Source organism: Rissa tridactyla, chromosome 2 (genome assembly GCF_028500815.1).
Source record: "Rissa tridactyla isolate bRisTri1 chromosome 2, bRisTri1.patW.cur.20221130, whole genome shotgun sequence".
NCBI lineage: Eukaryota > Metazoa > Chordata > Aves > Charadriiformes > Laridae > Rissa > Rissa tridactyla.
The window spans coordinates 141,704,341-142,752,472 of record NC_071467.1 but is presented as its reverse complement, the minus strand read 5'-3'; the positions used below and the strand labels follow the sequence as shown (position 1 = coordinate 142,752,472).

At 39.6% G+C, this 1,048,132-nt stretch overlaps 16 protein-coding genes across 49 annotated transcripts; 7 read left to right on the top strand and 9 right to left on the bottom strand.

The window, feature by feature from the left end:
• The first annotated feature begins 32,955 nt into the window (after positions 1–32,955).
• FZD1 (frizzled class receptor 1) lies at positions 32,956–35,378 on the top strand. Its single transcript, XM_054193150.1, has one exon. It carries the CDS (start codon positions 33,265–33,267, stop codon positions 35,026–35,028), a length of 1,764 nt encoding a protein of 587 aa, XP_054049125.1. The 5' UTR covers positions 32,956–33,264; the 3' UTR covers positions 35,029–35,378.
• Positions 35,379–305,732: 270,354 nt separating this feature from the next.
• On the top strand, positions 305,733–426,964 carry AKAP9 (A-kinase anchoring protein 9). 8 transcript variants are annotated; one of them, XM_054189344.1, is made up of 51 exons: positions 305,774–306,074; positions 334,299–334,553; positions 342,744–342,788; positions 349,812–349,865; positions 350,274–350,444; positions 352,996–353,151; positions 354,108–354,305; positions 355,088–357,529; positions 359,126–359,339; positions 360,152–360,231; positions 362,629–362,767; positions 363,193–363,314; positions 365,231–365,336; positions 365,773–365,971; positions 368,115–368,211; positions 369,086–369,178; positions 370,601–370,972; positions 371,926–372,150; positions 373,829–373,969; positions 374,519–374,622; positions 375,441–375,646; positions 383,192–383,403; positions 388,814–388,976; positions 393,707–393,919; positions 395,134–395,172; positions 396,387–396,619; positions 398,400–398,519; positions 401,462–401,638; positions 401,780–401,884; positions 402,320–402,472; positions 402,733–402,912; positions 406,271–407,359; positions 408,418–408,564; positions 408,948–409,451; positions 409,863–409,926; positions 410,653–410,771; positions 411,559–411,750; positions 412,655–412,843; positions 413,489–413,633; positions 414,360–414,579; positions 415,654–415,804; positions 416,558–417,226; positions 418,925–419,130; positions 419,809–419,917; positions 420,799–420,984; positions 421,643–421,843; positions 422,240–422,472; positions 423,458–423,543; positions 424,303–424,423; positions 425,633–425,772; positions 426,380–426,964. In XM_054189344.1, exons 1-51 carry the CDS (start codon positions 306,027–306,029, stop codon positions 426,421–426,423), a joined length of 11,877 nt encoding a protein of 3,958 aa, XP_054045319.1. In that variant the 5' UTR covers positions 305,774–306,026; the 3' UTR covers positions 426,424–426,964. The 8 variants fall into 8 exon arrangements, with proteins under 8 accessions (XP_054045323.1, XP_054045319.1, XP_054045322.1 ...); XM_054189346.1 differs by having other exon boundaries at positions 305,776–306,074; positions 424,303–424,378; XM_054189348.1 differs by lacking the exon at positions 408,418–408,564 and having other exon boundaries at positions 305,733–306,074.
• Positions 426,965–427,113: 149 nt separating this feature from the next.
• LOC128904732 (lanosterol 14-alpha demethylase) lies at positions 427,114–439,808 on the bottom strand. Of its 2 annotated transcripts, none has more exons than XM_054189352.1 (10): positions 439,597–439,808; positions 438,675–438,773; positions 437,503–437,679; positions 433,233–433,359; positions 431,796–431,970; positions 431,499–431,618; positions 430,860–431,055; positions 430,166–430,261; positions 429,083–429,251; positions 427,114–428,398 (listed from the first exon to the last, which is right to left on the bottom strand). In XM_054189352.1, exons 1-10 carry the CDS (start codon positions 439,747–439,749, stop codon positions 428,220–428,222), a joined length of 1,491 nt encoding a protein of 496 aa, XP_054045327.1. In that variant the 5' UTR covers positions 439,750–439,808; the 3' UTR covers positions 427,114–428,219. The 2 variants fall into 2 exon arrangements, with proteins under 2 accessions (XP_054045327.1, XP_054045328.1); XM_054189353.1 differs by having other exon boundaries at positions 438,675–438,770.
• A 3,890-nt stretch (positions 439,809–443,698) lies between these two features.
• Positions 443,699–465,000, bottom strand: KRIT1 (KRIT1 ankyrin repeat containing). Its single transcript, XM_054192781.1, has 18 exons — positions 464,881–465,000; positions 463,754–463,823; positions 462,760–462,878; positions 462,197–462,356; positions 461,376–461,468; positions 460,350–460,479; positions 458,080–458,323; positions 457,675–457,790; positions 457,107–457,250; positions 455,913–456,069; positions 455,521–455,628; positions 453,503–453,659; positions 451,060–451,211; positions 450,282–450,448; positions 448,104–448,191; positions 446,203–446,409; positions 445,758–445,874; positions 443,699–444,971 (listed from the first exon to the last, which is right to left on the bottom strand). Exons 3-18 carry the CDS (start codon positions 462,859–462,861, stop codon positions 444,903–444,905), a joined length of 2,211 nt encoding a protein of 736 aa, XP_054048756.1. The 5' UTR covers positions 462,862–462,878; positions 463,754–463,823; positions 464,881–465,000; the 3' UTR covers positions 443,699–444,902.
• A 65-nt stretch (positions 465,001–465,065) lies between these two features.
• Positions 465,066–568,571, top strand: ANKIB1 (ankyrin repeat and IBR domain containing 1). Of its 12 annotated transcripts, none has more exons than XR_008465043.1 (22): positions 465,066–465,545; positions 498,254–498,522; positions 516,297–516,597; positions 523,083–523,265; positions 532,622–532,739; positions 536,361–536,569; positions 538,885–538,973; positions 540,691–540,835; positions 542,217–542,383; positions 546,622–546,710; positions 547,701–547,831; positions 551,217–551,351; positions 551,921–552,007; positions 552,101–552,167; positions 552,564–552,709; positions 553,551–553,729; positions 554,277–554,328; positions 557,581–557,692; positions 559,336–559,469; positions 559,815–560,561; positions 563,428–563,589; positions 565,872–568,571. XR_008465043.1 is itself a non-coding variant. In XM_054192778.1 (21 exons), exons 2-21 carry the CDS (start codon positions 498,335–498,337, stop codon positions 563,428–563,430), a joined length of 3,282 nt encoding a protein of 1,093 aa, XP_054048753.1. In that variant the 5' UTR covers positions 465,066–465,545; positions 498,254–498,334; the 3' UTR covers positions 563,431–565,087. The 12 variants fall into 12 exon arrangements, 8 of the variants coding, with proteins under 8 accessions (XP_054048753.1, XP_054048747.1, XP_054048754.1 ...); XR_008465044.1 differs by having other exon boundaries at positions 566,213–568,566; XR_008465041.1 differs by lacking the exon at positions 565,872–568,571 and adding an exon at positions 563,948–565,082.
• Positions 568,572–570,984: 2,413 nt separating this feature from the next.
• Positions 570,985–575,148, top strand: GATAD1 (GATA zinc finger domain containing 1). The gene is made up of 5 exons (XM_054191496.1): positions 570,985–571,290; positions 571,377–571,502; positions 572,090–572,149; positions 573,827–574,010; positions 574,854–575,148. Exons 1-5 carry the CDS (start codon positions 571,099–571,101, stop codon positions 575,042–575,044), a joined length of 753 nt encoding a protein of 250 aa, XP_054047471.1. The 5' UTR covers positions 570,985–571,098; the 3' UTR covers positions 575,045–575,148.
• A 23-nt stretch (positions 575,149–575,171) lies between these two features.
• On the top strand, positions 575,172–582,660 carry LOC128905414 (uncharacterized). Of its 2 annotated transcripts, XM_054191498.1 has the most exons (6): positions 575,172–575,294; positions 576,332–576,415; positions 576,776–576,972; positions 579,276–579,433; positions 580,492–580,548; positions 582,511–582,660. In XM_054191498.1, exons 1-5 carry the CDS (start codon positions 575,214–575,216, stop codon positions 580,545–580,547), a joined length of 576 nt encoding a protein of 191 aa, XP_054047473.1. In that variant the 5' UTR covers positions 575,172–575,213; the 3' UTR covers position 580,548; positions 582,511–582,660. The 2 variants fall into 2 exon arrangements, with proteins under 2 accessions (XP_054047473.1, XP_054047472.1); XM_054191497.1 differs by lacking the exons at positions 580,492–580,548; positions 582,511–582,660 and having other exon boundaries at positions 579,276–580,248.
• An 8,345-nt stretch (positions 582,661–591,005) lies between these two features.
• LOC128905412 (1-aminocyclopropane-1-carboxylate synthase-like protein 1) lies at positions 591,006–605,556 on the bottom strand. The gene is given in 14 exon segments (XM_054191495.1): positions 591,006–592,291; positions 592,980–593,133; positions 593,291–593,433; positions 593,524–593,665; positions 594,248–594,293; positions 595,493–595,579; positions 597,318–597,418; positions 599,771–599,848; positions 600,589–600,686; positions 602,066–602,132; positions 602,428–602,497; positions 603,301–603,371; positions 604,843–604,980; positions 604,982–605,556. Coding segments are annotated over 14 exon segments (1,608 nt in total). The 5' UTR covers positions 605,225–605,556; the 3' UTR covers positions 591,006–592,121.
• Positions 605,557–611,942: 6,386 nt separating this feature from the next.
• Positions 611,943–638,781, bottom strand: PEX1 (peroxisomal biogenesis factor 1). Of its 3 annotated transcripts, none has more exons than XM_054189619.1 (24): positions 638,650–638,781; positions 636,323–636,466; positions 634,405–634,488; positions 634,048–634,162; positions 633,186–633,958; positions 631,614–631,733; positions 629,390–629,513; positions 629,014–629,123; positions 627,625–627,725; positions 625,981–626,113; positions 625,164–625,260; positions 623,870–624,040; positions 623,082–623,236; positions 621,630–621,819; positions 621,262–621,428; positions 620,277–620,411; positions 619,616–619,680; positions 618,647–618,789; positions 618,466–618,569; positions 617,158–617,334; positions 615,376–615,606; positions 613,720–613,920; positions 613,251–613,381; positions 611,943–612,322 (listed from the first exon to the last, which is right to left on the bottom strand). In XM_054189619.1, the coding sequence occupies exons 1-24, from the start codon at positions 638,776–638,778 to the stop codon at positions 612,238–612,240; spliced, it is 3,885 nt and encodes a 1,294-aa protein (XP_054045594.1). In that variant the 5' UTR covers positions 638,779–638,781; the 3' UTR covers positions 611,943–612,237. The 3 variants fall into 3 exon arrangements, with proteins under 3 accessions (XP_054045594.1, XP_054045596.1, XP_054045595.1); XM_054189620.1 differs by lacking the exon at positions 611,943–612,322 and adding an exon at positions 612,355–613,041; XM_054189621.1 differs by lacking the exons at positions 636,323–636,466; positions 638,650–638,781 and adding an exon at positions 636,260–636,316.
• Positions 638,782–638,900: 119 nt separating this feature from the next.
• Positions 638,901–644,927, top strand: RBM48 (RNA binding motif protein 48). Of its 2 annotated transcripts, none has more exons than XM_054189624.1 (5): positions 638,901–639,038; positions 641,495–641,685; positions 641,815–641,960; positions 642,920–643,452; positions 644,497–644,927. In XM_054189624.1, the coding sequence occupies exons 1-5, from the start codon at positions 638,937–638,939 to the stop codon at positions 644,581–644,583; spliced, it is 1,059 nt and encodes a 352-aa protein (XP_054045599.1). In that variant the 5' UTR covers positions 638,901–638,936; the 3' UTR covers positions 644,584–644,927. The 2 variants fall into 2 exon arrangements, with proteins under 2 accessions (XP_054045599.1, XP_054045598.1); XM_054189623.1 differs by lacking the exon at positions 638,901–639,038 and adding an exon at positions 639,069–639,257.
• On the bottom strand, positions 643,167–654,463 carry CLXN (calaxin). 3 transcript variants are annotated; one of them, XM_054189630.1, is made up of 7 exons: positions 653,549–654,463; positions 653,090–653,245; positions 651,090–651,194; positions 649,372–649,523; positions 647,107–647,211; positions 644,957–645,026; positions 643,167–643,278 (listed from the first exon to the last, which is right to left on the bottom strand). In XM_054189630.1, the coding sequence occupies exons 1-6, from the start codon at positions 653,604–653,606 to the stop codon at positions 644,976–644,978; spliced, it is 627 nt and encodes a 208-aa protein (XP_054045605.1). In that variant the 5' UTR covers positions 653,607–654,463; the 3' UTR covers positions 643,167–643,278; positions 644,957–644,975. The 3 variants fall into 3 exon arrangements, with proteins under 3 accessions (XP_054045605.1, XP_054045604.1, XP_054045603.1); XM_054189629.1 differs by lacking the exon at positions 643,167–643,278 and having other exon boundaries at positions 644,929–645,026; XM_054189628.1 differs by lacking the exons at positions 643,167–643,278; positions 644,957–645,026 and having other exon boundaries at positions 647,023–647,211.
• Positions 654,464–654,600: 137 nt separating this feature from the next.
• On the bottom strand, positions 654,601–670,188 carry FAM133B (family with sequence similarity 133 member B). Of its 3 annotated transcripts, XM_054189625.1 has the most exons (11): positions 670,014–670,188; positions 666,053–666,150; positions 665,291–665,369; positions 663,301–663,375; positions 663,094–663,126; positions 662,615–662,683; positions 661,938–662,033; positions 660,612–660,659; positions 658,731–658,826; positions 657,910–657,954; positions 654,601–656,356 (listed from the first exon to the last, which is right to left on the bottom strand). In XM_054189625.1, exons 1-11 carry the CDS (start codon positions 670,035–670,037, stop codon positions 656,270–656,272), a joined length of 750 nt encoding a protein of 249 aa, XP_054045600.1. In that variant the 5' UTR covers positions 670,038–670,188; the 3' UTR covers positions 654,601–656,269. The 3 variants fall into 3 exon arrangements, with proteins under 3 accessions (XP_054045600.1, XP_054045602.1, XP_054045601.1); XM_054189627.1 differs by lacking the exons at positions 666,053–666,150; positions 670,014–670,188 and adding an exon at positions 664,207–664,269 and having other exon boundaries at positions 657,906–657,954; positions 665,291–665,360; XM_054189626.1 differs by lacking the exons at positions 666,053–666,150; positions 670,014–670,188 and adding an exon at positions 664,207–664,269 and having other exon boundaries at positions 665,291–665,357.
• A 3,596-nt stretch (positions 670,189–673,784) lies between these two features.
• Positions 673,785–813,308, bottom strand: CDK6 (cyclin dependent kinase 6). Of its 3 annotated transcripts, none has more exons than XM_054190841.1 (8): positions 813,111–813,308; positions 810,555–811,045; positions 781,794–781,929; positions 755,812–755,979; positions 716,179–716,288; positions 693,270–693,320; positions 689,170–689,305; positions 673,785–687,347 (listed from the first exon to the last, which is right to left on the bottom strand). In XM_054190841.1, exons 2-8 carry the CDS (start codon positions 810,785–810,787, stop codon positions 687,201–687,203), a joined length of 981 nt encoding a protein of 326 aa, XP_054046816.1. In that variant the 5' UTR covers positions 810,788–811,045; positions 813,111–813,308; the 3' UTR covers positions 673,785–687,200. The 3 variants fall into 3 exon arrangements, with proteins under 3 accessions (XP_054046816.1, XP_054046818.1, XP_054046817.1); XM_054190843.1 differs by lacking the exon at positions 813,111–813,308 and adding an exon at positions 812,967–813,001; XM_054190842.1 differs by lacking the exon at positions 813,111–813,308 and having other exon boundaries at positions 810,555–812,197.
• A 95,332-nt stretch (positions 813,309–908,640) lies between these two features.
• Positions 908,641–917,638, bottom strand: LOC128905785 (sterile alpha motif domain-containing protein 9-like). 2 transcript variants are annotated; one of them, XM_054192290.1, is made up of 3 exons: positions 917,507–917,638; positions 917,233–917,333; positions 908,641–914,229 (listed from the first exon to the last, which is right to left on the bottom strand). In XM_054192290.1, the coding sequence occupies exon 3, from the start codon at positions 914,224–914,226 to the stop codon at positions 909,442–909,444; it is 4,785 nt and encodes a 1,594-aa protein (XP_054048265.1). In that variant the 5' UTR covers positions 914,227–914,229; positions 917,233–917,333; positions 917,507–917,638; the 3' UTR covers positions 908,641–909,441. The 2 variants fall into 2 exon arrangements, with proteins under 2 accessions (XP_054048265.1, XP_054048266.1); XM_054192291.1 differs by lacking the exon at positions 917,233–917,333.
• A 12,912-nt stretch (positions 917,639–930,550) lies between these two features.
• Positions 930,551–956,739, bottom strand: HEPACAM2 (HEPACAM family member 2). 2 transcript variants are annotated; one of them, XM_054190986.1, is made up of 11 exons: positions 956,604–956,666; positions 953,945–954,464; positions 948,398–948,748; positions 947,090–947,374; positions 940,615–940,911; positions 937,577–937,702; positions 937,467–937,491; positions 937,307–937,344; positions 936,140–936,213; positions 934,083–934,195; positions 930,551–930,753 (listed from the first exon to the last, which is right to left on the bottom strand). In XM_054190986.1, exons 2-11 carry the CDS (start codon positions 954,012–954,014, stop codon positions 930,744–930,746), a joined length of 1,389 nt encoding a protein of 462 aa, XP_054046961.1. In that variant the 5' UTR covers positions 954,015–954,464; positions 956,604–956,666; the 3' UTR covers positions 930,551–930,743. The 2 variants fall into 2 exon arrangements, with proteins under 2 accessions (XP_054046961.1, XP_054046962.1); XM_054190987.1 differs by lacking the exon at positions 930,551–930,753 and having other exon boundaries at positions 934,079–934,195; positions 953,945–956,739.
• A 334-nt stretch (positions 956,740–957,073) lies between these two features.
• Positions 957,074–1,046,752, top strand: VPS50 (VPS50 subunit of EARP/GARPII complex). Of its 3 annotated transcripts, XM_054190982.1 has the most exons (28): positions 957,076–957,231; positions 959,483–959,551; positions 968,866–968,988; positions 969,603–969,674; positions 973,667–973,720; positions 977,083–977,153; positions 977,578–977,695; positions 977,785–977,820; positions 980,388–980,470; positions 984,974–985,016; positions 987,102–987,200; positions 988,348–988,488; positions 990,975–991,110; positions 1,000,129–1,000,226; positions 1,000,955–1,001,049; positions 1,001,748–1,001,846; positions 1,005,182–1,005,272; positions 1,006,806–1,006,982; positions 1,012,322–1,012,440; positions 1,013,877–1,013,983; positions 1,021,173–1,021,294; positions 1,025,032–1,025,112; positions 1,037,269–1,037,417; positions 1,038,516–1,038,612; positions 1,038,759–1,038,917; positions 1,041,317–1,041,438; positions 1,044,442–1,044,631; positions 1,046,078–1,046,752. In XM_054190982.1, exons 1-28 carry the CDS (start codon positions 957,199–957,201, stop codon positions 1,046,195–1,046,197), a joined length of 2,904 nt encoding a protein of 967 aa, XP_054046957.1. In that variant the 5' UTR covers positions 957,076–957,198; the 3' UTR covers positions 1,046,198–1,046,752. The 3 variants fall into 3 exon arrangements, with proteins under 3 accessions (XP_054046959.1, XP_054046958.1, XP_054046957.1); XM_054190983.1 differs by lacking the exons at positions 1,021,173–1,021,294; positions 1,037,269–1,037,417; positions 1,038,516–1,038,612; ... (2 more) ...; positions 1,044,442–1,044,631; positions 1,046,078–1,046,752 and having other exon boundaries at positions 957,075–957,231; XM_054190984.1 differs by lacking the exons at positions 1,000,129–1,000,226; positions 1,000,955–1,001,049; positions 1,001,748–1,001,846; ... (10 more) ...; positions 1,044,442–1,044,631; positions 1,046,078–1,046,752 and adding an exon at positions 993,328–993,737 and having other exon boundaries at positions 957,074–957,231.
• The last annotated feature ends 1,380 nt before the right edge of the window (positions 1,046,753–1,048,132 follow it).

The following is a 1,048,132-nucleotide window of genomic DNA, read 5'->3' as shown; positions in this document are numbered from 1 at the left end:
AACAAACCAAGGAAACACATGCTTGCTCATCTATTTCTATTTTACCTCCAGTTCTCACTGGCTAGGGTAAATTTAGGAAGGTGTTGCCTTTTCATAGTCTAGATGAATAATTCGTGCTTTCAGCTGAGTATCTGGTGTGTTTGGTATTCCTGACTCACTACCTGTGTGGCAACTTTAACCTACAAATCTCTCAGATACAAATGAGGACCAAGAATTATTACCTAAAAAGGTTTGTATGTTTGAGCGCTGGGTACCAGGAAGCATATTGAAAGTGAGCTTTTAATTATGTAGTATAATCCTTAAAGCTGTCTCCTGACCCCCTTGGCTGCGCGCCTAGCCTGTTTAGCCCCAAGGGTTTCTTCCTAAACTAGCCTGGCTGCTACAGCAAAGCAAGAGATGCACTTAACTAGAATAGCAGCCACCCCTCCCCTGAAAAAAGAAAAAAACAGAGGGAAGGTGTTGGAGCAACCTTGTGCCACTAGGTTAACACCTACAGTGTCTAAATAATGCCTCTCCTTGTAAACCTCTGCAAAGTAAACCCTACAGCAGCGGAAGGGCTTGCTGCTACCAGTGGGGGGTGGTGTTATGGACATTAGATTTGAGAAGCTTATATAGCACATGGGCGAGGATAAAGGGATACAAATCAGAGAAAAAAAAACCTGAAGAGATTAAAAAAAAAAAATCCAGGGCCAAGTATTTACTGTTCATTCCCCTTGCGAGTGGTGTTATATATTGTCTGCAGTGAGTCATGCTGAGAGAAAGCCAGGCACAATAATAGCTGAGAGCAGCCCTGCAGCCCCTTCGTTATTGCCTCTGCCGGCTGATACTGAGTTGGGCGAAAGAAAGAGATTCCAAAAATGTTCTTTTTTTTTTTTTTCTTTTCTCCTGTTTCCCAAAGGGCCTGGTAGTGATTGTTGGGGCTGTACTGCCTTGAGAGAACTTCTAAACTAAAATCAAACGTATTTTTAAATTAATTTTCCAAGGACCAGTACAGTGATTCCCATAAAAGATGTAACAGCGTTAAGTGCTAGACAACAAGATACTGCAGTGCTATATACCCTAGTAAAGTCTTGAAGCCTAAGGAGATTTATGATATCATAGAAACATTGCGACCTCACCTTTCAGCTGGAATAAGGACTACAGGGTAGGTGTTCATTTTACAATCCAGCTAATTAAAATAATTTGCCCCCAGCTTCCACCTGAGGAGCTTGGAGATATTCATGCATTAATGAAACGAGCTGTGCATGCAGCCCTGGGATATACTATATAGATGTAAAGATCCATATTTTGTAGAAGGAAAAAAAATAAGCCAACCCACCCCCAAAACCAAGGCACAGATTCAGTTCTCTATTTTCAAAGCTATACATGGGCACAAGCACTCAACAGAGTATTTCATTTGGTGTTTGGTGAAGACTGAACATTCAAGATAGTTTTTTAGAATATTTTATCACAACAACAAAGAAGTGTGACTTCTGTATTCAACTCAAGTTTCACTGTATAGACAGGTGGAAAAATTACAGATACATTACATGACAAAATGTTGTGGTCTAATAGGACTGTGAAGAGTTGTTCGTTGACCAAATGCTTGGCATTGTGTCAGTGTGGAGCAGGAGAAATTGTGTGTACCATCCATGTTGGATTTACTGAGAAATACTGTAAACACAAACGGCCACTTGGCTGCATCAGGAGACATAGATAGAACCGTCAAACTCTTCAGAGAGTGTCTCAGGTGTTCTTCTGTATCACAGTGGTTTTTTTCACAACACACACTATGGAGAGCAAAGCAGAAGTGATTTTCTGCTTGGGAGGCAGCGTTCTACTAAAATAGCCCCTTTCTTAGAGACGGTTAACATTTTATAGATACCCCTCTCCCAGCATGTTGTTCTGGCCCATTACCTGTAATAAATGCAAACCACGATAGCCCTGACATGCCCTTTTTATGTACATTGCTGGCTGCTCCAAGTGTTCGTCTATCTGCTGAGCACTCAGAAAGTGACCCAGCGCAGGGTATTTTGGAACACAATTGCCTCTTTGGTGGGGACGTGGATCATGGAAGAGCTGCACTTCTGGTCTCCCACATCCACTAGGTCCTTTCCAGAAATGCCTGTTTGCATCTGGGCAATGTCCGTGTTTTCACTGCCGGCTGTTCAGCTTGCACTCGTGCATGTGGAGTGACTAATCTGGAGTAGCAGGAACCTGTAATTTTGGGAGCAGCTCCATTAGTGGTCAGAGGTACCCCGCTCTTCTGCCCGTCCAGAGCCAGCGGCCAGTGAGGTCTCTCTGGCAGAGCCAGGTTTTGCTGCTCTGTAGCTCCAGCTGCTCTTCCAAGCTCTGCCCAAACACAACATCTGCCGGTGCAGCAGGACTGGAGGTGGAGGAAGCAGGAGAGAGGGCACGAGACAGAGATGTGTGTGCAGTCTGGGGGCAAGGCCATGAACCTGGCAGTGGTTAGGAAACAGTCACAGGCAAACTGCCTTGTTTTAGAAACCTCCTGAATGATCACCCTACCACTAGTTGGGCCCTTCTTTTATAACCCCCACATTAGAAAGGGCCATTTGGATATCCTCCCAAACCCTTTCCTCAAGTAATTGTAATTTAGATTTAGGACAACCGATTGATCAAAGGAAAGGGGAGAGCCTCAGCGGGTTTCGGATGAGCCCTCACAAGTCCCGAAATATGAGGAAGTGTGCTATACGCTCACCACCTATAATAACACCGAGCTTTGAACACCCCAGTGTGTTTCAGCAGTGTTAGCCAACAGGGTTTCCTATGCCAGTGCTGCCAAACAATTCCTGGTTTTGGGGAGCGGAGGCTTGTGAGGAACCCCAGTGCCAGGCGGGCTGGAGGAGATGCCACCTCAACTGGGGACAGAAAGGAGCTGGGGCCTGGAAATGACACCAGCCTCTTACTGGCGACCTGGGGACACAAAATGCAGCTAAGGCAGCTTTGCCCCCTGCCATCAGGACTCTTGGCTGCTCCTTATTAGAATCATAGAATGGTTTGGGTTGGAAGGGACCTTAAAGATCACCTAGTTCCAACCCCCCTGCCATGGGCAGGGACACCTCCCACTAGACCAGGCTGCTCAAAGCCCCATCCAGCCTGGCCTTGAACACTCCCAGGGATGGGGCAGCCACAGCTTCTCTGGGCAACCTGTTCCAGTGCCTCACTGTGTGCTGTGTCAGTCACTGTGCATGAATAAAAACATGGCTGGCTCGCTTGTTATTCTCTCATCCCCTCTGCCTGACAGGACTGTGCCAGCTACGCGGCAACTTTACGGCAAAAAACCTGCAGTGCCCTTCAAAACCACTGAATTGCCACACCTGCAATGGGGGCTGCCGAGCTCCTTGCTTCGCACCAAAATATTTTGACCGGAGGAATCTGTCTAGCAGGAGGATGTGCCAGGAGGGAACAAGGAGTGCATTGACGTCTGCCGAGCGCCACTTCAGATGCCCCGTTTCTCACGAACGCGTGTTTCTCGGCGGCTCCGGCTGGCGCAGGCCCAGAGGCGATGGGGCCACCGACGCGCTGCTTCGCGCGGCCGACCGGGGAAGGAGGGACCTTAAACGGCAGCGCTGTTCAAGGGCTGGCCCACGGAAAATGGAAGCTCTGCCGCACCAGAGGGCGGCTTTATGGGTGACACACCATGGCCCCGCTTCCCGCGGGCTGAGGCGAGCGGCGGGGCCTGCGCCAGGGGGCGCCATGGGCCGGGGCCGCCCGCCGGCGCGGCCGCCGGGGGCGGGGAAGCGCCGGGGCCGGGGCCGGAGCCAGGGCGCTCCTCGGTGTGAAAGGCGGGGAACTCTGGCGCCAACCGTGAGGGAAAAATAACAGCGGGGGATCCGGTGCGGAGCGGGAGGAGGAGTCTTAAATCCCGAGTTGGGCAGGGTGCGGCCTGCTGCTGGGTTTGGCACGGTGGAGGAACTGTGTCGCTGTGAAATCGGGGGATTTTGGAAGGCTCACGCCTTTCACTGAGTGTATTTAGAACGTTTTATGAACTGCTGCTGTGAGTGGGGGTTCTTTTTCCCTCAGTCATGGCTCCAGACTGGCCGTGTCGGGGCAGAGTGGACGCCAGGTTTCTGGGAGAAGCCAGGCCCCTCGCTTTCCTCATGGCGTCTCCTTCCCCACAGCGTGTCTTCAGGGCCTCACAAACTGCAAGTACAGCCTGGCCATTGACACCTGCAGCATCCCGAACTGTGCCCAGCCATCGATGCCTGCAGCTGCCAGCCGGCCTCCCGCCATTCTGCTGAGGGCTGCGGGGGACCCTACACCTCCTCTTTTCCACATCCATCCAAAAACCTGCCAGGGTTTCCACCAGCTCCACACGGTTGAAGGCACTTTGCTACAACCCAGCAGTTCACATTCAACACTTTCAGTCCTGTTCACTGTATTGCCTTAGATCCACACTCTGCCCTCGGATACATCCAGGCAGCAGCCGGTACAGTAACAGGGGTTTGTGCTGGCATGCGAATACCTGAAAATGGAACTGGACTCCACGCCATCTGTAAAAACACAGTATCAAACTCACACTTGCCCCAGACCCAGATCTTTTATTAATTTCGTACATACACAGAAGAAAAAAAAACTGCAACCAAGTTCTTTTAAAGATATCTCTGGAGCCTGAGTTAGAGAAATGGCCTTAGGTGGATTTTTTTTTTTTTAACTTGGACATTTGCTACAAAGAGAGGAAGAAAAGGTGCTGTTTAATCTCTCTTCTCATGTGATCCTCAGTCTCTACCTGGTTTATTTTCCCCACATATGATCTCCTTTGTTCTCTGGTAGCAGTCCCCTAAACAAGTGATTAACAGATGAAGGATCAGCCTGCAATGCTCCTAGCTGCGGGATGCGATGTGGGGGAAAAAATGAAGAAATCCACAGTCTATTTTTCTGACATGCCTCCCAGTACTAAGTTGTCCCAACAGAGAAATCACTCTTGTAGCGTACACACTTTTTTCTTTTGAGGTGTCCCTCAGCACTTGCCCAAATCTCACAGGCCTCCCTGCACCTTCTTTCAATTAAATTGCTTTTCTTACCTTAATTTAGACTGTTTAATTAGAGCTGGTTGGAAGTTTTTCCCAACAAGGCAAGGTTATTCAGCAGCTTTAAAACCCACTGATTTATCAGGAGAGAAAGACTTACCTTTCAATTAACTTCCTTCACCTGTGGGTTGTCAGGAGCTCAGGTTTCTCAGCTCAGCTACAGGTTTCCTTTTGAATGACTGCGGGGCTGGAGACCTCAGGGATTCTTGTCTCTTGGCCGTTGAGCTGGGAGCCAACGCTGGGATCCTACAGTGTGTGCAGCTACGGGGCAGTGCAGATCCCAGAAACTGGGGTGACTAGTTTGGTTTCAAGACACCATGTCATGAAACCAGCCAAATCACTATCCCCAGATATTTCAGTATTTCACATTTTTGGCACAGTATTTCAACTCCACGAACATGTTAATGGCTTTGCTTTTGGAATGAAGCATTTCTAGAAAGCATTTCCTCCTGAAAGAAGGAATAACCTATCGTCATGAGCAATGAAACCTATCAAAAGGGGATAACAAGCTTCACTGGCTGGAGGAGACAATTGTTAAATTCAGTCTATGGCTAAGATGTATTCTTTCTGATGGAAATAATGACTTAATAGATCATCTTGCCACTCATGCAGGAGAGGTCTTGTTTTAATCCAGTTTGAAATCAATTGAAATCATGGCAATCCTGAAGTAAATTAATATTTTTTTTTGCATTGATTTCAGTAGTGTTAGGATTTTATCTGGGATGACTTGCTAAGATACACACAAATTGGAGCTGGAGGCTAGATTCCACTTTGTGAATGTCGATGGCTTATGCAAGCAGGAAGTCACACTTGATAGCCTTATAATTTGTTAATTACATAAGAGGTTGCAACAGCTACATGGTTTACCGGTGGAGAAATTTGGAATTTGTCCCGTTTTAACATATTTGCAGATGTTACTGAAACCATTGCTTCACGGTCCTCTTTTTTACCTTTATGTGATGACCAGTTGTTGGTTGGGGTTTTTTTCTACTATGAATACAGATATATGTATTTCTGAGAAAAAGAAATGCGATTGCCTAAGCAACACAGTTCGGAAAAAGGAAGCCAACCTCTCTCCTATGCCCAGTATTACATCATTTGAAACAGCGCACTATCATCTCAGGATCTTCCGAGGACAGAAACTGCATCATAGTGGAAAGATTTAAAGCTTAATTTCCAATAGCATAAAGGTCCCATTTGCAGTCTTGGAAAAATCAGCTGTTATTAGGCTTAAAACCTGTTCTCATTACAGCAGCAAATGCTATCTATCGTAGCCTCAGTACACAAGGAAAAACTGACATCTGCAGAAGGATGTTATTTAATAAAAATATATCTACTACTGTTAATTGTTCCTCTAAGAAAGCTTTAATTGAAAAGACATTGAATTAGGATGTAGCTGACTGGATAGAGACTAAAATGAGGTAATTCATATTTTATTTTGTTTGGACTCAAAATTGGTTGCAACCTTCGCTTTCTGCTGTGATTTGCATTCCCACTGTTCTAAAAAATTGATTTGGATTCTAAGTTGATACAGGAGATGCATATAAACAGATCTCACCTCCCCTCCTGTGAGGGCAATCTATGCAAAATAAGTTTAGGGGCTCTGGGATTTAAAGTTTACTGACTTTTGTCTGTGGGAACTGGGGTGCCACTTTGCACATCATGAACATTGTCTGTGAATTACCTGCCTTAAGGGGGATTGTTAGCACATGAATCAAAAGTGGCTGATTAATGTAGAACATCTCAAACAAAAGGATTAGACAATAGCTCAGATGCACCAAGATGCATTTTAAATCATCTGAAGTGAAATTAGGTGCTTTTTAGTCTAATACTGGTCTTAAATATAATGTTGAACAATGATTCTGAAGACAGGAAGATCTGGGTGCCCTCATTTTGCTATAGAGAAGATGCCATCTATTTATTTTCTCTTTAAAAGCAGCGTACTTCCTTTACCTGTGGTAACGGTGCTTGCTCGGTCCTATATGCTTCATTCATAAAAGAAGAGCACTGTATTCCTCCATGCCACAACGGCCATAGTGATTCTCCTTTGATTATGTGGATAACACTCTGGGGAATGAGACAATTATGCACACATATTTTCCTGTATTTTTATATTGAAAAAGAAAGGGGTTTTTTTTCAGATAATCCAGAGTTACTTTCTGCTCCCACTAAGAAACCTCTGCAGTGGCAGCCTCAGTGTCACATTCGTCCTTGAGACTCCTGCTGCAAAGACACCCATGCCTGAGCTCAGTTCCAGTCATCTGGGACACGGGATCTTGCAAACACCGCGGCTTATCACTTCCAAACTTTCAGGCAAAATTTAAAGCATCAGTGGGCTAAGCGCTATTCCCCTCCGTGACAAATGGAGAAGACTGATTTCATCTGGTGTAAGGGAAAAAAACAGGCAGGTCTGCAGGGTGCCTCCTGACACATTGCTCTGCTCAGTTTGCTGAATTCTCCCTTTGGGTGTAAAGATGATGCCTGGCCTAACATGCCGTCTCCTTCCATCTCCAAACCAGACACCATGGGAGTCTGAGACAGCTGAAATTCATTGGGTTTGGCCAGTTCTGATCTTGCTGAAATGGGAGCTTAATTCAGTGGGATAAGAATTTGGTTCTTTGGCAATAAAGGTGCGGTGTTTCCTGTGAAGAGGGTTTCTTTGATAACTTTCTAAAGAGTGTAGAGAAAGCAAACTACTGCTGGACAGGGTAAATACAGCCCATTTACTCTGGGCAACAGCTTTTGGAACTAGGAGTTGAGCAGCCAGGTTAATGTTCTTAGCGAAGGACTAGCAATACTTATTTTAACTAGAGCTGCATGAATGACTGGTCCTATTTGGAGGAAAGCTGTACTGGCAATGTTAGAAAAGAAAAATGGAAAAAGTATTTTTGGATTGACACGAAACCAGAATTTTTCAGACTGTGTGGCAAATGGAGAAGGTTTTTTTTCAGGTTGAATAAAGTATTTCACACTGATTTGTGACATTTATAAAGGACATGAAAGCAACATGAGAATAAACTCATGCAGGGTAACTGGAGGAATATTCACAAAACTGAGGAGGGGAGATCCCCTTTTGCACCCAGCGGTGCAAACTTCCACTCTTTAGGTGGGAGACTCTAACTGCTCGGTAATCCCCAGGTTTTCCTCCCAGAAAAATATCCAGGCTGTGAGGCTGGCTGCCCAAACCGTGCCTCACAGGGACATCAAGCCGATCTCCTGTGATGGACATTGCCTGAGAAAGTAGCTCTGCTGTATTCAAGGCTGCTGGACAATTTGTATGCCGTGGGGAGGGACAGGTAGAACAGCAGAAGCTGTAGTGGTGAGCACTGCCTCGTGTCCCTCTCTGCCACCAGCCCAGCCCTGCTCCCTGTTTTCTGAGACATGTGGAGCTCCTGACCACTTGAAGGCATCGGTGTTATCCCATCTAAAGTAAATCATTGGTACTTGGGGGGAAGAAAATTCGGTGTGGCAGCTGTAGAGGATACAGAGGAACCTCTCTCTTGAATGCTGATGTGTCCAAGCTCATGTAACTCGTGAACTGGGTAAGAAAACAGGTGAGGATTATGGTATAGTCCAGTGTCTAGGACACTCATCTGAAATTTCCTCTCTCTGCTTCCAAGCATTTTCAAAGGGGAAAAACTGACATGTCCCACCAGAATCAGTATCACTGTGAAAGAAGTAGGAAGCCCGTGATTTTAAGACCTAGCTTTAAATCAGTTAGAAAAAGGAGTGGATATTTGCTGCCAGTCTCACAAAATATAATTGGTATGGCATAAAGATATTCTTATTTTCTGTTGTTTCAGAAATTGTTTTCAAGTCAGCTTGTAAGTCTTGCCTGAAAAGTCAAAGCAAAAAAAAAACTACTGCAAAACCACCAAAATAATCCCTTCCACATTTTATTTCAGGTGAAATTCTTGACTAAATTTGACTTGACGTTACAAGTGTTGGCATTTTTCTGTGACTAAGTGATTCCTTACACACTCTGTGCTCAGCTCTAGCTTGAGCTCTGCTGCTATTTCACCCTCCTTGTATTCTGCTTTGGGAGCATGGAAGACAACTGCTCAGTGGCTGAGCTGCAGACGCCTCCGCAGGGACGGGCGGACGGGCGAGCTTTCTGGTTGCATCAACTTTCCCAGCAAACTGGTTTCTGTGATAAACACCTGAGGCTCTAAAGAAATATGGCTTCAGTCCATCCCTTCCAAAACCCTCATCGAACAACTGTTGCCTCTATATATTCTACCCTGTACAATCTATAATCTGTGGAAAATGTAAGAATTGATCTCTCAGCAGTGCTGCTAAAAGCCGCAGCCACTTTGCTTTGTTTTCACTTGGAGAATGTAAATGTCTTTTTGTTGGATTTGATTTCTGGGCAGCTCCTGGCTGAGAACACTATCATCGGCATTGACTTCCCTCGTGGCCTGTCACAGACAAGCCATCCTGTGATCGAACGGCAGCCCTCAACTATCAATATCCATTATTGGATTTAGCTGGCGTGTGCTGCTCTTCACACTGAAAGCAGAGATGGGCCAGAGGCGGATCTTCATCTTCAGAATGTAGGTCTTGCAAGTACAGACCTCGGGCACATTTTGAGCCACGAAACAATAAAACCGTACTGTTTGCTGACACTCTCCACCCCTACTGAGATGTCACGTCTTGCTGGAGGATTGTTACGGTAAATCTGGGTTGCCCTGTGGCTCCCCTTCCTCTTCTCTCCTGCCAACCTGGCTTCTTATTAAAGCTCCTGCTGAAGCGGGGGGGCCTGTCTCCCTTTCCAGCTTGTGATAGACCGCACATCTCAAAGCACAAGAGAGGCGGGTGATTTGTCCCCTGCCCTCTTCCAACAGCTACAACTTCAGGGAACCACAGGAGGTGCTTCCAGCTCTGCTGCCTGCACTCCTCAGCTGACAAATGCGCAGGTTTTCTGCCTCACTCCCAAGGATGCCTCTTTGTCCAAACCACCACACGCGGGCCCTCCTTTTGTCTGTGGTCTGTTGTTAGCTGTTCCTCTGTGACTGTAGGTTCCCCGAAAGCAGAGTGGCAGCTTCCTTGTGTGGACACCTGCAGTGGGGCAGCTCTGCTCCCGTGAATGCTCCCGAGAGCTCAGCTGCCACTGCACGGGACTCTGGGGAGACCAAGGCCATGTCCATGCTGTGGGTCTTAGGAGCACTCAGCACCCTCTGGGGCTTAGTGTGTGCCAAGGCTCATCAAAATGGCCTTAATTCTTGGCACAAAAGTCCTCCTGCCCGGTACCAAGTCCTCCAGTCCTCCAACCCCATACCTGGCAGCCAATGCCTGAGGAAGGGTATGTGAATAAAGAAAGCCTGTATCAGTATCTTCTAGCTCTAAACAGTGTCCAGCTGGAGGTACAGCCTGAGCTGGAGGTGGGGGCCTGTCAGGGGATGGTGAATGCCCTTTTTTTTCCCCATGAGATAGCAGCCTGGGCGAAATGGCCAGAAGGACTATAGCAAACTGAGTAGAGCCTGCCTGTCCCTCAGTGCCAAAGCCGTGGCTAGCCCTGTTGAACACACTGCTTGGCTTGAACACTATCTCCTGCTTGTCCTTTACATCCAGATGTCTGGAGGGCAGAAGCTGCTTCCTGTGCAATGTAGTGCTGTGCTGTTGAAAGAAACCTGGAACTCTTCTTCATATTTCTTAGATCATCTTTAACTTGGGACATCAGTGAGGGTTTCTGTGTGTTCTTCATTTGTGTTCCTCCAACAGCTTCTATCTGTGTGCGTGAACTTTAGGTCCCCACTTTTCCAGGCTGTAGCACACATGTGCCTGTTTATTTAGTGACATCAGTGAATACACTTAATTCTTTTCTGTTGGTTTTTGCTGGATATTACTAGTTGACAAAGTCTCTTCTTAGTGGTCCTTAATTGTCTGTTTTATATGGTCACACCGTAGATCAGATGAGCCTATATCACACTGTGGATTGGGGATCAGGCCGGAGATCGTGCAAAGACACAAACATGCTGAGAGAAAAATGAGCTGTTGCTCTTGTGTATTTGAACTCTGATTCTGTATCTTGTTGTCCTGTCCTGCGGGTCTTCATGGCAGGAATCTTTCTAAATCCCACAGGCCTGGTTCTCTGTTTTGCTCGATCCGCTGTAATGGAAGAATATGTTTGCTACAGTTAGCCCCAAGCTATATAAATGAAACTGGGAAAACGGATGCAAGCCCCATGTTTTTAAATACTCACGTGTATCTCTGTCATAGTAGTGACTTTTGTAGGGTCAAAAGGATCTTCCTCTTTATCCAGCTGCTGTGTTAGCTTTTATCTTAATTTATAGAATTTTTGCATCACCCTGTTTGTGATCCTACTGCTTCAGCAAGGCTCAAATAGTCGTTGATCATCTTGGGCTTTGTTATCACAGGGTTACACTAGGAGAAGGTATTTTCTTTTCATTCTCTGCTGCTTTCCCCCCCGCTTCATTTCTTTGAGAACACATGCACCACTACCTTTCCTGTGGTATTGCCTGTAACTCTGCCTCACCATTGCATGTATGTTGTTTTCCGAAAAGTCAAGTTAGAAAAGTCCTTGTCTAGCAGCGAGTGAACTTTGAAATACTCAGTTGTGCTGCACGCCGTATCTCCCCCCTGCGATTCATACTGCTCTAAAATGAGAGCAAACCTGCTGAGATGGCTGGTTCTGGCTGGGCTTGGGGTTATTGAGATCCTCAGTTTCTTAAGTGCCAGCTCTGGACCTCTGGTGAATGAGCAAACCTGCTTTGCGCCCGGAGTCCAGCGGGGAGAGCAGTAACACAAAGCTGGTTTTGCAGCAAGTCTAGCGCTGGAACTGACGGCCGGGGGCTGGGAGTGCTCAGGGAAGGTGTGTGTAACCCTCTTCGGGCTTTATCACTCAGCTGAGATTTTCAGCAAGATGGAGAAGAGGCAAAATCAATTTATCAGCTGTGGAATTTCTATTGAGGACGAGAAGTGTTGAATCCCCATCAGCGGGGAGATTAAGGAACTGGTGGGCATCTGTGTATAAACTGCATGCATTGAGAGCCCTTCCAGTCCTGTTTTCTGTGATTGAATCTGGAAAAGCAGCCGCTTGTTTAAACTATACAAAGATGCTTCCTAAGGATTCTTTTGTAAGTCAGTCACACACTTTTGTGACAACTCAGAAACAAGCTGCATCTTAAAGAAAGCACAACGTGTACCATCAAACAGGAGCACACAGTGTCTGTTGTTAGAAATGAGTCCCAACACCACAATCTGGTTTTCAAAGCAAAGCCCTAGCTCTACCCATCCTTTGCTTGGACGAAGAAACTGCTTGTGAAATTTGAGCTAGGATCAGCAGCCAAAAAACGTAGGTGTTTGGGCTTAGGATTTTAATTCTAGCCTATCAGTACTGATCGCTTTTACAAACGTTGTATTAATGTTGAGGAAAAGCTGGGTATAGCACATGAAAAGAGTGACTCCACTTCCAAACATGCACACAGTCTTGTTATAAAAGCATATTATGGGAAGATACTTCTGCTTAGGGTTGATTTACCGAAATGAGATTTTAAGCGTCACGGACACTTGTAGTGTATTTGGTGCTGGTTTGGGTTTAGTTTCCCGGTTGTCATTCATTTCATGACATTGCCCAGGACTTGGAGACGCAGCCAGACAGATCTGCTGAACACATGAACACTAAGGAAGTGGTTTCCCTAGTAACAATAACCATGTAACAGCTCGCACAACTTCTTCCCCTTCCTTACGGGATTTGTTTGTTTGTGTGTTTCTCACTGGGTCAAATAGAGGAGACACCAAAATTGGAGCTGGCTACAAGGCAGCCAGGATCAGCTTACTGGAAGTGGGGAGAGTAGAAAAAAAACAACTGCTGCATTTGCAAGCGGTGTCATTACAGAGTTGGGCTTTGTTTTGGTTTATGGGAGTAATCCGGGGGCATGCTCATAGCTGCCTCTGAGCATGGACTGAACAGATGCTGGTACAGCTCAGATTCTTATTTCAGAACATCTTTTTACAGGTGCTTTTTTTTTTTTACACATTAAACTATTGTCATAATGGATTAAGTGCAGCTTTGAGACAGTAATCGATTAATGGAAAGCTGAGCGGGGGAACAAATATATACATCAAGTATGTAATCTCAGCGCAGGACTTACTGCTAGCACTTTAGAGAAGGTGAATGAAGCAGCATTTGGGAACATGGATAGATGTGCTTCTGCATTCAGACTGCTAGTAGGGGGGTTGTCTGGCTGGCATGCTCTTGCTATCAGAGAGGAAGGGAGATTCATTCTCTAGTACATTGCAAAGTATTCCACAAAGAAAGTAGCTATACCATTGTTCAGGTACGGGATCCTAGTAGGCATGTTATGTATGATCATTAGATTGGGTTATCTTTTTAGTCTTCTAATCAACCAGCCTATTTACAGCTCACTTGAAGCCAGGTGAAGCAATTTGCAGCACCAGTCCCAGGTTTTAAATCTGCTTCTTCAGGCACTGAAAAGCTGAATTCCTGGATTTCATTAGCGATTGTTCATATATGTATATTAAATGTTGTGACCACTTTTGTGACATTTTTTATATTAAAAAAAAAAGATTAGTATTACCTGTCAGCTCTCTGTAAAACTTTGTCTTACTTAAGATGGGTCTGTTCCTGAGCAAGCTGAAATGATTATATCCGTTGCTAGAAGGAAAAACTGATAAGGGCCAAACTGCAATCAGCTGTGAGTTTACTGTTAAGATAATAACATGAACAGATACTGTGCAGAGATCAGCCATGCTTTGCTTTTTCAAGATCTTTGACCACAATGAAATCGTAACATTATCTCAAAGCCGACACATGTAACTCTAGTCATACAGATATTTACAGCTAAAAATGATAAGCTTGATCCTGAGGGATGCTGGATACACCCATCCTTGCTGCTTCAGCAGTTCTGGGTGTTCAGGGCCTTTGGATCAGACTAAGATCGTCTCAACGAATCACAGTGAGGGGGACAGAGAGGAAATGGCTATCAGAAAACCAAAGACAGACTAACATTTTATCCTTATCAGAGTGAGATGAGGTGTCTCAGAGCAATATACCGATACTTTTCCCGGGTTTTATCAAGTATCAAGACTGGCCAATGCACTTTAGTTCAGGACAACCGCAGAAATAAACATAACCAGGTTTGTAATTAGCACTTACACTCTCCCAGCATGAATAACTCCCACTATCACAACATTCTCTTCCCATTGCAGGTAGCCTATTTTAAGCAGTTGTATTAGGGGCTTCTCCTGTAAACCAGCTGTGTTGGAATCCTTATCAACCAAAATCAACATCAGACCTATGCGCAATATGATCTTGGCAGAGAAAAACACTGTCTTGTGCTCTCAAGATCGTTGACAGTAATGAAATTGTGTTTGTTGTTGTCTTCCAAGTTGAACATCCGTTAAATCCAGTCACGTGAGAGCACATTACGTTCTTAGATTAGTAAGAAAGCAACAATTACTAAAACCTACCTTTTGATTTTACAGTTTCCCTCAAGGTACAGAGTCTTCCAAATTATTGTATGCTTTTGAGAGGTTTTTTCCTTTGTTTCTGCTTGCAAAATAAACTTTGTTATTAATACTGAATAATTAAATAAATCCAGTGGGTTTACGTGTCTGGCGACATGTGCACATCAGCAACAATCCTATAAATGCATATGCAGATGTGAGCATGAATTCAGATGAGTACGGGGGCATGGCTGTATTCAATTCTGAAAATAATAATCCACCTCCTAATTATGTAAATCGTTGGCTATGCTGATTTAGGCCAGTATATTTACTCTCTGTTTTCTAACTGTACATCAATGGACCTAAAGACTGTAAGTTGCCGAAGTTGAATCAGACATGTAAGAGAAAAATTAAAACATTTACCATTTTGTTCAATATCAAAACATTCTTGTTTTCACAGTGGTCTAATGTGGATCTTACAGTGTAACAAGAGCTATGAAACATTTGAAAATGTGTGATATCGTTTGTATATCGCAGATACTTTTCTCATGGATAAGGAACTTTTCACCATAGGAAGACCTTTATATGACTCTCGCTTGTTTCCCAGTCTATTTCTAAGCTAAATTTACTGTAAAGAGAGAGGTTTTGCATCTGCCTGTGTCAGTTCTCCAGTGTATTGAGGTCAGCTTCCATTCTCCTTGGCTCTGATGCCTGCCTGTATAAATACAAATTCCATTTCCATCCTATTATTTTTCTAATCAAGGGTTTGTCATGCAAAAGAAGATCTGAGGTGACTGTGTTTTCTATTATGCAAAACATTCCATTATGATAATATCTTCAGCACAGTCTTATAAAGGTGCCCTGCCCAAAGAAATCACAAATGAGAGCAGTGAAATAGTAGACAAATCCTGCATAATTTGCCCTCTCATTTAACATTCAGGCCACAGAGTTCACCCTAATTTGCCATACACATTTCCTCTGACATTCTCGATCTGTACATATGGTAAAAATAAGAATTGGCAGCTTTCGCTGAATAGAATTCTGCTGAGTGCTTATCAAAAGAAGAAGAAGAAAGGGGTTGTAAAACGCAGTCATATTTAGTACATCCTTCGCTTTCTTTTGCTTTCTCTGCTAAACTCACACTTAGTAAAATCTACAGTCAATGAAATTTACCTTTTAAGCTCAAGTTGTTTCCATTCAGAACAAAGTAAAAAATACGCCAGCAAAGAAAACCTGATATTTCTTAGAAATTCTCTTTTCTTTCTTATGCCAAATCCCAAGGGGCAGGGCTCCACAGAAAGGGAGTTTATTTTCTAAATCCTTTGAACACAAAGCTCTTACATTTTCTAGGACAAGATGTTTTCCTAGACAATCTCAATATTGTAACTTTGTATTAATACTTTTGTCATAAAGGTGAATACACACGCGTATTTTATTGTATGTATTTAATTTCCATTAGATGTCGTTTCAATTATTCAGATCTGAATTGGCTTACAAGCAGACTCCTGCAAAGACTTGTGTCTGAGTCTTGGCAAGCACATCATATTTGTGCAGTTTCCGTGTATTTGATTTGTCTGTTCTCACTTCTGACTGTGCAAATTTGTGTGTTGTATGTGCATGCGTGCTAAATACACAGGACAATGAATCTACACTGACTTATTTGTTTGGCAAAACTTTTGAATTCGTGGGGTTTCTACAAGTTTTTAATGGTGATGGTTGTTTCTGACTATTTCTGTAGCCAGCCAACTAAATTTTAGGGCTGTAGAAAACTTAGGCATTTTAATTCTCATCCAAAATAGGTAAATGATCCTTTTCTTCTCTGGCTGTTCTAGTGTTCTTTCACATCTGGGGAACACTATGCCATTGCTGGTCATATTAAGGGATTATTAAACAGAGCTTAATTTAATGCAATATCCAGTCATGAACTTGATATCAGCTTTTAGGCTTTGAATGCATTTCTGTTTTTCTTTTTTTTTTGTGTGTCATGTATTGGTGTGGTCTGTTGTATCATCATCATTATAATCTTTTTAATTAAAGGCAATCCCTTGCCTTGATTTCCTGACTCGGTCTCTGATCTTTTCAAATGTTTTCCATTTCCACCTGCAATCTTTTGAAGAGCTTCCTCTCAGCTGTCTCCAGTCTTCTGCATTTTTATCTCATTTACTGGAGCTGGGTTTAGTCCATGAAGTAATAACAAATTTGAAAAAAACCCATATGGATATAGAAGTATTATTCTTATTGATCCATAATCTCATCAGCTACTGTGCAGCATCTGTGACTATGGTACGTGACTGTTTTAATTCGTATTTCTGATCCACTGATGCTGAGCTGACTGATGCTGGTGTGGATATAACTACATATAGGACTAGACTTCTCTGTAACTTCCCTTACGCTGCATGTCAGCACGGTATGTACTCTTCCTTCTCCAAGATGCAACCATTTCATCTTCTTGGAACACCACTTCATCTTCTTGGAACTAGTTTTAAATTCAAGTCTGCAAAAACAGTTTTCCAAGGAGGCAAATAATGCTTTCGTTAAATCAGACATATTTGTCAGTGGTGCCATATCATTCACATTTGCTGACAAGCTTTGCTATAGGTCTTTCAAAATTATGCCTTCCAAGCCACCTAACAGCAACATTCAGCTTCATGATGAAAATTGAGCGCGATTCCATGCTCCCTACTCACAAATCAAACTTCGACCTACCCAATTGCTTGATTTCTCTACCATTTCTTACCGCACTACAAAAGTCTCAATACGCACCTTTTATAATTACAGTTATCTGAAACTCCACGATACCCGCACCATCTATATTGTATCCACTCAAAACAAGTCAGTTGTTTACCTCCAAAAGCTTTAACCCACCTTTATTACTCCCTTCCCATCAGTTGTCAAAAGTGATAATTTGAGCAATACAGCTTGTGTCTGCTGTGTAGTCACACCATTTCTGGCCCTCTGCTTCCGCTGAAACTGGCCTCAATCTGTTGGTAATTATGTTCAGGATGATCTTTTCCACCAGTGACTAAGGTTAAACTTCCATAATTACCTGGATCAGCAGGATCTTCCTTTCTTTAAAGCTGGTACAGCCTTTAGCTGCTTACCTGCTATGTCCTTGTGTTGCTGTACATCCGTGTATCTGGTTTTCGGCTGCTTTGTTGGCACTTGCACTGGCAGCCTTCAACAGCTTGGCCATTGCACTGCCTGTTCCTACAGCTATCCCATTTCTGACTACTTCACTGCTTCTCTTGCTTTTCTTCATCTGCAAAAGTAAGTAGAACCAATATATCAAACAACATAGCTACCAGGACCTTTTAAGTCAGTGATGTCAATACATTTTGTACTTTATTAAAAAAAGGCATCATCAGGATTACTGCACCAAGCCCCAGCTTATCACATCTGTATGCATGGCTAATATGTCTGCATTTACACTCTTTTTTTTGAGGTCTGATTTCTGCAAAGTGGTCCCCAAACCAAGCTTCTATCTTCATGGGACATAAGGAGAAAACCATCCCATGTGCATTAACATGCATTGCTATGCAGCCAGATTTAGAATTCTTCATTGGAGCTGGCAGTTGTATGAAGCCTGAAGGCCAACACAGGCCATCAGCTCTGCTCTGTGGATCTCCATGGTTTAGCAGGAAATGTTTGGATGGGAGTTTTTTGCATCCGTTGCCTCTCCTGCCATTGCTGCTTCTGTAGCCACTGCTTCTCTCCTGCTGTCGGTGTTCCAGCACGGCGTTGGATGTATACGGCTCGCAGAATGCTCATGGCACTATCTGCTCTCTCTTCTCCCCAGTGGTTCTGACCTTAGTTGAGTTTGGATGGAGAAACCATGTGCCCAGATCAGCTACCAGAGCATAAGATGTTACTGTGTCCTAGGTCTACAGCAGCTGCTGATCTGTGGTAACTGCTCATTCATAGCTTCTGGAAAGTGCAAAGGGAACAGGGGTACGAAACTGTAAAAACGTGTGCATCCTGCAGGTTGTAGGTCCACAGTCGTGTTGTGCTCACACACACAAAAACTGAAGCACCTCTGTCTGCTGTCCCGGGCATCCAACTCCAGGCAGATGCTCACTGCAAGAGCTTTTCAGAAATATCATCATATTTTTACTAATTCTCTTTGACTTCTTTCATTCGCTATTCCTAACTGCCCCACAGTCCAAAGCCAGGAGAACAGCCAGGCTTTCTGAACCAAACGGGGGAGAAGCTCTGTCAAGCTCAGTCTCATGGTACCTGAGACTGGTACTGGCATCTTCTGCCCAGGTCAGGTCAAACACTGCCCGTTCCCCACACAGGAGCGCAGCAGAACTGTGAGGTGAAGCATAAATGAGAGGACATCCTCTGCCTCCACTGCGGGATGAATTTGAAGAGTAGCCCTGCAAGAGAGGATATTCTACTGCTCAGTACCAAGGGGAGCAAGTACCGCAGGATATGCCCTGGAGGAAATGGTTTCTTGTTATGAGCTTCTCAACAGAGGTGTGTTTTCTGTTTCACTATCAAGACTATTATCTGTAAAACTGTACATTTCTTTAATTAGAAAGCAAAGAATATGTTTGCTTAATTCTGCTTTCTATTGCAGAAACATACGATAGTGGAAATGATGGGTTCTGGTGTCTGCCAGCTCCCCGATACCCTTATGTGTTTTAGAATCTAGGCAATTAGAGCATTCATGTGGTAATTCCTCCATTATACTTTTCACATTAATATGATAATTTCTTCTGAATTGTTTAGTCAAATTAATTGCATTGGGCCGTATTTCGGGTATACCAAGCATCCTTCTAAAGGGAGTTATTAAACTACCAATTTTTATCTCACTTAAGAATTGCCTTCGTAACAACATTCAGGAAAGCTGCTTCATGATCTGATATGGTGATAGCTCCAGTTTTTATATGTGTTGTGTTGTCAGGCAGCTTGTGAGATAATAGAAAAGATCTACTCTTGGCTAGGGAGAGGATGAGATGTGAAGTTTTCTCTGCTGGAGTGCATATGCCTTCAGACATCAAAGCTTTTAAAATTTTCCATAGAGCAGAATGGAAACGGGACATTTTATCACCTGGGGTGCTGCCTGCTCCCTACCGCTTTGCCTGCCCAGCAGCTCCCCAGGGCAGGAGCAAAAGCAGTTCAGATCAGAGGCCAGAAGTGGGGGCATCCTCCTGGCTACGGCTGTGGGTATCCACTGACAGTAGGTAGATGGCAGGACGAAAAATAAATGATGACTGTTTTTCTTGGGAACTTTATAATGACAACAAACCTCAATAAAGAAGCTCTATCCCGGGCAATTATAAACCAAGCACCTGCAGGAGATGTTTCTTCACTCTCTAAAGGCTCTGGCGTTCAACTTCAGATCTATGTTTTCCTGCAGCATGGCATGGAAATAAACTGTAATCATGTAGCACTGCCAGTCTATATTACAAAGACTCTCTTGTTATAAGATAGGAGAGATGTCCGGTTACAAAATGGGAATCTCCTAAAATACACGCCCAATTTCTTTGTCATTAGTCCACCGCAACATGAGAAAGCTATGCATGATGAGTTCAGAGGCTACACGGGCTGCACGGAACTGGTCAGGGAGCAGCAGCGAGAAAGGCACGGCTGTCTCCTGCCGATGCAAAAGGGCTTTCTGAACAATGTCAGATATGAACAACGTCAGATATGAATTTGGAAGGGTGACGTTTTTATTTATTTTTATTGGGTGATTATCCACTCATGAGAAATGCAGGCCAAGACTTGGGTCTGGGAAAACTAATTATGTCTGGAATTTATCTTGATAAAATATAAAGGCAGATTATGTTCCTTGGGTCACAAGCTGTTACCATAAATATGAGATTATGAGCTCCTTGGTTCTTTACTGCTTTATGAAAAGAGACAGAGAGAGAGAGAAAGAATTTTTAAAGAAAAACCAAGAGTAGTGAAATAATGACTATGTGCATGCAGAGAGAATTCGTTGATTAGGCTGGTAGGTACTTCTAAAAAACATTATTTTTGCTGATTTTAGGTGTCATGTCCATTACCTCAGCCAAAAGGCTGTTATCAAAAGCTCGGTGGTAAATAACCCTCCCCGTGGTTTGTTGTCTTGTTTCTAAAAGATCATCCAATTCTCTTGGTCTGTTGAGCCCAAGAAAGGTAGAAAAAGTGGGAGATGATGCTTTTAAATGCAAACTATATACTGAAGGAAAACTCATTTTCATGTGCTGTCAGCTGCAGCCAAAGTAGCGTTTCCTATATACAAAAGGAGGCAAAATATTTGGGTACACACTAAAGGCTGTGTCCCCAGGAAACTTCTACTTCAAATCCCACCCAAATCTTCTCTGGACAGCTTGAGATAAATAATCACCCAACAGAGAAATTAAGGCACCCAACACACTTATAAACAAAGTTAAAATGTTGGGTATTTTCCACCTGGTTTTTAATTGAGCAATTCCGTACCTACGTTTCTTGCCCAACAGTTACTACAAATACTTTAAAATGTAGTTTATAATTGAGTCCTGAGGATGACAGTCTCAGCCTACAGTTGAGTTTTCATGTTGGTGATCATCATTGCTGACCATCTGCCTCTGCTGAATTTTTTTTTTTATTGAGCCCTTTTTTTATTTATTCCTGGAGGATTTGCTGCACGGTATGACAAATGCCCGTGTGTCAGTGGCATGTTCTCAGCTTCATTGTTAGGCTTGTTGAGAAGCAGTTAGGACTCTCTACCTCCTATCCACAATATAAAAGGGAGAGAGTTTGTGTCTCCTTTTGGACCATTTAATGTTTATCAAGGGCTTCTTCTCCCATGAAGTGACCTGCTCTATCGTGTGACCAGTGGCACTGGGAGATCCGCTCACAGCAGATGTATCACAGCTGATCTGGCTTGTAGATGAAGTCCATGTGCCCAGTCTGGAGTTCCTCAGCGGCGGGCAGCTATCCCCGCACAGCAACTGAGGAGTACGGCCCCTTGAAAAACAGTGCTCTGCTCCCAACACTGGAAGAGATGGCAAGGCTGCTGTGCACCACTGTCCTTGGGGCTTCCCTTCCTATTAACTGATAACGTGTGTGCTCCTTACATGGCCTGATGCGTATTTTAATTGCTATTGACAATGGCATGCTGAGAGAGACATTTATTAGTTAGAGCATAAAAGGGAGGCAGGGAGAGGAAACTGGCGACAAAGCAAGTTAAGTAAATAAATAAATATAAGGGAGGCAGGGAGAGGAAACTGGCGACGAAGCAAGTAAATAAATAAATATAAACATGCTTAGTCAGAGCAGTCATCTGGATTGCTTTTAAGATAAAAGAATAGGTATTAAGAAGCTTGTATGCTACTATGAGAGAATACAGTTTAAGGTAATAGCCTGGCTGCAGACTAATACCATGACCTTATATAAATCCATTGTGAAGTGTCCTGCCATACATAGCGGGGGAAGGGTGATAAATGATGGCTTCAAGTCCTGTTACCCCTCTTTTTGGGGAGAGAGTCAGCATCAAGGTGACTCAAGGCCTTTTCTGCTCCCAGGTTCCTCAACCTGGTGCATCCCTCTGCCCTACTGGAAAACAAGAGGCATCTCTCCCCATATTCGTCACCTCAGTGGTTGGTCCAGTTGCGTGTAGATTTTTTTATTTCAAGTCAGAATAGCTAATGATTAAATCTTCTTTGTGAAGATGCAGTTCAAGCCGCAGCTTCATGATCGCTTGATGCCCATCAAAGCAGGGGCTGTTGCCGACAGGAGCCATCCCCTCCTCTCCTATCTTTCAGCTGATGCCTTCCCTTTCCTCTCTGCTGGCACTACCAACCCTGCAGCCACACCAAGGGCCAGAGAAGGGAACTGGTGCAACTGGAAGTGTAGTGGGTTTTGCTGGTAAGCTTTTCAGCTTCTCCCTGCTGCCCGGCGGGTGCTGCTGCACGCAGCAGGAGTGGGAGAAATGGACGGGAGTGGGAGGAAGTGTGGGACCATCTCCCTCAGGGGCTTAAAACAATTGTGATTCACAGCCCTCCAAAGCTTTCCACAGAGGAAAAATAGGCCTCAGGAAAAAGAAATGCGTGTGCCAGCTTTAGGTTAAATTCCTTTTTCTATCACAGACTTCCTACCTGACTTTGAACGGGTCATTTTAATCTCTTTCTGCCTTAGATTTCCCTCTCCAAAACGAAGACAGAGCAGTACTTTTATCTTTCAGAACAAACACATTAGAGATTTTGAGGTGCTGAGGTGCCCAGGTACTCTGGGAATAGGGGCACAGAAAGACTTTTGATAGGTCTGCAAATATTTTTAAAGTACTTCTGCCTCAAGCTTCCCTTTTTAATTGCCTTAATTGTAGAGAGCATTTGTACAGTGCAGCTAAGTTCTTTGTAGCTTAATATTTTGTAAGGGTCCACGCTTTTGGCAAATTATTGGTGTAACTGAACTCCAGATAATAGATTTCAAGGTATAAAGATGAGCTGTATGGCAAAGGATGGAAGGGTTTTTTCAGGCTTTGAAAACGATTTCACTGTGTTTCAAGCTTCAGTAACTTTTAGTGGCGCCACTCAACAACAGAGTGAGCAAGCACTCCATGGTGAAAACACCAGCTGTGGTCTGCTTTATGTGCAGTTACCTTTCAATCAGTCGTACCATAGCATTGCTCGCTCCATCCCAACCGCAGCCTGGTCCGAGATCAGTGCAAGCTCATCAGACCTGACATTATCATCTTTTTTTCCAGCGGAGCTAATGTATGGTTTTGTTTGTGACCAGACCCATCACCTACAGGGCTTTAGACTAATAAACTTTCTTTAATGCAGAGCAGACAGAGTGGATGTTTGGACCACAACCATTTTTCCAGAAATGGATGATAGCACTGCATCAATACCGTCATTGTGGTCCTCTTCCTAGTCTAAAAAGCTCTGCTCACAGAGTCATATTTGAAATGTTTATCCCTAGAAAAAAATATGCTTGGTGTAGCCATAACAAGTGGTGGAATATCCTTTTTGCCTCAGAATTTGAGATTAGAATGTCTATATTTATAGCTAAAGGAGGATACCACTAGAAATAAATATTTACTAAGGTGGTGATATTATTACAAGGGTAGATCTTTATTCAAGAAGAAAAAGTCAGTCTCGTATTTACAAAACTCAGATGAGAGATTACAGACTAGTTATTCTGGGATACATCTGTCCAACTCTGCCAATCTGATTTTAAAGGACCTATTACCCGAAAGCACAGGCACCAGGATTTTTTACATATAAGGTCCCTGACAGATGCTGGCACCAGGGGTATTCAAAGTCATCGGTCTGTTTCTGAAACCACATCTCTACATTTTCTCTCCGGCTTTACCACGTACTCTTTTTTTGACCTTGGCAACACTCTTCATTTCTCCACAGTTAAGTTCCTGCATTTAGAAAATGGGGATTAAGAACATAGATGCAAAGCTGCTCTAGGTTTATTGATATTTGCAGCTTTCAGAGCTCTAATGGGTGGCACCATAAAAAGGCAAAGAGTTCTTTACAATTTACTGAAGTGATTCATTTTGCAGCTGACCACAATGTTGTACTGCAAATCTTCAGTGAGTGCAGACTTGCCAATTTGAAGAAACAACTGATTTAACTAAATGGTTTTTCAAAGACATGTAGAGAAATTGGTGCAACCCCATCATGGAGATAAATTTATATCAGGCTGAGTGCCTCGTATTGATTAAGCTTATGTCAGCAAGGAATCAACTTGCTAATTCCATGAAAGGCACTTGTAAACTGAAATAAGAGTGTCTACACAGGGGGTTAGTTTAATATTGGCACTTCTCTTCCCAAATAAGACAAGCCTTTAAGCCCCATATCCTTAGTGCTGTGCATTTCAAAAGAAAAAAAAAAAAAAGTAAGAGAAGCAGCATAGTAGACATGGCAAAACCAATTAGGTTTAAAATATATCTTGTCCTTGGCACTCTGAGTGCTACATTGGCTCAGCACCAGGCTTGCTATGATTTGAAGCATCTTTAAATCTGCTGCTATTTAATACATTGTGTGGGAACACAGTTCTGTCACAGTTTTTTAATGGCTCAAATGATGCTGACTGGCACATCCCAGAGATGTGGGCTCAAGGCTGCGGTTTCATGGCAGCCTAACTTCTACTGCAGATCAACTCCAGCTACAAAATCTTTGTATCATGCAACCCAGAAGCCACACAATACATCATTTGTAAGAAGGAGGGAAAAGTGCCTCCAAATCAGGTGGGTAAACCCTTTTGCTTGCTGTGGCAGTGGTGCAGACAAAGTTTGGGATGAGTTGCTGCTAGCCCTTCTCTGCCAGAAGGAGGACCCAGACCTCCAACTCTTAATTGTCATCACATATGTACTTGGAAGGATGTGTGTGTAGGCACAGTGCAGTGTATCGCAAACTTTTAAGCAAATATTTAAATCAAAGTCTGCATTTTTAAAATTACGTATTCAAAAAAGAAGCTATACAATTGTAAAAAAGTATAAAAATGGAAATATAACAACTTAGTGGCTTTGCAGAAATACTAACTTTGGCTGGCTGGCTGGCTATAATAAATGGCAGAACAACTGACAATGTCCAAAAGAATGACATCAGCAAAGTGCTTCCTGAATTTTAACAGTGATTTCGACATTAATTGATAACAACACATAAGACCCAGAAGGTAAACATCCCTTCTTTTCCCTTCCCATCCCTTTCTATTCAGTGTTCATATTTTTATCTATTCCCTTCCTCATGAATTAAAGAGCTTCCAAAATTGGAGAGTAAACAAGAAGTCCTCATCTCCCTCACTTTCCTGGTAAAGTATGTAAGGATGGAATTTCCCTTGCTTTCCAAGGGTGTGACTGCTACTGACAGTTGAAGTGGGAAAAAGAGGTGTTTTCCTCTGAAAATACAGAAGTGCATAAACATGCCAGAATCTTCTGGATGTTACAGACTTAGCCAGCTGTTGCATGAGCTGTGTCTCCTGCGTCTGGGCTGATTCCTGCCCAGCAGTCTTGGGGCTGAGGGTGTTGCTGCAGTGGCACGCTGCTGTCACGGGGCTGTGGCTGCTGAGACCAGCCATCCCTCACATGGCTTGGATCACTCCCGTGTGAGACTTTGAGATAAGGAAGAAAGCCTTGATAGACTCTGTATTCGGCATGTGGCCAGCGGAAGGGAACAGCAGACCTGGGACCCTGAGATGATGTGGCTTGTCCGTCTGGTCTTCAGTGCTGGGAACTCCACAATGGTTTTCTTAACGTCAGCAATCCCATACGAAAGTACACAGAATTACAATAACCATCCTTGCAGATGGTAAATGTGTGGCTTTCCACAGATAAATCCAAATCCAGTAAAAATTACACAATCTTGTTAGTCATTATGGAAAAGAGAAACATCACAAAATCCAGAAGCAAAGAGTCCAGATGCGTACTGCTGTGCAATAGCTTAGTGTTCTGACAGGGATGCGAGGGGAGGAGAGGCTTGAACGCTTTGCAGTTGGGTTCTATGTATGTGAGCTAAACAGAATGACCATCTGTGACAACAGGGAATGAAACTTCATCATCCTTAAGGTAACATTCACTACCATGAACTTTGAGATTTTTCTGAAGCGCTTCGTTTTCTCCTCCCAGAAGACTGAGGGATCAGACTAAGGATGGTTTATCTGAGGCCCACGTGAGATACCCGATACACTCCTAGAGGTGCCACCGTGTCAAGCAGCCGCTGAGCAGCCAGGCTCCGAGAGCAGGGGAGATGATAACTAGAAAAGTCAGCTGCAGAACTGGGGGAAGGTCTAGGACACTAATCCTGTCTATCCTTAAGACAATTCCTTTCGCTACACCAGCCCAAAGTTTCTGAAAAGAATTTACTTCAAAATACAGCTGACCCCTCCTATACAAAGAAGAATGCGTTTAGGGGAGAAGAAGTGCTTACAAGCAGATCCTAGTGGTGCATTCCTTTCAGTCTTGCTGGGCAGTTTGCCTCTGTTTATACTGGTTAAATATTTAAAGCTATCTTTCCAAAGTAAAGCAAAAGCCCAAAAGATTTTTTTCTAAAGTGAAAGTTGAGATTGTCCTTTAACGTGTACCAAGCCATATTCCATGGAGAAAGGCAGATGCAGGTTGTGAATTACTCCCTGCTCTGATCTCATCCTGCTCACTCCCTCCGTAACATTCATGGAAAACACACACACATCTAAAAGAAAACAACTTTTCTCCACTCTGTCCCCCCGCCCCCCCCCCCCCCCCCCATACCTTTTCAATTTGTTTATCTTGAAATACTAATGCAGAAAATATGATCTGAATCTCATTTACATCAGTGGAAAAGGAGAGTCATTTCACTAAAAGGAAGGTACTTAAAGCATGGGAAAAGCAATGCGAGGGCAGAAGAAAAAGCTCGTCACGTAATTTCTCCTTGCATCACAGCCTTGTGAAGCTCTACTCGCTTCCCTTGCATCCGTGAAACCAGCAGGTCTGCTCCTGGGAGAGTAAGGATTGCCGGCTTTAGGCCCTTAAATCAGCCCCTCTGTGTTTGAAGAACAAGAGCGAGCCTGTGTTTTCAGGCCCTGTATGTAACTGTAGTATAGCTCGCTCAAGAAAGGGAAATAAAAAGAGAGTAAAAATGTTCGCGTTCTCTCTGAACAAAATGAGCTGCGATCTGCAATTGCCCTTTTAAGAGTTGTGACTTTTTCTTGTTCTCCGGAAAACTTCTGGCAGCGGCAGGCAGGCTGCAGCCCCTGCGCCTCTCGCCCCGGCGCAGAACATGTCAGGGGAAGGCAGGACACATACGGCTTTAATTTGCCAGGGATCATCGACATTTCTGCTGAAGAGAAAAGAAAACCAAATCAAATCCCCACATACCCAATCTATCTTGAGTAAACAGCATGAAGGGAAAAATGCTGTGGCTATTGGGAGGAAGAGACTCTTTGTAGCCCGCTTTGACTGCGCATAGCGTTTCTCCTCATGCCTCTTTAAAGCATATAAAATCGCTGTAATGGGGGACTGACTTACACGACTGCTAGTCAAAGATTGCTCTTTATTCCTGGCCTGTGCTACACGGTAGGAGTTTGGGTTACAATAGGTGTCACACAGCAGGAGTAAATTACCACCGACTTCAGTGGCTAGAGCTGCATTTCCATTCTGTTTCTCTTATTCCCGCAACCCCCAAATACAAATAAAAGTACAACTTTTACCTAAACTGACATTTGCAGACTCAAACAGCCAATTAATAAAAGGCACATATAAAGGCATCTGGGATGAATTTGAGGGTAAGATGACCTGGGCCACCCGATGGCAAGAGAATTACTTGGTATCTTGTCAGATGCCTGGTAATAACAACGACCTCCGCGCCCAGATGACTTCCTGAGCGCATGGCTGTACAGCCTTGAGACCCTGGGCTGTGGTAAATGTTCTGGCTGCTGCCTGCACCATCGCCCAGGGTTCATGTTCAGCTCCTACTGATTTTCTTTGCCAATCACTGCATGTGTTTGTTATTTTTGTCAGCACAGGCATACTTCCAAGAGTCTTCTAGATATTCCAAGAAATAGTCCGTGTCCAAGGTAGGCCTTTAAATTTTAAGGGTTTTGTTCTTCTGGCAAGGGTAAATCCGTGAGATGCTATGGCCCATGGCCCTGGGGCAGATGGCTGTGTCATTGGCATGTTGGAAAGTGAAAAATATCTTACCATGCAACATAAAAGCTGCTTGGAAGTCTTGTCCGGATAATTTCTCTCCAGAATTTTGGTCTGTAGATCTGTCAACTTCTAGGGTCAAGCAAAGGAGTTTGTATTACCTGGATTAAGGATTTTATTGCCAGAGATATATGGTAGCTTTAATATGGCAATGTAAGGGGGTACCCTACTTTGTCTTAAAATTTGAGATGTACGACACTGTAATCACCTCTCCTTCATTTCACTGCATTTACAATCTTGGTAGTGATTCTCCAGCAAGCCTCCTTGTCTGCGCATCGTGAGGACTTGATGTGATGGACCCTGCCAGCACCGAAGGGAGAGATGCTGAAACAAGACCTGCCTGAACTGAGGACACGTGCTGTCTCATCTGGAACCCCCTAGGTCGCTCTCAGAGGTTTCAGGAATGTAACATACACATTGCTGCCCATCACATTACTTTCAAGATTACATGCTTGAATCCTTCTTTCGACCAAGCTATCAAAAATCCTTTCTTTCCATACAGAACTAACACCCCCACCCCCCAAAAAAACATTAACTGCTCTTATCAGACAAGATTCTGGCTCAACATGAGACAAAAATCAACTTTTAAGTTGTCACACTGTATTATGATGATCATACTTTTAAGCCCTCATTTGACATTAAAATAGCGAAATCTTGAATCAGCTAAAAAGCTAATTAGCTGAGCATAACTTTTGCTTTCATTTGGTGGGTAAACATACATCTATGTTATCATCTGTGTTTAGATTTTATTCATTTGGGTGGTCTCTAGCTTTACTACAAATACAGTTTGTGCTTATATTGCATTCCCAGTACGTAACATAGGCATATGAGATAAAGCTGAAGAATTTCCTCTAGAGAAACAAGTTTTCCTTAAATGCTGTGGAAAGGAAGCATTCACTCTATCCTGTTTCTGCCAGCCACTTACAGCAAAACAAGAAAATACTGCAACTACTTTTTGCTTTGTTTCTTTCCAAAATTAAAAATTCAGATAGCTTCAGGGTTTTTTTGGCCAAGGATTTGTGTCATCCTGGCCCACTGTGAAAACAGTACAAACCAGCACCCTGAAGACAGCAGCACAGTGAGGCTGTTGCCAGGATATAAAGAAAATAAGAGGACAAAGCTTGGTACTCTTCCCACCTGCCAGAGTCCTAATTTCCCCTACTGGATACTGTAACAAGTAACGACAGCACTTTGTTTTTAAGTAAGAGTTGAAATTTCTTTTAAGGTATGATTTTAATGCCCAAATTCTGGTTACTCTTTGAATGGAAGACTGTATTTCCATGGGAAGGGGAAAGAAGAGTGCCTGTGCTTTGAGGAAGACACTATTTGTCTGTGTAAGAACATGATCACCGTTGGACTGACCGATGCAAAGGTGGCGTCCAGTCCCGGCTCGTCTCTCCAACAGCCACCCGTGGTGGAGACCTAGGGAATGGTGAAAAGAACAAGGCAGACACGCAACGATGGTCACCTGGGGATGTGATGTGCAGTACCAGGGTTGTAAGAAGATGCAGTATCTTTTATTAAACTAAGACATATCGGTGGAAAAATCGGGCAAACTTTTAGCCATACAGACTTTTCTTCAGGTTAGAAACACCAGCTGCAGCTCTCAGTTAAGAACAATTGCTGAACGTTTACTAAGACATTTATTAATTAAGCCAGCTCTGAAAGGAAGAAGATGGTAGCTGTAGACCAGAGAGGCCGTTAATGATATTAATGAAGCAGAGGATGTTGAGGATGGGAGAAAGAGTGGCATTTATTAGCTAAGCAAAAAGGAGAAGCAATTACCTTACAGTCTGTTGATGTGGAGAGACGTAAGTGGCGGGGCGGAAGCAGAGGGAAATTAGAATCTGCTATCAGACCAGCATCTCTACTGAGTCCCTGGTTTTGGATGTTGGGCAGAGTTAGGAAACCTAGTTCCTATGCTCACTTCTGTGGGACACTTTCTGTAGTTTCCCTTCAGGATCAGGACTCAAAGATCAGAGGGAGAATGTCGTGTTTTGTGAGAAACTCTCCCTCACCGACAGTAAGGTGTTTCGGTCTAGAAAGACCATCTCCAGGACTTCACGCTGGTGCTGAGTATTTGCTATTTTCAGTAGCAAAACTACCAGGAAAGCAGCCGTGCCCAGGATGAAGTACTTTATGGTCCTGGAAGTGTAAGAGCGGAGGATGGTTTGGCGGCAGGGGGTGTTCATTGCTCTAGTAGCAGAAGGGCATCAACACACCTTATGTTTCTGGCTCAGGGATGGTTTAAACTGACACGGTGTTTTGGACCACAGAGAATTACATTTCTAATGAAGGGTTTTGTGTTTTGTGGTGCCTAAAATGTAGGACAAGTGCTTCTGGGAAGATTCTTTACACACAGGATTTTTCTCTGTTATGTGACACATCATTAAATAGTTAAAACCAGCAAGTCCTAGGAACTTTCCTGAACTTACCAACTCTCAGCCCTCATTCTTCTCCCCACAACACTCCTTCCATTCCCGTTTCCACTTCTTTCTGAGGTGGTCTCACTGATACATCCTTATCTAAGTTCTAAGCAGTTGTCCTCAAGTCGCATTTAGCTTTGGTAGTTACTGCTTCAGAACCAAAAAAAAATAGCTTGCTAACCCAGAAATTTGTCTGGGTTAACAGAAACTTTTCCTTCTATACCAGTTGGTCTGAAAAAAAGCTACATGTACAAACCTTGTCCTGCATACACTCATCTTTCTGCTAGAACAATCTTCTGGCTTGTTGCACGTAGCAACTTAGAGCAGCAATTTTTCAGTGTTTTTCAGCTTGAAAAGTGAGTGTTTCCTAAGTATTTCAAATGCAGAACCCCACAGAATTTCAGCCAACTGACAATGGACTCAGGCGTCTTAATTACCTTTCCTGGATTGTCTAATGTGTCCCCAGGTCTGAAGGCCATAGGCAGAAAGCCACAGAGCATTCCTAAGACTAGTTGGAAATTCACACTTATTTTCTATAAGAAAATTATATTTTAAATGTATTTTTATAATACTCATTCCTATCTAAAGATCCAGTATTCAATTGTTTTATGAAGAATAGGAAAACAATACTGTAATTTAGGGCTGAATATAAATTAGGTTTTGTGCTAGGAAGGAGTTAGTAATTTTAATTACCGATGTAGATCCGAAGAGGAAAAATCTGTAGCTTAAAACTGTAAATACGATACGCAAGGAATCAAACTTTTTTCAGTAGAAGATGGAAAAGGATATCATTTGAGCCTATCATTTTTGAACAACGGTCCTTTGAGAAGGGCATTCTTGACAGAACTCGATGAACCTCAGTAAACGGGCACATCAGCAATTGACATATTTAACGTTGTGCAATTTCTGAAGATGATCCCGCTCCTGCAGTCATTACACAGCATAGATCTTGCTATTAATTAGTTTGAATGTGGGACAGCACTGCTGGGAGAAAGACAGTGGCCTAAATAGCATGGTCCAAATTTTATCTGTAGCTATCCAAGAAATACGGATGTCTTTTATTAACCCTTGCCACCTGTGACAGCTAGAAATAAATGCCAGGCTTGTCTTATTCCCAATGGATTTTTGCAGCTCATTAAAGGGTGGGAGCACGCTGCAGAGAAGGAAGACAGCTGGACGGAGAAGCTTCTTGCCTGGTTCAGCTCTAAACGGCAGCATTAACCGTCGGACAAATATGAGGACGTTCACGTCCACGACGCAGCAGCTTGGTTTCTGAATGTTTGGGAGAACGTGGTTGGATTCTCCTCCTCCTCCTCCTCCCTCTCCAGGAGCACAGTTTATTATTCTTATTGAATTCCAGTGAGTACAGTAAATCCCCCATTCAGCCTCTCATAATTTTCCCGGACTACGCATTTGGGAAGAGCCAACAGGACCTCCATTCTGCCTGAGCAATGGGGCTTTGGGCACGCAGACAGAAATGGCCACTGTTGGCCGTCACCGTACGCCCAATTCAACCCCCTCCCCAGAATACAGCAAGCATTTCAAAAACCCGACGGGAGGCACTTGCGAGCCACCCAGCAGCGTTCGCCATCCCGAATTCAGCTGGACCCGTTGCCCACTGGGCAGAGGGCGGAGGGGGAACGGGGAAGCCCTCTTGTGATTGTTTCCCTCTCTCAGGCTGCTGCTGCGGACACGGCAGGAGGGAGCCGCACATAAAATACTGGCAATAACTCGGTCGCCAGACACTTTAAAGGTAGTCTCTGGCGGGAGGCGACTTCTGCTGCGTGCGGGAGGTGCCACCATCGCCCTCCCTGCCTCCACGCCGCGCCCCGACTAATCGCAATACGCCCGTCTGCTCGGTTTCGGTCCTGCAAAGATGCTCCCCGATGGTTCGCCGCTCCCTGCGGCAGCCCCCGGGCGGCAGCACTGTGTGTCCCCCACCACCACAACCACCATGCCCTTGGCAAGCACCGATCCCCCCCCCCCCGCCCGCCGCCCCCCGGCCCCCGCCGGGCTGTGAACGGAGGCGAAACTGGCGTCGCTGCCGTTCGGCCGCGGGGGGGGACACACGCCGAGTTCGGTGGGCCCTGCACCCCGCTGGAGTGCGCGGTTCGACGGCCTCAACTATCGCCATCACCGGGGAATCCAAAACACCCCCCGCCACAGCCGTGACCGCCACCCCGGCAGCCCCCGCCGAGCGGCCCCGGCGGGCCCGGACCCTCCGCCTCGCCCCCCCCCCAATCATCCCCCTCCCCCCGGCCCCGCACGGAGCTTCCCCCCCCCACCCCCTTCCTCCGCGCCGCCCCCGCCGCCGCCTTTGTGCGCGGCGCGGGGGCAGCCCCGCGCCCGCCTGCGCCCGCCCCCGGGGTGAGGCGTTGGGAGACGGTCCCTTACGCAGGAAAGTTCGGCGTCGGTTTCAAGGCTCCTCCCTCCCGGTGAAAGGCAGACTGCGGGGCGCCTGGAAACCGGTCGGAGGGAGCGCGGCGCGGCGCGGCGAGGCGAGGGGCGCGGGCTCGAGGGGCCGGCACAAATGGTCAGGCGGCGGCGGCGGCGGCGGAGGCGGCGGCGGTAGTCGGAGGAGGAGGCGGCGGCGGGCGCTGCCGCCGGTGCGGGCAGAGCTGCGCGCTGCGGCCGCGCGAGTGGCGGCCGGGGCTGCCCCGTCCCTGCCCGCCGCTCCCTTCATGAGTCGCAAGTTCGGGCCGGGAGGAGGAGCAGCGGCGGCGGCGGCGGCTGGGCGGCGGGAGCCCGGCGGGGCAGGCGGCACCGACTGAGCATGGCCGAGCGGCGCGGGCCGGCGGCGAGCGGCGGTGGGGAAGTTGGCGGCGGGCGGCGGGCGGGCGGCGGCCGGTGCCCGCGGCTGGTGCTGGTGCTGCTGTGGGCGGCGGCGGTGGTGCCGGTGCCGGCCGGGGGCCAGTACAACGGCGAGCGGGGCATCTCCATCCCGGACCACGGCTACTGCCAGCCCATCTCCATCCCGCTCTGCACCGACATCGCCTACAACCAGACCATCATGCCCAACCTGCTGGGCCACACCAACCAGGAGGACGCCGGGCTGGAGGTGCACCAGTTCTACCCGCTGGTGAAGGTGCAGTGCTCGCCCGAGCTCAAGTTCTTCCTCTGCTCCATGTACGCCCCGGTGTGCACCGTGCTGGAGCAGGCCCTGCCGCCCTGCCGCTCCCTCTGCGAGCGGGCCCGCCAGGGCTGCGAGGCCCTCATGAACAAGTTCGGCTTCCAGTGGCCCGACACGCTGCGCTGCGAGAAGTTCCCTGTGCACGGGGCCGGCGAGCTCTGCGTGGGGCAGAACGCCTCCGAGCGGGGCACCCCCACGCCCGCCCTGCGCCCCGAGAGCTGGACCAGCAACCCCCACCGCGGGGGCACCGGCGGCGGCCCCGGGGGCTCGGGGCCCGGCGAGCCCCGCGGGCGCTTCTCCTGCCCGCGGGCGCTGAAGGTGCCCTCCTACCTGAACTACCGCTTCCTGGGGGAGAAGGACTGCGGGGCCCCCTGCGAGCCCGGACGCCTCTACGGGCTCATGTACTTCGGGCCCGAGGAGCTGCGCTTCTCCCGCACCTGGATCGGCATCTGGTCGGTGCTCTGCTGCGCCTCCACCCTCTTCACCGTCCTCACCTACCTGGTGGACATGAAGCGGTTCAGCTACCCCGAGCGGCCCATCATCTTCCTCTCGGGCTGCTACACAGCCGTGGCTGTGGCCTACATCGCCGGCTTCCTGCTGGAGGAGAGGGTGGTCTGCAATGAGCGCTTCGCCGAGGACGGCTCCCGCACCGTGGCGCAGGGCACGAAGCGGGAAGGCTGCACCATCCTCTTCATGATGCTCTACTTCTTTGGCATGGCCAGCTCCATCTGGTGGGTCATCCTCTCCCTCACCTGGTTCCTGGCCGCCGGCATGAAGTGGGGCCACGAGGCCATCGAGGCCAACTCCCAGTACTTCCACCTGGCCGCCTGGGCCGTGCCGGCCATCAAGACCATCACCATCCTGGCCCTGGGGCAGGTGGACGGGGACGTCCTCAGCGGTGTATGCTTTGTGGGCATCAACAACGTGGACGCCCTGCGGGGCTTCGTGCTGGCCCCCCTGTTTGTCTACCTGTTCATCGGCACCTCCTTCCTGCTGGCCGGCTTCGTGTCCCTCTTCAGGATCCGGACCATCATGAAGCACGATGGCACCAAGACAGAAAAGCTGGAGAAGCTCATGGTGAGGATAGGCATCTTCAGCGTCCTCTACACAGTGCCGGCCACCATCGTCATTGCCTGCTATTTTTACGAGCAAGCTTTTAGGGAACAGTGGGAGAGGAGCTGGGTCACGCAGAGCTGTAAGAGCTACGCCATCCCCTGCCCCAACAACCACAGCGGCCACCACCCGCCCATGAGCCCCGACTTCACCGTCTTCATGATCAAGTATCTCATGACCTTAATCGTGGGCATCACCTCGGGCTTCTGGATCTGGTCGGGGAAAACCCTGAACTCCTGGAGGAAGTTTTACACCAGGCTCACCAACAGCAAGCAGGGTGAGACCACCGTCTGAGACCTCCTCTGCCCGGGGAAGCAGCTCCTCGTCCAGCATGGGCAAACTTTGGGGACCGTGAGTGGCCTCCGCAGGCGGCGGGGGGAGCGGAGGACGAGCCCGATGGGGACCCCTGTCCCCGGGGCCGCCCGGCTCTGCCCTCCCCGGGCTGTCTCCTGTGGGAACTGCGTGCACTGTCAGGTTGGGGGAGAGGGATGTAAATAGCCTCTGTAAGATTTTGTAAGTATATTTGTATTTAAATTCCAAAAAAAACCAACTCACTTTTTTAATTATTTAGGACACTTTTAACCCGTTTGCGGATTTTGCTTCCTCGCCCCCTCCCTCCCCCCCCCCCCCCCCGCCCCTTAATTTAAAAAAAAAAAGGAAAAAAAAAGGCGTTGGATTTTTATTTCGTAGGGCAGGATGGGAAAAGCTGCCACCGGTGAGAGCGAGCGAAACAAACCCCGTTCTTCCCCCCCCCCCCCCCGCCTCCTCCGCGCGTTTTGCAATGGCTCCGCTCCGAGTTCCAGCCGCAGGAGCGGCCGGCACCGCGGGGAGGCCCCTGCCGCCGGCGCCTCCCGCCCCGGGCCCGGCGGAGGTGTGCGGCGGCGGAGGTGGGGCCGGGGAGGAGCGCCGCTTCCCGCCTCGGCCCCCGGCCCCGTCTGTGTGGGGACGGACCCCAGCCTGGCCCCGCACGGGGGACGACGGGCAGCCGGCGGCCATGGCGGCGACGCGCCTCGGCCGGCCCCGGGCCCTTTTTTGGGGGGGTGGAAGCGGCGTCCGGCCCCGCTCTGCAGCGAGACCACCTCCGCAGCGCCCGGGGCTGGGCTGCCGGCTGCCCTGTAACGATTTTTAATATTATATATTTTTTTTTTTAAATTTATTTAAATGCACCACACAGTTTCAGAGGAGTTAGCCTGTTTTTGTTGTAGGAGTTGAGGTTCGACACCCCCTGCACCTGTAGCACGTCCGATGCCCGCAGGAGGTGGATGGGGACGTGGATATACCGAACTTCCCGCTCGTTCTCGGTCTTTTTATTTTTTAAGCCCGTTTGGCGGTGGCGAGGGCGGAGCGGGAGCGGGGCCGGGGCTCCCCGGGGCCCCCACCGAGCCCCCGCCGCCGCCCGGCCCCGGCCCCGCTGCTGGTGGCCGGGGCTGGGAGGATCGGGAACGCAGCGTTCAGATTTGGGTTTTGTTTTGGTTTGGTTTTTTCCTTAATTGTATCCATAAACTGGCTCTTCATCTGGGAAACACTGCGGCCACTGCCCTGAATTTTAATTCATTGACATTTAATTCATTATACGCTATGAGTGCGATGATTTTTGTCAGTTTTTACTAAAACAAAGGAAGGGAAAACAGAAAACTGGGATGTTTTAGGACTCCGGTGGGATGTGAGACCTTAAAGAGCCTCTGCTGTCTGTTCCCCCCCCACCCCCCTTTTTTTTTTGGGGTAGGGTAATGGCATCGAATAGTGTGCACAGATAAGACACCATGTGTGCAGTATATCTACTACCTTGTGTGCTCCTGGGTGTGTGGGATTGTGCTTCTTAATAACAATTAAAAAAAAAGGTTAAAAATGAAATTGTAACTTTCAACAGATGCAGTTGAATATTTAGTCCTCTGTACGAAAAACAGCAGAATGCTTCTCTCCTGATTGTATTGTTTTAAACTTTTTTTTTTTTTATATTACAAATGCCTGTATTTAGGTTCATAAACATTATCTATGGCTACCATACCCTGAAATGCAAAATTATTTGAATTTGGTATGCATTTATTTCTGTTCATTATCACAAGATCATCTATATTTATAGAGGAATAGAAATTTATATATATTAAATACCATATTTTTAATTTCTCTGAAATAAATTGAGGTTTTGTACAAAACTATCTTGTCCCTTTACGTATTCCTCTGCCTAACTCAGATACTGTGTGGAAGCAGTGTAGATACTACAAGATGTGTGGGATTCCTTTTTTCTTTTCTTACGTTGAGTTCCCAGTAACAAGCTGGAATTCAGTGTAGGAATTCATTGTGCATTTTGTTTTTTATCTCTGGGTCGGTCTAGATTAATCCTTCAAAAGAAGTAATGTAAACTGTTCAAGATCTCTGACAGGGTATGGTCGGTGGTGTGAAATCCAAGAAGAGATCTGCTATATGGCAGGAGAAGAAAGAAGCTCACTAGTTCTTTTTCTTTTCCTTTTTTTTTTTTTTTGTTAAAGAAAAGTGGTCTCTCAACTTAGCCTTTCTTCTCCCTTTCCTATTAAAATAAAAGATTTTGTCGCTGCTCAAAATGACACTCAGACTATGTTGCAATATTGTCAGAATATTTTAATGAGTAAAATAGTTTTGTTTTCCTGAATTTGGAATGTTTGGTTAATCCAGAGTTAAACGATATGTTCAGGGAAGCATTTCAGCTTTATGGAAAGTACACATATTCTTAAACCTCTCCACACAGCACATCCTTTTTTTTTTTTTTTTTTTTCTTTTTTTTCCCCCTAATTCATTGTTCCAAGTGCCATTCGGTAAGCATGGGTTTGTTAGGAAAGACTGGCTAATTATGAGCCTTGATTTCTGATTTCCAGTGTTACGAGCGAGTACAGCATTTCATTCTGTAGACCTGGAGGAAGATGTGAATGATTTTTGGCTCGTTTACTTTTTTCAAATCGTGATGCGTAAGCAGCCATAGACAAGTAAGGGAAGCCTAAAAAAATTGCTCTAATGAGGTGAGACAAGCTGACAGATATTCTGTTCTGTTGGTTTTTTTAATTTGTTTTACATAAACGTAGTTCCTGCTTTCTCAGATAATTTCCACATTGTATTCAAGTATTTTTTTATGTGTTTGGGTTTTTTTTAATATTTTAGCATTTAAAATGGTACTGGTCAGCACTCAGCTAATGACCTGAGGTACAAGCCATTCAATTTCAGTTGCAGCGGAATTCTTTTTGGTCAGTGTATAATTACATTTGAGCCACTTTGACTGATCTGTTTTCTTGCAGCTGAATGTATGTGATTTATTTATGCGTGGGAGAACACATTTATTTGTAACAGAGACCTTGTATTTATGGTAGGAATGGGAGGACCAGTTTTTTAAAAAATACTTTTCAAAGATGAGTGATGGAATTGTTGTTTCTACACGAAGTAAAATGTTAATATTTGCGGTTCATGATTTGCAGCTCATGATTTGCAGCAGGTATGGATCCCGTTCAGTTCTTTGGGATTTTTCCACAGATTGGAGAGCTGAAGCTCCATGCTCAATCTTGGTTATTTTAACGAATATGCTAGACAGCAGAATATGTTCATTTAAAAATCATTCAAAAGGGCAAAGCCCTGCTTTTTTGTTTGCTATTTTTTTGTGAACTTTCACAGAGCGGTAATTTGCAAAGGTCACAGTCAGTACTGAGTGCTGTGGTGCTATCTGTGTGACTTTTCCACCTCTGATTTCTCGACACGTAACGGTATTCGAGGCTTTTTATTAATACGATAGAAAGGTGTCTCTTTGCGTGGGTATATTACAGTCATCACTAATGTTTTACCTCATTCTTAGAAGCAAATCTATCCATTTGTTCCAGGGAATTTCGCCTGGATTTTTTACCACACGGTTGGTATAATTGATGTGCCGTGTTTACCAGAGAAAGTATCCCTGTATACAAAGAAGCAGTGTTGCCCACTTCTCCCCGACAAGGGTAATATAAGAACAAAACTGTGGTATCACAAAGTTTGTTGGGCTAGAAGTACTTGTTTGGGCATTCCTTAGTCAACAGCTTTGCTTTCTCTCCTGGGGATGTATTTATAGCCTGAAATGAAGGGGCACTGGGAATCACCACTCCCCTGAAGAGGGCTGTAGCCTGGAGAGCTGGGGACGCTGATTTACCGTTCATCCTTCAGTAACGGTAACGCTCCTTAATGTAGTGGCAAATTTGTGGTATTGGAATGAAATTATATGCTGTTTCCAGAACAAATCCTATTGGGAAGGGGAAGGATTTCTGATTTGTTCATATAGTAATGCTCCAAATTTCTGGTATAGGCATATACTTTTAGAAGTGTTGTTTGTTTTGTTGTTTGTTTGGTTTTTTTTTTTTAATTCAGTGGCAGGGCTGCAATCTAGTGGGCCTGAATCCTGCCCGCTGGATGATGCCCACCCTTCTGCTGCCATCTTGGTGCTTCTTGTTGGTCACAAACAAAATTACAGGTGGTGCTGAGGATTCCTTTCATCTCAATGGCCAGTATTTGCTTTTTTTCTTTTTTTTTTTTTTTAATTATTCAAAGGGATGATAATTAGGCATGAGAAGAGGCTGCTGTACGTGTATTTTTCAAAATGGGCTAGGGGCTAGTACCTCATCAGTCTGTTGCCACTCTGTCACAACAGACAGCTTCCAGACCATCACGGTCATCCTTTTCAGAAGGTGCGCACCCTGCAGCTGACCAGAGAAAGCAAACCCTGGGTCTGGTGTCATGGGCGTAGGTTAAAATTTTTCAGGGTCCTCTAGCAAAAAGTTTGCGTTTGTGGGACGTAACTCCTCCACCCCGGTGCTGCATGGCCTCAGAAAGAGCTTCAGCTAGCACAGCTTCTCATGACAGCTGAGGAGGTGATGGGTAAGAGGTTAAGTGCTTACCTATGAAAATAAGGAAACTGAGGTAAGGCTCTATTTTCATTTCGAACTGACCCTCTAGTGCTCAAACAGTGGAATTGCATTGTATGTGGCAGATGTTTACAATGACAGCACTACAGGACTGTGTGGCAATATTGTGCAAAATCAGTTCTGAATATCAGCCCCCCCCACCCCGCCTTTTTAATTCTCTTAGACTTGTATTCGTTGTTGTTTGCACTCGTTGAAGCCAGAGCATCACTGCTCTGCACTTTATGCAGAGTGAATGTATGATATGGACTCTGAATTGAAATGTTGATTTAAAAATGCAAGTCCTTTAGCTGCTTGGTCCCATTAGAAGGGAGGCTTGAGCTGTGGTCCATAGCTGCAGGGGTTTCTCGTATTTGTAAATCTCTTGCCTCTGTTGTTCATCAGTTGATCTGGGAGGCTTAGACAATGATTCACTCTCATATGGAGAAAGGACACTTTGTTTTTCCTGCTTTGGAGTGAACCCCTTGCTGCCTGTGTGTTTACAGCCCAGAAGTGTCACCAGAGAAAGGCTTTGTTTTGAAGCTCCTGAGCAGTTTTGAAATAGGAGTCCCATAATTTTAAAAATGAGTGAGTGGGCTTAGGAAGCAAGGCTTGGTGACTTAATGCTGAGGCTTTGCTTTTCACAGTTTAGTTTTTATAAATCTTCAAACGCTTTAAGACGTGAAATAGCTACTTAAGGACAAATTAACCACTCCAGGATTAGGTCCTGGACACATCACAAGCATTATGAGCCCCATATTCATTCGAGAGTAGCCCAGTGACAGTTGTAAAGCAGTCTAGATAATACTATGCTCTGTAAGAAAAAAGAAGGGAGTAATTGCATTTATTTGCCAACTGAAATTCACTCTGTGCCTTTACTTACTCATTTGAGGTCACGAAATGGAGAAGCAAATGCCATTTCTGTCATATGGGAGAGATTTCAGTGAATTAGCAAAATAGGCCTTAATAAGCAATATACAATTGCAAGTGCAACATTTTCCAGATAAAAGCAATACCAGTTTGATAGTTTAGTCGTAGACAATGCTTTTAAAAAATTTAAATACTTTAAGAAAACATGCTGATTTTGTAGGCCATGACAATTGTGGTTCAGATCTCAACTTGTGTTTAGTCTAAACTTCCAGCGTAACCACATCAGAGAGTCTTCCAGGCATGAGGTCTTGCCCTTGTTTGCATTCAAATCGGCAGCATTAAGTTGCTTATCTTGAGGTTGAATAAATAAACTCGAGTCTTCTAGTGAGACAACACTTAATGAAGACCCACATTCAGCCACCAGCCTCCTGTGAAATGCTGCTGGCTTGAGACCCCACAAGCCTTGTCCGAGCATCCCACGGCTTTGTTGCAGTGCGTGAAAGTATTGGACGTGATTGAACTACCATGTTACGATATCACCAGGATCCCTTTGGGTGAGGAAGAACAGTATTTTTGTCTCGTTCTAGTATAGCTTAGCTTATATTAATTACTTGCTACAGCGCAAATTTAGAAGTCATTTATCAGGGGGTAGTTTGATGACAAAGATCACAAGAAAAATGAAAGAGGCCTGTATCCCTCAGGTGGGATGTCTTGATGCTGTTTTCTTGCATACTTCTTTGTATAATTCAGATCTTTTATAACTGTTTTACATTCTGTGACTCAGTGTTAGTCTCATTGCTGTGTTTAAATGAGACTAACAGTATGACTCACTGATGCTGTATGACTTGTCGTGTTGTCTTGTTTATGTTAATTACTATTGCTTTGCTACTGGTAACTTGTTTGACCTCCACTACCATACTGCAGAAGTTAAGGACAGACCCGGTAGCCACAGGAGCGTGCAATCTGTTTACCCAGATAAGAGCATGTCGGTCCCCGCTGGCAGCTCACCCACCACCGGTTCAACGCCTGCTGCTGCATCTGGGGCGCTGGACTCTCACCCTCCCTCAGAGGTAACTTTTTTGGCATTCTGCAAACGCCATGGATGTCCTGCTGGCAGGAGCACCACCAGGGCTGTACTGAACGGGCTCATTTTCCTGGCTGCCTGAGTGATGTGCTGGCTCTTTTGTTTTTCCCCCACCTACCTAGGGTGGAGGCTGTCCCGGCTGTTCTTAATCCTTGTATTTGATGGTGGAAGTTATGGGCAGTACGTGCCATTACAACATCCCCGGGGCGACATTCTGTGGCTCCTGTTCTGCTGCTGGCTTGCCCGTGCCTTCTCTGATAACCTCACTGGAAGTTGCCTTGCTCTAACCATCGCCAGAATATAACTCATTCAGATCCCAGTTTATTCTTGAGGACTCAGGGTGCAGTGTTCATTGTGTTCATCACAAAATCATTGCTGTCCAAATAGAGAAGCGACCTACTCTCAAGTTGTTTGACAGCTTCTTTATTCATGACATTTTACTGTTAAATACAAGCACAAATACTCTCCCCAAGGAGCTGATCTTGAGTTAATACTGAGGGTGTAGTGTGAGCAAATAAGGATTTTCCACTTGTTCAAATTCAAATATTACTGTGCATTATGATAAATTTTCTCTATGTAAAACCGAGAAGAAAAGGGTGATGAGTGTTTCATTAATAGCCTACTCATGTACAAATGCATCTAAAGAGGAAATAGAATAATAATAAAAAAGCCAACACAAAAACCTCAAGGTGGACTTCTCAAAATATTTATATAAATGAAAAGAATTGCAGGAGCAACAACTCATCACAAAGCCAGATTTTGCCATGACTCTTGTTAACTTTTCAGTACTTCTTTGTCTGCAACAGTGAAAGCTTTGCTTATTTTCTGTGAACAGGGAGGGGAATTAGCATGAGCTTCTTAGCATGAAGCCGTCTTTTAAAAGACTGCGAGAAGTTTATTCACTTCTTAATTAAAAAAAAAATAATTCTGAGGGATGTGCAAGATAATTTTGCAGCATGCTCAGGGGGCTGGTGTCTTGTAGGACTGGTTGCTTCACTGTTACTGATATTAATGGAAGCAAATGGTGCTCAGCTGCAAAGGTAAGAATATGGGATCTGACCAATTCCAGTTAGGAGCAGCAACTGGGATGGCTGTAACGTGGAGTCAGGGTGTATTCTCTGCTTCGTAACACAAAGGCAAAGATTTGCAGTTCCTAAGTCGTGGAGCGTACCAGCCCTAAGCCCGAATGTGGCAGTAAGAGGAGAGCGCCATGATGAACGCTGCTAGACCTGTCACCCTTGGCGTTGTGCTGGGGCCACTGTCCACTGGTGCTGAGGACGTGGGGGGAGAGAGAAGGACATGGGGGCTTGGGAAGGCAAGGGGCTGCAGTGTGTGGGTGAGGAGAGGTCAGAGAGGCAGGAGGAGATGGTTGTCTGCAGGGGCCGGGCTTGAGATGATGAACTGGGAGCTATGGCCCACGCAGGATTGGTGCCTCTTCTGCCAAGGGTAGCTGAAGGCCAGCATAACTCAGACGTGGGAAGGGTACGTCTCCCCAGAGCGTGCAGAACCCACGGGGAGGTCCTCCAGCACGTGTTCCAGAGTTGCAGAAGATGGAGGCAGGGAAACAGCTTTTGTCTGGGAGACAAAACCCTCTTTGTTGTTTCACACAAGCGGAGTGGGCTGCAAAGCTGGGGCTGGGGGCGGTGGTGGGCCGGGGAGCGGGGCAAGGTGAGGAGCCAAACCTGAGCCAGCCCTCTGTAGATGGCAACCACAGGGTTTCCGCCAGGTTTCCCTGGATCCTGTTTTCCACTCCAAGATTAAAAATCTCCCCTCAGGGGAGAACGAAAAGGAAATTGTGTGGTAGGCTTTGCTATGTTTCCAGATGACTTTTTTCCATAGAAGTGGGCAGTTGGGCCCAGTGTTCCTTAAGATGTCTTTACAGCAAGAGTAAAATCCTGGTTCTGCTGAAGGCAATAGCGAGCCTCCGTTGGCCTCAGGAGGGCTGTAATTTCATCTTGGCTTCAAGATGCTTTAGGAAGTGCACGGAGATCCTGGGGACAGAAAAAGGGAAAGTCAAAAATAAAGATTTCTCATCTGAAAGCCATTCATAGTGCTTAGTTCATTTCATCAGGCTTCAAAATATTTTCAATGTTTTTTTGATCCTATTTATTAAAGAGTATATGGGTACTATCTAAGGGCAGACATTATCTAAGGATCTGTGACTTCAGCACTTCACTCCTCAGTTTTGTCAGAAAAAGAGAGATCAAGATTAGTTTCTCAAAAATGTTCAGCTACGAAATGCTTGTTTTGATTTTAGGATCTTTTTAAAAAAAAAAAAAGTTGTCATCTCTGTTTGAAATGGGGCTACTTTTACTTCTATGCGTGCTGACAATCTGAATGTCTAGCAGGTATTTCTACCATCATTTGTTTTTCCAATTCTTTGTAAAAGTCCTATTTTGTACTTTCTTAGAAGTGTTTTTTTCTCCCAGCAGTTCTGGAAATAGCTTTTCTTTGCAGCTGGTGAGAGGATGTGTACCATCCGTGAAGGCAGCCTGGAGAGCAGGCACAGGCAAACTACAAAACAACATAACTTGTGGAATTAACACTTCACGTTGACACCCATTAAAAATATTCGGAGATTGACTCAGCCTGCCCATGTTGCACAAATAACATGCTTGGCTCTGAATGATTCAAGATCTTATCTGCTCTCAGCGCAAGTTCAGTGTGGAGGGCCTGATCCCGTTCTCATTAACCTCCAAAGGAGTTTTGCTGCTCACTTCAAAGAGAATTACATCAGCAGCATTTGCAGTGAAGCACACACGGTTCCTGTATCTTTTCCCTTTTTTCTTTCTCTCTCTTTTTTTTTTTTTTTAAATTATATTCCAAACTACAGCAAAACAAAAAAAAAAGGCTAGGAAGCAGTCGAAATAAATCTATCTGCTGTCTGTTGAGCAATGTTGTTGCACGAGAGCTCTGTTTCTTTGGAGATCTTAAGTGCAAATCGAGAGTAGAAACCAGCAAGAGCTGAGATTGTCAAGGGTTTGGTTATATTTCTAGCTGAGTACCCTCAATTCCCGTCGTCCCCGTGACAGGAGCCTTGCACGGTCCATGGTATTTCTTTGCACTTCGCACAACTGTTTGTAAGGAACTGGAGCTGAGCTGTTGGTGTTCAGCCACTGGTAATGTATCCGTGTACACAGCAGTGCCTGCGGTGGTCGCTGCAAACGGCTCCACGAAGCCCCAGGGAAGGTAACCACGTTCCTTCTTTGTTTTCCCTTTTTGAAAAGGAGGAGGCGCGTATGGAGGAGGGATGGGATGGAGCGACCATTGGGGATTTTGTTCGTTTTTCTGTTTCTTCCAGGCTGTCAGATTAAATAGCAGAATGAATTCACCCGTATTTTGCCTTTTTAGTTTTATTGTTTTGTAGAAGAAAAGCCTTGTGACTCTACAAATACACTGGTTCCTATGGGGGAGGGAGCAGCAAGCTTGTCGCTCAGCCATTCAACATACTTCATGTGTTTTAAAAACCCTCATTGTGCTGGAAGAGCATGGCACCCACCATGGTGTGCACCAGCAAAGTCTGCCCCTGGTTCCAGAAGAACCGTCCCTGCCCGTGGAGGCCTAGAGGGACTCCTTGCCTGTACTGTCCCCTTTCCTCCATCTCCAGGCCATAACCACAGGCACCTGCCTGGGTCCAGGTGCTGATCTCTGCTGCATGTTTGTCCATGAGGAAGCCATGCAAGATCATCATCTGCTGCTACCTGGCACTCAAGGGTAAGGACATGGTGACAAACTTAGTTACTCCCATCGTCTGCCAAAATCAAACCTTTAGACTTCAGTTTAAAGGGTCTTGTATCCCCATTTCCTATTCTCTGAAGCTCGCTTACCTGGTTTCAAACCTATGAAGTCATCCACTGTGGGGGATGCTCTGTGTTGTCCCGAGGGAGTAAACATGAACCAGCTCGCTTTGAGTCTTTGAGGGTTTTTTTCCCCCCTGCCCTACTGTTGCCCTGTTTGATTCTCAGTCAGCTTTGCCAACTCCTTGCCATGCCAGAAGATGGTTTCCTTACCCCCGTGCTACAAACACCCTCTTCTCTCCTGGCTGTGGGCAGGCATCCCTCCAAGCTGTTTCCTTCTCACTTTGGCAAGTCTTCTAACATGAGAATTGGGGCAAATGACATGTGGGGACGTGAACGTCTGCTTTTTCCTCCACCATAACTACCTCAGCCATTGGAAACTTTGCTGTTCTCTGGTGGGTCCTGATGAGTGTCACCATTTCAGCCTGTATCACTCCCCAGAAGTATTCATTGAAATGCAACGGGAGTCTGAGTCTGCAGTTCAGGGCTTAGCGTCCCCAGTGGGACTTAAAGTCTGTCTCCACATGTCTGCTCCAAGGCTGAGAGATTGGGAATAGGACTCAAATTTTCTCTATCTCCCTTATGTATCCTGGTAAATAGGTTATTCTGAGGATGTGTCCTCTCTTTTTTCACAAAGGAGCTAGTAAGCATCTTAGGTTTCTCATAACGCAAGATGGGAAGAAGACCGAATTTGTGAAGTTTCAGAGGACAGGTAGGTGACCTGTTTCCAAAGCGTTAGTAGGTGACCTCTTTTCAAATCATCATGGTGCCTGTTGCTTGGCTTTTTAGTTTGTGTCAGGAGAACCCAAAAGCCTTTCTGAAATCCACTGGTGAATTTTGACGTGGTTAATACGGAAACAAGCACACACTTCAGCCAAACTGCTGAATGAGAGAAACTTCCAAAAGTTGTGGTGGAAGCTCTGTTACTTGGAGCCTTTAAATCCAGATGCACTATCTTCACAAAAGATAAGCTCTTACACCATCAAATTATTACATTTGATGCAGCTATTACTGATACAACTCTGTGTCAAAGGCAGCTGGGGGAGTTCACCTGAGCCTTCTCCAGCCATCCTGCAGTGAGTACATTGCCTAGCGTTTGGAAATTGCTTGGATGGTTCTGCTCTGAGTTCCTATGGTGGACGTCATCAGGGAGGCTCTTGGGGAGTCCCAGAGAGCCCCCTAACAGCTGGTGTGAAGACTGGGGGCAGCAGCATGACCGTCAGAAGCCACGCAGCTCAGCAGGTAGATGGAAGTGCTCCAAGGGTGAGCAAACACATGATCCCTGCCCTGCCGCCACTCTGGCCATCCGGAGTGAAAAGGAGGGAAGGCGTAAAGGAGGACAGCACATAAACGTGACAAAAGCTCATTAGGAAAGCCTTGATGTTCTTCTGTCATGTTCCTCCTGGAAAAGAATGATTTTAGATAATCACAAAAACATGTCCTGTGGCCAAACGCGATCCCTACCACCTCTGAGTCTGTTTAGAAGATGACATGCTTTTGGCAAGTGCTTCAATAGCCACTGAAATGCCCAATGCATGTTAACGATCTAACCAATAAGTTATAGGTTCCTTTTTTTTTTTCATCGAAGAACATTGACAAAACTGCAAACACATGTTTCTGCTGCTAAAGCTTAGTCTTATCACAGTTTGAAAATGTGGAAAATCAATTACATGCTTTGAATTACTCCCTTTATTGCTATAAAAGAATTTCTTCATTCTTTCAGGGTAGTGTACACTTGGTAACATCTACCGCTAACGGGCTGTTAGGACTTTCTGCTAAATTAATACACTACAAGTAAACTAAACAGAAGGCCGGTGGAATGCTAAACATCCACTTTCTCCTCTGTTGTGGCTGTGCTGCAGCTTGGGAACCCTCAGCCTTGTTGCTACAACATCTGGACAACATTTGGGGCTGTCTCTCAAGTGCACGGGTGTGCACCTCCGGTGAATTTTAACTTTCAACATCTCTCTGCCTCTAATCTATATTTAATGTTTCATGACTAGTAGTCAAAGAAACTTCAGCTAAATATCAGGTTGGAATGAAAATGATCCTTGGGAAAACACTCATTTTCAGCATTCGCCGGCAAAGTATCTGTGACAGAGACATTCCCCGGAGATTTGTAGCCCATTCTCTCACAGTAATAATAATTAAGACTCGTGATTACTGTGCCCACATAATCAAAGATCGCTTCATAAAATGTACTCCCTAAAGGGACGAATTCCCTGCTCCTAACTGGATGTCAGTCAGAGGGATCAGCACCCCCAGGGATCTGGAGTCTTTGCTTGCCCTTTTCATTACCGTGTTGTTAGCATTGTGTTACTTCATATTCTTCTCAATGCAAATGAGTAGGTAATCATGTGTAAATCGTGCCCTCCAGAAGGCACATGTGGTGAGTTTTTTTCCCCAAATCTACCACAGGGATTTCTCACATGGAACATAATTACATCTCTGCCATATGGGCTCATTTATATTCTATTACAGGTTAAGCTAATACGACTCAGAAATATGCTAAAAATACCTCAAAGTATTTTGAGCACTGTCAAAACACTTGTCATTTCTTGCTTGCCTGTTTGATTGTGAATGACTTTATATTTATTTAGAGATTTGCAGTGCCAAGTAACTTCAGAAAAACAAAATCAGGCCAGTTTTGTGTTACCCGGTCTCTAAAAAATACTTTAAATTCTCTCCCATGACATTCTCTTTTGGTAACGGCAACTAGCTCGGTGAACAATGAAACTGAAAAGCCTCTAAGATGTATTTACCTGAAGCGACACCTCTGTGGGTTTAAGATTTCCCAGGAGGAAAGGAGCATGCGTTTCAGTTGTTTAGCTTTGTCATAATTAGGCTAGATCAAGTCTGCATTTGATGTAATTACTTTGTCCTGACGAAGCTATACTCGTCTTTACCCATAATAAAAGTACAAACCTCTCTACCCATGGAAGAAGGGCTGCTGTGGAAATAACTGTTGCCCCAAAAATGATTTTAAGGTAAGAATAGGTCAGTGGTGAGTACCATAAATAAATACCTCAAAAATGAAGCAACTAGAGGTTATATGACATTGTTTTCAGCATTGTGGTACTACATAATAAGTGATTTTCCAATTTCAGTGGAAATGTTTAATTTAATGTAAGATTTTGTTTGACGAGATTTTTTTGTTATTATTATTTCACTGATTTCTAAAACTAATACCACTAACATCTCTGGATAAAATCTGGGTCCACCGCAATCGATCTTCATTTTATTCTTTTTGTTCATAAATTCAGTATTTCACGCTTTGATATTTGATCAGTTTTCCTTCATTCCACTAGCAAAGAAGGAAACATGTAGAAAGGTAGGAGGATCAGGCCAGAGGATGGGAGAGGACCGCGCTGGGCCTGCACGTGATGCTTCAGACGATACACTGCAAAAGCAGTGACTGACCTTAGTTCCAAGGAGACGCTTACTAGAAATCAGACCTGGGTTTTGAAAACAGCAGCTGTATGTTTCCTATAACCAGGAGATAAAATGCAGTCCTGGTCTATAAAGCCCTTTGAGGTTTTCAGTGATGAAAAATTCCATGTAGATATAAAATCAATTCTATTACTATGAAATAAATTCTGGTACCTTTCTAGAATTGATTAATATTTTTCAGAGTGCTGCTAGGAAGTGTTTGCTGTTTTGTTTTCTGGTTTTATTGTACTGTAGAATAATCAACATTTTAGATTATTCATCATTTGAAAACCAAGTCCAACCTTTCCTGAATGCTTTTTGCGTGTTTTCAGAGAACAATAATTATTGCTAACACATTGTGTCAGACATTTGTGTATGTAAGCAACTAACATTAAGTGTATGAAAAGCCTCCTTGAAGTCAGACACTTATGTATTTTTCTGAATCAAAGCCTAGAAGCTATGATGTCTGAAATTGTGCAATAGCATCAAACTCACAGGAGAGGGTTTCTTTGGAGTTTACCTTGTTCTGAAAAGACACCTTTCAAAATCAGCTGAAACAACAGGATTTTGGTCAGAGCTGTGCACTGATGCTGAATGAGGAGAGCAGTCTGTTTGACTCTGTGTTCAGTGTAGAAGGGAAAAAAAATTCAGGCCAGCTATGAGTTTATTACCCGAGAAAAGTATTTTTCCAGTCTTCGTTATTCCCGAAGCAGAATAAGGGACACTACAGTGGTTTCATACATCAGGGAGACATAAAAAGAAGAGTGCTCTCCTGGGCTGTGGAACAAAGAGAAACAAACTTCAAATCTCAGGGCTAACTCCATTAAATAATGTTTTAATTCATCTGTCACAGACGTTTGATTAAAGAACCTGCTATACAATTTCTTTTGCAGTTTCTATAGCCCTGGTTGTGTAAAAGCATCCCATGCCCTTGGAAAAACAGACACCCCCCCTTTTTTTTGTGCACAAAAGGGAGTCTTTTACTTGACGTCTTCACAGCTTGCTTCCTTTTTCTTCAGGCAAGGTTTTTCATTTTCATTCCACAATTTCGTTTACTATAAAAGCTCGGTCACTGTGGATGCTGCACGGAAAGATGGCCGTACGCCTGTCCTGGTTTTGTGCTCTTCCCCGGGCATCCAGCATCTCCCGCTGCTGCGATCGGGACAGGGTGGTGGCACGAGCTGATGGCCGTCCTAATGTCCCCATGTCACACCAGGCGGCGTGGGCAGAGGCAACAGAAAGGGGCAGGCTGAACAGGTAACTATTCTCAAATATTCTGCATAACAACCTTTCCACGAGAGAGGATGACCGTTAGCCTGCCCTCCTAGAGATCTCCGTTATTAATCGCACGCTGGAGGTGGCAATTTGGTGATATTTGCATCGCATGTTTATCAGCCATGTGTCAGTATGTCAATATTTTCCTCTAGATGGTGGGCAGGCGTGGATTTTAAGCAGAAATACCCAGCTGGCGCTGCACGCGCATGCTCAGTTGTGTGTTCTGGGTGAGACGTGTATTTGCAGTGGGTGCCTGGATGGAAAGTTCTGGTCTGCGCTGGAAATGGGTGCATTTCAGCGTGCAAGAATAGCTAAATCAAGTGCCCGTGCTTGAAAACTCGATTCTTAATATCCACACTGGTGTTTTAAGTCAATCATTCCTGGAAATACAAGTCACCTCACTATTAAGTTTGGACCTTCTTTGTCATTTGATGGATAAATTTGAAATTCTTTTGCTGTCGAACATGATCTACTCCCTGCTAATACCCAGCTCTCTCAAACCCTTTGTAAATACAGTTTGCATCATCTGTTTGGCTAACACGCAGTGTCTGCATTCCAAATCTGCGTAGATGATAATCTGTTTTAATACCTGTACAAATCTATTAAATTTATTTTGTGCACTGTTCACCGTGTGCCAAATTGGGTGGGAGAGTAGAAACACTTAGCAGGGGAATCAAAACTTCACATAAACGTGAATTAGATAAGCCTTGCAATGTGAGTGGGGGAGGAGGTGGAATTTAGCATGTAATTCCCTCATCTACAAACAGATTAAAAAAATGGCTTCCAGAAACAAAAATATAGGGCAGGAATGTGGAGCCCATATTCTTGTTGCTGAGCAGTTTCTCATTGGATTTATCCCACTGAAGCTTAATAATATCACCTCCAGGGCGGCTGAAAGGATGTAGAGTTTCTCGCAAGGCACTTTGATGCTTTGTCTACTGCAGAACGTAGGCAACAAACCTCCTCCTGGGGCTGGACTTCTGACTTCTCCCTGCGCTTTCTGATCACCATCGCTGTGATGTAGGTTGGGAGCCTACAAATTTCCAAACTGCCCGTCGGTAAAACCGACGGATGTTCTGATGCAGCTGATGGGTTCTGTAAGAGGAGCCCGGTTCGGTCTTCAAGCTTGTATATCCTGGCTATATCTTGGATTGCGCGGATTCGTCATTTGCAAAATGAAGCCTTCTTCAAGCAAAGCTTATCTAGCTAACCTCCATTTTCCCCTCACACCTGTCCTCCCATAGATAACATGTAGTTGCACAGGGCAAATTTAAAGTTGTCTGTGGCTGAAGTCCTTTCTACTCCCGGCTAAAATCCATAATTAAGCAGTGATACAGATGGATTAAAGAATGAATTACACATTTCAACATATGGGGGTAAGGGGATGAGAATCCGTGCCAAGAAATCTGTTCTAAGGCTAAATATCTATCATGTAAGTGCTGCTAAAAATTTGCAGCATAAAACACTGTATAGAAAAAAACAGTGGGGGGAGGGAATATGGATTGATTCGTCTTAATATTACAATAGTATTCCTGATTGCAGGTACCTGAGGACAGTTTGGTTTTAGAGCCAGCAGTTTACCCTTTGTTTACTTGGTTTCTCACTCGTGAAAAAAAAGTAGAATTTTCCTCCTTGTGTCATATGTAGAATTCTTGTTAGAAATCTTGTTTTAGAATTCGTGTTCTTCTCCATGCTATAAAATTGCTTGGGGAGGAGAGAATACCAAGCAAAAATGAGCAAGTATTTTAAGATCATTCCTCTCAAAAGGGAGCATTATGTGCCTGTACCCTTCTAGTATTTTTGGAGAATTTTCTGGGTGATGCACAAGGAGGGCAGACAGGTAACCCTGCTGCTGTGCCGGCCGGAGCTGCCCATTCCTGCCATGACCTTGCTTTGGGTCTGTGATCTCTGAAATGGGGCCATGACGATGTAAATGCAAAGCCTGGAGGGATGATGTTGAAGAAGTGGATAGTATTATTGCAATGAAGGTATTTAACATACACGGTAAAAAGTAACGGCTGTGGTAAAAGGGAAGAAGATTGCAGACTGTGTCCTGCTGGTGGCAAGTGGGCAGGGCTGTCCCTGGTCCCATGTGGCGGTGCCGGTGGGTCAGAGCTCTGCTCTGGGAGGAGCAGCAGAAACCCCTGCCCGCCTGTTGTCACCAGGGGTGGAGCAGGCAGGCAGCCGGCCCCACTCGCCTCTCCTGCGGGGGAAGAAGTCACGGGTGACTGTGTTTGCCAATGTGAAATTCACACACATTTTGTATAACTTTTTCAACTCAGTGACATGACCACTTAGTGGCCCAATTGTGCAGATCCTCTACTCATTCACACATTCAAGAGTTGTCCTGCTGACATGAGTATGTTGCCAGTACAGGCATGTTTTATTTAGAGTGTGAGGTGCAGAGCCTTTCTTTTTAAAGTGTATTGCTCTCTCGCTTTCTGGGCTCCAACTCAGTTGCTAAATGTGTACTTTCTGACAAGGGATGTCACTGAATGGGATTTCTTTCACTTTCTGAAAAATAGTAAAAGCTCATCCTACTGTTCATCACTGCATGTGTGACACAGATGGGTTTTGCAGAGGCAAAGCCAAGTTTACTTGCTTTTGAAAAACTTGGTTACCTTTCCTCCCCTTTATAGTTGTGAATATTTTGCTTGCCACCAACAGCCTGCATACTGCTGGCTTAAATTCAGCACTGTAAAAAAGCTCATAAAAAAGTGGAAATACCCATCTTTATTCAATGTTCCCAGTAAATTTCTGCAAAGCCTTTTGTAGCTGCAAATATATTATTGATTTTTAAAAACATGGTGGGAAACCAATCGCATTTTGGAGATACTTAGAAAATCACCTTATGGTACGTCATGTTTAAAATGAGAAAGTCTGAAGGAGTGACTGTCTACCGCTCTGAAACTATAGTCACGAGTGCTGTTAGTCACTTGAGGTTTTATATTTGATTCTCCTTCCCTGAGTAAGTACACTCCAGAGTTTTTGTAGTTAAAGGTAAATGTACCAGAATTCTTTCAATTGACTGAGAATTCTTATTACAGGCATGGTCTGATTTTCCACTAGTTTGTGTCCTGCATGGCTGTTTGCACCAATGAAAAGAAGTGGTTAAATGGTGTAAAACCAAATGCATTTTTACTGCACCCTTGTTTAGCAATAATGCTGCGTAAGATGCAAGGTAGCACAGCATTCAAGAGGTACATGCATTTACAAGGAATTGTCAAATATCAGTACTATCGGAATTTAAATCAGCAAAGCATTACAGAAACAATGTCATACCTTCATTTCTTGGGAAGGAACAACAGTTCTGATGGTGTTGTTATGGCTCAGGAGCCAACTTCATATTGATCTTGAAGCCCTCAAATGACAATGACCTCCATCACTGCTCATGTGAGCTGGACTTGACCCGGTGACTTAAGAGGTTGAAAGGCCATACATTTCCTTTTATTTTGTATGTCATCTGCTAATAGATATTCCTTTTTATTCTATTCAAGCTCTTATATGCTACCCACCACTATAGCTGAATGCTTTCATTTGAATGCTTTCTGAGGGGACAGAAAGTAACATGACTCACATGTCATTCCCAGTTTTGCTTTCACTTCATGTACATAGACATTTCTGGAAGGTTAGAGACTCTACGTTTCACTTTTTTTTTCTTTTTTTTTTTTCCTTGTTTCTTTTTACTAATGGAAGTGGACTGAGGACCTTGTCAAATGCACAGGGCGGTTCAAACGATGTCTGCAGTATTGGCTCATTGGCTCTGCTTCCTGGAAAGCTCTCTGTCTTGCACAAAAGACATTATTTCTTGCTACAGAGGGATCCTTCATGCCAAAGTAATTCAGTAGTCAAGTACATTCCTTGTCTCCACAAATTTTTTAGGCCATTTAATGGGAGCATGAATCTGAAGAGAAGCTCTATGGGGAGCCAACGTAGTGAGTGGTCAGACTTAACGTTTTCAAAACAATTCATGTTGCTGATGGGGAAGAATGGGGCTGCAAGTTACACATTCTGTAGGCTGTCATTTTCTTGATGGATAGACTTGCACCACTGTAATTTTTCAGATGTGTAATTCCTGCATAGTCACAACTACCTTTTACACAGCCTTTCAGTTCCTCATGCGTGAGTCAAAATTAGTGCCCAGCTGTATACATTCAGCTGCGCTGAGGTGCACAAGTTGAACTCAGGTTATAATTCAGCCCTGTGAGTTTGGTGCTGTCTCCATCAATATGAGGTTAATGGATGAAAGTGTGCACTCCGGCTATTATTGCACATTTAGAAAAAAATACATGCATGAGTGTTAGCTTCTGGACAAATTTACAGTGGAATGAGAATAACGCTTAGGATCTTCTACTGATATTTGAGGGGTTTAATGCTAGCTAAAGGTCTGTGGTACAGTGACTCCATTTGCATGTAATTATGCAAAGGGCAGAGACTTTCAGAGAGAGATGGGGCTTCTATGTGTACAGTGCATTAGAGCATATGACGTGCAGGCAGAAATATTATGGGGAGTCCATGGCAAAAGCTGAGACTGTGACCCCACAGATTTACGGCTCTCTCAAAACAAAGTCGGACAAGAAAAGCTGGACTCTGAGTCATCCTGACTGCACTTCAGGGCATGGTGTGCTGAACAGACTAGTGATGGCGTGGTTTGATTTTGCAGATTTTGAGGTTGGATAGTGATGGAGATAATCCAAACAGGGGCAGGAGAAATTTGGGTGTGTATGTTATACTGCAGCATGGGTGTCAATGTATCCTGGAGTCCTGTCTTCCTGGTGGATGAAACAATCCCAGTGCCATCCGGCAGCGGGGATGGTTCTAACTGGCTGGCAGTAGGTGCCCAGCATCGTGATGTTATCAGCAACTCCCACAAGACTGAATTGTCCTGTTTGACAGAATATATTAATTAACTCTTCCGCACTAGATTGCTTTCATTTTTTCTAAAAGGGAAATATTAAAAAAAAAAAAGGAAAAATCAAATAATTTTAAAAGTTGCTGGTCAGCAAAGAGGAGGAAACCATCTTGCTTTGGTACTATTCTGCATCTGCACTGAAACACAAGACTGCCCAGCAGCTGCCTTGGAGCTGCCCCCGCTGCAGGGAAAGAGATTCATCTACATTTAAAGATTCAGTGCACAGAAAACAGAATGACGACATCTCCTCTCATTTCCATGCCCAGCGACATGCACTCCAACAGACAGCTATGCTTCTTCTACAATATCTCTTTATTTTCCTTTATCTCTGCTTTTCTACCCCCTTCCTTCCTAAAGCCTGTCTTTGAGCTTTATTTTTTCTTGTATTTAATTTGGAACTTCTGTTCTTCAGTGACCAAATCCTCCTCCCTTTGTCTCTCATCAGAGCCCTCATTGCTTTACATCCGCTGGGAAGAACTGATCCAGTTATCTCCCAAATTACATTTCAAGAGCCTGCAAGCCTGACTCCACAGATAAACTGGAGAGCACCCCAACCGATATAAATACGGGACATAGCCTTTTCTGCTCCGTTCAGCAGTAGACAACAATTACCTAATTTTGCTACAACATCAGTTGCTACCGGAGGGAACAGCATGCCCTGCCATCATTCCTCATATTCAGTCATTATATGGTGATTCTTATTGTCTGTTATTTTATATGAGGGTAGCAATTAGCACTCCCGGAGCTTGATGCCTCCTGTACAAACAGAGAAGATGGTTTTGCTCCCAGATTTCTCACAGACTAAACATAAGACAAGAGAAAACAGATAAATCCAGCAGGCAGCTCAGATACCACAGGAAACGGTTCCTGATGCAGGGAGTCACAGCAGTGCCTTGTTAGAATTTCTGCAGGCTCCATCTTTCTGGTTGCAGAAGGCAGAAACCCTTCTTGTTTGATTTTTTTTTGTTGTTGTTTTTGTTTGGAACATAACAAGCTCCCTCTCGGTCAGACCTACACTCTCCTTACACCTCTGCATCTGATTTGAGATGAGCAGCAAAGCCAGTGTTTTTCAGCATAATGCTGGCTATCTAATTTTCACTCAGCAGAAGTATTAGGGTAAGTATAAAGCAGCCACGTCCCTGGACAGTGATGTGCTCCACTCAGCTGAAGCAACACTTCTTCAGTGGTTTCAGATATCTCCATTTTACTGTCATCATGAGTTTTGTAGACTTGGACAACGCTGCTAGCACCCTAATAGTCCTGCAGAGGGATAAGCTGCCAAAGAACATCTTACTGCATTAATGTAATGGTGTGTACATTTGCTTGACTTGATCTCACATAATCCATCAAAATCCTCATTGTTGGGTGTCCAAAGTCTGTTTCCTAAATAGATGCTCTTCCACTTTTTCAGAATAAATTAAATGAGCTCTGTACCTTCTATATTATTCACACCTTACTAGTCTGATTTATTGAAATTAAAGTTTAAATTGCCTGGATGAAATTACTCAGATTAAATTACTACTCAGTAAAGCTTTGGGATAGCGGCGGTTTCTTTGTTCGGAGTTTACACAGTGTAATGAGGTCCTGCACCGTATCCTGGGGACTTTGAAGCCCAGAGCTTTCACTAGCAAATGTTAGCATTGAGAATCTGCTTCTCTAGCCCCTGGGTAAGCTATTTCTTCTCTAGCTTTCTCGCTCTTGCGTTTTTGCTGATTTACCACAGATAAGCTGTGAGCTCCTTGCTGTGTCATGACCTTGATGGTAAAAGACGTGACACTGCACACCCTTGTTTGTATGGAGGGCAGCAACATCTGGGCAGTGGCCAGTGGTTTCTTTGATGGTTGTCTGCCTTCCTTATCCTCACTGATTTCCAGAGAAGCCATCACCTTCTGCCGAGCACAATCCTCACCCTGCTTAGAATCATAGAATGTGTTGCGTTGGAAGGGACCTTCAAAGGTCATCTAGTCCAACCCCCCTGCAGTAAGCAGGGACATCTTCAACTAGATCAGATGGCTCAGAGCCTCATCAAGTCCGGCCTTGAATGTCTCCAGGGATGGAGCCTCCACCACCCCTCTGGGCAACCTGTTCCAGTGTCTCACCACCTTCATTGTAAAGAACTTCTTCCTAATGTCTAATCTAAACCTACCCTGCTCTAGTTTAAAACTATTGCCCCTTATCCTATTGCTACATGCCCTTGCAAACAGCCCCTCCCCAGCTTTCTTGTAGGCCCCCTTCAGGTACTGGAAGGCCACTATAAGGTCTCCCCGGAGTCTTCTCTTCTCCAGGCTGAACAACCCCAACTCTCTCAGCCTGTCTTTGTAGGAGAGGTGCTCCAGCCCTCGGATCATCTTCGTGGCCCTCCTCTGGTCCATGTCCTTCTTGTGCTGAGGTCTCCAGAGCTGGACCCAGTACTTCAGGTGGTGTCTCATGAGAGAAGAGTAGAGGGGGAGAATCACCTCCCTCTATCTCCTGGCCATGCTTCAGTCTGACCACTTAAAAAAATGTCTTCCCGTAGGAAAAAAGATTCATGTGAGGATTTTTCTGGAGCAGGAATCAGGACGGCCCTTCAACCAGATCCTCGTGCCTGCATTTTAGGCTGCCACGCCTGGCTGAAGACTTGAAAGCACGCTCAACCCTTCTCCCATACTCCCTGCCATGTCTTATTGTTTGACCTTTCCCCTGAGAGATAGGTCCACTAGTGAAGAGAAGATAATTCAACTCATTTGGTCTCTTGGGACTCCCACTATGGGGAAGAATAACAATTCAGCAGCAGCTTTACTGATCTGCACAGAAAATTCAGGCTCCTTTTTTGCCGACCCTACTGGTTTGCCACATACAGCTGTAAAACGTTATGCTCGTAATCCGGAAAGGCAGCTGGAATTTTCAGCCATAGGCTGTCAAATGTCATGTTCATACCACACTGGATTAAATGATAATAGCAGAATAATTCTTTTAATAAGATATTTAAGACATATTGAAATAGAAGCTTTTGTGAAACATGCATAGGAATTTTACTGCATCAGAGCAAAAACAGGCACTGAATTTTGCAGCTGTGTTTTTTTTTAGAAAAGATCGTTATTGGTAATTCAGCAGATCTATCCTGGTGGTGTTACACCTACACTCATGACTCAGCTCCTAGTGAAAGATCTCCAGGCCATTCACCTGGAAACTGAGCATGATGAAAATCTGCCACGTCGTCATGCCCTTACTGTGGGGCATTGCTTACCTTTCTCTCTTCTGCATAGCTGCCCAGCCTGTGTGAAAAGTAAATTATATGAACATGGACCATTTAGATCACTGACCCCAGCCCCCTGTTACTGCATTTGAACATTCAATAGAAGTTCAGCCACAAAGGAGACACAAAAAGCTTGCCAGCCCCTTATGACAACTTGCAGATCTAGAGCAAAAGGCCCAAACACGCTGGTATACATTGCAGAGACAGCTGGGGGGATCAATGGTTTCATTGAGGATTTCTGTTTCCATTAGCAGTTATGCTGTTAGCTAATGAAACAATTATAATGTACTCTGTCCTACAGAGAAAGGTAGACAACACTCGATCATCCTCACTAATCTGATTTTGGGGAAAATTTCTTTGAAACCCCAGATCTAGCAGGTGGTATGTATAACCTTCTGGTTACACCTCAAACGCACCCCAGAGATTTATATTTCAACAGAAGCACCAATGTAGCCCGTCCTGTCTCTAGTTGAGACCTATCTCTGGTGCTTCAGATGGGAGCCAAAAAAAATCACAGAAGTTGTTTGTGGGAAGAAAGGAAATGAAAGGTCTCTGTAAAGGCCAAGAAAAATCTGAGGCATTAGCTTATATAGCTGTGGTGCAAATGAACACAATGAACAAACGCCTCCTTCTTTTGGAGACAAAGGACAAAAGGACTCATCACAAGTTCAGACTTCTGATACCAGGATCTCCTCCTTAGCTGACCACACAGCCCCATTCAAAAAGCTGTAAGGCTCCGTTTTACAGCTGATGAGAATCTTTGCCTCTCCTGGCCAGTCAGGAGTTCAGCTCGTCTCTGCTCATCAGGTTGAAAATATGCTCTGTAGCCGAAGATTCGGCTTTCACATTTTGTTTGTTATAATCTTAAGCAGAAGGAATTATTTCTCTCTTTCACTCATTATACAGGACAGACACTGTATAACTTCCATGCCTTTAGCAGAATTTTCCTTCCTTCTTCAGTTTCCTTTTTCAAAACGTGTTACATTGTCAAGTGGGAGCACATACCTGGCTGGTTAAATTGCATGGAAATAGACCATCCCCTGTTTTATTCAGTGATCTGCTTCTATAAATATAGACATATTCACACTGGAGGACCTCAGAAGCAGCTTAGCTGGTTAGAGACAGCCTGTGCCCATAAGGATGCATGTTAAACAATGTCCAGCTGTTATTATTCACACACACAATGAACACAGTCAGACGCGATGCTCAGGAGCGTGTCTCTCCCTGTCTTTGAATCAGAACAAGATGCTTGCTGACCTTGGCACGAGTGACCTTCAGTCCCTAATGAGGAGAACATCTTCCCTGCACCCACATACAATTTGAGAAATAGTCACATTCATTGGCTGTAAGCATAAAAATTTTAATTCAAATGCTTTGCTTTGATTGCAAGTAAGAGCTATGCATACGTAGGTAGACATAAAAATATTTCCTCCTTTTGGATGTCCCATGTACGGTTTATAGATTTAGGAAAAAAATGGACTTTTAATAAGCTCTAGCCCAATTTAATTAGCTTGGATTTTAATAACATGCTGTGTCTTTAGAAACGCTGTAACAATCTATGGAGGAATATTTTCTCAATATTTTTTCATAATGCTGTGCATAAGACAAAACTAAATTTGAGCAGTTTCCTCAGTGACTGTTAATAAAGGATGTAAGAGCCCAGTGTTTACATAATAGCTTACAGCTGTTGAGAAGTTATTTTAGTCAGTGCATGCACCAAGTTTACAGTTACTGTCTCCAAATACCTGTGGTCTAGCCGCTTACTTCAGTCTGCTGATTATTTAGCCGAAATAATCTACCCATGGCTCCTCCTTCGCCTCCCTCCGCCCCAACAAGAACCAAATGCGCAGCCATTTAAAGAAACCCGAACCCGGCTTCTGGACACCTCCGTGACCCCCACCCCGAGCCTGCCCATCGCTTTGCCCTGCGGGTTGGGCTGGCTGTGGCGTGGGTGGCTGTCACAGCGTGTTCAGAGCCACCGGGGGCTGGGGTGAGGGGAGATGTCACCAGCAAAGCCATCTTTGCTGGGAGGGGAGAGGTGGGTCCCCAGTGCTCGGCTGGGTCACCCAGCCTGGAGCTCACCCGCCCAGCGTGGGTGCCAGGAGAGGGAGTAATAGAGGGAGGTAACAGATTTTTTTTAAAAAATAGTTTATTAATTTCTTTGTGGGATACACATAATTATTTCCCCCCCCTTTTTTTTTCCTCCTGAATTAAGGGCAATTGCATATCGTGAAAAGAATGCAGCTTGGCACTGGATGTTTGATTATTTAATTACGATTTTTTTTGCCAAAAAAACCCCTTTTCATTCAATTTGATTGCTGCCTCTAAAATTGCTTCATGCTTTTAATACCTAAGTTAGTCTAGTTCCTGAAACAGAGCATATCTTTCTAACAAGCCCTACAGATTAATTTATATGCTTATTTCTCCCAATTATTATTATTTCTGATTTCTTTGGGAGGAGGTTCACTGCTCACTCGGCCTAGGATTTCACTAAAGCTTTTTTTGATCCAATTCTTTTAATGAGCGTTGGAACCAGTCTAGGAGACCGTGATAGAAGGTAAATTGCTTTTAAACAAAAAAATAATACAGCTGAGTTATCTGCTGCTTCTGCTGGGGTTAGTAGGGTTGTTATGCTTTTGTATACGAATTGCTTTGGGATAATAATGTTTTCTACTTGCTTATACATTTTTCATCAGACAAATCAGGCAAAGAGGTGGCATCATACAGATCTGTAGCCGTAGCTGCTTTCCTGTCCTGTAGCTGCAAGGGAAAGATGAGATACGTTTTCATACTTGGAGAAAAAGGGTCAGAGTTAGAGGGGAAAGATGGTATGAAAGTGCAAAGCCTTGGATATAAGTAGCTAGCCCCTAAAGCAGGTGCTAACAAGACCTTCTTGACAACCACTGAGTTTTGTGCGTAGCAGAGGAAGAGTTACAGCCGAAAGAAAAGAAGCAGGCAAGGAATAGCATTGTACTGTATCTGACTGGGATTATAGCAGCTGAATGAGTCATTGTTATAAAATATGGGCAGCGGAGTGTCCTTTCATGTCTCTCGACGCAGATTGAATGCAGTCCTGACCAAGATGACAAAATTCATTTTGATTGAATAGTTGTCCATATTTTTAAATGAAATGCATGTGGGGCTATTAGCTCAGCTCCCCGTCGAAGGCGGCTGCACCGCAGCCCTGCCATATGTTTGGCAGCGTTTGAAGCACCTGGCATCCTCCAGAACAGACAGGCACATTTGAATGGAGATAATTATTAAACCATCTCACAGCTTCCTCTTCCAACTCCAGGGTAGGTATTTTTTACATTAAAAAAAAAATAATAATGCATAACACAATATAAAAGGTTAAGCAAAAATTTATGTATATAAAGTGGGTTTATAAAAACTGAAAGGGAGAGGAGGACAGGACTGGCGGGGATCCTGGGCTCCTCCCGTGTCTGAGCAGGACAGGATGGGCAGGGACACAGACTTCTTTCTTTGTCTGAAGGAGACGTTAGACTTCAGGGTCCAAAAAATACAAATAACAAATTGTGCTTTTATTACGGATCTATCACATTATTATTAAAGCTAATAGGCAATTTCGCAGCCTGGAATGGTCACTCCCACAAGTCCCACCCCTATCAAATGTTCCTCTTTTTATTATCATTAAGAAACTGATATGCTTAGCTCCATGCTGAGAAGGTCAGGCATGTCCTTTGGCTGAAAAATGAGCAAGTTACATTTCCATTGAATAAGGTTTAAATCTTTAGTGACCCGTGAGCCTGGATTTCAACCAAATAGGAATATTACATGTCCGTGTGCTTCTCCTGGGTCAAATTTTTTAAAGCGTTACCACGGATCTATGGTATGTTTTGTGGTTAAAGAGCTATTGACATGATCACACAGGGCACTGCTAGAGCGGTCTCAGTTACCACCACCACTGGACCGGTGGACTCAGATGGGAATAGGTGAAAGCAAAGACTAGGACGATAACCAGAGAATGGAGAAGCCTTCACATGACAGAAGTTGCTAGTTATGTAGCAAAGGAAAGTCTTAGAGAAGATAGCATTTACTTCTCTAAGTGTGTCTCCAGGAGGAAAAGGCCCTTTCTTCTGAAGGGCAATGCAGCACAGCGATATAAACCAGATGTGAATACATTCATGTTGGACACAAAAAGGACCAACAGTGAAAGGAGTGAGGGTCTCGGCTGGACTTGTAGGAAGTTACTGGGGTCTATAACCACGGCTTGAAGCTAATTTTTGATAACTATTCAAAAAGCGTGATGATATGGTTGCCTACAATAGCAGGTAAATGACCTTGAGAAAAAACGCACCCTTTCTAAACATTTTGTCAATGTTCCTAATACCGAAAATACCTTCCAAAATAGATTGATGAGACGTACTGAGGATTTCAAGGTGCACTTTCTGCCTGGAAATAATGCAGTACTACTTCTTTGTGGTACAGAGTAAAGGGGGAAAAGTGCTGAGTGCTTGTGCTGTTTCACTCCTTCTGAGGATTGTTTTCAGATCCCCCTTGTATCGTTCTTCTGCCTACAGCTGCTTCCACAAACATCTCAGTGGGTGGACTCCATCTAAGAAGTGCTTGTGCTTCTGCCAGGATGTGTCTCTGATTCCAGCACCGCACCTTTTAAAGAAATTCTAAGTAGTATATAAACATAATAATACAGAAAAGATGCTGTCCCTGGAACATAGTATTTTCTATCAGTGTTTTATTAACTAAAGTGGATGACCAGCTCTGTAAGAAAATGGTTGCTGTTTATTTTCCTAGACTGTTATTATGAACATGCTGATTTATTTTTTTATAACGTTCATCCCTGGTCATTCATGTCCTACAGAGTGTTGAAGTACAAATGAGCAAAAAATACAGCCAGTTTTTCTACCATATTTTAACTCTGTAAAAATAAAAACAAAACAGGGTTATGGTTATGTCAAACATATACACCTCTACATATCAATATGTTTCATGCATAAGAGGAGCTTCAACCTCCGTGCAATTACTCTGCTCACTGCAATAAAAAGGCTGTTCCACCAACAGAGGCCAAGCAAGGTCATTTTCTGCATTACTTAACAGCAATTTCCACAAAGACTGGTAGGAAACATGATATTGTACAAGCTTCCAAGAGTTTAAAAAATAAAATCAAATAGCCTTTTCACCCATATATATTATTTTGCTTGCTGTTTAGAAATTGTGATAACGGTAGCCTCAGACTGTTGTTTTATTGTCCTGATGGTACCAAAGAAGAAATATATAATTTGAAAACAAACCGAAATAAAAACAGCGTGAAGGAGGAACTGCTGAGGTCGGTAGCCTCTAATTAGAGCTACCATCTCTGTTGAGGTTCCAGGAAAACAAATGCATGCCACACTGTCCCATCGACTCTGCTTAGGCTCCAAGCTTTAGCTGTAAGGGCCCTGAATTTTTTGTGTACTCCATACCTCACTTGGACGGGCCCATTATCATATGCTATGGTATCATATGCACGTGTCGCATCATGGTTGCCAAGTCCATAGCTGCTCTATAAGTTTAATAATGCATCATAATACAGGTATTGTTTCATAATACAACAAATTAGCAGTACATTTAAATTGAACTGTTTCACCGTCTGTTTTTTTGAATCAGTGGCTTTAAAGGAATTCAGAGGAGGTTTAGAAATGTTTGTACATTCTTGATATAGTTTATGGATTTATTTGTTTCTGCTTACATTCCTTTAAAGGACTAGGGAGAGAAGGGCTTCATTGTTTTGACCCAAGCTTTTTTGATTTATGAAGCCAAAATGCTGATAAAGGCTGCGAACTGCTCCAGTAATTGTATGTAAGGTCTCAGATACCATCACTGGCTCGAACATTTGTGATTCCTGCTTCCTGGATTGGCTTGCTGCTTCTCCCTGGCCGCAGCACCGCTTTAGCCTTGTTGTGCTATAGTTTAATTGCTATCTGGGCATGTTTATATCGTTACATGGGCATGGTGACCTTTTGGTAGTAAATCATTCTGACTGGGCTAGATTGGGTTGAATTGCAAGGAGCAAACAAATGCGTGTTTGTTTTCAATTTAAGAGACACAGCAATTTAGATCAATTTAAGGATCGGTTGCAGGAAAACAACCTGAACTGTGTGTTTATATTTCATCAAACCAACATTGATATATTTAGCGTGTGGGATTTGTTTATTTTATAATTATATATAAATACACATACATTATTTATTTATATGCATTTATATGTGTGGATATGTATATGCATATCCATACTCATGCACAAATAGATGCACGTTGCATACACGGTAATAATAGAGCTCCACCATTATGAAAAGATGGAGGCTGGGATTCATCCCACCTATATTTACCCATCAAAAAGTTGACATCTATCCTGAGCCAGTCATGTAGGTCCCTCTGAAATCTATGGAGAGAGACAGCCACTTCCAGAGGGTGTTCTATATTCATCTATTTCGAGTGGGAGATACCCGTCTCTCTCCATTGCCTGCAGAGAAAGGCTGCATGGCTAATTCAGAGGAAATGCATAACTTCCAGAATGCTAAAGTTAGTGACAGGAAACCCAAACTAACGGTGTTCTCAAACGAACCCTCTTTTGTGGAGCTGGCTGATCTAGATTCATGCACCACTTCTGGTTCCTACTCTTGTTTTTTGTGGTGGTGATAATAGTGGTGGTGCATACCACTACCACCAAGTTAGGAAAGATCTTTTCCACTTCAAATCAGAAGGATTTTTTTTTTCCTAATGGTTATGGTAATGATTAAAGTGAAGAGGAAATTGTTCATGTTGCCAATTCATCTTTTATTTTGTTTTTTAATTTTCTCCTTAAAAATGTCTTTGAAGCAGATAATTGTATAAATGTGACTTGATCACTGAAATCACTGGGTGGACTTTGAAATCATGAGGGAAGAAGGGAAAGGGAGGAGAAGAATTCATGAGATCTACAGTAAAGAGAATTATTAATCTGCAGAAATATGTGCCTCTGTTACTACTGGCTCTGCAAAAAACTGATTTCACATGTTATAATGTGCCTTCTAAAATTGAAAAAATAGGAATGGGTGTGGAAACCTACATTTGTACAGCGTATGAACACTTTGATCTCTTAAGAAGGCAGATGTAGAATAAAATGTAAATTAGATTTGGAAAAAATGCAAACCCATGAGAGAAACAAAATTAAAGACCAAAAATCATGTCTCCTGGTTTAATGGTGAGACTTGGCAATAACATGTCTGGGCGCTTCTGAAAAGAAAACTCAGATGCTTGGCTCAATGTGCAGCACAGAAATTGCCTTGAATATAAATTTTATCTCTGCCTTTCCAGTACATTTTGAGAGCCAAATTCCATCACTGTCTGAGAGAATGTTAATATTTCTCTACTGTGACGGTTTGAATCAATAGTTCATCCTATAAGCAAGCAAAATCATTGTGACGAAGTTCTTTGCTTGAGTAAAACAAGTAAAAGTGGAGAACATGCTGTGTCTAATGCAGGCGAGCTCCTGAGCTTCTGTAAAATAGCATGCAGTGCTTTGCAAAATGTGGAGGACATGGTAAGTGCACTAAAAGGAGCGATAACTGCTCTGTGACGCACAACAGCACTTTTGGAGATAATGATAAACTGGTAAAAAACTTGTTAACCAAGTTAGTAGCATTTTGCTGCTATCTAAGATGAGAGGGTTTAGGACCAAAGTAATTTGCAAAGCTAATCTAGTTCAGTGATCCGCAGGCTGTGACCTTTGACAACCCTCCTGGTGATCGGAAGAATAGAGCATCTGGACGTCAGGAAGATAAGAAGGTTGGGAAAGCAGCTGGGTCTGCAAGAAAAAGCAACCAAGCCCCATCCTGCGAGGCTAGTAAATATGCCTTTTGTTTAGGTAGATGACGGATAAATTGGATGCATTAACATTTAATTTTCAAAAGTTGCTGTTGAATTAATATGCTTCAGTTTCACAGAGGCTAACTTAAGAAATTCTGTGCCAATTTTCATAGCTTCAAAGTGCTATTGGTTTCTAAATTAGATAAACAGAGCTTCCAAAAATTATGTCAACTATGTGTCAAGTTGGCATAAAAAAAGAGAAACACCCTATGTCAGTGTCATTTAAATAAACAAGTTAGCAGCTAGTCATAAAGGCCATGAAGGGAGTAATTTAGAAGAATGTGAGTTCCTGACTCCAGAATTCCAGTTCTCTGACCCAAACAACAGCACTCCCACACACTGGGGAATGTACGTATGAAATAAGTATGGGAGTGCCAAAGCTGGAAAGCTGTATCAAAAAAGGCCAAAGACACAGGAAACCAGATTTGGATCTGGATCTGAAATTCACTACTTGGGCCTCTTTCTAAAATTAAGTGCAACTCCCTTGAGTTTTGGGGACAGCTTGGCATCCTACTGCAGGAAAGTCAACAAGGGGAGGCAGAAATGAAATGGCAACAGACTCCCATGATGGCACGAGGGGTAGTGCTGGAGTTAAGAAGATGCTGCTGAAGACAGGGATTGTTTTGAAGGGAATGAGATGCAAAGGCGAACTAGGAGAGGACTGGGAGGGGATGAATAAAGTGGAAGGAACTTATGTCTCATGATGGCTCTCATATGCCATCAAGACTTAGCTCGGCTTAAATGATTAAGGCAGGTTTGGCACAGAACTACTCCAAAAAAAAATATGGAAAATGAATCCTGCTTTTAATTTTACAGAAATAAGTCCCAGGGATCATTCAGTTATCAGTCTCATTTTTTAACCAAGCCCTTCTATCCTAAAAGCACAGATACCCCTCAGTCTCACCAGGGAAATGTTTCCTCTTTTAGTCTGGTTTCAACCTCAGTAAAAAAACAGATAGAGGTACTAACTGCAAGTTGTTTATACGAACAGCCTCATGTCCAAACCTTTAGAGCTTTATCCATCACTGGTGATATACAGTCTTAAACCAAAATACTCAGTGGGAAACAATTATTGACATTTATCTCTCCTTTACTATACTGATTCCACTGAGCTAATAATAACGATGAGAAACTTTATGGAGCACAAATACTTGTTTCTTTTTTCTAACATCTTTAATGTGTCTCTGTCATTTTTGGAAGCCATAATTTCTGTGAAAATTCTTTATTAAAGGGTTTGACGACTTTGGTAGTGATCTTGGGATGAATATAATTAATGAGCTAGAAAAATCTTTAGGTTATATTATTAGGGTTGGGGATTACTTGAGGAATGTTTGAAAAAGAAGCAAACCTTCCCCCTGTTATTACTAAGTGTGCCCAACGTGGTAGCATGAAAGATGCATCTCACTGTAAGAGAAACCATCAGGTGAAGAGCTCTGGTTGCAGCTGTGGCTGTAATGGGGAGTGGCACACCCTCCAAAGAGAGGAAAAAAATGAAGGAAAAGACCATCCCAAATTCTTTTAAAGGTCAGATGTTGATTCAGGTTTGCAGCTGGAAGCCAAACTCAGAAGGACATCAGCAGGGAGTCTGGGAATTTTCCATTTGGGTTCTACATTTTACAGCAGATCCCTTTCTCTGTAAAGCAGCTACAAGAAAACCTTGACCTGAATACCGAAGAGATGGGGGAAGATCCAGATCCAGATCTGAAGCTTACGTTTGCCTCATTTCTGATCTCCTGATAGAGGGACAACCCTTACAGGTGCAGTTCACCACATGATCTGGAGCCAGTGCTATGCCTTCTTCCTCTTTTTTTCCTTTCCCTCTTATTTTCTTTCCATCCAAGACTGGAAAGAGATATGACGCTTGCTGTGAAAACAGTTTACCCCATCAGACATCTTAAGAAATTTTCTTCCGTGATTTATGGTCATGGAAAGGAGTTTGAAAACTTTCAGAAAAACATCCTCCTTAGTCCTTCCTTCAGTTCTTTTGGAAGACTTGTAATGGAAAAACTAGAACCTTGAGAAAAAATGTAGAAAAATTACAGGAAATTGTTTGCTTTAGAATGAAAATAGAGAAAAGGATGGAATAATGTCTAAAAAGATGTTATTACTGATTTACTTTAATGCTGCATTTACTGTTTCATTTCAGTGATTTAAACCGCTTTCAACAATGAATAGTATTCCCAGTGAAATTATTAGGTATTTCCAGTGCATTTATTTTGTAACTAAACTTCACAATGTTATGGCAACTATAATTCCAATATATTGAGGGCCAAATTTGCCGTTAGCATTTAATACTTCACTGCATGTATAACATTACCATGAATGCATGTATGGGAACGTCATGTACATTTTTCAAACTTTTCATCTAGAAATATGAATTTCTTCTGTATTAGCGTTCTAGACACCAACTGTTTCAGACCTGTATGGATAACCTTTCTTTTGGTATACAAGGCAACGCTGTCAATGCTTTCCAGTTTCTTTTTTTTCCCTTCAATTTCACAGAGAAACTGTCAGGGAAAATTACTTTTTCCTCTATGGGTAGCAAACCTCTCTCTACAGCAGTGTCCTGTTTCTCATTTTCTTTTTTAAAAATGTATTTGTGTATTTCCTACACACATGTAGGAGTAATTGGTGTATTCCTCATCATTAAAGCAAAAAAAAAAATACTACATATATTTCAATTACTCCTCAAGTTTTCTATTTTCAAAAAAAGAATGAATAATTATTTTTTAAAAAATGAGTATTTCATATCCTTAGCACACATAAGAATTCCAGGTCCCCCTTAGTGGCCGCTGTTGTTTATTTAGAAGGTTGGCTGTTCACCTTTTTAAACTTCAAGAGCCTTACAGCTCTCTTCAAATGCCATGTCACTACCAATTCCTTTCGCCAGTACCCAATTGCCATAAAATTTGGAAAAAAATCTATTTCTACATCAGATCTTCAGCCAAGACTGAGTAAGTTTCATGTGATCAGGCAAGAACAGTTCTAATGATTCAAAGAGAGAACAATGTTTTTTTTTAATGTTACGGAGTGCATGAGAAACTTAAGTGAAGGACTGAGAGAGGAATTACCATACAATTCTCTAACAGAAGGACCGGGGTTGTGGCCTTAGAGTTGCTGCTGAGTAGAAGTGAGGCAACAAACAGATCTTTAAACTATTCAAAACTTACAACTTCTGGTCTTCACAGAAGTCAAATGGCAAACACAGTCTACACAATTGCGGTATAGTTTGAATATTACAGAAACGCTTTATTCCTTTTGAATTAGTATGTTTTGGTTGAGAGAGAATGTGAAAGGTGTTATTGCAGGGCAAGAACAGAGTTGCAGAACACACAGACTGCACTGCTTGTTCCATGGGACAGTATTTTTCTTCCCCCCCAAAAAAAATATACCTACATCTTGCTTCTGCTATGTAAAGGTCAAGCAGTTTTGCTGAGGATTCTCAGCCACCAGAACTACCCCAAACGTATGCAACAGGATTGTTCTCTGCCAGTGTAGTATTGGATGTGAAAGATTTATCTGCCTTTCTAGGTTTTTATCTGGAACTGACAGGGGTATACTATGAATCAAGCAACTGATACCAGTCATTTGTGTCGTGTCATGAAACAACCGCTTGACAGCTCGCAATTTCCCGCTTAGTCAAGTTGCTCTGTCAGGTAAGTGGTGAAGAAAATGCTTTGCCATTTTCAAAGTCCTAAATCTAAGCAAGCTTATATAGTGATAGCATTTAAATATATGTGTCCTATTCACATGCCATTCATTCTTTTCAGGTTTATTCCTAAGAGAGATCCTGCATTAAATCTACACAAAGCTTAAGCTATATAACCTTTTCCAAGACCAGCTTTTGCAGCCCTGGCTGGCTGGTTTTTATGTGGGTACCAAGTCCTCGGATTCACAATTGTAATTGCAGTCTTTCATGCCAATGTTCATGATTCCTAGATTAAACTCTCAGTTGTTTGTCACAACACACATTTCTCATTTAGATTATTCTCATCAAATTCCGCAGATGGAAGCTGCAGGGTACTTGCACATATTTCGGGGAATACAAGGAAGGATTTTTATTGTTTCTGTAAGGCTTCTACTCTTCATTCTTCAGTCCATTATATGTTTTGCTTAATGGTAAAGTGACAGTTGCTGAACCAGGTTTTTAAAATGCATGTCTATCTGTCAGTTCCAATGCGTCTCACAGCGGCATGCATTAACTTATCATGCTTGAAAGTACAAAAAGATTATGCTGCGGTGAAATGTTAACAAGGTCATATCATATACACACTAGCTCGTTGCACTTTTCTTCCTTTCATTGCTCCTGTTAGGCATTATTCCATGTCATGCATAAGTAATGTTGCTCTAGAGAGAAAGTCAGTGTACTTTATATTACTGGTGCTACTGTACTATTGAGGCAGGCTGAACTTCTGGAGCGAGTGTCAGAACATGTCGCTTGCTAAATTACTGGTACCTAGCCATCAAAGACAGGTACAGCGGATGAATTCGTGTATTCATGAATATAAGATTACTTTCTGCTTTGGTTCGCCACAGCAGTAACCATATTGAGATAGTTTTCACATAAATGAGGTTTGGCAAATCACTGTCTGGGATCACATATCTGATTTTACTGCACTTTTGTGCAGTCTGTCAGACAGTACTGGGTGAAGCATATGAAAGCTCAGAAGAGCAGCACAAGAGGGCAATTTGCACACCAAGGAAATGTTTCACAAGCAGAAAGTCTCAGCTACTGAAAACCCTGACAGAGAGCCAGAGGTAAATAATTTTCCCTTGATACGATTCTGCAGCGCTATGGTGAGCGTGCCAGTACATCTGCTGAAAGACCTCAGCTCCTCCCTACACCCCTCTGCTCCCAAACATCACCAGCAGCAGCCTTGGACCTCCACGGAGTCCTAGCTCCAGGATTTTCGGCCGATATGATTGGGCCTCTCTGAACCCAAGATCTGTCTGTGTGGGCTGTCTAGGCCTGCCGCCTGCTTCCCACCCTTTTTTATTCCCTCCAGATGGAAGACTGTGATTTTTAGGCTAGATATTCCTGGCAGGTGTTGTGGTAAGAGGCCTGCCTCAGTCTTTGTCCCCAAGAAAAAATTGCCACCCACATGCTAATTTCAGATTTAATTGTAAATAAATCTAATATGATCCACAAGCATTTGTGAAAAGGTCTGTCACAGAATTTCTTTGCTGGTGTAGTCTTTCACGTCATTTATAGACATAGCAGCAAACCCCATTTTGCCTAACCCTAGGTCAAGTCAAAGCACAGCTCTCTATAGCAAATACTTTATTTCCATGAGTAACAAACTGCAATAGTGGTCAATAACGGAGTCATAGAGGTCTTGTTGTCAGTGGAGAACAAAAGCGTGTGCTATATTATTATGGTTGGTTTCAAAAACGCTGCTTGGTTATTCTAGCTTTAATTGATGTTTTTTTTCATGAGTAGACAGTTTACTCAATAATGCTGAGAAAGGGGAGAGGAAATCTAATATAAAAGACAGGTTCAAACTAATCTGATTAATCTGGTTAAAGTAAAGGGTTGAAGGTCATGCAGGTTCCCCATCACAAACACAGCTGCATCCAGTCTTACAGCCCCTGAGCTTTCTGTTATCACTCTCCAGTGATCTCTGCTGTGATAGGTGAGAAAAATTAAAAGTCGACTTCCTGCAATAGAGATGAGTACAGTGTTTGGTGGTCTCTATAATGAACTTTGACTCTATGCTAATAACAACATGAGGCTTTAATAAATCTACAAGATAATTAACACAAACATGAATAGATAGGTAGGGAAAGAGATAGCTATTGTCTTTCTTCTCTTTTAGGCTGCTAGCAATGGCTGATAATCATAGCTTTCAGTTCAAAGACAAAAATCTCAGTTTCTGGCTCTTGGAAGACGGGAACTCTTGGGTTAGAAGAGTGTGGGATAGGTAGCAACTTCTCTGGGTGAGGCATCCTCCCATAGGATTTGAGTTCTTCCTTGAGACCATGAGGTAAAGCTGATTTAAACTCAGGATTTCTATTTCATTGTAAATCCCACGTATCAAATGAGGTTTTGCTCCAATATAGTAGGAAAAGTAGAAAATCTTGATGTAAAGGTAATTCTGAAAAACATGTTGTTTTGGGGAAAAGTGAGTAGTTCTCTGTTTTTCTAAAATAAAACAGAGAAGCAACTGCCCAGTTCTTTAATGGAGCCCTTGAGGAGCTGGGCTAAGCCAGAGAGCGATCAATGAAACAGGTATTTCAGCAAAGATCTCCAGCTCAGGACAAACTGACAGTCACCCCACTGAGATGGGGGCTCAGAGGAGAAGCGTCCACACTTTTCCTACTTGCCCTGGATCTCCTCATTGGTACAAAGCAGAGTCATGATGGACTTTATCAGGAGCTGCGGTTTTTGGGGACTTCTCATGTTTCATGAGCAGCCTTATGGTAGGACTGTGGTAGGAGCAAAGCCCTGAAAGCCCAGGAATACCTGGGATGAGGGAGTTTGCGTGATGAAGAAGCCAAGCCACATATTGAAGTTTGTCCTTCAAGCAAGCCATGAGACAATTTGACAAGAAGCCAGGCAAATTTCTGATGCACTCTGAACTTTATTTTACTGGAAATTCTTCTCAGCTGACTACTTTCCACAAAACTCTTCAGCTTAGCTGGAGCTATTATTTTCAGATCAAAAAAATTTCATCAGAAAATTCCAGACCAGCTCTACCACGGAGTCTATTTGGATTGCATTACTCGGGGGCTGTCTCAATACAAGCAGACTATTAAATTTCACTTCAGTTTATAGTTTCTAACACGGCTGTTTGGAAGATGAAACTTCTGTCCTCAGTACAATTCCAGTTTCAGTATTTGTTTCATCTTGGAACAGAATATTTAAGAATATGAACAAATTGGTTTAATTTTGATTGCATTTATGTCATCAAGATATCAGAAACGGACTTTTCTTTTCCTGTGAAATTGTTGGGATTTTGACAAAATCTCCTCTGGAAAAATGTCACAGGCTATTTTTTCTTGTTTCTAATTTAGTCAGTTTCTGCTTCTCAGAGACTGCTAAAATGAATCCATACTTTCAAATCAGGAAAGGTTACTCCTCCAATGAATTATCTATGAATAATGGAAGTTAAATAATTATGAATTTGTGCCGTACATCTTTTACTCGTCCTTTCTGCCTGAGCTCTTCAAATTTTCATCTTGGTTTCTCCCATGGAGCAATCATGGTGGTCCTACTATTATTTTTTTTTTTTTTTTGGTGGGAAAGAGCACAGCTGGGTCCTTCAAAACAAGTTAAACAGGAGGACAAGTATGGACCTGAAATTTCCCATCCTGCATTAATGTCCTGCTTTAGGGTTTCCACAAGGAGAACTTCACACGTGATGACTGGAGTCATCACAAATAATGTTGGCAGATGCAGAAATGTACCGTCACCAAAATATGCTGATAGGAACAAAAATCTGCTGTGTGCACTGTCACTATTTACTCAGTCACTGTTGCTTCAGTAGGTTTCTACTTGTATGTAACTTGCCACTCCATGCCAGTTTGAAACCGCAGGCCATTTCTCCCTTGTTTTGCGGACTATCATTTTACTTGAAAAATTAAACTAAAGACTAATAATGCTTGCCATTTCTATAGTATGACTAATGTCTTTGGACTTGGACTTCCACATCATCTTGGCCAAAGTATACTGATTTCTGTAGTCTCTACAGTGAAGAGGATTAATAGCAGAAAGCAAAATTTCAGCTCTTTTGCAGGGAGGAACTCGGCACATAATCTGATATATTTATGACTTCAAGAAAGCAACAAAACTGGGAAAGGTTTATTTTTCATGGTGAAGGTGATGTTTGATTGCTGTTGAATCCTTTTCATGTATTTTTAATAGTTAAAATTCAATATTCACTGAAGGATCAAAGCACAACAGGCCAAATATTACTCTCAGATGTATATGTTTGGCTCGTACTTTTCTGGGATCATCTGAAATTTGAGGCACCGTGTTTTGCATTGGGAACTCTGTAACCCAGTGGAAGCGAGGAGATGCTGCTCCGCTCGGCAGCGATGCCCCTGCGGGTGCTCTCTCATTACAGAGCCCCGTGCCAGTGGTGCCGCTGGGGCTCCTGTGCAGCTCCCAGGGAGGCAGGCAGGAGAAAGGAATGGATCTTAAACCTGTCTTTGTTGGGTATTTAGTTGCTTAGCGCTGCCCCAGATGCACAGCCCCTCATGCTTGCTCCCCTCAGCTTCTGAAGAAGCAGCTCCCCCTCGTTCTCTCACTTCCCACTCCCCCTCACCTTGTTATCTGACAGCTTTACTTTTATCGATAACAGCCCACAGTACATTCCTGGAGGTACCAGGCAGTAGGATGTCTTACCCCCACCAAGCTCCATCAGGGGCAGCAAGCAAGCCCGCCTGGTCCTGCTGTGCCCCGCAGGGGACCTGTGCCATGGCAGATGCTCCTGCACCCAATATCCCCCTGACCCTTCCGTGCCCAGCACACCCACCCGGCGGGGACTGCGGGGCTCTCTGCTTGCAGGACTAAATGCCACTTTTCCTGCGAGATGAAGCCAGTTTGTCCATGCGGCCCTGTGTTTGCTGTGCAGAGGCAGCTGCTCTTTGCAAATCCATCTGGATTGATGCCGTGTTAACACAGTGATACTTAACTGTTAAAGACAGCAAAGTCTGACTTTGAGGTCTATCAACTGCGGCATTCATCTGGGACAAAAAAAGACAGGAATTTCAGTTCTCCATTTAAATGCATTTTAACTCCATTACAAGTATAGGTTGGAACACGGATGACTCAAGCACTGGAATATGAAGTCATTGTGAGAGTAACTTCCTCTCTAGGTCAAAATAATTTTTAATTTGTCCATGCACAGTGGAGCAGCAAAAGCAATTTTCAACACATTTATCCCAGACTATCGTGGTGGCCAAGTCACTTGCTTGCGCAGATCTTGATTCACATCCATTCAGGCAGAAAAGAAAATGGAATGTGATTTCCCACATTCTAGGTCAGTGTGCTGTGAACTGAGAGCAGGTATTCGCACCATGTTTAGGGAAAGATTAAATTATATGTCTGTAAATTGGAGGGAGTAAAGCTGAAAGTACACAGGTTTTGCCTCTCTGTTTTCCCGTTGGACGTCAGGTGTCTCCTTGGTATGTTGCCTTTCATTAATTGCACTGTGAGATGCTCATCAATGTTCCCATGTCCTAGAGACAGTGGATGCACTCAGTTCGGGGCTGCAAGTCCCAGTGCCAGGGAGGTGCTAATGTTGCATTCCAAAGTCTTGGAGCATCCACGTCTCCTCCATGATGCTCTTCATGAGTTGTGTTGAGCGAGCAAGTACAGAATCTATTTTTCACCTGCAAATTTTGAGGTCTACCTAAAAGTACCACGGGCTGAGATAGCCAAAGCTCCAGCTTGAAGCGGGCAGCCGGTGGCAGATGCGTGGCTGGTGGCAGGCTGCTCTCTGCCGGCAGCAGCAGCTGAGCACCAGGGAAGCGTGTGTCCTGCAACAGTAGCCCCGAGGCCAACCTTGCAGACAACGTTTGGGAGTGACATGTGAATAACGGAGCGTGGAAATAAAACTAGTCCAAATGTTGAGCGAACATCTGGCATGGCTGCTTTCAAACCATCATCTGTACTTCATTCTGCTTGCCAAGCACACATCATTAACTTTTAATGTAAAGAGCAAACAAATGTGTTTGTCAGCAGGATGATTATCCTCCACACGTTTTTTTCCATCTCTGAACATGTTAATTATGGTTTCCCCTAACATACTTCATTAACGTTACGATTGTAAGCAAATATTTCTGTAACTTAGAGAAGCTCATGAGGACAGTTTGATTTTTGTCCGTCCAAGCTTTCAAAGGTTTAGTGTTTGTTGCACTGAAATGTTTATGCGTGCCCTGACGCATTGTCGCCATTCCCAAATGTTCCCAAGGTGTTACTCTTCACCCCTCCTCTTCCCCAATTCCAGAGTAAACCTAACATTCTGGATTTCTGTGCACAGCAGCTGGCAAAATCCGTCTCCCAGATGGGTACAGTATTTATTATATTTGGAACAAAAATCAGTGAGGGGACAAGAGGACTTGCAGAAAATTGCAGTAATTTGGGGACTGATTCAAATGGGTTTATTTCATCACCAATACCAGAAATGGATTTTTTCAATCTCTTGTCTCACCATCACAACTATCAGTGTACAAAGCTACTTTCAAGAGACATCAAACTTCAGCTATTATTACCAGCCTGAGATCAGAAGAAACTGACTGAATTACAGAGTTAATTTTGTGTAGGGAGTGACAAGCACAATTCTCTTCTAGAAAGTGAACAAGCACCAAAAATAGGGAATGATAATGAAACAACCAACTACGTTTTTGTGTCTGGAGCTAAAGTCACCACCACAGGAGCTAAGTGGGCTCTCGCTCTTCTCCAATACTGTTTGCACCATTCAGAGCAATATGGGCATCTCTGAAGTAGCAATAAGTAGCCGATATCCACAATGAATCTTTTATTTCTAATATTGACTAGTTCTGGAAGTCTGCAATGATGGAATGGTTTTAAGTAAATATATATTTTTTAAAAGCCATTGTTATAAAACACTAAAATAGAGTTCCAACACAAAATAAAATATTTTCTGCAACATAGAAAGTCACGTTAAAAAGATTAACATAGATCTGTCTATCCAGAAATGAAAAGAAAAAAGTCACTTTCCATTCCTTCATGGTGTCTGAATGAATCAAATCATGCTTAATAAATTCCTGACATACAGAGCAATTTTAACACATTCAAGGGTTAACAAAAAACTTTTCAGTCAGGGTGGGCCTCTAACATACTAAAGAAATTCTTCTTGCACTTGGACTCCAACAAGTCATGAAATATTTAAACACAAAAAGCTATTTCCCCAGTTACATGGCAACATTGCAGCTTTAAATATTAAAAACAATAGCGCTCTAGTATTCTGAGCAAGTACAAGAGTTCATTGGCACCAGATACCTCTCGTCTTCTCTTGCTGGAGTGGTAGAAAAAATACTTCATTATAAAAACAAGGAGAGACTACTGAGGAATGCACGCTCCCCAGAATCCTTCCTATCACAGTAGGGAGAAAAGAAGTATCTTGCTGATTTATCTATCTAGGTATTTATATAGCACCATTCTCGAGAGTATCTGGATTCATGGAGTGAGTAATGCAAGAGGGATGATTTGTTTGTTATGGGAATAAGGTACATAGTGTGAGATAGACAGGAAAGATCCCCTGTGAGTTAGTATCACCATAGCTCAAGTAAATAGGAGCAATGAGAGTTTTCCAAAACATCGTGAAAATGCAGAAAATATATACTGAAAGCTCTTTGGTCTCAGGTCAACAGGTGACAAAAAATATGCAAACAGCTGGGAGTAATAGCTGGAGAGAAATTCATCCATGCTACTGCGATGATGTGTCCTGTTTATAAGATAATCTCTCTATCCCCAGTCAGGTGGGGCAGATATTGCGGTAAATCAATTTGGAGGCCAAAGGGCAGAATTAAAAATCTTAGGGTACGCCCATTACTGAGTTCAAGCAGAGAACCTTCAGAGGCAAGCACAGCAGCACAGCTGTTAATACATGACTCCTGACTTCCCACTTCATCTAAATTCTAACTCAAATTCTAGTTTTATATGGCCTACTTGTTGGGTTTTGTGGTCTGTGCAGCAGCTCCCCCAGTAATGTATTCGCTGCATCAGTTTCACTCTTCTCCTCGCCACAGTTCTCATCTTTTACTCTTTCCTCTTCCATGCCTTTCCATCCCTCGTTCCCTTTACGTTTGCTGCTTCTCCTAATTGTTTTCTTATACACTTCCCTTCAGTCTCCCCTCACAGCCTGCACCATAAGAGATCCCTTAAACAAAGCTGTGACAAAAATGAAGAAAAATACCATAAACACAGGTCTGCCCTGCAACAGAACTGTTCAAAACCTGTAGTTTTGCTCAGCATGTTTGCTCCTTGGGTTACTTGTTGCCATAGAATCATAGAATGATTTGGGTTGGAAGGGACCTTAAAGATCATCTCATTCCAACCCAGACATATTGGTGACTTAGCAACTTAGAAATGTTTTCCTGCTCTTTTCTTGTGTTAGCCCTGCAGAGCAGCACGGCTGAGGGAGGTGGTTTAACTCCTTTTGAGTGTCACCAGAACGCTTGGTTTTTGTACTCTTGTTGTGTGCACAGATGCTGGGCCTGAGCGGGGACTGGGCTCGATGAGGAGCCGACGTCCTCTTTGGTAGGACTGGCCCATAGGGTGTTCAGCCGTGGATGGTGGTTAATATGAGAAGGAAATAATATAATTTGGAAGGACAAATCCAGGTGCCATTATAGTACTGATGCCTGTCATTCCTTTGCATACGTTTCATTACTATGACTGATCTGAAAGAGAATAAAGTTGACCCTTTTATTAGGCACCTTTGATCTTTCTCCATGGGCGAGTACAGGCAGATGCAAGCTACTCTGCCTGTGGCCCAGAAAAAGCATTGGCTCCAGACTCATAAAGTTAGATAAGTCCAGCGCTGTGCCCTAGTTAAATGTACATTTGTGCAGTTTCTGGGCCAGAGCAAGCTCACCTTTGCCCAACTCTGCAGCCGGGAGGAGGTTATGCACATCTGCCCGCCCCTGTGCATCCTGAAAGACTTTAAATGCCCGGCATGGGAGAAGGGGTAGCAAGAGCATGGGAAGATCTCGCTATGCTCCCTTCACCCATGTAAAACCACAGGGTCTCTCAGCGCTGGTGCAGAGCTCTTCCTACCGCTGCTGATCGCCATAGCAGTCCTCTGTAACGGCATCCAGGAATACCTATTAGAGCTCAAGGATGCTTAAGGCTTTTCCTTATACTACTTAAGATAAAAGGTGCTATCTACTGTAAATGCAAAGTCTAACCTGTGAAATCAGCAAAAAGTTTCCAGTGCTTAAGAAAAAATAAATTGGAAACTGAACTTGACTTTTTCCTTCCAGCTTTGCCTGGCACAGGCCTCGTTTGTCAATGAACGCTACATAATCACCTCACTGCAGCTTCCAGACTTTCCTGGTACAGGAATAAAAGTACAGCATGCACCTATCTATAACTCAGCAAGCGATGAGAGCACAGCCAGTTTGGGAATATTGTTAGCTAGGCCTCATTAATAAAATAAGGCTAATGATTTATTCATATCCAGGACAATAAGAGGACAATGCAGAGCAGTTACATTAATGGTAAGTAGATGCTTTGGGGGAAAAATGTGAACACTAATGGAAATTGGTTCTGTCTGTTCCAGTGTTTTGTATAAAACAGCATGGGTGATTTTTCTGACCAAATCAGTACATTAGGGACACAGAATTCCCTATTCTACATATTAAGATAGGAACTAGGAAACTATTCAGATTAATATAAGAATATATTATCACTTCAGTGCTTGAGTAACTCTCAATCTCATTTCCCCACATGCAATCTTTTATTCTATCTTTTCACTCTCATTTGCCAGAAGCCTTGAACTTGCTGCTGTAATTATGAATGCCGACATTATTGCTGTGAAAATAACACTCTGAAAACAGTCTGTGAAGACACTATTTGAAATGGTTACTATTTAAAGCTGACTTAGCTGTACTTCTGCTGTACAACGTTATATAACGTGTGCCCTTCCAGAACGATGCCATAACTTTTAAACTAGTGGTAGAAATTTTTTGCAGTACTGTGGGTTTTCTGCTCAGAAAGCAGAGTGTGTGAGCTGTGCTCTTCTGTCCCCAAAATCCGTGTGCCGATCATCAAGTAATAGGCATGGAGTTTCTTTCTTTAGTCACCTTCATGGTTATTTGGTATCTAAATAGTGGCTATATTTCCTTTGGGTTACTGTTGGTGGGATTCAGCAGTATCAGAGTGCTAACTTGCAGTAAAGCCACTCCATTTTGGAGCAAATGCCAACGCTCCCTGTGTCACCCTTCATAGCTGTCCATACTGGGACACAGCCACTGAGAGCCACAAGCCTCAGTTTTTTCACTTGTTTTGCTGTACAAGGGGTATTGCAAACAGCTGACCTACATATTGTCTCTAGGGTCAAATTCAGAACAGAAGAGAGACACCCAGTTGAAAGCTGCTGAGTTGCTGAGATCTCATGAGCGAGCGCTGGTGACCTGAGGGGTGGCAGATGACGACGTCCATGCCCTCGCCACCTCGGTGGTTTCGGCTGAAGCAAGCCACAGATGTGGCTAGCTACAGAGTATTATCTGATGAGCAGCATCTCATTACTTAATTTAGAACTGGCGTCTATGTTTAAATAAAAAAGAAGAAAATGCAAAGAAGAGAGAAATGATGCACCATCAGTGACAGCATTATCCTGTATGACCTAGAACTCTCCTATACTCACCCCACTGATGAAAAATCAGTTTTTTTCCTCCATATACTAGTCTTCCATTGCTAATATTTTGACTTTGTGCTAGCGAATGAAATGAAAGAGGGCCAAGCAGCTGGGTCCAAGACACAGTGACTTAGGGCTGCTTGTGTCCACATGCCTGAACTCTCTTTTCCCTCAAACAGGAGTGCCTCTTTCATCGCGTCTGCTGCAAATAGCTCTTGGCCCCTCTTAAAGCCCTGAACTGTGGCCAAGCATTGTCTGGTAAGGGATGTTTGGCAAGAAAGGTGCCAATAATTACACAAGACAGAAGATGGCGTGACAGGGGTCCAGTGCGGCCCTTGTCTTGCCTAGTTAACTGCATCCATGTCGTCCTTAACATTTGCAATCTCTCTTTTGCTGGGGGACAATGTTTCAAGGCAACTGTGAACTTCTGACTGAGCTTCCACTGCCCTAATTCCCAGGAAAGCAGGTTCACTTTCAGGACCTAAATAACTCCTACAGGCAAAGATTACCTGTCCGGATGATCTAGCAGTACCACAAAGGCAGAGGAACCAACCGAGATTTCCCTGGGTTATGGCAGCAGACACATTAGACACATTTCTCGTGTGAAATCCCAGAAGGAAATGTACTGCTGCAGCGTTTGTCTCCACAGCAGGTAACATCTAACCCTGCTGTTGCAAACTGCCCCTCGGCAGGGCACGGGCAGGGTGAAGGCCAGCAGGTGAAGTGAGAAACACCAAGGGAAGGGAAGGGTAAGCTATGCAGGGCTAGCAAACTCTGAACTGTATGTTACGTAGCCTAAGATCATATGGCCTTCTCTGGGCAATTCTGATTTTTTCCCCCCACACTTTTTGTCTCTATATTTTCTTATTTCTAATGCCGTGTCATTCAGAGCTGGTTGATGAACAGGTTTTAATACTTAAAAAAAAAAACCCCTCAACTTTTCCAAAGCAGTTGCAGTTCTTATTTCTTCTCTCTGCCACATACCTGAAACCATGTTGAAAAGTTGCTGAGTGGTAGGTAGTCCAGGGAAAAAAAGGGAGAAAGTGGAAATGCACAAGCGCATAACTGTCAGTATCAGAAAAATCGGATGATTTGGGGACGGGGTGGGGGGGAGAAAAGAGTGTATTCCTTTATAAAGAAAATATTTTACAGAGAAGAAAGCGGAAGGTCAAAATATTTTATAGAGAAGAAAGCGGAAGGTCAAATCACATTCTTTGATCAATTCCAGTGCTTTGTACTGGGATAGAGGAACTGTCAAAGTAGCTTAAAACACCATTGTCCTTTCTTTTAAGACTATTATTTCTCTGCTAGTTTTGATAATGTAGCCCACAAACTTCAGATCCAAAATCTGTATTTCACAATATTATTTTACTCTGTACATCAGGTTTTGGGTTAAACCTATTAATAATTACTGTTATTGCTCAAGCTATAAAAACAGATTTTTCTTTTGTACAAAGGGTCTGCCTCTGATCTCATTCTTGATTTATATACACATAAATCAGTGATGGATCGAGCCTCAGTTGAACTGAAGAAGCGGGGGAGCTGTGCGCAATGCCAGTCGGGCAGCAGAGGCAAAAGAAAAGATGTTAAATTGCTCTTTTGGCTGCCCTGTAAATCTGTCCTGTACCTTATTGCATCGAAGTCCCAGGAAGCTGCAGTGGTCAGAATCTAGTCTTGAGTCTGAGGCGAGGTCTAGCAAATCACCCTGTAATGCCCGGGATGACTGAATGCTCTACAGGCTTTGGAATTGCCTATAATTCACCTCCTGGGCAGGATAATACTACTTCTTTTTTAAACCCAGTCAGGGCCACAGGCACAAATATCTCTCTTCTACCCTGTGTGATCTTCTCTCTGTTGCAAGGCAGAGGGACAGCCTGCACTGCTCTTCCTTCTGGTGGCTCTTCCAAAAGGGTTTTTGGGCCCCATTTGCTCACTCGTGATTTTGCTATCAAAGACGTCTAATTTCAATCGAATGTTTTGGCAGATCTGTTACTCCAAAGCTCCCCCCGTGCACTCTGGCTGCAACGGACCAAAAACTCTGTCTCATGCAGGTGCTGTGCATCTTTGTATGTCATGCCTTTGGGGAAATTCTTTACTGGTGGATAACTTTCTAGCCTCGATGACATCTCTTTCAGGTTTCTGCTCGCTATTATGCCCAGAGAGATTAACTGGTTCTTGGTGTTCGTACAGTCTGTGATGGTGTTGATGCTTCAGAATGTTTCTTTGCCGCAAATGCTGTGAGTCCTGCTCACCAAGTGCATTTTTCTGCTTTGTCTAACTCTTTCTGGAAAACATCAGGCAGTAACTTAATGTCATAAACAAGTCTAGGTCTTCCCAGCACTTGACCTTCCAGCCATTAGGGTTTATGTTGCCTGTGCAGTTCTCCCGTATATGTTTACTTCATAGCTTAGTTTCTACAGCCAGAAGTGGGTACAGAAACCAGAAATGGGTTACCTTTAGCAGATAACCACTGATTTCCACTTATAAATCAAACAGGGCTCCTCACTAAAACATCAGAAATTTTATACTAGGGCAGAAAAATGAGGCCAAGAATTTTACTTTGATTTTTATAACGCTACAGAAATTTAAAAGAACTCGGGAGAACTGTCATCAGCAGTCATCTCAGGACGGCTGCACTTCAGAAGTGGTGTGAATTCCAGGGCTTTGTCTTATGCCTCTTGTCTACAGTTTTTAAGATGTCTGCAGCCAGTTTGGGGCACGGATAAGTTTATTATAAATAATAGCATTTAAAAAAAGAGTCAGTGCCTTTAATGCAGAAATTAAATATCCATGTTGTATAAAACACACCCATATCTGTAATTATTTTCAACCACAAAACTGCTTCTGCAATTTCCTTGGGAAAAAAACCCCAGATATTTCATTTCACAACCAGTCTGTTATGTTACTTTTTGATGATTTTAATGAACTAACTTAATAGTCTTTATTAACAGTTCTCTTCATCATGGTTTAAAAAACAAATGTATGTGCATGGTGCATTATATAGAGAAAATTCACTAAAGACACATCAACATTTGAACACATTTACAAAGCAAGTTATGCAAGATTATTGCAGACGAAAGCAGAAAGGCAGCAACATAAGAAATCTGAATATGAAAGCACCAAATTCAGATAAATGGGGCCATTTCAAAATGGTCAAAACTGTACTGCACACAACTGTACAGGATAAATATCTTTCTTTCCCTCCCCTCTACCGTCCCCTGACTTCAGGGCAATGGTACCCAGGAAATTCAGGCCTGAAACTGTTATTTAAAGTTCAGTGACTATGCTGTGCCTTACTGTCAAGTAATCAGTCCTCCTCATCAGCTATTTATCTGCAATTACAAATAACTAAGAAGCATTTCTATATGGTGGGCAAGGAAAAGATGACATTTCCCTTTGCTGCCTTGAGCACATCACGTCACTGTTGCGTCCTCTTGCACCCTACGGAGGACCATGGGGGAGGTATACGGTGTCTGTCTGTCTCACTGTGCATTTGAGTTACCTCCTCACCCTTCTGTGTTAGAGGATGCAAGAGTTTCGACCCAAAGCCAGGGACTTTTTGCCAGCACCGCAATTCTCACGTGGTATCTGGATAAACTGATCTAAATACAAGAGCCCGTCCCTCAGTATAAATAGAACTGCCACAGCAGATCAGTTTTATTTACGTCAAATTAAACAAAACTCTGCTTTTTGGCTGAGAGTTAATGACTTTCAGCCAAAAGCAAATTCTTACCTCTGAGTTATATAAACCCTCTAAGTAGGCCGTTTATAATACAAATACTAACAGACATACAGCTCCTATGCAGTGATGTTTCCAGGTAATGCTAGCAGAAAGATCAGCTAAATATCACAGGAATGACAAAATAATGCTCGATGGTGGATATCAGCCCCTTACAAAGCTCTGCGAAGAGATACTAGACAGAAGGCTGGAGCTAGGAGACATTTATTTTTAGGCTCTTGGTTTTTAAGGAGAGCAAAGGAACCAAGAGGGGAAAACAGTGTCAACAGTTCACACAGGCTCGCTTTTCATGTTTGGGAGAAGCCGAGCTAGACTGAAACTATAACTATGATGGGATTTAAGAGTAGACACAATAAAGGCAGCCACAATCTATACCTGTAACAAGGAAGGTCACTTCTAGGAGGTTTTGATGTAGTGAAACTTGAAAAATATATTCATTTTTGCCCAAAGGCAGAGGCTGGCATGGCAGCTTGGGGACCACAACGGTAATTGTTCCTAAGAGGAAAAAGAAAATGTTCCATAAAGTTCCAATTGCCTTTGAAAGAGAGAAACATTTGAAGGACTCTTCTGTGCTGTTCCAGGTTCAGCAGAAGGAAACCTCTCACGTAGGGCTGCTTTCATCCGTAGGTGTTGCCGCAGTCAACACAAATTGCCGGAGAGGGGGATAGGTCAGGGGTGGACGGAGGTGTTACTACAATAGCAAACTGAAACTGGAATAAACAGAGCTTAAAAACTAAAAAGTACAATTTTTCTCTAGAACCTTGGGTAGTTTTAAATCCAAAAATGGAAAAAAAAAGAAGCGGCAAAGAGGCATTGGGAGGAATTTTTTTCCAGGAGGTTGGTCTCTATCGGTTATTTTGTTGCATTGTTGATTAACGTAATTGAAGTATATATAACTGAAACAGAAAAGGAAATAAGACTTCTTTAGGGACCCATTAATTTCTTAAGGATAAAGTGTTTGAAGGTTCAAAGGCTTTGTTAAAGCTTATTTTAAATTTAAAATTTCCATTGCCAAGGGATTGATTACCATTCTTGCTTTAGCTTTGTCAAACAATGAGTTGATCACAATCCTATCAAAGTTTTATGGTGATGTACGTGCAATATTCAGTTAATTGTAAAAAAGAGGGGACTATCTTCTGTACTCAAGGACAGCTATTTCAAAAAATGTCTCCAAATGTTCCTTCATATGTTTGAAATCTTGGAAACCACAGCACTTGTATCCAGTATTACAAGTCACAATATTTTGCGGTATCATAAATATCTTTGAATATTATTTGAATTTCTCATTAGTAAAATTAGGTAACATCATGCATGTCAATATGTTGGGGTATGTGCAGTACTGGATAATGGCATAATTTCAAGCCATTTAATAGAAATTGCATCATCCTGAAAAAAGCTCTTGTGGCAGGCTGAGGCTCCTGTTTTTCTGCTAAACTGTTTGTGGTTTTTTTTTTTTTTAATGTGACCTCATCACCCTGACTCATTTATCTCTCCTCTAACTGACCTCTAGGTTTGTACGTGTCCCGGAGCAGGAACAGACTTTTCTCTTACAGTGACTACTACAGTGGGACTCTCATTTTCAGTTACAGCTTTGCGGCATTCCCACCATAGCGATAAATAAAAGGATATTTTACTTTTCTTATTTTCAGAATAAACTGGCAAATGGGATCAATTCATGGATACATACACACATGTACACATACTCAAACAAAAGATTTCTTCACAAAAAAATATCATCAATTAAATAATTATTTTTGGTTTTCAGAATTTTGATCTTTCAAAGAAAATTTGGATACTTGTTTTCAAATATATTTTTTGGTAATTTCAGGTTAAAAATAATCTCTCATTGAAAAAAACAACCTTTCATTAAAACAAAACAAACTTGTCAAAACCAAGATGACTTGTTATTTCTATTACGGTAGTAACTAAAGAGCTCAACCATATTTCCAAGTCAAATCAAAATGATTTATTCAGTATCTAACACCTCACTCAGTAGGACTACAGTTCACTCTAACATGGAGAAATTTCTAAAGCTTTAGAGTGCATTAAAGGAGGATCTTTCAAAATAAAAGTACATTTGGAGCCTTAGTTGTATTTTTTAATCAGAAGAAAATATTGCGGTTTACTCTTAATTTTCTACTCTCCAAATGTTCTAAACGTGGAGCTGTTATTAAAGATGGTGAGACGAGATTGGCCTGAGATGCAAAATGTGTTTCTGCACTCCCATTTTAGATGGATATCATGTATTCTGGCGCTCTTATCTGACATGGATGGATTGGTTTTTTGAGGCAGGAGGAGGCAAGGACAGCAAGGGAGCCAATGACATAAAATGTTGGCAATACTCAAGATTTTATTATGAGTCTTAAAATGTTTGATATTTTTCTTAAAGCCTCATTTGTGGAAAGAAGCTATTAATGGCAGCCTGAGGTCCCATTTTAGGAAAAAAATTGTAGGCTTTATGATTGCAATCACTGGCATGACTCTGGAAACTCAAACCCAGAAGGCAAATAAAAGGCACCAAAATATGCCATTTTGAAACAACAAGATTTTAAGGCTCTCTCCTGAATTTAAATAATCAGTTCACGATATCTTTCATGCTAGTGATGGTACCATCTGTCAAAGCAGCTTCGTACGCATGGATTGGAGGTGGAGAGAGCAGGAGGGAGAGGGCCAGCAGCGCCTGCTGGGGAGCCGGCGAAGGAGCCCTTGGCCACCAGCAGCTCCTTTCACCACCTCCATGCACCAGCCACATTTTAATGCTTTTGTATTTTGGGTTTTCTTTCCAGACAGACAGGCTAGAAATAGTTATTTAAGCCACCGCAAGCTCAGAGCCTGAGGAAGGCAACGTCCCTGGGTCATATTCCCTGGGAAGCCTCCCCATCATCCAGAGGTGGAGGAAGGCAGGGTAAGTCTTTTAAGATGCATTAAATAGGCACAGTCACTGTTTACAGTCAAAAGCTGCTTTTTAAGATTTCATGAGTTCTTTAAAGTCAAGCAAACAAATTCAGGTCACCTCTTTATCCCATTTAATTTAGGAAGGCAACTCTTCAAGAAGATTTTCCTCCTGTATTTTTCCTGCTGGAATCATCATCGTCTTGTGCACTGAATCAGGAAAAATGAGAAAGTGGGAAAGGCTGAACTTGGCTTATCTGACATTTTAGATGAATCTGTCCTGGCAGGGTATCCCACAGTGTTTTCCAATCCCCCAGCGCCGTTGCAAGACAAACATCTCACCTGATGACCCTCACAGGAAGCTACACAGCAGCTTAAAGGGGGAAATTATTCTTTTCACCTGCAGAAGAAAATTTAAAACCCCATCACAGGCTGCGTGTTGTGCTCGTTTTCTCCGTTTTTCCTCAACAATAGCCATGTATCATCAAGTTTGCTGGGATAAATTATAGCAGGTCTCCAAAGCATAGCCCCCAGCTCGCTGGGGAGTCAATGATTGTCTTGATGAATTACTCATCTTCCCTATTAGCCTTCTGCGATGAAGATCATTTGCGTGGGTTGCTATGTCCATAGTGACAAAACTACATTATAGAGGAGTACAAATAATACCTCCTTGCCATAGACAACTTATGGCATAAACTAAGTGAATACACACAACGCCAGCATAGCAACAGGCTGGGAGGAAATTTGAGAGGAGGGAACAGGAGGAAATACTGTTCCTGGAAAGTATGTTTCACAAATAGAGCAAACAACGTATTTCTCTAATTCCTTATGAATCTTCCAGGTTAACTCTGATGCTAGCGAGGCTGCTGATGAAGCAAGTTAACAAGAACACAGGAAAAATGTTTTTTTGGTATTTCAAGGAAATGAAACCAGCGAAGTTTTGGCCAGGTGCAATTCACTGTTTAAACTCCTCTGCTTACTTTCACAGCACAATTAATGATACGGGCTCATGCTGCTGTTTGTCTGGTGAATCAGCACAGTTTTGGGAGCATGAGCTCATTTCTGTTTTGCCTCAGACCTCCAAAATAATGTTTATAAGTCTAATACTTGCAGAGCCCGGGCTCAGATGGCTCCTTTTGGGTGGGATGGGAAGAGGTGAGGGAGCACCTGCGATGGCAGGGCGGAGGGCAGAGGAGGGACACACATGGATGGTGGGGAGAAGCAGGCAGGGTGCAGCCCTAACGTACACATACACAGGCACAGCAGCGCAGCTGCAGCTGCAGGTGGGCTTACACTGGTGCTTTTCTTTCTCCACTAAACAGCACATAAGTCTTGTGTGTCTAGTTAACAGCTAGGGCTCTGTGATCGCTGCGTATCAGCACCAGCAGATCAATGTTTGCTGTGGGTTTGACTATGCCCAGATACAGGGCAGCCAGAGCAACCCACGTGTTTTTCAGGTATCTGGACCTGATGGATGCTGCTTGCTATGGCGGGTGGTGAATGAAAATACACAAAAGCCCTCATCTATTCTAGTGCTAAGTCTGCTTTTACAGCTTGAATCTCTTCCTTTGGTGCTGAACACAAAAAGGGACAACTCACGATTATATTCTACTGGCTCAATGATAGTAGAAGTAATCTCTGGGTGATGACGGTGGTAAAATGACAATGTCTTCAACCACCCCAGCCACAGCTGGAAGAGGTTGTCTGCTCTTCTTTCCCACAGCTCAGGTGTCAGTGCAATTACCCAGATTGCAGGAAGCCAAGATGCAGGTTCCTTTCTGAGCTGATTTAAACACACAGATTCCCTACCCTTTTGGGGATGGCTTTCCTTTCTTCTTAAAACTGTACATTCATGATGTAAAAGAGAGAAGAGAAGAACTCGATGTCCTAATGATCCCAGTCAACCTGTGAAGCTCTAGAGGCTTTCTTGAATTTGTACCTGTATTCTGGCCTGAGGCAAAGGTATCCGTCCTCAGCAACTGTCAGAAGGACAAAAGGATAGGGTGGCTTTGGTGGCATAGGTGTTAGGGTTCAAATCACCCTCAAACAGAAGAAGAACCCAAAACTCAGGTCTTACGAGTTCCCACTGAACGGGGCGATTAGGTGCCCAGCGTGGTAACTAGTCACATCGCACGCACGCCCCGCTGTGGATGTCATCCTTTAAGATAGTTCTTACATATTGGTGTTTTATAAGTTTGCTAAAACAGCACCAGCTGTGATCTATACTAGTCTAAGCATTTTAATGACTTTTGGCTAAACCTTCATAGCTAATAGTGAAATTGCCAAATGCTCCATAAAACAAATATGCAAACAATTTGCTAGTTAATCATCTATCATAAACGGACGTACGCAGCTGCTGAGATATATAATTGCTGTTTCATCAGGGTTGGTACTTTATTTACATAATTCCCTTACTGATTTTAACATAGGTGGGGTTTTTTTTCAGAGAAACAGAGAGGGAGAAATGCTAACATAATGTCTCATTAAATGCAGCATGTTAAAGAGACAGTTCTGGTCACAGCTGGTGGATAACAATAGTGATTTTCTTTGATGTATTTTTAAAAATAATTGAAATTTGTATATCTGCATATTTATATATATGCATATATGTGCATGCATTATTATATACTTATACAAAATATTTGTATGTAGAATACGCATACAAATGTTTGTGTTAACATATTTAAATTCAGATCTGTTAAAAGTGCCGAAAATAGGTCTTTTATGCAAGTGAGAAAGATAAAACATGACCAATAAAATATAAATCAGCATTTTTTCTTTGATTCTGTTCAGTATTTTTGATTAAAGAGAATATCAGCTGCAGATAGAATCCAAGCCATACAAATTAATATGTTTTCTGGAAAAGCATATTAAGTGGTTTAGTGGTGTGGGTTTTTGTTTTTTTTTGTTTTGTTTTGTTTTGGTTTTTTTCGGAAAAATCCCAATTAAAAATGGAATAACATACCTTACTAGTGTTTTTTAGTGAAAGCGTTAGAAAAAAGTGATTGATAGCTTTCTGATTTTATGTCTCCTTTTCTTTGTCAAGCTCTAGAGAGCTGATGAAATTACTCTAAGCCTAGAAAACTTTAATGCTAAAATAATAGCTACTGTAATTGTAGAAATAACACTAGGAAGGAGGGTACCAGCAATACCTAGGGTTTCTTTCCTCGAAATTTCTTTTATTTGAATAGAAACCCATTCATACTGACTGGATATTGACAGTATTTGACTCAGAGAAGCAAGGTAAGGAGAGTAAGAAAATATAGCATGTGGTTTGTAAGTTGGGTTTGGGGTTTTTTTCATGTTTGGTTTGCCTGTATTTGCTTTCTTTTTGTACTCTGTTTTTTCAGATCCAGGTATGAAAGCTGGGAACAGCTTCTAGAAGAAGATTGCTTATTACTTTGGGTGTTACATTCATGCCTTTGGGAAACAGTTTAAGCACTCTCCTTTGTAAACTGTGCAATAAGGAAGCTGCAAAATGTCTGGACTCTCCGAATTTAGCAATATGGTTGACTGTCTTGGCAAGTTCCAGCTTTTGTGTGGGTCTAGACTTTGGGGATATTTACAAGGAAGATATTTCCGTTCCTCTATTTTGCCTCATCGCTGGCATTTCATCCTGATTCTTGAACTCCCTCTGCAATAACAAAATATTAAATTAGCTTCAGAACAATGCTGGAAGAAAAACATTGGAAAACGTGGTTTATTTTACCAAACAGTAGAGCCAATAGCTCTGCTTTTTTTTCTTCCTTTACCAAAGCTTTTTGGTTTTCATCAGAAAGAGCTGTCTTTCAAATGGGAGGTGAAAGCAGTCTGCAGTTCCCAACTGCTTTTTTCCTCTTAGGTAGAAAACTTAGCTGAAGCTGATTTCTGTACATCTACCAGAAAAACCTGGATTTCAGGTTCACTGAAAAACCTGGATTTTCAGTGTTTCAGAAAAACACTGGCTTTCAGTCATTATAACCTGACCTGAATTCAAAAAACTGGTTGAATAGAGTGTACAGGGCTCTGTATCCTACTCTGGTATTTCCACATACCTAACTTTAACGTGCCGATCTCTAAATTATGTGCCCGTAAGGCCAAACATTCAGCAAAACAAAACAATGCCAGAGTTGGCTCAGTTTGACTTTCATCTGGCCTCTTGGAAAATATTCCTCATGACAGTCTTTAAAAGTATGATTGTTCTGTTTGTTTTCTTTCCATTAGGTCTACAACTCTACTTACTTCCTGCTGCTCCTGTCCCAGGCCCCATGTATTCACGTTCCTGAAAATTTGGGAGGTTTTTTTGCCACCTCTCTCCTTTAATGTCATGAAAACGTCACCTCTCCCTACAAAACCTTATGGGCCATTTTATATGGTCACTAACATTATGACTGCATTTTGTATACAAAAAAAAAAGCAGCTGTTTGTGACTTTGTTTGCAATGGAAAGCATATGTGATTCATGGCAACCCTGACACGGAAAACCCCTGAAACTGTCCTGCAGCACCTTGTGTGACACAGGATAGCTTTTCCATGCCTGGATGAAGAAATACTTCACAATTCCTCAACCAATCACCAGCTTTCATGCTCTGAGCAATGCCCATCCTCTGTTCTGAGTGAGTCAGGGTGCCCACAGAAAAATGAGCATGTAGTCACTTCTTTTGGAGCCCCATCCTCTTACGTGGGTACCAGGAGACCAAGGGCAGGTGCATCACACAACCTGACTGGCATTTCCTATCTTTTCAGTGCGTGACTTTGCAATCTTGTTCTTCTTTTAATAGTAGCCTAATTTAATTTCTTCCCTTTTTAAAAAAATGCCAAGCTGCACATGTCCAAGTAATTGTCCTGACCATCTCAGGAGGGAGAAAAACTCCAGGTTTCTGGTAGTGGGTGACTTGAAGCAACTGATAGCAATAGCGTGCTGTTTGAGCCATCTCCTGAAAGGACTGCCATGCTGTTTTTATCAGTGGTTTTGCAGGTATTTGCTGATAGCAGACGGTTGAGGCTCAGGTCTCGGGTCCTGTGCTGGGGAAAGTGTCTTACAGACTAGTGCTCCCCTTTCATCCTTCCCCCCCATTTATCTATGGCACCTTTGCTGCCGTCTCCTGCCACTTGTCTTCTTCCTCTTCTGCTTCTGCCTCTCATTAGGAAGAACTGATACAGCCAGCAGCTGGAGTCGTGGGAAGGACTTCTTTATCCAGTATGCTCTCACACGCTGGGGCTTTAAAGTTGCAGAGCTGGCAGTTGGAGCAGTTTGCGTTGCTGAGCCTCCCAGACCCCAATCTGAAGTAGTCCCCCCTGGACCCACACGGGCAAAACAATTTTTTTTTTTTTCTCCCCTCTAACCTTATTCTTGGAGCTAGGAGAATTACTTTTGCTGAAAGTTTCTCCTAGAAAATCAGCCAGAGCCAGACACCCAGCATGATTTTCTTCAGGACTTAGAGATGGTTAAAAAGTAAAAGTTCTAAGCAGCTGCAAATAAGATCTTCTGCCGTCTTTAACGAGTGAGGGCGCATCTCTCCTGACCTGTCCAAGCTACCAAGTACGGAGGGATTGATTGACTACCACACTGTTACAAAGTAAGTCCTCAATATAAGGCACACACTTGTGGATGTGGATTTACAGGTCTTGCAGACAAAAATGTTCTAATTTTTATTTTCCTTCCTAAGGCAATGATTTCATTCCTTTCAGTTTGTCAAGCAGTAATATGGACTTGAACCTTCGAGTCCTATCTCTCTTATTTTTTCCTTAAGCCAGTGGGTCAAACTCTGCCCTTTAATGCACCCACCAAGTTCCACTAATGTCAGCTTTCCTTCAGAGGATGAAATAATATGATTTAGTCCTCGAAAGCAGACCTCAAAGTCAGAGGCTTTTATAAGCATGCTTCTTAGACCAAAGGCTTTAGCAGGTGGATTCTAAGGATTTTATTATGAGGAGCTTGACATGGAGTGGAAACTCTGAGCCACGAGGACGTGCCCTTTCTCTCAGCCAGGCTGTCATCAGATGTGGCGGATGCTGAGCTACAGGTCCTCTGCCTTTGTTCCAGCTGATACTGATGGCTGTCCACCTGCTACCAAGCAGGCTATGAAACAAAAACCTTTCAGCAAATATCTTTTGCACTAAATATTTTTCCTAGAATTAAACTGTGAGTGAGGTATGTAATACTAAGAAAAGCGTATTCAGAATAAGACAAATTTAAATACCTATAGAGTATTTAAGTGTTTATATATGGTAATGAGGGAAATGGCTACTTTATAATCAAAACCATACACTGCATTGCATTATTGCATGCTAGACTGTTGCCTAAATGAAGAAAAAATAACTCTAAAAAATGCTACTACCCATGTATAGACTCTACAAATTTCAAAGTATATTTCTGCTACTTTATGAAGGCTGATTTTACATTAAACACTTTCAAGCAGTTATTCATTACTGTATACGCCTGTGTTAATAAGAACAATGGTCTTCAAAATGTGAAAAATAGATCCTGGCATTGATCATTACCATGGCTACATATAATAGTCAACGGGAATTTTCTGAGTCTGAATTGTGGTTAAGATTAAAAGATTTCACTTTCTATTCCCCCAGGTCTTTTCTGTTGTTTACAGTAACATCAGATTTCTACAGACCAGCACCAAATAACACATCCCACATTCTTGCAGTAGCTTAGTAGAGGTTAAAATGATACCAAAAATTCTGCCCAACCTTGTAAGGTATGTGACATATTCTGTCCATAGTGCTTTTTCCACCTGCTAATGAAAATGGTTGTGCAAGTTTTCATGGTGTTTCTTGTTAGAAGTGACCATTCTGTACTCTACACAGAAGTGTTCTGCAGTGCGAGGTGGATCCTCAGCTGATGCAAAAAGATGTAGCTTCATGAGCTCTCTGGAGCAAGGTTGATTCCTCTTAGAAGTGCATCTTGAATAAGTGCATCCAGTGTCAGGTCATTGTAAATCTTCTGAAAAACAGCCAACTTTGTTCCTTCTTCTCTGCTGTCCTGGTTTCAACTGGGATAGTGTCAATTTTCTTTCTAGTGGTTGCTGTGTTTCAGATTTGGTATGAAAGGCGTGTCAATAATGCATATTGTTCTAGATGTTGCTAGATGAAATTTATACTATTCAAGGACTTTTTTCAGTTTCCCACAGAAGCTGAGAAGGAGCATGGACAGAACAACGGAATGGACAATGGAATATTTTGTACCATAGATGTCATGCTTGATATATAAATGGGGGTTGTCTGGGGGATGGGCATCCCCAGTCACTGCTTGGCATGGAATGGGCAACCAATTCACCAGGTGGTGAGAGTGACTTGTGTTGTATTACTCTATCTTGTATATTCTTTTATTTTCCTTTTTCTGTTATTGTTCTTTTAAACTGTCTTTATCTCAGCCCATGACTTTTGTTTTTTTTCCCTTTCCTTGCCCCTCCTTTTCTCCCTCTTTTCCCTACCCTTCTGGGGAGGAAGGGGGAGAACTGCGTGAGCAGATGCGTGGTCCTAGCTCCTGGCTGGGGTTGAACAACAACTGTGTAGGCAACTGAGCTCCTAGAGAGGGAGAACTGAGAACTGAGTTCTAGAACTAGAACTAGAACTGAGCTCCTAGCAGCAGAAAGAAAGATCATTTTCTCTCTTCTAAGGAACAGGATTGTTTGCATGAAATAATTTTCGTAAGTAGGTGGTCAGGCTAAGGTCAGTGCCTTTTTATGTTAGTTTCACTCTTAGTCCAGCCAAATCACAGTTCTGATCTCGGCCATTGCCAGGCAGTGCCTGTGCTCCAGGTGTGTTTAGGAGTGCCACGCCACATCTCTCGCGCTCCTTCTTTCCCCAAATGTGCAGTGATGTTTGCTGATGGGGAAAGGCCTGCAGCTGAGGAAGCTGCTCGCTGGTGGCAGCCCTTTGAGCTCGGGTCCCTCTGGATACACGGCCCACCGCCCCCAGGAGCAGCGCCACTGCAGCACTGCATGGTGCCTCTTCCACTCTCCATCACCCTCCCTGCACATAAAGGAGGTGGAGGCCACACTGCAAGGGGACACAGCGCAAGAGCAAAGTAGTAGCAATGCTGTGCTGTAGCTTGTGCTTGGAGCCATGCAGATGTCTCTATTTCCTCTACGTGGGAGAGAATAGGAGGGTTAAGGGTGCCTCTTGAAGGCAATAAAGACGTACACAAATCCATTGCTAAAGCAACTGCTGAGAAAGGTCATGTTGCGTTGTCAGCTGCCTACACAGTATGAGGAGCTGGACACAGGTTTGTGGCCGCCAACCCGCATTTGTTGTCAAGGATCCTGAAGGAAGATTAACCCCATTGTTCTCCTTTTTTTTTCTTTTTTATCTTGGTCTGATTTCCAGTCAATTCCCTTCTACAGTGCCCTCCCTCATAGGCTTGATTTTTTCAAAATGAAAACTTTAGAGCACTACAGAATCCCTTAACAAAAAGGAGTTACAGAGCCGTGTGAAAACTGGACGCAATCTTCATTCATTTGCCTCCCTGTGCAATCACTGCTTTACCTAGGGTTAGAGGTTTCAGACGATGTTAGGAGGTGCATCACCTATTGTTGCCCAAGAGGGCTGGGAGAATATATTCCATCCTATTTTATCATAGTGCTGTCCTGTGATTTCATATCTCAGCATTTTGTTAGGCAAAACACATATAGGTTCAGCAGTGAACTCTCATTGGGGAACATTTCCTAGTATAAGCCTGAGCGAAAAAACTATAGATAGGGAATTGCCAACAAGGCAAGAGGAAGGGGACACTATCAACACTCACGATTCCCAACAGTATTGGAAAAGCACAATTAATTTTGTGAAAGGCATTATATAGATGCAGATAGAAATTGTAGTTTAAGGCACGGGAAGCGCTGTATTATATTTCTAGCATGAGAAGACACAACTGGATTGCTCTCTGCTCTGAGATAGAAAGTTCTCTCTTCCTGCCTGATGCGATCTGACAGCTGCAGGCTGTAAGCTGCAGGGCTGTGTGCACGTGCATGTCTTCAGAAAGCAGGCATTCCTCAAGGGCTCACCTGCTTCCAGATTCCACTTTTTTACCATTGTTTACATTCTTGTGCAGGTATTATTTATGTGAATGTATGAAAAAAAAAATTGTTAAAATTGTAGACCCACAGGGTGAGAAGTGAATTCAAGAAATACTCTAGCCACCTTTCCATCCCCTCCATCCCCCAAAGCATGTTAAGTGCACGTGTCTCCAGTACTGCTGGAGCCTATGTGATTCATTCCCTGCAAATTTAGTGTTTCGTTGTTATCATTATAAATTTTTTTCCATTACTAGGGTGACCTCTGTGCTGATTGTCAGAAAGAGGCTTTTTTTCTGCAGCTGCATTGACTTGTGCTCAGCAGCACAGTCCTTACGCTCCACCTGGCAGTTACTCTGTGAGCCCCCAAACGGTGCTGCCCTGAGCAAAGCAACCCACAAGATGCCCATGATAAGCAGCTTGTTGGTGTTCTGCTCCCACTGTCCCCTGTTGCTGCAGTGGCTGCAGCTTTTCATGAAGCATCCCTGGTCACAGCGGTGGTACTGGCCTGGCAGGGCAATCCTGCCCTCCTGCACTTCAGTGCTGCCTGAGCTGGCTGGAGTTGTCTGCGAGCATGACATGGATCATGGAATATTATGAGGATTTCTGAGTTTGAGTCCCAAGAGGCCAAAGGGAAAGCAAAGCAAGGGGAGAAAATGCTGGTGCTCTTGTATCAGTTGACTCATCTTCTGTCACAGTGTAAAAAACGTACTGCGTTTACAAGTGGGACAGCAACACAACCTCTTTCACAGCATCATGCTGTCCCTCTTTCCTCTCTTGCACATGTCTGTGTGCCCAGGTAAGCCATGCCTGCTTGCTCCCTCCAGGGACACACTCAGTTCACTTCTGTCCAGCAGCATCAGAGCTGGTGTTGCAGATGCTTTAATGGGTTTAAAAACATTTTTTTTTTTTCCTATTCCTTCTATACTTCCTGGTTAGGGATTGAATCAGAAGTACTGAAATGCTTCCCAAGAGATTTCCAGTAACACACTGATGCCTTCCCAAGGCTTCACTGCCAGTAAGAGTCAGATGAAGTTTGGGACAATATCAAAGTTTACAGATTCTTGAGTGAGCTGAACTGAATTTGTCAACCTGAGCTGTCTCATGTTCACTGCAACACCTGTCTATACAAAGCCACTTTTAGCTCTCTTGCACTCATGACTCCTTATATCTTGTCAGTCATTATGGGACACCTCTCACATTGGAAGGACTGACAGAAAAAATTGGCTTTGATCATGTGACATAGTCACTTCTTTTTTTTTTACGGGAAACTAAGGAAACAAAAGGTACTGGGTGTGACTCACTTGCTTAGATGTAAACATCTAAAATAGGTCAGAGCTAAATCTGTGCTAATCACCCTGGGCTCCCTTGCTAGTCCAGGGCACAGTCTGCCTCACCTTAAAGCAGGCGTCAGAAATGGGCCAGCTCATCAGGTCCCAACTGTGCCCCTTTCTCTCCGCTGGCCACCAAGACAAGGCAGGGGGGCTAGCTCGGAAGCACGGCATAGATTTACACAATTAGATGACGTGAATCCTAAAAAAAATAAAATTGTTGAAAGCTGTCTTCTGGTAAAGACCATGGTGAGTCAGTACACTGAGAAGCAATTAATAGCGATTCTTTGGGGATTTATTTTCTCTCCCGCCCCCTTCCTTTTTTTCTGTCCTCAGCTGTATAGCTATAAATAGAGATGAGTAGTTGCGTGCCCAAAGCAGTCACTTATCTTATCAGTGTCGTCTCACTGAAGTGTACAATTAATTTCTGTTTAAAAAATGCCAATTGATTGTAATTTTCTCATTGTGACTGAACAACTGCAAAACATTTATTAATTCTTGCACTGGCATACCCAGGCAGTTAGCAGCCGTGCATACTCACCGCATTAATCTTCCAGTTGGTGGCAGAGAGACAGAGAAATCTTCCTGAAAGGGTCAGTCTGAAACGTTAGTTCATTTCAGCTCACACATCATGGATTATCTTTCTGCTCTTTCTTTTCCCGTTTGCAAACTTCATTATTTCCCCCTGGGAAACACAAGTTAGGGACCTGGCGGTGCTGCGGGGCTGGGTCATGGCAGCCTGTGCCTCCTGCTCACCCCAGCAATGTGGGAGCGACCCGGGGCTGGAGGGACGCTGGATGGACAGAGAGCTCTGCTGAGCACAGGCCAGCACTGCCTGCAGGTCCCATGGAAGCTTCTTGTGTTGTCTTCACTTAGGAAGAAGGGTCTGGATGTGTGTGAGCCTGAGGAGGATGGAAATTACCTTAGAGGTCCAACAGGCATGGTAAAAACACTGTGACAGGTAAAACAACATCGCTTGTCTGTTGCAGCCTTTCCCTCCTCACGTAACTGGCTGGAAATACAATTGTCGTCGATCTGTAACTGTTTCTGATACTACGATTCAAGATTTGGAAGCTCCGTGAATGCTAAACCATCTAATATTTGCATCCCATCTCATTGCACTTTTTCTTAATCCATTTTCCTGGGCTAACAGGTCAGGAACAGCATGAAGTGTGAGGGGGTGTAATCAGCTGCATCACTAAATTTAAATTCCTCAGTTATGAAATCTGAGTGTAAACAAGATAATAAATGCAGTAGATAGATAGATAGTAATAATGATAGCAATAACAAAGATCTAATATTTTCCATAGGAGCAATGATTCCATTTTTGACTTTGCATTTGCTGCTCCCACTGAAGGCAGCATAAAGTGCAAAACAGGTTTACTAAAGACGGACTGTGAAATTGCATGATATCCTTCCTTGGCAAGGTAATAGGTTTACTTTAAATAAAAAAAGGTTTTTAACAAAAGAATTGTAGTAGATATCATTTATCTGGTTTTTAAAATACAGCTGACATTATGTCGCATAGAAAACAATTAAGAAGAAAAACACGGAGAGAGCAGATGAGTTCTGAAGTAGATAGTGATCTGTCTCAAAGGGTGATGGCAAACAATCCTGCTTCAAGGAAAAGTACCAATGAATAGCTGACTGATCTTGCTTCATATTTTCAATAATCATTTTGGCACACAAAATAGAATGGGCTGATGAATGATACAGCAGGAGAAAAGCTCAGGTCTGAGAATCAGAAAATGAATGCTGTCATGCAGACAGACCTGAATAAATTCAATCATAGAAATGCAAGGTTGTGTCTGATATAAGACAGACTCCTGCTATAGGCTGGCAATGGAAGAGACAGGTTAGTTGATCGTGCAATAGCACAAGGCATTGGGGAAAAAAGAAAATGCACTCACAGGGACATATCAGTTTCCATATTTCCAGTAGAAGTGGGTAAGTACTAATGCCATGTACAAGCAACTTTCAGGACCTTATATAGAAAATTGCCAACAATGGCAGTCATCCTGAGACAAATTCAAATATGTATGGTCAGAGGGGGACTACTAAACTGAACAAGGAAATCAGGTCCTTTTAACAGAAAAATAAACTGAGAAGTCTGGAATGACTGAGCTTAGCACCGCCTGTGCCGCAAGGCTGGGTCACTCTCTGGAACAGTCTTTTAGAGTTCCTGACTGCATGTCAGAGCCCCCTTTGTATTGCAGTATTTAGGCGCCTCCTTCCCCTTCTGTTTGATTGGTGTCCAGGTGGTCAACTGCAGTAGGTGTCGTCTGGACAGCATGGGGTGGTGGGTGGTGTGGCCTGCCAGCACATGTAGTAACAGGTGGAAAACTATTACACTGAGGTAAGACGACAGAGGGAAGCATAACTTGCAAAAGCCTGTACCAAGGGCCTCCTACACCCCATTCCATTAAATATTTCATGACACATAGCAGTTGCTGGACTGGTTCTTTATCTGGTGGAGTGGCAACTTTCCAAGTTCATTTTGGCGTTCGCTGTCACTTTTGACATCGCTCAGAAGACACCTCCAGTCTTCATGCTGGCGCTCGTCCTTGAGGGCCTTTTACTTTTTTTTGAAACAGAGTCATCCAAATTAGAAAAGCAACAAGACCACAGGGCTGACACAAACAATCACACAGCTCAACAGCAAGTTTCTGTAAGTATTCCGCAATTAGTTTGTAATTACTTTATCGACAATTCAGACAAATATAAAAATCGGTAAACATTGTGCATAGGAGTAAAAGCTGTTAGAATGTATTCGGTAACTAAACTCATTGACAAAAAGTAATCTTAAAATATTACAAGAAAAATTAAGAATATGAGCAAACAGAAAGATTCCAGAGGCTCTCTAGGCATAAAACCTGGCACTATTTTACACAACTGGTAGCAAGTTCTGTTTTTAAGGCAAATGGGAGACTACTGAGAAGTATTTTTTAATCACTCTTTCTTTTGTTGTGTCTTTTTATGGCTTCCATGTTAGTTTCATAATCCAAACAATTCTAAATTATTTGTACAATTATAAAATATGGAGTTTCTCTAATTTAAACAAACTGGCCAGCAATCACAGCCCTGTATATACATTTTACATTCTTCTGTCTATTTTTTATGGCGATATCTAAACTAAAAAGATAGTTAAGTACATTTTCAAAAAAAGTAGCTTCAGAGGGCTATAAGCCACTAGAAAGTTGAACTCCTGTTTTCTTAGTAAACACAAAATGGAAATTATTTAGGATTTACAGGTATTCTATAAGAAAATATCTTTTGCAGTCACTAAAGGCAGGAAAATAGCCAGACCCTTAGCAGTAATTGCACTCTCTCAGCTGCTCTGGTCTTCTCCAGCAGCTAGTAAGGAATGAGTTGTTCCCATAATGGCCTTAAGTGGACAGTTGTGTCCAGACAGTGGGGAAACGTGTGGAAAAGCCCTTCCAAGCAAAGTGCTCAGCCGTCTAAAAGTCATTGCTCCCAGCCATGGATGGAGAGCTGTGAGCATTTCTTCAGATGGAAGATCCCGAAAGGTCTTGCAAGATGTTCAGTGTTTTGTCTGGCTGTCCAAACTGAGCTTAAATGTTGCCCACGTAGCATTATTCATTCAAAGATTTCAAAACACTTTCCAGTGGTTAGATGGATTATTCCCTTCCCATCTCCTTCACTTTTGCACAAAAAAAGCCTCAAACAAAAACAAAAAATGGAGGTCTAGAGTTTGACTTACTCAAGCCTGAGTGGTGAAGACAATCACATTCCCCTGAGTATTAGTCCTCTGTAGACTATTTCCTGGTGCTAATCCCACTCCAGTCATGAGGTATGATGCTAATGTTGGACAACAACTAAAACAGGGATTCTGTGGTGTTAGTGCTAAGCACCAGTTCAAATTCTTAAGCATTGAAGTCACAGAAGGAATCATTTATCTTTTTGCTCTTTCAGTCTAAAACCATAGAATCATAGAATCATTAGGTTGGAAAAGACCTTTACGATCATCAAGTCCAACTGTAAACCCAGCACTGCCAAGTCCACCCCTAAGCCACGTCCCTGAGCACCACATCTACACCTCTTTTAAATACCTCCAGGGATGGAGACTCAAACACTTCCCTGGGCAGCCTGTTCCAATGCTTCATAACCCTTTTGGTGAAGAAATTTTTCCTAATATCCAATCAAAACCTCCACTGGTGCAACTTGAGGCCGCTTCCTCTCATCCTATCACTTGTCGCTTGGGAGAAGAGACCGATCTCCACCTCGCTACAACCTCCTTTCAGGTAGTTGTAGAGAGCGATAAGGTCTCCCCTCAGCCTCCGTTTCTCCAGACTCTCCCTCAGTGACCCCTCATAAGACTTGCACCGAGTTTAAATGACTCAAATGCACTGTTTAAACGTATTAAATATTTTACCCCCCTCCCCAAAAAAGCCCTAGGTGCGATGCACAAAAGCAATTAATAAATTATTCAAGTCAGTCCCGTGACTTTGTGCATTAATACATGAAGCCTCTGACCCCCTACAACATGAATGTTTTAGTGATTAAAGAGGCATTCTGGCATAAATAGGTCAAATGCAGAGCTCTGGAGCTTCTTTCACCATCTGAATCTGAGTTGGTAGTCTTTCTGTCCTTAATTATAAAATCCCAGAAATTGAGGGAAATACAGCGATGCCTGAAATCCCATAAATAACACATAGAAATGCTTGGCTTCTTTGGGGTTTCTCAGGTGTTGTCATGTTCTGAACTGTGCAGCCAGCATTCTTCATACATTAATAATCAAGAGGAGAGACATTAAAGAAGAGGAAATATGTGAATAATACAAGAGACAAGGGAAAAATAATGAAAGCATAAGTCCTTCACCTGACATTGGGCATGATTATTTTGTCCCTGTGCAAATAAATTTCTGGCTTCGGGTTTGGTAATGAGGCAGTAAGTTGCTTACAAGTGCTACTGAAGGCCAATAGAGACAGCTGTACTTCCAGATAGCTGGAGTTCTGTTTTACATAGTACTGCAGAATTAAGCCTTGCAAGATAATAGGCAAAAATTAAAAAGGCTTCTTAGCTTCACCGTGTTTGGCGGGGTCCCTGGCATTCCTTGGCATTCGGAAAAGCTGCAGTAAAAGAAACTTGGGAAAACTGAAGTTGCAACTTCCCTGCACCGCTCTCCCAGTCCCACCTCTGCTGGGAGGGCTGCGTCCCCGCTGGTAACGACAGATCGCAGCCGTCAACAGCCACGGAGAAAAGGTGCTTTAATCAGAGTGTTGTACCCTCATCGTTTAGTATCTTTCTCTAACCCAGAACCAACATCCTTTTTTATTTGTTCTTATTCCCTCGCTGTCTTATTTCCCCGCCGTGAGAATTCCCCAAGCTCTTGTTGCTGGCCCTGGCTGCTTCCCAGAGGTAGGCAGTCTGGATATTAAATTCATCACCATTGCCGTGCCCACAGCTCATTCGCATGTTTTGCCCCCGAGTGAGGCACATGGGGACCCTAAAGACCTCTTTCACTTGCCTGCCTTGCTCCCACTCCGTCTCTGACTCTGCTTACCTCAGCTGCAGGTTATGGTTATGTCAGGATGTGGGATCACCACCTCCAGGTAATTTTTGCACTTCAGTAGCTTTATTTACGTATTAATATTATTTAATTTATCAGTGAAAATGATTGAGGAAGAAGCCAGGTGAAGAATAATGCTGCCATGTGCCAAATGTGGTCATTTGGAAATCGCAGTTCAATATCACAGCTACTTTCTGTGTGATGTGATTACAACTCTTCAGATGTGGAGCCCTAACCCTGCGCTATCCAACCCAATTTTTAAAATTTAAATGGTTTTGTCTGCTGATAAACTTAAGATGTCTAATAGTTATCTTCATTAAAAAAAACAAAACAACTATAATCAACCTAGCATAATGTGCACCCGCAGAAGAACATTCATCCCAACTACTTGAATGTTTATTGGAAGAGGGGATGATAGCACTTTTTCATGCCCTCTTCACTGACTTTAGAGACAGCATGATGCCTAGCTTGGATTTATATGGCTGTTAGACCTCCAAGGTCTGGTGAGATAAATTGCATCCCACAGCGGCCAGCTGGGGACTCTGAGGGATCAAATCTCCCAGACTGTGTGTGCTATTCAATGTCCCTGAAACTCGCCTGCATCCCGATGACTCAACGTAACATCTGGTATATGCCACACATTTAAATGATATTTAAAAGCAATAGGCAATGCTTACAAAGACAGTACAATGTCAACACCAGAATAACGGTTAACACAGATACATTTTTGAGAGGGGAAAACACGTATTTCTCCTGCCTTTTCTCTAATTGAAGTTTAAAGAAGCACATATTCCAGACTGGATCTGTGTACAGAAATTCTCCCTGTTGGTTAAACTTGATACATCCTGTTGAATCATGCTTAGTCCTACTAATGTTCAGTTAGAAGTAGTGATTACATCTTAGAAAAAGAATAAATCTTTTTAATTATGAGAAATCAGTCCAGGAGGAGACTATGTATGCTGACAGAGAGAGAAAAAGAAACAAACACTGAATTATAAAATAAGTATTTCACTCGATCCCACAGTCTTTACTGGGAGTGACCTTCTTGGGAAACTGTGCCATTTTTATTTAGAAATTGGTTTGAACTACAGAAATTGAAGGCAGAATTTTGGGCATGGTTGGCACAATGTACATCAGGGTTTTGGTTTGACCAACTATAGAAATAGAATCCAGTGACAAGTATCTATCTGCATGCTAAATATGGATTTGTACAAATAAATGACAGATTACATATAAGCACTCATCCATACCAATCTGTCAAAAAGCAGTTCATGCCATATTTTGCAGGCATGCTTTGGAAGTCCAACTGAAAATATTATCCTTTTCCCGTCTAGCCTTAAGTAACATGCAAACAAAATAAACTACTGTCTTTCTATTTGAGTGAAGAGCTATATCTTTGTCATTTCAGAAACCTTACACTGCGACTGTATTTTTGGGTGACTTGTGGGAGCTCCATTCTGGCAGAGAATGGGGAGGCATCAGGAGTGTCAAGTGGAGACCATGAAAGGTTCAATGTAACATTTTTGGCTGACCCATCTGGATGTGGATCCTTCAGTACTGAGCTCCTCAGATTTTGTAATTTCTTCCTACTCAGCTCAAGCAGAAACACCAGCAGTCTCCAAAGTTAAATTTGGATTTACTGGACAATAGCATCTGTCTTCATTTACACAGACTTGATGGGGTTTTTATTGACAATTATAGCCAGTGGATAAGCTATCTTTTCTGCACTTACAAAAGGGTACATGTAATATAATACCTATTCTGTATACAGTTAAGAGACTTATTATTCTAGCATTTTCCTTTATTCTCTAGCTTCATGTCATGCCTCGAAAATGTTTATATCCTCCTTTTGTGAGTCATATGCCTCAAAGTCGGAAGAAAAAAAGTGACAGTTTGTAAGCTCTCATAGGAGTAATCCATTAATAAAATGGCCACGTATTTCCATCCAGTGCACTGCCCATTAGCTAGCACTGCTTTACAGTGCGAAAATATGGACATTTCCTGCACAACCAATGAAGGTCTCTGCATTTTGTACATGGTGAACAGGCAAAGGAAATAACAAGTTAACTTGCTGTTATAAGAGAAGCTCAGTGTATCACCCTATATTTAAAAGCATTTGATCTTTAGCAACTACTGAAAATAGATTGCACGCAAAGCAAGAACTTGGCGACGTGAGCATTTCCGATTACACATCTTTGCTTTGATGCTCAGTGCAGTATATCAGTTCTCATTTGTGAGTGCACCAACTTCCCAGACCTTGGGCTACATCAACCAGAATGGCATCATTTCCTCCCTTTTTTCCATGGTGAATGTAGTTTGAGGCGCATTCATTATGGTTTTTATTATTCCTTGTAATAGGACTGTGCTGACACCAGTCATTGAATTAATGAAAACAGGTGTCTTTTTGTATTTTCCCCCTCCTGTTCACCCTGTTCTCCCACCCTCTCAAACCCTTTCTTTAAGCACAGACCTGCTACTTCTTTGTTCATGAATAATGTACTGGTTTTCAACTCAATTAGTATGTAGCATCAAAAGACGTTTGTCGGGTGTTGTTACCTGAAGCTCCCCCTCTCACTGAAAACACTTTTATATACTGCTTCTTCGATACGACGTGAAACTTGGTCACTAGCTAAAATAAATACAGGATCCCAAACTGGAGTGCACCATATTTTATAAATAAGATACAAAGGTGGTTTCCAGCTATGGGACATAAGTTTGCAAAGGCATTTGTGCACCAATGCCCCAGAAAGGGAGACAAGAGGATGTGTTCGTGGAAGCGTGATAGCTTAGTTTTCATTCTCTTTCCACTGAAACAGGGGAATATCAGACAACTGCATGGATGTCTGTATTATAAAGCACGACACAGGAAACAAAGATATTTTGATTGCATTTTTGATTGCTTTTTGAAAACTTCCAGGAGTGGTTAGAAAGAGAGGCAGCATTAGAACGGGCAGAAGAAATCTGCAAAATGAGACCATACCTGATACAAATGATGCAAAAGGGCTAGAGAGCAATATATAAACATTTGACTTTTTCAGTGAATGTTCTGCGTTAAGACAGTGGGTTGTAAAGAATATACTCCGAATCCGAAAATATTATCTAAGACCATAAATAGTCTAACAGGAATGAAAAACAGCTTGGAGGCAGGGAGGCAGAAAAACAGTACAGGTACAAGGCAGGTAATGACTTGGGTCATGAGAATCAATACTAGCTGCAACTTACTGCGTTTATATTTTGGCCAAATGTTTATTAGTTTTCACTTGTTAATGCTTAGTATGCAGTGGTTTCTGTAGGACAAGAATATTTTCCTGTACCTTGAATATGAGTCAAAAATAATTTAGAAATACATGGTATTCGTAAAGAATATGATCTCTCCATAACAGTCTGCCATCTTGATAATCAAATGCTAAAAGGAATTTTTCCACACATTTTTTCACCCTCAATTTTGACTTCTATCAAACAATTGGCATATTTTTAATTCCTTCAGTTGAGAATTACTGTCTAACGAATATGATTAATACCAGTTCTTTTTCAATTTAAATCATTGTATTGGTGATTGCTAAATGAAACAGTCTAATCACAAAATAACTGAGTTTTAAATTCTGGAGAGGCGAAAACAGTAAAGTAAATTTTAAGTTCAAAGTAAAAATTAATGATAGGCGACACTTCAGAGGTTGAATTGATGAAGTTATAAGTTGGCCTCCCCTTTTTCATCTTCCATTGCTCCATATCCTGGGTTTCTGGACTATCTGGACCGAACTGAGAACATCAACATTTTTTTAATGGACTAATGTACAACAGCGTAGAGGTACAGAAAGGTTCATGGCCAATGAAGCAGGCAGTGGCAAAAGTCAGGGTTCATTACGGCTTTCAGCTGCTCTTTTGAAAGCTCAGGTCAACATAGCGTACACACTGTTTGCAATTACAAGATGTCCACTGGGAAGCTGCTGTGAATTTTCCCTGTTTTAGAACTGTAGGGCAGACCCAGATTTTCTCAATAACGGTGTTGCTCCTGAGCCTGTGTAAAACAGAGCAGCATGGGTCACTCCCTGGCAGCCAGGGACTGGGCTTGCACCACACCAGGTTGCGGCAGGCTGTGTTCTTCGGCTGGCTGCTATCACTTTTTACCAGCTACGGAGAAAGACGTGGCTCAAGGTTGCACGGAGGAAGCTGACTGTGTCTTCTGACCTACCCTGGTGCAAAGCATAAGGAGTGGAGCCTTGTGTACTCACGGCAATGGCGAACAAGCACAGCCCTGGGCTTGGGAATGTCACAAATACACAGTAAATTCACTCTTTCCTTCACTCTTTCCAAGGAATAGCCACTGTCACTTTCTAGTGGCAGCCCCCTACATACTGTGGTCTTTTCTGGATATGATTTCTTCTATAAAGAGAATGGTAAAATATGCACTGTGAGGCCTCAGAATTTACCCATGGACAATTTTAGTCCCCAAAATCTTCAGCTATCAGAGGATATTTATATTTTCTCTTACTATAAAAGGTTTCAAATTCACATGGGATTTTCAGACCCCGCTTGGATAAAGTGACCGTTAAAAATCAGAAATAAATATTGCATGCCTCAGATAAAATCCTTTCAGGTCTTTTACACTGTATATATTAATACCTGTAATATAAATTACATTTACTGTCCAATTACACTGCAGTAACTGCCTGGTCTATACCAGAGGACTGAATGCATCATGCAGAGACTTAATTGGCACTACTAAAGTTTGTACTAATATTTCAGATTAGTCATGGTTTTTTGAACTTTGGAGCTATACAAACACAGGAAGATACAGTCATTTCCTTTAGCTCATTTCTGATTTTTTTTCCCCAAAATTTTGAGCTTTGATTAGTTGTAGTCGCTTTTAAAATCTTCATTTGGAAGATTTCATATATATTTTTGGGAATAAAATTTCTTTAAACTGCAATAAATGCATTTTACCTGAAATCTCAAGATACCCTGTTAATTTATACAAAAGTACTAAAAAACTTGTGGAAATTCCAGAATTTAGAGTAATTGCTTACTGGTTCCAAGCAGGTGTTGTAGTACATAAAAGTACTGTATATTTACTGACATTAAAGCCAGACGCTGTGAGGATAAAATCCTTCAAGACTGATAGCAATTTATTTAACATTTTCCAATGTTAAACTGAGAAACCGCTCTTTAAAATTATTTCTAAAACATGTAAACAGTAGATGTCCCTTCCAGTTTATGCTAAAATATGTATGAGAGGAAGGAATGAAATGGAATGGCAGAAGATGTGATTTACTATGCTTTTTACAGTTGTGGATAGTATGACCGAGTTATATAAATAAATGACTCACTGCAGAAAGGTCTAAATTTTATAAGCCAAAACAACAAATTCCAACTGTTTTAGCTAAAATTGATGGCTTTTGAAAGGCCATTCTATCATGTCTAGATGTATTACAGGCAGCTCTTTTTATTGTTCTTAAACTCAGATTTGTACATTTTGCCTTAATGTCTAATGTCCATAGACATGTATGTTTGAAAATGGTGGTATTAATATAAAATGTCATGAGTCACGCATGGTGTTTTCCAGATCATTGAAACCAGCCAGATCACAATTACCAATTATTAAATGAAGTGGGTCACAGTGCTTCAGAGAAAGTTCATCCTCACTCTAAAGGATGTGAAAGCTACATCATCAGCTATAAATATATATGTGTATATTTAAGAGTGCAGTATAGCAGTATGCAGAGTGCAGGAACACACACCAACACAAAACAAGCCTGTGCTGGCTGAAAGAAGAGACTAGGTGATCCAGAGGATTATATTTTGTGTTTTCTCATCTGTATTTGATATGCTTTATTTTTATTCTCCATGCTCTCTCTTCAGTACAAGTCTTTAAGAAGTATTTTCTTCATTTATTTTACTTTGCAGTAACTGAATCAAAAATAAACGGCATTTCTCCTGTGAATTAATAACTACCTACCGCTGTGCAGTAATATGTAATTAACATTAAAAGACTTAATTAATTGCTTAATTATTATCCAAAAAAAGAAGATAAGTAGTATGTTGCATAACATAAATAAGAACCGGTACTTTTCTATATCCTGTTTTGCCCTCAAGGATTGACCTCATTCTTACTGGCTGGATATATAAGGAGACACAAATACTTATGACACCCCACACAAGGTATGTAGCTAAAACAAAGAAATAGCTTGAATGGACATCAATGCTAAGATCCCGGGAGATAAAGCTATTTTGCTAAAGCTCTCCGTTAATTGTGACGTCTAAAGGATGCATAAGGATCAAAGTTACTGCCATACTCAGAGCATCCTCACTTCTCCTCTAGAATCTTCTGCTCTGTAGTTCTTGGAACTCGATTGCTTCAGGTTAATTAGAAGTTCAAGGACAAATGTTTTGAAAAACAAGATCTCAAAAGAAAATCTATGGTAACAGATTCACAAGCAGTTACACTGTGGATGGTAGTAATTAAAGACCCACTCCTTCCTTGGGGCCCTAAAATTAAAGAAATAAAAGATCTTTCTGCTCCACAGCTTAGTGCCTAACTCCTTGGTGCGTCCACTGCAGCGTAGAGGTGATATGTGGTATGTGCATCTCCACTAAGGTCTGGTTATATGTGCAGTTCTGAGCCCTAAAAAAATTTAGGTGCTAGAAAAAAGACTGTATTCATTGCATGTCCAGTTACAGGGGTTTCGAAAGGATTCATTTAAAAGACGTAGGGGGCCATATTCTGTCCTGAATTATACCAGTTCATGCTCAGTGATACATGCCTATGTGGATCTGGTGCAGCAGAAGGAATAGTGACAGAAAATGAATGCTTTGATTTGGCTGGAGGGATCTCTGCCCAGTGTTCTGCTTGTTTTACAGCCATTAGTAGAGAAATCATTCCCTTTCTGCGTCTACTGAGCAATGGCTTCCTTCTGATAAAAAGTGCTAACTGTACTATTTTTATCTGCTCTCGGTGTTAGTGAAATGCGAAATATTTGCTGAAGATGAAGCTGAGTCAACAAAACTCATTGCATCCAAAATATATTGCCATGTGGGTGTTTTTCTCCCGAAACGTTACGAGGTAAAAAACTAGTGGTTTTATCCAGCATGCCATCCAGTCCTCTGAGCAATTACTTGCTTAAAGCAAATGATGTCTAGATACCGGAGAAAGATAAAGTTAAAAGTCAATTCATTAAAAATATTTTTCTCCTCAAGGAATGATTTGTTTTTTGAAGTAAATTGAACATAAAGAGTAGGAAGGAAGAAGAAAAATGTGAAATTTTATCATGCCATTTTAAGTTTGATTATGTCACAGAGAAAGTAAATGGCAATAGAGTATAAAGGAATCTAATCCATAAAGGAAGAGAAAAAGGTTAAAGAAGTCAACAGTAATTAAATGGTGATTGAAGCTGAAAGAAAATTGATCTGTGTTAGCTGAAGGCCATTCTTGCCTGTTGGGATGTTATGCATCGGTGAAGAGGGGAAAGAAAGGTTTTTCTTGTTTTGATATGGAAATATATGTCACATCTTCTTAGCCTATGGTACTGTGACTCAAGACTGCACTGAGTTTCTGGTACACTGATTCCAGTGTCCTACGCATGCTTGTGGGTATTGTGTAAAGATAAGATGCTCTAACAAAGCTTGGCAAGGTCAAAAGGCATGGGAGCTTCAGCAGTTTGTATGCTGTTTTGTCCTGGGGCAAAAAAGAAAAGGACCCTAAAGCAAATGAATCTAAATAGGGGTAGCATTGACACATCCGTGTAAAAGCTGTGCAGCATCCAGGACTCAGGGATGCAGTGACCCGCCCACCACACAGTCAAGGTCTGGCTGTTTGGCCAACTATTCTGCAGGGATACACGGATGTGCTGGCATGAATTTATATGAAATGGAACATATATTTACACTGAGCTGCATAGAGGAGTTTTAAAAAAGGCAACAGCACTGCCAAGTACTTTAAGTTTTGGTTAAGTGCTTGAGAGGCTGCGTTGATTAACTTTCTGTGAGGGCATAAAGAAATGAAGCTAAGTCTGTGACTCTGCTCGAGTTAAATACTGTCAAAACCAAAAGCATTAGCTAATGCCACTGTAAACAGTTGTTTCCTGGCCAGGCAAGAATCCGCTTCACAGAATCTTTTATTCTTGCAAAGATCAGTGTCACTTCGAGGCACCAGGGCCTTGTAAGACGGGATATAGAGCCTGTCCTGATGCTGAGCACAGGCTGTATCTAGACCCTGCTGTGAGACGTGGACCTCAGGCTGCAAGCAAGGCTCAGCGCTGTGCAGGAGAAGATCTTGTGGTTAATTGTTTGTGGCAGAATCAAAAATGAACTATGGTAATGAGTTACAAACCCAGCAATATTTACTGTTTAGAGACCAAACCTTGCAGTGATTGCTTTGTCACAATCTCTGTTGACATCACTGGGAGTACCGAGTGTGTACTGAGTCAGTACAGCATGTTTAGGCCACAGCTCTGTAGGTTTGTGAAATAAGTGGATTAAAATGAGAAAATCAAGTAATTTGCATTACTTAAAGAATAACAGACAGCTACTAAATGTTCTGAGCTACAGTTTTTATGAGCGTTTTGTCACTAGAGAGAGCTGTAGATACATACAATTAATAACATTTAGGTTAAAAGTACATTAATTCCTCCCTCAGTGAAGAATTAGGACAAATAACAAATAAAGCATAACAACCTTTTCTCTCAGAAACTACTATTGGGAATATTTTCCTTCTGCAGCGACTATGGCACTAGCTGCCTGCCGTCGTCTTGTCCAAGCTCGTCAAGTATAACAAGGATAAGAATCAGGGCCACTTCAAAAAGTAGCTCAGAAAGAAAAGTCAATTTATTTTTAGAAGGCATTAGTGATCTATATAGCTCATAACTAGCTTCCAGATGTAGGAGGATAGAGACATTTTCCATGTACTTTAAGACCAGGATGAGTGTCGGTGTTCAGGTTTCCTCCAGTTAAAATGGCAAGTTTTCAGAGAATTCCTTCTATCATTTCTGGGTGTGCTGATACCTTAGTTGTAAATCCAGGGCATTCACTCAAGTGCAAAAAAAATCTCTTGGATTTTTTTGACAAATGGCTTTGTGCTTGCTTTAGTTAAAATTTATGAAAATTTTCAGTGTTTTCCAGTAGTAATAGACATATTGCTTCTTGACTTTATAATTAAGGGTTATTAGTATTTCTACCAGTCTTTAATGATAATATGTACATAAAATATTGCATCCTATCTACCCAGCTGCTTAGGTACAGGCTTCATCACGCAGCTCTTTTTTGCACTGCAGATCACTTTGACCACTCAGGTTATTCCTTCAGCTTCTGCAAATTCTCCTCTGTACACCTTAGTGTTGTAAAGACCCCAAGCCCAACTTCCAATTGTTTTTTAGGACACCCAGTCCGTTTTGCTTTGCCACAGTTCAGATTGAAGTCAGAGTATTCCAGGACCTACTGTTGAAAGGTTATTCATCTTTTTTTTATTACCCATGAGAAAGAAATAATAGATAAGCTATGAGCTATGAGAACAAATCAGAATTAATTCAACACTAAATTCTCACATTTTGAGAATGAAAGCCACAGGAACTTCTTATACTGAAATTCACTGTATCTAGGGCTAGTGGGACCTGCAAATTTCAGGGGTTAAATTTTAGGCATCCTGAAACTTCAGGCATCCATTTATGTTCAGGGTGTCCGAGAAGAGCACTGTGTAAATGGAGACTGTCCAGTGTGCTGGTGCCTTTGGGGAAGATGTGGTCATGCCTAGTAAGGCATGGAGGTGACAAGGGCTCTGGGTAGCTCTAGCACAGGAGGCCCTTGGCCATTTTGCGTACCCACCACACGGAGCAACTCGCTTATTCCCTGCGTGGCAGCCATCATAACTGTTCATGGCCTCACTCTAAGCTTATATCAATGCGCCATGTGATTTTTCTTTGAGGCTGAAAATAGCTCACATTTGCTATGCACAGGTGGTTTATCGCTGTACAGAGCGTACAAATGATCCGTAGCTCCTCTGATGCTGGGGTTTCAATTCATCTGTCTAAATGCAATCACCTACTGCGCCAGCAGGTACATCTGAGCTTGTCCCCGCAGGCTTGCTGTATAGTCCAGGGGATGTACTGGTGACCTCTAAAGTGGGTCGGATGAATCATTCCTCAGAAACTCCCTTTTCTCTCTGCTGAGCACAGGAGGAGCTGAGGATGACTAACTCAGATGTAAACATCTACATTGCAAATGTTTTAGGTTAGGTGACATAAAACCTGAAACTAAGGATGAGTTAAAATCATAGGCAGCAATTCTGTGGGAGTTTTGAGAGTCTCAGTAATACATAAACATTGGATTTAGGTGCCTAAGTAGCAGTTAGTCATATAAATCTCTTCGCTGATTCAGCCCTTTGGCCCAAATTCAAAGACGCCCACATAACAGAATTTGCACTTTTGAACAAGAGGTCTGGTACCTCCGGTATCTCAGAGAATTTTGGCAAAACCCAGGAGGCAGCACACCAAAGCTGTCCAGACCCTGCGGGAGAGCCTTGGACCCAGGACAATCTTCTGAAGACCGGCACTTACACTCTTTCTGTCAGAGGACTAGGGCTTAGCCTCTGTCTCTCTAAAGATGGGTGTCTGCGTTAAAGATTACGTTAGTATCTCTTTCTGTCTGCTGACTGTATACAATTCAGTTTCAAGCTGGGAGACCATGGCTGAGTTCTCACTGTGATCACAGTGGGTTTGAATCCTTAACTCCCAACGTGTTCCCTAAAGACCAAGTTACAGGACTGAGCAAACAGCAAAACCACATTCCTTTTTGCTGAAGTTCTACTTTACATTGATTCTTTGAGATATGAGGATAGTCAGTATAGCTCTGCAGCTCGACAGCATTCACCGTATAACGGGGACAGCTCAGTCCTGTCGCTGTACTAAAAGCCACAGGTGAGAAGACCTAAGACAAGACTTCTGTCCTGGTTTGAGGTAAAACAGAACCAATTTTCTGATTTGTAATTTTACTTTTTAGCTGGGCCTCTTCTAACTGACTAAAGTCTGAAATTAACAGCATATTGTTCAGAAACTGTTCACTCTTGGAGTGATAAGACCTGATTATACCAAGGAATGGTACGCAGAGAGGCTTTTGCTTATACTTATTGCTATAACAACCAAGGTCAGCTAACTTCACTATTTGCCCCATTAGAGGGTCGGAAGCAGAGAAGCATAGAGCGGTCACACCTGCCGGGAGGAGCAGATGGGACAGGTGACCCAAAACTGACCAAGAGGGTATTCCATCCCATCTGCATCACGCTCAGTATAAAAGCTGAGGGATCAAAGGGGCGAGGCTGCTCTGGCTCGTTTTTTCTTCAATGGCTAACATCTGAGGAGGACCCCATCTGTTCATCTGCCTTTGATCCCGATCTGAGCATTCCTGACTCTAGTTCCGGAATTCAGCTCCTGTCCGTCACTGACTCCAATCTGGGACTTTCCCTGTGTCTGCTGGTGATGCGATCGTCATCTTGGGAGCTGGATACGGTTTTGTATATATTGTATACTGTTTTTAAATTTTATTTTATTATTATTTCTTATTTCCTTATGTATTATTATTTTCATCAAAGTAGTTTAGTTCTTTTTTCTAAACTCGTAAATCTCCTTATCTCTTCCTCTCCTCTCTGAGGAGAGACGGGGGAGGGCCATCTCTCGTTCTGATTGGCCAATCCGGCCAAAACCACAACAACCTCCCTTCCAAAATAAATATTCTGCCATCTAGACAATATTTTACAAATGTTACGAGAAAAAGAACATCTTCAACAAGAAGGAAAGAAAGGGAATTGTCCAAAAATAGCCTATCAACCTATTGGTTAGAGCATGGATATAGGCCTGAATTATCTTAGGAAAAGGAAGGAATAGAGACCAGGCCTCCCACAGGCCGATTTTCACCACTTTGCAAATATCAGAGAGGGAAGAAAAAGCCAACACTGCTTCTTTCAGCTGTTTTCTGTGCAAAACCAGGTTTTGTAAGAATCCTCTGATTGTGCCTAATTCCATAGCTGGAAAAACGCTGCTTCGTAGAGCATGAGGGCATCCTTCAAAAACCGTAAGGCATATCCAAACAAGGAAAATACAATAATAAATTCTGGAAGCTTGAATATAAAAATGCAGTAAGGCCAGCAAAACTACTAAAAATATTTTTTTAAACAGTAGGTTTTCCAGGGAGTCTGCAGGACTACTTGATGATCATGATACAGAATGAAAAGATCACTTCAGAGAAGTTAAATGAATTATTTGCATCAGTGTTCTCTATAGAGGAAACTAAGGACATTCCCACTCAGGAGTATTTTTTTTTGTGTTGGATAAGGAGTAGAATATGTCTTTGAAATTGAAATGACTGCAGAAAAGGATAAGGAACAAATGGACATTTGAACAGTAAAAAAAATTGCCAAGAGCAGATGTTATTCAGCCAGTTGTTGTAGGACAATGCAAGGATGCAATAGTTGAATTATTAGTGAGGGTGTGTAATCACTTGCCTGAAACTGCCTTAGCAGCAGGACTGAAGAGTGCCAAACGGGATGTCAGTTTTTAGAAATTATTACAGGGAAGATCTGAGGAACTGCAGGTCTGTAAGACCGACATCTATACAGGGCACATCAGTAGCATGTTTAATAAGAATAGAAATAATGCACATCTGGAACTACTAAATGTCTTTGTCCATGGAAGTATTGCTTTATAAATGGAGAGTTCTTTGAAAAATAAAAACCCATGTAGATAAGGGTGATCTGGTAGGTACAGTCTACTTAGATTTCCAAAAAGCTTTTTACAAAATCCCTCGGTAAAGATTTTAAGAAAGCTAAACATCTGTGACTTAAAGGGGAATTGTTGTTTAGGTGGGTATCTGAATGAAAGACAGAAAACAGAGGGTAGGAGTAAATGTTTAGTTTCACACTGAAGTGAAATCACCAAAAGAATTCTGCAGGGACAGTTTGATATATTTAAAATGTCCTGCAAAAGGGATGACCACCGCAGTCAAGTTTGATAATCATACTTAGTTACCTAGAACATCAAAGGGACAAACACAGAGGACTTTATGTCACTAAGCAACTGGTCAATAAAATGGTGAAGGAAATCCACTGTTCGTAAATGTAAAGTCATGTGCATGGGAAAATTCTAACTTCATCTGGGAAATCATAGAATCATAGAATGGTTAGAATTGGAAGGGACCTTAAAGATCATCTAGTTCATTTTGTCCTAGTATCTACATGATGGTGCATTTGACATCAGAAATGTAAAAAACTTAATTTGTGCTAAACATGGGTATAAAACCATAACCAACTTAGTTTTCCAGACTCTGATCTAACACAAGTAATGACTGCTTGGGTTCACGTATAGAAAAGTAATACATATTTATTCTTGACAACAAGAGTAATCCTGGTGACTGAAACTGTGTCTGAGATAATGGAACTCATCAAGTTTCTGCCCAGAAGTTTTTGTGGCATGGGGCAACAATTGCTTTATATTTGCATTTCTTGCATTGCTCAGAAACCATGCATTTTGGGTTTGGTTCTAACTGATATGTTTTCAGATTCTTATAGCCTTATTTTATGTGGGGGTAATTTGCTTTGCAGTGAAATAAATTACTCATGGAAGAAGATACCACTTACCACAGTTGAGTATGTTAACTACTAATCGATGCTAAGGCCTACTAACCCATGGTTTGCTAAGGAGAGTTTCTTGATTGTAACAAGCATCCCTTCTATCATATTAAAGATCTTCTGTAATAAATCTTAGACCACCTGAAAGAAAAAAAAATTACAAATAATTTTTCATTCATGTGTTTTTGATAAAGAGATCAGTCACTGATAAATTCACAAGAATTAACAGCAACAACTATAAAAAACAATTTCCAGATAGGATATGACCAAATTATCTTGCATACAAACATGATTCCAAATTCTTTTATTCTGGCAAGAAAAGTACCCAAGAAAATGCCCTCCCCCACCCTGTAAAATTATGAGCTCAAAAGTTTTTAACAAAAGGAAGTAGTTACCACGCAACATAGACCTAAATTGTGAAACTCGTTGCCAAAGTATGTTACAGAAGCCAAAACTATAAATGAGCTTACAAAATAATTGCACAAATTAATGAAAGAGAATGTCCATTAAGTGCTATTAAACCCAAAGACTTGGATATAAGTTCCAGCTATTGTAGTCCATGATTCACAGATGGCCAGGAACCAGAAGGATGTACCAATGAAAGGAGCGTGGGAGGATTGTCTTACGAGCACCTTCTCCTGGGCAGTGTCAACGCCAAAATAGTGAGGTTTATACTTTCCTAATCACATGGAATACTAGCCAAAGTTTCTTCTAAGTGTAAACAGAACTGATCTGAACCACCTCTCTTAGGTGACCAACTATTTCTAAAAAGAACGGAAAAATTAAAGCCTTTTAACAGTTTCTTGAATGATCTTTTAAGGATAGGTTGCGTCATACATAAGTAGTTGCAATACCCTAGGAAAGCAATTCAACATTTGCAGTTAATACTACTATATTAACAAAAAATACAGTGGCTGAGTTCCTCCCACTCTCCACACACTGACCTGCTCTCTGACTGTAAGTGGTTTTGGAGAGCAACTGTGATCTGAAGAAATGTTTCGTTCTTGAAAGAACTCTTTTTATTCAGAGTGGAACACACCTGAATTTTACAGATCTCCACCAAAAAAAAGTTTTTGTGAATAGTTGGTGAAAGAAGCCTAAGGAAAATGTGTACCTAATCCTATTAGCTGACTTAATTTAGAATTATTAAAAGCCTTGATACACAGGATTTAACACAATCTTTCTAGCAGGGTGTGATGTAATCTATTTTTGTTCCTCAGCTAGCAGATGGCTTACCTTTAAGTAATTTCCAATATGTTAGGAGATCAAAAGCCATCCTTACGCCACGGAGGCAGTAATCGTTCCTCTCTGCTGGGGGTTGCTTGGTACTGTGGTGGGGATATGCAAAGGCTGCTGGCATTTCCAAACATAGAAGGCCGACATTTCTTCAGACTTTGAAGTTAATAATCCTTCAGAAGTTGAAAAACTGAGAGATTTTCAAAACGCTTTTAATGTTCTATATGCCATGTGCTAAAGTAAATATCTGTAAGTAATCACTGCGGACTGGTGCAAGGAAGTGCTGCACGCGGGAGGGTGGGCTACGAGCCATCATGGGGCATGCAAGGCACGCTGCTCTGCTGTGACAGGGCTACTCCAGGGAGTGGAGGGTCCGACTGGGTGGTATAACTCATCCTCAGGATCCCGCTAATCAGCTCGGTGTACACCGAAATGCCCCGCTGCCCCTGGACCCGAAATGTCGCAGAGTAGCCCTGCACGTGGCCTCAGAGCGTCCCTTCTCTGTGCTCCCCCTCGCCGAAGGTCCGTTTGCGGTAGCACAGCGTATCACAGATTCGGTCTGATTGCTTCCTCTCCGCAGAGAGAGCAATGTTTTGTTCTCCCGCAAATGGGAGACTTGGCGCTAAAATGCCTGTTAGTAGGTTCGTTCAGACAATAAAGGGGAGGTGACTAGGATTGCTTTGTGACAGCCTCAGTTTCCAAAGCAGGCGTATTAAATTGCCTGGTATCTAACCCTATGTCAACTTTAGAAAGTCATTTCAGTATAGGTACTTTTAACTTCCCTCCCTGGATCAGTATTCTCCAGCTGTTTGGTGGTGAAAAGACCGTAGCACCTAGGAAAGAAGAGCACCAGCCCAGCAAGGAGCGGTGGTGTGGCCGGGCCCTTGCTTTGGAGCAGGGGGCTCAAACATTTTGAATAAAGCCAGGCAAGTCTTTAAAAAAAAAAATTGCCTATTGGGCACAACCTTTCCAGCCTCTGATCACATCAGATTTATTTGTTAATCACAGGTTTTGCTCTTCTTACATTAAAAATAATGGTTAACATCATCGCTACCCTCTCAATATGATTGAGCCGTTGGAAACTTCTAATCAACCTTTTCTACAGACAAAGGGTGAAAGAATTAGTACTCGGAAATAATAATGAAAGGGTCTGTACTTAAGTGATGCTAATACTAACTCATTAAAATATTTATATAATTTAAAATTAACTCTGAAATTAGGTTAACCTCTACAAAGGCCTAAGATTACTGAAATATCTTAAGGCCATTTCATGTTAAATTAAAAATAATACTTGAGTTAAGCATATTTACTTGAGTTAAGCATATTTGTTCTTGAAATTTTAAGAGAGTACCCACCATTCAGGAGCAGGAAATCGGTGACTGAACACCTGGAAAAATGTTTGCTTTTGCCAGATGTAGCTTGTCCACAGGTGCAGAGAAGGTTTTTTTCTGCATTTGGACTTATTCAAGTCATTCATTCAAGCTGAGAAACTGAGCAGATACTGAAAAAACAGGAAAGTTTGCTTTTTTTTTTCAGTCTATGAATAAAAATTGGGTGGTAGAGACTTGGGCATATTAGTTTAAAACTCTTTAAAAGCAGAATAGCGCGAAAAACTCAAGGGCATTAAGGAAATACAGACAATACTATCATAGTCAATTTTAACATATTTTGATAACAAAAATTGTGTTTCCAGAACATTCCAATTATCTAAAAACGTTTTTACAGCAGTTTCCTGCAAGCATCCAAAACCAGTTTATAGACTCCTCTTGAGCCAAACATTAATCATCTAGTTGGCAGGGAGTATCATATTCTGGTTTATGAGCATAAGACAGCACAAAAATAAAAAGTCTGAAAGACATACAGTACGCTATAATATCATTACAAAAAGTATGTGTAAGGTATGCCTGCAGCGCAGCGCAGCAGATATTGCCTGGGCGGTTTGAGGTGCCCAAGGGTGGCCACAACATCTGGAAGCTGAGGCAGATGCGTGCCTGACTAGGAAGGGAGCCGGATGCCCATTCCTGGGGCGGGGGGAGCCGACCCCTCTGCAGGGTGCAGGCAGGAGCGTGACAGATGTGTTGGACACCGGGGAGCCCCTGGTTGCCCGTCCCACCACGCAGCCCAGGATGGCTGGGGTGGTGGGTGCAGGGCAGCTTCGGGTCCCCACGGCTCAGGCAGAGCTGCTGCTGCTGCATCCGCGCAGCCCAGTGGCACAGAGGATCAGGAGGGCTCATTAGCCACTCTCTGCTGAATTCATGCAAGTGCAGAAACCTTTTTGCGCTGTTTAACTCCCCCAGCAGGAGAACCGACTCAAAGAAAGGTTAGGGCAGAACCACGTCAGTGTTCTGCAGTGAAAAGAAAGGAATTGTACTGAAAGCATGGCCAGGAGTATTGCCTTGGTCCAATTTACTTCTGCTAAGGCTGCAATGAATGCGGCAACAGTTTCAATGTGTTCACGGGCTCAGGAATCAGCTTCGTTTGTCCAGACATGAATATGGGGGGAATATCAGATATTGCACACTCTGGGGTAGGGTTCAGCAACCAATTGCTGAGAATAGGAAAGAAATGTTGCTTTATTTGCAATCATGAAAAACCTCTCATAAACAGTCTACTATTTTGGGCATACTGTAAATGTCTGTTTTATTTGAGGGAACTAGAGACAAAAAACCCGACAGTTGTAGTTGTTGTATACGGAAAACTCCACGTGCAACCCCGACACTCTCGCTGCAGCAGCCCTGCCTCTCACTCAGGACCCTTCTGTTCTCTTCCTGCGGCTCGGGGATGCCCAGGGCAAAGCAGTGGGCTCAGCTGTAGCTAATTCTGGCTTTTTTCTTCCCGTCTTCTATTCCCGAGAGAGACATTCTCCGTGCACGGAGATTTACCCATCTTCTCTGGGACTTCTGCGGCCAGACTGGCTGCACACCACCTCCTTTTGCAAACCTTCACCACCTGTCTCATGGTGCATAAGGATTTCTGGCACCCCGTTTTCAGGTGACCTAGGTGTATCCCCCTCCCCAGCCACTGCTTCTCTCTCTCTGTGCTCTCATCTGTTTGCTTCTCTTTTTACTCATACTTTATACAAGTCCATAATTTTTTGTTCAGTGCCATTCACCTGTCAGTCTCCAGAACTGAAGAGCTAGCTGGTTTATCCCAATTTTCAAGTTAGGAAACTGAGGCTCAGAGCAGGGATGTGATTTATTCAGCATAACCCAGGATCCTGGTGCTTTAGTCAGTCACCTCTGCTTCCTCCCTAGGCTCTCCACTTTTAATAAAATTTGCTTTGCTTTTGCTTTGCTTTGACTTCAATATCTATTATTAATGAGAAACCTATACTTAGAGGTAGGTTAAAATTAATTTGTAATCTCACTGTCCAATGCTCATGAAAACGAAATCTCTTCAGTCAGGTGGAATCAAACAACAGGTTTAAGCAAGTAATAATGTGCTGTGTGACCACAGAGGGGAAAAAATAGCCAGCCATCCCACACTAGGAAGACACCCTTGTATAATCTGGGGAAATCAAGTAAGATTTCCCTTGTTGGCGCATATCTTGCAGAGATACCTTAGTGCAAAGCAGTCTCTTTCCCCACGGCAGCATGGGAAATCAAAAATCTAAGTTAGCAATAGGTGTCTGAGGAGGAATATGAATCTTGTAGCCATTAAAACAGAAGGGGAAAAAATCTCCTGTCTGATTTGTGCTTGCATTTCTACTGGGTATTCTGTATTCTTTCTCTTAGCTAAACTGGACTGGATGCCCAAAGGAAACAAAACGAATGAGTCTACAATAGGCTGTAAACAGGGAATATTCAGGGTTCATGCCAATTAAAAAAATGAACATGTCCTCAAGTTCGTAGCTCAGTGTCTCAGATTCAAGTCCTTGTCTAAGCACGCGTTTGCAAAATACAGACATCTTAGCAATGCTTCCCAGGTACACTTGCTGCCTGAAATAAGAACTGAGGAGGAACCTCGGGCTGGCATATTAGCAAAAGCAGAAGACACGAGTTTCTTCCGAGCACAGCACAGGGAACAATTATGCAGAAAAATCTCTGATATATATTCCAGTGCAGGCCAATGGTACACAAACCGTCCCATCCCAAGGTGTCTGGACATAAAGGGCTTGTCAAAATGAATCTGAGATGACTATGGTGTGTCTGTATATATAGAAAAAAGCATAGCACAGCAGTGACTGCACAGCACTTTCTGTATTCCTACTGTGTACCAGGGAAAGATTTTTCACTTCATACATCATTCACAACTTGCTACAGGGATTCCACAAAGCCAGTACATATCCTTTACACAAAGGAAGGGGGAAAAAAAAGAATAGATTCAGAAAAGAAAAGATTCTGAAAGTATGTCTGCTGGAGGAGCAGTCAGTGTCAGGGGCACTAACAATACACAAAGCTTAGCAAGAAGCAAAATAAATAAGTAAACAGTGACATCCCCCCTGCCCTGTCCAAGCCACTACGAAGCAGAGCGCTACCTCTGATATCAAGGTGTATCTTCTCATGGTAGAGGGCGAGCAACCGCCAAAGGGTTTTCTCCTGTTCCCCCAAGAAGTATTTGCACCATTTGGCATAAAAAGGGCAAGGGAAAGGAAGAGGAAACGAGTACAAGAAACTACAAGGGCGGGAATCAACTCACCCAACTTAAGCAATCTACAAGGTAGGTGTCTCATCTAGGATACTTATTTAGGCTCTTTTATAGCGTGTAGGGATAGAGAGGCCCCTCCAAGGGCTGTGTATTTCTTCTCTCTTTGCAGGCTATTGTGAGAACCTGACAACAATAGAAGTGATCACGGACGGACAGTGGATAAGCACTACTGTATTTGCCCTTTAGACACGACACCTACCATCTTGGCTAGGGATTGAATCCAAAACCTCTTTTGCTGAAAAATTCCCATCTTTTGTGCAGAAGAGTGTCTGCACAGGGACACACAGAAACTTCTACTCGCCAGTGGACCTATATGGGTCATCACACCAAACCAGAGAGTTGTCAGTAGTAAAAGCAATTCAGAAGGCAAATTTGCAGCTAGAAAGTTCAAACGCAGTGGCAAGACAGAGCAGATTAACATAGATCTGGATAATCTTTTCTGGTTAGATCCCTTTTTGGGATTGAAAACAGCAAAATGAAGGAATTTTTTGGCACAAATCATTTGCGGAGCAGAAACAGCTGCACGAAGAGAAGATATACCAAAAATCAACCACCTTTTTACCCTCAGTCCCCCCCAAATTTTGTTAGGAAATTACAATAATAGCTAGTATGATTGATGGCTGCAGGTAATGCCTGCTGTTGTGTTCCTTGATGCACCATCCTTAATCGATTATTTAAGTAAACTATGCTGAAAAGAAAATTTTTAAGGGCTTCACATAGAGCTTTGTATCGCCATGGGTTCTGTGCCATAAGCAGTGGTTAAAAAGTAGTTTAGAGATACTATATTACACACAAGGCAGTGCTGCAGCATAGTGCCAAGCCCAGATCTAATCTAGAAATGTGTTTTAAGTCTGAAATGAATACTGTAATGCAGACTGCCTGCTAGTTTGGTTTCAACCGTATTTTATCTCCTGGGGTTCTGAGCTGATTGTAGCAGAAAAAGGTGCCAAGACAGTCTCTTGTATTAAAATATATGGGTTACATATGCACCAAGTTTTATATGCAGTTTAGACTTAAATATCAGCAGCATAAGGCATGTTGGGATGTAAACTGTTTTCAGATGTGTCTATGGGCTTGAGTGGAAAGGAAAATATTAATGGTGCTCAAACTGATGGAAGTCAGGACCCAGAAGGTGAACTGCAAAGTTCTGAAGGGGAGCTGCTGTGTTTCTCAAAAGCTATAACCTTGACATTGAGGTTAGCTCTATTTCTCCCTTATACAGCAACGTGTTGCATTATGGCTGTCTAAATATTCCTGGAAGCGTTTCAGAGATTTTGTGACCCAGATGTGGATTATGTGTAACACTAACTATGTACATGCTGGAGATGATTACACTGGGAGCTTTCAGATTCCATTCTGCACGTGTAGCACTGAAAAGAAACTTGACTTGTACTTATGAAATTCCTTTTGACCATAGGAAAAACAGAAGGAAACCCCCTTTGGAGACTTCCATAATGGGAAACAGGAAACAGGGCTGTCAAGAGTGGAAAGTTTGCAGCACAGGAAAAACAATGGACTATATAAACATAAATGCCATTATCAGATACTCAGCAATGGCCTTGCAATAGGTCTAAAGTTGAAAATATGCAGTGGTTTGTGTTTTCATTCAGATTTGAAGATTGCTTTATGGGCTATTCCTGTTCCTGTTGAGATCAAGTGGTATTTTCATATTGACAAATGGGCATAGGTTAAAACCAGGGGTAGTGGTTTAAAAAAGACACTCTTTATGAGAGTTTTCAGCATCTTGATTCATTTCTGCTCCTTGTTTTTGCGTATCTTCACAGTCAAAGGAGTTAAAATGGCTCAGTTGTCACAAACGTTTCTTGGGCAGCAAAACAAGGAGTTTCAATGATAGCACCTAAATATTAAAAGTGGGATCCTGGCATTTCGAAGTTCCATCCATGACTTTACTTTCTCTACAGGACTGATAAAAGGGCAGATTTTTCATTGGCACGGGAGACTCTGTTCTAGGGAAAGTACCGCACCTTCTCGCTTACGACCTCCATTAGGGACACTCTTCCAAAGCTTCCCTCAGCAGAAGAAAACACAGAGGATGCCAGAGTCTGGCTACCTCATGCTTGAGAACTGCAGAGGAAGAAGCTGATTATTGATTTTGAGTATTCCTACAGTGCTCCACAGCTCACCGGTGGTCGAGGTACTGCTTGCAGACCCACTTTAAAACAGTTTAAAACAACTCATCTGTCTCTAGAGAGCAGATGGCGTCTTAAGCTCCCAGCGAAAGACAAAGCAATCTCAAGACAGCTTATGCTAGCTTGCATTTATACTTTAAGGTTTGTGTGGCAACAAAATTCACTAGAACAGAATGTAACCAAGCCAGAAGCTGGCCTTTTTTTAACTCAAGGTCTGGGAGTTTTCCAGATAAATGTTATCACCTGTCACCCTACTAAGGTAGCATTCTGGATCCTTTGCACTGATGCCAGAGAAGGCGCTAAAACACATTTACAGGGCAAAAGTTGTATCCTTGTCCCACAGGTCTTGTGGTACTACAAGTGGGGAAGGAGATACCTCTGATTAAACACAGATGTTTGCATTGGGGGGGGGGGTGGTGGTGTCACCAATGCCATTAATATCAATGGAACCAGTGCATGCTTCATTTCACTCCAAAGCTTCAAAACCAGACCCTATAAAATGGCTGTTTCCCTGCATTGGTTGCGAATTGAGACTAGCTTGGGCAAATGCATCCACTCTGTAAATGTCAGTATTTAGGTGAGATGAATTCTACCCTTCACTTGCACTTTCCAAGCACATCCAGGATCCCGAGCAGGTCACTTGCAGAGTGCAGCACAGTTACCCTGAAAAGGGCTGAATTCAGCTCCATCTTCTCTGTAGCACTGGCTCTCTGTTGCAGACATAACCAGACTGAAGATGGCACAGGACAGGACCAGCTCTCTTATGCACCTGCTGCAACCACAGAACATTTTAGAGAAAGAATATATTCTCCTCCAGGTGGGATATACGCATCCTGGGCTTTCCACTGCCTTCATTAACAGCGGTCTATTGCATGTGTCTTCCTCTCTGCTTCTGTATGACTGCTACAGTGAGAGCTGGATATTCCTTTTGGAGTCTGTAGAATGAATTACACCTGGTGAGGGAAATTGTGTTATTGATTTAATATACTGAATGCATCGCTTATCTCTTATCTTTAGAGATACTTCACAGCTCTTTTGTTATTCCTGTGTTTGAAATCACGTGGTTGGTAAAGCATCAGTACCTTTTACTTTGCTAAAGCTAACACCAGAGATTTTTAAAAGTCTCTTCTGCCTTAAGAATCAGAAATTAAACATTTTTATGGCCTCTGGAAAATTATCTCTTTCATCTCAAGCAACTTCACTGGCAATGTTTAGATCTGATAATCGGATTACAACCATGTTGAAAGATACACCCCCAAGTGAATGTGTAATGTAATTTCCACATAGCACAAAAGATATCTACCTGAAATGGCACCATCCACTCTGGATGATCTTAAAATAATATGATTCAATCAAAGCTGGTTGGTTTAATAAAAACAAGGAAGAACGCATTCACTACGTGGAATCAAATAATACTCATTCATCTTCCAAATATTCAGTTTGCCCTTTCACCCTACCCTGCTCACAGGGTGCTTTATCCATCCCTGGGAACCGATTCCCAGCATCCCTTGGGTATACGCAGCCTTGGTGGCCATGCATAGATGGGAGGTCTCTGCTGAAGGAAGTCCTCTTTCCTCTGGCTCAGCTAGTAGGGTTTCCACTCCCTGTGCCTGGGAAAAGGTCTTTTGCCTGTAGTGCTCAGTCCCACTGTGCCTCAGCATTGATCAAAAGTCATCTTCCTGGCCCCTGTTTTCAGTTTCTTTCTTTTTCAGAGTCTCTGTGCAAATGAGGAACTGAGCAGTGCTGTAAAGAGAGCACAGAAGGGAGCATCTGCCTTTGCAGTCACCCCTTACTCCATGCCGTTCTGGATGGTTCTCCTGAAATGGTGGTTAAAAAGTGGTGATTATGCTGTGCCAAGAGGACAGCCGAGGGTTTCAATTTGTGAGAGTATTCTCTGCGTTTTCTAGTCCTGCAGTTCCGTGGAGGTTTTCCTAAATGAGCTGTGGCTGAGGGAAGTACAAGAATTAACTGCCTCTCTTCAGGATATAAGGTGTAAAATTAAAGCAATCAGAAAGAAGAATCCATGCTTCTAACAGCCAAAGGCTCAACTTCTGTCAGCTCAGCACTGAGCTCTCCCCACCATTGTCTGCCCTCGGAATTAGATTCCAGTTGGCGTTTTCTGAAGTACCTCATTGACTACAGCTTAAATTTTCCTTGTGTATGATTTGAAAAGCCGGGCTATACTTTCTGTTCACCCCAGCCACATCATTTTCAATAACTCCTTTATTCTGGTATTAATGACAGAGCATACTTCGTGGTCCTGTTGTACAGATCCGAGGAACAAATGACTTCAGACTGCTCTAGTCATTGAGGAGAGATAGGACCTCCACAGGGCAATTCATCTTCCCTATCTTAAACGCCTGTTTTAGGATGGAATAAATCACCCTCTGGAAGTGCCTGTCTCTTCCCATTGACTACTAAGGGACCCTAATGACTGGCAGAGAATAAATGCCTAACTTCAGACGTGTAACATGGACGATGAAACTCATCATAAATAGGCAGCTGAACGTTTCACCTAGGCTGTGTTCCCTAAGTGGAAAAGGACTCCAGACAAATGTTAGCATCCCCAAACTTCGTGTCATCACAGAAAAGCTGATTTCCTTTAGGACTGAAGAAAAACGTTATTGAGATGTTGCTTTGTTAGAACCTTAGAAGAAGAAAGCAAGCAGGAATATCTTAGAACATTAAATACAGGCTGGTAGCTGCCAGCAGGAGGAACCCCAAGCTATATGTGACTTCTATGAGGTTCCTCTAACATTGCATGGTAGGATTATGTTAGACATAACTATGATAATATTCTGAAATTGTTTATGAAATCAACACTGTCTTATAAATCAAGGAAATAAAACCTTTCATTTCAGAGCATAAATTATTAGGCGTATAAAGCCATCTGCATCCTCCATCCAGCAGGATGGACTCATCGGACAAGGTTGCATTCATTTCCTAAAAGTGGATGGATGGTGCACGCAACGTGGTACATTGTGAAAGATGCAGTAAGAGAACCTAAAACGGGGCTGCTGGTCAGTAGCATAACTGCTGCTTCTTTATGGTGAAGTACAAGTCCAAAGTGTGGTAGGGAATCTTTTTAAAATTCTTCTAGAAATTTACTTTTTAGCCACAGAATAATCTGTCCCAGAAAACTTATTCTGTTCCCTCTGTTCATCTGATCAGAAAAAACAAAAGCTTGTTCTACAAGCAATTTATAAAAGGAAACACTGAATATTTAAGAAACAGTTCTCAAGAAAATGCAAACAAGGAAAAATAAACTCAGAAAAAGAAGTTTCAACCTCTGTATGTAAGGTGCTTTTATAGCACTCAGTGTTATTTGAGGATATTTAAAATCTTGAACCTCTCATAGTGAAAAAAATAACACATTAACAGAAATGCAAGTTTGGAATGTGTAGTTGTTCAGATTTTATCTCAGCCATAATTATTTGATTCTTAATTTTTCTTGTTTCAAACTAACTATTATCCCAAGGATGTCAATACAGGTATTGCTCATTTTGCTCAGCCAGTTTGGGAAATGGCAGTTAAGGGAAATGGTGATTCAGGGACTAGCAAGCAAAGCTGCAGTTGACCTCATTTTCAGTGGTCCATGTTGCTTAGACACACAACTATTACCTTCTCTGGGACATGAAAGGTTGTACATGTACATAGGACCTAGATGATGACTATCATCAGGTAACAAATGTAGAATAATTAATTTTGAGAAAACCCAGGTGAAGGAAAGTACCCAGAAAGCTCACTAATTTAAAGTCACACTTGTTTTTTTAAAGAAAAGTTGTTATGAGTAACGTTTTACAGGGATTACTTTGGTCACTCTAAAAAGAGATAAAGTTTTCAGTGCTGAGGCTTCCACCCTTCATCCTTGAATATGTCCTTCATCCTTGAATATCTGGAATGACTGAAGTCCCAGTTGTCTAGCAAGATCACTTTAGGCTTAGCAGTATTTTACGTGTTGAGTCCTCAGCGACTGAAGACCAGTCAGAAATAATGCCTATCTGCTCAACATCGTGCAGACAGATGCATGCTTTAGTCTCTTCCTGTTATGCAAAGGATCAGCGCTGTTGCTTCTGCCTTATTACTGCCTGCAAGGAGAGAGCCAGGCAAAGTGCACTGGAAATGGATGCGTGTATCTAGCAGCTACCTCATATTTGTAATGGAAATTTGATATTCAAATTGCACAGTCTGGGCCAAACACCTGACATATCATCAAGGAAGTGCAGAAGCTAGATACATAAAAAAAGCATATTGGATCTCACCATAGCATAACTGGCATTGCTGCTACCGCTGATCTTCTCAGTATATGCAGTTGCTTAAAACTGAACATCTTTGCCTGTACTGGTATTCGCATGGGACCATATTTCCACACCCTCACCCCTAATAAACAGTGACTATCATCATAAATCAGGAAGAAATCCTTCTGTGTGCTTTGGCTCGAATCACTGTTGCCCCATGGAAAGTCATGGGAGCCAGCAGCGCCGTGGCTGTGCCCAGAGCAGCTCTCCGCTGCCGCGCTGCTCTCTGCAACCTGACCCCGAGGAATCTGTTCATCTATCAAAGGAGCACAAAGAGTTAAAGCAACAGGTGTAGTATCAAAGATGACAAGCCTTTCCCACTTTCATCTCTGAGAAAAGCAGCAGCATAATGAAGATAAATAGGAATTTTACAGACAGGTAATCACATGATAACAGATCCCTGTTATTTAATACCACCAGAGCTATTTCAAATAGTGTTAGGACTTGTCTGTGCCCACCAGTATCAAGTTCTGCTAATCAGTGATCTGTAAATGTGCATGGTTCATTAGGGCCCCGAGAACAGCTGTCCGTGTCCGCTCAGGATTAGATTACAGGATATCATTAACTTGGATTCTATATACGCTTCAAGGGTTTTGTTACAACTAACTATAATTCTTTCTTTCCTTTTTTTTTTAAACTGTCCTGGAAAGCAGGAGAGCTAAAGACTAAGGTTTCTGTTTTACCTGCTTCTGTTCAGCATCATTTTAATGTACATTCAAAAGAAAGCTGTAAATATAATGCTCATTGTAACTAGTGCAATAAAACACAGAATGGTTTCATGCCTCTCGCACATGCCTGGGCTCAAGCTTTATAGTTGAATTGTTTTAGTGGAACAACTTAAATCCACTCTAATCTCCTACCGCCTGTAAAATATGTAAAAATACATATATGTAAAACCACATTATATATTTCAGAGCAAGCTTTTCAGTTTATTTTAGTGACTTTTATCTGATAAAATAATACATTGGTTTGGCTATTATTGCATGACTTAAGTATAGTTCCGGAAACGTAAGGCTGAGTATGCTCCTTCCCATGAACTGTACTCTAATTATGGTATGCGTTGTTTGATTTTAAATGCTTCCTACTACAGTAAGAAATTTATAGGGCACATGTAGAAAAAAATGGTGATGTCATTTTTTTCCTTACTTTTTTTTTGAGGCAATTTGATTCTTTCTGCTTTTTTTTCTGCATTAATTCTAAGAGAGATTGGCAAATCAAAGAAAAGGATGGATTTACAATTGATGGAATTAGGAGCAGGAATAAAACCCAATCGGTACATTATTAGTTGAATGTTATTCAATTATCTTGACTATTATTATCCCAGGGTAATTAAACAATGACAAATTGTATTCATGAATCATTTATTCAAATAAAAATATCCAAATTCAGTCGTCAGCGTGAATAATTACACTGGCAAAAAGGCAGAAAAGAACACTCAAATGGAGTCATCGCTGTCTATAGCAAATGTGGGTTTATAATATCCTGTTTTACTCATGTCAGCTATTATGCAATTACTGATTAGTAGATCTGTTATTAGATACTATGCCTGATCATTCACCACTGTTCTTATAAGCAGATTTCTCACATTCAATATGAGTATGACCAAAATCTACTTATTTCAGTACATGGAATAGGATTAGGTTCCTAGAACAGCTTACTAATTAGTAAGATTAATTAATTAAGATTAATTAGATTAGTAAACTATTAATGCAAACTGTAGATATCTGGATATAATATGATGCTCAAGCTTAGGGCTCTAGGGTAAAAAGTGTTTTTGAAAGAAACTTTCCAGACTTTTTCCATCCTTCATAACAGGCCCTGCTGAAAATCCAGATACAGTGTATGCTAAATATTTGGGTAGCATTCTGAACGAAGTGGCTCTGAAGTCAGGCTGTCAAACCCTATCTAGACACCAAAGCGAATGGCTCAGTGCTCTCCAGGAGAAGTTCATAAAGCATCTGCAAGAGGAGTTGGACTGGCCCCCTCATCAGTAAGTCTGCCCCTAAGTCCCCAAACACACTCTAATGGAGTGTCCCTTTGCAATTAAAAAAAAGTCCCAAATTTATAAAACCACTTGATAAAGCTAAACAGAATACACATGAGCTATAGAAACAAAGGCTGCCTGAAACAAACCGATACATCTGTGGAGGTTTAAAGTGTCATTTATGGAGCCCAATTATGTATCAGGGTCTTGATTGTCTCCTATTCCTTCTGAACAGGCTTGTCCACAGGGATGACTTTAGATCGTGATAGTTAGATACTGAAGCCTGAAAACATTGGCCATGTCATTTAGCTTTCCGTAGCTTGAATCCAAAAATCTTAATGCTCCTGATCTGGCATGAGTGCTTAATAATGTAAGTGAGCAGAATTAAATACAGTTGTGTGTGCTGTGCCCTTGAACCTATGGCTGTGAAAATGTGTTCACTTTTGCTCTGTATAAATGACGTGCTATGTACATTTTCTTAGCGAAAGACAGGCAAAATAAGACTCAGGTTTTAAACAATTTCAGATGATCTTTGCTTAGAAGAAAAGCGTATTTGTCTTTAAAAATGGAAGGTGCTGAGGACTGCCTTTGACAGAAACTGCAGCACGGAAAGTCTCAGATGCTAACCCACCAGGCCGCAGCCCTTGGCTGCAGATGCTAAAAGCTTGATTTTAACATTCTGCTGTATGTGTTCATGCCTTGATGAAACACCCCCCAGGGGCTGCCGGCGCCATCTCTTTCTGACAGGACAGCAGACTATCCCCAAAAGCACCGGGAGCCCATGCAGTCCCCAGGTGGCCCCTGGGCTGGCAGGATGCAGGCAGCGGTCCAGGGCTGCCAGGGTCGGGGAGCCCCGCTGGCCCCAGGGCACTGGTGGTGGGAAAAGTGAGGGGTGGGCGGCAGGTGGGATCTTTTTGGTCATTTGCCTGCTCTTGCACGTCTTGCTCGGCTGCCTGATGGTACCCTAGCAGGAAATCTGCTTGGGCAGATTTCTGGAGTTCGCAGTCTGCCAGTCCATCACGACAATTTAGATTGAGCAGAAAATTAGTCTGAAACCAATTTATCAGTGGAATATTCTATTAAAGCAAAACAAAAAATAATCGTTGGTTGTCAAATTAGTTTAATCACAATGGCCTGCAGGTACTGCAGAGCTGGGAGGCTTGTGGCTTGGGTTGGGATGGATTTCTCCCAGCTGGAGGTGTTGCCACAACAATGGGAAGCAGATTGTAGGTTATGTTGTGTAAAGCAAAACTTCCGTCCTTGTTGGAAGAGCTCAGCACAGAGCACAGGCAACACACAGGGCCAGAACGGCAGCCTGTTGTACAACGGTTTGGGAACTTATACCAAGCTGTATGAAGGCACTTGCAAGCTGGGGGTGGGGGGTGACCAAGTGTCATCTCTAAGCATTTATCAGCATGGCTGGAGAAAACCCATCTCCTTTGTCTTTCTGGAGGGTATCTCCCTATAGCTAGAAGCTGCAAAGAAGGTACTTGATGTTTGCATGCTACCCATTAGTTTAAAAGATCCCATCACTATTAAAGCCATAGTACTGAAACCTATTGGCAAAGCAAAGTCCTGGCTATAAAACTGGGTAAACAATAAAATCCATGACTACTTTATTTATTCATGAATCATTATTTATCACTAATAATGCTTATTAATGAAAATATGTAATATCAAGCCATCCGGGATGAAAAGGTAAGTCTCAAAGGATCAATAAGCTACAAATTATAGTTATGAAACAAAATACAACAGATGAGGTACCGATGATTTTCCACAAAAGATTCATCATTTAGCTCTGTGCAATGACTGCTATTGAAATTCTGGCGAGACCTCAGTTCTCTGTTGCAACGTTAGGGAAGGATTAATGTTGGAATCTGCTGGCAGGACAAATCACAGCAACGTGCTTGATGTATTTTTCAAAAGCATTCATTTTAATACAGGAATCTCTCTATCTGACTTAGCTTAGACAGTGAATAGTAATTAAAGGTAATCATTCAACTCATTTAGTGCAAATTTTTTTTTTATTATTTTTTCCGAAATGAATAATAGGGCTGTTGTAAAAGAGAATGTTGCTACCCCAACTTTCTTTTGATAAAGCGATAATAAGAGACATAATAAAATGCTGTGATGAAAACAAAGTCACAGCTTAGAGCCTTTTCCTACAGCTTTTCTTGCAGCTGTGGCCCAAATTATAGGAGTTTTCCACACGCTTAACTCTGGCTCTAATTTACGGTAAGTAAGTTTACCATGGGCATCTGGAAATATGTGATTTTTCTTTCATCATCTTGATTTATATGACTGTAATTATGACTATCACGGTGTTTGGGAAAAATACTAGTTCTCCTGTTACCTGCTTGGACTTGTTATGTTGTGCAAACTACTGTAGGGCTTTTTCCAAAAAAAAGCACATCTGCATGCTGGCTCCTTTATCCTGTCATCCTGTCTGCTCTGTCCTGGGCATGTGGGAGCTGGAGCACAGAGGGACAGGCAAAGGCTGCCTGTGATGATGGCAGCAAGGGTCAGCCACGGGAAGCCTGGTCTGACAAAAGCTTTAGCTGTTTCTTTGTAAAAATGTAAACCCTTCCACCCCTATGAAACCATGGCCAAAGAAGAGGGTGGCTCCATTGAGTTGTGCCTCTGTTTGTATCATTGATACCAAAACCCCAGATCCAAACATCCTTAGGCTCTCCGACATTTGAATTCTGGCTACAGATCTGGACCCACATTTTGCATTTTGGGCTCATTTCTTCTGAGTAAGTAGGAGCAGCGGTGCCCCACTGATCCTACATTCACAGCGATGGGCAAAGAGACGTTAAAACACAGCGAAGACAACTCCCCAGCGCAGTTAAATTCCCAAAGAAGGGACTCAAGCTGCTGCTTTGGAAGTAGCCGAGGAAGACTTTCAGATATCCCAGTCTTTTGCATCGGCTTGCCAGTCAGTTCTTTTCATCATTAAACTCAGCAAGGATCATTAACACAGTAACTGGTTCACCTTCACCTGTGTAAAATACGTCCTATAAAAATCCCATTGAATTCTCTGAAGATTCAGAGCAGGAACAATCTCTTCTACTGTGAACCTGCGCTCTTTATTGTCTTTAAATCAAGAACGACCATTATGAGAAAAGATTGCTCTGGGGCTATTTGGGGAAACTGGTTCAGAAACTGGGGTATGCGTAGAGCCTTCACTTCTTACAGGAAGCAAACCATTCTGCCGTGCGAGCAAACCGTTAGGGTTTATTTGGTGGAACTGACATATTTGCGTGGCCGGCATGAAAGGGCATAATGTGGGTTAATTTTTAGCCTGGCTTCCTGTGAAAATGAGATTCATATGGCTTTGTTGTTTGTATAAGTGCACATGTATGTATACATTTTAACTTTTTGACTTCTGGGATTTGACTTAGACCTATGAAGTTCCTACGAGCTGTATGAAAATAGCTAGCCACTTGATGAGAAAGATGATATTATTGCCTGTATTGAGGGAGAAGCATCAGTGAGCATCTTCCCCTTTTTGAAATGCCAGACAATTTCAAGGTGGGACACTGACCCTTGGGAAGACAGCATTGCTGCTGCTTCTTTAGGCAATATTTAATGCTATGTTAATAAAAGCTATTTGTAAGCCATTCCAGGTTTTAAATCTCAGGAAGTGGGAGATGACGGAGACCTGTTCAGGAGATGGGCCAGTTGTTTGGGCAACATCCTCCCATGGGTAGGGCTTTGTCACAAGGGGGATGAGCACAAGATGCCATCACCCCAGCCTCCTGTGCTCTGACATTTTTCTGAATCAGTTGCTCTGTTTCAGTTGATATATGGCCCAGGTTCCTACAGAAACAAAGCCATGGGATCGTTGCTATTTGTGTGACTGCTTGGGTTTCCGCAGACCCTCACCTTGTCAAAACAACTTTTCAAGATGTTACATATTTCAACCAAGTTCACAATAGGGTAAATTCTCAAAGATCATTCATTTCCTAAAGAACCATTACATTGGGAAACTGTTAACAAAAAAATCAAAAGACTGTGCCAGAGCCCTGACAAAAGTCCTCAGGCAGGGAGTTCCCACCTTCCTAGATACCAAAGGCATGAATACCGCGGGACCTGCATATGCTGCTCCACCCTGCTTTGCTGTTCTCCACATGTGCGAAATACATAAACTAAGTGGAAAGTGGCTGTTTAAAGTAGCTAAGGGCATCCATTAGCTTGCCAAGTATATTTACAGCACATCTAAAAATGGTTGCTAGGATAACTAAAATGTTTATTGGCGGAATATGAGGAGAGAATTTTATAAAATGTTTGCTTCTGGACAATAAAAAGGAAGAGAGGGTGATGATTGTACTTCTGAATGTCTGTAACCCAAACGTTCGCACAGTCCCAAATCCCGGCCCATTTATAATGATATATAAATGTCATGCCTTCCATGTCTGAGCAGAAGCCAAGCTAAGGACACATGACATCTGCTCCAGATGAAAGTGATTCGTGCTTATAATGTAATTCCACATATATGACAACTTCCTCAACTTTTTTTGCAGTTACCAAGGAATTATTTGGGGCATCCGGGGAGGATTGTCAGTGTAACAGTATTGGCTTGTTAAAAGAGTTTGGAATTTCAAATTCCCCTTGTGAAGATGAGGGGTAATAACTCAGTAACTACTATCTTATAAAGAATTATCCATATGGCGCGCACACCGATATGTGAGAGATTTTCTTATGCTGAAGTGGATATTCCAGGCTTCATTTGTTTCCTGTGACATTCCTGAAAAATGTGACTTTATTTTTTCTCATGCAAGGAATGCTACAGGAAAAAATGCTACCCGCTTCAAGTGGGAGCAATGGTGCAGTGCTGCTCAGTCACAGTGCTCTTGGTACTTCTCAACCACATGGAAATGTAGTCAACTGGTACAGTGCCCTGCAAACGATTACAGCTTGCCACCACTTTAAAGACACACTCCTTTGCAACATACAACCTCGCTGGTATCAGCACCTGCATATTTTACACCTTTTAAGTTACTGCAGTTGTTAAATCTATTCCATCTTTCCTTTGGCACCCACGTCAGTTAAACCAGAGTCACGAATTCATAAGAGCTCAATGCTCATCTAATAAAAAGTTAGTCTCTGCCCCAGTAGCATTTACTGCATCATCACTTTTCTTACAGGACATGAATTTTTCAACAGCTTGTGAGAAGTTGTGAACAGAGCCTTAATTAAAACCACATTCAGCAGAAAGGTATCTTACATTATGAGTGAAGGAAAGATCTGGGTAATATTAAGCAGCTGTTAAAATACACAATTAAGTCAAGCTAATTGTTATTACTGGCAGCCCCAATGACAGATGAGCGGTGAAACGCCTGACTGAACAGGCCTTTGGTCAAACAACTGATGTTGCATAGCTATTCTGCAGTAGGCTCCTGACCCCCATTGAATACAGAGATATATACTGACAGTTAGATAAACAATGCAATTTGTATGAGTATCAAAAGCATTGTCCTTCCTCCTGTTCTTACAGAAAAATACTGGCTGGCTGAATTCAGACTTGAGAAGCCCTAATGAGAGTTCATAGATTTGAGGGACAGGAACCACAAAGGCAGTCTGATCTCCTGACACAGATTCACAACCTCTTCCAGTAATTCCCATTCAACAACTTGTGGCTGAACTGGAATACGGCCCATTAAACAGACATGCAGTCTTAATTTTATGGATACCAAGGATGGAGATATTTTTTCCAGAAGCCCTAAAGTTTCTAAAAGTTTTAGGATTCAGGTGACAAAGCCAGCATAACAATTTCTTGCCTTCCCACCCTCTGGCTACTCCCTCTCACCTCTGTGCCGCTGCTCCCTCATTTGTGCCAGCGCAGCTCTTTGTGGATCCATGCTGTAAACCAGACTGCTGTAATGATTAAAAAAACCAACATGGGAACCTCTCAATTTGACTTAATTACAGAAGAAACATATTGTTAACTGCCTCCTTACAGACTGAGGCATTGCTGCAAACTTGATTTAGTCTTGTTCTACATGCTTTGTAGCTATTTACATCCAAAGTGTGTATAAAATGCTACCTTTCTGCTGCGGAAAAGCTTTACAACCACTGCAATACAGTTGCACTACGAAGTAAGTGAGCAAGTTTCATTGTAACTCTCAATTAACGAAGTTAGAAGGATGAAAACCAAACAGAAGCATTTGAGCAGCTGGACAAGAGCATGAGAGATCTCTGATTTAGAGAATTAATTTTATGTCAAACTGCAAGCAAGGCAGATCAGCCAATAACTCAGTTTTCCCTTCAGTTTAGAAGTGGGAGTCCTGGTGTCTTCCCTTGGCAAGGCTTGTCTGTCGACATCCTAGGAGCCTTTTTGAGCTTGTAGGAAGCTAAGGAAGAGTAATTTCCTCACAGGGTCAGGCACAAGACTGTTTTCCATCATTTGAGCCTACCTGGGAGACTGGGGGTTGACAACCAGTTCCAAAACAAAACCAGACCTCCTTGCCTCCTTGGAGCTCTGTGTAACTTCTGCACTTGGAGGATTTTGTGGCATCAGCTGGTCTGGCAATCACGCCTGGCAGTAAAGGGTCCAAAGAAAGCATCTTAAACCTCTGCTCCTTGGCCAGCATGATGACTAAGTACCTGCACTGCCTACATACAGCCCTGCTGTTTATCGGGCACAGCCTTGTGCGTGTGGGAAACAGGTTGTCCTCGGCAGCTACACAGGAATTTACTCTTGAAGCGGCTTAGCTTCTCAGCAAATTCTGCCTCTTTCAAATCTCCACTCAATGTTTTTTTCTTTGTCCCCATGTCCCAGGAGGCAGCTCCTAATCCCTCAGTACTTACTGCATGCACACGCCATGGCCAAGGAGAGGGAAAGGGACTTTCATGTGTTGGTGCTGTTTTTCCTCTGAAAGGTGCTCAGGTACGTGGCGATGGGCACGTTGGAGGAACCTGAATAGTACAGAATATGCCGCCAGCTCTGTTTGAAATCGCTTTCTTCTCAGTGAGGTGGTTCTGCTTGTGCCTTCATCCTGTAGAAAGACATTATCATTCATTTAATACAGCTTGAAGTGGAAAGATAAGAGTATTGTCTCTGTGTGGGGGACTTGTCTAAGGCCGCAGTTCGTTTCTGAGCTGGTGAGCAAACAGGAGCAGTTACAGGAGGGAATACAAGTGAACAATGTAGAACAAGCCTGATGAGATCCTCAGATGAATCGTTCTCTTTTTTAATCTCTTCCTTTAAAGAAAAAAGGAAGGAATAAGACTGGAAATAAAGCACTAGGTTTTTAACAGTGCGTGCAATTAACTATTGAAACAGCTTGCTGTGGATTCTCCTTCATTTGAAGGCTTTCAAACAAGGCGGGAAGTCTTTCTAAAAAGATTCAAACAGAATCAGCCTCGATGGCAGGATTCCTGTGTTGTGTGGGGGCTCGGATGAGATTTTTGTTACAGTTCTCCTGGCCCAGCAAGTTTTACTTCAGTTGCTCTCCCTCTGAATGGTGGGAAAAGGGCATATTTTTTTAATTAGACAGCAAAGCAATAATTTAATTCTTGGTGATTGTATATTTCATATATATATATATAGTTTTAGTTGTACACTCATACAAAAGAATTCTGTATTTCCATCATGTCTTTGCCTTTTGTTTACTTTTGCTGATTAAACTTTTAAGTTTCCAACTCCTGTGACTAAAGCCAGCACCAAGAACAGAAGGCAGCTTCTTGTTCTAAACTTAGTAGGATTAAATATCAGACACAAATAAGCATAAAAATAAAGCATCATATGAAGATGCACAGCAAGGCCAAAGATTTTGATACATCTGTGCGGATCACATAATGGGACTTTACTGCCTATCATTATCTTCCCAGTACGATCTTAGAAGTATTGCTTATTTTAAAAATCATCTAGTGCTTAAATTAGGCACCTGATACCATTTTGGACACCTAAGGTTACCTAACAGCTACATGGGCTGGTACGTATAACACAGGTGACAGAGGAGGCTTGTGCCCTTCCAGAGTGATAGTGGGATGACAGGCAGGACAGCCAGGAGACCCTGAAGTCTTACCAGTACCTGTGCTTCACCATCGAGTTACTGGGACAGCAGCTCACTTCCCTGCTGTCTAGTATATAAAGCAAATTAACATATTTTTTAAAAATTCAAAACCATATTGACTTAAGAAAGAAAATAAGTATGAGATTAAGACCGCAGATGGCCTACACTGGTCTGTCTTCATTAATTTAAGATAGGGTTATATTATGGTATCTGAGAACTTATCCCATAACACTTAATTACATGAATAGCCTCTGCGATAGGTAACTGATTTCAAGAGAATTATGTTAAAGTCAGGGCTGTCAGTGAACCTTCCCGCCGGTAATCTAAGCTACCGTTCTGGTCTCTTTTCAGTGTTATTTATGGCTGGCTAACTTGACTACCAGATAGAAAGTACACAATCCCAGCCATTAAAAGATCTATTCCAGATAACAGATTACCTTGGAGGTAACAGTGTTTGTGTTCAACATTTTGTCAAAATACCAAGCTGGTCCTGTGGGAGGCTGGAAAATATTTTCCTCCCCTTTGAGGTCTTGGTTCTGCTCAATGTGACCTGTACAGCAAACACTGTGAGAGGACGGTGTTTAGTTTGAGCTTACATTTTCAGTCTTACTGCAATTATAATAATTAGAAGGATCTGAACTGGTCTCTGTTTTCTTTCTGAATATTAATCCTGTTCATCGTCACTTGTAAGCACTGACCAGCATTCTAAATAGGTTAATTAACTGCAATTTTATTTATAGTCATCCTGAAGAAGAGGCATAAGCCTAAACCAATGGCCTGTGTCCACTGTCCAAAATCCAAATTCAGATCCCTTCTCAAAAGGTCCCTAGTTTGACACATGGGACTGAAATCCCCAATGCGTGTGTCCTGGCCTTCAGCCTTATCTGGAATCTACATCTGAATAATGTTTGGCTTTCAGCCTCTATATTTAGGAAAAAAATAATGTCTCTAAGAAGTCGTCATCTAACAGCAGAACTCAGACAATAAATCAGGCCAGCTGTCACTATTTGGTCAGAAATGAATACCAAACTTCCAAAAACTGAGACCTAAAAGCTGAAAATTAGAAAATAGAAAGTGAAATAAGGACAGAAAGCAGCTTAAAAAGAGGCATGTATTTTTTTTGTACTGAATAAGTTGTTAATACAATTTTCCTCTTTCACAAACTGTTTTAAAATTAGGGTAATTCCTTATGTTTTTCCATAGAGTTGGTTTTGGGTGGTTTTTTTTATGTTTATAGACATTTTGCAGCTCATAGGATGGCCTGTAAGATGCAGTGAGGTGGTATTGGCACTATTTTTGCTCCTTGATTAGAAAAATGTATCCATGTACACTTGAAAATTGCCTTACTTCAAGCAATAGTGTCCAAGAAAACATCACAAATGCTTTGGTCTTCTTCATTGAGGGCAAAACCTCTTAAGTCAATGCTTACAAAATGTCTCGTGGTGTTCTTGATATGATTTCCATAGCTGAGATATTTCAGATTTCCTTTCCTGAATTGCATCTCTATTAAGCGCTCTTTAAGAAGAAAAAGAAACTTTTTCTGCTATTGCAGAGCACTCCTTTCCAGAGACAAGGATCTCACACCAGTCACTTTCAGGGTCATCCTCAAGTTAATAACCTATTTTAAAGAATATGTTTAAATAAGTATGTATGTTTCCAATTTCTCCTTTTGGGCTGTGCCCAGAAGATGTACTAATGCTGGCTATGCAGAACACTCCGTCTATAGCATGAAAGCAAGATCATCTGACCATGTCCATCCAAACTGACCACCCCCACCCCCTCATCTTCTCTAGGCACTGAAACACCAAGAAGAGTAATTCCCAAAGAAAAGGAGAAAAATCCTTATTTAGTACTAGATAAGAAATATGCAGAAATCTGATAGTAAGCATATAACCACCCAGGAGATCTCACTGCAAGAAATAAGAATAGTTTGGCCTAAAACACTTGAACAGGGTTCGTTAACTTCAGCTATCTACCAGGTAGGTGACTAATGTAAATTTTCATCAGAATCACTTGATAAGCAATGGAGGAAGGTAGACTCTTTCACAGTACGTATCATCCAATTTCAATATAGGTGTTTACAGTAGGTGGGATGAATAACACTCTAAAGATGCGTATCTCCATATAGGCTCCATCCAGAGAGACTAGATAATTTGCTTAGACTAGACACCTAAATTGCAGATAACTAAAATTAGGGGAGTTGGATCTTGCCCTGGGTGCCTGGCTGAACAGAGAATATTTCTCAAATTACTTACAAAATGAATGCCGCACTGCTTAGGAAGGTTTCTGATTACTCACGGTCCTTCCTGGGTTTCATAAACTGCTGTGCTTTGTCCAGGACCTGCTGGGGAACTTGCCAACAGACTTTGCAGAAACTCTGACGTAACAGGGCATCCCAGGATTCTTAGGAAGAAAGCAAAGCACCGCAGCACTGGGTCTGGTGCTAACTTGGAGCTCACAAGCCCAGCTGGACCCAAACTAGCCCAAGTATTGCTAAATTGTGCTCCTGACTCTGGGGAAAGAGGACTTGTCATCAGTAACAGCAATGGATTTCCAATGTCTCCATGCCAGCTCATGGCACTGAGCAAACAAACCCTCCCAGAGCCCTAGAGAGGCATCTCAGCACCACTGCTTCCAAATTTCTGAGGGTGCTGTTAATGGAAACACGGGGCTGGCGCAGCACAGCACCACTTTCATTTGGGTGAGGTCTACTGAGTGGAACTGTGACTCAACCTAGTCCCAAAATAAGCTTAGCTGTGCACCCCAGCGGCACCATGGAGTCAGTAGGGCCGCCTCAGTGTCTCTGCTTTCAGGCCATGGGAAATCCACAGTGCAGATAAATGACCCGCTGAGGACTAATTGTTGACTACAGCTTCTGCTTTCCAAATCTGTCACTGGGAGTTCTAAGTGCCCTAATGCTGAGGACCAAAACCTGTGTGCTACATGAAACACACCTAAATCCCATTCTGCACCCCTTCTTCTCTCTGTCCTCTCTGAAGGCATTTAGAGAGAAGTCCTGAGGCTGAAATATTTTTTTCTGTTGAAAGGGACCACTCTCGCAGCCCTGCCTACCACAGTAGTTTTTCTTGTTAAAACCTGCAGGAGCACCAAGGGTCTCACTTGACAGCTCAGATGTGTTCATTGATTTGTTTTTGTTGGCCTGAGACCCTCATAGTGGTTGCAATGTGCAAGGAGGTGGTGGCAATGATGCCTGCCTGGTCCATCTATCTCCAAAGGGACTGCCTGAGAAGGTCTGCCTCACCAGTAAAAAAGCTTTCATGCCAGTGGTTCTCATTCTCTGGTCACCAGAGAAATGATCCATATTTATTTCTGCAGGATGGGCAATGGGCTAATGAAAGTAGTTTCCCAAAATTTTCCCAACTTAGCTGGAGGGTGAGCTTCAGACAGACACATGCACAGGTCCTATGTGATGGTGGCAAAAAAGAAACATCTCCATCAAACATTTTGACAAGTTTCTTTGGAATCTTTTCTCATCATTAGTAACTGTCCTAGTAATTCATATAGGGGTAGTGAAGACCTAAGATAATGGGATGGTTCTGTCTTATTTTTTCCAAATTTAGTTTTTACAAAGTTTATGAAATTATACATGGAATCAAAGTTAAAGGACTGTTGTTAAGACTGAAATGTCAATAATCCAGTGTGAATACTAAAGCTGCCAATGCAAGCTTAATCTGGTCTCTTTGGTGTGTGTACAGTATGAGAGCCTTTAGTTTCACAATCGCAGATTACTTCACGGTGAGGTAACCATCTCCCTGCGACACTGCTGGGAATTTGCTGGTCTGACATCAGAAATGAAGTTTAGAGTTTTTCTCACAAAGTGGGAAGGTCTTGGTGTGCCTCTCCCATGGGGCAGGAGAAAAGGAGGGACCTTCAAAAGGCTGCCCTCGCTGTTTGCCGTCACTGCCATGCCTGGACCGGTCCCTGCTCAGCAGGAGAGCTGACGTACTTATTACAGCAGAGGTGTGGACCTTGGCTTAGAGAAAGATAGGGAGCTGTATTTTGTACGTGAGAGAATTTCTGAATAAGGCAGGGAGTATCAAGGGAGAAAGGAGGAGGATTTTCAGCTTGTCAAGAGATAAGGAAGCTTGATAACATAATGGAAAGCTAGAACTTTCCTCCTTTTCTGGAGGAATTTTGGCAGTGTAAATGAAGCAATGGGTTTACAACATATTGGTAGCCTCCTCGCAGCGAGGAATTCAAGACAAAGCTACAAAAAAGCAGATTTACTGTCTGTATCTGCTTTTTACTGCACTATATCACATTTGTACAAAATATTCTTGCACGCATATTCACTATTCTGTTCACAAGGGCTAACATGCACTTTATTTGACCATTTGCTGCAGGGTCAGCCTGTGCTGACTCCAGCCTTGGGAAAGACAGACATATTTACTGAAGCCAAAAAAGAGGAAACTTTAAGTTTTATCTGAAAGACGTCCTAGGATAATATTATGTATTAAAGGACATAATTAACCAACTCTGAACTAAATTCTGATTAAATTGATCAAGTTTTAGGAGAGTCTATACTTTGATACAACTGTTGTTTTTAAAAAAATATTATTTTGTTCCATTTCTACCAACGTGGCTTTCAGCTTTTCCAGTGTTAATGAGTATTTTTGAGTGAACATTTATTCATATAAATGCATGTATTTGTTTTTTAACACAACCATTGTCACATACATAGCTGCCAGAAGAATTAGTGAGGAAGTGCAGATCGGTGTGCTTTAAGTGTGGTGATTTTCTACCCAGCTAACTCATCTCATCTTGACAATATTTGTAAATGCCTTGCCCAGTTTCCAAGGGAGAAAAAGCTTAAACACCTGGTGCCTATCTCAGTCTGTGTAAGGGTGCAAAACTAGGAAGCAACCACAAAAGCAGTGATGCTCCCTTTTCACTTGAACGTGTGGTTACTGGTTATTAGTTGGGTATCTGGAGCCCGAGGAGTTTAAGAATTCATTCAGCTTTGGAGGATCACCTAGCAACAGTGTCTGGGAAACCACTGCTCTGAGGGATTTTTCACTTTATTATGTTTTCAAATACAAGGCAAGAGTGTGCAAAGCCTCACATGAGATCAAAATCTAAGCAAAGCAACATTCAGCATCCAGCTATCACGATAACAGAAGTCATAAATATAGGCTGCCTTAGACTACTCAAATTATATGGAGAAATTATATTCCCCAAACATTTGTGCAAACCAAGTCAGTCTCACTTAAAAGTTCACTGGAAGTCAGTGGTGCAGGCAACATGAAATCAGATTTGATTTAAAATATGCATGGACAGGAAAAAAGGCATTCAGCCATCTTCCAGACCCATATTGTTATGGGATGCATTATACTACAGAAATAGGGGGTTACTGCAAATCAACAAAATGCAATTATTTGAACTGGAATTTGACCAGTACATCCACCTGAACTTATTCTCCTTTAAAAAATATTACTATTTTGAGACTAAACATCCTAAAGAAAGTTTTGGGGGTGGCTTTTTTTCCCCTTTAGCCATTGGACTATTTCCAAAAATGTCTCATTTAGACTTCATTTAACAAACAGATCAGAGCACTCCCACACTAGTTTGTGGTCCTGTAGGCTGCTGGAGGAAGGACGGGCTGTACCTATCACATCAGGATCTTCACGTGAGTGTGATAAGGGAATATGGAGCAAACATTTTTCAGTTCTCAAGACTTTAATCTCGCGTCTGTGAGAAAAGTAGGCCACATACTGTGGATGTCTCACCATTATCCTGTGGGGACAAAATGTATAACAGTGTGTTTTGACTTGTATGCCTGTAGGAGTTTCTGCATACTCTCCTTTTTCTCTTTCACACACACAGGGAATATTTGTTCTTCAAATAACCCGATGTATTAGAGGACTGTTAAAACTACTGTGAGCCAAAGAAGCAGTAATAAATTTGTCTGTATAGTATATATGGACTGACATATCACGATAATGAATTATTCAATTTAATGTGGTAATGATAGCACATTGACATATGAATGCTCAGGTGAATAAAGAGGTGCTTTGAAGTGCAGAAATATTTGGAGTCAGCTGAGGAAGAATAAGCAACTTTTAAGTATACGTTTCTGAGAAAGAGAGCGGCTGGATCTCCCCGCTCAGAAAAGTCCCCAGTCCAAACCCACTCTCTAATAAACTCCAAACACAGCCGGACATAAGGTGCTTGCTGCCACAAGTTCAAGTAAAATCAGGTGCTAGTCATAGTCTCCAGCTCAGAAAGGAGAAGCTAACGGTCAGCCAGAGGAATGTGAGAAAACATATGGAAGTCCAGAGCATCAATCTCCAAAATCGGGGACAGATGGAGCAAAATAAAGAGCCAGTCTTTCCATTCGTGGTCTGATCACGATGGCTGGGCACATTTGTTCCTGTACAGGCAGGGTAGGGAGGCCTCTCTGGGTGCAGAATAAAGACAGCGGTGTGGTCTTCCTTTTGTGAACTGTGCAATCAACCATCGTTAGTGGTAATACCACAGTGGTGCCCAGAGCCTCTGCCAAATCATTGTCTTCTACCAGAATGTCTACATCTCCTGCTCCCCCAAATTAAACTTCAAGTGACAACTAAACTTTGTATACAGGAAACCCCAGCAAGGAATTATAAGCAAGTTTTCAAATGTAGGTTTCATCCCATCCAGCTTGATTTGTCTGCAGTGTAGACAGCTGTACCTGAGCTCATAGCCTTGAGTTCCCAGCACAATCGGTGGTGAGAAACACACATTTTTATAATGTCTGCTCCTTACTAGACAACTACTTTCAACTGAAATTAGTTGTGTCTAAAAGTGCCTGTTTTCCTGTACTAATTATAAAAGAAGGCCAGGTAACTAACTCAGGTGTGCATATATATAAAAATAAAACACAGGCATGCGGTGACATGTCGGCATTATTTTGGGTGTATTTAAAGCACCTAATTGAATTTTTAGAGGTGGCTGGGGCCCGAGTTATCTGAGGTACCTGGGCACCTATTTTTCTGCTTAGCCTCTTTAAACATGTATGTATATGTATATATCACAGACCCTCATCTGCTCCTGAGAGTTGAGCTCTGACTTCCCTGAATGCCCAATTCTCCTCCTGAGGTCAATGAGTGAGGTGGGTACAGAAGGAATGCTGGTTCATGCCTAAAATACTTTTTTTTCCTTACCTTTTGTGACTCCTGTGTAGCTAGGGATCAAGTGGCAGAAACAGAGTTTCTAATCGCATACCATTTTCCACAAAGGCCCTTGGCCTTTGGTTTCCTGGTCCAAAAATCACAAAGCCGTGTTTATTTTAACATCTCCAGAATGTAAACCAATTCAAAAATATGAAGATAAAGAGGGGGTATCACCAGCTAAATAGCGGAGTAATAAATATCCAGTGACATTAGAAGGCTTTTTGCAGGATACCAAGGGGAGCTCAGTCTCTCTGGGCTGGATTGCAAAACGCCAACTCCTTTAACCAAAAGAAAGAGAAATAAATTATCCTGGTGGTATTTATTTACTTGTAGCATTTCTCTCAGCTGCATATCTCTCTCTCAGTACCTTACTCTGTCAGCTTCCCGTATCACGGAAACTCTTGCTTTTCAGGATCTCCTGGAGGAGCAAAGCCTGGCAGAAAAAAGAGGCAAACACGGGACAGGGCACCTGGTCTTGTTTATACCATGTCTTCACTGACAAAAATGGAGGGTGTTGTACCTCTGGAAGGTAAAGCAAATGTTAATTGTCTACTATAAAACCATGGTGGAGACAAGACACTAATATCCTGAGGCTGAATCTCTCCTTTGCCATCAGAAATTGTTTAGGAAAGGCTCTTACAGCCACTGCAGACAGAAGGGCTGTCGTGTGTCTCCATAAACTCAGCCTTGTGTGTGGATAAGTGTGTCCTGTCACTCAGCATCCAGCTTTTTCCTCTGGTTGTTACTCCAGGGATTTCCACCAGGGAAAGGCCCCAGGGAAGGACTGTTTTTTTACTGAGAGGCAATCTGGAGATTACATACAATAAGGTAATTATTGTGTGTTAGTTATCTTGTTACCAAAACAAATTAAGCAACAGAAACTCCAAGGTTTTTGTTTCAGAGAAAGTCAAGCCTTAGATAATTAGTTTTCCAAGCTTTTCATGCCCACTTCCCCACTCGTGTGTAGGGTTGCGCCCCACGGGTACTACCAAAATACAAATGGTACATTTGACGCACATGGAGCTGATGTTTTTACTGACCTCAGAGGAGAGATGAATAAGGGTATGGTCTCTGGGTGCAGATACAGGGGAGACAAAGGGTACAGAGGAAATAAAATATGCCCTTCTCTCTCAGAGGTTCCAGCACGACTGCTCTCCAAGCAGCTCTGATGGAGAGGAGAAGGGAGGAAGATATCTGTTATTCTTTCCCCTTGTTAGATAGGGACATGGAGAATATCTCCTTTGAGAATATTCCTTATGGAGCTTTGCATGCTGCACACTGTATTTTATACAGAGATGACCCTAAAGGCACAGCACGTATCTGGCAAAAGATGTGTTCAGCCTTTATCGCTTGAACTTGTGTGCTGATTATCCTCCAGGGACAAAGAGAATTAGAGGTGACAAAATCCCGCATTTCTGTAGTACCATTCTTGAAGGACCAAAAAGGCAATAATTAGGCTTCACAACAGACCTCTGTGCAGCCGGGCAAAATGCAGTACAAAGAGATTAAAGGTCCTGTTTTCAAACTTGCTCCCCAAAATATGGGCAAGTAACTTCATCCATCCGTATTTAAAAGCATTTTCCTGAGACCTTCGCCCCTCCATGTAATGAGGCTACAGCTGCCCCAGAAAACACCTCAGCAATACTGCTTCTGGGCCATAACCACAAAAAATACTTCTTCCCTCTTACAAAAGTTATTCCAAGTCAGTGAGGAATGTGTTGGTAATCGTAAATCCACCTTGAGAATAATCCATTTTGAACTTAGCATTTTGCAAGGTTTGTTTAAAGGTTCAGAGGAATGTGCCAGTGCTTGTTTTAGGAGCTCATTCCTTCCCTCTTTTTTGGCAAGACAGGATTTTTGTCTTGAGCAACAGAGTCCTCAGACAGGGGGTTACGGGGCTCATGAATCCCAACCAAAGGTATGTGTTCATCTGGCTGGTGAAATCCTTTTGGCAGGAGCATTCCCTTGACCTGCCTTGTAAAGCACCCAGGGCCACGTTTCAGGAGGACAGGGATTCATGACCCAGTGTGCGTTTGTAGGTGAGAGAAAAGACATAAAACATAGTAGATAATGGTTCACATGCAGCTGGGCCTAAAAGGTCTCATTTATTTTACCCACTTCTAAATGAAAACGGCAAATGTGAAAACAACCTGATAAACCCATTCCTTAATAGTGTTTTTTTTCCATGGTTACAGTGATTTAATCCTGCATGAGCTCAGTTAAACAGGCTGCATAATGTTTGGCTCCCCATCTTGAAATCTGTGGATGTTATACTAGTTCTTATGTGATTTATTTCTTTCACTAGCACTAGGTAAAGAAGAGGCTCAGTTTTTCATATTAGGAGTAACTGCTTTCCATTTAAGGATCCACTTTCTGTTTGACTCCCTTCAACCTCATAGAATTACAAACTTGTAAGATTAAAAAATTTTCTGATTCTGATTAATATGTCTGATTACTAAAAGAATTTCTATAGAAACTAAAGTTAAAAACCGATAGATGCGTTTCCACCACTACTAAAGCAATGGAAAAAAAGGGAAAATAGGATCTAGCCTAGAAAAATTGCTTCAGAATTCTTTTATTATATTTTCATACTGTTGAAGACTAATGCTACCATATGTCTGGATTTTCTGAAATCTCCTCTTTCTGTCTAGAAATTCTGGGGATTTTTCTGTGTTTGATTGGAATTTCTAGAGTTACCAGGTACCTTTCAAGTCAGATACTACTGAGCAGGCAGTATGGAAATCACTAACTTGTTCAAGAATGATATCTGACGTTATGGGAAGCATCAGCAACTACGTGATACAGGAAGGATGGGGAGGGACTCTTTATCCAGGAGTGTAATGATAGGACGAGGCGTAATGGTTTCAAACTAAAGGAGGGTAGATTTAGATTGCATATTAGAAAGAAATTCTTCACTCTGAGGGTGCTGAGGCGGTGGAACACGTTGCCCAGGGAGGGTGTGGATGACCCATCCCTGGAAGTGTTCAAGGTCAGGTTGGACGGGGCTTTGAGTGACCTGGTCTAGTGGGAGGTGTCCCTGCCCATGGCAGGGGGGTTGGAACTAGATGATCTTTAAGGTCCCTTCCAACCCGAACCATTCTATGATTCTGTGATTCTATGATTCTATGATTCTACACACACAAACACACACACAAATATACATATATATATATATATGTATCTTGATCATGAGTCTTCCCTGGCCAGAAAGCTTCAAACCCAAGGTGTGTATCACATTGTGCCTAGAAACATGCTGCTATGCCAGAAACGCTGCACAGCAATGGAGCAGCCCTAGTGAAAGGAGGCCACGTTATTATGCTGAGGGAACTCAATGGGAACTCCTGTTCATTGGATGGCCTGGCTTTTAATGGGATAAACGTCTGCTCCTGCCTTTGCTGCGGATTTGCACTGAGAGCTTAGACAACCCCAGAGAGCTGGCACTTGTGCCCGGATCCAAGGCTGCAGCACCAGTCACACAGCAATCCCACCCAGTCTGAGCCCCGACCTGCTGCTCATGCTGTTGTCTCCTGAACGTCTGACTCTGCAGCTGCAGAGCTGGAGCTGCAGATGCCCCAGGGCTGCAAGGCATCCACCCATGAAGTCCAAACAAAGGTAGAAAATCCCAAAAATCTGCTCCGACAGGATTTTCATTTAGGTAAAGAAGACCTGTCCAGAAGAAAATAGGTTTGCAGTCACATTAGGAAAATTGTGCTTTTACTAGTACAGCTTGTTTCATTTGAAGGGTGAAATGATTTTATTACACCCAGTACAAAGCAATCCAATAGACTAACATTCCCAACATTTACAGGAACCCCTATATCAGTAAAGCATTCCCAGTGCAGGTACAACCTGTGTTTCAGTCACTCATCTCCAAAACACCAAAAAATGTCTCTAAAAAGGGTATGGTGAGAATTCAGTCATCAATGGAAAAGAAGTGCTCTCAGATCATCACAGAGAAAATCCAATTGCATAAAGGATTATATATCAATATTATATAATCTTTTCCAAGGGTTTATGGTTTTATAAAAACATGGAATAAAAAATGGTTCTGGCTTGCAAACAAAAAGTGACTGCTTTGAGTATTTGAAAATGATGCTTTACTAATTTGTTAAAAATCAAACGTAAATCCATGTAATACCTCGTCAGACACATACTTCTCAGTTCAAAAATTGTAAAGAGCATTCCTAATTGCCATCATGATTTTACAGATTTTCTTCTGTCATACTGGACCAGCTCTTCATGTATTCCAAAGTTTCCTGTCTACATATGGCATGTGCTAGTTCTTTATGAACATGGAAATTCAGTAAGACAAAATATGTCTCTTTAAATAAAAGAGACAGATAGGAACTAAAAATACAATTTGTTTATTTAAAGTCTACAAACCAAATGAGTATTTTATTTCCTGAGCGCAGGCTGCCATATAATATTTGTTTTGTAGCACGGTTCATATATTTGGACTTCATTAAATGCCAAGCTGTGAAAGTCCTGTCCAGTTCACCATTTCCTACATATTGCAAATGCTGTTGAAAGTATTTCCAACCTTCAATAACTTTGGAAAAATGCAATTGCCTGAAAGATCCCAAGAGAATAGCAAAGTGAACAAAGAATGGGGGAAGTCAGTGACTACGACTGACAATTTTCCTATCATTGGCAAGGCCAAATACAGTTGAGAAATAGTAACATATCTACATAGAGTAGCTTGGATTGTGCCTAAGGATGGCAAATTATGACCACGCCCTATAGAAAGATCTGAAGTGTGACTCTTCACATATTTCCTTAGATACTTGTGGACACTTGCCCTTCCTCTGCCGTGCTTTGGAGCAGCGCTAGCAGCTGTGCCAGACCTGCAATGACCACCGGAGAACTGCAATGACCACCATGGGCCACCAAGGAAGAAACCCCTCAGCCTCACACTTCTTGAACTCACTCATCTTGTGGGTGGGCAAGAGAGGAAGCAGGAGAGGAAGCACACACCGCTCCCCGTCCCCATCACCGCTGCTGGCCCTGGACGCCTGCCCACCACACGCTTCAAAACGCTCCTCTCGGCGCTGGATGTCTGCCTTGCTGGCATGAAGGACATACATCTGACCACGCAACCAGGCCTTTGCCGGGTGTATTTTGTACTAGCAGGACACAGTGTTTAACCCCTTTGGCAAATGCAGTATCTGTGGGCTCGAGGGGGTTAAACGAATGACTGAAGTACTGGTTCAGCCTTCATTAGCCTGGGGCATTGGATTACAGTGTTTTTTAAGGCCCTGCTCTTGTCTGTATTGGCAGAGACTTTCAATTTAAAAAAGGTCTGTTGTCAGACACCCTAATCCATGCAATAAGAACAAACTCACCTGATTAAGCCCAACTACATAAACAGATTAGGCAGCTGTCGTGCACCAACAGGCAGTGTATAATATGAGATGACATGATATGATAAACAGCATACGTATTGTTTGGAAATTTCTCTCTCTGCAGGTTGAGATTAAATATTTATGGAACACACAAAGGCTGACTTTTATTTGGCCATTGTCTCTGTTTCTCCAGGACAAACACTCATTCAGTAATTCTTCACACATGTTCCATTCATTCAAGCTTCATGCACACCTTGTACACTGTGGGTCAAATTCTCTCAGCTGCTTTCTTTGCAAACCATTGGAAATCAATGGATGTGGAAGTGATTCACAAGCAATGAAAACAGAGACGTGCTTTTTTTTTTCTTTTTTTACTGAGAAAAGGCTTTTGGGATTATAAGCATGAATTTCAGCAGAATTTGGGCTATGATACAATGACTTTTCAAGAGGATTTAAGAAAAATGGATCTACATCCTTTTGCCATATGCTTTCTGCTATGAACATCTGGTTCCAGTGAGATCGCACTGTGGGATATTTTGTAATGCAAAAATGTGTTAAGTGACTTTTGCTCAGAGAAGGGTTTGGTCACAGACCCTTTATCCTCAGTGTTATATGTACAGTAAGGCTCCAGTCTGTACATTGCGCGTCTGGGGACAATTAAATATCTACAACCAACCAGGAGGCATTGATCTTAGCAGGAATAACAGCCAGGCTGCAGACAGATGGATTGGAGTTTGTTGTAAGATCTGGGTAAGATGGAGCAATATGGAAGAGAATCCACGGCACAGAAAATAGCACAATACATCATGTGCTAACGGTATCATTTTTTTGCTGACTGATTAGCCAGTCATTCTTTCCTCTGAAACCATAGCCCATGGCAATTAAAGCAAGGCAAAAATACAATTTTTCCTTAAGCAGTCACTGAAATTTAAACCTGTTCATTGATGAAATTTATTCATGACCTCTGGTACTTTCTGACTTAATGAACTGAAACTTGAGGGTTTATATGCCTTCATTCAAAAATAATATATATTCTGGATGTATATACATAATGAATATACATTAATGTAGCTCCAGCTTTTAGGTCTTGCTTTCCCTGAGTGGCTAATGATTCTGACTTTCAGAAATTAGATGTCCACTACTTTTTGGAAAATCAAAGCCTTCCGAGGAAAATCAAGTTGGACCCTCAGAATCAGAGATCATTACAGCATAGTCCCTAGCACATTTTATGAGCTTTTGCCTCTGATGATATCATCTGGCAATGAATTCCTTGAATGATTTGTATATATGAGTGCTGCAGGTTTGCCAGTCACCCTAAGCAACTTTTACCCAAGGGACAGAGAAGATGACCCATGGCTGGGCCTTACAGTTCATTGCCACATTAAAATCTCTTGTCCAAAACCTATATAACGTGCAAGTTGTTCAGTTTTTAAATCAAATAAAGCCACCCTGTTGCCTTTTTTTTGTAATCTGAGACAGATGAATGGGTGCTGGTGTAATGAATACAGAGTGGAGATGGAAAGACTGAAGAAGAAACAGAATTAGTTTGGTAGAAGTGTCCTGGAAAGGCAGATACTTGGGGTGGGGGGCTATAAAATACTCTGAACAGGATGGTTTGCACTAGGGAGGGCTGAAACTAGGCAAGTGGCAGAAATGTTTGCACAAGCAGGGCATTAACCGGCTTGGGCAGAAAAGCATCAGAGTGGTCAAAAATGGGAATTCTCTTAGACTCGGAGCTAGAGCGGACTGAGAGGCAGGGGTACAGCAGAGAGGCTGGATTGATGGAGCTGCAGCCAGACAGAGCTTGGGTCACTCGTGCTGGGAAGCCCTGGGGAGGTGTTCAGGTTGTCAGGTACGCAGCAGACACAAGCAATGAGGAAAAGCTTCAGGAGTGGATACTACTAGTGTAATGGAGCGTGCTGCACAGTGAGGTTGCTTTCAAGAAATTCATAGTACTTACACTGGTACATTTTTGATGACAGCCGTTAATATCTTCAGATTCTGAAAGCAGGTTGATCAAGTCTATCCATCTCTCCATATCACCAGAGGAGTTCAGGGTGAAAAGAGAGCTTCTGGTAGCATGTCTTTTGTGAAAGTCACAGAACTCTAAAAGATTTCCTCCATGATGCTGCTTCACTGAATTCCTATAACTTTCCAAACACACTGCCAAGACCAACACTCCTTCAAAATATTTGGCACAGTGGGGATGGTGGCCTATGAGGTGAAGAAGTTAGGTTCTTTCAAATGGAAGTTAACTCTGAAACCAAATAATGCTAGATTAACTTTAGGCACAAAATTTTGAAGCCTGACTTCTTCCCAATCAAAACATTAAAAAATTAGGAAAATCTGTGCGAACTGCAAGACCACCAGCTCACTGTGGTTTTGTAAAATAGGTAGAAGTGACCTACTGAAATAAGCTTGGAAAACTGACCAAAATTTCCCTCCTTCTGTTATGAGTTGGAATAGCTGCAAGCACAACGTGGCATTTGGGGAGATACTCAGGCATCTAAGCATATGTGACTGGTGCCATTTCAGATGATTTCTGGTACGCAAAACACGCGCGTGGGCTGACAGGTATATGGGAAATCCATGGACTTCTGCAACAAGGCAGGAGAGCGCAGGGCATCTAAATTGTACTGGACATATATGTTCAGGCACCCAGATCACTCCCTAGGTGTTTTCCAGTGGGACTAACATGGCAGCTTGCCCTTCATGCTTTTAGAAATCCATCCCTGAATAGCTTCACTGTATCCCGAAAGGTGATTAACAGGCCTGAGGTGAACTAGCGCAAGGGTTGAGCAGCATAGCTATGTGATTAAATTCCCAACCCCAGGCTCATTCGATGTTTTCCTGCTAGCACGCACATTTTATACCCCAAATCGCTGTGGGAGTATGCGCTAAGCCAAACCCTACGGTCCCCCAGTGGGGATGGGAGCTGAACCAGAGCTTTGGAAATGTACCCTCTTCCTTGGGAGGGAGATCTGACCCATTGCCACCCCACGCTTGTCCCTCACACATTTGTTCCAGCTGCCCCTTCTCTCCCCAGAGGTTTCTGCTGTCTCACGTCTGTCGCTTTACTTGTTTAACCACTCTACCAAATGTGTAAAATACTCCAACTTTGCACATCTATGTATACTGAGGCAAAACATGTTTTTTTCATGCCAGAAGTGCTCTAAGCCAATATTCTGTGACTGCCTTGACACAGATTAAGAGCATGGGGGCAGGCAGCTCCTATCTGCTCCAGGGTGCCGAAGGTGATGTGGGATGTCCTCTCCCACCCGTGTGGCCGGGATGCGGAGCTGAGCTCCAGCAACCGCCAGCTGCCAGCTGCCTCCCCTGCGCTGGAAGCCAGCAGCTCTTTGGGTGCTCCCAGTGCTAAGGCTCAGTACGGCTCAAAAGCCACCTTGTCGGTCAGGGAGGGAAGCGTTATTCCTCGGATCAAAGTCAGGATTTGTTTCCTGTTCTGAGTCACAGCTAGAATTATTGCGCTATATCTTATCTGTCATATTAAAGTTTTGAGTGACTCTAACTCAAAATAAAACACTTAAACTAGTGCAATTAATGCTTTTAACACATTTCAGCATTTAAAATGATTATCCTTGACTGTGGCATAAGAGTAAAAAAAAAAAAAAAAAAGAGAGACTGAGACTCTAACTTTATTCCAAGCATTAAACCATGTATAAATTATAAGGATTCTGGACAAGGGGATTATAATGTGATTTCAAATTATTAAAAGGCTTTAACACACTAAGAGAGTTCTCAGCCTTTGGCACTACTAACATAGAATGTTTCAGTAATGCTTAAACAACTTTTCTGCAGATCCTCCTTTTTTATTTTCTTTGATCATATTTCTGTCTTCATAGCAGTAAATGGAAAAGTTACAAGCAGAGCACCAGAATGCCTGGGCTGGCCAGGCACTAAAACAAAGAACCCTGCCTTCAAATCATGTCATTTAATTGTCTCCCAGTTGCCTCTCAGCTATCAAAACTCTCAGCTATTGAAGGCTAAGACATGTTGTCCTGCTGCTTAAGAAAAGGGTGAAATACTGGTACAGCTTTCCCGAGCATTTGCCACTGGGAAAGGTCAAGAACCTCCCCACTTAAATAAACCAAAATAACCTCAAACCCTAGATGGACAAATTAGATGATAATTAAGAAAACCCATCACACTCATACAGCATGGTATTGTCTGTGCAGACAAGCAAACGAGGAAGTAGAAAGCAGGAGACTTCATCCTCTGAATTTCCCCTGGGAAACGGGGATTCTTCCCAGATAAGGAGGACAGATGATTACCTGGGAAGCTGGGATGAGCCAGGGGTTGAAACTACAGTCAGGCTGAACGTGGAGCACCCCAGGGAGGCCAGGATAGCTCCACTAGCAGGATATCTGCTGCCACAGCAAAAAAAAGAGGCTAAAAACCCCCAGGTGAGATCAGCAGTAACTGGGCAGCCCCTGGGTGAACTCATGTATCTGAGAGTAGGGCAAGCAAGTCAGATGGTAACCTCTGCCCCAGGCAATCCATGGAGAAACTAGGGCAAAAAGACTTTGCAGGGCACAAATGCAACCTCTGCTTTTGTTCAGGTTATCAAAAGAGTGCAGGGACAGATTCTGAAACACTGGGAAATTCACAGTCAAGGCAAGATGTAGAGAACCAAACACGGAAGGGCCAGAAGACTTCTGCAACCAGGAAGCCCTAGTGAAGCTGCTGTGTTGTTCACTGCAGCAGGACCTCAGCACACAGAGTATGGGACTCTTTTTGGACAACTGACAGCGCTTTTAGACACCAAAATCGAAGGTCTGGACATATAGCCACCTTTGCTGTCTTTATCTCACCAAACATCCTGCACAATGACTATAATGAGCACCTGTAGTAGTTTTCTACCTCTTTTCTGGAAGACATTTAAGCACAGGAGGATACCTGAAGCAGATCCTATTGCTTGCGTCCTTCATAAAAGAACTGCTGGGCCATCACAAAACAGCGTAGCTTATATGCTGTGATCTTTCTATAGCTATCATTCATTAATGTGGCACCTTGCCTTCCTCTGATTCACGGTTATATCTTTCAAAATGAGGCCAATGACAGCATGGACAATAACTGAACACACAGGTGTTTCATTGTGTAATATGCCGAACAAGAAGTACACCTTTGTGCCACACATCTTCTCTATGGTTCCAAAGCTTAAAGCAAATATGAATAAATTTAACTCTGCTTCATTCCTAGGGGGACAGATTTCTCTCTGTTTTGTAGAGAGGTAAAGCTAGGCACAAAGGGCAAGATTTTCAAAGATACTGAAGTGCCTGAAGATGGAGAAATGCCTTTTGGGATTTGCAAAAGTGCTTATGCAGAGCAGGTACTTGCCTCCCACTGAGATCAGTGTTTTGTATCTGTTCAACAGATGCAAATCTGACAGCTGGCTCTGTTAGAACAATATTTGCTGAGGGTAAACCAACTGCGTACAACAGAGAACGGATGCAGGACCCATGCTCCACTTTCCTCCTGAGACAGGACCGAAGTGACATTCACGTGATGCAGGGATCTCGTACTGCTGTCTGCAAGTGGCTCCTATCCACGGTTGATCCGGCTGTGCCACGCTTGGCTGCTCTCTTGCCATAACCCCACCCTCTCCAGTCCCCCAAGGGAACCTTCTGCTATTTTTCCTAAAGCAACTGCCCTTAGCAATCTTGTCTGCCTTTTCCTGAAGCAGTCATTCAGCATCCAGTCACGGATTAGCCTTCTGTTTGAAATGACTACTTTATCTTTTAATGTCTGAAGATCTAAATAATTTTGAATACGTCTATTTGAGGTATCCAGCCTCTGGCACCTTCAGAAAAGGGTATCCAGAGGCTCCTGGACTGGGCTTCTGGAGACTCGTGTTCAATCCCATCACCTGCTGATGATTTTCCATATGAATTTAGCAACTGACCTAGGAAGAATTAATTCACAAAAAGTCTGGGATATCTAATGTAAAGGCTTACATACCAGCAAAATTCCAGTTGTTCAAGCTGTGTGTGGACATGCCATGGACCGCCTTTGGCTACTGCTACCATGCAATTTGACAGCTGTGCGACAGCTAAGTCAGCCATCGGGAATTGGGAGGCATCAAGCCCACAGGTGTGCTCAGGGCATAGCTAGCGTACGTCTGCAAAATCAGAGTCCCGAAAGCATGGGGACAGCAGCCCTTGTTTGAAACAGTGCCCAAGCAGCAGCTCCTGCCCACAGCTCTACTGTTATGGCCCTCTCTCGGAGATGGAGAAGGCTCAGATTCATTTCGCACTTTCCTCAGAAAGGATTTAAACCAACATGTCCAATCTCCAGTGAAAGGATACTCTGGCGGGCAGTCAGAGGATGCAAGAGTGAACATCAGTCTGGAGCCAAGCAGACAGTAACGGGGGCACCCAAATTCCTGTCCCTGTCCTGCAGCCTATGTACTTTGACCAACGGCTATTTAATGCAGTGTTCAGCTTTATGATAGTAATTTGCATTTTATGAGTAACCTGAGGTAAACATGTATCTCTACCTATGATCCTGGCCAAATGAGGATTTTCGTATGGAAGCAGTGAGAAAGTCTAGACAGCTTCGGTGCTGTGCCTTTTTGTGTGCTTGTGACAGAGTTTGTTGGCTCCAGGGCTTGTGTTACCGACAGAGCTAAGCCCGCTCCAACCCTCCCAGGCTGGAGCGTTGGTGCTGTAATCCTGAACAGGATGCTTGCTACTGAAAAGCACAGTCTGAGAGCGAGGAGCGAAAACAACAATTGAAAAACAGCCTACAGCAAAATTCATTACCTGCGGATTCAGTGCTAATGTTCCAGGGTTATACATGCTGTTCAGTATTTTATCTGCAGTCACACCAGATATGTTAGCTCCCAAGAAAACGTCTCTCTTTGCCATGAAATGTCTGATACTTCATGTTCAGGCAGAAGGAAAGGCAAATAAATTTAGAAAAACGTTCTATGCCTCACTTAGCCCTTTTGTGGTAACTGAAACAGAACCCCAAGTACATTGAGAAGGGATGCTCCTCAGCGCATGCACATGGGCTGGCTCAGCGCTGGGTTCAAAGGCGAGCGAGCACATTGCTGGTGCACAGCATGGCGTGCATGGGAACGGGCCGCTCGCTGGCAAGCCTTCCTCCTTTGTTCAGTCACTCGCTAGCTCAAAGGAAATTTGGACGACTGAGACTGTAATATTGAAAAATAAGCAAAGAGCTTTAATTACATACTCATCACTGTACTTTATAAATGTCAAAGAGACACTGTCAAATTCAAAACACATTTGAAAACACAGTTTTGCTATTGATATTCTTTGTTTTAAAAGCCAGAAAAATTTTAAGACGTATTTACTTTTCTCTGTCAATAGTGTTTATTCATTGTTAAGGATTTATACACTTAATTCATTGTGAACAGTAAAACAAGTTGGTTCTCCATTCCTCCTCTCTTTCTCCTGTTTTCTGTTTACTGGAAGTAAACAGCACAAAGCCTTTTCATTTGTAAATCCTTTATGGTTATAATCTTTAAGATTTCTTTAAGGAAAAACTTGTCTGTTTATGTTGAGCTCTCTGTCTATACCTCTACACACAGGGAGACACAGAAATACAGAAAATGTGTTTTGAACTTGCACGACCTGATGGCCACACCAGTCTCCATGTTCCAGAGGGCTCCGATCACCAGCAGAGAGGAGGTTCCACAGCAAAGCAAGAAGGAAAAACAAATGCCAGCACCAACTTCAGTGCTCTACCTCGGCATATGATAAGCGATCAAGGCAAAATAGGTAATGAAATCTTTCTGCAGTTATTAAAGCCTTGACTAACAAAAGCCATTCAAAGAAAAACACTTCTCAACTTAAATTCAAGTGTTAGCACCTGATCTTGTCCATGCCACAGCACATGTGGAGATTAAAGGTCAGAAAAGCAGAGAGAAATCCTTTTTCATTCATGTTGCTTACAGATGATTAGAGCAAAAAATCTGTTCCCAATCTAGTTCCAGTAAAAATGACGGAACGTTCTTTTGATTTGATGACACTAAGAGACATTAAGTGATATAAATTGGGCAATTTCATCTTCCAAACACAGAACCATCACAAGTTTGGCAGTTTGATATAGGGATGGTTTAAAATGAGGCCCTGGATTAATCACTTTTGGAACCGATTTTCTCCCGCCCTCTCCCAGCTCCCCTCCCCTCTGCCACCAACTCAGTGAAACCGTTTCTTGGCAGGGCGGGTTGCTCCAGGCTCCCCAGCCATGAGGAACATATACATCAGGATGTTTCTTTACTCTGTTTATTAAAGATTCCACAAGCTTGCCCCAGGCAGGAGATTGTATAATTTTGCTGACGAACAGTACATGCCGCTCTTAAGGGCAGCGCTCCCTGCTATCCACCGCTGTTGGCTGCAAATCTGTCCCAGCATCATCAGAGTCTTTAGGTGGACTTCATCAGTTGTAGTCATCTTATCAGCTAGGCACAGCCTCTCCTAATGGCTTGATAAATATTCTGGCATCCCGGTATCACTATCAAGAGATTCAAATCATGCCCAGTACTTACTGCTGCTATTACTACAGAGTTATTGCCAATGACTCTTTCACTTATCTGTGTAACCAGAGACATTGAATAGTTCTTTTTATGTCTCCACTCCTGGTCACCGAGAGCTGAATTCATACAGAACTGTCCTCCACCTACATGGGAAAGCACATTGCCCATGTGAAATTTGAAGAACAGATTTAGTCTGTGTGAGAAATGCATTCCCACCCCTAGCTTGCTCATGTAAACGTGTGCTGCACCTGATGTTTGAATTTCTGACTTAGAAACACCTTATGTCAACTCTGTCACATGGCCGCCCTGTGCTTGGCATGGGCCTCAAGGCAGACACAGGTGAAATAATTTATTTTGGTTTTTTTCACACTTCTGCATCCCAAGCTAACAAAATACATATGATGCGTATTTTGGCTTCAGTTAGAGGAATATGATGGCTGTCCTAGTGACTTTCAACCTGTCTCATTCTAAGCCTCCATCTGTAATCCTTCTCCCATCCAGCTGGGCTCTAGCTAAAATGTTCTTCCCCAAATAAAATGGTCATGATGCCTGTTTGAGACTCAATGCTCTAATACCAAACCAGGGAGAAGAATGAGGTCACAAACAGAGAGTACTGTACTGCCATTTGGGGATATCTGAGTGAAATCCTTTAAGATGAAATCCTGGTGCCACTGAGAAAAGAGTAAAACTCACCAGATGAGGAAGGGTTTACATGTAACCTATAGCACTGTCTAGTGCTATAGGCAATCTAGCCCCCAGTTTTTCTGAGATAACCAGGGCAGTTAAGGTGAAGATATGTGGTTTTCAATTTCTTTTTTTTTTTCCTTTTTCAGTGGTTCACATCCAGCACAGGAGGACTGAGGCAAAATGGTGTTTGTGGTCTGCCCTGACATGGAAACAATGAGGAGATGGGTTGAAGGGATGTGAGAAGGGTGGAGCAGAACTGTGGTGCGGGAGAGAAAAAAAGTGAGATGAACCAAGATAGCAAATTAAAGGAAGAACCGAGTCAGAGAAGAGAAAAAAGAAGTTATGTAAGATGGGAAGGAGTCAAGAAAAGAAGGAACATGTAAGACTGAAGCAAAAGAAAAATACAAAGCGTAGATGAAAAAATAAGGCTTAAGTTGGAGCCTTTTTCAATTTTATGTTAGACTAGCACAATAAACCATGTACCTCAGCACATGACATCATGTGGCCACATGCCATGCAAAGATGACTGACAAGTTAATCAACTGACATCACGAAAAACAGACATGTAGAAGAAAATCATATTTAAGCTGACAGGATAATTACTTTCACTGTCCCTCATACAGGCCCCCTCAGGCAGGAACCTGACTCCCAGACCAAAGGATAGGGAGAACTATCACCACATACAGAAGTATTTTTCTCCCTTGTTACATTCTGAGGCATTTCTCCCATTCTTTGAGTTGGAAAACCATGAGAACGGAATGTATTCTATGATCAACATGTAGCCAGGATGAGTATTTCCAGCACGAGAGAATCATTTAATAACATCTGCAATCAAGATGTCTCGGGAGGAGTTGTTTGGTTTTTTTTTAAATCTGCACCCTCTGTAATTCTTGTGGTTGATATAGAGAGCTGTTTATATTACGCAGGAGTTTCACTTGAAGAATGGAAACAGGCACTGGTATAACCAATCCTTCCCTTCCTTCCAAGGCTTCCTGTTGTGATGGGACCCAGTTGTGAGAGACGAGAAAAATTGCAACTGCCCTGTGGGAAGCCCTCTAAGTTGCCACTACTTGGTGCTTTTCAGATCCAAACGCAGTGTGAACACTGATAACCATGATTCGATGATTTGAGGTTATAACAATTGATGTGCTAAGTTCAATTTGAGTTCTGGTAGCGTCTTTCACTTTCACCAGAGTTAAGACCTGCCTTTGATTATAACAACATTAGCTAGCAAGGGAAGTGATGCAGTATTATAAAGCTCATAAAAGAAAAAAATACTATAGTTTCAGTGCACAAATAAGCTATCTGCCATTTTTTCCAAATTCAATTTGCGATGTAGAATGTGCATTTGCCTTCAGAACAGTGAAGTTAAAGAACTGGCAGCTTAAATCACCTTGTGTGCAAGCCTCTACCTTACTGTTGATTTTGCTTCGTATGCTCAGACAGGTGACATCTTCCAACTGTGGAATGTCCCGCATGTATTTGACATTTTTGCTTTGTCCAAGGTTAAGTCAAACTGACTGAGAAGAGATATGATAGACACTGAAGCTGACAGCATGTTTCCACCACAACACTCTCATGCGCAGTGTCCCCTGCTTGTATGGTGTAGATGTCAGATAAGGAAATATGTGCATTTTTCCACCCTTTTCTGTAACAAAGAACTGGCCTTGACTTGGGTTCCTCTCTCCCACCAACTGCTTCCTGTGCCTTGTGCAGATGGGGATACACACGTCACTCCCTCGCACGCTGCCAACTCCTCCCACACGCCTCAGCCCTCCCAGCTCTGCCTGCACCACTCAAAGAGATCCTCGGCAGATTCTCCCCACCCTGGACTGGTGCCACAGTGGCTCGACTTGAGATGCAGACAGACAAGGAAGTCTTGTCTAAGTAGAAAACACCACCACCCACCCCCAGCAAGTCAGTCAGGCTCTGGGATAGACAAAACTCAGCTGCTTCTCCTCCATCTGCTTCAGCTCTCTCCAGAAATTCCTCTGAATAATGAAATAGAGAAAAACACCCTTGATATGAGACTGCTTGTCCTATCAGACACTACAGAACTGAAGAATAGTAAGCTCTTCTTTGATGCCCACCTCCCACCACCTGCATCTAAGTTTAGCCTTTATAATCACACAGATCAGCCTTTCAGAACAGGAGGAGAGGGGCTTGGAGGCAAATTACAAACCACAGCAGGATATTTTCTCCACATAAATGTTCTCAACCTCAGAGTGATCAGCCAAGCCTTCGGAGAGATGCATCACCAGTCAACATGTCATGGCAAAATCTGACAGTACAGAGTGTTCGGCTGTTTATTCAGAGAATATATTTGAATAATGAATACATTCAAGAAACCATGCTGCTGCTGCGCTCATGGAAAAAAGAGCAAAAGGCTAACTTTGCCAAATAAATTATGTGTTGCAAATTATTCTTTTTCCTCAGAGCTCTGTGTGTCCCAGGAGTAAAGAGCTAGCAAAGAAACTCTTTACCCAGGCAAGTGGTAACTTGGTAAACAGGATTTCCAGCTCAGAATTCAAATGTGAGGACAAGCAGAAGTATCTTGTTTCCAGTGTACAAATACAGGCAGTAGAGATTCTTTCAGAAAAAAATACATGGAGGACATGCAGGACACAGCACAGAACTTTCCTTTCATCGGAGAAGAAACTATTTTCAAAAATTATGAACCCTAAGTTAGAATTGTATGCACATTTACTGGGATAGAGAGCATTTTCTCCACTTACGTTGGCTTCAGCTTAGGTATCCCTCCAGGATCCAGGTGTAACATTGCTGAAATTCCCTGGCCTTTGCTTGAAGGCCTGAAAGTTGCACTCTCTTTCCTTCTCCATAAAAACATTCACAATGAGCTTTTTGTGGACACTTACACTCTTTTTCTGTTCAAAACCTGGTTGCTATGTGAATTTCTTGTTTTTGACACCTCTGATTTCCTACACAGTCAGTAAGTGGAATTTACCAGTTTGTGGTCCAAGAGGTAGCAACTATGAGAGCTTCCAAAAGATAGCCAAAGTCTTCTGAATGCAGCAATTAACTTAGCAATTTAACTTAGAAGTTTTTTTCACTAAACTTCATGTTCCCTCTGGACTTTTATCCTCTTTCCTTACATTTTCTTTATGAGTAAATTCCCTCTTTTGCACCGCTTCTACATGGCTGTCTTCCTTCTAGCTTCTATATAGGCAAGGCCAAGAATACCTGTACTCTCAGTGTCGTTCCCTATTACTTTACTTTGCTTTCCCTTTTCCTTTCCTACCATTTCATACCCATACCAAATACAAACCTGTACTCTCAGTGTCAATCCCTATTACTTTGCTTTCCCCTTTCCTTTCCTACCATTTCATACCCATACCAAATGCAGAGGGAGAAAGTCACTGACAAAAATTACCATTTTGTTCTTTGCCTTGCACAGCTCTTTGTAGCCTGGGGCCATGCCTGGAGCTGCTGGCAGACACCGCACAGCAGAGCACGAATATGTAGCCGGGGTAGTTCCCACAGTTGTTGTGATGCCTCCAGCTCCAGTTTGACAGGATGGATATAGGTCTAGGTCGCTCACAAAGTCCTGGCAAATGCATCTTCCAGTGCTTCTTCAGAGACAGATTATCGCACTCTGCTTGTTTCCCTTCTGGCCTGTGAAGATGCCCTTCACAATTTTAATGACCCTGACCAAATATCTGAGCTCAAACGCTGTGTACAGCACCCTACTGTTCACCTTCCCCTCCTACTTCACAGCTAAATATGATAAAATAAGATGCTTAAGGTTTGACTCCGATGGGAGCTATCAGTTACTGTACTTTCAAAGGTGACTTGTTTCGTAAGTGTCCCTGTTTATGAGACTACTTCAAGATTTGGAGTTATTTTGTATGCCACTCTTGCAAATTGTGGTCTGTAGATGCTGATGTCAAGGCATTTTTTCCTGAATAAAGGCTTAGAGAAATTAGATTGTTTCCTTATGCCAGAGGACATCCAGTATCCTCTAGCCCATTTCATTGTATTTCACTATTCATCTACAACTGTGGTTCTTATTTATACAGTCTTCCTGTGTGGCCTCTCCTATGCTTCCTTACATGGCTGTTATCACACGCCTGCCAAGTCGGGCTCTACTGGATAGCTAGCGCTAATGGAGTTGAGCCCTTTCTGTCATCTAGTGGTACATTGGCTCTGAAAATGAGAATATGGATTGTTTAGGAAAAAAATTATATGATTGATTATTTTTAGTTTATGCTTCTGATGCAATGGATGAAGCAGCTCACAAAAGGCATGATTACTGCTGAGAAAGAACAATGAAGAAGTATTATTTGTGTGCAGACTTCCCCACAGACTCTATCTTTGACGCCAGCTTAAAATGTTCCCAGTCACTGGTGCATGGAAAATGTTCAGGATGCAGTAGACAGTTCTAAAAACACCAGAACCAATCACCTGGGAAACAAGAAAAACAGAAAGTCAAGTCAGAAAGTATTTCAGCTATTAAACAAACACCACCCACCTGTAGGCGAGTGGCTAGCAGCCTGAAGCAATATGTGTAAATCCTTTTTAGGAGTTCCAATATTTTTTTTAAATGTAAGGGAGAGAATCGGTTCCTCTCATATTCTCTGTGTGATACTTAAAATCTGCTGTGCAATGGTAAAACTACAGCCTCCACCCCAAGTTATTCAATATAATTTTTAAGTTGATGGTGAAATGACTGTATGTTTGTGAATCAAGTTGGGGAGAAATAAGAATTAATCTAACTTGATAGAAAAATTCAAACCCTAGGCTCAAAATTGGGGACAAATGAGAGAGATGCTTCTCATACTTCACCCTCCGTCCCAGGGGACCTGAAACCCTGTTAAAATAATCGGTAACAACTATTGCAGTTTTGGAAATCCAAACCTAAATCTGAGGATAACATACGAGAGCCAGGTCTGAGCTCTTTCCAATGCTATCTACGGAGTTAGTTACCTCTCCACTGAGTTTGCTCTTTTCTTAGATTGGTTCAGGGAATAGTTTCCCTTTGAGTAATATTATAAATTTGCATTCTTTTAAAATAAAAGTTCAAAATCCATACAGAACAGGTCCAGAGAGAGGGGTGCCTAGTGTGAGTGCCTCAGTCTGCCTGATGCAAAACTTTGTGTGGCATTAAACTGTCTGGGTGATATTCAATACAAGCAATCAGCTAAAAAGAAGAGATGAAACTGGTTGTCAAGGCTACTTCTTGGGCACTGAGAAAAAAGGGCTATCACTGCACCATGCTTACCTACAGGCTGTCTCAATACTTGCCAGATAAAGTTGCTTGAGTTCCTTATGCCGCCTTTCCTTACAGGGAAGATAAGGAAACACGCACTGCTGGCTGTGGGGAGAAAAAGGGCTGGAATGTTGTGCGTCTCAGTCCTGGGGGTGGAAAGCATGTTTGGGGTGACTTTAGGTTTTTCTGTTATCACAGACGGAACAGAATGTAGTCTCACAAAGTGATTTGTGTGCATCTGCATGGCCATGTACGGCCAAAGTTTTAAATCATTAGTTCCACTCCCGGGCGCCTCTCATTCTGGTATTTTGGGGGCAGTGGAGAGGTTATAAGTGCTCAGCCCATCTGATAATTAGGCCCCTGAGAAAGCCGTTCATTTCGAATTTCCCAGAACGGAGGCACCTGAAAATCATGGCACTTATGGAAAATGTGGTTTCAAATGTATAACAATTGTGTTTTGGTTTGTTTCAAAATGTGTGTACAAACCACAATAGAGAATTACCCCTTCATTAACAGCAGTAAAAGTGATGATAATAATAACCCTTCCGTGCTGTTTCTGAAAGGGAATTGCTCAAGGTTAAGAGAGGTAACCTTTGAACTGGTGTATGTTTTCAAACCAGAAAGATTAAAAGGTCAAAGTTGAAAAGTATATATTTTAAATAGCACCAGATGGCTGTGGTGCAAACACAAGGCTGAATTCAAACCGCTGTGCAGTTAAAGCACATGCACTCGCTGGGACCCCACGGGTGAATTACAGCCTCTGTGTACGCTGGGGCTGTCCATTATCTGACATATACCTACGCCTGCTCAGTGTTTTGCCAGGGACGACTTTTCTTTCTTAATGACTGTTAGATGAATAGGGCCAATTCTTCAGCCACGAGAGCCATTCCCAGGGCCTGTGATGAGAACTGGGTGCATATCCGAGGACAGAGGTTAGCCCACAGCCCAGTGGTTTTCAACTTTTTTGATTTGTTAGACCCCTTACTAATTCATTCGGAGAAGTGGAAACCCCAGTGAAAATTAGCACATGTGGATTGCTATAGAATATTTATGAGCTTGGTTTCCACAGTGACCTTTTGCAAACAATTTCAAAGTTCTCTGCAGACCCCAGACTGAGACCATCACTGAAAAAAGCCTCTTTTGCACTCCATCTAGTCCTCCCTTTGCAAAATCTAGTAGTTTACCTTAAAAACATCCTCTCCCAGTTTCACTACTTACCAAAATGAATGCAGCTGTACAGATTTGATTTTACCTCACACAGCCATTTGAAGGTTAACCTAATTTCTTTTGCTCTTTAGTTCTCACATTTATATGTCAGCAGATATTTGGGTTGCTTCCTCCCCCTCTCCCCAGTCATTTTTCTCTCAGACAGCTGTGCAAAACTAGCTGTAAATTATTTGGTAATCACTCAGGACTTTTTTTTTCTGGGATTATGGTGTAGCATTATTCTATCAGCTTGTTGTCTAATCTGAAAAAATCTTTTTCCATGTGGGAAGTGTTCCATATGTTGATCAACTAGATTTATTGCCTATTAAATTGACAGTTTATGTGAAATAATAATCATGATGAGGTATCTAGATTAAGTGCTATGTGGCCTCAGTTCTTTCCTGATCAGTCTTTATTCTCTGATCTCTTATAGTCTTCCCTTGCTTAGGATGCTGAAGACGTCTCTTCAATCTGCTGCAGAGACCCCTTAAAATATGAAGTCAGATCTGAGAGGAAAGAGCAGCCTTCTTACAAGCTCTGCAAGCTATTATCCTTTCCTAAATACTCTTTTTTAAAGTCTCCCTGCTTATTTCATTTTTTTTTATTCTTTGATTGCAAGCACATTGAAAAGAGTCCATTTGTATCGCTGTGTTTGTATCTCACATACAACAACAAAGTGTTTGAGCACTACTGTAATATAAATATTAAAGAAGGAGAAGAATGATTCCTCGGATGAGGGGTTTTTTTCAATACCTGTCGGTGCCCTTCATCACTTCTCTGATATGATTGGGTTCACTAACAGGTGAATAATACAATGTGAAGCTATGAAAGATGCAAAATTTTCATTGTATAAAAAGTAATTTGGTTGAGAGGAAAGCTGAGGCCATACTCAGAAAACAACACAAACAGAATGAATTATTATTCCCTGCAAAATTATAAAACCTTTGAGTTTGCAAGTGGAAATTTGATATCTCAAAACACCACGTTACTTGTGAAATTAAAGTTCTTTTCTAGCTATTTAGCACAGCCCTTCAATTCCTAGCACTATTTTATAGCACACGCATCAGGCTTGCATATTTAATAACCACATCAAACTATGTCCTATATTGTACCAGCCTATTTATTCATTTCACCAGTTCTTGTCACACAGGATTAGAAGTGAGGAATTCTATTTGTCATCTAGAATTTTTGGTAGCCCAAACTAGTCCTTACTTTTGTATTTGCATAAAAGTAATGTTACTGTCACATGTTTAAACATACTCATTTTAATCCTACTCCTTTCGCAAGAATATAAAAATTTTAGTAAATCCACTTATTTTGCTTTCAAATGTCCCAGGGCAAAAACCTGTGACACTGGTCCCAAGTGGTGTTCTCCAGGGCTCAGTATTGGGGCCAGTTCTTGTTAATATCCTTATCAATGATGTAGATGAGGGGATCGAGTGCGCCCTCAGTAAGTTTGCAGACAACACCAAGTTTAGCAGGAGTGTGGCTCCACCTGAGGGTAGGAAGGCTCTACAGGGGGATGTGGACAGGCTTGATGGGCCAAGGCCAATGGCATGACGTTCAACAAGGCCAGGTGCTGGGTCCTGCACTTGGGTCACAACAACCCCATGCAGCGCTACAGGCTTGGGGAAGAGTGGCTGGAGAACTGCCTGGCAGAAAAGGACCTGGGGGTTTTGGTCGACTGCTGGCTGAATGTGAGCCAGCAGTGTGCCCAGCTGGCCAAGGCAGCCAACAGCATCCTGGCTTGTATTAGAAATAGTGTGGCCAGCAGGACTAGGGAAGTGATCGTCCTCCTGTACACGGCACCGGTGAGGCCCCACCTCAAATACCGTGTTCAGTTTTGGGCCCCTCACTACAAGAAAGACATTGAGGTGCCGGAGCATGTCCAAAGAAGGGCTACAAAGCTGGTGGGGCGTCTGGGGCACAAGTCTTATGAGGAGCGGCTGAGGGAGCTGGGGCTGTTTAGCCTGGAGAAAAGGAGGATGAGGGGGGACCTTCTTGCTCTCTACAACTACCTGAAAGGAGGTTGTAGCAAGGTGGGGGTCGGTCTCTTCTCCCAAGTAACAAGTGGTAGGATGAGAGGAAGTGGCCTCAAGTTGCGCCAGGGGAGGTTTAGACTGGATGTTAGGAAAAATTTCTTGACTGAAAGAAAGGGTTGTCAAGCATTGGAACAGACTGCCCAGGGAAGTGGTTGAGTTGCCATCCCTGGAGGTATTTAAAAGACGGGTAGATGTGGTGCTCAGGGACATGGTTTAATCGTGGACTTGGCAGTGCTAGGTTAATGGTTGGACTTGATCTTAAAGGTCTTTTCCAACCTAAACAATTCTATGATTCTATGTTTCTAAGAATCTTGATGCTATAGTGAAGACCATGAATTGAGCCATAGGTGCCTCTTTCTAGGCAATTCTGAGGTGGTTTTTTTGTTCTATTCACTGCAGTTGGAACATGTTCTATATGCCAGTGTAATGACAAGGGGTTTCTGCACACTTTCAAATAAATTCCTCTTATTGATGGTAGGACATGCATGTAGAATCTCCTCTAAGAGAAGTACTCGCAAAAAAAAAACAGTCGAAGCAGCCAAACCATTAAAATCACAGATATTATCAATAAATACGTTATCTTCATTACGGTTTGAACTTGCATCTGTTTTCGTTCTGGAAGTAAACCTGGAGTAACTCCCCTGAAATGAGTGGAGTTTCATACCCAAAATAAAACCACAGTAAGATCTTAATCTAGCCCTGTATCTCAAAGTGCAGAGGTGAAAATACATATGATATGTATTTTCACATGATTTTATGTACTGGAACATTTTAAAGTAGTTAAGTAAATAATTCATATATTGTGTTAATCATCTATTCCCTATAGAATTTAATAACTCTAAATAGGTCTCTTGGAGAAGGAAAAGGCTTGTACCTTAAGACTAAAGTAACTTGTGTAGAATTGTAATCAGAGAGATTAGCTAACGTTAGCATGCATCCTTCGTATCATAAATGTGGTTTCAAGGTTATTCAGCAATTGAGGAGAGCTAGATTTCATTATCTGACCTTCTAAAGAAATCAGCTATGCTAAAAAGGATAGTAACATTTTTTTTTATTTCTATTGTCAAGCTCTTTTTTCACACAACTACATTGCTACAACATCTAACAGTTTTCAAAATGAACATGCCTTAAAAATTGTACCGCTTAATTTTTTTCCTGACTTTATGTATGCAAATGAAGACAGACTTGTCAGCAAGCTGTCATTTACTCGTAGGTGAATCCTAGATAACTGCTGTATGAACCTTGTGACGTCACCATTAGGCGAACTTTTCCCCAAGGCTACACAATTGTGGTTGCTTTCTTTCCTTAAAAGAAAACTATTTGATACAGCTCAAGAGATTTTATGCAGCATCTTTGGAATTGTGACACTTAATTTAAATGCATTAATTATTTTAATGCATTATGACTGCATCAACATAGCTATCTATTAGTGCAAGACGATATGTTCCCAAGGCTTTTACAGCTTCAGATTTCCAACAAGACTGTACTGGAAGTCCTCCTTGCAAAACTGTGCACAGGATATGAGGGATAATTAGGTTAAGATGATTAGCCATTGCCCTTTAAAGTCTCTGCCCAGAGCTTCTATGATTTTTTCCTGGCTCCTGCAAATCTGTACTATAGCAAATTTGCAGTATCCCCATGTCAAACTGTACTACCTCCCTGATGCTGTCTTCTGGCAGCAGCCGCAGAAGCTTCTGGGAAGAGCTTTATAGCTCCATGTTCCTTCCACATGCAACACCTAGACTTTTAGAACAATAGGACTGTGACACTTCAGATCCATGAGAACAAATGTCAGCAAATAGAAGGGGACTTTTTCCACGTTGTATGTTGTCCACCCAGTGTACAGAAGACAAACATTTTGCATGTTATGAGGATGTAAGGATTGGCTATAACTGCAGTTTTCTTCACCATTGTCTGTTGAAGATGCCCTGCAAATGTCATCTCAGGACAGCCCATTCTGTTTCACTTGGAATCTGCTAATACCAAAATTCATATTGACTTTTAATTGACACCTTAATGGGACACACCCCAATATCCAAACTTGGCTAGAGTCATGGACGTCTGGGTTTACGTGGATGTGTTGCCTGTTAGATTAACATGAATTTTCACTGGGCACCAAACAAGTTTAAATTCAAATCAATTAGTATTACATTAGCAAAACAGTTAAACTATTGACTGCGAAATCTAAAAAGAAAATAAGTGAAGTAAACACAATGACAGAATCAAAAAATCTTTGAGTCTGGAAGGGATCTCTGGAGATCATCTCATTGAGCTCCTCTGCTCAGAGCAGGGTCAGCTAGAACAAGTTGCCTAGGATTGTGTCTGGTTGGGCTTTGGAGATATTCAAGGATGGAGACTTCACAACCTCTCTGCGTAACCCGTGCCAGTGTTTGATCACCCCCATCATAAAAAAGTTTTTACCTATGCTCAAATGGAATTTCCTGTGTTTCAGTTTGTGCCCATTGCCTCTTGTCCTGTCACTGGGCACCACTGGGAATTGTCTGGCACAATCTTCTTTATTTCACCTGGCAGGTATTTATACACATTGATAAGATTCCCCTGTGCCTCTTTTCTCCAAGATGAACAGTCACAGTCCCAGCTTATCATCTTTGTGGGCTTCTGCTGGACTTGCTCCAGTTTGTCCATGTCTCTCTTGTACTGGGGAGCCCAGACCTGGACCTAGCACTCCAGATATGTCTCACTGGTGCTGAGTAGAGGGGAAGGATCACCTCCCTGGACCTGCTGGAATGCTGTTCCTCATGCAGCCCAGGCCACTGTTGGCCTTCCTTGCTGCAAGAGTGTATTCTTGTGTAATATTTAACTTGTCATCTACCAGGACCTCCAGGTCCTTTTCTGAAAAGCTGCTTTCCAGCCAGTTGGCCCTCAGTGTATATGGGTACATGGGGTTATTCCTCCCCAGACGTAGCACTTTGTAATTCCCCTTGTTGAACTTCACAAAGTCAGACCATTTCTCCAACCTGTTTAGGTCCCTCTGGATGGCAGCAGCATAACCATTTGATGTATCAGCCACTCATCCTCTACTTTCTATGATCTGTAAACCTCCTGAGGGTGCCCTCTGTCACATAGTCCAGGCCATTAACAAAGAGGTTAAACAGTATTGGCCCCATTATCAACCACTTGGTTACACCACTAGTGACTGGCCTCCAGCTGGTCTTCATGCTGGTGTTCAGAACCTTTTGATCCCAGCAGTTCAAGCAGTTTACAGTCCACCTCACTGTCCATTTATCTACCCTGTACTTCATCAATTAGTCTATTAGGATCCTGTGGGAGACAGTGTTGAATACTTAAGTTGCTTACGTCAAGATAAACATCCACTGTTATCCCCATCATCCACCAAACCATTCATCTCGTCATAGAAGGTTATCAGGTGGGCCAAGCATGATTTCCTGTTCATAAATGCACACTTACTACTCTCAAGCACTTTCTTGTCTTAAATGAGCTTGGAAATCATTTCCAGAATCATTTAGTTCTTCAACTCTCCAGGGATTCCCAGGGTTTCATTGCTTGTTGACTTTCTTTTTGTGTTTGAATTTTGTCAGGAGCTCCTTGTTTATCCATGCAGACATACTGACATCTTTGCTTGATTTCCTGCTCACTGGGTTGGACCATTCTTGAGCTTGGTGGATCCTTGAAAAGCAGCACTCTTCCAACATCTAAAAATACCTCTGGGATTAGTCTTTTCTTCAAATTGCCATTCATGACTTCTCTTGAGATATTACTTAGCTATGATAGGTGGCAATAGATCCTGGCTAGCCTCTCCTTGAGGGTGCTTTGTCTCAGATCATGCTCTCTGAGACTGTAGTCAGCCTCAAGAACCAAGGCAGCAGCTTAGTAGCTCTTTGTCTCTTTAATGCCATCTTGCAGAGCTGATTTATAACATTAAGAGAAGGCGGGAGGGAAGGAAAGACAGACAGACATCCAAAACCCTACCACCACTTCAGGGCTGCCAACATCAGTGAGATAGTTCAGGCTGCATTCTCTGTCCAAGATGGATCCCTTCCCACTTCTTTTGCCTTCCTTTCGCTTTATACCTCTGGCTCTTGGGAATGTAGATTTAAGATTTACATGAAGTGTGACTCCCTCTTTCCTGCTAGCTAGGATCAGATTTCTTCTCCCCACAGTCTGTTGGAAACCTACCTGAGTTTACATTCCAAGAGCATTCCTTAATTAGCACATTCCTCCAGCCCCACTGGCTTTCTTACTCTTTGAAAAGATTCAAGACAGTTACGGTAGTTTTTGAATCCTGTAACATCAGAAGTATTAATTTTCAATACTTCTTGTTAGATTTCATAATATCTAGGTCACTGTGAGTTTTTGATAGGGGCGATATATGACATATTATTAAGGAAGGTGACTGGCTTCATTTAAGTACTTTTTCTACGTAACCTCCTTGAATTTAACTGAAACATAGTGACCAATTGCTTGGGTTTAGACAAACCACGACTCTCCCATTTAAGGAATACAAATTCTACCTCTCCATCTCAGAATGGCTCTTTATTAGGTTGCTTAATCAAAATCCAAATACATATATTTAAAATACATTAATTTTCTTTAATTTCACATCAAAGGGCTTTTCTGAATGCTGTTAATTGTCTTTGAAGATATTACATGTTTGGGCTAAGCAATCTACAGTTTAGCTAAGTTCATTTAACTATAGATGCGTGTCAAAGAAGGAAAGAAAAGAAAATGGGATTATGATTATTTTTTTAGATGACCGACATGTTTACTATTGAAATTCACTGCATCTCTGATTTTTGTGAATATTGGCTTATGACTATCCAATGTTTTCATTTCTTATGACTTTATTGCTAATCTCTTAATGTTTGTTTTTCCTCTAAGCTCCTGCTCTTAATGTTACAGAATTGCTGGCAAATCCCCACTTTCCGGCAAAAAAAAAGAAAGCATCTATTTTGCAGTGCCTCGGGAAAAGTCTCATTATTTATTATTTTTAAAAGTATGATTTTTAAATCCGTCTCATGACAATGAAGATGTTATTTTTGTTGAAGTCCAAAACAGTCTTTCAATATTTGACATTATCTTAAATAGTGCTTGCTAAAGATTTAACTACAGATGGATTAATAGTGGTAATAATAGAAGTATTACCATAGCACTTTTGAACACTAATCATGGGTCAGGTTGACATTATATAGGCGCAGAATGTAGGGATGGTCTTTCCTCTAAGAACCTTACTCTCTCAATCTATGATACAGAGTGGTTACTGCACAAGTAAATGACAACAGTGAAAGAGTGATGTTGAGTGTGGTAGATGTAACACAGCAACAACATCACCGTTAACTTTTGCAGGCATCCAAAGAGAAAAGTTCTAAGGTGCAAAAAGAAGGAAAAGAATGGGGGGAAAAATGATCCTAATAACTAAAATAATTTGTATGTACGAAAGAGAAGAGAAAAAGGAAACATTTCCCTGTGAAATGTTTACCATTTGGGCCTGTAGACCAAGCATTCCACGTTCCTCCTTCTACAGAATATAATAAAATCTTGGGCATTGCTTTCACAGCTGCAATCTCATGGCAAAGCCCCTGGATTCAGAGCTGGGACATCTTGACATCTGTCCCATTTTTAGGGTCTGGCAGGAAGTTTGTTCTCCTGTGCTTGTGGAAGGCATCTGAGTTCTGGGGCTTTTCATGGCATGTCTCCTGCTGCTATAAAATGAAAACCATGGTATCCTGCTTTTTGCTTCATGAAGCAATATCAGAATCTTCAAACCATTCTGGAGTTGACTTTTTACTGGAAAGATGAACCGTTCCTTGAGAGGTTGCAACTGCATTCTCCACTGTCTGCAAGGAATATCTTGATTGAATGAGTGACTGTTCTTCCCCATAAAATGCCTTTAATATGCTGCATAGCCCACTAATTAAATGGCATGTATCACCAATTAGCAGGAACCACACAGCTTCAGTGTGGCTATTTATCTTGCCCATCTTGCCCAGGAGTGCATATCTCAGGAAATCTGAATGTCTCTGTATTCTTGCTGGGAAGAGAGGCCAGGTGTTCCCAGCATGGCCTTCAGACCATTTGCTTGTCATTGTTTTACTTCCACAACCATCCCTTTTCCTTCTCATTCTGTCACTACAGCAGTTTTGAACAGCAGCCACTGAGGGCTCCAGCCAGATTTCCTCAGTGAAATACCTTCTGTGGGGTAGGAAGCTGGGGAATGAAGCAGCAGCAAATGGAGCAGCCTTGCCATGTTCCTCCCCACCACTTTCACCTGCACCCAAGCCCATCACTTTAGCCACCACCAAAGCCTGCCAGCTCTGGATGCAGAAGACCCAGCATTTGGACTCTAGTACAGGTCTCCCGTATAAAATACCACTGCCAAGCTTCTGGGCCAGCTTTAGGAATGTGTTTTTAATATTCATTGTTCACTCTGTCTGTTACAGATGTGCACAGTGCAATTATTATAATGCTTTGCACATGTGGTGTTATGAAATGTGTGCCTTTAAAGTCATGCCAGTTTTTTTCCTGTAACCCAAATATATTATTTCTACCTATGTTCCAGTTACTTAGTTTGCCACACATTAAAAAAAAAAAAAAAAGAAAAAACCCAACTTTATTATAAAGATTAAACTAACAACTATGTAAGCAATGCAACAAAAAGAGAACAGACCCATTTTCTTCATAAAAGAACAGGTTTTTTTCATTTGCATGCTTGGATATTTTTTTCTTGTGCTCCAACTCCTCAACACAGACACAGTCACTCAGAGAAACATCTATCCACATAAAAAAATGCATGCACATAAGCACAATTCATATTGTACAAAAGGAAACCATTCCCTGACTGGGAAGCCATGTTCTATCCAAACATCCCCAGCTCCAGCAAAGGATGCCCTTGCATTAATCACCTTCAAACTTAACCATTTCAGCTCATTATACCCAATAATGAAGCTTCATCACTTGCTCTCAAAATTCAGCTCTCACACATGTCAGACAGTCATCAGAGAGACACCGTATTTATTGTGCCTTGGCAGTCCATTTTTGTCCCTCACTTACCATGGGGTTCAGTTAAAGTAGATGGTATCCAGATCCCATTTGTGGACCTTGGTGGCTCTGAGACTCCCATATGGGGTCTCCTGGGATAACAATGCCTTCCTGAAGAAATTCAGTGATCGATGCATGGGGGAAAGCATGGGAAGCATGAGAGCAAGACACAGATCTTACATGAGTCAGGTACAGCCCACTTGAAGCAGAAACTAATTGCTGCAGGATTCAGAACTATGAAGAAAACTCATCTCTTTAATCTATCTCTTCTGCAATTTGTTTTCCCCTTGACCATCCAACAACCACTCTCCCTTTGCCTCCATTTCCATTCAAACACCCCAGCCAGCCAGAACACAAATGAAGATGGTTATTTCTTCAGCAAACAGAGAGTAGTGTGAGTGTTACCGGGTAACGATTTGGGAATTAATACACTAGAATAGTATGATCTTCATAAAGCGGTGGACAGAAAACTGACACAAATGTGGGTTTAATTTTCCAACTTATTTTGAAGACAGACTGAGTTATTTAAAATCTGCTAGATATAATACTAATAACATAGGCAAAGATTTCATTTTAGGTATGTTACTTCACCTAATAGCGTTCCTTGAACTTTACCTGAAATCTCAATTTAAAATCCAGTCAAACCAAATGACATTTCTAGTAAGGTTGTTTTGAAGAGATGTCAAAACATGAGACAAGAGTGAGAGCTTATCCATTTTTCAGTGTTATCATATGCCATGATCCATGATTGTCCCTACCGTTAAATATGAGCACAATATCTGACATAGTTTTGGTCATGCCTGCTAGCCTATTCCCCAGGAACTCCTTGGCGCGGCTCGTGGGTGAACATGGGCCAAGGACCATTCCCCATAGGAAGTTTGGATGCAGCCACTGGGGTTTAGAGGACAGGAGAGTTCAGTCCTATGGGCATGAGCTATGCCCTTTCAGCTGGCCACAGGGGAGCCAGGATGCACTTTATTTCCTACTACAGGTGTAACCACCATGTCTTTGGCGTGGGAGCCAGTGAACTCTGCAGGTTTTTGCTTACAAACAGGAGAATGCCATATATCTACAATAAATATGATTATATTCCAGTTAAGCAGCAAACCATAGTGAACCTCAATTTGTTTGATGCTGTGATTTCATTCAGTCAATTGTCTGAAACTTCAGCTATTTTTCTGAAGCATATCCAGGCTTCTTTGCTCTGGAAATCTCAGAGGATCAATATCCCTGAGGAGATTTTCAGTACACTTTCATTCAGGCTGGGCAGGCATGTCTTTCATGATGTGTTTTGATATTTCCACATCTTCTGGCTGAACACGAGAAGTAGGAAAGCTTCTCAGAACTTAATTTAAAAGGTAAACTGAGCTCTTTTTAATTTCAAGAAGTCTCAAGACGGATCTTCTTTTATCAGAACGAGCTTATCCATCCCTAATTCTGAGAGAAAGGTAGGGGTCCAGATCAAAACTTTTTGATCTGCCTTCAGATGTTCTCAAAGTTCGGGGGTATGTGGATCTCAGGTTTTGGTGCGGGCCCATCTGTGACCTCCAATGCCCTTGTCTCACCTCTTACCTGCCTATTCTCCTACACGTACATTTCTTCTTTCCAGCTTCCCTCCCCCTCCGTTGCTCTACCAAGATTAAAGCTTTTTTATTATTATTATAAACATAATTCCTAGAAGAGATAAGAAGCTCCCCTGTGTATCTTTATTAATCCTAGTTAAGATAACATTTTGAAAGCAGACAGGGAAAGAGATTTATAAAGAGCAAGAGAAGACAGTTGCAGATCAGCACAGCAGGGCGAGAATTTCCTACACTGTTGAATCTGTTTACAAAGAAGTGTGAGTTGAAAATTGCCCTGCATGTGAAGTCACACACTAGTGTACATGTAAGCACTTTGCTGAGCATGAGACTAAATTATATCTTCTAGTGTGGCCGATATTATAATCTTGCTGTGCCTAGGAATGGCCACCATTGTATTGTGTGCAGATCCTTGTTCACACAAAGCTATTTGTGGCATTAAGGTGCCGGTTTTGAAGAATAGCGAGTGGATTCAAAAAGGGAAGAGAGGTTTTACTTCATGATGGGAAACTCATGGATACCCATCAGCAAGCCAGAATTTGTGCTGGTGTTTGCTGGGATTTTTGGTCAGTACCAGTATTCATTTCTAAACCATATAGTGCAATCGCAACACTCTGAGGCTAGAAAAACAGGTTGTTACGGGCAAAAGGAACACACTATATACACAAAGCCAGTAATTTATTGATCTAATTACAGTCTTAACAATCTTATCAAGGAGTTATTGTTACTGCAGTTACAGTGATACCCACAGTTCAAATTGCATATTGCAGTTAAAATGATGTATACATGAACTTATAGTAGTTACCCTCTTCTCTGGTCTTATGCTCACCCTCCCACTGCCCCTTGGTGTCCTAAGGCTGATGGAGGCCATTCGTGCAGGGCATAGGGAGGGTTACCATGAGTCTTAAGTATCCCAAGCCCTTTGCTAGTAGGAGCATGACGTTGGTATTGAAGGTTTCTTCCTCCTCCTCTGGGATTTGCTAGGGGGCATTTTTATGTTTGCCGATATGCTGTGCACTTTGCTCTGTCGTCATTGGTCTGCAGGTCCATGTTGTGTATCCATGTACCCTGTGCATGGTGCCTTTTACATACATTGGATACTTCTTGGTTCTCATTGCTACCCCTGAGGTGGTTTCCACATTGCCCAAGGTCACATTTCTTAGCTGACAAGTACCTGTCTCCAATTTATAGCCCTTGGGTCTCCTGTATCTGCCTTTGCCTGTGCGTCCAAGGCCTCTGCCCTCTCTCTGCTGCATTTTAGTCTAGAGTCTATTTCTTGTTTTCACTATTGCTTGGTGAGAAAACTTTATCTAATAACAGGTGCTACACCTCAGAGTTGTCCAAGCTAAGCAAAAGCTAAAACCAAGCAGGCAATGGCCCCCCAGTCAATAGGTAACTGCTATTACAAGCTGAAGCAAATCTCCAGGTGGGCCAAGACAAGTCCAGACAAACGAGAAGAGGCCTGTACTGGTAGCCTCGTGCAAAGCTGTGTCTGTTACAAGTGATAAAAACACCATATTTCCTGAGAAAAAGGCTACAGATATTTTTTCTCTCTGCCTGGGATCTAGCACTTTTTCCAACTTTGGCTTCCCATGATATCCTAGACAGGTTTCTTTGTCCTTCTGAAACTGTAAAACAGAAATAAAATATACTGTCACCTTAATACAGTAGAATGAAAGTGATAGAAATTAATCAATTTGTTGTTACCTGTTGAAATGAGAATCTCCGGTTTGGTAAAACCAAACAAGTCAAATCTGAGGAATGACATTTTTCTGGGAAAGATCCTTGGAGACTTAGGAAAACCTTATCTGAAATCCTTTTGACAATCAAGTAAAGGAAGTATTTGTTCTCTACCCAGCTATGCATGCTGAGAAGCACCAGCATGGTGGAATATCTTAAAGTGATTCATCCTATGCTATATTCAATTTTTCTTAAAACCGGGAACATAATAATCTACTCAAAATGGGAGGATCACCTTTTAGATACATAAACAGATAAAAAAAATCATTTCATTATTAAAATACTGAGAAAATTAAATCATTCTCAGAGGCTAGATGAGCACCGATAAAGCCTACTTATTCTGGACTAATCTTGTGGGGCAAAATGCTCTCTAACGTGCACCAGAAGCAAAGATTATGGAGAGCATAACATATTGAAATCTAAATTAATCCTGCTTATTGACTGATAATATGCCCCAATCCTGTGGGAATATGCCTAATTTATTACTTTTTAAATGATTTGGATTCCTTTAGGATGAGTAACTCCCCAATTTATTTTCATTGGCCAACTGTGTTGGGAAAGGAGTCATTAAATATGAATGGGGACTATTTTGTTTTGGAAAAGTATTACGAAAAATTCACATTCAGCCAGTGCTGTTTAGGTTGTATGCTTTTTCATACTGCAAGGAAGAGAGAAGATTTGGAGCACAGACCCTAAAAAGTAAAAAATGAAAATAAGATGCATTGTGTTGTTTTCTAGCAGACAGCTGTTGTCCTCTGAGTTTTCCAGTGTTTCTGAAGCCACTCTCCCCAGAACACATGCAGTACAGACTGGAAAAGTGGTGCTGGTACAAGGAGGGGGCATCTGTTCTCAGCTGTTGTCATATTCACAAAATAAAACAATGGGGGGAAATAGAAAATATTTTACTGTAAACTCTTGAAGAGCAACTTAGCCAGGGGGCGTTACTTGATATAACCCTTGAGGCTGACCCAGTTTTTAGTAAGGGCTCTTGGCCCTGACTGTAGATTGGCACCCTACCATGTTTAACACTGGACTCATAATGCAATCTAAGAAAGATACTTTGTTAGTTAAAAAAACCAAAACAAACCTTAATAAAAGAATAATAAAATAAATGACAAAAATTCGGTTCCTGACTTATACAATCTTTCTGCAAAGGTGTTGTTCCTATCTGGACTCACCTCTTCTTCTATTCCCTTTGTGCATTTCCCTTTCACAGAATCTGGAAGCCCCTACTCAGTCCATCTGTCACAAGGTACCATCTCCCTCCTTAATTGATGTGCTCATCATATTTGTGTTGAACTGGATTCTCTCAGGTCTTTAAAGGGATAAGCATGCAAAACATGCAAACAGTTTGTGTTGTGCATAAAAGTGCGATCTGCATTGTGGTTTGTACTTCATTCTTATTTCTTCTCCAATATCATTTATTGCTAAAGGTGTGCTTTCAGACCTATATGAGGGATTCAAGTGTTCAGCAAATGCTAGTTTTCTACTGCGTCTAATTTTTTATTTACCTAATAGAATTACGTTCTTCTGCCTATGTTACAAACCATCCCTGTTAAACAAACAGTGAGGTGGCATTAGACAAGTGCTTTGTATCTTTGTTTCATCTTTGATAAAACTTTTATGGAAATCCTATGGAATTGAATCATCTTTTATATCACGTGCCTAGAGACTGCCCTAGGAAGGAACAAAGGCTTCTCACTGGACTTGCTTATCGTTCCCTACTACTATTTGCAAAAATTGTTAATAGCTATTCAAGTCAGTGGTGACCTAGGGATGCTAAGGGAAAAGCTTTGACTGAATTTGGCTTGATGGATGACATGTTTCTCACACCGAAACAAAATTCATTGCCTTTCACAGAGTCTTTGCACAAAGCACAAGGTGTTCCTCCATAGGGTGGATTTATGCTTGGAATGAACCAACAATGTCTGCAGTGAAAGGGAGAAAACAGATCTGCTTTGTCATACAGCCTCTCCTCCTTGTACTCTGTCCCCAAGTGGAACAAAGTATGGAGTCCAAACTAACCTGCGTGTGACAGTTAAACCTTTAGGTAAGGCCTAAATTTGGTTAATTTGGTTTTTTTTGGAGTCACTGGAGTTTCTTACTTGGGGAGGTGTGGTCACTGCCCAGGTGATAATGTTAGCTCCAGAGCTTGTGGCTGCTTTGGCAGACAGGGCTGTACCAGGGATTATCTGCTTCCCTGACAAATGACGGCCAGCTCAGGGCACAGCTCTGGGAGCACCACGTGAAGAATGAGCATCCTGAAGTGCAATAGCTCACTGTTGTCTGTCGTTCCAGGCCAGGGTTAACTTCTGCATCCTTTTAGGATAGAAGACCAGAGGTTTGAAAATGCTCAGGTACATACTGCCTAAATCCTGGAAGAGCGCTGATGGGATGGAAGGGTATTCTACACATCTTTTCTCTGCAAAAAGCTCTACGATGCCTGTTAGTTAAACGAAAAGTGCTTAAATTACATCACTTGCAAGTGAAATATGAAGAAAGGTGAATGCAGTGGCGAAGGACTCTGAATGCATGCTGTGCCTCACTGGCAGATCCGTGGCCTATATAAAATCATAGAATGTGTTTGGTTGGAAGGGACCTTTAAAGGTCGTCTAGTCCAATCCCCCTGCAATGAGCAGGGACATCTTCAACTAGATCAGGTTGCTCAGAGCCCTGTCCAACCTGAACTTGAATGTTTCCAGGGATGGAGCATCTGCCACCTCTCTGGGCATATCTGCCACCTCTCTGCACCTCTCTGACTATAGTCAAAGATGCAGATACTATGGAAGGAGTAGAAAAATGGGCCAAGCATACAGGGATCCTTCTCTAAGTGTGTCCTTCCAGCTGCTGGCAATGTGCAGTTCAGGGAATTTCTCAGCCAGAATTCATATCCACATGTTCCCATGATGGACGTTTTCCTTCCATTAATTTGACTCCTTACTCTCCTGAACACATCAGTGCCCTGGCACCCTGCAGTAATGAGTTCCATAGGTTAATTATAGATTGGGTACAATGATCAGGTCATGAAAATTTCTGGAGTCAAAGGCCATGTCTACAGCGGAGGTAAAGAAAGATCTATTTTTTGCTTGACAATATGTCATATTATGTATTAATGTAATTGGTTACATGTTATTCACACAGGCCTTTATTGCCTAATATAAAAGATAGCAAAAAATACTGTCATAAAGACAATACAAATTGCAAATATCTCAGATAGACTTGTGCTTTCTCGTTCTATTTAGCAAAGTAACATAAAGCTCATTTTCTTTTTTCCAAAAAACGTGATTTCATTTGAAGCGTGAAAGTTCAAGACATCTTGATACTGAAATAGCTGTCTTGTGTTTATGTTAAACTTTCTGTGAGACAAGGAAATACAAAAAAGGTTCTGCAACTGATCACCAATTAGATTTTGATTTTGCAAAATCCAAACTGGCTATTTCAAATTCTGCCTTTATATTTCCTGCACAGAGTGCTTTTGTCTTCGACCTATTTAAAATAAAAATTTTCCATATAAGCTTTCAAACATAAAAGCCGCTGTTGACTACCTCCAAACTTCATGCAAAATCTAGCCATGCTGTATTAAAGACTCGCTGCTAAGATGTTTAGGCATCATCAAGTGATTATAATAAAAGCTGTTGAGGTTTGGGATCAACGTTCCCCAATGTTCTTGTTTTGACAAATGATCTTTGCAGCACTTACATATCATAAACTATATTTAAAATTAAAAGCTGCAATTAAATCAACAACTTCAATTTGCCCTCTGGGGTCATAAACAACCAAAAAGAGGTGTTTTTTTCCTCTGTCCACAGCAAGAGGGTTAGAAAGAGAGAGGGAGCTATAGTAAAGACTGTTGAAAGGCCTTTCTGATAAAAGCCCTAGTTTCAGTTTTATTCTGATTTGCAGTTTTGTGGTCTTTCTTACCAATTATTGGAAGCATTGCCAACAAAACAGAGGTTGCACAAGAACTTTTCCCACACTCATTTCTACCATTCTGGTTCAGAGAACCTCATTCTTAATTTCCTAGCTCAGTTGTGTCATGGAGCTGTGTTTTTACCACCCTCAAGGCAATTTCAAGATTTTCCCAGAGATTAAAGCACTTAGAAACTTATTGTTTATTGGAGACCTACACCACAGAGTGCAGCAGAACGGAGAATAACCCTAGCAGAAGGAATACATTCTGCTTGCAGAACAGCCTGACTGGTCCACCTACTGTCCTCACTGATTATTATAGTGCAAAGATACTTTTATTAAACATAATGATATTAAATGGACCTGATGCGATTTAACACATTTATGAGAGTCTTTCATGTCTCGCTGTAGGAGGTTGATATTTAAACCCTAGTCCTCACTGAACCTGAAAGCATTAATAATCCCCTTCTCTTTGGCCCATATGCAGGCTCATTACAGTTGCTCTTTATAGTTATCTATTTTCTCTTAGGCCCTTATGCAGAAAAGAATCCCTATAGAGGAAAAAGCTTAAGCACTTGATTAACTTTAAACACATTGAAGTCAGTGCTCAAAGTTAAGCAGGTGCTTAATGCTTTCCTGAATCAGGACCTCACAGCCTAGCGCTTCTGTCTCTGTACTGGTTCAAAAAATAATGATCTAGGATTTGATTCTGCTCTCAACTTCCTTGATACAAATCAGGAGAACTCCATTTAGATTAAAGAGCTTTGTTCATCTTTGCCTCATATCTTATATAGCCACCTCGAAAAATGGGTGTCAAATATTACCAGTGGAGAATAATGGAGTTTAAATAAACTTTGCATTCGCTTTTGTCACAGCCATAGAAGACACCTGGTGCAAGGAAACTGCAACTCTGAGCTGGTGGTGGAGCGTCAGCATAAAATTCGAGGGCAGGATCAGGCTGAAGTGACTGCTCTTGGCCTGACTGCACAAACTGACTCCAGACCATTGTAATGAGGTGGGTAGAAGGGGGCTGAGCAGGGGCAGCGGTGATGTTTGCGTGGTCCCTGATTTTGTATATGTACTCCAGAGTTTCAGGTGCCTTCTACCTTCAACCTTCATAGCTGATTTTTAGTGTATGATGTGAAAAGGATTTCAGGCACATTTCATGCATTTAAAGGGTAGCTGCATAGTAGCAAGGGGAAATTCACAGCCTCAGCTGTTAGTCTTCAGGAATGTCTCTGGGTTTTGGTTCGGGACAAAGCAGCTGAATATTCACCAAGCGCACAGTAACCTGCAGTATGGATGGGCTGAAGTCGTGGGGCCAGCTCCTTAACCACCATCAAACAACACTATTTCATAGCATCAGCCAAGGGCCCCAATTAGAAGCTGACGTCACCTATCACTGATAAGACAGGATTTACGAGCATTGACTTGTAGGCTAAATAAAAGGGCAGTGAGAGTGGACTGGAGTGACATTTTGGGGATTACCCTAAGACTCAGATTATCCCCAGGACCAGCCAGGTGCAGCATAGGTACTGCCTATAGACGCACAGGTCCAATATAGATGTAGTCGAATAAGTCATACAAAATGCAGAGCTACCATTATCACTGCCTATGCACAGCACATGCATCTCTTACAGCTAGAAATAGTTAACAGACATAGAATGAGCACATGCAGAGCTGGTAGATATGCCCAATTGAATGAATCAGTTTATATATTTTAATCCTTCTTAAACAGGTTTATCCTCCAAAGACTTTCTCATTTCTTCTTCTTTTCCATGATTTAGCAGCCAGGAATCTTACAGCCCTACTGTGCTTAGAAGGGGGCTCCAATTTTTTATTTCTAACAAGGTTTCCAGCAGATTTTGAATGTCATACAAGAATTCTATTTGCACATTAACTTCTTTCAGACTGAACACATCCAGAGCTAAATTGTTATCCTAGAGAGCCATAAAGGCAAAAGCGACATCACTCCCTGTTCTGTGGAAGGCAGCATCATTCCTGGGCAAGGTTTAACAGACACTTTTCTTCTGAACACATGCATTTGAGAAATATTTAAATATTTAGTTCTCTTATTCCCTGCCAAGAAGACTTCCAGACACTTGCCATTGGGTGGGAGACCTATCGCCACATGTACAGGAATAATCCAAAACTTTAAGAGCACATGGTTTATGCAGCTAAACCGAAGCAGCTGAGCTTGGACTCTCAAGTCTATGGATTTGGCTACTTTGAAAACCTAGGACTCTATAAGAACAAAGCTGATCTGAGAATAACTGTGAAATTCAACAATCTGCCAGGTAACAAGGTTTGCTGTTGAGGGTTTTGAACTGAAAAGGAACAGTATCACAGCTGTCAGAAATATCAGGACTAGATTCATTAATAACTCTCAATAACTCACAGAAGACATGGGATTACTGCAGTCCTGAGAAATAAATGAAATCATTATCCTTTGACCATGCTTCATGCGAAACCACTGTTGATGTGAAATTCTGTATCCGGTAAAGTTTTATATGCAAGCCGATTCAGTTTTCTGCATAGACATACAGCGTGCTACTGAAGAAGCAGCAAATGCCAGCAAAGATTATTTTAATCTGCAACTGGAAGCAAGGGTATAATCTGTCCCCCTGCATGATGAGCTCATCATACTGAGGGAAATGAACACCATACAACACTGCCTTATAAAAGCTTTTGATGGCGCTTTCATCCAAGAACAACAAACAAAAATTTGGCATGATTTCTGTCGTACGTAACATCATCATCAGTCATTTAGCTCAAACATCAAGATATCCATTAGATAACTGCATATCCAATGACACACATACATGGAAAGATACAGGCCGTATGCTCGTTGGAAATCATTGTATATTAAAATCTGATACTTATTTGTAATGACCTTTCCCATTTTCTTGCAAAACCAGCAATTATCCTTCCAACACAGAGATATGTCTGCTGTGATATATAGCCATGAGAATTCAGTACATTTCATGAAATAATCTTGTAATAATATTAAACAAGTTTCATGTACTTGGCAATACGTTGGATGATATAATTCAACCAAGACAATAATCAGCACAAATTTTGAGACACCACAGGGATCATCCTGGTACCAAAACATTACAGCTGACATCCTCAGCCACCTGATGAGGCACATCAAATCCTATAATACAAGTGACCCCACAGTGATACTTATTGCAAACCTCCAACAAAGTCCTTTTGGGAAAAAGAAAACAAAAAGCAAAACACAACACAACCAAAATAAAAGCACTCTACTAAATCCTAGGTTAGGGGTTAGGATTTTTTGCCCTAAAAAGGGGAGGATAATAAAGAGTAAGAGCTTAATTGCAAAGTTATCTAGGTATTATAAAAAACTTGAAAATCACTGTAGTAACACTGATGGTAAACCAATCTCAGCTGAAAAAGAAGTAATTCTGAGAGGATGAAAAGAAGATAGGGAATAATTTCAGCTCCCGTGAATCAAAATTATGCTCAGATTTGGGTTTGTTAACAGTAGCTATAATAGCCCATCTCGTGGCACAGGGGGTGTATATAAACTAGGAGACATTTGATGAACCAAAAAGCAAGTATGAAACACATGTGCTGCAAGACACAGCTGTGTAAGTCGTCAGCTTCTCATCTTCATCATGTCCATAACTACAGCTCTCCACTGACTCAATTTGGATTTGATCTGTTAAGTGCCAGTTGCCTGCAGTGAAGAGAAATCCTTGTAGAACACTTATAGGATTCACAGATCCACAACTCGGGTGGAGTTTTCCAGTTTACTCATTCAGAGCTCTAACTTAATGAAATTTAGGTATCTGATGAGTCATTACGCATAGTTTAATTACTTGCACTCCCCATAGGGGTGACAGGAATGATAAATTTCTCTGAGGACATGCAGGTGAAGACCATGTTAAACGAGGTTAGGTGCTTCACTCTTTCCATTGACTGTATGAGAATCAGGGAGCCTCCAGACATTGATCCAGCCCCATTAATTTAGAATTTTACTTCATATAGGAAATACAAAAGATTTAATACCTCTCTGTGCTCCATTCACACCTAATCATAGAACCATTTAGGTTGGAAAAGACCCTTGGGATCATTGAGTCCAACCATCAACTTCACTCTGACACAGAGTTTCAGTAGACTTCTTCATTAGGCATGAAGAGGGAAAAAACTCTACTTCGTTAGGGTCTGCCTTTCACCTAATGTCAGCTGAACTGCTCTCAGCCTCACTAAGTCCACATTTCTTTGTCCCAAAAGATTGCTCTCGTTGCCAGGCCATGGGAATTTGGATGCTCCATACCACCTCCTAAAGCAGAGCCACTGGCAGACAGGATCACTATAGTTGCAAAGACCAGAAGCAGAGGCACTACCATGTACCCTGACTGATGCTGTTGAGACTCAGCACAGTGAGGAAGTTAATCCCTTTTCATGGAACAGCTTTTATTTTTGTAACCAAAGACTACTACAAAATATAGAACAGAAATGCTCTATATGGAGTATCTCTATATATGCTATATGGAGTAGAATAGTTCCCTCTTTTCAGACTACAGCAGAAATAAATCCGAATTCAATGAGTTCCCTGTTCTTTCCTGGAAAGTCCAAGAATGCATGTTTGGAGTTATCCCACCATGATCACCCTGACCTCGACATGGTGGATGGTGTTGCCCTTCTCATCAAAACACAAAAAATCTCAAACAAGGGATTGTGAAGCTTTAAGCATCAGACAGCTAGTTTGTACTAAGATTCAGGGGTGCTGCAAATGGGAAATTGAAGTCGATGGTGTTCTTTTGTTTTCATGAAAAATGAAAACTTCACTGAGAAAGAGGAGACTTTATAATTTAAATCTTTTTTCCAAAGGAAAAAAAAACACTTTGACAAAAATAATTTGCCCCTGCTATATCAGCTATTTCACTTTATACTCTGTACATGTTATAAAAGCAACAGAAAAGAGGGAAATTGCTTCATTTTCACTTATTCCAGGAAACGTGAACAGTTTAATGAGAACCATTGGCCATTATCAAACATTTACTATCAAGGGTACAAAAGGAACTTATCAAAACTTTTGAACTGTCAAAACTTTAGGGTCCCATACTCCAGGTTCTTCCAGAATTAACCGAGAAAATTGCATCCCATACTAAAAATATAAATTATCCATTTCCTGCCAACTCTTGCTGTGAAAAAACAGAAGTTACATCTATAATACTTGTAGGTATTGAAAAGGCGACTTTACCTTTTCTGCTTTTAGTAGCCATAATTTTGGGGGACAGTGGAATTGTATATTTGGCAAAGGTAAGGAATGCAACAGGGTATTTTTTAATTAGGGCTCAAACTGCTTTAGCATTAGAAATTTTGGAATAAATCCTTGCATCTTGGATATTGTATTCAGATAAGCTTTTGGATTTACTCTTCTGTTGTATCTATCTTTATAGAGGTGAAATAGTCCAAAAAGGTCTTGAGGACATACTTGAAAAGTCACAAATTAATATTACTATTTGACATTTGTTGAAAAAAATGACTCCGTAACAGCAGATCTGGAAGTGTGCTACCATGATGCCGGTTTCCGCCCCAACTGAAAGGTCTGTGTCTGAGACCAGGCAAGGTCACAGAGGTTAGAGGAAGCATCGCCTGCGACGGCCACAAAGCATTTAGCTGCTAAGGAAGAAGAGCAGCTCCCTGTCCAGATTTATAACCTCCCCTGCTGTTTCAACAGCTCAACACTGGCCTATGCTCCAAAGGGAAATGGTCTCCCACATCTCTGGCTGAAGGGGGAAAAAAGTGATGCAATGGAAAAAAAAGCAGCAAGAAAGAGCCTGACACTGAGTGCAAGAAAATGTTTTCACAAAGTGAACTGTTTGAACACAAAGGTTAGCTATACATGGTGCTACAGTGTAGTCACAGTTGGGTGAATTAACGAGATGCCGGCAGTGGTTTAGCTCTGTAGAAAAGGGGAAATTCTAGCAGAAGCAGCATGTTCCATGTCTATCATTCGAAACCTTGGCTAGAAAGTTTCCTTAAGAGACACCGGTATTTTTGTAACAGTGATAACATGTGGCATTGTAATATGGCTACTGATAGAGATTTATTTTATTTTTTTTTCCCCTCTGCATCATAGTAAACTCCGGCAAGCTGGCAAGCAAAACAAATACACAGGCCTGAATCACAGTCACTGGGTGGACAAAACTCCATGAAAATAGGATTCCAGTTCTCCTTAAAGCATTGGTGAGCATGGGACATCCTCTCCTCCAATGTCCGACTGCAATTTTTTGCATACTCTCAGTTTCAAAAAAAGAGATAACAGCTTCAGTTCCCTTTGCGGTTACTGAGGATCCAGCTGGAGTCATCCATCACTCAAGTGGGCCGACAGCACCAGACTACTAGGAGCTCTGTGTGACTGTTCTGGCACAGTCATCATTTTCTTTCCTAGGAGCTGACATATCCTGGAAATTTTCATATTGTGTAAATTCTGCCCTAGAAAAGCAAAAGCTATTGGCGTGCATAAGAATTAAGTTCTGAAATGTACAGGTTTTGGTCTTATTTCATGAGAGCTGGAGAGATAACTTGTGTTCCCCCTGTATTTCCTTTCTTTCCTCTGTACTCAAGTACTTTATAAGCAAAAGAATCCTTTATATGTAGCACAGGATCTGTTCTAATCCTTATGTATTAGTAAAGTTAACACAGCTCACTCCATACTGCTGTTTGCACAGCTGGATGTGTCAGCTAGAATAAGTTCATCCTTTCCAAGATAAGCTTAAATCCACAGCCTGCTAGTGTCTTTCTTATTTACACCAACCACCGTTTCATATTCTTCCCATAAGGAAGGTTGGTTTTAGCTAAGTCATGTTATTGGTGCATAAATGTTGATAAATCATTTCACCACACTATCAGATTTGAGTGTTCATCTTCAAGCCACAAAATGTGTCTAATTGTAAGTAAAAAGTCATTGAGTTTTGTATTATGAGACATACAACTAATGACCCATTGATGGTACCTTACAATCCCCTGGTCAGAATGAGTGCCGCCTTCCATGACAAAAGAAGTCAGTTTACAGGAGTAGTTATACATGTGTGGAATTAGGAACATGGGCACTGCCTGCATGAAAGAGACAAAGTTACCTCCAGAGGTTTCCTAAAGGTTTGGTTTTTGCCACAGAAGTAAAAATCAAGGAAAGTCACGTTCACTGTCAAGAGACTGCCCACCCAATCATTATTCCTACCCCACGGCAAGACGAGATGGATGCTAAAGGAGAGAATGCTGCTATGCTTTACCACCATGCAGATACCAAGGGTGGGACTTGGGTCACAGCTTAAGACAGGAGAAAATCAGAGTCTGCAGGTAGCTGTCTGCATCTCAGCTAGAGTCCAAGCTCTCACTGGACTCAGTGGACATCAGGTCAGGACAGTCAGCTGCACCTCAAGAGCAGCAGCAGGAATCTGTACCAAAGCATAGGTACACGGTGCCAGCTGGGATGCCCGGGGTTATCCAGGACACCTGTGAGGGGGTAGCAGACATTACACACCACATGACAACGCTGCATCAGAGTCCCAGCCATCTTTATTTTGGGACACGTTTTACAACATTAAACCTCTCTGTTGAAGTAAGTAAATTCCTCATACTTCAGGTGCTGTCTATATTAGGATGAACTGAATCATTCTTTAGGCTGCATCATCTGTCTTGACTTGATCTCCGTCAGCTCCCTTGAGAGTTTAGATACACAATGCTCATATCGAATCCCATCTACAGACATTAAACGTCAATGTCATAGTCAGCAAGCTGAATCCTGTCCTAAGGCACTGTATGCTGCAGGCATGCCATATCTACGTATTTTAACTTTCCATTATTCATGGGCAGATCATCTGGTTTGTGAATAAGTTGCTTTACAGGTGAAGACATACTCAAGCAGCCTATGTCTGGAGAAAGCTGTGGTCCCTCACCCAAGCTAGTTATTGGAAAGAGGATCCTACATCTACCACCATGGTCAGCAATTAACTGCACTGAGTCAGCTCGCCATCGTCATTTAGTCATTATGAAATGATGCACCATTTAGTCATTATGCAAGTTGTTATGCCTTAAGAAGTTCCTTCAAAATTGGAATTTTCTTCCTAGCTCAAGCAAAAAGGCAGTTTTCTGTTTTCTTCCGCTGGCTTGACCCTCAACTCCACAGCTTCCTCTGCTTTCTTCTGTAGTCTTCATGTTAATCTTCTCAACCCTTCTACTATTATATGCATCTCGTCCCTGTTTTGACCACACTTTTACTCTGGCCTTTCAGGTCTGAGGTTCCCAAAATGGCCACACAAACTTCCAAAAGGACTGTGTTTACACTGCAGGACATTGTGCTGCATGGCATTAGGTAATCAACATTGACTCCTAATTCTACCTTGGTAGAATTTTCTCACTTAAGTTGGTTTGACACATATTTTCACCTCAGTGATTGTCCACAACTATTTCAAAATCAGTTTCATGCAGGGAATGTTTTTTAATTAGCTAAATATTTTAATGTAAAATAAATCTTAAAAAAAATGAGCTTGGACACAAAAGTTCCCTAGGACAAAGGAAAAATAAGAGTTTGGCAGCGGTGTCTGTGTCTCAGAGGTGTATAAGGTTTTCATAGTTAATTTAGAAACAGGCATTCTTTTAACTTCAGTCTACAGTATTTGCATAGGAGGATGAGCACAGTAGATAAGTGGATAAGTAGATTGCTTGAGAGTGGGAGAAAAAAAATCTCTTGGAGTGACCTTTTGAAGTATTTCATGTTCAGATTTGATTCATAATCAGGGATAAACATGAACTACTCACATATTCTTTATCTCATCATTTAACAGGAAACATATCAAATGCCAACTAATTGCCTCTGTGCCAAAAGGTAATTTTATATTCCTTGTTGAGTGAGAAAGAATAATAATTTCTCTGTTCTCTCCAAAAGAAATTTGATGACAGAGCAGGAATCAATGAACAAATCAATATACGACCATCTTCACTAACAGTTAAAGAACTTCTGGCAGTCCTTGTGCAAACAACAGTACACTCTACCCGGCAAAAAGTTAAAAAGCAAAATTACTTATGAACCATTGATTTGAAAAAGTCTCTGGGTGTCTCAAAGGAAACTTGAGGAAGTCCAATAGTGTATGATCAGCAGAGGTGGGTAACTGAGAGGGGAGAAAAAACGGAGCTTCCACCACAATGGAAATAAATTGTTAGCCACCTACTGTGGCCTGTGAAGCTGGCAAGAGCTAAGAGAGAAGATCAAAAACATGCAATGAAGTGAGATGCTTCTGTGCCTGCATATATGAAGTGATGCCCACTGCAATATCGCTTTATGATTTTGAGGAAAGAGAGAAAAGAATATAGACAAAACGTAGCAGAGATACTGAGTACTTGACTGTGATGTACTGTATCTCGCAGAGCCTTACCTAAAACATGAAATCAAATTGGCCAAGGTAGGAGCATTGCTCAGTGCAGGTGAAGTGTCTGAATGCTGAGAAACGATCTCTAGTGACATTACAGCTCAGTACTTATTTGGGCGACCCCACACGATGCGTCATATCAATAAATTCACAGCCAGCAGTGAAGCAGGAGAATGAGGACAAAAAAATAATATAGCTTCAGAGATTCAGGAAATAATAAATTAATGCTCAACTGAAACTATTTCCAAAAGAATGTATGAGGACCCTGAAAGGTCACTTTAGCAGATAATCTCCCCAGTACACAGACCTTGTTTTCTTAGGTGTTTATATCAAGTGGAGAAAAATGCAGTCTTAATCCTGAACTGAAGTTAACTGTGGCAGTAAAATACTATCAACGACAGCAACCTTGATTCAGAAGGAGAGATAAAGTTGAAGGATAATAAAAATGCCAGACTGGTCATGTCATGAGTAGCAAATCCATAAATGTGTGATCTGAATAATGTTCATCTGAAGGAAGAAATTTGGGCAACCTTGGGCAAAGATAATTAGAGAGTAATTAAACCCTACCTATAAGATAAGTAGATAAAAATGTTGTAATAAAAAAACCCTCACTGTTACGCATTTCCTCTCTTAGAAGAAATATGTCAATCTATTATACCAACTTTAATGCTTTTACTTCACCAGTGGATAAAAAATGCTCAGGCAGCCAGGTGAAAACTGCCGGCAGGTGAAAGACTGGGGAGCCTGCAGGGAGCTCCCCACATCCCGGGCTGTGCTGCCGGGGGAGGCAGGAGGGAGGCAGAGCGGAGGGAGAGCTATCACCAGCCTTTTCTTTCTTGTGAGCCATTCAGGAGAGTGCAGGTCGGAGCACGCCTTACTTTCTGCCTTGCATACCTCATGTCCTGCACACCGGGAATCTTGGTCAGGCAACACATCTAAGTCAGGGGCCGAGTGCCAGTGGAGACTGTTCATGATAGATCCTTCTAGTTTATCATTTTGGCGTTATTTTAAACACAGCTGGCAAGGGAATGCTGCAGAACCCTTGTTGTGCTAATTGGCTTTTTCTACTAGGGCGATCCCCATTTATCAAAGGTGGTTTCCATAATAACCCAGTGAATAATCTCTGGAAAAAAAAAAAGCACATCCCTCTCATGCATGAGAATCACCCATCAAAGCAGAAGGTGAAGTCTGATGGAGTCAACCTGCAAAGTGTAATGAGTATAACACTGCATCAGCAAGGTTTCCTCGAGGAGATAGCTGTGGTCAGAAAATCATTATACCAGTCGCTGTTAATGAGAGGGAGGAAGAATGATTCACAAACAAGTCGTGTAATTTGCCTACAAGAGCACCGCGGGGAGGAGTCCTGTTACTCATTACGCTGCGTGTCAGCTCCAACGAGGCCAGAAGCGCAGCAAACAATGCCCGTGACATCTTGGGTGGCCAAAGGTTCCTTACATTGTTTTCACATTCATTGTGCACTTGAAATTTTCTCAGAAAAGAAAGGAAGCCTTTGGGCCTGCCTGTAAGAGGCTTACCCCACGTATAAATTATATGACACGCACTTCAATTACATATAAAAGTATATACACTTCTTCACCGCCCCACCGAACACAGGAGAAAGTATCCATTTTCGGCACTCTTCCAGCTTATTGTTCAGAAGAGGGGTGGTAAGAATACTTAGGCTTATACCATGGTTGTCCCCTATTCCTTTTATTTGTATTTAATTTTGCAGGGACAAGGTTCATTTTGTGCACAGTCCCAAAAAGGAAAATTCTTTTATTCCGCAGTTTATTATTATAAATGCGTGTGGAGTATGTCGTATGGTTTTTCAGGCTGCATGGAATGAAGTGAAAAGGAGTTTTCAATCTTTTAATGCTCCATGCTTGTGGAAGAGGCATAAGAAAATGGTCCATGGGGATCCTATATTATTATTTGAGGGATTTTTATTTTTCAGGTCTGGTCAGGTTTTATGACTGGCACGTTTCCGAGAATGCGCCTCTCAAGCACTGACGTTTATAATGATTTCTCCTTACGCTATTTATCTCACTTTTCCAGTTGCAGTGCATTTATCCTTGCACAGACCGAAGCATGACAGGAGAGGAGAAGTCAAAGAGATTCTGCCAAACAGAGGAATACGGATTTCCTGCTCCCCCAAGAAGATGCAAGGTTTTGCAATGCACAAATATATTAGCAGTGCAAAGCAAACAGGAAAGGCTGTGACATTTGCTGAAGTTCTACTAAACTTGCTCGGGTTGTCTATAGAGGGGGAGAAGGATTTGGGGCCTGGCAGTTTGCCCTAAAATCCACACATTTTACAGGCTGTCCTCTGTGCTTCCCCGGTAACTTCTCTTCCATGTACGGCAACTCAGAAAATAATTAGCTCTGAATCAGAAAGTGAAAATACAAACCAATCAATGCTCCTCTCCCTCTATTTTTCTTTAGCTACATGGTACAGCAGTTATTTTCAGCATCTCTCTGCTGGAACACTGGCTGGGTAAATAATAGAAATATTTACCAGCAATCCCAACTCCTTATTTAAATATTCATACAACAGACTTTTGAACACATTTGGGGAGGCAACACTGTTGTTTATGCAAGCACGTATTCATTCTGACACAAGATATGGGACTTAATAAAAGTTATTACACAACATGATGGCAGCAAAAGGCAGTTGAACACCGTCTGCTATATAGTCAAATATTGGGTCTTGCATGCTTTTTTCCAAGTCAGAAAAAAAAAATATTTTTTAGATCCACCTTTATGAACAGGTATAATCCTCGATGGGGAATAGAGAAGACAGTATTTTGTAGAAAAAAGGATGAGAAAATATTTTCAAATGGATTTTCAAAGGTACTAAAGGAGTTAGCTGCTCAGATCTTACGGGTTGGCATAAGTAGTTTCTGTAAGCCTCTTTGCAAATCACAGCTGTAATGTCCATAAAAGAAGGACCGTGTTGCAGCCAAAGCACTTAAGTGGGACTCGGTAGATCTGAGATTCATGCCTGGCTCTGACTTTGCAAGCCACTTGCCCTCTCTATGCCTCAGTTTCTCTTTCTGTGTAGTGGTTCCGAGGCGTTTCTCAGCTGCACAGAGCAGTGCTAAGGATGCAGTCATTGTAATGCTGGGGGGGACACGCGCTTATTTAATTTAGGGCCATTTTCCACAACTAGAAGTAAGAAGTGGGATTATACATAAGACATAGAACACATACATATGCATAGAAGAAAATGCATAATGTTGATTACTCAGAAGAAAAAGAAATCAAGCAGAACTTACTGCTGCCCTGGTAAAAATAGAAGATACTCTCTCAGAACTTTAAATAAGGTAAATGTTTCCTCCTAAACAGGAAAAACTTTGTAATTATCATGTTGAAATAGCTTCACTCTATGAAGTAACACCTAACCTCATTAAAAAGAGGCAGGACCACAGACAAAATGGGAATGTGCATGATGTCAAACAATATTACCAGAGTGTGAGACTGGTCACAGGAGCAACTCCTGGCTGCGTGGTATCACTGTCAGCAGCACTGAGCAAGCTCAGCACGCCAATAAAGTAACTGAAATTGGAGACAGACTCAGCTGTAGACTAAGCTAAACATGAACTGGGACTTCAGGTCTCTTAATTTTCCTGTGATGCCAAGCCTCCAGCTTCAAAAACCTAAAAGATGCAGATCTGCCTGACAGTGGGTGCTTCAGGTGGAAGCAGGGATGACTCAGCTCAGCTGCCTCCTGGGTGTCCCAGTGAGTACATGCTGAGCAGCCAGCTTTCAGGCCCTCTACACAAGATTGCACCCACCCTGCAACCATCAACCCAACTCATCTACTCACCGAGAGGGTCTTGTCCGCCCCTCTCCCTCCAGCCCTACCGGGAGTTTAGCTCTGGTGCTGACGTGCGGTGAGGGATGCTTTCTAAACCTACGCGCTAGTCATGAAGGAAATCAAAGAGGTTTCATTTTGCCCTTGTTAGTCCTGGCTGCTAACGCACTTTGGTGCCCTGGGTTTCTTCAGGCAGACCCTGGGCTCTGCTCTCAGGGCTGCTTGGTAGCAGGGCTGAGGAGAAAGCAGTGCAAAAGTGCCTCCGCTTTCCCTACTAGTGACAAAAGGGTCATCACTTGCCACAATGACACTGGGGCTACAGCTCTCCTGGTACCTTCAGTAGATCTGTCCCTGGATTCTTCAGAGGAAAATGTGTAGAGATCTACTTAATTGAAATGCTGCAGAAAAGTAGCCCACAGAAGCAATCCCCTGGGAAAGCCAAGGCAAAATCAGTGCAGAAAGATTTTGCAAACACTCAAGGTTTCCTAGTGCCTCTGCTGCTCCATTAGTCTCCTTTACGTGGGTCGGTTACCTCCCAACACAATGGAAAGTTCTCTTAAAATTTCCCTTGACATACTCATCACACAGCTCATATACTCTTCATTTTTTCAGTCTTCTGGACTACATTAAAATAACTCTGTTCCACTAGGGACATCTCTGATTACTCACTTTAAGTTTAGTTCCTAATTTGTCTTCAGAGAGGAAAGGGGTTCAAACTCGAAATCTGAATCTTCGGGGAACATTCAGACGTGGGACTTCAATTGCCTTCTTAAGTAAATGGTCCTGTAACCCCAGCCCTTTCTCCAGAGGAGACACGGGGCTCGCCATGGTTGTGGCTTACTGTCAGCTATCTGCCTTGGCGCCCCGCTCTGCCTCAGCACCGTGGCCCTGAAATTACAGCTGAGACGAAACATAAACAAACGGGAAATCATGCCAGTTTGCACCGTCTCCATATTAACCTTGATTTTAAATATCTTTGTTTCTGCAAGGGATATAAGTCATTCCTCCAGATCCCACTTTAAGTGCAGTGTGTTATATTTCAAAGGCACGTTAGGCTTTCTTCCTGTCTCTGGTGCCCAAACGGGATGAATCTGCATAAAAGGATGTCCACAAATGAGAAAATAGGACCAGGTCCGCTGATACCTTTAGCTTGTGCATGAGAGAGCTGAGGGGGCAGTTCATTTACAGTTTCCTTGTATTTGGGCCAACTCTGGCTGTTGGCACTAGTCCCAGCATAGATGAAAACAGTTTGGGTATTAGCAAGGTATAGCTGGAGCTGAAAGCACAAGAACTGCAAAAGACACCCTGTATTCCCTGGATGTTTTTCCATCTCAGCTGGAGAAATCAGATCCAAGTCTCAACCCTTTACTCCACTGAAGTGGTTCAAATTGGAATGGAGCAGGCAAAAAAAAAAAAAGCAAAGCAAAGCATAACACAAAAAAAAATCCCATAGAATCATACCCTGTAAAGATAAACAGTTATCAGGATTACGAAAACAAAGCACTGAAAGGTAGTGGGTAACTTCAGATCAGATCAATTCACTGGAAGCTCTAAATGTTTTTTAGGACATGCCCAGGAATGGGAACCAGTGGCCCTTAGTCTCCTGACAAACCAGTATAACCATTACTGACATTACTGTCCCTGCTTACTGCAGGGGGGTTGGACTAGATGACTTTTGAAGGCCCCTTCCAACCCAACACATGCTATGATTCTATGACTCCACTGACTGCGCTGCAGTTCTTTCACCGCCTGCCGCTCATTCATGCAGCTATGGGAGCACTTTCAGACCGTAACTAGCAGAAGACATCTAGCTGGAGCTCCTGTGAAGGTCCATTTTCACACCCACCTCCTTCGTGCGCACAGTTCTGATATGTGTGTGAACCTGTGCATTATTCAGGGTATTAACTGGGTGAATGCCCAGCTGGTCACCTGTACCTACAAACACCTCATATATCTACATGGTGATAGGATTTTATGTGACATCTAAGATTATAACTGCACCTTTGATACTCGGGCCTCCCTTTTGAAATACTGTTCCCAAATAATTAATAAATGACTGGCAGAAATAGATTGATATAAAACTTGAGGACAAAATAAATGATGTCAGGTTAATCACAACGCAGAAGTACCCATGCCATCCTCCAGGCCTGGTAGAAGAGTGATGGAGCTGGTGAGCCCATGAGACGGAGGATCACTTCGTGTGTACGTTTGGAGGTCTCACGCACCTCAGGGTGTCCTGGCAGACTCCAGTGAGACACTTCTGCAGCGGGAATACCTTTTTACCTCTCCTGCCCCCTTTATAAAAAGGCACATTGATCTCCTTGTATTTACAGCAGCCTTTACTAGCTGCATTGAAACAGATCACCTTGAGATTTGGTTCAAACACAGCAAGTCCCCTGAGTTTTTTCCACAGCTGTTAGGGTAGAAAAAAATTATTGAAACACTCACTTCAGGGAAGTTGCAGACAAAGGCATTACCTCTTCCCAGATGTGGATTCTGCCTGACTTTGAAGTGAATCTATTGAGCCATCCTTGAGACTGTTCTGCATGTTCTGTTGTTATGTTAAACTGTTAATTGTCCTAGTTTCCAACATAATGTGCATTACAGTCATTAAGATCCACTGCTGTGGCAGGTTTTTCTCTCTATTTATTCAGTCTACTTTAAAAGACGATGTATTATTTGCGTCTCTGATGTCTTGAGTATTTTCACCTGTCCCGTGGAAATTTGTCATTTAGTCTAATGGAAGCAGGAATCAGACATAAGAGGTTCCCCTGGCATGAAGATTCACAGATGAAGAGCCTGAAATGATAAGGTATACATAAATATTTTAATCTCTTAGATTTAAGTGAACATGCTTGCTTTCCTGGGAAGTCGCAGTTTAAGTTTACTGTCTGTGCTTTAAAATGTAATAGTGTGCTTTAGGTGGCCAACTCCATACTGACAGGCTGATTAGAGTCTGGGATAAACAGAAGCGTTCCATCAGTGGTTGAAGGCTGTAGATAACTGTTGGGGTTACTTTGTTTTCTCTGGAGTCATAGCCCTTTTCCAAAACACTCTTCAGTCTTATTCAAACCCTCCCAGTTTTAATACAGCAGAGGCCACTAGCAGGGATACCAAATACCACTAAGAGGGATTTCAGGGATACTGAAATAAATCTCCAGCACCTTCCGCAACTGAGATTAGAATTTACCCCTAAATTTACAGCTCAGTATTCCAGTTTTGTTTTCTTTTTTTAACCAGAAGGTCTGTTACGTCCCCACAATTCTCCTGGCTGGTTCACAACTGGAGAAATACATAAGAGGTCAGAAAATTTATTTCACTGCTTCAACAAGAAATTAATAGAATTGATTAGCCACAGTATCTCAAGGCTTAGATCCATGCTTTGCAGAAGAAATTCATAATATCCTGAAAGTTGAAATCCTGAAATATCATTTTACTGCTGTGAATAAGACCAAATCAGCTATTCGTTGCACTCAATAAAGATACAGTACAGTGAACAGAATGATAAGCCTAGCTCGCTGTTAGCACTGTAACGAAAGGAGCAAACCATGACAAGGTTAATCCCTGCCATTAAGAGTGTCTATAACACACCTTGTTGATATTAATAAGGTCTTTGAGCTTTATTTTATAAAAGGCTTAATAAGTCATAGTGTGAAGTTGACCCAAATGCTGCTGATGCTTTTCTGTCATCGTATGATATGCCTACTTTGCAACTGGTAGAGCAGGATGCTCTGTAGACCTCGTTTCTTAATCAGAGATTAAAGCAGCTATCATGGTTGTAGATATGGAAAACTCTAAGAAACAGTGTGCCTCTTACAGAGTTTTATAGTGTCATTCAAGACCTATTCTGAGACCCACAGAGTCATCTATGGAACTCACAATCATTCACCCCTTCTTACCTGCATTTCATTTCTCTGGTATAAAAACGAAATATTGTCAGCATTGCACTTTTACTTAATCTATCCCTTTATTACTAATAAGCAGGCAGGATCCCATTGAAATCCAGCAAGATTAAACCCCCTAACAGAGCAAAATGTGTGCTTAAGCAGTCACCCAAGAAATATGCACTATCACAGCTCTTACCAAACTGCAACTGTGGAATTTTTTTAAGCACAAAATGTAAAGGTAAAATGCAAACATTTCCTAGCAAATTGTGCATTCGGTGCTTTTAGGATTTGGGGTGGGGGGGAGGGTTGACTATTCACTGAAGTCTGATAAGGTCTCTTCTCTGTCCAAAACTGTTCCACAAGCACTTCATGCAAGCGATCTGCAGATTGTTCACAAGAAGTCTACTGGATGTATCAACAAACTGGTAGATGAACTCTGTTGATTGGTTTTCATTGGATGCATTAGACCCATTATATTCTACTGTGGTTTTTCCTATGGTTAAATCACTGGTATAGACATTTCACATCTCTCCGTTTTAAGGTACAGAGCAAAGTTATTACTGATTTGCAAAGCAGCCCTGTAAGAGAGAGCTTCTAGTAAAAAACCGTGAAGCCAAGATGTCATCCTTAACCAAATTTCTCTAATAAGTCATCACTGCAATACTGTAAGTAATAAAATGAAACCTAGTTATGTGTAGTTACTGAGAAGAACAGCAGCAACAAAGTGGTTATATCTACTATAACTCCTTGCTGCACTCTTATCCTGGCTTACTTGTATCTCATCGACTTGTTTTTTTCTTGTGAGATCTCTGGAGCTACGTTGTGTTTGACAAACTGCTTCATGCAATAGGGCTCGACTTGGGGCCGTGCAAATGTTGAATTTATTGCCAGGTTAAATGCCAATCAACACTCATGAGTATTTGCTGTGAAGATGAACACAAAAAGGAGGATGACTACAGCTGAGAAGAAATCTTGGGGTTGGTTTGTTTGTTTGTTCTAAGCAAGCAACTTCTTTGTAGGAAAAAGCAGACAAGCTTCAACTTCTTGGTTGACAAATTAAAAGCAAAGCTAGCACACAAAGGTGACTAGATGACCTCAGGCAGGATAACATCTTCTCACCTACTGCTCTTGAACATTTGCATGCTCTTGCTCTTGGTTTATTGCTCTTGCTTTCTTCTCTCCCCAGCAGACAGTGAAAAGCTCCTTTCTGAAATTTTTTTGGCTGCTATCTCATCAATCCTGCTCTAGGGTAAGCAGGTCATAGTTATGCTGTAGAATAGACAGGAGTGGCTGTGAAGTGTATTTTTAAGCAGTTTCTGATGGCTATGTGGTAGACCTTTGTCTCCAGAGGACCCCACTTCAGCCCCACGTCACAGTGCCATTAACATATAAGCCAAAACAGCCCATTTCTTGGGATACACAGGGAATACAAAATCAAGGAATACATATACCAGATGGGGAATGGCAGCTTCACTGCCCTTTGCTTCACTGGTTTGTTGCTAGCAGTCTTTGATTCTGCGTATGTAAAAAATTGAGTGCAAAATGCCACAAATTATTGCTGAAATATTTATGAACACAAAAATGTAATGATAGGGTTTCGGATGCTGTTATCATCATGAGTAACGCTATGTATGCGACCTTCTCAGCACAGCTCACTAAGTGCCACTGGAAATTCTGTTCAAAAATTATTCATCCCAGCAGAAGGTCATGCCATCTCTCTGGGTTAAGTCACAAATTTCCCAGACAGTGTCAGCACGTGTTTGGATTTAAGGAAACAACCCCCTCCCCAAAGTTAATGATGGAGGTTGTTACAAGGTCTAAGCAAAGCAATTATTTTAAACTAGAAGCCAACAAAACATTCCCTTTGTTTGTTTTTGTCGGGGTCGTCCTTGACTTTCAGAGCTAGAAGACAGCTGCAGGCAGGAGGGCAGCCAAGCTAGCCAAGGAGGAGTTGCAATTAGTTTCAAAAACCCCTCTGAGCAGTACAGGGAGGCGCTCGAACAGCCCTCCCGAGGCTTCGGTGGGGAATAAGGCACCCGTATATATTTTTTAAACATGATCTGCCTGTAAGTTCACTTGCTAAATCAAAGGCAGGTCCTGGTGGAAAACAAGCAGGAAATGAGACAATGCCAAAGATAAGGTTATAAAGGAAACTTTGGAGGGAACAACACGAGCAGCCAATAACTGGGGACCACATCTGCCTGACGGAAATCCAGCAAGTAAGATTTACCTTTCCCAGGCAGAGCCCAAGAACAAAGGGAAAACTGAAATGCTTAGAGATATGCAGGAACTGGGAACATGGGTTTTCAGCACGTGCACAGAGGCACCCAGCAAAAAAGAGAAGGCTGCTTCCCATAACCAGAAGTGGGAGCAAGCAGAGGGAGAGAAACGTGCTATTGTGTTAACCCTTTCCTGTGCATAGAAGTAATGCTGTGTTGGTAATAACCTATTTTTTTCATAGATGCTTTATGCAGATGTCAAACACTGGGTTTGTCATGCTAACCCAGACAACAAAACAGCAGAAATGCCCCCCAAAATCCACCCTGAGAAAGTTCAAACTAAGTAGAGTCACTCTGGTTGAAATGCAGACTGCTTCACCACCCTGATAGATTCATCGGGTGAGCTCCTGATCTTGCTCCTGCTCCAGCCTTCACATCAGGTGAAACGGGTACAGAGGTGTTCAACGGCAGCTTAAGAGGTCCGTGTCCCCATCTGTGGGTTCTGACTGTTTCTCAGAGGAGTTGCTACCTCAGCGTATGGAATGGATGTACTTTGTTTCTCCTGCTGCTCCTGGTACTGGATTTCCCCCCGCTGCCAGCTCTGCTACAGTGAGGAGGCTGCTGCACTGAGGAGACCTCATGGCTATTGATGGCAGCCCATCCTCACAAGTCCAATGTCAGACTTGTGATGGTGAGACAGAAATACAGAAAAGAGGGGTCAACTAGTGGAAAAGGAAATCCAGGAAGAAATTAAATAATGGGGGGGAGGGGAAGAGTAAAGTGGTGAGCAGAGAAACCTGTGTGAAGGGGAACAAAGAAGACAAAAGAGAGCATTCCACTTTACATTTTAGTTGTCTTTATCTCCTGCCTGGTTCTTCAAAAGCGTTGCACAGTTTCTGTGACAGAACCCTTGTTCCTTTACACTCTCAGATATAATGCCCAAGACCTGTATTTTTTTGTCCTCAAAGAGCAACCAAAAATATGAACGGTACGGCAAAAGAAGTAGGATACGAGTGGTATTTTGGTGCAATGGTTTTGGAAAATGCCTAAGGCTCCCAGATTGTCTTATAGAAACCTGGAGCGTCCCATTGGCTCTTCAGTCATTTTGCACTGACTGAATGCAATATAGCCCTTCTGCTGGCCAGAAAATCTTTTGTAATAACTCATAAGATTTTCTTTTTTCTTCTCCAAGGTTTCTGATATGCATAGAGAGAAAATGGACTAATAACGGAAGAAATAAATGTACGCCTACGTTGGGGATACCTAGGTATCATACAAGGTAGTACACACACATGCTTGCAGAATGCAATGCTGATATTGGATCACTCTGAATGCCAAAGTCAAATGCGTCTCAGTGCCCCGTTTCAATTTAGGTTGACTAAGCAGTCAAAAGTCTGATTTTATTTTTTTTGAAGTAAATCTAGCAAATTTTGCTGTGGTACATATAGTTACTCCAAATATGAATGTAGACAGCAGGTGGGAATTTCCTCAAGATTTCACCCAGAAATATTTCCAGCCTAGATGAACGTAATATAGGCTAAAAAGTTGACTGTAATGTTAAGTTGTGATGCCCATAAAAATAATTTTTAATTAATTTCGCTGATCTTCAAAGTCAATTTGTCATTGGTGTATCTCAGGTTTTGTGTTCTCTTCCCAGTATGGATTACATAATTAGATTCCAAGAGATTAAAAGGTTTAGTTTTGCTAATCTATTTTCTACAGGTTTAATGGATTGTGGCATAACAAATTCAAAGATGGCCTTTATTCTCAGACTCCAAAATACATACTTAGACATATATAAAATATTTTAATCATGCTGCTTCGAAATTCCTATTTAAAAATCTATTTTTCCTTGATGTAAAAAGGGAACAGTCGCATATCAGCATTGATATCAAATTAATCTTACCCCAGAAAGCTTAGCAGAGATCTAAATAGTGAGGTATGTCACACTTCAGTGTAAATTGGTCAGAAAGCTGATGAAAAATTGTGAAGTTGTGCACTTCATTCTAATTTGGCAATATTGGCCATGCAAATCCAAGTCATCTGTCAAAGGTGAAGTCAGAGACAAGCTCCTGATAAAAACTGCTGCTATATAAGCTGATGGAAAGCAAACATAGTAAAGATATTGCTGTGTATTCCTTAAACAAAGCAGGTCATATCTCAGAAGCAAAGAGATTTACTATAATCTTACTGAAAGATTTGTAGCTGTAAACTGATAGGATGTGCAGCCTTCAATTCTCTAAGCATTGTATGCCTGAGGGAGGTTTTGTTGACTTGAATAGATTTACTCCCAACTGGTACCAGCCTAAGTGAAAGAATCAAGCTCTGTATGTAGACATTCTGCGGGTTAACTAAAAACCCAAGGGAAAACTGGATGACGGCATTCCTCATATTTTCTCCACCCCTAAGATGTTGCAAGATATGATCAAATGCGGTGCAAGATGCTTAATCTTATTTGCATATTTTCCCATCGTTTTGTGCAAGACACTGGAAAAAAGTTACATAAAGCAAGTATCGCTTTGCCTGGATAATAAATGTAAACTATTTTAAGGTGTGTTCAAGGACAGTTCTGCTCATTTCAGACTTCCTTTGGTGGTTCAGGCTTTGCAGTTTTTTCCACCGCAATTGTTATGTGGGACACTGAAAGCCATTGAAAATTTCGTAACATTCGTACTTGAAAAACACAAGAGGGTAGCAGCACAAGTTTGATTACTTTGGTTTAAACTATATTAATGCTACAGATTTTTTTTTTTTTTTTAAGTGTAATTCATTTCTGGCTTACTTGTGGTGACTTGCAGAGTGGTTAATTACTGCTTGGAGGCAAAAATTGTGGCACAGAGGTCATTAAAAAAAGAAAGATTTAGGGAGTGCAAAAAAAGCCAGTTTTTTTTAGAACTGGCTAATTTGTCCAGAAGGGGATACATTTTTATAGCATGCATAAAGCAGAAATATTTATCTTGAAGCAAAACCACAATATTTTCCTTTCTGTTTTTAGAACCAACCATTTGGTTGTTCCATAATATTGTTAGACAGATCTTTCATTGTAACTAGTTTCTATTACAATACTTTCCTTGCAATTGAATTTTGAAATATTCATGTTATTTGGCATGATATTATAAATACTTCTCAGGTCTCCCTTGAATTCTGTTGATCATAACTTGAAGAAAATATCCCAAAGAAAATGTGGTGAATCTATCAGGAAAAGAAAAAAAAATCTGAAATATTTTTTACATTTTAATTGCATTAACTTCATATTCTCTCCAGATAGTTTTGAATTTGACACCTGCTATGTTAATTCAGGATATTTCTTCTCGTCAGCAACGTGCCCAAACTTGACCGCCTCCTGTTTCCCATATATTTTATTGAAAGCTTGTAGAAACACAAGAACCTTGCAAAATCTGATCCAACAAAGCGAGTCAGGTTCTTAGGTGAGCACCTCAGCCTAATCGCAAACCAAGCGAACAAGTGGGCTATCTCAGAGAACTGATGAGAAACAGGATTTGCTTTTGCCGTTGGAAGGTGAGATGCTGCCTGCCTGAAAGCTGGTAAAACACAGGGGCAGAGAACAAGAGTCTGTTACATCAACTTAATGGAAACCAAGGAAAAAGCATTGTCTGAAATGTATGGGAGCCCAAACAGCTTATTTTTTAATGTGAAACATAAATACTTGTGTTTCTGGGAGTAAAATAGAGGTGTTGAATTTTGAGAATTTAACAAGAAAAATGTGTGTTCCTGGTTTAAGTGCTCAGACTCCTACCCAGAAAAAGAAACTTGTAGTGGATATATATCACTCCAGCTGGATTGCATGCAATTAACGGAGTCTACTTTTTTTTTCTTCCGTGCACACAAAAAGGCACTTTTCTCCATCTTTTTCTACTTAATCCAAAGTTTAAATCAAGATGGTTGGTAATGGCAAAGAGTCCTGCCCTCATCTCAGAGCACCTATTTGTTTGCCAGGTTTCCACCAATAAGTCACTTTTCAGTGTGCCGGGCTGTAGTCCGTCCTCAATAAATTGAAACAAAAATTAAGCCATCAGAGATTTACCACAGTAACTGGCTTCTTGATGTCGCAAAGTAGAAGTTTTTTAATTAATTTGACTGATTTAAGGCTCAGATCTTTGTGAAGAGCTGGGTTCTAACAGGCTCTGAAGTAGATTTTGCTTTAATTAGATATTTACCTCTCCCTTGAAAACAGATAAGCATTCATAGATACACACGCACTTTCTACGTTGCTAGGCTCTCTACCACTGCCGGCACAGGCTCCTCAGTTACAAGTCAGTTTTATGTGTGTGCTGGACAAGCTGTACGTATTATGATTTCTTGTTTTGGTTTAAGATCTTCTCTTTAAGCATTTTATGCGTATCTTAATATAACCCAGGAATGGCCATACCAGCTCATGTCAAAGGTCCAGTAGCTGATTCTCCTCTCTGACTGTAGCCAAAAGCAGATGCTTAGTATAAAGTGTAAGGATAGCATGGAGCGTTACTTCCCCATTATACACTCTCCATTTCCGATGTTCTGTGACTTGGAGAAGTCAGCATAACTTAGGAAATACAGATCTATGCTCATAGAGGACTTTCAGTTATTAAATTTGGTTTACGCTCTGTATATTTCAAAGTTGGATGACTTGCAAGGATAAAAAGAAAAATAGCTCTCTGCTGCCTCTGTGGGAGAAAGGGGGAAAGCTAACCTGGGCATACTTTATTTATGCAAACTAAACTCAGCCCAATGTACCTATGCTGTCTGTTGTGATTTTAGAAAGGATCTTAAATGATATGTGAGAATGTATTTCTTAAAGGGGGACCGAAACTCTAAAGGCGTGTCCATTATGCACTCTGTCCCGCCATAACACCCCAAAGCTGTGCTTCCATGCACCCAAAAGGGAAAGAAATATCGCTGATATGTTCCATAAGATTTTCACTATTAAGTTTCTACTGCCTTGAAGTTGAAAAGATCAGGGTGAAAAACTGATTTCCACAATCATTATCTTTAACCCAATCTAGCTCTTAAGATTGCCCATGTTGGCAAAAGTATTAGACCCAGGTTGCTTTATAAATTAAACTGAATTTCCTTTAATTGAATTATGTGTTCTGGCCTCGGTTGTGGACTCAGACTCCCCAGTATTTTGATTTCTGTCTCCAGACATGTAATTTTAATCAAATTATTTTTCTCTTTTTAGTGTCAGTACCTCCTGTTGGCTGTCCAAGTACAGTTCATACCAAATATAGTTCAGATGCTCAGAAGTACGTGAGTTATCGTGTTACCCACACACATGCATCTTTATTCCCCCTTTCCCATCTTTAAACGTATCTTTCTTTTCTCTCCTCTCTTTCTCCTTCACGCAACTCTGAGGGGACCAATTCTGTCATTAACACACGGGGAGGTCACATGTGGAGGCAAGAGAGTGCAGAGCACTAGTATAATGTATAATGTATAAGCACATGTGCAGCCTCAAGAAGCCCATACTCAGCTGAGCAGACGGCTTCACGCCAGGGCTATCAGCTAAAGACTCATGTTTGACCAGAAACAAAAAAGTTAAAATACGTTAAACTATGTTTTCTGCATTTAATCCATATATTTGGGTTAAGCCAAGGGCTTTGAACAGCTATCCAGATGCCAAGAACTGTAATGTATGTACTGATGTAGGATTTTGAACAACAAACCCAACAACAAGCAAATGTTTCCCTCGAGTTTTCCTTTTGCTCTTCTTGCTTTGGCCCAGGAGGCACAGGGCTGGAATTCAGAGCCTGCAGCGCCCGCCCCCACCCCCAGGTAAGACAGATGGGTAGGGAGAAGAGGGAGAAAAGGAGGGGAAAGGAAAAAATACTTGTGGGTTGAGATAAAGACAGTTTAATAGAACAGGAACGGAAGAGGACAATAACAATCATAATAATTATTATGGTAGAAGAATATACAAAATGAAGTGATACAACACAAGTTGCTCTCAGCACCCCATGATCAGCCCAGCCCAGCCCAAGCAGTAATTGTGGATCCCTGTCCCCCAGCCAACCCCCATTGATATACTGAGCATGATGTCTGTGATATGGAATATCCCTTTGCCCAGCTTGTCCTGGCTGTGCTCCCTCTCAGCCTCTATGGGAAGCTGAAAAAGTCCTTGACCAATATAAAGATTATTTAGCAAGTACCAAAACAATATGTGTTATCAACATTCTTCAACATTCTTCTCATACTAAATCCAAAATACAGCAGCTTCTAGAAAGAAAATTAACGCTATCCCAGCTGAAACCAGGACATCTTTTAAAAGAGAAAGGCCCACTGGCATTGCTCACTCTTGAGAAACAAGGACAACCTTATTTTGTTTACTTGGCGTGGAATTTACATCTATGCAGAAATGATAATTTTTGTTTCTCAAACGTGGAAAGAACAGAGATACTCTAAAGCAGACTATATATGCCTGTAAATTCTTTAGGGATTACAGGGCCTAACACAGGGGGTCTGGCAGAAGCCTTTGAACTCTGTTATTATTAAAATAATTTCATAGGCCCATGTATCCAGCTGCCCACTCCCATGATTTTATCAAGAACCTCCCTGTAGCGGACACGATATTCTCTTCTGGCATCTGGAGATTACATGACAATTTCCACTTTGATTTATAATGAAAAAAACTCCTAAATTCACGAAGAAGATCTTGAAACCAGGAACAAAATATAAGCAGCAAATAAAAAGGCCACATTTTTTTAAATTGATTTTGAATTCCATCTCACCAGAGTCTGAAGGCCTCCCTTATGATTTCAGGCTGGTGATTATTGCAAGCAGTTAAGGCTTAGCTCTGAGGCTGGCTCTGACCCCTGCAAATTTGTACAGAGCTGGGATTTAGGATCTTGGCTCCTGCTCTGACTAATCTATAAGCTACCAAGGAAATAAAAGACTTGTAATAGGGAAGAAAGTACCGCTTGGGAAGCAAGACGTCTAGCACCCAACGAGAGGCAGAGCCAAAAGGAATAATCTGCGTCTGACGGATGAGCCCCCAGCAGAGACAGAAATGGTATCAGTATCTTGGTTCCAGTACACCTGGCTGTGGTCCTCACCAGCCAGAAATCGCTTTGGGATTCTTCAAGATCAAGAGAGTTCCCCGAGTACCAGTTATCATTACTGTGCCATGCAGATCTGTTTTCACAGCTGGATGCCCCGATGCCCATAGCTAGTGCTGCTTGAAGCAGCGCTCGCTCAAACCACCTGCCAATGCAACTCCATACACCAGCCAAATGCCGGGACTGACAATGTTTCTGTACCTTAAAATTAGTTTCTTTGCAATTTAAATTGGAGACATCGGCCTAGTTTTTGATGTCCTTAGTGACAGTTTGAAGGGCACCTCCAAAAAAAACAAAACCCTGGCCAGACAACGCTGGCGCTTTGTGTACTGACAATAAATCTCCCCACATCTTAATTTGCAATATGAGGGAAAATATTAAAACTTTAGGAAAGGTAATTAATTTCTACACTGATAAGAATCTCTTTTGTAAAACAGAAAAACAGTGTTCACTCTTCCCAGACTTAAACCATGAACTACTGCTCTGAAAGAGCTTATCTCAAAACCCCTCTCCCCATTTCATCAAGTGCCAAGATTTAATCAGGCTGAGTTAGGTGGAGACCAAGGGGCAGCAAAGCCCTTTACAAAGGAGAGAGGTAAAAATTCGTCCTTCCCATTAGCCAGTTTGAAGTAGAGGGGAGGGGGCTGGCTTTTACCCTTCCTTTGGTAATTTAAGCATTTGCATCAGAGCGTCTGGGAGTTACCTCTTTCCTCCTTCACAGGTAGCTTTGACGGGAGGATGCTGCTTTGGGGGATCAGGAAGGAATTTTTCCAGCTGGGCCTCTATAGAACCTCAGCCCATCCTGTCTTCCTCTTAGCGCCACAAAGGCACAGTTAGGGCAATAGATTTCAAAGTGTAACACTCTCATTACAGCACTTCACAGAGACATTTAGCTCAGCACAGCTTGCAGTTGCTGTCTGAGGAGACACAATAGCGAAAGCCGGGGAGTTCAGTGCACCACCGTGAGGTTTGGAGAGGGAGAGGGGCCCTGCATGTAGTCCCGTCTGCGCTACCACACTGGTGGGAACTCAGTGAACTCATGTCCCGGAACAACTTGGCAAATAGCTGGTACATCAATTTAATAAACTCGCAGCTTATGTTGTCTTCAGTTGCCTGCGTGTCTGGATCAATGGCTTACTGTTCAATCCATTTCTAATGTGTTACTGGAAACTGCACTTGCATTTTTCCTGGTTTGGAAATGCAGCTATGTACATACTTCTTACCACTCAGCACTTTCCCTCCATAGCTTTCAAAGCACTTGACAAAGCAGAGACATTTATGGAAAGGAGAAACGGAACACCAGGTAGAGTTACCCACATGTGTGCAGCTGATCATAGGCAGAGCAACCCAGAACCCTTGAATCCTCATCCATTTCTGAGGCACTGGAGTACCATTTGTCCTTGTCCAGTTTGAAAGGTAGCAGAGCTTTTACTTAGTGAGTGGCAGGGACGTTGGCTGTCGGTCACCAAATGGACACATTAAAGTTCTTTTTAACAAAAATGTTATGAAAAGAGAATTTAAATGAATGGAATGCCTTGGTGTGGGACACTGAAACTGTCAGCTAGGACTGGACCTACAGCTGAATTTGTATACTGTGACACAAATGGCTCATTCAGGGGAGAATCCCATTTCCACTGATTACTGTAGAATCATAGAATCTTCATGATTGGAAGGGACCTTTGAGATCATCGAGTCCAACTATACACACACAAAAAAACCCCCTACAATCTCTGTCACTAGAGCATGCCCTGAAGCGCCACATCTAGACATTTCTTAAATACCTTAGAGGTATTGGGATGGTGACTCAACCACCTCCCTGGGCAGGCTGTTCCAGTGCCTGACCACTCTTTCAGTAAAGTAATTCTTCCTAATATCTAATCTAAACCTCCCCTGCCACAACTTCAGACCATTTCCTCTGGTCCTGTCATTATTCACCTGGGAGAAGAGGCCAACACCCACCTCTCTCCAACCTTTCAGGTAGTTGTAGAGGGCAATGAGGTCTCCCCTCAGCCTCCTCTTCTCCAAACTAAACATGCCCAGTTCCCTCAGCCTCTCCTCATATGACCTGGTCTCCAGAGCCCTCACCAGCCTGGTAGCTCTCCTCTGGACACGCTCCAGCACTTCAATGTCCCTCTTGTACAGAGGGGCCCAGAACTGAACACAGCACTCGAGGTGAGGCCTCACCAGTGCCGAGCACAGAGGCACGGTCACTTCCCTGCTCCTGCTGGCCACGCTATTCCTGATACAAGCCAGAATGCTGTTGGCCCTCTTGGCCACCTGGGCACACTGCTGGCTCATGTTAAGCTGGCCGTCCACCAGCACCCCCAGGTCCTTTTCTGCCGGGCAGCTTTCCAGCCACTCTTCCCCAAGCCTGTAGCATTGCTTGGGGTTGTTGTGGCTGAAATGCAGGACCCGGCACTTGGCCTTATTAAACCTCATACAGTTGGCCTTGGCCCATCGATCCAGCCTGTCCAGGTCCCTCCAGGGAATGAGACACCTGTAGGTGTCATTCATGTAGGAATGAGACACCATCTATCCACTCTGCCTGGGGAACATGGGGGAAGCTGTGCCTGCTAGGAAAAGGCTGATCCCTTCCAGCCAGGCACACACACCCCTTCAAGAAGGCAGGTGATATTTTTGCCATAGTCTATCCGAGAGGGGAAGCTTTAGTTTCCAGGACAGTCTCCACTGGTCTGCCTTCACTAGTTTGGCCTCTGTGGGCAGCTTAACTTGATCTTGATACATTGCTTTTACACACCTCGGGGAAAAATCTCCTTTATACCTCATGTTCCAGGGAATACTGAGTGAGCATTCAACAGCAGAGTCCTGTCACTCCCCATCACAGTGCATAATCAGAGAGAGTGGCCAGGACACAAGTGCTGAGCAAGATCATCTCATTATCTCAAGGTCATTCATAAGTGGCTCTAGAGACAAACATATGAGCTGCTCCTGCAACCACTGCCACAGATAGTTTGCCCAGTCTTATAAAGGATCCAATTTCATTACCAAAGGCTTCCAGGACTCAGCTTCTCAGCCTGCCTTTCACCTGCTATGCATATGTTGACAACTATTTTTTCCTCATCCATATATTCAAAGCAGAAACTAAGAATGCAAAGGTTATTCACTTCCAAAACCCTCTCTCCATGGACAGGTCTACGATGTCTCTGGTGATGAATAGCACCACGCTGGCATGCAAATTTGCTAAATGTAACCAAGGAAACAGGGCCCTTACTATTACCATACACTTCTCAGAACATTTGCTGGAGGCAGAATAGCATCTCCTGGTATCTGTATGCTGTCACTCACCTCTGGGAATGCAATGTGAAAATAATTACATATGTATAATGAGGAATAGGAAAGAAATACATTATATGTAAATACAGCCAAACAGTCCTCTCAATGAATGGACTGATTTGATCAGGAAAGCTGATGGAGCAGAATAGCAGTACTGATCTGGTTTTGATTCATAGTGGAAAACAGAGTAGATACGCAGGAAATATATGCTCAGGCCATCTAGGTACAAATTTGTTGTTAACATAGATCTGGCCATGTGGATGGGTTTCACGTGCTGTGGGCTGGGTCATGGAGGTGTAAGTGTAGCACACTAGAAAATTTAGTGCAAGCTTATAGCATGTGTGGGCATCAGTACTATCTTTAAAAAAGCAAGAAACAAACAAAAAACCCCAAAACCAACCAGCCAAGCAGAAAACACAAAAACTTGAGGCCTTGAGACAGTCTGAATAGCAGAGGGTTCATTAGAAGAATCGTGAGTTAACTAGGAGAAGGCTTGAGGATGCCCTGGTGTGCCAGCCACCCATAATATACCCAGACCAGTGCTTGCTGAAGGTGATTATCTGGGACATCAACGAGGGGACTGGATCTGTGCAGGAACTCAAGAAGGAATGAAACTTAAACATGGGTTTGGGTGATGCTCATGGGCTCTCTGGATGCAGCACACCTCTCATAGGTCGCTTTTCCTTGTGTCTTCCACCATGCCCATCCTGGCACCAGGCCACATGCAACAGTTCTCTTCCAGCTTAACTACTTCTAGCAAAGCCATACGAGGACAGGAGGGCAAAGGGAGCACACCACCCTGTGAGAAGAGCAGAATTCATTCCTTCTTGGGAAATCTGTACCACAGACATGATGTTAGTGTGAGCTGAGCTAACAAATGAACCTTTGAGAGCAGCCAGAGTGGCACAAAGCAGAGGTGGGAGACCACTTGGCGGGAGAGCTGTGAAGATACAGGGTAATATATCTTCATCAACACACAGTTCTGGGGTGGCAACGGGACTGTGGGGAGAGGACCATTGTGGAGAGACGTTAACATGGAGGAGGGAGAGAAGGAGAGCTGAGTTTTCTGATTGTGTGTTGCAAGATGAGCAATTTTTTTAATTCAAAAAACTGGTAAATTAAAATAAACAAACCGATAGCCAGGATCTCCTTCTCTTCTCTCAGTCCCTGACATTCGCCTCCTGTCTCTCTGGCTTCCTCATTAGGTTCTTTAGGTTTAGAGCCAAGGACTCCACTGCGCTAATCCTAAACTCAAATGATCAAAAATCTTTTAGACAGCAGAAAACTTATAGCTTTCTACCACTTAATAGCCCATAATATCATAGAATACCAGGTTGGAAGGGACCTCAAGGATCATCTGCTCCAAATATAAAGAATATGAATCTGTATCTATGAACAGGTCATGAATAAGTGAAGGAACAAAGATGCCACAGTATCATTGATAGCGAACAGAAACATTTTAGCTGCTGCAAGTGAATTGCAAAAAAGTTTGGCAATTCAGTACATTTTGAAGGAGAACTGCAAAACCTGGACATCCACGCAAAGCTTCTGGAAATTTATCTAAAGCATCCCAGCATGCTAATGGTAGGAAATGTCAAGAAAAAATGTCTTTCTATGATTTCCAGTATTTCCTGACATCCTTTAGACCAGCAGTCCCCCAAAAATACCTGTGGTATTTTGGTAATTCCTCTTCTGCTCCCACAGATTCCAAGAAGTGCCAACATGTGAGAAAATGTAAAATTAAACACTATTCCTAACCTCAAAAAGGTTTCATACTTGGCTCATTTGTGCTTTAGGGAAGGGCTCGAGTGAAATGGTATTTTCCATGAAGTGTGTTGTTCATCTTTACTTAGGACTCCTTCATGACTTTTGTAATGATTCCAATGCTCGTTGTACCAGCTGAACTCCTAGCATTGGTATTTTGCACTGTTTGGATAAACACGCTGTTTTCTCAATTCATTTTCTAAAAAAGATGTTATACAGAACAAAGCTAGCTTTCTTATCTAGGTGGTGACTTATACTTGATGATGCCCATCAGGTCCCTGTCCACGTCTCAAGCCTAGCAACTACAAAGATCTCATGATGACTCAAAAGTCTAGTAACAGATACTAAATAATTTTGATTGTAGAGGATACCGAGTGACATCCAGCACAACCCAAAATCTAGTTATGTGTAAGTGCCATGTGGAGGCTTGTGAAATCAATTTGGGCTCCAAGTTCTGCACATTCATGACAAAAAAGCCTCATATGGCATCATGATGTCATTGAATACCATCAAGATGGGTGAAGACTGGATGAATGTGGAGCAATTGGAAAATGTCTTACATGAGATAGCATTGATGCCAGCATAGGTGGCACGTTAGCTACAGAAAACATATTAGCCATTAGTGATCTAGGCGTTTAGGTTATTTTGTGACAGTACAAGAAGTACAGCAGTGAACCATTTCACATTGACACAAAAAAATCAATAATTTTAGATGAAATTATAACCTAAACATCATTGTCACTAAAAAAAACCTTTGAAATAATAGATAAGTAAACACTTTAGAAGATTTAAGGAAGACAAGGAGTATTTACTTAAGAAAAGTAAGACAAGTGTATATAACATATTGAATGGTACCAACAATGCCAAATGGGCTCTCTTACTTACTCTTCTTCCTAATTTACCTTTGGCTGTAGTACAAGAACAAAAAAGTAACCAAGGAAATGTTAAAAGGTAAAACAATGAACACAGATAAGAGCAATTACATTTTATAAAAATATTTTGCTTATCTATAGCACCTTCCCTTGAATGTTTTCAAATCACTTTAATGAAGTTAGGCCTCAGATTTACATTTGAGAAGACTTAAACACGAGTAGGTGATTTGCAAAGATCATACAGAAAGTTTGTTCCATAGTTGAGAGGAGAACCTTTTTTCTTTTATTCTCACTGCCTCCAGACAATTTAGAATTGAACTACAGAGCTGCTACAGGACATTGTTGAAATAAGTGACATAGAAGTTTTCTGTACCTATTAAGAACTTTATATGAATAGTAATTCAGAAGATAAGACTCAATATATGTCCTTGATTTTAAACACGTACATGATTTTAATCACAGGTATACCATAGAAAGAGAGGTAGGAAATCCCCTAAGGAAAGAAATCCAAAGGAACCAATCCTATGGGATTCAGTACTTTACAATAGTGGCCATAAATAAAAGCTGTGATTCATTCACAGGAAACATGCACTAGGCATTTCTGCAACTATCAATAAATGCAATATGCACAAACTACAGCACCGTGGCAGAGCAAGGCTGAAAAAGATCCATCAGGAATCCTCTGAGTTAAAGGCAAAAGATCTCGTTTGCTTCCTTTTTCCCAAATGCTGCTTAAAAAAAAAAGAAGATTGTTATCTTGTGGAAGCAAAAAACCAACTCCGTCTGGAAATAATTTAAGCTTTGGTGACACAACATGTGTTTCCAACTCAATTTAGAGCCAGTACTGTTCTTACTGGTACAGAAGCTACTAAGGAAGAAATTAAAGTGTGTAATTAATGTTACAACATTACATTAACACATAAATAATTTCTCTGGCAGGTCATACAATTCACATGCATATTTTATTAAACTGTAAGAAATAATTTTCTGTGTGACCCTGATCTTCCTGCATGCTTTGAAGTTTGAAAGCCAGCAGTATAGCCTATAAGTTTAAAGAAATTTAGAAAGAATTGTGAAGTTAAAAGGTACTTTTGATGTTTGTTCTTTCTCTTCTATCACAAGGGCATTCAATACAGAAGAAGTAGAAAACATTAATGCCTAAGAAATTTCCATGGCAATCATGCTCATTTAACTCTTTCTAATCACGTAATATAAAAGGCTGGAGAGAGCTATTCGTTTAGACGGGGCGCAAAGATGGCGCTCGGAATTTTCTACTTTATTGCCCACGATGTCTTCTCTTACTGTCCTTGCGCACACTGCTAGGAGTTACTCCTTGCGCTGAGAATAGGTACCTTTGGCTGTCAAATGACACACGTCTCTCGAGGCTAGATTCAGAGAACACCCCTGTGCCCTAGATGCGTTACTGGCATCTCTGATCACACAAAAAAGCATCAGATTGCCAGATAACCTCCACTCCATTGTCCAAACAGCCTCCCTGTCCTTATCATCCAAACGACCACGTCCACAAACATGTGGTCTGCAATGGGACACATCTGTATGGCATAACAGTGGCACGTGGTGGCCAGTCAGATTTTTAGTTTCTTTCTTCCAAAGTAAGTTGCAAGTTGAAATGTGGCTGATGAATGGGGCCAGGCTGACTGTGCTATGAATACCTGCCCTTTCTCTCACTCATTCCCACCATTCTTCAAGTCTCGCAGGAGCTGAGTCCATTTTCTGGCCCGTAACTGAGGGAAAAGTGAAATTAAGCAGTGCTGCTGAAGTTTACAGGAATTTCCCAAACAACAGATGTTCATTTTATGACTGCTAAATCCGTACCCATTCAGAACATTTCTGACCAGTAGCGCCAGCTGGTGAAAATATACCATAGAGTAAACATCTTGGTGGAAATACTTCACCTTCAAGTGTGGTAATGCCAAAGCTTTGTAGGTAACTGTGCACTTGACTTTTTTGGTGGTTATTCTTGGAAGCATCCTAAGTTTTGAGCTGAGAAGGCAAATGCAACTAGTGAAGAAAAATGTTTCAAGGGGGGATTTCAAAAGGCAAAAAGTTAGAAAAAGGGATCAAAAATGCCTCAGCAAAGGTTATTAACTCTCTCTACCCTGTCTCCTGAGCACAAACATTTCAAGCAGTCCTACCCACCTTGTATAATTAAGTGCAATTGCCCATTAAATCAGGACTTAAAGGGGTCATGGGTTATTCCTCTCTACACTGAACTCTATCTAGAACTTAAAGACAGCAAGAAACACACCCAGAGGCACTTGAAATAATCCCTACATGTATGTCATGTGAAATATCATGAGATTGTGAAAAGCACATTTAAATCAATTACTCGTAATACTAATTTCATAAAGCAGATTTCTCAGAAGTATTGATTTAAATTCTTGCTAAACTGTTAAATAAAATTACCTGGCCACCAAAGATGAGGTTTTAAGTCTCCCAGTTGGTGCAACAGTCTCTGTTTGCCAGCTGTATTGTAATAACCGAAAAGTTAACATCTCTGACTTTATAATTATGTGAATTTTAATGAACAAGATGAATTAAATCTTTCAGCTTAGCTGCTTACGCTGTGAACCAGCCTGAGTTCCTGAAAGATAAGAAATAGATTGTGCTTATTCAACAGCTTTTCTGTGTGGAGACAGAGGGAGGAAAAGAAGCCAGGTTTCTGTGGAATTTAAACTCATTATTAAAAAAAAGATGATAATGGTAATTACGAATATGAGTTGTAGAATTAATTAGTGAGTTTGAGAACAGCTCTGAAATGAGAACACGAGTCTCTTAGCACATCCAGGGACAGTGTGCTTTGTTAAAGGGTGGCCTGTCTGGATGTCCCAGCACATGCATATATATATATATGTATATGCATCAGAATATAATTCCCTTGTAATCACACTGGTCCAAAAATACAGTTGAAAGAGCATGAAAGAACACATAATTTCTGCCAGCTTTCACTATTTTCTCCTTGTTGCTGAAGCTTTTATCGCCCTCACTGGTATCTGCATTTCACACAAAAAATATTGAACATCTTTTAAGTTTTTCCATTTCCCTCAGAATGAAAGGGGTGGTGGTATGTTGGTGCCATTTGCCAATAACACCAGCAAACTAAATAAGAGATAGGGAGATGAGGAAGCTGGCTCATTTCCAGGCTGTAAATTCGTTGTCAGCGTGACAGATCTCCTTGCCAAAAGTATCAGATCTTCTGCGAGCAACAAAATAGAGAAGGATATGAATATTTCTATGAATCCATTTTCCTTTTTAAATGTTGCCTTCTGCAATTAAAACAGACACAGGTGTATCATATACATATATACATACATACATGCAAACACATGTGCAAAGACTGACTGTCTTCATCCACATGAATACTGTTCAGCACAGAATTTTACAGCTCTAAGTGGGGGATTAGCAACTGCTTAGCGATTTAACCTCATTTCTATGCAAAAATTCCAATCAGAGCTTAACTAAGGAGTTATTGATGAGCGAGATGCATTTGCAGATGTTTCTATCCAATACTGCTCCTCTCTTCCTGCATCACACTTTTTCATGTTCAACGACAGGAGCAATGTTTCAAACCATAGGAAATGTCAGTCTCTACAATTATGTGTCTTTAGACTAAGCGCACCGAAATTTTTTGAGTGAGGATTACTATCTCTTTATGTTGCCTTTTTTCCTATCACATATTTTTCTCCCCGTGAGATTTTTTTGTGCGCTCAACACTGCAAAATGCCCTCATTCTCCAGAATTATAAAACAGTGTTGGAAGGGTAAAAGAGCCTCTCTGTCGCATACCTTTAAGTTTGAATATTTTGATTTCCTGTGTAATTTCAATTTCTCTGTGAATCAGAACCATCTACAGTAAACAGAAAGCGGAACTGAAGTTTGCTGATATTATGGTCTGCCAGGAACAGGAGCTGTTATTGCAAGTCTGAAGGATTTTATACCTCTCTGATAGCGTGTATACCATCTGAATCTTATTAAACTGCTTGTGCCTGACCTGGAGCCTGGAGCCTAAGCCTTTATATGCGGGAAACCTTAATGCTAATAACAAAATAGGCTTTAATGAACCACAGCTTCAAAAAGAAATAATATCAAACTTGAATGACTTCTTGGAAAGGATTTTACTATCAGCATTGATTAACAAAATAAATAATATGCCAGCAAACCAACTGTGGTCTGCTACATTTGTTTGTTTCAGCCTCTATTTTGGCTGCCTGACCAGTCTTTGAGCTTCTTTATCCCAAAATGTGTGCCACAGCCTGACGCCAAGAGTAACATCCCCATTCAGCTCACTGTGTGAAATACAGTAGGAGGTCGGCACTAGAGCTACCTGGCAGAACTGACTTCGTATATACAGTAAAATTATCAAAAATATGCAGGTCAATGTAGGAGAGAAAACAGAGCTGCGAAACACGGCATTACATGGCAGAACTACAGAATTGTTCCTTCCTCTGCTACAGAAAATATTCACCCATCCCTTTGTTAAGGTGACGCTAAAACTCGAATTTGCGCTCTGATTAATGTCAATGTAGTATTCCCATCTTCCCCAACAGACACAGAATTACATAAACAGCAACAGAGAAGACTTAGGAGATTTCCTAGACCATAACTGTTTTTCAAAACTGGATCTACAATTCCAGGTAGGATGGTTGTCAAATATTTAGAAGACTTAATGCAAGGAAGAATATGTTTGTACAGATAAAGAAGATCAATCAAACAGTTTCTGACTAACAGATCGTTAAATAATCAACTTGATTTAAAATCTTGACATTTATCTATCATGGTTTTGCCTCCTTTTGTTCACAAACTACTCACTATTTACTCCCTGGAGGTTTCCATAATTCATACTCCAGTTGTACTTAGAGATGACAGGCAACAATTTTTCAGAGTCATTATTAATGATGGTAGGCAACACAGAAGTTCTGATTTTTCAAGCTGATTGGGGTCTTAGACATTGATATCAATAAAATTATAAACCGGCTTGGCTGATCGATCGGAAGGGAAATGGTTACTGGTGTGCGTATGTGTGTGTGTGTGGGCGTGTGTGTGTGTGTAAACACACAAATACATCCTGCATACTTACGTGTGTTACTTTTGGTGGGCTGACATTGAGAAAGAACATCATGAATTTGTATAGCTGTCATGTAACTGTGGTACTCCTTAGCCTCAAGAACTAGTCACCAGGTTATTGAAAGCCAGCAAAGGGAACTGGACAGTAGGGGCATCGTTTTGGGGCTCTGTGCTTCCACCTGCCACAGTGCCCCAACTCTTGGACACCGGCGGACCTGACGGCAGCGGGAACCCACAGAGGACTCCAGGCAGTGTCTGTGCAATCTCCCATTCACCTCTTCAAATGGTCTCTCTCTGCCCTACGTATAGAAAGAACAAGGAGAAAAGACTATGCATAAAAGCTAGCAGGGCTTAAATAATTTTGACCCAGGAGCAGCAGGCTCCCAGCATGTCAGTGTTATAAATGGTCAGCTACAATGTTGTTAGACTTTCAGATGGAAAAAACCCAAATCTTTTTGGTCTGACGATTTTCATGCCCTTGAGCACTTTATTTTTTAATGATTGTAAGCATTTGAAAATAAAGTCTTTGAATGTGTTCTCACCTGTAGCTTATACTGCTGCTATTATGATGCCAAAGCAAAATAATAACACAGACTTGATTTTTAATCATCGCTCAGTTTTGCCTTTGCGTGAAGCGCGGGTATGAATTGTTTTGTAGCCCTGACATTTTGTGGGGATACGATATACCCCTTCTGCGCCTTCTAAGTCGAATCGGTTCCCTTTACGAGCCTGACTATCGTTGTTACAGATGCTGCTGCTGCAGCTCGCCCCCCCTCCCCGCCATCAGCCAAGCCAAGTTCTGCCTCCCGCACCCCCAGCACCAGCGGGGGGGGATTAAGCGGCAGCAGCAGCCGGGGCGCAGGCGGGAGCCGGGGCTGAGCCTGGCGGGGGGACACAGCGGCGCCGGGAGGGGGGGACCCGCCGGGCTCCCGGGGCTCAGCTGCCTCCCTTGGCCGAGACATCAAGGGCTGAGGAGCAGGGGAAGGCGAGATGGCATCCTGCGGGGAGAGGGAGGAAGGGAGGGAGGAGGGATGCGTGGGGCAGGCTGGCTGGGGAGCGGCAGCAGAGAAGCATTTTGGAGCGCCCGGTAATTTCGGTAAATCTGGGCAGCGTTTTGAGCCTTAATCCATTCCTGATCATAAGCAGCGAAAGCAGAGACATGCTGGTGACAGGGTCGGGGGGAAAACAAAACCCTAACGCAGGAGGCTTTCTGTTAGATAATAAATATCCTGTAATCGCAGTTTAATTGACAGTCCGACTGGCAACACTGGAGTCAGAATTCAGATAGTGTGCTACAACTTTGGAGGCTTCACTTTGCTTTCCAGACCAAACCCATATTTTTTCAGTAAAGCAAGCAGATTGGACTCAGATGCATGACAGGATTATATTATTGAGAAAGAAGGTATGATTTTTACATAGTTATTTGCAGCCACAGTTCATTTTCTCCATGCGTTGCTGCAATTTGATTATCTAAATGTCTCAGGAGGCAATGTAGAAGCCATTGGATAATCAAAGTTTTAGATAAAGAACATTTCATTTTCAATGTGAATTTTCAATTTAAAGAGAGAGGAATAAACCGTGTGGCCCAGAAAATGCATAGCAGGGACTCAGTGAATCTTGACAGGCAGACTTAGTGACATTTTCAAAGTGGCTTATAGAGAACTTTTGACTATTCCTTCCCAGATACTTACACACAATTACAAAAACCCTAAACCATCATCTTCTGCCAGAGGCTTTCATGACTTTCTACTTTTGTACTTCATTGAGGAAGTGAGGATTAAAAACCCCGCCTGGTAAGAGCAGTATAATCCTGATTTACATGCTATTTGTTCTCTTTAATATTTTTTTTTGCCAAACGCGATCCTTTTTGAAATGTTGTTTCCAGTGCCAGTTTCACCTTCTAGCGAAGACGAAATGCCCTGGAGTGTTTAGGTGAAGTGTGCCACAGCGCTGCACGCCAGTGCCGGGCTGCATGGAGCCGCCTGATACAACCCTCTGCCATTTGTGGGCGTTCGCTGAATTACGCGACCACCCACAGAATCGCAAGATGCTTTTGAACAAGAAAAAGCACCTCTCCCTGCTACATACCTTTACGTTTGGATTTCCTGTGTAATTACAATTTAGCTGTGCATCAAAACCATCATCAGAAAACAGAAAGCAGACGTGGGGTTTCTGATCTGTTATGTTGTGCCAGGAATGAGAGCTCTTCTTGCATGTCTGAAGAGAGCTGTAGCCCTGCAACCGCACATATGAATCCGGTTAAATTGCTTGCGACCAAGTGGAGAACCAAAGCTGATTTTCATGCAAAGCCTCCAAGACGAACCATAAGCCAGTCTCTTCGGCAGCAGGCGTAGTGGCTCTGTTGTGGTACCCAGTGCTGGGGCTCTCACTAAGGCCCTCAAAATACCTTCTTTACATGACGTGGTAACTAAACAGTTCCTGTGAAAATTCACCTTAGCTACAGCTCAGCAGGGAAGCGCTTAGTCCAGCAGCCTTAATTTTTCACTCTTGGCCAAAAAGCACCCAGTGGCAGTTTGTGTCAGCCATTTACTGCTTTAGCAGGTTGTGTCTGAGACACCCTGCCCTCATCCCAGAGCTTCATTATTTATGAAACCAGGAGAGGAACAAAGCTCCCCTTGGCTTGCTTCCCTGCTTCCCACCTTAGCTGGGGGGGCAACTTACCTTCCTGCTCCTGCAGCTCCAGAAATATGGTAAAATCGTCCCTTAGACCCCACAGATTGGATGTGAATCATTCCTATAGCACTCACCCCTTGGGGAGCAAGCGATTTGCTACCTTTTGGTTTCGCAGATGCAGCAAGGTGATCTCCCAGTGCTGCGGACCCCAACAACCTGTGTGAGAAAGCTGGAGAATATGCATGCTTATTTCTTTCCTCTTCTACCACACATGCTGCTTTTCAGATTCCTCTTTTCTTCCAGAAGCACAATTCAGCTAGAACCCAGTTTCCCACAACACTTCCCAATGCCAGGGGACTGATGCCAATTCACCAATTCCTAGTAAATAACTTCCTCCTGACAGTTTGCCAGCCATGTTTCCCTCTAAAAACCTCCAGCCGCCCAGATGTACAAATTTCACATGGGGAGGTCTCGATAAGCTCAGAAGGAAGAGATAAAGATGAAAGGTTCCCTTTCCTTCATGAAAAAGGTGTGTCTGCAGGGAATCCAGCGGGAGACCTTACATCCAAAACACGCCATCACCTCTCTTTCATTCCGTTCTGGGCAAGTCACTCCATATCTCTGTCTTAAGAAGGTTATTACACTTTCTTGCCCCAACTTCACAGTAGTGTTGCATTACAGCACTGATGCTGCAATACCGGAGCAACTCTTTAGTGAAGCTCCACCAGATTAAAAGACAAATAAGCATGAAAATATTAATCAGGGTGTCTTTTACCTAGGAATAAAAAAAGAGTTAATAAACAAGGATCAAACACTAAGCTTCATATATAGTCCCTTTTCTCTGGTGTTCTGAAAGGTATCTAGAATTGATATGAAAGCCAGATGAATCAGAGTTTCTCTTCTTGCTGCAAAGTGGGCAGATGTTGAACAATTAACCTGGGCCTCTTTGCACAAAGGTTTGCCAGCAAATCATCTAACAATATAGACTGAATGACACAATTTTTTACTTTTTTTTCTGGGAATCATTTCTGAACCCATCTGGCCACAATGAAGTGCCATGAAGGAGCAGAAATTTCTCTCTCCTTTTTTTTTTTTTTAATGATTATTTCTGCATCAATCTGAGTACATTATAACATCTGAAAATCTAATACTAGCATAACATGCAGTCTCACAGCAGCATTTCTTTGTTCTGTGTTACTCAGTTGGAAATAAGTTATGAGAGTCTTGTATGGATTACCAAAACTACGTTATCAGCTTCACAGATATCATAACACAGAAGGTGCACTTAACGCCACTGCAGAATGCCACCATATAAGTGTTTTTCACTTAAAAAGCTACAACAACCCTTTTCATATGTCAAAGATACCGCATTTTCTCCATTTTTTCTAGAATCAGAAAGGTTACTATATGACATCCAAGCGCAAAGGTGCAGAGGGTGAGGATGCCCAGCACAGAAGCCAGGAATGTGACTCTCCATGTAAGACGTGTCAGTGTTTGAGGGGTCCCTCTGGCTTTTCAAAAGAGCTGCCTATATCCTATATACAGGTGACATCTGTTGCTAGTCGACTGACAGTTTGGTGAGAGTCACAATATATGTGAGAGATGATTTAGGCAAACCCAAACGGTCCAGCTGTCTAATTACCACTGAATTATTAGCATAGATTATGAAGTCGTACAAAGTACATGTGATAAAGACTATACTCTTGGAAGCACACACTTGGTCTTTGCAATACGAGCAAACATACTGTATAGAACAGTAACAATTGTATGTTTTCTCTGGTGCTCAAAGCTGGTTTACCTCTAGCTCTGGGTGGACCTGTGACAATGAAGAAATAAAGACACTTTTTCTTTGGCATAAAGAAAAAAAATGCACCCTCCAATCTGGATTAAAATGGAAAATTTGGTCTCGAAAATTAAATGCAAATATGGAAATGGGTGTGGTTTTGGCCCAAGGCTTGTTTTCAGACATAATTCGCAATATTGAGATAGCGTTAATCTGTAAGAAATGGAGTGTCCGAAATTAATTTTCACTACAAATTGTTTGCCTGGCATCCTGACAACTGTGTTTTATTAAATTTTTGTTTATGTTTTATTTGATTTTTTTCTAATGTCTATCTGTATATGTGTCTGTGCTTCAAAAAATATACATTTCTGCAAAAAAAGTGTGTGGTCATAGGCGTACCACAAATCAGACCCACCAGAATTGCTATACATAAAATGAACCCTCCACTTTTCTGGACTGTATCATAATCCTCTTTCACAACAACTCTTACTGGATAGAAAATATCACATTTTCCAAACACTGCCTAGCAGTTCCTGTTAACTGACCAAACTAGTGTTGTTGTTAACTTCAGGGTTGCATATTAGATCATAATAAGTCTTGTGAAAGATAGTCCGTGCCTTTTAAAACATGCAAATTGTGTAAAGAATGGACTGCCTCTGATAAACTGGTTTTTAACCTGCTCTGAAAGTGAATTAACTTCCAAATGCTTTTATGTGTGAAAGTTTTCTTCTTTTTATTTTTATTTGACATTTCCTTTTTTTAATTGGTTATTTGAAAAAAAATCTGCAGGGGATGGAGCCATAAAAATGCATTCAAAAACCGTGGGAATCCAAATTGAATGTACAGTGAAAGCTGACAGCATGTGCACAGCTCAGCCCGTGGTGCCTCTGCACTGCAGAGGTCTCTCAGCAAAATAGTCTGCAGCAACGCCAAGGCGCAGAAGGTGAGTTACGGGTGGTTATTTCAGCTTTCTCTGTGAAACCACTGCCATTGTCATCAAAATTAAAATGAAAAAGGTCTCTTTGGTCAGCTTGTCTGTCCTCCCATTGCAGGACTATCACCCGGTTCTTGGTTTGTCCTTCATATTAGGACAAGGAGAATCATCGAATCCCAGCTTATTATTTCATACATTCATGTTTTGCAGATGCTGGAGACATTTTTATCTGGTGTTTATATAAACTCACCGTCAGCAGGCTTTATTCCTCCTTGCTGAGATATTCTTAGCCTTAAATTAGCACACTTCCATTCAGATGCTGCATCAAGGGCACAGCAGTCTCTACATCAAGTCTTCAACCCCTTCTCTTGGCAATTGCATAAGAGGAACATAAACGCTATTGGATCAGACCTAGGACTACCTAACCCAAAGTCCCACTTCTGATGCTGCCAATACCAAAAGCTTCAAATAAAGATTCAAAAATGGGAGATTTGCAAAGCAGCTTATCTCTCATTTAAAGTCCATAGAAAACAGCTGGTCAAAATCTTTGGACACAAGACATATGATCTCCCAGGCTCAGCTGACTGCAATGGCTGATGAACATATTTAAATATGACATTCGTAAGATTAATAGTTTAAGTCCTCTACAGTTGTGATTTTTCTTTTTGTTCCTGTAAATGTTTTCCTTTTTAGTATTTTTCTATATTTTCTTAGCATCCGCTACACCCTGAAGCACATATTTCCATAGGTCATTTGCTTGTTAGTGCAAAATATTTCCTTTAAAGTTTTTATGTTTCCTATATTTCTACTTTATTCAGGATCTCTGCTCCTATACTTTTAGCACTTAACATAAATTCTGTTTGTCATTTGTTTTAGAGTATCTTTATACCTTATTATTCTATTTGCTGCAGTCAGTCTAATTGTTTCTTACTAAATAATTTTCTTTTTCTTTCATTAGTTATTTCTACTGGACTGATGTTATTTGTTTATGTGGGACCTCCTGTGTTTCTAATAACTCTTTTTCTCTACATAAAAAATGTTTTCATCTTCTGTCTACCTATGTCTCTACTGATTTTTTTTCTGATCAGAAATGAATACAACTTGCGCAGGAGAACCTTTTTCAAAATTCAGAAACTTTTAATGATCTCTTAGTGCAGACTCCAAGACTTCTTTTGAGAGATGAGGCTACAATGAATTTAGAGCCCAACCATATGCACAAGAACTTAAAATATTCTTTTCAGTCTGTGCAATCTTGCTCTTTGCCATATGGTACTGTCTGCCATAGTACTGCCAATTTAGTTGTGTTCTGAGTTTCTCAAAGTCTTCCATAATCCTGCCAAATTAAGCAATTTTGTGCCATATAAAAAGTGTCCCAGGTTTCCATTTTCTTTTCCAAATGATTTAAAAATGGTTTTAACCAAGACAATCTCGTTACAGGGAAAATCCACAGGTTCATACCCTTGAAAATGGACCATGTTTCCGAACTATCTTTCTCATTTTAACCAGTTTGTAAGATATAACAAAACTATGCTTCACATTTTATGATTAATTTTATTTTCCTAGCAATTTATGAGTGATCTTATCAAAAGACTGTGAAAGTCCACGTAAAATTCGTTCACTAGGTTTCTTTTCTCTTACTCAAGGAGCTGTAGCACACAGTTAACAGAATTGACCTTGCCATACTTATGCTGGAAATGTATATATTTTTATATCTTCTTAGTGATTTATAACTAGGCCCTCCAATTTATGTGGTAATTATATGCAATAAATTTTATGATCTCCCCAACCATAAAATGGTTGGTGAAACCAACAAAATGCAAACTCCTGCATGCACCTGAGGAAGAAAATCCCCATGTGCCCATACAGACTGGGGGCTGGAAATCAGCTTTGCAGAAAAGGACCTAGACGTCCTGGTAGACACTGGGTTGAACATGAGCCACCAAACACTGTTGCAGCAAAGACTAAGCCACATACTGGGCTGTATTAGAAGGATTTGAGCCAGCAGGTCAAGGGGAGTGATTATTGCCTGGTGTTCAGCACTGATGAGACAACATCTGCAATACTGTGTCCAGTTTTGGGCTCCCCAATACAAGAAAGACATTGGCAAAGTGGAATGAGTCCAGTGGATGGCCATCCAGATGGCCAGAAGCCTAGAGTTCAAGGTCCAAGAGGAGAGCCTGAGATTGCAGGGTTTTGTTCTTCGTTAAAAAGAGCTGGCTAAAGAAGATTTTATTGTTGTCTTCGGCTATATAGCGGGAGGGTATAGAAGGCATAGAGTATATAGAGAAGACAGGGTCGTGCTTTTCCCAGTGAAAGGATAAGGTGCAATGGACAAAATTTGCAGCAAAGGAAATTCTCATTAAATATAAGGTGTCACCCAATGCTACCTGATGGCACAGGGACAGGTAGGTTCTTTAAAGGATCCTTGGTAGAATGAGAACTGGACACAGGGTTGCACTATACTTAGAGCTTTGTTATTATATTATTATTTTAGCAATCAGCATAGCTTATCATTACACAGAACTTCTAGCAATTACCACAGCTTTCCTATTACCTAAAATTTCAGTTACCTAGACTTTTCAGTCACCTGAACCCTCTGCAGATCGGGTCGAATTCTTAGCGTGCAACACAATAATAAAAATCTAGACTTTACCTTTAAAAAGTGCATGAGTCACTCAGTTGTTGAAGGAAGAATAACGATAGACACAGTGTCACCAGTACCCTAGTGGTACTCTAGCCAATGGTGACAGTGCTCCCCCTTCCCCCTCCATCATGATTTGGGCATCCCTTGTATCACATGAAGACCTTATCAGCCTGGCTGCTAATGGATCCACTTCAAAAACTTTTTGTATAAACTGATGTATTTATGCCTCTCTGTTTGGGATTTTGGTCTTTACCATTTCCATAAGTTAGTGGATTCTGAAGAAGCTGCCAGGCAATCAATATGCAAGAATTTCGGCTGCGGGGGACAGCAAGCTGCAGGTGGCAATGGCTGCTTAATGATCTTTGTCTCTTCATCCCCATTGTCTCCTGACTACTTGTTGCTCTTGCTTTAACCTAATGGTGCTGCTTCCAGCATACAACAGGCCTTAGCATGAGCTGCCCCTTAGCCAAAATCTGAGCAAGAGTGGAGCGAACAGTCACAGGAGGCATCCCTGACCACTGGGGGATCACAGATTTTGCCATCCAGAATATCTCACATGCTATTATGCTTCCCTGATCCATTACGGGTGTCATCATATGCTGGCAACAACCAGAAATCTCTTCCAACCAAGATTATTCCATGATTTTCCAGTCCCAATTTAATTTTAATGAATTTATAACTTTAGTGCTATGGCAGTTATAGCAGCTCCTTTTTCACTCATCCTGCTTTAAAGAACCAACATTTCTTAAATGCCTAAGAAGATGGTGGCTCCCACATTGCTTTTGGTGATAAGGCAGCAAGAGTGATTTGGCTGCTTTGATAAAAGTTCATAGACTTCCTGCCTTCGATAAAAAAGTGATTTCCTGTTACTTGGTTTCTCCCGTCAAACTTGTTTGCATCTTTCTTGTTTTCCAGAACGTACTTTTCTCTCTCACCTCTTAGGCCCCTTTCTATGGACAGCCGTTCCATCTTCTGAAGCTACCTGAATAATTAGCACTACTATTTTATCATGGAAGGGGTCAGGTTTTTTCCGCTTGCTTTCTTCTCTGTTTAGGGATAAATATGTCTTCTGCTACTCTGACGTATTCCACTTAGAACACTTAAAGCCTATTCTGGAAACTTGCATTTACACACTTTTCACTATAGGAAATTTTTAATAATTTATTCTTTTTCCCTTATTCCCCCATGCTACTTTTCAAAATCAGTCTAACACATACCTAGCATGTGTTCCCCTTCTTTTAATTTGGTTTTGGGCAGGAATATGCACATCCTACAGCAAGACTGTATTCCCAATACAATGCTGCAAAATGTCACAAAATTCCATTCCAGTTTTGGGGTGTGTTTTTTTTTCCTTTGACGTTACTGCTCTTTCTGTCTCTAGGACTGAGCTTTTAAGAGTATACCCACTCTCCTTTAACAGCTGTACCTTAAATACGGTCCTTTTGCATCTCTCTCTCTCATACCACATTGATTCTTCATATGATCCATAACAGTTGTTCCTATCATTTATACTCATTTGTTGTCCAGAGTCAGAAGTAACTATGCCACCTTGACCCAGCTGCAATCATTCCCCTCAGCATTCTAGCCCAAGATGGTTCCTCACATTGCATTTTCCTGCTACACCTCTGACAGCAAAGGGAAAAAAAGCCTTGTCCCAGGAAAGGGATGACTCTCTGCTACCAGTTGTCAGGGTAACACACTGGAAAGACAGAAGCAAGAACACACAGTTGCACCATCTCCTTTGCGTTAGATGATGTCTGTCCTTGAATCACTTTTCCCTCCATTTTTCTTCATTCTGGAAGCTGAATCATTATCATAATTTTCTTGGAGTTCCCAGGAGATCAAGGCTGTAGTGTTTGCCAGGGTACCCAGCGTTGAGGGGTATGTGACACGTATGAGTTATTATAGCAGGTTTACTGTGGACTGAACCTTTAAATGAAAGGAAATGAATCTCCGCACAGCTGAAAGAGCTACTGCTTTTGGTCTCAGGTAACCTACAGAACAGACATAAAAAAATCCATTTCTTAAATCTCTTGTGAAGACTTTACTTTCATCATTTTTCTTTTGCCTTCTTCTTATCATGTGTAATTATAATCTGATTCATTTGAAGATTTCTCCTTTTTCAAATCTGAATAGCTGTATCAGTTGGTCCAGCAAAAGACACCGGATGTGTTTATGAAACCTACATAGGTATAACGATAGAGCTGCATTCATGTAGCAGAAAAACATAACATTTATAAGTAGCTGGATTACAAAATTCACATCCAGAATGGAATTTGTCCTAAATATGGGGGGGTTCATATAGGATTTATGATCTGGTGTGTTTGGGGGAAAGGGTTTCTCACACAGAGGGCTTATCAAATTCAGCAGTTGTATAAGATTTTTTTTTTCTTCAGACTAATGTCTGTCAGCAAACAATTCATCATAATTGATTTGTTTGGAAAAATCACCCTTTCATTTTCCTCCACAGACAGGTTATTTAGATTGTCTCAGACAGGAAAAGGTTTGCTAAATGCAACTGTTCAACAATAGGATCACAAGTACTTTAACAGAAGATCTAACTTAATATTGAAATTGTTTCTAACTCGGTTTCAGATAACTTCGTTCCGTCCCAAACTAGCAGCATTTTGTTAATGATTTTCAATTATGAACCTCAAATTGCACTCCTTAAACACTTTTTTTCCCATTCTCTTTATATGTAATCCTTAGCTTCCAAGAAAATGTACAACACTTAAGAAACAAAGTCCTGTTCAAGTACATGAAATGGTCAAAAATTAATGTTAATTTCTTTTCCTTAGCTTTACTGCTCAACAGAAGAACCCTGAGGGATTTTGCAACAAGACAAATACTTTCATTTCTTCTTTAGACTTCATCTCATATTTGGCATCACATCAGTGCTTTTTAAAAGAATGACTATTACAGTCAAAATGTCTTCTCACTGGAGAAAAATGTTTTCTCAGAAAAATCCCAAAGAGGATAAGAAAGGTCATTTACTGGATGTAAATATCCATAAGAGATAAAAATATCTTTTTTTTTTTTTTTAGTTGGAGCATTAATAGTAGTTTTCAGAAAAAGGCATGTGTTTTGCACAAAGTGTGTGCTTTAATTCACTGACTGTGGTGTGGCAATGCTGAAACCCCATGTTAGTCCTGACTGATGATGTTTGAACAGAGGAAAAGACATCATCTGTCATAGTCAAATCTATCATGGCTTTTACTATATTTTATAGCTGGCTCTTATTCAACAAATAATCCAAAACATGCACGAAGAAAAGCTGGGAGCCAGCATCATGAAATATGATCTATTTTCAAGAAATGCTTTAGAATACCATTTTCAGTTATCCCATGTCAGTGATTGATTGCTTGTTATTGCCTATGTGTCTAATGATAAGCATGATGAGTTGACACAAAATTTCACACTACTTAGAGCTTGCATTGCTTGTTTTGTCACTCAGAAATATCCCTGCTTATTGTACCACTCACACAATAATTTATTTGCAGCACATAATAGTAGACTTAAAAGCAGACATTCCAGACAATTATTCTTTTTAGTGATAAGTCAAGGTTATTTTACTTGATCCAAAATAAAGAATTTCCTTGCTCAGAAATGATATATGTGTGACCTGACCCAGAGCATACCAAGTCAGACAGCTGAATGATGCAAAGCAGACAATGGAGCCTACACATGCACTTGTACAGAAAAAGCTACACTAAGACAAAAATCATGAAAGCCAAATATGTTTAAGATGTAGGTTCCCATTTCTTAAATTGCTGTACTGTTTTACACAATTAATGTAACAGAAAGTGTCCTTCACGGAGTTTTCCAAGTGAACAAATGTCATAAAATGCACTTGACTCCAGTGTATATCTATATCGTTGTATATTACCTCAAAAAAAGCTCATTTTTGAGGCAATTGATACTTAAATGCTGTCTAAGTATTAATAAAAGTGTCATATGCAAGATCTAGGTGGTAATTATTTCAGCTGGAGCTGGTAAAATCACAACTTCAGTATAGGATCCTGTTGGGGAACTGTACTTTAAGAAAAATTTAGACAAATAAGAGACATCCATGAGAAGAATAAAAATAAGGTACTTAGAAAGTATGACTTTTATGGGATGAAGAAGAACAGTCTTCACAAGAAGACTTCACAAGAACAGTCTTCCAAGACAACTGCTCTCTGAGTGCGGAAGGGGAAGGACCAGAACAAATCAGTTTATTTTGCTGTAAAGAAGATAAAAGTCAGATGAGATGGAAGACTTTCCAAATGACAAAAGCAGGCAATCGCTGCAAGAGAAAAACAAGGAAGGTGATAGTATCTGCTTTCTGTATGTTCCTTAAGGGAAAATAAAAAAAAAAAAGGCAGGTTATTCAGGGATAAACCATAAATATCTTGACTGTGCAGCAGGTTAGAGTAGGTCATCTCAGTCAATGGTATTAAAGCTAACATTTGGTGTTTCAGCATGGCCAGGGAGGAGAGAAAAGTTGCAAGCATAAGCACTAAAGCTGCCAGTGCAGTCATTGGAGGTGTCCAGAAGAAGCATCAGTGTCAGCCCAGTTCAAGTCAACAAGACAAGAGTGGTTGTGCCCGGCCAGACCTGAAGCCTACCCTCCTATCTCCAGAAGTAGTCAACCATGATACCTGGACAGACATACAAGAGACGGATGAACAGCCTGTGTCCTCAGGGCAGTGAGAGGCCTGACTTTCCCTGCCCAGGTCCCAGGGTCCCCCTCACCCTGCCCGCGGCCCAGAAACCCGTGTCAGTCTCTACCCCAGTGATGCCCCAGGAGGGCTGGTCTCCAGCTCCCAGTAGCTGAGAGCCATGGGCCCCGGTGAGCTCCCCACTCATGGGAGCCCCTGGTCCACTCCGTGCCCTGACACGAGCATGCAGTGATGGCACTTCCCCAGATCACTTCAGCTTCCAAGTATTTTGTGTTTCAAAGACATTTTCTGAGCACTCATGGAGTCATAGAGCTGGGAACAAAGAACAGAGGTTGTACTTGGAGGGCATGGGACCTTTGGGAGGCAGCGGCTTAATATTTGTAAGTTATGATTGATTACAGGCTAAGCATGAGGCCTCTGTAAAATGCCGCATCCAAAGGGCTCTTTGAGCCCTGGATAAAGAAAAAAGGAAAAAGCTGGGAGTGAGGAAATTGTTCTGTCTTTATGGGCAGCTCTGGCAAGATCAGTTCTGGAATATCAAGTTCATTTCTGGTATCTACATTAGAAAAAGGGTGTTGAAACTTGGAGATGTTACAAAGAGAAGCCACAAAAATAACTTGAGACTTTAAACAAGCACCTTATTGAGAATGTTTTAAAGAAGTCCATCTCTTTGGCTTGTCAAAAGGAAGATGCAGGAGTTACCTGACATTATTCTGTAAGTACTTACCAGATGTTAACAATGTGCTCCTTAGCCTACTAAAGACAAATGGATCAAAGACCAATAGTTGAAACAGAACTAGGAAGAGGAAACATATTTTAATAGCTATGGGTGATTACTCCTTGGAAAAAGGTGCCAAGAAAAATGAAGGATTCTCCATTTCCTGGTGTCTGATAATCAGAAAGGAAAGCTTTTCTATAAAATAAATCCAGGTAGACACAGATAGTTGCTGAAGATCTAAATGGGTGAAATTCTGCATTTTAATTATACAGTCTTTTCAAAATATGAATTTGTTCGGTCTTAATTTGTGCATTTCTCAATAGGAAGCAGTCCACAAAGAATATTATTCAGTTCCTTTATTTATACTGCAACTGCAAAAACCCCTCTTGATCAGATTTAAAGACATGATAGAAAGAGCTATTAAAGGAACAAAACAATATCTTAAATCTACCTGTTAAACATATGTGTCTATACCAGAATTGCAAATAGTTATCAAAAGCAAATTTCATATATCTTTGGCTCACATCAAATGACCAACTTTTCAGCTTAGCAAAAAGTGATAACAAGTTGTCCCATTTATAATTTGTAATTTTGAACCCCCATAACTGACATCTGTGTAGAAAAAAAATCTCTACAGATATATCAGACAGACATAACTGATAAACTCTTCCACTCTGGCTGTGTTTCCCCTATTGCAGCTAAAGCCAGTCCAGATGGAGGGCTGGAGGCTCTTCACTTTTTTGATTGAGCAAACTTTCTATCCCTTTGATATAGCTTCTAATATCATGATGAATGCAATGGCAGCCTTCTCTGAAACAAGTCACTAGGAGACATCCAGGGTCAGCAGAAAAACCTCAGCCACACATTTCTCTCTCTAGCTGTAAGAACTTCACCATTTCTACAGGCAGCTGGGAAAAACTGGTAGTTACTGAATTTAGTTTACCTTCTCATGGTCGTTTGATTACCAAGTGTACAGGACGGTGTATGTTGTTAACAAAGCAAATAAATAGCGTGGGGATACTGCGCAGGGTCAGGCAGCCCGTAACAGATCCCTGCACAGCATCAGCAGTGCTATCCTCCCCTCCGATCCCAACCTTCTCTGCTCTCACACTGGAGCTCTGTGCAGGGAAAGAGCTCCTTTATATGGAGCAAAAGTTTCCCTCCTCTTCCCTGCCTACCCTTTCCAAACATCCTGCACACATCCATGACAGTGACACCTTGCTATCCACAACCCAGCCATAAGACTCCAAACTTTCCAAAATGCCCAATGGAACGGAGGTGTGATAATAAATGTTAGTATCATTTAATTTTTTCCTAGGTAGAAGAGAGGCTACACTCCAGAACCATGAAGACTTTTTGTTTATCTTGAAAGCACATGCAAACAAAAAATAGAATCACAGAACAGTCACACTGTAGTGTGGAAGTGCAAACTGTGTATGTATTTTTCTGCAGGCTCCTTACGAACTGAACATGAAATAGCAGTGATCCCAAGCAGCCAAGTGTGTTAATTCAGTGCACATAAGGCTTTGTTATATGAGTAATTAGGCTGAGAAAATAATTCAATATTCTTATTAAATTATAACATATTTATCTTATATTCCATTCTGAGGAAAATGTCAAAGTTAATTTACATTAATATTATTAATTTATAATCTAAACCATATATGTCCAACAAGTGAATTCATTTATTGGCTCTTCTGTGTGTAGGCACCAAAGGTTTAATACCTTTGAAGATACAGTAGAGAAGTAGCAATATATAAAGTGTCTGCATTTCCAAGATGTTTCTTTGATAAAGTGCACACACACACACGCAGTGCTAATCTCAAACATTTTCACAAAAGAAATGGACTCATTAGTGAAGTATTTCCAAAAAAACATTGATGAAAACTTTACCTAGATTCTTTGTTGTCCTTTTTCCTTGTATTAATCTCATCCTGAATATTTATTGTTCATTGAATAAAAGAAGAGAGAAGGGACAAAGAAAATTAAAGTGTTTGCAATGTAAAAGTTAAGGTTTTAATTTTGGTAGGGTTTTCTCCAAAATTTAAAACAAGTTACAAATATCTGAGGACCATGGAAAGCCTGGTGATGTCATTACTCTTTCAAAAATGTTTGGAATGGTGGTGCAATCCTAAACAAAATTCGTATGTTTAGTGTGTGAATGAAGACCACTTCTGAGGATCCAAATATAGCTATTAATTGCTGATTTTTCCCATTATTGTTTCAGTCTTCATGAGGCCATGGCAATCTTTCTCCTGTTATGTTTAACCTTTAGTAAGTGCTAGTCATCCTAGTCATAAAACATTCTTACCAACGCTTTTATGTAACATTTTGTAGTCCAGCATGACTTTTTCATCCCCCAAGTCCTTGTTTCCCTAAGGAGATTTTACTGAAAAAGAGCCTAAAGCACCAGAACTGTAGCTCTGGACACCACAGACCACCTTTCATCCACCCCCTCCCTCCCACCCACAAAAAGCGGTATAGACAGATGCTGAAACTACCCGAACACAAAGCTAGTGGATTCCGTGTGCTATGAAGATTCTTAAAAACACTGGTTTACCCTCATGAGAAACCCCATGACCGTGCTTGAGAGATGTGGGTAATCATGTCTGAAAATTAAGAGATCACCGATGAAGTGAGTGGCAATGGGAATAAACTAAGTTCCAATTTCTAGCCAAGGGTTAAATTCTTTACTGGTGTAACTCCACTAGTTGTTCCTTTACAAGAATCAAGACAGCTAAATGAATTGCAGATTTTGTAAAAGTGATGTTCATTGGTAGCTGATAAATAAGTTAACAAACAAAATTTTAATTACAAAAATGGTTTGCTGTGAGAGTTGTTCCTGCTCAGCTGCACAATTCCCAGTCAGTACCTCACACGCTATATTAAAATGCTTAGCAATTTTAGAATTCAAAATGATTTATGTCAATTTTGTTTTGGGTGGCAACAAATTACGACTTCACTCAGCAAGAAAACATTTCCTGCTGCTATCTCTTAAAGACTGCCTGCAGTGTTTAACTATCAACTGCTAGCATCACACAGACTGGAAGGTGACCAATGGAATGTGCAAGGAGAGATTAGAATGAAATTTTGACGTGTGTTTTCATTTCATAAACTCTAGTCTCTGCAGCCGCGAGTTTGTCATTTGTTATGTGTTTTTTTTCAAAGGCAGTTTTGCCTTATCTGATGTTGAAACTCTTCCATGAAGCTTTGAACGCTGAGGCATAAGAAAGAGAAATCAGTTGGAAATTTGTTCATGTCTACCTCTGTGCTTGACATTTCTCCACTGATAAGGTACAGCTAAATATTGACTTTTTAGTTAAGTTCAGATTAGCTGTCTGGTCCATGAGTATTGATTGTAAACCATTATCTTTTCCCCATTTGCAGGCTTTAACACAAAAAAAGACAGAAAGAGAAAAAAAGAAAGACAGAAAACAGAAAATGGAATGAAACGGAAAATGTGTAATTGGCTGTAAAGTTGTCATTAAATTTTGCTGGGAAAAAATAGAAATGCTATTGATGTTTACCTTGAAAAAGCTATCCTTTTCTCATTCTAACAGTCACCCTCTTCAACTCATTTTTGACCCATTCAAGGAAAATGTCAAGCCAAGATTGCCGCCAGGACACAAAGCTGGGAAAGATATAAAAGATTCTTCTATCACTAATTAAGTAAATACAAAACCTGGCACTAAATAAGCGCTATTAAAGGTATTGCTCTATAGAGGCTCAGTGGTACTGCCATTTCCATTATCCCAGCCCCCCATCCCAATCCAGGAGAATAGTTTGAGTATGTCAAAATAAGAGCAGATAAGAGAGTAGGATGATGTAACTACTTTAATTTTTGAACAGCCTTTGACAAAGTCCCTCCCAAGAGGCTGTAGAGGAAACTAAGAGATCATGCAGTAAAAGGCAAAGCATGCTTATAGATAAGAAATTGGCTAGGAGAAAGAAAACAAATAGGAGGAATGAGTAGGAAAATTTCTGCTTGGTGAAAGTCGATCCGTGGGGAGCCCTGAGATTCAGCTCCAGAGAGGTGGCACAGAGGGGACATGGCAAGAGAGCTTGTTAATTCAGCTGCCTAGGGATGTCCCTTTGGATGTCGCAGCCAGCTGGAAGAGATCAGGGGATCCCACAGGGCTCATGCACACATGGATTTATTCTGAAGCAGCTATTGCACACTCACTTCACACCGTTCAGTTAATCCCATCTAATTTCCAAGTGTGGCCAAGTATTTAACTTCACTTGGGGCTGAAGCCGGAACAGCACCAGTACCCAGGCTGTCCTGAGGAGGTGAGATGCCTGCTACCCTCCGGTGCCAGAAGGAGGGGAGTGAAATGGTGAGAGAGAGAGGTCTGGGTTAGGGAAGCAGTTAGCATTAATGTTGACAAAAGCTTTGTCTATTCCTCCAAGACTATAACCAGGCCTGACCTGAGCTAATAGTGTCAGCTAATCAGAGCATACATACTGGTTGTTATAACTTGAACCCTGCTGGGCAGTGCAGACAAAGAGTTAAGTTTGAAATTTTAGGTCCAGCACATCACATCTCCATGTGACCTTATATCAAAAAAAGGAGGCTCTCCCGGTAGGTGAAAAGAAGTTGCCCTCAGTGGGCAGAACTGGCTGATGAGTGGACGAAGTGTAAAGGGAAAAGAGCTCCTCTGACGCTCAGCATTCACCATGGATTTAACAGTAAGTTTCAGGATCCTTTCTGCTGCGAACTATGCTGGAAGTGCCCAGTCTTGAATCAGGAAGTCCAGGTATTATCCTGTGTTCTCCTTCTTCACTGTGCCTGGGTAACAGTTCACATTTCAGATCCTATGCCTGTGGATACATTGAAACAATGATAGCTTAGTTACGTGAATTCAATTAAATTAAACCATTTAACTCTATGTGGCTTACTTGTAATTTCAAATACTAGCACTTACTAAAAGAATACTCATCTAGAGGCATGATTTTCTGTTGTGAGTTTTGATTCAGAGCAATAAAGGGAAGGGAAACTCAGAATTACATCATTATAGGCTTCATCACATCATTTGGTAGAGCAGAGCACAACGGAGCCACTAGTACCTCAACCTTACGCATAATGAAACTGTGTCATGGGAATATATAGCTTGGATACGGTACAGCAAGTGGTGTTATAAATACCATGTGTGAAATAACATGCAAACACGGTGAAAATATGAAAACCAGGTGTGTGTCTTTGCATTTTATTTAAGGACTCTGTTCTTTAGATTTTCTTAATTGCCAGCACACCACATCTTCCACGAAAGGGCTTGCAATATTTCAGTTTTAATGACTGCCTTTTCTATTACTATAGCATGAACATCAGATTCAATTCCCAGCAAAATTTGCAACGGCAAAAATTCCCAAAACTTGAAAAATAACTGATTACCTAAAGTCCTTTCTCCCCTTTAAAACCAAATGTTGCACCTATGCCAAGTTTCAGATTGATGCGTATTTAAAAACTAAATTATAAATCCTCAGAAAGATATTCACAACAGCAATGCTGGTAGGCCCTTAACTAGCACCTACAGTCCCAGAAATGAATGCTGTGATCTCATCACATACCACAGGCCCAGCTGGGTTTGGGCTAAGTCAATCTGTGGGTGGGAAACCTCAGTGGAGTTTTAGGAAGTAGTATTAATGATTTAGAGTCTATTTACCCTGCAAATTTTGCTTAGGGTGCAGTACAGTTCATTACTTTCAGAAAGCAAGAATAACATTTCAACATTGCTCCTGAAAAAGGATGCAGGAGAACTCTCAGCCTCTAAATACAATCATTCTGTGCAACTAGAAATAAGTAGCACAATTAGAACAAGCTGGAGACCTCTTATGGCAATAGGAACCTGTAAAAAGATGCGTTGATGCTGAAAGAAAGTCTTCATTTTGCTCTGTCTACTGACATTATGCAAAGCCTTTCTGAAGCAGCTGGTCCTCGGAGGTACTGTGTTCATGCTCGCATATGGCTGGGAATTCTGGAGCCACGGCAAGTGACTTTATGGTCCAGAAAACCTCTAAGGTTTTCCCCAAATGATGAATTGTGATGGGACTTGTCAGGACTTCTGAGCATAAAGAGGGAGATTTGTGGAAAAGGATGGCAGAATTGTTAGTATGCAAGTGACTCACCCAGCGTCCTGCTTGGAAGACAATGAATTGAATGAACGTGGCATTCTCTTATCACTATCCCTGGCTAGGTCAATAATCCTGAAATTACAGCATCACCAAAGTCAGGTGAGCAAACATTGTGCATAGATAAGATGTAAAATCAAAGTAGAGTTCAAATTAACTCCACAGTGATGATCAGTGGAAGTCAAAAAGCATAGATTCTTCTATGCATGAAAACTAAGGAACAGTGTGAAAAGGACGTACACAGAAAAGATACAAAATACACTTTATTCTTCTCTCTAATATTTTTACAGTGTTAGTTAAAAAAGAGGATTGGTTTCTCACCAGAATAATTTTTAGAATTCTGCATACCACAATGTGATCCACAGTCCCCCTTTCATACCCGCTGAACCTGCTTTAGAGGGAAATTAATGGGTCTCCTGATATCTCAGATGGAAGTGCACATGACCATATTCAACTTGGCTGCCATTCACTTGGCTATCATTAACCATCTTCAAAACACAAGTATTTGGTCTAAGCTGGTCAGCTAGGCTCCATCTGTACACAGAGAGAAAGAACGTCTCAAGAGCAGCGCAATTGTTTGTAGGATAGATACCAACATAAATTCGAAGAATTTTCCTCTGAAAGCACTTAAACCCCTACCTTGCTTATAAAAGGAGCATATACCATTACCCTGACTAGAAATCTAAACTTTATGTATCTAAAATTAGATGCAAAAAATCCCATGCTATGTGGTTGTTCTAGACATTGTAATTGCTCTTCTCTATTGACTTCATAGGATGCCACATTGTCCTGGAAAGTGCACTAATTGCAAACTTTGTGCCTATAGCAGCAGAGCTGCTAAAGATTTTCCTTTAAACTTTTCTTTTCCTTAAACCTATTCCTTTAGGAGGGAAAGAAGAAGGGAAGGGAAGAGGGAGCGAAGAAAGAAAAAAGAAAAGAAGGAGGTAAGTAAGGAAGCAAAAGTCTGATGGAATAATTTCACTTAAAATATTTCCCCTTTTTCAGGGTGAAAAGAAGTCTTGACTGTTCTAGGCCTCTCCTAACCCTTCTCCTCTTATTTTCCTTTTATCTAGAGAGAAAAGGTCAGAAAATGTGGCCTGAATCTGGAATGAAATAAAATGATGTTACTTAATTTCATATGTATTTTAAATGGCTGCATTTTGCACAAATCTGAATGCAATAAACTTTTAGCTGTATTTTTTAAAATCCATGAAAAACTTACCATTTTTCAAGCACCCTGTTAGTTGACTGATGTTTTCAATTACCTTTCCTCCATGACCACTAAAAGCTCAGTCAAGGGCTTGCGGATGCTAACGGACATCTTTCAGGTTGTCACAAAAAGGCTTTTCAACCAAACCCTAAAGGCATTATTTTTATCAGTATTTGTCAAGTTCAGCGCAAAATATTAAAATTAAATGAGAGAACTCCAGGTCTTCAAGGCACTAACTTGAATAAATACCAGAAAATTAAACCAAATTTAGTCATGTCTCCAGCAATTCCTCTCAAGCCAGTGGCATTTCAAAGGTTTCGGATAAAGAGAGAATTTGTCCCAGTCACTATTTTGCAGTCAATTTACACTCGGAGTTCATTGACTTCAGTGGAAATTCCACCATGATAACCATGACAGAGCTGGGAATGATTATGTACAGTTAAGATATAAAGAGCTAATGAAGCATGCACAAATCAGTTCAATATGTTGAATATTCTCTCAGGACTGCTGGTTAGATAATAGCTTAAGTAGATTAAGAGTTATAAACAGGATTCTTCTTTGTCCCTATCTTATAATTAAATAATGACTAACCTACACTAGGAACATAGTGATCTACAAGGTTACTCAAAAGACAACTTAAAGAATAAATAAAATTCTAGAGATGTTTTCCCACCAAAAGTTCTTGCCCTTTTGTCCTGCATTTTTTCAGACTTAACTATAGCAATCTTGCTCAGAAATATGTGGAACAGCCAACCATATATTTACTGTCACTTCTCATTTATTGACAGTCAATATGCTGATGTAGGCATTTCAGATTTGTCAGCAATTACTAGACAGAATTCACATTACATATATACATACAAAATGAATACAGTATTGAGCAAACTGGCTTTTTTTACCCCATTCCTTTGAAGACAAAAAATCACTGTCTGATTTTCAGAGCACAAAAAACAGCATGGAAAATACTGTAAGGGACGGTTACACTGTGTCTCAGCACCAGGCTCCAGACAGTTCTTTGGCAGCTGGGGAATTATTCTTAATTATGTCCTGGCCACTTCACCTCATTCTGCCATGTAATAGCCCTTGACTTAAAATAAGAACCTGGACCATCATATCTAACTGGGTTATTATCGGTGATAGTAATGGAAATGAATCACCTCTGGTAGAGCTGCATCAGTGCAAACTGATGTAGAATGTTACTCAGGATTTAAGATATTGTCTTATACCCCCAAAAGGACAAGGTGCCAGGCAACATTCAGGAGACGGATGGTAGATGTTTTCCTGTTTCCAGGCAGTCACAAAGAGCCTAGCAGCTCTTTCATGCGTTAATCTTTCAGGCAGCCCTAACATAGAATTTCCAAAGACTTGCCATCACAGTGAGATGTAGAATGATTATGCAGTTATCTAAATGGAGTGCCATCAAATGCAGGGATGTTCAGAGAATTGGAAACAGCCACTGTGAGGAGCAAAACAAAATTATCAAAACAGAAAAAGCCACCGAATGCAGAAATAACTCAGTTGTAATAATATGTTATCTAAAAATATTGAGGGTGATGTTAATAAATACAGTCATAAGAACTGGGGTGACATTCAACCCATCAGAGGATTTAAAAAAAGTAGTCCGGAAGAAGCAAGAATCATGACAGATAAGGAACAGAACAAACAGAACAAAGTACTGCTAATCCTTGTTAGAGTAAAAAAAAAACCCAGCCTTTTATGATCTCACTGCCAGACGCTGCTTTCAAAGAAAATTACATGGTTTATATCTGATTTTTTTTCCATATTTTGTGTGACCAGTATTACGGCCTCCCAATCTCTGCCTTCTCCACTACCTGCCTTCTGTTTATGTGATGATTAAGGATGATCTAAGGAGCAGAGATTCCCAGTGTGGCAGCCCCAGATCAAGAACTGGAGGATCGTAACACCAGTCATCCAGAAAGTAAAGTTGTGCTCTCGCACTTATTCAGTACGCTGCAGGCTGTAGACAGCCCATGGCAGAACTGTGTGCATAACCCATGTTGAGAAGAGAGTGTAGACTGGAGTCAGAACTTAAGCTTACCTGGAAATTTCAACCAAATTGCATACAATGAAAAGAAACAAAACGGGCAGCATGCATGGCATCACCAGTCAAGCCTTCTGTGTTTGTGGCCCTTTACCACATTATCACCATTTTCCTTTCCCACATCATTTCATGTAATTGTTCAAGACTGTGTTTATAATCACCATGACCACATTTTACACTTTCCTCAGGACAGATGGGCTGCTGATTCCCGCAGCACTCTAATGACTGCTATAATCTGGGAAACACTTAGAGACCTACGTTGCGCTGACAGAGAAAAAAATCCTCATTGTGTAGAAGTGTTCTACAGCTTGAATGAGACGCAGGCAGAAAGCTCAGCATCACTATGAGCCATTTGAAAAGCCATTTGAAGAACTACATAGATCTAGTGGTTTTACCTCTGCTGGTTTTGGGAACAGCTCTGAAAGATGCCCCAATCTACTTTCAGCTTTATTGCTCTGAATAATTGCAATGACAGATAGGAATAGCAAGAGAAGAGGCGGTGTAGCAGGGATGACTGAAATCTCTCATCCACAGTGTCGGCTTTAATCAGCTTTTTTTAAAAAAATAAAGAAAGCAAGTTGCATTTTGCAGCAATCCCATGAACTCTCAGAAGACAATCAGTTGGTGAATTTCTTACTAAACCAACGTATTTTTTAAAAGTAAAAGAAAATGTGTATGTTTATGAGAATATGAGCTTTGTGAGTGCCTTGGTTTCATACTTGCTCAGCGATATCTTCTTCCTCTCCTTCCAAAGACTTCTCAAAGTGTACCCATCCTAATTTGTGTATAAACATTTGCTGCTTAAAAAATTGCTAGTTAAATTGAAAATAAGTTTGTGTTACCAAGTAAGGATTTCTGGTTACAACTTCTTGTTTTGTACCAATGGCTACTTTAAAGAAAACCTGGCATGTTTCTGAGCTTAAAAATCCTTACTTTTTTCCTGGAATGAAACCAAAAGTAAAGTTCTAATCCTTGTTATTTCATTGACAGATGACTATCATTTTGGACAAATACAAATAACTTTTCTGAAAAGCAGGTCCTTCACATGGGCTTCTTGCAAGGCCCCTTTATCTCCTGCACTTTGTGTTTCATAGAAGCCTCCGTCTCTCAAAAACAAAACCATGTCATACTTGGTGTTATTCAAAACTTTCAAAGCTGAAAATTTCCCTTTCTTTTTTCACTTGCAATTAACCAGCTAAGTTATTGTCACGTGAAAGTAAAGCCATTTTAGTGCAGTCTTTTCATTATTAATTAGGATCTTAAATATTTTAATAACTGTTTTTTACATGAAAAAATTCTGAAGAGTCCACTTGTGAAAAAATCATGGGTGTTTGCTGGTCTTTATCTGGGACAAATTCACTTTCAGAGTAAGTTCACAGAACAGGGACAGTGGCTCTGCACCCAGTGACACGCTTTGTCCTGTAAGTTCAGTTCCTCGTTCTTCAGGCGCTTCTTTAGAGGTTTGCCCTTGAAAAATCAAAAAAATGAACTGTCATTGCAAAACTTTGTTGAAAGAATTAGTCAAACATTGGGCAACTGAGTATTAATAATGAATGTTAACTAAAAGAACCCTTTTTTCCAGTTGTATGGTGCCATGGAACAGTTACAGCAGGATATTTCTGCCCTGTTCTTTCTTCCTCCCAAATGACTTCAGAGCTGATTTTTCCATGGTTATTCTTTTTCTATTCTTCATTATTATTTTTTAAAAGAGGGGCTTACCTCTTTCTCTGTCTTATGAATGCAGGAGGGAAAAATATGTATTTTCTTTTTAAAATATTTGTCTCATTTTTAATGCAAATTACAGCAAAAGGACCTTTATTAACACTCCATTAGCCAAACTGAAAGAGGTCCAGGATACCATAGGTAATGGAAAAATCTAGGAAACCTAAGTGCTAGTTAACCACAGATCCAGCATAAGTATAACTTGGCCAGTGCTGACACAGAGCTCATAAGCTTATCCTGAGCAAGTTGAGAGCTCATAAACCCATGTCAAAAATGCCCCTGCATCATGTCTTGATGGGACCAGGTCTGTAAGGTATCTGTAGGTTTGGATGGAGAAATAGTTGTTGGAAAGCATCACAACAACAATAGGAAAAGAATGTGCTGAGAAGGTAAAGCATGGAAATCTCCCAAGGACTGGAAGTCCGAGAGTCCTGCTGAATATGCAATGCCGTCCTGTCCTGGCTCCAAGAGGGGCTAGAGCACACCACTTGATCTGCACTGGCTAAGTGTCCTCACTCGGTGCTATGTAGGAAGCCACAATTCCCCCTCATGGTGTGAGGAGGTGTGAGGAGGAGTGGAAGCAGGTCAGTAATGGCCAGTATGACGTTCAGAACGTCTGACACTGAGGGGGAAAGTACCAAATGGCTGTGTCTCTGCTTTGTGTTTCCAGATCTTTGATTCTGCACAAAGCCATCCCCGATCTACCAGGATGAAAAGTCCAGCCTGTGCTATGTGCGGAAGCAACAGTACTGTCCCAGCACCTAATCTGGGCATGGGAGCGGTACATCCTCTTCCATGTAGCTCTGTGCATGAGCTAAATACCAAAATAAGACATTACTTTCAGAAAGCCTATGTAGTGGGCAAAAGACATATATTCTGTAAGCCAGCAGGCATTTAAAAGATGTGTCAGTGGTACATGCCTTTCTAAGTGCATCAAGAGTTGCCATGTATTTTTATTAATTCATTATGGTTGATCTAGCTATATAAACAGGAAATGGCAATAGATTAGCTCCTGGAGAGTGTTTCATATGGGATTATGTTTAATGCTGGAATTCCCATCAAACTCTTAACTTTTAAAATACTGATTACACAGTACATACTGTGCACTTTTTTGAACACTTGAGCAATGCATTCCCAGCAACACACTCAGAGCCCTAATAATCAAGATTGCATTTAGAGAAGCTTAATTTTCATGCTATTAATCTCTCCAGTGGTAAGAGTAATTATTCAGTATTCACCAAGAAGCAATCCCATAACATGCACAGGGTGCCAGTATGTTAGCATGGTTTGAATGACCACATAGTGAGAAGAAATGTTTCTCTCTCACCAGCAAATTATTATGCAGGTCTTTAAAAAGACTGTGAATTGTATTTGCTGGATATAAAATTCTCTCTGCTGTAAGGATCATGTCATTTGTCTTTACCCCAAATGACCTCCGAAGCTTCCTATCTTCTTTAGTATCGTCTTTAAGGTCTCCCTTCCAACGCTACCTTTCCTTTTATGACTCTGTTTCCTTTTTTTCACCGTGCACCTTTGTCCAGCACTACATTCTGTTAAGGACTTTTACCATTATACCTACTTTTTATTCCCCTTGTCTCATCTGAAGCCTTTTTAAACAACTTCTCCTGCGTATTGTGCAGCCCCCTTCAGGTGGGTAAGGCAGAAAAGCAGTATGTGAATAAGGTAGGAACCACTGAATGCTAACTGACGACTTGTCTTTGTGTTGAAGCCATTTCAATTTCCAGGAAGGAAAGATCTCTTTTTTACTGTGATTTTTCTTTGAAGAAGATGCATCTTCTAACCAATTAAAACCTTCCATTGAAAAAAATGCAGAACAGAGAAAGACCGAAATATTCTTTTAGATGACATGCCCTATATCTGTGACTAAACCTACAACCTAAAGGTTGTACATGTTTACTTTATTGTATCTCACTGTCTCTTGTGTTTGTGTCCTTCTGCACTCTCCTGAAAACAAAAAACATCTATTTTTACCATATCTAGTACATCCTGAGTCATGATTCAGGCTTGTAGAAACCTGTGTAATGCATTTCATAAAATAATAATAAACAAAGTAAGTACCAGTTTTGGAAAATATTGCAGCATAAGAACAGTCTATACTGTTTTTGAGAATTTGTCCTCTGCACCTGATAGGCAAACGCCTGGATATTCTGACTTGGATGTTTGTTCAGCTACTGTAAATTTGAGAAGTCAGCTGACACATGAAGCTTAGATACCATAACTGCAGCCACTCTGAGCTAACTGCCCCAGGGATCTTTTCTCTCCTTCTGACATGCAACTTCAACAGGCAGCCATGGTGCCTGCCCCTGACTGCAGAGGCTATCTGATTGCTGTTCCTTGCTCACTTGCTTAATCCTTCTAAATCTTCTTATTTATAATTATTATTCCATCATTTATCTCAGTCTATCCTCCAGCTGGTCCACCATTCTCCATATAAACTTTGACTATTCCTAATTCTTCTTGCCCACGTGCACTCTCAACTGCTTCTTCACCAGCTCCTTCAATTCCAGGTTTATCAGAAATGTCAAGTTCCCCATGCCAGGCAAACATATTTCCTCATCAAACAGGAAAGAAGTCATGTATGCAGTGTACCTGGACTCTCCACTTGATTTTTTTAAGGGGCACAATGTAATGAATAAGCCTATGAATCACATTTGGAAGAAGCCAAATTCCTGCTGTATGAGCATTCTTGAGGGCCTAAGGGTACTATTATATTTGCCTCGGGGTTTATGAAGATGGTGAGGAGCCAGGTTTTGAAAGAGGAATTATTAGCTGCAATGAGCCTGCCACCTCTGAGATGAATGTGAGTGATCCTGTAGGAGTCACTACCACATGCACATTTTCTGGCTTCCCGGCATCCTCCAAAGGGAGCCAGACTCCGTGTCTCCCTTGCAGAACAATGCAGTCTAGGATAATATAGTGTGAAAGGAAGGCTCACGGCATGCTCTGAGGAACCAAACCACCACAGCTGTAAATAGTATCTTTGAGTCATACAAGCACACATCATACTCAGTGTAGGTGTGTTCTCTGGCTCTGAAGGCTGCACTGTCCTCGGAGAGTGCTCAGAGTTACGTTAATTCCTTGTACTACAGCTATTACCAAGAAAAAACTGTCTGTTTTAAAGAGATACTGTATGAACTGGAATTATTTATTTTGATCCCCAGGAAAGAAAATTGTTGCTGTTGTTGCATCTTTATGCTGAGAATTTCTCTCCGTTGCTGATGGGAAACACAAGTTTCCTTGGGCAGGTAGTGCTCCAGGCTGTGCGCCCACCAGAGGAGCTGTCGAAGAAGATGACTTCTGTCAGTAGTTCTTTCCATGCTTCACACCAAGTTTACCGTATGAGGAGGATGGCTCCTGGTAATCTGCATCTCAGTAAAGTTACGGGAAAATCTCTTGACACAGTTTCCATTTGCAGAAGACAATCGCCTGCTCTGTCGCTCAGGCTGGCCTGGCTACCATCCTGTTTTCTCTTGAATCCCCCCGAGCATAACCCTTTCTTGTCCAGCACTCCATCATTTATCTCACTACATCCTTCATCAGCCTGCCTCTTTCAGCTCCCTCCACATAAACTTTGACTCTTCCTTAGACCTCAAAATCGTTAGGCTTTTGCAGAGTGTGTATGCAGCTGTGTTCATGGTCAGATTCAAGCTCTGCCCAACAGCCAGTAAGGCCAGGGTGAACGTTAATGTGTAAGCAATGAGGAAACCATTGAGTGTGACCTTGAATCCTAAGCTAACATGACAGTATAAACACAGTCCCAGTTATTGCTCATACACTCTCTGCCTGTCTGAACAATCTCTCTCTTTTTCTCTCGGACTCCCCCATTCCCCCTCACCAAACTTTCATTGCTTCCTCCACCATTCCTCACCCTCACTGCGTGATTGGAGACCTTTTAAGCAAGTTGAATAGAAGTATTCAAACAGTACAGAAAGGCCACTAAAAAGCACCTGGTCCTGAATGGCTTCACATATGTCCATGCCATAATGAAGTTCAGAGTCTGTATTTGGATACTCAGAGGCCTCTGAAATTTTTAAATTAATCAGTCAGTGATTCCTTAAAGTCATTTCAGTACAGTCCTCAGTACTCACCTGTGTAAGAGAATTGTGCCTTCCTGTCCCCAGTGTCATGATACTACCCAGTCGTTCTTCTATTTGAATAACCAATAGATTAATCATCGCTGGTTCCCAAAAATATTGACACAAGTGACCTTCGCCCATGGCAGAGACAGAATTAGAATCCAGAAGATGCCTCAAATCCTGCTTCACTTACTTACGAGGAGTAGAGGAAAGCACTATTATACTAAATAGTTTTTAATTAAATAATAAGGCTTTTATGTCCTGCTTTGCCTTCACAAAGGGTTACCAAATTTCAGCATATTCCCCAACCATTGCCGTCACTCTTCATTCTGATAATTGTTTTACAGGCAGGAAATCCCATGATTTATTAAATTACTTTTTAATGAACATATAATAGCAACTAACAATAAATGAAACTAGAGAAGACAAGAAGGGACCATAATCACAGCCATCAACTCAGTCTAAAAGTGCCAATCCTGATGCTAATTTAATTTGAGATTTAAGAAGATTACAGAAACTGTATTATATTAATTTCCATTTCCACTGCCTCAGCAGTCAGCTAGCATTGGACAGATGGCATCATAACCAAAACATTTTTCTTGCCCCTTATGTACACTTCCTCCAGTAATTTACTTTAGCATGCCATGGCACGTCTGAAGAAAATAAAAATCAAATGTCTATTAGGATTGTAGAAGACTGGTCTCAATTAGAGCTCATTATTTCTTTTGCTATGGTTTTTCAAAGAAATTACTTTTCAGTATCTAGTTCTCAACAAAAACTTCAAGCTTTTCATCATTGTCCCCAATAGCCCTCATAAGCCTGGTTTTTATGATGGACTACGTGTCCTACTTGATGGATCAGCAAGAGATGGCATATCACAGAATAAATAAACTGAGCAATAGAGAGTGACAGACCAACAAGAAACCCAACTAGAAATTGTATCAAGGCCCTAACTGCATATTTGAGTTTGGATTTTCAGACAATTTTTGTGCTTAAGGTTAAACCTTTTGGTTTTCCCTTTTTACCCAAATGTTGGTATTTTCCAGTCAGCCCTAGTCCCATCTTGATACTCTGACTCTTGTTACAAACGCCTTGTCTAGACTGCATGATTTCTTTCTCTTTCCAACTTTCATTAATTATATAAAAAGAGCTGTAATATTTCCAGACACTCAACCATTCTGTGACAGACAGACAAGGATTATACTAGCTGTTCTTTTCAAAGTTCAATAATTTTAATAGGCTTACAATTCTTTTTCCTCTCCTTTTACAAACCTGGCCACCTGTGACAAAGAGGAAGTGTAACCAGCCATTCAAAATACAGTATGTTTTAGCATTTAGATTAGGGTAATGTGCTGCCCTTTTTATAAGCTACTGAATACAGAAAAAATATGTTATAACTGTACTGTGGTTTAGTGGGTACCTGAAAGAACCAGAACTAATCCTAGTTCTGGTGAAGTCCAAGAATACCGGGGACAACAACCAAATGTAGTATTCATCAAGGTAGGTGGTCCACTGGATCAAGCGATACAAGTGAATTCTTTATTGAGAAGGAAAAGGAGAGGCAAGAAAACATAATCAACATTCAGGAATGTATCTGGAGAAGGAACAAGACACCTGGCATTTTAGAGGATGCAATGGAGGGAATAAAAAGTAGGCAGGAAAGAAGATGAGGAGACAGGCAGTGATTTATAAAATGGGAGATCTATAAAGTTTATGTAAGTGATTCTCAAGTTTCAGTTGCTAGAAAACCATGTCTGCAGCAAACATTTCCCAAGAGCCTGCAAAGTCAAGCAGTTCGTATGGAAACTGAGATACAGAAGAGTATAACTTCAGAACACCACTGGGACAGAGCAAAGACCCTGTCAGCACAGTATCCTGCATCTGACAGTGATTAATACCAGTTTCTTAGAGAAAAAGCAGAAGAAAGGCAACAGGTACAAAGTGACCTCTACCTACTATGTACTTCCTGCAAATAGTTGCTTGGGAGGAAGGCCTTCCTGAGACAGAGGAAAGTTAGCAGTCATGAATGGATCTGTACCTGATTCCCTTGTTAAATAGACTGTACTTGCCTATCCATAACAACAATTTCATATTTTCATTCTGAATTGCAATAGAATATACACGGGTTTAAATTTTATAACCTTCTGTCTGAGAATGTCACAGGGAGCAGACTCTATGCTTCATGAATATCAACTTTTTAGTCCATCTTACCATAAGGAGCAGACTTTCCAAAAATCACAACTCAGATGGAGACTTCCAAAGCACTTCCACCATATGAAGGGTCGGGTTTGGTACCCTGCCTGTGTCTAATGACACAGGACTTCAAGTCTGGCCAGGCCATGTTACCTTCTCCTCCTCTGGATTTATGTCTGGCTCACCTCTCCACCTAAGTGAGATCAAAATATTCTGAAGCATACTCACACTAGCCAACTCCCTCTTCTGTCCCTACGTGACAGATAAAATGGCCAAGGGACTGGAATTTCATGCGGAGCTATGAAGAGGCAAGTGCTTCATCAAGGAAGGAAATGAACACATAGTTTTATCTCTTTAACAAGTCATCCCTGCTGTAGAAATAGCTAAAGTGAGTCCAGAATGGCAGCATGCAGAGAGATAACAATCTCTTACGATTATACTTTTCCAGGGGGAATTCTCAATTTAACTTGTGAATCTATACATACACACTACACTACACTATGGCATACCTGGAATAAGAACGTCCCAAACCCTTCACGCTTTATCACCACCCTTACAAACAAAGAACTTGGAAAGATATGGTGCCTGGATGAGTTCAGCCTCCCTCCGCTGCCGCCAGCAGAGCACGTGTTGTGCTCAGTACAACTCTAAAAAGTCAGCTTCAACTCCCAACCACTTGTCTGGGTGGAAAGCAAAGCAAAAAGTCAAGTAAAACTGAATCACAAGCACCAAGTTAATCACACTTTCCTGCTAAGTTACCTCTACTGCTAGTCTGCTGCAGGACATAAGAGACCTTCACATATTAGCTGGCCTTTTAAAGTCAATGATCGAAGAGATAGCAAAAATAGAAATAATAATATAAAACTAATAGAAATAATTATAAAACCATATTTTTTCTCACAAATTAGTTGGGTTCTTTCCATACTTTCAGCCATTGTTTTTAAAATGCCAGCAAGCCTGACTCTATGCGAGCAAGTTTCTTCTACTTCAATCAGTGCTTTTAAAACTTCATCGCTCACCTTGGATTGTCCACTGCAATTTCTAGATAGGCTGATTTCCAATAGCATCAAAAAGGCAATCTAAGCAGTATGCTCCTCTCTTTACTTTTTTACCACTCCACTGAAAAATTTGTCTTTTCCTGCACTGAGCTTGAGGCTGTTAGACCGCTGAACGCTACACCAACCAGCATGACTTCCAACACCTCATAGTGAGTCATTTATGTCTGAGTGACTGTTTCAAAGCAAACAGTGCTGTAAGAGAGTGGCACCCAGGCTCCCCGCAAAGGCAGGCCACAGGACCTAACTCACCGCTTCTGCAGGCATACATGCAGCACACACAGCAAAGCCCACCTGTCTCAAAAGAGCCGTATTAATGGCACATACCCCTATCAGCTATGTTGAACACACACAATGTGAGCCTTCTCCCTGCCATGTGTGGAGCATTTCACCTTGTCATGACTCACTCCCGACTGATGTCATCGTGAAGGCACCTCCATATGGGCAGGAAATCACTATGGACCCAATGAATGGCACTGACACGCTGGTCCCCATCACTACATTTCTGAGACCCCCAGCTTCTCCTGCTCCCCAGTCATGCAACTTAACACCCACCTACTGAGTGTGTGTTGGACGTGTTTTTGCCTTAGCTACAATAAGTACCTCCCCTCTCACCAGCATAAGAATTGTGACTACTGAAAGGAAAAAAAAAAAAGATCATGTTTTTGTAGAATTAGCCTTTTGAGCACAGATGTATTCCCCCACTTTACTGAGATCCATCATATCCCACCTAGCAAAAGACCTGCAAATCTGAAGGCTGTTTTCCTGTCAAGAGCTAGGAATGCCTTGGGATATGATAGTAGTCAATATGAACAGCAACCCGAGCAGAGAGAGGTCTTACACCTTGATCCTGAGCATCTGCAAGCCCCATAGACTACAAATCTCATTTCTCATTTCTCTGTAGAAGTTTGACTTTACCATGTGTCTGTAGATAATTAAACATTCCTGATTTCAAACACCACAGTATAATAACCGTTAGCCCATGCTAGACTCCTCTTATAGCAACCACCCTCAGATTTGGATAGCATTCTGAAAAATGGTAAGCTAAACAGTTTCAGCTATCTTTACAAATATAGTGAGAGGAAAAATGAAATGACATTTACAAGCAAGGGAGAATTTCCTTTTCAATAATTCCAGGAAAGGCTATTCTTATGGCAAGGATTATAATAGGAATAGGAAATGGTATAGACTTAACCCATTTTCATTACAGTCTTAAGACTGCAATTTTGTGGTTGTAATCTAATGTCATGCCTTTGCTATTAGTAGATTTTCTCCAGAGTCCAGACAGAAGTAGACGTGTTCAGAAAGACCTCAGGAATATCCTGTTTTTCTGGCACCAGTTTAAAATATATTTCTCATTAGACTGGTGCCTCTTTTTTATTCATGTTTTTTTTTCTAGAATTAAATATACTTTACCTTCAAAAGAAATGCCGTTACCTTTGTTTTAAATGACACCAAAGTCAAGATCCTATTGCCAGAACCAACACTCTGTCATTCATATCTCAAAGTTTACTTTGTGATATGGTGATCATCTACCTACAACTCTGATATTCAAATTTAACAGAAAGGAAGGGAGTGCTGCTCCTGGAGCACCTACTTGTCCACCCTATTATTCATATGCAAAGTCAAGCAGCCAGGATCCCTATGATTTTCAAGACTGGGTCATCAGAACATCAGCATTCAGGCACAGGGAACGGGTCTTTCTCTGCAGTTTGAACGCTGCCAAACACAATAGTTGTGCCAAATAAACACTGAACCCTAATAGGAATGGGGAAACCACATACAAGTATTGTGGCTTTTATTTGGTATATTTAATAAAACAATATCTTTCCATAGATTTAATGCTGCCTCCAAAACAACTCAAAATGAGGAGGCAGCCCCATGACAGAGGGAGCCCTGGAAAATTATCCTGCTTTAGGAAAGCATGATGACTCCAAGACGGCCCCTGTATGTGGAGGAGTGGGAAGAAGCCACTGGCTTCTCCCCATCATTACAGAGTGCCGACTGCTTTCTCCTCCATACCCATCCCTCTGTGGCATGGAACCGAACGGATGTCCCCACTCTCTGCCCCCTCACTTTGTCCCCAGTGGGGCAATGGAAAGGGAGCAAGACTGGAACAAAACCTGCACCTAGTACATATACAGCCCAATCTTCTTTAAACTCCCAAGCAGATTTTCAAACGAGGTGGGAGAGCAGTGTATCTGCTCAGTGCCAGGCAGAATTTTTTGCCCCTTGCTGATGTATTTCTGGGTAGGATTTTTTGTTGGGTTTGCTTTTTTGCTTTTTAAGCCAGGAGCAGATGGCTCACCAGTCTGATTTCACCTGGCAATTCCTCTGCTCCTGTATTGCCTTCATGGACCACTCCATAGCCACAGTATGGGGCAGTTTCAGAGCTTTATGATGCATAATTTTCACAGCTATTCAGAATCATAAAGTGAGATACTGACAACAGCAAGTTATTTTAAGTTCTGGGCTTATTTCTATCCAAGGTTTTCTACATTCAATTTCTTCCTAAGCTGTGAACCATTCAAACTGCACTTTTCATATAGCTGAAAGCAGATTTGATTAATATGATTTCTTTGTGAAAATCTGAGAAGATTAAGGAGCAGTGATGTAGAGAACATATGCCCTTTCTCAACATGACATTCTCTAACATTATACAGGGGTCTGCAGATCCTTCCAGTCATTATATTGTTCCCACTAGTGGTATCTAAATAGAGAAAAATCTATCATCAGGGAAGAATTTCATTTTTTTCATATTATAGTTTCAATCTCATGTGCAGGTCAACAAATCTGCAGCTGTGTATCGATTTCATTCTGTAACTAGGCAGGAAAGGCCACATTTCAAGGGAGCATTTGCGGATTGTTTTGCCTTTGTGTTACAGGGTCTTTTTGTGATGGTCCCTTAGAAAAAAATTAAGATTGGCCAGATGACTTCTATGCTCAGTGAAGCAAAATGCCAAATAAATATGTTTACAGACACATCAGTTAACTGTTCTTTCTCTGTGTATCCCAGAGTGTTACTAACCATGGAAACATTTTCCAAAATCAGTGGAGGGAAAAAAATCAGCCCAGTATTGATTGAATATGGTTTCTCATCTGTCTCATGACCTTTTCCATCATATATAATTAGAAATGGAAAGGTCTTAGCTGCATGCTTGCAGTACCCTCCAGAATACAGATATGAGGTTTGGTTCAGTGCCATGATAAAATGAAGGCACAGGGTCCACAGATTCTAGGGTATGGCATTGTCAGTATTTAGTCCTCAAAATAGGAAATGCAGACCATGCCAGCACTTTCAAGGTGATGCGATATAGTATCAGTAGGTCTCTTAACTGTTTTGGTGTAATATCTTGGATTGGATTGCACATTGTAGAGGTTGCATATGGTTTATAACCACTTACAGCACAGGAACACATCAAACGTGTCGATTGTATGATACGATCTTTGTTACTTGCTGCTGCAGGGATGTTTCTATGTCAACCAGTCAACATGCTCTGCTAACCAGTGTTTAAGGAGATGATTATTATGCCTGTTTCTAAAAGCATTTATATGAGTCCCTTGTGGTGAATCAAGCTGCTGTTTCTGAAAGTCTAAAACTTTGGCCAGCCATACCGACCATAGGCTCTGTGCAAGCCTAGTGCAATAGCATTTCTGATTTTGACGCCTACACTTCCTTGCTTTTGGCTGGATGTAGAAAGTTTGCATGAGGCCATTGCGAACTGACCCTGACCGCATATATACATAAGGAATTATAGCACAGAAACATATGCCTTTCCCAATGTGAAAAGCAGAGATACTGGTGGGGGCGCCATAGAGAAGTTAACTATATTTCACTTTCAGATACAGCTCTGTTTCCACTTTGATGTGAAAATATTCTAGCAAAGCACCAGAAAAGTTGTTATTGAAAATCAGTGCTTTGGGATGGATACTTCCTTCCAGTATGGGGTAGGCTTGTAGCTCCGCAGAATGTGTTTGCTGGATCACTATTTGTAGCTCCTGTGCATAATTGCTTAAGAAACCGATTAAGGACAGGTAAAATAGGTCTTCAGTATGTAGGATGCTGGATTAGTTCAGATGATAAGCAGCTGTCACCCTCTTACGGTTAGTTGCTGGTGCCTGTGTGGTTTCCAGTGGACAGCTGCCCACACTGCATAGGATACAACTAAAATTGGCACAGACCCAGATGAGAAGCCACTGGAGAGTCCACACGATGGGTGGCTGAAGAGACTGATCCAATCTTCGAGACTGTCATCCCCTTTAGAAATCTTTTCCCATAACCTGCGTGAGGCCACGGACTATGGGAGCATGACATCTGACTGATAACCCTGTGCCTTTCAAAAATCATACACACACACAAACACATTTTTTAAAAGAGCTGACATTTCTTCCTGATTTCAGATACCTGCTCAAACCTCTGAGGACTCTGATGGGCTGGTTAAACATCATGCAACTTTCTCTAATCTTGCTTAAGGAGAAAAATAGTATATGCATTTCAGTAGTTTGTAAAATGTAAATCTCTCCCACTCATTCACAGACCATTTCAACTCCCTGCTTTGGTTTCTGGCTTTTAAGCAGGCCTTGTTTCTGTTCTAAGAGAACAGCTTTATTGAATCACCATAAATAAGATATTTGTTCCTTTAGTGGTATGCAATTGCCCTGGTTGTGAATCAATGCAGTATAATTTCTTTTGGCATCATTATAAATTATTTCACACATAGCTGTGAACTGAAATAACATTTCACAAGAGAGTACATACAGGTAGCATTCTAGATAAAGTCCTTCACATTTTTTTGACCAGAAATATATCTGGATAGTAAAACAGTAATATGAGTATCAGATTGCCAGCAAAGTTAGAGCACACAGAGAGAACACTTTTTCGGCGTGGATGAAACATGTATGAATGATGATTCATTGCATCTATAAAAACAAAAAAGAAAAAAAAAACAAGAGCAAAAAAAGAAAAATCTGAGTTACTGTTGTTTGTAAAGCCCGAGTCTTCTTACAAAGGAAAAAAATTTTAAAAAAGATGGTTTGCCTGCAAAAGACATGATATAATGCCACCTTCTGGTTAAAATGTGAAGAAAAATATACCAGCTTTGTATTGAACATTTAAACTATTCTCACATGGGTTTAACTAGGTCTTTTTGTGTATGATTTCAGAATAACCGTACAGTGAGTTACCTGGACTGGTTTCCTTGGCACATCACAGTATCTCCGCTACTGAACTTTCTGGAGCAGTTCAGCCTGGACTAAAGGCATAGTCTTGGTACTCAACAGTTGAAGTTCAGTGCAGGTTTGCATCTTAAGACAAGAATCTATTTCACATGCTAGCAATGGGGTTTGGCCTCCAATTTTAACACACTCGCTTTTCATAGACTATCTGATTTTTTTTATAATGTTTCCTTGTTCAAAGATTTAATAACTCTGGCAGCAAAAGTGTTTTAAAATTAGGCCTTTGTGAATTTTCTCGAGAGCCTCATGTGTTATTGGAGTCATATAGCTACAAACTCTTAACTCTGCAACATGCAGAGACATTTTCATAACAGCTTGGAGATAAGAAAGATTTAAATATTTTCCAGTTTAACCAAAATAAGAATCATTTGCCACTAGGGAAGCCAGCAGCTCTTTTAAGATACATTCAATACCTCATTCCTCCAGTCCTTTTGAACTGCCAAGCGCCTTAAAATAGTGACAGGATCAAGGTGAAGATAGTACTACTGCTTATTAAAGTAAATAGCTGGAAGAGACCCTGGACACACATACAGGCACATCCCCATATTAAATTTCTCCAATACCCCTAAACCAGGGGCAGAGTTTGGCCATTCCCTTCCACTTTTGAAGAAACTCTAGGATTAATATCAAGATACTGAAGTTCTCCCTAAAACTTTCAGCTATTCCAGGATCATTTATAAGGAGGGCACACCCCTTGTGTATCAGTTTTAGTTTCCCATCCCTTCACTCCCAGGCTGCATGGTATGGTCCCATAGCAAACTGTGGTCTCCAGAAATCCTCTCTATGGAGACAAGCAAAGGGAGAAGCCCAAAGGGGACTTGAGCATGATGAGTAGGATTGGTGGTGTTTCCCAATTCTGATTCACCAGCTTATTTTGGAATCCCATTTGCCTTATCCATATTCTCCATATGCATCACATGAAGGGAAAAGCGGGAGAGGTGTGCAGGGAGAAGCAACTGCCACTGCTCCAGAGGAGTAGCACAGAGAAGTCCCATGAATGCACCGGTATGACTCAGCCACAGTTATTGCAACATATTTCTACAGCTTTAGACTTACAAATATCAGAATTGCCCCTGATGGGTAGTAAATTCCTGAACAAGAATCTGAGCTCTTTATATGATATGAGAATAAAGCTGATCAATGGGGAGAATTATTGTATTGTAAAACTACAGCAATGAGGGCACTGTGACAATTACTGGATATTTATTAAACTGATTTTCCTTGAGGAATTTTAATGAGGATTTCACACTCCATAACCACATGCTTTAGATTCTGTCAGTAAAAATGTTAAATGCTTCTGTTAAAGTAATGTGACACTGCTTTTACTGCACTGCTCCTTGCAGGGGAATGATATTTTAGTGAGATGAGAGCATGACCACTTTTTTCCAGACGTTCTGGGAATGTTTTCAATTAATTTATCTTGTGGCTGAATCCCTCAGTATGCCACTGAATCCAGAGAAAAATGACAATGCCAGCCCCGTAGTGGAACAGTTGTGGACACTCCTTCAGCTTTCCATGTACAAGTTTTCCCTCTGCTCTCCATGTAGCTGGCAATAACACTGTGCATAATGCAAAAGGAATGCTTATGGTGGGATTAAAAGTGGCAAAATTCATCAGTCTTATACAGAAAGTTCCAAAGTTAAGCCAATTTATTTGCAATTATGGCCACCACATGTTATTGATTGTTACTATTACAGAAAAATTAAGCTTTTGGTTCCCAATGCTCAAATTTAACTTCATTACCATGGCAGTAAGGAGAAAATAAGGAGAGATCAATTAAGAGTTTGGAAACTCAATTTATATTCTGGACTCAGCCATGGATCGACACCACGATCTTCAAGGTCTTCGTTTTTCTATGCTTCTCTTCCACTCTTGTCTTGCAGATTGCAAGTAACATTTTCAGAAAGGATTGTCTCTTACTATGTGCTTCTACTATGCCTTGCTTAATGAGGTGCCAAATTCACTGAAGCCTCTAAGCTTAACTATACTATACGTAATAACATAATAACCCATAATGCACAGAAATCATCTTTCACAAACTGAAAATTAGAGTGTGTTATGCCAGATTGCCATTACTTTCCTATACTTGTGACATGGGCCACTCTGTTCTTGTTCACGGACATGTCCCAGAACTTTCAGACAACATGGCAGTGTTTAAAACGCAAAATGTGAAAACATCTTTCAGGTAATCTGCACTAAATCATTCATTGCTGAGGTCATTTAAGTATTTCCATGTATATGACATGGTCTGCTTTTTCTGCTTGGATGTTTAAGGTAAATAATCACAAAAAAGTAAGTAGAGCTGTATGACCTCCTTGAGCACAACAATATATATTTAGTTTTAAGCAATTAGTGTTTCCATAGATGCTTATGCCAGACCACTGCAATTTATAGCTCTGTGAAGCAGAATTGAAATTTCAAGTTGGGGCTTTGCATTCCTTCTTGGTGTAATTCTACTACATTTTATGAGATTACACCAGAAATTAATATAGCCCAGCAACAGAAAATTACTATCTACCACTTTGGCTTTGGAAATGTGTGCTGAAAGGAAAATGTCTTTCATATTGCAGACTTTAATGTCTCTCAGTCTTAGTTATTAAAGTCTTGATTGCGCAGACATTTCATGTGGATGGCTCTTCCTCATTCAGTCAGTTCCACTGATACAACTAGATAACTGGGTAAAAACCACTCAAGGGAATAAAAACTGCACGGTTTTCCCACTCCAGCAATAGGCCATACCTTTTAAAAAAGGGTATCAGGGAAGCATCACAAATTAAAATAGGTGTGGGTATTTGGCTGAAGAGAATCCTCACCACTGAAAAGGGGAGAAAAAGTGAAAATTATGAACTTTAGTAAGGGCTATCACAATGAATGAAAGGGAAATCACAGTGAAGCAATTAAAAATGCAAAGACTATAAAGAACAATAAGTGTCAAAATAGACGATGATTCAATATGGCAATATGTATTTTGGAGCAGTTATGAATGAGTCTAAAACTAAGAGTAAACTTCCTGGTATAAACTATAATGGTGTTTCAGAAGCCTTACATGAAACCGAGCTCTCCAAATCTCTCTCTAGAAGGTCTGCTGCCTTTACAGGGACCCTCAGCACCCTGGCGAAGATTGATAAACTTTAAAGCTAAATCTGGGTGAAAACCTAATGCAAATATAGACTACCCACATCAGAGAAAGCAGCATAGCCTTTTGATTATAAATTGCTTAGGACAGACATAGATTGTGTCTGCTTTCCTTTGGGAGGCAGCTGGCACTCTGTTGGCATAATAAAATGGCAAATAGTAACAGCAAAGGGTTTAGGTATTGGTGACGTGGGCAAATACCTCCAGCTTTTACTACAAGATCTGTTGCTGCATTCCTATGCATGGCATAGCAGAGGCCAAGGGACCAGCCCTTTCTGTATCTCTAACCACATCCATGCATGTAAACGAACAGGCTATGGGATGAGGCACTGCCCACTTCATCTCTGCCCTGCCCATGGAGAGGGCCTGGCCTGGGCATGACTCAAGGGATAGTCAGCTGGACTCCAGGCTGGAGACTGGATGGCAGGAGTGAAGCCACCCCATTTTGAGTGGGAAGAGAGTGGGTACAATGTGTGCAATGCCATTTCATCTTGGGGTGAAAGGATGGAGTTTGGCCAATTTTATGTACTAGCCAAGGGGTTTTCTGTGAGCAAAAGCCATCTCTAATTAGCAATAGCAACATACCAGCAGTAAACCAGTGCAGTATCCAGCTTACAGCAGTGACTGACATCTGCTGCTCCAGAGGAAGATGGAAAAGGGGACTTGGCTCAGGCAGAAGTGCCATGCACTGCATGGGGGAGAGAAAGTCCTTTGCTAATAATGTCTGTGGGGACTGACGCATTCCTCAGGCTTATGCCACCTCACATACCTCCCAGGTGTCTAGCTAGGAGAGAAGGGATGACAGCTCTAGCTCATGAGGATTCGCTCTCTCATGGGTGAGCTGCCTTCCCCCGCAGCTCTCCCTCAAATCAACTTGCAAATAAGCATGTGGGGAGCTCACTCCTCTGCATGGCCAAGTGAGATTAGAGACAGCATTTTGTTTGTGCGGTCCTTTTGGCAAGCACCCACTGAAGTGAATGATTACACAAAAACTCAGTTATTCTTCTGTTAAAATAAACTCTTTTTTTTAAAAGGAATTAACAAAGACAATTTTCCATGAAAAAATCATTAAGCAAATTTTAGTTTAAAAGCATTTATCAGCACTGAAGGACTCAAAGAAAGAGAAGAATTAGGGAAGCCATAGGCAGTCAAAAAAGAAGAAAAAAGAAAGGGGGGGCAGGGAGAGAAACTGATTTCTTCTGAATGTTTTCCTTAAGCTGAGGAAGCCAAAACGATCATAAAGAAGAAAGGGAAGATGTGGCATCTGCATTAATCGGCATTAAGCACTTAAAACAAGAATCTTCAATAACTGTGCAAATTTAAATTTTTCAACTTCTCTTTTCTATCCTTCCTCATTGATATTCATGGGCAGTTACCATTATTTGCAAACAAAGATGAAAAATGGTATTTATTCTTGCTGGAAAATGCTGCTATAATTTGTTATTAATGCATTCAATTTAGTGTGAACCGCTTTGTAAAACTTCCATAATATAACCCAAAACAGAACTAGACAAACATGTAAGTTTTTGGTTTGGTCACTAGAGAAAAAGGAAGAGAAAATGTAATCAGTTGAGTTTTAATCAAAAGAGACATTTTATGGTCTTGGAAAAATAGGATTTTTTTTTTTTTTTAGGATCAAGCTAATCTATAGTGATTTTTTTGCTTTTGTTTTAAAATCTTTTCATTTTATAGTGCGCCATTATTAAACATTAAAAAGAAGTTTATTTTGCAAATGTCAAAAGTAAACATTCTAGTATTTCTAAAATGAAATTTTTGTTTTTCTTCAGAAAATTCAGGAATGAAATGCTTCTTTTTTATATATATCTGTTTTACTCTTTATTCAGCTGAATTTATCTGCAGATGATTCACATTTGTAAACAGTTTCAGTCCCCTAAAAAAATTCTGGTTTGTACTATTCACCCAAAACATTTAACACAATTTCAGTAAAAACCAGGAGCTACTTCCCATTTGTTTGGAGTTCAGTTCTGCACCTGAAGACTCAGGACATTTTTTGAAAATGACTGTTTATTTGCTTGGCTTGGCTTGGCTTGACTTTTCTTGGTTGAGTAAAACCAGGCCAAGTTCCAATAGAACCTGGAGTGACTTATATGTTTGTCTGGGAACTCCTGAATGCCTTTCCGATTCTCATTCTGAGTGCTAAAATCTCTCAGCAGGTGAGAAAGACTCTACCAGTCAGGTCTACTGGCTCTGAAAGGCCCCAAACCCAGGACAAGTTCATCCAGAGCTTCTCATAAAACAGAAAATTACCACCCCAGATTTCAGGATTCAGAGCTGGGCTACACCCATCAGAGGTGGCCTGATGAGAAGCCAGCCCTTACGGCTGCTAGTAGAGTGGGGAAAACAAGGGAAAGGCTGCTGCTGGGAATGGACATCCTCCCTCTATCCCCAACACTAGCCCCTGCTCCAGACACCTCAGCAGAGGCAAACAGGAGTGTCCAAGCAGATGGAAAGCAGGCATAGAGACATAAGGATGATCATAAGTGAGAGCAAAGGACCATTTAGTTCAGCATCCTGCCTCTAGCAGTGGCCAAGAGAGGCTGGGGGAGCAGGTGTATGAAGACAAACATGCAGTAATGCTCCCCTGGTTTCTAGCACTCTACGAGCTACAAGATTTTCTGAGCCTGAAATGGCATCTTTGTGTTTTACAGCCTGTAATGGATTCTTCTTCTGTGGATTTATCTAATCCGTTTTGAAGCCATGTAAACTTGTGGCATCTTCAGAATCCCGTGTTAATACCATCAACAATTTAACTACCTTTTCTGCAAAAAAGCCCTGGTTTTGTTTGTCAGACCTGCTACTTTCTGCCCCTATTTGTCCTACCTCCCTTGTGCTACTCACAATTTATAGATCTATTCCCTCCTCCCTCAGATATCTCTTTTCCTACTCAGGATACCAAGTTTATGTAGTCAGTCCTCATCTGGAAGCTATTTTATAACTTTGAGCACCCTTTAACCCTTTTCTAGTTCTGCTGTATCTTTTTTGAGGTGTAGGGGACAGGACTGAATACATCTTCAAGATATGTCCACCTCACAGACTTATGCAGTGCTATATTGATAATTTCTATTTTGTTTTCCATCCCTCTCTTAATAATTCCAACTTTCAATTCCAGACTCAACCGTAAGTGCATCAGTTTACATCTTCCAACACTGAATTATATCTGCCATTTTATTATCCAGTCAGCACTTAAGATGCCTCCAAAACTACCCTGAATTGCTAGTTCTGTTTAAAAAACCTGTCACCTCATTTTGTTGACTTCCTTTACATATATGTTTGAAAGCACAGAGCTCAGCAACAACCTCTGTGGGTTTCCACTGGTGCATCAATCAGGAAAGCCAACCAGTTCCCCTTTGGGTTTCTCTTCTACCTCCAAACTTGCTATTTAAACATGCTACGACCCTTCATTTTGTGCCACAGCACTTAATTGCCTTAAGACCATTTCATGAAAACCTCCCCAAAATCCTTCTGGAAAACCCAGTAGAACATATAAACAGGATTTTCCCATCCAATGCTGATTTATTCCTTCAAAGAAATCCACATTTTTAAGAATAATTCCCTACGTAAACACAAGGCTTGTGTCCTGCTCATTAAATCATACATAAGTATGATTAATACGTAAGTATTAAATCATACGTAAATATGAATCCAAGCAACTCTCCATGATATTTGAAAAGTCATGGCAGTCAGGTGAAGTCCCTGGCGACTGGAAAAAGGGAAACATCATACCCATTTTTAAAAAGGAGGACCCTGGGAACTACCACCCTGTCAGCCTCACCTCTGTGCCTGGGAAGATCATGGAACAGATCCTCCTAGAAGCTGTGCTAAGGCACATGGAGGACAGGGAGGTGATTTGAGACAGCCAACGTGGCTTCACCAGGGGCAAGTCCTGCCTGACCAAGCTAGTGGCTTTCTACAATGGAGTGACTGCATTAGTGGGCAAGGGGAAAGCAAGGGATATCATCTATCTGGACTTCTGCAAGGCCTTTGACATGGTCCCCCACAACATCCTTCTCTCTAAGTTGGAGAGAGACGGATTTGATGGGTGGACTGTTTGGTGGATAAGGAACTGGCTGGATGGTCGCATCCAGAGGATGGTGGTCAATAGCTCAATGTCCAGATGGAGAGGGCTCACAAGCGGTGCCCCTCAGGGATCTGTACTGGGACTGGTGCTGTTCAACATCTTCATCAATGACACAGACAGTGGGATCAAGTGCACCCTCAGCAAGTTTGCCGATGACACCAAGCTGAGTGGTGCGGTTGATGTGCCAGAGGGACGGGATGTCATCCAGAGGGACCTGGACGAGCTAGAGAAGTGGGCCCAAGCAAACCTTATGAGGTTCAACAAGGCCAAGTGCAAGGTCCTACACTTGGGTCGGGACAATCCTCATTATCTATACAGGCTGGAGGATGTGATAGAGAGCAGACCTGCAGAAAAGGACTTGGGGGTACTCGGATGAAAAGCTGGACATGAGCCAACAATGTGCACTCACAGCCCAGAAGGCCAATTGCATCCTGGGCTGCATCAAAAGAACCGTGGCCAGCAGATCCAGAGGGGTGATTCTCCCCCTCTACTCTGCTCTTGTGAGACCCCGCCTGGAGTACTGTGTCCAGCTCTGGAGCCCTGAGCACAAGAAGGACATGGACCTATTGGAGCAGGTCCAGAGGAGGGCCACAAAGCTGATCCGAGAACTGGAGCACCTCTGCTATGAGGACAGGCTGAGAGAGTTGGAGTTGTTCAGCCTGGAGAAGAAAAGGCTCTGGGGAGACGTTATAGTGGCCTTCAGTACCTGAAGGGGGCCTACAGGAAAGCTGGAGAGGGGCTGTTTGCAAGGATATGTAGCAGTAGGACAAGGGGCAGTGGCTTTAAACTAGAGCAGGGTAGGTTTAGATTAGACATTAGGAAGAAGTTCTTTACAATGAGGGTGGTGAGACACTGGAACAGGTTGCCCAGAGGGGTGGTGGAGGCCCCATCCCTGGAGACATTCAAAGCCAGGCTTGATGAGGCCCTGAGCAACCTGATCTAGTTGAAGATGTCCCTGCTTACTGCAGGGGGGTTGGACTAGATGACCTTTAATGGTCCGTTCCAACCAAACACATTCTATGATTCTAAGTATGTTCATTGGTTCTGTTCTTTATTATAACTATTGTATTTATATACGTTCATTGGTTCTATTCTTTATTATAACTACTACCAATTTGCTAAACGCAGAGGTCAGATCTCCTAAGATTTATATATCCTCAACTTCCCCATTAAGGCTTTTTTTTTCAAATTGTGTCATTTTCTTTTCATAAGCAAGGGGGGAATTTTAGAAGACTCTTTGCCACAATTAATAGTTCACTCATTTCATAGCTAACTTCCTATATAACTCGTAAGTGAGCACCATGTGCTCTAGCTGAACTGTTGTATTTCTAGTTTAAAAAACCCCAAACAAACTATTTCTAACTATCATTATATTTTCCTTCAAAGACCTCTTTTACCAACACTTCAGTTTATAGCAGATTTTCTGAGATGTTCCATTTAAAAATACTCTGGAGCAAGAATCCACCCAGCATCCCACCGTGAATATAGCTTTAAACAATTAATTTATTTTTTCTACTTTTATGGCTGGATCACCTGTTGGTCCCTGCGCTCTGTCTCATGTGTTTGAAAAAGCATTTTTAAACTCTTTAGCAAAAAGTGCAAGGATTGCCACCCCATTAACCAAATCAGCTTTGGTACTTTCCCATCTGTATTACTGTTTTATATTAACACAGGGCAAAAAAGGGATGTAATAAAATATTACTCAAAAATTCTTTATTTCTTAATGTCTAATGATGATTGCGATTATGGTAATCTTGACTCCACAGCATTTATTTCCATCACAGCACAGCTACTTACATACAGCCACCACAGAGAGTGTGAGGACAGGCAGTGGAATGTCCAGGGAGGGTTTGTGAAGCGCACACCCAGTGCACTCTCCTCATTACCCTTCCCCTCTTTCTCCTTTGGGGAGATTACTGACAATGGCTGTCTTTGCTACTCAGGCAAAACTTTTCTTTTTATCTTCTTCACCTTCCCTAAAGCATTTGTGAACTCTGAACCACAATCTGGCCCCATTTGTTTTATTTACAAACTATGACAAGTCAGTATAAACATTCCTCTCTCAAGCAAGCTCAGTTTATGATTTAAAATGGGATAAAAGTATAGATTAGATACTGTCGAACCTAACTTTGAAGTTGCCATATTTAAGTTAAACATTAGTGAAAACAGTATCCTTTGTTTGAAGCAGGGGAGTTGATAAATAAAGCAAAAAGGACTAACAGAAAGCAGATTAAAATACACAATGTCTACACATATTTGCTTAGACAAGAGTGCTTCCCACCACTCAGAGCCAAAGGCATTTCCCTCCTCATTGGGGTTTTCACAGGAAAGAAACCTGGCTGTGCATGCTAGAATGATGCACTTCCTAATCTAAACATTTTGTAGTAGAGTAGTAGTAGGTAGTCAGAGCCCACTTGCTATACAGAGGCCAGACAGTAACAGGTACTGGCATTATGTCTGAGAGCTACAGCTCCTACGTAGCTTAGCCATAGGAATGACTCATCACGCCTTCCACCAAAAGCAAGATTAGCACGTACTGGTGTAGGGAAAAGGCAGTTGTCAACATGGGTCACGTGTGGCTGTGCAACTTACCTTCCACTCACACACAAATGAGTAGCTCTTCTGTAAGAGGATAACAGCTTAGCAGTGGAGGAAGGTGTTTTCCATTGTAGGTCAAAGGCAATCCCAAATTCTGTCATTTGTTTTAAGGTTTGAGTTTTGGCTAAAAGTCAAGAGCAAGTGAAAATATTTTTAGCATAAAATCTTTCAATGGGAAATGCTGATCTATCTATAGACTAGTAAGTTTCAGTGATTTTTCCTTTTTAAAGAAAACCTTAGAAGAACATTTTGAAACTGTCAAAACACCTTTTGGATTTTTTTCAATATCTTTTTTTATTTTAAACTTGGAGTTCATTTATAGTTAAAGTATTAAAAAAACCCAACCATAAAATCTATAAGGTCAGAATTGAAAGAAAGCATGGTGAACCGATTACAACATCTCAGCTAGTGCACTCTGATTACCCATTAAGTTACTGTTTCTGTTGGCGAAAGCGCGTTTTGATTTTCCACTCTGCTTTTAGACAGGAAGACTCTTTGAAATAGTGGAATTTTTCACAAAACAGACAAACTGATTCTCCTCCCAACTCCAGCTAAAACCTTAGTTCAGGATTGCCCATTGCCGTGTGGTATCTTTGGCCACAGATTAACACATGATGTAGAGCAGACGACATTTTTATATTTGTAGCATTTTGAGGGGCAGAAAACACAGACACCCTCATAAAAGAATCACGAAGCTAAATATTGAAGTGATATACACAGAAGTGCGGGATTTACAGCAAACTGGTATCTAACTTTAAATTTAGGAGCCAAAGCGGCTCCTAACTAGATGGAAATTTTGCTAGAAGGTTCAGTTGGACCTAGACTTGGCCTCAAATTTCTACATAGAGGTAGCATTGGTTTGAGGGCTTGCATCAGCTACACATTTTTTATCAAAGCATCATATCTCACCTTCATCCCACTGCTGCTGCCCCTGCTGTTACCATGGTGCCCCCTTATTCACGCCATGCTATTGGTTTCCTCTGAAATTGAGATTTGAGTTCAGGATTTCACCGATAACTTTCAAGGTTCTTCAAGTCTTGACCCCTCTGTTCTTGCATAACCTGGTCCACATTTTTGTTCCCTTTCGTAACCTACTTTCTGCTTCTCATTTATCTCCGCTCCCCCGTCACTTTTCAACTCGACTGTGTCAAAATACGGTGCTTTTACACAGCTGACCCCAGTGCGGTGGAACTGAGTTCTTCTTGATATCTACAGATTTGGGAGATAAATTCCCTCCCTCTACCTCTCCAAGATTTCGATGGCCTGTCTTATAGGGTACAAAGTGTGGTCAGGCCATGTGATATGGCTTTCATTCTCCCCAGACCTCCTCCCTCTCCAATTTTTTAAAGATAAGGGCAGGCTGTGTAAAAGAATGAGAGCTCACAGCAGAATAATTGGAGTCATCTGAGACTCACACAAAGGTCATGTAGGTTAGTGCTTTTGAGGCATCTGTGATAGGCAGTGGCTAAGAGGGATTTGTGATCCAAGCCTATGTTGCTGTTTAGTGTAATTTACAGGAGAATTCTAAACAAATTCATAAAAGGAACAAACCCCCTTTTTCTGTGCTCCTTATCACAAATTTAATAAGTGTTGTATGCAATATTGGACATGCAAAGTTCCTGCCTTCTTGTTTTCCTGAAAAGTATTTGTAGCTGTTGTTACAGCCTAACTCTGCCACAGAGAGCTTTCTTCCCACACACATAACCCTGAAGACACCTCAAATATATTTAAGAATTAATTCCTCCTTGAACACACTGTCTTTTAAAAGAATGTGCTTTGATTTTGAGAGAAATATGAATTAACTGGGAAAATGATAGTTTCAACACTGTATTAATTTAGCTTAGAAAAATACCTTTGCTTTACTTATATAATTTTGTATTTCAGAAATCCCCGGAAACAGTTGCACTGCTCACAGCTTCCTCAAACTACAAGTGGAAAAAATGTCCTTTCGTATTTTTCTTATATACCATCATTTTTTCATTATTGTTCCAGGTTAGTTTCATCCTGATTATGAATTTTATGACTATGATATCTAGTAACAGCAATCATAAGAAGCTAGGCCCTTACAAAGCTGTTTCTTATTGTAAATCATTGTTTGCATTACAGCAGATTCTTGAACTAGGACTCCAGTATGGTTAGCACTGAAAAAGGATTGAACATTCTCTGGGATTCTTTTGTAACTAACTTCATTACTCATTTCTGTTAAGCCAAGACTTAAAAATTAACAAGAACCAAATTCTAAGTATATCTTGAATGTGTTATTACTGCCCTTACCAAAGCACACAGTTTTCTATATTTTTGACCAAACTCCATAGAGAGAAGGTTCTAATCTAGGTCAGGAATGAAGCATATACCTTGTGGGGCTAAATTTTCTCTGGGCAGGAAATGGAGACCCTGGTGTGGCTGAAAAACTTGACCAGACTGTCTTGGGGTTTTGTAAAAACAAACAAACAAAAAAAGAATATATTTGCGCTCTGACCTTAACTTCCTTTAGAAATAACAGTGTGTTTCTTTTTCTGTCAGCGAACACTTCTCACCTGATGCTGGTTGTCATCATACAATTTACTTGAGTAGTCATGCAGGAGACAGAGAAAACTTTACCTCTTGCATTCAGATTTCTGGTAACTCTGAAATTAATATAAAGCAACCAATAGTAATCTCTCTTTTGCAAAACCAGAATTCAAACCTCTGTTTCAGCAGTTTTTGGAACTCAAGCAAAATAGCGCTTTCAAGGGTATATTTGGAAAATCAGCACTCTTTCATTCTATTTACAGTTCACCTTTCCAGCTGTGCAGTGCCCTGACTTGTGTGTACCATTTCAGGGCAGTCAAATGTCCACAGTGGTACAACAAAGCCCAAACTTGCATTGAACTTTATCGATTCGTAAAGTCTCACAGGACCAGGTGATTTGGGCCTTTCAAGGAACAGTTCGGTGAAGCCCTGCCTTGACAAGAACAAAGACTTGATAAATGTTTATCTCTTCCTACCACACTTCCCTGCTAAATTGACTGCTATGTCATCAAAAATGAGAAGGAATCCAAATGGGTGGAATTCAGAATAGTGACTATATCTAAAACATGTGGGTTTTTGCTAAAGAGAATGATTCTTCATCAATCCCTCATAGTAGGCCTTTACTTTACAGGCACAATTAAGCACTGCTTCCAAAATTTGCTTTCTGCATACTTTACAGACCTCTTCAGTGATGCAGGCTTGTTGGGTTTGCTAACCAGCAAATATATGAGTCATAAACATTCCTCAGGAGCGCAGAGTCCCACAGCATGAAGAACAGCTCCAGGATTTCTTTTTCCCCGCTCTTTTCCAGATCTTCTGATGTGTAACAGATGGTCATTATTATTTCTCTTTTTGGTTTCTTTTCCTTTTATCTTTACCCAAAGTATTTCACCACCGCATATATGTACTGTCAAATTGCACCATGGTGGAATTATGCACACTTCTGGAATGTGGGATCATCTCTTCAGTTCTTTGCCCTTCCTACCACTTTCAGATAAATCCTCACTTTTGCTGACATTCCACTTCTGAGAATCATCTTACAAATACCACAGTTTCTCATTCTCCCCAAATCACAATCTCCATAGTTTAGAATAATTTTCAGTTTTACTGTTGTTTTGCCCTTACTTGTCATTTATAGTAAAATATCTGAATACAAAAATACTTATAATACACAATGTACTTTACCATAAATTTGGTACCAGAAAGCACCTCAATCTGGACAAAAGGTATGATCCCACAGGGCATCCAGTGCTCATGTCACTGCCGGGTTTGTCATTGGTTTGGTCCCTTGTTTTTTTCCTCCAGACATAATCCCACAGTGCTGAAAAGTTTTCAGGCACATTGTTCAGATTTTAATTTCTCTCTTTATGGGATCTTGACTCTCTCCTAGGGAAACTATCCCATCCTTCATTTTCATAAGGGCTCTTCAAACAGTAGAAGATGCCTTTCAATTGTTATCATGTAGTCTGATACAGATTTTTAAATTAATAGTACTATGGAAAAAATTTAATGAAATCTGAGATCTATTCCTAACTCCTGTAAAAAAAGCATCAACTAGCACTCAATTATTTAAGTAATTGGTCTCCATTTACACTACTCTACTATACTGACACACAATTTATTGTTGGACTCATTTGTTCAGTCTGGCTATGATTAATTTCACAAATTTCATCATTATTCAAACACATCTTCCAGTGTAGACACACTTTATATTGTAGTCTTATCATAACTGTTAAATAAGCTAATATATTTCCACACAAATATTCTCTATCATTTGCAATTACACTACAAGTGCATTCATTGTAAGCAATAAAACAAGAGACATTTTATTCAGATCTCACATTCTTCTGAAGATAAACATGTTTATCAAAATTCTTGTTATGGTTTGTGTTTGTGGGATGAGGTTAAAAAAATGACAAATTCACTTTGGAAAATATATTTCTTCAGAATGTTTTACCCCACTTCTGGTCTGGTCCCGAGAGCTATGCCTTCAATGTGCTTGAAAAGATTTCTATATTGGCAACAGGAGCGTGAGTTTTAATTTGAACAAAACAGGTATTATAGAAGAAGCTGCATATGAAAGCAGCAAGAAGCCTTTGAGGTTCAAGAGGCCTTTATTATCTTCCTAAGGGGCCTGTTTAGCTCTGGCACGAAAAGTAATTTATACACATCTAGTCTTCTTTATTTTCATAGGAATAATTATTTCTTCCTGTTACAGTTTTCCTTCTTTTGCCGCTTTCTCCCTAGTGCAGTTTAACCTCTTTGTAATATATAGTTACAAAACGTTGCTTGCAACATTAATTTCAAAGAGGTATCTCAACCTTCTTTGAAGGTGGTTTTCGTTCAGTATATGCAGTATTTCTCCTGCATTAAGATTTTTTCCAAATTTAGTTAGCTATTTTTATCAAAGATGAGCAGAATTGCTGACAGTACAAGAAGCAGAAAAGAGAGGGTCTCACAAATGTGAAATGGAACGGATCACAGATGACAGTCTGAGTTGTGGGTTATTGTAAGTTGTATACACTCCTGCTAGAAGTTCTCTATCTAACATGCATCGGGACATCCTTGGTACTCTATCTTTCCTTATGCAGTTCAAATGTCAATCTAGCTAGCACAATAAGGGGCCAAGGCAGCAGGTAAAAAAAGGCATCCAGAAATGGTCTTATATCAAAGAACTGATGTGAAACTTAGATTAAAAAACCCTACACTTTTGTCAGAGGTGGCTGGACTCATTTGTGTACGTGATTAATCTCTCAGTTGAAGCTGGGAAGCTGAGAGAAGAATGTAGTGATTGGCAATTCCTACACTGAATGACCTCCCAAACAATTCATACAGGATGTAATTATAGGAAAGGAGAATATTATTTTTCCAAAGTTGTCAGCCTTCTTTGCTCAGCTCGGGTTTGCAAAAAGAAGCTTGGCATTTTCTCTGTCTTACACTTTCTTCAGTACCACACAGTGCTTCTGTAATTTAAAATTCTCTCATTACCTTGATACTGATTGAAGCAGAATACGATCTACTTTCCTTTTCCTCTAGAAAGCTGTTTTAGATCTGCTGCACAGAAAACAAACCATAAAAATGTGGTTTTGTCAGTTTTATGCAAGTAGACAGGACTTAAAAGACATGTGGGGTTAAAGGTTGAAACACTTTCAATTCATCATCCAACTTTAGTTTTCAAGTGTTTGTCTGTTCAATTTTGCAATCACAAGACAGCAATTATATGTGGAAACTGAGAAATTAGAACTCTTATAAAGCCCAAGTATTTGTATACGGGCACAATTTTGAAAATAAATAAATTTTTTAAAAAATCTAGATTCAAGGTGTGTAAGGGGACATACAAGGACTGAAACATGGTTAAACATTTGCTGACCAGAACCCCCATATGTGTATGTGGGAAGCAGCGGTTCTAAAAAAAAAGCCTTTAATATAAATAAGAATTTTTCCATATCTTTATGGGTAGCTGACTTACTTTCTTTGAATATACAGTACCTCTAAGCATTTCCAAGAATTACTATTATCCAGCTCCATAGTGATATAAAGCGAGTGAAAAGCACCGAGTGGAACATATATAATGAGTATTTAAACTGTGAAAACTGTGTTCACTGCAAACAAATGCTAGGTTTTACTAAATTTAAGATAATAATTTTTATATAGGGTTTGATTTTCAGAAGGACAATCACATTTTGTACTTATAAGAAACTGCTGCAATTTTCCAAGTAAAAATGTGCACAATCCTGTTATTCCAGGATAGATCCTCTTTCCAAAAACCAAAAGTGAAAGAAGGGCTGCCCTGTTAATCAGGAGCTTGAAACTATACTTTTTTATTTCCATTTCTTCTTCTTTCAGAGTTAGCTTTCTTACTCTCCCCTTGATCCATAGGTGAAATTAACTTGAGAAGTTTGCCCCCTCCCCAGTTATTATGAATGACCAGCACTACAAATGAATGATCTACAGGTTACAGTTCATACAGATTTAAACTAAATAGCCATGCTAATTAGGGGCTCTCTGCATCTCCAGTTCATCGAAGCCTCAATTCTGCTTAGAAAAAAATGCAGTGAATTCAGGACAAGAGCTTACATCCAGCAATGCTTGCTGAAACCTGACAAGCTCTTTCTAAAGACAATCAGCCAGGTAAATATTTATAAGCTAATTGTTTCTGTACTAATCTTTAAAACACGTGCTGTGGCCATGTGGAACCCAAGACTATGGCAATCCTTTTAATAGAACCTGTAAAACCCCAGTCTTTTGATTCATTTTACCCAACTGAAGGACTTCCCTTTGGATCAGAGAATTTTCTGTGGGTTGAGAATTTTAAGATCCATCTCTTGCTCTCTGCAAGGTTAACTTATGTATGAAACCCACAAAGTTTGCTTGCAGTGTTTAGAAGCCAGTGTGCATATTCTGTCTCTTATACTGTCTGTGCAACCCAGGAATCACAGATGTTGTCTCCTGCTTTCTTTCTCATTTCGAATACCACTGTCTTGAAAAACAAAGGATGAAAAATGCTGCTACAGTGATTTGGGGATAGGATCATGAATTAAGTAGAAATAGTTACATTACATCTATTTACAAAGTGACTGTGCGTAGCTGACTAGGAAGAGCTGGAATTGGCCATCAGAAAGAATTTTAAGTAAATCCCACAAAGAAGTCTTGTGCATACTTTGAGGTTTACAAAAAAATACATTATTCTTTATTTGAAATACGTTTATATGTTAGAAACAGTATTCAGTTAGGAATGGGACTGTGCCCCACTTCTGTATCGGCAGAAAGTCCTAATGCAGCAGTAGTCCTACAATCAAAAACCCCTCTGCTGGTGCTACTTCACTCAGGGCATCTGCCTAAGGAATACCATCAAAAGAAGACATCCGCTAATATTAACTGTGACTCCATTATACAAATTATACCAGCAAAAACTTTGTAATTTCCTAGGCTCCTGAAGAACGACAGAGGAAGGATTCCTCTAGAAAGGAAAATGAGCCAAGTATTTGTCAAGTATCCAACCATGCTGCAATGAAGAGTGGGACAATTTTCTCTCTTCAGAGAAGGGGTGGATTAGGCTGCTTTTAGCCTCTTATCAAAGTTTCTACTGACCGTTCTGCTACAGAGCATGTCCCCAGCCACATGTAACCCAAAATGTAAATTCAGGGGCAAACACAGTATTCTACAAAAGGAAGCAAAATTCCAGTGCAATTTTGAATGAAGCAAAATTCAAGTAGCAGTACTACTCAATTAGAACAGTAGTAATTGGAACATAAGTGAAAACTTAAGAGCAGTTTGGATACTCATCCTCCTAGACTCCTTTGAAGTAACTTGCTGAGGAGGTAGCATGTTGTTCTAAAAGTAATTAGACTGGAAAAAGGGAGGGAAAAAAACCTTATAGTTTCTTGCCATGTTTTCTCAGCTTCATATTTCATTATAGATATCCAAGGTACAGTGAAAGCAAAGCGAAAATGAAAAAAATTCAGTCACTGAAATAATATTTATTTTAATCATTTTGATTAGCCTTAGTTGTTATTATGTCAAGCAACTTTTATTCTGTCTATGGAATATAACACCTCTATAGGCCAGATTTTCAAAAGGTACCTCAAATAGTGTTTAGTTATGTGAAGCATAACTTGCATGTGCCCTTTTTCATGTTAGCGGTTGATAGCAAAAGTGATAGAAATGGCATTGACATCATTTGGCCTATACAACAACAACAAAAAAGCAGGCACAGAGCACAGGAGTTCTGCGTTTAAAAGTTATTATTTGTTAACACAAAAGGTAGTTGACAGAAGAGCGTATGTGAGTGACTTAGGCATCTATGAATGGAGATCAGACTAGGACTCTGAAGATTTGACCTTCATTAAATTTGCGATACTTCTTTCTTATACTATCTGAGCAGTGTTACAATTGTTTCATCGCAACTAGCTAGATTTAATGTTAAATGTGTCTGGTAGTTTAGATATTTTTATCTTTCAGAGCTCTCTGTTCGGGGAGAAGTCAGTGCTGTGGATCCTTCAGCTGTACTGGAAATCTCCAGTGAATATTCTCCCCTCATTTCACACAGTGAACTTTCATTAATATCAATACTGGTTTGGTGCACAGAATACACAATACAGACCTATACTGCAGCTCATGAAACACAATTTTGCTTCCTATATTAAACTCCAGCTCTTTTATTGATTCTTTTGCTACCCACCCTCCTCAAGGATAAGACTAAATTGCTTGCAGACTTCATTATAAAATTATAAATTGAGGACAAAAAAAAAAAAATCAATGATGGAGACCTGTAGTGATTAATATGTCACTAACAAGCAAACTTTCACAATTTCCCCATGCGTTATTTGCTCATTTTGTAAGAGAAATAGAAAAAATAGTTTTAAATCTATAAAAGTGAAATATAGTCCTTTATTTCTGGGGAAAAGAATCTACAAATTTAAATCATTAAACTATAATTATACTCTGAACATTGGAACGATTTGCAGTAAAAATATCAGGTTGAGATTAAGTCAATAAAATTAATCACTCGTGCCCCTGAAGGAGCAAAAGGGTTGAAAAATGCTACAAAATTGAAAGCTACCATGAGCAAAGGGACTTGGGGAATTCATTTTAATTCACCACAGCCAAGTTCAAATACAAGCTGTTCTTTGTTATTCAACCTGAGGTATTATTTTTCATACAGACGCTCACATCTGACCAACCCATAATCACATACTGTAGAGTTTTCTTTATCTGATTGTAGAAGTTTCCTGTTTTAGCTATATATTAACAATGAACTGCATATGGATGGGGTGGTGTCACAGAGTGGACTATATTCTGCTTGCTTAACCACATCTATCAGTGCATTAAGTGCCTCAAAGCTGGGACTTGAGCAATGGGTAGTAAAGTTGGCCTTAAGTCACTACTCTCTCCCTTACATGGGCCTGACAGACATTTTATATTGTGAATTCTTTGCTTTTCCAGCAGATCAGACAGCTCTCCTGCAGCTGCCTAAGAAAAGGTTATGAATTGCAATAACCCCTTCTCTCTCATCTGTGTTTAATGACTGACTGTGCTGTCTCAAACAGTACTTCTCAACCCCTAAGGTATGTTCTACCCATGAGAAACTGCAAACAACAAATGCAACCACCTCCTATCCACATATTGTGATGACGGGCAGAGACTTCTTAGTAGAAATTCTCTAAGAAATGAGGTGTGAAGTTAAAGGGTTGAGAAGGACGTAGGAAAGGTTGTGTAAAGGACACATGATCAACCACCTAAGAACTAATTCTTAATTCAAATAGAACATGCTTGTGCTTTCGGATCTGAAGTGACCTGATCCATCTGCTCTGAGAATCAAGATGTGTCTGTGCACTGTGGGACTGTACGCTATAGGTGAATTTTAATTTGTCTGCAGAGATTTAGGTTCTTCCTCTAGCCATGAGAAAATTAAAACCAATTAATAAGGTCTCTTTTTGCTTAAACATAGATATTAGACATCTGATTTTACAGCTACGAAAGTGGGGACAGCTGTATTTGAAGACTTTGAAGTAATGGAGAGAATTGCTTAATACATGATGTAAAGTAACACTTCCAAGTGAAACCAACCAAAGTTCAAAGATTTTTTTCAAGGTGTGCTTTGAAAAAATACCAACTCAGGAACTATTTATGTTACCAGAAATAGTGAAGTAGGGGGTGCATGAAAAAGTATATATACCATTGCCCACTCATACGCAAAATCAAAGACCACATCCAGTATTTGCAGCCAAAAAGTTTCAGTGAGAACATAATCTATGATAGCACAGCTCCATGTTATTGGCCTGACAGGTCTTTCTTTCCAGAATATTTGCAAGAATTAGCTGAAACCTTTGTTTATTTATAAGATTTCCACTGAAGCTAGTTTAAATAGACAGATTTTTTTTAAAGATTTCCAGAAACATATAGCGGCCATCTGCGGGCAAGTTTATTCCTTAAAAGACATTTATGAATTTACATCCAACATAAATAAAGAGCTGTTAGGCAATTAAGCTGGGAAACGTGCATTTTTCAGACAGAAAATAAACATTTGTTTCTAGCCAGTTGATGCACAAGTACCACGATTTAAAATCTGAAAACATAACTTTCTGTGCACAATGTTGAGACTGAATTTCTGCTCAAAAAACAGATTGTGTAAGTGTTCTTGACTATGTGGATTTCTTTTGCTTCTTCTCAACATGGAAGGTGCTATTCTTCCACATCATTTAAAGGTAATCTTCACTCACATCTCCCTCTTATTCTTACCCTATACACAAAACCTTCTTAATGAGCTGTACCCTGCCATACTTTTACAGGCAAATGGCCATTTCAAGTCAAAGGGAATTTCGCTTGACAAGCCTTGAGCAATGACTTCAGGAGCAAATGTAATTCCTGGAATGAATTTCTTATCACATAGGGATATAGATGGAAATTGAACTTTATTTTAGCCTGCCCAGTCTTAGATGGAGAGCACTGAAGAGTAGTATAGCTTTGCTTCAGTCACTCTACGGTAAAGATAGAGTTTTCTTTCCAAAACCCTTTTTTTCAGCACTTTCCTCAGGTATTAGCTTTGGCCTGAAATATTTTTCCCTTGTTTCCATCCCCAACAAAGTTTCCCAGTTTTTATACTTTTCGTGTTTGAAGAAAATCAGCTATTCCTTTAGATATACAAAGCCTAAAATAGCGTAAGGATATTTATTTAGCTGAAGATCTGTTAAGATATCTTTGGAATAGGTTATGCAGAAAGTACTAGGCTTTAAAATATCAGATGTAGCATCTGTGCAGCTCCCTGTGAGGAAAATGATGCATTTTTGTGATAGCAAAGTTGTGAAAGAAAAGAATGAGATAGTTACAAGCCATACTATTTTCTAAGGTATATAAGGTCTTGGTCCGGCAGCTAGTTAGAAGATGACTATCCACATCTGTGTGAAACCCTACTATCATTGTTAACAGGAAACTGCATTGATGCGGCTACAATCATTAGTCTTATAATTACACAGGCTCATGTACTCTTCTGGGAATATAAAATGAGTGACCAATGAGGAATGTGACACAAGGATGTTAATTCTGTAGTCCATCTGGATTAAAACTGCATTTCTTATGCACAGGAAAAATGAGATGTGACATGTAGCCCTGCCGAGAAGGACCTCGTGGTACTGGTGGGTGAAAAGTTGGACATGAGCCAGCAATGTGCACTCGCAGCTGTATCCTGGGCTGCATCAAAAGAACCGTGGCCAGCAGATCCAGAGAGGTGATTCTCCCCCTCTACTCCGCTCTCATCACACCCCACCTGAGTACTGCATCCAGCTCTGGAGCCCTCAGCACAGGAAGGACATGGACCTGTTGGAGCATGTCCAGAGGAGGGACACAGAAACGATCAGAGAATGGAACACCTCTCCTATGAGGACAGGCTGAGAGAGTTGAGGTTGTTCAGTCTGGAAAGAGAAGGCTCCAGGGAGACCTTATTGTGGCCTTCCAGTACTTAAAGGGGGCTTATAAGAAAGATGGGGACAGACTTTTTAGCAGGGCCTGTTGCAACAGGACAAGGGGAAATGGTTTTAAACTAAAAGAGGGTAGATTTAGACTAGATATAAGGGGGAAATTTTTTACAAGGAGGGTGGTGAAACACTGGAACAGGTTGCCCAGAGAGGTGGTAGATGCCCCATCCCTGGAAACATTCAAGGTCAGGTTTGACAGGGCTCTGAGCAACCTGATCTGGTTCAAGATGTCCCTGCTTATTGCAGGGGGGTGGGCTAGATGACCTTTAAAGGTCCCTTCCAACCCAAACTATTCTATGATTCTATGAATGCTGAATTTGCTGAAGAAAAGGAAAGATAATATAGTTCTTTTGAATATGATTTTCATTGAATTAATACCTATGGATTGCTGCTGTGCACAAAGCAACTAAAGTTTAAAAGAATGAAACCATTACTTTTTTTTTAACAGTAGAATTTAGGTGTGGTTCCCCAACCTGCTCATGGAATAAAAATGTGTTTTGAAGGAGTTAGCTAATGGTTTCTGAGCTGTATCACTCCCTAAAATGTATAACAGCATTAGCAGCTAGTCCACATTTTCCATTTTCTATAGTATTAACTTTCATCCACACTAATATTTATATCATCTGTGGTATTGACCTAGTTTTAGTTAACAGCTTGTTTTAGAGAAAGAATTGGATGCAGGGGGGTAGGTCTATTAGTGTCTGTTACATACAATGATCTAGATGCTTCTGGCAACACAAGTCCCTATACTGCTGAGTGCCAGAATCCAGGAAGGCAAATCAGAATAAACATCTTGCTACTCTTGCCCAGTATCTTACATATTTATCCTAAATAGTCAAAATTGTTCACCATCAGAAGGATGAGTCTGTGCTAGCCGGGCCTGGTTTCATGTGACATTTTAATATTCTTAATGTTATCTGCTTTTTCATAATTCTCATCACCTTAGCCTCAGCTAAGGGTCAGGACCCCCTGTGCTAGATACTGTACAAACACAGAGTAGAGTTCCTGTCATGAAGAATTTATAAGGCAAAAAATGGAACAGACACACTTTGTCAGAACGAGAGGGGCACAGAGATACCAAAACAGTAAGAGGCTATTCATTTGGTAGATAGAGAATGGAATCAGCAAATCTATATCAAGTGTTGTCTAACTTCTGCTCCCCACTCCCTGCAACATATTCAGAGAGATGCAGGTAACCCTGATGTTGTAATTGTAGATTGAATTTGCACTGTAGATTGAAATTGCACCCCTTGCCTCTGGTTAACAAGACACAGTCATCTGCACCATGGAAACCATAAGCTATGTATGTCCATTTGGAAAAGAACAGCAACTGCTGTCACAATAGGTGGAATTCAAACCCCTGTCCCAAACCACATATGCTGCAACACAAAGGCTTCCCGCTATAGAAACACACACAGAGAGGCCCAAGAGTGTTCACACATGGTCCTACTGCCTGAGAAATCTGCAAATAAAGATGATGGAGGCACCCAAAGCCCAACCAGGAGGCTCAATCCAGAGGCTGAGAGGACTGTGTCCTACCTGTGAATTATGGTAGTACATCCTAACCTCCAGTACTCACCTCATTCTCCTCAAAAACCAGCTTACTCCATCTCTGTGCAAGCATTAAACTCTCACACATACACATATCTCTTCTTTCCCTTTAAATATTGTTCCTTATGACAGGCAGTCTGACTTTTAACCTGTATGTGTAAAGACTTTCATGGGAGCTCAGAAAAAGAAAAGCCAGTTTCTAGGTGCACAACATCCATGTAAGATCTTGAATGTCTAGCCCTCAAGCATCTAAATCCTGACAAAATCCTCTAGTGAGGATATATCAAGCTGTAGCCCTGTATGTAGTACAAAATGAAACAAAACTTTGCACGTCTTGAAGAGTGATTTTTTAAAGAAATCTGGAAAGTTGTCCATGAATTAATAAAAAGTAAAAAAATAAAAAAAGATAGAGAAAGAAAAATTAAAAGAAAAAGTTGAAAAGGTAGAAAAAGTAGAAAAGAGGAAATGGAAAAGGAGAAAAAAAGAAAAGGAGAAGAAAGAAAAAAGAAGAAGAAGAAAGAAAAAAGAAGAAAAACTCCATATTTTAAGCTTTAAATTTTGTGTTCCTTAAGAATCCTGCTTATTTAAACCAGACTTTGGAAACCTTGCTTAGTTTCAGACCATAAAGCAACAATTTGCAATGCTAAAGATATTTCCTTTTGGAGTACTAATCCAGAGTCTCCTTTTTTTTTTTCCCCTTGATTTAAGAATATTTTAATTGGAAAGACTATATTTTTATTTTTTTTAGTTCACTTAAGCAAGCAGTTTTCTTCTAAACCATCTAGCTTTCTGTTAGCACTGTTAACTACTTCATCTTCCTTCCTATGCACACACACGTCATGTCTGGAACAGGGCAAAATAAGAACCACATGTTTCATATAAACAGTTAGATGCTTTGCATATAGATGGTGCTTAGCTGGAACAACTATAAACGAATAAAACAGAAGGAAACAGTAGGTGGAAGACTCAGCATTTTAGTAAGAAAGCAGGAACATAGGCAATTAATCATTAATACAGAAAAAAGTGGACAGCTATAGGAGGAGGAAAGTAGTTTCTACAAAAGAGGAAAAGATTTCATTAAGCTTTCATTTGAGGTGAGCCTCACCCAACCACAGTTCAAGTCTTGTTTAAAATGCACATCCAGGGCCACACCCTGCCTTGACAAAACCAGTGTCAAATCCTAAACATTCATTTTCCATAGACATAAGTAAGAAAAGAATTTGTCCTTTCATCATTCCATAAGTTTGCTGAATTCCTTGTTTACAGTTCAATTGTTCAAAATAAAAGACAACAACATAACTCAGACAGGATTTTGATCTTAATTGCATCAGGTAAAATGCAGAGTAACTCTACTAAAATAAAATCTGATGTTTAATTTTCTTAAGTAGACTTAGTAGAGTTACATAGATTTATCGTGGTGTAACTCAGATCAAAAGCTAACTCAGTCAAAAGCAGTATCGGAGTGCGCAATGTCAGACTTGTCAAGGCTCATACTTCACACAAAAGATATTCATCTGGCTCCATCTTGCTCTCCTCAGTGTTGTACTTCAGTCTCAGGCGACCACACAACAGCTCCTCAGCTTCTCTCCAGCTCCAGGATCCAACATCAGATACATGTGTTTAGACTGCCGACAAATTGTGCTTGGCAGATGAGGTCTGGGATGGGGAGGGAGGGTGGAGCACGCTCCACAGCCAGGAGCAGTTGCTGTCGAGGGAGATCCCACCCTCTGAATCCTACAGGTAGGCAGCAGCTCCCCAGCTGCAGCCTCACACCACCGCCTCTTCCCCATGTGGTCCCAAGCCCCACATTCCCTCTAAGAGCAGAACAGTCCTGTAAGAGCAAATCTGAGCTCTTAACCTTGATGATAAAAATATTCAAAGGAAATTACTTCAATGATTCTCATTACAATGAAACGTTTGTTAAACAGAACCACAGGTTGACAGGTAAGGTTTCTCCACAGTAAGAAATTTTGCATTTTCTTAACGTTTTGTGAAACATGATAGTTGATAACTGTTGAGTTTTCCATGGTGATCACCATGGCAATGCACTATAAATTCAGTGGATAGTCTCTGTGAAATGTATTTTCCTCCTAAAAAGCAAAGAAAACTTAACACTGAATCCTGCTAAACAGTAAATATGTCTGCTTTTTTTTCTACGCTAGCAGTCACACTCAGGCCAAAAAATGAAGACCAAATGAAAACCAAAAGCTTCTGAGAAGGGCAATGCCAGTACACTACACAAACAACTTAAATTACACAACTTTTTCAGTACTTCTTACAATGATGCATAAAAAAAATGTTATTTCTTTCTGAAGAGTTTTGCAATATCTGCCTGATTAGTGAATTGTTGATTAAACTACTAAACAAAATATTGCTTTATAGCTAAACCAAATTAACTAATAATAGTAGTCTCTAGTTACAGTCATACTTTTCATTTTCATTTGCAGAGACAGACTTGCTATTTTGAGATTGTTTCCTAAAAAAAAGACAAAGAGATTAAGGACTTGTCTTCCTCCAGGCTACAAAAAGGTTAAGAGCCAGATTCTGCCTCCATTTTGCCAGGCCTGGGAAGAGTCGGGGTTGGGAGACAGGGGAGAGGGTCAAAGCACAGTGAACTTCAGTTACTCTTTTATGTCCCTCTGTTTCATCCATTATCTTCATCACCACAAGTGAAATTGTCTTTTAAGGATAATTAGGAAGCAGTTAAGTTTAAAGCAGCCCTGTAGCTGTCCTATAACAAATGGTTGGAAGAAGAATGATACAAAATAGCCTCATTTTTTTCCTACATGGAAGCACATGGGACTTAATGAAAAATATACAGAATTAAAACCAGAGAAAGCTCAAGATTTCCTGGCTCCTAGTTCTGTCTGAAACCCCTTATTCCTCATCCAGACATAGAGGTACTTCAGAGCTTCATTTAAACTAAAATCTCTAATGGGAATCTTGACCAGATAAGGGTACAGGTCCTGGGACTACAAATTAGGAGGTAAAAATCACTGAAATTCAGCAATGATCAACTTTCCAGCTCACTGTTAATACTGTAAAATAGACTGAAAAAATTGTTTGAAGCTAAATCATAATAAGCCTTTCTTGAATTTCCCTGGAAAAAAATGAATATAACTTTTTTGGGAAAAATACTTTGTTCAACTTTTTTTCATTTCAGGGTTCTTCCCACTCATAAAATAAAAAAAAAAAGCTTCAAGATGATGAAAAGATATCATGCAGTCTGCATCTTACTGATGCTAACCTAATCCATCAACAGCCTGGGAAATATGTGCCTTGACAAAAGGAAGCAGATGTGCTCTTAATCCTCCTAAAGTGAACTATGGGATGGGTATCCTCAATCATCCTAGACGGTTTCTCTGGTGCCCTTATGTCTCTTGGTAAAGGCTGAACAGAGTATTTGTCATGGAATCAGACCTTCACTTGGGATTTGTGTACTTTTTAGTCCTTTGATCATATGTCCCATATTTTACCTTAACTGAACCTTCACGGACTTTTGAAGATAATCATTGCTTTCCATTTTTCATCAGAGAGAGCTACTGGCATGAACAATCCTCCCTCTCTGCAAGCACTCTTGAAATGTAGGAAGCCACTTGCCCAGCCTGCTTAGAGGCAAATAAGACACAGTAGGTGCCAGATTTAGGCTTTTTTCAAATAACAGTTGTTAAATCATTGCTATTTCTTGTTGATTGGAGGCTTGATTAATCTTTCACTGTTCAGATCCAAGAGAGGTGAGAAAACACCTTTAACGCCAAAAAGGGATATTAAGTAGTATTTATTATACCTTGTTTATGACCAAGATACCATGGCTTGTGTAACACAGTGGATGTGCAGAGGGCAGTCACTGAGCTCTGCCTGGCCCTCTCTCCAACACTATGCATACGACAGGCTAAAGCAATATCAGCCCATTTTTGTGACAGGAAAGCTGCCTTTGCCAGTTTTCAGTGAAATAAGTTTCCTGCTTCATCAGCATGTAAAGGAGAAAGAGCCATGCTTTGTTAATGAATCCGGATGTCCCACACCAATGTTTGAAAACACCAAAAGAGAATACACCTTGTGTTTAAACACAATATGCACAATGAACCCAATTCCCTTGGAAGCACAGGCCTTTGGCTTTTTCAGGAAGCAGAAGACTGGACATCAGGTCAATGCAGTCAGCAGAGAACCGCACTATTGTGAAGAAGCTACGAGCTGGGGTCCTAGCTCTCCTATCATCAATTTTCTCCTAGACTAGTGTGCCCCTTATCATTGTCTGTTCTGCAGGTTCATCAGAACAAGGGGAGAAATACATGGTCAGGATATTCTGCACTGTGGCAAACCCAGACTGGCATTTAATTACTGCTCTAAACTCCACCAAAGCCAGGACACAGTCATTCAGAAACTCAGAGGTCTATAAATGGTTTGTTTTCTTGGTACAGGTAGTGCCCTTAGCAAAACAGTATGTGTAGCATTCAGTATAGCAAACCTCTTACCTTGCCTGAGAAAGCAGTGTAGCTTTTGTTTCAATACAACCTCCTTTGCAAGGTATTTACAAGTGTGTTGTATTGAACTGATCACAGGAACAAAGCACTGTGCACCATCGCACATAAGTCTTTTGCTCCTAGGAATAAAAAAAACACAGGGCAAGTGATTACTCATTAGTATCACATAAGACAGACAGAGCTCTGACTGAAATACAGGTCTCTTGCCACCCTGATCCATGCGTAAATCACTGGCCCACAGTTCCTACAATCAGATTACTTAACCTTTTCATGCCTCATTGTCCCCAAAAGTAAAACAGTATGCTATAATACTCTTTCATTCATTACATGGACATAACTGGAGTGCTGATACGGCATATGAACATTCATAGCACACTTCGAAAATGTAAGGTGCTAAGTAAGGAAGCAGAGAAATTGTTAATGGTTTACTGCTTGGTTATAAAGCAAGAACAAAAACGTGGTGTAAAACTGCTACAGGCATCACAGAGGAGGTACCACAGGAGTCTTCCAAAGCCCAGCCCAGTATAAACAACACGATGAACCAGTTCTGTGGCACTCTGCAACTCCACAACTTTTCTCAGTTGAACCCTAGTGAAGTTATATAGATATTTACCACAGTTTGACAACATTCTTTATGCAGCTAAAATGTTCACTGACAAAAGACTGTGCTTTATTGTGCTAACTAGAGAAAATGGATTGTTTTGTACAAAATTGGCCCGTGATTCAGGAGTTCTGGATTCAGCTGCCAGCTCTACCACAGATTCCCACAGGACCTTGAGCTAGTCAAGTGCTCTTTCCATTCCTCTGCTCCCCATATGTAGCTAGTTCAGCAGCAAAGTTGCTGGGATTGACAAAGGAGTTACTGGATAAAATTCTACAGTAAGTATTGTATATTGTATACGATTATCAGGGCATAAGTGATATAAAATCTATGTCTCTGTATCTTCTAGATATAAAGTCTATGCATCTGTTCATTTTCACAAAGTTAAAAATTTCAGCTGGATCTATTTAACGTTTTTTGAAGCATCCAACTTTTTCTTTCCCTTAGCTGCCAATGTGTTGTGATTAGAAAACATTTTATTCTCAAAACCTTGCCGTGCTTTCCTTGCCATGTTTTTATGAACTAAGTGACAGAGGAGATAAATGAGGGCTCAGCTGTCCATGGTTTAAGAGGAAAGAAAAATGCAGTTAAAAACTTATTAACAATTGGGTACAAAAACAGCAAGACAGATGATTATCTAGTGATTATTTCCATGAGGTGGTCTTGAAGGATAAATATTTAAGGAAAAAGAAAAAACTGTTCTCTTTTCCCTCAGTTGGTTCATTTGTTTTAGAAAATAACAATGCTCCCTTTTTCCCATCCCCTTCGAATTCCATATATAACCCTCCAAGTCAATTACATAGGTACAGACAATGCCTAGGAAACACAATCTGCTAGTTTAGGTATAAAACATGATGAATATGAAGACTGCAGTGAAGTCATAAAATCATTTTGTAGTCATAAAAACAAAATTTAAGTTGCATCTTTTTTACTGAATTGCTAGAAATTACAGTATAACATGTTTTTAACTACACAACATTTCTGTGTAGCCATATATTAAATATACTGTTGGACTTTTAAATTAGCTACTCACTGTATTTTGTAATTCAGCACTGATGTTCAGACTGAATTTTAGTGTTGCACTCACCCCATCTAGCTGTAAACAGCAGAAAGGCCAGCTAGACAAAGAGTAAGGACTATCCTTACGAAAAGGAGTGCAAATCTGATTTAACTAAAACATAGCATTTTATTTTTTACAGAAATGAAGTTTAAGACACTTTGAGTTGTGATCTTTCAGTATCGATTAATAACCCACTGAGAGTATATTCTACTGTATTTCACTAATACAGTTGTAGCACTTCCACATTTTACTGAAAAAGCTATGTCAGAAAAGCATTCTTAAAGGTGCACAGTTAAACACTGACAAGTTGAGAAACATAGAAACTAAAATTCTTTAGGGAACTTGATTCAGCCCTTTAGTATGCATGCACTATGTTTCAAACTTTTATCAGTACAATCATATGCTATCTTCCCCTATGGAAAAACAAACCAAATACAGATCAACAACCTGTTCATCTCAATTCTCATCTGCTTACACAGCAGCACTCCCTGTGTCCTCTGTCTGTCTCAGTCTCCTTGAGAATCACATAGTCCTTGCCCCCAGCACACGGAGGAAGGTTCCTCTGCCCATTTCAGTAAGACTTTTATTTCAAGAAAATGCTTCATACTAAGAAAGAATTCAACAGAGCTGCCCTTTCCTCTCCCTTCTCCCATTTGTTCTCACTGCCACGCAAAGGGAATGAATTAACACAGAGCAGGGGAGAAAGGAACAGAGAGCAGAAGAGAAGACTCAAGAATGAGCATGGTTAGGACGCCTGCAGGAATAGGTCTTGACATGTACAAGGGGCTCAAGGGTAATGGGCATGCTGGCAGTAAGCCAGGGTACAAAACAACTGTGCTTGTACAAACTGGTTATATGTTTACTTCTGCCTAGTAAAAGGTCATAAATAGTTTGCTGTGCTTTTGTAGCACATTACTGGTCATTTTTAGATAGTATAAAGAATAAATCATCCACGGTGAAACAAAATACTGGAGGGGGGCGGCAAGAGACCTGTAAAATTGTGCTGACATTTCTCTAGCAGAGATGCTTTCTTGTTTACTCCAAAATTCTGAGGGGAACATGAGATGTCCCAGTAACACTAGACAGAATTAATAGTCATAAAGAGCATAAACCAATCATTAATAATTTGACCATCTGTTGAGCAAATTACAAAGTTATCAACCAGCTTTGACAAAGTTCTTTCATAACTGCCTAATGCAATCATACATGGTACTAGTTACTGTCAAAGACAGGATGTGGGCTGGCTCTGTTATAGAAAAACTTACACTCTTAAATTTGATGGAAATCCAAGTTTCATTACACAGTTACATATTGGAATCAGAATCCAGGGCTTCATTAAGCTGTGCACAACAACATACAGAAACTGAAATACAGTAAAGGGAAAAAGGTGCCTTTTCATTCCTTCATCTTTTTAATCTATCTTGTGTCATGACAGCGGAAAGCTTCCATAGGCTCTACAAGGGAAGTCAAAGGAATCTGCTTCAAATACCTTTTAAATTACAACTCTGAAGTCTCTCTTTCTTGTAAGTTAGAGAGCAGCCTAAATTTAAGGTGGACCCAGCAGTTAATGAGGAGCTATCATGCTACCATATTCTCAAGAACACCAACCAATCAGGAAGGCAGCTGAGTTTAGGGAATCCATTAAGAAACTCGATGGCAGAAAAAAAGAGATTGCTGACAGTGAGAAAAAGCAGAGACAAACTGTAGAAACCACATCTCCAGAAATTCCCTTAAATGTGATAGTGGGTGTAGTCTGGTGGTCCGCACAAGTGAGGGAGAGCAAAGAAGCAAGAAATCAGGGAAAAAGACTAAGACCATAAACCAGTAACCTGCAATGAGTTCTATATAGAGCGTAGAGAGTGAATAAACACCCACTGCTGTTCTCATAGCTTTGGGAAAGTTTCGCCTACAAGGAGATTGAAGAGCTGATAATTTTATTATTCAGTATAATTAAAAATAACAATAATAATCTGCAATTAGTTTCTTTGTTAATAATGGTAGTTGCAATACTGAGCCACATCAGCTTACTTATGCATACTGTTCCATGAAAGTCAGCTGAGTTGCTCCAACCTGTATCCGGAGTGAATCTGTACTGTTGCTAATGAGCAGGGGTCTGTAACTGCCTCACTGCCTCTCATGTGTGAAAATCTCACAAGACCCTACTCTCTCAAGACTGGTGATTCAGAACTTCAAACCAGTCCTGAAAATTCCTTCTTCAACAAGCCCTGTGCCAAATGAATCAATAGCGCACCCTGTATTTTCTCTTTTAAATGTGGATTTCAGAAGCTTAACAGGAAAATGAAGCTCAACAAGAACCCCATCTTTTGTCATTAACAACTGTATTAGTTCCTTATCCCATTCTCTTCCCATTGCTTGTTTCCGTAACATACTGAGTCATATCGAGTCAACTCAGGTTGTAAATTCTTGGGGACAGTGGTCCCATTTTTGTGAAATACCTGCCCTGTTTTATGAAGCTATATTAAAAATCAGAATCAGCACGAGTCTATCTAACTAAGTGCATACCCAATGCTCTCAGCTAAAGGTGCCATCCCTCCCTGGGAAGTCAAGCAGACCTACACAACTTGATTAAATTTGTCAGCAGTGAACTTCAAGAAGGTAAAATAATAGTTTGCAGCTTTTTGTACAGCTATAATAGAATTCCAGCTGGTGGCAATTCTCCTCCTGTTCCAGGCTTCTTCCAAGTGAAACAACATTTTTAAAACAAATAATTTTAAGGGAGCATGTGGCATATACAAAAATAAATGTCTAGGGCATCAAAAGCCTTAAGCAATTTTTATTTTGACTGCCAATGAAAGTTTTAAAATTTCTTTTTGGCTTTGTATACAAAAGAACCATTGTAACGCTTTTAGCAGCACTTTCTCTGTCCCCCTTCATCTCAGAAAACTAGCATTAATAATTAAAAGTCTTTAAAAAATACCATAAACATAGGATTTGTGTGCCAAGGTTTCAGCTCTATTAACATGAAACATTTGGAATTCCTTTTGCTTTCAAACTTTTAGTCATCTGTGGCAGGAGACACTGAATAGATCCTTTTGCTTGGTTTGCCCTGTCTGCCAGTATCTCAGCTAATCTAGAACCTTTTTAACCCATTCCTTTGCACAGCAATTCACAGTCAGGCTCCTTAAAGGAAGTGAGATCTGGATCTCTCCTGCTGTTGCAGCTGCTTTTTCAAAGACCCCTCTCCGATAAGTTCTATCTTATCTTAAACTAAGCCCTTATTCTTTTCTAAGACTTATTTGCAAGTAATAAGTTTTCATTTGGCATACTGTATTTGTGTCTCTTCTTAAATTCTTCTTAAATTTTCTTTTTTTTATTTCAGACTATGTCAGGGAGAACCTAATTGTGCGTTTATTTGACTAGAAATCCAGGGTATTGCTTTTTACAAGCAATTACCACTTTGGGAGCTCTGTGCCAACTCTTTTTCTCAAATCCAGCACCAAAAGCTTTTTTCAGTGAAAGACACAATGGCTGATCTACAGTAAATGAGTACCTTATACGTTAGGTCTTTTTCCAGGAACTATGTACTTCTCCATATTTCAACATATTCATATTCTGTATATAATTCTTGAAAAACCCATCCACCAGGCAACTTATATTCTATGTGACTTGGGTAATTTGCTTTATTTTATTTTTTTTCTAAGACCTGGAGATATCTTTTCTGCTACACCATCTTTTACCAATAACTAACAATGTGGTTTTCTTTATTTAGAAGTGGCATATATGCACAAGGAGTATGAGGATACGTAAGAAAGTTCACAGAACCTCCTCGATGGTATTCAGTCAAACACAGATGGAAATGAGCATCTCCTGCCTTTTTTAGCTTTGGCTCAACAGGCTGGGAAGAACTCTATTTCTATTGAAAATTTCTATATAGACTTTATATAGAAGGACCCTCGAACTTCCAACATGTCTTCTAGTAAAGGTCTAGAACATATCAAGCAGTTTGGTAACTCTTACAATCTACTAAGAATTTCTGTCTTATAAGCCAATTATGCCACAGTTCTCCTTAGGGTGTGTTTGGTTACTTACCTTTCACAGTAAGAAACACCTTTGTCAAATAGTACACGGACCTGACAAAAGTTTGGCCAATGAACTTCTTTTACAACTCAGTGCTATATCCAACTCTTTTTCGAGCTGTTTTCTATATGAAAGGAATTATTTTTAAAAGTATATAATGCATAGATGAAACATTGCATTTTCCCATCATATGTAGGCTTTTGCTCTGAATTATCTCAGAGTCCAGATGTTTTCTTCAACTCCCTTTGCTTCAGAACCATGATATAAAATTATTTCCCTCCTGAAATTTATTCTCAGTAGAAAAAGGAACACTGCCACTTACTAGCTCTGCCTGGCTGGTTTGGGCCTTCCTGTCTGTAATATTGACAGAGTGTTCTCCAATAAAAGAGTATTTTTGTTGTTTTTTAAGTCCTCTCTATGATTCCAAGACAAAGCGAGCTTAACAATCTAGGCCCACATAGATCCTTCTTATGATTTATACTGTGGCTTTCTTAGCAACCATACAATTCCTACTCTGTCACCACTTTCTCCCATACCACAGAATTTTTTTCTCAGGTGTGCCTGCAATATACTGCCATTCCTTGTTCCAGTCCTTAAAATAGCTGTCATCCTAGTAATATTGAAGAGATTATATCTGTGCTGTCTATAGTCACGTAGGGTAGAGAGGAGAGTAAGGAAAGATGCTCCTTCTTCAGAGGAAGTGGTTTTTTTCCACTGAGAAAGTTCTATGATGATAAAATATAGTAGGAGAAAAACCACCTGGGAGCTAGCATCCACCATTTACTACCTCTGATAAAACCAAAAAGAACTTTAATAGAAAGAAGAACTAAAAATCTTTATTAGTAAGATTCCTATCAATTTTGCAGGGAAAGATAAGAATCAAAAATGGGAACAGTGAAAACATAAATCTGCTTTTCTGAAGATTCTTTAAGTTAAGAAACATACCTTATCTGGAAAGTATTTTTTAAAAAAGCTGCACAATGACAAAGCAACCAATGTTTCTTATGTTCCTTTCACATACAATTGCAAAGTTTTTTACATTCCCTATTAAGTTAACATTGACGGTCACACTGACAAGACACACATTTTTTTGTATCTTACGAAGTTCAATGAAAAGACACTACAATCAAAGAATAATTTTGTTTGGAAGGGATTTTTAGAGATCATCTTATTCAACCTCCTGCTTACAGAACGCTAATTCCAAAGTTAGATCGGGTTGCACAGGGCCCTGCCTAGTCAGATACTGAAAATCTGCAAGGGTGATAATACCACAGACCCTCTGGGCAGTCTATTGCAGTGCTTAGCCATCATCATTATTCATACCTAATCAGAAATTCTCTTGTTGGCTTCTGTCCTTCGAGTGTGTACCTCAGAGGAAGAGTCTAGCTCATCTTCTTGCAACCCCTGTTTAGGGAGTAGAAGACTGCTTTTAGTTAGGTTCCCCACCATCCTGCCTTTCCTTCTCCAGGCTAAACAAATGCAGTTCCCTTAGTGTCTACTCATTTCTCTAGTGCTCCAGCTCCCTGAACATCTCAGTGGTCCTACAATAAACTCTCCATTTTATCAGCATCTCAGCTTCATTCACAGTCAGTCTCAAAACACAGTCATATTAACAGGATGGGTTGAACAGCATTCAGATGACAAAAATGAGGCAGGATATATGAGCATCTACAGAGACATTTATTTTGACTTTATAATCAGAAGCATCTAATGGGTGATCTTTTCTTACCAAGAAAGGTCATGACTGCTTTGAAACATACTGTGAACTTCATACTTCAGATGCACAGCAATTAGTTGGAATATAATATCACATTAATTATTTCCCAAATGTTTTCATACTTGATCTACTGCTAACCTTCAAATACAATGAGCTTTACCCTTTCTAGTAACCAACGGTCAGTCATTTTTTCCATTTAAGAGCTACTATTGCTGTATTTTGCCTTCATAAAATTTTTGCTTTCACATGCACGCTAATAAAAATGCATATTCCTTAATGGAAATTTTGGGTTGGAGTGAATTATACACAAACTTGACATTATTTGTAATTTGTCATTTAATTAAATTACAACTTCTAATAACTAAGCCATCTTTCAAACATATCTCCAATTATTGTCCTAATGATTTATTATATTAATTCCCTCCCATTAGTAAAAAGGAAGTAATTGCTGTTCTACTCTGGCATGTTTCATTCCAATTTTTACTCCCTATAAATGTGTTACAGTTCTTCCGTTGGCAGTTAGAGAAACTCTATATAAAAGCAGCATTTACTGCAGTTTCTCTCAGAGCCAAGGAATACACATGCAGCTTGACATTTTGGAGTATCTGTTTTCAAGCATTGATCTACAGTATTAGAGCTATTGCTCTTACTATTTTACACTGTCTTAAAAGTGCAACTTATGCTAACTTTTCTTGGTAATTGTTATGTGTTCACCATAAAGAAAAAAAAATGGCATTGCATAGAAATAAATGCTGAAATGGACAAAAAGATTTCACGCAGTCATTGTGGGTCTCTAGGATCTCCACTTTTTTATTTACTGGAAAACAACACTAACAGAAAGAAAACCAGTCTCTTTAAACTAGTGGAGGGCATTCTTAACCTAATTATGCACCAGCTGCAAATATAGATTTCTTTAGATTTTAAAAACAGGTAATTCTATTAATTCCCGAGGGATATGAATCAATTTTCTCTTCTATCACCTGACCCTTTAAATACTAACAGCTAGACAATAAAAAAATCCTACTCTGGTCTCCTGGTGTAAAGCAGTGTCAACCTTCTAATCGTAATAGTTTTTGAACCAAAGTTAAGATAAAAATAAAACTAAAGTTCTTGCTAAAACTCAATAACAACCTGCCTCGACATTGCGCCTTTACAGGAGTAAGGATCACGTCTTCCTGGCACCGCCCCCTCCCTGCCCCAGGCATTCCTAACAAGAGGAAATAGTAAGAAAAACACAACTTTGGAAGAAAGCTAACAAAGAACAATGCCTTTCTTGTTAACTAGAAATTAAAATTACATCTACAAAGACTAAATATTCAATAACAAAAGTAAATTGAAAAACCTGCATGCACACAAGTTACTGGATTAGATTTTTCCTGGATTTCTGACCAAAGAAAGGCGTTTTTAGATTACACACTGTAACCTAAAAAGGAGAAGGAAACAAAGGAATAGAAACTTACTTTTACCAAGACTAAGCAAAAAGATCAGTTGGGTGATCAGAAGACAAGTGCATATGTGTATGTATTTGAAGATCTTGTAATTTAGCAGTAGGGAAAAAATGCGTCTGAAAAACAAAATTAGCCTTTTTATATATTTCGGGTCATCCCATTAATTTTTTTGTTTGTGTCAAGGACCATCTCAAAGTATTTAACAAACTAAATTTGTCTCCCACGAAGACTTCTGTAGCATTTAATGAAACTGCCTCCAAGGCAGTGGGTCAACAGACTGACCTTTCTTACACCTCTTTCAGTCATTTGTTACAGTCTGTGCCATCACTGATTCCATTCAAATCCTCAAAAGAAGTGCACCAATACTTCTCTAGAGGTCCACTACATTCACATTTGACAGATCAAGCATCAGAATCTCCTCATGGCCACTGCAGAGAATTACAGTACTAACGTCAGAACATTTGCTTACAGCTGTTTATTTCCAGGAAAAAAGAATTTAAAACTTTTCAAAGCAATATAGAAAAGCCCCTATTAATTTTGGGGGTTTTTTAATTACAAAATCTGCTCACAGAATTCTCACACAATAGGTTCTCTACTCACAAGCAACAGCTGTATCTGGTCATCCTGGTTTCAGTTGGGATAGAGCTCATTTTCTTCCTAGTAGCTGCTGTGTTTTGAGTTCAGTATGAGAATAATGTTGATAACACATACTGTTTTAGTTGTTATATTAAGTCAAGAACTTAGTATATTAAGGACTTTTTCAGCTTCCCATAGAAGCTGAGAGGGAGCATAGATAGGACAAGATGGCCAAAGGAATATTCCATACATAGATGTCATGCTCAGCATATAAATGGGGCTTGGCTGGGAGGCAGGAACCCACAGTTTCTGCTTGGGAAGGGCTGGGCAATCAACCACACAACCAGGGAGAAGAGTCAACAGTTCCCAGTTGTTCTGTTTGAAAAGTATCTAGAGAAACACAATTCTAGCTGTCACTTACTTCTGCTCCATAGGATAACTAAGACATTTCTAGAAATGGTCTTCTTTAAAAAGCTATTTGGTTTTTACTGTGTACGGGTGACATCATGAAGAAGGTATGTCATCTACCAGTTCTACTCTGTTTGAAAATATCTGTTGTGCTCTGTTCAACTCGTCACAAAGATTTTTAGGTAACGCCCTATGGAAGCAAAAAACAATAATCTTTTTTCTCCACATTGTTGTTACTACCAGAACGAAGAAAGGATTCTAGGAAACTTTCCAGAATCGTTTTAATTTTCACATCACCCATGATAATATTTTTCCCAAGTTTTTCAAGAAACTCACAGGATGACCCATGTTTAACGTTAAATGACAATGGTAATGAGTGGATTGCTAGCTCCTTTGGTATTCAGGAATTGCTTCAGACCCTGCTTGTGATCAGTCTCCTAAGAATACCCAATGGCTATTGTCTTACCATTTTGACATCCCCTCTAACGCATGCCAGGTTGCTCTTCATATGACTCTGTACCACCACTACTCTATTCTCTTCTTTCTGAAGCCAGAGAAGGGGCCAGTCTGAATATAGCCCCCACTGAAAATCTAATAGCTAGAAATCATTCATGTTAAAAATGCAATGTGTTCTTCATGTGTACCAATCGTCTGATTGTCATGGGGATCAGAAGCTGTATATACCCTCTTACTGCTCTTGCATGGTTCTTCATATGGTGGGGAGGAAAAACCATACAACACAAAGAAGTTGAATGAAAAACAAAGAATGTACTGAGGGATTTTTTTCACATCAGCTACAGCTTAAAAAGACTTTAACTAAAATAAGAAAAGGCAATCAATTATTTAAAGCAAAATGCTCAAAATAATCCTAAAAGTTAGTAGCAAGTCTAACTGTTAAAGTGTTAATTTGTACTTCAAACTCAGAAGTACACTATATGGATGTTTGATCTTGTCATGGAGCCAAATTAAGTTACATTAAAATTGCAGCGCATCACTTATAAAAAATGTAAAATAGAATCACCAGTCCTTGGAGAAGGAATAGCTAATATGACTTGAATATTGTGCTGAACTTTCCCAATTCTGGATGACCTTAGAGTCTCAGAATATTCAGCTTCATGCAGACAGTCCTGAAAACCAGTATAAATTATGGCAACTAAAAGGCCATCTAGAATTTCCCATAAATATTTTCCCTCTAACCCTCCCCAGCTATGCCTTATATATACTTTCTAAGTAAAGAGTTCAAGAAGGAGTCCTGGAAGGACAGTATCTAGCTGTTTTTCCACAGAAATCTCATTCCAAAACAGTTTTTGTCAGTAAAAGTGGGATATCACAACACCTGATTCTGGTTCACAACACCTTTGTTTCATGGTTACGAAGAAATAGTATATTTTATTTTGTAAAGATTAATTATTTTACAGAATCTTATTAAGGCAATAAGTTAAAAAATTCCTGAGCTGTAAAAAGCACACTTTTTTCAGAGTTCCACTTCACTGGTTTGAAGTATTTTTTAACGTAGAATTTACTATTTGAGTTTCAGCATAATGTGTCATTTCTTGGGCTTTTAAATAAAGTTGGTTGTTTAAAAATCCTAGTTTTCTGAATTTTCCAGCATGGTCACATAGCTCAGGAAATGACGTCACTCTCCTAGTGCCAAAAACCAGGTTGGAAGTCCTAAATCTCAGCACACTCTCTCAGCCAGTGACGCAAGCAGCCTGCTGAAGTGAATGAAACCTTTGTCCTATTCACTGAAACTGGAATTTTTCATGCTTTTTTAAGAACTCCACAAAACCTGTCTGCTGAATATGCTCACAAGGTAAGCTTCAAAAGACAAAAATCTCAAAAATGACAAAATAGGTTTTCAGAATAGGAAAATGGGATTCAGACCTCTCAGGAATAACTGCTGGTAATGTTCCTGTGTTTTAAAAAGCAACTTATTTTTACTTAAAAAAATGCACCATTTTAAATCTGACACCACAACCATGCTTTTTTTTTTAATAATTAACAGCAAACATGCAGATTCTGAGCAGCAAAATAGGCACTGCAGTAAGTGTCACCAACAGAAACACCAAGAGGCCACTTCTGTCTTTCCACAAGTGTCACATCAACAATTTAGGAAAGAGTAACTCATGATCAACGTGCCCCAGTACAGTAATATACATGTAGCTATCCACATATGTTAGTGGAAATGAAAATTAGAGTCCAATCCAGGTGACTATCCAGTAGGTGTTTACTTTAGGGTAAGCTGATTCACTCTCCAGCCTCTGTTCACTGTATTGAAAGTAACTCTGGTAGCATGAGATGGGGAGAGGCCAGAAGCTATGCTCTCACTAAAGCAATATTCAAGACTGACTGTACAAAAAAAAAAAACAAAAACAAAACAAAACAAAACAAAATAACAACCAAGACTTCTTTCATTTCTCCCACAAGTCTTTTCTTTCCAAATGGTATCAAGCCAGGTTCAATTCAAACAGCTATAAATAACGCTCATGACACTGAATCTTTACATTGTAAAGCCAGGTAACTGAATTCAGACTAAAAAGCCTTAACAGCCCAGTGATAACCCCTCAAGTGCACTGAAACAACCTGTTAATTTGCTTCAAGTAACAGACCCACACATACATAAATCTTTGTCTATCCACTACCAAAGATAAAAACAATTCATTCACAACACCAGAGTACATTATGTAGATTGCTGATGAAAGTCACCACAGTTTTTTTAATCAACTAGTGCAATGCCAGGTCTACTCATGTTTGTAAGCTCTCAGCATGTTTCAATGAAACTCCTATATCAGTATTCACAGACCTAAACCTGCGATGCTGCATGAACACAAAGTACCACACATCATCTCCACCTCCACAACAACTGAAGAGCCAGTGGGGACCACATCAGACCTTAGACATTGTTGCCATTTCCTGAAACACACAGCAAAGAACACAGGTCTTTGATTGAGGCTACTCCTTCAGCAAATATAATTCAAGTTCTGGCAGTGTTTTTTTCTCTCCCTTCACCCCTAAAATCCCGCACACATGTTTACTAGTTAACAATACTGCTTAGTTCTCTACATCAGGAACCTTTTTTTCTATCTATGCATCAGAGGTACAATCCCTGTTCACAACAACACAGCTAAACATCAACTTTCCTTCCAGATGTCCCTGGAGTCGGTCTTGCTGTAATTACTTATCTACGATGCCAAACGATGCTGAGAGGGTTTCAAATATGTGTCAGAGGGGCTGGGATGCTGGCCTTATCTTGGTTGTCCAGGGGTATCTTTTATCCTTCATGGACAGCTTCCAAGCTTCCAGGAAGCAAAGTCCTTATTTCTGGGGACGGGCTGCCCTTTAGTTTTACTTATGCATGAACAATACTAAAGTCCCCAGTAAAATTCCACTACCTCATTACATTACAGTGTGTAACATGAACTATATATACATTGTCAAAGTTAATACACTTTCATACTATAAAGACTGATTGATACAATAGTCAGGGAAGGGAATTTTCCAAACACCTCCCCAATGTGCTGCAAGCCCGCTGCTGTCATCGTTACAGAGGCAACAACAAAGAATTCTCCAGCTTCTCCTTCTTCCTTGTGCCAGCACAGAAGATGGGCCCCATTTGTAATCACTTTGCTAGGCTAAACTGTCCCGCAGAAACAGCCCACGCCTTTGCATGAGCCTGCATCAAAGCCCACCGAGGACCTATTTTTAACTCACCGACTACAAGCCACATGCACTGACCAGAAATCATGGGGCTGGGTTCTCACCTTGCTCTTTACAGCCTCTAAATGTAAAATAAAACGCGGCTGCCCGACACCCCCGGCGCTACAGGCCGGTGGGGGAAAGCGGCCCTTCCCCTCAGGCCGCCCCGGGCAGGAGCAACCATAAGGCCAGGCCGGGGTCGCTCCCTCTGCTGCCACCTTGCCGAGCTGCTTTACTCACCATTTTATTTGTAATTGAGCCATTTGCCAGAAGGTGGCAACGTAAGATAAAATATCCCTGTGTTTCGGTCCCAGCTATTAACCAGGAAAGTGGTGTCCCACGGATCTCGACTTACAGAAGAAGCAAGCAATGGGCTACAAACCCCCTGTACTTAATAGTTTTTAAACTTCTCGGTTTATAGCAGCAGGTAGAAACCAATTTGTTTAAAGAGCATGTTGAAGTTTGGTGACAAGAAAAGCCGGAGTCACAACCAGGGAGTGCGAGGCAGGAACACGGGCCGGCCAGCGCTTGGTGCTCAGGCTGGCCACCAGCCGGTCCTGCCTTCACGAAAGTGCAAACAGTAAAAACAAACAAATCTCTTTCAACGGGCAAACAATCAGATCTGCTGTAAAGTTCCCACGGTTACAGCTGCATTGTCCCATCAGGCAGCGATGCACAGCGGTTTTGTGGGTCAAGCAGGAAGAACGAGTGGCCCAGTGGGAAGGTGGCCATACTCCATTCCCTCCTCCTGAGGCCCTGGCCCGGTGGATCAGCTCTGTCCGTGTTTGCAGTGCGCCCAGTTTTCCTAGTGCTTCCGTAATAAATCCTTTTGCCACGGTGTTAGTGAGGTGTACACTCTGTTTGGAAGCCCTACACACTTCTCCCAGCTCCGCTGTGTCTGGGGCACTCTTTATTTGAGGGGGCAGAACAAGATTTCCCCAAAAGCACCGAAAGTTAAGCCTCAGGAAATTCATTGTACTTGCTAGTTCTTACAGGATTACCCGGCATGCCAGCTCTTTTTTCCCTCCTAAATAATGCTAAAAAAGGCACGGCCCCCAGCATGATGCAACGATTTAGGAGTAATTCTCATTATGAAAATGATTACATTTTTAACATTTTATGAGATTTGCTAAAATTTGAATAACACAAGGCTTCTCCATTTTAGCACCCAAATATATTAGAGTTTTAGGAAGCAATAGCTTTTGCAGCTTTTGTAATTGTGCTGCCAGTTCCAGTGCCTGAAGCACTTCATCTCAGATACCATTGGAAATTCTGGAATTTCTAAATAACGCAGGGAATGCTGATCTGTCAGGTGAACAGTCTGGTTGAATTTGAAAAGAAACTGGTATTCGCACTGATAAATTGGTATTGTGCTGAAACACATTCTGTTACATTTGTAAATTCTTCCATGTTCTAAATGGAGCTTCATGGATAACACTTGACTATAAAAAATACCAGAACAGTAGGAAAATATCTAGCTTCATAGGCAATAGGCATAACTTGGACAATTGTCATCACTTGCAAAGAAATGTATACTCTAATAGCTCTACATATATCTCACTCATTTATGATAGGAATTAATCTTTTGTGCATATCTCAAATATCGAGTTCCAATTTGATGCTTCTGGGTCACGTACTTAATTAGTTGTATTAGATGCAAGCTTACTTAAATTACCTTCCTTGATATATTATGCCTGCAGAATAAATTATTCATCTTGCAAAACTTCTTAGGTAAAGAGCCTTGCCTCTTCCTAGCTACAGTATTTACATCAAAGCAGCAACCGAATACCACAGTATTTGTCTTAATTAATTAAATGATAAGGAATAGACTTAAATATGCCTAAAAAACGGTATGTGGAGCTTACAATTTGTCAAACTATAAGCTGTACAACGCTGGGATTCAGAAAACAAAGACACACATCTCCAGGAGGTATGTGTTACTGTAATATCACAAGAAGTCTGTGCTTTACAACTTTTGTATGAGTTATTTTACAGTCTTTTCAGCAGAGGAAAGATGTTTAGTTTTGGAAAGAAGAAAAACAGTTCTGTGTGTTTGACTTGCGGTTGTGTGACCGAAGCATGTTAGCAAGCCCACTTTTATTCATGTATTAAGTGAATGCCTGTATCACATATGTGTGTGGAAGGTTTTAGTGTCTGATTTCTTCTGTCACCTGTTATAACAAAACTCACTAAAACTTACTTCAATTTGGGAAAACAAATCCATGCTGAGTAGTGACAGTCCCCAAATGTTTGGTGGGACACTGTTTGCAATGGTTAATATAAATATGTCTAAGTTCACAGCTGCAGATATGGGTTAAAAATTGCAAGTTTTTCATGATTGTTTCTCCTTACGTTCAAACATTTTATTTTCATCCTCAGTGTCCATGCTGTTTCATAGGCTTTGGTACCTTTTTTCATTAAAAAATACCTACAAGAGATCAGAAATTTGAGATGTTACAGGGGACTTTGGGTCTGTATTTATTCATCAGCCGCCCCATTTAATAATTTTTCATACAACCATGCTTCTCCAGTGAATCTCAAAAGGAAAACAAAAAAAACCCAACACACCAAACTCTATAAATCATAAAATGTTTTCCTTACATGTCTATCTCACCTACTTGTTAACCACCAAGCCTCACTGTTTATTCTCTAGTGGCATTTGTTGTGTCCTGCTTTGAAGGAGGGAATACTTGCCTGTTTCTAAAACATATTTCAAGGTAGTCCTAACATAAATAACATATCTCAAAAATCCCTAAGGCGAAAGTGACTGAGGTCTTAAAAAATGTTTTTATAACATGTAGTCAGACTATCTAAATACAGTAGGCCAAGTTCTACCTGAAATTTTAGGTGACTTGCACTTACTAATGGCAAATTAATATGATTTTGTAATCCTCCCTCAGCAGTACCTACAATGGGTCTCTGAAATTATGAACTTTACTCATTTTACCTAAATCACCTGCTGCAACCACACCAACAAAGCATCACTCTGGGAAACCGCAGTGCAGGGCGATGCTCAGTGCAGCTGCAGAGCAGATGGTAGGGGACAGAGCTGGCACAGCACACTGTGACAAAGGCAGAGGTAAGCTAGTCATTAAGTCAACCTCATATTCTTTGTGCAAGCTCACACTGAAGTGGAGGCAAATCATTTTGGTTTATACGCACTACGACAGGTAAGCACTCAGGCCCTGCCTTACTATCAGTACAATTAGCTGCAGAACTTCCACTAGGTTCAATGAAAGCAGGTGATCAAACAAAACTTTTGGCATGGTCACTTCTCAGATGGCGGTGTGTCTTATTTTCACACTTGAACAATTTAATGTCCACTATAATTGAATGTGTTATCCTGTCAGGTAGCTTTTGTACAGCAGATCTAGTGTCACAGCAGAACTGCTGGACATATATATCAGAGGTTTCATATCCATTAGCAGGAGGACTACTCCTTTACCACATTATGTTGACCAAATACAGACGTTTACAATTAAACACGCTGGTAGCTCTCTTGAGAAACACGAATTAACATGGTCATTGTGCTGGTGCTAGGAAAACATCAGCGTGGTCCTTGTAGTGGTGCTAGGAAGATATCAGTCAGATAAGATTTTGTTTTTTCAAGCTCGTTCAGGGAATCTCACATGGTTCATCTAGGAGTCTTCCATTCCAGTAGGTATTTTCTGTTGAATGAAAAAAGTTAGCGTTGGATAGTCTCATTATTAAGTGGTGTTGCTGATAATTATGACACCTGAGAACACACAATATCTGAGCCCCTTAGTTACTGGAAGAGGTCATATGATCAGTTTAGCTCTGTGATGTTTTGTAATTTTTGCATCTTATTTACACACGTGGTTTACCAGCAGGATGTTATGATCTGACAGCCCTCTGATTCTGGCTATGACAAAACTTGAATTTCCTAACTAGAACTTTGTGACTTCATCACACGTGGTCTTTAGGCTTCATCTTTTGGCTTCGCAGTCCATTAAAGTGCCACGATGAGAGTCACCAGGCGTATCTTCACTGAACAGTGAATAAAGGAAACAGAAAGGGTAGGAAGAAGGTGGAGTTTCACTGTTAGAGAAAATAGGGCAGGTGAAGAAGCCTTTACAAACATGACTAAAAATTAGGTCTCATATTTGAAGATGGTCCAGTGCAGTTTTTTATGAACGTTTCCAATAATCAATATATTTGTATATAAAAATAAGCCTGGACCAAACCACCAGTCATTCCTATTTTGGAGAATGATCTGTATTTTTTACCTTGTAAATATGGTTCACTTCACATATGCCACTGTTGAAAGCAGTTTACACATGCTTAGCTGATGTGAATTCAATGAGCACTAGAAACTTAATCAATCTTTAAAGCAGTTATTAGCCTGACTCTTGGGCGCTATCTTACATTCTTAGGCAAGTGAACATTATTGGTCAGTTCTGAAAATTAAGCAAGAAAGATTAATGTCTTTTTGTAACTGAAAGTTTAATTGGCTAACCAAGTTGTGAATTCCAGTCAGCTCGCACTGCATAAATGATAAAAATGGAGTTTAAATAGCTGAAGTAGGAAATCATGCTGGATAGATTTTTATTTTTTTTTCCCTAGGAGAGGAAGTCCCATTCTTCTTCTAATGTTGGGAGAATACGGAAATATTATTCCCTGGGATATTTTATCCGGTAGTAATTTCCACACTACTCTATTATAGTTTGTTAGTCTGATTTTCATGACTTTCATTGTCATGAATTAGGTGTTTAACTAAAATCCATTAGAATTACATCGATATAAGTCTGTAAGTGAGAAGAAAATTAGGCCCACCAATTCTTAGCATTAACTTAAAAACCCAGTTAATTATGGGATTTGGGAAGTTTGTAATTATCTTCTAAATGGGATATTTACTGATTAAGAAATTACTATCACAGTGTCACGGGTGTGTGAAATTTTACTGACACTTAACAGCTAGTTCTGTCACAGTGGCCTCCATCAGCCAAGAGGAATGTCATTGGCACAGAAAAGGTGATTTATTTTTCCCTCAGGGCTTGCTGGGCCTTTGTAATTGCTGGGAAAACCTTCCATTTGTACAGGCTTTGTGTAAATCACTTTCTTTTACTGACTTGAGAACATATTTTTAAGGAATGAACTCAAATAAATTTGTATTTCTATAAAAAGATTTCCTCTTTAATTAAGTCTTAATTTCATCTGCATTTGCTGTTTTTCTCTATAACATGCTTTTCCTCTAGTGAAATAGCAAAGTTTGAGAACTTTAACTGAAACATATGCTTACTTCCAATATGGAACAAAGTATAATGCAGACATTTGTCATTCACTACCATAGATGGTGTTTTCTTCTTTGACATAAATGGTATTCATTTCCTTTTTGAGAGAATGTTGAGGACGTTGTTTTGTAAATACAGGAATGCACAATACGTGTACTGATCAACAAATTATTTCAGACTTTTCCATGAAATGTAATGCCTTTTAGGAGAAGTGGAAAATCCTTAAAAATTTTAGATTGTAGGTTTACTTTGGCAGTAATATGGGTGTGGAAGTCAGCTGCTAGGAGTCCTTATACTTTTTGTCTTGGTCCTGGTCAGTAATAAGCAAATAATGCTTTCTGTCGGCGTTTTTTTTTCTGTTTTGGGCGTATCTGGTCGTTGCTGGAAAATTCAAGTGAGGAAAGAATGTATACTAAGTGAATTGTGTTAAAAAGAGCAGCAAGGACAAGATCTAACTTGATTCAGAAAGATTTTATATTTTGGATTTAATGAAGCAGAACGATTCCAAATGCAGAACAAGGAATCTGTTCACGCGCAGCTGTTACACACTAATGGAATGTGTAAGCCTCTGCCATCCATCGCACCACCACAAACGGAACGTGCTTCAGGGGTAACTGAAAAATAAAACAAAGCACATCACGAACATGTAATGCAAATTTGCTATTAGCTTTGCAAAGCCCACATTTAGTAGACGATATGAAGTAATCCCAGAATATTGCTTTGTATTGAAGGCTGAGGCATGGAAATTGTATTAGCATTTAATTACCACGTGCCGTATTTCCTCATTGTGATTTTAGCACAGCTATTTCAACTCCTCTGGCACGACGAGTGCATATTAAGTAATTTAAACGGGGGGGCTACACATCCTTTGTTGTCATCCTTCCATAGTCTGCCACACACGCTCAAAAGGCTCCTTGCCGCATTTCCAACCTTCGGATCCGTGCGATGGGAAGCCTGCAGCCTAGCGAGCCGCAAGCAGGGGCAAGAAAACACTTAAGAAAAATCAAAACTGTCCAAATTAGCCCCGCAGCCGGGCAGGTCGGATTCGGGAGGACGGCAGAAGGGTGCTGTCTGTTCAGACCTTTGTCTCACACAAAGCCACAGCGAATTACGGGCGTCTTCCCGCTGCAGTTCTTCTGCGGGAAGAGAGCAACACACACCCCCACCACCCCCGTTAGCCCCCCCATTTCTGCCCGCCGGAGTGAGAAGGGGTGTGGAGGGGGGTGTGCCCGCCGCGGCCCTGCCCGCGGCTGGCTGTCACTCCTGATCCCCGCTCGGCGTCAGGGGGGTGATGGGTGGGTGCAACCCCGCTATCTCCGTGGAAGCTCCGGCAGGACGCCGCTGCGGAGGCGCGGCCGGGCCCCGGTGACCGGGGAGGAGGAGGAGGAGGAGGAGCGGGCGGCCCTCACGTCACTTTCCCCGGCCGCGTGTTTACGTGGAGAGGAAGATGGCGGCGCCGGTGGCCCCGCCACGGCAGCTGTCGTCGCTGTGAGGCGGGACGGGACGGGACGGGACGGCGACAGGACAGCGATCGTGCGCGCCCCGGCTGAGGGGAAGGGGCAGGGTGGGCCCCGCCTCCCGCCACCGGTAACGCTCTGCTCTCCCGTATAGACGCCATGGAGGACGAGGAGCGGCTGAAGAAGCTGGAGGCTGGGAAAGCCAAGGTAGGAAGAGGCGGCGGCGTGGCGGGGAGGCTGCGGGGAGCGCGGTGGGGCCGGGGGAGGGTAAGTTAGCGGGGCCGGGCTGCGGCGGGGGGCTCGGCTCGGGGCCCCGCCGCGAACAAAGCGGCGGGCGGAGGAGGCGCTTTGTGCCGCCCTCCCTGCGCACCCCAGGCTCCCCCCGCTGGCTTGCGGCCGGGCCCGACCTGGCCGGGCCCGCGGGGTGCCAGTGGCCGGCTGACAGCGGGCCCCGCGCGGCGTCGCCAGCGCCACAGGTGCCTGTGGCAGGGCTGGGCGGTGACAGGCCGGGCCGCCCCCCGCTGCGGGGGCCGGGCGGCGGGAGAGCCGGGGAGGAGGAGAGCTCACCTCCCTACCGCTTCTCAGCCGGGGCATGAATTCCTTTTGCCTCTTAAGCCGGGGAAACTCCCCTTAAACCTTTAAGGAAGTTTATAAAAGCGACAGCTGCTCCTCGGCGCGGTGCTAATGCCCTGAGGGCGCCTCAGGAGGCGGAGGATTAGAGATGGCCGCGGCGATGTGATGCGGTGAGGTGCCTTCACCCCTCGTCTGAAGGCGGCGGGGGAGTCCCCCGCACGACCTCGCCCCGTGGCCCTGCAGGGGACAGCAGCCCTCGGTGCCCGCACCCCCACCTTCCCACCGCCTCACGGGCGGTCAGGCGGCGCAGGCGGTGCCCAGCGGGTTTACCCAAGTGTTGTTAATCGGGGAGCTTATAATTTTACTCTTTAAGCATGGCTCAGTGCACGCCGGCTGCAGAGCGCTGCGCCTTCTGGGCAACAGACTGGAGTTACCACACTCCAGGAGGATCTCCTCTTTACTTCAAAGAAGGCTTTGGTGTGGTCAATGAGATAAGATAATTAATAGCATTCGCAGGAAGATGAGTGTTTTGACATTAGGTATCGTCTGGTTCCTTCCAGCAGTTATTGCTAAATGATAAAGAGTTTGTAAGTCGTTCATGCTAATGATACACCTGTAACTGGGCAAGAACAATAGTACAGGCAACAAGAAGACAATCTCAAGATGAAACTGCGAAACCTCATCAGTGTCTTGTTTATGTGGTCTATGGAAAAGAGAATGTAGTTCGACTGTGAGGTATTGAGTAGGTATTTTGCTGTATGAGACAAAAACTTAGTGTGTTTTTATTTCTTTTGAAGAGTATTCAAAAGGTACACTGGGAAACTCTCCTAGATTGAGCTGTATGTTTGTATAGGAAAACCTGTTCTTAAATGCTTAGAGCGAGAACGGTGTTTACACAGTGTTCCGTACAGCGGCATAGCATGCAGTAAGGCACTGGGACAGATCAGGTACTGGTGGCAGTACATTCTGTTATACCCAGGTTGGCTAATTCTCTTGCAGAAAATTAGAAAGTAGTTTGCAAAGAACATGGTTGAAGTAAATTTGCCAGTATTATAAACCACAATGAAGAATTTATCAAGAGAACTTCTATTTTTCTGTCCATGTTGGCCCACGGTTAACGTAGAAAATTAATGACAATTACTGAAAAGTGAAACAAAAGCCAGGACTCTAGCAGGAGCAATGGCTTCCTTCTTAATTTGAGAAAAGACATGTACATACTTTACTAATGTATTTTGTATTTTAGGAGCACTGTCATAACTCTCACCCTTCTTCAAGTCTTTTATGACTAAAAACTAATGATGTTCTTGTAAGTATTCACCTGAAGATTTTCATATTCTATGCTTTTAAACTTCCCTTGTGGTTTAAGTCATTATAACTCTTTAAAGTTACACGGGATTTAAATGGGAAGCAACTGTAAAAGGGTGTTCATTTCTTAGATTTTTCATTGGTGTTCTGTGTACCGTTTACCCCTTTTTATACATGTGAATGACGTAATCAAATGTATTGTACTGTGGGGACTGGGTTGCAGTCTTCCAGTGACATGTGTCACTGGGAAAGGCAGAAAAATTGTGCTAGCAGAGAATGGAAGCAGATGCTTTTCCCTTTTTCAAGGGTACAAGCACGTTCACAGTATCATGATCAGTATGTCCCCTAAAATTTCTTGTCTCCAGTGAATATTTTCAGCAAACTACAGCAACAAGCATCCAAAAAACGTTTGAGCCTAACCACTGAATGTTGTTTAAATAAAATAGCTGGAAAAGTGTATTAAAGTATGTGTTGTTACTATGCGAAGCCAGCAAGTATTGCTATACTGCAGATACCTGGATGAATCTGCCTGAAATGATAAATTTTAAAAATAAACAAAATGTTACATAAACTGCAGTGTGAATGTTGGCAATTGGGAGACCAGTAAAAGAGTCTAGTAGGTGCCATGGAGGTGGCTGGTATATTGCTAACAGTGGAGTTACTATTTGAAATTGGGACTTAGATTCTTGTTTGGTTTGTTGTGTGTTTTGTTTTTTTCTTCTCAAAAAGCAGGTAGCTAACTATTCAATATGTGCCTTTTAAGCAGTATGAACTTACTGCTCTGTAAAGCAATCATTTGGTTGTTTTCTGATCATAATGTTGAGTAGGCAAGCTGTGGAGTTTAGTCTTGTGTGAATTTATCCGCAATGGAACTTAGTTTTTCTTTATTCTTGATGTCCTCTTAAGACACTGTCTCCCCACATAGATCTTTTACAGAGAGGTGTATTACAAATGGATTTTCTGCAATGGAAGTGTCTTTTGAATCCTCCTTTATTATTACTGGAAATGAGAAACTACATTGTGAATTGTGCCTTGGTGCTATATGCACTCAAACCTGCCAGAGTGCATCTCAGTGTGAACACAAAGCCTTCGCCAGTACGTCATTTGAAAAATGGAATAACAAGCTTTAAAAGAAGCTCACCAGCATTCATGTGTACCTGCTTATTTCGAAGCAGTTGCGCCATATGTTGCTGTTCTGTCTGGTAAAAGCCTGCAAAGGCAAGGGAGGCTCAAAGTTAAACCTAGTAAATTACATGCTCCTTTTTTCTGGACCTATAGTCATTCATTTTCCTTTGCCACAAGGTAAATGTGCTGGATATTAACCTAGACTATAGATGTCTGTCTCCCTTACCCATTAAAATGGTCTCCCTGTGCCTTTATAGAACATCCGTCTCTCCAAACAAGCAATTTCTTGGTCTTAGATCCCAATCTGATTATGGTGGAGCAAGAAAAATGTCAAAAAAAGCTAGTTAAGGGAAACAGGGTTGACTGTCGTGGAAAGGAGATGTGTACCAGCAACAGAAATATAGATGCATGTGTTGTTAAGTTGATCAGTGCCCCAAAACACAGTGAACTTAAAAATCAATCAGATTAAGGTATGTGCCTTCCTGAAGAGATTCTAGAGTATTGTTGATGGCCTGAGATAGTGTAGATAGACCTGGTCTTACAAAAGACTACAGAGGATGGTGACTGAAGATCTAGGTGAGATATTTATATAAACATACAGTATGTGTGCATGCCTCTGTGCATCAGTTTGCTTGGAAATCTCATCTAACATTACAGTGGATACTGTTTATAGTAGTTGGGTATATTAATTTTATGTATTTATTTAACAGCTTAGTAGCTGGCTTTTCTTATCAGGATGTTGCACTATTTTGATCGACTTTCAAAACTATACAGAGTAGTTTGCTAGCTTCAGAATAAAAACATTGGGAACTCAGATTCCCTTGTGAGAAAATGTCTGAAAGTATTTTGATAAAGCTTTTGAAATTAAAAAAAATAATTTTGATTTAATTTATACACACAAACATATGTGAAATGCACAGCTATTATAACTGGTAAAATTAAGAGATATGAAAGTATCAATAGCAAGTGTTATAGCATGGTCCATTTTACAGTGTTGAAATTTTATTTGCAAAGTATTTAAATATGTATGTTGCTCCTGCTAAAACTTGTGTTGAGGAAAGGGCATGCTCCCTAGCTGTATGCTTGGGTGGGTTTTTTTGGTTGGTTTTTTTTTTTTTTTGTTGTAGGAGGGGTGGGTGAGGGAAAGACACTAATTTACTTTGTAAATTCTCTCAGGTTGGTCTAAGATTTCAGGTCTGATGTTAGAAATGCATAATTTAATGTCCTGATTTTCAAAGGTTCTATGTATATTTGTAATACGTTCTTGTTGAGGTGTTTGAAGAAATCATGTAATTGTCAAAGACCCTTAAGAAATTAGGGAACTGGTTTGGTTAAACACTTGAGCACAGAATGCTCAAGTCATAGTGTGACTGCTTTTGATCCATACTAGAGAATTGCTGAGCAGACAGAACAGTGAAGTTGGTTTGGGAAACTCTCATGGCACTCAGTGGACAAGTATTACAGGTTGTATGAGTAATTTGACACGTTATCTTCACAAATTGAATAGTAAAAAGAAATAATTGCATATTTTATCTTCCGGTCATGCATGTGAATATTTCAGTTGGCTGAAAATGAAAATGATATGTGTTATTAAAGTAGCATTGTCTAAGAGTCTGAGAATGTTTGCTGTTTGCATCCTTATGTCTTACTCTTCTGAGGAGAGAAAAAGATTTTACTTCCTCATCTCTGGCCTGTTTGGGATCAGAAGTTTTGGATTTCTCAAGGAAAGCTGTTGATCAGTTGTGTTTTTTTTAAATAAAAGACTCCAGTGAAGGATGGAATAATTATGTGCTACAGTGATTAAAGCCCTAGTTTAAAACACCCAGAAGAATTCAAGATAGATTGTGTTTGTAGAACACAGTCCTTGTAAATTCCCTTTAATTTACCCAAAGAGGAAAAAAGCAGTATCTCAGTGGTTATTAAGAGTTTTTCACCACAGAAGACAAATTAAATACATCTAAACCTTACATTTCATTAAAGACCTGCCCTACTAATGCATCTGCTTTTACTTTCAGGTGTAGACTGTTCGTTTTGTTTATCCTCTGTCTGCCTCAAATATCTTGAACAAAAACAATTAAAGAGAATCCTGGAAGCAAGAATTTCCTTTTCAGTCTGCATTTTCTTACTCTGCTTTTCTCTTAAAATAAGAAGTCATGTTCAGCTATATTGCAAAATGCTAATATCGTCATAAAGCTCTAGTCATTGCTGTGAATCTTCATAAAGTATGGAGGAGAGCAACTTCATGGGCTAAAAGCTCACAGAATGAGAATGATGCTGGGTTACGCCTGTATCTTAATATGCTGTGTGCATATTAATGGACAAGAGAAGAAGCAACTGGAGCAGAGTCTAGGCTAAGTCTAAGGAGTCTCCTGCAAAGAATCATAGAATAATTTGTGTTGGAGAGGACCTTTAAAGGTCATCTAGTCCAAACCCCCTGCCTGTGTTGCTCAGAGCTCCATCCAACCTGACCTTGAATGTTTCCAGGGATGGGGCATCTACTGCCTCTCTGGGCAACCTGTTCCAATGTTTCACCACCCCCACTGTAAAAAAATTTCCTCCTTACATCTAGTCTAAATCTACCCTCTTTTACTTTAAAATCATTACCCCTTGCCCTATCACAACAGGCCCTGCTAAAAAGTTTGTCCTTATCTTTCTTATAAGACCCCTTTAAGTTCTGAAAGGCTGCAATAAGGTCTCCCCGGAGCATTCTCCAGGTTGAACAATTCCAACTCTCTCAGCCTTTCTTCATATGAAAGGTATTCCATCTCTCTGATTGTTTTTATGGCCCTCCTCTGGACCTGCTCCAACAGGACCATGTGTTTCCTGTGCTGAGGGCTCCAGAGCTGGACGCAGTACTCCAGGTGGGGTCTCACCAGAGCGGAGTAGAGGGGCAGAATCACCTCCCTCGACCTGGTGGTGTGGGTGAGCTTTGGCTCAACAGATGTGAATGGAAACTGCGTAATACCTTTGTCTATAATGAAGCAGGAAGAGTGCAGTGGAACTATGAAAAAGTACTATAATGAAGAAATGGGCTTTAACACAATTTACTTGAGGGAACCCTTTTTCTTGCACGTGAAGATCCTCACAAACCTGTAACTAATTCCTAGTCATTCCTCTCAGCTATTGCTAAGCTGTTTCTTCTTCCAGGACCTTCTGATATTGTTGGTTTTTTGGCTCCTCTTCTTTTACAGGCTTCAATCCACTCCCTCTCCTTTGCATCTCAGTCAATTCTAAATGCAAATTGTAGGAGGTATGGACATGAGTAAGCTTAAGAACTGGGTTTTGTCTTGCAGATAAAATCACAGATACAAGGACTGAATGTTACCCTGGAGAGAAAACGTGTAGTTTTAAAACTTGAGTAAAAGCAGAGGGGGCAGAAATTGAGTAGAGATCAGAGAGAAACAAAAGGTGAGGTGTTCACCTTGTTATGCATGCTTTTATTTTTGTTCAAAACAGTGGATATCTCTGCATTGCATCATAGAAAAAAGATCTGTATACATTTGAGATGTAAATACATTTTTGTCTATATAGTTTATTGCTACTGGGGTGATACATAAACTCAGATGACAGATCGAACAGAAACCATTTTCAAGACACATTCTGTTTCTAATAGAAAAATTGGGATGACTATCTTAAATATTGAGGTTTTTTAGTAGCTTTTAATTGTTCTCTTGAGCATAATAACAGCTACCTGCTCTTTACAGTTTTCTCAATGTTCTTTCTTCCTTTTTTTTTTTTTTTTAATAAGTAAGTTTAATTTTTTCCCATTGTGTTCCAGTTTCTTCTGGACTTTATTTGGTCCTTGTAAAAAAAAAAAAATTGAAATCTGGGATTTCAACTCCTGTTCAATTGGTTCTACTAGAACTTTTCCTATTTCTAAGCATGTTCTCCATTTTTCTTCTATTTCCTTGTTTTGATCTCCATTTTCTTAATTCCAGAGATCTATTCTTGCTTTCCATATAGGGCTTGATTATTTGTTTTAAATGTTATCGTCAATATACCCTTTTAGTTGAAGCTCTAAAGTAGCTGCCTACTTTACAGTAGTGATGCAAGGTAGAATGAGCTTAAACTAATACTTTCTTCTGAGGATGGAGATAAATATCACTTCAAAATAACCTTTGTACTGTAGCCAGTTTAGAGAAAATTGGTCTTTTATCCAAGATATCCAGTGATTTTCACAAAAACAGGGAAATAAAGCAACAGAGTATTGTTAGTAGCGCTATGAAAGCAAGAAATTGCATTGTAAAATCAGAATTTAAAATGTTTTCTTGCTGCTCCATGTGTAAAGAGAAGGAATTACAGAAGAGAAAGCACAAAGTTGCTCCTTGCCTACATTCAGGACTTTCTTCATTTTAGCACTTGTCTCTCCCTCATTTCTCTGGTCTACTTTCCAAATACTTAATTTCTTAGTATGGGTGTTGCAATAGCAAAACAGAGCTGACTGTGGCATTTATTTCCCTCAGTTGCAACAGTATCTAGACAAGTTTATTTCTTTGTACAGATTTGGAAATAAGCATGATCACCACCACACATTCTTTCTAAAATACTTTCAGTAAAGTGTATCTGATGCTCCAAGGAAAGTAGATTGGATCTGCTGGCATATGTAGGTGTTACCAGAAAGCCCAGTATTTTTTCCCCACAGGGAATGACCAAACAAATAGGTGCTTTTAAATATTGATGTACAGTGATATTAACTGCAGAATAATACGTGGTTACTGTAGCATCTTAGTGTTTGGAGTAGTGAAAAATCTGATGAAAATGAGGAGAAAAGAAAAAAGGCTGCTGAAGTAGGTCCAACTTTGTTTTCCTACTTTATATTGCAATATCAGATTATATACTAATAACACAATTGTTGGGAATCCTAATTTAGGGGCTGAAAGCTCTGTCTTAAATATCTGCCCCATAGCTAGAGATTTCAGTGTATTGCTAGGTATTTGTTTCAAAGTCATTTTGTTACTGGTACCAGCTAAAGTCACACTTTGAATTTGCAAAGACACGTTGATAAATGTACCGCAGTTCAGTGAAATGCATCTGATAATTGCAGTCTTTGACTGCTATGCTGAAACATAAAAGTAAGTATATCTTGAAATTTATGATGATGAGACACTTGTATGTTGACTGCAAAGTGCTGGCATGCTGTATCGTGTTGACGGTTCTGGTGTTCCTGTTTCTTGAAAGAAACCTTAATCTGCATTTTCACATGATTTCTTGAGAAGCCAACATTTTATAATATATACTACAGCCAGTGGAGAAAAGACAGAATAATGAATAAAAATGGTAAGATTTCTTAGAATTCTTAGTTTCTTGTAAGTAAGGAGTCAGTCTTCCAGTTTCCCTCCTCTTCTGAAAAAGAACCCCAACAAGCTTCCAGATAGAACAAATTCAGTAGTTGTCAGCTGGGCAAAAGAATGGGAGACTCTGTAAACCAAACACTGAACTTAGGAAAGTGAGAGAGTAATCAAATCACAGTTGTAACAACCCTAAGTTGTAGCATCATCAGCAAACAAAGAAGAGGTAGTCTCTTAGACCATGCTTCTCTCAAAACAAAGAAATGTTAAGACTCTCCACAATTGGAGATAATAATTTCAAAGACAATGTGTACTATTTTGGTGTTATTTCCAGGGGAAAGCATAGATTTCCTGAAAACTATACTGCCATGGCAAAATTACAGCATATCTCTAAAATTACCATCCTGAGCTGTAGACACAAGAAGATTGGTGGAGTTGAAGAGGTGGAGTAGATGGGATTCTGGAACGGAGTATGTTTCTGTGCAAATATTGATAAAATAGGTGTTACAAAGAATAAGCAGAGTAAGTTGCATAAGAGTTTACTCAAATCTGACTTCACTGGTAGGCCCTCATTTAACAAAGTGGTTATTCCTTAATCCTGGTTTTGTTTTCTGAAGTTTGTACTTGTCCTTAAACTCTTACTTCTCTGTGTGAAACCTCCTGTGTCCAGCCACAAAACAAGGGGAAAATATTTAAATGTTCCTAAATCCACTTATATTGTCTAAGTGAGGTAGCTGATTTAATATTACTACCATACATTGAGAATATGTATTTTCTATTAAAAGGCATAAAGGAGAAATATCTTACTATTACAGGTAATGCTTCATAACCGTGATAAGAAAACCCTGTCTTGGTATGTTTACTAGTACGTTGTGCTAGCTGGCATATTTTGCTGTGTTTAAAGAGATAACGGAATTCCTGATACAAGACTCCTCAAAGGGTGTTGTGTTTCCTAGCTTTTCTTCATTATTTGGAATATATTCCAGGAATTAGATTTTGCTATTTAAAATAAAAAAAAGGAAAAGGCCGAAGTCCACAGAGAAGTCTGGACTTCTGTGAGCAATATCGGTCTTTGTGAGCTCCCTTCTCATGATTCAGCAGCATGTAAAAAGTAGTAGAAGCCTGTCAAAATAATATAAGCCTGTCAAGTCTTGCAGACTGAGCATGAAATTCATGCAGTTTGTTCTTTCCTTATGTCTGCTCTGCTCCTCATAGAGCTGTCTTTCACAAACCTACTGAGTTTGGGGGCTTTATTCTCACTCTGTCCGTTCAGTGCCAGACATGCCAAATGGTATGAATTCATTTAAAAATAATATAAACAAGGTGGGAAAATGGTGAAGTGCAACTGAGTTTGACTTGTTTTAAAGCATTTTACAATTTATTACAAAAAAAAAAATAATCCCACAAATTATTTTTTTAAATGAAAATTTAAAGTCTTGTTCAGTTTCTACACAGAGTTGGAGCACAGAGGTAGCCAGAATGCCTATGAATAATCTCCAAAAAATGTATCTCAATTCTCCAGACTACTTTGAAAATCTCAGCGTTAGCATGTGTGAAAAGATTTCCTTTGAAAACTGGGTGGAAGTCATCACATCGCTTGTGCTTATTAACAAGGAGTGGCTATTAGTCCCTGCTAAGCTTGAACAGAATTTAAACTGTTGATCTGTATCTGAAAAGCTGATTGTCTTTTTGCCAAATATGTAACCTCTCAAATTCTGTATCAATTCCATGGCACTTACGAACTTGAAAAAAATTACGATTTTGTGTTGGTTATTAATAAAGTCTTATTTAGACATAGCCTGTTCATTCTAAAGGTGCCTTTTTCTTTCAGACTTCTTAGTGAGAAATTAAATGTGAGCAAAACTATTCAGATCTTACTGTGCTTTATTCCATTCCTTTATATATTCTCTCTACCTTTTAAAGTGGTTTTTTTTTTTCAGTTTTTGATCTTTAAATATCTCTGACATAGATACATTTTTATTAAAGAGGACACAGTGTGAAGTGGAGGAGAAAAAAACCTAGATGTATTCTATGTAAATAAAACTAAAATGGTTTACAACAGAGTAAAGTTTCTGCTATTATAAATTTTTTTTCCTCTTAGGAGGAAAAAAGTTAAATTTAACATGAATTAGGGGAGTATAAGCAGTACATAGAGACTCAAAGTAAACTGATAGTTGATGCTTTTTCTAATATCCACAAAATATTCTTTTGAGCCCGTTTCAGCCAACTTCTAATAAACTCTTCTTCCTCATTTAGTATATAGACTAAATGTTACAGTGCATGAGAAAAGGAAAATATGCCTTGTTGTGAAGTGTAGGAGTCCTGCTGATCAGGAAAAACACGCAGCGGGCTGCAACCCCTCTCTTGCAGCATCAACACAAACCAGAAATAGCAAATGCTTCTGTGATTTCAGTTTTCTTGCATTAGCTACACAGAGAAGTGTGGAGAAAGCCTTTTCAGATACAGATTCTCTCCATGCATTTCGTTTGGTGTCTCAATATTGCTGCATCTTTAAAGCCCTGTACTCCAGAAATGCTAGTCTTTTAAGTTAATTAGTTAGAATTTGTAGTTGACTATTGGCAGTGTGTTGTGGAAGAACAAACTACGTGAGCTGTTTTGATTAGGATCCCACAGGAAGCAGCAATTGCCTGACTATAGTTTTCTTTAGATGTGTCAGGATTTTTCCTGTACGATTCTAATCAGTATTCATGATTTTTGAGAAACTACTGATTACCCCCAACCCTGGCTCCCTGGAAGCTACATTGATACTTGATAATACACCATAACCAAGGCTGCAGTCATCAGTAAGACTTTGCTTATACTCAGGGAGTCTCAGAAGACTGACAAAAGATTGCTTTTTAAAGGAAATAGGCTTGTCTTAATGAATTGTCAACATTAATGTCCTTGGTTATCTGCACAACTGTTAATATAAGAGCATCTTTAGGTAACTGCAGCTGATTCAGACAGAACTTTTTGCTGAAAGTCAATGTGGTGTTAAGATTTTTGACAGTATGACATGGTCTTCTAAGCAAACTGAAGACTTAGTCTTGGTACAGTCATCATTTGGTGGTTACAACTGAATAAAAAGTTGTCCTTAGCATTATTTTTGGTTTAATGGCTTACTCAAAGTAGGTGGTCTTTCAGAGGCCTCTGTCACTCTGTATTTTGATTATTAGCAGTGGGAAGAATGTGTGGTTGTATGTAGAGAGTTCTAAACTGAAGTGGGTGGCAAACACGGTGAAGAATTCATAACTAGAATTCAAAATGATCTTGACAAATGATGTGGTACAAAAGGACATGGAAGCAATACTCAAGGCTTTCTTTGGCTCTTTAATGATAAGGACTGTCCTTGGGCTTCCCAGGTCCCTGAGTCTAATGACAGAACTGGAGGGAGTGAAGCATTATCCATGGGACAGAAGGTCAAGCTGGGGACCACTCAAGCAAATTTGGTGTACACAAATATATGGGACTGAGCGTGATGTATCCAAGCATTCTGCAGGAGCTGGCTGCTATCGTTAGAAGGCTATTGCCTTACTCATCTTTGAAAGGTCATTGTGATTAGGAGATTCCAAATGAGTAGGGAAAAAAACAAACATCAGGTGAGATGGAGGATCTGGGGATCTATAGGAAGGTCAGCCTGGCTGTGGTCTGCGGGAAGATCATGGAGCAGATCCTCCTGGAAGCCATGTTCAGGCATATGAAGGGCAAGAGCGCAATTGGAATTTATCGAGGGCAAATTAATTGTCCTCTGTGATGAGCTGGGTGTTTCAGTAGATGGGGAGAGAATGGCGGATGTTGTTTGCCTTGAGTTTAGGAAGGCATTTGATGTGATCTATTAGACTATTTGTAAACCAAGCTGGAGATAGGAAGTTTGGATAGGTGGACTGCAAGGTGGGCAGAGAATTATCTGGACTGCTATGCTCAAGAGTACCAATACGAAGTCCAGCTGGTGGGCAGTAGTATTCCTCAGATGTTGAAACTGTGGCTGGTACTGTTTGATGTTTTTATTAATGACCTGGAGAATAGGAGGGAGCATACCTCCTGCAAGTTCATGGATGATACCGAATTAGGCAGAGCGGTTAATGAATTGAAGTATAGGCCTTCTTTTCAGAGAGACCTTGTGTCGTGGTTTAACCCCAGCCAGCAGCTAGAACCATGCAGCTGCTCACTCACCCCCTCCTCCTTCCCCCCCTCTCCACCCCAAGAAGGGGGAGGGGAGGAGAGGAAAAAAAAAAAGAGGGGAAAGGGAGGAAAAAAACCAGTTGTGGGTTGAGATAAAGACAGTTTCATAAAAACAATAACAGGAAAGGAAAAATAACAATAATAATAATGATGTGGGTCACTCTCACCACCTGGTGACTTGGCACCTTCCCAAGCAGTGATTGCGGATTCCCGCCCCACAGCTAACCCCCATTTATATAGTCAGCATGACGTCTATGGTATGGAATGTTTCATTGGCCATTCCATCCTTCTGTATATTCTTCTATGGGAAGCTGAAAAAAGTTCTTGAATAGTGTGAATATCACTTAGCAACAACTAAACCTAATAGGTATTATTGACATGCCTTTCACAGCAATCACTAGAAAGAAAATTAACCCTTTCCCAGCTGAAACTAGGACACCTTGACAGTCTGAAGAAATAAGCTGGCAGAAAACTCATGGTTTCACCACAGCAGCAGGAAAGAAGATGCTAGAGGAAAGTTCACATGCTTTCCCAGTGGCAGAAAGGAGGAATTTCAAATTTCCATTCCATTCCAAAAAATTCCATTTAATTACTGGGATGTAACAGTACTCTACAGGATTCTTCAGTGATGAAAAAAAATAGGTGATGTTGTCTGTGATCTAACTTGAAGTCAGGAAGGGATCCTGCATTTCACAGTTGTGACCTGTTTTTTGAGCGTCCTTCTCTTCTAGGATATGCAACTATCAACTGAAGAACAGATAGCTGAGGAACATCATAAAAATTTTGGTTTGGATGATCTCTTTGATGACTGGCAGGGAGATTGATAGAGATAGCAAATGCACAGAGTTTTTGTATGCAGTGTTCTCCTTTCTTCAACATAAGATCATCATTTATATTCCTGCAGTACCCTGTCTTGTTTTCTACACACCTTCCAATTTACAGTGAATGAGAAGGTAATTTTACAAATGACAGTGTCTCAGTACAGTCTGGGTGCTGATTAAGGCCAATCTTATGGGGGGAAAAAATATAAAGAATGTGCCATAATTCATGCATACTCTACATCAGGGCAAAATTGATTTCTACTTGCAATCCCAGTTTTGGAATATTTTTGTTTTTCATGAGTTCTTTAAATTAAACTGGACTGTGCTTTCCGAATGTGGTCAGCTTGGGTAGGTAACATTCTTGGGTTTTACTTGAAACAAGATAAGAATAACTTGAGGTACAGAATTATATTGTCTGATGGCATGATAGCTGTTATCCTGGGTGATAATGGGCTGATGCGGTCAAATCTTTTCATGTTCTCCAAAATAAGTCTGTATTTTTGGGTGTTGTCTTCATCTACTGAGGGTGGGAAAGAACACCTTTTTTGATTTGAGCTATGATGTCCATGTCACTGTGTCTGGGTGGGGAAAATACTTTTCAAGTATTTTATTAGGAACTCACTCAAATTAACGTAAGGAATGCCATAAAACTGTTGAAAGTAAATTTATTCTGGTTATTTTTCCCCTGTTGAAAACGTAAACATAGTAGTGTTCTGCTTATGGTTACATAAATGCATCTGAAACAGAATATAAATCAATCTGGTAATACTCAAAATCAACTCTAGTGCAAGCAATTTGTATTTAGAATCCTATTATTAGAAACACGAGAAACATTACTTTCCTTCTTGAAGCTTTATATTTTCTGGTTTTATAGTTTAATGTTAAAAGACCAATCTTTGTAAAAATATAAAACGTCAACCTTAACTTTTAAATGCATAAGAATTACTAAGCAGAAGAAAGTGTCTGTGTTACAAATATAAATTTGCAGGTTGCCAGTAATTTGATTGACAAGCACTGTGTGGAGATACTGGCAACTGTTGCTTCTGCATACTTTTGTGTTTTTATAGTTGGCTTCTAACTGGCAAGGACAGATGGCCATAGATTATGCTTTTTGTGTGTTTCTGAAGTAGAGCAAACATTTATACGATATTTTAAATTGCATTGTCTAAATATCGTGTGTTAAGTACTCTATACGGGTTTTGATTTTAATTACTAAGTTATAGTATGGGATTTTGGGGACCAACTATTTTACTATTTTGTTAATAATACAAAAGGTTTCTGTGCCCAGCTTTTGAGTAATTAGAATATTTGTCCTGAAGTAATTTCTTGTTAAGCAATCAATGTTACTTTGTGGTAGTAGCAACCTTTTAACATTTTTCCTGAAAAAATTAATCAAATTTGACACTATCAGGCCTTTCTCTTGCTGATAATGAAGAATGTTCTACCACAAAGTCAGAATTGGTTGTTTCAGTGGTACTTAATAAAGTATTTGGGACTTCTCTAACCCAGCGTTTAAAAGGATTTTAGAGAAACCCTGTGAGCTGCTCTTTGAAGGATCAGGCTTGTTCTGCCCATTCTGGGACATTTCAGTGTACTGTATGACTCGCTCAGAATCCTGTACTACATAACTCATCTCAGAATCCTAGCAAAAATGAGGACTAAACTCAGTTTCCTAGGAGGGGAATTCGTAGCTTTTATTACTATCTATTCTTGGTAGTCTGCTAGAAGCTTACAGAGGGGCTAGGAGAATTGAATGGCAATAAGAATATGAAGATAATCTATAGGAACTTTTTTGTAGTCGTGTATTTAGCTAATTTATGTGAAGTCAGCGTACTGTTTCTCTCTGAAGTTAACTGTCCAACATATTGTAACTTTAGGGGTCCCATAAAGTCAAAACATAGCTCCTGCTTTGTTACATCAAACTAGCTCTCTCAGGGATAAATTGCAATTATGTGTGGTTAATAAGGAGAAAAATTACTAAATACTAGACATGAAAAGACATTTTTCTTTTACCAGAAGGAAACTTTGCTCTTTCCATCTATTATTACAGGAGTTTAGATTGGAGTTTAGCCTTACTTTGGGCTGCGGGAAAAGACAGAGTCACTTTTTCGCTGCCTTGTGGCCTTAGGAATGTTTTCCTAAGGTTATTTTTTGTGGAAGAAGGGCAGCATGTAAAGAAAATTACTGAACAAGACAGAGATTTATTAACTTTTTGGGTGCATGTAGTACTTAATGACATGGTTTTATTGCTTTTTAGACTATTGCTATTCTGGAAGACTTTTCTTTTGACTTGAATATTTTTTAAAGACCTAAATATAGTGAAATAAATGTGCTTCATGTTTAACTCTGTTACTGCATTGCAGTTGTTTTCTGAAAATAAATTGTTATCCTGAAAGAACTCCAAGGGATTAATTAAATGAGTCTCCAGCTGTTGATTTAACTATACGTAGTTAAATAGCTGATATAACTATATGCTTGTTAAAGAACAGGTGCTCAACCAGTTGCTTTAAGAAGAAATAAAGTGAAGTAACTACCTAAGCAATGCTCAGATTGTTAGTAAATTTTGTTTAGTGATACAGAAGGCAACATACTTATTGACACGTCTCTGATGACTCTGCTGCTTTCCAAAAATTCAGGTTCTGAACAGATTAATGATTTAATGCCTATATTTGACCATAAAGCTGCTACTATGCCATAAAACAAGTTTTCTTTTGAAGCCCAGCTGAAGCTTGTTATCTGTGAATGTCCATTCTTTCTTTCTTTCTTTCTTTCTTGCGGTGTATGGTATTCACCTGTATGCTTTGTTTAAATAATTCATCGTGAACCACTAATGAAGTATGGTTCTGTAGGTAAGAATGAGTAAAATTGATCCTCCTTGTAATTCACTTGCCTGCACTGGGTTTATAGAAATCCACTGCAGTAAACTTCAAGCCTAGCATTATAAATTTGTTGAATCAAACATAATATTGAAAGAAAAAAGCGGATATAAAATTGGAAGCTAGTACATCATTTTAATGCTTAAGTAGCATGGGGAATATCTCTCATTTACCTTCTGTTCAGGAGGGCTGTATCTGCCTTTTACTTCCAGAAGACAACTTGTTTCACAAAGCTGATTTCATCAAGAGTTGAGTGGGGAAAAAACCCTTAAAATCCTAACCAAGTTTGTAATTGTACAGCCTTACAAAAAATGTCAATGCTGAAGCTTGCTGCAGAGTTCCTATTTATGAAATATTGTACTAATTTTGGCTTTCAGTCTAGTAAGTTTTCTGCCAAGTGTATTTTGTAGGCATTACTTTAATCTGTCCCGGTGGCTTTAAGATGTGGTACCTTTTGCAAGTTCCATGCCTTTTTTTGTTTGTTTGTTTTACCTTTATCTTCATGTGACTGAAATTATTGAATACAAGCTTTGTTTTGATTGCTTTGTATCCCCTACACCAGTAGGGGATACACAGCAATCTAGTTTCCATTCAGTTGGTGTTATGTGTAGCCTACCTAATTTAGTCTACTACATGCCACCAGTGGCTTAGTTTTATTAGTTATTCTTAAGTTCCAACACAGTATCTGTCACCTTTTGTAGCTCAAAAATGTTATTTATTCTCTTGTCTGTCGTAGCCTCTACCACTTACTGTTCAGCTGCTAAGTGCTGCTAAGATATAATCATTTTATATATTGATTTAAATCACCAAAGATCAAATTGTCTGTTCACTTCCTAGAGTCTGTCTTTTGGTTGTGGCAGCAAAACATATCACACCCTGTGTTTTCGTTCAGTAGGAAAGCGATACTAAAATCGTATTGTGGGTTCTCATGTACACTTCTAAAACATCAACTGTTTTAGTTAATAATAATTTACATCTTGTTTAGGGTTCTGCACTTTAGTGAGCTTACTGTCCTTGCATGGATGTCAGAGCTGAAGTTACCCATTGCCTTATGTGGATATCAAAATACCCCAGAGAAGTGGTTCCAGCTGGGGAGTAACTTGCTAGTGGTTAGTAAATGTTATTAAAGTGCTGAAGTCTAGTGGATTTGCGTGTAGACATAAACATGGTGGCATGTAGAAAACATTTGCAATGTTATAGCCCAATGACTGAATTTTATGACTCTCTTGAAGATTATAACAACACTGGAGGTTGGTTAGTGCCTGAGGATAAATATTAATATTTTTGTTTCTAAAGGGCTGTGAGATAACAAGTTCATACAGTCCAATGAGAAGTACTGTAACTGTATAGAAAGCAACTAATGCTTTCAGAGTATCTAAATCTCTTTCAGAGTATCTTCATATTAAGATTCATTTTCAAGAATTAGTTAATACACAAACCCATCTGCTGAATGCCTGTTTTCATAGCACTTCGAGATGTGAGGAACGGCATGGCAAATCAGTGAAGTTTTCTAGTTCAAAAAGTTAGTGAAGAAAATCATATGACTTGTTAAAAATTATCAATTTAGCAAATTAAGTAGTAAAACGTTTTTTCCCCCCTCATTCTTTTATAAGGGTAAAATGTAGATGAAACATTTGTGTCTCCTGTGTTAAAATTTATTTGACCAAATTTTAGCTCTTGCCTGGAATTTCTTGGCTTTGGGAAGCTGAATGATTTTAGAAAGGCTAAGGGGGGAGAGGGGGAAACATTTTTCCTTGCTGAGGCCTGAAAGATTTTCTTAAACACATTCGTTAATCCATCTGTTAACACTGTGATAATTCTTCCTCCTTCCCCACCTCCCCTTCAAAAAGTTGTTCCAAAAGATTGTAGGACATTGGAGACTGACTTTGTGCCGTTGGGTTTTTCTTCATCCTAGCTGAAGAAAGCTTCAGGATCCAGTTATTAATTAAAGTTGGTGTTATGCATAAACCTAGTGGAACAGGAGTGCATTTCTGTCAGTGCACAACTCTTTTGCCTTCCCATCATTACTGAGCCTTTGAAACTCTGGGCAAAAATAAAGGATAGTCCGTGCCTTTTGAGACAGCACCTGACTGGTGATCTCCCTCACTTAATGCAGAGGAAAAGAGGCTCTGTTTTACCTCAGCTGAATGGGCCTTGATGTGGCAAAGACTTCATAATGTTTCAGGTTTCAAGCATAGATGATCTGTGCTTTTTTACAGAGCAGCACGAAACAAGCTTTCTATTGCCCTCTCATTTTTGTCACTGGCAGCTTGGTCCAATCCACTTATTTCCTCTTTGCTTTTGGGAAATATGGTACCAGCGTGAGTCAGATGCTTTTTTCACCCTCTATATCAGCAGAGACAGTTATACAGCATTCAGTATGAGAAGAATAAAGTTAAAAAGCAGATAGGAGCAGTATATAAATCATGTATGTAGAAGTAGGTTAGTTAAGAGACCGTTTGGGCAATTTTTTTAGGAGTTGGTTTGAGGCGTTGCTTTTCCTGAAGCAGTTCAGCATTGAAATGTGCTTGGCGTTCTTGTGTCTGTCATTGTAACCTGACTTGAGAGTATTTTCATACACTTAACTTCCATTCCATGTCCAGAAAATAACCCAGCTGTAATGAACTTAGCTGTTCCTAGGTCTGTTCCTATTTAAATTCTTGGGACATGGAAGAGCAGCCCAGATCAGAACCACACTAATTCTGAGGCTTTCCAGCTCACAGGGCCATCTGGAGGGGTTCATTCAAGTTCAGTGCCCTTGGTTATTAGCACTGACAACAGTACTCTAACTTGATACAGGCTGCTAAAAAGAATTACCCAATGTGCTGTTCCTCTCGCTGTCCTGTGTTATCCTTCCTGGTACTTCACCTATAAATGTAAATTGTGGTGGTCCCATTGGTTTTCTTCAGAGTATTGCAAAGGAATGGCTGTCTCTGGAGCTGAAAGACTCTCAAGCTTGAATTAGGTAGAGACTGTAGCATTTCTTCTTTGGAAATTTTCATAGCTTTATTGGCATCCTCTAATACTCATGAGCCACTTAAGTCTCCATAAGGGGAGACATTCTAAGCTCTTGCTCATGTTACTTGAGAAAATCTGATTGTGAGTGCAACATAAAAATGAGTATATTGGAAATACCTCATTCCTGTGTGATTACTTTCTTGTTCATTCAGCCTAATGTTTTCCATTTAGTAAATTCAGCATCTGTTGAGTGGAACAAATAAACTAAAGCTCCATTTGCCTCAACAGATAAGCAGATTGAAACTTCTAAAGAACATTAATTCTTTACTTACAGTTTGGATTTTCAACTAGGTGGCATAATATGTTGAGCATATTTGCAGGTTGCTTGCTCAGTTATCTTCTTTTTGTAGGTTTTTATCTCAGGATTTGTAAAGAGTTGTGATACTCTCCTATTTGTGGATTAGCAGAACAGAATAATAGAATAGAATAGGTAGATTTCACTAAAAAGATGCCTTTTTATTCTCTGTATTTGATACTTTTTTATTCATCTTACTCTCAGTTATCCTTTTCTTAATATAGGCATTAGGAACCTAGAAGGCAGTGCTGCAAATTTGCCTACGCTTCAGGAGTTAGTGCTTTGGCAACACAGCCCTCAGTGCTTAGACCTTTTGAGAATATGACAAAAGGTGCCGTTTTCTTCTCTAATACGTTACCAGTTAGCCTGTTCAACACCTCTTTAGGGGGCAGCCTGTCAAGCTTTTACAAAACTTGGTGGCCTAACAACAAATGAGTTTTAAACATCCTAGGGAAGGCTTTATTCTCTAAATCTCAGTGTTGAAGTCTCCCAGACTCTCCTTCTTATGCCTTTTGAGGGCCTCAACATGGAGGCCCATGGAACATAAAAATGTTACTGCATATTAGAATCATAAAACTGTGTTGCAGGTGAGAGAGAGATTACAGCAGGTATTTCTTCAATTATCCAGGGGAAGGTGGAATAGATAACCTGAGACCGAAACCACAGCATATCTCCAGCTTCTGAGTGATGTCAAAATTTCAAATTCAGGTTGGCCTTTTTGCTTTGTCTCTATTGGCTTGCAATACACCCAAGTCAAGACTTTGAGACATATCTGTCCTTTATAGATGATCAAAATAAATCCCATGCCAGGGCCCTGCTTTTTGTCCTTGTAGCAATTATTGCATACCCGTGGTCAAGGGGAGTAGTGACTTATCCTTACTAGGGCAGATGAATCTTAATCCTTCAATTTTTAAGACAAGTTATCAGTCTGAATTAGTCTAAATATTTTGGTTTCACTTTCACTCCCAGTAATTGTTCAGAAATTATGCCTTATTATCATTCAGTGATGAGGATTATCACATTACAATTGGAAAAGCCTGAGCCTTTCTATCACAGGACTGTTTATGATCTCCCATGAGTTTCATGATGCACCTGAGTGTCATTTTGCACTTGCAGGCAGAGTCTGTCTGACTCTGGGAGATATCCTAGCTATAACTTGTACAATACAGTTTGCCACAATGCATGTTATACATTCAGATGCATCTTAGAGCAGACTCTAGCATTCACTCTATGTGCAAAATAAATGCCCCTTTCTCAGACTTTTGTGACTTCTGTGTTGGTGGCAAATCCCAAGCAACACCTGGCAAAGAATACTATTTTGCTTTTGCCTACTGTCCGTGTGCTTAGTTGCAGACACTGCTCCTGTGGAGAATTTTAGTCTGCTAGATTGAAAGTTTAAGATATGCTTTCTGTTGTTAAATGCAAAATTTACATCGAAGCACTGGAGCTAGGAGTTGTTTGTTCGGCTCGCTGGGTGTATTGGGTTTGTGTGGCAAGATTTTGGTAGCAGGGAAGCTACAGAGGTGGCCTCTGTGAGCAGCTGCTAGAAGCTTGCCCTGTGTCTGACAGAGCTCCAAGACAGACCTGTTGCTGACCAAGGCCGAGCCCATCAGCGATGGTGGTAGCACCTCTGCCATGGTGTATTTAAGAAGGGGGGAAAAAAACCTGCGCAACAACCTGCAGACGGAGAGAGGAGTGAGAATATGTGAGAGCAACAACTCTGCAGACACCAAGGTCGGTGAAGAAGGAGGGGAGGAGGTGCTCCAGGTGCTGGAGCAGAGATTCCCCTGCAGCCCCTGGTGAAGACCATGGTGAGGCAGGCTGTCACCCTGCAGCCTGTGGAGGTTAACAGTATAGCAGATATCCACCTGCAGCCCATGCCAGACCAGTTGATGCCCAAAGAAGGCTGTGACCCTGTGAGAAGCCTGCTGGAGCAGGCTCCTGGCAGGACCTGTGGCGCTGTGAAGAGAGGAGCCCACGCTGGAGCAGGTTTGCTGGCGGGACTTGTGACCCCGTTGGGGACCCACTCTGGAGTAGGCTGTAGGCTGTTCCTGAAGGACTGCAGACCATGGAAGGGACCCATGTCGTAGCAGTTTGTGAAGAACTGTAGCCCATGGGAAGGACTAACGTTGGACAAGTTTGTGGAGAACTGTCTCCTGTGGGAGGGACCCCCTGCTGGAGGAGAGGAGGAGTATGAAGAGTCCTCACCCTGAGGAGGAAGGAGCGGCAAAGACAATGGGTGATAAACTGACCACAATCCCCATTCCCTGTCCCCCTGCACTGCTCTGGGGGAAGAGGAGGTAGAGAAATCAGGAGTGAAGTTAAGCCTGGGAAGAAGGGAGGGGTGGGGGGGAAGGTGCTTTAAGGTTTGGGTTTTTTTTTCTCATTGTCATGAGTCATCTCAGTCATCTCATGACTCTGATTTGATTGGTAATAAATTAAACTGATTTCCCAAGTCGAGTCTGTTTTGCCTGTGATGGTAATTGCTGAATGATCTCTCCCTGCCTTTATCTCGACCCATAAGCCTTTCGTTATATTTTCTTTCCTCTGTCCAGCTGAGGAGGGTAGCAATAGAGCGGCTTTGGTGGGCACCTGGTGTCCAGCCAGGGTCAACCCATCACACCGGCTTTTTCCACTGTATTGTAAGACCAGATTCTCAAATAACAAATGGTATTATTGCTATCAAATTCTGTTTTACAAAAGAGGATTGCGTAGGGTCAATTCAGTTTTGCAATAAACAGTTAATCGCAAAACTGGTGTACTGACAGTTGGATTCATGTCTTAGTCATTTACTATGGTAGGCACTGAGAGTAATTTCAAAGAGGTTTCTCATAGTTTCTCTTCATTGCTGCCAGGGCATGCTTCTCACTCATGTTCAGCTTGCTATCCACCAGGACTCTCAGATCCTGGTCTCAGCAGAGCTACACACCAGGCCAGTCAGTCCCCAGCTGTCACTGCTATGTGGGATAATTCCATCCCAGGTGCAGGACTTGGTTTTTATCTTTGTTGAATCTCATGCAATTGCTGTTGGCTTAGTCTTCCAGCATGTTGTGGTCATTCTTCCTTCTGGTGTTACTGGCTTTCCTCCAGTTTGGTGTCATCTATGAACTTGGTTAAGATGCATTCAATTTCATCATCCAGATTATCTATAAAGATACTGAATATTATAAGACTGCCAATTTGACTTTGAGCCATTAACCACCGCTCTGAGATACAGGCAAGAAGATTCAGACATCTTTGTCTTCTTACATTGACTGAGTGATCTAAAGATGAACCTGGTCCAGCACAGAAAATTTCTCACTGGATGCCAGACGGTTTGAGAACTTCTGACAGAGAGCAAGTCCCCTTCAGCTGAATGTGTCCTACTTACAGAAGTTTAATCAGTATCTGGAACATCTTTTGAAATGATAGCAGTTGAGAAATGCAAGATCATAATGTAGATCTCCATTCATGCCTTTATGGTACGGTGTGGAAATGAAAAAGAATAATTACTTGGCTGTAGCAGCTTCTCTGAGTTTCCATTTGTTGTCAGTCTTGTAAATTCACAATTTACCCTTCTATGCTGCTTCTTTAAATGTGAGTTAAAAAAGAGATTATGTGGTTAAGAGGAACTGTGAGGGGCAAACAAACCCCGCTCTTTCTGTAAGAGGTGCCTATGCAGCGCTGAATTTGAGACGTAAGCACTTGACATTAGTAAGTTAAAATTTGAAGCTAATAATGTTTGTGTACAGGTACATGAAATATAACTGTACAACAATTCCCATACAGGATATGCTACCTATAAGCTTCTTGTCTTAGCAATTAGAAGTTGTGTTTTAAACAATAAGTACAGCAAATATTGTCTATCTTATTTCATAATAGCCTTCTTCAGAGGCACTGAGCAATTTCAATTCCTGTTTACTGTAATACCTCTGAAAATGAGACTATCCCTATCTAATACATTGTCTGAGAATGTTAAGCAATAATAAGCAATCATAAGACAGCATCCAGTTGTAAACAGAACTTCACGTGTTTCTGTTTTGAAGTCTTTTATGCATGCGAAATAAAAATATAGCTATTGATGCTTTATAAATGTAACTTTTAATTTTCATGGAAATTTTCAGTATTTTCTTGTGCTGATATATGGACAGTGATTAAATATTGCATCTTTTGTTCAGATATTTGATATATTTTTTTAAATGCTTAAGAGGAGATTAAGTTTTGCATTCTGTTGGAGCCAAATTTTATTTCAACATTCACTTCTACTCTAGAAGTAGCTCAGTCAGACCATAATTGAAATTAATTGATGAACAGCTTATCCCAGCAATCTAGATTGCTGGCACAATTGCCAAGGTTCAGAATGTGCTGAAGATAGCTGATAAATAAATAATGGTGCTGTTGTAATTAGAGCAGTACATGAACTATCATAATGGACATGGTTTACACAAGTAATCCCTGCCACTCTACAAGTTAGTTCCCTTCTGTCTCAAGACTATTTAGTTTCTAATAGCTGTTCATTCTCCTCTTTTCTGACCTTCTGCCAGTTGGAGGCTATCAGCATTTAAAAGCTAAGGTAATGTTGTACCAGGTGTCTGTAATTTTGCTGCAGTCTGTGATGTGGGATTGGTGCTAGTATGTTGTTTCGGGATTCGTAAGTAGAAGGAGGTTATAATTAGAACTAGATAAATAAATATATTCTCTAAATAGCTAAGTTCTGCTATTCAATTGTTATTTTACTGCGGGAAATTATTTTGAAAACTATACCCATTACTTATCTGCATGCTGCTCTATTGTAGTCTTGTGACTTTCAATAAATGTTTTTCTGTTTATAAGAGGCAACATGCCTTGCGCATCCACAGAATTTAGCGCTAAAATACAACCGCTTCCCATTTTTCAAACTAATGGAAAGCTGAGCAGCTGTTTTATATGGCACTTCTGGAAATCTGAAAAGAAACATGTAATTCTTCCTGGACAATTTTATTGTAGGTTGTTATGCATTAGAAGGAAAGAAACATAATTTCATTCTCAGAGTTCGGGTTAAAACTTCAATTTATTTATTACAATTAAGAATTTAATTGTACACTGGATATTTGATAGAAGTAATTCAGACAATAAACATGGACTCCGTAATATAATTTTTAAAAATTGCTATAAAGTGGACATGTTTGTTTCCAAGAGGATTGGTTTTTTTCTTAGAAGCAGGACTTCAAAAACCTATGAGCTGGAAATTGTGAGTTGTTAGTTACTTTAGATTCAAAAGCTGAGAGTCAAGGATAAGGAGTAAAATCAGCTGTTACTCACAACTGGAAAACACTGATTGAATTCTTAATAGGGGTCCTGTCTTACCAGCATGACGGGAAAAGCTGAGACAATGTGCTGGCAGACTGTGAAAGACTACTTGCTCTAGGTTGGTTTTCAGATGTGCTAAAACACAGTAAGGTTGTATCATGGCTGACTCTGTTCCTGATGCCTTCCCAGAGTAAGGTACTCCTTCTCTGTTCTGAGTGTCCTTCAGCTCCATGGACCTGTTGGAACGGGTCCAGAGGAGAGCTATGAGGATGATCGGAGGGCTGGAACACCTCTCCTTATGCAGAAAGGCTAAGACAGTTGGGGTTGTTCAGCCTGGAGAAGAGAAGGCCCTGGGGAGATCTTGTAGTAGCCTTCCAGTACCTAAAGGGGGCCTGTAGGAGAGATGAGGAGGGACTCTTTATGAAGGAGTGTAGCAATAGGCTGAGGAGGGTAATGGTTTTAAACTGAAAGAGGGGAAATTTTGATTAGATATTAGGAAGAAATTCTTTACTCTGAGGGTGGTGAGGCAGTGGAACAGGTTGCCCAGGGAAGTTGTGGATGCCCCATCCCTGGGAGTATTCAAGGCCAGGCTGGATGGGGCTTTGAGCAAGCTGGTCTAGTGGGAGGTGTCCCTGCCCGTGGCAGGTGGTTTGGAACTAGATGATCTTTAAGGTCCCTTCCAACCCAACGGTTCTATGATTCTTTTTCCTCCATGACTAACTCCGGTGTTTACCTCTTTTGCTCTTGCTTGCAACTTTTGTAACACGACAGAGACTTGACATGGAATTATTTCAAACCTGCAGATTCAGAACTGACAGAAGCAGTGCTAGGTTCTCCACAGACTTAGTTTTGGCATTATCAAGCTGGTATTCCTGGAAGACAGGGTAAAGGAATGTATAGTTGTATCAGCTCGTGTTTGTTTCCCATTTTGTTCGCGCTGGAAAAACTATTTTTCTAGAACACAAAATCTGGAAGTATTTTTCAGTTTTAATTAAAGTTCTAATTATACAAAATTTATTTTCCTTAGCTTCCATGACTGCTGGTGGACTTTTTCCTGCTTGTCATTGAAATGTAGATAGATCCTCACCTCTAGTTCCTGAGTCCCATTTTCTGAAGGAATTCGATATCTAAGATTCCCTTCTCTTGATGTGAGCATCACAGAGTGTATTCGTTCAGCAGTAGCTTTTTGTTATGCTGCTTCTCTCGTTTCAAGTTTTTAAAATGTGATTAAAAATGTGAATTTGAAGCTATGTTGCATTAGTAGCTGGACAGTTTTGTGTATATGTGAACGTGCGCAGTAAAAAGTGCATTTTTTGTGCGCTTTTGATTTGTGGTGATTTGTGCGTGCATCTGTCACTAATAGTGTAGTTATTGACAAAATATTAAATGCTCATACAGAAATTGACAGTTGAGAACTTTTGTAATACAAAAATACAACAGTTTAACTTGCATATGCATTTAACTTGCATGTGTGCCCATCTTCAGCAATGTTTAAAGGGAAAAAAATAAAGTCTGTTTCTAACTGAGTTTAATCTGTTAATTCTAAAGAAGTGAACGTCGACAACTTGATTTTGAAGGGAGAGAAATCTGGCATACCCAGATGCCTTAGTTAAAATATGCAAAATACTTGAGGAGAGACACAGAGTAATTCACTTGTCCTTGAACTACATGTCTAATTTTGTAGACAAATAAAGACTGTAAAGCTGCTTTAAAAAAGCCAACTTAACTTTCCATTACAGAAGGTTTCAATCAAGTTGGGCAAGAGAGTTCTTGACCAGTGGCACTACATGTCTTTCACTATTTAGAAAGAAAAAGTCAAAAAAGCAAAATCTCTCAGTAGTTACACTTGAAATCAGGTTATCTGCTTTATGTCATTGTGGCATTTGGACAAATTCTGCTTGTCTTCTGGATAAATGTAAAACTATTTTGTTGAGGTAAATTTACAATTTTAGGAGAATGTAGTAATGTCGTAAGGAGACAACTGGAACTTTCACCCTTCCCATTTTTGAGACGCTAAATCCATGTTTTGTTTTGTTTTCCTTAAACTTTTAAGTTATGAGGAGACTTTATTTTCCTGTTCAGAAACTTACTTCAGGAGTTTGTAAGCTTTAATAGATTTTTGGTGAAATAAGGAAAGTTACCTATTTAAAAAAATGGAAAAAACCCCATGAAGTTGAACTAATTAGAGACATGTAGGAGGGAGGAAATAAGTATTAAATACATAGGTGAGCATATTTGGCTCAGCAAATCTTCAGGTCCTCCTCCTGTAAACAGAGCAGGAGCCGTATGCCAAGCCCTCGGTCATCCTAAGGATGGAGAGGAGGCTGAAGAAACCCACAGTGAAATACAAGTAAAGGGACAAAAGAATAAACTAACCAGAAGTCAGAAGTGATCTGTCAATGATGTGTTTATTTAGACTGGGGCTTCTCGGCTCTCTTGTGGCCAGATGAGAACAAGGGAGCACTTCAAGTGGTGGCTGGCACTGTGACCGGGCAGTGACTGGGCAAAGGGGTCCGTGTGTCCTGCTTGGTTTGGTTGTTGCCAAAGAGGTTGGATGGAAGCCTGGCTTTCTCGATTGGTGAATATCATGAGCAAACATGCGATTTTTTTCTATAGCTTTTTCTTAAAATTGCAGATGATTTATAAAAAATACATGCTATTGGGTATTAGTTGATGTAACAAGTATTTAAAGCTTTAGTGTCTTTATTTGCATGCTTTGTATTTAATTTGGAGCTACATTTCTAAAACATATTGTAGTATTTAATTAATGTCGGACTCTTCAATTGGAAAATAATCATTTTTATTTCCAGATTTTAGTGGTAGGATCTGTTTAATTTTGAATTAATTGGTAAAACTTGCCGTGCTTGTTTTTCTTATTTGAAGAGAAATTCTGTTCTTGTTAAGAAAAAGATATTTACAATGGATTTTCTTGTGTAAACCACTATAAAGTGATTAAAAGTGATAAGCTCTTCAAAAGGCAGTGTCTTACAGTATTTGAATAGCTTACATACTAATTGGTTTTTCAACTGTGTGCCTGGCTCACCTGTGACTTTTTGTTCATCAGCATGTTTTGCTACAAGGTAGTATATCTGGTAGTTTGCTCACTGTTTTTAGACTATTCCCTCATTACGTGTTTTGCTATTTCTTTATCATGTTTTTAGTAACTTGATCTGCTTTTTGAGTTCTAACATAAACTTTTTAGAAAACTTTATATGATACTTGGTGGAAGAATGGTTTGCTTTTATCTGTTTCTGGTATAAAAATTAAAAGTCAGTTCTGTATGTAAATTAATTTTGAGGTATTTGTTACTACAAAATTGCAAAATGAGATCAGAGGTTATCTCATTGCATTTGTCATTTATAACTAAACGTGTACCTTTACCTTTGAATGTTTTGATTTCTAGGTATCAATCTATGGAACAGTAACTTGCTAGTATGAAGCTGAAAAGGAATTCATTAATAGAGTGTTGGTTTACATTTAAGATTTTTTTTTTAAAGCAAACTATGTAAACGGAAGAATAATCTGAATGTGTCTTAGATATGCAGCATTAACTTCTAACATGTTTTCAGTAGTGATTAGTTTGAAGCTTATGTAGAACAGCTGCTAAGCCTTTGTAGAGGATGTCATTAGTAATAAAGAGGAAAACTTTCACCTTTAACAAGATTTTGTCTTCTGTACAGCTTGCCCAATTTAGGCAGCGGAAGGCACAAACTGATGGTCAGAATGGATCAAAGAAGCAGAAAAAGAAGAAGAAAACAGCAAACATCAAAGATGAAGAATCAATACAAGATGGGATTGATACTGATCGATCTCGAGGTGATGAAACATCCACGTGCAGCAGCCGGAGAGGAGCAGCTGCTGCTGCTGACTTTGCTATTATCAGGACTTTGCATAGTGGAGAAATTATCAAACACAACCAGACTTACACCATTGAGGTAAGTTTGTCTCAGGCGACCAGTTACTTTGGCGGGGGCAAAATAGTCCATTCGTTTTGAGAGTGGGAATAAAGGAATTATATGAAATTTTTTATATTATTTCCTTGCCTCCTTTGTCTCTCTTTAATATGTCCAGAGAAGGTGCTTTCTACCTGCCTGCTGGCATCATGTTTTTTGTGGTAGTCAGTGTACTATAGATTATGGAAAATTTGTTGGTACTGCTGTACTCCCTAAATGGGCAAAATTTGGTTTTGTTTATTGCTTCATTTTATACATTTTGTTTTATTAAAAGTTTACAAATTGCAGTGGATTTTTGATCATTGCAGCTATGGCTGCAACAAAATGCAAAACTGAACGTGTTTCTTGTATCTGTATTCGAGCCTTTCTGGTTAATGTGGAGGAGAAATGAATTTAGAAAGCACTACTTAGAACTGGATGGCTTAAGAGACTGATAAACAGATACTCTACTTTTACTACTTACTGAAATATAATTCTGATTGTTAATATAATCCTGATGCTCTGGGAAGGTTGTAAAATGCCCGGTGTGATACACACTGGCAGTCCAGTTCAGTTCTGAGTGGACGTGAATTCCAGATGTGAGGGACAAGAGATGTCGATGTTATTTACAGAATACCTTATTATGCCTCTAAAAGGACAAGTGGCATTCTGAACAAGCAGTTTAACACAGATTCCCAGCTCTGTGCACATGTATGCAGTCTTTTCTGAGAGATGTAGTAGAGGTGAATGATCTGCATTTTGACTTGTCAGTCCTGTGCTGGGATAAACCACTTGTAACTATTTTGTCTCCATTATCTCATTTCCAGCAGCTGAGAAGTAAGAAATGAAACTTTTCAAAAATTTCTTGCATTTGTGTTGAAAAAAAGAAGTTACCCTGGTAGAGGGGCAGACAGGCCACATCATATGTGCAAATAAAAACTTCTAAAGTAATTGATCATTTATTTTACAATTTTAAGCCTATAATATAGCAGTACACTAGATATTTTGAGCTTAATAGATACATGCCTTTAATATGTAGCTTTTCATACTCAGAAAGCTTATGTTAGGTCTTCAAAACTGTTTGTAGTAACTCAATAAAACTGTCTGTTCAACTCATGGCTTTTTCTGGAAGAGGTAATAAATTTTTTAAAAAGTATTTAATACCAGATTGACTGTTTTCATAGGTGATAATGAGACTTTTTTGCCTTCTAGGAAAAAAGAAAGGTGTACTTTATGAAGTGCAGCAGATTATTTACAGCTAAGGAGAGAGGACTGCCAGGGCACAGAGCTGTTTAGAGGGAATCACTTAAACTGTTGTTTTAACAATATTGTAGTCTACACAAATATGCTAACTGTATGAAGAAACATTCTTAACCAAATACATTTTGAAATACATCATGATTGCACGTTACAGATGGACTCTGCTGGTGTATTTGCTCTCAGTCAGGATAAACGTCTCTGCTACAGTTGCAGAAACAGGGTAAAGTACAGAATCATAGAATAATTTAGGTTGGAGGGGACCTCCAAGGTCATCTAGTCCAATCCTGTGCTCAAAGCAGGTCTAATTAGATCAGGTTGGTCCTAGTAGCCTATGTTGGCGTCTAAATGCTAATAGTACAAGACATAGCTGATTTTAAAAATGGAAGAAGTATTCACACTACAGTTGCTAGTGATTACACACATAGATACATTCTTAAGACTGGGTGTGATTTTTCTGAGGTCTGCCTTATTCCCAAAGCAGCTTATCTTATATTTAAATAAATAAATGTAGAGGTGCATGGGGGTTTTGGTTTGTTGGGGTATTTTTTGTTGGTTTTGGTTGGGCTTTTTGTTGGGGTTTTTTGGGTTTGGTTTTTTTTTTTTAAAAGTAGCTTTAAAAGAATAAGCATGGTGATTAGTGTTTAGTTGTAATTTGACTCTACTGAATTACTCGTGTTTCAGAGACTTCTAAAACAGTATTCACTTCCACCAAAAAAAAAGCTGCTCCCAATTGTGAGAGCATTTTTCTTTGTTACACGCTGTATGTGGCTTGCTTATTCATGTTAAATATGTAATTGGTATTTTTGAATTGGAAGATGATTGCTAAAGTCTCTGTCTGTGCAGTATTAATCGAAGAGGAAAAATTCTGAAATAGTTTCAAGGAATCTCATAATTTACTGGTTTTAGTCTTACAAGTGCAATGATTTGGACAGAGCCTGTATTACAGTAATTGGATTAGGGCTTGCTTAGTTGAAATGGCAGCCAATGTAATAGTCAGTTTCAGGCTAATCCCTGCAATGGAGAATTACAGACAGCTTCTTTGAGCTGTTTGCTTTTTCACCCAATGTTAAATCTTTATAGGCTGCTGTGTCAGGAGAGTAAGGCAAGATTACTGGAGGCACTATGGAGGATTATTTTCTAGCTAAATTTTGATCCCACTGACTTATTTCATCTTTTACTGGAATTCGTATTTTGAATTGTTCTTTCTGTGACACAAAGTAGACTCAGAATGACGGACTGTGCTGCCTGTCTATCTAAAAATCCTGACTGGGCTCTTTTGTGGTAGTTTTGTGGATAGAAGTTTATCTCCCTGCAGTTTTTCTAGTATGTTTTTTTTTAGTTCCCAGTGGAATTAGCATGGCCAAATACAAATAACAGAGAGTTCTCTTACTCAATATGAGTAACAGAAAGTGAAATGGAGTTACTCCTCTAGGAGCTTATTTCCCATCTGAAGTTAGAGAAGTACCTTTTCAGAGAGGGCAAAAGTCTATTTAGAGAATGCAAAAAATTTTTTTGCAGTCATCCCTTTCCCTTTTTTTTCCTGTGTCTTCCAAAGGGTGGGTTTCTCCATCCCCCTGTAGTACCTCGAGTTACAGAAACTAATTGGAAGAACTGTCATTGTTTTGTACTGTCCTTATCCACTCCATTTTACCTTCTGTCTGAATTTACTTGTAGTTTCTATAAGGTTTTCCGTCCTCTGTAAGAGGAACAGTTTATTTACAAGACTTGTTAGAGAAATGCCAGTTGATATCTCTTTGTTAAAATCTCAGGGTCTTAGCTTGTTTCATGTTAAATTGTCTTGGTCTCACAAAGAGAATAATATGTTGAGTTTCTAGTTGCCTTGAGCTTTTGACTTTATTCTGTTGCACCCTGATATCTTTCGGTCTTGACATCCATAGTGTCCTTTTCCATACAGAAGTAAAAATAATGTGGGAGACACAGCCCAGGAAATAAATCGGATCAATGAAACTCTTTGTTTTAGGATGGCTTCTTTTTGTGACTTCCTGCAATTAAGAATGGAAGAAAGCAAAAGCCGCTTCCAGGGTAAATAATTGCTGAGATCACCTTCTCTAGAAGTCTTGAAATGATGCATCGGGCCAGACTGCTTTGCAAGAATGTGCTAATGCCAGGAAAACAAAAGAAATTAACTTATGGCACAGGAAAATTGTCCTTGAGTCACATGAGTAGTAAAAGCTATTATACAAAGCTTCTTAGAAAAGAAAAGTTCCAAGTTCTGTGATGAAGAATACCTGCTAATTGACTACAGTTGGATTAGTAACTCGTCTTTTGTTTTTCACAAGACAAATCCATTTGGTAATAGTTTTAGACTAGCTTAACTGTTTACTCAAGTAGGTGATAAAGTTTATGGCTCCGTATTTAATTTCTATAAGTGACTCCAGTTGATAGGCAAGGAACAGAAACAGAGTATGAAGGAGGCACTGGGTAGGATTCTTGAGAAGAACAAAGGAAGGAAAGTTACAGAAATATGGAAACATAAGCAGTATGGAGAAACAGAGAGGATGCCTCAGTGAGAAAAGGCGTAGGTGGTGAATGTGGGTAAGGCATTCCTACAGTAGGAGCATGAAAGCAAAGAGCAACCAAGGGCTTTGACTAGAGAAGAGAGATTCTGTGATGTACAGTTAGATGGGGGATTTTTAAAAAAGGGTGGATAAACAAAATGTAGTAAAAATTAGCCCAGTCACTTCAGATAATCTAGCATCCCTTGAAAAATGTATTAAAATTAGAGAATGATGATAAATAAATGTTTGGAAATGGTCTGTTCAATAGTAACGTCAATGACATGAGAGAAGATAATAGATACTCAGAAGCATATGGTTCTGACTGAAGACAGCCATCTTGCCATTCACCGTCTGGCCAAAAGATTGCCAGGATATCTTGCCCATTTTCTTTGATGCATAAGACAACCTCTGGCATGATGCCTTCCTTTCTCTGTAAATACCAATACATAATAGATTTACTGACATGGAAATTACCTGTATTGAAGAATGGTCTTTGCAAATTTACAAAGTATTTCATTTCAGATTAGACATTTATACGGCTGTATTAACAAAGAATAGAAACCTAATTAGATGCTTAGGTTGTCTCTCTGTTGATGATGTTTTCTGATACAGGAAATTTATACACTGAGGAGTGGGGTACCGTGCTGCGGATTATATTCAAATTTGGTAATGGTGTATCTCCACTAAGATGTACTCTATTTAAATCTGATTGTAGTCAGTTCGTTTGGGTTATAAATTACCAGGGAATACGTTCCTTTGAATTGAATGGTTTTCAGATTAGGAACTAGGGCAGGCGTGATGAGGCAATATGTAAGAGTAGTGCTTCATATTCAGAATGTTCTACAAATATTAAAGACCCATAAAGTTCAGGATGACCTAAAAGGGGGTTTCATGACTGGGGATTTTTGGTTTACATTCTTTTTCCCTCCCTTCCTAGTTGTAGTCCTCCTAATTAGTCTTACTCAGGTTGTGATCATCTATGGATCACTAGTGACCCATAGGAAACTGGCCAAGCTAAAATGAATTGGTTTTGCTTCTACTGCTGGCTAATACATGCTCAAGAATGAATCCAGAATTTTGTAATTACATTTTTGTAACAGTTTACAGTGAGGTCATAAAAAAGTCTTGGTTCTCGCCTTTAAATACTTTCAGCCATTGCAATTGGAGTAGTTTAGTATTGGATGTCTCTTTTTGCAAAAGGTTTTATTGTCCGCTATGAAAATTTTCTAAAGAAACATAAAAATCACTTTTCAGTTCTCATGGCCAATTTTGTATATGCGTTATTTTGTGAATCCTGTGGTAAAGTTGGGTGTCCAGTGCCAAAGAACGTGACTTCTGAGCAATGCTTAACAGCATACAGAAACAAGCTACTCTGAAATGGACCTCCTGTGTTCTTTTTTTGTATCATCTTCCAGTATTTCCTCTGAAGAATGTATACAGATGAAAGTGGTTTTAATTGTCTGAATACTCAAGTGTTATTATTAAGGGTACTACGTGCAGAGTTGATGGAGATAGTTGCCTATAAAGAGTCTTTGAGATGTCTGTTCAGTGTATTTTAACTATCAACGACATTGTCAGTGAAGAAAATATTAAATTAAGAATTAAAACATCTTGCTAGAAGAGAGTAGCTGTTTGTAGCAAGAAAATGTTGTGGGGCATAGGTGGTAGAATACATGCAAACTAACAGCCTGAAGTCAGAGCGTAGCAAAAACCTATTTCAAATTCCATAAAGTACTGAGAGAACTGATGAATAGCTTTGTTGGTATTATCCCGTCAAAAGATGCTGTGTTGCTAACAGTGTGTGTATATATGAATTTTTGGAAGTATTTCCTTTTAAACTGGACCCCTGTGGTTCAGACAGATGAGCTGTGTAAAACCTAGTTACTTCTGTTGACCAAAGAAGAATTGAAGCGTACAGAACGGGTGGCTTAATAATGAAAGGAACTGGATTTTGAAATAAAGTTGGTCCGGTCTTAGGATCAGAACAGAGCTGCTTGGAGGGCAAGATGAGTGCCCATAAAATGTTGACTACTTGTAATGTTATTGATTCTGACAGCAAAAGAATAGCATTAAGTCTTACAGTGTTGGAGTCTAATGTGTGAGCTCGTAGGATGTAAATCTTTTTAACTGAGTTTTAGCAGGGTTTGGATGAACCCCTTAGCACAGAAGACAGATCTATTTAATGAGTTCATTTGGCCATCTTTCTGTACTTATTTTCAATAAATCCCTTGGCAAAAATAATTGGACTTAACAGGCAAAAAACTATCTAGATGCAGGATCGAAGGAGATATTTTGGAAAGATCATTTATGCTGCTAAAGGATATTGCACACCTGAACTGATGGAGCACTATGTGTTTTTTGATAATTTGTTTTTTAAATTTAGATTTTTTTTTTAACTTTAGATTGGTATTCATAAAGGGCCAGCAATATATTCCTTTTTTAAAATCTCTCATCGGACCAAATTATGATAAAAAATTAGAAAATTATTTTCAGTAATCACCTTCCTTTGAGAATTCATATTTTCTTACTCTAGCGTAATCTTCAATCTAAAAGTTTTTTGCCTTCTACTGTGATTATCTACTAGGTTTGAGCTTGTTCCAGGATTTAAACATTCATTTATCATCTTTCTTATAAACAAGGGGCTGTTTGTATAATTAAAAGCATTGCAAGGAAAAACTATGTAAGAAATCAAGACTACTTGTCTTTGTTTTTTGCATGTTGGAGAAGTGTCTGCGTTTCATGCACTATAAAGAACTTCAAGAGTCGTTAGATCTAATTAAATATGTAAATTTATAGGAATACTTCTGAGCTTCTATAGGAATACTTCTAATCTTTCCTTGTGAAGTCTTCTGAATTGGAACTAACCATGAAAAATTGTAGGATGGTATGTCCATACATTTCTTATCTGTATTATGAAAATAAGTAACAGTGTGGTTTCCCCTGATTTTATTCCTTCCAGAGGACTTTGTCCTAAACCAAAGACCTAGACTACAAACAATATGTAAAATTTGTGTGTGTATGCATATGTATACAAATGTACATATAAGTGTATATAATATAAATAAGCATATATTTATTTTTAAAATTAAATATTGTTAAGTACTAATTGTATATTCCACAGCAGGAACACTTCTGTCACCCTATAATTTTAAAACATAATTTTGTTTCAGTTTGTGGCTTCTTTTTAAGGTGGACCTTTTTAATTTTTAAAATCATATGTACTGTATGAATTTTAGCTTCCACATTCAGATTTTAAGTTAGTTTTTTGCACTCTGTACATAAAATAATACCCTTTTTTTTTTTTAGATTAATTACATTGTGGGGCTACATATTGGATTTGAAATATGTAGAATCGATGATGTTGGGATTGTAAAAACTAGAGCTCCAGTAGGTCTGAGTGGCAGATTTCCTTTAAAAAAATACAAAACAAACCACAGTTGACAGTTCCAAATTTAGTTATGTCTATTAATGCAAAACTGAGTATGTTCCTTTGAAAATAAGCCTGACAGAATTCAATGTAAAATGGAGACTGATTTATTGTGAGGCTGGCTAATGAGTTAAGTGAATTTTGAAAAAGCCCTATTATGTACCCGTCATTTTTGGTAAAGTAGTTTTATCTCAAAATTACACTTTTCGAGTTCAAAAGTGTACTTACTTATTCCCCAATAGTGCATCTTCTATAGACAATTTGGATATTTTGCATATTTTCCTACTAACATCTTGATTCTCAAACCTGGTATATTGTGTATAGTTCATCAAGATACTCTGTGTTTAATTCGTGCATCTTCCATGGCATGTTTGTGCTTGGTTTGTTAAGGCTTTGTTCCTTTAATTGCTCTAATTCATTAGATCACAAGATTTGAGTCTTTGTCCTTGTTCTTCCTGATCACTTTTACCTTCCCTTGGTTTCCATGGAAGCTGAAGGAGAATATTAGTGCTTGTTTTGAAATTCTAGTCAACATCAAAAGTCTTGCGTGTATGAAAATGACATTCTATATATGATTATGTTCTTAAACCAGCAAAGCTTCTAATTAGGTAAAATTGATCTATCAGAGAAAACTCCTTTTCTTGGTATTCCTTATTACTTAAAAAACAAACAAACAAAAAACACGCAACAAAAAATTATAACTTACATTTCCAAAATATTATTATGTACGTGTAGGTTGTATTTTCATTAGCAGACTTTGTCATGTAATTATAATGTTTCCATAATCATAGTTGAACAACAAAGTAACTTTTTCTTTTTTAAAGCTGGGATTTAAAGTGGCTTTTGCTATATATATATATTCTAATCAAATTAATGTATAGCTTAATATTTTTGAATACTGTCTACATTCTCAGAAACAGATGGAAAATATCTTGTTTGATATTTTTAGAGTGCCATCATTGTAAATATTTTAATATTTTATTTTAGCCGGAAAGTGAAATTTCCACCACAGTAGAAGATTACAGTTCTGAGGTAAGACTGAAGTAACGCTTTTCCTAACTCTTCTTTCAACTTTTTTTTTTTCACGTTTACTGCAATGCTGTGCATTGTTTTTCAAAGCGAGAAGGAAAGAAAGAGCAGACATGATATTGTAGACAAAGCTGTTGCATGTCATTACTGGTATGATTAATGTACCATTAAAGCAAGCATTATGTCAACTACATAATGGGATGGCTACTATAATCAATAATGCAGTAGATATATGAACTCTTGTAACAATGTCATCGTTACGGTGGTATTAATGCTTCATGTTGCCGTTGGAGTTGTGGCTGTGCATAATTTCTGCTAATTTTCTGTGGGAAACTATTTAACAAGTTGATTATGTTTTAATGAGTTCCAAAGCAGCCGTTGCTCAGCGACTGGCTGGGCGTCAGTCTGCTGGTGGAAGGTGGTGAGTGATTGCCTTTGCTTGCTGTTTGGGAGTTTTGTTTTGTTTTCTTTCACTTATTAAGCTGTCTTTATCTCAGTCCATGAATTTTTCTTGCTTTTGCCTTTTCAGTTCTCTCCTCCATCCTGCTGATGGGGGGAGCGAGTGACTGGGGGGGCAGGGCTTAGCTGCTGTCTGGGGTCAGCGCATCACACATTGGCATCTACTACTCATCTCTGTCATGTTGAAGGGTAGTAGCATATATGGAAGTTTGGTCTTGCCAATAAAACAGTTCCTTATGTTTTTAAAGAATAAACTACCTCATGAGTAAATGTGGGTCACGAACATGCTTGCAGGAAATAGCCATGGAATATCTGAGTAAATATTGTTTCTAGTTAAAAAGAAATGAATTTTTCATGTCTCAATTGCTTTCTCTGGTGACAGTGTGGGTTTCGTTTTGGAGATCTCTGTGCTAAATGCTTCTGCAAAACACACCCCAGAATTTTAAGCTTGGTGACAAAGTAAGAGGGGATGGAGTAATCAAAGGAGTCTCAGTTGCTGAAGTCAATTTGGTGTAGGATACTTTGTTCCTCTCTTGATTAAACCTTTTCTAAGAGAAGGTGACTATGCCTTAGAGTAACTATTTGTTCCATACTAGTATTATAGCTGCTTATTGTGAAGCCTAAGGGAATATACACACCAGACAATGTGTCCTAGATGAAAGCGGTCGCTTTTCTTTCCAACCCGTCTCATCAAATCTCAGTTACGGTTTTCTCCATAGATTTGGTCTCAGCCTTTCCAGTTGAATTCTTTTGCTGTCCCTCTCTTCCCCAGTTTGACTCTTTCTCTCCCACTTTTCCCTCTTATCCTTGTTCATAAGCCCACTCACTTTCTTCTGGAGTGTTGGGAGAAGTAACTTGGGATTACAGGGAAAACGTTCCCTCACGTTCATTATTGGCTACTTTCAAATACAGAATACTGAACCATATGGACCCTTGGTCTATTCAATCGTGAGTGTTCTTATGGCATGTTTTTTGTGATGCAAACTTAAAAAAAATGTCTGAGACTGGCACTTTTGGAATTGAAGATTCCGGTCCAGCTGCTGGGGAGTGTTGTAAATGGAAGAAAGAAAAAAGATTTTTATGGAGAGATAGGTGCAAGGGGTTGAAACAAACTCTACCTGGTGAAAAAAAAATCAGTTTAAAGTTTTAGTATTTTTGATAGGTAAAATGCGTTTTATTTTGTCCAAGGAATTAAAGCAACAAAGAACGAAAAGAATCTGACTTTGCTTTATTCATGGTATGGTGATAGGGCAGTAAGTGCACACAGTTTGCCATTGAGAGTGTAGCAAACACATTTTTGAACAACTGCTGTGAGCTTACTGCACCTTTTTAGAATATACATCACCATGGTATGTGATTACTATGAGATGGAATATGCAGTATGTGAAGAATGAACCCTTGAAAACAGTTGACAACAGCGTTGATGTTCACGTGTTTTTACAAGTGAGAGGTATTACCTATATAATGAAATACGACTAAGAAATTTTGATCACTTCTGAGGCTGTAGGAAGCAATGTTGGAGACCGATTGCAAAAGCTCTAGAAAATACATCTTTGCATAAGGAGACAGAATACAGAAGAGATCTGGCATAATGCTCCATGATAATTGTGGCTATGTTCTGATTTTTAGTGTTTTGTTGTTAGTATCAGTTCAATTCAAAGCCCTCGTTGTAAAATGAATTTTCACATCTGAATACTTAACTTTACCCTTCATTCTTCAAAGATTTCTGTAGGTGCCTACAGAGTATATTAGGGAGCAATTTTTCAGATAGTAAAGACAATAGAATTACAGCCAAGCTGCCTTATGAATGTGCCTTTTAAAAAATTGCAGATTTCCTCAAAATTGCTGATTTCCTCAAAAATGCAATGACATGCATTTCTAGGCACTTCTTGCTCTCATTCCTGCAAAAAGACCTTTTACCTCCACCAGAATTATTTTCAAAGATGTAAGTAGGCAACACAGAACTTGTGAATAATAACACGATACTGGATCTGGTGAACAACGAACTCAAGTGGTGAAAGTTGCTATCTTAATAACCTCTTTTTAATTCCTGTTCATTACAGTTGGTTGGTATCTCCAACGAGGAAACAACACATTTAGGAATGTGTATATTTTAGGAACTGAATTTTCAATATGTTTCATGTCAGCTGTAATGTTACTTTTATTATTAAAAACACTACTTACGTTCATGGTCACCTTGCAAAGAAAGCAATCTGAAGCCTTTTCAGCTGAAGATGAGAATCAGTTAAATTTTCTTTGTAACAGTGTAATTATGAAGTTGTATGAAATCTCGAGCTCACCTTTTTTTCAGGTACATGACCTCCTTTTTGGAATGTTAAGAAACTGTACATTTGTAGAAAACATAGGCCTGTTCATCCATATTTTCCCTCATTGTTTAGAATATCTGTCTTCTTTTGAGTGTTTTTTGTCAGAAATTATGTTGAAATTAAGGCTGTCATGCTCCAAAATTAAATAGTTCATACATTATTTGTTTTGTTGTAGTTGGTAAAATGAGTCAGATGTTTTTAATCCTTCAGCCCTTTCTCTTGAGGAATTGGATAAAATTCACTGATGAGTATTTCCCTCTTTAAAAGACTTGTAAGACACAATTATAAGCCTGTACAGTTGTCTAAGCGAAGTCGAAGGAACCAGTGAATGTTTATATAAGAATAATTGTCTGGAAGGAATTTTATTGTAAACACAGTCTCTTGTTCAGCTTTGTTCTGCCACCTCTCTAAACACCTATGCTATCAAAGGTAGGAGCCAAAGTGAAGACTGATAAATCCTTCATATGGCCATCTTGCCTTTTGTAACAAATTATTCAGTTCGAGTAAGAATGAGACCTGCCAGAATAGTCTTAAATAGCTATTCACCACTATCATTTAATTTAAGCTTATGGTCTAAACTCAAAACTAAGGGAAGTTAAGCTTTTTCCAACAGTTAGAATTTTTTGGTTTTTTATAACTGTGTAAGGTAAAGTTGCCCCCATATATTTTCCATATGCCTCAATTTTATGGCATCACTGAAAGACTGTTCCACCTGATATTTTTTTTTCCTCTTATTGGCTCTCTTCCCAACTTGGAAAGTGTACCTCTGAAAAGATGGTTAGTATGATGTCTACAAAGTTTTGGGTTTTTTTAAGTGGTAATGAAATTCTATACCTCAGCCTTAACCACTACATAAAGAAATCTCCTGTTGCGTGCTATTAGCATATAGAAAAATGTATTAAGCCATGATATTTTAAAAAGCCATCAATTGTTATCCTTCAGAAGTTATTAATCTTAGTTATATGATGGTAATTATTTTCATAAACGAAAACCATTTTCAGTTTGTGATGAAGTATAAAAATATACACAACTGAAGTTCATTTTCCCAAGTTGCCCTAATTGCTAATTTTAGCTAAGTTTCATATAGTCGATTGTGACATAACTATAAAATTGAGGAGAAGCTAAGAACACTGACAAGCAATGTTGGAGGTCTAAGTATTAATTTTTGTGAAGGAATCAGATGTCCGAAATGTAAAAGAAAAGGGGGGGGGAAATGAAAACATGAGATAAATTGATTAATCCATTCCAGGTACTTCTGTATGTTTCTACTACCAAATCAAAGAACTTTTTTAATCTGAAGTCTGCTTGCCAGTCTGTAATATGTTATATTATTTTCATGCATTAAAATATTTTCTACAATTTTCAGTGATTGAAGAGTATGTATTGATTTATGCTGAGCACAAGTTAGCTATTTATAAAGGGAAATATCTGTATTACTGGCGTTAATGTTATAATAGTTACACATTACATATTTTTACCGCAATTCCTGAGGTACAATTTCAGGTCTTCCAAGGTCTAAGGAACATGAAAAGGGGTACAGTCATTTCATAAATTTAATCCTGACCTCTGGTGGCGATTGTCGTGAATCGCTGCCTTAATTCAGTGGTGGAAGTTGATTTTCCTTGTGTTTCTCTGAAAGAAGATTCCTTTCATTTGTCTTGAGCATATGTGTTTACTGATGCAGTATATATTATATCTTTATTTTTAGCCAATAGACTACAAATTAGAGTTTAACTTATATTAGTAAATACTGTTTCTGTGAATTATTTTGAAAATACAAGCAAGGAAGAAAAATCAGACAGAAAGTCTTTTGAGGGACTTCCATAACCTTCACCTTTTTCCGGTCTTTTGTTCACCGAGACAGTTGCTTCTGAGTGGCTAATGTGTTACAAAATTTATTTTTTTCTTACTTTGTGGTTATTTGTTTATGCAGTTATATCCAGAGCTCTTGTTACTCCTTCCATCCATTGTCTTAAAATGCTATGTGGTGTGATTGTTTCTTTAAATGTTTAATTGTTTGCTGGGGTATGTCACTAAGGACATCATAAGGCGTTAAGGCATAAGGACATTTCAGCGTTAAAGGTGAACTGCAAAGCTTTAAAAGAGGAAATTATAAGAGTCTACATCAGTAGTATTTATGGACTTGCAGAAGATCTCTGTATAGGTAAACCATAGAAAGAGACAAAACACAGAAGTCCAATGGGGCTTGTGTAGACATCTGTTAACACTGAAGTTGGTATTTGGACTACAGTCTTCATATATTGCAGATGAGTGAAAAATTCTTTCTGAATTAAGATATTTTGAAGGTAATAACTCAGCCCCAACTGTCTGTCTGCTCTGACACAGCAGAATCTCTGTCATGCCAGAGGTCATCAGGCTGCTCACGAGGCTCCCGTCGGCACAGCACCCTCATCTAATCCATAGATTACAGCGTAGTCTGGTCTCTTGTCATGTTTCAACTGGCACTTTATCAGAAAGCATAAAGCATTTGTAAGGAGAAGGTATTGGATGAGGAAGAGAGTGGTTGTTGTGGTTCACTTCTGTGACATTTAAGAGCGAGTCTCCTGTGAAATGAGGCGGGATTCCCCAAGTTCCAGACACTTGCTTTGAATGTCTATAGATAGCAAAATCCCTTTTATAAGTAAAAGGTCTTTTGTAGAAATTTCAGCTGCTAAGGAGTCTGGAACATCTAATGAGATAAGGCTTTTGTGTCTTTCCTAGTAGCTCTTGTTATAAAGCATCTAAGAGTCTTTGATTGTTGCACACAGAAATGCTTCACAGGAATAGAAGTGTGTCCGCTATGGTGGATTACAGGAATCATACACTATGTCTTTATCAATTAAGCCTAAATAAAATGGGATTTAAAAAAGGAAAAGAAGAGTTTGATAATAGAGTTTCTATTAAAGTACTAGTGTTGTTAATCTGGGACATGCTCCAAAATGTGAATGAAGCCATTGGTGCCAGGCACTGTGTAGGCATGTGTATGTCTGAATATAGAGTGAACATCTGGCAATACACAAGCGATGTGCAGTGCCTCTGTGAATTGCCTGAACTGCTGTTTGCTGCAGTTTTCTTTATTCTTTCTAAAACAAGGGAGTAATCTCTCTGTGGTGTCTGTCTTCCTTTTTACTGAGAAAGTCAAGAATTGAAAGAGCACTGTGTCAGCTCTGCAGATTCTTGTCTAATGCAGGTATATTCATTCTCTTAATACAAGCTTGACGATTGTATTGATCTCGCTTATAACAGTGTACTTCTATGTCGGGTAACTTATTGATTTCCTCAGGCATGATAGTCCTTTGTAAATAAGCCCTGATCTCGACTATGGCAGACGCCTGAGTAGTATAGCTTCATTTTTTGAGTGTTTGGGTCTGAAATGCCTTTCCGTCCCCAGTACCATTATTTTTGTTTCAGGCTCTGATCTAATAAACAGCTCTGAGGGGAAATACATCTGTTCTTGCTTTCTCATTTTAAATCATTGGTCTGCTGTTTTAAAAGCCTGCCTGTCTGTTATGCTTGCTCACAAGCACGCAGCATATTCTTGTTTGGATTATAAATAACTATAACTGCTACTTTGGCTTGTGCATGCCTTTTGGAGATTCATCATTATTGGTTTGCACAGTGTGTAGAATCAAAATTCTCATAGAAGCTGAAAAGGGTTGCAGTGTTAGGTGAGTGAAAGAGCATTTTTTTCAAATGCCTTATGTTAAATGTGTAATTTCTTCTCTTTTTCAATCTTAAGAAATTCCTTCAAATTTAGGATGAGAGTCTATGTTACTGCTTTTCTTGCACTATTGAGAGATTGGTGACTTTCAGAAATACTAAATTTTGGGGTGTATAAATATCTTTTAGAAAGCATAACTGCATTTAGTAATATATAGAAATATTAAACATATAATTTAAAAAACAATAGTACTGCATTTTAATTATTTAAAGTATAAAGCTTTGCATTGACCTTTAAATCTGAATTCCTTTGTTTTCTCTAGATATTTAAATTCATAATATGGTTTTTGTTTTTAGACAGTACTATCTATTACTGCAATTTTATGTGTTTTAAGTGTTACCTATGCTTACTTTGATGCAATTTACTATACATAAAGCTATTTTGTATTTCAAATGAAATAAATTTTTGTAGCATAAAAATTCCCGTGGGTCTGCAGGAGTCGTCACATAAGATTCAAATGAAAATAGAAATCAAGCTTTATTTCAAATAATAATGTATTTAGAAATTGTCTTTATACAGGTAAACGGTTGCAGTTTTGTGACAAGAACAGCTATACCTGCAGACTTAATCAGGGTACAGTATTGCAAATTGAATCATAATACTAATGGTCAATACTAAAAACCTTGAACAATTTGTTTTGAACAAAAACTATGTTGCTGCCTAATACTTTATTTTGCATGCTGTCCTCTGCATCTGCGTTGTTTGTTATATATTAATATAGCATATTGTTAAACTTGAAATGCAAAACAATTTACTACTGCTATTAAGGCTAAGATTATAAAGCAGAACTTGCAGAAATGCTTTATGCTTTTGAGGTGTGAATTATACTAACAAGGGAGGTTACCATGGCAATAAGATCTTCGATGCTGTATTGTATGATAATGTACTAAAGTGGTATTTGATACAGAATTTGATGTTAGAGTTTACTTACTGTGATAAAGCATAAAAAACCGGCATGTTAAGGAACTTGGATTGATTTAGGAAGAAGAATTTGGAGTTGGAGAGATTTGTTCTGAGCATGGAATGCAGCACTCTCACATGCAGCTAGAGGTGATGGAGAATGAATTGGCTGGGAAACAGCAAGAGATTGAAGAGCTAAACAGAGAGCTAGAAGAAATGAGGGCAGCATATGGTACAGAAGGATTGCAACAGGTATAATTACCTTATGTTGCTTTCTACTTGCTACTCGGGTACATGCGAAAATGCAGAGCATCACCTGAAAGAGTTTGCACTTAATGGCAGCTGTTCAGAATGCAGTCAGTGTGTGGTATAGAATTGCACGTAATTTCTTTCAGTCACATACCATGCGCTTTGTTTCTTTGAATGGCATTTCCATTGTGTGTCTCTTTATTCTGTATTTTGTGACTAAACTTCCAGTCTTCTTCACAGTGACTTTCTTCAGATCAGGAATAGAAAGACAGTTTTCTTCAAGAAAAGCCCTAATTCTTCTCTAGTTGTACAAAGACTGCATTTCTTGAATACCTTCCTGTTCCTCCAAGGTCAAAAAACCTCAGGTTTTACTTCCTAAGGAATGATATAACTGACTTGATCCTTGAACTAAAAAAGTGTTTGTATGTCAGACTTCGCAGTCTGAAATAGAAAGCAACTGTTACAGGAAGTTTTAACAAACATCTAATAACTTGGTATTACAGGGAAGTATTTCTTACTTAAGAAATACCCCTGGAATTTAAAGTTAGGTTTTAAAGTAAAAGCTAGTAAACACTTATTCTTCCAGTTTAAGCAAGTGGTGCAATGCACTGAAGTCAGTGCTTTGTCATGCTTCATACTTATCTGTCTCTTTTAATTTGGATTCAGGTCACATCGTTGTGTTTTTTTCTGGGTTTTTTTTGCAAAGTACTACAGAATACCAAAATTGTTCTAATATTCAATGATTTTCACCTTCATTATTATTGCACAATTATAATTTTTTATGTTTCATTTGTATTTTATCCGTGAAAATGGTTGTCATGTTTTCCACCGTACTAGAGATGTTTAAGTGGTTGCCCTGGAGGAAGTGGTTTATCATTCCTTTGTTTGTTACTGAATCCCTGGTGTAGCATTTTAAGTCAAACTTATCTTCTAATTACTGTGTCTTGTATCTGTTGTGCTAAACAGAATAGTCATAATTATAGCATAATAAAGAGCATAAGCATAATTTTCAGTTTCTCACAATTGTCACTACTGTTAGTTTTTCCTCAAAAAGATGAAAGTGAAAATGTTTGCATTTTTTAAATGGCTATGATTACTATTTTTAAAATAAATTAAAAATATATTAAAACAAAGCAGACCGTGGTACAATAATATTTTAATAGTTGCAGCATATTTTTGTATGATAGTGGTACAGTGCATAATATGTCAGTTGAGAAATGCATATGGTTTATTTTTCAGAAGAAAGAAAAGAATTGTAAAAGGGGAGTGCAGAAGATAATGTCGTGTGCTTTAGTTCTGCCTGTTTGTTAAAGAAAAGGATTGAATAAAAAAAAAATGAAAGTTATCGTATAACAATGTGTGGATCAGAACAGATAAATTTAGTTACTCAATTTCATTGAACAGATGCAAAAGGAAAGATATGATACTTAAGTATCTGATCCTGTTCCTAATTTTCTCTATTATAACAAAAATCTAGTATTTCCACTGCGTCCATGCTTTAAAGTAGGAGTTCACTGCAGTGTTCTGTAAAGAACTTAAAGAATTTCCTCAAATTCTTTGCATAGTTTGGCTTGTTTAAGGGACTTCTGGTTTTATGTCCCACTGATGTCCCTGTTCTCTAAATCGGTAGCTTTATCTGGAAGTATTACAATTTTACTTCAAGACTCAGCATATAACCTGGAGAGGCTTCTTTTTGGGAGCATTGTAAACAAAACAGAGAAGATGATTGATGGATTAAGAAATTTGCAATACGTAGAGATGAAAGTTCCACTAGTCTTGAATGAGTTAAAATTGACAAAGTGACTTTAGAGTGAGTAACATTTCTATTTATATAATTGCACATGAAAATAGTCCCACTTAATATTGTAGAATTTTTGGCTTCCTGAGTGTAATCCTACAAAAAGTAAAACACTTACAAAGGATTTTTTTTTCTGTACTTCTATCATTTCTTCATCATTACAAATTACAAAAGACTCATCTATTAAATACACTGTATCAGTTTTGCAGCTTGAGCTGATTTTCTCATGTAGTTACGAATAATTTCTCTGAATTCACAATATAGGATACTGCATGGTATCTGTTATATGCTTTTAGTATGATGAATGCAATTTATTGCACTTGCAGTGAGAAATGATATAATTTGCATTTATTGTGAGAAAAGTGTGTGGACATGAGTAGTTGTATAAAATTGCTGAAACACTATAAATAGACACTGGCTTCCTTTATGATGGTTTGTTTATGTGGCTGTGCTTTCTAGTTTAAAAGCAGTTTATATATTTAACTAATTAACCTTCTTAAAGGTTCAGATTTTATTCCTTGGTAAGGATTCCTTGAGAGGTCATATATTGTTAAATGAGAGGAAAAAATCTGTTTCTGAAGTATTTACAAATAGAGTTTGTGAAAACATAAATGCTCCAGTGGGTCCGTGTGACATCTTTTAAATGGAGATGTTAGGGAAGACGTATTCCTCCTAAACTAGAATAAGCAATTTTTATTTTTCTTTTTTGTCTGTAGCTTTGATGTGCACTAATAGTTTACATTTTATCTTTCATAGCTGCAAGAATTTGAAGCTGCTATCAAAAAAAGAGATGACATTATCACTCAGCTCACTACTAACCTACAGCAGGCACGGAAAGAAAAGGATGAAACTATGAGGGAGTTCTTAGAGCTTACTGAACAAAGTCAAAAGCTACAAATTCAGTTTCAGCATGTAAGTTACAGTGCTATCAATAATTCTTTGGATTTGAAAATTGGTGCCACTTTGGAGGGTCCATCAATGGCTACTTCCTGCAGAAACACATAAATTTTTGTGCGTTTTTGAAGAATTGGTCTCTTGGTATAGATCAGCAGTCACTTTACCAGCCCTATAATTATCATTATAGTACCTGGTTTATTGTACTAATTCACTACAAAATAATAAAGATTAGTCTGTTTCCTTCCCTAGTATGTGGTGGTAGCTTCTGATAAATGCTGGATGATGGCAGTTATCTTAGGGAAAAACAGTTTTGTAATTAGTTGTCAGAGCTTTGGGCTGAAATCCAACCTGTTGCCTTTGAAATCAGAACAGACAGCCATCAACTTTAATGGGCCACCATTTCATGTTCCAGTCATTCCTATATTTTTGGGTAAAACCTCCCTCTTGTAGTGTTATTAGAAGGTAATTTAAATAACAAAGTTAAGTTTCAGAGAAGCATTTGTTGTAAAAAGCACTGGTGACTGAGGTGCCATGGACACTGTTAATCTGTGTGTGGCTACAGTTTACAGTGTCGTAGTTGAATATTGTAGTATTTTGTGCTGTTTGAGAACTTTATATAGCTTTTTTTGAGCTTCAGGCGGATTATATTCTGAAGCCTGAGTTTTTATTATTAAAAATCTGATTTAGGGGACAGTAATTACAACTAATTCATTTTACTACTTAGAAATGTTTCTGAGACACTGCTGTCCTGTGCTTGTTCACCATAAAACAATTTAATATTAAATACTTTTTATTGGTTGGCCATCTCAAAAGAATAAGGATATTTCAGTTCCTCCTAAAATAACTTATAAACTTTTGTGATAGACTTTGGGCTTCTGATATGGAAGAAGAAAGTAAAGATCACTTTCTGTAGTGCAAGCTGTTTCTGAAAAACTTGGTATATTTTAGGTTTTATTTTTTTAACATTCAAGTTGCAGGCAAGTGAAGCCCTAAGGAACACCAGCCATAGTTGCACAGCTGCTGATTTATTGCAAGCCAAGCAACAGATTCTTTCACAGCAGCAACAGCTGGAAGAACAAGAATGTCTGCTGAAGAGTTACCAAACAAAGAATGAAGAATTTGAAGTGCAGATTGCACGTCTTCAAGACAAAATCACAACATATGAAATGGTATGTTCCTTGCTACGAAGATCTCTTTTCCTAATCTCTTTTCTTTTCAGGATTTTGTAGTTCCTTTGAAATTTAAAGGCCAAAGCACAGATTATGAGTGTGCTGCATCTAATGCATACAAAGATATTAAGTTTTTAAAACTGCATCTGTTAACTAACACATAATACATGTATAATTTAAAACTGAAATTTTTATGTTGGTACTATGTATCATGTTTTAAAAAACTGCAGAAATACTTATGACAAATTATGAAACTATACTGTATATTAGAATGCCGTCATTAAATGACATTATTTTGTTATGAGAAAAAATACTAAAATAACCTGCTAGAACAATTTTTTCTATCTTAAGGAAAGAATGAATTCTTTTCTTCATGTATGTTTTTTTTTTTTAATTATCCTTCATGGAAAATACATCTTAAAAGTACCTAAAAAAATTAAATGTCATTAAATGTAACAAGAGACAAAGTTTTCAGTAGACTGCACCAAATATATTTTTTTGAAGTATCAGAGCACAACTTCCAAAAAATGCAACTGTTTTTTTTTTGGGCGGTAGGGGTGGTGTGGTGTGTGATGTAGGGAGGGGGACAGGGATTGTCACTTGTTCCAAAGGTACAGATTACCTCCAAATGAGGTCAACAGATAATTTATATTTAGTTTTTAGAAATGTTCACTAGCCTTCTAAAGAAAGGCATTGTGTTTAAATAGCTAAGTCTATAAATGTTCTTATATGTTCAGATAATGAACTAAAAATAAGAACATGGTTTTGCTAATTTTTTAAAGGAAAAGCACAAAAATGAGGGAGAAGATTTGAGTAAACTACAAGAAAAAGAAGCATTAATTGAAGAGCTGGAAGCAAAACTTGGAGAAGAAGAAAAACATTCATTTCAGCTTAAGGAAAAATTATCAGATGTCGGTAAATTACTTGAAGAATTGAAAGAACAGATTTCAGTAAAGAACCAGGAGATAAGTAATATGAAAGTTGAACTTACTACCTACAAACAGAAAGAAAGACAATGTTCTGATGAAATAAAACAATTAATGGGAACCGTGGAAGAATTGCAGAAACGATGTCATAAAGACAGCCAGTCTGAAGCTGACATTGTACAAAGAATGGAATTAGAAACACAAAGGAGACTGGCACAACTTCAGGCTGAATTAGATGAAATGCATGGCCAGCAGATTGTACAAATGAAGCAAGAATTAATTAAGCAACATGCAATGGAAATAGAACAGCGTCTTTTGCAACAAGAAGTAGAATTGAAGAAAACTTCAAGTCTATGTTTGAATGAGAATGTTAATAAAGAACAAATGCAATTATTGAATATTAAAATTAATGAATTGAACGTGAAATTGCAAGATGCTGATAACGAAAGGGAAAAAATAAAGCAAGAATTTTCACAACAGATGGAAGTAATTTCAGCAGAGAAGTCTCTTCAGCAAACTAAAATTGAAGATCTTTTCCAAGAACTGAATTTTTCAAGAGAACAGGTTCAAAGAGCCAAACAAACTATAGTGGATATGGAATGTAGATTAAATGAAGCTGAAAAATACCAATTTGTGATTGAAGATTTAAAAACTCAGCTGGCTTCTGCCTCTGAATTTAGGAAGGAATTGGAATTAAAACATGAGGCAGAAGTCACAAATTACAAAATAAAACTTGAAATGCTAGAAAGGGAGAAGGATGCAGTTTTGGACAGGATGGCAGAATCTCAAGAAGCAGAATTAGAAAGACTGAGAACAAAGCTTCTGTTTAGTCATGAAGAGGAACTTTCCAGACTTAAAGAAAACTTACAAAAAGAGCACATGGTGAACATGGAGAGCCTTAAAGATAACTTGAATATGCACCATAAACAGCAGTTAGATGAGGTACAAAATGCAATGAGCCGAAAGATAGAAGCCATGCAATATGAAAAAGACACCTTAATCACAAAGCAAAATCAGTTAATATTAGAGATTTCAAACCTAAAAGATTTGCAGCAGTCCATTGTAAATTCTAAATCTGAAGAAATGACACTTCAAATCCATGAACTGCAGAAGGAGATTGAAGAGCTTAGGCAAGAGGAAAAAGAAAAAGGTACTCTTGAACAAGAAATTCAAGAGCTGCAGCTTAAAACTGAGCTGATGCAGGAGCAGATGAGGGAGAGAGAAGATAGTCTTCAAAAAAAATGTTCAGAACTTGAAACACAAAATAACCTTCTTAAGGGGGAAAACAAAACTCTGGAAGAGAAATTAAAAAGTGTGTTAGTAAGCTCTGAAGAAAGTGTCATTTTGAACAACAGTGTTAGCTCTAAGTCAGAAATTTTGGACTTGCAAAAAAGAATAGAAAAGCTGATTACTGAAAATGAGCAACTTAAAAACCAGAACAGTCAACTCCAAGAGGATACTGAAAGGCAGAAGAGTGCCTTTGAATTCACCGAGAAAAAGCTTGAAGCTAATTATAAAGAGCTGCAGAAAGAATGTGCAAGTCTTCTGAAGGCAAAAACTGAGTTAGAAGAGAACAAGAATAAGCAGGAAGCTGAATATAAAAGCAAACTCCAAGTTTTGAGTGAAAAACTTCACCACTTGCAAAGCAATAGACCAGTTTTATTTAAAACTAAAACTTCTGGTTTTGAAGGGAGTAAAGAAATCAAGGTGTCCAGGGCAGACACATTTGAGACTGGAGAAGTTGTAGAGAAAGATGCGACAGAACTTATGGAAAAGCTTGAGGTTACCCAGCGTGAGAAACTGGAATTATCCCTGAGACTTTCTGAACTCTCTGAACAGTTGAAGTCAAAGCATAGTGAAATTTGTCATTTAAATGAAAAAGTTAAATCCTTAAAAGATGAGAAAGAACAAGTTCTAGCAAAATGTAAAGAACTAGAAGTCATGATTAGCCACGCTGAGAGAGGAAATAGTAGTACTAATAACCCTAAGACAAAATGCTCTAAAGGAAAAGCTCTAACAACTGCTGCTCCAGCACCTGAAAGTAGAAATAAAACCCCTGGTCCAAGGAATACAGTGGATGAAGGAATAAATGGAAGAGGAAATCTAGGTTCAAGTAGAAGTCATGAGGTAGCAAAAAGAGAGGAAGTTCAACAAATGTTGAAACCAGAACAGCAGTCTCATGTAGAACATTTGCATGGGATGACAGACAGGCTGACAGATGAAACATCGTTAGTAGCCATTACACAGAGTGAAAATAATAACCTTCAGCAGCAAGTGGATGCCTTAAAATCAGAACAGGTACGTTACATAGAGCAGTATAGAAAATAATTTACCTGTGCAAATTTGTAGGAGCTTGAACTTGGAAACTTGCAGCATATTTTTCCTATTAGCTGCTTTGAAGTCCAGGTGCATGGTCATGAGTGTGTAGCAGTGTGGCTGGTGGTTGAAAGTGGTTACGTGAATGACCAGAATGATAACCAGAGTCAATGTGTGTGAGGATGCTATTTTTTCAGTGAAAGAAATACTCTTCCCTTAAATTTAATTAAATCAGCAACAACAACAAAAGGTAAGGAGAAGACATCTGTAGCACTTCACACTTTTATATGGCATTTAACTTACTTATTTGAGGTGAAAACTTACTCAGGACATAATTTTTTAATCTATGATTAGTTTTTCAGTTCTCCAAGTGCTTATTCAAACAATATAAAGAGATACTGAAACACTTGACTTCTTCAGTTGTCTTTTATCAAACTTGTGAAATACTAATCTTCCATTATCAAAATTTTTGTGTATATGGGGTTATGACTTCTTAAGAAATGTATCTGGATGTGAGCATGAGAAGAGAAAGGTGTGAATGTACAGAAGTTATGCATATTGTGTGATTCTAACCAATCTCTGTGTTTTGCTGGAGAAATTTTGCTTGTATTTTTTTGATATTGTAAATCAATTGCAGGTATTATGGCAATTACTGTTATTTGCCAAGAAACTAGCTAGAATATTGAATTACCAGTATTTAATTAGGTGCTGGAATCATAAGTGGTGCTGGCTTCAAATTTATATGCAGTGATGAAGTTGAACAGCATGCTGCAAGAAGGATCTGCAAGAAGTTTTCTGTAGAAATAGATGTTAACCAGTCTTCTATGATTTTTTTAGATAGGTGGATTTTTAGAACATGAAAAAAACCCAAACAGTGAACTAATACCACCACTGCCTAGTTTTACGTTGTGTTGTAGTTCATTCATGTCCTAAGAAATAAAATCACAAGCAAAGCCACATTGGAAACAGTCGTGAGATATAGAAAAGCGATACAGCTGTACAATGTATTTTATTTTTTTAATGAGGATGTGTTAAGGGTCTTGCAGTTTCTGGACATAGAACTGAAAAATTGTTATGATCCAGAGGTCTAAAAACCTTTTCAAACTTGGACTCCAAATAGCTCATTATTGACATATCCTAAGCATGTTTTGCTTTAGCAATAACATCCCCAAAAGAGCAGACTAGAACTACAGCCCTTGGAAATGAATGTTTTTAAGGTCTGCTAATAATACAGTCTTTTTTCTGTATTTGAAGTGAACTTTCTTAACTTACTCTGTTGGTAGTGATATTGCTCTCACTTCATCAGGGTAAAATTCATTGGGTTTTTATTGCTCCAAAATAGGAACTGAAGCTTATTGAGTTTTGTTGATTTTAATTTGATTTTTAGTTTAAGAAGCATCATACTATTTTTTTTTTTTACAATTCAGTTTTCCAGACTGTGTATGTTTAAATTTACCTAATGCATACCATATATGCAGCATTCCATTCAACACATTATTAATTTCAGAAATTCGCAAAGATGGACTGCTTTGTTTGCTTGTTTCTCACTCCTTGTAAAATGTGTCTTTTTATTCAAAGACTGATTTACAGCTACAGATGGAAGCGCAGCGCATTTGCCTATCCCTGGTTTATTCAGCTCACGTAGACCAGGTTCGTGAGTACCTGAAAGCAGAAAAAGAAAGCGAACTTTGCAGTCTTAAAGAGGAGCTTGTACGTAGACATCTACAAGAGATGAATGATCTTAAAAAAATGCATCAGCTGGAGCTCCAGACCTTGAAAATTCAGCAAGCAGGTAACTTGACCAGAATTATGGGAGTGAAGCTCTTGATGTGAAAAACAGTGTCTTTAAAAGAAAATAAGCACAAGAGTTTGTGCATGTAGCTGTCCAATAAATTGTTTTTATAGAGCATTTCGAAGTGGTTTTGTACCAAATTATGTACCCATTACAAATAGTCTAATGCTCAGGGTACTTAAAAAACCACAGAAAAGGTAGTAATAATATAAAAAAGGGAAGGAATAGGAAGTATTAAAACTCAGGTTTTGCTATGTGTATTAGATCAGTTAATTGTAAAGAACTATATAATAGATTCACCTATAAGGTTGTATTCCTTACTGAAATAATAAGCAAATGCATCAGCAAAATGTTTTGGGGCTTGTTTCATTCTCTGTTCTTTGAATTCCTGCGTTGGCTCCCTGCCCACAAGTAAGTAAGTTTCTTTGCTACTACTTCTTTGCTGCTTTTTGCCTCAGTGAGCTTTTGTGTTACCATGCTGGTTTTCTTTCCTTACTTTTTCTGTCATCTCTTGATTTGCCCTTCTGTAATTTTTTGGCATAAGTTCTTTGCTCTCCAGTATGTTTCTGTAAAGTTCAATCCTGCCAGATCTCACTAACACACAAAGCCGTTTCTTATCACTTACTCCGCTTGAATGGGCAGTTCTGCCATAATAATTGAATCTGTCTATGTGATGGAACAAGAAAGAGGGGAACAAAAACCTACGCCTTTTTAAGAACTAAAGAGGCAGTCTCACCGAGGCAGGAAATTAGGCTTTTGAAATGTTGTGCATCTAGTGTTTTAAAAATAATACGAATGATTTATATTCATAGATGATGAAGTCAAATCTACACAAAGACTTATAGAAAAGCTGAATGAAGCTGTAACTGAAGAATGTTCTAGGCTTGCTCAGGTAAGACTTAAAAAAGAGTCTTTTTTAAAATGGAAATTTTGAAAATGAAAAATTATGTGTACAGTGAGTCATCATATTTTTCTACCTAATTTTTAACAGATTTTATTTGTAGCTTTTCTCTTTGCATTGGTCTCAAAATAGAGACTGCTAAACCTGATCTTCCAAAATAACATTGCAAGGGATTTTGTATTTTTTTTCCTGAACTCTTTTGTGTCTTTGTCCATACAATTCTGTGGTCTTATACCTAGTTTTGTTCTTCTATGTAATGTTTGTCTTACTTATAGTATACTATCTACTTATGGAAGATTTGGAAGTATTTTTTTTCCTTTCTGTATGTCTCTGGCTATAAGTTGTTGATTTAGCAGTGGTCTGATATCATACACATATTGACATGAAGGAAATCACTCTCGTATATCTGCAATAAGATAGTAATTTCTTTCTTAGCTACAGCATATCTTTCAAAGACTTAAAAGTGCCTAAGAATCTACCAAAATTGTTGGTTTTGACAATTGTTTAGACAATTATTGTCTATATTGTTTTTAGTAACTGAACATGATAGTAAAAAATTCAAGCTTATTTTTAGACTGTATTCTGGTATCTGCCACCAATAATATTATTTTCCCTTATCTTTTTTTGTAGACTACTGGTAATGGCCGTGCCCAAAGAGTTGTGATTAATGGTGTGAAATCCTCTTGGTGGCTGGTCGCCGGTTTTGTTTAATATCTTTATCAATGATCTGTATGAGGGGATTTGAGTGCACCCTCAGTAAGTTTGCAGACGACACCAAACGAGGTGGGAGTGTTGATCTGCTTAAGTGTAGGAAGGCTCTACAGAGGGACCTGGACAGGCTGGATCGATGGGCCAAGGCTAATTGTATGAGGTTTAATAAGGCCAAGTGCCGGGTCCTGCATTTCGGTCACAACAACCCCAAGCAGCGTTACAGGCTTGGGGAAGAGTGGCTGGAAAGCTGCCCGGCAGAAAAGGACCTGGGGGTGCTGGTGGACGGCCAGCTTAACATGAGCCAGCAGTGTGCCCAGGTGGCCAAGAGGGCCAACAGCATTCTGGCTTGTATCAGGAATAGCGTGGCCAGCAGGAGCAGGGAAGTGATCGTGCCTCTGTACTCGGCACTGGTGAGGCCTCACCTCGAGTGCTGTGTTCAGTTCTGGGCCCCTCTGTACAAGAGGGACATTGAAGTGCTGGAGCGTGTCCAGAGGAGAGCTACCAGGCTGGTGAGGGCTCTGGAGACCAGGTCATATGAGGAGAGGCTGAGGGAACTGGGCATGTTTAGTTTGGAGAAGAGGAGGCTGAGGGGAGACCTCATTGCCCTCTACAACTACCTGAAAGGAGGCTGTAGAGAGGTGGGTGTTGGCCTCTTCTCCCAGGTGAATAATGACAGGACCAGAGGAAATGGTCTGAAGTTGCGGCAGGGGAGGTTTAGATTAGATATTCAGAGGAATTACTTTACTGAAAGAGTGGTCAGGCCCTGGAACAGCCTGCCCAGGGAGGTGGTAGAGTCACCATCCCTAGAGGTATTTAAGAAACGTCTAGATGTGGCACTTCAGGGCATGCTCTAGTGGCAGAGATTGTAGGTTGTCTGTTTGTGGTGGTTTTTTTGTTTGTTTGTTTTGGGGGTTTTTTTTGTTTGTTTTTTTTGTGTGTGTGTATGGTTGGACTCGATAATCTCAAAGGTCCTTTCCAACCATGAAGATTCTATGATTCTATGATTCTAATCAATGGTCCTTACAGGTACTTCTTGACCAGCAATCAAGTTACTTATTAAATGTATTTCTGAATAAGTTAAGCTACTTTCATCAGTCATTATAAGTCATGGTTTTCCAATCTTAAATACTTCAAATGGTTAGGTTTGGTGTTTTGGTGGGTTTTTTTCCGCCTTTGCTGGACTTTTTTCAATACCTTTTTGGGAAAGTGGATAGTAGAACTTTTATACTTGAGAGCCAACATAGGAGAGGTTAAGCAGAACTCCATGACAGCTCACAGAAAGTAGCAGCTGAATGAGAGTCTTTGGCATAGAATACTGCCTGTCTGTATGTTTCCATGTTGAGCTTTTGCAGATACTGTAATTTTACTTTCGTTAAGTTAAATTTGGTGTCAATATATGGAGTCTAAAGTCTTTATTTAAAGAATCGCCCTGTGTGCTCTGAGCAGGCCATTGTTTTGTCTGGAAGTCTTTCTATACCTGTTTCTTTTACCAGAAGTCTTAAAGACCGTCTAGGTTCTTATGACTCAACAGAACATCTATGCCATCATTTCCACAGAAGATAATACTCACAAAATATTACTTTCCTGCCACTGTTTTTCTTGTTTTCTTTGTGAATTGTGATTGATAAATTAATAAAAAATTATTCGCTTTTTTCCTTTGTTTCATTTGTTTTGCAGGTTTTGTGTGACAATCAGAATGAACATTCTTCAGCTGCTGTAGAAGCTGATGATATGGAACAGGATATGTTCCGTAGACCTGCTGCTGTGCAAGAAAAACTGAATGTAGAATTACCAATACACAGAAGTCAAGCTCAAGGTAATGACATTGTACGATCATGCTGGTTAAAAAAACCCCACTGATTTCAAGTATTTCAGACTAGCAATTGTGCAATTTCTTGTTCAGGTGCTAATTAATCTGCCTAAATAGCTGCTTTAGAGATTTTCTCTCTGTTCTGAACCACTTTATTTTTTATTATGAGTATTTGCTTGTGCTGTCTTCATTATGGTGGAAATTGGTGAAAAAAGTATTTTGGTTTGGTTTGGTTTTTTCCCTCCTCCTTTTGTAGAAGAAGCTAGCAGCTTGACCAAAAAAATATATATATGCGTGCAAAATTTGGAAGGGACCTCACTTGCTTCAATAATTATGTAATATTTATCAGATAACTCTTCAGTGGAGAACTTGTGAACAATTCACTGTTCTAAAATTTCTGGTAAAATGTTTGATTTCTTTTTTTTTTAAAGTCCCTGGTTATCTGTGTAATTTAGCTGTGCAAGAACGTATGGATGCGCTTCTACACAAGATAATGGAAGAATACAGTAGGCTGAAAACACTTCAAACACAGCTAATGAAGGATTGTAAACAGGTAAACTTTTTATAGCATATGAGTATATGAGCATTTGAATTTTCTCTGTTGCACGAATTCCTTCTGGATAAGCAAAGAATGTGTTTGAAATTGTGTTTGCGTATCCTGCTTGAATAGCAGAGCAAGGTGATGATTTAATAAAATGAGAAAGCTGCTACCCATGTCACAGAATCGTGGGATGGCTGAGATTAGAAGGCATCTCTAGAGTTCATCTAATCCAACCCCTTGCACAAAGCAGGGTCAGCTAGAGGAGGTTGCCCAGGACTGTGTCCAGCTGAATTTTGAATCTCCAAGGATGGAAACCCCACAAGCCTGGTGGGCACCCCTGTCTTCTTCAGATTACACATTCCCACCTCTCTTAGCCTGTCCTTGTAAGCCAAATGCTCCAAGCCCCCCATCTCCTTTGGGAACCTTTCGGCTGGACTCATGCCAGTATATCAATTTCTCTCTTGCACTTGGAGTGCAGCACTGGACCCAACACTGAATGTGTCTTAACAGTGCTGACTAGAGAGGAAGGATCACCTCCCTCAACCTGACGGCAAACACTCTTCCTAATGCAGCCCAAGAGGCTGTTAGACTTTTGTCATAGTAGCATGTTGCTGGTTCCTGTTCAGCTTGGTGCCTGCAGGTGCCTTCACCAAGGCCTCCAGGTCCTTTTCTGCAAAGCTGCTTTCCAGCTGGTCAGTCCTCTGCATGTACTGGTGCATAGGCCTGTTCCTCTCTAGGTTGCAGGACTTGGCATTTGCAGCACAACCATCTGGTGCAACAACCACTCCTCCCACTTTTGTAGAGTCTGCACACCTGCTGAGGGCGCACTCTTGTCCCATCATCCAGGACATTAATGAAAAGCCAGTATTGGCTCTGGTATGACCCATTAGGTGCACCACTAGTTATTGGCTTCCAACTGGACTTTGTGCCACTGATCACAACCTTTTGAGCCCAGCAGTTCAGCCAGTTTTGCATTGATCTCACCATACCCATTCTTCATCAGTTTGTCTGTGGGCATGGAATGGGAGGTGGTGTCAAAAGGTTGGTCAGGTATGATTTCCTCTTCATAAATCCATGCTGACTACTCCCAAGTGGAGTATCTTCTCGGATTCATGTGTTTGCGAATGGTTTCCAGCATTATTTGCTACATCACCTTCCCAGAGATCAAAATGAGGTTGACTTGCCTGTAGTTCCTCAAACCTTCCTTCTTTCTTTTCTTGAAGATAGGAGTGCTTTTATCTAGTCCTCAGAAACCTCCCTCAATCACTGTGACCCTTGAAAGATAATTGAGAATGGCCTTGCAATAACAGACCAGCTCCTGCAGCACTCCTTGGTGTATCCCATCAGCCCACACCAAATTTTTCATGTCCAGTTTGTTCCCTGACCTGATCCTCCTCCACCACGGTTGTCTTCCTTGCTCCAAACTTCTACCTTCATCTCAGGGGCCTGGGATCCTAAAGACAAATTTTATCAGTAAATTTGGAGTTAGGTACTTCCATGTATTAAATAGAGTACACTAACCGATTGTGTTTAGAAACGGTTGCAGGTCACGTGTATTGATGGATATACATGTACAAAAAAATATTTGTATGTGAAAACTGCATCTTGGGCCTGAGGAGAGTATTAGTGTTTTCCTTTCTTTCTTGGAGAGGAAGTATAGGGCTCCTGGAGTTAGAGGAATTATGATTTAGCAGTTCATATCCAGAGAGATGAGTTTGAGATTTACGGTGGACATCCCGGACAGGCTGATCAACTAGCTATTAATGTATACTTGGTCATTCAGGCTGTAAAATGAAACACACTGTTACACTGGTTACACTGTCTTATACATTGGCCACCAATCTTTCTTACATGTTTATAGTTACAGTTAATATTTTTGCATTATTGCTAGGCAAACTTGTTATTTGTATTTACTGGATTATTTTTAGGTCAAAGAACCATGGCTGTCTTCTTTAGAAAAGAGGAAAGAAGAGGAACCTAGCCATTTGGAAACAAGAAAGGAATGTTTCCAGAACCCTTCACAGGGTCTAATGGGTAAAAAAGATGCATGTGCTGGTTTTACTGTATGTATATTAAGAGAGAGAGACGAGGCAATGACTTCAGTTTTTAATTGTTTCATAGCTTACTGCAACTTGAAGCATGTAAGAGATTTTTGCAGATTTTGCAGTATGATGCTCTTGAATTTCTTAAATCTCTGAAATATTTTGGAATTATATTCTGTGAAAATTTTGGTTTAGTCTTTTTCAGTTTTCCACAGTTAAAGTTCCGTTACCCATATCAAATCTAGTTTTGCAAAATGGAAGATTAAGTTATAATTATTTGTTATGGAAAAGTAATTGATATGATATCAGAAGAAATTTTTAACTACAGTAATTATTCAGTCCATCACTGCTAATAACTTGTGAGAGAGTTAATTTATACTAATGTAATTTATTCCCCCCTCCTCGCCCTTCCAATACCCTACATATAGATCCTAAGATTCAAGAATACTGTTTGAAGGAGATAGGGAACCTTAAAACACAACTTGAAGAAAGGCATGCTCAAGAACTGGAACACCTCAGGTCCTATTTCCAGCAGCAACTGAAAGAAAGCGAAGAGAGGTACACTACAGAGATTGTCCACCTGCAGGATAAGCTTCAGAGTGCTGGGGTAGCCTCTGATCACATGAGGTATTAATCCATTCTTTAATGCTTATAACTTTGCACTTTTGTACAAAAAGAAGTGTTTCAAATAACCATTCATGTAAAGCTACGTGTTTTACTTAAAAATTTGAGAAATTCTTTATGATCACATTACCCTTAGGTTGTTTCGTTCCTTCAAGAGTTGAGTGTTGTGAAGAAATGACATCAACATTGCAAACTAAGTAGTGCAGCACCTAGAATTTATTACATTTTTGTAGTTAATAGAGGAAGATTTGAGAATTGGAATAATGCATAACTGTCATTTCATATGTATGAGCTTTTTAGCAGTAATTTCAAAACTTCGAAGTCAACAGGCACCTCTTAACTCTCGAAACTCCAGGCAATGTGCTTTACATCTAAAGACATCTCATGTAGCATAGTTGCATGAAATTGATGATTTTCTAGAATGATATGTAGCAATAAGGTTTGGGGCAGAATTGAGGTCCACTTAACACATTCTGGCTGTCTCCAAGCCATGGGACATACTCATCAGCCTCCTCCTGGCCCTGACCATTGTGGCCATCCAAACCTGGAAGAGGTGCAAGTGTCTTGGGGGAATCATGACAATTGCGGAGCCTGCTTCTGTTCCCTGATTCTTTCACTGTCTCCTTGGATGTGTTCAAGGAGTGGTGGATGCTTTTAATTGTGCTGTATTCAGGGTCGTCTCTGGTTTCCTGTTTTCTCTTTTTGACCCTTGTATTCCTTCCTTTTGTTTCATTTACTGTACTACAAATCAGTTGGTTTCTCTGCATTTTTATTTTATCTGAATCTCCCTTGTGTGAGAGAGAACTCTGAGGGTTTGTTAGTCAGACCAGTGCCCAACTGTAAAAGGGAAATGGGTAGACACAGTGGCAATAGGAGATGCTACTAAGAAGCGGGAAAAGCTGTCTAGATGTTTCTAGAAATTGTTAAATATTTTATATACTTACCACAGTACTCTCTTAAAAAGCAAAAGGACTGTGTAGGATTAATCCTTAGATGTTAAGAGAAATGAAGATAAAAGTGTTTTCCTTCAACCATGACTAATCAGAACCCAAAGAGCTGGTTTTCCCTTATTGTTTGATCACAGCCTTTTCTTCGCCATCTGTGTTTTTCTGACTTTTAAACAGTTTTCCGTTCATTCCTTCAAATATTTTTCTAGTCTTGCAAGTGGCAAATAAAATAACCGATTTTTTTTACTCATATGAATTAATACTTGTATATACTTGTTTTAAGGTGAGAAGAGGTCCAAATTCTGAAAATGTTTTTGCACCTGTAAGACTGACATTGTAGTTTTAGACACATTTATTAGCCTGAGCTCGATTTTAAGGGACTGTATGGCTTCTTAATCAATTACTTTTTAATCCTTTAAAAAAAAATACAAGTCACAAGCATTTTCAAAATGAATTTTGTGAAACTGTATACTGCTATATGCTATATGTGTGTTGGCCAGGACAAGTTATATATATTCATATATGATTTCTAAATTATTTTTTAAATGAGTAGTTAGTGTTCTGATTTCATCCATGATAACTATTCACCTAAAATACTCAAAACTCATTTTACGTCTGTTTTAATGAGCATTTAGAGCTATTATTGGTATTTATAAGCTAACAAAGTAGAGGAAAAAATTTCCTATGAAGATTTGCATTCTCTTAGCTTTCATTCCTGAAGTTCAGGTTTTAAACATTAAAATGAAACGGGAGTTTTACAGGAAAAGTTCATAGATCAGTACATAAATTGGTTTCTAATAACCTAGTACGGAGATCTGTATCATTACATCTCAAGCTTGAAGGTAAGTGTCTTTTAATGGCGTAGTCAGTAACCTTTTGAATGATCTGTTGCATACTCAGTCTCCATACCTGGTTTGTTGCTGCGTCTTTTAAACTAACATCTAAGTAGGAGTATGGCTGTGGCCAAGCTTAGGAATTCTGGGGGGACGTTTTCATCTGATTGTATATCCTATTGCAACATCAGAAAAGAAACATGGCATGGAAAGATGTGTGTTCTGAAGAAAATATTTGCAGTTACTGGTCTTTAAATATATCTTGTCTGTATATATCCATATAATGCATATTTGAATAGAGGAAAAATAAGATATATTGAAATATTGGACATTTTTTTTATTTTCCCCCTCTTCTTTCTTTTTTAGTGTATCCAGAGATTCACAAATAAAGCTAAAAGAAGTCTTCAGGGAAGTGAAGTGCAGTGAAAATCTTCATCAGCAAAGAACAGATGAAGCACTGGAGGTATGTAACTCAGTTGACAGAGAATATACATGTGGTCAATACAATTCAGATGCTTTAGGTTCTAAGATTAAATTGAAATATGGACTAGTATTTGGTAGTAGTAAAGTAATTATCACGTTAATACTATGTTATACTATTAGACGGTCCATGTTAGAGGAAAAATATTTTAATTTTGCTGAAAAACATTTCTGGAAATCATGACCAATAAAGCTTGCTTATAGGTTGTGGTTTGGTGGCTTTTTTTGTTTTGGTTTGGTTTTTTTTAATTTTTTCTCTGAAACAAGACATTTGGTTTAGGCTGCTTCTTACTAAGGTGAAAAAAAATTAGGGTTCAAATTCTGGGATTTCTTCAGGAGTCTTTAAAATATTGTGACTTTTCTTTAAACACTAGTTATGGGAGAAGAGCAATTTACATGAAATCCTAGTACTTTTTAAGTATAGACAGCACAGTTTAGAAGAAATTTTGAAAATGTAACCCCAAAGATCTTAGAAATTAAATGCAAATGGAAAAGACTCCATACATTCCTCTCCTCCTCCTCCTGGAAACCTGGCTTAACAATTTTGCGTTTTGAAAAATAGCGATGCTGTTTTGTACTGTGATTGTGCTTTCGTATCTCTTTTCTCTGCATTTGACAATTCAAATAGTGCTGGAAGAACAGCTGTTGCAAATTCAACTTTTAAAATTAATTTTGAAGTGAAAACAAGGCAAAGTCCTTTACCCAGTTCTTTTATGTTGTCGTACAAAATTATGTGGTTTGCATGAAATGAAGGTAACCTAATCGAGGAAAAAAAAATCTCAGTCAGATTGAAACTTTTTAAATTAATGAAATAAAACCACAAATGTATGATCTGAGATTTCATGGTTTTCTTACAGGTTGCTGGTGAAATTGAAATGCAGAATGATCTGGATGTTGTTCAAATGCTAGAAAAACAGTACCAAGAAAGATTAGAAGAAGAAATAGCAAAGGTATTATTTTTATTTTGTTACTTCAAAATATGTTTTAAAAATACTGTCACTTTCATTTGCCTTTTTTGACAATTCAGACAGTTGCAATGGCGTATGCTAAGTTTTGTTTGATTTATTTACAAGCAATTGTTTCATTCTGGTTCTGAAAGGGGAAAGTCTTAAAAGAAAAAAAATCTGAAATGTTTTGGGTTTTTTTAGTTGTCTCTCCTATTCCTAACATAACATGTTCATGAAGGGGGGGGAAAGGGTGTTTTGCTTAAAAACTTCAAAGAAAATTGATAACTTGCAACCATATTTGACACAAGAATTTATTTAGAAAATCCGTAGGCTTAGAGAGTGGATTTCTTGCCACTTTAGGTTTAACAGCTGGTCAGTTCAAAAGATTTTGCACTTATCTGTTTCACACTATTTTCTGATCATATTTATTGTGCATTTTAATACACTGTGTAAAATGCATAGTTTTATTTGGATCTGGTGACTTTCTCTAAAACATGAGAAGTAAAATTAAAATTTTATAGGTAAAGTATATTAAATTCTTTGTGGATTTGCTTACTTTTTGAATTCCAACAAATTTTTCGCTTCTTTGCAGAATGAAAAATTATCTCTGCTTTCATTATATCGTGTCATAAATAAAAAATTAATTAACAGAAATTAAAAACTTAAAAGAATTTAAAAAAAAAAGGAATACTTCTTAAAAAGGCTTACAGTCAGAGTTAAGAAGAATGTTGTAGCCAGCACAGGATGATGACATTCCTTTCAGTAATCCATGTTTCTGGAGTAAAAGTTCTGTTTCTCTCTGCTGCTGCCAAGAAAACCCTTCTTTATGGGAAAGCAAAGTACACGGTTGGCTAGCTAGGTGTTTTCTTTTCAAGTGTAACATTTCTGTATTTATCATACTGTTTTTTCATGCTTTTTGTAGCTTATGCTATAAATGCCTGTATTTGTTCTGGTTAAGTAAAATACCTGTGCTGAGTATTAAGCACATGGCACTGCTGTCTTTATACAGCCCAAAATTCCATGTCAGTGAAACGTTTACAAAGGATGCTTGGTTAGAGGAAGCTTAGCACAGCTGCCTTTATGTCAATATGGCAGGACTTTTTTAAAGTCAGCTCATAGAATCTTTTTTAAAAATAACTAGGTAATTCTTTACTAAATGTATATTTTAATTAAAAAAAAGCATCATGGTTAAGCTACCTTAAATACAGTATGTCTGTATTTTAAGATGTGACTGTTGATGAGATTGGCAGGATGTCTATGTTCTTTTACCTTTCTATTTTCCTCTGTAAAAAAATAATAATAAAAAAATCACAGTTCAGAACTTTTAGTAATTTATTTATATTATTGATGATCAGCAATGAGATTTCTTTAGCAACAGGAAATGCTGTGAAGTGTAAACTAATACGGATTTTTCTTGTTTTTCAGGTAATTGTGTCAATGAGCGTAGCATTTGCCAAACAGACTGAATTGTCAAGAATTGCTAGGCAGAAGGAAGAAGTAGCACAAACACAGATCGTACATCAACAGAGAATGCACTTTGAAATTGAAAAGCAATGTGGTGAAGAAGAGGTTGATGGCCCTCTTAGAAAAGCAACAGAAAAAGGCAGTAAGCATGAAGAAGAATTGAAATCACTTTGCAAGGAACTCAATGAAGAGTCTGATCAGATCAACTCACTTGGAGAACAGCTTCATTCTAATAGCAAGCCTGATAGTGTATTAGGACAGACCACACATGAATCAGTGATTTCTGAAGAACTTTTTTCCCATGTCAAAGGGCTTACAGCAGAAGAAACACCGGTAAGTGTGTAAAAAAAAAAATAAAAATAAAAAAAAAAAAAAATTGGCAGTGTATAAAACCATATCTGAATAATCTTTCCAATGGATTTACAGTTCATTTTAATGAGAAAACTGCAAACAAAGAAATTAAGATGAAAATTCCAATTAAACATTTCCCTTTCAAAGGGGTGACAACTTTAGACCTAAATTATCTATCCTTCTTCCCTATGTTCTACCTGACTGTAGGTAAGGAAAGGAATATGACACCGGTTACATGAAAATAGATTATTCCATTTCACGGATAAAATGGTATTGCAGGCAATAAATTGTATAAAGACTTTTTGTAAGCTAGGTTATATTCTAGTCTTTATACAAGGAACAGATTAAAAATAGTGTTTAAAGAGTTTGAGTCCCTTGTGATAAGGGATATCAGCTGATACCCTTTATTGTAACATGTGAAGTATATATTTAGCATTTCACAAACACAGCATGGGAATTAAGGTGTGGAATAAATATGGTTAAAAACAGTCATAAATTCTGACTCCATAGTTTCATCCTGTTTATTTTTTTAATTAAATTTGGCACTAGTTGAAACAAAAATAACTTTCAAATTTGTGTAACAGTTAAATATTCTAATCTTGCATTATCTTGATAGTGAATAAACTAATATTCTTATTTTGTATGATATTGCCCTCTCAAACTTCTGATGTTGTTCACACACATGTATGTCTGCCACTGCGTTTTCTGTTGAGACCCCTGCCAGCTAAAAACCATAAGTTAGCACTGTTCACCGTTAAAAAACTTGTCTTCTGAATGGAGAGTAATTCTAAGGCTGGACCTTCCAAGAAGCAGGCAACAAGATAATGCTTTCGTGATAGCTGCTTTAATTGTGAAAGTATTTCCTAAAATTTATTTAAGTATTTACTAGAAACTGTCCTTGAACATAAAATGCTAAAATAGTTCCAATGTTTCAGCGCTACAGTGAGCTGACAGCATCAGACACAGAAACATCAAGTCAGCTGTTGTTATATGAGGAACGTTTGGAAGACATGCGACAGGAGCTAGTACGGCAATATCAGGAACACCAGCAGGCAACGGAATTATTGAGACAAGGGCACATGCAGCAAATGGAACGGCAAAAAGAAAATCAAGAGCAACTCTTAGCAGAGCTTGAGAGTCTTAAAGTGCAATTAGCTGAGGTAATATGGGTTTTTACTCACTGAGTTAACATGGGTAAACAATGGGACATCACCAGGCAGATTTATGTTTATTTATTCTTGTATCTCTATATATATTGAGAGACACGCACTTATTTACTATATGCATGTATACACACACATGCGCACACACACACTTATCTATTTGTGTGTGTGTACATACAAACACACATATATGTATAAAACGCGTATTTCTTTAATCAAAGCTCGGTCAGTGACGTATCAATTTAGACTTCTGTAAACCTTGAGAAAGCCTGCAGTGCTGCACAGCATCCAGCAGAGTGAGTGCAGATGCATTGCAAACCATACCACCTTCCAGATCCATGGCCCTCTGCAGGATGCAGGCTGGCATCCATTTACATCAATGAAGCCACCAGCCATGGCTAGAAATACTATAGAATTTATTCTTAATTAATTCTTATAGAATTTATTCTTAATTTATATGGAATACTATATACATTTATCTTCATCCCCCCTTGAGGTCCGAACTCAAACAGTATTGAGCTTTGGCCATTTTTTTTTTTTTTTTTTTTTTTTTTTTTTTTTTAAATCATGGGAGATTAAGTCCTTACTGACTGTTAAAATGAAACAAAGTCTATGGGGTTTGGTGGGAAACATGACTGTTTCTTTGCCTTTTTAAACTTATCTTGCCATCACTCTGCATCTCTTCAAAGCCTATAGTATAGATGCTAATGAAACTCATTAATTTATCTTAATAATTAAGTCTTCAAAAATAATGTAATTTATAGACTTGTCTTCAAGGATTCTTTTCCTTGAAAGATGAAGTAAACAGAATCCAGAAGAATTTGTCTTGCTCTGATTTAATTTCAACAGTGTAACGTTACAGAAATGCACGTGGCAAGAGTAATCAGTGAAATCTAAAATTCTTTGATTTCACTGTGGAGTGAAGCTTTAGGTTCCTTCAGACTTTATCCAAACCTGGTTCTATTCTGTTTAAGTTTGGGCTCAAGAATCTGGGGAACCTAGAGAGCCAGTCACTTGTGTGCTAGGTGTCATTCCCAGCAATCTCAGGTGTCTGTTTCTCCTTGCTGCTTTGTAGGTGTCCTTCTATCATTTATCCTGGTAATCTTTCCTTTCAATATATACGTCCTTTCTCCTTTTACCTCTTTGTCAGTTTGCAACTGCATCTTTCATCAGGGGTTCAAATTCCTGAAACTGATGAAAAAAATTAAGTAGGACTTACGCTGCTGGCTTTTCTCCGGTTTTTAACGCCAAGGATGTTTATCCATAAGAACCGCATAGGAACGTATGCATCGTGTTTAAGCCATGAACACTTCTAGCTCTTCTAAAAGCGAGTGTGCGTAGGCTTTTTATAAAAATAACTTATTTTCATCTTTTTTCTTGTACAAAACATGTACTAAAACATGTGATATTTAGAAATTAACTTTCCAATTTCCATTGTGACCAATGTTTCAGAAAGAACATACAAATTGTATGAAAATCTTAAAGAAGGTGTAAGATACCAAAAGTATTTGTTAGCTATATTCCATTCTAGAAAGCTTTCAATTTCTCTGTAACATTTAAGGAAGTGGACTGAAATTTCATTGTGCAAAATATGTAAAAAATTGGAAGTGACAGGACTCACTGATACTCAGAAGCTTAAAAAGTTGTGTGTGCCTCTGTAACGCTTCTTTCTTAGCGTGTCTCAATGGAGAATGACAGCCTGGTTGCAGAGAGAGAGAGAATGCTTTTAGAAGAACTGGAATCATTAAAACAACATTCTGTTTCACGGAAAGAGAGGCTGATTTGTGAGCTACAAAACAGCAGCACGCAAACAGAGGTAAATATGGACTTTGACTTTCTTGGCAGCTGTGGCATGTAAAACCTGTAAGATTTGGTTTTGCTGCTACTGTTTTTATGTAATATATTTTCCAAAAAGATGTTGAGTATTGTTTGAACAGAGCAGATTTAAGAATCAAGAGGTGATACTGGTAGACAGAGTTTTTTTACTTCAGGTAAGCAGAAGCTAGTTTAATAGCTTGAGGGTGGGGATTATTACTATAGCTATTCGCTCAGGTAAACTCACATTTTCATATTGCTATAGCAACACCAACAGAAAGTACAAGGATTGCTTAATCAGCATAACAAAGTTCTTTCTAATTGGTCCTGTCTTGGATTTCCTGTTTTGTTTTTATTTATGTTTTAGTTAATTTTTCCATGTAGGAAGAGTAGTTCGTGATTTGTAATTTGGTGCAGTTTTATTAACAAAACACGACTAATTTAGGGTTTAAATTTCATATTCTACTGTGTGTAAGAAGAATATGTTAATTCTGGCATGACAGGATTTCTGTTCTTTTTGTCTTCTCTCCCTCTGGAAAAACTTACTCAGGATGAAACTGAAAACCAAAATGATGTGAGAGAGCAGGTCTTTGAGGATGAAGATGGAGGAAGAAAACCTGATGAAATATCTTCGGCTCTTCTTTCCAAAGAAAGGTGCTCAGAACTGTTTAAAAAACACTATTATTTAAAAAAATTTGAGAATCATGTTCTTGTTGTTAAATTAATAGTATTTATAAGCTTTATTCTGACTGATGATAATGGCAATTTTATTCTAGGTAACCATATTTCTAAGTATACATACTTTAGATTAAGCAAGGTGGTTTTTTTTATAAAGCCTACCAATGTAACAGCATAGAGGATGGGACAAATCTTAGCCTGTTTTACTGTATCTTTCATATTACACGCACATAAAATCATATACATCATTTATACACATGTATTTGTATACACATTGTATGTACGTATGTGAAATAAGTTTATATGAATATAATTTTTGTATTTGATAGTACTTTTTGACTATTCCATAACTTTTTTTGATCTGTGCAGAGGAACAATCTTTTTAATTGTAACTTTGAGAAAAGAGTGAGCTTAAAATGAATACCAGGCAAATGTAGACCTCTTTTTTAAAAGTATAACTAGATAAAATATCAAGAAAAAAGTACAAATGTTGCTAAATAGTTTGAATTTTTACATATTTTGTAAAAAGAATGACTTTTAAGACAATTGTGCTTTTAATATTTATGATTATATTTTAATATCTATAGTTTTTTATTGTATAGTTGCATATATATTGATGTTAATAGTTATATATGGTAATACTTATTATATGATGTGGGGTTTAGTCTTGAAAAAGAAATCTTAATTTTACTGCTTCAACTGTTAATTTTTCCTGGTTGCAAGGAAGTATAAGGGGTAAAAGCCACTTTGAAAGCAGGGGAAAATCAAAGGACTGATCAGTTTCTGGCCTGCAGGCATGTTTTTCAGAAGGCTAATGAGAAACTCATGAAGATTCTTTTAGAAGTTGTGAAGACGACTGTGGCCATGGAGGAGACAATTGGTCGCCATGTTCTTGGGTTACTGGATCGGACTGGGAAAGTCCAGCCTTCCAAACCAGCTGGATGGGACACAGAAACAGAGGAGTCAGTAAAACCCTGTATCCATGTGGGATATGAAAAAGGTACTGCTTGTATGGTTTTCTATTTCATAACAAGTAGCATTTGCATACTTCTATTATATATTTAAATAACCTTAGTTTTGAAGTTTTTAATACAAAATAAACTTTTTTTTAAAAAACTATTTGTCACTTGAATGCACGTGACCTCTTTACTTAAGTGACATTTCAGGAGTTGTCTGGGTCATGCCTCAAGCCAGTTACGACTCATATCTAGGGTCCTGTTGCAAAGCCTGCAGCAGAATGGGGAAGTGTTTGATAAATACAAAAATAAATATGTTCCTGTTGAAGAAGGCAAAGAGAAAGGGAATGAAACATAGCTCCATGGCATCTTCCACCAACTTTACACCTTCCTCTCTATGTATGGGGGACAGGAAATAGTGTCAAAGGCTGTATCTCTACCAGTGGTATGTAGGGATGTTACTGGTCGCTGAGGCCATCCGTTATGGGACAGCCTGTATATATATGCTTGTGGACTTCCTTAGCCTCCTAAAGAGGGTGGTTGCATGCAAATAGCCTTTTGGAAACCATTCCAGGAACTTTCTAACTGCCAAGACTTGCCCATCAGCTGTTTGGAGGAGTGCTAGTTGGCGCAAGCCTAAAGGAGCATTTTAATGTTGCAGGTAATTGCTTACCAGTGTCTTAAGAACTCTCCCAGACTCTGTGTAATTTCTTGTGATTGTACTAGGATAGTTTCTGTCCATTTCTCTTTTGGGCAAGAACAGGGATGCTATCATATTGCCATTTAGGGCCGTTAAGGTTGTGTACGTTCATCCTGGATCTTAGGAGGAGGCAATGTACAACAGATCAGCCTGAAACACATTATACATCTGGATTTGGCTGGAATTTTAACTACCGTGAATGAGAAAGAGACCTGGAAGTCAAATGCTACATTTAAGTTAAGAAAGCATCTACTACAGAGTAATAATACAAATGGTAAATGAACTTTACCTGTTCCATTCAAATTGTAGATTATTAAATATTATTTATTCACTCTGGCTATAAATATAGGTCACAATAAGCCTTGGAGCAAATTAAGAAAGGATGTATGACTTTGTAGCACAGTGACATCTCTCTCAGTTGATTACTCAGAAGGTTGTTTGCGACAAAATGTGTACAGCGGCAATCTAAGAATTCTTGAATTCTTCAAGTTAACAGCACTTTATGCTTGTACTGCTGTTTCATTAAAAAAACCTCCTAACGTTTGTGTTTTGCACATTTCACTGTATTTAATTGTGAGGAAAATTATTTTTTGAAAACTCAGGCTTTTGAGGCTTTGCCTTTGTCTCTAAATTTTAGATTGGATAACTAAACTTCTGGCCTTAATTTTTGATACTTGTCCAGGAGACCTTAAAGATTGAGAACATCTGCTACTGTAATTAAAGGAATCACTTCTTTCAAAACGAAGTATTCTTGTGCTTTTCTTTGGGGTGGGAAATGAATAGAGTTTGCGTACATTAAAACAGTTAAAAGTATCTTCAACCACTGGTAACTATTTTCCACACAGTTTCCGAGCCAAATGGTAAAAGGAGCAGTGACCAGGCTCAAAGTTTACCACCACTTCCTTTTGTATTCTCAGGTAGTCTTAAATTTTATGTAAACTGCATTTTAAATAAGTTTTCTTTATTAAAATCAGCAGTTTATTAATAATCTTTTTGGTATTCTTCGTGTTCTCATTGGATATTCTGAGGTGTGCAAAAAGCCTTGGGATTTTCACCCAAATTTATTGCCCAAAGAAATAAACTTGTGTTCTGGTTAGGAAGGCAGTGACCACACGTTGGCGCAGTTACGTGTGTTGTGGTGTTACTGCATTCGCTGCACCTCGTTCGTAGTTCTGTCATGCCTGTTCCTTTTCTCCCTCATTCTCATTTGCTGAGAATATTGCTCCCTTTTCTCAGATAATGAATACATAACTGTATGTCCAAAGTGCTCATACGTGATTGTTGCCCTTCACTGCTCTCATAGGCGCTTGCTCTGCACGGGCATGTAGAATGCACAATACCTGCCTTTGCCTTCTGCCCGCTCCTGCACAGCAATGTGTATACTTGTATTTGTCACTAATGATTGTCATTAACAATCCTTAATATGGATTATTTGCGTTACATATATGTAGAAAAACACAGTTTCAAAAATTCCTTTATTTGTTTTTTTGAGTGGGTGCAATATAGACTTACACCTTGCTTTCATAATACTGCTGTCTAAAGGCACAGCAGGCCCTGTAATTGGAATGTATTGTTAATTTCTTGTGAAGTCTTCTGATGAAAGAGTACTCTCTTAAATAGAAGACAACTCTATTCCATTGTGCTAGTGGCCAAGGTTGACTGGTTTAACTCTTGTGTTTGCTATTAGCTTATTTTGAAGAGGCATGTAAGGCTTCACCGTTCTGTAGCAAAGCAATTTATGTTACTGTAATGCCCCTCCTTCGTATAGAGCGGCATTCCAGCTGCCCGCATACCAGTTGTTTATTCCAGTATTCTTTTTTACATGTTTCCTTACACTCAGAAATAATTATGAAAGGAGGAGAAACCAAAGAAAAGAGTGAGGATTAAAGACGACCCAAGCTTACAGTGGCTGTAACGGGTGAATGTATAGCTTGCAATGTACCTCTGATGTTGTATTCACAGTTCCCTTTTTCTTCCTTTCCAAATGACACACCAGAATCCTTGCTGTGTACAAAGTTCTGCCACTGGCGTCAGCCAGCCATAGTAGCAGTCAGGCTGTTTCGTCAGCTGAAGCATTTGATCCTCCTTCAAATGGAATTAGATGACAAATCCTATTAGCGTTTTCAGCCACAGGACTGCTGTTATTCATTTCCTATACTTCCACTGAATGGTCTGAGAGGGCATAAGCTTTTAAAATTTTTCCCTGTTGTTTTCTGGCAGTAAGAAATAGGTAGACACTACTATATTTTAACCTGTGCATGTTACTGCATTTTGTAATACCTAGCCAAACAGACAGGAATAAATTTGTACCAATCTAATAAGAAGATAGAAAAAATAATGTTTAATACAGTGAATTCTTGATGAGCTCCTGAATGTAATCCATATTTATTGACAAGCAAAACTCAGCTTACTGTTTTTACTGAGTGTCAGCATTTTACAAAGCTAAATCATTAAGGTCACATACTTATAACCACAACCTGATTTATAGAGTATATGGAGGTTTGTCTGGAACCTTGCCTAGGTTATTGGCTAGCACAGGATTTTATTTCTAGCAGAGCGAGTAAAGTTCAACTTTCAGTCATAAAACATATCGTTGGAAGCAAACAGCATTTGTGCGAAGTAATCTGATGAGTTAATTACATCTGGAGATTTGGGCCGGGACTCATCGTGGCAGAGCCAGCAGGCTTTGCTGCTCTCCTCCCTCAGATGGGAGTTGTACCTTGGATCGAGGGACTGCAGTAATGCAGGTTGCTCTGGAGAAGCCTAAGCGGTTATGGCATTCCTTGGGCATTAAACCCTTTTACCTACTTTCTGAGCTACTTGTTTCCAAACACTGTACCAGGAACAAAGTAGTAAATAGCTTTCTACACTTAACCGCCACAAAACTGGTATTTTTCTTTTGTTTGTTTTAAGCTTGTTAACCCCTAACCTTAATTCTTCAGTGGAATCCCAGGAGTAAGCTGAGATACTGGCTCTACATGATGCAAAATATGTATTGCTTCGTAAATGTCAGTTGGCAGCTCATGAACAATTTCTGTATCTGAAACTTCTGAGTAAGGACTGTAAAATTAAGCACTTTTCTTAAGATTTAGTGGGCCATGACATCTGACGTGCTGAACTGCAAGCTTTGTGACAAAGGAAACAATATGAACCTTTGCTGGTTTGTCGGGTTTTTTGTTACAAGCAGAGAGTTTACACAAGGAGAAGACATTTTTATTTGAGCCGGTTATATTCTATTTATTATTTTGTGTTAGCTGAAAAAGAAAATTGGGGGACAGAGAATTTAGTTTTAGTTCTGCTGTGGTGGGAGGTTGAACAGCATTATAAGGATTAGTAAAAGGGGGTTAGGCATTTAGCTGCCGGGGGGCGGTTAATGAGACTTGACATATCTGCTTCTTGCTTCCACCACTGAAAATCTTCTGGAAAGATGCTGTACTAAAACCATTTTCAGGGGAAAAAGATACGGAGATTTTCACTTTGCAGTTAGGAAGACATTTAACGTGAACTCCTGTTCTTAAATGCCACTTTGTAGAAATTATAATATGGGCATCTACATTTATCATTTGCCATTGTTTTTTCTCCTTGAGTTGCCAGCCCTACCGCATAAACATAATTATTACAGGTTTTGTGGGCATTTGATACTTTTTAGATTTCCTTTTTTATGTTTGAGAGTAGTAAAGTTTCCGCATGCCAAATTATACTTTAGATGACAGCTCTTTTTATTTCCTCATTTTTTTTTTATAGTTATATTTCAGGTAAATTATGATGTTTTGTTCTGAGATTTTTCATATAAAAAAATTATATTTTAACATTGATTTATTTTGTATTTATTCAGAAATGGAAGCAAATTCCAAAAGAATTGACATAAGCAAAATGCGAATTTAAAGTCTTGTCATGAGTTCTTGGAGGCCAAATTGTACTGTTCTGGTCACTTGCAAGAAAAAGTAATAATATTAGTGATATGTTAATGTAAGAGACATGTTCCGGGCCTGCCTTTTAAAAGATTACATGCTGAGCAGCGATCAGTGTTTTTAAGTTTTTCTCTAAAAGTTTCCAGACAGCCGGAAGTTCAGATGATTTTGCAACAGGCTGCACATTTCTCCAGTAATTTTGTATAATGTTTATTTTTGTATTTGGCATACACTCATTGCACAATTCAGCTGTACCTCTCAAGTAAATAATTTACTAAAATATAAGGGTTATAGGACATGAATCATGGGCTAAGCCCAAGAGGGAGAAACGGGAACATTACATAGATAACTTGTGCTCCATCAAGAAAGGATTAGATTGTGCAATAACTAATATGTCATTGTTTTACCTTGTTTATAGCTGTGCTACTGTACTGTGGGCTTTTATTTTGTGAGACCTGGTCAGTACTTAAGGTGGGTGGCCTCCAAAGAGCATCAGGTGCTGCAGTTAAGTGTGTCGGTGGCTCAGTAGGGAATATGTTTTCCTTCGACCCAGTGTTTAACCAATACTTTGGCACAGCATTTGGAAATACTTATGCTGCTGGGTGTCCATCTTAAATGAAGGTCCTTTCTACTGTGAGGATATTAAAGCTTCTGCATCGCCATTGGTATTTTGAGACACCCAGAGCCAAGACAAATTTGGGTGGTGAGAAATCAGAATGTTATTGAATAAAACATTAAATTGTTCATTTTGCAGACCGCCTTACACTGCAGGGGGGTGGATTATAAGGATGGGGAAAGCCTTTATGCTGTATAAACCCATTGCAAAAATTTAGTGTGCTGGCAGTAAAGGACCGCCAGCCACTGCTAGGGTGACTCCTCTGCAGTAGGTTTTGACTGAAGTTCTGAAGTGCAGTATTGGAAAGTGCTTTGAAATCCTGTGTAGATGAAAGGTGCCACGCGAATGTATATTCTGTTTGTCTGGTTATTCATTCCATTCATGCATATAGTGTGCTTCTGTTTTTTCCCTTAGGAGTGTGAAAAGATTTTGTAACATTATGTCCCACATATCTAAAAGGAGATATGAAACAGTAGTCTTATATAACTAGAAGAAAAAAATTACTAAATACATCTCCATTTAAAAAATATTAGCAATTACAAGATAAAAGTAAACAAAACAAAACCTTTCTAAACTAAAATCGTTGTAGATTAGGTTGTTTCATATGGGTCGTATATACAGCGCATCCATAATGAAATAAATGTGTAGATATTATCAGAATGTTTGCAGGTATAAGAGTATAGTAAGTAAACTAGGTGGTTAATCATGTTTCAAGTTAAAAAAAAAAAACAAACTAAAAACAAATCTGAAAACTAGAATCTGACTTTCTTGCTAGCTTCAAACAACATCACTAAGAGGACTCGTATTTCCAATGTTATTTGCATACGTGGTTAAGAGGCAAGAGCAAGTATAAGGAAATTGTATCCAACAAGAGTACTAACTGCTTTTTTAAAGGCAATTTGTAAAATTGACCTTGTATCATTTCATTTCAATTTCTGTAACTAAACAAACTGTTCCAGTTCAGCAGTCACAATTCATGGAGTAACCAGGAACTTGAATTCAAAGATAACCCAGTACTGCAACTTTATTGCTCAACAGGCATTGACTATTCTTAATTCACTTGGTCATACTGCTATTTCCCCAAAGTAAGGGGTTTTTTTTGAGAAAACCTTAAGCAAAAACAATGTCTAATTGTTTAAAAAAAATCACAAACAAAAAATCACACACAACACATTATTTTATTTTAAATATATTTCAGAAATATGCTTCATTAAAATAAACTTTCATTTTAAAAAACTTTCCACAATACCATTTATTTCTGACATTTGAAATCTAACAGCCTAATGACATAACACTTCTTCATTTTTAAAACACGATATCAACAGTAGTTATCTACCATCGTGATGTACTACTGTATTGTTATTTCATACTGAAAATGTGATTTTTTTAAAAAACACTCGGGAGTTTGTTTTCACTTATCTTGCTTAAATACAGCCCTGAATTTGAAATACAGCAATTCTAGATGAATTGCTATCAGTTTAATACCAGAGGCAAACTTTGTGTCTCCTGCTTTTCAGACAGAATGGATAATGCCCTTAAACTGAATCAGACCTCAGGAAGATTGAGAAGTGTTCAAGGCCAGGCTGGATGGGGCTTTGAGCAGCCTGGTCTAGTGGGAGGTGTCCCTGCCCATGGCAGGGGGGTTGGAACTAGATGATCTTTAAGGTCCCTTCCAACCCGAACCATTCTATGATTTGAAGTAGGCAGGTGCCATCTGGCCCACTAATAGGGGCAGTTACAGTCCTCCTGCACTGTACTTGATTTGTTCAGCTGCCCACTTTAATCAATTTTCAGTTCGCTAATAATAATGCTGAATTTTGATGTTCTGTATTCTAGTCTGTTTGTCCTGAGAAGCTGTCTGAATTATGTGTGTGCCTTTCCCTTTATTCACTAGAGTCTGTGCATTTGAATCGCTAACTTGAACATTTTTATGTCAACGGCACACTAATGTAGCTGGGCGTTGCTGAAACAGGGACTGACAGTCTGGGGTTTTTTTACCTGGTTTTATTTTAAAGACAATCTTGCAAGTCATTATTGAAAGTTATTCAAAGTAGTAAGGGTTACTGATAGTAATAAAGGTTTGAAGCTGAGCCTCAGAGCCCAAAAGCATACTGAAAGGATGTCTAAAATACTCTCTGTTAGTATCTCCTTTCTCTTTCCCTTTGGCTTGTTTTTAGTCAACACATTGTATATCTTGTTAGTCTAAATTTTAGTATGCAATATTTCCCTTTCTGTCTTTGTGCCCAACATAAATATTTTATTCGTTTTATGACTTGTATTTCTAATCGTAACTCAGATGTACAGTTTTTTATGTTTTGAAGTGTTGAGAGTCTGTGTGAAAAGTTAACTGTTGTTTCTGCAGAGTCCTGTTCCTCATATCATGGTGGTAGTATGGGAGGCGATGAAATGAACATGTGGTCCGGAGCTACGGATGAAGGGCTGCTGAGCCAACACCTCGCAGAAAGTGGAGTGGAAATAGATCCTGAAAACGAAGAACTCATTCTAAATATCAGTTCTCGACTACAAGCGGCTGTTGAAAAGCTTCTGGAGGCCATCAGTGAAACTTCGAATCAGGTAGGGTGGTCTAATAGTGAAGCGTTTTGAATTTTGTGTCTCAATTTTTTTATTTTATTTTTCTTTCTCATTAATGTGTTTTAATAAGCTTAAAACCCGTTGGCTCATTTTGAAAGCTGAAAGAAAACTTCAAGTGCCTGTGCCCAAAAAAGCCTGCTCCCACATGACTTTACTGCTGAACTTAGATTCATGTTAGGACTGCGGAGGAAGCCTGAATTTGGGCATGTTTGTCAGTCCAGGGCACTCTTTCGTTGCTCATGCGGGTCATCTGCATTCTACTACAATCCAGAGATGAGACAGGAGGTGTCAGGGCACATTGAGCTGGCCCTTGTGAAGAGGGAGGATTACGGGGAACGGTGCCCAGTTCTCTTGACAAACATTTTTAATCAACTGACTGCATTAAAAAGGTGGAGCTCTCCTACTGTCTCTTCCAGCTGTGATTTAAACATGGCCAGTTAAGCACATATCCTCCTTGCTATCAGAAAAGGACTCTGCAACTCCAGCTCTCCAATATTTATGTGAGGTATGTGATTCATGATCCAAAAAAGAGGCAGTGTATGGATATGCTCCTTTCTGTTTGCAGGGGTACTTTGCACGGTGGGGTGGTAGTTGCTCTCTGGAGTCCCTGTTAGTTGAAATGGGAGCGATGTACCTGGTTCAGTCGGTTCACATCACCCTGCTTACATCATGTGCCTTACTTTTAGATCCTGTACATCTCAATTTGAAGGTACAAAGTAAATACTCTGTATCTCACTGTAACTTTTTAAGCTCTCTTGAAGAACTCGGTCTCTAGAGTGAGCTCTTTAATCTATTTGAGACTAGAATTCAAAGGATACAGTGTGTGTTATGCTACAGACCCATCTATTAGTTAACCTAGTAATGATGCTACCTAAACAGTCGTTGCTTTCTTGTCTCTAGGTGTAAAATGCGTAAAATGTAACTACTGGAAAGAAAGGAGAAAAAAATCTGTGATGATAAAAGTAATATGAAAATTCAGCTGTCTAACATTTTAAAAGTTTTAAACATTTAAGTATTTGTTGATTTGGAAAAATACTTCAAAAATGAAGTGATACTCTTTTCTTTAAAAAAAAAAAGATAAAAGGCTAATTTGTGATTTACTAAAGTTAAAAGCAATTTAAATACAAATTCAACAACCCCCCCCGGCTTACTAAAGCAAGTAGTCTGGTGGATTTTGTGAATCGGTTTCTGCATTGCATTTATTTACAAACTCATTCCACAACAGCTCTCTTCTGTTTGAGCATGAGTTCAATTAAAGAGAGGTGTTTGGCTTTTTGAGGTTTTTCTTCAGCTTAATTACATAATAACGGAAAAAGATACGCAGGTACTCCAATACATGGAGTTCTTAAAAAAAAAAAAAAAAAAAAAAAAAAAAAAAAATTATACAGCTAGGCATTTATAGAAAATTTTGCATTTAAAGGGCAGATAATACAGACAAAGAAAAACAAGTTCAAAGTTTTACAGTAATTAAGAATTCATGCTGCGATGATGAAAAGTATTGTCATTTATTTATTCCACTTGGTGTTCTTTTTTCTGAACGTTTCACTGCTGATCTTTAAACGCAGTAGTTTTATACATAGCCCTATATTACTTTACTTTCGTGGCTGATATTTTTGCAGTTACTCTGTGATTTTTGCATCATTCTGTGATTCTGTAACTGCTTACTTTTCATGATACCAATGAAAGTACTCGGTGTATTCTAAGTAGCTTATTTTTATTTATTGTCAATTGATCAAGAAAGTTTATTTTCCTTTCAAAGCTTTGTAGCTGAGACCTTGTTAATACCAGCAACAGAGTTACACTTTGGCTCAAACACATACACTCACTATTTTTTCATTAATAGGGATTATACAAATATGAATTTACCACTGATGGTCATATTTAGTTTGTTGTTTGTTTGGGTTTTTTAGGTTAATAAAATGTTAGTCTATTTACACATATTCTCACAGTATTAAGTACAAATATTGACGTGTTTTCTGGCTGTTCTGTAGAGGTACTTTGCAAGTGTTTAAGCTTGTCTGCTTTTCAATGTCGCTTGTGTGCTTACTGGATTATATTCAGTTCCTGTATATATCAAGGGTTCGTACATGACTTGGCAATTATTTTTAAACATTCAGAAACTGAATACTCTATTTTTTTCTACTCTGTGATATTTTATAATCTAAAACTAATTACAGGCAGAAAAGATTTTAACCTTTCCTCTTAATCAGTTGTGTTGTGCATACAGACATGTACCCATCTCTTAAAATAAACTTAAAAGAGGGAGAGAAACCTGGCAAAATCTTCAAAGTATCTGAGACCTGTCTGAACACACACTTTAAGACCTGAAGTGCAGTTTGAATCCTTTCAGGCAGGGCATATAGTGGGTGTATTAATTCAGATTCCACCTGCTGGTGTTATGTATAGGTAAATAAATCAAGCCACTCCCCTGAAGTCTTTCGGTTGGGAGATTCTAACAGGAAGCCTTTCAACTAGCAGAGTTTGAGAAAGTTCTTCCTGTTGAATTTACTCCAAGAACAAGAACGAAGGCACATAATGACATATCTCTATTTCTCTTTCATTTGCCGTAGTGGAGATGGAAAATCATTTTTAGTTTCTGTTCTGCTGCAGCGTACCTGTGCAGGTAAAACAAAATTATGCTTCCTTGTCTTGGAAGTTACCTGCCAGCTGCTTTTGGAAGATTTCTCTTGCTTTTTCATGTGAAGGTTCTCTAAGAAGGATTTTTAGGAGTCACTATACAAAGTTTTCTTGCACCTTTCTGTTTTGGATTATTCTGCTCCTGAATTGCTCTGCTTGAGAACATGATCTGAGTCTTCCTGCTGATTCCCAGTAGGTTTGTCACCGGCAGTGCTGATACGTGTCTTTGACTGTTAAAGTATGTGTTCTGTGACAAATTCCTGTTAGGAATTTCAAAAACCAGCCTAGCTAGTATAAGATACCCACGTGACGGTTGAGAAGACAGCAGCAGCGATATTTTTTGGAATGGATTCTTACCGCACCTACTGGGCATCTAATCTGTTTAATGCTTTGTGGACTGAAGGCCAAGAAGAAGATACATATGAGGTTGAATCTCGTGTGCCTTTGCCATCTCCTTTTCCTTTCACTGAACATTTGGATGAGAATAATTCTGTAGTTGTAAATACTTCAATTTTTCACTTCAGCCACAAAAAAAATGGGCACATTTTAAAAGTTGTCTCTAAAATCTCCTTGCCTACACCTCCCTATTCAGTAAGTATAAAAGTTTGTAAAAGAAATTGTATTTTAGACCAGCTTAAATAGCAGAGTATGCAGTGAAAAATGATATAAACTTGTCTCTCGTTGAAGCTATTGTGTACTGCTGACAGGCTTTTTTCCTAGACAGTTTTTAATGGGCACCGAAAAAGCTTTAATTACACAGTTCTCTCTCTTCCTTTCTAACAAAAGAAATTTGACAGAAACAGAAATATATTGAATTAGAGAGATTTGAGATCTCTTTTTAAAGTACTTCAGTGTTACTTATTACATTGCATTTTTCTCACTGTGAGTAATCTACATTGCGGGGGGGAAGGCTGCAGTCAGTTAAAATTGTCCCCTTAGAGCTTTCATGCACTGACTAGGAATATTAACTAGCACAAGCTTGCTAATGGCTTCCAGGGATCCCATGAAGAAATTTTTGTTCTTGAAAAATCACGTTCATGTTTGTGCTTTCTTTTGCTTTGTCCGTGTCATATTTTTAATAATACTGTGAGTAGTTATTACTGAAAAGAGCTGGAGAATAATTTTTATTCCAAGTTTTCGTTGGAGTATTTGACGCATTTGGTGCCATTTTTATTTTTGTCTATGTACAGTAAACCTATCCTATGTTTCCTTTTATCTGAGATAGGTCTTTTGTTAAGCACTTAAAAATGTAAGAATAAAGAATACTCTGTGACTTTTAAAAAATCTCAAACCAGTGCAGATACTCATCTGCAGTATTTATACCTTTCTTTAACTCCTGTCAGAATAAATAGTTTACGTTACTGTTGTCCATTTAAAAAGGAGTGCTGTAGAAAAGAAATCAAGTATTTAAATTGTGTATTATAATAGAGAATGTATTGATTATTCAGACATTCTTTTCAAAGTGTAATTTTATTTATAAGTGGATAATTTTGCATGTAATGTTCTATGAAATATTCCTAACCCATTTTTCTGAGATTTTAAAGCAAGCTGGTCATACTTATGAACTTAGCTGGAAATGGTGATAAAGCTTTTATTTTTGAAGAAATCGAAAGAATACGTTTATAGAAACTGTAGCAAAGCCGCAGGTGTTACTATCTTACAAATATCTGCCAATATCCATACTATGAAAAAGACAAAGAAAAAAAAAAGGGGGGGGGGGAAGGAGCAGGAAATACGTGTTATTTCATTTTCTGACATTGTTCTTATTCAAAGTAAGCTGTCCTGTTTTGAATACAAGCCACACAAAGAACTCATACCTGGTTCAGCTCTGACAATTTGTGTTTGTGTCCCTTGAAGAGGTGGATGTAGGCTGTAAACGTTAACAGTTGAGAAATAGACATCTTCATAATTGACACCAGTTTGCTGTTAAGTTACAGGAATGTTTTGTGTAATCAAAAATTCTAACATTAGAGCAATGTTCCTTCTCTACTATTTTGCTTTTGTAATTCTGATTTTAATTCTTTTTGAAATCGTCACTTTGGCTATGTCTAAACTGGTCAGTAAGTATGCAATTTTATGCGTTTCAGTTCTGGTTTTCCAGTAGTTAGTGGCATAGTGAGATTGCGCTACATCTGTGGTAGTACATATTAAATATTAACCCATCAGACAAGCAGAGATAAATTAAAAAAAAATCCTTAATAATTCTGTTAGGTGAACACAGTTGGAAGAAGCATGCTGTACTGCCTCGGTGGAAAAGAGCGGTATATTCAAAACTCACGTTTCCCTGGTGTTATCATTTATCTTCATTTTAGGGAGAAAAAGAGATGAAGCACCACTTGTGTCAGTTTATATCAAAACTTCTGCCAGCTTTATGCAATGTTTTTTAGCCATTCAGAGTATGTGATGGGTGACAGCTTACTCGTATTTAGTACAAAACTCATATGTAAATAAAGGTGAATCTAGTGTAAGCTCATAAACTAGGAATTACCAGAACAAAGAGACGGATTTAGCCAGGTGGCTCATTGAGTTCACTATACTGACAAAGCCTGTTTGCTTAGACTTTCGTACTGAGTCAGTCTTCCTGTTGTAGTCTGAGAATGTGTGTTCAGTAAAGATCTTACCGAATGTTCAGTAAAGTTATGTGAGACTTCTCCTCACACTGTAAAGCAACTGTTAGTTAAATAGGAATAATAGAACACTTATTTATCAGAAAATCTTTGGTTTATCTAACTTCTGTAATTTTTTCCTCTGGTAGCTTGAACATGCTAAAATTACGCAGACAGAGCTCATGCGAGAGTCCTTCAAAAAGCAACAAGAGGCCACAGAATTTATCAAGTATCAGGAAGAACTACAAGAACATCTTAATGAAGAAACCAAAGCCAGAGAGCAATTGGCTTTGGAGCTTAGTAAAGCTGAAGGTGAGTAGCTTTTTCAATGAGTTGTTGAACTCTGCGCTCACTTGCCTATTAATTGGGTAAAGAAGTTGCAAATTAGATCCATTTCTTTGCAAATTTTAGAATGTTATCAGCCTTCTGCATAGTTATGGACAAGATGACTCTGGGGGTCCCTTCCAACATCAACCACTCTGTGATTCCGTTTCCCAACTTCGTTTCACTTATTGTCTGACTTATGAAAATAATAGGTTGAATATGTGTTATTATCCTCAAAATTAATATCTTCCATCATAACATGTCTGTTTGTGCAGACAAGCTTAAATATTAAGAACTTAAAATCATGAATAGTTGAGGCTTGAAGGCACCCCTGGAGATCATCTATTCCAGCCCCCTCCTCAAAACAGGGTCAGGTAGAGCAGGTTGGCCAAGACTGTGTTCAGTCAAGTTTTGAATGTCCACAACCTCTTTGGGCAGCCTCTTCCGGTGTTTGACCACCATCAAAGAGGGGAAAAACAAAAAAAAAATATTCTTTTTTTGTATGCTGAAATGCAGTTTCCCATATTTCAGTTTGTACCTGCTGCCTCTTGACCTTGTCTTGGTTCCACACAAATATAGATAAAAAAGTAGAACTTTGACTCAGAATTTGATGGTATGGCGGTGATATGTTTCAGTTTGCACTCTGTTTGAAATGATCTTTTTAAGTGTATTTGCAGCGAGTAAAAATTTTAGGGTGTTACAACAGAGGAAATCTAATAATCTTTTTTGACATCAGGAAAATGTGTTCAGATCTGACAGACAATTTATTTTGTAGAAGTAGCTTTATTGTTTCGATAGCTGAATGTTTTGTTTCCACCCAGCATTTCTACCATTATCTGTTTGTAATTAGCATCTGGAAAAGATGCAAAAAAACACCTGCCCTATAGGTAGGTTCTCTGTAGTAGTAAGCAGAAAGATATTTTGGTTAGTTCTGAAGCTCAGCAGACTTCTCTGTTTCATAGTGGGAGCACAGGGTTAGTTCCATAGCCAAATGTTATTCCTGGAGAGTGCTCCTCTGCCAACCTTCCTCTTCTTTTTACACAGACAGATAATCCAACGTGAGTTCATGCGCTATGAATAACTGCGACACACATAACCTGAAAAGAAGTGCAGGTTTCAAAGCCATGTGTCTGAAACGTGGTGCGAGGGACTGTTGGTAGCCTGGCAGTTCCCACAGCATAAACGTTGTGTGTCATCAGCACCGGCACTGGCTGCAGCATTTCAATAGCTTTAGCAAACAAAATTGGTTCCAGTGGGAATAGGTTCAAATCTGAAAGAGGCATTATTACTTTTTTTCAAATATTAAACGAAGAGTGAAAATAATCTTGTAGGGAACACACCTTAATGTGCAAAAAAGGTGAAATCTTCCCCCAAAACATAGGTGACCAAAGAATTTATATTCTTGCACAGATGGAGTTGCAAAACTGTTTAGTATTGATGAATTTCAGAACATAGGCAGCTTTTATGTCTGTTGCTGCTTTCCTTGGAGGATAATATTTTTGTCTTGATAGAATTTTTATTCACAAATCTTCAATAATAAAGTAAAATAGACTAATACATTAGGACAAAGCAGAGGTTAGTGTTCAGTTTTATTTAAAGGTGGGAATCTGTCGCAATGTCAGAGCTGTCTGCATAGGTTTAATCCTACAAGTAGCATCTGAAAAAATAATACTACATACTAATTTTATTTATTAAAAAAGTTTTTATTGCAGACTTATCTCTGTTGCTTTGCCTTCTGAATCTGGTTTTTTTTTGGCTTGGTCAGGTTCCCTACTGAGAACTATGAGCTTGCCTTTTCATTTACAATAAATAAATACATTTCCATTTGTGCAGGACTGTTGCAAAGAGGGCATGCATAATTGTATTTGAACATGACATCCCACAGAAAGAGACCTCCTTATTATCCATTTTTTATTTTCATGTTTTTATTATTATTTTTATCCTATTACCACCAGACGAGCAAAAAATCTAAAAATAACTGGGTTCTTCTCTTGAGCAATGCACTTCAGTTATAAAATTAGCTTATGCAAACAAAACTAATAGCAGCAAAGAAACTATGAACTCTTACTAGATGCCAGTTTGTAGGTAACGGGGCTGCCCATATGTAAATTAAGGCAAAATTTACCTGTAAAATTCTATTAAATGCTTGAAATATTCAGTCAGAGCCTAGTTTGGAGATACAACAGATGGGTTGAGTATGTATTTTTTGCTAGCAAAGAAAGAACAGTAAACACAAAAAATCTAGTGGGAGCTATGAAGCTATGTTTTCTCCTCTCTGGATTTTATCTGATAATGTTTTATTTGGGGAAAAAAACCTTGGAAGCATATAAAGTGGAAAAAATCTTCAAAAAATTTTAACTGGAATTTTATTTTAATTAGAGCAATAGCAATGTCAGTTTATAAGACCTGACAGACTGGCCGCGTTGATTTGGTTCATGTACAGTTCTGGAATACGAGAGGCAGAATTTGATGTTAGTTTTAGCCCTTGACAGATATATTGTACAGTTGAGCTTTTAAGTTAGGTGCAGATCTGTGTCACATGTAGAGATTTAAATCTTCAGTCTTTTGCAGGAGTTGAGTTATTGCTTTAATGCTTTCTAGCTCCTGAATTGATTAAAGCTTTTTTCATCCTTTTTTTTCTATGAACTCCTCAAATTAATGCACTTATAAATGACAGGCACCTCTTTTTTTGGTGTTGATATAACAGAACAAAAATGCTGTAGAACTCTTTTTACTTCATTTCTTCTGCTCATTGAACTGAGTTGTGAGCATACTCTGACAAAGCCAAACTACATTCTCTTATCAAATTCCTTAGATAGGTACGCAGAACAATGTCTTAGTTCATTATACATCTGATGGTACTCTGTCTTTTCTTGAAATAAAACGTGTCATTTTTGATCATTTCTTTCTTATCACAAAAACTGCTGCAGCTGAGGCATTTTCAAACCTCTAGTGTTTCAGTGGTGTCAGGTATGACTTATCTAATGTGATGGAAAAGCTGATGCCAATTTGTTCACTGAACTCTGACAACTTTCATTACATCTCTTAAAAAAAAAAAAAAGAAATAAAAAAGGCAGTGGTAAATACCGCAACATGTGATCTTAGCAGACTTCATTGTTCATATCTTTTTGGAGGGGCTGTGCACTCCATTTAATCTGGGAACGCCCTCTCACTTCCAGTCTGTTAAATACTCGTCGTGAACAGCATCTGCTACAGTGGGAATAACTACTAGAATTTGTATTGTCTCAAATTTTTGAAATGCTGTTAATGAAGTTCCTAGTTCAGCATTTTTTTTGCTTCAACAGCCAGTCCTTTTATGTGTCTGTGTTCTCTGTGGAAAGTCTGGAACAAAAGATTGGTCAGCAGTGCATGATTGATACGTGTGAGGACCAGACTCATGCTTCTCAGACTGCATATGCAAAGACCGCAGTTACTTAATTTCCTTCTTGATAGCTTTCCTCTGATACGAAAGCGAGTGCTCACAGAGGTTTTACTTCTACATTGATAACAAATGGAAATATCTTTAGTTTTCCTATATTCTCAAGCCAGAGTAAAATCCATATTAATACTGCCTCAAGACTGTAGAGTTATACCGATAAAGTATTTTCATAAAGCAAATAGTTTGGTATTGAAAAAGTACTACTTAGTACTTTGGCATTAGTAAGAAGAAACGTGTGAGATAGGTGTGTGTCCAACAGAAAGTTTAGACATCATATGACTGATGTCCTACCTGTCTTTTGGAACCGTCAGTGTCAGACGTGACAGAACACACCTTACCACGGAAATCTGGGGTACCTGTTTAGCACCTTCTGTCACTCAGTAAAAATGTCTTTTGTGTTCTGTGGTCAGGTGTTTCTGAAAGGACTGATGTGTGTCTTCTGAAGTCGATGCTATTACAGAATCTCGGTTTAGTTTCTGCATCCCACAAGGTTTTTTCTTAAGTCTTTAGCTTTGTGCTCACTCTGCATTGTTCCAAGATGGTGCCATTTCTTACAGCCGTAATATCATTGATAAAGCTAAAATAGAGTTCCCCCTCTAATTCTTAAATAAACTACTTCACTGTGAAGCAGTTTTTAAAAGCATACGAGACATATTCTCAAGGTAGTATCTGAAATTCTCCATTAAAAAGATCATTAATTGTTCTGTGCTACTTTAAAAATTGCACATCAATAGTAAAGAAATTAAATTGTTTCTTATATGTCAACTGTTACAGGGCTTTTGGGAGTGATTCAGGTGCTAAACATGGACACCTATGGCCAGTTTTGGTGTCTTCTGATGTTGGAGGGGTCTATATGATACCTGACCTACAGGAGGCCCATGATCTTACAGAAACTGTGGTTTGAGGGCAGACAAATGTCTTGAGGCACCTAAAACGGCACCCGGCACCTGAACTGTTTTGAAATTTGTGATTTCTTTGAAATTTCTTATTATATATTAAGTGTGTTTATTACACACTTATTTTTCCTTGGTTTTGGAGTTCCTGTTTGCTCCAGAGGTCTTGAAATGAGGAAAAATTAAGAGCTATGTTTGGTCTTGTGCTGTCCTTCCTAGAATTCCTTCATCGTGGAAGAATAGCAAGGACAGGAGTAGAAGTTGTCAGGTGCCAACTGAACATGCACATGCATTCATGTGAGAGTACTATGGGTACTTCACCATGCTAAAAATTCAAATTCTTCTTTATTGTCTATTAAACCTGACGTAAAATCGATGTTTTACAGGCCTCATTGATGGTTATGCAGATGAAAAAGCGTTTCTGGAAAAACAACTCCAGGAAAAAATAGATGTAATAGACCATCTTGAGCAAGAACTACTGTGTACAGGTAACAAATTGCAGGAGTTAGAGGCTGAACAGCAGCAGATCCAGGAAGAAAAGGAATTACTCTCCAGACAGAAGGATGCCATGAGAGCAGATGCGGGGCCAGTAGAGCAGCGTATGTATTCCTCACAATCTTTCTATGAGATTTTCTTATACTTTCAAATAAAATAATAAGTAATCTTGATGAAGGTTCCCCCCCCCTTTGTAATCACTAATAAAAATGTGATAATCATTAATAAAAAATGTGATACTTCAATACCTGATACCTAATGTTAGCCTGATAACTTTTCTTGATATTTAAGCAAAAAATGACTGAATTTTCAGAAGTGCTGAGCAATCGCTATTGTTCTTTAAGGCAGCAAAAGCTTGATACCTCTGAACATCTGCTTTTATTTTTATTATCGCTGGAGATGGAATAGCTTGAAATTAGCACCAAAAATACTGGTCTAAATACTTTTCAGAGTTTTAGAGGGACTAGCAAGCATACCTACCAGAACATGATTGAACTACATGTGATGGCCATGCTCACTTTAGACACAGAAGATACATTTTTCTAACAAATTCCTCTTTTGGGGAAGAATGGCACGAAAGTTGTATAAGGAAAGCCTGTTATCTACCAGTAAGGAAAGCTTTCAGCACTGATGGTGAAAATTCCGGATAAATACCATGTCAATGTAATTTAACATTGCTTACTCAAAAAAAGCATTTACCTTCATAAAATAAATGCATCTATTAATTCTTCCTTAAACTAATAGCTTAAATTAATATTTTATGTTTGAGAGGGGAAGAAAATTAGAGCAGTGGTGTTTAAGAAGTACTGATCTTTCAAGGACAGCAGTGCTTACGTTGTAAATAGCGGGATGAAATTAGCATTTTATTAAATTCCTAAAAGTTTATGGCAATTTATAATGCTGCTGTTATTATAAGTTATACATCTCAGTGTACATTTGCAATTTCCTGCATCCGCTTTGTGTAACAAAGAAATTTTAAGAACAACCTGTTTCTTCCTACTTTATAGTAATGATGATCCTTGTCTATGACTCCAGTTTAGTCATTTGTTATATCTTTCAGGTTTCTAAATATTTTAAAGTTATTTTCATGTATAACAACTGTAAGGATAAACAATTCTATACATATGCGTAGGTACTTATATCATGCATACCAGAATAACTTACCACATTCCTTAAGTTATCTCAACAACTTTGTCATTAAATGCCATATCTATCTTTGGCTTCATTTTCTCTTACATTGTTGCACCACAAGAAAACTATAGCTGGCATGTAAATTACTTTGCTTCTTTTTTTGTTTTCTCTCTCTCTATTCTCCTAGGCCTAGTAGATGCTGCAGTCGATGCAGCTTCCCAAGCAGGTGTGTTTGTATGTTGCATGGCCAATCTGTAATTGGGTGGAAGACTTACACATACTGACGTTGTTAATCAGGATTATTGGGCTTCTGGCTTACTGACATTACTTGTAATTCTTACTGGCCTGCAGCTTTGATGTTGCATTTCATGCTCAGTTTTACATTCCACTAACAACATTTCTTATCATTTCTAAGCATAATAAGCAAATTCATTAATAACCATCATCTTATTCACCTGTGAATTACAGATACTTAGATGGTATTGGAAGGATATTTTTGTAGCCTTTTCTTTTTCTTTTTATTTCCAAATACAGTTGAGTCATTCATTATGATAACTAAACACTGTATTATATGGATATATAATGGTTACCTGGAAATGAGAATTGGTTAAATATGATGTAAGATGATGGTGCCTAAAGGATCTTTCTTCTATAGTGAAAGTAAATTGTATTGTTTCTGTCTATATATCAATCATATTTTAAAGATTCTCCAAATGTAATTGCACTTTACAGTTTGGATTTTACCTCAAGGGATTTGTACGGTTAGGTAATATGTACTTCAATGGGCTGTGGCTTAAGAGTCTTAATAGAGTGGTTTGGGGCTTTACTATATATGCTTGCCAGCCTTTTCATGAGGACTCAAAATTGAGCGTCCACGCAGACACTGACTGACTTTACAAAGCTCCAGTTACAGGTCAGTAATTTCCCTCTCTGTCTGCCCGGCAACCTCGCTGAGTCTTTCAGTATTTCCTTCAAATTATTTATCACACATGATGAAGACTGGGAGTGGATTGATTTTACTGACACTAGGGATGAGAAGAAGGTTGGGTTTTCTGTACTTCATTGTTAACCTCAGGGCTAGGTTAACCTGCTGAGTCTAGCTGTAGTTTGAACTCATGCATTTTCTTTTCTTTTCAATTCTGCAAAGATCTTTTAATTTATATGAAACTCAAACAGGGAGGTGGTCTGATGCATCTTCGCTGTCAGTCCTCTGAAGACTAACTAAAGGATAGTAATTTTAGTATGAATTTGTTTTAGTGGTAATCTTGATTATTTCTCAGAAGAAAATACTTTTTCAAAAAAAGAAAAATAGTAAAAACCCAAACCAGTTCACATCCTTCTGCAGAGTTCAGCATGGATACCTTGGGGAGTGGTTTTGCTTCATAACATTACTAACTATTCATATCTAAAAGTAGTGTGTGATGCTTTTATTAAAACCAGAATTGCTGGAGGAAACAGAAAAGCTAATGAAAGAAAAAATTGAAGTACAGCGTCAAGCTGAAAAAGAGTATGATGACCTTCAGAAGCAAGTGAAAGTCTTGGAAATAGACTTGGAAGAACAGGTCAATCGTTTCATAGAGCTGGAGCAAGAAAAAAATGCAGAACTGATGGACTTACGGCAGCAAAACCAGGCTTTGGAGAAGCAACTCGAAAAAACAAGAAAATTTCTAGATGTAAGTATGGTAAAATGCTGGTTTCATGAAGTTGGGTGGGCACCTGTACTGAGGTTTGGTTCAGCAAGAAATGCTAGGTTTTTTTCAGATTTTGAGCAAACATAAAGCAGCACACAATAGTTACAATGTTACAGGTTCCAGCCCAAGAATTTAGTATTTTTAAAGTTGAAAATTCATTTGAGATGCTTGCTTAGGACTGCCCTGTATTTCTAAGTTTAACTTAGGAGGCTTCTTAAATGTTTAAGATAACGGGGAAATTCTAAAACTAATGAAGAAAAGTAAATTTTTGTGACCTTCGTTTTTAACAGTTTGTGGAATTTCCATGTTTTTCAATAGAATCTGTTAGAATTAAGTCAGCTTTATTTGTACTTGGAAATTGAAAGCATAATTTCTCTAAGTTTCCTCTATAGACTTCCTTTACAGTATCCAAAAATCTACCTCCAGATCCTAAACTACACCTTTCAGCCAGTTAGATTATATGTGTATTTGTACACATTCACAGTGGTAGCTGCCTCTATTGTACTCAAATTCTTCCTGCCCCAGGCTTTCTCTGCAATTTTGTTTTAGACTCTACCCCATTTTCATCAAACACCATCTTCCCCACCTTCTTCTTTTCCCATTTTACTCCTAATAAGTGTCCTGTGCTGCTGTTGGGAGAAAACTATTATTTCTGTGCCTTCTTAATTAATTCTCTGGCTGACAGCAGTAGGGTGGAATGATTTTTTACATAATAAATATAACACCCTGTGGCACCTTCTCCGCATAATCTGTTACTTCGCATTATTGAAGGAGAGATCTTTCCAGATCCTTCTTGGCACAAATAGGTTTGCTTTATTTCATTTTCCACAGTTACAAGATTATTTTTCTCCCTGAAACTAGCGTGTCATAATAGGACAAGGTTCAGAAGTAAAAATTCCTATTACAAGTCATAAATGCATTATGGTTTGGGATTATCAATAGCATGACCCGGAGAGTTACAGACTACTGACATGAGTAGCTGTTTGTCATAGCAGCGTTAGATTCTGCCGTTCCCTTGAAACAGCAGGTGAAGTTTTAAAATCTGCAACTTGCAAATGTTGAAGTTTTATTCTGGTTTGTTGAATTTTTGCGAAATATTTTGTTGCTAGACAGAAGCATTCCTCTTTGTATCAGGTACTTCAGCTAGTTTATTTTAATGCATCTGATAAGGTTTTTCTGTTTAACAAAGTGGCATTTAAAGGTGATGCTTCACTGGATGCTACCAGTGTGCATTATTTCCTATATAAAGATGAGTTTCCCAAATGTCAGACTGGGGTAAAACAACTGAAACTGGTCAAAAGCAAAACTGAAATGCAGAATTTATAATTTATTATTTTAGTGTTGGCTCCTCATCAGTATTAACACAAAGTTAATTTCTATTCTTAATTTCTGTTTATGCTACATATATCAAAGACGAACATTAGGAAAGAAAATCATAACATATTGCCTTAATATAACTTGTGTGGTGTACCTGGAATAGAAGAAACAACAGTCATTTTTGTGAAATAATTGGATGTATCTATGCTGTCCTAATTTTTTAACAAAAAAATGTTAAATTTGTTGCCCCAAATGATGAAAGAAGTTTTTGTTAATGGAAGTAGCTAGAGATTTTGCTACCTTAAAAATACTGACGTACTGTTACCAGCCTCACATAAGAAGAAGTAAGAAATAGTAATATTTAATTAAAAATTAGTAAAGTAAAAGTAAAATTTAAATAGTTTTTACATTAAATAGTACATCCACATAATTTCTTAACTTTCAGGAGCAAGCAATTGACCGAGAGCACGAGAGAGACGTTTTCCAGCAAGAGATACAGAAGCTGGAACAACAGCTTAAGATTCCACAAAGGATTCAACCTGTCAACGAACATCAAACCAGAGAGGTAACACATTTTATTACTTCTACTCAATGAATATAAATGACACGTTGACAGCTGTTAAGATATTGTAATGAAGGTATTTTATGGTGTACCTAACCTGCATCCGTTTACAAGCAGGCAGGTAAATGCCTTTAGACGAAGGGTAAGGTGTTGGGGGAAAGTGGTGAAACTGTGTTTTGGGGTTATTTTAGGCTGGTTGGTTGGTTGTTTTTAGTAGTAGACATACAGACACTTCATGACTTTCAAAAAGGCTCATTAATATAACTTAATTTAGAAAATCCACTGTTTTCAAAAGCCTGTGGAAACATTCAGGAGTACGTTAGCATTTTCACATGTTCTTAGGTTGTTTGGTGACATCCTGTTTATAGCACAGGTACAGAAAACCGCAGGAATTGCGTTACCAAAGTTTCTCGTCTGAGATGTAGCAGCGCTCTCTGTGTACACCTTTGCTTCCCCAGGGAAAGTCTGTCTCCACTGAAACAAATGTAGTGGCTGTAGAGCAGCAGCTCAAGGAAGTCACAGAAAAACTCTGAGGCCCAGCAAAATCAAGAAAAGTGGCAGCGGTGCGAATGCTGAAGCTTTTGTTAGTCAATTAAATTGCATATTTTTTTTTTTGTGGGTTTTCTTGTGTCTTGCTTTTTGAGCAAGGCTGACATTTTTGCGTGATCGTCTTGCCTGATTTTCAGTCTTCAGCTTCTTATTAGGTTGCACTGCGATTTTCAAATGAAACACCTTACTGAGGTAGTTCAGTTGCTGTAATTCAATTCTTAAATATTAGCAATCTATATTATATAGTTTAGGACCATAGACAGTAATAGAACGTAAATTGATATATGTGAAATGTAAGCTGTCAAAATATTTATTTATAATTCTCAGATTGAGAGGTGTATTTCTTAATAAAAATATATTTTAATAAAAAGGTTTGTAGGGAATCTCACAGTCAAAGTATTCAGTCAGTACTATGTGCTATGGCTGTCATCAGCTGCTGTGAACAATTAATCTTCTGCAATTAGCCGGGTGTGCGTTAACCAACGTATACGGAGCAATTCTGCATCTGTCTCCTTCTGTTGCAAAGTGTGTGCACACTCCTGTCCTCTTGACACATTCCACAGATGGAGGAGACTTTTTAGCATAATTAGTTTTCCTGAATCCACGATGTTCATTTTGAGTTCATTTCGTTACGTGTCTGTTCATAATTTGGGGCATGGGTAGCATGTGAATTCCTAGTTAAAATTCTCACAGTAAAAAAAAAAAAAAAAAATCTCCCAAGAAAAAAAATTCAAATTTGATAGCAGAATAAAAATTGCCCTGTTTTTCAGTACAGAAACTATATGTAAAATATATAGAAATACATATAGAGACTACATGTAAAAATCGTCCTGATTCATATGCACATATACACATATGTGTATACTCCAAGGTGGCAGATATGTTACAACAGAAATTTAAAACATGCTTTAAGATCAAAGACAGCTGTAACTGTGATTAAAATTCTGGGATTTGTGTTAGATGCTTTTAAATTAGAATTTTTTAGTAGGCAGAAAGATAGTGTCTACAAGCACCACAGGTGTAGCAGCTATTTTAGAGCTGAGTGGCATTGAATGCTATACGTTTATAGACAGAATTTCCAGTATTGTATTAGATTTAAATTTAATTTTTAGCAAATGAGGCACATAGTCTTACTATCTAGTATATTTTGATGTCACAGTGTTCGTTTGAATATTTCATAAATATACATTTTTTTTATTATTTCTCATGATTTTCTGAGATAGGTGCTTTACTTTTTCATAGTTGCACGGTTTTTGAAACGCTCTTCTGCTTTGCCTGAATGCCATGAGCACTTTCTGTTGATAACTTCATTTCTTTTTTTACTGTTGTTTCAAATTACTCTGTCAACTTATTCCAGGGAGGGTTGTCGTAAAGAGTCTGCTCTAGACTTGATTTTTCTTTTTCCATTTCTCTCTCAGGACTTTTCTGTGGTCACTTCAGACTTTGATGTTACTCATGGATGGATAACGTCAATAATACCATCCTGTCAGCTTTATGTTCTGGTCCTCTTCTCTCCTATCTATTGAAATGCTTTGAGTCTTCTACCTTTTGGCTACATCGTAACTTCCTAATTGTAAATACTGAAATCAGTTTCTTGAGTGGGACAAACGTTACTTTCCATGTCTCTTAGTATAACTAAGGTCTTATCTGTGCATCAGGCCTAATACCGTGGATTTGTTACACATTTTCTTATCTGTAATTTTGATTAATCGTTTCTGAAATACTGCTAAAACTGGGATCATGCCTGTCTCACTACTTCAGTTACTCTTTCAATATGTTGTTTCTGAGCCACAAATGTCTGAACTACGTGATTTGGAAGGCTTTATTTGGATGCTTTATCTCCTACAGAAAGTGAAATTGTATCATCCATCACATCTATTTGGTCCCATTTAACAAACACAGCAAGAAAACAAAGCTTCCTGTTTCTCAAGATTGATGTGTAGCAATTCTCTTCAATGTTGAAGACCCAGTGAGTTTTAGGATATGTCTGTATGTCAGATTTTTAGAACCTCAAAGGTGCAAATAGGGTCTTGACCTTAGGGTCAAGACATTCCATCCATAGATGTTAAAGGTATCTTTTTAGTGGGCTGCATAGGGATGCCGTGCTGCTTACTTTTAACTGACTAGAAAGCCTGAAGGCTTCAGAAGGACGAGGTTAGTTCTATAAAGTAGATGATATAGCACAGAACATATCACTTCTTAAAAAATGCTGTTTGTATTTGTTGGATGTAGCACTGCAGTATTCTAACATTCTGTTTCACCTAAAGAGTAGGAGTTTCGTTACGAGAAAAAAGAAGGATATTTTTTATCTGTCAAAAATGAGTGCTGTTGCTATTGCTAGCAAACCCTTCCAATCTCAGAACAATATATTCATCTTCCTGCCGTATTGTCACCAGGTTGAACAGTTAACAAATCATCTGAAAGAAAAAACAGACAAATGCAGTGAGCTTTTGCTCGCGAAGGAGCAACTTCAGAGAGATATACAAGAACGAAATGAAGAAATTGAGAAACTAGAGTGCAGGATAAGAGAACTGGAACAAGCCTTAATCATCAGTGCAGACAACTTGCAAAAGGTATTGCCTGGTCTAAAATCATAGTGTTTTTACTATATTTTTATTTTTATTATTTTCTTGAGAATAAAACAGTATCTCTTTTTAAATTTCTTTATTATTATTATGTACATAAAGTAACTAATTTATAATGTATATTTAAAGGTGGAGGAAAGGAAACAGTTTGGCACCATCATAGTAAAGGGAGAATTACCTCTTGAAATACAACTGCAAGCTGAACGAGAAGCTGTGGACAGAAAGGAAAAGGAGGTAAAATACCTGTGAGATTGTCCATGTTTCCACTTATATTTTGGTTTGTCAGTTTTTCCTTTCTGTTGAGTTTCATGAACTATACAGGTGAAATTTTTTTAGCAGGTCAGAGAGACAGCAGTCCAAATTCCTTTAAAATTCTCTTGTGAGCCATGATAATTGCTATTATTGTCTGTGTTAATGCTTATGACTTACAACAGTGTTCCTGGAATCAAAATTCAGCCTAATTAAGAAAAACTTCATAGTGATTTCGGCTGATTTTTAGTGGGTTTGAAAATTTCATTTAATTTTAGGACTCAGAATGTCACCGAGTACCCGTTCTTTTGTTTGTGCTTACCAAACCAGTTTACTGTAGACATTGCAGTTGAAAATTATGACATTTAATTTTTGGTATGGCTATCTACTCCTTTTCTACCATTTGTTTTGGAAATATAGGTCACGAACCTTGAGGAACAACTGGAGCAGTTTCGAGAGGAGCTAGAAAATAAAAATGAAGAAGTTCAGCAATTGCACATGCAACTGGAAATTCAACGAAAGGAGTCCACTACACACTTGCAAGAACTTGAGCAAGAGAACAAATTATTTAAGGTAATTGTGTAACAAAGAAGCCTAGAGCTTTATTCTCCCTCCTCCCCAGAAATAAATTCTTGGAAAAAGCGAAGAAGCCAAATTCTTTCTCTTTTTCAAGCATTCCACCATTCAATTTGCAAAATACAAAAAAGTTCATGTAATTATTTCTCATTCCATGCAATTTGTTTATTTTAATTCCTATGTCTTAAATACTCAGACAAGAATATGCAGAAAATGTTATGTACAACTGTAACATGGTTTGGGGGTTTTTTTGCTAGGATGAAATGGAAATACTGGGACTAGCTATCCAGAAGTCTGAAGATGCCACCATAAAGGACCATCATTTAGTGGCTGGGAGGCTCGCTCACATCATGCAAGAAAAGGAGCAGGAGATAGATCATCTTCATGAACAAATTGCAAAACTGCAGCAGCAACTTGAAGTCACAACTGACAACAAAGTACGTACTTTCAAAATCTTTTTCAGAGTCCTACTTTGTGTTGCAAGCTGTTTAGAGGAAAAAAAAAAAAAAACCCCTCCATCCCTCCACCAATTACATTATCTTCTATTGCTGCCTTAATTTAAAAATGCAAATACTTCAGTTTGATGCAACGCTTTAACCCTAACCTGTTTTTCCTTTTTTGTGTCTTTTTTTTTATGAAGCATACTTTTTGCTTGCTTTCTTTTTATTATTCTGCCTTATTTCTCCTTGGGTTTTTGTCTTAAAGTCTTCTTCATTCCTTTTTCTTCTAATACTTCATAAGATTTAATAGTATGTAAGTACCCGAATTCAGTCTCAACGTTCGTTCCACCATCTTCCCTACAATGACTTATTTTCAGCGTTATGTTTCAGTGACACCTGCTGGATCGTCTTGGATTTTATAGGGTTTTTTAGCAGTTGAACTTTTGTGCTCCATGAGCTTGTGCAAATACTGTCTTATCATACCAATATTGGCAACATCTTTAATCCAGTTTGAAGCATGGTGGACATGCAAACAAAATGCTGTGTTTTATTAGAAACGTAAAGCAAGCAAGAAAGAAGCAGATTCATCTTTCTCTTATTCGCTGAGATTTGACACCTGTAGCTTTCTGTTATTTTTCAATTATGTGCATTTATGATAATGAGCTTCATCTTCTTCTGGCTCACTTCCATTTTATACAGATGCATTTGATTTCAACAGAAATACTACTTATTTTGCATTGATACGAGTGCCAGAAGAAACAGGCTGCAGGTCTCTCCTTTTCTCTAGGAAGAAAATTGGATCTTTTCAGTTTTCAGAAAATTGTATCTTTTCAGCAACAATTCTGCATTCTGAACATTTTAAACATGAAAATTCATTAGTCATAAGCTTTGTCCTCAAACCAAATATTATTCATTAAGATAAGACTAGAAGTTCTCTTTATCCGTCAGTAGCTGATAGAACATTTAAGGTAACATTCTACTAGGACATATTGAATCCACTGAAATAGAGCTCTGACCGAGCTGGGTAATTTCACTGAGTTTTTATGTGTGACGTTTAGTTATAATGAACCTCAGTGAATAATGACAAAACTTTGAATTGGATTTGGGAAAGATCATACTTCAAGAATCCAGAACAGTTCTGCTCTATACGATGACCACAGCAATAGGGTTACATTACTTACCTTGAGAAAAATACACAGTATTCAGGTATAATTCATTTTAATGATTGGTTCTTCTCCTGTTATATGAAGTTTAATTTCCTTAATTTCATCCTCTTACTCAATTATGTTTTCCAGGACATTAAATGTTTACACTGCTTGGTTGTGAGATCAGTATTAAATATGAATAGATTGTTCTTAGGTTAATCGCTTTCCTAATCCCATCGACATCTTCATCCCACTAAGTGCTTTTCTTTTAATTGCTGTATTTGCCTTTTATGGTCCTGTACTCCATTATGTTATGAAGAACAGAAGCTGTTATGCTGACTTGATAGCAGTCACCAGGATCACTGTTCTTTTCTTCTGAAAGTCAATAACTTGTTCACATTTTCATTAGTGTTTTTCAGCTTCCTCTAGTCTCTGTGGATTTTAAAAAATCAGCTCTTGGTTGGCAAATCAGCCCTTCTCATTTATATGGTCACATGTTTCATTTATTCTTGTCTATATTATAATTATTAAAAAGCCATCTTAATATTCTATTTAACTAAACCTAACAAAGTCTTGAGAGGTAAAGGGAGAAAAGCACAGCTATTTTAGTAATAAATTTGGTCATCTTCCTTCTCTTTGTCTTTTTTTTTCCCTTCGTATTTCTAAAAGGCTCTTCTAGAGTTCTTACCTATTTTAGGTACCATAACTGTTTTTTTTTTTATAATATCCCTTTCTGAATATTCTTGATGGATTTCCTCCTGCCTTTTTTCATTTGCAGTGTAGAAGCACCGTTCATTTTGGATCTCCAGACTTTCCTTTAAGAAAATATAGCCAGTTTTTGTTTCTTACACCTACTACTTATAGTCTGGTCTATCTTTATTTTGACTTTGTAAAGGACTTTTTGTCGCTCTTCTACATTCAAATGAGAATTTGCTCCCAATTTGCTTGCAATTTAGCAAGCAGGGGTTTTTTTAATGAATTTTCAACAACTTACTCTATTGAAACCTGATAACTTGTCTTATTCCTTTAGATAAGCCTTTTTATATATTTAATTTAGTGTTTGTTAACACTAGTCGTTCCAGATCTTGTGTTTAACTCATTCATTTCTTGTTAGAAGCTGATATAAGATGCCTTTTCTTTTTTCTGCATCATAGTCATCACCCTCATATTTGCTCAGTTACATCCTTTTATGAATTTCTCGCAATTTTGAGCCCCTTATACAGCCTGTAGTTTTAAGTGTCTTTAGCACTAATCTAGGAAGGTATGACTCTCACTGTCTTGATGTCTTCATCAATCTCTCTTCGAACTGTGTTTGGATAATCATATACATTTTTAAATAAATACTGCTACAATTTTATCTCTCTTTACTTTCATTTAAACTACAGCACAAATTAATAACTGTGCTATGGGTAGTGTTTGCCCTGTGTGGTTTTGTGCACATCTGCCGATGCATATGCACATGCACATACACAGCCAAACACATATTTAGGTTTGTGCTAGGAAATGTCAGAGTCAACTGATAGGTGTTTCCTGTGGTCTCAGACTAAAAAGCATGTTATAATGGTGTTTTTCAACACGTTTAATTAAAGGCCTGTTTGCATTTAAAGCGCATATCCATCTTCATTGGCTGTGTCATATATAAATCTATTTGACCATCTGAATGAACGGTGCTTTTGCATGATGAGCACAGTATGTGTCTCACCTAACTGAACATATCTGGCATGTATATGGTAAGCTTGAGGATCCAGTGCCTTTTCTTAAAAAGGAAATTCTGCATGTAATGTGATGCAGGATAATTTATCTGCAAGTTTAAAGTTTCATAAGTCCTTGGAATTCTATTTTAATTTTTAATAAGAAGGGCAAGACAGATCTTTAGACCAAACTGTTGGGGAAAAAGTATTGTGAAAACTTAAACTTCAGTGTTTCATATATCTGTGAATATTATGAATGCTTTTACTTCATTTAATACTTTCACGCCTATTTTGCAGTTCATTAAGTTCACAGGTTACTTTGTCAGTCCTGTGTGAAGATATCCTGATTCTCCTAAAACTTTACAAGAGACCTTCCATTAAGAAGTTCACCGAGGACATACTTTCTTTTACAAGATGTTTCAGTGTGTGATTAAACTGTTGATGTGACGTCCAGGAGAAAAAATATCTGAGGGTTTAATAGTTACCCATCGTGAAGTTATTTTGTTCTATTGTTTTCAGGTTATTGAAGAGCAAAATGAGCATATACAGGAGCTTGAAGCCCAGATAGAATGTCTGAAAAGTGATCAAGAACGTGTGAAGAAAAAAAATTACGAGGAAGTAGAGCAGTTGAATGATGTAATTGATAAGCTTCAGCAGGAACTGGCAAATATTGAACAAAAAGTACCTGCAGACATTGCTGCTTTTCAAGAAGATGCTGACAGTCTGAAACACACACTTGAGACCGTTCTGGCAGAAAAAGAAGCTTTGGAGAAGCAAGTAGAAAACATGAATGTAGAGTCATCTCGCACAAAGAGTGAGCTTGAGGAAACAACCTTAAAAATGAACCAGCTAAAGCAAGAAATAAGTATGTTAAAAAAAGAGCATGAAAGAATAACAGAGAAGTATAAGCGTGCACTGATGAAAGGTGATAGGGAAAAAACAGAAGACAGGAGCAATGGGAAAGCCGAAAAAGTGGAAGAAGGCTCATGTGAGAAGATAGAGCTGCTAGATCAAACCCAGTGTAGGTCTTCAGATGAAAATACAAGAGTCACCATTAGCATGATGGAGGAGCAGCTGCAGCAACTCCACACATGCATTAAGGAAAAGGATTCAGAACTGTGCCAGTCCTACAATGAAATAAAAGACCTGAAAGAGCAAGGCAAAGCTGAAAGAGAAATGCTTAAGAAGAGGATATTAGAACTAGAAAAGGCACTAGTGGAAAAAGTTGCTGCTGCTCTTGTGAGTCAGGTTCAGCTGAATGCAGTTCAAGAGCAAAGTAAACTGATGCAGGAAATTCAGGAACCTTCAAAATGTGCGGAGGAAGCAAGCAAGGGTGCCCAAACAGAGGGTTTGAGTAACAGAACTGAAAATGAGATGGAATCAAAAATATCACTCTTAACACAGAGGCTTAGTGACATGGAGGACCAACTGGCAACAGTAAATCATAACTTGGAGCTAGAAAAAGAAAATGTAAAAATTGCACAAAAGGAAGCTAAAGTGAAAGAAGAGAGACTCTTAGAACTTCAGCAATTACTAGAAGAGGTTAAAGAAAAACACAAAGGAGAGATTGAGAAATACATTAAGCAAAAAGAAATGCAGACATATCAGGTAATTAGATGCCATTTACTTTTGGCTTGTTTTCACTAAAATCAATTGTTCTATGTAAACTATAATAAATGAAACACTTCTTAATGAGACTAGTGATAGGAATACTGTGCTGTGTGGGGTAGATCTTCATTTCTCTGTTATTTCTAGAGTTACAAAGAGAAGGATATTATCTTAGGTGAACTCCGCTATCAATTTCTGTTTTGCATTAAAAGCACCTTGCCTTTTCGTGAATGTAGGGTGATTTTGAATTTTGAAGATGTACTTTCTTATTCTTACTTTGGAGTGACATAGAATGGAGTGAATTACACTTTTACATGGCATGGTGGTAGAAAGATAAAAATTAAGATGATAAAAACAATCTGAGAGAGGGCTCAGAACGATAAGGGCGCGATAGCAATTTGTGTGTACAGTTGGGGGGAGGTGTTGATGTTTGTTCACATATGCTTTCACTTTAGTTTACTTGTGCTTGCTTTCCTGCCTCGATTCCAAAGGTATTTCCCATCAGTAGTTTTTACCATTATACTTTTGTCCTATTTTCCGTACACCACTGGTTATGTTGAATCTGAATTTAAAGCCTTCGAAGTGCTTCATAGCCCAAACATGGGCTTGACTGCTGAAACTCTTAAGTTCAGAGACATCATGGAACCCAGTGACGGACAAGAAAAGGTTCTAAGACCTTTAACCAGATGCAGATTGAATTAATGTCGTAAATATCTTGTCAATTCAGTAATATTATCAGACTTCGTTTCCTACTCTCTGTTGACCTTCCTCCCTGTGCTTTCTGCATGGCGTAGCCAAGTTCTGCTTGCAGTTCAGTAAACTGTAAGAAGCCAGTCTTTCCTCCCACACTGAGCCAACTTGTGGGAGTTAATCTAGGAAAACGATCTTTCCATCTTAATTTTTGCAGGCTATGTTAATCCAAATAACATGCGTTTGTTGTCCCCTATAGTCTTTACTTTTGTGACTTTAGTAAATTGGTGTGGAAGTGATCAGTGCTGTTAATACCTGATTCTTAGTAAGATTCTTCACCATTCTCTGTATCTTGTATTGCCACGTAGGTAGCAGCACAACCCATGGAAATTCAAAAAGAAAACGTGCTTATTAATGAACTTGAACTAGAGAAAGTTAAAGAAGAGGCAGCTGCTGCTAAGGAAGAACTGAACAGTTACAGAGAAAAGGCAGAAAAACTTCAGCAAGAACTAGCAGTAAGAACATGATTGTTCCATAATGTATTTAAAGCAAATGATTATACAGGACCTAATGTACAAATATGCGTGCTGTAGTTGTTTGGGTATTTTTTAATCTTGTACTGAGAATGCCATTAAGAAAAACAGTCACACAGATTGTCACTGGAGCAGAGCTGATGCTGTAGACCACGTCTTCATTTGTTGCCATAGTTTTACAGTCCACTCTAGTGGAACAGTGGATCTAGAGCTGTATTTCTTAGGAGGTAATATTTGTTGCCATGTGTCTTACCTGCTTTAAAAGAGGACTAACTGACCTCTAATGGTATAGAGTGTTGTTTGGGGGTTAGACGTCTTTCTTAAGTATTTGGAAGGACTGCAATTCAGATTCTCCATATTTGCAGGTAAAAGAAGCAAGTCTGATGCATCTTCAGGAGGAACTGTGCAAAGTCAAAGAGAACCTAGTTCAAGCAGAAGAGAGGTTTGCAAGCTACGTGAGAAAGGACAAGGAAAAGTCAAAAACTGAAAGGAAAAAGGATGCAGAAATATCGTGTGATTTGTCAACCAGTGAGTCTACTCTAATTAGAAAAAGCTCATCATCGCAAACAGACAGGACTGCGGAAACCAACAGCTGTATCCAAACTTCACCAGTCCTAGTTAAAAATGCAGAAATCCAAATTGATTTGCAAAATGGATGTTCTTCAGAAGAGATTGCAGAGATCGTAAGAGAATTTACTGAAAAAATTGACCAAATGCAAGAACTCCACGCTGCTGAAATCATGGACATGGAGACAAGGCATATCTCTGAATCTGAAGCATTAAAGAGAGAGAAGTTTGTTGCAGTGCAAGTATTGACTGAAGAATGTAATACTTTAAAGGAAGTCATAGAAACTCTACGAGCTAAAGAGGTATGTATCCTACTTTATATTCATTGAACTACTTCAGTTCGTGGTTTTGCTCCTCCTACAGAAATTCCCATTTAAAGTCTGTTAAAGTGTGAACCACCATATGTTTAGTATAAAGCTAAGTGTTCTGATGTTTCCACAGCCTAGGGAGAGATTGTCAGCCCCTTCCTCAGCAATTAAACTTTTGGAGTGTGCTCAGCTATGGGATGCTTCCTTGAACCTGTCCTGCTCTGTGAAGTGGGACAGGTGTAGATCACCCTCTTGAACACCATCTTTGTCCTCTCCATTTTGATTACCTTGATTGCAGGGGAAACTAAACAAAGAGGCTCGTATTGTTTCAGGCTCCTCAGAATTAGCTCCCTTATTGTGAGTGGGTCAAATTAAAGGTTTGATTGTTCTCTTTTCCAAATATAGGGAATTCCAGTTTCTGGATTAGCACGTTCTCCACCGTATCAAGCTAGAGACGGAGGTTCTAGTGGTAAGAAACTTGTTTTTATAGATTTCAAACAGCATTATAAATTAAATCTGCTCTTTTAATATTAAGTTTAGCATTAAAGAGTTTGTGTTCTAAGAAATAAAAACGACTGCTCCCCAGATTAAAGCAGAAGCCTGTCGCACTAAGAGAAGGTGCTGAGTATTATGAGTAATGTCTATTAATTTGCTACAGATGGAAAATGTCTAGAGTGGAGATAGGTTGAGTTGGGGCATCAGATGCTAATTTTTTTCTTCCCGCTAGATTTCCTATGCTCTTCTTACATTATCTCTTCACCGTAGCTTCATCATCTCTTGACAGAATTTGAAGGTACAGCTCCCTAGCAGTGCAAGATGATGGCAGGTACTGACTTCTACAAGAGCAATAAAAATTATTAAAATGATTGCTCTCATAGGCAAAGGCTAAGCATATTAAGCAAGGGTCATTTGGCAGAAGTGCTTGTGCAAAGAGTTGTTTCTCTTTTAGAACTAAACTAGGATTTTTAAGTTTGAGGTTTTGGACGGGTTTTTACTTTTGTTAACAGTTTTTTCAAAGCTGTTACTGCTTTGAAACTGAAAAAGAAAAACTATAAAACAGGTAGTCTCTAGGCTTAGAATCAACTCTGGTGACATGCAACCACCTGTTACAACAACAGACAAAAATATTTTTTGATGCCTGTTCTTCAAAGTTTCAGTAATCCAGCTTTCATGTTTTTCTCTCCTTTTATTTTAGACTCTAGTTCAGACTGGAGTCAAGGAATGTATCTTGCGCAGACCCAGGGATCTGACACGATATCTGAAGGAATAGACGAAGGTGAAACTTCAACAGATTTACTTCCAAAAAAAATTAAGGTAAACCAGAACTGATCATTTTTATTATGGAACAAGAGTGATACTAACAAAAGCTTAGACTAGCTGCTGCTTGATTAGTGAAAAGAGAGCCGTTTAGATAAGCTTTAATGTCGGCTATTTAAATACATTTAAAAATATTTCTGATAAATGATGTGTATTTTTGCCTGTTAAATTAGGTTAAATACGAGTTTTGCAACTGTAGACTTGTTCTCAATTATGATTATGAGAAATAGCACTATTAATTATAATTTATTGTATTAATGATAACGTAGTGATCATATGTTACTTTTTTAAAGATTCTGTTATAGGTGTAGAATAATATATATTGTGAAAGTAAATTAATGTGTTTATTATAAACAGTAATAGTATCATGCTTTTAATTACATTAAAAAAAAAAAAAAAGGCAAGTCTTTTGCAACAAAGTCCTTGCTTCTAGCTTAATAGTAATTGCAAAAATCACCTGGAAGCTTCCCAGGACTTTGTTTTTAAAATGTCAGATTTCCATCAGCAATGATTTTAAAATTTAAGTATTGATTTGACAGATGAACTTTGGGAATTTTCATTTGAAACTGCGGAAAAATACATTTAGTGAATATCTGCTGTTTGGCACATGTATAGAACTGGGTGGCACTTCTGTCTTTGATATGAGGAAGCATAAATAGTTTCCTTATGCTGATCAATTTAGAAGTACCAGTATTCCAATATGTATGAAATAAGATTGTTATTGTTGCTGTTGTTATTAGAACTGGCATTACTGATTTCTTTTTGTATTTATTTGTATTATTAGGGTTTGCTGAGAGCAGTCCATCATGAAGGCATACAGGTGCTGTCTCTCACTGAATTTCCATATGGTGAGAGAGAGATGCCACCTCTTAAGCAAGAGTCAGAATCTTGGCTTGAGGAAAGGAAAGCTTTTCTAAGCACCATTTCATCTTTGAAAGACATCATTGCAAAACTGCAACTTCATAGAGAAGCTGAGGTATAAATACTACCATAAAATTCTATCTAAATAAAAAATAAAGTATGATAACCTTATAAGGCACATTCACAATTCAGGTTTAAGTGCTCTAATTATACTGCTACAAGGCAGAAGATTTCAGAAATATGCAAATAAAACTGCGCGTCTCACTTTCTGGTATTAAAATACATCCTAAATTACAGCTTGCATTTGTTCTTCTGTGCATTCATAGCTTTTGACTGTATAGATCCACCTTTTAAAAGTAATTCTATTTGGAAAGCCTCTTTCCAGTAGCCAATAAAGTAGATTTTTTTAACGTTATTTATTAGTGTAGTAGAACTTGGATGCTATTAAAAAGATACTGCAGTGAGAGAAAAGAGGGGGGAAATTGTTTAGAATGTAACACAATTTTACTCATTAATCTGTTAAAACTTATTAGGACTTGCCTGTTTAATTACCCCAATTAGACCTTTGGATGTACGTAGGTAGCTTCAATTACTTCTGCATTTACCTTAGCATGCGAAATGGGGGGATTAACTTTATATCATTATAAAATTAAAGCTGATTCATACCATAAAGCTGCCACATAGCTCTGTGAGAGTCCAGGAACATACATGTTAAGTCGTAAAAATTAGAAGGATGGTGTGATACAGTAACATAAATGATAACTACACAGGGCTAAGTTTTCAGTTACAAAAAGCTAAATTGCTTCCATCTAAAACACAAAAGTTTAGCATTTGTGCACGCAGAAGAAATCATAAGTGTACAATAAAAACATCCTTTTGTATGAATGAATGTTATGTAGCTATTGAGTAAGAAAAGCTCGATATTCCAGTGAAAACACACACTTTACATAAAATGATAATGACCAGTCTTGATGTAATCTTTGAATTCTGCTGTTTAAATTGTTTTTATACCACTGTAGATTTATGCAAGTACCGAATCTCCTGAAGGCGTCTCAGACTGGCGGGGAGAACTTCTGCATGCTATTCAGCAGCTTTTTGTGAGAGAACAAAACGTTCTTCTTGCTGCGTTTCAAACCGAACTTGCAGAACTGGGCATGAGAGATGCAGTGACATTGATGAATCAGTTAGAGCACAGACTACAAGAGCAGGTAATATAAAACATACTTTAGTCAAAGTGTGTTTGTCTACATTAGATTTTAATTTTTAACTTCTAAATCCATTTAAAAATAGTTGCATCAATAGTGGTTTTGACAGTGTAAGGGTGAAAACAAAGACTTGCAGGAAGAGGAGGTGTCTTTAAAACGAAAAGCTGACGTGGTGCGGGAAAGAGATTTTTGGGTGCACAAGCTATAGAGGAAATACAGCCTTCAGAGATCAATTTGAATTAAACATAGTTGTCTTGAGCTTGATTTCATTAAGTTAATTAGAATTATGTTACACTGTCTGAAAGGTAGCTTGTATATGTGAAGTAAGCTGTAAGGGGAGGAAGTGATAAGGCTGCTATGGGACAAAGAGAGATCAGTTATCTTCTCTGGAAGATGGAAGGATTAGTGAGGAAAATTACTATTTGCCTTAAAACTGATAACTCTTTTGATTCTCTAGTTTTGATGCCTAGTAGAGAAATAAAAAAATAACAAGCAGATCTTCCCAATATTACAATATTGACTTAATTATGACTTAATTGAAAATGTTTGGAATATATATGCACTATGAATGTATAAGTAAATATAATATCCACACCATAGAAACTCTAATAAAATCTGGAAGTTTACTTTTAAATATGTTTCTAATAGGCTACTAACCAGAGAGCAGCAATGGACTCTCTTCAGAGTGCAGACAGAAGAAGTTTGCTGATGGAGATTCAAGTGTTACATGCTCAGATGAACAGTAAGAAAATTAATCCAAAGAGAGAACAAGAGATGGATTCAAAAAGCCAAGGTGACTTATATGTCTATTTCCAAATGCTTTCATGGCAATGCTCGTAACGTTGTAGGTGAAAAAATACTGACTTTCTTTGCTCTCTGATTTTTTGATGCATACTTTTAATCTTTTTCAATCTCATTGGACTGATTTTGCAAAACTTAAGATACAGTCTGTGTTTTTTATGACTTGTATCAAATTGAAAGTGATACAACGTTATTTCAATTGCTACAAAAATCAGGCTTGTATTTTGAGGTTATGTCCATGTAAGCGCTCCAGTTTTTAGGTTCACAGCTTTGAAATTAGCTGAGTTGGATAGTCAGTCATAATGAGCAAACTAAGAAGCAATTAGAATGAACAACAAAAAGTTCAGAGAATATGTACTTTGAAATTAAGTAAATGCTCACCGTCCGTGTTTTGTCTCAGAAATTTGGTCACGATATACATACATGCCTAACTTCAGTTATGTTAGTCATAATCCAAGTGGTACGTATTGATATGGTTGCGCACATAGCCTTTTAAAGAAGTTTAAGAGTTGAAGTGATTTATTGGGAAGTATGAAAGGTATTCCAGTAAAAAAAGGCATGGGTTTGCTTTCGCTCCTCTGTTGAAATAATAGATTATTTAAAAAATCACTCTGAGTGATAGCCTTGTGGTCATTCTCTGTGCTAGGGGAAACTTTACCCAAATAGTTGGTATTGTTTGTTTACTAAGTAATTTCCATATTAATGGTACTCTCATTAGAAATGCTGGAGTATAATATGCAGCAGAAGCAGTCACAGATACTGGAGATGCAAGTGGAGCTCCGGAGTGTGAAGGACAGAGCAACTGAGCTTCAGGAACAGCTGAATTCAGAGAGAATGATGGGTGCTGAGCTGAAGAATGAACTGGCACAAGCCAAACTAGAGCTTGAAACAACCCTTAAAGCACAGCACAAGCACTTCAAGGACCTAGAAACCATCAGGTGCGGCTTTCAGTGCCAACCTTTCTGTGTTGACAGTGAACATGGTCTTTTCTGTGTTGTCTCAAATCATAATACTGATTTTGTTAAGGAACTTGATCTCATGAAATGTAAATGCTTCTCAGTGTTTCTGTAAAACATCTGACAAAAAATAGACTTCTGTTCCATTTGCCAGAAAATGTAATTCTATAGCTTAAGAAGATCTGATTCATAATTTGATTTAATGATTTATTAATATCAATTTTCTTTTTAAATTTTGACACAATAGACGACTGTATACAAGGTAGTAAGTACATCATATTTATTAAAGGTTTTTCTGCTTCTAAAACTGAACACGGAGAAAAAAACTGCAGAGTTAAGATGAGTTTGCAAGTGCTTCTGTATGAAATTCTAGTGTTGCTTTGGCATGGTCAACTGCAAAGGTAACGAGCCAAATATTTGGCGGTCAAGAAAGCCATTATTATTTGTGCCTTTACCTGATGGGTGTGCACATGTTCAGTATCTTAATGTGGAGCTCAGAGATAACAAATTAAGATAGAGTTTAAGTTGGTATTATTTTATAGATTACCTTGTAGCCTTTGTAGACCATCAGGACCACGATTCTTTTGCAAATTGATAGAAAATTGGTTTGCAAAACCAATGAAAATTCAGGGCATTGAGTTGTGGGGTTTTTTTGTTTTGTTTTTTTTTTTTTTTTTAAATTATTCCTCCCCCAAGATACATGTGTCCCCTTTGAGACACATGGCAGGAAGATACATTTCCCCTCCGTTCTTTCAGATTTTGGGCAGTGACTGGATTAAGAGGAACACTAGCTGCCTCTGAGCCACCAATTAATGAGAAATGGCAGCTGCAAAGTTACCAAGATGGGCACACTTTTTGTCATTTTTGAGCTATGCAACTCTTTTTTTTTTTTATTTTTGAGTTACTCTTGTTTTTCTCAGTAGGCTTTTCACTGTTAACTCTACTACATGAGCACTGTTTTCAGTGCACAAGATGGAATAAATATCAAGTAACTGATATCACTGTGATAGGATTAGAGCCATTGTCTAATCTAAAGGTTACCCATTTCTCTTTTAGGACTGAAGTTAAAGAAAAAGCAGCTGAGCTAGACATCCTCAAGGATACCATGGCCAGCGAACAGAAAAAATCGAGAGAGTTGCAGTGGGCTTTGGAAAAGGAAAAAGCTAAAATGGAACGCAATGAGGAAAGAGGAAGAGAAGAGCTTGAGGTATTCCATAATCCCAAATGGCCTGGAACATCAGGGAGCACACCAATATTCTTTTGGTTAACATTTCATCTCAGCTTACATTTTTGTCCAATGTGTGCTGCATGTTCTGTCTTCAACAGCAGTGTTATATCATCTGGAGCAGAAGAAAGATGTATAGAAGCTGTGTGGCAAAGAGAGGAAAAGGCTTGATGCAAATTCCATTTAAATCAATACGAGTTTTACAACTGCACTTGTCAGGTCCAAGATGAAAGGATTCTATTTTGTAGAATAGCCCTCATATGTTCAAAAGGACAGGACGCTGCTAACATGGTACTTCTACGGTATCTGATAAAGTGAGGGAGAGAGCAGGTATCCTACTTACAAGTATTAAGACAAAAAACCCAATCACTTTAACAGCATAGATTTATTTACATCTTGGAATCTTAACTTGCAAAATCACTATCACAGTTTTAGAAAGTAAAAGCAGCTAGTTATCTTCAACTTCAGAACTACGGCTGTTTGTAGCTCATTAAAAAGCATATTACAAATATTCTTCTTTTATGAGAAGATCTGATTTTAGAATAAAGACATCTGTAATATATTTTAATATCAGATGTGACCACAGCATTCAGAGTATTGTTGCATTAATTGTGAATAATAAAATCTGTTAAAAGCAATGTGCGTAGAGGTAGCATATTTGCAATTTGTAGAAGATAATGGAAAGTATAAATAAATGGCTTTAGTCATTTCTTTTCTTCTGTTTTCTTACGGAAGGATTTAAAATTTTCCCTTGAAGATCAAAAACAAAAGAACTTGCAGTTAAGTAAACTTTTGGAGCAAGAGAAACAGCTGTCAACTGATCTGCAACAGAAAATTGAATCCCAAGAAGCACTCAGTGCTGCCCAGCTGTCACGTGAACGAGGCCGTAATTCTGAGTTGCAGGTGCTTCTTGAATCAGAGAAGGTTCGAGCTCTCGAAATAAGCAGTGCCCTAGAAAGGGAAAAAGAGCTATGTGCTCAGCTTCAAAGTGCTGAAGATAAGGGGCAAGCTGGAACACCTAATCCATCTGAGGAATTACTTAAAGAGCTACAGAAACAAATGGATGAAAAACATGACCGTATAGTGGAGTTAGTAAGTGAGATGGAGAAGTATAAACTGGAATCTGTGCAAGTGAGACAGCAAATGGAAAAAGAAAGGCAGATCCAGAGGAAAGCGTTGCAAGCAGAACAAGATGCTAACATAATAGCACAGAAGAAACTCCATGAACTGGAGTCCAAAGTAGAAGACCTTCAGTGGCAACTCGGAGAAAAGAAGCAAGAAGTTCATAAATTAGGGAACGAAACAAAGAAGCTGCAGGAAATAATCCAGGAACTACAGAAAAAAGAGCAGGAGAATGAAGGAAGAAAGGAAGCCGAAAGGACACCCAGCCACAATCCAAATGAGGTATGGTAGGTCTGAGAGCAATGTGTAATACTGAACTGTGCAATTTAGCTTTTAATTCTTCTGTTCAGTTAGCATCGTGTGTCGCTGTGCCTTTAGTCAATCTATAAAATAGCCTACAGATTACAAAACACAGGCACCAGGGAAAGGGAAAGCATTCCAGTTTTGCTACCTAAAATTATTCACGCACATCTGAGAATGAAGCTGTAGAGATGTGCGAGGAGGAGCGTGAGTAGGGGAAATGCATCCGAATGTATTCACACACTTTGTGTCTCGGTATAGGCGAAGAATATTCCCTGCAGCCAGTTGCAGGAATGAGCTATTCCTACTCAGGAATGCTCCAGGTCACTGCTCTTCATCTTTGGTTCATAAACCATAAGTGGTGTTTATGACGTTTAAAAATGATCTCCCAACAACTTCAATAATTTAATGAGTAAGTAATCAAAGAAGCATGTGCATAAATATGTGTCTGTTAGCAAACAAAATAGAAGGAAGAAATCAAGGTAAAAAATTAATTTCAGAATTTAGCCTAATTTTTAGATGGATGAAGGTTGGAACCACGCTTGCCTGTAAATTTTTCTCTCTCATAAAAGGTTTGGGAAGTTTTTAAATATTTTAAAATTACTTCTAAAACTCTAGAGACTTCCTTGTAAGAGGTAAGTGTTGTTGAGTGAGTGATTTGTGAATGGTCCCAGAGAGGGTTGACAGGAGACTTGCCTCTTTGCCGACCATGTTTTTGCCCATCCTGCCATCATTCTGTGCTTTTTGGCAGCTGTCTGTCTGTGGAGCCAGAAGGAAATTGTTCTCTTCATCTAATTTGGCTACTGTTTTTAATCTTTTGAAGCATTGGAAACTACCCACAGCTGGAGGCAGGATGTTGAGTGTGTTGATAACTGTGATAGCATCAGCCTTCCTGCCACCCTCAGTTTGTGCACCTTGCTCTTCTGCTCAGAGGTGACTGCCAGCACTGTGGTCAACGAAGAGTCTTCCCTTTGGATCAGTTTGGCAGTGGCTGTTGGAGCTCTTTCCCCTTCTCAGCAGCAGACAGTATGATCTGCTTTCCAGGATCTGCCTGGAGTTTCAAATAACAAACTTTTTGCTTCTTCCCATGACGTTTACAACACGCTGCTTTTTTCCATTGGTACCACACCGTGGTCAGATATCCAAAGGCACAGCTGTAGACTCAGGTTTTCTTGGGAGGGCTTAGCAGTTCTTCCGTGGCCAGTGTCAGGCCAGTGAGGGTGAGGGACACGTGTTCAGTTGTGGCACCATCAGTGGTATGGTGGCCTGTGACCGGGGACTGACTTCCATGACCGTGGTGCGGTTTTCCAGTCCTGTTCCTCTGACTATGAATCGGTCACTGAAACACGTGGGCACAGTTGCCCAAATTCCGTGCACAGCTGGTAAAGGAGCTGCTGGCGGAAGAAACATAAAGGCTGGGTGGCTTCTTGTCAGCTGAGTTTGTTGGATGGATCCACACTGTCGCTGTACGATTGCTGGATCTTAGTCACGAGAGGCATCACGCTGTACCATTCACAAATAGTGGTTTAGTGGTACACTACAACAGTAGTGTAGTCACACTGTACTCCTTTCTGTGTCCGAATTGGTTATTTTCTTCAATTTATGACTGTGTTTCAGAATCAAAGTTTTACGTTTTAAAGCATGCATTATATACATATAAAAATACATATTTTTATACAGACTGCCTGGGACACGCCCAATGAGAGAACAAGGAATTGGGTTCTCCAGCAAAAAATGGAAGGAGCGGAGACCAATGAATCGACCTACCCCACGCTGACGGGAGGAGGAGATCTCTCTGCTGCTACTGAAATTCTGGAAAATGTCAGACAGAAGCTGCAAAACGCATCTCCAAAGCTGAAGCAGTTGGCTCGGAAAGCTGCTAGCAGGTTAGGCCAGTCTTCAGCTACTCGGTTTGGTAATGGCAACCAGCGAGATAATATATTGGGTTTTAATCATAATGCACAGACTGCAGACCTAACTCATTTTAGGGCTGTTGTAGGTTTATAATATGCTGTTACTTTGTAAGTGGATCATCCCCCTTGCTCCCTTCAGAAAAAAAATGGTATTTTATGGTCAAGTGAAACTGATCTTGATTCTTATTTTCTCGGGTTACTATCTTCTTAAGAAAAAAAAAATAGCATGGTACCAAGTCCTTTGGAAGTTTGAATCTGTTTTTATGTTGCTGTGATGGTGAGTTAATATGAAACATTTATTCTGAAACATTTGGGCAAAGCGGAATGCATTATATCTTGAAAATACCACTAAGATTTTCCTCACATGGATTGAACAAATTTGTGGGAAGCAGAACCACATTTTTAAATGAGCTTCGTGTAGAACATCCTCTTCTCAAACTGAGTGGAAACTGCTCTCTGCAAATTCTTTGTAAAATCGAGCCAAATTAATTCAGAGTCACTGAACAGTCTTGAAAACATTGCCGTGTCTCCTGTAAGTGCACTGAAGTGATTTGCTGAACGCCCAGTGCGTATGGATCGATGGGAAGTCCTGCCAGCCTGGCTGGTGGTGTCAGACTGTACCCGCTGTTGAACCTGTCACTTTTGTTTCAGATTACAGTTTGAAACAGCAGATGATCAAGACTTCTCTGCGATACAAAATGCCATTGAAGAAGTTATTTCAGAGCTGCAAAAACTGCCCGGATTGTCCTGTCTGGAAGAGGTGAGAGTGCAATGCTGGAACTTTGGTGGGGGAGTTTGCGTGACGAGCTGTGAGCGGAAACCAGCGCGGAGCTGTTAAGTCTGTACTTAGCCAGGTCTGTACTTTAGAGAGGAAAATCTGCTCCAGTGAGGATGCTAATTTGGAGTTGGTGAAGTGTTAAAAAAAAAAAACCTTCCCTTTCACTTTTTCAATTTTAATTACCTTAAAAGTGAATTTTCAACTTTTGAATTAAATCTTTTCCAGTTTAATGATAAATTTTTGAATCTCATGGCTTTTTCTTTAAAAAAAGATATTTTCCTTTCAGCAGTATTTCTGCAACTGAGGAAAGTTTGCTCACCGCTTCCTGGTATTAAAATCAACACTTAATATTTACTATATTGTGTTGACACAACACATTTACTTAAACTGCCCTGTATTTACCAAAGGAAAGGCAGTCAAAGACTGAGTAGTGCGCACCTGTGTAAAAAATTAAATGAGGTAATCTGTTACAAAGACTTCAGCAATATTTGATTTTAACTGAGCTTGGCTCGGTCCTTACCTGCATTTTAAGCAAGTATTTGCAACATGACTTGAAAACAGCTTTGGGGCTTTGCTTTTCATCTAAGTTAGAGAAATCTAGACATAGTAGAAAAGCTTCGCACATTGTTACAGCTGGTACAGTTGACCTTGCGTGAAAATATTCTGCTGTGTTATACAGGTTAAGCGTAGAAGAGAAAGTCACATTACTTTATAGTTTACGTGTACATGCATGTTTTCTTTATATAAGTTACTACGAACTTATTGTCATTATCTACAGAAGATTTTCACTGTAAGCCTGGTATTTTCAAGTTGGCAACTTGGATCTAATACAAGTTGTGTTTGGTTTTCTTTCTTCCTTCTAGCTGAAGCTTGTGCTGCCACCAGGGACTCCGTCTAGCTCATTGACCGAGAGGCTGCTGAGACAAAACGCTGAGCTGACGGGCTTTGTCAGCAGGCTGAGCGAAGAAAAGAATAATTTGAGGAACGCTGTTATGAAACTGGAGGAAGAACTGAGGAGATACCAGCACAGACAACCTTCTGGAGACTACGTATGTCTTCCGTGGCGCTGATAATGATGATGTGTATATATAGGCATAAGGGGGAGCGGTCTGTCTTTCTTGGCTTCCCTCCTGCAGAGTAAATGGGTGTGAGTTATTCTTGTCCTGTGCTCAGCATACATTGACTCGCTCTATTTACTGGAAACTTTGCGATTTTACCCAGCTTCCTTTTGTTAACTACTCTTTTATTTTAAATTCCATGGACTTCTCATTTTGATCTGTGTCTCATCACTGTGATGAGTAGCAAATGGATCCAGATAGCTTCAAGATCGTGAAGCCAGTATGGTCCAATGAGAGGGATTTTCTTCGGAGAACCTGTATTTTTCTAGGACATTGATCAGGCTCCTAAACTCGCCACCTGAGGTGTTAGGATGCAAGGGCAGCCTTGGAAGTGTTCAAGGCCAGGCTGGATGGGGCTTTGAGCAGCCTGGTCTAGTGGGAGGTGTCCCTGCCCAGGGCAGGGGGGTTGGAGCTAGATGATGTGTAGGGTCCCTTCCAACCCAAACCAGTCTGTGATTCTATGAAATCCAGTCGGCGGGTTGTTTTCTCTCAGTAATGTTATGAGCTCTCCACCCGACCAATGACTAGAATGACATAGCTCAAGCTTTTCCAAACTCTGTTGTTCAAATTCATTTTCTCTCATCTTCAGTCTTCTAGACACTCATCGGATGTTGGAGTTAATATCGATTCCCTTGTTGCCTCTGAGAAGGAAATTTGGAACAGGGAAAAGCTGTCACTGCAGAAATCTTTGAAGCAAGCCGATGCAGAACTCTCCAAGCTGAGAGCAGAGCTCAGGAGCGAAGCGTTCCTCAGAGAACTGGGGTCAGATTCTGAAAATGCTGTTTTAAGGGTAAGAAGACTTTGTTGCCCACACACTAACTACAGCCACTTTTTTCATTTTGATTTGGGCCTATTTTTCATTGTGTTCACTGTACTTGTTCTAAGTAAATGGATATTAATTTGGTTTCAAAATGTTCATCCTCAGATACCTGACTTAGTTTTTCTCTCTAAGAACGATACGTAAGCACATATTTTGTCCTTTCATGGTGCTCTATTTCTTGCTCCTCAGGTCATCCTCAAATTATGAAGCTACATTTTACAAGTGTGTGCAGTAGTGCAGTCTTCTCCATGATAGCAAGAAATGAATAATCACAGAAATGCTGTAAGAGTAATGATGTCAAAAGTCTTAGAACTGTGATAGTTCTTGGAGCTTATGGGTTGTTTCTGTTGTTTTCTCTTGTTGTAGAGAATTTATGGCAAATACCTACGAGCAGAGAGCTTTCGGAAAGCTCTCATATATCAGAAAAAATACTTGCTGCTGTTACTAGGCGGGTTCCAGGAGTGTGAAGAAGCCACGCTGGCCCTCATTGCACGGATGGGTGGGCAGCCTTCCTACACAGACCTGGAAATCATCACGCATCATTCAAAAGGTTTTACAAGATTTCGCTCTGCAGTCAGGGTGTCCATCGCTATTTCAAGGTAAACTGGAGGACGTTAGATTTTGAACAGATATGCCTGCGGTTTATTGTATATATTTCTAGCTCTCTAGTGGCATCTAGAACTTGTCATGTTCCATCCTGTTTAAATTGTATGTTTTTGGGAGTCGTGAATATAGTAGATACCGTGTAGGGTGACAAGTTGAGTGGAGCATAGGTAAAATCTGGAATAGGAATAAGCAGTCAGATTGTAGTTGAAAATGGCTCTGTATTTGATAATCAATCAAAGATGGAGTGTATCGGGTAAAAGTCATAACATTAGAAAAAAACCAAAACAATTCTAGGATATGCACGTATTTACAAAGGTATTTTCTGCAACTTAATTTCCTTTAAAGGTTAAATTCTTACGTGTAAGTATAATACAGATTTATGAACGACTTCTATCCGTCTTGGTAGTCCTTTGAATTCACAAGACTTTAGGTGTCAGACTGAGGATGAGTAGGAATAGATGAGGAAGAAAAGTGAAGGTTATTACTGCGTAGTACTGCCGTGTTGCTAGAAAACCTTCTTCACAGAGGTTTGCACCGCCGAGCACTTCTGTTTGCTCTTCATCTGGGGCTTGTGTGTAGTATAAATTCAAGGAACTATTCATATGCCTGTTTACTCACAGCGCTCTGCGGTTACAATTTTGGGGATGCAACAAGGCAAAAAGTCTATTTAGTATGATTTTAAAATGCTGATGCCCTGTAGTTCAGGTGCTTGAGCCATTTGCTGTCTACTGGGATTTATGCAGCACCTCTGGAATCACTGGAATTGCAGAGGTGAAGCCGAAAGCAGATTTGGAAAAAAGATGTTTTTCTCAGGGATGTGTATAAGGAAGTTTTTCTACTTCATCTTCAGGTTTTAGACACCCATCCATTGGCGTTCAAGAAATTCTTATGCCTTCTAGAATAGAAAAAGCACATTATTTTTAGCAGACTATTTCATTCATCCTGAAGTTTGTTGGTTTTTTTTCATTTGAAATGCAGAATGAAGTTCCTGGTTCGCCGATGGCACAGAGTTACGGGTTCTGGTGTACTAAGTATCAATAGGGATGTCTTTAGCCAGAACACAGGTAAATCGTGGTCCAGTTATGACTGAAAAAATGGTGTTCACAAGTCACACCACTGCTTAATGGAGATGGCTTTTAATTTGTATTTTCCTCACGTGGAAGGAACGGGGTGCTGTTCTCCCTTCCTTTTGCTGTAGTTGCCTGGATTAAGCTGTTTCTCAGGTTTCTGAGAGTTTCTGTGCTCAGCACAGGCACTAATCCGTTTGCGTTCTCTTCAGTCTTGTTTTGCTCCATTGGGGGTGGGATTTAAAGAAAACACGGCAACTTTTCCTATGGAGTGTGTTTGTAAAAACAATTTTAGCTGCATCATCGAGTTTCTCGTTAAGAGATCCGCACCCCCAGCTCTGAGAGGGGATGCTGAGGACAGGGACGGACAGAGGAATCGTAGCAACTACAGGTGCCCTGCGGTGGCCACACAGCCTATCGACCAGTCCCCCCGGCCTTTCCCTCAGAACAAAAGCTTGTCAGTCTTTTGTTTTAGCTTAAAGTTCGGGAAATCTGGTTTTCTGTTTGCTTTTTGGTAGGAGCCAAAGGAGAATCAGAAGCTTCTTTATTAATTCCTGGTTATCTAGGTCTGCACTGAAACCCTGTGAGGCCAGGATTTCACCTCTGGTTTTCTCTGACGCAGTCTGAAAGTGCTCTGCGTTTGTTAAACACCAGATTTGTGACAGGCAAACAGAAAACTCACATTTGAGATTCCCAGTAAAGTGCAAAAGGTGTTAGGTTTTTTCAGTTTCAAAACATTGCTTTTTGTATTTCTAGGTAATGAATTACGGCCCGATTCCTTCTCTGGTGGCGTGGATCTTTATGGAGAACAAAGGCATTCCTATAGATCCAGGTCAGGCACGGGGTCTCCTAGATCTCCTGTAAACTTTCAACATAAGTACGTTTTATTTTAGATTATCATTTTCTGCCAGAACATTGTTTAACTAAATGAATGCGTCAGCGCTTACTGCGAAGGTTTGTCATCCTTGATGCCGTAAGATTTTTAACTGTTGTTGTGAGGATACGTAATGAATTGCATCTCAGGCCTTCAGTGTGCCTTTACTCATCGCCTGGTCAAGGCCAAAGCTTGCAGATTTCTGCTGCCCGATCGATGCCATGTTCCTGCATCTGGTGGTAGATGACTGGATGGAGCTACGTTGACCCACCTCCGTAGAGTCTGGGCTTTGTCACGGAGCGCACCACAGCTGTCTCTGCACCTTTCTGGTCGGCAGCAGGGTGCTGAGCTGCCTCGGGTGCCCTCAGACGTAGGGAGAGGGAAAAGCGGGGCCAGGGAAAAGCGGGGCTGCTCGCGGTGGCCAAGGAGGGTCGTCTGGTGACTGCGGGCTGGGAGGAACTGCCACCTCCTCACGGCCACAGCGTGGGTGGGAGCTGCTCGGTAGCTCCACGGCTTGTTCTTGATTAAACCCTTTCAGTTGGCTGCACTAGAGGGATCTGTGAATCGGATGCCAGTGAAACCAGGTGTTTTTCACCAAAGGCAAGGTTTTTTGGAGCGCCACCAGCTTTTGATTACTTCATATGGAATTGTGGGCTCTGAGCTTTACTGAATATTAGTATATTGAATATCTTGACATTTTGGATCTTTATTTTTATATAAAGCACCTCAACGTTTGTCATCTTAGTGTGTGGCAGCCATAGCAGTTCACATGGAAAAAATGTTTAATTATATTAGCCGCTTTTAACTTTTACTTATAGAAAGTAATGAAGAGAGACAGAATGCTGTAAAGATGGCTTGTTCACACGAGCTTCTTAATAGAAAAGCAAACGTCAATCTACGACGGCTTCTGCTGCGGTCCCAGTAGGAATTTGCTGGTCAGTCTCTGTCCCAGAGAAACGCAGCAACAAATCAGGTGCCGTAGAAAGAAAAGGCAACTGGGCAAAGTGGCTGCTCTGGGGGAGGCAGTTTGATGGCTTGGGCAGTAAGCGGCAGGGAGGTTAAATGGGTACAATGTGCCGGCGAGCACAAGGGCGAGGTCAGGGACATGCAGTCAGTAAGGTGTCCCTGCTTACAGTGGTTTTGCTACATCTGCTGATATTTTTATTTGAAATTTTGCTTTTTGAAGACATGCGTGTTGTGTTCTGCCCCTAGGTTCCACAGTATGCAGGCAGATATAAACCCAGTCTCTTTCGCCTGCTCTCAGCTGCAGAACTACGATCCCGAAAGAGCTTTAACGGATTACATCAACCGGCTGGAGGCACTACAGCGGCGGCTGGGCAGCGTGCAGTCAGGTGAGGGCTGGGATGCTCTGGGATTCATCACAAACATCCGTGCTTGTAGGCATTTTCAGCCTTAACGAAGAGGCTATCCTGAGCTGTAGCAAAAAGCTTGTTAAAAAGAAAATTGTAAAATTCTTTGAAGGGAGACATACAAGTGTGATTTAATTACAGATTTTGAGCTTATTGGTAACGCTTTAACTTTCCCTGATCTCTGCTAAACATGCAGTAAGGGTTCAGGTGGCTTCTTATTAAGATTTTAAACTAGATGGAGAAAATCGTACCCCAAAGGGGGCACAAGGGCAATTTCTTCTCCTACCATCTGATTACAGAAGTTCCAGCCTTTTTGCCCCGTAGGCGATGGTAATTTTTGTGCTGTAAAAGGAATGCATCAAGAAAATTGTCAGATCAATAGGATGTAATTTATGAAACTCGATTTTTGCAGTTACTGCGTTAGAAGTCCTACTTCAGCATAAAATTTGTTATTTGAGGAAGTTTTGTTCTTAAAAGCTTTCCCATGTAAAATGTTTCACACTTCTTCATCTAAAAGTCACACGTTGTTGGTGAATCCTCATCTACTGATTCCAAATAATCTCGATGAAAATCTTTCTCCCTCGTACAGGTTCGACTTCATACACTCAGTTGCACGCTGGTATGAGAAGATAATACCGCCGTTGGGACATCTCCATCGCTGGCGGTGATGTGAATGGGCTGCCTTCTGCAAATCCGTGCTCCTCCTGTGCTTTTGTATCACGTGTATGTTGTGGGACCAGTATGAACACAGCTAGACAACTGCACACAGTTCCATCCTGGCGCACCCACGCGGACTGGGGTTTATGTATATAGGCACTTTGTCTTCATGAAACAAACAAACAAAATAATAAAGAAACCAACCCCTCCCCACCCCCCATTAAATTACATGTATATTTGTGGAATGCTAATTTAAATGATTAACTTATGAAGTGTGTATTTATCAAAAGGGTGCGAAGATGAAACGTGTGTATTAATGAAATTGAGCTACATTCAGCAAAGTTTACTTGCACTTTTTCTGGCAAGGCTACTGAAGTTACATGACTCTCGTAATATTTGCTACTGGCAGCGCAGACAGAATATCACTTGTAGAGACCTATTTTTGTAATGGTAGAAGTTTTGAATTTTATGGGTATTTTGTCAAAGTACTGAAATAAAGATGACTTCATGCTTTTAACTGTGTTCAAGAACCACTCCCTTATTCACACTCTTCCTCCTCATCGTGGTGGCTGCAGCTTTACTTGTTACAGATTCCAAAATGCTGCTACTAACGAGAAGCAAGGACAGGTACAGCTTGGTTTCTGAAGACCCTGGTCACCTCTTTTGGGGCTGGAAGGGAAGATGTTGCACTCCCTCAGCTGCTGTGACTGATTGATACAAACATGAAGTTTTAGAAGTTACACCCGAGTTTAAAAGAGGAAAGATGGGACAAAGCCCTTGCTGCAGTGAGCACTGAAGGTGGGGAGCTCTTTGCATGACCAACCTCATACTTTTACAGGAAAGAAAGATAAGTTTATTACAAACTTACTTATAAAAGCTTTTCAGAATTGCCAGGGTTGAGGACAGAAAACTTCTGCAATAGATTTGTTTATAAATTTAATTCAAAGCTCCTGGGAGCCAGAGCTCATTGCCATTAATCACCACCACTCTTGAACCAAACACCAGTTAACAATCTTGCATGAATCAGTACAAAAGGGAACAACATTCAGCTATTTCACTTAATGTTCATGAACATTTTTTTATACACAAACATGTTATTTACAAAGTTAATGTTGTTTTTATCATCATATTGTTACTTTCACACTTAAATCAAGCCTTCAGAGATCACTAGTTTCAGAAATTTTTAGAGAATTACTTGTTCCTTTCGGAACCTAAGCATTTTAGAACTGGTTCGAGTTGGACATTTAAATGGTCTACTCTCAGAAACGACGCCTCTTTCTTTGAGCATTTTGTAGTCTGACACTGCTCAGCTGTACAGTAACATTTCTTTAAATAAGTACCCAAGAACCAGCCAAGACCATACCTAGTTTGCTTGGAGCAGAATGACAAACATCAGGAGTAGAGCACCACCAGCTACCTTCCCCCTCGGTGCCTCTTCCCTGCTGGATTTACTGTAATCAGGCACGGAGGTAAGAAGATACAGTATCACCCTTTGTTATCTGGGGAAAAGTAATCTTCCATTATTTTTCATAAAAGTTCCGTTTATAGAAGTTACTTACTACTTCATCTTAAAGAGTTGGCATGCACCTTAAACGCGTTACACCAATAGAAAAGACACTTTCTGTAAAAATGCAATAAGAAATAGATGCAAAGACTTTGCACTTGGTAGATTCTTGTTGCTTTCCTCACAGGAGATGCAACAGTTTCCATTTGCCACTTACTTTGTCTGTTAGTTTACACAACTTAAATAAGTAAGGTTTTAGCTCCAGAATTTACAGTGACCTCCTCTTGTATCTGATGAGGGGGTTATTAGGTGTGTGTATCATTGTTGTATAATTTATAGTTGGAAAATAGTCATTGATGAGATCAAATTCATACAAACGAAGCAGTGTAGACCAAATAGTCTTAATCTGAACATAAGCAAAGTTTTCTCCAATGCAGCGATGACGGCCTAGAAGAGAAGCCATAAAAAGCAGTTAGAATGCTTAGTTATTAGATCGCCTTTGACAACAAGCTAACTTTAAAAATTTTACGCGGACAGTAATTGCTTCTTTCCTTTGTAAACAAGGTGAGGCTCCAGTGCTGCACCTACACTGTTACTAATACCACCAAAGTCTTGTTTTTATAAGCTGTCACTGCGTAAAACAGACGGAGTAATTTGAATGAGATTGTGTTATTCTGTCCTCACCAGAAAGTGTTAAATTACCTATCACCGAACAAGCGTTTACAACACAGAGAAAAGATACCAACTGTAACCATACTGCAGTGATATTTTCAAACTCTTTCGGCAGTTACGACTCTATGCAGATTTCTGCTCTGCCTTAAACTGACTTTGCATTACCAGCTTTTTACCTCGCCTTGAAAAGACTTGAGTCAAATGCCACACATGCTAATCGAAAGATTTGTTTTGATTGCTACTCCGTATGATATACAGCTACTGCTAATGCAAAACTATCCATCAATCAACTTCATTCTTTTAACAGCGCTTGCACACTAAGAAAACTTTCAGGCAGCAGTGGAAAGAAAAAAACCGTATCCTCAGATGCTGTGGCATGGGGAGGTGCTGTATGAGACGACCAGCATGAGCTGCTTCAGTTCACAATGGCTCAGGCAGGGGCTGTGTTTTCTTACTCACCAGCGCCAAATGGAACGTAGGCAAACTTCTCTCCAGCTGCTGGGTTATCCTGGAGATAGCGGTCCGGCTTGAATTCTAGAGCATCTTTCCAGGAGTCCCTGAGTCTGTGGTTAACAGTGGGAGACACACAGACCTGATGGCCGGGGGGAATATTGTATCCAGCAACAGTCTGTAAGAGAAGAGACAAGACACCCACACATCGCAAAAATTCTCCATTTTTCTTTTCAAAGTGTTACCTGAAGTGCTATGTCATGAGGCTTGAATTTCAAAAGAGATTTTGGCTAATCACGTTTAAAATGAATGCAGCCTTATAGTGTATTGTTTTACCTGTACGGGGCACAACATTCAGGTAGTTACAGGAACCTTTCAGCTGCTTTAACAAGGCTGGCAGTTCTACAGGAAGAGTTTTTAAAAAAAATGAACTTAAAATTTACTGAGAGCATTTGTCATGGGAGGGACATTAGTTTAAAAAATTATTTTACTTTTTATCTTATTTGTGCAAACAGCAAGTTTTCTTTCAGATTTCCCTAGCCTGTATTGTATTAAGTGCTTGCCAAATTTTTCCAAGATACCTACTGAAAATACCTGCAAGCAAAACATATCTTTAAATGGTAGCACAAAACTAAGCTGAAGTGGGACGGATAGCTAAAAGAAAGGGTCAGTTTTGCCGAATAAGACTGCACGTGGCTGGTACTACGTCCCCTTGGAGCCTTCCCTTCTCCAGGCTGAAAAACCCCTGTTCCCTCACCCTCTCCTCACAGGACAACTGCTGCACCCCCTGACCATCTTGGTGGCCCTCTGCTTGCTTCACTTCATCAACGTCTTGATTGCCAGAGGGGTTCAAAACTGGACACAAGTAATTCTAGATGAAGGTAACTACCAAGTTCAAGGTGTTAATTGTCTTCCTCAATATACACCGGTTACATTCCCATTGATATAACCCAGGCTGCCATCAGCTTTCATCCCTGCCAGCAAACACTGCTCACTCCAGTTTTTCCTTCTGCCCCCAAAGGACAACCCCCACCTGGCCTTTTCCAGCCTCATTCTACTGAAGAGAAATTAGTGCCCAACAAGTGAACTCACCTGGGGAGTTCTGGCCATTCTCATCATGGTCATTATAGGAGGTCGAAGCCTTAAAGTTTCTTTTAGACAGCGATCCAGCAAACTGAGATCCTTGAGCTGAAAATACAGAGAAAATTACATATCAAAATATAGCCAAGTTTATTCAACACAAACAAAATGGTACTTTACACCATTTAAAAACAAATTTTAAAAAAATCAAAGAATAAGCAGCTTGTATTTGTGTTAGCTACCCTGATAATTTGTTTTTTTCCCCATTTGATTCACTTCAGAAGGAAAAAAATCTCTGAACGGTGCAATCAAATATACAACTAGTTTCTTACAAATCTGTCTCGAGTGTTTTCTGATGCCTAATTAAAGAACAAGGTCACACTGCATTCCTTTCCTCAGTGGGAATATGAGGATCTTCCTTTTCCACAGAACTATCATTTCCTAATTAGATATTGTGGGAACTGTAATTTCCTTAATCAACACTGATTAAAAAAACAGTAGCAAGCTAAGAATTTACTTGCACAGGAAGAGATGGAGGAGATATATGGGCAAACAATGTTATCACAGAGTGACCACGCTAGATTATGATCCTAACACAAAGCATGTGACTGTATTTCACATTTGTTTGGGGTTTGGTTTTTTTGTTTTTTTAAATAAGCACCTAAAAGTATAATAATACACAGCAGGAATAACGTAACATACAAACCTGGTCGTAAGTTAACGGTGGCAAGTCATCCCCACAGACTGCTTTTTGTTCTGCGTAGCACTGGTCCTGTATTGATTTGTCTCTGGCGATGAAGAAGCCAAGCCAGGCACTGGTGGTGGAGGATGTGTGCTGCCCCGCCAGCAGCAACCCGATCAGCATGCCAGCTATTTCATCGTCAGTCAGCGGACGGCCGTCCCTAGGTTGAAAGGTGTTATGTTAGAGCTTCATTTGATCAGCTTTCCAGTTACGGCATTTACAATTTCTTCTAATGTACTTCTTTCTCCTCCTTCTCTTTTGTTGCCTACCCTAAACGGGGCAGTAAAAGATCTAGGGGTCAGGAGAAGGGAGAACAGAAGAAGAGAGGAGGCTCCAGGAGCCTTAAAGAAAATCAATACTGAACAGCCAGCAAAGAGAAAGGAAGCAGCCTGGTGACCACTGATGGAAATCTCAGAAATCTGAATAACCGTTTACAAGTTTTTAAGCTGTTTTTAAGAATACAGCTATGACTAATTGCTGGCAATAAAAACAATTCAGAACATGCGGGCATATTTCTCTTTTTTTGGTAATTAGCTCTTTTGGAAGAGCTCAAAGCTGAAGTAAAATATTTATAAATGACAAGTCTTCAAACCCTTGGCTTACTTGTATGAAGCATCAAGTAGAGTTTGGAGCATGTCATCCTCCTTTTCCTCAGACTTTCGACGTTTCTGGATAACCTTGTAGAAAATATTCTTTATTGCTTTGTGTGCTCGGTCTCGACGTCTGCAATTCAGAACACTTCTATTAGCAAACTTTATACAAAGTAACACATCAAATGCTTGTGAGGGTTTATCGGGACGTCTAGAAGAGCTTCCAAACAAGAAATAGGTGGGGAAGGGGAAACCAAAGAAAGATGTTTACATAAAATACTTAAGTTGCTTCATCTGTTATTTCTGGTACCTGAAGCTAGGCAGAGGTAGCCAACCTGGAAGAAGCCAGGCAGCGTGAGTAAAACCCCCATCCAAATCGGCGTACAGCTGAGCCACCTTCTCATTCAGCAAACTTCTTATTTCCTTCCCATGCAAGCAATGACTCGCTGTCAAAATGATAAGTTCTGAAAGGGCTTCAAACAAGTCTGAGGAAAGATTTTAAAAGTGTTACTGAACACGCATTTCAGGTGAGATGTTATGTTTTACAGGTTATTCTTTGTTTTTATTTTGTAGAAGAGAAAAATATGTAACCGGACACAGATGAGTAATTTTAAATAGAGTTTTAGATTGTTTTACTAGAAGAATGAAGCATCTAACTTTAGATTTCTGTGTGTCTATCAGGTTTCTCTTCAAACAACTTTTTAATTAGATCACCATTTTCAACAACTGTTTTCTAAGGTGTTTTTTTATAGGAATTTTTCTAGGAGAGCTAGTTATCCTTCCAAAGTAAGCCATGCAGCACAAGTTCAATCCTTAATAAATATAAAAGAAGCCATACAAAAACTTAACCTTGAAATCCAAATCTATGGGAAACCAGTGCTATGTTTTGGATTTGGGGTGGAAATACTGTTGTAGCACACTGGTGGTTTCAGCTGTTGCTAGCACTCAAGGGCTCTTCTGCTCCTCACACCGCCACACCAGCCAATGTGCTGGGAGTGCACAAGAAGTTGGGAGTCTTTATCTTAACCCATGAGTTTTCTCACTTTTAGTCTTCTGATTCTCTCCCCCATCTCACCGAGGGGAGTGAGCGAGCAGCTGCATGGTCCTAGTTGTTGGCTGGGGTTAAACCACGACATATATGAATATTACATATTTATATAGTATATATTATAAATACATATGTTTAAATAAATAATATTTCTGACACCGTTATGCCACTGTGGGCTTGCAACAATAGCGATGGGCTATGTCTAGCAGGCTAGTTGGGAAAAAGAGGTGCGAAATAAAAGAATTCCACTTAGATCACTAGCCTAACCTTATCAGCTTCAAGGATGCAGTTCTTCAGTATAGAAGATCCCTGAGCTAAGATCTCTGACAGGCTCTGGGAAGTCAGAACAGGATCTTCTCCTAAGGACTAAGAGCTGACTCATATACAAAACGAGCATGATTCAGTCAGGCAACAGGTACGCTCCCTATTAGCCGCCTAAGAAAGCAAAAGATTGCCCTTTACTCTTGTCAATGATTTTCTGAGCAGATTTATTCTCCAATAGCCTTAAATTTGATGAAACAAAATCTGTATTTTGCAAGTCTTCTGATGTTCTGTACAGTTTTAGCTACATCACTCTTCATTTCTTTAATATTGCAGTAAATCATTTGGGAAAAAAAAAAAAAAAAACAAAAACCAAACTGCATTAGCCTTCATTCCTTTCCAGAAAATCTGAGGAAAAATGCATCTGATCTTGCTTACTTTTTTCTCCACTTTCTCCCCACGCTTTGAAATACTGCTTTGTTTCTTCTTCAATCACAGATACATGCTGTTTGAACTGGGCAATATTTAGCCCGGTTTTGAGCATCTTCTTCTGTTCCAAAAATACCTAGAGGAACCAAGACAGAAAAAGCAATCAGTACAAGGATCGTAATATTAATGTAATCAACTTATTATCATTTGTACTATAAGAACATTACAGAAGTAAAAAGAAATTAGGATTGTAGGGTACAACAGATACTCAAATTTAAAAAATAGATAATACCCCATTTTTGACCTTCATTGTTCTTCAAGCACAAGTTTTATAACATCCAAGTGAAATATTAGCTCAAGGGGTCTACAATGCTCTCTTTTACAGTACCAAAACAGAAAATGATTTTAAGGTCTTTGTTAAACTTTATCCCTAAAGATATAAGAAGCATTCAAGATTTAAATGTGGAATGCGCTTTAGATAATCACAAACATAATCAGATCTGTCCTTGCAAAGTCTGGATTCAGTCTGTGTTGTTATGTGGCCTCCTTGCTTTCTCTCCCCCGGAACATCGAGAGATGCACCCTTCTTTCACAAAGCCCTCTGATCACTGCCCAGGAAGCAAACTGCTTCCTAAGAAAATGGTGAGCTTCACATCCTTCTCACCTCTTTTTCTTTGTGTAGGCTCAGAGCTAACAAACCTACTGGTAAAAAGCCCATTATTAGATGAGAACCATTCAATAGATTTGACAGGACACCTACTCGGAAAATTATTCAATGATTTTTTAAGCCCTAATTATGAATTAGGGCATCTACCCTATAGATCTGCACTGTACCATGAGCAATACACCAAAAATTGTCTTCCCACTAAGGGCTCTGCATGTACTATAAAGTTATTCACAAAACGAAGGGCATAAGAAGAAAGGTTACTTCCTAGAAACTTCTGTTTTCAGAATGCAGTGGGGACTCCAGCAGTTTATCAGAGGGTACACATGCCACAGAGCAAAGAGACAAGCACATTTTCTCTTGCAACGTGCTAGCCCATCTCCAGCTTGATGGAGATAGGAAAGGCACACAGGAGTGAACGCATCCTCTACCATTTGAGCTCCTCTCGATGCAAAACTACCTGCAAGAGGCTTGGAGGGAGGAGACAGAGAGTGAATGAGTTGATATATAGACTATGCATATTAACAAACCATTACCAGAATTACTGGTAAATAAGTAACTTCTTCCTTGTAAAAAGAGTCATCAGTTACACTCTAACAAGTAGTCAACTGTAAGGGGAGGCTCTTCTGAAAACATGACTGAAAGCCACTGTCAGACTAAAGAGATAGAGACTTAGCAGCTTGAGCAGAGAGAAGGGGGCCTCAAGGGAAGTTCTGGATGATCCATCAACAGTAGAATGCCAATGAAAGTTCAAACGGCTCTTTAAATGCCTTCCCAGTAGATGGCTGAAATGAAATTGTGATGGTAGCACTATGCAAAAAAACCAGCCCACCTCCAGCAGAATGCATTCTGGCCTCAACCAGACATGCTACCTCACTAGCTCCACCCAGGAAAACACACAACTAAAGATAATCAGTGCATGCCAATAACAAAATCTCTGCATCTCCTAGCTGTGGAAAAAAGTTGCCCAGGTAATTTTCTGAGGAACCTGAATCTGCAGAGATAAAAAGGAAGAAATCCTTCTAGTATCGAACGTATGAATGAAGTAGACATCCACAGATGCCCAAGACCGAGTAATATGAAAAGATTAACCTCTTGACTAAAGTAGAACTCAAACACAGTCTAGGGAAAAAAGCAGTATATGGTTGTGGCGGTGTGCTCTCCCCTTTTCCCCCCCCCCGGCTCCGGCTCAAGCCATGTCCATCAGTGGGAGTTGTTTTGAGTTGCACTTGAACTGTGGGAGATGGCTGGCAACATAACCAAAACACTGTCTGGAGTGGGAACCTAGGTATCTAGCTCCCATGAGAATATGACTATAGGTCAATTATCTTACTCCATAAATAGTGGACGGCCCAAGAGCCCTTTGAGCTCTCCTGCACGGCAGTGGGCTGCACGACAGGACCTCCCCTTGAGTGGGGATGCTCGCTTAAGGTTCTTCTCCTCGAGGCTGAGAGATTCCTTGCCGCAACAGATTCTCGGTAAGTGACTAATAGCATGCTAACCTTTGAAATCTTAGCTGATTGATATAAGGATTGATTGCGCATATATAATCCTTTAGACATAAACCGTTGACCAAGTCTGGGACTAGGATTGGATCCAGCCGCACCTAGACTCCTCTCTGAGAAGGAGTTTAAAAAGCCAGGGGGTCCTTTCTGAACCTCGTGACTCAACAGGAGGGTCTCCCTGAGAGCTTGTCTGACCCTGGCCTCTCTGCAGTAAATAATCAAGTGTACCCCAGCATCGAATCTCATAAAACGCTGTCACATTCACTACTAACTTTGTTAAATCACTGTTTTATGTTAATAAACATTTCACTAGTCTCTTACAAGTGAAGTTATTCACTCCGCCCGCAACAATGGTGGACAAATGAGGTAGGCCTTAATCATCCCTATAGGCCTGCAGTTGTAAGAAATGCACATTTCCAAGGAGCTTATAGAAAGTTCTACAAAACTCCTGAAGGATGAGATTAGATCCCATAGAAGAAGTAGCTCTTGAATGAAGACAGACATTAAAATCACAGAATCACCCATGAACTGTAGAGTGTGAAAGCAGAAGTCAAGACAGCTCTAACAAGCGCATGATCTTTCACAGAACTAAAGATACAAACCAGCACCTTTCAGTTTCAAGCAGACATCCCACTACAGTCAGAATCCAAAGAACACGCACAACACAGCAAAAAGCTGGCCAACTTAGCAGTCTATGTCCAATTCACTGACGCTTTCTGAAACTAGTGTATACCAGAGAAGAACATGAAAGCTGTACCGCAGAGAATCATGTACCCTCTCCACTCTAGCAGCTCCTAAAGGGATCCCCGACTCCATCTCTGACTTTTTGAGGAAGCCCTACAACTGTCAGAACTGGTAGAAACAAGTCTTTTAGAATGACCCCACTTGTGGAAGAGGTCTCCTAGGACACAAGAAATGATCTCCTACTTGTTATCCAGGCTGCAGTCCTGCTGGTTTCATTCACAAAGGGGTGGGAGGAGCTACGCAAATCCCTCAAGCACAAAAACCCCACCAATCCTGGCCCCCAGATTTTGTGACACTGCCTATCCACAGTTTAACACTTCCTGACAAAGCAGGAGACAACTAAGTTCTCCTTAATTTATTTACAAAGTGGCAAGTTGTTGGTAGTCAGTTGTATGTGAGATTTCCAAAAGAACGGGGTAAGAACAACACACATACTTTGTGGGTCACTGCAATGTGCTGGTGTGGAGGAAAAGAGACCAGTGACTACTGCCCCTAAACCACATAATTAAGAGAGCAACAATCCCTGCAAGTACACTTAGCAGGGGAGAATGAAGAAGCGTGCTAGGGAGGAAAAGTCCTGATGGCCACAGAAACTATTACCGGTCAAATGATTGGCATCTATACAACCAAAATTAACCCAAAGCTGAAAATCCAAAAATAAAGTATATTACAATGCCATTTCTGCCACCAGACTACTCTGTTGTACAACAGGCTGTCGATGTCAACATATGCTGAAAGAGAGTCCCAGTGGAGCAAGCCTGTCCATCGAAAACTTGGCTTCTACAGTTTAGGAGTCTGTCATGCCAGACAACATGCACAAACAAGAAAGCAACCGATGCTTAGCTCGGGAACAATGCCACATGACACCCACTGTGCTTCCAGACCCACGCAGACTGTATTCTGCAAACATATACAGACTGATTTTTGTCTGAGCAAGACAAACCTTGTGGTGCAAACCGTCAAATTAATACTCCTGTATCTAGATGTGGTGTAGCACAAATGAAAAATTATCTCCCTTAAATCTCTCTTTTAGAAGGAAGACCTAAAGTTGCTTGTAAGGGAAAAGTAAACTGCAGCCAGTGGCATGCTATAAGGGAAGGAAAGAGAGACTCATTTATTAGTTTTTCCTCTATGGTTAGATTAGATGATTGTTTCAAGAAGAAAAAATAGCATCCAGACTGACAAATGGCCAGGGGCTAAGTAAACATGTTCTGTTTTGATTATCCACCTGAGACAATTTACCTGCAATATCCCAGAATTGTGTACGAACAGACAACCCCATCATACAGAGCCAAAAGCTCAGGGCTGCATACTCAGAATTTAAATCATGCTACTTTTCTACTCATCTTATATTTAAAATACACACCATATTAGGCACATCGTAAGCAACTCCCTTGCCAAACACTGGTGTAGTTAACCGAGAGTATACATCTTCTGCATTCAAATCTTCATTTTTACTGTTGAAGAGTAGAGCAGCAGCATCACTACCCAGTAAGTACGTGAATGTCTTGCCAACCATAGTGAAACTGAACACAGGTCCATACTAAGAGAGAAAAAAACCGAAACCAGTTTATTTTAAATAAGAACACAAACCATTAAATCCGTATCTCTTTATCTACAGGCTTCCGTAAATCACTTACTTACTCTCCTAATTAGTGTCTAGAGATTTAATAAAGATAAATATTTCAAACCATATTTAAATTCTGTTCTCAATATACTAACTAATGACACCTAACATTATAACACACACACATGATCTTGCACATTTTAAAACCATTTAGTTTGAAAAACACGAATAAAAGATCAATTACACTACAAAAACTAGCAAGGAGATTACAGTACATATAGCCTCCAGTAATCTACAAACACTGTCTCAAACAATTCTGGATTTGAAATTATGTATAGGTAATTAAGAGCAAATATGATTTTAAAGTTTAAAGGTCATCTCCAGCAGATCTTCACATACTGAATTTGGCTTTCTCTAAGTTAAACAAGCTAAGATTTAGGCTTAAGTTTTAGACAACGTGAAACAGATCATTAAATCTTATTTCACTGGAATTAAGGCTCTACTGCCTTAGGTCATTTCTTTTGGGCTGTTATACTATGAAATCTACTATGGTTTTATACACCAGCCCTTTTAACATTGGAGAGGACCTTAAAATTCATCCAATTGCCTACACAGGTGGTCAGCGACATTCCAGTCTGGTCAGAGTGAGATTAAAAGTTCCGAATTAAGGCAAGAAATATCATGAAAATGGCTTTTTCATTAACCTGTGATTCAGCTATGAGCATTACTCAAATATACAGACCTATTTTTTTAAATCTGAAACACAAGAGATATCTCAGGAAACACTGTTTCTCTAGCAACGATGTACATAACGAAATCTGAAGAAACCAGAGCCTAGTCTGCATGCTACATTCCATATTCAAGGCAGTAAATGAGAATGAACTGATTTTAAACAAGTTCCAGCTAAAAAACTTAATAGATATAAAAAAATATTTCAGCATATGTTCAGCCAGTCATGCAGGAAAACGTACCTTGTCATAAGCATTTTCCAAAAACTCAATGGGACTTTTTCCAAATGCGATTGCATGTCCAAGGAAAGGGATGCTTGACGAAATATAAGGTGGGTACTTCTGAGGAAGAAGATAAAAGTAAATACAGACTTTTCTTCAAAGAATAATAAAATCATGTCCATTTACATAAAAACTAAACACAGAGAAGGCTTTATAGGCATTTTGTTTAAACTCTTTTGTGAGAAGGCCAGCCTTGGACAACTGATTATTTTTTTTTAAATAGAGTAACAGCACGCCACATTTAAAAGCAGCGGAGGCCAAAATAAAAAGAATACGATTAAGATTCTTGCTAACCTACCTCTGAATGCAAAGCAAAAAGATACTGCAATTGGAAAGACAGCAGTCAGAAACAAAACGATTTGTTAAACAGTCCCCCAAAAGCATCAACCTCAGTTTAGCAACGAGTTTTGTACAGAGCTGGGAGCCTTCTTTTCAGCTGCACTGACGAAGCGGGACCAGGCCAGGCCTCTCCCTCTACAAAACCCAAGCACCCCAGCTTCGTGTGGGACCACCCACAGCTGAGCCAAGGGACCCGCCGGCGCTGCAGCATTCCCATCGGACACCGTCCCTGGGGAGGCTGCGGGGAACGCTCCTGGCTCGCCAGAGCCCGCTCCCGCACGCTGGGGTTTTACCACCCATTCCTGTGCGCTGCCCACGAAGGGCTCTCCAGAGGGAAGCTGCTCCCCTGGACGGCCGCACCCCAACGAGAGGCCGCCCGGCTCCCCTCGGCCCTCCCCCTCACCCCTGCGCTCGCCCCGCCGTGACCACCCCTCCGCAGAAGGCTGGCGAAGGCCTCGGAGTGCCCTGCCCCGGCCCATCACCTCGCCCCGGCCTGAGGCGCCTACCCCCACCCAGCGCCTACCCCCCCGCCTCCAGCGCCTACCCTCCGGTCGGACCCGACGTGGCGCCGGTACCCCAGCTGGAACAGGTAGCCGAGGCTCAGCGCGAAAGCGGAGGCGGCCAGGACCAGGGAGAGGGGGTTGCCGACGGCCACCCGCTCCAGCAGGGACCCGCCGACCTCCGCCAGGTTCAGCATCGCCTCAGCACCCCACGGGCCGCCCACAGCCGCGCGCCTGCACCTGCCGCACAGCGCCGCGCCGCACTACGCGCCGGCCACGCCCCCCGCGGCCCTGGGCTGATCTCTGCCCATGTGACGCTTCGCGGCGCCTGAGCCAACCGGCGGCCGGCGCTCCGCGAGGTGACGGTGTCTGCCGGGCTGCGAGGGGCGTCATTGGGCGGGCGAGGGGCGGGGGGCGGGCCGGGGGCGGTGGTTGGCGGACGGCTGGAGCCTCGCGCGGCCGGCGCGGGGGGGGCGGGAGCGGTGTCGCCCCGAGCCGCAACCGCCCCGCGCGGCCCCTGAGGGGCTGGCCGCCGGGCGCCGCGCCCGAGCCCGCCCCGGAGCTCCTGATGGCGAGGCTTCTCGGTCTGGCCCCGAGCGGGCCGAGCGCTGCTGCCTTGAGCAGCGTCCGGGGCCTCCTCTGCCGCCTCCCTCTGAAGCGCCACGGAGCCCCGTGGGGCTGCAGCGGGTTCCTGGTGCCGCAGCCCCGGGGTAGCAGCCGGGGAGAATCACCCGCGTGTGCTGAACTCGCGTCGGGGGGCGACACATCTCGGTGTAAGCTCGTGTGGGGATCGCGCGTGGCAGCTCCGCCTGCGTTTGCACCCACACCTGCAGCGCTGCAGGCTTGGGGAAGAGCAGCTGGAAAGCTGCCCGGCAGAAAAGGAGCTGGGGCTGTTGATTGACAACCGGCTGAACATGAGCCAGCAGCGTGCCTGGGTGGCCCAGGCCAACAGCATCCTGGCCTTTATTAGCAACGGTGTGGTGAGCAGGACTTAGGGAGGTGACCGTTGCCCTGTACTCGGCACTGGTGAGGCCTCACCTCGAGTACTGTGTCCAGTTTTGGGCCCCTCACTACGAGAAAGACACTGGGGTGCTGGAGTGGGCCCAAAGAAGGGCAACAAAGCTGGTGAGGGGTCTGGAGCACAAGTCTTATGAGGAGCAGCTGAGGGAGCTGGGGTGGTTTAGTGTGGAGAAAAGGAGGCTGAGGGGAGACCTTATCACTCTCTACAGCTACCTGAAAGGAGGCTGTAGCGAGGTGGGGGTCAGTCTCCCAAGTAGCAAGTGACAGGACAAGAGGAAACAGCCTCAAGTTGCACCAGGGGAGGTTTAGATTGGATATTGGCAAAAAGTTCTTCACTGAAAGGGTTGTCAGGTGCTGGAACAGGCTGCCCAGGGAAGTGGTTGAGTCCCCATCCCTGGAGGTACTTAAAAGACACACAGATGTGGTGCTTAGAGACATGGTTTAGTGGTGGACTTGGCAGTGTTAGGTTAATGGTTGGACTTCATGATCTTAAAGTTCTTTTCCAACCTAAACAATTCTATGATTCTATGTGTTCATCCCACATGTGGTTGCCCCTCACAAGTCCGTACCTATGTGAGGGTGACAGGTGTGGGAGTGAACTTCCAAGGGGAGAAACATGCATGGGTACGAACTCGCAAGGCCACACGTTGGTTGAACTTGTGGGGGGGGTGAATGCATGTGGATGTGGACACATGTGGGTATGAACTCACATGGGAGAACCATGAGTGGGTATGAATTCACATGGGGGTAAGTCACATGGACAAACAACGTATGGGATCTACTCACCTGTGGAAAAGCTCAAGTGGGTATGAGCTCACATGGGGATAAACATATGTGGGTATGGACTCAGGTGGAGATAAACACAAGAAACATGCATGGGGAGAAACTTGCATGGGGAGAAACTCGCAAGTGAAACATATGTGGAGTAATACGTTTACTGAGCTAGCACTTGTAAGACATCTTGATAAAAATCTAGACTTCTTCCACATTTACGAAGTCTCCCACTTTTGTTTACCCAAAAAAAGGCATTATTTTACTGCAGTGCTTGCCACTTTAATACCTTGTTTTTCCAGAAAATAGACTACAGGTCACAAAACATACATCAGAAATGTGTGATTTGTTGCTTGATGACACTGCTCAGCTTCGCAGGCATTCCGCAGTTCTCTAGAGCTGTTTGTATGTTCCTCCTGCTTTAAACTTTTAATTTACTACATTAAAATTTTGTTCTCCTGCTACTAGAGATGTATCATCATAAACAGTGTTTTCCCAGCCTCACTTGACAAACCAAAGGTATTAGTTCATCTTTTCCTCTTCCCTTATAGAGTGAGATGGTATAAATCTACCTACAAGTCTTCAAACATGAGCCCCTCAAATACATCTACATTTTTTCCTAGTTCAATATTAGTCTTTCTGCTGATGGGGTAAAGTTGTACAAAGTTATTATAATATCCTACCCCACATTAATAAAAAAGCTTAAAGGTTAAGCAGGACCTTTGCAAGCCATGAACACTGTTTCTGTTGAAGCTTGAAGCTGTACCTGCAATTTTTCAGTAACAGCCTATTTTCTGAAGCATATCTGGCTCTGAGCTAACAATGGTAGGCAGACCCCTGCCTTTCTAGAGTAACTTTTCCCTGGCACCAAGGCAGCAGCAGGAGGACATCTGGGCTGCATTGAGGGCTTCCCCTCAGGACCAATGCCTTCCTCTCGGACAAGCCACTGCCTTCCCCATGCCAAAGGCAGAAGCAGCCCTTGAACTCAAACAGCTCCCGATGGGGGGGAAAGGAGGCTGGCACCCCATCTCAGCACCAAGCCCTGGCAACACGGTCACTAATCTCAAATCACACAGGTTTGCTTCACCATGGCAAAAGGCACCCAACATTTGGTGGGTCCACTCCTCGCCCGAAGCGAGGCCTGCACTTAAAGTCCTCGGGTCAGCACGCTAGTCTAGTGATTAATTAGGTCACTTGATAAAATTGTGCCTGTTTTTCACTGTTTTAAATTTTCAGTTGCTATTTTGCCTTACGCTGCCTGGCTGGAGTATTCCTCATCAGCTATAGTTACTCACTTTTTTAAAAAGTACTTGTTAGCTAAGCTATAAGAGTTGAGCTGAGCATCTCTTGCTTACAAAGGCGTAATTTTCAGACTTGCCATTCTTGCAGCTTGTTTTCCTTTTTTGTTTTTTTGTTTGGTGCAGATAGGAAGGTTGTTACTAGCGGTCTCTCTAGTGTGGGACTTCTCTCTGTTACGAGTTTTCATTTCCCCACTTTTAGGTGAAAGAATTGTACTCACCTTCCTTGTTCACAGCAACACAGTGGAAACTCCAATGTACCCAGGTGCCAGAAGCCTGCTAGGGCTGCGTAACTGGGCTCTCGCTACTTAACGACTCCACTGACACGCAACATCTGCAAACGTTTGGTTTGCCGTGACTATCAGGTTCCAGTTTTCCTGATGAATTCCTGAGTAGTTTCCGAGATGCACTTCCTTAATTTACAGTCACCACAGGACCCTCCCCATGATCCTCTCTGATGATGTTCCTGATCTTGCAAAGATGAGCCTGTTACACAATACTGCTGTTTGGAAATAACACCTGCTTGGTAAGACATTTGATGGCACTTTCACGCTGGCTGCAATAATAAAAAACAGTAAACATGACTTACTGCAAACAATTTATTAGGTAGTAATAAATAAGAATTTAGCAGAAAGAACTATACAGCAATAAGGCATATTAATACTATTGTTAAATATGCAGCTGACACATTTTAACATTTTTCCTCTATTTTTTTTAACAAAGTGCTATGTAGAGAAGTGTATTTCCGATACCAGTGCCAAGTAATAGCAAGGATGCATTATGAAGGACCTGACTGTTGCATTAGTTACCTTAAGTAAAATATAACAATCCATGAAAATTTACTGTTGTTTGTGCCAGAGAAGTTTAAGTAGAAAAGTATAGCTTGCTAAGAAGATTACAAAATACACAAGTCTCCTGTTTGCTTTTTTTAACTGCTTACTACTTTAATTTCTTAAACTGCACTTATTAGTAGTAAGGTATGAGTGAAGTTACTACACAACAGCAGTTCCTAACATTCATTTTAACTTTTATTTGAAAACTTAGAGGCAGGTGCTAATTTATTTTTTTTAACTTTTTTACAAAATATTGCACACTGTTTTAGCATGCAGTTTACATGGAAGAAATAGTCAAGTGCACTTAAAACCCTGAAATACAACCAGAACTTTTAAAGATTTGTTTTATGGATACTACTTTAACATACAAGAATGTGTTTCAGACTGCATAGGGTCCCACCTTACACTTGGGACCCAGCCTGTTGAGACCCAATCCTGACTCTGCAAAGAGCAGGCAGAACGCTTACAAACTCCATCTGGCTTCCTTACATTATAAATCTTCATTCCTGCATCCTGCACTGCTTGTAGCCTCAAGAAACTGAAGTAATGAGTAGGAAAATTAGTTTACCAGAAATAACTTAGTACCTCCTATATGAGTTGTCGTTACTGCAAATGTGTTGCACTCCAGGGTAAGATTTATTAAACTTTCTGAAGTCCTCTGAGTAAGATTCATTTGTAAATCTGTATCTCCCCCTCCTCCATATACACATTTTGTATTGCACAGCAAAAGTAAAAATCCATTTTTTTAAAAAAACAAGCATGCTAAACATTTAATATGGCTTCTGAATTATTTAAAGTATTTCCCTTTTGACATCCTCATGCAATATTTTAGAATAAATATGAATACAAAGTATGAGAAAGTTACGAGTAAAAATAAAGCCAGCTATAACGTTTGTCAGAAAACAAATAAAAAACAAGAGTTTATCAAAAGTAGTTGCTCAAAGGTCTAACGAGGCTTTTAAGCATACTTATCAACAGTATCTTAAAAATAAAGTGTGTCTACAAAATACTGTAACATATACAACCTTCTTGATGTTTCACAGAATGACACGAAAGGTAAACAGGTGTACTGAGACTTGCTTAACGGCACTGGTAGTCCCATAGTCCTCTGGGAACAAAAGCCTTACTTGATTCATGCTCGTCCAACTCAGTAAACCATTTACATTTCATTAGCTCTATTCATTAAGCTCAAGCCCTACAATAGCTTATATATGAAACACAAAAGTATTTATAAAAATAATAGATATATTGTATAGGGTTTTTTTAAAAAAATAAACCATGCAGCTTCTGTACAAAGTTAAAAAACTGTACAAATTGACTTTTGTATTGTGTAAAATTCATGTACATGGAAGTCTTCTGTTACGATGAGAAACGAGTGGGTTTTTGCTTAGCCATAAAATGCTGTTTTGTCACTGTTGTTCATTTCCGTCATTCATTTCTTTCACTTGGCATTAACTGGCCATTTAATTTCATCAGAAGTTTTACGACGAGACCCGCCTATATAAAGGTATACAATTAAATTCTAGCAGCATTTCAGAATTATGACACAACTAACTTAAGTATATGACAAATACAGGTAGATAAAAACAGTAAGTTAGAAGTTGCATCATTTCAGAAATAAGGAAAATAAAACCTAGATTTTTGCCAGAAAGTGTTTTTCAAAATATTCGATTATGTCCCGTATAACCAGCTTAATACATAAGAATCAAAAGCAACTACTGTCACAGTATGCTAGATACTCAAAGCTGTAATTTTGTCACAATGCATTTTAACATGGCATATTACCACTGATGCAGACTACGGGTAGAACAAGCGTTATCCATTAGACATCCACAAACACTATCAAAAGTTGCTGGTAGCAATCAGAGGAGCTGCTTTATAACACGGCCTTTACAGACCCTCAGTTTTATCCAGCCTCAAACTCCACTAGTTTTGATAGCAAAGTTACCAGCTCTAACTCTGTGATTCTTGCCATATTTGGAATTACCCTTGCAGTTTGAGGGATTGGGCACAAGCAACAAACGGTTTCAATTTAAAAAAAAAGTTTACCCTAATGATTACAGATGCATTTTATGTATTTTGAACCCTAAAGGCTTCACATACTAGGAAAACAAGCAAACATTCCGAAATATTAAAAAGAAAGTTTTAAGATCATTTTTGTGGGGGCTTGGCTTGGGCTTCTTTTATACTGTAAAAGGGTGGTCAATCTCAAGAGAGATGAGGCATCTATCTAGTGTAGAAAAAAAAAATAATTGAACATGGCGGATAAATGACAATGTTTACCTGTTTGGTATGCACAATAAAGCTCATCTTGTTTTCCAGACTGTGGATTTGAAAACACGTATCTCCATCTCCCAGCTGCCACATAAAGCAACCGTATTTTAGGCTGAGCAGTAAAGCCTACAATGAAATGCAGGAAACTGTCACTCAGGAAATATTCTCCATACTTACAAACTGAATTTTCCTTAGTTCACTTAGACAGGACTCTGACTTAAAACAGTATTTTTCACAATCTAATTGTAGCTTATGTAGTCAAGTGGAAAAATACAAGGCTTTCTATTAGTAGTATCTTATAAAGATCTTACCAAAATCTTGGAAATCTTCACAGTCAAGTTTAACCAAACAGTGAGATGTGAAATGACTAGTTGCACAAAGAATTTAAGAGAACAGTATTAAGCTTAACAGTTATCACTGATAACAGTTATCAAGGCAGTTCACTTAAGCTGACCTTTGTTTCCATGTTGAGGAGGTGCAGCCCTTTTACGTTTACTCCTACATACACTTTGATGACTTTATGGCTACTTGAACTTGCTTTGGTGAATATCTGTCCCGTGAAAAAAGCCGCTCCATAAGTAGGAATTTCCCAGCAATTCTGCAAGAACATGCGCTGAAGGTGATGCATCTCTTTACTTACACCTTCGCTGGTGCTGAGATTCTAGAAATAAAGAACAATGGCAATCAACAACTCTTCCCAAATAGTTGTGGTTGTTTGAAGAAAGTCCACTATTTAGTGGAATACCCACTAAACAGGTATTCCCAAAGTGCTGTCCCAGCAACCATTTTCTACATCTACATTAAACCCTAGAGGCACAGAAAGGTTCAGATGCCAAAAGAGACTGAGACAGAAAGAAGGTGCATGTATGAGCCTCAGAAATCTGAGCCACAGACACATAACCTCTGCAGGGCCCCACAATTTTGCCTCTCTCAGAAGAATGTCAGATTTAGCAGGGATAAGCAGCTACACACCCATCTGACACTAAATGCATCACAATCCTTAACACTGAGCATTCTTCCTCCTTTAAGGGGTCCAATCCAGTGAGGCGTGGTAAGATGAGCAAGTACCTCTCCCCAAAAATCATGGATATTTTTCTTTTCTAAGCAAAACAGAGGTGCACATTTCTTGTCTTTAGTGGAGCCTTCATTCAGAACGAGACAGGCCTCTGTTTCTCCTCTTCAGTAGAGGGAAACAGTCACAACAAAGGATCGCTAGAGAGCCGCCGCCTCAAAATAGACTGATGTAAAGTACCCTAACAAACAAAAATCTTGGCTGGGCCACACAGGAGATGAGAAGGCACTGGCACGAGAGAGAACACAAGTCTTGAACAGTCAGGGGGCCATAACTGTGGGTGTGTTGGATGGGACCAACTTCTTTGGATCCACACTCTGCACTACAGCTTATCTGAATTCTACATAGTCGTTTTGAAAACGTAAAATATATTAATATCTTGGAACAAGTGATTGCAAATCCTTTCCCCTTACCTCATACCCCAAAATAATGGCCTAAGAGCTCAAGTTAAGAAAGATATGCTCATTCTTACATATTATCTGATAGAAGAAAGCGTAGAGACTACTATGCTATATTGTAGTCTTAGAAAGACCACCACCATTCCCTACTTCATCTGTATTAGAAAGAACAGGAACGATCTGCTGATTTCTGTCAAAAAAAGGTGTAGGCACCAAGAGAAAGTTTTTGATTGAGTAATCTCATCTCAAAAGAGGGGCAAGACCTGAAAACATCCCCTGGGTGCCTCTGCAGTGTTTCCTGGCAGCTACCGTTAGTGATGCATGTCAGTCAGTATAGTTCTACCTCTGACTTTTTCCACAATTTTTTATGAAGTTCACAAATTTAATCTCCAGGTCCCTCTGACCCCATTTGGAATCCACAGCCCTCGGTTCGATGTCTTTTATAGAAGCAGCCAAGTCGACATTTAAAATTTTTGCTCAATTAACTGCTCTAGTCAAAGGAGTTTGTGTGCGCGCACACGCACGCAACAGCAGCACTATCAGATTCCTAACATAGAAGTTACACTGGCAAAAAGGACTTTGTGGATCTATGGCTACAAGCAGACATGAAAATAGAAGTCAGACAGACTTTTTTACATGTATGCCTGAACTGGCGGTATCCCCAATACACAGTGAACATGGAAGATAAATGAACAGATGACAATTATGTTTGCTTCTAACACACAGATCAATTTTAAGTACACAAGAAAACCAGCATTCCAACAACCCATCCCAAAAATTCAGAACATACACATTTTTAGCTTTATAGACCAGTATTTTTCTTCATTAACTGTCAACCAAAGGGCCAAAAAACATTAAGACAAGATTTTCTATTATTTATCTCACCTTGTATTCATGAAGTATCCTGTTTGTCCAATGAGGGGCTTTACTTTTTAGTTTAGTGATTGGTACTATAGATTTAAGATTTTCTTCACTAAAAGAAAAACAAAGCAGAATCAGTAAACAAAGTAAGAAGAAAGAACGTCTGCCAATTTGTATCTTCAAGTCGCGTATTGAGGTAGACAGTCAGCTCCTACTTTATCTTGTCTCATCAGCTGAGAAGCTTTCCTGAGATGTAAGCTGAGGCTTCCTAAGATACAGCGTGATTCTCAGTTAACGGAGATCCAGCTTTGTGTTACACACTTTGTGTCATGCATCCCGGACACGGCAGGGAGAGGAAATGCTAGCAGCAGAGCACATGACTCTGACTTGATAACAGACCAGTTTGGTGAATTAGAGTTTGGAAGCCAGTTTGTATACAAATAGCCATTTACACCAGAATATCACATACTCAGAAAAGATGACAGCTTACCCTTCACTGCTGTATTCAGCACCACCAAGGACTTGGCCTAATTAATTTCCATTAAAGTTATACATTATATGACATGGAAGTGAAGCTATTTATATAAAGTGCCTTTAAAAAAAAAACCCAAACACAGAATACAAAAAACACTAAAAGGAAGTCTTTACTAGTTTGCTTTTACGCACAATTAAGATAGTCTCAAAAATCCAGTGATGCCATCTATTTAGTCAGTAACTGCACATATGATGTGCCAAGCAAAAACCCTGCACAGGACAATGCATCCAGATCTTTAAGGTCATACCAACAATAGCCTGGATATAATGATCTGTCTTTTAATAAACATTTGTGTTAAAGACAAGAAAATTCAGAATATACATCTCTTCATCTATCTGAAGAAGAACAGGGCAAGATATTTTCCAACGTCTTCATTTGAATATGGGTGGAAAGCATGCCCAAACGTCCACAAAGCTCTTTATCTGGCCCAAACTAGACTAGTCCTGTATATAGAGTCAAACACTTCCATTGAGCAGGAGCAACTGAGAACCACACTGCTGGTTTGCCTCAGTGTGGAAAGGAACACGGCCCTGCAGCTGCTGGGATTCAGCAGGGCGTAGTTCTGTATTAAACCCAGCCGTGTTTAACTGCAGACTCCAGCAGGCGAGCAGTCCCACTTAAACCCAGTTCTCTTTATAATCCATCTACCAACTGCGTAACTGCAGGACAAGATGGGTTAACAGCTGAACCGACTGAACGGCCCACCGAAAAATCTTCCATTCAGTGGGCTCATTCACCTAGCTTACTCTGTAATGCTGCAGTCTCTACACCTAGCAGAAGAGAAAGGAATGAACAAGTGCAGTCAGTACAGCCAGCCCTTTCAGAGTCAACCCACACTTACATCAGCGTTTAACTGTAGCAGAAAATGCACCCTGATTTACTGATGGCTGAGAATACAACCAAAAAAAGCAAGCCAAGACAGCTCATTGATGCTGTGAATGAGAAGAGATGGGAAGTATAGCAGCATTCCAGAATAGCACAGCTGCTGTTACATGAATGAATTGAGAGGGAGATGGTAGGGGGTGGAGGGAAGGTGCACACACCATAGAGAACTGGAATCGTGATGTGCTCAAATACTGCCGTAGAAAGGCACGTGGGAGGAAAAAGCCATACCAAGAACAGCTCAGCTACTGTTGTGCTGGCAAGCCGAGAGAAGGGGAGAGAAAAGCACCATCTGGCAGAGCCCTAGTGGAGCTCCATTTCTGACCAATTTAGTATAGCAGTTCACGTACAAATGAGAGAACAGAAATAATATCTCTGCATTGTCTGTCTTCTTCAAAGAGGGCGGACAGCCAGTCCCTGAAGTTGATCTAACTGCACATAGTAAGAGGTTTCTTCAGCATTGTCCGAAATCTCAGTCCTGTGAAAAATCTTCATCCACATGAATACTCTTACTCATTTCGGTATTACTGAATCTCAGTATAAACTTACAGAACCTCCATCTCTCTGCCTGGGACTGTAATAATTAAGATTAATATATTTTTCAGACTCCATGTCCAGCTTCTATTAGTGCTATGAGGGTTATGCAATTACTCTGAACTTGAGCTCAGTGATGGATAAAAATAATAAATACATCCTACCTAAAATTTGAGAGTTTACATACTAAGTGCTATCTAAAATTACTTAATCTAAACCTATACTTTTTAGTTTTAAACACACATACTTACTTTAGAAAGCCCTGTTTATGTTTCTTGCTCTCATAATTTCCATAGACTATTTGTAGAAGCAGACTTGCCAATGTGATCAGTTTGGCATCAGGTGATGTATAGAAACCTTTCAGTAGATTATATCTGGCTTCATCAAAAAGGATAAGAATAGCCAACGGATCCTCAATCTGTTGAAAAGATTTAAATAATATGATTTCTTTGTAAAAGAAAATGAGCTTAGAAACCAACTTGGAGACAGAAGACAAAGGTGTGATCCTGACTGAACTGTACGTTTTAGTAATGCTTTGTAATAGAAAAAATGATATATTTTCATTGATTTAATTCAACACTTCACTGATCTAACACATTTACAAATTAAACGTGACTAGCATACCACACCTAAACAGAAATTCACAGAAATACAGACATCTGTGGGGTTTTTTTTACCCATGCATCCATTTTGAATAATATGTTTCAATAATCCCATTGAAATTGACCAATTAAATATCTGAAAAATCACAGCACAAGGAAGAGAAAGAAAATGGGGCAGGCTGTTTTTAGCTGTACGACAGACAGATAGAGACAGAGGCCCACAGACTTATGAGAAACCAGACAGCTGGGAAGGTGAAAAAGAGAGAAAGGGCAGGAAGGTGAGAGGAGGAACCTGAAGACTCAAACTGTTACAGAAAAGGAGAAAATAAGTTTGGAAATTACTCCAGTCATTAAACACACCGAGTGTTGATGGTCAAAGTGTTCTGACTCTGACCATGAACTCATGCTATCACTTCTCAGTACAGACCTTTTTTTCTATTTCCAGCGGAAGTCTCACATCTCTTCTCAGGAAAAGCTGTGAAGTTTCCCTTTGAGGATCCAAGTTTGTCAGCTCGGTGAATATTTCAGGCCAATCTCGAATATGCTGCAAAGGCTTGTGATATGGCTTCAGTTGGAGGCCTGAAAAATAACAGGATTTTTTTATAAATAAACAGAATAACCCAGAACACACACACATATATATGATTAAATACTGCACCAAAACCAGAGTATCTGAAACTGAGGACTCATTAACAAACATTTTTCCCTATGTTTTCTGAACTACTATATGTAAAAAGATTTGAAAATATGGATTTATTGACAAAATTCTCACTAACAATTCACTAAATGCACTAGTGAAGTGGTATTTAAAGATTTAATGGAATACCAAGACAGACCTTAAAAACACAATAATAAAACATTACAGACTGTTCTTTCAAGTATTATGGGAGAAAGTCCAATAATCTTAGTTGTGACAGAAAAATACAGATATAGTTTATCTTATAAATGTATTTGCCATTTTTGGAGATATATAACCCGTAATCTTTTCAGAACAGACATTCTTTTTTAATCTGTAAAATGTCTTGATTCTTAACAGGCTACAGTCATTCAATCTTTCATGTTCTTGTGCGTATATGAGAGCTGACAAATGAATACAGAGCTTTCAGCTACAGTCCTACTATGTACTAGAGTCCCTACCTTCAGTTATGCTCATTCACTTTACCCTGCATGTCCTTGCGACTATTGCTTGGCTGTTTTCTAGTAGTGAGGAACCAGAAGGTTGCATCTGGCTCATCCTCACTGCTCTGGCTTTTACATTGTGACATTTCACATTCTATGAAAAACCTCAAAGGACACGTCACAGAGCAACATCTTTTCACTGAGAATAATCTGTTCACTCAACTTATCCACCTTACCTTCAACTACAGAAAAGCATTATCCATCCTACAAACAAGAAAACTATGGTCTTTATATTTGTACACAAACTGCAAGAAATACATTTTATAATGAATCTCGTCCATTAGTTGTTTGAAGCCGTAAATCAGAAGCTGACTAATTTTCAAACTTAGGTTAAACATCTAGAGAATTACTTGTTTTCAAACAAACAACATTATCAGTGATCTCTTCCCCTCAAATGCAAGGGTAGTATTTCAATGATTTGAGTAAAACATGACATATGTATTAGAAAAGGCACAAGCAGCAAGACTTCAACACTCAAACACTTCCTTTTCTTGCAGACAATAACATTTCTGTTTAATTGAGGGCTACAGTAGTCACATGGCACACAGCAAAGTAAAAAGGCAAATGGCCTGACACTGGGAGAAAAAGATTAAAAAAGAATGAAGAAAAGATTTCCTGCAATATTTATAGATTATTAAAAAAAAAAGTAACAATGCCACTGTTGTGGATGATTGACAACAGTAAATAAAATTTTGAATGCAAGGCTTCTGTGTTAATGGTACTGTCAACACAGTATCCTACCAGACCTGAATTGTGCTTTGTAAATCCATTATAATGTGTCCCATAGCTATCTTGTGGCAGCAGTATTGTTTACCACGTCTTCTCACAAAACACAATCACAATCATTGACTCTTTTGTGGTTCTATTTATCTTTTGCTACATATCTCAAACTACAATATACTTTTTACTCCCATCAGAAATACCAAAAAATACAGCAAATGTAGTAATGACATTTTGCATCAGAATTCCCTCCCATCAAATATATCTGAAAACTTGTTTATCAAAAATAATTTTGGTGCAAAACACATGAAAACGCATATAATTAAAGGGCCTAATGAAGAAACATAGATCAGCTTTACTTTAATTACTTGTTTTAAATCGATTAAATGTTGGTAAAATGCATTCAATTTCAGATACTCTGGGAAGAAAAATAACACCAAAATCAGGGTAAGTTAGCAGCAAGGACGATGACAGCAAAGGTGCCCTGTAACAGAAAGGCAATTTGGACTAGCCCCATCTTCCTAGGTGAAAAACATTCTAGATGCAATACATTCTAGATGTCACGGGGTCAGAACTATTGGGGGTACCAAAATGGAGAGTCTCTCTGTAGCTCTGAAAGCACAGTTTGGAGAGATAAGACTGCAAAGGCTGAGAGTTGATCTACTGGAGGAAAGCTTAAGCAGAGGAAATAGAAAAATTGGTTTCACTCCCTACGCAAAAGATGTGAAGAATGAGGGCTACAGGGATTACAGAGTCTCTGGCAAGGGCAAAGTGTATTAACAGGCAGTCTAGATACAAATTAATTCCGAAAGGATGGCTTGTAAAAGCTGACTGGAAGAGGTTAGTACAGAATTGTCAGAGAGCACATTTCCTATTTTCCTGAGAAAATACTATTTTTTTTCTAAAGGCAAGCAGAAATAAAAAAAAACAAAACTATGATAAACTTCAAGTACAACGATCTTATTACTTACTGAGGTTCTCGGAACAGATCCAGATAGTGAAGTACTGCTGAGTTTCTTGAGACAAACGCATCCCCTCCATTATCTGCTGTACGGTAGTATTGTTTCCATGTTTCAACTCAACAGAGCGATATGACCCATCCATACGATAAATTCGTGCCTTTTCATACTACATAAAAATGTAAGCATATTAAACAAAGAACTTGTCAAAATCCTTTCTGTTGGAGCTTCTGAAGAGGAAAGCAATTTTACCATAATTCAGCAACATCCATACTGTTAAGTAAAAGAACACTGCACAACTCCTGCATATTTACTATTTATCAAAAGTCTTGTTTCATGTCCTAGGCAAGTTCTTATACTGTGCTTCTTACCACAATAACTCCAAGAAAGATCTTACTGATATTGTGAGGACTTCAGTTCTGTTGAACTCAAAGGCAAGTAGACATTTAGAAGTTCCCTGAGGGATTTGGGCACAACTGCCTATGCATATCCCAAAACATCCACCTCACTATTACTGGCAGCTTATGAATTATTCCCCTCATTAGTCTATACTAAAAAGACTTATTTTTCAGAGGGAAGCGCCACCCTTTACACAGACCCCAGCACAGTAAGAATAAAATCTCACTAAGATCTTTTAGCACTTCTATAGTATTACTAAAAATAAATAATTTCCCCTTCAGAACTCCCTTAGCTTTCACTGAATTGCATGTGGGCCCAGAGTATGTCTTCTGAAAGACGTACTTATGTGTAAATAAGGTACTTAAAGAATATACACCCAAGTCATAAATCAAATAAACTTCTTGTTTTCATCTAACAGGCTAAATGTTTCAGCTGCTTGAATAAAAAAGTTGCGGGAGTTTGTTATTTCCCTTCTTCAAATCTACTTAGTTGTCAAGAACTGAGACATCAATCCTAAAAACTTCTGGAAAAAAATAATTAATGCCTTGGAAAATGACAACTGACTGAAAATGAGGCTGGAATGGAAAACATCAAGTCTATTTTTGCTGCAGTAGTTACTGTGACTCCTATTGCTGTAATTTATATCTTTTTTTTATTTTGATGTATTAATTCAATAGTAATAAGTGACAAAATAATACCACCTATTACGCTGTGAAATCTACTTAAAATGTGTGCGTTAGTCTTTTAGAGTCATTAGACACACAGATACCATTTGATCAACTGCATAAGATCCCTAAAATAAAGGAGGTCAATTCCTTCATTAATTATTTTGGGAGATTTATTCACATAGAGTGAAATGAAGATAATTTAAAACCTCTTGAAAACTGAGAGGTTTACTGCCACCTACCTACAGAGAAACAAGTTGCATCTGAAGTCAAAGAAAAGAAACAAGTGTGTTTATATCATTTGTCTAATTTTAAATCTACTTCAGGATGACAGGAATTGCATCGTAAATTTCGTTTACTATCCTGGCTAGATCTCCACTGACTGCTAAGAAAGCCTACACTGATGTGAAGCCTATTTTGTAGAAGCCTACATTTAGCCAGCTGAATGCTCGTGTTTATCAACATACAACAATGCGTAAAGCAAGCTAGTGGTTCTGCAATCAAAAGTAGATACAAAATGGGTAGCTGATGTAATGCTAGGAAGAACTTCTTTACTTTGAGGGTGGCAGAGCACTGGAACAGGCTGCCCAGAGAGGTGGTGGAGTCTCCATCTCTGGAGACATTCAAAACCCGCCTGGACGCGTTCCTGTGTGACCTGCTCTAAGGTGACCCTGCTCTGACAGGGGCATTGGACTAGATGATCTCCAGAGGTCCCTTCCAACCCTATGGTTCTATGCTCCTGAAAGTAAATCAAAACATCACATTTAAAGTCTGACATATATTTCTTGAGCAATAAATATAGACAGAAACATTTAAAGAGACAAAATGTCCGCTTGTCGATATTTACACTAAGAATTTCAGTGTACTGCACATTTCCAGTAAGAGCTATAAGTGAGCCTAGCTCTTCTACAAGATTATGAGTAAATTAAATATAAACTTTAAGCTACTTAGAAAATAACCTCATACAGGTTTATTTACGGCTTCCTTCAGCAGTTTTGCAGTTTCTTCCCACTCATTCTGTTTGTTCTCTTCACAGACATTCAGTGGAGATCTTCCTTGTTGATCCATAATGTGCTACCAACATAAACAGAAACACTGATAATACACTGTTTTCACTGGAGACAGGTAAACATTTAAGCATTTTTTGAGATAATTAAAATCCTTGATCCTAGGGTTCAAACATTTAATTGATATACAATGGGAAAAGTAGAGGTAATGAAAAATATTTAACCATTTTTTGGTAATCTCTCAACAGGGTCATTGTGTTTACACGTTGTGATCGGGACACAAAATATTTCACATACATAAGCTAGAAACTGTTGCTAAAACTGCTATTTTTATACACAAACAGAACTTACTCTGTCAATTTCTGGATGATTTAGTAGAATCTGTACTATTTCAGCATGCCCACCTCCAGCAGCAAAATGAAGAGGAGAGCTAAGTTGGCCATTCAAAAGATTTGGATTGCATTTCCCTTTCTCCAACAGCATTCGAGTGGCTTCAACTTTTCCATACCTGCAGACAGGTTTAAAGCAGAAGAGACACAACAACTGTAAAATAAAATCTTTTTTCACATAGTCCTAAATATGGAAAAGCGTATTTCCATGCTCAAGAGTTTTTAGCTTTGAAATGACATCAAAACAATGGAACATTAATAAGTTTGTAGAAATTAGCGTCAGTTCTGCAATTCTTTGGTAACCATTGGTCTAGTAACCATTTATTGGATTAATTATAGACAAACTGAACCTTGCTTTAAACTAGCTAAGTTTGGGTAGCTGCCATTCAGTCATGGCAAAACAGAGTTCAGCCTTGCCTGTGAGAATCAGAGTAAAGCTTCTGATTCTCATGCAGATGGATCCTGAGGACTCTTATTCCTCACGCTGATGATGAGTAAATCTTATGTATACTGTTTATGCAAACTTTCTGACAAATGCTAAAAAATCAGATTATTTTTTTAATAGCCAAATTTGATTTTCATGTTATTGATATCATCAGACACTACTATAAATACAGAGACTATCTTTAAAGATAAAACAAACGCATTTTTACAACAACTGAGGAAAGCTCTCAAGCACTTGCAAATGAAATCATCACAGAGTTATAGCCAGACAAGTTGACCTCTGTAGATCACCTAGTCCAGCTTCCCACTCAAAGCTTTACTGTCACCAAAATGTGCTCAGCTCAGCCATTGCTGTGCTGCAAAACTGCTCACGGCCTTTAACCAACAAAGAGTGTAAAAGTTACCATGCTAAACTAGACCCAGTGTCTCCAACAGGAATTAGAACAGATGCTTCAGGACAGATTAGAGGCAACAGACAAACGTTGGTCTCCTCTGAAACCATTCAGATTGAAATTATCTCAAAACCTGAAGCAATCTTTCGCTCTCCAGAAGGTTAACACTAACATACATTAGAGTCAAAGTGTAAAAAGCCTAGCATTTTTATGATTTCTCATTGTTGAGCCCGTATGATAAATTACATAAATGATTAGCGCTAAAGAATCATAATAGCAAGAATGCATTTGATTGGCAAAACTATATTCGTCTGACTCACCAGCATGCGTAATGGATAGGTGCCCAGTGGTCACTGTCTAACTGATTAACAGAAAACTTTTTATCCAGAAGGTGGCTTAGTAAATCAGAGTCGCCTTCGCAAGCACTGCGGTGAAGAGGGAAATCATCTACCCACTGGTGTTCCCTATGAATTAAAAGGGGAAACAGGAGGAAAATACAGTTCAGAATATTTGAGATCGACCTTTTTAAAATTACTAACATAGCACGAAATGTAGATCTACATGAAGAATAAAAATGACACTCATGCATCTAAAATGTGCCAGTATTCACACAATTAGTATTTTCATCATGCATTAGTCAAGCCACAGCTGTATTCATTATGCTAAGAAACGCTTCCCTAATGTTTATAATTTAAACCTTTCTTGATCTTTCCTTTAATTGTTGCGTTTCAGTACTGAGACATTTCAAATTGAATTTTTTTTAAATATGTATTTATACAGTAAAGCCCTGAAGTAATAGGAATCTCATTCTGACCAAGTCTACCAAGTACTACTATAATGTAATAAAACAAAAATATCCATTAATGAAAAAGGAATATAACATAATACTTGTCCTCTGTGACACTGCTCATGCTACGTTGCCACTTTTCTCTTTTAGGAATCTGAATCTTTGAATAGTCTGGGGCTCCAAGGCCAAAGTACGGATTTATTACCACTTTGTCAACCTGTGAAGACATAATTTAAACACAACTGAAAAAATATCTTACTGAGATTTGGCTAAACAATCCCCCATCCAGGCTGGATATTCTCTTTTGTTATGACAGTAACATTTTGTAATTAAAGAGAATGGTGTTCAAATGTGAGGATTTGAAAAACCATTTAGCAGGAAGTGTGTGATGAAGAAATCTGATTATATTAGGCATAAAGCACACACTCAGAGCAAATAAATGAATTAACTGTAAAATGGAAATGTATGTATGTTTCACAAATATAAAATGAAAGTATAGTCCTTACCCTATTGGTATACTGAAGGTCAGATCCAAACAAAGGATTATAGATACACATATCTGCTTTCTCCAATGCCAGCATTTTACTCTTTATTTCCAGGGCAGTATAGCCCATGTGTAATGAGTTCTCTGTTTGACCAGGTTCTATAGCATAGGCAGGGTTTATTACATTTGTTTTAATTCTCTCAAGAGGAGATGGTCTGAATAAAGCTGGGATAGAGTGAGACTGGGTGTGCCGTTCGTCCAACCACCTGCAGAAGAGAATGGCCAAATAATTAATTTTCAGGTAGAAAAGGACTATTTTGGTCATATCTGTCCATTATTTTGTTTGACTAAGGGTCACATGTATGATCATTAAAAAAATAATGTTCATTATAATGTGCGCAGCCAATTTTATAGCACTAAATTAATCCCCAAACATGAAATTTTTAACCAAATGTATTTGCTCAAACACATTTCCTGCAGATGCAAACTCTTGAAGACAAGGAAATTATAAACTAAGGTAAGACTAAAACTGGTTATAGCCAGAACACTTAACCACACTAACATGTCACCGTTTTGTTTACTTTCAGTTTATCAGTATTACTACTCTCAACATACACATTTTGAAACTTAAAGAAGTTTTTTTAAGGTTGAGTTTCAGTACCTGTGTTTCATGAGGGAGAGATGGGAAAAGGTAAAAAACCAGAAGGTCCAGTTTCCAAACTGCCAAGTCTCTTTTACATAGGCTACCCACCCGCCTTTTCACAAGGCTGTGCTGAAGATTTTTCTCTTCTAAGTGCACTCGTACTGACAGTATAGAAAGGCTTTAGAGCCCTCTTACTCTGAGCTACTGGAGAAAGTCAGCACTGTACACCTGCTGCATTTTTTCCTGCCACATAGGCAATATAACACAGGGCTCAGAACAAGTTATTAATTTCAATTTTTGCATAAATATATTTTCACTGAACTGCTAAGTTATTTTAGTGTTATGTTGAATGGGGCACATTTTAACTAAGGTCTAAAGCCAGGTTTATATTTAGGTTTCTGCGTGTAGTTTCTCACAAGCTTAAGATAAACATGTACTTTGCTGGAATACAATAAATTCCGTTTAGTGATTTAGCCTGGACACATACAAGAGAGAGAGGTACATGCTTTGGAAAGCTAGATCCACTGACAGACCACGTGGATCTTGTCTGGCGCAGAACCATGTGCAAAGACGGCAGAATGTGGACTTTTAAGACCCAGATCCAGGCTATCATGTGCTGCAAAAGCAATATTCCCTTCACTTATTCACGGTCCTGCTGGGAAGGAGGAGGACTGTAAAATTGTGGTCATTGTGCATTAGACACCCTCTTGCCTCTCTGAGGCATTTTCAGTCATTTTCTCTGAACAGTTGGCATATAAATTAGTTACGGTGGTTTGAATCTTTGAGAAGTCTTGTTTCAGATTATGTCCATAGAGAATAATCAATATAAACTATTTTCTATTATACTTCAAAGGCTTCTGCCACAATTGTAGATCTCGTAACACATTTTAAGCAGAGCTTAAATTCTGAAGCCATTCATTAAGCAGCAAATAAATACGACTGGCATGACGGTATACAAGGAAATATTATGACTCTACTAACAAACTGTAAAACAGAACCTTTTTAGGTAATAGCCTATAACTTAAAATTCTTCATGTTAGCCAAGAGTTTCAGCTAGCTTAAGAATGCAAGTAAGTTCATACATAAGCAAGTCTCGTGTTTCTTTGTTAAGGGTACATAAAAAAGACCAAAAAACTGCTTACATATTCAATTTTCAAACTACTATAAATCTGGCTAAACAACTAATCACCTTTCCAAAAGTTAATTCCCTACTGCAAATAAATTTGTGTAGCTGCGGAAGACACACTCCCTTTCTAAAGGGAGGTTTAATTTAAATGCAAATCTTAATGGTATACAATTAACAGGACATTTTTGCTACACTCTGGCAAATACTCTTAAAGACGCAAATTATGTCACATATAGAAGATTAATCATTTGTATTTTACATGATTTTGCAAAACATTCACTGTGAGCAAGAACTTCCAAAAAGCCACTTGATTTAGATAAGCAAAAGATTTGCAAAAAGAATCTTTTAGAAAGACTTAGAAATCTGTTGTCAAGGTTTAAGTTTCTGATAAACATGAAGCAAATAACATGATATCACGATTTCCTTTTTAATCATGCGAACGCTATAAAAACTATGCGCTACATCTACAAATGATCTCATTTAACTTCTATTTCAATGTATTTTTAATGACGGCATTTCTTACTTATCCAAGGCAATTAACATTCTTGCAGTAAGCGTGGCAAAATGGGTGCTGGATTCACTGCAGACTCTCATGATGTCTTGTAAACAGTAGAACACAGGGCATCCAGGACTGTATGCATATTTTGTATTATCTAAAAAGGAAACATACTCTGAGGACGCATCGATGAGAAGAATCATATTTTCCCTTCTGCATCTTTTGTAGTTACACGCTCCTAACTGAGAGTATAGTGTAACTTTAGACTAATTTAATTTTTTTCCTAATGATAATTGATAGAAATTATATGCAATCCTTATGTAACAATTCACAACTCAACACGGTAGCCTAAAAAACCTTAAAGTGTTCAGTTACTATTCCATCAGTGTGATCAGCTTCATCTGAATAATTAATATTAAATGTATACTGTTGCCAAAAAAAAAGAATAGGACTCAGGACTATAAGAGGTATTTACTGCTGTTGGTAACTCCACAATGCTATTTATTTCATAGTTTTTATCCTTAAGGCCTATCAGTCAGGCAAAAACAAAGGAGTTTCCCCAAAAGCAGAGAGACGTTTACTTCAGGCTTTTTTAAAAAAATACTTTCCTGACAAACAATTTACTTTGCCTTCTAAAGACTTTTTTCACCATTCCTTATTCAAACAAAACTGTTTACAGACTTCAATAAGCATTTTTCTTAGAGTGAAGAACACTGGACTGAATAGGATGTCTTTCTTACACTTGCATTCAGTAAAGTCTATACAAGTTAATGCATATGTTTTGAAATATAATCAAATGAACAAATACAGCTTAAGATAAAAGTGTGCTATCATTATAGAAACAAAGGCAATACATTAAACCCAAGGTTTTTTCCTTAATTTTAAGTAACTTTTTCAAGTTTTAAAGTATTCAGAGAGGTTTCCACCTGAATGCAACTTTTAACGCTTAAATACAGAAAAAGCCATATAGCATATTCATAAAAATTTTTCATTAACCCTCAACTGGACTTCTGCTAAAATGGGTGCACATTCATAAATTATGCTCAATGTTACCTTTCACAACAGTTGGAACAATGTAAAGTGATGCTTCCTGGCCTGCCTTCTCTCCGTCAAGAGGAAACTTCTTCATTAACACTACGCGCTTTCCTAGCACAGTATTAAAAAAAAACAAAATAATTAATTAACCAACAAAACAAACAAAAAACCCAACCAATCTAGAGTTGGCTATCTGAAAGCTTACCAGACTCAATCTTCCTAATTTCTAGGAAGAAAATTATGATTATTATGAGCTATAATCTAAAGCAAGCTAAGACAATCCCAATACACATGAAAAAATAAAGAACATAAAGACGTATACACCCATTAACATGAAAAATGACATGACTGTACCCCTTTTTTCATAGCAACTTTTCTATATTCCTGATTTTTTGTAGCATTCACCCCCAAATAAGTTAAACAAGATTCTTTTTGAAATGGGAAAGCACAGCTGCATGCTGTATTCCATGTTAGGATGAATGCTTTCTTCATGCAATGGTACGACAGTATTTTCCATGTTATCCTCCCTTATGCCTTTACAGAATTCAGCATTTTGTTTGCATTTCTGACCTCTGCTGCATATTTCAGCAGTGGCCACACTAAGCTGTGCATATTAATGCTTGGGCCCTCTGAGAGAGTCAATTTAAAATTCTCTAAACAGGTAAAGGGAAACAAAGGTAAATTAAAGATCTTAGCTGTATACTTCTTTGATGAACCTCAAAACATATCTTCCTTTTTAAAACTAATTTCATGCTTTTGCACAACCGTTCCATGTCCATTTAATTTTTAAAATATTTTTATAGAGCTATCAACAATAAATCAGATTTAAATCTTTTTACCTTTAATACCCTGATTGGCTGGTGAAATTGGTTTGGTGGCTTCTAATACATAATCCAAGATGCTCTGGGTTATCTCAGTGCCTCCCTGCAATTTAGTTTCCAGCAAAACTTTCTTTCTTTTTTTCTTTTGGCCTTCAATGGGAACTTCAAGCAACAAAATCTTTGAAACAATAATGAAACCAAAGGAGTTTAAGCACAACTGAAACAAGCACAGAACTTTTTTTTTTTTATATTTATTGTACCACTGGTAAAAGCAGTAACAAAATTCATGAAGTGTTGAATGTGGAGGAGCAGGATGGTGAAGTCAGAATGACCTCTATAACAGTAGGGTTAAAGAGAAAAAGACAAGGCTGCACCCTTGTACTGAGCAGCTCGCAGGGCAAAAGACCCTGAAATGAAATGAACCACAAACATTTATAAAACCATGAAGTGTTCAAATACCATAAGGATGGAGCACTGCATAGACATTATTTAAGCAATCTTATTGTCAGATATTCTCTTATATTATTATATATTTACAATAACTTTTAAAAAAATTAATAAAAAAATTTAAATCGCTTTACCTCATATGATTTAGCTCGATATTCCCGAGAATTCAGGCTAGCAGTATTTTTTGGACGAATCACAGCAACATACGCATCTCCAATGTTTTCTGGGTTTCCCATCTCTCCTTATTTTATCACTGGAAACAATGAATAAACAGGAAGTAAAGGTTCAGTTGAAAAAAAAAAAGAAAAAAATAATCCAACAGCATGCTAAAGTTCAGGATGTGGTAATTGTTCTGCTTCCTTTTCATGAAAGGGAAAAATCCTACACACATAGATTTAATACAAATAACCTTTTTCCGTAACCCACTTTTAAAATCAAAATAATGTATATTTTTTTCCACTTTGTAAGTATCTTCACCATTTTGCAAACCAAACAAAAGGCCAGAGAATTTTAGGACTCTAAAAAAACATATGAAATTGAAAAAGCAAACCATTCTAAAGTGACAAGCACAGTAATTTATAAAATGTGCTATGACAAAGTACTGCATTTCTATCAGTTCCACAGGGATTTCAAGAAAATACCTGATTTTCCTTTCCCCCACCCCTGGCAGTAGAACAGTCCTGCCTACAGCCCAAGTAACAAAGCTGATAAAAATAAACTATAATATGGATTCACTTAATTAGTTTTACTTCAGTGGGGCTGCAAACTGGTGCACAACTCAAACACAGAGCGTCTGAAAGGAATATGTCTTCAGTTTTTGCAAAAAGCAGGCAGAGGTTTTTAGATTTAACATAAAACTTTGCTTACCCTTCTGTTTAACACAAAGTGACAATTCCTATAATCACAACATTTTATGAAAATGATAGGGAAAACTTCCTGAGGCTAAATCACTTCACGTGTTAGATTTGAGAAAGAAGGTCATGTCTGGCCATCAGCACCTTCTAGCTGATCATTTTCCTCATCTGCAAATGAACCCCCCTTTCATTCCGTCTCATCAGTAAGCATATGCTTTTTGCAGATTAATCCCTCCACAAAGATTTTTAACATTACTGTTTCTAGCTTCTTCACCTCTTCTGGGAGAAACAGGTCTTCAGCTTCTCATGCCTTTAGTCCATTGTTTTTGCTGAGATCACACTACCTGAAAACATATTAGAAAAACCCAACATAAATAACAGCATGCACATTTTCCCCTTCAGTTAAGATAAATGCATTAGTTAAGATGATTTAATGGTGGTACTTGGAAAGTAACATGCGAATAGAAACATCTGTTGATTTGCACTACAGTAGTATTGAGAAGCATTAAATAAGCAACGTGGTGACTTGTGAGAGCTCATACGCTGGGATGTTCTGAAAGGAAGAAAAAACCATCACTTAGGAGCAGCTGGAAAAGGCATGCTCCCTGGGTTTCCTTACAGGTACCGGGATACACTGGAATTGGGTCACAGGCCGGTGTGGAGGGCCCTGCACAGGCAGGACTGGGCCATCCGGGCAGCAGGTGATGGCGCAGGTGAATAAGCAGTGGGAGAACTCCCTCTGCCAGTGCTCTGCCCTGAATCCAGGGTGGGGTGAGGATGTCTGGGAAACAGCCAGCCCCGACAGCTGCGATATAACTCCAGAAAAGAAAAACCAGAGGATGGAGAGGGCGGGGTTGCAAGATTGTGACAATGAAGACGACCAGCTTCAGAAGGCACCACCAGCCAACTGATCCTGGCCAAACCCAGGGTCCAACTACACGTCCCCGTCCCAATGGGTGCAGGTCTACAGAACGGGCCTCGGTCGGGCTTCTCCCAGCGCCGCCGGCCCCACCCTCCCCCTCTTCCTCCTCATCCCGGGACCCCCTGGGACACACGGCCACGCCACCCCGGCGAGGGAGGCCGCCGCGCCCGCCCCGCCGAACGCAGGCCCCGCACAGCGAGTCGCACAGCCTCGGCCTCCCCCACAGCGCTACCCCGCCTCATCACGGCGAGGAGGGAGCCGGTGGCCGACAGAGGAGCAAGACGGGCGGGAAGCTGCCCCGTGCCGCCAGCGCCTCCCGCTGCGGCGGCAGCCAGTCCGCCGCTCCGCGCCTCACGGCCGGGAAGCGCCCCTCGAACTTTCCCGGCCGCGCCCAGGAGCCGGACGGGCCCCCACAGCGCGGCTCACGCCGCAGTCCCGCGAAACAGGAACGGCTCCCGCGTCCTCGGGAGCACCCTTACCTTCCTCGGTGGTGGTGGTGCCGGCCGTCGCCTCCCCCGCCGCATCCTCCCGGCGCCCAGGCCCCGCGCCCCAGACGCGTCCCATCCGCGTCCCGCTCCGCCCCGTCCCCGCCCCGCTCCGCTCCCTCCCCCGGCTCGGCGGATCCGCTTCCCGTCGTAGTGCCGCGGGCCTCGGCTGCTGATGAGTTTCCGGGTCGGCGGCCTGAACTTCTGCTGCCGCCGCCGCCGGTTGTTGACCGGGGGCGGAGAAAGAGGGAGCGAGACCAGGCTGCGGGCCAGGCCGGCAGCATGAGGCGCTGCTGGCGGGCAGGGAGGCGCTGAGGCGAAGCGGCCGCCCGGGCCCGGGGAGCGCTGCCGGCAGCTGTCAGCGCCCTCAGAAGCCACCACAGCCGCCGAACAAAGGGACTGCGAGACAGCAGCAGCCGCAACGCCCAGCCTGCACGGAGGGAGCCTGGCTGACGGGCGGGCACTCCCCACCGCTTCAGCCGCCGAGTGACGGCCCCGGCTGCCCGCCGGCCGGAGCCCCGCCGGAGCGAGCACTCCAGAGGGCGTCGTATCCGGGAGCGGAGCAGAGGAGAGAGGAGCGGCCGCTGAGCATATGGAGGCGCTGGGCGGCGGGCGCGGAGGCGCCGGGAAGGGCCGGGGAGAGCCCCTGTGAGGAGCTGGTGAGTGCCCCGCGGTGCTGGCGGCCATCCCGGCGCTGCCTGGGGAGGCTGGGGCGGGGTCCGCGGGGCTGCGGGGAGGGCGAGGCGGGACGAGGCGACTCCGGCCGCGGGCGCAGCCGGGAGACTTTGCACATCTGGGCGTCGGCAGCCCGTCGCATCGCGGCTGGGGCGGGCCGGGAGGCGGCTCCGGGAGCACCGTCGGCAGGCGAGGGGAGCGGAGCGGAGGGCAGAACTGGCGTGCGGAGGTAAACAAGCCGCCGGTTACCGGGGCTGGCCGTTCCCCGGGCGCGGCAGCGCTGCCGGTGTGGGGACGGGCCCCGGTGGGCAGGGGACTGTGGGGAAGCGTAATGCCGAGAGGCGTCGGGGCGCCGGGCTGGGTTGTTTATGGGGGGTAAGAGAGGCCGCCTCGGGCGCAGGCTCTCGCCAGGCCCCGCGGTGGCCGAGGGGAACCGGCCGGGTGGGGGCTCGGGGCGGCCGGGCTGTCTCGGCCGGGACCGTCGGAAAGTTTGGAGGTGCCCGATGGGCCTGGCTTCAGCCGGACCCCGCCATTGAGCTCGCCTAGAAAATCCTGCCTGGAAGGCAGAAGGGGAGAAGTGCGAGTGGCTGGAGCAGGAGCGTGTGCTGCTGGGTGAGCTGCGGAGCATAACCAAGCTGGGGAACGCCGTCCTAAACAGTCTCTTGAATGAAATTCAACGCTCACGTTCTCGAGTTTTAATTTATGTACTTTTTTCCTCAGAGAAAAATTTTATTCTTGATACTGTTACAGTTTTATGTAAGTAGCAATATCAGTATCCCGGGCATGTCTAAACACATACTGGAAACTGGCTGACTTCTAAAAATGAAGAACCACCTTGATAATTCATGACTGCTCAGCCTTTTATTTACAGTTCAAATAGTATGTAGAGGAAATGTGGATTCACAAAGACTTGTTCTGTAGAGTAAGGTGCTCGTACTGCAGCTTAAATTGTTTGCGTGGACCACTCCATCATTACTAACCATCGTTGATTGTGCTTTCTTTGAGTGCATTTCTTTGCTTACTAGCTCCAGAAATGGAGTTTTAGTTGTAGACATAACATCAGTAGGTGTACTGTGATTTAAGTGCATTCCCTACAGAGAGAGACCACTTTTGAGAGAATTATTAGCTGTAGAGGTTAGCAGTGAGAAGAGACTGTGTCTTCTTTACACATATGAGTGTTTTATCCTTACTTGCATCTCTTTGATTTTTAAATACGAAGCATGGTGGATTAATTTCTCTTTAATCTCTCTTGGGTGCAGGGTAAAAATACGCTTCTTCCTTGGGGGAGGGGGGGGAAGACTTCAGTCATATGGAAAGCAACAGCCTATTTCAAGTTCTAAGAACATGTGGCTTATGTAGTTGAGGTGTCTGCACAGAAGTGGTGGAATTTATAGCAACTTTTTTGAAGTTTTCTTCTTCTCCTGGACAAGGAACAAGTAAATGGCTGTCCTTACAAATAAGAGACCAAACTACAGAAGAGGCTTCTAGAAACTTTAATTACAAGACTTTCTGTGGTCCGATACTCAAGCAATCCCTTCTTTAACAATTTTTAGTTTGGCTTTTAATCAAAAGAATAAAATATTTTAACAATACAATATATTATTCCTAAATAAAAATATTACTAGAAATCTACTAGAAAGCTAAACAATGTTGGTGATGCCCTGTCTTCATATATATAAATATATGTATCAGTGGAATATTATGAATGAAAATTAATTATTAAAAAAAAAGAACAGCAGTGCAACTATTATAATAATATCGGTAGCCAAAAGAAGAAAATCTAGCAAGTAAGTTTTATGCAGTCCCTCCAATTTTTACTTATGTCGTACACATCTAGGTAGGACTAAGTAAGTACATGATTAGGCTTATTGAAAGAACATGGGGTTTCATAGACATAGTTGTATATTGTGTGTAAGTTTACACATGAGCTTTTGTTCAATGGAACAACTATAAAAAAAGGCTTTAGAAAATGTTTAGAAAATGTCTTTGTTCGCTATATAAGACCTTGATAATACTATGGCTGATTTAATCTGTCCTGAGCAGTTTCTCACACATTGGTCTGTGACACCTCTGCTGTGATTGATTAGCATTACATTGCTTTTGGTTTCAGTAATAGAGCTTTGTTTATTAATTGTTAACTAGTTTGGCTAGCAGGGTTTGTGTTGATTTTTGGTTCAGGGTTTGTTGGTTTTTTTTTCAGTGGGGTAGATGGTGTTTTGGATTTTTTTGTTGTTGCTGTTTTTGTGTATGTGTGATTTTGGTGGTTTTTTGTTATTATTGTTTGGGTGGTTTTGTTTTAGCTTTGCTGTTTAGATGTCATGTAGTTACCATTACCAGACTAGTTAATTAACTTCACCTTGGAATCTGAAAACTTGAAGTTGCTCTTTGCAGTAGTCACTGTTGAAGTTTTGTCGCCTTTGCTAAGGTGACTCATGCCAGTAAGAAAGAAAATTGAGAAGCTGGAGGTTACAAATACATGTGCTGAACCAGTCACATGTCTAATCGCATTACTGTATTTGCATAATTGATAATGATACGTAGCAGAGAGATCTGTTTTGCTTGAAGAACTGCCCCATGGAAATTCTGAAATGTTCAAAATGACAGAGAAGGCTGTGTTTTCAACACCATCATCAGAAAAGACTTCTACTGCTTTCCCTTCCTCCTCCCAAAATACACACCACATACTTTTCCATGGAGCGATATTGAAGTCACACATATGTGTGACAGTGTTGCCTGTAGAGTTGCTCTTGTAACTGTTCTTGTTCAGTTCTGTATTGGCAAGGAAGTCGAGGGGCCAAAATGAATTCTCTAAAAGTAACTCTTATATTGGTGCCTAAACTTGCACCTAGGAATCAATGTTTGTACACAGTAACGTTATTCTTTGACAATAAGTTAGTGTAGTTTAAATATTACATCATGACAACTGAGGCAGCGTATTATTAATTACATATGAAATAGTTCTTAGGTGCAGGCTTCTATGTTGGAGAATGCTTTATTAAGTCATTTGGGGATTTCCCCTACTTAAGGGAGTGTCCCAGTGGTTTGTGCTTACCATCTTGATGTACCTGAAGAACTTAAAGGGCGCATGATGCGGAGGATTCCATGTCCCCTCTCTGAGGAACTCTCTCTCAGTGACTCTCACTGCTGAATACAGTGACTTAAGGGTTATGGGACAATGGTGAGAGGTTCCTGCCCAGTGCAGCAGGTGCATCTTTCCATGGCTGCCCCACCTTCCCAGGTGCCCTTGCATAATAGGTATGAGGCTCTGCAAGTGGAACAGAACAATAAAGAGGACAATGGTTCATCTAGCTTGGAGGTGTCACTGAGGTTAAGTTGGCCTACGCCCTGTGTCAAAACTGCTCCCATAAAGAGAAAAAGACAGGTCATTGTCATAGGAGACTCCCTTCTGAAAGGGAATAGAAGGCCCAATATGCAGATTGGACGCACTTCTTAGGGAAGTGCCTCCCTGAGGCCTGAGTTAGAGATGTGAAGAGAAAGCTTCCTATGCTGGTACGGCCCTCAGATTATTATCCATTATTCATTTTTCAGGTAAGCAGTGAGGAAGTTGTAACAAGAAGTCCAAGGGCAATCAAGAGAGACTTCAGGGCCTTGGGATGACTGGGTAAGAGCTTGGGAGCACAAGTAGTGTTCTCCTTTTTCCTCTATCCTTTCAGGTGCAGGGAATGATGAGGGAAGAAACAGGAGGACCCAACAGATCAATAAATACCTGGGTCTGAACTTGGTGTCACTGGCAGAATTTGGGGGGTTTTGATCATGGGTCAGTTTACATGACATCAGGCCTGCTGGCAACAGATGGGGTACACCTGTCTCAAAGGGGGAAAACAGTCACTGCACAGGAGTTAGCAGGGCTCATTGAAGGAGCTTAAACTACATTTGAAGGGGGAAACGGATAAAACCAGACTCACTAGAGACAAGCCTGGGGGTGTCATGCCAATGTTGGAGGGACAGTGTGCTAGTGAGGTCCTTTGGTCTGCCATCTCAGTGGAGGTAAGGGGTGGAGATCCATGCGGCAGCAAGGGTTATTGATGTTTTAGAAACCACAGAAGTGCCTGAGGGTGGTCACGTAGGAATTAGGGCTTCTCCCACCCCCAAAAGGTGTCGGGATCAATAGTCTAACTGAAGTGCATCTACACCAATGCATGCAGCATGGGCAACGAACAGGAGAAGCTGGAAGCCATTGTGCAGCAGGAAAACTATGATATAGTTGCCATCAGAGAAACATGAAGGAATGACTTGCACAGCTGGAGTGCTGTGATGGATGGCTATAAACTCTTAAGAAGGGATAGGCAAGGAAGGAGAGGCGGTGGCGTAGCCCTGTACGTTAGGGAGTGTTTTGGTTTTCTAGAGCTTGATGATGATGACACTGGGATAGTTTATGGATAAGAATCAGGGGGAAGGCCAACAGGACAGATATCATGGGTGGTCTGTAACAGACTCCCACCAACCAGGATGAATAGGCAGATGAAATATTCTATAAGCAGCTGGGAGAAGTCTCACGATCACTAGCCCTTGTTCTTATAGGGGACTTAAACTTACCAGATGTCTGCTGGAAATACAATAGAGCAGAGAGGAAACAGTCTAGGAAGTTCCTGGAGTGTGTGGAAGATAACTTCCTGACACAGCTGCTGAGCGAGCCAACTAGGGAAGGCGCCCTGCTGGACCTGTTGTTTGTGAATAGACGAGGTCTCATGAGTGATATGATGGTTGGATGCCATCTTGGGCATAGTAATTACAGAATGGTAGAATTTTCAGTTCTCGGAGAAGTAAGGAAGGGAGTCAGCAGAACTGCTACATCGGACTTCTGGAGGGCAGACTTTGGCCTGCTTTAGGAGACTGTTTGACAGAGACCCTTGAGAAGCAGTCCTGAAGGGCAGAGAGTCCAGGAAGGCTGGACATTCTTCAAGAAGGAAATCCTAAAGGCACAGGAGCAGGCTGTCGCCATGTGCTGAAAGATGAGCTGGCAGGGAAGACGACTGGCCTGCCTGAACAGAGGGCTTTGGCTGGAACGCGGGGGTGGGGGGGAGGGGGGCGGGGAGAGAGTTTTTGACCTTTGGAAGAAGGGGCAGGCAGCTCAGGAGGACTGCAGTGATGTCGTGAGGTTATGCAGGGAGAAAACTAGAAGGGCCAAAGCCCAGCTAGAACTTAATCTGGCTAGTGCCATAAAAGACAATAAAAATTGTTTCTATAAATACATTAATAACAAAAGGAGGATCTTGATCCTTTATTGGGTGCGGGGGGGAAACATAGTGACAAAGGATGAGGAAAAGGCTGAGGTACTTAATGCCTTCTTTGCCTCAGTCTTTAATAGTATTACCAGTTGTTCTCCTGGGTATCCAGCCCCCTGAGCTTGAAGCCGGGTGGTCAAGAAGGCCAGTCGCATCCTGGCTTGTATCAGAAATAGTGTGGCCAGCAGGACTAGGGAAGTGATTGTCCCCCCCTGTACTTGGGACTGGTGAGGCCCCACCTCTAATACTGTGTCCAGTTTTGGGCCCCTCGCTACAAGGAAGGCGCTGAGGTGCTGGAGCGAGTCCAGAGAAGGGCAACGAAGCGGGTGAGGGGTCTGGAACACAAGTCTTATGAGGAGCAGCTGAGGGAGCTGGGGTGGTTTAGCCTGGAGAAAAGGAGGCTGAGGGGAGACCTTATCGCTCTCTACAGCTACTTGAAAGGAGGTTCTAGTGAGGTGGGGGTTGGTCTCTTTTCCCAGGTAACAGGTGATAGGACGAGAAGAAACAGCCTCAAGTCGCACCAGGGGAGGTTTAGATTGGATATTAGGAAAAATTTCTTCACTGAAAGGGTTGTTAAGTGCTGGAACAGGCTGCCCAGGGAAGTGGTTGAGTCCCCATCCTTGGAGGTATTTAAAAGAGGTGTGGATATGGTGCTTAGAGACATGGTTTAGTGGTGGACTTGGCAGTGTTAGGTTAATGGTTGGACTTGATGATCCTAAAGGTCTTTTCCAGTCAACGATTCTATGATTCTAACTTCTGTGGTGTAGCCTGCCATGCTATATAACATCCTGGGAAGTGGAAGCTTAGTTATTGTCTGCTGCTTCTCTGTATCTCTTCTGCATTTAGGTTTTCCTTTTCTCTTCAATAAAAATAACAACAATTTCAATTGGAATTGTAAATTTCAATTTTGACATATGCTTTTATTGTGGAAATAGCACCCCAGAATCATACAAGTAAATAAGACAAACTTTTGGAAATATGACAGTCAACAAGTTCCATGGAATAAGGACTGTCATGTGGTAGCCAAATGGTGTATATTCATTTTAAAGGAGTATTTTTAAACTGCTGTGAACCACTTAGTCCTTGCTTTGTAATAAAGGCTGTGGTCAAAAATAGAATCTAGGCATTTCCAAGTCACAGTGGTATTTTGAGCGAGTCCTTAAGTTTAAGAGTCATCTGAACTATTCCGTTTATATTTACAGTTGCCAGCCTGTAAGTCATAGGCATAACCCCCTCTCACTTTATCATTCTGAAATAAAGCACAGTTTAGAGGAAAAGATCAAGAATGATTGATTTCTGGACCATCTGCAAGACTGTATTACAAAACAAGTCAGTTTAAGAACCTTGACTTCTAGTAACTGGACAGTAGGCTTTGGAAACGAAAAGAGAGTTGTTTTGCTATCGAAGAGACCAATTGGTTGTAGGGTATTCTCTCTATTAAGCAAGAAAGTAAATCACAACTTGTATACCTCCTACATATAACTTTAAGAAATGTTTATAATTTTGGGCCATTTTTCTGTAATGTGGAGTAAGTTCTTAAGTGTGGGGTTTTTTTCCAGGAGTCATTATCAGAGATACAAAGATAATAAATGCTTATTAAAGAAAAGGTCCATTGCTTGTTTTCAAATTATGGATTAACTTAAGGTACTAAAATACATCTCATGGAGACAGATTTTTTTTCTTTTTCATGTGGTATCTTTAAACCTGGTGTATTTTAATCCTTTTCCATTCATGCAAGTTAGCAGAAGTATAACTTATCGATAAGAGGTTTGTTTGTATCCTTGAACCGTGATGGATATTACTATTGAGGTTTGTGTTATTTCTCTTCTATACAATGTCTCTGCCATATCTTGTAGTAGTTGTTCTTAGTGTTGTATTGGTGTTTCTTCTGTATTTATTTATATGGTGCTCTAGCTTATTAATATTTGTTCTTATTTTTCTTCTTTCTGTCCTTTCCTCCTTATATTCCTGATTATTGGTTTGTGTTTCATTGTTTTGTACCTCTTGAAACAAACATTTGTTTCTTCTATTGACAGCATGAATGGCTTGTAGCTTTGATCTGCTCATGCAGAACATTTTTATGGAGTCAGGATTGCCTTCAGTATTATTTGCTGTGACAGTGGCTGGTGGTATGCTGTGTTATATTTACCTGGTGCCTCTGTCTCATGAAGTTAATTGGGTGGGTGACACCTTTTTAGACATGCTGTGGTGTTGTGTGTTTGGTGGTTGTTTTTTTTGACCACTGTCAATGATTGGCACTTCTGTTCAAGTAGAAATTCTAAATGGTTCTTGGCAGATGAAAACATAGAGAGGCACATAGTGTTGTACAGGCTGTGAAGCAAAGCACTAGCAAGAAGTAAGCTGAACTAAGAGAAAATCAAGTCAACTGGGCAAGTTTTTATGTGAATACCAGCCTGAATTAAGATTTAACTGTAACTTGCATAGAATTAAAGGTTATAGAGAAGAAAACATAATTTTGGTTTGACTTAAACTCCAGTATGTGATGCCAGCCAAGGGTAACCTGTGAGATAACTCATTTGAAAAGTAGTAAAAGGATAATTGTGGCTAATTGTGAATATTCTTATGCAGTTTAATTCTGTGTTAATTGTCTTACGCAGTTAAAATACTGACTTTTGAAAAATGTGCTATAGGAGTGTTGGTGATTCCCCCCTCTTTTTTTTTTTTTCTTTTAATGAAAGATGACTTGAGAAAAGATACAGCTTTGGAGGTTTCAAAGCTATTTCTGGGAAAATACACTCAAAGTTAACATGTATAAAGCTAGTTATGTGTATGCTAATGACATATTTCTTGCCTGTTTTATATACTCTGTATTTAAATGCAGTTAAACGTAAACATAAGTTGGAAAGTGATTCTCTGCCCCAAGTGCTTCACTTGATGATCACTCTTCTTGGAATTTAGCATAGAAAAGAATTAGATTTTTCTAGTTTATAAATATAATTCTGCTTTAAAACAGGCTCTGCTCATTCTTACAGCAGGTACTTTAAGTGACTGTAGGAACATCACGTCCTGTTTCCGTGCAGCTGGTTTTGGTCCTGATTGTAAATTACTACAAATGAAATAACTTAGTGGAGAAAATTGTATTTGTTATATTTATTAGTTTGAGCTGTGTTTTCAGTCCACGTAAGATTTCCTCTTCAAGGAGCTTTCACAGATGTTAATTGGGGTAACAATACTCCCCCCCACACTTTTATTTCAAATGAATTTCTAATAGGAATTTTGAAGGCAAAGTTAAAAAAGATATATTTCTATCAGAGCTGTTGTGTAGAAACTCAAAATCTTATTGTATTAAAAAGCAAGACTGTATTTTTTAGGTGCATTGTGCACCTAAATTGTGCATTTCAATGCACAAATGAAGCACTGATAATGATAATAGAAATATTTCCTGTTATGAACCAGCCTTTGGAGAAATAGCTGAAAAATTATAAGATCATGTGTCTGTTTTTGCACTATCATTATATTAAATACTGGTTGTATTAAAACTTATCATAGACTTAAGAATAGGAATTTCAGGGCTGTTGTAATTTACTAATGAACTCTTCTCTGTGCTAAGGGTTTGATTGTTACTGTAGTGCTGTGGTATGCAGATGTGTATTTTTCGTTGTATTTTTATTAGCTACTGTGTGTGTAAGATATAAAAATAATATATGCAAAGCTGGATGCACACCAGGACTAATTTACAGCAGTAGCAACCTGTAAATGGCTTTTGCAATAGAATTTTCCTCATAAATTTTCTTCGTCCAACCCCTGTGATTCTGTGATTACCTTGCCTGTGTAAATTTACTTGCAGAATTGTTACTTTTTTAGGATTTTTTTTTTTTAAATCCAGGTAGGCAGCTGGGAGAGAACCAAATGTATCAATCTCCAGTTAACTCTCTATTATGTTGAAAAACTACAGTTAGACATGTAGAAATGTCCTGACAGAGTAGAGCCCAGAAAATTTCTCATTGGTCTGTCAAGATGTTGATTTTCATCAGTGTCTCGAAGAAGCTACAAAAGTATGTATCTACTAAACTATGAAGGTCTAAGTTTCAGCTGTGCTAATACTGCAGGTTATGTTTTTAACATTTTAAAGAAGTTAGACTGATGCGGTTTCATCCACATTTGCTAAATAGTTGAAGTTATCTCTGTACCCATAAGGTGAGGATTTTGATATTTTAAAGCTCAAGATCGTGAGACACAGCTGTATAGCAGAGTTAATGATAGGAGAACATGCAGTTCTTCAGCAATGATTCGACACATTTAGTCTGTAGAAATAGTTCTACTACAAAACTGTAACATCACATGATCTAGGCCTATGCAGCATTGTGAGTTACATACAATTCTAAGATAAAGCATTTGTTCTTTATGAAAGAACTCCAGTTACTTGTGTTTTCTGAAAGCTTGTATATGGAGGTATCCAGCCTGCAGTAGTGAGATGTTACTAACAGCTCTGTGGCTTACTGCAGTACAAATGTACAATGACTTTTAATTTAGGCCCTTTTCTTTGACTTCTTGAGAGTCACTGACACAGATGCTTTATGTATTTAGTTCTCCATATTTAGAAGGATGTGTTGGAGAGAAATCTTTCATTGGAGCTATTTCAGTGAGTCACCAAGCGCAAACTGCCCATTTAAAAAAAAAAAAAATACCGAAAAGGCTTTATATAGTGGCTTGTGTATTGAAATACAAGTTCTTTGTAATGTCCCGTTTACCAACCTGTTAATTAGTTAAAATTAAACTACTTGGAAGTCCTTTATCCTTTTCACGACATGATAATTAGTATTCAGTAAGATGAAATAGTGCAGTTTTGCATTTATAATCTTCATTAATTACTTGGATGAGGTGATGGAATGCACCATCAGCAAGCTTGTTGATGTGCTGGAGGGCAGGGCTGGTCTTCTGAGAGACCTCAACAGGCTGAAATAGGCTGCCAAGAGCCTCATGGTATTCAACAAAGAGTCTGAAAATTGAAAAAGAATCAGCCTACACAGTAGTACAGGCTGGGAACCAATGGCTAGCAAGTGACGTTGCAGCAAATGACATCACTTTCCTGGTGGACACCAAGTTGAACGTGAGTCAGCAATGTGCCTTTACTTAGCAAGAATGAAGTCCGTAGCTGAGAGAATTGAGTATTTCTGTGAGCTTGGCATTTTGTGACTGAATCTGAAACAGTGTCTAGTTTTGTGCTGCCCAGTATAGGAGGGGTGCTAACATACTGGAGCAGGTCTAGGGGAAGACTGCCAAATAATAAGGGGGCAGGAGCACATAATGTAAAAAGAGAAGCTGGAAGAGTTGGGTGTCCTCAGTGTTCAGAGAAGACTATGGGGAGGATCTTGTTTTCGATTAATGGGAGGGTACAGAGAAGACAGAACCAGACTCTTCTTGGAGGAGCTGGGTGACAGGGCCAGAGGCAACGGAAAAAGTTCCAGCAAGGGATATTTCAATTAGACATTAGGAAAATATTAACGCCATGAGGGTGGTCAAATGCCAGGACAAGTTGCCCAGAGAGGCTGTAGGATCTTCATCCTTGGAAATACTCTGAACTTAATTGACAATGGCCTTGAGCAGCCTTTGAAGCTTTGAAGATTGCCCTTGGTAGAGGGTTGAAGCAGCTGGCCTCCAGAGGTTCCTTCCAACGTAAATAGGTGCTTGCTGCATATCAGATGATACGGTTGCACAACCAACCATTTTCTCCCTCCTCTGCATACAACTGGTTCTGGCCCAGCTGAAGTGTGTGGCCCAGAGGGCTGTGGAGCTTTGTAGAAGAGAACAATATGATTATCTTATGTAAATTCTACTATACAGCTCAAACACTGTTTTTTAACCTGACTTCTGCATAACCAAAGTTTTGAAGTGATTTTAGTGTTTTGAATTATCTTATGTGTCTCTAATGAAATAGCCGAGTCCTGAATAAGGTATCTTATTCCCAGAATTTTGTATTTTTAAATAACCTTGGGGGTTAGGTTTTTTTCTGTAATATGACTTCAAAAATGTTTCCTGCTGTGCAGAAGTAGCTTGATTTCTTGTGCATCCTTTCAGGCAATGAAATAAATGTATAACTCTAGTTGGAATACAGGCTTGTTCTGTTTTTATTTGTTTGTTGAGGTTGGGGTTTGGGTTTTTTTTTTTTTTCAGATTCATAAATCCAGACTTTCTCATAAGCAAGTTGCCTGCTGTTTATCCTTAATAAAGGAATAGAAAGTTAAATTCATTTGTCTGGAATTGGGAGTTATACTGGAACATGCTGCCTGTCTAAAATACTTTGTTGTAATGTTTAACTGAAAAGAGATAGTTTGGAGTTTTTAGTCTGTTACCCTGGATATTACTGTAATGTAAAATAAGCAAACGTGAATAAAACAGTCATATAATTTTATTGTAAAGGCAGTGTGAAGTGCCTATTGATTTAGTCTTGATTTCATAGAAATACCCTTTAAGTTCAGTTTCACTGAGCTTCATTCAGAAATCCTGTTGATTTTTTTTCTGCATGTATTCCTATTAAATATATGAGTGAGGAATCAGTATGGAGAAGCAGAGTTTTAAAATCAGTCTTTAAGATAAGTTAATTTTGTTGTTGTTTTTTCTCTTGATGCTTCTGTTTTAGCTATTCATGTCTAAGAAGAGAATGAGTCAAGTTTATCCTAAATTAGTCACAAGCCTTAGAAGTATGCTGAATTAACTTCAGTTTTGTAGGTTGTGGTATCAGGGTAGCCATGAGGAGTTACTAATACCCACGTCCTTCTTTATTTTGTAAATATACAGAGGTTCTCAATTTTAGCATCTACTCATGAGTACAAGGGAAGAAATCCTAAACCCCAAAATCATGTATTTCCTGGGAATAACTTCTGTACGAGTTATACAATTTCTAGACGTTATTTTCTGGGTGTCTTTAGCATGTTTTAGCTCCTTCAAAGTAATGATGACATGCAGATCAAAGCAGACTGGGTTAATGCTAAATAGAGTTGTTTAAAAAAGTTTCTTTTTTGAAACTTAAAACCTTGGTATGAACTTTGAACAAAAAATATTCCCGAACCAGTCTACCCACGGCTTACTGTGAAAATAAATCCTTTCAGATTCCTAAAGCCAGACAGTCCACCCTAATCATGCCTTGCTTTAGCTATTGTGTACTTATTTTCCTCAGGACTGTCTGGGTCTGCCTACTTTTAAGTCTGTTTGATGATTCCTGTTGTTCTTCCCAAACTGCCCACCCAGCTGTTGTATCCAAACAGCTGTAACCAAGGGCATCCAAGAAATGTTCTGATACAGCAGTTGTATGTTGTGGCCACAGTTCCCTGCAATTGAGGACGTTTCTGGTAAAGACACGTTTCTCTTTCTATTTAAATGTGTTGCGTTCTTAAAAATTGAAGTGACTGTAAAATTTGCCCACATAGAACTGAAGACATGAGAGCGGTATTCTGTTTTCAAAATGGATTCAATGTGATATGAGGCTGTAAAAATGCAAAGTTTGGGGCTTTTTTTTTTAATACAGTTTTGCTGTTCTAATTGATTAGGGAAATAATATTTCTGTGTTATGCTGACACTTGATCCTGAAAATGAGCAAGCTATTGCATAGGTGGATTATGTGCCTTTTAGAGTAGGTGGTTCCTGCATCCCTGATTCCTGGAACATTCCAGCCTCACACCTTTCTTCTGCAATACGATATGTTTTCATACAAACCACCATTTGAAAAGGGGGTCTTTTATATTTATTTCATCTCTTTAGAGGTATATTTTTTATTGTTAGTCGGGGCCGTTCTTTAAGGTGTTAGGTGCTTGCTTCAGAGATGCTTCTTACTTTTACTGTAACACAAATAGTGTTCCATTTCTTACTTTTGTCAATTGCTCTTTTTTTTCCCTTGTAAATCTTCTAGATAGTAATTTAATACAATTAGAACGTGCTTCTTGCTATGCAGGATGTTATAAGATTACATAGAGTGACACCAGGGTAAATTTTTAAAGCTATTTGTGCCTGTTGAGATTTTCTGTAGATCTTAAGACATAAATCGTCTAATGAATACCTATACCCTATTGATAAAGTACTGCGTTTCTACGTATCCACCAGCAACTCAAAATCTGGTCCAAGTTTTAAGTCTGTTACAAAATGGGATGCAACAGGATACGCAACATAGGAGGGAAGGAAGGGATGACTGTCTGTTGTTAAATATCACCCTCTCCCAAAGTGTAAGTTGATAGGAACTACATTAGACATATTACTCTGCGCACACACACCCCACCACCCCCTTCAGGACTGTGTTTGTTCATAAAGCTTTGTGCCAAGTTAGCATAGAGTTTGCTCTCACCAGAGTCCTGCTGGGCCTCCCGCAGCTAAACCAAACACCTTTCATCAATATCTTCTTGCCCCACTCCTGCTTTTTGACTGCCAGGGTAGCAGAGCTTGGATGTCTTTGCCTTCTAGTAAATGCAAGCTCACCTGTGTGCTTTCACTACCTGTTGGGCAGTGATTTTAGTTGTTCCACCTAGGTCTTGCTTGCCTGGCATCAGGCACTGGAATAGCGTCTGCTGCTTCTATGAATGATCACTTTTTTTTTTTTTTTGCATAATGAGGTTAAAACTGCACCCAGACACAAGTACCAGTTCTGCAGACATTATTGGAAAGGGCTAGGGTGAAGATGCCATACCAGTTATTCGTTGCGAGTTTGCATCCTAATATAATTTGATAGTCCTTTGTGCATGGCTCAACATAGGTACTTGGAAACTTGGGTGCAGTTTACAGCAGCCGGTGCTGCCGCTGGTGCTGTGATGCCTGCGCTGTATCTACAGTCTCCCACTCCACCCAGCTACATCCTCCGGTCCACACTTCATCCATCATCCCCTTTTGAATGCATTGCCACTGTCAGAGTGGTAGCTTATAAAATAATGCTGGGCTGGCTACAAGAGAAATTTCCTGAAAACTGTTTTGGCTTTTACTAACGCAGTGGTGCTGGTGTACTCCTGCCTTGCCTCCAGCACCCAAACAACTGTGGGCTTTGCACAGTTTGCACATTGCTGGTATTTCTGCTTGTGTCTGCACTTCAGTTTGAACAAACACTGTTTTGCAAGTATTTCCACTCTTTACAGTATGCACTGGTACAAATAATCCTGCCTCCCTATCACTGCTGCCGTGCTCTGGCTGTTTGGACCATTAATATCCATGAAGAAAACCCAAAAGAGGGAACTGCTCTCAGTCAACAGCTATTCTGCTTCTCTGTGCAGTCACAGGGGCACGTGCCAGTACAAAACATGGGAAAGTGCAGGAATATGGACAAACAGAAGGAACAGTGGATCAGAAACAAAGGGCAGGATCAGCTCTGGTGTCAACTAAAACCACTTTAGAAACTACAGTCTAAGTTTCTCAAAACAACATTAGTGTCATAAAAAGTTAATGGAGGCAGATTTCCAGCTTGCTAAGTGCATGTTTCATAGTAGCTATAAAAATGACTTTATAATTTCTGAAGCTTTGAAGGAAGTCTGGTGGAGGTCATACACTCATCTGGGCATTGTTTACAAGGAACCGGACCTGGGGGAGGAGAACAAGCCCAAGATGAACAAAAAATGTAGGGGGAAAAAGAAATATGCGTGTTTTGGGGGGTTTTGTTTGGCTCTTGTGGTGCCTTTTACTTTAAAAGCAGGAAGAACTACTCTTAAATAAGTGCCTGTATGTTACATTGGCACTGGAGCAGGTTATTCATAAAGTGATCACCAAGGGATTCCTGAGCATCACAATTCTGCCAGCTGCTGAAACTAATACAGCTGGTTCCCCTACCTTATGTCTCATCTACCACTGCTTGCTTTTGCTCCCACAGGTGTGTGCAATGAAACTGGCAGTGGGATTCTTCTAACAAACTCTGTATTCTTGGACCTTGCCCCAGTGGATTTCTGTCTCACTTTCAGGCAGCCAAATGCAAGTTCTGTCAGTACCTAGAAAATGCTGGATTGATAATGGAACTTTACCTAGCAGTAGGTCAGGCTGCTTAAGAACAGCTTTACCAGTCATGGTAGAGGAAGGTGAATGAGCTTGTCAAACTGAAGGGAAGATGTGGCGACTTGACTGACGGCAGTAGGCCTGCTCTTTACCTTTTTTTTTAAAGCCTGCTCTTCAACTTTTTTTTTCGCAGGCTGGGTTGCGTAGTCTCAGGTGGCCATGTGCTGTCTTCGGCTGGCTGCTGTCACTGTGTTGCAGCCAAGTTTGGCAGACATCAAAGTAAAAAGTCTTCCCTTATGTGATGAGGCATGCCTAGCTATGGAGGTAGCAGGAAGGGTACGCGTGTCCTAGACACAGCAGCACCGCCAGGGCAGGGAAAGCCCATGTACAGATGTCCTCTGTGACTTTGTGAACAGCGTTCAGAAATAGCACTGGCTAAGAACCTCCTGTGCGGTGTCACTGACACCTCCTGAGTCAGGAGGATGACCTGGATCTTTCTGTTCTGCAGGACTTCTCTGTCTAATGTAGCAGCAAATAAGGGACACAGAGGTCCTAAAAGTCACCTTACCTAACCAGAAGTACCGGATCCACTGGTAAGCTAGCTATGTTTGCAGCACGGTCAGTTGTTCTTTTCTTATGACCCTGGGAACTGTATGGAGCAGACGTGGAAGGAACAGAGTCAGTGATGAACAGAGCTAAGGCTGTGCTAACTCCACATTATATGTTTTGGTACTAGATGGGCTCATGGGCAGGAAGTATTAGAAACAAGGGGTAGGTAAGTCTAGTAAATGCTGCTTTTCAGAACATATGCTTGTTGGCACAGTAACTGGCTGTAAAAAGAGGTAAGGCAGCAGCTTTCCATCAGAAAAAACCCCTACCCTGCAAAAACTTAGGCAGTACACAAAGGTGAATTAGTAGACAAGGCATGAGATGATCTTGGCTACTGGCTAGCAAGCCAAAGGCTTTTGCTAAGGCGGGGGGAGCATTACTGTATGACTATTAGCAGTCTATTATTGAGTAGGCTTAAATCTTGTACCCCAGATGATCTGGTTCAATGGCAATCCAGCATAACTGTCAAAATTTCAATCTAAATATTTTTTATAATGATTCCCTCTTTTAGACTGCAATGTTCTGGTTTAAAGCATAAAAAGTAAAGTATTTCCTGATTGATATATTAGACTGTATAATTAGTGTTGAATGCTTAAATCTCTTTCTGGACGGAGGAATTTTCTCCTTCATATTGGGAAGTCCAGTGAAATTTCTGAGGTATGCTTTGGCTATTAAAGTGTTTTCTGTGAGGAGGTGTCTCCTTGTTCTTCCCCAGCAAATGTGGAGAAGAACAGTTTTAAGAGTGACAAGGTTTACAGACTACGGGAGAGCATGGGAACAGGGGAATAGTGGGGAGAGGGCAATTTTTTAGCAGTTTTCCTTTTACTTTTGTTGCTACGAAGTAGAGAGGAGCAAGGAGAAGCAAGGTCTGCGTATGTGATACCATGACCATTATCAGAGTAGGAGAAAACGAAGACTGCTTATACTTTCCTCTCTCTTTTATAGCATCTGGATACAATCTTTCCTTGATAATTCAGCACCTCTTAGGGAGGGAAGTCTAAAATAATTCAACATTCTTAAAAGACAGAATATCACTGCTCCATCTTAATGTAAAAAATACTGTAGATGTGCTTTACAAATTTCCTGCATTCTGGCTGAATCAAACAAGGTAAAAGATGATTAGCATAGACACCATCCTTTTATCGCGTATCATTTGCCAAAGTGAGATGTACTTACTTGGTGGTGAGAGCCAGGGTCTAATTTTGTAGGGCTGATCTCAGAACTGTCAATCTGTATGAATCTTGTAGAAAAGCTGTGGAGGCCCTGTTTCAGGTTATTTTTCTCAGTGCAAGTATGGTTTTCTTTAGTACACTTTTTGATAATTAAAATTGTGCAAAAACCCTGCGTGTTGTCATGTTTAACCTCTCTCTTAAGAACTAACTTGGTGCCGGATTACTGGAGGTGAGTTAACATGATGCATTTTCTAAAAGATTCCAGGACAGGCTTGTGGAACAGCAGATATGTAAGCCTGGTGCCTGTTCCTGGAATATTAGCAGAAGTGACGTAATAGTGGACCAAATTAGCAGGCACGTGGATAAATGTGATGTCCCGAGGAACAGTCAACATACCATTGTAAGGGAAAGTCTGGTCTCACAAACTTACTGAAATTCTGTGAAAAGGTTAGCAGGGAAAATGCATTTGATATAATGTCCTTGGATTTTCAAAGGATATTTCACGTGATCCCTTGCTTAAAAGTCTTAAAGAGTCCAAACAGCTTTGGGAAAGATGTAGGGTCCATTGCATGCAGAAGTTGCTGGTTAAAAGACAGGAAACGGGTAGGAATAAAGAGATGGTTTTCACAGTGATTGAAGGTTACTGATAAGAATCCCAGATAGATGAGTGCTAGGACCTCTGCTGTTAATGTCAGGATAAATGATCCCGAAAAGATTAGTGAGATGATAGTCTCTAGACAATACTACAAACACAGTGTCAACTGCAAAAGAATTTTATGAAACACAATGGTAAATAGTGTATGAAACTCAGTATAATTAAAGGTGGAAGATTCACATGGTTGGGGAAAAATAAAAGGGTCCTAAATTAATATAGAATATCATCCACTTAATTATTACCACTCAGGAACAAGATCTTGAAGTTATATTAAAAACCCTGAAGAAAATCAGCATAGTCCTTAGTACCAGTCCAAAAAGTAAATAAGGTGTTGAAAGAATAGAGACCGCGCCACCACCATGTAAATCCATGCATTTTGCATGTTGTACACAGCTCATCTCTTAACTCAAAATGGTGTTAGTGGCATTGGAAATAGATCAGAAAAAGCAGAAAGGATCCTAAAAGTTGCAAAGAATCCATTCCTTAAGAATTAGGGTTAATCAATTTGTAGAAGAGCAAAAGATTGGTATGACAAAAGGGTGATCACCTGTAAAAGGTGATACGATAGAAATCTCTAAAACCACAAGAGGAATGGAGAAATTAAATAGGAAAAGTTTTATTGCTGTCTATCTCTCAGTTCTCATAGATAGTGAAAATGAAATTTAACAAGTGGCAGGTTAAAAAGAGATGTTTCTTCACAATGAATAATTAAGCTGTGAAATTTCGGGATGCTGTGGCTGTTCAAATTCTCCATAGAGAGCAAACTAATGTAAGAAAAATGCACTAAAGGTTATTAATATAAAAGCATCACATCTGGCTCAAGAATTAATCAAGTGGTAAATTGCTGAAGACTGAGAGAGTATTATGGAAAAGCATCAGTTCACGCTTTCCCAGTTTTTGTACTTCTCATTGGTATACTCTGCTGACAACTCTCTGGACAATGTATTAGATGAAAAGTATCTGGTCCAGTATGGCCATTATTGTAACTATGTTTATAATCTTTGGAAACAAAATGGGAAAGAAAAATGCGTATATTAGTAACAGCAAACTTATAAAAGACATTTGTGAAATGTAAAACCAGTGGAAATTTTGCTGCAAACCAGATATAATGCTGTTTCATGAAAGCACACAATAAAGTATATTAATCAATAAAACGTTTACATATAAACAGTAGAAGTGGTAAATGAGATTGTTAGAATTGAAGAAGTGATCTAGTTGTCATTAATAACAGTTGAGTATATATAATGAAAATCATCTTGAAAATCATCTAGTTTTAAGCTAATGTCTTGAAATAGAATTGCTGTTAGGCATAGAATTCTTTCAAGGTAGGAATAAACTAGTTTTTTTCCCATTTAGAATTTTGGATATTTATTCCTAAGTAAAGTTCGCCTTTATTTTTGAGAAGTGATGCTTTTTTTTTTTTCCCAGTCGAAATAACTTCCAAAACAGCAAAGGACTCTTACCAGTCTTTATCAGACCTACAGTCATTTTTAATTTATACTATAACCCTTCCAAATCAACAGAGCTGAAAAAAAAACAACTGTGGATTTTGCTTTTACATTTTTTAAAGGCTTGTCTAATGTTTTTGTAATTCCTCTTTTTTTAGCTTAGTAATGTAGCTACAAAAAGCTCATTAAAGTTTTTACTTTCTTAGTCTGCTGTAGAAGCCAGGTAATTTTTCAGGTTTCCAAATTGAATATCGATTGAACCCATTATCTCAAGAACACACTGGCTCCAAGAATCTGTTGTAATTTTTGGAGTATTGGTCACTGTGGATGCAAGCAATTAGAACACTTATGAGTAGATATGAATGATGAAGAATTTTGATTTCAGAACGTCAGTCACTTAGTTTTTGAACTAAAGAAATTTCTTCCATTAGCAGATTGTTCATTGTCTGTATAAGCTTTTTACAACTCTTTCTGTAATATCTATGACTGACTGCGAGCAGGAAGGATAATATCAATTTATGAGGTTGCAATCCAGGAAAACAGTTTCTCTGTAGCATGCAAAAGAAGGTAAATAAAAGTGAGGAATGCAAATCCTGCAGGTCTTCAACATCTTTTAAACTCATTCTGGTGTTACATCCACAAACTTACCCTGGAGAAGTTAGCCGAAACTGTGCCAGAAATTCAGCACCATCCTTATCCTTTTTTATTACTTACATTGATCTTGTAAAGCACAGGGATAAGAGTCCTTACTGTCATCAAGGATCCGTCATTTCTCAGTACCCGAAAGCTTGCTCTCTTTCTTCTGTGAAAAATCATGGATTCTTTCATTAATTGAAGCAGTAGTTTTCATCCAGAAACTATTGCTCTACATCTTTGTCTTTTGCTGTATCAGGTAGCCATTTACCTAGGTCAGGCATTTCTTTGATATAATAGTTTCAGATCATTGAATTTGTCTGAGATTGTATCTTGTCCCGGATACCTTTGAACAGCCTTCTTGTCTGTCCTGTCTTAGCTTTTAGCACAATGGTAGGATGATGTCCAAAGACATGTCTTGATGTTGTTTAATCCAGACTCACGGAAGTTGCTGTTAAATTACTGCATTGGGGATGAAGGAAATTTTTAGAAGACTGTCAGAATAATTTGGTTATATAGGTGGGTTAGTGTAGAGTGGCATGAGGTAGCCTATGTGCTAAACTAATGAAACAAAACCATTCCTGGCTTTCTGCAATGGTATTGCAATAATTTAAAATGAAAACCTACTGCAAACTAGTTAGCCTTAATCACTACAAATGCCATTGGATTTGTTGGAGCACAGATGCTCTTTTATTGTTATGACACATTTCTGCATGAACAGAGAGTTTCTTGTTTTCAGCCGTAATAAGAAATTGAAACAGTGGATGCACTAGTGAAATGTTCCATCAGACACAAGATGTAAGAATCTGGTGACTTGAATACTGTGGTTTAGAATATAAAGAATGGATTTCATATCAAAGTTTTGCTGTTTAAGAAAGACCGTAACAGATAAATGTAAGAGGATTTTTAAAAGAACAATTAAGAAAATCAAGTAGGTCTGTGCTCACTAACATTCTTTGGTCATGTGAGATGAAGTGTATGCCAGGCAGGAGTGAGCAGAAAACTCCGTGGCTGATACTCTCAAACTTCTCAGCAATATTAGTTGTGAAAAGAACATAGGAAAAAGTGAAATTAAAAATTATTCTATTTCTGTCATAGCATATCTGCTTTCTTTACGTATGGCTCAGATTTTTAATATAAATACTAATTTTAAAGTACACTGTAAGATATGTTTTTCTTAAGCTTGGATGTCAGGAAGGGTAGTAATATTAATCGTTTGTTTATGCTTCTCTTTGTTTCTGAAGGAAGCTTCATTGTCCTGACTGGAGCATTGTGTTGACAAGTAGCATAGGTACATATTACTTGAGGCAGTTTTAACAGAAGAAAAATTGTTGTAAGAGCCTTAAACAGCCTCAGTCATTTCATAGAAATAAAAAATGCCAGAATAAGGAATGTTTGTTCAGGACAACCGCAGTTCACCTAATTGTGTAGACCCTTTATTAGTATGTCCTTTAGTTTATATGAACATCTATTAGTTTTGCCTTATTTAGCTTGCATGACAGTGGCCCATGGATGATGAAGGTTTTGTAGTCTCCTTTCTCCTTTCCATTTTCACTTTCTACCCACTGACTACTGCAAACTGTTTTCCCTCATTTCCTGCATTTTTCTTGCTCGTGGCAATCCAGCCAGACTTGGTACTCCTGCTGCTCTTTTTCCACTATCTTATCTGGTTGCCAGCAGAAATAATGAGAGCATAGGAGAAATGGCATAACTGCTGTTACTGTCTATCTTCAGCATGACACCTGGATGTAATCGCGGAGAAAGTTCCACTAACCATCAAGCACCGTTAGCTATTTTATGATCCCAGTGTCTGTACAGTTACTTCTGTCAGAAGCTTCAAGTAAATAGCTGAAGATCTTCTCAATTAAAGTCATAAAGATTTTATTACTTGGGTAAAACAGAATACTTTTTTTAGAACGGTTCTTGAAAATCTTAGTCACGTTAAGCCTGTATACTCTGTTCCATTTCATGCAATTTTAATGCCAAATGGGTCGAATTCTGTAAAATAAGGGACTCTGGTAACTTGCATTTCTCTTCACTCCATTCCTTGCCTTAGATAGGAAAGGTCAGTAACAGTATTCTGCAAACAACGGTAGTCATTGTATTGTGTATCACTAGGTATGTTGATTACGTTAATAGGAGAACTGATAGAAGAACTAATGGGAGAATGTGGGGCCAGAAGGTTGAGGGAGGTGATTCTGCCCCTCTCCTCTCCTCTGAGTACTCCATCTGGAGTACTGTGTCCAGCTCTGTGGACCCCAGTACAAGACAGACATCAACCTGTTAGAGCAGGTCCAGAGGAGGGCCATGAAAATGGTCAGAGGGCTGGAAGACCTCTTCTATGAAGAAAGGCTGAGAGAGTTGAGGTTGTTCAGCCTTGAGAAGAGAAGGCTTCAAGGAGACCTTGTTGCAACCTTTCCATGTTTAAAGAGGGCTTTACAAGAAAGACAGGGAGAGACTTTTTACCAAGGCCTGTAGTGACAAGACAAGGAGCAGCAGTTTTAAACTGAAAGAGGGTAGATTTGCATTGGACATTTTTTACAATGAGGGTGGTGAGACACTGGAAGAGGTTGCCCAGAGAAGCTGTGGATGCCCCTCCATTGGAAGTGTTCAAGGTCAGGTTGGATGGGACTTTGAGCAACCTGATCTACTGAAAGGTGACCCTGCCCATGGTAGGAGGGTTGGATGTGATGATCTTTAAAGGTCCCTTCCAACCCAAATCATTCTGTGATTCTATTATTCAAGTTCAGGTTCTTCTGGATTTTTTTAATAAGCTTTATTCTCCCTCTCTCTCTCTCTCCCTCTCCCTGTTTTCTTTGACTTGCTACTTATCTTGAATCCAAAAATCATTATCACGCAACAAGATTGTGTTTCACTGCAATTATACTACAGTCAAGAATAATCTTCATAAATACAAACTGTAAGTGACATATTATAATTAAATTTTGTTACCCACATCCTTTATGTAAATGATTAAACAGTTTGTACACAGTGGGAAGAACAGCCCAATATTTCAGCAGAGGTGTTCTGGCAAAAGCTAAAAATATTTCTTCAAGTTATATGTTTGTGTAAATTAATGTTACATTCAATATATCTTTTGCCATTTCCCTGCCAAAGTCAGAATTTTGCCAGTAGGTATACTAAATATTTTAGGAGAAGTGCAGCAGTTGCAGTTCTGCTAATTTTCTGGCATACACAAGGTGCAAGTGATGATCCTTGCCACTGCCATTACCTGAATGTCTCATTCTTAGCAATGACGACTCTTGAGATTCTGTGAACGTAGCTCCATGGCAAGCAGGATGCGTACCTCTTGGACTAGAAAGAGTTAAATAGTTCCTAAAGTTGTCTCAGAAATGTTGTGAAATGTTGTGTACAAAACATATTTTGCTGTGTGAATCTCTCTCATTTTATGTATTTTGCTGTGGGAATCCATCTCATTTTAGACACGCAATGATCTCCCGGCTTCAGTGTTTAGGCCTTAAATGAATGTGTTGCTTTGAAGGAGTGCTGACCAGTTAAATTACCTCTTTGTTAAAAGGAAATTGTTTTGTTCATTCATCTGAAAAAAATCAAGATCTCTTTGAAAGATCAGTGGGGTCACATTGTCTTTTAGCTTTATGGAGAACAAAACCAGCATGTAAGAATGCTTCCAGGAAACAATAAAAGTATGTGCGTGTGTGTTTCTAGTCCGGTACGTTTGTGAACGTGGTTCCTCATCTTTCCCTGACAGTTGAATGTGCTTTCCTCACCTCCCACTTAAATAGTGTAGAAAAGGATAGTTATTTAATATAAGTAGAGTGTATTTTACAAAGTTTCATCCCATAGATATTTACTAAATAATTATAATGCACCAAGCAGAGATGTAGTCTCTCACTCTTCAAAGCATAGTTTGCTTGCGTGAAAACAGGGAGCTCTGCGTACATTGCATCTTCCTTGAAATGGTGTATAACATTCTTTTCAGTGCTTTCAGTTGTTTGGATAATAATAGAGAAATTACAGTAAGTGTTGCTTCGTTTATTCGGAATGTGCAACCTGTGGACTCTCGTCAGTCTACAGGTAGAGCACTGGTCCTCCTAGTAGTGTAGTTAGGAGTCAGAAGTCAGTGGTAGGATACTGTGATTGTTGCTTTCCTCTAACGATTTGAAATACAGCATGATATTTTGGAAGATACTACATTGAAAAATCTAGATTCTGATTGCTCACCTTTTGGTTTTTACTTTATTAAAAATACATTGCTGTTTATAAAACCAGTAGTTTTTGTGTTGAAATGCACTGACTTCAGATATTCATCATTTCTAAATGCAACTGTATGCTTTTAGAAAGTGGTGGAACGATGCTTACTATGTACAGTCTGATTGTAGCTGGCTGGCCTTGTGTACTAGCTATCCTTACTTTTTAAGGTCCACCTTGTAGGCCTCTTGCATACTTAAAAGATCCAGCAACAGCATGACCCTATCAACTGATATGTTTTCCTGTGAAAAAGCCTTCTCAAACTGACAGACTTCTGCCTCAAAAACATGCTAAGGTTTCTAAATGTATAAGAGATTTTCAGATTTTACCGTGGAGCGTGCTTGTGAGCAGCCCTGTGTTGTCGCCATCCTTATTTTTGCTTTCTATGGATATGCCTTGGCAGCCAAAAAGTTTTGTTTTTCAATTGTTTCAGTTTAACACCACTGAAAATGAAGTTACGTTAAAGCTTTTGTCTGGCCAGAGGATTGGCTTTAGGCTGCAGTGCTATTTCAGACTTGTTTACCTGAATCTTAGCATGGGTTTTAAATTGTGTTAAGCTGAGCAAACATACTTCAAAAATACATCCTGGACTCAGTCATGGACAGGGTCGAGGCACATTGCACCCTATGTAGATTGACTGATCAGTCAAGCTCCCCCATAGGGTTTTCTATAGCTTCATGTCATAGCAGTGTGTGAGGGTAAGGAGAAACCAGTCAGAGAAGCATTACGCTACCTGAACGGTGTTCGCATACTGCCCAACATGAGAGACATTGCTCTTAACCAGTTAAGGACATTTCCAGTCTCTGGTTCATATTCTTTAGCTTATCCCTGATGCTGACTGTCCTGTGAGTCATCAGCTGCTGGCACTTCTTTATATAGGGGCTGGGTGATATTTGTTCACTTTTGTTTGATGAAAAAGTGGTGCTGTCAGCATTGACCTGTGGTAGAGAAGTCAAGTTTATAGACATGTATTGACAGTGTTTTATGCACTGTATCAAGTGTGTATTGAGTTACTTTAGTCAGTGGAACAGTCTATAGTGAGCTTTTTATACTAAAACAAGCAGTGCGCTTGAGATTAAAATGCCAGAACTATCAAGCACGTCTGTCTTTAGCTTGACTTAATCTAATAAAATGTCAAACATTTCTTTTTGTGCTTCTTCACCGTCTGATTTGCGTAGAGGAGGTCTTAGGGTGATAGTGTCAGTATCACACTAGGTACGGATATTTTATATTATTTTAGATTTGGTTAGTCTACTTAACTTGAGGAGTAAAGACCTAGCCCTAAAAGACTTCTGCTGTATTTTATGACTGGAGACTAAAAAAACATTAAGAAGAATATCTGTGTTGTTTCAGTAACTAAGCTACAGCAAATTAAATCAGATTATTAAGACCTTAACAGACAGTTGCATTGGGAACAACTCCAAAGAGTTATCTGGACTTCAGAGAACTTTGAGGGGGTTGTTGTTAATTTAAAAATAATTTTCTAAAGATGTGGTGCCCTGGAATGAATATGAAATGATCTGCAATTACAGGTGAGACTATTGGATATGGCAGTGCATAATTATGGAGCGATAACACTTTTGTTGTGTCTTACTGAATTGCTGCTCCTTAAGGATAAAAAAAAAAAAGAAAGGATACACCAAACCAGATGCTCCTTTTAACTTGTGCTGCTGGATTTTTTTCCCCGAGTATCTGCAGGAACGCTGTCTTCATCTTAACTATCACAGTGTAGCTTTGATTGGTCTGCACAGTCTCTCCTGCCATGTGTGTATGTACCTACCCCACAGTGGATTCGCCACATTTCATGTAGATGATGAATTCAAGTACTGTAGACAACACCATCAAAATTAATGTAGCAATTACTGTAGCTACATCTATGCAGATTTTTTCCTTAAAGTGTTAACTGCTTCTAGCCTCTGTTGCAGCTGCCCTTGTTGCATCCTTGTAAGTGTATCAATGCAAAGAAAACCAAAGCCACCCTTAAAATCCTTTTTTCTCCACAACCTGGAGTTGTGAAAGAAGTGTGTCTGAAAGAAAATACTCCACCTGGATGAAAGTCTTTGTGCCTGAGTCAGTAAGCCAAAGTCTCAAATTACTGAGTTGAGCAATAACTTTAAGCCTTCTACTTGTGGATACATATGCCAGCATAAAAAGATTGTAACATAAATTGCTAGATTCTCAAACATATAAAATAACATAAAAAACAAACATATAAATGAGGAAATAACTAATTGTCTCACTACCCTACACTATGTTTTATTCAAGTCAAGTCCCAACTTTATTGCCACTTTTCAACCTTGATATTTAAAACACAGAGAATGTTATATTGATCATCAATTATTTTTTTATCTGTACTTTGATATGTAAAATGTAACACTGTATTTGATAATGTCAGACTCCTTTCACATGGGTTTAAAGTGTCAGAGATGCTTTCATCATTTCCTGATGATGACTTAAAAACTTTTGGCACATACAGAATATTTCAGTGTGTGAAAAAATAAAAGATAAAAAAAATACCAAAACCAAACAAGCCCCTCCAGCACCACTTTTCCATAACTCACTTCCCAAGCATTGCTAGTGTATTTGTTGCTTAAAACTTATGCAGAAGTGTTCCTCCAGATGTAGGCATCCAGCAAGAGCAATTTTTGCCCATCAATTAAAATTTGGCAAATCTTAAATCATTAATGTAACCATGCAAAAATTAGCTTTAGCCTAACTTTGTCTGCTACATCTTAATTATAGATGTCTCTGGCAGCCGTACATAAAGTAGGTATGCACATTTGAATGTTTCATTTTTAGTTTTGTCCTCTTGGTAAAGTAAGCAAATTTTTTTTGCAATAAATTGGGATTTATAATACAGGACAGACTCTGCAGTAAATATTTTAGAAACTCAACTTTTAAAAATTAGCCGTTTAACTGCAGTATCCAAAGCAAATAAAATAGTTACCTTTTGAGCTAACTGTGCTTGAAACAGAAGATGCTTTTAGAATGCAATACAGTATTTTATACTTTTCATCAAAAGCCAGGTGCTTTTGAAAAACAATTTTTTCAAAGAAAAACAAGATTTCTCTTTTCTTTATCCTTTTTGTGTAAGCAATTCATTATCACTTGTCTTTCCAAGGGTGTAGAAAGCATGTAACGTACACTAATTTTAGTCAAGAATGTATTTTATTTTAATAATATTGAGATTTAATTATGAGGGGCTATGTAGAGTCGTACTTCTTTGAGCCTGGCTTACTTGGCTATTCCTCAATAATGTTCTTATAGTTTACATGAAAAACTACTTTTGTCAAATAGGAAGTACGCTTTTTTTAAGGTGCAATTGTATTCACGTTTTTTAGGGTTAAACTGTGGAATTACACAGTGTTACATTGTAAAATAATGTCTGTAAGTAATTATTAGATCCATTGCTGATCTTTATTCGTTATATAAATAATAGATTTTTTTTGTGCAAGAAATGCATAGCATTTTCTTCTCATAGTTAAACCTGAGTAATTTTTTACTGATTTGGATAGATATCCTAAGCAGTATGGTGTAGTACAGTATGTCTCCCTTCCTTTTCTTCATCCCTCAAGATACAGAACGGCTGCTGTATGATCACATGCTAGTGCTACATTCAGTGAGAAATTCTGCCTCAGTATTAAAGCAATTCAAATGTAAATTGAGAGTCATGAAAGACTTGTGTGTGCAATACGTGGTTCCTAAATGAGTATCAGAAGTAGGATGTTTCAAAAATACTTAGCTGATCCCATCCCACTTGTACAATACTTTATCATTCGTTACAAATTTCTAGCAAGCATCGTGGCAGTATTTCAAAGGAGGAGCTCCTTCTAAAATCCTTTTAAGCCATTACAATTGTCCTTCTTCAAACTCACTTCTATGATGATGTCCGTGGAAAAATCAATAGCAATTGGGCAACTGGTGCAACTGCTCTCAAAATCTCATTGTTACCTTGTCCTAGCCGTGTCTTTCTGTATCCACCCTTTTTTCATCTTGTACTCAGTCTTCAAGCTCCTGTGAGAGCGGCTGTCTCTTTGTTAAATATTTATACACCTACGACATCAAAGTGTTGCTTTTAGCAGTGTTGCTAATAAGCCCATAGAAGTTTTACTGTTCATTGCCAAAGCATAGAAGTGTGATGTCCCGACTGAGTTTATAAGAATCTTTCCTTAGACTTTAAGGTGGGTTTGATAACCAGTATTTTGGTTTTTTGTTTAAGCTGGAACTTTTATTTGGCAATAGTAGAGCAGTAAATACAGTTTCCAATTTTGAATGAGATGGTTGATGTTTGGAACTGTGAAATAATATGACATATAATTAGCAAACACTGCATTTAGTTTTTGCTTTATTCTTGATGTAAAAGGTTGTGATATTTGTGGTTATGATGAATGTTATGAGGTTATGGTAGAGGCTAAGATATAGCCCTTCTGTTGTCACAGAACTTAAATATTTAATGAATACATCTGCCTACCAAAGAAATATCTTATCTTTGTCCTGTAAAATTCTATTCAAGTCTCATTTTCTTTAGATAAAATACTTTCTTTAGATAAAATACTAGACAAAAAGCGTGTTGTCGCTTTTGTTCCACTGTGATATTTTTGCAATACGGCACATGGAAAAAATAGCCTAAAGATTTTAAATGATGGGTTTATATGAAACAGCAAAGCAAGACCAGTGACATTGACGCTGCACGCTATCCATGCGAGCCTGGGAGCTGCTGAAACTGCTTTAACAACCCCTGTATTCAGCCCACAGGAGCCCTCCAGATCCCTGAGGCTGTGGACTGGCTGGACCTTCCAGGACCCTTTCCTGCCACCTGTTTCCCCTCTTATAGGAGGAGATATATGTATTACATATCCTTCACCTTCAGAAACATAAAATGCGAGGTTAAAGGGCAAACCAAGTTTCCTTTCTCTGAATCACTGCCAGGTTCCAGCATTGGCCTTGTTAGTCAAGGGGTTGGAAGCTCTTAATGGAAAAAAAAACAACACAAAAAGAAGGCAGACTGGGCCCATTTCAGACATTTTCAGATCCAGATGTTTGTTGCATCAGCTCATATTTTGTCCTTTTTCTCCTTCAGTTGAAGTAGAGGCTTCTTTGGTGTCTAGCTGAAAGATGAACAAATGGGTAGATCTTTAATATTTTACAGCAGGGCGCTCAGGAGGCCATGGCAGCTTGAGAGAGGCAGCAGCTGTCGCATCGTGGTTTCTTCTGGACTTCCAAACACACTGGGAGCCGACTGTTACAGCCAGGGTACAAGGGCAGCTTCTCCCTGTCTTTCTGTGTTTCTGATGGCATGTTTAGTGGATAATTTGGCCCACCAAATTTCCGAAGCATAAAAGGCTATAATGTCTGTCACAGTGTTAGAGATGAAAGGCCTTGTGGATACTGTATGAAGGTGAAAGGCATTAGTACAGTGCATCGTATCGTGTATTTTAAGTAGGGAATTGTTTTCTGAGTTAGTTTTGACCCTGTCACTTCTCTCCTTGCGTTCTTCCAGGGGTTTGTTTCTTGCCATCACATCAAATGTAAGTTGTTTGCCTTCACCTGAAGGGCTTTTGTGGACTATCCCCATTCTGTCATCTTTCATTTTACTTTGATAACGTGATGATTATAGTTACACTAGCCATTTGCTAAATTTTCTATACCTCTATGCTGATTCCTGGTTTTGTGGGGCGATTCTCTTGTGTCTGTTCAAAGCCACATCATTGCTCTGTTTTATAATCCTTCTTCAAATTTTCCCATTCCTTTGACTGGGAATCTTTTCATTTGGAGAGTGATCATGTTATGCAGACAAATATTTTACTCTTTTTATTTTGTTCACCTTTCTATATCATGTCTGTATCATCTTTAACCCCTTATTGTGCACATAGGCTGTAAGCTTTTTCTATGGAAGCAGATGTCACTGTTTTGTTCAGTGACTGATGGAGTACATGCTGCATATTCCTAAAATAGTCAGATGTTATGATAATGTACATAATAATTCAAGCAATTTGCCAACATCTTTTATATTATTAGTTGTTGAAGACTGTGCTACCATCTAATATATCCATATTGCATAAAAAATAAGTAAAATTTGTTCGGTGTGCAATAGAATTAATGAAATTTACAATTTTTGCCTTTTCTACACCGCAATAACTTGAGCTTTTGACTTCTGTAGAGCCACCCTACACAGACCCCTCGGTTCTTCCATGCATTTCCAGACCTCTGCCTAAATGCATTCAGATCTCCTCTTCAGCATCTCAACAGTACCATCCTGTCCCGGCTTCCCCTCAGACTGCCTGAGGGCACCATCTTATCTCCTTTTGCTCTCAACACCCTCCCTCATCCCAACCCATGTTTGTTTAATGCTCCAGTTTGGGGCAAGATGCAGCATGTTCTGCAGCTGACTCAAGCTATCCATGTGCTAATTTCCAGAAATAACTGCATGGCAATTGGTGCTGTTACCTTCTAATTTCAAATGATGAAAGAAGGGTTTGTACTTTTCTTCTTGTTCTGGGCACTAGTGGGATCTTCATTATTGATTTGCATGAAGATTATATATGATACGTTTCAGGCACTTGTCTAGTCTTGAGAGCTATTGGTGGTGGATAGGGATTGACAGATAATATACTATAAACTAATCTCATTAACAAACTTTAGTGAAAATCATTCTTTCAAGTTATTTTTGGGATCCCAGCTGTTGAAGGTAATATGAACTACTGGTTTATTGAAAAGTGTGTTGAGTTTTTCTTGGTTTTGTACAGTCTTTCATTAAAGCCTGAAACTCTCCAATATTTAGACTAATAAAGCTGGTTTTGCATCTGAAAACACATTAATCTACAGCACTGAGAGCTGTGACATGATAATATGAACATGCAGTGGCTTTCTTGAAGAATATAAATATTATGTCTGCATAGTATCTGCATGCTTATATTTTAAAATGTAGAGGTGATGGAAAGGTACAAAATGCTGCAGAATCCTTTGTGTGATTGAAGAATCTGGGTTTTGGTTTGTGTATATAACTAAACATGTGAAGTGCGTGCATTTGCTTTTAGATGAGTGCCTACTTTATTGTTATTATGAGAAACTTTCAGCTGCTGAACGCAGTTGCTTGTTAGGTAACTCTCATCACAGAGAGCACGGGCAACATGTTTAGCATGTTGAGTTGGCTGATCCAGCAGTGTCACACAATGACATCACAAGGTAGGACATAACTACTCCAAAATAAAAGTTGCCTTTTCAAAGTTTTGTAGGAAAATGGGGGGAAAGGGAGGACACCAAGGCCACCGCTCTTGTTCTGAAACAGCCCTGACAGCACTGGTAAGGTTAGGGTGAAAGTGGTCTTTTCCCTCTTCTTTACAAAATGACCTCTCAGAGGAACTGTGGAGGGGAGACAGTGCAAGGCTCCTCCTAGTAGGACCACTAGCAGAATGGTATCTGAGCAAAGCTATAGTAAGACTGGACTGCAACGTGACACAACCATACCTGAAAGCAGCTCATGAGAGGACTACTCCAGGGAAATAAAAATATCTCATTGCAGCTCTTCCCCATGTTTCCCCAAATCCTTTTCACATGAGTTGCATCCACATCCCAATTCCCTTGGATTTTCTGCAGCTCTAGATCCCTTGGATTCCTCTATTTCTTCTGTCTCTAAGGCTGCCTGGGCATCAGTAACTGTGCTAATGTAGAAACAGAAGTTTTGAGATAGTCCCAACAAGTTGAATATAAGGTATTGGGCACAAAGCAGCTTGTGTCTGATTATGTGCCCAACACAGTAGATCTCAATTTCCTAACCTGCTGTGCCTGGCATATTTGGATCCCAGTGTGTGCTTTGTGGGGTGAAAGGTCTGGCATGGAGCGGTCTGGATGGGATGACTCGTACACAAAAGAGACCTCCTAGAAGGTTCACTGTGCTACCAGCTGCAGCCTGGTGCTGAGTCCTCTGTCTGTCCCTCTGACATAAACCAACATGTGCTCTTTCCCACTGCACAACCTGATAAAGCTTCTCTTGACCATCTCATGAGCGGAGGTGCTCTGTCTGCCCTGTCTGTATGCAGCTCAATCTGCTGGTCCCCTCCATCAGGTAAAGGTGAGAGGCTGGGGAGCATAGCAGCTGGAAAGTACTTGGAAGTACTTGTCAGGTGTTTGTGCCTGTGTAGTTTCTGGCATTGCATGGACCCATTCATTGTTGATCTCTTAAGTGTCATTTTAAAAATGGGGTTAGGTGTTTCAAAGAGTCTGCTTAGCAGAACTGTTGAGATGGGTCCTGCATTCATCTTGCTGGCACAGAAAGGTGCTGTTTACACCCACCTACACAAGCACAGGTGCTTCAAGCACATTTTTACATGCTCTTCTTTAAGTAAAAGTTAAACTGATGTCTGCTTTCTCGCATGCTTTTGAAGAATTTTACCTCCGTTTTTAAGAACTTTGCTTTGGTTCTACTGTGTTTTGAAATCACTTTTCATTTCTAATTCACTTCTCATTCATGGAAGTTCAGTGTTCATCCCGGTCTTCTAATACAAGTGGATGCTGGCCATTTTTTTTCCTTTTCATATGTTCGAAGAGTATAGGTAGTGAAGATACTTGTGCAGGGAGATGGCACAATTTATCGGGGAAATAATCTGTGAAGAACTGGGAAATTGTGTGTATTTGTTGTACTGGGACTTCAGCAATTCATGAGTAGAGTTTACAGGCCCCATGTACTTCTTCACATGCCTGCTTACAGTGCTGTAGTTCTGGGTGAGTTCATCTAGGAAGGAGTGTTTTACAGAATGACTGAAACATCGTTTGTCTTTTTAGGCTGTGAAGCATGTTACAGAACCGTACAACGAGTGGATGAAAGGGAAAGGAAAAAGTGCCATTGATAGCTAGGACAGCAACATGGGAAATACAACCACCAAATTCCGCAAAGCTCTTATAAATGGAGATGAAAACTTGGCCTGCCAAATCTATGAGAGCAACCCTCAACTAAAAGAAACTCTTGACCCAAATACTTCTTACGGAGAAACATACCAGCACAATACTCCGCTCCATTATGCTGCTAGGCATGGAATGAACCGTATACTAGGGTGAGTACGATTTGAAATTTTTCTTGGGTGTGAATAACTGACCTAAAGAAATGCAAGAGTGCGAGCTAGGTTATATATACCATATGTGTGTGTTGCAGACACAGAATTTGTGACATGTTGAAGTAGTAATAGAAAACATACAAATCAGTCTGCAATCACAGACTGGTATAACAGGTTTTGATTTTATTTTTAGTATCTTTGTTCCTTCCTTGTAACATTAGTCTTGGACAGTTTTAGCTTGATTCCTGAAGACTCCCATACCATGTTTCTTTCAAAATAGCAACTGTTCCACCTTTTCTGATGTGTTTTCCTGTCTTAAAATAATCTGTTTGTAAAGCCGTACTTAATGGATACGATACTGATTGTATCCACTTCCAGATGGCACAATGTAATTTTATTCTTGTGTTATTCAGGCAGCTTTTATTTTTCATTTTGGATAATAACAGTGAATATTAATATCTTGACAATGAGTAAGTTTAATATTGCTGCAGTCAACATGTACAGTAATCTCTATTGTTATCTACTTCCATTCTTCTGTATTTTTGTCAGTGCTCTAAGATCAATTAAAGATTAACATCTTATCCATGTCCAGACATCGCAGGTACAAGCTGTTCTCGTCTAGTATTTCATGAAGTTAGTACTGAGTGACATTGCTAACCCTCTTCTTCAGTAGGTAGTAAGTTACAGAGAATTTTGTAAATATCCTCTTCCTTATATTAGGAAATAGAACAGAAATATATTCTGAACTGTATTATTGTTAATATTCTTTTCATCTCTCTGTTTATATCTACTGATGGGTCTGTGTTATTCATAAAGTTTGTTTTGTTCCTCATATACTGTAACTTTACTAGCTATCTGGCCTCCCACCATAAATTTTTCCTCAGTGTTTTAGATTCACCTAACAGTTTTTTATACTGTATAACTTCTCATTTATCTCAATTTTTGCTAAATATTTTTCTCTTCTCCCCCATGTATTCTATATTTCTGGTTTTAATTGGTGTTTTCACTTTATCACTGAATCTTTGTTTAGTTCTTAACATGCCCAAACTTACCCCCAATCCTGATTCTTGAATTATAGAAAATATTTAATGAAACTTAATTTAAAATCGCGTCCAGTTTTTATTTACATTTGCTGTGTGACTTTTTTTTTTTCTCGGAGGTTGTCAGGTTATTTCTCTCCAGAAAATATCTCTTAAGAAAATATAGCCTTATTGAAACAACGAAGACACATTAAATTGTTTGCACATATGGAAAGAAATGGAGTCATAATTACTGACCTCTGAGCAGTCCATTAGTTAATTCATATTGGACCATTATGATGAGATCTCGAATAAGTACTTGGTGTTTAAAAAAAAAAAGGTGCTTTAGAAATTACGTTTTACTACTAGCTGCATGGGATCTTTAGTACCTAAGTCTCACAGGACAACTCGGTTTTACCTTGCACACACTGCAAACAAATGATCAAAATAATAATTCTTTTTTCTAGTTTGAGTCCAAGGTTTGCAATAAAATTTTTGCCAGTAAACATAGTGAAGGTGGTATTATTTGTTAGAGTCTGCTTCTGAAAACCTGGACTGTTAGAATTGTCACTGTTGCTAGGAGTAATTTGTGGAGGTTTTTTTACTGTTTACTTTTCCGCTGTCTTTCTAAGGGCTTTGTTCAGAACTCTCTAAGACACGCTGCACAAAAATGTAGCCTTTTTATCTAAACAAAGTAGTAAGAGTGAATAAATATCAGACTTACAGTGTGCCTGTTTGCAAAGTTGGTAGTAGAAAGGGCACAAGTAATTTCCAGTTAAGCCTCTTCCGTTTGATACGGGAAGTCCTGGATATGGCGGAGATTAAATAAATTGAATATTAAAATAAATGCTTTGATTTATTGATGAAGTACAGTAGCTAAAAATACATTAATTTTAATTTGTTTGTATTTTGAGAGAAATTTGCAATTATGAGATGTCCATAATACTATAATATTTTATATTTATCTCCTCTTCAAATGTTTTAAATATTTGGGAATCTGTAGCTACACTAACTTGTAGTTTAAACTCTATATGTATACCATACACTTATATGTATACCATATCATTCAATTTTTCTTTCTAGGCTGGTATTTGTATTATTGTAGGTGGATATGAGCTGACGTGTTTTACGATTCACTGTGTGAAATTTTCTCAAAATAGATTAGTGTGATGCAGTTGTCAGTACACCTTTTGCATAACAGAATACATTGAGAGAGATATTCTGGGATGTTTAGAAATAACCTATCTGGCAATGCTGTTACAAATACTGAGGCAAAGGGACAAACTCCCCATTTCCAGATACATGGCTCATGGTGGCCATCCAAAGACACGGTGAAAGTGCAGGCACCGAGTTTGCAATGAAAGGGAGTTGGGGACACCCTGGTATAGCGATCTCAGAAGTGAAGAAACAAGAAACTGGAGAAGAGGTGAAATGGCCATGAAGCAAAACTCCTCACCTGGACAAACTTTGTATAGTCCAGCATGAAGTCTACTGACAGAAACATAAGCCAACCAAACTTTCTCAATGATTTTGAACCGCACAGTTGTTTCACAGCAGGTGTCTGAGTCATCCGGCTGCTGCACCTTTCATCCAACATTTACAGCCCAGAAACTGGATTTAGTATATAATCAAGCTGTAAAAAAATTGAAAATTTGCTGTTAGTTTCTTTTTGTTTTCACAAGATTCAGCAAGAGTGTGTTAAAATACTAGGATTGTTTCTATGATAATTTTTCCTGAGTGTCATGGGAAGCTTTGGTATATTACAAATGCTGAAATAAAAAATGGAAAATAGTTAGGCATTCCATTAATGTATAACTTTTGTTTGATCTGCAGCCCTAAATAATGTTTATCTGACAGATCAGTTTGTTTTAACAGAGCATTTAATGTTTAAAAACCAAAAATTGATGGTCACAGCTAATTAGCACAAACAAGAATTTCTGAAACACTACTTGAAGTTGACAGAAGTTATTACATGGCACTCGTCAGTTCCCTGTAACTGACAGCTATCTCATTTTCTCTCCAGTTAGCGGGGTTATATAGTTAGAGTTTGGGTGAGGTTGTGTGTTGGAGTGCTCATCCCTTAGCACAGGAAAGACACGGATCTGTTGGAGTGGATCTAGAGGAGGGCCGCAAAAATGATGAGAGGGCTGGAGCAGCTCTCCTGTGAAGGCAGGCTGAGAGTTGGGACTGTTCATCCTGGAGAAGAGATGGCTCTGGGGGGCACCTTATTGTGGCCTTTCAGTGCTTAAAGGGGGCTTATAAGAAAGATGGGGACAAAGTTTTTAGCAGGGCCTGTTGCAATAGGAGAAGGGGTAATAGTTTTAAACTAAAAGAGGGTAGATTCAGACTAGTTATAAGGAAGAAATTTTTTATGATGAGGGTGATGAAACACCCTCAGGGAACACGTTGCTCAGAGAGGTGGGAGATGCCCCATCCCTGGAAATGTTCAAGTTCAGGTTGGACGGGGCTCTGAGCAACCTGATCTAGTTGAAGATGTCCCCGTTCATTGCAGGGGGATTGGACTAGATGACATTTAAAGGTCCCTTCCAACCCTAACTATTCTGTGATCCCCAGGAGCGCAGGGCAGCCCAGAGGCAGGGGAATCCCAGTAAGCTCATCAGAGGGAGGAGCCCCCAGCTCCAGGACTGTCACAGGAGAGCCGTCCACCCCATGTCCCAGCTGTGACACCTGTCAGGAGGAGTCTACAGAAGAGGATTGTACTGGGTTTATGTGGCAGGGTTGTGGTAGCAGGGGGCTGCAGGGATAGCTTCTGTGAGAAGAGATCAGGAGCTGCCCCATGCTGGACAAAACTGCCTCCAGCCAGCTCCAAACCAACCCCAACCACTAGCCAAAACTGAGCCTGTCAGTGATATTGGTGGCACCTCTGTGATAACATATTTAAGAAAGGCTAAAAAACACTGTGCAGCAGCTGTGAGAGAGGAGTGAAGAAATGTGAGACAGGCCTGCAGGCACCAAGACCAGAGAAGAAGGAGGGGGAGGATGTGCTCCAGGCACTGGAGCAGAGACTGCCCTGCAGCCCGTGGTGAAGACCATGGTGAGGCAGGATGGCCCCCTGCGGCCCATGGAGGTCCACGGTGGAACAGATATCCATACTGCAGCCCTTGCAGGACCCCACGCTGGAGCAGTGGATGTGCCCCAAAGGAGGCCGCAGCCCATGGAGAGCCCATGCTGGAGCAGGCTCTTGGCAGGAGCTATGGCCTGTGGAGAGGACCCCACACAGGAGCAGGATTTCTGGCAGGACCTGTGACCACACGGGGGACCCATGCTGAAGCAGTCTGTTTCTGAAGGACTGTATCCTGTGGAGAGGACCTATGCTGGAGCAGTTCATGAAGAACTGCAAGCCGTGGGAAAGACCCACATTGGAGCAGTTCTGGAAGGACTACATCCCATGAGTGGGACCCCGCACTGGAGCAGGGGAGCACTGGCAGGAGCAGCAGAGATTAAACATGATGAACCCACCCCAGCCCCCATTCCCCATCCACCGCTGCTCAGTGGGGAGGGATGTAGAAGAGTCAGGAGTGCAGCTGAGCCTGGGCAGAAAGGGGAACGGAGGAGAAGGGTTTTCAGTTTCATTTTTATTTCTCACTATCCTACTGTTATTGACTGTCAATAAATTAAATTAATTTCTCCAAGTTGACTCTGTTTTGCCTGTGACAGTAACTGGTAAGCCATCTCCTTGTCTTTGTCTCAACTCACAAGCTCGTCTGTCATATTTTCTCCCCCTGTCCTGTTGAGGAGGGGGAGTGAGAGAGTGGCTGGCTGGGCACCTGGCAGCCAGTGAAGATCAACCCGCAATCGGGATCAGGGTGGTTTGAGGAGTAACATGCTTGGGGGAATAGAGCAAGGGCTAAAAGGGGCCAGTGACATGAAATGGGTGGCTTCTCAGACCATCATGTTTGTCTGACCGTGCCTGATCACTGGGGTCTGTCCTATCTTCTCATTAAACTCTCTATCTAATTATTTTCCCAGGTGACGGGACTCTGGTGTGTGCGTGTTTGCGTATGGAGGTCTGAGTACCAGCAACTGAAGTAGGGACCTCATGACAGAGGCATCCCTGAGCCTGGGTTGCCAGCAGCTGGAGAGGCCAGTGTGCATGCGTGTCAGTACACGTATCTATGTATAATTGCTAGTGAATATCAAGCTGGACTAGCCAGCAGGGATAAGTGGCCTGGGAGCCATGTTTCAAATCAGCCTTAAGCCCACAGGTCAGGTAGAAGGCCTGTTTGAGGCAACTGGAGGTGAGAAGATACAGGGGCCAGGTACTGGTACTGTCTCAGGCGAGTTACTGGGGATCTGCACTATATGTGTGTGCGAGGTAGCTGGAAGGTCCAGGTCATCCAGTGCCAGTTATGGGATAAACAGCATCCAAGGCCAGTTACTGAAGGGATCAAGTGTTTATATGCGTATTTTTCCCACTAGTGGGCTTTCATCCTGCTTGCCTAGAGAGGGGAACAGAATGAGGCTGCCAGTGTTGTTTGTGGTCGTGTGAGTGCTGAGGGTTTCTGTCCACGTCCATCTGTGTGGACCACCATGTATGTATGTATTGCATGTGTAGGTTTGCCTGTGTGTCTATTGGGAATGCAACCCCGTCTCTACTGGCTGGACCTGGGGACATAGAGCCGCAGCAGCCTTGCCTCCCTTTGCCAGCCTCTAACAGTCTGGGGCCTTTTACTAAAAATAGAGAGGTACAAAAAGAAAATATATGCCCTGAAATCTCTCCAGAAAACAGGAGAAGGTTACTTTCCATTTTGGAAGCAAAGAACTAAACATTTCAGGTTTTCTTTATTGGACTATATTGTAAATACTGAAGGAACAATTTGAGTTTGATTTACTCAGTGATTTTCTGCTACAGTCTCTAAGCATCTGCTGGTGGCGCTTCTATTCAGCGGTAGTGTTCAGAGAAGTTTGCCTTCGTTGCTAACAGCTCTAGTTCAGAAATGTCATCTCTGTTACAAAACTGTAATGGTGTTGCTATTCAGACTGTGTCCACTGCAAGCTAATAAACAGGTAGCCTCTAGTGGGTGATAAGTAAGACTTCTGGAAGTAAGAGGAAAAAGTTACTTAGCACTCAGAAACATCAAAAAATAATAAAAGATACAGCACTCAGGTGGATTTTGAGAGCTTTGTAAAACACACACATTGGTCTTACTCCACTAAAAACATTTCTCACGATTCCCCATGAATGAAGGTCGTGACAGAAGATTCCTGTTTGAGAGGATAATTTAAGTTTCATTCACTAAATGGGTGTAAAAAATTTTCAGAGAAAGAGCTCACAGGTAATTTGTCTTCAGATCATCAAGTCCCTCCGATACCCTCAGGTGTTTTTCGCCTAATGCTGATACTTTTGAGACTGTCTGACTACTCAGTTCAAAAGAATTGCTGTCAATGTGCAAAGTTGCTCACTAGGGTCTGGCTGTTGGGGAACCGCTGCTGAAATACAAGAAGAGAAAAGGCTTTTCCAGAGGGTGGCTGAGATGGGGTGGATGGAAATCTCAAGGACACACTACTTGTGGTTAAAGGAAAAAAGACATCTTCGATAACCTGTCATTTTGCAATATATGTGTGACTTTCGGTGTTGTAGCTTTGCTGGGAAGCTTTTTGGATCAGTGACAGGTTCTCCTCATTGTATACTTCGTACTGCTATGTCTGGGCACTTTGTGAGTATTCAAGCCAAAAGTGGATTGTTTGTAGCAATAGAAACATGGGGCTGTGGGGAGGCAGGACAGGTTTGTGAAGCTGATTTTTTTTTTCTAGAACAGGAAAAACAAAGGTTTTCAGTTATGGGAGATTCTGGAAATAGAGGTGAATTCTGAAACTGAAAAAAAAGAACCCACTTTTTTTTAACATTCTCAATGCCTGCCTATCAGTAATAATAGTAAAGGAACTCTGGCATTGAAGGCATAGCTAAGCTAGCCAGAGAGAAACGCTGGTAAATGTGCCCAGGATATGGCTACAGGAATTATTTCTTGTTTCATTGCTGTAATTTGGGAAGTATTTTTCACTGCAGTAGAATGACAGAAGATCATAGTGGTGGTTTGAATTTCAGGTTGATGTAGGCTACTGTCTTGTCTTCTCTTACCTTACCTTACCTTGGATTTTATGGCTGTTTAAGGGGTTTCAGTAGGGGCTGGTCTAAGCAATTGTAATGCAATCAAGGAAAGTGTATTGACATTACCGATATGTAATATAGGATGAATTTGACAGAAAATTTGTTGATACCAGAGGGAATGTTGCATTGGTCACAATGCTGTCTCTTCCCATGTTAGGTTTTGCTGGTTTTTATTCCTGTTGCAGTTATGTTGAAAATTACTTTTGGATATATGGAAGGGAGATATGTGCAAACTGTTTTTCAGAACATGACTTCTCTCAAATTAAGAGGATATTAGGGGATTTTTGTGCTGCAAAAATATACATCAAGGAGAAGCATTAGAGGAATCCCTATTAACTTCTTTGCAGATCTTTTGGCTTTAGAGAGGTGCCATAGTTGACTATTTTCTGATAAGGTTGAAGCTGCTCTGAATTTCAGATTATTTTTTTCTCTGGAGATGCAAATAAAAAAGAGGCTCCTTCAGGCTACTTCACTCTCCACTGTTTCGACAGAGACAGAAGTTCTGTAAATGTTTAAACTTCGATTTCCAAGTTGACCTAAATCATTCATGCTGAAAGGTTCAGAAAGGTGCTACAAAATATAGTCTTTCTTTATCAAAGTTCTGAAAATCTATTCAATGTAGTAAAACTGGTGTTCCCTTTTAAATTACTCTCCTAACTGTACTTCTGATACAAATGCAAGCAAAAGAAAAATAAGAAGGCTAATAGCAGCTCTTTGTCTAATGAGGGCAGATGGGAAAAACATGGAGTTATCAACCAAAACAACAGGATCCCAGTGTAAGGAAATTTGTATTGAATATTCAGACATTTTCAGTAGGTTGTTCAGAAATCCTGGAAGAGGGGGGTTTTTTTCTGTTTTTTTTCATTCTTCATGGTACATCTTTGAATGATTAAATTTGTTTGATGTTTTCCAGGCAATTTTACAGCTCATTTGGGAAAAAATTATGAAGGTGTAATAGTTGCGTATGCTTCATTCCTAAAAGTAGTTTTTAAAAATGTTGTCTTCTGATTTTAGTATAAAAGATATCCACCTAACTATTTCTCTTTCTCTAACACAACAAAAGAATTCTGTCCTGTTTTAATAACTTAAATATTTTAATATTTTAAATTTTAAAATATTTTAATAACTTAAAATATTACAATATATTATAATGTTTCATCTGAATAATTTATTAGAAAGTCATTGTCTAGATTATTTACTTTTGAACAACAAAAAGCAAGCTTTTTAATTATCAATGATTAACAGGTAAATTGGATATTTATAATATAATTTTATTTAAGATTAATTTTGTTCATGAAAGTAAGTATGTCTGCATTGGAATTATTCATGCTAGACTCCTGTTTTAGTCAGTGTAGACCTAGGTAATAGATCTAGTCAGAATAATTAGTGAAGGCGACAGCACAATTCATTTTATTGTGAAGTTGACCCTAAAATATTTTAAATTAATTGTGTGCCAGAATTGTGTGCCTGTTTCTTCCCATTGTTTATAAAGGGAATCTAAGAGAACTGGATCAACTATAGTTGTTTGCATTGTAGATCTCTGGAGCTGAAAATATTAATCTCATCCTAGAATATGCTAAATCATGTAAAATTGAATAGTAAACACCTGCAAAGCTGTAAATTGAGCACTTCACAGTACGAGACATGAATGCTTCTTGTGGGAGATACTGACTGTGATACAGCGTTAAATTTCACTTTCGTGGTCTGCGGTGAATGATCGGCGCAGTGTTTGGATCCATCCAAGCATGAGCACTGGTGTTTATCTGAATGTTTTGTTGTCGTTCCGCTCAACTGCTGAAAAACATACAGGGTTTGGTTCTGTAAGACCCTTTTCACGTTAATTATTTCAACTGGTTATGAGGCTTGGTCACCTACTAAATGCTTTGGAATATGAAATACTGAAGGGAGTTTTTGATCTGATGTAGGAGAATATTATGTGAAGAACATGATCTCTCCAGGATTTGTTGGAGTGTTTATAAAGAAGCAAGAGGACCAAGTGAACTGAAATGTCCGTGACTTCAATAGCAGAGCATGTGACTGGATGGTAGAAAATAGTTATTTATAAGGTCATTTCATGATATCCAGTCTCAAGAGCAGTCAAGAAGATGGAGGAATTGATAAAATTAGGAAGCCTTTAAAATAGAGGAAGTTCTTACTGTGACTGAATCCTCACTGGAGAAAACTGCCAAAGACAGAAAAAGTTGGGACACTTAGAGGAGCAGCTGCTGACATGGAGCAGCAGCAGTAGTGTTTGCTGGGTTTCTCTAAGGCTCTCACCCAGTTGGGCACTGTCTTCTAAACTACAGCGAAGGCAGGTTGAAAAACTCAAACCCTTATCTGACTTGCTCCATTGCGTTTTCTCCCTAAAGCTCAAAATCTCTTTTCTCACTAACTCACTAATCTCAGTTCTCACTAACTAGATGTGTGGCCTCCCAAGGTGGCTTCCCTGGTGCTCCTCATGGCTTCCCCACAAAATACAAAACAGTGGGTAGGCTTTATCTTAATAGTAGTCTGACCTACAAAGTCTGACCTACAAGCAAAGCTCAAATGCCAGTCAGATGCTATGTTTTCATCTCTTAAAACTAACCTTGTTTTAGCTGATTTTTTATTATTTTAACCTTAATAGGTTGAATATATTTGATGCCTATGGAGTTCATTGGTCACGGTACAGCCTTGCTTTCCGGTTAGAGGTGCCACTGTTGAGTGTGTTATCGCTTCTCCTTGCTACTATGTTTTTCTCCGTCCTTTAGAAAAGTGGGAACCTTAGGTTGCAGTGCTCTTCCCTGCACATGTTTAGACACTGTTTAAATGCTCTTACTGAAATTATCATCTGGTCCCCACATTGTTCTTATTTTTCTTCCCTTGGAAATCAGATATTGCAGAATAAGATTGCTTCATTAGCAACTGGTGAGATGAGATACATTAATGATTTCTTACATTAAAGATTTCTTATTCTGCGTTGTCTGTTCTCCTTAGTAGAACCCTGTGAATGTTTTACCGTAGGCAAAGTAAAATTATATTTGGGTTGTAGAGGAGTACAGCTTTGGTCCTTGCCAGCCAGGATAACTGAATCTTTATTTCAACTAATTTTGTTACCAGGTAGAGTTTGTGACTCTGTCGAGTTGATTGGTAACTGCTGAATCATTGTGTCAAATGGCTTAACTTCACCCTGGGGTTAGAGGCTCACGTGGCTTCCTTACCGGAGAGATCTGTTGGCTCAGTTACCGGAGTTACCGGAATAATGACTGAGACGTGCAGTTTCTCATAAACAGAAGTAAATTTATCAGAAATAATTAATTAACTTTTATAGCTAAATGCAATATCCAGCTAAAATTTTTGATGACATTGTATATGAACCCAGTTTTACTTTTGGCCAAAATATAGACTGTGGATGATTTGATTTTTTTTAAATTTGTAATTTTTTTCAATTTAAATGTAATAAAATTACTTCATTGAGACATTTAAGGAAAATAAAAAATAGTGTGATTAAAGATCAAGCAACATGCTTGATCTTTAGATTGAAAGGATTTTTCTGGAGGGAAGGATAGAGGAAGATGAGACATCTCCATAATACATTCATAGTTTTTAAGAAATGGAATAGAAATTATGCAAAGCCTGTTAGCATTTGCTGTGTAATTTCATCAGTATTGCTATATAAATAATATCAACACTAGATGTCATACACTGCTAGGTGACTTACAAGCTGATATGTGGATAATGGTTCCTGCGCAGAAATACAAAACTGTGTGCTTAAACAGCGAAGATGAAGCCACTCATTGGTAGTTTCATGCTTATTATTTCATAGGACGTTTGTTTGAAGCCAATCTAAAAAAATAGTCTGACAGTTATCTGGGAAGATAAATCAGTGTGGATAGTCTTTTTGGAAAAAAACTGTGTTGAAATGAGGGATTTGGAGAGAAGGCTGGAAGGATGACACCTAGGCTCGAGAACTGGTTGTGGCTGTAAAGAAATGCATGGAAGAAAGGGACAGAGATGAAAATCACACAGATTTTGAATTACAGAAGACATTTAGTCACAAAAGCTGCTGGTAAGCAGCCAGCTCCAGTGGAAACTGCTTATAATTTGGCACTTGGCTCTTTTTCTTTTGAAAATCTCGCTCAGAATATAGAAATAAAAGCTAGAACTGCCATGGGATCATGGAAACAGTATTAGTGGATGTCCAAGGGAAGGCCAAGTACAAGTTGCTTGTTAATAAATGTAATAGTTTTCTGGTTAAGGGTAACTTAAGGATGTTGTTGATACTTCTTTGCATCAGGAATGCTTTAATTCTGTGTTTTGATGCTGCTGTTCCTCCTAGGAGGCATAGGAACCATATATAAAGCCTGATTTTTTTGGCCATCAGTATAACAAATGTAAGGATTAACCACGTTTTGTGTTCCTCACTTTTAGCATACGCTATCTTTGGATCTGTGCTTCACAGTTCAATTGTATCCCTTTGCCACTCCTGCACATTGTCCCTCTTGGGGTTTTGTGCTGTACCAAGCCAAAGATTACTATCTATCTACAGGAGGTCGTACTTAATCATATTAGCTGACACAAACCGACTAAACCAAAGAAACTTTTCAACCTATTTGCATCTTTTAGTAAAGAGAATAGCAAGTTCTTTATTGATGCGTGTTTGTATAAGACCTTTCTTAGGTGTCTTTAAGTGATGGGCTACTACGTTAGAGTAAAAGACATGATTCATATGTGCTATAGTCTGGACTTCCTTCTCAAATTGGTGGTTTTCTCTGAAAACATGGAGAAATTGTTTGAGTACGCAGGAAATGGATTTAACCCATTTTGCCAGATGTACCGTACTTGGTAGGAGTCATATGAATGGGAACAAATGGGAGGCATTTCTGTTTAGGGAAAATACAGAATTGGAGGCCAGAGGAGAGGCAAGGCTCCCCTTGACATAAGGGAGCTTGAAATGTCTGTGAAGGCTTCAAATTTTGGAAGGAAGAATTATCTCTTAGCAGACTTCTGTCAGCAGTAGAGATGGTATCATTGATAAGCTCTCATATGCTTCCTGTTAGCCCAAATCACCACTGCTACAACCTCACTCCTTAGTATAGAAGGTTATTACTGGTGTGGAATTAGTAGTGGAAATTCTGGTAGTGTTAGTAACAGTTCTTAGGCAAGGGGCCAATTCAATTTAGGGCTTACAGAAAGTCAGGATAATAGCTTGTGTTTTTTCTTTGATAAATGGTTAATGATCTGTCAGCAGATTCATCTTAGAATAGAAGTAGTTGCTATCTCCTGCCCAGGTTTTTAGTGCCTGCAGGAGATTCCTGGGCTGTAAGAGAAGCTTAAGAATCCTAATGAAACGGAGAAGAAACTGTAAGTACTAATTAAAGAGTTTTCTAGCACTATATAATGAATAAAAATACCAATAATTACTTTTACTAGGTGTGGCTTTCAACATCAGGTAAATAATAGTACTTTTCACAAAATTATTTAAACCAGCTCATACTTCTATACAGCTGTCAGTAATGACTAAAAAGATTTCTTCCAATGCTTACTAGTACCTTGTGGTTGCCTTGTTATAGTACATTTGGGGGAAAAGTACTTTGAGTTAATGAAATAACCATGATTATTTAAGGTTTAATGCATCAGTATTGGCCTACTGTGTTGGAAGCTGGATGATTCAACAATTGTATGAATTAATTCATTGCATATGAGTTTTAAATTACTGAGTAACAGGGCTTGACTCTTCTGTATGTTATTGTAACTCACGGATTCCCCGTACTTCTCTTAATGCTCAGAAAGCTAGGTTTATGCCTGCACTGGAGTTTGTGGTGTAACCTTTTTAATAGCAAGCTGGACTTAGATGGGCTACCTCACCCAAGGACCAGAGGGGATTTTGTGAAAGGGAACCCTGCGCAGGTCAGTTTACCTTGTTGCTGCAGCTCACCTTTTTCTACTACCTTATTTGTCTTGCTTGAAGCAATGGTGCAATCTTCTGTGTAGTTTCTGTAGCATACATAAGGGCTTCGCATTCAAAAATCAGTAAGTTTCACTGTCTTTGAGCAGGTTCATACTTGCTTTAGTCCCCAGCTGTCAGAACTACCTTTATCATTTCATTTTACACTAGTTTTTATTTTGTTTTTACTTTTCTATACATTGGTACTTTTCTATACATTGGTGTGTTTTTATATGCCTACATGTGTATACATATATATCTATCTATAAATATATAGCATTTGTTTAGAGAGACAAAGAGACTGTAAACATGGCAGTTTTCATGCCCCAAACATGAAAGATTTTATTAAAACCTGAAGAAATGTTGTGTCGATGTTAGTTTCCCAGAGTGAGGGAATGTGCCAGTTGTTTATTATTCAAGTTCACAACCTTGTGATCTTCAGTCTCTTGCTGCTTTTCTGCAAATACAGACAGTGGTAGGTGTGAATGTTACAGCCCTTGCTTTTTTGTCACTTTTTTCAACACTTTTTTAATGCTTTTGTCACCTCAAGTTTGGATTCTGCAAAGAGCTACAGCTTGAAGCAAAATCTGGAAACTGCAGCTAGAGTAAAGTCTGGCTGCCTTGTGGTTAGGTGGTATTTCCCATAGGCAATGCATATTTTCATTCTGTCAGTACATTTCCAGGCAAAATTTAGCTTTTTATACCTGTGTCGTGAAAGTCTTACACACCAAATATCACTGGTAAAAATGGAGCCATGTCAAATGATGAATTTGTGGATGTAAAATGTATTAATTTACCCTTTTTTGGACATTAGTCATGTTTTCTGAACTTAAAAGTCATGGTTTCAGCTGGGCTTTTCAGTGTCGGCTTGACTTCCCGTTAGACTGAAGAGTTGATCTTTTGACTTTTGGAGGGCATTAAGGAGAGAAAAAGAGGGCACTTCGAAGCCCATTTTTATGTCCAGAGTGAGGTGCTGGTTGCCTTTGGCACCTCTAGTGTTTGTCACAGCCATTTATGAGACATAGAAGTTGAGTGACAAGCAAGGAGAACAAGTAATCAAGACTAATTTTTCCCCAAGCCCAACAGTGTTTTTTACAAATGCCACAAAATTGTTCTCGGAAATTTGCACATGCTTCTTACTGAAGTTTTCAACATATTTAGAGACAGATGGACAATTTTTTAGCAGATAACTTTGACAGAAGGGCAAATGTTGAGCTTAGGCAAGGGAATAGCCTTCTAGGGAGGGATTTTGGATTTATATCTTGGAAAAAAATAATCTGCTGATACTTCTTGCAGCAGGGGTTGAAAATCTACCTTGCTGATAGACTTACTTGAGTAGGAATATTCTTTGCGCTATGAAGCAATAGTAAAATAGCGCAATGACACTTTAAAAGATTTAAATCCATCCTAGAGCTTTTCATCATTTGATTAATACAGGAAAGTGCCTTTCCATTTGTTTAAAAACAGAGAATCTGCAAGCAGGCAGGACGTAAGCACTTCTCGTTTTAGATTAGGATATACATAACTTCTTAAACCACGAGTTTTATTGTTTTTTTCCCAAGAGCTTAATTTTATGGTGGAAAAAATTATATTAATAGTTACTCACTATTAAAGCTTACCCTTTAAACTACTTTTTAACCCTTTAGAGAGAAGTTTTGGGTTTAAAAAGGGGTGCTGGTTTGACAGCCTTCAGATTCTTCTTTTATGCAAAGAGTTTCTGCCTAGGGCAGAACCATCTCATCACTGACATGTTAGGGGATAAGGTGAAATATCTACCTTGAGCTAAGAGAAGGAATTTGTATCCATTCAGCACTAGCATCTTCTACGTAGGTTCTTCTATAAACCTACGTAAACCTTAGTAATGGAAAACTAATAGTTTACAGCATATAGTCAGTCAAATAGGGATGGAATTCCCATAGTTTGGGATTATTGAGGAGAATTTTGGCAGAGATCTTGGGAAAAAATATAGCAAGGTATTTTAAAAAATGAAGGGGAGGAGATGGGTATAGGCAGGATGGTCTCTTTAACTGATGTGATTCAGTTAACCTTGCTGTTATGTTAGCAGAGTTTATGAACGTTTTTGTTCATGTGTAAAATACTGTTTTGTAAGAAGTGTCTGATTTATGGCGTTTAGGGGTCATTGTGCTATTGTGCTATTCTGAAATGAGATGCACTGTAACCTTATTCAGGAGTGAATCGCATGCTTTAAAATACCACAGCATGGAATTCCAGTGATGATAAAAAGCTAAATATTGAAAACAGAAATGTGCATTATAAAATTATCAAGCCTAGAAGATAAGGATTAATTAGAACTCACAGAGACCAAGATTACTTAGATTTAGCCTTGTATTTTCTATATCCAGATTTTGCAGTGGGTACCTGCAAAATCTCATATCTAAGGCATCTGGCATTCTCACATGTAAGTGCCTCTGCAGAATTCATCTCCTTGTCCCTCGGTGAGTTATCTTTTTCCCCTACCTTCCTCCCTTTCTCTTTCCCTCCTTTGCTCTCCTCCCATTTCTTCCCATCCTTCCCCTCCTTCTGTCTTAATGTTCTTTCCCCAGTTCCTTCCCCTCCTTTCTTTCTGTCTCTAGTTTCACACTATGTAAAGCTAATTCTAACAAGTAAATTCGTTTTGGATAATGTTTGATACTTGTTAGTGTTACCATTCCATGTAACTAGCTGTGAAGCATTTTGCCTGTATTGCTAAATCCCTTTCCTCTGAAAACAAAACAAACAAACCAAAAAAACCCAACAACAACCCAACAAGCAAGCAAAATGTGCTATAACTTTTTGGCAACATCTTTTATCTCAAGTTTGGCATTATCATATTTCCTAACAAATGCATCTATCATGTCAGCTATCATGGAATGACAGAGAGATTTCTCTAAGGAACATTTTTGCTGCCAAAATAGGGCAACATAGAGGAAAGTGTTTTGGTTTTATCTTTTCCTCTGAACACTTTGTTAGAACTTCTTTAAAAGAACAGTATTTGAGTAATAAGTTCCTTTTTGAACTCAAACTGCTCAGAGATTTTTCAGAGGGAAGAAAGGACAGAATTCTGTCTGACCAAATGGCTATCTTCAAGACATCCTTCCACCACAGAACTGGATCAACTGTGCCTAAATTTTTCTACTGAAATACTTGTCCAATCTGTTTTCAGTAATTTCCAAAAGGGAAATTACACACTCACTCTGTACAGCCTCTTCCTTTATTAATGAAAAAGTTTCAGGATTATTTTTTGTCCTGAACAAAGCATGGGAGAATTCTGAGAGAGAGAGGAAGACCTACCGTGTAGCACCTGGTGGAATATTTTCAGGGACAAGGGAAAGGGAAGGTGCCATTTAGACTTGTGAGGATAGCATAAGGCGATAACTGAGGTAAATAATGATTTCTTTTGTCAATTTGGTTACCAAGTTCTTCTGCTCACTGAAAGTGATTGGAAATGTTCTTAGTCTTAGGGATGAGAGCAGGGAGGGTGGAAGCTTTTCCCCTGTATTGACTTAATGACGATTGCAGAATAACTGTTTTTTTCATACACGCGAACTGTTTGGAGTCAGGAAACAGCCTGGAGAGGGGGTGAACAGTGACTTCTGCAGGTTTTATGTGTGAGGAGGCTTATGAGGACAGTGCAAGTGTTTCTGCACTATCTTGAACTTCGGAACATATGTGCCATGCTTCTGATCTAGCCTGCTATTACCTCTCTGGGAACTGTCCTCACCTTCTCATGGAGTTCTCTCACCATTGCTGTCTCTCTGACCCCAGTCCTACAAAGACACAGTGTTTCTCTTCTGCCATTTCCTACCATTCACCCTCCCGTAAGAAAAAATTATTATTTTAGTATACCTCTCAAAAGGTGAAAGCAAGTTTGGATTCCCGGGGCTTGTATGATATGTCTCAGTTCTTCCATTTCAGAACTGGATTGTATCTTCTGTAATTCCTTGCTGGCAAGAAGCAGCAGAAAGCTGCGTTGTCTCGGGAGCTGTCAGGAATCAGAGCTGTGATTCCAGGAATCAGTCTGTTGTTTCCCTTTCTTTCCTAAGCTGATCCTTTTTGCCAGTGTAGTTTATTGCCCACTTTGAACTGAAAACATTCAAGAGAAGACTTAAATTCTTGCTAGCCTCTGCCTAGGTGAGGGTTTGCATTACGTTGCATTCCATATATTCTAGAGTGAGAAAGCAAATAGAGTCTTTCCTCAATGCATGCAGTGCTAGCAGGAGAAGTGTTTTGTGTTGCCTTGATATCTGACTAAAGATATGAGGAAGAAGAATTAATTTTTAAGAAGTTGCTCTAGCATTATCTATTTGCAAACTACCAGTGTGCTACTATTCAGGACACGGACTAGAAGAAGAAAGTACCTATTTCATTAATCTTGTGGCTTAATAACATTTATTGCAATAAAATACAAAATTGTAGAATAAACTTTGCCAGCTAAAATTGATGTCTACTTTGACAAAGGAATTATATATGGCACTTAGTGATATTTCAATAATTCATCCTGATCTTGGCTATTGAATCCTCAGAGAAATGGAGGAGAGTTGTCCAGTAGTAACTATCTATTAAGAATGTTTTTCACTCACACGGCTAATCAAAATCTTGGTAAGAAGAAAAGAGAGCTGTCGTAATAGACCCTTCCCACTTCACGGAAATAAGTGGAATCGTATGCTAATTATTTTTCTTCTATTTTTCCCCCTTGCAGAACTTTCCTTTTTGTTAGAGATGGTAACCCAAATAAACGGAATGTGCACAATGAGACCTCTATGCACTTACTGTGTATGGGACCTCAGATCATGATCTCGGAAGGAGCTCTTCATCCTCGCCTGACACGACCCTCGGAAGATGACTGCAGAAGAGCAGATTGCCTGCAAATGATCCTGAAGTGGAAGGGAGCAAAGCTGGATGAAGGACAATACGAACGAGCAGCCATTGATGCTGTTGATAACAAAAAAAATACACCTTTGCACTATGCTGCTGCCTCAGGGATGAAAACCTGTGTCGAGGTAAAAGTTGATACATAATCACCAGTATGTAAATGACATGCACAGCATTTCACAAAGCTGTTACAGGGGGAAAAGAATCTGATACATAGCATATTGAATTAAGTTTTTAATTCTATTTTTAATTAATTGGAAAAATTAAAAAGATAAACAGCCCAAAACGTACACTGTCTGTAAAGAACAATGGAAAAAATGATTTACATGTACATTAACTTTGTGACATAAACTCCTTAGCACAAAGAATACTCATGTAGGCTTATAAAAATTGGAAATAATTACAAGACTGTAACACTGGAGAAAAAGCTTTAAAGGTAGGCATAGGCATACCTATATGTGCAAAGAGAAGTGGAATAACTGCCTGAGAGAAAAGTAGAGCTTTTTATTCTGGTCTGCAGCTGGCTGAGAAATGCTGTCCCTGTTTTAAGAACAGGTTTGATGTCTGTAATTTACAGTGCCCAGCTTCTTTAGAGGATCCCATACATCTGTGCTCACATACTTCAATATGATTACCTTTTTACAAATGAAAAATTACTTTAATGTTTGTGAATGTAGCAGTTAGTAATGAGTAACTGGGAATCATAATGACTTTGAAGCTCTCCCATCAAATTTATTTTTAAACTGTACCAAGTAATGTGGACTAGTATTTAATTATGTTGGTAATTTAATTTAAAGAACACAAGAACAGACATCTAACATTTTCAAAAACAACTCACATTTCCATAAGGCTGTCTATTATAACATCGACATTTGTATTTTGAATGGTAATGATTAGTTCAGAGTTCAGCATTTATATGTAAAATTTAGGTTATTTTTCTCCTATTTATGACTTCAATGAGACTACACTCATGAACATAGTATCATCAGGAGAGTTTATCACCTCATTATTCACCTGCTTTTCTAGAAAACTTCTGCATATCTTAAACCGGTTCCAGCACCTGTAGGACTTCTCTGGTGACCCCCCTCTGCAGTAAAAACTGATGCTGTCTCTGTACTTCCCTCATTTCTCTGGAGATATTTTTAATATTGGTGTTACTTTTACCACCTTCTAATCTTGTACCGTGACAGATTTAAGCAATAAATTGTGTATTGTAATAAATAGTTCAGAAATTTTATATTTGAGTACCATTAGGACTCATGAATAAATACCATCTGGTGCTGGGTATTTATATTAGTATTTGGTTTATTGGTTGTTCTAGAACCTCCTGTGCTGAGCCATCAATTTGAAACAGACATTCGTTTGTGTCCTTCATAAGGCATGTGTGGTACATCCACAGAGACTCTGGATTCCAACAACTCATATCACTTTTCTGCTTTATGTTATTTGAGATTGCTTTTGCACTTTGTCCAGCAACCGACCTTGCAAACACATTGACAGATTTACTGTGTTTTAAAATGATTTATTCCGAGTTGTTATGCACTTGGCATACTATTCAAAAAAATATTCAGAACCTTCTTTATTGTTATTTTACATTTAACTTTTCCAGACTTTCTGCCTTACTTTTTCTTCATCTAGAGACAACTTCAGCTTTTTTTTCCCGTACAGTCCCGTCCCCTTGTTCTGCCTTCACAGATTCTTCTGATGTTTCTAGAATTTTTTTCCACACTTTTATTTTATAACACTTTTTGAAAGTAGGCAGTGGATTATTTGTCTTTTTTCTGCTTCTGCAAGAATGGTGAATCTCAGCACATATTGAGAATTGTTACTGAGAGGTTCTTTGATTGTAACTTTTTGAATTAGGTCTTGTAGACTGCTCTGAACAAAGTCAGGAGTTGCTTCTCCTCTCATGTGTTTGCTGACTAGTTTGTCTATTATTCAGTCACTTATGTAGTCTGAAATTTTAATTTAAATATCATGTATTAGCATAGCATTTTCTCAGTATACTTGGGAGATACAGTGACTGAATGTCCCTTTATTTTTGTGGTTTCTGCCCTTGAAGCATTTCTTTTCTTGGTCAGCACATCACTTTTATTATTACAGTTTTGGTCAGATGGTGACCAAAGCTTTTTTTTGTTTAATTCCAGAATTATATTCCACTGGGATTCTCTGGTATTTGTTGATAGAGTTAGTTTATTTATCTGTGAATTTGTTGTTGTTGGTTTTTAAAAAGATAAATAGCACCACCCTTCCAATACTGTGAAATTCTCTGTGATTGTTACATAATATGTTCTTTGGTTTTACTTTGTTACACTGATTGTATTCTGTCAAGTTTCCACATATTGTCTGAAAATTCTCATTTAAAATTTGTCATTTCAGTTCCTCAACCTTAGCTGTGCACCATCTTGAACTGGATGCTCTTCTTTATCTTCTCTTTTTTCATTAGTTCCCTCTTTGAAAGCCCAGATAGTGTCTTTTAATTTCCATAGCCAACGCTTCTTTCATTCTGTTAGTATAATGATCACCCTTCCTAGTTTCCTGAGCTTCTAATGAATGGACATTCAGCTTCCTTGCGCCATATTCTGTGCTATAACTTAAGCCTCTGTGGTCCCTTACTCAGTACTGAGAGGAGTTAAGAGGATGCTGCTGTTAGATGCTGATATTTAACCTCCAGTATCACAGCCTAAATCTTGCCCTTGTACCTTCTCTTTTCTCTGCCCCATGTTGTTACAGCTCTGCAAGCTAGCAGTTTGTCTTCAACATGTCCCTAGAAATTATTTACATGCTTAGTGATTTCCAGCAGGGAGGCAAGTCACCGTGCAGTCTTTGCTAGCTAAATTATACTCAGGCCCAGCTAACTATGTACATGGTAACTGAATTACATACAGGTGTTGCCTGTCTCTTCCTGTCAACTAGAACGAATCTTTCTTTATTTGTATGGTTATATGATTGATTTCCTCTTTTGATGTGATTGATTTGCAAACAAATATCAGGCTGTCTCCTAGGTCTATGTTAATACTGCTTTTATCTTGATTGTCAACTTTTAATTCTTTTTAGATTTGATAAACAAACAAAAATGTTAATTGCAAGGGACTGTGTACTTTCCTCTTGTTCTCATTTTTAGTGCCGCTTGTTTGATCCAGCTGCCTGATAAGTTCTGGCTACAGGGATTTTCAGTCACAGTTGTTCTATCTAACCTTCCCAAAAAAGATCAATTTGCTTTTAAACGTACTGCACATTAGTATAAATGTGCGTGTCGTATCAGAAAATGGGAGAATCAGGGCTTAGAGTTTAACAGCCTCTTTGAGCAAAGTTGATGAAGAACACTCACATAAAATGATTTGATGTGAGAATGATTGCTTCTGGTAGAGAAATGGTAAATGGAAGAAAGTTTCCAACATAATTCAATTTCTGGTATTTACAAGCTTGCTTGTTCACATTTGTGAAATACTATGTCTTTTACACTGATTTGTAAGGTGCTTGCAGTTGGACCTATATCAATGTATACTACAAGAAAAGCGAACAGTTACATTATCCACAGAAATTCATATTTATTTGTCTTCTGTCTTTCTGCACTTGAGATTCCCAGGTAACTTAGACTTCAAATTTAGAAGGGATTTGAGCAAAGAGTCTTCTGCCTCAATCATTCTGCCTTTATGCCCCCAATTGCGACTATACGGTGGTATTAGAGGTAGACACAGCTGTTCAAAAGTTTCAGTTTCAAGAGCATGAAGCAAATGGGCTCACGCAGTAAAATCCAGGCAGACTATACTGTCAGAAAGAATCACAGTCGCTGCAGCATAAATTGTGGTTCTGGAGCTGGGCTGCAGCTTTTAATTGCAGACTGTGAAATCAATTGGTTTAAAATGCACCGTGAAAGTTCATGGTTTGTGTTTCTTCACAAATTATCATTCTGTTTCTCACTATCTGTGATACGATTCATTAGGTGAATCCAGCTACTAGACTGCTAGTTCCCCATATCATTATATAAACTGAGTTATATTATCATGACAATACGTACTGTTCAATTGACTAAACTACCTCTGACTTTTAATTTGCTTTCAGTTTGTCTTTGAAGAAGAATTTATGGTCTGATCCACATGGATTGCTATTTGCCAGAGTTTGGACACAGTTACATAGTCTAACCAGCCGTGGATTCTACATTCGAAACGTAGAGTACATCCCAAGTTCAAACATTGTTATGTGCCGTACCATAGGGTAGAAGATGTTGGATCCTAAGGCTAGCATCTGAGATATCTTAAGTCTTCCAGTGCAGTCTGCAGTCCTTCTAACGCCTTCAATAGGAACAGGATTATGAACAGGAACACTACATTACAAAAAGCCCGAAAGGAATTTAACAATGATCTCTTTGTTCCTGGAAGTATTTGAGGATTAAAATTCTTAACAAAACAAAAAGAGATAAAAATCTGAATTGCCCAATTCTCAAGTCATCTTCCCTCTCTCCAGTAAACTGAAGGTTACTTAGAACCCCAGGACCGCCTTTTGCCCAGTTTTGTGGTGGTTACTCGCACTTCAGAGCAGCATTCCTCTTTTAATCGTCTCCTCCTTTTTCCATAAATTTTCAGGAAAACTGCAGCCTTGTATCTTCCCCTGTCCCCACCACACACACATAAGGAAAGGAGAAAGCATAGTCCCTTCTGGGTGAACCACCTACTAGCTGATTTGTTTGGAGTTGGTAGTCAAATGTGTTGTCTTGAGACTTCTCCATTCACGTGTTAAAATTCTCCTCCTAGCAGAACAGCTGTGTGGAACTCATTGCTAAAGATAGTTTGGGCAAAGTTAATGTGCTTACCTCAGAATACTGAATAGAAAAAAGACTTAACTTTCATGCTGAATAGATTTGATTTGATGCAGATATATTCCACTCTATCACACCACATTTGGCATATTAAACAGCATTTTTGCAATTGTTTAAATTATTAATGTGATTATTTAAATTGTTAATCTCCTTATAATTACTTAAGAGACACAAGCCTTTTTAACAGTGCTACCAGAGAAATATGGCATCATTATTAAAAACTTGTTGATTTGTATATTCCTCATTTTGTGGATTAGATTTTGAGCTGCATAGGTCTATGGAGTGTTCTTTCAAGTATATTTATTATTTTTCTTCCTCAGAAGGTGTCTTAGTTGCCTCAGTTAAATGTCTGTTAGAGTTTAAAAAGTACAGACAGAATGTGAAACTCAAGTTAACAAAGTTTTGATAATGTTAAGTTTAGATATAACAAGGTAACTGTAGTCTGGCTGTCTTATAATTATCCCAGTATTATCTTTATTTCTGCCTGATACTCTGCTATGAAGATAAAATACAGTGTCCTACTCAATGACACAAATACCTTCTCGACTAAATTTTGTTATTACACCTGTTTGTGCGGTTTTGGCATTTGCATTTCTTTTTATTTTGGAGAATGTGGGAAAAGTTTCCAAAGAATCTAGAAGAGTGATTCCAGGTTTGTAAAATACATTCTGTATTTTACAGCGACAGGTGCAGGAAATAAAATCTGCTGAAGAGAGAAGTAAGAAGTGACTGATCATGGTCTAAAAGGTTTATATGGAGAACAGATCATTTTGAGGAAATATTATGCTTTTTTTAGAATTGTAAAAATTAGAAACTGAGTTTTTAAATATCCTGGCTAAAAATACAGGATAGTATTGTTACAGCCATCATGGTCAGAAGGCAGAATAGTGTTTATGGATTTTAGTTTTATTTAGAAATAAGATTAATCATTTTAGTAGTGAATGATTGTCCTGGGTGCTCCATCACTAGAAGTTTAGCACATGTTATAAAAATGTCACAATAAATCAGCAAAATGGTCCACTGTTGGCCTTAAATATCTGTGGCATTTGTTGTCCTTGCTTATATCAGATCAGTTTGTAGCAGGAGGCCAGGTTGGCAAGGTAATGTGAGCAGCGTAAATAGTGTTTATTAGCTAGAGACTGCATTTCTGGGTGGTTACTGGCAAGAGACAAGGTTGGTGAAATGGCACAGTACTAGACCATATTAGAACGATTAGAATTAGTATGATTTCATTTCACTTTTCTCACTTCCTCAAAATTAAGGTAGAGCTACCAGTAGTATTATGTACTCTCTGTAAAGTGGTACCCCATCTTCCCTCCTACCAAAGGAATCTCCCATTTTCTGTCACCACCAGTGTACCAGTGCTGGGAGGAATGGTGGAGTTATACCTATATATAAAGAATATTTAAAGGTGTTCCTAACTCCATCTAGCTAGGTGCTTGAGGACCACTGGCCCCCCATTTTCTATGGAGCACCGACCACATCAATAGAGCAAAATTTTAGTGTTTAAAACATAGCAGAGACATATTGTACAGCATTGCCTTGTAACATGTTTCTGAGATTTTGCGGTTCCATGGAAATATGGTGGGAATTATGTATGAAATCAAGCAGTAGTTTATTTAATAACAAATAGAACCTTTGTTTCCCAAAGACTATTGCTATTATATTTGTCTCTTCTTTCTATTTTCCTTGTTCCTATTTTTTTTGTTCTCTTCTTAACTGACATGTCTTTTCTTCAGGGTATTGTTAGAGTTGGTAATTAATAACTGTTTACATTCCCGTTTTACTTTTCAGCTTCTGGTAAAACATGGTGGAGATTTGTTTGCAGAAAATGAAAATAAAGATACCCCGTGTGACTGTGCAGAGAAACAACACCACAAAGAGCTGGCTCTTAACCTGGAATCTCGAATGGTATTTTCACGTGATCCTGAAGCTGAAAGCATTGAAGCTGAATATGCTGCTTTAGACAAAAAAGAGGTCAGAGGATACTTTAAATTTGGGGGATTTTACACATATTTGTAGCAGTTACATTGTGAGAAAATTCTACAAAGTATTTCAGTAGGTACTGTACTTTGTACTGTTTATTTGTAAACCATTTGATTTTAACACAGCTCTTTATAGCTTTCAAGTTAAGCTCAGAGAACATAAATACATTGTCAAAACTAAAGAGAAGTTTTATTGATATACTTAATTACATGGACTGTCTTGAAAGCGTTGAAGGCTGTGAGGCTGGGGGAAATACAGTGAAGCCAGTAAGCTGGAAAACAGTTTCTCTAAAACAAACATTCTTTATGTATTTTTATTTCTTAAGATAGAATCATAGAATTGCTGAGGTTGGAAGGGACCTTTAAGATCATCAAGTCCAACCTTTAACCTACCCTGACAAAAGCCACTTCTAAATGAAGATGCCTTTCTGCCTGAAAATGAGGGTAGGAGAAATTCTGAAAAGGAGAAAATTTGTGGGATAGAATAGGGAAAATATTCTGGTGGATCTTCCTAGACTGAGACTGGGTTGAACGTCACTGAAAACTAGCTGAGTAGTGAAGGATTTCAAAACAACGCATTGACTTTCTTGTTTTATAACATGATGCCTGAAGCTACTGCATACCAGAACTTGTATGAAAAACAGGTAATAACAGCTGTTGTTATTCTGAAGTCAATTTTTGAAAGAGAGAGACAATTCACTGACACAAATTTGCTTGAACTCTGGTGTGCCTTACAGAAGACTGTGATTTGATAAAGACAATTTGACCAAAAATTTTCTGAGCAAAAGTTCCCTCCCCCATCCATTATCCATTAACTAAAATTCTAAATAAGAATACATAGATAAATTATATGATTCAGTAAATATTACAAATTAATTCTGTGTATATTAAAGGACAGTAGATTTCTGTATGGCTGCTCCCTTCAAAAGTAGCATGCCCTTGCCTTTTATTAGCTTATGAGCTAATGAAGTTTAAAAGAAAATTCATTCAGATTTAGATATGAGTAGGCTTAGATCACATTGACTGTTACCCTGAAAAATGCTACACATGGTCACTTTTATTTGAAAGTAAGAAAGTCTTTGTACTGTTTAATTAATTTTCTGACTAATTTTCTTCAACAAATTCAAATCTGAACAAGCTTAGTTAGATTGTTTATTCCTAGATGAGAGATTTTGAGATGAGTTTTAATACACATGAATTGTACATTGAAATAACAAATGTAATTAACTCAGTTTCTCTGAATATTCCTGTATAGAGACACCCAAATTGTTGTAAAAGTATAGATTGAAATTACGTTTTCTCTGTTGGCAAAACCACTTTAAAAGACTGCTGCAGTTTCCTGCCATGATTGCAGTTTACCACTCCTTTGGTTGTATAAGTAGAATTATTTGGGTTTTGTGTTGTCAACTGGATCATAGCAATGATTTGGCTTAAAAGAAGAAAAACTTTTAAAGAGTGGTAATATGTAATTGTTTTATTTAACCTGAATCATTTTTATCATTATATTTATACCATGGGTTTGCTGGCATATGCACCAGCACAGCTTAGAGGATAGCGAACTTATGGGTATCAGTGGGGCAAATCAAGAACCACTTGAACAGGCTTTTCGGCAAGATGAAGTAGTGTCTCGTGACTGTTTAACGTAAATGCTCAGAGCAAAATCAGCTTAAAGACTTGATAGTTACAAGGGACTTGAGTAAAAGGTAATTATATTAATTTGGGGTCACTTCTCTGGGACTGTTAAAAGATACGGACCTGTTCTTCATTTGATTTGTTTTTAGCAAAGTTGTTGAGCATGAGAACTGAAATGCAGGCAGGCCTGCAGACCGAGATCCGTCTGACATAGCAGGGCAGCTTTCCCACAGGTTCCAGAGATTCACAAGCCAAAAAATGTCAGCCTGGAATTTCATAGAATCATAGGATTGGAAGGGACCTCTGGAGATCATCTAGTCCAACCCCCCTGCCAGAGCAGGGTCACCTAGAGCAGGTTGCACAGGAATGCGTCCAGGTGGGTTTTGAATGTCTCCAGAGTTGGAGACTCCACCACCTCTCTGGGCAGCCTGTGCCAGGGCTCTGCCACCCTCAAAGGAAAGAAGTTCCTCCTCATGTTTAGATGGAACTTCCTATGCTCAAGTTTGTGCCCATTACCTCTTGTCCTGTCCCCGAGCACCACTGAAAAGATCCTGGCCCCATCCTCCTGACACCCACCCTTTAAGTATTTATGAGTGTTGATAAGATCCCCCCTCAACCGTCTTTTTTCCAGACTGGAGAGACCCAAATCCCTCAGTCTTTCTTCATAAGAGGGATCTTCAAGTCCCCTAATCATCTTGGTAGCTCTCTGCTGCACCCTCTCCAGCCGTTCCCTGTCCCTCTTAAACCGGGGAGCCCAGAACTGGACACAGTACTCCAGGTGCAGCCTCACCAGGGCAGAGTAGAGGGGGAGGGTGACCTCCCTCGACCTTCTGGCCACACTCTTCTTGATGCAGCCCAGGATGCCATTGGCCTTCTTGGCCACAAGGGCACATTGCTGGCTCATGGTCATCCTGTTGTCCACCAGGACTCCCAGGTCTCTTTCAGCTGAGCTGCTCTCCAGCAGGTCAGCCCCCAACTTGTACTGATGCATGGGGTTATTCCTCCCCAGGTGCAGCACCCTACACTTGCCCTTACAGAATTTCATAAGGTTCCTCTTTGCCCAGATCTCCAACCTGTCCAGGTCTCTCTGTATGGCGGCACAGCCTTCCGGTGTGTCAGCCACCCCCCCAGCTTTGTGTCATCGGCAAACCTGCTGAGGGTGCACTCTATCCCTTCATCCAGGTCATTGATGAATATATTGAAGAGGACTGGACCGAGTACTGACCCCTGGGGAACACCACTCGTCACTGACCTCCAACTAGACTCTGTGCCCCTAATCACTACCCTCTGAGTTCTGTCTTTCAAACAGTTATCTATCCACCCCACTGTCCATTCATGAAGCCCACTCTTCCTAAGCTTCCCTGTGAGGATGCTGTGGGAGACCATGTCGAACGCCTTGCTTAAGTCAAGGTAGACCACATCTACCGCGCTCCCCTCATCTATCCATCCAGTCATGCCATCATAGAAGGCTATCAGATTAGTCAGACATGATTTCCCCTTGGTGAATCCATGTTGAGTACTTCTGATAGCTTTCTTTTCCTCCACATGCCTTGAGGTGACGCCCAGAACGAGCTGTTCCATCATCTTTCCAGGGATGGAGGTGAGGCTGACCGGCCTGTAGTTCCCCAGCTCCTCCTTCTTGCCCTTTTTGAAGACTGGAGTGACGTTGGCTTTCCTCCAGTCCTCAGGCACCTCGTCTGTTCTCCAGGACCTTTCAAAGATGATGGAGAGCAGCCCAGCAATGACTTCCGCTGGCTCCTTCAGCGCTCTCGGGTGCATCCCATCGGGGCCCATGGACTTGTGAATATCTAACTGATCTAATTGATCCCTCACTCGATCCTCCTCAACCCAGGGGAAGTCGTCTTCTTTCCCCGTTACTTCCCCCAGTGCCTGGGACTCCTGAGGGTTGGTCCAAGCAGTAAAGACCGAAGCAAAGAAGGCATTCAGTAACTCCGCCTTCTCCGCATCCTCTGTCACCATGGCTCCTGTTTCATTCAACAGTGGGCTCACAACTTCTCTGATCTTCCTTTTGCTCCCAATATACTTGTAGAAGCCCTTCCTGTTGAGCTTGACATCCCTAGCCAGGTTTAATTCCAAGGTGGCCATGGCTTTCCTTGTTTCATCCCTGCAGGAATTTAGTATACCAATTGGCGGTCTTGGGACTTCACATAGAGCAATTCTGCCTTCATGTGCTCCCTTCTTCCCCTGCCCCCCCCCCCCCCGCTTTTTCTTGCAGCTTTTCAGTGGGATAAGTTCTCTAACTTCTTGTGTAACTGTAAAGCACAAGTGCTAGCACTTGTGAGTGATGCCAAGAGCGTGTAGCCAGGGGAAGTTCATTCTTCAATCTTAGCCCTCAGAGTGCCGAGAGTAGTTGGAAAAAAAAAACAGCCTTAGAAGGACTGGCACTGAACTGTGATCCAGATGACTACATGTCCTCATCCTCCAGCTTTGTGGACAAATGTCTGGGACAGGCAGTAACATCCGCACTTACCACTGGCTATGGTGATTCCTCCAGCTGTTATCTTAGTGGAGCATGAGAAGCGATGCAAAAGCCTTCCCTCAAAATTTGCCCTCAAAGATGGTCCTCTACTTCTTATTTTTCTCAATTTCATTTTTAACAAATATTAAACACTAAGGGAAGCGAGTGTGCAAAATGCTTGTTTAACTTGTAATTGCTTGGTGATGACTGTTTAACATCTTTCCAAAACACAAAAAATTAATTCATAAAGAATTTAAAAAACTTTGGAACACCAAGAAATGCATTTCCAAAGTCATTTCATCTCTTGAATGAAGGTTAGAGGGAAAGATAAAATATTTAAAAACCATGAATAGGATTTCTTCCCGGGCCAAACAGGCTTAACTCTGGTGTTTATGATATGCACACGAGTATCTGGAATGATAGTACCCAGTACCTCCCCTTCCAGACCTGCCACGTTTACAGCAGAAAATAACCCTCTTTTTCATACAGAGCAAAAGATTTTTGTAGTGCTCTGTGCAGTGTCATTGTATTAAGTGTGTATACTCAGAGTAATAACAAAGCTTTGTTTCTGATGTTGAGAACCAGTTCATGGTGTTCTTCACATTGAAATATTACCAAGGAGTTACGTGAGTGCTCATGTTTAGAATTGAAACACTTGTAATAGTGGAAAAAATAACTTGCACATGCCTTTCTTTCATTACAGAGGCTCTCAAGCCGTTAAGAAATACAGATTGCTGAGTAGACCCACATGTCAAGTTTGAGACCCCGACAGCAAAGAGTGCCCATCCATTCCAGCAGTTCAGTTTACTCCTTCCACAAGGGTTTTTGAATAAAATCCATTTCCATCGTATACTTACCCAGCCTTTTAAAATCTTGTTTTACTACAGTGCTCCCTGAAGCATATTTTCAAAGCAACATTTCTATTTTACTTTGGGTTTAGTACACCACAGACATTTTTAGTGATCAAATTAGAGAGTGCAGTTAAAGATGGGTAGCAAACAGGCCCTAATAGTTTTGACATGATTGTTAAGTGTGTTTCCACAAAATGTAGTTTGAAAGGAAAACAGTGTACCAACACACGCATAATCTGTATTTCCCTGTATAAAATGGAAATGCTAAATATTTTAAGAATGGAGTATAAAGTGTGACTCTCTTAACACTGTAGATAGGTAGCAAAAGAAGATCCATCTATGATGTGTGGGCAGTGGAAAGGGTGTTAGAAAACAAGCCAGGAGAGTATTTCAGATGACCTTTTTTGTCTTGATTCTTTCTCTTACTTTGTTGGCAAACAATCTCCAAAAAAATACCTCTCTTACATAAAGTCTAAGTTTATATTTGTATTTTAAATCTAATTGAAGTTACCCCAAATAATATGACTGTAACTGATTATTTTTTAAACTGCTTTTGTAGATTTTGGTTGTTTTATTTGCATGGTCTTTTAATTTGGTGTTTATTGTAGGATGGGAGCATGTTTGTCTTGGTGATGTATCCCTGGAAGATAGCAAGCACCATCATTTCAGTCATATCATGCAATGTTTTAAACTTACATAAGAAACACCTGGGAATGAGTAGTACTTCAGAGCAGATCATCCAGAACAGTTCTGGCTCTCAATCAGACTCAGTGCAATAGCAAAGTATTTAATTTCTTAGTTCATTTTACGTATGTGCCACTGAATACTGTAAAAATACACTGCTACTGAGTGTATCGCGGATTTATTAAGTGTATAGTTACTGGAATGGTTTTCTTCAGTTCCAGAATTGATGTTATGTAAATATATATATATAATGTAAATACCATAAATACAAACAGATACTTTGTCTCTACAGATACAGAAAGGTTTATTAAGTGAAAGGAGAGAAGGGGACTACAGGTAGTTAAGATTTATATACATATAGTGCCTATACTTATACTTGAAGGAGTTAAATGGAGTCTAGATATTTTTTTAAATATATGACTCCATTAATTATAGAATTCATCCACCCATAAAGGAGGATGTTTACATAAGTGTATTTGACACCATTTAATTATACAGTCATCACTGTAACAAAGAATTACTTTGCCCTTGTCTATTTTAATGGTACTTTATAACTGAAGAAAATAATAGCACTTTGAAATGAAATGTTAAAATAATCAGCTTACATATTAAAAGTACTTTCAGGAGAAAAAACATTATGTACTCTATGATATCTAAATATCTAAATATTAGGGGTAAAAATCAAGAAGAAAATAGTTAAAAAGAAGGGCTCTTGAGAATACAAAAGTGTTGAAATCTGTGGTGAGAAGGTCACCAGTGTGTTAAAGTAGTAACTCAAATAGGATATTCCAAAATCACTATATAGTTACATGATGCTAATATTGAACAATGCCTTTCTCACAGCAAATATCAATAAAGAACTCCTCTGTAAATGGGTATTAAAGGAGGTCACAGCATTATAAGCTGTAATCAGAATCCTTTACGGTATATGGCAGTGCAGAGATAAGTCATCGATGTTTGAAGCAGTTAAAAAAAAATCCTCTGTGACAGTACATAAAGAATTATACATCCTTATAACTAAAGACAGTGTCTTCACAAGTCTCTACAAGAGACTTATGTCTTGTGCACATTAACGTTTTTGAGGGTTCTCATTGTATAAAGCCTTCACTTTGGAATTTCCAGGCTAAGCTACTTAATAGTGCCAGCCTAAAATTTCCTTTCTTTCAGCTTCTTCTTTCAGCTCATATCTTATTTTATGAAACGAATGTCTGAAGTTTCTAACACATTCTTGAGAAATATTTCCCTCATTACTTAAAAAGATAAAATTAGGATTCTTAAAAACCACAGGATCCAAAAATCCCTGCTGGGTTGTGTGGAATGCTCCAGCTGAGATAATATAATAGTCTGTTACTCAAGGGAGATACTTGCCAGTGTTTGATCTAGAACCAGTCAGTTCTAAAATGCATATCTGCATTTTAGGATAAAATATTACTAAAACATGCATATATGTTGCAGGTTTAACAGAGAAGACCTTTCTTTTTATGTTATATGTGGTCTTCAAGAATTGCATAATGTTGTGCTGACGAAGCCACTTGTTTTGCAATTGCAATTCAAAATGCAGTTCAGATTCAGTCAAGACGATTTACTCTTTGCTTCCATTTGTTTTTGCACTATATTCGCACAATTATAATCATTCAGGCACCCAGCTGTTTGTATCCTGTCTCTCTGACATGTTTTTGTAAATGATTTCTTTTGTAAGAAATTAAGTAGGTCAGTCAAATTCCAGCATGCTATGAATCAAGTGGCCCAGATTTATTTCAGTGCAAGCCATTACATTCAGGTTGTCCTTTACTGAGTCATGCATGATCAGCAATGGAAGGACATACAGAAACTCCCTGAACTTGGGCAATCAAGATAAAGGTCAGGACACTCACAGTCCATTTCTCTTCTGCTTTTCGTGCTTTCTCAAAAAGGGCAAAGACCCAATGCAGAGCCACAGCACCATTACTCTTGCCGATCACAAAGTTCCTAATATCAAGAAATTCCTGTTTATTTTACTGACTAGCTAGCAGAAGAGGTCCTTGTTGGCGGCAGTGATATTTTTAGATGCATTTTATAGAGTTTATTATGATATGTAGAATGTAGGAAGCATGTCATGTTTTTAGAGTAGGTGTCTCAAAGGAACAAAGTAATTTAGAAGCCCAGTGTATCATTCTCCCCATTTCTTCTGCCTTCTGCTTGTTATTCTCAAAGGGTTATGTGCACAGTAGACTTTTACTTAGATTGTAAACTTCTGAGGACAGAACCAGTCTTTTGCTTCATGCCTGTGTATGTATGCGTGCATGCGTGTGCGTATGATCTAGCACTGGAGAGCCCTGGACTATGCTCTACATAAAATAAAAATATAGGTAGTAAATAGTAGTGATGCGTGGTCTTAATGTGGTTATCTGTTATCGCTGCTGCTCTGTGTCCTTTCTTCTCCAAATTGGTGAAGGCAATTGCCATTGGTGGCCAGCATATATCAGTTTTATGTCAAATGTTTTAAATCTTTTGTTAGCTATCCTTTATGTAAATAAAACCGGTGCACGCTAGAATAATTTTTTTACATACCCTTTCTGTATCCATTCTCCGTATATTTCCTCCCACTTGTTTTTCTCTTTCTACCTTTTGGGCGGTTTCCCTGTGTAACACTAACAAATATATTATTTGCTGTCATGTTCTTCCTTTCTTAGTTTTAAAAAAGAGTCTGCAGAACATATGTATGCATCTACAGTATTGTAGTTGGAGCTAATTCAGAATCCTGAAATTATTGCCTTTTTTTTTTTTTAATTTGACCTTTTTTAAACGCTGTAATAAGGGGATGGAGTTCCAGACCAGGATGATCTGCTCTGAGTATGTAGGGCTGTCAGAGTTTTCCGCTGTTTCTCAAAGAGAGTTTTGACATCTTTATGTACAATGAATCCCCAACCTTGGAGATATTCAGAAGCCATCTGGACATGGTCCTGGGCAGCTGGCTCTAGGTAACCCTGCTTGAGCAAGAGGATTGGACCGAATGACATCTGCTGGTCCCTTCCAACCTCAACTGTTCTGTGTTCCTGTGAACCTCTAACTGCATGTCTCATCTGTCCTATTCATGACTGACTGTTCCATTTCTGTGAGGGTTGATACTGCCTCAAAAGACTTGTACCTGATTCTGTTCACAGATATATCCCTTCTTACTATCTAATGTCTCAATGTATCCTCCTCCAGATCAATTCAAAGTTAATAGGTCTCAAATCATGTATAAAGTTAGTGTCAGAGGATCTATATGGAACGCGTGTTACCTTTCCTTTCTTTCGCTTTTCCTTGAAATCCTTAGTTCAAATCTAGTCATGCATTCTCATTCCCATGCCACAATAATTGAGGTTTAATCACTTCAAAATTCACCTGGATTCTTTGAAAATCTAGCTTTTTTGAGAGAAAAAGAGTCAATGTTATGCTAGTTCATCATTTGAACATGGCCTCCAACTATAATGGAGGGCTCTAGAGATTACTGTCTTTCAGATTTTGGAATGTACAAAATCATACTATAAATATTGTGAAATGACAGTGTTTCCATATAGCTTTGCATGGTCATTGGTTTGCACAATGAATAAATTTTGTCATGTACTACCTTACAGTTGAGATGATGATCAGCAACGGTGCTTTGAATGTTTTCATTTTAATACGGAATTAATATGGAATGCTGCTGGACATCAATTGTCTTTCTTCTTATTCTCACAGCCATATGAGGGGCTCAGACTTCAGGACCTGCGAAGGCTTAAGGATATGCTGATTGTGGAATCTGCTGACATGCTCCAAGCCCCGCTCTTTACTGCAGAAGCTCTGCTTCGGGCACATGGTAATCATAAACCTTAAAGACTAAATAAACTTTTCAGCAAAATCAAAATTGCAGTTTTATGTTTACTTTTTATTTCCAAGTAAAAGATATGTAACGATTAATCACATGCCAGGAAACAGTTCACACAGTACTTCAGAAAGAAGTGCAGCTGCAGTACGTTGAAAAGCATTGAGGCAGACAGGGAAGCTGATAGGAAAGTGATTCAAACTAGGAGTTACAATGGAAGACATTTTAACTTAAGCAGTATGGGGAAACAGAGCTTTTCTATTTTAGTGAGAGACACAGAAGTAGAACTTCCATGGGTTTATATGTCAAAAAAGTCAAATTCATTGTACCTATTTTTGTCAGACCATTGGGTTTCTGCCACTATATATTTGTGTATTAAACTGAATCAAATTTTTATTTATTTATTTATATTTTGTTGCAATGGAAGCAGTCTGACCATTGTAATAAATGGTTGGAAATTGCCTTGGGGTTTAAAGCACACGAGTGCATGTCCTTTGAAGGATTTTTATAGTTACTCTTTTAATACAGGGTATACTTTTCTGTATGTATATCTGTAACCAGTTTAATTTCACTGAAATCAGTGTGTGCTCTTGTGTAATTTAAACTGGGGTTGTCAGAATGGGGATATGCTGAATTCAGTGTGTTCGCTCCAGACAAAAGTATCTCTGAAACTCAGTGGAAGCTTTAGGCTTTGATTTGCTAATTAAAAACTTATGCTTAGTGGAGCCATCTGCATTGTTACTATATGCCAAAGGAATTACTCAGGTGGTTAATGGTTTGCATGCTCATCACCTGAATTGCTGAGTTAAGCTTTCATACCCTGTTATTTTTGTGGGCTCTTTGTGAAAATAAAAGGGAAAGAGAAAAGGGAAAACGAAAAATATTGTTTTAAACCCTGAATGTTTGGCAGACTTCCATGAGGAGATATGGTACCTGAAACTCATTATTTTCAATAGTCGGTGTTCCTTTTAACATTGACTTAAGTGAACATGAACTTGTGCCAGTCTGATGATATTTAAGGCACAGTCTTTGCATATACGTTTTTTAATGTTGATTATTTGTTTAATTCTTAAAATGTATTTATAGTATGTGCAATATTTGAATGCTCTTTTGGATTCTCAGAATACCCTCATTAAGGCTAAATATTACTATATATTTGACTAAGCGGGTAGGCAGATTCTGTAACCTGTGCAGATATTTTGAAGAAGAAAATTGTGGCAACACTGTTCAAACACACAGCACAGTCCATAGTAAGTCCAAAAGCAGTGAGGTTGATGTAAACTGTGCAGAAATGTCTGCTAGCATCTAGCAAGCAGGAGCGGAAAGTTGAGAAGAAACCAGTCTGTGTTGGAAAGGTCATTCTACTGATGTTGCCTTAGTGATGTAGTGGTAACTTAATGCCATTGGCCAGTGCAGAGAAAGAAGCACAGACAATTTGCAAGTCATGAGAAAGTCAACTATTTTGCCTGTAGCTGCAGTCATACACTGGAAATTATTCAAACAGAATTTATTTTATTTGAAACAGAGACATAGAATTGCCTCAGCCTAGTAAAGGGTATAATTGAGCTATTTACAAAGGCTTAGACAATTGGGAAACATCAAATGCCAAATTGTAATGATTCTGCGTTTAATCTTGAAATTCATAAAAGAGTAATGTGAAATCTTAACGTAATTCACGCTTAATTTATGAAAAGCATGTTTTAAATTCTTGGAAAGATCATTCTTCTGTACTCCTTTTAATAATTTTTAATGGCTACAGACACGGAATATTTAATCTAACAAACTTTGCTTTCTTTTATTGTACAACTATAACTCTGAGAGTTAAGTGTGTATTTTTCTTTTTTTTTTTAATTAAGAGACAGAAGTATGTACAGTTAGAGCCAAGATGAAAAAAAAAAGTTATTATGGCAGTCATGAAAATAAATAACTTTACAGTATTTCTACAAGAACTTTTTGAACATTGTTCCTGTTTCTCTTCCAGTTCATTATACAGCAGCTGATTTCAGGATAAAAGAGAGGCAATTCAGCAAATATAACTACCTCGTATTTTACTAAAACTCGTAAGTTAGTAAAGAAAACACAGTAGAGTCCATTTAGTAGCATGTCTTAACCCAAGGTAATTTTAAAGATACAGTAGAAACAAAGGAGTTCAAGAAAACTTTTAGCAATTTTTTTCTGTATCTTAGAATCAGTCAGCTCCCCTCTGAAAGATTGTAAGCTCAGGGCGATTTGAAAAATGCTAATAAAATTTATAATTTTTGAAGTGTAAATATTGTTCAGGGTCTGTGTCTTTAAATAAATGTAATTAAACTAGCCCATTATATGTTTTAGCTTCGATAAATAAGCACCAGATCAGTAAATCATCTCCAGCTCAAAGGCTTTTTTCAATATTTTAATATTGGGAGGGAGCAGATTGTAGTATGAGAGCAATCATTACTCGACAGGGGCGATATTTTTACTAAGTTCAGTGCTTAGAACACTTTTTTTTTTTGGTCCAGCATTAATACAATATAGGGATACTATTTATCTTTTTCTGATAAAATCTAAAATTCAATAAAAATAGCACATATCTTAGGTTAATAACATTGAGTTTCAATTTGGAATACCTTACAACAAAAAAACAAAACACAAGTTTAAAATATTTTAAAAATTGGGAAATTTCTCTTTCCTTCTGAAATTGTAGTTGATCTGATCTGTGCATAGCGTTGATGGTTTTAGATTCAAATCCATATAGGAATTTTATCAATTTATCTTTAAATGACAACTTTTATGTATTTTTAATAGAAAAAAATCACTATTCTTGAGATATCCTTGGTATTACTCTTTGGAATCAGAAACAGAAAACATTTCAAACGATGATTAAGAAAGATTTGATTTAGTTTTAAGATCTTCGTACATAATAAAATTTGTTTCACTAGTTCTTTTTTGTATATAAATGGGCAGTGTTAATTATGAATAAAAGTAAAGCATTCAGTAACAATTATAGAATATAAATGTAATTATGATATATTTTTTGCAATCAGGTGGGGTTTTTTTCTTTTTTTTAACCAGAAATACATCACTCATATGCATATATAAAGACTGGTAACTCATTAGGTTGCAAATCTTTTTGTAATCCAGTTGTATCTTAGTCTTCTTTCGTTTGTAGCGCTTGGCTTCATCTTCCTAAAAAAACCAACAATAGATAAAAGTGAATCCTTATTGAACAATTACTTTTTTCATAGAAAGGGAAAATATTGAAAATTCTGTGGTGCAAGAGTGTTTTATTTTGTTCTGTCTTTGCAAGTCACTGCAGTTCTTGTTTCTGATTGAGTCGCCTAGCTACTACAATTGCTGTAAATAAATAATAAAATATATTTTATTTAAGACTGATATTACAGGGGAAGGAGATGCTTGCGATGCAACTATTTACATAAATACATTGCATTATGTATTATCTTGGAATGTGTTCCATAAAATTTAATGTTTAAAGTTACGTTCATTTATCCTTTATCGTGTTTTTATTTCTAAAATTGTTTAGCTTATTGTTTATATATTCTTTTGAGGGTGCGGTTACAGAATATATTTTAAACATTGTCTGCTGCGTAATTGCCTGTATCTGTATATTTCTTGAAGACTGGGACAGGGAGAAGTTACTTGAAGCATGGATGTCGAATCCGGAGAACTGTTGCCAGCGTTCAGGGGTTCAGATGCCAACTCCCCCTCCGAGCGGATACAACGCGTGGGATACGCTCCCTTCCCCACGAACTCCCCGTACTACTCGCTCTTCTGTAACCTCCCCTGATGAAATCAGCCCCTCACCAGGAGACCTTGAGACAGCCGTGGTAAGTTTATAAATACGTCTGAAGCTAATGGGGCAAAAAAGCTTATTTCTAAACATAACACACCTACGTGGACAGGAGAGCCGCGTTGTCATCTCATTCTGAAAACATGTTTGTAAAGGTCTGAAGTGTTTCTCTTTCCAAAAGCGGTGAACAGAGAAGTTGCTGACACTTCTATGTAATTGACATTCTCTATAATAACACAATCGAGCATCTGGCTAATATAAAGCACTCTCTTTTCACCTTGACTGTCCCTCACAAAGTAGCATTTTAGCTGACTACAGTCACATCAGTGCATTTGGCTCTTCGAGCTTCTCTTCTCATCTCACTGAGTGAACTCTCACAAGATGTTCACTTTCATTGTATCCATTTCCCTGAATGTACTCAATGCTGTGAACCCTGCCTTTTGAAATTTTTTTCTTTAGAAAACAAAATTCTCTTTGTCTGCATTTTGAAATGTCAGCCCACTAGTGTACTGTAAGCTTATAATTACTTTTACTATGTGTGGGCTGCTTCAAGCGGTTTACAAGGCTATTGCAAATTTGAAATATGAAAGTGCCTTTCATTAAAATCAGTGTGGTTCTTTTGGAAGACAGAGTTCTCTTTTTAATAATCTGCAGCTGCAGCATTATAAAACTTTTGCTCCATGACCTAAGCATTTTGCTATAATATTATATGCAGTCTTGCAAATGGATCATCCCTGGATCTCATATTAAAATTAAGATTTTGCATTCCTGCATAGAAATCTTTTATTTCTTTAATTCTAAAATGCTGAAAAAGAAGCTATATAGAAGAAATAATGTTATCATGCATTTATTTACATTAGCAGCTAAACATTGTCCAGGAATATTTCGTAATTAAAATGTGTAATGAAAGATTACATGTCTTCAGTTTTACATTTTGTGTTTTCTTGGTCACTGATGGTCCATGAGCCAGGAATGCAGGTTTGCGTAATGATTGCCATTCTAGATCTAGTGTGTCTAAATCCAAATCCAGAGTTACACATTTAATATTACATTTTGCTTAAAAATCTTACATGGAGCTATCAAAATAATATTTTCAAAATGTTGTTTATGAAGTAATACATATTTTTCTGAAGTCTCTCGGTCTGGCAGGAAAATGAAAACTAAAAGGAATAGATAAAATAAAACCACAAGCTGTAAAGCTCCTTTTCAGATTTCGCATTTATGTCCTATCTTATAATTAAAACTGTGCCAGTAAATATTCTGTACTTGATATTTTGAACTCAGGGCTTCATGAAATTCCTTATTTTAAGGTTACATTTTAAACAAAATTGAAAACTCTTATAAATTTAATAGTGAACATTTTTGACGCATTGTCAACTTCTAAAATATTTAATTTTGGCAAGACAATAAGCTGAAATGGCTGAAACAACAATAAAAGCCCTCATCAATTTTACACTTTAAATGCCATCTTTTTTGGTTTGATTTTTTTTTTGGCTGTAACACAGTGCTTTTTAAAAGTGACACACTATAGGCTTTTATACTATAGGTTTTTTGGAAACGTCCTATGTGTGTATAATATCTAATGTATTGAAAGTTGAAGTAAATTTTCCTGGAATCTTTGTTCCAATGGAAAGGAAAATTTGTTTGTACTCTTTGAAGAACATGAATATTTATTTTCACACCTGAGCACAAGCAATGAGTAGTTTCATCCCTATGCTTTAAATGTTTTCAGAGTAAGGGTCTTAATATTCAATATTATTTTTTCTGTACTACCTAGTTGTATGAAATTCAGCAGTGGTATCTTCTGTTGGAATATTTGTAGCTTAACTTATTCTTTATTTTAATCGAAAACCTCAAAGTATTTAAAAAAAATAGTATTCATGTAGATTATTACTTAAAATAGTTGCTGCTGGTGCACAACGGGATTTCTCCGCCTTGATTTGGACCTGATTGTGTGAGATGCTAAACATTTCCTGTAGCCTCTGTCATCCCCAAACTCCATTTCTGGCTGCCTGTGAAGCTGGTGAAAAATTCAGATCCCTTTTGTCCGTAGAACTCTAACTTCAAGGTCCCAGCGCTTTGTAGGGTGAAGCACTTACTGAGCGGGAGGACACAATGGAAGGCACCCCAAAATGTGCGGTTTGGATACGGAGGTGTAGAAACAGAGATACATAATCTTTCCCATTTGTATTTCTATAGCTTAAATAACTTTTTTTTTCTGGGTACGGTTAGATTTTTTTGCCCTTCTGAGCACTTTAAATTTTTGCTGAGATTTTCCAATGTAACATGTCCTGCTAACAATATGAAAGGCTTTAGGTATTTCTTAATCAGAAGTACTTTTTTCATCTACAGTGTGGCATTTGTATGTGTAATATTTCTGTATTTGAAGACCCAGTGGATATGCCTTGTGGACATGACTTCTGCAGAGCATGCTGGGAGGCGTGAGTATATGCACTTTTCTATCTTTTGAGAAACTTTCACTTTGCCATTTTGAAGAGGAAATGGCAGAGACCATAAACAGCTCATGTTAAAGTACTGCTTTCATTTCAAAGAGTTTCTGGTTTGACCCCATCGAATATTTAAGCTGTCGCTCAAAGCGGCCATCAACTGTTCTAGGCTTACATAATGTTTGGTTTGGTTCTGATTCAGCAAAACTCTTAAGCCAAAGTTTAAAGCCTGTGCGTAAGTAGATGAACCTACTCTTGATTTGCCCAGTGTATGTGTGATGTTGGCGGCACTGGGGTTTACACTTGCTAAATTAAGCACATGCTTAATTCCATCTCTTAGTTTAGCACACTGAACTTCGGTATCGTAAATCCATTTCCAGAGAAGCAATTAACATGCTTTCTTACGTTGAGGGCTAATAATCGAGGAGCAGATTTAGCTCAAAAGTTCTATTAGTGTAATGCTCTTGTTACTACGTATTTTTTTTAAAGTCAGAATAGTTGTGCTAGTAAAAAACTCAGACATGGATAATTATGCTAGTATAAATATTAATCATACTTCCTGGGAATAATTATATCTGTATGCAGTGCCTTTATATTCATCTTTGTCCCCATTCAGGAGATTCTTCTACTTGAACTGGACCACTATAGTGTCTTGTTATAGTGTCGTATCAGCACAGCTAGTCCTACTGCAGATCAGCCCAATTTATATGGACCCATTCGTCCTGTGTTAAGGAAGAGCACTTTCTCTTCCATATGAGCTTGTAGAAGGCAATTCTTTTCAGTGGCAAGGAAATTAATAGTTCTGTTCTCTTGCAAATTGTTATGCAGCGGTGTACAAGTTACCAAGAGATCACTGGCTTGACATGGTGCTTCTAATTTGGGTGCTGGACTATGCATACTGCAATTTGTGAGTGTACTCTGAGCTACAGTTCAATGTCAAGCAAGTGTTTGCGGTGGCACATCTAGGGTAGAATTCATCTTTCTGAGCCGGTAGCCAGGACTGAGTTATCCCATTCTAAGATGTGAATCTAAGTTGGGATGAACGGGCAAGTCTCTCTTCCTTAACTATTAAAGGATCCCAGATGACTAACTTAGAATAGCTTCCTGTCCTTTAGATGATTAAAGTTAGGTGAAATAGGTATCATCCTTGGTGTCAGATTAATAAATTCCAGCTTTTAAACTACACAACCTTGTGCACTGTTAGTTGAAGTCCAGCTTTCAGCAGATTTTTGAGCTCGTTCTGTCTTGCATTCTGGTGCTTAGGGACTACAAAGGTCTCCATTTAGAAATTTGTTTCCAAGAGCAGACCTATTTTGACTAGCACAGTTGTAAAAATTAATTGCATATGAAATTAATTATTTCCTAGATTAATTACACTTACACGTTCCGTTTCTGATTTAAGTTAGAAGTAATGCTCAGTTTAATTAAACATTGCATAGCTGTCTGATAAATGGCAAGGATGGAAACCACAAACAGAGCGAGCTAAGCATAACTGATGGTGCTCACTTTTGAACCATGGCACTGTTCTTTTGGGGTTTTTTTAATTATGCTGTTCATCAAATCTGTAGCCCTTTTGAGCAGAAAGGGATCCTTCCTATTCTTTGTTTAAAAATTGATTAATGTGAATATATGTGAACCTGGTATAAAGTATTCAGCAGCCTTTTAATTTTTACTTTTTATTCACAAATACTGACTGACAAAATTCTGGCAGATTTTTGAATCTGAAAATTCAGGAGGGTGAAGCTCACAACATTTTTTGCCCAGCATATGATTGTTTCCAGCTTGTGCCTGTAGACATCATAGAAAGTGTGGTTTCCAAGGAGATGGACAAAAGATATCTTCAATTTGACATTAAGGTAAATTATCAAACTGTTCTTGTACTCTTGAACTGTATTTCATTTTATAAAAAATAACTTAAAAGTTCTATGTGAAATGCTGCAATATATCTGTAACTTTCCAACTAAAAATTCATAAATTAATATGTACACTGAATTATTGGATGTTCTTATATGCCATAATACCAATGTTTGACAGACCACTGAAAAAAAGAAAGAACATTATATTTATTTCTTTAGCACAAATGCAATACTTCCATAATGTGTAACCTAATGCAGTATTAATAAAATTATTTGATCAAACTAATGTTCGTAACAGGTGATACGAAGCTTTTAATCAGACAGTCTTGTTTGTGTTGGCAATCTAAAATTTTTAAGAGTTTTTGGATTATTTTTATTACCAAGAGACTGTTTACATTTAGAAATAGTACCTATTTCCATTTTAAAAATTTATTAGTACAAGTGAATTTTTTTTCCATCCAATGCTTGATATGATTGCTATATACAGGAAGAGAAGTAGGAAAACCTGGATTTGGTTTTCCTGTTTGATTTTTAATGCGTTTAGTTCCATCATTGCAACTTTTTTTTAAAGCAATCTTTTAATTCACCCTTTTTCTTTTACACTGGTGTAGTAATGAACTAGTCTTTGAGATAACGTACTAATTTATCAGTGGTGGCAGGGCAAAAGAAAGTAGAGAAATATTTTTTTGTTTACAATACAGTACTTTCTCTGTGTGACAAGTCACTTTAATACACAGTAACAGAGTCTTACACAGTGAGATGCAAATTAAATTACCAGATACGATTAATCTTGTACATCTTCATATTTCAAGTGGCTGGTGATCAGCATTGGTTTGAAGCAAAGTAGTGAAAGTTCCTTTTACTCCTCATTTGTTAGATGTAAGTTTTACAAAAGAAGACCTGCTACATTAACCAAAAAAGATTGGAGGTAAATTCCTGAGTTAGTCTAGTTCTGATTTCAAGTTTATTGTGGGTGGGATATATTGTGGGATTTTTGTTTTAATCAGTAAGGTTTTAATTATTTTTGACTACAAGAGTTGGTTCTGTTAATGAGTGTATTACTAGAGCCTATAGAGTAGAAGTTTACAGTAAGCCATATCACAAAGAAATTGACTTGCACACATTGAACATTTTGTTTGGGTTGTAAGTCATTTGCATCTTAGCATAAGTCTGAAGTACTGTTATTTTTATTTTTTTTTAAATTAAGGTGGAGATCAAATTACTCCGTTTTAATAAGTTTTTTAAAACCTATCAAAGTAGCTACAAGCAGCTATGCATTTTGGCTTTGTTCCTTCAAAGGAAGATTATGAATACAGATTGGTTTATATCAATGATGAGCTCTGATCTTATGTGGTAAAATATTTTCCTTTTCTCCCCTCAGGCCTTTGTTGAAAATAATCCTGCTATTAAATGGTGTCCCATACCGGGCTGTGAAAGAGCAGTAAGGCTAACAAGACAAGGATCAAATTCAACAGGATCAGATACACTCAGTTTCCCAATGCTAAAAGCCCCAGCTGTAGATTGTGGAAAAGGACATCTTTTCTGCTGGTTAGTACTAGAAAATTACCTACATCTGCATAAACTCACAGTCACTGCTATTCCAGGGATTAATTAAAAAGTCCCACTTAGAATCAAGTGTGCTACAAAAATGTGTATGGGATGGTATGTGACTGTACTATCCTGTATCCGTGCACGAAATAACCTCATGTGCACAAATATTTTAGTATTTTGGAGCACAGCAAAGGTTTATAAGTACTGTCTTACTCATTATTGCCTTTGTCAGATGCAAAACAGTGGTATGGAGTGTTGTGATGTTCTGCTCTGAGGGGACAGAGAAGCAGTGGGATATTGGTGGAGGGGTTTTTGTGTCTGCTCTGGATAGTTGTTGTATAATTGAAACATGGCACGTTCTGAATTGTAGCACAGAAAACCAGCAATTTTTATCTCTTTCTGAGTTTTGGTAGAATCACATCAAAGAACCTGGAGTTTAAACAGGACTATGGAGGACCTTTTGCTTCATACATAGGTATTCTGTTTGCAGGATCACTCCAATCATTGTTTCACTTCAGGATCAGTACTTTTTCTTTATGTTATCTTCTATTGAGTCTTAAGATGAATACAAGCTCAAGAAGGAGTAAAAAGCCAAGATATTAAAAAACATCTCTCAGAGTGCCTATCTTCAGCACTTCCAAGGAAAGGACAACAGCAGTATCAACAAAAGCAAAAAAGCGGTGGGATGTTTTTCTGAAGTGCAGAGCAAAGCCCTAGTTCTTTTAGATTATCTGACTGACAATTTATGGCTATTGTAGTGGGACATCCTTTTCACTGCTGGAAGATCAAAAAGGGTCAACCAAAGTATAGACATTCAGACAAGCTGAGTAATCCTTCTTTTCATTTTTCAATTGAAACCGTGATGCAAGAAGAAGATATCCTGAATAATCTCCTTGATTCCAAATATCATAAGACTCTTAATGAAATGCTTCTGATTTTAGTTCTTTACTCATATGAATGGAAAGGAAGAAGGAACAAGAGGAAAGCAGACATAATGAAACAACCACAAAAGACAGAACTTCTTGGAAAGAGGTTGTTCACAATGGATGGAGAACTCGAGGAAAAAACAAATCCTATGGAAACAAACCAGAAACTGTTTTTTACCAGTGAAGATATAACAAACCTTAGTACTATTCCACAAGAAGGTACCATCCTCTCATCCTTGCTCCCTCCCTGATTACAGACAGGCAATCAATTTTTCTGTTAACCCGAATGACAGAGCTTGAGACCACTTTAGTAATAATATTGACATGGTCCTTCAGATGTTGGCAGCTTCTGCTTCCTTTACATGGGCTGAATGTACTAGCTCCCCAGAATGTCCTCTGAGCGCCTACTTTTTACGAGAAATGTCTTTTTTATGTTTCCTGATAAAATATTCTGAATGTTCTTTTTATGGTAATGCTTTAAGGTACTGCACAAGCAAATACTGTTAAGGTCTTGAAAAAGACCTCATTTTAGCAGTAAAACATCCAAGAAGGCATTTCCAAGGCCTTTTTTTCATCCCCACAAAAGTGAACTAAGAGTATCAGCAATGGCAAGAAAGTTCTGCTAGCAGCCAAAGCATCGTGCAGTACTATAAATCAGAACCATTTGCTGAGGACAGCCATATTAGTCTTACAGTACAATAACCCCGTGCATGAATGAGTTCCTCGGGAGAAAAAGTGTATTCTCGGTTCAGAGGGTTTTCATCATTACTCTATGCTTCAAGGGAGCTTGCTTTATATCTTTAAAGTTCAATCAACACATGCCACAGTTCCATATTTATGTCAGTTCTGCAATTTCACCCAGGTAATCTACAGCTTAGACATTGTAATAGCAACTGATACTGCATTTAATAAGAGATTCTTCAGAATTTATGCATTAGAAAACTCCAACCAACCCCTAGATAATCACTTGCTTTTTTTGGATCTGTAGCCTTCCTACTTGTAAAGCAAGAAATTCCTGAGCCTATTGAGCAATTCGTTTTGTTTTATGGAGAAGTAGGAATGTTACTCTTAAATACAGAGTTCCTTAGAATTTACTCATTTTTCATTACCCACCACTAACAGTGCCTTCAACAAAACGTAATCTGTTGTGACAAACACAAAATTCTATTCCCTTTCAGAAAAAGCATCCTGAGATACTTAAATGTAGTACAAATGAAAACTGCACAAATCCTACATCTTTATATTATCAGATACATTCAACACATGTTGATCAGATGTGTTGATCAGCCTCTTCATGGTGCTTCAGAAGCACAAGGAATTGTAGCAAGCAGGCTTCTGGAAAATAGTCATAGCAGACAGTGCACACAGTTTTGCACCATCAGTGCTCGCTCCTTTCATCCTAGGTGGAGACACAGGGGCAGAGTCTCCTTCTGTGGGAGAGACATCTCTTCAGGTGCACTTGAGAAGCTAATTATAAGTTGCAACAGTGTTCTGATGTTTTGATTCAGAATTCATTATATGACATAAATACTGTCATGAGGGGAAAGAAAATCCAGAACATCCATTCTTCTTGGATGATGCTTCTAGCCCTTCCATGAATTTTAACTTGTTGAAATTTGCTACAATTTCATTAAGTATGTAGTGCACCTTCAAATAAATCATCCTGCTGAGTAGTGAGGAAGGCAGTCTTGGGAGGCTAACGCTGTTAATTGTCACAGCTGTTTGACATTAGTTCCCTTCATTCAGTGCTGTCAGGGAGTCTATCCTAAATACAACTTTGTTTCATAAAAAGTTTTATGAGTGATAGGCTCATAAAACATACGGTATGAAACTTAATGCTCTTACTCTAGTAAAATGACATCCCAGTATAAAAATCCTTGTTTTGGGGTAGGCTGAGGAAAGAACTTCTTGCATGGGAAGTTGTTCTTCAACACTCTGTTGTGACTATCATATAAATCTAGATATGGATACATGAGATATATATATATATATGATTGCACTTCAATAGAAATCCACAAATTTACAAATTTGAAAACATCTAAGACACAGCCTTCCCCCCCTCCGTCAGTAAAAGATTGACTAATCATCTTTTAACTTAGAACTGAGTTTGTTAAAGTTAATCTTTGCTAGTTTCATTCCTTTCTGGGAACAAATACTGTGTGAGAGGTCTTGGCTCTCTTGAAGTCAATGATTTAAGTGTACTATTGTCCCACCGAACGGAAAGGTGTCCGTTTTCAATCAGGGCTGAGATTGCCTTGTTACAGACTAGTTACTCGTTCCAGTACAATCTTTCCCAGCTACAGATCTTAAGTGTCTCCAAACCAGAGATCCTTTAAGCTTGTTTGATAGCAGACTAGCTAGTGGGGGAAAAAGATGAAAACTGTTGCCATTATGTTTTCTTTGTTCCTGCGTTCCTGCTAAAGATGTGGACGAATGATCAGAAGGGTATTGATGCAGCTTCTGAATCTGCACTGCAGAGAGCAGTTCACCATTGGATCTGCAAAAAACTTAGTCTATGTTCTGATGCAGCTGGTACCCACCTGAAATACACTCCCTCTGAATTGTTTTGTTTGATGTGGCAGATGTCTGAGGCAATTTGCTGCGATTTCAGTAAAAAAGGGAGACATTACAGATCCAGAGTCTGTATTGATACATCTGCGCCAAAGCATCATCTGGAACCAATATATCTGCGACTACGTGTGAAAAGCTCAAGGGACTAATTTCTTCCCATCTAACTTAGTTAAAGCCCCCATTTAAGAGACTCTGATGGCAAGAGTAAACATCCATAAATACTTAATGCTGGTGTTGAAGGGCTTGGATCTTCTTCTAGATTAAAAAGCTTGAATCTAGATAATTATTAATTATTACAGCTGAATAGACGCAAGTAATTCTACATAAAATGCCTTTCAGATATAGCAAACTACCTAGTTTTGGATAATCTCTTTATTCTTTACCTTTATCACAGAAACTGTACTAACACTTTTTGTGGCACTAAAATGGTACCCAAGTATAACTCAAACAAACTGCGAACTAGCAGATTTATTTCAGATTGTAATTTTTAAAAGCTCTTTTCCTTTCCTGTCTCATTTAAATTCTTTATTAAATCTTAATAATGGTCATCCATGGTTGTGAGCAAGTAATCTAAGAGTATTTGAAAATAATGTTAATTGGATGGCTTTTTATCTTCCTAACCAAAATAAAGTTTGAGCATATCTTGATAAGTTTCCATGTTTGTTAGCTTGAACCAATTTTAACTTTAATTCTAAATCTCTAAATGATAAGTAACTGTGTATACACGTTCATTTTCAGGGAATGTCTTGGCGAAGCACATGAACCTTGTGACTGCCAAACCTGGAAGGACTGGCTACAGAAAGTATCTGAAATGAAACCAGAAGAACGTAAGAGTCATGCCTGGAGGGGATTAATTTTTTTTTTGCTGCTGTTTTTTTTCTTTTGGGTTTAGAGGGGGTTTTTAGTTGCATTCAGTAAAAACTCTACATTGGTTGAAAAAATAGGGTAAAAGGGGAAGAAAATTAAACCTCTCAATGAGGGGCAGCTTCACACTTTTGACTGCATATTAGGCATTTCTCCCTATAAATCAACGTGTGATTCTGTCAGGACAATCAAAATTCTTTTCCCTTCCTCTTCAGCTTTGTTTCATTAATTAATTGATTTATTCCTTAATATAATTTCATTTGTCCTGGGCAATTTTAAATCTTTTAGCCCAGTGTGCACTTCTGTTTGAGTTGTGTTCCATGCAGTTGTTTGTGCTTTAAAACTAATTCAAGTCAACAGGCAATAATAATAGTAAGGTTGAGGGTGAATTGCAAGGGGATTGTGGGGAATGGCTTAATATTAAATAACATTTACTGAAAAAACTAATAAAGGTTGGGTTTACACAGGACAGACATTTTCTTGGTCAACATTAACAAAAAAATTAAAGATTGACAGTAATTTGAATAAAAACTAACTTAACTTGTTTACCACAGATCAGAGCCTTTCTGTAATATGTTATAAATATTCTGGAAGGCATAGAAAATTTTATAAAGAGGCAAAATATACCGCACTTTGTCAAACTATGCTTATTTTTCTCACATATATATTTGCTCATTTATATATTATAAATGTCATATATAATATATATAAATTTATGTAGAAATATGTGTGGAAATATATAGAAATAATGTGTGTAATAATATATAAAATATGTATAAAATAGAAAATGTATACATTTATATATGTGAGAAATCTATATAGTGAAGAATTATGATACTCTGTCAAGAAACAGGTAAACATATGTCTTTCCTAATCTGATTTTCACAAAAGATTGCATAAGTACAATTTCTCTGGTTTTGCATGCTCCATATCCTCCTGTCACCCTGAAAAAGTTGTGGGAGTGAGTGAGGCATATGAAGATGCTGCCAATTGCCTGTGGTTACTAACGAACTCCAAACCATGCGCCAACTGCAAATCTCCAATTCAGAAGAATGAGGGCTGCAACCACATGCAATGTGCAAAGGTAAGAAAGACCCTTCATAAAATTTGTTGTGAAACCATAATTGAGGTTGTGTATGTCGTGTATACGTTTTAGGAGCGCAGGTGTCCAAAACCTCTGAAGAGTCATGACGGAACCTGTTGCAAGAATTAAATAATTTGCAAATGGCAGGTTACGTGTATTTAGAAAACAACTAATACTTAGTGTAATCTGTTTGGCTGGCAGGTGAACACTGTAATGATCTAAATTTCATAAATACTTAAGAATTACTGGCAATACAGTATGAAACTTCAGGAAAGAGAAACAATTGATACTTTAATCATCATTAATAATGTAGAAGAGAAAGAACATTTTTAGTTGGCAGAAGATGAAACATTTTAAGGAATGGTACGCTCTAATGAAGGTGCTGCCTTACTACGTTTTTCTTTTTTGTTATTTCTTTAACATAGCAACAAAACAGAGAAGTTTTAACAGAAAACTGTAAACAGGAATTAATCAGTAGGAATGAAAAGACAGCAAAGAGTAATTCCAAAAGAAACTTATTGGTGACAGCAGCCAAAAAATTAGTCATGAGTTTGCACTGTGCTACTAAAATAGAAAAAATATATTTTGCCATGAGTTCAGTATCACTTGAGAATGCTTTTTCTCTCAAATTAGTTAAAAGCGGCATATTTAGAATACTGTTTCTTTCTGTCAGAAATACTTTATATAACTACAGCTAATACCTCCTTGAGGAGCATCATTAAAAATAAGAAAGTAGCACACACTTGACATAGTTGGCCTCCAATGAAAAGCTAAGAGATTTAGAAAGTAATTCTCTGTTTTTGTGGAAATGTGTTAGTCTTTATCCATTGCTATGCAGATCCCATTTTCTTTATATTGCCATCACATACTCTCTCTGTGATATAAATTGAAGGTTGGGGCTTTTTTTGGTGGCGTTTCCTTGGTTTTGTCTGTGTCAGCAGAGGACAGATTCTCCTCCACTTCAATTTATGCCAAGTTTGCTGGTTTGTTTGGTTATTTTTCCTTAAATGATTTTTAGAAGAGCTCATAAATTCCATAAAAACTGTGAAAGGCATGTTTGTTGCAGCTTTTGCTGGCACTGAACTCATCTCAATTGAACAAAAGTATGGTTTCAGGCTGAAGAAGACTTTGGCCATTAAACACTGTTGAATGTAGATAATTTAATGCAGTACCATTCTGAGGAACTGGCTGACAACCACAATTCTCTTTCCTTCTTCCATGCTCTACCTTATAAACAGCTTAAGTGTCCTTAAAGCAGTCAGATTGCCCTTGTGGTGGAGAAGCTGCCTCCCTTCAGTCTGGTGAGGAAGGAATGGAAGGGTATCCTCAAGGTCATTGCAAGGCTCAGACACAAGGTGTAGCGGTCACCTCGCTAGTCTCTTCCTCCACTGAAGGAAGGTCTGTGACGGAGCTTCTGCCTTTGCTGCAGTAAGGTCTGCGCAAGCCAACTATGTGATGAGCTACGACTGCCTCTTAGCAGCCAGTACGTGCCTTGGTGTAGAGGAGGATACTTTTTACTCATAAAATCACATTTCTGTACTTAAGGAGGCATCTTACTGTTTTATGAGCCCAATTTCTAAGGAGACAAGGCTTAGGCAGTCCTGCCCTCTCACTCCCCTACCTGCAGTAGTTTTTAACCTTCTGGGTACTTTGAACCAGGTACGAAGAAACAGGAGGGGGGTCACAGATATTAAATTACTGCAAGTTTCATGAAACTTGATAGCTGTATGGTGCAGAGAATTAATTTGTACTGCCACTAAGAGAGAGGCTAAAATACCTACTCAGCAGTTACCTGCTCAGCAATTACCTCTTCTGCTTGGCTCAGATGGTGGCCCAGCCGCAGATGTGATTTCTTAAGGCGACACGGTGCTGCTGCATGGCTGGGTGATCATAAAGGCGCATAAAACAGAGCTCAGGGGTTTGGGAGATGTGTAGAAACAGATTATGTGGTTTTGAGTGTTTAATGAGACTGAGGTATTGGAGGAGGGTCTGGGAACACTGGGTGAATCTTGGGTTTTTGAGGAGGCTTTTGGAGATGTGAGAGATTAGAAGATACATATAGTGAAGTGGTCATGGAGAAAGGTAATTTGGGAGAGGTGAGATTATTGCACTGGAAGCATATACACATAAATTAATAGGAAGTCAAGCTGTATTAGTTCTGTTGCTTGTGAAACAACTTGTTTCATACCATTTTTTAAATACTTTGTCTGATTTTTTTCTTATAATGAATATGACTGGTTTTGAATGATAGGCAAATGATGCAGTGGTACGCATTTAACAATTTTATACACAATTATTCTCATACTCCATTTTCAGCACTCATCTTACTATTTTGTGGAAGCAAGCAGCTTCAAAAAGTGTTTGAGAACAAAGAAGGTGCAGCACAGTAACAAGAAGAAATAAAACTAGCAAAAGCACAATGCAAAAATTAAATTTCACTTTCTCCTGTAATATCTGATTGATTGTATAAAACTACCTATAAATAAATCTGGTATGGACTAGATATTCCTATAAAGGTTAAACTTATAAAAGAGGGAAAAATGCTACTTAATTTATCAAATTCCAATAGTAATATTAATGGCTTCATATTAATTAATGTAAATTTTTGCATTGGTTTTTCAGGATTTTTCTTTGTTTACCTGTAAAAGAGATGAAATAAACGAGATTCACCAAGTTGTAAAGCATTTTGCCCAGACATCCATAAATACCTTCCAGTTATTTTGAAATAAACTAGCTGAGAACTCAGTGCTAGGTTGAGAATATTTAATACAGTTTGATCTTCTCTGATGCAGAGAGGCCTGGATAAGTCAGATCTCCTTGTAAGGAGTTACCTATTTTGAAAGCTCTCTACTCAAGTCGATGCAGAAGAGGCTCACCTTGAAGTAATCACTTTTCAGAGTTTATGTTCTGGTTTCTTCTCTCTTGCTTGAGTAGTTGTTACTAATATTTTGCATTGGCAACACCACATGACAGAAATACCAGTAATCACGTTTTTTTAAGTGATATTAGGAAAAAATTCACTCTTTCTCATGATCAGTTTCTGTGTTGCCTAAAAAATGGGACTGTCTTTTTTTAAAACAACAACAAAAACCCAGGCTCGATCAGCTGTATTTATCATTTGATTTATTTCATTGACTTAAAACTTTACTTGTAAATCCAATGCAATCTTGTGATTCAAGGAACAAAAATTATGACTGACATGGTTTCATAACCCAGATCTTCTGTAGTAGGTAAAAGAGGAAGGAGTCTCCTTCAAAATTTTTTTCTACCATAAGCACACTCAGAATGATGTTAATTCAGTTGTTCATGGAGGAATAATAATGCATAACTGCAAATCTACAATATATCAATTATTTTTCCCCCTTGTTCCTTTTTTTTACTGCAGTGCAAATATGACTTTTGCTGGATATGCTTAGAAGAATGGAAGAAGCACAGCTCTTCCACTGGAGGCTACTACAGGTGCACTCGCTATGAGGTTATTCAACATGTAGAGGAACAGTCCAAGGAGATGACAGTAGAGGTAATAAATGACTGTGTGTGTTTGAAAAATAGAGCTAAGGCTGCAGTTTTCTATGTAGGATAAGTTTCGTCAAGTCTTCCAAACCCAAGTTCTAAATGGAAAAATACAACCTTAAATATATCAAAGAGACAATAAGAAAACACTGCTTATTTGTGGATAGAAACCTAAGATTTGGTTCTGCTTTTGGCTTTGGTAGCAACCACTGATGACTTTACTCAAGTTATTTTACTTCTCGGTGCCATGGTTTCCTTTTGTGAAATGGGCGTGCTGGTACTGTAATTAGCTGCTGTGTGCTCCAGGAGACATGCCTTAACGTTGGCATTTGGAAAGTCTGCTTAAACAGCGTGCACACACAGTGTATCAACTCTTTGGCTACGGTATTTGCAGACTTGTGAATTTCAAAAATTACATTTGTCTCTTCATTTACATGGCACTCATCAGCATTGTGTACAATCCTTTATGTATAGTGGGAATAGAAATAGTTGGTTATGTAATTATATCTAATGATGATTGCTAAATTAAATCATAAGATTTATCTTGGTTTCTTCTGTTTCCTCATTATTTTCCAGGCTGAAAAGAAGCATAGAAGATTTCAGGAGCTTGATAGGTTTATGCACTATTACACAAGATTTAAGAACCATGAACTTAGCTACCAGGTGTGGGTCAAGCCATTTTTACTGATTTTTGTTTCTATTTTATTAATCCAAAAATAATTATCTTACTGTACTTTATTTATTTTCTTTTTCTAGTTAGAACAGCGCCTTCTAAAAACAGCCAAAGAAAAGATGGAGCAGTTGAGTAGAGCTCTCAGTGGAAGTAAGTATTTGCTGTGATCTATGAATTTAATTTGAAATCACATCAACTCTGTTATGACTAAACCTTTGGGGTTTTTTGGATAGAGCTCACATCAGTCTGCTGTGTGATGTTAATCCATCCGTTACCAGAATTCATAAGCAGTGGGTGAAAGCTAAATGTACAGCAAATCTTACCTATTCGAAAGACTCAAGGAGAAAGTGGCATTAGGGAGGGAGAAGCTAATACTCTGTGCTTACTTCTTTTAGTAAGAACACTGTGTAGTCATTGAGAAACTGCTGCCTGCAAAATATTCAACTGACATGCGCATAATTTTTATTTTGGAGGAAAACTCTTATGCTAAAAGAAATGCTGACATCAGCAGGAAAATATTTTCACAATGCTTGTTTCATCTTACAGCTGAGGGAGGCTGTCCTGATACCACATTCATTGAAGATGCAGTGCAAGAGCTTCTAAAAACTCGTCGCATTCTTAAGTGTTCTTATCCATATGGATTCTTTTTGGAGCCTAAAAGCACAAAGAAAGAAATATTTGAACTTATGCAGGTAATACATGCATATATATTGCTTTTCTAATGTTACTTTTTTTTGTCATATTAGTTATCATTGTCTTTTTGCCATTTTTTGTAATGTAAAACTGATATACCCATTTTGTATCTGTAACCAAGTTTGGAAAATTAGTGCATTTTTATTACTCTGTGACACAATAGCTTGTAGTTCCATTTTAGAATGAATGAAAAATAACACTTTGCTGAAAAAGGAAAGGGATAAAGGCTAGTGGAAGGAGAAAGAAAGAAAATTATTTACTGTTAATCTCCATTCCGAGGATAGCATTTTAGCTTCAGTCTTCATCTCCTTCTCTAGCACCTCTTTCCTGTCTTTCCCTACTGATGTGTCTGACGAGGGTGGGCGTAAAACTTGGGTAGTACCTGGGTGGCAGTGGCATCAGCAGCAGGGGCTGCTGCCTCCTTTCCTGTAGGGCCCCTGAAGGTGTTCAATATGTGTTGAGTGCAGGGAAGCCCTGCTCCAATATGGAGGACAGCCCTGGAACAGGTTGCCCAGGGAAGCTGTGGATGCCCCATCCCTGGAAGTGTTCAAGGCCAGGCTGGATGGGGCTTTGAGCAGCCTGGTCTAGTGGGAGGTGTCCCTGCCCATGGCAGGGGGGTTGGAGCTAGATGGTCTTTTAAGGTCCCTTCCAACCCAAACCATTCTATGATTTGGGTCAGTAAAAGGGTAGGCTAGAAGGTCAGACATTTGTGGGTATTTTGGTATTTCAAATGTTTTTTCCAGGAAAATGGATATCGTTCTGCTCAGTATGGTGTAGAGCTCTGCCCGATTTTCATTTCATTGTAAAATCATTTTATTCTGTATTTATTAACTATTGCAGACAGACCTAGAAATGGTCACTGAAGACCTTGCACAGAAAGTGAACAGGCCTTACCTTCGGACTCCTCGCCATAAAATCATCCGTGCAGCTTGTCTTGTGCAGCAGAAGCGGCAAGAGTTCCTGGCCTCTGTGGCCCGTGGTGTTGCTCCTGCAGACTCGCCAGAAGCACCCAGGCGCAGGTAATCCAAACAAAATACTGTGCAAGTCAAAAAAGTTCACTGATAGCTGCCCAAGTGGGTGAATCCACTGTCATTCTTTGACAGTGAGGTAAAGTGGAACTGATAAACGTGGTGGTTGTAAATCACCAGATAGTGACATTTCCTTGGACATTTGATCCTTGTGGAATTACATCTTTTCACTGAGGAAAAATGTGTTTGAGAATCACTGCTTTGTATGTTGCAGCCTAAATTGCTTCCCCATTTGCGATATATTAATGATTAGATGTCGTGGCTTCCATTTCACTTTCAAGATTGTCACTAAATGCCTGGTACACTCCAAAAATCTATAGGTATTTGCTGAATATATCAAGCAGTTCTGGAATAGTCAACAATTCAATTGTATGGTTTTCTAAATGAATTTTGAGGTAAGAATTAAAGCAGAAGACTTGTTAAGTTTAGAGAGTTACAATCGCACTACTTTTTAGATGTGGATAGGTTTTGAAGCTCTGGAGGTTGTTCATACTTTGTTCTACTTCTAAACTTTGTGGTATATCTCTTAATTTTATAGCTTTGCTGGTGGAACGTGGGATTGGGAATATTTAGGATTTGCATCACCTGAGGTAAACTATATCTTTTTATTTTTTTAACTTATTTCTGCATATTCTAGAAACACAGGTATGATTGCAATCTGCATGAAGAGCTTCCTTATTTTGATTTCAAAACATTTCAAGTTGGTTTAAGCTTACCATTTTGTTTATTTCACAATAGAAGGAAATATATTCATAGCTAATCGTGGAATGACTCTAAATAATGCCTCTAACATGAATATAGTTATTTAAGGTGGCACTAGACAAGTTATGTTGTATTCATTGTTTTCAGTATATAACCAGTTTTAAAATTGTATATAAACTGGTGTCTGTGTGCTGAGGAACCTTAGAGTAATAAGTATATAAAATTGTGTAGATTAATTTCGAATGCATCATCGGGTCAGCAGAATTTGACAAAAAAAATAAAGAAATTTCCATCCTTCTGTCACAATCCAACAAAAACATACAGGCATACATCTAAATATTTTTAACTATTGTTAACTATTTGAAATGTTTCTTTTTATGTATTGAAGCAGGATGGAAATTGCATACTCAAATGAGTTGAACTTCTGCGACTTAACCAAGAATGAAAATTATAATTTTTAAAATGAATATTCCACTATGTATTTTATGGGAAAGAGTAAATAATTTTTGAGACTCTGCACTAAAATATGAGAAGCTTCCTATAAACCTTTCCTTTATCATCATAATTCTTATTTAATATTTTGAGAACATTAGATTAAAGCATTCAGTTAAGAAGGAAACTTGATTTCAACGTTTCCTTGGTGCTGTTTTCTTTCTAGCTAGTCATTTTAAAGCATCCTGGAAAACTCCATGTACTACTACTATATATTTCCTTTGCTATTGTTGTTGGTTAGCATCATGCTGTTGAGAAAATAGCTTGCTTCTCTACAAAAGATCAACTTGATTCTCCTGTCTAGTTCCTTTAGTGCTTTCTTTTGAAATAATTCCCCATTTGATAACATCAAACTCATTGAGATGTAACTGTATCATCAGTGGAACTGGTTATGAGAAAAAGCTGATGAGAAATATGTTGAGAAGCTGTTTAGCAGTAGATGCCATTGCAGTCATGCTCAGATGATTGCTTATGAGTTTCTATGATTTGCCTAAATGTGGTACTGTATGACGCAAGTTGGTTTCTTTGCTACGTAGTTATCAAGGATACTTGCAACCACCTGTGCTAAAGGAATTTTGTAAAATTAATAATGGTCATCTTTGTTTATTTTAGTGAATTTCACTAAAAAATTTTTGACATAGAGGTGTACTTCTACTGACAAGTAGTAGAATGATTGTATATACCAGATTATTACAGAAAAGAAAATCTTACTGGTTTCAGTAATCAATATTGCTTGTTGTAGATAATTTCGTGAAACAGTGATGTTCCTACCCAACAAAATTTGAACTTATTTTGCTATATGTATAAAATTGTTCCAAGTAACCATAAACAATCTTTTATGAGTAGTAATTAAGATATCTTTCTAAAGGTCAAAAGGCAACCAAAAGTTAAATGTCTGTTGGTAACATCAATGACTTTATTGCAAACAGATGAGAGATAAGATTTTATATGATTAATAAATCTTAGTGTTCAGTGATCACTTGCCATTATTCCTTGTCTGATTCATAGTGATATAATTATATATTTTTAAAATAATTCAGTTATATTGTTCCATATCAAGTTTTGAGTTTCTGTTGTTTGAGGCACTGCCTTCCATTTAGGAAACGCCTGAGCTCCCTAGGAGCTGGAAGAATATTTTAGAGAAGAATCACTTCATGCTTGCCCTGTTTTTTATGCTCTTCCATAAGCATATACTACTAATGACTGTTGAAGACAGAATATTGGGCTAAATGGACCTTTTGTCTGTACAGCAATTTTTGTGTTCTTAACAGTTTTCATGGATCTTCTTACATAGATAAAAATCTGCCCACACTGATGATTTTGTGACTATTGTTTTTGGCTTGCATATGTCATTATGAATAAGAACTTGGTCTGAAACAGGTGGTTTTTTTCCATGTTTGAAACATGGAAAGACAACATAACATCCTAATAATTCTATCAAAATTAATAAGGTCGTTGTGTAAGAGAAATTACACTTCTGGATGTAAGTTTTAGATACTTCAGATGTTGAGATATTCAAGAATGAAGAGTTAATGTAAGAAAGGAAAGCTAATGGTAATGTTATCTTTCCCAATTCATTTGGCCAAATTAAGCCTTTGGATTACAGATTTCCCAACCAGGGAAATAAATAGCAGTATTCTTTTCTGAAGAGAAGAGCTAGTACTTGCGTGTGTATTTTTATTGCCTTGTGTAAATAAATAACTGAAATTAACAAAAGATCTTAACCTACACAGTCAGGTTCAGTGTCAGCTGTACTAGCCAAAACACATATCTGGAAATTTGCCTTCAAGCATAAAATTACACTCTTAAAAGACTCATAAAATTAGACAGGAAAGGTATGGAAATCAATCCAAGTATTAAGATAATGAACTCTTGGGATGTTAGCTTGATGTGGTCAAAAATTATTCTTTTCCATAAATGTTATATAAACCGTCTCTGGTAAATACACACAACATGAGAAGTTACAGGCTGCAGGAGTTCAAATCCATATGGTATGGCTCATTAGCAGCTCAAGTTAGGCAAAAATAGAGGAGATTGCTAGTTCACGGAATAAAAATCCATCAAAGACTGTTCAGTAGAAGAGTATCAGCTGTGGCTTAAGAAGTTCCTGAGCCACAGCATCCTGGAGGCTGAAAAAGTCTAACGAGCCCTGATGTATGTCTGCCAGCTTTCTGTAGTCTTCCAAAGGTTATTTTCTACTGGCAGTTGCTGGCAACTGGGACTCTGAGATAATCTATTCATCTAATTCAGATTAAAATTTTTTTTATGTTCTAAAATCACTAGGTATATATTTATTAAAACATGTGTCGTTGTATGTGTATATAAAGTTTGGCATCAAAGCTTTTAAACAAAAAAAGTGTACTTGGAATTCTTTAAAAAGGGAGATTGCAAGTATTAAAATGTCGGTAATATGTCAAATATTTTTCTTTGCTAAATCGTTTTTTTATAGATTTAGGATTACCTTGGGATTTTTTTATTATTTATGTTAAGCATTGCATGATATAACTTGCAATTTATTTTTCTGAAAAAAAGTGATTTTATAATAAACATATAAAATCACACATTTTTTTATAAAAATGTGGCGCTTGTTACATCAGAAAAATATTACTGCATGCTGCCCTGTATTTTGTAACCTTTGGTTTATGCAGGAATATGCTGAATTTCAGTATCGGAGGAGGCACAGACAGCGTCGACGTGGAGACATGCACAGTCTGCTGAGTAATACTCCGGATCCTGATGACCCCAGTGAGAGCACATTAGGTATGTTCCTGCCTGGGGCTGGTTGTTTTTCTATGACTGCTGCAGAAGTTGCCAGTATTGACCACAGTGTTTGTTCTTCTATGGATACACTTTAAAGAAGTTTCAAATACATTGCTGTGTTTTCCAGCATGTAACATAAAGGCTTATTTTTGCATTTTTGTATGTGATCTTAGAAGTGTTGCTGACTGTTGTGGCTGCTCCTCTTTTTAGAGAGACATGCACTGATCTTTCCACTAACAACTCCTCAGCTGTTTAGAGCAGGTTTGCTTTTCTGAAGAAATTTTGAAGGGCACATACTTCATATTACAGTCTTATCTATATACCAGCTCTTTTATGCCAATTAAAAGGACCAGTTGTGCATAAAGAGTGTAGAAGAGGGTTCCCCTGCTACAGGCCTGCTGGGAGATAGCCATAAGGCTGTATTCCAAAACCCTGCTCAGAAATTCCTGTATTGGCAAAGGCAGCCAGGAAACAAGTTGGCGTGGGCTGTGACTTCCAACATGCTGCTTTCCTAAGCAGTGCTGTGGCTGGTGGCACAGTCCCTTAAGGTCACTGTAACTTGGCTGTCTGGGCTGTCTCCATTCTGCCAGGAGCTTTTGCAAAGGTACAAAAATAGCTCGAATCCAAATCATACTGTGATGCCGTTTCTTCAGAGCTGCCAGTCGTGTGCTTGGTCTCTAAGCCGTGCTGCACAAACTCATTGCTGTATCTCATGAACTTCAGTCCTATACATAGCTTGTCCTTTTAAAACAAGAGAAGTCCTTTATTGAGGAGAAATAAACAAATGCATTCTTTATTTTAGAAACAGTAAAAAGAATTTTGGTGAGCTTTGGTCCTTCCCTGTTACAAGTAAAATGCAAAACCGTCTTGTTAGTTAGAGGACTAGAATTTGACTGAACACTTGGATATTGTAGTGATGAGCAGTGCATGCTGTTAAAGAATGCCAGAGAGAATTAGTTTGTCTCTCCTTATTTCATTTTGAGTTTTGAAGTGGAAAATTCCATTTTGCAAAGTCAAAAGAGCTACATTTATTTTTATTACAGGGCAATTTTTCTGGAAACAGCATTTTACTTCTATTTTTTTGTTGGCTGTTCTAAGAAAACAGCAATGTCAGTAATTGCTGAGGTGTACACTGACGACTCTACTCTTAATTATGCTGCATCATTATGGTAAAAAATAATGTAATGTTAATATTACAGCTGAGTTGTTGTCTTTGGAAGAGCAGAGAAATGGGAAAATGTTGGTTGAAATCCACCTGCAAATGCATCCTGTATTGTGTCCGTGTGAAGTATTTTTCAGGACTTTCCATAAATCATGTATGTGCCTTAGAAGCACTTTGCCCCTCCTGCCGACGGGCTCATGCTCCTGATGGCGTATCCCATCCTTTCCCAGAGAAGAAGGGTATTGGGAGCAGGAAGGCACAAACGAGCTAGGCAGTCACTCCTAAAACAGTGGGACTGGTGGTTTGCTGCTGCGTAAGAGTTGGTGTAGGAGTGTTTTGGAGTATTTCATTCAGAGTGAGTAAGGGAGTGAAATGACACAGCTGGAATCCAAAAGGAAGAAAGAGATTCTGTCAGTAAATAACAGCGGAGAAGGCTTCCTCACTGGTTCTTCAACCATTTTTGTTTCAATTGCCCAAACAGACACTCAGGAAGGTGGCAGTAGTAGAAGACATGGCACCTCCATGGTGAGTTCAGCTTCTATGGGTATTCTGCACAGCTCTTCGCTTCATGACTATACCCCTGTGAGTCGCTCTGAAAATCAGGATTCTCTTCAGGTATCTCCCCTAATCTCTTTTCCTTGCTCTCTGCTTTGCTCGCCTTCCTCTGCTCTGCTCTTCTGTGTCATTTTGCCTCTGCAAATTTTCTTAATTCTTCGATGAGAAAGGGCAAATCTAGGACAAGTTACACGTTCACACCGGTGAGAATTGCTAAACAATCACTAATGTAACAGTGGTCACCTTTTAAATTCTGTTGTCAACTGTGTCAGTAAAAATCAATTCTGATAAATGACATGTAGGAATAATGAATGAGTTTCAGATTTGAGCCCAAATTACTTTTCTTCCAAAATATGTAACAAGATGAAAGTTTTATTCTGAAAGCAACCTTATGTATTTCCACAGGCTCTGAGTTCTTTGGATGAAGATGACCCAAACATCCTGCTAGCTATTCAGTTGTCATTACAAGAATCTGGCTTGGCCATAGATGAAGAAACTAGAGACTTTCTAAATAATGAGGCATCTCTAGGAGCAATAGGTACCTCTTTGCCTACAAGATTGGACTCCGCTCCCATAAGTATAGATAATCCAAGAGGCGCTTTGAGCAGCTCTGAGCTGTTGGAACTTGGTGACAGTCTGATGAGACTCGGTGCAGGCAATGATCCTTTTTCAGCTGATCGTCTTCATTCACACCCCTGCAGCGATACAAGAAGTGGATTATACTCAACATCTAGTGATGCTGACTCCAGCAGTCAAGATCCCAATACCAATGAAAATCTACTTGGGAATATTATGGCCTGGTTTCATGACATGAACCCACAGAGTATTGCTCTGATCCCCTCAACAAGTACAGAAACGGATGAGGATTCACAGCAACCCAGTACTGAAGATGGGTCAGCAGGGCAACCAAATCTTATAGACAAAAGGCTGGAGCCTCAGGAAGAGCATGCACTATTTGAGGATGCACTCAAAAACGAAGGCAGAGGCACCCAAACAGAGGAAAGCACTTCTGAAGAAAACATTATTCCAGGTGAAACGGTATCACAGAGTGGTGATAATAACAGGGAGATAACAAGTGCCCTGGATGCTTCAGGAGATACTTCAAGTCAGACTCCTCAAACCTCAAATGAATGGATTGAACATGTGCATCTGGTATGAATAAAAGCTAAATTTGGAGTAAAAGAATGGCAATGACAGATGGTACAGTATGTGGAGTAAGCATTATGGAGGCTTTGATCCACATAATTACAGCGCAATTGTAACCACTGACGTAACAACAGATATTTAGGAGTTCTCTTGAATTGTAGTTCTTTATAATAATGTGAACCTTTCAAGGAATATCCTGTGCATTTAATTAGGTAGTACTTGCCTTTTGCCCTCAAGAAAAAGGAATAAGTAGGTTGTATTCCACATTCCTAATACAATGCAGCATCTGTTTAGCCTTAGGTTGACGATCCTTAACTTGAAAGTACGGATTAAAGGCTTACGCTGATTATTTTGGTTGGTTTTCCTAAGAAATAGTTTATTCCATTTTTTAGAACTCGTTCTTTCACCAAAATAACATTTAGCAATTCATTTGCATTTTGCTTTTGTTTTCCATAACTTTTCCTTACTCATTTTTCATTTGTTAGCAGTGTGAACAGAGGTATTTAATGCTTCTCTTTAATACTGCTCCAGGAACAGGTTTTAGGGGATATTATTTCCCATTAAAATCAAAGATTTTTTCATGTCTATTTACAGTCCAAATGTGCCAAACTGTGAATAGTTAGCTGGCGGGAGCCTGACAAAACAGTGCAGTTTTACTCTATCAAACTAATCCCACAGTTCTTAGCAGTGAAAGAAACCACTGGGTAGCATTGCTTCTCTAAATTTAACTGGCATGTGTTGCCATGGTGACTGCATTTAATTAAATGTAGCCTGTATCTTAAGTTAATAAAACCTAATGCTGCTGTTAAACAGTTATTTTAAATATTAAAATACAGTGAGTTAGCAACAGCTATGCTGTATTTTAAGAGACACTTTAATGGAAGTGCAATCATAGTTCTTTGTTTTCATAATTCTACAAAGCGTTCTATGCACTAACAGTGCAATTACTTTTAATGATAACATTTTATAAAAATATAGGAATACAGAATTTTCATACATTAGCCAGTCCCACAATTAAAGTTCGGATAACACATTCTGCTCAACATGTTACGGTGCCTTTGCCTAACCCAACTGGATAGTTGCCACAGTTAAACAAGTAATTCAAATTCAGTGTCTGTTCTGGAGTAACTATGCTATTAATTGCAAAGACCTCCATAAAACCACCCATGGCCTTGCCTTTACAGTAAATAACTAAATGTTCAGTCAGTGTTTTTGCATAAACAAAACACTGCTAGGTATTTGTTCAATTGCACAATATTCATTTGCTGTGTAATTACTGTTTAGTGTAAAAAAAAAATTTTAAAAAAATACAAAAAACCCTTTTCCTAGTTGTTGTACCGTGAAAAAAAAAAAATACTGGTTTTAGATTTGCTTAAAAGCATCAATCTACAGTTAGTGAGATACAATGGTACAGTATGTAATTACAACTAGAGTAAGTTGTTGAAATGGCTGTTTTAATTACATATAATCGAAACTTGTTATAACACAAGCAAATTACATACACTCCATTTTAAGTTTTGCTTAACTGTTACCAGAGATTTGTTGATATGATATAAAAGTTTATTACTACTGAGTGTGTATAGGCAAGTGTCATGATAGCAAAGTTTATGTATTGATTCCTGTGAGTTCAAGTGAGTGTTTTGGTAACTAATTCATGCAAATCCAGCTTTTGAACCTTGCAGTCACAAGGTTTATATTAGTACAAAATGAAACAAGAATATTTTACCCTTACCCCATAAAAACCTTGTTCATTTTGCAAACATCTTTAGAGAGAATGCAATAGAATAGTCTCAAATCATTTTCCAACTTTTCCTCTAGCTGCCCTACTCCTGACATAATCATGAACCTTTGGACATCTTTGGAAAATACCTATTTTAAATTGTTCGATGGTATAGAATCCTTCAACTAAAACAGTTCTTCATGAACTATCATCATGAATTGGTCTGAAAGTTGTTTAACTCGCGTAGCTTCCTTGAATTGTAATTTCTGAGTAGAAAGATTCTTACAAAAAGATGGTGTATTGCATTGAGATGTCTTGCAAAGTTACAGTAAGATATGTAAGAGTGCTCTCTGTGAAGATAGTGAAGTTTGTGGGTTCTGGTTTTTTGTAATTTGGTTAGGTTGTGCAGTATATCCATTGTTTCCGTGCTACTCTTATGAGCATGAAATTAGCCTATTAAATTTGTATTTTCTTGGTACTTATTTTAACGCCATAGTCATTGACTTTACAATTCAGAAATAAAGTTTGGCAAGACTATTTTGTAAACCTGTTAATTTTATAATGTAAAAAAATTACTCTAACCTTGAATTGTTATTTGCACTTTCATAGTCTATACTTGATACATTCCCACTTTATATACAAGTAGGATACTACAACCATGTAGATGTTTGGCCAAATGAATGCTGTTAATAATATGTAAAATTCTTTGATTAAACATTTATTACTTAAACTAATTCCGTTCTGTCTCATTACACCTTAGACTTATTGTAGCAGATTTTTAAGACTGGTGACAGACCTTTTTAGGATATGTTCAGCCCTGTGCCAGATTAGCTGGGGACTGTATACTAAGTTGAATTTTTTGATTTGTAAATATAAGGTATCTATATTCATTAAGCTTTGAAAACAAAATCTAAAATAGACAATTTTGTCTTAATGTCTACAGCAGTATTGTGCACTTGTTTTTTGTAGAGAGTAATGCTTTGTCATTACAAATAGTGGTGCTAAAGAGAGTGGGAGGACTAATTTTTGAGGGAGATCCTATTAATTAGTGTTACCTAAGTCCACTTAATATCCAGTCTCCATTGTGCCAGGAAATTCCAGGCTGCTTCTGTTACGTTAAGAGGCACTAAACTATTCTGTTCGTTGTTTCAGTAATTTATTTAGCTTCCTCCAACAAGCATGACAAGATGCTGGAGAGATTCTAAAATCTAATGTACAAAGTTGGATTAGTCACTGCAAGGCACTTCCCATCACCTGCTGCTGTGGTGCCACCACGTGTGCTGCAATTAGCAAGTACTGAATTTTACTAAGATCGTGAGTATCACAAGAGTTTGGTTTTATGGCAGCTAGAACATACTAATAAATATACACATTTAAAACATACTTTCCGAGGTGTTTAAAATCACAACAATGTGCTTCAAAATCAGACACCCCCACAGCCCAGTTTTGGAGATGTGTTTATCAAGGCCAATTTCACTATTACATTCTCCTCCTTCTCTTCCCCTCTCCCAGCACACACAAGGCATCCCACTGTAATACTCACAGAGGCTGGTAAGAATGGAAGCCAAACACGGATGTAATGAATGATAGCTAGTTTACTAAAAATCGTCTGTAGACAATCTACTCAGAATTAGACAATATACTGATTATTGTCCTTATTACTCTTCTGTAGATCAGCCAGATACGGAAACTTGAAAGATGTAAAGCCAGTGATGATGCAAAACTGAGTGTGATTTTTACCATCTCATCCTTCTAACTGAAGAGTAAAGCACAAGATGTGCATCAAAAGGAGGAGATGGATCCCCTGTAAATACTACATAGAGCCATGTTTGCTGACAGTCTTTGTATGAGGGCAAAGAAATGAGTGAAAGCTTGACTTTCTGCAACGATATGCTTTCATTCCACTTCAAAAATAGGCAAGTATAGAATTTATACTATCCTCCAAATATATAACAACATAAAACAATTTAAGTAGTTCATCAAAAAATACTAAGAATAGAATAATGGAGTGAAGAAAAAATGTTTCCTAACTTAACTGCAAAGCCCTTTTTCCTTCAACTCTTTATAGCTACTTAAGGTTACATCTCACCAACAGAATGTTAAAGCCAATTGTTGACAGGATGGTGTTATTTTAAAATTATGCAGGTCTTGATCTTTACAGAAATTCTTTCTGCAGTGAAATAAAAACTTGAGAAGGTGTTTTGCATATGTTTTTTCTTTTTAGGTCTTTTCCATGAATATCCAGATAAACGGAATATAAGCAAGAAAATATTTAATATATCCAGATAGATGTTCAGCACTGCAAAATACATAATCTTCAGGCTTATGGTATTTTCATCTAAGTATAAATGTCGCATCGACCACAAGATAGTGGAAAAAAGAGGGGGGGATTTTGTTCTGGGGTTTTTACATGAGAATTATTCACTACATAAGAATGATCTACCCTTACATAAATGGTTTTAAGGTGTATTTATCAGTTTATGAACCCAGGGATTTTTCTATAAGTAACAGTGAACATAACTATGCAAATTATTCATCAGTTATATTTTGGCTACTGCACCTTCTGCTCTAATTATCAGATCAATTTTATTTATAATAATCTATTTGAAGAAAAAAAAGGTCTTACTCAACACTAGCATTTTTACTCTTCAAATGCCACAGTCTTGCTGTCAACATTGTTTTAGCATGGCAGTCCACGTAGCCAACATCATCGTATTTAGGGATGCAAACAAACAGCAACGTCGTATTAATTAGGCAGCCAAGATTCACTAATGCAATTGCAAAGAATACTAGAATGTATATTTGTTATTGCAGAAACCTCTACATTCTGCAATTTCAAAAAAAAAAAAATCTTATTTTGAAATCGGTCGTCTTTATCTTCTGTTCAGGCATCTGGAGTTTGAGGCCCTCCTTCTGACCAGCCACTTAAAATTCCAGTTCTGTTTTTTGGAACATATACTGACAGTGTTGTTGAGCACAGCAGGCCAAATTCTGCTTGGCTATAATTTAGCCATCTAACTCCATTCTCCATGATCTGAGATTAAGTCTGTCCTGGAAGGCAGAAGAAATTGGTAAACTCTTTGATGGTCTAAGTAAAAAACACATTTATTCTATTTGTACAAAATGAGCACAATATACACAGCAAAAGAAAGAAAAAAAAAGAAAGAAACATTAGGGTGGTGTATATAATGTTTATTAATTATACAAGGAGATGTGCAAAGTATTTAGATGAAGTAGCTTCCCCTTGACACACAGCCAATCCTGACGGATTTTTGCACTTTCTGCTACCATATAGGTCTTCTTGAAAATAGTATTAGAGATTTAAATTAGGTAAGTGGGTGAGATAACACCAGAAATGCACTTTGAATAGACTATCAAAATACTATGCTAAAGACTATTGTTCCAGATAAGGCATAACCTATTTGTAGCTACTGTTAAAAGAAACAAAGGGCAAAACCTTTTTCATAAGTGTTCTTATTCTGCTCTGTAGACTCACATTGGTAGTCTTTACACTGAAACAAAGTTGCAATTTGGTATGTAAAGAAAATATGTCATCTTACAATTTCCTATTACATTGCTGTTTTCATGCTTGTCAGCCCTTCAGGTTTTGCTCGAGTACACGGCTTCTGCTATACCAACACAGCACAGCAGTCCAGTTTCATCGTTGAAGAAACTTCAGTGAACTCAAACAAGGACGAGTGTAGTTCTACATTCCATTGTAATAACAATGTAGAGAAAGGTTGAAGTTCACTAACAGAGCCAGACAAGGAATAAAACAGGACTGTAGGAGAAACCCCCAGACTAAACCATGAAAAAATATCCTAGGCAAGTCTGAACTGGTTACAGAATCAAAAAAAATAGAGCAACATGCTGCAAAGCTTCATGGAAAATGAGGTATACTCACAATTGTCTCATGTACTCACACTTGCCATTGCAGGGTGGTACAAAGAATGCCAAGGACACAGGTACTAAGATTGGAACCAGGAACACTTCTTAGGTACTACAGTGAAGTCCCACCGGAGATAACGAATGAAACTCAGGCTCAGTTTATTGTCTACTACAGCAGGTCCTTTGGCTGGTGTAAGAAGAGACAAAAAGTCACAAAATTATACTGTGAGCCTGCCACCTTTCAGGAGTCTGGAAAGGCTCTAACTACACAGTTCCTCAGAAACAGGGACTCCCCAAGCAATACATAGAACTACAGCTGTGGAAGGACTTGAGCACCTCTTTAAAAAGTGCAGCTGAGGCCGCATCAGAAGGGGCAGGGAGCAGGTGCCTACCCCAGGGGGAAAGTTCATTTTAAAAAAAACATACAATGACAATCCCAAGTAACGTGTTAAGTGCAGCTGACTGAAAAACATCTGTCATGTGTTTGAAATCTAAGTGTAAAGCAGTAATAAACTGTCAATAGTAAATAACAGGTTTGCCATTCGTCTGAAATCTCATCCAACTGGCAGATCTCCTTTATGTATTTTTACAAATTAAATAAAGAGGAAGTCTATGTGATTAACAAGTTAATTTACATGCACAGTGGGAATGTACGTGTTGTGCCTTCAGGAATCAGGGTTGACTTGCAGCTGTCATACTGGCTTGTAATGGAGACATGAAAACGTTTTTTAACAAAAAACATGCATAAAGAAAATGAACTTCCGTAGTCACAGTTAACAGCAGTACCTACTTCTGTCACTGGTGCAAAAAGAGATAATCCCAAAGTCACAAGTAAGGTTGTACGCAAGGACCACATCATTGCATCAGCATTGTAAAGGCTAAAAACCAAGCCTAAAGTATTTTTATTGGCATGCAGTTTAGCTGGAACCACTAATTCAAATCTTGTTCAAAGACTTACCTGAGAACTGCTCCAAGATCCTCAAGAATTGTCTCAAATGAAGCAGAAACAGTAACCTGTAAAGATAACCTGTTAAGCAGAAAGCCTGTACTATTGGATCCCCATTTGCAAGAAGATACAACAGTGAAAAACTCTCAGCTGTTACAAAATTCCGTCTTGAGAGCCTGAACTGAGAAAACATGACAAGTGCAGAAATACTAACTTTTGTTAAAAGGTGTGGTTTTGCTGTTCGTGTACCAAGCATTTTAGAGTACAAATAAAGTAGTTCAAGAGACAGCTTTAACATACTTCAAAAGAACAAAGTACTTGCGGTCATGATATGTTATCTCTGCCATTGCTTTACCTAGCCATGTCCCACCAGGCCAAAAACCGAAGACCTCACAAAATCTGGGGTTAGTTCTTGGCTCTACCAGACACTTAAATGAGTAATTAAACCCAGAAGTTGCAAAGATAGGTGCATACTACTTACACAAGTGATAATTGTGCAATATGTTTCAAGAAATAGCATCATTTTTAACTATGGGAATTAAGAGAATTCTCACAAGAAATAAGTACACCTAATAAGGCCTCACACCTGTTAAGTACAGAACCTTAGCGCGGGACCATGTGGAAATGCAAAGTGCAGCAATCAGCCAGATTCATAACAAATGACATGCATTTACAGCACAAATATTTCTGGAGAAGCACTCCAGGTGCATCCTCTGCAGACGACTGTGGAGCAGTGACACACAGAAAATCAGAATAAAGGATTCTTCACGTGTGAGCCAGCAGACTATGGGATAGCAGTAGGAAGCTAAGAGGAACTGATACTGTTAAATCAGCTGCAGAACAATTTGACTACTTAAACGGGAGATGCACTTGAGTGTGTGTGGATGTACATCACTTCCATTAAATAACTAACACCGTCCCCGAAAGCTCCCAAGAAGAACCGATTCTGCACTGACAGCCAGCATGTCACTAACATTCACACTCCTGCTCCTCAGGTGGAGCCAACATTTTGTTTTCTCGTCCTCTCTATCTACATTTGAAGTCCCTCAAAGCAGGGGTGTGTTCTGATGACTCCAAAGAAATTAGCCAGGAGCACCCTTTTTTTTTTATTGAGACAAAAATAAAATAAAGTGAAAATATGCCTTCATTGGAAGAAAATAGATTTACGCCCCAGCTTTGGCAGAGCTTACACTGTGTAAAACCCCTCAGCTGAACTGGGCATTTCCAATTCCAGTCAGGCCATAGTCTAACAGTTGCCTTTCAGCCCACTTCAGCTTCAAAGAGAGTCTAGTTCTACTAAGGAGAATCAGGAAAATCCTCAAAATTTAGGATCAACATTGTCAAACTTGGGATCCTCTAGAGAGGACCCTAGAGAGGGGTACTTTTAAGAAGTCCTGCGCCCGCCATCCCCTGCTACCCATAACTACCGGGTATTCAGCAACTTTCAAATCAGAATATTTCAGCTATTGCCTATATAAAGAGTTAAGTATCAAGTAACAAAAAAAGTTAACCCATGCTAATTTCATTCAGCATAACTAAAATAAATTTCAAATTTCAAATTTCAAAATCTTTCTGTTACCTTTCAGGCTAGGTAGGGAGTGATCAAACAGCACTGAGAGCAATCCCTGCCTCTCCATCATGGTAACCCTAATGGCCTCTCAGAAGGCCAACAGAATAATCATACTAAATGCACTGTAATCTCAAGGCATCATTTACCGAACTTCCATTGAAATGACAGTCATTAATGAAGCCGCACTTTGACTTGTCAAGAAATATTGAATTAAAACTCTTTTTCTGCCAACATTACATAAATACGGTTGGCTAAAACCCACTGAATTAGCTTAAATTATCACCTCAAATTAGGTGTCATAAAGCTTGAGCATCTTTTTTAATTCAAGTTATTATTTAAAAGCAGAAGAAAAAATTGTAGTGAATAAGTTACCAGAACAATATACAGTAGCATGTTTAATTAGAAATGCAGATATATGTAAAAGACATGTGTCCTACATTTGTGGCAGAAGAGGAAAAGACTCTGCAGCATTGTTTTGGAAAGACCAAAAGGGAAGAAGCTGGGAGTGGGGAAGGTGGTAAAAAGGCTGCAGTAAAATTAGAGTTGAAAAAACCCAACTATTTCCAAATATACTTGTTATCCATTAACACTGTATCTTATTGAATTCACATAATATAAACCTCCACAAAGTACTTACCTGGGCAGAAATGGACACCGTCACTCATTTCTGTCCCATTTCTATGTAGACTAGTGATGCTATGCCAATGTGACGGCACTGAGAGAGCCCCAGCAGTGGAGGACTTCTGAAGGCAATTGGAAAGGAGAGCAAGCAGAAGCTGGAAGAATAGTGTGAAGAGTTTAAAGGTCTCTGTGAGATCGCTGATGTGCAATATAATCACAAAAAACTGCAGAGGGATGGATTAAAGCATCAGAGGGGAAAGAAAGAACAATCCAAGAACTATGAACAGTTTGAAAGGAGATGAAGGTAAAAATGGATTTAAATCAAAATGAGGAAATAAATTCAGCACTTGAGACAAGAAAGCCAAAGCTGGTGTGAAAGGGAAGAGTGCAAGAGGTTAAGTGTAGCTGCCCATGAGTCAGTATCAACCCAGGCCAGCCCTCCAGGTGGAACATCTGTAAACGGATCCCTGCAAATTATGGCTATTAATTATGCCATTGTTACCATAATACCATTGAATGAAATAACCTCTATTTTACATAAAATAATAATTTGATTTTAGCAGGATAATTTTCCTCTATGTAAAAAAATGTTACTAAAGAAGATGAGAGAGTCGGGGTTGTACAGCCTGGAGAAGGCTCTGGGGAGACCTTAGAGCTGCCTTTCAGTACCTAAAGGGGGCCTACAGGAAAGATCGGGAGGGACTCTTTATCAGGAGTGTAGTGATAGGACTTTCACCAAAATCGGGAATGAACTTCTTAACACCAATGTAGTCTTAAGAAGCAGGCATTCTTTTATTCGGCGCAGGGGACGTGGGGGATCTCTCCACCTAACATATCCACTGAATGTGAGATTCACGGAGACTTACATCCATAGAGAATATGCACGGTCATTACGTTTCCCCATTGCCATATTCGCTACATTTCCAGAGCTCATTTCCATATTCACATCACCTTGGCACATGCACATTAAGGCTGTTAGGGGCTTCATGGCAGGTTTTGGGTGGTTCCTAGTGGTGTACGGTGGCTGGTTTGAGCTGATAATAGAGGAATCTGTGTGGATTGGGGAAGATAAATGCAGGAGCTTTTGCAACTCCCCCGTTTATTTTGCAACCTCGTAGCGGCCCCTCCAGTCTCTTCGAGGTTGTGGTATTCTTCGCTGTTTGTTCTTCACAAGGAGTTACGTTTACCTATTTACCAGACCCTCAGTCCCTGGTTGTAACAGGATGAGGGGTAACGGTTTTAAACTGAAAGAGGGGAGATTTAGATTAGATATTAGGATGAAATTCTTTACTGTGAGGGTGGTGAGACACTGGAACAGGGTTGCCCAGAAAGGTTCTAGAGGCCCCATCCCTGGAAGTGTCCAAGGCCAGGCTGGATGGGGCTTTGAGCAGCCTGGTCTAGTGGGAGGTGTCCCTGACCATGGCAGAGGGGTTGGAACTAGACGATCTTTAAACTCTCTTCCAAACTAAACCATTCTGTGATTCTATGCCCTACCATTTCATGGAGCTCCGCTCCGGGCGGCAGGGCTGGCCACCGGGGGTGCCCCCCCCGCCGGCGCTCGGCAAGGAGGGCGCTGAGGCGAGGGCCTCGCCTCAGCGCCCTCCTTGCCGAGCGCCGGCGGGGGGGGCACCGCCTCCCGCCGTCGGCCCCGCAGCCAGCAGAGGGCAGGGCCGGCCACCCCGCTCCTCCCGCCGCAGCGACATCCGCCGGCGGCGGGAAGGGGCCGGCGTTGGCGCCGCGTTCCCCCGTTCCTGAGTGTCTCTGCCAGGGGCCGCGGGCCCCCGCCGCCGCCCGCAGGATGCCGCTGGGTCTGAAGCCCACCTGCAGCGTGTGCCGCAGCACGTCCTCCTCCATGTGGAAGAAGGGCGGCCAGGGCGAGATCCTGTGTAACAACTGCACGGCCCGTTCCGCGCCGCCCGGGCCCGCCGCCTTCGCCACCACCTCGGCCGCCGCCCAGCACAGCAACGGCGGGGGCGGCGGCGGGAAACAGGTGAGCCCGCCGGGGAGGGCCGGGAGACGCCGGGCTGGCCGTCCCCCCGCCCTTCCCTGTATTTATTCGGTCTTTTCCCCCATCAGAGTAAGCAGGAGATCCACCGGCGGTCGGCGCGGCTGAGGAACACGAAGTACAAATCGGCTCCCGCCGCGGAGAAGAAGGTTTCCACGAAGGGCAAAGGGAGGAGGCACATCTTTAAGTTAAAAAACGTAAGGTGGCGTGTGGCTTTTTTTTTTTTTGCAGTGGGAAGTTTCGGGCTGCGGGGCCCCCGCGGGCTCGGGCAGCCTGGGGCCGGGTGGGCCTGCAGCCCGGGCGCCTCCCACAGGCCCCGGCATGACCCCGCCGGGCCCGCCTTGCCGGAGCGTTGCACCCCTGCGCGGAGGTTTGCAGCTCCCGTGGCAAAATCAGCCTGAAACCTGGATAAGAAAAGCGGTTGTGGTCACTGCCGGAGCCGGAGTCGGTTTGTTCCTCAGTAGTATGGGCACGCCTCCCTCCATGACTCACAGCAGCCTGCCCTTCAGGCTCCTTACTTGAGGGAAGGAGTTTTGTGTAAATACAAACCAGTCATGTGAATTTAGTACTCGCTTCTCCACTTAAAATCCTGAGAATGAAAGTGTTTATTGTTTTAAATTTTAAAGTAGAAATGTTTGCACGTGATTTCTTGTGTTCACTGATTTTTCGAAGAAGATGATGTATCAGTATGTTGTCTAAAAGGAAAAAAAACAACCTTGAATTTTATTATATGGTTGATTTATTTTAATGCTTTTAACTTTCCATTTCTCTGCTTTTTCCTTAGCCTATCAAGGCTCCCGAGTCTGTATCCACTATAATTACAGCAGAATCAATCTTTTATAAGGTATGGTTTGTTTGCGAAAAAGATCTTGCTGTTTCTATTTCCAAATTCAAAAATTATCACAGATAGTGATAACACTAGAGATGTATTCACATAAGCTCTTCTTCCTCGCCGAGCAGTTGTGGAGGATTTTGCTGTGCCTTATGTCATTGCCATTAAGTCTTGAAAGGTAGTTTACCACAGTAGTTTACATAGTTGTCGTTGTCACATTTTTTTCTTCCAAGAAAAAGATGTGTCTGGTTTCCTTAGTAATTACTGCAATCAAAGTTTTTAAACTTCCAACTTTAACTGTGCAGAGGTCAAGCAGAAGTGACAATAGCTGATTATTTAAATTTGTGTGATGATTCCTACCTTAGGCGCAGAGAATATGGCCAGTAGAGGGGATGGGTTGCGCTGCCCTAACATCTAAACTGGCTCCCATTTCAGAGCTGGGTGCAAGCAGTCTCAGACACCCTGGGAACAAGATCTGTTGACTGTTGCAATGAAAGCAGAAGCAAAACTTCTCACATTCATACTTGAGAGCATTTTTACCAGCATGCTAAGGTGTTAGTGTTTTGAAGTTCGGAAGTTTTGCTTTTGTTCCTCGGTAGTACAAACAAACCATTTGAAATGTCTTTTCCCCCAAAGAAAAGGTCAGGATAGCCACTGGGAGACTGCACAGCCAGAGGAGAAGTGGTAGACTGGGCTTCCATATGCTCTCTAGAGACCTGGTGCTTCATGTCACATCCCAGATGAATCTCTGCTGTTGGCTAGTTTGGAAGAGAATTCATGTCTCTTCTTGTGTGTTTTTGGGTTTGTGGTTTGTTTTTTTTTTTTCAAAAATTCCTAGGAATGCTATCAAAAGTTTTATTTAACCTGATCACTTTCTGCAAAATATTTCTATTTTGGTACTTTGGTGTGTTGTTGAGACAGGGATTGTTTGGGGTTTTTGAGGACTTCTAGATCTGTTTTAAAAACAAAACTCTCCTGGATGGTGCTTGGCAAACTCTGATGTCGATAGTGCAGGCACTGCATTGTGCTGTGCCATGCTGTTATAACGTGAAGTGAACTGCCGTTGCTGTGCAGCCTCACAAGTTACAGAGTGCCATGGAAGGTGGCAGGAGGTGGATCTGTGTTTTGGGACTCCCTTGCATTCAAATGAGCGAACTTCTTCATACACAGAAAGCTGCTTTCCCTGCACACACCGGGAAGTTACCAGAGTTATTTTTTTCTAGAAGGTGGTGTTGCACTTTCCTGCTTCTGACAGAATGAGACCATCAGCATTCTGCAGACAGGACGTGTAGCGGCCCTGGGAGAGGGGGATGTAGAGCAGCTGAGGGGGCTGTGTCTTTGAAGACAGCTGAGGCCAGGTTGCGTCTGAGACATTTGGCAGACAGAGACCATGCGGAATTGCCTGCCTAGTCTTAAAAGTGATTCTGGGACTGTACTCAGACTCCTCGACGTTGAACTCAAACTCCTTGATTTGACCGTTGGGTGATTGTGCACAAACAGTGCTGATGACTGCTTAGGTGAGAGAGCAGTCTACCTTATGCCGCCATTCTTCTGCATGTGGCCGAATTAAGGCTGTCTTTTAAGATTAGGGTAACTTGAGATACTGATACATAAGATACTGATGAATGGGAATCACAGAGTGAAGCTTCTAAAATCAGATTCTTTAATTATCATTTGTATGTCTTCCAGGGTGTGTACTATCAAATTGGAGATGTTGTTTCAGTGGTCGATGAGCAGGATGGGAAAACATACTACGCTCAGATCCGCGGGTTTATTCAGGACCAATACTGTGAAAAGAGTGCTGCTCTAACCTGGCTCATTCCTACGCAAGCCAGCCCCAAAGATTGTTTTGACCCAGCATCCTATATCATAGGTAATCTCCAAGCCTTCATTTTATACAACTAATTATTTATGCCTAGGCTTATGCAGAGTGGTCTTTTTTTTTAAATTAACTTTTTAGGTCTTTTTTTTTAAATTAACTTTTTAGGTCTTTTTTTTTTAAATTAACTTTTTAGGTCTTTTTTTTTAAATTAACTTTTTAGGTCGTCACGATCACTTATGCAATTTCCACATTTTAGACCCTAATTCTGGAACCATCTTGTTTACTTCAATAACCTTTTTTATTTATCTTATATATATATAATATGATTAGCACTACTGCAGTGAGTGTGATTTTCTGAGTATTTGTGCTTATGGGCACAATTATAGTCTTGCAACTTTAAAGATCAAATTATTACTCCATAGGCAGAATCAAAGTTATTACAATATAAACCTGGTATACCAGTCAAAGCTGTTTCTTTTAAAGTGACTTGAATTAGATGATCTTTGTCTTGGGTACTTAAAATAGATAGCATGTGAGCACTGGCATAGAGAGTGTTCTGCTACTGATTATAAAATTATTAACCATTCAGAAAAGTCTCTTTGACAGGCAGGCCACAAATAGTATCTATTTAAAATATATTAACTGAAGTACTTTACTCAAATACCTGAATGCTTCAAATAGGAAAAATAAAATAAAATAAAAAAAAATCAGCCCATCAAAAATAAAGGTAGAGGTTTCTTGCCTAGTATTTGAGGCTACTTTGTCAGGAAAGTCATTGATTGAAAAAGCATGTTTTCTAAGGAATGTTGGCTCCTGTTGCATATTAAGTCCTACATCCTCCAGTTTTATGCCTTTGAGTTTTGTCTTTGAAGTTTTCTCTTTTTTTTTTCCTAGGACCAGAAGAAGATCTCCCAAGGAAAATGGAATATTTAGAATTTGTGTGTCATGCACCTTCGGAATATTTCAAATCTCGATCATCTCCCTTCCCTACTGTTCCTACAAGACCGGAGAAGGGCTATATATGGACTCATGTAGGACCTACTCCTGCAATCTCCATTAAAGAAACTGTTACCAATAATTTATAATTTTTAAAGGAATACTTTGGACGAGTTATTTTGGGTGTGTTCTCAGCTCTGTGAACCCCATACAAGACACTTAAAAAATTATAAAAATCTCATTTTACTTTACAGATTACGGTATTTATTTATTTTAAATTATATCAGAACTCTAAAATGGAAGTTTTCTTTCCATTTGATGCGTCATTCCTGTGCTCTGTTCTTCAGACATTATTGCTCCTTTTGGGACAAAACCACAAGTGTCACATCTTCGACTTTGGTGAGCAAATGACTTCTGAAAGTTGCTTTTAGTGTTCTTATTTTCTAACTTATTTTTCAGAAAAGAAGTTAAAAGACATACTCTTGATCATCCAGCACTTTATATACTTGTTTAACTTAGTTAACTGTGGCAGCAGTTTTTATTTACTCCTTAAATAATTTAAGACTAGCTTCAAATAAACACTAAACTTGGTCAGTGATGCAGTTAGCAGTTTACTGTTACACTGGAGAGGAGTAATCTAGTTAGATTTCTTTTCTTCAGACTAAAATCTATTATCCACAAGGTGGTGCTCTATTTAGCAGTCACGTTTTAAGGGAATCTTGTTTAGGTCAATCTAAAACGTGGACCCGTGTCTGTAGCTTCCTGCTAAACTTTGCTTATATAGGGGGATAAATTTCTTGGAAAACTGGATGCAGATTCAAAAACTAATGTTATTTGGCTTTGCCATCCTGGCATCCTCATGGCAGAAATGTATCTTCATGTCCTGAGCAAGCTAACCTTGACCTATGATTTGAGTTTCACATTTTTACTATTTGTGTATATGTTAGCTTGGTCTCTTAAAGTTGATTTTTAAATTGTTTTTTTCAGTGTTTGCAATCAGTGATGGTAAGAAAAAAATCCTCAAGCAATTCAAATGGAAAAAGCATTTGCTAAGAGAAATAAAGACTAATTTTATATATTAACAGTCTCAGTATAGCAATGAAAATACTTAAAAAGCAAAACTGGGAAAAAAGCTACATGCTAAAATACCAACATTGACTTTTTCTGCACTAAAAGTTTTACAAGCCAGTCTGCTCCAAACACTATGACATGTGCTTGTATGGCCTGAATTCCTTGGGGTTAGGGGTTCCTGCTGGCTGTGAAGGATGAGAGCTGTAAGTGGCCTTATAATTTACATTTACTTGTGACCATAGCATCCAGAAGCCCCAAATCAACTTTAGTATATTGTATGAAAGTCTATAAAAGTTGCATTAGGCTTATGTTTTAACTTGATTAAAAGCTTTGATTTAAGATGAAATATATTTTGAAACTCTCAGGTATTGACAACTTTTAAAACAGTGGGACCCGTGACAGGAAGAACCAGATATATTTGTTTCGATCTGCAGCCTCTTCAAATCCAAGTAAGAATAGTCAACCATGAGGGAGCAGGTGCTAAATTTAAGGGATACTGTCAGTAGTTTGAAATGCTCAGAAATCAGCAGTATATTGCTAATACAGAGTTAAATCTTAAGTAACCTCAGTTGCCTCATACATGAGATGTGTGCCCATGTTCAGTGTGTTGCAGTAAGTAATCCCAAGGTGACCTCACTCCTGACCTTCCTCTGTTTTCTCTCCTTTCACTTCCTCCACATTTCTTTTTTGCTGATTTATCTTTATTAAATTAACAACCATAAGAAAGTAAAAATAATGACCCTTAAAAGGTATCTACAGTAACCAGAGTTACTCCCTCCACTCAAATGTTTTCCTTCCTTTCTCTGCAGTCCACAAGATTTTCACTTGGGATCGCTGTGAAGTCTCTGTGCTGCCTCGGCATAATCCATGGAGCTTTGCTGTTCTGTGGGCTGACTTTCAAGCTCAGCTGCTTTCCTTGTCAAATCGTCGTAGGAAGAGGGAAGAAAACAACGCTTAACATTCAGCGTTGCTTTTTTGAGTTTCTGCAATTTACGCCAAATCAAAAGTATCTGCTTGCCACTTACCTTATTTCTCAATAAACCATAATAGAAAAGGGACAATTTAGAGAAATACCAATGTATGGTTTGTGGTTTGAAGTTTGTTTCACAGAATGACCTGCTGATATGCAGGTCTCGGCACCCTCCTGTGTCAAACAGCAGATCATACTGAAACAGGGGACTGTGGGCTTGTGTTGGATATGTAGCTTGAAATGTTAAGCAAAAGAAGAGTTTGGAGCAAGATAATGTCTTACTCTTATGAAAAATAGTATGCTTTATAAATGTTCTACCTACAGTAGCAAAGAGCAGAGCTCCAGGTAGAGGATATGTAACCTGGAACTTCTGTACCAAAAAGCAAAGAACTATGAGCATTGCCACTGTGAAAGGAAAGAATCAAAAAAAACCCAAAACCAAACTGTCATCCCTCACTGCATTTGAACCACCAGCAGCACTAAATTTAAGAAAGGTGTATTCTGATAAGGTTAAAAAAAAAAAAAAAAAAACTCAAAACAAATGATCAAATTTAACGAAAACAAATGATCAAAAACAAGTCAGCGTTACCAAAGGATGTAGTAGGTAATCTAAACCAAATGTGAATCCACTTCAGTTCTGTTACCTAACTGTGACAGATAATTGTCTGGTTTGGGAAGATGCAGGACTCATCAGTTTTTCTTATGAGGCAGCCCATGGGAACTTTAAATAGCTTTTTACCTGTCTGGTCTTACCAGTAATTAGGGAATGAAATAGGAAAAAATCACAGAGGGGAAAAAAAAGTCTACTTGTCAGCTGATTAAACATAAAACTTGTTTTCTAAAAATTTTTGCCAGACTCCCTAATACAGAAAAGGAGCTCTGCATTTAAGCATTTTTATTTTGTTTGCTGCAGTGTGATATGAAGCTACTGATACTACCCCTGAGTGAGTGGTTGCAGGTACTGTGCAATACAGGCTAACTCATGTCAGTGTATCTAGTAAGTGCACGTGAAGTAAACCACTTACTTATGAATTTATAAGGATAGACAATTGTGCTGATAATAAGCAGAATGCCTGAGGCGTTTGATATGTTCATGCTTGTCAGGGTTTCCTGAGGACAGCAAGCACAGGGAGACTGTTTTTAGCTGCAGTTCGCCAACACATTTTGAACCCCCAAAAATTGTTGTTAGGGATGATGATTAATAAACTAACATCAATGACGTGCAGAAAGATAAATCCTGAAATTGTTGCAGCCAACCTAAGCTTTTGCTTCTTTTCTTGGTCTGTCAATAAGGTGAATAATTCCATAAAACATATTTAATTGATTTCTAATTCTGTTTTTGTTAGCTTCTTAAACTGACTTCTAGCTGCTGATGCTTTCCTAATTGATTCTCATCAATGTTTCCAAGAGAGGCTCTAAGGAAGGAACAGATGAATGGTATATGTTCATGAGAAAAACACATTTTGAAATACAGTACATTCCATTTATGTGGTTTGACTTCTCGTGCCTTACTATAGCAAGCTGGTGGGCAGAAGAATAAAGCTGGGAGAGAGATTTGTGCGAGAGCGAGATCAGTCCTGATATTTTAACAGTTTGCAGCACAGACAGCTCAGTTTTATTTTATTTTTTTGCTGTGAGCATTGCCAGTTTTGGAGATGCAAACAGGACTAGTAGAAAGTGAGTGACTTGATAAAACAGATATAAAAACTGTCATTAGAAGTGTGACAGCTTAGATTAGTTGTTGTTACATAATGCCTTAATAGTATTTACTTTTGCCTTCAGAGCAAATAAAAGCAGCAACAGAGTTGCAATTGCAGTTATTTCCCCAATTTACATTGGAGTCATTGTATCGTGGGAACTAAGGCATGGGAGGCAACCTGTGAGCTCCAAATGCTCAAGGGGAATGTAAACCAGTCAAAGAAAAATGCTTAAAAGATTTAATCTAAAATAATTCTGAGAAGTATACTTCCAACTGCAGCCTAAAAAGACAAAAAATACCTTTTTTTTTAGAGAACTATGGAACAACTTCCCTTAGTAAAAACTAAGTATTTTTATTTTAATTTTTGATTATAATGGGAAGTGCTGAAAAGTAACCCAAACGGGCAAATGTTCTGATGGTAAGTTCCCTAAAGAGAGTGGATCCACAGGCAATGTCTGTTGCTAAAGCACTATAACTTTATTTATAGGTATTTCAACAATTGCACTGTCCTGTTCTTTCATGTCCAGAACATCAACCAGTAACATGGCAAGAATGACTGACTCTCCAGACAGCTTCTTATGGACACAGCTGAAAGAACAGGACTTCCGAGAGCAATGTCTCTGAAAATTTCTCATTTTAGGAAAATGAAGGGCAAAAGGAAGACCTGCAAAATGGATTCAAGAGCAGAAGGGATATCACAGGATCCCATGGGGACAGGCTTTGGTGCCCTGCAACGGAAGGAGCTGAGCTCACCCATTGTTCTCTCTTTTGTTCAGTGTCCCCCATGCCAAAATTTAGGTAGGTTTCATTCTTGCATCATTGAACTGGGAGTGGATACACTGCTACTGAATTTATGGCCTTGTTTTAAGCTTCAGAGCTTTGAGACCAGTCAACAGACGTTGGCGTAGAACATGCAGCATGTGCCCTGATGCATACATTCCAGTTCTCTCTGCCTGCAAGAAGAGAATACCCTTTTTGTAGTTGTAGGAAGTCGGTGTTTTCCAAGAACATTTGCCTTGCAGAATAGGAAGGCATTTCCGTGACAGAAATAATGCAGACATTTTTTAAAACTGCTTTTGGACTGGGGAGAATTTTCACTTCTGTATCTATAGAGATACAGAGAAATAAAAGAGCTTGAAAACGAAAAATCATGGACTTCATCAACGTACTTACATCTGGTAAGGTGTAAGAGGCACTCATTCAAATAATCTGGTTGGCAATTGTACAAAGGATAATACTGGCAATACTCATTCCAGTGAAAAAAACAAGAAAAAAAAGCAAACAAAATGTTTTTAATGACTGATAGCTCAACTAAGTATAGCAAATAACAAGTAACGTCTTTAATTGCTGAAAGCAAAAGTTTCAGATTTTGTATACTTAAAGACTGTCCACTAAATATTGAATGATTTATTCAATATATTTTTATATTATTGAAATGGAGTCTTAGATACACAAAGCCATACTGGTTGAAATGAAGAAATGACTCATTTTAGATAGGTACTTGTAAGTCATGTAAATAAACAAACACTAGTTTTTCTCAGGTGTTTGTCATATATTTGTAGGCATACCAGAAACAAACTTTGGGTGTATATTAAATAATTTTTTACCTCTGACTTATGTGAGTGAGTATCCTTGAAGATCTGGAGATTTGTATTGGAAGGCTGGATCAAAGGGAAAATACACAAGGGCCATACTTTTCCAGAATTGAATTTATTTCATTTTCCAGATTTTAATTTATGCCTAGGACCTTTTTGATAAGCACTATACTGGCATACCTGTGGCTTTTACATTCTAACAAAGGCTTTTTTCTTCTGCTGTTCTTTCTGTGTCTCTGCATCTCCTTCCAACACCTGAAGATGATGAGCAGAGCTACCTGGGCCAGTACGGACAGCCTTGGGTGGGCAGGATCTGAGGTCAGTACAGAGCAGAAGCCAGACTAGGGACCCCGTCAATACATCCTGCCTTAGAAACTGCAACTTCTCTTTTCCCTCCCCTCCTCTCCCTGCCCAAGAGCCGTTAGGTTTGCTTTCTTTTATGCTCAGTATCTCACCAAGTTTAGCAATGAGAGCTAACTGAACATGCGGAGCCCTGAACTTGCAGAGAAGCTAAACTGATTGCAATTAGTGCAGTAGACCAGCGTAGACTGTTTCAACATGAACCACTGGCTCAGGGACGACGAAAAACCTAACAATCAGTAAGTGCTGAGCGATGGTTTTCAGCACACAGGGCTAGGTATATAGCTATGTACTACCCTCACATTGCAATTCCAGCCTTCGGTGAAGAAGCAACAGTATGGAAGATGTGAACAAAACGTGATAAGAAATGAGATTAATTTCCTTCTCATGCCGTAATCCTACCAACCAAGAAAACCAAAAGGTGTAAGAAGAGAAGTAGCAAAATACCAACCTGATCCACTCTGGTCGAAGTCCCAGGTGGTGCTGCTAATAACCTCTCAGTTCATAACATTTATCTGAAACAGCAGTTTGGTGTGTCGTTTCTGCATACTTTCGTAAGCAAAAGCCAGCAATAGCTCTCTAGCTGCTGTAATACCCCCGTCCTGGGGAAAGAGAAAGCAGTACTTACAACATTGCATAAGACCGCAAAATACACGTTGTAGCATGTCCATTGAGCACAACAGGATTACCAGAGTGAAGATGAGAAGGTTTATACAAACAGAGTGACCTTCCCTTCCTTCCACCTTGAAAATGTCCATTTAATAGATTTGGTGAGTAGTCTTATTTCCCCTACATTGCTGTAAAACCAATTAGAAGAAAAACAGCAATTGCCTACTTAAGGTAGACAGCCATTCTCTGCTTGTGTAACCTCTCCACTAGTGAATACAAACAGTTCCTCTGTCACACAAACCTGCAAAAGAACACAGAAACTTTCCCCGGAGCTTCTCTTCTGCTGTGCCTGAGGTCAGGTAGTCATTGCGGCAGTCCGTATTGCTCCACGCAGGCAAAGCAAGCAGACTCCCATTGCATTTCAGGTGTAAAGCAGCCTCCCTTATTTTCCCCTTTTTAACCTGCTAGCCTAATCTGCCAAGTACTTGGAAATTGAATCTAGTTTCCAAAATGACGGGAGCCCGCATACGGAATTTTCCTGTTACCTCTCCTCAAGGAGTCAGGACATGGTAGAGTAAAAATGTTGCTTTGCTGGTTTTGCTGGTTTTCAGGGGAACAGCTTTTTTTTTTTTTTTTTTTTTTTTGCATCCTGCATACGAAAGTAGAATGTCAGGAGATCTTCCCTCTTTGGTCTTTTGGTGAGGTGCTCCATCTGCCAGGAAACCGCTGCCTCATTTTCTTCCATCGGACAGATCGTTGTTCTGCGCTGGGTTGTTTTTTCCAGATTTCTTACCTTCCAAAATGTCACAAAACAATTAGTGACCATTAACTTGAGAACGAGAATTGCCTGAAGACAGCATAAAGAATGGCCAAGGGAAAGCTTTGTCAATATTTCCCCAGGAACAAGGCCTTCATCTGTGAGATCTTGAGATCTTGATGATCTGTGTGCACCTATGAGTTCATGCATAAGCTAGCTATAAAACCTAAGTGCACAAAGTCTACATCCACAAAATAGTCTTGGTGTAAGTGTTTAAAAACTACACCTTAACATCTTTCAGGTTATAAGTAAATATCAGGTAGTAAACTTCATTGGAGAACTCACCTTTTTTTATCCCTTGCTTATAACCAAGATAAAGCAAACATTTGCCTTTCCATTTATCTGCATTACATTTCATTTGCCAAGTGCAGTCAGCAAGTTTTGTGAAGGTCTTCTATATTGTTTTATTACCAGCCTTTGTTTTTACAGGCCTGAAAAGCTTACTCATTAGGGGTTTTTTGTTGTTGCTGTTTCCCTCTTCACTCCATGTCAAGATCGTTTATGAATATGTTTAACACCACAGCCCATGGAAGAAGATCCTTGCAGGACTCATCAGTGGCTTCCCACCACTTTCAGAATTAATCTCAAACTCAAAGTCTTTGGTTTTTCCATCTTTTAAACCCTTAATACATGCTGTGACTGTTTATTCTTTGAAGTCAAATTGTCTGACCAAAGGCTTTGCAAAACTGAGTTAATGAGGAAAAAGAAAAAGTTTGTAGACAGAAATCCTGACGAGGCTGGTGAGTACGCTTGTCTGGCTGAGCCCTGTGCCTGGTCACTGCAGCCTCTTCTGTCACCTCAGATCTTCTTATTGAGTCTTTTAATAACTCTCTCTCTGTGTAATCTCGCTTTACCCTATGTCTGGGGGTGCTGCTCGTACCATGTGCCAGCTGCTGGTGAGACCTGTGTGTGCATGGGTGGAATCTGGTGACAGCTACTGGAGTCAGGCCGGGGTGGGTGCCCTGGTCGGTGGTGCCAGCTGGTGGAGCCAGTGGGGGTCTTTAACTCCCGGCCATTGGGGTGGGAACGGCGCATGTTCCCAGAACTAGCTGCTGGGGGAGTGGCGTGAGTGAGGGGCTCGGCAGCAGCAGCTGGAGTAGGACTGTGGGTCAGGTCCCCGCTGACAGGGGGACACGTGTGTCTGTATCTTCCCCAGATCTGGTGTGCGTTGAGTGTGCGTGGGGTGTGCGTGTGCACTCACTGGCAAAACTGGAATTTGCGAGTTGGGGGGCCTCAGGTCCAGGATGGGGTATCAGTTGAGTGGGGGGCCCATGCTGATACACCCAGAGGATCATGTAAATGTGGGGAGCCAGGGACCTGTGGGCAGCTGAGGGGCCCAGGGCCTGGGCAGGGGTGTCAGGCAGGCAGAGAGGCCACGCTGGTGCTCGAGGGATGCGCAAATGTCCATGTGCTTGTGGACCTGGAGAGTGTCGTGTGTGCCCGCGCTAGTGGCTTCCTGTCTCCGCCGGCCCCAGAGGAGGAAGGGACTTGGCTGCCCGTGTGTATGTTTATGCGAGTCCTGCACCTCTAGGTGCTGCTGAAGGCAGTGCTCTGCCTGTGGCAGTGCGTGTGACCGGTCATGTCAGCGTCCTCTGTGTCTGTGTCCGTTTGTCCATGTGTCTGATCCGTGCTCAGTTTCGCTACTGGTTGAACCTGCAAACAGGATAGCCACTGCCGCGTCCCTCAGCCTGGGCAGAGGCCCTGGCTCCCCAGGCTGGGCACCAGCCACCAGGCCAGAGAGGTCCTGGGCTGGAGCAGCTGGAGGAGGCAGCCGAGTTCCTTACATCACTTTTGACACACTGTCATGGGGAACAAACTCAGTCTATTAAACGCAGGTCACAATTAGGCAAGGATGGTTGGAAATGCCCAAAGTGAGTGGAAATTCAAGAATTTTCCATTTAGAGAAAGGTGCTTTAAGTGTTCTGGGATCTGACCTTCTCAGCTGAACCCCTGAGGTCTAAGGAAGCAGCAGCAATGACCCAATTATCCCTTTGTTAGTATGGCCTGCCACAGGGGGTTGGTTAAGCATTAATATCAAACTCAACCCTGCCACAGGACAGCCAGAGATCCAGAGCGCGTTTCTGAATATGTCAGGGACTATGTTTTTAATTAATACTGGATCGTTGCTTACCTTAGCTACTGAACTACCACATCAGAAAAAGAAACAAAAAAACTTCTCAGGGGTAGGAGGAGATGAAGGACGCAGGTGGCAAGAATTTGACCAACTCACACTTGAGGATGAAGACAAATCGATTAAATTAGCTAACTGTCAATGTGTAAAAGGAGTCTCTTATAACATATAAGGTTGCCTGTCTTTAATTGGATGTTTCGTAGATATGTGCAACAGGAAATGATGGATTCAATGTGAAATGAACACCCCTGTTGGGGTACGGGGTGTAGGATGGGAAGTAGATGCCATTAAAGGGATCAAGCCCGGGGTTAGTCCTCCCAGGTTTGAGTGTTATATATGTTGGGCTATCATGTCCTTGGACATCGTGGGAAGGTATGGATTAAAAATTGAACTAACAGAAACTGAAGGACCATGGCCTCCTTCCCAAAACCAATGCCCAATCCCAAAGGAAGTAAGGGAAGACGTACAGATCGTCATCTGGATATTACCCAATCGAGGCGACATCAAAAAGGACACTTCATGCACCAGTGCGCCAGTTAGAAAACCAAACAGGACTTGGTGCCTTACAATTGTGTGGTGAATCGTGTCACGCCTGCCGTAGTCCCTCTGGTAGCCTTCCTCCCAAAAATGAATGCAAAGGCGGCACGTAGGTATAAGTGGTTTTCAGTATTGGACTTTTCCAGTGGGTTTTGGTCTATCCCGTTGAAGGAGGGGGACACCCAAAGGAAAACTGCATTCACTTTGAAGGAGAACAGTATTTTTGGACATGATTACCCTAAGGCTTTCATAAACCCCTGTCCATTTTCTGTCAGAAATTAAAGGAAGTGCTAAAAGCATTGAACACCAAGGACAAGTGGTGAGCCCAATGTTTATGCTATTTTAATTATGGTAGAAACAGGAGAAGCATGTTTTGAACGTAGTAAACCTGCTCTTGAAGCTGTAGAGAAGATGGGTCTTAAACTAAGTGGTGCCAAAGCACAACCTGTTATACAGAGATGGAATGTCTAGGTACCAAGCTATGTCCTACTGGGTGGGGGATCACCTTCGCCGAGAAAATTATTCATGCACTTAACCCCTGCTAGAGATAAGAAAACTTTGCAGAGGTTTTCAGGGTTTGTAGGTTTTTGTAAGGAATTTATACCAGGTTATGGTGCTATAGCAAATCCCCTGCAAAATTTGCTGTGAAGAACAGACAACTGGCAGCGGGGAGAGGAGAGGACAAAACCTGAAATAAAATTATTACACCTGTAAGGGAGTTAGAAGAATTATGAAACACCATCAATGGAGTCTAATGATAGAAGAAATAGCCTTGGAGTATGCAAGTTGCCACCTTTTCATGGTGGAGCACAGCATGTTGGACATGGCCAGAATTATTCAGCGTAAAGGGAACTAGTCATGCCAAATTGGTTAAATGACAAAATGGGACATTTTCAGCTTTTTATGAGTTACTGGGAACACAGCTTTTGGGATGTGGAACATGAGAAAAATAGCAGATGCATCTGCAAATCACCTGCAAGCGGCAGCGGGGCTGTTAGCAAAAGGATGATTAGCCGCTGGACAAGTATTGAAATCCATGGGCATGTTGGTGGCAACTCTGAGAATTTAATCAATTAAAGTCACAAAAGAACTCATTCAGCCTATCTGTATGACCCTAGATAATATAACATGGGATGCTGCCTGTACGCAAGTACAATTAGCTCTTACTGAACATCTTTCGCATATTGCGTGGGACATCATCACTCTATATCTGTGGCCACTAGGAATACGGGGTCACAGCTTGTCATGAGACATATAATCCGGATGGGCTTTTAGGGACACATACAGGGAAGGATGTACAAAAGGGACTGACCACCAAAGTGGGTGGGAAACAGGACACGGACAATTTTTACAACTGGGACTGGGGGGTAGTGCATATGGGATTGGGTAACACATGGAGAAATTCTATACACCAAATGGATCACGATTCATAATAAAAACGCCACAGAATCAGGCTTGAGTAATCTGGGTAAGGGTGGGGAAATTTGTAACCCTTACAACCACCTGAACATTCCTGTACCAAACCAGAATGTGCTGGAGAACAGTTTGCATTCGGGCAGTGGCTTTGTTGGAGGGGAATGCTACCCTCCTCCAGGAAAACATGACTATCACGCGAATGCGACTGATAAATGAGCGTGTGGCTCCTTCTAAAATGAGTCTAGGGCTGCCCTGTTACTGCTGTGCCGCGCCGCGTGACAGTCACCTCATTCATCCTGGAAAGTCCAGATGCACACAAAAACCAGGAGCTGGCTCCTACCGTTTGGATTTAGCCCCTGAGTATCCAGTCCTAGCCTTGCTGTGAGGTCATGCAGCCTTCAACTTCACAATGAATATAGTGCAAGAAGCAAAGATCACATTTATTGTGTTGGTGATATATTGTGTATTATGATTTATAAAGGCCTTAGTGGCCTTACAGAACTGAGAACAAAAATATTAATAGATGTAGTACTGTAGTTTCAACTGCTCTTTACAGTTATTGAATAAGAACGATCAGGCAAATAAATTATAGTTTTAATCTATTACCACACAGGTAGAATTGGTATGTTTCTTAGCTAACAGAGTACATCTCTCCAAACTTATGAAAGACGAATGTGATGACCCAAGCAGAAATATTTTTACAATAGTTAGTAGTTGTTAACAGTTATTTTTGTATGCTCCCCGACACACAATCTTGCAATCGTTGACAACAGAACTTTGTATTTGGTGATTCTCTCTCTTTCACCCACACATGGGATGCTTACCTTCCGTAAGATTATGTGAATTCCCTGGTTCAACCCTTCTAGTTGGCGACTCTGATGCTGGGTCTTGGGGAACAGCTGCTTACTGACTGCTTCCTTCTTGCACTTGGCTTTCAGCTTCCGTGAAGTTATTTTTCTTTGGTAACTTCTTTCGGGTAACTTCAGTCTCTTCAGTAGCAATAACAACTTCTTCGTGGACAACATCTCCAGATGGTTCATGCATCTTGATGAAACGCTGAAGTACTTCAATGTCTGTTTAATGAAACAGAAGTATAATTGGAAACTAGCTGTGAATAGAAAGGTTGTTTTTACCTGAAAACATCAAGATTATACCGTGCTGGGCATTGCCCCTCTAGCTGACTCAAAACCCAGGCATCTGTGTGCTTACATATGGCAATCTGGGCTCCTTGAAAGTCTTCTGAAGTCTTTCATTTAGGGGGAACAGAGCAGGAGTGTTACTCTTTTCTCAGGAAGCAGTTTAGGTTTTCTTTAGGGCCAAAGCTACTTTCAGAAGTTCCTGCTGCCCTCCTGCGCACTCCCTGTTCACGGTCCTCATGTCCACTTCTTTCCTGAAGATCATCACCTCTCTGCCTTTGTCAATGTAGTATGCCTTGCTGTAAACCGGCTCTGTTAACTGATCCGGGTCCAAAACACACACCGTAAGGCTGCTTGTGGCAATGAATCTGAAATATGTAAGCAGAACTTGGGAACCTCTTCTCTCCCAAGCCTGGATTTCAGTAGGCCATTAAGAATTAAAGCAAAGATACCCTGTCCTATTAATCAACGTGCCTTTCTCGAGAGTATCTATTTCCCAAATTACAGGAATCTGCATGTGGAATTTTCCAGTTACCTCTCCTCAAGGAGTCAGAACATGGCAGAGTGAAAATGTCATTTTGCTTGTTTCCAGAGGGACGGGATTTTTTTGCATCCTGCATACGAAGGTAGAATGTCAGGAGATCTTCCCTCTTTGGTCTTTTGGTGGGGTGCTTCTTCTGCCAGGATACCACTGCCTCATTTTCCTCCATCGGACCGATCGTTGTTCTGCGCCGGATTGTTTTTTCCACGTATTTCTCACCTTCCAAAATGTCACAAAACAATTAGTGACCATTAACTTGAGAACGAGAATTGCCTGAAGACAGCATAAAGAATGGCCAAGGGAAAGCTTTGTCAATATTTCCCCAGAAACAAGGCCTTCATCTGTGAGATCTTGGTGATCTCTGTGCGCCTACTAGTTCAGTGCTGGGTGCGCAAGCCAGCTGTGGAGGCTAACTGGGCAAAGTAGTCATGGCATAAGTGTTTAAAAACTAAGTGCACGTTCAATAGAACATCACCAAAAGTTACAAGCAAATATCAGGTAGTAAAGCTTATTGAAAACTTACCTTTGTTCATCTGTTGCATATAACCAAAAGTGGGGTTGTCGTATGGTGCGTGAGAAAGCAAAGCCTTTTGTGTCAGGAGGATCAATAGTTTTTCGCGGTGCTGAGCCTAATAACTTCTGTTTCACTCTCCCTGCTTTCTTAGATCTTTGTTTCTAAACTGCTTAGTAACAGAGCACTGCTAGGTAAGACAAAAGATTTGTCCTCTCTTCTTCTTCACGAGAAGCTGTTCACAAGCTGTGGAGGAACCAGAAGTAGATGCTGTATTTATTGTTGGCCGAAACAAAACCAAAAGCAACTGCTTCCTACCTGCAGAGTTCGCAGAGCCTGACTGTGGCTTAATTGCTCACCTGGTGAGATAAGTGGAAATGGTACCTTCAAACTTAACATATCCATATACGGCTATAAATAGAAACAAATACTATGGGCTAATGACAGGAATGCACATTGCGATGTACTTCCTCTGTAGGCTTTCAAGACAAGATTAACCTGTTTGTAATGGCACACAGCTCACCCTCCATAAGTTGAGACTGTCAGGAAAGGAACTGGCAAGTTCACCTCAGCTTTCAGCAACCAACAATATTTTCGACGAACTCATTGCAGTACTTTGAGGTAGAAAGAAGTAACGCTGTCTCCTGTAGAAAATTAGTGTAACAAAACTCAGTGCAAGATCTGGGGGAAATCTATTTAACAGAGCTCTTAACTAATTGGTTTTACACACTCATGTTAATGCCATAAAGGAATGGCACGTGTGATATGCTGGCTTGTTGCCCTCCTCCTCTTGTAGAGCCCAGGGCCCTCTGTTGAGGAGCTCTCTGTGCTGTGGTCTCGTCGGCGAGCCCACCGTCTGGGCTCCTCCTTGGTGTGACAGAGGGAGCACTGTCCCTCGCCACCAATGCAGACCATGCCTTTCGCTCTGGTGCTGCTGGTTCCGCTGGCGCTGGCACACACACTGCCGTCCTCAGCCACCCGCACTTTTCTGCTGCCACTCTCTCCATTCTCTCTTTCCCCAACGTTCAGAAGCAGAGTTTCAGATTAACACAAGAACAGGTGTATTGGGGCAAACCTAAACTCCGTGCAGTAGCCCACCTCCAATAATGGCCAAATCCCAGCTTCTAATGCCTCAGGGAAGGGTATTAAGACATAGGCAATCACTGTATTACTTCCCGAAACACTCTTGTAGTTCAGAGGTGCATGTTTATGACTCCTCAGCAGACTGAACTGACTTCCCCAGTGCTGCTGTATCCTTTTTGATACAAGAGCACCTAAACTGCGTGTAACCTTCAACGGCACACATGCGGGAACACTCAATTTTTTTATAATGACAGAATACTTCCAGAAGATTTTTCCGTTTCTTCTCTAATAATTTCTAACATTCAAATTCCTCTTAACAACAAGCTGTTTTTCCATGGGGGATCATTACTGAAGAGTAATGATCATTAGATCCTATCGTGTCGCTCTTCCTTTCCTTTTACCTACAGTAAATTTCATCTGCCAAGTGCAGTCAGCAAGTTTTCTGAAGGTCTTCTGTAGTGCTTTATCACCAACCTTTGTTTCTAGGGACCTGAAAAGCTTACTTATTAGGGTTTTTTGCTGTTGGTGCTGTTTCACTCTTCACTCCCTGTCAAGATCAGATGAGCACGTTAAACACCACAGGCCCCTACACAGCACTAGTGTGACACATCTGGAGCGGTGGGGCCCGGCCTTCTGGGCTCTCCAGTACAAGACAGACATGGACATACTGGAACAAGTCCAGCGAAGGGCCCCAACAATGACTAAGGGACTGAAGCATCTGAAATACAGGGAGAGGGTGAATGCTGGGACTGTTCAGCCTGGAATTAGAAGGCTCAGGTGGCATCTTAGCAGTGTGTATAAATACTGGACAGGAGGGTGTAAGGAAGATGAAGCCAGGCTCTTCTGGGTATCCATGACAGGAGAAGAGGCAATGGGCACAAAAGGAGAAAAGGAAATTTTGTTGAAATATAAGAAAAAACTTTTTAGTAAAAAAGAGTGATCAAACTCTGGAATCAAGCTGTGGAGTCTCCGTCCTTGGAGGCACTCACAAGCCAACCGGATCCAGTCTTGGTCAACCTGCTCTGGCTGACCCTGCTCCACGCAAGCGCATTGGACTATAAGATCTCCAGAGGTACTTTCCAGCCTCAAATATTCCATGATTCTATGAGCTTTACAAATTGCTGTACAGCAGGTTGTTTTTCTTTATGTTATCAGCCTGAACAACATAAGGTTGCCAAGTTGAAATGCGATGAAAAAACAGGTCAAAGGCCACGTTACTATCAGGAGCATAAATTCCAAGTTTATTAGGGACCCACAGAGAGACAATCCTTCTCCTGATCCTCTACAGCAGCAGTCCATTAATTTTGCAATTCTAGTTTTCTCTCACCAAACCTAAATAATGGAGCAAATGGTGAATTAAGTCTGCGAATACCTTAAAAAAAGCCCAACAAATCAAAACAAAGCAAAAAAGTCCCCACACAACTCTGCCAAATAACTATACATTACAGACTTTTGAGGGTTTTTTTACAGTTAATGTAAAAAAAAATAAAAAACGCTATCCAATGAATACAGGCACACAGAAACAATCTGAAAGGAAGTCCAGAAGCCAAAAATCTAAATGCTTTCTCAGAAAGTACTCACTTAGTATGCGTATATAGAAAGGTGTAAAAAATGGTTGAGATGCATATGCTTATAGAGATTTTATGAATATAAAAAAAAAACATTTTGCCAGCTACAAAAGTTTAGCAAAATTTGAATATAACGTGATTCAGTACTTTCAGTATTCTGATTAATATATACAGTCCATAATATACAGCACAACCATTTTACCAATGTTCTCAAAATTTCATAATTCAACAACTGTGCAAGTATATTATTCGACCTGGGAGTCCTGGTGGACAACAGGAAGACCATGAGCCAGCATGTGCCCTTGTGGCCAAGAAGGCCAATGGCATCCTGGGCTGCACCAAGAAGAGTGTGGCCAGCAGGTCGAGGGAGGTCACCCTCCCCCTCTACTCTGCCCTGGTGAGGCTGCACCTGGAGTACTGTGTCCAGTTCTGGGCTCCCCAGTTCAAGAGGGACAGGGAACGGCTGGAGAGGGTGCAGCAGAGACTACCAAGATGATTAGGGGACTGGAACACCTCTCTTATGAAGAAAGACTGAGGGATTTGTGTCTCTTCAGCCTGGAAAAAAGACGGCTGAGGGGGGATCTTATCAACACTCATAAATACTTAAAGGGTGGGTGTCAGGAGGATGGGGCCAGGATCTTTTCAGTGGTGCCCGGGGACAGGACAAGACGTAATGGGCACAAACTTGAGCATAGGAAGTTCCACCTAAACATGAGGAGGAACTTCATTCCTTTGAGGGTGGCAGAGCCCTGGCACAGGCTGCCCAGAGAGGTGGTGGAGTCTCCAACTCTGGAGGCATTCAAAACCTGCCTGGACGTATTCCTGTGCAACCTGCTCTAGGTGACCCTGCTCTGGCAGGGGGGTTGGACTAGATGATCTCCAGAGGTCCCTTCCAACCCTATGATTCTATATCGAGACTCACTGATTTTACTGGCACATAGCACACTTGAAATGGAGTAAAACCAAGTGCTGTGTTTAACAGGGGCTAATTTCACAATATCCAGGAGGTCCATTTTCCTTAAAATTCAACTTTAGCAAGTCCACTTGCAAGATTATTAATGCCAGGTCACAGAGAAGTGAGAGTGGTATGCAAGGTTACAGCCACAAATACTGAAGTCATAGACGCCTTTAGAAAACATAAGCATGATAAATTATATCAAGTCACTAAATGCATATATGATTTTAATAAACAAGTATATTTTCTAGCTGGGAGACATCTTCCTCTGATGCATTTGAAGGTTTGTCTGAAGAATCTTTTTCTGGATTGCATAAAGCATCTGCAGTAGAAGATGTGTCGTTTGTGGCTGGTTCAGCAGCGTAACTGTGCAACGTTTGCTCAAGTCTCTGAATACCTGTAGAAAAGAAATACAGAGGAAAATACGGATTGGACATATGGAAAAAAAATTGCCATGAGAGTGAACACTGAAACGGGTTCCTCAAGGAGGTTCTGTAACCTCCATCTTTAGACAGTCTCAAAACCTGACTGAACAAGGCCCTGAGCAACCTGCTCTCTGACATGGAAACTGGTCCCTTGAGCTGGAAGTTGTACAAGAATTCCCTTTCAGTCTCAATTTTTCTATAACTCTATATGCTCTATATGCTCCATAAACATCCACTTTGCCAACAATATAAAACATTCATTCAAGGTTAAGTATTTTGCAGCATGAGATGGACACATTTTTCATATCCAGTATGAGCCACATAAAAATGAGGGATAGTGGGGAATTCCCACAGGTTAGAAAGCATAACTTGAAAGAGTAGATATCCTTTCACATAAAATTTGGTTCCTTACTTCTGATAGAGTAAAAATAAGTTTCAAAATTAAATTCTGAAAGCTTCAGAGGTTTAACATAATCCAACGTAAGCGCTTTGTAACCTATGCTCTGGGTCAATCTAATATTTCTCAGTTCATACAAACTCTAAATATGCCCCTCAAAATCTAAGAAAGAATAATCAGGTTTCAACTCATTATTTATAATGTTAACGTTTCTTAAAACTTGGATGCTACTACATGCTATATTAGAAGTAAAACCCACTTACACAAGTAAATCTTATCTATGGAATCAGAGAAAACCAGTCTAAACCATCCAGGTTCATAACAGTAAAACGCTTTTCCAGGACTAATCAGGAGTTTTTTATCAAGGAGCTTCTGCCATAATTCTAGTTCGGCTTCAAATGTCTGTGATTTTAAGAACTAAAAGAAGAAAATAATCTTTTATTAAAGATTGAACAACTGCATAAATTCATTGAAAGGATTTTCCAGGAATTGATAAAGGGTATCACAACGTGCACAAGTAATTTTTACACTTCCAAATTTTACATTCCCACCCCTTTTCAAATTTCTTACATACTTTTCTGAAGTCTGCCCACACATAAAGTCCTCCTGAACTTTTGAGCACGGGTATTCCAACATTTGCCAGCCCATCTACAAGAATATTCTGTGCTTCCTTAAGCCGCTTTTTGTTGGTGGGAAGAAACACGTTATCCAACCAGTCTATCAAAGCAAGAAAAATATAGTTGTTTTATTTCCACCTGCAATGGAAAAATAAAACAGTTGAATGGAAACGTTTCTAGTGTGGCTAACCTCTGTCCCTAAGGAATTGACTGAGAACGTGCTGAACAGGTCCGGGACAGCTATGGAAGACAGCCAGTTGATTCACAGCTTTCCGAATTTCACGGTTTCTGGTGTACAATACTCCAACTCTGATACCGCTCATACCAAAATCCTTGGAGAGCAAAAAGAAGAGAGCGAGAGGCGCAATTTTTCACTTTATGTTTGTGCTTTGTCAAGCCACCACGTCTAGAGTCATTGTGATGTATGGGGAAAAACCCAACACCTTCTGGAACAAAGTCTCAAAGCTGCTAAATGGAGTCCCAAGAGTGATAAAAACCAGCCAGCAACTTCTAAACCACCCCGGAGCAGGGAGGCCAGGGGCTTTAACAGGGTCGCTCTACAGGCCAACAACTGAACACGTGCTTGGCTCATAGCCTTGGGCTGTCCCCACTATTGTTCCCAAACAGTCAGCAGTTCACTGTTCCCTCCAAGAGGAGAAAAGGCAAAATACTGCAGATCTGAAATGTGCCTGTATGTTCTGATGCCTTTAATACATATGCATTAACTGCTGCTGTTAAGTAGAGCCCAAATTAAACTCTGAACTTCAACATTTTACACTACCAAAGAAGAAAACAAATTAATAAATGAAGAGAAACTGAGTTTGCAAACTATTACACAAATTATGTCAGAATAACTCAAACAATTTTTGCGGAGAAATATCTTAAATTAAACCACAAACAGTATTTTGACCTACCTTGCTAAAACCCCACATAAAATGTGTTCGTTCTGGATCTGGTAAACTGAAGGAGAAAAGAGGAAGACAAGAACTGTTGCTAGAGAAGAACAAGTCATGCGGGTTACAAAAATGTTTAAATTTGTAAAGTTGTAGTAATTTTTTAGTAAAATTGGTATATAATCCTTTAAAGTGACATGATATTTTTTTCCAGAGATGTTTTAACGAAAACTCCCAGGTGTGTGCTGAGGCACTGATGCCCACAAGATAAATCCCAAAGATGTAATGGTCCAGTTAAAATCCCAGATTCCCACTGCACAGTTAATGATCACACCCGTATTAAAACAAAAGCAGTATTTCCATCAGTGATGCTCAACTGCTCTTGTACTTGATGGAGAAGGATTGTTTGATCAGCTGTGCTGCATTTCAGGCTAGGGAAGGGAGAAGTGAACATTTTAGGGCATGCATCTACATAATGAGGTGCAACTAAACGGGATACACCTCAGTGTATCACTGCAGATGATGGGTTTTTTCCTCCTAGGTGTAACTTCATGTCAGTAGGGACAAGGCTGGAAATTTCTGCCTCAGCCTAACGGAGCTTGGTGAACTTTCACAATAACGAAAGTATTTTTTTTAGGCTTCATTTATGGTTAATCATCTCATACGGGTGAGGCAGTACCCAGTCACTCACTGAGCTTGGTTGGACTTGGATGGACTTGGGAATTTCCCATCGGTATGAAATTTATGCAGTTACACAGAGACAATCACGTACTTTTGGGGAAAGAAGTTTTATTAGTCAGATACTAATAGGTTTAAATATTCTTGAAACATGTATTCTTTCCATCACCTGTTGCAGGAAACTAAGAGCCCAACAGCACACCAGGAGGGAGACTCATTATAGCAGGTAACTCGCACAACCTTAGGCAACTTCATTACCATTACAGTGAGAACCTTACACTCAGGCTGTGCAACAGGGACCAACAAAGACAAGCAAAGTGGCAAAATGCCTAAAGGCTCTGTCAATTTGTATTGTTTCTGCCGTATCAGACACACATTAGCTGGAAGCAAGAGATCTGCCATTGAAAGCCATCTCTGCAGAAGATCTCTTGTATTAACTCGCCTCATAGTTGCAAAGACTTGGATATGAGTTTGTTCAAACTATACCAGTTACAGTAGCTAACCAGAAGTTTGAAAAAAAAAAAAAAAGGGGATGGGTTCCATTTAGGATTAAATATCTTCTAATCCCTGCTGAGAAATCACACTTACCAATCTAAGCTAAGAACACTGGTGAAGGTGGTATCGTCATAAACAGAGAGCATGTATATTTCATCCATTATTACATGCAATTCATATCTAGGTATAGAAAAATACAGGCATATTAACATATTTAAAAGGAATTTCTTTGCATGTGTATAATCTCAACTGCTGCCGTAGCAAAGTCTCCATAAACACACCTATTTGTTATTATATTCCCCCTCCAAATTTTACACAAAGAGGTCACAAGGTGCACTGTGAGCCCTCGTGCACCACCAGCTTCTATTTATACATATTCTGTATTTCATGGAGGCAATAACATTCCACGTACCCAACACAAAATCCAACTGCATGCTCAATCCAGTGGTTCCCTGGAATATGTATGGTCCCACCCAACTCTTAATTAACATTTAAAATGAACATAGAAATACATTACCAAGTGCTTTACTCTGGAAGATTTCTTCAGTGAGACTTGAAGCCAAATGCAGATGTTAGAGTTTTAAAAAGACTTGTTGTGCACTTATGATAAGTCCTTAACACACTCTCGCTGTGAAAGCCACAGCAAACTGTACGCCGTGTGTACCACGCTTGATACCAACAAGCCATGCACATATTACCAAGTACTGAAAAAATTGCAGACTGGTTTTAAACACCCACGTGTTTAAAACAGGCTTCCTCTTCTAAGTAAACCTCATATAATTTGATTGTTGAGTTCTATAATTTTTTTAAAAGGAAGTTTGGTTTCCTAACAGTTTTTTTACATTAAAAATAAAATTATTGTTTCTAATCCTTATCCTCTAACGTTATTTTAGTGCCATCTTAAGTCGGTTGTATCCTGAAGTCCATGGGGGATGCTGAGAGAAGATGCAGCTGCCTTTTTAAAAACTCAGTAACTAGAAGTAGCACATTGAGTGCTACCCACCACCACTGCTGTTTCCATGAAAAGAAAATCACGCCAAAAGTGCAGGAATGTTGCGCTGTCCCCAGTAATCTTTGGTAATTAATAAAAAATTAATACCACCCTACTATATTTAAGATTGTCAGAAATTAATTGCCATTAGCTTTCAATGTGCGTACAGGATTTTGCAGTCGTTCTTTGGCAGAAGCTCACTGAAATAAGGAAGGAATCTATCTTTTTCTAAAAAAAAAATAATATATATATGCTTTTCAAAAGGACATGTTTTTTCTCCATCAGTATCCAAAGGATTCAGGAGACTGCTAGAGCTTAGAACATGAATTCTGAGCTGGTTAAGGACAAAAGAAGTGGAACGGGGACGAGATATTTCAGAGGTATCTTCCTTTGATGGAAAGTAATTTGCTTGCACATCTCAAGGTAAGTAACTATGAAAGGTGCTGCAGAACTTCAGACTGTTGACTTACGCCTTGCCAATTCAATTACTTCCCCCCAGTAGCAAATGTTATGATTTTCTCATTTTGATAACATTTCAAATGACGATGCTGGTCACGTTTACTACTACTGCTAAAGACCGATATTCACCTGTTGTCATTTTCTGAGCCATGCATCAAAGCAGGTTAATAAAGAAACAGTTCAGCAAATAAAAAGTTTAAACCACACATACAAGAAAAAAAAAAAAACAACAGTATTTAATTCAGAAAGACATTGTTGGATGCCGGGTTAGGCAATTTATTCCAGTGTTCCCGGAAAGGCCAAGGAGGTAGTGTAGTTACACAAGAAACATGATTCAGGACCCTGTCTGCCACCTCCTCCCAACATGTACGAGCAAAGAACAGGAGATTACCAAAGGTGATTTTTCATCACTGCTATATTGCATTAACAGAAAACGAAATACCAAAGGAACAGCACTAGGGCTCAAACCTGTGCGCAAACTCCAGACACTCTTTCAGTAACTGCGCTGGGTAAACGTTCCCTAATGGATTGTGGGGGTTGATCAGGATTACTGCTCTGACGCGGATGCCCTGCAAAAAGAAAAACTGATAGTTGCAGACACCAACAGCGTCAAACCAACAGCTAGTGAGGATGCAGCAAGGAAGTTCGTTAACCCTTCAGTGAACAGCAGCTTTTGAAAATTATTTAATTGCATAATATAATTACTATACAGACTAAGGTTCCAGCTACTGACCTTGTTTCGTCATTTATCCTACACCACCCCAAAAAAACATACTAAATAGTTTGTTTGTAAATGAAAATCAGGTTAGGACTCATTTGAAACACCCATTGATATCAACAGGCAAGATCATGGTGTTGTAGAGATTAATACTGGTTCTACAGGCATACTTCCAACATAAATTCCCAGGACTGAGCAAAGTTACTATGGATAAACATGGGAAAGCTGAACAGAAATTGGACTTTGACATCTAATAATCTGCCAAGTAAGTTATTTTTCAATGTTGCTCATTTCTTTAAACAAGTAGTAGAATCTGCAGAAGACTGAAAATTTAATTACTTGGTGTTCTATGAGATGCGCAGAGGTCTTAAGCAAGGAATTACTTTTTAATTATATTTATCAATAGTGCAGAGTATCTGTTATAGAAATTCTCCACAGAAGCTAAATTCTTCATTCAACTATTCTAAGAGATTGTAAATATTCTACTGTGTAATAAGCAGAGTCCCACGTGATAAAAAATTAGATTACAAGTACAAACATAACCAGTCTTTTTAACTTTACGGGTATTTTTCAGAAAATCATCTATGTTCTCGTTGCTAAAAAAATCCTTGATGTACATTAACACTAACTATATGCAACAAATATATTTTTATTGTACGCGATCGAACAGTGCAATGACTACAGCAGTAACTTTCAAGACTTTAAACATATCAAGATGGGGAGCTGCCTGCCTAAGTACTTCATGTTTACTTGATAAACTTGAAATTAAATTAGTATTTTTTGTTTACTCATTTTTAATTTTTAGAAAGTCTCACCCTCTGCAAATTCTCACTCCACCCAAGCCTCCTCACAAAGAGATTGTTTGCAAAGACCAACTCCCAAGAAACTCCAGGAAACCAAGTTCCATGACGAGAAGCCCTGATATTTGCTTTCCCTGCCACGTGCCATTTGTTTGAGCGTTGATGGGTGCTGTGAGCGAGAACGTCACGAGATACCAACTTTCAGTTTACTGCTTTAGAATCCAGCTACAAGAAGATATTACCTGAAAGCAAGATAAGAGGCAAATGCTAAGCACAAACAGCTGCTCCACGAGCACCCCTTGCACAGTAGGATATTTTGTGCATTTGACATCTGGTGTGTATTAAGCCGGAGGCGCTGGGCGAGACATTATTGTTCATAGGAACGGCTGCTGTGGGATGGCAGCTTCTCAATGGCCGTTCTAGGCTATTTCTTCCAGCTATTTAGGGTATTACATGTATCCAAAGCAGATGTTTATAAAATTATTCGTGAGAAAGTTGCAGCTCTAGAAGGATGACAAACCCAGCCTCTAAAGAGTTAATCTGGCCTGTGATCCAGCACCTTGTTCAGCCAGTTCATGGGGAAGGCGGCAGGGATGCTCCCTGCCTCCCTCTTCGAGGATCCAGTGGGAAGCGTCTGGATGCTCCGGCTCACACAGGCTGGCAAAGGCACAGACAGATGACACAGACATACAGATGGCGTCTAAACATAGGCACCACGCTGATCAAGCAATTAGCTAACTAGGACAGCTTCAACATAGCTATAAAAAAAGTGTTATGCACACATTTGCCTGTATCCAAAATACCCGCCACTTTATACCTGGCCTTGCTTATAACTGACCTCTGTAAGTGACCTTCCTTGCAACTATGTGCTTTAATAATATCCTCATCTACACAATTCTGATCAGAATAAAATCACTGACCACTGCTAAGTATTTGTTTAAACTAATGAGGTTTCCTAAACTCTGGAAAAATTATGTTTGTATTTTTTTGTTTGCTAGCTGGAACTCAGAAGAACCCTCTTCAAAATCAAATTAGACATGTTTCTTTAATTAACCGAGTGGGTCGTTACAGTAGCGTATTCTGTCTTCTGAGGGTCAGAACAATAGCTTGTTTACAACACTTCAAATTCAGTTAAAATCTACAGAGAAAGAAATTTGGTCTTGAAACACAAGTTAAGATCTGTTCTTCATAAAACAGAGTCAGGGAGTTTCTCTGCATTTTGTTCCAGAGCCCACATTATAAAATCAATTCGACTCCTGTTGCTGGAGTTGGACCCACCTCAGTCACAAGACAGAAAATCTGCACAGATGAAACTGTACAAATGGTTCGATGCTGAGACCATACGCCACTTACTTACAAAATAACTAGGAAAACAGGAAAAATAGAAATCGTGTTATTGATACCTGCTTTTTGGCTCTCTGTAATGCAGCTTCTAATTTTTCAACTGTTAACTGGAAAGGGTGACTTTCTTCGTCAGTCACCTACAGAAGAAAAAAAAAAATCAGCAAGAATAAAAAATACAAAATATGTAAAAAAATAAAAAAGGAGACAGTGAAGGAACACTTTCTCCTAGTGAAAATACAATTGCTACTGGCTTTTATAAAACAAAAAAGTTAAAAAAATAAGTTTCTCATGGCACTAGTTCAAGGAGGGAAAGCAGCAGTTCGACAGCAATACTATTATCACCTCAGAATCTGAAACTAAGATCAGTCTTTTCTATATAATGCAACTATTTTGTTTTTAAGTGTTGCTCTTATCCAAGACTACGCTACCAGTGACTTACAGAAGAATTTGTGTACATGAAAGATCACTTTTTTCCCCCTCTGACTGTACCATTTGTTCTAATGAAAGATGCCACCCCCCCCTTGACTTGTCTCACGGATGACTGAGCGTTCAAAGAGGGCACCAACGTTACACAGCTTACGCGGGAGATACACCTTCCACTGCTTTAGGGGGAAAAATCTGCAAACCAAATTTACTCGTAGTAGGAGTGACAGACTTAGAGCTGACAAATTATAACTCAGCATGTCAGCGCAGAACAGTGTCTGCACCAAACAATCGTAATCCTACACATCTGATGACAGCAGCCTCCCGTCGCGCTGCCCCCTAGAAGTGGCAGACGGGTCCCGTCTCTTCACCCGGGCTCGCTTTGCACTTTCAGGTTTTTTTGATTGTTCCTTGTGAAACGTCTGTTGATGTAAGTGAATAGCAAAAGCTTTACCTCACTGAACAAAGGCACATGAACCGGTTGTATTCCGCCATACAGCCCTGTTTTCGAATTTATACCACCATAGTACGGAGTTGGAATAAGATACCCGTCTAAAAACATTAAAAAAATGAAAGAAACGTTTCTCATGAGCAATTATTTCACTCCAGTCTAATATACTAAGCTGACAAGTTAAGAATTTGACATCTGGTTTAATCTCAGAACCTTCACTATGGCCTAAAACAATATTTAAACAAAATTAAAAATTTAGCATACATCAATCAACCTGAACTCTTTCCCAATTTTCTCCTTTAGCATTTGCAATAGCAGATTCGATAGTCTTATAAATTTTCAGTAAAAGGGAATGGACCTGATCAACTAGTTGTTTCGTTTATTTATCTATTTATTTTAATAATAATGACAAATGACGATCTTGCTCTCGATACTTTGCTAACGCTGTTGCTCTCATTTTTTCATCCGGAATTGCTGCAAACCTCAACAACTTCTTTCTGGTTGCCAAAGTGCTGTCTTGCAGCCAGGCAGCCGCAGAGCTTGCGGAACTTGTTTCCCTCCTCATTATTTTTTTTTGCAGTGAAGTCTCCCCAGGTGGGTGTTCTCCCGGAGACACCGCAGAAGCCCTGCGGGACAGGGTTTCAGAGGGGCTTGACGTCATTGTGCCACGCTACTCTACATCACTCCCCCCCCACCCCCCACCAAGGGCTCCTGGTACCAGTAACAGGGTGTTATGGGGGTGGCACAGCCTCCTCCGCTGGAGACCAGGTAAGTCATCCTGCTCACCTTCCTGCGCTGGCAGGACTTTGTGGGTCTTCCCATCCTGTGCAGTACTGCATGCCTACACTGCTTTCCTCATTCCAAGCCAGCGAGGAAACCATTTTCCCTTGCTGAGCTCTCTTTTTCCTCCTGCTGTCTACCTCTGCTGTGAGCAGATTGCTTCCCGGGACTCCGCTCCTTCTGCTTCGCGTTCCCACCTCTCCTTCCTCCTCACCACCACCCTTGTTTGACCAGGGAATCGCTCTTTTGCTGCAGCTCCTTTCCCCTGTCCCAAATTCCTTCTACGTGTTTTCCTTACCCAGTTACCCAAATTTTCCCTGGGTCCCAGATTTCAACCCGGTACACCTCCCTCCCTGGGTGCCTACTCCCTCCAGCCTCCACCATGGTTCCCACCTCTTTTTCTCATAACTTTTCAAAATACACTGCATTTTCTTGATACCCTTCTCACCTCCCTGTAACACTCTTAAAAACCCTACAGATTGCATTCCAGCAAGTGAGTGGTCCTGCTGATACCTCAAACATTTTCCACCATTTTAGAAATAGAGGGATTATTTCAAAGACACTCTCCCAGTGACCAAGAAATGCCATGCCTTGCTTCATTCAGGCAGTTAAGAGTAACAGCAGGCTGTCAGGAGTCAGAATATGATCATATTCACTGCTAATAAACATTTTTAAGTAGAATAATCAAGTTTTTACTCACCGCTAGGGTCACATAATACAGTTGACAGAGTAGCAAAAACAGCACAACAGCCATTCATAACAGTTATCTGAAAAAGCACAAACTTTCATTTAGCAATGAAATATTTAGTAGAAACAGCAGCACTCGTCTAGTTTAAATTCAGAAAAACAGAGTGAAAAAGCCATGCTACTACACCTATAACACCACCTCCTTGAATGTTACACGTTGCCCACTTGTTCAAATGGAAAATTAACACTACTAAGACTTCTGCAAATCTTGCGTATATCCCTCTCCCGCAGTACCATGCTGACGTTTGTGTTCAGATTTATTCATCCTTACCAGTTTAAGAAAAAGAAGATGCAAAGATAAAGCACTTGTCTTACGTGTTCCGGATTCAGTGTTTTTGCAGCTCTGGCATAGTCAGTTAGAAATTTGGCAATTTCTTCTCTGAAGCTAAAATACAGAATTAAAGTCAAATATGCAGTCATGTATTTCTCAGGGGGAAAAAAACCAACACGAAACACACACACAGAAGAACGAAGCTTACCAAAAATAGAACAAACAATTCATTCTGTTATGAAAGCCTTGGAGATTTTGATTAAATAATATAATTTCTCAGATACCCAGTGTGCTACATTTTCTGAGAGAGAAGCACACAGACGCCATCTGTTATCTTGAATAACAGTGACGGTGGCTCAACTATTACTGCTGTACACTTGAAAAATGAGAAAATAAAGCATCTTTGAGCCCGAGAGGGATCTGTTTTTGGAGAAAGGACAAGAATCTGGGTACCAGAAACAGTGAAACCCGAGTCAAAGACAATTCGTTAAATCAAGACAAGCTTTCAGCCTGAGTGAAGGCGATGGTGGAGTTTCTATTGATCTTCGGTGATGCAGTATTTCACCTCTGCTCTTTACAGCCCTGAGTTTCAGTTTATCCCTCATCAAGACTAGAGTGAATCATTCCAGGAGTGATTCACCACATCAATACATGCTCTCTTGCTTGACAACAAGCCCCGATCTTTCCCCTTTGGCATTCCGGGTCTTTGTGGCACATTGAGGGTGGGGAGAAAACCACAACAAAAATCCATAGAATTAACTCCTGCCCAGGAACCCCAAAGCCTGCCAGCACACAGGTAACAGCCCCACGCCTACCCTTTGGGCTTACCAAAAAATGAAACCACAGCCAGCTTCACACAGGCCATGACTAGCACTGACAACAAGTGACGTGATTGATGGGAAAACGGAACTTCTTACCTTCTAGTACCTTGTGTATCGGAATACTGGAAAAGATCAGGCTCCAGATAATTCATGTCAGGTCTTGTGAGCTAGTGACAGGAAAGAGAGATACTGTAGAACAGTGTTCTTGGGAGTTTCTGTTCTGCTGTAGCAGACTAAACCTCGATTCTTTAAAAAAACAACGAACATTATTCAGTAACATCAAGGAAGTGGAGACTATAAAAATTCATGAGTTACAATCATGTTTATACTTTGCACTTCCCTTTTGTAGTTTTAAGATATTAGAAAACAACATTAAAACATCATCAAAACGAAGGAAGAAAATAATGAAAGGATTACTTATTGGATTATTATGTCATATATTAAAACAAGTCCTGAATAACACATTGAGGAAAAGCATCCCAGCTGTACCAAAGAGATTACGCAGCCACTTCTGAGATATATCAAAGCTCAAACAATGCTTGCAATATTTATATCAGCTTTTAATTCACATGTCAACTTTGATTCGCTTCTCAATCAACAGAATAAAAGTGACAGCAACCCTCTCTGTTACAGCAGAAAACCAGCTCTATTATCAGCAGTGGCTTTATGCTCTGAAAGCAGGTGCCCCCCCCCGAAAACTGGCTCAGTCCTGTATTCATTGTGGCATTGATTTGGGTTTATTCGTAGGAAAAACAAATTCTCTCCAGCTGCCAGCACTGCCAACTCATCAGCAAACCAATCTGTACGCTGAGTTTATGCCCAACCCACCCTCACAAGCACCGCAAATGCACTCGTGGTTGCACTAGTGTGAAATTCCTACCTCGTGGAAGTAGGAAGGAGAAGCAAGAGGGAACTGGGAAGCTGCAGGAGCTGGCCTGGTAACTAGACCTTTGTTTTGCTAACACATAAGGCACAACACCAATGCTTTGCAGCGGATGAACTAGAATTAACAGCTCTGGGAAAAGAATCGCCTTTAAAGAGTGTGTCATTTCCCCATAGTTGCCTTTCAGAGACGGGCTCTTACTGCAGCACACGGCACTGTAACGTTTAGGTTTTTTGCTGAATGGCTTTAATTTTGCTGAAGGTCTGAATTTTGTGTATGGAGCATTTTCAGTCAAAGTTTTGGCTTTGCCATCAGACAAGTGAGCATCTTATCAGGCCATGATTTTCCCCTCTGAAAATACACTTCTTCCTGAAAGCTGTCATTCCAAAGCAATACTTTCTGATGAAGCAGGAGCAGCCTCTTGTACCACTTCAGTTTGGAGCGCACGCTCCGTCAAACGTGGATGAAGTTCAAGCAAAACCAAAACTATTCTGGTTTCTGGTTTTCAACCAGAGGCGAGTTTTCAGTATAAATATTACTCGGCAAATTATTTCTGAGTGTGCAAGTGGAGCAGTACATATAAACACATGAAGTGTGCTTCCTTGTGAAAGCTGTTAGTCACAGCACTGTCGGTATCCTGGTATCCCACCATAAACGTTACTTTGCCTGCGCTAAATTGTTAAGCAGACACTTCAAAACGGCCAAAGCCGAGCAGGCGGTTAAATCCCGATGAGCCAGAAGGCAGCAACACTTACTCTCGCCTCTATTAAGTCAAAGCAAAGCTTGTTCTCGCTTGTGCCCAGGTTCAGGATGCCCTGGAAGAGACGGCCGCTGTTAGAGGACGCCGCTGCGGGAAGGGGACGGCACCCGCCGGGCTCCCGGCCCGACCCGGGGCTTTGCGAGCCCACCGGAGCCGGCCCGTCGCCCCGGGCCACCGGCAGCTTTCCGGGAGGGAGCCCCGGGCCCAGCCGCTCCCCGCACCTGCGGATTGAGCTCCCGATGGAAAGGGTCGGCGACATAGAGGGCGAACCCCTCCTCCAGCAGCCCCGGGGCGCCGCCGGCGATGCGGGCGCCGCGGGCCGACAGGGCCGGGCAACCCCCGGGAGTCCCGGCGGGTAAGGAGCCGCCGCCGCTCATCCCCCGCCCGCCCCGGGCTCGGCAGGGCTCCGGCTGCCCCCCCGGCAGGGAGCCCCGGGAGCAGGAGGGGTCCCGGGTGTGCCGGGCGGCGGGGGCTGCCGGGGCGGGAGGGGAGGAGAGAGGGAGGCTTCCCCCCGCCCCGGTCGCTCAGCAGGACGGTCACCGCTCAGCAGGACAGAGGGACTTTCCTTCCCCTTCGCCTTTGTCACCGCCTCCGGGGCTCGCAGGGCCCGGTACCGGGCTCCCGCATGGGTGACCGACACGGAGCCACACGCTCCCCGCGTCGCCCCCCGCAGCGTGCCCGCCCCCCCCGTTGGCGAGGCTCCTTTCTGCTCGGGAGCTGCTGCCCCCGCCGCGGCGCGGGGCGGCCGGTGGGATCTGCAGGAGCGGATCCGCTCCCCTCGGCGCGGGGAGGAGGAGGAGGGGAGCTGGGGGGAGGAAGGGCAGCGGGTGGCGCGGGGGGGGGGCGAAACTAGGGCGGTTTTCTGCCCAGCATCCATAGAAAAGGGAAGTTTCAATGCACTGACTTCGAGAGTTTCTTTCCGTATCTACGTTCTAAACTCTGCTTTTGAATGAAGGACATTTTGATCTTTTAAAAAGAATAATAATAAAAAAGTCTTTTTAGACATTTAGAAAATTGGCAAGTTTTTAACTCCCGGAAAACCAGGCATTAGAAAATGGGCTACAAGTTATCTGTTGGCAAACACTAAAACCCTTATGCACCTAAAAAGCTCCTGTTGTAGCTTTTTAGTATCTAAACAAGGTCATGATGTTCTAGTTATACTATTATTTAAACAGTCCTTTGGCAATATACAAGCATTGTGTTAAAGTAATAATTATTATTAAGAAATAATTTAATGGTTTTTTCCTCAGACTTGGCAATAATTTGGGAAATGGAGATTAGCATTGAATCTGAAGGATTCAAATATCTTCCTAATGGAAAAAAAATGACACAAAACAGTGAGGACGGCTTTAATCCTAGCAGTGCTTATGCTGGAATTATATACTATGGCATTGACAGGACTTTGTGGGGGGTTTCAAATATTTTGCTTTTTTATTCTACAAAGCTGCTGATCTCTGGAAGCGAGGAAAACCTTCAAACAGCTGTGTGACCTTAATAATTTTTGATGTACCAAAATCTAGTGCCAGCGTCCACTTATCCACTGGGTCTCCACAAGATGCCTACTGTGTTACAGCTACGCCTAAGTCGGGTATCATTACTGAAGACTTTTAAGAGCTGTTTTGTATGAATGATGAAGAAAGAGGAATTTGTCTTTTTGCACCTAGGAGCCCCAAACTGATCTTTTCTCTGAGATATCTTTCTTCACTGAATCATTTCAACTAATTCAAGTTATTTAAGATTTCTTGGAGACTGGTGTGGGACAGCACTGCTAAGAGATACGACATCTACCCTACTTTATCTAACAGCATCTGATAGGACTCTGCTGCTGTATAACGTTGCAGGAAAGCCAAATACTTGGGAGTCTTACAAAAGCCGCAGCAGCTGCTGGAGTATAGGGAGGAAGAATTTTTCACACTTCATTTCTATTAGTCTGAGTTACACTCATGACCTGAATACCAGTAAAATGATTTAGCATTTCTTTTCCAGCCACCATCTGAGCATATGAAAGTACTTCATCCTAGGCCTCTCTGCTGCATCATTGGAACGGCACACTAAACTAAATCAACAGATTTTTATTTCAGGGTACCTATGACAGATTGTTACCCTTTAGACTGTTTTAGAAACGGGAAAACTAAAGCAGTTGTGCCTTAAAACAAGATTTGTACCATTCCAGTCCTGTTGTGCATATGCTAAGGACAAAAGAGAAATAATCTCTTGCTAAAAACTTAAAATGGATTATAGAACTCATGTCTCAAAATTTGTACCTGAGGCAAAATGGAGTATTAGTTAATAAATGCTAAGCTTCTCGTTTATTACAGCACCTTGTGCTGAGGTCAAACACATCATCATTGTGACCACGTTGCCATCTCCCACGTGCTTCCAATGCAAAATATTTCACTCAACCCATACTTATACCCGATGCCAACACCATGCTAACGGATGGCCCACCTTTAGAAGAGAACATATCAAGTGCAATGCTGACTCTGCAAAGCCCGGCAATGAAACGTGTGGAAGGAGCGCTGCCGTGAAAGACCTCTGCCAAACCACCTCACCCACCCCCGGCCGAGCAGCCCCCGGGGCAGCTGTAACCCAGTTATTCCCAAATGACGCCTGTGAGAGCAAAGTGAATTCCTACCTGGCAGCTGACGCTGACAAATTGTAGTCCTGTCTCCCAGCTGCATTCCATAGGGTTAATGCTGCCTAACTCATGCAAGGAATTCTGCTCTTCTGGTCTCTTCCACCTCCATTGCTCACCGTTTAATGGTTGCGACCTTAAGTCCCTGGAAGGAGTAGGTTTCACTCCCACCCTACTATATGAGCTTAGGAGGTATTAAATTAATAAACAATCCTCATGCAATAATACAGAATGTATGTATTTTACTATTTTCATAATAACTAGGAGTTATGAACTAAATTAGGCAGCAAGTAAAATGATACATTAGGTTAATAATATTAAAAAAGCCAACTACATATTGTTTCATATTATATATATATACAAACACAAACATATTCAAAGATACCCACCAGTTAATTTGAGTAAAATATCCAGTGAAAAAATGAAATTCATACAATGCTTTTGTTGTGAAATTATATTTTAAAAGATTTGTTGGCTTTTGGGCTGGAGGAATTTACTCTTGCTTCCCTAATGCCAGAAGAGGGGGAGGGAGGAACTCCCGCTACAACATTAAATGCAGATTGGTGCACACAAAATTTAGACTTGTTTGGATGAACTAAAATCCAAAGTACTTTTCAAATTTAATGTAAATCACAAAATTTGTGTGTTTCAACCAGACTGTTAACTGTCATGCTTAAAATACTGTCAAGCAGAGTTCTTGCTGGTGACGTCTAATAAGAAACACAAGGCTAATGTAATCTAAGCCTCAGCAGCCATTACTTATCTTTTCATTTCATTTCAAATGGGTTAGGAAATCTTTTCTATTCTTTCCCTTTGGAAATGGAACAAAGTTTGAGTCCCTAAGAACTGGAAGTTAGACAATAAGTACCTCATGAAATTTTCAGTGTACAACAGAAATTCTGTTTCCCAAACAAACTACAAATGGGATTTATGGCAGAACAGCATTAACAACAGAAGGACCAAACACAGTGGCTGGTATTCAGTGTCCCTAATTCTTGTAAAAGCAAGTCTGGCAGATTTTGACTATTAGGAATTAACAAATACCCTCAACGGTCAGACACCTGAGCCTTTCGGTAGAGTTAATTGCACTGATTAATGACTTGTGTCATCTTTCTTCCAGAAACTTTTTCCAGTCATCAACAGACTCAATCCGGAATTGTGGATCGCTTCAAAACAGGTGCATTTTTCAAAGGCAGTGTTTGAAAAATATATCAGCTATGTAGCTGTAAGAAGATAGCTTCAGATATAAATTGATTTTAGAGTAAAAGCTGCCTAAACTTTATTTTTAAGACACATTATGGGATAGTAGAGGAAATGGAGTTCCTAATAGCAAAGTGAAATAATCCTTTCTGTGTTAGAAACAAGGTAAGCGTTTACATCTATTTTTAAGACTCGCTTCTTCAGAAGTCCCTCGACTACGGGGAAAGACTGGTTGGCAATTGAGAAAAGGTCAGTGACAGCTGACAACGTTGGTGACAACAGGAGTGAAAGGAAAAACCTACCTCAGGTTATCAACCTTGGATACGGTCCGTAATACACACCCAGAAAACCTGACATCAGCATCACTTAAGGGAGGTCAGAACGACAGAGGAGCTAGTAGGGAGGCACAGATTTTGTCCATTTTTAGGATGCTGATTCACAGGGAGTTTACTTGGTTCTTGATGGAGGAGGCTGGAAAACAGGGGTCAAAAGGCTCAAACACGACATCCGCCATTCGGCTGCCTGTGGTACCTTCGTGAGCCATTGCAGCTAAATCCCCGCTGCCCTGTAGAACGTGAAACAAACTTTGTTACTGGCATACTTCTTAATGCTGGGCCTTGTGGAAGAGCCGCCACAGGCCAGCTGGCATTTCTTGCACAATGCTTGTGTAGAAGGGATTATCCTCCATTCAGCTACAGGCTTTATGCTCCCTGTACGCTGGACTTCCGTGCCCGTGTAACAGGCCTTAGCCACGCTTCATTTAGATACGCTGCTCTCTTTTAAGATGAGATGTTAATATAATTCAGAATGTAACCGAAGATCACCTAACAGCAACTAGTTATTAATAGTGACCCACTTTCGTGGGTCAGATGATATTACCCATGGCAATAGTCAAGGTTATCTATACAGGGGTGTGTGGGTGTGTATGTATACACACCCTCCCGGGTTAGTTGAGCACACTGGTGAAATTCCTTCCATGTAGAAAGGAAGAGCACAGATGTGTTTTCCTTTTAACTTTACAAGACTAGGCACTGAAGCATAGTATTCTAATTAAATAATTAAAAGTGTGAAGATAATTCCACAGATGATTGCACCGTCTTTGTTTTAATTACAATGGACCTCTGATTGCTCCTTTCAGATTTAAGTGTCAGTGCATTATGAGATTATCATTACTAGGAAGGTCAAATCATTTCCATTTTTAATAAAGCTGGTACATCCATTATCTAGACCTAAGTTAAAGAAGAGATGCTACTACTAATTTTGGTTACTCTGCATGCTTTGGTAAAGAAATCTTAAACTATTACAAAACAGAAAAGACGTAATAAACTGCAACATACTTCAAACAGCTTTGGCAAGGAAAACGCTAGAAGGCCAACTTCTTACAGAAGTGCTCGTTGTAGAAAAGAAGCTTTGACTGAAAAGTCCTTAAGTCAGTAGATGGAAGAATAAGTGAACAGCTCCTAGAGCTACATGAGAAACCATAGGAACTAATCAATTAAATCAACTGGGCTGAAGTTTCAAATACAAGTATTTGAATAGAAGACAATATAACATTTCCTTAGGTTAGAGATGAAAACTACTTAGAATTTGAAGCTCGAGGAAGAGAAAAAAGTATTTTGAATGAGCTTAAAATGACACTGGATGAATAATCATCGCAAAAAAGACGACGATAAACAAATATACTACATCCTAAAGGCCAGAACGCCCAGAATGAATTACTGGACAGCTGCTGCACTTCATTAACATTATTGATGTTTTTTTGCCCCTCTTCCACTAAAAGATAAATTTCTTCAAGTACCTTACATCTACCAGTGTAAATGTGAGTTACCATGGAGCATCACGACAGGGAACGTCTTACTCCTTTGCAGTAAATTGCTTACCTGTTCAACTGCTACTCCTATTCACCTCTACAGTCATTTAAAACAAGGGGAACAAGGAAATTAATGACACTATTACATAAGAAAGATGAACTCAAGGTTAGAGGTAAGCTAGAATATGGCTCTAATGCTAACTAAACAAATATATATCCACTTTTAAAAAATAAGTATGATGTTAATGACATAGTGGTATTGACAACAGCGGAGCTTTGTAGTAATGCAACAAGGATTTTCAGTTTCAAAACCTACTGAAGCAAGAGTTAAGCATCAGTAAAAAGCAATAGCTCAGCATAAATGAGAAAATCAGGGGTATTAATTGCTACAAGCTAAGACTTGTAGTGTATCAAGGCCTGTAGGGTATACAGGCCTCACTTGTACCAGGCTGCAAGAGCATACAAATCATATGTTCTTTGGGTTATTTGCCAGCACTGGAAACAGGAACTACAAGTAAATATCAGGAAACAGCATAATCATACTGTCAGTATGATGAGTTCTTCTAATTACTGACATGGCATGATATGGCATTTCAATGAATAACAAATTGGAACAGGTAGTGGGACCATATAACCAAACTTTTAGGAGCAGCTTGAGGAAGGCTGCAGCTGCTACTAATGTAGATCACAGTGATCACAGGAAGCCTCACCATCCTATCTGATCACAGAAAGGGTAATAATGCCCAATGGCCCAAAGCAATACAGGTGTGAAAAGGCACATAATGGCTATGGAAGACCACCAAAAAAATAAAAATCGGTGTTTTCTAATTACCTTAGGAAGGTAAATAGTAGAGAAGGAGGATTAGTGAAAAACCAATCACGCAAAAACCCCCAGTATCGGCAAAATGTTGTGAAACGGTGGTATAGACTCACGGGAAACTTCTCTAGCTTTCTTCCTTTTCCATCCCTTCCTTCTTTCCCCTTCTGCTAAGACGCGCTTATCTATCTATCTATCTGTCTATCTATCTATCAGCCAAGGAACACAACTCTTCAACAATTTTCATGTAAGACAGTGGTTGTGAATAATTTCAGGATGCAACATCAGAAAGCTTCCAAACATCAGAGATGTTTCTAAACAGTCTTCAAGAAAAGAAGACGGGGATAAGAACACACAGTGGTTGCGAAATGCAACTTGATATTCTTCTGAATAAACAGTGGCAGAAAACAAGATACAATTATCTTGGTTTGCCTTAATTATTTTTTGCTAGTTGTTCTGCAAGTATTAGACTAGTTGCCTACCAATAAACATATGAAGTACCACCCCTCTGTAACACCTCTCCAAAGGCCACTAGAGAATGGCTTTATAGAATTTTTGGAAAACATTTCCACTATTAAGATATTACAGTTTATCCAAACAGAATCTATTTGTTGTGAAGAAATAAACAGGGATAGGAAATAATTGTTAGGTTTTGGCAACTATATTGATAAAAAGCAAAATTCAAAATTTTATGTGATAAACAACTGGACAGAACGTAACCAATGTTCTCTCAAAAATTTAATATCAATCTGAAGGAAGACAATTTTCTTCAAAATAAAATGTGACATAATTTTACAGCATGTAAGTTTAAAAGAAACTTATCTTCAACTGCTGCATTAATAAATCCATATGAATATAAATAATCTGATTTAATCACATTTGTAATTTCCAGATACAGTTTAGCAGTTACAAGCAAATACACAAGTTACTAAGCTAGAGTAATTTTTTGTCCCGGTCTGAATGTTGAGCCAGCTTGTCCTTTCCTCTTCTTGGGATTCTGAAAATTGTCATACCTGGAAACAGAAAAAGATATTAGCAAATTCTTATTAAATACTTTTGTTTGCATATGCCTCTTCAGATACACATCAATGTAACACAGAACTACAGGTCTTTACACATATTTTTATGGGAATGAAGAGCGCATGTCTCCTCAGACCTGGGGACCTGGAGGAGTTTTCACCCACAAACCTAACTCCAAGAGCTCTCTGCCTTGCTTCCTCTTTTTTTTTTTTTATTTTTTATTTTTACTTCTTGGGCCTGAGGGCAGATGGGACAAGGAACAGAAGTGGACAGGGCAGTATAGGCTCCTGGGAAGCACCTCTCATTCTCCTCCTTTCCCATCCCTTCCTTCTCTCTTTCCCCTGCTGTAAGATCTGTTTATCCATGTATCAGCTGAGGAAGACAACCCCTAACAATCTTCATGTCAGAAGAACCCGCCGGTGGGATCAAAGAACATCCTGATGCCAGTTTCCAGCTTTTTCACTCCAGGTCTTTTCCAAGTCTAAGGAGACACAGTCTCCTTTTCTGCAGATTATTGCCTTTTCCCAAAACCAGCAGCTGCAAAGACCCATATGGAGAGTCAAACCCAGCAATTTGAAAATATGAGGGGCTATTACCTAGTGGGAGCCAGAAGGACCCAGCTCTGATCTCAGAGAATCAGTGCCCCTTTGTACTGGTACAGCTCTGAACATAATACAAGGGTTTTCTGGTCTGTGATTAGAATTTCTAGGTCCTACATGAATAAAACCAATAAAAGACAATGCACCAGTAAAATATTTCGTGTGTAATTCAATATTTCTGAAAAAAACTGTTGTCAGAAGCTATTCAACTCTGCCATTCCCCACATTAAATAACTATTGTATTTCTGATGAATAAGAAATGTGAGAAGACCAAATCTCCACTGAATACACAATTACAAAAAAAAAAAAAAGTAATACTTACAGTTCAGTAAAATTCTTCCAGTCATCGTGGCTAATGGATGGTCTTATACCCTCAAGTGCAGTCATCAGATGGGACTGGGTAATAATTAAAGTGTTCTTGGCAAGCACTGACTGATTAAGGGTGCTGTCCTCCTTGAAAACAGAGCCATGAACAAACAATGAAAAATTACCACAGAAACAAAGACATAGTGCCATGAAAATCAGTAACTCTGGAACCGCCTCACTACATGTACAGACGAATGTATTATAAATACAATCACAAGTCCCCCGCCCCTCCTTTCAGTATTAATAACAGAAATAACTGTGCTTAATATCTGACTTATTTCTCCTCAAACCAGATATCATTTATCTTTGCTATTTTTGTTACATTATATTTAATATTATTGCAGAAATTATTTACTGATTTACGAAGAAGTGTGGGAAAACAACAGAAAAGTGTTAAGACTAAATAACTGAAAAAACTGCCATACTCCATTCTTGCTTCTGTAATTGGCTTTGATAGCACTGATTTCTGTCCTCAGGTGCTCTATTTGCTGCTCCTGGTTATTTTCCAGGGAGTCTTCTTGAGAAGCTGTTCTAAGCACTGAAGGTTGTGATGATGCTGTGTCTCTCTGAGTCACGCTGGTAAAATCATGAGTTATAGAGTTTGGTCCAGACAAACACAAAGAGCTCTAAATTGAGCACAAGGAGAAATACATTAACTCATTATGGATCCAAAAAAGCAACTCCACCATGAAGATTTAGCCTACAATTCAGTTTAAGCTTGCCCCCACCAGCAAAAAGAGTACTTTCTCTTAAAAATATATCACATACATAACTTTTTGAACAGAAAGATTTAGGTTAATTTGCCAAGGTGTTTGGGGAAAAGTACACATTTGAAAATGAAGTGTTTCATGTTTGGAAAAAACCTAAATATTTTTGCAATGGCCTATCTCAGAAAAGAATAAAAGTCTACTAAGTCCATTGTTTTATTTATGTATGAAAACCAGTGGTTCTGAAATCTGGGCAAGTTTATGTAGTTAGCTTTGGAATGACTCATAATTTAAATATTCATCAACTCCAAATTCTCTGTACACTTGATAAAACACGCAACTTTCAAGTTCAACAACTTTAAGAGATCAAAGTCCTTGTAGCCTTGCTGAAGAACTTTCCATCAGAGGAAAATGGAAGTCTCTGAAGATACATTAGTTGAACACTATCACTATAATGCAAGACAAAATGTACGAAAGCACCTTAGCAGTCAGTAATTTGTTCTCCAATGTCAAGATGAGTTATTTTTGGCTTTAACAATCAATGCAAGACAATTTTGAAAACCAGAGTCTCACAACTTTGATAACTACTTGTAATAACAGTTCTACAACAGATCTTGAAAATGACTGTCCCACGGACCACACACAAACTCTGAAGTCATCTGTTCACCGTAAGGAGCTCAGAGGCAGCATGTCCTGTTTTGCTGACTTGGCAGACAAGCGAGAGGAGCGGGCCAGCTGATCACTAGGCAACAGCACATCCCTATCTGCAAACAAGCCAGAGAACGTGCTCCTTTCTTGCAAGGTGATACTACAACAACAGGAATTCTGCTTAAGAGCAACGACGGAAGCTAAGGCTTACTTCTGCTATTTACACAATCCCATGGTCCCATTAATGCACACTCTACTGGAAACTGAAAAAGCGCTTGTTGATTCTTAAGATTATGAGTTAATTCCTGAAAGATGGATTGTTTAGTCATTTTTTAGTAATAAAACTAAGTTTAAAAACCCCAAACAAACAGCACCAAAAAGTAAAAAACTGTTTCAGCACTAAACTTTGGAAGGCTACAAGCCATTAGAGCAGAGAGTAAGATCCAGTATGAATGCAGTTTGCTTGATTATAAGGGATTAAGTGGTATTTTGGGATTTTGATTTTAAAGTCCTGTAAAGTTGCAGAGAAATCCATATTTTATTTTGTCAGATCACATCCTTCCATCTTCTTCCCCACTGTGGACCACAAGGTATAGGCTGAAGACAGTTTGAAGGACAAAGCAGACATAATTGTATTTATAAAACCATACCATTTGCTTAGTTCAATTTTTCTGCTTCACAACTGATAATATTTAGAAAATTCAAAATATTAAGCTAGTAATTTACCAATTCTGAAGGAGTTCCATTTCCCAGCTCTGATTCATAAGAGCTTCCAAAATAAAGACGATACATGTTGGACCTTGGATCTTCAGGAAGCAGGTCAGACATGTCTAAAGAAATAAGAGATTGCTCTAGCCCTGCTTCTCCATCTATCGCTGAATCATCCGAGCCACTGCTGTGGTTCAGAAAAACCATGGAAGAGAGACTGAAGTCACTATCAGAACTAGAACCAAAATCCTGTGACAAAGAACAGAACATTATAAGTGTTAAATTGTAACTTACTGCAATCTGAAACACATTTAACAATTTCATATACGGTGCAAATGAAAGTATTGATTTGATTCTACTAATCTGTCTTTCTCTGGGAGTATATTTACAAATAACTTTGCTAAGAAAATCCAACGCCTTTACACGTAACTTTCTGTCTTCATGATAGAAAAATAATTGAAGAGATAATCTTAAGGTTTCATTTGTTTGCTTTTAACTGTCTCACAGCCAGTGTTGGGAAACTTCAAGTACATTTTCAGTTGTAGAACTCTATCACTTCTGTCTCAACCATTCCCTCCAGGCAATTTAGTTATCTTGTGTAAAGTGCTCTAGGAGATTGTAGTGAGTCTACTCTTACAGCGCCTAACTGCTGTACTCATCTTTAGTCATAGTCAACACATGTTCGGTGCTGATGTGGAAACCACAGTTGTTGCTTTAGACTGGTGTCTGCAAACCTTTTTGATTGTACACCCCTATCAGTAAAAAATCTCCGCGCACACTCCACCAAATATATACGTATTTATTTATCTGTAATTTATACACATGTACTATTGAAGCTCCAACATTTTATTCCTGCACCGCAATGGATTGTCTTGTGCACCCCCTGGGGTGGGTGCACACCACTCCAGAGACCACTGCTTTAGAAAATGGCCTCCTCTAATGAGGGATAATCATTTCAACTACTTACTTAATGATGTTACAAGTGAAAAGATTATTAGGGAAGATATGCTGGAGATCCTTCCCAATACTAAGAGTCAGATCCTCGGAACCCCATCCCTTGGTAACAGCCGGGGCAAAAAGAACCCAAAAGGTCTCCTTGCTTTTGCACCCCTGACTCAACCCTTCCCTTTGACCTCCAAGTAGTGGAAGCCATACCTGCCCCTTTCCAGCTAGAACCAGAAGGCAGGCATTAAAAATGTGAGGAGAGGTAGCTGAATAGAGGCTACAAGAGGAAAGGACCTGTCAGTCGCATAAGGGATATAAACCAAGGGTGGGATCCTGTACCTTAGAAGTGCAAGTATTAGCTGATGCCTGGAAGCTGAGCCAGTGCAGGCCACTTCAGATATCACCATCCTCTCGCCACTTCTCTCCTGACCTTAGATCAAACTCAGTCTGTTGGAATAACTCCACAAAAGCCACCATCTTGCTTCCTCCACCATCCAAAAACATGCTGCCTCAAAATTGAATTTGCTAGCTGCTCCTAAGAAACTGAGTGGGATCCCTCATATTGATCTGTCAGTCGTTCTTCAGATTTGGCTTACAAAAATCTATTTAACATTAAACATCCACCATAAAATGAAAACCACCTGTGTTTAAGAAGTATTTAAACTAATTTGTTACATTATTCTTGCATTTTTCTGATAACACATTAAGATTTTAATCCTCTGTATACAAATATAGGAAAACTAAATCTTATTAAACATAATTTTGCTAAAAAAACATGGATAAAATTAACCCTTTCAAACATATCAACATCAAAATAAAAAGAGGAGAGACTTCTTTTGCATCAGTTTTATTTACCTGTGTTAAACCTGAAGCTAAATTAGTATGGATTGCCTCTAATTGGGCATTGTACAATAAAGCTTTTAGGTCAGCCCCCGTAAACCGTTCTGTTTTTGCTGCCAAATCCTGGAAGTCCACATCATTTGCCAGGGACAGGGAATGACTGAGAGCTTTTAAGATTTCATAGCGTGAATTCTGTAAAAAAGGAGGAAAAAAAAATGTAAGTTAAGCAACGTGTTATTTTCATTGTCCTAATTGTTAGTGCTTTTGCCCCGTCACAAGCAATTTCCTATCTGAGGGAGGTAGGATCTTTTTTAAAGAAGGTACTACTCTAGTATAAGTACATATAGGACACACTGTACAGTAATCCATCTTTAAAATATAGGCATACATTTTGTTACATTTTCTTGAAGAGTCTAAGAGAAATTGTACCAAAGGCAGCATACAGGGAAGTATATTTCTCTAAATATCCGTTAATATCTGGGATTTTTATATATGAAATATATAAAAATATGAAGGTGAACTCTGCTACTGATACGTCCTTTTGCAAAGAGAAGTATGACAAAGTGAAAAACTTCTGTTTACCTGAATGATCATATTCCAAATCAGAAGTTTACCAAAGAAAAGTAAAAGAGAGTATAACTGTGTTCTTAAGGCACAGGTTCATCTTTTTCATGTGTGTTTCAGAATGAAATGATGTGGTATTTGTTAAATACACCATCTAATCTGAAAATGAACTGCACTAATTTTTTTCTCATAAAACGGGGAATCGAAGACACACATTGTACAGCCTCAAAGACCTGATACCAACCCCACTGAAATGAACGGGAATTTTCCTTTCCTAACTAGTGACACACATGACTTAAAAAGACCTTGAATATTACAAATTAAATGTGGGTAGAGAAGAGTGGGATCAACTGAATTCAGAACAAAACTGCTCTGAAAACTTCAGATAGTTCAAGAGTTGGGTTGGGAATGGCTCTGCTTCATCACTTCAAGCAAACGGCAGATCCACTGGACTCATAATTTGTAGAAATTTGCAGACTAGTTTCATTTTTTATTTTTTTATTTTTAAAATCAGCTATATCCACAGGAACATGGTTTTATCCTGAAGACTATAGTAAACAGCCTTGTCTTTCCCCAGTTTTATGCGAACACACTGACACTGAAATCAGTGAATTTATACTGTTATATAACTGGAGATGGGCAATCGAGTCCACTTTGTCCAGGTTTGAAATGCCACTAAATATAAAGAAAAAGAGAATAAAGCCCATTAGTTAGATTTTTTTTTTTCTTGCCTCTCATGTAAAATGTTTTGTTTCCTACCTGATCAGGAGGTGGACAGTACAGGCACTTGTCCAGTCGACCTGGTCTTAACAAAGCAGGGTCAATCAAATCTGGACGACTAGTAGCAGCTAGCACATACACCCCTTAGGAAAGTGCAGAAAAATATCATTAACATCTGCTAAACTTTTGCATAGAAAGGAGCACACAGATGAATTATTACCTTGTAAGCCTTCCACACCATCTAACTGAGTCAACAGTTGGTTAACCACTCGGTCTGTAACTCCTGTGTTGTCATGACCGCGGCGAGGAGCAATAGAATCGAACTCGTCAAAAAAAACAATACAAGGCTTAGCCGCCTGAGCTCTAAAAGGAAAAAAACAAAGGGAATACTTAAATTCTGTTTACGTTTGGGTCACAGGTAAAACTGCTTATAAATATTAAAGGTAATTGCTTTTTGCTTCAGAGAACAGTCATCTTTAACAAGAGAACAGAAAATCTGTTTTCTGCAGAAATTAAGAGATTCTGAAGAATTGGACTGCAATGGAATCACTGCTCATTTTGATGACATACCTTCTACTCACTTTATAATTTCTAAAGTACTCAACTGTCGTGTTAATGTACACAAAACCTCTAAAATCCAGTCACTGCAGATGAGGTCTTGGCTTATGCACATCTAACACAAAGACTGCCCCCACTGTACACTACACGAGAATCAAAGGCTATGCAGGATATGTTTACATTAGTAAGCACTGAGGGTCAGTAAGGGCAGATTTGTAAAAAAAAAAACCAACTGTCACCGAGGACCTCAATACCAAGTCTAGTATGATCCTATGTACAGAGTGTTAATTACTAGTTGGGGCACACTTAACTGTCTCCTGAAATCATCTGAAAGAAATTCAGCATGTGTTTTCCAAGACAGTTCTGCGACGTGAACCAACGCACTTTAAATGGAGAGAACTAGGACTTCAGCTTCAAAAGTGCTCTCCTGATCTGAGCCAAAATGGTCAGTTCTTAAATAACGGCAGTCAAGTTGAACTTGCCAAGGTATGAACATCTGGTTCAGCACAACTGATTATTTCAGATGCTTTTGTGATCTGATGCCATGTCTCTCTTAGGACAACAGAACTATTTCTTGGAGCTTCAACCAATAAAATTCATTAATAACATCGCAAATCTTTACAAAGCCAACCTGTTAAAGATATCTCGAACTGCTTGCTCACTTGCTCCAATGTATTTGCTAAGCAGCTCTGGTCCCTAAAAAAAAAAAAAAAAAAAAATCAGAAAAGAACATTCACGACAGGTCTCTTAGTTTTAATGTGTGATTCAATGTCAGCATCAATTTTATATACTAGAGTGCATTTTCTTATAACTAAGAGAGTGGCATCTCTATACAGAAGAGCAGAAGGGTCTAGATAAACAAAAAGAATCTTTTAAGCATTCCAACTTATTTTAAAGTAATAATTTCTATTTTTCTACTATAACAGAACACGTGTCACAGTATCACAAGGCAATGGCTTACACTATTTTGAAGTATGTTTAAAAAGCATCGCTCAACTTCATTGTTCAGTGGAAAGAAAATCCAGGATCTTTTTATAAAAAATTGGAAACTAAGAACACCTAATTAAATTTTATAATTATGCCTAATGAATAATTATACCAAAAAAAACCCCAACTCAGTAATAAAACGGTGAAGTACTAGAAGTCAGATGGTGGGATATCCAGAGACATATTGAATTTTAAATGGGAGTTTCTTACTTTGGTACTTTGTCGTCACAAGCAGATACTCACAGGTATTACGTTATTTAATTAAGTTAATAAAATGAATCAATTAATCTTCAAAATCTTGCTACCTTGATGCTGATGAAATTCATTCCACTCTCTTGAGCAACTACTCCTGCTAACAGTGTTTTTCCTGTTCCAGGGGCTCCATACAGCAAGACTCCTGATCTCTGTCGTATGGGCAGGTTTGCAAATAATTCTGGATACTGGAAAAGAGTTTCAACAAGACATATTCTAAAATATGTAATTATTCTGCAATGTACTGTAACATCACCAACTAGTGTTGACTTTTGTCTAAAGAGAATGTGTCTAATTTCTTTTATCCACATTATTATCACAAGAGCTCATCTGGACCGTTGTTAGCTTATCTGGGGCTGAAGTGGGTTCTGAGGCTTCATAGGTACTTAAAATACAAACATATGGCATTTTCTACCAAGAGGAAACAGGACAGAATAGGAATCCACTAGACCCTTATAATGCACATATTGGTACTTCTAAATTCCTATTTTAATCACTGAGTGATGTGATTAAATTATGTAAGTATACAGTAAAAGAGTCTGTCCATTATACAGAAAACTCTTCAGTCATTTCTCTGAAGAGACTGAAATGGATGGCTCATCTCAATGCTGGAAGTTTTAAGCAAGGCAGAGAGGCCAAAATAAAATAAAGGGGAACTGATGGATTGGCATTCATCCAAAAGAGAGTATTCCTCTAGCAATAGCACTGCAGAAGACAGCTGGAAATGTTATCTTTACAGAGACTAATCACAAACCCTGCAACAGCGAGGGTGTAGCAAAGATGATGTTAGCAATACTGCAACATTTTAGAGCAACACTTGATCTGTAGAAAAGCACGAGCCATTGCCTTCTGTACTTAGAAGACAGAAGGGGAAGGAGAAGGAGTTTTCCAGTAGCTAAAGACTGGGAAGCTACAAAAGCAGCTTAAAATCATACCTGTCATCTTTCTGTAAAATACCATGTCACATCTTAAAAATCATTCTTCCCCTACTAACATTATGCACAAAATTCAGGTAACTAATTTAAAAGAACTGGGTACCTTTGCAGGTAACATGATGGTATCCATGAGTATTTGCTTCACATCTTTTAAGCCGCCAATCCTGTCCCAGCCAATGTCCTTAGGTTTATGAAGGTTGACATTTCTCAGAGCTAACGGAGTAAAATCTTTCAGAGCTTTCTGAAAATCCATAGTTGATACATTCAATTCTGCTTAAGAAAAGAAAAAAAAAAATCCTGAACACAAAAAAGAACACACAGCCTACCAGTAACAAATTCCTCACAGTATGTAACAATTAAATATATTTTAAAGATAAAACATGAAAACTGCCTTTTTATTTCTATATTATTCCACAGGTTCTGGATAACAGAAGTAAGACTACGGAATAAGAGATTTTGTTGTCAACATACCGCCATTCTGAAATGCATTCTGCTTGGAAACACAGGCATGAACGGCACGATCAACCAGCATAGTAAAATCTCTAGCAACGAAACCTTCTGTTTCTTTTGCAACACATTGGAGGTCAAGATCAGAGAAATTCTTTATGTCAGAGTTCAGTTTCTTTTTCATTATAGAACGCAGCATTTCACATCTTTGCTTCTGAAAAACAGAATTGTGCAGCAAGTGTATATTGAGCTTACTATTTATATGGACTTCAGAAATTCAAAAAGTAAATACATACGAGTTACTAAAATTTCCTTAAATATTTACATGCCACCAAACCTTCAAATAACAAACCCTGAGCAGGCATGAATATAAACTAAAGTTAGTTCTTCAGGTGAATTTCAATAAATTCACTGGCTTTATAACATTAAATGTTTACCTTGCTACAGCTATCTTAAATCCAAATATAATAATACAACCCTCCACTGCCCAGATTCTACTGTTTTACACCCTTTTTTTCTGTTTCATAGGAAAAGAAACATCTTTCATTTTGCTGATACGAGTAGAATATATTTGAGATGAAATACATTGCATTAGATAAAAACACATCAGATAATTTGGTATCTTTTGAGATCACAACTTTTTTCCAGTGATGTCTCATCCTTATTCATGTATTAGTTATTAAAAACTATAAAAGCAGACTTGCAGGAAGTGGGAGAAAGCTACACTGTATCTGATGCAGAATCCTCTCCTCGGTGGCTTTTAATCGCTAGTCTGTGACAGAAGACAAGCAGGCAGGGACAACTGGTGCTAAATACAAATGAGTTGACATGTCTGTGTCATGTTATTAGGGCATGCACAGGTGAAGTGTCTGCTTTCTCATGCAATTAAATTATACTGTTTATTCTTCCCTCTATCCTTTTTACTTTTCAAAATATTCAAAAGTGGAGGAATAGAATTCATACAGAAAACCAACCCAAAACCTTCCCATAAAATTAATTTTAATAACATTTTAAAAATACACGTTCTAGGGACATATTTATTCCTCTGTGCAGTGAAAAAAACACACTTAGGTTTAATCTCATTTATCTAATTGTAGTGACTTACAGGTTTTTTCAAAGCTGCTCCTCTAGAATCCCCTTGCAGGTAACAAGGAGACATATATATCTCACCTATGTCAGACAACTGGACTTGTTTTACGTTGAACTGAAATGTTCTCTCAATACACCCTTCTCTCGCCACTGAAGATAAGGAGAGTGGGGCCAATGCGGAGTTTTCACTGGATTGCTTTTATTTTTTTAAAACTTCATAATGACAGATGTAACTTCTGAGGTATTTAAGTATCATGAAACAACCAAGATTTCCAGAATTTCTTCTCATCTTCAGGTGTAACCTACTATTTTTGCAGCTGTTCCAGTACTGTATTTGAGGATGCAGGGAAGGCAAACAACATTTTTAACCATTTTACCTGAATTTACCTGATCTGGAGATCGTATACATTTGAAGCACTGAAATATGTGAATTCCTTGAGCTGAAACCAGGGAAGGATGTAGGGAATGCTCAGATTGACTTGTGGCGATTAATGCAATCAAACTCCCCATGGAAATAACTTCTTTTATCAGATCTTTCAAAACTAAACACAGAAGACATTGCTCCATGAATTGCAAAATAACAAAAGATTCTGCATTTCATAACAGACATTCCTATCGTATTGGAGGACAACATTAGGGCACACAAAACATAACATCTTATTACTTATTTATTTTATTCCCATGTTTACAGTTTGTTTTTTTAATTAAAAAAAAAAAAAGATGTAAAGTTATTTTTTCTAGGACAGTATGTTCCATTAAAAAACAGCCATTAGAAGTGCTCTTTAAAAGCTAAATTTGTAACATCACTGATGGTATCTACCACAGGATATTAAATGTGGATTTTTTTGTGTGTGCCATGATCACTGTTCCAGAAATATTATTCCCTCAATGCAAATAAAAAGCGAAAGTTATAAGAATAAAAATAGATGCCAAGCCTAGAAAATAAGCAATCTAGTATTGTGAAAGTCAAAGGAATTATGGATGCAAGGTAGGTCTCCAAGGAATAATCAAATGGTCTAAAAACCATAATTTGAGAAACCCTGCCACAGAATATTACATGGTCCAGAGGTAACAATGATACAGACAGAAGTGTCCAGGTAGGACAATACAACTCAGGTATAAGAAGTTCTAAGTTGCATTATATTTTTATCCAGACACATGTAGCACGGTATTACCATAAGCAAGTCTATTGCTTTGAACGGTTTCAGGGCTGTTCTCATGCTCTGGTGTAGAAGGTACTCCAACAATCTGATCAAGATCATCCATCAAAACAATGGATGGTTGTCTCCATGCTGCCTCTAAAAAAGCTTCTTCCACAGTTTTCCTTATGTTAACTAATCTTTTTCCTAAAACAGAAATACAATTTTAATGACGAAACTTATCAGGAAAAAAAATAATCAGACTGACTATGTCTTGCTCACGTATTTTTTTGATTTGCGTAGCTTAACTTTACTCCTATAAATCCAGGTACCAAGATTAAACCAGAGTCAACAGTCAGTAAAGAAAAGAGTTCACATCTTCAATCAGAAAAGTACTAGAAGGATTTATCTGTCCTAAAATGAGATTAATCACCTTTCATTAACCACTATAAAAGCCTACAGGTCTAATTTCTAGACTGTTAAAAAGAGAGCAGTATCAGCAGCACTCTAAATTAGCTACTGAAGAGTCCCGCAATTGGAAAAATTTTTCAGAGCAAAGGACCTAGGTCTTTATCAGTCTTTTCCTTTTTCTCTGGAACATGGAGCTTAGTAGGGACTTAGGCAAAAAGAGTATAGCCATGCAATATAAGGGCTCTGTAAGAAAGCAGTTGAGTATTGTCTGCCTCTGTTAACACCAAGATTATTTGGGAAAGCCAGTAAACGAAAGAGTAAAAAGAGTCTTTTCTGTCCTCTTCAATCTTTGGTGCAAAATACTTATTTTGAACTCACAAAACCTAAGGATTCATCTCATCGTCATCTATAATCATGAGTGTTAGATAACTACTGCCAACATATGCTAGGCTAATAAATGTGCCAACATCCTCTAGGCTAATAAATGTGCCATCATAAATCACGTTTCAGTTGGTTGTTCGATCCTTCTTTGGTGCCTGTGTCAATTTTGTGCCAGTACTTTCACTGAGTAATACCGGTATCCATTAATGTAACATTTATTCCACCTAGCATAGCTGAAAAAAACACACACTCCAACTTGCAATTTCTTCCTATCTTGTAACAATCAGAAATAAGCATGGCAAGCAGGGTTTGAATTTGGTGGTTGTACGTGAGACAGAAACTGATAAAAGTGTGAAATACGCTTATGGCAGCTATGTATTTTATCAGACTGTTAAAGATGCTCATTGTGGGGCATCAAATATCCTTCAAAAAGCAGTAACAATACTAGAAAAATCATTCAGACTACATATAATAACTTTGTAATTGTGCTGCTTCATCATACAGCCAACATTTGAGATTTAAAAAAAAATTATCATACCTCTTAAAGCTTTACAATCAATTACTTCTACATGAGCATCCAGTCGATTAAATGCTTCTTTGCAGATGGCCTTTGCTAATGTTGACTTTCCACTTCCCTACAAAAATAAATGTGAGCTAAAATAAATTGACAGAACTATTTCTTTATGTAGAGTTTTTGTCACAGTATACAACAGCTAACAAGCTGGGAAAGCTGTACACACATGGGTTTTATTCCTCACCAAAAGTATATACGTATTCTGTCTTTATATCACTTGGTAGAGACCAAAGCCCTAGAATGACAGAAGTATAAACAAATCCAGAGTGGACAGATCCACTACAGACAGTGTTTGATTCCACTGAGTTCAGTGTTAAGACATCTGTTAGTTGCAGTGGAATATGGTATTAAATGGATCACCTTAAGAGGCAACAGGAAAATAAGTGTATTAACTCCACTGTATTATAACATAAAATGGCAGAAGAAAATACTATATCCTTATTTTCATTCAAATATTTCAGACACAAGAGGTGTTTATTACACTATAAACACATGCTACCCATGAAGTTGCATGGGTAGCAATCTTTAAAACTTACATTATATATATATATACACACATGAAATATGAATATATATTGATGAAGTGTGCATATAATGTGTATACATATATATAATATAATGTCTTACCGAATTAACTCTGTTCAGTCAACTGCTCTTTTTTCAGCTTGTTCTTTAATTCTTTGGAATTTGCATGGTATCAAAGAAAACTAAGGAAAACAGTTTTGTAACTACAGAAAACAATCTGGGAGGGTTTGCAAGTACAGAGTAGTAAAGTGTGTACCTTTCCTCCTGTGAGGAGCACCCCTCCACTTCGCAGTCCCACAGCAATAGCAGACAGCTTTTGAGATAAAGGACGTCCCAGAAGACTGTGGCTTATGTGTTCAAAGGAAGATGTTCCTAATTTGTCCACTCCCCTGAAAAGCAAATAAAGCATTATATAGCCTAGGGGTAGCATCAGTACACGTGATGTAAAGAATAACAGCCTGCAATGTGGTGAAGTTTCAGTGATGACACGTTTCAATGTACTTCACCTTTTGAAGAAAAAGCTAAGGACAATTCAATTTCAAGAGGCAGCACCTTTATTTTACAGTGGTGACACAGGGGACACAGACAGACGTTGTAGAACACGCACGCAATGGAAAGGTTATCCAGTCATTCCACACCACCCTAGCATGGGGTAGGTCTTAGAAGATAAGAGTGAACCATATTTTGGGGCTTCACCTATACGAGCGTCTGAGTAACAACCCACTAAGGAATGTTAACAAATTGGTAAAACATGGAGCATGCCTGGCTCAGAAAAGTTCTCAGCCTTTTCAGAAATAAAGCAGCACATAGTGCATTTGAAGACATCCTTATCCTTCACCTGTCCTAAATCTACGTGACTTTCAACAAAATAGTGCTCTTTTTAGGTCCACAAACAGCAAGGCTATCAGTTTTGTATTTCAACTTTCAACAAAAAAGTGTTGCTCCATGAGAAATGGAATGAACAAATGAATCCTGGTTTCTAACATCTCTACCCTACCACCTCCCATCCCTACCACACTACTCAGTTCCCACTCCCTCTTCAATAATAATATGCTCAGTTGCCTTTCACAAGGCCTCATTAATATCCTCAGTTACATTTCACAACGCTGATTGTACACTACTCCGAGTCTCTCGTGCCCCCTCTGCCCCATCCTTGCTTCAGGTTTGCTGCACAGTACCACTGTCTTCCCTTACACTAATGACCACAGCTTTACATATTACTTATTTATTTGCTGAGAAAGAGCTAGCGTGTCCTATGGCTAGTCCCAGACTATACCACTGTCACTAGCCACCTAGCAGCTTAACCAAGTAGCTGTTGAGATTACACTGCACCTTTTACCAGTGGAGACATAATTCTGAATTTCTCTCCTGACCTGAAAATTCTGATAAAATTTGGAGGAACTAAGTTTCTTTGAGACCCATACCATTAAATTTAGTTAAACAAGTAAACAGGTTTAAGTTACTGCGGGAAGACGATTGACAGACAAGACTGCAACATATCATAAGGTTAGCTTCATCTGGCAATCCCATCTAAAACCGCCCTCCAACTACCCCAGTATCCCTTACTGCTACAGAGAGGTCTGTTTCACACCACTGAGAAGCACTGCAAGAGTCACTGAACGAGGTGTATTTCTGCTGAAACTCGCGCAGTTCTGAGACCTCCCATCTTATTGTAAGACACGGTGAACTTTTCAGTACATGAGTTTTCTATTCACTTCAGTAAGACCATTCAGAGGACAAAATTAACCATCTGCACACACTAGGATAAGGTCTGAACCTGACATAAGCCAAAAGATGCAGAGGTTTTTTTTAGATCTGGCTTAGTTTTCAAGAAATCTGCATTTCCACCAATATTCTTTTTCTTTTAATTTCCATTTTTTCTACTATGAAAATGTCTCACCCTAAATCAGTTAGTTTGTGGTAAGGAAGGTTCCTGTCTGTATCACACATAGGTGGCTGGCTATCACCATCAGCTTTTCTAGTTAGAGGATGTAAAAGGACCTACAACAAAAGAAAGAGTTAGTACTTTACATTAAATATACCTACAGAAAAAGAGTATAGAAATTACTTTTTTAGAATTGTGTAAAGAAAATGTTGCATGTATACTTTGCTGAAGCTTATTGCACTTGAAAGAAAGACGCGTTGGTAAAATGGCATCGATACAACTATCTCCAAAATACAATCCAGTGTTTACAGTGATATAACAACTTGTGATTAGATGTTAGGCCAAATGCTGTTTATACTGGCCCATCGTCACTTTCCCTACTTGTAACTACTTGTTTCTTCTCCTGTCCCCTCCCCTGTTGTGCTGATAGGAGTACTTGTGAGGCAAGAGAGTCAATCAGATCTGGGTGAAAAGTCACCTGACAGAACACCTGGCTTTTTTCACCTGCAGGAACATTTTCAGTTCACTGGGGAGCTAGTATGGAAAGCTGGGTAGGCAAACAGGGCTAATAGAGAGGTTCAGATAAGAACAGGCTGGTATAGAAGATGCTGACACTGTTATTAAGAAATGCACTTTTCCCTTACATCTCAGTGCCAGTCACTAGCACAATTTGTAGAGGCTTTCTTGTACTTCTCTACGACCAACAGAAATAAAGCTCTTGTTTTACTTTTTTTTTTAACAGGAATCCTAAGTTTTGCAGAAAAACACTGTTCTAAACAGCTGAAACAGGACACCTTAACTCTCCGCTAAAATTTAACTGTATCAGCTTAAAAATCAAAGAAATGTCATCCCACTCCTAGAACCATAAACACAGAGTCCTGGGCACTGGTTCAACCAGAATTATAGATGGAAACACTAATCCTAATATTAAATAGAAATATTTATTCTCCTGAGAACAGAAAGACTGAAGAAACAAGACACAGAAACTATACAGAAGAGAAGGCAGTCTGAGCTTGGGTCTCATCTTTGTCAGAACAAGCTACCGTTCCCACCAGATACGATGTGAAATGATTTTCCAGTGGTTTAGGTATTATGGGAAGGAATAACTAAATGTAAAGACAGCATGCTCAGACTTGGACAGTACTGACTTCCCTCTGCGCTAATTGATTTTTCTGAGAGTTTAATATAGACTATGAAATTCAGTAACTAGTGTGGCATGCCTAGAATCTCACCAATGCAGAGGCTATAAAATAACACATAAAGAATGAAGATATATTTTAATGATCAGACTGACATACTTATTTTAAAATCGAAAGCAAAATACATTATACATAGAATGTAATATATTTTTAACCAAATATAACAATTTAAATTACTTGATACCTGATACTATGTGATATTTACTTGTATATTAGTCTTTTGCAGCAAACTGGGACTCAGTATAAAAATATTCTCAGACTTATTTTCTTCCATTTGCGCAGGATGCACTACACTAAGGACAAACTCCTCCATTCCTGTAAAAACCCAAGGAACAACTATTAAAATTCCAAATAAATTCACTTTTTATTCCTCATAAGATGAAACAGATTAGTGTATTTTGAATTACTGTGACATAATCCAAAATGAAAGAATAAAAAAGGTTAATCATTATTAAAGCGTAAATCATGCTTACAGTTTGAGTGTAGAGGTATCTGTTATGTTCAGTGTAGAGATTATTTCCTAAGTAAATTCCATAATGGACAGTTAAGACAGCTACAGCACCAGACAGTATTATCCTTACCTTCTTTAACAGACAGGTGTATACAGTCTGTGCTTGTCATTATCCATGGGTGATCATCAGTAGTGGAATCCTGCAGCCAAGAACTGAAAGCAGATTTAACATCATCTTCATGTATATCTTTATGCTACATAGGAAAAAAGAAAAGAGGGAAATAAAACAAAACAGGGTGTTAGTAAGTAAAACTGTTTTCTTCCTATGCATGAGGCATTTATTTCTCTTATGGTAGCAGAGGGATGGAAGAAGACAATAAGTTTTATTTATTTAGAAAATCGCATTTTGCCAACAACCATCATTTCTATCAACTGCTCTATGGAAAGCACCTGTCTAGCCCTTGCTATGGCAACAGCTGAATCTTGCACCACCTCTAAAGATGTTCTCTTTGAAATACTGATGCAAGGGCAATGAAAAGCTTTTATTCTTGTTTTACTTATCTGTATTGCCAGATCCAAGAGCACTACTAAGCTCCTGGCTTTGAAAGAGCACCCAAGGTATGCACTGATATTGACCTGTAACTTATTTTGGGTGCACACTACACACCTCTCTTCCCTGAACACCCTGCTTCCTATACAAAGAACCCTGGCCTCATCCGGGTCAGGGGCACCACCAACAAACTTCAACAGGCAGGCAAAGAGACCCAACGACTTACCCCAGATCACCTAGATAAACGGAGCAGGAAAAGGAACTGAGTCTAGGTCACATATCTTGTGGCTGAGTTCCTAGTCAGAGAATCATAATTCCTGTCTAAAAAAGCGGGAATCAACCAATGCCATGGAAGCAGCGTTTAGAAAGGAAAATGAAAGCTACTGTCATTATTTCTTTCCGCATTTGTCTGTTTATCAAAAACTAAAAGAAACTTCAACTCAATTAGAAAGGAAAGGAGAAATCTGTATTTAAAACATATAAAAGCTACTTTTTATGATTTTTAGCAGGTTACTACAGAATACTTCTTTTAACTCCAACATAAAAGAAAAAAAATACAGTTGAACCATTCCTCTGTGGGCAAGAAACCAAATTAGAATATGAGGGATAAAGAACAAACCTGCATAAGCCCTTATGTGATGGGAAGTGCTGCATTTAAAGTTTTGAGGGGCAGCTAACATGGGAAATAATCAGGCCAGTGTCACACAGAAACAAGCCTGCGGCACATTATGAAGAAATATGTCATTCCAGAGCTACATCTGACAGGCTGCGCGAACTGGTACTGAGTATGTTCTCACTGTCACAGATGCTCGCTCAGAAGACTGGATGTGTCTCGCTTACAGGAAAAACAGAGGGATTCAATTGATATAGCCCTAGAAAATTAAATCTTTGGCATGAGGGGAAAAAACCAATATTAAAAGGAAGTAAAAAACTAAATAGCATATAAAATCTACAATTTTACGGCGATTGTCTTAGGAAATCCACTGGGCACTGCAATATTTGAAGAGTATAAGCATCTCTTCTCCCAGACGACTTAAAATGGGTATTTCCTCTTTAACTCTACGATTCTTTTTCTTTTTTATGTTTGTTTTTATAGGCTTAATTGTATACACTTAAAATTTGCTAGGTTTGAACCAGTATTAATGCACTACAGATGAGGGTCAGACACAAAATTATTATCAATTATTGTTACTATTTTGACAGCAATTGTTTTGGTTGAGACCTAATCAAACAGAAAATGTCTATTTTCCCTGTCAATGCCATTTCTCCTTATGTCAACATCCTTTTTAATAAGAAAGCCATCAGAAATTTTCACAATTTGAGAATAATGGAAGACCCTATGATTTAAAAGGTACTACACAAGTTTCCTCTAATAGCTTCAGGAAACTAGAAGTCAAAATTCAGAAGTTCTGTTTCCTCTACTCTCTGTGACCTCTGACAGTTCCTTTAAATAGAAAATTGTTACAGAGAGCGTGCCAAACTATTTGAAATATTTACCAAGTGTAAAATAAAATTTAATGGCTTGATGTTTACAGTATCATTGATCAAAATACAAAATAGCGTTACTAGAAAAGCCTTGTTTAAGTAGATCATAGATCTTCTTAATATACATAGTAAAAAAGGAAGGAATTATTAAAAAAGAAATTCCTTTGGAATTATGTCATACATGATAGACAACTTCTGAACTATCAGCTAACAAATGAAAAGAAATAAACATAAAACCCCACAAACTTGACCAGAGCAATAGCAACATTATCAGTTTTCCGATATACAAACAAATACGTGACCAAGAATATCAACTCACTAAGTTCTGTTTGGGTTGCAGTGTAAGAGATACTGGAATTTTAGGAATAGATTCAACTGACTTAATTCGGACTGTTGAATGTATTTCGATACGTAGTTTTTTTCTCAGACCATCTGGAATCTGAAATATTTAAAATAAAAGCAAAGAAAAAGGAAATATCAGAAAGTAAAACAGGTATAACTTCATATATAATACAACATCAGTTTCTTCATCATTAATAGAATCTCTACATTTGATCATTGATCTGTTTATTGGTTGTAATCCGCAACAGAATTAAGAAGGAAACCACAAAATCGGTGGTGGTATCCAAATCTTGTTCTCTCATGCACACATCTAATTGCCTTTTACCCTATTAGTGAAAGTGCTCACTATAGTTGACCATCTACTAACTTCTTTAAATAAAACCCAAAAGGTTGAAAAGAAGAATTTGGAGGAATTCTTAGAATGTTGTAAGAATGCTTTCAGTAGAATAGAAAAACAACAACCCTACTTTCATTTGCCGATTAAAATTAATTTTACAGGGGCAGGTTACTATAAATAGGCCATTGCACAGATCAGGACTAAGCACATCTGCAGCACAGAGAGAGAAAATCCAGTCTCTCTAAACTGTACTAGTCAGTTTGCCCCTTTTAAAAAGAAAACTAATTTTAAAATATTCTGTGTTTTTTAAACATATATCCAACCTGAAAACTTCTCATCAATGCTTATTAGGTCTGAAAAACTTTATGGTTGCTGGCATTTGGAAAATTGGTACGTCTCTCAGAAGACGTAGTGGTAAAGACCACTGCAGGCTCTTGCTCTCATTCTCAACAAAAAAAAAGTGAATGGTGAAAAGTATATTATGTCAAAATAGTCAACTGGTGATTTGGAGTGCATTTTATCTATTTTTGTTGATCCCACACGTGCTTCCAGGAAAGAAAGAACATAAGCAGGCTGCAGTTCTAACAGAACAAGCTGTGTCTGCACGCTGGGACATGTGCTACCTTGCAAAATAGTATATAAAAACTAAAATAGTTTAGATTACATAAAAGCTAGTTATTGGATATTATTTTTTAAGATGTGTTTTAAAGAGCATATAACAGCACTTGCAAACACCGTGTAGAACTAGGATATGTGATCCCATCACTTTACGATTTGATGACACCTAGATTCCAAAGCACATTTTGAAGTGGTAACTCATGAAAACAATCTCATTATGCAGTACTGAATGTATGTAAGTAGATACTTTCACGTTCTCATGAATACAGTGGATACCAACAGATTTTGAAGAAAGCATGCATTCCTTCCAGAAACACTGAAGAATTTTCCACATTTGGTGCAAAAATGCTAAGGGTGCAGAAACCCAGAGTACACCGTACGTCTTGGAGTATGGTGGTAAGTAACGTAGTTCAGAACGAGACGGCTTAGCAAAGCACAGCTCTAGAAAATACTATTTGATTCTAGTATACTCTACTTGAGAGAGTAACACAAAGTCTATATCCCAAAACTGCATGTTAATTAGCCAGTTCCACAATTATCCAATAGAAAATATTATCCAATAAAAGGCCTAAAAGATAGTGTGCTCAAACTGACCCAAACTCTTCCAACATGTAGGGCTTCCCCACTGTGGCCATACTCTATGACACTCTTTAGGTCTTCAAATCCGTTCCAAACGATTTGAACAACAGATCCCTCACTGGATTCTTGACTGCTATTAGAATTAGAATGGTTTTTGTCTTGCGTACTAGTCAAATGCTTTTGCTTTTCCAATGGCAGATTTGGCTTTGCTTCTTGATGACGCTGTCTTGGGGAAAGCAGCTGATTAATTTTCCCATAAGATACTACAGGGTTTGGATCCAAATCAATAAATTCTAAATTCCATGGAAAAACGTGAATAGCATTGCATTTCAGAAACGCATGGGTGGCAGATGCATTCTGTACACTGGGAGGCTGGGACTGACATACTCTAAAGATGGAATCCATGTGAATTAAGTTCAGCAGCTTGTCTTTGAAGGTGCTCATTTCATCTTTATCACACAAAGTCTTCTGTTTCTGCTCAGATGTATGAGAGAAAATGCTCCCTATGAAATTCCACATATTTGGGAGAACATTTGAGCCAAACGTCATGTTTGCATCAGCCTTACTCTGTTCAAAGACTCCTGGTTTTAAGTAAGGTTCTTTGGCAAAAGGATCCTTTACTGTTTCTTCTTGCTCCATGTTACTTTTCACAAAACTTTTGAGCAAGATGTCATTTTCTGTGGAAGGCGTGCTGGTGATATTTTCCTCAGGTTCACGTGTTTTGGGACATATCAGAAGCTCTGTGCACGGTTCTAATCTCCCATAGGGGGCTGCTGGCGTAAGTGTACCTGGGTATGAATAAAGCAGGTCAATAAATGCATCCGCTCTTGCCAAACAGCTTATGCAATGTGCCACAAGAGCCTTCACTGTTGCTTACCGATTTTGATGTAAACATGAGTGTGCTGTTCAACCCATACAGGAAAGATGGCTTTTGGAAATACTATTCGAATCTGGTCAAGAAGATGTTTTTCAAGAGAGGAAGCATGCAGTTCCTAGGAAAATGGGATATAATTATAAATTAAATACTGCATACATTTTCAACATTTGTTTGAAGATAGAAAATCTACATCTCTTTCTAAAACACCATTTGAAATATAAAATACAATTAAACCCCAGCACATTTAGTATTTCCTTAGGGGCTGAAAAGAACAGGGCATTCGGCAAAAAACTGCTTGTGTCAAAAGCTCTGTCGTCTGTAAGAAAAGGATGCGAACAGGGGAAAAGGTTTTATTACCAGAATTTCCCAATCATCTGTTGAGAGTGGTTCCACTTCTACTTGCTGACAGGAGGAGACGTGGGAACAGGGTTCAAGAAATACCTGGCAAAAGTAGCACCATTTCAAAACATTAAACTTCTTATTTTTAAACACAGAAAAGCTCCATCTTTAATTCAGCTAGAAAACTGACATCTCCTTCATTATACATTTTCACTACTTTGAACATACGTCTTCTTAATGACACTAGGTAATTCATAAGCAGAAGATCAATCTTCAACATATTAGAAACGGTTTGTGTTGGGCGTATGCCTGGGGACTCCAGCACACTGTGAACGGAAGTGAATGGGAAAAGCATCAAGAGCTTTATCAGCTAACAAACAATCAATCTTTAATGCATAGGAATCACATAATCAACTTTGCATTTTTTAATTTTTGTTTTTAAATGTCCTAGGCTTTAGAATGCTGGAAAATTTGTTGAGTTATGCACAAATTTAGATAAGGCATAAACATCTGAAAAAATGAGGCAAAAGTACAACACAAAAGCAAAACCAGCTCCTTTATGAATGATGTCATGGGAAGCAGCCCCACTTCCACAGAATAGTTTTAAGGTCCTGTGTAACAGGAGGAATGATAAAAGCTATTGTGGCTTAGGCTTTTCAGACAGCATTATACATGTATTTCAAAAGTTTATTTTTACCAAAGGTTCCATTTGACAGAAAGTAACAATTTTCAAACAAGATAATGTCATACATTTTAAAATAAAATTAGTTAAATTTTTCTTAATATAAACATAGTTACCTGTCCTCTGAGAGAGATTTATTTCAAGTCAGCTTTTATAAAAGTAACAATAGATTTTAAATTCCTCTAGGTCCTCAGTTTGAAGCAAGAGTTGAGAGGAATAACTTTTCCCCAACACAGTAAATAGAAGAGCAAATTTCTATGAAACACAGCAAATGTGCAATTCCTGAATCCAAAACAATGGCAAAACTACCTAACTATTCATGTATTCATTTGATCGTATAGATGATTACTTCCAGGCAACAGCTGGGTGAGTTTTTCTTAGGTTTCCTTTGTCAACTGTTTTTCTCTTGAAGGGTAGTAATTGCTAGAACAAGAAAGGGTAGTTACCTTGCCACTGAACTAATGCTAGAAAAGTAAACAAGGTAAGATAATACACTGCTTTCAGCCACATTCTTTGATGTTTTCTATTATTCTGAATGAAATTTTCAACATGAGAGAATAGGCACATATGAATATACGATACAATAACATTGTGTAGAGTAATACTTTTCTATTCTTGTTTGTTTAAATCTCTATCTATTGATATGTTGAGATCTTAATAGTCCCGTGTCAGAAAGCTCTGTCTGCCTCTTGGGCATCTCTTCAACTGCTGTCCGATGAAAGAATCATTTACAAGAAGTTTAGCACAGCGTCCAAGAGTTAAGGGGCCAAATTAAATACACATTCAAAGACAGGACACACGGGGACATATGGTGAGAAAGGGAGAAAAAAAGGTATGAAAATTTGAACCCCAAGTCAAACAAGAAGAAATATGCAGCAAGTCAATAATTACTTTAAAATAACAGGAACTCCAGGCAAAATAGTCTCAAGAGATAATTTCCAAATTGTTAAATTGCTTAAAAGTGTATTTTCCTAAAATTAATGGCACTGCAGATAGTGGCTCCAACCCTGGAAAGACCTACCCACAAGCCTATCCTAATACTATTTAGGCAATTGTTAATGATTTAAAGAGCAAATCTTTTCACATTTGAGACATTTCACGATGGTTAACTTTTCTTATGAGCAGATATAAATGAAGCAATTGTCTAAATACATGAAACAAGAAGGTCATAGCTAACTTGTAAATTATTACCTTTTCCAGGTATCTTGCAATATACTCTTTATTTAAATAAGAAAAAAGGATGGCATTTCAAACCTGTTGTCCATCTGTAATGCCAAGTTTCTCTGCTAACTGTCTGTTAATCTCTGCAATATTTTCACCCTGGTGACCTCGATGCCTGATTTCCATCCAGCTCAGAAATATAGGCTGATGACCACACGATACTTTCACAGCTTGGCCCTATGAGTTTCAGAGAAATAAAACGAATTAACATCAAACAAGATGACTATGAGTCAACCTAAACTGCATTTGATTAGAGAGACCAAAGTGATTAAAAATATTTTCTGGATTTTACATGCCCTATTTTAATTAATATTCCCTGCCAATAACTTGCAGCATTTACAACATGGTAATACAGGGTGTTTCTATTAGCAATGACAGGGTTTTTTTTTAATTCTGGCAGACTGGCCAACTTATTAAGCATGACCTTCTTTAGAATTCTTCTCCATGTTACCTATTTGCACGACTCTCAACACAGAAGTGCAAGCTGGTTTCAATTGTTGAACAGCTTTTAATTTTTATGGACTATTTTTAAGCAAGGAAAATAATTCCTCTTCCCTTCTTCTGTATTATAGTCTATCAAATAAATATTTTACATAAATGTATAACTACACATCTCTATTTCCCAAATGAGGAAAATACATAAACATATGCTTAAACTTTACATGCGTGGACACCAAGAACGCTTTCATGAGCTGAGGAATGTGTAAAATAAGTCACAAATCACATAAACTCAGACCAAAATGATTTCATCTGTTTCAGAACCGCTCAGCTATTTTGATTCCAAACTGAAGAGTCTTAATATGTTCAGTCAGTTTTCACATAAAGAGACTATATCCTACGTTATATCACTCAACTGGCATTTTCTCTATTTTTTTTTTCCAAAATGACCATTTTTATGAAAATCAAGTGACCAAGACAATGTACACTGTGTATATACCACAGATTTACTTGTTAACATAGTGACGTTTTCTGTTTTGTTCTCAACTCTATCCTAATAATATAAAACATTATTTCACTTTTTGATAAACTCTAAAAACATTTTCAGAGAATACCTGCAATGGTTCCAAGATCCTTTTACCAAGCATAGTATTTAATTTAAAGGTCTTCCCTGTAAGCACGCAAACAAAGGCTCTCCCCAAGTATCTTAATCTTCACACCACACTGAGTTTCATAGACTATTTTATCATCCACTTACCTAATACCGTCAGCAATTAAATTTAGCTTTTGATTCCATTTAAGTTTTTATATGATTTACTCACTGTAATCTATTAACATAATTATTTATCCCCTTTTTAACATTTTTATTTGAGTTTGCATCTAATATGCTATTGCTGTCAAGATTTTGAGACTGTATATTTTCATTTTGCAGATGATGCTAAGTAAAAGCAGGAGCCCGCCATAACCAACTATGTACAGAATGGCGCTACAAGAGTTCAAAGCAATTACACGTGCTGAATGTGCTCCTGTGGACTCACGTGCCTACGTGAGGACCGTCTCATTGGCCAGTCTGGCCCAAACCATAACTCCTTTTTCCTATCTCTTGCCAGCAAATTTGTAAAACATCCAGAAACTGTAGCAGAAACTAAGCTAACATTTATCATAGAATGGTTTGGGTTGGAAGGGACCTTAAAGATCATCTAGTTCCAGGTTGGAACAGGAATAAATGTCCTGGGCAGGGCACCTCCTGCTAGACCAGGTTGCTCTGGTATCCACGTGTACTGGATTTCTTGCAACCCCACCAACCTTCTTCTACTACCCCAAAGAAAAAAGAGCAGGTTTTTACAAGTCCAGGTGATTTTGCTTTTGTGAAATGTCCTTCTTGGTCCTGAGAAATTCACAGGGTACACGCGCTGGGTGAGGCCAGCCTGGCCGAGAGGGGCTTTGCCAGCGCTGCGCCACCCCCTCACTTCGCTCCCCCCTCCTCCTCTTCACTCACCCATTCTGGCCATTTTTCGCCCTGTCTGTTCTGCTAGCAGATCCTTAATTCTCATGTTGGCCACGCAAGAGATGCACGCAGGCTTTGCTCTGGTTTTCGCTCTAAGGTGCGCTTACTGCAACTGATCCATGGACTTAATAGAGCTTTGCACGGCAGGAGTCCCTTTCCACACAGGAATATAAGGAATATATATTTACGTACAACGAGAATGCTGATTCTGCTCTCATTTACCACCTCACCTCCCACTTGAAAGATTAATTTACACATTATTCGGTGAACCCTGGCGAATTACTGTGGGAGGAGGGAATAGCCGTGTCACCATAGCAACGGGATGCCGGGGGCGGGGGGATACACGCTGCTCTCCCATAATCCCCCCTGCCCGAGGCGTCCCTGCGTCCGGCCCCGAGCGGGGCCCACCCGGTACCTGCTGCAGGCGGAGGTGAGAGGCCAGCACGGGCGGCAAGCGCAGGAAGCAGTCCCGGATCCCGCTCAGCACGACCGTCACCGCGGCGGCTCCCGCTGCCCCTCCGCCGGGGTTGCCGCTGCCCCACATGTCGGCGGACGGGCCGGGCCGGGCCGTGACCCGCCGCCCGGCGCCGCTGCGCGCCCGCTCCGCCCTGACAGGAGCCGCCTTCTGCGGGCGGGACGGGATGGGCCTTCCCGGAACTCCCCCGACGCCCCCGAAACAATGGTATGACCCACTGACGGCCAATGCGGGCGCGGCCTATGCCCGTCCCCCGCCTCCGATTGGCTTCTCTATCGAAGGATTCATCTCTTTCTGCCTGGTTTAGGACACCGTCGATTTCCGCCTCGGTGGGAGCCAATAAGCGTTCCGCCTATTGTCTGATTGGCTGTTCTCTCGGCAAGCAGCTAGAGCTGCCTGTGCTGGGCGCGGTGGGCGATGGGAAGATGGCGGCTGGCAGCAGCACCGGGGGTAGCGGGTTGGGCGATGCCTGCAGGCACCACGCGCAGCTGGGCGTCTGCGAGTCGCGCGCCAAGTACCGGGAGGGGCGGAGGCCGCGCGCCGTCAAGGTAGGGCCGGGGCCGGTCTTGGGCCTGGGCCTGGGCCTAGGCTTGAGGCCGCATCCGCCCGTGACGGCGGCCGGGCGCTGCTGGCGGGGCCGCGGCGCGGCTCTGCCTCTGCTGAAGCGGGACCCGAGCTGGGGGGCCCCGGAGCGCCTGGGCGGGCGGGGTTGTTGGCTGCGGCTTGTCGGGGGCAGGGCGCTCCCCAGCTGGGCTCCCTGGGCTCCTGCGGCTCCATCTCCGTTATTAGTGCTTGTCCCCGTTCCGGGTGTTTTCCGGTTCTTCCTCTGTCCTTGCTGGTGAGGCGCATCGGGACGTGGGCTCAGGCGAGCTTAGTGCGCTCCCTGTGCGAAACTGTCACATCCTAATTGTTTTTTATTATAAAAAACAACCGGTCAGCGGCGAGGAATTGGCTCATTTGGATTGCAAAGTCAAAGTGGGAACTTGGTTTTATTCCTTGCAGGAGTCTTATTGCGATGTTTCACATCCTTTAGTAGCTAAACTGTCCTGATGGTTGTGTTGTGGTCCCCTTCTGGAGTCGTCATCAGGGGCAGAGCTCTGGTGTGCCCAGAGCGTGCAGCTGCATCGTGCAGTGGAGGCCCTGCTTGTAAGGGTTTGCAGCCGTAAAACGTTACCCTGTTTACGCAAAAAAGCAGATAGTAGATACTGGGAGGCATAGCTGGCATTGAGTCTGGTAAATCTAGTAACTTCCACGTTGTATTTTGTAAGTTAATCACTTAAAAATGCACACAGCACAAGTAGTCTCGTTCTATGCAAAACATAGAAACAAAAATTAAGAGCAGCGCAAGGGAAGTTAAGGAGCTGAATTTTGCTGTTACTGGCTGACAGACAATTGGGCACACAGTCGGGAACCCAACTGGGTACCCAGTGCCACTGAACAAACTCGGAAGGACTTGCGTGCACCAGGCTGCTCTTGTGATCATACTCTGGTGTCCGACAGCCCCTAGGGAGATGAGGAAGACCATGCGTGATGGGCCTCACCTACTACATAGCAGGAATGTCTCATTACGCCAGGAAAAATGCTGGATTTAGAATCACAGAATCATAGCATAGTTAAGAGTTGGACGGGATCTGAAAGGTCATCTGGGCGGGGACACCGCCCACTAGACCAGGCTGCTCAAAGCCCCATCCAGCCTGGCCTTGAACACTTCCAGGGATGGGGCATCCACAACTTCCCTGGGCAACGTGTTCCAGTGTCTCACCACCCTCACAGTAAAGAATTTCCTCCTAATGTTTAATCTAAATCTATACTCTTTCAGTTTAAAACCACTACCCTTTGTCCTATCTCTACACTCCTTAATAAAGATTCCCTCTCCATAAATTTGCTTTTTGTGTACAGTTAACGCAGGGTGTGCTGTAATGGCACCTTCGAGGGCTGGCTTGAGAAAGGAGGCAGGTGGTAAGCTGCTGTCACAAGAACAGTTTATGTGACGGATTTGCAGAGAGTATCTGTTATGGCGGCAGTTTGACAGCTGTTTCCCTGAGTGGTTCCCTCTTTATCCTGCATTTGCTGTTTTTTGAGAAGGATGTGTAGCTCATGCAATCTAAATGTTTGGTTTTGATTTTTTTTTTCTTAACAAAATCAGAATTAATTCCCTTTGATCTTATGGTTTAGCTACCTATTGTATGCTGTGAGCTGTCACAGAACTTTCCCTACAGTCTATGTTATGCATCACTTATTACACAAAGCAGAAAAAGAGTAGTTTGTTTGTTTTTTTTTTAACCTGCTGAGGGAAGACCTTGCCTCTCAGCATCTTATTTGTATCTGTCTGTCTTAAAAACATACACTGTTTGATCACTGTAGCAAGGAGGCAGCTTTGCGCATGCATGATCTGCCCCAGGGAATTGTGGTACTTCTTTAAATTTTATTTTTCTCCCTCTGTTTTACCTCTGTGGCCTCTCTACCTGTGAACAAGACAGGTTTTACAGTGTTTTTATTTTTGATAGTGCCTCATATTAACTGGTTACTAATCAGTCTTGCAAGGAAATTGGCCAGAAACCTAAAGGTTTTACTCAGCAAATGGCGGTACTCTGGCCTGGTGGAGAAGAGTCAACTCTAATTTGTGTTCTACTTTGAGTAAGAAGCTTGAGTTCAGTTCCCGCTCAGTGATGAAAAGGTCCCAGATTAACTGTGCGCTTAAGGCTCCTGCAAGAGTCCAAAGCCAAAATAGAATACAGAGGGATTTGAGTGTTTTAATGTATTCCATTCTTTTTTCTTTTTTCAGGTTTATACTATCAACTTGGAATCTCGTTATTTACTAATACAAGGCGTTCCTGCATTAGGCGTTATGAAGGAATTAGTTGAACAATTTGCATTATACGGTGCCATCGAAGAGTATCATGCTCTAGATGAATATCCAGCAGAGCAATTTACTGAAGTTTATCTTATAAAATTCCAAAAACTGCAATGTGCAAGGTATTGGACAGGGCCGTACCCCCCTCTTGCTGTATTAATCTTTACACCTTCTTTATTTACAAGCTGTTAAGATTCTAAAGAGTTGAAGTAAAATCCTGAGTTTTGCCAATACAATTTAATTCCCTTCAGGGTGGCCAAGAAAAAAATGGACGAACGAAGTTTCTTTGGTAGTTTGCTGCACGTGTGCTATGCTCCAGAATTTGAAACAGTCCAAGAAACTAGGGAGAAGTTGCAGGACAGAAGAAAGTATATAGCGAAAGCAACAAATCAAAGAGGTTTGTAAATAAATTTTCTATAGAATCTTGACACCTCACTTCAGTGGTGGGTGGGGTTTTGGTTAAAGTGCCCGTTAAAGAAAATGCTCAGTATCTTGCTGTTTTAAAGATGCATTTGAAGTATGTTTGCAGCAGAATGGAGACGTCTTTCAGTATTCAGAGAGCTGTATCCTTTTCAAAGCAACTTTTCACTTTTGGTTAAGACTAAAACAAAGATGTAAGCTTTAATAATGAAGTATTTCCTTCCCCTTTTGTGTTCTTTTCAAAACTTCAGCAGAATTTTCAAGCACGGGCAGGAAATTTGGGATCATCTTTTCAGCCTTGTTCCATCTTATTCAGGCATGCCCAAAGGGTCAGTTTGTAAGGAAGGTGACTACACCAGAACCTTCAACAAAGAATTTCTGCCGCGTACATAGTGGCACTGAAGGAATGCTAAGAATGGACTGGCTTTACAAAGGCTACTGGGCTGCAGAGTTCCCAGGCAGCACTGAAGGCTGGGCAAGCAGAGAAATAAGCAAATGGTCCAGCACAGACTTCTCCTTTCTTGTGCTTATGTACTTTGATATCATTAGTCATTGCATGAGGATATTTAAAGGGAGTAAAATCACTGATTTTTACCATCAAAATACCTTTTTTTTTTTTTTTTTTTGTTGCAAGGCAGCCTATCCTTGAAATCATAACTGGAAGTAAGAATCACTCATTTGCAACACTAGAAATGTTTTCGTGTTCTCAAAACTGCTGAAGTACTTCTGCTCAGGCATTCCTCACATACCAGCAGAGGGAGCAGGGTGGAAAACTTTAATTTGAAAGGTGCCACTTGGGGAAAAAAGAATCACAGAAAGGTGGCTGGGAATGAAACATGACTGTATTGCTTCTGTAATTGTATTAAATGTTATTTTTTATGTGTTAGAACTAATAATGACATAAAATAGTGAAGCTACTTTTCTGTTCTTTTAAAGATTGCTTTGTGTTGAAGAAAGTAGAGGGCCCTAAGAAGACCGTCTCAAAGAACTCCGAGCGTGATTGTCCACGGAATGCATCAGGACTGTGTGCAGCCGGTAATTGGGATCCATCCTGCTTTACAAGTTCTCACGGGGTATCCCACACCATAGGGCATCCATCTGGGAATCATTATCAGAGCCTATTGACATTTCCCCACGGTAACAATTGTGCTGAAACTTCAAGGTACTTTGGTCAAAGCACATCCCTAACCCTAAGTGTCCAGATGGGAGGACGCACTCCTCCAACTCCTTTAATGCAGCAAAGAACAGTTCCAATTGATAACGGACTTGATAGGTTTATGCCTCGTACAACTCACCTGCAAGAACGTAAGAGGAAAAGAGAAGAAGGTAACAAGTTTTCCCTCATTGGAACAAGTGCAGATAATACAGAAGTCATTATTGGTCCACAGCTACCAGAAATACCTAAAGTGGATATGGATGATGATTCTTTGAATACGTCAGCTACATTAATTCGAAATAAGCTGAAAGAGGTATGGATTCTGAAAAGTTCTGATATTTTCTTTTTCAAACGTATATATTATGTGCTTGTTATCCATAAAACCAGAAACCCTATGAAAACTTAATTCAACATTTATTCAGTATTATCAGTTTTTTTGACACTTAAAGCTAGTGTTCTTACTTCTGAATTCTTTCATAATGCAGAATATTGTAGGCCATTCTACTCCATACCTCTTACATTACATTTCAGAAAGTATAAATGCCACTGCGTGGTCCTAAATGATTTTTAGTGAACTACACTTTTTATCCACGTGGGGAGTCATAACTTTGGAGGTAGTCCTGCTGACTCCAGTGTGGTACTTCTAACTGGTTTCTGATTGAAAGGGAGTGAAAAATAAAGTCAGAGTTGCATGTAATTTTGCTCCAATGCTACTCATGGCATTAAAAGATATACAGAACCACAAATGCTATGCTGAGAAGCATGTCTTAAGCTATATAACCTTTTATGGAGGATATTAATCAATTAACTCCTGATACAACTTTCCATTTAAATTAAGGTATGAAAAGCTTCCTTGACTATGACCAACTAGATTGATTTGAAAGAGCTTAACTCCAGTCAAATTGATAAATAAGCACCCTTTATATTAAATAGATTTTTAAAATATTTGTCAAAACACATGTTTTTCCTTTCCTTTCCCTTCCTTTCTCTTCTTAGAATACCTGAGTCTAAAAAGCACACTAAACCATACTTTGAAAACACCTCTAGTAGGGAGAGGGGTGATAAGATATGTAACGCTATCACTTGAGTATCTGAAATCAGTTTGTGTGGTTAAAATACAAAAATGGTACTGCTAACACTTCTGGTTTTTTTCAGTTTCACCTCTTGTGTTCAATGCTATCTTTGGTGTTACATTTTTTTCCCCTTTTTCTGCAGGAAAACTAAATACAAGTGTGATTATAGTAATACATCCCTCCCAATACTCAGATGTGGGAGATACGGCCTTACTCTAGAACTAGTTTAACAAAGGAGTGGTTACAGTTTACTAAGATTTTTTTTTTTTCCCCCCCCAATTTAGGTAGCAGATTCTGTTTCAAGAACATCCGTGGAAAAGCCAGAGAGTAGCTCAGCCAAACCACTTGTAAAGCAGAGAAGAAGAATATAGATACTGCTGGCAGCATCTTCCAACAGTCCTTTTTTTTTTTTTTAAAGGATATAGTTTAAAAAAAATATATTTTTTTATGTTAAAAATAAAACTTTTTTTTATACTGTATTTCCAAGCAACTCCCTGTTAAAAATTGTATCAATTTGTTTCTTGGAATGAACAAACAGTATAATATGTTATTGTAGCAGTCTTGTCCTGTGTACCTCATAGTATAACATAACACATTGAAGAACTGTATTTATATAAAGTGAATGAAATAAATTCTATTTATTCAGTAGCTTTTACAGTAAACGAATAGTGAAACTCAGTAATATTTTCAAGTTGCTTCTATTTTTACTATACCATGAAGAGTAGTGAAGAAAAAACCTCTTACAACAGTATTCCACTTGGAGTTACAGTTTACGAGTTTCCCGGAAGGTTTTCTGTTCAAAGGCCATGCTGCTCTGTTTAAAAAAACAAACAAACAAACTTAATTTTCAATAAACTAAAGGTTTTTAATTTAATTGAAAAAGATGCTAAACTGATATGTGTAAGCAGAGCCTTTCTCTTTGTTTTTAGCTTAGAAAAGGTAAATTCTATCGCATTAATGATGTCATCACCAAGAGACAACGATATTTATATATATAGTTTTATATTATAAGTTCATAACAACTGAAGGGGAAATTCAAATTTTAACTGCTCAGCAGTGCTAATGTGTGACCAAGGAACGCTCTGGCATGGAGGGCAAGAAAGCCCAGCTGCAGAATGAGTTATACTGGCTGGAAGCAGGAATGCCAGAGACTTGGATGACTTAATGTAAAGGAGTGAAATTTCCTTTGGTGACAAGATAAAAACCTGCAGCATTGTGCTGTAACAATGCTAGAGTGGGAGTGCTCAGGGGCCACCTTTGGGCAGCAGAACTGGCACTGGGGAGGATGGCCCCAGCACTGGGCTCAGGTGCCCCTTGCTGACCCTCACAGGACGGATGCTGGTGGAAGCGTATATAGGGGATCAGCTCGTGGCACATCTTCGCAGACTCCTTGTAGAACCACCTATGGTGGTAGGACTCTATGCAATAAGTTGTTCATTACATTTTTTAAAAATATATTTAAGTGCAAATGAGTGTTTAATTTATGTCAAGGGGTACAATTAAAATTCCCTAACATAATCTCACTGGGAAATCTAGTAAGTTATGGGGTTTCTTCACGTAAAGCTCATAGCTGAAATTTCTTTATTGCTTTTAGGGCTTGAAAGGACATGTAAATAGAGTTGTCTTTTAACAGTGAAACTAGAGACCTAGTAAAAAGGCAACAAGTTTGGTAGGGTACAGAACAGAGGGCACAAATAGTGGAAGCAAGAAACAAGCTGAGTTTTGCATCTCTTGCCATGATTAGCCTGAATTGCATACCTGCTTTATCACCAACGCTGACAAGTCATTTTTCTATGCTGATCAGTGAATGTTAATTCAGTTCAGAACTTTTTAAAACCTTTTCACTGGTGTAAAAAACAGAGTATTTACTTACTTACCTGGGTTTTCCCAAACCCTTAAAAGTCTTTTGACTTTTAAATGCTGCCAGGAGAAGTCTGGCAATTTGGGAACAGCTGCTTTGCAGCTGATGTGATATCATAGGGCCTGCAATCATGGCTGCAAGACCCTTTCTTCCTGTCCTCCAGCCCAGCAGGTAGGCGAGCTGGCAGAACTGTGGATTTCCAGGAAATGAAAACTTGCTGTGTTCTCAGCAGTCTTACAGAACTTTTCTGTTTCTAGGAATCACTATTCAAAAATCAAAATTTTGTTTTTCCATCTCTATGAAGGCATAATTTTCAGTATTTGAAAATGACATGCAATTGAAATAGAATAATTATTGGTTTAGGAAAAAAATTACTCTTTATTGTAGAGCAGAAACACTCTCTACAGTTGAACTTAATGCTGAGGAAATTAGCATGTTGTAAATTACCATCTTCTAAAAAAAAAAATCTGAATTGAATTAGATGTATAAAATAATAAATAAGAATAAATAAAGCACAGTTAGATATAAGTACAAAACAGCAGTGCCACACTCTGAGATGAAGAACACTCTCAAGGTATTTTCTTTTCAGAAAGTTACCAGCCTCTCTGAAAAGAGGCTATAAGTAAGTGAGGCGATGGCACCGTTGCCAGTGGCACTGAAGAAAGAAAAATAAAAGTTGTTTATCTGAAAGCTCTCCAGGAATCCAATTCAGGAGAACGGTCTCATTTTCTTAATCTCAGAGGGTGCTGACTGAGGATCATTCATTATATTGCTGCCCCCGGACAGACATTGAGTAACAGCGTGTTCTTATATTCTCTGGTACCAGTGTTTGACTGTATAAGGAAATGTTGGTGCAGTGAAAGGTAGATATGAACTCAGCATGCGCATATCCCACAACTGAAGCATTTCTCAGTTGACTTCAGCAGGCCCCATGTAATGGCAATTAATATCATAATATGTACATCTCCTTACCAATAGTACAAGAAATATTTGCATGTTGTTGTTTTTTTTTTAAACTCAAAAGTTGACGTACCTTTAGGTCTGGCAAACATGGTCCAAAGGCTTCTAAGAGAAGATTTTCATCTTTGACTGCTTTTTCAAAGTCCATAAAAGAAAGCTTGCCATCATGATCATAGTCCTACAAAAGGAACGGAACTCTTCAGCAAGGATGATCACTTTTAGTGACCGTCTTTTTGTTTAACAGACATTTTATACACATGGATTCTATTTTTAGTTTGAGTGTATACAAAAATAATTTTCTTTGGGCCATCAGTCTCTGCTCGGACAAGATCTGTATCATTTGCCTCTACCTAAGACATAAAAGGTGGAGCAAGCTCAGCTATCTCATATGGCTTTGTTAACAGAATTCCAGAGAAGGGAAAACTTTTAACATGGGAGAAAGCTGATCTGAGACTTGCACAGACAAATCTCAAGCAGAGCTGCACTGAGATAAATTAAAGGTAGGTGACTTAAAAGTAGGAAAAAATGTTAGGATATATTCTGTATATGTATTTACATCATGGGTGTACCTACACCCTATTCATGAGGCTGGAAATACTTTACCCTAGTGGTTTCTATAGTAGGCATACTTCTGCCCTGTCTTTGTCACATACAGCACCCAGAAGCACATGGTGGAGTACGCTGATGCCAGCCCACTTCTTCTGTACTGCAGAATCTCAGCACAGCAAAATATTCCTCTGGGGGTGGAAAAAGCATCCTTGTGTTTTTAGTATTTCTGCAATTAGAAAACCTCCTGTTTCTACATGGCAGCTTAAACTACCACCGAAGACTACAATGAGTGCCAGTACTTTAAACCACATAAAGTAAAGGCTTTCAGTGAAGATACATGAGTGGATATGACAAGTGTTCAAGGCACTGGGCCAAATCAAAATTTTTGAAGATCAAGCCACAGAACCATCACAGCTGGTAAACACAGAGGGAGCACTGGTTCCAATGGCCAGAAAAGCAGAGGCAAAGAGCTATGTAGACAGAGAGATTCCTGAGCAGAAAAGCTGCCACTGGATGCTTATGAGAAACAGAAGTGGCCAGGTGCGCTCTACCTTTTACACTCCTCAGCACGGGGGAGAGCAGGACATGAGCATGTTCACTGCAAATACTTTTAAGTATGAAAATGCTTATCATGGGACTGGATGTATGCTTAGTCACAATGCAATTGTACGTACAGGCAATTGCTCAAAGAGTAGTTTTTCCTTCTTTGAGTGAAGGACTCCACAAATGCATTTTTGGATAGGTAATAATTACTTGCTTAGTTATTTGACATGGGCAGCAATCAGCCATATCCTACTCACACAACTGCACAGCAGCCAAATCAGGTCTGGACATTCTTAAACCAAGTATCAGAGCTTTTTAAATTCTTATGTAACAGGATTATGCACAGGATTAGTTTATATATGTTCTTATGTATATGAAGATTTCATTATGTCTAGAGGATACTGCTTGTGCTTGACTAGCACAGCCCACTTATCAACTGCCCAGACATAAGGGTATTCATTTTGGATGCAGCCTGCAGGGAAGCTAATCATGTAGGTGCTCCAAAGATTAATAAATTACTGAGTCATAGCTTGCTTGCCACGTGAAACTAGACTCAGCACTGTCAAGAACTAAAGGTAAGATGGACCTTTCAGCTGAGGTTGTGCCAAAGGGGTGGGTTTGAGAAATAGAAAACACAAAGTTAAATAAAAGCAGTCTGGATTCAAAACCTGGTTTTAAGTGAAATTTTTGACCACCACCACAGGTGGGGAGATTTTATTTCTTGATTTGATTAAAATGTTGAAACAGTCCCTGGCTGATCTGGATATCCTAGATTAATCATGGTAAGACAAGTTTTACATTGATAACCTTGAGGTTACTATTCTAATAGAATATATACATTCCATAAAGATATTTCACGATCAATTGATAAAACACAAATGTGCTTAATAATAAAGCTACTGCAGATGCCTAACACTGAAATAAATGCAGATTACGCTTTTGAATTTTCCACTTTTTACCGGGCATGCGCACATACACATACTAATTTATACACAAAGTTTATAATGCATTCACATAATAAATTAACAGCTTCATGTGAGGATACTGGACTGGGACTCATTAGATCTGGATTCTATTTCTGGCTTTCCTTTGGAGACCTGTTTATTTCAAGTATGTAACTAACTCTTGTGGCTCAGAATCCTGCTGTAAAGCAGTCACAGTATTTAGTTACCACACAGCAATGTTCTGAGGTTCAGTTAATTAATATCTGAAAGACACTCAAGTATCACAATGAGTAAGTACTTGCCATTTTCTTCAGTGCTATGTCTACCAAGTCCTTAATTCCCTCATCAGGATCTTCTTCTGATGGTTGTTTGAGAAGGCTGTTTTTCAGCATTTGAAACATTTCCTCTCTTGAAATGTATCCATCACCATTCAGGTCGTAAACCTCAAAACAGTCTTTTTGAAAGATAAATGAATTTAAGGTTCATATAAAGTATATCACACACTATTAAAGCTGTCACCTATAGACAAAAAAGGTGACTTGTATGTTGTACAGCATAATTATTGAGCCACATTTACCATATGTAATATTTATATATGAAGTATGTGTCACATTTTGATATGTATACTAGTCAATTATTATCTATTTACCCTTCACAGCTAAAATCTATTTCTGCTCAAATGAATTAGCTTCAGTTCACAGAAACCATAGTAACTTACAGATCTTAACTTGTCTGAAAGTGTCAGTTTAGAATATAAATGAGGTTCTGGTTTAGAAGCCAATTTCCCAAGGCGGGACCAGCTGTCTATATCAGAAAGGCTTTGCACCTACAAAACACATCCTAGTTATTTCAGAAGCTGAGTTAGAAAAGTAAAGAAAAAAGAAGAAGCAGCTGTACTAGTGTGGAAAAGAGAACTGAAGTATCCCTTAATGCAAAGAGGAAATCTCTGTAACAGAGTATTTTGAGTATCTGCCTAATTTATCTTCTAATTGCTTCTACCTCCCTAGAATCAGAAATATACGACCATACTAAAATTTACTATCCTTCACAAAAGTTATTTAAACAAACAAACAAACAGACAAGACAAAAAAACCCTCTTCAGTTTTGGAACACAAGAGTTTTTTTTCCTGACAAAGACTAAACCTACAGTGGAAAACTATACTGGCACAGAATTATGACATATAACACTGTATATCATTATGCACTAGTACATCCTATTGTGCTTACGGTAGGGCTGCATGTTTTATTGCTTGCAGTTGTACTGACATACTGAATTACATCCTGGGCACACATCCTAGTGCTGTGACATCCCAGGTCACCTTCCAGATGAATTTGCATAGTGCATTCGGGATGGCTGATGCTGCAACCTGGGAACTATGGAAACAATTTGCTGTCATTCTCCTTTTTCTATTACACTTTTCCCTACATCCCCTATTTTTTTTTCCTTCCTCCTAAAATTCTCTGCTTCTTGCTATTTTGTCTCCCCTATCTTTCTCCATCCTTACTGTGGAGGTTCTCATGACCATCTTACAGACAGACTCAGTTTTTCCATCGATGCTTCCAGGCTGAAGAACTGCCAGAATTAATGCAACTGCTGCTGTGTCCCCATTGTGCCAGTAACTGAATACTGGTACAGGTCTTGGTTGGCTTGAGACTGTGTTATTTAGCCAAAACCACCCTTGAGCTACATCTGCTTCTTTCTAATTTTGTGTGTGAATACAAAACATATATTCTGCCAAAACGGTATACTGTAGAACAAGCTTCAGTTCAAATGCTAGTTTTTGTCAGCAACAACATAAAGTGACAGCTATGATAATGGCAGTTTACACAGAAAAACCTCTGTCTCAAAGAAGCTATTTCAAAACTCACGTTTCATTGCGTTAAACTATACAGAAGAAAACTCTTCAACTACCAAATACTTTATAAGAGTAACTACTGAATTATAACAAAAGTAACATGTAATGTAATAGTCATGGATTCAATGATTACTACTAAGTACTAACATACAGATCAACCTTACATTTAATCCTTTCTTCCAGTGTCCCCCGAAGAAATACTGATAAGCCTTCCACCCATTCCACCACACTGATGCAGCTATCGTTGTCTTTATCAAAAGTGCGGAACACTGGTAAGTGTATTAAATACATTTAAAATGTATATAATAGGGAAACACAAACAAAATAATATTTTCTTAAATTCAATGAAAATATAAACACATCTTTTTTCTAAAAATATTTCTCTGCTTTCATCAAGCTATAATTACCCTTCTTGAATCTTTCTAAGCCGTAACAATGAAGGGGATTTTGCCCCTCAGTTTACTTATCTTCTACTCCAGAATCCTGCTGGGATAAGACATTTTGTTTGAGTCATTGCTTTCCTGACTTAAACAACTATAGACGTATGCTTCCATACAGACGTAATCCAAATAAACCAGTATCCCTTACACTAAGGCATACTTGCATGTAGAAGAGGATTTTTATTACTAGGTTTTGTTTCAGAAAATCTTGGAGAAAGTAATCCCAGAAACAATACGTACAAAGAAAAAGAACCTTCTCCTGTCTTTCATGTACCAAGATCTTTTTTTTTTCTTCTCCCTTCCCTGAAGAAACTTTCAATCTTGCAGCTTCACTATTCATGCAGCTTGTCATATAGTACTTCAAATCCAAGATACAATTCAATGCATCAACTAATCTCTAATTCGTATTTTAGAATGTTAATTAGTAAGTTTGCTATAGGAACACCTTTACATGCAGAGCCAAGAGGTCTGGAATTGGAAAACAATAGGCTTCTTTTGCAAACTGAAATCAGGCCCCTTGTATGTAAGTATTAAAAAAATTTTTAAGTATGTATCCATGTAAAGTATTTTCTAAGCCACACTTGACTTTTCGCATAAAATGGCAGTAAGTTCTTATTTTATGGCATTTAAATACCCCTTCTACTAGAGAACAGGAGAAAGTTGTACTAAGGTGTGGCTCTTGGCAGCCTGAGACTGAAAAGAACAGCAGACTCACGCCTCCTTCACATTCTCCTCTAGACACCTGTACATTAGAGATCATTCATGCAACTTTCACAGCAACTGCAAATGGGGCCCTTGTGTTACGAATCCATGAAACCACTGTATTTTCAAGGGGTTATATGGCTTGTTACACCCATCTCCCTGTACTGTCTGCCTAGTCCCTTCAGCGGTGCTCACAGCACCTCTATTCCAGAAGTTACCTGCTCTAACAGAATGCCTTTCTGGGATCTCCAAGCCTGGGGCAGAGCTGTCCACCACCGGCGGTGGCTGCAGCTCCTGGCGAAACCACCGGAGAAAAGAGAGAAGTGGCACCATGCTGCCCTCTTCCTTCACCACACTACAGGGACAGGGACAGAAACCCACAGGACACACTACAACTGCCTCGCTGGCTGGTCTCCCTCATACAAGAGCATGAGCTATCCTGAACTAAAGGAAAACTATTCTGCATAAAGGAAATAAAGATTATTTCAGATATTGGATTTGGGTCTCTTCAGTCTGGAAAAAAGACGGCTGAGGGGGGATCTTATAAACGCTTATAAATACTTAAAGGGCGGGTGTCAGGAGGATGGGGACAGGCTCTTTTCAGTGGTGCCCGGGGACAGGACAAGAGGTAATGGGCACAAACTTGAGCACAGGAAGTTCCACCTAAACATGAGGAGGAACTTCTTTCCTTTGAGGGTGGCAGAGCACTGGAAGAGGCTGCCCAGAGAGGTGGTGGAGTCTCCAACTCTGGAGACGTTCAAAACCTGCCTGGACGCGTTCCTGTGCAACCTGCTCTAGGTGACCCTGCTCTGGCAGGGGGGTTGGACTGGATGATCTCCAGAGGTCCCTTCCAACTCTACCATTCTGTGATTCTGATACCCTTTACTCGGCACCTCCTGAGCATATCTCTTCCTTTGCTGTCCTTACGGGAATGAGATGGCACTACTTTGCCTAGGCATGCTCCTCAGGTCAACAACATATAACTAAAAACCTTACATCTTTTTTAGCCCCACCAGTCTCACCTCTGTCCATGAGCACGTCATCCGTCATGCCAAAGGCGCTGTGCAGCGTGTCTCTGAACACGTTACGGTCGAAGCCGACTGTGGCAAAGCGGTTGTTGGAGTCAGCCACCAGCGTGTTGAAGAGCTTGATCAGGCATTCCACTTCGTTTTTATTAACTGCCCAGTTGAAACACAAGTGAACATATTTTATAACTTAACTTGGTAAAAATATGTGACAGGCAGAGGGAAGAGCCAGGGCCCAGACCTCCCAGGCATTAACCGTTAAACAGACGCCCCCACAGCCCTCCGCCCCCCACCCGCCGTTCCTGAGGGAGTGGTGGGAAGGGCCCCCCTTGGCGGTGGGTGCTGAACAGAGCCACGGGGCGGCCACAGGGACAGCAGGGGCGGTCGGCAGCCCCGAACGCCCCTCCGGCGGCGGCGGCAGGGCTGCCGCAGCCCCGGGCCGGGGGAAGGGCTCACAGTGCCTGGCGGATCGGCCCAGCGAGTCCACCAGCTGCTGCAGCCTCCTCCGGCTCATGGCGGCGGCCAGGCCGCTTCCCCCCCGCCGCCGCCGCCGCCGTGGCAACGCGGGCGGGCCCGGCTGGCCGTGCCGCTTGGCGACACCGGCGGCTCGTACGTAAATACACACATACAGGCACAACAAAGGGAATTTTTATCATACGTTAAAAAAAAGAGCAGTTGTAGAAAAGAAAATAACGTCAAACTTCTAAAGATGTTTCTGGAAAGAAGAGCTAAAAATTAAATACTACATACAATACTCTTTGTTCATCAGCTGTCAGAAGACAAAAATCTATTAAAATAGTTTTAGTCCCATTTTGCTTGTTTTCTGCTTTGTCACATTGCTGAAACACAGGTTTTGGTGCCGCTCCCCCTCCCCCCGCCCCGGGGCCGGGGCCTGGATCTGGACCTGCACGAACCGGGAAAACGAAGGGCTGTGACCAGACTTTCCTCTTCCCTCAGGAAAAAAGAGGGTGCAACAGGAGTTGCAACGTATTTGTTAATGTATTGAAAACAGAAACATTTCACTGTGGGTACTAAAGCAGCTTTGCTGTGAACTGACAAAGCCCATAAACCCCTCAAGCAGCCATGCCACTCCCAAAGCAGCACAGCAGCACCTGACCTGAACAAATAGCTATATTCAGACAATTAAAATGACATACCAGCTTACGTATTTGGAAGACTGGGGCTTTCATTTCCATTTTTATTTCTTTCCGTTGCAGGCAGTTGTGTCAAAGTCAAATAAGGTACCACACAGACCAGGGCATTTATGCTATGGTTCATTACAAGTTCTTTTACCAAAACTGCGATGTCACAACTTCAAAAGAAAACAATCCAACAAAGCCAAACACAAACCCCAAACCGAATCCCTACTGTTCACTGCATCTTGCCTTTATTTTAACCTCACTGACAAAACAGTGTCTAGAATCAGCAACATCAAGTCCAACAGTATAAAATATTTGATCGAAATATCCCTTCAGGGGAACACTGCTGCAACTCAGTGGTTGTTTCCCCCCCCCCCCCAAGAACACAACTTGAGAAATCAATTTCTCTGTAGAATGGCAATACGAAATCATCTCTCTACCCCAGTTTTTAGTTACGGTTTGCAGACTAATAATCAAGGTCTTAAAGGTCTTGAAATTCTTGGCAAAACAGTATTTGAAACAACTTATGCAACAGTGGGAAGTTCTGAGTTAGCACCTGTGCAATGAAAAAAGTGGATGAAGAGTACAATCTATAGTTGTTGACCACTCGGGATGGACGGGCAGCTTGTTAAAGGCTCAGAGGACGCCCAGCAATGTTACTTCAATGGAAGACAGAATGAGAATTTCATGTAAAAACTAAAATCAAATTGCTTGTGTTTTCCTGCGTGCACATTTAATTTATAAAAGCTTTTTTTTCAATTTATAAAGCAACTAATTTAACGTAAAACAGCTTTATGATTTAAGTCAACATTCTGTAGCCCTCAAGTACAAAAATATAAATACAAACTGTTTAAACAGTATCTTTAATGAGATTCTGGCAGTAGTTTTTTTATCTAACAAGACACATCACGTAACAGGTCTGCCACTGAACTTGCTTAGAGTAAAATCAGCTTCAATATGAAGCTGTTAAGGTATCAAAACCCTGCTTTTTACATGCTAAATATCTTCAGCAAGTGTGCACTTAAACACAGCAATGAACTTAACTATAAGAATAACTAAATACATACATGAAACTCTGCATGTGGAACGTAATTCATAGAACTGGTTACAACAAATGATTACCTGCATTTCGTTAATTTAAAAATGGTACAAATCATGCAAAACAATTCTAAAGATAACACGAAGAAAGCTACCAGTGTTTGCAAGAAGTGTTCCAACTAAACCAAAATTACATTAAATGAAATATGCATATTTACTAGCAAAGATCTATCGCTATTTCAGAGGTAAAATCTTCAGGTTTTGAATGTCAGTTATACTGCAAAATGTCATTGCTCTTGCTTAATGCAGAAGCACATGCTTAGAAGCCCAGAACTGCTTATTCAGAAAAAGCCTGCTGACAATAATTCCGGCTTCGCTAGAATCAGAGATGCTGCACGGATTAAAAATAGCAGAGATTTGCAAGAATCAAAGGCAAAGGCACCCTGTTCAGTTAGCCAAAATGGTAGCATTCCCTTTCTCATAAGCATGATGACGGTAATGGGGCAGATGATAAACATTTCTACAAAGGCAGCATTTTAAATGTTATCATTAATTTCCCATTTTGTAAATGCCATTAGCAGACATAAACTATTACAAGCTGGTGTATAATATTAACTTGCAGGATGAACTCGGGATTTTATTTGTCCTGATTTACAAATAAAGACTATTACTAATGCTTTAAAAGACTACTTTTACTATCTAAAAAGTTTAACTCTTATTTTCCAATATTTTACACCTCAGCTGGACTACCATCTCATACGGTTTCAAACATCTAACACTGCTTATTGGAATTTTATAAAAGTTGTACCTCATGTATTAAGCAGCAGGCAATAACAATGGTCTTTCCCAGCACAGCTGCACCTGGCTGGCTACTGAAAGATTGGGAATATTTCTAAAACACAGGAAAACTCATGCAGTTTGGTAAAGTTTGCTGTCATTTCACAGTTTAAGTTTCCTTTAGTCATTGCACTTCTGTTGATAGTCTTGTTTTTTTAAAATATTATTCCGAATCCGAATTTGAACCAGCAATCTTCTTTTTCTTCTTTTTACCATGTTTCTTGTGCTTCTTTCTCTTTTTTGTTTTATCCTAAAAAAAAAATAAATAAAAAAACAGAAGTTATGGTATGAGAAAATTGCCATCTATTAAATTCTGCTAATGCAAAATGAGAGCACAGAAAGGGTATCTTTACAAAGACATTTCAAAGGAGATTTTTATAGAAGCCTATTGAGAAATCACAAATTACCCAGTAATTTGCAATATTATGAACAGTCTTCAATTTATCTCCATCACAGTCTGGCTATTTCACATCTCTCATCACTGCCACTGTTATATTTCCTAATCTTTTAAATGACTTTCGGTGCTTTATAGGTTTCTGAGAAAGTAATAAGGAAGCGCTTTGACAAGCGGTGACATCTTCTATACATGGGCATAACGAAGATGTTTACAGATTTTAGAGTAAGTGCTTATATTTACCGTGCAAAATTAAGTAGTTCAACTACACTTGGCTAGAATCTCCAGCACTTGTACCTCGTTTAAAATAAAATAATGAGGATCTCAATTGTAAATATGAATACACTTAATTAACATTACTGGATTCAGTCCTGAAGTTATCCTGATCACTGTAATACAGAAGCTGAGAGATACAGTCTTGTCTTTTTGCAAGCAGAATTTAAACTGGAATTCTTGAACAGGTGTGACATTATGGAAACAAAACCATCTTGGTATAAAAGCTTTTATACATATTACTTACACAGTTCTTCTAAGAAAAAACCCATAATCGGTGACTGCAAATTTTTTGGCAAACAGCTTATGTGATTATGAAAAAAATCAAACAAGTTCCACGGAAAATGTGCATTGAGTATCACTGATACTCCTATGCTTGCATTTTTAGGTGACTAATTTAAGCTTTCCCTTCGTAATAGCTCATCTAGACAACTGAGATGGCTAATTAGGAACACTGTTGCTGACAGGGGAGATAGAAAGATACACAGACATCTCAAGTGAGCACTTTGGGTCTCAAAATCACCCTACTCCCAACTGAGGAACCTCAGGTACACATGATGAGTCTGGGTTCTATATAAATCACTGCTGAACGTTCCTCACACTTTTACCAACAGAAACAAATCAACAACATTGAGAAAAATAACAGGTTGCTGACAGCTTTTTATTTGGTTGGGGGAAAAATATATTAGTATAGATGTTGCAGTGATTACGTCCCAAGGCCCTTTTCATGGTCTGGTAGAGGTGGCTTACCAAGGAAGAATTACACACAACACTAATGAAGGAACAGCACTAATGTCTGTGTGGCAAATTCCTACCCTACCTGATGCTATACAGATATTAGTAGTTCTGGTAGGTTGATATAGAGTAAAAGGTATGCTACAATAAGCATTAAACTTTTATGATCTCAAATCATGTATATCTATATAGGTAAAATAGTGACAAATTCTTCCTTTGGTTCAACAAATGAAAAAGTGACTTCAGCAGGTAAATAGAGAAATTGGTAATTTAGATTCATGTGAGTGTAGACTTTTGCTATAAAAAAAATGTGTATTACTGAAAAATGCGAAATTGGAAATTAAACAAATACAGAGCATTTATATCCTAAAACTACAGTATGAGTAAAGAAGGATACTTGCTGTTTTCTCTTTTTCCTCATTGTTTTTCTTCTTTTTTGCTTGCACCTAAAAATAAAAAAATTAAATGTAACGGGAGAGTAGCTTTGGAAATGCTGTTTTAAATAAAAGTTTGAGCTTTTGTTGCATATAAATGAATGATAGCACAACAGTAGTAGAATATACTGAACAATAACCCATGAAGAAACACTGGTTATCTGTGTTATAGTCTAGAATATGCATTATCCGATTTGGGAACACACTTCACTTTTAACACACAGCAGAACAAGAAACAGCAGAGATATAAAGGTAAAATTACTAAGCTAATAATACGGTAAAAATTCTTAATGAAAAACTGCAACACATTGCAACCTTCCCAAATTTTGTAATCCTAAAAGAGTACAAATCCTCAAAGTAGATATACACAAGGATGAGAATATTATTACGTACACAATTTTTGTAATTCACTGGAAAAGAGAGCAATAAAATTTTAGCCATCTTGAAATCTGCCAATCTATTCACAAACACCAGAGAGAAGTCTGCAAAGGTCACCACACAGATCACTTAGTCTCATTTCATTGAGCTCTAAAATATCCATAAAAAGTTGAAAAATTTCAAGAAAATGGATACAAAATGACTTGTAGGTGATAGGAGCTGTACTAAACAATTCTTATTAGAAGTTTTTATTAATGAGAAAAATACAAACAACTTTGAATGTGCTGTAATCAGCCGTACAGGGGAGAACAGTTTCAACAATATATTAAATCTAAGCTAATTCATTAATTCACTCATGAATCAGTAAGCTAAAAGCATTATAACATGTGAAATTGAGGTTTCACACTGACCTCCTCTGTCTGATCCGATTCTGATAAGGATTCTGATGACAAAGGTCCATCACCACGACTGGCCTTCTTCCTTTTCCTGTGGTGATTTTTTCCTTCCTACACAAAGTAATATGTTTGCGAGTAAAGTCAGGCTTTTCAAATTTTATAAAACTTCTGCTTAAAACTTAGATTGAAATATTATTTCTAAGTTGTGAAATATTTTTAAATATTTTTGACATTAAACTAATTACTCATCAACAAATTACCCTACCAACTGTTAAAATGCTTTCAGTGGCAATAATCTTTTTCTGCATATACCTTTCTCTTGTTACCAAGATACAGCAGCCTTCTAAAAGTGAAGGGAATAATACTACAGTATAATCTATTTTAAATCATAACACATGAAAGAGTAAGCATTTGAAAATAAAATGTTTCACCATTTTTAAATACTACTGAGTAAAAGAAGATGTCTCAATATGGACATACAAACACTGCAGCTTCAGATTCTTGCTTTGTTGATGAAATTAAAAGAAAAAGCTCCCTCTACATTTGTGTCCAACCAGGACAAGCTGTCCCTGCCAGCTGCACTTCAACACTTCATACATAATCTCAGTATATTTAAAGGACAGTCTTTTTTTTGATATTATTTTAAATTTTTGATGCTGCATGAGATTGCTCTGATGACCTGCTTCCCTCCAACCCCCTCCCTCTGCTCTGGGCCAGGCAAGGTGTTCCTAAGGCTGAAGCTGTTTTCTTCCATTCAATTTCTAAGGCCAGAAACTGACAAAATTCTTGCTAATCATCTTTTTGCAAGGTGGGACCACACATCTCACCTGTGCTATTTAGTCTATTATAGGTACCTCAGTCCTTTCCCAAAAGTACACATGATGCAGCCCATTTGAGAGACAGGGCATTTTCAGGTAGGGGCAAGCAAATGCCCTTTGCTTTCAGATGATGTGTGAAAGTAGCATTACACCTTTATCAAGAATAAGGGGCTATGGTAGACACTTGGTCTTTGAAGAAACGCTACTTAAAGTTAAAACAAGTTGGTGGGAAGTGGAAACTCTGAAATGGAAGCATGAGCAAGGCAAAAAAAATAATCAAAACATTTGCCTTACGCAACGGAGAATTTGAACGTCAAAGTCAATACTGTTGACTGGAGTAGTAGGGGCCGATGTGATAAGAAAGGTAACTGGAGAGCAATACCAGGGTGGACTCTCAAAGCATTGTTAGTTTACACATAGGGTAGAAATAACTAAAATTAAAGTCAGCAAGATTATTTGCATTAAACATAACAGAAGGAAGAAAGTCCTCAGATGTGTGTACAAAATGGTGAGGTGGTTGGAGGGAGAGAGGGTTTTCGTGCTCAGAGAAGAGGAGACAGAATAAGGTAATTTTTCTTAAGCTAATACATTTTTCTCTGGATTTTTTCAAAACCACCAGAAGTACAGTATCTATAATTATGACTACATTTAGATAAAGAAATCCTCTGCTTGTTGTTCCTTAATTTACAGCAACAAGGCAGTCTCCTACCAGGCATGTCACTGAAATATCACCACACATATTTTTAGCTCAACGTGACTGCTCAAGATAAACCCCAAAATACTAGAATGCAGCTCATCTGCTAGAGCAGATTAGATACTTTCTTCATTTACCTTCATAACAAGAACAGATCCAGCAGTTTCCAGTAACAATTACTAAAACAGGAGCTGAACACAACTACAAGTCTACCTCAAATCGGGCGTACTGAATACCTTCTGCCTGTGTTGTTTTGGACAGAAAATTTCCATAGGTGTAAATTGAGGCAATCAGTATTAAAAAAAAAAAAAAGGGAAAAAAGAGAGCGTTCTATTATATACGTAAAATGCAGTTCTGATGTAAGTATTTCAAGAGTAAAAATACCTTCTCTCTTTCATAATCTTCCTTTGACCTTTTCTTTTTTGTGCTGTCCTAAATAGAAAGAAAAAGATAAACCATGATAAAATTATTTCAGGAAAAAGGTAGATATCCCAAAAGCCGCCCGCCTGACCCGTTGTCTTTTTCTGTCTATTGAAGGTCTTCTTCAGAGTTATTCTTTCTACCTTGCAGTTAACTGGAAAAATATGAAAAAGCCATAATTTTGATGCAGCCACTAATTTAATGAACCAGTGGTGTGAAAAGGTCTGTATGGAATCAGGTAACAGAGTACTTGCAATACATGTAGAGAGCCTATGGAAAGGATACCAGCTGTCACTGCTGTAACCACATATAACGTACATCTAACATCTAACAGTCTGTAGTCTTTATTCTCCATCAATGCCCATGTCCGCTGATCTGGCAGGGATTAAGCAAATATTTCCATGGAGATTTCTGCCTTCAAATTTCAACAGTAAGGGTATCTCCATGTCCCTTCATGTAGCAAGCGTTTTCCAACTCCCGTTAGCACAAATTCATAGGTGTATGCAAACAGTGATTCATCACAATTTATACCACACTGAATTAGGTATTCTGGTGAAAGCCTGTCATAAAGTCTACACATGTAATCTTAACAACTCTCTGTATTATTAATATTTAGACAAGAAGTACAGTTACTGTCCGCTGTAACACAGAAAAATGCTAGCACAACACAACAAATTGCCTCATATATCTTTTCCACTTTTTTGTTCATTCAGTAAGCCTGTGTATGTACATTGCTCTACTGTCAGAAAAGGAAAAAAAAAAAAAAGAGACACCCTCAATTTAATATGCATTTGGGAAAGGCTCAGTTCTCCAATGGTCTACAGTAGGAAACTACCCAGTCCACAGATATTTAGAAAGGCAATATCCTGGCCATGGTATCTGGCAATATCTGTATTTTCACAGATGGTGTACAATTAAATAGCATATTTACAAGAACTTCACAGAACATTTTTTTTTTTTAAGGGTTAATGTCCTATTAAAACTAAACATTTGAACAGCACAAGAACTGCCTATATCTGAATTTTGAAAAATAGCTAAAAATTGCCAGAATAAAGCATGTTCACTGTCCTGGTTTGAGGAGTTTCTAAAGTTAAAATTATTTTTGCCAGGCATTGTAGCCAGTGGAGGTAAATTCCAGATTGCATCTGAGTGCCGCTCAGCTTCAATAAGAATGCATGGCTTTAAATTTGGAAGATAAAAAGTATCAATACGCAAAAGTCAGAAATGTTTGTGTAGACAAATAGCACAGACTGAGAAAACTTGCCAAGGGTAGCACAGCTGCATATTTACCTTGCTGTCTGACTCTGATTCGGAAGTTGAGCTTGTTGAAGATTTCCGTGAGGAGCGGTATTTCTTTTTCCTTTTTTTCTTCCCTTGCTTTTTGTCCTATCCACAAATATCATAGGAAAAAAAGAAAAACACAAATTTGAATTTATTCTCACTAGAATTAAAGACTTACATTAAATGTAAAGAAAAGGGAACACCAAATTCCTACATGTTATCACGTTCTCTTGAGGAATAATAAAGTATACTACAACTGATTTCTTTTAGTGGAGGACCTTCATAACTCTTCTGCACTGAAAAAGTGTAAACTGGTGAAAAATCCAGGTTCTCTAGATTCTGTTTATTATTTAGATGTGTGCTGTAGAATCTGATTATTTGTAACAAAGATTTTTGCTAAAAAGTAAAAATGGTATGTTTGCATTTTTATGATTAGATGGGGGTTCTATTGAAAAAGCATACAATTCAATGTCAAAACAGAAATGGATCCAGTTTACAAGCCAGCCACTCAAAATTTATAGTGCTCAAAGAAATTCTTGAACAGATATAAATCTAAAATTCACAACTTTATTATATGTACCAAATGCATAAAAATTAAATAGTTTTACGCAAACCAACCCCTCAAACAATACTACCAAAATAAGCCTCATAAACAAAACATTATATTCTAGTGAGTTAGTTCTTACCTCATCTTCTGAATCAGATGAACTGCTGGAAGAATCAGAGCTTGATGAAGAAGAGGAAGATGAAGACAACTTGACCAAACACAACAAAAAGTGAAGCTTGTGAGATGCAGCATTTTGTCTGGCAAATAGTCAAAAGTCCATCCAAACACTTTCTTTAAAATCTCTTAATTTGAAGTATTATCAATGATATTTTACTTCCCAGAAGCTGGTGTTACATAGATTTTCTTAAATAAAACTGTAAAAAGTGACTTCTAACATTTCTCATTTAATAGTATATATTTAATGCTCTTTTCCTCCCCTTAAGCAGAAGTAAAATTCTCCTTGTATAGAATGTAAGCCACCTCTCTCAAATAAAAATCAGTCGATTTAACAGCTAAATTTAAAATTACAGCTATATTCATTCTTTCCAAAAGAGCTTAAATGACAAATAGGAACAACCTCAAAGCAAAAAAACTCAGAAAACCAAAAATTTTGCTCACCCTATTAGATTTCTTCTTTTCCTTTTTCTTTTTCTTAAAAACAGAATAAAACAAATGTTACTTGGCATCATGTTCTTTTGTTGTGCATTTTGGTTTATGTACTTTGATGCTGGCTTTTAAAATGTATTTATGACATTCTGTATTGGCAGCATCGATGATAAATCCAGTTCCAAACACAGATTGTATGAAATTGAAAAAAAAATTTACCTCCTTCTTTTTGGAGGAACTCTCATTTCCACCCAGTAATTTCTCCCTGTGTTTTTCCAGTTCTTTCTTCCAATTCTGAAAACAAAACCAAACAGAAACAGTGACATGAGCATCATTTCCAAACAGCTTGTTTTAAGAGACCTTTTTCAAAATCTTGTCCTCTACCTGGCATTATATAGTTTTCACAAAACCCACAGAAAATAAACAACATATAATGTTAAACAAGGCTATAATGCATTTGATTTTGCAGAATTTTAAGTGAAATACTTTGTTAGTTCACACATTAATCTTTTAAATCCAAACAAGTTGAACATTGTCATTTATCTTGGAGGTCGTCAGTTATGGTATTTTTCGTTTTGTATCACAGTGCTCTTGCTGGAGTGCTTTAGAAAGCCAGGGAACCCTACCAGAAAAACACTTATTTTATCTTTGGTTTAAAATCACATGAAGCAAAATTTCAAGACAAAGTCTCCTGGTCCTTCTTCAACATATGGATGTCTTTAGTGTCTGTTCTGGGCCTTGTTGGTGTCAACAATGATTTGAGTATTAAATTATTATACACATCTTCGTAGAAATGCTCTTATTTTTGTTAGGCCAAGCACACTGCACGGGTAAAAGTCTCCTCCCATTCCTCCTTTTCAATTTCTCATAAGCTTTCCAGGTTTACCAAAAATCCCCCCTTCAAAAGCTCTGAAACATCAACCTGCTCCCATGAGCCTGAAAGGCTGCTAGCTTCAATCTGCACTATTCCTGCGTCCTGTGGCAGACACATCACGTGCTCCCTTTTTTATGATTATTATTATTCCGACCCTCCCTTTCCTCACATTGAAGCTGCATATTGTATTGGCAAAGCAACGTGCTTTGTGCTGAAGGGACAGAAATATCAGGAATTAAGTAAGATTATACCTGTGCAATGCAGCACGATACACAGATCCCCAAGTCAGCATACTGTGAATTAGCTGAACAGCACTGCTGAGAGATGTGGCAGATTAGCCAGGACACACTGCTGTGCATAATATATTTCCATGGTCCAAGGTAGCATCTACGCAGTATTGCAGCAGGTTTTTTTTGATACACCAGCTACCCACAGCTACCCGAGGGGTCTCTGACAACAGCCTGTGTTTTATTAGGCGGCTTTCTCTTGAAATTATTTTAAGACTGTGTACTGTTAGGTCTTAAACAAAAAAGCACATCTGTCAGTAAAATAGGAGAGACAGCACAGTAAAAAAGTAAAAAAAGTAAAGCAAGCGTGGAGATACTATGTCCTTCAGTAACACAGGAGGAGCATGATCTACTTCAACCAAAAACTCACACACAATGAAGACTACTGCTTGAAGCTCATCCCAAGATACCAGAACCCAAGAAGGAACAGTTAAATTAATCATATACTAATTTCTTCCTACGTATACGACAGGAGTTATATGTGAAACTTTCTTATACTATGGTGATCTCCAGTAGGTACTGAACACAAGCATCAGAACAGCTGCATTTATAGTAGGGAACCAGCATGGAATGTAATCAGCATAGGATGAGAAAGTAGTGCTTAACAGTCCTATCAGTATATTGAAGGCCATTCTTTGTGCCTCCTCCCGTATCAATATCAGATGTACATTCCTTGCCAAAGACATCTGTTTCCAGTAATACACCTCTTTCCAATATATTTGGATAGTGTGACCTTAAACAAGTGAAGATTAACACAACAGACTTTAGTTTATCATACTGGAAAATGCACGAGTTTCATTTATATATTTACATTTATGAGAAGTTCCAGTTTTATTCAGCAATTTTCAAAACTTTTATATAGTGTTTCTCTGAATTGAGAGAAGCTCTTCATTGATTAAGGGGTAACCTTAACATCCAATACAAACAAAACATTTACTCATTAAAAGCTTGAGCGAAGTGAAATATTATGGATACTTGGTGCTGTTAACGAGCATGGAGGAAAAGTAGCATATGAGTCAAGTATTAACATACTAATAACATTACCAACCTCATTCATCTTTTCTTCAAACTCAGCCAAAGCCCTGGATCCTTTCTTTTTCTTTTCTAGTTGCTCTTTCACTTCTTCCCTACATAAAAAGCATGAGACATCACAATTTTCACAATTAGAAATACCTTCTGCAGTGTCTAACTTTTTGTAGGGCTTTTTGAAGTTTAGCTTTGGCTGAACTTCCAACAGAAAGAAGAATGAATGTGTCTTAGATGTTATGCATATGGTAACCTAAACCTAATAACTTAAGTATGCTAGCTAAATCCTTCTGAAAGATCTAAAGCTAACTTTGCAATTAGGTAAATTGTTCTCTAATGTCTTATGAAAGGAGGCAAAATGGACTGAACGTAGAGCAAGCTCTTGGTAATATCTCAAAGTGATGATTTTGTTGGGTAGGGTAAACTGTGCTCTAAGAATATACCAGCAAAATGTTTGTCTAGAGATTAGTTTAAAAAATAAATAAATATGCAGGCTTTAGGTATTAGGATTTGTGAAAGAAGTCAAATAACCAACATTTTCCTCTTCTGAGCAAGCTGCCAAAATATTTAAAGACAAATGAGAAATATGTATTTCAAAAAGAAATACTATTGTTTTAAGAAGAGGAGATGGAACACATATTTAGAAAAGAATGCCTTGGTCAAAGACAAGGAATCTTTCAAAATGTATTAATGGGTATTCTGGGGAGGAGGTAGGTAACGGTGGCATCTTAGTAAGAGGGAACAAATCTTTTACTTAGAAGGTCAGATAGGCATTGCCACTTACCATGTTGGTCTTGGCCTGTTCAAGTAGTCTTGTATTGTTGGTCCAGAATTTTGTGCAGGACCTCGCGCTCTGGCCATAGCTATGGGATTCATATAAGCCTTGAATACGAAAGAACAAAAAGAAATAAAAAATTCATCAGCTGCTCTATAATACCAAAATCTGTCTGTACTGTTCTTCACAGAAACATTTTCTCACCCACTGACTTGTTTCTAAAAACATAAAATATTTAACTAAACCAAGCTGATTTGGTCTGGCAGAAAAACTCAGGTAAGTGCTTTCAATTTGAGTTATGCTGCGGCAGAATGAATTCATCCACAAACAGTCCACGGTCCTTACAATAATTCCCCTCCCTGAGCAATGATTTCGCAAACTGAGGACAGCACAACTGCTACTGAAATATTCTTCCTTGGGATATGGAAAATGTAATTAGATTTCGGCTTACTCTCTGGGACAACAGATCTTATGCCTTTAAAGTTCTGCTCAAAATTGATGATAGTAGATTCAACAAATTATGCATAAAGTTTCTTGCTGTAACACCAAAACAAGCAAGCAGTGGTGCTCCGCTACAATTATGCGCGTATGAAAATTCTGTGACTTAGGGCTATTTTAAGGAGGAAAAAAATACAAAACCCCAAAACCCCCAATGTTATGAGGTATTCCATCTTTCAAACCCATGCATCCTCTTCATATTCACTCTAGAAAGGTAATAGGTTATGAAAGGTGAATTTAAAACTTAGAATCCATAATCCACCTCTGCAATTAATGGAAAAACTCTAATCTAGCAAAAAATTCTTCAATATTTTTTTATTCCAATAATACTTTGCTCATGCAAAAGGAAGGTACGTGTACCCCTTTACCTCATGGGCTTTTATCACTACGTCATCCCAGCACTTCACAATTTACTTTGCAAAACATAACACACGCTATTCATACTGTCCACAGTTCAGAGATGAGGGGGAAAAAAAAAAATCAAATAATCAAAACAATGACTAACTTTGGGGTTTTGTTTCTTTCTTTTTTTTTTTGTTTTTTTAAAGTACAACATTTTGTAGATTTAAAGTAAAGATTTGACCATATGTGCAGCTCTTACAAGTCCAACACTGCTTTTTCTCAGGCCATAAAGTAAGCATTCAGAAACCACCCTACACAGCAAGTGACCATATGTGAAAGCTGTCAAAAGCAGCAGCTGCTGCCTCCCCTGCTGTTCCCCCCCCCAACACTGCAGGACAGGTGGCCACAGCAACGCTGGGTCTCTGGGCTGGACGGTGAGCAGGCTGGTGGTGTTCAGCTCTTGGGGCTACATTCAGTCCTCGAAAAGGGACTCCAGGCTCTGCCTGCGAAGAGGCAGCAGCTCAGAGGGAAGCACTTCCCACACCGAATTTGGCTCACTGTCCATCAGCTGGATCACACTGAAGCAATGAGAGGACTCTTTCAAGTGGACCATTTTTTGACTCAAGTTGACTTTGCAACTTTAAGGGTGACATTTCCTGCCATTTCTTGGGGCTGTGTTTTGTTGATTTAATTCATGCAAAAAGGCTAACTAACAAGGGGAAGTAAATGCTGACGTATGCCAATTTAAACTAGTTTAATCTCAGCTTGGCATGTTCTGTAGCCAGGTGGATGTACGCACTCAAATAGTTATAACACTTAAAGGTATTCACCTTATTAACTCTAGCATTTTATTACATTACAAACCTACAAATGAGTAAAAATTCTGCATTTGAATTCAGCTTTGAGTGGAAAAGGAGCTCCTTTAGCAAGGCAGGAAGGCAGTATTTGAACACTGTTTTCACTAAACAAAGGTAATTTAAATGTACTAGATCCACTAAAGACAACAGAAACGTAATTCGTGACTTGCCTTACTCCAGTGAGCAAAATGAGTCAGCTCTTTTTGGTTACTGTTCAAGAATTTGTATCTGAAAGCTCTAGCTTCTTACATAATTATTATTCCTAAAAAACAGGGTTTCTTGCTGCTCTTAAAATTAGCTACTTTCTTACCGAAATAACTAACCTGAAGTGAACACCCCACCACCCCCAACAAAACTTGCTCTTTGCCTGCAGAGGAGGCTACAACTGTCAAATGTTGTTTTTCTGCTTCCTCAAACTGACCCCAGATAACCAGCTAGGAAGCTTCCTCCCTGCAGTGGCTTTCTTTAATTTTCTGGCAGCAAGCACATAATGACTGAATGCCGCTCTATATTCCACAATTAGGAAATTTATGTCTTAAAACATGTTCTTGTTATTTCAAACAGGCTTATTTATGAAGAATTACTTCACCAATAAACATTTCTTAGAAGTATTTACACTACTTTGCCAAACTGCATGTCACTAGCAAGAGAGAGCACAGAAATGCACTCTCAATAAAGGAAGTGCTTGTCTGCACATTCATTTTCTTCTTTCGGTAGTTTGCTCAAGTAGTTATTAAGAGGTATTTGTTGTATAGCTTTCATGCTCATGAAAAGCATAAGGCACCTTCAGTCAGCTAGGGTTCTCTGGGCAAGCAGTACAAACTATAACTGCCTTGCAGGTATCCTGCAGATGTGAAAAAAACAAATTTATTTTCCATCTCCAAATAGTGAAAACAATGGCCTATTTATAAAGTGACATGGGAGAGACGTAACAGGTGAAAAGCTCTATGATCATAGAAGAGAAGCAAAGGGTCCTATATTATAACTTGTCTTTACTAGCAGCCATCGTGGCATAATGAACTTTATATAGGAATAGAAAGATTGGCTGGCTTTAGTATGTTTATCCCAACTGTCCCATTAAAAGAAAATTAATAATAAATAAATAAATAGAGACCCAAGTACACACAAAAACATTACAAGAGGGCAACACAAGTCAAGCATAGGCCGAATCTTGTAGTCTAACGCCACCAACTCATTCTCAGTGGACTCCATTATTTTCATGCCGTAATAAAGTAATCAAAGACACTCAGCTATCCATTTGTATACGTCCATCATGCCTATTACATATTATTCCACCAAGGTAAGCAACGAGATTTCCCTGAATGGATCTGAGTACCAACTCATAGCATATACTACAAAGGGGAAAAAAAATAAGTCTTACGACTTGTTTTTAATCATAAAACTCATCAATTTTAAATTTACAATGCCTAAATGAAACACGAGCATAACGTGAATGGCTAACGCGTATGAAAAAGTTGAAAGAGAAATACGAGGAGGGGTGAGTGTGCTAACAGTGTAAAATTAGGCTCTGCAATCAGGGGTGTAGAAGCGCATTTCTGGCCCCGTGACTGCTGGCTCCCGAGGTCAGCAGAGCTGCGTAAAGCCGAATTTCGAATCCCTCGGGCACAGCCGGAGGCCGAGTTGAAGGAAACACGGCGTAGTGACGATGGGCGCCACTTCAGCGAATGCTGCAACCCACACTGGGAACATTTTATTCCTGTAAGGACCAGGCCAGCATCTGAACCGCCTCCACTTCGCCGATCACAAAGCGGGCGTCAGTCACGACAGCTGCCAGCTTTGACACGGCCATTCGAGGTTCTGCCGGGGAGCCGCGGGCAGGTGCCCACCCACACTGAGGGACATCCCGGGCCGCGGCACCGCCGGCCGCTCAGGCCGCCCCCCCGGCCCGGACGGGCCCGCCGGGCACGACCCGCCTTTGTTGTCTGGCGGCACGGGGCCGCAAGGCCGGCCGGCCCCCCCGTTCGGGTGCCTCCCGCCCGTTCGAGGGCCTCCCGCCCGCCGCGGCGCAGGCCCGGCGTCTCGGGGCCCCTCTTCTCCCCCGCTGCGGGGCGGCGGCCCCGATCTAGCCCCCCTCCCTTCGGCGGCCGGAGCACGGACAGGCCCGCCTGGGCCGCCACAGCGGTGCGGCTGGTCGAACTGAGGCAGCGCCCAGCTCCCCACAGCTTCCCGGCCGGGGCCCGCCCGAAGGTGCCGCGGCTGTGGCGGATCCCAGCGCCGGCCTGGCCCCCGCCGAGCTGCCCCACGTTACTCACCACCCGGTTGTCCCGCTTCCCCATGGCGCCGCCGACACCCAGCGCCCGCCGTCGCCTCGGCCCAGCCCAGGGTCCTTTCCCCCGCGCCCGGGAAGCCGCGCCGCAGCCGCCCCGGCCCTCCTCGGCCCCGAGCAGCCGCCGAGCTCCGCGGAGCGGCGATGGCGGCTGCCGCGCAGCGCCGCCTGCCGGGCCCGCGGCGCCACCACGCCCGGAGCGCCCCCTCGCCGGCGGCGGCCGTTAACGCCCCGCCTTAGCGCCGCTCGGCTGGGGATGGGGGGGCGGGAAGAGGAAGGGCAGGAAGGGACTGTGGAAGCTGGGGAGCTTTAATGCGGGACGCCGGTTAGGGGGTGGCAATGGCGGGGAACCGGCGGCGGTGAGGGGCCCGCGGCGCGGGGGGCAGGCGCCCGGCAGCGGGAAGGCGTTGCTGGGCCGGGCCTTCGTGAGGGGGAGCTGGGGGAACCGAGGGTGGTTCTGAGGGGAGAAATACAATGCAAATGTGCGTTTGTATCATGGGGCCCAGGGCACCCGTCTGGAATAAACATCCCAGGAGAGGACAGCTTTTCGTTATGAGGGTTTTTTCTCCTCTTGACCTGTCTAGTGGTCGGTTACAGGTGGAACGGTGGTGTTCCTCCTTCCTTCTCCATCCTTCCTCCCTCCTCTTTCAGGAGGTGCATGGACTAAGGTATTGTGAAATAGCAGCCTGTCCTGGCGTAGAATTCAATGAAATAGGGCTCTATTTGCAAAATAAAAGAGAAAAAATGAGAAGTGTGTATTCATCACTCATTAGCTATCTGCACTGCAAAATAAGGAACACCGTACTATTGACGAGGTTAATATTGCATTAGGTTAATGAAAAAGCTAAGAGAAGCCTGGGAGTTACCAGGATCTACTAACTCAGAATTTCAAATATCCTGTCCTTACCATTAAAATTGACTGTATCTTAGTTACAGCTTTGTAGAAATGAAGTAATGGCATGTTAATACGTTAAATCATACAAAGCACAAATGAGTTTTGTTTCTGAAATGGCATAGCTCTGTTCATTATGTTTAGGCATAGCTGGAAAAATTGGTGAGGGCATGGGAATTTGTGATACCAACCTATTTGGTAAAACCAAGAGCAGGCTGTGAGGGACTTAACGCTAAGAAAGTGACTACACCAGAACTGCAAGTAAAATTTGCTCAATTGCAAATAAAATTTACTGTTGAAAATGGCAAGGTGGGGAAGGGATAACTTTAGTTCCTCAGAAAACAGTTGGTATGTTCTAAAGCAAGGATGGCTACTTCAGGAACACATCAGGCTGAAGTTCTCACGGAGCTGTCTGTGATGCTGGAGAAGTACGTCGAAGACAGAAGAAACAAACTGCATTAAAATATATATAAAAAATAAGATTAGGAGTATTACTAAATGTATTATGATACTCCTTTTGTGAAGCACGGTGATGTCCTCACCCTGCATGCATTTTCACATGTGGGCCGTTTTGGAGTACACCCACGCAATCTAGTTTTCGGTGACTAACGCTGCCGCACTGCACCTGTGCAGGCTGTTCCCAGCGCTGCTGCAGCCCTGGGTGGCCCAAGGGTGCTCCCAGGTGTGGCAGCACGGCTGTCTGTCTGTCCCTGCATTGACACGGCGGTAGGACTGGAGGTCTCCTTGGGCTTCAGCTCAGCTGCAGCAGCATAGGCAATACCTAAGCTGCATCAAGTCTGCCAAGACAGAATTGCTCTTCAACAACGTTTTGACCAAATTTGAGCCAGGAGAGTGTATTCACCCAATGCTTTGTGCCATGAGGCTCTGGTGGCTTTGAGCTGGCACCTGGAAATGCGAAGACTTGCCATTGCAGGAAGCTCTGTGCAGGCAGCGGGGAGGAGGGAGTCCGCCGCTGGGCACGCCAGAGTATTTTAATTAGACTCCCATTAGCTTTTGTTCCCTGGCTGCGAAGGAGGCTTGGGAGTCCAGCCAGACAATTCAGCCAGCTAGATCAGATGTCTAAAAATGGAGGAAAATACTTAGAGAAAGGACTTCTGTGTGACAGGAGACTGAATGACCTTGTTTATCAAAGCAACGCAACGTAGGGGTGTAAAATGAGGAATGATACAGATACTGTAAATCTTGCTTGCTGTGTATCACTAAATGGCAGGCAAATGATAGACAAAGACAGCACATTTAAATCTTTTAAAATGAACATTTGTTTCTATGGTGCTAATAAGCATGTGACATCTAGTGTCATTAGATAATTTTGAGGCAAAGAGGATGAGAACATCTATGTGAATAACGAGGACAGCAACATTTGTGCTTATTTATTTCTACAAGGTCCTTGATATTTTGCTTAGTGGATTATTTTTTTTAAATATCATTTTCTCTTCCATAATTGGGTTTTATGAACTTCATGCAGGGGGTAAGTCACCTTCTCACACATGAAGGCTAGGAAGAAAATTCCCGTATGAAAAATTTGTTCCATAATTGTCCACAGACTGTTGGATTTTCTTCTGTGGTATCTTGTCCTGAGCACTGTCACAGAAAAAGCACCGGATAGTATCCAGATCTGTATGGTAGCTCTTACTTAATCTGTTAAATATTTCCATGATTTTTTCCCTTTTTCACAATGATTAGCCGTGGCTAATAAGGGTATTTATGACACTGACTGTTTTGCTCATTCACAGGCCTCGCTGCAGTAGATTTTGTGCCTGTCCCTGGCTGGACTGTGCTTGTAATTTTATAATGTGCTTAAAGACTAATTTGGAATGTCACATAATGTAAAGGTAGCTGCTGTTTTTATTTCATACTGCATCACACCTGCACTATATATAGCTACTTTTTGTAAAGGACTTTCATGGTTCCTTATAGTTTCTAGGGGCAGCACAACGTTTCGGTTCTCCGTTATAAAATCCTTTGTGGCTTTGGGGTCTGGTTAAGCTTTGCAGTCATTTCTGTCTAGAGCTTTCATCCAGAAGCTGAAATCTGTTTGGATGCTCGAGCTAATAGTTTTTAGATTCCTATGTCTGGTGGCTTATTGTAGGCCTTGTTAGTAGAGACTGCTTGGATCCTGCTCTGAAGGGCACATAACGATCTTTACAATAAGCTGAAGCTTTATTTGAGTTGTTTTGATGAGGATTTTTTGGTTGGTTTGGAGTGAAGACAGAAAATATGCATCTGATTTTAGAGCTCGATGTTGTGTCATTTTGTGTTTGACTCAAAACACGCCCTTTTACCATGTCTATATACCCAGAAATGTTACTTGTCGTATTTATAGCCAATCAGGAAAAAATAGTCACTCAATAAAGTGTGCTCAGCTTCTTGGAAGATGAAAGCAGCAGAATCTTCAGGAATACACAAGTTCCACACACATTAGGAACAGTGGGATCATGTCACATTTGGGGAAATTACTGCATTTCATGAATGACCGAGAGCCGTTATAGCTGAATTAAGGCACAATTGGCCTAAACCGAGAAAAAGAAGATTTCAGTAAAGACAAACTAGTGCTGAACCACACAGTATTCACAGCAATTGCAACCATGTTAGGCCTTTGAAAGAAAAAGTGATCGCTCAAATTTTTATTTTTTTAAATGGAATTTGTCCTAGGTAAGGAATAAAGTAGTTCAGAAAAGAGAAATCAGGACAAATGAGGTTAGGTTTTTATAAAACTAAAGGTATATGGTAAGATGCTTGAAATGGGTGTGCATGTGCTTACGTTTCTGTGTCTGGTTGCGTGTAGGTATGTCGATTTTCTAGAATACCCAGGGTGTTGAGAAAAACATAAAAACCAGAAAACCATGTTGCTAATTTTCTGTATTTAATATACAATACTTAACTGCATTTGTATTCATTTTACATTTTTAGGTAAAAGAAAAATATAGCTAGAAAGGTGAAGTAAACCTCAGGAAAGCAGTTTTAAATATGAAACTAATTTTTTGCCTTTTTACTTTCCAATAATTTGGGAACAACTTAAAAGAACTTGACACCGTGAAAGTTTTTATTACATTGATTTTCATACTGAACCCTCAGCACCCAACAATAAATACACAACTTTGCTTTTCTTGCACTGCCAGCAGCAAAACGTTCAGTTCCAAAGGACTGTAATTCTGATATAATACAATATTGATAACCTTCCGTGTGCCTTAATTCAATTTCACTGTATTGACACGTGATTATTTTTGCAGTCAGCCATCTTTACAAACTTGTAAAAGCTAAAGAATATGTTATATGGTAAGGTGCATGCTCCGATGAACTTCAATGCAGTCAACGTAAAGTAGCCCCAACTGAGGGTGTTCTTAGAGCAGAAAGCCCCATAGGGTGAAATTTGGGACCCCAAGCAGGCATGCAGTTAGATCAAAGGGCTTTGTTTGAAAGCTTGCAAAGGGAGCTCTAGCGTTTCCAAAGTGTCTGCATTTTTTTCCCAGCCATTCTGTACAGCAGAAATGTATTTTTTTCCAATGCGTATATGGTAATCGGCAGCCAGGCAAGAGGAGGAGAGAAGTTGTGAGATTTCACGTACAGCAATGGTGCGATACTTTTATATACCACAGTTTGCAAGTTGTAGCCCCTTGACGTCATATTGATGACTAAAAGGTAAACCAGTATATTTCAGTAACAATTCAAGAAATCACTGTTAGGTTTTTCTGTACCTCTGTAGGTGATACTGTGTCTCACACATGGGTGATTTTAATGCTGAATGCAAAGAATGTAAAGAACACTGAATAGTAACTATTAAGCACACATAATTAAAAAAAAAAAAGATGCACCTTTAAAAGAAACAGTAACACACGCACCTTTTCATGTTTGTACCCTGATTAAAAGAACATAATGAATTTCAAGTATGAAGTGATACAGTGAAATCATGTCCTGTGAATAATGGTAGTCTAGGTAGTACAGTTTGCACCGTAGGTAACTTTCCACCTTTGAAAATAAAATCCTACTGCATATGTAGGTAAAGTGACTTGAAATGCTAAACCTCGAAGCGCCAGCTGTCTCGCTGGTATAAACTGATACAATGCTGTAGAAGCCAACAGGACTATGCTGATTTTCACCAGCTGAGTGTATGCCCTAAGGTGAATGAAAAAAAAATAAAAATTTGAAACTGCTTTGCATGTTTTCCTTGAATTATCAAATCCCAGACACTTCCAGAGCAAATGATATTTCATTAAAAAAGAGAGGGGGAAAAAAGAGAAAAAATAAGCCAAACAGCGTTAGAGGTTGTTTTAACTTTCTGAATGATTTTCATGTTATTTTTTGTAAAATCATACTGAGAAATAAAGGTACCCAGACAGATTTTGATTTGCTAATGGATGTTGGTCTGATGTAATATCAATTAATAAAGTTACTCTGGATGTGTCTCAGAAGCTGTCCTCACTGTTCATAGTATTCTATAAACCTGAAAACACAAGTTTTAGTAATGCCTTTTGAGAACGTAACTTATCTTGCAGATTCTGAAACCAGTATCCCGCGAGAGTTACCAACAACCTTAACTTTATACATTACATGTCTTCTGTTACCTTCAGTGGGATTTGTAACGCGTAAGGTAGGCACACATGGAGTGTCTGGAGCAGGAAGAACTGAATCTCATTTCTGATACATTTCTGTACCAGCATCATGCTTTTCTCCACATATCCCCATGCCACCAAGAAGTGTACTTCTGAACTTTTGTATAAAAAAAAGGTAATGAATAGGATTTTTGAGAGAAATAATGTTACTAGAGTTAAGATTTTTATCATACATTACCATTTATATAGCATTCTTGATGATTTACTAAGCTTAGGTATCTTTATATAGACCTGAGCTGCCCGACACTGAAATTTGTAGACTTACAAGGTCAAATTCTTGGTTTAACTGTAGTCAGTGGAATTACAACAAGAGTAAATTATGCTAAATGATTTCAAATACTTTGAAACCCCAATCCTATTTCATGCAATTGTCCATGCATAAAAAAATACCTAAATTTGCTGCCTTTATGCTTTTGTTTAGCCAAGATGCCACACAAACTCGGCCCCTGGCTTAAGCATCTGAAATCACCAGATACCTGCTGGATCTCCTACAAACAAAATAAAGCCAAAGGCAGCCTATGTAATGGTTTCTAATTTTAGTTTTTCAGACAACATTGCCCCACTATGTGTAAAATTAGCTCTACAATAGCATTTCAAAGTAATCTGCTTATTTCTTTACATATTAAAACAAATAAAAATACCCTAAAGCATAAAAAATACTACATCTGAACACACATACTACTCTAGTTGCACAACTCAATGTACAGTATGAAGCTTATCTATGATTTTTTTTTTACTGATCTAGCTTTCTGCCTCTCTATGAAATTAGCTTCACTTCAACAACTGAAATGTATACTAAATGCAAATAAACAATAAACAAAGCAGCAAGACTCGACACATTTTTTGGCAACTACCCTTTCACAGGCCTAGTGTATTTTCATAAGAAATAATATACTGAATTATAATAACAATAATTTAGGTTAATGTCAAATAACCTACAGATAAATGTGTCCACATCTTCAATAAAGACTGACCCCCATTTACTGGTGTCTTGGTGCTGTTATTAACCATGTGTCCTCACAACGATGGACAATTACTAAAGGAAAGCCTTTTTCTGCAAAGCCTTTTTGTGAGCGACTATCCTCCCATGAGTAACCCCGCTCAGCTCCGTGGGACTGCTCAGGTGAGGTACAGTATTCATGTGTTGGCGTACTTGGGCCTTCAGACTGAAGAGTATCAAGCTAGTGAGGAAACACAAACACACGCTGGTACACAGAAAGCAGAAGACAGACATACAGACGAAAGCACCCCGTGATGCTTTCAGGAGTTATGTTATAAACATCATTTCCCAAGTATACAGTTCAACTTCTAAGACATCATTTTGAGAGTATAATTTTTCTTTAACTAGAGCATTCGAAGACATTATACTTTTAAGGCTGTTCAAAGTAATGCAGCTAAATATTACATAAAAAATAAAACCTATATGAGATTCAATGGCAGATAGAGACCACTTAAAAGACTTGGAATAAAACGGACCATAAATACATTAATCTGAACGCTTGAAAAGAATTTACAAAGAAATCAAAGACTGAAAGGAAAGAATAAATGGGTTCCAGTGGGCTTAGTTTCAGTGCCAAAATCATACAGCTTTGTGTAGAAAACAGATTCTATCAGAAAAATAAATGTCTTCTTTACATTCCCTCTATCTTAAGTATTTTAAAATGTGTTTCTCGCTTTAACAGAAGTAACTGCCTTGCGTGTGAAAGGTGCCTGGCTAAGAGTCCTTGAGACTCTTTCAGGCCCTGTTGCAATTGGAACCGGCTCTTGTTCCTTACCGAAAAGCACCGCCATAATGTAAACTTCTTTTGCCCATGTGGCTGTGACTCTAAGTAGGTTGTAGGAGGGGATTTCAGTCTCTGGGAAAAGAGATTCTGAACACTGGGGAGAATGACAGCGAGGTTATTTAACAGTGCCGAATGCAAGGAAGGTGTCATGGATATTGAGTACTATTTGTTGGAATCTAAACAGAGATGACTGATTCATTTAGTATTGGCCACCAGAGAGTGATCAAAATTTTTAGACAGTGCTGGCCTGCTCTGGTTTTAAGCTGGGAAACTAGAGTAATGCTTTTCTATTCAATTTATTGTGCACAATAGGAAGGAGAATGGTGGTGGTGGAGGTGAAATAAAATAAATCAAATCAAAACAAAACTGGAAACCACTGGGTTTCTAGACGTCTAGGGAGAAAAAGGAAAGAATGGACCAGTCTTTACAGTCCCTTCAGCCTCTAATCTCCTGACACTGCAGTTCTTCTATCATGTTACGATAGGTAACTTCAGTTCAAAATGTGCACGGCAATCAATACTTTCAGATGAGCACATCCTCACCGAGTTTATGTAAGCCATCCCATACAGCCTCGCATCCACAAACTTCTTGCCAGTATCCAATCTCTAATGTACTTTTTGTTGTAGCTGCAACCCATGGTTACCGCCACCTTTCTTACAAGAGACTTCAAGATAAAGTCCCTCCAAGAAATCATGATGGATTTAGGTCTTGCTGGAAAACGATTGAGAAACACTTTTTATTTAACTAGCACTCTGCAGACCCAGGCTACATTTTGAACCCAGTTTGTTTTGGTTTGGTTTGGTTTTTTCTACCACCGATGAAGGATATTTTTTTGATACATGGTCATCCACCTGGAATAAAGCACATTTTGTCTTTTTCCACAGCACGTCCAGAATTCACAGTCATCCTTTTTGTGTAGCGAGAGAGGCTTCTTAGGGGAGATCTTACAACACTGCTTTTTAAAATGCAAAAAAGTCAACTGTCGTAGAAACAGTAAGCATACTGTCCTCTGTAGATCCTCAGGAGAATATATTGGGGGTTAAGGTCCCTCTGCACCTAGGACTTGTGGCAGGGCTCTGTACTCAAAACTGCCAGAGCAAAAAGCAAAGGAATGAGCCTGATTGTCTACATGCACCCAAGTCATTTTGAGAGTTGGGGACCTTCATTCAAGGAAGAACTGTTTCATAGTTGGGAGGAAGCCTCTCCCTGGGAATAGTGATCTCGGGGAAGGGAAGTGGGTTAAGCAGTAGGCGGCTGACATTGCTAGTCTTGTTTATATCTGTTAAAAACTTCTGTACAACAGAAGCATCATTGGCTGCTTTTGTAAACATGTACATCATAGACAGTTGCCCAGTGATCTTCTGTACTTAGTAAATAATCTGAATAAAAATTGTTTCGGCTGATCAAATACATTATGTTCAATCTAATCTATTCTTGCTCATCTCTTTGCTTGAACCAAAGCAAAGTGTGTACCAAGGTGAACCAAAGAGTGTAAAAGTAGCACACACTTTGTCATATTCTACTGCAAAATCTCCCAGTTCCTACTGATGAGCAAGGAAAAACTATAGTACAAACCACTGGCTGCTGGCAGACTGTAGGTCTGCAGAATCACAAGGTAGTAATTTAGCTCACAGGTGCTTCAGTGGCTGTGGAAGTATCAGCAGGGTCAGATACAAGTGATAAGTAATTTAGTGTCACTGCAGGGAGAGAAGGTTGGGTGTTGAAAGGTTGTTGAGGAGTAGACTCCCCAGGGCTTCTTTCACAGGGTCACAGTAGGATGATCTGGGATAAGGAAAGGACGGCGTGAATGGCCAGGTGATCTATCACTATATGTATTTGGCAAATGCCAGAGAACTACTGTGTAGAATTAGAGGTTTCCCATGCCTGGAACTGTGAAATTTGTCTCTGTGCCAAGCCTAGTGGCTCATGCTTAATGGAAGGATCAAAATTAGCCACTCTGTGCCAACATTTACCCAGCCACCCCCACATATGGACTAAACACAATAAAATGCTACACAGGCCTTATGTCCTGTATTTTTGGAGGCAGCATAACAATAGTGAATGGTAGCTCTCAGGTTGGCACCACAGCTCAGAAAGCTCCATTCCAGCTGTACAACCTACGACAAGACGTTTTTTTCCATGGCAGATAGTTCTGCAGTATTACTTACACTGAGTGTCAGACAGATTTCCTAGGCTCTAAAACTTGCTCCTGTAAGACAGTGAACCACCTGGACTGATCCAACAAAACTTGCATGCGGATATTCTTATCAAAATCCAAGTGCTCAAAACCATGCCATTTGCCACTGGCAAAGGATTTTCAATTTGCGGCGGGAGTCAGCTCGCGATGCACAACGACACCGCACAGTAATGGACACTGTTAGTGACTCTCCTGCATTAGAGCTATACGTTCCCCATGTCTGCAGTTCAACTACAGGCAGTGTCTGTGTGTCCAGCTGAATCTGCTCTCGAGCCAGTCTCATAAGACTTTTTTTTTTTCATATCTCCACAGAAAAAAGTCTAGCTTCTGCAAAATCTGATTTAAAAAATAGAGCTGTTGCTATGTTGAAAAATTGCACTAGAACTCATGACTTGAGTTGGTGTAGTAAGTATCTGGAACTAAAATCCTGTGCAAGAATCTTGCTTTATCATCTTGTGCTTATGAAAGTGAATGACAGGAGAAAACAGAGCACGTGGAAAAAAAATCTTCCCCCTACACTTATACATAACTTCTCCACATATTCAAATTCACTTGCCAAAATTGTCCTGAACTCTCCTAATCTCTGCCCATTTTCCCTATCTTTGCAGCACTTCACAATTTTCCTCCCTCATCTAGCTTACTCAAAATTGATCCTAACATTCAAGAACTGTTGGTTTTTTTTTTTTCCTCCAAAAAAAGGCCGAGGATTTGTGTAACATGACATACATATGAAACATGGAATAAGAGGAAAGGCTGCATAATGTAGAACGTTAATTACAAACTCTTTAGGAGTAGTTGCATGAAGGAAGCTGACAGTCTGTGAAAATTCATTTTCCATTCAGCGGCAGAGACAGCGCTCTTTGGCTGGGTTTAACATGAGCATGTCAATGGGAGCAAGTATCCATGTAAACACCAGAAAATGTGGGGTTTTTTTCTGGCATGTGGATGGGTTTAAGGTGCAGAAAGCAAAATAGTATAGATGCAAATTTAGCTTGCTCAAAAATGGACAACAAGCTTGAGAGCTTTGCAGCATATCCATGTAGACATCACCAAAGTAAATCACAAGTTAAACATTACCTGTTTTCCCTTCTCCTTTCAGTCAAATAATATAGGTTGCTTTAGTGCAAATGAACATTAAAATGGTAGTTAGAACAAGTTCATACTTGGATTATTTCCTTCCATAAAAACCTATCAACTTTGCAAGATCAGTGAAAAAGTATCAGTTTCAATGCATATTTAATACACATTGTTTGTATTTACATTTTTCATGTTATAAATACACTCCTTTTCCCTTATCCCAACAATATTTTCCCAATAGTTCCTTCAAGTCTCCTTTTTAATCTTTACTAAGAGTCAGTTGTTTTCTTTTTTAAAAAGAAGGCAATATCTTTTGTCTGATGGTTTTGGAAACAAAAAAATCTACTCTACCATAATCACCCAGTATCAAAATATCCATAGCAGAATCTCCTCCTATTTTCTCTAGCCATGCAAAAGTCTCATTGACATCAGGCTAGATGAAGCCCACCAATATATTCTAACACAGATGAAACATTTAATCTGAAGGAAAAAATGCCATATGGTTAGGGAGTTTTGGTTTATCTTTGCTGTTTGCACAGCCTTTCAATGAAGGCTGGAAATTTGAATATTGCAGAAGCTCTCAAAGAACTTTATTTAAGTCAAAGCAAATTTTCCACTAATTTTGCTCACAGCAACCTTGGGCTTTTCTGCCCAGAAAGCAAAAGGCTCATCTAAGCATGGTGCTGGATAATTTCAGCTTCTGCTGAACACGTAAAGAACTGATGGTATTTACCTGGCCTCGCAGAATGAAGTTTGAGAACAAGTTCCTATTTGATTCAGTTCTGCTTGGGTGCCTATCACTGTCTGAATTAAAAACACATACATAATTTTTCAGGAACATTTTTTAATGTAAAAATGTATCAGTTTCAAAATTATGACTGTTATAGCTAAAATAATGATTTTTAGCTGGTTTCTGCAAGAACCTAATGAGACATTTTTTATATCATCTGCGCACACTAAGCTCCTAAGTGTTTTTTATGGTTCTTATATTGTGTATATATTGCATATCAGTATGCAATACTTGCTAAGCTTCAAACTAAAGGGAAGAAATAAGACTTGGTAAAAGTATGTTTGTCAGTTCATATGTCCACATCTTTCTTCTTTTAATGGCCTAGTTGATTTAAATTGCTGATAGAGTTTCTTATTGTTTTACATAAATTACTGGGATTTGATGGTTACAGAGTCTGGTCCAGAAACTAGAATTATATTACAGCCATTATCTAACAACTTGCAAAAGAAAGAGATATAATAAAATAAATAGCTCACAAATAAAACTCCTATTTGAGTTGTACAGCCTGTTAGACTGTTGAAATTGTAGTTGTATTTTTGCACACCTGAACTGTACTTGCACAAAATAAATGGATATGAAAGTGAAACTTGGAAGGTTAAACATATAAAATCCTGTTTCCTTTTCTAGAGATTGTTTCTGATTTTTTTCTTCATGAAAAGTAATCTGTATAGTCCAATACTTAGTAATCAAAAAGAAATAAAAGTGATAGCTTACTAGCAGTCAGTTACTGAAGATTTCAGTACATAAAATGTTATTCTCTGTGAAAGTAAAAATATATTTCTTAACTTTTCCTGCACAACTGCAGTTTGGAAAAAGGTTCTTTCTAATACACTACTCTCAAGAAAATCATTTACACATTAAAAAAAGTGTGAAATCCTGTTAACATCAAAAAAGATCTTGATATTTAGAAGCAGTTTTGTAGCAATAAATATGTTAGGTTTCTAAGGGTGTGATCAATTCAAGCTTCAAGCATAACACAACGAAATCACTTTAATAGCCTAGTATCTTCTAATTCACATTGTATATAAAAATCAATCTATTCCTGAAACTAATGTATAAGAAAAATACTAGCAAAGTGGTTCTATAAAACAGAGTTCTTAGAATAAACTTCCTTATTATTCAACTGTGTATTCTACATGGAATATAATTAGCTTACGTGGCCTTTTAAACCAAACTGTGTGGTTTATGATTCATATAGATATTTGACAACTGATGTGTTTTCAGTTGTGAGTCAGATAAGTGCTCCACGTTTGTTGGCTAAAAGACCAAAACGGCATGTTTTCTCTTTATTTTCCATATTAAAGTTGGCCTAATACCTAACAGCAGAGACAATAATAAAACACGCTTCTCAAAGACAGTGAGTGAACCTGTGAAAAGTAGCATGGCACAGTATTTCTTCTTATTCACCAAAACAACCATCGAGTGTAAAAACCACGTTAAGAGTTACCATGCTGGATACATAAAAGGCTCTGTACACATAGCACCAAATTTCAATACTTTGCAAACATGATATCCTCATTTTTTGGTGTGTTTTAGGACAGAAACAACAGAGAAAGGTACTCTAACATTTATCATTGTGGACTAACAGGCTGAAAAAAACCCAGAGTGTAGGCACAACCTACACAGAAATACACACAAACCCTATTTTTAGAATTTTACTTGGCACACAGAAGGCAACATAGGTGTGTGCAAAACTATGGGTAAGCAAGGAGGTGCACAAAGAGATCATTGGTCCTGGGATGCTGGACTAAAAGAAGCAACAGTTGGTAATAAAGATGTTGAGGAAACTGACACCGTGTAGCTATTGAAAATTCGGAAGAATCTTGTTGGAAATAGCACCTGTGAGTGTCACGGAAACCTGTTTCCATAAGGGAGTTGAAGGAGAAGAACTGGAGAGCTAGAATGATCGTGGAGACAGGATGAAGACAGAAAAGGGCTGCTGCAAATGTATCGCTATGGTTCAGCACTTCAAGCACTTCACTAGCTGGCTTTGGTGATTTTTTTCCCTTGGCTATTTTGGGTCTGTCTTTTCTGCAGAATTACATAGGATGATAAAAAAAAAGAAGGTTGGTGGGAGATAGAAATTGTTCCTCCCATTACTTAGAACACGCTGTTCTCTGCTGAGAAGAGCAGTGTCTAGTTGTGGGTGCTCTAGGAACTAAACATCTATACTTATTTTTAATATATTTTTTGTTATTCAGTGGTTTTACCTGCTGTTGAACTGCTCCTATAGAACACATACAGGCCTAGTTATTGCTAAGAAGAATTGCACTCTGAAGTCTTATTTAAAAGGTGTATGAAGAGTTTTCATCACAGTCTGGAACATGTGTGTCAAGGAGCACTTTCTTTTTCACATATACAATTCCTACGTCCTACACATATGTCAGTAATGAGTAAAGATACTCAATTACTAGAGCTATACCAGTAAATTAAAAAGAGCAAGGGTACGGGCTCGAGCACAGTCCCACAGTTGTCTGTAATGTCTAATTATAAGCATGATTCCTGTCGGGATTTTATCCAGTGCCGGTACTTTGCCCAGACAGAGAACAGGCTTTCTCAGTTTGTTAACGTAAGTGAAGCCCCACGGTTTGGCAGGGAAGACTGGAATAAGAGTAAGCCTATGGCATGTAAAACGGAATTTCTTCCTGAAGAGATTTTGAAAAGCAAGTAATTTGAAAAGTCATTGGTCCTTTGAATCTAGGCCCTTGCCACCACAAGGATCCCATTAGATAGATCTTTTCCATACCCTGCCAAGACAGAACTTTGATTTCTTTTTTCGTTCCTGCCATTCCCACTGGAAGGATGTTCCAGAACACGACCATTAATGCAGCCCTTCTCGAGCTGTTCTTCTGAATACCCCCGTTTATAACCTGATCCTATATTAGACAACATACAGCACCACGTTGCAGAAGCTCTGCTTCTGGCTCCGTAAGCCAGCCCCTGCTTTTCTTTGCTGCTCTTTGAGCTCTTCTTCTGACACCACAGGTTGGGAAATACTGCTCCAGAAGTTAACTTCCTTGTGATTTCCACATTCTCATCAGCTTTTGGGCCAACACTAACCTTTGGCTTAAAGTGTTCTCCTCCCTCCTTTTTGTTTTACCCTAATAATGTACCTACATTCAGCAATCATATTCTCTTCTAGCTTTTGCTTCACTAAGCTTAATACAACAAGTTCTTCTAACATGGAACAGATGCATATCTCTGTCTGAGTGTTGAGCCTAATTTGGAAATACCCTCTCCTCCCCTCCATTTCCACCCTGTGCTGGTTGTTGGAGAGCTCTGTGAGAGTTCCCTGACAGCTGCTGGAGAGCCACACCAGCTGAATGCTCTGATAAAGTATGTACAATGCTGCGGCACTAGGTAAAATGTGGAACGTTTTTTAAAAAAAACTATCTAGAAAACTTTTCTATTTGTTACTGTTGCAAGATTCTCATGAATGTTGGCTCTGTTTGTGTTCTAATTAGTGTTTAAAAATGGTTAGCAAAAATTTCACTCTGGCCCATCTTTTTTTATGAACGTTAAAACCTATTCACGCTCAGGTCCATCGACCCATGGAGGAATAAGGCTGGGACACCACCAGGGCACTGAGTTTGCAGTTCCCCTTAGATGCAGGAACAGAGAGAATGACAGAGGCAAGGCCAAGATTAAAGGGTTAGCTGCTGTGACCGCTCCCTGGCCTTCAGCTTGCCGCTCGTAGAGCTTCCAAAATTCTTGTGTTACACATCTGTAGTATCTCAGTGTGCAGATGCCTCGTGCACGCTCTTGCCAGGCCTCATTTGCAACTTGCCTGTTCACGCTGGTAGGTTTTGCATAGGCATCATTCTGGGCATAAAGAAAAGCACAGGCCGCTGCATGCATGCATGCAAGCGGTCCTTTTAAAATCTGGCTTCTTGAAAATAGACCGAATTCAACCATGCGTCACACATAGTTATTTGGCTAACAGTAATGAAAAGTTTTATCCAAGAGACAGACAAGATCCACTCTCTATCTAGCAATGGGCCATGTCACAGACAGAGCAGATACCTGAAAGAGAGTTAACAGTGAAGTTCACCACAACAGCCAGTCCATCACAGGGCTGAGAAACCTGCCAGGGAGACACCTGCAAGTTCCCATGCCACAGCTGGAAAAACTATATAGCTCAAATCATGGCTAAGGACCTGCTTCTGCCAAGCATGCTGTGAATAAGGATATAATGCTGGCTCACTAGCTAGACAAGATGAAATAGAGGTGAGGGAGAGAGAAGCCTAAGGGACTATGACAGGAGTAAGCAAAGCTAGCTGCCTCACTTAACATCAGTTACACTGCAATAGTGTATATTTATGGTTTTGTGGTAAGGGCTAACTTGTTGGACCAATATTTTCCCCCAAGTTATATCCAGGTAAATGCGCTGAAGTCGTGCTAGGGAACAGCTTTTATGGATTTAAAATATTTCTTTTTTCCCAGTACAGTATTAAAAAAATAAAAGCTTCTTTTAAAAATACTGAAAATATATTTTAGTTAAGGTAAAAATACTAAATATAAAATTTTAATGTAATATTTAAAATAACTGTGCTATAAAGGCATGTGAATTGCTTAGTTATTTTGACATTCAATAATGGCACATTAACCCTAGTGGAGAAGCTTGTGCCAAGATACCCACATGGTGGTTTAGGAGAGAAGCTCATGCATTTCTGCATAGAAAACAAGTCTGCTCAATAAATGACATCTGAGGGATTTTGTGACAGTAATGTTCACGCACTTGTGATGCATGGCGGGTGTTGCAGGTAAGGCAGCGTAGTATACAGCATACATTTCAGCACAAATACATATCTGTGCTTATTACAGGTATAGAATTCTTTGCTTCTGAACTGGAAATATTTTTTCTATTTTCCTTTTTGGCTGATAATCAGAACAGGTTGAAGGTGAAAATCTGTATTGATTTGCATTGGCTCTGCGCATGTCTTTGAGCTGCATATCAGAAAACCTGGAATGAGATAAAGAAGATGTGCTTGCAGCTGTTTCCAGGGAGGAATGATGGGTTAGATGATGGGCTAGAATGTGCCTGGATTTCAACACAAACCGATCATTTGGGAATTGAAAGAGTCTTTCAGAACAGGACTCTAGAAGTTGTTTTCTGAAACACTTGTTTTTTGCAACATGCACACAAACGTACCTAGATAATAATTCGTTTGTGTATGAAAAAAACCTAAAAGTTGAGAGATTTATTTTTATAGAACAACAAAATGATAATCCATCCAAGTTTTCAAGTGGGGGAAGCACCTGCATATATGCTATGAATGAACAGTAGCTGGATGTATTAATGCATGTATCAGTTAACTGCAGGTTGCAGAAATCTGATATTTCAATGCCATTCTTTAAATATCACTGTAAGAGATCACATAATAATCATAAAAAAGTACCAAAGCATGCTTCAGCAGCTAGAGAGATTGCATCATGTTTCGGCCGTGACTCGGTCATCCTAGTCCACACTGGCAGCATTCAATATTAAAAGGATAAAATGGCGGCAAAACCGGTCAGCAGCTTCTCTTCATCTGGCATTTTCCCAGGTAGATAAACAAAACAAAAACAAAGCAAACATAAAGCTGCAACGGGAGCAGGTGAAAGCCCTGGCCCTTGCGTTGCTCTGATGAAAGTAAAACTAGGTTGATTTCCTTGGATAAGCACATCACAATCCCAAAATAAAAGATAAGTGCGTAAAACTTCCAAATAATGATCTTCGCTAGGACAGCTATGGGGCTTGTATGGGACAGTGGCCTTGTCAGCTACACGTCTTGTTCATTTATGGTTCATCTTCAGTCAGCATTATGATGCATTCACCTCACTGGAGTTTTGGCTGGATGACATGTGAGAGTCCAGATTCTCCTTGCATTTCTCCAGATCATGGAAATATGGGTGAGAGAGGGCAACATAGGCAGATATTCTCTTGGCTGGATTGAATGCTAAGCATTTCTGTAAGTACGAAAAGAAGTTGGTTTTAACTAAAATGTACAGTTAACAGTGCCAACATTGCATATATACATTAATGCATGTCACCTTCAACCAGTATGAGACACACAGGGTTTCAGTAGGTGTTGCACGATAAGATGACCATCCATATTAAAACAAGAAGTGGGGTCATAGTATATGAATATGGCATCCCCCGAGCTAATAGAAAATAACAAGTTAGAAAATTCAAGTATTCATAATTTAGGAAATCCCAGAATTCAGGTTGTCTTGAATTCATGTCCACAGGACATCTGTATCACAGACTGCTGGGAGCAACTATTCATGAACTACTTTCGAATCCCCTCAGTCTTCAATGCACTGTTCTTTTGTGCTTATACAAACATAAATGGCATCATAAGGTATATATGTTCATTCCCAGGCTCAACATTTCTATAAGTGTTGGGTCTTTCACTTTATAGCCTTCGTATGCTAGTTTTGTGTTCGGTTTCTTCCTGTTCTTCCTAGTTGTACTTTGCTTGCCTTCTTTCCAGATACTTATCCCTGCCTTTGTCCAGCCAGCACTGAAATCTCTCCCATAGCTTTGCGTTTTATACCTTGTTCTTCTCTTTTCCTTCATTCACCTCCAAATAGTATTCTTCCTACTATCCTTGTCTAACCACTTCCTACTCCTACTTTCTTTTCTTGTATCAGAATTTCTACCTTTTATCTTCTGAAATTAATTCAGTGACTTCCAGCCTTACTTTCCCCTTTCATCTGTGGCTCCCAGTTCTCACCTTTTTGCCTAACAGGAACAGCTTCCCTTCCCACTTCACCACATGGCTATTTGTCTTCTTCCCTCCCATCATGCCTCCCACTCACTGAGCTCTCTGCCGTATTTTATTCCTTGTTGTTCCCAGAATTGAATTCTTGTCCCACCTCTGGCTTCCATTTTCAGGCTGCCTGCAAGCACAATAGATGTGTTGCTCCCTGTCATTTCAAGTGTCCAGATGTAGTCCAGTTTACCACAGCTAGGAGCTGCAGTCATAAGGACAATGGAGGACGATCTGCTCTTCTGCAGAAACAACTTTGGCCAGAGATAGCAGTTCCTGAAGGGCTGCAGCAAGTCTTTCAAGAGTTGCACTAAGCCCACTCTACTGAGCCCATGTGAAGTAAGATCATTGAAAGGCTTCCAGAGAACAAATTTAGCTAGATTTCAACAAGCACAGCAAAAGGCAAACTGAGGCAAGCCATTCCCTATATTCCATTCCAAGACTGAACTTCAGGGCTGGGGTTTATAACATATCTATAAAAATGATGGAAATAATTTAATTGAATTCAGTGTTACCAGCGCAATTTGTTTGCTTCTGTTCAATCCTGCCATTTGTAAGAGGCAATAATTGGTGAATTCCAAATCTCAAGTTTTCAGTATTCAATAGAAGGCATGCAGATGTAATCTGCCTCTGCAGCCTATTTTCTGCTTTATCCTGGATCCACTACTCCATGAAAAATGGTAGATAAGTTTCTGTACTCATGTCAGGCTTATACTATAAGAATGGTTGAATCAGTGGCACAACAGCAGTCAGTAATGAGGACCTAAGCATAAGGTCTAAAGACAGATCAAACAGGTACTTCCCTCACACAGTTTCCTAGTCTCTAACTATTCTCAGCTCTGACACCTCTTGAGACAAAGGTGGTGTCTTTGTGCTGATGTTTCACAGATTTAAATGAATTTGTCTACCTACTTTAACAACTCCATTAAATGGAAACATAAATGTTTCTTGGCATGTTGCATGCATAGTGGAAACTATCAGTCATGCAGCTTGTAGAACAACAAATAGAAACTCACAAGAAGCAAGTCTTTGCCCAGTTCATCAATATCTGGTACAAATTTTTCAATAGGTTGTGCAGGTCTAGAAGTGAAAGCATTTCTTGGAAGGGCAACGTCATTAGGCCAGTCCTCCTCTTCTGGGAGTCCAATTACACTGTGAAAGGAAAACATAATGTTAGGTCTGATATTTGTGCAGTCTCCCCTTTATATTGACTATATTGAGTGGCAGTTTACTTTATGACTAAGTCTTTTAGTTTAAATGAGATTAATTGTATAATAGTGTACGATCTCTGTGAATAGAGGCTGATGATTGTAGGTCCTCAGTGTGCTTGGTAGAAATCATTCTGTGGCCAGCACAGTTTTCTGGCCTAGGTCTCAATTTTCTGAGTCTTTTTGTTGAAAAAGGGTTGAGTGCTTTGGAAGAAAGTTGCTCAGCTCTTGACTGGATGGTGCAACATATGTCGCTCCAGGATGATTAAAAGCAGTAAGTTTCAAAGGGGAATTGCATGCAAGGATCTTTATTCACAAGAATAGGGACTGGGAGAAGAGTGTGGGTCAAGATGAGGGTAAGGCAATAAAAGGGATGTTTCATAATGCTTCAAAGCTATGTGCTGTAATTGTTGCCCAAATTTAAACAATTTATTTGCTTCACAATACAGGTTTTAAAGTCTCAATTCAGCAGTGGCATAGGACTTCAGTGTCTTTAGGTTTCTACTTGCAATTGTATTTTAGTTTTTCTTTACCATCTAATAGAATATTTTAATTTATTTTTAGAATTTATTTCTTTATTCTTTAAATTATAGAAGATATTTATACCTATTAAATAATCACGCTAAAGTTTAAAACCCAAATAAGTGAAATAATAGGTAAACCTCCAATGTTGGATCACATCTCATACATTTCTTGGTTTAGTCTAATGCTGAAATTTGTGGGGTTGAAACGCCAGTTTCTGATGGAAATTCTGGAAAAGACTTGTCAGGTTTTGGGGAAAATCAATTTTTACAGCCTGTAAAATCGAGATTTTTACTGGAAACGCTGACAGAATAAGATGACAAGGAACATAAAAGAACTTCACTTAGTACTTGGGTCTGCACTAAGCCCAATACCACTAGGGAGCAGCATTGACCTTCTTCTTACTGAGGTTGGTAGTAAGACTGGGTGAGGCCACAGGCCAAACACTTCGATGTAAATCATAGCTTACCTCAGTGAACTTAGTGGAATTACTCCACATCTACCTACGTGGATTTTAGATTGTAATTTGGCTCACCTAAAATACCTCCAAAAATGAATAAGTTCTCAAAAAAACAGCATGGATAGGAGGGCAAAGCAATTAAAATCTCAGGACAATTTAATTTTACTATATCTGAAGACATAGTAAACTCTTGGGAAATGATAAGCTATGTATGAAAAATTGAATTTGACTTTTATCACCGCAGGTACTGTGGGGGCATAGGGCAACTCCCTTGGCCATGGTGGTTAAAGCCATGTGATTAGCTGCTTGAGGATCTGCACTCGTATTAAATATAATACAAACAGCACTGTAGGAAGATGGGGGAGTTAAATATTTTAAATAACAATGATGTTTAATCTGCCATTCAAATGTGTTTGGTTAGTCCCATTTTTTTTTAACGTTTGCATGAGAGAGCATGAACACGGCAGAATAAGCACAGGCACAGGCAAAACTAACAAAAAGAAACAAGGAGGCAGTCTGTCAGACAGGTAGGGTGGACAAGACCAAGAGCGGAAAGGAGAGATACTTTTAGTTACACACTCACGTAGTACTCAAAACTCTTAATAATGAATGTCTGAGTAGATGCCCTCATTCTGGTCTGGTAGCACTACCATTTCAGTGACTAAGTTTGGGAGTATCTTGGATGAGTTTCACCTCCTGCCAAAGGTTCAGGCCTGGTCTTGAGAAACGTCGAGTACTTTCCACTCCCATTGATCACAACGGGAGACAAGTCTGCTCAAACCATTGCAGCATTTAGCCTGAAATCTATGAGGATATCCCACATGCTGATGGTGTCCTGGAAAAGCAGGAAATTGTTTCGGGCCACCTCCGAGGGATTTACCCTCAAAAGTGGTGGAATTTTACCTGACGCAAATCAGATTGCACATGTAAAACAAAGGTAAACCAACAGCCCCATTATCTGAAAGAATGCATCAGTCCAGATTGCATGAAAATCCCGAAACTACTTTCTGTTCAAATTAATCTCAAGAATGAGTCACTACTTTAGAAAGAAACAATCCTCCTACAAGAAGAGCTATGCCTAACTGTAGGGGGTTCTCCAGCTGTGAAAACACAAAATAAATACTATTTAGCATACCCCCCCCACCCCAACCCCCGAATTCAAGGAAGAAACTTTTGAACTATTTAAGGAGAACTGCACAAAAGAAGCAAAACCACACTTTCTCTTTAAGTTGATGTGTAATAAGGAATTTCTTCTAAAATTAGCACAGCGTTTTCTTTTCTTGATGAATTCTTTTCTGCACAGGTAATCTCGGCCCCTAGGGATGGAAAGATCCCTGTTGGAGGCTGCCGCTGGCAGCTATGCATTTAACCCTAGCCCAGTTAATTTTGATTTTTCCCCTTAAATGTTATAAACAGATCAAAATCCTTAAAAAAAAATAAATCACAGCTATGTCTTTTTAAATTACAAAATATGTTGCACGTATCAAAACTGTCTTTACTTAATAAAGCAGAATATTGTAGGACTAAAGCAGTAGCTTTGGCAAAAGAAGAAAAAGTAAACTTTAAGGACTGATTTTTCTGGATTGGGCAGGAAGAGCTATTCAGCGCATGACAAATTAACCACGCAAGTGAGTCACATACACTGGTATGGTATGCAGGAAAGGGAAGTCAACTGTGTGAAATCAAGACCTGCAATTTAGGAACCTCATATTAAATAATGAAAATGCTTAGAAACCTATCTGTTATGATTTGTGAACTGGAAAAATGGTTAAACAGAGAAATTCATTATTTGTTCTATTTCAGCTCTTCTCCCTAGAAAATTTACCATCTTCTCTTTGGAATATCTTCAAGAGAATAATCTTTCAGCCTTCTCTCTCTCTCTTTCTCTCTCTCTCTCTCTCTCTCTTTGCCTATCTATTTCTTATTTCATCCAGATCCCTGGATCCCTGCAGCCTCTCCATACGAGAAGGGAAGACAGGGGTGCAGAGCCAAATGGGCATTGATTCTCTGGAGTGGGACCAGCTCTATGTGGCTCTGATTTCCTAACTACATGAAACACACATCAGATCTTAAATTTACATAGTTCTTATAAATTCATAAAGAGCTTTTACAAGAAAAAGTGATATAATCCTACTTAATTATCATATCCGTAATATCAATAACTTTTTTTTTTTTTTTAACTAAGAACATATTTTGGAAGAGAGTTATTCTACCTCAGAGAGTTTAGAGGCTCCCTACCTCCTCAGCGTATTTGATATATCTGAAGAAGAGAAACACAACTCCTAGAATTGTAAAATGGTTTTAAAATTAAGTCAATTAGTTCATCTCCGACAAAGCACATGTTAAAATGCTGATATTCCTTCTGTTCTCACAGTCACCTTCCTCACCAAAATATGGACTGTTAATCATTTTAACAGGCTACACAGGCTACAGGCTACAGAATATTTTCTTATGTACAGAAGTCTTTTCTGCAAAGAAGCTGTTGGTAATCATCTTAGAGATTTCAGTTTAATAACAATTTTAAAGTATTCTAATGTTGTTTTCTGAAATACACAAATAAATTACTTAAAAATAAAACCTCTGCATTTGTTTATGTGAAGAGAATATCTTGGATCTAACTGTTTAGGAATAAGCATGAATGATACATGCACAATATGTTTAAGAGATTTAAAAAGCCCAAAACAGAAGTCTCTCGTAACTTCCTGATGATGGCTGTTAGTTCTGCAGAACTATATTCCATGTTGCTTCCTCCTCCCACTCTGACACAGAATACACGGAAATATCATGTTGCATACAGTAGCAATAGGAAATATGTTCTAGGAATACTTTGTTCTAGTCATATTATTGCATAAAAGCACAGCAAAGCAACCTCACAGTGTTTCAACATTAAACAGATATTGACATAATGCAACTAGTTATTACTTACTCAAAGATTTTTCCTAGCTGATCAACATCTGAATTTCCACGGAAGAGTGGTCTGAAAGAATAAAGAAATATTTTTAGGATGTGACTTGCTTTAATTAATGTGAATTTATATTTGTCATTGACAGCTGCCACCACAGGGTGAAAATGTTATTTTTTTTGGGACCTCACTTCTTCTGCCTCCAACTCTCTCGACTAATACTATCCTATGAATCATATCGTTAACAAAATAGTTTTCCCTACAAAGAACATACTTAAATAGCTGTTTAGAGAGAAAAAAACGGAGTGAATGTCATGCAATTCATTAAAACATAACAAAATCAAAGATTAATTATTATGGATATACATTCAAAATTAAATTTCTTGTCTATTGCATATCGGAAATGTGCCCCTAAGTTTAAGGGGTCAAATAAATGACAATGGATTTATGAAGGTCTGTAAAGAATGGGGTGTGAAACGGTACAGAATTTACCTTGAAGGAGAGGAATACTTCTGCTGCATAAATAAAGATATGTTTAGGAAAGAAACAAATTAATAGGCTGAACATCCAAAGGCTTTCAGAAAAAACAGCAACTAAAAATACTTTCAGAGAGTGGTACACTTTATTTTCAAAGTGCAATTTAAAATATTTTCACTCAGAAATTATGAAATACTTTCACCCCACAGTGCCTAAGTAAAATATGAAATTCAGATTTGTGTGGCTGTATTGCCACCTTCGTGTTGAATTCAGTAAGGTGTGATCAACAGTGTGATTTTATGTTTAAACTCCCAAGACATTCCTACGGATTACTGATGGATGATTGAGGATCCAGCCAAGAATGAGGGCATCTGTGAAGATCAGGCCCCAGATGTTGTGTACCATTTTGGTTCAACAAATGGTAGATTACTCCAAGAAACGCAATTCAGACACACTGCAAACTGAGATACTAACTTGGGTCAACTGATAGCCAGGCTGCCCCTCTCTTCTGGAGCACAGCTCCCGGAGTACAGTGAATGCTGTAAACTTACGGTTACAGTTTCCAAAACTGTTCAACTGAGACCTGGTGACTTGACAAACGATGCATATTTCCATGTTTTCACTGGCAGCCTTTAGTTAAGGAGAAACATCAGTTCTCCTGCCTCCCTCTGCATGCTCCTTTTCTTCTGTCCGATACACGTCCTTAACAGCAGTGATAACCAAAGACATCATTTCACTGTTGCTCTGCACAGGAGAAGACCTCTCCCATCTACGCTGGGAGAACAAGGAGCACTCAGCTATAGTCCTTCCCCTCTCGTTGCCCATATGCAGGAGCAGGTGTAGGATCTGTGTGTCCTTTTGCTAACTATGAGTTAACTCTGAAAAATGGCACTTCACGTCTTGACACTCTCACATAGACAATAGATCTCCATGTCACTGCCTATCTTGCAGGTCCACACCAAATACAGTAAGTAGACCCAGAGCACTGTGACATTTCTCAGTTAGACATATTAATCTCTGCAGAAATCTGTGCCACCAAGACAAAGAGCAGAGCAATAACTGGAAGACATGCTGACCATCCTTGATGACCTACACATGCATTTTGTCTCCTTCATGTTTGTTCCCACTCAGGTCATGTCGTATCAACTCACACTGCAAACTGCTTTGCATGGAGACATTGAGAGAACAATTTCATCAAGTCTGATTTGAAACTGTATGACATCAGATTGAAACTGATGGGGTAAAATGCAGTAGCCTGCCACTTGTCCATAAGGGGCTTTATTTATTTTGACTCTGAATAAACCATAAATAATGGTATGTGCTGCTTCCAGATATACATGATATTTACTAACTGCAGCCTCTTTAACACGACTGATTCAACTCAGAGGTTTTTGTATTTTTTTAAGCTTTCCAGCAATACTGGCTTCTACAAAAAACCAAAGCATAACTTCACTCAGACAGAAGCATCTACTTCTGCTGTTAAGCTTTGAGCCTGATTTCAAAGTGGTCAGTAGGTACAATCCTAGTGTTGTTTGTGGCAGCAGACACACTCCACGTCTTCCAAAGTCAGACAATATGACAACCTTAGATGCTTTTTTGAATGACTGCTTAAAATTATTAACACACTGTTACTTTGAGTATTTAATTTTGGCTCCAGCATTAGAATATTGGCGCCCTTTAAACTAACAAAATCTACACAATCAAATAATCCTATCCATGCAAATGGAAAGCTGATTTAATGCTTTAAAATGTATGCTGAACCTTGCGTTAATGTGAAAGCTTGGCAAAGTCAGCCTTGTTCGCAAATCACCTTAGGCAGTGTCATGCCAAAACAAGTATGATTCTTGGGATTTTTAAGGGAGGTTTTTCCCATCGCTGCTACTGCTGTCTCAGATTCACTAAGGCTGAAGCAAGAATTTAAATTCTTTTGAATATATAATTATACTACACAAGGTGACCTTCCAACATACTTTGATATTTCATCATAATGAAGTGTTATTAATTCATCTTTCAGCCTCCTATCCATCCCACCATCATGACTACAACAGAATGCCAACTCCAGGCTAGGCACCACTAATGTAATGAAATTTGCCTTGTGAATTTTGGCTGGAGGTTCAATTGCAACACTGGACGGATGATTGGGGAAGTAGATCCACTTAATCAGCAGCCGTATGAAGATCTCGTCTCACATTTTGGCACTAGTTTCTCTTTAGTAATGACTTGCCAGCACTGCAAGTCCAGTACACATACAAACTTTCACCTTAAGCCAATTGTTTTTTTAATTATATTCTTAAAGGGGGACATCGGCTCTCCTGGTACCACTGCACTAGGAGCATACTCAGCAGCCACAGAAATGTAAAATTTCACCTTTGCTCTTGGTATCTTTCACTTGACTCACTCACCCACTCACTCCCTGAGGTTTATTTATGCAAGCTGAATCCAGAAATCCTTACTTGGGGATATGTTCTCCTCTCTGTGATGATAACCTGTGTAGGACTGGTTAAACTCTGAGAGTCTGATTTTGTAAAATGCCTTCTTTTTTCCTCCGGAAAGGCATGGAGCTGTATTTGTTTCCTGGGGCAGAAGATGTGAGTCTGTCCTCTGACTTCAAAGAACTCCTAAAATCTGTGTGCACGCGTGCCTCAGGAAAGAGGGATATTCCAGTGGAGGAAAGGGCTATCCATGGGGATACACTTGCCTTTTGTGTGGTTCCTTGATCCTCTCAACCTTCCCTGACTTTGCTTGCTACAAAATCCGTGCTCCAACACTGTTGCTGTTACAAAACACACACCTGAGTAGGGAAGAAGATGGGCCAAAAAGACTTACAGTGCACGTAAGACACCACTGCCTCTGGAACGGTGCCCACTGAATGGAGGAAAACCCCTTTCATGTCTAATATAGGACCAGAATGCCCTTAGTTTACAGATACGAAGATGAGTTGGAGGCACCATATTACTACCCTGTCCCGCTAAAATAAACTCATGAGTCAATAAGCATGTGCTTGAGCAGGGGGAATTGGACCAGATGATCTCCAGAGGTCCCTTCCATCCTCAACCATCCTGTGATTCTGTGATAATACAGAAATAAAAATACAGATCACAACATAAGGTCGCAGTGTAAAACCTCACAAATCCTGAAAAAGTTACCATCTGCTTATAGTTTAGGAGGACTTGCACCACTCATTTTCTGGCTGAAAGTCTCTCATGCTTATATGTAGCTGAGCAAATTAGATTTCACCATTCACCAACTGCAGTCTCTCTTCTCTTTACGAAGGAATATACTCAGTTCGTGTTGTTTCATGCTGAGTTTCACCATTGCTGAATATTCTATCTATCTGAACTGGATATGGGTGTCTGAAAGTACTTGAGTACTTTATTTTATAGACACTGTGTTTCATGTCTGTGCTACTCCATAAAAACTGAGATATAAACATTTCCTAAGCAAGTATCCATGAAAAAAATTTCCCTGGTGCAACTCCACAGACATGCCAAAGCAATTCTGAAAGTATTGTATACAATGACAATGCAATGACACCCAAGAGATAAATGAGGTTTAACTGTAAACTGGCCACATTACTTCTAGACTTTACTTTCAGCCTGTGGTTTACAAAGCAAAGAGGGTCTGTAACTTTTCATAAGAAAAGCTAGAATTTTTGTAGAGATTGGAATTAAAGATATTGATAAGCACTGCTCTAGTCTGTACTGCAGTGCAGACACAAAGAAAACAATAGTCTAATAAAACTACATGCACTGATTTCTGCATGTGAGAAAAGATTTCTGCATGTTTCTTGATAGTGGCTGACTTTTTGAACCAATTAGTGGCATTCTGATTGGAAAATATATTTCAATGTCTGACGTTGAGTTATTAAACTACAGGTAAAATGGACACATGTAAGAAAGGTCATGTGAAGAAAAACAGTACTGAAGATGGGAAAAAAGTAAAGAAATCCTCTTTCTAACTAAAACATATTAGAAAGCTATCATGACAATTCTAGAGTTGCCAATGTCTTGTGTCTTTCCAGAGCTGTAAGAAGTAATTTCCAAAATAACTATCTGGATTCTTTCTGCTAGTTCATTTGCTCAGTGTGGTGACAACAGCAGTTGGGAATCCCATTCCCTTCCTTGTTATCACAGAAAAACAGTAAGGATAACTTGAATATGTGCAATACTCTCAAGTGAAAAGTCTGTACATTGGCAATCCACATGTACTCACTGAAGTCACACAATAACTCCTTAAAATGAAAAGAGCATCATGGGTGGGAAAGGCACAACTTGCTTTTGGGGCATGTAGGGTTTAGACAGTCTGGTTGAAGAGATGGCAAAGGAAGTGTTGGGAAGAAGAGCAGCAATCTAAGAACAGGTAGCTCCTGCTTTGAAGGCATTAGACAAGATGAGGGAGGTGTCGAAAGAGAAAGTCCACGATAATTTGACACAGTGGAGAGAAAAATGTAAAGGGAAAGAACATAGCAGCAGCTCATGGAAGTGGTATAAGGAATTTTAGAAGCTGGTAAGGTCGCAGTAAAGTCTAGGAGGTTTTATGTCTGTGTGTATAAGATCAACAAGGTGATGGTGAAGAAACTAAAAAAGCTAAAGCCAAGAAACATTTGCCAAGGAATCCTGCATCGCGCCATGGGAAACTTGCCAAGCTACATAGTCTGTGACTCAGAGATATATTTAAATTGTGTTGTTTTTTTTTTTTTTCTTTTCATATTAAAAATGTGAATAGCTGGCAAATAATTTTGTCAGATTCTTAGTTACTTGTTATGAAGAAAATATTTTCATTTTTAGAATTAAAAACAAATAAGACCTAAAACTAGAATTATGAGATGACTAGAAATAACATGATCTGGATTGTCCTGTGGAAACCTTTATTCAGAGGGATTATTTCTGACCTGATTCCTCACTCTTGTTCCCACCACTGTTTCTCTTTGACAGATCCCCTGGACAAGTCTGTACTACAGGCATGAAAAGAGAAACTAAGGCAAGATAAAAGGAAAAAAATATGTATCACTGTTTAAAGATGAAGATCATTGGGCCTTCTGATAGGTAAAACGATTATGGCACAGTATTTACCCTGAAAACAGGCCACAGCTGTCAACATTGCACGCTCTGGACAGTTACCCACTTCCAGTCACAAGTGACTTGCCTCAGCTGTTGTGCAATTCAGAGTTCTCATTTTCAACATAACATTTTTTGTACTTCTCCCTCTCTTTTCCCTTTAATAATATCTTTGTGTGGGTGGGTGCCAGACACAGCATAAGAAGAAGTTACTTCATGTAGGGCTCATTATACTTGATCACAAATTGCTCAAAACTTTTAAGAAACTTCTCCTACATACAAGAAGAAAGATGAGATAGATAAACATTATGACCGAGGAAATACTCTTCATCTAAAATCTGACAGAAAAGAGATCAGTCGTCTTGAGTTTCTCATTTTAGTCTTTAACAGCCCATTTTTTTACTTGAAATCTATCATTCTTCAAGTAGGATAGTACTACATTCAGGAGTAACATCTCTAAGATTGGTGCATTGTCAGTATTAAAATGTTATGAGAATCAGATCTAATGCATCAAAAGAATTGCAATAATTATTATTTTCTCTGGAGTTTCTCATGTCACCCAGTAGACAGAAGCAGACAGAGGAAAACAGGTAGTTTCTGAAAAACAACTGCAAACGTCCAGTGCTGTAGCTGGTTGAATTTACTCCCCATTGCTATTTAAAATGAAGTAAATGAATTCTAAAACTGAAGATAGCATTCTGACCCCAAGTGCACATACAGTCTATTTCCTAAGAAACATATGGGATTTCTGCCTAAGCTGAGAAAGCAAGATGCTTTCTGCGCTGTGTGTAGATACAACCCAACAAGGGAAAGACACAGCTGGTACAGCGAGCTTCCAGGACACTCTTCATGTACAGGTCCAAAGCTGCTAGAAATGTGGCTGGAAGCTGCAAGCCACTGGTGTGCAAGAGAAGGTAAAAGGTAAAATAGAAAAGAATATTAATAGTGAGAGAGAACACAATAAAAAAAGATCAGGCATCATTTTGGCAATCCACTTTGGGGTTAAGATTGCTCATCAGATTAATGTCTCCTAGTGTGGGTTTTCATCATGAAAAGTTTGCACTGCTTTGCTTCAAATCATTGTATTACATGGAGATGCTGGACTTTTGGAGGGTTTTTAACATACAGGTGGTCAGTCTGGGAAGAGCCAGAGCTGTAAAGTGGACCAATCACAAGAAATCTGGAGATGGATATGCATGTTCCCTTTGCATGCATAACTGAAAGGTAAATGTTAGTAAAAGGGAAGCCAAACAGAGGCACTCTGTGCAGCTTTACGGTCAAAGCAGGGTTAGCCTACTGTATAGATTCAGTTGTTGATTAAAAATACAGCAAAAAGCAAGAGAAAGACCATAAATAAGAGAAAATACAAGCATCTTCAAAGCTCCCTTAGGAACTGGGCAAAGGAAGATCTTTTTCTGGGTGCTTAACATTTGTTTGACACCTTTCATATAAGCATCGTGTTTCAAGGTCCCAGGTGGCCTTGGAACAGAATGATGGGCCTTGTCCCCCACCACTGACATAAAAGGGAGCTTTACCGCAGACATCAATGCCCCCAGGATCAAGCCAAGTGAGATCTGTTTCCACAACCTCTTATAAGAAAAAAAAGATGCTTCAACGAAGGATACACACATATATATATATAAAAAACCCAAAAGGTAAGTGCAGATATTATCTTTGACCAGGATATGCTCTAACATGGGCAGATCTCATCTGTTCCTGGGCAGAACTGCTTCAGCATTCATCATTTAACACTATTTCTTGAAATGGAAAACCTTGATAGGTTGAACGTCCTTCACTTATTCCCTCAGCACACACGTCACAGTTCTCTTATCTGTGGACATTTGCTTCTGCAGAAGATTTGTAGGTTTATTTCACCAGGGCTTTAGAGTTGTTATCTCAGCTCAGGGAGCGTGATATAACAGTGGCATTTTGAAAACTGTCCCAACATTTGAAGCAAGTTCTGGAAATACATACACAACTGACCTTGGAAAAAGGGAAAGGAAAAAAAATGTATGGTCTCTGCTCAGAGTGGAAAAAGAAGCATTCCTCTTGTTCGTACTGACAGTTCTACCAGTATGATTTAACTATTTGTGTGTTAAACACCCACCCCATCACTGCACATCGTTAAATTACATCTATCTTGTCAGTCAGCAGTTTGAAGTTTAATTATATAACTAAACTGCAAGCTTCTGCATTTCTATAGCATCCTGTAAGAACTCCTGGTATGACAAATCCAACATGGTCATGCTGTTCTCGTGATCCCTTGTTTAGTTTTCTGTATTCTCTTTTCTCTCATGAATCTATTTCATATCCCCTTTCTAAACTTGCACTCTCTAAGACTGCAAAGCTTCTTTGCTCTTCTTGTGCAACTGAATTTGAAGGCAATAATTGAACTATGGGTTAGATAAAGGCTGTCCTATGTGGATGGATAGGAGCCAAGAGGACTCCCTCTGCTCCATTTCACTCACATAAGCGATGGTGCAAACCAGTGTGCAGGATGCTGTGCTCAGGCAGCGTGTGTGTGTCTGCGCAGAGCTCAGGAAAATCCTCACCTCCCGGTGTTTGTGCCTGTGAACAAATTTGCCCATATTTTCCTTGAAAAGATCCAAATCCTCCTTCCAGAGCATGCCAGAGCTGTTTTTTACCATTCCTTTCATTTAGCTTATCATTTACTCCTCGCTTAAAAATCTAGCAGACAGCACTCCAAAATGACATATTCTAGTCAGTGTGAAGGTGCTCTTTGATGCTGTATTTTAAAGAAGTGGTTTTAAAACACCTGTTTCATAGCAAAGGACCTACCTTCAAGGTAAGCAATAGGAGTTTAAGTCTGTTCCTAGTCTTTATCAATTATGCAAATGAAATGAAAGCAATCTTCTACATGAAGTATCTTCTCCTTTATGCTGTATGCAATTTCATTGTGAAAAGCTATTCAAATCACAATTTCCAGAATACAGGATAAATTTTTTATAGTTCCACAACTTTTCTTGCAATGTCAAGATGACTCTGAGAAAGCTCATATCAGTTGACATTTACCATATTTACTGGTCTAAAACCCCTTTCAAAATGGACTTTGCTCTGAGAGGGCCTCTAACGCTGGAACTAGTTTTAATCAAGGGGATATATAATAGGTTTTCAAGTCTGAGGCCCTCTAATTAACATCCAATTCATGTTCCACAAGGTGAATATATTTTCAATCAGATTGCTTTCCCAGTAAAGCTTTAAACTAAAAGATTTTGTGCCATTGGGTTGATTTTTCTTGAAATAAACTCTTTTTCACCAAATGTGTAACAGTGTTGTCAGTCTTCTATCAGCTGAAAGTCTATGCACCCAAATTATTATTTGAAGGAAACTAACTGTTACCTCCCCCCGATTCTTCTATACCAAAGGAGAAGCAAGTTAATGTAAAAGGAACACATACAGTACAGGTACTGGTTCATTCAATCTGCCCAAAGATACTTATCAAATCAATAGCCAAGTATGTGTTCCCAGGTTTTCTAGGTTTTGTTTTTTTTCTCTCAATAATGCTAAGCAAGGAGCTTCACAGACTGGAGTATACCCTGTAGATAAAAGAGCTTATACTCTATGTAATATAAAATCATGAGAAAGGACAGTGTTATGAATGATGCTTTAGTTGGATCATTATGAGTTATACATAAAATGTTACATCTATTGGACTAAATTACTAGTCTTTAAAAAAAAAATTCTAGAGCTGGGAAGAGTAAGGCAGAAAAGCAAATACCCAACCATAAAAGCATCAGAAAAAAATCTGAAAGATAAAATCTTTTCTGTTATCTGCAGTAGTGCAGTGACAAAGTGATGATGAGGTAACAGATGCTGCACACGGGCACTCTCTGAGACTTCAGACAAGAGAGCTCCAAGAGATGTCAAATTTCCATGTTTGAAGGGAAACATAGAATTCAAAATGTTCTATACAATCTAGAACATAAAATTCTCAATACAGAATAAAATCCCAAAAAAAAGGTTTGGTTTTTTTTTTTGCTCTCGGAAAGCACTACAAGCTAAGAGAAAGAATCCTTGCATTTTTTCTCCAGCGGGGCTTGAGCTGCTCCTATGTGGTACTGAGTACATCTTGATCTATGATCACTTCTGTTGCCCCCATATTGGGTGTTAATAGCACCTGTTGCACTAAGCCTCTCTAAATTTTCAGATAAACCCGAAACATCAGAAGAACTGCCGACCCCCCCGCAACTAATATGTCTCATCACCTTCAGCTGTAATAAAACACTCTTGGTCAGAAATAAAACCTCCGAAAGGGGATTACAACCCTTCAGACAAGAAAGGAAGGGAAAACATTTCAGTACTAAGCAGTAAACTGTTATGTGAGCAGAGGTGAAATTTCAACTTCAAACTTTTTCTCCAGCTGCTGAGTCTGAGTGTCAAAAGACATGAAAGTGGATTAGAAGGATGGTGTGAAGAAAATACTTTAATTTTTAGCAGCTGTGCAGGCTTACAGTGAATTAATAAACACCTGCAGAAAAACTTGAGATAAATATTTAGGGTAGAAATTATGTATAGCAACCATGCAAGAGAAACTGATACAGGTTTCAAAGGCCAGTTAAACTAGATATAAGTTTTCCCTAAGCAATTCTTTGTCCCATGCAATACACTCTGTTACACAGGCTGGAGAAGCTGCAAGGTTTACATTTACTGGCCCATGACAGTGACTAGTAATCTGAGTTCACCTATTGAGGGCTCTCTGGTTACTTATCCTGTTCAGCTGTTAGTGATTTCACATGAAATCTTTTTTTCCCACTTGGATCTTGACCAAAAGAAAAAGTTAATTTCTTATATTAAAGAGAAAAAAATAAAAATAACTTCCAGGTGACGACACTGCTCAGATGCCACCTCTCCTATGCAACTTCAGCATTAGCATTAACACACTTTATGCCATAGATCTGTGTGTTTCAAAGCTTCCAAAATTAATATTGGGACAACTTTTATGCTGTTAACTCTGCTTTGCCATTATTGAGACATAGCCCTGCTTCTGTGTTTTCTGTGGCACAACTCTATTGGCTTTTGACATTATTTTAACGGGAAAAACATACGGCTCCGTCTTTATCCTCAGTCTCTGAAGTTCTGAGCACCTGTAGCTCCTTGAGCCACCCCACATCTTGAACTTTTCAGTTCCCAAATCACCAGGTTGTTCACCACGTTCATGTCCACTACATAGAATTCCCCAACATCCAGAGGGAGTTGGCTGTCATTTCTGAAAAAAAATAATCTGATTTGCTTACAATTAATAAAACAGAATCCTCTTCTGCAGTAAGTGAATAACCGAGTAAAAGCTTCCTTCCATGGTAAGCCATTTTATCCCTTGCTTTTCACACAGCTGTCACTGGAGTATTTGCCAAAAATGGAAAGTTTACCAAAAAGTTTGGACCCTCTTTAAACTCCACTCTCACTTTCTGGCAAAGTGCCCTCACCATCAAACTCTTAAAAGATCTACAAGATGAGCAACAACTACCTCTCCTTTTGTAATTACTTCCCAGAAAAGGAAAACTGATTCCACGGCAGGAGAGAAGCAAGTGAGTCTGATTCTGTGCCTCAGTGGGTAGGACACCCAGACAGGATACAGTTCTGACTTCGTATGTGTACTCTATCATTGCTAATAGTCTGATGAGATCTAGTTGTAACTGAGTATCTTCATTCCTACAGCGACAGAGTATGATTCATTACTGTCAAACAGGCTTAATTTAACAGCTATAGATAGGAACATTACTGAAAAATCTCTTGCTACATATACTTCTTTAGATGCTGAAAGCTTGCACTCCAATTATTTGGATACAAACAGCACTTAAAAAATTATTCAATTGCATAGAACAATGCATAAGCTGTACTGGCATAATAATAAAACCTGTTTCATGGACATAATCTAATAAAAAATGATCTGATAATAGACTATAGTTGGTCAAATTCTGGATGATATAGCTGATTGAGTCATTTATCTTTAGGTAACTGATTCAGACTCAGTCAAAATCAATAGTAACTGGATCTTCATGCCAGTTTATTCCGGCTCAGTATAATAAATGAGTGGAAATGAAGTAATCTCTTGGATGAATTTCTTATTTGACAAATGTCTATATTCCAAAAGCACTTATTACTGACAAACCTGGGTATGTTAGGAGAGAAGCTATGAATATGGAGAATATTTAAGAAAAAAGAAGAAAAACAGCATCAGAGATTGTCTTAGAGTTGCTTCCGGATGGTACGCGTTCAGTGCATCTATAAAAGGAAAGCTGAGCACATTATGCATGAGTTTCTGGAAGAAGTCATATGGTTTGACCACGCATAGCCAGACTGCTGTTTCCTCAAATACCGCAAAATGAAGCATGCCGCTAGCGTAAGAGGGCAGCCAGGCATGTCACATGTTGACATCAAGAGCTCTCGACTTGTCAAATCCTGGCTCTGTCTCTAGCAGAGTCAGCATACCATGGTGGCTGTGTCTCACACGGACTCATTTGTACAGGGCCAGGATGTTGGCAGGTCAAGCAGACCATGCAAGAGAATGTGATGGCAGTGCCACAGGCACTGTGCAAACAAAAATTAGAAGCGAGGCAACAACACGTGCATTCATATCACAAGGCGAACTGCGGCTTCAAAGGAAGAAGTGACAGGAACTAGTGTGAGCTGTACCCTGCCATGCCTCTTCTCTATTTTTGAGCACACAGCCAACAGCAGGACCCCGAGGACTGATGGCAAAGGCAGCTCCAGCCACATGTGGATACCACGTGTGCTGCTCTGTGGCAGTCAGCATGCACATGCAGGAGAGGCTGTGGCCACTTCCCTTCCTCCCCAAATTCGGTCTCTATCTGGGTCTTTGACATCTGCAGCTACATTCAAAGCACAGACTCACAGACCAGCTGGCAAGTTCTCTGCAGCGGTCTGAACCCTGTGGCATAGGTAAGCTCTTCCACAAAGGCAGTGGGGAGCTGCCTCTGGGCACTGCGATTCCTTTGGAGAAATGGTTTTCCAGAAATCTAAATATCAGCCTTCCTTTTGCTTTCTCTGACATTTTGAGCTTTCCTCTCACAGCCAATTATTTACTTGATACATAGTAGTACAACGTTTCAGAAAGCTGTTATGTTTTGCTCGGCTGTCCTTAGCTGTTTTTAAACTCCTGCTGTTGTCTTGTTCCTTTAGGTGCACTTTCTACTTGTCCCATGCAGATTTATGTTTTTTTTTAGATGTAAAGAACATGTAACAGCTTTGGTGATAACCTGAATATGGAGAAGTGCTAGCGCAAAGCTGTTGAAAAGAAAAGACACAAATGTGAGACCGATTTGTCCTATATACTTCTGAACTACGACATACTGTTTTTAAAACTGACCAATGGCAGCTAATTATTATATTTCTTTTCTGGACAATCAAATACAAAAAAATCAATAAAGTTGCCCAGATCAAAATTTCTGAATAGACACTCAGTTTGGAAAAACCCCACACTTGGGAGCTCAGCAACATGAGCCACAGCTAAAATCTAGTCTTTCTCCCCCCTCTCTGGAGTGCACCAGTGTCCAGGAAAGGATCCCATACACCCACTTGGAGTTTAAATACCTTTTTGTAGCCATTTTCTTATGAAAGAGAAAAGTAAATAAAAACAATGTTTAGTTCTATTACGAGTCAAACAAAAGTACACAGAGCTTCCCCCGGCCAAACTCTAGGCAAAAAGCAAAGCCACCCTCAGCCAAGTTCCTGAAGAGGGAAGCTGTGTGAAAGAGCCAGGAGACCCTTTCAAAAGGAAAGTCTTTGGGCAGCTTACAGCTGGCGATCCCTCTCCGGGCTGGAGAGGAAGGGGCAGGGGTAACATTGCTCTGCTTCTCTCCTGTTCTCTGGCTGATGGAGCGATCGCTGAAAGCCATCTGCAGCTGGGGATACCATCAAAGCAGCCCTCAGGCTGCTCTGGCTTATCCCAGGAATGAACTTGTCTTTGAGACACTCCAGGAGACACAAAGGTGGTGCACCTTCACATCAACTGGCTGGCAGCTGTGCCGAGCACAGCTCAGCACGAGCCAGCCAGGCATTTCTGCTGCTAGTTGCATTTCCAAAAATCCATTACAAATGCTACGATGTTAATACCAAGGACTTGCAAGTATCTACATCATGACTGACATGTTGTGGTCTTTCTCCTAGCCACAAGGTCTTTTCCTCTGACCTCTGGCCAGGCTAATTCAGACTGGAATATCAAATCAGGCTAATGCAGATTGGAATATCACCCCTCTAAGGAATGTATATTTTTTTAAGGGTGACATGTTCAGGGTGATTTCAGACTAGTTCTGTGCCACCTGCACATGAAGAAGCTACAGGAAGCTTTCCAGGAGGGGAGCTCTCTCATTAGCTCCCACTGGGCTTGAACTGTGTGTGGCCGCCGGCTGCCAGCCCGGAGCCACCCAGCCCCAGTCCTTTGGCTACTGCCTGGCCTGACATGACCCCACACCTGAACTTAACAGTCAAATTAAACTCAGTCAGCTAACACTGCCTCTGCGGGTCTTCTTACCCCTGCCTGAAGGTTCCCTTCTGTTTTTTTGTCATGGGTAGTGACAGTTTTTGGTTTCTATGGTTTATCAACGGTTTCCCTTACCAACAGATCTATTCCTCTGACTGAAAGTCTGGCACAGCTGGAAACTAGAAGGAAAACCACAAGTGAATGGCCTGGCACTCACTTAACACTCATCTCCAACCACAGACCGATAGTTACTGGATTTGACTAACGGCTATCAATCAGCCCAACTGTAGACGCTTAGAAAGGTATCAGCTAGAAAAGGCTTGAGGGAATATGTGAGCTGAAAAACAACATGATATTTACTTTTAATGGGATGATGCTGTCTTGGAAACTCACATCTATTTTATACTCAATAATTAGTGGTATTATTCTGACTGTTTGCCCTTCTCTCCATTAATATGTTTGTCCTCTGCCCCAAGCCAATGGGAGTCCTGCTTCTGAGGTCAGATTAAACAGGAAACAATCCTGCTTATCCAAAAACTGGAATAACATGAACAAGTGCAGTCTTCTGCCTTCCTTTGTTAGTTAAGCTTGAAGCAAAATGTCATTGCTGTTCCATCAGATCACTAAGGTCACTAAGCTAAATTGTGGCTTGGGTCCATTCAACCTAAAAAATGCTTGAAAAAAAATCTTTGTAATAGGCTGGCCACCTATCTGGGGAGGAAGAAAAAATCCTATTTTATTAGGTCTGGTTTGGAAAAACCATCAGCCTCCCACACACCCATATGCACATGAATGGCAGAAGAATAAAGGAGGAAAAGTGCAAAGCACAGAATTTTGAACGCTGACAAGATCTTTCCAAGGAACGAACCTTCTCCCAGTACAGTTGGTCTGGACTGTGGTGAACTTTTATGGCACTTGCAACTTAAATCATTCTTGTAAGAAAACAAGATAATTTCCAAAAATGGCAAAAACAAACTCAGGCCAGAACTGTACAGTACCTTGGTTCAAAGGTTGCAAATCAAGCTGTGTAGCTTTTACAGTTCTAAGCTGCAACATCCACCTTCACTCGTTAAAACAAACACAAAACAGAAAAGGAAAAAAAAAAGGTTGTTGTTTTAGTTTTCCTGCTACCAAAATCTAACTGTGAGCAAGCAGACAAGTGAATGATTACACTTTCGAGCTCTTGGTCCACTAGATATGTTGGTTTAAGGTTCCCTGGAAAACACCAGATAATATGATTGCAAAGTCTGTGTTTAAAATTGCTGCATGATAAAGAGAACAGCTCTCTCTTAAACCACATTTAAGATGTTTGCCAGTTTATGTGGAAAACTCAACTTATAAGCAGCATTCATGGCTGTATTTACTCAGTTGCTTTCTGCCCAGATGCCTCTGCTGTCTTGGTTTTATTATACCTTCCCTCACAATATCCAGTTATACATCCTTACATCCTTTTTTTTTTTTTTTCACGGACTCCCCTTCTGCTCCCTCTATTTCTCATGTCTTTCCAAAATAAAAAGGACTTGAAAATATATTACAGCTCTCTTCTCTCTCTGCTTTTGAAAGGCATTTCAGAAATGTGTTGAAAATAAGAGAACAAAGCACAAAAAGGGAGGGTTAAGCTAAGAGCTGAAAAAAAGGTACAAACTTTACTGTATGGAGCATTACGGGATCTAGTACGCAAAGCAAAATATTCCTACTGCTGCATAGCTACCATGTCCACTTAAAACTGTCATGACTAAATGATCAGATATGCTGAAGCACAGGAAAATAACTGACAAAGAAATAAAATGCACCTGAAATGAGACAAAGCTCTGTCATAGAAGTGTGCCTCACAACTCCTTACATGGCACTATTCATATTTTAGAGTCTCTATTATCTTTAGAGTCTCTTTTCAGACTGTTCATGGTACTATTCTCGTATGTGCAGAAAGGCTGACTTTCTTTCTCTTGTGTTCCGTATGACCAGGATTTCATCTGTAATATCCATACACATAGCAAGAAATTAAAAACCTGGTTTGGTGACAATCCTTAGCAGTGTGCAAAACAACTCCATAAAGATAATTTTAAAAGGACAAGGAATATAATCCTTCCCTACAGAAATCCTGGTGATTTTTCCATGATTTCCTACCCTACATAAATCATGCTAAGTTTATCCATTGATTTCAGTTTGAGACAGTTTTGTTTATGGTGTGTTATATGAATATATGGTCTCTCTCTTCTTATCCTATCCAAACCAAAGTATCTTCAGTCACACCTTTGCCTGCACTGATGCACTTGGGCTATGGCAAGAATCTGTACTGTACTTAGAAAAACAAGTTCCATATTAAATTGCACGTATTTTGCTGCTAATGTGCTAGTATATGATTCTTTACTGTTGATTACAGGCTTTAAACAAATGTTTTTGACCTCCCCAGTGCTTTGGATAATTGACCATATCAATGGAAAACATTTTTAAGCTATGACATACTGTTACTTAATTTAAAGTGAGGGTCACTTAGTACAGATAAATCCTCCCCCAAGGTATGCATTTGCAAAGTTACGGATTCATTGTCTGTTCCTCAAGACCATTCAACAGCAAAGGAACTCATCACGAGGAATGACTAACCCAGGGTATGTCTGGAGTAGAGGACACAGTACTTCAAATTTCCAAGCAATTCTCCGCAATAGCAGAATTTCTATGAATCACTTTCCCCAAAGCCCACTGCCGTCTCTGCTTCATTCTCCAGATGAAGAACATGCTTAGGCAGTTGAGAACCTGTGATTCTGCTGTTGAACATACGTTGCCAGATGTATATCTAATTTTTTCAAAGTGCAACCTTAACAGAATACATCTGTGAGAGATTAGCACCTATAGGAACAGCTAATTCAGACCAAATGAGCCTATGATGAAACTGATGCTAGTTTGCAGCACAGACTCGAGGATGAACTGACCTGCAGATCTCTTCCAAGACAAAAGCTGCCTGTCCCATTCAAAGCACCAGAGAACCTGTAGGCTCTGTTACAAGTTATCACTTAATTGCCTACTGGTAACAAATGGGAGTATATACCTGCTACTTTGGATAAGCACATGCATACAGTAGCTCACATACTCATGGCCTGATTTCCTTTGAAACTGCCTTTTTTTTGTACAATCATACTAGCAGAGAGGCTTGAATTCTTACAAATTTAGCTTGAACACTCTTTTGCTTGTGCTACGCAGTCCCATGAAGACCAGAAGAGAGATACTGTGAATTCCAGCCTCAGTTCTTCAACTGACAGTTCTTCATATCTCCCACAAACATTGCAACCCTTATTTTGAATGAAAGCCTCACAGACTCTGGGAGTTACCTGTCTATTTCACAGATAAGACAACTGAGAGCTTGTACAGGATCACTGAAAGAAGTACAAGGAATGCACTATGCAATGCCCTCTTCCTGCCTGTTGGCAAAACCGTCTTTCACAGTGATCACTCTGACCGAGTGCTGTACTACACACATCAACAGAGATTAGCTCCACCACGCTTTGTGCCACTCTGTCGCACTGAATTGCTTCTAGAGAGGTTACAATCCCCTTTGAAGTCAGGGTTAATTTCAACAATGATCGCAGTGAAGCCAAGACTTTACCACATGATCCAGCTAAAAAGAGTTATTCTTTTTCACTTAGTGACAGAAGTTCGAACTTCTTTCCTATCCAGCTTCAGGTTTTGGAGACAGCTTAAAAACAGGTGTTTCTGTTACACTTGGCTATTTTCTTCTGCAACCACTTGACCATATTTATCCCACAAAGCATTAACTGAAACTCAAGCTGCAGAGCCGACTGCTCTTCCCTTGCTTACAAGTAGAGGTGGAATCCAGGGGCAGGTGGGTGCTGCATTTCCTTCCACAGACCTATCCTACCACCTGGTTCTGGAGCTGACACAGAAAAAATACATGCAATGGATCTGACGGCTGCATTTCAAACTCTACTACTAACCTATGGCTTGTTTGGAAAGGGGAATCAAGATTTACTATATTTTAGTGTGAAACACGGTTTACAATTACTCTATATTGCAAGACATTGTATCTAAGAATGAATATGGGTATATTGCTAGTTTTTTTAAACATGTTAAATGTTTTATAATTAAAGGCAGCCTGCAGGTCCCAAATACAGTGCTCGTATCACAGCCTGATCACCAGACGAGGCTCTAATCTTTGATTTTATCACATCTGTATACATTACTAGAGCAACAAAGTCCTGGGCTCATGGCTTTTCTACACACAATGATGTATCTCATCTAATTGGACAAATTTATACCATTGAAAGATGACTTATATGCCTATAGCTTGTTTCCCCACGTTCATTGTTTGTGCCCACCAGGGAACTTGTACTGCCATAGGTATTTTAGTAGAGTCAGAAATCTCTTATCTGCTGCTACAGTTTCCAAGCATGGCTGGTAATGCAGTCACTGTCTCACATATAGTAGGAGCTGGCAGAGTAAGTTGAAAAATGAGGAAACTGCTAAAATCATGATTTAATGTTTAAAAATGAATAAATAATAACCTCATGCTATTTGTGCCAATCTTGCGGCTGATGAAATTCTGGGACCGATGATCTTACCAACAGCAGGCTGATTAAAACACCATGGAACTGGTGCATGAACGGTCTCAGTAAGAAGCCCATGTGCATGGAATTAATTTCCCTCTTGTCTGGATGACGCTTGGGGCACTGATATAATACTGTTTTACTTTTGGTTTTGGGAGGTGGAAAAGGTTTTGGGACAGGACTGACTTTCAAGTTTTGGGTTTGAATTGGTACCTGTAATGTTTGCATGTGCAGTCACAACACTGGCCACTCTCAAATGTATGACTTCTTCAGCTTGATTGGGCTATGAATATAACATAGGCTACAAAAACTGATGGTCTCTTCTGATGATTATTAGCTCTGTATTTACTACAAAGAAAGTCAAACTCAGTTGCTTGTGCAATATTATAGTTAAACTTGCCTAGCTGGAATTATTATATATATATTTTGTATATATATATCTGACTCATTAGTCCCACATATACCCTAGTCTGTGCATTGTGGTTTTGTGGTTTTGAAGACTGGGCATGTATAGATACACTATAGATACACTAAGCACTGAAACTTTTCCACATTTTTTCTCAAGACTGCCTACTCAGAAGAGAGTCCAAGACCGGTGATCCCTGCTTTCTTTTATAGATCATTTCACCCAGATTCAGATTCCAGTCTTTCCCTCTCACACTTATTCACCTTGATTAAGTATTACCTAATCCAAGTAAAAAGAAAGACATTCCTTTCTTCCCCTAAAACACTGGTCATGGCTTCCTGCTTTGGAGCCGTCCGCAGTCCTTGAGCCAGCTGGAAGAGTTTCATGTATCTAGACAGAAGTGGATGCTACTCCCATGATTGCCTTTCTCTTTAATGAGTTATTGACTGAGTAGGAGGTACAAGGCCCTTTCCTACTAGCCAGGAAAATGCTTAGCCTCAGAGTGAAACCCTTTTTATAAGTAATCCTTATTTTTACCTAAATGTTAAAAAAAAAAAAAAAGCTGCTGTGTCAAAGGATGCCCCCATGCCATCGGGCCCCTGTCAGTCCTGCCAGCTGTATCTCTGAAGGATTCTGTGATATCGTTGCAAGCCACAGCACACCTTACAATTTGCCTTACTAGTTATTATTATCAATGCACCATAGCTTCTGAATCACAAAGAAAACAGTCACTGTGACAAATACGTTTACGCTTTCATTAGATAAGGACAGTCCATCCAAATGTGTCTAAAGTCACTGCAACCTACTTAACTAGAATGGAAATTTTAAAATTGAATCTACCATATGAGGAAATTTTCAAGTAATGCTTTATTTGGAGGTGCTCTCATCAGCAGTGCATATGGACAGAAAACGATGCACAAATCAGAATAGCTTCTGCATACATAACACATACACCTGACTATGGAGCAATTTATTGCTGATCTGTAAGTAGAGTAGGAACCTTGGGAATCCATGTGAGTGGTTTCTGGATACAACCTTTATGTGTTTATGTATGCAGAAGCCTACAAAACTGCACCATAATTAAAATGTGCATGTCTTAAATATAGCTATGACTTTATACAAACTTCAGATTGCAGGAGGACCATCGTCCTCAGCTGAGAAGTGTAATTTGTTTAGCTGAATCAGCCAAGATGACAAAAATGTTCAAATTTACTCTAGGTATATCTAGACAAAGATATATTTATTTTATTTTATTGTGTCTATGAATTCCTTTATACACTTTTGTGTATTTTGTATCTATTTCTTAAACAAATACTTCGTTTGCGTTTGTCTTAAACTGTTTTGGATTAAGGGTGATTTAAATTAATTGAGGTGCCTGTCACTTAGAGACATAGCAATCTGTAACATAGGGACTGGACCATTCATACAGCGCTAACCTCTCTCCTATACTTGTCCAAACGTACAGCACCCTGACTTTGTTTGTAACAGCCTACAAAACTATATTCTAGCAAACTAAAACTGTCAAACGTCTTCTTGTCATAAACAGGATTCTGATATATTTTGTGATGCTGTGTACTGTTTTATTTCCAAATCCTTTCCAGTGAAGTCTCCATGATACAAAAAAGCCCAGAGGAGTCTCAGTACATCTCTTAAAAATAACAGAGCTTTAAAATCTTTCAAGGAGAACGCAAAAGAGAGTAGGGAAAGAAGGCAACGAGTACCCAGTAAGACAGTAAAAAGAAAAGGTTGTCTTGATGTCAAACCAGCATCTACTTCTAAGCTTTAGCTTCATTCTCATGCACTTATCCTATCAACACCAGTGGAAACTCAGATGGGTGATTACCCAAGGGCACCACCATTTTCCAGCAGAAATAGCTGTTGCATTTATTCAATCTTTTGGAAATAATCCATGGAGTTTGCAAAATTTTACAGTTTATTGCTACCAAGGTCACAGTAACATGGGTTTTCTTTTGCAATCCATCAAGAGAATCAGAAAGACAACATATATCATACAGAGAGTATTGCAACATTAACCCAATACAACAGTCCATGGAGATAGCATTCAATGCTGTTCACTGTAGCTTTATGGCAATGAGGTCTTCCAAATCATGCTTGTATACTGAAGTATGTGAAAGTCATATTGTTTCCAATGAAACAACATAGTACATACAGACTTGGCAGATTCCTGACCTCTACAGTTTTTGACAGTCTCCCAAATTTAGGACTGAGAATGTCAGACTGACCCTGCACTTGGCAAGAATAAGAGAAGTCCTGGTTTTATCAAACTCTGCTTCAAGTCAGATCTCATTTCCATTTAAAAAAAAGTCTCTGATTTTGTAATATTAATGTAATATTTGCATTCGTAAACAAGTAGAAAATTTAACTGTCCCTAATTTAATTTACCATGTTGGATTTGGAGGGTCAGTGAGGCTCATACATCATAAAGGGAAAAATAAAATTAAATTGGTGGTGTTTGTATACGGCAATATTTTGCGTCTGTCAGAATACTGCAAATTAAATGAGAAAAAGATGAGAGTTTTGAGCATGTAATAAAGTTCTGTGATCAGTCATTTGTTCTGTATCACTCTTACTGCAAATGCTAAAATGAAGGTGTTGATTCTGCTACTTAAATCAGAAAAAAACATCAATGGCTAAATGCTATTGTGAACCTGGCAGTATATGGGATAAGACTAAGTCTTTAAAAGTTTGCAATGGAGGGTTTAATTGATACTCCTAAACTCCACATTCTTTTTTTCTCTCATTTTCTGACCTCATTTCTGAGTCAGAGACATAGAGGGTGGAGTATAATAATTCTACCCAGGCCATTTGACCAGGCAAGAAGCCCAAGAAAAATTATTTTTCCATATACTAACATTAATAAGTAGTAGAATCCCAGAGTTATTTTGCAAGACGTCAATTAGTATTTTGAACTTCACATTGTATAAATTAAATGTTTCTCAAGGTCCTTGCAGTATGGCTTCTCCTTTTAAATTGTATTCATTTTGGTTTTTTTGGCCATCCAGTCTATCATTTTCTTTCTTATTTTCTTCACATATATTCTTTGATTTCACAGTAATGTTACAAAATGCTATACAGTTTCTACATGGAGATCACCCAGGTGATGCCAACATGCACTTTTTGCAGTAAACTCAACAAAAATGCATGTGATTTGGTTAATATTGAGACAGATTTACCTTGTTAAGGTTCTTGGGGGTTTGTTCCTCTCCACCCCCTACATGGTACAACCTCCATACTAGTGTCCTCCCATGGGGGAAGACCAGTACACAAGTGTTCTTCTTGAATTCACAACTCATCTGCATCCAGAAGTAATATTTTGTAGCAAGACAGTTCTGACAGCCAATTTAATTGAATCAGTCAAAAAAAATCTTTTATCTGGCTTTTTTGGACTACATTTAACTGTCTCTGTTACCCTACACTCAGGCTAAATAGCCTATTCTTAAAAAAATCCTACCTCTGTTTCCTACCTCTAGAAATCAACTTTACAGTGATTTCTGAGATGCCAAAAATACCAAGAGGGGCTACAAGCAAACACCTGATGCTCCAATACACAAACTCCAGCACAAGAATAATCTGCTGACCACCATGCCCTGCCTTCCTCAGGCTAAATCCTTTCCAGAATGCAGCTTTGCTCAAATTGATCAACAGCCTCTCTAGCCCACTTTCATCTGCAGGATGATATAGGATTCAGGTGTAACAGGAATACAACAATGCTCATACAGGCTTTACCAAGAGCTGAGGCATACCCCCATCAAAAAAGAAAGACTCCAAGATGGCATCAAGTATGAATTCGCAATAGTTTTTACATTTTATGCTGCAAATAAAACATCCTATCAGGCCTTTCCAATTAAAGGTATTGTATTGTATTGTATGTCTGGTATTGTACCAGACATAACTGCACATTTTTTCAAATTTCAAATGAAAAACATGAAGAAAATAAAACTGTATTTCTTACTTTCGACGGAACATTTCTGCAAATATGCAGCCAACGCTCCAAAGATCAACTGGTGTTGCATAGCTGGACTGAAGCAAAACTTCAGGAGCTCTATACCACAAAGTAACAACCTGTAAAACAAAAAGGAACATAAGAGACAGCACGTTTAGCTACACAATTGCAACCTCCTAAGTGTTGTATATACAGCTCCCATTTAGTTTAATCCAAAGTGTAAAATCTCACAGATCAGGGCAAATTGGTTTGGCCAGCACATAGGAAAAGGTTCTCGATGGAAAATCTCAGTATGGATAGCTGCAGTGGTGACGAGTTGGGAAGTGAGGCCACTTCTTGTCAAGAACAGTGCGGTTCAGGGTACCACAAAAATACAATGTCAGAGTAGAGCATTGGTGTGAGATCACAGTATCACAGCACGCTACCAGAACAATGCTTTGATGCTTTTGCAATGTACAGACCCCAAACACTTTCCAGTGGACATCTGAACTCTCCATAGAGGAAATATGAGTCTACTGAACAAGACCTGCTTTTCTTAAACAACTTTTGTGGATCCCTTAGATGTAGTCACCAAACTGGAAAAGAATAAACTAGGGAATACTGTGGGTTTACCCACAGGACAAAACAGCCCTTGTCTGTCCTAAGCCCTTCATAGTTTATGTATTACTTTTTGTAAAAGAAATGGAGTTAGCTCAAGAGTATGGGCCAACCTGGGTAAATGTGTCTGACCTGTCTCAAAAGTTCTCTCTTCATGTTGAACTGAAGAAATTATAACTTATATTTTTTCAGTTGGATACAGATTAAGTCAAACCCTCCTCAAAGCTGCCCCTTACCAAAGGCTGTCCACTGTGGTTTCCTCGCACACAGAGATACCATAAAATGTCAGTTTTCAACTAAGCAACACAGCACAGGGACCCCTGGCAGATTTCTGACCTTTTTAGTTGTATGACTGTCTCTGCTCATGTGCTGCTGGTTGGACCAGCACTAACTTCTCTCACAATTTATTTCCAAATGATACACCCTTTCCCAGGAACATACGCCCGTAAAGCATCTGCTTTTAGGCTGTTCTTGTCCTGGTGGTCATGTCGCAACAAGTTGTAGGGACCCAGTGGGAATTTTACTGGCACTGCTCCATCGATGTACTTTGATGAGTCCTGCACATTGGACCCACAACAGAGATGGGACAGTTTATATTTATCCTTTTGTTTCCCACAAGTAGACTAAATACAGATGAGGCTGACTGTATCTTCAGTCTATTTACAGAAGAACACAAGGAGCTTCTTCAGAGTCCTGTGTGAGCTTTTATGTTGCTAGAATATAATCTCAGAGCCACAGGAGTTTCTCACTCCTGAATGCAGTTATAATCCAGCCATAACAACACAAGATCATCAGCTAAATATCAATATTTTCTTAGAGCGTGCTATAATTTAAACCTGTGACTATCAGTCTGGGGGCAGGGAGGGTCTCAACAATTATTGGTTTGTTTCTCCAACAAACACAAAGGTGGGAGATGCAGCATTCAGGAGGAGCATAGAACAAAGCAAAAACACTGAAAAAAAACCAAGTGCAAAGATAAGAATGAAAATAATTTTAAAAATTATGTTAACCAGGATAGTGAGTTCTGAATTTCAAGACCAGTACAAAGAAATGTGTAAGATGAGTGGGGTTTTTTAATGATAACAATATAATTGTCTTCTAAGCAAAAATAACAATGGAAGTAATCAGCCGAATTTGCTGGTCAAAGCCAGCTGAAACAAAAGCAAATACAACATTTATTACAATCATTACATGCCCTGACAGCCTTTGGAACTACTGAATGGCTATTGAAGGGAGGTTCACGGATATTTGCACAAGTGGTCATATTTGCTAACAGTCCTCTTAAACACTTTGATGTCTATTCATAAAATTTGTCTTTGAAACAGTTCAATAACACAGTGCAAAGTACTGCACTGGCAAGCTAGATGTCCAGATACCTGTCCACAGAAACAGATTCCCGTGTGGAAGTTGGGCATTATTTAACTACATCTGTCTTGTTCCTGATTTGCTACCATACCAGTGACGCTTTTCCAAAATATTTCTCTCTATAAAACCCAGAAAAGTTTCTTCAGACATTTGCGCCAGGGGAAGATGACAAATGTAACTGGAGGTCAGGGATTTTTACTGGAGTTGCCCAATCTGAACCAGATAGAATACCTCTTAAAACACATACACATTTTTCCTGATGCAGAAATACTTCTCAAACTGATCTGCACTTTTAGTCTCCCAGGACATTCATGGAAAAGCTTATTGAGGAATCGTTGCTTTGAGAAATTAGATATAACAATTTCAATCCATTATTGTTTGTCAATGGCAGGGTGCAGTGTCAGGAGCAAAAGCTGTGTGATCTCTGATCTGCAGGAATATCACCAAACCTCACTATTCCTGGTTTGAGATCCACACGACCCTTCTCACACAGAGTGGAAGGGTGTTTTATTTCCCCCAGCCCCACCAGCCCTGCCACACTAAGGCTATGCACTCCCACAGGCAAAGGACTGGGGGGATGCATGGTTGTGAGACAGCTTGAATACTTCTGACAATGTATGCCCCAAACTGAAGTCCCTTTTCCAGGGACATGGGGCACAGGACAGCTGCGCCTTTCCTGAGAGGAGTATCGTAGCTCGTGGCCGGTCGCTGGGTGCTCGCTCAGGGGAAACAGTGCTGTTTTCGGAAGGCTGCGGAAGCGTGCAGCATATTAGCTGCTTCTCCCACGTGACCACTTACTGGCACAGTTCCCCAGGCGTTTGCACCCTGCTACGATCCATGCATGCGTACACAGGGGACCAGGAGATTTTTTTTTCTGAGTAATTCAGAAACTTAAACCTTTAAAAGAAGTTATTTCCAAAGTCTTACAGCTAAATTCCAGCAAATGCCGGATTGCTTTATAGTCAGAGAGTAAGTAATCTGTGTTGAGCTGTTTTGATATACTCTGTCATTACTGTGTAATTATAAAAGTGACCAAGTAACCTTTATGGTTTGTCATATGCAAGTTTGTATTTCAAAATGTGAATCTGAAAGGGATCAAAATGTACTAAATGTCAGTTTGCACACAAATAGTGCCACAGATGACTCCTCTAGTGGTCAGGGTCGTCTCCTGAAAAGCACAGGATGATGCAGATGATGCAGTGGTTTTGACAGAGTTTCACACTCTCTTTCTCTTACCATAGAAACCAAGAAAATATTTGTGGACATTCCATTAACATTTGCAGATAAGTAGAAATGAAAATTATTCTGAACACAGGATATGGTGAGGCTGAACAACTAGATCATCGCTTCCTCTTTAGCACGGTTCTGACTTAGAATGAAAAAATGCTTTGCTTAGGTAAGCCACACCACCAGTGAGACAGGCTCTCCCTGAGAGAAAGAGCTCTTGATAAAGAGCTGCTTGATAAAGTCCCATTTTTAGGACGAAAAAAGCAAGCACCTGCATTGGTACATTGCCCTCAAATTCTGCCTGTCCTCAATATCTGACACACACGTAATGTGGCACATGGTGATTGCTCTGTAGGAGAAGGGGTCTGCACTCACGTGCTGACGGACATCCTAAATTCAGCACAACACTCCTAAATACTTTGGAGGTTGTAGGCTTTACTGACCGTGTTGCATTTTAGCCCTCCTCTCTAATAGACTTCCCTCCTTTGCCTCCTCCTTGCTTCCCCTCACCCTGCCTGGCCTCTCTAGCTCCTTCTTACACCAGCCAGGTTCCTCCCAGCTGTCCCCAACCTCCTGGCTCCTCTCCCCTGCCTCTGCCTTTCTGCCACATGCCAATGGGCCCCCTGACAACATCACCAAACATGCCTAAACCCCTGCTGCTCATGTGCAAATGCTCGGGTGGACACAACTTGCTGCCCTGTCGCATTCTATGTGCTCTGCCTTCCCTCACATTCCCCATCTGCTCCCTTGCCCCCCCAAACTCTCCTGAATTTCACACCCTGTCCCCTCTTCTTCCAACAGCCTCCAAATGCACCTGGGACAAATTAGCTCCTTTTCTCCCTTTAGCTTCTCAACTCACTCTGCCTGCCCTGAGGATACCCTATGACGTTTGTATTTCATAGATTAAGCTACATACAAAAAGACTGAGAATAATTCATACACTGGAAGGCGTACACACCTAAAAGAGTAACTATGCTCCTTTTCCAGTGCACATTTTATGTTTCCACTACCCAGGTATGATGGGATGATACCAGATAAGGATGATATCAGATAAGGATGATATCAGTAGCTGCAGATCACTGCTTCTAATAGTTCAAATGTCAATAGATTTAGGCAGCTCTTCAGGAGAAAATAAATATGTATCTGAGAGGTATTAGAACGGAAAAGAAAATCTGCAAGTCTACCAAGGCTGTGTATGACCCCCTAAAGAAGGAAATGTGCTCAGTGAGAAGCAAGGGGAAAGCTGCATTTAGAGTGAAAAGAAGAAAGAGAACGTTCTTTTGAAATAAAGTTTTCTGCCGTCTTACACCTGACAGATCTTGCCATCTGGGACCATCTAGCCCCAGGAGTTTCGATCCTGCACTTCATGGTACCTGTTTCTGATGAAAAATCAAATCAGTGGTAAGTATCTGCTCACTAGCCATGTGAAAACAAGATTGTGTCAGTCTCATTTAATTTCCATTTACTTTACAGAGCAGATTTTCACTTTTGCATAACTGCTTAATTTAAATGGATCTGCACAATACACAGCCCTTTCCAAATATAGTTGCTGTCTGAATAGCACACAGTTCAAAAAGGACAAAGACAAACAGAGGTTTAGGGATGGGGTTGAGTAACACAGACACAAAAGACTACATTTCGGTTTGCCACAGACTTAAGTACAGACCAATGCCCAGTTGCACAGCTACAGGAACAAAGCAGGGATCAGACTGTAACACAGTGGCTATGTCTGTGCTAGGAAATTAAATGGGACAGGAAATGTTCCTTTGGCACTGAGACCAACAGGCACAGAGTGGCCTATGTCCATATTATTAAATTCTCAGCCTCCCAGAAAAGGTGACCGCATGCAAACTGCTTATTGGGAATGGTCTCTGGTCCATGCTTAACTGTGCCTAGGAACTGTCTGAGGAAAGGCTGGTTGGCATAACTCAAAACCATGCCAGGAACCATTCTAATAATTTAACAGTATAGACAATCGAGCTCCAGTACCCACGAATGTTTCCTGGCATTCTTTAATCTACCAGCCAGTGAGTCACGCTGTGGTCCCGGGTCTTCCTTTCATTCCAGAGAGAAGGCATTTTGCCATGCTTCCCTCCTCTCCGCTGATTCAGAGGGGGCTCCAGGAGGGTGATGGGGTGGGAGAGGCATGGCCCACTCCTTATCTCACCCAGCAGCTGATCTTATTATATCCTAAGTGTGTTTTACAGGTCAGATGAAGACATGCTGCAACTGCTTATGACTGGCCTGCACGTAGACATCTTTTTAGACATCTAAAGCTGGATGAGATTAATCCTACTCTAACTAGTTCTGAGGGGACTTTGAAGAGGCCTATAAAACCTTTTAAAATATTAGCTTTCATAGAAATCATGCCACAAAAGCAATTAGGAAGATGCTTAAATTCATACAAAGTATCTTTGAAACCAAATAAAATTCTTCTTCCAAATCTTTCGCTTTTGTAATTGTGGTTTCTACTGTACTCTTTTTGGTGCTGATTTTGTTAATTATATTTGCCATTAGACACCAGCTCATTTCATTGCTTAAAGCATTTCAGCCTCATGAAAGATATTTGTAAATTTATTTTTTTTACATTCCCTAACATGGTTTTTAAGCTAAGTTACTTTGTTCTGTTCTCACTAATGGGGATTTCACATTATTTTGGGGGCACATTTTGACTATTTTTCATTTTTTCCCTTTCTTTTTTGAGTAAAAATGAGGGAACATAGCTATAGAATATATAGTGCATTATGTAGAATAAAGATCTTCAGTGTTGCTTCGTGGTCTCCCAACTTCACAAAAAATCTATCACTTCAAACTGTTGAGGAGGATTTAAAGGGGAATCTTTCCAACTTTACGATAGAGCTGCTACTGCATGGCTTCTTTTTCAGCTCTGGGACTCTAAAATGACTTGCACAATTTTCTTCAAACTTTGTAGAAAATTTCTCCTCAGCTGTATGACTAAGCCTGACACATTCGCCACAGACTAGTTGTAGAGGACAGAATTACAGATGGCTAAAAATCCAGGCTTGCATATTGATTGAAGCCTGGCTTCAGTCTCCACTGCGGGGAGACTCTAACACACCTCCCTCTCTTCTTTGAAGAAAGCATTGATTGAGGTCAATGTAATATTAAAATTGCTTAGGAAAAGAAAGAATTTGGCTCGTCATGTTTCATCAACTGCAGTTTGGAAGACTGCCTGCCAACCAGGATTGCGCAGGGCAGAAGTGACAATTCAGAGGGTAGGTGACACTAAGTTATGGGGTGGTTGCATTTCTGCAGGATCACAGGCTCTGACACGTGCCCTACATGCTGCTCTGAGCCTCCCTGGGCAGCCCAAGGTGGCCCTGCTCTGCGCCATGCGGGCAGACCTTTGGCCACCTCCAGCCCTCTCCCGCACTGCTCCGCTGCAGCAGTGAGGACATTGCCCCCCTCCCCTTCCACCTCCATGCCCCCCAGGAACACCCCAGAGAACTGCAAGAGCAGAACACACCTATGGGATACAGGGAAACTTTGCTGGAGAGAGGGGCAATGAAAGAAGAGATGAGGAAGGGAGAGAGGGATGATGCCTTATTGCACCCTGCAGCACTTGCACAGCAACCTCCAGCATGGGGAGAGAGCCCTTCCAAAACACTGTCCAAAAGGTGTAATAAGGCCAAGATAGGAGCGTAGGCTGTTCAAACTTTGTACAATGGCTTCAACATATTTTTCATCCCTGGTTTGGAAGAGGAGTGTGTCTGCTTTACTTGCTGGGGACTGCCTTACTGTATATTCCCACCACCATCCTTAAATCATTCACTAAGCGTTACGTGTTTATAAAGCGTAATCTCTTTAATCTATCTCCGAAGACCTATTATTATTTCTAACCATAGTGGAGAAGGTAATAATCACTACATTATACAAGGTGCTTTAGTTTCCTGGGATAATACCAGCCTGAATAATTATATTTGTTTAATCTCTTTTTTGAGTAGCGGTTCTTCGACTATTATCTGTTTTCAGTTTCATCACAGAGATGGGTATGGCTGGAGAGAACGGTTCTTTCTTAGAGAAAGATAATTACACTTTGTCTGTTTATAGAAGCATTAAAATAGTTTCCCTTTTGAAGTAAAAGTGTACCAAACTATCCTGGTGGCTTTTAGAAAGCACTTTATTTCCTGACAAAAGGTTTAAAAAAAAATAAAATATATGACATCCTTTCAAGTGCTATGGGCCTCATGAAATGCACATGGTAATAGCAATTTTATCTCTTTATTCACATTTGTCTCTGTTTTAGGCACAAGCTTGATTAACTGCTTTGTGAAAAGTGGAAGAGTTCTTGTTATTATTTCATTAGTTAAATCATCAAGCCAAATATTATCTATTTATAGAAGACACAAATCCTGATCACATGTACCACCCACTATCAAGTTGTTTTTTTAGAATGTGATCTCCTTTTTTTGATGCTAACACATTTGTGCTTTGAAGAAAGCAAGATTTAGCGTCTACTGTGAGATAACGGCAAATAAAAAAGCCATTAATTTCTTTGATGGTTTAGATACACAAAACTAATCAGAATTTTGCTTTTTTGTTTCTAGGAAGAACCACATAACCCAGTGTGATGGTGCTGCTGAAGAATATTTCTAGGTACATCCGTTGTCAGTAGGAGCGCGTGCGTGTGTGTGTGTGTGTGTTTGCACATCATGGGTGTGTATATAAACACTAGCGGAAGATACTTTACCTACATTTGGTGGTTTTTACCTCAAAAGTCTCTGTGCACTAAGCAGCTGTGTGCAACAGCTACTAGAAAGGAAAACTGTCTCTCAGGATGAGGTAATATTTTCAACCATCAGTGATAATTCAGAACTTACCTCAAAACTAATACAAGGAAATACATTTCCATTAAGCAGAATATTTCATAGAATTCTCTACCGACACCTACAGAGAACACTTCTGAGAGACTACCTGAAACTTCACTTGAAAAGTGTTTTATCTTTATACAAAACGAAAGAAGCAAAAATAATATCAGCAACACTGTCGTACCTGATCCAGAGCTGAGGAAAGTCAAAGAAAGCTTTGCCAGGGCTTGCCGTGCATTAAACTCAAACCCATGATGCCCTAATCTCTGAGCTGCAGAGCAGCCTTCTATGGAAGGACAGCTCAGTTCTTTGCAGAAGTGGTCAGCTTTGCATGCAATGAGGCTTGTGCTGATATTGCAATGTATTTACATACAGAGATACTTGACAACACTCACTGGCTTTAAAAAAAAAAGTAGCCAATCTTCAGTCATGCTTGAAGACTCAATAATCAAATTTGTAGATTGAAACTAATTATTAGCAAATTCTAATGATCTATTTCAGAGCTGAAAAAACCACAAAGGCAGAAAGAAATAAACACCATTGGCTTCTTATACCAAGTCTTATATCAAGTCAAACATCTACTCTAAGAAAGAAGAGAATTCCTTCCACAATACCAAAAGAAACAAAGCATTAAAAAGGTGACAGCCTGCGACTGTGCCTTGGAATACAGGTCTTGTTCTGGATCTGGCTGCAGCAATTTGGCACATTTCCACTTGCTCAATCACCTGTTGGCATTAGCTAGCTGAGGGAACAGTCATAATTTCCAGTACCAGATCTTGGGCCTTGTTCCAGTTGCTTTGCTGTGCTCTACGTCTTTAGGTAGCCACAAAACCAACTCATCTAGCACCCTACATATTCCCACTGGGTGGTATCCAGCTCTTCTCACATCACTTATGTCCAGTCCCTGGGAGAAGGAGAACATGTAGCTCTAACTTGTGCCAAGGACCAAACCATGGTCGGCTCCATGCCGAGATCCTCAGAAGCTGCCCTTGTGACTGCATGGTCTCTTCCCGAGTTCATCAGACTAGAGAATATGAGCTTTACCACTTATGGTTTGGCTTTATAATGAAGACCAGCTTTCCATTGCTACTAGAAAACCAGAGTCTGGTTAATAGAAAAAAGTCTCCCCACTTCCTGGGGTGCTGTGTTAGAGTTCGGTTTTGAACAGAAAATAACTAAATAAAGCAAACCCATGAAAGCCACCACAGATCTCTCTCCCATGGAACTTGGGTCCAATGTTGGAATTATACAGGTTTCCAGAAAAAAAGAAAAAGATTAACTTTCTATATACAGATGCAATACATGGATAGGTGTATGTGTTTATACATACTTAAACATACCACAGATCATTAGAAATGAGTTGAGTTTTGAAGTAAATATCAACAGGACAAGGACCTGCTGTAGACATGTAATTTCGTGGCAAAACCAATGACTGTAGAGAATGACAAAAAGACTAAGAGGAGTCTTCAGGCTATCTGAATCTCACATTTAAGTAGCTTTGTGAACTTAAGACTGATAAAATCCCAGCACAATCAGCTGACTTTCCAAGGCTGTGAGCTTCGTAGGTATCTTTACTCATCAAATTCCTTTTCTTAATCTGAAAGCGTCTGTGGGTCTTAAGTGTAGATGGTCACACACGTTAGAAAGGCCTGTGCTGCAGAAACAAGCACCTGAGCTTCAGCTGAAGCTCTACTGCATTGATGCACGTTTAGGCAGAGAGATACCCTAAATACCTGAATGTTTTCAACAGAAGTCCATATGGAGTCCTACCTGGTGAAGCCTGTAACTAAGAGTGACGGTGGAAGCAATATGTATTTGCATCCACATTAACATCTTGTACAGATGTTATTATGTTAATCTCAAAGTGGAAACTCAGCCTGAAGGAGACTTAATTGGCACCTCCTATATCCACCCAAATACTTTGACCACTAGGCTAGGGATTTTTTGGGTGACAGCTCTTTCCTTGCCTTTGCTGAAGCCAAGTCACTATTTTGCCAGGAGTATATGAGTCATGGGGCAAGACTCTGTCTGAAAGTAGCTGAGTGCTTAAGAACAATCAGCTGGAAGGGGCGAGGAGCCGAGTTTCTGGATACTGCTCTCTGGAATGTGTATGCATTTTACATTAGACCATCACTGGATAAAAATAAAAGCAGGCATTAATTACATTAACCAGGCTGGATTCTACTTTGGATCTAGGCAGATTGTATTCCATCTCTCTGACTGTAATGGATGGGACTCATAAAAACTCTAGAAGATGACATTCTATTTTATTCTGTGGAGAAGGAAGCAACATCTCCTCCCTTGCTATTTGATACGCTACTCACTAGCCAAAACTTAGGATCCACAGTACAAAGCAAAGCCCAAGATTTTTAAAGAACCCAAAAGAAAATTTCCTCCACTTATAAGTGCTACAGGATTTTCTAAACTGATGTTAAGTATCTGAAGATTTAACAGAAAACCAGAATGTTACAGTTGGTCCAATACTAGACATTGTTAGGTTTTATTTCTCAATTTTAACTTTAAAGCTTATATGATTAATTTATGTTATTTTCAATAAGCCAGATTCCACTGTAGATTAATTACAGATAACATTTTATTAGTTGGATGAAAAAGATCTGAATTAGTCTAGATCACTGTAGACTACTCCAGAGTGGTTATAGACTTATAAAAATATAAAATGTTCTATTTGCGAAAATAATATTGTAGAACAGACCCATCTCTCTCAAAATTGATACAAAGCATCTTATTTAAGCTAAAGAGATAATAGCTTAAGACTATACAAACAGGAACGTTCAAGGTAATGAGTGCTTTCATGTTACAAGTTCTCATGTCTGAGGGCACTGCATCAGGCTAAAGGACAACGAGATAAGAACAATATTGCTAGTTACTAACAAATGGCAGATAAAAGAGCTCTTCTGGATTCTGATTAAGTGACAGCATTCTACACATTCCTGTGAGTTGAGAAAGTTTGCCTGAGAACAGCAGCTATGTTACATGTGAAGTACCACTAAACAAGCATATCTCTATGTTTTCAAATTCCAGTGTGAGTAATGGCTCTTTCCCTCATCTCTGAAGACTGAAACTCGAACAGAAGCTCCCTCACTCCTTCTGGACATGCAGGAATAACTTGCCGTGCTTCAGTTTCCATTAAGATGTATAAATGTATATGCTAAAAGTAAAGAGAAGTTCTGTAGGACTCCGTGGCTGCGAGCCAATGTTTACAATCCCCCGGGTGGGAAATGCCGGGTGAAAGGCTCTCCATGGCAGGCTGTAGGAGTCTTTGCTGTTGCCGCCAATGACCTTCTGCCTCTGTTTTCAAAGTAGCTCCCTTGTTAACCCCTTGCACACTGTGTGCACAGAGGCCTTAGAGAGGAAACACTTTCTCTGAGAGTACAAATCCACTTCCAGGCATCTGTTTGACAGACTCCGATTTCAGCAGTGGTTAAGGGAGTGTGGACTAATATATGTATTCTGCATCTGCTGTTGGAGCTGAGCCACTGAGATGTATTTTTAATAGTCCAGAACTGGGTTTAGCTGTGTTCTACATGTTACAAAGAGAATCTTCTCAGCTTCCGGCAACGGACATCAGTTTACAGGCCCAGGAGTTGTGAAACACTGAGCATACCGAGTCTCTAGGAGAGAAGGAAATATCCAATTTACAGAGATATGTTTTAGTACTCTCTGGCCAATCAGTACCAATGTTGTTTGCTGCTGGTGGCAATACCTTCTCCTGGGGTCTCGTAGGGAGAGGAATGATACTTAAAATTGAAGACAGGCTGAACTGCCATTGGCACAATGGACATACACCACAAGGGAGCATCCAGTATGGAATAGAGATCTCCTACTTTAAAAGGTTTTGCCTCTCTTCTGCCCGGGAATGAAAAATACAATATCCAGGAGGTCTCCTCCTGCGTCACATCCCTTTTGCTGCTCCGTGAATCACTCATGGCTCCTAACTGTTCAGGCAGAGTCCTTATAAAAATGATAAAACTAGACACACAGGAAATGCCTTCTAAAATGTTTATCACAATATGTAATACATCCTTGAAAAGGAAGAATAAATCAAATGGGAACTAATATTCAAGAACTAGTCTAAATGCTATAATGGTCTCAGAGAGGGAGCCAAGAGCTTTTGTGATAACATCAACCTTACTACCAGTTGACCTTGGAATAATCAGTTTCATAGTCTATACGTGTTCCCTCCTTATCATCATCATGCTTGGCCATGCCTTTTCCCCACAAAGATCTGTTCTCACAAGCAATCATTCCATGCAAAAATCTCCCTACATATTCCCTGCAAGAGTGCCTGCCATCTCCAGAAAACTTTCACAGCATTAACAGCCACACAGGGACAGCAACATCCTACCCCCACTTCATGAACTTTCAGAGGAAGTTCTGTAAATAACATCCTCATGTGGTCAGGAAATCCTTCAATGCATGGCTCTATGGATGCTGAGGAGGAGAGAAGAGAGAAGCAGTGCTAGAAGCTAGAGCTTCTGCAGAGAAACCAAGCCCGAGTGCCAACAGCTCTGGGATTGACACAGATCAACAGGCCCTGAAGTTGCTGCATGGTCTAAGGGTCTAAACCTAAAGGTAGAGAATGGACAGACGAAACTTATAGGACCTCATCTATTCTTCTGAGACAAAAAGAAGTCATGCATGAAAAGGCTAATGTTATTAGGCTGTATTAAAAATGCCAACTGGACATCTTATAAAAAGCTCTAACCTAGCGCCAACTATGCATGTAATTCCTACTGATTTCAGTGGAAGCTCTGGGTGCTTAGACGAAGACATCTTCAGACAGTGGAGTCATTTATATTTAGACCCATCCTTCTTTTTAAGTGTTAGTATTTAAAAAGTAGTTTTAGAAACAAGAAATTATAAATAACCTATGTTTTCTAGAGAGTATACAATTCCATCTAATAAATACTATTTATTTTTTCTAGGAAAGTGTCAGTCTGCAAGGAAAAGGAATTTTTTATGATAGCAAACAACAAATGTATTTAGTTTAGAATATTTTTCTTTTTTGTTAATATCATGGGGTTATGTTACTGCTGTTTAAAATCATTAATGATTGTGGGATCAGAAACTAAGTGTTTTCAAGAGCTAACAGTATGATTGTTTTTAGAAGGATACTCTCAGGCTGAATTTAGACCAAGTTAGTTTTTGTAATATGAAGCTTTTACAAAACATGGGTCTAAATGACTCCTTCTTAAGCTTTTTTATTTACAAAGCATCTTTAAACACCAGATAAACTTTGTTTTGTTTTGGGCTACTGCAAGAAAATTTGAAAATGAAACTTGTTTGAAACAAAGTAGGAACAAGACTAAAATAACCCATTAGGATAATTCAGCAGAAAGAAAACAGAAGTGAACAGCACAATTAATGAAAAAAACAGAATGGATTTTAATTCTTTTTGGTTACAGTAAAGGTGTTATCAGCAACAGTAAAAGAGGCCTCCAGTGCTTCATCTGAATAATTGAAGTGTTAGTCTGGCAACATGCCCTGAAATTAATTACGTGGAGACTCATGGTATTTCTTAAAACAGTTCTGGGGTGTAATCTTCAGAGTGAAAAATAATGTCGAGTTCTGGAGATGACATCTTTTAACCATCCTGCTGTTCCTGTCTCTAGGACCTGGGATCAACGACAGTTGACCGGGAAATGCTGTACAAAAGAATGCCATGTGTTGTAGCTCACACATGAGGCACAAATGTAATTTTAATCAATTACATCTCAGGCAAGTACAAAGTAGATTACTTACTGCTCCCATAAAAAGTGATCTATAAATCAGCTTCTTTTTCAAAGTTTAAAAGACTTGCCTTGTCCTTGACTGGAGAAGGAATCCATGTACTTATGGGAAATGAAGCCCATTCTAATTAGTCTGACTTCCAGTGAAGTTTTACATATTTTATGATGAATAGTAGCTCACTAGGTTTCAAATATATGATTTTTCATTTTCATGAGAGAAAAAGAGGAATCTGTAATTTGGAAAGGAATTTTGGTATCAGTACATTTATGTTGCTAAGCATAGACCTGCTCTTGAACTTCACTGACTTCAATGGGACTCAAGGACTCTCGCGCCTGTCAGTGATCAGTAGCTAAAGATGAAAGATAAAGATGAAGAAAAACCCTTTTCTTCATCTAGTGTTTTTACGCCACTTTGACAGCTTGTTCACAACTGATGTCCCTAATTGTGAATAAATTACATTTATAGATGCCATTAGGGACTGGAAATGTGTAGTGGGTCTTTAAAGTGAATAAGAATCAGTTTCCACATGTGGTAGGATACACAACTGTTGGTTACAATGGTATAAAGAAGGGATCCATGCATAGGTAACAGCACGTATATTAGTAAAAACTGAGTTATTTTGTGCCTTGGCTTTTACTGAGGGAAACAGAAAGAGTCCTTCGAGACTCTCGGAACTCTGCAGATTCATTCTGGTAAGGGGCAATCAACAGAAGCAGCACATATATAATACAGTCAAGCTTTTAGCATGTCCTATTACCGAGGTTACCTATATAAGACCCTGTTTTCAGCACTTTTTAACTTCACCAAAATTTCACTGATTACAATAACATTTTCCATGCTGGATCTCTCTGGAATATACTCAGCTTTATTGGAGTATTTCAGTTGAAGCCATTCAGGGGTTTCCATGAGTGAGGCTAGGGAAAAATACATGGTTTGCCCATCTTAAATTCTGGTGACCTTCTTTTAGAGAAGCTTTGGTGCCCTCATGTTTTGGAACAAGGGCTGTGGAACTTGACCTCTATGTCAAGGAGGTGCCTCTTGCTGTCCTTGTAAAACTTGGCTCCAAATTTGGCCATGTCATAAATCTGAAAAACAGCACATGCTCAGTAAGGATTTATACTAGTGTATAATTATTGAACTTTCGGAAGATTTTGTTTCCAACAATCATGCTTCAGGCCAGCTCCAGGGTGCTCAGCAGGACATCATGGCATCTCAAGCATTTGACTGAGTGTAGAAAGCCTGTTACTCTATAAATGGTCTATCCCATGTTTGAAGGGGAACCTATCAGACTCAGTCACAGAGATTAAAATAGCTGGACACACTGGTGAAAGTGAGTATGAAAACCAGATTAAGAGAACAGATTAAGACATCCCCTTGTTGGATTGAAGAACAATGGGGAGTGGGAGTGCATGTGGAGAGTCAGGGTAACTGACACCAACTGGGAAAGAAGACTATGATTATGAAAGGAAGAAGGAAAAATGACCAGTAAGGCATGTGAGACTGGGATCAGACAAAAACTTTTAAAGAAGATGGGGACTGATGAGGAAGGTCTGAAGCTGAAAGCAGTGGAGACTGTGAAGTTGGTGAGGGGCACGTCTGGAGACCGGTGGGAGGGCAGACTTCAGAGAGGATTTGGGGTGGGAGCTAGATTTAGTAGTGGGAGCAAGTAGTAGATTTAGATTTAGGAGACTGAGCTGGAGAAGATACAGGAATACAGGTTTGAGAGGAAGGAATAGCAGTAGCTGTGTGTTGGAAGATGAATGGGAATCTAGACATCCTGCCTTCTAGTTTAATCAGCTACTTATGACATCCATCCACTATAGCCAGATATTCTCCTAGCTTAGGCTGAAGAAATCTACATGACTGATCCATAGGTTGAGCCCTGCTGATTATCAGCGTGCATATGAATATAATGCCAAGTGAAGAAATTCCATTTTTTATATACTTTTCTTACAGAAGAAAACTGCACATGCACAAACACATAATAGAATACACGACTTCCATACTTTGCAGCTAAAACCCAATCACCAAAAAAATCTGCCCTAAAACCAGAAACACAAACAAAGGAAAAAACAAAGTACTTAACGCCACAAAGAGCATGTGAGTTGCGAAGTGAAAACAAGCCTGTGGCAACAAGGGCCACTGGTCACTGGAAGACGGTCCAAGTACATCTAAAAATGCCATAGAAATATATAACAATTTAAGCTCATAACAATAATTTCTTCCCCGTCAATCAAACTACAGACCTGCTGTAGCTGCAAACCCTGTCACTGTCTAGTGCAGTTGGTTTTCTTCTCTATACATATTGATAGTTTTCATACCAACTTTCTTCTTCTTTGGAGAGGTTGCCTAATATCTGCAAGGCTATTTTACCTGTAGAAGAAAATAACAGCAACCTGTGTATTAGTAGCAAAATCACGCCGTGGCGTATAGTAAACCAGGAGTATAAAACTTCCTTAAGAAGATGCCAATACCTTAACTGTTTATAAAGACAAAGAAAACAGAAAAATAGTATCAAACTAGCATGTTTATGCAGCCTCCTGTTTTTATCCAAGTGTTAATGCTGTATTGTGGGCTTTTCCCTAAACCAGATAACTGTAAGGACTGATTTCATTGATGAGTTTAAAAAGGCAGCATTCACTGCTACTGAGGGTCTCCTCCTTGCAGCTGTTGCTGTGATGGGTTGTACTTAATGAAATTTCTCACTCTTCCCTCTGAAAACTTAACACCTATAATTTAACATTTAAAACACAGCCTCTGTTTAATCATCTCACAGCAACAAAAATGCATATGCATTGACATAATTTTATTTCTTGTAACAAAATCATTAGATTCATGCCGCAACAACTGAACTGCTCCATACACAGTATATAGTTAAAACTGCACAACTGAAGCCAAAATATGCACAGCTAAAAGGAATGTTACAGGGGGGCCTCTCTTAGTGAACAAAGCAGGCTCAGTTTGGCTCTTTTTCCCTAGCGCTACCACATCCGCACATCGTTAGTTGGAAAATTCCAGATATATGCTGTAATTTTTTTGTGCTTTTTTTTCCCAGTACACTTGAGGCTTTAGTGTCCAGATGCCATTTTCCCCCCCTTATCTGTCCCTGCTCGTTTGGGTCTTTGCCAGTTGTGGTCAACAATTAATACAGCAAAAGAAAAATACAGTACACTCCCTGGCAACTGGCAGAGGCTCACAGGAAATACCAAATAAAAACTTTATTATGTATTGTTTAACTATTTTGTTTGCCTGTGGGCCACCCTGTTGTTGGTGTAATTTAGAAAAGCATGCTCCATCTGGATGATCTGTGCGCAGGCTCATTGTTCCCAGAATCTGTCACGCACAATCACTGCTTCAGCCTGTGGCCCTCTGCAGAAAGAAGCAAAGGCATGGCAGCCCTCCAGCCTGCATTCCTTTTCATTAGACAACTTGTGACCAAATGTTAGAATAGAAGAGTAACCTTTTAATATTCATGTAATTAATTTACTTTCCCCTTTAATTATAAACCTTCACGTGAAAAGAAGAAAATAAAAAGACTTCCCTTCATGATTCTCCTCCCTCCCCCATCCTTTCTATTTGCTTTTTGGGACACGGAAGGTGCTGGGAGTTTCATTATATATAGGTACCAGTACCTCTGTCTATTGGGAAATTCTCATGGTCCCAATATGTTTGTGGGCTTTTACTTTATGTATTAATTGCTCTGGCACGTGGAATAGATTCTGAATTATAATAAAAAAGGAGAAATCAAATTCTTTCCTTCTATATGCCCTTGCAGCATCTGCTTCCTTGTCTTAATCAGTGGGGTAATCCATTGAACACAAAGCCATTCTTCTATATTTGAAAACACAATAGACATCTAATTGAAGTTCCCTTTCATACTAAGGTCAGCATATGACTCAAAATACTGGGTCAGCTGGGATTTTGGCTGGGCAGGCTTAGGTGCACAGGCAGCGCTTTGTCAGTTCTGCTTTCCTGGAAAATGGTGCCATTTTTTTCAGCTGAGGTTAGACCAATGCTGAACTGGTTAACGTGATGCAAAAGTTTGCTCCCCACAACTCAAAAAGTGCATTTGATTGCCAGGGAAAGCATCTGATGCTGTAAGGTCCCACCATATGAGTGGCCGTTCACAGGAATCCAATTGTAGTAGGTTGTAATTCAAGCAGATAAAGCTAAGATAGAAATTGCCTGTCTTCAAGTTGCAGCATTTAAGTTCTCGTTGCCTGATTCTGATTGCAGTTTCAATAGGCGATGAGGACATTAAGGACTTACAGAAAGCCACTTGGCATATCAAAGGGTGGGGGCCCAAAAGCGGTCAAGTATCCTATATAAGATGCAATGGTTTCTATGGCAACTGAGGAAATGTTACTGCACTTCACTCATTTTTCTTTTATTAAATAGGTATACGGCCACGTTAAGCCTGCAAGTGATCAACATAGATGTTAGTGGTTTTGATTAGTTCATGCACCAACCCATCATAGGAATGGAAAGTAGCACAAGAGATTTTCTGTTGCGGCCACGTGGGCACAAAGATAATGTAACAAGTCAGGATGTTTTAGATGAGGGCAAGACTAAAAAGTTTCTGGAATGTCTTTTACTTAGTTTTAAAATAGCACTTAATTGAGTTGGAGTGATTCTGTCTGTGAAGCACCTTTAGCAGGGAATAGAACAAAATCGATGTCATTTGTCATATTAATCGCAAATTCAGGGTATAATATTTCACATATTCACTAGGAAAGAATTTCAGCTATGTGGCAAATTAAACTGCTTGCATATAAAAAAGTAGCATCTTCTGTCCAGAAGGCAAAGCAGCAACTGGAAATAAGAGTGAATTCAAACACTCCTTGGCCTAAAGCAACAAGAAATTAAAAAAAACCCAACCAAGCAAAACCCAACAAACAAATCCTTGTCATTGTATTTAGTACAGCCTCATTTTCCCTGTCAATGCAATGACTGTCCTGGTCTTTTTATGCCTCCTCACTTTCTTTTCGCTCTCTTTTCTCCTAGCTCCTTCTATGTAGTCTACACAGACTGCTAGGGATGTGCCATCAAATATACAATATTTGCAGGAAACAAAGACGTTAGGAACTGTGCTAAAGCAGAATTCAAAGAGAGAGGTAGGATGGGCTGTATTCTAGCCAGAACACTAAAATTTTAAAAAATATTACAGTATACTTATGATAAGTCATTGAAGATATAACAGAGGTCAAGATCCTCCTACAATTCCAAACTTCTTCCCCGTTTTTACTTCCTGACCAAATAAGCTTGAATACTAATGTAAAAACTCAGTAAGTTAATTTAAATGAATTTAAATTACATTCCTGAGAGGACAAAACCCTGAGAATGAAAAGCAATATGCATAACTACACACAGACGCTTGCAAATATTAAAGAAGAGTAATACACTCACATAAAGAAATCTTATTTCCTCTGAAGAATAGGAGATATTGTTAAAGTCCTTGATTAAAATAATTACGTTGAATAATAGGAAGAATTAATATATTAACTAAGAGTTTATCATAGTGGAAAAATTTAATGCTTGGCCATAAATATAAAATATGATAAAATGTCTTCAGAAAACGCTATGCAAGAAAACTAGATTCAAATTTGTACAGCTCTTAACACAATGATGTTCTGTTCCAATAATGAGAGAGTCTCAAAAGGAATCGTTTCTACTGAGGGAATTATGACAGCAAAAGCTTAACTGTAGAAAAGTTCTTTCTTGACGTCAGAACACAAATCCATAGTTTCTCTAAATGAGTTTAGGCTGACAGGATGGTCCCATAACTTCTCTAATTTTACAGCCCATCATCCTCAGTTCCACTGACCAAATCTGGAATCCTTTACAGTGTAAATACTGTCCCAATGCCATATGTATACATATACATGTCATGCAATGCGTCATTTCCTGGAGATTGTGGTGGAAGTGTGCAGGAAGCTCTGTTGAGCTCCTCGCTTGGACAAGGTGCTTCTACACAGAATCACAGAATAGTAGTGGTTGGAAGGGACCTCTGGAGATCATCTAGTCCAATCCCCTGCCAGAGCAGGGTCACCTAGAGCAGGTTGCACAGGAACGCGTCCAGGCAGGTTTTGAATGTCTCCAGAGATGAAGACTCCACTACCTCTCTGGGCAGCCTCTTCCAGTGCTCTGCCACCCTCACAGTAAAGAAGTTCCTTCTCATGTTTAGGTGGAACTTCCTATGCTCAAGTTTGTGCCCATTACTTCTTGTCCTGTTGTCAGGCACCACTGAAAAGAGCCTGGCCCCATCCTCCTGACACCCACCCTTTAAGTATTCATTAAGTGTTTATAAGCGTTCTACAGACACATTAATTCTTGGAATTATGCAAAGCAGTGTCCAGAGCAGGACATCTCAGCCCTCAAACGAATGTTCAGTCAGGATTAAAGGGCTTCTCTTCTCCATTTTAGCATGCGCCTCATCAGGAATTATTGAGAGGTTTGTGCTCACACCTCCGAATGAGTTCCAGAGCCTAAAGGACGTGTAGGGAATCCTCAGAAGAAAACATTAGATCCAACAGATAGGACTGTCTGTTCAATACTCATCCTGTCTTTTCAAACTTCTGGGCTTAATTACAGGTGCTGTCTATTGAGTTATTCATGTTATTAATCTAATGTAAATCTAAGGTGAACATCTTCTCAAGGTACAAGGTGAAAGCTTCTCTGCCATGATGATTTGACCAGTAACACTGAAAAAGAAAACTAAGACCAGGATATCAACTGTACTAAAATCTTAACTCAATTCAATTTCATAGAAAGCAGCAAATGAACAGAGAGCCTATTTCAATGCATATTAAATACAAAATACAAGTTCCCTTCACCTTCAGCTGTTCTTCAGGATAAAGTATAAAACGCCTTCCATTTTTTCAGACTAGTTATCTGTGTCCTGTAGCCTACCACTGCTTGTGATGTTACTGAAGGTATAGAGAAAAAAAAAATCTCTTTGATTTTTAATATGACTTAAAAAGCTTCAGGTATTTTGCATATTTTTGACTGTACATGCCTATGATATGGGAAGATGTTCATAGTTCTCTCATTTTAAAAAGTCTTTTTTTCATTCCTTGGTGTGAAAAATAGTAAGAAAAACTTACTAGTGGAGTACCCAGGAGGAAGAGTGACACAATACACACAGTGATATTGAATATTCAATATAGATAAGAATTAGCATCCATTTATCATGAACATTATAGCTTCCTCAGTTCAGTATGAATTTAAGAGGTTTTGAAAAATTTATTCATTTTACTTGCTAATAGTGTGAGGGTCAGACTACACCTGCAGTGTATCAACTGCAGGAAAAGTAAGTTCTGCATAAGCATAGCAGTTTCCCTCTCAGACAACCTGGTATTTGCACGCTATCCTGCACACTAATGAGGTAGAGAAGGGTAAATAGTAGCTCCTTAATCCCTTCCTGGTGAATCTACTCTTGCTAATAAAATGTCTTTCAAAAGGTGAGGGTTGGAGCTATCAGGCAGATCTGGATGACAAACACCAGTCAGAACAGAAGGGAAATGCGAACATGTACACATAAAGTAAAAAAAAAATAAAAATCAAAGTTCGGGGAAAAAAGTATCATTGCTTGTAAATTCTAAGAACAGCTGTGGTCTCTGTTCTTGCTTTTCTGTGAGTTAGTGGTAATGTCCAAGATTATAGAAAGGGATAAATCTGTGCATACATTCAGAGCTAGCAGTGTACGACTCCCATTTTCAGAACTTGAGGGTTCGATACCGGAGCAGTGCAGTAGTCAGTCTCTCAAATGTGACTATACATAGAATATGCACAGAGCCTTCTCACAGCAGGGTGGGAACTCCACCCCCTTTAGGGCCTCAAGAAATCTCTGCAGGGTAAATATATAGCTGATGTTGTAAACACAAAGTAGAGCGAGACAGAATTCAGGAAACTCAGGCTAAGTTCAGAAGATGTTTACATTGACTATGAAAATCTGAAAACAGTGTTTACATTGAGAGAGGCTTTCTTCTTTTCTGGCTTAATATAGATTCTTTATCCAAACTTGTCAAAACCTAATGCACACACTTTCTGATTTTTAATCTGAACTCCCCTCATACAAACCTACTTTTTTTTCTTCAATTCACTTGTTTTATCTAATGCTGCTTTTTAAACAGTTGCATCTATTACTGCCTACCTCAAATTTAATTTTATAACATGGAAATGTTACTATTTCAGTAGGTTTGCTGATAACTGCAGTTATGGATACATTTTCATTTTTATGCAGCAATAATTGGTGTGTTAGTGTATCCCAACTAGCTACTATAGTTTCTAAATGATGTACTCAAAAGTATTAATCAACAATGTCTTTCAATGTTACTTCGTATTCTTGAACCATTGTAAGATTTTTTTCCACCCTTGTGTTAAAAAATGGATCACCTGCAAGGCCTTGTGAATTTTAATACATTACTTTGACACTGTTGTGTTAGCACTAGGGAAACAAACAAAAAAAGAGGTTGCATTCTACAAAGTACCTGTGAGAATTCTGGGGCCGAAGCCTGTGAACTGGATAGGCATTTATATCAATACCATTTGCAAAGGTCATTACTGTTCTCTGTATACTCCACTCCTCCAAAGCAGCTTGAATATTTGTTCAGAGAAAGTGTCTGTATTTTTCAAATAGAATATGAAAGCCTGGAATGAGATCCTGGCCACAGTGAAGTTAAAGGGATGTTTTTCATTGACTGCATTGAAGCTAGGATTTCATACCATGGAGATTCAATAACAACGTGCCAGTTCACCATAAAAAAATTTGAAGCTAAAATCAAAACGGAGTAATTTTCTTGCTCTGCATTTTTTTCTTCTTTGTTTGTATCAAAGGATCCTTGCTAGCCAAGTGATTATGTCTGGAGATATCAAGCTTCGTGTTCAAAACTTAGCTCATACTATAAATTCAGTTTTACTACAAACTCATGGCTTTTACATTTTCAGATATTGATGGTAATACAAATAGCCTTGATTTCTATTGAAAATTATTCACTTATCCCATATATGACTTGAATTCGTCTGGGTACAGTGTATGACACTGTCTGCTTTTAACGTTCTCTGAAATTATGGTTCAAACTATGTTCAAAGCTCAGATGTCAACTTCCCCCAAACAGTGGCGGCCATAGCTGAACATTTTTTTTCACTGTGTTCCATGTACATAATTTTTCTCTAGAAAATCTAGTTGCATTTTTAATAAACTGATTTTTCTTTTTTTTTCACAGACTGGTGAAAACTAGTTTTCTGGAACTAGGTTATGCACAGACTTTGGTCCATTTAACAAGGTCAGACTGTTTATTCTTGACCAAATTCTTTCCCACTGTAAAAAAGGTACTTTTAAATGCCACATTCCAAAACCAGTGCCAGTAAGTCACTGAAGCATATTTTCCCACAAGAACTGATACCGTGCACAGGCCCCTCCTTATTTAATTCTTCTGGTGTTTAAATTACATAAGGTGCATGATGTCTTTAGTGTCACTAATCACTTAAATCCATCCATAGCTTAGTAGCACTGAATCTACACAGTGCCAGCTGTGTCTTTATTAACTTAAATAGTCCCATTCATTTCAAAGCAACAGTGTCTGAGCAGCATCAGACAGCAGAAGAGAAACAAAAAGATAATTAAGTACAAAATTTAAATATACAATAAAAATAAAACAAATGCAAAATATTCACTGTTGATTTAAAGACAGACCCTCTTATTTGCCTTATAAATTGGCTTAGTTTGATGAAGCCATGCGGATTTATACCAGCTGAAGTATGTGGCTATTATGACCTACTGCAATAGCCATAAGAAAATATAAACCAATAAAGCCCTTCCTATTTTTAAGCTATGTTTCCAAGCTCGATTTTATTTTATGGAGCCAGAATATAAATGTGGAAACAAAATTAAGGAAAATATCATTACATTAAGAGGATACATATCTACCTCTGATCCTCTCTGTTTCAATGTTATACTGAGCATGTTTTGAGATATGTTTTTTCTTAATGTAACATGGCACTCAAATCACCCCAGCACACTAAACTGCACACCAAGATTTTAAAATTTTCCAGCAATCATATTCCGCATTTTAAGAATGACTTGATTGGTTCTGCCCTTGCAAATGCAATATGAAGCAGAACATGTAAGAGTCACATGAAAAATGTAGATCCAAATTAAGCAGGGTTAAAAAGCATCAGCTAGATCTTTTTCTGAGATGTACTGTCATTGAAATTACAGTACCAGTGATGAAAGCATATAGTGAAAGCAGTGACCAAAATATATTTGCAAGGTAGCCAAAGCAGTGTCTAATGAACTTAAGAAATATATATTACTCGTAATGAATATTAGAAGAAATTTACTCAAGTACTCACTTTGAAGCTGTTTTAAAATACAGAATAGTCAGGAAAAGTGTGTTTGATTATACTTTGATTCAAATGGAACACCTGAAAAATTCCCCCCCCCAAATTAAAAAATATTCAAAGGTTCTCCTATCTGTTTTTTGCACTGGAATTTCAAAACCTTCAATGTGACTCTATGACTCTATGCGCTCTAACGTGAAATCCATGCCGTGCTCTTTTCTTGCACTTGAAGAACTGTCACATTGTTTAATAGAAAGCACTTCAAAAACCCCAGAATCATAGAATCATAGAATTGCCCAGGTTGGAAGGGACCTTTCAGATCATCTAGTCCAACCATCAACCTAACTCTGACAAAAACCTTCACTAAACCCTATCTCTAAGCACTTGGTCTACCCGTCTTTTAAAATCTCCAGGGATGATGCCTCAACCACTTCCCTAGGCAGCCTGTTCCAATGCTTAATAACCCTTCCAGTGTAAAAATTTTTCCTAATATCCAGTCTAAATCTCCCGGTGCAACTTGAGGCTGTTTCCTCTTGTCTCAACTGATTTATGGTACTCCCAAAGATATCATGCATTGGCAGCTCCTGATAGCTTTCATTTTCAAGCTCATACCTTACTTTTAGGGGTAGTAGAGAATCTCACAGACTTAGGCCTTACATTTTCTTACACCCAAAATATTTCTGCTATGAATATAACAATGTATGCCTAGAAGAAAAACATTCCATATTTTTCAAAGACACAACATCCTCAGGTTGCATTAGTTTATAGAGTCTTTTGCCTGAAAATGTAATCAAAATAGGGGACTCTCGTATTAATTTTTTATAGGATAGGTGAGGAGTGGCAAGAAGACATGAAGTGATGATGGAAGTCACGTATTTCTTTGTTTTGCTTCATAAAAAAGGTGTAGAAAATCATGTTTCCCTGAACAAATCAAACAGAAGGATACAGTTTTCCTTTGGGACTTATTCCAAATACTTCACCCAGAAGTCTCAGCTTTCTCAACATTTTGATGCATATGTTCCTACTGAAGTCTGTGTGTGACGTGTGTGTGTATATGTTTGTACACTGCTTCCCATTGCTTCTCTCACTCTCACAGATATCTTCTCAAACACCACTGTCTCTTCTGCATTTCCATTCGGATTTCAGTCAAACCTGATCACCCACATAACTTATATTCCTAACTGGCCTTGTATATGTCATGTATTTTGGGTGGTGGTTCTTATTATTTCAACTATATATTTCAGAAAAGTGCTTAATTGCTTTTACAGATTTATCCAAAACATGCCACTGCATTTATGCTTCAATCAGACTTCATTTCACCAGGAACTGTCTCAGCTCTCCTCATATCTTGATGGAATCCTTGATAGTGATGTTCTTTATGACGCACCAAGAGCCCAAACGACAACGGTATCAGGATCGACTTGGGCTGGATCCATCTCATCTGACTTCAGACCTAAATACCATGTAGATGTTCACATCTGAACTTGACAGTCAGTGCAAAGAAGTAGTTACTTTTAGAGTCTGATTCATCTGACTTAAGTGTCTTCTTTGAGCTGAGATAATTCACTCCTCACTTTACTGATTACACCGATTAGGAGATCTCCTTTGATTACTACTAGGCTACTTACTCAGTGGACTATCTTAGAGTTAGATGCCTACACTTGGTCAGATAAATTCCACTTACAGTATTTCTATGTCAGGAGATATTCATACAGCTTTTGAAGTCCCCTTATAGTTTTTCCTCCTCTGCCCAATTTCTATTCAACTGTTTCTCAGATATCCCCAAGAAATAGTTTTTGCTTTTAACAATAATAGGTTATCTGGGACACAGGGACACACCTTGATAGTTTTATCCTAACTGCAAATGTATCACCTACTACAGTTTTTTCAACTTCCTTTTGGCAACATATATATATATATGTGTGCGTGTGTGTGCGTGTGTGTGTGCATGTGTGTATTTGATAGGTGCTTAGTGGGGATTGGTGGGACAATGCTGAGTTTACTACAGGATCTATCTATTGGCTTCCTATTCATCACTGCATTTATTCAGGTCAGCATTGGACAGTAGCACTCTCTGAATTTCTTCAGTATTGATTTTTACACCCTAATTTCTCCTAGCCCTCTGGGACAGTATCAAATCCCCCTTTTTAAAACCTTTTTCACATGTTATAAGCCACTGAGCATTTTTAATTTATGAGAGATTATCACCAATTTTTCCTCAGGAAGATCCAAGCTGTTCCAAATTAGGGCAGTTTCTGCACCAATCAAGTGGTCCAAATCTGATTCCTGTCAGAAGAATCATGGTCCCTGCAGATCCATGCAGTGTGTACGACGTAAATATAGATCATTAGCTCATACTTAGACATAATGAATGCTGAGGCACATTATAGCTTTAATGACCTCTGTATGCTATCAGAATGAATATTATATGCTGATTCCAGTCCCTTTTGTGCTGTTCTACAAAGGTACACAGCTGAACTCCAGCTTTGACTGTAAAGTTTCAAAATTGCAGATTCCTGACAGACTTTTTCCCTTATGTTTGTGTGCAATTTGCCTGGGATCCTGCACCCAGTGAAGAATTAATTCATTACAATGTCTGGTACTGTCAAGCTTCTTGGTTTCCTACTTTGTGTATCCTCAGCCATGTCAAAAGATGGCCTACTGCTAACAGTTAATGTTGACTGATGGGCTTCTGTCCATGCTGAGGTCCAAATGCATCTGCAGCCATGTGCTTCACCGCTACTCTCAGTGTAGGTGCTGTAGCGAGCTGGATCTATTTTTCTCTTAGGAAGAAACTTCTTTGCTGTATAACCATGGCATATCCTGCACTTGTCTTCTGTTTTCTCCGTGCCCTCCACTGAGTAAAATTCTTCCTTTAGTTTGAGCAGCGATTTCCCAACCCCAGACTGTGCAACAGTTTAACAAGTAGATCTGAATCTTTCTTTCACTGATACCTGTAGTTATCACCTGCTGTTTCTCCCCACTCCTTCTTTCCTAGTTGATTCCGTATCTCATCTTTAACTTCCAGACTACTACCATCTGCGACCATTGTGTTATCCAAAGATGATACTAAATTCCACCTGCCAATCAACTTTTCAACTCACATACCATGATGCTCTCATTTGGGAAGCTTTTAACTGAACAGGAGATAATTCCAGCTGTCCTAGTGGATAAACCATGAACATTTGTCCTTCTGTAAACTACATGAAAGGAGAAAATAAAAATCTTTTGAGGATGCATCTTTCTTTGCCAACATATTCCTCATGGTTCCACTTAGGGCCGCACTTGCGATCAGAACTTTACCAAGGCACTCAATCTGTCCTATCCTCAAACTTTCTTTCATACAAATGACAGTGAAGATATTTTGGAGATTTAAGCATTTCTAAATTCTTGTTTTTTCTTGTGTGGCATAAGTTCTTTCCATACTAGTGAGATCATGATCTAAGTCTGTAGTGTTTCCATGTCAATATTGCCATGGAACTGTAAACTCTGGAATTTGTGCCCAGCGTGAACCAAAAACGGTTTTGAAAAGGTTTTGAAAACAGATAGGTGAAGGGAGAAGAACTCGTAAGAACCATTTCCAACACTTAAAATTAAAAAGTCTTGCTCTTATTTTCACTTATACAGCTTTTCACCCGAAATAATTTTGCAATGTTGGTAAATGAATAAATAAACTTTCTGTAATAGGAACACAATGCTCCGTACAGGTGGCTGGCTGTGGAGTTGACAGTTCTGTACAGCTGCAAGTTTCTTGGCTTTAGTGGAAACTCTTCCATTCATAGATTTTGTGCGCAAGGTAAAAGACCTCTTTTGGAATGAACTCACCATCCACTAGGCATTCTTTCTCCGGTTCTACAGAACAGAATATATGTATTTCCAGATCATTTGTGCTAGAAATAAGGCTGTTAAAAATATTTCTTCCAAAACCAGCTAATTTACCTTAAGTACAGCAGATGAATCTGTGCAGAATAGAAGAAATAAATACTGTGGACTGCCTTTTCCACTAGCTACTCAACTTGTCCCAGACAAAGACGTCTTGTTCTGAATTGCCTCCAAAGTTTTTTGGATAGTTAGTGTACTTCCCCTTAAGGGGGACTTAAGGGAATTATATATTCATTGTAATAAACAATAACTCTTTTAAGTTAAAGGTATTAATTTTGAATGTTAATAGCCATACAAAATATGGCGCTGTAATTTTTCTTCTGAACTATAGCTAAGAGTAAAGTCCAAGAACTAGCTGAAGGCACATCTCTGCCTCCATATATTTCTTCAAAACTTATTTCTTCTTTCCTGCCGGTCAACAATGAGCGAGCTGTTCACATGGCAGGTTTCCATGGTTACAATCTTGCCTAGGGCCCTCATGGTATAACTTATATCTTTGTTAAATCAAAAAAATATCTCCTGCTTCCTAAGCAGAAAGTCCCTACTCCTGTTATTCTTCTCTTAAATCTACAACATGACCTCAGAACACAATCAGCATGAACTTGCAGGTGGTTGCTTTCCCTCCTTTTTTGCATCAGAGATTTCTCCTGTATCTGTGCTCACTAGATTCATTGGTCATGTTTTGTAATGCTAGTTGGTTGGGTTTTTTTTCCTTTTTGTCATCTGCTCTTTGTCACTCAGGCTCAGCAAATGATCAAAACTCTGATCCTGTTTCAAATCAATCTGAACTTTAAAAACAAAAATGTACTGAGTCTTCAAATAGTATGCAGTCGTGTCCCCCCCCCCCTTTTTTTTTTTCTTCTTTACTGGAAAGCTACTAAAAGATTCCTATGTCATTATGATAGTTGCCCTGGAGAGCAGAACAACTTGCTGACTGCAAACCAATTGCCCACAAATCAGTTCTTCCATTTTGATCACAAGTTTAAAGGGTATTTTCATAGACTGTATCTGCAGAACAACTTTGCCTTGCACTCATTACAGAGATAGCAAAATCCACAGCAATCATTAGTTTATCCACTACTTTAGCTGTTCCGATTTGCACTTGAATTCTACAGACTCCATTTTCAAATTCAGTTTTCCCAGTTTTGCAATGGACAACTTCTGTGTGCATTTCAGAACAATTTGAAATTTTAGTTTCATATCTCCTGCTTAAGATTTTTAGCATGTCTCATTCAGTAACTAATTTATTACCTTTCTGCACATTTCATAGAGCCAGTTATGCATTTTATTAGACTAATTTCGACTACTGCTACTCATCGATCTGACCTAAACAAAAACTTAAGCTACTGCTTGTACCTTAAAGGTCTGACTTTCAGTCTGGAGGAATTTACTGAACTATATTGGGAGGTTTTGGTATATACCAATATATCCGGGCTGGCTTTGTATTTTTGAAAAGCATTCTGCAGTTATCTTTCATGACACTTACATTTAACTGAATTATTTCTTAATCTTGGCACTGATGTAGATTTTTCTTGTTTTATAAACCAAATATAGCATTTTTCTACTTACCTACAAATGCAATTTATCAGATCAGAATCTCCTTTTCCATTGTCTTTTAGACATAGAACTGTTCTCCTAGAGTTTCAGAGAAGCAGATCCTGTGGTAGCTGTATCATCTTTCCATAAGAAAATATTCAATTTCCCTGGCAAATCTTACAGATCCCCTGCGTGCCTTTGGCTTCTTTGCTATACCTTTATTGCAAAACCCAATCACTGCTAATATGTCTTGTCAGGCTCTGTGGTGTCTGCGTGTTGTAAGAATACAAGTGTCCCTCTCTTCTCTCTAGCCCTTAGTAGTATCCACTTGGACTGACGGCTGTCCTTGACATATATATCATGGCCTTGAACAGCTGAGGCTGAGTATAAATTCTGAAGCACCATCAGAGCTGGGCTACCTAGAAAAGCTACCAGAAGTGCTCCTTTCTGTTCCTTTTCCTCACCATTCACATAGAGTACAACGCTGAAGTCAGCTTCCCTGGGATTTTTGGTAGGCACTTCTATTATTTGAGCTGGGAAAATGTAAGTCTGCAGGATGCACACTAAGTAAAAAAAAGATAAACAGTCTCCTGACAGGTTCATTTTTACATCCAGGTGTGCACTTCACTTCCACAGTAGCCTATGTTTCTGCTTACTTTCATGTGCTGATTTTTCAGTTCAAGTCCTTGTTGCAGATTATTTCTGTTAGCCAGTTCCAAGTTTATCCAAGCTTTTCTGGCATCCTCTGTTTCATGGGAGCCTTCTGATCAGGTTTTCAGCGGTCAGGTTGGTTGTTGTTCATTGATGTGACTTGCCAGGTTCATCCCATTTCCAGATGGGGAACATTGCAACCAGACTTCCCACTCTATCTGGACTTTTTCAACTTGCTGTCCCAACAATGATTCCATTTTTGCCTTCAGATCATCTTTCATCCCTATTTGGGAAACTTCCAAGGTGTCTTTTCACTTCTTTAGTTGAGTGTCTCTCTGTTTTATATCTCATTTCAATTCTCTGCACTCTCATGCCTTTATTTTAACTGTAGCTTCCTTTGGTTTATGAGACCATCTCCACTATTGGCTGCATCTCATCTTAATAAAGCCAAGTAGCTCACCATTAACTTCTTTGGAAAATGATTTTGCTCTGACATTTATGACAATCCATCTGACCTGCTGAAAGCTGTTTCCATTCAGGGTGGAACTCGTAAAGTGCATCTCTTTGATATTGACTACATAATGCACATGAAATCTTGAAGGGGCAAATACAGAGATATGGAACTGGAATGGACTGTCTCAGTCATCAGTATTTGCCAACTGTACCACAGGCATTCATGAAGCTCTCTCTCAAAATCAGTTATATTTCTTGCCTGTGCTGATCCTACAGGAGGCTGCTTCAGAATCTCACTACTTGTTTTCTAACTTCCTGTCTAAAGTCATTTAAGCCCACTTTAAACTAACTAGTTCTATATGCCACCATTATTTTTTTAACTCATGTTCTCCCTCTCTGTCTCCTTCTTGATGTTTTTAGATATCAATTGTATCTACTCTCATGATTCGTTTTGTTAAATTAAGTCAGGTTCTTCTTGTCTCACAGAAAATAGTGTCCCCCCTTCCCTGATTGTTAGACAGAAATCTGTCCTTCCCCGTGCCTGTCCCTGCCCAAAATCATCTCTCAGCCACAGAGAAACTGAACATCTCACAGTACTCTAGATGAGGTCTGATCAACTAATTTGTGTCGTGACATCAGTATTTTCTTATTCCTAGTAAAATATTCTCCACATAACAGTCTAAATTTGCATTTGCTCTTTTCATGCATCTAAACAGTGGTTCATCACCTGCCTGTGACCTCTGCAGCTTGTTACCAAGCTATTTGTAAGATCCCCAGAACTGGGAATTCACCTTGTAGCTCAATGATTCTTTTATCATAACGTATTTTCCTCTGGATTTATCCACTTAATTCTAGACGATGGGAAGTCTAGAGAAATCTGGTTTAATTCATTGGTGCCCTATAATTTACTGAAATCTGGATAATCTAGGACTATTATACTTCCACTGTTTATCAAATGAATTATCTTTTCATGCTTTGCAGGGATGAATATATACAGCAATATGTAACTGATTTCTCTAATGCAGGGAGCCGACTACAGGGCCTTGGCCATCTGCTACCATTCAGCATACAATAACAAAGAATATAATGGAGTTAAATTAAGAATGGGAAATTGAAGGCTGGACATCAAGGAAACTTTCTGAGAGTGATTATATAGAGGTTTTGGAATAGGCTCCCATGGGAAGCGATGGAATCCCTATTTCTTGGCACATTTAAAGTTAACATGGGCAAAACATTAGAAATGACATAACAGAGAACAATCCTGCCTGATTCACAAAAGGACTGGATGATTTCACATCTCTTCTACTTTTGAGCTCTAGAATTCCATGCCAGCAACATTGAACAAGTACTAAATATTGTTAGGCTAAGAGAAATTTTCTTGGGTGTACCTGTAGAAGGTAATTTTCAGTTAGAAATACATTCTACAGCAGAACTTTGGCCAGTGCACAGAGAAAATTTATGGATACTTCCCTGCCACTGCAAAAACATGTCAGCGACTCATTTTTATTATATATTAAGCCCTAAGAGCGTTTCCGTCAGCAGCGTACAGACACCTGCCTTCACTCTGGAACAGCACGAGCTCCAAGGAGAGTATGCTATTTTCTCTGCTCCTCTTCCTTTGGCTGTCTCACATTCAAGTACCAAACAGGCCCATGCCTGCTTACCCTGTGTGCTCTGATAAGAGCATAACCTGAGGCGATATTTTAGCGTTTCAGGATGGTTTGAAATTATGTGGGAACAGTTTTGTAAATACACGGGGAGAGACCTTGTCAAACAATCAAATTGTTTTTACAATCCAACCCACTCAATTATCTCTGGGAGTAGATGTAAAAACAGACCCGCTTAAATCAACAGAAAAATAGTACAAAGAAGATGTAAATCACTGGGTGGGGGAAATGCACCACATATTTTTATATCTGAAAACAGAAGATAGAAGTATGGTCACACAATAGCAGGATGCTCTTTTATAGTATAGAGAAAACACACAGTAGTAATTTTCTGCCTTTCTCTCCCCTTTTTACAACCTTCCCCCCCCCCCGTTTATTTAGCAGATTAAGCACAGCCTGTTCCTTACAGATTCAGTTCTTCTACATCCTAAAGTCCACTCACCAGATATTTGTATGAAAACTATAAGTCAATACTGTACCATTACTAACAATATCTACTGTATCTTCTTAAGTAAAAGAGAAGGAAAATAAAGAGAAAAGAAAACAAAATAAACCATTTCATTTTATCTTCACATCAATATGTGAAGGCCTATTCGCACTGAGTAAATTTTTCTTGCACCAGTGGAACTGTACTGCTGCAAAATACCACCAAATTTCAGCCAGAGGTGAAAAGGGAATGCCTCACAAAAGCAGAATTAAGAGGAACCTAAGTAAAATTATCAGGTGTCACATTTAAAACAAAATAAAGAGCTTTTTTTACAGTGGAGAAGATAACTGCAGCCCGAAGTATAAAAGGTTCAAAAAGTAAGTAAATTAATTTCTGAAGGATGGATACTTCAGTAATTATTATAGATAATGATCCAGATACAGTCTCCAGCACTGGAAATTTCTACATTTCTGATTTCTGAAAGATGGTTGTTACTCTCCTTCCTAAACATCTTCTGTTGGACATTATCCTTTGGCAGTGTACACAGTCAACCTTTGGTCCAGCCCAGCAGAAACTTCCTTAGTTCTGATACGAACTGTGCTCAGATTTGTACCTTTTTTCCCTTTTTCCACCAGCACAAGGTAAATTTATTCTGCAAGGTTGCACTGGTGCAGCTGCAGGGCTGCAAAACATGCTCAGCTCAGTGTGGACGAACTGTATCACATGATGTATATTATAATGTTTGCAGCTCTGAAAAGGAGTTTTCTGGCATAGAGAATATTCTCATGTGGAGCCAATTTGCTTGTTTACTGTGAAATCATTTACTTTCTTTGAAAGATTAAAAGATAGGCTCTTTACAGTTCATGATAAACCTGGGTCTGAATCAGGGCAGAGGGTTGCATTCCCTGCATTCCTCACAGGTCTTGAGGGTAAGTTGTGGCATCAGCTGCGGAAGAACAGCACAGAGCCCTGAACCCAGGCCTTGGCACCGAGGGCACAAAAAATACTTCAGACATCGATACAGATACCCTTAGCATTTTTGTTAAAGTTGGATACAGTCAGAGCCTTAAATGAACCAGTGACTGGTTCATCTAACATCTTCAAAACAGTGTAAGTCAGCATGAGTTGTGAGGTTTTGAAAAACATTTCAGCCTTTGACTTAGTTTAGTTATTCAAGTCCTCAGCTGAAGACTTCAGGTGTGGTTTCATAACTGACTCCAACAAATCTAAGACTGTGTTGTCTACGGAGTGGACGACCCCATCTTTCTGCTCACCCTCTCCTGTGTGTCAGTGCTTTCACTCATGTGGCCGTGCAGTGATTCGCATCTGCTAATCCACCTGAAAATGAACAACTACTTTTTATGGAGCTCATTTTCAGTTGGACTGGAAGGGCGCGACCACTAATGCCGACGCAAGGGAAGTGATGGGAGTATGTGGTCAAAAGCAGGACCATCCTTTCAGCAGCAGTAGAAATGTTGCATCTACTTAACGCTGTGAAACGTCTCCCTTAGAATACTATCTCTAGGATGTGCTTCTAAAAATAACAACCTTGCCATAAATCCTCTGTCTCTCTACAAGAGCAGCTAGTACTGCTCTTCCAGACAAGTCTTTAAAACTTTAAAGCTTCTTACAATGGGCAACAAAAATTAACAGTCAGTTTTGAAAATTATTTTATATGACCATAATGCAGATGAATAAAAGAAACTTCTATTCTAGTTTCCTAACTTTGTCCACATGTATTTCTGTATTGCCTTTTGATAATATTCTGACATTGAGCAATCTGTTTTTTCATTGTTACTCTCATATAAATCTGAGCCCTCTTAGTGAACACCTGATCTGAATGAAGTCAATGTAAATATATATTGAAATGTTTTTAGTCAGCTGCAGACTTTACTGTCAATGATAATGATTTCTGTTCTTAAGATGGCTCCAGAGATAAATGACTCATTTTATGCGATGGAAATAACTTTCCTATAGGGTGTTTGGGAGGATTCAATAAAGATTCCTTCAGCTATCCAGATGTTAAAATATCAAAGAAATTCACTTGTTTCTTCACAAAGCCAGATACATGGACTTTTTATGCACAACTCTGTGTTAGTAGGGGAGACAGATTTTCCTTAAATAAGCCAACCAATTTAATCATACTGCATTCCTAAATAGCCACAGCCTTTCAGCAGCATCACTGACAAGTTCAACAAGACATATTTTGATCCTCTGGATGTCTGTCTGTGACTCATTTTCCTTTTAAGGGACATTTGGGTGGACTGAAGAAATACATCATGAAAAAAGAACTGGAGATCGTGGCTCAGATCTAAGGTGATGTGCTTCCTCACAACAGTGAAGGCTCAGTGCATACCAAAACCATGTCGCTTCCACCTGTCAGAGGGAGGTAGATTTATGCTCTTATCAAATTATGGATGAGATAAAATCTAGTGTCATTGTACTGATTCCATCAGGGCACTTTTTAACCCAGCCCAGATTTTGATTTTGATTCACCAGAGGCAAGTGCTTGATTAATTTCCATCAATCTACACCTATGTTTGATGTTAACTGAGCGCTTTAAACAGATTGCTGAGTCAGGCCCATTTAGGGATACCCACTGCATCTCAGGTTAAAGCTGTACTGCCACAGATTCCAGGTATGCTGGAACACACCCAACATAATAATGGACTCTGCAGGGTGTATTTCATACAAATAAATATGTGGAATTTGGGAAGCATAGTATCAGGAAGAGGTGGCCATAAATAGAAGGAAAAAAATAACAACACAAAAACAAGGCAAAGCAGAAGAAAGTTCTTTGAGTGTGCTCTTAACTATCATATTAGCTCAGATGAGAGTTTACATTCACATTATTTACTAACAGGTGGCATTTATTAGAAAATTACAATGCCAACAGGGGGCAGAAAACAGGAAAGCACTTTTTCCTCTTTGGAAGAGAGTTTTTCTATCTTTTTTGTTGTTGTTTTTGTTTCTGTAACTAATTTATATTTTTATTTTTACAAAGTAAGCCCAGTTACTGAAAATTATTTTATGCTCCCTTGCTACTATACCAACAAAATGAAATCCAAGTTCCTGCACAATGTGACATGTAAACCATTTGTGCTGAAGTGATTGCCAGAAATGGATGGAAAGTTTTTATCCTAAAGAAACACTCAAATAAAATGCTAGCGTAATCTAAAATTATTCACTGACAGTAACTGCAGGATTTTTCACCCGAGTCTAGTATTCAACAACTTAAGAACATCAGCAGATAGTGTGATGTGTTTTCCCTTCTGATGTTCAGTAAATCTGAAAACAAGTGTGCTTTATTTTTAAGGGGAAGACATAAAACAATTTTGTTGGCATTTCACAGGAAAAAAAGGCATCAGTAGTGCTGCCATCTAAGGTAAAGCACACATGTTTTCAAAGAAAGTATTATGAGCGTGTTACAAACACTAACATTTTGCCAGTTTCTCTCAGATCCTGATGCAGGTCAGGTTTTAAAAGCTAGACAGCCTCAGCTCCACCTAGATGCTGTGATCACAACTGCGTGCACTTATCTCACTTAGCATTCTCATGTACCATGATTCAGCTTCATTTCCCTTCTTCAAGGCAGTTCGAAGTCAACAAAAATAGATAAATGGCTTATTTTTTTTCATAATGTAACTACAGATTTTGTAAAAAGCCACTTGCTCCTTTGCTCAGAGAAAGTTAGAACCATGCGCCCATTTTCCTGCACCAAGAAAAAAAGTGTGACAGTTCATTAGCTTTTGCTATCAAACTCTAAAATTACACAGTCACATCAATCCACCTCCTCTGTCCTATGGAGCTTCTCTGTTATCACAAAGCCTATTCAAAATTTCCCCAAGGGCCAAGACCAACACTTGAAATAGCGTGTAACTTTGTACAAAACCAAAAGCGTGCCCTATTACCCACCCTCTGAGACAACCCCGCCCGACCTCGTTCTTTCTAGTGCTGTTATTTCAAACCTGTATCAGTTCTCAGTCTGACCACAGCTGGGAGTAGTGATCTCCACCCTGCCCCCCACAAGCCTGCGTAACATTAGTTTGAATCTTTTATTCATTCATTGACAGAGATATCAAGAGGTTTCTTTAAATGACAGCAATATGCCCGGACGACTGATCTGCCAGAAGGTTTCTTTAGTAGTGTGGAAGTAACTGGCTACCAGAGAGAGACTGCTTTGAAGTTGCCGTTTGCAGCACCCAGAGTACTTCTATTGGATCAGTTTTTACTGGATTACTTTCATGGCAGGCTCTTTTTGAAGGGTTTCTTTGTCAGCAATGAATGAGGATGCATCTTGGGAATGATCTGATACTTCAAAAGATGATTCTTGTAGTTTATCTTGCAGCAAGCTTCTCTTCTGAAGGAAATGCTGCAGAGCCCTTGTATTGATCACAACGATAGCGCATGCAATGTGCCTTTTATCACTGGGCTCTGCACTATCGCTTTTCAATATAACTCTGAAGCCAATCCTTGCAAGCTAGGACTTCGTGTAGATATATGCTGTCTTTTATAATGCAACATTTTTTTCTGCAAACACTTCAAAACAAAGCTGGTCCTGCTGAAGTCAATGAAAGTTTACTTACTCCCTGGTGAAGAACTGCAATTAAGACTATTTTGGAAATGGTAAAGTCAAGAATATCTTTATGTTTAAAAAACAGATTTCTTCTTTCAAAGTTTTCTTTCCTGTATCGAGTTTTAATGGAGGAAAAAAGGGAAGAATTCACACACCAAAGCAGCTAGCCAAAGGTAAAAGTTACGTTCAGAAAAGGAAAACTGATGGCCTGTGTCACAGCTAATACACATTTAGTAAAAGTTTCTAAACACAGCACTAAGCCTATAAGGAGCAATGAAGACTGACATTTAAAACCATACCACATCATCGCATTGTAGGCAACGCTCCCCTGTAGGTTTCCACGCACCCAGACAAAAGGTGATTTTGAAGGTGTTAAACACTAAGTGTTAACTCAAAAAAGCCATGATCGTAGCTGTTTTTTTAAAATAAAAAAAAGGATACACTAAGTTCTAGGTGTGAAAGCCATTATTCATGCCTATGCCCATATACTTTATTTGCCATTGGTCATTGAATAATTCAATTATTTTAGTACTCTTTAGCAATGACAATTGAATGCTTGTGTGAACACAGTACAAACTTGAAAGTGGACAATCCCTTAGTCTGAGTCTGAACAACTCTTGTTCACAGCAGTGCTAAGGGTTATAGCTAATGGGTTTTGAAACATGATTTCTAGCATGCAAGTACTAGATGCTTGAGCATACATACATCCTTTGCATAGCAATTCTAGCAATGTTATGTTTTTGCCTCAGTAGATGCACTCTGGGTCTTTTGACCTTCCTTCCTATGCAGGCTACATGATAATGGACAAACTCCTGATGAGTTCCGTGGATATTTTTTCCTAATTTTATGCAGAAATTTTAAAAAATGCCCTGCGGGAAGCCTTACAACACTCTGCAATTTTAGCTTAAATGATTTTATGGATCAATAGAAATACTCATTGAAGCTGTCACTGACTGGTAACTGGGAAGTGAAAAATTACAGCAATTCTGGAACAACCTTTCTCTCCTTTTCTGCAAAGCTCTGTTTTGAGTTACAATGTGATCAATCCTCACTGACCTCCGCAGAGAGATTCTTTCAGCTTTGGATTAGGCTACAACATACAGGCAACGAAAAAAAAACCCAGCCCCAAAACACAAGTTTACATATGCTTTATGTGACGAGGGTACTTTTCTATGTTTAGCAAGATGATGATATCATTTTTTGTTGCTTCCTGCCTTCGTTCACACTGAAGCTGGAACCCAGGATGTCATAGTTACATCACACAACGATGGGAAGACTCTTACGGCAACTAATAATAACAACGGATTGCTTTTTATCAACGTCAGCCAGACTAATTTCTACAATACAATGTAAAATGCAAAGTGGACTCCTTTCAGTTTCTTTTCTCAGCATTCTCCCTTTCCTGTCTTTAGCGTAAGTGATACTGGCATGGCAGTTTTGATACTCAGAATAGAAAACGGAACCAAAAAAATTCACGAGCAGGCAACAAAATCAAATGACACACAACATGCACGCGGCACGGTTACTCTTCAATGCACTTCAGAGATGCTGTGCCAAGCTAACAGCAGCTGATTCTGGGGGCAGGGCCAGCAAGCATGGAAATGGGGTCAAAAAGCAAGGAGCTGGCAGGGCTTCTCTACCAGCATTAATGCAGAAGAGGGCCAGACCTTCCGGGAGTGAGCTCATGTCCGAGCCAAGGACAACCAGGAGAGCTGCTGGGAGAGGGGCAACAGTGGCAGGGGGCCTAGAGATACTGGAGGTGCTCTTTAACAGCTGGCTTGGGAAATAGCTGTGATTTTGGCTGCCGGGTCCACTTGAGCTGCCTCCAGCACAGCCCTGCTTGGAATCACTCGGTAACATATGGGAGCAAGCATCGAACCCATATTCACAGAGATGGAAAATCAGAGGCATGACAGTGTGGCATTTTCACAAGCATCTGTGTATTTTTTCAGGCAAAATACCTGGTGATCAGTAAGAGTTTTATCTTAAAATAGGTACTTCAGAAACTTTCACCCTACCTGTCTGGCTTAACGTGCAAAAGAAGTCAGTATCACAACAGAAGCTAGACTGACGGAGTTTCAGAAAACTAGCATGTACCTATCCTTCAGTAATCAGTCATGATTTAGTTTAGGACCAGTAATCAGTAATTGATTATTTGTACAAAGTAACTACATCAACTCGAATCCTGCATGGAAAGCAATTGTTTTCGGAGACACAAGTAACTTCAATGGCAGAGATGGTTTTAGAAGCAGCGTTATAATATGGGATAAAAAGCCAGGAACACAGAGAGTAAAGCATGCTGTTGCGTTAAAAGAAAAAGAAAAGCCTCCAGAAACTTACCACTGACGTAAGAGCCATCTGAAAACTGTAGATTCGTGCAAGGCCAAAGTCAGCTAACTTTATCTGCCCGCTGCTGGTTACAAGGATATTTTGGGGTTTCAGGTCCCGATGCACCACGCGATGTGAATGCAGAAAATCCAGTCCCCGAAACAGCTGAAGCATCATATCCTAAATACAGGGAAGAAACCAATAAGCAATTATCAAGACAAGGTGGGAAACAAGTAAACTCCCTGTCATAACCTGAAAGTAATTTAATAAATACTGACTTAAATATGTGCACAGGAGATAAAAACAACTATTAATATAAAATGGACAGGACTTTGCTAGAACCAGCTGACTTGAACAGGTGTCCTTATCAAGTTAATGTATTGTTTCTAGTTGAATTATTTGAGGTTGATTGATAGAATTATAAAGACTGGTCAACACACTTAAAAGAAATAGCAAAAGCATGTCTGTAAATCCCAGGACAACTTCAAAAGAATGCTGTCCAAGTAAGAAAAATACATAGCTTTTTGTTCTTAACTTTAAACCACACAGAACTTTGCATCTCAGAAGCTTATGCTTTGTCCTGTCCCAGTGAGGTGCATCTCAGAAGCTTATGCTTTGTCCTGTCCCAGCGAGATGAAATTTCACTTCAACAGGCACAAGGATCTGTTTCAATCAGAAATGCTGTTTAAATGACAAATTCACCGGGAGTTAATGTTATAGAGGGAAAAAGTTTACTTGGCAAAACCTGTTGCATAGAATTTACTGAATACGACAGACGCTACCTTTAGATCAAAGTTTATCACTAAATCAGTGTAATAATCATAAGTTACAGTTCTCATTTTGCTTTCTGTTTTGTTATAGTGATGCAATCTTCTATGACATTTCCACAGTTGAAGAAACTTTTTCATCTGCGCTCATGTTTTCCCATTTATCTTAGTAACATGAAAGGAATGAACCAACAGACTCAAACCTAAATACTAGAAATCCCCCGAGTTCCAAATTAGAAGGATACTGTCAACTTGAAAACTATATTTGTAAAACGGGCTGTTACCAGATGAGGCTGCAACAAGTAAGAAACAAAAGGGATAAAGAAAAAGTTTATTTTCTGTATGCACTTGACTTGAGTCCATGAAACTCTAGCTCTCTGTTTGCTGGTGACATATGCCCTTTCCATAAGCCACGCAGCAGGGTGTCCGCCAATCCTGTTATTAGCAACCAAAATGATCTTGGAGAGGTGGATGACATGAGAAAGGGAAGAAGGATAAATTGAAGTTGGTTGCTTTGTTCCTCTCTATGGACTTGGGCATATTTCAAGTAAATATTCAAGGCACACTATTAAAAGGAATGATATCTGAAAATGGGTTTAAAAGCAGCTAAAACCTTTGCTTTAGCTGGATACTTTTTTAAGATACACTTTATAGATATTGCTATATAATTTAATACAAAATTATTATTTTTGTGTAATGTTCCCTGATCATCTCTACAGAAAGTAGTATAAGAAGTATAGATATTAAGGCTGGAAACTCTATTCCGACCTCTGATAAAACACGGCCATTTCTATATATAGCCTGTAACTCTCTCTGTCAAACAGTAGTAACAGTGGGCTGCTCATAAAGTAATCAGTTTTTATTTGAAGACTCTGATGATGGAGATATTACCACGGAACTATGGATGCTGTGATAGCCTTATTATGACCTCTGAAGGATGGTGGTAAACTGAGAACCTCATTCCCTGTTAGCTGATCCCTTTTATTCCTTTTGTTTCCCCAGGAAAAATTGAGATCCGATAATTCTGATAACTAGTATAATAGGGTTTTCGCCTCTAAAACAAATATACAAAGTATATTGAATCCTCTTGTATTTATATAATTTCCCTTTGCAGTTCAGAAATATGTGGAAGAGCTAGGGACTACAGCTCTGCGGTTTCAGTCATCAGTAGAATTAATACATGTCATATCTGCTCACTCTGTGCTATTGTAACTTACATCAAATCCCAACAGTCTTTGGAACAGTCTTGCAGATGTAAAGAACATGCCAAGAACATTTAAGTGCATGGTTATCTTAAGTATATACTTAATAGTTTCACTGAATTTGGTTATAATTTTTTTTTATTCCTGGTAGACATAATATCAGATAAAATAAGAAAATAATTTAAAGAGCTTAAGGATTAGTCAGTAGACCCTGGAGAGTCCCTTTTTGGTGACATTTCTGTATCCTACTCATTTGTCAACTACGTAAACTCATTCCTGCAGTTACCAAACATATCAAGAATATTTTTTTTTCCTACAACTGATGCTGGTTTTGTTTCGACTTTCTTCCTTAAACTCAGCAAATGCAATTCTGCTCTGCAAGTTGCAAGTTGCAAGCAATGTCTTCAGTTTCTAAATTCAGTCTTCTTCCAGGCACAGGTAAAAAAAGAAAATATTTGAAAATGGAAACTGGTATACCTTTCCTTCCACCCATAGGACTAAAAAGATGAGTATCATCTACTGAAATTCTCTTCATACACAAAAAATTAGACGTGCCGCAGAAAAGTGTACCAGGAAAGTGTAAATTTCAAAGGTGTTAGAAAGAAGAAGGAAAACTGGGGGGAAAAGTGTTATATTTCCTCTTCCAGGAAATTCAGAGTCAGTCCATACAGGTTATGCTTTAGTATTAATTTTGGACTCTTGATTATGCTCTTTTGCTATCCCTTATTACTTACACATATGAACAGATTTCAGTTCAAAATTATCTTGGAAGAATAGTGCAAAGATTCATGTGTGTAAAGTAGGGCACTTTGATGTAGAAAGACACCTTTTGTTATTTGTGATTCATTATCGTCCTGTTTTTAAATTCTCAGCCAGTTAGAAAAAGAGCAGAAACCAAGGCATTTGCTTAGGCTTATTATTATGCACTTTAAATACAGAATATTAAGTTGTGCAGCTCAGAATTTGATATTTGTTTGCATTAATACATTTTCAATATCAAAGCAAGCAAAAGAGAGACCTTTTGAATTACTTCTTTATCCATAATGAATGATGACTTTTATGCTGTGCGTAATCCCAGTCCGAAGCCACTAGGCCTCACTTTTGGAAAATGACTTCGTACTCTTAGTCAGCCACTTGCAAGAAACATCAGACAGTCTGGGCCGCGCGCTTTCTTTGATACTGTAACTAATAGCAGAAGATACTAACCTGTGCTAGCAAATTGGATAAAGGCCGTAAACACGCACAAGCCAGATCACTAGCTAATTAAATCAGGATAATTCCACTTGTCTGATGGAAATGCATTCATTTTCATTAGTGATGATTACCCAGTATTATCTCAATTACCAAGATGTAGAAATAACTGCAAGAGAGTCTTCATGTGCCTCAAGGATTAGTTTGTTCCATGTCTGCTTTTCCCTGAGAAATTTTCTGTGGTAGCTAGGCATACCATACTTTGAAATTACAGCTAAAATCACATTTCAAAAGTTAATTGCAAAATGATCAATTCTATTTGACAATCAAGAAGACTCGTGCCTTAGCAGATTTAAGGAACAAGCTCTAATGAGTCATGATCAAACCTCTACTGATGTCTCTCAGATGTTCTTTGGATATTGTATGTTTACAAACATAGACACAGAATAGCGCCTGCTGTTTCAGATTAGAGATTTCTGCCATCCTTCTAATATCACAAAACCTACGATGGTTGTTGCCCGGGTTGAAGATATACACATTATTCCACTGGGATTACTTTCAGATAATCATGGCTTTACAATGTTTTCCCTTTTCAGGCTACATTTTCAATGTGGTCTATGTACAGATCTAAAATATTTATCCGTAACTCAGTTGAAAACAGCTATTTTGGGATGCAATGAACAAATACACTTTCCTTAGAGGCAAATACGTAGCTTTAATTTTGTAAAAGACTCATAATGGAAACAGTTAGGAGCAAAATTTGTTATGGTAATGCTGCATCTTTTACATGTTCCACCACATATGGTGATGGCATTGCTCAGTCTGATATTTACTGAATTTATCAGCACTGAATGTCAGGACCAAATTATGATGAATTTTTCAAGCAATACTGTATTATGTTACGAGTCTCAACAATACACAGAAATATGTCCTGAATATTCTGCCTCTGGTGCCAGCACGGAGCGGGACAGGCTTGGGTTAGGCCGAGCAGCTGCTGTTGCTGCCTCTGCCAAGGGTCGCCTTCATGGCTCACGCTTCCCGACTCAGGGGCAGCAGGAGCAGAAAGCCTTGATTTCCTACAGACTTTTGTCTCCTCCTTGCCCTAGCCCCTCTTGACTCTACGCTTCGCTGACCCCTCTTAATCCTCCTCCAGCTTCTGATCCACGAATCCCTTCCAAGCCATTGGTTTTCAAACTACCACTCTGATCCTTTAGGAGTCACCCACCATCTTGACTTCCAACTAAAAAGTCTGTCAATTGCCTGCAGTAACTTATGTGTCGTTTAACATCAGCCAGATTTCCTGGAGTACTCTGCCTGCCTAATCCAAAAGAGAACGCCATGGCTTTTGACCAAATAATTCAAATATCTACTCAAAGAAAACAGAAAGTAGGGAGTTGTTGTGGGGGTTGGTGCCTCGGTGTTGGCAGCCGGGGCCGCAGGGGCCTCTGTCAGGGGAGACCAGGGGCTGCCCTGTGCCAGACACAGCCGGTTCCAGCTGGTTCCAGCCGGTTCCAGCCGGCTCCAATGGACCCACTGCGGGGCACAGCTGGGTCTGTCAGCCAAGATGGTGGCGTCTCTGTGAAAACATGTTTAAAAAAGAGCACAAAAGGCTGGAGGAAAAGAGGAGGAGGGAACAAAAGGAGTGAGAAACGGCACAGGGAACACCAAGGTGAGAGGAGGAGGCGCAGTAGGAAGACGAGGAAGAGGAGGAAGAGGAGGTACTCCACAGTGGAGCAGATCTGCACACTGCAGCCCGCGGAGGACCTGCACTGGAGCAGGTGGATATTCCGGAGGGAACTGCAGCCTGTGGAGAGGACCTACGCTGGAGCAGGCAGACAGCGCGAGGATGAAGGAGCAGCAGAGAGGAGATGGTATGGACCGACCACAGCCCCTCACACCCCCCGGCCCTGTGCTGCTCGGTGCGGGGAGAGTCAGGAGTGACGTGGAGCCTGGAAAAAGGCAGGGGAAGGTGTTCTTTGAATGTTTGCATCCCACCCCCCCACCCCCCACCTGAATTAGCAATTAAATATCTATCTTAATTGGCAAGTTCATTTTCCCCCATAATGGTGATTAATAAGAAATCTCCCTGTCTTATCTCAGTCCATGAGCTTTCTTGTTCCTTGTTCTTTATTTTCTGTAGCCATCCCACTGAGGCGGGGGAAGTAGGTGAGCAGCTGGGTGGGAGTTTGGCTGTTCGGCTAGGCTAACCCACCACCGTAGTAAAGGCATAGATGCTAGATTTTGTGTTTTTAAAGGGGGACACAGTGTGATGGGAGCTGAAGGAAAACCAAGAATAATATCTTCAGAGAATACATGCACCCAGAGGTAACATACACATATGAACAGCTGCTCATCACGTGAAGCTCACATTTTTCCTCCATCGGCTAGTATGTGAAGAAAGAAAAACCTTTAACCAGGTAGCCCTTGGTCATGGCGATAGAGTTCCTAATACCAGAGAAAGTAAGTCTGTGGAAGCCCACAAATACACTCAGTCGTATCACCAAATAAAAGCAACACAGTACAGATCCTTGTCAACTACAACAGACACTAAATTTATACTAATGCACAGGCTTTTTATGGATTTTTTTTTTAACCTGCTTATTTTCCTATTTCTGCTCAATTTCTGTGCTAACATTTGGTAAAACACAACAATCCTTTGAAATCTCCTAACATTTCTCCTCCTCCTCTGTGGAGTATCTCATGCACCTGCGCAACAACCTGCATCCTTTACCCAGAATTTCTGTTTGTAACTCAATTTTCTTTCTTTGCTGAGCAGAATGGAATGTCCCTATTTTGGATGGCAGGTGTTGGGATGAACATTTCCTGTAGGAGTGTTTGCATAAGAGACAACTGCAAGTGTAAACAAAGGGGATGCGTTTTAGACAGCAATGTGTAATGAATCAGTAAAGCTAGTCTGACGAAAAGGCTCACCGCCTCTCACTAAATAGCAGAAACTTCTTTGAGCGGAAGAGGAGCAGGATGAGGCTTCCTTTGTAACCTACAGGATTATACAGAATTCCCCCCCAGCCACCAAACTGCTTTCGTTTTAAAGGGTGTTTTTTAAACATGCTGGAATGAAAGTTTAAAGAGCTTTCACATTCTCTGGGGCCTATTTTTGAAGCAGAATAATTACAGCACTTCTATGGTTATACTTTGTAACAAATAGTCAACATTAATTAATGCCAAAAAAACAATGGCATTCCTGAGGAATTACACAGTACAGATACATGAATAGCAAAAGACATGATTAATGTTGTTACACTGAATCCCAAAGGCATTAGTAATAATGTAGTGACTCCCTGTTAAATGCAGTGATTTTCCTTTTTAAATCTGTCCTCACACTGCGCTGGGAACCCATCACTACAGCCTATCTAGAATTCCATGACTCTGATGGTGGGGACAGAGAAGCAATTTGCCACAGCCTGTGGAGCTGCAGGATGCTCTTCTCCATGCAGCTGGCTGGGTGCAGCGACTGAGACACAGCAAGAGGCAGACAGACCCCTGCCCTTGTGCCCTTTTCCTTCTTCTCTCAGGAGAAAGCTATTCTGATGAGTCTCCCTGCAGAGCATTCAGAAAGGGAAGGAGGAGGCTGTGCTCTTTGCCTTCACCTAGCCACACTATAGCCTCTCAGGAGCCCTCCATGATCCAACCCAATATACGCCCAGGATACAGAGCTCTTACTTTTCCGTATATTAGGTAACAGTTTATCTCAGAGTGGTCCTATTGCTTTCCATGGAAGTATTCACAGGGTAAGGGTCATCCCTCAGAAGAGAAGACTGCTGTGGTATTCCTGTCAATTAACTAGAGAGCACCAAGAGAATGTGAACTTCACAGCATGTTCAATTTAAATATGTTCACTGTTTTGATAAGAGAACAATAAATCCAAATGATCCGTTCACTTAGACATATTAATCAACCTTACTGTACAAGATAAAATGATAATTTTCTTTTCATAGAATAAAATGCTGTGCAGAAAGAAAAATACAGCAAATTCATTTAGTGTATTATTAGAAGAAGGGAACTAGTATCTGCCAAGCTCATGCAAGGAATTAGCCAAATAATTGTTGGTTTTTTGTATGCTACTCCACGAAAGGTAAACAATTGGTTGAAAATTAATTAACACATATATATATTTAAACATGAAGTAAAATATTTGCATAATTATTTTTACTTGTAGAATTATTTTAATGATATCAAAGATATTTTAATACACTCAGAGTAGGTTAACGAATGTTTTAAAATATATTCTGATAAACAGTTTCTGATCTATTTTAAACTACTTTTATATGAAAGAAAGCATTGCTCAGACAAGTGATTCTGGGTTATACAGTTAGGATGCAGAACCCTACAGACATGCACAATCACAAAAGTATGCGTGTATGTATACATGCATTTTGGTGTGTTGAATAATCCCATTGAAGGCAATGTTATCCATGCTAGTCCACTGCAAAAGTATAAACAGTGAAATGAAGATAGTTGGGTTGTTTTGCTTTTTGTTTGTTTGTTTGTTTTTATCTTTAAATGGCTAGAACTGTTTGTATAACAACTTAAAACTACAACTATACAACTATAAAGATACAATACCTGAAGGACTAGAGTCTCTAAAACACTGTTTTGAAGACTATTTTGGTTGCTATTAGAAGTAGTAAGGTAACCAAGATTAGAAAGTCCTATATAAATTGCTGTGGAATACAATAATCAGTCAAATCAGCAAATGTCACTGTTACGCATAGACCTGCCCGTACATTATGAGCAGCACGTCAGTCTCAAGCAAAAGTACCACAACTGTACACAAGATTCAGGGGAAATGCAAAATTTTAACTGAATTATAAAGGTCCACGGTAGTCTTTGGAAAAGTTTGAGGCTTAACAATACTGCGTTGCAATAGGTTTACGACTGAATTTTATGTATGTATATAATAGCTTTCAATATGCTGAGGCACTATTTTCATTTTATTGTCATGGCCTTGTTTGTAGACTGAATTCAATTCATAGCCACCACAGCAGGTTTAATATGTTGTATTCCCTTTGCTTAAACCCACCAACTATCCCTTCTGAGTTAGAAGGGAACCACTGAATTTTTACTGATGCAGGAGATCCTGACCAAGCATATTTTGGAGTGCTCCAAGCACTCCCCAAACACCAGTGCTCACCAGCAGCAAAGGTGACACAATGAAGACTAGATTAAGACAAAAAGATGCACCCAATTGTGTTCAAGGAACTGTTCTGAGTAACCTTCTGTCTGCCCTTCTTAAAATAGAGACATGGATTAATATTTCAGAGGTCTTTAAAAGTTTCAACCTTAGTACATGTCTGTTTCGCTGTTTTATCAGCATCTTAATACTGCCATATTTTCATACTGATCTCAGTAGCTGTGAACCAAAGACCAAATTCGGCATATGAGACGTGTACTTAACACCTGTGGGATACGTTCGTACATACACATGTATAGACACACATGTGGATGCATTTCATTCAGGCAGATCAATATTAATTTAAGTCTCTATAAGTCTCTCCACATCGATTTCTCATTTTATAGCTCAACACCTGTCAAGTCAGTTTCCAAGGTATTTCAAGTTTTACCTTATCAGCTGCTATTTTTCATATTTGATGAGAAGAGTTTGCATGACTGAAAGAAAACCTGTATAATTATTGTCCTACTTAATTATTTTCAGTGATTCAGTGTACCAAAAATTCCTATTGAAGTGGAATTACCAGACATGCAAATGATACACATAACATTTTCTATCTGGTATTTTAAAGAGAAAATACATGCAAATCAAATGAGAACAGAGGGGAATTTTGTTTTAACAATTTGAGAGAAATTGGCAAATGTGGGACTGTTACCAAGACCCATCCTGGCTGCAAAATTCTTACAGCAGGTAAATGTAACTTTGTGATTAACAATCTTTTCACCGCTCAAACCTTTCCACTCCTTGTGCCCAGTAGAAAAAAACAAGAGAAGGCACAGCCCTTAACAGAATTTATAGATCTAAGCCTAGATAAGCAAACAAACAGATTTTTTTCCTGTGTCTCTGGGTGATATCATCACAGTTTTGTACATCCCCAAATACTTTCTGGGAAACTTCCTTTCTTCTATTACAAGCTTTTCATAAAACCGCATTGGAGACAGTAGTCTCTCACAGCACATCCTGGTTTGACAGTTGTTACCCACTCTGTTCTTTTATTCCTCATACCATCTGAAAAAGAGATGAGGACTAAAATGAAGCAAGAAATCCCCCAAACTCTTTTCTGGCTCATGCAGTTGGTAAGCCCCAAACAAATGACTTGAAATAGCATCTGTGATTTGTATGCATTGGCTCTGAAGCCCCTTCTGGCACATGTCTGGGGACTGACACCAGTTAAAATTTGGTATCTAAGCATCACATAAGGTCAAGCTGGAGAGCTGGGGCAGAGCGGTGGTTCGAATTCTGGAGTACACTTTTCATATAATTCCAGCTTCTTTTAATGGGCATATTTCTCAACAAGGCAAGTCATTCTTCCTCTGACTGATGCTTCCTCTTCCTTCTGGGGTAAACCCCAGACTTTCACTTGACTAAGTCCATCTATTATGGAGCACTGTATATACTCCCTGTCTCTATCACCTCTCAGTAGAGCTTAGGGCTTTCAGCTTTTAAAAAAGATTTTTGATTGCTTCCAATAGTATATATTTCCTTCTCTCGTTGTGGGACATGATCGCCATTTCCTCTTTGTAGACTTTGCTTCTGCATTCCCAAGCTGTATTTTGGGACATCCTAAGCAAATCATCACTTGTTGCAATCCTTGTAGAAGCTTTCCTAATGGAATCAGATAAATTAGTCCACCCAGAAAATCCACAAAGCTGGATGTGACTCCCTTTAACTAGTTCAGTATGCTTCTGAGAGGAGTTCACAGAAAGCGCTGTCTCGCTCCGTGCCAGAATCTACAAACTACAGTAAATTATTGACCACTGACGAGCCGATTGTCCTCCAGTGCTGGTCACACCAGTCCTTAGGAGGAATGGTACCAACAAACAAACCCCCTTCCCTAGAGAAGAACGCTGCTCCATCAGCACTACAGCTATTTACCAGCACCTTCATGACACCATCGGTCATAATAGCTCTTTTTAATTTACTCAGCCTCCAGGAAGGGTTAAAAATATGGCATATGTTGACAGCCGACACTCCTCGCTAACAGGAAAGACACGTTGCTGTGGGGCCCAGATCTCGGCTTCTCCTTCCCTGCAGCTGTCCGTGGATAGCAGCTAATTGTATCCACTTGTTTAACCCCGGGGATAACGTCTGGAGGGGACCAAGTGCCACAAGCGTACTTTTTTTTTTTAACGGTCATTTCCTCTCTGGTGTAACTTGCATGACAGCATGTGACAAGCAGAAATTAATGGGGACACTGCTGTGCCAATACCTCTTGAATTGCTTTGACACTGGCTGCAGGCTGCCTGCTTGGCCACCCAGCCAAGACCTCACATGAAACGTGGCAAGGGGCCCACAGCTCTATTCACTAACAAGCCAGCTGGTCAGTGATTAGAAAGCTGAAACAATGCTGTGCACATACATCAAGAAAAATGCTTTACAAACAGCTTCGGACTTAGGAGGTAAAGTCTCCTAGAAGAGTAAATCTGTAAATTTATCTTCTGGGGACTGCTAACTTAAGCGAACATTAGAGATAATGTGGAAGGCCCTGGGAGATGACTGCCCTACAGGGTCGCCTGAGCACAAGAAGGGCTAACCTCAGAACAAAGACTAACATCTTAACATGCTCAAAATCATGTGCAAACAGCTTAGACTACATGGATTCTGGTCCAGAGGCGCATTCAAATTATGTAAATACATAGGGATTTATGACAGACTACTCTTCCTAATGGTCTATCAACACCTTGGCAACATTACTGACATTTCTGCAATAATTCTCATTGGATTTGTCTGCAGTGTGCCATCAAGAAGGCTGAGATTTGTTTATACGCTGATACATAACAACAAAGGATGAGACTTCAGAAGTATCCCAGGGGATCTGGATGGACAGATCTCCTACACCCAAGACAGCTTTGAACATTTCAGCCAAGACTTTTTTGAAAACTGTCAAATCCTTGGCTAGACACAAAAGGCTCAAGAAGACTGCTCCTTTAATTTCTCTCTCAGTGTTTTTTTTAAACAGTATCCACCAAAAATGCATGGGTTCTTTATGAAACACCTGCATGGCAACACGAAAATAAGTTATGCGTTTTTAAAACTGAGAAAAAAGCAGTCAATAGGATCCTACAGATGAGAAACCCAAACTTCATTTAAAATCAACAGGACTTGGGCAACTAATTCCTATGGCTCCTTCGAAGTTATAAACTCAGTCCAGCACTTTTTGTTTAATAGAAAACTGATTTAAACTTATTATAACGCAGGCCTGCTCCATTTCCTGATATATAAGGAAATACATTTTGTGACATATACGGATACATAAGAGGCCAACGCACTGTAAAAGATGCTGGCAGGATAGCGGAATCACTTTTGTGAATTAGAAGTTGGGGTTACTGTAGAGTTTGGACTTTGGGCCTAATTAATTTTGATTGCTTCCATCATAAATACGTCTGGGAATTCAGCATAGTCATGAAGAGCACTTGCATGCTGAGGAAGAAGGTGGTCTCGCATTAGGCACAACCAAAGACCAATGAAGTCACTGGGACTCTATCCATCAATTTTCAAAGACAGACCTGAGCTGGTCCCACTGCTTTTTAATATTTCCACCCTCCTCCCACACTCGTCGGAACCAGCAGGACCCTCAGAGAGATGTAGACAGCCTTCTCTGAGGCAAAAGCGTCAGCATGACACCAGACATCGAAATACAGTGAAATGGAGTGAAACATTCTTTTAATAAATAGTTAACAATTTTTATTAAAGATGTGAACACAGAGGAAAGTAAGAAGACAATCCCTTCCTAACCTCTCCAGGGAATACATAATAAATAAAGCTCAGTTTTGCACTTTTTAAAAGCCACTTTTCAATAATTTTTTTTTGGTTGTAACGTACTTGCATGGCAGAAGTATCGTGCTGCTCGTCAGTGCTGTACAATGGCTCAACACTGGACCCAATTACTACCTGAGCTCTAGTCACAGGAGTTCATTTAACTTTGCTGCCTCTCTTGCTCCATATTATAAATTCAGGGATAATGGTTAACTACTTCATGAGTGTTGCAAAGATTAACTGGTTAATGTTTAAGTACTCCAAAGATCTACAGTTTGCTTTCAGTTACAAAGGTATAACAACCTTCAAGAAAACCAAGGATATACACAAGAGAGAAGATTTTTTGGATGGAAGTTATGGGTAGAAATTGGCTTCAAGGAAGAGTCGAAAGGGGACAGTGGCCTACTGGAACTAGTTGTCCAGGAGCCCCAGTCCAAAAATTGTACATATAGCTTTGCAATGCTGTTATAGCATTGTATGAACTGTTTTCAGGATGAGAATCTTGCTGATGCCTTAGTACACCTAAATCAAAAGCAGGGAAGAAGAGATTTGTTTCTTGGAAGCATGGAGCAGATTGAGTTTTACATATTTACAGTAGCAATTCAGTTGCAATTCTATTACGTTGAATTAAAAAATCAATAGCTCTTGAACCAACAGCTTTACAAGGGGAACAGGCAAGCACTTTACCCTACAGGGAAGGCATAGAGAAGAGATTTTGCAAGAGGAGTTAAGCAAGTGCACAAAGTCTTTTGTTTTCAATGAAAGCGTAAGTTTGCCGATAGCACCAGACTAGGGGAATGGCTGCCCACTTACACGGTCTATCACTTTCTCATTTCTTTTCTGATTTCCTACCTTTTCCTTTACTTCTTTCTTTCCTCTTTTCATTCACCCAGTTGGCCTTTCCTGCCCCATCCCCAGTTCTGACCCTCCTTTTCATGCCTTCACTGCACCCTGTGGTCCTACTCCATCCCTTTGGGTTGCTGCCTCCCACAGACCAGGTGATTACTGAGCAAGGTAGGTCAGCAGAAGATGCCAGCTATTAGCGCGCCTCAGCAGCTCATCTCTGCATTTCAGACATAAGAAACTGTAACAGGTAGTGATGTGCCTGAGATGCTTGCTGTGGCTGCAGTGGTGGGATATGGTCCCATACATCTGCTGAGCTTCTCTGAAGTGCTATGGGCCATAGCCCCTCCAGTTCAGAACAAAATGACACTGATTTACATTAGCGTAAAGTAGTGTAAACCTCACCTTGTTTTCTTTTTAACACTTGACTGGTTCTTAAAAAAGGAGGCATCTTCAACTTGTAGTGACTATGAGCGATGAGCCTACTTATTTCTTAATGTTAGCACAACAGATAAGAATCGGCTTTACTTTGGGGTCGAGGGTGAGGCTTGGGGACGCAGCATGACGTGCAACATAAGATTCAACAGCCTTCTTGGGAGGGGAGAATATTGCCCCCAACGTTTCACAGGCACAATATTCTCTCCCTTCCCCCACCTCCCCAAATGCTCAACAAAACAAACTCTAAGAGCTTTTTAATACAAAGTCGAAGATATGTTAGACGTTAACTTGTAAAAAGAGCCGATCAATGGAACAAACTGCTTCCACGAAGAAGTGTCTTTTTAAAGTGGTGTCACAAATTATGCACGTGACAAATGTAACTTGTGACAAATGCATTGCTTCTCAAAAGGGCAACTTGTGAGAAGCAGAAAAGTATGCTATTGATTACGTAAGCATATTTGGAAAACAAAACTACGTCTTGTGTATCTTCACTGTAACCATTCATGGAAAACCTATGAGAATAAAAGTAGCTACAGTCCAGCCAACCTGGAGAACATACGTCTGTGCTTTGCTGAATCGGGCCCTAGAAAGATAAGTCTTTTGTTTTCCCTATCAACAAAAAAAACATTACAAATCATACAATACAATATCAAACTCTATGTTATTCCAAAATGACAGTCAATTAAGTAGACACAAACTGCATCTTCAGAAGGGCAAATGAGAGATGCTAGGGATCACTATCAAAGGACTTCTGTTTTCTTTTGTTTATTAAATAGCAACTGTATTATTTACTGCAGCTTTGCAAGCTAGTGAGCAGCTGGGTGTAACACATTTCCATGCTGTGTAACCTCTCCTTATGCTTCGTTAGATTCCTTATCAGGACCAGAAGAAAAGAAATCTCTCTGTTATGCTTTTCCTGTGGCAAAGGAAAAGACAAGATGATGACTTTCCAGCTCATTTCACTTGTACAACGTTCTCATCAATCACCATGGGGTAGGTCTTTGTTATTTTCACTGAAGGACTGTTCTTAGTTTTCTGTCACAATAAAGCGTGACTCCACTAACTAGCAAATCAAGGTTACCTCCACCACATTTGCAAAGAACAAAATGCAAACATAAGGCTAAAGCTACTTCTGAAATATTTTCCAAAGCCGTGATTTCACAGACAGAAACCTAAGTAGAATTAGGTCTAAATTCTTTTAATTGAAATGAAGGTTAAAGTCTGAAACAGAGCAGTTGAGGTAAGGAAGCTAGACTAACCATTTCATCAAGAACCAAAAGTTTTCTGCTTGTTTTGCGACTTTCTGCTCCAGAAACCAAGCAAAGAAACTGTGGTTTATTTTTATTTTAAACTCTCTGTCAAGTATGCATCTCTTTGCAGTTTTGGTTCACTATGGCCCACGCAGCTTGGCCTCTATTCTCCTTTTCCTATGTCTTCAATAAGCCCTATAGACATCAGCAGGAATTATGCGAGCACACAAAAAGCAAGAAAGGGATCTATTCTAATCAAGACAAAAACATAATAAAAATGCTTTGTAAGATGGTCTCTCCTCCTCTAACTTCATGTTTTTATATGGCTTTTCCTTTTTGGTCTGTGTTGTTTCTCACTGAATGACAGTTATACACAACATACTATTGTAATAACAAGCATATGGCTCGGAGATCGCTGTTGACTTTCTCAAGTCTCAAATTAGACATTTTTATTTAAAATACATGAAAGACATCTGTATACTCTTTCATTAAATGCATTTTACATTTGTAACATCCTACGTATTCTTTTGGAACCGTTTCCATTCAAATGCCGACTCTGGGTTTGGATAGCAAGTATTTTGTTTGTAACACTAAGGGAGGAGTATGTTACTGTCAAAATTTCTCTCTAAAAAGTCCTTGCTAAAATATTTACTCTGCTTGTCAGAACAGGAATATCTGAACTTAATTCCAAATGAAAGAATATTTTAGAATGATTCATAAACTAGATGTTAAAAAAAGGCAACATGCTGCCATTCCACTGCCCCTTCCCTGCTGTAAAAGTAAATGAAAAAGGACTCTGCATTTGCATCCACAGAATATTATAGCATTTTGGAGCCTTTTGAGATTCCTTAATTGTAGTTATGCAACAGAACTGTCACATCCTAAAACAAAGGACAAAAATTCAGCAGCTGAATTTATTGGCTTGGAAACGAAATGGTCTTAAGAGATGGCTAACATGTCTTCTTGATTATTTTTGGCATTTTAAAGTTACAGTGCAATGCTTCCTATTGCACAGACCAAAGAAGTGGGACATTTTAGAAATACTTAGAATTTTTATGGCGCTGTTTGTAAAGTCACATATTTAGCAACAGTTAAAATTGTTGAGCAGTAACCTTCTTTGCAATTAAGTCACTAATTTCAATAGGCCCTTTATGGTATAAGACACTGTTCAACATTAATAAAGATATAATGCGCTGCCTTCTAATGAGTTGGTCTTCTTTTAAATGGGTATTCTCAAGGCTCACGATTTTCAAAGACAAATGGGATAAATTCTGTGGCCAGAACAGTTATGATATTACTGAAAAAAAGAAATAAACAAACCAGTCCATCAAACCTGTGATCCTCCAGAGCCCTTTTCCATTACTGAGTCAGTTTACTACGATGACCAACTATGGCACGCTTTTGTGAATAGTCAGGAGTCTGGCTCCAAAGGCACAGACGTTGCTTTTTGAGGGAAGACTACTTCCTCGCTCTGACAAAGCATTTAAACACAAGCAAAATGCATGTTTATGACTAATCTGAGACTACGGAAACAACGGTTTCAATTCTCCTTTGCTTGAACCTTGGAATTCATCAGATCAGTAGTACAGGGTAACAACTGATTCTCCTCTATTAGCTCCTCTAATTTGCAGTCTTTCAATCCCACTTCTTCTAAAGCTGGAGCAATCTGTTCACAAAAAATTAAGCAGAAGCTTAAGTGCTTTGCTGGAGCAGAGCCTCTGCTCCCTTTGGGGTTTCTCCTTTAAGGTCTGAAGTTGAACCAGAAGGTTCAGGTATATATTCCAGCATGAGTCTGTATGTTTTATGTATACTGACATAAGCACTGTACAGCTGTATCAATAACAGAGAAGTAAGAAGAACCTAAAATACTGATGTTTATGAGTCTTTGGATAAGGCTTCCAACCCCAAAATTAAGGCCAGATTTGATCTAGGAGCTTGAGCCTTTGTAATTTGCTCTTCCTTTATTGCAAACTGTTCAGGCTTTGCATGAAAACAAATGAAAGGCTGCTTGCTAACTGATGCTAATAGCATTGCACCACACTCACCCCTGGAGGAACCCTAAGAAGCCAACAGTTACACCACAGAAGGATTTGACCCATCGTTGTGCTCCGGAGTACCGACGTTGGCAAATATTACAAAACCACGTCTGCTTTATTAAAACTACAAATAAATTAATCATTTTAATTTCTAAATATTTTCCCTTGCTGTCGCACCAAGAGCAAACAACAAGCAGTATTTCTGTTCTTTCACTTGTGTTTCCATTCTAAATTTTCTGCCTTCTGGCAGCTGCTTGCGAACTTACTAATAATTGTGTCTTTGTTTGGACTTCTTAAAAAGAAGGATATTCTCAAAATGGAAGAAAGCTCATTCTATTTCACTTTGAAACCTGAGAAACCTGTAACATGAACCATACGCTGATTACAGAGCACTGATATATAAAGGAAGCAGTTGTGTAAATGTGTGAAGTGGCTGTGGTGGGGAAACAGCAGAGCGGAGGAGAAGCACTATTTTAGACAAATAATGCTGTTGTGGGATCTGATTATCATGACTCATGTTTAACAAGATATTGTGTCAAGGCCCACCAAAAAGGAGGACCTATTATGGTGGGCACTATACAGTCAAGAGTTTTCGTACAGCCTCTTCCATTAAAAGCTCACAAATAAAATGGACAAGACAGACCCCAGGTGGAGAAACAGTGTGACAGTTTCATGATACTACTATTTTATGGGAGTAGAGTCAGTTAGGAGGGGATAAGAAAAATGAAAAGTGATGGAGAGGAAAGTTCTGGAGGGAGAGAAAGAACTGAAGAGAGGAGTGCTATACAGTGTAAATACAGAGTGAAAAAATGAGGTGGAAGGGAAGGATGGAAGGAAGAAAGGGCTAGAAAAAATGGGATTAGCACAAGCAGAGAACATTGAGTTGAAATCACTGGAAGCTTTCTGAGTGTCAGAGGTTTTGGTTTTGGTTGCCTCAGCAGCTGAGTGTAGCTGGCTGATGCCACTGGCTGGTGCTTCTCTACAGTTTTGTCCCTGATGGCCAGAGGACGGGAAGCAGGGAGGAACTGTGTCTGTTCTGGTATCTGCAGGGGTGGGTGGGACAGGGGCTCTCCATGTGTCTTTGATCCAACACACTGAGTAGGAGGGAGAGGCGCAGCCTCGGCTGGTTCCCATTTTATTCCTTCCCTATGACTGTAACAGCCCTCATTCCAGCTCAGCTGTATCTGATGATGAACTGAAACATAAGCCTTGGGATGGACTCTGGCAATCAGCAGATATACATGTGTGTGTATATCTCTCTCTCTCTATGTGTATGTGTATGTGTAGTATGCCTTCACGTGTATACATATAAAGACAATAAACACCAAACCACTCCCTAGGCACAGGAGAACTGCTGCTACCCCTTCTGTATTCTTCTGCTTTGGTCTCTTTTCTAAGCATCTGAGTTGCCAGTTCTGGCCTCTTCTGGCCCACAGCTATTTTGAGATCATGAACTTTGTAGACAGTAGAGTGATCATCATTGAGCTTCCCTTTCCCTTTATCTCACTTGCTCAAATAGCAACATTTTTTCTACAAATACGTTAGAGGACTTTTACAATAATTACATGCATATATGTGTGTGTGTTTATGTGCCTATATATAAAAATACCTTAAAAATTCTTAAAGCTAATTTTAAGTTCTATGTATGAAAACATGCACCACAAAAAATTACAGCCCTAGCCATTTGTATGGACCTCTGTTCTCTGGCATAAGCTAAATACATCTGTTACAGAGGAAAAGAAGCAAACATAACATATCTTGATTAAATCAGTGTGCCACTAAAGTAACACACTTCAAGTTAATTTTTACTGTGGAATACAATAACCTGCCTATTCACCGGCATAAAAGCAGTGCATACAGCACAGAGTATTAATACAATAATACAGAGTATTTAATACAGAGTATTAAATTTCTCTTGGGGTGGAATAGAGAAAACAGTTTTATAAAAAAGTAACTTATTTGATTACTATAGTATCTTCTATTAGCTATGAGTTGTCTGTGGCCAGCTTTGGAATTATTTTACACTACAGCTTTATATTTGCTGTGAATAAATATGGACATTTTGTGAATATTCTAGTAGAGAGAATCTAAGCTGCAATAACTTGAGTTGGCTGAGATGGGAAAGGTATCCTGCTGCAGTGCGTCTTGTCCCAGATCAGCTAAGTTCAATCCTTAGAATCTGGAGTTCAACAAGAAAAAATATGTTGGCCAGGTTTCCCAAATACCTACCTTGTCATAATTTGTGTCATTCTCTCTCCTCTTCCCCATCTCTGTGTGCTTGTTTTAGGGTGAAGAATAGCTTTGTGGGTATGCAGAGGCATAGGAGCCTGATTTCCTTCCAGTGCAGAAACTACTATTAAGAAAATGATTCCTATCTGCCCCCCAAAAAATCAAGAATGCCTCTTTGAACGTCTCCTCTGTATGTCACATCTGCTGCAGTTTGGACTTCAAATTACTTGTCAAAAGTAACATATGGCTTGTAAGGAAAATTTAGATCATGGGTAAACCCAAACATTTCAGTCTATTGTTCTGCCACTGCTTTACGTGCACCATGAGCTGCAACAGCTTCCTCTTAATTGCTTTAACTGCAAAATCTCTTCTTTGATGAAGAGAAAGATTCTGAAAACAGGAGTGACTCTTCTGCTGATCACTGAGGCAGGATTTACTGGCAGAGCAAGTTGTGACTATACGCCACCACCATGAGACAAAGGAAAGCATCTGGAAAATACTCCCCGCTCTGAGGAGCTGCCACTGGCTCACTGCGGAATAGTAAGGCACCGTCTCTGACATGCTGCCTGGCAGTCTAGCCCCACTTTTACACCTGCTTGAGCATTCTTCCTGCCACGTGCTCCCTTTCTTTCTTTCTTTCAGTGCCATCGAAGCATTTCACATAGCAATTGCTACCACATTGATGTTCCAATAGCAAAACCACAGCATCAGTAGTAATCTGAGCGCGCCTCAAGGGAACCCAGAGCATTAGGATCCATAAGCTTTTTTCTTGCATTGCATCAAGTTCCAGCTCTGCAGAATTAACAGAAATGAAATGAGCTGATAGCAACATTTCACTTCCAGTGTTTGTAATACTGCAATTTTGCAATGACTTGATCATAAATTCTGTTCTACCAAAGGCTGAGTCTCCATCCCTGCCCACAATTCAGAATCTCTTCAGTTTCTTAATACCCTTTGACTTTCTGAATAAAGATGATTTCTGTCCCTCCATCTATTGAAAACAATAGCTTCCTTCTGACTTCAAAAAGGATGTGTCCCTTAGGGCCCTACTGGACTGGACTGCTGCCTTGAGAGTTTGGGCCGTAAAAGAAAAGTAGGTTGAGATGTCTATTTAGAGAGTCCTTGATAGACATCTTTTCACAGTGACATTTCTAATTCAGTGTCATTGTTTTGAAAGACTAAAATTATTATTTCAGGCAGGTTGCTTTCATGCATTATGCTACAATGTTGCTTGACTGCTTTCCAAGCTGGAACAACTGAAAAAATGTGAAGCGCTCCAATGATTTTAAATCACCCTAGTCAGGACACAGTGATTTAAAATTATTGGAGTGCTTCACATTTTTATGAGCTCTCAGTTTGCAAGCAATGGAGGCCTGGGCAGTCCTGGGCTACAGCACTGCAAAAAAACCCAACTATACGTTGCCATCAGTTTGAAAATGTTTGCATTTGAATTTGGAAATGGTAGGGATTTGGAGATAAGTTTAAAGCCGCCATAACAAAATCAGTGGCTGTATACTGACTGCAAAAAGGCCCAAGCTAGAGAAATAACTGTACAGAAAGAACATTATATTTTGTAGCACCCTGTGCTCAGCAGGCCCTTAATTCAAATCAAGACTCCTCTTAGCCCCTTGGTCAGACCATGCATTACTACCCACACCACTGCACCAAAGGACATGTGGCTGTGTCTCTACATGCAGCACAGTAGGGGAAAGAAATCACAGCACCTGCAACAGAGGGAAACAACACCTTTTGGAGAATATCCTCTTTTTAAGGTTTAGTTCCTCCCCCACTTGTGCAGGGCACCTGTTCTCTCTCTTGCTACCCTTGCGCGCAGCAGGCCAAGCCCCTGGGAGTAGGATAACAGAGAAAAAAAGAAAAGATTTATCCCACAATAATATATCAGTTCAGTCCTTTTGTTTTTCACTTATTTATAGTGGCAACCCTTCTTTAATTCATAATACGGATTCAGAACAAAATTTATTGCAAGATACTCCACAAAGAATGAGATCCTTAGCAGCTGTAAATGGGCATCATTTCACTGAAGCTAATGGATTTACACCTCTTAGTATCAATTGGGGATTTGATCCTTTATTTGTGGACTCTAAATTCCTCACTAAGTTTTGCTTTTTTCTTTACCACAAAAGTACTGACAGGAACAAGTTAGTAACAGCTCTTCTCTCAGCATCTTTCTTATTAATTTGAGTAGGTTCTTTTTTTAGTGACTTTTAACTTTGATGTCGTTAAATGCGGCCACACTCTGAAGACTCTCAGTACTGGTGAATCTGTTTTCCTGGAATATCTTGTGTTGTTTTCAGAACTGCATGATTGTGTGACATCTGCTCCACATCTCATACGTGATCGACTGAGTAGGTACAACTGTGGCAGATGGCTGATGACTCACCTCACAACACTGAACACTGATTTGCTTTCTGAGAAGCAACATCTTCATATTAATTTTCCAAGAGTCTTGCAAAGATGTGACTGGTCTGCCTGGCTTGATAGCAGGTAATGTAAGCTACAGGAAATGCACAGGGATGCAACAGCAACATTTATTCTAGGACTGGGGGTAATATTTTAAAAATCAATTTATGGGCTACTATCAGATAAATCCACGAAAGGAAATCAGGTTCACTGCTGTGCTTTCTAAATCTTAGGCATCTAAATAGCAAAATTTGGATCCCTGAATCAGACAGAGATCTAGGCTTCCTATGCATAGGAGATACAGAATAATATCCACAGAAGCCATTCCCTTGCGTAAGGAATCAGGAAAAAACAGAGGAAAGGATATACCTTAAACCCTGTTCTCTCTGTGATTTCACTGCCCTGTTGCAGGCTGGGAGGAATACCATGAAGATTCACAGATCACAGACCTGGGTAGAAGGACATTCCCAGCTCTTCTAACATCCCTTGACAGATAACGTATGCACCTGCTATACCGGAGACCTTTGTTCTGGTCCCTCTTCTGACGACTGTCAGATTGAAAATGGCACAGCCCAGTCAGCCCGTGTAGCTTGGGTAGGGTAAGTTCTCCTCAGGTGTAAGAAAACTACTGCAAGAAGCCACAAGTTTACTTGTAATGACATTACCTCACAAAATTAATTTTGTTCATTACTAAAATTAAAGAACATCAGTAACAATTTATTATCCCCCCTCATTCTTACAGACTCCTTGGCCCGGCAGAAGAAGATGACTGGAGGGAGCTCCAAAGAGCCATTCCTAAACCACTTAATTTACAGCTCTATATAAAGACCCATCATATGCACATATTAATTTAAAGCCAAATATTGCGATATACATTGCGATAGCTTAAATCAATAAACATCAACTTTCTTGCATGCACAAAATTTCCATATTAAAAATGTAATTTAATCAGCGTTAAAACAACCAGATCCATATCGAAATACTTTAGGATCAAAAAACCCATGCCAGCCTCACAAGCATCACATCAAAATGTGACCACCCAGCTTAAACATGCTTCAGTCCCAAAGGCAAACACATCAAAATGCTTTAGTGGCTTGTTAACTATTTTTTTTAAAAAAATTTTTCTGCCAGAGACATGTCATTCGCATTTCCACCGCCCTTATGTCAACTAACACAGTTCCTAATGGGCCGAGTCTCTCGGACGCTCAACTGCTAACGCCATTAACATTACCAAAGGCGTGTGCGTGACTAACAGCAGTGGCCTCAGCAAACTGAACTCATACCTTCCATTTCCACATAAACTGCCCTAAAGTTAAAGAGTATCCCAGGAAGAAAAGAAGGGAGGAGACGATGGGTAGAGAGGAAAGAAGGAAGATGTTGTCATTGCTGGTTCTGATTCATCCCGTAGGGAACATATATTAATCAGGTCTGGCAGAGAAAGCCAGCAAGGGTGAGCTGGACTATAATCCTGTAGTTGCAAAGACATATTAATCAGATTAAGGGCTTGAACATAGTACTCTTTCAAAGGTGAATGCCGTGTCCGCAAGTATTTGGAGTCATGTTCTCCATCCCTCTAGGCCAAAGTATACTCCGTTAAAAAATAATGGAAGTCCTTCAGCAGAAAAGATTTAAAATACCTCTGTCCAGAATAACCTAGAACTCAGCAGCCAGAGCTATAGCCACAGAAATGGACTCCGGCATTCATGCTCCTGGCGAGAGGGAGTGGAAGTGAGCGTGTCTGCCCTACATCCTGGATAAGTATTCCCGCTACCAGGCAATGCCTCAAAGGGAAACTGCCTCTCTTCTGTCGTTTTATGGGCACCTGTGGATATGTTCCTAAACTGCCCACTGGGGTGACTCCTGCTGCAGGGCTTTAGACATTAAAAAGGCATTGCTGAGCAGCATCGAGACAAAACCTTTAGTTGTGTTTCAATGATCAGCACGGTTAGTTTCTCTGAACTGCTACACTCTGCTAAACATAAAGGAAATTCTTAAAATGGTACTGGTGTCCCTTATATTCCTTGACAGTTGGTAACTAAAAACCCCAGCATACCCCAGACCAGCAAAAGCTGAGTCTCCCTCCCCAAAATGGCATGTAATGATGGCAGCTAATTCACACGGAAAAGATCTTTTGGGGCTGATACTTCTCTCATAGTAATTTTATGTCATTCAGGTTCCACTAACAACTGTTGAGTTTACACCATGGTGCCAAAGAGGTATATTAGATCCCTCAACTTCAAGCTATCCAGAGCTTGCTCGGCTTATTTGGCACCTCTGTGTTGCTGACACAGGCAGAACTTTAACAGATGGTCTTACAATACTGGCAGTTGTTTTGTGCTGTGCTAGTGGTGAGGGGAAATACTCTACACAAATTGTCTGCAATTCTGGAAAATAAATGAAGTACAAATCCGTATTAACCTCAAAAGCCAAACTATAAAAAGTCAGATTAGTCATTTAACGATGTATGTATGTGCTCTGGGTTAAATGCTCGGTTGCTGCAAAATGGCAATATTTCCCTGCAGCCAGGGGAACTATGCTTCACTTCAGTTTCTTCCAGGAATATCCATAAAGACTGTATCAATAGAAAGGTATCGGCATGCATTAGGAATAAGCCTTGAGACTCTTCCTCGTGATCAGCCCTGACCATCAGCAAAAGTACCTCCACAAACTGGGTGTTTTCACACAAATAGTGAAGCAACAGAGTGCAACTTAAGTTAACAGAATTTCTCTTTTTTCCCATGCCAAACAGAATTCAAGAAATAACACATCAGCTACTGTGCAAATGCTGAAATCAACAGCGACGACCAAGTAAACGGCAATTTTACGTTTTTCTTCACTCATTCAAAAAGAGCAGTATGTAGCACAAGCTGAATTTTACACTCGCTGCAGTGGAACTTGAACTCTACATAAAAGACCAGAACTGCTCCTCCTTTTTCTCTTTTATTGTGCCAAATTATCAGATATATCAGCTGGGTTGAACTAGTAAACCATGTATGCAGAATAGTGCTTATCAAAAGTAAACCCAACAATTCCCTTCACTAGTATATAACCTCCATGAAATCTATGTTCACACATAGGCATTACAGTCTAGTAGTGCAAATTTAGAACAGGCTTTTAGAAAATCACAAGTGTTTTAGTCCAATGCTCACCTCTTCTGTTAGCTTTAAATGAATCATGGCTTGAAAGATATTTCGCCCTGAGATTTCAGAGGCTCGGTCATTGAGTTCCCATCCCTTTCAATATATTTAGTTAGATAACGTGTCAGCTACTTTGTATGTTATTTTCACAATGTTAGTTATGTTGAAATACAGTTCCCTTAGGTAGCTTCAAAGCCCTAGAAGGAAGTAGAACCCTAAAAGCATTATCATAAAAGAGTCCTTCAAATGCAAGAGGTACATTCCAGTCTTCTGCTGGGACTGAATCAAAGCTGTACCCATTTTTTTAAAAATGTTATTTTATCCACTAAAGTTGGTTAAAAAACATGGTTGCTGGATCTGACTGATGTTATACATTTATGACTTTGATACGAGTTAAGAGATCTTTATCAGTTTCATGTCTAATTTTATACTGAAAGATCAAACAACTCCTAAGTTTGAAGCTGTTAACAAAAAAAATATTAAAACAACTAAATTTCAGATAGGTTTCATGTTTTCTTTTCCTCCCTCAGGACTTTTGCCAGACTAAGATGACACAACATACTTCCAGAAAGTACTTATACAAACGCAAGATAATCCGTCTCTGAAAGCATAAATTATTTCTCCTCGTGAAAAAAGAAAAATCAAAAGAAATGTTAAACAGACAGAGTCAAAATGTAGGAACATCAATCCCTCTGCTTCTCTTCCCAGGCGTAAACATTTTGTCAAACATTTGAAGCTACGTTCCTCTATGTAGCGCTTTGCTGTGAAATTCCCAGGAGAGAAGAGGAGTTGGTATACATATTTTAGTACCAATAATGCAAGCACCTCCTATCCTGGGAAGAGGTCCTCCCTTACAGATGCCAAATATGAGATAATCTGATGGGAAAACTTCACAATCATCCTTCCAGTTACTGAGAGCCTTCCCAGCTTCTACAACAGCGGGTCATAGCAACCCACTTCCTTGAGCCCATCCTCTGTAGAGCTCAGGTCCATGGTGAACATTTTCTGCTCTTGGAATGTATAGAAACCTTTCTGGCAAGAGGGATAGGAAACAAAAAGAGTCTCTTGGGGAAGCAAAAGGCAAAGGGAAGGGGATAGGCGCACAGGATTTATTTTATCCATTCTAACAATACCCAGCGCTCTACCAGACACCTTCTAAGGAAGGTTCAAGTAGGCCTTGACTAAACAATAATGGAATCATCTGCCTACAGCTGCAATCATTCTTGATGATTTGGAATACTACTTTTGGTAAAACAGTAGACATTCAAGGGATTTATAAATCTAAAAGAGAAAAAAAAAACCCGAACCCAACCAAGTGCAACATTTCCACGAAGTGATCACATCTCTTAGCGAATACAGATCTTTGTGCTACAATTCATGTCCCAGGCTGGGCATTACTCAATTTTGATATAATAAAATCCTATGGAATTTTGTCTTTGTCACAAAGACACAGTGTGTCTTTGTGATTTATCTCTTTGCCCTTCCTATCTAATATTTTCTGAAATAATATCCAAAATCTTTTTTCTTAAATACCTTTATAGTTTCAGTAGGCACTCCAGGCTCTGGAACTTTATCCAAGTAAGTAGTCAAGTCTTGATCCACGTGTTCAAACACTAATGTTAACTTGGTCTCTCTGTCTGTTCGTGACACGGTGCACACATCAAACAATCTGAGAGGAGGAAAAGAAAAGAGGAGGTAAGTATACAGAGATCAGTACAGACATACGCACCTTGCAGCTCATACATGTCTATTTAGATTTCTTACAGTACACAGAATGGAAAAAAGAGCTTTCCACTGGTAGAACGATCTTTGAGCTCCTGATTCATCAGATAACTACTGATACGTCAATAATATCATATCTCTCTCTCATGTGTGGATTCTGAAACAGGATTAAGTATTAAGAATTCATCAGCTGTTCAAAGCGAAATAATTACAAGAAAAAAATATTGTTTGGACAGAGCAACTAGAGTTAATACAGAAAATTACTTGATATTTATCCACATTCTATGCTGTAACAACACTTACAGACATTTAAAAAAAATTGCAAGAAACATTCTTGTGAAAAAATATACAAGGTGTTTGCATGCACCTTCAGTTTCTTCCCACATAACTCCCACGTTCACCGTTACACGGCTTTATAATTAAATGTCCTTTGGCAGAAACAGAATTTTTTTGTTGATTAGTCTTGCAAGTTCCTGGACGCAAGGAATACCTTGAGAGTTGGGATGCAGTCTGGAAAAAAGCTTTGTCCACAAGACACCACTATTAAGAAAGCTTTCTTCTCTCATCGCCTTCTGTCATTCTTTTACTGAAATTTCTTTATCATTTCACCTTGTTGCACAACATCAAATTCAAAGTAATTTGCAAAGCTCTTCATAATGTCACATTCCAATCCGATTACTCTAGTTTCTATTGTTTTCTCTTTTTAATTAGGATTTCTCTCATCTTCTCCACTTCATCTACCATACCAGCTTTAATCATCGTTTTATCCTTTTCACAAATTTCCACCCATCCTCTATGCTTCACCCCTATACTCAGACCAGTGACTTTCGCTGTTTCCTCAAGTCCCACTTCTGCAAAATCACAACAGAAAACCATCTTACAGATGGAAGGAAGGATGCTGCTCCCCGCTTACATACTTTACTAACGTGTTTATTCATTTAGTTTTAAATTGTAGAGATCAGACTGCCTTGCCCTCTGAAGCGAGGCACAAAATCAATTGTTACTTTTATTAGGTGACAGTAGATTTAAAAAAATGTATGAATACAGTTATTGAGAAAAAAGTCTATAGAGTTAAACTGAAGAACCTATCATCGATAACAAACCAAAGCAGCGTTGATACTACTGCTTATTTTCGTCAACATCATAGCAGTTATGTTGTTGTATTACATGTATCTTTCATCCTCTTACTTAGAATAACTGCTTCCTTACTTTGTGCAAAGTGCAGGATTTCTGACAACGTTATCAAGCAATAGTTTTGTTCTTTGTCCTGGGACTAAAGGATTTATATGCAGGACCCGTAGACAACAGATCACGCACAAAGCCTTGTGGGTCACTGCTTTTCAAAGAGGACATCTGACAAACAGACTAGGAAAACACTTTGTAGCAAGTTTTCACTTCTTACCTTAAATCTCAAAGTATTTCACAAGAGAAGGGAAGATAAGAATTGGCACAACTATCTGTGAAGACTGTAATCCAGGTTTAAAAGAGGGGTGTGTTTCACTTGAGATGATATAGATTTAACATGTTAAGGCCGTGGTCCCACTTCCCTAAATAATCTTTGGTCAGACACTTAAAAATTGTTTATTACCCACCATGTTTTAAAAATGGATGCATGCACATTCCTTTTAGCTTAAAGAAGCTTTTCAGTGAGTAATAATTTGGGAACTGTAGTTAGAGATTATGGAGAGACTGTCACCCTGCCTCTACTAGAAGACTAATCTGTACTTAATCTCTAATCATCACATGAACAAATATTAATTAAATTATTATGGTAACTGTGTAATTATGTAGCTATGTAAATTATTATAGTGACTTTAACAGCAAATGTCTTGGCACATTTCTCTTAAAGACCTTTATGGTTCCCTTAATGAGATGTACACGGAAGATAGATGTCCCGTACAGAGTAAATCAGTTTTGTGAAAAGTCACAAACCTTCCTGAAAAGTAAAACTCGCTGGTATTTGGCTGGAGGTTAATAATCTGCAATATATTTATATAAATCAATGTGGAATGTAGCCGGACTGCCTGTAACCCCAACACATGCAAATAGAGAGGAGCCAGACAGGTCTGAACATCTGAACATAAACACTGGAAAATATTTCCAACTGTATGATTCCTTTGTGTTGACCTACATTTACCTAAAAATGTTCTAAAACACCTTTTTTTGCCAGGTATTTAATACACTGGCAAAATTATCTTTTCAACTATAGCAGAATTATAATTCAAGAAAAAAAGGAAAAAAGATTTCACTGTATAGAATATAGAAGCAACATGTAATTTTGAACTCACTGTGGAGGGAAATGCTGATTCTCCCTTTAATTCTTCTGTATGTGGCTTATTTTGATTATGGCACAGCAAAATAAGGAACTCGGAGGAGTGCAATTCTAGTCACCTATTACTGAGTAATAATATTATCGCTGTGGAATAATATTATCTTTCCTTTTTATACACCCTTTATGTGAAACTCTAAATGCTTTACTGTTAATAATAAAAACTCCAGATCCTGCACCAGGCTGTGTGAAGTACATTGTGTTTACTCACAGAAAATACAGCCACTGCCTCAGAAAGATAATAATTTAAAGCCCAACTTATATGCACCCGCGACATTACAAGACGACAACGTCTGGCATTGCCTGTGCTAATCATTATGGAAATGGATTGAGAAAGACACAGCCTCTTTATTTAGTAGTTTCCATAGGGATAAAACTACTTTTTATAAATTATATTCTTTTACATCCACTGCGAGAAAATCAGCCATAGAGTTGTCGTCTTTAGTGAGGAACATCTCTGCTGTCTACAGTGCACAACTCTCAAGCCATTTCCTCATGATTTTCTGTACGTGAGGGGTTAGCTTTGCACAGAACAGGCAACAGCAAAAGGCCTTTTATTTAAAGAGTTACTATGTGGACACTGTCCTAAGTGAGGTAAACGTACCTCAATTAATACAGGATTTCCATACTGAATACTTTGTAAACACAAGCCCTGCCCTTCTATTGTACTTAGAAAAGAAACGTTTGAATTATTTGATTAAAGTAAGATCCGCTATGGGAAATCCTGCAAGTATTTAACAAGATGTTTGGCTGGGAGTCATACACCGCCTGATGTGTCGATCTGAACCGGAACACTGTTGAACACTTACGGAGTACCTGTGTTTTAATGCAGACATTTTTTCAAGTTAATTGTACTAAAGGAAAAAAACCGTATCCGATACAAATCTGTGCCTCCGCTTTAGTTTATGTGTTTAGTGCCTACTGGATCTTACTATAAACTAGCACAATACCTGCCTTCCTACAAAAATACTTTGGTTTTCTTTGAAAACTAGATGATGCCTCCTGAAGTCTCCAAAGCTTCTTACAACTTGTAATCTGACAAATGCAACCTCAGTTCATCTTCATTTTACAATGTAAAGCCTGAATGCTTAATGCTTTTATAAGAAAAAGCACAGTTATGTCAATTCCTTTGAAAACCATTGCATCTACTGACTGGTATTAACTAGAAAGTTCTTAACTTTTGCTTTTGAGATGCTCTGAGAATTGCTATAAAGTTATTGACTTTCAAGCAAAATAAACATTTTTTTCCTGAGCAAACAGAGATAGCAGCGATGGAGATCAAACCCATCAGCACAAGCCACCTGCAAGAAATACCGAAAACCAGATCTGACTTTAAGACCTGAAAAACTGTAGGACATCAGTTCTCTTGGCCACTGTCAAACAGATGAGTAAGTACATCTGGAAAATTAGCCAGATCATAGTCAAAGGGAAGGCCAAACAATTAGATCTTTGCTGCCAATGCATCGAATGGCTTATTGTTATTTTTATTGCAGTAGGACTAATCCAACATGAACACATATCCCTTTACTCTGCTGGTCACTCACAGCACTGAACAAAAACACAGTCCTGGCCCTCCAAAGTTTTTCAGTAACACGGATTTACTTTAATTTTCTTGGAAACAGTGTCTTCCTAGGAAGAGTTACTTCCTAGCTTATACATGACAGAGGAAGAGAACCGGCGCCATTGATTTATGAGTAGGAGAAATGTTCAGGAAGACTGTGGTGTGGTAAGTAGCGGCACAGCAATATGCTACAGTTTTAAGGTTTCATAAGTCTGGAGAAGGACTCAGATGGAAAGAGTTTGGTGGTCCCAACCTAACTCTGAAAGGTAGTTATCCACATGACAGAAAACCAGCACAGAATTTATGTGTGACTGACAGTGTTTACACAAACACCACAAGATTAGGATACCAAGACTATTACAGGTCATGACTGAGGTTTATTGACAAATAGGGGGGGGGGGGGAGGGGAGCCTGAATAGCTTCTGCTTTCACTGGCTTTGGCTCAGGTTAATCCTGTGAGTCTGTAGTTTTCAAGGGCAGAGAAATTTTCAGCCTCTCTTACCAAAAGGCATTGAAGAACAACAGTCAGGCATCCTTTGAGTCCAAATTTCAGCAGCAGCCTTAGACTCTTCTGTTCTCTTGAAGCCACTCAGCAGCAAGCCCTTCATTTCCCCCAACTTCTTAAACTACGTACTCCTTGAAAAAAATGGTTTTCTCCATACTTTTAATATTAGCTACCTTCTCCTTGCTTTTGAAGAGGAAAAAGACTCTGCTAACAGAAACCAGTCTCTACTTGAAATCACATATACCCAATGTATTGTAACAAAGGGGTCGTATTTCAGATGAAGAAGACAATAGCTGGGCAAGTGGAGTGGAACATGTGCGTTACGAGAACCATGTCCCACGTAGCAAAACAGGAAATAGAGCTTCACACTCTGAAACGTATGTCAGAGCTCTTTCCCTTTGTTCAGGACATGCTGCTTTGTCTCATCTTAATCAGCAATCACCTACTTCTCCACGCCTCTGAAAGCTAGTCTTTCAGACATAGATTTTTCTCACTCGAAGGAGATTTAGTGAAGTACTTCTAGATTAAAAAAGAGCACATGCAGATGAACAGGCTGCTAAATTTAAGTATCTCATATTTTAAGTGCATTTTCCTGGGATAACATTTGTAAAACCACGTAGTAATGCAAGACCTAAGTTCCATTTTCAAAAGCGTATGCAGTCTTCAGGAGCTTCCCAATGTGCTTGTCCCGCCAGATGCAGCTGCACCAATGTCCACCAATACTGAGGGTATGCCACAGCAGACTGCAATATAATGCAGAGACACTTGGACCACGCTCAATTGACCCACCTCGGTACTGGGCACGTATGGTGTGACAGCACAGCGCTGCCTGCAGCACTGTAAACTAGCCCACCGTGAGCTCCATCCAGCAGCAGTCAGATGCCTAGAGTCAAACTCGATACGTTAAAAAAAGCTTGGGTATCTCTACACTGCTCATGGCAACTTTACGTCTCAAATCCTTATTCTCTACGTTTCTACTGGTTTCTTGGAGTTTGTGAACGTTTTTCCCGCTTCGCTTCGCAGGAAAGAGTAGCAGGATCTCTTCTTGTCTTCAGAAGAAACTTCTTTCAGGCAAATAGCAGAAAAGGGCAGAACATAACGTCAGATAAAATAAATGAATTTATCTGGGACAGGCAGATGTTATGCAGATAGATGTTTTCAACTCTGCAGTCACTCACTCATTATCTGCTGCACACAGAGCAGAAAGAGCTACCGCGAAGAAGCAATCGCATGATGAACGCAAGGCAGCGGAAAAGTCCTGTCCTGGAGACCTACTCCAGCAGAGCTTGGCCAATATTCTTGCTTATAGCCCACTCACCAGTGAGGTTTCAGGGAAGGAAGGGGGATATTAGGATGACAAGGCAATCGTTCATCTGCAGGCTGAGCTTTGTGCTGTAATTTTTTCCAGTCTCTCTCCCTTTCTGACTTGGAAAAATTATTTAAAATGCTTAGCTGTATAAAAGATGTTTTTGTTCTTTAAGCGTGTGTGAGGAAGAGAGACAGAGAAACTGACAGAGAGAAATAGATGCTCTTGAAAGCGAAGTAAATAGCACTGGCTAAAGTCCGATAGTGTGGGCTGACTGGGCAAGCTTTCAACGCTCAGTACCGACTGCAGCCCTGACCTGCAACACCCCTGCTCTCCTGCGCTGGGCCCCACTCGAGCAACGACCAGCCCCGGTGCCAGACTGAATGGTTTTGTGATGCAGACAAATGTCTGCTCCGATGAAACCACCAAAGCTAATTCTCATTTTCAGCAGAAGCCAAGAGTTGTGCCCCAAAGATGAAAAGGCCAAGTACATTTACTCAGCGTGCCACCCAAGTCACTAAAAGATGCAGTTGTTAAAGAGTTTTACTTCAAGGGAAAATACGCCTGACAAGACGTTCTCTGCACCTCTCTGTTTATAGCAGCGTGCAGTCTTTTTTAGCCCTCGCACTGCCATTTCTTGTTCCCCTTCTTTGTGAAGGGAGAGTATTTTTAATAGGCAAGGACCAGAAATGGATCTGGTAAGGCTCAGTAATTCAAACAATAACCTGCCTTGCAGAACTTCACTTTCAGGACTCGTCCTACAGTTCACCAGTTTTTGAAATACTGAACTCCTCACCAGTTCATTCACAGCTTCAGTTGCAATTGATTTTAAATCCAAACTGGTCACACACTGAGGAATTGCCATTACAGAGAGAAAAGACCAGCCTGCTGGTGCCTACGCTTACTCCTGTGCGCTGCCCTACCAAATGGGCTGTCAGATTCTCTCTGCGAGGGACAGGCCAAGTCACCCCCAAATCAGAAAAATAACATGGCCTGTTGTGAAGACAGTCGCTGACAGATTGTTTAGGATCAGCAATAGCTGTCTGACCTATTCATAGTGCTCTCATGTGATCCTCCGGCAAGCAAATGTACGCTGCCTTTCAGAGTCACGTACACTGCCGTTATAGGGTGCTGAGAGCTTCCAGTGAGCTTCCATAAGCTTCCAGTTCAGACCACAAATTAAAGATGCTCCGATTCATTGGCAGAGCACGTGCACCTTTTATTACATGTTTTAGATTTTCTGTAGACTACCTTCCTCGGGGAAAGCCGCATTCCTTTTTACATTCCCTAAATTGCTCAACATGTAAATAAAACTTATGCATGAATATTGATTTTGTTTAATTCAAATGAAAGGAGTGCAGAAGTTATTCTGGACTCCCAGCTGTACCTGTGCAAGACGGGATGCCACAAAATTCAGTCTTTATTTGTAGGTATCTCACAGTCAGACTGATTGCTACAGACTCCACATTTCAGTTTGCATTTTGCATTCATGCTTGTGCCAAACCTACAGGATCTAAATCTAAGCTGATCATCTCTTTCCTGGATTTAAATAAAACCAACAACTCATCTTTGGAAGACTTTACAATACTATAAATTATCATTCATTCTTTAGTAGCTTAATAATCTAACCTATCTACACTTCAGACTTAATGGTGATGCCAACGTACCAAAAATAACAAAGGCAATAACAACCCTCCACTCCATATAAAAAGTATTCAGAGCAAAAAATCAAATGTCCATTTCGATAACTCTGCACCGTCTCGTATGGTTTTTTAAATCCTTGCAATATCACAGCAGTCCCTGAGGTGTTTAATTCCGGATTTTTTAAGCGGCAAGTAATTCCAGTGCAAATTTGATTCCAAGGTCTTGCTTTTTAAGAATGCATGGGGAAACCTAAAAACAAACAAGCAGGTACTGTATAAGATGACAGAAGGGGTCTACTGTTTTGATGGTTATCATCAATTCAGGGAGTGCTGTTCCTCAATGACCTCCAGGTGACTCTACAGCCATAATTCTACTGGGGGACGGTGGCAAAACTCAGGTTCTGTTTGAATCCGAATGAACCTTCCGGTGTACACTAAGCCCTCAGGAATACAAGCAAACACAGCCTGACCGAGAGTACTCGTGAAGGGCAAATGCAGTCATCAGAGCCATTGAACAAGTAAGGTAAGGGGGTTTGCTAAATGGTGCAAACACACCTGAGCCCTGATGATGGTGCCACCCCTTCCCAGGAAGAAGGGCCGGTACCGGCAGCAGCTGAAAGGAGCCCAAAGCTGGTATGGCGATGGCAATGAGGAGGGGAAAGAGAGCACTGGGTGCAAAATATCTTGCTGTGGTTCTTTTACTGGCACTCACAACAGTTTGGATGAAGACCCTCAGAAAAAGTATTGTAGTAATGATTCATGAGATACCGACACATTAAAGCCTTGTAAGAAAATACATTTCTACAACATTTCATGGGTAAAGATGGGACCCAATGGTCCGTGTTTCTCCAAGAAGGATCAAGAGCCGACTTTTAGAAAGGGAAAACTTCCACGGTTCAACAATACTCCACTGCAAAAGCAAAAGTGCAGGAAAACATAAAAAAAAGCCTAAAGAAAAATAAAAGGCTGAATTGGCTAAAAGTTGTCAATACCAATATGCACAAAGTAACTAAATAGTGTATATGTTAGTAAAGACAGCTGTTCATTTGAAAACCAAATTCATTCTTTTTATTCCTTTGAATTGCGTTCTAACGTAGTCAAAGAATTATTAAGGAAATCTGTAGGCTTTTTAATGTAACACGCTGTATATCCATGTATTAAACAGAAAGCAATTAGTATACATTGGAGTGAAACACAGTAAAACATTGCAGGGTTCACTGCAGTGCCAATTTGTTTATATTTGGGTTTATTATTATGTATCATTTCTTAAATACAACGTTCTTGGCTCTCTAGATGACATTATAGCAGAGAAAATCCTTGGTAAGAGAATGAAACAAGCACCACTCTGGGAAATCAGGTGCAAACTTCTTAACAGAGCCTGTTTGTTTATTGCTATGACAGCACGGTCAGTTGACATAACACAAGCTTTGAGCAGTATTTTATGAAACGTTTTTAGATCCGTCAGTACAACAATGCAATTTTGGAGATAGGGTAGTAGAGCGCAGAAAAAAAACTGTCTTAGATCTTCATCTTGCGCGATCCACTAGCCCTGAACTACCCCAGAACTCACCCTGCACTTAACTTCCAGCGTGCAAACAACCTAAGTGACTTCTAAGGAAGTATACATCATCTAAGGCTTTGTCTCCCTTATACGCCTGGTATCTTTCAGAAATGAAACAGAGAAGAAAACAAAAAAATAAAAAGATAATTCATTGTCTGTGCACATGGAACAAAAGGCCAAAAAAGGCTGGTTTTCTCTCCCTTATACTCAGCCAGTCGTTACCTGGACAGGGTGATGTAAACCCCTGAATGCCATTTAAACCTGTATCTACTGCGAGAGTTGGTGTGTGTGTTCCCGCTCTGGTTTCTCTCATCTGTGCAGTGAGAACTCTACAACTTGGAGCATTGCACGTGAGCTCCCCTTTTGCACCCTTTTTTTGTGTCCTTATCTGTACTACAGTCTCTCCTTCCTAACTTTTTAATTGCCTTTAGCTAATTTTTGAGTATGGCCATACATCTCTGAAAACAATGTTCACAATGTATTCCAGAGAGTTCATCAGACTATTTGTTTTTCCTTAAGTTCTGAAATGAACAAAACTGCGAACAGTTGCTTTTCCCGTCCTGGGGGACTAGAAACGTTGCCTTTCTAGTTCTGGGGGACTAGAAAACAGCAACAGATATGAACGGTTCTTGTTATCTTACAAATGGAACCAGGAATTTAACACCAGATATTTAAACTGCATGAAAACAACTTTTTAAAAATGTTTTAATCTGTTGAAAGAATCTGTTTATGGATTCACTAGAACTGCTCAAAATTTCCTGAAAAAGGACCAGACATATCCACCCACTTCCAAGGCAAGCACTGCGGCGAACGCAGTTCCCACATTCAGCAATAGACGAAGAGAAAATCCAAAAGGTGTCTTACATTTTGTTTGTTGACTTCCACACATGCTTGTCCTGCATGAAGTTAAAAGACATAAAAATAGAGACGCAGTTGATGCGTGATACGGGGAATGACTTTGATCAGGCTTTGATGCCAGATAAACTCCCAAGAAGTCCATGTGCCGTGACGCCAGGGGCACCGTTAAGTGCAGACAAAGGGAATTCCTCCATTCACGTCAGCAAAACCCGTCAGGGAGCACAGCGGGCTCAACTAACCTCCCTGCGGCACCGCACCACGTCCTAACGCCACCACTCAACGTGGTACCAATCACATCCCATCTGCCCCAAAGCAAAGAGCACTCAGGTGATTTCCGAAAATTGAAAGACAGCGGCAATTGCTCACATGGGTAAGAAAAACAAACAGGATTTGGCCAGGTTTTGGGAGGCAACCAGATTTATGCACCTGAACATGGCACTCGTCTTTATAAGTTGCATTCTAAAAGAAAAACTGAGTGGCAGAGAGTAATATATAACTTCATAAGGGAAAGAAAACGGTGAGGGGGTATTTATTCTACAACCAAAGCATCGAAACTAAGGGAACACAAAGTTAGGTAAAGCTTTAATTCAGCACATACAGAGGGCAGATTTAAGGTTTGCAGGAAAACTAACAATGCCATTGAAGGTAGCTGTCTTTAGGTAGCCATCATCAGAGCGTTCAAATGCCACCCATCTACACAAGAGCCTGGCAGAGCTCCTGGAGCGCTGAGTTCTCCTCTCAGCTACCGTGGAAGAAATATAACTCATGTAACAGAGATGCTCAAGGGTTTGGTGGTTCATCTGAAAAAGTCATGTAGGTCTCTACATATTCAAGAGAAAGAAGGTCGGTTGGATCACTCTAGGGGGTACTGGCTCTCCTTGCTTGCTATGGAAGATGCCTAGATGACTAATTTAGACCAGGCGCTTGAAGTTAACTGAATTTAAGAGAGAGGAGTCTTTGCCAGGCAGACTGTAATTGAAAGACTTTACTTGGTGGGATTCCAGATTATGTTCAATTAATTTTTGAAGATATTTACAAATATTTCTTCTCAGGAGGAACATAAAAGAAAATCAAAGAGACATCAAAAAAAAAAAAAAAGAGAAAAAAAGAAAAAGACTTTGAAAATGCCTCTGCCCTGTTCACTCAACCCCCACAGACCGGGATCAATCCTAAAAAGCTCTGCACACAAGAGCCTTTACCTAAGCCTCACGAAGTCAGTACATGAATTTAACTGGCTTTGGCTCAGGTCCAGAATTCCCTTTAATTTGAAAGGAGTTTCACCTGCGACAAACTTGCAGCATAGAGTTTAATATTCATGTTGTGCAGAACAGAAACAAATGAGACTAATAAATCTTCAATAGAAATTTACAAGATTTTTCTGGCTTAATAAATTTAGCCAGAGGGCAATTGCTCTTAAACACTCGATACATAAAAAGGGATCCTCATTTCCATTAGCATGCAAATTCCTTACACATCTCATCAGAATTTAAGATTTCGCATTTTACAAGTTTTTTAAAAATGTGGACCTCATGGCTGCTCTTTTCCACATTCACAGTCATTCACACGTGGCCGTTCAAGCTCCTTGGCTGTCATGACATTTCTCTACTAAGCTTTTTTTTTTTTTTAAATTAATTCATAGCACGTGCAAAGAAAACTAAAAATGTCTATTTCTGTAAGAGCCTCAGGTGCTTTCATCCTCCAGTTCCTCAGGTAGATGTCTAATACACGTTTCCTCCTTTTCCAGCCAGTTTACCCAGCACGGTGAGCCAGCCATTTAAAGATTAATGCACACGCAGTGAAGTAGTCTACAGGCTGTACAGCTCTTTAAGTATTTCCTTTAAGCTCTTGCACACATATGTAAAAGAAAACAAATTAAAGATTATTTGCAGGGTTTGGCAATGAAAATGAGGTGTTAGTAGCATTTTGAGCTGGCAATAAATTTTATTCGACTGTTTTATTACTTTGGGGCAAAGGCAACTATTTCTTTTGGGGCGTCTTTTAGCAGCGTGAGATTAGGGTTTACGTTTTAATGCATGGAGAGTTTTGAAACAAATTCAGCGTTTTGTAAATGATGGTGCATGTCAGATGTAAATACATGACAAAACTGCATTTTGGTTGTTTTGCAACAATGCCTTCCACATTTCTGAAAGAAATGAGCACACTATAATAAATCTTGCAAAACAAGGTCTGGTTCCCGGAGCGCTAAAACATTTTTACATCTAGGCAAATGAAAACAAGGTACATCGACCCACGCTCTGGAAGCGAAGGAGAGTGTGCTCTGCAACGTCCGGGCAGCCAGTGTCAGCTCGGGCTGAGCCGAGGAAGATCCGAGGACAGCAGAGCGTAATGGCTGAGGCTCCGCAGCACTAACTAACATGGCTCCGCAGCTTCCAGCTGGCTCAAAGCACCGGCAGAGCGAGTAGGCATCTGCCTGGGAAGGAGGCAGGGCTGGCTCACATCTGCTTGCAGATGCTGCATGGACTTATGAAGCCGTGGAAGCAGATTACTTAAAACCATAGAGCAAGTCAGTGTCAAAACTGCCGAGCCTCAATTTGCTAGAAATTATGGCTTTGGGTCTGTCCTGCTCTTACACCATTCCCTAAGCTATCTCTGCTCCTTCTTGCTTCCGAAAAATACTGGGCAAGGTGGAAATTGTTCTAACCATTTCTAAGCCATATATGAATTGTTTTATTCATATAATTATTTTTGTTTCAAGAATAAGTCAAGAGACATTGAGGGCTGAAGGAGCCGGTCCTCATTATTTTCTCTAATCCATCCCCAAACCCTACAAGCATCCCGTTTACCTCTGTTTGGAGAAACAGCACAGAAACGTATATCACAGCCGATGGGCTTGAGCCTTTGTACAGCTGACCATCCAGGCAACACTACACACCACACAGGGCCCACAGAACCAGCACAGTCTACAAAAGCCTTTGCCGGCTGTGCTTAGCTTGTCTATTCCAGTGACACGCTACCATCTTTTTTTTTTTTCCCCCCGATTTCCACCTCTTTTCTATCTAACAGAAACGACTACCTCTCTTAGCTCTTCTTCAGAGCTTCCATTTATATTCTACTCAAATAAGTAGTCAAGGAAAAGCCAAATTTTCACACTGTGAAATGTCATACTGGACATCTTTATTTGTGTACATTTTTAATATGAATTTTCTCGCTTATTGCACCCCAGGCTTTTAATTAAGCTGCCACTGGACTACAATTATATCAATTGCTATATCGCGTAACTTCTCTGTGTGTGTGCGTGTGTGTGTGAACACTTACCAGTGGCACTAGACTGCCAAGACAAATATGTTACCACTCACGTGGCCTATATTCCCAATATGCACTGGAATAGCAGAAGTTAGAAAATAAAATAAGATTCCAAACTCAAGGAGTCAAGAGTAATTAAATTGAATAGACACAGGGAAGACATTAAGGAAATGTACGATCTTAGATAGTAAAGATATGGCTGCATTAATTGCAAGGGGAAAAAAAGACATCATAAAACTGTCAAGATAAGTTAAGTGATTTAGGGTCCAAGGTCCTAAATTACAAAATAACCTAGGTATTTAGGGTCGTCTGCACATTTGAGAATTACGGGACTTGTTCCCCAAAGTGCCACTTCTCGATGACTTTCAATTAGTATCCCAACGTCTAAATCATAAGAATACAGGATTGGAAGAAAAACCTGAGACTAGTTGCCTGCATTAATAAGCACCCACATGAGGACGCGCACATTAATAAGCATTAATAAGCCTGCATTAATAAGCACCCACATTTCTGAGGATGCGCAGACACTGCAAGCCAGAAGATGCTTCCTACTGTCCCGCACTGAATGCAGAGCTAGAAGGAGAGCTACGGCCCCGGAGCCTTTCCTTACAGCACATTTTAGCTCGAGAGCCTCCCCGTCACCCCAGGTCCCTGCAGCAGTAAGATATTCGTGAAATAAAACTCCAAAGTTATTCCAGGAAGCTGACCTCTACCATTTTACACAGGATATTAAATAGACCCCAGCTGTCTCCACTTAGAAGTGACTTAGTTCATATGTTTTATAAAGGTCCATTCAGCCGCTTTCTCAGTTATCACAGAATTGAAGTGACTTTCTGTGAAGAAAAAGCCAAACTTTCTGGTGATTTCCCTTACCTACTTTTCATGCAGGCATGTCTTGGTTTTCAAACACCACAACTGGCACCTATATGTTCTGAAATAAGAATCCGTGTCTGGATTATGAAAATATTTAACTGAGAAATAACTGTCTCAAGCCCATTTGGAAGAAACATACACAGTAGGGCATTTTTTTTTTTTTTTTGCGAAATCCAGGAAGACACAGTAGTCTTCATTTCCATGAATGCCTCCGTATGCAAGCCCCTACGGTATGTGACTATTGATCTAAGTGCAGTACAGTCCACATGATTTTACTCCAGAAGGCAGAGAAGTGACAGGGATTTAGATTTTCCAAAGCACAAGAACACTTCTTCAGGCTTGTGAAAATGAAAGTGATCCATATATTAGAAATGCCATGACAGTCGTGCCCATTTGGAAAATTTTAGTCAGATTGTTTCAAGAACTCAACGGTCTCTTTAAGAAGAGCCTCCATTTAAAAGCCGACAAAATGATATTGCAGTATTTTTGTGTAAAGGACGTGCTCTGGGATGAATGAGCTCTGGAACTGAGTGATTAATGCAATTTAAAGATGGCAATTTCATGCTTAAAAGAAGAAAGATCAAAGTGGCCTTTACAAGATTTGAAAAATTTAAAAAAGGGTCAATATTAAAAGGAGACACATCATCCCATCACCTAAATATTCCCTAAAACCTTTAAAAATATACATTTGTACTGCACACAGGAGGAAAAAAAGCCGTCTGTTTCAAAAACTAGTTCTGCTGCCTTTAAATATTGCCATCGCCTGTCCAATTGCCTGCTGCAGAGGGCTGTGCCCCAGTTAGGTTAAGCCATTAGATGTTTACTCTTTTGGATATTGCCTGGGCTCTTTGCCACTCACATCAGGCTTTATAATTTTCATTTGCTCTTTCCAGAACACATTTAATAAAATTTACTCTTTTATTATACTTAGGAGTGAGATGGCATTTCAGTTCCAAGTTCCAATTTTCAATGTCATGTAACTTTTTAAAAACAATTAGCTTTTGGGATGGGGTTTTTTTTCCTGGCTTGCCCTCATTCCCTTTCAATTTTTTCTTTTAACTTTAAAAAAGAAAACTGTGCAGGCATTTTTAAGGCACATACTTTAAACTAATTGCAGTCCTACATGTCTAACAAACCTCATTCATGTTACAAAATAATAATTCAGAAATTCCCAGTGTAAATGCAGTCAAATCTGGAAATTTTCATGGTTTTTCTTTTCCACATATGCACACACACACATGTAATATGCATATCCAAACAAGTTATTAGAGCCTCTTATTTGCTTTACTACAACTGTATTGTCTTAGCAGTTCCATAATAAAAAAACCGCTGTTTTCAAGCTTTGTAAATCAAGCCGCATAAAAGAACTAGCTCCACACTCAACATAAAAAACGATGCAGCAGCATCTGTTAGCGTTATTGATTGATTTTAATTTTTCAGGCTATTACCGAACAATGTGGGTTGACACATTTTGAGACTATGGAAAAATGAAACATTAAATTAAAAAACCAAAATTATTCCAAGAGATAAAGGTATAGTACCACTGATTTCCAAGCACTTGGGTCTTGGATAATTCAGAGCGGAATATAAGTTAAGCACCAGAATTTTTCAACTACTTGAGATTGTACAATCACATAATTTGCTTGAAAGAAATTTGAGGCATTGAAACTATGTGCAGCATCAGAATTTTATCAATAATGAGATAATTAGCCCACTTAATGGCAAATCCTATATGACACCAGTATGGCAGAGTGAAGGGAAATGAGAAAAATACGTAAGAGAAACTGCAGCTGAGAAAGCTTTGAAAGGTGCCCTAAGCCACTTGTAGGCTGCATGACTGGCCATCTCCAACACACGGCTTCAGCTACTCTTCCTCTTGTAAAAGATTAACAAGTTTTGACCAAAATGGCTTCTGCTGGAGCTTAAAATTGGGCACAGGGTAACCAGGCAATGCCCACCCATTCCAGCTACCTCCTGTTCCCCTTCGTACTTTAACTCCAAGTGCAAACTAGAAGCAGATGGTCTGAAGTCAGTACATATCACAGAAACCCACACTCTGCTATTAGGAAAAGTACATCATTTTTGCCAACTGATAAAAAAGGCATCTTGCACAAACCCTTACCAACAATCCATATACTTTGATAAAAAAATGTAAGTTCCCCTACAATAACTAATTTCTTATTTGATTACCTCCTCTAATTTCTCATAGTTCAAGTGCCCTCTGATTTCAACACTAGCTTTTTCTTCCCCCACCCCCAAAATAATTCCCTATTTGCTTTTGTAACTTCTCTTATTTGCTGTACAAACACCCTACTAGCGTTTCCACTTTCCACCTTCGAACTTGAACCGTACTGACTGACATTAATCTCACCTGGCTGTAGGAGGCTACAGTTGGGTGTCCGCTCCGCGTTAGCCACCTGGGCTCTCTCTGCAGTCAATCACAGGGAGGCATTTCCAGAGGGAAATTCACTCTGCTCCAGGGTGAGTACGGAGGGTCAGCGGGATGAATTATTCTCAGAAAGTGCATCCTCTCTCTGCACTCGCTACGGGGAGATGCTAATGACTAGGATGGAGTATACCTTTTATATTCAGACAGTTAAAGTTAGATGTCTGCTCACAACTATCTTACATTCCTGGTTTATTTTTTTTTTAATGCATGGCTATGTGTTTACGTGTATACATGGCTATGTGTATACGTTTAAAATGTCCTGCTATATCCAGCACCCAGGAAGAGGGTATAGATCCAAAGCAGCAGCCAGGATTTCCAGTGACAGGACGGAGCATCAAACCAGGGAAAGATGTAGGACCCAAGTGACAAAATACGCTGCTAAAAATCTCTATTTAAGTACCTACCAAGTTAAATCGAAGCATTTTCATATCCTTCCTCTTGACTGTTGAATTTTTGATTACCTCCTGTTTCTCAATCTCTTTTTTCTAAAGCCTATTGTTAGTACATCAAGTTTGGGAACCATCCCTTTACCAAAGATACCAGATTTAATTATTGCGGCCAGTATGATTGTGTGTCTTCACTATAAGAATTTCTTAAACCAGCTATTGCAAGCTACTTCAGGCTATGAAGAGACTGGTCTCTCTTCCTTATACCCCAGGAACGGCTGTTTCATTGACAGTGTCTGTAAGTTTTGTCTTTAAACTTTGCCTGATTTGTCCACATTACTATGAACGGTGGTTGAAATTGTCCTTTATTACTGTTTTAGTAAACTTAGATGACTTTCCAGCTTCTTCCAGAATTATAGTCTCAATATCCTTTCACTGATCTAGAAGATGGCAGAAGATTTAAATTTGTTTTTTATGACTTAAGCTTTGTTTCTGCAGAATGGTCTTGTCCACTCTCAGCGTTGGGTTACCGGAAACCAAGCAGTCTTTGAAATGTATTTTCTTAGAGACTTCACAATATCCTATTGATTTGGGACATTCCAATATGTTTAAAATGTCTTCTAACAAGGACCCCTCATCAGTGTTGTTCACCTATCTGGGGTTCATCTGTAGCCACAAATACCTTTCATTTTTAGTCAAATGGGTTACCTGACTCTTCTGTGCAACTCCTAACTGTTCTTGCTGTTGTGCTGCCATAGTCTTCAATTCCAGTCTCATTTCTGTTTGTATTTTTTCATTACTGCATAAAGATTTCCTTTTGAAATAATTGACATCTCTAAAAGATGTTTTAATCTGACCCAATAAAATTAGAAAGTAATAAAACCTTCTTGAATTCTGAAGAAGAGAGACGAGGTGAATAATAAGTGGCATAGAGTTAAATAATGCCAGGTAATTCTTTTTTTTTCTTTTTTTTAATGATATTACAAACGTAAAGATGATGTGATGAACAGGATTCCATGCAATGAAGAGATACAGGTGCTCAGTTCTGCAGAAGTACTAACCTGTCTGGGCCCTTACAAGAATGCCAAGTCTTTTAAGTTTAATGAGACATTTAATTCTGATTTTCAGACTATAGTCATTGATTCAAACCTGTCTGGATATGGGTATTACTGCTTTGATCAAAACTTGTTGCTCAGCGTTTCATAAAAAGCAGAGATGAACATTAAGGCAACAAATTGATTAGAGATGTCTGCAAGGAAACCACAAAGTTCAGCGGGTAGGCCTATCTCCATTAACAATCTAGAGGGTTATCTAAGGATAAACAACATGCTAATTAAAAGTGCAGATGCTGCTCAATCTCTATGTCGTAAATATCACAAATACAAACAAAGTATGTTGTTAGATAAAATTAGCAAAATGAGATTCACCTTGTAACCTACTTCCTAGTAGAGAAAAATAATACAGGTCACTAACTTTCACGGTCCTGAAGAAACCAGGAAATCAATAATAAAGGTTCTAGTGCTGTGCTAGTGAATAACAAGTTAGACATAAACTAATTGTAGCTATAGAAGCATTTTTTCTTGATGGAGGGAGATGTACATAGCACTGAAATGACCATGTCTGTGATGCAGCCTGGTGTTGGGGTGTACGGCACTGTACAAATTGCTCAGGTGACAACATAGTGATAGATATCAAATATTTCATAAGGTAGAGAGGAATTATTTGTGGTCCTAAAAGGGAATGTAATTTGGAGGAGTGAAACAGGTCAACAGAAACTCTGAGTCCATATCAGTGAAAAACCTCCTAATGGAAGAACTATATTTATACCCAGTTTGGCGAACTCAATAGTTGCAGCATCTAAAATTGGAATGGTAAAGTCTCAAACGTGCATGCTTGGTGGGACACCTCTGCACAGTCTGACTGTCCTAATGCATTTTTGTTCATCTTAACTTTAGGAATTTATGATTTGAACGACGAGAGCTGTTTGAATCAAAGTAGCTCTATCGACTTTAACTTTACCAGTGGAAACTCAACCCTTAAATTTGCAACTGAATTCTTGGATTAGCTGGAAGACGTGGATGCAGTTCCCCCGTTAGTAGTGAGTGTTCACACAGATGAACAGTTAACTGTGCATATTAGTTTTCAGAACATAATGCAAGAATAACCAGAAGATCTTCCTTCAACTGTAATCTTCTGGTTAAAATATTGTATAGATGATGATCCACTACTCCAAAGTCAGAGCACTTAACGATCAGACCCGTCTTTTCTGGAGAATACCATCTGACTATAATTTATTGAAGGGCTGTCATTTATTATGAGACACATTGATATTCTAGACAGCCACGAGAGTTTTTCTAGGAAAATGCTTTGATCACCAGTGAGGGCAACTGAAAAGTAAAAATCATATATAATACATAATACTGTAAATCTGAAGAATCTAATTTCATCTTTAATATGCAACATAAAAACCCGTCACAATATATTTATATGATGAGGAAAGGGGTAGAAAGTCAAAGCTAGGAGAATCACAGAATGTGGGAATCTTACTAAGACTTACTAAAATGGATACAATTTTAACATTGATACAATATATCTATGGGAAACCTACCATATTTCTATTTATATGTTGGATTTTATTATAACTTTATTCAAAATGCTGTTGCTAGGGATGCTTAAGTTTGTTGTAAATAAAAGACTTTCATATCCTATATCTGTTTTTAATATTGTGGGGTTTTTTAAAATGTATGATTATGTATTTCTATGTATTAAAGGTTTCCAATTTTTTGAAGAAACACTCAGGAGGAGTCCAATTGCTTGTCACAAGGAGTGAAAGTTAAATGTGACACTCAACGGCTTCGCAGCCCTCCCTTTTTGTGGGGAAGGAGCAGAGTGGGCAAAGTCCTCTAAGGCCGTTGCACTTTGGCGGTAGCTCTGTATCCAAACCAGAACTCCCCCAAACATCTAAGCACAGTCAGTACATTCCCAGCTCCTACTGCCAAGTTAAAATGAAAACGGTCTTAGTTCAGAAATGATTGAGGTGGTTTGCTCTAATCAAATTAAACCAGGCAAATGTTCTTTTCAAAGGTAACTGTCTACTCTGCAGCTGTATGCAAAATACCACATCAAATGTGAAAAAAAAAAAAAAAAAAATAGTGATAGAATTCTGTCCTTACAGTAGAGCCCTGGCTCCACAGATGAAGAGAAACAAAAGCACCAGTGCAGCTAGGAACTGCATTCACAGAAAGCTCCTAGAAATATGCTAACTTAAGAAACGGTGAACAAAGTACTGAAATTTCCAGTTTATAATTAATTGATTTCAGGCAGAAGGGAATTATCTGGCATTGTTAAACAGCAACAGACAGCTTCAGTTATTTATCATAGTGATCACACTTCAAATAGATATTAAAAGATTAGCCAAAGCTTGACATAAAAGAGAGAAAAAAAATCACATATGCTTTTCCATTCTATTTCTCACTTCCTTTCTCTGTTTCCATCGAGAACATGTAACACTCTGCACTGACTAATGTTGCAAAAGTCCAAACTCAAGAGGTTTCATTTAAACTCGGTATGATTCATCTGCACTAGAACTGAGTTTTCAGCCATTAAATATGGGAAATTCCTGCAAAGATGAATTCACATGCGAGTTATTTTTTTATTTTCTTTTACTAAGAAAAGATCAGTCACCTGTTAATGATAATCCAGGTTGATAAGCAGTAAGTGTTTGTATGAACACTTTTAAAACAGTATGGAACTTTTGGCTAAGTTTGTAAATTGTTTGCTGGGTATGTCATAGGAAATCCACCCCGGGGCAACTCTACCAATATCAGCAAATTGGCACATTCCAGTACACCCTGTATTTAGGTATTGAAAATCACCACCTGGTCCTAAAGTTATGTGGGATGCTTCTTAGGCTCAAGACCCGTCTTCTTCTAAAACCCTACAAAGACATCTAAAGGATCATAAGGAAGAGTTTCTTATTACTCATATCAAACATTCTTTTTTTCTGCCTAAAGAAATCACAACTGTGTTAGAATTTTAAGGCCTGATTTTAAAAGGATTAATTAGCAGACTGTTTCCTTGTGAACGTTTTCTGAGGATGGGACAAATTTTCAAAGGCTAAGGGTAAATAAATAAATAGGAAAATCAATACAACAATTTGGATGCAATGAGGTATTTTGAAACAGTTTGGAAATCAACAGTCACACTTCCACTCTTTGATGATCATCTCATTAAAAGCTTCCCAAATGGGGTTTCCCAAATGGAAAATGTCAAAGTACCCGATGGAAGAAAACACTCATTGGAAAATTCTAAAGTGGTTTGTTTATTAAATAGAAACGCTTTATGGTTTAAAGTAATAGCTGTTAAATAATCATCCATGCGTAATTTAAAATATTTTTCAGAATATAAGAAAAATATACGAAGAACTGATATAGGAGGACAACTTTCCTCTCTTTTGAATGCAAAAATGCAGCTAAGTTATATATGTATATGGGCACAGTTATCTTTTGAGAATTTATTAGATCATTAAGAATCAACTTATTCAGCAAAACTGGAAAACAGCTAGATTTCATACAAAGAGGAAAAAACAAATGCTCTATACGCAGCTGCAAAGTTTTGGAATGAATAGCAACTTCTATTTTATTTAGGGTTATGAAACCTCATAAAATAATTTTAAAGCTGCAAAATTAAATTTAGTCAACTAAGAGTTACTACAGAGACAACCACTCTTGATGCCAAATTCACATTACTGCTGTATCAGGATAGTTATTTATTCTGCATGTTTTATTTTAACTTTTAATAGAAAAATTCTCTAGAAATAAGGCTTCCATTAATGTAACACATAAATAAGAATCAATATCTGTGACTCATATTCTTATATATATTGTCCCTGAACTCTATTCAAAAAAGCATTTTAAAATTCAGTGCATACTCATCATCATAGCTATTTCTGTTTGATAACGCACTTACAATCCTGCTAAACTTCAAAAAATGACTTAAATCCCACCGGCTGTACCTGAGTGGCTCGCTTAGTGCTTTGCTAAGTCACAGCCACCAGCCTGCTCTCTTTCAAACACCCAGAAAGCACTTTACTTCTCCCTGCCCTGTTCCGCACTTCAGCCAGCTGTAGGTACCGTGAAGCAAACTGGTCCCAGTTAACCTACCCTGGCCCCTGTTTGCTGGGGTGGACCATCCACTCTCCTGTCCTTTACAAAGCTCGGTTTTGAATCCTGGATCCCACTCCATTAACCCAGGGGATGCTGATGCTTTGTCCAGCAGTCACAGGCTGTCACCAGCAGTGGTTGTGGCAAAATGAGTTGGTTTTCCATTCTGGGCAGGACCCAGCAAGACTAGATCTCTCCAAGAAGAGCATAGACACAACCATTCGCAGATTTAAAGAAGGAAGGCAGCACTGGACATAATCTAAAATGACTAACATTTACTCACACAAAGAGTGGAAACATGTTTTTTGTAAAAAGCTTAGATTCAGAATAAGATAAAATACTTTTTGAAGAAAGCTTGTACTCACTCCAGAAACTGAATTTCCAAAGGCTCAGAAGGCTATTCCATATTCAACCCTTCCTTCCTGACGTGCTCTTATCTTGTCCTGTTTCTGGCAGACCATGTACTCAAACTAAATCATCACATCCATTACTAATAAACAATTCATATGGACAGGAAGAATATCACTTATTTTCCCTGTACGTGCCTATTCTGTGTAGTGTAGGGTTGCAAGCAGATGATGACAGACCAGCATTCGTGTGCAGTCACTCCACAATGTCCTCTGCCAACTTAACAAACTTCTCCAAATCCCACCTACTGCCAAACCCTGTTCAGGGTTGTCCACATCATTCCCCGTTGCCCTCTTGCCATCAGAGAAGCTGTATTTCCAGGTAGGCAGTCCCTCCCTCCCTCCCCAAGACTTTTGCGGCGTTCCTCCTCGCAGTCAATGTGGGACCATCTCCCCTTCTGACCACCACCCCTCTCCAGCCTGGAAATGCCTCTCTCTTGCCAAGGTGCTTCCTGTCTTCACATCTGCCTTGAAGACCATCCTGTTTGTGTTAGACTAAAGCTGACTCTGAAGCTCGTTCAGTTTTTCCTTCCCATTACTCATCCACCTCTTCTACCTCAGCTGAGACTCATCTGCCAGATTAATCCCTTTAGCCTTGGCAAGTTTCAAGGTCAGTTTCTTCTGCTCCAGTCCATCCCTGCATTTTATTTCACTCTTTCTGGGTGCAAGACGATCCCTGTACCTAGCAATGTAGAGGTAACCATTTCTTTCTCCCCAGGGGCCTACCAGATGCTACAAGTGGTGCTCCACAAAAATAAATTGTATCGCACAATACAGCATGCTGCTGATCTGTAAGAATGAGATCACACACTAAAAGTTTAACATTAGCTTGGCAGAAAAAGGAAGTAAGGAAGGAAGCAGAATTCACTGGAGACAAACACCCCCTAAAATAGAAATGTTTCACTTGACGGGATGGAACATCTCAATGATTTTGAGAAGATCATCCTTTAAACTTATTAACAGTACAGTAATAAAGCCAGCAGCCAATATCAGCGTCACCACAAACTGGAATGAGAAACAAAATTAGCTGCTGCGTTTTGAAATGCTTTTCCTTCTGTATGTTCCCATAACATTCCAGTTTGACAAACAGAACAAAGCAAAACAACTACAAGTTCATATTGCCTCGCAAAAGGTTAGCTAGGTATTGATGAGCTGTTACAGATATGTTCCAAATGCTCTATCGGGTTAGACAGGGAATTTCAGACACTTATAAAACGACAACTTGTATCTTACTATAACGCAATTTTAAGCACCAAGCCATTATACACTTCTGGGACCTTTGAAAAGACTCAAGTGCTGGTCTTTATGTCTGGGCACATGGCAACGGGGGAGTCCGGTGCGCCCCAGCCGCTCGCCCACTCAGGTTTCCTTGCCAAGGGAATCCGCTGATGGGCTCCAAAAGTACTCAAGTGCAAAGCAAGAGATAAGAGCATGGACCACCAGACTGCAAAAGCAGGGAAAAAGCAACTTGACGGCATTGCTGTGCCACAGAGGGTGTTTTACGGCGTCGTTCATATCTCAATGCATATAAAATAACATAAAACCTCGAACACGGCATAATCGTGCAAATACTCAGTTACTGTGTTTCCCCCCCACTTATCGGTATACCAAAAAGACAGAGGAACAGAGTTACACTTCCAGCTAGGTGGATCACGCTGCTGAATCCAAGTCGATTAGCTGGGGCACCTATTCTGCAAACTAACAGGAAGGAGAGAACTAAGATTTTTAATTCCTTACTATATGGTAATGATGACCCTGAATGGCAAGATTTCTGACATTTATCTTTGAAATAATAACCCAGATTAGGCTATATTCTAATACATTCAATATAATTTTGGCCATTTTAAAACTTAAGACTCACTGACCCATGAAAATACTAAAAAAGTTAAACAAAAATATGACCCACGAAGCAAAACCATACAGCTTTGCATACTCTATTTGCTTAAGATTTAACATTATTAAAACTATTAAATAGATATATACGTTATAAAACATGCACTGCAAGAATTACAGTATTCTGTCTTGTATATCACCTTCCCAGAGTGCAAATTCGCAGTTTGATGGATGATTAACATTAGGGGGAAATTATTCATCTGATTACCAGCAGGAGAGAGATAAAATGAACTCAATATATTGCTGAATTTAGCCTTATAATCACAAGAAGAATTTTTACAGATATATTACAGCAGGGAATACTCCCAGTTTTACACACAGGAATTTCCTGAATCTAATATGTCATTTATTCCTGGCAAAGTCTGTCCTTTGTCTACATATATTTCATTTTTCCCAAACAGAACAGCACTAAGCTACATAAGCGCTGGACTGATTTTTGCCAGATTTAACTACTGTATACAGTAAAGCTTTAATAAAGCATTACATCTTATTATCTGAAAGGTGAGCTAGAGGAGCACCTTACTCATCCTACCAGTTACACAGGACATTTCAAAGCCTACAACATACCTCATGTTAGAGCAATTCACAGGAAGATTTACTCTTGAAGATTCTATTTTCTACTCTGTTTTGTGAAGATAAATAGAGTAGAGTTGGGTGTCCTGATGAAGGGGAACTCTATACAAGGGAAATGTGAACAGGAGAGGATTTTGATCACACAGCAGACATCCTTTTAACTCTATCTTCCCCATGCCTTTCTCAATACTATTTTTGACAGTTTTACAAAATTTTAGATCAGTCCACCCGGCTTTCTTCCCATTATAGCCAATAGTCCAGAGACTTCCACTACCGTCACTTTTCTGATGAAGATTAGACTTCCTTTCACTTCTGATCTTGCAGTTCTTCTTGCTTTATTCTGCAGTGGCCTTATCTAACTTCATTATCTATCATTGTAAAAGCAACTGTTCTGTGACAAATGCATCCCTTCATTGTACGGATATGGAAATGGTAGACTTGGAGAGAAGAAACGCGGAACAAAGCTCTCATAATGAGCAAGCAGTAGCATGGAAAAATATGATAAATATTTTGTTTAAAATTATTCTATGCTATTTAGACATTTCTGCTTTATGGAGAAAATTCTTTTCCATCCCCAATGCCAAGCACTGGAAATCAGTCTTTGGCTCCAAGCATTTCTCAGGATTTTAGAGGAAGGGAATCTACGACCGCTATGACAATCCTGGCCTGCAGTAGTAACGCTGGTCCCACATCACGGTTCCATGACCAACAAAGCCATGGAGCTCTACCTCTGCCTAGCAAGTATTGGGTCTTTTCCTTACCAAACTGTTCTTCACCTTCTGCACCACTTCACGGAGAGAGAGAAGCCCTGGACTGCTGAGCTCCAGCTGTCTGGAGATGCCCAGACCTACCATTTGAGTTCAGCTTGAGGTTCATCATGGTTTCATGTGACCTGTGATTTCTGCCATTGCCGTCAGCTGATGCCAGAGTACCACAGCCGAGCACCAGGCGTACACAGCTCCTCTGTTTCAAGTCTGTCTAAATTTTGACTCACAGAATGACTGTCGGTTTGCATTGAGCAACTCATGGATCACACATGCCGTTACTCAGAGGTAACAGATTCAACATTATACTTGCAGTTCTCACTTATTTCTCTCAGGCTAGTTGCCTGTAACATTCAGAAAAAAGCTAGATGTTCCCTCAAGATCAAAAAAATCTGATTTCAAATATTTGTGTTGTTATCCCAGTGCTTTGAAAATGATGTACATTTCAATCCAGTGTGTAGACAATGCATTTGACATTACTTTTTATTTAGTAGCCTGGCCATGATACCAGTTTCCAGAATGCATGCCCAAACAATGAACATTTTTGTGAGCATAATATGTTCAATAATTAAGTACAGCTAGGTCAGCTGCTTAAAATTGCAGATCGTCTTTTACAGTATTTCCTTTTCTGAGTATATTTACATAATATAAAAATAGACCTTTAATTTCGATAAATTACAAACTCTTCTACCGTATTTTATAACGGAACTGGGGCATTTAAATATTTTCAAATAGTCTTTCATTACAAGGAGATGATTTCTGCCACTTCAAAGTGCTACTTTTAGCTTCATCTGCTCTACAGATTAAAAACATGCATAACAGAGGTGAGTTTTTAAATAGCATTCCTCACGTTTTAGAAGAGATAATGTTTGAAACTACTTCTTATATTCCCCTTCCTGTTTGTAGAAAAAGGTGTGCAGCCGAGGCCACAAGCATCCTGACACATCACAGACCAATGCCTTGCGTCCAAAATGCCGCTTACGGCAAAAGGTACAGGCTTCACACCACCGCTATGAGGACTTGGAACACCCTTCCAGAGATTTTTATATTGAAACTATATTCTCATGTTGCTGGTTGAAACAGTTACTGCTTGCAGAGAATGAAATTTCATTCAAACTCATAAAAATACTTTAAGCTTCAATGTATTTATGCAATACTACGTCGAGATTGCACTGCACTTAAACCCAAGCAACACAAGCTTGCAGCTGCGTAGTCACTTCATCAAATAGCTCTTTGGAAAACAAGAATTTATATTTCCCTGATTTTTCTGAATTCAGGATTAGAAAGCTCTTAAAAAAAATCTTTTACTTCATATTGAAAGATCTCAATGGCAGAAAAATTCATAAGTACTGTTATGTTGAATTATTCCCAAACAAGGTTTACGATTTTCAAATACGTAAACGTCTAAACCTGGGCAACTAAATTCTCATTTACTGTCATAAATTACTGGGCTGGATTTCAGAGATTTTAAGAACTCTCCGTTATCTCTACTGTCAAGGAAGAACTCTGTGTGTTCCTCTGCAAACCAAGCCACTAGATTTGGTGTCAAATACAACACGTTGTCCTCACAAAGATGACTTCACTTTTGAAATTTACTAACTAAGCCTCTGGCATTACTAGGTGCCAGTCAAAATAATGGTTATTAACCAAATTGTGGATTTGCTTGATTAGCAATGGAAAAGTGTGAGCTGCAGCCTGCATCCCATTGCTCACTGCGGTGAGACCGGTGACACACACGCCATTATCAGTATTTCAGAACAGACATGCTTTGCCTATTCAGTTTAGACACAAATCAGACTGTTGTATTATTCTGCCTTGAGACGAAAAAAAAAAAAGAATTTATCTCTAGCTATTCACTTTTGTATTTTTAATATTATTCTCGGTCTCACCTTTCCTCTTGCACCTAATATAAACCCCCTCATCTTGGGCCCTAAACCGGGAGGATCACAGCTACAAGCCATTTTGAAGGTCACCTCTGGCTTCAGAGTATCTATTCCTCTAGAAGTAAAACAGGCTTGGTGTTAGTGAAGTATAAAATATTTCCCTTTTGCTATGCAATACGTGCGTACAGTAACGCAAATAACAGGAAATATTCTTGTTAATACAGCACCATCAGCCAGTTGCTGACCAGTTTCAAATCATTGCCTACCTGGGTATCTGCAAAGTGAAGCTTACTTCTTAAAGTTCACAATACAAGCAATAAAAGACGCTCCAGTTCACAATATTAATAAAAGACGCCCACAGGCTGCTGGAGGTTTCCAGCTATCAAAAAACGTAAGAGGCTATGATAGGGCCAGCCTTACCACTGAGAGAATCTCTTCAAGAACACGGGTCATTTATCTGGGGTTTATGCTACCGACATGACAGAAAGGACATCCTGGGGCCATTGCCACCATTTTGCAAGCAAGGCCTGACATCAGTACTGTTGCACTCCTGGTAGTACGATCATCAGCACGCAGCGAAATTAGTGTCAGTCAAACCGTATTTGACCGTAAGGCTGCAGGCAAAACTTAAAGTCTTAAGGTGTTACTTCTCTTTAACACGATAATCTGCAACTCTCTATAAAAGCATCTAAAAAGGTGGAACGCACGTTCCACTACTGCTCTCATAATCTTTGCCATTTCGATAACGAATAAAGCTGCTAAAAATCAGCTGCAGTTGGTAGGACTAATACCTGAGACAAAACCAGGGAGACGTTGGGTTTTTTTGTTCTCCCTTATGCCTGAGGAAATAGTGTATATATGGCTCCTTGCCCATGCACACAAACACTTAAGTCACACACCTATGCCTCTGGAGATGGGTGTTTGTGTGTGTGGGAGGCAATGCACAGGGATGAGGTGAGGTCTGGCAGGCACCACCATGGCCTGCTGAAACCTCAAACCACACTTCATGTACACGGTTTAGTGCTCACTTCATCCACAAACCCAAACTGGTGTCCAGTCCATTTATGTACCCAAATTCTTGCTCACCCAATTCATGTACTAAAACCAGGACACTCCCCCCCCCCCCCGATCGGGACGCCTGCCCCGCTTCCTCACCTGACCACGTTGGGGTGCTCGAACGTCTCCAGGTGCCTCAAAACCGCCACCTCTCGGATGGTGGAGAGTGGCATCCCCTCCTCGCTGGTCTGCACCCGTACCCGCTTCAGTGCGACAAAGCGACCTCCGTTCTTCAAGTCTCGGGCTTTGAACACCTTCCCATAGGCTCCTTCCCCGATCTCAGCCACACATTCATACTGCTGGTCAGCCAGGTTTGTGCTGTCCTTATCCATGCTGGCGCTGCTCCTCTCCCTCCCGTGCTCCAAGTGCCTCTGGACACCTCTTCGTCTCGCTTGCTTTCTGAAAACTAGTACTTTGCTCGCGTTGCAGACACGCCACGCACTTGGTACCTCTGCCAGAGGGGCAGTAGGAAGCTCTTGCCCTCCTGTTCCCGTTCCTCTTCTGTACAGGCCCCAATGTGCCTCCTCTTTTGGCCACCGGGAATTATCATACAGTCTTTGGGAGCATTGTCTGTGTAAAGTCAATTAGATCTGGAGGACAAACCAAGCAAGAGAAGTGAGTTTAGTTTATTTTGTTACTTTGCATTGTTTAAAAACAGAGAAAATTAAGCTAATGTGGTAGATAGCTAAATGCAAAGCAAAAACGTGGTGCAAAGGAAGACGTGAACCACCAGGGTGACACATGTATCAATGTCCCAGCATGCCTGACACAACACTACGTAGTTATCATGGTCTGCACAGAAGGCTACAACACACAGCTACAGAGCAACCACGTGCAGTGGGATTCTACTGAGCAACGGGCTGAATACGACAACCTTGTGAGACATGGATGATGGGGATGGCAGAGCTAACTACGCATGTGTGAGAGGAACTTATGTCCAGGAGCTTGTGGCAGGATTGCAGGACTCAAACGTTTCTTCAATGCACGTGGTGGAGTCTTGGAAATATATCCCACGCTACATTACTGTTACTTATTTGTAAATGATAGCACTTGGAGGTTTCAGCCTTGGTCTGCTCTCCCCTGTGCTAAGCCCTGCACGAACACATCGCAAGAGACAAGTTCCTGCCTCAAAGCGCCTGTGGGGAGGAGAACTATGTACATACTTAAATGACGATAATACTATGTTACTGAGCATTGTGTGCTAGAGGTAGATTCAGAAATGTACACTGTAGCAAACTTATGAACATGCAAGGGTTTTGGCTGCGGATACTGCTACCACTGGATGTGTGATGGGCAGTTCCTTGCAGAACGGTGTGATGAAAGACGGTCTTCAGGAACAGCATGCTCGGCTGTGTAGTGCGTGAGGCTGGAAGGCAGAAGTGCTTCCTTCTGCATCCAGTTTCATCCACACTTTCTGCAGGACTGTGGGCAAATCCTCTCCCCTCACAAAGCTCCACATCAATCCTCTCATTTCCCCCTGCCCCCTTCAAAATAACGATACGGGGACCTCCGGGGCTGTAACCTTCTCCTACGCTGCATTTTTACCGTGCTAGGATTAAAGAGCCCCAGATAGCTCAGTCGGGGATCCCCTAACTTGAATCCCCGCATAAAGCCAGAGGTATTTTGCACATTTATGCTGATCTGACACCTCAGCTGCAGCTGAAAAGAGGAGCAATCTGAAGGAAACCTGTGCCCTCTGCTCATCGCCCTTCCCCGCCTGCAGCCAGACGCACCACCCTGCCCCACTGACTTCGGCTGCCACCGCCAGAGCTGCCACCGCGCCGCCCCCTGCACCAGGCAACCCCGCGCCCCCCGCACCTCCGCGCCCGCACCGAGCGCGCCCCGCCCGCGCCTCGTCCCCGCCGCCGCGGGGGGACACCTGCCCCGGAGCCCCACGGCCGGGCCGCCCGCGCTCCGCACCGCTCCCCGCGCCCCGCACGGCACCGCGGCGCCGCGGAGGGCGCCCCCCGGCGGCGGGCAGCGGCGCCGCGCGTGTGCGTGGCCGCGGGGGCGGCGGGCCTGCCTCGGTGCGGCCGCTGCGCCCTGTGGAAAGTTACCGCTCGCCCTCCCCGGGCACGGCGGGATACCGGGGGCGCCCCCCCGACCACCAATCCCCCGCCTCGGCACCCAGCTCCCCTCCGCGGGCGGAGGGTGGCGGCGGGGGACACGCGAGGAACGGCGTCCCCCCGCTTCCTCTCAGGGGACGGAGGGGGGGGGGGCCCGGCTCGGCTGCTCGGCAGGACGCTGAGGAGACCCCCCCCGGCGGCTCCCCGGGAGGGCAGCCCCCTCCCCCGCGGCCCCCTCCCCTGCCACCGACACGGGGGGCGCCCCCACGCCGACGCCGGGAGGGTGAGGGTGGTGGTGCGAGCTGCCCCCGGCCCCGGCCGCCGAAGGGACGTGTCCGCCGTGCCGTCCGCGGGGGTGGGGGTGCGCGGCGTGGGCTCCCCGGCGGCGGCGTGTGGGCCACGCCGCTGGGCCGGGTGCGCGGAGCACATGGGCGCCCCGCGTTACCTGGTGCGCGCCACGGCCGCCTCCACCGCCACCAGATCCCCAAATAATCCTCAGCCCCGGGGGGGGTGGGGGGGGAAGGGGGGGTAGTGGTGGTGGTGAGGGGGTGTCGGGGAGGGAGGGGGTGAGTCCTCCCCTAAAACAAACCTCCCATTGAGCGAGGCGGGGTGGAGAGCCGGCCCGGGGTCTGCCCCTTCACATGGCGATGTCTCCGGCAGGTCCCGGCAGCGGCCGCCCGGGCCACACAGGTAGCTGCTGCTCCGCGGCTCGGCCGCCCTCGGCTCGCATCCTCCTGCCGCCGCCGCCGCCGGGCTGCACCTTGGCGCAGAAGGCAGCTCGCACTCGTCCCCCCCAGCCCGCTCCTCCCGCCCCCACCCTGCCCGGGGAAAATGAAAACGCGAAATAAAAATCGCGGCCGACGGCCCCCGGGGAGCTGCAGCGCCGCGACCGCAGCCCGGGCCGGCCGCAGCCCGCCGGTGCGGGGCTCGGGCACCGGCCCTCGGCGCTGCCGCTGCTCCGCCGCGGCGCCCGGCGCTGCCTCCCCTCGCTCGCTCCCTCGGCCTCTGTTCAGCCTGGGAGCAGCAGCAGCTTGCTGCCTTTTTTTTTTTTTCTCCCCCTCTCCTCAACCTTTTTTTTTTTTTTTTTTTTTCCCTTGCTTTCCCACGCTGGCTGAATGTGACTTGACCCCGTTTCAAAAAAGTTTGACATAGTGCTTCAACATTTCCGCATTCCTCCCCGACTACAAAGGCTGCAGCCGCCTCCTTCTGCTTTCTGTCTCTGCTCTCTGTCTTCACACTCAATGAAATCCTTCATGTGCCTCTGCCAAAGGCAGCCGCATACCGCAAGGGTCGCCGCGAGCGCCGCGGCCAGGCATGGCCCCGGGGCGAGTCGCCCCGGGGGGTCCCGGCAGGGCCCGGCCCCGGCCCCGGCCCCGGCCCCGGCCCCGCCGTGCTCGGCGCTGCACGGCCGCGGGCTCAGCCGGCTGCGGCAGCACTGAGAAGCCTGACTCATTCCTAGGGCTCGGTGTGCGAGGCGCTGGGAAATAACCCTTTGGGGTGGTTTGTTTTTTTTTTACCCCCTTCCTGGGAAATAACCTTTTTTTTTTTTTTTTTCTCCTGAAAAAAACGCGGATTCTTCTGTGCTTTTTTGCTACTTTCCATTCACAGAGAGCGCAGAGCTCCGGCAGGAAGTAAGCGCCCATGAATGCTTTCGGGAAGCATCAAGAAACTTCGTTGCTGAAGGAACCCCCCCCACCCCCCCTGCAAAGTCTTTGCCCCGACAGGCTTGCACGGGCAGGGGGGCGAGGAGGGCAGGGTGCTCGGGGCAGCTGGGCACAGAGTCAGCCAGCTCTCTGATGCAGAGAACATTTTGTACAGAGCTAATTCCTTCAAATATTGAAATTCACCGCAGAAAGAAAAAAATAAACATCACAAAACAGATGCCAATCTACTCCGTCTCCATGGGGGAAAACACATATCTGGAGTGCCTAATTCCCAGTTCTCCCAGCTGGTACCCTCTGGCACATGCTTTTCAGGACCCCAGGGATGATTACGGTCCAGCTCCAGAACCAACTCTTTTGGTGGTTTAACTGGGAGAGAGCGGACCCAGATCGCCTCTTAGAGTGGGAAGCATAATTTAACTAAGTGGGTTTATAACTCAAAAAGTGTATGTCCAGGACTTGGCATCATACACCAATTTAGAATAAGTAAAAAAAAAAAAAGATACAATACTGTACAAATGAAAATAATTCATATCAGAAAGCAAAATGTAATATAATTACTCTATCTGGACCCACAGTGCTACCAAGCATATACGAAATCCTATAGCTTGAATAAAATTTGTTTTCCTGACTTCAAAACTGACCCCAGCAATTCCACGTGCCCTTCCTATTTCTGAGAGGTTTCAAAGCAGCACCTGGGGGGCTGGTGAGGGGAAACTGGCTGAGAGCAGAAGGGAGACCTCTGATTTCCCCTGGAGAAATGAGGGAGCTGGTACCACTCATGCCTTCAAGGAAAAGGCCAGCGGCATGTGTTTGCAGAAGACCATGCATACTTTGCAAGAACTTAATTTATGCTCATAATATATTTTTGTTTAAATCATAGAAATTCCTCAAGAGCTTCTGAAGTCCATGATTTATCAGATACCAGAAAAAGATGCTGAATTTAATGGCAAACCCCATAACCTTTAAATGTGAACGTGTCAAAGATTCAAAAACACTGATCAAATCTTTTTTTTTTTTAAAGATGTGAAAAAACACATCACATTAGAAGGTTCATATATACCTACACTACCTCCCTCCATTTTTCTGTTTTGTAACATTTATGGTTTTCTTAAATCTATCTTTCTTTCTTTCTTTCTTTCTTTCTTTCTTTCTTTCTTTCTTTCTTTCTTTCTTTCTTTCTTTCTCTCTTTCTCTCTATCTTTTGTTCTTCTGTCTGTCTTTCTGTTTTTCTTTTTTTCTGTATGTCTGGCAGTCGTTCTGTTCTGTCTTTCTGTTTCTCTTTCCATCTTTCTGTCTTCCTGCCTTCCTGCCTTTCTTTTTTAACCTAATATTTAGGCAGCTTTAACAAGCTTGGTACACAAAACCCTCCTCAGGTTCCAGGGCATTAGCTGTCTCACTTTGCATGCAGAACAGCTTCACTTTTGGGGAAGGTGAAGTGACGCCTTGGTTGCTGTCTCCCCCTGAAGACCTTTAAACTCCAGTCAGGCTCTGTTCCCCAGAAGGGACTGAGGGGCAGCGGGTCCTTTGGCCAGGTAAACGTGCAGCTTCATGTTCAGGATGAACATGGAAGGGAGATTTCTGCAGTCCCCTGATACTTACCCCTGTGCTCAAATGTTCTGATTTATCACTCTCTTAATAAACACTGTTCAACGCAAAGTCATCCCTTCATCCCATATTCTCCCAGTATTTTGAGGGGAAGATAAGTAATGGTTCTGTTCTTCTCTGTCTTTCTGTGGTGATGTCAGTAGGCGTTGCCATGGGAGATTACAATGCTCATGCTACCAAACTGACTGAATTTAAAAGTGACACATAATTAGTGTGGCTTTATATGATCCTCAGATTTTTTTTCAGGGACTTTTTTAAAAAAATGATGTGACTATTTTTTTTCTTTCTCTCCACCTGAAGATCAGGTAATCAAACTACTTTGTCTCCCAAAGTACAGAGTTCAAAGAAGTTATACAAACCTCTAAAATGACCTAAACAAATTTTCTCAATTTTCTTTTATATAAAAGTTAAGTGTTTTCAGGAAGAATTTTCCAAACATGATTAAATACAAACATCAGCTAAAATGGATGATATTACAAATAATTGGTTGTAGAGGCTAAAATTACTTACCTGAATTGTTGGAATCACTTGAAAATATAAAATCTACTACAGTTGTCTTGAAGTTCAAAGTCAAAAAGATGTTTCAAATAATATCCATTTTAGAATAGTTATAAATCATCGAAAATACACTTTAAATAAAGGTTTTCTCTCTTTTTGTAACAACCTTTAAAAATATTTGATCTTTTGTTTTCACAAAAGCAACACTTTACTTTTAATGTTTCTGATTTAGAATAGGTAAGTATACATTATTTTCTATCAACAGCAGAGGTTTCCCCATAGAGAAATTAATAAATCCTTTATTTCTTTTATAATTGAAATAATCTTAATTTTTAGAAATTTACAGCTATTTTGAGAAATTAATGTTTTGAGAAGCTTATTAAATATTGTTACGAAAGGAATTTGAATACCATTTGTTGTTAATTCTAAACTCACGGAATTCTAAAGTATTTTTTGTTCTGGAAAAACACCCATTTGGGAATGTGTATTCAAAGAGGAAGAAAAGAAATTTCTTTCTACATCACTGTTTTCTGATTTTCCATCAGCTTTTTCTTTGTGAAAATTTGCTTTTCAATATTTTTCAATTCCAGTATTTTTAATTCTAGTATTTTTTAAAATCACAGCGAAAAAGAGAAACAACTTTTACTGAAACACATTTAATAAGGAAAATTCTATTGTATTACTTGAATTGGAATTAAATTGCAATCAAACTCCATTAAAACCAAAAAGAAATTATGTTACATGCTGTATAGAAATCATTTTCATAAAATGAGGTCTGTAATGTTTTGCTGGAAATAATGAATAAGCCAGTGGTGTGGAAATGGATAACAAGCAATTACCAGAATGAGTATAAAGCGGTTGATTAAAATAAACTGGTAGTGGTGGGCAATACCAAGAAGTGTGATGAATAGACTAAGAATTTCAGAAAGGATGAGACAGAGCGTATTGTTTTGCTTTGTGTAGTATATCTGTGTTTCAGGAACAGCTGAGGTTCTGCTGGGGATTCACAGTTTGATCTTGCAAGAAGTGTTCTCCAAAACAGCACAGAACTGCCTTTTCGAAGTACAGGTTTTCATAAAGCTTCTAAAAAACAGTTTGCTTTGATTATGGTGTTATGGTATTATGTTTGTTTGTTAACCTGCATCTTCAGTCTCAGTTAATATGATTTTTAACCAATTTTCCTGGGCTTTTATCCTCAAGAAAAAACCTGAGCTGATGAGAGACCAACTATTGTTGAAATAGAGAGACATCAGTCAACTATTGTGCTTATGAGTATTTAGAACTGCAGTAGGCAGAATTTGTTTTAAAATGGTAGCATAAATTACTGTTTTTTAGAAGTTACCTTTAGCAAGCCAGAAGAGGTTTTATAAACAAAGCAATCAGTATTTATACTGCCTAGAAAATTATTCCTGAAAACATATTTCAGATATCACATCTCATACCAAACTTGGGAAATAATTATTTTCACCTATCATTAGCTGTGTTATATGTGTGTGAAAGCGGACTGTAAATACATACTAAATATTTCAAAGCTCCTTTTAATGAAACATAGACATAATGAGAAATGTGATATAACTGAACACTAAGAATTTTTTCCAAGATGAAAAAATATTTTCCATATGTACCTTCTTAGATAGCTGGACAAGAACACAAAAAAAATTAAATCATATTTACAAAAAAATAATTCATTAACTTCGACATAACGTTTTAACTAATTCACGTGAGAGAAAATACTGTCTAATCCATGTAAAATGTATGCAGCCACTGCATAATTGGCAGTGATTAAGGTATCTAAGCCAATTACAGTATGATTGTTCAGTTTATTTTTCTTTCAATCGGAGCCTTTGTTTATAGCAGATAATTTTATGTTTTACAAATTGTATCTTTCCATTTTCACAGTAATGAACTATACTGTGGGGCTATTGTTTCTTAGTACAAAGAACCATAACATAATGTTAGGCATTTAAGCACACACATATTTCCCTATATTTGTTTGTGTATGCTTTAGTAATTACCAGTCGCAGGAGTGGCCAAGAAACGTGCCATGTGAAGAGCTTGCCTACAACTAACGCACGCCTGTTTGCTCCAGCAGTCTCTGAATACTCCAAGGAATGCACCTGAGTGAACCCACCAGCCATATTTTCTCATCCAGCTCATAAGGCAAGAGCCAGCAAACTTCATTGGCTTTCCTCAAAAAGCTGACTTTGGGGGTTATTACACGATGGAAGATCAAGGGCAAAATGTATACCTGTCAAGAAAAAAGCTCGCTGTCTGTATTTGCATAGTTCCCTCAAAGCTTTGGGAGGAACTTGGTCCCCTCTCGCACTCCACGCTACGCAGCATCATACAGAAAAGTAGTCTTTGCACCTAATTGCTTGCAGTCAGAGCCAGGGAAATGGACGGATAGAGAAGGGGAAAGATTTGCGAAAAATCGCCCTGCAGATCAGTAGAGAAAAAATAGAGCAAGAAGATGGAGATTTATGGAGCCCTGATCCTATGCTCTAGCACAGGGGTAGATAAATGGTGGCATGCATGCTGCAGATGGTGTCTAAGGTGGTGGGGTCCTGGTGGCATGTTTTATGCCACAGGACTGGCAGCCAGGCTGTGCCGCTGTGGAAGCTGCTAGGTAATCCAAATCTCTAACAGGAGTGACAGTGGGGAAGCAAGCCAGCGGGGTCTGCTGAGACGGGCACTGCCAGCTCATCCCGGGACCCCGTGGCATGCGGCATGAGGTGGGACTCCCGAGGAGCTGGTGCCATCTCCCATCTGTGGTCTCTTGCTGACACCATTCCTTTCAGCTCAGAGTGCTGAGCCAAGGGATATCTGTTTTGGCCTCAAGATTAAGATTTTTTTTTGGAATGGGGCTCGTAAGGGCAGAAATATCGGCCACCCTGAAGTTGGCAATACCCAATGATTGAGGGATACAGGAGAGAAGGGACCTGTGTTCTATTTTTTTTCCAAGTGTTTTCCCTGATTTGCTGTCATTGCTCATTGGCATTATATTTTACACCTCTTTATAGCAGTATTTTGCATGGGTAAGATTCTTCCCTCTTCCTTTCTGCTCTCTTTATTTGTTTCAGTGCCTTTTACATCTGCTTCAGGTAAGTGTATTTACATCTGTGCATGCACATTCAGTGCATGGCCGTATCTTTCTCTTCATACCTCGTAGAACGCTTATTCTTAATCTCTGTTTTCCATTCAGTGTAGGAGAGAAGCAGAGACAAATCCTTAGCTGTGAAAACTGATGTTGTCTGTGGAAGCTTTCAAAGAAAATCCTGTTTGATTTGTACACCATAATCCCCAACTTTTTGTGTGATTCAGGTCTTAAAAAATGACTCACAATATGACTTATTTTACAGTGTAGCTGTGATCAGGAAAGTTGGCCACAGAAAATAGGACTTTACTCAGTTGATCTGGCCCAGAGTAAACATAGTCTTATCTGTTGGTAACAGTGACTAATACAAGATTTTATAAATTTTTCTTCTGTTAGTGTTTCACAGAAAGGGAGCAGACTTTGAATGTAGATAATGCATGGACCAAGTTCTCAAACATGTTCCAGTTGTGGGTTTCCTTGCAGAAAGAACCTACCTTATCCCAGAGCCCACACGACATTTATCCAGTGGGTGGCCAGTAAGCCTTTTTTTCTGCTGCACTTGGGAATTAAGTAAATTTGATCTGGAAATTGGCTGTTCACCCAGAACCCCAGCACGCCACCTGTATACTCACATTTTGGAGAGGAATTATATGTTTGTTCCTACTTAATGAAAAATGCAGTAATATTTGTCATACGTGCTAGAAAAACTGGTGTATGAGATAGGAACGTACCCAAAGTAATGTATCACTGTAAGTTAATGCACATTTAGCCAATAAATCAAATAGAAATAGGACCACATATAATTTCTGGTGTCAGTCAGTAAAAATAAATGTAATGAAAATTAAGTTGAAGTTATGTAGCATTTGACTGCAGAAAAGATGGATGGTGTAAAACTGCTGGGAGCTGGTAAGAAACTGCTGCCGTAAAGCACCAAAGAAGCATCGTGGCATATCAGTCAAGTGATGGAGGGGATAAGGAGTGGCTGCCATTCAGCAGCTGCAATAGGAAGTTGTGTTTTATTGTTTAGCAATAACTGAGGGTTACATTGTATCATCAATTGATTTGTACGGTTCTATCAGATCTGTGCTGTTTATTGATCTATATCAAGAAACAATTGGCTTAATTTACAGCACAGATCTATGTCAGGCACTAAAAAACGCTTTCTAAAGACAAGCATATAGTTAAGTGCCAGCATTCTAGCACAGGGTCAGGCAACCACAAGAGGCAAACATCTTTTGGGAATGATCTAATCCTGCTCCAGAGAACTGGGATGGACTAGGTCATTCTGAGATCATCTCCCATCTCCATCTAGCTGTATGCATTTCTGATTACGTACCATTCCCCAGCACAAAGACAGTAATAGTATATAAGCATCAACAACAGCTGTCACAGAATGCATAACATTTGGGATAACAAAGTCATTTTATATACTCTGGAAAAGCACTGGGAACACGGAAACCCTGTAGCTAACTGCTCTCTAACATCTAGTGGCAAGTGTTTAATAGTGATCACTCCGCCTACAGTGTCACATCAGTGCACCCGCCTCTGTTTCTTCCCAGTCAGCTGGTAAATACATAGCAACAATTTGGAAAAGGGAAAACTTGATGTGCCTTACACAATTCCATGGGTTAGAAAGTTGGGATAAGAAGGAAGGCAAAACTTTAGAGCAACCAAAACTGGTTAGGAATGACAACAAATTATACCAGCCAGTATAGATTACCAGTATTTGGCATCCAGTGATGCCATTTATGTGTAAACTTGTCATAAATGACAAGCATAACGTTGGTAAGCGATGTCAATATACTTACCTATCACATCATGTAAAATATTCATGCACTTTAAATTAGAAACTTTATTAGATAAAGACATATATTTATACATTTTATACATATATATATATTACACTGCCTACAAAATTGACTATGTTATTCTTATCTCTATGAAGTTCTACCTGCATAATGTTGAAGGAATATTTGCCTTTGTAAGTGGTATGGAGGCTGTTGTGGATTCTTCATCTCATCCTAGTGCCGCAGGGTAGGGATTGATGGCTTCTGGTAAACAATTCTTTAATGTTGCCCATGACATAGGCTCAGAAATGCAGTGCTATTGAATCCAAATTGTCACTGCTATTGATTTTATTATACTGCACATTTGTGTAGACCTCAATATTTCTATAGCAGGCACAAAATACAATGAGTGCTGAAGTCATGTAGATAACAGTGGCTATAAAATGTGGCTGTCCGCTGTTTCAAAGGAAAATTAGACCTTGCAAATAGTGGGCAGGTGTGTTTTCAGGATAAAAGCACTTCTGCCAGTATTCTGTAGAGTATAATGTGATCTCATTGCGTACGGATTTATACGCATAACTTTTATTAAAATCAACCAATGTTACTTGCATAAATGCCCTTGCTTGTCCACAGGAATAATGTAACCCCTAAAGCTGCAATACAGTTTAATCTGTTTAGTAGATGTAATGTAATACTACAGTATGAAAAAGACTTGGGAAACTAATGCTGAGCATGCACTAACTCATTTTAGGAACATTCCAGATTCATAAATACATGAGCTGTTTAGTATCCACACATACCAGAAAGCTTCTATCAAACATAATTATGCAGTAGATTATGTACAATGGATGCCTGCCAATATTCCCTACTTGTACGACCACCATTATAGGATGGTCAGTTCTGAGTATGCAGTCTGGCCTTCATCAAGAGATACTCTCCTTAAGATGCTTTAGAAAACTAATTTTTTGTTTTCATGCCTGCTGCAAGCAATGTGCAGTAGTTATTAAAAGGCAACATTGATGTCAGGATGTCACATTTCTAATTTCTGTACCAAGCAGAGGAGGTAAACATGGGATTTCAGGTACCAGATAATGGCTACAGCCATTTAAAAAAAAATATAGAAAAAAAAGAACAGCTACACTGGCTCAGAACAAATATCTCTGTAGTGCTGTCTCTGACAGTGGTTAATAACGTATGCCTAGGAGAAGAACTTAAGCATAGTACTATTGGTTCCCTGCTCTACTATTACTTTTTCATGATAAAGTAAATTGTCTGATGTCTAGAACTGGGGATTAAAACCCCAAAGTTCAAGTTCCTAGCCTTGCCTCTGTTATTAGTACCTAAAGCTGAGCAAATAAGAAACAATGTGTGCACCAGCCCAGCCATTGCTAACGTGATTCCCTTATCCCTGTTTTACAGGGTGAAGACTGTGAAGGGTCCTACACAAGGGAGTACTGTCATTATTTACGGCAGTGAAGTAAAACCATTATTTATCTCTTCCTAGCTAAGAATATCCCAAACTTTAATGGGAAATTGCATCACCTTTCAAGCGTGGGTGTACATAGGCGCATATGCGTGTACACACACAGCTCAAATATTTTGCCCTGAACAAGATCTAACATCGCTGACAAAACCTCAACAGGTATTAAAAAGAGATGACATTAAAAGGTAAAATAATTACCTGAGGGTTAAACTGTATAATTGCATATTTTGTGATAATGTAAATATATTGAAACCAGATTTAATAAATGACAAAGTTATGAACAAAATTGTACCGAATGCTTGGGCTCCTTCTAAGCTGAGAGACCTGGGAGTGCTGCAGTACTCCATGTCAGGGCAAGACCAGGGTGTGTACAACTCCCTCTTCCTCCTCCTTTCACTGTTCTCTATGCCCCACTTTCCACAGAAAGTAAGCCCAGGTTTCTGGGCTGGACAGGACCTGCGGCACCTTCCCACCAGGACGGAGAGACAGAACCCAGTGACTTACTGGAGTTCTTCACTGCAGATCAGCTTAGATGTACTTCCGAAATTTCTAACACCCAACTAACATAGCTATTTTATTATTTTTTTTATTTCGTAAAAGCTTTGACATATCAAAATTTACTGCATGTATTTTCTAAGTATTAAGGGAAAAACCAAAGCAGAAGCAAGAACAGAAAGCAATAAAGGAGGCTTCATCCAGCCTGTCCATTATTGGCGTAAGAGCAGCTCTTATTGAAATCTTTCTAAGTGTCCCTGCTTCACTGATTAAACTTCCCTGATCTGTTTTTATGTCACAACAGAAAACATCAACCGTTTGGCACAGTTCAGAAGCGAACCCTCCATACTAATTCTATGACTGAATGTTTTAGTTTATTCTTATATATGGCTCAATTCCAGGAAAGACTAATGCATCAAAATGTAACTTGCAAGGAATTTGGATGTCCAGATTTATAATCACAGTCCTGAAAACTCCCACTCTCCTACTGCCTAAATTCAGTACACCAAATTCAGTAATTCAGGTTTCTGCATCTGGGGATACAGATATTTCCAGAAACGTCCAATAGTAATGTAGTACAAAAGTCATTAAGACAGCAATTTTAAAAATCTATGAAGAACAATAGGCTTCTCATAAGTCTCTCTGAAGGCAAAAGTTAGACTGGTTTCTTTCCAAGTATACGTTTACATATTGTTTCCACAGTCCTTGAAAGCTCTTAACGGTTATGAGTAACAACTTTGCTGTAACACCTGCCATTCAGAGAAAACCAAATTGTTGCAGTTAAAAACTAAAGGTGTTCTTACATTCATTATATAGTTAGAGTACTTTCCCATACTTAAACTACTGTTTATCAGAGACTAATTATTCAAAGGATTTTGTTGCAAGATAAGAATCTTATTGCAATTTTCACTTTTTTATTGCATGAGCATGCAGGAGCTAAAATACAAACACGGTGCATAGGACTGCCTTTTCTCTTGAAACCATGCCTAAAGGAAAACAAAATGTCATATGGCACCACAGAAAATATTGATTCTATCAAGGTTCCTTCTCTCAGCTTCAGTCTCTTTAAGAAAATGTGAATACTTGCCTTTGCTGTTCTAAAAACAGCGTAAAAGGTTGGTATCCCATGACAGATGTTTTTCTTACCATGCTTTGCATCACCAAAGAATGCATCCCCTGACCTCTTCTCTTGGCCATACTTCAGTTGAGAGAGCAGTAGAAGATCAATGTTCCTCTGCACTGTTATTAATAAAAAAATTGAGACAGAGTTCTGAATTAGGGAAAACTAGGAAACACGTGAAAACTATTAGATTTGGGGGTTTAGGTAGAGATGCAGTGGGTTTTGAGGGCCAGACAATGATCATTCATACCTAACCTCAACGTACTCTATAAAAACATGGTGAAGCCCCGCAAAGCTGCTAAACTCAGTAAAGACACTGAGTGAAATTTATGGATAGGAAAATGGAGACAAAAAGACTAGTGCAAGGCAGAGACGATGGAAGAAAAAATGGGTTTTGCCACCTTGATCCACGAGCAGGCAGTTTCTGTGACAGGAAAGGGAGCGGCAGGGCTAAAGGACGAGCTAGGACAGGACTCTGCAGAGCTGAGCTGGATCCAGCTGCCAATGCGGGAGGGAAGGGGAGGGAAAGACAGAAGCACCAGAGACCTGTGGTGCTTGGGGGCCAGCTTGCCCAGCATGGCTAACAGCAGTGCCATCACACTCCCTTCCTCCCAGCAGTTGTCCCCATCTTCTGGAACAGGCAAAGCAGGCAGCAAGGACACAAACACAAGGCTGCACCCTTTCTCCCCTTGCCTCCCCCCATGCCCCACCTTTGCCATTTTGCTGTATACTAAGCTTCTTGAATAAAAGTATTTATTGATATAGCCATGCTCTCCTTCCTCATTGTCTTAGTGATCTCTTGCTACTGTTTTAGCCTTTCTCTAGCATATACACATGCTTTCCAGGACATGGAGCATGGCCTTATCCCTCAAACACAAACTATCCCTAAGTATTAGAAACTACAGTACAATGACAAGTAAAGCCACTTTCTGAGTGATGGAGGGAAAGGGAAAGGGTACTTGTGTATGTCAAAGACTCTTTCACTTTATACAGGGCCCAGCATTGATGCACTAGAGTAAAAGGAGTCATTCTTGAAGAGTTTGGGTTCAGCCTGCCACAAAATTGTGCTCAGGGGAGTCTCAGACTGCAAGGAGGAGCTGAACTCCCGTTCATTGAAGGCAAAGAAAGTTCAAGGCTCTTGCACCTCCAAAAGAGGCTTAGTGCCTTTTAGGATGGAACCAACAGTTAATTAATAGGGCAATTTGCATTTATAGTTATGATGTTTAAAATGTTTGTCTTTTTTTAAGTAGGAACCACCATAACAAGGGAAGAAGGCACAGAGCTAGCTGGAAATCTACAGACACTGGGATGCATCAAAAGCGACAGCTTTTTGTATCGGATGTGACAGCTCCTCTAAAAAAAACTATTTAAAGTTCAAGGGGAAAAAAGCATGCAAATGGGATGCCTGGTTTTCAAAAGTCCATCCAGCAGCTTGCATGAGCTTCCAGGGGAGCTGCTGGGAACTCAGAGGCTTTCAAGGACTCTAAAGATTTTAAAAAACAGGTCTATTATTTAGATGTCTAACTTGAGGCTCCTGCTTCCAAAGTCACATTTTATATCTCCATAATGGGCTGGGGACTTATTCATGCACCAAAAGAAAGAGATCTGAGGGTAAAGATTATGGACTAATTTCACTTATTATCCATCAATGACATTTTTGGTGCTCATCATTCAAAATAACAAATTTAAGAGCGCTGCAACAGACTCATTGTTCAGTAATGTTATATCAACTCTTAATGATTAAGCACAGAAAAAACATAGGAATGAAACCAGTAACTGTGGTTATCGCTTATCAGCTGCACAAGAAATTTGACTCAGCAAAGTAAGCTGTCAGTGCCACACACATCAGATTAAGCACACAACTGCCTTTTGCTGCAGGGTAATAACCAATGTACAAACTTGAAATGAAACTACAAAGTGGTTATTCTGAATGCCCATCATGGTACTAAAAGATAACAAAAACTACTGATGTGAAGCGCCTTTGTCTTCCCATGCACTCGGCTTCAGGTATTTGGAAACTGACTTTTATTTAATTGTTCAAACCTTCAGCAGAAAGGAAAACATACATTGTTCTTGAAAAAGATGGAGTTCATGTGATGCCCATTGCAATGAATCTGTAAAATTATAATTTTAAAGGAAATGAACAAGGTTGCTGTGAATTCAGCATTTTACTTGGCAGCAAAAGAAACCTAAAAAAGACTCCTGCAGTATATCCATACCAGTTCAGGCATTTGGAATATAGAAGTTGAGCAAGTTAATATCTGTCTTCCAATTGGAAACAATATCACTGGAGATCTGTATCATAGCATTTAAAAGCCTGTAACTGCAAAAGCTGAATCCATGGGTAAACATACGAGAAAAAAATGGATCTGGATAGGCAGGCTCCCACGAGGTAAACAGGTCTGTTGAAGTCCACCAAAGTCAAAGGCTAGGCCTTTCTTGTTGCCTCAGAAATATTCATCAGTCCTAAGTAACTGAAATAGGCTTTGGAAGTGCATAAAAATAACTGAAATGAAGGAAAAATGCGAACTTATCTTCCTTAACCTCCGTTTCCCCATTTGTGTTTTAAGGTACCTGGATTGAAATTGCAATATAAATAAGTATTATTATGAAATAAATAAACATTTTAATATGTAAAGGAGTAAGAATAGTTCTCTAAGGTGTATTCTAGCACCGCAGATACACAAGTTAATAAGGAATTTGCCATGGTTCCACAAACATGCCAGCTTCACGCTCAAAAGCTGGTCATTCCCTGCCACGCTAGCAAAGACCATTTTCATCACGCAGAGGCACCTTCAAAATGTTATACCTATAGTTGGAGATTGTTGTCTGATGGGAACTGTCTGCTTATGTAGCTATTCTGAAAGACATGCAGTAGTCAAATACTATGGAAAGGTCCATCTTCCCGAATTCTAGCTATCTAAAATTTAGGCAGCTACTCTAAACAAACTAGCTAGTTTCCCTCCATAGTTACTAAAGGCTGGGTGCTTCCAGAGAATTATTCATACTACTGCTCTTAACTATCATTTAAGGCAAGATGACTCATGCTATGAGTATCTATCTCTTTCTAAACTTAACACCGAACTTTTAGATCACCAAATGTAGGTGAGATGAATGCCCTCTTTGGTGTAGGGGAGTGCGCCTTTCCTTAAGGGAACTGCGCCTAACCAAAAAACACCACGAATGCTCTGTGCCTGCCAAGTCGGAGCAGGGTGGGGTGGGAGTGAAAAGCAACTAGCCCTTTTTTGGGGGTGGATAAACTGTAGGATTTAAAACAGGAAACCAGCCTGAGCAGTTTGGCTTTGGAACTTCATCATCACATGCTGGACCCTAAGCCCCCCCTACCTGAGGTATCAGTAATAAGACTGCTTGGGAGTTTTAAGCGTAAGTTGGACCATGGGAAATTTTTAAAGACGAAAAAAATTGAGGAGACTTCTCATTACCCCAGTGCAAACAAAATATTACTAATGGCTTCAGTCTGAAAATCTTTCAGAGCTGACAATACACAGCTTGAAAAAATGATGCATGATCGTAACTCTAAAAACCAAGTAAATTTTTTTTAATGCCTAAAATTAGGTTATTCAGAGTAGCCTCTGGGATCCTGTGCCCAAAGCCTTCCATAGTGTTTTGTCCCCTCGGCCTTTCAGCCATCTCGCAGTTCTGGGCTGTTTCTGATTTTAATTAAAGGGAAATAATGATACAAGGTATTTTCTTTCATGAACTCTAGAAGGGAGAATGAGAATTAAAAAAGGTAAAGGAATACTTTAGACTCAAGGAAGTAGGGATTATGAATTACAGGAAATATACTATTATATTAAACATTCTTTTAAATCAGCATGGTTTGTTTCTTATCAAAGGCTTGCTTTTAGCTCCTAGTTCCACTAACTACCTCTTGAAATGGATGCCAGGACTCTCCGTTCTTTTTGAGCTTGTTCGCCTTATCCAGGGGTGGGACATTAATGTTAGAAAACAGGAAAAAATACTTTGCCTCAAAGCGTGCCAAGCCCAGTAGCTGAATACTAGCACTCTATGGGCAAAATGTACTGACTACATTTTAGGCAGATCCACTGACTGCAATAAGAGTTGAAATGAGTACAACTCAAATGTTGGCTCCATTTAATATAAGAAGGGAACCTCTTTTGATTTGTACCTATTTCCATAAATAGAGTGAATTACAATAACCTGTGTCAATTAGGTTTGTTGATATTTTTGATTGGAACAGGCTTTATCTAAGAAAGTAGAGCCTTTAAACAACAGGGACCCACAGTTCAAGCCTTTTGTCAGTGCTGTAGAAACCAGAAGTTCATAAAAATAGTTCCTTCAATTGGGCTTTTTTCATCGAAACATACAGGGTAACAGTTGGTGATGAGAGACAGTTTTGCAAAATTTGATGATATTGTAAAGTATAGTAGTAATTTAAAACACACAGCTTAGGAAACACAAAAATGTTGTACTAAACCATGAGGTCAGTTTCTTTGAGCATCTGAATTACTGTGGAAGTTGGTATCACATTTTGTGACCAGCTTGGAAAAGAAGCTGTTTTCAGGTGAGTCTTGCTATATAGTTGGACCAGACTCCTTCTCAGTCCCTTTGATCTAGAAATACCCCTGCAATGTGTAAAGAATAAGAGATTTCTAGATGTTCTACATTCTCAGTTGGGTCAGAAATACCATCAGAGAATCATTCTTGCGGCATTTTGAGATCTGGTATCTAAGGACACTAAGAAGCAGAGAAGCTAAAACTAAACAAAAAGCAAGCTGAACACATTTTTCAAGATAGTAAAAACCATAAACCAATGTAAGTTGAGAAAAACAATAATTACCTTTCATTTCAGTTATATGTAAATTATGTCTACAAACTGAAGTTGGTTCTTATTGTACCCACAGAATCACAGAAAAGTCGAGGTTGGAAAGTATCTTTGGAGGTCATCTGTTCCAACCCCCCTGCTCAAGCAGGGTCATCTAGAGCTAGCTGCCCAGGGTCACGTCCAGATGGCTTCTGAATATCTCCAAGGATGGAAACTCCACAACCTCTCTAGGCAACCTGTAGCATTTGTTCATAAAAATGAATGAATGAAAAGAAAGAATTTGTTCTTGGTTCCTGCCAGGACTTACCAAAGTACATCTCACTTCTGTGAATCAAGGATTCAGGATGGATTTCATTGGCTGCTTCTCTCCCTCTACTTCCTCTTCACACTTGATTGATATTGATGACTTAATGGTCCCAAGACACAGGGAAAACTGATTTTAGTGACCTTCACATCTAGGCTAAAGATACTTCTTTCTTAAGAGGGAACACTGGCTCCCACCACACAAAATAATACTGAGTCTGTGGCTCTGGAGCCACAAACAGAGCTTCAGGGCATCATGTGTGGCTCTGCTGGAATCCAGAGGAGCTGAGGGAATTGCTACCTGTGGCTGGGGACGGCAGGGGAACTGTGCTTGTTACAAGAGTGATCCCTGTGATCCACAGGGCAGGGACAGCTGAGCAAACATGGAACCAGGGAGGACCCTTCCTCATTTCTTTAAGTGGCCAAAATAAGGAAAAGGACAATGAGGGAGAGAAAAAAAACCCCAAACTGTAATAAGAGTTTGGAAGTGGGACTGGGGAAAATGAAGATTATGAGTAGAAATGCTTTTTATTCCCTGCCAACATCTACAAAAAAGGTGGGAGTATGATGAGTGAAGTGGTTGAGATCCACAATAAAAGGCTGAGCTTTGCACTATGGCATCTGACTGTCTTCTACAAACCTGATGATCAAAGGTCAATGCATTCTACTCTTTGATGGTATTTTTCATAACAGAGAAACTTGAGAAGGAAAATTCTTAGTATCCCCATTTCTATTCCACTATGCAGATCTATTGTGGAACAATTATTAAAAAAACCAAACCAACACAACAAAAAACCCAAACCATCCTTGAAGTTGGTGGCAAACAAATAATATCAATGTTTTGCTCTCTAGGCTCCCTCTTCTGGCTCTGGACTAGTAGTTTTTTAATCAGCACTGTTCCTGGAATCATATTAATTTCTGTTAACTGAATGATGACTTCAGAGCACAAAGAAATAAAGAGGAAATAGTGAGGAAATTGGAGAAAATCCATTCTTGCCCAAGTGGAGAACTGAATTGGTATCTCAAGAAAAGTTTAGCATTTTGAAGGTGTGGTGGCAAAAGCAATTTAAAAAGCACAAAATTACTCTGTTAGTTATTAGTAAATGTACAATATACTACATGTTAGATATGATGAATGTTTTAGTTGTAATGGATTAGATCCAGTAAATGAATAAACCAATATCCCTCTTCAGCTTCTGTGACTCGTTTGTCAATAACAATTTTATTGGGACTGAAATATTTCTGTAGCTTAAATATGACTTTTCCCATAGCAGCGTAAGTAGACCATAACAAACTGTCTTAAAGCCTAGAAGATGTAAATCTGGTCTTTGAATTCAGAAATAAATGTATTTTCATTGACAAACATAATCACAAGTAAAGACCTAGTCATATCAACGAAGGAATGGCACAGAGTCACAGCAGAGCACGGGTGCATATTTGGCTCAGGGCATGCCAATACACTTTTTCTCTGGCCATAAAAAACAGAAAACAGGCAGTTGCTTGAGTGTGAAGTTTTGAGTGTGGCACCTTCTCCCCCCTCAAATACTTGATATGTGTACGGAAAGAGAGCTAGAGACTTAAGTAATAATATACCATTTTGTTTTCCTGTTCGCTTTTTCATTTAACACAGCAGCTAAACAACCAAGCTTGAAGGTTTTTTCCCCCAAAAAGTTCTTTCCAGATTTGATAAATCTTAAAGGATTCCAAAAAGTGCCTTAGAAAGCATTTTAAAAGGCATCTTATACTGTGGGAAAATTTACAGTTAATCAGTGGTCAAGTTTTTGGGAGTGCTGGGTGATTACCTCTCCCACAGGAGTCATCAGGAGCTGTGGGTACCTCTGAAAATCAGGTCAAAATTCTTTCAAGACAGAACTGCCAGATATCAGGTACCAGATTTATTCTTGGTGTTATCACACTAAAGCACAATAAATAGCTTACACTGAAGGATTAATTTGGCCAATGTTTGTTAGTTTGTTTTGGTCCCATAGTTGTTGAATCCATCTTTCTAACCTGCTGGAGAACTTTTGTCCAGATCGGAATTGCCAAGCAGTTACAAAGATATCCCACCACTTGGCTTCCAGGCTGCTGGGCTCCCACTGGGATAAACTGAAACCCATCCTGTCGTTTCAGTGGGGGGGACAGGGAGCACAATGACTGCTATAAAAGACATTGATTTGAAAATAAAAGAAAAGATGGGACCCCTCCTTAAAGAGAACCATGAAATATAGACTGAAAGGGATCCTTTTCACTGCAAATTCCCTCTGCATTGCCTGATTTGCTTGCTATTAACTATCTGAGAGCAAAGTGTTCTTGACTTAAATGGGTTTCATCCCTGAGCTCTGAACAGTACAAGTATCTATCCTTTTACCAGCGCCTTCAACCTGTATTTTCCACTGCTGCATGCAGCTATACATGAATATGTCTATCATAACATATAACAGGGCTGTAATAATAGATTGTTTATTTCTGGACTACGGCAGCTCTGAAAAAAAAGATATACAATGCCTATGAAGAGGAAGTCTAACTTTACTCTCTAAGGATCTCTGCTGTGTTGTTTTATAAACAGTTGAATGGCAACATAGGGGCAGTATGCGTAGTTCCCCTTATCTCTAGGATGTCGAATGCTTTCAACCACATTAAAATATCATTAATTTTGTTTGAAAAGTTTCCATATCTCCATGGTTTTCAAATAGGCTTTGAAATTTGGCAGCAGTAGTCCTGGAGTCAAGAAAATGCTTTTTGTGAGAACTATGTAGATCTGTTTAAAACTAGCCAAATTATAAGATGTCAAAATCATGACCTTTTCTGTCTTTCAGATGGCACAGCTTGGTTTTGGCTCTGTACCAGAGTTCCCTGGGATCTGCTAATGCTGAATGTGCACTTGGCCAACCTCTTAGCCTTGCTGTCAGTACCCGGAACAAATACTCAAGATGGCACATGCTAAACAGATCCTTCTCCTTATCCTCCTGCCATCATTTTCATGGGGATCCAAGAGACCATTCATTCTGGATCTTTTCTCACTGCGGTGAATGAATTCTTACTGTATTTTCACGCCGATGCCTTGTTAACCTATGACTGCAGAACCTGCAAAAGGATTCTCATTCCTTTGGATGGCCAATATCGTCTTGAGGTTTTGCCACTGGATCACAACAAATCTGTGAAACTGTACCTAGTGAAAGCAGCTGCTCCTACAGATGAAGCCTGCTGTGGTTTGTGTAAGGGACAGAGCTCCTGTCACTTAACAGTCACCTTGCTAAAACATGTCAGTGCTATGTTTTACTGGACTTTGTTGTTTAAATTGAGAATATTGTGATTATTTTATTCTCTCTTAAAGTTGTGGTGCAGCCCACAGCACGCTGCTGTTGCTGGAGACACCTCCCGGATGATCCAGTACAACTGTGTTCAACAGCAGGGTTTATTCTGTAAGGTTGTATCTGAGTTACTCAACCAAATTTCTCAATGTGTCCCAGAGCAATACATAGACATTTCTGTGAATATAGCATTATAGTAAATTCATTTGACAAATAAAGGTTATCCACTGAGCAGGAGTAAGAAAAGTTGGGTGTTTTTTGCTTCGTTCTGCTATTATTTGTTGTGTCTTCACTTAGAGGCAGGCAGAATTTACGTGCAATGTAGTATTTTCACATTTTTTTGGCGTGACTGCGGTATTATGGACTTGCAGACTTGCAGAATCACATGGAACACAAACCATTAACAATATTGGCTTTGTTTACATCCAACTCTGCCACAAAATCTCTTCCTCAAACTTACAGTTTCATGTGAGCTATAAGGCATTTAATGAATACAGACCCTAGAGACAACTTTTATCTGGGCATGAGCTACTCTGTTCTGCCAGCTAGGTCCCTAGTAAATCTCTGTTCGTTTACATCTCCGGATGTTATCAGGGACATAATCATTTATGGAGTGCCATAAGTTAACACAGATCCTGCTATGGAAAGCTTAAAATGTACAAGGCACAAAGAAGTAAATTATTATCCAGAACAATTGCACCCTGGTTTGGCTATTACAGAAGGCGGCTCTAAACGGATATCAATACTTTGAGACTCGTCTAGCCTGGAACCCCTCAGAGATTTGGAAGTGGCTGGGGCTGTCCAGTGTGATCCACTTTCACTCAGTTCTTCTCAGCTGCCTTTCTGAACCACAAACTGTTTTTTCTGCATGGGGGTGTTGTCATTCTTAGTATGGGCATCTCTAAAAGCAAGGGGTTAATATATGGATGCTTTGGCCTGCACTCAACACTCAGTATTGTTTAAATGAAAAAAAATCCAAAACATTTTATGTCTTTCATGCATTTTAACATGGTTTAAAGGCTGGAAATAAGGAGGAGCTAGAAGAATATAATACGTGAATACTGACCTCGAGCAACACTCCGTGAATTACTGCCAATAGGCACAGTATCAAAACCAATGCAATTAAATTCATGATAGGAAGTGTAAGTCTACAGACATAGAACTGATGACTATAGATGTAGAACTGATGAAAAGGCAAAAAGATACCTGGACATCTTCCTGTCCAGGCTATTAACCAAGTGACGTGTCTTTTTCTGTCATTACAAGATGATGGAGTGTAAGAAGTGCTACAGATAAATAGGTCTTAGGTGTAATTTCCCACATGAAGTATACACTATTTTCATGCCCAAAGATGAGGCATGCTGAACAGAGAAAGTGGGAAAAGTCCTTTGATGGTGATGTTTAAGACTATGAAGAAAATAGCCTGAAGAGAGCTTGCATGGGGAATGAAGAGGATGTGAACAGAAAACAAAGCACAGGAAATAGGGAGATGATAGCTGATGAAAAAGGGTACTGCACTTGTGCATCATAGGCACTGGTGGAAGGTTTAGAAGTTGGAAAGAGGAGATGTGTTTTGCCATGGGAATGAGGACAACAGTTAGCATCTGGAACAACAGCTGATTAGACAATTGAAAGAGAGAAAAGGAAGAAAAATATATTATGATGATTTTAGAAGCTTTTGAATGTTAAAGCAGCTGATAACAAACTAAGCAGACATTGCCTGTTTGATGATTATTAGATCTTCCTCTCCCACCTCCATACTCTGTAATATCCATTCACAGAGACATTCCCTTCTCTTTGGTGTTGCTCTGAGAACTGAACTTTAAGCTGGCTGTGTCCATGGCTCATGTCTGATTCACAGCGAGTCCAGCTTGGGGAACCCTGAGAACTGCTATCGCAACAATTCACACAGGTGGTCTGGCCTCAAGAGCAGGTTTAAAGGCAGAAAAGTATCAGATTTGCGAACTATCACCAAATTTAGTAGCTTAAGATTCTTCCCAACTAGGCATTGCTTGTCATTGTCGAACACTATGTATGAAGGGAGGTTTAGTCTTGATTTCCTCTGCCCTGAGGTAGGAAGTTTGCACACTCTTATCACAGGGTTGGCTTGTATAGCTACAAATGTTAATGAACAAACAACTAACGAACAATCCTTTTGCAAAATCCAACTGCAGAGTCTTGCAACTACATTCTGCAGTGTCGAATTCCAGTCTGACTGCACACTGCTGAAGGAAATACTTCCTTTTCTTTGTCAGAAACGCACTACCTTTGCATTCTTCATTTTTTGGTCTATCGTTGCACAGGGGGACAGCAGATGGGCTGTGAGTTTCTGTGGAATCCCTGAGAATTCTCAATATTTCAGTCAGGTGCCTTTCAACTTTTTGTTTTCTTTAGAATTAAAATAAAATTCATCTTCATAAGCTTTGCGTGTACCTAAGACCATTTATTCTCTATTATCCATTCTTTCACTCTGAACTAGAGGACCATAAAGGTAAGTTGGTACACAAAGGACACCTTACCAGAACTGAGCGATCTTTGCCAGTTTTCTGCTCTGTATCTAGGACAACAGACAAGTTCTGTTACAACTTGTAACAATGAGGTAAAACAGTATTACATTTAATACCCCTAACACCCAAATGACCATTGCTAACATTAGTTGCTGACAAGAAACAGAAATACATTTTATTGCAATTCTAATCTCTACAAATCAGAGCCTATCAGCAGACAAAAGATGTTTTTAAAGCATAACTTCTCACATGTTTATCCAAAAAACTTTTGATCTCTGCTATTCAGTCGTCTTCAGCCATGGTACAAAAATTCAGTGAGAAATTGCAGCCGGAATTTCAACTCCCCATAATACTTACTCATTTTTGTCTTTTTCTAATGAAAATAATGGCTTGGAAAACCAAGATTATTTTATTTCCTTTTTCAGGTTTTATCAAACCCTTTTGAAACCTATTTTGAATTGGCTTTCAAAATTGTCAATTACACCTCCTATTCCTTCAGTTGGTGTTTAATTTGAATATAACACCTTTTGAAAATTAAAATTTACTTCCTCTTTCATGGCATGAGTTCTAAGCGTATCAAAGAACATCATTGCCCATAGCAGCAACTGGCATATCTTACTATTTTTTATCACTCTGAAGAGCACCTGTTCATTATTACTGTGATTTTATCATTTAAGAAATTTTTAATCCAGACAAGCCGTTTGCCCAATGATCCATGAATATGTGACTTCCTTATTAATTTCTTATCAAAGCTTTTTGAAATCCACACAAATTACATCTCCCAGGTTGTTTTTATCTACAGATTTACAACCTACACAAATCCTGTCAAGTTATATTATGTTTACTCGAACTTTGAAGTTTCTGTAGGACTGTGAGGATGCTGGGTAGTCATGTTGTTCCAAAACCCTTTTAGATAATTTTTTTAACATGCATACTAATAAAATAACAGCAATGCAGCAGCTTTTAAGATTCTAAATATGACTTCTTCTCTGAGAAGTATATTGTTTATATTGTTAAAATCTCAGCTTTTTCACAACATAATTTCTTAATGTTTCCCGTTCTTACGCACTTCAGTGAGTAATATCATCTAAGTTGTTTAGGTTGCTCCAGAATATCTTCCAGGATGAAATGTACTCAGACTATTAGTCTATGTGATTTTGTGATAGTACTATTCTAGAATTTTCTGCTCTGATATTCAGATAAAATATTTTGCCTGACTTCTCAATTTGGTTAACTTATACCCGTTGACACGTTCTAGGTCTCCAGTTAAGCTAGGATAACACTGGAATGTAAGGCTGCGAGTGATGGTGCTGAAGGACAGTTATTTCAGTGGGGGTTGCTCTAGTTTCTTGGTTAATGCTGAGACAATACTAAGGGAGACATGCTGTATCTTTTAAATAAGAGGTAAGTAGATATCTTGACCATCAGTCCTATGACATCTTGTAAAAATAGGGTTATAACAACCTGATTTTTTAGCCAAGCTCTGATTGAGACCACTGTCCTATATTCTGACTGTCCTCTGTTACCATTAGTACAAAACTACGTTTTAACACATATAAATTACAGATTTTAAGGACTGAATTGGCACAGGGATTGTGTTTCACCTCTGATATAGCACAAGGCATATCTTTTTACCCTTACTACCAGCCTACTAAATGTCACTCATCTTGTGCTGAACATAACACCTTATGCTTGACTATACTGTAATTTTCACTACAACTTCTATTCTTTATTTATCTACATCAAGAGATGGGGAATCAATTATTTATTTCGCACAAGATTAACCCAAGCTAACAGGCTGTCATAAAGCTTTCTACTGGCATCCATTAAATGAAGGTTTTGTTCATCTATGCTACCCATCACTAGTTGGGTTTGGGGTTTTTTTTGCTCCATTTCCTTTCACGACTGTCTGACCAAGATCACGCAGCTAGATAAATCCCAGCACTGCAAAACAGGTGATCCATTTTCAAAAAATCAGTAAAATGTCACTTACAAGAAAAACAGCACATGACAATTCTGAAATTTCCATTTATGATTCAGTTTGTTCATCAGCAGGCTACTGAGTACATTGTGCAAATCTACAATATGTTAGGGTAGGAAAAGCTATGAAGAACATATTTTTAGATTTTTTACAAATTAAGTGATTCATAAAAACTTAAAAATATTTGTCAATGTTTTCTGAATTTTGCTATTATTAGAGGAGGGCCAAATTGAAGCAAGGGAAAAAGAAAGAAAGAAAGAAAGAAAGAAAGAAAGAAAGAAAGAAAGAACTGTCTAATTTCTAGATTCAGGCATCTACCATTGACTCAGACAGATACCCAGATGCCATCAGCTGCATCTCTAATTTATTGCAGATAAGTGTGGGAACAAATGAGAAGCTAGCTGCCTTCTTCCAAGAACTGTGAACATAAAGATAACATTCTGTTTGCTGCATGAACAGCAAGGAAATATCATTAAACTGGTCTGTAAAAGAACTTTAGCAAGGTCATTTTATGGCACTCAATAATAACTTAAACCTTTGTGAATTTCCTAGCTAATGTCAATTGAACTAGATAAAGGATGAATTGGGCTCATTAAATAAAATTGTTAAAAAAGTGGGGCTCATCAAATACCTTAACAATTCCATGTCACAGTACATTCCTTTTTTTTTCTTTTTCTCTCTCTTTCCTTCCTTTATTTTTCTCTTTCTTCTCTTTTACACACACACACAATTTTGTATTAAACTAGGATCCTGAAAACTGTAAAAACTCATCTGTAAAAAACAACAACAACAAAAAAAAACAAAAAGAAAAACCAAAAAAAGAAAAAGAAAAAAGAATAGAGGACCTAGCAACAGAGCTGGGATCTGCAGAAGATTTTATGAATACTCTAGGGAAATTCATTGAAATTTTTTTTTATAGATTAAAAATTTACTTGGAAATTCTCCATTGAATGAATTAGCTAAGTGCATGAGTCTTAAAATTTGGCTTCTAAATTTTGTCTGGAAAAGCTCGTGCAATATGTGGTATGGTTACAGTAAAGCAGAGCTAAGACCTGAATTCCACAGTTACTCTCTCAGCTTTTTGGTGGGGAAATTAATTAACAAATATCCTGACCTATTTGATTTACTTTCAAGTATCTGAGCATTTGAAGCACTTCCTGCTATTCACCCAAAGCTCCTTCTAATAGAATACTTCTAAAAAAAAAAAAAGTTAACCATTATAAACTCAGAAAATCAACATATGTTTCTAAAAGCAATCTTATTCATACATTTTATAGATTCCTATGAAAGTGTGCACTGTGACCTGGACCATGAGAAATGTCAGGCTTTATAGTCTTAAAACAAACTTAATGGAAAACTGCCTGGAAGAGGCACCTATGTTCCAAAATATAGGTTGAAATATGGATATAATTATTTGTGACCAATCACAGAGATGTTGTGAGAGTGAATGCAATTGTTAAAATGTTGGTTTAGGTTATTAAACAAGTAAATGGGTATAGATTTCAAACTCAGTATATTATATTCCAGTTTACCTTTGAGGGGGATGCCACACACTAATTTGAAATAATACAGGAGCTTGGTAAAGATGTAAGTGACCTTCTGATTTAATGATTGCAATCCAGATGTCCGCAGAGCATTGCTCCTACCAAGCTCTCAGAAGAAAGAGAACTTTCATAGGATTTCCCCGTTGAAAATTTTGGCTGAAGTTGAAAGAATACTGCCTATCATGCCAACAGCTGGGGAGATTAGCTCAGTTATTAGAAATCAAAAATTCCATTTTTTGGCTTTCTTCAAATGAGTGACTGAATTGTATAATCCAAATGATGCGTCTCCTCTTTAATCATGATGTTGTAAGAAATAAATAATAATGATGACCTAACAGGGGATTAAATGAAGGTCTTTTGGCTGCTATTCTGTCAACCAAACCATTAAAACATCTGCCTGATCTAATGTTTGTTTTGTTGATATCATTCACCAAGCCTATAACTTCAGATGCAGTCTGCAAGAGACAGCCTGATGCCTCAGCATAGCCTGCTTGGATAAATAAAAAAACCCTCCAACAACATAAATAAACCTTTTTAAGAGAGTTTAGGCCTCCTCTCCTACCTCATTTATTAAGTGCAATTAGGCAGAGGTTTCTCAAGGGTGTCCACAGTTGAATGTTGATTTGGATGAAAGTAGGATGTGAATTAAGGACAAAATTATTTTTCCTCATATTCTTGCCATTTGGACAGGAATAAGTTTAACTAGAACAACTCTTTGTATGCCCAGAATTAAGCTAATGAATGAATACAATAAAATTAAGAAAATATATTAAGTCATATTTTACTTTATATATGGGGCAGATAAAAACTATTCATGTGGGTTGTGTAACAGTTTCACTGATTAGCAGTGTCTTCCTATGCATGGCATCTTAGTTACATACTTGTACCATGCAAGGGTCATCACAGAGTCATTTAGGCATAGCAGAGCTCTGTGTGGACAAACCATGAGCAAACGGAGAAGCCTTCTTCAAAAACCTCTTTTGAATGGGCCCTATCTGAAGATCTGTGCTAGAAAAAGGAAGGAACCAAAACTGCCAATCAGCTGCCGACTTCTGTTTTCTTAAATAATGGCCACCATATCATGTGCGATTCTTGATACCTGTAAAATTGGGACTTCCCACCCACACTGGCTGGAGTTGGTTTTACCATTATACTGAGCCTTGGTACAAGCAGGTTCAGCCATGGCCATTTCATGTGACACTAGAGGTACAACTACCTGCTAATCAGTCATATGTGGTGGAAGAGAAAGGAGCTCAGACTTCTTTATTTTTCTCTGGGAAAGCTGTGTCTGACATGACCACTTACAACCCAAGCAATCTGAGAGGCAAACATCAGCATCTCATTTGTGCTGAACTCTATTGTACTCTCCTCTACTGGTATCAGAGGATCTCAAATACAAACGGGAATTGGACTCGCTATTTCTTTTGTGCCCTGCAGCACAACTGGCCCTAGTTCCTATTTAGATCTTATTTGTCCTACTCCTTCTCTGCTACTTTTTTCCTTCTCTCTCACAGGAGTCTGGATTAGTCAGCCAGGACAAATCTAATCTTGCGACACTTTGCTGTGATTAGTTTGGCAAGCTACAAACCATTCCCGAGCACTGCAATCTTGGTTAATAAAACCCTCTCTGTTTTCCACAGACTAGCCAAAGGAAAGCAGGAGCCAGCCAGCCTGTAGAGCCAGCAGAGGAAAGCTGGTGTCCAAGAATGGCTAAGGGGTTTGTGTGCCATGCGCTATACCTGCAGTCTTCCAGCAACTGAACTGTGGCATCAGGGTTAGAAATGATTTTTGTTTACCTATGGCTGTTCTTTTTGCTTGACCTGCGTGTATACCTTTACCTTAAAAACAGAGATGGAAGAATCTCACCTATAGTTTCTGATAACATGCTAATATATTTTATTGGTGAAAAAAAAAAATATCTATTTGTACTATTAGGACATGTTCAGCTGAGGTTATACCTCACAGAAGAATTTATACAAATGCTGGGAGGAGGAAGAGGACAGCAACATGTGGAATAAATCAATGTCAAGTCAAAACACTGTTTTTTTAAACATCTCTGTATGCATGAGAGTATTTATTGGGCCTTATAAAGCAGCTCTTTTCCTCTGCTCTCTTCCCCTTAAGCGTTAAGTCATTTCCTCAAGGACTGTCAGGAAGATGCTTCCTTCCCTTTACAGCTGAACCGTCTATCAAGGGCAGCCTTGTTCTGGGAGAGTGGCACCACAAATTTACCCAGTCAGCATCTTACACCCCTTCCTGACCTACCTAGACCTAGTTCTCATTCACAGAGCTCATGAGAACAGTCCCATAAGGAAATAAGCTCCCCTTGCAGAAGGGTCTGCACAGTGGTAGACATAAAAATCAGTATAAGAAACAGTATTATCTTTTACAGTATTCAACAATTTTCTGCTAAACAGGAACATAAAAGAAAGCTTAAGACACACATTGGCTAGACAACCCTAAAAGCAAGCCAGAGCCATTGACCAAATGGGCAAACTCACTCTACCCGCCAGATACTTGCAAGATCTTCCAGATTTCAGAGACCCTGGACTCAGCCATCAGGAACCCACTTCCTTCCCTTCAAAACTGAACTAAGTTCACAAGAAGAATTTCCTTCCCTTCTAGAGTGACTCCCTATCCTCTAAGGCAAAGCCTTTTTATAGCAGCAGCTGCAATTGCATACAGCTGGTTGGCTTCCTGCCCCTCCTATAGGGGCTGCATTAACTCCTTCTCTGCCTCTTGGTGTGTGTGGACTGTATATAGCTCCTCATTCCCCTGCTTTTGATGGCTGGCTGAGCCCTCACAAACTCTCACTGCACCACCACTTAGTTGTCTCCTAGCTAAAGACTACAAGCATATCCCTTTGTAATTTAACTTGATTAAACAAGCAACTTTTCCCATTGAATTTACTCCTTGCTTTTTAAAAGCTGAACTGGGGAAAAAAGGCATTAATGACGGAGGCTTTGGCTATGTAATGATGCTTTCCAGAAAGGCGCTGGCACCTGGCTGCAATGTGTTGATACCTCCCAGAGTGTTTCTGTGAGGCTGGGACTCCAGAGGCACCCGGCAGGGTCAGTTCAGTTCAGTCAAATCACTGACATGCATATGCATGCTCATGTATACATCTGGAACGTTATTCTACAACATATCATTCAAGGAACAGAATATCTTCAAATGTGTTATTAGGGGTCATTAAAACCCAAGCTGTGGAAAGACTGACATTTTCAAGGGAAACTGTTTATAAATCGGCTAGAGTATATATCTAAGAAATGTCTTCACTTGTAAAAAAAAAAGTACCCCCCATTTTTTCATGTTCTGATTCTGCTTAAATTTCCAAACCCACCAGTTCAGTTTTGGGCAGAAAATAGTGGGCATTTTAATCTGGTGATCAAATTATTTTTAAAGGCATAACTAACTGAAGAAAAAAAAAGAGTAGGCAAGGATTTTTTTTTTTAAATTATAAAGCTATCAGTAAGAAAACAGCCAACAACTGCCATATCCTCACACTCATACCTCTGATCTCGATACTGCAAGCAGTCGCACATCTGATGTCTCCTATGAACGTGAACAGTGCAAACTCTCCCACACAGTGGCCTTTGTGCATGCAATTCCAGGAAGCCTGAGCTAATTTTTCACACTAATAGCTCCAAAAATCTGGCCCTGAGCATCTGCAAAATGGGTGACTGTATCAAAACATATAACTTATATAAATAAAAAATTATTTTTTGAAGACACAAGCTCTTAAAAGAACCTACTAAGTTTTCACAATTACATCATAAAGCCAAATTTGAATTTGTTATTAGACACTGCATTCTATACTTTATTGCACCTAAAAGGAAAAAAAAAGGCTAAAAATAACACTTAATTATCTGCTGGTTATTTCCAGACACACAAAGTGCTGAGGTTTTGTCCTTGTTAAGAAGATTATCTTCGCTTTTTCCTCTGGAATGCATGTAAAACAGCTCTTGCCTTGCTGCAAGCTTTAGGAAAAAAGTTCACTGCAAAATTACCTGTTTTCTGGGGACTTGCATTTTGCAATAAGCTGCTGAAATTGCATTTTAATAAGGAGTCTTGACCTGTGCTGTGTATTTCCCTTCAAGGCTCTACAAGCCATTTTTCTTACGGGGGTCCTGACCTGAGAAGCTCAACCTGGATAACCACAGCCAGAGGGGGATAAAATGCAACACCTAGGAGATTTCAGTAAACAGTAAAACCATTCCAACTTAATCTGTGCTAAAATGCTTGGAATGTGAGAGCCACCGATGATGCCCCTTGTCTGTGTGTCTGACTGAATCCTTTCTTTTCTTGGAGGAAAGCAGAGCCTGGGAACTAGGCCAAATGCCTGCCACTTACCTTAAATTGATCAGCCACTTTAAGATTAAAACCACTGAAAACTGCAATACCACGAAAACAAGGCTTCCTTCACATTAAATGCAAAATGCAACATTGGGCTTGCTGTGATCTTTTTTCCATTTTACTCAGTGTAGACTTTTTTTCCATTTCTGCTCAAAGGTAGAAGCCAATAGTTACAGCATCTTGGCCAAGCATTCATTAAGGTTTATAAAAAAGAAATTTATGGTTATTTAGGAGTTGGCACAAAAGCACGTTGTTGCTGGAGAAGAAATATAGTTTTGAAACAGTGTGAAACATTGGAGGTCTTATTTCAAGTAAAAGCTAAATTCTATCTTTGCCTGTTGTATTTAGAGAAGTACTGAAGATTGTGCTTGGGATAATCAGTAGGTAAATTTCTCAGTGGTTTTATGTACTGTAAATACATAGTCAATTCAAGAATTTACTTTGTTCTGCAAGAATTATTTCATTGTTGCAACAGAGACAAGCGTACAGATAAAATAATGGAACAAAGTCATCATTCATTGAAGCAGGTGCATCTACATGAAACGAGAGTTTTTCTGTGTCTGTCTTTCCTGGAAAAACTGATTAAAAGTACAATACTAAAGGCCTATTTGACAGAAAAAAATTCGGGCTTGATCTACACTCAAATATGGATATACCCAGACCATGGTACCGGCAAAATCTTCCAGTAAAAATGGTACTTTGGCTTGTAGATTTAATATCACTTCCTCAACTTAAACAAGTCAATCAAAGAACACACATTTAAATGAAAATTATTGTGTCTATATCTGGATTTTTCTTTGTATGGAGGTAGCGAGAAATACTTTCTCTCTAACACATGTTGGAAGAAATGCCAATATGAAACCCGGTGTCCTGTAATTTCAGCTGTAATTTCAGTGCTGCATGGCTTAATTAAATTACTCGAGCTGTTTTTCTACGGTATTTCTTGACACAGTCATAAAAATCAACATAATGTAACATAACAGTTATTCACGTAACATCACGACGCTGTTGCTGTGTGCCTGCACTCAGTCCTGTGGGAGCGAGCAAGCTCGTGCCGGGTGGACTGTTGTGTCCATGCAAGCTCCTCAGGGACCACCCTGAGCGTTCACCCGGGGGCCCAGGATGAAGGCGAGGGGGAGTGCGCTCCTGCTCTGCTGCTGCTGTGTGCCTGCCAGCAGCTGGATTTTCTCCCTTCTCTCTTAGGAGAGTCATTTGCTTGTTTTTAATCCTTTTCTTCTCATTTTAAGGTCAGATCAAGCAGAAAAGACACATGACTTTCTGGCCGTGCATGTCTTAGAAGCTGTAAGATGCTGGCCCTCCAATGGGTTGGCTTAATTAGGGGGAGGTCAGCCAGCGAAAGAAGGCCAAATGTAAAACAGAATAATATACTCCCTTAGAGGCAGATAAGATTGGTTAAAAGAAGAAAAGCTCATGTTAGATTTAAAAACCCTAATGCTCAACAGTGTCTGATTTTAGATTTGTCTCTATGTATTTCTGCATCTGCAGCAACATCTGGAGTCACTGAGCAGTATGGCCACAGCACAGGAAGACGGAGAGTTCTGATCGAAGGCCTTGAGATCTGTACTCATAACTGCACAGCTATTTGGGAGCAGGAGGAGCTGAGACATCTCTCCTCTGAACCTTGAGGAATTATGTTGGTGCCTTCTTGTTTCTCAGGATTAGGCCCCCTACATGAAAAAAGCAGAAAGCAGCAGAAAGCAACCATTGCTCCAAAGAATTTATAAGACAAATTTATAATGGAAGCATCAAATTCTTTTTGAAAATGCAGCCGGTAACTTTGGAGACGTTTTTTTGTCTTCCACCAAGAAGATAAGTCCACTTGCAGATTTATAGGCTGCATAGAATGTCACTGGTGAGAAAGTGTCACCTGAAAGACATGAGGCAATGAAGAATATATACCTCTGGTGTGTGGAGATCCCTTAGAAAAAGCATAAGGACATTGGGTTAATCAATGGTCTCACTAAACCCATGGCCAAAGGTAAATGACTGTGGAAAATATAGAACAGTGGGTGAACATGGGAAGATACTGTTCATGGGAGTATTGCTTTTGGAAATCTGTGCTTTGGGAAATTCCTGAACTGCATGATGTCTTTTCCTCATAGACTTCCTGTAAATGCTTTTTGAAGTGATTTAGACCTTTGGTACTTAAAGTGGCCTCAGACAATGAGCTGTAGGATGAAACTCCATGCTTTATATTCCTCTTCTTTGTTTTAAATCTGTTGTCTGAGAATTTTATCTGGTGATTCCTTATTCTTGAGATAGGTGTAAATGCACGAGTTACTGCTTCTAGTCATCCTCTCCTTTCACCACCCTCTGAATTTCTACTCTGTCCTCCATAAATTGTTGTTTTCTAGGTCTAAAAGTCCTAACCTGTGCAATCTCTCCATGGATAGAAGCCTTTCTCTACCTCTGATTATCCATATTGTATCCCTGTGGCTCTTCTAGTTCTTCCATAAATGTTTAGAAAAGGCTTCCCAGAGCCGTAAACAATACTTAATTTTTTTGGCACAAAACGATAATATAATAGCATAAGTTTGTTTTCCCACTTTATTCTTCCTTTCTTTCCCAACATGTATTTTCTTTTTTTGAGCAGTCTTAGGCATGAAACCAATGTCTTCAGGGAACTAACAAAAATGGGCCCAAGATTTCTCTTTTCAGTGCCATTTTTAGTGCACAGTTACTTTATCAAGTGGTATCACAAGAGCTTTCTTTTTTGCTCTGTGTAGTACAACTCCCTAGAGACTCTGCAGGTAGTGAAGATCAACTATTTACTCATACCTCTGTCCCCTGATTGCTAACTACTTTTTTATTTGTGGAATGACCTTCCTCCAATGGCATTTATAATAATTTCTGTTGACAAGCATTGTTAAAGACTTTTTGGAAATGCATTGAATTGTATAAACCATCAGTGGTTTTCTAAAACAGTCTCCTGCAAAAATCTTCAATGGCTTGGAGAGGCATGTTTTTTTCTGCAAAAGATGTGTCAAAGCCTCTTCTAATCTCTTCTAGTATCTATTAATTCAACATTTTTTCTATTTTTATACCATTTTTCTGGTATAGAAGGAGAAGTTGTCCAAAGTTTTACTAAACCCCCTTTAAAATGGAAGTATATTAGCCAGCTTCAGTTCCTTTTATTTAGTTTGGTATTGGTTGAACTTAAGTGATGACATAGCTAAATAGCACGTCTCATAGTTCAGAAACTTCAAATCTGAGTTCCTTCAGAACATCTGGTTCTGGTGATTTGTTCCTGTTTATTGGATAGATTTGTTTGAAACCTCTTCTGCTGACACGTCAATTTGATACAGTGCCTCAAACTCCTCACTTCTGAAAAAAGGCTGTGTGGATTCTCCCTAAGGCTTTTTGTGATGAATATCAATACAATAACTCATTTAGCAACTTTGCCATGGCTGTATCTTTCTCAAGTGCTTCTTTTAAATTGTGATCACCTATTTGGCACAGTCTTACAGGCTTCCTGTTTCTGATATGTTTGAAAAAGTTTTTATTAGTAGTTATTATCCGCTCAGCTAGTTATTCCTCAGAATATTAGCTGGCCTGTTTTATTACAGCTTTACAGTTAATTTGCTGAATCTTACATACTCTAAGATTTTCCTTACCTGAACACAACTTCTACTTTTTGAAGGACCAACTACTCTCTTTAAAATTGTAAAATTCTCCTCTATTGTTTAAATATGATGATTTTTGGGGAGAGGGTCCGTTGGGCTTTTTTGTGTGACTGTTTAAATGTCTTTTTGGATTGATATTATTCATTGACCTTGAGATTATAATATGGTGGCAGTAAACAACCTCTAGCCACATGCAAATATTTTACCCTTTTAGATTACAGTTTTAATTTTATTTTTAAAAGTGCTCTCAGTTTAACGAAATGAAATGTTACTGAAGAGGGTAGCATGGTTTGACTCTTGCTTTAACAAGGATCCTGAATTAAAACACGTTGTTATCCCTCCTACCCTGCAGGTTCTTCATTGGTCCCCCTTGCACTGCTTAGGACTACATCAAGAGTTGCCTTTGCTCTTATGAATTGCTAACTAGTTGGTCTAGGAGGGCAACAAAAAATTCAGTCTCTGCAACCTTTCAAGTTATTTACTCATGGGCATAAATGAACTGTCCAGTTTTTACTGTGCTTTTTGCTCAGTTGTCTCCCTTGTCTCCCTTGGCATGTCACAGTCATTGTCAGTCTCTGAGCTGGGTGACTGGTGGTATAGCCCTTATGTTACACCCTTAATATTTCACTGTCTCATCACCGTTTTCTGTCTACTACCTGCTATTTTAATATCTTCATTTATCATCTAGTATTCCAGTTCATCCAGCTATTTTTAGACTTGTAGCATATATGTTGAAATCCATATAAGCTTCCTGTCAGCCTGCTTGTCTGTTTTTAGATCCTCTGCTTAAACAAGACTTTTCTTGGACCTGTTCTTCTTGTATCCTTCAGTTGTATCAACTTTTGTTCTGTGTTTTATTCAAGGATACAGGGCTTTATAACTTCATATCTAGAGGATGCAGCATTCCAAAATCTTCCTCACCTGCCAGCTTTCCTTCAAACTTAAAAAATTTCCATTTTACTTTTTCTATTTTTAGTGTCAGCAGCCTGATTCCATTTTGGTTTACATGAAGTTCATCCTTCCTGCTCTATTTATTCAAAAATTTTCCCTTATAAATCAATCCCTTCTTTCCTTTATTACATTCACTGTCATGCACTGAAACTTAGTTTTCTGTTTTTCCTGGTTGCATTGATGGTGAGATAGATCTACTGCCACAATGCCCAGCGTCTCAGTGGGGAGTACAAGAGTTGCTTTCCAGATACTGTAAGACCTGTATTTGAAATCTGTGTATTTCTTTTAATCTATGATGTTCAACCGCTACGCTTTAAAAACTACTAAAACCTAACAGATCAGAGTTTAAACTCTGGGATTTTTTCTTTCACAGAGCTAAATTGTACAGTCTTAGCATATGTCAAAATCTGACCAATCTTGGAACCTACAAGCTCTCCCTGAAATTAAATGTTAAAACATAAATTCTTCTGAGGACTCGGTAAGGTGTAGAATTAAAATTTATTTTTGTAGGTTTTAAAATTTGTTAAACTCCAAAATGGAATTTAGCCTAAGTAATATCGTAAATCAGAGATAAAAATTTTGAAAGCCGAGGTCACTGAGAGGTGTAGTTGGAACTTCTAGATTCTGAGTAGCTAAACTACAAGTTCACATAGAGTCCCTTTGGAAGTTTAAACTGAAAATACTTGCATCCAACAGGGAACACTGTGTAGGTGAATAAACAAACATAATGTCCCAGTGGACTTTTGTCTTTGCCTCTTGCACTATTAAAAATGGGACTAATGCAATATTTTTGAAGGCACAAATGTTAGTTAGGTACCTGTTGACCACTGCAAGTTAATGGGAGTTGTATCACGTGTTTCTTGAGCCTTTGACATCCTTCCTTTTAGCCTCCTACGTGACTGATGTGCTTTTGAAAATGTTACCCAGAGGGTGTTTTTTGCTTAAATAAGATTATCTTTGAAAAAAGTGACAATTCAATTGAATTCTGAAATTAATCCTGAGATTATAATTCTGAAATTATAATCCTGAGATGTAAACAGGAATAAAAGGATCCAGGGGCTCAGGAAAAGTAAAGGACTTGGAGATCCAAGGAAAACGAAGAAATAACTCTTTCATCTTCTGACCACATCATTTTTCTATCAGCAACTTCAAATTTTAGTGACAAGGACCCTGTGAATTGTTCTTTGCAATTGGATCTATGTACAGGAAGTTATCATCAAAGAAGCAATCATAAAAATGATTGAAAAAATGTTCTTTGCTCAAATTAGGAAAATACACCTGCTAAAACATAACTCCAGAAGAAATAAAGCATGGCTTTCGTTTACATACCAGAAAGGTAAGCAGGATTCATTGTGGTATTTCATACCCTAAGTGTCCTGAATATATTAACTGCTGCACAGCACAGTTTGTCTACTCTTTGTGGTATACACAGGACAAATGACTGTCAAATGTTTTAAAGTTATTACTTAAAAAAGCAAGCACTATAAATAAGAGTCCTTTTTTTTAAACAGCAAAAAAAAAGGTCACATTTTGAAACAGAATTTAAAAGGAAACAAAAGGAAAGGAAAAGAGAACAAACATTATTTCTATAGCTCTTAATATAGAGTAAAACAGCAAATGACCTGCAGTTTCTGGATCATTTTCCATGGGCAAAAGTGAATGTCTGTAAGTTCTGGACTGGACTTTTTGGACGTAACCTTAGACTTAAACTAAGAGATCAGACTAAACTTCCTGTCCCAGAAAGACTTAGATGTCTCTAGATGAACAGAACTGCCTCCACAGGTAAGAACCAAGATTAAACAAGAGCAATTAAGCTTGTCATTCAATTGTTTCACTTATGTGTCAAAAGTTGGATAGTTTGAATGTGGGCCCAATATCTTACATAAATGTCCATCCACCTGGCTCACGTTAAGAAGAGAGTGCTCTTTATCAGTGTCCATTGTGCGCAGCCCTTCCCCTATAGGCTGAATGCTCAGCCCTGTATATCCTAACCTGCAAGTGCCATTGCATTTCCTGTGTAGGAAATGAAGGGCCTGGAACAAAGTCTTTTCTATCTGTCTCATGACTGGAAGCTGCTGAAGTTCTTGCTGCCTCTAGAACTCGAGAACTTTTCTTTCACATTTGTTCAAGCACCTTGGGCAGCCTGAATGCACTAAATCATCAGACCATGGGATTGTTTTACCTTGAAAGATTTGTTTGATAGCCTAGCCTGAAGTCAACAAAGGTCCTTTACGATAGGATTTCCATTTTTCCTTTTCTCTCCCCTTCCTCTCTTCCCCTGCATACATTACTGTACACATTTTATAAAGGGACAACGGTAAGATGTAATAGATATATCTGTTTCAGCCTAGGCCATGTGAGAGGCTGGTCATAAGAAGTACTGAACGACTTCGTTGCCATAATACTGAATAGGTATTTTTGTCTCCAAGCAGAACAGAAGATTCACGCTTTTCAAAATACCCCGCCAAGAAGCTTTAGCTGAGATTTTGAATGGAATTAATACTCTAAATTCTCATTCTAATTTTATGGCCAATGAATACTTTCAACATTTATGGTAACTTTTTTTCTATATCCAAGATAGTTCTTTATTTTGAGTGTGATTCAATGAGTGAAGATATGGAATAAAAAATCTACCCATTTTTCTCATTTATTGTATTGAATATAAAAATGTATGAGGCTTCATGGTGTTAGTTGACTAATACTTGGTTTGGTACTCTGCCTTTTATGTTACTTCAAATATCAAGAAGGCCAATGCCATCCTGGGGTGCATCAAGAAGAGTATGGCCAGCAGGTCGAGGGAGGTCACCCTCCCCCTCTACTCTGCCCTGGTGAGGCTTCACCTGGAGTACTGTGTCCAGTGCTGGGCTCCCCGCTTCAAGAGGGACAGGGAACTGCTGGAGAGGTTGCAGCAAAGGGGCTGCAAGCCCCTAAACAAAGATGATTAGGGGATTGGAACACCTCTCTTATGAAGAAAGGCTGAAGGATTTTGGTCTCTTCAGTCTGGAAAAAAGACGACTGAGGGGGGATCTTATCAGGGCTTATAAATACTTATGGAGGCCAACAGGACACAGCTCATAATAAAACCTATGTGTTAAAAAATAAATATTTTCCCTTGCACTGTAAAAAAATAAAATTAATTAAAAAAAGATTAGGTAGCAATATTATTCTCCCACACCATTACCTTTGAATCCTGAAATTTGGAACAAAAAGATCATATTCTGCCTTGGAAATGAAAGAGATGGTCCTATGTTACAAACATTTAATTGCAAAATTCCAGTAGCTGTCACCTTTGACATTTTCCCTATGTGAGCCGTGGACAGGAAGGAAAGATGAATATGAGAAAAGAGTCTAGCAAGCTGCTGAGACCTCTCTGCTTTTATCCCTGTTCAAAGTTAGCTTGAAGAAAAGGAGTGCCCTGTACCTGCTTAGAGAAGAAGGTAAACATAGCTAAAAGTGAATTTGAGAGTGATGAATCTAATCTTCTTCCTATTTTGGTGAAAGAGGACCAGGAAACTAATGAAGGTAGGAAAGCTCCTTTGGCCCCCTTCAAAAACAATCCCCCCAAACAGGGTAAAGCTGGGGATGTCCTGTGTTTTTCACAAATGTCGTTTTTGCTGACATATGTCTAGCCTAGTGTGATTATGCCATGTTTCACTGAATTAATCAGTTAGAATGCTATGAATCATAATAAGAATTGACAGCCTACCCTGTTTTCTTTGTACAGGCTTCAAAATGTAGCAATGAGCACCACTCAGAAGCCGTGGGCTGAAATCACACGCAGATTTTGGACAGTCAGGAACATGCACAATTGAACATACAGAATGAACTTTCAGAATGAATCTGAACAGTGAATGAATTCTTCCCATTTTCCCAACACTGAACAGAGTTCTAGACACTCATGATGTGAATGTCATTCTCTAGGTAGGGCAAAACCAAAGCAATACCAACGGCAAAAACAAAGCAATACCAGAGAGAAGTCAGAAAAATATTTTGTCTGCTGTCTAATTCATGCCTCTTCCAAAGTAATATAAAGGTAGGTCATAGCAGATTCAAAAGTAGATATGAGCAAACACTTGGACACAGTACAAATTTTTGCTTAAGAGTGGGCAGCCTCTTGGATTGTGTGCATTTTTGAATCTCCAAAATCATCTTATTAATTTATATATTAAATCTTAAAATCAAACCTTGACACCTCTAGAATAAGAAATATTTTTCCATTAAATGTGACAAGAACTTTCACTGACTTCCATTACAAAGAAAAGACTGAAATGGATCTAGACTAAAAACAGTCCCCCATCTAGGCCCCTTCATCATTATGAAGATATTAAAGAACTGTAAAAAGAATCATCCCTCAAAGCAGTACCAGACAGACTTGTTTCATCACTACCAGATGTTGTCTAACCTGTTATTTCCTTCAACAACAGGGATTCCACACTTCCCAGGACAATCTACACTAGTGCTTGTGTAAGTTCATAATTTTTTAACTTCCTTTAAGTCAGAATTTTTTCCAGATCTTTGTCGGAAAACTATTCTTTAATCCATCTTTGTCATTTTTGTCTTTAGACATCCTTCTATAAAGCCAGGAGGTACCAGTAATTCTCCACACTTAAACCTTTCTCAAAACATAGCCCTAGCAGAGGTCTTTCCCATGCCAGCCTGTGTGTTCGCAAGACAGACTTGTGAACCAGCAACGAGACAAAACTAACTGTTAAATAGAACAAATTAAAGCTGAAGACTGCAGAATTAATGAGCTATGCTATTTAATTCTCACTCTTTTGGTGATTCAATGTTCGCTTACCTTGCTGGTCTGTAATCTCCAGCATATAGAAACACCTACTCCAGACTGCTGGCTGCTCTGGACAAGGACCTGATTTTCTTCTCTGTAAATCCTTCAGTTATTGTTGGCACTTTCCAGTGACAGGAGTAATGAAAAATACATACTTCATTTATATTGTGATGGGCTCCTTCTCCCTTCTCTGAAGCGCTGGGGAATGTGACTTGAAAATGCAGAGAAGAAGCCTAGATAGCTGTGCTGGAGGTGAGGCTGCCTGAACTGTGCTCTGGAGATTTCTGACTTCAGTCAGGGTGGTTGTTTTTTTCTTTCAAATATCGCAGTAGTTTCAAATTCTAGAGAAACAAACACACTTTTATCTTTGTCATGTTTACAGTAGAAACCTTGCAGTATGACAGTCAAATCACAGGTGAAAGTGAAAACGCAATGTCCATTGCTGTCTGGAGCCCTTTGCAAAAGCCTGTGACGATCTACCTGCAATATAATATGATGACTGTGAGAGACCTACACTGGAAAAGGCTGTCAACAAGAAACACATAAAAGCAAGGAAGATGTCTCTGTTGATTAGATTTACTATGTTTAATAAAGCAAATGTTGATCTATGCAAGTAAGATTTTCTTGTATGGCTTATTGCTAATCTGAGATAGAAAAGAACGATCAATACAGCAGGAAGAACTGCATAGCAACAAACTGTTTTGTCAATAGTATATCACTGGCAATACAATTACATGCATTGTTTTAGTACTTGATTAAATAAATAAACAATTATAACCATTCTGATCTGGCAAATTTTCTTGGTCACCAGCATCCCTTCAAAAGAACTCTGACTGATAAAGCGGCAATAAAGTGCTGCTGTTCAGGCATATCTGATTGCACTTGATTATTCAAAAAAAAAAAAAATATTTGCAGTTGAGGTTTGACATATGGTAAAATGAAGTTACAAAGGAGGCCGGTTTTCTGTTTGTTAGCAGCAGCTGCAGATATTAAATCAGCTGCTCCAAGAAGAGCATAGCTCACAGAGCACTTCAGAATGGCTCATTTTTCTCCACACAACTGTTTGAATATTGAGTATTTGAACCAACTCATTTAAAACCTTTGAAGTTTTTCCGTGGATACAGAGCGTAAGGAATGAGGTGAGATGGAAAGTAGATCTGGAACCATCAAGGTTCAGAAAAACAAACTTTTTCAAGAAAGTGTCCAATTAATAAAAATATCGTGCTTTTTGGGCCTTGGTCATCTTCCTTCACTCTTTCAGAAAATAATAGTTTCTCCACCAACCTAAACTGAACTACAGTGTATTTTGTAAGTGACAAAGCACATTTCTTCTGGTTAATCTGAAAATGCAGATTAAAGTTGTCAGTGTCTCACTTTTATGTGTTTTGTATTTTCCGTCCATTTGTGACAAAAATACAGGTGGCTGTCTAGACAAAGATTAGCAATTTGATTTAATGCCAAAGCAATAGTAATGCAATTAAATTAAAACACATACTTTCACAAATAAGCACATGCAGTTTTTCAGTTTCTCTTTCTTGAGATTCATTCTGTGCTCAGATCAACTTTTTTCTACGATGAGTGACCATGCACTGGAAGACGGCATCACTTTTGGGATCAGTGAAGAACTGTGAAGACTTCCTGGCCCAGGTCACAGATTTGTGCGTAGAACAGTGCAACACTGACGGAAAGTTATTGCTATCTAATGAGCATACAGCGGCTAAATGAAATACGTGCATCAGTCCAAGTGTCCACATCACAAAAACCACAAGTACCACACATTTGCTGGCAATCCTCTCTGTGCCAAAACCCCCAAACGGGCATGGAAATTTAGCTGGTTTTGCTCCTCAGAGATAGTCCAACCTTTCAGGTTTGCGGGCTGTTAACAACATCATACGGAAAAGTTTACTGACTCATGTAGTCAGTTTATGTATACATAGACGTCAGCAGAACCGAGTGAATACTGCAAGGAATATTTGTGTGGAGCCCTTTACATTCTGAATACTTCTTTATTCATACTGCTATGCAGGCACTTTTGAGGGTTTTGTCTGTTTGTTCCTCTTCTGGGTAGGAGAGTGGGGTCAAAATGGCTAATCATCATAAGATAAAACTGCAAAACATGGGGTGATCCTCCTCTCGATAAAGTGCAGTAATGAATTTCAACTCTCATGCAGAGATTGATGAAATTTATCAGGCCTAGCCAGCCATTTCAGAGCTGTGCCTAGTTGTAGCTAGGTATCTACAGTCCTTCTACAGTCAACGCAAAAACATGGGGAACTCCAGAAGGTGGTTCATCCAACCTACCTTACACAACTGTTTTAGGGGGCTTCTTTCCCTTCACTCACTGCAGAGAAAGTGTTGAGGATCAGCTTAGACTAGACGCTTAACTTTTAGGTGGCTAAATATAGGTGTGATTAATCCTATCCGCCCAGACAAATGTACTCAAACAAGAGCATTCCACTTACTATCCTTCTGATTATAAATGTTTGATGCAACCCGAGCCTAAATGACTAATCTGCAGTCAAGGTGATCAGTTTGGTAGTTTGACGAACAGATGAAGTGTTAGACAGTAAATAAGGACAATTCATAAATAGGGTTATTAATATCCCCTGTTCTGCTGAGAGTGACAGCAAGTTTATCATTTGGTAATTCATAACCACATGCACACACAAAATGATGTCTTCTGTATCTAAATCAATAATTACACCAGACAACCCCACTCTCTGAGAGGTTTAATGCATAGGATCATCAGGATATGATCCACTGTCTTCTTAAAAATATATACATTCTTTTTAGGCCTGAAATTTTACTTGTCTCTATACTTTTCTGTAACATTATTTTGTAACCCTCAGATGCTATAAGAGGGGGAGATGCTGGGAGGATGGAAGTGTACTCTAGGAACCAAAAGGTCCTGCTACAGCTGTGCTGTTACTCATACAAAGTGTTTTTACCAACCTTTTCTTCTCTTTTTGCACAAATATCAGGGACAGGTTTTGTAGCTTTGTCATGAAACAACAATATTATTATGCAGCTGCGGAGGATATAGTGTCCCTCCTACATGAGGCTAAAAGATTTTCAATCCACAGACTGACTTTTCAGTGCCTAGCTCTAAAAAGCTTCTTTTTAACATACCAGTGGGGTAAATGTAGAAGTCACTTGGAATAAGCATATGCACCTCCCTGTTCAAATTGCTGAAGTGGAGCTCCAAGTAAAGAATGGAATAATATCTTCTCTCCTATTTGTCTCCCTAGAATAAATTAGTAGAAGGACAGGAATCTTTTCAACTGTACACAACATAAACTTGTATCCTGTATCTCCTAAGGAGGACTGTAGAGTTGTAACAGTGAATGAACCCTATATAATCTTTAAACAGAACTCTATTTCAGCATACTGCCACACTTTAAAGCTCTGATTTGTACTTCCTCCATTTTTTTAATCTAAACAAAATTCCATTCTAGTTTTCATTTGGCTTCTTATGCTTCACTGCTTGATGCTCTTCTAGATGTTATTTAACATTTTGAGATTTTTCTTCAATTTTTTCCTGATTTCTCAGTTCTTGGGGTTCTCAGCGTGCCTTTTAGAAGTGTTGAAGTGTCTCTTAGAAGTGTTAGGGGGCCCTAATGAGAGGGAGGAATCCAAGGTGAAGATATTACTTGAAGAAGATAGAATAATGTTTGTAGCCATTTCATGCATGGGCTAATGGAGGTCATTAAAAAAAGAGGGTTGAAGCTAATGAAGGGTATGGATGTAGATTAGAGGAAAGAAGGACTGTTTTGTGTTTCTTGGAAGGTGCAACCAATCCAAGTGGCAGACACAGAATTGGGATTTCTCAGCATGAATCCAATACAAATCATTAGGAAATGGAGTTTATTTCAGTTTCTTTTAAAGAGCCAGGAGAAGTTGGACAAGCCAGCAGGAGACCTGAAACTGAGTCCTGAGCTCACTTCCTTACTATTGGACAAGACAATGAGAAAAGGTGGTAGGTGCTGCAAGTTCAGCTCTTTCCTGTGGCCCTGGCAGCTGTATTTATGATGTACTGGAAGGACATGCATCCTTACTCTGACTGAGCAAGGTGGAGGTTACCAGGTGGAAAAGAAAAAGTCTCTGGAAGGTCCCATCTCCAAACAGTGTATATTTTAAGTAACAATAAATCAGCATATGTTGGTTTTTATTTGATTACTTTCCATGCTTTCCCTTAATACTAATCATACAAGGCATAATCCCCTGTCAGCACTGGAATGGTATATATTACACGAATGACTAACAACTGTACACATCCTAGATCACCTTTACGTTGCACTAGTTTAGTACCTTCACATTAGTACTCATTGCCTGAGTGAATCTGAGAGCTCATGAAACAACAGTAAAATGTAACAGAATCCTAAAGAGCTGCTTAAAATCTGACGTTTCGTATACAGCCAATTGCTTTTATAGCAGGTTATTCATAAGCAGAAGGCAAGTGCAATTTGGTTCATGAAAATGTCACCTGACCAATAAATGCTATCTTGGCATCTTCAAAAGACTCTTCTTTCCTCAGAATAAATACAGATTCTCCATTTGTATCATGCCAGTGTAATTATCCCAAATAAGAAAAAAAAGTAGAACTAATCAAGGTACATATAGTTACATGGGAAGGGGAAAAGGGGAGAAGGAAGGAGCAGAGGAAAGATCAGATTTTTCAGGAGAAAACCTGAATTCTTTGAAGTCTGCATTCAAGATGAGGGGGCCATTGACAGACATGTGTAATTACAGAGAGAAAACTGATAGATGTGTGATTATAGACAGATGGTTAGCTCAGCAGGAGTTTCTGACAGCTGGGCTCCAGCACTTCTTCTCATAAGTCTTTATGGCCTGATCTTTCTTCAGCACATAAATATTCATGTACTTACATTTTTATGTATGATTTAGGTGTAAAACAAGTAATGGTTCTGCAAGGTGCTGAACAGCCTTGCGTTTAAAATTAACCATGAAAACTTATGCCAGATGGTTAAATTTAAGCAGTCCTGCTGAGTTTATTTATTTTCATGAATATTTCTATTAGATTCACTGGTCTGTGTCTCAACCATCATAGGTACGTTTTATTTAACCTGATTTTGGCTATCTAAAAGCGAAATGTCTATTTTAACAGAGCCTTTAAAGCATCCTTTGACTCCGTGGAGTGCAGTGACCACCTTCAGAAGGAAATTCCTTCTACCTCAGTAGGATGTCTTAAGCATGTGGGAACAATCATGCCTGATAACAAGTTTGGATATTTTTTTAGTTTGGTTAATAGTAAATAAAATGAACATTTGCCTAAATTGCCTGCCCTGGGAAGTTAAAAAAAAAAAACAAAACCCAAAGAAAAATTTCTTGTTTCCAACAAACTTCTCCAAAGCAAAAATAGTATGATGGCCATATCCAGTAGAGGCTCTTAGAGCACTTCTGTGTTCTTCAGTTGGGGTGCATGATGTAATTATGCACAAAATCTGTATTAGGGCAAGGCATAGAGAGGCCTTTCCTTTCTAGGCAAAGGACACCAACACGTGGGTAGGAGGGAAGTTACAGTTTGCTGTGATCAGGTTCCTAAACCACATAATCTATGGTGACAGATTCAGGGGCAAACTAAAACAATCCTATGAGACTGAAGTCAGCTCTTCCCTTGGCCTCAAACTTTACTTCTTTTATCCTCTCTTTTTATTCTTTCACTCTTCATAACAATTTCCTCAGCACAGGCAGGGACATAGACTTCTTTGATTCATTCTACAAAAATTGCAAAAGTTGAGGTGCCCTAGATAGAGATGTATGAGATAGAGACTTCTCTCATCGTTATTTCAGCTTTTTGCAAGTAGGGCAAACGTTGTCACATTTTTCATCTCAGTAGCCTGAATGCCTTGACAGCTGTAAATGAGTTAGTTTGTAGATCTGTCTATGAGGTCTTTAGGTCTTGTCACTATTGTCAGTTTTAGCTTAAAAAAACCCTGCTTCTGAATTTCCTTTCTGTCTTACCAGTTCTAGGTTATTCTTCCTGAAAATGTTTTTTCCTAAGGTAACTTCATATTTGTTAAAGAAACATAAAGCAAAAGCATCAAACATTTCAAGTCAAACTTCTGTAGATGGTCTCCTAGTTTTGGACCTCTTCTCACATGCATTTAGCAATTAGTCCATTGTGCTCAGCTCCCAGTCAGGTCATGCAGTGTTACATCATGCTGTGGTTTCTATATGGAGCTCAATAGCAAATTTACCAGTGTGAATTTTGAAGCGGTAGTCACTTTTTCAGAGCTGTCAAAACCACACACAGCCAACAAATAGTTCCATACCGTCAATTAAAATGCATCTCATCTTCTCTGCACTCATTAAATGCTAGATCTCCTTCAGCACTTGTCTTGCAAGCTCTGCTGAATGTAGATATTGTGTTTTTAGAACAATACACATTTTCCACACAGAACTAAGCCAGGGATATCTTACACCACAGGATCTCTGCAGTTTGAACATGATCTTACTTTTGAAATGAAAAGGTGGCTAGCCAGACATGACTGGTATTATTTGCTTTCTTTTAATTATGAAAAGCTATCTTTATTGCCACTGGTTTTGACGATCTGACATTAAACTAAATGTATCATATGATAAGGCCCAGAAAGACTAATACAACTTCAATCTTCCTAATTGCTAGTTGTATACAAACTATTTTAGTTCTACCACACAGGTCTAGAGCAAAAACCATGTAATAAACCAAAAGCACTGGCATTATTTCAACTTTCCTGAGCAACTCAGCGATCCTTCCAAATCCTGAGATACAAAGTCACACACTGATATTTTAGACCTGGAAAACTGTTACTCTAGAGCAGACAAAAAAGTTCGCTCTTGCAAGAACCTGTGGTTACAATTCACGCAGTGTCCTGAAAGCTTGCAAAAAGACTCTTTGACTGTTGTATATGACTTTCTCCTTTTAGGGTCATTGATGATGACCTTCTGAAACTGTACAATATGTAACCTGCCCCAGAGCAGGCTCCAAATGCAGTCCACGGAAATCTTTACTCACTAGCCAGGTAAAGGCGCGTCTCTTGGATTAAAGCAGCGGTGAGGAACCTGTGGTCTAGTCTCCAGTGTTGTTTTATATAGCTCCCAGTCATGCAATCCTTTTATTCCTTATTGCTGGGTAACATAGTACAGACATGCAGTTTGCCAAGTGTGTCTAAAAGGTCTCTGAAAAGACACGGTCCCTCATCCATGCATTAATCAAAAGCAGCATTCATCCTGCCATGCCAGATATGTTTCAGCAGGGATGAAGCTAAAACACTGTGCAAAAGAACAGTGGTATTTAAAATTAGCAAAGACTGTGATTAAAAAAAGAAGTTCATAATTGTATGCAATGAGCTTTATGTGAGAAGGCCAGCTGGAAAGAGAAGGTTACTTGTGTGCAATTCCTATCATTAGATATGTAACTGTTTTTATTGATTGTTTAACTACACTCATTGTGGCATTCTAGCAAAGCAAATTGTGACTGAGCCTGGCTGGTAGTTTGTCTGATGCAATGTAGTTCTAGATTTCAGGAATGCTGGTTTCTCAGAAGAATGTAATGATCTTAGACTTCTGTAATACTGATTGTGTTTGCTGAAAAAAAGTCCACTTCTGTCAGTTCTTTATCAGGTATTTCTTTTGAAATAGCAACAAAAGGCTATAAGAAAATAACTGCATCAAGTTCATAAACCTCTCCAAAGATACAACTTTTTTTTTTAAAGACAAGTTGCATTTTTTTTTTCTCTATCCAGTGACAGTTTCAGGCTTCTTGTCTGGCGTATTACATCAAAGCTGCAAATACAAGTGCTATGTCCATTTGCAGCTGCTTAATTCTAAGGCTGGTTCTGCTCTGGTCCTGATGTTCCTCACAGCAGAGTCCTCCCTGAGTCTGACTGCCAATTTGAGAATGGCTGCGAATTTGTAGTGCAGGAGATCCAACTGACATCTGGCTCATTTTTTTCCAAATCATTAGAAATTTTAGTAGAAAAAAAAATATCTGTTCATCCAAGGATAATTTAAGGACTCCTTCTGAGTTGCCAGAAGACTTTCTGAAGGTACTGCTAGCTTCTGTGAAGTTATATCCTAGGAACCCTTCAAGTAAACATAAAGGAACACATATGAAAGGCACTGATTGTCCACTTTCATTTCCTGACCATTGCAAGCACAAAACTACTGTAAAATTAGCATGAGATCATTTTATAATCACCCTACATACAGTGGACCTGCCACATCCAATGCTTCTGGTCAATTTTTCTCCAGCATAACCTTCCCCATGTAATGGTGCAGAACTGTCCGGAGAAAGGAGATTTGATTTTGGCTTACTCAGGACAATATAAATTAGCCAGGTGCACATCTAGTGCAAAATGTAATCAGTCCCATAAAATGGAAAGAGGGAGTTCACCTCTGTAAGAAATATTTACCTCATGATGCCTTTTGCACTAACAGATCCTCTTATTTTTATTGCAATCACCTAAACCCAACTTAGTTTAGTAAATATTTATCATATTTGAGAAACCAGATACCTTAAACTACTTTAAACTGAGCTGAAATCCATACCTTTAAGTACTGATGACTGCTAAAATGTCTAGTACAGCCCAATTAATTTGTAACTAGGCAATGCTGTGGGAAACATTTGTTCTATTTTCTTAAGTGGCGTTAGCCTATGTTCACCCTTTAGATTAGCATTCACTTTTTTAGACCAAAGCTATAAGTGTATAAGTGTTCCTGTAGTAAATAATTTCATGCATATATAAAAGATGGCTTTATAAAATAAGATAATGAGGAAGTGATATTTTTGGCATGTTCCTCTATAGGGACTAAAGGCTTCAGTGTTATCCCCTTTGCAGATACACATGAATATGCTTGTTATATAGAAGTCAAATCCTATGAAAGAAGCTCTTGTGAGAAACCAGTCACCATCAGATGCTGTATCCACTGTAAAGTGTAGAAGACAAACTTTAAGCTGACTCATTTAAATGCCTCTTCAGGATCAAGAAAGAGCAGTTATGGATTATGCCTTTTTTTTTTTTTTCTTTTACATCTGTTTCACAGTGTTACAAAACAATCTACTAACAATTAATTCTGCTTGGTTGAGATGAATAAAACTCCTGGAGACCATTTCAAAACTGCAAGGTTATCCGCCAATAGGTCAGAGTCTGCATTTATTAATGACACTGGATATTTGCTTATACAAATACCTCTCATGTATCTCCAGTATTCAGAATTATTTTCAGAAGATTTTCCTTATTTTAGCTTATAAACATTCATTATCCAATACTGATTTGCTTATTTGTCTAAGAACAGCCATTAGCACCAATTTTTAAACCTAATAAAATTTTTTCTGGGATCCCATAGAGTATGAAGTTTTCCTGATTTTCTTGGATTTAATTCAATCCCTGTTTTTTTTCCTCTGTGTTCTCATTCAAAATGTATTTTTTATGTCCTTTTAGACATGGACATTGTACTGTCATTCGTCTCATTGGCCAGTCTGTCCCAAACCATGACAATAAATAAACTGTAATCTTCTGCACTTTAGCAATATTACTCTGTAGACTCTACAGATAATGTCTCAATATTAATTTGTTTTCTTATCTGTGATCAACTCAGTCTTATTAGGTGTGCATCTATATTTCAGTAACTCACACAGTTTTTGACAAAATCTGAAGAGAGTCCAATTCTGCTAACACAGTTTCAATATTTGGGCTTTGATTGTATGGTTTGTACAGACTTAGATGTATTTTACCAAAAGATTTATATTTTTCAGTTTATTCTTTTTTTCCCCCTACTAATTTACACTATTGGTAGAAAAATAAATTACTCTGAATTTAAACCAGAGTTTTGAGTATTTGAACCAATACCTTGATGTCTTTCTCTTATCCCACATGAGCAGTATAAATAATGTATTAGAATGCCCCCTTGAGGAATATTGCCAATGGCTATCTATTTCAGCCATCATCTTTTCAGGCAGGGTTCTGAAAAACCTCAGATTTTAGTTCATTCCACAACTGACTGCAGTATTAGTCAGTTGGAACGAGACACAGCCTGTTCAGAACAGGGTAAAAACAGGGAGGTAAGATTCAGATACCTAGGTCCCCATTTTAAAAGGAGATGATGCTATTTTTCTGTGTGGGGCAGGTAAGAAAAAATATCCTGTATGTATCTACAAGCTGAGATCAAATGTGTTCATTGCTTGTGGAGATTCCCAGCTTTTCACCCCAGACTTCAGGCTCTCACCTCGCACAGATGTTCTTAAGATTTTTTTGTTGGTTACACGGCTGGTGTTGGACCCAACATGTTTTTCACTGTAACGGAATCGAAGAATTGGGGCAAGTACAATGGGGTTGCCGCTTACGCAGAGTAAAATGGGAATCAGGAAGGTTTGGGCAGGTGGAGAGGGGATGACTAGAAGTTTTACTTGATATTTCTATTAATGGCACAGTTTTAGGAAAACATAAAGCCCATTTGGAGTCACTGGAAGAGGAAAAATAAAATTAAAACAAGACTAAAAAGTAACCAGACAATTTGCTATTTTCTAAAGCAAGGCTGTAGAAGACAACTACCACAAACCAGCCTCACCTCAGCCCCGTATCTCCTAATTGACCAGGACACTGTGTCCTCCTCAGGTGCAGTGGAATTTAATCCTACACATTATTCCACAAGAAGGACAGGATTTTCTTTGGAGGAGCACGTACACCTCATAGAACTTTTTTTCAGAGAGACCTTCACATGTCATGAATAGAGAATAAAGAAAAGGTAGAAGAGTACTAAATCTGGAGGGTTTGTCTTTCCTTTACTGTATCTGTAGGCATTAGAGTCTCTCATTCCCTGTGAGGCAGGAGAATGGCATCTCAGACTGTGGTCTACACCCTCAGCAGTCACCATCTGCTAGTAGAGATAACGACCCCACTGTCTGTGTTGTTCTTCTGATATTTGGCATGATTGATAATGATAAGAAGGGAGATGGTACTCCAGATCAGAGATAGAATAAATTCTGATCAGTGCTGATTTACACCAGCAGAGGACTTGGCCCAGTGCTCCTTACCTAGGGAGACACCCGGAGATACTTGCGTCCCTGTTGAAACCAAAATAATTTAATTCCCTGAATATACTAGTAATACGTGATTGAGGATGACATAGCTGGATGAGATAACCAAATTCCTAAAATGGATCAGCCTAACCCAGCTATCTCATTGAAGTATGGTTTAAAGCTAATGAGAAATGAAAATTTTTAAAAACTTAAACCAAACAATAACATGAAGTTCTGAAGATTTGAATTAACTTTTTAGGAAACTCTTTAAATTTGCTGATCTGAAACCAACTGAATGAGCACTGAGTTCCGAGTTCACCTCTGCCATAACTCTAACTTGAGTTCTCATTCTCTGGAATTACAGTGGTCTGAACACGGCTGAGGATACTTAGACAACCTAACGTCACCCATTCAAGGAGCTTGTGAGTCAAACTGGAGGAAATACAGCTCACACCTCCCATTAAAAAGAGCTGAATAGTTAAAAACTATTAAATAACACTGTACTCTCTTCTAAACAGTCATACAGAAATTTACGCCTGCCATCAGAGATATTATTGGTTGTTTGAGTATCGTAGCTTTTCCTTTGATCTGTTTTTAGATGAGAAAATAGCAGAATATTTAATTCTTTAGGTATTTCTCAACATATGGGACTTTTACTGTTTAAATCTGAAGAGAGTGAGAAAGAGGTGGTCAATGTAACCCTGAAACACAGCATTTGAAAAAAAACCCCAAACTTAAAAACAAAGCACCTGTGTTTTCTGGCTGGACAACAGTCTATCAGCCAAAATAGCTGTTTTAACAATTCTGGCTGTAGTGAGCTAGCTCCCCATAATTCATTTCATAATTGGGAAAAAATGTAGCATTTTCTGACATCATCTCAGTGCAGTTTTGGACACGTTGTACTGCAGAGAATCCAACAATAACCACTTAATTTTCCTGTTCATGATTTAAGAATAATCCAGTGACCAGAACTGCATATGGTGTCAATATATGTTCATTCGGGCTTTCTGGTTCAAAATCTAGACACAAATAATAAATGTGCATTTAAGTAGAAATTTAATTGAATCTATGAACTTGTATTATTTCTCTTTCCCTTCTATTTAAAATAAATCAAAGAATCAGACTCAGAAGTTTCAGAGGCAAGAATCTGAAAACTAGATGTTGGACTCTGTGGGAGAGGAGGAAGGTGTCATCTCTCCATTTTGTGGTTTGGTTTGGAGTTATATTTAAATGTTATCACTCGGTGTTTTTTTTCTCTCCAGTTCCTATCTCAGTGGTAACTGACTCATGTCTTATTACTTGTTTATTACTGATTTTAAACCACAGGCGCAAACACACAACTGGGCTCATAATTCCTCTGTGTCACATATGAGTAAAATCTGTGAACTTCAGCTGGCAGATCTCCCTCCACAGCTGAGCAGGTCATTGCAGAAGGAACTGTTTTTGGAGAGGAAGTGATCTTCCCAACCAGCAATTGACTACAATTCTAGGACAATAATTACTACAAAGATGGCAGCAAAATCCTGATCCTGAACTTGGCCACCCTGATGCAAATCCTGAATACGACCCCCTTGAGTTACTATGAATGTGTAGATTGAAGAATATAGAATCATAGAATCATTTAGGTTGGAAAAGACCCTTGGGATCATCGAGTCCAACCATCAACTCCACTCCACAAAGTTCTCCCTTACACCATATCCCTTAACACCACATCTAAACGAGTCTTAAACACATTTAGAGATGGTGACTCCACCACCTCCCTGGGCAGCCTATTCCAGTGTCTGACCACTCTTTCTGTGAAGAATTTTTTCCTAATGTCCAGCCTAAATGTACCCTGCTGCAGCTTGAACCCATTCCCTCTTGTTCTATCGCTAATTACCTGTGAGAAGAGACCAGCACCAACCTCTCTACAATGTCCTTTCAAGTAGTTGTAGAGAGTGATGAGGTCCCCCCTCAGCCTCCTCTTCCTCAAACTAAACAGTCCCAGCTCCTTCAATTGCTCCTCATAAGATTTATTCTCCAGGCCCTTCACCAGCTTCGTTGCCCTCCTCTGCACTCGCTCCAGCACCTCCATATAGTTTGACTTTTTCTTCTACAGGGAATCAGGGACCCATTCTGAGAATACTCTGGTGCTTTTCATCACATGAGAACTTTCTGCTGAGAAACTAGCAGGTGGCAGTCAGCCTGCCATTTCTGACTTATTTTGCTCTACCTGATCTGGTTTAAAACAGATTAGAGAAAGTGATGCAGATGAACACGAGTCTATGAAGGGAAGACAGAGGATGCATCAAATGCAAATGCAGCAGGGATGGTGCCCATTCAATTCCACCTGGCTGACTGTCTCCAGGGTGACTGTCATTATTGGGGAACACAATCAAGTCCTATTTTTAACTTGAGTAAAAAAAGCAATTGTCCTTTAGTTTATATTGAAAGCCAACCAAATAACAACTCCTATTTGGGAAAGAATGTCTAAGATTCCGCAAGATCAACTTGTAGAGAATGTCCCAAGAACAACAAATCTAAACAAAAACTCAGCTGTCTATTGACATAAATCTCTCCAGATTCCTTCACTGTCCCTCTGTCTAGCATCATTTAGAATTGAGTGGGAAGGCGATATAGAGGCAGAAATGAAATGAAAGAGAAGTGAAATGGACACAGAAAGGAGAAGATAAAAGTAGAGAGCAGCAGAAAGAGATGGAGAAAACAACCGCAAAATTCTGCTAAAAAGATCTTAAAAATTGCATGTCACATCCAATTCTTCAAACATAACCCATGACAAAGCAGCAATGTAAACTTTCTCATGATCCAGTCTTCAGTTTCTTCACATATTGCATAAAAGGGAACATTCATAAAGGGATTATGAAGACTAAGAAATTATTAATGACTATTATATATATGCTACAGATGCGAATGATGTGTGCTACACCTGGCTTTAGGTATAGCAGTGAAAGTGTTATAAGCAGTGAGAAGCCATATTATAAACCTCAAATCTTTTATTAGCAGCTTACTTGATTTTGCAATTCAGCTTTAATGTAATAAGGATGAGTTAAAAATTGTCAAAGATGAAAAGTCTTATCATCTCTATAACCAATTAATTGCAGCAGAAAAGTCATATTTCTGAGGCAGTATTTTAGTTTTTATTGACACTACACCAGGAATATGTGATCTAGCTGGTATTTAATGGGAATCGCACTACAGCAAGATTCCTCAGCACTGTAGGTAAAACCAATAACATCACCTACAACTGAATTATTCTGACACTTTGTAAGACTACTACTAGATGTCTATAATTTTGTTAAAATATGACTTCTGGAATTAAATTATCCATATCCTCTGCCTCTGTCTGGTTAATCCATGTTGCAGCAGAAACATTTCAGATGTTTCCAAGAATAGATCAGCAGCAGTATATTATCTTTCCATTATAAATTCTTAGAAGTTCTCTCATGAACAGGTTTAAGTGCCATATTTTCACCAGGCATGTGTCTGGGACACGACTTTTTAGAGTCTAGAAAAAACCTACCAAATTAAGCCAATCTGTAAGAATTTGAATGATCTGGGCTTTGCCTGTTTAAGTCATGAAATAACCTGTCTCACCTGATCATGCTAACAATCACACCTATGATAATGATCATCAGAGTCTTCTGCCTGCAGGCTAATTAGACCATGGTTGAAGATGTTATCCAAAGAGAAGCTTTCACTAGGCACCAAGGCAAGCAGCCTCCAAATGTTCTGCCCATACAGTTCAGGGAACACCCTGGATGAAGTGACCATGGAGGATAAACATGGGTTGTGGTAGAAGCCTATGAAGGAAATGATAAGACTGAGTCAGGAGTGTTAGAAGCATAAAGAAAAACTGGGACCAACTGAGCAAGTATGGAGCTGACTGCTGGGACTCATACCAGGAATTATCGGGAAAGGAGATGGGTTAATGAATAGAGTGAGGAGGGACAAGCTAGTTACTGGAACAAGTAACACCAGGCAGAATCAGGTGGAGTTTAAGCAAACAGGGATGCTGGTGTGTCCGCACTTCCCTCCATCATCTGGAGCTCAGCTGAACATCTCTCTTCTGTCTATAAACATCAGTGGAGCTCAGTGGAAAAAGGCACATATCATCCCATCTTGTGTCTGCTCCACGTCGTGGATGGTAATTTGCTCCTTTTTCAATTATTCTTCCCACAGAAGTAGGATGGACATGCTTAATGTCTCAGTGTTTGATCCATGAATGGTTGTTTCAAATACTGATATGTGTGATCTATTTGATCACACACTTCTTCATCCTCTATAATAGTGCTGACATTTGAAGCCAAAAATGTGACAATAGATTACATCATGGTTTCTGTGGTTCAGCTCACTGTTTGACCACGTGCTTCAAGTTCAGTTTACCATAATATAGAACAGAGCTGCTCAAAAATGGTCTGGAAAAGGTGCAAACTCCCATGCAGCATACGTAGACTGAGAAACCTGTATCAGAGTACCAAACGCAAGCTAAATCAAATGGTGTCTAAACATGATGCTGTATATGTGCTGAGTTTCTACTACTAAAAGCTGCTCTAGGAGATTCCTGTGTTAACAGGCGTGTTGGCTTAATGCTTGTTTAAAAACAAATTTAAATGCTATATTTTTCAGAAACTAACATAGAAGAAACTCATGTCTTTCACTCTGTATTTGAAACCATGTAACCCTACCTGGAAGTCAACTGCAACTCTTGACAGTTTTGTCAGAAAATCTGCTTCTAACTGCATATTGAAAAACAAAGTTCTCGTGAATGCATGCAAATAATAACAACAACAACAACAAAATAATCCCAGCACAACACTAACGCGTACAACTTCACAGCAAGCACAAAAGACACACGTGCACTTTCAGATCAATAGTCACATGACAATAAAATAGGGAGCATTTTCATTTATTTGGCTATGACTAGAAGAATGATGTCCATAGAACTTTAGGGAGATGGGTTTCACTATAGTCAGTTAAAGGATGATTCCTTAAATTCATCTGTTAACTGTTATGGCATAGGATTTTTAGAGACAGTTTTCTCAACTTCCCTTTGCATTGTCAAATCAAACAACAATTAACACTGCTGGAGATGTTGGAGAGAGCTGGCTACAGCCATATTTCTCAGCTTCTTTCCTAATGAGCAATGTAAGATGAAGATCCTCTTTTCTCTTTTTTTTTTAAAAACACTGTAATTAATTTTTATGTTAAAAAATCAAGTATTAAAACCTAGCATTCTATCTGGTAGACAAAATATTGATTCTATGACAGCAAATAAAAATTCTTTAAGGGGTATGGACAAAGACAGAAAATGTGCACATTTTCAAATACGATCATATGCAAAACCAATCGAAATTGCTGCTATAAATGTCGACTATTGGCAACAAATAACATAGGGAGTAAGTAAGCTAGTAATACATGTGTCTTAGAAATTTTAGTATAATAGTGTGTTTAGTATAACTTCACTGTGACAGCTTGTGTCATGATTTTCAGTCATGTCATTTATAGAAGGCAACAGAACTAACTGATATAAAATCCACAAAATCCTGTGCCTATATGTGAAAGGAAGAAATATTAATGGTGACTTCAATTATTTGTTATTTGAGAGAAATAGCTGCCTCTTGATGCTTTTGAACATGTTTAAGACAAACCCAAGACCTTTAACAGAAATTGTTATGGTGTCTAAATTTTGTTCCCGGCAGGCTAGGACTCCAGACACTGAGCCAACTCTGTATCTGGCCTAACTCCACTCACAAAATTTGGCCAAAGATAAATTTGTCACATTGATTTCAAGTAAAGTTTGGATCCTGTGTGGTGCTCTGGGCTCTTCCAGAACAAATTGCAATACAGGAAGTCTGTAAAACCACATTTGGAACTGAAGGCTTTGAATTACTATTCTTCCTATGACTTCCATATAAATAACTGTGCTTGCATTTTTCTAGGGTTATTACGGTTGAGTATTTCTCTATTTATCATAGCTATTTACTAAAACAAATCATCATTTGTTTTCATGGATACTATACAAACACCAGAGAAGTTACCCTAATGTAAAGACTGCCTGAGTAGACTGAAGGAGAAAAAAAATAAGTACAAATAAAGTTGCCATACAGCAACTGAATACGTTTTGACAATGTAAATTTTGAGAAGCAAAGAGACTTCTAAACTGTCCCTCAGGTTTGCTATTTTAAATCATTTAGTTTATTGCAGATACAGAAATTGTTCTGAAAACAGGTCTTGCAGAGTTACAGTGCAGAAAATAAAGGTCCTGTGACCCAGCTGAGGAACAAAGCGTATGAAAATTACACATAGGAAACACCAGGGAGGAAAGCATGGAAAACAGATTTGAGAGAGGCAGATAAATGGAAAACAAAGGCTGGCATCTTTGATGCACCATATGGAATGACGGATGACATAAAAAGAGGCAAAATAGTCCAAATACTGTGGGCTTGGTAGGCAAGGCCAAGAAGTTTGTTTGCAGCAGCTATCTCAGAGATTCTGATTGTTAGGATGATAAATATTTATGAGGAAGCTTTTAAATTGCCATGGTGAAGGAACATGGTCAGTCTGTTAAAGGAATCACTGTCTGGTGTCAGCATTGAACATAAGATACTCCGATCAGCGCATAGTTTATACCAGATGGTATAAACTGTTCTCTCATTGGAGTAAGGAAACTGTGATCTCTGTACAATTACAAGTTCTCTGTTTTTCATTACATCTTCTGAGAATCTGAAATTTCCCACACATAACAAAGATCTCAGCAAGGTACACAATTGTGCAAAAGCTTGTGCAAAAGCTTGTGCAAAAGCCTTTCTGCAATGACAAAATGAAAATCTTTAAACCCAGTCCACAGAAGGTACAAGTTTTGGCAACCCACCTCAGCAGAACTTCAGTTTAAGCTGTTGCACTTTATGTTTACAACTCAGATAATGTCTTGTGTAAGGATCTGAATACTTAACTGGTTTCTGTAGGAGTAAACTGGAAGGCAGAGGTGAGCTGGGTGGAGGCTTTGGTTGTTTGGCACTGACCGTAAGGAATGCAAGCATAGGTTTTGGCAAATTCCCTGGCTCTGGCTGATTTCTGAACACCCCACCTGAGACAGTGGCTGGTGAGTTAGCCAAGCTGCATGAGAACAATTTAGGTATCAGTTTCTCTTTACAGGCACAAGTAAGACAAGAAGTGTGAAAATCCATGCAGCGTGCCTCAGTACGGAGCAGAAGGGAGGTACTTTGCATATTTTGTTCAAGAGTCTTAGTGCCAGGCTGCAGCTGGGATAATCACTTTTCAGTGCACACCCTTAGCTCTAGATAGTCCATCTCCTTGCAGCAGGTCAAACCTGCAGTTGTGGGATCCTCACTCTTTAAATACAAGACTTCTTTCTCTACTCCCCAAATACTGGCACATACTTGGGGTAGTTCTGTGGTAAAGGAGAAAGAGCACCCACAGTTTGAGCCCCAAACCTTTCTCCAGCAGCGGGCTGTAGGCAGAATGACCAGCAGTAGACTAAAAATAAAATTACCTTCCCAACTTGGTGCACAAGTATCACTATTGATCACACCTGTGTGGAAGGTCCCCGTATTGATACAGAGATCTCTAGCAGAAAAACATCAAAAATACATATAAAAAAAGGTAAAGACAAAGAGTCTTCAGAGGCCAGAGACTGCAAGCTTCTTTTATTAAGGCAAGGGTAATGTCTAAGTGCAGCGTGTGTTATCTTGACCCATTGTCCATTCAGAATACAGATGACAAATATACGTGGGAAAATATCCAATTCTCACATCCAAGGAAGACCAGAAAACGTCTTTCTCCTCAACAGCAGAGAAATATTTTTTTACTGTGTGCAAGTTATTCAAGGCCCGTCAGATTGAGGATATATTTTGTTTTACTAGCTGGGTTACAAAACTTCAGTCATTGCTATGAGCACATGGATATGCATTTGTTTAGTCATTTTACTTTCCAGGGAACACAGCCAAACTGATCTTTGGATCTGAGTTACCTGGTTTTCCTGAAGCTTCATCTGATGCTTTAAAATAAAACTTGTGCCAGTGAAACAATCTAAATTAATCTTACTATCAGATATTTAAAAACTAATATTTCTCCTCCTTCAGAGTTTCTTTTTTTTTTCACCCTCCTGCCACATAAAGAGTTGGAGTGGACCAATTTTCCACAGTAATCCATTTATGCCAGGACTACATGGCACTGTGTCCTGGCCATCATGTAAGGCTTCAGCCCTACTTCTAATTGCTCTTGGTACCATTTCTTCAAGCCTACTTCTTTCTGCTGTTCTGCTAGATTGGTTCTTATTTAAGCACATAATTTTATTATTCTATCTCATGCCTTTTTCATTCAGTATTGATACTGTTTTGGGCTCTGTCAAGTGCTTTTTTGCACATTTGTGTTCACTGCACCTACTCAGTGCAAGAAGCTGTGCCTTCAGAGTTCTGTGAAATTGTTAAGCATCTGCCTGAGGCAATAAAATGTACTTTCCATCTGCTGCCATACCATATCTCTTAAGATTGTTTCGAAGATTTTCTCATATGCTTGTTGTTAAGTCCAGTGATCTACAGCTTCCTGGTTTATCTTTTCAAGTTTCAGAAATATGCACTGATAAAAATACTATAGTTTCCAGGAAATTGTCCTAATTCCAGTGAATTTTTACATTTTTCATTTCAGAATTCCACCTGTTTCCATGCCAGTTCCCTTTCAGTCATTTTCCTGACTCAGTAAAAATTTCATGTCTTCCTTCATCGTGTCTTTTAAAATATTTAGATATACATTAGTTTTCCTTAATGTTTTTTGCTGTCTTTAGTGCCTATAGTCTTCTGGTTTGCACATTTCTCCCCTCTAATATACCTAAAAATGTCTCTTCTTAACATATACTTATCTCTTTCCTATAAATATTGAGTTGGGACATTGTATTTATACCATCATAAATCATTCCCACTTATGAGTGATTTTCCTTTTCTGTTTTACTGACTTTATATAGGTTTATATGTATTTTTCTGATCTTCCAGTTTCCCCTCTCATCTGGTGATTTGTCTTCTGTTATCATCTCTTCAGTGTTTTCTTTTTTTCCTTTGTTACTTTTTCCCTTAACATTTTTGCTGCGACTAGAAAGTAATTCTTAATATCTGTTCTTCCCAAATTCTCTAATGATTTAACATTACTCTACCATTTCTCCTTATTTGCTCTGATGTGACATAGTGGTTCCTATCATATAAAACTGGACTGGCATTTGCATAGTCCCTGCCTGTGCTGAATCAGTCCCCAGCTATGGATTTTCTATACATTACTGAATTTCCTTTACCTTCTCGTACAGTTCCAAAATCTGTTTATAAACATCATTATTTTTTACTAAATACAGTCTCTATAAATCCCAAACAAGTTTTTCAATCCAAGTGCTCTCCTCTTAGGTCTGATTCTGGTTTAATACGTACAGGCTTCTGACCCACAGTGGTATAAAGCAAGGCTCAGCTCCTCCGATTCACAGAATGCGACAAACACTGCTACACAGAATGTAACAAACTGCTCAGAGTTTGTTATGCTTGCCTCATTTCCAACTATTAGGTATAAAATTGTTTCAGCTCTAGCTGGCTCTTGCGTGGTACATTTAAACGTGTCTTCAGTTTGTTGGACTTCCCCCAAATAACAAACACATTGTATTCAAAAGCAAAAACTAATATCAGACGTGAAAAGAACAGTTAAAGACATTTCTTTGGCCTGACTCAGATGAGTAATGAGGATACAGATTTCCCCCCAGACAGATTTGTTAGCTTAATGTTACCCTTGTGAATTGTACTTCAGAAATAAATGTATGAACTACTTATATCAGCTGAACAAAACAGTGAGACTGTTTAAGCAAGAAGGAGCATGTTTTTTTAAGCCATGCTTCCCTAAAATAGTATTAATTTTGGTTAACTTTGTTCTCAATAAGCTTCTCAGTTTACCACTGTTCCTCCTTGCCCTCAGTTCCCTGTAAGCTCTAACCCTTGTCAAGGTGTTCTCAAGTGTCCAGTCTGAGAAACTGTAAATATACGAGTACCGTTGAGCACTGATTATCATACTACATCAGTTCACTTTCATCATCTGCTACAAATGGCCCGCTCAATATTTCAACCTGTTATTACAAAAGCTAAAAACAGGAGAAAAAAAAAAAAAGACTTAATTCTTTGTGGTGCCCATGCAAAGAATGACAGATAAGATAATAGGTAAGACGTCTGGAATAATAACCATACTTTAAACAAGAAAAAGAAAAAATACTTGAGCTCGCTACCAATCAGCATATTTTACACTTTTGCGGTTTTTCTTCTGAGCATCTTGAGACCATATCAACAAGGAAAGCTGGATTATGTCACCAGAACACAGCTCAGTATGTGAATTTACTGCTATGTTTCAAATGTGATGGTAACAAGCAACATAGGTATTTTTAATGACAGAAAAAAGGCAAGTATCACATTCATTTTCAAGAAGGGAAAGGAGGATTATTTACAGGCAGTCAGCGTCACCTCTGATCCCAAAAAGACTGTGAAACAAATCCTCCTGGATGACATTTCTGGGCACATGAAAGACAAGTAGGTGACTGGAAACAACCAATGTAGATATACCAAGGGCAAAATAAGTCTGACCACTCTGATTGCTTTTTATGATGAGATGACTGGCTTTGTGGATAGAGGGACAGTAGTGGATGGTGTTTACTTTGACTCCAGCAAGGCTTTTGGCATGGGCTCGCATAGTCAAATCAGTGAGATATTGTTTGGTTAGGTGGACAAAAGATATTTGGAAAACTGTTTAGGTTGCTGGGCTCAAAGCATTGTGATCAAAGTTCAACCAGTGGATAGTTACTAGTGACATCTAGTTGAAGATGTCCCTGTTCATTGCAGGGGAGGTTGAACTAGATGACCTTTAAAGGTCCCTTGCAACCCAAATCTTCTTTTCTTTCTTTTCTTTTCTTTTCTTTTCTTTTCTTTTTTCTTTTCTTTTCTTTTCTTTTCTTTTCTTTTCTTTTCTTTTCTTTTCTTTTCTTTTCTTTTCTTTTCTTTTCTTTTCTTTTCTTTTCTTTTCTTTTCTTTTCTTTTCTTTTCTTTTTTTTTCTTTTCTTTTCTTTTCTTTTCTTTTCTTTTCTTCTCTTCTCTTCTCTTCCCTTCCCTTCCCTTCCCTTCCCTTCCCTTCCCTTCCCTTCCCTTCCCTTCCCTTCCCTTCCCTTCCCTTTTCCTTCCCTTTTCCTTCCCTTTTCCTTTCTTTTCCTTTCTTTTCTTTTCTTTTCTTTTCTTTTCTTTTCTTTTCTTTTTTCTTTTCTTTTCTTTTCTTTCCTTTTCTTTCCTTTTCTTTCCTTTTCTTTCCTTTTCTTTCCTTTTCTTTCCTTTTCTTTTCTTTTCTTTCCTTTTCTTTTCTTTTCTTTTCTTTTCTTTTCTTTTCTTTTCTTTTCTTTTTTCTTTTCTTTTCTTTTCTTTTCTTTTCTTTTCTTTTCTTTTCTTTTCTTTTTTCTTTTCTTTTCTTTTCTTTTCTTTTCTTTTCTTTTCTTTTCTTTTCTTTTCTTTTCTTTTCTTTTCTTTTCTTTTCTTTTCTTTTCTTTTCTTTTCTTTTCTTTTCTTTCCCCCTCTCCTCTCCTCTCCTCTCCTCTCCTCTCCTCTCCTCTCCTCTCCTCTTTTCTTATTAATCTGATACTGAGGCCAATATTATTTAATGTCTAATAAAGACCTGTGTGTTGGGATGTAATGCACCTGTAGTGATTGAATCACCACCCCTGGAGGTTTAAAAGATGGGTAGACATGGTGCTTAGGGGCATGGTTTAGTGGTGGTTGGCAGTGTAAGGTTAATGTTTGGACTTGATGATCTTAAAGGTCTTTTCCAACCTAGATGATTCTATGATTCTACGATTAATAATGGCAAGCCACAAAATAGGCTGTTCTTTCAGTAACATGCTGCGATGTCCAAGTTATCCATCAGTCATAGTGTGTCTGCTTTCCCATCTCCCCTCCTGACTTTATGGGCTGGTGAATCCCTAGCAGTAAAGGACCTATCCAAAGAAAACACTTTGTTGTCCTAAGCAGGTTCTGGTTGAGCAGGATGAATATCAAAGTTTGACCAGGTTGTGTAGGGCATTTAAAGATAAGTTTTGTGTATCTCCAATGATGATTTCACAGCCTCTCTGGGCAATCTGCTCCAGTGCTTCATAGCCCTCAGCAGTTTTGTCTTCAGAAACACTGCTGCTTGGTGCTGTTTCCATGCAGTCTGTCCTTGGTACTTCTAGCTCTGTCTAAACTAAAAATCAAAGCAGGGGAAGGGTCCCCAATTTTTCATACTGTTTAATTGTTACATTGGCAAGTTTTTGGTTTGTGCTAGTCAACAATTTCCCAACCAGTGCTTGGGAAAGGCATTTGAAATCCACTGTGAATCATTGTAATAGTGACTGTCTGCAGTAGACAGTTCAGATGTGTCCACCCTGTGCTGGATAAAGGAGAAATAAGATGCATGAACACGTAGGTAACTCCTTTTGATTAACTGATGCACATTTAACCTTTTGTCTTAAATGTGCATCAGAACAAGAGAATAATCCCAAACCTGTTCTGTTTAGTAATATAGCTATGACTCCCGTCACCAGTCCCCAGTGCTTCTTTTATCATGAAGCACTACCATAGGCAGTTGCTGCTGAATTGTGAGAGGAGAAGTTATTATTAAATAGAAACAGTAAATTTCTTCTGACACAGAAGACAAAAACCATATTCTGACCTCACGATGAGGTCTGAGCTGGTGAGCAGGGTACAAGGCTAGCTATCCTAGTAGGATACATGGGAATCATAAAGAGATGTCTGCCAGCTCAGTTCTATATTCCAGTCTAATAGACATTATTTTCTTCTATCCTTGCATAATCTGGTTACAGTATGCCTCACATATACCTGTCTCTTTTTATTGCTTCCATTCTACTGATACCTTGTTTTAATCTTGGTTCATATACAATGTTCATGTACAAATAAAATGGTGCATTGCTACTCTTGTAGAAGTGCTGGTATTACACCTCTAACGGAAAGTCACATCAAAATACAACCTCCGTGCATGTCGTCTAATCATTATATCAGTAGTGAATCACATACAGATATAAGACATCATAAACCTAGAATTTTTCTATTGATGTGCCACAGTATTATATGAAAACTTTTGCTGTCTGAAAACTTTGACTGTCCAGATGGAACTGATTGAAGAGGCACAGGCTTTAAAAACTTTAAAAGATATGGAAATACTGAAGTGTATTGTATTTGATGGCGAATCTCAAACCTGAGAAGTACTGTGCACTGCACTCTTCCAATAATATGAAGGGAGTGAAGTTTTAAGGAACTGTCGAAGTTCCAGTAAGAAAAATGTTGAAGACTCCTGAAATAAACTATTAATACAACTGCAGTCCCCATGCCACAGTGGACCAGAAGGACAGCTTTCTATTTCATTGCCTAGATAAACAACATCTCCCAGACTTGGAAATCTCAGCTGGGATATACATGGAATAATGTATTTTTCCCTTGTGATTTGAATGCGGTGCAATATTAGCTTGTTCAGCGCTCTGTTTCAGGCTCTCAGTAATGCACAGTACTGCAGCAAGTCACAATTTATACAACCAAATAGAATGGAAGTCATCACATCACATGCAATCTAAGAATGTAAAGACACATCTGTGTCATGAGTCCATCCACATGCCATGCAACACATGCTTCATGAGTAGTCACAATAATAGTGATAATGAGTTTTGTGCAGAAGTCATAAGGCAGAGGCAACAAAAAAGGAAGAATGTTGCTGCACCCACATGCAAGCTGAAATAGGTGTATGGTTTTCACTTCACTTTGGGCAAGCCTTACTCAGGATTGCTGCAGAAAAAGGATTTCAAGAACTCAAGCATCTACTGACAGAAGAAATGGGAAGTTTAGCTTGTCAACAGAAGATCTAGCTTGCTACTTCTGTTGCCTGCTACTAGCATGCACTAGTGGAAGGACCTCAGTAGCACTCTGTATCAGTGTAGAATAGTACAGTAGCTAACGCTACATGTTTACACAAACCTTTTCCAGATGCTGTTTTCTTACCATTTCTGGCTACACCACTTTGGACCTCTTAGATATATGTATGGAGAAAAACGTTGTAACTTTGTCACTGAATATCCTCTGCAAAAGGAAGAAAATTGTGCCAGAAGTACAGGGTGAGTGCAAGTTGGTAGTGGCCAGGTTTCTACACAACCTGTAACTGAGCTGAAAATCAGACCTATTTATGGTAGTGATGCTGCTCTGACCTGGGCAACGGTATGTTTTTTCTGGCAAAATTTTTTGATGCTCCAATTGAAAAAAAAACCTAATAACAGAGAAAAGGAAAGAAAAAGTGACAAGAAAAGGGTAAAAGAAAGAAAATAATTAAGGGAAGAATAAAAGGAATTGAAGATACAACAGTAAGAGGAGAAAGAAAAATAGGTTCAGAAAAATAAGTCAGAAAATAAGGAAGGGGATACTGAGAAAAAGGAGCAGAGGAGAAAGGAACAGAGGGGAATGTAATATGGTGTTTATGTAATTTAAAATTGCCTTTAAATACAAAATCTATTTAAAATTTAGTTGCGCTGTGACTGTGTACATGCAATACTGTGTGCAAGGCCTTGAATGGTGTGCATTTACATGTTTTGGTGTTCATACCAATATATTGATTTCAATACCTTCAATAGTAAGTTAGTGTGAATCTTGTAATTTTCAAATCTGTAATTAAGTCACGGTTCTATTATTTTGTTAAATCACCTTGTAAACCCTGAAATTGGTTAATGATTAAGTGCTGCTAAAATTTAAACTCTTGATTTACCTCAAACTAGTAATAAATTTTGAATTGCTGCTAAATCATAACGGTGTCAAATATTTCCATCTGTGACAAATTGGCATAGTAGGCAGGATGGCAAGCAAAATCCCTGAATACTTACAAAAACATGGTATTCAACCAAATCCCACCTTCTCAGAGGATTTGGTTTATAATAATTGGCATAACTTGGAAGAGGTAGAGAAACAGTTAACTGATGCCAACTAAAGTTGGAAAGGATAAAGGTATAATTTGTTAAATATTGGGAGTGCACCTAGAAGCTGCCTGCCAGGAAAGAGGAAAACTTGCTCGAAAAATACAGGACTTACAGGACAAGACAGGGGGGTGCAAATCTACTGAACTGTTGTTATCAGTTAAAATAGAACAACTGCAAAAACAACTTAATGTGCCTCAACTAAAACAACAAAAACTTGGAGAACACATTGAATTGATGCTAATACAATCTCCAAATTCTCCCAACATAGTTCAAGTTAAAAAATTAATTGTGTCTCCTGGAGACTGGGATGGTAATATCTGGGGTGCTTCAAATAATAATGGCTCAGACAAAGATAATTCTTCCCATCTGCCTGAGCCTCCCCCACTCCCAGACAGACCAATTATTAAAACAGAATTAACTACAGGACCTTGGGGCAGTTAATGAGAAAAAACTACTAAAAGAACTCAATTTGATTCCATTCAGATAGCCATTTTACAAGATCGTTACAGCTGTAAACCTGGAGAAACTCAAACTGAATATCTATGGAGAGTGTCTCTAACTGAGGGAGGTAGAATCTTGTGAGATGGCAAGGAAGCCAATGGTTATTGGGGCCCTGGAGTCTTTTTAAATGCCAGCTCCGATCCCCTGAAAGGACTCCCACTCACTAACCAGCGAAGTAGCATATTGGGCTGGTGGCATCGATGCCTTAGAAAGGGGAGAACCTCTTTTAATACCTATCAGACCTACAGATGAGCTCTCCATAGCTTTTAGAAAGGCCACCTGTATTCACACCATGCATCAATGCAACTCCATTGATGCTCCTATCTCAGCACCTGTAACTCCTGCTGTGCTTAAACGGTTAATGAAAGGAGCCCCTGCTGCACTCAAACCTTTCCGTATTGCAACGAGAGATTAAATCCATAGGAAGTTAAATTAGAATGAATTAATACATTTAACACAGGGAAAAGAGGATGAAGAGGAAGATGAGTCAGGTCACAATGTTAATGCTATGAGTCATATGTGAAAAATGGGATGGGATGAAATTCCCAGTGAAATGAAAAATACAGGTCGTGCTGTTAGGCAAATTCAACAATCACATCAAAACAACTCTCAGAAACAGGATCCCCTGACTGGCAGTTAAAGGGCCAGGAGTGGACAAATGAATTATAGAAAAAAGCACTGACACTAGGAATTCCTAGAACCACGATTCAGAGACAGCCTACCTGTGTCGGGAGAGAGGAAGACTTTCCCTTAGTTGAGGAGGACCGGGTCAGAGACCACTTGGCCAAGCTGGACATTCATAAATCCATGGGCCCTGACGGGATGCACCCGCGAGTGCTGAGAGAGCTGGCAGATGTTATCGCTAGACCGCTCTCCATTGTCTTTGCAAGGTCACGGGGAACAGGAGAGGTGCCTGAGGACTGGAGGAAGGCTGACATCACTCCAATCTTCAAAAAAGGCAAGAAGGAGGACCCAGGGAACTACAGGCCGGTTAGTCTCACCTCTGTCCCTGGGAAGGTAATGGAGCGACTCATTCTGGATGTCGTCTCCAAACACGTAGAGGAACAGGAAGTTATTGGAAGTGGTCAGCATGGATTTACCAAGGGCAAATCATGCCTGACCAATCTGATAGCTTTCTATGATGTTATAACGGGTTGGCTGGATGAGGGGAGAGCCGTAGATGTCATCTACCTTGACCTTAGCAAGGCTTTTGACACTGTCTCCCATAACATCCTCATTAGGAAGCTGAGGAAGTATGGGCTAGATGAGGTGACAGTGAGGTGGATCGAGAGCTGGCTGAGTTACAGAACTCAGAGGGTTGTGATCAGCGGCACAGAGTCCAGTTGGAGGCCTGTAACGAGTGGTGTCCCTCAGGGGTCAATACTTGGTCCAATTTTGTTCAATATATTCATTAATGACCTAGATGAGGGGACAGAGTGTATCCTCAGCAAGTTTGCTGATGATACCAAGCTGGGAGGGGTGGCCGACACTCCAGAGGGCCGTGCTGCCATCCAGCGTGACATGGACAGGCTGGAGAGCTGGGCAGAGAAGAACCTAATGAGGTTCAACAAAAGCAAGTGTAGGGTCCTGCACCTGGGAAGGAAGAATGCCAAGCACCAGTATATGTTAGGGGCGGACATGCTGGGAAGCAGCTCTGAGCAGAAGGACCTGGGGGTCCTAGTAGACAGCAAATTATCCATGAGCCAGCAGTGTGCCCTTGTCGCCAAGAAGGCCAATGGCATCCTGGGCTGCATAGGAAAGACTGTGGCCAGTAGGTCGAGGGAGGTCATTCTCCCCCTCTACTCTGCACTGGTGAGGCCACAACTGGAGTACTGTGTCCAGTTTTGGGCTCCCCAGTTCAAGAGGGACAGGAAACTACTGGAGCGAGTCCAGCAAAGGGCAACCAAGATGATTATGGGACTGGAGCACCTCCCTTATGAGGAAAGGCTGAAAGAGCTGGGACTCTTTAGCCTGGAGAAGAGAAGGTTGAGGGGGGACCTGATTAATGTTTACAAGTATCTAAAGGGTGGGTTTAAGGAAGACGGAGCCAGGCTCTTTTCAATGGTTCCCAGTGACAGGACAAGGGGCAATGGGCACAAGCTAGAACATAGGAAGTTCCGTTCAAATACACGGAAAAACTTCTTTACGGTGAGGGTGGCAGAGCACTGGAACCGGCTGCCCAGGGAGGTTGTGGAGTCCCCTTCTCTGGAAATTTTCAAGACCCGCCTGGATGCAGCCCTGAGGGATGTGCTTTAGGTAATCCTGCTCTAGCAGGGGAGTTGGACTAGATGATCTCTAGAGGTCCCTTCCAACTCTGAAGATTCCGTGATTCCGTGATTCCGTGTCATTCTGAGTCTAATTCAAACATTCCAGAAACATGACCATCCAAACACTCCAGCTCCTCCATTGCTGAGGAAAAATAACCCTTTCTCCCCTCATAGAGATCAGCTGCAAAACACAAAACCAAAAAACTAATAGCGTCTGGACAGTGATTGGGCCTGCCTGTCTGGCAAGTAGAAACTTATCAATGGCTAAATGAAAATGACCCTTACATTTTAATTCCAGTTTGTCCCCAAAAACAATTATCAAAACTTTTAATTGATACTGGAGCGCAAATTTCAATTATTAAACAACAGGATGCCAACAAGCTAGGCTTATGATCTGGATGGCAAAGAGTTAAAACTACTGGAGTTATGGGAACTTGTGCTGTGTCCCAAACTGCAGAAGCTAATTTATGTCTCCCTGGCAAAAAGCGTATGATATATTCTGCATCACAAAAGGGTAACCTGTTTGGCCTTCCCCACCATTCTTTCCTTCTTTCTCTTTAACAGAAATGATGAACTCCACCAATGACATTGTGGGAACAAAACCCATCTCTAACGATCCCAATAGTAGCACTGTGGAAGCAATCTTTATCAGCATCTTCACAGCATGGTACTTACTCCTTCTCTCCCACACCCACACCGCCTTGATTTCCCTCATGATTTCAATCATAGTGGCTTCACTTACCCTGCAGAAAGTGATAAGATTGTTGCTTTTGTCCTCACGATATGCAATGCTTCGGTGTACAATATATATGCAATCATTGCATTAGGACTGAATCACAATGAAACCATACTTTACGCCTTAGAGCACAGTGTGGTCCCATTAAAAGGAGGTAAAGTGGCAAACAATGGATGTAAACACATGCATTGTGCAAGAACTAAGTTTCATTTGTGAAAGTAACACTCATAGAGCTCAAGACATCTGTTTGACACAGAACAAAACATTTGCCACTTAGAAATCCACCCAAACAAGGTTCCTGAAATCATAGTCATGTACATTGGAAAAGGATGTGTCTGCATGTGAACACTCTGTGAATCCTTATTGAGAGCTGGCTTTGTTTATAACATAACCAATCAGCTCAATTTATGTGTATGTGACTTCTCCATGGTTATTGGTTGTGATTTTAATTTATCTGTACCAATAACTGCTCATGACGATCTGTCTTTTGATTACATGTTATATCGCAAGCTACAACCCACACCTATCGGGATGAATCTAACTATAATCAACCAATTCCTTCATCACCCTGATTTAACCAACCTCCTACAACAAGCACTAGAAACCAGACAAAAGACTCTTATCACAGTCCATTGAGGTGTTGAAGAAATACGTTGAGTGTTAAAAAGAGTCAAATAGGATGGAGAACACCAATGGTGGGAAGTCCTGTTTGGATGGTCCCCAATGGTTAACTGGAACACTAAACCTGGTGTTGCACCCCATCATGATTTTACTGATTGCTGTTATATTATGATTGTTGTTAAGCATTGTTTTATACACTAGACTTCGGAGGATGACTAAACAAGTTACACTACTGAAAAAATTTCTCTGCATGTATGATGTCATTTAACCACATTTAATGAAACTCTCTTAAGAGACTAACCAAACACAAAATTTCCCTCAAATTATAATTGGGTTACGGCATTCTCTGTTTATAGGCATAGAGGCAAGAGGCAACCACACTGCCACTCTATGGACGAGATAAACTGACTTAAGCCACTCAGTGCTTGGAGTGATTTCCCCCCACACGGGCCACATAATAACCCAACATAAAACAGGAAAGAATGTGAAGGACAATGGACCAGAATGTTATGGCAACCCCTCAACACCTGGACCACAGAGCAACCTGGGCCACATAACAACCCAACATTAAATAGGAACGAATGCTAAGGGGAACAGACCAGAACGTTATGGCAATCCTTTAGCCCACCTGGTTCCCATGTCCCCTATTCCTTGCCAACATTTGATAATTGATCACCCCCTGACAGTACCTGGATCGTGGCCCAAAGATGGGGGGTGATACCAGAACTTCAAGATCTAGCAAGTTCTGGGCTTGTGCAACTGGTGGAAAGTACCAGAATATCCCATCGTCCGACTTGGGCCAGAGTGGAAAAGTGCCTGATGAAAATCTGTGCACTGAAAGCATTAAGTTCACTAGAAGATAAAATGCAGGATCCATAACATACACAAACTACGTATCACTTAGAAAGTGCATCTGAAACTGAACTGATACCATATATAAATTAGCTCCTTATCATCCTTCTTTGAGCATAAACCCACTCTATCATTGTATGCTCCCAAGGCAACTAAAACCGTGTAGAAATTGACATGTATGCAAAAATCTTAAATAAAGGATACTGATTAAATAATTGCCAGATAAAGAAACATAATGGAGAGAACAACAGGAAACCAAATGAAAACAATCTGAAATCTGAAAAAAATTCTGAGCAACCTGAAGTAGAATTTGTGAACAAACAGGAGTACAAAGGTAAGTAACAGACCTTCCAAAAGCATTTTTTTCCCTGATTACAGTTGTCAAAAAAGCACCAAGGACTTTACAAGAAAAGATCTATTTCCTTTTCTCTTCATGTTTTTACACTGCATTTTTTAAAATCTGCAATTGGGAAAGCAAAGAAGTTTGATGGAAACAATCCAGAAGTTACTGATAGTGGGAAAGGGACAAATTCAATTAAACTTAAATCAAAGTTCCAGTATGACTGGAGAGTTTAAAGTGTTTTCAATAGCAATATTTTGTCTTTTTATTATCATCTCATATAAGCCTCTTCTGTTTTTGACTTTCACTTGCTCACACGTGACAAAAACTAGCTGAAGTGCTCCTTATATATCTGAAAGACACCTAGAAATACAACCATGATGAGAACCTAAGAACCAGAATAAAGCAGAATTCACTTTAGGGTCAACTTCTTCTTTATTTATGACAAACAGTCCTCAAGTGAGAAGAAAAATAGCGTGGACCTTTAACGACTGATCAGTGAAGATAATCTCCTAAGTGACCTGCTCTACATTACCCTGTAACTCACTACTGACTATAACGAGAGTTTAACCTACAAATTTATTAAAATAGGCAAATCTTCCAAACAGAAATCCCTGTGCAACACACTGAATACAGATGTGGTCAGGCTGCCTCCTGGAATTGCCTGTGCCCAGGTCAGCTTTTCCCAAAGTCAGCACTAGATGTAGATGCACAACAACTCAGAAAGTTAGATCTTAAAAGATCATCCAGACTACCTGAGGCACTACTGATGGTATTTTCATTATCACTGAAAATACCTGCTACACACTTAGGGAAGTGGATGGTGATGGTACTTTTACGTTTAGAATATAACTTACATGGATTTGTTTCCATATATCAAGGCAACACCTGGGAGCCCAAAGGTGGACAAGAATACCATATGCTGTTGTACAGACACAACACAAAATGATGGACCCTGCCCTTCCTAAGAGGAAACTTAAACTCCGACGATGGCATTTCTGTCAGTTATGTGTAAGCTTTTTTTTATGTAGTAGGTGCATGGTGAAATGAATTCATTAGGTATTCAGGTAGTAGTGGGTAACTGCGCAGTTGCTCTAGGTCAAACAGACACGAAGCAGCTCTGATCCTGAAACAATTACTGTGCTACTGAGATCCTGTTAAACGAGGTCTGACTCAAAGCTAGAGAAACATGATTACAAGGCTTCTGGATAAGAGCAGGCTTTCCCTCAGGCAGTTTGGAGCACAGGGGAAGTGGCCATGCAGTTGTTCGTATGCAGATACATTCTGCAGATATTTGTTTCAAGTTTCAAATACTTTATTTTATTTTCTTTGGGGAGCAGGCTAGAGTAACCTAAAAGTCCCCCGAGCTTGGAAAAATACTGTGTGGGTGGCAACCTTGCTAAGCATGATAAAATTGTATACTACTACAAGTTGACTAAAAATTTATGAAGTCAAAGTAAAAAAAATCTGTGAAGAGAACATAACCTTGAGACTGATTTCATGCTATCCAGCACCTACTATCTGTTTCAAAATGTGTGTAAAGTTCATGGTGCACAGTTGGCACTGATCACTTGCTACGTACAATTGTAGATGACTTCATGCATGTGCAATACCTCTACAGCGAGTCTGCAAGGTAATGGCTTGATCCCGTGCCTTGCATCATCGATGTTAAGGTTTTCAATGCCTTCAGTTGTTTAGCATCCAGACACTAGAATGACATCTGGAAAAAGCCAGTCTGACTGTATGAACCCAGATTCCCAAAGCAATTCTTCACCAGTTCCTTAGAAATCCCATTCCCTTAACACTATGCTACAGCACATTTCATCCCAACACTGGATGTATGCTTCATGTCATCCAGAAGCACACGTTCTTTTAATGCAGACTTTTCAGGGCAATCACTCTGATGCAGAAAGAAACGGAACCACTCAAAACATGGTTTTGACATTGAGCTAATCAGCACTGTCTGGGAATTATTATTCTTCATACAAAAACAAACTGAAAGGCAGAAGTCTTGTGAACATGACTTGATAAGCATTTTGCATATAGAATTCCCTTTGATAAACACCTCTTTGGTGGTACAAAGGGCTCATCTTGCCCCTTTACGCATTAACTGGTGAAACATGCCAAAGTCTGTCATGTGTAATTAGAAATGAGTTATGAGACCACCTTACAATTAAACTAATTTAAATTTGTCTTCATGTGAAAAAAATGGCCTTGCTTTCTGCAAACACCAATTGTAAAATTGTATCAATTGATCCAGTATTTCCTATAGCTATAAATTAAGTGGATGCTGTGTGCAAGCTGTGTAAGTGAGCCTGAAAGATTCCAGTGCAAATACTGAAAAGAACTCCCTGTGTTTGTGGGGGATCTCATGTAGCAATAGTCTAAATCTGCCTTTCTCTCAGATGGACAGTATCCAAAAGTTAAACCATCTGCTGGGGCCTACATTCAAGATTAAGCACTCAGCCTGTCAGCCAAGAGGCATGATTGATTCTTAGTTTTAGGACACAAAAATGTTAATGTGATATTTATTTTTTCTTATGCTCTTCGTGAACATCTTCTTTTTTAACCTGAGCCCTCTTAGGACTAATGAGATCAGCATGGTTTGTTATACAGAAGTACTTGCTCTACCTGCAGGCATCTGAGACTATTTTCCCTCTATATTGCATGTCCAGAAAGAAACTTTAAAAAAAAAAAAAAAAAGGAACAATGGTGGGAAGAAATGTTTGCACAGAAGATGTAACTATCAGAGAACATGCAAATCTGAGTTAGCTTCTTTTCACGTGTAAATAGGTCCTTCTAATGCAGCCTGACTAACATTTACACACCTGGGCTATTACATATCTCTCAAAGTAAACTTTTCAGTTTTAGGAATGTTAAAAAAATTCTGATTCTTAACCGGGCACACTTTTAACCTTGTTTGCTTGGAAAAAAAAAAAACAACTCATCTTTTGCTGAATAGTCAACACCCTGTTCTAGGAACAAGTTATTCTGAAATAATAAAGGCTTCCTGGTTCTACAGAGGTTCTTAGGTCCTTATTACTGCTTTTGGATGATGGTCACCTTCTGTTTAGATTTACTGAATGCATTTATCCTGGCTGACAGGCCTTCTGATACCTGTAAAGTTGACTGCAGGGTTGTGTGTGCATGGATTCTAACCAAACACCTTGTTTACATGTTCTGTCCCTAACCAGGGACATACTATTTTCTTTCTTTTAAACAAAAGCAATCACCACAACGACTCGTTAGACTAAACGACCTTATACTGCTGATAACAAACTGCCTGAAGGAGTATTGACCACAAATACCAACCCTGATATTTGTCACTCTCTCTTTGTAGAGCTTTCCAGAGGACTCTCCATTTCCAGCTGCAGGAGTACCAGATCTGCACTGATGTGACTGCGTGGAGCTGTGACTGACTCGCTCACCTACAGGCCAACAATGACCTTGTCAAAGCCAGGTCTCAGACTTTTTTGCTCATCACAGATCTGTGTTTTTCTTGTCATAAGCAAGAACTAGTTGAGAGGAGAGGATTTAGAAGCTGATCACAGCAGGACCCTGACTGAAAAATATGCATTGACTTTTCCTCTGAGGGAGCCTGTGCCTCTTCACTAATTGCTAGGAAGCCCAGGGGGACCAGCAAGGTACCTAAGCAACTGAAACTGGAGAATTTAAAATCTAATCCCCATCATGAGTGAGGTGAAGTACTGGGGCCTCCATCCTGCCGGCTGATTTTTGTGGGTGGATTCCTAACAATTATTTGTTGCTGTGTATGGTGATCTTGTGTGATTAAGTTCTATATAAAAACATTTAAAAGGTGTTTGGTGCAGTTAGAGCTACCACTGCTTACCTGTTACTAAAATAGCGCTATAGTAATGTAGGCCTCCCCGTAGGCACAGTGACTGAAGAAGAAACCACTTCACGCTGACTGACATGAGTAAGCAGTGATGGAGCATTTTGCTCGGCAGCACAATGCAGCGTGCGTGTGTGTATGTGTGGGGTCTTTTTCCCAAAGGAATATATAAAATTAGGTATCCAAGATATCTATACAAAGGCTTGTTTCATATTCATGACTCTAAACACAGTATTTGCTATGAGCTATTTTGAAATATGGTGTAAAGTAACTTTCACCATTTGCTTACACCTAAACCCAAGACTAGTCATAAGGATACCTTCTAAAGATATTTGATGTGAAAACCACTATAGATAGCTACTAAAAGAATGCATGCCCTCTACATTTGTCAGTTTAGAAAGCTCAGTCACACCACACATATACATATATAAATATACACAAAGAAATGCTACATTGAATAAAAAGCTCCAATAAGGAGTTATTGAAAAGTCAAACCCCTTTGAGCAGTTTAATCCTACTATTCAGTTCTAAAAGGCAAGTAAAATTATTGATGTGCATTGTGCAAAATGCAGAAATACTCAACAAATGTTTCTGTCCCGTATCTGGAAAGAATGAAGATTACACATTTCTCATGCATTGATGATGGAGTAGTTTGCAGTCCATTAGTAACTATGGAGGATGTTAAGCAACACCTTAAAGTGGCCTACCAGTATCTTAAGGGGGCCTACAGGAAAGCTGGTGAGGGACTTTTTAGGATGTTGGGTAATGGTAGGACTAGAGGGAACGGATTAAAACTAGAGATGGGACGATTCAGACTGGATGTTAGGAAGGAGTTCTTCACCGTGAGGGTGGTGAGACACTGGAACAGGATGCCCAGAGAGGTGGTGGATGCCCCATCCCTGGAAGTTTTTAAGGCCAGGCTGGACGGGGCTCTGAGCAACCTGATCTAGTGGGAGGTGTCCATGCCCAGGGCAGGGAGGTTGGAACTAGATGATCTTTAAGGTCCCTTCCAACCCTAACAATTCTATGATTCTATCTACTAGAAATAAACATTTTAAATTCAGCAAGCTAGATAACACACAAAGGGTTGATTGAGGAAATGTCTGCTATGCCAAAGCTGTTTTTTAATAAGTCCTGGAATAGTGAGGAAAATCTAGAAGAGTAGAAATGAGCTAACATTGATTCAATATTAAAAAGAAGGACATAAAGGAAGGCCTGAGTAATTATGCTGCTGTGACATCAGGCCCAGATAGAATAATAAGAAATAGGGCATGCCGTTCAGCTAGTAGAGTGAATGAATGGGAATGGAATTAATGTTTTTCAGTAAAGGTCTATGTTCTTTAAATTGAGGATTTTAAACTAAACTGTTGCCATTTTTAAACAAAATTCCAAGTTTGCTTGGTAAAGGTGAAACAGTGTAATTCATAGGATGCTTAAGTCTTACCTGGCATTCTGCTGGGCATTGCCACTATTCAGTGTTTCACACATTAAAACAGTTTATGAACAAGTTTAATAAGAGTTTTAAAAAGTAATTGACAAATCAGAACCACTTTTCCCTGGAGACTCATTCTGTCATTATTATGCCTCATGCTATTCAGCAGTTTTGCAAACGATCTGGGACTAAATATGAAACTACTTGTGCTAAAGCTAGTAGGCAAAGACATGGTTGCTGGAATAATGCAGAGGAACTAGATTAAGTAACAAGCTGATCCCATTCCAGCAAGACACTAATAGAGCTAAATACAGGACATGCATGGAAGAAGAAGGCATGACAACACCACCTTCTGACTGGGGAAGAGCAAAGACAATTTTATACGGAAAAGGTTAGTTTAGCTGGCCTAGTAAAAAGACAATACTTCTCCCTGTATCTTAGCTTGCTCATATCCTTAACTACATCAGGACTGCAAAGCAGTGACACTCAAGTTACAGGTCATGCTGGAAATAAAGTTCCACATGAACACCTAGCGTCATACATACATCTCTGTATACATTTGGAGTATTGAGCAGGACAAAGAGAGACGATGGCATCTCTGTGAATTCTGTTGGTGTGGCCAACATTATGATACTACGCAATGTCCTGCGATGGAATTTGTCCCACCTAATCACACACGCTCACAGCATAGACTTCTACATGTGTTAATCTCTAGATGGCCTTTACAGTTAATGGAAATGAGCTCATTTAAGGTGATGCTCTTTTTCTTATAAAAGGCATCCTAAAGTAGCTTGAACATGGCTGTCTTGTGGCACACCATAGGTGCTTCTCCTTAGGTTAAATGAATCCCATCTGTGGTGTCAGATACTTCAAAAAATACTGAGAAACTGGAGAACATGCAAAGTTATTCACAGCTACCTGAGATTCATGTACAAGAAGAATCCACAATTGTTTACATTATCAGAAGACTGAAAAATTACTTCTTAGAATAAATAAGGAAGAGAATAACAAACGTATAAATCCGTGGTAGCTAAACGGGGAGCAAACTACTAAGGGCAAATGAAGAAATCCCATATCTGAAGAACAATCATGTATCTTCTCAGAATACACGGTTTAGCTGAAGACAAGATAGAGCACAGTGGTGAATGAGTGAAGTGAAAAGCCATGGCTTGTGATGTACTGATTAGACTGGATGATCTAATGATCTCTTGTGATCTTAACCTTGACGAGACAATGAGTTGCTCAGTTTAACTGCAGGAAAGATAAGATTTTGACGTAGAAATGCTTGCAGTATAAGAATGGAGGCATGATTATTGGCAAACAAAGTTACTGAAGACAAGCTCCAAACCTGTGATTTAAAGTGCAATACGCGCTAGTTAATAGCATTTGTTTTTTTCCACGGAGTTAAATTTCACAGCTTTTTGTGGATCTGCTTGGTGCTAAAGTTATGGCACAAACAGGCTTTCATTATGGGATAGGGACTATATAGAAGAAAAAAAAAGATTTTTTTAGAATGCAGGTGGAAGACAAGTAATAATAAAAGGCAGATAACGCCCATGTTGGCATGTCTTAACTAAATAGTTGTGACTAGCAACCCATTGCCTATATTCTGGAAATGTTTGGCTAAAGATAAGCAGACTTTTGTGTTGTTAATGCATCAATTAATGTATTACCAAGGCACAGCTTTGTCAAGTGCACCTAGAGAGCTACAACTGTACCTCTTCAGGCTTCCCTTACAGTGCAGTACAGTACGCGTATGTCCATGCAGACCTCCATACTGGGCTGAAGTCTGCTCCTTTTAGTTCTCCAACCTTCAAATAGGGCAGTTGAATTGAGTTGGTTGCTTTACTGGTAGATGAACCTCCTGAGGATCAGCCCTTTTTAAGAAACTGCAGCAAGCTGCATTCGTATCCACAATGCTCAATAAGGTAGTAAGAAAATGTAAGGTGGGTAGAAAAAAAGAGCAGAAAAGATTTGCAGAAGTATGTTTGGCTTTGTTAAATTCATCATACCTACATGCAACAAATTAGGAACTGCACACAGAAAGTAGCATCAACATAGAGCAAGCCACGTACCACTATCAATTCCTAGAACCATGAACAGAACTCTGGTAATAGGGAATGAACATTTCAGCACCAAGTACAAAGACCAGAAGAAAACATATCTGAATGTGATGTATACAGTGATTTACCCTTAACCCACTGCTGCTCCTGATGCATGTCTAGTCCAGAATTCACAGAACAATTCATAAATTTTTTACTTCTAAATTAACCAATCCCACTCTAAATTATGCAGTTGAATGCTAATGAAAGAGCTAGTCAGAAAATAAAAGTCTCCAAAACCAAGTTGCATTGTCTTCCAGCTTCCACGATTTTTTACCAATCTTGTACTTTTGATTTTCTTATATGGATTAACTATCAACCATTGTTTTGCTAGCTTGGGTAAGCCACTCTCTTCATTCCGTTCCCCTTCAGACAATGCTAGTCATTCTCTGCAGCTATGCCATGTAGAGTGTTTTTTGCATGTGAATGACCATGGCTCTACCCATCATTCATGATGCTAAGAGGTTTCCAAATGGAGACCTGATCATGGATATGATAGAGCTCACTAACCAGGGTGGATGTCGTATACCGTGTAGATACACTGATAGAGAGAAACCCTTCTTCAAAGAGCTGACAATAGGCAATATAGCTAAGACGGACAAAAGGTGTGATGTGAGATGGGAGGTCTTGCTTCAATACAGTAAGGTAAGAAGCTGAGGGTTGATAATAAAAAATACTTAAGGGTCTCAAGTAGATTTGTAGTAAGAGTTTCAAAAGTGCTGTAGCTGACTGGGCACTTAAATCTTACTGATTGCACTAGAAACTGTGTTCCTTGTCTGCCAATTGCAAATCCACAGCTTCAGGTTAGCAGCAACCCAGGAAGTCTCTGAGGTAGCAGAATGAGGCGGTAGATTCCTCACAGTTTCTACAATTTTCACCACTTGCCTTGTCCCACTAGTTTGGAGATGACATAGCATTAACAGCCATACATTATAAACCAGACGTAAGTGTAATGCCAAGTGAATTAACTCCTTAAAACATGAAGGGAAACCTTCTCCTGAAATCCACCAGGCTAAGTAGTTTATTTCCTAGGCACAAACATGACCTGTTTCTCTAGAGAGAGATAGTAATACTCCCTCTTATGATGGGGCCAGCGTCTATCAACTCCAGCAATGTCAGATTTAAAAGCCTTTAGAAACTGTCACTAGATCTCCAGGATCAAGGATACTGTTCCTGAATTTTCAGGAAAAATCGCTGTGTGATCTGGCATTTCCAAACTCATATTGAATTGGACATATATTTGAAGTAGCTAAAGTAGTTTGAAAGGGAGGAGAGGAAGGAAACTCCATCTTATTAATACAGTGCTGACAACATTAAAAAAAAAGTGAGGATGCCAACTGTTAATGCAACATTTACAGAAGTCTTTGCAGGTTTTATCCAAGCTGTATCCCTGTCCAGCTAGTGAAAATGCTGTAACTTCCCATCCAAACATGCCCCTCTAACCCTTACTAATTCCTACATTTTTCTCATTCCTCTGCTGTAGTGTTAGTTTGCTTACTAAAGTGTGGGCATCTAACTTGAGGTCCAGCTGCTACTGTTTGTGAGCCAATCTATAGGACCATGCATATTTTTGAAACACTGAGGCTGCTGTTTCCCTGTAGAAAGTAAAAGTGTTTCCCTGATAATGCACAACTAGCTGGCTGACCAGTTTTTGCCTATGTACAGTTAAAGTCTATTGTTCTTCATTTTGCAGTTTTCTGAGAGATTCATCACTGATTAGTGTCCCAAAAGAAAACTTACCGTCTCTTAATCGATTCACTCAGATTTCCCAGGAACCCTTAAGTTCTTCATGCTCATCAGATCTTAAAAGAAAACAAAAGTAAAAGACATATTACTGTCTGACCTAAAGGGATTTATTAAAGATACTTTAATCAGGATTTAAATAGATATTTATAAAGCAAGATAAACTTTGAAAACAGTAACTTTGTACGTTACTACAGATAACTACGGATATACATATAAGGAAAAATAAATGTGATGAACTATGGTATGAAATACTCCAGTTTTTGTTTAAGCTGAGTTTTAATGTCTTAAAAAGACATTTATGTTGTGGTATGTTTCCTGGACTGAATATCTATGTTATATAAAGGCCACTGAAGTGCTCCCTTCCCCCTTCCGTTTATAGCCTTTTTTACTTTCGATCAACCGTCATCCATCTGAACATGAAAAGCCACTTCTGATATTTTCCCTCAGTGTTTTCTCTACCTGCAGCAATCAATAAAAGAAATTTAAAAAATATAAAAAGAAGAAATCAATGAAATTTTATCAAGTATGAAATGGTGTTTTAACAAAAGAGGGGCTTTTGCTGAAGTAATGTTTCAGTAAGGAAGGAAATACCATTGACTTTATTACAGCTGCCTAATGTTTTCCACGAACTGCAGAAAATAATTCATTGTATCTTAGTGACCTACAATAACAGCTGACTGCTTGCACTTGATGGAAATGTGATTTGTGCCTACTAAAAATTAACTATTTAACTTCTCGATATTCTTCTCTCTGGTAGCACATTAGTTTCCTTTGCATTCTGTTTTGAACCGCTTCCTGAGATGTGAACTCCAGTAAACGCAAATGCCAATTGCTATGCAACATTCTTCCATGAAAGAAGAAAAATACAGGCGGTCTGCCTGTTTCTGTGAGCTGTAAAACCCATGCTGGGCTTTAGAAGAATGCACTTAGATGAGGCCCCTTCATTTTAACATGCATTTTATCTCAAAGTTTCAATAACATAGTAAATATAAAGGAACATTTCTGACAGTTGCACATATGCAGACACACGCAGACACATGCATGCTCAGCAGAAAGTTCCATGGTGCGAATGTCAGAGGAGATGCAAAACCAGTAAAGATCCGGGCTGGACTGGACGAAGTGACAGTGTAAAAGGAAAAGTAATAATTTGTCTAAGCAGTGTGGAGAAATATGAGTGGGGATGAAGCAGGAAGAATGGGAACAAAATCTTTGTCTACTGAGACTTGTTAGAAGGTTTATTTCCACTGTTGTTGCTGCCTCTGAGAAACAGGAGATGGATGCAAGCTGCCCTGCTGCAATTGACTTTGCTGGAAGTCCGACAGATTTCATATTTGCCATGTAATACCACCCCGTCACTACACAACTTACAGAATATGTTTTGTCCTTACTAATAGCACCAAGATATTGTACACACATTTGTGGATATAATACTGTACATATACACAGTATCTATCCACATAGTGTAAAACTGCATTTGTAGCTACATCACATATACAATATCTCCATATTCCACAATCAAACATCTCCATATCTCCACAATCTCCATTGCATGTATATACAACCACTAATGGATAACTGTGCTGTTTACTAGGGAAGGAGAATTTGGCCAGGGATCATGAGCAAATTTTACTTTAATAGAAGGTGACCTGGGATCCTTTACGTCCATTCAGAATAAACATGAATGAACATTTCACCTTCAAATTTGACCAGTAGTGTATGCCTCCATAATTTGTATGAAAAATAAATATGAAAGAGATATACCCACTTTGATTTTTACTGTATATGGCACGTAAAGAGGACTCTCTTCACACTTGAAAAGCAATTGTATATCTTTGAAGTGCGCTGCCTGTTTTTTCTAGTCTTACTAGTTCAAATTAGAATAACTTGCATGAATCCAGAATTACTTCCACTGAAGTAATGCAACGACACTGAGGTAAAACTAGTGCAAGGAGACCCTGGAGTCTCCATTCTACAACTCCACACCGGTGGAATTTTGTTTTATTCTTTCAAATGTGTGAATGGAAGGACCACTTCACATTACTGAAGTGAAATGAGACTGCAGGCAAGGAAGTGTTAAGATATTACTGGAATTGGAGATCAGCCCTTCTAAACTGGTTGAACCACTGTATAGTTAAGATTGCTATAGAAGTCTAGACCTCCATTTTATATGCTAGTCAGAAAATGTCATAGGGAACACTACAGTGGCTATCATCAGCAAAGAAACTGTTTGCCAACTCATTCATGGCATGATGTCAGGGTAACACTCGCTGAAACACGAATATCTTTTCCTCAGAGGTTTATGTTTAAAATATTAAGTAGGCCTGCTTATGAGATGAGGCCTTTTAATATCAGAAGCCAAGAGAACATGCCTGTTATTTAATCCTGCCCTTTCTCTGCAACATCTATAACATCTCTGTAACTTCTCTACTTCATTTCCTGCCAGCTGCTTAAAGTACTGGACCCACGTGTCAGTTGCCTCTATGCATGTCAAGATACAACTGGGCTCAAAGAATAGCTGAAATAGCAAAGTGAGAAGGAACCTGTGGTTGTTGAACCACAAGCTTATATAATGAAAAGTTTGACTCTTCTGTCACTGGGAGTTCATTCAACAAAGTTCCCTGAGGTTGTTTAGTGTTTTGTTGGGCTTTTTATTTATTTTATCCTTCCTGTCAAAGGGAAATGATTGGGCAATCAATTGTCACAGGCTACAAGCAAACTTAATGCCCCTATTGAGTTCACTTTTACCTGGTAAAAAGAAGTTTATATTCATATAGACCTACATTTTTCTTCTTCAGTCATTTAAAGACATGAAGAGAAAACATATGTTGTAAACCTTGATAAACAGGTTCAGAATGGCAGCCATATACTTAGATATGGCGAAAACCAAATTCTACACAAGAGGAACATGCATCATTGAGAGCTGTGTCGTAACAGATGAGTGTCTCCCGTAGCTAGCTTATGTGGTTCTTACAAACTGAAGGTGGATATGTCTGACAGGTTTTGTCTTGCTTAACCTCATAGAAAACACCTATATGACGCAGACAAATGTTTGAGACATTTCATAAAAAATACCGCGAAGCTTTCTGTCTTATTGGGTATTCCGATAGCATGCTTCAGATGTAGAAAACATCACTCACTGATACTCATGCTTCATTTCTAATTTCACTGGATATACTCTTCGGGATATAAGAAGCAAAATACAGATGCCTCAATGGCTTTCTCTACACCACCATTTTCTACATTTTACCTTCAGTGACGAGTGGTGTTCCCCAGGGGTCAGTACTGGGTCCAGTCCTCTTCAATATACTCATCAATGACCTGGATGAGGGGATAGAGTGCACCCTCAGCAGGTTTGCTGATGACACAAAGCTGGGGGGGTGGCTGACACACCGGAAGGCTGTGCCGCCATACAGAGAGACCTGGACAGGTTGGAGATCTGGGCAAAGAGGAACCTTATGAAATTCTGTAAGGGCAAGTGTAGGGTGCTGCACCTGGGGAGGAATAACCCCATGCATCAGTACAGGTTGGGGGCTGACCTGCTGGAGAGCAGCTCAGTGGAAAGAGACCTGGGAGTCCTGGTGGACAACAGGATGACCATGAGCCAGCAATGTGCCCTTGTGGCCAAGAAGGCCAATGGCATCCTGGGCTGCATCAAGAAGAGTGTGGCCAGCAGGTCAAGGGAGGTCATCCTCCCCCTCTACTCTGCCCTGGTGAGGCTTCACCTGGAGTACTGTGTCCAGTGCTGGGCTCCCCGGTTCAAGAGGGACAGGGAACTGCTGGAGAGGGTGCAGCGGAGAACTACTAAGATGATTAGGGGACTTGAACACCTCTCTTATGAAGAAAGACTGAGGGATTTGGGTCTCTTCAGCCTGGAAAAAAGACGGCTGAGGGGGGACCTTATCAACACTTATAAATACTTAAAGGGTGGGTGTCGGGAGGATGGGGCCAGGCTCTTTTCAGTGGTGTCCGGGAACAGGACAAGAGGTAACGGGCACAAACTTGAGCATAGGAAGTTCCATCTAAACGTGAGGAGGAACTTCTTTCCTTTGAGGGTGGCAGAGCACTGGAACAGGCTGCCCAGAGAGGTGGTGGAGTCTCCAACTCTGGAGACATTCAAAACCCGCCTGGACACGTTCCTGTGCAACCTGCTCTAGGTGACCCTGCTCTGGCAGGGGAGTTGGACTAGATGATCTCCAGAGGTCCCTTCCAACCCTATGATTCTATGATTCTCTTCTAATACCTCTTCTCCCTAAACTAAATTGCCTCAAAATTTTTAGTCTGCCTTTGTGTTGAAATCTTTCTCTGCCCTAGTAAGAATTAATGAGAGTAAAAATAAAGTTGTATTCGCCATATTGTTTTTGAGCTTGTGTGATCTTAACACTCAGGTTAGAGAAGTAAAATTGTTTCTATGTGGCACTAAAATATCACCTTCCAGATGAGCATGTAGTAGTATCTTGTACGCTTTTTCATTCCTGTGTGCGTATATATTGTCCAAAAGTGTATGTACTGGATGTGTTGTCTTCTACTGTCAACATAATTGTTCTTAAATATAGTTCAGAAGACGAGATGGTTAACTAACTGTGCGCTTTCTCAGGTTACAGCCATTCTTAAATACAACAACCTGGAAAACTGAGAGATTACCCTTCAATGTATTTACCCTTGTGTATACCAAAGCAAGTACAAGAAAAGGGTGTAAAATTAATCCTTATCGTGTTGCAGACATTTCAAAGTATTTCAGTCAATAGTTGCAATTCATTCTCAGCTTGGTGAGTGTTTTAGTGTCTGATACATCAAGATTTTCTTACTGTAGCTTCTTAACAAAAGTTGGGTATGTTTCTCTAGCAAAGTTAGATGCGCGTAATTGCAGCTATGTCAATTAGTGTATCGTGGGAGTGTAGCAAAACACACCTCCAGTGTTCTGCTTGGCATGTCTTCAGTGAGCTGCCAGCTTTCCAGATAAATGTAAAAGTCTAGAGGGTACTGTAGCAGAGAAACCACAGCAGAATGCTACAATGAAAGAGTTAAGATCGGAAACCCTACAAAATATAAAACATTAATAATTATACTACAAAAAGCTACTCAGTAAATAACATATGGTAATAAGATGCATTTTTCATGCTATACTAACTGATCATCTGTGGAAAGATAGTCTTCTCTCATACTTGTTAAATATATCCAGACAATGAGACAGCTTGCTTGCCAGGTGGATTTTTTTAATATTTTTTTTTAAATCTTGTGGAATAGTAGAGATAAATCTATGCCTAGATCACCACACTAATTGCTGAAGAGAGTGGTGCAAGTCCATATAAGCGAAATATCTGATGCTAAGCCAATATTGTATTTTCCAGGGGCCTTAGCTAAAAGAACTTGAAACAGACACTTGATAGAGAAATTGGGGTCTCTTGCAGGTTTGCCTCTCTTGAGAGTTCAGTGGACAGTTTCTTCCATGTCTGACATCACGGAATACCCTTCAGTGGCATCTGTCAGGTTTACCAGGGTGCTCTGCCAATTTCAGACCCCTGTCAATCCATGCACTCAGTCCTCCACAATGAATACAGGCAAGTGGGACATCTCTTCTTCACATGCTAAAAGGACTCAGTGTATGTATCTTGCCAGGAGCTGGTGCAGGTAAGCAGTTCTTGGGATGAGGAGACAGCTCATCTGTAAATTGCTTTTGCTTCAGTTCCACAGCTGCAAGAGCAGCAAGCGCTGGAGCCAGATGAGACCAGAGAAGAGACTTTGCTAAAGGCTGGCCAGGAAGCCAAGCCACAGGCAGAGACACTGGTACATAAAATGCATTCCAGTGGTTGGCATCTGGGCCCTGCAGCTGCCAAGCACACCCAGTGTGTGGCCATGGGTGTTGGCTTCAATACTAGAACATTTTGAGGAGGAGGCCAACAACCAGTAACCAGAGAAGAAAGCGCCAAGTTACTACAGAAATTACATTTATGTGCCAATTTGCTTGCTATTTCAAAAGACAAAATTTTATCTCGTAAGTATTGTTTTGAACATACCCACATGACAGTTAACAGAAATATGCTGATATTTGCTAGTGGGGGGAGGGGTAAAGTACTTATATAAGTGAAACGATGCTCCTTGGGGCACTGGTTAACAAAACAAAACCATACCCATTATACTACTCCTTAATTAATGCATGAGTTTCCTTAGAGACCACAGCTCTGTTGGGGGACACAAGTCTGGTGTATTTCTTTCCGAGACAGAGTGGGGAGAGTTATATAAAACAAAGATAGACGTGAAATGAAAGATAGGCAACAAAACTGAGCAAGTTTCAGCTCCAAAGACAGGCTTTGTGCGCTACTAATGTGTGAGCAGGTCAGAGCATCATGTAAAAACAGAAAGATGGTATTAAATCTTTAGAACATAATAGAATTGAACACATGGCTTAGTGTATAGTATATCTAACAGGATGCATGCTACACAGTCACAAACTGTATCAGGCTGTATATCCACTTCTCTTCACTGGAGATTACGTCACAACAGATGATTACATTTAATAATGTGTTAAGAGTATATGGGGTCAATGCATAAGCAGAATCTTTGCCTCCCTCCTGGGAGAGTTACCTTTAAATAATAAAATCCCTTAGGTACTGAAAATACTTGAGCTGTGGTAGCAAAAACTTCATACAGGCTAATTTACCAATCAGATCACATGTTAATTAGCCAAAGGGATTATTGTTTTAAACACAGCATTCATTTTCCTTTGAACAAGGCTTGAGCATGTTGCTCCTGCATGATTCTGTACTCCCTGCCTCCCCAAGCCCAAAAGCAATGCTGGAGTGCAGTGCTTCTCTGAAGGAGAGCTCTCTAAAAATGTGAGGGTAAGATCCTGTCTCAATGCCTCTCACAGACCTCCCACCAAATCTTCTCACTTCGCAGCATCTGCAAATTCAGCTAAGAATCTGAATGTCAATCAAGGTTTTTCTCTGGCTCAGTAATCATTCACAATAATGATTTTGTTATTGAAACTTCAGCACCAGTTCTGTTGAAGATTTACAGGCCAGAATGGAATCCAGCTCTCTGGCCTTTAATTATCCTAGCTCTATAGTGCTAAAAAACCTAGAAAATATATCAAAAGCCACTGAATTAGGCAGATATAACTTTACAAGCTCTTGGGACATATTAATTGAGAAAGACAACATCGCTAATTGAAATAAAACAGCCCAAGTTTCTATCATATATGGACCCGGATAAAAAAAAAAAAAAACAAAACCAAAAAAACACAAGAAACCTCAAACTGCACCAGAAACCTGTCAACAACCTACTCTCATAATTTTCTTCTGAGATCTTGGCTTTTAAATGCCTATCTCATTCAGACTATAAATTAGTGGTGAACTCTTCAGCAGTTAAAATGGGAAGATGTAATAGGAATGTTTTCTTAACTCATTTAAAGACTGCAAAGTGAGAAACAACTACCTCAAATCCTAGTTTAACTCAGTAATTATTTTGCCTCTGAACATAGCTGTTGCGTATTATGTGTTTGATTTTAATCCCTTTGTTATAACCGAAAACTTACTCACCAAATTACCATGTTCATGTCAATATAAAAAATATTGTATGTGTATCACAGGAGAGCCTGTGAATTCAAATGGTAATGAGATCTTTTCTTTTCTGTTTCTGTGTTACTGGACTAGATTGTGCTGTACTGGGGCTTCCTAACAGTTTGATGTCTGTGGAACAGATGGCTGAACAGAATGAGTTACTGATGCAGATGCAAAGTTGACACAGAACCATCTCCAGGCAGTGATAATAGAGATGGATGGCTCTGGGAGGGAAAGTTCACAAATCGGTGTGTCTTATCAGCACACTGTAGACCCCAAGTCCTTGACATTTCAGCTCATTCTCAAGAAAGATGATTTCTCTTTGCTATTATGCTCATTTTCTTTCTTTTGATACTTGCCTTTTCGTGACAACTGCAGGCTGATGAAATTTAACCATAAAGATTAGTTGTATTTTCTTGTTCTTCTGTAGAAACTCTACTTGCAAGACTTGTTACAAACAGCTTAACTAGGCAGGACTTTAAGACGCCATTTTGTTTCTCATTTTGTAAAAGGAGACTGTTATTCCTGCTCGATCTTTGCCTTCTACTTGGCCTTTCGGGAGAGCATGTCCATATGTCAACCCGTAAGTCCCAAATGATCCCTGTGACCACACTGATCGTCATTATCTTGAAATCTCCTATACACTGATGCCAACAGGAGTTTTACCAAGTATCTCAGCTGTTGTTTCTGACGTTCCTCTGCTGTGCAGCCCATTGGTCAGTCTATCATGAGGTGGTAACTCATGCAACATAGCATTCACAGTATTGAGCATGTCTGAAGTATTTTTTTGTAACTCTTCCTATGTTTTGTTTCATTGGAGCACACACATCCCATCATATGCATAAACTGGATCCATCTTGACCGCTCAAACTAAAAAGTAAGTTTGTGCTGCTTTCTCATTTCTCTGAATTACAAGACTTAAATACAAGAATGACTGTTGAAGAAGGCGGGAAGCTAGCATGAGGACAGGTCTTCTTTCTTCCCTTCTTTCTGACTCCTTCTCCTTATTATCATTAATCCATAACTGTTACTGTATTCTTTGCTATTGCAACTTTGTCCTTCAGCCTCCCATCTGCTGCAAAGCCACACCTCTCCCAACGCAGCCATAGCTGCACTGAAGCTGGTGTTACAGCTTGGCTCAGCAAGCAGTGGTGGAGCCCTAAACTCCTCTCCGGGAACACAGCTGCTGAGTAGGAAAGAGCATGTTTTTCATTCTGAGTTTTTAAGCAACAGCCAGGAACAAGCAAATGCCTATGAAGAGGAAGTCAGAAGTTGTCTTGTGACAGGTTACATAAACTGAAGGTTTGTGGTTCCAACAGGCAAAGGGAAACCCGAAAATGCTTTCTGCAGTGGAGTCCTCAAATTAAAGCAACATGGATTTGTCACAGCCGCTTCTCCCCTTGCTGGAGGGTGGGTTGTGCTTCTAGCTGGGATCAACCCAAAGTGAGAAACTCCCTGTGGTGCTGGCTCTCTTCATCCCCCTTGGACAAGGGTAAGTCCCCCAGCTGAGACCAACCACTCTTCTCCCGCTTTTTTCACTCAGGATACATTAACTCTTGCCATACTACCGCCTGGATCGGGCCCTGTGTGAAGCATCCCACAAAGTCCAGGTCACTCACTGCAGCCCCTCTGGTCTCTGGTCCTTCTGCTCAGCGCCTGCCAGAATGGTGGCAGCAATGGAGAGGGCCTGCCATGGGCGACACCCTCACAGGTCCACGCTCAGTCCCCTCGCGACCCCGCTGGTGGTGACCCTCGCCTGGCTTCGCGACACGGGAGCGAGGCGGTCGGGAAGGGGAAGGCCCTGTCCCACTCCGGGTGGATTTTGCTCCTAGTTGCTCTTGTGCAGCTCCTGGAGCAACTTCCCCACAGCTGTGGGGCTTCCCCTCAGGTGGCCCCCGTCACGGGGGGATGGCCTTTTCCTTATCCCTCGCAGGCAGGACGAGCGGTGGCGTGCTACGGCGACCAAAGCGCCTCTCTTCTCCCCCCTCGCTGGCGTCAGTGGCGGCAGCGGCGCCTCCCCCTTGGCCTGGGGCGGTTGGACGGGACACGCGTGACCGCGGCGGCGGAGCGCGGCCCACGCTGGGCCCCCGCGGGCGGCGGCGCGGGAGGGCGCAGCGCCACGGGCGCGGAGCAACAGCGCCGCCTGCTGGCCGCCGCCCACGCCGCCGCCGCGAGCCTGAGGCGCGGTCGGGCCGCGGCTCCCCCGCGGCTCCCGCCTCCTGCCATCTTCTGTGCGGAGCTTGGCACAGGTTCCTTTTCCCTTTTTGTCCTTGCACGTTCCAAGAGCCTCCAGGTTCATCTCTCGCCCAGCAGCCACACGGGTGAAGCGTGTGTCGGCTGCTGGCAGGGAGCGGCCTCTTCCGCAGAGCCTTCCTCCCACAGCCTTCCCTGGGCTGGGGTGGCTCCTGGCCTGCCCAGCTCTGGGCTCTCCTCAGGGTTTTCACCATGCTGGGTTTTTATGTGAGTCATCTTGGTTGCTCCTGCCACACAAGACTACATCATTGCCTGCCTCATCGGCCCTGTAGATAAGCCCAGTGCTCATCTGTGATAAAATTCCTCCTGCCTTATTTTCCCATCCCGCAGAGGCTTGAGTTTATTTCAGCCCTGAGTCTTTTAAGTCTCGTACACGTTTGTGTGAGAGAAAACCCCAACAACTCAAAACTAAACAGAAGCATATTTTTCTGTAGAAAACCTTGGGCCACACCGTTTCAGTTTGAAATAAAAGTGTGATTACTGTAGAGAGACTGTGCCTTCCACCAGACAGAGGCAGGAGGAACACTAGGCTGCAGGACTGTGTTAAGTTTTAGCACACAAGTATTAGCTTATTCTTCCATCTTTACTATGAATACATATTAATATGTTCCATTTTACAGGTAGAAATATTGGCATAAATTTGCTTACCTTATGTCACATGGAGAATAAACGACAGACTTGAGATTTCAGTTCAGGCATTATAAGATAACGTGTGGTGCATGTGGCTGCCCACCTCAAATTCATTAAAAGGTGTTTTTTTTCCTATTGAGTAGATATTAATTATAAAGAAATAACAATAAAAAGAGTGCTGAATGATATTTTTTTTACTCATATTGTATACTTTTACAGAGATATGCTCAAATCTTGAAGTGGGTAGCTGAAGTTAAAGAGGTGCTGATGACAAGACTGTCACAGTCTGTGATAACAATGGCCTCTAAAGAGGAAAGACATACTCTTGCCGCATACTTCGACACTGGATTACTTACAGATGTGTATGGTGAGAAGAGGAAAATCTTTCATTTTGATAGACACATTCTTTGCATAGGCAAAGGAGGGCAGTGTGGCAAAAAAGCTACCTAATCTTTGTCTTTGAATATCTAGGGATAGGACTATAGCAGCAGCAGGAGTTGGCAGAACTGCAGAGAAGACAGAACCACCAAAACAATTTTCATCTCAGCCTCTAAGAGGTGGCTGGAATCTCCTCCATGTTGAGCATCTAGGAGATGTCCTCTGTGGATGCTTTCCCCAGGAATACACTTAGCATGATGCTAAAGTTGTCTCTTTGCCCTGGGTCCAGGATCTAAGGATTTAGGAAGGTGTGTGATCAGCTGAGCATGTTTATTACTGTCAGGGGACCTCCATGGGTGTAACCTGGCACAAGTGATTTGACACACTTGGTTTGCCATCTGTCATTCTCCTCCATACTGGGTCAGCTGCGAGTGGCATCCAGACAGGAGGTTTGCACAGATACAAGATTTTGGATGAATGGGTGGGAAGAAAGCACCTGATCAGTACACAGTCAGAGATGCCACAGAAGAAATGTCAAGAAGAGGAGAATAAGGGACAGGAGGTGAAGGTAGTCCTTGCTGACCAGCTTTGCTACAGTTTGTGTGGTTCCCAGACCAAGCTACCTCATCCATGAAGTAGTCCCTCAAATGAGCATGATTCCTCTGTACCTGTCCAATAGTGCAGGAGCAACGTCACATCTCATGTGGGGTATGATCACTCCATTTTGTGGCATCTTTAGTCATAGATACATTCATGTGGGGCTGGTCCCATATTGGTAAGTTCCTTTGGAAAATATTTGGATGCAACATTATATAAATACAGCTAAACTGTTCCCCATGGATCAGAAGCTTTTCACCATGTTCCCCAACACTATCAGTTCTAGATTAAACAAGAGAAAAGCTAATTCAGAGCTGCCAGCATGATGAGAAAAATTACAAAAATAATCTAGAACTCCAAATTAAATTCAAACTAAGAAGAATAGTTGTGGTATGTGTACCACGGTACGCATACTATATATGCATATATGTATATATACAAATACACACACTGCAAATTATATTGGATAACCTGCAAAGAAAGTTCAGTGTAAACATTTCAGAAAAATTGCATTTTGTACCCAATTGATTTGCTTCAGCAGTCTTAATTCATTTCAGAGGAAAGGCTATATGCTTCTAACGTTTGCAATACAGAGAAGGGATAACTGAAACTGTGTTAGAAATGGACTTGCCATTTTAACTTGGCCATACGACAGGCATGTGAGCAGTTACTTAAGCAATGTAAAGCTCTTTGGTACATTTGTTGCCTGAGCCTTCACTTCTTTTTGGAGAGAGGCAGAAGAGAAGAGTATAGGCAAAAAAAAATAAAGGTACAGTGAGAAAAGGAAGGAGAGAAAATATGGCTTGATTTCCAGAAAGAAAGTATAGTCTGGACAAACAGTTAAAGACGCTTAATATAGAAAATAATTATTTTTGGATATCTGGATTAAACTTATGACTTAACTGTTCAAATATTTGACATAACATGTCTATTAAATAATAATATATTTTAGTAGTTCATGCAAATGAAATAAGACTGAGACTTGTTCATGTGGAAATAAGTGTTAAATGTTCTATTTATAGGTAAACCAGTAAATTAAAGAGCTGTGGTTGTATCAGGATTTTCTTCAGTTCTTAGTTTACTTTCTGATGCTGTAAAGATTTTACATGTAAGGATCCCTGGATTTCACTTGAATATTTATTGAGAAATACTTGGAAAATTTCACGCATAAAGATGTTGCTTTGTGTTCTTGGATGCTCGTTTCCCGCTTTGTGTTCTTGGTTGCTCATTTCCCATTTGTGTTCTATAGCCTTGGCACAGCAGGTAAATAAAGAAATTGGGTGAGAATGTACAAGGGGAAAGAGTCGATATAGTAATAGGAAATGTCCCTTCCCTTCCCTTCCCTTCCCTTCCCTTCCCTTCCCTTCCCTTCCTCCTTGTGCGCTTTTTTGTTCCATTGAGCTTCTTTCCCTTGAGCATCATGGCTCTCCATATCTGCCTCGTGTCCCATCACCTTCTGATACCTATTTCTTGGTTCTTATTACCTCTTGCCTAGTATAGACCCTGACACTGCTCTCATCCAAAATCTTAGCAGCTGTGCTCCAGCCTGTTTCCCCTAAGATCTCAGTGGAAATTTTCTGTCACCAGTTGTGAAGCCCCCTCCATGTTCTGTACTTCCAGCTCTGATTTTAGACAAAGAAGGATCCTCAGTACTCTTAACTTCCACCCCCTAAACCGATTTTTGCAGGCCTTGCACTCCTCCAGGAGAGGATTCCTCAGCTCCTGTTCCCACCCAGGAGTTCACATTCCATAAATGCTGCTTGGGCCCAGCAGGGACCCTGGCTGCTCCATCAGCACACTGGAGGGAGCTGCTGAGATTACATCGCAATGGTTTGTGAAAGTCAAACAAGCTTCCTGGGCCTCCCTGCCTCTCCTCCTTCCTGCAGACTTGTCTTTGGCTCCTGTACAACCAGGTTGTATCAAGTTGTCTCCTCCAGGTTTCCAGACTCAGCACCGAGAGCAGAGTGCTTTGACTTGGCCCAACACAACCCAATCTGCTGTTAAAACCTAAGCTTTCCTATGCCCATATATGAATGGCAGTCTTTTTCAGGCATTGCAACTTGATAAAATTAGGCTTGTGCAGACAAATGTCTGCCCCTCACATCTATCTTTTTTCTTCTATCAGAGTAAACTCTTTTTTAAACACCACTCCAAAGAATTCCTGAGCGTGCTGGAAAAAGCTGGTAGAGTTGTTTAACATAGGCAATACGGCATATCTTTTTCTTGACCTCACACTTGGAAGCTACTGAGCCCTTTGGCTTTAATTAACACAAAATACGTTTGAGCCAGATATTTGGCATGGGAGAGTTTAGATTTCAAAATACAAAGATTAACAAAGTTGTGAGGCATGAAAAAAATGGTCTTTCAAAGTAATGGAAAATAGGAAATACTTGCAAAAAGCAATTCTGTCAGCCTTTGTGTGTGATATGTATCATCAAATACAGTTCCACACTGTGCAATTAAGGGTGTTATCAAATATCCATATTTATTTATGACCTACTGCTTATAAAAATACTATTTTATAACAAACAGCCTGATATATACAAATAAGAAAATCTGTATTTCTGTAAACTCACACAGGCACATAGTGCAGTGTCCAGCATGTAATACACTGTGCCAGATCCCAAGGGTTATTGATAAATGTACACACGTTGTGGGCAAAACACTCTCAACTTGGGGAGTTTCACTTAATTTATCGACAATTAACATAAACGTTTAATTACTGATTGGGGTATTGAGGAAGTAAGAAAACAAACAATGAAGAAAAAATCAGGAAAATACCTTTCTTGCCCTTTCAACTTCAGTCCAACCCCTCTCCTTCCCCATTCCTAGCCACAAGGCCTTTCATTTTCACCTCTGCTCAGTCCTTCCCAATCCCCCTGCCAAGACAACAGGCCTGCAGTGGAGGAGGTTGGTCTCAGTGTGTAGTGGCTGATTTTTGCCACTCCTTGCTCCTGGTTCTTTTCTTCTGCTTCTCCATTCCACCTTCCTTCTGGTTTCCTCTGCCCAGGTGTGGATTGTCCATGGGCTGCAGTCCCTCAGGGTTGTCCCTGCCCTGGCGCAGGTCACCTATGGGCTGCAGTCCCTCAAGGGTGTCCCAGCCCTGATGTGGGTCGCTCCTTTCCAGAAGAGTGTGACCAGCCATGCCCCAACAATGTCCCTTTCCACATGTCTCCAACAGCGTCTCCTTCACCATTTCTCCTGCCCACCACAGCTGCTGCTCTTTATTAAACTTGTCTGATCGCCATCAGCGTCCCTGAACGGCAGAGGTTTGGTGGGTGATGGAGTGCTCACACCAGCTGTGACTGGCCCAAGGTGGTTCATGGCCTCCTGCCACGGGGCACCCCCTGCCACCACACCCTGCGCGCTGTGCCCAATGCACCACCCTCTACAGCGCAGCTGATTCTGGGCACATAAACAGACTTGCAGCTCTTAGGAGATGTGATGGACTGAGATGAAGACCGAAGTCTTCAGTTGCCATGAAACGTGGCAAATTATTTGCTGTAAATCTTTATTTGGAAGGGTAAATGCTTTAGTCATCGATAAATTGTATGGCAGTATCCTGAAGACTAACTAGAACAAATAATGAATTATTATGAAAATTGATCCTATAGCACGCGTACTGAAATAAAAGTATGCTGTTAGAAATAAAGTGGATATAGGTTAAAATGAAGTGTGCATTCTTGCCAAGAGAAATATATTTTGTCTAGAATTAAAAAGCAGTCTAGATTATATAATAAACCTTCTTATCCTTATTTACAACTAAGAGAAGAGCTGCATTACAGCAGAATGGTCCACTGCTTTATTCTTTTTCTTCATGTCAATTTTTTTTTACTAATCTGTTGAGATGTCACTTATTTTTGCCTGCTTCCTTGCCTGACACAAAGAGCAAAGAGGACTTGTGGGGTGATGAAAGAGCTGCCCTGCAGACTTCTTTCAGGCAGTTAATTGCATTGAACTCCTCTGGTTTTCATGAATCATGAGCATAGTGCAAAGTGCAACACTTTGCACCCCCAGACAGTAATAATTTCTTGTTTCTGATACTTCGCACAAATATCTTTTCCTTTTTTGGAATGTAAATTGTGTCTAAACATAGCAGGCAGCATACACATGAGGAAGGCAGTGCAATCAATGACCACTTTAAGCATTTAAATTGCCAGGTTTTGGAAGGCTCAAAATGGATAAGTCTATCACTGGAAGGAACTAATGGGATTTACAAGGAAAGGAATGACCAAAGCGGATCAATTTTATATAAAACATAAGCAGACCCCATCACAAAAGAATAAAATCTATTTAATATGGACATCAAATACCAACTGATTTTACAGTACAGCAGAAAGCAGTGGTATCTTTAATAATCACATAATTATTGCCTGAGAAAGGCAAAAGACCAGTGCTTCTGTCCTCCCATGAGATGTACAGCTTGGCTATTAATATAAGCCCATATACACATGCATTACATTATTCAAGCATGTGCAATAACAACTGAGAAAAAAAACGCTGCTTTGCAACTTAATGGTCTTTTACATTACCCTTGTGCCAAGATGACAGCAGATACAATGGAGCATCAGGAAATGTTACACAATATGTGTTTTCTAATGTACATTTCTTGTTCTTACATTACTTATAAAAGAGGATGAAAATAGTGGTGAGATCCTTCATTACAAGCAACGACAAAAAAGCTAGCAAGATAGTAGGGTTCTTAAAAGTGATGGTATTTAAAGACAACATTTTCAAAATACTCTTTTTTAGAATCCTCTTCTTTTTTTTTTTTTTTTTTAATTATTTCTTATGTTGTTATCAACCACAGAACTTAGAGTAGTTAGTGACCAGTGTACAGGACTAACTGCACCAACATTTCAGTTTGACTGACTGTCCAAACAGCAGTTATGACAGTAGGGAGACAATTCTGCATGAGACTGAAAGACTAACACAGTGAAGAAGGAAATATAACAAACCAGCCTGAGGTTGTCATTTGCAATTGTTGACCAAAAAAAACCCCAACCCAAAACCCAGTTAAAGGATAACTTTGCCTGAAAAAGCCTTGTAGATGAGAAATGGTGATACCTATTGTTTTATGACAGCCTTTGTGTGTTGTATGCCAGAAGACCAGCAATGGAAAACCCAAGGTAAAAAGACACTCTTTCTATGTTTGGACCATTTTTCAATAGATATGAGGGAACAGGCTGCACTGGTATCCTAAAGGTTTCATTGCTGCCATAGTCTATGTAGATAACCTTACCCTCAGCTCTTCCGTCCAAACAAAGCAAAAGATCTTGAACAGCCTGTTCCTTCCAGATATTTCCACTCTGCCAGAGGGAATTCAGTTCCTGTTGTGAACGTGAACTAAAAAGCTGATCTATTTTTCCTTTGTGAACAAATCTGTTCAGGCCTTTCTGATCTTTCGCCAGATAGAAAAGAGCCAGAGGGTGCCTGTAACGACGCAGGATTCCATAGCGCCGTTTGAAAGACTCATTTAAGCGTCTAATAAAGGTTTCCATTTTCCTGGAATCTTCATCTAGTTCTTTTCTATCTTGGGGCCAGAACAACAAGGAGGCTAGGAAGAAAGGCTCTACACACTGTGAAATTGGTCCCACTTCCTGTAGAATGCTTAGAAGCAGATTTCTCAGCACCTTGTAAGGATGTAAACTAGTGGGGTTAGGTTTAATGCAGTTCAGAACAATATTTGCCAAAATCAAATTCTGTTTGTCTTTCAGAGTTGCTTGTGCATTCCCCTCACACAGAAATGCATATGCTTCTACTATGTCTTCCATTTCTCTGACACTATTTGGGTGATTCCTGTGGAGGTATGCCAAAATGCCAGAAAATGAGTCTGCTTTGGAAGCCTCCACAGTGTCCCTGTATGCTTCTACATACTGGGACATGTTACACTTGGAGACCTGTTTATGTTTCAGTTGCTCAAATCTGAAATCACGAAATATTTCTGTGTATTTGGTAAAGTGTTCTTGAACCTTATAATACAATTTTGCTTCTACAATTTCTTTTTCATTGGTCTGTGCTTTGAAAAACACAAAGTAGTCTTCAAAAAAGTCAAATGCCTTTTTCAGCCGTGATCGCAAACTACATAAAAAGCTGGAATGATGTTTAAGAACCTTGAACATTTCACTCTGTGTGCTAGGGTTATCTACATTCACACCACCATTTCCTGATATATACTTTTTCAGACGACTTCTACTCCATGAGTCTTTTTTGCCAAAAAAAGGAACATGCCAAAGGACATCAATAACGTAAAGGGCAGTTTCTATCTCTCCCCAATAACCAGCAGTATTGTATGTTTGAAACTTTCTTTTACGGTTTTTATGCTGCAAGTATTGCTCATTGTCTGCCTTTTCAGCTTGCTGCTGACATTCTATGAAAGCCTGTGAAGCATGCTCAGCAAGCTCTAGCAAGTATTTCAGTTTCTCAGCTGTCAGGACTGCACTCTTTGCTTTGGAGTCTACATCGTATCTTAGCTTACTTTTAAAGACTTGACCTAGTGTATTGGATATGTATGAATTTTGTGGTGCTCTTCGTTTGGCTTCTTTGGCCCAGTATAATGCAGAGTCAAAATCTCTTACTTTAATGTAGAAGTATCTTGCTAAGGCTTGGCAGATGAAACCATTTTGCTCAAATCTAGCGGAGGCTTGTTTTAACACATATTCCATGTTATCACGCTTCTCTTCCCTAAGAATGGCTTCAATTAAGGGGGAAAATAAAGTGTCTGACTCATCGCCATGTTCCTTGCGCTGTCTAGTAATGAGCAGGGCTTGTATATCACAAATAAGTTTGTCATGCTTTACCAAAGTCTTATAAAATAAATCTTCTTTCAATAACCCCAATGTAATTTCACTTTTAGGCAAGTCATAGGTTAGTTTCAATTCTGTTAGGCAGTGAGATGCTATCATTGGGTGAATGATACGAAGACCTTTGTATCTCGTGTATTCACGCACCTGATCACATATTAGAATATTGGAACAAATACCCATCTTTTCTATCAATTTGTCTTTACTGCAGCCAATCTCTCGAGAATTCATTCCTAAGAATTCTTCACATAGTGTTACTGAAACTGTAGATGCTCTTACATATGAGTTTAGCAGTGTTAGATAGCAAAAAAGTTGTACTGGTTTGGAGGCAGTATTCAACCTATGCAAGGTGTTTTTTACCACGTTTTCTATGTACTGTGGATCAAAGTTTTTCTTCATAATCATAAATGAATAGAAATTGTCAAAATTTGTATGCACCTTTTCAATATATTTCAGTTTCTGATCAAAGGCCCTTTGCTCTTTTTCAGAAAGTGTATGTTTTAAAGAAGTACTGTTCAATAAATTGATTGTTGAACTTTCATCAGGATTCTGAGATCTCATACAGTTTAGAATGATCACTAAAGGAGTTACATACCGAATGCATTTTTTTGTTATAGCCATTTGAATTTCTTTCTGCAGACCATCGACATTTTCTTGCTCTTCAAAATCATCCACAAGAAGTAACACTGGTAAATAGCCTGTGTCGTTGTTTGCTCCATAGGTCAGTAAAGTTGTCAGCTGTGTTCCGAAATCACTGGTTTTGTTTTTCAGAACAGCACATCTGAATCGCTTCCGGAGATCCCAAAGGATGTGCATAGCTAAAGTTGTCCCACCACAGCCTGGGTGGTGGTAAAGGTTGATAATTTTTACAGGTGATTCATCAGCACTCTCAGATGAAGACACAATTAGGTGTTCAAGCTTTTCATAACTGTCCCTTCTGATAAAATCTGAAGTATACTTTTCAGAAGAAAAATAGAAATTCCACCATGATATTTTACCACCTCGATAAAAAACTTCTTCACGCTCTTTCAGGAATTTTTTAAATTTGTCTGCATCCTTCTCTATTCCTGTGCCTTTGCATTCATTTTCACAAAGTATTTCCAATGCTGCCATGGAGTCTTCTTCCTTCTTTAGAAGAACAGTAGAGTGACCAACGGAGGGCAGAAGTCTTTCAGAAGACTGTGTCTCTGATTTTAATGTCATGATGGTACCATTTACACTTGGCAGGGTTAAATTAGATACACATTTGTTTGAAAGTTCTTCCTCACTAATGCCTCTAGCATGCAGAAGATCTTTCCATCGCTGGTATGTACCTGCACCAATGCAAATGCACATCAGGTATTCTAGTCCCTTTAATTCTTTGTAAAACGTTATAAAAGTCTCAGTAAGAGGATCCGCTGAATCTTCCACTGTGGAAAGCAAAAGAAACACTATCAAAAACTTTCCATTCTGCTTTACATCTTTGTGTGAAAGAAATGAAATCATTTTTCTGACACCTGGAGCTCTGTGCCGTTGCCATGCAGTGGGATCTAATGGTAGTTTGCTATTGCCTTCGAAGTCTGATCCACCATTGCAGAAAATCCAGTTGGTCTCCTGATGCAGTTTCAGCTTTGCAGCTTGTTCAGAAACAGAACCCTTCATGTTTTCATAATAATCTGGGAAGTAAAGTTTGGCATTTTGATTTTTTTTGTAAGTCTTGAACACACCATTCATTTCTGATTCAAAATCAAAGTCAAGCACAGCAAACCATTTTATTTCCTGTAAAAAGTCTAAGTGTGAAGTTTGACTTGAGTGGCACTTGTTTGTTACCAAAATGTAGTAGTCATAATAAGACCTATCTAGTGAGTCCCTGTTACCTGTAAGCAGACTAATTAGCTTCAGTCCTTCTTTTTTTGACTTCTTTTGCTTTAAGTTATAGTCTTCCTCTGCTCGTTTACGAAAATCTGCTAAAGATGCCAAGTTATCTTTAAAAGTTTCAAATTCTTTTGTATTTTGAATATTTTTGGAACTGGCTCCATCCCGGATGAAGACAGCTTTAGCATTTTCCCAGCTCTTAGTCTTAAAGTCATATCTGTTGGTACAGAAATATTTTGTACCACAGATGAAGTGTTGGGGGACCACATCTATTTCAATGATGAACATATGTGATGGAGTTCCATTTTGTAATAGTACTTCCACAAATCTAGGCTCTCTAATGCATTGTTTTGCAATGCTGATGCATTGCTTCTGAAAGTACTTTCTGATACACTTATTTAAATGGTCAACGTATGCTTCTTTCTTGGTAACTTTTATTCCTTCGATTTTCCCATGTGGATTGTCACATACTCCAAAATGAATAGTGCCATTTGTGCGGGAGTTCATGCAGGCTGCAGCAAATCTAAAGACTTCATTGCTAAATTTCATCATGATATCCTCTTCTACTGCCTTCTCTGTGTTGGTAAGTAATTTGAATTCATGTGTTGGATCAATGAAATTGAGTGGCCCTGTTTCAGGGACATTAAGAATATTATATTGTATATATCGAGTACCATCACTGAAATTATCAAAAGGATATGGCATACACATATTTCCAGTTGGGTGCTGGCTGCTTGACAGTGGCTTCTCTGATACATTCTCTTTGTCAGCTGACTTTATTGCTTTTTCATCTTCTATGGGCTCTGTCTTAGAATCCTGCAGTATACTGGAAGTAAAAGACCCAGATTTCTTCTTGCACTCTTTCTTTGCAATTTCTCCATCTTCTCCTTCTCCATCAACACTCTGTTTAGTGCCTTCTTGATCCACAGTCTGGTTTGAACCTTTAGCTAGAATGTCATGCTCTTTCAGGAAATACATTATTTGAAGAGCAGGCCCAAGAGGTATGCCCATTTGCACAAAATCTTCTTTAGTCATCAGTTTCAAAATAAAACCAGTCACATCTTGGTTAAACAGTATTTCTGCATATTTCTGGTCAATCTTAACAACTTCAGTTGCCCACTGTTTGACTTCCTCTTTTGTCAACTGTTCAATATGTTGATATGAATGTGATTTCTCATTTTTTTCAGTGTTTGCCTTTTCCATTATCTGAGGAAAAAAATCACAAAATCACTAAACAAGTGATTTATAATAACACTTATTTCCTTGCTATTATCAACTGTTAATGTCTTCGTTAGTGTAATCTGACACATGAAATACAACACTTCAGTTAGAGGTCATTGTGGGAATGGGATATAAGATCATATATAAGGCATTAGCTACTTACAAGAGACAGAGTTATTACAGAATTATTTTATTTGAATACTGTTTTTAAACCACTTCTGTAGCTGACACTACACAATAATTGTGACTGATATCTATTTGTGGTCACTTGGACACCCATTTGTGGTTGTATGGGCCATCAAGTAATAAAAAAAAAATATCATAAAATCATAGAATCATAGAATATCCTGAGTTGGAGGGGACCCACAAGGATCATTGACTTCAACTCTTGACTCCACACAGGATAACCTAAAAGTTAAACCGTGTATCTAAGAGCATTGTCCAAACACCTCTTGAACACCAACAGGTCTGGGGCCACGGCCACTTCCCTGTGGAGCTTGTTCCAGTGCTTGACCACCCTCTCGGTGAAGAACTTTTTCCTAATATCCAATATGAACTTCCCCTGTGCAGCTTTAAGACATTCCCTCGTGTCCTATCACTACTCCTCTCATGCGGAATTTGTAGACAGCGATGAGGTCACCTCTCAGTCACCTCTTTTCTAAGATGAACATCCTTAGCAGCTCCTCATAAGTCATGTCCTCTAGTCCTTTCACCAGCTTCGTTTTCCTCCTTTGGACACATTCTAATATTTATTCTAATAATTATTTTTATATAGTATATAACTTATATTTCTATTTATATTACTTACATTTATATAACGTGTAATATATTGTGGAGCCCAAAACTGCACACAATACTCAAGGTGAGGCCACACCAATGCTAAGTATAGTGGGACAATCACTTTTTTTGACCAGTTTGCTATACTGTGCCAAATGCACCCCAGGATATGGTTGGCCCTTTTGGCCACCAGGGCACATGGTTGACTCTTATTATGCTTACCATCAGCCAAAAACCCCAGATCCCATTCTGCAGGGCTACACTCTAGCCTCTTGTCCTCTAATCTGTGCATACATCCAGGATTACACTGTCCCAGGTGCAGAATCTGGCGTTTGTCCTCAATAAATTTCATACAATTGGTGACTGCCCAGCACTATAATCTGTCAAGATCTCTCTGTAAGGCCTCTCAGTCAATAGCTCCTCTTAATTTAGTATCATTGGCAGATATGCTTAGTGTGCACTCAACTCCCGTGTGCAGGTCATTGATAAAAGCACTGAAGAGAATCGGCTTTAAAATTGAGCCCTGGAAAACACCACTGGCTGGTGACTGGCCACCAGCCAGATGTTACGCCATTTACTACAATGCTTTGAGTCCAACTCTTCAGCCAATTGTTCACCCATCATGTTGTGTACCTGTCACGAATTGCTCTCATTAACTTCACAGCCTGGTGAAGAAAAAAAACAAACTGCGCACAGAAATCCAACCTTTTTTTAACCCTTAGGTGTGGTTAGGTACAGAATTTGCTTGAATAACACTGCAAAGAGACATTGGGGTGGAAAGATACCACTGCGATTAATTAGCTGTTGCTATTGCAAATGAAAGGAAAATCTTTTCCATATTACCTTCTCAGTATCTTTTGCTTTCACTAAGGTTTCTCAAATTAAACAAAAGCAAGTAGTTCAGCAGCGTTTGTGGAGATAAGTGACAGAAAGAGGAGTATCTTACAATGTCCGTGGTAAATGGGGACTTTTTTTGCAAAAACTTTAAAGAAATATAATAATTTCCCCTAATAGCATCAAATTTCACTTTATACTCTCACTTTCTTTAGGCAAATTATATTCATTCATCTGAAATTTTTACTTTATGAAATTGCACCCAGCTACAGTTGTTGCATTAGTGGTAATGGTCTCCTCCATGCACCTTGTCTTATTTGTAGCTGAGCGTTCCTGAGACAAAGTGACTTCATAGATTTTTTCAGTGAAATTTTGTTTTCTGAACGAAGACTTGGTTATCTAAGCCAGCCTAGCGACGTGCTTTCCTCAAGCTATTATTTGATTTCCTAAACTGTACACTTTAATGAGAAGCAATAATAAAGATTTCTTAAAGCTAGTGCGGGAAAACAGCTGACCTACCTTTGGCCAAGCTGCCTCCTGGTTTAACTAATGAATGGGAGAGCAGAGAAAAAAGCAGGGCTGCGGGTTACGGAAGCCTGCAGTTTCATTTTCTTTTAACAGACCCTCCCTTTTGCTCACAGAAAAGGAAAAACTAGTTTCTGGTTCTTTAAAATGCCACTATGGTAAAGACATATTGCCAAAAATTGAGAGTGCATGGGGAAAGAAGCTCAATGTTTCTCTTCCGCAGCTGAAGTAGTTATGTGTTCACTAGTAACTCTGCCCAGGGTATGTAAAAGCCGAGAAAGGAAACTGAAACTAAACCGCTTCTGCTCAGAGACAGTGTTCAACCCAGCAATGTAAACACATTATTTTAATTCCCACAAAGTTTGTACTTTCTAATAGAGGTACAATTCACTCCTAACATAAAAGCAAACATTTTTATGTCCTTAAAACAGTTACTCCATGCTTCAGTATTTGGAACCCCCCTAATGAGGTAAAGCTCCAGAATGGGATAGTTTAATTTCCTAGATCTCTTGCAGTGCTTTCATGTTTCATGTTACTGGCTAGGCAATGATTCTGGCCAACTGAAATACTTTAAAGATGTCATATTATTTCTGCATTATTTCTGTCATATTATTTCTGCAGAATAATTTCTTTGAGGACATATTCCTTCGGATTATTTCACTGTAATCTCATAACAACCACTTTTCATGTGCAGACTTTTAACAGATTTGGAAGAGTTTATTTTAATAGACTACAGATCGTCTTCTATATAAAATTGATGTCTCAAAAAAAAAAGAAAAGAAATGGTATCAGACTAAGCCATCATATCTCCATAAAATATTCCAGCCTAGAAGTAAATATGCATGTACTTACTGTAACTGTTCTGTTCTTCAGGTTTTTTCCTATAGTTGTTCAATACCTGTATTTCCTTCAAGCAGGAATCCTGACAGCTAAAATTCAGCTGAGCTGCTCTTCTAAAGTATGGAAAAAAAACCCTAAAATTAGTTTCTAACGGAAGTCTGGGGTCAGAAATAACAGGAAGGAAAGAGCATCGATAGACATATGATCAGTTTTTCCCAGTGGCAAACACCCATCTCTAGAGGAGAGAAATGACAGTGCCTGATAGAGAATATTTATTATTCCTTACCTTTTCCTTGCGTGCTTCTACTTTACCCTTCCAACACGGTGCTTAATGCTGTAGACTGGGCAAGTCAGAAGCTGAGTGTTGGGAGAGAAATAAAAGGAAACACTTCCGGGGTGTTTGGGAAGTTCTACTGCTCTTGTCCCCTTTTGCTTTCTCTTTTACCAACCAAGGCCGCTTCTGCTCTGCCTCTCCCTAACTTCCTGTTTGCAAGATCATTGTTCTCCTAGGAAATTAATGCAAGAATTCGGTTCTATGACGTCTTTATTAAAACACATACATGGCACTCTCTTGAGCTGCTATCCAGAAACTTGAAAAATTTGGAAACACTGAGCAATACTTAGTTAATCAAATGCAATTAATTAGACATATGATCTTAAACCAGATCCAGAACTTTTCTGGAATAAGGGGGAAAAAAGAGAAATAATACAAGATATGCTTTTGAGAAATGTGAATATTCTTGAATATAGGCACTTTTGAATAATCAGGCTTACTGACTTGCTCCTCATCTTGGTTGCTTGATTTCCCATGCTGCAAATATGTTAGTTTATTCCTGGTCTCCTTCTCTGGAGCAAACAACTACTTTGATTTTTAGTGTAGTTTGGATATAGTTCTGTGGATAGTTTACTCCAGAAATGTTTTCCTTTAGGCGGTGTGCTCGTATTGCACTGTACCATCCTCCAGCGCCCAATGAACAAGGTTTACATTGTAATACCCTGCTATGGACTGCTTCTACTTTCAGTGTTTTGCAGTACCGGCACTGATCTTACAATACTGTACTCCACTGAACATTGCCATTACCCTGTTTTTTCATCTTTTGCCCTTGACTGTTTTGAATGACCATGATAAGCAGCAGGCATCTGAGGGAGATGATGATGATTATTAAAACACATTTGTTTAGAAGGGTGGCAGCAAGAGTGCTCACGCTAGCAGTTGTGTGTCCAATCCCACAGATGAAGAGGTTGAAAATCCTTGTATTTGGTGTAAGGACCCACACTGGAGCAGCTCATGAAGGACTGCAGCCTTTGGGAAGGGCTCAAGCTGGGGCAGCGGAAAAATGTGAGGAGGAAGGAGCAGCAGAGAAAAAGAGCTGTGGACTGACCAAACTGTTATCAGCTGACCACAGCCCCCCATTCCCCATCACCCTTGCGCCACTTGAGGTGGTGGAAGGAGGAGGTGGAAGAGTTGGGAAAGAAGGACTGAAGTTGAACGTGGGAGAATGGAGTAGGGGGGAGGGAAGTTGTTTCAGGTTTTTCCTTGTTTCTCACATCCAATTCTATTTTAATTGGCAACGAATTAAATTATTTTTTCCCAAGTCAGGTCTGTTTTTCCCCTAATGGGAACCGGTAAGTTATCTCCTTGTCTTTTTCTTGACCTAGGAGCTCTAGCATCTTATTTTCTCCCCTATCCTGCTGAGTAGGAGGAGTGAGAGAGTGGCTGGGTGGGCATCTGGCAGCCAGACAAGGTCAACCCACCATAGTCATAGAATCATAGAATCTTCATGGTTGGAAGGGACCTTTGAGATCATCGAGATCATCATACCATACCTTCAGAACGGTATCTGTTCTGAGAACAACTGGGTGAGGTCACCAGGGTACTGCAAGTTTTAGAAAGCAAACAGCAACTCCAGCCACCACAAAGCCAGCTGTGGAAAAAACAGCATCTCTTCCAGTTGTTGATGCTGATCATAATAGTATTGCTTTCTATCCTTATATGCTTCCCCATGTACTTTAGCTATGTGTATTTCATAAGTCCTGCCATGCACCTGTCTGCTATTGCACAAATTATTATTGGAAAAATTATATCACTACCTGTTGAATCCCTAATTGCTGCACTTTTCAAGAATGCATCCTCAGCAGATAGAATGCTATAGCTGTACATTCAGCACTCCCATATATTCTTATGTCAAGGCCAAGGGATACAAACTAATGTTTGATGTGATGCAGTAAAAACATCACCTTTCCGGGCTATGGTGCAGGTCTGACATTATTTTAAGCACTGTGCATGAAAAATTATAAGAAATAATAATAATACCTTTGACTCAGCACGTGTGACTCAGAGAACACCAAGTGCCATGGAGTGCAGCATCTGCTTTAGGTGCTGCTAGCCCTGAGCACTGCAGATGTGAACCCTTGCTGCACCCTTTTGCCTGGAGGAGAGGGACTGCTTTCTCTAGCAGGCCCCTTTAGGGGCATAGCCTGCTTCACTGGAGATCATTAAAGTTTTGCCCCTGTAGCTGTGTGTGCTTGCTGAGGCACCTGGTTACTTCTCATCTGTAGAAATCGAAGCAATGCCCAAATTGAGCTGTTGCCCCAGAGAGGCTGGTGAGTTTCCTCAGCTTCATCTTACTTTATAGGGTCACAGCTCTGATGCCAGTTAGGAGGACTTGCCTGGTGTTTCAGGTTACCTACCCCATGTTTGAGGCTACTGAGTGGGAGGCTGTGCAGACAATATATCCTCATATTAGCCAGATCATTTCTGGAGTGAACCAGATCAACACCTGGCTAGGTGTCTTTTCTCATGTATCATTACCACTAATCAGCTTCAATCCTAGCAGTCTTGTGAGACAGACTCCTGTTTAGCTGCTCTGCTCTCTGTGCTTCAACTAAGTTGTTCATTCATTGTTTTCACAAGGTTTTGGGTCTTTTATTTTTTTTTGCTTTTGCTTTTTTTGCATTTCTTAGCTATTTCCATTAACCAGGTCTGCTGTTTTGGTAGGGTATGTCTTGCCTATTTGGCCATCAGCATCATCCCCTTCCCACAAGTTTTTTCCCTTCAGATGCCATTTGCAGACATTTAAGCATGAAGTTTGTTGATGTGATTCTCCAGCTGTCCTGGTTTCATCTGGGAAAGAATTAATTTTCTTTCTAGTGATTGCTGTGAAAGGAATGTCAATAACGCATGTTGTTTTAGTTGTTGCTAAGTGATGTTTATACTTTTCAAGGACTCTTTTCAGCTTCCCATGGAAGCTGACAAGGAGTACAGACAGAATGACGGAATGGCCAAGGGAATGTTCTGTACCATAGACATCATGTTCAGTATATAAATGGCGATTGGGTGGGGGGAATGGAATCCGTGATCACTGTTCAGGAAGGTACTAATTCGCCAGGTGGTGACAGTGACTTGTGTTTCCTTTTCTGTTATTCTATTAAACTGTCTTTATTTCAGCCCACGATTTTTTTTACCTTTCCTTTCCCCTTCCTTTTCTCCCTCTTGTCCCTGCCTTTCTGTGAGGAAGCAGGAGAACTGTGTGAACGGCTGCATGGTCCTAGTTGCCAGCTGGGGTTAAACAATGACACCAGCATAAAATCAACTCTTCTAGAATGACTTCATTATTTATTAAAACAAAAATTCTTATTGTATATCAGGTCTTTCCCAGTAGTCTCATTATTCAGCAAAAGTGAGTCAAAAATACTATCTTGTTTCTCAGTGACTGGTGTGGAAACTAAGCACTGAAATCCTGTCCCCCATTGCATAGGGTTTGTTCTCTAATGTATATTCCCATAATGATACCATTGCTTCTTCATTTTCTTTGCCTATTGAAATGAGAAATCACTGTTCATATCTAGTGTGATCTGTAGATCAGACTGCCAGAGGTTCTCAAGGTTCCAGTCCTAAGAGCTTCCAGAGTTGATTCCTGCTATTTCCTCTGTTTTCTTTATATTTGTCAAGTCATTATATGTACAATAGTATTCAGCCATTTAAACCTTTGATCTGTCTTATGACACCTACATTCCATGAGCATTACCTCACTGTATTTGTTATCTTAATAATTCCTCCTATCACATTGTGCACCAACGCTTGAAATAATCCAGCCCTCTCTTTGAGCTCTTCTCATTAGTGAAAAAAACATTTGCAAGATCTTTTACAAAACTTGTTTCTTCTTCCCTTTTTAAATTTTTTTAAATTCATCTCTTTTCTTTATTCTGTTCCCTAAATTACTACTCACTCATTTCTTATGTTGTTTCTCCGTGCTGTCCTACTGATATCTACCGATATTTATCTGTTCCAGCATCTGCTCTATTTTTCAGGTGTGGAGGTCACACAGAGGTCTCCAGGGCTTTTTCTTTTCAGAGGCAAATAAATTCTGTGTCTACTCTGGCAATAGCCTCTCAACTTTTCTTTAAAAAGACTTACTAGTCACATAGGCTTGTATTTTCCCTGATGCTGATGTGACTGTCTGGCCATCTCTCTCATCATTTCCTCTGTTTGCCCATCGTACTACCTTTGGTTCTTTCTCAACACTTCCTGCATGTTACTCTCCTTCCTTCTCGGGTTCTGCTTCTTGAGGCTTCTTTTTAAAGAAAGGAAATGAAAATGAAATGACAAATGCTTGTAAATCCATATACGGTGATCACTGCAGTGTATTCTTCATATTTTTCTGCTTGCTGCTACCAGCCCCCAGGAAGATACATTCCTTGGCATTTACTTAAGTTCTCAGTTGCTGAATAGGGAAAGTTGAGTGAACTGCAAATGATCATTTTCCCTGGCGATGAGTCTTGCAAGCACTGTAATGCTAATAGCAACCAGTCCAGAGGCAGCAGGACCTGCTAGTCTTTTAGGAGCAGTAGGCAGGTCAGCATAGATCATTTCCACATAGTTCTTGGTTTATCAGCCAGCAGAACTGGTGTTCAGACTGGGACTCACACCAGTCTTGCTTGGTTGTGCACTCAGATGAGCTCACAGCCTGAGGGAATCTCTGCAGGCATAAGCCTGTATCTACATAATATTAGTGCTCAAGTAAAGAGCAGCTGTACTCCTTTGATTATTGCAGGCCAGTTATCTGTTGAGCCACACTGTGGGTGTTAGTTTCATTTTCTTAAATTGCTGTCTGTTTCCTGATTGTATGGCATGGTACTGTGTTTCCCTGAGCTGTGTTGTATGGGCTGATGTGACGGCCATTCCTTTCCTGCACCAACATTTAACAGATGGCTCTTAGCCTGATGTTCCCCAGCAACTTGTGATCTCAGTGGGGTTTGAAGCATTATCATCCTTCCCCCAGTTCTGGCCTCTTCTCTTGCGCTGTACAATTGTGTGGTGAGCCGGTCCAAGGAACTGAAGCACTCTGGTATATGTCAGCTTAGTCTATGGATAGATTGGATCTGGTCAGCTTTCTGTGAGGTTGCTTGAGCTCCTTACTAGCATGGATTACCGGTGGAAGGAGTGGAAGGTGCTGTAAAACCACATACTTGTATGGACGTGTGCATTTGCAGGCTACCAAAATCTACACAAGCAACAGCTGAAATTGTTATGCGTATTCTTTTGTGTTCTGCAATGTCAGTCAAAGTATGGGAAGGCTCTAACAGGTAACTGTGAAATGGCTGTGATTGCTCCTAATTTGTCTTGTTCTTTCCTGTTATTTTTTGTAAGGTAACTGGCTGCTGAAAAGGCTTGGGCATTGTGATCCAAAACACTGCTGTTACCTGGTTAGCTGCCTGTCTTGGAAATACACGGCTCCTTTCCCATCCTCACGATTTCCATCTTTGTTTATGCCTCTTGATACAAAATTATACATCCCAGCCCTTATTCATATTCCTTGTGGTGGAACTCCTAAGTAGATGATATCCTTGACTGATGAAGTTAGAGCAAAGACATTTATTGAGTACTCTTTTTTTTCTGGTTTCCTAAATAGGTATGGTTGACAACTGGCACTCTGGGTGCCCTTCCTATACTGGAAGGCAGATGGAGATGGGTGCTGAAGCTCAGCAGTATTTTTGTGAAGATACATGCTGCTATGACTGCAGGTTGTGCAAACCGATCTGAATTAGCTAGCTTGAGTGCTGGTAACAGTGCAGACAGGCAGCCAGGACCCTTGAGGGGCTGGACCCCAACGTATGTTACTCAACGCTACTGCTGAGCTGTGTGGCCAGCACTTGTGTCTAGGCACTTGGGAGGTCAGAGGATCGGAGAAGCTGGGCCACTAAGTGTCTCGAGGGAACGAACCTGCAGACCTCTCAGAGGGCCTGAGCTATTTGACCTAGAATAGACTAGAATAGACTATTTCAGTTGGAAGGGACCTACAATGATTATCTAACTGTCTGACCAAGTCAGGCCTGGCCAAATTAAAGCATGTTTAAGGGCATTGTCCAAATGCCTCTTAAACACTGACAGGCTCGGGGCACCGACCACCTCTCTAGGAAGCCTGTTCCAGTGTTTGTAAAGAAATGCTCTTTACAATGTTCCAGTCTCTGTAAAGAAATTCTTCCTAATGTCCAGTCTAAACCTCCCCCGGCGCAACTTTGAACGATTCCCACCCATCCTATCACTGGATACCAGGGAGAAGAGCTCCCTCTCCACTTCCCCTCCTCAGGAGGCTGTAGAGAGCAATGAGGTCACCCCTCAGCCAAACTAGACAAGCCCAAAGTCCTCAGCCGCTCCTCATAGGACATTCCTTTCAGCACTTTAACCAGCTTTATTGCCCTACTATAAATATATTAAGTAGGTCCTTCCTTTCCCTTGTCTTATTAGAGATGGAGAAAAAGTGATCACAGCCCCTTTTGTTAGAAGAAGTTTTTTTACATACTAGAAGACGTATTTCATCTTGGTATCTTTTCCCACCAAGATAAAACATTTTTTTAGGCCTTTTCTAAATGTATTTTCTCATTTTTGTTGCTTCTCAAAGTCTTTCCTCATTTGGCTGTATCTTTCAAACAAACTTGAAAGGAATTTCAAATGGAATCTAGTTTTTCTAACTGCCCTAGCCTGCTGTTTATAATAGTGATCTGGAATATCTGAATGTAATTGGAATGTTCTGTACTTTTAGATACAACTTCTGGATGGGACTAAGCATGACAGGCTTAAAGGACTTGGAAAGTGCTAGAAAGCCAGGTTTTGAATTTAATATGATTTCCCAAATATAAAAAATCAGTAAGGTGAAGTTAAAGAGGGAAGTGTAGCTCTAAGGAAAATACATGAATGACGTCCAACACAATTTTTGTTTTGTCCCAGGTAAGCTTTTGTTTTGACTTAGGAAAACAACCTTATTCATTTACTATTAAGATGAAAAAAAATTATATAGAAGCAACTTTTCAGAACTACAGGAAATATAAAAGATGTACATTGATGAAAATCTCAGTGTTGATGTTAGACAGCACTTTTCTAATTAAGAACATGTGTTAGTTTTTGGTCAGTGTATGCTGTTGTATAGAAGTGCCCTAGTTCGGAAGCCCTGCCCTAATAGATCTACATTAAATTTTATCTGAGTTATGAGATCCACAGTGACCAGCAGCTTTGTACTTTGCCCTGGAACGGAGCACATAGCCTGAAGAGATATATACATATTATCTTTTTAGGTGGAGCAGGATTTCCAACACACTGGTATTTGCATTGCATGTTTAACTGAACTGTGATGCAAATTTATACTTGAACAGACTCCTTAGATGTCTAATCTTTTGTTTATCTTCTATGCTCTTTGTCTATTGTTTATTTACCACAGATTCTAATCCAGAAATGATCCTTTGCTTTTTTCCTCATTATTTTAACGACACAGCACAACTGTCACTTTCCATCCCAAGGCTGCATCAGTTTCGTTGTTTATGATATGATCCCTTTATATCTGTCTGTGAAGTGTTTGGAAGCTTTTGCTCTGGTTCTGCTGCTCTCTAGAAAAAACTTACAGCCTCCACAGAAAGGCAGTGAGGGAGCAGGGCTTCTACTCTGCAGGAGCTGGGCTCATTTTGTACGCTCAAGAGTCTCAATGAAGAACTACTTGTTGAGCAAACATTTCTGTATAGACTGGTATGGACTGTTAAATTGTCAACCAGTGATAAAGATCGGGTCCAGAACTTTGATTTTTTTAGGAGATGATGCTTATGAACAACAGTCTCCAGTTTTTCATGTGCGAGTAGAGAGTACGCTCAAACATACAGCATGACTTGCTGTTCAAGGGCATTCTAATACAATGACATTAAAAAAAAATCTTTGTTTGGATGCAAAAATATTCTCAACACAGCCATTTAGCTACCTAGAAAGTAGCTGTTATAAATCAGGAAGCCTCTTATAGGAAGCAGGATTGAGGAATCAGCCCCCCTTCAAAGGTACGAGTCATCTGGGATGTGCTCAATTTGCACGTCTGTCAGAAAAAGTTAGCATTTGCTAGTATACGTTCCTTTTCCTTTCTCCTTCTCCCTGTCCCAAGCATAGTTACCCAGAACCTCCTGCCACCTCCTGTGGGAAGCCATTGCCCTCTAGCTCCCAGAAAGATGTATGAGGCAGATGCATTGATAGCAGCGTGGTGACAGTATTCCAAAGGAATTATACTAACACTGAAGAAAATCCATAGAAAATATATGATTGTGTTTTATCTGAGTAAGGCATAAAGAAATAAAAAAGAATTAAAAGAAAAAAGTTTTTTAACCTGAAATTATAAAACAGTGAGCTCTTTCCTTTTCCAGGTTCAGCTTTCTACAGGTAGAGCATGGAGGTACATGCACAGTGCTGTGCTTGTGTTTTGCCTTCATATCTAGCTTAGCTAGCCACACACGTTTCAAGGGGGTGGTTAGTGGAAGCATACATTCTCTTCATATTAACATGAACTTGCTGTGTTATAACTGCCAGTGACATTTTTGCTGAGATCTACCCACTAATCATCTCCCTCCCTGTGCTCACAGAATCGCAGCATGGCTGAGGTTGGAAAGGACCTCTGGTGATCATCTGGTCCAACTCCTGCTCAAAGCAGGGTGTTAGGAAAATCTCATTCTCTATTATACCAATTAATATTTATAGTGTAAAATTGTATTAACTTTCTTTAAAATATATATAGTCTACATTGTAGACTGAATGGTCATGCTTAAGCAAGCAAATTAAAGGGCCTCAGCTCATAAGCAGGAGAAGGACATCCTGGCCTCCAAGATAAGGACTTTGCTTCTTGCTGTTCATGAAGGATAAAAGATACCCCTGGACAACCAAGATAATGCCAGTGTCCTGATCCCTCTAACATGTATTTGAAACCTTACCATTGTCTGTCATCATAGATAAGTAACTATAGCAAGACCAACTCCGGGGCCGTCTGATCAATAGAGAAGTACCTGGATGACGATACCATAGAAATACAGGTGCTTTGCAAAATTTTACTATGATTAGTAAGCAGTAGTGTGTGTTTGTGAAGTAGCAATTAGTCAAATTGTGTTGCACCTAAATGCTTGAAATGCTTTATAAAACCACATTCAGGGTGCCCCAATTTGAATGGGACACCTCACGCGCGTGTTTAGCCTCTCTCCTTAATCAGTGTGGGCCAGTTGCGAATAACAAGGTCAGCTACAGCAGGTTGTCCAAGACTGCACTCAGTTGGGTTTACAATATCTCCAAGGATGGAGACTCCACAGCATCTCTGGGCAGCCAGTTCCAGTGTTTGACCACCTTGACAGTAAAAAAGATTTTTCTTATATTCATATAGAATTTATTGTGTTTTAGTTTGTGCCCATTGCCTCTTGTCCTGTCACTGGGCACCACTGAAAAGAGCCCAGTTCTGTCTTCTTTGCGCTCTCCTTTCAGGTATTTGTAAACATTGGTAAGATCCCCCCGAGTCTTCTCTTCTTCAGGCTGAACAGTCTTTGCTCTCTCAACTCACCAGTGTATGCCAGATGATCCTTCATCGTCATTGTGGGCCTTTCCTGGATTCGGTCCAGTGTGTCCATGCCTTGGACTGGGGAGCCCAGCACTGGACCCAGCACTCCACATGTGTCTTGCGGAGTAGAGGGGAAGGATCACCTCCCTCGACCTGCTGGAAACGCTCCTCCTAATGCCACCCAGGATACCACTGGCCTTCTTGACCTTGCTGTAGTCTTAATAGGATTGTGGAATACTGGTCTGTTGCCCTGTAAGAGGGGGTTAGTTAAAGTTTCAAAGCCATAATGAAGTGTAAGATGGAGCATTCTCATATGAGCAGTGGTGAATGTCCAAAGTGACATTCTTCAGTATTTTTATGAATTGCCTTTAAGCTACGTAGTGAGAAAAGACCAAGTACTAGACACCACCTTGCGATTCGGTAGAAGTGCCTGGAGTTGCTCTGACTGCTGTTGCTCTTCCTACACTCTGGTTCCACTTATGGCTTATCTTCCCTACCTTTTATCTCAAGTCCACAGCCCCACTTCATCAAAGAAAGCCATTCTTCACCCTCATTGGTGGACAAATGGAACAGCAAAAGCCTCCACAAAAGGAAATGGAAGGAAAACACAACAGGATTTTTTCTAATTTTTTCCCCCACATTTCAAGTTTTGAACACACTACATTCCCATTATCCCCATCTCAAACTTGAACAGCCCAATGTATACATCATCTAGTTTAATGGACGGACTCTCCATTGGTTTGGGGGAGATTTGGAATAGATCTTATGTCAATAAATAAAAGATTATCAGTCTCTTTTGAATGTGAGTGAGAAGGGCAAGAATCCAATACGAAAAGGTTTTCTTTTTCATCCATTAAAATTCTGTTACATTTCAGAGCCGTTTTTTCTCCATAGTTTATTGGTTTTAGACTAAACTCCACCAAAAGGATTTCTCTGCCAAAAGCAGCTAAATGCACTGTGTAAATTTTGGCAGAATAGTAAAGAACGAGCACAGTTTGGAATTTAAACCACTAGTATGTTTTTGTTTAACAGCCAGTAATACACAAGACACAGTGAAACAAAAATAGATGAGAACAATGTAATATAAGCAGAAGGCAACTTGCCTGTGTTTGCTCTCTGTCCCTTGCAATAACATATTTCTCTTTGCAGAACTAGTTCTGCTGTTGTAGCTAGAAGAATTATTTCAACCAGATGATGAGCTTTTCTTCTTCCTGTAGCAAAATAAGTTTCCCTGCCAGTTGAGTTTTTTGGTCAGTAAATTTTGCTTGTATGCAGGAACGTGGCTGCCATGACCTGCATATGCATTCCCATACATACAGAGAGGTGGTAGCTCAATGCAGAGAAGACGCCCCAGGGCAGCAGTGGGGCTGGTGGGTACAGCAGGGCCTCCGGGGGACATTTGACTTGACCTTCCCCAGAGCAACAGGCAGATTTTTGTTCCTTATTTATAAACCTAACGATATACGTCCTTTCCAGTAAAAATACATAGCCATACATGGACCTGCAGAAATGTTAGACATCATGTGCTGCATAAACAACATTACTTTATTAAAATACTGTACGGGTATTTTGCAGAAGTTTAAAAGACTGTTAGGGTAGACTTTTGTCTTAGATTGCTAAAGTCACCTCACATTATCGACAGATGGCTTAATTTGAAATGGCTTGCTGATCCATTATGGAGACATGACCACAGATTCTGAAAGAAAATGTTTCAGGAGCCTTATAATGCACGTAGGCATGGGCTGAATGTGCCTTCGGTGAGCTTAAAAGACCAAAGGACGGAACTGATATTGAACTGATTTATTTTTGTTTGTCACAAAAATACTTAGAACAATGTATACTACTTGCAGTTTTAAATACAGAGGCTCCAGAGGTGGAGAAACAGTTACTTCTGTAAATCATCTGCATTTTTTGCCCCGTGGCCCTGCAGTGGCATCAAACGTGGTAAGTTGGAGTGGTGTCAAGCACTTCAGAAACCTGTATTCTCACTTCAGAGCAATTAAGACATCCACTCCAGTAAGAAGAGGAGGAGGAAAAAGTGTGAAAATCAGAATTTGCACATTGCAAAGGGCTGTCCCAATTTGAAACACACAAATGAAGTCAGCTTTGAATGAACAATGGAGAATTTGTGGGGATGGCCCTGAGCCTCTCGATCCTTCAGGACAACTGCGGTACTTCAGAGTTCTGCCCAAACGTTTCTGCTTACAGCTTCTGCCTGATGCCTTCATGTCAGAGGGTTATTTCTTAGGGAGCAAATCTGGTGACTAGGTATCTTTGAGATCACCTCAGTACTTCTCCCAAATCTGCAGCACCAACTGCCTCTGGGAAGTGGAGAGTCCTCTTTTCCTCACATGCAATGGTGAAGTCATCCTTTTCCCTTTTTTTCAGCATCGTGACATCAGAATATTCACTGAAAACCATGTTATTTTTCCTTGCCTTTGAAAAAGGCGGTAAGAATGTTTAGTAAATACGGATTAGGGAGGTATTTTAAATAAATGCAAATTATTTTTCATAATACAGAATGCTTTAAATAATCCCATACAACCTGTCTTAAAGGGTGGACTGTATGCTTTCTCATTTTTCGCCCTAATCATTTTCCACATGATTAGCTGTTACAGAAGTATCCTTCCCCCCCCCTCCCCCAGTCCCGTAGATTATTCTAATTCAATTCATAAATCCCCTTTCCCCTGGCTGCAGCTAACTGATGCCATCTAATAGCTGACCCTGTGAAAATAATAGTGAATTTTCCTGCAGGATTCAATCACCTGCTAACAGAAAGTTTATGAAAGAGGATTCCTCTATTCGTGAAGGGACTTGTAGCCCACTGTCTGTTTAAACAGAGTAAGATTGGTTTCATTTGCACTGCAGAATTATAATTTTAATGTATAAATAGCTTGAACATTTTGCAGCTTGCAGAAATTACTTGAATATTACTTGCTCTTCTAGTCAATGAGAAACAGGCTCTTCGGCAGCAAATAGAAAACCAGTTCAAATGCAAAGGAAAGAGAATTTAATGGGAACACATTATTTTGAATAATATACATATGTACATTTTTAAACTGTAACTGCCTGACAGATCAGTTTCTGTGTTGGTAAATTAAAAGATAATGCTACATTAAAAGAGTTAAAAGAATGAATTTATTTTAAACCCCAATCTGACACATTGCATTTATTACTTTTCATGCCAATATGAAGACCTTCTCTTGTAAAAGTCAACCGCAATGAAAAAATCCCATACACATATTTTTTGCCATTTTTTTAATAAAACAAGTGTGGGAGGCATCTTGGGCCTGATTCCTCCCTGTGCCTCCCACCTATTATTGTAATAAAATATACAGGTTTTATATTGCAATTTTTAAGCTGTTTGTATTCAAAAATAAGGAAAAAAATGTAAGGAATGAAAAAAAACACATGTTTTTTAAGAAACTATTAGTTAAAAAGAAGCAAACTGCCCTATTAATTAATAAGAAGCAAAAAAAACAATATTAAAAAAATGGGCAATTTGGAGCACCCGAAGGAAAGGTGTTGTCAGTCTGAAGAGAAATTGGTATTTCAAGAAAAGCTGGCATAATCCTTTGCCATTCTTGGAGCTGTTGGTATTTCCTTTCAATATATAATAAAGAAAAAGAAGTCACTTTTTTGTATTTTCAGGTGCTTTGATTTCCTGTTCCCATGTTGTCATATACATCTAGGAAAAAACAGATATGATAACAGTTGTCTACAATGCTGCCTTTCTTTTCTTTAAAGTACACTGGTGCAAACATATAAATAAACTAAATTCTAAATGGTTCTAATCACAGAAGCGATATGGTTCTTCAGCATGAGAGACAGCTCCGGGGACATATTTATGATGCACCGATATTTGACTGAATTTCTAGTATCCATAAGATCACGAGTTTTGAAAAGATGTGACTAGTGGCAAGACAGGCCTGAGCCATAAATAACATATTGGCTAATGTATTGCCCCACATGGATGCTTTATCAGTACAGATATTTCAAGTTGCTCGTACATTACCAACAGTAATGTACTTGAGCACCTGCTCTAGGGTAGCGGCACTGGTGGGCTGAGCCAGTGTAGTCCGCGGTGAACGAAGCCGATGCTGAACTGCCTGGCAAGGGTTTGCAGCCTCATGGCTCTCCAGCAGCTGGCGGAGCAGAAACTTTTGAAACGGTTAATGCTTGATCTGAGAGGAACAGCGTGTATGACAGGAGAGGGAGAAGATGTGAAATTATCTTCATTTGAAATGAAAATGAAACCTAAGTCACAAACAGTTTGTGCTCTCAGAGCTGTGAGCTGTCAGTGCCTATGTATAAAAGCTGGGTAAACTTCTTGCTCATTAGCTTTGGCAGCCATTTTTTGATTTCTTTCATGTGTGGAAGAGCCTGTTGTCCAGTTCGTCACAGGATTTATATTTAGTTTAAAACACGTGCAAGGATACACAATCCCCACCCCACCCCAAAAGGCTCTAAAGAGTTTGTTTAATGAAATAGTGGAGTATGTGAGTCACGTGACGTCCTGTGACTGTGGAGCCCAGAGATGGAGAAGAACAGTTTCCCCCAAAATTGATTTTGTGCTTCCCCTTTGATTCTTTGGAGGAGCAGGGGAGGTAAATCTGCAAAAAGTTGTTGTGAACAGTGACTAATATCATCCTGCGAATGATAAAGTGCAAAGCCAGCTATCATCTCAGCTCATTTTTTGACTGCAATTAGGTTACGAGTCTGTCAGTCCAAACCCAAGAGAGTTGAAGAGTTTAATTAGTTTCCAGCAGTATTCTTACTTTTTAAGAGTTGGGGCACATCTACAATTTTGTAATTATTTAGAATGTCAGAGGCATATGTGCATGTGTGGATGAGTGGATAAAAAGGCTGATAAAAGCATAAGGAAAAGTGGAATGAAAAAGCTATTCCCAGGGTGTTAGGCATTGGCTAGTCCACAAATTTGCTGGTACCATCACTGGGATTTCTAACAGCAAGAGAGAGAACATCAGCTAGCACACATCAGAGAGAACATCAGCTAACACTGAAGTTAGATTCAAAGAGAGGTTCTGAAAGATTCTCAGACTGTAAATCTGAGAATGAAACAGTGTTTTTTACTTTTTTTTTTGCACATTAATTATAATAAATTTATGAAACTACAGCAGTTCCAGTCAGAACCACTGGAAATAAAACTAAAATGATCACTTTACCAACAAACCATTTCAGCTCCCATAATATTCGTTCTTTTGTTTTGTACGAAGAGAAATCCCTGCTGTAAGCAGAGCGCAGGCAAGTTCTGTATCATTTTTCCCATGAACGTTGCTGATTACTGTGCAGATGGCTGCATACCAAGTCCGTGGGATCCATCCATAAGCAATCATTACTTTGCACTACAGGAGTCTGGAATTACTTTCCCAGCTCCGTTCCCTGTTCTGTGGTGTTTTGTTTTTCCCTTACACCGAATGCTGAAACATCCTGCTGCAAGTACCGGTATCAACTTGGTTGTCCTTTATTTACCACTCAGAGTGCTCCTTCGCGGCAGGTCAGGAAGAAAATTCATGGAAGTGGTCTTTCTAATCTGAGTACTTAACCCATTATCATGTTTAGCAGATTTAGTTTTGTTAGGGAAAATTGTCTTCCTATGTTTCTTTTTAAAAATCTTGATATACGAAAAGAGCAGCAAAATGGGTTTATGCAAATGTGTCCTTTACAACTACAGAATATATTTTGTGAAGTTTGAGTTGAAATCTGAACTGTCACAAAGCTCAAGTTACCTTTACTTTGAATTTATTCTTTTTTAGAGGGGTCATGTATCAGTGAAAAAGTTGAGAAGAAAGACATGTAGGAGGAAGAATGAGAAAAGATGTACTTTATGAATGCTATTTTTTACGTCTGGTTTGAAAAATCATCTTAAGGTTCAAAGTGAGTAACTCCAAGCAGAACAAGAATGTCATTAGCAATTCATTATTGCTTTCTCACTGATCAGCTTGCTTTTACAAGCATGGCTGCATGTTTGGATGCATAATTTGGACACACAGTTGAAGATGTAACCTGCACAAAATTTTTAATAGTGTAAGTACTGGATGCTAATGCAGTCACATAAACATTGTGATTACTCAGCCAACTGATAGTATATTGGTAAGAGTGTGTATTTTCCTTTTCAACCATAAAAGAAACAGAACACATCATAAAAATATGAAAAATGTGATATAATAGGCTTGTTAGCAAATAAAGTCTTGTGTGCTGTTCTTAATTTGTAAGAAAGACTGTCGATATTCACAACAGATTTATGGCAGCTATACCGCAATTACAGAAACTTTACAGTGTATTCATTCTTCCTATGCCAAGAAGTGCTATGAAGTAAGTGACTTGAACAAAACCAGGACTACCAGCCACTAACTGCATAAGCACAACGTGCTGTGGTCTTCCTGGTATTTAACTCAGCAACAGTGTTTCTGTGGAGTTCCCAGCCAGGCTACTGCAAAACAAGAATTCTTTTGCTCTTAAGATACAGATGAAGACATTGTTTACTCAGGTAACTAAGCACTGGCCATTAATATTTCAGTGACCACTTTAACAACCACTAGTTATTGATCAGCTCAGCAGGTTCAACATCGCAGCCTCCCCCCAGCTCTACCTGGCACACAGCTGGCCGGTCTGGAAGCCGTGCTGCCGATTAAACTGCTTTGATTGACGATTTAACCTGCTCAGTGGGAATTGCTGATGTCTCAGTGCCACAAAACTATAGCCACCCTCTTAAAACATTTGGGAATTTGGGAATTTTCATTTGAAATTGTGTTTGAAGATCTTTTTTGTTGCACACTTCGACAAAACTGGCATGATGAAACAACAGACCAGAGTCTTGAGGAAAAACGAGGGATTGGATAGGAAACAGTGTAGGAACTGGTGTAGCTTATACCTGTTTTCCTTCGCTACCCCTCTTGCTGGAATCAAACACCAGCTACAAAAATGGAAATTGTTCTGGATGCAAAATTATTTGTCTTTGAGCTACCACGTGAGCAAACACGGGCTGTAACTTACTGTTGATGGTCTTGTTGCGGCTGCTCAGGAATATGCTGAATAACTTCATAAACTGTGCTAAGCACATCCTGGCCTGGGACAAAGTCAGAGCCAGGAACAGATTGACTTGAAACCTAAAAGTAGCAAAGAGTTTCCTACTGTAAGTACAAATGGGAAAAAGATTCAACAGAAGTTAAACTGATAAAGTAACTTCTAGGGTTTTTTTAACTTTTCCCTATCAATGGAATTAACAGTTCATCTCTATTAGTTTACATTTCACTTTGAGTAAGTTTTTCATCACATTTATAGTACGAAAAGCAATAGTTTTAAATTCAATTAGGATCTCAGAAGATCTAGGATGCAGCTCTTGCATTTCATACAGCAAGTATTTTATATTAGTGTACCACAAGCCAAGGAAGGAACAATTAATAAAGAGAGAAGCAGGAGAATCAACAGTAAAAAAGGAGAAAATATTCAGGGAAAAGGTTCAGCATAAAACTCCCACCAGCGTGTCAAAGACAGAGAACAGCAAGGAATTTCCATAAATAAAGTAATAATGAAATTGTTCACTATATCAAGTATACAAATCTGTTCTTATGTCAACACAACACCTAGACTCCCCATCCATAAGGAATTCTCAGTCTTTCTGCCTATACCCAACCTCCAGTTTGTCATTATCTCCACTTTCTTATTATTCCCTTTTTCTGCTAAATAACTAAAAAGAATCAGTGGATCAAATGCTGACTTTATCTGCAATGCCATAAATCTGAGTAACTGAACATAAGCCAGTGGAGTTTCTCTTGTTTCTTGAAATTTTACTGGAAATTAGAATAGATTTCATTGCTTGTGCATCCATTCTGTTGTCCTCGTCACCTGTCTCTCTCCCTCCTACTAAGGCCCTGATTCTGCAAGAATGTGACTCTGTGACGTGATCAGCCTATGGGATATCATAGCGTGCCTAACGCTGTGATGATTTTGGGCCTGATCTCTGTACTTAATAAGCCTCCTACGGTCGGTCATAAACTTTCACAGATGCAGTTTGGCTCCTCTGTTTTCTACAAGCCTTTTATCTCTGCTGCTGTAAAAGTCTGTCCTCTACCTTTACAATAGCACTCTAGCCCTAGAAATGTCCATTTCAATCATCTAACCTCAGCAGAGAAAAGGGTTTATTAATCTATGGCTGCTTTTTCCTAATACATCATGTATTCTGAGAACTAATCATAATAACAAAATAGGTGTGACTGTTGATGTGACCCTGTGCGCTCACGTTTTAAGAGCTCTCCCTTACCTGACCATATTGACGCTCTCCACAGGTACGAGATTGTTTTGCCAGAAATTCTCCCTAGCAAAGGGAAATTGCTGCTTCTACTCCCTCACAGTTTCAGTCTGTTGACCCTAAATTTTGTGGCCCTATTTCTCGTTTTTAATTTGCTCTTTTACACCACATCAGAATGATCTCCAACTGCTATACAGTCACGTCAGCAAAGCCCCAATGCAGAAAAGTGGCACACGTAGTAGCAGGGCTTTTTCTGCTAGCAAAATTCCTGTGCTTAAGTCCTCCCCTGCAGTACGTGAAGCTAACTAAATAATTCTTGTGAAATATAGCTGAGATTTAGTTTGCATATTTTTACAATGAAAACTTTTGCATATTTTTACAATGAAAACTTTAAATACCCCCCTGAGGCTTTTCTGCACTGCCAAAGTTGTACGTTGCATGAGCAGCAATAGTAGGGCCGAGGGAGAGAATGGCACCACAATAGTTTATTTGCTTGTGTGACACAAGTGGTTCAGTGCTACCCAACACTACCAGGATTCTTTTAATATGGGGTAGCTGAACTGGAATTGTTGTCTTTAGAGCTTGGTTAGTTCCTTACTGCACCGTGTTGATACAAGTACAGAACCAGTAACACAGTAAAGAAAGAGTAAGTACTGGGTAAAAAATAGCCATGAATATGGAGTCATATAGACATCTGTAAAAAGCAACAGAATAAAACTGACAGAAGGATTCTAGTAGAGATATTTAGTACACCTTAAGAAATAGAAAAGAAAGCATCCGTTTATGATGTAAAAACACATACCCTAGAACCATTGGCAAGATCAGGAATAGCGACAAATTCGTATATCCCAAAATCATCCAAAGCACTTTCATGTCCTAAAGTTAGAACAAACAAACATGAAAAAAGGTATCGAGGTGTAATTTGAACCTGGGAAATAATGACTGGCAAAGTAATGTAGACTAATTTTAAAAATATCTGAATATTGGGGTTTTTAGTTGCTTTAAACCACTTTCATCTTTAAGGTCTCTCCAACTCTAACTGTTCTGATTCTATGATCTACAGTTCTATCATTATTAAACCAGGTGACAAATTGTATCTGGGACTTCAGATACAACTTGTAGTTAGGGTGGGAGTATCCTTCTCTACCTTCTCACTGGCCAGGAGATTTGAGACTCTTGGTTGTCTCTTTGCTGTCGCCCAACAGCAAAGGCTGCAGCACGAAAGACATTTCCTCCAATTCTCTCCTCCGATACCACTTGCTGAGGTGAAGGACCCCCTGTGACTTTTTCTTACCTTCCTAAGCTTCATATACTTCCCTGTCCACTCGCATGTAGCAGTTTATGGCCTGCTCTGATGCTTTGGTAGAAAGGGATGGGAAAAAAGTGCTACCCTTCCAGAGGATGGCCGCTCACCAGCCTCTCCTGCCCAGCCTGGTGTGGGGGGAAAAGTGACAAAAACACACTGGGTCCTGATGACACAGAGAAAGGTAGTACAGAATGTGGCAGAGGCTAAAATATATATACCGTAATGTCATATTAACATATCACAATTTTGGTACTGATTGGTGCCACGAACATTAGGAAGTGTGATCCTCCCATGGCCTCTCTCTGCTATCCCACCTCTCTCCACCTCTCCACCTCTCTCTGCTATCCCATAATAACACTCCTTTATTTCATATTGGTGAGAACAACAGAATAGAGGTGATTCCTACTGGGATTAACAGCTAGAATTCAAGCCAACAGGGTACATACTGCTGTGAACTCCAGGCATGAGCTAAACCCACGCTTGACCTGTTGTCATTTTGGTTTTATCTTAAGTAAGCTACCATAGAGGGGTGCAGCCCAAGTTAAAAAACACACTTCTCCCTTCCATTCTTCTTTTTTTTTTTTGGATGTGGACATGCTTTTTTTTTTTTTTTTCCAGGTATAGATTTTGACCTTATGCTCCCATTTCTTTCATTAACATTACCTGAAAATGTCTGTGCTTTTCTGTAATCAGCCTCTGGCCTAGAAAACATAAACATGCTTTACAGGTTGATGTCGCAAGCCAAGGAAAGAAAATTAATACGATAAAATGCAATTCTCTTGATGGAAAGGACTTCAAGACCTAAGAATGATTTATTTTGTACCTGCTCTGCAGCTTCTGTTGTATCACTGAAAAGAAGAGAGAAAAAAAAAATCATTCTTTTTGCTCTGATGGTTCAAAAGAAGAGCTGGAGCGTGCTTAACATTTACATACCTCTATGTGGCTGATATCTTTTCCATACGAATAAAAAGGCCATAGCTAGGATCAAAAATAATGAAATTCCCGTTATTACTGCAAGAGATGACAAAGATTTTCCTTTCTGGGCCAGCTTTTCCAATCCTGTGACAAAGAAGATGAGTACTGTATTTAGTCTCTTCTTCTGTACAATGTGCTATTATGACACTGAAAAATACATCTTTTGAAATTCACCTGAAGCTAGTAAACCTGCATACAGATACAAAATAGACAGAGGCGAGGTGGTAATATTTTTTTTCTGCCACAAATCTCCTGAACTGGAAAAGCAATGAGACACATATGAGAAATGAGTCCAGAATGGATTGGTACCTAGAACTAAAGGAAAGTCAGTAAATGTAACCCATGAATACGGAATCACAAAAAGTAGATGAATATTCTAATTTTAGGCATAGAAACACCAAACTACCAAGAACTTTGGTGACAATTAAGTGAACAGTTTTTGATAGGTGGGAGGGTTTTCCTAGGTGTAGGAGCTGTAGAGTAGGAGGGGATAACTGAACTGTTGTGTTTTTTCGAAAGATTTTCAGATCGCTTACAGTCTGGTTGTTTATCAGATCCCATCAGAAGCTAATAAATAATGTTTGTTTGTATTCACGTCTAAATATATCAAAAGTATTTCTTTCCTTTGCTCAGGCCTTTTGCTGAGATATGTATTAGCAGCAGTTATTTCCCCATACAACACAATTAGCAGGATTTACTAATACAAACCAAACACAATACGTATAAAGTCACATACACAAAAGCATGTTGAAAGCACTTGCATAGAATTTGCAGACAGGAATATGAAAGTTAGGAAATGCCACACACAGTTGCTTGTGCACCCTTAATTTTCTCCTTTTGCTCTGAATTGGGCAGAATTAAGGTAATTAAAGGCCATGTCACAATCAGTACAGGTAAATTAATGCTGCGTATTTGTCAATGCCAGCTTTATTATAATACAATTCAAATGTGCATTACTTAGCTGGATGTGTTTCTAGTACTTCTATGAACTCCTGTACACCACCACTGATGTGCTGGCTGTGTGCGCGGTGGTTATCCCAAAGATTAAATATGTGGATTTCAAACCAGCTGCATCAGGAAGACATGGGAAAATAAATCACTGCAATTTCACCAAATTTTTTTCATACTCTTTCAATGTACTGCTTTCCTCAGAAAAAAAAACCAAGCCAAACGCTGAAGAAATAGCTGAGACCTTAAAAATATTCTTTGAAAAGAATAATTTCAATTTTAAACTCAAATTTAAACTCAGGGAGAAGGGATATAGAATAACATTCATAATCTTTGTTTATTATGTCTAATGCTGTAAAATTTCTGTTCAGTTCCAACCAGAATTTAGCCTGAGCAGGATCTCAGAGGTTTAGCCTCGTGGGTGAATTCATACTTCAGTCAGTCCTGCATCGCAAAGTGTGGGCTTGACAGCTGGAATTCGTGCTATCTGAATAAATATTCATCAAGAAGAAAATGGCTGCACTTTTTTCTTTTTTTTTTTTTTCAAAATACACAGGATGAAGTGTTTTAAAAAGCTTTATTTAGGCAAAATATTTGTAATTAGGAAATGTATGCTTTTAAGTGCAACTAAACATAAAGCTGCAGAGTTTTCCCTTCTTTTTGGGCTTTGAAAGGATTTTTTTAACACTTATGATGAAAATTCACATATATATATATATATCATATTTTGCATGAATTTCCTGGAGAAATGTAATTTTAATTTCCAGGAACACGTAGCTCGGGTTGCATTTTTTTTTCTCCACTAACCACAAGTTAGTTTTGTTTAGTTTTGAAGTGCAGTATTCTCATTGTCAAATTGCAACCCATCTTCCTTCCAGCATACTTAAAGCCATGGATTTGAGATGAATCTCGAAGTCAGCCTGAATGAAGGACATCTGCTTTCCTTTTTTATCTGACTAACAAATGGCTGAGCTCTTTGTTCTACACAGGTGAAATTGCTTTGTTAAATTTTCTAAAAGGCAATCTATTCTATCTTGTTGAACATTAATAGAGTACAATCCTTATCTGAAAATACTTGTATTGATCTGTATTAATAAGAGATATCAGACTTCCTCAATATCTTGTTCTTCGCCGTGTGCTTCTGGAAATTTTTTGAAAAACTGCTTTGTTGCTGTTCAATGCAATCTCATACAGGAACTGAGGTTATAATGTACGAGAAATAAAGGTGTGCGCTCAGCAGAACCTAGCAGTCAATCCATAGATTCATAAATACGGCAGTGAAATAATTTTTGTGAACAGATTGTAATAAAACCTTTCATCCTCACAGCTTGCATTATTATCATACACTAAACTAAGGTTCTTATAATACCTAACCACACTGGCAAAATATTAAAGACCTTCACTGCTGATAGGTCTGGTTATTTTATATATATTTATATATAGTTATAGGTTTTTTATATATGTGTGTGTGTGTATATGTGTGTGTATATGTATGTATATATATAATATGTTGAGCCTGGTTATTTTAGTCAGTAATGTATGCTTGAAACTATCCCATGTAGTGGTCACCTGGTGGCCCCAGGGCTCACAGCTCCTGAAAACTGTGGGACAGTGAGCCTTGGACAAAACCTGCCCTTGGGAGGAAAGGCCCACCTTGGCATTCAGCAGATTTCCACCTCATTCTCTGCATTCATCTTTATCATTTGTAAAGGCAAAATGCAAGAAACAGCGTTAGAGACTATAATACTGCCATGTTACTTGGTCATGATGGGGTTTGCCTACCAAGGAAGTTTTCCTACTCAAGGGATAAAGCTCCAAATGGCCAAATATATTTTAGCGTCAAACTCCCACAAAACTTCAGCATCTTAGTGGGTCTTGTCCCAAGCTGTGTCACACTGTGAGTAGAGCCTGGATGCCACTGAAGGGCCATACATAGTTAGCAAGACCTCACTTCTGATATATATTCTGCCTCTAAGAATTATTTCCTTTTTCTGGCGTTGACACTCTGCTCAGATGTTGCAGCTACAGCAATAAATTAATGTTCTTACCTACAGAAGTAACGACGACTGTGAAGTGAGTTTCATCTCGTTTTCCAGTCACGTTGTTGAAAGCACGGCACATGTAATCTATTGTCTTCTGGGGCACTTTATCGGATACAACTTCCAGATGGGGTCCATATTTGATTACATGAGTGGTATTGTCAGCCCTTTGAATCCACGAATAGGTGTTGGGTGGATTTGAATCTGCTGAGCAGTCGAACAGTATAACTTCCCCCATGCCAACTGTAAACACCGTCCCTATATTCAGACCTTTATCTGATTTAACTCTAAGTCCATAAGGTCCATCTGCATTGAAAAAAAAGAAAACATAATGGAAAAATTAAAGTATATAATCAAACTTTAAATAGAAGCATATCTATAAACTTAGAATTTTTAGACTAGAAATTAGGCTAGCCTTTAGAACGGCTGGCATTGGATTCACTCATTTCAATTAAAAGGCTTTCAGTTCAACAGCTTGACCTGTACTAGCTTTATCTCAGACTACACCCACTTAATAGTGATCTAATCGCTGTTTAGGGAAAAAGCACAGGTCTATGCATCGGTCAGTACGATAAAAATAATTAAAACTGAAAACAGTTGGAAAAGCTGTGAAGTAAAGGAGCAGATCTTCCTATTGTTGGACTATTGTCTGACCGTTATGTGCTCATAATTCAGAAAATTGAGCAGCTAGGTATTTTTAGCGTAATCTTCATAGGAAAATGGGAAAGGAAACAATATATTTAAATATGATAAGAATATTTCCCATGCTGTTTATAATAGATCATTTCAGATCATGGGGGTTTTATGTCTTTACATGTTAAAATCTATTTTTACAGGGATCTACATAGAAATTAATGTAGAGAATATAAAAATCAAAATATGCCTTATTAAATTACTTTTTTCCAGTCAAAAGAACTAATCATTTTAATGTTGCTAATTCCCTAAGGGCTTACATGCATAATCGAAGTGCACAGACCTAATATTGACAGAAGCCAAAAGAAGAAAATACGTAGAATGACCAGGAGACATCCTTTTTGGTAGGATCCCCGAAGTTCAGTAAAGCTGCTGACAAGTGCCTCACACAGAATGGCACAGCAAAAAGGCAGATATATGCCCATTGTAGCCAATGCAATCAAGTAATATTTCCACCTTCCTCTGGTTGTCTGGAAGCATGGAGATAGTGTAGCTGGGTTTGAATGTGAAATTCCCTGCTACATGAAGTGGCGCGCTGGCACGTTTCAGACTGTTTCTCAGCAGGAAATTCAGGCTGGCGTTAGACCTTCCTCTAACATGCAGAATTCTGTTTGCTGTCTGTCTTTTTCCTTATGAGAATGATTTATTCTTCAGGAACACATCGGCAAACAGCATGCAGCACAAAATAGGCCGTTTTGTCTGTGCCTCTGGGTTTTTTTCCTTTGTGAAGGCTTAGATGAGAGAATGCAGACTATCACACCAGGACCTCGGTTTAGTCCACTTTTAACCAAATGTCCATGTTTCACAACATTTGTGAAATTAGTTAACTGGCCATAAAATTTGTCAAATTTTTAATTTTTTCAACTTATTTCATAGCCGTAAGCTTTTTGCAGTCTCATTTTGAGGAAGGCCCAACATCATGCATGATGTTTACTCGGGAAACGCAATACAGATTCACTTCAGCATGAATTAGCTCTGCTCCCACCTACATGGCACGAGCCACTCTGAAGAATAAAGGCATTTTTAAAACTCTAGGTGCTGGTCTGCTACTTCACAGGTTCTGCAGTGTCTGAGTCATTTGCTTTACTGTATCCAAGAGCTGGCTGACCCTGTAATAAGCATTTCTGGGAAACGCAGGCAGACCTATCACTGCTACTTTGGCTTGGCTGACCTCCCTCGGGCTGAATGCTTCCGTGGATGGCTCAGAACACCAGCCTCTCACACGGGCTCGTCCTTAATAGGGGTTTACTTCCCTTTTTTCAGATGGGAAAGGAGAGGGATGTACTGAACTTTGTCTCTTTCATAAATGAAAGGAAAACCCCTCACGTACTATTTATAGGCAGGAACGTACTTTTCTTTTTACTTTTCAGAGCGATTCAGTAGTACCTCCTATTCAATTCTTTCTTAGAAGAATTAGCTTTTATTTTCACTGATAATATAACGTTTGATGTATGTAAAAATAGATAAATGGCAAGAATAGCTGACTGGTCTCCGTGCCCCCTCACTACAGTGGGAGATTTACCACAGTCTGCAAAAGAATCAGAATTGACTTGTGCTTTTTTAGCAGTATCGTAACAGTGCAGCATAGACAGATAACACTAGCAACACAACTACATTTTTGTATGAAAGCTGCAGGTCGAAAGAAACCATTATAAAAACACTGCTGCACACCAGCTGGGGAACTGTTTGGAAAAAACAAAGGAAGGTTTTCTTAAGAAATAGTCAAATTTTGGCAAGGTCTGAAAAGCGGCATTCCTTGATGAAGTCAACACAAGCATTGGGTAACCCTTCTGCTTCTCCTGGATCAGTCTTTTGCCTCTCCCGGGCATCGCGCACATCATCGAGATCCCTAAGCACCAGGTAGCTGAAGGATACACACAGTTTCAAGGATGATTCTGAAGGTAATTAATCATTTCCTCTCTAGGACCAAATTTATTCTAGCTTTGGGAAGTCCCAAGGACGGAAATTCCACTTAGTCTGTTGAATTCAACTCCTCAGCACAGCACAGCAGGTTCTGCTGCAGCCTCCACGACAGCAGCTACTTCAATCTTGAAATAATTTGTTTCTGGGTAACCTACTGCAGTAGCCATGTTCTGGGGTGCATTTTCATCATAGCTAATGGTGAAGCAGAATAATATAAGTGAGAAATGAAGAACAAACCGCCTTTGATTCTCAGTAAAAGAGCACAGTGACAGCCTGCATGGATCCCTCATCTCTACTTCTCCTTTCCAGTATCGTTCTCAACAGAAAGCTGCCTCTTGTCCCAGTAAGGCCACTTAACTAAATGACTTGTAAAATAATAAATCATCTGTTCTGAGTAACAATTTACTGCTCTGTGGGAATATTTCCAATTGCTCCTATCACCACGAGACTGTTACAGTTTCCAAGCAGATGGCAGGTATTTACTGTGGGTGACCTTTTTTTTTATCACCTCCAGTAACTCCCCCGCAGCAATGACATATGGCACATAGAGATCCCGGGGCCTGTTCTGGATTGTTATTGACAACTGGGAGCTGGGAGACAAACCACCTCTGCAGGCAGAGCAGAGGTTGGACCGGATTATGTGACTTCGTACAGCTCAGGAAGTCAGATCCCAACTCCCATCGCTAACTTGGACATGGACAGTAGAGCAAGTATTGCAGTCTTCCAGCATTGCACTGTTTTCTCTTAATGATTTTTTCAAATTTTAAATTATGCGAAAAGCAAATCCTCAGTTCTCATGAAATTAAAAGTACATTATGAAAGTGCAAATACTTAGAACAGTATTTCTACATGTGGAGAAAGACTGAATCTCAAAGTTTTTGATACATATAGATCTTTTGAGCTGTATGACACAATCACTCAAACAGCAAAAAGTTCCATAAATGTGGACACTGATGTAACTTTGAGATTTGGAAGTTCTGTGAAAACACTGGGTCAAAAATAGGTTTTCAGTTTAGAACTTCAAAAGATTTTTCAAATTTGCTGGAAAATACATGTAGTTGAGTGAGGGAGAAGGGAGGAAGCAGTACCAGAACTGAGACTGAAGGGCGCACACCTTGTCAGTGGAAGTGTCCCAGACACCTGTCACAGAATTGTCTAAGTTGGAAGGGACCTTTAAGATCATTGAGTCCAACCATCGACCTAAGGCTGCCAAAACCACCACGAAACCATGTCCCTAAGCACCATGTCTACCCGTCTTTTAAATACCTCCAGGGATGGCAATTCCACCACTTCCCTGGGCAGCCTGGTCCAATGTTTGATAACCCTTTTGGTGAAGAAATTTTTCCTAATATCCAATCTAAACCTCCACTGGCGCAGCCTGAGGCTGTTTCCTCTTGTCCTATCACTTGTTACTTGGGAGAAGAGACCGACTCCCACCTCTCTATAACCTCCTTTCAGGTAGTTGTAGAGAGCGATAAGGTCTCCCCTCAGCCTCCTTTTTTCCAGGCTAAACCACCCCAGCTCCCTCAGCCGCTCCTCATAACACTTGCTCTCCAGACCCCTCACCAGCTTTGTTGCCCTTCTCTGGACACACTCCAGCACCTCAATGTCTTTCTTGTAGGGAAGGGCCCAAAACCGGACACAGTGTGGTAAGTGCTCTGGAGCCAATCCTGTGTGCAACAGGTCAGAAATTCTAATGCCAAAGGGGCCGTGCCACAAACGAACAGAGCAGTCCAAAAGGTAGCAAGAGTGGCAGATATTTTTTCTAGCCTGACCTGCTTTTATTGCATTGTAAGGCGGCTGTCAGGTTGTGCCGCATACAGGGTCCCTGAGTTTTGTGTAACTATTCTTTGGAGAGAGAGGTGTATAAGGTGCATTCGTAGCTCATTAAAGTGAGAAAAGGAGTAGGGGCAGCACACTCATACGCATACAGCTCTCATTCTTAGCACTTTAAGCACTTAAGTGAGCTGAGATTATGACTGTACAAAAGCAGGCATTTAGAAATGTGCTACCTTGAGGAAAGAATATGATAATTATTTTTTTTTATTATGGTAATGATACATTAAAAATCCATCAGTGCTGGATATTTCCTTGTAGAGCATTTTATTACGATTCCTCTTTCTAATGTGAATGGAAACTCAATTCACATCTGCCCTGTTTAGGACTTTTTGCAGCAGCTCCTTCATGTTTGCATTGCTGACAACTTTATAAGTTGCACCTAAGGGATCAGCTCTTGTCTAACATTGTGCGTGTTAGTTTTCACTAATTTAGGAAGTCTTTTTCTCTTCTCCTGGTGAAGTGTAGAGACCCCACACACACACTTTAGATGCAAGACATCATCTAATCCAATTCTTCCAAGTTATAATTGAAAATAAATAAGTAGCAGAATGGATAACCAGAGATGAAAGGTGGAGGAGGAAAACATGACATAGTAAGAAGTGTAGGTTCTGAATACGCTGGCAGGGCAATCATTCCAGGCCCAGGGCATGGGTTGTCTACCAGCTGCCAGATTACAGAGCCTGGCAAAAGCAAGAGTGAGCACCAGCCCTTGGTTGGACAGGAATCCAGTCCCATTCCTTGCACTGTGCCACCCATACTGTGCCACTGAGTAAACTGGTTATATCTGAAGAGGGCTGGTGGCAAAGTAGATCCTGACTTGTCTGGATCTCAGCTCTTTTCTGAAAAGGACTTTGACCCCCAAGGACATGAGGATCAGAGCCTGGCAAGATCACATACGTAGCATGTGTTATTTGCAAACCTTGGAGGCACTCAGTTTTGACAGTACAGGAGGGATAAGGAACAGAGTAAGAGTGCCTTTCCTAAGATTTAAAGTGTAACTGTTGAATGTTGATTAAACCAATTTTTTGTTTCCCCCAACTCATTTCATTCATGAACTCAGTCGATGCTCACTGTTAGTTTCCCTCTGCTATCATTTCCAGTCAAAATATAAGGCTACCTTATGGTCTGTTCTTCTGCAAACGTTGGCCTTTACACAACTCTTCTGGCTCCTTCATGTTTCCCAACTGACATGGAAAGGAAATGCTAATTTTTGCATTCCTTTCTGTTCTGTTTCTTTCCAGTTCAAGACCATTGCTCTGGGATGTGCAGGAACTGCACACAATATTCTACATGTTCTCTCATAGTCTGTGTGCCATTAGTATTCCCCTTATTTCCTTATTGGAAATACTTTGCCAACAGTCCCCAGAATTACATGTCTTTCTCACTTCCAGTTCAGATATTTCCCAACCAATCTCCATCTCATCAGCAGTTCATGCTTTTTATTCTCTAAAAGTGTATGCGTATTAATTTTTACTAGCAAATTTCATACCAGTTCTATTACTCTGTCAAAGTCATTCAGTCCTCTCTGTTTAATGTCACAGGTGAACTTCAGTGACATACTCCCAATCTATATGCTGATGTCATTAATGGAAGTATTAAACAGGACTGGACTTGAAATGATCTTGAGGAAAACCACTAATACCAGTTCTTCAGCCTGGCACTTGCTGTACTTAGCTTTTTGATACAGTTTGCTGTCTCCATTTTAAAAAATATCTTCATGTATAACCACTTGATGATTACTTTTTTCATTTGAGTCACATCTCCTCCAGATCTGAAGATGTCTGTCCTGTGGAATTCACGAAGTTCCTGTGTGAATTCTGCAGTCTGGACACATCTTCACAACTACATCACACTGAGTAACTTTTTATTATACTGTTGTAAGTTAGAGCTGTTACAAACAAGCTCATTTTGAATGCAAGCTCACATATAATGTTGACTCAACTGTTTTCTGCCCGTTTCCATAGTTAGAGGCACTCTTTCCAGCCAGATCATTTATATAAAGGTAACTATGAATATTTCATATACTCACAATATATGGTTGGTGCAATTATTTCACTTTCCATTGCACTGACAGGGTTAGATACCAGACAGCTGTAGTTCCCAATGTCTTCTTTTACAACAGGAACAATTAGAACTGTTGCATTGTTTGATGAAAAGGTATAAGTAGGACTGGCATGGAGAGGCTTCCCATTTTTCCTCCACTGGTACACTACCCTTGTACCTTTTTCCACAGTACATTTTAATGTAATATTCCCTACGTACTCCACTGCCCCTGAAGATGGTTCAGTATATACAATTGGCTTTGTGACAGGAACTGTAAAATAAAGAGATATGAAGAGTTATAAAAGTGACAGCCGGTGTATTACAGTCTTCACTGGCAAGACGAAACAAATAGCAGTCATCATCCTCTCTGGGAAGTACTCAGATTTCAAATTTTATTTATTAAATGTGGTTAAAAAAAAAAGCCGTATTCTCAGCTGGTGGCTGTAAGAATTGTTCTAGTACTTAAATAAAACTTGGCTGGTGATATTACTGGTAATAGAACAAAGGCTGCAGTCAGGTACAGCATGGCCTCCAGCTCCTGCCTCGTAGGCACATCCCTGTGGCCACTGAAATGCAAAGAGTGCCCAGCATGACATTGCCCGCGGTGTGCCACTTCTCAGGGTGGCTGCCTGCAGCTTTGCTGACACTGGGCACCGCTGAAATACGCTGTCGATCCAGTCATGAGGACGGCTGCAAACTGGGACGAGCAGAGGAGTTAAATGGCAGTTACAACTTTGCCAGGTCAATATGTCATTCATTTAATTATTTCAAGCCCAACAGTCACAGGGCTCCCTCTGTATAATCCATAAATTACAGTAGCCTCTTGTCATTCTTTTAGATCATTCTTACCTATTTCCTTTTTTTTGTTTTCTTAGTATGCCCATGAAGGAGCACAGTACAAAGAGGGAACTTCAGTATTTTAGGAATTAAGATCTGGGCTTCTTTTACAGACACAAGGTCACCAGCAGAAGTCAATGGCTCCTCTTCTGTAGTTTCAGAAGGCAAAGGTAAAGTTGTCCAGGGAGAAAGACTATTTGAAAGTTAATGCATCCTCATGATTGATAGCACAGCAGAGCCTTATGAAACATTATTTCTTAGAAGTTTGTCTAATTTAATATTAATTTTTTTGCTTGTGCTCAGCAGCAGTAGAAAACAAAGCAACCTAATTGTTAGTATTTATTCTGGTACGGTTGGATTAAATTTTACACTATTGTAACTGGATACTAAGAACTAGTAAATCAAGAGTATTGCCATTTTATTTTCAAAATGAAGATACTATATTTTATTAACTTACCATCAACAGCTACTTGAATCTTTTGACTGGCAGCTATTGTCCTATTTCCACGGACATTGACTTTTACAATATAATTGCCCTCATCACTGATGTGCAATGGATTGATCATCAAAGATGCATTTGGTGGTATGAGGGTAAACTTGTGCTGATATTCCAAGTCTGGAACTACTGTTTGATTTACAGAGCTAAGCAAGTATTTTGGATTACTTTGAGGCCTCTCAAAAAGCCAAATTATCTGGATTTCAGAAGCTGTAGCGTTGAAATTGTAGTCAACAGTAAGATGGAGTGGTTGTCCCGCAATACCATGGATGGTATGAGACGGTACCGTCAACTTTAAGGCCGAACAAATACCTGCATAAAAATGAAAGAACAAACAAATAAACAAACCCAAAACACAAATGGAAACACTGGAAAGCTCAAATGAGAAATTCTCCCAGAGAAAAAACTCTCAGACTTAAAGTTTACACTTTTTTGTGTAAGATTTCGGTAAGATTTCAAGTAAGAAAGCGGCAAACTCTCATTGACGTCAGTGACGTTGAATCTAGCTATAGAGCTCCAGCTTTAAAATACGCAAAAAGCCAAAGGAAGGATATTTGCCATTTTTAGGTAGAGGATCTTTTATTGCTGAAAGTCTGACATAAGGTCAAAGGTTTGCATTTACCTTAATGTTTAAAATATTTTCCCTTTAAAATATTTCCAATTTCTAGAGTTTATACTGTCTAACAGTCTTGTATTGCAAACTCTATTTTTAAGATTATTTTTTTTTCTGGGTTTAGCTAGGGAAAAATTTCTTACTGTTACTTTGGCAGTTATACTGAGAAACTGACTGAAAATCTAACAAGCAGCACTTCCACAAATTTGTCTGATTAAAATGATAAATAGTTATTATTGCCGTCTGCACTGTACACGTAAGACTAAATTCAAGAAACATTACTAAACTTGCAAATGTCTAGTATTTCAATTTTAGGAAGGCGCAGAATTAAGGTTTGCTGTTGACAAACAGCACAAAAGCAAAATTTTCAGACACATTATTAATCCTGTTCTCTGAGAGTCCTGCCTCAGTTAGAGGGGCAAAAAAGGCCACTCCTGAGTTAATCATCATCTTTCCCTTTCACTTTATTTTTCATTGTGCCAGCTTTAGACAGGTGTGAAGCGTTGACATTAATGAGCTGATTTCACAACACCATTACAATTGGTAAGACTTTACAGATGAGGAATTTATGCACATAGAAAAAGTAAGAGCAAAAATAGCAACTCATTTTGGATGATCAATTTGAAATATTAAGGACTGGATTTTTCAAAATACAGATAAACATGTTTTTGTATGTTCAAGATGCAACTCCAATGGACTTTAGTTGCAGGTTTGTGCGCTCAGCTTTGAGTGCTCAGTATTGCTGAAAAACACACTGCAAGTGCTAAGTCAAAACCCTAGGAAAAAAGTAAGCTATTATTAGTAATAATGTGTAAAAAAGTTAAGTAATCTGTCTACCACTGCATAGGAGTGCACTCGAAACACAGAGAATGCACTGCCCAGGGCAACAGGCAATGCGTTCACCATGCACCATCTATTCCTTTCCTGCTACCGAACATCTTCCTCTTGACGTGCTTCCCAATTCCTCTAACAAAAAAGTAACTCCCCCGCTGAAGTACGCATTCCTTCTACCTGTAAAGGGAGCTATGTGTGAAAAATATGTGACTGTGCTACTACAGATTAATATAATGCAGAGATAACTTTGTTTTTTGAATTTCCTACCTTCATAGCATTTGTCTTTATGACAAAAAGAAATGGTGAAAGGTTCATTTGTGTCTAATTTCCTAGGTTATATAGCAGGAAAAGATAAAAATATCAGTTCTGTAGCATAATATGTATGTGTCTTCTGGGTTAGAACCTTCAAACCTCACTGCACAGCTGTTTGCCATGAGCTAACAGTAAAGAAAACTGTCGCTGGGGATCAGGGTAGGGACACAAAAAGGGGGTGGGGGTAACAGACGCAGCATGGTAATATGTAATGCCAGTAATTAATGTTAGAGGTACTCTGGAAGGGTATGAAAAGTAGAAGAGCAGAGATGCCATAGGAGGGGACTGTCTTGTGGGCAGCCAGCAATGTGGTCCGTGCTGCTGAAGGTGCTGCACAAAACCATCTCAGCTATACTGACTGTATTTCAGGAAAAGATCCGATTGCTAAGAAATCTCTGGTCGTATTCTGTCCGTTCAGGAACTAGCAGGTTTTATATCAATAGAAAGCCAGCTACAAAATCTACCCCTAAAAATGTAATTTTGTGGCTGGCTTTACTTTTCATAAAGCTCAGTAATACTATACTCAACTAGAGAAGTCAGCGCTCAGCATTTCTGAGGATATGGCAGGGAAACCAAAGGAAAACGTGGCAGAGCACTATAGGGGTGATGTGCATAAAGACGGTGAAATCCCTTGACGGAAAGACCGGCAAACCCATCTTCTCAGGGGCTAAAGAAGAAGCAAGCAGAGGATTTCTGGTTGCATGGACACTGCTGTGGAATGGACGGTCAGGGGACAGGTGAGATGAGAGAAGAATGGGACAAAAAATGGAAGAAGAGTGTAGAAAAATATGGAGAGACTTAAGTGGAGGATGCACAGGAGAGAGATATTTACATGCTTAACTTTTTCTAGATGAAAAACCTCAAGCACATCAAACTGAAGCCTCCTCCCCTAACCTTTTTTAATAATATTTATGGCCTGGTGTTCTTGCAGTGTTTTCTAATGCCACACAACTCAGGGACTTACTAGACTCTGGTTAATGGGAGATTAGTTTTGCTGGTTGTTGTAACATTTCTCAGAGGCGAATTCCCTCCCTGTGAACCCTATAATACAAATCAGATTTAAACTGCTGTTGTCCATTTGAAAAAAAAGAGCATAATTCCTCAGTAAAATCCTACACAAAATATTTATTGTTGGAAACGTATCTCATACAACACATCAAATACATTTCAATTTTTAAATCTCCTTGAATGAAGTCAAAACCATCTCTCAAACACTGGGAGATCTGTAAATGATCAATTAAAATATCTGCCCATATCCTTCCTCATTCTTTACGCATGACATTGCTTGATTTTGGGGTTTATCTAGCTGTCAATAACCAATTGTTCTGTAGGACAAGAAGCCAGTAACAGCTGCAGAATAATCATAAAATATGTATAACAAATAATATTTCTCACAGATCTGTTTGTGCAAAAAATTGGCAAACACCAACCAGGTCTAGTGAGCACAAGGAAAATGGACTACCAGTATAGAAGTTATCACAATAACAGAGTAAGATAAAGAGAATTGTGGCTGGAAAACTTAATTTTTTCTCAGTTAAAAAATGTGGGAATAGAAACTGTAAATTAACTTGGTTCCACTTGATTAAGGGGAAAAGCGGCTCCATGTAGCAGGTTGACATTCTGTCAGTAGTAGACATTCTGATCTGCAGTCAGGCAAATTATTTTAAAAAGAACAGAGGTGGTCAAGGAATAAATCCCATTTTCCCCGGGAGTCTGTTTGGGGTGGCTTTGGGTGAGCGCAGGCTTTGCTGGCTGTTAGGAGACACTGGTGATCTGCTGAAGGCTAGGGTTTGACAGCAGCAATGCTGGGAGACTTCTGGCTTTAACAGAGGTCAAATATTTTGCAGTCTGGAATATTAGACTAACTTTGTAAGTTTTGATTTTTAGGTAAAACTGAAGGCTGTTATGACTAATCCTTGAATGAATGTAAATAGTGAAACCAAACCAATGTGCCAAACTCTTACTTCATTCTCATCAGGCACAAATTCCATATAATTTAAGCCTATCTCTATAGCTTTCTAAATATAATACACATTTTCCCAAGACGATGGAATTCCAAAACCTAGTTTTTTGTATAATAACTGTAAGGCAAGTGGGTTTTACCAAAATGACCTCCATTTGGAGCTCAGTGATCTGTGCTTTGCTTCCATCTCGCTTTGCTGTCACCAGTATTAGCAAGCACAACAGAATCGTTGTTGACATAAAACAAGGGCTGCAGCTTTAGTTTAAATAAAAAACTATGACATAACTTTTGAGTTTACGGCATAAACTCAAACCTGCTTAGCGAGGTTTGATCGTTCTCTGAATTTAACATGCACATCTCCTTGTCAAAGTGATTTTGGATTCTCAACTGCTTTTCACTAGTGTTCATTTAGCTCTTCCACTCTCCAAAAACCTTGAACTTGGAGTGCAGTGCCATTAGATCAGTGGCAAATATGCTCACTTAAGAAAAAAGAGATATAATGTACCAGGAAATCTGCAATTCCTATACCCCGCAGTTATAGCAACAGGAACTTGGGCATACTCTTCCCCATTTGGGGATTTTTGCCCAAGAACAAGTTCCACTGAGCTTGGTCATTTGACCTAATTCTTGCCTTTGAGGTCAATGTCTTTGGTGGGCTTTGTGTCATGCCCGATTCTTGCCATGATATGAAGTACAAGCTGCACATTTCCCATAGTAGGAAACATGTTTCTCTGAGTAAGGGTATACGATGAGACTTCTGATGAACTCCGTACAATAAAGCACTCTGCTTGCACACCAGGATCTCTTGCAGGATTTTAATAAAAAATGTAAAAAAAATTCGTAATGTAGATAAAGTGAATATTCACTGTATTTTTTTATCAAACACTGTTTTCATTTTTAAAGAAGAAATCTGATAAACTTTGTATAAAACTGCAATTGTTACAAAGCCAAAAGTCTTGGCAAAGTATTTAGCTTGAAATCAAGGAAACTAGGTGACAGTATATGAAGTTAACAAAGAAGATAAAAGAAAAATTGTCCTTACACATGAATGAGTAGAGGATACACTACATTTGTAATAGTATATATTCCCTCTGATGATATTTACAAAAACAATTACAGAAAAAGTGAATTACAAGAGTTTGTAGAAATACAAGTTTATCTAACATTTGATCACAGGATATTCCTGTCAAAGAGCACACAACATCTATTTTTTACCAACTGCACGGATAACAAAAGTATACTTACAAAAACTGCACCCAGATACCAAACAAATGTACTATTAATGGGAAGACATTCTTAGGTTGATTGAAAGCTTAATTTAGTTTTAATACCAAGTAAGTTTAAATATTAAATATAAATTTTCCCTATTAACTGTAAGGCATCACTAAGTGAACTAAAAAATAGTGTGTCAGCACTGTCTCAACGTAATGCATTTTTAAAGAGATGTGTAACAGCTTCTGTATAAACTTTGGTTCAGTATCTATCCAGCCTTACTTCTTAAAAAGAACACACAATGTATATAATACTTAATAAAATGTGACAATATATATGTAAACAATGCCCATGTTTTATTTACAGATTATGTACAGTGCTAATTTTTGTCAGTTGCTAAAAGTTTCTCGCTCCACTCCTAAAAGAGGGTGACGCTATCTGATTGAAAGCTTTTAGGCTGACTTCTCAAAATAAAACATCTGACAACACAACAGGAAGATCTTTAAATTTAGAGGTATAAAACCAATTCACACTTCCACAATGACAATCAAATATAATTCATGCTGTTTCTTACCTACAAGCAGAAAATATATTTTGCACTGTAAGTCCCAAAAGAAGTTGGCTAAAGGGCTCCATGAAAGCATCCTGCCCCACACAATTCCCACCACCTTCTCAGTGCTAAGCCAGGGCTTGGACCTGCAGCTGCTGCTTTATTTGCCAGGGAAATCAGCAATGAGTTAACAGGCCCTATCCTGTCCCCTGCCTTATGTGATTTGAATATGTGTATACAAAGAACAAAGGGAGTGGAGCACCTGTTAAATGAGCGCCCATCTTCATTGCCTCTGACTTCATCGTAACCCTTCCCCGGCAGTCACAGCAAATATGACATAGAATGTAATAAATGAGGCGCAGAATACAAAGTACGTTCAATTAATAAAAATAAGTCAACGCACCCCATGGACAGGTTATATAGGTATTAACATGCTTGCGTTATAGTTTCATAAAAAATACCGTGCTGCTAGATCATTCTGCTTATTCCAAAGTAGTATTCAGAATTTTTTCCTCAATCTTTTCCAGTGACAGCCTCTTCTTTTCTGTTATAAAAAATATTAAGAGCAAGACTTGCTTAATTTTGCACTTTCAAGCCCATAACTTTTCTGTATTATTTTCCTTAACATAAGCATAACTTGGTGATGATTTTGTTCCTTTTCTCTAAACATGTAATGTGAAGTGTCTATCTAACATCTTCTAACATCTTCTAACAAAGAATCCTGTGGCTAGAGTGGACAGCTTACCACAGTTGTTGAGTTAGCTGCTGATTACTGTTTATTCTGCATTAACTTACATGGGTTTAATTAATATTAATATTAATGTATGATTTGGATTTTGTTCAAGGCTGTCACTCGCTGTACTAATCTTATCAGCAGCAAACCAGGCAACCTCCGACAGTTGCACGCACAGTAACAGTTTGCAACAGCAAATATTTGCATCAACAGGGGTGGTATATCCCTAGAAAAACATGCTAAGTTTTCGCTATGCAGCACTTACACCGATTATTATAGATTAACAAATATTAGGCTAGACTGCATCCTGCCTTGTGCAGGAGGGATTGGTAGCAGGGAACTGCCTCCCCCTCACTGCAAGGGTCCTGCGAGGTGCTAAGCCCCCACCAGAAGGGCTGAATGCTCAGTTTTTACTGAAGGGAGGTGAAAATACCCAGATCCTTTCTGAATTCTTAGCAGCTCTGTACAATCAAATGTAAGAAACATGAGGGTTATTTCAGGTTAACAAAAATATAAGTACAGTGGTCCCACCAGAAACAATGTCACCACCTGACATAAGCCAGTAGATGAAGAGGGTATTTTGCATATTCCCAGAGGCTTCCTGGGTCCACTGTCCTGCCCCTCCTGAATGCTGCTGTTTATAACCTGCTTAATCCACGTAACTGTAGGCTAGGTATATCCAATTGCAACCTTTTATAAAACCTGAGTTAGAAATTATTATCTACTTGGCTTCAGCATGTAATAAAATATTGGTCACAGGTTGCCATTAATTTCTAACGGCAATGAATGGTAGCTTTCACACTGGGATAAAGTCTGTGTTGGTGTTTAAATGTCCTATGTGTGCAAAGAAAAATTTTTAAAAAAAGAACAGATTAGCCAAGTTATTTTATTCAAGTGTGTCCCCTTATTTCCAGCATTTGGATATGGTCTTGATGTCATTAATATGCTGCAATTTTTTACACTGAATAACTTACACAAATAAAATGGATGCTAAAAAAGCACATTATGCTTTCCATAGATTTCTATCCTTTGCTGATTGTTAGATGGCATTTAGACTTAATCAGAACTCACTCATTTCTTTTTAATAAAAGCACCTGCATTACAGCGACTTTATTTGCAACAGTAACATTCTGAATACTTTTGTTATTTCTGCAAATTTTAATTATTTTACTACTAACAAGTAACTTTGTTACGTGCTAAACTTGTTAGAGGTTCTCCACAGAAATAACTGTGGATTATATTCCCCAATGGTAGCCACAAGTAATGAATTCTTGCTGAAGAACGCAGGGAGGGACCACTGCTCCTGACTTCCCTCTGTCACCATGTCGGTTCAAACAGCGAGCTGCACGCCCGCGTTTACCTGTCATACCCTGCAACAAGTGTTGTGGTTTAGGCTGGGCTGGCCACTGAACAAACGACAGCTGGGCAGCTAAATAATAATAAGTGGATTAGGAACTGTGTGCTGAGCTGACCTATGTGCAGACCCCAATAGTTCCAAAAGGAAAGACAACCTTTTTGGCAAGTTGCAGAAAACCCCTCTGCTGCAGTGGCGTGTTGGTCGCTGTGTGTTGCAGCTGGTATTGAATGTCATCTCCAGTTAAGCAAAGATTATAGGACAAATTCTTCCTTTTTATGTTTTGTATTGATCAAAACCAGATTTTTAAAGTTACAACTTTTTATTTTAGTTGAGATCTACGCAGCTAAAGTACTGAGACATGCAAGCCTGTTTTGGTGAGGCAAAACATCACCCCTCGTGAACAGGCCCAACACCCACGCGTGTAATGCCTGAAATAACCTGAGGCAAACAAAAAATGGTCATTGTCCAAGCGTATTTTCTAGCTAGTCTCTCTCGTTAGACAGTACCTCATTTTGTCTGCTCAGATAATTGCTTTCGAAGTCTAAACACACAAACCTCAATGTTCAAATCCTCTATAAACATCCCCCACAAACCCGCATCCTGCTGTGCCAGCAGTGCCAGCTGAGGCGTTCGCCGCCATGAACCTAACGACGAGGCCCGGGCAGAGCACGGGTGTTGGCCGCTTGAGTGTAGCGGTGCTTTCCAACAGCAGGCTGCCAAACTACCGGCTCCTTCCACTGCTCCGCAGGGCTGCCACAGCCGCACGGGAGCCGCCGTCCCGCCGGCCGCAGCCTTTCCTCCACCGCGGCCCAGTTCTGCCTCCCCGAACGGAGGGGCCCGCCTCCCCGCTCCCCAGGCGGCCGCGGACCCGGCCCGCGTCTCCTCACGACGGGCCCGGTCCTGCCAGCCCCGCGCCTCGCAGACCGCAACCACTTCAGGGCTGCCGGCGCCGGGCCGGCGGTCCGCCGCGGAAGGAGCCGCCCCAACCCGCTCCCTTCTCGGGTGCCCGCCCTGCCGGCCGTGCTGACGGGGGTTGTAGTCGGGCGCCGCCGCCCGAGGACTACCGGTCCCAGGGAGCAGCGGGCGGGCTCTGTCAGGTGGCGTCCAACATGGCTTCCTCGTGCCCGGAGCCCGCCGCCGTGCGGGGCTGCTGAGGGTTTTCGGGGCGGTCCCGGTCCCGGTCCCATCATGCAGAAGATCAAGTCGCTGATGACCCGCCAGGTGAGCGGCTCGGGGGCGCCGGGCTCTCCCCGGGGGCGCCGTGCCTGGGCCCACGGCTTGGGGGATGCCGGGGTGTGCGGCCGTGCCCGGGCACCCTGACGGGCCTGCGGGGCGCGGGCGTCGCCCTTGGCCCGGCTGATGTGGAGAGGGAAGCCGTGGTGTGTGTTATCTCTGGGTACGCACGCATCCAGCTTCTTTTTTCCTCTTTAGACGAAGAAATGGAAGCCTGCACAGGTGCCAGCGCGTAGCTTGTGCCACAACAGGCACACCGGCATTAAAGATGGCACGAGTGGGCTGTGTCCCTTTCCTTTTTTTCACATATAATTTTGGAGCGCTGGGCCTCTGTAACGTGGCTTTGTCCAATGGCAGACGCTGTGGATCAGCGGGGAGGCAAGGACGTGGAGGTGCCGGGGGAGTGTTTGCATGGGCACATATTGAATGTGTGCTAGAGTTCTTAGTGTGCTTCTATTAGCCCACCTCTTTGTACCAGTTGTCTGTATTTAGACCAGTCTACATTTGGACCAGTATTTCTAAGGTTGCGAGCCTTTTTAAAGCAGTGTATTAGAATAACATTCGAGTCATTCACATATGCGAAATACCTCTAAAATGAAGTCTGTTTGGCTGTGTGTCTAAATTTGAGAATGTAAAAAATTGCTTGTGTCACCCACCACATGAGCTATTCTAGGTGGTTATACAAAATGATAAGAAAGTCAGAAACTAAACTTTTTTTTTTTCTAAACTGTGTCCTCAGAGTTACGATTCTTGTGCAGGAGACAGGTCTTAAAAATGGAGATGGGCATGGCGGGGCATGAATATCCAAAATAATGCTCTGCTTTCCTTCAGTATTGGGGTAAACAATCAGTTTTCAGCTTGACAAAGAGGAGTTGTGTGAAATCTGCGCAGTGCGGAAATGTTGTGGTCCAAAAATGATGTGACTTACGCAATTTTCAGCCTTTGGGAAGGATTAAGTTCCATTTAGCATTTGATAAGTGAAACTTTTTGCTGCTTCTGAAGATAAGCTGCTAGTACTTCAGATTTTTGAGAACGTGTGTGGAAGATTTCATGTGAAGTATGAGAAGCTGCAGCAGCTGTTGTTGCCTTGAATTTCCAATGCATAGAGGCGAGTCATCTTTGGTGGTGGTAACTGGAAAGGAAGGATGTTTTGAAATGATGCGCAAGGAAATCTGAGAATCAAAACTAAAATGAAGAGGTTTTGCATCCTAGGAAGATGAAACAATTGTAAAATGTAGTAGTTACCATGAAAATGATGAACTTGTAAAACACTTCATCAGTTTCAAAGGATAAATATAAACTTTTCTCATCATCCACTCACATAGTAATTGCATTGGTCCTTTTCTTTCAAAGAAAAGTGGGCACCCAGGTCCTGAAAGGGGCTTGAAAACAGGACAGTTAACATCAACTGCAAGAGCGGGAGGGAAGTCTGTCTGAAGCTTGTGGCTCACGTGAATGCCCTGAAGTCTAAAGGGAAGCTGGACTCAGAACCATATCTGAAACTTGAATGTTTAGACTCACCTCTACCTGGGGATCGGGCAGAAAATGTGCTAGGCAGCATGTTCTGTGGTATTGCTTTACAAGATTGTGAATGTGTTGGATGTTCAGCAAACAAGTACTCAGCTGGTTAACTGATGCTTCCTGTACAAAGCTTCAGTCTACTAGAGCGTATTCTGTTTATGTGGCTATATGTGTTTTAAAGTGTAAAAACTGTATAAATTATGCATCTTTTCCAGTTTAGTTATGCATACAGAAAATCAGCCCTGATAGTGTTATATGGTAAATAGATAAATACCCTATCAATCAAAAATAGTATAATTTAGCTACGGAGTAGGTGGTACTTAACTTTAATTCGATTATTTGATTCCATTAAACCATTAAGTTAGTAGAACAAGTTCTGTGATGTTTTTTGGACACCTGCATTTTTAAATTTAAAAGAACATCTGGAAGTTGAGAGGAGGATATAAGCGAACTTTTATGAAGGGAATGTTGGTGAACTGTACTAAAAACGTACATATTGCAGCATAAAGTTGGAAATGCTTAGATGTTTGAGGAGCATAATTTATACACCAGTAGTCTTGCTTAAAGGTTTATGGAATAAGGTCTTAGCCTCCCAGCCTCATGTCAGTGTAATTTATTAAAGGACTTGTAGGTATATATTCAGCACCAGGTAAGACTTGCGCAGTTTTATTGCAAGATATGTAATCAGTCTTAACTGACTTTTAAAATTCTTTTAAAGGGTCTAAGAAGTCCTCAGGAGAGTGTTCATGACCTCAGTCCTATTGAAAGCTTTCGGATTCCTAGTAAGGTATGATACACAGTCCCTCCACTCCCACCCCCTTAATTTTTAGTTTTTCATTTTATAGTTAAAAGACACTTAGTTGTTTCTTTTCAAAAAACAGGTTTGCTGTTGTTCTTTTTGACAGTTTTATTTCTTGCTGAAAATCTTTTAAAATATTTTGATGAAAGGGTTAAGAGCTGTGAGGCAAAACACAGAATGACCTCAGAATGAATTTGCATTAAGATTTCTTTCTTGGAACTTCTGAGTTGTCACTGGATCTTAATATTATCTAGTTTTCCTGCTGGAATGAAGAAAAAAAAAAGAAGGAAAAAGAAAAATGCCCTTTTTTTCAGCTTTGGAAAGTAGATGATATTTGGTAGCCTATATAGTTCTAGTCTTGATATTTAGTTTCTTTGTGGTTTTGATGCCATAAGTATATTTCATAGTTTCATGGTTTTAATCCTCAGCATATATAATTAACTAGAATAATAATGTTTTTTTGGCTTTTCTGAGGTCTCGCTACTTAAATGGTGCCAGCTCACTCTTGTCTCACAAATCATGCTGAATAATCTGGGTGTGAGGGAACAACTGTCACAGTATTTGACTGCTTCTTGTACTCTGTTGATCTGAATGGATGATTCACAAGAGTTGCTGTGGATGTTGTTTATTATTTTCTCCTGATTTGGATTTTTGCCTTTAATCAATGAGATATTTAGGTTACTGACTTGAATTTGGATGCCTTATTTTACAATAGCCTTAAAAAAACCAAAACAAAAACCCCTTTGTGTTTCTTTATCTCTATATAAGTACTGTGTAATATGTTGGTTGTGCTGAGGCAGACCAGAAAATCAAGTAGCATTTTCAGCATTACTGAAAATCAAGTAGCAATCTCTGAATTGGTACATAATACTCTCTTAAGCAGCAGCCAATATATTGATTTCAAAGAGTGAACGTATTCAGTTGCAGCGATGTTAAAAGAACAGTCTCATTTGCACTGCTTAGATTTCAAAATTGCAGATTCCTGCCACCCACTGAGTATTCTGTTTCAAACTGTCTTTTTTGCTGAGTTGGCTATCCAGGTAAAAGTAGATGTAGGGTATCTTGGCTGGATTTCCGTTCTTTAATGGTTAGATGTTATGTGTCAGGTAAGCCTACACCTTCTATCAATAATAATGCGGAAACAAATACCTGGCAGTAGTTTGTAATTTTTTCATATATCTATGTCAAACATTTGCAGTGTGAAAACATTATCTGCATCTGTTCTGCAAACAGAATCTCATTGTGGTTATGAGTTCTGTACCTGAAAAGACAAGAGTGCATCAACATTAGAACTTGTCACTTGATTATTTTTTTTAAAGTTGATAAAAGTATTACTTTCTTCTGTGCCACAGAATAAGACTTTTATATTTTTCAGTCTTCTAATACGTTTTTCTTTTTCCCCTTCCAAAATGTTTTAGGTGTATAGTTCTCAAAATTCTGAGCTGCTTACATTAACTTTTTTCTTTTCAACAAGCTGTATTGAGTGAAACGCTTATAAAGTTACCTGACTATGCAATTAAATGAAAACATTAGATCATAAGAATCTTGAGTAAAATTACTATGTTTTGATCAGTTTAACTCCTGGCTATGGTCCCAAGCCATTTGTCACGGTGACTTTACTTCCAGCCTTTTTCTTTTGAAGGAAGGATTTGTATCACCATGCCTCCTTAACTTTGCTAAAACCTTTATTGTAGGATTTTACTTTTCAAATTATGAGACATTGGATGAGGCACTGTAATAGGTCTGCTGTCACTGTAAGCATAGATTCAGATACCCTTTCTTGAAAACAGTAGTTTTTTGGGGTAGGGAGGGGGAGATTATTGTCTGTGTTTGTGGTATGAATAACTGCCAAGGAGATTAGGTTTCGGTTCTGCACAGAAGTTGAAAGTCATTGAGCTTTTGGGTATTGGTATTTGTTTTGAGAACTGGAGCTATACTTAATGCCATGGCAACAGACTGATGTCACAGATCAGAATTACGTTATAATTATAGGATCAAGGAGCTTTGCTGGATATAAGCTAATGCCCCTCAATAATTATTTTATAATAACGGACAGGTTTGTTAAAGGGAATTCACTTTTGAATGCAAAAGTAAAGACTGAAGAAAATGTGCAGGCAACGAGTAAAAGCGTGATTTCATACTGTTGCAGACTGCTATTTGAAATCATATGTTGCTCTCTGCTGACACATTTTACTAACTGTTTTTGTTTATATCTTGAATAACAAAAGTCTCAAGCTCAGCAGCCAAATACTGTTTTGATGATAGAATAGTTATGATGCTGCTGCTGCACTTTCATTTTCACACTTCCACATTCAAAGTGCTACCTCCTGATTGATTGAGGGTGAGTGTTACTGAAAGGCTCAAAAGCTGGGTTGAAGCCATTGAGAGGTATACAGAATGAAAGGCTACAGAGCCAGCATGAATTACTGGAAAGAGCACAAGCCATTAATAGGTAATGCTAACTCTAGGCACAAAATAATTTTTTTTAAATGGAGGACTGTCATGCTACTTTGGAGGTCAAATGGGAAATATGGAGCACAGGGAGAAGAACATGTTGACATTGCATCCCCTGAGGGGAAAACCAGCAAAATTCTTTTGGATCTTGATATCTGCAAATTGTTGATTTGGTGACTGATGGCTTGCTGGCAAGTATGTTAAAGTGATGACTGTGCTCCTCAACTTTTTATTTTTAAACAATGAAATGATTTGGTGCCTGGATATTTTACAGAATACCTCTGAGTGTATGCACTCACATTACCCAGTACTCCAGTAAGTTCTCCAACTATCTTGAAAAATTTAAATTTGCTTCTGTCACATGAAAGCAAATCACCAGTAAACTTTTTTTACTTGTAATACAGACTTATACTGCCACCTTGGTCACAAAGAGAAAGAGTGTATAATAGATTAAGTCTGTGATATAGTCTGTAGATAAGGCAAATATGAACTGCAAGGCAGGATTTCTAGAAGAGAAATTTGTCTGCAGAGGGATTTCATATCTCTTTTTTGATTGAGGTACCTTACTTCATCTGTGTGGCCTGATCACCCCGGGGAACTGCAGTTCTTTTTGAACCATTCTATTATTGTCAGCTTTTTTCTTTCACAATCTGATAACAGCTTTGTTTAGTAAATTCTTTCACACAAGGGTGAGATAGGTATTTTGTACACTTGAATTCAAGTGTGTGGGGTTAATAATGAGTTGACTTTGAATTAGGTTCTGTGTATCTTGATGATAATCAGCTCATATGCAATATACAAATATTAGTTGACTTTGTGGTTTATGGTGGTAAGCAACACTGAAAGTTTATTTCTTAATGCTTTTCCCATAGATACAGAAGTGTGGTTTTCTTAGTCTGTGTGGGTTTCTATTTCCCCAACAGTAGTGGAGTGCATTAAGTGGTGGTGTGACTAATATCAGTTCTATGGATCAAGCTTTGTTGTTCCCTCCACGAGGATAATTGTTTTCAAGTGTAATGTTTGTTTTGGTAGAGTGAGGGCTTTTTAATAAGTACTCTGCACATATACTGAAGAAGGAAAGATCAAAAGAAGGTTCTGGGCGTTTCATGTGAAAGATAAGGGAATACCACAAACTTCCTTTGGGACTGCCTTCCCTAGCTGTGGATTAGCTGCAGGCAGGGGAGGGAGAAGTAGTTTTGAGTTGAGTTTATAGATACAGTTATACATACGTTATGAGACATATATAATATATAAATATATCTTTTTATATAGATAAAATTAAAATATTGTGTATGTATATATATAAAAATACTTTTCTACACGATTTTTTTCATGGTGGTAAGATGTTGCAATGTCCCTGCTGATTGAATCTGTTGACCAGGGCCCTCATCCTGGTATTTAGGATTACCTTTTAACATGGGTGTAAACCAAGTACAGAATGGAGGGATATAAATTGACACTGTGTTCATTGGTGTGGTTTTGGCTCATGACAAAGAGACGGAGGCTGTTTCTAAATGAGTCTTGTGCAGATGTGGCCCCTGTCACTCTCTGTGTAGAGGTACATAGGCTGTTGCTGACCTTCAGCTTCTAATTATATTGGAAACTTTAGATTTTTTTTCTTCTCTGAGTAGTATCAGTTAATTTTTTTCAATGTCTTTGCTTCCTAAGTCTTTCAGGTGATAGGGCCTGGAATGCAGAAGGTGTTTGCTTCGGCTCTCTACCAGTAACGCTTCATTCAACAGAGCAATATTGGATTTGGTGTTACAGGCAGTGTAGAATGCAAGGAGAGTGGGAGTGTGACGCACTAGGAAATAGCTGGGTAACTCATCTGAAACTTGCTGAACTGCATTTCAAGATGCCTCTGCAATGACATGACTCTTCTGAAATATATTTCAAGGAGTTTGCCACAGGCTCCTAGACCTGTAAACTTCTATTTCCATAGAACAGGAAGGGAAAATGATGTGAGAAGTGTGTGGATGCAAACACTGTGTTTTATTTAGCAATGGCTTTTTTAGGTATGGAAAACTGTCAGACAGGTAGGGTTTTTCTTTTTTCTTTTCAGTTTTTGTTCTCTCCTCAGAAACTGTCTTTCATGGATCTATTTATGTGGCATTATGAAAGGGAGACCTGCTGCTTAGGGTTGCACTAATTGTAACCTGAAAGGAAGTATATTTGACAGGGTAAATTGTCTTTTTATGAAAGTATGATCATGGCAAAAAGCATGATACTGGCAAAAAAAAATGTGCACATTTGGTACCGCAAGCGATGCATGTTTTATGTAGGAGGTGAAGTCTCTCACTGAACAAAACTTCGGGAAAAATGAGTAGCCCATGGAACAGCATCTTAGATGGCTGTATTGGCCCGTTATTGCTTGGAGAGTTCCTACTGCTGAACGTATGTATTAATCTGAGCAGGCGGATTGAAATGAATGCTGTGGGTTCCACCTTGCCAATGTGCTGCTCTTCCTGATCTCCTGTATAACTCCTGAAGCAGCTAATTGATTCAGTTTAGCAATGATGAAGTTTTCTGTGTGATTATCATCACACGATTCTTTCTGTCTCAATTTTTTTATAGGTTTTTCTATTCAGAATAGCGCTTGGAATTGCTGAATTTACATGAAATTTAGTGACAAGTGTGTTTTGATGTTGAATTTCTTTTTAAAAGACAGGTATTTAAGTGACAATAGTTAGAAAAGTTTTGAGGTGGAAAAGTGCCTTGAGGGATTTAATAGAGCTTCTCTCTCTACCTCTGCAAAGTGTGTGAGTGTGAGCTCCACAGTTCTAAATCTGGCCTTCCCTGAGGCCCCTGCAACTATAGGCTTCATATGTATATAGTAAAATTTTTAAAATTTTTTTGTATCTCTAATTGAAGGGATGAGGAAGATTGAATATCAGCAAATAAACTTTAGCCAAGGACATTTGCTTCCTTCAGTGGTGAGTGTATAGATCAGGCTTGAGCACGTTAGTTATTTGAAACTAGTGGAGCATGATGGACTGGAAGCTGCAGTTTATCATGGCATAAGTCTGGTGGCAGATAGTGTAATTTATACGGGAGCTTGAGTTCATCCTGGAGATTTGTTCTCACTAGACTGCTTTTCTGGAAAGAATGAGTAAGATAAATAAAAACCCTGTCCATTTAATAAATGTTTTCCTAGGTAGTGTTTTGGCAAGAAACACTGAGATGAACAATCTTTCTGAGGTGGGATAAAGTGGTTTCTTAGTAATTTTCCTATCCACATGAACATCAGCTTTATTCTTGTGGTGAAAACTGTCGTCATCTACAAAGACAAAAAGGTCATTGATTAGGTTTCATTGAAATGCTGATATTAAAAACAACCTTCCCAATTTATTGTTACATGGCTCTAAATCTGGAATATGTGTCCACAAGGGCTTTCTTAATACATCTTCAGGAGGTGTCAGTCGCCATTGACCTATGGCGTTGACATATCATTTCACCAATGTGACAAGATATCAATAGTCTAGAAATTCAAATGATCCTAAAGATTTCTTCTTGCGTTTAGTTTTTCTTCTTTTTTCTTTTAACAAACAACCATGAAGGACCTTGTGGCCAAACATCAGATGATAAATTAGATTATTCCATTTGCAATGGTTCGGTGGACAAATTAAGCTGACCTTGTTGCCTGTCTTGGATAATTTTTAATTTTAGTTTCGTATAGCTAAAACTCAATGTACTGTAAGATGTTAAGCTAATTTATAGAGGGATGTGCAGCATAAAGCTGCCATTTGTTAGGGAGTCCAGAGGGAAATAATTTTTTTGTTTGTTTTAAAGGACAGGAATACATATGGTTAGATAATAAATTCTTTGCTTCATAAATTAAATTATTGCAAGAGTAGTATGCCATTGAATCTGAATGTTTGCTTCCTCTGCCAATCTATGCGCTCTCATGTGATGGAAGCTTCAAAACCATAGATTAAAAACTTGAAAAAGACTCTAAAGGGGCTATTTTTCAATAATCTTTTCATTTTCATCCCCCATAACCTGCCCTCCTCTCCTCTGTTTCTCATGCTCTTAGTAAAGCTGAAACACGAGGTGGAAAGGTGTCACCACCAGGTGAATTGTGTGGCTGGAGCTGAACGGACGGGTATTCCTGCCTGGAGTCCTACCTGTCTCTCTGGTGCTGGTGTGGTGCCACAGGATCTCCCCTGCCACTTTCCTGCAAACTTGTCGTGTCAGTACCATCACTGTCAGTGCCATGCAGCTGACCCAGCCTTTGCCCTTGTCTGAGCAAGGTGCTGTTGGGGCTTGTGGCATTGCTTGCTAAGACGCCTCGCTAAGTGCTGGACTGTGCTCAAAACCTGTTTTTAAGAGTTTGTCTAAAGAATAGAGGTAGAATATCAATAGAATTGATCCCACCTGGAGTACTGCGTCCAGCTATGGAGTCCTCAACACAAGAAGGACATGGACCTGTTGGAGCGGGTCCAGAGGAGGGCCTCAAAGATGATCCGAGGGCTGGAGCGCCTGTGCTGTGAGGACAGGCTGAGAGAGTTGGGATTGTTCAGCCTGGAGAAGAGAAGGCTCCGAGGAGACATTATAGTGGCCTTTCAGTATCTGAAGGGGGCCTACAGGAAAGCTGGAAGGGGACATTTACAGGGGCATGTAGTGATAGGACAGGGGGTAATGGCTTCAAACTGGAAGAGGGTAGATTTAGATTAGATATTGAGAAGAAATTTTTCACTATGAGGGTGGTGAGACACTGGAACAGGTTGCCCAGGGAAGTTGTGGATGGCCCCATCCCTGGAAGTGTTCAAGGCCAGGCTGGATGGGGCTTTGAGCAGCCTGGTCTAGTGGGAGGTGTCCCTACCTGTGGCAGGGAGGTTGGAACTAGATGATCTTTAAGGTCCCTTCCAACGCAAACCATTCTGTGATTCTATGAATAGCATCATTTTGCTTTGTTATTGTTATTTATTGTTGCTATATTGTTATTTATGTCTATTATTTCTTTATTTCTCTGATGTCCGTTGGTGCCCTCCTTTTGCCCATGCCTCGTTCCCTTGCACAGCCTCCTGGTGGGTGGCTGTGTGGTTGGGTGGTAGATTGCTGCCTTTGCCCTGTGGTACGAGGTGGGTTTCTCCATCTGGCTGCAAGGCAGTGGGCCGCCAGTGGGAAGCGCTGGGGACAGTGGCTGAACCTGGTGTTTTCAGACAGCCCTACAGTGGAGATCTGTGGTGCTTGGGGCCTCCCGGGAGAGGAAGAAGAAAAAGGGTAGATTTAGATTTAATATCAGGAAGAAATTCTTTACTGTAAGGGTAGTGAGGCACTGGCATAGGTTGCCCAGGGAAGCTGCTGATGCCCCATACCTGGGAGCGTTCAAGGCCAGGTTGGATGGGGCTTTGAGCAACCTGGTCTAGTGGGAGGTGTCCCTGCCCATGGCAGCGGGGTTGGAACTAGATGATCTTTAAGGTCCCTTCCAACCCAAACCATTCTGTGATTCTGTGTGATACTGTGTGTCTCCTCCATGGCTTTTCTCCGGGTTACCCTCTGCCACATCTCGGCTCGAAGCCGCCTTCCAGCTGCGACTTTGCCCACGCTCCACCGGGTGGCGCTTGAGCACCACCATTTTTTTTTTTTCCTGCAAGAGATATTTTATTATTATTTATTATTTATTATGCTTTTCCAAACCGTTCATTCATCAACCCTTGGCTGCTTCTAATTGCCTAGAGAAACAGCACCTTGCTTTCTACTTAAAATGTCGCTTTGCCTCATAACGTCGACCTTATTTCAATTGATCTACAAAGTAAGCAAGTTAGTGGTTGTTTAGTCAATTAATCTAAAATCCGATGCCTCTAACTGGTAAAATAAGCCCTTGAGCTCTTGGTGAAAATAACGGCACCTTTTCCCACTGTAGCAACTCGGTGTTGTTGGGAGGCTTGGGATCTTTGTGGGACCTTTCAGTCTGATGGATCGCTTCACCAGGGTTAAATGCCAATCTTGAGCAATTTGATCCATTTTATCTAGATTTTTGGTGAAAGAATATCCTGGCACTTCTCCATTTTGAGTCTCTGATAAAGAATTTTTATTCCTCCAGTGGGAACAGCCTTCAGGAGAGGGCTAGTATGAGTTGAAATGTCCTGTATAGGAGAGCAAGAGGAGGCTCAGGCTTAGTCCTTGGTTTGTTGTAACCAGTGGAAACAACTGGGCTGTTGAGAAGAACTTCCAGAGGAGATCGTGACGGCAAGGAAAGGGATGCTCACCTCTTGAATATTAGTTTTCAGAAAGCTGACAGCGCATATCTGCTGAGACCACCTTGCTAGTTGGAGAAAAATCTGAAATCTCTTAATTTTGTGCAAAGGCAGCAAATACATTCTGGTTTTGCCTGTAAAAAAGATCAAGTATTTCATGGTGTTACTTTAATAAATGTGAATTCTCAGGATTGAATTGAAAAGTTATACTTTTGTAGTGACAGTTCATATTTACAATTTACAATTCATATTTACAAAGATGGATCTTGTGGTTTAAAAAATTCAAGTTTTATTTGTTATGTTTTTGTGGGTTTTTTTTCTGTTGTTTCTTTCTGGAGAAATAGCCTGCCAATTTATTTTTAGTTTATTATGAGAATTTCTAAACTTCAGGAGGAAAAAACTCAATGTGCATTTGTGCCATAAATGTATTGATGAAGTGTTTAAGTGATCTGCAGCATGTCTGCTCTTTGTTCTTTGAGAAGTTTTAAATATCTTGCTGTTTGTAATGGCAGTTTGTACTGATCTTTCTGTTCTTTGCCATTGCTTCTTCTGTTGTAAATGGCTTTTGAAAAATATTTGGTTTAGTAAAACATTGTTCTTATTAGAATGTGATATTGCATCATGGAAATCCTTTTTTGTTTTGTGAAGGAGGACCTCAGAGAACTACGTGAAGAACCAACTGATCCTCAAGCTCAGCAAGAAATAATTAACAGCATTGAAGAAGTTTATTTTTCCAATGATTCCTTTGATATTGTGAAGTATGAGTTAGAGGTAAGTTGTCTTCTTAAAAGAAAAGACAGTAATATAACAAAAAATGAGGGTCAAAAGCATGCTTGTTTCAATGAGCTGTTTTTTGTTTTGTTTCTTAAATCTTGCATTAATGCAAAACTGTACCTTCCCACCTCATCTTGCAGTTGTGTGGAACTTCTAGCATAAAGCATTGGTATCGAGTCTCTGTTTTTAATGTGGTAGAATTAATATCAGTTGTGCTAAGAGGCGCTTCATCATTTAAACTACTGTGAAAAAGCCAAAATAGTTGGAGGGGAAAAAAATATCCGTTCTATATTTTCAGTAATTTTTAGCAAACTAATTGAGACATAATAATTTCAATGATTTGGGGGGTTGTGTGTATACATATATGGCTTAAAACAAGGTGACTTTGAGGTAATTATGATATTATATGATCTAATTCTGATAATACATGGTTTATCTTAACACTGATTTATTTCGGTATCCATCATTTGAAATAATGGACTAATTCTGCAAATTGGATTGCAGAAGCAATAAGAATGTTTCTTTAATGGAATTGATTGGTTACCTAATACTACATGTGTATTTAACATCCTTTAATTTCTCACTGAATTTAATTTGTTGTTTACGTGCAGAGGCTTCCTCCAGTACTTAGTCTTCAAGAACTGGAAGAGTACAGAGACAAATTAAAACAACAGCAAGCTGCTGTAAGTAAAATTGTTTCCTCTGTACCCTCAGGAATTTGTTGTATTGTCTGTAAGTATAGCCAGCAGTGTAACTGAAAAAGTTTTTGATTTCTTAAACACATTAGATATTACACATTTTTTCTTCTAATATTATATTGTGTGCTGTTATAGTGAAAAATCATATCAGTAAATCATATAATCATATGAAAACATGGAAGGAAGTCTCGGTGATAAGTATTGTAACAAGGAGCAAACGTGCTAACAGTTTCTTTAGGAACCTGATTTTCTGAATGTTCAGATTTTCCTATGTATTGCAAGAAAAATAATGTTCAACACAGTGCTGAATAGTGTGATAGTATCTCTTTTTTTAGGGATTTCTGTCTAAAGAAAGAGTTGCTATTTTCTGTTATTTTTCATTTGCCAATTTGTTAACTGTCCACAAGGGTTTCTAGTGGATATTGGTAGAGAGTTATTATGTAATAAAGCAAATGAGATGTAACAATGAGTAATAACTGTAATTTATGGAGGGAAGTCAGAGTTGCACTTCTGAAAGGTAGTTGTTACATTTCAGGCTTTTTTATTTTCTATTCATACATTAATTATTGATTCATTGCTCATTTAAAGATGAGTAATATGGTACAAGGAACGAGTGTATTAACTGTGGCATTTGGAGAGTATCTGCAAGTAAAAAACAGTAGTAATCCTAATTCATGTCTTTAAATGACTGGAATGTACAAAAGGAGAATATTGGATCGTTAACAATACATGGAGAACAAGTTCATTCTGCCTAAGATTGATTTTCCCAGAATAAATGTATGAAATTTTGTAAAGTATTAGTGAGAAGTTGAGCAAATAAATATTACATGTTTGTCACCTAGAGATATGAGGAAAGAAGCTGAACGTGGGTAGTGTTTTTTGGTTTTGTGTTGTTTTTTAGTTTTTTAAAGTTTAAGAGGACATCTGGTGGTGACCTATTTTTGCAACAAAATACACTCAAGGCTGAGACAACTTCATTGAGATATTCCTAATACCAGTTACCAATGTCTTGGCCATTCTGCTTGCAGGATGGGAACCGGCTACAGCTACTGTGCAGCTGCTGTGCTGAAACATGTGAACTGGGAAGTACATGCAGCTTATGAATGATAGGAGTGAGAACTGAGCATGAGGTTTCCAGGAGATGTAGCTCAGATGTGCCTTTCTTTTAGGAAAAAACCAAACAGAAATTATCAAAGACAAAACTTTTGACGAGAAACATGTCCAGTTCTTCCCCCACCATGCCCCCCAGTCAGGGTTGGGCCATTCTTGTGTCTTCCTTGATCTAGTCTAAATGTGATTCTGCTATAGGAAGGATTTGCTCGGGTTTGTTTTCCATCTTGGGCATGTGCCAAGTTGCTAAAATTTCTTGTATGCTGTATATTACGTCCTTGTGTCATATTTCCAGGTGGAGTGTGAGAGACCTTTGCATGTTTTCTTCTCCTGTCTCAATTATTGTCCATTTATCTTGTGATATGTCATTTAGATTACTGTCTTAAAGGACATTAGTGTCCTTCATGGAAGATGTTACTGCAGAATGTTTTACATTGTTAGTTCAGTTCTAAAAATATTTTAATGGTGATGTGAATAAATTATTTGATAGAGGACTCAAGAAGCCTGTTGACAGATCACACAATGCCTCTGCTTTTGAAAAGAATAAATACTGCCTTTTTCACTTCAGTGCCCGTATCTATAGCTGACATAGGAATTTACAATAGTGGTTTATGGATAATTCCAACTTCTAAATTTTTGTAACACAAGCACTCAAACGAATGTGAATTATAGGTGATAGAGCTCTGATCTTCCACTTGTCAATGACTGTTACCATTTACTTTTGCACAGGTGATCTTGATCATGCCTTTATTTTTGGGGTCACTATAGACTCCGTATTTTCTATAGTTTTCCCGTTACAGTTTTCCATTCCGTTGGATGGATTCCATCTCACTCAAGACTTTAATATGTGTATTGTGTCAGCTTTAATTTGTCTAATCGTCTTGGTGCAGACAATTTGAATTAGGAGGCTTTTTAGTTGTACATCTGTCTGGCTTTGTTTTAATTAGTAGACTGATATCCTCAGCTGTATTTTTTTTTTTTTCTTCAGGAGTTTAAAGGTTTTTTCCTGATGTGATTAGGAAAGAGAAAATTGTTTTGGAGAAAATTGTTTGGTCCCCTCAAAGAACATTATTTGCATGCGTTGATAACTGCAGCCACATTCATTGCTAACAATTGCAACTCTGGATTCCACAAGTTAAGAATTAAAAAATAAATCAACACAATCGTATGGAAGATGCCAAAAGGGGTGGGACAATTTGGAAATGAATGGAAGTAACCTGGGATAATATTGCTCATCCAAAAGAAAGGAAGGAGAATAGCTTGGAAACTCAGATAAGTAGAATCACTTAGTTCAGGGAAAGAAAAAAAAAATAGGCTCTGGCAGATGCTTGGTACTGTTGAGGTTGTTATTAGTCAGGGGTAACTAAAAACTTGCAAAATAAAAAAAAGCAGTGTAAAAACTGAAAATGAAACTCATCTTTTATTCATATGTACTGCTTGATGAATCCCTTTAACAGTGAAGAATCAAGCAGTAAGATTTGTGCTAGGGAACAGCATGACTAGCAGGTATATCCCTGTCCTAAAGTTTTTACAGGTACAATGCTAGCGGGAAGAACAGGTCGGAAAAGGGGAGTGAAAGTTTCACAGGATAAACACTGTGCAGTGAACAAAACTTCTTTAGAATGCCAAGGTCATGTAGGCTTGTGTAGCTTTTGGCCTGATAACATCCTTTCCTGCCCCCACCCTGCTCTGGAGTGGGTCTTTTCCTGTCCTGCAGAAGAAAACTTTATTATTTATAGAACGACTAAGAGGTTTTAAGATCTTTTGGTGATTCTGGCTAGTTTTTAGTATGGAAGGAGGAAAGCAGAGCTAGATATATGTCCCTTGTCCAGATTGCCAGCTGATGATATCAGAGTACTTTCAAGATGAGTTGTGTGCAGGTGCTGTACTGGAGGATGGGAACTGACCTGGTGGAGACACTGTAAGTTTGTTACAGGAATGCCGATTGAAGATCCCGACTTTGTGCTGTGTTTGACTAAGCAGTATAAAAACCACCTTATCTTTCATTCCCAATAGTGCATTGTGGGCTGGCTGGCTGTCATAGCCGGTTTTATTTTATTTTCATTTCTAGGAGTATAGTCCCCCAAGAAGAATATAGAGCAATACCAATAATTTCCTTGTCATGTTTGAAACTGCTTCTTCTTAAATATTTGTAGTCCCTGCTGAAAAACAAAATAAAACACACTATTCCCAAGCTTGTGTTTATATGACTGTTGCTGTTGAATTTCTTAATTTTTTTAAGCATGTGTGGTTGCGCACAAGGGACTGATCAAGGTAGCAGTGCCCATTTTTAAATTCAGTACAGACAGCGGCTCTCAGTAGCATTCCACTTACTGTTAGTTCAGAACAATGGAGAAAATTTTAAAATAAGCATGTTCTGTGTGCTAAAGAAAGGATATAATATGCACGGAGTGAATATTTATTCATTTTGACACAGATTTTATTTAATACAATATTAGTCTGAAAGGTAGGTGTCCTTAAGGCTTTCTTAAATCCCCATGGTAGACGGTTAACTTAAATTTGTACCTAGCTGTAGCATAAGCAGAATGTAAACAGTTGTCGTGTCCCATATTATTTCTGTTTTCTATTCTAGCGTGTTCCTTAAGCACAGAGGTAAGGGATTAATTTAAAAATGCCCAGTAATTCCTAGATGGAACAGTAAACATTTTTTCTTATCTTGCTACTAAGGAAAGATGCTTGTCATTTTTAAGGGGTTTTTTTTACCTTGTTGTGGCATATTTGTTAACAAATTTGAAAACTACAGAACTAAATGATCCAGAATCAGCAACTTGTTGTAGATCTTTAATATAGGGATGGCCTACTTAATTGAGATTGCTATGTATCATATGTATATTCTTCTTTTTAAGGTATCTAAAAAAGTTGCAGACTTAATTCTTGAGAAACAGCCTGCATATGTTCAGGTAAGACAATGAACAGTCACTTTTTCAGAGTTAAACCACTCCATTTTGTGCTGTTATAATGCTGCTTGTGTTTCATTTGGGATTAAATCTAATAATTTGTTCGTAGAGATGCTAGTGCCTGGTTGAAACTAGCTGTCTATGTCTGCTAAACCTGTATCTGTAGAGTGAGAAGAACGAAGGGCATATTGAGCTGGAGGCTCAATAAAGGCTCCTATAAAGGCTTCAGCATATGGCCATTTTAAGAAGGATTTCTAAAACAGAAATTCACAGGCTTGACTAATACCTGTAATGGACTTGAACAGGAGCTTCTCTACTGCTGTGTTTAGGAATGGTTTCAGATTTTTTTTCTGTAAGAGAAAACAGCAATGACCTTTCTAAAGAGCACTTAACCAGAAACCTGCCGCTAATCTCAGGCAGTCATGAAACGAAAGCATCTAAGAGAAGACAGAGCTGCAAATAGGGCCTCAACAAGTCAAAGATCTCTGAGAGCAAAACAAAGCAAAACTGCATTAGCTGCTTGTAGTAGAATGTTGGCATGGCTTCTCTCCTTGCTCCCAAAACATAAATCGAACAGCTATGATAATGATTGTCTAAAGAGAAGGTGTTTTTTTTCCTACCTATTTATTTTAAATAATGCCCCTATACATTTGATCAGCTGTGCCTGATTTTATCTGATCTTTCTGGGAAATGACAGTGAGAATTCTGCCATGTGAAAACTTGGGATTGTTATCAAAGTAGTCTGAGGATTACCCTGTGGTGGATAATTCTGTCTGTGTACAGCACCTTGCGTAAGTGTCGTCATACCAGTGATTATGGCAATTCTCATTTTGGTCAAGAAGCTGGAGAGTGTGTGGGAGGGCAATGGTGGCTGCATTTGGTGGTGGAGGTCTCTTCTCTTTTTTCTTTGATTCCTCCCCCGCTTTCTCCTCTCTGCTCCTTCTTCCTTACCCTTCTTCCTATTGCATTCCTCTCTTCCTTGCCTCCTGCTTCTCAGCTGATGCTCTGTTGCTGCAGGCTAGGGCTTGTACCTCCTGGGTGTTAACCCATGGTAGATGTCATAGAGCTGGAATTATTTTGATCTTTCATCCAGAGGGCACAACTTCCTTTTCTGCTTGCTTGCGCTTGTGGCCCGCACATCCAGCCTTAGTGACCTTGCAAGTGTCCCATCTGTGCTCTGGCATTCTGCTGAGTGGAAGGGAAAGTGCTGCTGTTTAAAGAAAAATGGAGGGGTGAGCATTGCTTGTGTCCTCTCCTGCAATAACTGGTGGAAGAAAAAGGCTGTAAGGGTAATATTATTTCAGTTTTAGTTAAAGGAGTCAGATGGGACGCTATGGCAGAAGGAAGTTGGGTAAGTGTTACAATGGCTGAGTCTTCATTAGGTAGTGTAGAGGGGGGCAGAAAGGGTAATTGTACAGTATTAAATCCTTCTGGTATAGTTTTGCTGTTGTGCATGTTCAGAGTTGATGATGTTGAGCAAGTGCTGCTTGTTCTGAATCCAGCAGCTTCACTTTGAAAAACCCCTCTCAGTGTATAACAGTACTGTGGAGAATGTGCTTCTTGCATTTTGCTGTGTAATGTTAATATTCTTATCCCAGCAACATCTCAGTTAGGTGCACAGGTTTAATACCAAGAAGTTCTTTCAGATGTTGCAAAGGGACAATTAAAAATCCATTGTTCCAGTAAGAATCTTTTAAAAACGTTTCTCAAATGCATATTTCCCTGATTAAGTCAATAATCCTTCAGTCTTACTTATGAGCACAGGCTTCAAGTTATTCTTGTCAGTAGACTTATTTATCAGAGATTTCTGGTGGGCATCATAGGACTCACTTTCACCCTGACTCATGAAATGAACCTTGTGATATGCTGTGCGTACTTTGTAATGGTAGCTCCAGTTCAGTGTCCAATTACAGTAACAGATCATTAGAAGCGGCAAAAATGCAGTTGACTCTTTTTCTCCTGAACATGTTGTTTCCACTGTGCAAAAGGAAGTGTGGGGAAGTCATGGTTTGTGCCCCATCCCTAGTATGAAGTTCTGGTCTAACAATGCACTACTATGGGCTGAGAGGCATGTCACAGACACATGGCAAGGGATTTCTAGTTTTCCCTTCTCCTTAGAAGCAAAGGCAAGCTTTAGGAACAACCAATGGGAGGAAGATTGTCTTTGAGAAGAGGAAAAAAATGTGTTCAGCCCTAAATACTGGATGGAAGACTCCCTATCTGGGGACTATTAGACTGCACTCTCTCCCTGTGCCTCTCCATCCAGTCATGTTCAAAGGAGAGCTTCTATGGAATCTTTGCAAGAGGCAAGACTGGAATGGAGTCGCTCTTTATTGTACGTGTTCCCTCATGAAAAAGGGAACAATGGCCTTTTCAATAGCTCAGACATTTGCAAAGTATGTTTTTAATGAGGAGTAGGTACTGAGGAAAGTAATCTTTGAATTTGGTTTCTTAAGATATTATGCATATCAGCAACTAAGCTGACATTTTTCCAAAAGCAACATTACTAACATTAAGGAGGAATTGATTTTGGTGAAAGGTGCAGATCAGTGATTTGTCAGAATTACTTGTATCTTTGGAGACTGACCAGGAGCTGATCTTTAGAATCAGATTAGTTTTCAAAGCAAAAGTCTCCCTTCTCCCTGCAGAAAACACTTGATATGCTTTGAAATTATAAGCTGTATTTAAAAAAAAAAGTTTTATTTTCTTTAGCGTGAAGAGAGCATTCGCTTTTCTGCGGTGCTGTTCTTAACAAAAGAAATCCTAATGGGTATATTAAAAAAACTTATATTTTTAAAGGAGTTGAGGTTATGCTAGGCACTTCATGAAGTCAAAATCGAGCTTAATTCAGGTCACCTGTGCTGAAGAGTTTTCAGCTGAAATTCAACAGGATACAATTAACGTTCATTATGAAGTGACATCTATTAAATTGGTAGAACACAAGTGCTTCTAAACAAGAAAATGCTGAGTGAAACGTGATTTTTTTGTTATTTTGCTGCTCTCTGGCATATTAATGCAAATTAAACCCTGTGCTTCTGTCCCTGAAGCTTTGATCATTCTGCTGTGGTGTATTAATGGTATAGAGATTCTTAGGCTAAATGTACAGTAGATAAATGTAGAGGGTCCCACTGAAATGAAAATGGATTTAACGTATCTTTCTTCAAAAGCGAATAGGATTTTAAAAGGTAATTTATATTAATGTTACATTCTGGTGCTTAGCCTATATAGAATGATGAAACAAATAATGTATAAAGTAATTCTACAAAGTCATTATAACATGTCAAGAGAAACCTACTAATCACTAGTCTTCACTGGTGTGTAGCGTGACTTTTTCTGTGTTTATTTAACCTGTTGTCTCTCTGTAGGAACTTGAACGTGTTACATCATTGCAGACTGGCCTTCAGTTAGCAGCTGTTATTTGCACAAATGGAAGAAGGTATCTTGCTTAAATAATGGCAGAGATTGAAAGGGGGGAAAAGTATTTGAGAAGAAATCTGTAAACCCAGGAAGTTTGCTTGCTGATGATATTTCCTATTTATGTGCTGAATGGAATTAGCAATAGTAGTTAAAGATACTGAAACAAATACCAGCTGCTTTCTCTCTAGCAGCTCTTGCTTTTTCAATTGAGAGTTGTCTTTAAATCTGGAACCTTTTGAGATACACCATGGATCCACAGGCAAGTTCTGCAGAAGGGAAAACGTACCTTCTTAGTAGTCTGTTGCTATCATCTCAATTTCTGGGTTCCCCTAACAATGCTGACAGTCTTATTTTCTAGCATGTATTTTGATGGATAGAATTTATTAGAAATAAGTTTTGGTTTACATATCATCGAAGGTTATGTTCATTTTTAACTTTTGCAGACACCTGAATATAGCAAAGGAAGGCTTCACACAAACTAGTTTGGGGCTTCTTGCAAACCAAAGGAAACGACAGTTGCTTATTGGACTGCTGAAGTCTCTGAGAACAATAAAAACACTGGTATGTACGGTTGTTTTTGTTCAATGGCAAAGTATTTTTGTTCATTTCTGTGTAGTTAATCACTGTGGGTTTGTTTTTTTTATTTTTAGCAAAGAACTGATGTGCGTTTGAGTGAGATGTTGGAGGTAAGTCCCTGCCAGACTATTATTAAATGAAGCTATTCTAAGTCTACATTTGTTAGTCATCTTAATTTTGTTCCTTTTTTCCTTCCTCTTGCAAACAGGGTATAGATGTCTGCATGTGGTGGAATTATATTTTTACTCTTTTTTTTTTTTTTTTTTTTTTTTTTTTAATTTAAAACGTTGTGAGAAATACATCACATCAAATTAGATAGCCCCTGTTCTGGGGGGGAGTATTTTCTGTCAAAGACTCAATCCTGAATTTAGATCTGAACGCTGAGGCTTGAGTTAGTTCAGTAAGAGTGCTGTGGAGTCTTCCCTCCCCTCCCTACCCTCAACTTACACTTCTCTTCTGGCCTTAGCTTGATATTTGGAAGAAAAAACAGGGTGAAATTTAGCTGATTGTTGATATATTGGATCTGGATAAAGTACTTCTGCCGGTATATTACTCTACACATTTATATATGGGCTCCCTACTTACTATTTTATTTGTAAATGTAGTAACTTCTCTCCTCATTCATTGGGTTGGCTTTTTAATAGTCAGTTGTAAAAAACATTGCAGAGTGCAGGCCATGACATTGAAAATTCTATTGATGCAGTATGTATACTGCTTAAAAATGCAGTAGATGCTGCACAGAACAAAAATAAGGTCTTGTCTCAAGGTGATAAAATTGTATGAAAGACAGCTTCAAGCTTTTATTGACAACTATATATAATCATGTATTGTAACAATTTTCGCTTGCTAGTTTGACAAATATTTACAATTAATACTGGATGGAACGTCATTATAATCCCTAGTTACTGAATTTGGAAATTGAGCCTTAATAATTGTAACTGTTAAGATTCTTTGAGTTTAATTCCATCTCGGGTAATACACCTTGTTTTAGCACGCTTGCTTATTCTTTACCAAGCAAGAATGTATTCATTTACAGGCTGCATAAACATTGCCTTCTGATCAGTAAGCCCTATACAATGATTAACCTTTAATTTCTGTGCTCTGTTTCGTTGCACAGGAAATCAGCTTTTCACTGTCTACTGGTAGGAGTTGTCTTGAGACAAAGGTGTGGGTGTTGTATCTGCACAAAGACCCTAATGTCTGATTATCATAATTTGCCAGTGATTTTTAAACATTAAGGGCTGGAACTGCCCTTTCTGGCTAAGTGCAGTTTTAGAGCTGTGCTCAGTGTCTGCTCCCAATAAGGTGTCCCAAGTGTTCGTCAGTTTATTGTCTTTACTCCAAGAAGAATTTAGTAGCTTGGAATATGCATGAGCACTATTAGTAGCTATTCACAGAGGAACATTTAGATAGAGTTCCCAAATAAAAAGAAGACCAGACACGAAACTATAATAACTTACAGGGGTGAGCTACATCTGGAATATGTTAGTAATATATGTTATGCAAGCAGGCTTACTGATTTGAGCTCTGTTAGACTTAATGGAGGAAGTACCAGGTTTCCAATGGAGAAAGATGCGAAGAGCTGTAAATGCAACAATCATTTTAGACCAATGTACTGTTCTGTTTTCATCTAATGGATATTGTGTGTGGTGAGGGTTGGTGTTTTTAGCTAAACTTGATCTGCATTAGAATGCTGCTGTTAAAACCAATTTCGTTTCAGAAACTTCTTTATGATAATAGCTGAATATAAATTGCCTTTGTATTTTTACTCTTCAATCAATGACTTTGAAATTCCAGTAACAGCCTTTCATTTTAGCTCTCTGAAGCACATAATATAACAGATGTAATTAGGACAGAAAAGGGAAGCTTAGCTATTAAAGAGGAGTTTCCTTCCTCCGAGAGCCTTTCTGGCCTCATATCTAATAGAAAACCAAAATAGTAATTGTACCCAAGGCACTGCCCATGTTCTGTTGGCAAGATCCTGGTGTTTTACATTTTTGTGTGTATGTTTTCGTTTTGGTTTTGTCCTGGCATCTTCATGTACTTCCTGATTGATCTGTCTACTTATTGGATATTCTTCTTATAAAATAGGACAGTATTTCCATATTTTTTTCTAAGTATGGTTTTTTTTGTCCTGGGGCCTTGTGTGAACCAGTTGACTTTAAATTAATTGCTAATTAGCTATAGAATGTGTCAAGTTAAATAGTGTTTATTTGGGCATAATGTTGGAGTGTCACCCTTGTCTCTTTTTAGGTTTTGTAAACAATGGCAACAGCCTGCCAGTGCCTGAACTTGCCTCTTTCCTTGCTCAATAATAGATCATATTGTATTAACAAAGTTTGAAAGTTAACTGGGAAGGTGTTAGTTGTTTTGTAATAAAAATGTTATGATATGTTTTGTATGAATGCGTAAGGAAACAAAACAGCGAGTCATTTGCATAAGGTAATGTAATACATGGTGTTTTCAGATGTTGCTAACATGTTGTCTGTTTCTAATTCTAAACTGTTCACACATTAAGAGCTGCAGTAGACCCTCACTCGTTTCCTCTAACTTTACTGTGTAGACGTAAGAGGCAAAATATTTTGTTCTTCATGTTTATACATAAGCAAAGCAAAAATAGGTGTTGCAATGTTTGCTTCAAAAGCCAAATTAGCTTTCCATTGTATTTTATCCTAAGGAAGAAGACTATCCAGGAGCTATTCAGCTGTGTTTGGAATGCCAGAAAGCTGCCAGCACTTTCAAGCATTACAGTTGTATAAGGTAAGGTGACATTGTGCAGATTTCAGCTTCTGTATGATTTTATTTAGGTGGTATAAAACAGTGATCAGTAATTCTCATTTAATTTTCTGCTTAGAAAAGTGAAACTAAGTAATTTATAAAAATATAAGCATCCTCAGTAGTTTCCCCCCTCCCTCCCTGTACCACTACTAACCAGTGTTCGCAATCATAACACTATATAATCCGTGTTTGGACTATGTCATTGTTTTGTAACCGTTGTAGTATGTTGGCAGGTAAAGTTTGAACTAAAACTGAATTATAAGCGTGCTACAATGTGCAGGCTGGAGATACGTGAGCTAATTTTTTAATAAGCAAGTTTATATTCTGGAATTAATTCACCTACAGCAAGATGGCTCATGGAGAGTAACTTAATCTGATTCTTGGCAATGAAATTAGCAAGTGCAGAGCTTCATGCTGTCATGGAGAAATTGCTTTCAGAACCAGAGCTAATTTGAATATCTGCAGTTCCTAGCTTAGAAAGACTTGATGTTTCCATTGCTTTTTAGAAAGAAAAGAAAAAAGAAGAATTGGGTAAACATTAAGTTCAGAGTTGTAACATATATGACAATAAAGGAGAAAAACGAAGTGCATTTTGATGTTTCATCCACTAAGAACATCATTAGATTAATTAGATTTTCTTTTTATGTTATTTTTAATTAGAATTTTAAATTTGTGGGTAAAAGGCTGACATTGTTTGATCTCCTGTCAGAATGCTTTCTGACTTAGGAGGACCAAAATCTATGAAAACACATCCTTTGCCTCCCTCTGTCCTCTAAATGTATGCTTTGTTGCAACTTCAGAGTGATTACCCATAATCCTCGATTTCAGTTTAGATTGTGCTTTTGAAGTATAGCTGTTTCAGGATCTGAAGGTGCACCAAAAAAGTGTATGAAGTTAGAAATTGTACCTGGAAATAAGACCCTCTCTATTCTGAAGTCAGATTTAAAAGCTGCTTTTTGCTTTCTTTTTGGTTCCACAAAACTCGTGTGTGGATATAAATTGACTGTACAGCTGAAATTTGCTTACATATATTAAAATTTTCAATCTCTTCCTTATGTAGTAGTGAATTAAAACTATTCTTTATTTATTTGAATGAGGAAAAATGACTGTGATCCCTCAGCCCTTGACAATTCAGTTGTTGAGAAGCAAGATGACCCCTGAACAGCTTTTGCTCTGCTTGACCCTGCCTTCTGTAGAGGGGTGGGTCTTGCAGTCTTCTGTACCTGTGTCTTGTCTATACTGTTCAGTAAGCTCTCCTTAGTATTTATTGCTCTTTCAGATGCTCTGTGGCTCCAAACATTAATCTGAGTTATTCTGCATATCTCCTGCAGTTTTTTCTTTTGAAGAAATTAGCAACATTTATTCAGCACAAAAAGGGAGCTTGATTTCTTAGAACCTTACAGTGCTCATCTAGAAAAACTTGCTCTTTAGAGATGTAGGATAAATTACGCGGTTTCTTTGACTTAAATGATACAAAAATTTCTGTTTAATGTTGAATCACTTCAAGCTTTTATTGCCGTTTCAAAGTTTATCTCCACTACACTATGTCCAGTATAGCAAAATTTGGAATTTAAACTGTCAGTTCAGATTTTTGCCACTTGGAATACTTCAACTGCAAAAGTCATACTATTTTAAATCTGATAGCGTACTGACAAGATACATGACAAATAGCTGTGAGGATTTACTTTGTTGTTGCGTTCAAAAGGATATCCTTACATCCAAGAATACAGTTTCTTGAAAGAAAGGATGATAACAGAAAAAATCAGCACTGCTTCTTTATTCTGAGAGTTTTTTGAGCTTGTTTTTGTTTGCATTGTGAGAGCAGAAGGACATTTTAGCTGTAAATCCCAGCCCCAGTGCATACATTTCAGTCTCTGTGCCCTGTTTTACATTCAGAAGTCTGAGAGAATACGTATTGTATGGAATAATGTTTCACTAGCAGGGGATTGGGCTAAGTGAATAAATAGGTCTTTTGCACTTCTGTTTAAGACTGCAGTAAAAAACAGCTAGTGAAGAAAAGAGACACCTGCTAGCATTTACAGCGTGCTTATATGAGGCATCACCTCTGTATCCTGCCAGGAAATTTTCACAGTATCCCTTTGTCTGCTGTCCACATGACAAGAATCACTACCTTCCTGTCTACAATCATTCTTCTCATTTTTCTTGCTAGATGGTGGTAGGAATTGGGTGCAGCTCTTAAACAGCAGGGGATTTTAACCTTTCTATGAAGTGTATAATTTTTATTTTGGTGCTCATCCTCTTCAGAAAGAATAGGCTGGATTTCTATTATTTTTGTTCTCCATTGTCTTCTTTCTCTAGAATGCTTGCATAATGAGATTCATTTTTGTTTAAAAATATAAATCAAAGTCTTTTGCCTTCTGCTTGTTGATCAGTTCTGATATGAGTAGGCTCCCTTGAAAAAACCTGTAGGAAAATGTAATGTCAGATAATAGGATTACTCTCTCTCTTGCATTTGGGCCAAAATGTTACTTCTGTTATATTGCAGTAATGTGCCGTCTAAAAATGGACTAATTTAGATTTGTATGGATGGGGATGCAAAAAAAAAAAAAAGACTTCTAATTTGTTTTTTATGAATGAAATGAACGCCTTGAATTAAATTCTCAATTATGGTAAATGGGCTTTCATAATAATCATGTAGCCATTATGTCCAAGCACTACCTTTATAATCCTGGCCTAGAAAATACAGATAGATTTAGCTGGACGCTGCATTTCTACATTTTCACATCAATACTCGATCAAAATTACTTTTCTAGTGAAATTTTGTGATCACACCTTCTTTTCCTAAATTAGTCAACATAAATGTAGACTGTATTCTTGCAAACGCCTCCACGTATTGTAGCTTGGTTGAATAAATAAACTATGAATGTGCGTATTTAAAACTGGTGCTTGAGCCCTCGCTTGAATGGGAAGACAGCATTGTCACAGGAGTTGAATGGGTAAGAAACACGTGGCAGTTTTACCTTGGTTATGTTTCATGTTGAAAAAGATCTTTTCAATTCCTCCCCATCCTCCTCTCTCAAAAGGAAAGAAACATATGCAATTCTGTAATGGCTCCCATCTTGGGGCATTTGCTGGGAATTATGACATGAGGGCTCAGGTCTCTGAGCTGCTGAAGGCTTCGCTGTCACCAGCTGATTGCAAGCTGAGGCTTGCCTGGGATTTAGAATAGTGGAAACAAGGAACTAGCTTTCATAAGGATCTATGCTGGTATACAGATTAAATCAGTCAAATGTGATCACCTGCAATAATTACGTTTTTGGAGCTGAGGAAGTTTTTCAACCCCACAGGAGTGACTCTGTGCACAGAGCAAGGTTCTTACTCCTGTTCTAACGTCTTCTTGCTAGCTGAAAGAACTGAATAACAGGAAATGCTCATAAACTCCAGCAGGAGATGTTTGCAGGCTTGTTGCATGTGGATAAACAACAAAGAAATCCTGGCTACTCTATTCAGTGTTTAATGCCACCTCTTTCTGACACTTTTTTTTTCTATTTAAAGCTATCTTTGAAGCATGTTGTATCCAGGTTATCTAACAGAACTAAAAAAGCAGGGTTGATGGGCAAATCATGTAAGTGGAGAGAATTAGGTAGGAAATCTAGAATCCATCTTTTGGTAGTTAACTTAGGCCCCTTTGGATAAGATTCAGAGTGCACGGTAAGTTGTCTAAAATCAGGTACAGTGATTATCCCATGAGAACTCTGTGCTTTCCATGCTGAAGAGAATATCCTGCCTATTTCTTGGTTGCTTTGACCATTCCAAACAAAAACATAGTGGTCATACTTTGTGTCTTATTTCTCTGTCTGGTGTTCTGAAATTTTTAAAGCTGATTGTTGGAAAGGAACAGTTGTGACTTTCTTTGTCTTCAATAGTTTCTCTATTTTTTTTTTAATCTTTCTATATCAAATATATCTCAGAGAAGTGAAATGGTGGTCTTAAAAAGATTTTTTGGAGAGTCTTGTTAGCTTAAGTTCTTTTTTTCCTACAGTGTTTCTGTAAGGGGTTCCTGAGCAATGAGTAAAAGTTACCATACCAGACTTTGCAAAGACTTGGTAGCCCTGACCTTTCAGGTTATGTTCTGCTGTAAGCCAGAGTGACAAATCAAAACATTTAAAGTATTAATTTCCTGGGGGTTGGCAATGTCTTTGAATGCTTGGGTAAATCCTAGCAGGATGAGGTCTTGTCTGGGCCCTCTTAATACTGTTGTATTCTAAACCTAGGATAATGCGCTGCTGCAACAAATACTTTAATTTGAAGTGTTAGGAATACTGCAAATGTCTGCTGTAAGTGCCTTCTGGTAGTAACAGTAGTGTGGTGATGCTAATCTGACACAGTAACAGCAGATTTTTGATAAATTACTATATTGTGGCTCAGTAGCAGGCAAATAGGTTTTTTTGGAAACAAGAAACTTGTCAAATGTTAATATGATCAGTACTTTGATTTTAAACATTTTTTTTCTTTCATTAATAGTGAGTTGAATTCAAAACTGCAAGACACCTTGGAACAAATAGAGGTAAGAATTAATATATTGATGTTTAGTATAAGTTACTATTTAACATCTAGGTACTGGAGCTTTCTAATGTAGTGTTATTAGCAGTAACGGAACATGCACGTTTCTTTCAAATATAGTCTTTGGAATGCTATAGTCACTGCTATTCATTTAACCTTTTGTGCTGCAGTCAACTTAAATGCTCTAGAATATGCTGTCAAACTATTGAGCCCAGCTCATAATTGTGCCCACTTTAAGTGCCGAAGCAGTCAAATAAAATAGGCACGTAACATTTGAAGTACTGGAGCAAGGTATGCTCCCTGTATGGTGAAGATGCATGGTGGTTTTCAGTCCATGAACGGCTGTGAATTCTTTAGACTACTCCTAAATAGTTGTGAAAAGTAGTTTAGCAGCATGCCAGTAGGTTTGTACAAGCTACACAGGAGTTCACAGTTTCACTGGAAATTTTAGCGGTCAGCAAACTGGAAACTGCTGTATAGGGCCAGTGCTGAGACAGAGGAAGCAAGACTTGAATGGCTGGGAAAGATGTGACTAAGACAGAAGATCAGTTGAAGTTGGTAGATAGTATCACAAAATCGAACAAATATAAAATGGTAAGTGTCTTGCTGGAAATTGGTGGGGAAAAAAAAGTTCATGAACAATAGAAATTCTTTAAACTCCGTTACTAGGTAATTTTGAGCTGTAACTTGACAAGCTTTTTGTAAAAAGTCTAGTAATCTAGATAGGTATAACGTATATGTAGTGCATGTAGTGCCTGCACACATAATGCATTAGCAGGAAACTGAATTAACTATCCAAGCAGCTCTCTACACCTCTGGTCATGTGTACTTTAGAAGGTCAGATTAATGCACGTATTATTGTACCTCATTATTTAATTCTTTATACAATTAGAACTTTATTAATTTTCCTTCAGTTATGCCATTGTACTTGCCCTTTCTTGGAAAGCTTTTCTTTGTTCTTTTACTCTTTCACTGATACATACTCTATTCAGAGCATGGCTGGTTCAAAAGAGCTGATGAAATGACTGTTTTCTTCTCACTCTGACATAGACCAGTCATAAAACTCGTCTTTTTTTTTTTTTAATCACTCAGCTTTCATTCCTTTTGCTTTCATTTATGTGCCATTTTTTTCCTTGTCAGCAAACACTGAAATTGCTTAAAAGGAGACATGCATCTTTACTTCCTTCCGTAATGACTTTGCAGAACAAATTCTGCTTGTACTAAAATCTAGTAAAATGTGCCATGTTGGTTGGTGATAGCAATTTGCGGATAGATAAATAATCATATTCACAATTTTTATTTATTATTTGTGAATTGTTTTCCTCCTGTGAAAGTATCTTCTTTTCTACTGGAATTATGTCTATGCATATGGGAGAATGTAAGTCATCCTGGGGTTCATAGAGTGTTCCTATGAAATACATGCTTTAATTAATGTAGAATCATATTATGCTAATTAATATTTTAATAATGAGCCTTCTCAATAGTTGAGTGCCTGTATTCCTTTTTTTTTGTTTTTGTTTTGTTTTTTTTTCCTTCTTATAATTTAGGTTTACTTCTATACTATGTTACAAATAAAATGCAAGGTGGCTATTGTGGAAGGAACCACTGAAAAATGTAGCTGAAAAATTAATGTGCACTCTGTGTTTAAGAGCTCTGTTCATGGGCTGTTTGATATCCTGTTTTCTCTCTTTGTACAGCTATTCTGCATGAAATAAGAGAAGGAAATTTCTTTTCTTTTTTTTTTTTTTTAAATCAGTATATGGCTGAAATTCAAATTGCTGAGTAACCCTTTAAAGAAATTCTGAATCCTTGGGTTACTTGTCCTTTTACCATTTTGCTTAGGAAAAAATACAGTACTTGATCGTATTCTGATCTCCTTTTTTGTGCTTTCAGACACAGTAATGCAGGCTGCAAGTAACATTTGAGCACTTCGGAATAGTCCAGTAATGTACAGTCTTAGCTGTTGTACAAGTATAATTATTAGATTGTTAAAATAAGCATCTTTTCCTCACTTGCTGTTGTTCAAGTAATGTATTAGTTGGCCTGTTTTTATTAAGTGTTTAACACATTTTTTCCTTCATTTATATAGGAGCAATTGGACGTAGCACTCTCCAAAATATGTAAGAACTTTGATATCAGTCATTACACAAAGGTTCAGCAGGCTTACAGGCTGCTTGGAAAAACACAGGTTAGTACTGATCTTCTGAGTAAGTCACAAAGAGCAGTGGTGTAACAGCATGAAGCTTTGAGTACTGTGACAGAAATTTATTTTCTTAATGCTGATGAACCTTGCTGAGTATACAAAGACTTGTAACGCTCAGGTAGTAATTGCTAAAGGTAATCGGTTATTTGCAATAGGATTGAAGCAGAATTGCTTGTTCATTTCTTACGGGCATAATTGAGTTCTCAGCTCTTGTCAATAGCTAAGAATGTCAAATAGCAAGTAGTGAAACTGACAATTTTCCAATTGCAGGATCTGATAACTTCATTTTGGCATATCAAATAATTTTTTTATCAATTTCTATATACCATATATACTGATTATTAGCATATCATGAAACAGTGAGAAAATTCAGTGTCTGAAATGGACTAATGTTATGTACAGTTTTTTAAGAAAGAATCAGGGAAACAGCCTGACCTGAAACTCAGGAATGATTATGGCAAAACATATGTAGTCATCAGTGTTTAGCACATGTACTGGGATTTATTTTTTTTCTGGAAAAAGTAAGTTTTGCTGAACAAATGTCACATTCTGTTTTTATTGCAAAGAGGATTCTTGTAAGAAATTTATTCATGTGATGTGCATGCCTTTCTGTAACAATCCTACTTCATATTCACAGGATCACAGAATGGTTCAGCAAGTGGATGGATTGAAGGCTTTCTAATTGTGGTTTTAGTTTTATTAATTGCAAAGGAAATATTTTTATTTTCATTGGAAGTGTTTCCAGTGGGAAAAATAGCACTGATCTCAACTCATTTCTTTTTGAGACATTTGTTGATGATTGGGAGGGTAAATGGATGAATGAGTAAATTATATAATTAAATATATTGTATACGTGTAAAATTAATATTTGCTGGTGATAATGTCAAAAACCTGGTGAGTTATAGAAGGGAGAATGGCAGGGGAAAGTTATTTTTCTGGTAGTACCTGAACTCTTTTACGTTACCATATTGTAATATTGCCAAGTCCTCTGTTAGGTATTTTTGAAACAAAGATTGGAAACCATGCTTACAGTCTCCTATGTTCAGTACTGAAAAAGTCTTGGATGAGAAGACTATGGCCTATGACAATTTGAGTTTTACTATTTGATTTTATGTTACTCCTTTTCTTTCAGACAGCAATGGACCAGTTACATATGCACTTCACTCAGGCCATTCACAACACTGTGTTTCAAGTAGTCCTTGGATACGTGGAGCTGTGTGCAGGAAACACAGACACCAAATTTCAGAAGTTACAGTACAAAGACCTCTGTACAGTATGTAATTCTTGCTTATACGTATATTTTTTTAATCTGAATTTTTCCACTGTTGCAAGTGTACCTTATGTAAGTAGGGACTCAGTTATTTAAATAGCCCTGCAGCTACTATAGTTTCTTAATACAACTCATAGTCTAATTGAGAGATTGCTTATTTACAACTTAGTGCTGATTTTGATTGCACTAAATCTTAGTGCTTTGCAGCTGTAATATTGAGATGCAAGAGCCTGATGACAAGCAGATCATGGACTGGGCATAACCGTATGTTTTCCTTTAGTACAGATTTTAGATGCAGTTTCTTGCATGTATATATTTTGTTTACTCTTTTAAAAAAATGTTATTAGAATGAATTACTGTATTTTGAGTACTATTTTTAGTTCACTCTAATTCTTTCGCTTGTGATCTTACTGTTACACCCTGAGAAATTTTCTTAAACTTCGGTGGTGGGGAGAGAGAGATATTTTAGGTGGTTGTAACGATGATTTAAAACTGGAAATTATGTTTCTATCTGGAATGCTCTTCATGCCTTTGTTTCAGTCACAGGCAGACTAAGCCCTTATTGTACTTCATCAACTCAAGGACCCACCCCATCAGCTGCAATTTGTTAAATCAAAGTACAGTCACAAGGAGATTAAAGTTCATAATCTGATCCGCTTTTTGCTCTTTCACTTCTCAGATCTCCTGGGATTATGTAGCTTCAATTAGTAAACAACGCATCTGCATTGAAAACCGTTTTGTTGTGAAGAGGTGCCCCTTTGACTTTACAGGCTTACATAATCTAAGAGCCTTCACATGAGCCAAAGTGGATTATGAAAAATTAAATTATTGGGAGTAATTGACATAAGTATGAGTAAGATTCCCCATAGGTTGTATTTGCACTTCACTGAGGTGAATTCTAGTTGAAGAAAGTCAGCAAACCCTGATCTCTGTTCTCCAGACTGCAGCCCTTTTGTACTTCCGCTTTAAATCTTCAGAGCGTGTTTTTGTTTTAATTTTTTAGTTTCTAATGCACTTTGTTTCTGAGTTTTTTTTGCTTTATACTTCCGTATGCCCTCAGTATTATTTCTCATTCTTTGCTAATATTTAGGATACTAAGCCCAGTTATTTATATTTACAAAAAGTGCTATTGAGCTCCTCCTGACATGATCTAAAATACAGATTTTTCTGTTGTTAATCCTTACCCTTTACAGTGCAGAAGGATCTTTCAGATCACTGGAAATATCATATTTTGTAATACACAGTGAGAGAGTGGCTTTAACTGTGTGGTTACAAAATTATTACCTTGTTATTTCTATTTGGTTTTCCTTCTGCAGAACCCTCATGAGATCCTTCTTTAGTTATGTGAGCCTGTAATAGCTGGAATCTGGCAGCCTATATAAAGGAAGTTACCCAAACTTGAGGACTATAAAATACTATGAATACTGCAGTAATTTCCTCAAAATTTATTGATTTTTTTTTTTTTCTTATTTTTCAGTACTTCCTTGGTAACAATTGGGTATATAGGGATAGGCTGCAGATGTTGTTAGAAACCATGCAGTTCAGTGTTGGTTGTTACCTGTTGCAGTGCATTTGTGAAAATCAGAGCGCGCTGAATAAGCTGGATGGACTGTCGTAGCAATTCCAATTCTAGCTTCCCATAGAAAACATACTGACAAATTTTCATCTCTTCTGTTCAGTTGTCAGGGAATAAATTGTTTAAGACTAAAATATGAGCCTTCTTTCTCCATGTCTGGTTCTAACGAGAACCCTCTTCAATCTGTCTACACTGCTAAGCCAGGATGCTCTTAACATATAAGTGGTTGTGGAGTGCTTACTCTAATTAAACAGTGGAAGTCATACAAAATTAAAGTCTTCCTGTTGGGCAGATCTCCTGTTGTGTGTTTCTAAAAATCTTTCTAAATGAACTCGTTTAGCTCATTTCCATTTCACATGAGTAGCGGGGGACTCTGGTGGGGTTTTTTCTTTGTTTTAATTTTTTGTTTGTATGTTTATTTTCTGGAAGTCAGATACTGGATTTTATAATAATGTGGTTTTTTTGAAAAAAATAATGTTTTCAGTAATTCTTAGACATTTATGTAAATTATGTGCCTGTGCACTCAAGTCATCTTTGAACTGACACAGAGTCTGCCTGTGACAGGGGTGGCTGCCATCCCTCTGTGATGGTGAGATGTGCTGACCGTTAGCCTGTATGGCTTCTGTATCTACCTTGCTTTTCCATAAATATAAGAGGTCGTTAATATACAGACCAATTGGAAAAAAAGAAGGCATTAACAAATAAACTTTGCACTTTTAGACAGCATTTTATTAGTTTATTAGGCATTCGTCAGCTCTCAAATAGTTTTGAAAAGGAAACTGATACATGTCAAGCATCTCAGCTATATGAATATGGAGCTATATGAATATGGAATATTTGTATGGTTTGTTTTGCCTCTGAAAAAAATAAACACAGTTGTTAGATTTCACAATATTATTTTGTTTTTCTGTAGCATATTACTTCAGACAGCTACATTCCATGCCTTGCTGATCTCTGCAAAGCCCTCTGGGAAGTCATGCTCAGTTACTACCGAACGATGCAGTGGCATGAGAATCATGACCAAGATGAGGAAGCAACTGTGTCTTCTGGTAAGAAACTGTTCTGGAAAGAAAACTTCTGATGTTTGGAAATAACTTCTTTTATGCTCAAGTTGTTAATCTGTGTGTCGGTACCTTTGTGGTCCTGACTCAGTGCCTTCAGCACTATTTCTTATAGTGTACAGTAAGGACTTAAATACTCACTGGATTTTTTTAGTCTTCAGTATAATGTTAATGTGCCATTATTACAGATATAAATAATTTTATTCATAACAGTGATTATTGTTGAGTTGGAAGTCAGCTGTCATAGATGACAGCAAAATCTGAGGATTTTTCCCTTTAATAGAGGACCAATGTGAAATTTCAGATTTTTTGATCAGTAGATTGGGATGCTGGATTGTGTCCTGGGAAAGGTGACTGAAAGAAGAGGGAATGAATCTGTTGTAAATCTGTCATGATTTTCAGGAAATCCAATTTCCTGAATGTTGTATGTCATCTACACTAGTGAATCCATCATAAGATATGGTCACAATTTCCTTGATACTCTTACAGGAAAAGGCAAATGTTTCATCTTAAAATATAATTTTGGGTTTCTTTTATTGTTGTTCCAGTTTGGTGTTTTAGGACGGAAGCACAAAACGTTTGTCTATTGCTTAAGTCCTCTTAAGAGCATTTTGCTGGACGTATTCTAAATGAATACAAAATGTCTGAAGACCGACTTTGCTTCCCCACTAACCCAAGATGCTTGTGTTTGGCAGAGGGCAGAGTGTGAAATCTACAGTGTTAAGATTCATGCAAAACTCCTATTTATTTGAATCAGAGAAGTTTGCTCTTTTCTTAATGAAAAGGAGGCTTCTGTCAAAGGACAAGAACTGCAGGATTGCTGCTAAAGTTAGACGATAAGTAGAAACGGGAAAAAATTTGAAATAGAAGTAAAGAACAGATCTTGGAACACTGTGCTTCCTACAGTGTAGTTGAAATCCGACATTTCTTTCAAAACTCAGGTTTATTACAGATTTTAAGTCCTTAATGAAATTTGTGCTAATTAGTATTGTCTTACTACTTTAAATTTGAAAGATTAATGAAAATATTTTCTTCTAAGTGTCATTCCAGTATTGTGTGGAATCTTTAAAAAAAAAAAAAAAAAGTGGATTTGTTGAAACTGTTATTTCAGATGAAAGTTTTTGTAAGTATACCGGAATTAAAAGTCAGAGCTGAAATATTTTAATTTTGAGATGCACCATGTGAAGAAAGGTTTTGAAGTTCTGAGTGAATTGCCCATTCTCAATAATATTTACTTTTCAATTTACAATAACTTCAGTTGATTACGTTTCCTTTTCTTATTTTCATTTTGTTGTGATCTTTGCATGTGTAAAATAAAGCAGGTATAATAAAGAGTTTATTGCATGGAAATATTATCACAGGAGACTACTTGCTCAGCTCCAGATGTAATTTTAAAAATAGTTCCTCTTAGTGTTGTTATTTGTGATATCCTGAAAAAAGAAAATCATTTGCACTACAAAACCTTTTAAAGGAACAGTTAAGCCCAGTAAAGTGCTATATTCAGTCACATGAGTAATTTTAAATGCATTGTTTTTTGAGTGCGTGCCAGAGTGTTTTGGTATGTTTACCGCTAATCCACTAAATCTTCTGTCACTCAGGTTTAAGTTTCTGGAGACGTTGTGGCTTAGCTGTTATGTACAACTAGAATATATTTGAGCTACTGAATCACTTTTACAAATACCTCAGCAATGATAAAGCACACAAAAGGGAATTTCACAAGTATAATTTAATTTCAGAGGGACTATAAATATCTACCAAATGTCTGTTTTTTCTAGAAGTCATTGCTCATGCTGTAGTAATTATTAAGCCTGTACATGGAAGTCTCATTCCATATTTATTGATTTAATAGCTGTGATATATGCTAAAGCGAAAGAGTAGAATTTCTGTAGAAAGGACAGGTATGTCAGAAGGAACCATGGAGGCAGTTCAGGAGATAACGCTAACATTGTTCCCTTGATTAAACTCCATAGATTGGAGCAATAAAAGGAGCTGTCTTAACTATAGTATGCGTATCTGGCTTTTATCATTTTGAGAGCTCGGAGCCGTCCCAGTATTTTTCTCTCCTTATGCCAGTTAATGTCAGCAGTCTTGCAAAGTACCTTAAATGGGTCAAGGGACTCCTGATCTTCGGGCACAGACCCAGCTGTAGAAGTGAGAAGCCGGACTTAGAAGAGGTGAATTACATAGCTCTTTCTATTTTAATAGTGAAGCTTATCCAAAAGAAGTCCTGCATGGATTATGGAAAGGAGGTTGCACTTCATCTAGATCGTGTGTCACGTATTTGTGATTATTAATGCCTGTTACAGATGTTAAAATGTATTTTGTATAACTTGTAAATAATTGTCCTGCATTTCTGAGGAAAGAGGTGTGTCTGCTTTATATCATTAAGTATTCTGCTTGTTTGTGTTCTGAAAATTAGTCTAGTTTGAGGCTGAAGAACAAAATGGAATAGAAAATACTTTCACAACAGGATTTTTTTTTTTGTTTGGAACACTTATAGGAGAGCCTCTTTGAAATTGAGGCTTTTTTTCTTTTTTTCCCCTAGAAATGACTTCAGAATTTGCGGTTATTCTTTCAGTTATAGTCTGATATATATACATACATATATATATAAACCCCTATATATAGTTGGTTTTTTGTTTTTTTTTTTTTTTTTTTTAAATCCTTACTTGGAATAAACTAAATGACAACACGTAATTATCTCTAGGTATAAATGCAATCCTAAAAATTTTTAAAGCATGAGACATGTTTAGTATGTTTCATGAAATGGAAAGTACTAATGAGATTTAGTTTCCTGAACTATTATAGCAGAGTAGCAGTAAATCATAGTGAAAAGTATGGTAGTGATAGTTCTATGAATAGTCAATAATAACACTTAACAAATTGCTCTAATATACTGTTGGAAAAATAGAATTAAGTGTTCATATGAAGGACTTATTTAATCATACTGAAGTTAAAATTAGTGAACTAAAAGTATAAACTCCATAGCATGAAACGAGTTCTATGTCACATTTAATAACTGCTACTTATTCTGTGATCTTGTTGTTCATGTAGCAAACAGCAAAATGCTGTGATGTGTGGTTTCATCCTTGAAAATAAACTGCTTCCTGGAAAATTTTCCATTGCACTGTTGGTCATGGTCAGAGCATTGTTTGTGTTTGTAATATAGAATTAAAGAAAAAAATAGTTTTAAGGGTACCTTTGCAGGTCATTTTGTCTTCCCTGCTTAAAGCAGGCTGAACTTCCAAGTTGCACTGGTTTGCGTGGGGCCTTCTCCTCTCCAGGCTGAACAACCCCAACTCTCTCAGCCTGTCCTCATGGCATAGGTGGTCCAGCCCTCTGATCATCTTCGTGGCCCTCTTCTGAACCTGTTCCAACAGGTGCATGTCCTTCTTCTGCTGAGGACTCAGTAGTACTGCAGGTGGGGTCTCACCAGAGCGGAGTAGAGAGGCAGAATGTGAATATGTATGTATTCTGCTACCTTTTCCAAATTCTTCAAAGCACAAAGTGTAAGTGCTCATGGACCTTAGTCCAATCCTTGATTTTTTATTTTTTTTTTTTCAAGGAAATTGTCCTAAATTCACATGTTTGCATGTGTGAAATTAGCTGCAGCACAGTTCGTTAAAAGACTGGAAACAAGACCTCTTAGCGTGACTGGCCATAAACCAGGAGCACCAGGAGATTGCCAGAGAGAATATTGCATGGAGTTTTGTTGAATAATAGCATTATGAGTGTCCAACCATTCCTTCATAAAGGTCAGTTTGTTGAAGACAAGGGCTATGGGCTTGAGAAGAGGTCAAAGATACTGACTCATTTAGGTTTGGCATCACTCTGCAGAAGTATAGAAGAGAGGAGTTGTTGGAGAAGCTTCTAAAGAGCATGCTGTGACTAAGATATCTGGCTTTGTTTACTCATATAATCAGAGAAAGGATAAATCTGCTTAGTGTTTCTCTAGTTGAGTTATTCTTTCTGTTTATATTTTGTTTAATCTTCCATGATAAATCACTTTCGAAAATGCCTTTGTCAGAATTATTGCTTTCAGGAGAAGAGGATCTGTTAGGTACAGATACTAGATTATAATTTACGTATGCAGTGGCTAATATTTGCTTTATGATTTTTCTTTCATAAGGAAAATGTCCTGGGAGTGCCCTGCAACAGTAGATATAGTATGAAATTATATTCGAATCTTGTTTTCACATCAAGCAGTTTTTTATCTTCTCGTTTTTGAGTAATTAATGTAAATTATCAGACTCTATCTGCAAAAGCAGTCTCAATGACTTTAAACAGGAAAGAGTTGAAAACAGCTTTGCAGCCTTGGAAAAAATGAATATATATCCCTAATATTAGCCCAAATTCCAGAATATATTTTATTATATTTTTAATTGTGAGGTGGAGTTATTAAATTGAAAGTACCAGAGCTTTTACATTCTGACTGCACAGAATATTTTACTGGTTCTGTATTCGTGAGGTCTAGGTCATAGGCAGACTAGTTTTAAATTAACTGGCTTGAAGAGTCTTATTTAATAACATGTCCAGACACAACAAATAGCTCCACTTGAAATAAATTAAGCAAGGCCAGCATCCTTCTCAGTAACCATATTCCGCACATTTGCATAATTTAAATAGAGCTACAGATGCTGAAGGTTTCATATTTTTGTTATTCCTATTATGCTTATGTATTATATAAGCATTCCTATAATAGGTAATATATATATTTTTTGAACAAATTTTATTTTTTATTTACATGGGAAATGCAAATAGTTCTTGTTCTGAGAAACATACTCTGAAAAAGTGCAAAGCAGAAAATGGGTGGTTGATGGGGAGAAGGAAAACACATATCATGCTCTTCTACTTACAGAGAGTCTGGCCTAGGACTCGCAGTGTGAGACACTGGTAAGCGCTAATTGGGATTGATGGTTGTTAAAGAAGGAAACTCTGCTCGCTTGGCGGTGAGCACCGGATGATCTGAAGAAGACGTGGTCAGAACATGGTCAGAGTCTGCTATGCTCTTTTGTACTTTGGTTTAATTGAATTATCAGTAGCTGATACCAGTCATAACCATTCTTGTTCAGTGAGAGACTCTTTCCTTCCTCCTCTTACATATGCAGTAGTTCAGACAGTGCTGCGGAGGTCTGTTCTGCACACATCTGAAAAGGTTGATTAAAGTCTTGTATTCGGACTCCCATTCCTCACTGGGCTCATTAGGAAGGTGCTCATGATATTCACACGATATTCATCTAGACTGCAAGGTCTGGATTCAGGGAAAGGCTTGACATGGAAAGAACACCTATGTTATTGACAAAATATTTCTTAGTGCTGGCAGATGAAGGGCAAACATAGGTTCTTTATGGTTCTGGACTCTTCTTCAGCAGCAAAATTAGACCTGAAAAATTGCTATTCTTTCTGGGGAAAGTGCAATTAAGCCAGGAGGCTTTCTGGAAAAAACTATGAAGTCTAGTAATGAAGAAGTGCAAAGGTCAGTCAGGATTAGCTCTCACTGTGGTCCTGGTAGCACATTGCCATCTAAGGAACACTACTGTGAGAAGGATTCGGTATGCAGGCGGCATTTTTGTCCTTGCTAGTTTTGAATGACCACGTAAAATCCCATCCCTGCCTTGATGAGATCAGCTCATGACTGAAAAGCTGCTGGAGCTGCACCTGAGCCGTCTGGCAGCATCACACAGTTCAACAGCTGAACGTACTTCAGAGCCTTAGTGCTGACTCCCTGGGTGGAAGCTGCAGGTAATCCCACTGAGGCAGTTCAATCGATGGCCTTGAATCATTTCCAAATTCCTTGCTGAGGCTAGAAATGATTTCCTTTTTTCTTTTTTTCCTCCCCAAATAATGTGTTCCACAAATTCGAGCTGCCTGAGACACTACCATGAGTTGTTGAGGAGGTGTTAAACATTCTACTTTCCTTTACCTTCCTGTTCGCATCATAGCAGTGATGTATCTACCTGGTCATGAAGATTAAAAGAGTCCATCTTTCAAGAATGCCATCTGAGTCAAGTATGTTAAACATGCCCTCGTCAGATATGTCCCCTTGCTCTCCAAGTAGGTGCAAATTATAGATAGAGACTGTCTTTCACACGATATCGTAAGAAACTTTATTTTTTTCCAGTTCCCTCTCTGGGTTTCTGTAGGATGTGGGCTTTGTGCTGCCTGTTCCCGTGAAGCCTAGGTGCCTGATGCGCCTGCAAAATGATAGCTTGGGGCTGGGTGGAGGTTTTCGAGAGGAAATGCTGGAATCATATAAAGAAATGACTGAGTGGGGAGCCTGTGTGTGCCTGTGGAGAGATGAGAATAGCTGGGCCAGGAACAAGGGAGTGAATAGCCTTCTCAGGTACCGCAAACTAGCTGGGTGTAGCGGAAAAGTTGGAAAGACAGGTCTGAGCTGCATGGCAATGCTGGGGTACTACAGGCAATCTTAGTTCTTCTCTGTGTTTGCAACCTCTTGAGTGATGGGGTAGGAGGAGGGCTGTGCACTTTGTAATATCCCAGTGTATTATTTTATGTGAATTTTTGTCTTTCATATCAAATCACTAAATGGTTTGGACTTTACGGGACATGCATAATTTTTTCTCCTTGTTAAGAACAGCAGAGTTGTTTTATCATGGGGAAAGTTTGTATGTGTAGTCTGACTAAGACAGAGCTTTCCTATGGTCAGTCGTAGGCTGTAAAGCAAACTGCATGACACTGTGCCATCGCAGACTGCAAGCATAACCACAACTGTATACTCACAAACTACATATAAAATATTACCATCTGTTTTTTAAAATGGAAATAAAATATATTTCCTCTGTGGGGAGAGAGAGGACCACATACAGGAGGAGTTTACCATGCATTACAGTGGTTTTTTTGGAAAGTGATCCAGTGCTGTGGGAATGAAGACTTCAGAATTAAAAAATTTCGAAGAATGAAAGACACCTGACTGTATGATTGACCTTATTTTATACATAAGCATAGGTTACTATGAGAGGCGGAAAAATAGAAAAGAGCATGCTATATTGTTTCATAGTTCATGGAAAAAGTTTCAGTATTTTTCCTCAGAGTTGCAGACAGAATTTACTGGGGCAGAAAGTTAAAAATCTTGCTTATGATTTTTTAAGTTCATGGTTCTTGTCTACAAAGGTACACTATACTGGAGGGTCATGTTGTAGAGAATAAGCAGTGCTTGCTCCAGCATTCAACTTTATCTTTTGTATTTGAAATATCAGTATCTGTTACTCTCATCTCTGTTTGATTTTTCTTGAGTGGGATATCTTGGTTACATAAAAGCAATCAGAAGCTTTCCTGGTCTGCATTAGCATATGATATTTGTATTTGCTTTATTCATTTCCTTTCAAAAATTTAGAGCAATGGAGCTCTCCTGGAGTTTGCATAATCATAGAATCATGATTGGTTCATGGTTCATGGTTGGAAAGGACCTTTGAGATCATCGAGTCCAACCATACACACAAAAAACCCCAAACCTACAATCTCTGCCACTAGAGCATGCCCTGAAGTGCCAAATCTATACATTTCTTAAATACCTCTAGGGATGGTGACTCAACCACCTCCCTGGGCAGCCTGGTCCAGGGCCTGACCACTCTTTCAGTAAAGTAATTCTTCCGAATATCTAACCTAAACCTCCCCTGCCGCAACTTCAGACCATTTCCTCTGCTCCTGTCATTATTCACCTGGGAGAGAAGAGGCCAACACCCCCCTCTCTCCAGCCTCCTTTCAGGTAGTTGTAGAGGGCAATGAGGTCTCCCCTCAGCCTCCTCTTCTCCAAACTAAACATGCCCAGCTCCCTCAGCCTCTCCTCATATGACCTGGTCTCCAGACCCCTCACCAGCCTGGTAGCTCTCCTCTGGACACGCTCCAGCACTTCAATGTCCCTCTTGTACAGAGGGGCCCAGAACTGAACACAGCACTCGAGGTGAGGCCTCACCAGTGCCGAGCACAGAGGCACGATCACTTCCCTACTCCTGCTGGCCACGCTGTTCCTGATACAAGCCAGAATGCTGTTGGCCCTCTTGGCCACCTGGGCACGCTGCTGGCTCATGTTAAGCTGGCCGTCCACCAGCACCCCCAGGTCCTTTTCTGCCGGGCAGCTTTCCAGCCACTCTTCCCCAAGCCTGTAGCGCTGCTTGGGGTTGTTGTGACCGAAATGCAGGGCCCGGCACTTGGCCTTATTAAACCTCATACAGTTGGCCTTGGCCCATTGATCCAGCCTGTCCAGGTCCCTCTGTAGACCCTTCCTACCCTCAAGCAGATCAGCACTCCCACCTCGTTTGGTGTTGTCTGCAAACTTACTGAGGGTGCGCTCAATCCCCTCAAGCAGGGGACTGCTAGGAGCCAGGAACCGAAATGAAGCAGGAATTGCCATTCCCTGGGCTGCAATATTCTCGCGAGAAAATACAGTGTCTGTTCGTGTAGAATGTAACCTGAGGGGCAGGCGATGAATAGATGCCTCTGGTCAATTCACGTCCAGGTACCTCTTCTGCAGAGTTTCACTGCTATATTTCAACATGTCACGGGCGCTGCCTGGTTTGGGAGAAAGCACCACGGATTCATTTTGCTTACTCTGTTGAAACATTTAATCACTTCAACCCCCACCTGTCTATGTTTTGATTCCCGTAGCATTGTTCGGTGAAATGAGGTGCAATTTCCTTCATGATTTATACTACTAAATTACATGCAGGTAAAATTTCAGAATGAAACTGTGGATTTTATCGCTCAATCCCCTCATCCAGATCATTGATAAAGATATTAAACAAAACTGGCCCCAGAACTAAGCCCTGAGGGACACCACTGGTGACCGGCTGCCAAGAGGATTTCACTGCATTAATCCCAGCTCTCTGGGCATGGTCATCCAGCCAGTTTTTTACCCGGTGAAGAGCACACTTGTCTATGCTATAATGGATAATATGATAATGGCTAAGGCAGAAGTTTCATGAGGGGTACAAAACTAGGATACGTTTCAAGGCTTTTGGAAATATCTACAAAACCTTTCACCTTCAGTTTCAGATGGCAGCAATGTGATTGGAACTGAAGAGAACAGTTTTGACCGCAGCTATGTGAAAAAAAAATTGGAACATGGGCTTTCACGAATATGGCAGGTATGTTTTTTAAATTTTTTTCCTAAATATTTATCCCTCCCTCCCCTCATATTAATTACAGTTATATTTATACTGATCTTCTTAAAAAAAATAAAATCCTGGGAGAGATTTCTTTAAGTGATTTGTTTTGAGATAAATATATCAAAACCATGGAAATATAATTTCTGTGACGCAGTTCCTACTTGGTCGCTATGCTTACAAACTCAGTCAAGATACCAAAACATACTAACATGGCTTTCAGCCTGATTCCACTTTTCCCAACCTGTGTGCTGCCCCACAATCTATTTTCTTATGTACTTTTCTCTGTTAGCATAGTCATACTGCTTTATGTTTCTGCTGTAACCATAGCTATGGCGAACCTGAAGTCTCGTGAACCTGTCTGGTTTCACAATATTCCTGGTCTGACTGCTGGATCAGTTTGATGTGCAGTGAGACCCCAAATGCATGATGAAAAAGATGTAAACCTTTTACGTTGCTGAATTGTAATCCAAAGCTCTGTTTTTACAGTGACAATAAAGCGTCTCGGATTGACCTTGTGTTGTAGAGTATTCAAGAAAAAAAGTCAATGAGAAATCATTGATATTACAGTAAATGGAGTTCTACTCTAAATCTCAAAAAGAAGTTGAAAGTGCAAATAAACCAAAAAGTTCTAATGAAGCAGGCATCTGAGCCATCACCTTTTTGTCTTTAGTATATTAAGTATACAAAAACTTGTTTGTGTTTTGTAGGATGTTCAACTGAAAGTGAAAACATATCTTCTGGGAACAGATCTGTCTAACTTCAAATATGATGACTTCATATTTGTACTTGATGTTATCAGCAGGTATACTGATGTGGGCATAAGACCACTTAATATGTGTACACAAACTTCAACGCTGATAAGACAGCACAGTTAATTAAGGCTAATATTTACATTCTGATGCCAGCTTTGTTCCTATCTACTGATAGTTTGAAGAGCACTTCTTATGTGGGAGTCTGAGTGAGTGCCGATCTCTCTTTCTTTCTCCCTGCTCCCAGGAAGTACTTGGGAGAGGTAGCATAAATTGCTTTGCTGCTCAAGTAGTGCTTAAGTGTGATATGGTTCCAGTCTTGTCCATCTTTAAGATTTCAGATGTGCAGATCTGACAATTTTCGTGTTTCTGCAAGCTTTTAAAGGGACTCTTAGTCAAGAGCAGTAAAATATTGTAGTACCGCTAGCCTGTATAGTATGATATGCTTCTGTTTTGGTAATAAAATGACGGATCCAGACTGTGAGCTGTACAGCTTACCCTGCATAGTGGGATCTCAAAAAGACATTTAATTTGTTTATGGCTCTTTGTCTCTGTGTGTATGGGACATTATGACAGGATTTGGAGGGAAATGAGACATGGACTTTTGTGAAATGAGTGAAATGTTTGCAACTTAACTTTGGTGGTGGAGATACATGTATGCTCGTGGTAATGATTGAGGCTTGTAATTCAGATTGGAGCAGCAGTATTAATAAATCAGTGAATATTTCTAAACTTTGTTTTATTGTTATAGGCTTATGCAAGTTGGAGAAGAATTTTGTGGCAGTAAGTCTGAAGTTTTGCAAGAATCTATCAGAAAACAGAGTGTTAACTATTTCAAAACATACCACAGGTGAGACTACTATGTGTGCAGTGAATGAATCTAATGGCATTTATTTTTGTTGGGTTTTACTTTAAATGCTTTCCAGAGGAATTCCACTGCATAATATTCCTGCAATGAGGTTGACAGATAGCAGAATATGTTTCATGATGAGAATTGGGCTCTGTACTCCGGAGAAGGGGATGATGTGGAGAAGCCTTTGCTTCTGTAATAGTTGTGGAAAACTCTAGTTCTGCATCAGATAAAGATGAAAAACTTTTTATATAGAATTTCAGTAGTTTTTCAGGCTGCCTCTTAAGCTGTCTCCTGGGATCCCGAGTATGAATGCGTCTGAAATCCATACTTCCTAGCAAAATTGTTGCTTCTTTTTCTATGCCGCTCCATAAAAAGAGCTGATCACGTGTGGCTGTGAAACGTTTTTTTATAATGCAGTTTTGTCTTGTGTTAGATGTTAGTACTTGGATATTAGATGTTTAGTACTGAGTCCATCTTTTTGAGTCACGTTTTCATAGTTTTTTCATTGGCAATATCTAATTATGTTTCAGTCAACTTAATCATCATATGCTGTCATATGCTGTCACGTGCAGGCAGTCTCTGGCCTCAGATATGACAGCTTCAAGACTTGGCTGTTTGTTTTAATTGTCTTGATTTCCCAAATGGTTTGGATGATTGACAGCTCTTTCATTCTAGTTATGTAGCATTTATCTTCTTTCTGTGTGTAAATAGCTAGGAAGATATAAGAAGAAATACAGCATTCCTTGCTCTAAAAAACTCTTACTTTCCCAGTCTTGATCTGTTGACATCTATTGTATGGGAGCTGTCATACAACTAATACATCCAAACTCATTTGGTCGGAGACTTTCTGCCTAAAATCTGTCAAGTATGAAAATTATGACAGGAGGACACGAGACAGTGTCCAAATTCAGAAGCTGAGAATGTGGTTTGGAATTTCTTCCAGCTTTGGTAGTTTGTAGCTAGGATTTCTGTCTGGACGGTTGAAGACCTCAGTTCCAGTTGTCTTAAAAGCTTCAGCCTTAACCAGATGCACGTTATGTCTTGTCAGGAAATGAGTTAATTAAGGTGCCATGCCACCTATCTTTATTTCTTGAAAGCATTTCTGAACTCTGAACTGAATTTCATGAAGTGATTTGGAAACTGAACTGCAGCTCTAGGTTCAGAAGAGCTGTTTTGGTCTGCCTAAATGTCTTTTATTGCACTGACGTACCACATAATACCTTACTTGATTAAGTAAATATAGTTTGACCATTATGGTTTTATTTACGTTTAAAGGACCTATTTAACAGCTTAGGGAATCAGAGACAAATTTTCTGAATTATCTATGAGTAAAATAAAGGTTAAGGAACGTTGATGGAATATGTATGGAAATACTAATTTTTCAAAATAAGTTGTGTTTTTTATGAAGGTAATGTTTCTTGTAATTCTTGTGAAAATAAAAGGAAGTACTTACTGATATGATTCATATTATGTGAACCTTTTAATACTTTTTACATATTTTATGCTGTGTGGGTATTGTGAAGATTAATTGGCTGATGTTTTCATCCTCAGAAGGAAAAATATAAAAAACCCTTTCTCCCAGCTATAACCTTCACATTGATTTATATAAAAGCTTTAAGCATCTTGCCGTTTCAGATCAAGCTAATGTGGCTTTCCATTCCCTTGCGTATTTAATTGGAGGGGGAAAAAAAAAGCTACTGCTTTTAAGGATTCATTAGTACATAAAAGCTACATAGAGCTGGAATGCTCAGAGTCCAGGCGTAATTAGTTCTTTGATTGTGTAATTTGACATATGAGGTCTCCTGAGCTGTGTGGTGTTTCAGAGAACTGCCAACACAGAGAAAGCATGCAAAGGAACTGGTCATGTCGTTCAAAAAGCGTAGAAGAGCAATGTAATACGAGAGCATACATGAGGCTTTTTTAGGTAAAAGTTGATTATTTTGAAAAATGCGGACGGGCTTTTGGCAGAGAACATCAGTAGGGCGATTTTTGTTCTGATACGTTTGTAAAAGGGTGTGTCTGATCACCAAAGCTTTTCAGTGAAGGAATGCATCAGACCTTGCATGTATGCCACTTTCTGGGATTGTATGCTGGTGAAAATGACGAGCTTTTGTTTAAGTACTTTGTCAGTACCTTGATTTCAGCTTTGAAATGATAGAAAAACTGGTGCTGTGTGGCATTTAAATGTTTGCTTTTCTATGACTCTGCTTAGTCTTCCTCTCAAGGAATTTTAATCTGCAACACTGATTTTCAGAGCATCTCTGTTTGTTGTTTCTGTTGGCTTTACTGGAAGATAATCTGCAAGCTACGGGTACTCGGTGCCTTGAAAATAGCACTTGAAGTCCCTTTGCATTTAGCTGGTGAATTTAAATAGACACAGCAAACTGTAGTCATAATTCAACATATTGCTCACCTCCTTGAGGCATGAAAATTTTAATTGTACTGATGATTATAGTTTGTTATTGAAATAGTGGTATTTCTAAAATATTTTACTGCCTAATTAGAAACCCAGTGCATAATTTACCAAGTGCTACTTGTTAAGCAAACCAATATACCACATATTAAGAAGAAAAGGTACAGCAATGTGACCTCAATAAGCACTTATTGCTGTCTTTTCTGTATGAGTTCTTGCTTACGTGGCAAAAAGATTTTCTTTAATAAAGGTATTTCTGTTTATCTCTGAACGGAGGCTTTTCTAAGGATTAAAAACAACGGAAACAACGCAGAGATGTAGTGGCTTGATTACATTTCCCTAATACAATTTCTATGTTAGTACCAAGGTAAAGTTAAGCTATGAAGAAAAATATAGCCTAGGAGATTAATAGCCACTTAAGTTTTTTCTTCTCTGAAAAGCTGAGATGTCTGTAGAACATTCGCTCTTTCCACTTCCCTTTGTACCTGTTGGCTTCAGTCTGTTTATTGAAAGAAGCATCTATCTTGTGTGAGCTCACAGAAGCTGTCGTACCACTAACGGAGTGTTTGTATGTATTATATTGCTTTCTACAGTTAACACAGAGGAAAAACAATCCAGTATTACTGCATAATCACAGATGTTCCTTTATACTTTCTAATGGTTTTGACAAAAAAATTTGTTTCCAAATTTTGGAGATTGACATTGAGAATTTCTCCAGAGGTGTCATAAAACATACACTGTGTTAGTAGCCACAGCTTTCAGATGGTCTGTCAGTTGAAAGAATGACTTAAATATCTGTTTTCAAGTGTGACTTCGTATACGGTTTTTGAAGGCGTTTTTCACTGCGTAAGTTAAATAATGGTCTACTTCCTGATTTACTTTTGCTGCCAATTGATAGTATTCATTTGTTGTATTTCAGAACCCGTCTTGAAGAATTAAGAATGTTTTTGGAGAATGAGACTTGGGAACTTTGTCCTGTTAAATCAAGCTTTAGTATTCTGCAGCTTCATGTATGTTCTCTGAATAACACATACAAATGTATTAATACTTTAATAGCTAAGAGTCCAGGTGTTCTGATAAGTAGTAAGATCCATTAACTATTGTGCAAATGTATTCAATGGCTGATAAAACCCCCTAAATTTCACTTCATGATATCGGAAACTTTAGCTTTAAATGCTTTTAAAACAGTAGTGTTCCTTTTTCAGGCAGGTGGAGGTTTACAGAAGATGCTAGAGTTGTAAGCATAATGTTAGCTTTTATTTTTCATGTTTTAATGTCGGTTTTCAATTTCTAAAGTATTCATCTGGGAGTAAGATGCTAAAAGATGAGTGCCTGAAAGCAGTCACATGAGCGCTCACTAGCTTGCACCAATTTTGGCATCTGTTTCTAGAAACATAGGTCATACTGGCTCATTTGGAAAGGGAAAAAAAAAAGTTAATTCTTCTGAGGTGAAGTCTAACTGAAAGCAAGTAATTGGTGTGCTCACCTGCTGTCCTAAAAGGATTTTTGTGAAGTTTAGCACCTGGTGGGTGAATTTCACCTGTTTTGCCAAATGAAATGTGGGTGCCTATGATTAAAGCTATCACTAAAGTGTAAAAATGGATAAAGCTGAGCAATCCCAAGCAAAAGACAATTGCGCAACTTCTGTAGAGTTAACTGTAGAAGTAAGGAAGAGGCTACTGGGCAGTAATAGCTCATAGGGAAAAAGGAAGGAGGACCCTTAGTAGCATCCAGTAGCAAAAGAACGAATAGTTGTTTCAATAGAGAAATGGGGTTATAAAGCCATACATACTGTTTAAGGGACTGGAGCAGCAGCAGAAAAGGGCAGAAAGTAATTTATTAATTTAAACAAACAGAAATCTAACATTGCAGTCCTTTTAGCTGCGTACATTTTGCTCTTTAAACCTTTAGATAAATCATAATGTACATTTTGCCATTTACGAAGACCAGTAGCTAGAGTTTAATAGGTAAAAATGTCACCTGAGATGAGTCAAGATCTTTAGAAAAAAAAGTCTAAAATCATACTTTATGTGTCCATATATTTGCAAAAGTCTGTGCACTCACCAGTCATCAGAAAATTAATGTGCAATGCGTTTGAAAAGTAATAAATGTTAAAAAGAACTTTTAAAAAATAAAATATTGAGAAAATAAATTCTCGGTAATTTACTAAAGAAAGAAAACTACAGTTTTGCATAGAATTTAGGTCTTGTTTTATCTCCTAATTTATGCGAAATAAAAACTCACTTAGTTTTCACCTAGTTTTAGACAGGGAATATTTTCAGAATGCAGGAGATGTGTTGCATGTCATAGCCAAAACCTGCTAAAACTAGAAAGACGAGCAGTGTAAGATTGCCAATTTCAAGGTTAGCTTGAGCCAGCATGGAAAGCATGTTTAAATAAGCAGCAAGCTTTGGCAAAATGTTTTCATATCAGGTTAATTGTCCACAAGTTTGTTGTTATGCTCTGGTTTTATGGAACTGAAGTCATAATAATACTGAAACTGTCTTGTTGCTGATTAAATTGTACTTTATTTCCATTAATAGGAATTTAAGTTCATGGAGCAGTCACGTTCCCCGTCTGTGTCACCTAGTAAGCAGCCTGCTTCAGCAATTTCCACAGCAGTAACCTTATTTGAGCAGTACTGTAACGGAGGAAACCCATTTGAAATTCAGGCTGACAGCAAAGATGATGAGACAGAAGATGTGTTAGCTTCCAATGGGGTATGTATGGAGTATTTCAGGAAAAAAAAAATAAAAAAAAGAAAAGCAAATCTCGCTCTTAGCAAATGATGATTTATTTTGTGTATCAATGATGGCAAAATGTCTTAGTACAAAGATCAGTTAACTGCAGTACTATCTAAAATCTCAAGGCACTTTACTCTTTAATTAGGTAGGTTGCTTTGCTTTTAACAGTGCTGGAAAGCCAGGCATGTTGTTTAAAGTTGAGTTTGTTTTGCAGTGGATCAGTATTTTTTTCCACTGAAGTCAAGTGTTCCTGAAGGCTAGCAAGACATGTTCCACTTCAATTAGTATTTTCCCAGGTGTTTAAGTTAGCTTTCTTTGTGGAAGTAATTTTGTCATTTTAGGACTGTCTTTCTGGCTTCTTAGGAAAGGCTCATTGTGGGTTGCTCCTTCTGTTTTATTTGTTCACACCTATGGGATTTGCCATGGTTTATCTGATGTTTGTGAGGCAGTTTTTAATTGTAATTTAAATGCTTAGGACACTCGCTTTACAGTGGGATCTACTGTAAAACTGAACAATAACTTTGTGCATTCTTTTCAGAATTCTGTCTAGATTTTGACATCTAGCAGTGGTCAAATATGTTTTACTTCAAAATTTTGTAGCATTCTCTTAAAAGCTATATTAGCATATTTTTCTTAAAGCTTTTGCTCTTGTTTGCCCCTTTGATGAATAATGTTTTCTTGGGCTTTTTTTTGTGATAAGGTTGGGTTTAGGTTTTTTGCTTAAGGTTAGTTAATCCAGCTTGTCACACTAATGGCTCTCTGGTTTTTGTCTTCGTCTTTCTCGCTTTCCTGTGGAACTTCAGTTGCAAAGCAGCTTGATCTGTATCTCGCACACCTGAGTGTGATGCTGCAGTGTCTTTCCTTCTGTGGGCGATGCAGCAGCCTCTTTTCTACTGTGTTACTTGAAGAGAAAATACAGTTGATTTTGGTGTAAAATGTTGTTGCATTGTGCTTAAAGGAAGCTGCTGGAGAGTCAGTTTCCTGGTGGTAGTTCTTCCCGTCAAGTAATACAGCAGAACATGTCCTACATTTTATATAAGTAAACTGAAAAGAGTTGCATGGTTATTGCTGTTAGGCTTATATGTAGATTCCAGGGCACGCTAAAATCAGAATTCAGTAGTGCTTTGTAGAAACCCACTCTGAAATAAAGTTTCTGGGGAATCTGGGCAGCCATTTGATAGATATTTGCTAAAATGATCCCTAATGAAATAAAGATTAATGATACCAATAGTACTTTGGAGGTTTCCAGAATGATAGCTCTCCCTCTACTGAAGACTTTATTTCAGACTTTTGTACATGTTTGTGAGTAGTTTTGCTTTTTAAAAGATTTTTATTGAAAAAAACTCTGTATGTAAGGCTATTGTTTTCATACCAGTTGTTTACTGCTGTCTCTTTTTTGAAGGTGTATGAGGCTCAGTCCCAGCCAGAGCTGAGGCTACTTGAGGCAGTAAGTGTTAGCTCATTAGTAAAGGATTTCAGGGTTGCCTCATGCTTAGCATGTCGGGCTGCTGTCGCTGCCAGCACCATGGAGGAGATAGTGTTCCCCTAAAGCACTGTCAGGACACCATATGCCTTCTCTGGTGGTGCCGAGGGCGGTTTCCTCAGTGGTCCAGCAGTGGGGCTGTGGTCTTGGTGAAGCAGGCTAGAAGGAGTCATGATCCCATGAATTACCAGTAGGCTGATGTGTCACATGTGTAGAAAAGTCCATGTTGTGATTTCCCTGTCTTTAATTTTGAACAGTGTCCCATTTGGTAGGCTTGCACATTGTCAGGGACTTTCAAGGCTGGCTGCACTGTCCTCTTTTTCAAAGCTTTGTGCCAATTTAGTGTTCTTTATTAGTGAAGCCTTAACACATTTTAAGTTGATAAAATCTGATTTTGTGCCTGGTGAAGAACTATAATGAATTTTGGCTTTCCTTTCACACCAGGGGGACAGAATGTTCTGTGTGGAAAAAGTAAAATGCCAATGATATGATTTATTATGCATTTTTCTTGTGAAATATAGCTTAGATTTACAGCCATTCATATTATAAAATAGGTTTTTTTTTAGCCTTAAATGTAGCGGTGTTTGGAGAACTTAGAAATAGTGTATCAGACTAACTTTATTTTTTTTTAACTAGCATGTAAAGTTAAGTTTCAGTTTGTTCAATGTAATTTAAAATTGATTATGGAGGATGATGCTTTTGATTTTTCTTCCTTGTGGAAATCAGTTGTGGTGAACATTTCCTTTGTTTGAGATGTTTCTAACAACTCTGTAAATAAACAGGTTTAGTCCATGTGATAGCTTGAGTTCAATGCACTGGAAAATGGGAACTAACTGCTTTTAATATTGAAAGATGTTAAGTAAATCTGAAGAATCATACTGAGAATGTGGATGAGGGTGTTCAACAATGCTAAGAAGGCACTTGGTTTTCATCAGTGTATTTGTCTGTTAACTCAGTCACTGGAAGGATAAAATCCTTTCCAAAATCTTTGTGAGCCAGGGAAGTATTATGCACATTTGCTCAGACAACTGAGGCACAGGATGGGTTAATTAACTTGTCAGTAATTGTACAGGACATCCAACCTGGCTGGTATTAGAACCAAGGTTTCTTGTGACCCAAGTGCGTATACTCACCAGGTGACCGTCGTACCTTCCCTTTTCACATTTTTCATCTCCACTCTCCGTTACCAGCAGTTCCAAAGTGCTGATGCGTAAAAAGAACTCTTATTTTAAAAAAAGTTACACCTATTTGGTTATCCTTCACATAGAAACAGAAATAACTCTCTTAGGTAATATGTGGTAAAATTTCTACAAAGATTTTGTGTGTCGGTTTCTTGAATGACCAGTTAGGGTGGAGGCACATTTTAGCACTTAAAATTGAAATTATATCAGATGAAGGCCACAAAATTTTGTTTCCAGAGAATGCAGACATGTTTCCACATATTTCAAGAAATGGCATGACAAGGAAATAAGGGATTGATTTACTTGTCAAATGATTTGTAGGAATGTAAGAACTGTCAGGATTTCTTTTGAGAATTTTAAAGTTTTTTTAACTTCTTAATTGTTGCAGTTCTGGACGGCTGAAAACAGGCCTCTGGATCCATTCACCTCAGCTCTGTATCTTGAGCTTCAGTGAGATGCTTTATGACTCTTTCCTGTAGCTCCCTAAAATATCTTTGTTGTGATACAGTTAACTTACAGTTTTGTAACACTCTTCAATGAATCTTACTGCTTTCCTATGGGTTTGTTCGGGCTGGTTGCCTAAACACTTGTGAACTGATTATTGCTACAAGAGATCTGAATTCCTTTTAGCACTTTAAAATTTTACTACAGACTGTGCATATTCAAATGGATTTATAAGGTCTCTTCAGGTTGAGGTCATTATTTAATAGTTGTGAGTGACTTACTGCATACTTTAAAATGCAGATATTTTTATCTCATTAAATAACTTTTCCAGCTCATTAATAGCATTAGGTTGAGGAGACTTAATAAAGTATTTTTTCATGTAAAAAAAAATAATTCTCAAAATTCTTTTAATCTTTGATGTTAAGACAGTTAATATGTCAACTGTCAGAATCGTATATCATAGAATCATACAATCATAGAATCATTAGGATTGGAAGGGACCTTAAAGATCATCTAGTTCCAACCCCCCTGCCATGGGCAGGGACACCTCCTGCTAGACCAGGTTGCTCAAAGCCCCATCCAGCCTGGCCTTAAAAACTTCCAGGGATGGGGCTTCCACAACTTCCCTGGGCAACCTGTTCCAGTGTCTCACCACCCTCATGTTGAAGAACTTCCTCCTAACATCCAGTCTGAATCGTCCCATCTCTAGTTTTAATCCGTTCCCTCTAGTCCTACTATTACCCAACATCCTAAAAAGTCCCTCACCAGCTTTCCTGTAGGCCCCCTTAAGATACTGGTAGGCCACTATAAGGTCTTCTCGGAGCCTTCTTTTCTCCAGACTGAACAACCCCAACTCCCTTAGTCTGTCCTCATAGGAGAGGTGCTCCGGCCTTCTGATCACCCTCGTATATCAATATGAATTGTAGTTAACAATTGTACTCAATTTATCATTTTACTATCACTGGATTTTAATTGAATGAGCACGTCATTTATTATATATTAATGCATAATAAGAGGTGGTAATTCTCCATGCTAATACTGTTCCAGCCAAGTTAGTTAAACTATGACTCTCTTTGTCTTTAATCAGGCCTGAACTTGGCTCATTTTTGAAATAAACTGAGCTGCTTTCATTATAGCTTTCCTTTGTCAGAAATGTTCGTGAGGGAGAAAAAAATCCCAGTTGTACACTTTTAATGTGTTTGTGTGGCTTCATAATTGTAAAAAGCATTTATTATTTGTGATTGTGAATAGTATTTCTCCACATAAATCATACTCTAGCAATAATAATATAATGAAAATCCTATGTTGTGTTATATATGCTGTAGCTGTGTTGCTCATTTTTTTAGATATCACTTGTTAGGCTCAAAGCTTCTATCCTTGAAAATAATTCTCATGTGATCTTTGAAGTTCAATTCAATACTTTTCTTGGTGTTAATGTAGATAGAACAGCATACAGTTGAAGAAAATAAGTGCAGAAAAATTAGTGAGAAAAAACATGGTAATAGTAGCCATGAGAAATACTTATAGTTTTGTAGTAGCATTTCACTGCTTATTGTTTTCTTGAAGTTTTTGTGCTTAGTCAAAATCCCATTGGTTTCTAACAGGTTAAGTGATTGAAAGGCTCTCTAGTGGAAGTGTCTTTTGGAGTGTACTAAAATCAATTTTGCAAAAAGCAGCAAGTTGTTTTTATGGTATTGGGTTTTTTAAAAATAAATGTGAACAAAATAAACATGTATTTTTGTGAAGCAATAGTTTAGTCCTTCTTGCATTAATCATTAAGGGTTGTGTGTGGTGCCAGGTTTTTTTTGGTTTATTGCCACCGTATGGCTACATTTTGAGGTTTTATTACTGTTTTTTCAGATTGTAAAGCAAATAATAAAAGCTCAGATATGTGGGTACTTGATACAGCAAGAAGAAGGCAAAAAAAAATTATCAGCTGGGAGAAATAGGATGATGCAAATATTTACTCTTAATCAACATCTGAGAATAGAAGTTTGTTTAGAAATGCACTTACAAATGGCTTTGTATAATTTGACTGCTTCATTTTTAATGAACATTGTCAGCAGCCTTTCAGCCAGCAAAGTTATATGTATTCTGATTGAGGTAAAAGCCAAGAAGTGACCAAAATGCTAAGTTAAATGAGTGACAATATTATAATGAAAATAATGGCGGTCAAATTATTTTTTTTTTAATATTGCTTTTAACAGTATGAATCAGACGAGCAAGAAAAAAGCGCATATCAAGAGTATGATAGTGACAGTGATGTTCCCGAAGAGTTGAAAAGGGATTATGTGGATGAGCAGACGGGAGATGCCCCTGTGAAAAGGTAAGTAGACAGCGTGAGTCCTTGATCTCATTTACACGCTTCTCATCTCAGTACTCTAATTACTTCATTTTCTGTTCAATCTACGCTCTACAACAATGGAATAGTAATCAAATGATCTTTGTGCTACCTGCATGTTTAGAAAGGCTCAGCAATTAGATCTCTGGAAGGGGGAGGAACATTTAACTGCTCATCATTATTGCAGAAAGAAACTTGGGAAAGCAGGAGTTTGAAGGAATATAAAGACTCTCTGAACAGGTAGCGGGAAAACTGATTAGCAAGTGTTAGATGTTAACTGAAGGTTCCTCTGCAACTGCTGTGTGCATACGTATACTTTCTGCTGTGTCAGAAGCAGTTGTTCACAGACTAATGGCTTGAGGCTTGGGCTTCTGCTTTTGCAGAACGAAAGTAAACTATTACAGATCAAAAAAAAATTATTCCGTAGCTTGAAGGCAGTAATTTGGAATTTTAAATTCTCTCTTTCTTTAAGAATATATACATGCACACACACGAACACACACACAGACATATATAAATGGATATACATATTATATTTTGATGAATATTTTATTTATATATATTCATATAAACAAAAGCCAACTGTGTAGCCTTTAAAAGGATCTGAAATACAGTTTTCTGTCTAGGACACTGTACTACTTAGACGTCCATTCAGACTTTGTGAAGCAGACTAACACTATTTGTATGTAGATGACAGAGCAGGAGAACTAGAAAGCCATCACTTGGGTCAAAGCAGAAAAATGTTGTTTTACAAAATAAGCCTTTAGGATAAAATATTGTTAGCATGATTAATTTCACAGAAGTGATGGAGATATTGATAAAAATTACTTAATTGGAACAAACCACAGTGACTATCTATAGCTTTGTGCTGTGAAATTGAAGCTTTCTGAATTTTTGTAAGAGTATCGTATCGAGGTGTGGCAGCTGGCAAAAGGTTTATCTTACAGAATCGTAGAATATCTCGACTTGGAAAGGATCCATCAAGATCATCCAGTCTAACTCCCTGCTTCTCATAGGACTACAATTTATGAAAAAATTAATTTAAAATTTACTAATCTACCCCTGTTTTGTTGTGACTTGCATTGGTTTGATTTTCTTTACTTCATAAACTATGAATTTGAGTCAGAGTGGTTAAAATGATTTCTGAGGCCAGACAGAGGCCTGAGGAACTCAAGCCTTGGACTACAATTGAGAAACTCCTTTCTCTAGCGCAATTTTGTGTAAATTAGGCCAGGCTTCTCTCTTTAAATGTTAGAACCCTAACCCAGTTATGCTTTGGTATAAATAAAATACTGTGCTGGAAGACGTACTGTCATGTGAAAGAAGGGGGGGGGGGAGATTTATTTTTTACTAAATTTAATTTTTATGTTCTTGAATATAACAGACAGTCACATTTGGTGTATTTTGTTTTTTCTTTAAAGTGTTTCTCGAGAAACTCTGAGGAGCAGAAAGAGATCAGATTATAACCTAAATAAAGTGAATGCACCTATCCTAACAAACACTACACTGAATGTAATAAGGCTTGTTGGTATGTAGAACAATTGTAGGTTTTTATATATGTTTTTTATTTTAATGGAAACCTATTGATGGCAAATACGTTAAATGAATGTTAAGGCTTTTAAAAATATACCTAGTTGGGCTCTATTTCCACTCTTTGAAAATGTTAATAAAATAGAAATTAAGCCGTAAACGAAAGTATTTTTAATTAAGTAGACAAGTTTGGTTATATCTTGGGAGTTGTTTTTACTTTGAAAATTAATCTGCATGCATATATTTTTATATATATTGTATCGATTTTAACTAATAATGGTGGATTAATTGTCTAAAATATTGAATGCGTAAAACCAGTGAAGATAGAAAGGAAATAGATTGTTTTATGTTGCTAATGTGTCTTGGTGGATGAAATGCTTCATTTTGAAGTAGTATAGTTACAAAATTACCTTTTGCTGTCTGAGAGGGCAGCATATAAATCAGAAATTAATTTTCTCAACCATTTTTGACACTTTTTTTTTCTCTTGGAACATCTACAATATAGACCTGAAATAAGAATTGAGATTATTTTGTTATAACTTTTCTGCTATTGATCTGTGAGTTAGGTTGGAGAGATTTGTTTGCTACCTTCTAGAATAAAGGTTTGCTCTAAGAAAAGTTAAGATTGAATCTAGAAATCACACGTGGCACTTTCATGTAAATCATTCGGTCTTCCCCCAGCCTCTGCCGTTGCCCCCCTGCCCTAACACAGTGTTAGAGCAGGTGGAGCTGTAGTTCTAGTTTTCCAGTTCTACGTAAGGAATCTTTATATTTGTGGATTCTGTCCATAACCCCAAACTTAAACATTATTTGCAAAGCTCATACATATGCTTCCCCCCCCCCCCCCCCCCTTTTGGAATGACATTTAATTTTCAAAATTTCTGCTACTGGGGGTGTTTTATAGTGTTTCTGTAATGACTGATAATAGCATTATTTGGAACATGGAATTGGAAAGGGATTTCCTGCAGCCTGCTCTACAGGAAGACATGTCATTTAGTACTGCCTGTAAATATGCTAGTTTTGAGCTCCAGCTTAATAATATTTCTGTTTTGTTTCCACCACTCTATCTATTAGGAATTCTATTCTAGAAGCCTTATCAACTTCATGGTTAAAAAAAAAAAAATAAAAAAGAATTATCCACCTATTTTCTGCCCACTTGATCTTATGCCAAAATAAACGTTGAGGTTTAACAGATCATTTTGTTCTTTGATGCACGCTGCCCTGATGTTTTTACAGAAAGCAAATCCTGTTTCTTCTCAGTCCTTGATTTGCTAAACTAAATGTGCCAAGCTTTTTCATATCCTTTGTATTTATCCACCAGAAGCTTAAGTCCCCTACTTTCTTTACCAGTTCTTTTTTTGCTGTTGTTATAGACTTATCAAAATCATGTGCAATGCTTTGGATGAGATCTCACTGCGTTGTGTCACTGTTGTATCGCAGCGTCCTGGTCACAAGTTGCCTCCCTTTTGCACCTTGTCAGATTTCTCACAGCTTCCTTGTACTGGCAGTTCAGTCCCTCTGTAATGAGCTTGTACAGCCAGCAGGTCCTTCACTTTCCCAGTTTTTTTCCAAGGGATGAGCTGATAGTTTATAGAAAGATGTATGTTTTTAATTAATTGGTCCTCAAATGCATGGCTTTACATTTTGTACTATTGAATTTCATCCAATTTTTATTACAGCAGTCATCAAGGTCCTCCAGTTCCTCCTGTATATTATGTAAATCCTTTTCTGTTTTGATGGTGCCTTCTTATTTTTTTCCATTATCACACTCCTATTTTTGTGCCAAAGTCATTAATGACAATATTAAAGAAGAGGCCAGTTGCTGGGAACTCCACTAGTAGCTTTTCCAGATACTTCCCTTTTCAACACGCCCCATTCTGTCTTCTCTTTTATTAAACCCTTACTCTTTTAAAAAACTCTGGCTTCACTTGTTTACTGTGCAATGTTGTTAAATTAATACTTTGAGTAAATCTTAATTGCCTTCATCTTTCTGCTTCTGTCACTTCCATACTTTCTTCAAAACTTGATCTGAAGTCCTGCATCCTACAAATTAAAGCAGTAGATCAATAGTTGAACGACTGTTTTCCCTCCTCTTGATTACGTTTTTATTTGCTCTTTTTCAATTGTAGCCGTACAACCCATGCCTTGACTGCTTATTGCCCATACAGCTTATTACACTGATTACCAGACTGGTGATTTCACGGACATTTTTCGTTATGTACTGATTCCTTTGCTCTTGTAGCTTGACTGTTTTAAGGTCTGTTCCAGCCCATTCTCAGTGTGCCTGAAAGTGGCCAGTTCAGTTCTATTACTCATCCTGTTCCCCTTCTCCTCGTTTTTCTCACTCTCAGTGTCACTGTTGTCGGTGAAAACCAAGGCAAACTATTCATTCTTGCTTTGGGGCTGTCTACAATTTCTGTCCTGTCACGTCCCCCTGGTTTGGTTTGCTTTTGTTGGTCTTTTGTAATTGGAAAACTACTGATTTTTACCGTCTTTGGAAAATTTAATTTTGGAAAGACTTTTGGTACTTCTAGCTCTTAATGAAACTTCCTGAGTAAATAGGTCTGGTTTTCCCCTTTGTCCTTGTCCTAGTCATTCTTCCCTTCTAGTTTCTTTGCTGTTTCTCATTTTCTAATATGCAATGACCCCACCTCACTTTCACCTTAATTTGTACCTTTTTTGAGGAATACCTACCATTTGGTATCATAACTGAAACAGGGTTTTTTTGCATACTGTTATGCGTAAACTGCATGTTACACCTGTGCCACAGAAGTTGAAAATGCCTTCATCTTTCGTCGTGACTTTTGGCCTTAGTGTATACACATATGTCATTCACTTCTTCAGACAAGATCCCCAGGGACATGAGACATTTCTTTATCAAAGGGTTAATGGCTACAGAAACAAGAAACAAATAAGATACCACTGCTTAGCCAGACTGATTTAGGTTTTTTTTCCCTTTTTGTCTCCCCTCTTGTCTTTTGAATCATCCCTATAAAACGTGAAGATAAACATGTTGTTGCCGAGCAGATTTGGCTGGGTGTGATACTAGGTTGTAGGAGATGCAGGTTTGATCCAGTCCCCTGGATTATCCCCATGCAGACAGGAATGCTCTGGAGCATGCCTGTCGTTTAACAGTAGTCTCTGCTAAGGCCATGGAAGGCTTCAGTTTGTCTCGCACTGTCTCAGATTTTTGGCTAGGAAAATGCCATGGCACTGAACACTAATTTCAAGGAGTATAACTGAGGTGGTTGTCGAGGATTCCTTCATTATCAATGGAGAACAGTAGGTAACTCCAGAAGATGATAGAGTTTGTTGACTATCCTGGATGTCTTTGCCTGCATGTCATTGCATAGATATCTTAGCACTTTTCTTCTGAAGCTGCTCCTGTGCTCTGCACAGGAGATCTAAGCATACAGGATGGGCTAAGGGTCTGTTTTTTAGATAAAGAAGTTGGACAAAGTGGATTGCATATGCAAGACCAGCGATGTGGCACCACAAAAAATAAGCTGGGGGCTAATGCAGTACAGGGGACACAGTAGGCATGCCCTACCTATAGAAAGCCTGTACTCTCTTAGTTCTATTCCTTGAAAATAAGGCTCTATTTTAAGACACATTTGTTTTGGTAGCAATAATGTGAGTACTTACGCAGTTTTTGTCCCTACTATATTTTGTCACTGATATTCCTGCCTCTTGTATGTTGCATCAGCACTTTTGGAAGACCTAGATCACCTCCCTGACCTTGTCGAAAAACAAATCATAAAGGAAAGTAGGTTTAAAAAGGGAAGTCTGGAGTGGGTTGGAGATGCAGATTTAAATTGCCCAATCAAGTAAAAGAAATTGTTTCTTCACTTTTTAGGAAGGGATGTATGTAAGTAGTAGTACTCACTGAATGGGTATAACAGTGCTCATAACCCATTTTGAACTATTTCTGTGTGCTCTATGCTTTGTATGGAGGCTAGATGAATAAAACAAAGTGTAGCTTAATAAATATAAACTACATAACTGAGTTGCTATGTATAACTGAAGTGAGAGCTGCTAAAACTTTGTTTAACTTGAATTTCAAGTGAACGGTTCAATTTATCTGGTTTTCCCTCAAGTTTGTAAGCCAGGTAATTATTTCTCTGTTTCCAGTATAAATTAACCATTAGATTTATTTATAAGGCTAATTTTTTCCTATCAAGCCATTGAATGTTAACTTAAAATATAAAGGAAGAATGAACCTGTGTTAAATTTGTATGGAATATTTTGACCTAGGTTCTATACATCAACAAGAATAATTAATGACTATGCCATTGTATATATTCCTTGGGTGTTTTCTTATTTTAATTAAGGTTGGGGTTTTTTTAATGCCTTTTTGTGCCTCACTTTTGCTTTTGTTGTGAATAGTTTTTGGGAAGAAACTCTTCGCTTTTTCTTGGTTTGAAACCCATTAACTTCTAAGAAAATAATAATGGTGATGACAAATCTCACAGCAGGTATCTCGTAGCTGAAATAAGCGATTGGTCACATAGCATAGAACCTTATGGGGCATAAAAATCCCAAATCATACAGTCTTTCAAACTGATATAATTACAATGGGCTTTTCACTTTTTGCTTCAAACTGGCATTTTAGCTCCTAATGTATGTCGTAGGAAGCTGCGTGTTTGGGATTGTGAGGCTCCCTAGGAAATGATTTTACTAGTGGCCATAGATATACAAAAACTCAAATACGTATTATTCAGGAGATTGTGTATTTATTTACCTTTTTGATTTTAGTGATCAGTTTCATATAGATTAGTGTGATAGAGAGTACTCTCTACTTACTGTCTTTAAGGACAAAAGAAGTGATGGAAATAATACTTCAAAAAAAACCTGGCAAATGTTCAGCAGTTTTAGCTATTAAGAGAGAGCCTCTAGGAAGTCAAGCTACTTTGAGTTGTCGAATCTCTAAGTGGTGTTTTCGAGTGTTCCTGAGAGTTTCTAGCACGGCATGGGTTTGGCCTGTTAGTGCTGTTTGGAAATGTTCTCATACACCCCTTTTCAACCAAAATAAGAACTTTAGTGCAACTAGATAAGAATGTATAGAAGTTAAAAGTTGGCATCCCGTTAGAGAGAGCAACTAGGAGGAAATGTTCTTGGAACACTTGTTGTGTCAAGATGCTGAGTGATGTAGTAATAGAGAAATGTTCTTGGCATCAGAAGATTTTTATAGGGACAATACTTGGGCAGTGTACAGTGTGTAGCCCTTTGGAAAAGCATAAGATACTGCCTGTGAGATTACCTTGAATATTCATGCCAACTGCACAGATATTTGGAAATCTGACTGTCCAGAATGTGACACATCACCCTCATATATTGTATGTGTTGCAGGCGAGTTTAAAAATGTGTTTATCACAGAGTAAGCAGAAAAAATCAGCCTGTGGCAATACAAAATATTCCGATAGCACATGTGGAGGGGACAGCTGCTTTGATTAGGGTACCATCCTTTCCCAAACATCCAAAAATTTCCACATTGGGCTGTGCTAGAGCTAACTGCATTTGGTTTTCCCTCTTGGAAGACAAATAGAAATTTTTTTAAGTCTGCTTTGCCGCTTGTTCGTAATGGTGTAGATCAAAACATTGATAATTAAGCACAGAATTAACAATTGGGCTAAACTGCCAAATATTAAGCATTGCAACCTGTGTCAAATCTCCAAAAATAACAAAATATATGCTTGCCTGTGTTAGCAAACTGGGATAACAGATGCATAGTATTCATTCAACCAGGGAGTCTAAGCTAGATAGAAACCTGGAAAGCAGCAATGTCAGATTATTGCTTGATTCTTACCATACCGCTATATCATTTTACCATGTATCTACTGTATCATGTATTTGCCAAATTATTGTTATCTTTACTGACCTACACAAGTATTGCTTAAAAAAAATTCAAATAACCCCCCTGACACTAACAGCTCATTTTTTTTATTTTGTTACTCATTTTCTCTGCATGACAAACATCTTCTGTATCAATTAGTAATTACTTTGCTGGGCTCAGCATTAACTTGAAAAACAGTGTTGCTGACTACAGGAAAAAGAAAATATTTTAGCACCCTCATGTAATTTTTTCCAATCTGTCACATCAAAACATGGCTGGAATATGACAATTTGTTAAATGATCTGCTATATCCTACATGCTGGGTGGACTGCATTTATGTTTTGGTTCAAAAAAACTATAATAACCCAGAGCTTATTATATATTCTTTATGTTTTTAAGATGCTAATAGGGCAAGCAGTATGTCATTTTTGAGCTAGCCAGCCAGAAATGTAAGGTATCCACAATATCGAGGTTTTCATTAAGTACGCTTCTTGTATGGTTCTGTGAAAAGAACCACGCCTGATGCCGGAAAAGAAAATAACTAAAACTGTAGGCCCTGTGAACTATACCTGTATGGAAAAAATTCTTTCTGAGTCCAAATTGTATGATCAATTTGACTCGGCTAACATAGATGAAGGTCCTGAGGTTTTTAAAAATTTTTATTTTCCCAAGTCAAACGCACAACAACAGACAACAGGAAGGAAGATAAGGAGTTATTCTTCTCCCTGCACGTGCCAGGGACCCGGCATCCTTCTTTTCTGTAGTCTGTCCCTCTAGAAACATTTCAAACATGCATCTTGGGTTTTTTACTCAAGGATAAAAAGGAAGGAGAGCAGGAAATGCTATGTTGCTGATGTGAAACACATCGTTCCTGGAGTTGTTGGATGAAATCCAATCTTGGGCATATCCTTTTTATACTGTGCTTTTCTGTTGCTTGAAAAAGATCCACATGTGCATATTTAAACACAAACCAATGCGTAAAATCTTCAGTGGCTTTATATATCATTTGTTAGAGACTACTTTAAGGGATTATTATTTTTTCGATAAACGAAGCTGAAACTTGTAGAGGATCCAGAAAGCTGTATGTTTTGAATTTGGTACCAGAAGACCAAGGCATTTTGATGTGGATTAACATCCACATTTGGAGAAGTCTTTAGGCATTTGTGGTGTCTTAGTCATCATATTTAGCTTTGTTTTTAAACATCCCAATCTCTAAAATGTTGTAAATTGTCCTTAATCAATATTCAAGGCTAATTAATAAACTTCGTAAAGTTGGTTTTGAGTTTGTCAAACTCAGTGCTGTCTTTGTAGCACTTACGTTAAACAAACTGATCTTCTGTATTTAATTTTTAAGGGAAATATATGCAGATGATGAATATTCTGAAACCAATTGCATTTGATGTGATCCACTTCATGTCCCAGCTCTTCGATTACTATCTGTATGCAGTCTATACGTTTTTTGGCCGAAATGACACGGTAGGTAGAAACATTGTTCATTCAAGTATCACTATACACACAGAATGGGAATACAGAGGAGATCTCTTTACTTAAAATACTACCTAATATCTAATGCCCAGAAAAATTAGTGGCACCTGCATGGATTTGAATGCAGAAGTAAGAAAAGGCTGATTAGATCAGGCGAATAAGCACTGGAAGCATCATTATCACCGGACATGAATCCTATTATGTTTTGAATAGATTTTGTACTCTATTTCCAGCAGTATTTTGAAAGGAAGGAAAGACAACATGAAATACCTAAAAGTAGTGGCAGAAAGTGGGGAGCAAAGGAGCAGTCTGCAGAAGGAGGGTGGTGGTTTGGAGCCTGGAGACTGAGTTGATTTGATTTCCTATATGTATTTCTCTAACTTAGATAAGAATAGCAAAAGGAAGAGGACGAGGGGGACATGAAAGTTAAATAGTAACTAAGGTTTAAGAGGTTTGAAATACTCTCTTTCAGATCTAGTATTCTTCTGTCAAACTAATCGAATTAATGAAAACAGGGTTTTTTTGAGTGATCTTGTAGTTGAAATAAATGCTTGTTGTCAATGTCTGTACATAACATAGATCAACTTTCAACAGAATTGTCTTAAAGCATCTATGAAAAGCTGCATGTAAAAGCAATTTTCTCCTCTCTTGGCCCCTAAATTACTCCGCAAGTAATAATATCGTGGGGTTCCAAATTCATCATCATCTGTTGGCAAACTGTAATGGATTTTCAGACTCAACATATGGTTCTAAATGGTTTTGAGCTGTTCTCTTTGGCAGGACAAATGTATTTGCAATTTGTTTGTGTTTAGAAGATGGGTATTTTTTGTTTTGGATTTTGTTTTTGTTTTTTGTTTTTTTTTTTGTTAAGATAATTGATCTCCATTGGCTTAGTCAGCTGCTCTGGTATTCACATTCTGTTGCATTTATTTTTATTTTTTTGCACCTCCCATTTTGTGTTTTTAAAGCTCATACTGAGTTCATCACTCTCTACTTCTAACAGAGAACAGCACAGTGCTAGGCAGGTAAACATTATAGCAGATGGGTGGTAAAATTTGATGTTTTTGTAGTGTGCCTAATTTTTGTTTTGACAGATGATTTTCCATGGGAAACATACTGCTTACAAAGGGTCTATAAATGTAATAAACCCTCTTGTAATGCTGCTTAAATGTCCTCACTCCCCATAGTGTTTAGTGGGTGATGGTATGTGATTTAGACCACTGAGAGTGTTCCTGTTTCACTTTTATTTATGAAATAGCATCAAATGGGATTCTTAAAAGTATGCTGGTAATAGAACTTCCTTGAGTGGTTGAAATTCTTTGTGAGTATTATGCTTATGTTGTATATGTTAGTACACACATAAGGAGAATGATTAATTTTACAGAGTTCATTGCCAGTTCAGTTAAAAACAAGGATTTAAAATATACGTGTTGAGTTCTATGTCCGGTCATGATGCTAAGTCATTGCTCTTTCCAGACCACTTTAGAATGATTACCCTCTGTAGTCAGTATTCGGCTTTCTTCACTGACAAAAGTTACACACTGTTTTAACCAGAATCGCTTTTTCAAAACCTTTTTAATTTGTGGGATGCAAGTTAAGACTACTTTTCCTCCTTATCTCAAATTATGGAGCAACGTAACATGAAATTAAAAGGAATTACCTATATTAAATATCTGTTCACTAAAGTGTGAGACATTCATGAACATGCCATAGAATAGTCTTTCGCAGATAGATTTGAGAAGAGTTTTAATTTTTTTGACAAGACATAATAGTTTGTAAACCTATGGCCATTCTTATGGAAAACACTTCATTTTATTTTTTTTTTCAACTGTAAGAGGTGATGTAGAATTGGTGATGAGTAAAATTGTTCTGTAAATTGTCTAATGCTTTGCTTACTAACCTTACTAGGTCATCAGTTTGTGGAATTTAAGTATCTACCATTTTGCAGAGAGAAATAGCTTCCATGAAGCAAAGCAGTTATACTGCTGAGTGACACGTTCTGTGTGAAGTCATGAGGTTCTGTCCTTGTGGAAAAATGCTGAGCAACAATTTTTGGGGGTTTTTTTTGTTTGTTCGTTGTGTTTTTTCCCCCCTCATACATATGGCTGCACAGTTCTGACTTAAGGCTGTAACTGGTTGCCTGGTAAATCTGGAGTTCTTGATAGGTAATGTTTTACAGAAATTTAAGTATGTTTTTGCATTCCTTTTCACTCAGATATGTTTCAAATAAGAAATTGCCCTTTTTTTTAGAAAGACATATATCATTATAGAATAAGTAAGCAAAAGTTACAGATAACTACTGGAAGTTAGTAATTGAAAGGCAGAAAGAAAAAGAATTAGTGGCAGATTGTGTGATGTGTAGTTTTGATGGTGCAGGTGCAAATTTCTTAAATTTAATGGCTGAAACTTGCAAATACATTTTTTAATATTTTTTTTTCCTTTAAGCAGAGTATTTTTTCTGTTTGTTCTTTTTCACCCATATACCTGCAAAATCAAATGCAATTCAGAACTGATATTTTCTATGGTAAAAATGTGAAGAAAAATATAAATTATTTTGGTAAAAAGCTGACTTCACTTGTGGAAAAACAAAGGCATGAACACTTCTTTTTATCAAATGTCAACACTAGGATAGTGATTTATGTTTCCTACATCAGGTTCTAGATTGCAGCGGAGTGTACTTCCCATGGGAATTCACCTCAGTTGTAAATTTTCACTGAGTATTTAGGAGGATTGGAGCAGATGAACATCTTAAGTCAGAAACATTAGATGCACTAAATGGGGACCTAAATTATACCTTTTTGTGTTTAAAAGGAGTGGATGGGATGACATGAACTTGAACACTTCCTTCCCTGATTTAGTGCATTGAAAGGAAGTCTAATAATACAGTGTAGAACAGTGCCCTAAATATTGTTGAGTAAATTGCCTTTTGGTGCAAATCACATACCAGAACTGTATTCAGATACTTCCAGATTCTTGATGTAAATGTGTGTTTCTTACCTGTCCCATTTCTACTTCCTTTGTTGTGTTTGTTTATTCTTTGTTTTTTTTAACTGGAAGTAGAACATAAGTAGCTACATTAATTATGCATGTCAATTCAGACCCTCAGCTGGTATAATTCATTGCATTTACCAGGAAATCAGTGTAGCTATACTGATTTCTCCCAGCTGAACATCTGCCCCATAATACCTCTAAGCCGTGAACATGAAGATGGCACATTTCTCAGGTAGATCTTTTTAAGCATTAAGTAATAATCACTGTTTTATAATGATCAATGGATATAATTTTACATATGCAAGTTAGATATTTAATAAGGAATTACAAGAAATTTTATAGCTTGAGAGAGAAGTCACGACCATTTGGCTTGGGTGTGGTGTGCACGCAAGTCTCAGTGGGGGCATCGTGGTGCACCATTCTGGGCTTATCGCCCAAATGAGAAAATTTAGGGTCCTGCACCCAAATACAGTAATATAACAATAAAGGGTACTGTTTATTTATTGGTATGAAGGTTACGCTGTCGTCTTCATGAAAGGTACTTGGGTCATCCTTCACACCAGTGCAGTGTTGAGTGCTGTGACCTGTGCCGATTTTCTTTTCAGTTTGTATGGTTGTGATCATGTGCTAAAACATTAATGTAAGTTGTAGCTGGTGTTTACAAACTGAAGTTTTGCTGTAAAGTTTAAACCAATGGGTTTTCGTTTCCCAACTTAAATGTAATGTATTTCTTCCAGTTTGAATCAACAGGACTAGGCCTCAGTAGCAGCAGATTACGCACCACACTGAACAGAATCCAGGAGAGTCTGATTGATCTGGTAAGTACCTGGATTTTGTTAATGCTCAGTGGAATAGAGGTCTGTGTAGGAAATTTAGGAATTCTATTTCATCGTGGCTTTCTGATTTTTATCTCTCGTCCTATTCAGTGTCTGTTGTGACAAAGGCTGAGTTTCACGGCATATCATGATGCAGATATTATTGTATAAATCACTTGTTTCTAATATGCAACAAAACTAATTTAATAGCTTTTACTTGATGTAACAACAAAATTATGTATTTAAATCTTATAATGTATTACAGTTCATGTAATAGAGACATTCTAGTATTATCCTTATTAAATGAGACGTTTTATATAAAAAAACCCAAACCAACGCAATAGATGACTCATTTTTCTTCAGTAAAATAATAGCAAAACAGTAAGCCATCCTGAAGATCATTCACCTAACAAGATAAATAGAAGTAGTATCCTAAGTCCTTCGTTAAGTCATTTATGAATTGTGGGGAACTTTCCCCCACATATTTTATAGATTACGCGTGTCTATATAGATTATATAGATTTTATCTGTATAATCTCTCTCTATATATAGATGATATAGATTTTATAGATGACTTATTTTATAGATTATAGCCCATCAGTCACTTCATGAGTTGTTTTCAAAATGTGAAAAGTAAATATGGTGCTTCTGTCACACTGGTAGTAGATTACTGCCCTTCACATCACATTACAAAGCGTAAACAGGAGCCTTCAGGTAGATTTTTTGGATTCAGCCAAGCAGCAGAGTTTATGAACAAATATTGCTAAGAACTATGCAAAAATGGAAATTAGTTCTTTTTTTACACCTAAATATAAAACCCTTGAAAACATTATGAAGAAATTTCCTAAGAGTATCATCAATGGCTTGTATAGTAATTAATACCATGGATGGTGCAGGAAGGATTTCTTTTCTAAGGCGTCTGCCTTAGAAAGAAGTAGAAGACAGATGCTCTTCTCTGGCTTGCACAAGGATTTTGCACTCCACAGAATTGTACTTTATGCCTTTTTCATTCCTTGAAGTATTATATTGAATCCTAAATTGATCTTTCAGAGAAGCTTCTTAAAGGGTTTGGGGGCCATTTCTTATAGTGACAGTAGAGGGAGCATAAGATAACTAATAACCCCAAGCCTCTCTAAAACAGAGAAAGGTTAGTCATACTGATAGTCCTCTCAAATGCAGTGTATTCAGAAAGAAAAATTAATTCTAGGAAGATCTTGCAATTGAGTCAGTTATAGATTACGGAAAAATGGCAAGTTATGGAATTAATTTTTTAAACTTACCCTGTATCACAGTTACTGTCAGTGCTTTACAGTCTTGATTTATTTTTAGCAGCCAAAATAATTTAAAAAAAATAATTTCTAGGGGTAAATTGGAAAAATAACAGGACTTCTGTTTTCTTCCGCAGTCATTTAACAAGGCTGTTACAGATAATGTTAGTGTCAATTGAAATTAATAACTATGTTCCAGGTAAGATTTGAAAGGAGGAAGAAATCTTAGCCAACTACTATGAACTTAAAGGCATTCCATGAGGTTTATTAATATCTTATTAACTTATGCTGGTCTTATGCTATACATGGATTTTTTTTCACTTTTTGATTCATGAGGAAGTGTAAGTCTTCTGGGTATTTTTATTGTTTTCTTACTTTTAAGAGTTTATGGAAGTTGAGATTAATCTTTACTGTGTCATAAAACAGGTATTTCTCATGAGTTTATGGACTGTTCTGGACTGCTCTCAAAATTCTCCTCTCTTATTTTAGATTATTGTAAATTGCTTTCTGAAAATATTCATGTCTACTTTGTGGGGTTCAGTCTCATGGCCTGTTGGGAATTTTGTTTTTCTGCGTTGTCTTCTATTCATGGTAACTTTTAAGGACTATCATTTCTGTTGCATTTCAGTTCCTGATGGCAGCATCTTTCAATATTTTATTTCCATAAAGATAGTCTGAATCTGATAGTTCTGAATCTGTGACTAAGGCTCTACCAGAATTGCACGTAGATCAAAATCATTCCTCTAATCTGTCAGTGCCTGTGAAGGTTGAGCTCTATGATCTATGTCAAGACTCTTTAGTAATTTAGACTGGATCATTCCTAGCATTCTTCTTGGACTTTGTCCATTCTGTTTTGGACATACCAAGTGGATGAAGGCCTATTTATTCTATATTTGTTTTCAGGAGAAAGAGGAATAGTTGGAGCATTTAGAGGCCATCTCCTCCTTTTTGTAGACTTTCTGTAGTTCCTGTTTGGGACTGAATTAGTGCTCTCTAAGTTCCATCAGATCCCTTTTAGGACACTACTTTTATTATTGAGGTGAATTTTGAGCTTCCTTTATGAAGGAAAAAAGCAAAGTGGAGGAGGGGGTTTTACTTCTGGGAAAGTAAAGCCAAGCTGCTGTAATGTTCTTTCTCGCATCTTTGTATCATCTTCTGTATGAAGAGTGTGTAGGTATTCCCAATAGGACCTTATGGAGCTGCTCTATTCTAAGTTTATACTTCCCTATTATTACAATGCAAGAAGGGTGTGCCCTTTTAATATATACTGTACATCCAGTATACTCACCATACTTGAGAGAGAAGTACTATCCTGGTTTTCAACTGGACCACTGAGAGACAGAGAGTTGGGTTTCTGACTCAGGGCCACTCAGCAAAAAGGCTTCAGCACTTTAAAGCACTTCCGCTCCTCCTCCCTCCATCTCTCCTCATGCACCACACACTCCCTCCTTCTGCTGGAGGGTCCTTCTCCCCTCTGAACAGTACTCAACTGTAGCCGAATCGCTTATCCTCTGTTTCGCAATCCAATATTTCATAGCAAAGCCAACTGTACTTTATAAACTGCAGCAAGGTCACCTGCAGTTTAGATTAATGTTTTAGACTGTGAACAGGAAATAGCTGGAGATACGAACGTGTGTTCAGTCGTGTTGACTTCACTACAGGGCAATAATGTGACCCCTCAGCTGTGGTACATATTATTCACTGTCCGTATGCTGCTTTTACGCTGATATAATAATAAACATTGTAGTAAACAAACAAAATAAAAATCCCAAACAATAAACACTGAGCATCACCACTTCAGTTGGAAGTAAAAGCGCCCCCACTCCTTGTATTTATGATACAGAAACATTGTTTGTCATTCATGTGTTTTTTTAATTTGGATGTTTTGTATGATGTAATCAAAATAACAATGAAGAAGGGACTCTATGATGACAGTGATGAAGGGACTTAACTCTTTACAATAGTGAGCAAGCACAGTCTTTAGATGCTACTGATTTAAATATGCTTCCTATTTAAAACTGCTATAAATATACCGATAATGAGGTTTTGTCCAGCTATGGCTCTTGTTAATCTCTGCACTGCTATATTGATACTGGTTTAAGTATGGTCTGAAATTTCTTTTGGTATATAAATGAAATGGATTTAGTTAAAAAATTAATAAAAGGAGCCTACAGATTAGCGAAACTGTCTTTAGTTGCTTTAGTAAGTTATGTGGAAATGTGCTGGGAGCTTACAGTGATGGAATAACCAGTTTTCTTTGTCTGAGCTACTTGCCTTTGCCTTAAGGAAATACTTGTATTTCCGAACTCAAAAGTATAAAAAATACAAGCACTTTGAATATTTGTTTTGAAATAGATCAGGGTGCAGTTTCATTTTTGAGAGGTAAGAGAACAATATGACTTTCAAAAATTTGTTTGGCTACATTGTACTAAACTTCATATGTGTATCTGAACTTCATAATCAGGCCTTTCCGCAGCTGGTATAAAATAGCTTCAGTACAGATTTCTGCTATGCAGCCGCTTCAGAGCTAATGATTTGGATCCTCCAGAAAGAGCACTCTACAATACATGTTTCATTCATACCAGTAGGATGTGTTGAAAGGAAAACACAGAAAGAGAAGAGTGAAAAGGGGAGGAAGAAGTGCTGCTGTTGCAGCCTCACTTTACGATGCTAAGGTGCAGTTTTGATTAAGCCAAACACATTGAAACCAAGTGCCGGTTTCTGAGCTGCCGATATCTCTTCTCTGACAGTTCCCCTGAGTGGGGTATGTGGAGATGCCTACACACATTTGGTCCTTGTGTTCATCATTTCTACCGGGAATGTGTTTTTGCAACGGTAATGATGTTCATATTAGTCCACTGAGACCCGTACGCCCCCAAGTAGGTACAAGGCATCAGTCATATTGATGTGATCTATGATAATTGGTGATCCAGAAGGGAAATTTCTGCTTCCAGTTCCTTGCTTTATCTGTCTATAAGCAGCTTCCTTAAGGTTCCAAAATGTAGCTTAGTCATGGCACTGCCATTACCTAGATGTTGTTTGTGAATGTCTTGTGTATCCGATAGCTGCCTTGAGTGATACTGCTGCTTCCAAAAGTGAGATTTCTGGGGCAAATCACCATGGAATACTCACAGATATTTAATTGCAAACTGGCTTGCTCAAGTAAAACTGAGATTTAGGATGAAGTTTTTTGGAGTTACTATGCTGTACATAGTAAAGGCGTAGTACAGCAGTAAAAAATAAATCACTGTGGTAAAGTACATAAGCATTACAATGCAATGTATAGAAGAGTAGATAGAATGAATCACTGGTATAAAGAAGTATTAGTTAATGTATTTTAATTCTGTCTCTACTTTAGCTTTTGGTCTCTTTCCCCCTGAAGTGTATATCTTTTGGCAGAGACAGTAGGCTAGAGATTGATGGTGCAGAGATGGAAAATGTAGATTTTTCAGCTGTATAAATAAGATAAGGAATAATGGGAGGAACAAGTTTTTTTCTTCATCCCTGACTTCCCAGCCCATTTTGGCTTTCACCCTTTGATGCTATGAAATGGCATGGTTCAGTTACGCTAGTCCCAGTTCTGGAAACAAACTGTTCAGTATTACTTAAAGTGTCACAACACAGTCCTGCATTACTTAGTGTGGACACGTCCCCTGTTATGTCCTGGTTTGTCACACCAATGGCAAGCTCTGGAGAGTCAAAGCTGTGGAATTTCTTACTTGAAATGGTTGGCCTAGCACAAGGTGCTGCTCTTAAAAGGCGTAGCTAAGCTCCTCACTGAAATGGTAGCTGTGAGCTGTGATTCTTGGTGAGGTTTTGTCTGGCTGAAGATAATTTCTGCAACTTTTACAATCCTTGCTTGGTCTCCTGCTCCTTCAAAGAAAAAGCCTGAAGGGAAAAAAAAAAAGAAAATTTCTAGGGTTTTTTTCTTCTACTCTTTGAAAAGATTTGTACAACATGCATAATGACAATGTTTAAGGTGTTGTGTGAATTGCTTGTCAAGGGAAGAGAACTCTGTATACAAAAGAAAGTTCTGACATGACAAGCACTTTGAAAATGTGCTAGGACTTCTGCAGCTGTTTTGCTTCATCACATTATTCATTTAGAGCTCTTGATACAACTTTTTTTTTGTTTGTTTGACTGTAGAGTGGAGTGATTTACTGCAGTTTTCTAGCTTATTTCTGTGAATAAATTTTCTGGGTTTTGGCAATTGCTTTGTCTCTCTTTGGGCATTCACTGAGCCATCTCATTTTAGTCACTTCAGACTCTTCTTCCTGGGCACCCAAATCTTGGGCTGATTCCTAGTCCCAGAGGAGTACAGGTTTCCGCAGAGTCACAGCAGAGCACCTGGGAACTGGCAGCAGCTCCTCCTGAAAAATCTTTCTTGGGATAAGAAAAATGCTGCAGTAAAAATGTGTGTGACTGGACCAGCTTGGCTGCCTTGTTTTTGTGAGACAGTGGTTCGGGTTCCCAAGGGTGCAGCTGTAGGCATCCTTTTCTGTGGAGGCTCATTTGAGATTTATTTTTTAAAGCATATTTAATAACTCATTTTCTCAGTTGTCTATCAGCACACAGTGATTCCTAATATAGAGGCCTTGTTGCGTGAGGTTAGACAAGATAATAAATAATGTTGCTAACTTTTGGTAATTTTTAATGCAAAAAGTCTGCCATTTAACTTTGAAGACTAAGAAATAAATGAAATTCAAAGATCCCATAAATTTCTACGCAAATTTTATTGAAGTCTGTTACTGAAGTCAGTACCCAACTGAGGTCTGGGACATGTTTGTTTTGTGACAAAGAGCGCAGAGGATCCACACTCTTGAAATGGGAAACCTCATGCCCACCACAGGGCGCTGCTGATAATTCAGCCCTGGGGCTGGTGTGTAGTGCGTGCATTGTAAGTGTTGGCAAGCCTGGGGACCCCTTGCATGGAGCTTCATAATGCTGTAAAGGTATCACTTGCCTGCAGAGGATTGTAAATAAATAGAAAATTAATAGCGTGGTTTCTCAAAAGGGTTTGTTGTTTGGTTTTTAATGATCTGCTCTCTTACAGTGTGTTGAGTGGTGACCGTGGTAGTAGTTTACTTTGTTTACATTTGATTTACTTTCGTAAGGGCTGAGTCAAGATAACCCACTTTGTAAGCTTTGTGCCCCTCAGCAATAATAAAAAATTCTTGTATATTAAGCAATTACTTGGAATTAGTTGAGCGGTTTTAAGGCAGCCTTTGAATACACTAAGGGGTTATGCTTTCTTTGATCAGTGTTTATTTTCTTGTACTCTGTGCTCATAATATTACAGAAACTATCAATTACAGTTGCCTAAACAGAGATGATGGAGCTATCCTGTGTCAGGTAAACATCTTTTCCTTCTCCATCAGTGCATACCAAGTTCTTAATAACAGTGTTGGTATGTCAGAGCTGCTGTAGACTGTTTGACACCAGAACCTTTTCGGGTAGTCTGATTTTTTCCATACCTTTCAAACGCCACTTATTCCTTTTAGATCCGGATTTCTTCAGTAGCATTTAGAGGTATTGCCTCATAGCAGAATCAAAACTGAAATTGTTCCTATTGTGTATGTATGTTAAATCAAAACAATTCTAAAGCTAAAGTCTTATGCAAAAAGTATTAGGTCAGGAAAAGCTCCATTTTGAAAGGTTATTACTTTGATCTGCAGAGCATTGTGTGCTGGGGACATGTTGTGGGATTTGCTTGGTTTTGTTTAAAGTTAGTAAAAGTGAATGATTATAGTGAACTGTCAACTATCCCCATAAATGGCAGATAACAGTTATTTTAGTCATGAGTTCTGTTGGATAACTGAAATAAATACATATTTCTGAGCTCACAATGAGATCAGGCCCCTTAAAAATGTCTGTCTTGCAAATTGCATGTCAAACTTTTGACTTAGATAGTTAGTTTAGTAGTTTATACTTCTGATTTAGGTAATTAGTTTATAGTCTCTTCTTCTTACTAAGATGGAAGGCTTAACAGAGGTCTGCTGCTGCGTTCAGCCAAACTATTGAAATGAAAATGTCCTCCTGTTACAGAAGACGTTTTGTAGAAATTTTCTTCATATTCATTAAAGAATTTCTTCTTGGGAGTAAACAATGAAATGCTAAAGTAAAATACCCAACAATTAATCAAACAATATAACACTCGCACTTTTTGATACCGGTTATTTGCTAATACATGCTTTTCTGTTGTAAAAACGTGTTCCAGATGAAATTTAATTCAAAGATAGGTAATTGCATAAAGATACTTCCCAAAGCACACACTATAGCTCATATTACTGTTATTAACAACCCTTAAACAGGTAAAACAGTCATAAGCCTGCATTAACACTTCTGTATCCTATTATTTTCAGGCCTTTGTAGCACAACAGCTTTTATAAATAATTGCTAGCTGTGTATGCAAATCACGTGTAGCATTAGCAGTTCTTTTCCTATGACGGTATGAGGGAGTTAGACTAAGACTAAAGAAAACTGAATAGGTAAGACCTGCAGAAAGGTGTCTGCATGGAATGCTGGTTAACATGCACTGCTGTGCCTGCTACAGATGATTTGATTATTGTTCATGTAAGTTCGGTGCTTTTGATGAAATTTTTTTTTTTTTTTTAAAATCTCTGTGGGTTTTTTCCCCTCTTTGGCAAGGAAGGAGAAAAGTATCTTGTAGTTTGCATCAGTTCCACATGTACCTTGAAATACCTTTTTCAAATCTGTATTTTGCTCAGTTTGCTTCCAAGGGTGTTATGTGGGCTGTAATATGTCTTAGGTATATCACAGTTCTGCTCTATCAGCAAGACCTGCTACTCTGACGCAGTGAAAAGCTAAGCACGTTTGTTCTGCTTTGGTATTGCTCTCTACACACTTGATGCTCGGTGCTACAATATGTTTTCAGTCTAACTTGGCATTTCTTGAAATTAAAATTGGACTGGCTGCTATTTAATTTCCTGACTTCTACTCTCCTCCTCCTTCTCCTCCTCTTCCTCCTCTTCAGATTTGGCATAGTTTCACCACTTTCAGTTGTACGGGACTTTACCTGTTCTCCGTGGGTACTCAAAGGGAATCTCTGATAAGAGGGGTTGTCTTGCAGATTTTCTTAAATTACTGGAAGGGTTAACTTTAACAAGTCCACTCCATTGTAAAACATCTGATTTGTTTAAGTAGTCTGTAGCCTTTTTTCCTGTTCCAGCCTGTGTGTTTTGCCCCTTTATTGCTGCTTTCAATCATTTGATCATTTCTGTTAATGAAGGCTGGAGGAAAAAACACATGCATCACTGAAGCCCTTTCAGAATGATCTTGTGCTTTTCTTGGGGATGGGCACACGGCTGTTTCCTTGTGCTTCCTTTTTGCTATCCACATGCTTATGCAGTGCCTGCTTTTTAGAACGAGTCAGGAGAATGGAATGCTCATACTGTGTTTGGCCAGTATATTTGAACCAGAGTTTGACCTCCCTGGTTGAACCCTAGCATCTCTTTGACTTAGCCAGTTGTCTCGTGTACATTTTGTGTCTTCAGGTGCGACACAATTTAAAAGGTTCACCAGATATTTACCTTCACGGGAAGCAGGCAGGTAGAAAAAAAACCTGTTTAAAATGTATCTATCTCAGTACTAATTTGACAGGCAACTTTGAAGTGTGGTAAATACCAAATGAAGTCTTTATAATACTTGTTCTTTTACATAATTTGTAATTGGTCTTTGAAAGAAACAAAGATGCTTAAATTTTTACCTCTGATACTCTTCCCCCAGCTCTGTGGCTCACCGTCTCTCTGAAGAATAGAGAATTGGTTGGTGGGCTGTGGGTCTCGTTATTTATCATGTGTAAACATTTCAAAGCTTCTAGGTTTTTTTTGTTGCGTTTTGGTTTTTTTGAGAATGATGTGAAGTGAAAAAAGAAAAAAGGAAAGCAGATAAAGAGTGGATTTTGATAGTTCATCGGTGCTGTCTTTGGGTCAGTTAATATTTTTAGAGAATTGACTGTTGTGCCTAGATGATTAGATGCTATTACCTGTGTGCAGTATACATGCAGATGTGCTAGGTAGGTGTGTTCAGAGCTGCCTGAAAGAGGTTACATGAGTTTTAGAGAATAGCCAGGCTTTTTGGCTTGCTTATCCATTCTGATAGACTCAGCACCAATGCAAACTTCACAATTTTGTGAAGTGTCTGGCCAGTTTAATTGCAAATTTATCTGGCTGAGTGTAGATACAGATCAGAGCAAAGAAGATTCATTTTTCAAATAACGTAGTGGTGTGGCTAACCTTGCACTGTGGCTTAGTGCAACTGTATGTGATAGCATTTACTGTAAGCTTCTTCTAGAAGTTTTATCTTCTGCTCACTGATCTATTTCTGTGAGATCTTTTAGCGCTACAAATGATGTGTTTATGGTATTGCTCAGTCAGCAGTCTTTGGTTTTAATGTCACAATTTCTGTGGGGATCCTTCAGGGCTCTCTGCTTTATCTGCTTTCTGCTTCTGTAACCTATAACAAATTTTTTTTAGAAGTCTGAAGATAGTTTCCTAACCCTTGATAGTGAGAACTCCACTTTCCCAGTCTGCACTTTGTTCCATCTGCTGTAGCCCATTTTCATGTTTGTGTTTGACGTCTTTGAGAGACGCAGACCTGAAAGGGTCTTTCTAATTTAGCAAATCCACCTTCCTGTTGCCTTGGGCTGCCACATCACAGGAGGCAACTGTCAACTAAAATCCAAGATAGTTAAAGTGGAACTTGCGATCTTTTTGTTCCTCCACACCTCAAACACATTCAAACCATAACAGCTTGGACACTATAATCTTCCCAGTTGTCTTGTATTCTTAATGTCGCTTTTGGCTTGGCTTTCATCCAAGCAGTAAACACATTCTGATGCTGCTTTGTCTATAGCCGCAAAGTTTTGATCTTTCTGCTCATTCTTTATCACTTAAATTCTCACCAAGTCCTTACGCGTTTTGACATAATCAGTTTTCGCCTGCCCTGGTATTTATTGCTGCAGTATAACCACAATAGGTCTGTCAGGTATTTTGCTACCAGAATAGCCTTCGTGTTGTTTTTGCCCTTTTCACCTGATCATCTGTGCAGTACCTTTTCTCTTGGCTTTTCAAGATCTACAGTGCGTATTCTTCTTTGTCTCAATCCTGGTATTTAGAATGAGTTACTTAGTTCCATCAGTGTTTCTTGTGCTCACTGCTCCCCTTTTCTTCTTAGGCCAAACTGTCTGAAAAACATGTGAATAGTAATTACTCTATTCCATGTCACTCCTCACAGTTGTTCTCTGCTGCTGCTGTGAAACCTAGAAGAAGCTCCTGGTGACTCTTGTGGTCAGCTTGAGTCTATTTTTCTTGCTTCTGATTCTTTAGTTACTTCACTGCAATTTCCTCTCAATTTATTTCTATCTCCAATTGTAAAAAAAAACAAACAAAACGCAACAAACCACAACAAAAAGCAAAGCTGCTTTATTTATTATCATGTTTTTGACTTCATCTTTGTCCAATTTTACAGCAATCCAAGAGTTATGCTAATTTATTTTTTGAGTTCACCATAGATGTCATGTTTAAGCATTATTGTTGTCATACTGGCTGTGTGTTCATACGTTGCTTTGCAGCAGACATGTTGTGCAGCTGATCTTGTTTTTGAACAAATTATTTTTACCACTACTTTGTCACAGTGTTATTGCCCAAATTTATTTAATTCCCTACAAACAGGCTGATTTGTTGTAGCACTTGTCTAGCCACAGAGTTTCTATGCCCAGGGCCATGGAAGGCTCTTACTTAAGAAATCAATGCCATATCATGCCTACCTTCTTCGTCTGTTCTGGTCATGCCTTGTAGCATTTCTCATATTTTTATAGCCTGTGTGTAAGCAGTAAGCATGGTATGAGTAGTTAATGTAAAGCCAGAACTATGTTTATGTTTTCATGTGCTAGTATGGTTTTGGCAAATAGCTAAGCTTCAGAGGGTGTCCATTTATATACCTACTTAGACCAATATGATAGCTCTGGGAATCTCTTCCTTCTGTGATTCCTCTTCTGGGTGTAACTTGTACTTAACGTTCCTCAAATGTAGAGGTGGGGGTTTTCCCTTTTTTTCTTTTTTCTTGTTTTCCCTTTGTCCCTCCCCCCTTTGTTTTTTTTTTTTTCTGATGCCCACTGCTACCCCCATTTTTTTTTTCCTGTTGTGGGGGGAGGTTTTTAAGTGTCCTTTTTCCTGTTGTTATTTTTGTTTGGTTGGGTTTTTTGTTGTTTGGTTTTTTTTTTTCCTCATGGTTGATTTTTTCCCCTTTTTTTTCCTGTTTCTTTTTCTGTTGTGATTTGTTGTTTGGTTTTTTGTTTTTTGTTTTTTTTTTTTTAATTTTGCAACAGGGCATTGGCATAACCTTTTCAAATTACAGGTTATTTTCCTGTGCTGTGAATATTTCCGTGCTTTTTACAATCAAGACATCTGCAGGATAGAAGTTTTCATGGAATGATAACTTTAAAAACACCACTTGTATTTTCCTTAAGTTAGCCACAGCTCACATAAACAGTAGAGTGCATGCAAAACTAATATTCCTTTGATTTGTCTCCTTATCTGGTTACTGTCAGATTGGAGATCAGTCCATCAGTCTCCCCAGTAGGCAGTTGGGCTAAAGCCTGTATGGGCATTAAGGTGTGGTAAGAAGTGTGTTCTCTGCCTTTTTTTTTCCTGAGATAGATATTGATCTACATGATGTGATTTTTTTCACCTGTTTGAAGACAACACTGTTCAAATAGAAAAATCTATGGTTGTCTTTTGATTCGGTCTTGATTTAAATTACTCTTTAGAATTAGAAACATTCCTTCATTTTATCTGTCATCTGAAGCTGCTGAGCTGGAGACATTCTTGCTGGTTTTGTGGTTTTTCAGTTGTTTAATTCTTTATTTTAGGAGGTATCTGCTGATCCCACAGGAACTCTCACAGCTGCTGAAGAGAGAAAGGAGAAGGTGCCGAGCCCACATCTCAGTCATCTCGTAGTTTTGACATCTGGCAATTCGCTATATGGTTTGGCAGAGAGAGTGGTAGCCACAGAATCCTTGTAGGTTATTTACTGTACACTGCATTTTATGGTCACTGAAAGCTATGGATTGTTTAAGAGATCGTGATTACAAGCCAAAACCTTCTTGAGACGTCAAAAATTCCTACCTCTCAGTGGGATTTTAAATATGAGTGATAGAGGTAATTTCTTAATTAAAGGTAGTGAGGCCTAACCATCCGGTCTAACCACCTGCAAGCACAAGCAGAGAAATTTTACTGCAGCTGGTCCAGTAATTTGTGACAGTACAAGGCAAATCTAACAGAAAAAAATGTTTAAAATTAAAGAGGCTAATGGGAGTATTTAATCTGTATGGTTCATTTAAACCTTACGTTAAGTATTCAAATGGTGATGGCTGAGACTCAGAACTGCTTAGTTTGTATTGGTTTGGCTTGGATTGCAATGTTCTTTGCAATGGGTGGAAGTGTACCTGTGAAGAAGAGATTATAATGAGCAAGTAATGCAAAACTTATAAAGTGTTTTTATGTGGTCAGAATAATGGTAAGAGTCAGACAGGAATTATTTTTGTTCCACGCACAAGATGACACTTAAAGGTTAGAAGTTCATTTTAAAAATGTATATTCAAAGGAGCTTATTTTCTTTTGCATTCATTTATGTTTAGTTAGAAATGTATTTCTTTCTTATGTTGTTACAAACAAGTCCTGCCCCTGAGAAAGAATTCATATTCTTTCTTTTAAAGATTCACTAGTATATAAGTAATTAGGAATGTTCCTTGGGATTTCTGACATGGGTTTATTAATATTACTGTTGACTGCCCTGCAGTTTGGAACATACGTGACACTTGTCCACTAACTTTAGCAGGCTTTGGGTCAGACTTTTGCAGTGTATCCCGAGTAAAACAGAAATAAAAATAGTTGATATTCAAGCCTTAGTCTCTTTATTCAAGCATTTTCTTGTTTGCAATCATATTCTAAAATTGTCAGAATTGAGGATACCTGTTGATATGCTGGCATGAAACCGATACTGTTCTTCTCAGGACTAAGTTTTCCAAGGTTGCATGTCGTAGAGTAGAGTAGAAGTTGTACAGAGACATGCCAAATGTTGCATTTAGTTCACAGTAAATTTTCTTTGCTTTCAAAGGGTATTTCTGGCAGAGCAGTTTGAGTTTCTTCAGCCTCATCTTGATGCGGTGATGCCAGCTGCCAAGAAGCCTTTTCTTCAGCAGTTCTATTCTCAGGTCAGAATGGTGTAATTCACAGCTGATTTTTCAACAAAAGATTTGAAACTTGTACAGTATGTTGCAAATACTTGTACATCATAGTTATATATGCTCTTATTAGCCAGACATTTACTGAATTGAATTTTATTTATGTTCTGTTTCAGACAGTATCAACTGCCAGTGAACTACGTAAACCAGTTTATTGGATTGTTGCTGCTAAAGCCATTGATTATGAACAAATGCTGCTTCTCATGACTAATGTGAAATGGGATGTGAAGGAAATCATGTCACAACACAATATATATGTCGACGCTCTTTTAAAGGTGAATACTTTCTGGGAAACAGTGTGCTAGAGTTTATATAAACACTAAATTACTGTAATACTTCACTAAAACTGTTAAAGTAGCATGGTTAGAGCAGTATAGCATCCTGACAAATGTTAAGTTATTGTAAGGAGGTGTCTCCAGAATTTTCATTATTCTTGCTGCTAACAGGTTGTTTTCAGTGATGATTTTTTGACTACATGGTGGGTGAAAGTTACCGCAAAAGGTTAATGAGTTTCAAGTCTAAGTCTTGAGTGGTAGATAAATGTGTAGTAAATGGAGTAACACTGAGGAAAATCCAGAGATAGTAATAGTGGTCTTTTAAACAAAGGCTATTTGCTGTTCTGTATAATTTCAGTGGTTGTCTTTGAGATGTATCATAGGGCTATAGGTCAAACCACCACCAATAATGATCATGCACTATCTAATTGAAGTTGCTATATTTAGAAGTTAGTATTTGAAAAGGAAGGTAAAAGGGAAGTTATTCACCCATCTTCTCAACCGCATTCAGTAGAAGTGGTTATACAATTGCTGTGTCTTTTGGTGTACAGAACCAGCTATTAGAAGAATCCTTTTATATATGCCTAAATGACGTTTCCAAAGGTCTTTAGAAGGAAGTTCTTGCTGAATTATACTAATTCTTTCAGGGAAACCGAAAATTTTATTTTAAAGATATGTGAAATATAGATCACAGAAAGTTATGCATCTGTGTTGAATAACAGTTTTGGTTACACCCTTGTACTTTGTAGGTGTTCTCTGCTTAAAAAAAAAGTAACGCAAAGAAGGGAGCATCTGATAGAGGATATATCATTGCACTGAATTTGAATCTTTGTGATTACCCTTCTTTATGCTGCCATGCCTTTTTGAAATCAATTTATACTTACGACATTTGGTCTCTGGAGTAGAACTTTTTTCTTTTTGTGAGTGTGCAGCTGCTGATGAATTTGGTTCAGGACAATCAGGGCTAATACCATTTAAAACCATTTCTGGCCTCTACTTTGTATAGCTAATAATAGTTGCTACAGAAGCTTGTTGATTACTGACAAGCAATTAGTGACTTGCCGTCTACCTGGAGACTCCAGGAATGTCAGATGTAAGCACAGTGTTTGATGTAATAACCAGCTACTTTTCGCCATGTGCACACATGTGCAGAATTCTATGCTCAGTCGTTGTATCGAAGGAGATAAAGTAGGGAAAGAGGATTGTTCAAGAAATTCATCAACATGTAGTGTGAGGCATCTTCATCTTCAGAAGAGTGAGTTGTGTGCTGGTTGAAGTATGACATTGTGGTACCCTGCTTCCTCTTGCCAAATTCCTCTTTCAGAAAATTTGCGTTAAGCAAATTAATAATTATTTGGTCAGATACTAGGTTAAATTAGTCACTGAGATTCCCTTCTGGTTTTCTTCACTTACTGAATTTTTGATGGCAGGAAAAAAAAGGAGGGGGGGGAAAAAAGGAGGAAAAACCTCACCTAGGTTAACAGCCTTGGAATGAAAGCACTTTGTTGGACAAGTATGGTCTTAAATAGGCTGCAGTGCAAACTGCTTTTGCTAGTTACACAGAGCAGTTCATTATCAGTCTGCTTCCTGTTTAAGTCGTTTGCTACTTTTTTTTAAATGATAGAGGTGTTGGTCACTGGCAGCAGACTTCTGTTTCACTTTATGTAAGTCACAAAATCATTGTAGCAGTAATTACGTTCAGTTATGACTAGTTTGTCACTCATAGTAACAGCTTAAATCCATCCAGGTCATTGATGTTTCAGGTGGAAAAAAGTGCCTTCCTTCAACCTGAATTGTTATCTGGTGTTGCGGGATGCTCCTCAGCTGTTAGAATTGGACTCTTTTCAGTGGGTGCTCTCAGCTCCTTTTAAAGCACTGGGGAACTATCTAATGCCAAAGGTTGAAGAGGGAAAAGTGGTTACAATGTTTCTGAGTTTCTCTTTGAAGCTGATGGGCTGGGTATTCATGAGGATAAAATAATCATCACTGGATTTTCTTCAGTGGCTCTGTATTGACTTTTAAAAAGTTGAAGATGAGTTTGGGGAGTGAGGCAATGAAAATGGCATTTGAAGGATTAGCTACTTGGTTAATTTTCAGAGGTATCACTTTCACAGAGAACTACACCTCTGGGGAACAGAGCAGTATTTCCTTTTTTTTAAAAAAAAAAAATTACTGAAGTAGTGTTGTGAATTACATACTAGAAAGTGGTATGCTTTCTGCTTTACACATTAAGCTTGCCTCTACTGTCTGTGCATCTTAAGCTTCTCTTCTGTGCTTTGCTCTTATTTTTCAGTTTTCTCTTTCATGTGCATTTCTAATTCTTTGTTGTTGTTGCTAGGGATGTATAGAGTATGATTCCTTTTATGCTAAAGGAGTAATGAGCTTTCATGTTTCATCAGGAATTTGAAGAATATAACAGAAGGTTGAACGAAGTGTCCAAGAGAGTCCGTATTCCACTGCCAGTCTCCAACATCCTTTGGGAGCACTGCATACGCTTGGCCAATAGAACTCTCGTGGAAGGGTAAGTAGTTCGTGAAGGTCTTGCTTTCGGGTAAATATGTCTATAATGATAAAATCTATTTTATGGGATTAAAAGATGTAATTTTGTAGTGCACTGGTAAGCTCTTGTATTTTTGGGGAGCCTAAAAAATATCAAGGCTTAACATAGTCCTTAGCAGCTGTTTTGCAGAGTCTGGTACAACCAGGGGGCTTGGACTAGATGATCTCCAGAGGTCCCTTCCAACCCTATGATTCTATGATTAAGTCTAAAGGGGATAGTCTTGTACCTAGATACTGCTGAAGAATGCCATTGGGTGTTTTACTGAAGTATTTGAAACAATTTTTTTTCGAAGAATCTTCTATCTGAAAATTATCATTTCCCAACAGAGCAAAGAAGAACGTTAAAGCGTAATTGTCAACATCCCTATGGTGATGCCATTTGTCTGTGCCAGGAAGAAAGAGAGAGTTGTCAACCCTAGCAGTTATCTTAGAGTAGCCATGGAGCAGGATTTTTCCAAATTCTTCAGGAATAGAGAGGTGTCTTAGTTGGTTTGGTCAATAGAGGCTCAACAGCTTGGTCAGGAACTGCTACACCTGGCTCATCCCTCCCTCTTAATCAGAGTCCCGTATCTTTTCAGAGTCGATATTGTAGCCTGAGTATTGTAGCCTGCATTTATTTTTGTGTTCTTATCCTCTTGCTACATACGTCTGGGCTCTCATCACAACTTCTTCTACATCATAGAATACGTGCTGTCTTCCACTCCTTCTACATATGTTTCCATATTTCTTTCCTGGTTATCTTTACCCTATGCACTCCCTACTACCTGTTTTACTTCTTTCCATCCCACTTTCCTGCTGTCTGTTCTAATTTAGGACCTCAACAACATCCTTCTTCTCCAAGTGTTAGCTGTCTATTGAGCATCATCAGCTTCCACTGCTTCCATCGAGCCACAGTTTTTAAAGTCATGCCTGTTTCTTTTCATGACATCATCCTTTTGCAGTCTCTTAAGAGATCAGTTTCATCTTCACTGAGACTAAATCCAGCCACAATCTCCCGCTGGCTTCTTACTTCCTTCATACGACATATGACTTATACAACTACCTTTTCTTTTTGAAATTTTGTTTTCCACTTGTCATGCCTCAAATCAAAAGAAGTGGTACAGAAGCGTCTTTCTTCTCCTCCCCGTGTCTCCCTTTCCTTTCAAGTGGGTAACACCATCAGTCACTATCAACCTCCTTTGCTTCAGCCCTTGGGCTTCTTTCTTTTTCTTACTTTACAGTCTTACTCTTTTTTTTTTTTTTTTTTTTTTTTTCCCTTCAGTGTTCACGACCCACTTAATTCTTAGCTCTGAAGATCATTACTCATATGTCTTGCTCCATGCTGCAGTTTTGGTTCACACTTGTGACTTACCATGAAACTTTCAACTTTACTTTCACCTAAACATTTCATTAACTGGTTAGAGTGGACTGAGGATGCCTTGCTGATAGGATCTGTCCTATGCCCTTTCTTAGAGTATAAAGAGCACTCATTATCATCTCCTCCCAAATACCTGCCTGTAATTTCTCATTCTTGCCCAGTTCTTCTTTTTTCTTGTGGTTTCTTTTGCCACTGGTGAAGGGGAAGGTATTCTGAACAGATGATTCTATGAATACCTTCCTAACTTCTTTTCATCTCTGACTATCATGAAGATATGGAATTAAAAGCCTGAAGGAGGTGTTTCTCCTCCAGTCAGCCAGTCAACTGAAATTGCTTTGCTGAGTAAAGAATCATATCCAGTGCAGTCAGCCATATCCTTCTTTAAATTTTGCCCTGCCTTATCTCCTAGTTCTATGTCCTCTCCTGTTTCCCATCTGACTTCTTGAAGTGCGTCAGTATGTCCTATTGAGAATCATTGTCCAACCTTCTACAGAGCTCCAGAGAGCTTGTGCGTTAGTCCTCTCTCTGTTTGCCTCTGTTATTTTTGAATTCTGCAAATTCTTTCTGTGTACTAACTGTAAGGGTGCAATTTCTTCTTATTCTTAACCTGATCCTGCAGCGTATTCAGTTTCCAACTGCACGTTTCTGTTGCTTCCTTTGCATCAGACCTTATAATCTACAGACTGTGTAATAATTAAGATCAACTTCATGAAGCAATGGAAAACTGAGCTTGTTTTAAATTTGGTACAAGGGAAGAGTGGAAATATTGGGACTGTGGCAGCAGCCTGTGGGTGGGCTGGATTAAGTCTATCAAGATGCTGTGCCCCACACCAAAGCTTTTTTATTCCCTGTAAACAGCTGAAATTGTCACTTTGCGGTGTCATTTCCTTTGATCTTGACAAATGCAATTTCTTATCCATTTGAAAAAGTGCAAGGATTGTTTTCCTCATTTGTTGCCCATCACCCCACTGTAATCCTTCCCGGTATTAACCCTGCCATAAGCTCATCTGCTGTCACTTCTTTGAGCTCAAACCTGTTGCCAGTTTTCTGTCAGTCTACTCTCCTTAAAACATTAACCTCTCACAGAGATTGGCCAGTGCTGCCACCCTTTATCCTCTGGTTGTCGTGGGTGTTTTTGAGCAAACAGCTTTGTGCCTTTCTCTGATGCTGTCACTGTTGGTTCAGCAAGGTCCTGGTGACCATTCCTAAAGCTGTTGCATTACTTTTCATTCTTCGGTCGTCGTGATCACTTGACTAACGCCACTGTCTAGTGTGCTTGTTAGCATTGATTTCATTTCCTTTAACGCACTTCTAGTAAGTTGTTCAATATAGGATTTTTTTAGTGGCTTTTGGCTGGGGGGATGTATGGGTTTTTTAAGTATCACTGTGTACAATGGGATTCTGTTCTATGAGTGGGGCTAAAACATACATTACTATAATGCAAATAAAACTCTGCATCAGGCATCCTAAAAGGACTTCTTGTCTGTTTTTAACTTAAAGCTGTAATTATGTTCCTCCTCAAGGTTTGAAGGACTTAGTTAAACAACTTTGAGAAGATTCATTTTTATTTCATACTCAGTTTTACTTTCCACTGGTTTCTCTTCTCAGTTATGCCAATGTAAAGAAGTGCAGCAATGAAGGACGTGCCTTGATGCAACTGGACTTTCAACAATTCTTAATGAAACTAGAAAAGTTAACAGACATTAGGCCTATCCCAGATAAAGAATTTGTGGAGACCTACATTAAAGCATACTACCTAACAGAGAATGACATGGAACGCTGGATAAAAGAACATAGGGTAAGAGTTAAATTTGCATTCTTTTACTGTCTATTGGGAAAATTCACGGTAGTGATAGAATCATGCTAACAACTGTAAATGATCAATGCTTCTAAGTGTTAAAAATGAATATATGCATATATATGTATATATTCATCAATTATAATAAAATATGTATGGGAAGCAGTATATAGATGCGTGTATGCATGTGTATGTTCACTGTATTTATTATCATATGAAGTTCGTATGTGTTTATACTGTTTCAATATCCAATGACTGGGAAGGATAAATAAGCCAGTCACATCTACGTATTGTATCAAAAATTGTAGAGAACTAGAGTGAAGTGGAGTTGAAAACATTTGTGTGCTGTTCAGAATATGCCAAAGTGCACAACTCTGTCATCAAGAAGTACGGTTTGAGATCACACCGTGAAATTTCACTTTGCCTTTCAGATTAGACTGCTTAAACTGAGTTATAAGGCACAATATATACGAGTCATTGCTTTTTCTTCCTTCATTTAATAATACTGAATCAGGATCAACATTGCTCTCTGAGATAAGTCTTCATTTGTGTTTGAAAGCATTTAGCATGCTTTCATGATAGCACAACCTAACAATTATAACAGGACTGCATAAGTAATAGTCACATGCTGTTGGAGCTGCCTATTGTTGAAATGCAAAGTCTTTTAAAACGGAGCACTTTGAAATCTGAATTTTGGGATTACTTAAAGTCCCACTAGAAATGGATGAAAGAAATAAGTCTTTAATATAATTTTCCTTGTTTTACCTGGAGCCACAAAAGAGATTGTGAGCTGTTGTTTGGTGACCTACATGGAAAAACTCTTGTTTAAACCTACTGGTGGCAGATGTATTTTGGATAGTGTTAGGTATAAAGGTAGTACTGGCAAATGTGGTGTTTTGACAGGTGTTAAGAATTCTTCTCTTAACATTTTTGCCATTTTTTCCACCTTTATCATGTACTGAAATTAACATTGTTTGGAAACCCTGTAGGCAGAAGTATTTAGAAGCTTATTGGAAACAAGAAGTCAAAATAAAAAAGACCATCAACTTTTGTCACAGTTTGTTTAGAAAAATGTTTTTCTGTTAAAAGCTTACCCCATTTGCATATGCATTTCCCACCACACCTCCCAAAGAATGGAAAATACATTAAAAATTGATTTATATACATACATATTCACAGAATTACTTTCTGTGAACTCAGTCCAACACTACTAAAGTCGGGAGCATTTTCCGTTATAATCTGCCATGTAGCAAAATACGTTTTTTTTCCTCTGCCTCAACTATGAAAACTGTCCAGACCTGACTTAACTACCACTTTAAATCTCCCTTGTGTACTGACTATTACTATCAGTTGAGAAGTCCACAGTGTGTACGTCTGTGTTTTCTAGTTTTCTATCTTTGTCCAGTGTTTTATTTTGCCGTAACATGATCTGCTTTTGTTTGCCAGGAATATTCCACTAAGCAGTTGACCAATCTGGTGAATGTTTGTCTGGGCTCCCACATCAACAAAAAGGCAAGACAGAAGCTGCTAGCTGCTATTGACGACATAGACAGGCCTAAAAGATAACTGGAGAAAGCTACTTTCCTTGTCACTTGTACATTTTTCTGTTCATGTGAAGCATGCAGACAAATCTCTCATGGACTAATGACAACATGCTCTTAAAAAACATTGCGCATGACCTTTCTTACCAGGATTGGAGGCACTCTGAAGTGGCATAATGCTCTAAAATATGACTTTTCTAATCTGTAGAATTCTTTTCTGTTGTATTTCTTCTTTTTTTTTCTTTTTTTCTTTTTTTTTGTTACTTGCCCTTAGTAAAGGGCCACTGTTTCTGTATCATTGGTGAGCTGTATATTTTGCAAAACTCTATACTGTAAGTAAAATCAAAATCAGAGAGAAACACGTTGGTTTAATATATAGTTGATGCCCTTTTTAATAAAAGGGCTACTTGAAAATATGATTTCTTTCCTCCCTGCTTTCATCCTCAGAAATTGTGCTTTATTATGGACCAGTGTAAAATGAAAGGAAATGTACAATATTTGATTGATGTATCTTGCATGTGGATTAAGAGTGCAGATCAACTAAATACTCTCATATTAAAGCCTCTCATCTTCATGTGTATTTAAAAATGTCTGTTTATTTCAGAATTAATTTAGTCATATCAAAATGCTTGACTTCAGATTAATAGAAGGTAATAAATACTGTACACTAATATGATTTCTTTGTGAGACTTTATTTTCCTAATTCAACAATGCAAAATGTCATTTGCAATAGGAATTAGTACCATTCCTTTCATATCACTTCCCTTTTGTCCCTCTGCGAGTCTTCCCTATTCTGAAGCAATAACGCTGGGGAATACGAATAATGTTTTTTTGGCTGAAGTTTGGACTAAGATAATCTTACTATTTCCTGCTCTGCTGTAGACACCCTGAGTGATCCTGAGCAAAGCAAAATTGCTTGGCTGCGTATTTGTCTTAGAAATCGATTTGTCGGAGTGTCACTGACTCCACTGAAGTTTTCAGGTTTGCCTTTGGTTTTCTGTATGTAAAGTTTTAGACATTTTTTTTAATTATTATTACCTAATAAACTTTTTTCAGTACTCTCAGACCTTTTAAAAGGAAATATGCTAATAGGTAAAATAATTGACGTCAAGCTACCATCCACACGTGGTAAATTCTCAGTTTTGTGTTCATACTTGCCATTGTACTTTGAATTCAAACACAGGCGAATCAGGACTTACTGAACAACAGCAGTACCTAGTGACAGGAAATTGCCCTGTGGAATCATTATAATTGCTCTTTTCTGTAGTTTTAATTTCCTTTTCGGAAGTGGACTGAGCGTCATTGCGTGAGTACAGTGAAAGCCTGTATACAAGTTTTAGAAGAATGATAGAATTTACATTTTAAATATTGACTGTGTAGTATTCAGCTCTCTTGTTCAGCGGTATTTTAAGGGAAATAAGATTTTAAACAACATTTAACTCCATTCTTTATTGACCATGGTGTCATTCTGAGTTGCATTTAAAACTTGTTTAGTGGTCTATCAATGTATATGTTGAAGCTGAATCACTTGTACCCTCTTTAAAAAGGTGGTTCAAAAATAGAAAAGGGTAGTTCATTTGAAAGTGTGGACTTTTGTGTCAGTGTATCTGCCCTGCAGTCAGATCCTGAACAAGAGCTTTTGGAAGAAATAGACACGTCTCGGAGACAATTAGTATAATATCTGTTTCAGTTTTCTTCTGTTTCATTTTTCTTCTCATGGATGAAATAAGAAATTTAGATATCTTTATCAGAGCTTTGGTGAACTGAACACATGGTTAATTTCTGAACTATTTAGGTTGCTGTTATTTGATCGCTTACAAAAAGGTAGGAGTATAAGCACTGATTGGAATGTAGGGTCAAGGGAGGAGGTGAGCAATTGCATGAATCATAGCCAGGAGTAATTTCTTGTAGAGTATCTATAGTTTGACTTGTTGTTTTTAAGTAAGCCCCCGGATAAAAA

Coding starts and splice junctions, on each gene's coding strand:
- PEX1 (XM_054189619.1), bottom strand. CDS start 638,778: ATGTGGGGCAGCGGCAACCCCGGCGGAGGGGCAGCGGGAGCCGCCGCG. Junction 629,124..629,389: donor ACACCTGTCTGTTAAAGAAG/GTAAGGATAATA, acceptor GGGTTTTTACAG/GAATGGAGGAGTTTGTCCTT. Junction 615,607..617,157: donor TAGCTTCAGGTTTAACACAG/GTAAATAAAACT, acceptor TCTTTGTCACAG/GATTTTGGTTCTAGTTCTGA.
- FAM133B (XM_054189625.1), bottom strand. CDS start 670,037: ATGGGGAAGCGGGACAACCGGGTG. Junction 663,127..663,300: donor GTTCCTCCAAAAAGAAGGAG/GTAAATTTTTTT, acceptor TCTGTTTTTAAG/AAAAAGAAAAAGGAAAAGAA. Junction 658,827..660,611: donor AAGATTATGAAAGAGAGAAG/GTATTTTTACTC, acceptor TACTTTGTGTAG/GAAGGAAAAAATCACCACAG.
- LOC128905785 (XM_054192290.1), bottom strand. CDS start 914,226: ATGGAAAAGGCAAACACTGAAAAAAATGAGAAATCACATTCATATCAA.
- ANKIB1 (XM_054192771.1), top strand. CDS start 498,335: ATGGGAAATACAACCACCAAATTCCGCAAAGCTCTTATAAATGGAGAT. Junction 498,523..516,296: donor GGAATGAACCGTATACTAGG/GTGAGTACGATT, acceptor TCCCCCTTGCAG/AACTTTCCTTTTTGTTAGAG. Junction 552,008..552,100: donor ACCATGAACTTAGCTACCAG/GTGTGGGTCAAG, acceptor TTCTTTTTCTAG/TTAGAACAGCGCCTTCTAAA.
- FZD1 (XM_054193150.1), top strand. CDS start 33,265: ATGGCCGAGCGGCGCGGGCCGGCGGCGAGCGGCGGTGGGGAAGTTGGC.
- KRIT1 (XM_054192781.1), bottom strand. CDS start 462,861: ATGGGAAACCCAGAAAACATTGGAGATGCGTATGTTGCTGTGATTCGT. Junction 448,192..450,281: donor CATAAACAGGGCTTTCTAAA/GTAAGTATGTGT, acceptor TTTTTCTTTTAG/TGAAGAAAATCTTAAATCTA. Junction 446,410..448,103: donor GGATACTTCATGAATACAAG/GTGAGATAAATA, acceptor CTTTATTTCTAG/AATCTCAGCACCAGCGAAGG.
- CDK6 (XM_054190841.1), bottom strand. CDS start 810,787: ATGGATAAGGACAGCACAAACCTGGCTGACCAGCAGTATGAATGTGTG. Junction 781,930..810,554: donor GAGCACCCCAACGTGGTCAG/GTGAGGAAGCGG, acceptor TCCTCCTCTCAG/ATTGTTTGATGTGTGCACCG. Junction 693,321..716,178: donor GCAGAAATGTTCCGTCGAAA/GTAAGAAATACA, acceptor TTATTCTTTCAG/ACCACTCTTCCGTGGAAATT.
- LOC128905414 (XM_054191497.1), top strand. CDS start 575,214: ATGCGTCATTCCTGTGCTCTGTTCTTCAGACATTATTGCTCCTTTTGG. Junction 575,295..576,331: donor GTGTCACATCTTCGACTTTG/GTGAGCAAATGA, acceptor TGAAACTCTCAG/GTATTGACAACTTTTAAAAC. Junction 576,416..576,775: donor TGCAGCCTCTTCAAATCCAA/GTAAGAATAGTC, acceptor CTTTCTCTGCAG/TCCACAAGATTTTCACTTGG.
- CLXN (XM_054189628.1), bottom strand. CDS start 653,606: ATGAGCCGGAGGAGGCTGCAGCAGCTGGTGGACTCGCTGGGCCGATCC. Junction 653,246..653,548: donor GGGCCGATCCGCCAGGCACT/GTGAGCCCTTCC, acceptor TCAACTGGGCAG/TTAATAAAAACGAAGTGGAA. Junction 649,524..651,089: donor ACTGGAAGAAAGGATTAAAT/GTAAGGTTGATC, acceptor TCTTTCAAAAAG/ACTGTTTTGAGGTTTACGAC.
- RBM48 (XM_054189623.1), top strand. CDS start 639,135: ATGGCGGCTGGCAGCAGCACCGGGGGTAGCGGGTTGGGCGATGCCTGC. Junction 641,961..642,919: donor GAAAGCAACAAATCAAAGAG/GTTTGTAAATAA, acceptor GTTCTTTTAAAG/ATTGCTTTGTGTTGAAGAAA. Junction 643,453..644,496: donor TTCGAAATAAGCTGAAAGAG/GTATGGATTCTG, acceptor CCCCCAATTTAG/GTAGCAGATTCTGTTTCAAG.
- AKAP9 (XM_054189344.1), top strand. CDS start 306,027: ATGGAGGACGAGGAGCGGCTGAAGAAGCTGGAGGCTGGGAAAGCCAAG. Junction 334,554..342,743: donor ACCAGACTTACACCATTGAG/GTAAGTTTGTCT, acceptor ATTTTATTTTAG/CCGGAAAGTGAAATTTCCAC. Junction 375,647..383,191: donor CCATGTGGGATATGAAAAAG/GTACTGCTTGTA, acceptor TTGTTTCTGCAG/AGTCCTGTTCCTCATATCAT.
- LOC128904732 (XM_054189352.1), bottom strand. CDS start 439,749: ATGCTGAACCTGGCGGAGGTCGGCGGGTCCCTGCTGGAGCGGGTGGCC. Junction 437,680..438,674: donor TGGAAAATGCTTATGACAAG/GTACGTTTTCCT, acceptor TTTCTCTCTTAG/TATGGACCTGTGTTCAGTTT. Junction 428,399..429,082: donor CTACGTTCCATTTGGCGCTG/GTGAGTAAGAAA, acceptor CTTCTCTTCTAG/GCCGTCATCGCTGCATTGGA.
- GATAD1 (XM_054191496.1), top strand. CDS start 571,099: ATGCCGCTGGGTCTGAAGCCCACCTGCAGCGTGTGCCGCAGCACGTCC. Junction 571,503..572,089: donor ACATCTTTAAGTTAAAAAAC/GTAAGGTGGCGT, acceptor CTTTTTCCTTAG/CCTATCAAGGCTCCCGAGTC. Junction 574,011..574,853: donor CCCAGCATCCTATATCATAG/GTAATCTCCAAG, acceptor TTTTTTTCCTAG/GACCAGAAGAAGATCTCCCA.
- VPS50 (XM_054190982.1), top strand. CDS start 957,199: ATGCAGAAGATCAAGTCGCTGATGACCCGCCAG. Junction 985,017..987,101: donor ACACCTTGGAACAAATAGAG/GTAAGAATTAAT, acceptor TCATTTATATAG/GAGCAATTGGACGTAGCACT. Junction 1,013,984..1,021,172: donor GAATGTAATAAGGCTTGTTG/GTATGTAGAACA, acceptor TTAATTTTTAAG/GGAAATATATGCAGATGATG.
- HEPACAM2 (XM_054190986.1), bottom strand. CDS start 954,014: ATGCTTTCATGGAGCCCTTTAGCCAACTTCTTTTGGGACTTACAGTGC. Junction 947,375..948,397: donor GATTCAAGTAGCTGTTGATG/GTAAGTTAATAA, acceptor TTTATTTTACAG/TTCCTGTCACAAAGCCAATT. Junction 937,703..940,614: donor AGTCGTCGTTACTTCTGTAG/GTAAGAACATTA, acceptor TCTTTGTCACAG/GATTGGAAAAGCTGGCCCAG.